We start from the raw sequence: 999,529 nt of genomic DNA on the forward strand, positions 1-999,529 counted from the left end.
TCTGTGGCTCGTCCTGCTACAAAACTACTAACATGACATCACTGAACACAGAGTTGGGAAGAGATACATATAATCAGCTCTTGTGAGCTGCTGTGTGCTAGCTCCAGTGTATCTCTGCATGTCTCCATCAAAATGTTTTCCTCTACATTTTCCCCACAGACAGACTTTTCATTGTGTGATTCTCACATCAGTAGTGAACATTTTAGAGACAGCTCAGGATAATAGAAAAAAAAAAAAAAAACAAAGAGATTTTTAGAGACAGATAGCCTGGCCCTGGCTCCATACTTAAAAATGATGGAAACTTAGGCTAGTTTCTTAACCTCTTAAAGCCTAGCCTCTCTTTCCCTTTGTGTATGAGAGGGTGTTGTGAAGACTAAATAAAATTAGATCACCCTTTAATAGTACTGTAAACAATGGGTCAAGAATGATCAGGAGCTCAGGAATGGGCTGACAGAAGATGAATGCAAATCTGGTTAAGAACAAAATTATTTTTTAAACAAATAGATCTTTTTATTTTAAAATGAGTTTTTCAAACTGTTCTTTATAAAGAATTTCTTATTCCATACTGTGAGTTCAGTTATTCTCAGTTTTTTTAATTCATAAAGTTAAAGAACCTCACCAGTAGTAAAAGATGGACAGTGGGACCCACGTGATTGTTTCTCTGGTGATAAGGGTGGGAAGTGCCATGTGACAGTGGGGCCCTCCAAGAAATCAATCATCATAAGGTTGATTTTTGTTGGAGTGTGCAACATGTTACACTTCAATCTTCTATTTTTGACCCATACAAGAAGTCTTTCTTTATTCTTGCTTAATTACATTTTTTTTATTATTATACTTTAAGTTCTAGGGTACATGTGCACAATGTGCAGGTTTGTTACATATGTATACATGTGCCACGTTGGTGTGCTGCACCCATTAACTCGTCATTTACATTAGGTATATCTCCTAATGCTATCCCTCCCCCATTCCTCCACCCCATGACAGGCCCTGGTGTGTGATGTTCCCCTTCCTGTGTCCATGTGTTCTCATTGTTCAATTCCCACCTATGAGTGAGAACATGCGGTGTTTGGTTTTTTGTCCTTGCAATAGTTTGCTGAGAATGATGGTTTCCAGCTTCATCCATGTCCCTACAAAGGACATGAACTCATCCTTTTTTATGGCTGCATAGTATTCCATGGTGTCTATGTGCCACATTTGCTTAATCCAGTCTATCACTGATGGACATTTGGGTTGGTTCCAAGTCTTTGCTATTGTGAATAGTGCTGCAATAAATATACATGTGCCTGTGTCTTTATAGCAGCATGATTTATAATCCTTTGGGTATATACTCAGTAATGGGATGGCTGAGTCAAATGGTATTTCTAGTTCTAGATCCTTGAGTAATGGTCACACTGTATTCCACAATGGTTGAACTAGTTTACAGTCCCACCAACAGTGTAAAAGTGTTCCTATTTCTCCACATCCTCTCCAGCACCTGTTGTTTCCTGACTTTTTAATGGTCACCATTCTAACTGGTGTGAGTTGGTATCTCATTGTGGTTTTGATTTGCATTTCTCTGATGGCCAGTGATGATGAGCATTTTCTCATGTGTCTGTTGGCTGCATAAATGTCTTCTTTTGAGAAGTGTCTGTTCATATCCTTTGCCCACTTGTTGATGGGGTTGTTTGTTTTTTTCTTGTAGATTTGTTAGAGTTCTTTGTAGATTCTGGATATTATCCCTTTGTCAGATGAGTAGATTGCAAAAATTTTCTCCCATTCTGTAGGTTGCCTGTTCACTCTGTTGGTAGTTTCTTTTGCTGTGCAGAAGCTCTTTAGTTTAACTAAATCCCCTTTGTCTGTTTTGGCTTTTGTTGCCATTGCTTTCGGTGTTTTAGACATGAAGTCCTTGCCCATGCCTATGTCCTGAATGGTATTGCCTAGGTTTTCTTCTAAGGTTTTTATGGTTTTAGGTCTAACATTTAAGTCTTTAATCCATCTTGAATTAATTTTTGTATAAGGTGTAAGGAAGGGATCCAGTTTCAACTTTCTACATATGGCTAGCCAGTCTTCCCAGCACCATTTATTAAATAGGGAATCCTTTCCCCATTTCTTGTTTTTGTCAGGTTTGTCAAAGATCAGATGGATGTAGAGGTGTGGTATTATTTCTGAGGGCTCTGTTCTGTTCCATTGGTCTGTATCTCTGTTTTGGTACCAGTACCATGCTGTTTTGGTTCCTATAGCCTTGTAGTATAGTTTGAAGTCAGGTAGCGTGATGCCTCCAGCTTTGTTCTTTTGGCTTAGGATTGCCTTGGCAATTCGGGTCCTTTTTTCATTCCATATGAACTTTAAAGTAGTTTTTTCCAATTCTGTGAAGAAAGTCATTGGTAGCTTGATGGGGATGGCATTGCATCTATAAATTACCTTGGATAGTACGGCCATTTTCACGATATTGATTCTTCCTATCCATAGCATGGATATGTTCTTCCATTTGTATTGTGTCCTCTTTTATTTTGTTGAGCAGTGGTTTGTAGTTCTCCTTGAAGAGGTCCTTCACATCCCTTGTAAGTTGGATTCCTAGGTATTTTATTCCCTTTCAAGCAATTGTGAATGGGAGTTCACTCATGATTTGGCTCTCTGTTTGTCTGCTATTGGTGTATAAGAATGCTTGTGATTTTTGCACATTGATTTTGTATCCTGAGACTTTGCTGAAGTTGCTTATCAGCTTAAGGAGATTTTGGGCTGAGACGATGGGGTTTTCTAAATATACAATCATGTCATCTGCAAACAGGGACAATTTGACTTCCTCTTTTCCTAATTGAATACCCTTTCTTTCTTTCTCTTGCCTGATTGCCCTGGCCAGAACTTCCAACACTATGTTGAATAGGAGTGGTGAGAGAGGGCATACCTGTCTTGTGCCAGTTTTCGAAGGGAATGCTTCCAGTTTTTGTCCATTCAGTATGATATTGGCTGTGGGTTTGTCATAGATAGCTCTTATTATTTTGAGATACATCCCATCAATACCTAATTTATTGAGAGTTTTTAGCATGAAGTGTTGTTGAATTTTGTCAAAGGCCTTTTCTGCATCTATTGAGATAATCATGTGGTTTTTGTCTTTGGTTCTGTTTATATGCTGGATTGCGTTTATTGATTTTCATATGTTGAACCAGCCTTGCATCCCAGGGATGAAGCCCACTTGTTCATGGTGGATAAGCTTTTTGATGTGTTGCTGGATTTGGTTTGCCAGTATTTTATTGAGGATTTTTCCATCAATGTTCGTCAGGGATATTGGTCTAAAATTCTCTTTTTTTGTTGTGTCTCTGTCAGGCTTTGGTATCAGGATGATGCTGGCCTCATAAAATGAGTTAGGGAGGATTCCCTCTTTTTCTATTGATTGGAATAGTTTCAGAAGGAATGGTACCAGCTCCTCCTTGTACCTGTGGTAGAATTCGGCTGTGAATCTGTCTGGTCCTGGACTCTTTTTGGTTGGTAGGCTATTAATTATTGCCTCAATTTCAGAGCCTGTTATTGGTCTATTCAGGGATTCAACTTCTTTCTGGTTTAGTCTTGGGAGGGTGTATGTGTCCAGGAATTTATCCGTTTCTTCTAGATTTTCTAGTTTATTTGCATAGAGTTGTTTATAGTATTCTCTGATGATAGTTTCTATTTCTGTGGGATCAGTGGTGATATCCCCTTTATCATTTTTTTATTGCATCTATATGATTCTTCTCTCTTTTCTTCTTTATTAGTCTTGCTAGCAGTCTATCAATTTTGTTGCTTTCCTGCTTTCTCTTGTGGGCATTTAGTGCTATAAATTTCCCTCTACACACTGCTTTAAATGTGTCCCAGAGATTCTGGTATGTTGTGTCTTTGTTCTCATTCGTTTCAAAGAACATCTTTATTTCTGCCTTCATTTCGTTATGTACCCAGTAGTCATTCAGGAGCAGGTTGTTCATTTTCCATGTAGTTGAGCGGTTTTGAGTGAGTTTCTTAATCCTGAGATCTAGTTTGATTGCACGGTGGTCTGAGAGACAGTTTGTTATAATTTCTGTTCTTTTACATTTGCTGAGGAGTGCTTTACTTCCAACTATGTGGTCAATTTTGGAATAAATGTGATGTGGGACTGAGAAGAATGTATATTCTGTTGATTTGAGGTGGAGAGTTCTGTAGATGTCTATTAGGTCCACTTGGTGCAGAGCTGAGATCAATTCCTGGATATCCTTGTTAACTTTCTGTGTTGTTGATCTGTCTAATGTTGACAGTGGGGTGTTAAAGTCTCCCATTATTACTGTGTGGGAGTCTAAGTCTCTTTGTAGGTCTCTACGGACTTGCTTTATGAATCTGGGTGCTCCTGTATTGGGTGCATATATGTTTAGGATAGTTAGCTGTTCTTGTTGAATTGATCCCTTTACCATTATGTAATGGCCTTCTTTGTCTCTTTTGATCTTTGTTGGTTTAAAGTTTGTTTTATCAGAGACTAAGATTGCAACCCCTGCCTTTTCTTGTTTTCCATTTGCTTGGTAGATCTTCCTCCATCCCTTTATTTTGAGCCTATGTTTGTCTCTGCATGTGAGATGGGTCTCCTGAATACAGCACACTGATGGGTCTTGACTCTTTATCCAATTTGCCAGTCTGTGTCTTTTAATTGGAGCATTTAGCCCATTTACATTTAAGGTTAATATTGTTATGTGTGAATTTGATCCTGTCATTCCTATGTTAGCTGGTTATTTTGCTCGTTAGTTGATGCAGTTTCTTCCTAGAATCGATGGTCTTTACAATTTGGCATGTTTTTGCAGTGGCTGGTACTGGTTGTTCCTTTCCAGTTTTAGTGCTTCCTTCAGGAGCTCTTGTAATGCAGGCCTGGTGGTGGCAAAGTCTCTCAGCATTTGTTTGTCTTTAAGGATTTTATTTCTCCTTCACTTATGAAGCTTAATTTGGCTGGATATGAAGTTCTGAGTTGAAAATTCTTTTCTTTAAGAATGTTGAATATTGGCCCCCACTCTCTTCTGGCTTGTGGAGTTTCTGTGGAGAGATCTGCTGTTAGTCTGATGGGCTTCCCTTTGTGGGTAACCTGACCTTTCTCTCTGGCAGTCCTTAACATTTTTCCCTTCATTTCAACTTTGGTGAATCTGACAATTATGTGTCTTGGAGTTGCTCTTCTCGAGGAGTATCTTTGTGGCATTCTCTGTATTTCCTGAATTGGAATGTTTGGCCTGCCTTGCTAGGTTGGGGAAGTTCTCCCGGATAATATCCTGCAGAGTGTTTTCCAACTTGGTTCCATTCTCCCCATCACTTTCAGGTACACCAATCAGACGTAGATTTGGCCTCTTCACATAGTCCCATATTTCTTGAAGGCTTTGTTCGTTTCTTTTTGCTCTTTTTTCTCTAAACTTCTCTTCTTGCTTCATTTCATTCATTTGATCTTCAATCACTGATACCCTTTCTTCCAGTTGATCGAATCGGCTACTGAAGCTTGTACATTCATCATGTAGTTCTCGTGCCATGTTTTTCAGCTCCATCAGGTCATTTAAGGACTTCTATACATTGGTTTTCTAGTTAGCCATTCGTCTAATCTTTTTTCAAGGTTTTTAGCTTCTTTACGATGGGTTCGAACTTCCTCCTTTAGCTCAGAGAAGTTTGATCTTCTGAAGCCTTCTTCTCTCAACTCGTCAAAGTCATTCTCCATCCAGCTTTGTTCCGTTGCTGCTGAGGAGCTGTGTTCCTTTGGAGGGGGAAAGGCACTCTGATTTTTAGAATTTTCAGCTTTTCTGCTCTGTTTTTTCCCCATTTTTGTGGTTTTATCTACCTTTGGTCTTTGATGATGGTGACGTACAGATGGGGTTTTGGTGTGGATGTCCTTTCTGTTTGTTAGTTTTCCTTCTAACAGTCAGGACCCTCAGCTGCAGGTCTGTTGGAGTTTGCTGGAGGTCCACTCCAGACCCTGTTTGCCTGGGTATCAGCAGCAGAGGCTGCAGAACAGCGAATATTGCTGAACAGCAAATGCTGCTGCCTGATTGTTCCTCTGGAAGCTTCGTCTCAGAGGGGTACCTGGCCGTGTGAGGTGTCAGTCAGCCCCTACTAGAGGGTGCCTCCCAGTTAGGCTACTCGGGGGTCAGGGACCCACTTGAGGCGGCAGTCTGTCCATTCTCAGATCTCAAATTCCGTGCTGGAAGAACCATTGCTCACTTCAAAGCTGTCAGACAAGGACATTTAAGTCTGCAGAGGTTTCTGCTGCCTTTTGTTCGGCTATGCCCTGCCCCCAGAGGTGGAGTTTACAGAGGCAGGCAGGCCTCCTTGAGCTGCAGTGGGCTCCACCAAGTTCGAGCTTCCTGGCCACTTTGTTTACCCACTCAAGCCTCAGCAATGGCAGGCATCCCTCCCCCACCCTTGCTGCTGCCTTGCAGATCGATCTCAGACTGCTGTGCTAGCAGTGAGCAAGGCTCTGTGGGCATGGGACCCTCTGAGCCAGGTGTGGGATATAATCTCCTGGTGTGCCGTTTGCTACGACCACTGGAAAAGCTCAGTATTAGCATGGGAGTAACCCGATTTTCCAGGTGCTGTCCGTCACTGCTTCCCTTGGTTAGGAAAGGGAATTCGCTGACCCCTTGCGCTTCCCAGGTGAGGCAATGCCTTGCTCTGCTTTGGCTCAAGCTCAGTGGGCTGCACCCACTGTCCGGCCCCCACTGTCCAACAAGCCCCAGTGAGATGAACCCAGTACCTCAGTTGGAAATGCAGAAATCACCTGTCTTCTGTGTCACTCATGCTGGGAGCTATAGACTGGAGCTGTTCTATTCGGCCATCTTAGAATCCCCAGTAATTACATATTTTTTAAAACTATTTTCAGAAGTTCTATTTAAGAAAATGAAGTATTTACAGAGTACAATATGGGTCTGGATATGACTTGGTGCTTAAGAAAAGGGAAAAATATTCAGAAACTCTCAGTATCTAAGGATTTTAAAACACCATGGTTGTTCTTTTTTTTTTTTTTTTTTTTTTTTGAGACAGAGTCTCGCTCTGTCACTCAGGCTGGAGTGCAGTGGCATGATCTCAGCTCACCGTAAGCTCCACCTCCCGGCTTCATGCCATTCTCCTGCCTCAGCCTTCAGAGTAGCTGGGACTACAGGCGCCCGCCACCATGCCTGGCTAAATTTTTGTGTTTTTAGTAGAGACGGGTTTTCACCGTGTTAGCCAGGATGGTCTCGAACTCCTGACTTTGTGATCCACCTGCCTCAGCCTCCCAAAGTACAGGGATTACAGGCATGAGCCACCGCGCACGGCCCATGTTTGTTCTTTCAGGCAGACTTTCCCTGTTGCAAAGGACAGAAATTTAGTACAAAATAGCTTAAATCAAAATGGAGTTTGTTGGCTCACATCACTGGGAAGTCTGTTAACTTTAGGATCAAGCCATAGCTTGATCAGCCTGTTCCCAAGATACCCCACTGAGTCTCTCCCTTTCTCTCTTCCTCTCTGTTTTCATTTCTTAGCTCTATTAACTTCTGCTTGTTCTCATCTAAGCCAGGTTAGGCTCTCTGCCTGTGTACAATGACAGTCACAGTAGCTTGATAATCATAAGGGGTGATTATCTCAGAAATGACCTCCTTTCTGCTCCCCCAGCAGCTACATCAATCCCAAATTTAGCTCTGTTGGATCAAATGCCCACCCCTGGGGGAAATCACAGTATTAAGAGGTAGGGCTTTCAAGAGGTGATTAGGTCATGAGGACTCCTCCCTCATGAATGAGATTAAAGCCCTTGGGAATGGGACATTGCAAAGCATTCCTCTCATTCACTCTTCTGTCATATGAGGACACAGCAATCCTCCCATCAGAGATGCATCCTTCCCCAGACACCAAACCTACCAGTGCCTTGATCTTGGACTTCCAGCCTCCAGAGCTGAGAGAAATAAATTTCTGTTCTCTGTAAATTACCCAGTCTGTGGTATTCTGTTATAGCAACACAAATGAACTAAGACATAAATTGGAACAAGAGAAGTGGGGTGTTGCTATAACAAATACCTGACAATGTAGAAGCAGCTTTGGAACTAGGTCATGGGTAGAGACTGGGAGAGTTTTGAAGTGAGTGCTGGAAAATAGAGTGAGTCTGTGTTTCCATGAAGGGATCATTGAGGGCAATTCTAATGAGCACTCAGAAGAAGAGGAAAGCCATAGGGAAAGCCTCAGTCTTTCCAGAAATTATCTAAGTGGTTGTGAACAGAATGTTGGTAGAAATATGGACAGTGAAGACATTTCTGATGAGGTCTCAGGTAGAAATGAGGAAAAAGGTTTTGGAAACTGGATGAAAGGCCATCCTTGTTACAAAGCAACAGAGAATTACGTCCATGACCTAGGACTTTGTGAAAGGCAGAACATAAGAGGGACGAACTAGGATATCTGCAAGAAGAAATCTCTCAACAGCCAAGTAGTGAGGGGGCTGTGTGGTTTCTCTTGATTGCTGATAGTAAAATGTGAGAAGAGATAAATGATTTAGAGGTGAAAATTGTAATTCAAAGAGAAGCAGGATATAAAGATTTGGAAATTTTGCAGCCTGGCCATGTAAAAAGAATAAAGAAGCGTGTTTAGTAGAAAAAACAGAGTGTGTAAAGAGACCATTTGTTAAGAAGATTAGTATGGCTAGAAGGAAGCCAGGTGCTTATTCATCAAGATAATGAGAGAATAACACAGAGAGGCTGTCCTTCCCTTCACAGTCCCAGAGTGACAGGACCTCAAGGCCAAAACAATTTAAAGGGTAATTTACAGAGAACAGAAATTTATTTCTCTCAGCTCTGGAGGCTGGAAGTCCAAGATCAAGGCACAGGTAGGTTTGGTGTCTGGGGAAGGATGCATCTCTGATGGGAGGATTGCTGTGTCCTCATATGACAGAAGAGTGAATGAGAGGAATGCTTTGCGATGTCCCATTCCCAAGGGCTTTAATCTCATTCACCAGGGAGGAGTCCTCATGACCTAATCACCTCTTGAAAGCCCTACCTCTTGAGGCTTGCTGCTCAGGCTCAGAGCAGTCTTGGCTGCCCCAGCTGTGGCACAGATAGGTGAAGGTGTGACTTGGGCCATCACTCTAGAAGGTATAAGTGATGAGTGTTGGTGGTGTCCACATGGTACTAACTTCACAGGCTTGTAGGGTAGAGGTGCTTTAGAGGTATGGCTTCCTCCACCTAGATTTCAAAGGATGTTGACAGCCTCAGGGCTCAGGCAGAGACTTGCCTCAGGAGCGGGCCACTGCAGAAAGACCCCTACTAAGGCAATGCTTAGTGGAACCATAGGGGCAGGGTCACCCCCAACACCCCATAAGTGTATGTAGAGCTACCAGCATGCGATACCAGCTTGGGATTGCTGCAGGCACCTGACTCCAACCAGTGAGAGCTGCTGCGTGGGCTGTGCCCAGCAAAGCTGTGAGGGGGCTGTGAGGGCTGTCTAAGGCCTTAAGGGCCCAACCTCTGCCCCAGTGTGTCTGGAAGGCAGTAAAAGTATTGTTCTTGAAACTGAAGATTTAATGTTGTTCGCCCTGTTGGGTTTTGAACTTACTTGGAGTCTGTTACTCCTGTCTTCTTTCCTGTTGCTCCATTTTGGAATGGAATGTCTATCCTATGCCTTACCACTGTATTTTGGAAACAAATCACTTGTTTTATTTCCCAGGCTCATAGCTGGAGTGAAATTCACCTCAGGATAAATTGTGCCTGGAATCTCACTGATATCTGATTTAGATTAGACTTTGGACTCAGACTGTAAAGTTGATGTTGGAATGAGTTAAGACTTTTGGGGGCTACTGGGATAGAAAGAATGCATTTTGTATATAAGAAGGATATAAATTTGGGGGGCTGGGGCAGAATGCTATTGTTTGAATATGTCTCTTCCAAAATTCTGATGTTGTCCATGTGTTGGTATTAAGAGGTGTGGCTTTAAGACATGATTTGTTCAAGAGGGCTCTGCCCTCATCAGTGGAACTAAGGCCTTACAAACAAGGCTGCATGCTGTTCATCTCCTGCTTGCTCTCTTCTGCTCTGCTGCTATGTGAAGACAGATCCCCTCCCCTTCTGAGGATGCAGCCTTCCCCCAGACAACGGAATCTGTCAGTACCTTGATTTGAGGCTTCCCAGCATCCAGCACTGGGAGAAACATTAGATTGGTGCCAAAATAATTGTGGTTTTTGCCATTACTTGTAACAAATTTCTGTTCTTTATAAATTACCCAGTCTGTGGTACTGTGTTATAGCATCACAAACAAACTAAGACAGAGCCCTTATAGATGGCCCTCTAGAATCACAGAAGATAGGGCAGGGACAGCTACGCTATGGAATGAGAGCAAGGAAAACAAAAAAGTAACCCACGTGCACCAAAGACCTAGTCCAAGTGAGACAGGAGTGGGACACAGCTCCTCCTTCAGATATTTTTTTCTTTTTTTTTTTCCTCTCTCCACAAAACCCAGACTACTACCTCGCTGATGCTGTACCCACTAACCCCAAGGGTTTAGTCATACAAAGAAAATAGCCATTTTTCTTTGCTCTCATAATGTTTAACCATGCCTTTTACTTAAAGAATTCCAGGAACTGTCCTTCGGAGATCCACAATATTGAACCAAGGTTGTGGAGTGTTCCACCTTGGGAAGGAATGTTGGACAATTGATTTACAGCCTTGTTGCCACCTGCCAGACTACCAGGTTGCCCTTTACTCAAGATAACCATGGCAACCAGAAGTGCTGACCTGCATACCCTACAGCTCCCATGCTTTACGCAGCCTGCAAACCCCACCCCTGATGTCAATTCCTACTCTTCACCTAATAAAAATTCCCTACTGGGGCTGTTTTCAGAGAGCTAGCTAGAAAATCCTTATACCTCAGCTGTTTCCCTTGCACAAGCCCCAGAATAGAGCCTCATCGAGGAAACATGCTTGGCTTGTGTTGATTTCTATTACCTGGGGAATCTAAGAGCCCATAGTCTGTAACACAGGTACTCTATACTATCTGGGGTGGTCATCTAGTCTAAATTTAAATGCATCAGAATTAGGGAACTTTATTATATGCTGCCGCTACTACTACTGGTATCAATAGCAACCATTTTTTGGACACTTAGAAGCTGACAGGCATTGGATGGATGTAGTCCTATGTCATGTACTCCACAGGCCACCCTCAAGCTACCAGGCCCAAAGCCAGCAGCTCCACTGCCACCTGTTTCAGCAAAATGGGATCCCCAGCAGAGCTCGTTTCCCAGAAGACTCATTTCTGAAAGGAATACAGCACAAGGCTCCTGATTGTCAGCACCTGGCTCCATTCTTTACCTCCTCCTGGCAAGGGACTGGGACTTTGAGTTTGGACTTCAGCACTAGGCAGACAGGACAACAGTGATAGGCACCAAGAATGACAAATGTCCACTTGTCTTTCTAATACCTACACATAATCTTCTTATGTGCTTAAACTTTCAAGTAAAAAATCCCTCAATGGAACTGAATAAATTAAAACTCACTCTATCCCAAAAGGAAACCACTCAAGAGTTTCTCTTTTTTTGCATACAGCACTGAATTCAGGAATTTGGGGCCAAGTTTTTGTTTTTTGTTTTTTTTTAACCAAGTTTTCTTCCAATCCCATATTGGTCTTCTGCTGCCTCTGGACTAAATCTGTGAAGGTCACCATCACAACACATTCTGTATACACTAGGGGAATGGAAGAGATAAAAATAAATTATTATGAAAGTATTATCATTACATGATACGACAAGAAAATATGGGTACATGCCATGGTTCTCATTTCGGTGACTGATTGTTTATAGTTTTTATCAGTTCTTTTCTTCAGTAACTCTTTCATCTTCCCTTGGCCCATGGCTGGTACCTTGACCTGCTTCAGTTGGTTGCTCAGTGGATGGCTCTAAAAGATATTCCTGAGGCATCTGGGTCCTTGGTAGTCCTTTCTGTATGAGGTGCTATAGTTTTTGTTTGTTTGGTTTTTTTTTTCCAAAATTGAGGTGTTTATCTCTTTAACCCAAGCAGAAAAATGCATAACCCAGACTTCCTAAAAACACAGAACAACGAAATGGAACAGGATTGAAATTACCCTATTCCCAGGCTATGTGAGTTAAAATCAGAAGATCTGATTGAAGACAAATGTTCAAGTCACAGAAGAAAGATATTCTACCAGTGGTTACCTGGGCCTGTTTTGAGCTTTTGGTTCATATGGTTTTGGGGAAGTTCTCCAGTCATCTCTCCATCTTATGTTATTCATTAACAAAGAAACTATTTATATATTTACCAAGGCATCTCTTTATCTATTCTGAGACAAAGAAATCAAAATTTTTTTCAAACGTTGTCTTTTGAGGTAAATTAATAAGCAACCATGAAATAACAAAAAACAAAGTGAAGCTCTTTTGGTCATTTTTCCACCTTTGTTGTGTGTTTAAATTAAGTTTTCCAAAAATCTGCTAACGGAGAAATTACTGTCTGGGTCTGCTGAAACTTTACCTATGTCCACAGTCTCAACCAGGAACAATTTGACCACAAAAATGTACTTCCTTTTATCAATAAGTTGATAAAAATGTCAATTATGTCATCCAATATAAATCATAAAATATATAACAAAAATATAAAATTTTTAAGTGCTGGGAAAGAACTGAGAATGAAAAGGAATGAATGGAAATATGCAATACTTCAACCAGACCCTATTTCTTAATCATTAAAACTCTTTTTCTATTTTACTTCGACATAGTGAATTTCAACAGGAACTGAAAAAACAGGAATATGGTGCTAGTTCATTCTGATTTAAAGTTTGAACTCTATTTCAGAATTCTCATATCAAGGAGTTCTGAACATTTCGCCAATTATTTTCAGAAGGAAATGTGAAAGAGCAATATATCAGAACTCAAAATGAAAAGTATATAACTTCATAATCCCTCTTCTGAAACCTTGGAGTCAGAGGTGCTTCAATGTTCAGAATATTTCTGCAGCGTCCTAAGGCAGCTTCAGTAATTAAATACATTAATATCTCTGTGTAGAAATATATGATTATTTACATACAGTGGGACGAATAAAGACTAATCATAGCCCCATGTCAGTTAAGGTCAAGTTTCATGGCCAAATGAGTTCAGGTCAGAGCAAGTTTTGTGGCCAAGTGACTTATGAAAATATTTTCAACTTTCAGAGCTATTTTACTTCCTGTAAATACAGATTAAAAAAATCAGGACCTTCCTACACTGAAAGGAACTTTGTTTTTAAAGGGCTTTACATTGTTGTCCAGCGATTTTTCATTAAGGCTTTTATACAGAACTCAAATGATTGTAAAATGCTATAATTAACTCTCATCAAAAACAAAAACAAAAAACCCTTTAATCTTTAAGGCCACCTACACTGTGCAAATAATGTACAGAAAATTAGAGAAAACCACAACTTATGTCTTTTTTCAGTATATCAAAATCTGTATAACACCAATGTGGTTCTTCTGAGATTCTGACAACTTACAATTCAAAAAGGAGTTATGGCTGCAAAAAAGTGTGAAATTCTGTGTGATTGTATCTTCTGGGGGAGCAGCTGTGAAGTACATCTTTCCCTCTCTTTAATTCTAACCTGCAAATTAAGAAATAAGTTTTTTCAGTAGCAGGATATTAAAATATTCTAGCTGATTCATATCGTATTTATAATTTATATATTCATAATATATTTTAATAAAATATATCAATATTTTAAATGTTATAATTTATGTATAATTATATCATGACTTATTTGTAATAAAGTATGATTTGATTATATTTAACATTTATATAATTTTATATTTATAATTTATTTTTCATAGTTCTAATATTTGAATTTATAATAAGTATTTATAATTTGTTTTATAATATTTATAAATTCCCCTCCTGATGATTATATACTTACCACTATTCACACCCCTCCCCTTTGAAATAACTACGAAAAGTCTCCTGCTTCTCCTCCCCCCTTTGAAGCAGAAACAATGACTGCCAGAAAAGTTCCATATAGGAAATTAAAAAAACATCAATCAGTTTCACAGACAGCAACTGAAAGATCTAAAGAAAAGCCCTTACTTAAAGGTATATGCTCTCCTTTCAGCACAATTCAGCTCTTCCATTGGGGAACTTAATAAAATACTGTACATATGAAGAAAAAAGCACACCTCTTGGCAGTAAAACTTTGGCAACTGCTTCGAAACAATCCTGTTGAAATGAGGTGGGGCTACTTTGAGAGTTTTTCTGAAGCTCCAATATCCTGACGACCCATCAGCATGACACTGAGCTAGAAGTGAGGGCAAAAGAAGCTGAGATTTTCTTTGAAATAAACAAACGTTCAAATCTCTAATTGAAAACTTGGAACATGATTTTGGGAAAGCAAATGTGTCAGTGTATGAGACTTTAAAATATTTAAACCCCTTGGCTGAAAATTAGAAATGGAAAATAGCCAGGTGCAGTGGCTCACGCCTGTAATCCCAGCACTGTGGGAGTCCAAGGCAGGCGGATCACCTGAGGTCAGGAGTTTTAGACTAGCCTGGCTAACGTGGTGAAACCCTGTCTCTACTGAAAATACAAAAATTAGCTGGGCATGGTGGTGTGCACCTGTAATCCCAGCTACTAGGGAAGCTGAGGCAGGAGAATTGCTTAAACCTGGGAGGTGGAGCTTGCAGTGAGCCGAGATCGCACTACTGCACTCCAGTCTGGACAACGGAGCGAGACTCCGTTTCAAAAAAAAAAAAAAAAAAAAAAGGAATGGAAAATATAAGCAAAGATAAACAAGATTAAACAGCCCAAATGTGTAACACAAGGAGAAGGCTTCTAAAATCATTGTATTCATACCAGGGAATATAATGTAGCCACTAAGCCATCCACAAAAAAATAAAATTATGTGAAAAAATGTTCAAAGTGTTAAGCAGAAAAAGTAGTCTCCAAAATCTAGTACAGTCTTCATGTTCCCTCACTACTGGATCATTCCTGTGAGTAAACACACCTGCTTTATTATTTCCCAACTTGAAAGAAAAATTCCTTAACCCAAACATCCACCTCCTGAATTAAACTGGAGTAGTTTCTCCCATTTACTGTAAATTTTCTTGATACAGTTGTCCATACTTGGTTTGCTTCCTGAACTGATTTCTTGTCTTCTTTTTTTTTTTAGAGACAGTGCCTCACTCCGTCGCTCAGGCTGGCATGCAGTGGCACAATTATGGCTCAATGCAGCCTGGAACTCCCAGGCTCAAGCGATCCTTCCATCTCCCAAGTAGCTTGAACAATACCTGTGTGCCACCAAGCCCAGCTGCATTTTTTACTTTTTCTAGAGATGGGGTCTCACTGTGTTGTCCAGGCTGGTCTCAAACTACTGACCTCAAGCTATCCTCCTGCCCCAGCCTCCCAAAGTGCTGGGATTACTGGTGTGAGCCACTGCACCCAGCCCTCCTGCACGGACTTCGATTAAAATTTTGCCCTCACTATCCTACCAAAATCCATGACCCCTAAGTAGTCAAACCCACTGATCAATTCTCAAACCTCATATGATGCAACCCACCAGCTGTATTTGATACAAGTGACCTCCTCTTTGGCTCACATTTTCTTCTGGACTTCTAGAGCACAGCTTTGTGTCAGTTCATCTATTTGACTGGTCAAGTCTTCTCACTCCCCTTTGGTGCATCCTCTTCAACTTCCTGCCATCTAAACACTGGGAGGACCCCAGGACTTGGCCCTCAGACATTTTTCTTCCTAACATACTCTGCATCCTCTAATGGCACCTGGTCTCATAACTTTAAATGCCATCTGTGTGGCTATGACATTAGTCTACTCTCTCCCCAACCTACGTGACATCTCCATTTGTAACTTCCATTTTCCTCAACTAAACCTGATTCTTTTACAGACTTCCCTATCTCAATAAATGGTTTCCAATGACTTAGGCCAAAACTTTTGGATTCATTCTTGTCTCTCTTTTTTTTACCCAATTCCATTCCATCAGCAGATGCTTTGGATTTTACCTTCAACACACCTCAGATCTTCCCACTCTTCTCACCTTCATTTCTATCCCTCAGGTTCTAGCTCATCTTCTTGCATCCAGCTTCCAGCATCCTCTCGCTGTCTTTTTGCCACTGTAACCTTAGTCAGCTTCGTAAAAGGTACATCATATCCTATCGCTCTTCTTTTCTCATTTCAAAATCTTCCCATCGTACTTGATATCGTAGATCAACACTCAGGATTGATTCTAAACTTCTCCAGTACATAGAGCTTCAACCTCTCTTGCAGTTATGTTCTGGACATATGTTAGATTCTGCCTATTAACATGATGGCGGAAGTGGCACCAGCTATCTCGTTGCTGCCTCAAATGCTGTTGCTGGCAAGCCCTGGTGTGGAGCACTGTGGAATGTTTTTGGCTTTGGTTTTGGTTTCTGCAGAAGCATCCTAGTGTCCAGGAACCAGCTTAGGATAGAGACAAGCATTTGCAGAAGCAGCAGCTTCCTCATCTCTGAATAGAGTTTCAGCTGTACACTCCAGAGAACAGATGCTGTGTGGCATCTTGACTGCCCACACTCAAGAGCATGGTAGAATCGTAGCTTCCATGGCGCACTCTTGTGAGACAGTTTTTCTGGAAGTCATTCCCAGAGGTGTGTCTGATAGCCTACTTCTCCCATCCTTCCAAAGATTTCGCAAGCACCAGATTCACTAAACTGAATCGCTTTCTCCCTCAATCAGCCAGAGAGGTTTCCATTCTTGGATATCCAATTAATATGCCATCACACCAGAATCAATCCAAAGTCCTTACTCTACACATGAGATCCTGTGTGCTGCAGTGCCTACCAGCTTTGTGGTTTATGGCCTTCCACTCTTCCTCTTGCTCATTCTGCTGCAGAAACACAGGCAGAAAAACAAGTATGCTGCTGAAAGAAAACAGAAAAAATGAAGATATAGCTGCTCAGTTGTGTTCTTACAAATACATTTACATTGCCCAGAAAAATAAAGTAGAACACTAAGTGTAATGCAATTCAAATGCATTGTTCATCCTAGAGAAAGGTTTTGAAACCTGCTTCTTAGAGTTTCCCTGGATTTACTCTATTTTAATAGAGCCTGTGTTTATCTGCGCTAATCAGTGTGGAATACAGATAACCTCTCTGATATAAACCCTGAGCTCATATGGGATCACTTTTTTGTTTGTTTTCCCTTTGTCTGATTTTCAGGTAATTTTCAATAAGAAGTGGAAAAAAAGTGTTTTTCCCGCACATTCAATGCTATTATATTAAGGCTTGTACCCCTCATTTTGCATTTATGCTGTTGATATTTACATTTAGAGGAATCTTGTATTTGAGTTTGTATAATTTCAGCTTACTGGCTTATGCCTCTAAGGAAACAGTCCATACAGACTTTATGAATTCCATGCATTTAGCTGTGAATTAGACCATACGTTGGGCAATCTGATTATTTAAACTACCCTTACAATTTGGCCAAATTCCACAGCCAAGTAGCTGTAAATGTGCACAAGCAACTAACAATATGTTGAAACTAACAATATGCATGATAGGAGATTTGCAACTTTATATTAATCTATTCCTTTTTGTGCCAAATGAAATAATGAACTCTAGTATCCTGAATTGCAACATGCACTGATTTATTTATTTAAATTTGTGTTTGAGCCCTAAGAAGGAAAATATATATTTATGCTTTAGTGACTCTTTTGATATCAGGATATTATTAAACCTATTGAAAAACATTCAATTGCTTTGAATCAGTACTTGGTTTTGATTCATCTTTTTCCCATTCAAGAGATGGTTTGCTTTGTTCATGAAGAAGTTCAGATTTAAGAGTTAAATTTGAAATTAATGCTAGAAACATTTTTATTGCTGGATATTTGTTTTTTGAGGCAAAATATTTCATGCTTAGTAAGAAGCTTGAAATTAATGCCTAAATACTCTCCAGGGACCTGTGAGTGCTGAGCTTATTGACTCTGGAAGGAGAATGCTGCCTCCACAATTCCGGTCTGTGTGACTCTTAAAGTCGGAGTGCCCCACCCAGGGAAGGGTGGATGCAAATGACTTATCATTTTAAGGATTCTGTTATCTTGCTGGTGGAGACCCAGAAGGCAGGACCTTTTTTGCAGAAATATGTAAAATTAACTCAATAAGTGCATTTTTTTCAGAATGGCCTAGGTATAATTTTATTGGTAAAAATGGCCATATTTCCACTTTTAAAAAGAAAATGTCAAAATAAGCATAATTGGCTGTTCTGTAATTTTTCTATTAATATTGATTTGCAGCCAGATGAGGCGGCTCACACCTGTAATCCTAACATTTTGGGAGGCCGAGGCTGGAGGATTGCTTGAATCCAGGAGTTCAGGATCATCCTGGGCAACATAGTGAGGGCTTGTCTCTACAAAAAGTAAGCAAAATTAGCCAGATGTGGTGGTGTGCACCTGTAGTTCCAGTTACTCAGGAGGCTGAGGTGGGAGGACTGCTTGGGCTCAGGAGGTCAGGGCTGCAGTGAGCCGAGATCACACCACTGCACTCCAGCCTGGGCAACAGCACGAGTTCCTATCTCCAAGAAAATTTTTTAATTTTTTAAAATTAAAAATAAATACAAATAAAAATTCTCAATAAATATCATCTATGACAATTACTGATGGCCCAATTTTTCTTTTTTCTTTGGAAACACAAGAAATGGGTCATTTTCTGAGAGTGAGGAGGCCAGTACTTGAGGGAAATGATGAAGGCTTACATCAGCCGTGGAGGGGCTTGGGCCAGAGATATAGACATGATGTAACAGAAAGGAAGAATGGGCAGACCAAGGACCTGCCTGATATGGGAATCCAAGGATTGTCATGGACCAGTCTCCATGGTTTTATAACAATGTCCAGGGACACTGGGCTGTTCATATGAAAGCAGGAAAGGCAGATGTTAGACCAAGGTTAGATCTTTATTTTTTTTTAGACAGCCTTTTGCCCAGGCTGGAGTGCAGTGGCATGATCATAGCTCACTGCAGCCTTGACCTCCTGGGCTCAAGTGATTCTCTCTCCCCAGCCTCCCAAAATGCTGGTACCACAGGTGTGTGCCGCCACATCTGGCTAATTTTTAATTAAAAAAAATAGAGACAGGGTCTCCCTATGTTGCTCAGGCTGGTCTCAAATTCCTAGCCTCAAATGATCCTCCTGCCTCAGCCTCCCAAAGTGCTAGGTTTATAGGCATGAGCCACTTCACCCAGTGTTAGATGTAGCCAGGGCGTGCAGCAAAGGATACTGGTGAAGGGAACTGAGGACACTCATGATAAAGTAAGCAGGACAGATGGTGCACCTGAGGGCCCAAGCTGGTGAGAGAAGAAAGAGAACACATAGGGGCCGATAGGCTACAAGAATACAGAAGTATCAGGGCTTGTGATCTCTGTGAAGGAACCAGAGCAGTTGTGGAGGAAATAATAAAATAAGATGTGGAAGGACAGGGGCTGTGGTCATAAAGAGGTGCACGGCAGCGTTTATTTCCTTGTAGCACCCACCCCATCCACTTTAGTAAGGACCCCCTTTGCATCCTGGCACACTGTCACACATGCAATCTATGATGCCCAGACTTCCTTCAAGTTAGGCTAAGTTCCAGTAACTGAGGTCCAAGTGGAAGGGTTGTGTGGAACTTCTAGAAAGTCTCCCAAAAAAAGAGGTGGCGAACCTTTTCCCACTTCCCCTACTTTTTCTCTTTCCATCTGGAATGCAGATGTCATCACTGGAGCACCAGAGGCCTCCTTGGTCGCTGAGGCAGCTCGCTGAAGATGGGCAACGGTAACACAGAAGTCACTACCCTAGCTGGTCTCCCACCTCTGGAATGTTTTTGTTTTGTTTTGATTTTTAGGTAAAGGAGACACAAAGTCCTATGTAGTTTAAATTACTGTTATTTGGGGGTTTATTATTACTATCAGCTGAACCGAAACCTAACACACAGAGTACGACACCAAGTTTAAAGATTTCTGAAGTGAATTATTGCCAGGATGTCCAGGCTGAGACTGCGGAGAATTACAGGAGATGTAAGCATACATCTGGCAATTGCAACATTTTAAAGTATGTTCTATTAACATCTATGCCCCTGTGGCTTTCATCACTTGTCTTCATCTTGCTATGAGATATCATGCCAAACCGAACTGGTTTCATTATTTTCCCTCATGACCCTCATTTGAGGTAAACTGTTGTGGGCTCAATTGTGTTATCTTCTTTTTTTCTTTTTCTTTCTTTTTTTTTTTTTTGGAGGCAGAGTCTTGCTCTATCTCCCAGGCTGGAGTGCAGTGGTATGATCTTGGCTCACTGCAACCTCCACCTCCCAGGTTCAAGCGATTCCCCTGCCTCATCCTCCTGAGTAGCTGGGATTACAGGCGCCTGCCATCACGCCCAGCTAATTTTTGTATTTTTAGTAGAGACAGGGTTTTGCCATGTTGGTCAGGCTGGTCTTGAACTCCTGACCTCAGGTGATCTGCCTGCCTCAGCCTCCCAAAGTGCTGGGATTACAGGCATGAGCCACCAAGCCCGGCCTGTGTTATCTTCTTTATAGGTCATGCATCCTCTAGTCTGTCACGCTCTCTTTATGTGACAAAGCTTTGCATTTCTTTCCTCTGAGCATGCCCCACTTCCTCCAGTTCAGTTTTCAAGGGTGAGGTCCAGACCAGAACATGAAGCGCAGGTGTGGATCTGAATAGGCAACTATCTCCTTCACTCAGAAGGACATGCTTCTATGACTTCATTATCTTTTCCAGCAGGTACCTCATGCTCTTCATTCATGTGGAACTTTGTTTTGATTAGACTGCATGTCTTTTCCATCTACAATGCTGTTAAAGCCACATCTTCTCCAATATCAAGTTGTGTAGTTCTGATCTCTTTCAAGTGCAAGTACACAGCCAATCTGTAAGATTGGCTCACTGCTTCAGCCCATGGAGATTTTGGAAAATCTGATTCTGTTACCATTGTATTTCCTCTCTATAAGCCTTGTTTGTTTGCAGTTTTGGTAAGCCTGATCTCTATTTCTTCATCAAAATCACTGATCAAATGTTAGACAAGCCACCATGCTCTTAGACAAGGACCTTTCTCCATGCTGCCATTCACCAATCGATTCATCAGATTCAGGGGAGTGTAATATGCAGCAAATTACTGTTCTCATGATTATATTCAGGATTTCTTAGCCCAAGAAAAAGAAAGATTAAAAAGCTCCCTATTGTAAATCATTTGGTCACTGAAGGCTATTTGGAGTGAGTGAGTTTTTGCTGATATCCCTCTAAAGGTGTCCATAGTTCACATTTGTTAAAACTATGATGTGTCAAGCTCTGGCTGGGTCAGTTTTCCTTATGGCGATGAGGTGTGTGTTACATCAGGGATTCTGAGTTGTATGCCCAAATCCTATAAGAGTACACTGGAACATGTGCCTGTGTGAGGGAGGTGGCCGCATATGCTTGTCCTATTTTGAGGCATGACTTTGGAACTGCACCAGTGATCACATAAATGTACCCAGACTTTTTGCCTCTTCACTTATAAGCCACATTGACTTGGATCCTGGTTCCTACTTTGTGTTCCCGCCAAGCCAGAGAACCTGATTTAGCCATGGTTTGAAGTGTGTGGAATTTCTATTTCATTAGGTTCAGTGAAGAAAGAGTGTTTGAAATTATGCAAATCACCATAAGCTTTTAGATCTTTCTCTCCTTTCTGGTTGGAGAGGCCAGATGTCCATTTTTGTGCCCTAAGTGACATATTCTTAAGTTGCCTTTTCAAAGCTGCTTATTCTACTCAAGTCGTTTTACCTTTTAACGTGCTAAAACTTAAAGCTTTTTATTTTCCGTGGTAGTAGAGTAGAGAACAAGTTTATTTTCATACTGACTCGAACCCAAGGAAGTTCCAAGTTTGAGTGTAATACTAATGGCAGGGTGTTGCTATTACTGTCTTCATTGGCTTTTAAGGGCAGTCAAGCAAAAGAAAGATAAATGAAAATTTCTGGACTGAAACCTACATCTGATAAGAACACATACTGGTTTTGCACCCCTTTGAAATTGTTGAGGTCTCTAGTCATCCAGAAACTCATCTTTTGATTATATCCCAATTCTGGGGGCCTCAGGACAGGGAGGAAAGTAGCTCAGAGACAGAGGAGGTGGACAAGAGATTCTCCAATCTGGGACTCCATGTCAAGACCCAATCTGGTAAAAGCTATGATCCCAATTCAAGGCTATGACAGAGGCTGATCTGTTAGTTTGGGGCTTGCTGTCATGTAAATCTGTCGAAATCTTCTTGGCTCTTATATACTATGCTCTCCCTGCAACAATCAGGTATAGCTGTATTTCACACCATGCTGCCCAAGCCAGCCAGAGGCAGTTTTACATTTTTAATTCCTATTAAGACTCTTATTTTGTGTAAGGCATGTTAAAAGATTTATAAACATGACTGCATTGAACAAACACTCTCTGAGGTAGATATGATGCATTATTATCCACATGCCACAGACGCAGGATATGAAGATCATGTTGGCTAATGAATCCTCCTTAAAGTCACACAATTAGGAACAGCTTAACCAGGATTTGGGCCCAGGTCTACTTGACCCAAAGCCTAGTTTATTCTCACTAATCACACTGCTTCCACTTGCTATGGGCAGCAGGATTCTTCTATTTCGACTTTGCTCATGGAATCTAGGGGGTCAGAGCAACCTTGAGGAGACAAACAGCCTGCAGTGTCTGTGTGGGTCCACCCAGCACTTCCTCCTAACTCACGCCTACATGCTTGCTTCCACATTCTCTCACATAATTCAATTACTTCAAGGTCTATAATTTCTGAGATTTGACCCTGACCTGATCTGAGGATTGGTCTGACTAATGAGGGAGGGGTTTTGTTCCATTTAGAAGGAAATCTTCTAGAGTACTTTCTGGCCTGTCTACCATTTGGAGGTATGTGTGGCCAGTGGCTTAGTCACCAGCGTGCTGGTCACAGGTGGCCCCACCCATTAGAGGATGCTATGACCAAGGGAAATTGGGACCAATATGTTACTTGGGTCGAACGTTCAAGTAGAAGCATGATATTAATTCACATATTTTTCGTGATGTATCTCTGTCTTGTTCTAAAGAACAAGGAGTGCTTTCTTACAGAATCACAACAGAAAGGCATTAATTATAGTATTTGGACTCCAGGAAGAAAAACAGCAAAACCATATGATAAAAAAAGATCGTAGCTCCAAAAGTTCAGCTGAGCCAAAGGGTTCTACCCAACGAAGAGACAAGTTCCCGTTGAGGCTGAGAGCAGCCTTCCTGCCTTTGAGGGAAGCTGCTGTTCCTGTCAAATTTGCTTTGGCCTAGACTTCTGTTTTTTCACCATCAAAATCCATTTTAAATATTAATCAAAGTAACTGTGGATTCCCCAAAACCTCCCTAGTAGATGAATACCAGGGATTTCATAGAAAGAGATGTTGTTATTGGTTACATTCAAATGGTTTTGTAGCAGGATGAGCCACAGACAAGACTCCTCAGACACCGAGTTAAAGAAGGAAGGGGTTTATTGGGCCAGGGGCATCGGCAAGACTCCTGTCTCAAGATCCGAGCTCCCAGAGTGAGCAACTCCTGTCCCTTTTAAGGGCTCACAACTCTAAGGGAGTGCGTGTGAGAGGGTCGTGATCCATTGAGCAAGCAGGGGGTACGTGACTGGGGGCTGCATGCACCGGTAATTAGATTGGAACAAAACAGGGTAGGGATTTTCACAGTGCTTTTCTATACAATGTCTGTAATCTATAGATAACATAACCGATTAGGTCAGGGGTCGATCTTTAACTACCAGGCCCAGGGTGTGGCGCCGGGCTGTCTGCTTGTGGATTTCATTTCTGCCTTTTAGTTTTTACTTTTTCTTTCTTTGGAGGCAGAAATTGGGCATAAGACAGTATGAGGGGTGGTCTCCTCCCTTAGTTTCAAAATGCAAAGTAGGAAATGTAAAAAAAAGTCTAAGATGGGTTTTGATTTTGGATCCTTCAAAGCAGCTCCAGCATAATAATCACCTATAGTAAGATAACGGTCCACTTTTTCCATATCCAGATTTAAAAATTATGAATAAATTCAAATTTAAGAGCTGTATGTGATTTTTAGGCCTGCTGTAACAAAGTACCACAAATTGAGTGGCTTAGACAACAGAACTTTATTGTCTCCCAGTTCTGGAGTCAGGAGGTCCTAAATCAAATTGCTGATAGGGCTGGTTCCTTCTGAGGGCTGCGAGGGAAGAATCTGTTCAAGCCCTCTCTGGCTTGTAGACAGTCTTTTGGATTTTCTTGTTATGCTGTGGGTAAACATCAAAAGCTTTAATAGTGTTTGTCTTTTTAAAACATGGTTTTAACAATTGAATAGAGAATGAATTGCCCTAGGACAGAGCAAGAACAGGAAAGAACACCAGCTAGTGTCCAGAGCATGTTGAAACCATCCTGACTAGAAATTGTGAGGGTGTGACCTAAGGCAACAGTGGGACAGGGGCCGAATTAAAGGTAAAACTTATTTACTATATTATATTTATATATTATAAATATATATAATATATATAATATATAAACATAAATTTATATATTATAAATATAATATATAAATATATGTATTGTGTGTATATGTATTAATACACACAATACATATATTTATATATTATATTTATAACATATAAATATAATATAGTAATATTTATATTATATTTATAACATAAATATAATATAGTAATATTTACATTATATTTATAACATATAACTATAATATAGTAATATTATATTATATTTATAACATATAAATATAATATAGTAATATTTATATTATATTTATAACACATAAATATAATATAGTAATATTTATATTATATTTATAACACATAAATATAATATAGTAATATTTATATTATAACACATAAATATAATATAGTAATATTTATATTATAACACATAAATATAATATAGTAATATTTATATTATAACACATAAATATAACATAGTAATATTTATATTATATTTATAACACATAAATATAATATAGTAATATTTATATTATATTTATAACACATAAATATAATATAGTAATATTTATATTATATTTATAACACATAAATATAATATAGTAATATTTATATTATAATTATAACACATAAATATAATATAGTAATATTTATATTATATTTATAACACATAAATATAGTAATATTTATATTATATTTATAACACATAAATATACTAATATTTATATTATATTTATAACACATAAATACAGTAATATTTATATTATATTTATAACACATAAATACAGTAATATTTATATTATATTTATAACACATAAATACAGTAATATTTATATTATATTTATAACACATAAATACAGTAATATTTATATTATATTTATAACACATAAATACAGTAATATTTATATTATATTTATAACACATAAATACAGTAATATTTATATTATATTTATAACACATAAATACAGTAATATTTATATTATATTTATAACACATAAATACAGTAATATTTATATTATATTTATAACACATAAATACAGTAATATTTATATTATATTTATAACACATAAATACAGTAATATTTATATTATATTTATAACACATAAATACAGTAATATTTATATTATATTTATAACACATAAATATAATATAGTAATATTTATATTATATTTATAACACATAAATATAATATAGTAATATTTATATTATATTTATAACACATAAATATAATATAGTAATATTTATATTATATTTATAACACATAAATATAATATAGTAATATTTATATTATATTTATATATTTATATAATATAAAATATAGTAATATTATAATATATAAATATAATATAGTAATATTTATATTATATTTATATATTTATATAATATATAAATATATGTATTGTGTGTATTAATAATTACATTAAAGTAAATATATATTATATAAATATAAACTTTACTATAATTGCTACGTATTTATGGTAATATTATATTTATAATACAAATATAGCATAGTAACATACATAACATTTATATTATATTTAAAATACAGTGTAGTAGTATACATAGTATTTATAGAAAATTTATATTGTATTTATAATGTATTAGATATTATAAGTAATTTAGAGATGTTTTAAGGTTTACAGGAGGATGTGCATGGGTTATATACAAATACTATGTGATTTTATAACAAGGACTTGAGACTTGATAATATTTGGATTTTGGTGTTACAGGAATTCCAGGAACCAATCCCCATGGATACCAAAGGATGACTATATATAGTCAATTCTCGTTGCCCATAGTAGTTATGTTCTATAGTCACTGCAAAAAACGAATTTGTGAATACCAAATCACTGCTACTGGGGGAAAAAAGGGTCCTGTGAGCATCTACTCAATCTTTTGGTCAACTAATCAGTGCATGACCTTGTTTTATGTATGTTTCTGCTTGAAGAGACTTCAATATACATCGTTGATTCATCAACACTGAACTCACAGACAATAGCACCCATGCTTGAATGAAGCTCATCTGACACACATGTTGCCTCCATCACAGACTTCTTGCACTTCAGGGATCCTAGACAGCACTTCAGCACTAGGCATAGGGTTAGGGACATTTTAAACACTGAAATCCACAACAAAAAGCACAAAACATATGGAAAACGTATTACCAAACAGACCACAAAAATGACACTTTTTTATAGTATAAGAGCTGAAATAAGAAAGCAGAGCATTGATTTGTTCAACCTTAGCTGAGAACATGAGCACCAGGCAATTGAAAGATTTTGCCACTCTACACATTGGTGAATGACCACACAAACCCCATGGGTACTGATTTGGGGATTACATATAAACTTTAGCAAGTAGGCACATTTGCAATTACGGAATCTGTGAATAATGAGGATCCACTGTACATACAATGAAATATTATCCAGCCTTGGCCAGGCGCGGTGGCTCACGCCTGTAATCCCAGCACTTTGGGAGGCCGAGGCGGGCTGATCACGAGGTCAGGAGATCGAGACCATCCTGGCTAACACGGTGAAACCCCGTCTCTACTAAAAATACAAAAAATTAGCTGGGCGTGGTGGCGGGCGCCTGTAGTCCCAGCTACTCGGGAGGCTGAGGCAGGAGAATGGCGTGACCCTGGTAGGCAGAGTTCGCAGTGAGCCGAGATCGTGCCCCTACACTCCAGCCTGGGCGATAGAGTGAGATTCCGTCAAAAAAAAAAAAAAAAGAAATATTATCTTGCCTATATTTCTGTAAAATAAATGATACATGCTACAACGTGAATAGACCTTGAAAACACTGTTAAGTGAAATCAGCCAGACACAAAATAACAAATATTGTATAATTCCACTCATGGAATTTCTACAGTAGACACATTTGTAGAAGCAGAAAGTGATTAGAGGTTACCAGGGACTCTCAGTGTATGTGTGTGTGGTAGCAGGGGAGTTACTGCTTAATGGATATAGAGTTTCTATGTAAGGTGATAAAGAATTTCAGAAATAGTGGTGATGATTGCACAACATTTTGAGTGTAGCTAATGTGACTAAATTGTATGCTTAAACATGGCTAAAATGCCGCATTTAGTTATATATGTTTTACACAATTGAACAAAAAATGTAAAGACACATTAAGACAGATATGGTAACCAGTTGCCTTAAGGGGTTAAAAAAAAAAAGAGTGCAAGCATGATGTATTTAGCTGTCAGTGGAAATAATAAATGCTAGTGGTATTCCACTAGCATTCTTTTGTTAGTATCATCATACTTACGACCCTCTCATCTGACCCTGGAGCTCATTGCTGTCAGCACGGTAGTGCTATACATAAAGCCATCACTTCTGCGTGTCATTGTGAGAGGCCCTAACTCTGTCTGATGCATAGAAAGAATGCAACAAATGACAGCTGAATTATCTCCACAAGGGAGCAGGGACACATATTTAAGTGTAAAGTCTGAGGGTTTTATGGCTTGCCTAGTGAGTTGTTAATAAAGCTGAGTCAGCAACTTAGCCCTATTAACTAGTCCTGTGAACTCCCCGCTTCTCTACATGTGATTACCTCCACAAAATGCCTCTCACTTTTATATTGATTCAGTCCCCTATGTGGTTTCTAACTCCTTTCTGTTGCTTTCTCATGGGGGAAAAGAAAATCAATTCAGAGTGGCTGGAAGACATTTGGCTTTATCTAAAAGTGATCGATGGCAATAATTTTCATCTTTTTTATTCTCTTGTTCCATGAAGCTGAGCTTCAAAAAGCTTTGCAGAGAAAAAAAAAAAAAGGCCGATGGTGAGGAAAAACATAAGGTAATAGTACCTCAGGGGCAAGGGCTAAGAAGAGCTTCGTGACTCATTCAAGCGTAACATTCTGGATGCAACCGGGAAAATAATTTATATGTGAGCAAAGAGATAGATTTACAAAGAAGTTGAGGCAAAAATAGGCTTTGGCTATTTTTCATGTAATATGCATATTCAAAAACTAAGGTTTAGCCATGAGTCTTCAATGAAAATAACCACATGTGTGCTACATGATTGTTGGTTGGCCTAGTAGCTGCCTTGTAATTAGGAGATGGGTGTTCTCATTGTGCTTTTTATATTACCAAAGGTAGAGAGCAGAATATCTTGGAAGACAAGTTAGAAACATGATGTATTTTACATTTCTCATGATTTTCTCTTATTCTATATGTGCAAAAATGTATACTTTGTTATTTGCTGATGAATCCTTTTATTTTAATTCTATATCATGTGATGAAAAAAAGATACATTTAAGTATTTGCAATGGATTGAATATTTGTCTCCCCCTAAAATGCATATGTTGAAATCTTTTTTTGAGATGGAGTTTCCCTTTGTTGTCCAGGCTGGAGTGCAGTGGCACAATCCTGGCTCACTGCAACCTCAGCCTCCCAGGTTAAAAAGATTCTTCCTGCCTTAGCCTCCTGAGTAGCTGGGACTACAGGTGCATGCTACCACGCTCAGCTAATTTTTGTATTTTTAGTAGAGACAGGGTTTCACCATGTTGGTCAGGCTGGTCTCAAATGCCTGACCTCAAGTGATCCACCTGCCTCAGCCTCCCAAAGTGCTGGGATTACAGGTGTGAGCCACTGTGCCCAGCCATATGTTGAAATCTTAACCCCCAATGTGATGGTATTAGGAAGCAGGGCTTTGGGGAGGAAATTGGATAATAATAGTAGAGGCCTCATGTATGGGATTAGTACTCTTATAAAAGAAACCCCACAGAGCTTTCTCACCTTCTTTCCCCCATGTGAGGATACAGTAAAAAGATAGTAGCCTGCAACCCAGAAGAGGATCCTACAAAGAAACTGACCTGCTGGCACTCTGATCGTGGATTTCTAGCCTTCAAGACAATAGAAAATAAATTTCTGTTGTGTGTAAGCCACACAACCCATGGTACACTGTTACAGCAGCTTGAATTGACTAAGACAGTATTGAAATAAAAGTTTTCAATCTAAAGGGAAAAAATAATCTTAGACAAGTTAAACTGAAGGTTTCTTATTGGGAAATTAGGTGTCAACCCTCATGTGCCAGTCTCTTGTGACATCTGCTTGACTTAAACCTCTTGCTAGTTTTCAAACGAGTCCGTGTGAAGAGATCACCAAACAGGCTTTGTGTGAGCAATAAAGCTTTTTAATCACCTGGGTGCAGGCGGGCTGAGTCCGAAAAGAGAGTCAGTGAAGGGAGATGGGGTGGGGCTCTTTTATAGGATTTGGGTAGATAGTGGAAAATTACAGTCAAAGGGGGTTGTTCTCCGGCTGGCAGGGGTGGGGGTCACAAGGTGCTCAGTGGGGGAGCTTTTGAGCCAGGATGAGGGAGAGAAGGAATTTCACAAGGTAATGTCATCAGTTAAGGCAGGAACCAGCCATTTTCACTTCTTTTGTGATTCTTCACTTGCTTCAGGCCATCTGGATGAATACTTGCAGGCTTGGGCTCAGAGGCCCGACACTAGTAATAAAGGGTGACTCTCTCTGTGTCCGGAATTGGTGGGTTCTTGGTCTCACTGACTTCAAGAATGAAGCCACGGACCCCCACAGTGAGTGTTACAGCTCTTAAGGTGGCGCCTCTGGAGTTTGTTCCTTCTGATGTTCAGATGTGTTCAGAGTTTCTTCCTTTTGGTGGGTTCGTGGTCTCGATGGCTCAAAAGTGAAGCTACAGACCTTTGCGGTGAGTGTTACAGCTCTTAAGGCAGCGCGTCTGGAGTTGTTCGTTCCTCCCGGTGGGCTCGTGGTCTTGCTGGGCTCAGGAGTGAAGCTGCAGATCTTCGCGGTAAGTGTTACAGCTCATAAAAGCAGCGTGGACCCAGAGTGATCAGTAGCAAGACTTATTGCAAAGAGCAAAAGAACAAAACTTCCACAGTGTGGAAGGGGCCCCGAGCAGGTTGCCACTGCCGGCTCGGGCAGCCTGCTTTTATTCTCTTATCTGGCCCCACCCACATCCTGCTGATTGGTAGAGCCAAGTGGTCTGTTTTGACAGGGCGCTGATTGGTGCGTTTACAATCCCTGAGCTAGACACAAAGGTTCTCCACGTCCCCATCAGATTACTTAGATACAGAATATCGACACAAAGGTTCTCCAAGGCCCCACCAGAGTAGCTAGATACAGTGTCAATTGGTGCACTCACAAACCCTGAGCTAGACACAGGGTGCTGATTGGTGTGTTTACAAACCTTGAGCTAGATACAGAGTGCCGACTGGTGTATTTACAATCCCTGAGCTAGACATAAAGGTTCTCCAAGGCCCCACCAGAGCAGCTAGATACAGAGTGTCAATTGGTGCACTCACAAACCCTGAGCTAGACACAGGGTGCTGATTGGTGTGTTTACAATCCCTGACCTAGACATAAAGGTTCTCCAAGGCCCCACCAGAGCAGCTAGATACAGAGTGTCGATTAGTGCACTCACAAACCTTGAGCTAGACACAGGGTGCTGATTGGTGTGTTTACAATCCCTGAGCTAGATATAAAGACTCTCCATGTCCCCACCAGACTCAGGAGCCCAGCTGGCTTCACCCAGTGGATCCCGCACCAGGGCTGCAGGTGGAGCTGCCTGCCAGTCCCCCGCCATGTGCTCGCACTCCTCAGCCCTTGGGCGGTCGATGGGACTGGGCACCGTGGAGCAGGGGGCGGCATTCGTCCGGAGGCTTGGGCTGCACAGGAACCCACGGAGGCGGGGGAAGGCTCAGGCATGGCGGGCTGCAGTCCCAAGGCCTGCCCTGCGGGAAGGCAGCTAACGCCCAGTGAGAAATCGAGTGCAGCGCCGGTGGGCTGGCACTGCTGGGGGACCCAGTACACCCTCCGCAGCCACTGGCCCGGGTGCTAAGTCCCTCATTGCCTGGGGCCAGCAGGGCTGGCCGGCTGCTTCGAGTGCAGGCCCGCCAAGCCCACACCCACCCGGAACTCCAGCTGGCCTGCAAGCGCCACACACAGCCCCGGTTCCCGCTGGCGCCTCTCCCTCCACACCTCCCTGCAAGCTGAGGGAGTGGGCTCCAGCCTTGGCCAGCCCAGTAAGGGACTCCCACAGTGCAGTGGTGGGCTGAAGGGCTCCTCAAATGCTGCCAAAGTGGGAGCCCAGGCAGCGGAGGTGCCAAGAGCAAGCGAGGGCTCTGAGGACTGCCAGCACGCTGTCACCTCTCAATCCCCCCTCTAAACAGGACACCCCAACTGCTGTTGGGAATTTGGCCGATGACAGCTCTAGCTACTTCCTGCTGGATAGGGGCGAAGAAGGGGCCCTGCAGTTGTGGTGTCCTTCAGAGGGGAACTCTCTAGGCCAGGGGAAGTGCCAGCGGGTCAGTCCAGGGGTCCTCGGTAGAAGTTGTTAGTTGAACTCATTTGGGGTTCCATTTGTAAGACCATCTGTAGCTTGATGGCCTCAATTCTAGAGGAAACAAATTTGACAAGAAGGTTAAAAATACAGGGCCCAAAGGCGAGTAACAGCAAGATGGCTGCCACATGACCTAGAAAGAGGGGAAGCCATGTTGCCCAACTCCAGAGGTTGGTATAAGAATTTGAAAGGCGTTGTCTGATTTCAGAAGCCCTTTCCTGTAAACGCCGGGCAGCATCTCATACTATCCCCTACTGGTTAGTGTAAAAACAACACTCTTCCCCTAAGAAGGTGCAGAGTCCTCCTTTCTCAGCAGTGAGGAGGTCTAGGCCTCGGCGGTTTTGGAGAGTCACTGCTGCCAAACAGTCTATTTGGGATTGTAAGGCAAGGATAGATTTTGTTATTTCTTGCAAACTGAGAGGCAGATATGGGTTGAAGATCCACATAAGTAGAATATGCCATGGCTGGGTAGATAGAAATTTACCCTGGCTTTTAAAGGAATAGGGTACACCGTTTTTTTCTTTACTACTTTCATCTCTCTCTTTCTGTCTTCGATTTCTTCTTTGTCTCTTTCTCTCTTTTTAACTCAGACACCGAGTTGTAGAAGGAAGGGCTTTATTCAGCTGGGAGCATTGGCAAGCTACTGCCTTAAAATCCGAGCTCCTCGAGTGCACAATTTCTGTCCCTTTTGAGGGCTCACAACACTAAAGATTTCACATGAAAGGGTCGTGATTGATTGAGCAATCTAGGGGATATGTGACAGGGGTTTCATGCACTGGTAGTCAGAGTGAAACAGAACAGAGCAGGGAGTTTCACAGTGTTCTTTTATACAATGCCTGAAATCTATGGGTAACATCGGGTTCTAAGTCATGAGTTGATTTTTAACTACTGGGTTTAGGCTAGGCAGGCCCAGGCCTGGTTTCGAGCCTGGCGCCGGGCTGCCCGTCTTTGGTTTTACTTCCTTGTTGTTTTTTCTTTTTTTCTTAAAACAGGTACTGAGTATAAAACCATATGAGAAGGTCTCTCTCTTCCCTCAAATTTACATTTATACATAGAGAGCAGAATATCTTGGAGGACAAGTTAGAAACATGATGTATTTTACATTTCATGTAAGGTTGCAGTTCCTTGCATAGAAACGCAAAGGAGGGAAATAGCTTCAGGCCATGGCTTCATGTTTATTTAATGTAACAATAGATAGGCTTTGCTACTTCTGAGTCCCATGAACAGGCATAGGTGCAATGAACAAGGTGTGGTTTGCTCTTGGGAACAATGAGAGGTGAACAACTTTCTTGAGAGGAAAATTCTATATTGAATCTTCTGAGTGCTTTGTGTGTGTGCATTAGCATGTGTGGTGGTATCTCATCCAATCACTAACTCTCCACAGAAGGGTCACAGGCTGTTGAATTGAGGAAATCATAGCTAAGTAGGAATTGGTGGTAGCCATAAGTCCATGTGCTTGCTCTTGGGGAAGGGGAAAAGATACCAAGAACGACTCTGCTGAAGGTTGTGAAAGGAAATCCAGTCTTTTTAGACAGAAATGAGTATTCAACAAGAAAAAGAGGATGGAATACATTTGGAATAAAGGGAAATCAAATCAAGGTAAAAGAATATGATACCTGCAACAAAGAGAAGGCGCTTTGTTAAGTTACACCTTCAGGGCTATGTATCATCAGGCATAAAGCTCTGTCTTCAAAGGTGATTAGAACTTCCAAAGAGAAAATAATATTAAAAAGAAGTGGTAGGGAGAACTTCTGTTACAGATGATGGAGGAGGAACAGATGGGTCAAGGCTGCTGGTGATTCCTGATGGATAGTTTCAGACAGTGTGCCTTGACCAGATAAGAGGCACGGAAGAACACTGGGCTCGACTTCCTCCTTTGATACATGAATAACACAAGGCCTGGAGGAGTCATATAAGGCGAATGGGACCAAAGCCTTAATCATTGCTAACTCTTCTCAACAACAGTGCTTTGGTTTCACCATGGCACTTACAAGGGAGCTATTTTTATGAGGTATCTAGCTTTGGGAAGGAATAACACATTCTATCTGCAAAATATTCCTACAGCATATAAGAAGCACAGATCGGCCAGGCGCGGTGGCTCACACCTGTAATCCCAGCACCTTGGGAGGCCGAGGCAGGTGGATCATGAGGTCAGGGGTTCGAGACCAGCCTGGCCAACACCGTGAAACCCAGTCTCTACTAAAGATACAAAAAATTAGCTGGGCGTGATGTCACGTGCCTGTAATCCCAGCTACTCGGGAGGCTGAGGCAGGAGAATCGCTTGAACCCAGGAGGCAGAGGTTGCAGTGGGCCAAGATCACGCCACTGCACTCCAACCTGGATGACAGCATGAGACTCCATCTCAAAAAAAAAAAAAAAAGAAGCACAGATCATTTACACATATTCTTTAATTTTTACAACAAACTTATGAGGGGATTACTATTATTTTATACTATACACTATACTGCTTTATACTATATTTTAATACTATTGTTATCTCCCTTTTACAAATGTGGAAACCAGGGCACAGACCAGGAGCCAGCCATAGAAAGAATTGGTTTTGTGCATCATCTTTGAGTACAAGGGGAGGTTATTTTTAAAATATTCTTGCAACATACAGAAATTAACATCTCAAAGCATTTGATCACCCCAAGGGAATCACATTTGTGAAGAATCATAGGGACCAATTACCATGATTATCAAAGTCATTTTCATTATGGTAAAGAAGCCACATTCAAACACTTTGAGAAGCAGCACAGCTTGTTTTATAGCTATATTCTTTCCTGCTTTCCTTTTCCCAGCCTGACTTCACTTTCACATTTTAGATTAAACATGAATTGTGCCCTAGGATTTCAAGCCATAAAGTGGAATGATATTTATGTATTTTCAACAAAGAGCATCCTTTTAAAATGTTACTAATTGCTAAATAGTCACATTTATATATTATAAAATTACTCAATAATAACTTCAAGTCAAAATACTTTGAAAAAAGAATAGAGGGTTTCCGCTTTAACGATATTTTTGTAATGGTGTGAAGTCTTTTAGGCAATATAAGCCCATAACCCCTTCCCCATTTACTTCCTGCTCCTATTTGAGGAAGGGGGCAGGCAAGTGTCAGCAGTAAAAATTCTGAAGAACAGACTGGAGCAGTGGGTGAGCACTAGAAGTGACATTTTTTAATCTGTATGAATCAGGTTTCTCCAGAGAAGCAGAACCAATAGGTGGATAGATAGGTAGATCTCTGTGGGTGTATATATGTATAAATAGTATATTATACATAATAGAGATTCATTATAGGGAATTGGCTCATATGGTTATGCAGGCTTAGAAGACCCAAAATCTGTAGATGGCAAGCTGGAGACCCAGGAAGGCTCATGGGATAGTCTGAGAAGCAGGAAAGCTAATGGTGTAAGTTCCAGTTCAAATCCTAGTCCAAATCCAAAGGCAGGAGAAGATTGATGTCCTAGTTTGAAGATAACCAGAGATCCCTTACTCAGCCTTTTGTTTCATTCAGGCCTTCAATGGATTGGATAAGGCCCACCCTCATTGGGGAAGGCAATCAGCTTTACTCAGCCTGCCATTTCCAGTGTTAATCTCATCAAGAAACACTCACAGACACAACCAGAATAATGTTTAAGCAAATATCTAGGCACACTGTGTCCCAGGCTAGTTGACATATTAAACATTTCTGGTTTTTTTTTTAAGGCAGAGTCTCACTCTGTTACTCAGGCTGGAGTGCAGTGGTGCCATCTCAGCTCATTGTAACCTCCACCTCCCAGGTTCAAGTGATTCTCCTGCTTCAGCCTCCTGAGCAGCTGGGATTACAGACATGGACCACCATACCTGGCTAATTTTCATATTTTTAGTAGAGATTGGGTTTTACCATGTTGGCCAGGCTCGTCTCAAACTCCTGGCCTCATGTAATCTGCCGACTTCAGCCTCCCAAAGTGCTGGGATTATAGGCGTGAGCCACCGAGCCCACTTGATACATAAAATTTACCATCACACTATTTATCTTTTCTCCATATCCATGGTAGACGTTAGCCCCCATTGAACCATGCTTTCTGGTATTCACACCCTATGTACACCCCTCTGGGCTTGACCATAGATCTAGTTTTTGCTAATAGGACATTAGCAAGTGTGGTGAATGCGGGGATTTATAAGCACTTGCACATTGGGGATTCTACTCTTGGAGCATTCCTTTTTAAAACCCCAACCACCATGCTGTCAGGAAGCTCAAGTAGCCACATGGACACACATATGTGGAGGAGAACTGAGACCTCTGGTTGAAAGTCCCAGCTGAGCTCCCATCTTGTGGCCTACACCTATTGCCAGCCATGTGAGTGAGGTCATTTGGACCTTCCAGTCACTCCGAAACCCCAGTTGATACCATAATGTGCAGAAGAACCAACCAGTCAATTCACAGAATCCTGAGAAAGAATAAATTGTTTTTGTTAAGCCACTGAGTTTTGGGCTTGTTTGTTACACATCAGTAGATAACCGAAACAAGCCTTCTGCACTCTGCTAGTTCAGAAACTGATCAGTTTCCTTCTAGGTTACTGTCGTCACCTTGGAAATAACTCCCTACATTCAACCACTCCATTGTATACTCTAAACTCTGCCCAGAGCGATCTTTCTTGAAACCATCAGTGCCTCCTCAGGGCCTGTAAGATAAAGCCTGGTCCAAAACCTGGAACATGAAGATTAGGATAATCTGGCCCTTACTGATATCTCCAGTTCAGCCTATTACTTTACTCCAGCTCTCACATGCTACCAAGGCCCAGGCTCTCTTGAGCCAACCTCCCCACTTCCACCTCTTTGCCCTTCAGGTAGAAAGGGCAAAGAGGGTTCAGGTGGAGGGGTCCTGCTAACCCCTCTGTGCCCTTCAGGACCCAGCCCCCATGAAACTCTCCAGGATCCTTTAGCACTCTGCCTACCTCTATTATAGCACTTACCTACTGTACTGCAATTGTCTCCTTTTTTATCTCTTCACACCCTATGTACACCCCGCTCCCGGCTGATCTGTGCTTCTTACATGCTATAAGAATATTTTGCAGATAGAAATGTGTTATTCCTTCCCAAAGCTAGATACCCCATAAAAATAGCTCCCTCGTGAGTGCCATGGTGAAACTCACTCAACAGTACTGTTGAGAAGAGTTAGCAATGATTAAGGCTTTGGTCCCACTCGCCTTATGTACAGTTAGATTGTAGATGATTTGAGGACATGGAATTGATATTTCATTTCTATATTCAGCACTGGCCACTGTGCTTGGAACATTGTAGGTGCCCAGAATGTGTTTGCTGAATGGGTTTTATTTACTCCACTCTATGATCATTCCAAGATAACACTGTTTATTTTTCCCAGCCTTATCCTTACTCCCACATGCAGGATGGATGGGGAAGCTGATGGCTCTAAGTAGAATGATTTGACCAAGGTGACATCTTATGTTCTAGAATAATATCATATGGGTCCCAGAAAATCAAGTTTACCCAGATTTCAAAAAAGAAAGCCAAGATTCAAATGTGGGAATGTTGTTACAGACAAGAGTTTAGAACTTCACTAACTCCAGCACATTCTCCAGGATTCATGTCATGGTGCACTTCCTCTGAGACCCCATCCCTTAATCACATGGGTTAGATTACACATGGGTTAGATTCAAAGGCTTTTCTCCATGTTCTCACAAGACTGTTTATTCTTTGCTTAACATTGTATGGTAATTGTCTGTTAATTCGTTTTTCTGTCCTCATTTGCCATTAGACTTGGGTTCCTTGAATGAAAGAACTATATCTCAGTCATATCTCAGGGGTCTAGCACAATGTTGACAAATCATATATGTTCATGAAATATTTGCTATATTAGCGAATGAATGAATCAAGAGAAAGAGACTCAGTGAAAGCAGGCTGAGATTAAATGGGATTAGAGAGGGAGCACAATGAGTCAAAATGCTTTCTTGAATACAAGCTGATATTTGTGACTTCCTTCCCGGGTACATTGTATATCAGCCTAGCTTAATAACCAGAGGGGAGATGGGCAACTCATCCCAGGTTTGGGACCTCACCAATTCTCCCAGTGAAATTCCTTAATGCGCTCTTGTGGCTTCCAAATTTATTTCAGCCCCAAATTATCACAATGACGCTCAATATGCAAAATGAATGAAAGCAGATTTTTCTGGTTGAAGTGGGTCAGAGGACTGAGACTCCACCCATTGGCCCTTTTCTGCTATCAGCCCACTTCTTCCTCCCCCTTCCAATTCAGCAGCACCCAAAGGTGCTTCACAGAAGCCTAGTTTTCAAACCACTCTCCTAAAGCTTTCTTAAGACATGAATGAAGGTGCCATGACTGCTTTTCTGGTCCATTTTCTCTAATGGCAGTGAGCATTGGAGCTGATGGTAGGCATGCAGCACAGAGCAGGTGGTCTAATGACTTCTTTGGCCAATTTATATAAGATTGTTCCATCTCTTCTCCATCCTTGCTTCATTTTATGTCCTCTCAGCTCAGCTTTCTCTTCAGCCATTGCTATAGCCAATAGCTTCATGCAAATGTAGCAAGGCAAGACCTCCCCAGCTGCACTGCATATCTCTTGCTTTCTGTCTCTGGGCTTCTCTCCAGCTCCAGCCTATGAGAGTCCACTCAGCCATCACATGCTCAAACCTGGAACCAAATCAGGAAAACCCTTGACCCATGGAGAATAGAAGCTATGGATAAATACTGCTATCTTCTGTAATTTGGGTGAATAATTGAGGCACATTCAATGAAGTCCCTCAGAAGATCCCTATAGGGGTCCAGGTGCAGTGGCTTATGCCTGTAATCCCAGCACTTTGGGAGGCCAAGGCGGGTGGATCACCTGAGGTCAGGAGTTCAAGACCAACCTGGCCAACATGGTGAAACCCTGTCTCGACTAAAAATACAAAAATTAGCTGGGCGTATTGGCATGCGCTTGTAATCCTAGCTACTTGGAAGGCGGAGGCAGGAGAATCGCTTGAACCTGGGAGGCAGAGGTTGCAGTGAGCTGAGATTGCCCCACTTTACTCCAGCCTGCCTGGGTGACAGAGCAAGACTCCGTCTCAAAAAGAGAAAAAGATCCCATAAGGATTACGTCCCAGTCACCCATAGCAGTAATGACCACTGGGATGGGCTTTCCTCCCTCACTGTTGTATTCTTCCCAGTTGCTCAATCCTGTTTCTTGGGATCCACCTAAGACAAACTACCTACACTTATGCCATTGTCTCAGGTTGGTTGGAGTGGGGGTGGGGGTTCAACCACTTTAAGACATCTCCTTAGAGTTTTTATTTTTCTGCTTAGTACTTATCATCCCTGATATCTGTATCTATATATATATATATATATATATATATATATATATATATATATATATATTTTTTTTTTTTTTTTTTTTTTTTGAGATGGAGTCTGGCTCTGTTGCCCAGGCTGGAGTGCGGTGGTACAATTTCGGCTCACTGCAAGCTCCACCTCCCAGGTTCACGCCATTCTCCTGCCTCAGCCTCCCGAGTAGCTGGGACTACAGGCGCCCACCACTATGCCCGGCTAATTTTTTTGTATTTTTAGTAGAGACGGGGTTTCACTGTGTTAGCCAGGATGGTCTCAATCTCCTGACCTCGTGATCTGCCCGCCTTGGCCTCCCAAAGTGCTGTGATTACAGGCGTGAGCCACCATGCCCAGCCTCATCCCTGATGTATTTTATATTTATTTATGTTTATTTTTCTTCCTTACCTAGAATATAAACAACACAGGAGCTGGGACTTCATTTCTTTCAATAGTGTATTACCAATGCTTTGAATAATGCCTGGTATGTAATAAGTCTTTTAAAAATTAATCTGTTGAATCTGTGGCTATATTTCTGAATCCCTGGTTGTCAGGATAGATGTGAGTTGGACGTGTTCATCAGGAGACACATACACTTGGTAGGGGACTAGAGTCCAGTGTGGATATATGCAGGGCTAAACAAGTTCCCACTACCAGCAGATATGCAGTCTTTTGTAGACTGCAAGGCTCTCCTCACAGCAGGCAATGTGCACAAAGCACCATCCACACCACGGTTGAGACATAGCCGCCCTGCCTTACATTATGCCCATTCAACTGGTGTCACAGGAGACAGGAGACTTGGGGGTCATCTGCCCTGGACCAAACTTGAGCCAGTGAGAACAGGGGCCCCTTGTTGCAGTAAGAAGCCATGATCGGTCCCAAGCTGGGCCTCCAGCCTCTCTTGTTGAAGGGAGAACAGGACGGGACTCACCACTACTCCTGGCCATATTGGGGTTGGTTCCCACAGGCATGAGGTAGGAACAAGGATTTCTCTCCTGACAATGAGAGATGCCAGGAGGCATCTGACTGCCAGAAAGAACAGGGATGAGCTCCAAATCTGGAGGTCCAAAGAATTAAGAACTAGGATAATGAAACCGAGTAAAAGTACCCCAGAATTAAATGGGTGGTACATCTGAGTATTTGCACTAAAATATGGCTGATTGATTCTTTGGCTTTATACACTGTCAGAAGGACAGTAATCCGGCTGTAAGGACAGATGTGGGGCAGCTGCTATCAGACAGCTTAAAAACACAATGAAGAAAATAATCAGGGCTCATGATCTAAAAAATAATAGTAGATTTTGGGATAAAGAGGGCCAGTTATTTGGAACTGTAAAATGTAAGGTGACTATAATTGCACTAGGTCACTCTTGGTAAAATATTTCAGCAAATGCTGTGAAGGCTTATCTCTGGGAATAGCATTTTTAGTGCTGTGTTTAGAGAGACTGCTGGGCTGGTAACAGCGCTAACTCTTCATGGTTAGGGGCATTTAAAATAATTTAGAGGGTTTTGTCTCAAAATAGCCTAGAAAACTGGCTAAAAATGCAAACTGCAGGACTTCATCCCAGCAAGATTCTGAGCAAATGAGGATCTGTACTTTAATCTAACACCCCAGGCAATTCTGATACAAGGCCAGTCAATACCACACTTGAAAAACACTGGTTTAATACTTAGCATGATCTTCTGGCTCAAGAGCTTTTGGAACTCATTGACATTTGAGAGGCATACACCACTAAATAATTCCATATCCCTATGTCCCCCAAACTCAATCACCTTTTTCATGCAGCTGGAGTAACATGGTTTTACTTTACATTCTTTGTCCGGAACATCTCACTTATATTTTGGAACAGACTGTGGAAGAGGGAATTCATTTCTCGTCTGATCAGCTGAGAATGAGATATATAACTGTCCAGTTGCCTCAAACCTTTCTAGAAAGGTCTGAAAATTATGTATACCCACCTCTCCCCACGCCCATTAAAAATACATTAAAAGATCTTTTCAGGTTTTTAATACTTTTAATGGGTAACTGGACGTAAAGACATCAGTAGAGAATGCAAAATTAAGAAACTTGTGCAGAATCCTGTGCTTTGGGTTTGTTTACAAGAAAGAGATGAAAGTTGAAAGGAAGCAGAGAGGGCTACATCACTGCCACACAAAGATAGACCCCAGGCCTGTGTGTCCCCTGCAGACAGCATTTCAACTCACATAAGCAGGTTTCTGGGCAACTGTATGTTCTTCTTTCAGACAACTTTCTAGTGGCATATGATCTTTTGTGATCTACTTTTTCATCCTTTCTCCTGTCTACCAGAACAACCATTAAGAAATCTGGGCTCTGCACCAACTCTAATAATGGTGGGGCAGAACTTTATAGCGAAACTTTAGTCCGGGAGAATGGAGAGTTGAAGTCTTTTTTCACTTCTATAAGGACATCAGTGATAGAAGCCACTCTGGAAATAAGCATTGTGTTCAGTTTCAATCATAATATTTTATTTAGAGGATAATATTTAAGAAGAATAGTGACAAACTAAAGAGAAGGATGAGAGATTCTTAGAAATCTTTTAAAAATGGGAAATATCTGAGAAAGCAGAGTTGCATTTGCACATTTAATTTTTCAAAATATATTATAAACTACAATATTTCAAGAATTCTGAGCTGGGCGTGGTGGCTCACGCCTGTAATTCCAGCACTTTGGGAGGCTGAGGTGGGTGGATCACCTGAGGTAGGGAGTTCAAGACCAGCCTGACCCACATGGAGAAACCCTGTCTCTACTAAAAACACAAAAAATTAGCCAGGTGTGGTGGTGCATGCCTGTAATCCCAGCTACTCAGGAGGCTGAGGCAGGAGAATCGCTTTAACCCTGGAGGCGGAGGTTGCAGTGAGCTGAGATCATGCTATTGTACTCCAGCCTAGGCAACAAGAGTGAAACTCTGTCTCAAAAAAAAAAAAGAATTCTGAGATGCACATCTTTTCATGTTTTAACAACTCTGAAGCCATCCAAACAGCAATGACTCAGATTAAAAGGTAGCACAGTACCAATATCATTGAAAACTCCTGGTGTGTCTACTGAGTCACATTCCACTCTCTTACCTTCCTGAGGTGACCATTACCTATAGTTTTACACTTGTCATTGCATTCGTTTTTACTATAATTACATTTTATATGTATGTATCTTTACTAAGACATTAGTTATATTTTCATGTTCTTGAGATTTTATAATTGATATTGTACCATAGTTTAAATTTCATTCAACTCATTTCTGAGATTTATGAATGTTATATATGATTTAATCATTTTCATTACTGCTCAGTATTCCACTATATGAAGGTACCAAATTTATCAATTTTCTATCTAGGACACTTGGGTTACTTCCAGGGTTTTTTTTTTTTTTTTGTCACTATAAACAACACTGGAGTAAACCTTGTACATGTTAAAACCTATTGATTTATAGAAGATTTATAGGTTCTGGACACGATCACTTGTGTTATGTATGCCACAAAGATCTTCTAGTTTATGGGTTGTATTTGTTCCTTTCTTTATTGTATCATTCTTCAAGATTTATTGTATTTTTAATTGACATAACTATAGATATATATGGGAAACAATCTATTGTTTTAATACGTGTTCATTGTATTACGATCAAATCCAGCTAATTTTAGCAAACCTATCACCTCAAACACTTTTCATTTCTTTGTGGTAAGAACATTCGAAACCCTCTCTTCTAGCTATTTTGAAACATAAAATATATTATTGATAACTATAGTCACCCTACTGTGCAATAGAAATCAGAACTTATTCCTCCTATCTAATTGTACCTTTGTACCGCTGACTAACCTCTTTCTACCCCCGTCAGTCCCTGATAATCACCATTCTATTCTCTATTTATAGGAGATAAGCTCTTTTAGATTCCACATACAGTGAGATCATTTCATATTTTTCTTTTTGTGTCTGACTTATTTCACTTAACATAATGTTTTCCAGTTTCATCAGTGTTGTTGCAAATGATAGGATTTCATTCTTTTTGTGGCAAATGATAGGATTTCATTCTTTTTGTGGCTGAACAGTATTCAATTGTGTACATATTATGTTTGCTTTATCTGTTCATCTGTTGATCATGGTGAATAGTTATTTTTGATGTGTTATTGAATTCAGTTTGCTAATATTTTGTTGAGAAATTTTACAACTGTTTTCATCAGGGATATTGGCCTGAAGTTTTCTTTTTTTGTTGCATCCTTATCTGGTTTTGGTATCAGGGTAATGCTGGCCTTACAGAATTAGATTGGAACAGTTCTCTCTTCTTCAAATTTCTGAAATAGTTTGAGAAGAATTAGCTCTTCCTCAAATGTTTGGTAGAATTCAGCAATGAAGACATCTGGTCCTGGGCTGTTTTTTGATGGGAGAATTTTTATTACTGATTCTATCCTCTTATTATTGATCTGTTTAGATTTTCTATTTCTTCATGATTCAATCTTGGTAGATTGTATATGTCTAGGAATTTGTTCGTTTCTTCTTGATTATCTAATTTCTTGGCATATAGTTATAATAGTTTCTTATGACCCTTTGTATTTCTGTGGTATTAGTTGTAATATCTCCTTTTTCATCTCTGATTTTATTTATTTTAGTCTTCTCTCTTCTTTGTTAATCTGACTAAAGGTTTGTTGATTTTGTTTATCTTTTTTAAAAATACCAACTCTTTGTTTCATTGATCTTTTTTTGTATTTTTGTCTCTATTTTGTTGCTTTCTCATCTGATTTGTATTATTTCTTTCCTTCTACTAATTTTGGGTTTAGTTTGGTTTTGTTTTTCCAGTTCTTGAGGTGCAACATTCATCTGTGCGTTTGAGATTTTTTTCTTTTTTGATGGAGGTATTTATTACTAGAAATCTCCTTTTATTACTGCTTTTGCTGTTATCTCATAAGTTTTGGTATGCTGTGCTTCCATTTTGATTTGTCTCTAGCATTTTTAAAATCTTCCTTTTAATTTACTCATTGACCCATTGATTGTTAAGGAGTATGTTGTTTAATTTCTATGTATTTATGTAGTTTCAGAAGTTCCTCCAGTTACTGATTTCTAGTTCCATACCATTGTGGTTAGAAACAATAATTGATATAATTTTGATTTTTCAAAATGTATTAAGACTTTTTTGTTGCTTACTATATGATCTGTCCTGGAGAATATTCCATGTACACTTGAGAAGAATGTGTATTTTCTGCTGTTGGATGGAATAATTAGTCTATATCCGCTAGGTTCATTTGTAAAAAGTGCTATCCAATTTCAATATTTCCTTTTTAATTTCCTATCTCATTGATCTGTCCATTGTTGTAAGTGGAGTATTGAAGTCCCCTACTATTATTGTATTGCCATCTATTTCTTCCTTTATGACCATTGATATTTTCTTTACATATTTAGATGCTCTAGTGTTGGGTGCATATATATTTGCAATTGTTATATCTTCTTGGTGAATTATACCTTTTCTCATTAAATAATAGCCTTCTTTGACTCTTGTGACAGTTTTTGAATTAAAGTCTATTTTATCTGATACAGGGATAGCTACCTCTGCTCCCCTTTGTTTACCATTTGTATGGTGTATCTTCTTTATCTCTTTACTTTCAGCCTATGCATGTCCTTAAAGCTAAAGTGGGTATATTATAGGCAGCATAAAGTTGGATCTTATTTATTTAATTCATTCAGCTACTCTATGTTTTCATTGGAGAATTTAAGTCATTTACATTCAAAATAATTATTAACAGATAAGGATTTAGTCTTGCTATTTTGTTAATTATTTTCCAATAATTTTGTAGATCTTTGTTCCTTTTTTCCTCTCTTGTCTATCTTTGTGTTTTGGTGAGTTTTGTTAGTGCTAAATTTAGATACCTTTTTCTCTATTGTTTGTGTATCTGCTACAGGTTTTTTATTTGTGGTTACTATGAGGCTTACGTAAAGCATCTTAGCGTTATAATAGACTATTTTATACTGATTGCAACTTAACTTCAGTAGTATACATCATAGACTTTTACCTCCCATTTTTATTTTTGATGTGACTATTTGTATCTTTTTGAAACATTTATTTCTTAACAACTTCTTATGGCTATACTTTTAACTGTTTTGAATTTTAACCTTCATACTAGAATTATATATGATTTATAGAGCACCATAACAGTCTTGCAGTATTCTGAATTTGGTTGTCTGAGAAAGACTTTATTTCTCCTGCATTTCCAAGGACAAGCTTGACTCCTTTGATGTACTTTGGCACTCTAGTTATTTTCATCAAAATGTAGTTGTTCATTATTGTTTTGCCTGTCTTTGAGGCAAAGGGGAATGGGTGCTAAGGCCTTCTAGTCAGACATCTTGCTGACATCACTCTATCACTCTTACTAATAGGATTTATTAATTATCATGTAGTCAAATATATTAATCTTCGGCTTTATGTTATGTATGTGTATATTTTGTCTTATTTAAGAAAAGTTTTCCTACCCCCAAAGTAAAAAAGATATACTTCAATATTTTATTTTAAGTTTTTACATTATTTTCCTTCAAACTTAAACTTATAGTCAACTGAAATTTTTGAGTTGTGTGTAAGATATGCCTCCAATGTCACTTTTTTTCACGACTAACCAAGTGTTTCAGCACACTTGTGATCAGCCCATCTTTCCTTACTGATGCCCTGCCTCCCTGTCACAGATCTTTTCTATGTCTACGTGGGTCTGTTTCTGCCTTCTCTGATCTGCTCCATTGGTCTCTTCATTGATACTGTAAAGTCACAATCACTATTGCTTCATAGCAAATCTTAATTCTGGTAGGGCAAGTTCCTCCAATTTATTATTTGAGATGTCTTGCCTATCATTGTCCCTTTGCTTTTATATATATTGTCAGGCCTCTGAGCCCAAGCTAAGCCATCATATGCCCTGTGACCCGCACGTACACATCCAGATGGTCGGTTCCTGCCCTAACTGATGACATTCCACCACAAAAGAAGTGAAAATGGCCTGTTCCTGCCTTAACTGATGATATTACCTTGTGCAATTCCTTCTCCTGCCTCATCCTGGCTCAAAAGCTCTCCTGCTGAGCACCCTGTGACCCCTGCCCCTGCCCGCCAGAGAACAACCCCCTTTGACTGTAATTTTCCTTTACCTACCCAAATCCTATAAAATGGCCCCACCCCTATCTCCCTTCTCTGACTTTCTTTTCGGGCTCAGCCCTCCTGCATCCAGGTGAAATAAACAGCCTTGTTGCTCACCCAAAGCCTGTTTGGTGGTCTCTTCACACAGACACGATTGAAATACATATTTTACAATTTGTACAACTCTTTCACAAAACGTTGGTGACATTTTTATTGAAGCTGTTTTGAATCTTTAAATCTATTTGAATAAAAACAGACACCTTTATGGTATTGAATCATCCTTTAATGAACTTAGTATGTTTCTTATTTTATTTAGGTCTATTTACTATCTCTCAATAAAGTTCTCTAAGTATCTGCACAACAGTTCTGCACATCTTTATGAGATATACTTTAGAATGACTTTTTAAACTTTTCTGGCTGTAACAACTGTTTTAAAATATTTTCCAGCTGTCTTTGCTTTATAAAAATTCAATTGTTTGCTAGAAACTTATATTAAACTTCTTACCAAAGCTAATAGTTTCTTTGCAAATCATTATAGATTTTTTTATGTAGACAATCAACCGCTGTGAATAATGAAAATTTATTTCTTCTTTTCCAATCCTTATAACTTTAATTTATTTCTCTCATCTTAATGCACTTGTGGGGACCACCAACTCAATATATATTTTTAAAAAAAACAGTGAACATCTTGACCTTTTCCTAATTATAAATGAAAAAGCTTCTAGAATTAGAAGCACCAGTAATGTTAGTGCTAGTGTTTGGAAACATACCTTCAGATTTTAAAAGTCCTATATATTGCAAGTTTGCTAAGACTTTTTCATGAAGGGTATTGAATTTTACTGAATGTTTTTATGCCTCTGTTGAGATGATTATGATTTTTCCCTATTAATGTATTAACATTCTAAATTATATGAGATTTTCTACTTTCCAACCAACATTGCAGTTCTTGAAATAAACCCATAGTGATGTTTTATTATTTTATTTTTATATATTGCTAAATTGGATGTGATATGCCAATTTGTTTTAGGGGGTTTTTGTCTCCATTCATGAGTGAGATTTGTCTTCCATTTTCCTTGTATTGAATTTGTAAAACGTTTTACTAGCTGCATAAAATTAAGGAAGAACCTGTGTGTGGTTGGAATGATCTATTCCTGGAATGTGAGGCACATCCTCCTTGCAAAGCCAGATGGCTCTGTGCCAGGCAGTGGATTCAGTGCATTAGGTGACTTGTCTCATTTGATCCTTGCAACATGAGGAAATGGAAGCCCAGAGAAGTTAACAAACTGGCCAAAGATCACCCAGGTAAGAAATGACAGAGGGGAATGTACTTAGGCCATCTGACTCAAAGACAACACTCCTAACCATTGGGTACCAATGAGTTTTTAAATGACCACTGTGTGGCAATGTAAAGAATGACTTAGAGATGACCAAAAATGGACAGTCAATGGAAGGATTTCTCATGAGCGACTCACATGGAATATGGAAGGAGAGACAGGATTTTTATTACTTAAAATTGGACCCTGGTACTGAACTGAAAAACTTTCAAATGCAGTTTGGCTTGTGTCAAAAGTCCCCTGTTTTACTAATGTCTGTAGAGCAGGGCTTCAGATTTCATAGCCAACAGCTTCAAGAACTTTCAAAAACGTGGCAGGCAGGACTCCCTTGTGGGTTTGGGTTGCTTTGTGAGGCTGAGGGTTATGTATTGTGCTTTGGAGGCTTCCATAACACGGCACCTCCCTTTTTGAAAAAGTTCCCCTTGAGAGTTAACTCTGCTTTATATTTCAGAGAGGGGCTGGGGTGTTTTGTTGAAGACTCCTTTTAATACAAACAGCAAATGTAACTTCTGAGATTTCTTAGAAGTTTAGCTGTGGGTACTGTTGTTTTGACTAGGCATTCAAATTTCCCACCAAAGTGAAAACAGGTTTAAAAAAAATCCAGCAGATCACTTGAGAGACTATAACAGAGGATGTGTCTCTGCTTGAGGTGGGGATTGACTCTCCCAGAGAGCAATCAGATGCTTATGCCCAGGGGTTGCTCAAGTGGGGCCTTTAGAGAACTGGCTTAGATTATCTATGTAGGTGGGGTCCCTTGGGCTGCCTTTGGACCAGCCCTGCAGAGGAGGGTGGGGACTGCTGGGTCATTTTGTCTATTCTCCTCTGGTAGAATGTATGAAAGCAAAGGGCAAAAGGTAAAGTAATTTCTATACTCATGGATCCTCTTTTGTTTTTTTCTTTTGCCCTTTTATTTGTTAAACCTCTTGAGGTCAAACAATCTTTAATTTCATACAAAGTAAGCAGAAATCTGCAATTAACATGAAAACGAAGTATCCATTGATGAACACCAGAACAGCAATTTCATGATTTTTTAAAAATTCACCTGAATTGGCCATCATCTCTTATCATTGCTACAAGAGGAGAAAGGAAGCTTTCTTTTCCAGACACTTGAATAAGTAAATATGACAAGGACATAAGTAATGAAGACAAAAACAACTCATTCCACATATCCTTGGAGATACAGAAACAGGCATATATTTAATTCTCTCTAGCTGAGAAAAATAGTTGAAAATGTATTCTATTAAGGGAAATCATGAGGGGAAATATAGAGAAAGTTGAATGGGAGCTATGTATTTAAGTATGTCTGGAATTTTTTCTTATAGATCAAACTACATGTAGTCTTTTCTTTTCACTAACCCTAACATTTGACAAAGTTCCTTTATTCATTTTGCTATTTAGCTAGAATTCATTAAGTTCAGATTCTTCATTGAACTATGGTTCATGTACTTGAGTTACCATATAAAGGACATCTTATAGTTTTGGTACTTTCCACATAGTATTTGTGCTTATCCAAATTGATTGATTAAATAAAGAGAGATTAGGAACAGTTACCAAGGATCTCTATGATGCTGAGTTGCACCATTAGAAATTGAGGATCTTAGGAACTGGTTCTGCCAGTTTTAAAAAGCTAGGTGAAATAACTCACAGACCACTGCATAGGCCAACGATTCCCTGATTTGAGGTTCAAAGCTAAATAATTAAAACAAATATGGAGAGAGAGAGACTTCAAGTATGAACATGGATGTTAAGTCAGCATCTTTTCCCTTCTCCTCCTAGAGGTTATATGAAAGTTAACAAGGAGGAAGAAGCAAAACTATAAACTTTGCATTCAGTAAAACTAGTATACAGTTATTATCCACTTACTTCAAAATATATGTAAGGATGCCAAAACAAGCTTAGACTGGACATAGCCAAATAGAAATGCAGAGAAAACCACAAAGATGACTAAATGTCTCAAAGCCAAGAAAAATATACTTCCTGAAGGTCAGGAGTCTTACCCTGAAGTGCAAACCTATATAGATCACTTGGATCGATGGGAGTACAAACTGGGGTTAGCAGGGAAGGTTGAGGAAGTCTCTCTGGATGTAGTTTGGCTCAGAGAAGGAAAGAATAAAAGACCACACAATAATGTAGAAGAATTATATAGAAGAGCCATTTTCACATTAAGCAGTGTGTCTGCATGATAGAGGAGAAAGTGTTTAGGTTGTGAAGCCTGGAAGGCTGCACTACCCCTACAGATGCACACTCACGTGCACACGCACATACATGCTCATGCTCACATACCAACCTTCAGCAAAATCCAGTTCAAGAAAAATGTGTTTATGCAAGCTATAAGAAAAAGTCAGTAGAAAAACACTGAGTCAAAGATAGTATAAGATTAAAAGTATGAGGAAACTAGAAAACTTAGGACAAAGAATACTCACTAAAACTTTTAGCCATGCAGCAAATAAAAATTATGACCAAATATTTTACTATGATTTAAAAGAAAAAATTAAGAAGGTAATCACTTTAATGAAAAAATAATTACAATCCAGAAATACAGAACTTGAAAGGGCAATATAACAAGAGATGAAATTAAAGTAGCAGAACTCAGGAAAGAAATAGAAAACAAATGAAAATATCACAGAAATTAAAATGAAATCAGAATACAAGGGAAGCTGGGTGTGGTGGTTTACACCTGTAATCCTAGCACTTTGGGAAGCTGAGGCAGGTGCATCACTTGTGCCCAGGAGGTTGATGCTGCAGTGAGCTGTGATCATACCACTGCACTCCAGCCTGGACAGCAGAGGGAGACCCTGTCCCAAGAAAAAAAAAACAAAAAGCAACAACAAAAAAAACCCCTACAATGGAGAGGTGATAATGAAAAAACCACAATAAGTAATACAGAGGATATATAAAAAGTAAACAATGTAAAATGGAATAAACGGATAAAAAGATTACATACACACAATGATAACTAGACAAGACAGACAAAGGTGATTCAATTTGTACATAATTGGAGTCCCTAAGAAAGAATTAAACAAATAATTTAACATATATATCAAGAAAAATTATTCAAGTAAAAGAAAATTTGAAAAAATATATGCTTATATATACACAACAATACTTGCATGTCCATTTATAGGCTCTCTGCAAGAAGAAAAATATGGTTCTTTTTGCCCAACCCCACAGGCAGTCAGACCTTATGGTTGTCTTCCCTTGTTCCCTAAAAATCACTGTTATTCTGTTCTTTTTCAAGGTGCACTGATTTCATATTGTTCAAACACACGTTTTACAATCAATTTGTACAGTTAACACAATTATTACAGTGGTCCTGAGGTGATGTACATCCTCAGCTTACAAAGATAACAGGATTAAGAGATTAAAGTAAAGACAGGCGTAAGAAATTATAAAAGTATTATTTGGGAACTGATAAATGTCCATATTAAAATGAAATCTTCACAATTTATGTTCCTCTGCTGTGGCTCCAGCCAGTCCCTCCGTTCGGGGTTCCTGACTTCCCACAGCAATGTTCTTCAGTGTCTGGGCTTTGAAGAGTTAGATATTTATTATAGTCTTCACTGTCTGGGCTTATTCTTAGCCATCCTTCTTGGGAAGGCTTTCCAGTTATTCAAAAGGACTTGGGTGCTGTGATGTAAGCTAGTTCTGCTTTAGGGGGCCCCTCAAGTTCAGTAACACCATGGTTCTTGCAGACTTTTAGAGGTACTGCCTTGATGATCTGGTTTTGGACCAGATCTGGGAGAATTCTCTGGATTGCCAAGCAGAGACTTTTGTTCTCTTCCCCTACTTTCTAAACACACAGTCTCTTTTTCTGTTCAGAGCCACTGAAAGCTGGGGGTGGAGTGACACAGCACCCTTGTGGCCCCCTCTACTATGAATGCACTGAGTCAGATCTGAAGCCAGCACAGCACTGGATCTCACCCAAGGCCTGCTGTAACCACTCCCTGGCTAGTGCCTATGTTCACTCAAGGCCCCGGGGCTCTACAATCAGCAGGTAGCAAAGCCAGCCAGGCCTGTATCCTTTCCTTCAGGGCAGTGAGGTCCCTCAGGCCCTGGGTGGGTCCAGAAATGCCATCTGGGGGTCAGAGACTAAAGTCAAAAACCTTAGAAGTCCACCTGATATTCTATTGTGTTGCAGCTGAGCTGGCACTCAAACCACAGGATGCAGTCATTCCCACTCTTCCTTCCTCTTTCCAAAAGCAGAGGAGCCACACCCTGTAGCCACTGCCACCCCAGGCCGCGAGGGGTACTCCCAGACTACCACCAATGTTCCCTTGAGGCCCAAGCCCTCTTAAGTCAGCTTGTTGTGAATGCTGCCTGGCCTGTGACTCACACTTTAGGGCACTGGAGTCCCCTCTGGTCCAGGGCAGGTCCAGAAAAGCTGTTCCAGAGTCAAGTCCTGGAATCAGGGACCCCAAGAACCCTCTTGATGCTCTACCCCACCATGGCAGTGTTGGTACCTAAGGTGCAAGACAACGTCTCCTTCGTCTCAAGCAGAAGGAGTTTTGCCCCATAACCACCACAGCTGGTAATATGCTGAGTCTCACCTGAAACCAGCAAGGCTTAGAGGCTCATCAAGACCCATGATGTAGTACCTGGGCAGCGGATTCCCTTCTGGCCCAGAGAGGCTCTCTGGAGCCTTCTGTTCCACCATCTTGCTCCACCTCCTCAATTTATAGAAAAGTTTTAAAATTATGTGTTTAAGTGCTCTAGGACAGTGATTTTCAAAATTACTTTAACTTTGAAATGATTTTCACAAGATAAGTTTTATATGGAAGCCCCATAATAAAACAGATGAAAAACAAATCCCCTCTGGAAACTGAGGGACAGGTATCTTCAGCATTCCAATTAGAATTTAAGGTGAATGTGTCTGCTGTCAGGTAGGCAGGTAGAGTAGAAGATGGGGATCTGAGAAGAATGGGAGGAGTTTGGAACAAGAAAGTGAGGGTACTAGAGATAGTCAAAGAATTGTCTGGCAAGATTCCTACTTCATTTTTCTGACATTTTGTTTCCCTTTGATGGTAACATAAATAACTCAAATATATGAACTATTTCAAATATATATTTTCAAAGTTAAAAAATTTTAGCTGGGTGCAGTGGCTCACATCTGTAATCCCAGCAGTTTGGGAGGCCGAGTCGGGCAGATCACTTGAGGCCAGGAGTCCGATACTAGCCTAGCCAACATAGCGAAATCCCATCTCTACTAAAAATACAGAAATTAGCCAAGGGTGGTGGCACGTGCTTGTAATCCCAGCTACTCGGGAGGCTGAGGCAGGAGAATCGCTTGAACTTGGTAGGTGGAGGTTGCAGTGAGCCGAGATCACACTACTGAACTCCAGCCTGGGTAACAGAGCAAGACTCTGTCTCAAAAAAAAAAAAAAAAAAACAAACCTTTTTGCAGAGCACATGTACTATTTTATCTCACCAACTATCAAAACCACACAATTAGCTAAGGAGAAAGGCCAGTAGTAGGAGTAGTGAAGCTGCCTTTGCAAAAATTACATCAGTGAGAAAATTATGACAGTGAAGGAGAGCTGAGTTAACCCAGCCCCCATCTTGCCTTTTCCTTATTTATTCCTGGGCTTTTGGGCCAACATGACTTTGAGAGACATTCAGACTATAGTTTAATAGGCCTCCCCCAAAACTCAACCACTTTATAAAGCTAATGTAAGGCCATCAAGCTGGGGGAGGAGAGGAGCCTGATTCTGCTAACCTGTAGGCATAGACTGCCAGCCATTCCTGCAGAGAACACCACTATTGTAGATTAGGCTTTTGAGATATCTTTATAGGGTTTTTGTTTGTTTGTTTGTTTGTTTTTTTAATGTCTGACACCCATGGCTCCACTTAGACCCACCAACCCTGCTCCTGTGGCCCCACCCAGAAGTGATTCAGCATGCAGGAGGACAGCTTCCACCGTCTATGATTTCATCTTCGTCCCGACCAATTAGCAGCAAGCCTAGCTCCCCCAACACTTCCCCCAAACTGCCTCTGAAAAACTCTGAACCTAGGAGCTTTGGAGGAGATGATTTGAGTGCTAACTCTGTCTCCCACATGGTGTGGCTGGCCTAGTGTTAAACTCTTTATTTACTACAATGTCATGGTCTTTATTTGTGCAGTGAGCAGGAAGAAACCCTTGGGTGGTTACAGCAGTAAAAGTTCCATTTTACAGATTAGGCAATATAGCCACGATTGAGTTGAAATATTTTTAGAAATATTTGCAAATAATTATCCAAGTAGCAAATTGTATTCATAATTGATTTCATAAACCTGCTTTAACTAGAATTATTAATTCACATATATTACTGAATTTAAGTTTAAATTCACTGAATAAAAGAGTAAAAAGTGGTATTTGCTAAGATTATGAAATATTTTTCTAACTATTCCCTTTACCCATCTCTGAGATGATTCTGATTGCAAAGTCATTTGTGTTGCATCCAGAGTTTGTCCCTCAAAACTTGCCCTAATATCCCCTCAGAAGATAGTCAGTTTCCTTTTTCTGTGACATATATGGTGTTTTATTTTACTTTAGACTCAGATAAAATCAGTCACTCTTGGATGTGGATTCCTTCTTTCATTGTGCTCCACAGGAAGCCTTGCTGGAATGAAGTGTTGATTAGGAAGTACATGAGATAAGGAGCCAATTATTTCTATGCAAACTACTTAAATACAGTGATTTTTGTTCACACAAGGAGGATCAAAAGAATATGAGCCATCTGGAATCTAGAGAATTGAAGAAATGCATTAGTTCCAACTATCAGGAAAAAGGAGAGGAGAAAGCTGTTGACTTTTAAAAGTAGTGACTTTAAAATAACTTGTTTGGGAATCCAATCCTGCTCTGCAAATTCTGAAGGAAGATAATTTCTGCAGTGGCCACATGAGTTCTGTGGACTCCCCCTCAAAAGCAAAACAAACAAACAAACAAACAATCATCCATAACTGTTAACAATGTGTAAAAAAAAAACTACTTAAAGTCTCTGAAAATTGTCATAAAGTCATACAGAAAACAAATAAATATGTATTCAAGAAAACCTATTACATTTATTTTTTTTTCTTTATTTCTTTTAATGATTTAATTTATTATTATTACTATTATTATATTTTAAGTTCTAGGGTACATATGCACAATGTGCAGGTTTGTTACATATGTATACATGTGCCATGTTGGTGTGCTGCACCTGTTAACTCGTCATTTACATTAGGTATATCTCCTAATGCCATCCCTACCCCCTACCCCACTCCATGACAGGCCCCAGTATGTGATGTTCCCCACCCTGTGTCCAAGTGTTCTCATTGTTCAATTCCCACCTATGAGTGAGAACATGCGGTGTTTGATTTTCTGTCCTTGTGATAGTTTGCTGAGAATGATGGTTTCTAGCTTCATCCATGTCCCTACAAAGGATATGAACTCATCCTTTTTTATAGCTGCATAGTATTCCATGGTGTATATGTGCCACATTTTCTTAATCCAGTCTGTCATTGATGGACATTTGGGTTGGTTCCAAGTCTTTGCTATTGTGAATAGTGCTGCTATAAACATACATGTGCATGTGTCTTTGTAGCAGCATAATTTATAATCCTTTGGGTATATGCCCAGTAATGGAATGACTCAGTCAAATGGTATTTCTAGTTCTAGATCCTTGAGGAATCGCCACACTATCTTCCACAATGGTTGAACTAGTTTACAGTCCCACCAACAGTGTAAAAGCGTTCCTATTTTTCCACATCCTCTCCAGCACCTGTTGTTTCCTGAATTTTTAATGATCGCCATTCTAACTGGTGTGAGATGGTATCTTATTGTGGTTTTGATTTGCATTTCTCTGATGTCCAGTGATGATGAGCATTTTTTCATGTATGTGTCTGTTGGCTGCATAAATGTCTTCCTTTGAGAAGCGTCTGTTCATATCCTTTGCCCATTTTTTGATAAGGTTGTTTGATTTTCTCTTGTAAATTTGTTTAAGTTCTTTGTAGATTCTGGATATTAGCCCTTTGTCAGATGGGTAGATTGTAAAAATTTTCTCCCTTTCTGTAGGTTGCCTGTTCACTCTGATAGTTTCTTTTGCTGTGCAGAAGCTCTTTAGTTTAATTAGATTCCATTTGTCTATTTTGGCTTTTGTTGCCAATGCTTTTGGTGTTTTAGACATGAAGTCCTTGTCCATGCCTATGTTCTGAATGGTATTGCCTAGGTTTTCTGATAGGGTTTTTATGGTGTTAGGTCTAAAATTTAAGTCTTTAATCCATCTTGAATTAATTTTTGTATAAGGTCTAAGGAAGGGATCCAGTTTCAGCTTTCTACATATGGCTAGCCAGTTTTCCCAGCACCATTTATAAAATAGGGACTCATTTCCCCATTTCTTGTTTTTGTCAGGTTTGTCAAAGATCAGATAGTTGTAGATCTGTGGTATTATTTCTGAGGGCTCTATTCTATCTCTGTTTTGGTACCAGTACCATGCTGTTTTGGTTACTGTAGCCTTGTAGTATAGTTTGAAGTCAGGTAGTGTGATGCCTCCAGCTTTGTTCTTTTGGCTTAGGATTGTCTTGGCAATGCGGGCTCTTTTTTGGTTCCATATGAACTTTAAAGTAGTTTTTTCCAATTCTGTGAAGAAAGTCATTGGCAGTTTGATGGGGACGGCATTGAATCTATAAATTACCTTGGGCAGTATGGCCGTTTTCACAATATTGATTCTGCCTATCCATGAGCATGGAATGTTCTTCCATTTGTTTGTGTCCTCTTTTATTTTTTTTGAGCAGTGGTTTGTAGTTCTCCCTGAAGAGGTCCTTCACATCCCTTGTAAGTTGGATTCCTAGGTATTTTATTCTCTTTGTAGCAATTGTGAATGGGAGTTCACTCCTAATTTGGCTCTCTGTTTGTCTGTTATTGGTGTATAGGAATGTTTGTGATTTTTGCACATTGATATTGTATCCTGCGACTTTGCTGAAGTTGCTTATCAGCTTAAGGTGATTTGGGGCTGAGACAATGCGGTTTTCTAAATATACAATAATGTCATCTGCAAACACAGACAATTAGACTTCCTCCTTTCCTAATTGAAAATGCTTTATTTCTTTTTCTTGCCTGATTGCTCTGGCCAGAACTTCCAACACTATGTTGCATAGAAGTGCTGGGAGAGGGCATCCCTGTCTTGTGCCAGTTTTCGAAGGGAATGCTTCCAGTTTTTGCCCATTCAGTATGATATTGGCTGTGGGTTTGTCATAAATAGCTCTTATTATTTTGAGATATGTCCCATCAATGCCTAGTTTATTGAGAGTTTTTAGCATGAAGGGCTGTTGAATTTTGTCAAAGGCCTTTTCTGCATCTATTGAGATAATCATGTGGTTTTTGTCTTTGGTTCTGTTTATATGATGGATTACGTTTATTGATTTGTGTATGTTGAACCAGCCTTGCATCCCAGGGATGAAGCCAACTTGATCGTGGTGGATAAGCTTTTTGATGTGCTGCTGGATTCAGTTTGCCTATATTTCATTGAGGATTTTTGCATCGATGTTCATCAGGGATATTGGTCTAAAATTCTCTTTTTTTGTTGTGTCTCTGCCAGCCTTTGGTATCAGGATGATGCTGGCCTCATAAAATGAATTAGGGAGGATTCCGTCTTTTTCTATTGATTGGAATAGTTTCAGAAGGAATAGTATCAGCTCCTGTCTGTACCTCTGGTAGAATTTGGCTGTGAATCCGTCTGGTCCTGGACTTTTTTTGGTTGCTAGGCTATTAATTATTGCCTCAATTTCAGAGCCTGTTATTGGTCTATTCAGGGATTCAACTTCTTCCTGGTTTAGTTTTGGGAGGGTGTATGTGTCCAGGAATTTATCCATTTCTTCTAGATTTTCTAGTTTATTTGCGTAGAGGTGTTTATAGTATTCTCTGATGGTAGTTTGTATTTCTGTGGGATTGGTCTTGATATCCCCTTTATCATTTTTTATTGCATCTATCTGATTCTTCACTCTTTTCTTCTTTGTTAGTCTTGCTAGCAGTCTATCAATTTTATTGATCTTTTCAAAAAACCAGCTCCTGGATTCATTGATTTTTTGAAGGGTTTTTTGTGTCTCTATTTCCTTCAGTTCTGCTCTGATCTTAGTTATTTATTGCCTTCTGCTTGCTTTTGAATGTGTTTGCTCTTGCTTCTCTAGTTCTTTTAATTGTGATGTTAAGGTGTCCATTTTAGATCTTTCCTGCTTTCTCTTGTGGGCATTTAGTGCTATAAATTTCCCTCTACACACTGCTTTAAATGTGTCCCAGAGATTCTGGTATGTTGTGTCTTTGTTCTCATTCGTTTCAAAGAACATCTTTATTTCTGCCTTCATTTCGTTATGTACCCAGTAGTCATTAAGGAGCAGGTTGTTCATTTTCCATGTAGTTGAGCGGTTTTGAGTGAGTTTCTTAATCCTGAGATCTAGTTTGATTGCACAGTGGTCTGAGAGACTGTTTGTTATAATTTCTGTTCTTTTACATTTGCTGAGGAGTGCTTTACTTCCAACTATGTGGTCAATTTTGGAATAAGTGCGATGTGGTGCTGAGAAGAATGTATATTCTGTTGATTTGGGATAGAGAGTTCTGTAGATGTCTATTAGGTCCACTTGGGGCAGAGCTGAGTTCAATTCGTGGATATCCTCATTAACTTTCTGTCTCGTTGATCTGTCTAATGTTGACAGTGGGGTGTTAAAGTCTCCCATTATTATTGTGTGGGAGTCTAAGTCTCTTTGTAGGCCTCTAAGAACTTGCTTTATGAATCTGGGTGCTCCTGTATAGGGTGCATATATATTTAGGATAGTTAGCTCTTCTTGTTGAATTGATCCTTTTACCATTATTTAACGGTCTTCTTTGTCTCTTTCAATCTTTGTTGGTTTAAAGTCTGTTTTATCAGAGACTAGGATTGCAACCCCTGCTTTTTTTTGTTTTCCATTTGCTTGGTAGCTCTTCCTCCATCCCTTTATTTTGAGCCTATGTGTGTCTCTGCACATGAGATGTGTCTCCTGAATACAGCACACTGATGGGTCTTGACTCTTTATTCAATTTGCCAATCTGTGTCTTTTAATTGGAGTATTTAGCCCATTTACATTTAAGGTTAATATTGTTATGTGTGAATTTGATCCTGTCATTATTATGTTAGCTGGTTATTTTGCTCATTAGTTGACGCAGTTTCTTCTTAGCATCTATGGTCTTTACAATTTGGCATGTTTTTGCAGTGGCTGGTACCAGTTATTCCTTTCCATGTTTAGTGCTTCCTTCAGGAGCTCTTGTAATGCAGGCCTGGCGGTGACAAAGTCTCACAGCCTTTGCCTGTCTGTAAAGGATTTTATTTCTCCTTCACTTATGAAGCTTAATTTGGCTGTATATGAAATTCTGGGTTGACAATTCTTTTCTTTAAGAATGTTGAATATTGGCTCCCACTCTCTTCTGGCTTGTAGAGTTTCTGCTGAGAGATCTGCTGTTAGTCTGATGGGCTTCCCTTTGTTGGTAACCCGACCTTTCTCTCTGGCTGCCCTTAACATTTTTTCCTTTGATTCAAGTTTGGTGAATTTGACAATTATGTGTATTGGAGTTGCTCTTCTCGAGCAGTATCTTTGTGGCGTTCTATTTCCTGAATTTGAATGTTGGCTTGCCTCGCTAGGTTGGGGAAGTTCTCCTGGATAATATCCTGCAGAGTGTTTTCCAACTTCGTTCCATTCTCCCTATCACTTTCAGGTACACCAGTCAGAGGTAGATCTGATCTTCTCACATAGTCCCATATTTCTTGGAGGTTTTGTTTGTTTCTTTTTGCTCTTTTTTCTCTAAACTTCTCTTCTCACTTCATTTCGTTCATTTGATCTTCTGTCACTGATACCCTTTCTTCCACTTGATCAAATCAGCTACTGAAGCTTTTGCATGTGTCATATAGTTCTCGTGCCATGGTTTTCAGCTCCATCAGGTCATTTAAGGACTTATTTAGACTGTTTATTCTAGTTAGCCATTCGTGTAATCATTTTTCAAGGTTTTTAGCTTCTTTGCGATGGGTTTGAGCTTCCTCATTTAGCTTGGAGAAGTTTGTTATTGCCAATTGTCTGAAGCCTTCTTCTCTCAACTCATCAAAGTCATTCTCCGTCCAGCTTTGTTCCGTTGTTGTCAAGGAGCTGCATTCCTTTGGAGGAGAAGAGGCACTCTGATTTTTAGAATTTTCAGCTTTTCTGCTCTGGTTTCTCCCCATCTTTGTGGTTTTATCTACCTTTGGTCTTTGATGATGGTGACATACCAATGGGGTTTTGGTGTGGATGTCCTTTCTGTTTGTTAGTTTTCCTTCTAACAGTGAGGACCCTCAGCTGCAGGTCTGTTGGAATTTGCTGGAGGTCCACTCCAGATCCTGTTTGTCTGGGTATCACCAGTGGAGGCTGCAGAGCAGCAAATATTGCAGAATGGCAGATGTTGCTGCCTGATCGTTCTTCGGGAAGCTTTGTCTCAGAGGGGCACCCAGCTGTGTGAGGTGTCAGTCAGCCCCTACTGGGAGATGTCTCCCAGTTAGGCTACTCGGGAGTCAGGGATCAACTTGAGGAGGCAGTCTGTCCATTCTCAGATCTTAAACTTCATGCCGGGAGAATCACTACCCTCTTCATAGCTGTCAGACAGGGACGTTTAAGTCTGCAGAAGTTTCTGCTGCTTTTTGTTCAGCTATGCCCTGCCCCCAGAGGTGGAGTCTACAGAGGCTGGCAGGCCTCCTTGAGCTGTGGTGGGCTCCACCCAGTTCGAGCTTCCTGGCCACTTTGTTTACCTACTCAAGCCTCAGCAATGGCAGACGCCCCTCCCCCAGCCACACTGCTGCCTTGCAGTTTGATCTCAGACTGCTGTGCTAGCAGTGAGTGAGGCTCCGTGGTCGTGGGACCCTCTGATCCTGGCACAGGATACAATCTCCTGGTGTGCCGTTTGTCAAGGCCATTGGAAAATCACAGTATTAGGGTGGGAGCATCCCGATTTTCCAGGTACCATCTGTCACAGCTTCCCTTTGCCAGGAAAGGGAATTCCCTGACCCTTTGTGCTTCCCAGGTGAGGCAATGCCCCACCCTGCTGTGTGAGCTGCACCCCCTGTCTGACAAGTCCCAGTGAGATAAACCCAGTACCTCAGTTGGAAATGCAGAAATCACCTGTCTTCTGCGTTGCTCATGCTGGGAGCTGCAGACTGGAGCTGTTCCTATTCGGCCATCCTGGAACCTCAACCCTTTTAATGATTTAATTTTAATTTACTTGTTTCTAATTTGTGTTCAAATTAGCACCATAAGGAAAGTTCTTCTGTGTGCTTCCTGGCTCCCTGAGGTAATTGCAGTGAAACTGGCTCTTGTTGAATTGGCAACTATCAGGTAATACTGAAGAAGCCAAGATGGGGGGAGAGAAACCAGATACTGATTACATCAGCTAGTTCCAACTACATTTATTTTTTTCAAGAATAATGAGAGTCTGCAGCACTTGAGTCACAACTTCCTTCCTTCTCTCCCAGCCAGCTCATTGTGATGGGATCTCTGGGTGGGTGTGGCCAAGAAGACACTAAATCCCCAGTTAAAGCTGCTACCACCCCCAGGAGAAGTAGGCCACTGGCACCTTTCATCCCCCGAGTTTCATATTATAGAGGCTAACTTCCAAGTGAATACTACAGAAAGAGTGGGACTCCCTTCTGCCACACAGCCCCACTTGTAGGGTGGATATTCTATCCCAGGTGTATCAGACTGAGAATTCCAGGGCCCAATTGCTGTCACCCAGCTTTCTCTTAAGGTGGAGGTTCCACACTGGGAGAGACAAGCCAAGAAGCCCAGAGGCTACCACGTCTATCTAGCATCCTGCACATAAAGCAGGGCTGTCACTCCAAGGGAAGCAGACCATGGTCCTTGAACCCAGCTCTGGAGCAGTGGCTCAGAAATTTCACCCAGGGGCAGAGGCAGCTTATAAGGACAGAGAGCTCTAAAGCTCTTTATAAAGGAATTGTCTTTATTTAGAAGAAGTGGGAAAATGCAAGCCTAAAGGTGTTCTCAAAAGCAATGGACATTTCGTTGATAAGCGCTTAAGTGGAGCTAGTACCTCCTTGAGAGCTTTGAGCTAAACTCTAGGTTTGTTTGTTTACCAGAGAGAACCACAAAAAGGGATAGTTAAGAAAATGTCTCCAGGGACTGGAACAAACCTCAAAGACTGGAGTCAAAAATTATTCCTATAAAGAGGCTTACCTAAATTGGATAAGATGGTGGAACAATTTATGTTGCAGGGCTTTGTTGGAAACAAAAGAGAAATCAGCTGACAATTAGTGAAGCCTAACATCTGGTTGTGATAACAACAGAGGCAGACAGCCTCTGGGAAAGCCTCACAATAAGAAACAGTAAAAAGCCGTGCTGAAACCATTGTCAATCCAGGTGACTATGTGCAAGTCCAATGCGGTGCCCTCTGAGGAACAAAACCAGAGACTTCCTATCAGGGAAAATAGACCACGAAAATAGTCCAGTCAAGTCATTAAACAAAGAAACAAGTAAACAATAACAATAAGCCTCTGGCAGAGGATCAGAATCCAGAATTACTACAATATATTAATATTATTTTAAATAGCTAGTTTTCGGCAACAATAAAAAATTATGAGACATGCAAAGAAACAGGAAAGTATGACTCATGCACAGGGGAAAAAAGAAGAAAGAAAAAAACAATCAGGCAACAGAAACTGTGAGATGGCAAGATATTATACTTAATAAATTTTGAAAACTTAACAAATTTGTTAAATAAAGTTAACGATGACTTCAGAGTAGCTGTCATAAATATGTTAACAGAGCTAAAGGAAATCATGCTTTAAAAAGAATAGAAAGGTATAAGGACATTGTCTTATCAAATAGAGAATATAAAAAATATAATTTATTTAAAAATTAAAATTTAAGAATAGAAAAGCACAAAAAGTGAAATAAAAATTTACTAAAAGGGATCAACAGAAGATTTGAAGTGGCAGATGAAAGAATCAACAAACTTAAAGATAGATCAATAGAGATTATGCAAGGCAAGAGCAGAAAGAGAAAAAAGAATGAAGAAAATTGAACAGAACTTCAGAGAAATGTAAAACAGCATTAAGGAAACCAATATGTGTGTGATGGAAGTACCAGACAGAGAGGCAAGGGAAAAGGATCAGAAAAAAAGTACTCAAATAATATTATTAATGTAGTCTACACATTTAAAAATCTCAGTGAAAGACAAACAGAAATAACCCCAAAAGCAGACAGTAAAATCAAAAATAGGCAAATGGGATTCTATCAAACTAAAAAGCTTTTGCACACCAAAGAAAACAGTCAACAGAATGAAGAGACAACGTAAAGATTGGAAGAAAGTACTTGCAAACCATACATCTGATAAGGAGTAAATATCCAAAAGATATAAGGAACTTAAACAATTCAATAACAAGAAAACAAATGTACTGATTTTAAAATCGTCAAAAGACCTGAATAGGTATTTCTCAAATGAAGACATATGAATAGCCAATGGGTATATGAGAAAATGTTTAACATCACTGTCATAAGGGAAATGCAAATTAAAGCCACAATGAGATATCACCTCATACCTATTAGACTGGTTATTATAAAAACAATAAAGGCCAGGTGCGGTGGCTCACGCCTGTAATCCCAGCACTTTGGGAGGCCGAGGCGGGCGGATCACGAGGTCAGGAGATTGAGACCATCCCAGCTAAAACGGTGAAACCCCGTCTCTACTAAAAATACAAAAAATTAGCCGGGCGTAGTGGCGGGCACCTGTAGTCCCAGCTACTTGGGAGGCTGAGGCAGGAGAATGGCGTGAACCCGGGAGGCAGAGCTTGCAGTGAGCCGAGATCCCGCCACTGCACTCCAGCCTGGGCGACAGAGCGAGACTCCGTCTCAAAAAAAAAAAAAAAAAAAAAAAAAAAAAAAAAAAAAAACAATAAAAAGAACAAGTGTGAGGGAGAATGTGGAGAAAAGGGAACTCTTCCATACTGTTGGTAGGAGTATAAATTAGTATAGCCATAATGGAAAACAGTATAGAGGTTCCTCAAAAAAATTAAAACAAATTACCATATGACCCAGCAGTCTCACTTCTGGATATACATCCAAAAGAAATGAAATTGTTATATTGAAGAGATATCTGCACTCCTATGTTCATTGCAACATCATGGACAATTGCCAAGATATGGAATCAATCTAAGTGTCCACTGATGGATAAAAAAAATGTTTCTCTCTCGTATGTACATACTATAATTTTCCATTGTACATGTATGTATACCTGTACACGTACATATACATGATACAATATGTGTTATGTATGTATACATACATATGTGTTATGTACATATACATACATATTGTATCATATATATGTATGTGTACAGGTATATGTACTTATATAATGAAAAATTATTCATCCTTTAAAAAGAAGAAAATTCTGCTATTTATGACAACTGGGTGAACTTGGAGGACATTATGCTACGTGAAATAACCACAGAAAGACAAATACTACATGATCTCACCTATACGTGAAATACAAAAAAGTTGAACTCATAGAAGCAGAGACCAGAATGGTGGTTGCCAGGGGTTGGGATTGGGAGTGGGAGAAATAGGAAGAAGTTGGTTAAAGGGTACAAAATGTCAGTTATATAAGATGAATATTTTTGGAGACCTAAAGTACAACATGGTAACTATATACTGCATTGGAAACTTGAAATTTGCTCAGACAGTTGCTCTTAAATGTTCTCACCACAAAAGGAAAAATAGTGACTGATACTAAAAGAGTTTGCATATTTGTCCTCTCCAAATCTCATGTTAAATTGTGATTCCCAGTGTTGGAGGTGGGGCCTGGTGGGAGGTGTTTGTCATGGGGCAAGTCCCTCATGAGTGGCTTGGTGCTGTCCTTTCGGTAAAGAGTGAGTTCTCACACTATTAGTTCACGCGAGAGATGGTTGTTTAAAAGAGCCTGGCATCTCTCTGTTTCTTCCTCTCTTGCCATGTGACATGGCTGCTCCCCTTCAGCTTCCACCATGACTGGAAGCTTCCCCAGGCTCTCACCAGAAGCAGATGCTGGCACGATGCTTCTTGAACCATCTACAGAACTGTGAGCCAAAATAAACCTCTTTTCTTTATAAATTACCCAGCCTCAGGCATTCTTTTATAGCAGCATAAAATGGACAAATACAGTGACTATGTGAGGTGTTGGATATATTAGCTTAATTATGGTAATCATTTCACAATGTATACATATATCAAAACATCACATTATATACCATAAATATGTATAATACTTTTCTATTATAACTCAATAAAGTTGGAAAGAATAAAGTGTTTGCTTAATGAAGAAACAGAAAAAGTGTAATTTTGGGCAGTAATAGGAGAAAAACATCATATACTAGTGAACTCCAATAAATTAACAGCTGGCTTCTCATCAGAAACAGTAAAGGCTAGCAAGCAATGCAATGACATATTCAAGGTACTAAAAGAACAAAAGCTGTCAACTAAAAATCTTACATTCAGAAACATTGTCTTTCAAAAATTAAGGTGAAATGAAGCCATTCCTAGAAAAACAAAAACTGAAAGAATTTGTTGCTTCAGACACTTCCTGCAAGACATATTAAAGGAAGGTCTTTGGACTGAAGGGAAGCTACCCCAGACAGTAATTCAAAAAAGTGAAGAACATAAGTAAATGTAATTATGTAATTAGAAAATACAGTTTAAATGCACATTTCTTCCCCTTCCTTCTATTTATTTATTTTAATTTTACTTTAAGCTCTGGGATAGATGTGCAGAATGTGCAACTTTGTTACATAGGTATACACGTGCCATGGTGATTTGCCACACCTCCTTCTTTTAACTGATTTTAAAAGAAATGGTTTACAACAATATGTACATAATTTTATTGTTATGCCTGTATGTATATGAATGTAACATACTTGACAATAACAGCACAAAGTAGGTCAGTGGAAACAAAGGTGTATTAGAGCAAGAACATGACACTGAATGGTAACTTGAATCCACAGGAACAAATGAAGAGAACCAGAAATGGTAAAGAAGAAAGTTAGTCTAACTTTACAGCCAGTCTAACGAACTCTATAAATATGTACTTGCTCTCCTTTCATCTCTTATTTTCTATAAAAAAACACAAAAATTTATTAAATGACAATTGTAACAATGTATTATTGAGTTTATAACATATAAAGATTTATTTATAGCACCAATAGCATAAAAGAGGACAGAGAAAACAGAAGTATATAGGAGGAACATTTCTATATATCACTGGAATTAAGTTAGTATATTATCTGAATTAGATTCTGGTAAGTTAAGATATGTATTGTAAGCCTTAGAGCAGCCAACCAGAAAATAACTCAAAAAATATAGTGAAAATCACTAAATAAATTAAAATGTTACATTATAAAATACTCATTTTGTTGGGAACAAGCCCCCCAAAATCTGGCAATAATCTGGCCCCCAAAACTGGCCATAAACAAAATCTCTGCAGCACTGTGACATGTTCATGATGGCCATAAAGACCACGCTGGAAGGTTGTGGGTTTACTGGAATGAGGGCAAGGAACACTTGGCCTGCCCAGGGCAGAAAACCGCTTAAAGGCATTCTTAAGCCACAAACAATAGCATGAGTGATCTGTGCCTTAAGGACATGCTCCTGCTACAGTTAACTAGCCCAACCTACTCCTTTAATTCAGCCCATCCCTTCGTTTCCCATAAGGGATACTTTTAGTTAATTTAATATCTATAGAAACAATGCTAATGACTGGCTTGCTGTTAACAAATACATGGGTAAGTCTCTGTTTGGGGCTCTCAGCTCTGAAGGCTGTGAGACCCCTGATTTCCCACTTCACACCTCTATATTTCTGTGTGTATGTCTTTAATTTCTCTAGCGCCACTGGGTTAGGGTCTCCCCAACCAAGTTGGTCTCAGCATCATTTAATGAAAAAGAAATAAGTAAAGAAGAAAAAAGAAAAAACAGACAAGATATTTGAAAACAAAAAGTAAAATTGCAGTTGTAAATCCAGCTACATCAATAACAACATTAAATATGAATGTGTTAATCCAATCAAAGTCACAGATTGTCAGACTGGATAACAAAAATAAGATTGAACTATAGAATGTCTACAGAAGATTCAAAGAAAATTGGGTGAAAGTAAAAGAACAGAAAAAGACACATCAAGCAAACAGCAATGTTAAGAAAGCTGGAGTAGCCATACTGATATCACATAAGCAGAATTAAAACAAAAATATTATTACTAGAGATAAAGAGAAATAATTTATGACTAAAAGGTTAATATATCAAGAAGATATAATAATTATAAGCTGTGCAACAGAACCCAGGATGAAGCAAAAACTGACAAAATTAAATAGACGATTCAATAATAACCATTGGAGACTTTGATACTCCATTTTTAATAATGGATATAACAACTAGGGAAAAGATGAACACAGAAATAAAAGACCTAAAAAACAACATAGAACAACTAGATCTAATAGACGTGTATAGAACAGTCCACTCCAAAATAGCAGAATACACATTATTCTCAAATGCACATGAAACATTTTTCAGGATAGACCATATGCTAGGCCATGAAACAACCCTCACTACATTTAAAAGAATTGAATTATACAAAACATACTCTCTAACAATAATGAAATGAAATTAAAACAAGGATAAATATGTATACATTAAACAATACACTTTTAAACAACCAATAAATCAAATAATAAACCACAAGAAAGATTAGAAAATACTTTGAGATAAATGAAAATGAAGAGACGCATACCAAAACTTATGGGATACAGTGAAAGCAGTACTCAGAAGAAAATCTATATTTAAAAACACCTATATTTTAAAATAAGAAAGTTCTCAAAACAACAACCATATTGAAGGAAGTTTTTTGGACTGAAGAAACTAGATTTTAAAAAAGCAAGTTAAACACAAGGCAAACAGAAAAGGGAGATAATAGAGTGGAAATAACTTAGTCAATAGAAAAGCAATAGAGAAAATACATGAAACTGAAAGTTGGTGCTTGGAAAAGATCAACAAAATTGACAAATCGTTAGCTTGATTGACCAAGATGAAGAGAAAAACTCAAATTATTAAAATCAGCAATTAAAGAGGAAGCATTACTACCGACCTTACAGAAATAAAAAGGACTATAAATGAATACTATAAACAATTGTGTGACAGTCCATTAAATACTGTATATAAAATGGAAAATTCCCAGAATGATGCAAACTATTGACTCAAAAAGGAATAAAAAATCATAACAGACTTATAGCAATTTTTTTGAATTAATAATCAAAAACCTTCCCACAAAGAAAAGCTCATGACCAGATGGTTTCACTGGTACATTCTACCAAATACTTAGAGGGCAATGAACAATAATTCTTCAAAAACTCTTCTAAAAAATTTAAGGGGAGGAAACACTTCTCAGTTTATTATCTGAGGCAGTATTATCCTGATACTGCAATTAGACCAAGACATCATCACAAGAAAACTACAGAACAATATCTTCTATGAATACAAATGAAAAAAAATCCTCAACAAAATACCAGCAAACTAAATCCAGCAACAGATAATAAGGATTACATACCATCACCAAGAGGAATTTATCCCAGGAGTACAAAGTTTAACACCTGAAAGTCAAGAAGAATATCCATGTTGAATTACAGGAAGCTCTTGGAAATAAAAAATAAGTCTCATTCCAACTTTATTTCTGGTAACTTACCCTTCTAGCTGTGTGATTTTTGAAAAGTCACTTAACCTTCTATGCTGCCATTTTCTCACTTATAAAATTATTGTAGTTCACTAAACCAATAGAATAAAGGACACAAGACACATGATCATCTCAATAGATGCAGAAAAATAATTCGTCAAAATTTAATATTCTTTTGTGATAAAAACATGCAACAAACTAGAAACAGAAGGAAACTTACTCAAGCTGATAAAGGGCATATGTGACAAACCCACAGCTCTAACATAATATTTAATGATGAGACTGAGCAAGAGCAAGGCAAAGATATCTCCTTTTGCCACTCTATTCAATATTGTGCCGAAGATTCTAGACAAGTCAACTAGGCAATACAATACAAGGAAAGGCATCTGGATTTGAAAGATGTATCTTTATTTGTAGATGACAAGATATTGTATATGGAAATTCATAAGAAGTTCAGTAAAAATTATTTGATCTGATAAACAAGTTCAGCAATGTTGGAAGATAAAAAATCAATATATACAAACATCAATTGTACTTCTATACATTAGCAAAGAACAATCCAAAAATGAAATTAAGAAAACAAACCCATTTGTAATAGCATCATAAAGAGTAAAATAGGAATACATTTAACAAAAGAGGCTCAAAATGTATACTCTGATATGTCAGGTACTTAATTAGTATAAATAAAGTAGCCACTGCTTGGAATAACAACTCACCTAAGATTCAAGAAGTGGCGATGTTGAATTACAGGGAACACTTTGTAATAAGAAATAGTTCCCATCCCAGTGATCTGCAATCACTTTCTTACTAGCTGTGTGAATTTAGAAAAGTTACATAGCCTTCTGCACTGCCATTTTCTAATGCATAAAATTGGGATAATAATAGTGTGGACATCAAGATTAAATGAGAGCAGTTTTTTAAAACAAGGTGCCTGGTCAGGGGCAAGGGCTTTCTCTGTGTTCCTTATATGATCCCTCAAAATTAGAGAAGTCTTCACCAAGATACTATTGCATATGAGTTAATTAGTTATTTTATACCATTGATATCCAAGTATAATGTTTTCTTCTATCTCTGAGTCCCTAGAGTCTATCCTCAGCACAGCAGCCAGAGTTGTTCTCTTAAAACTATAGAGCATTTTAGTCTTCTGCCCCACTATGCAGTGGCTCTCCACGGCGCTGTTTAGTAAAAGCTAAAGTCTTTAAATGTCTGCAAGCACTGGCACAAACTGGCACACCATCTCCTCGCTGACCTCATATTCTATCCTTCTGCTCCTCACTCCTGCTGCTCTACCCACAGTAACCTCATCACTGTTCTTTGCACACACCAGCAAACATACAATTTAGGGGCTTTGCACTGACTTAGTTAATCTCATGACTAACTATCTCACTTCCCTCATGATTTGTTCTAATATACCTTTTCTCAGAAGCCTCCCCAGACCACCCTGTGTAAATAGCCATCCCCCCGTGCCCCAGGACCACCAGCATTCCTGGTCCTCTTTACCCTACTTTACTTTAGTACTTATCACTCCTTACAAACTGTCTGTGGTGAGCACTGGAAAGCTCTTCCCCAGCTGCTGAGTGTGCTGCCACCCATAGCGGGCAGCTGTCATTCTCTTCAGGCATCTTGTCCACTGAAGAGAGATGCTTCCACCGAGGCTGAGCAGCTTTTGGGAATGCATTCAGTAACTGGTCAAAGTGGCCATATAAATGCCCCGTCCCCTTGCCCAACTCAGGGCACTCTGAAAGACCATCACAGCTTCAGAGCCCCCCACAGGGTGGGCTACTGTATCTCCTTCCCAGCTTAAATGATCCCCAAGAGCACTTCGTCACACATTTCCGCTGCACGAATCTCTGTTTCATCTGCAACGCTACATGTTCTACTGACTTGTGTGTATGGCCTTTCTCCTCCCACGATAATATAAGCTCCCCTAAAGAAGGACATTCTCTTCACTGATGTATCCAAAACACCTTCACAGTGCCTGGAACATAGTGGAAACTCAACAAATATTTGTCAAATGAATACTGAAGTATTAGATCTTTTCATCCATTGAGAAAATTCTGAAACAAAAAATTGGATAAAATCTTTAACTTTACAGATATAAAATGTTATTCATTGAAATACATTTTCTGTCTTGTATGAATCCTATAACACAGAGGCAGGAATATATGCAGACTTGTAGACCTTAGTTTCTCTTCAATTTATGGTGGGGGGAAGGTCATTTAAAAAATTATGGTGATACTGCCAGCTTTTTTAAAGAGACTCCACACATCCATTTTCATATATATATATATATATATATATATATATAGTTTCTTATTTTATGTATCTTTTTCTTGGACCAAAATGTGAACAGTTTTATTATTTATAGCTTGTAAAATTGTCAGCATGATCTACAATTTCTTCATATACTTCTAGAATATTTCCTACTTTACTGGCTTCCCAGTTATACGTTTACTATTTTTTATTTCCTTTTCTTTCTTCTAATCATCTTACAATGCATGGCATGAATTTTGATACTGTACTCTGGTCCGAGGTCATCGAAAACATGCTCCTGAAATTCTAGGATATCCTCAAAATACTAATGTCACTCTTATTTATAACACATGTCAAGAGATGGGTGTTTATTTTTGCTAACACTACCCTCGCAATGGGATTTTTTTATTACACTACCCTTTCATGAAGGAAAACTACAGAAACTGGGAGATCAAGATTGATAAGTAGATAGATGTATTCTAGTTTATTATATATAATTTTCTAGTTTTATATATATGTATTCTAGTTGTCTATATATATTCTCTATATACATAAAGAGAGAATGACTCTTTATCTACATGACTATATATATGTATATATGTGTGTGTGTGTGTATATATATATATATATATATATATATATATATATATAGTATGACCAGAGGTCAAGATCCTGGAGAGAATGGAAACACCTTGAGGAATAGCCCTATACTTCTTAACAATTTTCCATGCAAGGTGTCTGTGGCCTTAGGGAGTCTAGTCCACAGACATGAAGGACACAAGGCCCTTGACAATCCACAATCTGCCTAAAACTCAGAGAAGCCCAGCAGAAAGCAACAGCATGGCAGCTGGGGAGCAGAGCAGAACTTTCAGCTATTGTATGGTGCTGAGGAGACTAAAAATTGTGTTTAGGGTAGCCATGCTTGCCAAGTTTTGAGGGGCTTGAATTCAGAGGGAAAGGAGCACATTAAAGTGACTTCGATCCCTGGGTTCACGTTTTCTTACACTTCAGGGGGCCAGAGGTTGAGAAGCCGAAAAGAAAGCAGTGCCTAAGAGTCTGGGAAGCTGATCACAGTTTTGAAGCTGACAATGCTGAGAAGGCAAAACTTTAGAGATCAGAGCCCACCAAAGTTGAGGAGCCTAGTGGGACACCTCAGACTTCTAGGACTCCATAGCGCAGTTACTCAGAGGAAGATCAAATCAAACCAAGACAATGTCTCATAAACAGTGACCTGTAACTTCAAATCTGCTGAACAGGTGGTCTGCCACAACTCCAGTTGCCTGTCAGAAGAAAAATAGACTCCCTGGAAGAATATAATGCCATCCAAAGCCCTGAGTTACCTTGATAATTCTTTACATACAACCAAAATTCTTTGCATCCCATAAAAAATAAACATGCCGGGCATCCCAGAAGACAGAAATAAAGAGCAAAAACCAAAAGGGGGGAAAACAGATATAAAATAGACCCAAAGATAATCAAGATATTGAAGTTATCCAATGTGGATGTCAAAATAACTGCAATTAGTATGTTAGAAAAATGGATGACAAGATGGAAAGTTTCTTCTGAGAACTGGAGTATTTAATGAAGAAGAATCAATGACAAGATTAGAATGGAAAAAGCCAACAGATTGACTGAAGAGCAGATGGCACAGAGCAGACAAGAGGCATAGTTTACTGGAACATATCCAAACCGAAGGATAAAGAGACCAAAGGACAGAAACAGAAGAGCCACATGAGACATGGTGGAAAATTTAAGAGACATGAATCAAAGTCCCCAAATAAAGGACAGAGAGAATAGGAGAAAAAGCTCTGTCGCCCAGGCTGGAGTGCGATGGCGTGATCTCAGCTCACTGCAGCCTCTGCCTCCTGGGTTCAAGCGATTCTCCCTTCTCAACCTCTCGAGTAGCTAGGACTACAGGCACACACTACCATGCCCAGCTAATTTTTGTATTTTTGTAGAGACGGGGTTTTGCCATGTTGGCCAGGCTGGTCTTGAGAACTTCTGACCTCAGGTGATCTGCCCACCTCGGCCTCCCAAAGTGCTAGGATTACAGACATGAGGCACCACGCCAAGCCAGATGCAATATTTAAAAGAATGATGGTTAAGAATTTTGCAAAACAGGCCAGGCACGGTGGCACACACCTGTAATCCCAGCACTTTGGGAGGCCGAGAGGGGCAGACCACCTGAGGTCAGGAGTTTGAGACCAGTCTGGCCAACATGGTGAAACCCTGTCTCCACTAAAAATACAAAAAAAATTACCTGGGAGTGGTGGTATGCACCTGTAATCCCAGCTACTCAGGAGGCTGAGCCAGAAGAATCGCTTGAACCCCGGAGACAGGGGTTGAGCTGAGACCATGCCATTGAACTCCAGCCTGGGTGACAGAGCAAGACTCCATCTCAAAAAAAAAAAAAAAAAAGAATTTTACAAAACTGATAAAAGATAACAAGCCACAGATTCAAGGCTTTCACTGAACCCTGAACAGAAGAAAATCAAATAAATGCACATACATTTGAAAAAATTGTAAATATATTCTCGCTTGGATTCAGCAATTCCACCTCTCAGAAGAATCCTACAGATACACTTGCACATATAAGACATTGCCATTGCATGTGAAAGATATTCATTACTACACTGTTAAATGTAAACAAAAATCTAAATAACAATCAACGGCAGGTAGCATGAATAAGTTTTGATACATCCTCTCTCCCCCATCCTCTCCGATTACAGTAATTTTTAAATAATTCCTTTAAACAATATGTTTACTGGGACATGAATCTTGTGTTTCTTCTTTGATTCTCTTTACTCTGTCTTTCTTGGGTGACTTACTGTGGTAGAGTGGGTCACCCCTTCAATTTTGGATTTGGATAAAATACCAGACTATGCTACATAAACCTGGTCTCCTGAATGACTGCTGAGGGACCAGATGATACCACTTAGAAGTGCAAAGATAAGCTGAGGGTGAAGCTTAGCTAATGGGAAATAGGGACAGGAAAGAAATAGGCAGATAATGTGGCCTCCTTTCCCTCCATTGTGGACTACATTGAGATGTGTTTCCTCCTTGAAATGCTTCTGGAGAAGCCTTCTGTGTTAAGTGAGCTAAGTACCCTGCTATGTCTCTTCATGGCTTGTTGTGAAGCGGGGGACCGTGTGGTAGCACATCACATCACATTGCCTCACACCTTGCCTTGCCTCACTTCCCTCTTCCCTCACATGGCCCTGGGCTTGTGCCTCTCAAATAAAGTGTTAGCACTTAATTCTTGCATTAGGCTCTACTTTCTAGAGGGTGTGAACTAAGGCAATAACATTTTTTAGGCCATACAATGGAATACTGTGAAGTCAACTTAAATAGTTCTGTATATACTGAAATTGAATGCATACGTCTGCCTCTAGAAAGTTACATTGATGGATGGATGAATAGATAGATGATTGATAGATCAATCAATAGATCGATAGATAGATAAAATAAAGCAAGGCAAAGAATAGTGTGTCTCTAATGATACCATTTGTGAAGTAAAAATAAACATTTCTTGTATTATTGGACTATATTTCAAAGACACACACTAAATAAATTACAATTATTGGGTAACTGTGTAGAAGACAGAGTCATTTTTCTTATATACCATTACAAAATATTTGAATTTTGTAGTTACACTGGTATTATCTATTCAATAAAATTACATAAGAAAAAAGTGAACAATGACCATAAAACAAGATTTAGCAAAAGAGGGTAATACATGTAATACATAGAAACATTTGTTACGTTTTTACCCCCCAAGAAATTAAGATTTCTTACTCAACAACTGATAAAAGTGAAAGGGGTAAGCAGGATCAGATGCTACCATGTCTTAAAAATCATGTTAAAGCTGTTGGAATTTATTCTATGAGCAATTAGAAGCCATATTAGTCCATTGAATGGCTTTAGCTTAGGAAGATAACTCCCATTTTGGTTGCACGGTGATGGATTAGATGGGAAAAATCTGGAGGCGGATCAATTAGTGGTCGTTGCAATAATCCAGGATTCCCACACTTTGCATTAGGCTCTGACTAGAGAAGATGTGTGGTAAACTAGTGATTTTAAATTTTATGTTTTACGTAATTCTCAGAGCCATCACATAACTGTCAAAAATAGCCTATTACCTAGATCATACATCTTACTTTCTGGCAAAACAGCATCCCTGTGTTCCTAGCAACCATTTTATCCCATCACAGACAGGCCAGTCATATTTCAGAAAGATGTTTTTTCTTTCAGCTAATTATAACCTATAACATTGATTCTTATGATGAGTTTCCCAGAATCACTCTAGCTTTACAACATAGTTTGAAAAGCTAAATGCTCTCATCTTTGTCCAAGGAATATAAAAGTAATCTGATTTCTGTGCACTATAGCTTGTCTCCCAGGAAACCACCACAGCCAAGGAAAATATTGATTGAGATAAATGTTACCTTAGGAAGTTAAAATACTAGAGACACTGAACTAAGATAAGACTATGTATTCATAAACGAATACTCTCCATACTGGAAGCTTGCTTGCCTTTGCATGTAAATATCTTTATTTTATTTCCTCCCTCCTGTGGTCTTTATCTTTGTATTCTCCTGGTTCCCCCAGAGAAGAAATCCCTTGTTGAAGAAATAAAAGTTCTTAAAGGAAAGCCTGTGAAATCACGTTTCTTTCATTTAAGAAACAAAAAATAGTGCTAAAATATATGGAAGCCGTGTATTCACTAGTGATGGGACCAGTGAAAAAGAGGACTATGTTAAAATACCTGCTAGCAATGTTTTTAAATGTTATGAGTAAATATAATAGTTGCTCTCCAAGATATGTTACAAAGGCTTAGGCTAATACATATCTCTGAATTTATTTATTTATTTACTTTTTGGGGGGATGGAGTCTCGCTCTGTTGCCCAGGCTGGAGTGCAGTGGCACAATCTCTGCTCACTGCAACCTCCACCTCCCAAGTTCAAGCATTCTCCTGCCTCCGCCTCCCAAGTAGTTGGGATTACAGGCCTGCCACCACGCCCGGCTAATATTTTTTGTATTTTTAGTAGAGACAGGGTTTCACTATGTTGTCCAGGCTGGTCACGAACTCCTGACCTCAAGTGATCCACCCGCCTCGGCCTCCCAAAATGCTGGGATTACAGGTATGAGCCACCACGCCTGGCCTATCTCTGAATTTATGTAAGGCTGATCAGGCAGTTCTCTTTCTCACATTTTAGGGAAAGGCCTTACCCAGAAACACAACAAAGTGACGGGAAACTAAGAAAGTATAATAGGACTTACATGTATCAGATTAACAGAGACTCATGATTTAATACTTCTAATTTGGAACAGGGTTTTTGACATTTTTTTGTGTGATTTTCTTCTAAAAGATAATATTTCCTTTTGTGTTATTTTTTTTTGGAATTCAAATTAGTTATATTTACATTAACTATAGTAATACAGAAATCTCAAGATATCTGCAGCCCTAAGATAGGAAGTCCCAAACAGAAATATTGTTCTTTTCTAAGCATCAATTTAGGGACTTGGGATCCTTTTATCTTGTGGTATGGCTGTCTTCAGCACATGGCTTCCTAGGTTGTTATGCTTGTCTGCAGGAAAGAGCAACGCAGTTGCCAGGAAGATTTTTATCATCCATTCCCAGACGTGGTTCATACCACTTCTGCTCACATCCCATTGTCTGGGACCCAGTTACTCTGCAATAGCAAGGGTGAGGGGACACAGAGTCTACCAATTTGTTCAAAAATTGGTTTGTTAAACAGTTAGCCACTCACCATCATGGTCTTTCATTGTTTTGAAGTTTTTTGTAAATGTGTTTGTTGTCCTTCAATGGAAAAGGAGTCTTCATATGTAGTGTTAAAAAGGAGGGAATAAAAATTAATAACAATGCTCTTTTTGTGCCAGTGGACAATATTTTAAAAGTTTTCAATCAAGAGAAGCAGCATAGGCCAGGCGTGGTAGCTCACACCTGTAATACTAGCACTTTGGGAGGGTGAGGAGGGCCGACTGCCTGAGCTCAGGAGTTCAAGACCACCCTGGGCAACATAGTGAAACCACATCTCCACCAAAATACAAAAAAATTAGCTGGGCGTGTTGGTGCACACCTGTAATCCCAGTTACTTGGGAAGCTGAGGTAGGAGAATTGCTGGAGCCTGGGGGCAAAGGTTGCAGTGAGCCGAGATCGTGCCACTGTACTCAAGCCTGGGAGATAAAGCGAGACTCTGTCAAAAAAAAAAAAAAAAAAAAAAGGAGAGAGAAAAGCATCATAATCCTTAAGAATTAGACGATGGAGCTAAGCCATGAGTTTGTATTATTATGTGCTTTAACAAATCAAGTTGGAAGAGCAATTATCAGAATTGTTAACTTTATGCCAGGACATGTTAAGGATACCAACTCCTAATGCAAATGTTCAGTATGTTTTCTCAGTAAAAAAAAACACCTGATAGGCAAAAGAACACAATAAGTTTTACATGAACATTGTATAAGCTATGCTACAATGTAAATGGAACATAGGCTGTAACTACAAGGAATTTTATAAGCAAATTCCACAAATCAATGAATTGTTAAGGAGAGCCCAATAGGGGAAGTATAATTAAAGAAAGCTGTAAATAACCTGATACTTGTAACTTATTTCAGATAAACAACAAATAATTATTAGTATTCATGTGTGCCAAGCAATATTTTTCTTGTATTTCAATGTACATATGCATAGGCAGTTAAAATAATTCAAATTTAACTAGGTATCCTATATTTTTACTTGTTAAATCTGGCACCCCTACCTAGCAGCAAGGAATCACTCCTTTCTTTAACTTCCACAATTTATCTTTACCACTCTAATGATTTATCAGTGTTTATCTGTTATTAAACTCCTGAGAGTTAGTGTGGTATAGTGGTTAAGAGTAAACACTGGGAGCCAAACTGCCAGGGTTCAAATCCTAATTGTTCAACTTTCAAAATGTTTCAACTCTCTCAGGTTACTTAATCTCCCTGGTCTCACCTTCTTTATTTTTGAGGTAACAATAATAGCACCCACCTCAGAGGATTGACAAGCAAGTTAAAAGGGCTAGCAAATACAACACACTTGGAACACTGCATTGTTCTTAGTGTGTACCATACAAAGCATCTTACTCGGCATTCTTCAGTCCAGAGTCAATACTGTAAGTCCCGCAAATACAGAGGATTTTTCTTATTTTTTTAATCCTCTATAATATTGTGATTATATTAGAGGCTGAAGAATGTTCCTTAAAGGAATCAATGAAGATATCACAACTGATCATTGCCTTGACTTCTCTCCTGGATGAAATCCATGAAATAGCCTAGATGGACGCCTCCATAGAAGCTTTGGGAGCACTTTTTGTCAGTCTTAGGAAACAACCAGGTAAATGGGAAAAGGTATATTAAGTATGGGTCCATAGAAGGGCAAATGTGTAAATGAAAGTACCTGAAGTGAATGTGCCTCTGGGAGAGACTAAGTGCTGTTTTAGATGAATTTTAAAAAACAATCAGAAATGCGGAAAAGTACTGGGAAGAGCTGCCAGCGTTGTCAGGTCTCTGCTACTCTTTCCAATAGGGCTCCACCAAAGCAAAAGGGGTAACTGCAAACCAGTAAACAAGGTTAACTGTCCAGGCTGTTCACTCTGGTTTGCAAAGAAATCCTTGCCCATAGTTCATGGAAGCCAAGTCGGGCTGAAGGAGGACTTAAGGAAAGGGAAATGTCCAGATGAACCAGAAGATGGCGCAGGGCAGTGGTTCTCAAACTTTTCAAGCATTAGAACCACCTGGAGGGCTGGTGAAAGTACAGACTCCCCACGCCCAGCCTCTCATTCAGTGGATCTGGAGTGGAGCCTGATAATTTGAGTTTCTTTTCTTTTCTTTTCTTTTCTTTTTTTTTTTTTTTTTGAGACAGAGTCTCGCTCTGTCGCCCAGGCTGGAGTGCAGTGGCGCGATCTCGGCTCACTGCAAGCTCCGCCTCCCGGGTTCACGCCATTCTCCCGCCTCAGCCTCCAGAGTAACTGGGACTACAGGCGCCCGCCACTACGCCCGGCTAATTTTTTTTTTGTATTTTTAGTAGAGACAGGGTTTCACTGTGTTAGCCAGATTTTCATTGCTCTTGGCCTGTAGTAAGAAAGAAAGAGGATAGGACTTGAGTTAGAGTACTGAGTGATTGCTTATATTTGGAGGCCAAAAGGAAAAAGAGGGCAAGCAGGAAGCCCACATTTAAGAGATTGAGGTGCAAAGTCCCGGCCTTGCTGCAGCCTCTCTGTTGCCGCTGTCAGCACAAGATCCATCTCAGCCAAGAACTGTGCAGCCTTCCGTGCTGACCACTACACGGTTAGAGATGGAAAACCAGGAGTTGTGTTGGCTTGGCAAAGCCTCTCTGGTTATGTTTTGGTTTTCAATTTACCACATATGGTCTCAAAAAGTGCTTCCAGTTAAAATTTTGTCACTCCATTTATAGAAGAGTTTAATTTAAAATACCGTGTTCCATAGAAGTCTTTCACCCTTCTACGGCAGGCGAAACTAACTGGTTTATGTGTGGGGAAATGTCATTTGAAAGTTTAATCACTGCAGAGGCAAAATCATTCCTTAAATAGACAAATAGCCACTAATAAGTAGCTTCACCTTGTGAATAGGACCCCATATAAATTAGCAAATGAAAGCTGGGAGGAAAGGAAAACTGTTTTGTCTTTGTGACCCCCCAATTTCTTCCTCTAGGCCAGTGGCTCTCATAGAGTGGTCCCATGACTGCCAGTGCTCACGTCACTTGGGTACTTGTTAGAAACTCAAATTCTCGGCTGGGTGCGGTGGCTCACGCCTGTAATCCCAGCACTTTGGGAGGCCGAGGAGGGCAGATCACGAGGTCAGGAGTTCGAGACCAGCCTGACCAACATGATGAAACCCTGTCTCTACTAAAAATACAAAAATTAGCCAGGCGTGGTGACGCGCACCTGTAATCCCAGCTACTCAGGAGGCCTAGGCAGGAGAATCGCTTGAACCCAGGAGGCGGAGGTTGCAGTGAGCCGAGATCGCGCTACTGCACTTCAGCCTGGGCAACAGAGTGAGACTCTGTCTCAAAAAAAAAAAAAAAAAAAAGCTATAAAATAATAATTAAACATGACTCTTTTCCAACAAACTACTGCAAACCAATTAGTCCTGGGCTAGCAGCTTGTTTAGCAAACAATAGGGAACTTATCAAGATTCACTTCAAGGCCCTATCACTGCTGTGTACACTAATGCCAAATTATTGTTATCTTGAACTTTGCCCAATCTGAATCAGTTTTCCACTGTGAATGACCCACCCTAAATGACATTAGCTGGACCTCCAATCCTATTAATATCCTCCTCTAACTTTCCTGCTCCAAGATGTGGTAGGATGTCAAGATGGCTTTCTCTCTTATGAAAATAAGTCTAATAAACCTACCCTAGCATAAGGCAATAGGTTTTCTGGTGGTCTTGTGGGGAGTTAATCGTGGATACTATCCATCTAGTATATATGCTATCCACAAGACTTGTAATATTAAAACATTGAGATCACTCTTTTCCTCAACACACACAACGTTTTTCCTCTCTCTGTTAAAATGGCATTTTAGATGATCAAGTTAATAGCCAGACAGTACTATTATCACCCAGCAGTCTTGAAAAATGTTGTAAGAATTTTGTAAAACTGTATATGCCCCTACAAATTTTTAATTCGTATCTAAAACTTTCATAAGTTACAAAAGCATGATGTGTAGCATCTTTTAAAAACTGATGTTTTAAAATAAAACTGTTATATGACTGTTACAGTCTTCTTTTGGATGTATTACATTGAATAAAATCCCATAACCACTTAATATTATCATCTTTGATTTTTTAAAAACTACATAAACAATATTTAACATAAATTTTATATTATTACTTTCATACTTTGAACTAGTATTTCCATTCCATTTTTCTCACATACTTTTATCTTAATGCAATATAATTTATGACTAAAAACTTTTTTAAATTTATTTTTCACTTTTATCTTAGGTTCAGAGGGTACCTGTGCAGATTTGTTACACTGGTATATTGCAAGATGCTGAGGTTTGAGGTATGATTGATTTCATCACCCAGGTAGTGAGCACAGTAACCAAAAGGTAGCTTTTTAGCCTTTGTCCCCTCCCATTCTTCCCCTCGAATTGTCCCCAGTGTATTTTGTTCTCATCTTTGTGTCCATGTGTAGCCAATGTTTAGCTCCCATTTATAAGTGAGAACATGCAGGATTTGCTTTTCTGTTCCTATAATTTGCTTAGGATAATGCCTGCCAGCTGTATCCATGTTGCTGCAAAGGACGTGATTTTGTTCTTTCTTCTGACTGCATAGTATACCATGGTGTATATGTACCACATTTTCTTTATCCAATCCACCACTGATGGGCACCTACGTTGACTCCATGTCTTTGCTATTGTGAATAGTGCTGCAATGAATATATGAATGCATGTGTCTTTTTGGTAGAACAATCTATTTTCCTTTGGGTAGATACTCAATAGTGGAGTTGCTGAGTCAAATGGTATAGTTCTGTTATGAGTTCTTTGAGAAATCTCCACACTGCTTTCCACAGTGGTTGAACTAATTTACGTTCCCACCAACGGAATATAAGCATTCCCTTTTCCCTGAAGCCTTACTAGCATCTATTGTTTTTTGACTTTTTAATAATAGCCATCCTGACTGGTATGAGATGGTATCTCATTTGGTTTTGATTTGCATTTCTTTGATGATTAGTGATGTTGAGTATTTTTTCATGTTTGTTGGCCTCTTGTATGTCTTCTTTTGCGAAGTGTCTATTCACGTTCTTTGCCTACTTTTTAGGGAGGTTATTTGTTTTTTGCTTGTTTATTTTTTTACATTCCTTATAAATTAGACATTGTTGGATATGAGACATTGTCAGATGCATAATTTGTGTATATTTTCTCCCATTCTTAGGGTGTCTGTTTACCCTGTTGGTAGTTTCTTTTGCGGCGCAGAAGCTCTTTAGTTTAATTAGGTTCCATCTGTCACTTTTTGTTTCTGTTGCAATTGCTTTTGAGGTCTTAGCCATAAATTCTTTGCCAAGGCCCATGTTCAGAATAGTATTCCCTAGGTTTTCTTCTAGGATTTTTATAGTTTGAGGTCTGACATCTAAATCTTTGATTCATCTTGAGTTAATTTTTTTATATGGTGAAAGCAGCGTTCCTGTTTTATTCTTCCGCATATGGTTAGTCAGTTATCTCAGCACCATTTATTGAATAGGGAGTTCTTTCTCCATTGCTTATTTCTCTTGATTTTGTCAAAAATCAGATGGTTGTAGGTATGCAGTTGTATTTCTGGTTTCTGTATTCTGTTCCATTGGTGTGTGTGTCTGTTTTTGTACCAGTACCATGCTTTTTTGGTTACTGTAGCCTTATGGTATAGTTTGAAGTCAGGTAATGTGATGCCTCTAGCTTTGTTATTTTTCGCTTAGGATTGCCTTGGCTATTTGGGCTTTTTTGGGTTCCATATGAATTTTAGAGTAATTTTTTTTTCTAATTCCATAAAAAAAATGACCTTGGTATTTTGATAGGAGTAGCATTGAATCTGTAGACTGCTTTGAGCAGCATGGCCATATTAATGATATTGAGCATGGGATTTTTTTTTTATTTGTTTCTGCCATTTATAATTCCTTTCAGCAGTGTTCTATAGTTCTCCTCGTAGAGATCTTTCACCTCATTAGCTACAAGTATTCCTAAGTATTTTATTTATTTATTTATTTTTGGCTATTGTAAATGGGATTGTGTTATTGATCTGGCTCTCTGCTTAAATGTTATTGGTGTATAGAAATGCTACTAACTTTTGTATTAATACATTGATTTTGTAACCTGACACTTTAATACAGTCATTTATCAGTTCTAGGGGCCTTTTGGCAGTCTTTAGTTTTCTAGGTATAAAACTGTATTATCAGTAAAGAGAGATAATTTGACTTCCCATTTTCCTATAGGATGACTTTCATTTCTTTCTCTTACCTGATTGCTCTGGCTATAAATTCCAGTACTATGTTGAATAAGATTGGTGAGAGTGGGCATCCTTGTCTTGTTCCAGTTCTTAAGGGGAATGCTTCCAACTTTTACCCACTCGGAATGATGTTGCTTGTGAGTTTGTTGTAGATGACTCTTACTATTTTGAAGTATGTTCCTTTGATGCCTAGTTTGTTGAGGTTTTTAATCATGGATTATATTGAAAGTTTTTTCTGCATTTAGTAAGATAATCATATAGGTTTTGTTTATAATTTTGTTTATGTGGTGAATCACATTTATTGATTTGCATATGTTGAACCAACCTTACATCCCAAGGGTAAAACCCACTTCATCAAAGTGAATTAACTTTTTTTTTTTTTTTTTTGAGATAGAGTCTCACTCTGTCACCCAGGCTGGAATGCAGTGGTGAGATCCTGGTTCACTGCAACCTCTGCCTCCCAGGTTCAAGCAGTTCCCATGCTTCAGCCTTCTGAGAAACTGGGACTATATGCATGTGCCATGAAGTCTGGCTAATTTTTGTATTTTTAGTAGAGATGGGGCTTCACCATGTTGGCCCACCTGGTCTCGAACTCCTGACCTCAGGTGGTCTACCTGCCTCGGCCTCCCAAAGTGCTGAGATTACAGGCATGAGCCACTGCACCTGGCCTGAATTAACTTTTTGATGAGCTATTGGGTTTCGTTTGGTAGTATTTTATTGAGGGTTTTTATATCTATGTTTATCAGGTATATTGGCCTGTAACTTTCTTTCTTCATTATGTCTTTGCCAGATTTTGGTATCATGGTGATGCTGGCTTTGTAGAATGAGTTAGGAGGAGTACCCCTTCTCCACAATTTTTTGGAATAGTTACAGTAGAATTGGTACCAACTCTTTTTTGGTAGAATTTGGCGTGAATCCATTTGGTCCAGGGCTCTTTTTTGGTAAGTAGGATTTTTTTAATTATTAAGTCAAGTTTGGAACTCAATATTGTCCCTTTCAGTGTTTCAGTTTCTTCTTGATTTAATCTTGGGAGGTTGTGTGTGTCCAGAAATTTATCCATTTCCTCTAGATTTTCTAGTTTGTTTGCATAGAGGTGTTCATAATACTCTCTGAGCATCTTTTTATTTCCTTGGGATCAATTGTAATGTCATGCTTGTCATTTTTTATTGTGCTTATTTGGATCTTCTCTCTCTCTCTCTCTCTTTTTTTTGGGGGGGGGTTATCTAACTAACAGTGTATCAATTTTGTTTATCCTTTCAAATAACCAACTTTTGGTTTTGTTGATTCCCTGTATGAATTTCTGGATCTCCATTTCGTATAGTTCTGCTTTGATTTTAGTTGTTTCTTTTCTTCTATTAGTTTTGGGGTAAGTTTGTATTTATTTTTACAAGTTCCTCTAGTTGTGATGTTAGATCATTGATTTGAGACCCTTCTAACTTCTTGATGTGAATATTTTACTCTATAAACTTTTCTTAAAGCTGCTTTTTCTGAATCCCAGGGATTTTGTCTCTGTTTTTATTTGTTTCAAAGATTTTTTTGATTTCTGTCTTAATTTCATTTTTGCCCAAAAGTTATTCGGGAATAAATTGTTTAATTTTTATGTAGTTTGTGGTTTTGAGAGATCTTCTTGGTATTGGTTTATATTTTTATTCCACTGTGGTCCAAAAGTATGGTTGACATGATTTTCACTTTTTTGAATTTTTTGAGACTTGCTTTATGGCCAAGCATGTACTCGATCTTAGAGTATGTCCCGTATGCAGATGAGAAGAATGTATATTCTGTGGTTAATGGATAGAGCATTCTGTAGCTGTCTATTAGTTCTAATTGGTTATGTGTTGAGTTTAAGTCTGGAATTTCTTTGTTAGTTTTCTGCCTTGATGATCTGTCTAATGCTATCAGTGGGGCATTGAAATCCCCCAACATTATTTTGTGGCTGTCTGTTTTTTTGTGGGTCTAAAGGAACTTGCTTTATGAATCTGGTGCTCCATTGTTAAATGCATATATATTTAGGATAGTTAACTCTTCTGTTGAATTGAACCCTTTATTATTATGTAGTGCCTGTCTTTGTCCTTTTATATTGTAGTTGGTTTAAAGTCTGTTTTATCTAAGAATAGTGACCCCTGCTTTCTTCTGATTTCCATTTGCATGGTGGATCTTTCTTCATCCCTTTACTTTGAGCCTGTGGGTGTCATTACATATGAGATGGATCTCTTGAGGGCAGTAGATGGCTGGGTCTTGTTTGTGTATCCATCTTGCCACTCTGTGACTTCTAAGTGGGATTTTTTGGCCATTTACATCCAAGGTTAGTATTTTTTTTTTTTTCTTTTTGAGATGGAGTCTCTCTCTATAGCCCAGGCTGTGGTGTGATCTCAGCTCACTGCAACCTCTGCCTACCGGGTTCAAGCAATTCTCCTGCCTCAGACTCCCGAGTAGCTGGGATTACAGGTGCACGCCACCATGCCCAGCTAATTTGTGTATTTTTAGTAGAAACGGGGTTTCACTATGTTGGCCAGGCTGGTCTTGAACTCCCGACCTCAGGTGATTTGCCCACCTTGGCCTCCCAAAGTTAGTATTGATTTGGGAGGTCAGGACTCCGGCCTGTGCCCCGCCTCAAGGATAGTATTGATATGTGAAGTTTTGTTCCCATGATGAAGTTGTTAACTAGTTGCTTTGTAGTTTCCATTGAGTACTTGCTTTATAGGATCTGTGGGCCATACACCTAAGTGTGTTTCTGTTGTTAATCACCTCATCAAACTTCTCTGCAAGGAAAGGCAGTATAAATAAAAAATTTTCAAAAGTTAAATTTCTGTGATCAAGATTACATGCTTATGATGTTATCACAATAATTCGAGGTAAATGGTTGATTAAAGCAACATAAATATATTACTAATTTGACAAACAACTATTGACGATAAAAAGTAAAACTTTATTGTAAAATAACCTTTAATTAGATAGCTGGGCCCTTCTGTTTTTAATTAATTCATATATTCATGCATTAATATAATCCTAAAATGAGACAGAGTTTAGCATCAATTCTATTTTCCATTTTTTTAGATGTAAACTCCAAGAAATTCTATTGCATAAACAAATAAATGGGAGTTGAAGGTTTTCTTTTTGTAAATAACAATGATGACTCTGAATTTTTTTCCAAATATATGCCAAAATTTATACAGTAGTCAAGTATCAAATATTTTTTCAAAAGTGTCAGAATGTTGATAACTTTTGAAACTAGATCATGGGCTTGTATGGATTCCTTATAAGTTCTCACTACTTTTTTGTACGCTTGACAATTTTCATAATACAATATTTTTTAATTTGTGATCTATTCATGATAACTTTATTAGATTTTCTTTAAATTTTCTTGAAAGCAAAGAATTGGAAACCTACTGGCTTGCAAAATGATTCATTACTTAGCCATTAGAATCATTTATTTTCCCAAGACAAAAACAATCAATATTTTCAATTATTCTATTGTTCAGCATTCTTAAGATTTTTATACCTCGGGGCAATTAACACATCATTTGGTCAGGTGGAAGTTATGTATTTCTTTTGTAAATATGAAGAAGGGCAATTATAAAAGGAAGAAGGAAAAGGAGCTACCTCTCATCATCGGGTTGTTCTGGGCAGATTAATTATAGGGGATGGCACATTATAAAGGATGAAAATATTGTCATTTCTTTAAACCCTCCTCCCCTGGAATGGCTTTAAGCTCCTGGGTCTTTGCATAATAATTTGAAGACTGCTGATCCAAGCTACATTTCTCTCCCCATCACATACCACCCTTTATCTGTGTTTGTTTGCATTAGTATAGGAGCTTTGTCTTTGTAATTAGAAAGAGACTGAGGTGCTTTATTTGAATGAAAATCCTGATGTCTCTCCCAAAGCAAACACTTCCACTGGATTTGATATTTTAGGATTGAAGGGATAAGGGCTAAAAACTTTTCATGAGACTTTGTGAAACTCCTGGTAATAGGGTGAACAAAGAAGGGCAGAGGCTAATATGGGACTCTTTATTACAGATGTTACAGACTTTGTGAGACCCCAGGCACCAACAGAGCTCCTAGACTCAGATGTCAAAAGAGGTCAAAGAGAGAGAGTTAGAACCCATGTCAGAGCAGCTAGCTTTGGGAGCCACTAGAAATGTCATCTTCAGGAGGGTCATTGTAAGTTTTAACTTGGGTGGTAAGTGGGGCATGAAGACTTAAGCCATTGTCATATTGTCATTATGTAAATTTTGCTTCATTTTGTAATCACAGCTTATTAATGCCTGGACTTAAAGAGTTATTCTAAGAAAATGAGTTTCATCAAAAATGGAAATATATTGTAGTGTTTCTTGGAAATGTAAGAATTCTCAGGCGGCTCAGCACCATCCTGGGGAAGGCATCTACCTTTCTCTCAATGAGAAAAGTTCTAATTTTAATAGTTTTGTATACTGAGTCTTTACGTAAGATTTCATCTGGAAGAAGGGTTAGTTCTACTTCTATTTTGTTTAAAGAAAAGAACATGAGTTTTGGAATCAGGCCTTTATGTCTAACCTTAGGGAAGTTATGTTAACTCTTTTGACCTTTGGTTATCTGTAAATTGGAAACAGTTATACATCTCCTTCAGTGCTGTCATCTTAGGTTGTTTTATAAAGTTTAACAAATTATAAGAGCAGAAGTAAATTTAAAATATCCCCTTATAGGTATAGATTATTGTATCAGTCTGTTTGCATTGCTATAAAGAAATACCTCAGGCTGAGAAATTTATAGAGAAAATAGGCTTTTTTGGCTCACGGTTCTGCAGGCTGTACAGGAAGCATGGCACCAGCATCTGCTCCTGGTGAGGCCTCAGGAAGCTTACACGACAGAAGGCAAAGGGGAGCCAGCATGTCACATGGCAAGAGAGGGAGCAAGAGAGATGCCAGGCTCTTTTAAACAACCAGCTGACACATGAACTAAGAGCAAGAACTCACTCATCACTACGGTAATGGCAGTAAGCCATTCATGAGGGATTCACCCCCATAATCATCAGACCATATCCCACTAGGCACCACCTCCAACGCTGGGGTTCACATTTCAACATGAGATGCAGGGGACAGAACATCCAAACCATATCAGTTAGCAATTACGAAGCTATTTTACATGCATCTAGGGTTAAACAAATAAGTAAATCTATTGCAGATAATGAGTCAGATTTATCACTGTAAGAGAAAAAAGTTACAAACCCTGTGGAAGTATCAATGTGAACACACGGTTTAACAGATGGATGGATGGATGGATGGATGGATAGATACAGATGTATATTTTCACATGGTTTAGTATTCATACATTTATTCCACAGCTCTGTCTGCTGAGACTCTCAAAAACCAGTGACACTCCAGTAGCAATGAACACATCTAGTGCACAGATCTTGGTTTCTGAATATGATTCTTCAATAAAAAGAACTGGGGTGCCTTGTAGAAGTGGTTCATTCCAGGGCTGAGGCAGGGGCTCTTCAAGATAAGCCTGGAGAATCTTGTGGTGCCAGAAAATAAGGAAGTACTAAGACAAGAAAATTGTGGTAGAGGATTTGGCATATCAAAGGAACAGAAGAGCTAGCCTGAAGGAGCCCTCTATGGCCAAATCTGGAACAATTTGAGTAACAAAATAAATAACAATAGTACTGGATTAAAACCCAAAGAATAAAATGAATATTTATGAATCAAATGGACATAAATAAGTGATTGTATAAGTAAATAAAAGGGAGAGAAAAGACAACTCTTTCTTTCTTTCTTTTTCTTTTTCTTTTTTTTTCCCCAGACGGATTCTCACTCTGTTGCCCAGGCTGGAGTGCTGTGGCACCATCTCGGCTCACTGCAGGCTCCACCTCCCGGGTTCATACCGTTCTCCTGCCTCAGCCTCCCGAGTAGCTAGGACTACAGGCACCTGCCACCACGCCCACCTAATTTTTTTGTATTTTTAGTACAGACGGGGTTTCACCGTGTTAGCCAGGATGGTCTCGATCTCCTGACCTCGTGATCCGCCCGCCTCGGCCTCCCAGAGTGCTGGGATTACAGGTGTGAGCCACTGCTCCCAGCCAAGAAAACTTTCTTTTTCTTTCTTTCTTTCTTTCTTTCTTTCTTTCTTTCTTTCTTCTTTCTTTCTTTCTTTTTTTTGAGAGGTAGTCTCGCTCTGTCACCCACGCTGGAGTGCAGTGGTGCCATCTCTGCTCACTGCAAGCTCCGCCTCCCGGGTTCACTCCATTCTCCTGCCTCAGCCTCCAGAGAGAGTAGCTGGGACTACAGGCGCCCGCTTCAATGCCCGGCTAATTTTTCTATTTTTAGTAGAGACAGGGTTTCACCGTGTTAGCCAGGATGGTCTCAATCTCCTGACCTCGTGATCCGCCCGCCTCGGCCTCCCAAAGTGCTGGGATTACAGGCATGAGCCACCGCGCCCAGCCAGAAAACTCTTTAAGGAAGCACTCCCATTACTAAATGTAGAAGGAATGATGGGTATAGAAATTCACCATTAGGCTGGGCACCACGGCTCACGCCTGTAATCCCAGCACTTTGGGAGGCCGAGGTGGGTGGATCACCTGAGGTCAGGAGTTCCAGACCAGCCTGACCAACGTGGAGAAACCCCGTCTCTACTAAAAATACAAAATTAGCCAGGTGTGGTGGCGCGTGCCTGTAATCCCAGCTACTCGGGAGGCTGAGGCAGGAGAATCGCTTGAACCCGGGAGGTGGAGGTTGCGGTGGGCGAGGGTGAGCTGAGATCGCGCCATTACACTCCAGCCTGGGCAACAAGAGCGAAACTCTGTCTCAAAAAAAAAAGGAAAAGGAAAAAGAAATTCACCATGAGAACATAAAAGAAATAATTTCTGCAGGCAAGATATGCTAATGGATGCTAAAATTAATGGGCACAAGTTTAAAAAGAAAGAGGATATTTGCATAGTGTCAAAGTATTTCCCCTCAAATATTTATTCATTATAAGCGGAAAAGTAGTAATTTTACAGTGGAGAAACCTGGAAAACACCATCTTGGCCGAAACATTGTGGGGTGTTTGAAAATGAGTGAGAGTGTTTTTGTCTTAGTTTGTGGTGGGGTGGTGAATATTGCCATATTTAGTTTAAAAATGCCAAGGATGCAATATATTCTACAGCAAGTGGAACAGCAATGCATGATAAATTGTACTGCATTTTGCACAATTCTCAGATGTGCAATCATGTAGATGGGATCCTTGTGGAAGTGAAAAGCCTTTTTATAGTCTTTAGTTATCTAAGCTTACTCTGTTTTATATAAAAACAATGTATTTTTGCATGATGTTAAAATTCATTTAATGCAACTGCTATATAAATTAAGGAAAGATTGTGTTTTGTTTACTAATCAAGAGTTATTTGTTTCGGAAAATTGCATCACCGATGGTAATTTTGAGTGCTTATAAAAGATTGGTCTACGGTCATTCTATGTTTCAGTGCAAGTATACAAGCACTTCAAGTCTTCTAGTATAGCTGTTCCTGAGCATTTATATGTTGAATTACATAGCCCTGATTATAAAGTACCTACCTTCATTTCTCATTATATTATGATTAGGTATTATATTGAATTTGTTGAATATACACATGTTGGCAGATTATCATCTCTGGGAATTTCAGTTCAGGATTACAGAAAAGGGGTAAAAATATTTTTAAGAGTGGTTTGATTAACAAATGGTCCTGGGCCAACTGGATATACAAATGCAAAAGAGCGAATTTGGATCCCTACCTCACACTATATACAAAAAAGAACTCAGAATGGATCAACACCTAAATCTACAAGCTAAAACTATAAAAATCCTAAAACATGCACAGGGGTAAATCTTCGTGACCTTGGATTTGGCAATGGATTCTTAGATATGAAACCAAAAGCATAATCAATGAAAGAAAGAAAATAGATATATATGACTTATCAAAATTAAAAAATCTTGTGCATCAAAGGACATTATCAAGAAAGTTTAAAAAAGTACAGAATGGGAGAAAATATTTGCAAATATATATCTGATAAGGTTTTAGTATCTAGAGCATGTAAAGTACTCCTGCAACTAATCAACCACAAAATTAACAACACCAATAAAAAGTGGGCAAAGAACTCAACTGGACATTTCTCCAAAGAAGATACACAAGTGAACAACAAGCATATGAAAAAGTGCTCAACATCATTATTAATCCAGAAAATTCATATCAAAACCACAATGACATAGCATTGCAAACCTATTAGGATGGCTATTTTTTTCCATTTTTAAATTGCAGTAAAATACACACAACATAAAATTTACCATCTAACCATTTTAAGTAAACAGTTCAGTGTTATTAACTGCCATTCATATTATTGTACAACTGTCACCACCATCCATCTCCAGGACTCTTTTCATCTTCCAAAACTGAAACTTTATATCCATTAATATAAAGTTCATTCCCCTTCTCCTCTGCCCCTGCAACTACTATTCTACTTATGTCTTTATAAATTTGACTACTCTAAGTACCTCAAATAAGTGGAATCATACTGTATTTGACTTTTTTGCGATTGGCTTATTTCATTTAATGTGGTACCTTTGTGGTTCATGTTCTTGTAGCATGTGTCAAAATGTTCTTCCTTTTAAAGGCCGAATAACATCCCATCGTATGTATAGACTCCATTTTCCTTACTCTTTTATTCATCAATGAATACTTGGGTTGCTTCCACCTTTTAGCTATTGTGAATAATACTGCTATAAACATGGGTGTACACATATTTCTTTGAGACCATACTTTTATATACCTAGAAGTGGAATTGCTAAATTATATGATAATTTTATTTTTACTTTTTTGAGGAACCACCAAACTGTTTCCCACAGAGGCTGCACCATTACATATTCCCACTAACAATGTAGAAGTGTTTCCATTTCTTCACATCCTCACCAGCACTTGTTACTTTCTTTTTTCTTTGATAGTAGCTTTCTTTCCGTTTATTAATGTTTTATTTCTTTCAGCAAATTTTGTAGTTTTCATTGTACAAGTCTTTCACTTCCTTGGTGAAGTTAGTTCTTAAGTATTTCCTCATGGGTGTAAGGTGGTATCTCATAATAGTTTTGATTTGCATTTCCCTAATGATTAGTGATACTGAGCATCTTTTCATATGCTTATTGGCCATTTGTATATCTTCTTTGGAGAAATGTCTATTGAAGTTCTTTGCTCATTTTTGTATTGGGTTAGTTTTTCTATTGTTGAGTTGCAGTAGTTCTCGCTACATAGTCTGGATTTTAATCCCTTATCTGACATACTTGTAAATATTTTCTCCTTTGTTGTAAGTTGCCTTTTTACTTTTTTTTATTTTTATTTTTTTGAGACAGAGTCTTGCTCTGTTGCCCAGGTTGGAATGCAATGCAGTGGCGCAATCTCAACTCACTGCAGCCTCCACCTCCCAGGTTCCAGCGATTCTCCTTCCTCGCCTCCCTAGTAGCTGGGATTACAGTCATGCGCTACCACACCTGACTAATTTTTGTATTTTTAGTAGAGATGGGGTTTTGGCTGGTCTCGAACTCCTGACCTCAGATGATCCGTCCACCTCGGCCTCCCAAAGTGCTAGGATTGCAGGTGTGAGCCACCATGCCCGGCTTGCCTTTTTACATTGTTCAAGTGTCTTTGGGTGCATAAAATTTTTAATTTTTATAAAACCAAATTTTCTGGGTTTTTTTCCTTTTCTTGCCTGTTATTTTGGTGTCATATCTAAACAATCACTGCCAAACCCAATGTCAGGAAGAATTTGTCCTATGTTTTCTTCTAAGTTATTTTTAATTGACAAATACAAATTGTATATATTTATGGTGTACAGCATGATGTTTTGAAATATGAATACATTGTGGAATGGCTAAATCAAGCTAACTAATGCATATTTTACCTCACATAGTTTTCTTATTTTGTGTGGTGAGAACACTCAATATCTACTCTTTCAGAAATGTTAAAGTATACAATTCATTGTTATTAACATAGTCATCATGTTGTACAATAGATCTCTGGAACTTATCCTTCCTATCTAACTGAAATGTGGTATTCTTTGACCAACATCCCCCCAACTCACACCCCTCCCCCACCATACTAGTCTCTGCTCCTGTGAATTTGACTTCTAAGAGTTTTATAGCTTTATTGCCTGCTACAAGTTGGAATGATTTTATAAGAAAATTTAGGAGAAGGGAGGGGGAGTTCTTATGTCAGAGTTGCCCTTTTTCATTGCAGGGTGTGATACAGAGATTACAAACATTGGCTGCAGGTTACAAGATACAGGCTAGGCTGGGCGCGGTGGCTCACGCCTGTAATCCCAGCACTTTGGGAGGCTGAGGCGGGCGGATCACGAGGTCAGGAGATCAAAACCATCTTGGCTAACACGGTGAAACCCCGTCTCTATTAAAAATTCAAAAAAAAAAATTAGCCGGGCGTGGTGGCGGGCACCTGTAGTCCCAGCTACTCGTGGGGGCTGAGGCAGGAGAATGGCGTGAACCTGGGAGGTGGAGTTTGCAGTGAGCGGAGGTCACACCACTGCACTCCAGCCTGGGCGACAGAGCGAGACTCCATCTCAAAAAACAACAACAACAAAAAAAAATACAAGGTAAAATATTCTACATGTAAGACAATTCATAAAACTTCATGATTCAGAAACAAATCAGCAAAAGCTTATGATTTAGAAACAAGCTAGTGTCCTTTTCATTATGAGTAGATTACATATTAAAAATAATGTCAACAGATTGAGCTACTCATGATAAGATTTGAGAGATTCACAATAAGAGTCTTTACTCAGGGACAGGATGTAAGCCATGAATCATAAGATCTTCACAGATGGTTAATTTGAAAGCCTACCAAATGTGGCCTGTAGGTTATTATGTGTACAAATGTTTATAATTTTTCTATCATTTTGCTAAATTTAACTGTTCATTAATACATGATGTCCTTCTTTGTCTCTTGCGAATATTTTAAAGTCTATTTTATCAGAAATTACTAGAGCCAATCCTGCTCCCTTTGTGTTACTATTAGCATGTAAGATCCTTTTATATCCTTTTACTTTCAACCTATTTGTGTCTTTGGATCTAAAGTAAGTCTCTTATAGAAAGTACATAGTTGGGTCATGGTTTTTAAAGTCCATTTTGCCAACCTCTGCCTTTGATTAGAGAGTTTAATCCATTTACCTTTCAAGTAATTACTGATAAGGAGGCATTTACTTCTGTCATTTTGCAATTTGTTTTCTATTTGCCTTGTGGTTTTTTGTCCCTTTTTTCCTGCATTGTTATCTTCTTTTATATTTAGTTAACTTTTGCAGTGAAACATTTTAATTCCCTTCTCATTTCCCTTTGTGTACATTTTATAGCCATTTTCTTTTTACATTTAACATCCCAAAGTTACAACAAACTTATAGCATTCTAATTTTAATTTATATCAGTTTAACTTCAATAACATACAAAAACTCTGCTCCTATAGATATCTGACTCCACTTCTTTTCAGTTATTGATGTCACAAAATTAAACCTTTATGCATCTTATATTGTGTGTCTGAAAACATAGACGATTTATGTTCTGTTTAATGTATTTGTCTCTTAATTATGCAGGAAACAAAATTTGGAATTATGAAACAAACTTACAATAATACTAGCTTTTGGAATAACTTTTTTCTATTTTTGTTTTGTTTCGTTTTGTTCTGTTTTTGACACGGAGTCTTGCTCTGTTGCCCAGGCTGGAGGATAGTGCACAATATCAGCTTACTGCAACCCCCAACTCCCAGGTTCAAGCGATTCTCGTGACTCAGCCTCCCAAGCTGGGATTACAGGTGCCCGTCACCACGCCCAGCTAATTTTTGTATTTTTAGTAGAGATGGGGGTTTCGTCATGTTGGCCAGGCTGGTCTCGAACTTAACCTCAGGTCATCTGCCCATGTTGTATAATCCCAAAGTGCTGGGATTACAGGCATGAGCCACCACGCCCGGCCCAGAATAATAATTTTTTTAATGTATTAATTAGCCTCTTAAATCATGTAGAAAATGAAAAGTGGAGTTATAAACTGGAGTTACAATAATCCGAGCTTTGAGCTACTATCTAGTTTTTATTTCTACATAGAGGATTCCCTTTAGAATTTGTCATAGAAAAGGTCTAATGGTAATGAATTCTCTTAGCTTTTGTTCATTTGAGAACCTCTTTATTTCTCCCTCAGTGTACAATTTTGCCAGATAAGGAGTTTGCATCTAACAATTCTTTTTCTTCAGCGATACGACTGTATCATTTCACTGTCTTCTGGTCTCCACAGTTACTGATGAGAAATCTACTGGTATTTTTATTGAGAGTCACTTGTAAGTGACAAGTTGCCTCTCTTACTGCTTTCAAGATTCTTTCTTTGTCTTTCAAGAGTTTGATTATAATGTTTTTTTGTGTGTATCTCTTGAATTTCATCCTACTTAGAGTTCATTGGACTTCTCAGATGTTTACAAGCTCACCAAATTTGGGGAGTTCTCAGCTTTTATTTCTTCAAAAAACGTCTCTACCTCTTTCTATTTTCTTCGTCTGAGACTTCCACAATGTGTGTGTTGGTCCACTTGATGACATCCCATAGGTCTCTTAGACTCAGTTCATTTTTCTTTAATCTTTTTTTCTTAAATCTTTTTCTTACTGTTTTCAGATATGATTATTTCAGTTTTCCTATATTCAAGTTTACTGATTCTTTCTGCCTGCAGAAATCTGCCTTCAAGTCCTTCTAGTGATTTTTTCATTTCAGTTATTGTGTTTTCAGCTCCAGAAGTTTTTTTGGTTTCTCTTAAAGTCTTTGTCTAGAAGGCCTATTTTCTGCTCTTTCTACTGGGTGGTTTCTATTTGTTAACTTTTTCCTTTGAATGGGCCATACTTTTCTGCTTCTTTGTATGCCTTATGCTTTTCTGTTGAAAACTGGACATTTGAATTTAATAAAGCAGTAACTCTGGAAATCAGATTTCCCCACTTCCACAGTGTTTGCTATTTTGTTTGATTGCTTGTTTTTGTTTTTGAAATGTTGTGGCCTGTCTGTGCTGGGAATCACTTTGAGGTGAAAACTTAAGATCTTCAGGTCTTTTGAGATTGTGCCTTTCCCTGGAAATGTGCAGTGACTTTCTAAATCCCCCCATATGTGTGGTTGCTTTTGAGTGTTCTAAATACTTGGCTTCCAAAAGGGGGAAAAAAAAGGAAAGAAAGGAAGATGAGAAAACACACTGGCCCTTTAAATCCACAGAAAGTTGCTTCAGCTGGAGGGGAAATGGATGCAGTACTAAAAGTGAGAGGGTATGCAATAATGACTGCCCACCTGTGTGCCTGCAGCTCCATGACCAGAAGCAGCAATCAGTAATGAGAACACAGATCCCTGATATTTGGAGGACAACATCCTTTATGCCCGCTCTGGCTCCCACAAGTTGCATGCAAGCTGCTCCTGGAACCTGTGCACAGCTGCCTGCCACAAGGCTTGGGAGTGGGAATGAGCACATTGGAACACTCACACATTGCTGGTGGGCATGGAAAATGGTGCAGCCCCTGTGAAAAGCATATGTTCAAAAGAATCAGAAACATGTACAAAAAAATACTTGTACACAGATGTTTATAATAGCACCATTTACAATATCCCAAAGTTGAAGCAACGTAAATGTCCATGAATAGATAAATGGATAAATGAATTGTGGTATATATACATATGATAAAATATTATTTAGCCGTAAAACGAAATGAAGTACTGATACATGTTACCATGTGGATGAATGTCAAAAAAATTATGCTAAGTGAGAGAAGCCAGACACAAAAGGTCACATGTTGTATAATTCAATTTTTATGAAATATGCAGTATATGCAAATCCATAGAGACAGAAAGCAGGTTAGTGGTTGCCAGAAGCTGGGGGGAGAGAGCAATGTGAAATAACTGGTAAAGGGTATGAGGTTTTAGTTTTGGGTGATAAAAATATTTTGAAACTATGTAGAGGTGGTGGTTGCACAATACTGTGTGTGACTATACCAAATGCCACTGAAATGCTTCTGACTGGAAATGCTGTCTGGAAGTCAACTGAGAACTCAGCTAAATTCTTAAGCTAATTAGTGATCATGGAAAATGTCCTACATGAGAAATAAAATTGTTCACTTTGCAAGAGTTAATTTTATGTTATATAAATTTCACCTCGATTTTTAAAAGTGGGAAATTTGATGGGTTTTAGAACAGTTGTTCTAAGCAGTCAGAAATCCTGATCAGATAGATATCCCAATTACCCTGATTTCATCATTACATGTTATATGCACATATCAAAATATCACATGTACCCTGTAAATATGTGCAATTATTATGTATCAATCAAAACAATAAAAAGTGGCTTCAAAGATAATGGAGAGTGCACAAGGTAAGAAAAGAAATCCTGATCAATAACTGGATATATTATTCATGCTCTTAATTGGAAAGAATACATATTTTATAGATTATCTGAAGGATATTCAATTAAGTATTTTGTGTTTGTCATGGCTGACAATTTATCTCAGAATACTTTCAATTAAAACCAAGAGTCATGTCCTTTGTAGGGACATGGATGAAACTGGAAACCATCATTCTCAGCAAACTATCGCAAGGACAAAAAACCAAACACCGCATGTTCTCACTCATAGGTGGGAATTGAACAATGAGAACACATGGACACAGGAAGGGGAACATCACACACCGGGGTCGGGGGAGGGGGGAGGGATAGCATTAGGAGATATACCTAATGCTAAATGACGAGTTAATGGGTGCAGCACACCAACATGGCACATCTATACATATGTAACAAACCTGCACCTTGTGCACATATACCCTAAAACTTAAAGTATAATAATAATAAAATTTAAAAAAAAAACAAAACCAAGAGTCCTTCGAAGCAGGGTTCTCAGGCTGCAGGGAAACCTCCTTTTCTTTCTCTTCCCATTGCCCATCTACTCAGCCTTAGGGTTGCTGCCTGCAGCCCATTGATATGACAGATATTTACACCCAGCAAACAGACAAACCAAGACTTAGTTCCGTTTGTTACTGTCACTGATTCAATCTACAGTCTCCATGGAAAACTTAATCACCAAACTAGTGACAGAAAGAATAATTGGTATTTGTCCAGCTGCAAATGCTGTCTGGAAGTCAAGTGAGAACTCTTAGCTAAATTCTTAAGCTAACTAGCCGTCATGGAAAATGTCCTTACATGAGAAATAAATAAACCCTGTCAATGGATCATTTATATCACAGCTGGCACCCATTATGGCACTCACAGATCATCGTGCTTCAGTCTGGCTTGTGAAGACCACCGGGCTCCTCCACAATGATTAGATAAGGCCTAAGTAGGTTCTGCTGTAGCTGCTGATGCTGAACAAGATGGTAAATGGATGCTCCACGCTGACATATGCTGACATTAGTCCCAGAAACATCACTCTCCATAGCTCTTCATGATAACTTCATTCACAATAATTCCAAGAGCAGAATAGATTGACTTATCAGAATGGGTCTCTGGAATGCATGATACTGAGGATTGTGCAACAACAGCTGGGCTGACTCTTGTGGATATGCCCACAGGCTCGGGGGAGCAAAGCCAAATAGTCATAATCTTTGAACATTGCATTTGCAATATCCCTGATGTGGCATTTATCACTTCCAGTCAGCACATTATGAGTGGCTGAAATGATTAAAACTAATGTTGAAAACTACTCTCATTATTTTCTTAATATAGCAAGAGGCTGAAACTTTGTCCTTTTATTTCTTTTCTCTCTGTCATCGGCTTTCTTTGCCACCTAAAAAAAAATGCAGGTACCCAGGCACAACTTACATCTGCTTGTTTCAGATTAGAGCAGAAGGGAATATGTTCACTCATCATCCCCATGCTCATATCACAAGCTCCAAAAACAGAGCTTTTGTGCTCTCGCTTCTTGCCACAGACATATCAAGACAGAGGATCTCAATGAGAGAATCAGTGCACAACCAAATGGTATATAGATGAAGTAGCAGAGAGTGGCCCGGGCAAAGAGTGAAATTACCTGAAGTTCTGGAGACACACTCCTACTGCAAACTCTTTGCATCAACATATAAGACTTTCCTCTTCGTACTCTGCAAAAACAGAGGAGGATACCACTCTGCTAGGTAGACTGATGCTACCATTCCCTGCTTCCACCAGACCTGAGTCTTACTGAGCTACAAAACTAGATGAGACCTAAGAGAGCAGATGGGATTGAAGATGAATGAACTGACAGCATCTGTGAATACCTCCGGATAGTACTGCAATCATCATCACACTAGGAAGCATCAGTCATTGTTCTGTTTGAATTTGTTATGAAAATAAAACCTCCACAGGATGGCTAGAGAAGTCCCCAGTGTCTATAGTTTTCCCTCACAAGAGCCTTTCACCTGATCCTGATTCAGATCCAGATCTGGAGATGGGAGTATCTCCCCATACTAAGCTTTATCCCCAGCCCCAGAGAAGATAAATCCTTCCTTCTCTTTTTCCAGAGTCTTTTCTTCATTATGCATTTCTAGGAGTCTGTGAGTCACTCATTGTTATCAATACATCAAGTAAAATAATTTCTGATACTGCCCAAATTAATTTATAGATTCAATGCTATACCCATCAAGCTACCACGGACTTTCTTCACAGAATTGGAAAAGAACTACTTTAAATTTCATATGGAATGAAAAAAAGGCCCATATAGCCAAGACAATCCTAAGCAAAAAGAACAAAGCTGCAGGCATCACGCTACCTGACTTCAAACTATACTACACAGCTACAGTAACCAAAATAGCATGGTACTGGTACCAAAACAGATATACAGACCAAAGGAACAGAACAGAGGCCTTGGAATAACACCACACATCTATAACCATCTGATCTTTGACAAACCTGATGAAAACAAGCAAGGGGGAAAGGATTCCCTATTTAATAAATGGTGTCGGGAAAACTGGCTACCCATATGCAGAAAACTGAAACTGGATCCCTTCCTTACTCTTTTTACAAAAATTAACTCAAGATGGATTAAAGACTTAAATGTAAGACCTAAAACCATAAAAACCCTAGAAGAAAACCTAGGCAATACCATTCAGGACATAGGCATGGGCAAAGACTTCATGACTAAAACACAAAAAGCAATGGCAACAGAAGTCAAAATTGACAAATGAGATCTAATTAAACTAAAGAGCTCTGCACAGCAAAAGAAACTGTCATCAGAGTGAACAGGCAACCTACAGAATGGGAGAAAATTTTTGGAATCTATCCATCTGACAAAGGGCTAATATCCAGAATCTACAAAGAACTCAAACAAATTTACAAGAAAAAAACAAACCACCCCATCAAAAAGTGGGCAAGGGATGTGAACAGACACTTCTCAAAAGAAAACATTTATGCAGCCAACACATATATAAGAAAATGCTCATCATCACTGGCCATCAGAGAAATGCAAATCAAAACCACAATGAGATACCATCTCACACCAGTTAGAATGGCGATCATTAAAAAGTCAGGAAACAACAGGTGCTGGAGAGGATGTGGAGAAATAGGAACACTTTTACACTGTTGGTGGGACTGTAAACTAGTTCAACCATTGTGGAAGTCAGTGTGGCGATTCCTCAGGGATCTAGAACTAGAAATACAATTTGACCCAGCCATCCCATTACTGGGTATATACCCAAAGGCTTATAAATCCTTCTACTATAAAGACATATGCACACATATGTTTATTGTGGCACTGTTCACGATAGCAAAGACTTAGAACTAACTCAAATGCCCATCAATGACAGACTGGATAAAGGAAATGTGGCACATATACACCAAGGAATACTATGCAGCCATAAAAAAGGATGAGTTAATGTCCTTTGCAGGGACATGAATGAAGCTGGAAATCATCATTCTCAGCAAACTAACACAAGAACAGAAAACCAAACACCACATGTTCTCACTTATAAGTGAGAGTGGAACAATGAGAACACATGGACATGGGGGGGGGGGGGCATCACATACCTGGGCCTGTTGGGGTGTGGGGGGCTAGGGGAGGGATAGCATTAGGAAAAATACCTAGGAGATGATGGATTGATGGGTGCAGCAAACCACCATGGCACATGTTTGCCTGTGTAACAAACCTGCACGTTCTGCACATGTACCCTGAACTTAAAGTATAATAAAAGATGGTAATAATAATAATAATTTCTGTGCCAATTCTGTGGGAATGACACAGCCATATTTGCAGGAAGATATTTTGATTGAAAATAATTAAACACCACTAAAATTTCACAGATATTTTAAAAATATTAAACATGCACCTAAGAAGGAAATACTATGATTCAAAGCACATTGGGGAAGTATTATAAGTAAAATCTTCAATATTATTGAAAATAGCCCAGGTTGAGATTATAATATAAAGAAAGGATGGGTAAGTGTGTCCCCAAAAAGCCAAAGGTCATTCATTGATCTGCAATGGAAATTCTAAGATTGCTGAATCATTTTATAGATGAAGAAACAGATTTAGAAAGATAAAGTGACTCGCCTGATAATAAGCTGCATCACACAGATACATCAATTCATCCTAGATAACAACCTAGACAGCTGATGCATTTGCACATTTGCCTCTTCAGATAAACTATTCTCAAGGGAACTTACTGTATAAGAGGAATTTTACAGGGTTTTTTTTTTTTATTATTATACTTTAAGTTCTAGGGTACATGTGCACAACGTGCAGGTTTCTTACATATGTATACATGCGCCATGTTGGTGTGCTGCACCCATTAACTTGTCGTTTACATTAGGTATATCTCCTAATGCTATCCCTCCACCCTCCCCCTACCCCATGACAGGCCCGGGTGTGTGATGTTCCCCACCCTGTGTCCAGGTGTTCTCATTGTTGAATTCCCACCTATGAGTGAGAACATGCAGTGTTTGGTTTTCTGTCCTTGCGATAGTTTGCTGAGAATGATGGTTTCCAGCTTCATCCATGTCCCTACAAGGGACATGAATTCATCCTTTTTTATGGCTGCATAGTATTCCATGGTGTCTATGTGCCACATTTGCTTAATCCAGTCTGTCACTGATGGACATTTGGGTTGGTTCCAAGTCTTTGCTATTGTGAATAGTGCTGCAATAAATATACATGTGCCTGTGTCTTTATAGCAGCATGATTTATAATCCTTTGGGTATATACCCAGTAATGGGATGGCTGGGGGAATTTTACAGGTTTTATATGATCCCTAGACCAAATGTATGAAGTAGCTACTGATATTCCCATTACACAGATGACCTTGAGCAAAGTTGAGTAGTCTGCTTGAAGTTTCTAAGGTATTAGCTGGGGAGCTAAGAGTCAGACCCAGATCTGTCTACCTAAAGTTTATGCCCTATTCCATAAATCATTTTCTTCCTAACCAACAAGTTTGCACTTAACTGCTTTATGCCCACATATTGATGTCCAAATTGATTATGGGCCTGGGGCTTCAAATTAGCTGTTACTAACCCACCTCACCTCTGGACAGGGGAAATCAAACTTCTGGCCAACCACACTCGAAGTCAACTCTTTCTCCATGGTTCAGTCAACAGGCATCCCAGAAGCAAAATTTGCTAAGAACCATAGACAGAGCTGTCAATGCAGACTCCCTGAATTTGGAAGCAGATACAGTCTAGTCAATTTATTGTACAACTATTTTTGGTGAGGAATTGGTACTACAAAGGGTTCCCTAAGAGCTAGGTTTAGCCTTTGAATGCTATAGCTGGACAGAACCCGAGGGATGATTCAGTCATCAGAGTTGTTGTCTGATGCGGTCACGAGGGAGTCTGACTCCTTCACCCTACCACATCCCCACTCCCAAAGATGTTTTCAGTATCTACTTCTAAAGTTAACATACAGTCCCAAAAGCCATAGTCTTTTGTAATATGCCTGCTCTTCAACCAACTCACTCATTTCCTTGTATCAAAGAAAAATATTTATGTCCTCAAGGAGGCACAAACAAACATAATCTCTGGAAGCATTTTCACAAGAGTTTAAACAATTGTTACATGACTTGTTAAATAGCCAGAATATGGAATATTATTTATTAGTTTAAAAGTATGAGGTAGATCTGTATAGTATAGTTACTTGAAAAGATTTCCAAGATATATCATTAAGTGAAAATGCAAGTTGCGAAAAATGTGTACACATCATATGATTCCCCTCTACACAAACCAGCACAAAAATGAAACCAATATATTTGTATATGTACATATAGTATGTCAATACATGACAGTTGTCTGACATAATGCACACTAAATTGTTACAAGTAGTTATTTCTTGGGAAAATAAAGGGAATGATGAGAAGAAGGAAAGAGAGCATTTCACTTTTTATTCTCCATGCTTATATATTATTTGATTTTTTGAAAATGTGAATGTATTCATATATTTATTGTGAAAGTGTGTTCAGAAGAGTTTTTTTAACCAAATGTTACCTTTTTAACATGCAAGGAATTACCGAAGGATAAAAGACATAGTAGACTTATTAATAAATTCCAAATGACTATCCCAAGAACCATATGTAATTCCAGGTAAGTTACCTTTAAAAAACAAAAAAATAAACAAAATAAGTGAAGATGAGTCTCTTTATTATGTGTGTTAGTTAGCAACAGAACCAGACAGTAGAATTAAACATCACCCCACTTTAAGATAAATGTATGAAAATATCACAGGAGAAGGGGGGTAGGATATATGAGTTAAAAATCTAGTCATTCCGCTCCGTAATATTTTAGCCTTGCTGCATGAAATAGAATGAGCACTCAAAAACAGCTGCATTCCCAAACATGGATCTGTTTCTGGTTCAAACTCAGACATAGACCCTTAAATTGAGGTCAGGACATCCTGGGCTCTGGATTGCTCTGGCAGTAGTGACATTGGCCTTTTTAAGAGTATCATGCCTATAAATAAAAGGACGCATTAAAAGGAACCTTGAAAACTTGATCTAAATTATCTCATTTGGTCCTTATACTATCACTGTGAAGGGAGGGTAATTGCACTCATTTGATTGAATCTTCAACCAAGACTCTAATAGGTTAGAATTTGAAGAGATCTCAGAGATACAAAAATACACTGCTTTAAAAAAAAATTGAGCACAGATAAGGAGCGCAAGCCCTAGAGACATGAAGTGATTTGTCCTCTGCTAGATAAGAATGGAACCCAGACCTTTGACTGTTAGCTCTTTCACTCCATGATACCAATACATGGACTGGTAAATGCTTTGTCTTCAATCTTCTCTCTCACATAAAGTTGGGTCAGGGACCATGGGAAATTCTGTTTTATCTTGAATAGTTCAGATAGAACAATAGTCACACATGTCACCAAGCCCATCCTTACTTAATAAGCCTAACTCCCAAAGCATCACTTAATTGGTCACAAATCTGCAGCTGCCTCAGAGCACATGCCTCATCCACCTCTCCAACTATTTCTGTCAAGAAATAATAAAACTCTTTCTGCTCACCCTGAAAATGATTTCCTTTGCCATTCTTTCTTTCTTTCTTTTTTTCTTGAGAGGGAATCTCACTTTGTTGCCCAGGGTGGAGTGCAGTGGCACGATCTCAGCTCACTGCAACCTCCGCTTGCCGGGTTCAAGCAATTCTCCTGCCTCAGCCTCCCAAGCAGCTGGGACTACAGGCGGGAGCCACCATGCCTGGCTAATTTTTTGTATTTTTAGTAGAGATGGGATTTTGCCATGCTGGCCAGGCTGGTCTCAAACTCCTGACCTAGTGATCTGCCCGCCTCGGCCTCCCAAAGTGCTGGGATTGATTATAGGTGTGAGCCATCGCGCCTGTCCTCTTTGACATTCTTGAACCATGTTGACTTTTTATAATTACGAAGGGAGATGACAGCTTACCAGAATATCAGCTTGATTCAAGTTATATGAATTCATCACATGAAATATGGATTCACTGCATCAGACTGTATACCTATTGATCAAAAATATTTCATCTCTGTAATCAGCAGCAAGGTTTTGCCATTGCTATTATTACCACTGCATGCGCTGGTCTAGCATAAATTCTGAATCGCCCAGCACCATGTCAGCATTGGCATCCATGTTAGTCAGACTCATCATGGCTGTGTGGTAAATGAGTTTGGGTAGCTACTGTTGGGAGTTTATTTGTGATGAGATGATAAAAGATGGGAAAGGAGAAGTGAGAAACAGAGCCTGTGATAAATGAAAGGGCTGTGTCAATTAGAGATCTTAAATAAAGGCTGGATTTTGGCAGAATAGAATTAGAGTCACAGGAAAAGCTAAAAAACAAAACTTAGAAACTGGGTAGAAAGAAGGGATGTTAAATAGCAGCCAGACTACAGCTAAACTTTGCCGCAAGGTGAATACGGTGAGGACACTCCCATCACCATCACCAAATACTGGCCACCACTGCTGCGTTTCTCCTCGGACCCCAGATGGTGCCACCATACAGCTCTCACTGCTGAGCTGCTATACCTGCCCCAGGATGGGCTCCCAGAGTTCCTCTTCATTGGATCACAAGCTCCCAATTTTCAGTCCAGGGAGGAGTTTCTGATTAGAAGTGCCTTAGGTGTAGGCATTCTACTTAGCAGCAAGAGTCAGGAACCTGACAGCAGGAAGCAGGCTCTGCCTCCCAGTAATGGGCATTTCTGGACATTTCTCAAACGTGGGAAGGGACCGCAGACATTCAAAAAAGATGGGTGCTAAATACCCATGTAGCACTCCCTTTAGATGCCCAATATAACATACAGATTAATGCTTGGGAGAGGAGGAGGTAAGAAGTGGCTCTATTTCAATCATGTAACCATCTTCCCTACCACCCAAAATGTGCTTACCCTCTTCTCCAAAATAAGACAAGCTAGGTGTAATCGGTTCGTAAATTTAGTTCGTAAATCCTGGAGCTCTGGGTAATATTCATTTTCCCATGAATTCTATCTTGTCACCATCTCAATATTTTATAACAGACGGAGTAAACTTCAAAGTTAAAATTACCAATATACCCTTTATAAAATAGAAGGATAGGAAGAGTGGAAATAAAAAACTAGGTAATTCAAATATATGAATATATGTGCTTCAGCAAGAAAAAATTTAAGTAGGTGCTACCAACCTCATTTCTGCCCTAGCCACAAGGTCATAGTGACTTCTAGAGAAGTCACTATGACTTCTCTCTTCTATTTTACCAATTTCATTTTCCCCATTATGTTTGGCCAAAACCTCAGCCAGATGGGATTCTTTATTATGTATAATGACCTCATTATGTAAGAAGTCTGAGCCGTAGGTATTCTACATGGATTGGATTGTTGTCAAAATCTATTAATTGACTTAGTAGAATAGGAGGTAACATAGAGGATCCCCTGGACTTTCATTCAAAGTTTATACCTCTGAAAGTATCAACTCTATATCCTCTTGACAATCAGGATCAATCACCTCAACCAACACCAAAATCTCATCTCTTTTTTGTTGTCCGTTTGCTCATTGGCAAGAGGAGCCTGAAATGATTAGGTGACAGCCTCAATTTCCAAGTCAATGGAGTTACTGCTGTGCTCCCTAGTGGAAATATTCTTAAAATCAAAGGGAATGTGTTGTTGAGCCCATGTAAAATCTCCATCCCTGTCATCATGTCCTTTTTGTTCAGGAATCCATTGAGAAAGTACTAGAAAGATTAGGGAATGTACTTGACTGACATTCACAGAGCCAGTCACTTTGCCTTCCTGATTAAGAGCATCCTCCTTACTTGAGGGCTTTGGGGAGGAGGGTCTAGGAGGAGGGAGAGGAGAGGAAGGGGAGAAATTACAAAATAAATATTGTATAGCTTTCAACCAACTAGAGAACCAGACTTGGAAAATGGGCAGAAACAAGGAAGGTTGGAGCAATCAGTGTCACACTTTGTCCTCCTCCCCATCTTCTCCCAAGAAAAGACTTTTCTGTGAGGACACCATTCCTGCCCACCACTGTCTGTCGGCAATGGACGAGAGATGCCACAGCTGCACCACTGCCTCCAGTGACTTGAAACACAGTGTTGTGTGGCTGCGGCCACTCTTCCTCCCCCCAGAAAAAAATTCTCTATGGCCCCTACTTCTTCATCTGTTTACCTCTTAATTCAAGATCTGAGGCTGATGCTTCTGATCAGCAAATCAATGCTAGCTCCCATGCCCATGCTCAGGCTACAACGGCAAATAAAAGGCAGAGGTGAGATTTTCAGCTTCCATAAGGGTAAGCTAGGTTTACTCACAATCAAGACTTAAAAGATAGGGAATTTTCAAACATAAGAAGAGGTTCAAATGCTAAATAAAAGAAAAAAATAGACAAATGTCTACTACAAAGTTGGGGGAGGGTAGGGAGTCACTTGATTTATTGTATTGGAGGAGCCAAGTATCACACAAACCAGATCTAGAACTGAGTATCATCGGTATACACTGGCTCAAGGCTCTGCGTGCACATCAGCTGATGTTAGCCCTAGGGAGAGAAAGAAATCAATGTTGAATTGCTATTTTTCAAACTGTCAATATTTTTACTGTGCTGTGGTCACAGTTTCAATTATATAATTCAGAGCTTTCCACATTGTTCATCATTTGATGACAATAAAGGGATATTCTGGCCCTTTTGCTTGGTTTTTATTTCTCAGTCTGAAAGAGAAATGTATGTTTGATTTCAGGTGATTGATATGGTGTTTCCCTTCTTGTGTCTTTTTCGCTCTTGTTTCTTACATACTATATTATTTCAGCAAGTAGGGACTATATCTAAAATTTATTGTTTCCACATTCTTAAAAACTTTACACAATTTCGTTTCTAGTTATGAGAGAAGTTGATTATCTCCTAAGGAATGTGCATTTATCATTGTAGCTAGTTCGGAGGACCAGCCTCTCATTTATGTTACTGACAGCCAATGCTCCTCACGGACAAATCTTTCCCAGACCTTTCTTATTCTGAATAAAGAAAATTTGGAGCGCAGTTTGCTCAAGGTCTACTTTTCATTCAGAAAAACTATATATATATATATATATATACTGACTTCTTAGTTTTGCATCTCTGATATATCTTGTTTTTCCTTTAGTGTCATTAGGCTTCCTCTTGTAACAGTCTGTGCCCACATCCAGTTTTCTCATTACAATATCTTGCATTTATATTATGTTTCACAATTTTGCAATTTTACAGGTAAAGAAGTAGACCTCCAGCAAGACTGAATAACTAGCTCTAGACCATGCCACTAGCATGTGGTGGAATCAAGATTCAGATGCTGGTTTACTTACTCCACATCCCTGCTTCTCTCAGTCCACTTAGCCTGATATACAGTAAGTGCTCAAAACATGTTTGTTGGATACAAGGATAACCTGGAAATTACATAGAAATGCATTAAAACATATTTTATCTTCTGTGGGTAATCTTTGGTTACACAAGTCTGGCATATTTAAATAAATTGATTAAAATTTGCTATTGGGGCCGGGCGTGGTGGCTCACGCCTGTAATCCCAGCACTTTGGGAGGCCGAGGAGGGCGGATCACGAGGTCAGGAGATCGAGACCATCCCGGCTAAAACGGTGAAACCCCGTCTCTACTAAAAATACAAAAAATTAGCCGGGCGTAGTGGCGGGCGCCTGTAGTCCCAGCTACTTGGGAGGCTGAGGCAGGAGAATGGCGTGAACCCGGGAGGCGGAGCTTGCAGTGAGCGGAGATCCCGCCACTGCACTCCAGCCTGGGCGACAGAGCGAGACTCCGTCTCAAAAAAAAAAAAAAAAAAAAAAAATTTGCTATTGGTATTCACTGAGTGCTGGTTTAACATCTAGATTCCCTGGAACTTCCAATTCATTAGAAGCCCAAAGAATCAGATCAGAATCATTCAGATAAGTTTTAGAAACACTCTTTTCAGCCAACCAACTACCAGGAAAACATGGAGTTTGGTCCAAGGAGAATAGGACTGGATGTCAGGGAAGACAGTAAACTTCCTGAATCGTTTCATCTGGAGACCAATAGGAAGTAAAAACAACCATCAACTGGCAAGATAATATTTTCCTTTTGTAGCAATAGTCCCTGTCTTTACCAATTTTTAAATAACTCCAAAACCAAGTGATTTTTTCACCCTTTTCATTTGTATATGTTGGCATTCTAGAGACATGGCCTAGGTCATACAAAATGATTATTCCTCTAGCACTTCAGATGATGCACATATCAGGGCTTATATTCATTTCCTAGGGCTGCCATCACAAAGTACCACAAACTGGGTGGCTTAAAATAGCAGAAATTTATTATTTAACAGTTCTGCAGTCCAGAAGTCCTAACTCAAGTTGGTAGGGCCATGCTTTCTCTGAAGACTCTAAGGATGGATCCTTCCTTGTGTCTTCCAGCTTCTGGTGTTTGCTGGCAATCCTTGGTATTCCTTGGCTTGTACAGGCAGCATTCCAGTCTCTGCATCCATCTTCACGTGGCCTTCTACAAAAACTGAGTCCAAATTTCCTTCTTCTTCTAAGAACACCACTCATAGTAGATTTAGGGAACTTATTTTTAAAACCCCATCTTAGCTAAATTTCATTTGCAAAGACTCTATTTCCAAATACAGTTTCTAGGTAGACATAAATTTTGGGGAGACGCTATTTAAGCCAGCACAGAGGTTAAGAAATACTCACTCACTCAGAAAAGGAGTATCTCTGCCAAGAAGGAAATTCAGAAAAAATCACTTTGCAGAATGATTCCTCCCTCAATCTTTCAGTTATAAATGGAAAACATTTCACTCCAAACAAAGAATGTAAGCTATTTTCCCACTTCATTAATGTTTTTCCTTCAGAATGTTACCACATTTTCTGATCAAGTATTTCTATGATATAGATAATTAGACGCATACTTATAGTTTTAACCATGTCTCCCTCCATAATACTTCATGTTTCTTTATCCTCTGAAATTATTGCTTTTTTCCAGATTGACTAGCTGTTCAAAAATCCAGTAAGACTCTTGGTTGCCAAGGACTGGCAGCGAATACCATTCCCAGGGAGTTCCTAACCAGGACTATGGCTAAAAGTATGCAACGTACAGGATGAAACCCTTTTCAAGCCTCCCTCCCCAGAGACATCATTGTTTATATAAAATCTGGTTAAAATCAACACAAAGACATTTTTAGAGGGACAAAACACAGATTGTCTGAAAAGGTGCATGTTGCTCTGCTTGGAATAAAGAAAAGCTACAAAAACCTACAACTTTTATCATACTTAATGGTGAGAAACCAGATGATTTCCCCTAAGATTGGGAATGAGGCAAGGATTCTCCTCTCACCACTCCTATTCAACATTGTACTGGAAAATTTAGCTAGAAAAATAAGACAATAAAAGGAAACACATCTGTATATAAATTGAAAAGGAAGAAACAAAACTTTATTTAGTTGCAAATGTCAGTATTTTCTGTCTAGAAAATCCCAAAGAACTTTGTAAACGTTCTACCAAGCAAGTACAACTGGTCCTCCATATTTGTGGGTTTCGCATCTGTGGATTCAACCAACTGCAGATGGAAAATATTTGGGAAAAAAATGGATGATTGTGTCTATACTGAATATGTACAGATGTTTTGTCATTCCTCCCTAAACAATGCAGTAGAACAAGTATTTACATAATGTGTATATTTATTAGGTATTACAAGTAATCTATAGATTATTTAAAGCATATGGGGGGATGTGCCTAGGTAATATGCAAATACTATACCATTTTGTATAACGGACGAGAGCATTTGTGGATTTTGGCTCTGGTCTGCAGCTCCCAGCGAGACCAATGCAGAAGGTCGGGGATTTCTGCATTTCCAACTGAGGTACCCAGTTCATCTCATTGGGACTGGATAGAGAGTGAGCACAGCAGATGGAGGGTGAGCAGAAGAGGGTGGGGCGTAGCCTCACCCACGAAGTGCAAGGAATGGGGGCTTTCCCTCCCCCAGCCAAGGGAAGCTGTGAGGAACTGTGCTATCCAGCCCAGATACTACACTTTTCCCATGGTTTTTGCAATCCACAGACCAGGAGATTTCCTCATATGCCAACACCACAAGGGCCCTGGGTCTCAAGCACAAAACTGGGAGGCTGTTTGGGCAGACACTGAGCTAGCTGCAAGAGTTTTTTTTAATTTTTTATTTAATTTAATTTGATTTTTTTCGTACCCCAGTGGTGCCTGGAATCCCAGCAAGACAGAACTTTTCACTCCCCTGGAAAGGGGGCTGAAGCCAGGGAACCAAGTGGTCTCACTCAGTGGGCCCTAATCCCACAGAGCCCAGCAAGCTAAGAACCACTGGCTTGAAATTCTTGCTCCCAGCACAGCAGTCTGAAGTCAACCTGGGAAAATGGAGCTTGGTGGAGGCAGGGGCTTTTGCCATTACTGAAGCTTGAGTAAGCGATTTTCCCCTCACAGTGCTAAGGAGGCTGGTAAATTAGGACTGAGCAGATCTTACCACAGTGCAGCAAAGCGGCTGTGGCAAGACTACCTCTCTAGATTCCTCCTCAGTGGGCAGGGCATTTCTGAAAGAAAGGCAGCAGCCCCAGTCAGGGGCTTATAGATAAAACTTCAGAGCACCTGGGGGAAGGAGCAGTTGTGGGCACAGCTTCAGTGGACTTAAATGTTCCTGATTGCCAGCTCTGAAGAGAGCAGCAGATCCTGACAGGGAGAATTCTCCCAGCACAGTGCTCGAGCTCTGCTAAGGGACAGACCACCTCCTCAAGTGGGTACCTGACCTCCATGCCTCCTGACTAGGAGATACCTCCTAGCAGGGGTTGAGAGACACCTCATACAGGAGAGCTCTGGCTGGCATCAGGCTGGTGCCCCTCTAGGGCAAAGCTTCCAGAAGAAGGAACAGGCAGCAATCTTTGCTGTTCTGCAGTCTGCGCTGATGATACCCAGGCAAAAAGGGTCTGGAGTGGACCTCCAGCAAACTGCAGCAGACCTGCAGAAGAAGGGCTTGACTGTTAGAAGAAAAACTAACAAACAGAAAGCAATAACACCAAAATCAACAAAAAGAACCCCCACACAACAACCCCATCCAAAGGTCATCAGCCTCAAAGATCAAAGGTAGATAAATCCACAAAGATGAGAAAAAAAATTGCAAAAATGCTCAAAATTCAAAAAACCAGAGTGCCTCTTCTCCTCCAAATACAAACTACCATCAGAGAATACTACCAAATACCAAATGACTGCAACTTGTCTCCAGCAAGGGCACAAAACTGGACAGGGAATTAGTTTGATGAATTGACAGAAGTAGGCTTCAGAAGTTGGGTAATAACAAACTCCTCTGAGCTAAAGGAACATGTTCTAACTCAAAGCAAGGAAGCTAAGAACATTGATAAAAGGTTATAGGAACTGCTAACTAGAATAACCAGTTTAGAGAAGAACATAAATGACCTGATGGAGCTGAAAAACACAGCACAAGAACTTCATGAAGCATACACAAATATCAATAGCTTAATCAATCAAGCATAAGAAAGGATATCAGAGATTGAAGATCAACTTACTGAAATAAGGTGTGAAGACAAGATTATAGAAAAAAGAATGAGAAGGAACGAACAAAGCCTCCAAGAAATATGGGACAAGACAAGAGAAGAGAAAAAAGAATGAGAAGGAACAAACAAAGCCTCCAGAAATATGGGACTATGTGAAAAGACCAAACCTATCATTGATTGGTGTTCCTGAAAGTGATGGGGAGAATGGAACCAAATTGGAAAACACACTTCAGGATATTATCCAGGAGAACTTCCACAACCTAGCAAGACAGGCCATCATTCAAATTCAGGAAATACAGAGAACACCACTAAGATACTCCTCAAAAAGAGCAATCCCAAGACACATAATCATCAGATTCTCTAAGGTTGAAACGAAGGCAAAAAATGATAAGGGCAGCCAGAGAGAAAGGTTGGGTTACCCACAAAGGGAAGCCAATCAGACTAACAGTGGATCTCTCTGCAGAAACCCTGCAAGCCAGAAGAGAGTGGGGGCCAATATTTCAACATTCTTTTTTTTTTTTGAGACCGAGTCTCGCTCCTTTGCCCAGGCCGGACTGCAGCGGCGCTATCTTGGCTCACTGCAAGCTCCCCTTCCCGGGTTCACGCCATTCTCCTGCCTCAACCTCCCAAGTAGCTGAGACTACAGACGCCCGCCATCATGCCTGGCTAATTTTTTGTATTTTTAGTAGAGATGGGGTTTCACCATGTTAGCCAGGATGGTCTTGATCTCCTGACCTCGTGATCTGCCCATCTCGGCCTCCCAAAGTGCTAGGATTACAGGTGTCAGCCACCGCACCCAGCCAATATTTCAACATTCTTAAAGAAAAGAATTTTCAACACAGAATTTCATATCCAGCCAGACTAAGCTTCGTAAGAGAGGGAGAAATAAAATCCTTTACAGACAAGCAAATGCTGAGAGATTTTGTCACCACTAGGCCTGTCTTACAAGAGGTCCTGAAGGAAGCACTAAATATGGAAAGGAAAACCAGTACCAGCCACTGCAAAAACACACCAAAATATAAAGACCAATGACACTGTGAAGAAACTGCATCAACTAATGTGCAAAATAAACAGCCAGTATCATTATGACAGGATCAAATTCACATATAACAATATTAATCTTAAATGTAAATGAGCAAAATGCCCCAATTAAAAGACACAGTCTGGCAAATTGGATAAAGAGTCAAAACCCATCAGTGTGCTGTATTCAGGAGACCATCTCATGTGCAAAGACCCACATAGGCTCAAAATAAAGGAATGGAGGAATATTTACGAAGCAAACGGAAAGCAAAAAAAAAAAAAAAGCTGGGGTTGCAATCTTAGTCTCTGATAAAACAGACTTCAAACCAACAAATATCGAAAAAGACAAAGAAGGGCATTACATAATGGTAAATGGATCAATGCAAATAAAAGAGCTAACTGTCCTAAATATATATGCACCCAATACAGGAGCACCCAGATTCATAAAACAAGTTCTTAGAGAGCTACAAAGAGACTTGGACTCCCTCACAATAAAAGTAGGAGACTTTAACACCCCACTGTCAATATTAGACAGATCAACAAGACAGAAAATTAACAAGAATATTCAGGACTTGAACTCAGCTCTGGACCAAGTGGACCTAATAGACATCTACAGAACACTCCACCCCAAATCAACAGAATATACATTCTTCTCAGCACCACATGGCACTTATTCTAAAATCGACCACATAATTGGAAGTAAAACACTCGTCAGCAAATGCAAAAGAATGGAAATCATGACAAACAGTCTCTCAGACGACAGAGCAATCAAATTAGAGCTCAGGATTAAGAAACTCACTCAAAACCACACAACAACATGGAAACTGAATAACCTGCTGCTGAATGACTACTGGGTAAATAACCAAATTAAGGCATAAAGAAGCTCTCTGAAACCAATGAGAACAAAGACACAATGTACCAGAATCTCTGAGACAAAGCTAAAGCAATGTTTAGAAGGAAATTTATAGCACTAAATGCCCACAGGAGAAAGCATGAAAGATCTAAAACCGCCACACTAAAATCACAATGAAAAGAACTAGAGAAGTAAAAGCAAACAAAGTCAAAAGCTAGCAGAAGACAAGAAATAACTAAGATCAGAGCAGAACCAAAGGAGACAGAGACAAGAAAAACCCTTTAAAAAATCAATGAATCCAGGAGCTGGTGTTTTGAAAAGATTAACAAAATAGATAGACCACTAGCCAGACTAATAAAGAAGAAAAGAGAGAATAATCAAATAGACACAATAAAAAATGATAAAGGTGATATCACCACTGATCCCACAGAAATATAAACTACCATCAGAGAATACTATAAACACCTCTATGCAAATAAAATGGAAAATCTAGAAGAAATGGATAAATCCCTGGACACATACACCTTCCAAAGACTAAACCAGGAAGAAGTCAAAACCCTGATTAGACAAATAACAAGTTCTGAAATTGAGGCAGTAATTAATAGCCTACCAACCAAAAAACGCCCAGGACCAGATGGATTCACAGCCAAATCCTACCAGAGGTACAAAGAGGAGCTGGTACCATTCATTCTGAAACTATTACAAACAATAGATAAAGAAGGAATCCTCCCTAACTCATTTTATGAGGCCAGTGTCATCCTGATACCAAAACCTGGCAGGACACAATAACAAAATATTTCAGGCCAATATCCCTGACGAACATCAATGCAAAAACCCTCAATAAAGTACTGGCAAACTGAATTCAGCAGCACATCAAAAAGCTTATCCACCACAATCAAGTCAGCTTCATCCCTGGGATGCAAGGCTTGTTCAACATATGCAAATCAATAAATATAATCTATCACATAAACAGAACCAATGACAAAAACCACATGATTATTTGAATAGATGCAGAAAAGGCCTTTGATAAAATTCAACACCGCTTCATGCTAAAAACTCTCAATAAGAAAACAAAAACGGGACCCCTTCCTCACACCTTATACAAAAATTAACTCAGTATGATTAAAGACTTAAACGTTAAACCTAAAACTATAAAAACCATAGAAGAAAACCTAGGCAATACCATTCAGGACATAGGCATGGGCAAAGACTTCATGACTAAAACACCAAAAGCAATAGCAACAAAAGCCAAAATTGACAAATGGGATCTAATTAAACTAAAGAGCTTCTGCACAGCAAAATAAACTATCATCAGAGTGAACAGGCAACCTACAGAATGGGAGAAAATTTTTTCCTAACTTCATTTTTCTGTTGCAGGATTCCATCCCAGATATCACATCACATTTATTTGTCATGTCTTTTTGGGCTCCTTTGGTTGTGAGTCGCCCCTACTTTCCTTCATTCTTCTTTATGGCTGAATAGTACCCCTTTGTGTATATAAACCACATTTTTTTATTATACTTTAAGTTCTGGGGTACATGTGCAGAACATGCAGCTTTGTTACATACGTATACATGTGCCATGGTGGTTTGCTGCACCCATCAACCTGTCACCTACATTAGGTATTTCTCCTAATGTTATCCCTCTCCTAGCCCTCCACCCCCTGACAGGCCCCAGTGTGTGATGTTCCCCAACCTGTGTCCCTGTGTTCTCATTGTTCAACTCCCATTTATGAGTGAGAACATGCAGTGTTTGGTTTTCTGATCTTGTGCTACTTTGCTGAGAATGATGGTTTCCAGCTTCATCCATGTCCCTGCAAAGGACATGAACTCATCCTTTTTTATGGCTGCATAGTATTCCATGGTGTATATGTTCCACACTTTCTTTATCCAGTGTGTCATTGATGGGCATTTGGGTTAGTTCTAAGACAGGTCTTTTGAAATTATCCAATCAGAGGAATGGTTTTTAAAAAGGAATAAAAAAGAGTAAAGAAGTCTTATAGGACTTATGAGACACCATTATGTGAAACTCCTGACCTCAAGTGATCCACCCACCTTGGCCTCCCAAAGTGCTGAGATTACAGGTGTGAACTACTGTGCCTGGCTGGCTGTAATATATTTTATGTAATTTTCATGGTAATCACCAAGAATAAAACCTGTAGTAGATAATAAAAATATTAAGAGAAAAGAATCAGAGCATACCACCACAACAGAATTCCATTAAAATTAAAGTATCCTGCTCTATGAAAGAAGTTGTTAAGAGAATAAGAAAATATACAATAGGAGTAATATTTACAAAACACATACCTGAGAAAGTATTTGTTTCCAAAGTAGACATAGAAACTTTTTTTTATTATTATACTTTAAATTCTGTGGTACACGTGCATGTGTTCTCATTGTTCAACTCCCACTTATGAATGAGAACATGTGGTGTTTGGTTTTCTGTTCTTGTGTTATTTTGCTGAGAATGATGGTTTCCAGCTTCATCCATGGCCCTGCAAAGGACATGAACTCATCCTTTTTTAGGCTGCATAGTATTCCATGGTGAATATGTGCCACATTTTCTTTATCCAGTCTATCATTGATGAGCATTTGGGTTGGTTCCAAGTCTTTGCTATTGTGAACAGTGCCACAATAAACATACATGTGCATATGCCTATATAGTAGAATGATTTATTCCATGGTGTATATGTGCCACATTTTCTTAATCCAGTCTATCATTGATGGACATTCGTATAAACCACATTTTTTAATCCATTCATCCATTGATGGACACTTAGGTTGATTCCATATTTTGCCTATTGTGAATAGTAGCTCTAACTCACTTTTTCCGTTATAAAAACCATGAGTTCTTTTTCACATGTAATACTTTACCAGCTTGGGGAAAGGGCATTGTGGTTAAAAAGACTCATCTTCCTTATGATCTGCTCCTGATTTGTCTTTGCTCTGTGCCCGAGGGATCATCACAGCCCCGGTTTTAAGCTCTCAGATACTCTGGGTAATATTACTGCCGCTGAATAGTTGTTGACTGGCTTTCTGTGGGGAAGAGTGGATTCCAATTACTTCTACTTTGTCATTTTACTGATGTCACTCTCCCTGACTACATTTTTAATCATTAAAAATGTGTGAAAGATTTCAATTGAGGGCCTTATACACAATACCTGATCGGTAATTCTCAAAACTGTCAAAATCATCAAAAATAAGAAACTTACCCAGTGACTTCACTCAACAGAAGGCTGTAGCCTGAGTCTCTGTTTGTGGAGCCCAGGCTGCAACCTTGCCTGAATGCACAGTTCAGCCACTGGCAGAAGCCAGCCATGGTGCACAGCCTGGAGCCCCACCTGACCAAGAGCATTTGTGGAACCCAGCCTACCTTTCCAACCAATTGTAGAGTCCAACCAATGGCACCACCCAGCCAAGGAGCACAGCGTGCAATGCACTCAGACAAGGATTGTCGATCCCTGTGAAGGACTCTTCCTGACTGCAAAGTCTAGTCAGAGGTTCCACCCAACTAGGGAGCCAAACAGTAGCCCTGCCTTAGCTTGAAGCCCAGCCAGAACCCATCTCACCTCAAAGCATGGGGAGGAGCCCCACCCACCTAAAGAATCTTACAGCAAGCTCCACCTGCCTACATATACTAAGAGCTGGCCTACCAAGAACCCCAGGATGGACTAACTGACGGAGGTCTATCCCTGCCAAAGTGAACCCATAAAGGCTAGAAGAGGTAGCTGCTTCCTCAGATGTGCAAACACCAGTGCAAGGATACAAGGATCATAAAAAATCAGGGAAACAATACACCATCAAATGAAACTAATAAAGCTCAAATGACTGATTCTAAAGAAACAAAGATCTGTTAACTGACTGACAAAGAATTCAGAATAATCCTCTACAAGGAGTTCTGTAAACAAGAAAAAATTGATAGACAACTAAACAAAATTAGGAAAATACATGAACAAATCTAGAAGTTCAACAAAAAAAATCCATTTATTAAAAACAGAAATTCTAGAGATAAAGAATAATGATTAAACTAAGGAGTTCAATAGAGAACTTCAACAGCATACTAGATTGAGCAGAAGAAAGAATCAATTAACTTGAAGACAGGTTTTTATGTTTGTGTGTATTTTTTTGTTTGTTTGTTTGTTTTTGACGGAGTCTTGCTCTGTCGCCAGGCTGGAGTGCAGTGGCGCAATCTCGGCTCACTGCAACCTCCGCCTCCCGGGTTCAAGCAATTCCCCTGCCTCAGCTTCCCGAGTAGCTGGGACTACAGGTGTGTGCCATGAAGACAGGTCTTTTGAAGTTATCCAATCAGAGGAACGGTTTTTAAAAAGGAATAAAAAAAGAGTAAAGAAGTCTTATAGGACTTACGAGACACACATTACGTGAAACTCCTGACCTCAAGTGATCCACCCACCTTGGCCTCCCAAAGTGCTGGGATTACAGGTATGAGCCACCATGCCTGGCTGGCTATAATATATTTTATGTAATTTTTGTGGTAATCACCAAGAATAAAACCTGTAGTAGATAATAAAAATATTAAGAGAAAGGAATCAGAGCATACCACCACAACAGAAAACATCAAACCACAAAGGAAGACAGCAAGAGAGAGGAAACAAACAAAAATACAACAAAACAGTCAGAAAAAAAATATCAAAATGGCATCAGTAAGTCCTCACCTATCAATAATTACTTAAACCTAAATGAATTAAATTTTCTAATCAAAACACATAGAGTGGCTATCTTTTGATCCTCTGGGGGTTGCAGTAGGGGAGATCCTTCCAGGCTAGTCACTATACAGACGGTAGGGACTGGAAGGATTTTCTTTTATAGAAATAAACCAAAAATGTGGTCACAATATCTAGAAAATAATTATTTCATTGTGAAGCATTTTATTAAATCCTAATATTAAATCACATTTAATTATACATTCATTGACTCACATTCAGTAAAATTGCACAAAACCAGAACTATTCAAAAATTCAGATCAACATAAATATCACCACAAAAGCAGCAGTCACTATGCCTGTTAGAAATGCTCACAGACAGCCTGCCCAGTCCTCCAATGATGATGGTTTTTCAGATCTGTACCACGTCTGTAGCTGTGCCACTCATGTCTCTGTGAGGGTCACCATTAGAATGTTCTGTGGCATGGCTCTCCCCCCTTCACAGAGTATTTCTAGAGGCTTGAATGTTGACTAAATTTATACTTTGTGATTGTATAACCTAACTCTTTATCAAACTTCTAGATTTCTCTTAATAAATAAGTGATTTGACTACTGACTATTAGATGTCTTTCTCTTTTTCCTGTTTTGAAAAAAAAAATTTTAATCTGTCTTTGATTTCTTACCTACTTATGGAAACATGACAATTTAACCAGCTTTTAACTACAAAGCTACTGCTATATTCCTCTGCAGTTCTTCTCTCTGCCTCACAATTTCTGTTATTTGGGACAATGATGCCAACTTGCTGAACAGCAATGGAGAGGATCCACCAATGATATATAAATCAACCATTCCAAATCTTCCTCATGAAAACGAAAATACTTGGACAACCTTCAAAACATTGATTTTATATAATTTGAGGCATCTGAAATGCATAGACACATCCCACTTAAGGATCTATCTACGTTGCACCAAGCAATATAAATTTCTGGATTATGTTAAACCAATTCAAAGATAATAGTCATTAATTAGCAGTGTAGAGATAACCATAAAGGTAGTTCCATGTCATGCTTGAATCTTCTCTAAAATGACACCAAAAAATGTTCTATTTTGTTTATTTGATTATCGACAATTGCCAAGTATTCATTTTATTCCATTGTCAGTACCTGAGCTTGCAGCATTTCTCATTTCTTCCCAGATCAAAACCACATGCACAATACCCTTTAGAAGATAATTTGAACTGCTGATCTTTAATCTTTTGCCATAATGACTCATAGCAAAGAAATTTTCACTTGAATGGTAGCTCTTGGATACATTATTTCAGAGGAATGAGTCTAACAGTAAGACATCCATGCAGGTTGTCTGGGAAGATGTTTTGGATTAGAACCTTTCAAATATTCCACTTTGTCTTTATTTAGTGTTAACAGATTTGTGTTATGTATACATTGTGTTATCTTTCTTATGAAGATTTGATGGTCTTTAAATGAAGAAAGATAAAATGTGAATTCTTGTGATTATACAGCTATGTACAAATGGTCTTGATTAGCACTGTCCAATATATTATTTATGAAATTTTAGATTTTCTATTAGCCACATTTTAAAAAGTGAAACGAGGTTAAATTAATTTTCATGATATATTTTAACTCAATGTATTCAAAATATTACCATTTCAACATATAACAAATATTTTTAAGTTATAGTTGAGATATTTTAATTATTTTTGTACTGTTTTTTGCAATCTGGTTGTGTTTTGCACATACAGCACATTTCTGTTAGAACTAGCCACATTTAAAGTGCTCAGTCACTACATGTAGTTAGTGGCTACCATCTTGGACAGAGCAGGTCTAGTTACAGTGGTGATTAAGAGGAGCAAATGGGCTTCAGATGGTTTAAGAGTTGGAGCTAATATGATACAATGAGAAAAATGTGGGGTTTGGTTACTTATATTCAAATTCTAGTTTTCCTAATTAACTAAGAACCTTTAGAAAAATGGTCTTGAATCTCTCTGTCTGTTTGCATGTTTGTCAAAAACAGAAAATGATATTTCATCTGGTTATAGTTAACATTAAATGAGGTAATGTGCATAAGTCTTTGAAAATGCAGAAAGGCCAGTGTTCAGAGAGTGGGGCTCTCATGAGGGGCAGGAGCTTGAAAGAAAGATAAATCCCAGGAATCCAGGAAACCCAGCTGGAAGTGAACTGTTCTGCAACTAGATTCCCCTGGAGAGGTAGGTTGCACAAAAGTTACTCTCATGGTTACTGAAATGAAGAAATATGCTTTTGGGTCTAGCAGCTGAGGGGTCCTTGCCAGCTCTACAGACCACTGAGAGCTGATGATAGAAGCACACGCTGCCCATGTAGAGTCCTCTGGGTCTAGGGAGTTGAAGATCTATCTGCAAGAGAATGGAACTCAGCGTTCATTGTACATGGCTCAGATAAAACCGGGCTCTGGGCAGGGATTCACACTTTTTTTAATGACCTGAATAAAATGAGGTGGGAAAGATAACTTTCTAGTTCTATTGTTCTATAAAACAAAAACCTGTAATTGTTTGAAATAACAAAGCAAGGAATCTTTCTTAAAGGAGACAGCGGAAAGAAAAGTAACCTAAGAATGCCTAGTTGGTTTGATGCTAAACTGAGGGAAGGAAGTACATTTGACAGTAAAAGTAAAAACCTGATTTTAATGTATAATTTGTAAGAGGTATAGCAAAGAGGTAACCATACCCTGATGGAAATAAGATGTTCAAGTTGCTGAAGTCATTATAGAGGAAAATGTGTATACAGGTACATAAAGAGGCAAATTAAAAAGAAGAGAAATGTGTGTTTGTTTCATCAAATACCCAGAAAGACAAGGTAACCTGGAAAACATAACTTTAAAAGAGGGAATGTTATATGTCCCTCAAGGGAGAAAGCACAAACATGTCTGTTTCTTGCTACACAAATATCTTCTTCATAAGAATAGCAGTGCAACCATAAATCTTTAGAGTATGTATCAATGAATAAATAAAGAAATGGATGAATATATAACTACTCAATAGAGCAGAAGTAGAAGTTAGGAAAATAAGAAAAAGAGAAGAAAAAAATAAATGCACAGGTCCCAGTGGTGGAAGAAAGAACTAATTCCCAGATGTAAGTAAACTATTCATATATCTTATGGGACGAGGAAAAAACAAACTGAAACAGCAAACCCAGAGTATAAAGTCAGAAGACAGTGTTAATAGCAAAAACAGTTTAATACTTTTGTTTTGTTTGTTCTTTTTTGATGGTGATGGAATGGGTCTTATTACTGCTAGCATCCCTCTGCTTAAGGAAACTTCCTAAACAAACATTCTTACAAAATGTATTAATTTGGAAGTAGCAGTGTTCTAAGACAGATTTAATTCACAAAAAATAATTATCCTTCCTAGTGCTTTTTTTTTTTTTTTTTTTTTTTTGTAAACATGAGCTATTTTACCAAGTTGGAAATAACTGAATTGGGAAAAGTGGTTGAGAAGCAAGTGGCTTTTCTTATTTAAATGAAATTTTAGGGGAATCAAAAGCTGACTTCATTTTCTCGCCTGTGAAAATAGCTCAATGCAATGACCACATTCCACAGTGTCACCTAGTGGTCTTAAGGGTCTGGATCCAGAGCCGAGGCAAACAATGGGGAGACGTACTCTTGGCTTCAGAAACCTGCCATTTCAGAGAGCAACCTTCTCTTTTTATTGAAAGAGGGAGTTTAAAAGGATTAATTGCTGGCTTCAGAGCTTGGTTATGAGGCTAACAGTCTCCAGCTTCACCTATGCTAATGAGTTTTACAGCATTGGCCCTCAGTTATTTTTACAAGCTTTAAGTCAGAGCTTTGAAATTCGGTTTGCACATATCTGATGTAAAACTGTGTGGTCTGGTATTTTTTTTGAGATTTCTGTCCAAGAACAAGATAGAGAACATATCAGACAAAGAAATGCATGGTTTTATGCAAACATTATTTCCAAGTTGTGTGGAAATGATGTGTACACAAACAGCCTCATTCTCCCCATCATGCTGTCACTGTGTCTCCTATGTTTGATTGTCACTTGATTACAAGACTGTAGGCCTCACTGATGTGGCAGTGCCGTTTGGTTCAGGACACTGTCCTTTGTCTCCAGGACCATTGCAACTGCCCCTTCACTGACTTACCTGCTACCTTAGTTCATTTTCTGCTGTTAGAACACCACACACTGGATACTTTATATAAGAAAGAGGTTTATTTTGTCTCACAGTTCTGGAGGCTAAAAATCCAAGAGCATGGTGCCAACATCTGGTGAGGGCCTCATGCTGCTTTATAACATGGCAGGAGGTATCACCTGGTGGAAGAGGAAGCCGAGCAAGCCAAGGAAGCCGAATTCCAACTCACTTTTGTAACAACCCACTGTCATGATAACTACACCCCTCCCATGAGATCTAACTCACTCCTGTAAGAACAACATTAATTCCTTTATAAAGGCAGAGCCCCTGTGACCCAAACATGTCTTAGAGGTCCCATCACATCTCAATACCACATTGCAGACCAAATTTTAACACGAGTTCTTGGGGAGGAACAAACCACATCCAAACCATAGCAACTTCCGACATCCTGGACCCTTGAGAATTTATTCCCTTCATTGCTGCCAGTCCACTTTCTGAAATATCAATTTGATTGTGTTATTCTCTACCTAAACCCTTGATGGGTTTGTTTTTTTTTTGACCTCAGCATAAAGTCCAAATTCCTCAAGGGACATGTATGACTCTTCAGGACCCACCACTACTCACCTCCTAGGCTTGTCTCCTTCTACTCCTACTCAGATTCAAGCCCAGCCAGACCAAGCCTTATGGGATGCACACCTAGGCCCTTGCTCATGTTGCTCCTACTGCTAGAACGCTCTTCCCCTCCCCATCTTTACCTGTGTTATTCCTGCTCATTCTTTGTCCTTCTTGAACCTCAAACTTGGGTTAGGTATCTCTCCTACATTCTCCTAGAGTATTCCTCATGATCCATCTTGTGATACTTCATATACTGTTTAATCATTACTTCTACTTCATTATACTATTAACTCCTTGAGTGTCTTATATCTTTATATCCCTAGTGCCTTTAAGAGTGCCTGGGACAGACTTAACCTTGACAAATATTTGAATGAAAGAATGCATGAATAATTAAGTCCATGGCTTGCTTCTCTGCACCTAATGCAACCAGCCAATCAACTTTGTTCCAAATATGAATGTGAAATGATGCTTGATGAAACTTATCTGGGGCTATTAAATCACAGAACCAAAGAAAAAGAAGATGTGTTACATTCTAAAAAGAGCTCACAACAATAAAAGTCGGACATCCCCCACCCAGGCTCTACTACAACTAAATAGGTGGTGGTTCTACAAACAGACAGATAAATTTAAGGCAATTTTTCTAAAGGTTCTTAATTAACTGGGGGAACTAATTTAATTCTGAAAATTCGTGAGAAATATTTTCCAGTAAAAATATCACATTGGTATGCAGAAGAATTACCTAAGAATTAATCGTGAACTCTTAAATCAATACACAACAGTTCTCAAATATCTAAGGAAATTATTTCACTTTAGAAAATTCCTATTTAAAATTATTTTCACTATCTTGCAAGTACAAAATTTGTTCTGATTTTTTGAGTATACCTAAGTTAAAGATAGCCCTTTTGTGATGTTAATTTACCTATGAACTCCTTCCAAATTGTCTTTATGAAGAAGTTGATGACTTAGATATTATTTCTCTTTTCACAGTTGAAAACACCACCTGATACTTGGAAAGGTGCTCAATGCCACCCTGGGTAAACATCGGTGGTTTCCATTTATGTACTGGTTTCCTTTGCTCTACTTCCTATCATACTGGTATGGAAAGAATTTTTAAAGACATAAATGATCTAAGGAAATAATAATTTAATATACTTGGGGTTGAATACAAAAGAAATTTTAATGTTCTTTTCACTTGTATCAAAGTAAAGGAAGAAAGTAAAAGAGATGTGCAATAAAATGTGATATAAAGTTTTATTTTGGGTCTTATAGGACATGTTTAGGGACAATAAATTTTTATGCTATATGTCAATATTTTTGTTGGAACTATTAACAACTCCATTAGCAGATGGAAATTCTCTCATTCGATGTATGAAACCTGTGAATCTCCTTCTCAGATAAATTTTATAGAGAATATTTTTCATATTTATATGAAACAGAGACTAAGTGGAAAATAAACTCTGCTTCATAGAGGAACAGTATTTCTGCCATTAATGTCTGAATTTTCTTGTTTGTAGCATTCTAATGGTATTTTATGATATCTGAAAAGAACCTCTCATATTTGTGCAACCCTCGAGATAACAAACTTCAAAAAGACCCAGAGATCACAGTGAAAATATGCTTTCCATTATGCCTACTGAAATGTTGAGCATAAGTCACATATACGTCTATTTGGTTTATAAAGTGTATCATTCAAGCTCCTATTTCAGTTGGAATCCAACTATTCATTGAATGAGAATGGAACTATGGAATTAGGAGTTTGGGATTCTAGTCCCCTCTTGCTAACTACCTGTGTGATCAGGGACAGAATCTATTATTTTTCTAGGGCCTTGGGTTTCTCTGTTGTGAAATGAGTTGAACTAGATGATTTCTAAGATCTCATTTTCATAGAGCCTGAAAAGTGATTAAATGAATTATTATATAAAAATTATACATCACATCAACAGAATATTTTCCTTCCTCGAGCCACCAAGATGTTACATTTTAATAACTCCGAATTTGCCTAGAATGCTCTCTGCCATGTTTTTGCCCTGTGTGAACTAAAAACAAGGTTAAATGGAATCTACTTGGAGGAAGTATTGATCTTATTTTTCTGTGAGATTAGAACCTGAAGAACAGCATCTGTTATTTTAGTACTTAGTTAGAATTCCAATTATACACCTGCTTGACAAAATTTCCCAAAATGTATTCTCTTGAACACTGGCTCTGCGTGAGTTAACAGATACCCTGCTCTTACAGTAAGAGTCCTGATGTCAAATAATTTGGAGAAATGGTGGATCAGCAAAATTAAACCAGCCTCATTACCAAATTCAGAATATTAAACTTGTGAATGCTAATTTTTATTTTCCAATACAGAAACGTAGTGTGCTGTGAGCGGCGGGGGAGGTGGGGGTGGGATGCTGCCACATCAGTAGGTAACCCCCTCCCATCACACCTAGCTCCCAGCATGAGTAATCAAACAATGAGATTTTTGGCCAGAGCAACCAAGTATGTAGATGCTAAACCAAACCCAGATTTATTAGGAGTAGTAGAAAAGGCAGATCTTGAACCCGTCTAAAAAAGTTCCATTTAAGCAATCTGCAAGTTCAATTTAAAGAAATACTCCCTAAAAATGAGAGAGAAGCAAAAATGGAAAGGACTTTTCTGGAGGCAATGGGTTGCGTTCACAGAAAATGTTCACACTGAGGTCACCAAGAATTACAGGAACCACATATTCTGGGCTTTTCCCAGGGGAAAGGTGGGTTGTGCTTGCTTTTGGTTAAGGGGACCCTGCCCATCACTGCAGATACCTTGTGAAGGTCAGGTGCTTACTCAGCGGGGGATCTCATGGCAGGGCTCTGCTACCCAGTCATTTTGCTGGAAGGCTGTGGGGTGGTATCCACTCCAGGGTCTGAGCTCACTGGTACAGCCTCAGGGACCAGGATAACCATGAGGCCAGGAGAGGAATATCACCCTCCCTGAAGTTCATCCTAACCTCAGCATCATCCTCCCCGACTACCATGGACACCCAGCCAGCCTGACCCCATGTACTGGTCACAGAACAAAGTTCAAAAATGAGGCAGCAGAGTTTAGAAATTAGAGCACGGCTTTTGGGGTCAGACTCCCTGGGTTGGTATTCTCAGCAGTGATATGAACTATCTGTATCCCAGTTTCCCCATCATAAATTAGGGCATTATTTGAAGAGCTACCATGGAGTTGTTTTGAGAATTGAATGAGTTAGTCCACAGGAAACAATTCATAGATATTATTATTACTTTGCATTACTACAGCAGATTCAATTTTTTAAGTATTTCTAAATCTATTCTCTTATTTGAATCTTATAAAACCCTATAAATTAGGGCAAATGTAAAGTATTAGGCTTTTTTCTGAGATGAGGAAATTGAAGCAAAAAGCAGCTGTATGACTTAGATGGTTAAGAGTTTAGAATCAGGGATAGTTGGTTTTGAATCTGATTCTACCACCTACTAGTCCTATGACTTTTAGTAAATGTCTTAACCTGTCTATGTCTCTATTTGCTCTTATCTAAAATGGAAATAATAATGGTATTTACCTCATCATGTTGTGAGAAATCAGAGTTAGTGAATTTCAAAGAATTTATAACAATTCTCAGCAAATAAGAACTAGTCAGTTTTACTGTTGTTTTTACTATTTCTCCCCTAATTAGTCTTACTATTTCCCTGCTGCCCCAGTGCTTGATAAAATACTTGCTACATAATAGGTGATAAATAATATTTCACTGAATAAAAATGCTATAGGATTTCAGAAAAGAAGGAGATCATGAGACCTGGGGAAAGTCCTAGAAGATTTTATGAAGGAGGTGGGGCTTGGGTTGGCTTCATGGGTGACTGGAATTTAAATATGTGATGGAAAACACATCAGCATTTTTATAGATGACAGAAGAGATAATATACATTATACATATACTCCTGGGTTTATTCATTTACCGTTATACATTTACTCCTGGATTTACCACATTCAACTTTGTATTATTTAATTTTCTCCATTTCCAATTAATTAATGGCAAAACCTATTCAAAACAAATTATAAAATGTAGCTTTATCTTACATACATGTTTTAGGTGTTTGCTGTAAGTTTCATTTTGTATAATCAGGCATCAAACTGAATTAATCATTATAAGACATTGCGGGAAAAAAGCAAACTCAGAAACCTTGGGGATGTTGCTCAGATGCATTATAAGAAATGATCCACAATAATTTCACAGAGAACTTTCATTTTATCAAAATTTTATTTTTGTCAAGTAAGTCCAATTACAACTCTGCTTCTATTAGTAACTTGGGATTTTTTTTTTATGGTTCCAGGCAAAACCTCTATGTTTAATCTGCCTGGAGTAAAATTCCTTCTTCAACTGTCACAGAAACAGTTGAGCTATTAGTATGTTTTTTACTTATTATTTGCTACAAGTCCTTGAGTATTTTGATTTTTTTGTTCTGCACATGTTTGCCATTGCCAGTGGGGGTACATTAAGCATATTGTCATGTAATTAACACTGAGTGCTCTTCAGAAACTAAAAAGGATTTTTTGTTTTGTTTTATTTTGTTTTTAACCCTGTATTTGTAGCACTTCCCACCATATAACACAATAGTCAAACACAAATGCAGAAGGACTGGCAGAACATTGTTCTCTATGTTGTTGTCCTCAGATCACCCCGTTGTTTCTAACACTCCAGAGGATCAGCTGAGATTCATGCCATCACACTTGACCTAGTCACTCCTGTTTGTACCCCTCCCTCTCCAATTTTTTCTATTCATGGCTAATTTTATCCACTGGGCTCTTTCTTCCTTTCTGTCATATTTCTTAACAACTTCAATACCCAAATAGATGATTGATTCAGCATCTTGGCCTCTCAAATCCTCAGGTTCTTTGCTTCCAATGACCCACCACTTCCTCCCTACCTCAGCAGCACATCTGGAATCTGTAAAAAGCCCTCTTCCTGATAACCACAGCCTTTTCTTCCAACTCTTCTACCCTGTAGTGCCACCCAAGGAATTGTTGGGCCTACCAAAGTATCAACCCAACCGTTTCCTACTCTCAACCTTCTTCTGGTGCCCTTCTGTCCCATCTAACCCAGCACAGATTCCATGGGCCATGATTATAAACTTGGCCCCCTCTCTCCTGCCTTCCTCCTTTCACTGACCTTGCAAAGCTAAAACTTTACTTAAGCCCTGCTAGCCACCTGATTTCCACCTGCACCCACACAGCTCAACAACACCAAGGCAAATATACAACTAATCTGACCAGCTTCTCTTTAAGTTCATAGAGAGACTCTCAAATGAGCACACAACCCTGTCTGGCACTCCTAGCGTATTTCTAATGTTTGCCTGGACATTGCTTCATGTTACTAAAATAAATAGAGACAATCAGATGGGCACAGAATTGGTTCACTTTACCTGGACTCACCTACATTAAGAATATCACTATTGGGTGCAATATGTGGATCAAGATATAGAATACATTTTAACAGTATAACTACATTTTTTGTTTCCCTGAATTTGTTAATTGAAAATATTATACCTGCAATAAGGGCAGGCTACTTGGCAGTATCTTTTAAATCTTCATTAGATTTTTCAAAAAAAATATTGCTACATTATACTATAGTTAGGCATTTTCCTATGTGTTTGGACAAAAAATTCCAGCATTATTTGAAGACGAAGGGTCAGTGGCAAGTAGAAAATGATCTGTAGGGTACAGGGTTCTGTTCTTGTACCTGTGTCTTTGATTTTTCTTTATGAATGAGTTGGATGAAGATACACAAAGCCAACTTACCAGATTCACAGATAGCAGAAAGTTGGAGGCAAAAACTAATATGTTGGATCAAAAGATATTGGTAAAAATTTAACATGCTGTAAGCATGGGCTAAAACAAGATAAAATTTAACAAGAATAAAAGTAAAATTTTTCACTTAGGTTGAAAAGCAAGTCTGTGATACAAGTTCACAATGTAGAGCACTGAATTAACAGAAAAAAAATGTAAAAAATGCAGCAAAGCACCATGGCACATGTATACCTACGTAACAAACCTGCACATGCTGCACATGCAACCCAGAACTTAAAGTAAAAATTTTTTTAAAAGTACAAAAGTATTGTTGCATTTACATAAAATTTATGTTCATCACAAAGAAAGTAATAGACTTTCCCCTATTCCATCCTAGGCACAGGTCTGACCTCAGCTGGAGAATAGGGTTTAATTCTGTGGATTTGATTTCAAGAGAGATGTAAAGCCTACAGCTCATCAAATAAAAGGAAGACAGGATAGGGTAGAATGGAGACCTTGTGGTGAGTGTGAAGCACATATCTGAGGGGCTACAGAGCAAGCCCTCCAGTGGCTGAAAGACAAATCCAAGGCCATTGGGCATATTTGAGTCTGGTGTCCACCAGAATCCCAGCTCTGCAAGTGATTCATGCAACCTCTCCAAGTCTCAGTGGCTTCACCTACAGAAACATTTGGGGTGATATTAGTAATATGAACAATCACCTCTTGAAAATGGTGTGGAAACTAAATGAGAGGATAATCCATTTGAAGCAATTAGCCAGTCCTGGCACATAATAAGTGCTCCATGAATATGAGTTATTGAGCAAGGGCAGAGCTGGCAGAAGGTATGGAAGAAAAGCATATGGCTTCTGTGTAGCCTAAAGTTGGTACTTCCAAAGTTCAGTACTTTTTATATTTATTTATTTTACCTAGTTATTTTGGGAGGCTTTTTGGTTGCTTGTTTTTTATTTTGTGTTTCATTATTGTTGTACTTTTGAATCCAGACAATTTTAGTTCTAGTTAGAGGAGAAAGTTGAAAATAACTATGTTTTTTCTACATTCAGTCCAGAGAACAGAGGGAGAAAAGTGGCTCTGAACATATTAGGTGTTATGGTAACAAGAACCATGACGTGGAGACAAACATGAGGAAATGGTCAAGACCTGCTTGGTTTCCATGCCCCAGAGTCTCATTTTAAAAACCTTTGCTCCTGCCTTGGAGGTGTGAGTTTTGTTTACACAAGGGTGATGTTGCCTTACCTGTTGCATTCAAGAGGACTAGAGGACAGACAGTAATTTCCTGTGGGAGAGACTCAAAGCAGCTATTTGTCTTAAGCCCCTGCCACTGTGCAGCTTGTCCCAGGCAGAGAGCTGTGAGCCTCTCCTATAACCTGTCAGGAATGATGTTGCAGGGCCTCACTGCTCCATTAAATGGGGTGCTTTGGCCTCAATCCTTTTCACTGATGTTAACCATGTTCTCCCCGTATTTGTCCCTGGAGAAGAAAAAGAAGTGCTAATCACTTCTCCTTTAGAAACAGTACACGCCGCAAAACTAGCCAGATGCCTCATTTCTGTTTCTTTCCCCAGATCTCCTCTGAGAGACTTAGTCCATTTTCTATTGCTGTAACAAATAAGACAGACTACAAAATTTGTAAAGAAAAGATATTTCTTACATTTCTGGAGACTGGGAAGTCCAAAAGCATGGCACCGATACCTGGTGAAGGCCTTCTTGCTGCATGACAACACAGTGGAGGGTATCACACGGCAAGAGGGCCAGGGTGTATGCGTATCGGCTCTGGCCTCTCTTCTTTTTATAAAGCTGCCAGTCCCATGATGGAGGCCCCAGCCTGATTAACTTATCTAATACTAATAACCTCCCAAAACCCACACGTCAAATCAACATGCACATTTGGGGATTAAGTTTTCAACACACAAAATCTGGGGGACAGATTCCAGCAGTAGGACTTGTATTGCCATGCTGCTCAATACGTTTCCACTCTCCTCTGTTCAACTTCTCAATCGGTCTTTTTAAAAATGCCTTTCTTGAAAGCTTGCACGCTGTTGGGGGGAATGTAAATTAGTGCAGCCTCTATGAATAATAGTATGGAGATCTTTCAAAGAACTAAAAATAGAACTGCCCTTTAATCTAGCAATCTCACTACTGAGTATCTACCCAAAGGAAAAAAAATTATTATATTAAAAAGATCCTTGCACTCATACGTTTATGGCAGCACTATTCATAATAGCAAAGCCATGGAATCAACCTAAGTGTCCATCAGTGGATGATGTGTGCCATGGAGTACTATTCAGCCATTAAAAAGAAAGAAATCATGTCTTTTGCAGCAACATAGATGGAACTGGAGGCCAATATCCTTAGTGAAGTGACTCAGAAACAGAAAATTAAAAACCACATGCTCACACTTATAAGTGGGAGCTAAACAGTGGGTACACACGGACATACTGAGTGGAACAATAGACATTGGAGACTTCAGATGGCAGAGGGTGGGAAGGGTGAGAGATGAAATACCACCTATTGGGTACAGTGTTCACTATTCAGCTGATGGGTACACTAGAAGCCCAGACTTCAGCACTGCAAAATACATCCATGTAACACAACTGCACTTGTACCCCTAAATCCATAAAAATTAAACATTTAATTTCAAAAAGATAAAAGAAAAAATTGCTTTTCTTGTCTTCTTCTCCCTCTGGCTTGCATCACTCAATTTATTCTGTCCTTTGGAATCAAACTTCATGAAAGAGTGCTTCTCAGAGCCAAACGGAGGAAGTGCTGTGGTCATGTTCTGTTATTTAGTTGGTGATGGGTGGTGATATTCATTTCATTACTGTGTCTTACAACTTACATATATGTTACATATGTGTTTTTATAAACATCAATGGAGACAAAAGAAAAAAAATAGTAGCCTTAGTGTGTCTCTATTGCCTTCTTGCATATTTGCTCCTCAACCCACAGGAAACTGGACCCTTCCCCAGAACTCCATTGAAATTTCTCTGCTAATGTGACCAATGGCCTCTTCATCACTAGGTGGCTGTTCTTATTTCGCTGGAACTCTATGAGGTATCTGATGGGATTAAGACTCCATGACTCTCTTTTCCCCGGTTTTATTAGAGTATAATTGACAAAACTATTTATGGTGTACATGATGTTTATGTATATATTATTTAGTCAAGCTAATTAACATATTCATTATCTCAGTTCTTTTGTTTGTTTAAGGTATACTCCCATGACTCTTAAACATGTTGCTTCCTATTTTCTGGACAACCTCTCTCCACCCTAGTTTGCCATTTTCTCAATATTTCTTCCCAGGTCCTCTTTTTTCTGCTTAACCACCTGTAGCAGATGCTGTTGGTTAGCTAATCAACCTTCATTCCCAGTGGTCTCCTCCCTGACCACCTCCCTGGCAGGATAGGTCATTAGGAGAGCTCTGATGAATGAGGCTTATGTGGAAGGCTGTAAGGTTTTCAGCAAAGCTTTGCTTTCCTGATATTTTTACCCTTCTCCTTCCCTCCTGCTAGAATGCAGACATGATGACTGGAATTGCTCCAGCAAACCTGTGACTGGATGCTAAAGGAAAACATTAAGATAAAGAGATATCTACACCAACTGAATACTCAACTCAAGACTTTTTGTTATAAAAAAGAATAAAATCCTATTTTTTAAAAGCCGCAATTCAGGCTTTCAGTTGCAGCCAAATGCAATCCTGACATACTCTCAAATGTTATCTCAGAATTCTATTCTCAGTTCCTTTTTCTTTTCATTTAATACATTCTCCCTGAATGATTGAACCAAACCCACTGACACCAATACTGATGATGCAGAAATCTACAGCTCTACCACAAACCCTTTCCCCTCCTCTATGTAGATATGTTGAAATACCTTAAATTCATTATGTCCAAAGTTTCTCTCACAAGCCTCTTCTCTTGCATGCACTGCTGGTTAATACATTCAGTCTTTAAGCAAAGAGAAAATAACTATAAAATCTTCTCAATCACCACTTAATTCCATAACCAAGTAGGGAATAAATCCTCCTCAACTTCATTCAGCCTCCCAATTTCCTTCTCCTTTACTTTGAAGGATAATTTCACTGGGTACAGAATTTTAGGTTGATGTTTGTTTTAACACTAAATATTTCACCCCACTCTCTTCTTGCTTGCATAGTTTCTCTTGAGGGCAAGATTGCTTAAGAACAAAATACTTGGGTATATTTTTAAATGGCTACTTTTCCCCTCCCGCTGCCAGAAGCATAAAGGAATTTTTCTCTGCTCTTTAGAGAACCTGGAGGTAAAAGTCATAAAAGTGTGGAGGCTCCATCAAGACTGGGCCCTCCTGGAGTTTTTAACTCTCAAACTTGTCCACACTGACTTTTTCTACCAATTTGTCAATCACAGATTATGTTTTCCTACCCTAGTACTGGTTCCCACAGAGTTTTTGTTCCTGGGCTTCTGCTCTGATAGGTAGAATTCTATCTACCTATCTACATATACATTCTCTGTATATGCCTATCTATCAATTTTGGGGCATTGGTTTAGCTAAGACCTCAGTTCTCTGATGGATCTAAGTTATTGATTTTCTGTTTGTTCATTTTTTTTTCTTCTTGCATGAACAGGATAAATGACTACCATGCTCCTCGCATGCCAGGCTGGAAACCAGAAGTCCTGAATTTGTTCCTAAACGATCTCTTCTTCTCAACCCAGCAGCCATTGTCTTTGTTCAGGCCACCAGCATCTATCTTTCAGATTGATGCAACGGCCTTTGTACTGCCTCCCTGCCTCTAGCGTCACCTCTCTTCCATTCATTTATTTATTCAAACAGAGCATTTACTGAACACCTGCTTTGCATCAGGCACAAACTAAGACCACCAAAATGATGCAGCGATAGCACCAATTTCTGGAATGAAATTAATCAGCTGACTTCCCTGCTTAAAATCCCCCATTGCTCCTCATGAGTAGCAGGTGGAAGCCCAACTCCACAGCAAGGACCTCAGTGCCCTTCTGTCTGTGACCTGGTCATCTATTTCTGACCCATCTCCCCTGTGTTACTCTGCAGTTCCTAAAGACCCTTCTCCCATCTCTCATGAGATGTCATCCTCTATGCCTCTGCCACTTATTTCCTCTGCCTGGAATGCTCTTTCCCTTTCTTGTCTAACTAACCCCTCCTGATCCTTTAAAGTTTAGCTTAAAAGTTAGTGGATCCTTGCCAGAGGGATAGTCTTAAATAAAAGATACCAAGGGATCCATTTAGGAAAGAAACCACTTGAGGGTACGACTGTAAGTTGTCTGACAAGCTCAATTTTTTATTGTAAAATAATACTTTAAAGTTTTGTAAACTATATGTTTGTTACAGAAAACTTAAGACAAACAAAAAAAGTATAACAGAGGAAAAACAACACCCACGATCCCTCATTCAACAAAAAATGCAGCTATCATTATGGACTGTTTATCTACCATCATCTTTGCGCTCAAACTGATGATGCACTTTAAGACCACAACATTTCTGAACAGTATTAAAGACTCTTGGTACCCATCATTTTTGGTGGCTGCATAATGTTTCTTTTACATATAGACTATAATTTCCTTAACCCCTCCCATGTTGTTGAATGTTTTGTTTCCAATTTTTGTTATTGTAACTTATGCTGTCCTGAATATCTGTGTGCACAAAGCTTTGTTTACATTTCTGTTTATTTCCTTGTGAGATATTCTTAGAATTGTACAACTCAGGGAAGAGACTGAGTTTTTTAAATTTTTATTTATTTATTTATTATACGTTAAGTTCTGGGATACCTGTGCAGAATGTGCAGTTTTATTACACAGTTATACACGTGCCATGGTGGTTTGCTGCACCTATCAACCCGTCATCTACATTAGGTATTTCTCCTAATGCTATCCCTCCCCTAGCCCCCCACCCCACAACAGGCCATGGTGTGTGATGTTCCTCTCCCTCTCCATGTGTTCTCATTGTTCAGCTCCCACTTATGAGTGAGAACATGCGGTGTTTGGTTTTCTGTTCCTATGCTAGTTTGCTGAGAATGATAGTTTCCAGCTTCATCTGTGTCCCTGCAAAGGATATAACCTTATCCTTTTTTATGGCTGCATAGAATTCCATGGTGTATATGTGCCACATTTTCTTTATCCAGTCTATCGTTGATGGGCATTTGGGTTGGTTCCCAGTCTTTGCTATTGTGAATAGTGCTGCAATAAACATACATGTGCATGTATTTTAATAGGAGAATGATTTATAATCCTTTGGGTATATACTCAGTACTGGGATTGCTGGGTCAAATGGTATTTCTGGTTCTAGATCCTTGAGGAATTGCCACACTGTCTTCCACAATGGTTGAACTAATTTACACTCCCACCAACAGTGTAAAAGCATTCCTATTTCTCCATATCCTCTCCAGCATCTGTTGTTTCCTGACTTTTTAATGATCACCATTCTAACTGGTGTGAGATGGTATCTCATTGTGGTTTTGATTTGCATTTCTCTAATGACCAGTGATGATGAGCTTTTTTTCATCTGTTTGTTGGCTGCATAAATGTCTTCTTTTGAGAAATGACTGTTCATATACTTCACCCACTTTTTGATAGCGTTGTTTGTTTTTTCCTTGTAAATTTGTTTAAGTTCCTTGTACATTGATTTTGTATCCTGAGACTTTGCTGAATTTGCTTATCAGCTTAAGGAGATTTTGGGCTGAGCGATGGGGTTTTCTAAATATACAATCATGTCATTGATACAGAAATTTTTAAGACTCTTGATACGTATTACCAAATTGCTTTACAGAAATTTAGACCACTACTACCATCTGCAGTGTGTTAGAGTTCATGTTTCACAGAATCCTCACCTGAATTGAATATCTTTTTAAAATTTTTCACATATTTCTTTTTGTTTTTTTTATATTTTAACTTCTTTGCTTATTAGTTCAGATAAACTTTTTATATGCTTACTAGTTATTTATGTTTCTTCTTTTATGAACTAAGATAGTCTCAGGTTTCAGAATTGAACACAGTGTTACAGTAAGGAGATTAATTCTTTTCAGTCATCAATCAATTTGAGCTATTGTATGCATTCATATATAAGGTTATTAGTTATTTGTCAAGTTAAGTTATGTTTTTAAAGGTATGTTTAAAAAACACATCAGGAAGAACTCAATTTACTCCACATTAATTGATAAGCTATCATGTATCTGTTACTGTTACAGACAAGATATAGAAAGAAAAATTAAACATATATTTGCCCTCAAGATGCTTACACATTACATCATAAATGGTACAAAACAGGGTGGTCTTTGCTAGTGAGCTGGAAATTTAGAGCTCATCGTGAGTTCAGAGAAGATCTAATTCCTTCCAATGAAGCAGAAAAGTCAGAGAAGGACAGAAGATTTTCGAGAGGAGCACTAAGAATAAGGAGTTTAGTAGGCAGAAAGGGGAAAATGTACACCAGATAAGACTTACTTTGCTCAATGGACAACATTATTAGGAAACCTGTCTTGCAATGAAAAGGTGATATGCTTGGTGGGTTGCAGAGTAAGGTACGTGAGGAATTTGTAAGAGCCTGGAGTGATTAGTTTGAGGTCAAACTATGAAGAAGCTTATACGTATTGATAAGGAAAGTGAGCTCATCCTTTATGTGTGGCGTCAACAGTTTTTAAAGAAAGGCACTATTATTCTAATTTCACAGATGAAGAATTTGAGGTGGAGAGAGGTTAAGTACAAAGTCTTGTTATTAGGAAGCGAAACAATTTGAACCGTGTGAGTCCTGAAACAGGGCTCTTTAAAGCACAGTGCTGTAATGCTTTCCATTAGTCCCCTCATCCTTACCATGCCTATGTGAAGGAGGCACCAGGAGCTCTGCTAGGAACTGAAGACTGTGGAAGGGGAAATGGGTTCCATTCTCTCTTCAGATATCATACATCCACACCCAACATGCGTTCATGTGCGCGCACACACACACACACGCACACACACACCCATCACATCACATACCAAGACAAGAAAAGCTACTCATCTACCTGGACATGACAGATAGCAGGAACTGAAGGAAATCAAACTATTTTACCCCCAAAATATGTTTGTTTGACATACTTTGAAATGGCCCTTGTGAGGAAAATCCACATTCTATAGAGATTCCCTTTCTTTTTCTAAGTCTCTTTGCTAATCCAGTAGAGAATTAGCTAAGAGTCTGACACTTTTTTAGGTCTGATAAGAAACATTTACAATCTATTCTCTCTGAAGCCTGCAAGCTGGAAGCTTCACCTGCATAATAATAACCTTTGTTTCCACAACCCCTTATCTTCACCTGCCACTCATTTCTATTGATTCCAGATCTTTAATCAGAAAATATTTGAATCCACCTATGACCTAGAAGCCTCCATTTTGAGTTGTCCCATTTTTCGATACCAAGATGTTACCAGAAAGGGGTTCCGATCCAAGAGAGGAACCAACCCAAGAGAGGTTCTTGGATCTCACACAAGAAAAAATTCAGAGTGAGTCCACAGAGTAAAGTGAAAGCAAATGTATTAAGAGAGTAAATGGATGAAAGGATAGCTACTCCATAGACAAAGCAGGGCATTCCCAAAAGCCAGAGGAGGAACACACCTTAGGTACAATGCTTGTTTATATATAAGATAACAAAGCAAAACATCATGGGGGAGATATGCTCCACTACAAGGGCTTGTGACAAAGGATTGTTAATCTTTGTGTCACTACTGTCTTCTAAAGAATGTATATTATTATCTTCAGAGTGAAATTTAAACTAAGAATGATTTTGTTCTTAAGATATTGGGAAATCTGAACATTTTCTGGGTCTCTTAAGTCCTACGTCTGTTTGGTAAATATTATTAACTTGTTCCCTTAACTGTAAATACCCTGTTGACTAAGAATGCCTAACCTCCTACAAACGAAACCCAGTAGGTCTCAACCTCATTTTACCCAGTGCCTATTCATGATGGAGTCACTCTGGTTCAAATGCCTCTGACATATATTCCCCCTCCCTTTTGCAAGGAGACCTTAATCCTAAGGGTTGTAGAGGGATGAAGAACCATCTTCTGTAGCTTTTTCAGTCTCAACAGGGGTGATGATATTCCTGCCTAACTATTAGAGTATCTTGTTTTCAGGGTATGGAGGAGTTCAGTCAGAAGGTGCCAGTATGGTGAGGGTCATTCACAACTCTGAATCCTGATAAAACGTGATATCTGGAAGATTAATAAGTGTCCAATTTAAGAAAGCATTGAGTAAGCTTATCTCTAATTCCTATACAAAGAGTACAACAGCAATATATCCCACAATAGCAAAGCAATATAACTAAAAATATTCCAAGTAAACCAAATACGAAGACTTTCCAGGAACTGGGCAATTGTTGGAACCAAGCTGCTAGGGGGTTGACTGACAGTACATCAATGGCAGAGACATGCCTGTCTAAAGCTTTCATAGCCTGGGTAATATTATGTGAATAGTCTGGAACATATACACAAAATTCAGTTTTGACTAAAGCACAAGCTCCCCCTTGAGCTGCTGTTAAAATGTCCAAAGCCGTTTGGTTCTGTAAGGCCACCTACCTAATTTGAGAAGTTTCCTCAGCTGGGAGGGGAAGGACATGGAGTGTAATATTGAGAGCTGCAGCTGTGTGTTTGGCTAGGGCTTCCACTTGCAGCTCCATATCAACTTTGGCTGCCTGTGAGGAAATTTTAGCCTTTGGGTAAGACCACCAAGACACCTGTTTTTGTCACCTATGGCAAGACTTTACTATTTCCCAGTTAGATAAAAGAGAGTCCAATTTAGTGAGGATATGTCCCAAGAGATAAGGGTGTATACTTTCCAGTCCAATTATAAGGTAAGTCCAGCTAGCCATGAGTTCCACAAACCCATAGCCATTCCCAAGGAGAAGCGTAAGCACCTATTTTTGGCAAATTATGGTACCATCCCATCCACAGGTGGTCTGTTAAAAGAAGGGTCTGATTACACTCTTCAGGTGCTAACCATCCTATATCATGGGTTTCAGTCTGATGGTGACTGTTACTTTGCCTTTCAAAACATAGAAGCACTTTGCTCAATACTTGTATTTAGACAGCTGTCATCCACCCGAGTCCATCGTGTACAGTATAACCTAAAGTTAAACTGGAATTCAGCTGTTTTTTAATTAGATGAAAAAGGTGACTTTTTGTCTCTCTGTAGGATAGGAAGACGCTGAGGCCCATGAGACTATAGTATATGAGGAAAGTGGGTATGTGTTTACCATTTTCAGTTTCCCGATCATAATAATGTCCCCATACACTTAGGTTGGCTGGTTTAACAGACCAGGGCAATGGGAAGTGAAGAAAAGTGGCAATTCTCCACTTACCCAACATGTGATGTGATCATATAGAGAGGCTAAAGTCTATGCCCACTCAGCAAATAAGCTACTCACTGTGTGATTCCAACTTATACCCAAAAGTAGAATGCCAATCCCAATTTTTATGTTAACTATCTCTTTCATTTATTCTGAGGAGGAGCCAGGGGTCACAGGTTGGCTCAAAGGAATAAGTAGGATCAGTCTCTTGTGTTTTGGCAGCCCATAGGACTTCATAAGAAACAGGTTTAATTCGAGATAAGTGGACCCAGCTGTTTATTCACTGCTTCTATGTTACCCAACTTCTCTTCATTTTCAATGTCCTGGCCTCCAAAGTTAAAGAAAATAGGAAAATACCATCTGTATTTTTAAGGCCTATTGTTTTATTTTCAGCATTTCAAAGGTACTAGAGATACATAGTTTTATTCAGTGTCTATGAATTATTCCTACATGAATCAGCAGAAGCAAGTGATGAGGTTCAGGATACCTCCCTCTAAAATATAGCACTTTGGCATTTGAGGAAACAGCAGAAACAGGAAGATGCTTCTCACCTTTCCCTGCCCTTCTACCCTGAAGGAGGTCATAAAACCTTAATTCCAGAGGTGCTTTCCCTACCCAGTGGGAAGGAACATCCTTATCCTCAAAGACAGAGATGCCAAGAATCTGAACAAAGAAGCTTTGCTATGATCTCCCTAGGCTAATACCATTGGGTCACACCCCTTTTGTCCAGTCATACTTCCCCACAGCTATCCACTTCATATTTGGCATAAAACTTTGTCAAACTTGTCATAAAAATACAACAGTTCTCCTGTTTCTTTGGGTCTTTACTTCTGAAGCCTCCTGTGTCAGATAACACATATTAAATACATTTCTATGGTTTTCTCTTGTTAATCTGTCTTTTTATTATAGGTGCCTCCACCGTTAACCTTGTGTTGAATAAGAATAAAGATATTATTTCTTCCCCCTATACAGGGAGTTGAAAGATTTGATAAATAAGAATTGTGTGCTATTTTGGTGGGCTCTCTGCCAGGCAGTGGCAAGTAAAGCATGAAGGTAGTGTGCCTTCTTCCCAGACATAGCATGACAGCATCAGAGGACCTCTCCAGACTTACACTGGAATTCATGAACCAACATTTGGAGATGGTGTTAAGGTTCCTCATGTGATTTAATGCACTTGAAGCCTTCTTATTTCTCTGCAGTCAACTTCTTCCTCAGTAGAGGCACATTAATCCTTTGGCAGAAACCCAGTTCCTGTCATAGTGATTTCTTTAATTTTACCTTCATGTCCTCGACATTACAACCTTTATTTTGATTTGACTTTATTTTTATTTATAAAAGATATTTAAATATTTATAATTATTTTGATTTCCCAGTCAATTCTTTATAATATGCCTTTTTGCATCATTCTAATTGTTTTTTCTATAAGTCCTTTCTCCTTTTCTCAAATGGTCACTACTGCCTGCACATTGGGGAGCTCAATATCTTCATCAGAGTCTTCCTACCTGTCCCCATCCCAACTTTCAGGATTCTGTTCTTTCCCAATAAATGCCTTTACTCCAACAGTAGACACCTACAGGGCTGAGAGTTCAACTTTTGTTATAATTCAGACAATCACATGACAAAGACCTCTGTTTGATTTTCAACGATTTCAGCTCTGTACTTACACGAAAGAAGATTCTCCTTCAGAGGACACTTAGAAGCTTTTAGACTATTTATGTGAAGCTGGAGCCAGAAATTCAAATTTATGAGCTCATCCTTTCCTTTCGTCACTTTGTCCAACAGTATTAGGTGCAACTAACCAACATCATTTCATTCCTTCATTTTCCAAATATGTTCACAGGTATCACACACAGAGTTACTAGGTTTCTTGCATCTTAAAAGTGGTCAATTAGGAGTATCCAATGCAGATATTTTGGGTCTCCCTATAAACAGTTTATGCCATGAACTACCAGTGCTCTCTGTATTATTATTGGAAATAGAGTTCTTAGTATTTTTAAGCCAAATCAGATTATAGAACCAATTCCAGAAATCCCCAAAACAATGAAGAAAACTCATTCTAAAAATTCTGTTCCTTTAGAATTCCACTGTCAGTACCAAAACCTGTTTTAGTCAGGGTTTTCCAGAGAAACAGAAGCAACTGGATATAAGCAGAGATATAGGGAAGGGAATTTATTAGGAAAATTGGCTCACTTGAATATGGAGACTGAGAAGTCCCACAGTAAGCTGTCTGCAACCCAGAAAACCAGGAAAGCCAATGGCATGGCTCAGCCCAATCTGAAGGCCTCAGAGCCTAGGAAATTTATGTTGTAATTCTCAGTTTGAGGTCAAAGGCCCGAGAGCCCTCAGTGCCACGGAAAAGAGTCTAAAGGCCAGAGAACCTGGAATTCTGACATCAAGGGCAGGAGAAGAAAGGCATCCCATCTCCAGAAGAGAGATGGTACGAATTTTCCCTTCCTCTACCTTTTTATTCCATCAGGTTTCCACCAGAATAGATGGTGCCCACCCACAATGATCAGTCCACTGACTCACACTCTATCTCCTCCAGACATACCCTCACAGACACACTTGGGACAGCCTAATCATTCTAATCAAATCCCAAACCACTTGAATTTCCCTTTCAGAAGAAGACAGGCGGGCTCAATGCTTACCTAAGCATTAAGAATAAATAATGCTTTACCAGCTATCTAAGCGTCTCTTAACCCAGTGAGGTTAACACCCAAACTCAACAATCACATTCCTTTCCTCAAATAATCACTATTGCATGCATATTGTGGAGGCCCAAACAGATGATGATGGAAGGGCTGGGCATACTTATTATTTTGTACTAGCTATGTGGCTGCTCAGATTTTTAAAGAAAACATAAACTACACAACCTTGAATTGCTAATTCTAAAAATCTACCTCTTTTCATCTGAGACATAATAACCAGCAAGATAAAGTAACTTCCTCAAAGAGACAGCTAAGGATTTTAGTTTGGTAGAATAAGTTTCAAGAACTAGATGATTTTCAAATTATTCAAAATAAGATTCAAGATTAAATAAATAAGTACATGTCTAATATTTAAAGCAAACATTTTGTTTTGTCTGGTAGAATTCAGATGTTGACTATTTATGGTATCTTATATGAGTAAACATAGAACATTGATTGCCAAGATAAACCAGAGATAAATAAACACAATTATAGGAAATTTCTTCTGACATATACATATTGCAAGGTTTGAATTTCTGCTTTGTAGCTTGAAGTCACATATGTAATAATATTTGAAAGATGTATTGATTCTCTAGGAGAGAGTAATTTTCTCCAGGAACTAAGGAATAGTACCGTATGCTTATAATGGAGGGAACATCTGTTAATCATGATTTTTTTTCTTAATTCAGGAAACTTTAAATGAAAAAAAAGAGAATAATAACCAATAAGAGAAACATTAAGACATCAGTAGGTAAATAGATAAATAACCTGAATAGAAAATACACACAAAAAGGAAATATGGCTAGAGAAATAGAGAGGAAAAAAATGAAGGTTTAAAAGTTATTGTTAGACTTACTCAGAGAGAAAAGTGCATTTTGTTTAGGATAATACAGATGGGCCGATTCTAGCTGTGAAAAGATAGCCCTAGGACAAATCCTCCCTTAACTGAAAATAACAGTCTAGGTCTCTCTAAAGCTTTCTTTTCGGAGGTCTCTTTACCCCTGTCTTATGAGATCTGAGACTGAAAGAAGAGGCAGGGTAGGAGGATAAAGAAATACAGAAAATGTTTCCATGTTTCCAGAAATCCACTGATACCGTTTGGATGTCAGTCCGCTCCAAATCTCATGTTAAAATGTGATCCCCAGTGTTGGAGGTGGGGTCTGGTGGGAGGTGTTTAGGTCATGGGGTTGGATCTCCCATGAACGGCTTGGTGCCATCCCCATGGCAATGGGTGAGTTCTCGCTCTGGCAGTTCACACAAGAGCTGGTTGTTTAAAAGCGCCTGGCACCTCCTCCTTTTTCTCTTGCTCCCGCTTTCTCCCCCTTCACCTTCCACCATGAGTGGAAGCTTCCTGAGGCCTCGCCAGGAGCAGACACTGCCACCATGCTTCCTGTACAGCCTGCAGAACCATGAACCAATGAAACTTCTTTTCTTTATAAATTACCCAGCCTCAGGGATTCTTCTACAGCAAAGCAAAAACAGACTAACACATCCTCCCTAATGGTCACTCAGGCACTGGCTCAGGAAACCCCCTCTCTCCCGTTCTGGCTCAGATTCCTTTCTTCTTTTATTCACTGGCTCTCACATCATGGTTTCTTATCGCACTGACCTGGGCTAGAATAGCTGTTTCTCCATTTCCATGTCTGTAACACCTTGGTGGTCTGATTTTAAGCATACCTACATTATTCATCTGCTGCATTTCTCTAGCTCTGGTTCATCTCTATTTCAAATTTGCTCTTGCACAGATCCATGTGAACATTGAGATGGAAGATTCTCCTGCAGTGTTTGTTCTCCAGTGCATATTCTTCCCAGAGCAGGCTCCAAGTTCTTCAGAAACATCTTTTCTGTACGTATAACCAATCGCTCCTCTGGGAGGAAGTAGAATCCTGGACTGTTTCAGCTACTCTGGAACTTGGAGAAAGAAAGCAGCTTCAAAGAGCCTGCAAAGCTCTTCCAGACCTTCGGAAGTCATGGATTCTCTGACTGTGGCATGCACTCTGACACAGTCCTCACCCACCCAAGCACCTATTGTTTTGCTTCCAAATTTTAATGTTTAACTATTTTATGCTCACTTCTTTGAGAGCTGCATACACAGGAATATGGTAACTCAAAAACTGGCCCTCCAGATCTTCCTAACAGTGGTTTCTCTCCATCAATACTTATTTTGGGGGACCCATCCATTCTCAATCTTAGCCCCCAACCCAGTCATCACTGTTACCCAATTTGCAAAGATATCCCAACGGAATTCCAGTCCCCTATGTAGCAAAATGCACCATCTCAAGTTAGAATATGACCTCCAGTAATGACATCTTGGAGAAAGAATATTTTAAGAAAACATACTTTTTCTAATCATAATTAAGTATACTTTAGTTATGACATATCTATTATTGATTTATATGATTATGCTTAGAATCATATAGAGGGCTTCTAATGTTAAAGAGAGAAATCCATCAAGGTTAAAAAATCAGCTTTTCCTTTTTTTGTTTTCTGAGAACTACAAAACATATTTATTAATTTACTCATGAACTACATGACTCCTAAGATTCCTTCAAGGAAATAGTTTTTAATTATTTTATCAATCTAAATCTATTTGAATCTAAATCTATGTGAGTTCTATATTGTGTTCATTTCAATGAGGGAAACAGCAAGAGAGAAAGAAAGTGAAAAAGAGAAAAGCAATAGAAGGGGAAGAGAAGCACTCAGGGGAAAGAGAAAGATGGATGAAGGAAAAATCCCCCGTTCACTCAATCAGCAAATATGCATTAAGGGTTTCATCTGTGGCCAGCACAGAGCTAAAAAGGAGAAAGAGGAGAAAGAAGGATGAAATCAAAAGAATGGGAGAAGCCTAGTGTTTTTTTAATTAGAGGGCATCCGGGGTTAACTGCTATTTACTAAAGCTGTGGTGTGTGAGGTGTTATTGCCTGGAAGATGAAGCCACCTCCATTCGACATTTTATCGAGCTAAAATATGCAAATCACAGTTCTCCACAGCACATCATTAAACCTTCACAGACTCTTCCTGAGATGGAATCATTCCGGTGATAAAATCACACTGGGGGCTGCAGAAGCTCTTGCCAGGCCCACACTCATATACGGGATATTTGCCAAGAATCAGATGAACAAGGGCTGAGGGCCAAATTTGGCCCATGAGCTGGAGGTTTGCCAAATCCAAAGTAATTCAAGATGCTGGTCCAACAAATATTCTGCAGTATGAAGTCGTGTCCTGAGTTCACAGTTTCATGTACTGAAAAAAATGAATATAATCAGGGGCTACTTTTTTTATGGCATGCCAACCTCTTTATACTCTTAAAAGATACATGAAATGAAAAATGCTCAATTATAGATGAAATATATAATTGGTGCCTGTTATAAATTTCAGAAAGACTCAATTTATTAAAATTAGTGAACAAAGAGTTTTTAAGTTGCAGACCTAGTTCAATCTATTGCTAGCTGAATACATACTCTGAAGATATATCAACTTCTGTCAGTTCTTATTTCAGCAAATGGGGTTTTCTGATTTATTCAATGACCAGGACTTTCTGAATTGTTGACACTGTTTTTCTCTCTTAATTCCTTAAAAACCAGGTCAGTTTTCTTTTTTATTATTATTATACTTTAAGTTCTGGGGCACATGTGCACAACCTGCAGATTTGTTACATATATATACAATGGGTGCCATGTTGGTATGCTGCACCCATTAACTCGTCATTTACATTAGGTATATCTCCTAATGCTATCCATCCGCCCTCCCCCTACCCCATGACAGACCCCAGTGTGTGATGTTCCCCACCCTGTGTCCAAGTGTTCTCATTGTTCAGTTCCCACCTATGAGTGAGAATATGCGGTGTTTGGTTTTCTGTCCTTGTGATAGTTTGCTTAGAATGATGGTTTCCAGCTTCAAAACCAGATCAGTTTTGTTACCTTCTTCCCTACTGACCCCTCCAGTTTTCTGATAGCAGTGGCTTCAGAAGTATGTGTGAGAAAAGTCAAAGCAAAGAAGGATGAAATATATCCTGCTTTAGAATATTGGAGAAAGAGCTTTATAAACCTGTAATATTCTTATTTAGCAATTGTGTTCAATAAGTTTCTCATTATTTATCATTTAGACTTTTAAGCTAAAGTGAGATAAAATTTAGTATAGATTTCTTCATATTCTCTTAAATTCTTTTGCATTTTGTGAAATTATTTTATTGAACTGTAAAATCTTTCTTTATATAAACTCTTTTGAAGGCTTTACTGTATCATGAAATATGATTTTCCTTATGTCTTATGCCCAAGTGGTTTTCAGAGAAAGACATTTTGGTTTTATAATGAAAATCAATGGGCAACTAAGACTACATGGAAAGAAACTGTACAGATACTATGGTTGGGAATGGAACTATTTCAGTACTCCGTTACACATTAAGAATTTGGAGTTCTGCAAATTTACTAGAAAAAAAAGCAATGCCATCAAAAGATAGGTAAATGATATGAACAGACACTTCTCAAAAGAAGACATTTATGCGGCCAACAAACATGTGAAAAAAAGCTCATCGTCACTGGTCATTAGAGAAATGCAAATCAAAACCACAATGAGATACCATCTCACACCAGTTAGAATGACGATCATTAAAAAGTCAGGAAACAACAGATGCTGGCGAGGATGTGGAGATATAGGAACAGTTTTACACTGTTGGTAGGAGTGTAAATTAGTTCAACCATTGTGGAAGATAGTGTGGCGATTCCTCAAGGATCTAGAACCAGAAATACCATTTGACCCAGCAATCCCATTACTGGATATATACACAAAGGATTATAAATATTCTACTATAAAGACGCATGCACCTGTATGTTTATTGCAACACGATTTACAATAGCAAAGACTTGGAACCAACCCAAATGCCCATCAATGAGAGACTGGATAAAGAAAATGTGGCACATATACACCATGGAATACAATGCAGCCATAAAAAAGAATGAGTTCATGTCCTTTTCAAGGACATGGATGAAGCTGGAAGCCATCATTCTCAGCAAACTAACGCAGGGACAGAAAACCAAACACTGCATGTTCTCACTCATAAGTGGGAGTTGAACAGTGAGAACACATGGACACAGGAGGGGAATATCACACACCAGCGCCTGTCAGGGGGTTGGGGGCAAAGGGAGGGAGAGCATTAGGATAAATACCTAATGCATGAGGGGCTTAAAACCTAGATGACGGGTTGATAGATGCAGCAAACCACCATGGCACATGTATACCTATGTGACAAACCTGCATATTCTGCAAATGTATCCCAGAAATTAAAGTAAAATTTTAAAAAAAAAAATTCTAAAAAAAAAAAGAAAAGAATTTGGAGTTTTGGCAAGATTTTTGGACAAGGAAACTCCCACCAAAATTCTATAATGTAAGAGCTCAGTCATAAAACAGAGCTCAGCTGGCGGAGCCTGATTTGCCTCCTACAAACCTCCCTTTAAAAGGCTCAGGAAAGCAAGAATGAGGTACAAAGTTGCAAAAGCAGTGGATTCTGGAAATATGGGTCAACTCACTGGAAGAATTTCAACTCTCCAGGGTGCAAGTAGGGCCCACAGGTACAAGAGTGAGAGTGAACTAGAAAGGTACAGCCCATCTCTGATGTCTCTCTGCACCCCTTCCTTCACAGTCATGGGGACTCTACAGGCCACGGGGTGGGCTGCCAGCCTCCTTGATCACAGAGTCCCTTTCTGAAGGAAACAAGCTCATTTCACAAGCATGGCAAACCCTTTCCTCGTTAGAAATGCTCTGTCTCACTAATTTTAGGGACTGTAATTTCCAGTACTACAAAAGACCGTGTGCAGAAGCAACAGTGGTTCAGTTCATGTAATTCCTCATGTTATACATTTATATATGACAAGGACTGCCTTAAGAATTCAGGATGAAATGATGAAGATACAGTCTTTGCATGAATATAATAGTAAAACAAACACACACAAATTATAATATAAAAAAAATCCTAGAGGCCAGGTGCGGTGGCTTATGCCTATAATTCCAGCACTTCGGGAGGCTGAGGTGGGTGGATCACTTGAGGTCAGGAGTTTGGGGTCAGCCTGGTCAACATGGTGAAACCCCATCTCTACTAAAAACACAAAAATTAGCCAGGTGTAGTGGCACGTGCCTGTAATCTCAGCTACTAGGGAGGCTGAGTCAGGAGAATCGTTCAAACCCAGGAGGTGGAAGCTGCAGTGAGCCAACATCGCGCCACTGCATTCCAACCAGGGTGACACAGCAAGACTCAGTCTCAAATAAACAAACAAAATTCTAGAAAGCATTTCCCAAGGCCTGAAAGCTAATGAAGGGCATTTCACAGGTGGCAAGTGGACCATTGCAGCGTCTCTTCTCCCATTCCTTCACAGCCACTCAGCCCTGCCTCTTAGTTAGGCATATTGCTTCCTACAATAAAAGACTCTGCCTCACTTTCTCCTCTGGGCTATGCTGACATAGTGGAGCTACCAGGTCAGCCATGGACAGCCATCTTTCCTGAATTATTTTACGTGAAAAAAATGGTGCATTTTTATTTTACATCGTTATTTGGGGGCTCATCCGGTGAACTTAAATCTAACTGATTCAAGGGGCCAGTCACATGAGGGGAGAAGGCAGAAAGGGCCTAACTTAAGAAACAAAAGAAGACATGCAGGGCCAGGAAGGAGAAGACCTCTGAGAGTAGTGTGCTCTGTCATTGTAGTATGGAACTTTCCTACTCCTAGCACAGGAAGATCTAAATTCTGCTTCAGAACCACTAAGCAGTCACTCCTCATTCTAGTAGAGCCACGGTAGAAAAGTAAAACTGTGGCCCAACAACTTTGACTAGAAGACCAGGATACCAACCAGCATTTCAGTGGGGAATGAGGTAGCAGCAACAGCAAGGATTCCCAAGAGAAAGTACTGGTGGTGTGTGTGTATGTTAACAGCCACACTAGTGTGGCAGCAAAAATGTCACACTTATTTTACTTAGAAATAGATGTTACTTATTTTCAAGCTCCTGCTTGAGTTGATGGCAACAGGCTTGCCTATTGTAACAGGCACCCTCTAGGGTGCATACCCACACCCACCAGGATCCCTGCCTCCTCATGTCCATGCCCTTGTGAAATCCTCTTTCTTTGAGTAGGGGTTGGAGCAGTGATTTGCTTATAATCAATAGAATATACACGTGTAGGTGTGTAGTAGGCGCTGTCATCTAGGTTGGTGTAAGTACACTCTGTGATGTTCACACAATGATGAAATTGCTGAACAATGCATTTCTCAGAATGTATCCCCACCAAAAAGAGACACATGACTGTAGGCAGGAGGAAATGCATAAGTTAAATGCAAACACTAAGCCATTTTATGTCAAGGACTTGAACATCTGTGGTTTTTGTTATCTACAGGGGCCAGTCCTCTGTGGATACTGAGGTACAACTGTAAGGTTTCACCTTTTAGTTTTAGATCTCTAATCCATTGGGAATTTATTTTTGTGTTTTGTGTGAGATATATATCTAATGTTACCTTTTTCCAAATTACTATTTCATCCTCCAGTCTCTTCTTTCTCTGTTCCATTTTCCATACACTGCCCAATCTGTCTTACTAAAACAGTTTCCTCCATTCTTCTCTTACTCGGTGACCACAAATGGCTTCTTGTCATTTGTTGCATCAAATCCAAACAAAGCTTCATGCCAAAAATTAAAGTTCTCCATGATATGCACCATTTAATGTATTCAATTCCTTCTCCATAATCCTAAAATGCACCTGTTCCACAGCCTTTCATCTAGCCTTCAAAATGTCCCTGAACGTTGGGATTTTGATAGTGCTGTTCAATTTTTTCTTCCTGTCTACTTATAAGAGTGCTACAACTCCTTAAATCAATATATTTGAAGAAATAATTACTGTAATTTTATAAATGTGGTAAGAACTGAACACCAACAGATCCAAGAAGCTCAACAAACTCCAGGCACAGGAAACATTTTTTTTTTAAATAAAGGACATTTTATAATCAAATTACTTAAAACCAATTGTGAAGAGAAAATCTTAAAAAGAACTAGAAGTGGGTAAAGACCCACATTACAAACTGGAAATCAAAAATAAGAATAATCAAAGGCTTCTTATTGAAAATAAAGAAAGAAAACAGGGCAATATCATTTTTAAAGCAGTGATATTAAAAAAACAAAAACAACTATCAGGTTTGGGAGAAAGACTGAGATAGTCTATGAAAAACTTTTAGATGCTAAGAACGAAGCATAAGATATTTAAACAGATGTATAAAACAATGTGACAAAATCCAACACTCATTCATGATTTAAAAAAAAAAAAAACAACACAAAACTCCTAGCAAACTAAGAATGGAAGAAAACCTCCTCAATCTGATCAAGGGAATCTAGAAAAAACATTTACATTATACTGAGTGGTAAAAGACTGCATGCTTCCCCCTAAGATCAGGAACAGTCAAGGATGTCCACTCTCATCACTTCTATTCAACATTGTACTGAAGGTCCCAACGTGTGCAAAAAGGCAAGAAAAAACATACAAAAGGCATACAGATTGGGAAATCAGTGTAACTGTCTTTATTGACAGATGGCATGATAATCTATGAAGAAAATTCTAAGTAGTTTACAAAAAAGCTACCAGAATTAGCAAGTAGGTTTAGCAAGGTTTCTGTATATGAAGTCAATATGCAAAAACAATTGTATTTCATATACATGCCAGAAACAAAAATTGCAAATTATTTTTTTAAAGATAGGGTCTTGCTCTCTTGCCCACGCTGGAGTGCAGTGGCATGAGCATGGTTTACTACAGCCTCGAATTCCTGGGCTCAAGTGATCCTCCCACCTCAGCCTCCCAAGTAGCTAGGACTACAGGCATGCACCACCGCACCTGGCTAATTTTTTTTTGTAGACACAGGGTCTCACTGTGTTGCAGAGGCTGGTCTCAAACTCCTGGCCATCCGCCTGCCTCAGGCTCCCAAAATCTTGGGATTTTGAAATGAAATTTTATTTTAAAAAGTATAATTTCCTATAATATCTAAAAGAATGAAGGATGATTTTAACCAAATATGTGCAAGATTTGTACACTGCAAACTACTTTCATGGCTGAAACTTTCATGGCTGAAAGAAATTAAAGAGGACCTAAATACATAGCCACTAATACCATGTTTATGAATCAGAAGATCCTATATTGTTAAGAAGTAAATTCTCCCCAAATTTAGTTCTAGATTCCACACAACCCCAATCACAATACCAGCAAATGTAGAAATTGACAAGCTCATCCTGTGGAAATGCAAAGCACCTAGAATAGCATAAACAACTTTGAAAAAGAACAAAGTTGAGAATGTGTTTTGAAGACTTATTACAATTCTACAGTAGTTAAGACAGTGTGGTATTAGCAAAAGGATAGACTGTGAACTCAATAGAATAAAATAGAAAGTACAGAAATAGACCCACAAATGTATGCTCAATTAATTTTTAGCAGAGTTTTCAGGGTAATTCAATAGGGAAATGATAATCTTTTTAACAGCTGTTGCTGGAGCAATTGGACAGCCATATGCAAGACCTTGACTCTTTTCACATATCATGAACAAAAAATAACTCAAAATTTATTATGGACTGAAATGTAGGAACTCAAATTTATGTAAATGTAAACATAAAATTAGTGATTTTATTGTATATAAGCTATAACTCAATAACTTGTTTAAATATTTTCATTTTTCTACAACACATATTTTGTTTCTTTTGTTTATATTGAGTGCTAAAAGAATGAGTTAAAATTCTCTTCTCATAGAAAGCTAGTATTTTACAAAGACCCGGTTCAAATCATAATCTCATCTAGCATTTGTCCTAGGAAAGTCTTATAGATTAAAAATCTGTTTCCTAAGAAACACAGAATTGCATATAATGTTTCAGTTTTTCAGGAGGGTTCCTATATGCATCCACTATATCCACTAAAAGCTTCATATATCACTGAACTTGGCAACAGCTATATAAGAATTATAATTCCAAACAATTCTTTATATAGTTACCTCAAGAGATTTGTTTATGAAACACTTCAACAGCAAATATCTCAAGGTAAAATTGAACAACACAAAAATAAGAAACTGATAGAAGAACTCTGCTTTAGTAAAGCCAAACTGCCCCCTCGGTAAATATTTATTAAGCACCAAGCTCACATATATGTCATAGAAACCGATGATGATGTAAGCTTTGGCCCTCCCCAAAAACCAGCAACCAAGCCATTCCTGCGAAAACTGGTATTTATTACTGAACCATGGGCTGCTGTTCTGTTAACAATATCTGAATGTGATCCTGCCTGATATGGTTGTTGATATGTTGCATGACTTCCTAAGTAACTGGTTGTTAATCACGTCAAATGGAAAAATAACACTGCCAGGTGTGAGGTGAATAAAAACTGTAACTATTATTGTCATACTCTTGGAAGAGAAGCCTTCTCACTTTCTGATCTTCCTTAAGAAGAAAAGAAAATAATAGATACAAGTCTGGAATTCTCCGACCACTTTCATGGTGTTCTTCAAAGTGTGGCTATGACATTTGGAAATCTCTCATTGTTTTAGTTTATTTTTATTTTTATTTTTTAAATTTATTTTTATGTGTTTATTTTTTTAGACAGGGTCTCGCTATGTTGCCCGGGCTGGAGTGCAGTGGCGCAATCTTGGCTCACTGCAACCTCCACCTCATGGATTCAAGCAATTCTCGTGTGTCAGCCTCCCAAGTAGCTGAGATCACAGGTGCACCACCAGGCCCAGCTAATTTGTGTGTGTGTGTGTGTGTGTGTGTGTGTGTGTGTGTGTGTGTGTGTGTGTGTGTGTGTGTTTTTAGGTAGAGATGGAGTTTCACCATTTGGACAGGCTGGCCTTGAACTCCTGGCCTCAGCCTCCCAAAGTGCTGGGACTACAGGCATGAGCCACCGCACCTGGCCCCCAGTTTATTCCTCTTAACTGTTCTCCACTGTACATGTTCACCTTATAAGTGTTTGTCACTGATTGCTCTACTGCGTAGGTTCTTTCTCTCAGCACATCCACCTTTCATATACTGTGTTGTTAGGCACACAGCAGTAACGACGTGTCCCCCTGCCAGTCCGATCTTCCTAAGTCATATCATATTAGATGACATATATATTTTATATCTATAATATAATAATGAATAATATGTATGTTAAATATGGCTAAGTGAACATCATGGATAGACTTGGAGATGTACAGAATAGAGGGAAGTATCTCCAGCCTCAGGAGGCTTGTGGAAAGCAAAGGAAGTTCAGATTCTAGACAGCTAGCTGTGCTCCATTTTATATATATATATATATACACACATATACACACACACACACACACACACATATACATATAAAAACTTCAGGCCACTGTTGGCACCAGCCAGTGAAATCATTTCTCTCTCCAGTACCTCAGCCCCTGTCTCGGCTGCCTTCCTCAATCCCTTTCAGATCCCTTGGTCCTTGGTAGAGCCCGGGGGGCTCCTAACATAATGCCTTAGAGCAATTATCCTTGCATGCATCTGCCTTGGAGGTGGCTCTGTGATTTAATAGAGAATCTCAGTCTTTCTCTGGCTCTGTGCTTGAAAAAGTCTAGTTATTTGACCTCATCAATTTGATTGAAATGAGCTACTCTAGATCCCATGAAAATATACGACCATTTCAACATTTTCACAGAGTTTAGTGTTTTATTTTCCCCATTCATTTGTTAACTCTGTATGCCTTAAATACCCATTTTGAAATCCATAGTATTGTACTGAAGGATCCAGCTAATTTTCAGCATATAATTATTGTATGACTTCATAAGTAACTGGTTGTTAATCGTCTTAAATGGAAAAATAACACTGCTGGCTGTGAGGGGTGATTTTTCTTTTCCGCTTCTTTTCCTTGGGTTTACCCAGTTGAAGCCTGTGTATGCTAGCCACATAATAAATGCTCATTAGATAGTGATCTGATATTAACCGTATGTGACCCTAGTACCTTGAGTGACTTACAATTTTAATGACTTTTAATGAATATCTCCTACTATGTAACACCTGAATGATTTTAAAATTTTAATTCATTTCTCTTTAGCTTTTCAATCCCTTTATTCTTAAAGTATTTTAAGGAAATATTTTTGCAAGTGAAACTCCTTGTTTCCCAGACTGCACCTCTTTCCTGCATTCTGAAGTCTGTTTCCACCTGCTGGCTAGACATTGCTGTCTGGATGTTCCTCAAGTTTCTCAGGCTCAGCACATGGAAATACTCAACATCATCCTGATCAAATGCTCCTCTTCGTAAGTCTGTTATTCAGTGGCTCAATCCAGAGACCTGAGAATCACCGGAGACTTCTCTCTCTCCCCCTTCCTCCCATGACTCATCATCCCATCAATTCTTCCTCCAAAATACATCTCACATCTGTTTCCTCTCCTCATTCCCCCTGCCACGCTGTTGGTTCGTGCCTTCTTAGATGAATGCAATACATCTTACAGGTCTTCCTGCCTTCAGGGTCTGTCCTCTCCAGCACACCCTCTCCATGGGTCACGCCAACCTATTCTCCCCTCCTTGATTCGAGCTTTGCAACTACTCTCCCTTTCCCACCACGTGAAGTCTACATTTCTTCCCATGGCTTAAAAGGTACTTCACATGCTCCACTTCTACTTGCACGCCATGCCCTCCCACAGACCCCTTCACTCCAGCCTTCTACATATGCCACACCCCCTCATATTTCATCTTAAATGTAAACTCCAAATTTCATGAATGAACCCATCAATAAATGAAATAAAAATATGCATCCTGACTGTCCCAGGATTGCCCAAAGAGGAGCAGAGTTAACTTGGATATTCAGAGATTCATCTGTGTATTGAATAGTTGGGGCTTTGCTTCTGCTCACTAATTCTTTCATCCAAAATGAACTGTTTAGGGCATCCTGGGGAAGATGTTTTTATCCTGCTAACTCTTGGGAATAGGAGGAGGAAGTGGCTGGCAACTGAAGGCTGGAACACTTGCTACTGGTAATCGCAGCTTTTAACGTTGCACCTCTTTAGATACTTGAAGAATTCTCTGTTTTGGTTCCATTTTGTACACTTTTGAAAAATAATCTAAAGAAATGAGCTGTGCTCATAGGGCTTCATAGCTCCCAAGAATTAAAAAAAAAAATTCACTCAATCAACTTAATTCCCTTTTCTTTATCTTCCCTCCCTCGTTCTCTTTCTGTTCCACTCTCTTTTCTAAGCTGTTTCACTTTGCAATACCTTGCTGGTAAAGAGTTGCAAAATAATGCAATCTTGACTTGTTTTCTCCTAAGTATTTGATTTAAAACTCCTGTATCTAAAGAAATACACTTGGGGTCATTAATAAAGAAAATCTTTTTATCTGAAAAAAAAATTCCCAAGAGTTAGTGGGATGAAAACTTTTCTGCATGCTTCAGGCAGCTGTCAGAACGAAGGAAATGAGGTAATCGAGAAACGGAGCACAGATCAATGTTTACACTCACGCAAAAGGCGAGATAGGAGAAGAGAGAGAGAGGAATGGTCATTGTGGGTGTTTGAGCTCAGATGAGGGCCCCTGTGGGCTCAACCAGGTCTGTGTTTTATAATCCTATCAAATGTAGAGCTGGCATAATGAATTCAAAATGAATTTAGATAAAAATGATTTGTGACTTTTCACTTTAAATCAAAGCTCATTACCCAGCAATATATATGGCTGGCACTCTATAAATAAAAATACATTTATTCAGGGTAAACTTAATACACAGACTTAGAAATTTAAACAGCCCCCAATAATGTTCTAATTTATTTTATGTTCCCTGAAGTTCTATAATGAAGGCACTAAAAGTTCATGATACATATGCCTTAGAAAATAGCACCTGTTGACTAAATGCATATTGAGGTTCAGTCACATTACACAGAATTTCAGAAAGACAAAGGAATTTAGTTAATGTTCAGGAATCGTTTTGTGAATAATAAAAGGAATGCCAGCTCTGGAAGTAATCTTTGAATAATTCACTATAAGAAACTTGGGAACAGTATATAATGTAGAACACATTCCAAAAGAAGAAAAGCTCTGCAAAGAAAAAATAAATTTGTGTATTCATTTATTCAGTATACACAGCACATGCCTCTAGGCCAATCACATCAGTTTTAGCCTTGTAAAACTAAGCATTAAACTGATGATTTCCAGATTTATCTGTCTGAGTTAATTTTTATTGTGGCAAACACAGCAGCAACAATAAAGTCAAAGTTTCAGTGGCTTACACAATAAACATGTATGCCTTGCCTATAGGTCTGTGGCTGTTGCGTGGCTCTTCTGGGCCTGGCTGAACTTGGGTCCAAGCACGCCCCATGTGACTCTCATTCTGGCTAAGGAATGGGGGAGTACCAATGACCATGCCATACCACAAAAGCACACATAAAACCTTTGCTGAGCTCACGCCTGTAATCCCAGCACTTTGGGAGGCTGAGGCGGGTGGATCACGAGGTCAGGAGATCGAGACCATCCTGGCTAACATGGTGAAACCCTATATCTACTAAAAAAAAAAAAAAAATACAAAAAAAAATTAGCCAGGCGTGGTGGCAGGCGCCTGTAGTCCCAGCTACTCGGGAGGCGGAGGCAGGAGAATGGCATGAACCCGGGAGGCAGAGCTTGCAGTGAGCGGAGATCGCGCCACTGCACTCCAGCCTGGGCGACAGAGCGAGACTCCCTCTCAAAAAACAAACAAACCTCTGCTGGCAGGTGGCATATGTCACATCTAGTCACATTCAGTTGGTGAAAACAAGTCTCATGGCCAAGGCAAAAGTCAATGGAGTAGAAAAATATACTACCTACTGAGAGGCCCTGCCAAGGCACAAGGCAAAATGTGGGGGCACATACTCTTATTACGGGGAGTGGAATAATTGGGAACAATAATCTAATATACCATAATATCTCTAATATGCTTTTTGAGTATCCACCCAGTTTTTGGTCTGGCCCGCAATCTTGGGTCACTGCAACCTCCGCCTCCTGAGTTCAAGTGAGTCTCCTGCCTCAGCCTCCCGAGTAGCTGGGATTACAGATACCCGAGGATGCTCTCAGTTTCACACAGAAGCAAGAATCTGTTTTACTTCCTTCTACCCTTTAGACTTACTTTGGCGTGTGTGCCTTGATACCACCGGGAGAATAGCTGACACTATTTCCTAATCTCTCAATCCATCAATCAAGATGGACAGAGCTGAGGTTTCACCTAATGACCTTCACAACTCAGATTGTTCCCTTCCCTGAAATGCTATCAAACTTTTGGTCTGCATTTTTCATTTTGGTTCTTACCTAACTTCTTAGTATTCATATATCTTGTGCATGACTTTATTTTACACTCCTGTTAAAAGATCGTTTTGTTGGGTGCACAATCTTTAGTTGTCAGTAATTTTTTCTCAGAACTGTGAGCATTACTACACTTCTTCTGGCTTCCATTGCTGTTGTTGGCAAGTCTACTAACATTCTAATTTTCCCTTTGTAGGTGGTCTGTCTTTTCCCTCTGGTTTCTTTTATATTATACAATTTCAAAACTGAATGTCTAAATATGGATTCATTTTATTTGCCCTGCCTAGTAGATGTTGTCCTTGCTATATCTATAAATTCTTGTATTTTATCAGTTCTAGAAAATTCTCAATAATTATCTCCTGAGATATTATCTCCTCTTCTTTCTCACTAGTTTCTCCTATGGGGACTATAATTAGCTGTATGTTGAAATTTTTCCTGCTTTCCTCCTAGTCTCTTCTTTCATTTTTTTTTTCATTCCCTGTTTATCTATGCTGCCTTCTGGGAAGTTTCTTCACTCCCTTACTTCCATTTACAACTTATTTTCTCAACTATGTTTTGACAGCTCTTTACCCTATCCACTGAGTTTTAAAATTTTAGGAACATATTTTTCATTTCTGAAAATTCTCTTTGTTGCTTTTTGATAGTTTCTTATTCCTTAATTATTCTTGTGATTGCAGTCTTTAAATATTTTACATTCCATAACTGATCATTTCGATATTTGAAGTACATGGGGTTCTAAATTTATTGCTTTGTTTCTGTCAACTTTTACCCATATGTCCTCGGTTGATCTTTGATAATGAGCTAATATTTAGTTGATTTTAACCTGGATAAAATCTAGGGGTTTCAATTAAGAATATTTTTCTTATACAGTGTGCATTTCTTTTGCAATGGTGCTACAGGACACCGCCTTTCATGTCTTTAGCCTGATCCTTCGTGGAAGCTTTGGCTTAGCTCTCAGATTTGGACACTGACTCAAGGCCTAAAAGTTGTAGTGCTGATATCTGCATTTTTTGCAAACGAATCTTGCCTTTTACATTTGTTCACTCTGCTCCATTGCCATTTCAGCATTTGGTTCTTATTTTTGTCATGTATTTTCCCTTTAGACTCGATTCCCCTCATTTTGAAGACTGCAGAAATGCAACAAAATTTTTTTATGCAGGAGCTGTTACAGTATTTTCAAGTAAGAAGTCTTTTCAGTGTATCTAATCTACCATACTGCCAGTAGTGGATGTCTCAGGGTTATTTTTTACTCTGGGTTCGTGGCTATGCTCCTAATAATTGAGCTTGCCAAGAGTTGAAATTCCCAGACAAATGGAGCATGACTTAAATTATTTAAAATTTAGAACATCAAAGTTAGAACACTTAAGCCCAGGCATGGCGGCTTATGTTTATAATCCCAACACTTTGGGAGGCTGAGGTGGGAGGACTGCTTGAGCCCAGGAGTTCAAGACCAGACTGGGCAACATAGGGAGACCCCACGTCTACAAAAAATGAAAATAAAAAATTAGTGGATGTGGTCACATACACCTGTGATCTCAGCTACTCAGGAGGCTGAGGTAGAAGGATTGTTTGGGCCTGGGAGGTTGAGGCTGCAGTGAGCAACGATAGCACCACTGCACAAGACCCTGTCTAAAAAAAGAAAAAAAAAGAAACCTTCATTTAGACTTTCTTGATCAAAATGGACCCTGTGCCAGAACTAGTTTGCTCAACTGATGGACACACTGTGTTGACTATGCTGATGAGATCATGTGATTGTTAGGTTTGCTGTGCCCACAGGGTGCAAATAAATCTTACTGAATAATGACAATGCTATAAACTCACACATAAAGGCTAATATATAGCTATAATCACAAATACTTAGCTAGTATGGCTGAATTCCTCAGATTTTACTATAACTTGATTTATGATAAGGAGGCTATTCAAGTGAGCATTGACATTATTGGCCTGCTATCATGAGCTTGGGATTCTGATGTTTATTATTCTATAATTTATCTTTTTGAGGACAGATATTATCTATTCATATAATTTGTTCTTTGAATATCACTATGTCTTGTTTTCCCCAAAACAGAAAGTGATACTAACTGCTAATGGATCAGGTTTTGTGAATAAGAGGCTATATAAAGTGAAAAGGCTATAGAAGTGAGAAATGTTTACAAGGCTATACTCTCATTAAGTAGAGTAAGTGTTTAGTAAATATCTTAATTGAAAACATTAATTTGGCAAGGTAATGAATTATAGCCTATATAAAAAACAATCACACAGTTATGAAAATGTGTTAAAATTAGGGTTTCTGACCATTTTTAAGTAAATTATGTTCTTGATTTAAGAATTTTATATTTAACAATGGTTTCCAAGATGTACACAAAAATTACAGTAGAAGCTAAGAAAATGTCTGTGCCCTCCCCCCATCACATAGAACTAGGTAATTAGTACTTTCAGTAAATAAATTCCCTTCAATTAGCCAGAATTATATTGAATTGTGCTATATAGTAAATAATATATTCACATGAGGTTTTATAGTATTACTGCTAAAAGTATGGGTCCTACCAACAGGTGACTGGAATGAAGGGATGAGCTGATTCAGGCAAGGATCAATAAAAAACACTTGCGCAGATTCGAAGTTACTATCGAGTGAGAATCAGTTTGCACAAGTCTTTCATCTCAGCTCTGCATGAAGCACTCCTTGGAACCTCCTTACCAACTGTGGCTTTAAGAATAGACTACATTCATTCACTCTTATTTAAACACATACATTATATCCCTGTGTACATGTCAATCATTTCAGTTTCGGTGCAAAAGGCTGGATATTCACACCAGATAAGTCAAAGTTAAAACATATTAAATGAAATGGTATTTCAAAGCTTGCATGCTCTACCTTTAAAAACCAGTGAGCCAAAGATGTTCCTATTATTTATAATTATTGATTTCTGAAAGTTTGTGTTAATACATTTCAAAGATTAACATTGAAAAGCCTAACAGAAAGGAATAACGATTCAACTTTTTGGCAATGTAAATCTATTGCTAGGGCTCGATATCATGAATAAATCTTAACTAATTTCTTTGACATCTTGACATTTCTTATTTCTCCAAAAATTACATTTTCATAGAAAATATATTTATACTTCAAATAGACTTATGATGGTATTTAATTGCACTTAAAAACTCATGCTCAAAATTTCAGTACCAGAAACTAGCATCCATCATCTCGACAGCAAAACACAAAACGTAAGAAAAACTAATCATTCCTTTAAGTGAAATAAGGCAATTTTTACCTAAAAAGACCTTGAGGTTAGTGAGGGAAAAAAAGATGCTTGAAATGTAAGAAAAGATCCTGAAGTATTTCTTTTCATCTTTATTCTCTCTGTTGCTTTTTCTTTTGATTTGAAAGATCAGATGAGACCACATATAAATATGTCTGGGAGGTGTCTTAGAGAACTTAACTCACTTCTTAAAAAGAGAAAAGAACTAAATACATTATGTGATAAATAAAGTATTTTTTATTGTACATTCTGTTTGAATCCTTGTTCTCTCAAAGGCTAGAATGAAAGAAAGAACAAGGAAAACCCCGTGTTTTATGATTTGTGACGATAATAGTCACCACAAGGTAGTTTTTTTCAGTGTTGTTAGGACACAGTTAACGACAACATATAAGAGAATCTGCATCGTTCAGTCACAAAATCTTCTCTTCAAATCAGAACTACAAACTGTATTCTAGATAGATATTTCCCTGTTAGTAAAATATAAACTCAGACATGGAAATTCTACATCTTTTTGGAGAAGTCTTAATGATTACACTAGGATCAACAGAATCCTACAACCAAAAGTCAATTTTTATACTTTTAACTTGTACTAACTATGCTGTTGAGAAAGCTGCTTTCAGGATGTAAGAACTAAATTATAATTAGTGTTTTCTAATAGGTGTGCAATACAGAGCTGGAAGCAAGAATAAAATTATTCACTTCAAGAAAAAGGAATATGATTATGCGGGAAGTATGTGAAGTGAAAATATTGTATGAATGTTTTACAGTAATTATTTAACACAATGCCATATATTTAAATTATCTTTTCATATGTCATTTGAAAACATTTAGGTACATTTGAATAGAAGTGGGTGTTCTTTGTGTATCTGTCAATAAGTAGTTTTTTACATTTGTTTATTGCATGAAAATATAATTGTAAAGGGTTTCATAGCCTATTCAGTGTAAGCCTATATCCTTCATATTTGAGAACTTCGATGTTTGGATTTAAACAGAGCAAATTGTACATGCTTTGGAGGAAAAAAATTTTTAAGTGATTAAAAAATATTTCTTATCAGATAATACCAAAGTCCTATTATACCTTCTTTTACACACCATAATGAATTAGTGATCAAGAACACAACTGTAGATTTAAACTAAAAGAAACAAAAAAGAAAGAACAAAAAAGACAGGCTGCATAGTGACAAGAATCCATCTCCCTTCATGCCAGTGAGGTTCTAGCTGTGAGCATGCTCAGAACATGGGAGGCACTGAACTTACTACATCAGAACTCCTGCTGAGGTATAAGAGGATACGTCTAATAACTCAATTGCTGTAAACCTATGATTGTTTTTCTGGTTTTTAAACATCTCTTCAGCCTCAGATTGATTACAATGTTCTTTCTACTTCATTTCATCGTTCTGATCAATGTCAAAGGTAAGGTTGCTACTTTCTCGTTTTAAATGAGTGCAATTCCCAAAAAATACATTTCTATGTAGTTCTATGGCAGTTGTAATAAATATATTGGGGTGTTTAAAAAAAAAACAGACATCAAATTTGCCTGGTATTTGTCATTATCTTTCATTGCTTGTAGTCCCACACAGCCTAGTAATTTTTAGATGCAACAAATTTTTCATGGAAACAAGCCTTTGTATGTTATTAAAGCTGTAGATAAAATATGTCAAAAAACAATGTTGACTATATCAATTAAAACATAGAAAACATTTTTGGCATTTGTTCTGAAAAGTGTGACAAATTAATAAACTAAAATTGTGTTTTGTGGAATTTCAACCTGTTGAAATATGCCCATAAAATTCAAGTAATTATTAGTAACTATCTTGCGTGAACATAATTAAACTGGGAACTCCAAAGCCACAGGCAGATCTAAAAAACAGTATCTGTCTCTAAGAGTAAACCTCTCTAAAATAAAGTTATTAAAAGTCTATACAAGTGCATTTACTTAGATAATTTTCTTTTGTTTTTAATTTGTGGAAATTTTTATTTCAGTCAAACTCTTAAGTTTCAAGTCAGTACCATTTTCATTGTAAAGCTCACCAAAAAATAAAACCTAAATCTTCACTTGTTTTTAAATAAAAAGATACGTTGTCAGCCTATACATTCATAAACAACCTATTAACCACACCCAAGATTTGCTGGGGTTTATTATTATTCAAAAATGTTTCTATTTTAATTTGTATTTTTTCTTAAAGAATTTTGATAAACCTCTGAGAATAAAGGTTAAAATTTGAAATTATTTTTATTTTCTGAGAAATTCGTTTTAGGTTTTTTAAATATTCAGTTTTATTAGGTGAATTCCAAGTGAATATTTTAAATCTTGAAATAAAATGCAATACTTATGAGGAATTATTTTAAAACTTCTAACAAACAAAAGATTTTTAAAAGGCTTAAAATATCTAAATTTTATTTTGAATTTAAAATAATACTAAAACTTTACTACAAATATTTAAAATCTATATCTCCATGCACCTAGCATGACTTTTATTTTATATTTTAATATCTCTTACATGAAAAGCTAAGGATTAACTAAGAAGAAACAATATATGAACTCACCTTGCATGCAGTACAGTTGCAACAAGCAGTCTATTTCTATATTTAAGGTCCTACTTCAGAAGTTCATGTTCTATCCACATTTGAATATTCAATTTTATACAATTTTAAGAATATACAGCTACAAAGCAGGTTCTTAAGACATGTCATAGAGCTCATCTGTGCCCTTAAAAAGTTCTTTAATGTACGGGACTATAACCACAGTTTAACCAATTTTACTATACTTTTGCTTTTATACATAATGCATTTAATTGATTTTGCTTAAACCGTTTATGAGATGAAAAACATCTATTACTAAAATAACATTTTGTGATTTACCATAATGTAAAGTCACCCTTTAAACTAAAAAAAAGTTCAATTAATAATTTTTGTTTGATTTTATTTCTAAGTAAAAGCCATATTTCAAACTCCTAGTACCAACCTAACAAATATTTATTGATTATAATCCTGGAAATTTTTATTTTCTAATTTTATATTACTTTTGACTACTAATTTAAACCTTTATGTTTAAAATGATTTCTTTTCAAAGCAAGACACATTAATCAATGCTTTGACATTTTATTCCTACTTATAAAAATAATAGAATTTGCTCTATAATTAGTAAAACTCTTTTCTTTTTCACAACAAAATTGTGGACAATTAAAACGGTAAGGCTTTTCATAGTAACCAAAGAAAGCTCATTTAGAGTTGCCTAAGAGTAAAGGTTGTCTTTTTAATTTAAATAATATTTGTGATAGACTCTTAGGCCAGATCTAAACAAAACATAAAATTAGAAATTATGTGATCGTCTTTTCTTCTCTGACCATCATCACTCTGGAGTGCCTAAGGAATGAGTGATTGCCTTAAGCTACAGGCACTAACAGACAACTATGCATAATGTATCTTATTATTATTACGTGTGTTTTATCATTAATTTATTCACTGTGTATCTCTGTTAACCAGCTTCAAACTACTTTTTAAAAAACATTTCTTAATGGACAAATTAGGAACCATATTACATATCAAAAACATGGGCTTATGTAGGAAATTAAAAGCATGAAGTATTGAGACTGCTACTTGGTAACTACCAATTGTGTTTTGTGGAATTTCAACCTGTTGAAATATGTCCATAAAATTCATGTAATTGTTAGTAACTATCTTGCGTTAACGTAATTAGACTGGGAACTCCAAAGCCACAGGCAGATCTAAAAACAGTATCTGTCTCTAAGAGTAAACATCTCTAAAATAAAGTTATTAAACATAACTTTAAACTTTTAAAAAACATTTCTTAATGGACAAATTAGGAACCATATTACAAATCAAAAACATGGGCTTATGTAAGAAAGTAAAAGCATGAAGCATTGAGGCTGCTACTTGGCAACTACCAATTGCTACTTAAATAATTTGCTTAACCTCCAAAATAGGTTAACCAAAACCGGGCCCGAACAGTATTTTGAGGGGAGCAGTGTTTGACTGCCCCCTAGTGGCCAGACTCAAGGCATGCCTGGCATGGTCCTTTCTTACGGATGTCAGTTTCACTTGGCCACTCTGACTTGAGAAAAGGTTTTCCATCTGAATTTTAATTTCACAACTTTATATTCATGCTGTGGATAGTTGTGAAAATCAATTATGTTTCAGGCCAGTCATCCCGAAGACTGACCTGCTTGCGGGCTGAATGAAGCCCACTGTGAGGGAGGAGGAAAAAGATTGGGAACATGGGAGTTAAAACCTTTAGAGATGTGTTATCTCTGAAGACGCCAGCTAAATACATCTCACAACAGATGCTTACTCGTGTGTTCATCTTACTGTGAATAAATATGACCAGATGTAATCAAAGAGTTTTAAGGCCTCTCACTTGAAGTGACAAAATTGCCTGCCATGTGAATTTTAGAGGCAAAATTGGGATGCTGCTTTCTAATAGGTTGGTATCGAAAAATGGCACATTTTTATTCTGGAATATAGTAAACCAAATAAAATTCAATTAGCAAAGAATGATTTTGTATAAATAGTTATGCAACAAAAAATGCAACTAATTTTTAGCAGTACATATCTATTTAAGAGCCCAGAATGGCTTGGTTTATTTATTTGGTAAACATATAACAACATTCTTTGGGTAAAATGAGTGTGCTTGTTTCACATGTGAAGTAGTAGTGGCATTAGAGGCCTAATTATCTAAAAACAAAAAATAAACCTCTCATATGCTTTACTCACCCGTACTTCCAGGTTTTTGCATGTATTTTAAAAAATTAAGTTTGCAGTGAAGGTCAATGTTGTTATCAGAAAAGTGCTCCGAAGCGAAAATAAAACAGCTGATTCAACAGTCATGTGATAAACAGACTTTTGAGTGTTTTAAGATGTAAAAAGAATTGAGATTGAGGCCATACGCAGTGGCTCACACCTGTAATCCTAGCACTTTGGGAGGCAAGCAGATCACTGAAGTCAGGAATTCAAGACCAGCCTGGAAAACATGGTGAAATCCCATCTCTATTAAAAATACAAAAATCAGGCAGGCATGGTGGTGCACACCTGTGGTCCCAGCTACTCGGGAGGCTGAGGCAAGAAGATTGCTTGAACCTGAGAGGCGGAGGTTGCAGTGAGCCGAGACTGCGCCACTGTACTCCAGCCTGGGCGACAGAGCGAGACTCTGTCTCAAAATTAAAAAAAAAAAAATTAAAGAATTGCGATTGAAAATTTAACTTTATTACAAAGTAAAAAGCCTTTACAACATGTTCAATGTGATTGATAAAGTTCTAGTCCTCCTTTCCCATCCTCCCCCTTCCCACTGTTCTGACTCGGGCCCCCTTGCTCCTGTTCAAGCCTCTCGCCTCTCCTTCCCATCTTTATTTATTCTCCCCTCCTCCCTGCCTCTGCAGGCATCTGTCTCAGATGCTCTCCCGGCCTGTCTTTTCTCCATTTTCATGTCTCGCCCTCCTACCCCCATCCCTATCTTCTTGCTGTCCTCACCTCTGAAATCTCCCTTCTGCTCACCTTGGGCCTGCTCTTCAGCTCTCTTGCTCTCTGAGTTCCCATATCCTCCAACTCTGCCTTTGTCCTGGCTACATCCCATTCTCGGTAACTCTCACACCTGCTCCATCCTGATTGGTCACATCTGGCTTTTCATTTCCACCTTGGAATACATCTATCCCTAGATTCGCCCCCTTAAGTATTCCTGTCTCTAATCACCTCCTGTCTTTGCCGAGCTCCCTCCCCAGGGGCTTCCTGGATCTTCTTTGTCTCCCTTTTTTGGCCTTTGCCTTCTTTCTATTATTTGTCTCTATCCCACAGTCTCCTGGCCCGACCAGTGGTCACCATGTCTGTTGCTTGCTAGAATACATGCCCAAATACCACCAAATGAATATTGTATCTCTGTATTACTTCAATACTGGTGTGCTCTCTTTTTCTAGGTCCAATGATTTGTCTACAATTCTAAAATCCAGAAAGCTCAGAAAACTGAGTTGATCACCTTTGCCTACAAAATCTGGTCAGAATTGGCCAGGAGCTATTTAGATTCTTTATGCACTTATTGTAAAATTTCATACACTGTGCTATAGAAAAATGTTCATGTGTTTGCTTAGGGAACTTTGCCCCAGGTCAGTAGGAAACTATATAGTTCATAGCATGTGCATTAACTTTCTAAAATTCTAAAAAATGTTATAAATTCTGCAACATATCTCTCCAAAGGGTTTCTGCTATGATGGTACAGATCTCCATTAGCCATGCCCCTCTACAGATCACCAACTGTTCTGTGCCATATTATTCTCGAGTGGCATAATGGCTATTTTATTTGCCCAAGGAAATTCAGTGTTAATAGAATGTGTCTGATGAAGGAAAGATAATTTTAACTAATTCTCCTTTTCTCTGATTCCAGTTTATTTTCTATTCAATTGCTAGGTTTGTTTTTGTTTTTTTTTTCAGTGACTATATTTTTTATTTGGATCATTCCAACTGCGTTTAAAGCTGTCTGTTTGGGGTTTTATAAACTTTCATTCTTATTTCATGATATATTCCTTCCATTAGTTCTTTGAGAATTTTAATCACGCAGAGTTTAAAATAGTCTTTAAAGCTCTATCAGCTGGGCGTGGTGACTCACACCTGTAATACCAGCACTTTGGGAGGCTGAGGTGGGCAGATCGCCTGAGGTCAGAAGTTTGAGACAAGCCTGGCCAACATGGTGAAACCCTGTCTCTACTAAAAATACAAAAAATTAGCCAGACGTGGTGGTGCGTGCCTGTAGTCCCAGCTACTTGGGAGGCTAAGGCAGAAGAATCGCTTGAACCCAGGAGGTGGAAGTTGCAGTGAGCCAAGATTGTGCCACCATACTCCAGCCTGGGTGACAGAGTCAGACTCCATCTAAAAAAAAAAAAAGCTCTATCATCTCTTTCCCAGGTATGAATTCCCCCTTTTTGCGGAGCCCTGGACATTTTCATAAAGTTGGAAGAATGTTTCTCCTGCACACAGCTCCTCAAAGTAGTCTCAGAAGTACTTCCACATAGCCCAGGGAGTGTTCAGGTCTGAACTGTCGCATCTCAGAGGTTTTGCCTGTGGGTGAACCAGTTCCAAATCTCATGCCCATTTGCAGTGGTATCACCACTTCTTTCCTTGCTGGCCATGAGCAAGCATTATTTAAATCACAATCTTGGGCGATCAGAGTTATTCCATACCCCATGCTTTGTCAGGGGCTGAGTCCCAATGCTTGGCTTCATGCAGATCCCAGCCTCTGCCAGTTGGGCTGCACTAAGCCCCTTTCTCAAACTGGCATTGAACCCAGTTGCGATTGTTTCTGCAGTCCCGGCTCCCTGCAGAACAAGTGGTTTTACGTCCTCTCGCAACAGTGGCCTTTTCTGAATTCATGTTCTATGGAGAGCTTTCTCTCCTACAACCCAAATGTTTTCATGAAAAAGCATAGTATCAGTTTTTTCTGTGTCTGTGGAAGAGTATGATGTGAGAGCATATTCAGGGTTTTCTCACAATGGATGACCTTGATCCAGAAGTTCAGCAAAGAAGGTAGACTTTGTCCTTCAGACTGTCCGTTTTCAAAGATTGGATATGGGTGAACATACAGACACCAGAGATCTGGAGTCGTGAAGTAAAGTGCTACACAAACGTTAAGAGATTAGGAGACGGGAGGCAGCAGAGCAACAAGGATGCTGGATTTGGGGTCAGCAAACCCATGTTCAAGTCATAGCCTTGACCTTGACTGGCGTTTGGCCTTCGGCATACCAAATAACTTCTCCGCTTCATCCACAATACTTACATAATTATCGAGTTTCCAAGAACCACTTGTCATGATGTCAGAGACATAGATTCCAGAACTCCAGCCCCTGATGATTCAATAGGTCTATGGTGGGTCATGGGCTCTGCACATTTAGGAAGCAGCCCAGGTGATTCTGATAAACCTGTTCAATGGATCATACACCTGGAAAAACTGGCCAAAATATACATGGGCTTTTTTTTCTTTGAGATGCTAATTTTTGTTATATTCTTTGTATGTATCAGGATTGCTAATTGGATTCACCTGGATTGTTTGACACATTAATTCTACTTGAAACGGTGTTTTAAATTTGGGGGCAATGAGGACAAATTAAGTATTTGGTAAGGGAATAGCTGAATCTACATTGTCTACTTATCAATATAAAGTTTCTTAACAAATAGTATAGTTCAAAAACTGTAATTAATATGCTAGTTTACCTATAGAGCAGACTTGATGTTAATTACCACTCCCACCTTTAAGAGAAATTAATAAACTCATAAGACAAATGGCTAAGGAAGAATCTCTTCTGATTTGGGGCCAGATTCTACTTCTTATTCATCACCTGGCTTTCTTTATCCAATTTTTTATTCGATTATAGCTCAGCCAGTAGACATTGAATAGGTCATTGCCTCTTTCTCTCTTTTTCTGTTATTCACACCTTGCCTGGGACATTCTGTTTCAACCCCACAGGCTAAAAAATAATATATCTATTGCTGTAGATATTTCTACTCATAATTTCCTTTCATGTAAACCCATGGTATATAAGAAATGTAGAAGACACTGATTCTCTTTCATTCTGCCTTAAGAGCCACTGTAAAAGTATTCCCTTAAAAGCCTCAAAATTCAATCTGAGGGTGAGATGATAGTTATGTAAACTTTCTTATACATAGGAAAAGGATAATAATCTACACTGAGTGTTACAGGAAAACTCTGTTCCCTTATTTGAAGCCATTTCCTTTTTGGCTGTTTCCTGTTTCCCACTTTAAAATGCCACTCTTACTGTAATAACTAAAGTTAAAATTAACCACTTGGAAAAATAAATTGCCCTCCCTAAAAGCACAGGGTTGTGTACATGCTGTTATTTTTGTTCATTTTACCTGTGAATTGTAAGTTTTGAAAAGAATAAAGCATGAGAAAATTACCTGTGCTGTGACCCGATTCTCAAAATTATATGGGCCACCTTACCCCATCCTACATAGATTCCAGCTGAAAAATTAAGAGAGGCCCTTTGCCACCGCTCCTCTTCCCTAGAAAATGGCTTAAAAAAAACAGAAGATGTTGCCAAGCAAGTTTTTCACTTAAAAAAACTGAACCATTGGTGTAAGATAAATGAAAAAAAGAAAATGAGCATAATGCTTCTATTACATGCACTCAACCCACACTGACATCATCATCAGCAGATGTATGCCCAAGTTTGGCCTAAGCTTCTGACATGGATTATCACTGAAGCACTGATGTGCTCTCCACTCCTACATATGGAGCTTTAGGTCTTTGTGGCTCACTTACAGAAACGGCATTGCTATTCCGGAAAATGTTAATTAAGTTCAGACAACAATTTTTGAGGCATCTGCTATATACTAAGAACTGAAAACTTTTCTAGCCATTGAGAGAATCAAAATTAATAAATTCCATTACTTTTAATGGCAAAAACCACAATTTATTTTGCACCAGCTTAATAGTATAATAATAATGACATGCTATAAATATTACATAGAGGTATGTGCAAGATGGTTTGGGTAGAAAAAAGGGAAAGTTTGTACTGAGGAGTGGTTTTGAAAAGTCTCAGTAAAGTTTTTGCAAAAATGACTTCTGAGATGATCATCAAAGAAATAGGAAATACAGAGAACAGAACATGCTACAATCTTAGTATCTTAATTATCTTAAAAGTCAGAGCTGCAAAGAATGTTTTCCTAACTGAATACAAGATAATTGTAAAAAGTGAAGGAGAACTGTCCACTGGCCCTGCTTGATCTGAAATCACTTTGGATGTTGTAGTTTGCTCATTTTCAAGACTATATGGTATGTCATTGAGAAATATTCCACAAATGTTTATCCGTTTTATTTTTCAAAGACACTTGGATTATTTCTGGCTTGGGGCTATTGTGAATAATTCTGCTGTGAACATTCTTGTATGAATCTCTTGGTGCACATGTGCATGAATTTCTATGGGCATTTACCTAGAAGTAAATCTACTGACTCGTAGGGTTTGCACAATTTCAAACTTAGTAGATAATGATAAACTGTTTTCCAAAGCAGCTGTTCCAATTAACACTCCACCAGTGTATGAGGATTTGCATGATTTTACATCCTCACCAAATAGTGTATCATTGGGTTTTTTATTTTTAAATTACACCCATACTAGTAATCTTAGTGATATTTTATCATGGTTTTAATTTGCATTTCTCTGATTATGAATTAGATTTAATACCTTTTCAGATGTTTTTCGTCATTCAGATATCCTCTTTCGTTCGGTACCTATTCAAGTCTCTTGCCCATTTTTCTATTTACCGTTCATTTTTCTTTATTGATTAGTAGGACACCTATACGTTTGTTAATTACAGACCCTTTGCAAATATCCTCTACTCTGCAGCTTGTCTTTGCACTCTCTTAATGATGACTTTTTTTAAAAGACAGGCCAGGCACTGTGTAAAAATCTCGCCTGTAATCCCAGCACTTTGGGAGGCCGAGGCGGGCAGATCACGAGGTCAGGAGATCGAGACCTACCTGGCCAACATGGTGAAACCCCATCTCTATTAAAATACAAAAAAGAAAAAGAAAAATTAGCTGGGCGTGGTGTTGTGCACCTGTAGTCCCAGCTACTCAGGAGGCTAAGGCAGGAGAATCTCTTGAACCCAGGAAGCAGCAGTTGCAGTGGGCCAAGATCGTGCCACTGCACTCCAGTCTGGTGACACAGCAAGATTCCATCTCAAAAAAAATAAATACAAGGACGTTCTTAATTTGTATATTGTCTAATTTAGGTATCTTTTCCTTTATGATTAGTACTTTTATTTGGCTTTTCTTCTTTGTATTCTCCTTAATACATCTATCTCACAGTCATAAAGATTTTTTCTTATGTTATCTTCTAGAAACTGTATTGTTTCTCCTTTCATATTTCAACCTATTATCTATCTAGAATTGAGCATCACCTCGCCTCACTCCTCTGTGGTACAAATGATTACATATGTGTCTGTCTTCTTCCAAACTTTCTATTCTGTTCCATTGGTCTATTTTTCAATCTTTCCACCAACATCACACTGCCTGAACTATTGTACCATTATAATATGTCTTGCCATACAGATAATGAGTCCTCTCTCCTTGTTCTCCTTCTTCAGTGGTAGCCTGGCTCTTCGTGTTCTTTTGCATTTCCACATGCCTTTGAGAATCAACTTATCCATTCCTACACACATACTCCTGGGATTTTTATTGAGATTTCTTTGAATCTATAGATTGATTTAGGGAAAGAATGAACATCTTTAAAATATTGTCCTCCACTTATTTATGTTTGTAATGTCTTTCACTAATAGTATATACTTTACATAAATGTCTTGCCCATTTTTTGTTAGACTTATTCCTAAATACATGACCCTGTTCATGCTGTAGTAAAAGGTGTGATTTTTAAAATGTTTCATTGTCTAATTGTGGCTGAAATATAAAAATACAATTGACTTTATAGAAACTTTGCAAAATTCACCAATGCTAATAATTTATTATTTTAATATTCACAGTCATATTATTTATGAATAATCACAGTTTTATGTCTTCTCTTCCAATATGTATGCCATTAATTTACTCTCCTTGTTTAACTCCATTAGCTAAGCCCTCCAGTACAACAATGAATAGATATAGTAATAGTGGACATCATCAGTCTCAAAGGGAAACCCTTCAAAACCTCACTCATATGCTGTGGGGTTTTATAGATAACTACACTTAATTAAATCAAGTAAGTTACCTTCTATTTTTAGTTTGCATAGTTATTTTAAAGTCAGGATCTGGCAGTTCCATCTCTGGAGCCTCTCATAAACGGAGTTAAAAACAAGTGACAAACTGCAAGAAAATATTTGTGAGTCACAGAACAGAGGACTAACCTCCCTAAAGAATTCTGGTTGCATTGCCCATTTCCGTTTTCTCACACATGGTTCAAAACACTGGTCCTGACTATTGCGTCAGGAATGAAAGTTTCACCGTCTCATCAGCATGAATTAGATGAAAGACAATCTTTTCAAAGGAATACATTTTTCATAAAGCCAAATGTATTCCTTTGAAAAGATTGTCTTTTCTTCTGTAGGTATAGTCTCTCTAATTTTTAACACTAAAATACTACTTTTCTAATAAATCAATGTTAAAATATATGGTAACTCAGAGTTTTAAAATCATCCTTATTTAACAAACTAAAACATTAGTGACTTTTGACAGGTTTCTCTAAATTCTTTAATTGAATTTATTTGGTCTAAGAAATGCAAAAATCTAGAAACCTCTGATCTAACGCATGTCAGAGATAGTCAGTGTATTGACAAAGAAAATGGAGCTGATGAATTAAGGAGATAAAGAGGAAGAAAAGGAATTTTTAGAAAATATGGAGGGAAAAAAGTTTTTAACCTGGGGACAAAGGTTGGATGTGTCAAATGCAGAAAACCAAGCAAGATGAGGACTATGAAAGAGCCATTGGATTTAGTGTCAAAATGGATGACAGTGATTCTGGTGAGAAGAATGTCAGCGGAGCAGCAAGGTCAAGATGGAAGCTATGGATTTAAGAATGAAAGTGTGGTAAAGAAGTGGAGACATTGACTTACTTGTATGGTTCTTCTGAGAAATTTAATTGTGAAGGGGAGGAGAGTATATCTCAGTTTTACAGGCAGGCAGATATAACAGGATTTAGGTTGGTTGACTCGTTTGTTTTGAAGATGGGAGCTGTGCAATAGAGAGACAAAGATATTGAAAATAGCTGGGTGCAGTGGCTCATGCCTGTAATCCCAGCACTTTGGGAGGCTGAGGTGGGTGGATCATCTGAGGTCAGGAGTTCAAGACCAGCCTGATTGACATGGTGAAACCCCATCTGTACTAAAAATACAAAAAAATTAGCTGAGTGTGTTGGCGCATGCCTGTAATTCCGGCTACTTGGGAGGCTGAGGCAGGAGAATCACTTGAACCCTGGAGGCGGAGGTTGCAGTGAGCCGAGATCATGCCATTGCACTCCAGCCTCGGCAACAAGAGTGAAAATCCATTTCAAGAAATACATATATATTATATATATATACACAATATAGGAAAGAAAGGAAACAATGAATGCAGAGTCTGAGAAAGCAAGGTCGAGGTGAGCACAGAACATAGATGGAAGGCTTTACTATAGGAAAGACAAGAGATCTTCATTCTTTGTGCATCACAAAAGAAGAATCCAGGGACCTGGTCTAGTCCTGTGCAGTTTCCACACACTCAGCACGAGCAGTCTATGTGGATGGTACCCACGCTTATGTGAGGTGGGTCCTGCCCAAACATACACTGCAGCCTGGGATGCAGGTACATTCGTAAGTTGATGGGAATAGAATCTGGGATAATTCCCACTCAGAGGAAGAACAGCCAGTGAAAGTTCCATGGGACATAGCAGTCAATGAATCAGAGAAGAATTAAAAGAGAGGTGAAGGGACCAAGGTACCACCTTCTCTCCACATTTCTCAAACCAAGTTCCCATCGGGCTTCCCCTTGCCTGTCTCCTTCACAATCCCCCTTTCCATGGTCTTCTCCCCTTCACCCACCACACTGCCCATTCTCTCCATTCACTCGCCTCAGGCAGGCTTTAGGAAGAAGGTAGTCTCTCAACTCATGCAGAACGAGATGAATTTTACATACTGAAAGGTAAGATTTTAACCTAAAAGAATGCATCTCTAAAGGTGGAGTTTTGGCAGTTTACCAGTCAGCAGAAATAATACTTTTGGAAGAGAAGTCTTCCTTCTTCCCTTAAATCCCTTATAACCCACCAACAGCCACAGCATTCTGTTTGTGACCCACATAAAGACACCCAGGCAAGGAGGATGTGGGGCTGACATCCATCCCTGGTAAGGATGAGGTTGGCAGTTTGAAATTCTCTTTTTTTCCAATGTAAATGAAAATGTATTGAGCCTACACTCTGTTCCACAAAGTTAGGCAGCATTTCCCCAAATCTGTCTTTCAAACATTAGGCAGTCATCTGAAGAAGGAGGGGGGTAATATTTTCTGCCCCCTCCCCCCCAAAAAATCTGTGGATAGGGTCCTGAGGGACTTTTACCAGCATGAAGTGTTTGCTTTGTCCCAGAAGAACACGACAGAAAATAGAGGTTGGGAGAAATTCCATTAGGGCAGGAATCTCTGAAGTGGAAAGGAGGTGGGGTAAATATGTGTGAATGAAACTGGATCAAACTTCTGAATATAACGATTGATGTGGCCAAGAAACACCATCCAGGCGGGGAGTACCAAACAGTTGCCTGAAAGGGTAAGATTGCCAAGTTTGGAAAACAACAACAACAACAACCACCAAGAGGCCAATTTCTCTTCGCCTACCTTAGCATTAAAGCCTTTTAAGAAAGACTTTCCTAGTTTTCTCCAAACAAACAACAAATCATCTATCCAACAAAGGTGGACTTTTAGTAAAATTGACTCTTCGCAGAAGTAGGGGCAGGCTCTGGCCAGGTGCACTCCGCTGATGGAGCTACTTCTCCTTGGCTTCTCAGTGGAGCCGCCCGGGACAGTGCTGCTGCCCCCCTCAGAGATGCCAGCCCCTGAGTTCTTGGTAGTGATGGACGCTGTCTGCTTTGCTGACTGACAACAAACTGCGGCACATAGTAGGCACTTAGTTAACATTTCTGGATGCTAAATGAATGTTCCCTCTGGTGCTGCAGTTAGTTGGCTCTTTGGAACAGATGGCAAGGCTTGCCGGCAATTTCTATAGCCCCTCTGAGGCACCATTGCCATCCTTGGTGACCAGGTCGTCTGACTTTTGTTAAACACCACTAAGCGTGATGCACTCCTCCTTGGCCTATACCCCCCTGGAGCCATCGCCCCTGGTGTTAGAGCCAGAACATCTGGCTGAGAGGATACAGGCTTTCTTCAGCTTTATGTAGGACTAGCATTGGCAGAGAAATAGAGAAAGCAAAAAGGGACTTGTATATCTCCATCAATTCTTAAACTGAGGACCTGAAAGATGATTCTCACCTGTTGTTTCCCAATAATCCAGGGAAAGTGTTGATGGGGAGCAAAAAATAGCCTTGAGCAGCAATCCAGTTGGCTTTAAAAGGCCATCTAAACGTCATTTTAAAATCTCTTGGCACAGACACGTCCAGAATATTGACCAGAAGACAGAAGAAGGGTGACTACTGAGCAATTCTCTGTCGTATGTTCGAGCCTCCTCTCAGCTGTGTGTTTGGCAGAGGTCCCATGGAAACCACTGCAGAAGCCATCAGCACTGCTACCATGCGGGCATCCTCCATTTTTATAATCCCCAAGCTTCAGTAAAAACTGTCTCTTTCCACTTCCACAGAGAGCAGGAAGAATAGACCACAGAATACACTTTCTACAGAGAGCTAGTGATTCTTTTTTCACTATGTACCAAGTACAGCAGGGGTTCTTAATTTTTATTTAATTTGTATAATGACAGAGTGGAATGATAAATGAAGTGCATGGAAGACTAAAAAATAATTTCTCATCAGAATAACAGCCTAAATCTGCTGCTTTGGGAAGCTTAAATTTTGAAAAGTGCTCTTCCTTCAATTCCTTTTTTTTTTATTTCTAAATGGCTCATTAATTCACATGTTCACTTAAAAAGTTACTGAGCACCAAGTAAGACATTAAGTTAGACAATAGAGATGGAAGCCACAGAGAGAAAAGGGTGGGGAATACATTGTATTCATTTATTCTCCTTATACATAAAATTTGTGCTTTGAAATGTCTTCAGGAAGATGCCACTCTGGGGTGGAAAATGGGGAATGACAAGAAATGCAGTCGGCAGGTTCTATTCGTACATGTTCAGTCTCTTCCTCCCCTTCTTTGTCCACACTTGTTAGATGCAACTCAATCTTTTTTCTAGGGAAAAGGAAACCATCTTGATGCCTTTTATTTGTGACAATTGATTGCTTGTTTGCCTCTGCCGCCTAGACGTTCTGCATATGTGAGATGGGCATTTAGTTAGGTCCAGCCCTCAAAGAACTCACAGTCAGCTGGGCGCAGTGGCTCACACCTGCAATCTCAGCACTTTGGGAGGCCGAAGCGGGTGGATCATTTGAGGTCAGGAGTTTGAGACCAGCCTGACCATTATGGTGAAACCCCATCTCTACTAAATATACAAAAAATAGCCGGGCGTGGTGGCGTGTGTCTGTAGTCCCAGCTACTGGGGAGGATGAGACAGGAGAATTGCTTAAACCCGGGAGGGGGAGGTTTCAGTGAGCCGAGATTGTGCCACTGCACTCCAGCCTGGGTGACAGGGCAAGATTCCATCTCAAGAAGAAAAAAAAAAGCAACTCATAGTTATTTTCATAATAAACCCTGGAAGGAAACATCACATGCCACCTTCAAAAGATCCTATTCACATTGCCTCACCTCTCTATTTCAAAATTCTCTTTAATCGAATGCTTAATCGCTTCTTCTAAACATTAAGAAAATATTGTTAGGAGATTGTAAGGACATTTTCCTTGGTTATTTATCATTTACAGTCCTCCTTCAGCTTTCAAAAGAGATTTGAAATAAAATAAAAATCATACATGTGATATGGCTTTTAAGATGGAATAACATAAAGAAGTAGGGGAAGCTTTTATTTTAGTCCCTATTATTTCTTTCAGAGAAGTCACATAAAAAATCATGAAATGCTGAGGCACAGCAAGCTTCCATTTTACATAGAGCTTCCTTCTTAACATTCTATTTTCTTACATTGTATGGAAATTGCCTGTGTGCCGACATCAACCCAGGGTTACCATGGGCCAGGCACTCTCACCACTTCATAAGCATCAGCTTGTCTAGTCCCCAAAACATACCCACAAGGGAGATGCTCTCATTAATTCTACTATAAATGTGAGGAAACTAAGATTTAAAGAGGTTAAGTAGCTTACCTGAGGTCACACAGCTAGTGAGTGGCAGAGAGAATTCTAATCCAGGTCTGAGTGTCTCTGAGGTGCATTATCACTAACGAATGTGTTTAAATAGTGGGTCACATCCCATTAGGGGATCATGAAATCAACTTAGAGGCATGTGATCCCTTCTCAACTGAATAAGATAGAATAGCAATGATCAAAGCTCATCCCACATAACTTTAAAAGAGTGATATTTCGGGAAATTTTGTTTTCATTATGTGGATGTGGGTGTGGGTGTGGGCATGAGTGTGCGTGGGTGTGTGCTAGTGTGTGTGGGTGTGAGAGTGAGTGTGGGGGTGTAGGTGTGTGTTGGGAGCGTGGGTACGGCTGGGTGCATGCTGGATTGTGATATAAAATATATTTCTAACTGCAAATTACTGCCTTAAAAAATTTCTAAGCCACCACACAAAGATATATTGACTCTCTCGTTCATGTTCCAAACACAGGAGGACTACTCATTTTTATAAATCTGACTCCTATAGAAATCTTTACAAGCAAGAAATTAAGGGATTTTAAAATCTATGACACAGTATGCCTCTCCCTGCGTGAACAGGTTTAACAAGCCAACCCCAGTGCCATGCAGTGGAGAAGTCTTCCTAAAATAGTCACAGACTTGACTGGTCTTATGCCTAGCTGCCGGTAGTAAATCTTTCATCCACTACTGCAGCAATAGCAGAGAAAATGATTTTTGCTTTTGTAAGATCAAAATTCCAATGAGCAGAAAAGCATCCAAAAGCCACGCTCTGAGTCTTCCTCCTCAGTCAGAAAAGACCCAGAGGTTGTGGCCACACCAGCCTCCGAAGTGTGCACCAGCACACCCGGCTGACCCCAGAGAGGGCCAGAGGCTCTGCTTTTCCGTGCTTGCGGGATCTCCAGGGTCATCAGGACTAAATGACTCAAGCTGAAATGATCTACTCATCCTAAAAGCTTAATGTGCATTTGTAATTCAGACATAGCTTTGTTGCCTAAACTCCAACCCCTGCCCTTTAACAAATGACATCATTTGTTAATGAGAGCAGCAGGTTCTACCTCCTTTAGGAGAGTCTCCTGAGGGGCTTCTCTACAAGGCAGCATTTGCTTGAAGGGCTCAGGCCTCACAAGAGCATTTTCCCAAGAACCAAAGTAGACGTGCCTTCGTGTTCTCAGTCGTTTCCTCATCTTTATTTGGGGATATTAACGCCAAACATACACAGTTGCCATTAACATCAAATCAAGTAACTAGGAAATGCCCAGCACAAAGTAGATGATGTTCCTACTGAAGTTTGTTCCTTATCCTTCTGCTATGTTAAAAATATCATCTCCCACACCCGCCCAAGGGAATTCTGGGTCATGATGCTAGCCTTCAGCCAAAGTGCGTGGTTAGGAGCACTTTGCCCACATCCCTCATTCCCTTCAATGAGTCATGATGACCTATAGACATTCCTGTGTCTACACTCTCCTTAAATCAATTTCTGTGAAGTTCCAATTTTTTTTTTTTTTTTTTGAGACTGAGTCAAGCTCTGTCGTCCAGGCTGGAGTGCAGTGGTGCCATCTTGGCTCGCTGCAACCTCTGCCCCCCAAGTTCAAGCAACTCTTCTGCCTCAGCCTCCTGAGTAGCTAGGACTGCAGCACGTGCCACCATGCCTGACTAATTTTTGTATTTTTAGTAGAGATAGGGTTTCACCATGTTGGCCAGGCTGGTCTCAAACTGCTGGCCTCAAGTAATTTCCCCACCTCGGCCTCAAAGTGCTGGGATTACAGGCGTGAGCTACTGCACCTGGACAGGACTCTTTTTAAAAAAAACATGACTTCTGTAATTTTATTAGCCAACTTAAAACATGTCTCTTTATTTTCTGAAAAGTATCCTCTCAAAATTGAAAGAATATCTCTTACATTTAAATTGCTAGAATTGTTTTGGTCATCCTATCCATAGATATAATACTTTTGTAAATGTCGATTATATTTATTTTCTTTAATTTCTTATTCAACTCAGCTGTTATTCAACTATCATTGGTCTTCTCTTATGTACCCTGCACCAGAAGATTGTTTCTAACTAGTCCTGATTTATGCTCCTTGAAATGCAGATTCCTGAATTGATTGATAGTCTCATAGTGCAATGGCTAAGGGTGGGCCTATGGGGTCAGAGGGAGGATTCAAAGCCACCCTGTGTCACTTCCCAGACAAACCACTGCACACAAGATATTTAACTTCCCTAATCCCAAAACATGAAGGATAATATCGCCCATACATAGGCTGGCTGAAAGATTAACAATGATAACCACTGTGTGAAGTGTCTGGCAAACAGTAGACCCAGTAGACACGATAGATGAGTGTTCAATGTTCAATTCTAGTTCCCCTCTTTCTAATGTGTTCCAGGATTTCTCTCTAACTCATACTTAAACTCTCCTTTTGCAGGTATATTTTTATCATGTCACCTCAAGTCCTTCTTGTAAAAGATTAATAAGTAAATACATCTACCCATTTGACCTTATTAGCTCATGGTTTTACCTTTCTGTTTCCAAGGGTGGATGACTCCTTGATTTCATACAAATCTAGGACAATACATCTGGTTTTGTTTATGATTACCTTGTGGAAGTGAATTCAAAATGAACCTGGATTCTGTTCTTGATATAGCTGATGTTGGGTGTGATTATGGCTGTTTAAAATGTTATCATTGGCCAGGCGAGGTGGCTCACACCTGTAATCCCGGCACTTTGGGAGGCCAAGGTGGGCAGATCACATGGTCAGGAGTTTGAGACCAGCCTGGCCAACATGGTGAAACCCCGTCTCTACTAAAAATACAAAAATTAGCCGGGTGTGGTGGTTCACGTCTGTAATCTTGGCTACTCGGGAGGCTGAGGCAGGAGAATCGTTTGAATTTGGGAGGCAGAGGTCACAGTGAGCTGAGATCGTGCACTCCAGCCTGGCAACAGAGCAAGACTCCGTCTAAAAATAAAAAATAAAAAATAAAGTTGTCATTGAGAATATTATTCAAAGAAACTGTGCACTAAGAATAATACCAGATGAACTCAACTCATATAGCTCTTGTGAAAATTAAATGGGACAACACGGAGAGAGCTTGGCCATGGTAACACTTTGTTTTTGCCCCTTCTTTCATGTAGATTTTGCACTGACTCAAGGTAGCATGATCACTCCTTCATGCCAAAAAGGATATTTTCCCTGTGGGAATCTTACCAAGTGCTTACCCCGAGCTTTTCACTGTGATGGCAAGGATGACTGTGGGAACGGGGCGGACGAAGAGAACTGTGGTGAGTGCTCCCCTCGGCTCCCCATGTGTGCCTCACTTTATGAACACCCCAAAACTGTGGGTCGGTTGGATAATGATTGTGATAAACTAGGAAAGCTGATTTGGTGTTCTGTAGGGATTTCCTTTGAAACACAAATAATGACTCCCCAATGTATTTGTGATAACGACCTGAATTTTTGTAGGTACAGGTTACTTAAGTCAGAAATACAGTATCATAAAATGTTATATTTTATAAAAATAAAATTATATTTGAAAATCTACTTCAATACTCATATTTTAATTATAAGCAGTTTTCTATGAATACCTCCTTATGGCTGGTAATTTGGTTCAGCTTCAAGAATATTCGTAAAGTGGCTGGGAGTGGCGGCTCATGCCTATAACCCCAGCACTTTGGAAGGCCGAGGCAGGTGGCTCACCTGAGGTCAGGAGTTCGAGATCAGCCTGGCCAACATGGTGAAACCCCGTCTCTACTGAAAATACAAAAAAATTAAAAAATTAGCTGGCCGTGGTGACAGGTGCCTGTAATCCCAGCTACTCGGGAGGCTGAGGCAGGAGAATTGCCTGAACCCGGGAGGCAAGGTTGCGGTGAGCCCAGATGGCACCACTGCACTCCAGCCTGGGTAACAAGAGCAAAACTCCATCTCAAAAAAAAAAAAATGCATAAAGTGTGAATGGGCCTAGCTAAAGAATTAATTGATAGAACAGACCTATACTGAGTGCCTGCTATGTGCCAGGAGCTCTCCAAATCACTGGGACACAGTGAGCTCAAGGGAGACAAGTGTCTTGACCTTGTGGAGTTCACATGGGTAATGTGAACTAAGATGATGATAAACCTGTATGTAAAAAAATCAATAATCTGAGTGATAAATAAGGAAATGAAACAGGATAATGAGATAGAAAGTAACTTGGAGGGAGGGATACTTCAAGGATGTAACCAGAGAAAATCTTTTTAAGATGATGACATTTGGATTGAGAAAGAAAGAAAGAAAGAAAGAAAGAAAGAAAGAAAGAAAGAAAGAAAGAAAGAAAGAAAGAAAGAAAGATACTGTGAAATATTCTGGAGGGGCAGAATTCCAGGCAAAGGCAACATCAAGTGCAAAGGCCCAAGGCTGACTGAAACAGGATGATGTGTTTGATGGTGTGTGGCTCAAGCAGAGTGAACAGGGGTATACACATGGAATGAAGGGGTAACCAGAGACCAGATCCCAGAGCATCTTACAGGCCAATTTCACCTCTGTTTATTGAAACCTAAAAAATATTTTTCTCTGGAGGAAACTGATGCCAAGAGAGGCTGACATGTCTAGTTAATCCAAAAGAATCCTGTGTGTTTTCTCCCACAGAGAGCTACCTCTCTTCAGCACTGCCCAACCATCCATCAAAGTGGGGCAGCAAAGCCCACAGCATGCATCTCTAGAATCTCCTGTCCTGCCCCTGGGTACTCAGGCGTGCCTCCCTCTGAAGGACATAGCCTCTATCCACACTTCCCGTGGATCACTTCTACTCATTCTTTAGGGCCTGGTTTAAGTGTCTCCTCCTCCAGGAGGGCTTCCCTGGCCCCCCTGAAGCTGTATCACCGGTCTAGGATGGCTGCAATTTCTCTGTTATCACAGCACCCTGGGTGTATCTGTATGCTGCACAAAGTAGAATGCCTTATCTTTTCAGTGTTGTTGTTGTTTGTTTGTTTGTTTGTTTGTTTGTTTTAGAGATGGAGTCTTGCTCTTGTTGCCCAGGATGGAGTTCAATGGCGTGATCTCAGCTCACTGCAACCTCTGCCTCCTGGGTTCAAGTGATTCTCCTGCCTCAGCCTCATGAGTAGCTGGGATTACAGGCGCCCTCCACCATGCCCAGCTAATTTTTTTGTATTTTTAATAGAGACGGGGTTTCAACATGTTGGCCGGGCTGGTCTGGAACTCCTGACCTTAGGTGATCCGCCCGCCTCGGCCTCCCAAAGTGCTGGGATTACAGGCATGAGCCACTGCGCTTGGCCCTTATCATTGTATTTATCTTCCTAGACAGGAACTCCTTGAGAAGAGGCCTGAGTCTTATCACCAGAGCTTAGAGCAGTAGAGTACACAGCAGGTACTCAGTCAGTGCTCAGTTTTGGGGGCAACTGTCTGGATGCCAATGGGCAAGTTACTCAAATTCTCATCCTTTCCTCTTTGCTGCATGGGAATCAGAAGCCATGAATGTTTACCCCATGAGGATTTCTGAACCCAAATTAAATAATGCAAGTGAGGGAGCATCATAGTAGCATCATTGAGAGTATTAATAAGAAATAGAAATAAAGATTCCAAGGATCAAAGCAGACTGTGGGCAATTATTTTAATTGATTTAGGTATTTGTGTGAACTTCAGTATCTTACATTATAATGCATATTTTATTATTTTATAACATATAGTGAAATAACAATACTTCACAATTAGGCCTCCTTTTTTAAAAATATGATTTACCAAAAGGAAGAGGAAAATTTGGCAAATAAATTACATTTACATATGACAAATTGACATTAATATATGACAAATTGAGGAAATGTTATTTTACTCAAAAACCTTTATTTATTTATTTATTTGAGACAGGGTCTCCCTCTGTCACCTAGGCTGGAGTGTGGTGCCATGATCATGGTTCACTGCAGCTGTGACCTCCTGGGCTCAAGCTATCCTCCCACCTCAGTCTCCCAAGTAGCTAGGACTACAGGTGCGCACCACCACACCCAGTTAATTTTTTCTGTTTTGTAAAGAGAGGGTCTCCCTATGTTTCCCAAGCTGGTCTTGAACTCCTACATGCAAGTGATCCTCCCACCTCAGCCTCCCAAAGTGCTGAGGTTACAGACGAGTGCCGCTGCACCCAGAAAAAAGCCTTTGAGAAACTTTGCTTTTGCTTTATTAAAAAAAAGTCAGATGACATAAATGTTATCAGAACTCAATATATCTATCAAGTATGTTTCTACATATACAGCAGTATGCACGTGACAAAAACAAAATTCAGATATTTTCTTCAGAGGTCCTCAAAATTAAAGTCAAACATGGACAATGTCTGTATTAGAAATAGATGATATTTTCCAAGACATTTATATTTATGTAAAATAATTATATACTTGCATTGCAAATTTTATGATACATACATTTGGAGTATTTTTCATGTAAAAAAGGGACACCTTGCAGATGTTTGCCTAACTTTTTCTCTCTTACTATGTATTTAAAATATCAATAATTCTATTACTTAAACATATTTTAGTTTAAAATCATTACCAAATTGTTAAATTTTGTCAGATGGTATTTAGTTTCTAGAATAAGTGACACATCTCAATCACTATTTCACAGGTGACACTAGTGGATGGGCGACCATATTTGGCACAGTGCATGGAAATGCTAACAGCGTGGCCTTAACACAGGAGTGCTGTAAGTGGTTTTGATTCAAAGACAGTATCAGCTTTGTGAAAAACATGATTTGTGATGCACAGATTTATATGGGTAATGTGACAAATTCCCTTCAGAATTTCCGTTTTAGTTCAATGTATTTCACTGGCTAACAGGTCTGCTGTCTGCCTGTGATTGGAAAGATAGAAAAAGAAAACGACCATCTCCATTTATGCTATTTTCATGCATTACTCTCTGATTGCAAGAATATATAAGTATTGAATAATTGTGACAAATAGTAAAGTTCTTATTACTTTTAACTATTTTCTTCAAGAAAGATGTTAGGCACTGAGAGGACAACGATGACTAAGACTGAGTTCTAACCCACAAACATCTCACATGTAGCAGGAAAGACAGCTCCTTACAAAAGCAGTGATGATATAATATTATTGCTAAAAGGGAGGAATAATGTTTGCACCAGGGAATGGGGAAGCCCATTGGAAGAAATGATGGCTGTGCTGAGGATGGGGAAAGATTCCCAGAGAGGATAACATTTGAGATGGACTTTGAAGTCCATGGATGAAGGAAAGGATATGAGGTGACAGGATGAGCAGAGGAGCAAGATCAACAAAACACTGGGGTCAGAAGATGCGCAGCAGGCTGCAGGATGCCTCTTCACAACCATTCTGAGTGCATGAGGTGGAGGGGCAGGAGCCGAGCCTAGAAGGCTGGTGCTAGCCCATGAAGGGTTTTGGTGTACACCTTGAAGTGTGGCCTCTATCCCATAGATAGAATTTTTGGGGTGTGTGTGTATATGTAGAGACATAGATATATAATTAGGAAGATGAATGTACAATTACATACATTAGTATGTATATGTAAATGTATATATATAACATATATATCAAATACTACACTGATAGTATTTTATGTACTCTATAATACCAGTTTATAATTACCACTTATATATTTTATTATACACAAGAATATTCTGTATGAAAATTAGAAAGTAAAAAAGGATAAGATTAAAAATAAATATAACCAAAAGTTCTACTATTCTACCTGAGCCACAATGAGTTGTCTTGCCCACATCCCATTTTAAAGGTTACTGCTGTATAGAATGGGAAATCATCATAGTTTTGGGCCTTATGTTTGTTTGATTTGTTCTATATTTCTTTCATTCTTAATGAGGAGGAAGAGCATGTGATCAGAAATGTATGTGAGGAAGATTATTTCATTAGAATTGCAGAGAATGGATTAGAGCAGCGAGTCTCAGCCATGGCAACAGTGCCTGCAAAGAACGTTTGACAGTGTCTGGAGACTTTTTTTTTTTTTTTTTTTTGAGACAGCATCTCACTCTGTTGCCCAGGATGGAGTGCAGTGATACAATCACAGCTCACTGCAGCCTCAAACCTCCCAGGCTCAACTGATCCTTCCAACTCAGCCTCCTGAGTAGCTGGGACCACAGACATGCACCACCATGCCTGGCTAATTTTCATATTCTTTGTAGAGATGGGGTCTTACCATGTTGCCCAGGCTGGTCTCAAACTGCTGGGCTCAAGCAGTCCACCCATCTCAGCCCCCCAAAGTGTTGGGATTACGGGTGTGAGCCACGCATGCCCAGCCTGGAGACACTTTTGGTCATCCTGATGGAGGAGGGTGGGTTGCTGCTGGCATCTAGTGGGTAGAGGCCAGGGCTACTGCTGAACATCCTACAATGCAAAGGACAGCCTCCCATGACAAAGAACGATTGATCCAAAATGTCAATCATGTTCAGATAGAGGAGAAAGAATGATGATAAAAGAGTTACTGGTTATTATGTTTATTCCAATCCCCAGAAAATGCCATTGAGAAGATTGAGGTAGAGAGAGATGCAAAAGGAGTTTCAGAAAAAGAATCCACAAAATCATGGGGACATGATTGGTTTGCAGGTGATGGAGGGTGAACAGTTAATGCTCACATTTCTGGTGTTGACAGCACACCCAGCTTGACCATATGAAATTATTCTATTGGTAAATAAGTTTCCAACCACAGGTTTTCAATTTAATCATATAACCACTATTTCAATGGTGGTTATGTCAATAAACATTGACGTAAGCATATGAAAGTTATCTTTAGGAAGTTGAGCTAATTAACATATATGTATAGACAACATAAAATATTTTCCAAAATGTATACACTAAAAGCATCTTTTACATTAAGTACTCAGTAGAAGTTTGTTGGCTTTACTAATAAAATTCAGTAAAATTTATTTTTAAAATAACATTTGGATAAAAGTGATCTAAAAGAAGAAGGGCACCTGAAAAGAACTTATAATTACATTAAAATAAATAACAAAATAAATTCAAAAATAACTCTCACATTCTTAGCTCTATCAGTACAAATATTCATAGGCTCAGAGGAGAAATCAGACTCCAAAAATACTTGCTCTTTCTCTCAAAGCCTCGCTCTCTCTCCTCTGCCCTCGTCTGTCTCTCTCTCTTTCACACACACACACACACACACACACACACACACACACACACACACAGTGACTGTCCTATGGACCAGCTTGGCCTGGCTTCTCCTTAGATTTCTCACTCCTTTACATGTCATTATCCTAGTAACTACGTAAGTCCCTTCAGAGTACATCCTGAGTCCTTCTTCTTTCTTCTGAATGCTTCAGATAGATAGATCTTTGGTTATTTCAGCTTTGCAGCTTTTTACCTTCAACTTTCAACCTCATAGTAATAAAAAACAAAGAACCAAAATGAAGGAATATCTGGCTGGATGGATTTTAGTAAGGTGCCAGGGTGGTTATGGTAGAACCTGCATCTCAATCTTCTCATGGCTCTAAGGGAAGTTTGAAGGAAGAAAAAAAATGAATCTGATTTTAAACAATAAGGATTTATTGAGCAACTATTTTATGCTATTCAAATGAATTGACTCAGTCATATCCATTAAGAATTACTCAATCATACAAATGTTTTTCATTGAAGTGAACTTAATCTTGCTTCACTAGATGAGTTTATGCTAGTTAACATTTTGTGCGTTTTTTCCAATCACTTGGTAAATGCCTCTGAAATGACTACTAGAAGCTAGAACTGAGATTAACACATTAGTCTGCATTTAAGTAGGAGAGAATTCTTATTTAATTTTATTAGGGGCTGAATGAGTTCATTTAACAGATGTAAATTTTATACATTCGATGAAAAGAAAACAATATCAGTTATTAAAGGCAAAGTCATAATTAATGTATTTGTTTACTAGTGAAATCTTACTCTTTTTGTCCCATTAGTTCTAAAACAGTATCCACAATGCTGTGACTGCAAAGAAACTGAATTGGAATGTGTAAATGGTGACTTAAAGTCTGTGCCGATGATTTCTAACAATGTGACATTACTGTGAGTAAAACTTAATTATTGGTGATATCTGTCCCTATAGTCACATGAAAACCAAGAAAAAACCCAATAGTGTTGCTTGTGCATTAGCAAAATAATAGAAACCCTGTTTAAAACTACCAGTCATCAGAGAATTCTCCATGCTTCCTATTCAGGGGGAAAAAATGGTTTACACACTGTATGTTAGATTAGCCTGTCATCAGTTAGCTCACAAATGTCTGTGGGCCTGGAGTTCTTATTTTCAATTGCTTTCTGATTTATGTATGATTACTACTGTCCTTGTGTTGAAATGCTTTTTTTTTTTGTTTTAAAAGGAAGCACACTCACTTATTCTACGTTTTTTTTAACGTTGGTAATCTATCCAAGACTGCAAAGATATAAAAGATCCATGAAGCTAGTAGCTATGTTATATCATGCAAAATTTTCTGTACTTTGCATAAAGTTCTTGAAAGCCTCAGGAATTTGCAGTCATGTCATCATTTGGGCATGCATGAGTGGGTTGGGATCTTTGGCTGGTTTTTGGTTTGGTTTGGTTTGTTAATGCACCCACAGAGTAAAAACAAAGAAGTTAAATCAACATGGACTTCCCAGTCTACTATACTAACTGGCTACATTTGTCAAATACTCACAAGCTACTTTATTTTGCTTTATAAACTTTTCATTCTCCCATGAAAAATTTTTAGTTATTGTCATGTTCAAATATGGATTAGTATAATGAACGTCATCAAATATTCTTTTCCCAAGCATGTGGCTTCTAGGGAAGAGTGGGTTGGCCATAACAATCCATAATGAAGTTTGCTTTACATGTTATTTTAGGTCTCTTAAGAAAAACAAAATCCACAGTCTTCCAGATAAAGTTTTCATCAAATACACAAAACTTAAAAAGATGTAAGTAGCCGTTAATAGCATATTTATTTAAAAAAAATCCTCGTGGTGGTGTAAGATGTTTTTGATCTAAAAATAAAATATTGTTTGTTATCTTTATCATTACATTTATGTTTCTAAATGTAATTAAGATTAGAAAATAAAACATTTGAAAGTATGTTATCTTTCCATTTCATAATTTGAAGGAGCTGAACCCATTTTATTTAAACTTTTTCAGAGAATTAACTTGGAGTCGAGGTAAAACATCTCAATAGGAAAATACACAGTTCCATTATTTTCCTCAAGATATTGGGAAAATGACATTGCAGATTCAGAGGCACTTTTTCACTTGAAAAAAAAAGAGTGACAGCATAAACAAGAACAATCAGATCATTTCAGATACATAATGATAGGGTACAGATATCCCCCAGGGTGTTAGGAGTGAAAACACAGGAGTTATGCAACCAGTGATATTAACATATCTGAGGAAAGAAAATGCCAATAAATAGGATATGATCAGCAGAGAAGGTATTCTGTGACAAAGAAGGGCCAATATGCTTCCAGAATCATCCAAGAAAGAAAACCGGGAACTGGGAAATATAATCCCTAGAGATGATCTCTCTTGGAGGGTCAGGATGCACCATCAATCCCCACCACAATTTTCATGAACAATCCCTTTGCTTTGATTCTCTACTCACCAAGAAACCTTAGGATGATGAATTTAATTTCCCAACTTCTTCATTTTAAAGTATTTGAAAAGTTGCATGGCATAGAGAATAAGAGCATTCCTATAAGTGGGATGGGATGCTTTCTATTCACATTAATAAATGGAGAATATTCAGGTTCGTGTATCAGTCATTTGTAAGTTGGATCAATATCTGTCAATCCCTCTGGGCCAGTTGCTCTGTGGCACTGGAGGGGCTACACCTGCTGAGATGATCATTAGACTAGATAACAAAATTAGCAAGAGAATGCTGTACACGCTGCAAGCCCCCTTGGTGGTACCATCATCTTATTGTTTTATCCTTCAATATCCAGCATAGAGGAGAAAAGTTTCTAGAAATGTGAAATTTATGAAAATCCAGGAATAAAAATTATCTGAATCTTTGCTGATACTGGGCACACACATTTGGTTTGAAATACCATCAAGGATTTTGTGTTCCTGAATTTAGGTATAAATTTCCTCATACAAGAAAAGAAGTAGCTAATGGAAGTCCATGACGTAGAACCTTGTGTGAACATCAATACTCAATCATACCTGGGCTTGATTGTGGCCTCTGTAAACCCCGGCTGCTCTCAGACCTGTTGCTTCATCCTAAAGTATGTGGGTATGTGGTCATGTCATTGCCACACTGGAGTAGCTATGCATTGGCTCTGCATGTCCAGATTCCTCTAGAGAGGAAATTCTAACCACATTCTTCCTAGTCTTCCAAGAAATCCCTAAAATCACAACATGTTCATTAGATGAATCAATATTGTCTTTGTACTGCCTGAATAATACATGTGGGAGGAAAAATAAAATAGCACTAGCAGAAAGGAAGGGAAGAGATTTTCGTTTCAGAATTCTTGTTTCACAGCAATTGAAATTCTATTTTCTAGAGTCATAGAAGTTTTAAGAATTTCTAATTAAATCTTCTCATTACACACGAAGTGACTAAAGTCTGCAATGGTTAAATGACTCACCTAAGATCTACAACTAGTAAGTGGAAGACCCAGAATTAGAGCCAATGTCTTCTGATGTCCAAGGTAGTGCTTACTTTACCATAACAGGAAACCTTAAGAGGGAAAGAAATAGTTCTAGCAATCAACTGAATTTCTACCAGCACAGACTGTCCCACCCCATGTAGAATTCCCTTGTATATGTTTTGCCCCCTAATCTGGGGCAAGCTGACTTCTGGGGAGGGGGCGGAGTCACTAGAGGCTCAAGCAGGAGGGTTAAAATTAGACTTCTCAGGCCACGTCCTTCCTTGGTCTATTAACTCATAACTGTGTTCTATGCCAATATCTCCCTCTGTGGTCCCAGGCCCTGCTAGCCCACTGAAGAGAAGAATATAGAAGCAATTTAATAATTCAGGTCCACAATTTTCCTAGTGAAAAAAGATAGAGACTAACCTTTATTGCCAAGATTAGCTAGCAATTTCTCTAAGTAAATGTCTAATTCTACTTTGTCAGAGAAAACAGGCACCACATCATAACCTGAATATCACCTGACAGGGCTTCTCCCCATGCAAGCTGCTATTTGATGATTTGCAGGCAATTTAATTTTCCCAGAGACTAATAGAAAAGAGGTTATGAGACTCTCATCAATAAACATTCACCAAGTGTCTATTATATGTAAGATAAAGCACAGGGGGATAAAACACAATTGCTTACAGTCATCTACCACTTTTTAAAGTTTACAAAGAATTCCAATATTTGGAATTTTCACTTTGGCTTTGATCTCCAAAGTCTGTGAGGTGGGGCAGACACCGTTACAGCAGTTTCAGGAATGAGGAAAGCTACTTGGGGAGAGAGGTTGTTTGCCCAAAGTCAGTCAGCTGACAAGTAATAGAGATTGGCCTCAAACCCAAACCTTCTGACCATGCTCCTTTGGAAGCCCACCCACATAGTCCAGGCTCAGAATATGTTATTATCAATGAAACCACCCAGTAAGTAAACTTTGATTTGAAAATAACTCAAGTTCTTTATACTCAAATATCCTAGAGCAGCTCATAAGCTCAACAATGCTTCCTTAAATCTCCTTTCCTCACCATCCCCTTTACCCACATTCCTCAACTCCTCCTGCTCTTTTCCAAACTCCCAGAAAAATAGCCCCCTGCACCAGTCCTACTTCTTGTCCCTCCTGTCCATCTACTCTTACCTTTTTCTTCCCAATCCTCATTCAATGACCCAAATAACAAATGTGGCAAATACCAAACCATCCCCAGGAAGGGATGTCAGTTGGAGGAAGAAACCAGATGGGCCTCAGCCAGAACTCTTGGTATGGAATCTGGTAGCAGGAGAGCAGTAGCTAGCAAGACCCACATATTCATTCACTCCTGTGATGAATATTTATTGATACCTACAAGGTGCCAGGCACCAAGGATACAGCATGAACAACACAGATGAAAAGATGAAATTAAGCTTGTGGAGCTTAATTTCCAATCAAGAAAGATAGTCAATAAACAAAGTTTAAAATATATAATTTGTTAGGTGGTGGTGAGGGCTAAAAATAAACCAGAAAGAGGATTAGAAGGTGCTGGGGAAATGGAATTTCAAACAATTCACTAATAATTTTGTCCACATTACCACTGCTCAAGGCGCCTCTAAAGCTTCCCATCATTCCTAAATTTACCCCCAAGAGACTGCTCAGAACACATCTAATTGGTCTTCTACATACGTCTACAGGTATTTAAGACTAGCTATCATCACCCTCCACCACACCACTAATCTCTTCCCTAAGTATCCTCATTTCCTTAAATTCCTCCCCAAAGGACATAGTTTCAAATCTGTTCTTCATTCTAGTCACAATAATCTGCATATGTTTACCTACATTTGTCTTGATGGGTGACATCTAGAATAAATATACTATTATCACCGTAACATGACCGAGGCAAATAGGGAAGAACTCGCATCCCTTTCCTTCTGCACTCTATGTGCCCTATGATTATATTGCTCTTTTGATGACTTCTTGATACTCTTGACTCCTAGTGATCTATAATTTCTAATTCCATGCCACATGTGTTGCTGCTAAGTGATGTGTGTGCTACATCTTGTACTCATGCACTTAGCATTTGAGAGTTAGTCATGGGTCCTTAAATACATCCCTAGTCAGTTTCATCCTGTTAGAGTCAGCTTTTCTTACCGGAGTGTGAAGGTCTTTTTGTATTTTCCATCATAGTCACTACTCCTCTCATAATTATGTCATCTGCAAATAAGATCAACTACCTTCACCCAGGTCATGGAGTAAAATATTGAAGAGAACAGCACTAAATTGTCTTTCTATATTCCTTCATCATCATCCTTCAGATAAGAATATGTGTCATTCTTTCTTTTGTCCATAAAAAATTATAAAACTGCTTGATCAATGCCCAGTAGACATGTAACAATGTTTATCACATAGTTTTGCACAGTCTTTCAAAGAAGAATATGAAGTTGGTCTGCCATGTGGTTTCTTGTGAGCTCTCCTGGTCACTCTCTCTTTGAGGCATAGACAAAGCAGCATCATATTCACCTGTTCTATGATCTTCCCAAGACCAGCATTGAGCTCATCCAACTACAGCTTGTGAAACCAACTTCTTCCCTTTTTGAGAACTTAAGACTACATTTGCCATCTTTTACTTTCCAGCTGCTCATCCTTTCTCTGGATTCCTCAGCAACTGATCATAATTTGATGTTCTCATTTTTTGGCATTTCTCAATTTCTGGGAGAAAATTTCCAAACCAGAGGGCTTTAATTAATTTTGATTAACACCTTCTACCATCTTGGGCTTTCACTGACCTGCCATATAGCCTTTCCATTTGCTTCAATCCTAAGACCATCTTCTTTGATCCAGAACACAAGAACAAAGTAGGAGTTGAGAAATAAGCAGTTGTTCCTTTTATATTATCTCACAACATTATAAAACAGGTTCCAGGAGGCAAACTGAGACTTTCCTTGACACTTTCTTGCTTCTCCAACTAGATACACATTTTTATTGCCACAGTATTCTCTACTGTTTGAGTTTTACACATGACTCGGGTCAACTACAATTCTATTTTCATGAAGCCCTCACTTTCCTTCTCGAAGGAACAACTCTCTGACCACCATACCCTCCTCATGGGCTGGACAGTCCTCCTGGTTCTCTCTTAGTCTATTGAGGCCTGTGTCGTAGCATACCTAGTAAGAAACCCATAAGGACTAATGAGTATTTGCTGAATGAACGATGGGTAGCACTAACATGTAGAACTAAAGAGAAGGTGGGGAGCATCTTCACCAGGGAGAAGAAAGAAACATAAGCAGAAATACTCAAAGGATGTTGAGAAGAGAGTGAACATGCAGTTTGCCTAAAGGAAAGGCATCCCCACAGGAGATGATGGAGCGTATGCCGGAGAGGTCACTGAATCTTGATTGTATGCCAGCTAAGGCATCTGAATTTTATTCTGTTTGAGCAGAGAACAGACATGCACAAATATGTGTTTTAGACTGTATTGAGCTAATAAAGTTAATCTGCATATTTAAGTTGTATTGGGATATATCCTATGCCAGGGGTTCCCAGACCCCAAATCACAGAGCGGTACCAGTCTGTGGCATGTTAGGAACTGGGCTGCACAGCAGGAGGTGAGTGGTGAGCGAGCAAGCAAAGCTGAGCTCTGCCTCCTCCTGTCGGATCAGCAGTGGCATTAGATTCTCACCGTAGTGTGAACACTATTGTGAACTGCACATGCAAGGGATCTGGGTTGTGCACTCTTTAAGAGAATCTAAGGATAAATGTAATGCACTTGAATCATCCTGAAACCATCCCCCCTCTCCATCCATAGAAAAATTGGCCAGGCACAGTGGCTCAAGCCTGTAATCCCAGCACTTTCAGAGGCTGAGGCAGGTGGATCTGTTGAGGTCAGAAGTTTGAGACCAGCCTGGCCAACATCGTGAATGTCTCTACTAAAAATACAACAAAAACATTAGCTGGGCATGGTGGCGTGCATCTGTAGTCCCAGCTACTCAAGAGGGTGAGGCAGGAGAATCGCTTGACCCCAAAAAGTCCAGATTGCAGTGAGCCAAGAACTCACCACAGCACTCCAGCCTGGGCAATGGAGCGTAACTCTGTCTTAAAAAAAAAAAAGAAAGAAAGAAAGAAAAAAGAAAAATTGTCTTCTACGAAACCGTGGGGACTGTTGTCCTGCGAGATCACCAAATTTAATGTCAAGAGGGTCTCCAGTCTGGAATGCTCTAAATATTCACAGTGGAGTTGAGATCATTTAGGCATCCAAAAAAAAACAAAAAACAAATTCCTAAATCAAAATTAAATCTTAATTGCCAGATGAATGTGTTGCTTAACTGATCTGAATGTTTTTACCATTGATCAGTTTATTCATTTTAATAATCTTTTAAAATGTCAGGCCTTTCTAAATTGGGGGTGGATGCAGTTTCAAATGACCTTTCAGGGAAATAAAATACAATTTATGGAATTGACTATAATACTTTATCACTGCTACCATGGAAACAAACAGCAGTTCTCCTCCTTATTGTAACAAAAACCTTTTATAAATTAGGAATTCCTTCTTAATCTGGGTTCTTGTTAAATACAATCACTGGAAACAAAACGAAACTCAAGGTGTCTGCCTGGCTCTTGAATACAAAATGGCACATTCAAAAATTGCCTATAAACATGCATGTCATTAAAGCATTTATTTGCTTTAGTTTCGGGTACATAAATTCCTGGCATTTCTGCTTGAAAAGTCCTGACAGCTGAAACTGCAGGAATTCATGAACCTGTAAGTTATCCTTAGAAAAGGCATTCGGTGTAAAGTATATTAAATGGGCTTATATCTCAGCTCTGAATAAAAAGAGGGCGCCACTTGCCAAGTTGTCATGTTTCCAAATATCCCCACACATTCTTTAAGCTACTATTCTGCAAAGAAGACAGCAGAGACTAGAGGATGGAGTTCAAGTTCAGCAGCCTAAGTCTGAGACATGGAACGTAGGAGGGACTACAGTTCTCTATGGGGTGGCAACCAGCTAACTAAATAGAAGACTAGAAGCTCTTCATTATTTAAGAGTTTGAGTTTTAACTGATGTCAGTGAAGGGAGATAGGTTGTACACATCAGATGAGTTGTGTGGATCACTGGTTTTACTCTTTCTTTCCCTTGACTTATAAGACAAAAGCGTAAGGTCAAATTCACAATTTGCAACTGCATTCATCTCTTCAAGATGTGACAACATGTAGGTAAAATATACATTCCATTTTTGAATTTCTCATCTTGAATAAAATGTAAATAGCATTAGTTAAGCAGTGAATTGTATATTTAAGAGAAACTTCAATATACCTACAATACAGTATTTTGCTCTTTTTCTATTTTCATTTGCTACTGTAACATAATTCATCATATTAACTTCATTGCATCAGTCTCAAGGCTCTGAAAGTGCTAAAACAGATATTGATCTGTGTGAGTTCATCCTATTCACAGCAGAACCTTCAACCAAAAGCAGAATGTATGCTGCTCTGTGAAGCATCTCCCCATAGATATGGTACCGGGAATGGGGGTTAAGATGGCACAAGGTCACACTGGGTTTCAAGTTTACTTTGCAGGATTGAAATTGATGCTTTGCATATCACCACAGATGTGATGTTCTGTAGTGCCAACACTTGGCACATGGAGGAACATAGGGAAAATGACCGTATTTGTAAAGTACTTGGGGTAAAAGATTGTGTTTGCTGATAACTGGAAGCCTGTCCTGGCTTTTTTTTTTTCCTTTCTAATAATCTTTATTTACTTTCACTTTCTTTTTTTAATTGAAGTTAAATAAGTGTACTTTACCATCTTTACCATTTTTAAGTGTACAGTTTAGTGGTAGTAAATATTCATTTGTACCCCTTCATCTCCCCGCTTCCTGACCTCTGATAACCCCTCCAATCTTGGCTTTACCTGGCTCTCTTCAGGTCTGAAAGAGTCACCATCCTGGCACTCTTATAAGACAATCGTGACTCAGAGGCAAAGGCTGGGGAGCTCTGCTAGGAAATAATCATGGTATAACAAAATTCACAGTATAGCCAGACGTCAAATGAGCATGTGATCTACAAATAGTTTTGCAGTAGAATATCATAACAATGAAACAGCGCTGTGTAATAGTTTAGGAAGCAATTCAAACCAAAATAAGAGAAATGGAAGCCATTCAAAAGACTATGTAACAATTTGTTACTATTAGTATAGTTATTTCCTGCCCCTGAGAGCCTTCAGAGAATAGGAATTCAGAGCTAACTTCCCATTGTACAATGAAGACAGCAAATGGAAATTATTTACTTAGATACTCCTGACAGCGCAATTACGGAATCAATACTGTACTATTAAGTTGCTTCAGAGGTTAAGTCAGTCCTGATCCTATGACTTGAAATTGGCATACTTGCCCTGGTTCAACTGCTGATGTCCTTTGATATCCTGAGTACCTAACTTGCCTTGTCCTTCTCACTTTGCATCATGAAATAGAAAAGAATTAAAGCTTGCCCTCTCCTTTATTTCATGGGAATAGAATAAGGATAAATGAGGAGTTAAAGGTGCATCTCTGTGCACAAAGAGGAAGAAAGTTCAGCAGTGCGAGGCTGGCTAGTCTCACATGGCCAGAAACTCCTGCCAGTCAGAACAGGACGGTCACCATAGTGCCAGTTTGCAGAAACAAGACTAGATCCTTCCGCAGACACATCACACTGGAGTTCAGCGTATGAATCAGAGATGCCTCAATCTCATTGCATGAGTACTATGAGGAAAGCACTGGCTAGTTGGTAGCCATTTCTCACTGACAACATCTCCCCAACATGAGAATAGGACTTCGTACTTCAATTTCACAATTGTCTTCAGGTAAAGAAAGTGGAGAATATGTTCAACAACCTAATATAGTCCATAAACCATAATCACCTGACTCTCTTATCTTATTCCTACCAGATTTCTTCAGCATAATTGCATTAGACACATATCCAGGAAAGCATTTTTTGGATTATGTAATCTGCAAATATTGTGAGTAACCTCTTTCTCATATTGTAGGTATAATTTTAAGCAAAGACTAAAAGGATAGAATGGTACTTTTTCAAGGCTCGACTTGATTGTAGGGAAGTGGGAGGAATAGGTTATCACAAAGTACTTAGATTAGTTATTACACTGAAAGAATTATTAAACGATTCCTACCTTTACCAGAAGACATACAAAGGTTCTCCTTAACCTTGTCTTCTCTAGCTTGGGTCACTTCCACAATATTTTAGCATTTTATTTCTTTTCTAACTCTTGCTAACTTGCTATGCATTTTCTTAAAATGCTAGTCTACTAAGGATGTCACCAAAAAGGACAAAAGCAAAAATTGCCCCACATACTTAGTTATTATACCCTTACAATCTAACATGATGTAATATCCCAAAACATTTTAGGACCACTTTCTCTGCCCTGGCCCTGGTGTTGCACACACTGGGCTTGTGGTTATCTGTACCTTCTGGATACCCCTTGAATTTGCCCCCTCTGCTCATTCAGCCGAATACTTTCAGACGCAGATGTCCATATCCATAATCATCATCAGTGGCTCATATTCTAATTATATGTGACTAAAATAGGGTATTGAGTTTGCCTAATTAACTCACCCATGCTATTTGTAGATATCTCAACCACAACTGCATCACAACCCTCAGACCTGGAATATTCAAAGACTTACATCAGCTAACTTGGCTGTAAGTACTCTAATTCTTCTTTCTCCCATAGAGGATCATAGTCTTGATGATATATAACAGTGCTAATGTAGTTTCCACTATTTGACATATCTTATTTTTATACTTGCTTTTCTGATTATCATATAATCTGCAGAACTTTATCCAGGCAATTCAATGTCATGTCAAGTAGTGGTTATGTGCCTGTGCATTTTAGGATGCTAAGAACCATCTGTGGCCTCTACCCACTAGATGCCTGTAGTATACCCCTTCTCCCAAGAGTTGTGACAACTAAAAATGTTTCCAGACATTGCTGAATGTCCCTTGGGAGGAAAAATTGACCTCTGCTGAAAACCACTGTACTGAAAAGTAAGCAAGTTAAGAACTTGTTCTGCTTTCCAGAGCATTCAGAGAGAAGTCTGAAAACATGATAGCTTGTAGTATTTCACCACTTTCCAGACTGAGCCACCAGCTCCGTTCCAAGAAACCTCACGTCAGATGTCTGTGCTTTCACCAGGAAAATACACAAGGGGCGGTTAGCAGGCTTTCTGTATTGTTTGCCCATTTTCTGCAGGTTGGCCTGGTCTAGTGGAAAAAGCCAGGGCCTCAACTTCATCCAAGCCCTTCTGTGTGCCTGGCCCTTAGCCCCATGCTTAGCCTTCCAGGCAACTTTTTCTTTCTTTCCTTTCTTTCTTCTTCTTTCTTTCTTTCTTTCCTTCCTTCTTTCTTTCTTTTCTTTTCTTTCTTTCTTTCTTTCTTTCTTTCTTTCTTTCTTTCTCTTTCTCTCTCTCTCTCTTTCTTCCTTCCTTTCTCTTTCTCTCTTTCTTTCTTTTTTCTTTCTTTCTTGTTTGCTTGCTTGCCTTCCTTTTTTCCTTCCCTCTTTCCTTCTTTTTTTTTTTTTTTTTTTTGAGACAGGGTGTCACTCTGTCACACAGGCTGGAGTGCACTGGTACAATCTCAACTCACTGCAGCCTCAATCTCTGGGACTCAAGCAATCCTCCCACCTCAGCCTCCTGAGTAGTTGGGACTACACGTGTGAGCCACTACACCCAGCGAATTTTTTGTATTTTTAGTAGAAATGGGGTGGGTCTCACCATGTTGCCCAGGATGGTCTCCAACTCCTGAGCTCAAGCGATCTGCCTGCCTAATACTCTCAGTGTTAAGATTACAGGCAAGAGCCACCACGCCCAGCCCAGGCAACTTTCTTAATTTTCCTAGACCTCTTTATTTTCATCTGTAAATTATAATTCCTTTCCAAGAAGGATGTTATGAGGATTATATCACATAACAGTTAAACAGTTCCACATGCAAAGCTCCTGGCATATAGTAGGTGCTCAATGTGGCTTCCTTCTCCCACTCCTGCCCTCACCGGCCACTGCAAGTAAGAGGAAACACAACCTGGCTTCACAGGCAACAAGAGGAATAGAGGCCTATTTCCCCTTACTCTAATTTCTTCTATAAAATATAGTTTAAAACAGTGGTTTGAATATGCAAATAGTTTCACTCTTTCACCCAGAAAGCTCCTTATGAATAGCGTGACATCCATCCATTGATTTAAACACACCTTATTTAATACATCAGTTTAACACCATGTGACCAAAGAACCCTCTGTGATTTCCTAAAAATTATACTTTAATTCATCCTTCAGCTCAGCCAATTAGTAGGTTAAGGCATTTATGGAGCCCAAATGCATTCAATACGTGGAGTTTGTGCCAGACCCAGGTACCCAGAGGTGACAGATACAACCTGGGTCTTTAAGTCCAGCAGGAGGTGGAGGCAGCAGGGAGAAAGCAAAACAATCAGGATCCAACTTGATAAGTGGGATGGAAGCTGTAGGAATTTGGAGGAAAGAGTTGCTCCAACCACAGACGGAAGGAAAAGCTCTCAGGGAAGGGACAGGTGAGCCAAGTATGGAAGCACACAAAGGAGTAGGCCAGGTGTTGAGGGGAGGCAGGTTTTATTTCACAAATGTCTCTAATATTGGAAATGTTTCTTGATACATTTTGTCAGAATTCTAGATGACAATCCAATAACCAGAATTTCACAGCGCTTGTTTACGGGATTAAATTCCTTGTTTTTCCTGTAAGTATTCATCAACCTTTCAATACATCTATCGATACATTGCAATGACATCTAGCACTAGCTTACAAAAAGAACTTTTAAAAAAATCAAGCCCACAAAAATTTTTATTAGTCAAAACTTCTCCTGTGTTTCCAGCCACAGTTACTGTTAATATAATACTTCCTGGCCATGGCTCAAAGGGAAGAGCTGACCAGATCATAATGAATATTTTAAGCCTACTAGTTGATTTTTCTATCCCTTTTAATTTCCTTTAGTACTAAGGCATGTTTTTATTTGCAGTGGTTGACCAAAGATAGTATTAATTTTTATATCCTATGTTTATATTTTCTTAGAATCTCCCAGGAGTTCATCTCCAACTCCATTTTTAATGGAAGAAAATGTGCCTTTGCCCAGCAAGACTCACTGAAACTTTCAAAATCTTTGTCCTACCAAGAGAGCTGTCTCACAATAATATTTTCACTGTTTATTAATACACTAGAATGATTTATCAGCAGGGGATTATTATATTCCTTTACAACTGATCATATAACATCATTATTTTTCCATTTGTCAAAAGGAACCACAATATCATAAATTAATCCTGCAGCTTAACATGCTCAAGAGTTGTTTTCTTTCCCCAAATTCCCCCTACTGTCACTTCTCCAATTTAATGCAGTTTCCAATGTGGCCCTTTAATATTATAAATGATTAATGATGCCCTTAAGAAGAAACTTTGGATGTATGGCACTGGAAATGATTACAACGTGAAGTTTACAAGGAAAATTACCATGAACTTCAAAATTATTACCCAATATATACTTTTGTTTCATCTCATAAAATTAAACTGTGTAACATCTATTCCTAGGATATGTATCATACTTATGCATTCATAGTTTCTTTGACAACATCTGCTCCCTAATCTTTGCCATACACATGTTTTAAAGACCATTTTGAAATAGCTATATATGTTATCATCATAAGATATTAATTTTAGCACGCAAGTTTTGAAATTTTAAAATAATAAAAAGACTGTCCTAAAAGTGTCATATCATTTTATTTCTAATTAACATTTTCTTTGTGTAAAGGTCTATGGTTAATAACTACTTAGAAGCTCTTCCCAAGCAGATGTGTGCCCAAATGCCTCAACTCAACTGGGTGTGAGTATTTATTTAGGAATTAATTTGTTATTTGCCCTGATTAAGGAAACTAGCCATAAAGTTAATTCAAGGTTACCTAGAAAGTCCATCTATAATTTCTTTCCAAAATCAAAATCTGATCATATTACCTTCCCAGTTTCAAAATTATTTGAGGGTTCCCAAAGGGTGAGGGTAAAGTTTGACCTTCCCTTTGAGCATCCAAGACCCTCATTTTCCATTCCTTACCCCATCTAGATGCTATCCCTGACCCTCGTATGCATGTATCAAACTACTACTCCTACAGTCAATTCCCTAAGCATATTGTTCCTTGGACTTAAAAAATCTTGCTCCCTTATTCTTTTGGATAACTTAAACATTTCCTTTGAAAGACAACTTAAACCTCACCTCCAGGAGGTCATTCCTGACACACCAACCAGTTTCAGCAGCCACCTATGTACTCCCACACATTACATCATCTACAAAACTCCACCACACTGCCCTGTCTCAGGGTACTATCTCATCCCTATCTCAGGGTACTATCACCATATAGTCATTGGGCTTGTCTTTTTTTTTTTTTTTTTGAGATGGAGTCTCACTCTGTTACCTTGGCTGGAGTGCAGTGGTGCGATCTCGGCTCACTGCAAGCTCTGTCTCCTGGGTTCAAGTGATTCTCCTGCCTCAGCCTCCCGAGTATCTGGGATTACAGGCATGCACCACCAGGCCTGGCTAATTTTTATATTTTTAGTACAGATGGGGTTTCACCATGTTGGCCAGGCTGGTCTTCAACCCCTGACCTCAGGTGATCCACCCTCCTCAGTGCTTATGTCTTCTATACTGTTCCATAAATTCTGGGAAGGCAGAAACCTATAGTATGATTTCCTACCCCAGCATTAGGACAATGACCAGTACATAATAGGTGCTCAATAAGCCTTTGTTAGGATGGATGTACTAAACCATTTCCACTCCTTGTTAGCTTTTAACCAATACCTGTTTAAAACATTCATTTAATTTACGTCGTACCTTCACCACCATTACCCACCATTCCCTGCCACATACACCTTCACGGTCTTCTGCAACAACCAGGATTGTCATGTCTATTGCTTTCCTGTTCCATGAAAATGCTGATGGTAGCGCTGCTGGAACTCTTCTCTGTCAAATCATGGAACTCAAGACCCATAAGATGATAAAGTTTTAGTACTTCAGCTTTTGATCCCCTCTAAACTAACCTCAAAATCTCTTGTTACAACACTATTAGGTGGTGTTGTGTTTATTTTCTGATGTTTATTTTTATGTATTTATTTAAATATATGCTGTCAAAAGGCTTCTAAAACAGTAGAGGTCTCACGTAAGTGTGCCACTATTAAAAACGGAAATAATGACCTGAACACCATGAGAATAAGAATAGGTGAAAAGAAAATACTTAGAAACTAAACAAGTGCATATACACAATGGGAAACACACAGGAAAGAGTAAAGGTAGCAGAAAAATATCAGGAGCTCAGCCTGCTCTCCCTCCCCAAAAGGGGCATCAGTCAGCAGGAGGTGAGGAACCAGCCTCAGAGCTCAGGGTTCCGGAGACACTTATTTTCACAATGGGCTCACACAAACACGTGGGAAAAAATAGACACACAATAAAAACGCACAGGTAGCAAGACAGCCTGATTGCAATTGAGAGCCTTTCAACACAGAGGGTAGGAAGCTGAAAGGCCAGACAGGAAGAAAGGCCAGACAGGAGAAAACCTGTCCTGGGGAGGCTTCTCCTCTTCCGTTACTTGCTGTCAAGTTGGACAATTGCTCCCACAACACCAAAGTGTCCTTCTTCGGAGAACATGAAAAACATTTTTTCCATTCCATTTCACAATATTTGGATTTTTAGGAGAGTATGGTGTTTGTTATTTTTAATCACAGTATATTGTGTGAAAAATGTACATCTCAAGTTCCTACACAAATCTCCAAGATAGTTTTAAAATAGGATTTTCTTAAAATGACAAAGGGATTGGTGATTTTAGTGTGACTATGAGAAAAGTTCAGAAGAAGAAAAATAGCTATTGCCATATTTGGGGAACACTGTAAGAAGCTGACTATGAAAAGGAATCAGGAGACTTGGCAGAAAAATGGGCTGTTTCTTAGTCCCCCGCATTGCTCAAAGAGGGAATGTCAGAGTGTTCCGGAAGGCGCTGTCCACGTATGTGGGATGCCACTGACCTGCAGAATTACCTGGCAAAATGAAATCTCCCCAGCAGTGCTTCTCAGACATCAGCGTGCATCGTAAACAATGGGCGAACTTGCTGAGACACAGATGGCTGGACTTCAGTACTAGAGTTTCTGATTCAGTCGGTCTTGGGCAAGAATCTGCATTTCTAGCAAGTTCCAGGCAGCGCTGAGGTTGCATCCCTGCCATTCTGAGCAGCATTGCCCTTGGCATTAGCGTCCTTGAGGCATCATAGAAAGAGCCTGCACTTTGGCATCACACAGATCGGGATTCACATCCTGTCTCTGGTGTTCAGTATGTGCAGGATAACTTTGGCCTGAGATTCTCCTTCAGCAAAACAGAGACAAGAACATCTACCTGATGTTGGAGGGAATGTGAGGATATAATGATCAATGACGCCACAGACATGGTAGTTAAGTGTCTAGGCTTTAGATTCTGACAGATCTGAGCTGGGTCAGTTCTACCACTTACTAGCTGTGTGGTCAGAAGGAAAGTGAATCACCAAAAGCCTTGGATTTCTCTTATGTTAAATGGGGGATAATAGCAGCAATTTGGCAGGAGTGCTGTGTGATGCGTGTAGAACAGCACCTGGCACCATAAAAGCCCAATCAATGGTAGTTTATGATGGGTTGGGCAATATTATAATTAATAGCATAGCATTCAGCACAGAAAGACGCTCGCTAAAAGTTAGGCTGCCCTTTCCTCAATTTTATTAACATTAGTTGGAAGGGGGAAAGAAGCATAATATTAGTTATACTAACCTTGCAATAATTAGGAGGAAAGATAGTAACAACTGGAATGAAGTAAAAATAAACTTGATAACCATTTTAAAAAGTATCTCTAAGCATATGATTTGTACAAAAAATATTAAAAATATCTTTCCTCCATGACTTCCAGGGATTTGGAAGGCAATAGAATAAAGTATCTCACAAATTCTACGTTTCTGTCGTGCGATTCGCTCACAGTGCTGTAAGTATACAATGGACTTCACTAAATGAGGGGAAACCCTATATATTTGGAAGTTAAAAAGAAAACATTGACAAAAAATTTTAAAGTAGTGTTTTGTTTACAGCCTTGGTCTGACACTGCAGTGCTAGAAAATGCACACACTGATTTATTGATTTGGATGTTGGGACTGAGCCTCAAGTTAAGGTGCCCACCCTTTAGGGACATCATGTGCCATCTTTATTTCCGTGCACCTTCTCAGCTGAACTGGGACCTGAAAGTTCCAGTTTCCTAACCCCATGGTCACCAAGGAAGGGAAATAATGTATGTGAAAGGGGTTAGCTGTACAATGATTAGCTTTACAATGATTAGCCAATGACTCTTACCATTTGATGTCTTTCTCCCTAAAGAAAAAAAAAATCATAATTTCATCTAAAAGGAAAAACATCTAATGCATTCTGATTGGCCAAAGATTCTGCCTCATGATTCTGATCGCTGTTTATATTTTTTATGGGGGCGGGAAGGCAGATGGTTTGGTCAATCAGTGCATTCATGCTGGAAAGCTTCAAAACATCAGTGTTTTGGTTTTGTTTTAATGATAGTTTTCCACATTTAGTAAGCACTTAGTGATGTTTGTTGATTGGATGGATGATTGGAAAAAAGAATGGAAAAGGAAAATTAAAAGAGACATTTTCTAAAATAATTAGATCCAAACAAAATGCAGCTTTCTAGACCGCACTCAGGACCTCAAATTGCTCATGACAGCACTTCCTGAAGAGAACATGGGGATGTCCACGGTGAAAAAGTCCTGCCTTAGTTTCCACTCCAAAAGATGCCTCCCTTGAAGACTTCAAAGGAGGCTTATAAAATTCTGCCTGGATCAGTGGCCTCTCCCAATGAGAACTGATTACTACAGCAGACGCAAACCCACATGCTGATTCTCGCCATGTCTTACAGGTTTCTGCCTAGAAATCAAATTGGTTTTGTTCCAGAGAAGACATTTTCTTCATTAAAAAATTTAGGAGAACTGTAAGTAGCATCGTCTACTAGGAAAATATGATTGCTTCTTCCGAGATTATAAATTTAAATGACTAGTGAGACTGCTTTGCCACTAGTAGCAATCAAAATCCTGTAGACTATTGGATATTAAAAATCAATTAAGAAAACCAACATTATCCTGAAGTCCAAAGCACATTCAAATCAGACAGTGGGCTAAATATGGATTTAACCTACCCTAGTTTCTCTACTTGTTTTCTTTGGGTGATTTCTTATTTATGTGTGTTTGGGAGTAAATGAGTTTTCCATGGCTTCTTAAACACAGGGATCATTTCTTTCTACTGACTGGAGTATAGTTAATTCCCAATAAATGTTTGATAATGAATAACTGACTAACTGAAATAATATTAATTCCTTATAACTGAACAAAGGAACAAATATGCTTACTAGTCCTTGAGAAATTATGACTTATATAGCAGGTGAAGCAAATCCCAATGCTGAGAATGAGGGTTAGGCTCACGGAAAAAATATTCAGAGAGCTCATGTGAATTTTTTCTGTTCAAATATTTGTTTTATGGATCTAAGCCTTTTAAAATCATTTCTCTCGCTATTAATTCATTGCTCCCCACATAATTGTGTATCAGTGGAAGTTAAAACTAAGTCTGTTACATTACACATAGCAGTGATTAGGATAGAAAACTCATCTTTCTGATTGAGGCCTTAAAATGGAAATTAATTTCTGAATTAATCTCTCCCCATTCTTTACACCTTATTTTGAAATCCAGAAAGGATTGGAGAAAATAATAAGAGTAATCTAAAAAATAACTCATGAATAGTTAAGGTAATTCAATCTAATTAATGAGCATCATAAATCAAATCCACACATATTTATGAAGTGCCTGGTATGTGCAAGGTACTGCATTAGAACTGAAAGTATGATCATTTTATAGGCAAAAACTTAAAGGCAGCTCATTCAGAAAAGACTTCCTCCCAGGGCATTCCTGCCCAGGCTGTGGAGGATGACTGTGGACTTGGGTTGCATGGTGGGGTGGAGGAATAACCCAGGACAAACAGAGGGGTTTTTTGTTTGTTTGTTTGTTTTGTTTTGTTTTGTTTTGAGATGGATTTTTTTGCTCTTGTCACCCAGGCTGGAGTGCAATGGCATGATCTCCACTCACTGCAACCTCTGCCTCCTGGGTTCAAGTGATCCTCCTGCCTCAGCCTCCTGAGTAGTTGGGATTCCAGGTACCTGCCACCATGCCTGGCTAATTTTTTTTTTTTTTTGTATTTTTAGTAGAGACAGGGTTTCACCATGTTGGCCAGGCTGGTCTTGAACTCCTGGCCTCAAGTGATCCACCCGCCTCAGCCTCCCAAAATGCTGGGATTACAAGTGTGAGCCACCACGCCCAACCCAGAGGGGTATTTTATATATAAACTTAAGGAAACAGTGGTACAGAGTCCATATTTTTAAAATTTTCCTAACCCTCTTCGCATCCTACATATAGGCAGAGGCACACCAAAAATAAGAGCCCACTTAAGAGATGCCAGCTTGCTATTAAGATCTATAGTGATCCATTGCAATTCACTTAGCCTCAGAAAGCTAAAAGAAATTCAGAAGCTGGTAGGCTTAACTAGAACAAGGCATTCATATGTCTTGAGTTTACAAATGTTAAGTAGTTTTACTGTGCCTTCATGGCAACAAACCCATCCAGGGAGGAATAAGCACAAGTACTTGAGACCCCCAAAGTCCTTTCCTCCAAAAGAGTGTGCTTTATTTTTCTGGGTAACCCTTTGAAAGGCATTTTCTAGGTGTATGAAATCATCATCATATTGCTTTATTGTCAGGCTCTCTCTGGCCTGTGTGCACCTGTGGTCTCCCTTCTGGGCTGAGATCTAGGTGTGCTCCTCTCATCTGGAGGACCAGATGAGACATCTCACTTGGCAGGACTTCAGACTTTGGTGTCATGACAGCACCTCAAAAGCAACCCATTTGAAACAGAACTAACAAGAGACCCCAACCTGATGGCCAGCTTCTTCACCTGGACTTGCCATCTCAGTGCCTCCTTCCTGGTAGCCAGGCTTGAAGACCATTCCGTTTCCCTCCAACTTTCTCTTAATACATGTTCAGCCAGACCCTGAGCCCTGCTGCTGTCCCCCTTAACCCTCATTTGCTCTCACCTGGTCCATGTAGAAGCTCCTGCCTGGTCTTCCTCCCCCAACTCCCAGGCCTTGTTGCCTGTCTTTCATGCTTCTGACAGAATAATCATTCCATAACCCGGAGTAAATGATGCCATTGCCCTATTTAATGTTCTTACTTCTTGTTGCCTGGTGTTTAGCAAAGTCCTTGACACAGTTCTCAAACATTAATGGGCCGAAGAATCACATGGGATATTGGCTTAAATGCATGTTACCAGGCTCCCTCCCAGAAAGTCTGATGTGATAGTTCCAAGGTGGGTCCCGGGGATGTGCTCTTTTTATAAGCATCCTTGGGGACTTGGATGCTTGGACTCTACTATGAAAACTACTGCCTTGAAGTGCACGCATGGCTTTCCCATTTTGTCTCCACGCACTCTCCATGACGTCCTCTACCTCTCCCTACATCTTGCATCCTCCACCCATGTTGGATCACTTCCTGACTCCTGAAAGTGTCACTGAATTCCAAGCATCTGTGGTTCAGATCATTTTTTACACCCACCTGAGAAGCTGTTCTTCTTTTACCCCACCTAAAATCATCAAGCTTTCTTCAAACACTTCCTAATGTCCCAGGCCAAGACTGATGACTCTTTCCTCTATGTTTTCTCTGCACTTCTATAATAGCACCTGTTTGATTGTTTCCTTGTTTGTATCTAGTTGCTACTCTAAATGTAAGCTTCTTTACAAAAAGAGCTAAGTCATAGTTATTTGTAACTCCCACATAACCATCAGCAGTTCCAGAGTATCAAAAGAGATCATTTTTGTTTGACTCTTAGTTAGGCAACTGTATATCTGTTTTAACATCTTCTCTGGCTCAGAAATATACTCTGGACTCTTAAAGATTCATTTCTTCTGATTTTAACAGGTCTCTTTTCCACATTTTATAGAGTCACTTTCTTAGGATTCTGTCTGGATTGGACAGTCCTATTATATTTAATTCTAAACTTGCAATTTCTTCTGCAAAAATAGTCTTGTAGAAGAACATATTAAAAGCGTGTGAACTTATTCAAGATTATCTGGGCAGATACTGAGTGGACAATATTGTCTTGGTTGGAATGCAAAACAAATCAAAGATGCAAGACTTGACCTCGAAAAGTGTAGTTGGATAAACAAGAGACCACGTATATGAAGCAAGTGGCAATCACAGAAGCATGAAGAGTAGAAGTGTACAAAGAGTATCTAGAGCAAGGGAAATTAACCAAATTAGATATGAAAGCCAGGTTGGGAATGTGTTTGAGAGAGGGTAAGAGGAAATTCCAGATAGGAACTGGACGAGCAAAGTGTTACATGTAAGTGTTGGAAACCGTATCCATTTGGCTGACTCATACGGCCCTGTTGTGTAACAAGTTATCAGGTTGGTTAAATTGGATTCATATTTTCTGTTACATCAAATGGGATGATGATAATTGTGAGGAGTAATAAGTCTGTCATTTACTTCCAAAGTAATTGCTTTGGGTTTTCATTGTCGTCAACAGGGATCTGTCTAGCAATACGATAACGGAACTATCACCTCACCTTTTTAAAGACTTGAAGCTTCTACAAAAGCTGTAAGTTCTACTTCTCACCATAATCAGATTTAAAGGGCAATATTTTGAGCTTTCAAAATAATAATACCTTCAAACTTCTTTTCCTCTCTCATCTAATGGTAAAAAAAAAAGGAACCTGTCATCCAATCCTCTTATGTATCTTCACAAGAACCAGTTTGAAAGTCTTAAACAACTTCAGTCTCTGTAAGTGAAATATTACAATTATATTGATTATAATTTTAGTGGATGTACTTAGAGACACATTTATTTTTAAATGGGTATTTTGCACACAGGAGCATGCATTTCAGACAACTGTCTGAATCACAGATCCCATCAAGTACATACTGAATGACAAATAAGCCTCATTATTTACCATTCGACATGTATGAAGTCCATTTCTGTACTTGAAGAAGGTTTCAGGAATGTCCTTCTTGAAAACTGGGTTCATGTGGCAAAATCTCATCCTACAGTTTTCACAAAGAATTAAATTTGCAATAGTTTTGTTTCTAAAAGTTTGGTTAAAACAAATTATGTAAGACTTGCCTGCTTTTCCCCTTTGCCCTTTCCTACAAGGATCTACTTGATATTAGTGTACAGTGCATTGTTTTACTTTTAAATAAGTTTTTAAAAAACTGTCCCACAAATATGCACATTCAGAAAATTAATGTACAGTATTTTTACATTTCAACCATATTAAGTTTCAGTGGTATCAAGAACTCTGCCACTTTTCCTTTGAACTTCATGATTTCTTTCCAATGGATGGCAATTGCTGGCTAAAGGTTGTTTGTTTTCACACAGACAGCAGACTACGCTGCCTGACTGCAGCCTAAAGCATTTCCTCCTTTAATTCCAAAGACCAATTCTTAGTATCATCTTTTATTCTTGCTAGTTTTCTATCAGAAATTAATGCAAGATTTAGGTTTCTCTCTTACCAGATATTAGTGAGCATCCACTGATGAAAAAGATCTGGTCCCTATTCTTAAGAAGCCATAATATTAAACATATATGTTTATTTTTTAAAATATAAGGACAGACCTGAGGATGTGGACAGCATGATTCTTCTCTTTGCTTACCGCATACTGCATTTCTGAAAGCCAAAATACCAAGTCACTACATAATGCCTTCCTGAAAGTCAAAGTAGTAATTATTTATTACATACTTTTCTTTATTCATTTCTACTTTTTTTCTTTAGTGTTTTTCTTTCTTTCTTTCTTTCTTTCTTTTGAGACAGAGTCTCGCCCTGTCGCCCAGGCTAGAGTGCAATGGCACAAGCTTGGCTCACTGCAACCTCCGCCTCCCGGCTTCAAGCAATTCTCCTGCCTCAGCCTCCCAAGTAGCTGGGATTACAGGCGAACGCCGCCATGCCAGGCTACTTTTTTTGTATTTTAGTAGAGACAGGGTTTCATTGTGTTGCCCAGGCTGGTCTCAAACTCCTGAGCTCAGGCAATTCACCTGCCTTGGCCTCCCAAAGTGCTAGGATTATAGGCGTGAGCCACCGTGCCTGCCCAGTCTTTCTTTTTTTCCTGTGATTCATTTACCCATTTATTTCACAAACATATCTTAGCCACCAACTTACACAAAGCATTGTTTTAGCACTTGGGATACAGTGGCCCCTGCTCTTCAGGATGCTATAGGTTAGTAATCAAATAATCACAGAATCCACATAAAGCTAAAACTGTGTAAGTCAAGGACAGAGCCAGAGAGAAAAAAAAAAAAAGGAAAATTAAACTTTTAGAAAGGGCTTAGAGTCTCCTGCTAGAGGGGCCATGCAATTACTCAGTAGTATAACAGCTTTCCCAGATTTCATTTTTGACTTCCAAAAAGCAAGAACTCCTTGGGCAAAGGAAAACTCAGAACCATGTTGAGAAATCTTTATTCGGATTAGTCAAAAAGAAACCAAGTGAGAATCAGACATATTTCAAAATAAACATTAAAAGCAAAAGGCCTCTGTCTTTTTAGATTATCTCTCTCCATCTGCTTCCTAAGAACATGGCAGCTCTTAATTCATACCATCCTAAAGAGATCTTCAAAGTGTCCACATTTGTAGAAGCAAGCATTGAGGTCAACTAAGAGAACAGGAGTGATCCTTGGATCCCTTTGAGGACATTTTATGGGGCCTGAAGGATTTAAAGGAATTTAATTAAATTTAACTTAAATTTAATTAAAGGAATTCTAAGACATACCACTGGTGTCTTAGAAGACTCCTGAATTGGAGTTCCTCTTGCTACCTTCATGGTTTTCCATCCTAAAGACACATAGGCCAGGAAGAAATGATCATATTTAAATCCAGATTCTCACAAAACTCACTTCAGTGATGCTCTCCGGTTGGAAAGATCATCTCCTGAATTAAACCCTCTAATTCCTATGGCATTACTTATATTAATAAAATCAAACTACAGAGCCAATTTCATAATACACAAATCACCACTGCCATTCTTAAATCAAAGAAATGAATGAATATGTTCTATTAGAATGTAATTCTGCATGTGAAATGACACAATCAGCGCCAAACTGCAGGAGGCATAAATAGAAACAGCCATTTTCTAAGATAGTGTACTGTAAAACTTTCATTCTAATCTGCATTGGTAACATAAGATCTTGAAGCATTATATTTCGGATATGATGAAGAATGCAATTATTAAAACGTTTCATCTCAACACCATTAAACCTATCGTGTGTATTTTCCAGAGACCTGGAAAGGATAGAGATTCCAAATATAAACACACGAATGTTTCAACCCATGAAGAATCTTTCTCACATGTACGTATGTATAAAAAATGGAGGAGGAAGCATGGTAAAATGCTTCAAATTATCTCCTGTAAACTGTCTAATGTATCACTGCAATGTGTTTCTATGCAACAAAAGTCATTTTATTGAGAACTTTTTAATTTTGTCACCTTTGGTCCCTGTTCAAATAGAGTTCAATATTATGATGTGCCGACATGAATGACCCTTCTCTCTGGAAACACGCTGTTTATCCAATTGAGGCCCAATAAGAGATCAGGGTACCAGAATGCCACATATTACACAAGATGAAGTCACTGGCTAAATGGTACTCAGGCGACCTGGAAACATTAATTCACCTCTCATGAATGAGCAGTCGGCTGCTCTAAGATTTGAGCCCTTAGGAAGAAAGGTGCTATATAAATTCCAGGTGTTGTTACTGTTACTAAGTGCACTACAAAATGGAGGTAATTAATCTTTATAGTAGTTTTTGATAAGTCACTTTAGTATATTTGGCTAAAGTGCACTGTGTAAGTTGTGTTAATATATGTGTTCATAATTATTTCTTTATCAACTGTGTAATCTATGTGTTCATGACTTCAAAAATTAACCATTGTTATCTACAAAAATAGGGAGAATTCAATGTAAGATTACAAGTTGGGTACAGCAAGTGGATGAAATGGTGGCTGTGAAGGTGCTCTTTTGGGAGAACATTTTGTTTATGTCTGTGCAGTAGGTGTGATTACTAAAAGACAAGTGTTTGATGCATTTCCACATGGTTTTGTTCATTTTCTTCTGTGGCACTATTAGATAAATGTTTAATGAGGGTATCATTTCCTTGTTGTAGGCAGGATATGGGGTCTTCTTAGTATAGAGAAATTCAAACTATTTAGAACTTGATGGAGAAACTGCTGTGTTAAATATAGACCTCAGGCCAAGGTCAAGAACAGGTCAACAATTAAGAGAAAACACATTAGCTTAGTTACTTCCCTACTAAGTAACCTACTTACTCTTCTTTCATATTCCTTGTCCTTTATTTATTGAAACATCCCCACCTTGTCACCCCAATCCCTTTCACCTGACAACGAGTAGTGTGGTCACAGCGCAAGGGGGCCCTGAACCACTGAGAGATGCTAGACGGTTCTATCTGAAGATAGCAGACATAATGGAATCCTAAAAGGACCAAGAAGTCAAGCCATGTGTGTGCCAGGGACTCCAGGGAAGGAGAAGAAAAGAGTTCATTATAGTTCAGGTTCCTTTAATTGGATGCCAGATATTAGGAAGCTGAACTGTAAGCTACTTGAAGGCAAGAATTGCCTCCTGTTTCTCTTCCTGACACACCCAGTGCTAAATTATTCATCATCCACTTGCTGATCCAAGAAGTATTTGTTGAGTACCTACACGTGCCAGGCACTGCGTTAGACACCAGGGACATAAAGATGAACAAAAGAGAGGATGTCTGTGCCTGAGAGCTTCCATTTAGCTTTGGGAACCAGAGAGTAAAGGAGCAAGTGAGTAAATAGTGAATAAGTGCTACAAATTTAAATAAAGCAAGGTAAGGGATAGAAGGAGGATTGAGGATTACCACTGAGGTGGGGTGGATGGAAGTTGGAGTGAAGTGACATTTGAGCAGACCTGAGCGGAGGGAGAAAGCAGCCCTGGCAGTATCCAGGGGAAGAATCTTCCAGGCAGGGGCATAAGAAAAAGCAAAGCTCTGAGTAGGGCATGAGCATGGCTTGTCTGAGGGTGTGTGTCTGGGTGGAGTAAGCATTGCAGGGCAAGAGGCGAGGTGGTGCAGGCAGCCAGGGGTCTGATACCAGGCAGCCTTGGTCTAGAAACTGAATTGAGAAATAACAAAAAATGAATTAAACTGACAGCAAAGAGCAGAAAAGTGAACTGAAAGAAGTAGCAAACGAATAAAAATAGAGCAAGTTTTATGAGAGAAAATTCTAAACACACAGGTTTGAGGGATGGCAATGGCCAGATGACCTCACCCATTCCAGCACTTCCAGATGCCTTGTGCCCACTGACCACAAACAAACTTATTTTCCCATAGAAACTAACTCCTTCCAGACCCTGGTAAGAAATCTGTGTTTAAGGCAGCTGCTTCTCTTCCCAGATCCAGTGAGAATGCATTTTCCTAGTGTCAGAGGTCCTCCCTTCCTGCCAGTGTCAGGGAAGAGGAGGCTAGTTAAAGTCAGTAGACCTCGGTGTTTAAAACTCAGGACAAGACAGAAATGTTCTAGGTGAGCGACAATAGGCTTTTCCCATCCCAAGCCCAAGCCCCTGAAAGTCTGCTGGAGATCACTTTGACAAGGATAATCCACTTTTCATAATACCTTACAGAATAATCAATAAACCAATGTGACCAGGGAACATACAGCCCCTGAGATTTCAAATTTTCATGTCCTCCCAAACTCTCCTCATCCAAGTTACTGAATTCCTATGTTCTTTAGGTTCCTCATCTTTAAAAGGATACTGCCTAGTGTTTCATGAAGAACTCTTTAATTATATAAACACTACTAAACAAAAATAAACAAACCTAGTGAAGTTGTATACCTAGCATGGAGTTGCAGCCCCGATAGGACTGCAACTGTAGGTTCTGTATCATTGCTGCAAAGTGACACTTTTTTTCCCTTTGACTTTAGTTATTTCAAAAACTTTCGATACTGCTCCTATGCTCCCCATGTCCGAATATGTATGCCCTTGACGGACGGCATTTCTTCATTTGAGGACCTCTTGGCTAACAATATCCTCAGAATATTTGTCTGGGTTATAGCTTTCATTACCTGCTTTGGAAATCTTTTTGTCATTGGCATGAGATCTTTCATTAAAGCTGAAAATACAACTCACGCTATGTCCATCAAAATCCTTTGTTGTAAGTATGTTTCCAGTATAAGTAGATTAAGGATATCTTCTGTGAGTTGTGCACTAGACATATATATGTATTTATTGGCTTTCAACAAATGGCATTTAATGTGAATTATACATCCTGGGCACATTTTTTTTTCTAAATATAAAAGTTCTGGCTCTTTGTGGCTTTGTTTTAGGTTGTATGACCTTACAGTGGCCTGCTCTCAGGAGTATGTCTTGGGAATGGGCTAATAGGCAACCAATGAGTCAAGTGACAGATTATAAAGTTTTGTGGGTGATAAAACTAATCTGAACTTCAATTACAATGATACCTATGCTCATTAGGCCTGGAAAATGATTCCCTTTATTAACTATGAAGATACTATATGTTAACTGTTTAACAACTAGTCCTTCCTCCTTCCAGAAAATTCCCATTCCGATTTTTTTAAACTACAAAATAAAAACATAGTGTAGTACTTTAGAAATATTACAGATTTTTAAGTCCACTCGCTTCTTGGTACTCAGATGTTTACATTAGTTCATTTGATATAAGATGAAAGGAACTAGATCTAATTAGAAAATTAAAATGCTGGAAATAGACTTAATCAGAAAACTAAAACAGGGACATTGGAAACTGATGACATACACTGTTTCAATTCTTCCACAGGTGCTGATTGCCTGATGGGTGTTTACTTGTTCTTTGTTGGCATTTTCGATATAAAATACCGAGGGCAGTATCAGAAGTATGCCTTGCTGTGGATGGAGAGCGTGCAGTGCCGCCTCATGGGGTTCCTGGCCATGCTGTCCACCGAAGTCTCTGTTCTGCTACTGACCTACTTGACTTTGGAGAAGTTCCTGGTCATTGTCTTCCCCTTCAGTAACATTCGACCTGGAAAACGGCAGACCTCAGTCATCCTCATTTGCATCTGGATGGCGGGATTTTTAATAGCTGTAATTCCATTTTGGAATAAGGATTATTTTGGAAACTTTTATGGGAAAAATGGAGTATGTTTCCCACTTTATTATGACCAAACAGAAGATATTGGAAGCAAAGGGTATTCTCTTGGAATTTTCCTAGGTAAATTATATTTTTTCATTTCCTGGAAAAACATAATTTTGCTAGAAATACGTTAAATTTCAGCAAAGGTGGATTTGTTTGTTTCAGAAAGTGAGATAACATAGTCAAGACTGTGTCCTTTTTCACACAAAAAAGTTTTTACTATTGTGTTTATTGAAGTTTTATTAAACTTTTTATTAGACAATATTTAGTGTGGAAAATAAAGACATACTACCAGGATCTCTGGATGATATTTTTATTATCCATAAGATCCTTTGATTTCATGTTTATATGAAATGACTATGAGCTGAAGGAATTCCAGTTTAGTGCCTCATCCTGTAAACCTACCAAGTTATTTAAACTCTTTTTTTTTTTTTTACAATCTAGTTATGAGTTAAGTAAATAATAATAAAACTCAGGAAACTGACAAGTAAGAGATATCTGAATGGAAATACCAGGAAGGTTTATTGCCTTTGTTAAATGCAGCTGTTAAGTCAGCAATGTAAGGGTGCTTAATAAAGCTCTTTCCTTTCCAGTTTTCTCAATTCCTTCTAATATTGTAAAAGAAGACTCTGTGTTCTTTAGAAATGAATGACAAATTTAGCCCTTTAAAGTTAAAAACACTTTTTTTCTATTTTCTAATATGTATCCCTCCTGCTTAGAATTAAGGCCTTTCCTATATCCTCTCTTTGGGGCGATCTTCTTTTGACTCTCTCTTCTAATCTTTTCTTCCCATCCAAGGAGCCAACAAGCTCTTCTGTCCTTTCTTTTTCTTCAAAATTTGCTTCTGCTTCTGCTCCTTCCAGTCTCTACCCACTGCTGTTGCCTTAGTTGGAAACCTTACTCCCTCAACCCTGAATTATTACCTTATCCCTTACTGGTCTCGTAACCTCTGGGACCTTCCCCTTCCTCTCATTTATCTATTCACTACCATTGTTATATTCTCTGACTATCAAAAGGACTGTGTACACCTCCACTCAGAGACCTTCAGTGGCTCCCTAGTACTATCAAGGTCAAGTTTAAATTAGTCACTTAAAACTCATCATGACATGACCCTAACCATCATGCCCAGTTCTTCTCCATTACTCCTTCTCTTCCTCCTCTGAAAAACAGAACATTTAGTTTGCACCACTTTAGTAATACCCCTCACACACTACCCTATTTGGTAGTTATTTGGTCATAGATATGTCATTCCCAGGATCCAGAGTATTACAGGCTGTTCTTTGTATTTCCTTATCATTCATTCCCTCATTACTCCTAACATAGGTGCACTTAATAGAGACTCTCCCTGAAACACACACCACACACACACACACACACACACACACACACACACACACACCATGACATGCATTGTTCAAATAGGCATTTATTCAGCACTCACTATAGGCTGTGCACTATATACTATATTAGGTACGGGAGAAACAACAGATCCAGCCTCAAAGGCCTTACAGACCACAGAGGAGGAGGCAGACAAGTCAACATGTCCTCACATCACACACAGGCTGATAAATGCCATCAAGGAAGAGTACAGAATGTTCTAGGAGCCCCAGATCTGAGTAACAGGGAAGGCTTCCCAAAAGAAATGAATTCAAACTGAGGCCCAAAGGATGAGGAGGTATTAGCCAAGCGAAGGCAGAGGAGGGTGGGGTGGGGTCTGTGTTCCAGGAAGACATAGTGGATTCCCAGGCTCAAAGCCAGGGAACAGGGTAAGATGAAGGACTGAAGAAACTCATTTGGTGGAGCATACCATGCAGGCATGGAGCTCGGCCCAAAGGAGTTAAGTATCTGGGATATATTCCAGATAGACAAAGAGATCGTCACACACACACACAAACACACACTCACAAAATCATCATCATCATCAATTTGCATATGAGAGGAAGAGTCCCAGAGCTCTAAAGTACAATTTTTTTTCTGTTTGAAGAATATAAGAATACATAATTTTTAATTAATTTTTTATTTGAAAATAGTTTTCATTTTAGGAAAGGTGCAAAGATAATACAATTTTCCACATATGCCCCACCTGGTTTCCCCTATTGTTAACATCTTTCTTATATTACTATCGTGCATTTAGAGCATACACTTTTTTTTTTTTTTGAGACAGAGTCTTGCCCTGTCTCCCAGGCTGGAGTGCAGTAGCGCCATCTCGGCTCCCTGCAACCTCCGCCTCCCAGGTTCAAGTGATTATTTCGCCTCAGACTCCCAAGTAGCTGGGATTACAGGTGCCCACCACCATGCCCCGCTAATTTTTATATTTTTAGTAGAGTCCAGGTTTCACCACGTTGGCCAGGCTGGTCTCAAACTCCTGACCTCAAGCGATCCGCCCACCTCGGTTTCCCAAAGTGCTGGGATTACAGGTGTGAGTGACCACACCCAGCCTAGAACATACACTTTTGATCCTTTCTGTAAGTCTGCTATCAGAATTTGGGGCAGGGGAGCATTTTCTAACAGAGTGATTATCTTTTACGCTTAACTAAATTTTTTGGAAAGAGGCCTAAGACAACTAGTTTTATAAAATTTTACCGTATGGCTTTATACTATGATTTCATTGAATACGAAATGATTTGGATAAAAATAACAGATCACCTTGAATTTAAAGTATTTTTACCCTAGACTTCACCAATCTTACATACAGTCTAGGTTCAGATTCATATTTTTTAACAACTTTGAAAATATATGCAAGTCTTATTTTCACTGTGAGAAATGAGATGATCACTCAGGATTTTAGCGACAGCAAGAATAAAGCAAAGAGTGACTAAGAAGTCAGCATGAAAGGTAATAGTGATGTTAGGTGGGAATCTTGTGAATATATTTGGGCCCAAAAGAATAATTCACATAGTTGAATTTTTAACTTTTTTCTTTTTTTTAATAAAATTAGTCTAAAGGTTCTGAACCACAGTAGTTTAATTTACTGTAAGAAACATGAAGAAAAATAAACAAAAATACATTTTTGTTCTATGTGTTATTCTTTTTTTTTTTTTTTTTTTTTTTTTTTTTGAGACGGAGTCTTGCTCTGTCGCCCAGGCTGGAGTGCAGTGGCGCAATCTCGGCTCACTGCAAGCTCCGCTTCCCGGGTTCACGCCATTCTCCTGCCTCAGCCTCCCGAGTAGCTGGGACTACAGGCGCCCGCCACCGCGCCCGGCTAATTTTTTGTATTTTTAGTAGAGACGGGGTTTCACCTTGTTAGCCAGGATGGTCTCGATCTCCTGACCTCATGATCCACCCGCCTCGGCCTCCCAACTATGTGTTATTCTTAAGACCAAAAACATTAGGAATAATGTTTCTCAGACAATTATATTCATGATAAATTCCAAGGTTATTTTATTCATTTATTAAAATTATTTTTATTTATTTTTATTCTTTTATTATTCATGTTTATAGGATAAGAAAATGGGGTTGTTTTTATTTTTTGAGATGTGCATATGATTACAGTAATCCCTTAAGGTTTGAATCTGCAGAGAGCTGAAAACAAAAATAGCTTCTTTTCATGCTTTAAAAGAGCTAGAGTTTACTTCATGATATGCCTAGATCTGAATTTTAGAAGTCTATAATTCCTCATAAGGGTTTATGTATTTGAAATCTCTTTTTCATCTGGTGAACCCAATTTCTTTGTTTTTATTCCCTTGAACCTGGGTTTTACCTAACACCACTGGGCTTATATAAAAGAATGCTTCCTGGAAGTGCCCGTGGAAGAGGCACTGTATTTAACATCTAAGTACAGGTTAAGCATTTGTAATTTGAAAATCCAAAATTTGAAATGCTCTAAAATATGGAACTTTTTGAGCATCAACATGATGCCACAAGTGGAAAATTCCACACCTGAAGCTTTTGCTGTCTGATGGTTCAATGTATGCAAACTTTGTTTCATGCCCAAAATTATTTAAAATATTGTACAAAATTACTTTCAGACTATGTGTATAAGGTGTATATGAAACATAAATAAATTTTGTGTTTAGACTTGGGAACCATTTCCAAGATATATCATTATGAATGTGTAAATATTCCGAAATCCGAAATCCAAAACATTTCTGGTTTCAAACATTTTGGGTAAGGGATACTCAACCTGTACCACAGTAATTTTACTGTTGACTTTTACGCCTGAGATGTTAAAAGTGTGCTTTTCCCAACAGGTGTGAACTTGCTGGCTTTTCTCATCATTGTGTTTTCCTATATTACTATGTTCTGTTCCATTCAAAAAACCGCCTTGCAGACCACAGAAGTAAGGAATTGTTTTGGAAGAGAGGTGGCTGTTGCAAATCGTTTCTTTTTTATAGTGTTCTCTGATGCCATCTGCTGGATTCCTGTATTTGTAGTTAAAATCCTTTCCCTCTTCCGGGTGGAAATACCAGGTCAGTCTCTTCTATCATTCCCAAGTATAATACATCGTGCCTTCTTACGTCCTTCTTTTGACAAGGCCAGAGTCTAGGACACATAATAAATTATTCATAAAAACCAATACAAAGTTATTTCCCTCCATGTTTTATAATCAGTATTATAAAATAGAAACTGAGTAGTGGTGCAATCCAACCAGGAATAATAAAAAGCAGGAGCTACAGAGAAACTAAGTCTGAGTATCTTGCTTCTATCTGAGCAAGACATTGGTTCTTCACTAGGAGTATGCATAAAACAATCAAAATATACATGCCCAGGTTCCACCCGGGACTGTTTTGTCTCTAGAGGCTAAAACCTATAGATGGATGTTATGTAAAAATTCCCCTGTGATTCTGATGCACACTCATCTGGCTAGAACCACCATTCTATTCCATGGTCCTAGCCATAAAATGTCATGCTGGGCTCTGCGGAGCACGAGATATTTCCTGAAAGAGTCTCCTCCAAAAGGCCAAATTCCCTGAACACACCTCTACTTCAACCAGAGAAAATCACCTTTCCTTAGCAGAATTTCATCTGAAGCCCCTTCTGGAATCTAGAGATCACAGCTATTTAGGGGCCACCACCCAGGGCTTTAACCTAACTCTCAGTAAAATAGTTTGGAATCATCGTCAACCTACTGTTCCAGCCGATAGCAGATCTACTTGGGAGTTGATCCAAGACAGTAATTGTGTCTTATACATCTTGACTCCTCAGTGTCAAGCAGGATGCCTGATACTTTGATAGCCCTTATGAAAGAGTGATGAATGCACAGACGATAAACAGCTGTAACAACCTATGTCCCTCCTGTGCACTCAGTTGTGAGGCTATGTCAAATATCTTGCTGCAAAATACCACACAACATTCACAACATCCTCTTAAGCTATCAGTTCTGTCTCCACATGGCACAGATGCTCCTCAGGCCGTGTAGGATACGAAAGTGAAAATTAGGAAGGAGATCAGGTCAGGGCTGAATACTTGGAAGCCTTTGCTGGGTGGTGAAAGAAGAAGCCATAAGAGGGTTTTGTGGGAGGTCATGTGGGGAGACCCAGTTGCACGTGAAGAACAGAGATAATTAAATGTTAATAGTCACAGTTGTTCACTTGATGAACAGCCTCCAATCTATTACTGCTACCTGGACATCTCAATTTTACACCCTAACCTTTCAAATTCAGCAGGACAAAAGTGTCCGTTGGCCTCCATTGCTCATGGAACAAAGTCCAAGTGCTGGGATGAGCATTATAATATTTCTTACCTCCCACCCTCGTACACTGTGATCCAGGCCCACTGGAATGATTGGGCTTTGTTTTCTATGCTTTTCTGAGAAGACACCAGCCTTTCCTGAAGCTGTCCCCCCAACCTGGATTATACTTTCACCTTCTAAGATTTTAGCGTACTAAACACCACTTCCCATCCTCCAAGGCTCAACCCAAATACTCCCTCTTCTATGGTGCAGTGCCATTTTCGATCTCTTCTCACCCCACTTTCATGCAATCCAGTTGCTTAAACATCCATGATGGTTTGTTTACACCAGGTTTATTGGCCTCATGTGAACTGCCTCATAGCGACACTATTTCTTAGTGTGTCCATTGTGTCCTTCAGATGATAAGCTTGGGGAGGCGTGTATGTCTTATTCTTCTGTGCATTTTCCACAGTGTTTTTCACATAGTGCTTTTGAGTAAATGATTAGTCAACTAAAGAAGGTGAGCTGGTCCAAGAGTGATGGAATAGGGGATCAGTCTCATCAACCCCCTCCCCACTACTGTCTCCACACTTTCTTCAAAAAAAAAAAAAATGGAGTCTCGCTCTGTTGCCCAGGCTGGAGTGCAGTGGTGTGATCCCAACTGACTGCAACCTCTGCCTCCCTGGTTCAAGCGATTCTCATGCCTCAGCCTCCCGAGTAGCTGGGATTACAGAAGTGCACCACCACACCTCGTTAATTTTTGTATTTTTAGTAGAGACAGGGTTTCACCATGTTGGCCAGGCTGGTCTCGAACTCCTGACCCCAAGTGATCTGCCCCCTGCTTTGGCCTCCTAAAGTGCTGGGATTACAAGCGTGAACCACCAAGCCTGACCCCGTCTCCACACCTTTTGATGTGCTTTCCCACTTGTAGGGGGACGCAGCCTAGTGTGGTGGAAGAAGGACCCAGCAACAAGTAAGGCGGAGGTCCTGGGTTCCTCTCCTGCCCCTGCCACTGACTTGTTGAGTGATCTCAGGGAGACCATCTCACCTCACCTCAATGAGACTACCTCTAGATGGTCCCTCAAATTCCTGCCTGTTTTAATCTTCTTTGAGGCTTTTTCTGTCTGTATGAGGCCACTAGGACTGCTATAACAAAGGACGTCCAGTTCTGGAGGCTGGAAGTCCAAGATCAAAGTGTCAGCAGGTTTGATTTCTCCTGAGCCCTTCTCATTGCCTCACAGGAGGCGTCCGCTCTGCTGTGTCCTCACATGGCAGCAGAACTCATCATCCTCAGCGAGTCTACGACACCTCAGATCATGATAAGCTTAGTAAATACCCCCATGAAGGGAACTAGAAGAGTAGAACATTGTCTTGTGGAAACATTATTGAGCCACACACCAGTCTTTCTTTACATGTATAGTTCAATAGTCTGAGGTTTGTCTTGAACACCTCAGTGGAACCAGGAAAAATGTCATGATCACAGTTGACAAAGCTTCTTCTCGCTTGCCCAGCTTCCCATGGCGTTGTAAGAAATGCTGCCTTCACTGACCTAAACCAACCCTGTCCCCACCCTCCAAGAAGTCTGGCATTTACTGGTTATGGCATGCCACTGACAGTACCTGGGGTCACCCAAAAGATAGGCCAGAGTTAGCCTATCTCAGAACTCAGCTGCTGCTAATCTTATAAGAAGTCTCATCCCAGCACTTTGGGAGGCCGAGGTGGGCAGATCACGAGATCAGGAGATCAAGACCATCCTGGCTAACACGGTGAAACCCCGTCTCTACTGAAAATATATAAAAAATTAGCCGGGCATGGTGGCAGGTGCCTGTAGTCCCAGCTACTCAGGAGGCTGAGGCAGGAGAATGGCATGAACATAAGAGGTAGAGCTTGCAGTGAGCCGAGATCGTGCCACTGCACTCCAGCCTGGGCGACAGAGTGAGACTCCATTTCAAAAACAAAACAAAACAAAAACAAAAAGAAGTCTCATTCAGAGTAGAACTTAAGTCTATGGCCATACCACCCTGAACATGCCTGATTTCATTCAGAGTGGAACTTACGTGGCCTATTTGCCTTTGCCTAATTGAAAGCAGGCACTATCAGGCATTGTTTTTCTGTGAGATTGGGGTGGGATTCGTGATCACAATTCCCTTTGTGGGCACAACAGAAAAAGGCCACTTATTTTGTTTTTCTTCAATCACTAACTGTTCAGATTGTCTAATTTTTTTAAATTAGGGACAAATAATATAAAACTTAATTTAAGACAGGCTAAAACATAATTTTTTTCTTTCATATTCCTTTCAGTTAAAAAATAAGGACAAGGAAGAGAAGATAGGATAGGAAGAGAGGAAGGTAAATATAGAAAAGGAGAGGAAAGAGATCAAAGGAAAAGAAGAAGGAAGGTCAGATAAGCAGTCAGAGAAGAAATGGAAAAGGAAGAAGACATAGAGAGGAAGAACAGAAAGATACAAGAAATAAGGCAGGGTCAAGAGAAGAACAAAATAACAGTGGCTGAAGGATAAAAAAAATTATGAGATTGCGAAGGAGGAGAGCAGAGGATGATGAGAGAAAGCATCATGGGTCTTACTAGCCACCTCTTCACCTGAATGGGGAGTTCCTTGAAATTGTGAAGATGTGAGAGGAAGTAGCGTCCTGTGGTAAGGTTTGAGGATCTCAAGTCTTAGTACCAAAAAAGCACATCAGCAGAGCTGACTCTGGCCCAGCCCGCTGGATTCAGTGAGCAAGTTATCACCAGCCCCCTTTAACAGAGAGAGCAGATGAAGTTGAGGAAGCATAAGTGATTCGCTCACACTCAACCTAGCTAAGTGTCCGGCCACAGGATCAGGCCACGTGTAAAGGGAAAGATGCATTTTGTGCTAACCAAGCAAATGAAATGATGCTCTCAGGAAGGACACTATCATTCCAAATTTCACCTCACAAAGAACTTCTTGTGACCTCTTTCCCTGAATATTCTATTAGCATTTGTAGGGCTGCACACAAGAGAATTTCATCAAGTTTAGGGAATGCATTCCTCTTTGCTCTTCAAAGCTTTTAATAGGATAACAGGATAACCAGAACACCAGGGCAGGGCAATAAGCTTTGAGAACTGGATGGAGTTAAGACCAAGGTCAGATCTGGCTTGGTCCAGGGGACCAGAAGTTTTGTGAACCTCACTCTATTGACTAAAGATTATTTCTTTATTTTTTTATTTTCCTATAAAGGAAGGTGATAAAATAGGAAAAAATGCATTATATAGCAATTTATAGTTTACAAAATGTTTTCACATATTTCCTGTTAATATCACAATGACCTTCACATTATTTACTGAAACTCAGAAAAGTTAAATCGTTAAGACCTTGAATTCATAGCTTCTGTGCTCTTCCAACAAAGATTTTCCTTCAGGTGAGAGAAAACTTAAAATGTACTATGTCTCCCTCTCATAAATAGCATTGACTGCAAAGTGTTATTTGTATTTTATGTCTATTTAAAACTTCAACTTTTTTTTCACACTTTGCTTCCTTTTCCAGACACAATGACTTCCTGGATAGTGATTTTTTTCCTTCCAGTTAACAGTGCTTTGAATCCAATCCTCTATACTCTCACAACCAACTTTTTTAAGGACAAGTTGAAACAGCTGCTGCACAAACATCAGAGGAAATCAATTTTCAAAATTAAAAAAAAAAGTTTATCTACATCCATTGTGTGGATAGAGGACTCCTCTTCCCTGAAACTTGGGGTTTTGAACAAAATAACACTTGGAGACAGTATAATGAAACCAGTTTCCTAGCAATCATTTTGGATCACTGGACTTTCAGTGGACTACCTAAAACAGGGGACAGCTTTTGGAAGATGACATCTGCAATGCTTTTCATCTTTACCAACGGCAAGCCTTTCTGCACAGAGAGCACAGCAGAATGGCTCCTGTCACTGCATTCCAATGGCAGCTGTACTATCTACCAACCATGCTGAGGACAGCACCAAAGGTTCCTCTCCTCACCCCACATGCCTGAAAAGCACATGTGAATTCGTGTATAGTGGGCTGAGGTGCAGCTGATCTCTAGCTAATCAACACAACCCACCAACAAATGACCACAGGTTGGCACTGTGTGGTCTTTCACATCGGGTTGCACTGTCCATGAAATAGAAACACTCACAACATCTGATTCCAGTGTGGCCATAATAACAGAAATCTAACAACTCTTTCCTTGCCTTTTCAATATCAAATAAAACCATCAGCATCCTGCTGGATTGATAGCAAAGGATTTCCAAAATATTCATCTACCCGAAGTCCTCCTCTGTGAAGGCCGGTGGAGTAGCCACTTTGAAAACAGAACTTCCAACCAGGTTACCATGTCTAACCTATGACCAGAGAGTCACACTGATGAAGCCTCATACCATTTGCCTTTTGGATTTTATTTAATATCAGAAGAGATGAATTCTTAAGATATTTTTCTGAAGGTTGCCCAGGGCACAAACAAATTGGACACTTTCACTGCTAAAAAGTACACTTTAATATTCTTAAAGTATAATTTCTTTAGAGCAGTATCCCTATTGCTGGCAAGTTCTGCTTTCATAAAATATGCAGATAAGAAGTGTTAAATGGGATTCAAGAATTATGGTTTTATTTGGGACTGTTTGCATACTCACAATGGTTTTGTTCTCATTGTTTTTAACAAAAAAGCAATGAAGTTTGGGGTGGTTTTTTGAAAACGAAACTGAAAAAAATTATATGTGAAAATGAGAACTGGGTAAATAAAATTATATTTTGCACTTGTCCATATATTAATTTAAGCTTAACAAAGACCATGGATGGGGTTTGTTGACTGTTAAGCATGTTTCTCCTGATAAAGAATACAGCCAGGAAACACAGCATTTCAGTTCACAAGACACATCCTATATTTTTCTCTCTTCCCCTTTTGCCACAGCATGAGGCAGTTACTTAATTTCTTCACTGTTCACTTCATTCTGAGTTCCTTTAATGAGATAAAATGTAAGCAGCTGACTAAGACCACCACAATACCTCCTATTACATATTAAATGGACACCCTTTATCCAGTAGCATCCAGAAGAGAAAGAAATTCAGAGTTTATGGGTCTCAGCCATTCTGGTAATTTACTTGTTATTACTCACTATTGACTAAAATCATAACGTGAGTTCATTCATTTTGATCAAGTAAGATATTTCTCATGTATAATAAAAGATTTTCATTAGGATTCTAGAAATAATGTTCCCACTCATTGACTATGCTACCCTTTCCTTTATGGCTTTAAATTTTTCTCCATCTTGTTTCTTCAGTATGATGAATTGCTTCCTAACTTGTTTTCCAGGTTTGCTGACATTTTATCAGATGTCTTTGCCAGTCCTTGATCATCTTACGATTTATTTCCTAATACATTTTCTAACACCAGGAGCATAAATAAGGGGTAGACCCTGAGCCTAGGGTATTGTAATTTTAGCACCAATGTGTGTCTCCCGTTCTTGAAAAGCATCATCCGTGGTCCATGAACCAAGTCTTTGGGAACCATGTAAGAGCCCGCACTTTACTGTAGTGCAGTGAGTGGGCATGAGAAGAGGCACGCAACCAGATGCTTTGGGGAAGGTGGCAGCTGTATGGAAAAATGGGAGCTCTACATAGGTCAGCAACATGCCAACAAATAGCATGAACTTCATATCTGATAGCTTGGTAATTTATAGTCTTATTCTGTACTGCTCTGCAAATAGAAAACCATTAGAAATTTGTATTATTTTAGTAAATAATAGTCTTTAATGTGGATTGAGTGAGAACTTTTGTGCTAGGCCAAGCCTGTTTTCTAAACATGGTATTTCTGTGTGGTTATGAAAATATCACCTGTGTCCATGAACCATTTTCCATGACAATCTAAGCATCAATTAAATGTCACTGCAGAATTTCAGAGGCCACAGACGGTGCCATCTCTGAGTGGGAGAGGGTGTGGGCAAATCATCTGCTCCACATCCTAACTATGCATCTGTATATGACTGATGTCTTGAAGAGGATAAGAAAAAAATACCCCCAAAAATCAATATGGAGCTTCAGACGAGTGTACAGAAAAAGGGTATGTGTTTTATTTGTGTTAGACATTGATAAGATAGTTTACATAACTTTGCTTCATCCTAGAGGCTTTTGTTCATAGCTTTCATAGCTTTTTTTAATTCAGTAGGCTATTTCAGAAATTGCAATCGACATAAACTATTCTATCAAAAGAGTTCATGTCCATTGCAATTGCTGAAATGCCTCTTGATGGTCAGGAGCTTCAGGATAAATTATATTTATTTGAGCTTTATGTACAGGTAGCACTATCACCTTTCCCCAACCCTACCCTACACCCCAGCTCCACAGCTCCATTCAGCAGGTCTCCATGGCATCATGAAGCCACAAAAGCAGGCCCATCACCCCAAGGTTTATCTCTTAAGGATGACTCTGCTGCCAGATTGAATTCATATTTGGTGATTTGCTACAGATTTGCTCATGCTACATTTTCAAGACTTTATCTCACCCAAGGTAAAGACTTACCTTACCATCCTCAAGTTAGTAAGCAATACAGAGCTCCCGAGAGTGCACATGATAGAAAGGAGAAACCATAGAGTGTCACCAATCATATCTAACCTATTATTTTATAAATGGCCCAAGGGGAGCTGACAGAAATATATCTTCCAAAATTAACCAGAAATACTTTAAGGCACATTCCTTTTTCATTGTTTTCAATGTAGCATAAATGGGCACTTACAAAGTTGCCTTAGACAACTTCACTCAAGAAACAAAATATTAATTAAAGATAAGAATTTGTATTTCCTTATTCCCTTACCCTGTTGAATAAAGAAAGGGAGAGCCATTACAAAGATCTGCTTATATATTTGCCTGTTTATATGTCAGGTTTTTGTTTTTGTTTTTGTTTTTGAGACGGAGTCTCACCCTGTCGCCCAGGCTGGAGTGCAGTGCCACAATCTCGGCTCACTACAAGCTCCACCTCCTGGGTTCACGCCATTCTCCTGCTTCAGCCTCCTGAGTAGCTGGGACTACAGGTGCCCACCACCACGCTTGGCTAATTTTTTGTATTTTTAGTAGAGATGGGGTTTCACCGTGTTAGCTAGGATGGTCTCAATCTCCTGACCTCGTGATCCGCCCGCCTCGGCCTCCCAAAGTGCTGGGATTATAAGCGTGAGCCACCGCACCCGGCCTATATATCAGTTTTCTGACATTCTGTTTATGCAGGATGTAAGATGCATATTTAGTAATGATCATTTTCATTTTTGAGCCAGGAAAATTAAATGAAATTAGACTATTCTCTTTTTAAAGGGCTTTTCAGTAGGAGACTTCGAAGTCCTTGAGAAATACTTCCTAAAGCCCTATAAACTAATAGAACCTATTACTCAACGTATTTCATTAGAATTGTCTTCAGGATATTTCCCCACATCCCGCATACGGAAGAAGTAAATTAAAAATGAAGAAATTGGGAAGAATAAGGCCAAGTTACAAAACTGCACATCCAGAAATGTGAACCTTCTGCTGTCTGAAGCCCATGGTGACATTTCTTACCTCTAAGTTCTAAGCAAACTCATAACTATTTTGAGTTATAAGCTCATAAGTGGCTTCAATATAAGAAAAAATTATTTCTAGACCACCTGAGAATCAATAATGCTTTTACTGGTTTCACAAATTTCTGAATTCGTGATGCTAGGGTGTTTGATTCAGCAATTATTTTTAATGGAAACCATACCCTTTGCTGCTATAGGCAACACACATTTAAGGTAAGGAAATAAAGGTCAAAAGGCAGGGGGCTGGAGCTGTAGTTTTAGTTCAACCATCAACTGCTTACATGACCTCAGACAAATATCTTTACATCTCTTCCCTTATCTGTAATAGAGTTTCCTTAAGATCAAATCACATAAACAGATGACTGGTCCCCTGTCTGTCAAAATCCGTTTTGTGGATAAAACCACATGCTGAAGGTCCAAGTGGTAAGCATTTAAAAATTTACATCAAGTGCAAAGATCATTCCATTCTCAATTCCCCTGGGATATTACACATTGTTCATGAAGAGTCAATGCAAAGGGCACCAATGTTCAGAAAACCAGTCCTTTGAGGGGAGGCTTACGGGACCCCATTCTGCTGTGAAAAGAAAGCTGAAGCAAACCTCAGACAATGAAGCTTTTCTAAACCATGGCAGCTAACCAAAGAACAACAGTAAGCACCAGGTAAAAATTAGGTAACCTATTGCTAGCAAAATTTAGGAATGCAGAGATCAGGAAGATTAACATGCAATCGTTTTACCACAGATCACAGACTAGTCTCTTCACATAAGTGTAGGTCTACTACTGCCTACATTATTCTCTAAACCAGACGTAAATGCACGGGAATGTCTAGCATGTATGAGTGGGTATATTCCTGGGAAAAGTGTTGTAGGATAAAGAGATAACTATTTAATTTCCCCATAGAACCAGGATAGAACATGTGGTTCTTAACCAAGGTTGATGCCTATCTCAAGTCTTGCACCATCAGCAACACACCCTTTCCTGTGTATCATCAACTTCTCTTCCTCTCTACTGGCTCTTTCCCCTCAGCTCTCAATGCTCACATTTCTCACACCTAAAAAGACATTCCTACCACCCGACACCTTCTTATAGCTTCTGTCTTGTTCTCAAATGCTCTTTACAGCTAAACATTTTGAAATAATGATAAGCTCTTTGTCATCAACATCTTACCTCACTTTGACTTCTCAACCAACTGAATGTGGCTTCCACACTCACCACACCACCACACCACATTAAAGATTAATGTCTGCCCTGCTGGGTTTCAGACTTGTGTGGGAGCCTGTTGTCCTCATTAAGGTTGCCAGGACGACAATCCAGTGAGCATTTGCCTTTCCTCAGCTACTTTGCCTCCCTGGAGAATTAGTTACTGATGTCCATTTTCTCAATCTCTAAACTCCTCTCTTGGAATGAAGGATACCATTCATTTCTGTTCTGAACCACTTCCCTGGCTCTTCTTTCTCACATCTTTATGAACTTCCCTTTCTCCTCTTGGCCCTTAAACTTATGTAGAAATTTCTGGAGATTTACTCTTGGCTCCCTGATCTTTGCCCTCCATACAGATCTCCCTGACTTCAACCTGTCTACAGCTGTCATAGATAAGTTCATTTGTAAAAATCTCTATTAAAAACATAAATACAATTAGAGTGAACTTATTTTGACTTTTCTTACTAAATCTTGACACTCGCTTTTTAATCTGATCCAAAAATTATACAATAAGTTTTGTTGAGGCAGGTGTGCGGTGGCTCATGCCTGTAATCCCAACACTTTGGAAGGCCAAGGTGGGTGGATTGCATGAGCCCAGGAGTTCAAGACCACCCTAGGCAACATGGTGAAACCCTATCTCTACAAAAAAATACAAAAAATTAGACAGCATGGTGCCCACCCCCTATAGTCCCAGCTACCCAGGAGGCTGAGGTGGAAGGATCACCTGAGCCTAGGAGGTCGAGGCTGCAGTGAGCCATGATGGTACCACTGTACTGCAGCCTGGGTGACAAAGTGAAACCCTGCCCCAAAAATATTTATGGCTGGGAGCGGTGGTTCATGTCTGTAATCCCAGCACTTTGGGAGGCCGAGGCAGTTGGATCATCTGAGGTCAGGAGCTTGAGACCAGCCTGGTCAACATCGTGAAACCCAATCTCTACTAAAAATACAAAAATTAGCCAGGCCTGGTGGCAGGCGCCTGTTAATCCCAGCTACTCGGGAGGCTGAGGCAAGAGAATCACTTGAACCTGGGAGGCGGAGGTTGCAGTGAGCCGAGATTGTGCCATTGTGCTCCAGCCTAGGCAACAAGAGTGAAACTTCATCTCAAAAAAAAAAAAAATTATATATGTTTATATACTAATGTAGTTGTTGAAATTCTATCCTCCCTGATGAAAATAGGCTATTCTCATAAATGCATCTAAAAGCAATAGATTTTTATATATTTAACAAATGGGTTCAAGACCCACCTAAATTTGGGAGGGGGGATTTTTATTAAACAGGATAGAAAATTCCAAAAGGTTAAAATAAATAAGTGGCCCAGGCTGGAGAGGGGAGATGAGAACCCTGGTGGGTCCATATATACATTTCCTAACTTCTTATTTTTTCTTTATTTTTTCCTGGACCAAATCATAAGGCACAAACATGTCAACTAAGAGCATGAAATCTAGAAGGTGATCTTAAGGAAAAGTTTCACAGACCCTACTGAAGAAGCACTGAGTAGTGGAGTAAAAAATCTCAATTCACATGATGGTTGTTTGAGGCAGTGGTATTAATTGATGCATCTTCCTTGTTTTTATGTCACAGGCAATAACCTTAGAGTGCTGTATTATTCCATTGCTTTGAAACAGAAAATCTTTTGGTTGTCATTGTCCGATCTTCTGCATTTCATGCTCTCCCTTAGATATTCTTGGTTCCTCACCTCCTTTGAATTTCTTATTTCTACCCAGCCCTGCTCTTTGTAAGCCAATAAGAAAAGGGTTGGACATAATACATAATTCAAAAGTAATAAGATTTTCAAGAAAGTGAATCCCTCCAAAATGCAATCATCTAAAATTCTGTTGTCATCCACTCATTCATTTATTCATTCAACAAATGAGCCTTGTGAAACCACCTGGAGCCAGACATGCTATCTAACAAGATCATCTCCAAGGGCAGGTAAAGTCACACCTCAAGAAAACAACTGCTATGGTTTGAATATGGTTTGTTTGGCCCCACCAAGTCTCATGTTGATATGTGATCCCTAATGTTGAAGATGGGATCTGGCAGGAGGTCTTTGGATTACGGGGCAGATCCCTCATGCATGGATTATTGCCATTCTCTCAAGTGGGTAAGTTCCTGCTCTATTAGTTCCCACAAGAGCTGCTTATTTTAAAAGTGTCTGGCACCTCCACTTGCCTTTACTCTTGCAATGTGATTTTTGCATAGGTTAGCTCCCCTTCATCTTCCACAATGACTGGAAGCAGACTGAGTTCCTCACCAGAAGCAGATGCTGCTGCCATGCTTCTTGTACAGCCTGTAGAATGGTAAGCCAAATAAACCACTTTTCTTTATAAATTTCCCAGCATCAGGTATTCCTTTATAGCAACATAAGTGGGCTAAAACAGAAAACTGGTACTGAAGAGTGGAGTGTTGCTATAAAGATACATGAAAATGTGGAAGCCATTTTGGAACTAGGTAATAGGCAGAGGTTGGAAGAGTTTACAAAGCTCAGAAGAAGAAAAAAGACAAGGGAAAGTTTGGAACTTCTTAGAGACTGGTTAAATGGTAGTGACCAAAATGCTGATAGAAATATAGACAGAAAAGGCAATATTGAGGAAGTCTCAGATGGAAATGAGAAACTTATTGGGCTCTAGAGCAAAAGTCACCCTTGTTACACCTAGCAAGGAACTTGCTGCATTGTGTTTGTCCCCTTGGGCTTGGTGGAAGGCCAAACTTAAGAGTGATGTCTTAGAGTATCTGGCAGAAGAAATTTCTAAGCAGCAAAGCATTCAAGGTGTGGCATGGATGCTTTTAACAGCTTACAATCAGACACAAGAGTAAAGGAATGAACTAAAGTTGGAACTTATCATTAAAAAGAAAGCAGAGCATAAAAATTTGTAAAGTTCACAGTCTGGCTGCATGTTCAAAAAGGAAAGAATATTTTCAGGTGAGGAATCCAAAGATGCTTCAGAGCAACCACTTGCTAGAACAATCGGTGTGGATAAAATAGAGCCAGGGGCTTATAGTAAAGACAATGGGAAAAAGGCCCAAAAATTATTTCAGAAACATTTGAGGCCACCCCTCCCATCACAGTTCCAGAGGCCTAGGAGGACAGAATGGTTTTGGGGAAATGGCCTGAGGTGCTGCTGACCTCTGAAGTATATTCCCTGAATCTCTGCCACAACTCAAAAGGCCCCAGATGCTACTTGGTCTGCCACTCTAGCTGGAAGCCTTGGCATCTTCCACGTGCTGTTAAGTCTGAAGGTGTGCAGAATGTAAGAGTTGGGGAGGCTTGGCACCTTCCACCTAGATTTCAGAGGATGTATCTAAAAGTATGGATGCTCAGGCAGAAGCCTACTGCAGGTGTGGAGCCCCCACAGAGCGACTCAACCAAGGCAATGCAGAGCATAAATGTGGAGTTGGAGCCCTGCAGAGAGCACTTTACCAAGGCACTGCCTAATGGTGCCATGAAAGCAGGGCCACAGCACTCCAGACCCCAGAATTATGGAGTCACCAGCATGATGCAATCTCAGCCTAAAAAAGCAACAAGCATTAAACTCCAACCTGTGAAAGCAGCCACATGGGCTCTGCCCAGCAAAGCCTTGGGGATGCGGCTGCCCAAGGCCTTGGGAACCCACCCCTCACACCACTGTGCCTAAGATGTGGGACATGAAGACAAAGGATATGATTTTGGAGATTTCGAGATTATTGTCTGCCCTGCTGGGTTTCAGACTTGTGTGGAAGCCTGTTACCCTTTTCTTTTGGCCAGTTTCTCCCTCTTGGAATGGGATTGTTTTCCTATACCACCATTGTTTTCCTGCCTGTATCACCATCGTACCTTGGGAGTAAAATCCTTGTTTAGATATTACTGGCTTATGGCTGAAAGGAAGTTGCCTTGAGTCTCAGGTGAGACTTTGGACTTTTGAGTTGATGCTGGAATAAATTAAGACTTTCCAGGATTATTAGGATGGGATGATTGCATTTCGCAATATGAGAAAGACATGAGATTTGGCGGCCAAGGGTGGAATGCTATGGTTTGTATATGTTTTGTTTGGCTCTGTTAAGTCTAATATTAAAATTTGATCCTCAGTGTTGGAGGTGGGGCCTGATGGGAGGAGTTTGAGTAACGGGGGTGGATTTCTCATGAATGGCTTAGTGCCATTCTTGAGGAAGTGAATTCTTACTCTATTTGTTCTCACAGAAGCCTTTTGTTAAAAGATTCTGGCACCTCCCTCCCCTTCTTGCCTCCATTATTGCCATGTGATTTCTGTACAGGCCAGCTCCCCTTTGCCTTCCACTAGGAGTGAAAACAGACTGAAGCCCTCACCAGAATCAGATGCTGGTGCCATGCTTCTTGTGCAGCCTGCAGAAATGTGAGCCAAATAAATCTCTTTTCTTCATACATTACCCAGCATCAGGTATTCCTTTACAGCAACACAAACAGACTAAGTCAACGACCATAGCAAGATAACTGTAGAACTTCTGTAGATTTGACTTCAAAGATTAAGTCCTGCATGTTTATCAGTCTTATCAATTTTATTCATAGCACATTCTTTCTTATTGCAATATCTTTTTTCTCTACTCTTCTTCCTACTCTCTCTTTCAAATACTTTGCTGACATTTCTGACCCTTTTTCTTTTGCTCTCTCACCACATACTATGCACACACATGAACACACATATGTACCTCTTTATCCCTCTAAGTCTGCTTTCTTGCCTCCTGGTCTCTGTCCTACCTCTATATTTCTATTGTTCTCTCTCTTTCCCTGTGTAGGCAGTGTTTGTGCCTCTCTCTGTGTAGGCAGTGTCAAGACAAGATGGAGGCCAAAAGTAAGATGGACACTTATATTGAGTGCATAAGAAAACAAACTGATTGATAACATTCATTTTTATGCTTTCAGCTTGCTATAAGTGCCCTAACTTGGTAACATGGGTCTAACTGGCTGACAACCCTCATATAGCAACATAATAATAGTATCAATACATCACACCTGAACAGTACTTTATATATTGCCATATGCTTTCAAATAGCATTTAATTTGCTGGAAGTCAAGCATTATTTATTCACAAGTGCCTGCTTTCACAGACACAAACATACACAGAACCATGTCACACATTGGAATTAATTTATTTGGCAACCTCACCTTCTCAGAACATAGCTGACTTAAAAAAAAAACCACTATTTTTAAAGGACTTTAAGGAACTAAAGACAAACAGTTGTCGCAGATTCATAAATTAAAGTTTAGAAGCAAGATGTGTATAGAAAAAAAGCACAGAGCATCTCATTTGAATTATTCATCCATTCACAAATATTTATCGAGTGCCCACTATGCGAGGAAATATTCTAGGTGATAAAAAAATATAACAGTAAAAACATAAACCTGTCTAAATGGAGCTTTCATTCTTGGGGAGTAGGTGAGACAAACAATAATAAAGGAAAATGAGCAAAATTTATAATACAGTAGAGGATGAGAAGTTCTAAATGAAAAAATAAATCAGGGAAGTGAGAGAATTATTACTAGAGGAGGAGAAACAGCAATGAATGTATTCAGTAAGAGGTGACTTTTGAGTAACATAGCCTGATGCTACCATTTCTTCTCAGTTTATTCATCTTTAAAATATAAAAAATAATAACCACTTCACAAAATTACCCTAAGTAAACAAATATACTCTAGCACATAGCCTGAAACTAATTAATTATTCAACAAGTGATAGATATGTCTTTATCTCATAAATTTCAATCATCACAAAGATCCTCATCTACTCAGAACCCATTTTTCTATAATTCACATGTAATTTTAGCAAGATTATTTTCCTATTTTATTTATTTATTTTTCATTGTTTTGAGATGGAGTCTCACTCACTCTGTCACCCAGGCTGGTGTGCAGTGGCATGATCTTAGCTCGTTGCAAACTCCACCTCCCAGGTTCAAGTGATTCTCATGCCTTAGCCTCCTAAGTATCTAGGATTACAGCGCCTGCCACTACACCCGGCTAATTTTTGAATTTTTTGTAGAGATGACGTTTTGCCACGCTGGCCAGGCTTGTCTCAAACTCCTAGCCTCAAGTGATCCACCCATCTCGGCCTCCCAAAGTGCTGGGACTACAGGCGTGAGCCACTGTACCTGGCCTATTTTCTTATTTCTAAGCTCAGATATTTTAAGAAAGTATGTATGCATATACATGAATATGTGTGTATATATGTGTGTGTGTGTGACATTCATTTGGATTTGTACTACAAATTTAGACTTTCTGTGGTCTATAAACTCCCAAGCCAAGAAATTTACCTAAAAATTTATCTTAGGATATGATACCTCTGTTGTAATTGGAAGAACTAAACATAATCTTCTCCAAAACACATATCCCCAACTCAGTCCTCCCAGAATGTTATATCCTTATATTAGTCCAGAATGTTATATCCTTATATTAGCCTTTATAGACTTTCACAGGTAACGTCTCACAGAGGATGAATTCTTAATCCCAAATTAGTAAATCATGAGGAAATAATCTACCATGAGTGAGATTCAACAAACACATAAAAATGATAATGAGAATCAAAACCAAAACCAAACCAAAACAAAAAACTTCAGGTAATAGAAATATCTGATAAAATCTACAAAATACATTCTTTAAGAATATTTAAGAATTACAAAAGAAATTGAAACCATAAAATGAACACAACTCTGTGAATAATGCCTTAAAAAAAGATTATCTGGGAGTGACATTAACAACATAGCACAGAATAGGAGTTTTCAGCACTTACCTTTCAAAGAAACATCAGTTTGAACTACCATCCATGCATGAAGATACCTTCACAAGAGCTAAGGAACCCAGGTGAAAGATTATGGCACCTGGGTGGAACACAGAAATAAGAAAAGACACATTGAAGAGGGAAGGAAAGACTGTTTCATATTACCCATATCATTCACCCATGACCCAAGCCTGTGCAGCATGCACAGAGGGAGATACCCTCTGTGTGGGGGAAGGAGAGTGAAGTGAGTACCCAACTTTGCCACAGACCAGAGGACTAGACCAGCCCCAAAGAACCTTACAGCCAGCCCAGCTCCTGCAGCTCCAAGCCCACTCCAACACCAGGCCAGCTGCACAGCACCCCCAGTCCCCCAAGCACCCAGACTCCATACAAGCCTACCTCAGCTCCAGAACGCCTTCCACATATGGAGGCTCCAGGACTGCCCCAGAACCAGGCCCATGTCTTATGGACCAAGGTATCAGGCCCAAGTCCCCACTGATCAGTCACCAAGGCAGCCTACCCAAGGACTCCAGCAGTAAACCTGCTCATAGGCCTCGCCAGCTGTTCCAGCCTGAATCCCTGGACAGGCTGATTTGTAAACGGCTTTCCATGCTGAAGTCAGTTGCAAAGACTGCAAGAGACGCCCACTTCCTCAAATGCACAGACACCAACATAAATCCACAATGATCACAAATAATCAGGGGAACTTGACACCAAGAAAGGAACAAAATAAAGCACTAAGTAACTGACCCTAAAGAATTCGCGATCTAGAAACTATGTGACAAATATTTCAAAATAATCATCTTAAAGAAGTTCAGTCAGTGATACAAGAACACAGACAACTAAATGAAATCAGGAAAACAATATATGAACAAAATGAGAAGTTCACCAAAGAGATAGAGATAGAAGCGATAAAAAGTCAAACATAAATTCTGGGGCTGAAGAATACAATGACTGAACTAAAAAAATTCCATAGAGAGCTTCAGTGGCAGAACTTGATCAAATAGAAGAAAGAGTCAGTGAACTCGAAAACAGATTGTGGGAAATTATTCAGTTAGAGGAAAAAATGTTTAAAAAAAGAATGAAAAACGCTTATGCGACTTATGAGACAGCATCAACTGAACCAATGTATGCATTATAGGAGTATGAGAAAGAACAGAGAAAGCAAAATAAACAGAAAGCATTTTTACAGAAATAATGTCAGAACACTTCCCAAATCTGGACACGTAAATGAACATTCAGATCCTTGAAGCCTGAAGAACCCCAAATAATTAAACATAAAGAGATTTTCACCAAAACATATTATAATCACATTCTTAAAAGTAAAACATGAAGTGAGAATTTTGAAAGCAGCTAGAGAAAAGCTATTCATCACATACATGCATACTTCCATAAGACTATCAGTTGATTTCTCACAAAACCTTTGCAGACCAGGAGAGGGTGGGTTGATATAATAAAAGTACTAAAAGACAGAAACTGCCAACCAAGAATACTATACTCAGCAAAGCTGCCTAGAAATGAAGGACAGATAAAGATTCCCAGACAAACAAAAGCTGAGGAAGTTCATCATCACAAGACCTGCCTTACAAGAAATGCTAAAAGGAGTCCTTCTGGTTGAAACAAAAGAATACTAACTAAAACATGAAAACATATGAAAGTATAAAATGCACTGTAAAAGTAAGAATATAGTCAAATTCAGAATAATATTGTAATAGTGGTGTTTAAAGGACTTTTATCTTCCGTATAAGAATTAAAAGATGAAAGTATTAAAAATAACCATAGCTACAATAAAGGATTAATGAATATATGCAGTATAAAGTATATAAATTATGACATCATTAAAATAACATGTGAGGAGATGAGAAGTGAAAGTGTAATGCTTTTGCATGCAGTTGAAATGAAGTTGTTCCCAGCTTAAAATAGACTACTATAACTATAAAATGTTTTATGGGAGCCCCATGGTAATCCCACACCAAACAAAACCAAACAAAAACTATAGCAGATATACAAAAGATAAAGAGAAAAGAATCAAAGCATAACACTCCAAAAATAAAGTCATATCACAAATGTAGATAGCAAGAATGGAAGAAAGGAATTACAAAACAATCAGAAAACAATGAATAAAATGTCAATAGAAAGTCTTTACCTACCAATAATTACTTTAAATGTAAATAGATTGAATTCTTCAATCAAAAGACATAGAACCGCTGAATGGATTCTTTTAATCCAACTATATGCTACCTACAAGAGACCCATTTTATCTTTAAGAACAAACATAGGCTGAAAGGGAAGGAATGAAAAAGTATATTCCATGAAAATAGTAAACAACAGAGAGCAGGAGTGGCTACACTTACGTGAGCCAAAACAGATTTTAACTCAAATACTGTCACAGCAGATAAAGGGGACATTATATAATAGTAAAGAGGTCAATTCATCGAGAGGCTATAACAATTATAAATATATATGCACCCAAAGTCAGAGCACCTAAACATACAAAGCAAATATTAACAGAGCTGAGGGAAAAACAAACAGTAATATAATAATAGCAGAGACTTCAATACTTCATTTTCAACAATGGATAGATCAGACAGAAAATAAAAAAGAAACAGCAGACTTGAAGGAAACTATGCGAGGTACTGTATATATTAATTAGCTTGACTGTGGTAATCATTTCACAATAAATATGCACAAAGCATTATGTTATAAACCTGAAAGATATTTATTTTTTTATTTGTCAATCATAGCTCAATAAAGCTGGGAAAAAAAGAACTTCTTGAATAAAAAACATATTTATTAAAAGTAATGATTCAATGGATACTTTACAAAGCAGATTATATACAGCTGAAGAGAACATTATTAAAGTAGACATGAGGAAACCATACAGAATAGAGACAGAAAGATAAAGTAACAAACTTTCTTTCTAAAGAAAGCAAAGTTTCCTGACATGATAAAAGTGTTATTTTTTAGGACAATGTAATTAATGGGAAGTGTTACAACCATTTCTTCACAAGTCACGAATAAGTCAAGAAGGCCTGCTATTCAAAGTTGTGCTGCATGTCTCAGGCCATACAAAAAGCAACAGAAAAAAATACATAAAGATTTAAAAATAAGTAAAAGAAAGAAATAAGACTCTCAGTATTCATTGACTATGCAATTGATTCAATAGAAAAATTTAAGAAAGTCTATAAGCTATTAGTATTAAAAAGAAAGTTCAGTATGTTTGCTAGGCATAAAATCAATAAGTAAAATCAAATCAAACTTTTAGAAAATGTGATTAATAAAAGAACTATTTATAATAGCAACAAATCATAAGATATCCAGGAAGAAATTACAAATTGCAATGATATTCAAGACCTTATGATAGAAATTGAAACTTTAGCCAAGGGTGCTGGCTCATACCTATAATCCCAACACTTTGGGAGGGTGAGATGAGAGTATTTCTTGAGTTTAGGAATTTGAGACCAGCCTGGGAAAAATGGTGAGACCCCAAATCTACAAAAAAAAAAAAAAATGGAAATGTGTTGAAAATAATAAAAGATGTAATTCCAATCAAAATCCCAACTGGAAACTGTATAGAATTTTCAAAAGCTGACTCTCACTTATATGGAAGAACAAGAAGTCAAGAATGGCAGATATAATTGTGAAAAAATATCAAGGGGAAATCATTTCATTAGGCATTGAGACCTACTATGCAGAATGGTTGCAGTGGCTCACGCCTGTAATCCCAGCATTTTGGGAGGCTGAGGCAGGGGATCACCTGAGGTCAGGAGTTCAAGACCAGTCTGGCCAACGTGGTAAAAATACAAAAATTAGCCGGTCTCTACAAAAACACAAAAATTAGCCAGGTGTGGTGGTGGGTGCCTGTAATCCCAGCTACTCAGGAGGCTGAGTCAGGAGAATCACTTGAACCCAGGAGGCGTAGGTTGCTGTGAGCAGAGATCGTGACACTGCACTCCAGCCTGGGAGACAGAGCAAGACTCCGTCTCAAAAAAACAAAACAAAACAAAAAAACCTACTATGCAAATGCTAAAACTATGTGGTAATGATGAAAGAACTGATGAATAATCCATTGGGTCAGAATAGCATACCTAAAAACAGATCTACATAGAGGATCTTGGTATATAACAGAAAGCCTAAAAATCAGTAGAAAAGGTAATGGCTGAGTAGGTACTACAAAATCTACCATTTGCAGATTGAGTCTAATTTTTTAAACTCAATATCTTCAGAAAAATAGAACAGAATACAGACTCTCCATAAAATCACAGTCACAATGTTTAGAATACAATCTCAAATTATTCTACATGCAAAGAACAAGAAAAGTGTGACTCATTCTCAAGAGAAAATACAAATCAAAAGAACTCAGCCTTAAGGTGACTCAGATGTTGGAATTAGCAGACAATAATTTTAAAGAAGCTATTATAACTATGCTTGACATAAAAGAAAATATGTTGGTAATGAATGAAAAGATAGGGAACCCTATCAGAGAAATAGAAACTATAGGAAAAGAACCAAGTGGACATTGTAGAGCTAAAAAATACAATGTATTCCTTTCCTGTGGTTGCTGTAACAATTATCACAAACTGGTTAGCTTAAAACAATAGAATGTATTATCTCATAGTTTTGGAGGCCAGAAGTCTGAAATCAAAGTGTCAGCAAGGCCACACTTCCTCTGGAGATCTAGAAGAGAGTCCTTTCATTGTGTTTTCTAGCTTTTGATGACTGTTGGCATTTCTTGTCTACGGCTCCATCACTACAATCTTTGCCACTGTGCTCACAATGCCTTCTCCTCTTCTGTCTGGCAAATCGCCATTGTGTGTCTCTTACAAAATTGCTTATCATTGAATTAAAAGCCCACCCAGATTATCCAGGGTGATCTCTTCATCTCAAGATCTTTAACTTAGTTACATCTGAAATGACTGGGTTTTTTTTCCAAAATAAGGTAACATTCAAATGTTCTAGAGATTTATGTAGATACCTTCTGGAAGACTACTTTTCACCCTTATAACATACAATCTCCGAAATAAGAAAGAAAAAAGAATGTGCTGGATGAAACTGTAGTAGCATGGAGAGTCAGCAAACTCGAAGAAAGAGCAATAGAAATTATTCAATATGAAGAAAAGGTAGAAAAAAAGAATGAAAAGAGCCTCAGGAGCCTATAGGTCAATATCAAAAGAGCTAACACATGTGTAACTGGAGTGTTAGAAGCAGAGGGAGAGAAGATGAAGGGAAAAAGCCCTCTGTAGAAACAATGGTCAAAATTTTCCCAAAGTCTGTGAAAGACATACATTGACAGATTCAAGAAGCTTTGCAAACCCCAGCAGAATTAATAAACCTAGGCAAGATTTCTGCATTTCATATGAAATTCTGCAATATTAATTCTAAGTAGATTATGTGAGAATTGACTGAGAACGTATATGAGGAAACTTTCCAGGTTGATGGTAACATTCTAATCTTGATAAAGGTTTGAACTACAGAAGGGCATGCCTTTACCGAAACTCAGCAAACATACGCTTAAGATTTTTACATTTTATTGCTTGTACATTTTACCTGAAAATTTAAAAATGTAAATAATATTGAACTATAGTTAACATATGCATGCTATAATATTTAAGAGAAAGTATATCATGCATGCATTTTAATTTTAAATGCATGAAAAACAGGGAAAATTGGTAAATGGATAGAAGGATGAACTGATGAATAGATATTTGATAAAGCAAGTATAGCAAATGTTAATGACAGAATCCAGGTGGTGTAGATACAAGAGTTCACCAGAAAATTACTTTAACTTTGCTGTATGTTTGATATTTTTCACATTAGGATATTGGAGGAAAAATCAATGGGAAAATGAAGGGCTGCTTTATATGTAGTTCTGAGTCAATGGATTATCCATATAGAAAAAAAAGATTAAATAAAATTCTGATTTTGTGGGATACATTAAAATAATTCCAGATGGTTTTAAAAAACTAAATGTGGCCAGGCACAGTGGCTCACACCTGTAATCCCAACACTTTGGGAGGCTGAGGCAGGTGGATCACGAGGTCAGGAGTTCAAGACCAGCCTGGCCAACATGGTGAAACCCCTTCTCTACTAAAGATACAAAAAATTAGCCAGGCATGGTGGCACACACCTGTAATCCCAGCTACTCAGGAGGCTGAGGCAGGAGAATCGCTTGAACCCAGAAGGTGGAGGTTGCAGTGAGGCGAGATAGTGCCATTCCACTCCAGCCTGGGCAACAGGGCAGGACTCTGTCTCAAAAAAAAAAAAAAAAAAAAAAAAAAAATATATATATATATATATATATATATAGAATGCCACACTGTAATAGCACAAAAGTGGTGAGGTGGTGCACGCATGCAGTCCCAGCTACTCAGGAGACGGAGGCAGGAGAATGCTTGAACTGGGAGGCAGAGATTGCAATAAGCCAAGATCATGCCACTGCACTCCAGCCTGGCAACAGAGCAAGACTCTGTCTCAAAAAAAAAAGTGGAAATAACTGTCCTGTAGTAGGAATATGGATTAATAAACTATGGTTTGTTCAATCAATTATCATAGAACAGTTAAAATGATTTTATGTATCAAATTAGATAAATGTCAAGACATAATATTGATTAAAAATAAAGTTACAAAGGATTGTGTACAAATATATCATCTATTTAAAAATTTAAAATACACAAAATGATATATCCTGTATATATCCAATACATGGTAATGATATACAGTCATGCATCACTTAAAGCCTGGAATACATTCAGAGAAATGTGTTGTTAGGCAATTTCATCAGTGTGCAAATATCACAGAGTCTATTTCCACAAACTTCAATGGGATAGGCGACTACATATCTAGGATATATGGCACAATCTATTGCTCCTAGGCTACAAACCTGTACAGAATATTACTGTACTGCATATTGTAGGCAATTGTAATGCAATGGTATTTGTGTAGCTAAACATATCTAAACATAGAAAAGATACAGCTAAAACATGGCATTATAATCCTATGGAACCACTGTGAAATACTGGTCTGTCATTGACAAAATCTTTGTTATGTGGTGCATGACTATACTCCTATTTCAAGAAAGGACTTACCTCTGGTAGAGGAGAAAAAAAATATTTTTAAAATCTTGTGTCTTTAACAATTGTTCTTTTAAAAAAGAGACCTTGTGTAAATAGGACATAATGTAAATATGTCCTTTTTTCAAAAAGACCTTGTGTAAATATGACATATGTAAATATGATTTATCGGTTTAATTTTGTCAGTACATACATTGTTATTGATTATATTAATTCATAATATTTTATGTGATCATGTCATCTTTTAAAATTAAAATGTAGATGACTCAAGCCCTCACCTTACATATAGCATATAACGTACGAAGTCTTTTCAGTATTTCTTTGGAATTTCAGGGGATTTACAATTGGCTAAATGAGTTCCTGTTCTGCGAGCATCTTTCTTTCTCTCTTGATCCCTGGCTCTGGGCTTCTGCCAGCCTTAACTGCCTCAGTCTTCTTTCAATATGTTCCTTCCACCAACACATCAGCATAGCAGAGGGAGTCTTAGAGGAGGGGTGCATTGTTCCTCAAACCCCATTATCATTAAGAACACAGAGCTACCATTTATGGTAGATTTGTACTGATAGTTGAGGCTAATGAAGGATTACAGTTTAATACTTAAATAAAATATTCTAAAAGTTCGTTCAGCCATTTCCACCTCTATTTTAGGCCTACATTGTTTCCATCTTCCTGGGCTTTTCTCTTAGGCACAGGTGCACACCCACACACAAACATACACACATTCTACTTACTCTGACTGCCAGTCTCCTACCTCCAAATCCTGTTAGTCCTTCTGCAGAATAGTTTTGTTCTTCACCCTTGCCTCAAACTAAGTTTTAGGTCTACCTTGCATATCCAAAATATGAATTCTTTGCTAAACAAAGGGCCTTCTATTCAAGGTCATTATTGTTTAACTGCACGAAACAAAAGGAAAAGCTTTAAAATTACAGGCTTTCCTTTAGCATGATCACATTTTTTTAAAAGACAGCTTATCCCTACAAGTCTTTCTGAAAATAGAGGGAAAACAGTATGAAAATTCACTCTACCTCTCTCCAGAATACATCTGCAAGAGTGGTGAGTCTCTTCCAGTCTCCTCATCCGCAATTTACCCAACCTTGCTTCATAAACACATATATACACATGTTAAAAGCTCTGAAATCTTGGTCCATTTAGCAAAGGGCAAACAATTCCATATATTTTAGTTGATACTGAAGAAATATGTGTATTATTATCCGTATTAAAATGAATGTCCATAATGATGATGCTTTAAATGTTTATGGCATTCTACAGTTTACAAGGAACTTTTACATAAAACAACCTGAAAAGAAATATGTAGGGTCCCACAAATAATTTTTAGTAAAACTGAAGCTAGAGTCCAATTCTCTTGACTTCCAACACAGTGCCTTTTCAACCCATCATGTTGTCTCCAGCCCCACAGTGCCAAGAAAAGGTTAGATTCACGTCAGAGTACTATCGAACGGATAAAGCAAAAGGAAAAGTAGAAGGTGTTAGAAAAATAGATCATTTAAAAGTTTAAGGCTGGTAGATGAGTGTCTAGGACAGTCCCTAACACATAGTAGACACTCAATAATTATTTGTTGTATTAATACATAAAATGTCACTTCTGAGCTGTTTAAAATCACAATCTAGTTACCCAGAATGATTCAAGGGTTTTAAATGGCTGTGATCGTGCTACACGGGATAGAGAAAGATGCCTTTATGTGCATAGATGTATCCATAAATTTCCCATAGCCATCATTCTCTTCCTTGCCATCTAATTGTACACAAAACCACATTAGAAAGTGTAAATTATAAACAGTTAATAAAACATATCCAACAATATAAAAACCCTGCCTAGAGAAAGACACTGAGATTCAGATAAGATTGTTTTACAAATTTGTGATGTACCATATAGAGGACTTTTGGGTAATCTGCAGTGAAACTAGACTTTCATAAAAGAAAGAGTATGTCTGATATCCTTCTTCCTGGTGCTATAAACAGGGTTAATAGGAAGTGAAGTCAAACCCTTGACTGTGACTGACATGAGGGAGTAAAATCTGCTCCGAGAATGGGACACATCAGAGGGCAGAATTCTGGTCTAGGCTTAGAAAGGACTTCCAGGTGGCTGAGCAAACGGCAGTCTTTTATTTGGCAGAATTTGCTTCAGGGACTAAGAGAAGAGAGGAGATTCGAAGAAAAAGAGTGAAGATTATGTTCTAAATCACTGATAAAAAGTATTATAATTAAAGCACATTGGAAATTTATAACACTAACCAAAGTATCAGCAATCTCTATCTAGCAAAAATACCAGAGTGTCATTAAATTACCAGCAAAGAACACACAGCAGAAGAGAGAGGTCTGCATTTTCACCAAACCACAGCAATCCTGGAGAGGGCTCTATAGCCAGTTAAGACATTCTAGGTCACAGGATGAGATGGGAGGTCAGTACAAGATACAGGTCATAAAAACCTTGCTGTTTAAACAGTTGCAGTAAAGAAGCCGGGCAAAACCCATCAAAAACAAGACGGTGACAAGAGGGACCTCTGGTCATCCTCACTGCTACACTCCCATCAGCACCATGACAGTTTACAGATGCCATGCCAATGTCAGGAAGTTACCCCTATATGGTCTAAAAAGGGAAGGCATGAATAATCCATCTCTTGTTTAGCATATCATCAAGAAATAAACATAAAAATGGGCAACCAGCAGTCCTCAGCGCTGCTCTGTCTATGGACTAGCCATTCTTTTATTCATTTACTTTCTGAATAAACTTTACTCTATGGACTAGCCCTGAATTCTTTCTTGCAGGAGATCCAAGAATGTTCCCTTGAGGTCTGGATTGGGACCCCTTTCCTGTAACACCTGCTCTGGAGAAGTTTGGGGTGAAAGAGACAGGCTCACTAAAGGGAGCAAAACACAGTGCAAAGAGCATAATAAAAGGATCAAGAGTCAGAAGGTATAGGCCATTTTTAGAAATCTTGATTAGCACTTCCCAAATATTTAGGAAGATGGAGGCAGGGACTGGAGTGATACTGCCACCAGTTAGGAAATGCCTGGAACTACCCGAAAGGGGAATAAACAAAAAAGGATCCTCCCCTAAAGGCTTTCAGAAAGAGCATAGCTCTGCCAACAACATAATTTTGGATTTCTAGCCTCCACAACTTTGAGAGAATAAATTTCTCACCCTGGTTTGTGGAGTAGAGGCAAAATAAAGATACTGGGTCAAAGAAGACCAAGTTAGAATGAGGAAACTGGGTGGCCTTGCTATTCAAAATGTGGCCAGAGGACTAAGAGCATCAAATTGATACAAATGCAGGATCTTGGGCCCAACCCCCAGACCCATCAAAGCAGAGCCTGCATTTTCACAAGATCCCCAGCTGATGTACAGGCCCATTAGGACTGAGAAGTACTGCTCTAGGGACACAGATGATGGAATCAGGCCTTATGCTCTTGGTATGCCTTATGCTTATGTTGAGCATAATGCCTTCTATTCTGACTCTTCTTTAACACCTGTTCAGAAAGAGGCTTAGCCTCTTTTCTTTTGGAATGTAGATAAGCAATGCTGAGACTACAATGGTGAGATCTGCAGAATGTAAACTAGTTTTCTGTTTTTACATAGCCATTATCAGCAAGCATTCTCAGAAGCTTCTAACTGACCTTAAAATGACTACAGACTCTTTCTTTTTTTTTTTTTGGAAGCTAAGCAGAATGAGTCACAACCTTACCTCCTCTTTGTTCTTTGTGGTGGCTACAGAGATGTGCCACCCACCGCATGGCCCTTCAATGAAGTACTAGTCCCAGCTGCCCTCCTAAAGGGGCAGCTGGCTTTCAGTGATGAAGTGGGCCCAGCCATTTTGGCCCAGTGCAGTCCAGTGCATGGCAGCTCTGATGGGTCATCTCCACTCCAGATCTCTCCATGGCGTTGGCCTAGGCTGCTGCTCCTGTATTCCAGCTCACTTCTCCCTCTGCCTGCTCAGCTCCTGCCCTCTCCCTTCCACAAGTGTTGATCCCAAGGGCACTCCACAATACTCCCTGAACACTAAATTCTGTCTCTGAGTCTGCTTTCTGAAGATTCCTATGACGTACCATAAAGAAAATGTAAGTTTGCCAGGGCTTTGGGCAGAAGTGGAATATAAATCTTACACTGGGCATTGAAAGATCTAGTTCAAGTCTCAGATCAGCCACAGAGAGGCAGTGTGGTCTTGAACAAGCATCTTATTGTTTATGAACCTCAAATATCTGTAAGACAAGAACAATTCCTCCCCATCTATCTCACAGAGCTGTTGTCATGAGGACTTCAGATGAGATAATATGTGTCTGGGGAAAGCACTCTATAGAGTGCAAGACATTAGATATTTTATTATTAGTCAGTAGATTCTAGAGTTTGTTTTGTATTTTGTTGTTGTTGTTGTTTCTTTGCCTGTTTCTTAAATCCATTCTTCTCAGCATTAAACCATTCAGATCACTCTAGCAAAATACTTCTCTGGGTTAGTCTCATATTTGGCTGAGAATGTGAGTCCTAAAGGTTCATAAGGAGTTGTCAAAAATCAAAAAGACCTATTTATCTTTGTCTTCCTCTTTTTCTGGAAGAGAAATAGTCTCAGACTAGTGTAATAATTCACTTACTAGTAAATTTCTATGAGAGAAAAATTAAGAGATATAATAAGAGCCTCTACACCTACAGCAACCTTCAGAGACCTTTGAGCTCCTCATTTAAATTTACTTTAAAAAACACATTCTTGGCCAGGTGCGGTGGCTCACGCCTGTAATCCCAGCACTTTGGGAGGCCGAGGCAGGCAGATCATGAGGTCAGGAGATTGAAACCATCCTGGCTAACACGGTGAAACCCCATCTCTACTAAAAATACAAAAAATTAGCCAGGCGTGGTGGCAGGCACCTGTAGTCCCAGCTACTCGGGAGGCTGAGGCAGGAGAATGGCGTGAACCTGGGAGGCGGAGCTTGCAGTGAACCGACATTGTGCCACTGCACTCCAGCCTGGGCGACAGAGCGAGGCTCCATCTGAAAAAAATAAAAATAAAATAAAAACACATTCTTTTCTGCCTGATTTTCTGAGGGCAAAAAAAAAAAAGAATTAAAAAATACATTATTAATCAAAAATCACAATTAAATTTCAGTTGCCCTTCAACAATTCTTTGGGTCCAGAAACAAGCAGCTCTTCTCTTTCCCTCTCTGTTCATCTCTGTTCTCTTTTTCCCTTAGGATCTTGCAATTTTTTTAAGGTTTTCTCCCCTTGAAGTTCTTGGCCTCCAAAATTCCTTATCCTGAAGCCATCCTCACAGGATTAACAAAAATTCTGGAAAGACCTATAATTAACCACTGATCAAGCTGCACTTTGGCCCACTTCCTTGTAATTGAAAGTCAGGTAGCACTAGATACTGATCATTTGCATTCCTATTTTTCTGATGGATAGGATTTCTGACGTTAGAATCTGTTTAAAAATTAATTTGTATGCCCATTGTTCTTATAGATAGGATCTCTGACGTTAGAATCATAAGGCTTTCGTTTAGGAGTTGCTTAAGAGGTTTTTTTCCAAATCCCCAATTCCAGTGACCCTCCACATAGGAACTGAATCTACATGATAATGCAGTTTCTTCATCTCCCTGTGCCATGACATCACCGTGCACTCCTCAATGAATCAATGATCTCCAAATTTCAGCCCACCCCAAAACCCTTAAAAACCCTTGCCCTAAACTCCTCATGGAGATATGGATTTGAGGTTTTAAGTGACCCTAACTAAGATTAAACCTCTTTCTCCGCTGCAACTTGGTGTCTTGGAGTACTGACTTGCCATGAACATCAGGCAATGGACCTATTATGGTTGAAATTCTACCTTGGTCCTGCTTGATCCAGTATCATTATTTTGCCTTCACCCCCCAACCCAGGATGTATACTTCTTTCCCACCCATACTGCACCCCTATAGTTGATGGATTTTCCCGCTATTAGTATTTAAAGGCTAATTTAGCTAATTCAGAGGTCAACTGGTATTACAGAAAGAAGCTGGGTGGAGACAGGCTGCTTTCAGATAATATATAACATGTGCATGTTAATAATAACCTTCTAAAGGCAAATAGTCTGTGGGAACCATTTCTCCATCAGTGTAATGGTGGAGATTTTGGACTTGACAATTGAGGGGGCCCAGACTCCAGCTGGTTGTGGGAGCAGAGATAACTGCTAGAAAGGCCACTTTCACCCTGAGGAGGTCCCTCCCCAGCCCTAATCATTTGAAATGGACGTCTTCACCTGCTAGTTTCCTTCCTGCCAAGTTCTGGGAATGTTGATGCTATCTTACCAAAAGCTTTTCAGGTCTCCTTAATTCTCATTGGTCTAGTCGTATACTTGGCTTTAGAACAAAGAGGATTTCAGTGTCTGTCAATGATGATCTCCTGTGATCTAGCAGTTCTGAAAGATGAACTTGCCAAAATGAGAAAATTAAAAGAGAAGTGCCCTATGTGGGAGAAAAATTATGCATTAAAGTGCTAAGTATCACCCAAGAGATAAGTAGTAAGTATAAGTACTCAAAGACACTTACAGTATCTTAACTTTCACATTGAAAAAAAAAATTGTGCAGCTTTTAAACTCCCTCAGTTTTGTATTTTCCGAGGTAGAAGCTGTGTGAAAAGAGTGATATTGCCTGTGGTGTTTGGAAGCTGACTGGCAGTGACATTAGGCAGCAGTCTCCTGTGAGAAGCACAGCTCGCATTCAGACAGGGTGAAGAATGGCAGAGAAAGGCTCCAGGAAGTGAGGCGGGACATACGGAGACGCTATAAAGGTTAAGTGGGAAAGCACCACTGAGAAGTTCAAATACTACTACAAGCAACACAGGCTTACCAGCTCATTTACTGGGTGTGTTGGCATGTGCACACTGAGAGCTCCCAGGGCTCCTGCAGCATAAAAATCAATATAGGCAAGAATCCCCTTCCTCCTTCTCTTTTTGTTCTTATAAATTGGAAAATATAAGGCCCATATCATTCTGATGTTCCCCAAAAGTCCTAACTATCCAAAATGATTAAAAGCAAAAAGTCATTCACTCCATTCAGCGAAATGAATAGAGAAGAAAATGAAAGGATGGGGATTGGGGAGACATATTTAACCAATTTTCATATATTCCAGAATGATCTTTATGCCTGCCCCTCATGTAGATGTAATATGTGAACACGGCTGAAAGAGATATTTTTATCTCCTATTAGCATATGCATGGACCTCTGCTTCACATGATTAATGTACATGTATATGTCTGAAATCAGTCAAATGAGTTATAATGAAACTTCATTCCTAAAGGGCTTGTTCATTGAGTTATTAATGTATAAAGAAAAGAACGTTAAAATGCAAGCCTTAGGAAAATAAAAACAATAGCTTCAGTTTTTGCAAGATAGGCATGCTATTCGCTTTTGCTCAGTATCGGTTTCTCAAAATTAATAATCATCAATTGCAAGAAAGAAATAATTCAAGTTTTTTAAAAGTCTTGACTAATGACGCAATTTTTACAAAGCAGAGAATAAGTTGTATGGTTTTTAATAATCTTTTAGACTTAGCATCTGAGTATTTTTTCAATTAAGAAACAACATTTTTAAGGAAAATTCAACTGTGTAAGTAGCTCCTAATGACTACTATAAAATTAAACCAGATTAATGATTTGGTCTCTCTTTTCTAATAAATGACTTAGAAAAGTTTAATTTCCTAGAATGTCACGTAAGACTATTTCCATGTATTTTTCTATTAATCAAACATTGAAAATCCAAATGTATGAGTGCGTAGATAGCTGATGTTAAATTGGTTTTAAAATGAAGTACATTATTTCTCTGGTCCAAAAGCTATTACTGAATTCTACAGAGATGTCTGTGATTGTGTTTGTAAGCATAACTATCATGGTTTCTGAAATATGATTTAAAAATCAATATCTAAAAGAATTTTAAATGCATACTTGGACATTATTCATCCTAGAGATATGCATATCTCATTTTCTAGAAAAATCAAAGGCATACTCTTTCAAAATCAAAATTATATTTTCAATTCTGTCTGCATTATTTGATTGCATAGGAATAATACTTAGATTTAACCAATTTAGAGGAAGAACTATATGATGAAAGAATATTAAACTTGAGTAGCTTAGCCTTCATCTTCTATAGCTAGAACTCGATGTCTTAGCAATATAAGTCTACCAGAAATACTGACTAACAAAGAAATTATTATAGTAAAAATGAACTCCAAGTTTCTTTTATCTTAATGTTTCTGAAGAAATACAGGAAAAAGAACTATTATGAATGAGTTCAATATTGTTGTTCCCTAATTATATAATACTTAGCTCATTTTGCTAAGGTATGTTTGCAGAAACAGAATGATGACTTAATATTGTACAGATTAAATCTATGAAGAACAATTGCTAAATAATAAAGCAAAAAATAAATATAAAAATTTTTTGTTGACTGGGCGCGGTGGCTCACGCCTGTAATCCCAGCATTTTGGGGGGCTGAGGCGGACGGATCACAAGGTCAGGAATTCGAGACCAGCCTGGCCAAGACGGCGAAACTCCACCTCTACTAAAAATACAAAAATTAGCTGGGTGCGGTGGCGGGCGCCTGTAATCCCAGCTACTCGGGAGGCTGAGGCAGGAGAATTGCTTGAACCAGGGAGGTGGAGGTTGCAGTGAGCCGAGATCACGCCACTGCACTCCAGCCTGGGTGACAGCAAGACTCCGTCTAGAAAAAAAAATTTTTGTTGTTGTTTTAAAGTCCCTAGGAATTTTAGAATACATCCTAAATGAACAGCTATAAATATATTTTGCTTTAGATAAGGTTTTTCACGTTTATTTTTAGGAAAATTATTTTTTGAAAAAATAATTTATTCTGTAATTATACATTACTTTAAGATTTTGAATTCATGCTCTGATATATAAGTAGATTATGATTAAATGAATTGACACATTAATCTGGTCCATGACATATCAGGCTATGGTTGATTCACCACTCATTACAGTTTCATCTTTAGTCTACAGTCAAATCTAAACCCAGCTTTCTTCTGAGGGAAGAAGTATTGAGAATTTTATTTTTATTTATTTATAATACTTAAATGTTTATCATTTCCAAATTTCATTGAAATGATAAATTTTGTTGATTCTCTGGCACTTCAGAACTTATAATTTAATATTTTAGGCATATTCTTGAAAATTATTTATAATTTGTTGTGCTTTAGTTTAGTATTTATTTTATTTTATTTTTATTTATTTTTTTGAGATGCAGTCTTGCTCTGTCACCCAGGTGGCACAGGCTGGAGTACAGAGGCTCCATCTCAACTCACTGCAAACTCCGCCCTCCAGGTTCAAGCAATTCTCATGTCTCAGCCTCCCGAGTAGCTGGAATTACAGGCACGCACCACCACATCCCCCTGACTTTTGTATTTCTAGTAGAGACAGGGTTTCGCCATGTTGGCCACACTGGTTTCAAACTCCTGACCTCAAGTGATCTGCCTGCCTTGGCCTCACAAAGTGCTAGGATTATAGGCGTGAGCCAACATGCCTGGCCTGTTTTGTTTTTAGAAACAAGGCTCCACTTTGTGGCTCAGGTTGAAGTGTAGTGGTGCAATCATAGTTCACTGCAGCCTCAAACACCTGGGCTCAAGCAATCTTTCCTCCTGCACCTCCCAAGTAGCTGGGACTACAGGTGTGTGCCACCATGCCTGGCTAATTTTTTTTTTTTTTTTTGGTAGAGACGGGGTCTCACTATGTTGCCAAGGCTTGTCTCAAACTCCTGGCCCAAGGCTCTGGGATTACAGGTGCTAGCCACTGTGCCTGACCTATTGTGGTTTTAGTAGGCATTTTTTCATGATCTCAAATCAGAAGCTTTAACTATAAAATACTTAGAGCCTCTTACTATAGAACTTGGTAGGTGTTGATTAGAAAAGGCAATTACAGAAATACATCATTTAGAAATACATAGTCCACAGAAAAAAAAATGAAATACATAAATATATCACAAGGAATGTACAAGGTCTCATATCTGTGTGCAAACCTGAAGCATAGGGAGCTACTTCCTTAGAGTAACTTTCCAAGCACTGTCAAGCCACTGCCAGACCACCATTGGTCCACTGGGTAGCAAAGGAGGGGCTGTGTGCAAGAGAGAAGCCAAGGACAATTCAGCCCAATGATGCTAAGAAGACCTGGACACACTTAACTACAAACTTTCAACCACTAAATCCCAACCAAGACGGGAATGCTCCCTCTTCTTGGCTGTCTATACCCCTCAAGCTGCATTTTATCCATCTGCCTTCAAAATGACTATTGAGGCCAGGCGCGGTGGTTCACGCCTGTAATCCCAGCACTTTGGGAGGCCGAGGTGGGCAAATCACCTGATGTCAGGAGTTTGAGACCAGCCTGGCCAACGTGGCAAAACCCCGTATCTAACTAAAAATACAAAAATTAGCCGGGCGTGGTGGTGGGCACCTGTAATCCCAGCTACTCAGGAGACTGAGGCTGGAGAATGGCTTGAACTGAGGAGGCAGAGGTTGCAGTGAGCTGAGACTGTGCCACTGCACTCCAGCCTGGGCGACAAGAGCAAAATTCCAACTCAAAAAAATAAAAATAAAAATAATGCTGTTGGCCAGCCACGGTGGCTCACACCTGTAATCCCAGCATTTTGGGAGGCCGAGGCGGGTGGATCACAAGGTCAGGAGATCAAGACCATCCTGGCTAACACGGTGAAACCACATCTCTACTAAAAAATACAAAAAATTAGCCAGGCGTGGTGGTGAGCGCCTGTAGTCCCAGCTACTCAGGAGGCTGAGGCAGGAGAATGGCATGAACCTGGGAGGCAGAGCTTGCAGTGAACCGAGATTGTGCCACTGCACTCCAGTCTGGGCGACAGAGTGAGACTCCATCTCTAAATAAATAAATAAATAAATAAATAAATAAATAAATAAATAAGGCTGTTGAGTTAACCTGATTTCAGATCAATAAATTGTTAAGATAGAAACATGCTGTTAGCGGTTTTTACACTGTGCGCTCATATAGGGACAATGCTGCACTGATTTTCGCCTCCACAGGCCTTTCCCTTCTGGCCAATTCCCTCATGAGCCCTCTAGGCTGCCTAGCCAACAAGTATACATGTAATTTTTCTCAGCAGAGCTCCAGAGTTTGGTCTATCTATTTTTAATGTTCCTGAGGATTAATTTATTACAGCTCTTGAAATTCAATGAGTCCCAGCTCTGAATCATGTTGAAGGCCGTGGGTGCAGAACACAAAGCTTCAGGAACCTACCTAGAGCTGGAAATGCTGCAGTTGCGTTTTAGGATATAGCATATACATGGTTCTTTCGGCAGTCACATGTCTTTTAATCTAATGAAAGCAGAAAAGTGCTAGCTGGAAATAACTGAATCTGCAAAGCTAGCTAAGATGATTCAAATCTGAAACACTTCACCCTGACCCCAAGCCTGTCCTGAGACAGCTTTGCATTTTATTGAATTAATCATTAATGTTGCAGCACCTCTAGTTTTATTCCATCATTAGAATGACATCATTTGGAAGAAGTAAAGAAGTTGCTATAGATTTAGTGGACCAAGACAATCAATTGAAGTTTCTTAAAGGTGAAAAGATGGCAGAAATTCTTGTCCTTGGCTTGCCTGCAAGATTTCCATTTGCCCACATACATACTATATATTATTTTCAGTACCCCCCACGCCCATCACTTCTCATATTCTCTACAGCTGGTTCTGTATTTTCATGGCAAATAAACTCACAGTTGTTCCACAAACTCGAATTTCCAGGAAAATCATATAAAACAGTAATAGAAAAAGAAGGAAAAATTTATATCTTTTCAAATCATTCTTCTTACTTTGTATCTTCTAAAAAAGAGAAACATTTATTCATTCATTTATCCTCATATTGAAAGGGGGAGTAAGATGTGCTCCCTTTTGCGAGGAGCTCATAATTTATGAAAGTGGTTTTTAAAATGTGGGTTAGTAATCTCTTTTGGATTTCAATGAGAACCAAAACTCTTACTAGGAAAATGAACAAACCCATATAAAACTTCGAATATAAATGTTTAGGGAGTTGATAACCACCTGTGGCCCATCTATACAGCCCATGTTATGAACTGAATGTTTATGTCCCCCTAAAATTCATATGTTGAAGTTCTCATCCCCAGTGCGATAGTATTTGGAGATGAGGCTTTTGGGAGGCAATTTGGGTTAGAGCAGATAATGAGGGTAGGCCCCTCATGGTGAAATTAGTGGCCTCATAAGAAGAGAAGAAAGTGATAGTCCTGTTAGAAGCATGTAGCACTGTCCACAGCTTCACTGGGAGAGGACAAATGAAAGATCTACCCATGGAGCTTACTTAGACTCTGATTTATGTGCTGCTTTTTTGACTGACTTTAATCTGGACCCCTTCCAGAATATCACTATGCTATAATACACCATAACTGTGAGTATAACAGACTTCACTGAGTTCTGTGAGTCCTTCCAGTGAATTTCTCAAACCCGGAGATTGCCTTGGGGACCCCTAGACTTGAAATTGGTATCAGCAAGGAGGGTGGTCTTGCAAACCCCTGAACAGTGTGGTTGGTGTCAGAAATGAAGGTGGTCTTGGGGACTGCCTAACTCTGCACTTATTAAACATGCTTAAACTTAAGACTTTATAATGCCATCAAAGAAACTAGTCACCTTTGGAGGATATTAGGAAAACAATTTTCTTAAAAGACTGGCAAATAAAAATGCAAGCATTTGTTTTACCTTAATTACATTAACTGTACATTTATTTGCCTTAATTATATTAACTGTATACTTATGATAATCAAATTATAGATTAGAGGAGGTGTACCTTCTTAAAAGTAATACAAGTAAAACAATAAACCAACAATGACCAAAATGTAATATTACTATTTTGAAACCCTTAATAAATTAATAGATTTAGGCCCTACATATCAACAGTGCTTGAAACCACAAAAAGAGAAATGACCAGATAATATATTTTTCCTGCTGAAAGAACACTAGCACCTCCTTGCCAAAGGAACCAAACCTGAGTCTGATCAAGTACCTGAATCCAGTTATGAATTTGCAGGCAATAATGAGGACAGAGATAACTGTTAAACTGAACAATGAGTATTATGCAGTCAACAACTGTGGGAAACTCTATTGGTCAAAAAGTGCCAGTTTAGCAATAGAAAAATTGTAAAGAAAGTAAAGGAATAGAAAAAGAATCTGTAGGCCAGGTGTGGTGGCTCACACCTGTAATCCCAGCACTTTGGGAGGCCGAAGCGGGCAGATCGTGAGGTCAGGAAATCGAGACCATCCTGGCTAACATGGTGAAACCCCGTCTCTACTAAAAATAGAAGAAATTAGCTGGGCATGGTGGCACGTGCCTATAGTCCCAGCTACTCAAGAGACTGAGGCAGAAGAATTGCCTGAACCCGGGAGGCAGAGGTTGCAGTGAGTCGAGATTGTGCCACTGCACTCCAGCCTGGACAACAGAGCGAGACTCTGTCTCAAAAAAGAAAAAAAAAAAAAAGAAAAGGAATCTGTAGACTAAAAAAGATGTATCAAATTATAAAATGGGGAAGATTCAATGATAATATCTAAGGATGAACATTTATTTAGGTGATAGAACTATAAATAAGTGTGAGGAAGTAATTATTAGAAGTCAGGCTAGTGGTTACTTAAGGCAGATATGAGGGAGCTGTGATTGCAACAGTGGGGGCTGGAAATGTTCCATTTCTTGATTAGTTGGCTGAGTGGTAGCTACAAGAATACTCTCTTATGTGATTTATTAAGCTACACATTTGTTTTGCATGTTTTTCTTTACCTTGTGAATTTGACTTTTGGTTTCTTTACTTTTGTTTTTTGAGACAGGGTCTCACTCTGGTTATTGGCTGGTCACAATCATAGCTCATTGCAGCCTCAAACTTCTGGGTTCAAGCAATCCTCCCACCTCAGCCTCCTGAGTAGCTGGGACTACAAGCACACACCACCACGCCCAGCTAATTTTAAAAAATATTTGTGGAGACGTAGCATCACTATGTAGACCAGGCTGATGATCTTGAACTCCTGGCCTCAAGCAATGCTCTCACCTTGATCTTGAAGCACTAAAATTACAGGCCTGAGCCAACACTGCCAAGCCTGAGGTTGATTTTTTTTTTTTTTATTATACTTCAAGTTTTAGGGTACATGTGCACATTGTGCAGGTTAGTTACATATGTATACATGTGCCGTGCTGGTGCGCTGCACCCACTAACTCGTCATCTAGCATTAGGTATATCTCCCAATGCTATCCCTCCCCCCTCCCCCCACCCCACCACAGTCCCCAGAGTGTGATATTCCCCTTCCTGTGTCCATGTGATCTCATTGTTCAATTCCCACCTATGAGTGAGAATATGCAGTGTTTGGTTTTTTGTTCTTGCGATAGTTTACTGAGAATGATGGTTTCCAATTTCATCCATGTCCCTACAAAGGACATGAACTCATCATTTTTTATGGCTGCATAGTACTCCATGGTGTATATGTGCCACATTTTCTTAATCCAGTCTATCATTGTTGGACATTTGGGTTGGTTCCAAGTCTTTGCTATTGTGAATAATGCCGCAATAAACATACGTGTGCATGTGTCTTTATAGCAGGATTTTTTAACTCAAGGGCAAGGCTTGCACTTACCCCCACTAAATTATATTCATCTCATGTCCCTGGATTCTTAAGATGCCTTTGGATTCTCATGCTACCCAACGTGATTGTTATTCTTCTTGGCTTAATGCTATCCACAAATTCAGGGGCAAAGTATCTTCAGCAAAACAACGAATTTAAAAAAGAAGTTGACAACCTAAATTCTAGATCTTGATTTGGGTGGTGCTTGCACAGGTGTATATATTCATCAAAACTCACCAAACTCTACACTTAAAATAGGTCCATGCCTCCCTCATGTTTGCTTGTTTAATTTGCTTTCCTTTCCTGACAGCAGGAGTCATTCATTGTGACTCATCCACAATCATGCAAACAACCAGCTGAAGATGAGGGAACAACTTGTTGGAAGGAACCCAAGGCTCTGCATGACCATTTGGGGTACAGCTACTTACTGACTGGGAATGTTTACCTACAGCTTTTAGGTGAGAGAAAAACAAACTTCTTTCATTTTTAAGCCACAATATTGTCAGGGGTATTTGGAACAGCAGCATAGTCTATTACTCTAATAACTCAATTGCCTTCAGAAGCCAAGCAAGGAACAGAAATATACAAAGAGGCCAGGTGCGGTGGCTCATGCCTGTAATCCCAGCACTTTAAGAGGCTGAGGCAGGCAGATCACTTGAGGTCAGGAGTTCGAGACCAGCCTGGCCAATGTAATGAAACCCCCATCTCTACTAATACAAAATTAGCTAGGCGTGGTGGCACTAGCCTGTAATCCCAGCTACTTGGGAGGCTGAGGCAGGAGAATCACTTGAACCCAGGAGGCAGAGGTTGCAGTGAGCCGAGATCATGCCACCACACTCCAGCCTGGGCAACAGAGCAAGACTGTCTCAAAAAAAAAAAGAAAGAAAGAAAGAAAGAAATATATAAAGAGGGCCGGGCGTGGTGGCTCACGCCTGTAATCCCAAATCCCAGCACTTTGGGAGGCCAAGCCAGGTGGATCACTTGAGGTCAGGAGTTCAAGAGCAGACTGGCCAACATGGTGAAACCTGGTCTCTATGGAGAATCACTTGAACCTGGGTGGCAGAGGTTGCAGTGAGTCGAGATCATGCCACTGCACTCCAACATGGGCAGCAGAGTGAGACTTTGTCTCAAAATAAATAAATAAATAAACTAACAAAGAGGCAGGAGTAAGACACTGAGAACTGTGGTTAGTACATACTGTCCTAAAAGCACTCAAAAAACTGTAATTTTTTTAAGCATTCTGTACTGAAAACAAAATGCAGGGTCAAATTCTATCTGATGGCTATAGTTTGCAAACCTAGGTTAATCAGGACAACTGGAGTAAGATTATTCTTCCAGCTACAAATTCATGTAATTTTCTTGCACACATTTCTTCTCTTTGTATAGAAGTACATCATAAGAGACCTAAGCAAATGACTTACTAAAGTACACGTTTTCTTGATTAGGATATAACCTAAGCTGCTATCACATGGAGACTTAAAAATGCAGTGGCTCAGATAAAATGCAGGCCTATTTCTCTTTAACATACAGCATCTGGGGGGAGATAGGTGTTTTTTCTTCATGTGGCCATCCAGGGACTCAGGGACCCTCTAAGCTGTTGCTCCACCATCCCCTGGGTATTGTTCTGACTGCTTGGTTGACGTTCCCTCACCACTTTTGGACTGCAGAACAAGGAAGGAGAAAGTGGAGGGGAGCAATCCAGGGACCAGACTGATGGCTCCTTATTACACCCCATTAGCCAGAACCTAGTCATGTGGCCACACCCAGCCACAGTGGAGTGCAGAAAGTGGAGTCTCTATATAAGCCATCATGCTCCCAATTAAAACTCAGTGGGTGCTTTTAATAAAAAGATGGGGAGAATGTTTATTGGGGAACAATTAGCCGTCTCTGCCACATATTCACTAGTCTAATAAGTTTCTGGACGATCTGACGTTATATTCTTCAACAATCTCTGCTGGATTCTTGGTCTTCACTTTTTATTAGGAGCAAACTTTGAATAACCCATTCTAGACCCTCACTCAGAATCATTGTCAGGTTCATCAGTCTTACTTTGCAGAAATGAACGCTTTTTGCTTTAGAAAACTGGGGTTCACTTTTATTTTTTCCCATCTCCCTAGAGCACTCACCCCTCAGGATTCTTCAGAGATCAATACCTTGGTGACTTCAGTCTCAACCACTCCTGGTGCCATGGAATATCATTCTTACAGGTCACGCGACAGAAAAATAAAAAAGTAAAGGAAAGAAATGAAACTATTTCAACTAGTCTAGTGAATAGGCAAAAACAAAAAGTGTTAGGAAATTAAAAAGGGTAATTAAAAAAAATTTTTTTTTTGAGATGGAGTTTTGCTCTTGTTGCCCAAGCTGGAGTGCAATGGCATGATCTGAGCTCACTGCAACCTCCACCTCCCTGGTTCAAATGATTCTTCTGCCTCAGCCTCCCAAGTAGTTGGGATTACAGGCACCTGCCACCACACCCAGCTAATTTTTGTATTTTTAGTAGAGACGGGGTTTCACCATATTGGCCAGGCTGGTCTCGAACTCCTGAGCTCAGGTGATCCACCTACTTGGGCCTCCCAAAGTGCTGAGATTACGGGCGTGAGCTACCGCACCTGGCCAAAATTCATTTTTGAGAGTTTAGCTACATCAAGAAAAGGCTTCAAGTCATTTATTAAACAATGGATCATGATTTTTATGTCAATCTTCTTTACACACATGCATCCATAGGGTTTTGTTTTATTTTATTTTACCATCACTCAAGCTAACTAGAATTGTGAACATCAACTTCTCTGAATAATCACTATGAAATCTTCCAAAAGAAAGGAAAGGGCTATAATCCTAGCCTAAATTTTTGGCTGTCCTCCCAATTAAGTGTCAAAACAATCAATCACTGCCTTCGGGATAACTATTCTTTATTTTACTGAAGAGCCTTTTTAGTGGTTGATTCTGAATAATTATATATCATGCTTGACTTTCCTTGCATATAATATGAATTTTTTTTCTTATTCTCTATGGTAACTGCTAAAATATTTCAAGCTTATTTCTTTTCTCTCTTAAGTACATATCTAGTTTTCTGGGGCAGGAGGAATCTGGAAATATACAAAGGCAGAGTTAGTACAGGAAGTTTAGGTTAAAAGAAACATACACAGTCATCCTTCAGTACATGCAGGGGATTGATTCCAGGACTCCCATGTATACCTGTGCATACTCTGTGGAAGGTAGATAGGGAAAGTCAGCCCTCAGTATATGTGGGCTTAGCATCCCATGAATTCTGTATTTTTCAACATGTTTGGTTGAAAAAAATCTGTGCATATGTGGACACCTGCAGTTCAAACCCACCTTGTTCAAGGGTCAACTATATTTCAAGCTTCATCTCTCAAAATCCTCTCCACATTTCAACCACATTGAGTCCATTTGCTTTTTCCTGAAACATATATACATTGTTACACCCTGTGACTTTCATGGTGCCCTTTATTCAACAGGGAATGTCTGTCTTCCCCTTTCATTCTCAGACTATTGATCCTCATTCATCCTTTATTGTCAGCTCCAAATCCACCTCCAGCACGACGTTTTCCCTACTCATCCACAACATAATCAAGTGTTTCTGTTTCAGCTAGCAAATAGCTGCCCACTAACTTTTCAAAGAGAGTGTATGCAAGTGAATTTTTTTTATTTTTAAAAAACTTCATGGTTTTTACATTTATACAACACCCAAAATTATTCTTTTTCATCAGGCTACCACTTCTGTGGTCGCTATCTGCTGGAATGGTTCCTTTCCTGAAATTTAGCCATAAGGTAAATCGATTGTCCTAAAACAGCAAGAAACCCCATGCTAGCTGATTGAAAATACCAGGATCTAGCAGACAGCTCAGCAGGAAAGCATTTTGGTTCCTCTCCAGTCCTATCCTTGATTGGCTTTGCACCCATAGAAACAGGTCCCATAAGCATCCTAAGGGACATTAGATCACTGTCTCTGTGACTCTGCCTAGCCACCTGGGAAAGGAGAAAGCCTTCTAGAGAAGTCTGCAAAGCCATGGCTAGGGGGTAGAGTTGATGGATGACAACCAGCTAAGCTGACCTAGCAACACACTTTCTACTTCTCCAGGACGGTTTTCCCATGCTATCATATATGACCCAATTAGGTCTGTGCTTTTGCTCAAATTATTTGCTTCTGAATGTATTTAGAAAAGTATAATGTTCATTTGCTTTTGCTTCTATCAGTAAAGAATACTTACTCATTTAGAGCTCTATTTGGTTGGTGCTGATCATATTTGATAACATTCACAGAATAACTTGTTTATATTCATTTTCTCATTTCTTCCAACCCATAATAACTCCTTGGGGAGGGACAACATCTGCTCCTTTGAGATGAATAGCTTCAGCCTTCTGGATGGTTTCTCCAGGCTTCAGACTCCAGGGAGATCAGCACTCCCCAGTTCTTTTGAATTCCCCAGATTTCTGCACAGAAGTTTATGGAAAACAGAATTGTAATGCTGAGGTGTTAGCTATCAGAAACCTGTGAAAGAGAAAAAAAATGAGCCTAAGAGAAGATATTGAAAAAGAAAAAGAAACAAGGAAGATTTACAAAAGATTTCAAAGACCTTTAAAATCAATAGTAAATTACCTCCTCAGGGATTAAAAATTCTATAATGAATATTAAATTTCTTCTGCTTCCAAGTATTTAGTGTCTTTACTGTTAAAATATTAATATTTTGCTTTCCTAGAATGAGATTAACTTTTAAATTCCAGGCATTTAGATTTAGAATTCAATACACAGCTTATTAAAGTGTGGGAAGTGTTAATATAATTCTCTAATGTTCTTATAACTATGTCCCAAAGCCCTAGAGCACATATGCTATATGGGCCAATTAATATCCAAATTTCATAATGTATGTCATCACCATAGGCAATTAGAATTTAAAAAAAAATGATTCCCTTTCTGATGCTAACATGACATTGGACATTTAACAAACATTCATTGAGGGCCTACTGAGAGTGGAAAGAGGGTAGGGAGAGGGGTAAGGATAGGGATGAGAATGCAAGTAAGGGGAGGGGAAGCAAGGAAATGACCAAAACACGGTACAGGTTGAGTACCCCTTATCTGAAATGCTTGGGACAAAACGTGTTTAGGATTTTGGATTTCTTCAGATTTCAGAATATTTGCGTATACATGAGATATCTTGGGGATGGGACCCAAATATAAACACAAAATTTGTTTATGTTTCATATTAGACCTATACACACAGCCTGAAAGTAATTTTGTACAATTTTTTTTTTTTTTTGAGATTGACTCTTGCTCTGTCGCCCAGGCTGGAGTGCAGTGGCACAGTCTCGACTCACTGCAATCTCCACCTCCTGGGTTCAAGCGACTCTCGTGCCTCAGCCTCCTGAGTAGCTGAGACTACAGGTGCGTGCCACCATATCCGGCTAATTTTTGTAATTTTAGTAGAGGCGAGGTTTCACCATGTTGGCCAGGCTGGTCTCGAACTCCTGGCCTCAAGTGATCCACCCGCCTCAGCCTCCCAAAGTGCCGGGATTACTGGCATGAACCACTGCATCCAGCCAATTTTGTACAATATTTTTAGGAATTGTGTGCATAAAACAAAGTTTGTGTACATTGAACCATCAGAAAGTAAAGCTGTCACTATCTCAGCCACCATGGACAGTCTGTGGTTGTTTGGGATCACCATCATTCCTGACTTTTAATTTATATGCTACTGATAAGCAATCATTTTCTTACACTTATTCACACATAAGTACTTAACAGAAAAAAAAAGATTTACCATTATTACAGTTAGAAAAAATGTGTTCAGTGTAACTAAGCAGCACAGGAGCATCATCAGAATACCTGTATCAGCTGTTAAACCAGCAGCAACAGACCTGGTGTGGTGGCTTGTGCCTGTAATCCCAGCACTTTGGGAGGCCGAGGCAGGTGGACCACTTGAGATCAGGAGTTTGAGACTCGCCTGGCCAACTTGGTGAAACCCCATCTCTACTAAAAATACAAACATTAGCTGGGCATGGTGGCATGCTCCTGTAATCCCAGCTATTCAGAAGGCTGAGGCAGGAGAATAGCTTGAACCTGGAAGGCAGAGGTTGGCTGCAGTGAGTCAAGATTGTGCCACTGCACTCCAGCCTGGTGACAGAGCAAGACGCTGTCTCAAACAAAAAAGAAAAGAAAAAAAAAAAGCAACAACAGATGAACAGTAGGCTTTCAGTCTCCACGTATGGTGCTGTATTTTGATTTAAAGGTTACCAAACATTATATTTTACTTTTTTAAATGAGAAGAAACATCAGAAGTAGTTGAGGCACAAGGAAGTAGGTCTTCTAGGGATAAGGAGATATTTGGCTGGGTGGCTTTTTTTTTTTTTTTTTTTGAGACGGAGTCTTTCTCTGTCGCCTAGGCTAGAGTACAGCGGCGCGATCTCGGCTCACTGCAACTTCCACCTCCTGGGTTCAAGCAATTCTCCTGCCTCAGCCTCCAGAGTAGCTGGGATTACAGGTGCCCGCCACCATGCCCAGCTAATTTTTGCATTTTCAGTAGAGATGTGGTTTCACCTTGTTGGCCAGGATGGTATTGATCTCTTGACCTCGTGATCTGCCCACCTTGCCCTCCCAAAGTACTAGGATTACAGGCTTGAGCCACTGCGCCTGGCCTCTGCTAGGTGGCTTTTTAAAATGTTTCCTCTGGAGTCATCTGCCTCATTAGCATTGGTTTTTGTCCAGAAGTCTCTCTTTGATTTTATAACTGGCATGATTTCTTGCTTTGTTATGAGTGCACCCTGCTCTAGTCCTTCAACAAATAAGCCCATCACACATTTTCACCATGTCATCTAGAGGCGTGAGCCACCGTGCCTGGCCCTGTGTCTTTAGTCACTGTGTTCCAAGCCTTGGAAACAGCATATACAGCATCCTTCATGCCAAACTCCTTTTAAAAACCTTCTACTCTCATGCCTCTGTTCAGTGCTGCTAGTATGCTTTCCAAGAAAGTGTTCTTATAATTACTCTTCATTTGATATTTGGTTACATAGCTGAATTAATGAAGTCACATTTTTGGGGAAAGTATATGTCATAAATGATATTTTTTATGAGAATTTCAGCAGGAGAATGAGCAGGACAGTGGTCAAGGAATAACAATATCTTGCAGTAGTCATTGAGTCCAGCTTTTCTGCAGTGAGCACTAGCCAACCACTGGTACAAAATGTTTGTGATACTAGTCAGAAAAGACGTCCCTGGCGATCCATGCCTTTTTGTTAGCATAATAATGGACTAGTAAGAAATTCATTTCTTGAAAACAGCCAAGGATGCAGGCTTTTGCCTATCACAGCAAGTTTACCCTTATGCGTGCTGGCTGCATTAGCACATCCCTGCAGTTATTCCGTCCTTGGCATCCTTAATTCCTGTAGGGGCTGTCTCATTAGCTGCAGTCACTGTCTTTCTGGGGCAATAATACTAAAGCAGTGATGTTTCATCAGCATTACAGACTTGTTCTGACGTCAGATTTTAATCAGCCATGACCTTGGCAAACTCATCAATGAATTTCTCTGCTGGGGAGAATTGCTTGAACCTGGGAGGCAGAGGTTTCACTGAGCCGAGATCTCGCCATTGCACTCCAGCCTGGGTGACAAGAGCTAGACTCCGTCTCAAAAAAAAAAAAAAAAAAATTTTATCTGCTGCCTCATGATCAGCAGATGCTTTATTACAACTAAAATCTTTAACAATTTAATGCTGTGTTTTTTCTTAAATTTCTTCAGACCGTTGAATATCACAGTTCCCTTCAGTTTTCAGTTCATCATGAATAGTTCTTTTCTTGTTTCATGATCAGTATACCATTAAGTGGCATGTGTTCACTGCGAAGCTGACACATCCACTCTTTCAATACATGATCAAAATCTGCATTTTTAGCTTTATGCAATGTTTTCCCATGTTTCATTAACTTCTATTCATCACTTGCAGCATAGAACCTCAACAGTGTATCCTTCTGATTCTTCAGGTCATATATGATGGTCATTCCTACCCCATTCTCTTCTGTAAGATGTTTCACACACCCTGTCCAGTTTCTCCAACAACTAATATTTCTGTGCTATAGATTAACATAAATGCTTCCTCTATTTCTTATCATTGTTACCCATGGGGTATCTCCAGGCCCTTTTGACATTTTAAATAATATTTTTATACCATGGAGCAGAAAATAAGCAAACAAACAAACAAAAAAACACAGTGAGCAATGCACTTGACCCAATGTGGGGCATCGTGGGGAACCTGCCATTGGAGAGTCCAGCCTGCACATGTGCCATTTTATTATCCTATGTGGGTGTGCCTGCATAGGGAAATCTGCATGTGCATGAAAAAAAATATCACAGCTGATGCAGGGGTCTTCTTTCCCTTGGGGACACTAAGTAAACTGTGTGTTGTATACCTGTGTCTTGACTGTGACCCATCACATAGGGTCAGGAATGGAATCTTCACTTATGCCATCAGGTCAGTGCTCAAAAACATTCAGATTTTGGAGCATCTCAGATTTTGGATTTTTTGATTAGGAATGCTCACCTGTACCTGTGTTCAAAAGGTGTTTATAATCCCATGAGGGATGGAAGGATGAATGGATGTAAAGGAAGGTGCCCTCAGTATGCTGACATTTGTATACTGACAATAGAAGTAGGTAGCCTCCTGTTTTTACATTGTAGAGTCACTTTTTATGAAACCTGGAATCCAGGGCTTTGTTGAACAGACTCAATTGAAGAGCTAAGACTTGTAGCTAAGTTTTTTTCCCTAGGGCTTGTAATGTTTCTAGCTCCCAATCAAAACACAGAAAGACTCCAAGTGAAAAAACAGGTTTCACTTGCTACTGCTTAGAGAGCTTTTTTAGCTCAAGAGTTCTTTGCACTTATAAGGAAGCTTTACAACTCAAAAGGTTGACAATATTGAGAATATAGGATCCAAGGTCAGTAGATGGAGTTTCATCCAACCTCCGTCTCTTAGAAGACATACAGCCTTGAGCACAACCCCTTCACCTCTCTGAGCTTCAAAGGAGGCAATGCACAAAAACCGTTTATACATACCACAAAGGTAGAAACAAAAGTCAGTTGGTGTTACCATTGTTTGCTTATATGATGATGACTGAGACCATTAACCAAAATCACACACTACACCAGGGATAGAAATGACCCAGAAGGAATAGAAAATTTACTTCCTAATTAGCCTGTGCCTCTTTAACTGAGCTCTAGTCCACAGTTCTACTCTGTCCTGTAACTGTCCAGCTTCACTTCCTGTCACACCTCTCACACTCAGCCACTTTGGCCACTGCTGAAACATTACACATCCTTCAGCCCCTTTATGATTGTCTTAGCACCTTAAACCTGCACTTCGTTTACCTCCCTAGAGTGACACCTTATTATATTATAAACTGTCCCCTCAATAGACTGGGAACTCCTTGATGACAGAGATCATGCATTATTTATCTTTGTACCCATGTCAGAGTAATTTGATAAACATGGATGTGGATTGTTGAATGAATGGATGGATGCTAGTACATAAGTCAGAATTTCTGCCCACAAAGAAAGAATTGTGACATACTCCAAATATGTGTTTATGTGGATTTCCCCACAGCACCATCACTCTGGATACTTTTTTTTTTGAAACAGTGTCTCTCTCTGTCACCCAGGCTGCAGTGCAGTGGCACCATCATAGCTCACTGCAGCCTCAGCCACCCGGGCTCAAGTGTTAATACAGTTATATTTTATTTTATTGTCACGATGGAGTCTTGCTCTGTCACCCAGGCTGGAGTGCAGTGGCACAATCTCGGCTCACTGCAACCATCGCCTTCTGGGTTCAAGCAATTCTCCTGCCTCAGCCACACGACTAGCTGGAATTACAGGCACGCACCACCATGCCCGGCTAATTTTTGTATTTTTAGTAGAGACGGGGTTTCAGCATGTTGGCCAGGCTGGTCTCGAACTCCTGACCTCGTGATCCACTTGCCTCTGCCTCCCAAAGTGCTGGGATTACAGGCGTGAGCCCCGTGCCCGGCCAATACATTTTTAAACATCAGAATTATTGAGATACTGTTCACATTCCATAAAGTTCAGCCCTTTAAAATGTACAATTCAGTGGTTTTTAGAATATTCAGAGCTGTGCATCCATTCCCACTATCAAATTGCAGAACATTCTCATCACCCTAAGAGAGTCCCATCCATTAGCAATCACTCCCCAGCCCTCCCACCCCAACAACCACTAATCTACTTTCTATCTCTATATTTTTAATTGATTGTTTGCTATACAGTATACATAGCATTACATATGAGAATGCAACTCTTCTCTGGACAGAAAAGAAATAAACGCTGAGGCAGCTTTGATTTAGCATTGAAATACAGAATCAATCTGTAACCAGCTCTATGACCTTGGACAAGTTGTTTAACTGGATTTAGTTTCTTCATAAGATAAAGAAGTCTAGAGGTGTGTAAGGACACCTTCAGGTTAAAAAACAAGCAAAAACAAAAAAGCCTTGGTGACAATTCCAGTGCTTCACCCTAGACAGCCTTTCCTGGGCTTCCGTGAGAAACGAATTTATACAAATAAGATTTCACACCACAGCTGCCGCGGCCACTGCCCTCCCCGCGCAGAGCTCTAGAGATGTTTTCTCTTTTTCTTTTCTTTCTGGCCGTCTATTTATCTCTGGGCTGGCAAGGAGAGGGAGAACTGCAGCGCCCAGGAGCGGAGGCCGAGCGCGCCGGTGCCCGCAGGAAGCCTCGCCCAGCGCGGACCGCACCCTCCCGCGACGCCCCTGGAGAAGCCGCCAGTCTCTGGGCCGCCAGCAGCGCGCGCCCCCGGCGTGGGAGGAGCGCGGCGAGCAGGGGCGGGGCCAGTGACTCCCGCAGCCAATCGGGGTGGCGGCGCGTCCTTGGAGGGTCCGCAGCTCGCCCGGCGCGCACGGGGCGGGGCTCCGCTTGACCGTGGCGGTCGCCGGGCAGCAGAGCCCGGGCGCAGCGAGCGCAGCGCAGCGCAGGGAGCGCAGGCGGTGGCGGCACCAGGTTCCCGGGGCTCCAGCGCTCGGCGCAGCGAAGTAGCCTCCGGCGGTGGCAACTACGGCGGCGGCGCCGGGGCGATGCTGTGGGTCTCGTTGGGCGCCGGTGTCCTGGCCTCTTCCTCAGGTACCCAGCCCCGCTTGCCCCTCGCCCCGGGGAACCGCAGCGCCCGGGAGGTAGCTTTGTGAGGCTGTGGGCTCGCTGCCGGGGAGTGGGTGGGTGGGGCCGGGCGGGGCTGTGCGGTCTGGGCCGCCTTCCCTCGGAGGAAGAGGGTGGGGACCGAGGGAAGCGGGCGGGGGTGGGAGCGCTGTCTCCGGGCCGCCGCTGATGGCATCCCAGGGCTCCGTCCTCCTCCTGCCTCCATGTGGGTTGAAAGAGGTTTTGTTCCAGGAGAAAGTTTGATGCCTAGACTTGAGGAGCCAAATTCGGGGGTCCCTGAGGTCCGCGCCTTTAAAGAGGCAGCCCGCCCTGCCGTGTGAGCCCGTGCCCTGCGTGTGGGCACGTGGGAACCCGTACCTGAGCAGCATTCCTGACACGGGACCTTCCTTGAGAAAATTCCCCTGTGGAAGAATCCCCCTTGGGGAGGGGGCTTTGTGGAGATGGCACCCAGAGCCCGCCCAGTGTGGGTTTTGCTTGAAAACAGTGCAGCAGGTAGTCAATGCCCCCTTGTTATCTTCCCGTAGAATGGACTCGACCAAGATCTATGATCTAAGAGCTTCAAAAATTAAATCTACCTTGCCATCTAATTAAACATCCCCAAACACTAGTGTGTTCAAGGTGCCAATAATTACTCTGTCGATTCTTTAATATTTTCTTATTGCCCATACTTTCAGTTGGCTTTTGCAGTTTTGGAAAGGGTGCTGTGGAGCATACCAAAGTGGGTAGAAGTTATGGCTCACCTCTCAGGGTGATAGCCCAGTGCAAAAAAATACAGAACACATGCCTGTCCACTCGAAGATAGGAGAAGGTTTCAGCCTTCAAAGCAAGATAGATTAGGTGGGGGTTATTTGCTTTACAAAACTTCCTCCAGTGCAGAGAAGTGATGCTTAGAGTTAAAACTGAGTTTTACACAAGTTTGTAGGAACACATCTATCATAAAGCGGCTCAGGGTAGAGGTAGTGACAGGTAGAGGTAGATATCGCATAGTCTTGCCATTAAGCAAATCTAAAAAAATGCATGTTAAATTCTGCATCATTCTCACTGATCACACGTGGATGCTCACATTTACATTTTTCCTTTCTTATCAAGATGTATTCCTACCATAAGACAACTTCATAATTCCCTCAAAACGCCTTAGCCAAGGCCATTTTGTGGTCCATATAATTTACCCCATGCTAAAAAACGTATCTGTAAAAACATTTACATTTAAGGGAATTTCCCTAGTGGTGACACAGTAGTGTCCATACATTGAGCACATTTTATTCACCAGACACATTACTAGGTGTGGACGTATATTAATACTTTAATTCTTGCAATCACTCTAAGGAGGTATTATTATTAGTTTCCCTGTTTTTGAATTTAAAGAGTTCAGGTAATTTTGCCAAGATTATTGGGCAAGTAAGTGATAGAGGCAGGATTTGAACCTGGATCTGTTTGACTCCCTGCCCATGCTCTATACTGTCTCCCAGTTCTTCTTGAGAGTTGCCCTTATTGTAATGCAGTGGCAACATATGCTATCTCTACTGGCCTGGTGCATCAGACCCCTTTACAGAGTGTTTTCTCCCACTGGGAACCCCCACTGTGTACATGTATACTGAAAGGCAACACTGGCGGTCTCCAGACTCTCCCCATCCCATCCCCAGCCTATAAATCAGATGGAAATATCCAAACATGTAAACCCACCTCATTCTTTCAGATAAGTCGGCCCCAGAAGACAGGTAACCAAGTGTTTCCCGTACTGGCACTTAAAGAGCAGTCTCTATCTTCTCAACCATCCAAGTCTATTTTAGCTCTGCATATGGAAGTACACTCCATCAGTTGGCAACAACACATCCCCTGCAGCGTTCACACTGGCACACTCGTTCTCTTGTACCAACTGTCAGAGAATTTCTGACCCGGGCCAGGCTACCTAAAAGGAAAGACTGAAATGAAGTCGCTGGGGAAAATAGTATTAGTTCCAGGGAATCCCTGAATTCTCCATGCAGGGCCCTAGGAACAGAAAGCAGGCCTTCTGCATAGTGGGAAATACCACGTATAAGGTGCAGTCTATTTTCAACACTATTGAAATACGTGTTCACCATATAAAACTACACCTGTTGTCTTGGTGATGGATGTAGCCACACGCCTATTCCTAATTTGATACTCACTTCTATGTTAAAGTAGTTGTTGCTTGGCTGAATGGTATCAAAAACTGATGTCACAATTGTGACAGTTTTGAAGCTGTGCCTAAAAAATTATTATAATCTACATCCATTGTTTTATAATTTCTCTTCCCTAGAGTTGTGTGTGTGTGTACGTGTGTGTGTTCTCTTCCTTGGTATGATTTTTAACTGTCTCTGCTTCTAAAATAATTTGCAGTAGTAAGCTTTAAAAAAAGTTCATTTTTGAGCTGTGACCATATGCTGCCTGGAAACGTATCCTTATAGTTGGCATTTTACTCATGTTACTCTCGTGCTAAGAATCTCAAAGTCCCATATGCATGCTTTGAGATTTCAAATGGACCCTCCTGTCTAAGTATTTCACTCCATTCTTGGTAGCAGTAGTAAGGTTTGAGTTTCGAATACAGATCCAGCACCTCACTTCTAATATCTCTAAACTGCCAAAAATCAAAGTAGCACCAACTAAAGTTGGGAAAGAACATGAGGCTTTCTTATCACACTCTTACGTCAGAATAGAAGGTGTTCCCAAAACATTGTTAGAAATAAGAGTGAATAGACTTTTTTAAGTGGCTAGTGATCTGCAAAACTATGCCAAATTATTGAAATTGTAGTTTTTCTAAAGTTGTGCATTTGCAATATCTTATTAACTTAAAACTGTCCAGAATCAACAAACTTCCACTCTGTATGCTGTTCTCTTTCTAAAACTTCTTATTAACTAGCAATCCATCTTTATTTCTATATTTCATCAAATTAAAAATGCCATCAGTTGTAAGACATAGCATTATTTTTTCTGCTGTACACAAAGAGAAAATATTGCCAATTTTATTATGACACTCCACTTTAAGGATATTCTTCCATGATAAGGCATGAATAGGTCACACTAGTCTCGTTGCTTTCAAGTTTCCGTCATCTCTTCCTTGGGTTTCGGTACATTTTCCTGTCAGTGTTATTGGTAGCATTGCTTGGGGTGTGACGGTTCACTTGCATGAATCTCAGTAACAAACTGTAACATAGCTTCTTTAACTTTTGTGTTTCTTTATTCAGTCTGGTAAAGCATTTGGATCTTGCTTTGTAAAATGATATGGAAATGCCAAACAAAGACAAATGTTTCCTCTAGTAATAGAACGTTTATGTCACACTGCTGTTTTGGTGCCTTCATGCATACACAGTAATGTCTCCTTGCAGTGCCAAATGATAGTGTAATCTTTTTGAAAACCATTTCAGTGGCAATTAAACAGAACACGTGCAGTGCCAACAATGCCCATAACTCAGTAGAAGTGAAAACAAAATGAATAGCTGTGACCAAGTTTATGCACGTGCAGGGACATGACAGTTGTGCTGTGAGTACTGCCAAGTTGTCAGTTATTTTAATATACCATAAATGTTAAGACATATCTTGATTTCAGGGATGTTAAAATGTGAAAAAGTAATCTTATCAATGAAATATGGTAATCTGTGTTCACTTAGTTTCATGATCCCTAACCTGATTACATTTTTTATGTATTCATTCATCCATACAGTCATTCATGGTGTTAGACTTCAAGCTGCAGGAGGGCAAGGACTTTTTCTATCTTTTGTTCTCTACTATATACCAATTGCTTAGGACAGTCTGTTTTACATAGTAAACCTGCTCAATAAAATAGTTAGTAGAATTAGTGAGTAAATATCCTCCATGGAAGCCGTGGAGACACATTGAGAAGCTCGCTACCCTCCTGTTGGTTAGAATACATATTCTTAAAATTATGACACTGACAGGAATGCCAAACCTGAAAAAGGCGAAGCAGTCCTTGATTTAATTTACAGGGTCCTATTCCAAATATGCCATTACAAAGCTAGTTTAGGATAGAAGAAATTCCATTATATCTTTTATTCATCTTGATCACTGAAGGATTACGTAACAACTTACATCTTGGTTCTGTTGTATGGTCTAAAATCAATTTCTTGAACTCTATACTTAGTCCAATTTTACATACTTGTCCTATTGTACATTTAACATCTACCAGAATTAACAGAGAAGTGTCTGTAGGCCTTTCTGAAGCAGAAACTCAGTGCTTGTGACCTTGCTTGGAAATACATCCCCAAGAATATATATATCTACTTAGGTACATTGCCCTAGAGTCCATTTTTTAACCCCCAAAATGGCCGTCTTTACATTTTGACATGTTATGAAGGAAAAGAGAAAGAAACCTTGCTGGGCAACACAGATCTCCATCTGCCAGTGCCTCTGCTTCCTCACTGCTGCCGCCTGCTCAGGCAGAGCGCACTTTTAGACCAAGGACAGGATGCTAGATGAAGATGCCAGCAGAAGGAATGGCACAGAAACTAGCTTAGCACCCTCTCTGAAGCAGTCCCAGGATCTAAAGCCAATTAGCATAGCCCAAATAACCCCACACTCAGTGTAAGAGCTAGACCTGCAAAGACGCACCCAGCTTCCAATCCAGTGAAATGTGGGACCTCTGAACACGTATCTTACGAACTGAGGTCGCTAGTGGGTTCCAGCCTGCTAGCTTAGGGGAAGATGATGTGGGCAGAGTGTCATTACTGCCTGTCCCCAAGTACGGTGAAGCAGTGTGGCATGGTGGTGGGTGCTGTGAAGCGACATGGTAGATAGCTAGAGCTTGCTCTTTCATATAGTAGAAAATAATGGTTAATTAAATCTTTTTGGTTATTCAGTAAAGGAGCTTACAAGTGCTTTTATTAAGTATTGTTAACGTGGGCCAGACAAGGTAATGTAATGTAAACGACAAAAAGTTTAAAACTTGTTTACTGAGCGTAGAGGGTGGGATGAAAGAAAACCCAAATAATCTTAGCTGCCAATTCTATAATTATGTGGGGTGTTTTAATAGTACCCAGGATTTGTTTTAACCAGGTATGGTAAAACATGCAGACACAGAAATGACTGTCATAAAGGAAGTTTATTATACTCAAGAGTCCCCTAGAAACCGGAGGTACAGCATGGCATGCCATGCAGGGGGCACACAGGGAAGCAGCAGGATCAGGCAGGAGGCAGGGGGAACAAGAAGAAATGTGGGCAAGAGCCTTACGGTGGTTTCCATGGGAAGGAATGAGCAAAGCAGGGTAAGCAGGTTCAGAATTGGTTAGTTTGCATCATTTTAGCAGGCTCTGCGGTACAGGGCTGTCTCTAGTTGTCTGCTACGTGGCCCTGGGGTGATTAGGGAAGGAGAATAGTGCTCCAGAGTATGAGTCTGATAAGGGAGCTGGTGGGGTGTGGGCTCTTTGTTGGTTTGCATATGGAGAGGCGCTTGCAGGTGAGTCCCTTACGTCTGCAGGCATTGGCTAACCCTGGGAGGGGCAGTCCGTCCAGGCCAGCAAGGTCCCAAGAGGTCAAAACATCAGAATATAGAGAATAAAATTCATGGTGGATGTATGGGGATTTTTGGAAAATGGTCAACTAATGAATTAAGCCTATGTACACATGGGGTATTCAGCCAAATGTGCAGTAGTGCCTAGTTCGGGCTCTGACACATGGTATTCAGTAAACATTAATTAAATCTGAGTTGTGGTGCCAGATGGTCCAACCATGCTAACACTCAGTTCTTGAGATATTGTAGTCAGGTGTGCAGTGTTTATCTTGAGAAAAAGAAAAAAGTGAGAAACCTACACTACATAAAGGATCCCCAGATGAAGGATGAACCCCACTCAGGACAAAAAAGGCAAAACACTTGACTCTTTTAAAACATTAGGGAACTCTGGCCGGGCACGGTGGCTCACACCTGTAATCCCAGCACTTTGGGAGGCTGAGGCGGGTAGATCACGAGGTCAGGAGATCAAGACCATCCTCGTTAACACGGTGAAACCCCGTCTCTACTAAAAATACAAAAAAATTAGCAGGACGTGGTGGTGGGCGCCTGTAGTCCCAGCCACTCGGGAGGCTGAGGCAGGAGAATGGCATAAACCCGGGAGGCAGAGCTTGCAGTGAGCCAAGATTGCGCCACTGCACTCCAGCCTGGGCGACAGAGCCAGACTCCATCTCAAAAAAAAAAAAAGAAAAAAACTTACTGGGGAGGCTGAGGCAGGAGAATGGTGTGAACCCTGCAGGTGGAGCTTGCAGTGAGCCTACCGCACCGCTGCACTCCAGTCTGGACGACAGAGTGAGACTCCATCTCAAAAAAAAAAAAAAAAAAAAAACAAAAACACACACACACACACACACACACACACACACAACAAAACATTAGTGAACTCTTAAGCAAATACATTTTTAGCTATAAGGTCTTAAAATGTACAAGATGATTATATGTCTAGGGTAATTCCTTATCCACTGTGGATTTGGAATACCAACAAAAATAAGTAAACATGAAGGCCACATGCATCTTTTTAAAAGGGTGTTTCTCAGAGTAAATATTGGAGTTGCAAAGTGAATTGTGTGTTGCAAATTTTGTGCTCAGGAGTAGGCTTCTAAATGGAAGTTACTCAAAATAGCATGAAACATACTTTTCTTCTTGACTACATGTCAGTATTAATCAAATGATCAGATGATACATACACACATACGAAGTAATGATACTGGAGAGAATTACATGAAGGTAATTAACAAAATATGTGTTAGTGGCAAGCTTAGTCACAGAACATTTAAAATGTACCTGTATTAACTCTGATGGACATGGGTTTAGACTCAAGCACTACTTATCACGATGAATGGCAGGAGTGCATGAAGGTGGGAGTGTTAGGGCTCACTGCTAAGTAAATTGAATGACCTATTGCTATGGTCAGCCTCATGACTTTTCTTTATGTGGTTGGTTAATGATTATAGCAACTTTAAAGTCCTGTGACTTAGAATCTTGACCATGCACGTTAAGAAATATTAATGGAAGCATAAGCAAGAGGTCAATCTAATAATCTAAGAAGAGTAATTCCTTCACGGCAGAAACTCTGAGATTGCCCTCTCCTTACAGCTGCTTTCACCTTGTAACTTTTCGCACATCTCCTTTGCATTGTGTAGGAGCTTATCCACGTTGATGGAAATTGTATTAATGTATTGCTGGAGCACAGCTGCTCTCCCATTGTGTTTCCAAACTGACATCATAACTCTTTAATTAAAGTGGCAGTGTTAGCCTCAAATGGCTGGCAAAACATTTCTGCCTGGCTAATGGTGTTGAACTGGGTTTGAGGTTGGTCAGGACAATCATTGGCTTTATCCATCCCAGTGAAGCATGTCTCTTAAGACAAATTTTTCAATCCAGGCTTTCATGTCTTTTAACCTCCAATTCCATACACAAATAAGGCCCGTATACATGTGGAGTATTTAGTCAAATGAGATCTATGCAGAAATACTCTCAGGCCCTTGCTTTCCTGGAGCCTTTCGTTTATGTTGATACTTATAAGTGAAAGCGCATAATGGTGAGGCTGGTGGGTAGAGGGGGCAGGTGAAGAGCCTTGCTGGAGCCGTTCTAAGTTTGTGCATTCTATCTTAGCTTTAACCTTCATGCATTTGAATTGCACTCATTTGGGGATAGGGGTGGGAAGAGGCATTCCCTCCTTATCTTTTTAGCCCTAGAGCCTAGCATTGTGCCTGCAAGTGGTAGGAGCTTAATGTATATTGGTTGAATTTTAAAATGTTAGTTGATTGGTTGACACAGAAATTCCCAGCCTTCTTTGGCTTAAGGATTCCTATAAATTATGAATAAAAGTCCTTACAAAATACTCTATAATCTGATAGTTAAATGATCTAGAAGGAAGAATCAAGAATATAAAAACTGCTTTTTTAATGAATAGAAGCCATGAAGTTAAACTGGCCTTAACAAATTAAAATATCAATTACAAGTGACTGTTACTAAAATTCTATGATATTGGACTGAAAACTAGACAGATTAAAATAAATAGAAATTCCATATTTAGATTATTTAGTGAACTTAATTTAAAACATACAAATGAACAATAGAGCTTTGAAGAAAAGATCAATTATTTAATGAAGTTTGCAAGACCAATAGAATAGCAGTTCTAAGAAGTAAAAACAGTAAGAAAGAGAATAATATACTTTTTGTCATAACCAAATAGTCCAATAAATTTCAGATAGGCCTTAGTGTTAAATGTTGGTGTGAGGGGGCAGGGAGGTGGGGAAAGAAAGGAAACAAAGTAATGTATTTATCCCAGATGTGAAAGCAGTTAATATTTTTTTCTGAATATTTATGACATCTTACAAAAGACAGATGCATTGGAATGAAGAAAACTGAAAAGCATGTAAATAATGAAATGTAGTAAAATAATTCTAAAAGGGAAAGTGACAAAAATGATAAAAACATGGCTGATGAGAACTGTGGAAGATACGTAAGGAATTGAGATGAATATGGGATATATGGCATGAGTTCTCAGAATCTGGTTCATGGTGGTTGAGGGAGGTGAGCAGACATTTGGGACCTGGAAATACAAATGGAAGATCCAGAGCACAAAACATACACATTTATTGCCACCTCTTTAAGATGTATCTTGTGCTTTGACAAAAATCAGATGTGATTTGAAAAGTTGAAATTCTGTGTCCACTGACTCTTTTTTTTTCATTTGTTGAACTAGTAAAACAAAAATAACAATAACAATCCTTGAACCACTACTAAAGAAGGTAAATTGTAGGGACTTTATTTAGAACCCACTGAGACAGAATTAAATATCAGGATTTTCTTATTTTACATTGATGCCTTTCCAGACAGTAGAAATAAATTCAACAGAAGTCTTTAGTCTGGTCACTCAGAGACAATGGTAGCACATTAGACAGTGTCTCTACCTTAGTTGTATCTCTTGAAAACACACTTATCCAAAACATTATTAAGGTTTTGAAATTCAGTCTCAATCCCTAAGAAATGTTCACTTCAGCATTGTTTTTCTTACTTCTGTGAGAGCTGGAGGTTAAAACTCTGTGAATAGTGCATGGAAATGAAGAATGACTTTTCTGTCTATCAAAAGTATGAAAATAGGGGCTGGGTATGGTGGCTCATGCCTGTAATCCTAGCACTTTGGGAGGCTGAGGTGGGTGGATCAGCTGAGGTCAGGAGTTCGAGACCAGCCTGGCCAACATGGTGAAACCTCGTCTCTACTAAAAAAAATACAAAAATTACGCAGGCATGGAGGTGTGTGCCTGTAGTCCCAGCTACGTGGGAGGCTGAGGCAGGAGAGTCAGTTGAACCCAGGAGGCGGAGGTTGCAGTGAGCCAAGATCGCGCCATTGCACTCCAGCCTTGGTGACAGAGCGAGACTCCGTCAGGGAAAAAAAAAAAAAAAGTATCAAAATAGGGGCTAAGAAGTCCCTGGAGTCATAGCTATATTATATTGCATATGATTTTAGAATGGAAAGATCTTCAGCTCCCGCTCATCTGGACTTGCTTTCCCTCATCCACAGAATGAGGAGAGAATCAATGACTGTTGAAGACTGTATGGTTGGGATCACCCCTGGGGGCTTTACCTTCTCTCGTTATATCATTTCATCCCCACAGTAGTCCCCCACGTGGTACACCCCATTATTGTCTTTATTTCACAGATTAGCAAACTGAAGAACAGAGAGGTGAGGTATTTTTCCCAAAGTCACCCTAATAGTCAGTGAAGAAGCTAGGAGAACCCAGAGTGTCTTCAGAATTATGTATTTAAGCACTTGATATGTGCTTACAAACTCATTTTTGAGTTAAACTCTTCCATTCAGTGAAAAAGAAGTTAATGATGAGCTGTTATGAAAGCAAGCTTCTATGTTGTTTTCATAACTGGATGTTTCTATGTGCTTATGTAGGTGTACATTATATGCCCATGGCATGTGCTTCACATCCCTCTACCTTTGCTTCCTTGTCCGTAAAATAGGTCTATTCATTTCTACTGGACAGGTTTGTTCTGAATTTGCAAGATAATCTGTGTAAGGCATCTAGTGCATTAAAGTTACAGTTGTTATTGTTGCTTTGGGAAATTAATGTAACAATCTAGTGAAAGTCACAGGCATTTTTATCTCTAGATTTAGCCCAGCCATGTCCATTACTATGATACCAACCCCACCCTAGCCGCTCAACATCACACATTCACAGGAGCTTCCTTACTGACCCTCACAAGTCCAGTCTACAACCCTGTCTTCTCCATGAGGACCTGTGTTTTGTTCCTTACATGAAGTGGCTAGACGAATGGGAAGCAGAAGTGGAAAAGGAAGCACTTCCAAAGGAAAGAGGCAGAGCACAGAGTGGCCTTATTCTCTGAAGAAAGTTGCACCCACTCAGCAGAACAGCAGAATTAAATCCGCCAAAAGTAGAATACAAGGAAAGTTTCCAGTCAACACTCTGGTGCCAAGATTGGGGAACTATCATCTTTATTTGCTGTCCTTTGAGTCTTGGATGTATTATCTTATCAAATAAGAAGAAAACCATAGGCAACCTCTAGTTTACTATTCATGCACTGACAAAATAGAGTGTATGTAATTACAGGCTCCATAAGATCTTAAGTAGTTAGCAGATCTTAAACATTCTTGCAAATATACTGTAGGCAGTGAAGCCTACATTGTGTCCTCCTGATCTTTCCTTAAGAGATCCTGGGGCAGCCACTAAGAGCTTTAGAAGTCCAAATTGCTCTTTTATTCTCAGAGGTCCAGCACTACAGGTGTGTGACACCTGATTAACACATTTTAAAATATACTAAATGCATTTTTTTGTATGAATACCTTTTTAAAATATATTTTTACTATTCAAGCAATGTGTTCAGTGTATAAAAATGTAAAGATTTAGGTAAGCAAATAGAAGAAAATGGAAACGATCCACAATCCTACCTCCTAAATATAATCACTATTTGCGTTTTATTTCTTCCCAGGTGTCTTTTTTCACCTGTAACATTGTTTACAAAAACTGAATTATTTAATATACAGTTTTATAAGCTGCTTTCTTCACATAGGACAACTTATCCCAACTATCTTTCCATAATAGTAAATCATTATACTGATTTTTACATAGATTAAAGGCATCAGACCTTGGTTCTTGTGTTTTGGGATACTGGAAGACCCCCTACTCAGTCCCTAGGCTAAGGACTTTTTCTGTCTCTACATAAGGCATACTCCTTGCCTCATGGAGTTGTCAAATTGCTGAAGCTTGGGTCTACCTGCTAAGAGGGAGCTCTATATCTGGACTCTTACATCTGCCCGGTAGTCTTGTCATCATGAGCCTCCCACTATTTTCATGATCTAAAAGGGGTCTCCGAGTTATCCTGGTGGTTCTGACATGGAAGTGCAAATGACCTTTTTTTTTGCCTTGCATCTTCTGAGAGATGAATGTCAGGAGACACACAACCCTGCTAACTGGCCTCTTAAAACCAAGCCCATCTGCCAATAAAAACTGCCATTCAAAATGCTGATACCCTCTTCATCCTGTAATTGCCATTTCTACAGCTGGCTCTCAATTGTTGCTTCTCTTGGGAGCCAACATGCCAAACCTAATTTCACAGATAATAACCAAACTTCATGATAGTTCAAATCTCCTCCCCATCAATCTTTTAACTGGATCTGCTCACAAATGAACTGGTTCAGGTTTTTTCCTTCTTTTATTTCCCCGATCAGGCCCTGATTCAGAGCCTAATGAACAATGAGGTAGCCAAAATTTGGTTGCCAGAGGGACAGGCAGACCAGTGTGTCTTGAGTATGTCAGTCTGAAACCACCATACTGAACTGTGTGTGATGAGTATGAAGCAAGGTGTTGTATACCAATGGAATCAGACACTATTCCTTCTTGGTTCTTTATTCAAATATTTTACCCAAAACACATATTTTGCTACCAAGGTTCTCCAAAAGCCCATCAAAGCTCTTCAAACATGTTTCAACTAATTGATGTTCTTTTTCTTTTTATACTACCTTGACCTGTTCTTTCCTCAGTCTGCTTCCATCTTATCCCCAACTTCCTGCAAAAAAAGAAAACAAAAAAAGCAAAAAATATATACATATGTGTAATGTGTGTATTATGTATAATTATATATTACAATGTGTGTATAGTATATGTATACACATTTAAAAACCAAAGTTGTCATTCTCTAGCCTCAAATGTTTTCATTCTCTTACCTTCCCCACTGTGGAGCACTGAGCCTTGAGCCCATTAGTCGCCACCTATATCTGTGGCAGTCAAGCCTCCTTTCCACCCCGGCCAGCGAGGAGCTGCTGCTTCACCTCTTTAGCCCTCTCTCTACCAGTTTCTTCCTCCCCCAACATAAAGTCTCAGTTGCCAGATCCAATCTTCTTTCAGTGCTTCAATTTCTGTTCTCCCCCTTTCTTTACTTTTGTACTATGTCTTTTTTATTTCCCTGATATTTTTGTCCTCTCGGTGAGACCATAGGATGTATCTGAAAGAACAAACCTTAAGATCATGGTATTTTCTGTGACCATCACACTGTTAAAGTTTTCTAAAATAGCACTGTTTTTCCTTAAAGGAAGTCATTCTGTGCTTTTCAAGGCCCTCATGGAGCTAATTGGGTTGTAACTATAAGAAAGGGTTACTGCCCTCTGGTTACATCACAGATGCATCATAGAAGGGCCATTTTGATTTAGGCATTGCAAAGCACTCATTTCTGACCACGTTCTCTCTGTCTTTGCTTTATAAGTGGTTTATTCCTCAGAGGTAGCGGTGATTCAGGCCCCGGAGGACCGCTCCAGCCTATTTGAATAAACTATCAATAACATTAAAAGCCTTCGCAGACACTGATGTTTGCCAGCACTTACAGGCTAGTGCAAATTGGATGAGTGCCTTGTTGGTGTTTTCAGTTCCTCCTCAGTGTTTGTTAAACAGTTGAAGTATTTGTCAGAAATGTCAATTGGACACAAATGCATTATAATATGCACTTTTAATTTTTTTTTTTTTTACTAAAACTGTGGAACTTGATTTCTTGTTGGATTATGTCCTTAGCACTGGAAAGGAACACTGGAAGTGTTGAAAAGAAATTATATGTGAATTACCCTCGTTTAGTAGAAGACAGTCGAAGCTGGCACAGCCTCCTGAGCTTTCAGCCAGGATTGAGTGCCGAAGACTGTTGATTAGCAGGCAGAAAGAGCAGGAGCCCAGAATCTGTGCCCTCCTCCTGTCTTCCACCCAACAAAGTGTCCCAGGCCCACTGACCCAGCAAGGGAGCGACGCCAGCTGGACCCTGGACTAGAAAACAAGAAACACAATTCAAAGCCAACAAGAGCCTGGGGAAAATGACCACAGTACCATTGATTTTATCTGGGTCCTGGTTTAGATTCAGGACATCAGTGATTTCTCCCTTGAAATCTTTGTAAAAAATATGCCTATTTTTTTTACATGTGTGTGTGCTTTTTTCTTTTCGTTTCTCTACTTTCCCTTCCTCCCTCCCATCCTCCTTTTCTTTCTTCTGAAGACAGTCCGTATCTTTCATCAGATTCTCAAAGGAATCCATGAGTAACAAGTGTTTAAGAACCACAATTCTAGATTTTCTCCTCTTTAGCCTCTTTGCTGACTATGACTCAAGTTGCTCCTGGAAAGATGGAAATTTCAGGCGATGTCCCCAACTCCAAAGTTTAGATACCATGGGAAATAAAACATTTTAAACCCAAACTTTTTCATGTCCGTAGCACCCAGTGAATCTTAGAAACCATAAAATTAGAGGGAGGCTGCTATGGTGAGGCCAAACAGCACGGACAGTGATTCTGCCCACTCCCAGCATGGTCTGAAGGCTGTAGGATGACACCAAATTGCCTAACAAATGGTTGAACTGGGCTGCCATCTAACTTTTGTGAACAGATCTTTATTATTTTGTCTCCAGTGGGCATATATGCCCACAACTTTGGCTATAATTCTGAACAGCCATAGGTCCAAATACACCTTCTTTGTTCTGAAATTCTAAAATACACCCAACAAACACAGTCATTCAAAAAATATATGTTCTTTCAGATCGTAAGTGCAGTGAGAATTGATGACATTTATTTTGTTTTTCACTCAGAATATAAGTTCCTCAAGAGCATTGATATTGGTCTGTGGAAAGAATGGATGCTTGAAGGACATAGAGTATCTCCTTTGTAAAAATGACTGGTCTGAAATAATGTAAATCAAAAGGAAATCAAGTGGTAATTAAGTCCGGTTCCATATGCAGTTAGGTTTTGAGAGCTTAAGGACTGTCCTTTATCACATCACATGCTGTCCATGATGAATTGACCCAATAGACATACAGGGAAAAGAAATATATAAAATTTTTACTTTTGAAAGTTTTGTATTAGTCTTAATACAGTATTAGAGTGAAAGCTCAACCTAATTTTGGAAGGCAGAGTGTAAGTGAGTTTATTTTACACCATCTGTTTTGTTGGCTAAATTTCCTTCTGCCAAGCTTTGGACCTATCAGTTCTGCTGATGAGTTTTATCTGTGAACTTGAGTAAAGTTTCTGAATTTTTGTAGATGGATTTACTTATTTTTAAAACTTCGCAAGGTGGTCTCTATTTTACTTGAACACACGTTAAATAAGAGGGTATGCTTCACTGAAAGGAATGTCTTCATTGAGGATTAACCAACCAATGCCAAAGAAAGTGATGAATGACGGATGTTAATTTAATTATCCTGCAGATGATCCTGAACCATTACTGCTTAAGTGCCAAACAGATTCTTCTGTTTACAAATAGAGCACTTTCTTTGGCATTAGCAATAGCTTAGTGCATTGTTTGTAGGGTTTATGCTTCCTTTTCTTAAGAAAAAAAAAAGACATAACCACGTCTTTTTTAGTCTGCCATGTACCACTTCACAAGTACAACAAAGCCTCATTTATCCACTGTTGTAGGGGAACGAATATGTTCCCAATAGGTTAGTTTTTCAGATTGCTTAAGCTCTCACTTTGTTGGTAATCTTTCTAAAATGAAGACACACTCCTCTGTCTTCTGAAGCAGAGAGGGCTGCCAGGAACTTTCTCTTTTCTGGATGGTTTGGGCCATCTGTGTGAACATGGTGATGTGCCCTCCAGGGCTGTAAACCTATGTATGTGGAACCATTTGTCCATTAACCTAAGTTACCCCAGATGCGTATGCTTGCTTTCTTATTCTCTCCAATTTTTGTGAAACTTTTAACTCCACAAATTGTCACAGTTACTTTTCATACCTGCCACAATATCGTTTAATATACAGCTATTTCCTGTAGTTACTTGGGTGGCTCCACACCTCTCTTATGCTATAAAGAGCACTTTAAGAATGCTACACTTTTATTAATAATAAAGGAGTTAATATTGACATTTAATTTAGGACAATGACACTTACTGGTTTTAATTCCTTTTAAAATGGGCTTAGGCTAAAAAATAGCTTCTGGTCCATTACAATGAAATTGGTAAATTTCTAAAATATACCTTACAATTTTTAGGTTTGAACCCTTTAGCAACTATGTGTGCAAAGTCCATTATACAACTCTACTTGAAGTCAGTCTATTAATTGTACTTTGTTAAAAATCTCAGCTTGATGTATATTGTATATTGTAAATAACATGAGCGACAAAATAATGCAATTAACAAGAGCCTAAAGGGAAATAAAATGGGAGTTTTGAAGAGCTCACATCACTCCAAATGTAAATATAACTTTTCAGTCACTAGAGAGAGATTTAGGTACATTTAGAGTTATACGTCTCCCAGATATAAGGACCTGGCTATGTACTAAAGACTTAAAGACGTGATGTGTGTGTGTGTGTGTGTGTGTGTGTGTGTGTGTGTGTGTGTGTCCACAGAAATAATCTTTCTTGGTACATGCTTAGCAATCTGAAAAAAATTTTTTCATGGAACGGAGACAATATCTCCATTTTTTATTCCATCTTTTACAATATTTATTTGGGCATTGCAAGCAGATCCATTTTTGCCTGTGACAAACACCTATAGTTTTCTTGTTCAAAACTTCTATATAGCTGTGGTGACAGTGGCTATAAATAGCTTATTAGGAGCCATTTGATTAGGTGAACACGTGTTTCGGTTTTGTAGAAAAGTCTGGTTACTACAGCAGCTTCCTCTTTTGTCCTAGAGCAGCATTTAATTTTTTTTCTTTTTTCAGTGCCAGACTAGAATTATTAGTAGCCTTTTTGGCATTTTTTTTTTCCTCTATGAATGCCAGTCATCTGGAGCTATGGCAGTTGTTCAACAAAACTGATTCTTCTGCAGGTTTAAACCAGGTGATTTAGGGCCTCAAGCCATTCTAGACCGAAATCTTTATTTGCTTTTCTCTACTAGCCAAGTTCACAAGATAATTAGAAATCATCCCATTCCTTTTTGGGTTTGCTCACAGAGCATTATTTTTGTTTTCCTATTTAACTATCATTCCATTTGATTATATATTATCCAATAGTTTATAAGTTCATTTTCCCTGGTGTTTATCAGAATAACACTTCTACACACCTCCCTCACTTCATGAGGAAGAATCCCTGGGGATGACTGTGTAAAAATCTCTGCCCGAGAAACGCAAATCAAAACCACAATGAGAAACTATCTCCCACCAGTTAGAATGGCGATCATTAAAAACTCAGGAAACAACAGGTGCTGGAGAGGATATGGAGAAATAGGAACACTTTTACACTGTTGGTGGGAGTGTAAACTAGTTCAACCATTGTGGAAGACAGTGTGGCAATTCCTCAAGGATCTAGAACTAGAAATACTATTTTACCCAGCGATCCCATTACTGGGTATATACCCAAAGGATTATAAATCATGCTACTATAAAGACACATGCACATGTATGTTTATTGCGGCACTATTCACAATAGCAAAGACTTGGAACCAACCCAGATGTCCATAAATGGTAGACTGGATTAAGAAAATGTGGCACATATACACCATGGAATACTATGCAGCCATAAAAAAGGATGAGTTAATGTTCTTTGTAGGGACATGGATGAAGCTGGAAACCATCATTCTGAGCAAACTGTCACAAGGACGGAAAACCAAACACCGCATGTTCTCACTCATAGGTGGGAATTGAACAGTGAGAACACATGGACACAGGGCAGGGAACATCACACAGTGGGGCCTGTTGTGGGGGGTGGGGGGCTTGGGGAGGGATAGCATTAGGAGAAATAAAAAAAATATATATCTGCCCAATTAGACCTGACTTTAATAGTGGGTGAGGATAGGCAGACCCTCCACATGGTGGCCACCAGTATGAGCACTTGGTTTGAGGCTGACGTGGAAGGCAGTTGAGCAGTATGGGTGTGGTGCTGTAGACAAACCCAGGCTTGTTTCTGATTGCCCATCCTTCTCTTAAATGTATGGCCCCTACATTGATGAGGTCAGGTGCACAGCAGTAAAGAAGGAATAAATCACACTGCTGAGCAGTAGAACCAGGGTCGGACAAGTCCAGACCTTTGCTTCTATGCTTGATCACTAATCTCAATCCCAGCACTTGACCCGGACCTGACACATAGTAGGTGCTTTGTTTTCTCATCTATAAAATGGAGATTATAATGCCTACTTCAAGGTTTGTTGAAAGGGGAAAATAAGAGAGTAGGTAAACTGCCCAGAGCTGTGCCTAACACATAGTAGGCCCTTGTTATAAAAATAACTAATTTAGTTATCTCTTATCTGAGGTAATTTGGTTACTCATCCTGGGATAGTGATGGAAAAAGGAGAATGGAGGCCTTGGCTTTATTTTTTGTGGTTGTTGTTATTTTGTTTGTTTGAAATAGAGTCTCACTCTGTCGCCCAGGCTGGAGTGCAGTGGCACGATCTCGGCTCACTACAACCTCCGCCTCCTGGGTTCAAGCGATTCTTCTGCCTCAGCTTTCCTAGTAGCTAGGACTACAGGCACATGCCACCACGCCCTGCTAATTTTTGTATTTTTAGTAGAAATGGGGTTTCACCATATTGGCCAGGCTGGTCTCGAACTCCTGACCTCGTGATCCGCCCACCTCGGCCTCCCAAAGTGCTGGGATTACAGGCCTGAGGCTTTATTATCTTTAAATTGTCTCTGAACTCTCTCATGAATGCTTTGAAGTGCCTTGGGTCTGAGTGTTTTAAAACAATTGTCATTCAGAAAAAGTTGAAAGCAAAAACATAGATCCCAAGGATACAGCAGTTCAATCCGCTACAGTTTGTTCTGGAGTAAAAACTCTTCTTACATATCACTCCATATGCAGAGACGTTCATTTAAACGTCTGAATGAAAATGTCTCTAACACATTGGAGAAGCCAGCTTCCCTGGTGAACTCATTGCCAAGCCACAGCTTCCTTTGGAAGGGCAGGCCTCTTCTTTTTGGGGGCTGAGTAGAAAACCATGAGGCTCTGGGTTTGAAAGTGAGTGCCACTTAGCTGATCCAGGTGGAGCTTGGGGAATTTAGATAAGCCGTTCAGATGAAGTGAAAAATCAATAGGTCAGCAAGAGCTATACCCAGAGCAAGAGTGACGTGAATGCTCTGCCATCATTATTGTTAGCCAGGGAAAAGCAGTTAGAGAGCACCACTCTGTCTGCTCTACTGATGGGTATGATAATTTCATCATGTGTGGTTTTAGATTATACTGTCTTAATGAGATCTGCAGCGAGGGGGAATTGAACCGCAGAGAATGATTTTGTGTGTGTGTGTGTGTGTGTGTGTGTGTGTGTGTGTAAGTAGCATCCTAATGATTCTGAAAATTACACAAGGAAGATGCTGTAATCGGCTAGACTGTGGCTGGCTTATCAACACTGGGCCATGTATTGTGTTTCTGCATTTCTAATTTGATTACCTGGAAGCTTGCATCATTAAACTAAAAGGCATCCACATTTTATGTCTTGATAGGACAAAAAAAAAAAAGAAAGATTAATGATACTTTAGGAAATGATCGACTCGACTTTACCCAGGAAATGATCTCTTCTCACTAATGTTTCTTTCCAGACTCAACAGCCTTGCCTATGATTCTATAATTAGAAATATAATATTCAAATCCAGGTACTAGAAAAAATGTGGGGCTTATTTTCTCTACCTCTATATTTGCTATATTTGTTTGGCTTATTGTCTTCTTTCTTGCTCAATGAAGAAAATGTATTTAAGCGTGAGTATCAGAAAAATAAAATTAAATGATTTATAGAGTTTTCTCATTTGGGGAATATTCTACTTTTATACTAGTTAATTGTGTTTTGGGACATAAGACACAGGAAAGGTTTTCCTGTAGTGCTTATGTAGTAACTTTTTAGCCCACAGAAATGTGTTATATTTTCTACCAATATGACCAGTAAATACTTCTACCCAGAATATCTGAAGGGAAGATACTCAGTGTGATTTCCTGTGCATGATAGTGTGTCTCAAAATGAGAATTACAAAACCTGATAGTGCTGTAAAGCTGTAAAGGTTTTATGTTTAGGCCAACATGCTGTCCTAAGGCATTTACAAATTAACTGCTGCAAAAAATACTGTTTACTAAAAATATTTTACTAAAAATATTTTTTAAATCCCATAGCCTGATAGTCTCTTACTAATAATCTTTATTAATATTCTCTTGAACTTGATATTACAGTATTGCAAACAGTGCTTTGTAAGACTTTCTAATGGATCAAAGACAACTTTTATTAGTTGTTTGATGTGTAATTCTAGAAGACTGTAAGTTTCCTTAGACCTCAAGGCCCTATTCTTCGAACATGCTTCCATCCAAGAGTCCAATTACTTCTCTACTAGCATATACTATGTAGGCCCAGAAATCAGCTGGTCAGGGTCTAGGAGTCGGGTATATACTCTTGCCTAAGGGGAGGCATAATAAAGGGTAGTAGGAAATGACACAAGAAAAATTCAAGACAGAATACCAGCCCTTGATAGGCTGTTGAAGACGGAGGGTGAACGTGGAAAAAACAATGGGCAAAGAACACTATATAAAATTAAGTACTCAATTGCACAAGGTTCAAAGTTGTTTTCTTGTTCTTAGGAATGGAATCAAGCAGGGCTGATTTTGTTAGACATAAAGAAAATTAAGCTCTACAGCTCTCTTGGGTAGCATAGAATTTCCCTGGTGGGTTACATACATATTGATAAGACTCCAAGACCAGAGTTTGGTACCTCTTAATATTGATTCATGGTTTTAATGGCTGAAGTGTGTGATGCTAGGGTAGACATCACTGAACCACCCTAAATTGTGTACTGTGGTGGTTTGCAAAACGCTATTTGGTGTCAGCTGAAAAACTGCACTTCATCTTAGATGAAGCCAAGTCGCCAGTATATAAATGGGTGGCCTCTTTACAAAAAAAACTATATGATAAAAAGGTTGGTCTATAATCCTCCTGGGAGTGGTGTAGGGAGGAGAGAGAGAGAGAGAGAGAAAGAGAGAGAGAGAGAGAGAGAGAGAGAGAGAGAGAGAGAGAGAGAGAGAAACTAATCATTTGCATGCCATGCTTCCCCCTCCAAGAAAAATTTCTTGCTTATTGCAGCTTTTCTTAACTCTAAAATGAAGAACATGAATGTACCTGTAGTAGCTAATTTAATTGAAGCAGACATCCATATCCATATGATTTGGGGGGAAGATATGATTATGGAAGGATAAAATATACATCAGTGCATGCTCAAGAGTGCTTTACCTCTGCCTCCTAGTTTAGGAATCTAGAAAATGTTCATCTTAACCCCTCTCTGAGAGATCTCTCAAGTGACCAGTGGGCTGCACTGTCAGAGCCTGCCAGGAGAAACCAGTGCGGACTAATCACAGTATGTTAACCTTCTGGACCATTTGCTATAAAATGCTGCTGGTCACTTTAGCATCTGCAGGAGGCTTCCAGACTTCACCTGCTGTTCATGAATTCTTTGCTGAAGCACACCAGGAAATGATGCTAGGAATCTGTTTCTTGCTTGGCTTCACCTTTTTTCCTTGTCCAAAGTACTTCTCAGTGGGGACAATAACCTAACATACTGAGTTCAGTGTAAACAGGAAATCTGGCAGCAAAAACTGGACCAGGGACTAACTTTGCAAAGCCAAGTTTTAATGAGTAATTTGCAAAGTAATTAATCAAGAGGTCATTGTCCCTAGAAAATGGAGTAAGTGTACCCCACACTGATGTGGTACCTCTTTTGGCTGCCTGAGGCCACAGCTGATCTTCCTTATAACTAGTGGTGACCCACTAGTAAGAGAGTAACCCAGCATTTCCAGGATCAAAGACAGAAAATGTGGAGTCTACCTCTTCAGTCTTGAAAAACTACAGATCATGAACCATTAATAACTCATCAGTGGTTCAGAAAATCAATTTAATGAGTCCAGGCCAACTTTGTTTTTTATTTTTTTGAGACCCAGTCTCGCTCTGTCACCCAGGCTGGAGTGCAGTGGCACCATTTCGGCTCACTGCAACCTCTGTCTCTCAGGTTCACATGATTCTCATGGCTCAGCCTCCCAAGTAGCTGGGATTACATGCATCCACCACCATGCCTGGCTAATTTTTGTATTTTTAATAGAGATGAGTTTTCACCATCTTGGCCAGGCTGGTCTAAAATTCCTGATCTCAAATGATCTCGGCCTCGGCCTCCCAAAGTGCTAGGATAACAGATGTGAGCTACTGCGCCCAGCCCCCAACGATTTTTTAAAAAAATAGATAGAATATAGTAAAAATATTAAAGTGCATTGTGTGTTGTGAGGTTAAATATTTTGCAAAAAATAAATATACACAAATAAATATATATACCCATGTATGTACTGAATTATAATATAATATATATTTCTTACCATGAATCTTCTGAAACTTCTTTAAGTTTGAAAGCATTACTTTATTGATGAATATTCTTTTTGAAATATGGAAAGATAATATATTTCCAAATACATTTTAGATATAGTGATACAAGAGATTGTGTATTTCTTTATGCTTAGGAGACATAGTGACCCTAGGGGAACAATGCATTGATTTAAAGTTGCTGTACTCGGATAAAATGAATGTGATTATATAGTCTTCCAAAAAATATGACATTAAGCATAAACTGTTTGAAATTTTACGCTAGGTTCAAGTATCCTGAAATATTTCAAAGCTATATTTATTGCTATATTTTCATAGATAATGTTAAGGTATATGCAAATCCATGATGAGAATGCAAATAATTTAAATATGTAAACATTTAAAATCATATTTCAAAATTTAGAGTCCTTACACTAAAAAGAAAAAATGAAATCTATAAAAAGGCAGAAACAAAATAAATCTACAGGTTCTTCCAAGCAGTAGAGAAATACTTGGGCTGTTTCAAGGCTGCCAGCAATATTTATTTCCATAGATTGTCATAGAAATTCTAAAAGTCCTGTTACTTTTAGTAATTGTATAGTTTTCTTTACCTTCCATAGTGGAACATTTATTTCCTTTTTTGGGGTGGTGGGAACATTTTACTTTAAAGACATTATTTTTACTTAAAATATATGAAACAGAGAGGAAACATAGGAACACACACTTTGGAGCCAAACTGCTTAGGTTATATGAGCTAGAGCTAGTTACTTAGCCTGTCTGTGCCTCAGTTTCCTCATTCATAAAATGAGAGACAGAGCAGTATCTGTGTTAATGAGGATTAAATGAGTTAATATTTATGAAGTCTGGCCCACAGGAAGTACTGCTAAGTGTTTGCTATTATTAGGGCACCTACACAGCCTTTATTCATTAAACAAACATTCCCTGAGAGCCCACAAGATCAGACACTGGACTAGGGATAATAAGGCAACCTCCAGTATCTCACAAGTACAGTGGGCAAGTCAGATTTCTAGACAAATGAATAGAAGACAGTGATGTAGAAAAGCTGAATGCCAATTTGGTGATATGGAGGAAGGTATGCCGAGATGGGCAGTGGAGGTGAAAACTAGCTTGTCTTAAATACATGCCATTTGATCAGTTGAAATAAGGTCCAGATGTTGACATTTATTTTGGATTTTTCCCTCAGCCAAGCAGCCTAATTCCTGGCCCTTTCCTTCCTTTCCCTAGTCTCACTTTTCTTTAAGAGCCCAGTCTTAATGGAGCCGTTGAAGGGCTGGATCGCGACAGAGGTGTAGCTGATAACACAGAACTCTAGTTGACAGATGTGCGTCTCTCAGTGCTGATCCATATGCCAACTGTATGCCTACAATTGACTGGCCTACTTATTGGAGATAGAAAGGAGTTACTGCTTTAGTTTACAAACTTCCTTTCCACCCCTTCCCAGGGCAACTGCTACACTTATTGGAGCCATGCTGCAAATATTCTCTAGTTGTATTGGATATGTGGCACAAATCCTCTAAAGTGTATTTCACTCACGAAAATGTAAGCCCTGGACCATTCTGATTTCCCAGCAGTTTGTCACACTGTGTATTTATGAACAAAGTTAACATTACCAAATGGAAGTTGTGCATTGAGGCCCCGGGTTAGGAGTAAAGGAGCTTTTCCAGGAAAGTAATAGACGTCTCATTGTTAATCAGTTGGTATCTCAGTCCACTTGTGCTGTTGTAAAGAAATACCTGATGCTGGGAAATTTATAAAGAAAAGAGGTTTATTTGACTTATAATTCCACAGGCTATACAAGAAGCATGGCTCCAGCATCTGCTTCTGGGGAGGAGCTCAGGCTGCTTCCACTCATGGTGGAAGGGGAGCCAACATGTAGAGATCACAAAGTGAGAGAGGAGGCAAGAGGGAGAGGGAGGTGCCAGGCTCTTTTTAAACAACCAGCTCTTGTGTGAACTGCCAGAGCAAGAACTCATAACCACGAGGATGGCACCAAGCCATTCATGAGGGATCCACCCCATGACCCAAAAACCTCCTTTTAGGCCCCACCTCCAACACTGGAGATCAGATTTCAGCATGAAGTTCGAAAGGTCAAATATCCAAACTAGCACTTGGTAAGCCCCAACTATGGGAATCCAAATATGAATCAGATACTCAAGGATCTCTTAGTTGGATAGAGGAAATGTGTATGGTTGCAAATGTTAGGAGCACAATAATGGAATCATAAACATATTTCAGTGGTGGCTTAAAGGAGGGAGTGGTCAATTATGCTTGGGGTGGGGAGATACTATTAGAGATCCCCTACTAGATAATTGCCACAACAAGCAGCAGCACGTATTAACTAAGGACCTACTGCATGTGGAACATGGCACCCAGGGCTGTATTACACACCAAGGTGGGACAGTGGAAGGTAGACCAGCAAGCCCACATAGCCACATCTAGCCCAGTCCTGCATCATAAGGTCCCATCTGAGCTGAGGTCATGTTCCAGCCATCAGCACACCTATATTCATGTCATGTCTACTTTTGTAGGGATGGCTTAGAAGTTATTTGCCTCACTACTGAGATTGAGAGTGTGTTTATCTTATCTAAAATGTGCAGGAGATGCTGAAGCAAGCAAGTGAACGGCAAACTTCTACTGAAATGATCAACATCACCAGCAAAGCAGAAACTTGATCCAAATATAACCATAGAATGTTAACAATGGGAAGGAATAGGGAGAGAAGCTTTGGGAAGGAGTATGGCTTTGAGTCAAATGAGAGATGATTAATGAGTGAGGAATAAAAGCAAAGCATTGAAACTAACACATACTGAGAAAGATAATGTAATGCAAAAAGGGAAGCATTATGATAAAAAATTCAAGTGATTGAACGAAATGGAAACTGATTTACAAGGTGGTAGGGATACAGCTGGAAGCTCAGCAGTTCCATCTGGGAATAAAAAGTAGGAAGTTAACCTGTTCCAAGTGACCCTCCTCAGCCCAGTAATGATATTGTCAAAGGGGAAGGGGAGTGAGTAAATAAAATAAAGGGGTTAACTCCATGCAGAAGAGAAATTTCCAGGTTGGGATCAAGAAACCAAGATGATTAAATCAACCCAGAATACTTTGTGTGAAATATGATCAAAGCGATAAGAAGATTATCTTCTCAAATTATATCCCTAGTAGGAGTCCCCAGATGGGGTGGCAGGGATATATGTGGATTTTAGAAAATGGCTGCTTTAAACAGTTCAGGAAGGTGGCCTGAAACAAAAAATGGATAATGAGGACAACAACAAAATCCTAACCTATAGATCCCTCCACATATACAAGACTTAAGAATAAAGGAATCAATTGCCTCTCTCCAAGCCATACCAGTTGTCTGGGTATGCCCAATCACCTTTTTCACAAGTCAGGAAAAGGTACCAGATCTAAAATTAAAATGACAGACAGACAGATAGATTGACACAGATATAGACAGACAGATTCAAAGAAGAGGGCCTTGTTGATGCAAAGCTGGAATAGAAGGCAGAAATGTCACAATTGAGATACAAATAGGGTGGCTCCCAGAACATAAACAGGCCTTGGCGATAGAGGAAATGCTGGACAGACACCCAGGAGCCCTGAATTCTAAGCTCGCTGCTGCTCCTGCCTAGCTTTATGGTCTTGGTGAGGGAGTTGCCTGATGTGTTTCTGTGTTTTCGTGCTTGTAAAACAAGAGAGTTGCAATAAATGAATTCGAAGATCCTTACCACATTTAAAGATTTCTGTAACGATATAAAGAATAGAGGAATATGAAGTGAACCCAGTTCTCATGACAAGTTCAAAGCGAATTCACCACTTGGGGAAGTAAGTATCAAGTTTCCATCATTTAGACATTAATTTATTTCTCTTCTGTTTTTAGATTGCCAACCCACTCCTGATCTAAGTTCACAAAAAACCTGTTTCATGTCTTTCTCAAAACCTTCCAGGAATGCCATATTATCTGTAATTTAAATTTCAACAAGAATAGGCACATTTGGATTATTAAAGGCCATACTGTCCATATTTGTGCATATTCTTCCTGTTTTGCTCCTGCTGGAGATACTTTTTGGGGTATTGGAACCCTCTGTTCACTCTCCTCTGTGAGTGTTATTTCTTTGGAATATACATGCCAGGGGATTTAAACATTGTGCAGTAGAATATTACTTGATAACATCAGTTGTATTTATAAATCATCATATGTAAAACATGAGACACAAATTGCCTTGTTTCTACTGCAGGGTCAGGTGTTCTTTCTCCTGTTCAAGGTAATTAGACAGTGACTTGTATAATAAACCCAAGGGTGGAAAAGACATTTCAGCCTGCCAGTTACACATAGAATTGCACTGACTTTGTATCCGTAGGGTATTTAATGCCACCCTAAGGGATCAGAAAAGCAGGACCCCTCTCTTTTGTATAGGTTCCAGAAGAGTGGAAAGTTATTTAAGAATATTGTAGAACCTTGCATGAAAATATGTCTTCAATAGAATTGAGGCTCTGTGGCCAGAGAGGCAAATCAATGAGAGTGGGGTTAGAGGAAGACAAGAATCAGAAAGGCAAGAGTCAGACGACAAGACTGAGCAGACTGGGGGAAAGTCCTGGTAAATTGCAGACAACAATCTTGGTCAAGTTACATTTGAATTGCTGATGAGCTGCCTCAGAGAAGATGCTGCAGAGATAGTAGAGAGGCAAGATTCCACAGGATGAAGAGATCTGGGGTGGACAGTAGAACCAGGGACCTAGGAACATAAGGTGGATGATAGAATTTGTGTACAGGTAATCGATTAAAAAAAGGCAATTAGTGTTTGACAATTAGACAAACAGTGGAATTTATTTTACTTTTTGAAATTCACACAAGCAAGAGGAAGTAAAGTCCTTAAGGCTATGTCTACACTAAACTCACAAGGGAAGTCAGAGGGTCCAGAACATCTTTTAGTGTTCCCTGCAATCCTGCAACCTGGAGTTCCCCAAGAAATTTTTGAAACGGATGCTCCGTCTGCATTCCAGGTAGGATGTTTTGTGTTGGGTTCTGTTTGCTTTGCATTTTGATTCCCGTATAGAATAATCTACTAGAGTGGATTCTGGAACTCCATTCGATCTTTAGACCAGTGGGTTCCTTGAGGATCTGAAATATGAGCCTCCTAGTGAGTTTAAGTTTATAAATGGCCTGCCTTGAATATGCACTTGGAAAGATTAGTGGGAAGTCCTGCTACAGGCATAGCCATTGATAAAATTCCAGGAGAGAGACTCAATGATGAGGAAAGTCTCAGCTAAAAAAATCCACCCAGAGTTTGATGAGGATAAAGGTATAATAGAGGCAATTAGCATTGTTCACAAGAAGCCAAATTCTGACTTTAATTAAGAAACATAAAGGTAAATTAAAGAAAAAAATTTTATTTAAAAATTCAGTAAAGTACTAGAGAAGAAAATGCTGATTATCACAGAATATATCACAGGTTTCTGTTAAAGGGGAGGAAAAGAAGTTAGTGTTATCAGGAAGAGCCGTTGGTTCAAAAGAGGCTTTTATGAAAATTAGTTTGAGAAAGTGACATTCTTAATTGATGATATGAAAGGTTTAAAATATTTCCTGCACTTTTTTGTCTTTGTGTTTAATTAGTATGCTCTGACATATGTCAGGGCATTAATAATTTTGCAACATTAGTTAATCTGCCCAAGTTGAATATTATAAATGTATGTGCATATGTGTGTGTGCATTACTTAATAGAACAAGAATGTGAGTCTGTAACGTCTAGCTCAGTTTTGAGATCCCTAGACTGGGTTGCCTCTCATTAATAGAATTAATGGAATTTAAGATATATTAAATAGTAACCAATTTATGATATTCTAATCCTTACTCCACAAATATATTGTTGTATGAGTTTTAAACATTTCTGCTTTAGTACCATACTTGAAAATTCAGGGTGTTGGCAGAACGAAAGCCCACTTGAAATATTAACTCCAAAATAGACTCATTTTTTCCTTGCCAGTATAGGCAAATCTACAGGGACCTTTTGTTGCCAGTCAAATGGAAAAATCCTATTTTAGGAATCAACCCTATTTTTAAATAGTTTTCAGTCATTACTTAATGAAAGGCATAGCTCTTGATCTGCTTTTCAAAGGATTAAACAAAAATCTGGGCTTCAAGTGAAATGTCAACAAATGCCACATATACCCTACATTGAAAAGTTTAAGTTGTGTGGCTAATTAATACTAGAGCATCAGAGATAAATTTGCATGACACTAGCCATTTATTATTTTAAGCTTTTTTGGTAAATGTTTTCTTAAACACATTTTAACAGTTGTTTGATATAAGGTATAATAAAGGCATCCAAATTCATAGTTTGATAATTTGCATTGAGTTCTTTTCTCTATGCTAAATAAAGTATGGATATTGCTAAGACAGTTTTCAAAGTATAATGTGTTCAATCGTGATCATGATCGATGGCTGAATGTATTTCCAAATATACTCATAATTTTAGCTTAAATGTAGTTGAGTTGAGTGCAGATTGAATAACAAATGGAATTGAGATACAGTGGAAACTTGAAGCTAAGTCAGATAAAGACCACTAGCATTACCCTTGGGTGTGGACCAGAGTGGAAAAGGAATCTGGGATTCTGATGTTGCAGTAGCTAACCCTGAAACTCGATGCAATGGTTGACTTATGAAGAGACCTAATTGTGTGTATGCACAGTATTTTGAAAGGATCAAATACACACACACACACAGAGACTAGATCATAAGTAGTTTGATAGCTAGATAAATAATCCATTCAAAAAATACATATATAGAGAAAGCATGGTGTGTGTGTGTGTGTGTGTGTGTGTGTGTGTGTGTTCTATGGATGGATGGGTGTATACACATATATGTATGTACACTTATATTTAAAGCTATATCTCAGTTGTCTGGAAGTGATTCTCAAATTGTCTCCCTGCTTTTCCTGTGCATTCCTGTACAACATGGAAGTTGTAAATGATTGTAAAGTTGTCAGTAATGCCCCTAGGCTCATGTTAGCTTACAGATGAGAGCTAATTCTGGGTAGATAATATCTGAGCTTATTTATTAAAACACATTTTTGCTTTTCTTTTTTAAGAGTTACTTAAAAAATAAATAAAGGCAATGGAAAGCTTTTCCAGTGATTTTTTTTTCATGTGAAATTAAGTTTTAGCCTTAGACCATGTGAGGTGGGGTAGATATCATAGAAACCCAGGACCAAGCTGCTATCCCGAGGGTAACATTTCTAACTTTATTAGCATTTCTAACATTTCTGACTTTGAGATGTAATTTCCATAGGAGCCTGTGGTTCAAATTTGAGGTGTTCAGAACTAAATGTGGAATTTTCAGATCATGGAAGTGAGATTTATTTTGATGAGGAAAAACCCTGTACCTATGTGGAAACATAAGCTTTGAGACATCAGTATTCATGTGCATCAGGGTTTATCTTTTATATTATCAGATCTGTTTCTGAATCTGCCCCTGCTCACCAAAAAAGTCTAGATTTGCTTCCAAATTAAAGATACGGTATATAGTACCTAGTGGTAAGAGAGTGAAGATACATAGTCTAGATGCAGTGGGTTATTTCTAAACATTGCCTTCAAACATGACTGCAAATACATTAGAAGAAAAATTATTAAGTGATTGGGATAAATATAATTAGCCTTTGGGTTGTTGCTATTATAATCAATGCAGAAATCTCATTAATTTATGCACAGTTTGGAGTTGATGATTATGTGAGATCTCAGCATAATCTCCAATTTCTATATTTATAATAAAAGAAGAAATAAATAGCATGGACAAGATAGATTTCCTTACATGAGCAACATAATGAGTGCCCGTAAGTGCTAGGCATGATGTATGTTATATAACCTAATGTTCATAAGTTGCCTCTGGGGTAGATGATATTATCTGTATTTTACCAATAAGAAAATCTGAGGCTTATGGTTTAAGGGACTAATCAAGGTCATGTATCTAAGGAAGTGGATTGAGGATGTGAACTTGGGTCCTGTGCTTTTCTGAGTACCAACCCTCGTAAGTTCCTTAGGCGTTTTTATTCCTTTGTTCAACCCATTTCCTGAGTGACACTATGGTAAACATTATTTTTGCAAGCAATATGCTTACTACTGTATTTACCAGTCACTCTTATCTGAGCACTAGAGCAGTTCTCTCAAGAACTTCAAGGTGCTACTGCTTTCTTAGACTGGCAGAGACTGTATATACATTTGAAATATTCATATCCTAGTAATGTATACTCTTTCCGACTCCTGCATGTCTCTTACTAGTTTCATTATTGCTGTTTTACTGCACTTAATTGTGTGTGTTCATGGAACATCTTGGAGTCAGTATTCACTATAGAAAAGGATTAATAAAGTCAAGACTTAATAGTAGCTACTTCCTGATAATGTTGTCTGCAAAGGCTCCTTCTGAATCTCAATCCTGAAAATGCTCTCAGATATTGAGCTGATGCTGGCACAAATGAAAATCAGATAGAACTTTTAGGTAGTAATTTTTAGAATCTTTACTGAGTGTCAGGTAGGAGGAAGCAGCTGGGAATATGCATTATTTTTAAAACTAAGAGCAAAGGTTTTCTTGTGTTCTTGTTGCCAGCTTCATGTTTCAGAAAATAGTTGACTCTCCTGATGTGTAAGTTCATAAAGGCATGCCATGCTTCCTTCTCAGCTCTGAATTTAGTGAGCTTTTAGGTTTTGAGAGGTGTCTAAAATATTTCTTTCTCCTATTTAGTGAGACATAAACATTTTTATTGAAATGCACAGGAAAACCCAACATAGTTCCTGCCATGCTGCCATGTGCAAGGCAATCTTGCCTGTTTCATCACTGCTGTTATGTTTTTTTTTTTTTTTGAGATGGAGTTTTGTTTTTGTTGCCCAGGCTGGAGTGCAATGGCATGATCTCAGCTCACTGCAACCTCCGCCTCCCATGTTCAAGTGATTCTCCTGCCTCAGCCTCCCAAGTAGCTACGATTACAGGCGTGCACCACCACGCCCAGCTAATTTTGTATTTTTAGTAGAGACAGGGTTTCACAATGTTGGTCAGGCTGGTCTCAAACTCCTAACCTCAAGTGATCCACCTGCCTCGGCCTCCCAAAGTGCTAGGATGACAGGCATGAACCACTGTGCCTGGCCAATTGTGATTTATTTAAAGCCTTTCTTCAGTCTATGAGATACACTGAGTTCTAAGTGCCCCTGTGAAATGTCAGTGAATGGAAGTGGGCAGGCAATTAAAGAAAGAAGCTATGTTGGCATAACTAGACTTTAGCATATGTATTTCAGGGAAAAAAAAAAGGTAGCTCAAGTGATGGAAGAGTGGAAATATTTTAAAAGATGTCTAGGGATTTGTTAGCAATGTATATCCTACCACATCATTTTTATTATACAATTTTCTCTTGGAAGAATCATGGGGTTTTACAGTAACAAAGACTTCCCCAGGCCTATAATAAGCTGATGGGTTGCTTTTTCTCTTTCACTACTGCATGAAATTTCTGCTAACAGAGCTAGGCCTCATTAACCTTGTGCCATCATTTCATCTGTCCTGTTACCCGTTTCATAAAGGATGTCCTTTTGTGTCCCATGATCAAGATGGAAACACCTCTAATGAGAGCTTCACAGTTAGTGGAATGAGCCCCTGGTATGCACACTGGAAATCTACTTGCTTGAAAGTCAGATTTACATAGAGTGATCCTTCTTTAGCAATAATGTATGGCCCTAGAACTTGTGGCATCAGGCTATTTGAATCATAATAAAAATATTTTTTATAAAAACAGGTGAAATTGGAAGAAACTTGGAGGTGTTGGGGTGGGTAGAATAAGAGAAAGAACAGGTGGCCAGAAGAGAGAGAGGAGGGAGAATAAAAGGAGACAAAGAAAGACAAACTTCTGTCATGTCCCAGTGAAGTTAGAAGCCACCCCAGGAATTTCTCAGATAGTTACATTGATAAGCAAGAGTGAGAAGTCCATACAATTGCCAGATGGATTATGTCAGTAAATATGCAAATTGGAAAATGCAGTTTCAACACAGTTTTGCTTCAGAGTTGTGTTTTCCTTTTCAGTCATACTTGAATTGAACACCTAATTTCCTCAACCTTATGTGTTGAGTGAATGTCATCTGGAAGCGTATGTTTCAGCTTACACATCTATGACTTCTATACATCTAAAATTAAAATCTCATTTAATTTTAATGCATCTCATTTGCTAAGAAAATAGTAGTAATTTAGGCGGTTGTCTTTGTCACACACACCAAAAGACCAATTAGAATGGTTCCCTTGTTTTTCTTGGCTTAGAGTCGTTTGTCTCATACCTGCTGGAAATTAATTTTAACAGTCAGTCACTTATTTAATTAAGTTAGAAGACTTTTAAAAGGTAATGTATCCAATAAAATCGTAGACTAATGGCCACTATGAAATGCTCATTATGCTAGCAGCCTTTAAGCCTTTAGCAAAAAGAATTGTGAAGAGGGTTTATATGAATGGATTAGGTTTCATTTTAAAGTGCATTAAGTGACATAAACAAATGTGAAAAACTTAAGTAACTTACAAGTACCTTAGATTACTAATTAAATGAAAAAAGGAGTTAAATATTGGAGTGGTAGTAAAGTTTCAGAGCAGTGTTTTCAGGTATGTTATATTAGTATATCCACCAGAGAGGAATAAATGTGTTTTAAGATAATATAAGGCCTATGATGTCAGATGTTTTCATGTGAGCTACAATTTATTTAAATGATCAATATCTCCCTTGGGCTTGTTTTCTTGCTTAATAAATGAAATATGTGGTTATGCATTATAAGAAGAAATTAATAAGACATAATTCAAATGATAATTTCTTATGGGGAGAAAGTTCTAGATAGTCTATGTTAGAAGAAGCCCTAAAGTGGCATTACATAATAAAACTATAATGTAAGCCATATATATAATTTTAAATTTTCCACTAGACACATTAAAACAAGTAAAAAGAAACAGGTAAATTTATTTAATACATTTTCTTTAGTGCAATATATGTCAAACATTATGTTAACTTATAATTCATATAACAAATTATTAATGGAATTAAAACCTTTTTTTTGGCCAGGCACAGTGGCTTACACTTGTAATCCTAGCACATTGAGAGGCTGAGGCAGGAGTTCAAGAGCAGCCTGGCCAACATGGTGAAACCCCATCTCTGCTAAAAAAAAAAAAAAATACAAAAATTAGCCAGACGTGGTGGTGCACACCTCTAATCCCAGCCACTTGGGAGGCTGAGGCACGATAATTGCTTGAACCCCGGAAGCAAAGGTTGCAGTTAGCCAAAATCCCACCACTGTATTCCAGCCTGGGTGACAGAATGATACCTCGTCTCAAAAAAAAAAAAAAAAAAAAAAAAATCTAAGTCTTTGAAATCCAGGGTGCGTTTTACATGTACAGCACATTTCAATTCAGCTGTGTTTCATGTGCTCAGTAGCACATGTACTGGCAATTACCATGCTGGACTTCAAAGCTCTGAAGCAAAGACTCACAGGGCCAAGCAGGCAAGAAAACGACTGAAACAGGTCACCTGGGACCTGTAGCAAACTGCCACTTTCTACATGCACAGGGCTGCTCTCAGCCCAGCCAGTTCCTGCCTTAGCCCTAGTGCTGCCAGATTTTCTGAAGCCAGAAATCCGGAGTCCTATTCTTGATATTTAAGTGTTGGCAACTAATGTAAACATCATACCATGCTGGCCTTCGGGTTGCCAGTTTGTGGCCTCTGTTCCCAGGATTTCACATTTTAAGCCATATAAGGGTTTCTGACTCGTCTAACAAGCTGTATTGGGTTCGGTGAAGGATAATAAAGGATCCCCTTTTTCACAAATACAGTGTGTTTGAACATATTTTTGAATTTGTGGAATGGGTTCCACATTAGAATCAACTCAGTGGTTGCCCTTACCACCTTCCTGTGCCCGTAGAACGCAGAGCTGGAAAGCTCTAGGATAAAGTACTTCATTGCTCTAGCTTACTTCACCTCTCCCCCGTTGTTAACATTCATCCCACCAAAGCTGTTGTTGAAAGTCCCTAATGCGGTCTTCTTGAAGGCAGGCAGAATCTGTCTTATTCCACACTGTATCTCCAGCACTTGAATGGATGAGTAGGTGATACATAAAACCCAAAGAAGCAGTTTGGCAAGGATATGGAGAATTTGGAACCCTTGTGTACTGCTGGTGGGAATGTAAAATGGTACAAGCTACTATGGAAATACAGTTGGCAGTTCCTTAAAAAATTAAAGCTAGAACTACCATATGATCCAGCAATTCTACTTCGGGGTATGTACCCAAAAGAAGTGAAAGCAAGAGATAGTTGTACACCCATATTTATAGCAGCATTAGTCATAGTAACCAAAAGGTGGAAGCAACCCAAGTCTCCACTAACAGATGAATGGATAAACAAGTGTGGACTGTACATAAAATGGAATATTATTTAGCCTTAAAGGAAGGAAATTCTGACGTATGCTACAACATGGATGAATCTTAAAAACATTATACTAAGTGAAAAAAATCCACTGGCAAAAGGGAAACTGCTGTATAATTCTTCTTTTATTAGATACCTCCACTAGTCAAAGTCATAAAGACAGAAAGTAGAATGGTGGTTATCAGGGGCTGGGAGGAGAAGGAACAGGGAATTATTTTTTAATGAGTACAGAGTTTCAGTTTTGCAAGATGAAAAGAATTCTGTGGATGAGTAGTGGTGATGGTTTCATAACAATGTGAAAGTGTTTAATGCCACTGACTTGTATGCTTAAAAATCGTTAAAGTGGCAATTTTATGTTATGTGTATTTTACCACAATTAAAAATAAATGATGTTTTTTAAAAACCCAAAAAGGTTAAATGATATATCCAAGGTCACAGTATTGTAGTCTGGAGCTTTTAAAACTATCCCAGGCTATTCATAGTATGTTTTGAGGTAGCATAATAATAAAGGAAGGACTTAACGCTTGGAACCCGTAGACCCTTATCTTGACAAGTCACGTGATATCTTAGCCCCTCAGTTCCCCTACACATCCAGTCCTGTCTTCTGGAACCAACTGACCAGTAAGGTTAACATGATAAAATTAAATATGTATGGGAAAAATATATATCCTAGATTAATCTGGGCCAAACTCATTATATGCTGGGGAATTAATGTGTTATTGAGATTTTTTTTAAAAACATTCCAGTAATGTAGCAAATGTGTAAGAGCCTTGTTGAACCCCAGCAATATGATTCCCCAGTTCAGTTAAAATGATCAACTGAATATAAAAGTTTGCCTCAGCCACTGAGCAAATTTGTTTCACTTTTCTGTTATCTATATGATGATGATTATTTTATTTCATCGTCTTCCATGTGTGCTGAAATGCCCTAGAAGTCCAATTCTTCTTGTCTTCCTCTCAGAGTAAAGTGAGGTGGGAAGAGAATCCCAAGTGCAATAGGGTATCTAGTCTCAAGAGGCAGCACCACCCCCTGAAGCACAGCATCTTCAGTGACCTTTCCTGGCTTAGTAACTATGTGAATGTCTGTTATTCAGAGTTACCAGATTTCAACAACCAGAGAAAAAGGCACAAGCATTTCCTATTTCCATTCTCTAGAGATTTGCTTTGTTAGGAAAGCAAGACTCTTAGTTTCTGTCACATGGTGTATTAAGTTTTATTGTTGAAGAGGACGTTATCTTGAGACCAAGAATGCAAACAAGATTCTATATTAGTTCTAAATTGTAGATGGCCCAGTTTATCCAGTCTCATGTTTTAAAAATGAACACAGCTCAATGGCTTGCAAGTTGCTACTTACAGATAGTTTCTTCCCATTGTTTGAGAGCCTTATGTCACATTATTAACTAAAATAAATTCAAGATAGATTAAAAGAGTTACATGCAGAAGAGAAAACCATAAAAATAAAAAAGAAAATATAGGTGAGAAGCAAATCTTAGCTTGAGGAAAGCATAAAGTCATAAAAGCAATGAAAAAAATTGCAAAAGGAAAATAGATACATTTAACTGCATTGATAAATGAAACTGCATACAAAATTTCTACATGTTAAAAATATGATAACATGTAAACACAAATTAGTCAAATATTCGCAACAAATGTGATAGACAAAGGCTAACATATGATACGGCTTGGCTGTGTCCCCACCCAAAATCTCATCTTGAATTATAATAATCCCCACGTGTCAAGGGTGGGACCCAGTGGAGATAATTAAATCATGGGGGTAGTTTCCCCCACACTGTTCTCATGATAGTGAGTGAGTCCCCATGAGATCTGATGGTTTTATAAGGGATTTCCCCCTTCACTCAGCTCATTCTCTCTTGTCTGCCACGATGTAAGACGAGACATTGCTCCTCATTCGCCTTCCACCATGACTGTGAGGCCTCCCCAACCATGTGGAACTGTGAGTCAATTAAACCTCTTTCCCGTCCGGGCGCAGTGCCTCACACCTATAATCCCAGCACTTTGTGAGGCCCAGGCGGGCAGATCACGAGGTCAGGAGTTCGAGACCAGCCTGACCAACATGAAACCCCATCTCTACTAAATGATACAAAAAATTAGCCAGGCGTGGTGGTGGGTGCCTGTAATCCCAGATACTTGGGAGGCTGAGGCAGGAGAATCGCTTGAACCCGGGAGGTAGAGGTTGCAGTGAGCCAAGATCACGCCACTGCACTCCAGTCTGGGCAACAGGGCAAGACTCCATCAAAAAAAACAAAAAAAAAAAAAACCTCTTTCCTGTATAAATTACCTAGTCTTGGGTATGTCTTTATTAGCAGCGTGAGAACACACTAATACAATATATAAATACATCTTTCAAATCAATTTAAAAACCTTACTATCTTAATAAAATAATGGCAAGAGACATGATTAGAGGTATGATTTTTCTTCACAAAGAAAAAATGTAAGTGGCTAACAAATGTGAAATGGGTCATTTTTAGTAATTAAAGAAATGCAAACTAATGTAAGATGAATAGGATCAAGACAGTTTCTACTATTAAACTGGGTTTTTTGGTTGTTTTTATAAGGTAACCCTCAATTCTGGCCAAATTACAGGGAGTATAAGGTGATACAGCCTTTCTGGAAAGTTATTTAGTAACAGGTGCTAATAACTTCAAATATGTAAAAGTAATGTGTAAAAGTATCAGTAATTGCATTTATAGGAACCTGTCCTTAGAAAATAATTAGAAATGCCAGTACAGATTTGTATACCACAGTGTTCACTGCAAAATTATTTGTAGTAGTGAAAAATTGAAGATCACCCAAATGAACAACTATAAGGAGTTATTTATATAAATTATGGTTCACCAATACTGACATTATTGCTGACATTAAAAATTAGGAGTTTGAAGAATATTAAAATGGAAATATTTATTAAAATGTGTTCAATGTAAATTTGGCACCTTGTATAATGTGTCATTGTATAAATTTGTAACAATGGTATAGCAGTGTTAAATATATGTGTATGCACTGAGAAAAGATTAAATGAAAATCAGCAATGTGTTAGAAACAGTTTTCTCTGGATGGCCAGATTACAAGTAATTTTAATTTTCTTTATACTTTTCTGCCTGTTCCAAATTTTCCAGAATAGAAGTATGTTATTTTTATAAATGGAAAGAAAGTTTTTAAAGAACTGCGTTGCTAACAAAACAGATTTATTATGAAGAACACTCTTCAACTTTCTCCATAAACTTTCTCCTGACACTGTCATTCACTTCATAGTTAATGACTCCATTTTTCCTCCATATCTATCAAATTACCAACTTCTACTGTCTCTCTCTTCAATGTCTCCTAGACCTGGCCCTTTCTTTCCCCTCCTGCAGTCAGCCCAGTAGTTTGGCTTAGCTCCTCATTACTCTTGGCCTGTTTGGAAGACTTCTCTGACTCTCCATTGCTCTCAGTTTTGAATCCTGAACCCAGCCTGGGATGCATGATTCTCAGTAACATGCTTCTCACCTAGCTTTTCACATTAGTCCTCAGACTCCCTTACACACATCAGCCAGACCCTCACACCCCTGTGCTTTCACTTCCCTGTGATGTTCCTGCTACTAGCAGTGCACTTCATTCATTCATTCATTCATTCATTCAACAGACATTTACTGAGCAAATTTCAGAGCACTAGGCACTCTGGGGTACAAAGATGAATTAAACAAAAGTCTCTGCCTCCAAGAGGCTCCAAGTCATGTTGAGGAGACAGACAAATAAACATTTGTGTGAAAAGTGTGAGTTATGTTATTAATGTGTTATCCACTGGTGAAACTGTGATTCGAACCCATGTCTGTCAGCCTCTAAAGCCATGTTGCTTCAGGGTAAGGAAAGAAAAGCAACTGCACTGGTCCGATATGGCTGGCACCTGGGTATCTGTTGAGGAGCAATGGGAGATGAGTCTGCAGAATGGTTGTGTGTGCCATGCTGAGGTATTAAAACTGAATCCTCTTGACAACTAGGATAGCAATAATTAATCGTTAATACTCCACACCATGCTCTGCTCTAAGGGCTTTTGCACATGCTGGCTCAGCTAATCCTCACAATGACTTTATGAGGTAAAACAACTTCATCTTTTCATAGATCAAGAAACCAAGGCACAGAAAGATTAAGTGATTGGCACAGTGTTGCATAGTAATATCTTGTTTTATGTGTTTAATTGTCTTGTCTCTGCAAATAGATTGTAAAACATGAAAGGTTAGAGGCCATCATGGGCACTTTTGTATCCCTAGCAGGACTCTATTCATGACCTAAATACACATAATGCACACCCAGTAAATATGAATTGAATTGAATTAAAAGCCTTCAAGGTCTTCATGAAATACTCTTAATTGCTCTGATTATTATCCAGACCTATATTTTGGGGAGGGGAGGGGGAAGGTAGAGAAATGAAGAGACATCTTAATTTGACATCACATGTCCTTCAGAAACAAATGACATATCTGTGTTAACTGAACTCACAAGGTAACTTCCAAACTCACAGAATCACAGTCTCTTCAGGTTGATAGCCATCATAGCAGTCGCCTTGTTGAAACTCCCACTCGTTTGAAACTGTAACTTGACTGGAAGGCTCTAAGAACATGATTCTGGAATGTGAGGGACTCTAGCTTTTTAAACTCACTTGTTCTAAGCCTGTAACTTTTTGGGGGGAAAGAGTGAGCCCTGCCGGTCAGATTCCAACATAATAGGGTCACAGTGTGTAGGTTTAAAGGGGATGCTATGCAAATGAGCATTTATTTCCTGTTTGAGCCCAGAGATAAAACAGGAAGCGTAAAGTGCATATTAAATTTTGCATTATGGGAATCGGCCGATTGAGCTGCACCGCCATAATAGGAATCTCACTAAAGACTTGCATGCCCGTGTGCACAAAGAGTGGAATATGTTAAGCCTTTTCTCTTCACCCCTCACCCCCTCTCCCTTGCTCACACATGCTCACACATGCGGGAGGAGCAAGCTGCCATGAGGTCATGTAAGGACACACAGCACTTCTCATTCCAACCAGATCATTGCATTTGCTTTAACAGGGCAAGAGGGTGGAGAGGACAGATGAGAGAACAGCGACATCACATACCCTCTCATCCCATGGCTTTGTAGTAGCTTTGTCTGTCACAGCCCTGCCCTCATCTCACAAACCAAAATCATCCATGGCCTCTGGGGCTAGGCTTGACAAATGCCTCCTCTGTAATAACAGTAATCGCAGCTAACGCTAATTGAGCATGCCTATCAGGTGCATGGGTCTGTGTCCTTTCAGGAGGTGGATACTTGTAACCCTTGAGTGATTCATTGTTCCAGGCTGCACTTACCAATTGCAGAAACTAAGGTTCAGAGAAGTTTAGTGAATTGCCTGAGGTCACAGAGCCAATAGATGGAGGAGCCCAGACTCAGGTCCAAGCTTCTTGCTCCAAAGCCCAGGCTTTTAGCTTTCGCACTACATTTTCTTGGTTACAAAACCTCTGCCCTCAAAATTCTCCCTGCCTCCATCTCCAGCCAGAAATCATTTGCTCTTGTTCCAAATTCTCACAGTGCTTTATCTATGTTTCTTTTATGGGGCTTACTGGTTTTAACATCTTATTGTTGTCATTTATATAAAGTATTCACTTTTCCTGTTCGAGTGTGGGGCGGGGGATAGAGATAGAGTCAATTTCTTATTCTTTGGTGTATTTTCCACAGCACCATATGTAATGGTCCTTCAGACAAGGAAAAGCCAGGATGTTTCTGATCAGATCTGCCCTGTCTGAGCACCTGTACCTCAATAGGAATTTGGGAATGCATAAAACTACCTGTAGAATTTAACTCAGATTTCCTAAAGAAAAGTAAAGACCTAGCTGAGACAGACCGAATCATGTTTCCCCTAATAATAGGCAAATCACATATCATGGTCCACCTTACACTGACTGTCTCTTCCTTCAAGTCCCCATCCCTTACTGTCCTAGTGTTCTTTAGTGTCCCAGTCTGCTCAGAACTCTTTTTGTTTATGGTTCACATTTGCTGATCCTTTTCTGCAGGTCTCATTCGTTTTGTGGCAGAGTTGAAGCTTCCTTGCATCCTTTATGGCAGGCTTCTGAGATGCTTCCCTCTCACATTGCTTCAGATTCAGACTTTAAAGAATCTAGTCGTCATTAGCTTGCTTTGAAGTTCTTGTATTGTATCAATTTATACACCACATGGATTTTAAAACATTCCGTGAGATGCCTGCTGCAGCTGTTTATTGCACCAAGAATACCCCCACCTCTCTCTCTCTCTCCTCCCTTTCTGTTTCTATTCTGTCTGTGACTCCCTCTTCCCTCTCTGTAAGGCTGCTTCTCTCTAATCTTGTTTCTTGGGCTCTGACAAATGAGAATGGATTTAAGTTCATATCCTGATCTAGTTTTTGGCAGAAGAGAGCTGTTTTGAGGATGAACTCAACTCTATAATTCCTCCCACATTCCACCCATAAACATTTTTCTGGATGTGTTGCTCAAGGTTTTTCTGTTTTTCTCTTTAATCATTTCATAATCACTCAGTCTAAGCTGTATGGTGACAGTATTTTGTTCATAATTAATCATATATATTTGCTAATAAATGAATCAGTGGGGAAAACAGGAAGGAAAGAAACTAGAGACTCCAGGTTCACTGGGACAAGCAGTGTACCCCTACTCTTCAAAGTACAACCCTAAACAGGCCATCCAGTCATAATACCACCACTTGGGACCCATTCCTGATGAATTCAGTAAATCACAAAGGTGCTCATCTTTGTCTTGAAGTCAGTCTTGATGTTTGTGCTATTAATGGAGCACAATCTGCAGCTGGCCCAGATGTTGCTGACACCAGCCCTGCCTGCCTCTGTCAGCATAGCAAAGATTCTAGCAAATCTGTAATGTTGTCCATGCACCTTGGTGCAGAGAGTCACATACTGCTCCCTAAAAGGAAAATGATATGGTTCCTTCTGTGTTGTATTTGCTGGAAAAGGCTGGAGACCAAGAAGTTCCGAAAGCCAGGCTGCCTTGGCCCCTTGAGTGATAACATTCTTGCTCCTGCGACCATGTCCTAAGGGAATTAAATGCCCTGACCGTCCCATGGAGATGAGGTTCTGGAAGAACCCCTCAACCCTGCTGGTCCTGGTGTTCCATTACTGCCAGGGCTGAAGACAGAGGTCCAGTCTTGCCACTTGTTGAAACTCAACAAGACTACAGAGAAGTGGCACAATACGGCCACTTCAACTGCCAATGCCGCTTCACTGGCACTAGCACTGGACCAGGTCCTGCTGGTTCCCCCAGGCTGCAGTGGTTCCTCAAGGGCAAGAGCTCTGTCACAAGGGCACCAGTTGCCTGGCTATCTCATTTCACCTACACTGTCTGAGAGCATCATCCTGCTGCCCACCAGCATCTGCCTTGGAGCAGATTCTAGAATAAAGCACTTCATGGACCTAGACTAATACACCCTTGAAAGTCTAGCCGTTGGTATAGAGGCAGTTCCCTTGGTCCCATCTCCTCCTGCCTTCAGGGGGATTCTTCCCTTAGGCACCTCCGTCCTTTCTTCCATCTAGCCTCTGCCAAGGTATGTTAATAACTTTGAGAGGGAAGGGACTGGGATTCAGATCACTTTATTTCAAAAAGATCTCTCTGCTTCCAAGTAATCTAGTGGGTGCGACTAGAGGCATGGGAGAAAGACTCCACTCAACTCTTCCTAGGCCTGTGGAGCTCCAAATGTTGGCACATATAAGGGAGGGAGTAAAGCCCCTCCGGTCATCTGCAGGGCTGAGCTCAGATCATGGGTCGACCCAGATGCATGGTCATGTAAGCCATCGTCTGTTTGCCTGTAAGTGAAGGGGGAAATCCTTGTCATTGAGTTCCACAAGTTTCTTCCAAGTACATTAACTTTTTATTTCTATTCATCTCTTTTAGGAAATTATTATTGATATAAATTGATTATAAGTAAATATTTGCAGGAAAAAAATATGCATATATTTTGAGGCAGAGTCTTGCTCTGTCACCTAGGCTGGAGTGAAATGGCATGATCTCAGCTCACTGCAACCTCCACTTCCCGGGTTCAAGCGATTCTCCTGTCTCAGCCTCCTGAGTAGCTGGGACCACAGGTGTACACCACCACACCCAGCTAATTTTTGTATTTTTCGTAGGGACAGGGTTTCATCATGTTGACCAGGCTGGTCTTGAACTCCTGACCTGGAGTGATCTGCTCACCTTAGCCTCCCAAAGTCCTGGAATTACAGGCATGAGCCACCGTGCCCAGCCAGAAAAATATTTTTAAAATTTCCACATACAGTTGGCCTTGTGTATCCTTGGGTTCTTCATCCGTGGATTCAACCAACTGTGGATTGAAAAAAAAATATATATATATATATATATACGTATATATATGTATATATACATATATATACGTATATATATATGTATATATACGTATATATACGTATATATATATGTATATATATATATATATTTTTTTTTTTTTTTTTTTGAGACGGAGTTTTGCTCTGTTCCCCAGGCTGGAGTGTAGTGGTGCGATCTTGGCTCACTGCAAGCTCTGCCTCCCGGGTTCATGCCATTCTCCTGCCTCAGCCTCCTGAGTAGCTGGGACTACAGGCGCCCACCACCACGCCCAGCTAATTTTTTGCATTTTTTAATAGAGACGGGGTTTCACCATGTTAGCCAGGATAGTCTCAATCTCCTGACCTCATGATCCACCCACCTCAGCCTCCCAAAGTGCTGGGATTACAGGCATGAGCCACCATGCCCAGCCGAATGTCTATTTTTTTAATGGATTTTTTAATGTGTTTGTAGTAAACATGTTGAGACTTTTCTTTCTTGTCATTATTCCCTAAACAATACAGTATCACAACTATTTACATAGCATTTACATTGTATTAAATATACATAATCTAGAGATGAATTAAAGTGTACAGGAGGAAGTGCGTAGGTTATATGCAGATACTACACTATTTTATATCAGAGACTGGAGCATCTGTGGATTTTGGTATCTGCAGGGGTCCTGGAACCAATCCCTTTTGAATCCCAAGGGATGACTATATATAAATTTTTGATGTATAAAATCTTCTTTTCCAAAGAATGAACAATGTCATAATCTAACACTTAGCCTCTAGAGTTAATATAATAAATAGAAACTTTAAGTGCTGCAAGCACTGATTTCCACATGGTAGACTGTGACCCACTGGTGGGGTATAATCATCATTTTTAATGACATAGAAAGAGAATGTAGTGGAACAAGACTGGACACAGTGGCTCACACCTGTAATCCCAGCACTTTGGGAGGCCGAGGCGGGCAGATCACTTGAGGTCAGTCAGGAGTTCGAGACCAGCTTGGCCAACATGGTGAAATCCCATCTCTTCTAAAAATATAAAAATCAGCTGGGCATGGTGGTGGGCACCTGTAATCCCAGCTAATTGGGAGGCTGAGGCACAAGAATTGCTTGAACCTGGGAGGCAGTGGTTGCAGTGAGCCGAGATCATGCCACTGCACTCCAGCCTGGGCCATAGAGTGAGACTCAGTCTCAAAATAGAAAGATGAGTGCTTTACACCTAGTATGGCTAAGTGTTATTTCATGAAACTTTTCAGTTGTCTGTTTATATAAGTCTGTATTTATGTAAATCCATCCATGCACATACACAGGTCACCCATTTGCATGTATCCCGTAGGTCCTGGGGCCCTGTGTAGAAAGCAGGTCTCATCGTGGATCACAGTCAAGCAAACGTTGAAAGCTGCAGCTCAGGAGGCTCCTCACGCCCCTGCTATGCCATCTTTGTCACTACTTCCTTCAGCCACTTTGGATTCTGCTTCCCTTTCTCTAACTTCCAGATGCATCTTTCTTCCCTTAAAGCCAGTCATGCATTCCAGACTGGTAGTGCCATCTTTGAGCCCTTTGTTTTTTTCATTCTTGCAAGATGACTGAGGGGAAGAACAGAAATAGCGATACACGGACATTAGATAAATGGCATTTTATCATTCCCACTTGAATATCATATTAAAAATAATTCCTGTTGCTATTTCAAGATGTTGCTCAATTTAACGTGGTATTTCTGCTGTTCAAAGTGCATGCCTGTAGCAGTGCATAATGCATGCTAGTGCTTTGGTACATCGCCCTGCCTGAGTGAGTTTTGCAGATAGTCAGTCGTCTGCCTACATATTCCTTGAGAACAGTCAACCTGGAGAGGCCTAAAAATGCTTAGGAATGTTGAAGAATGGCCTTTTTTTTTTTTTTTTTTTTTTTTACTACTGAACTCCTTGTTCGGAGGTGCCAGTGAACAGACCATAAAATGTTTGTAAAATGAGGAAACAGTTAAATTTTCTACTAAGCACCAGGCACTCAAGCATGTGACTCCACTTATGGCTGCTGATAGCATGCACAAATGAAAGGCTATGAGGCCTTCTCCTAGATGCCAAGCCTCCTGTCAGTGCCTAGCGCATTTGGAGAACATTGCTATCAGATACAGTAATTCATTTCCTTAAGACGGAACCCAGAGTTGAAAGGAGGTTAAATGAAAAGGAATGCAGCAGTGCCAGGTTTCCAGCCCTTTCCTATGTGCTTAAATATTAATAGACACTTGGCATATAAGCTTGTGTAGCTTTGTAATCCCTCAGGATAGTGGCAGGGCTTTGGGTTGGATATGCATTCTTAATTCCCCATTGGCTTGTCTTTGGTTACTCAGCATGTTTCTATGTCCTGAGACAATACTGTGACAAATGAGTGTAGTCTAACAGGCAGAAGCAGGTGAAGATGAATTTCTTATGAACTACATTTCTTATTAAGTCTTCTGATCTACATAAAATATAAAAGGAAGATAATACCTTTCTAAGACACCTTCCATACCTTTGCTCGTGGAATTGAACAGAACTCTATTTAGCTGGGAAGTGAAGGAGATAGAGGCTTTGTGTTTTGAATGCATCAAAAGTATTGTTTGTCTGAAAGTAAAGATTGATACAAAAACATCCCCAAAGCAAATTAATGAAAGGGGATTATTTCCCAGGGGAAGGTGAGGCAGAAGGCTTGGATTCTGTGCTCTGTATCAGCCAGGTGACCTTAGCCTGGCCGCTAGCTCTATGAGGCACAATTTCCGCATCTATAAAGTGTCGTACAAAGCAGCTATGAGTATACCGTGAGATGCACACATGGAAAGGCTCTGGACCCTGAGCACCATGTCACTGTCTTATTGTCTCATTAACAAAGTTATATAACCCATATAATTTAACATGGAAGGCCATTCTGCTCTTTCACTCTCTAACACATGGGTCTCTATGATTAATAGCACAGAAGAGGCCGGGCACAGTGGCTCACATCTGTAATCCCAGCACTTTGGGAGGCCAAGGCAGGTGGATCACGAGGTCAGGAGATCGAGACCATCCTGGCTAACAGGGTGAAACCCCGTCTGTACTAAAAATACAAAAAATTAGCCGGGCGTGGTGGCGGGCGCCTGTAGTCCCAGCTACTCGGGAGGCTGAGGCTGGAGAATGGCATGAGCCCGGGAGGTGGAGCTGGCAGTGAGCCAAGATTGCACCACTGCCCTCCAGCCTGGGCGACAGAGCAAAATTCTGTCTCGAAAAAAAAAACAAAAAACAAAAACTAGCACAGAAGACTGTAAAATTGCATGTTGTGCTGTCAGGCCTCTCACTTGCTCATTTGAGACTTCATAGTGCCTACTGCACAGGAACAGCCTGTAAATTAGCTTTTCTAATCTTAGGCACATATCAATTATTCACCAGCCCAGCTCCTCTTGTACTTTATCTTATAGAATTCACTGGCAATGTTGCACCATGTTTCTAAATCTTAATCTGAAACTGATACATTAATACTAGGTTTCAGTGGCCTTAGATAATTCTGCATGTCAGCCGATTCTGAAAATAATTTTTTTCTTTTTCCCTTACTTATGTGAAACTCTATATGAAGGTTAAGAAACAAACTGGTGGCTGTTATTTTCTACTTTTCAGTATCATTATGAGATCATACATCTGACATATCAGCCATTTAGCTTTTGAGAGAGAACATAGAAGCAAGAATTTCTGCTTAAATTTATTTTAAACACCATGTTGTTTGCAGTGTTTAATAAAATAGTATAAAAGTGTTCACTGTTCTTTTCAAATACGTGTAATTCAAAATTACACATATTATAATTATTTTCATTGCATAAGGAGAAAATTATATACAATATCAATATCTGTTGTTTCCATATGTAAAGCATAATTAATTATGTTGTCTATGCCTGTCAGAAAACATAATATGAACATAAGAAATTCATCCTATTTACGTGTATTTTTTAATTAAAAATTTTTTTAAATCATGGATACAAGCAAAAGAACCACTTAATGTCATTAATGGGCCCTCCTGGCAGGATAGATAATTGTCCTCACAACACCTGAGATAAACGATTTGCTGGTTCCTGGAGAGATCTAGATAGCTCAGAAAAGGAACAGAGACTGCAATTACAATATTAGTAGTATTAATGAGCATGTGTGTGTTATCCTTGGAGTGGTTGAGTGCCCCATGGTTCATGCTCAGCCTTCAGTATCTGCTGAATGACTTCTACTCTGTAGTCATGAAAATTAGATAGTGGATGATTTCTCATGAGAAAGATAACATTCTTACAGAGATCTCAGAACAGTGCCATTTGACATGCTCTGTGTTTATCAGTGTGTCCAAAGATGGGCTCATGAGTGCTGCCCATCAGTGATATTGCTTCTGATTAGCCTAGGTGGGGGAGAGAGTAAGTGAACTATAGTAAGGGGCTTTCATAGCCTGTGTAACCAGGTGTTAGAGTTAGTAACATTTAAAAAAAAACTAATTAAGGTTTAAGTATATCAAGGATCCAATGGAGAGGCCAGGCACAGTGGTTCACGCCTGTAATCTCAGCACTTTGGGAGGCTGAGGTGGGCAGATCACAAGGTCAGGAGTTCGAGACCAGTCTGGCCAACATGGTGAAACCCCGTCTCTACTAAAAATACACAAATTACCAGATGTGGTGGCACATGCCTGTAGTCCTAGCTACTCAGGAGGCTAAGGCAGGAGAATCGCTTGAACCCAGGAGGTGGAGGTTGCAGTGAGCTGAGATTGCACCACTTCACTCCAGCCTGGGCAATAGAGCGAGACTCCATCAAAAAAAAAAAAAAGATCCAGTGAAGGAAGTCAGCAGTATCATAAACAGTGTCATACTTGAACAACATGCAACATGGAACTTTTTGCCCACTTCTGGACATCTTCAGAATGGCAAATATATTCTAAAGGTGCATCTTCAGTTTCTTGTTAGGACATCACTGAGCATTTTTCACTCTGCCTTTGGTGAGATTATGTTGTATTAAATAAAATATTCTGAAACATTCTAATTTTCATGAATAACTGGATGTTATTTTTGACAATATTTATCCAAATCTTTCTGCTTCTTCTGAAGAAGATTTTCATGGTAAGAAATATTAGTTTGTTCAGTAAATTTTATACAGCATCTTTTTAAGCTAAGCACTGTGTTAGGGCTGGGGATACTGGTCACAGGGTCTAGAAAAGTGCTTGTTACATAGAAGATTATTGATATTTAGTGAATAATTGCATAAAAGATGGATCCTTGAGAAACTTGACAAATTCATAATCTAATAGCTGACTCAGGAGATAGGAGAAAAAGACATTTGAATTAAAAAAATCACAATGAAGCAGAAGTAAGGGCTAATAGATATCAAAAAGTACAGTAAGAGAGAGTAGCAAATGAAAATACCTCCAAAAGATATTAAAGTCAAGTGATAGATTTTATTGGCATTTACATTTACAAAAGTTTGCTTCAAGGGGTACTCAAAGTTATAGCAAATTATATTTGCAGGGAAAAAAAATAAAATGAGGTACATTCAGTATGATTTTTTTCCCAGAAACAACACTAGAATAGGAATTTGCATTTCTATGCAAAGTCTTAATTCCCAGTAGTTTTTCAAATAATGAACAAAAGCACCATGTTAAATCAGCCATTTAGCCACCATAAATTATAAACCTTTTTGTTGTGCAGATTAAGCTTCCTGCCATATCAAATTACATTTAATATGACGTGGTATTACCCTCAGTTCTCACCTTTATCATCCTTGCTATATTTTACAACAACTACTCAAAAGGTCAAATAATTCATGGAGTGGTAGAATTGAGATTAAGTTGTGATAGGCATCTTTGAGAGAGTTTTTGTAAATACTTGGGTTCCTTGATGGCTTATTTGAGGAACTCACATAGAATATATTTTATTCTTTGCTTTCTTTCTCATTTTGAATTGTTCTGAAGCAGGTATACAGATTAGAAACCTAGTATTGATCTTTCAATATTGGAAGACAAATCCTTCTATGGGCAACATCTCATCTATAATTTCACTTTGAATTCTAATAAAATTCAGTATAATTATATAAATCAGACCAGTATAAAGGACTGGTATAATTGCATATTTAAATTTTACTATTTGTGCCTTATTTGCCACAGCATTGCTCCCTACTGTTAAGTTCTTTGGTTCCAAGTGCCTAGTATGATTAATTTAAACAGGCCTGGGTTTGAGATGGGATCCATGTGTACCAGCTGTGTGAATTTGCACAATTTACCTAACCTCTTTTCAGAAGGAACCCCAATATTCCTACCTGTAAAATGAAAATAACAAGGTTTGTATGGGGACTGAAGGAACCAAGTGATCCTCATGATATTCATAGTACAGTGTCTTGCACATGTCGTGCGCTTAGTAAGTGTCAGTGATAATAGAGCAAGCTGCTGAAGTTGCAGTGTGCAGCCTGCACAGCTCACTGTGGCTGCCGTGATTAGCTACTGCATTTTTCTTTGGGAAAAAGTGATCTGAGATCCAAGCACTTGGTTTATCTAAGGCTTTTAGATTGTGACTTTAAGTTGGAGTTATAAATTATTGGAAACTTGGGAAAACAAATTAGAGATGTGCAGGGGTGGGAGAGATCTCTCTGAACTGGATCAATCAGAGAAACATCCTTAAAGATTTGATATTTGAAGAATGGGCAGGAGAAAGGGTATCCAAGTTAGGGAAAATGTTTTGTACTTACTCGAGTCAAGGTTTAAATGGAATTCAGTGCTGAGCTTGAAGAAAAGGTGTCTTTGTGTAATTTTGACTGGAAGAAAATCAGAAGGTAACTTATGATTTACATTTACATTCCAACTTCTTAAAATTACATTTTAAGAATGGATTACAATCTTGTTAGGAAGGTTCTTCCCTATCCCCAGCCCCTATGACCCTGAGTTCTAAAAGACTCACTATTCAGCAGGCACACATCTGAAATGACACTGTCCACCAAGTGAGGCCCATAAACCCTAGTCCTTGTCTGTGTTCCCGTGGAGGGGCTGAGGAGGCTCCACTCTGTGACTCTGACAGTTCTGGTGAAAAGAATGTCCCTGGCAGAGGAGGCAGCAAGGCTGTCTGATGGCTCACTGAATAGCCCTGGGAGTAAGAGCTGTTTCCCACCATGAAAACAGGGACTCCACCCTCAAAAGAAAGCAGCCTTCACAGCTGCTTAACTAAGTAGCCTCATGGGACTCCTGGGAGCTAAAAACCACAGCCGAGCTTTCTCCCCACAGGGCATGGCTCTAAGACAAGAAAAAGAGATAATTTTAGACCACAAACTTTGACCTTGTGAATAAAAGGAGAATAATGTAAATAAAGAAAAATAAGGTGGAAGTAACTCATAACAAGCAGAAAAATGGTAAGATATAAACCACTGGATCCTGAGATCAGGCATAGTTTTTAAAAAAATTGATAGTTTTTTTATTGATACATAATAGAGGTACATATTTTGGGAGTACATGTGACAGTTTGATACAGTCGTATAATATATAAAGATAAGGGTAATTGGGGTATCCATCACCTTAAATACTTGTCTTTTCTTTATGTCAGGGACAGTGGAATTATTCTCTGCTAGCTATCTTGAAATGTACAGTAGATTAATGTTAACTATAGTCACCCTATAGTGAGCTATTGAACACTGGGTTTTATCTCTTCTATCTAACTGTATGTTTGTACCCATTCAGACATAATTTTTTAAAAGTTCCCTAAATACTAATATTGACTATTGGAGACTTTAAACCTTAACCTAGATGTCATTACTTTTTTTTGGCTGGAGTGCAGTGGCGCAGTCTCAGCTCACTGCAACCTCCGCCTCCCAGGTTTAAGCAGTTCTCATGCCTCAGCCTCCTGAGTAGCTGGGATTACAGGTGTGTGCCACCACGCCCTGCTAGTTTTTGTATTTCTAGTAGAGATGGAGATGGGGTTTCACCATGATGGCCAGGCTGGTCTCGAACTCCCAGGCTGGCCTCAAGTGATCTGCCCGCCTCGGCCTCCTAAAGTACTGGGATTACAGGTGTGAGTCACTGCACCCAGCCTCATTACTTTTATTTTATTTGTAATGCTACATGGATTAGTAGCTGCTTAACATTATCTGTTATTTTGACATCTATTATTTCTTTACATTTTACTTTCAACAGACAGTACGTAATGCCCTGCATACTTCTACCACGAGCATATTTATTCCTTATGGCTGCTGTAATAAATTGCCACAAATTTAGTTGCTTAAAGCAATGTAAATTTCTACTACAGTTCTGGAGGTTGGAAGTCAACTGGGTCAGCATGGCTGTGTTCCTTCTAAACTGTAGGGGAATCCTTGTCTTGCCTTTTCCAGCTCCTAGAGGCCAACTGCATTGCCTGGCTCCTGGCCGCATAGACTCTGTCCTCTGTTTCCACGATCACATCTCCTCTGACTCTGACCCTCCTGCCTCCCTCTTACAAGGCCCCTTGGGCTTGCATTTAGGGCTCACATAGATAATCCAGAATAAAATTCCTATCTCAGGGTCCTTAACATCATCTGCAAAGTCCTTTTTGCTGTTAAGGTAACATAGACACAGATTCCAGAGATTAGGATTTGGACCTCTTAGGGGGGCTACTATTTAGCCTGCTACACTGAGGAGTGTGTGAGACCAACAACCTAGACGGAAATTGGACGGTGGAGAAAACGGTGAAGTGTTTTCTCCGTCGGAGAAAGTGGATGGAAGGTTATGCATGGTCAGTTTGTCCTTGTACAGAATTCTGTAGTCTAATCCATTTTATATGTAACAAATGAAAATGTTTTCAAGTATGATGATCAAAAGGAGTGAGTGTCTCCCTTAACATCCTATAAATATTTTAATACGTGGTCCAGTCCATCTTCCTCACTCACTCTGCAGTGTTTGATCCATTACCCAAGGTAACTGAGGGCCCACCACCTACTGGGTGCTCCATGAACCCCAGGCAAACCACAGGCAAGTCAGCTCATTTCCTCTGGGTATACAGGGTGTCTTTGTCTTATATTTAGCTTATAAATTGGTTGTCAGCTCCATTGCAGAGCAGTAACATGAACTTGTGGTTTAGCACATCACATCCTTTAAAGGACAATAACGTTTTTCTGGCTTCCCCACGTGGCTCTTGATAACAAGATGGTGTGGAGAGCAGCAGGAAGAATGTCCAGGGTAGAGAGCTGCCCTGGAGTTGGGGCCGAGATAGCAGATGGCACCCTTTCTGTGACAAGGCTATTCTAGAGTTGCTGGGTGACCGACACATCCTGACAGTGCCCAAAGGGGCTGCTTGTGGAGAGGAGGTTGAAATTCAAAATCCAAAGCAGAGTCTCTGCACTGAGGCAGATGGAAGAACTCACTGTAGAAGCTTCACGCTGGAGTGTGCAGCCAAGGGCTTAGAGGTCGAGGCACCTGCGAAACGTGGAAGCCGGAAGGTTGGGAATGGCTTCATTATGCTCAGACAGATCCCATCCACAGCTCCTTGATGCTGCTGGGAACTCACATTCTCCTCACACTGGAAGTGCTTGTGCCAGGGCAGGGACCCTAAGACCTACCTCTCTCCATCCCATCCTACTTCTGCCAGCCACATGGATGGTGGAGAGAGCCCAGCTGCCCATGTTCCTCTCTCAGTGGACTGTGAGAAAACCACTCACAAATTGTGTGCTCTCCAATGAATAAGGGGCATTTGTTGATGCCTAATTAAAATTAATATTTATTGAATATCTACTAATATTCCAGACACTATTAGCTCTTTACATGACTTATGCCACTTAATTCTCAGAACTATACATGGAAAGTGCTCCTAGTGTTTTTTTATTTTTTAATTACAAAAAGTGGGCCCAGGGTGATGAAATAACTTGCCCAAGGCCACACAGCTAGTGAGTGGTATAGTTGCCATTAAACCCAGACAGCCTGACATGGAAGCCCACACTTTGCCTGCCCCTGCATCCTGCCAAGAAAAGATGCTGACTCTTTGGTATAGATATTTAAGAAAATTATAATGATAATCCAAACACTCACGAGGGCTTTTCATATAATTCGTTTAATCCTAAGGAAACCCCTGAGGAAGGTTTGCTTATTATCAATAGAGGGATTAAAGCATGGGAGGGCTTAAGTAACTTGCCCAAAGTTCACATTGATAGTAAGTAGCAGAACTGTGATTTGAAGCCAGGCAGCCTGCCTGTGTGTTCTTAGAAAATGTGTTGTCGTTGAGATATAGCAATAACACCAAAGTTATAGGCTAAATGATGGAATTTATTAAGATTGTGGAAGGCACTGTAATTGATGCAATACAGACATGAATCTGAGAAAGACACAGTCTCTTTCATTTCCTCAGTGTGTGCAGCCCCAGATAGATGCATACCTGCAGCCAATTATAAGCTCAAATGAACTCTGGAACTCAGAAAACACCATGACAAGAGAGAAAGGGCCTTCTGGTGCTCTAGAAGCATTCCTTCTAAGGAGGATGATGTCACCCACATTGCAGCCTCTTCCCTTCAAATTTCATTGGTTACCTCTGCATATAATAGGTACCTTCCTCTTTAGGATGCTTTCTTCTACCACTCTCTCTTTTTTTTTTTTTTCCTTTTTTTTTCGAGATGGAGTCTCACTCTGTCATCCAGGCTGGAGTACAATGGCATGATCTTGGCTCACTGCAACCTCCGCCTTCCAGGTTCAAGCCATTCTCCTGCCTCAGCCTCCTGAGTAGCTGGGATCACAGGCGTGTGCCACCACGCCCAGCTAATCTTTATATTTTTAGTAGAGACAGGGTTTCACTATGTTGGCCAGGCTGGTCTCGAACAGCTGACCTCAGTTGATCTGCCCACCTCAGCCTCCCAAAGTGCTGGGATTACAGGTGTGATCCTCCGACCCCGGCCTTCTTCTACCACTCTCTGCAGCAAATAAAAGTCTGAGGAAACGCAGACTGTGATGTGGGTGCCGGCTTAAACTGTGAATAAGGCAAGTTAGTTGGCACCAAGGAGGGAAGTGGCCCAGGCACATTGACCCATGAGTGACAATGCAGGGAGGAAGGTAGGACTATGACAAGGCTGACTGGAGGGAATGGAACAGAGAGGCAGTGATATGAAGAGTGTGAAATAAATCTGTGATGGATAACAGCAGCAAGTTCCTTAGAGGCCTTTAACAAAGGGAGTAAGAAATTATTAATGACAGAGGTGAGAAAATGCATATACCAAAGATTCTCTACAGCCCTGTCTTCAGGGTTTACATTTTTGTTTAGAAGAGTATCATTCTTAACTCTTTCTTTAATACAGTTATGGTGAGATTTGGTTGTATTTTTAATTTATGATGACCAGACATGATTTGTGCATGAGAAAGGTATTCCCCACACAAATACATGACAGGAGATATATTCTTTCCCTACTGCTGCTGTAACAAAGAACCACAAACTTAGTGGCTTAAAAGAACACAAATGTATTTCTTACAGTTCTTTAGATCAGAAGTTTAACACAGATTTCACTCAGCTGGGATCAAAGACGCATTCCTTTCTGGAGACTCTCGGGGAGAATCCTTTTTCTTGACTCTTCCAACTTGCGGAGGCTGCCCACTTTCCTTGGCTCTCGGCCCCTTCATCCATCTTCAAAGCCAGGCTAAGTCCTTCTGCTGGCATCTCTCTGGTTCTTTCTTCATAATCACATCTTTTGATATCGGGATTCTGCCAGTCTTTTGGATGATGCCATTCTCTTCCAAAATTGTGTCCCTAGGCTGTGTGTGTTTCAGCTAGGGAGTTAGGAGTGAGGAGGCAGTGATAATGACAATGAGGCAGAGTTGGCAGGCATGTGGCCAGGCATCAGAAGCACAGGCAGGTGGGAGCAGTTCAGAAAAGAGGCACCAAGAGGATGCAGCACCAAGAAGGATGTCCTGATGAGTCTGAACTTTTCATTAGTAAAAGATGTACTTGTCAAATAAATGAAGTTTAAATGCTTCTACACACAAATACATGGTTTTTATTATTCAGAGAAAATAATTCATGATAAAAAGAGTAAATAAGCTGAACAGATAGATATTTACTAACCTAGGCATTGCTGATACATTAGCATTGCAAAGACTTTTTAGAAAAATCTGGATTCTGTTTGACTTATAGAAATTATATTTTCTATAAGTATATTTATAAGTATGTATTCTTTAAGTATATTTATACTTCCCACCTCTGTATTACACTCCACATTACAACTCTGGGAGAATATAAAAATTGATCTGTATCGAATAGAAACATGACTGGCAGCAAAATAGCTTTCCATTAAAAAATAGAGCAAAGTGGACCAAAAGAAGAGGTAAGCAGATTTTATTACACTTATTTTTGTCCACTTCCTCAGTTTTTCCTGATTTATTTGAAAGTTCTAATCCCATGGCACAGAACTTATATTCATGGTTAAATAAATATATTCATTAGGCTCAAGTCCATTTAAGGAAAATAATGCTAATCTTGGTTCAAGTGACATTTTAAAATCTTAACATTCTGTATTGGTTTAGTAATTTTAGAGTGTTGTTGTTTTCAGACTTTGCACACAAATCCAATTGCCAGCTCTTCTTCACTTTTCTCACTTCCTATATACCATTAAAGCTTGAATGGGTGCCTTTCCTTCCAGGACAGTATTCTCATCCGTTTGCTATTCTTTTTTAATTCCATTCTTGCCTTTCTGCCTTAGCCATATGTTAGTCTCATACTTCTCTATTGAATAACTCTTTTTGGCTCAATGGATATGAGAAACCAAGCAAAACTTCACATTTGAAGTAAATTATTGGCCTAGTTTATACACTAAGTCTCTCTTAAAATTCCATAACTGTTTCTTATTCAGGCACATTAATGAAATTCTAAATGTCAGCGAGCAGTACCAAAGGCCTGTAGTTACATGCTTTTCAAAATAAAGTATTGCCATTGCCTGCAGTTTTGCACATTCTGGTAAAAGGCATTAACAGTTTCTTTGTTTCTGCCTCAATTATCAATTGGTATCATGCTCAAAAATTGCTGAAAGATTACTAGGTTTTGGTTAGTAGTTAAAGAAGGTGAGTCTGCTCAGAATCACAAGAACATAGTATAGACTGTCTGAGTTGTGCATGTTACATGCAAGGATTAACTCATGTGCCAGTCTCTGGTGACTGGAGCACTGTGCTGAAAATTCTGGGTCTGTGATCAGTTAGTAATGTCTGCATGGGTGCGGTAATTGGGAGTGGAAATATATATGCCACATATTTTCTATCTTTGTTAAATCTAGGTGAAGTCAACATAACAGCCTTTAAAAAAAAAAAAAGGAGCATGACTTAGTGGAAGGGAAGAATTTAGGCTCTCAAATCAGATAGTTCTGGGTCCAAATTCCAACCACACCTTTATCTACTTGTATGACACTGGGAAAGTTAGTTAACTCTTCTACAACTTATGAAATGTGTATAATAAAACTGGTATTACATTGTTGTTAGAACAATTAATCAGAACTATACATGTAAAGAAGAACGTGGGCCCACATAGAGCCTTCATAAATGATCATTGTAGTGGTTATTTCCTATTTTATCTTCCCACACTGTTACTCACCTTTCTTCCAAGACAGTCTTCAGGTCATGTGGCTCTAGAGGGAGGAAGGTATACTCTAGCCTAAGCCAAGCACATTATACTCCTCCCAAGCCACAGCCATTGATTGAGAGTGGAGCTTCTGACCCAAATCAGACCAAACCCAGGCCTTCTCTGGAGAATTTCTGAACTGAGGCTGGTGAAACAGAAGCATTTTCTCCCTGTTGGCATGTGGTCCCAGAGCCATGCCTTCTCCTCCATGTGACAAGGCCTGTCTACATTGTCAAGAAGGAAGTGAGAATGCCACATCCGAAAGTCTAGTTCCAGTGACTGGGGCCCCTGGAGACCTGGACTCTCCTCCCAAGGTCTGGGAGTTTGGTCGTCTTTTCCTTTATTCATTAAAGCACCATCCCTCACCCCATCCCATATACCCGTTGTCGGCTGTGGATTTCTGATGGCCTTTAACTTTAAATGAGATCCAGACTCAAAACACGTCTGACTAATATGGTAGTTATTATTATGTCTGTTTTTTAAGAAGTTTGATTTCTGTAGATTTATCGCCTAATTACTGTATTGCTCCTCTCTTGACATTTTTCCTGTCTTCCTGGAACAAGGAAGCCTCAAAACCCACAGTGGTTTTCGAAAGCTTTTCTTATAAACATGTCATATTAAGTAACTGAGCTATAAATATTTACTTATGATTACATATTGGGAGATTTATTGCTTGGAGTGGCCTAAGTAGATAAAAATTTATTTCTTAAAATAGGCATGATTGAGTGGTCTCTTAGAAAAATTTTATACCATAGAGTGTTAAACAAAGCCACAGTCATTATTTTGAACCTGTTCAAACAACTTAGCTCTCCACAAAGAAAGCTCTGCTCCACCTGACAAACTATGCCCAGCATGTGCTGGTGCTGGGGGTCCCTGTGTCCCCAGGATTGCCTCAGCCAAATGCATCAGCCTGGTGGAAACCAGAAGCAGAATGCAGGGCACTCTCAGCCCATGGCGTCTCATCCCCATCACCGCACCCCTCCCACTCCAGTGTCTGGCCATGGCTGGTCTTCCAAAAATGTCTGATTGATCAGAACCACAAATATCAAGAGAACGGCACATTAAACATTAAACTAATGCATCTTTCCCCTGAATCTCACCCCAACAATTGTCTCTCCCTCACCAACAACCTCTTCAGGTTTTTTTTCTGTCTAAGAGCACTTTCTTTCCTATACTCAGAAATGCTGTTCTCAGCTCTCTTAAGAAGAAGCTTCACTTTGCCTTGCTTTTCATTCTGAGATTTTTTGATAATCTGGGTAGAAAAATCAGATCCACTGTTTTCAGTTTATTACTCACAAAAAATTGACCCTTGCCCTTGAGAAATTACCTATATTATTTTAGAAATCCACACAGGTGAACTAGTTGAAAAAAGTTACCAATTCACACTCTTATAATTAGGAAAACTGAAAAGGAGGCAGCCACATAAGTGTCCTTTTTCTTGTATGTTTTCCTCATTGCGGCGCTCAGCATGAGTAGACCAAACATTTGCTTGTTAATTTGCACTTTAACTAAATGCCTACTTGATCCTGACAGCCTTTTACACCAATTCAGCTTCTCCTTGATTTTCAGTCATTTCACCTTGGTTGGTTATTATTATTTATAATAAATACATTAAACGAATAATTTTATTCTTTATAAAGTCTTCATGAACCAAATTTGAATTGTGTTTTTATAATTACCTCTATGCCCCCAGATATACATTAAATACTTAGTTGATATTTGATAACTGAATAGGGAATTACAGAGAAACTAATGTCTTTCAGAATCTGTTAGTCTAATGGGAAACACTGGGCAAACTCAGTTATTTTATAATTTCCCAAAGAACACACAAATTAATTTAATGAGCTTTCACTTTAAAGCTGAACTAGAGTGCATTACTCAGTGTGACTGAAATTTTTGTGCCCCCCCCAAAACACACAGAGAAATCTAATGTATGGTATGAGCACTGTAGACAAACAGAATATCTTGGGCAGTAATGTGATCTGGTTCATATAATTTCAAATTTCGTGACCTATAAGAGTCTTTAGTCTGAGTGTTTCATTTAACAGAGGAGGAAACTGAAGTACAAAGGGAAATGACCTCCCACAATCACACACTTAACCAGTAGAGAGCTTTGGATCCTCAAAACCCACATTACCACCTTGTCAAACAACTAGGATGAAATACAATAAACCGAGCATAAAACTTTTTGCACAGTTTATCTTCTTGATGCTACAGAGCTGTGCCATGGTGCTAAAAAACAGTAGAGTCAGAGTCAGAGAGTCTGGCTTTGAATTCCAGCACTGTTCATAATCATGGGCCTCAGGCACACCGTCCAGCTTCCCTGAGCCTCAGTGTTCACATCTGTGGAATGAGCGTGATGGCCACCTCCCAAAGCGGATTTCAGTGTTCACTGAAACCATATGTATTAAAATATTTTGTAAATTGTAAAGCTTCATGTAAATGTGAGGTTTCATTATTTTTTTTTTGTTGGAATCTTCAATTGCCTCAAGGCCTAAGAATATCAGTTACATGGAATTCCTGGTAGCATTACACAATGTCAGCTGAGGGCCAGGTGTGGTGACTGTAGTTCCAGCTGCTCGGGAGGCTGAGGCCAGAGGATGGCTTGAGCCCAGGAGTTCAAGGTTACAGTGAGCTATGATTGTACCACTGCACTTTAGCATGGGCAGCAGAGCTAGACCCTGACTCAAAAAAAAGAAAAGAAAAGAAAAGAAAATGCCAGCTGAGGAAATGCAGGATACACCTGATTTTACTCTACACTTACTTAATAATGAGATTTTAAAATACTGTGTAAGTAAAGGGTGCTTTTAGAGTAAGCTTTCAAAACAAGTGTGTGTGTGTTTTTAAGGCTTTTCATCCAGAGCAATAAAGAAAAACATTAGAAAGTCTTCTGATTCATTTCTTAGCCAGGTGTCAAGTTTTTTATTATTTGCTCTGAGATGAGCTCTATTAACTAACTTATTTCTCTGTCAAAAACTGAATTCTCATCTCTGTTCTCCTCCTGCTCAAATTTGGCAGCTCTGCATGACTGTCAGTCACGGCGGTTGGGAATGTTGCTCCCCTCCCTCAGCACTGAAAACGGTGAATAGATGTATTATTGCTGCTTGCAAAGTACTAGAATGTAGCTGTCGTGGGAAAATTTAAATGGTCGCAATAGCAATAACAATAACAACGCAGCCTGCCTGTCTTTCTTCTCGTGTTCCGGGGCAGAAAGGGAGCTACCACCAGCTACGCAACTCAGTGGCTACACAAAATGCAAATTTCCCTGGCTTCGAACGTGGAGATTGTCCAATATCTAAAGAAAATTGTCTACATAAAAGAAATAATAAGAATTTTGGGGTGAAACAGTGCCTTTTCCAACGTTAAGTTTCAATTGCAAATCTTCACAAAGTTAATCCTGTTTTCCTGCAGCAACGGGGGAGTAATTTATCATTCAAATCATTGAAACCCAGAGACAATCACCAAACTTTATTTTAGCCAATGGTTTCATGTTTCTTATCAGGAGCAAGTGTTTTCTACAAAGGGTAACAATTAATTGATTTGAATATTTTTGTGCATTGATTGCCCTTGATTTTGAATAATGTGAGAAAAAGTAGGAAAGAAAGCGCAAGGCAAAGAATATTATTCATAAAGCCAAGTTTGAATGTCTGTATCACAACATGTGCTCATAAGGTTAGAAATATTTAAGTGCATGTTTAGGTGGCTTGGTTATAGAAATAAAAAAGACATGAGCTGTAAATAGTGAAAAGATATTTTAGAACTTACGAAAGGGAGATTATGTATGTAAAGTATGTACCGTGGGTATTCATGGTGTTGGACTGAATTTCAGTTGCCCGGCTTCTACGCAGACACCTTCCTCCTTTTAATCTAGTGATATTGTCCATCTCCCTGGTCACCCTTCTCTTCATACCTTACTAAGGCATCTCTGGTAGTAACTAACTCCATTGACCTCCCTACTTTCCCCAGTTGTTCTCTGGGTACCATACACCTGATTTCTTTATACTCCACTGGCTTTTTCTTTCCTATCTTCTCTGATAGCTTCTCCTCCCTTGCCCAACCACTAAATACTGAAAGCCCCAAGACACTGGGTCCCAATACCCCTCCTCTTCATTATATTTGAGGTCATCTCCTCCAATTCCATGTGCTAGTAATACCCAAATCTATATATCTGGCCCTGGCCTCTCCCCAAAATATTCAACTCAAGTCCTAAATGCTTCTGTTTGGACATCTTGGAGACACTGCAGGTTTAACCTGGCCAAAATAAAAGTTGATTCTCTATCACATACCTGTTCCTCCCCCAGGTTTCCCATTTCTGTAGGTAGCACCAACATCCAACATCCAGACAAAAAAACTAAGGCTTATTCTTGATTATTTTCTTATTTTCACACTCTGCATTCAGTCTGTCCTATCAAACCTGTCTCCCAAACAGATCCCAATCTATCTAATCCTTTCCATTTCCATTATCAACACTCCAGTCCTAATCACTGTTTGCTCTCGCCCTTGCCTATTGTAAGAGCCTCCCAGGTTTGTCTCCCTCCTCCTATTCTTGTCTCCCTTCAGTCACTTCTTCACACAGCAATGATCTTTTAAAATAATAATAATAATGTGTCACACTCTCCTCCCCGTTTATAATACCCCTATGGCCTCCTATCTCATTTGCAATGAAATCCAGACTCTGCCTGGTTTATGAAGCCCCTACATCATCTGGACCCTGTCTAGTTCTCCAATATCATTTTGCATCGCTCTTCCCTTTTTACACCCCAACCAAACAGTTTACTTTTTATTTTTGTAACACACCAAGCATGTTCCTACCATAGAGCCTTTGCATGTGTTGTTTCTGGGCTGGATGCTCTTAAACCTAATATGTGCGTGGCTAGATTCTTCTTAACATTCATGTCTCAGCCTCATTCTGTCCTCATAGACGTCTCCCTGACACCCAGCCTATTAGGTTGGTGCAAAAGTAATTGCAGGTTTGCCATTATTTTTGCACCAGCCTAATAAAACAGTGACTCTCTGTCATGTTACTATGCCTTAATTCTCTGTGATGTATTTGTTGTACTATTCGACATTTTCTTATGCATCTATTAATTTTTCCTTTTTAGTTTGTGTGTGCGTGCTCACACATAATCATATTATCAGCTTATGAGAGCAGGGGTCCTGTGGTCTTATTCACCACAATAACCTCAGTGCTTGGAACACTGCACGTAGTAGGTGCTCAAAAAACACATTTTGAACAAATGAATAAACCAATTTAAGCAGCAGGAAAATCTGTTAAATGGGAAATAAGCGACATTTTCTCTTTTATTTTATGGTGAGGTCTTGGCTGATTTAGCCAAATTTCTAAGGACTAACCGAGAAAATAAAACTGAAACACATCATTTGGCCGATTCGTTTCAGTGAAACTCCTTTCTTCTGAATTTGTGATCAAGCCCGCCATAAAGAAGAGACATGATGGCACTGTAAATCTGATAAATTTCTGATGAGATACATGGCAGTTTAATGCAACTTGGTGACATGACCCTTATGCTCTTACCACTGCTGGGTCCTCATTCATGCGATGAGACTGTAGCCCAAACTCTAAGTAGGTTCTGACAAAGATGGAAAGCTTGGAGTACTAAGAACTGCTCCAGTGATACTCCAGTTCTTTTCCCATTCTTTCCTCCTTTTTACTGATGCAAGATAAAATGGGAAGTACAGCAGGACAAGGAGTGCGATTCGTGCTCAGAGTAGCTGTATTATGGGTTCTCACCTGGCTGAAACTCCTATTTGCATGGGATTATCTGACTCTCAGCTAAGATACACTGTTTCCCTAAGGCAATTTCGGAGGCCAAGCCCAAAATTGACACATTTAGAGATTCAGGAGCAAATAACTTTGTATTTATTTGTCAGTGAAGCACTATTTATGGCATTTCAATCACGTGGCAATCTTAAGACTGTAATTATAGAGGTCTAAGAAGAATATAGAACATTTCTTCTGACTTATCCTTTTGAGATTTAGAATTGAAAATAGTTTGATCTCTTTTTTCAGCCCCTCAGAGATAACTTACATGACCTTTAGCCAATTCCCCATTCTTCCTTTCTCATTTCACAATTGCAAATGCTACTGGGTAGTTTTCCTCTGTTTTGAGCCCCACCCTTCCTGTTGCTAAGCAGATGAACTGGATTACATAAATTGTCAATTTCTCAGCTGTGACAATGAAAAAGACAGGACAACAGTAGCCAGAAATGAGGACAGCTGCTTCTAGCACTTGGGATTTGGGGTTAGATGATGAAGAGAGAATCAAAAGGAAATAGGTGAAGTTAGCATAAGTAAAAAGTTAGACACAATTCTATTACTTTAATACAAACTCTGTTAACATTTGGGTATATTTCTTTCAGAGATTGGTACTCATATTAGAGTGGAGTTATTTGGGTTTTTGTTTTTCCTTTATGCCTACTTATAATTTACATGCTCTTATCCTTTGTTTTATAATATTTACAAGTTGCAGTTATTATTTTAATATTTCAGGTTAAGTTGACTTTTCAATATGGAGTCAGTTTTAAGTGTGTGCGTTTTAAAGGGGCATATTTGCATTTCTGACCCACAAAGACTAACATCACTTGTGACAATTAATTTTCACTCATCTAAATTTTGCAATGTTTTTAAACCAAAACAGGTTTAATAATGATAGGTATCCACTAAACATCCAGCTTTTATCACATCACCTGTAGCTTCCCATGGAAATTTTCTACGAAGCAAACATTGGCTAGTATTACAGATATTTCCTTTTCAAGCCCTCATGTTTAATCAACTCCGCTTACCTGTGTGGCTTTAATAAGCGTAATGCCAACTCCAGCTCCCCAGAGTGAGGTAAACAGTATGTATGGGCATAATTAGCAAATCATTTGGTTGTAAGATGTTGTATGATTCACATATTTGGTTTTCTTTAATGAGGCATTCCTCTCCAGACACATTAGTCGTTTCCCAAAATGCTCCTTTGCAAATAGCTATAGAAACAGCAAATGATGAACTAAAAAAGGTGTGCTGCACGTGGGACACCAGAGGGCGCTAGAGTAATGTTATAATGTGCCTCTGCTTTTCTCTTAGCTTTGCTATTAAAAAATTAAAGCTTTTAAAATAATACACTACCTTGTCTTGAAGACATTTATTTGAAGTTATACGATATAGCTTTATGATTTGAGTCAAACATTTATTATTATTTATCATTACAGTCAGCATCTTCTCAAAAGCAGGTCTTTTATTCCCATGCTGAATTTTAGAAAAGAAATTCTAACAATAGTCCTCCTCTTAGACTTTTTTTTTTTAAGGAAAACACATTATTATTCTTAGATTGTGACTTTGTCCTCTCCCAAGAGACAGTCACGTGTGTTAAAATGTTTAGTAGTTCTAGTCTGCTAGAAATGAATAATAGAGGAAGTGAATTATTTCTAAACTTTTAGAACCACAGAATTTGGGCATTTGATCAGTATTTGTCTACTGTTGAATTTAAAATAAAACATATGAATGTATCAGGATAAAGTGGCAGTGCTGCAAAAATTTGAAGTGCTGAAAAAAGTTAGAAAATTAAATTGGCATTTATTAATAATAAGCAACCATTTTAGTGTAGCTAGAAGGTTTATTTTCTAGTGTTAAGCTGTCTTAAAAATCAGAGGTATTTTTGTTCAACATAATTTACTGAAAAGTGTGTATAGAATGCTTAATATGTATGTGCCTAAAATTGCTCTTAGTGACCAAATATTCACATGCTGGGTGTGGTGGCTCATGCCTGTAATCCCAGCACTTCAGGAGGTAAGAGGGTTCCTTGAGGCCAGGAATTCAAGAGCAGCCTAAGCAACATAACAGGACCCTGTCTCCACAAAAATTTTAAAAGCAGCCAGGTGTGGTGGTGTGTGCCTGTAGTCCTAGCTACTTGGGAGGCTAAGGCAGGAGGATTGCCTGAGTTCATGTGTTCAAGGCTATAGTGAGCAGTGATCGTGCCGCTAGACTCCAGCCTGGGTGACAGAGCGAGACCCTGTCTCAAAACAAAAAATCAAACCCCAAAACCACAAAAAATTCACAAGACAACTTACGTAATCTAAGATATAAATCACACATACCAGACATGAAATTTGCAAATGTGTATCAGATAAAATACTATGTGTTTAAAGGATGGGGATGCTATGTGACTGAAGGGTTAGGGGAGACTGGCGAAATGGAAGGAACTAGCTGAGCTTGAAGGATGGGGTAGGATCTAATTCAGCAGAAAACAAATTATAGCAGAATAACCATGGCCAGAAAGGGAGAGATGACACAAATGCATGTGCAGCAATATATCAAGCATCTGCTTTTCATCTTTCCACAGGGAGGTCCCATCTCGCATTGTAAAGGGCATTGTTTTTATGTTATTTCTTTGTCTTTCATGTTGTGGTGTGTATTGGTTTGGGTTTTCTGGTTGTTTTCTTTGTGTTCTTTTACCAGAAAACAAAAACAAAAACAGCCTTTCAGAGGGGAAATCATTCCTCATCCCCAATATGACCAGTATTTGTTCCAGCCTTTCCCAGCTCTGGTCCAGCCAGATGAGAGTGCTGCTGTAATGTCCAGTGCTATGGCTGGGCGGCCTCAGGGAGAGCGAGGGTTCAAGTCCTCAGCCTTCTCACAGCGCTGCATCCAGGTGGATGCCACAGATCTTTCGATGCTGTGCCCTGTACACTGGGAAATTGTCTGTTTCCCTCTAGGGACTGAGGTTCTCAAGGTAGAATCATGGCCTGATTCCACTTTGTAGTCCTAATGCTCAATGCACATTGGGAAGTCAGTAAATATTTCTTTTTTAATGTAATTATCTATTTATTAGTCCAAGATCAGTGTAAATGTATTGTAGAAAATTATAAAATACATATAAGAAAAATACTTTTTGAAAAACATTGTAATCCTACAACAGTTTATTGGTATTACCTTAGTGCCTATCCTTCCAAACACTTTCTGTCCACCTCTATGTTTATCTGTTTTGCTATGTATCTACCTATCTAGGTATTTTTAAACTGAGATTAGACTATACACACTTTTATAGCCAGTGTTTTCTCATTTAATAATCTCCACATTTCCATGTTAGTAAGTATTGATCTTAAATGATCATTCCTATCAACAAACTTGCTGCATAAAAATCCCCCTGGGGAATGCTTGCCAAAATGCAGATTCCTAGGGCCCAGGCTGGATCTGCAGATTCAGAATCTCCAGGGTTATGGCTCTGGAATTTGTATTTTCACAAGCATCTGAATGCTCATATTCCAGTCACTGATCTACACCATCATTTTGGGGAGCCAGAATAGATTTCCACTGTCTAGACAGATATATTGCATTTAACCAATCCCTAGTTCAGTTTTTTCATTATCATGAGGCAGGTCATAAAGATCATTAAGTGATGAGCATCATAAGTTAAGATGGTAGACATTCTAAATCTCTATAAATGTCAACACAGATTTATTTATGGTTAATATAGGAAGTTAAAAATCTATGCCCAGTCTTGACAGATGGAGCTTTTTGGTTATAAGGTGGTTATCCCAAAACCACAAAGCAAAATCATAAAATGAACAGAACTGCAGGGGTGTGTCTTTCTTCCTTCCCTCCTTCCTTCCTCCCTTTCTTTTTTTTTTTCTTTTTCTTTTCAGTTGTGGGCCATGGGAACATAAATCCAGGTGTGGGTAGCCAGATGACTCAAGTCCCCAGATTTGGTGCTCTCTCCTCTGTTTATGTGGACACAGTGACTAGTTTTGCCTCTCTCAATCCTTTTGACCTCTGCTGACAGATTCTTTCTTAATACTGCTGATTTGGTTGTAATGAAACAACCTTGCCCAGCCCACATTATTTCATCTCAATATGCGTTAGCATGACTGCTACAGTTCTCCAAGTTCTGGGCTGCCTCAGGGAAAAAGTCTGCCCATAATTTTTTCATATCTATTTTTTTCCTTTCAATTACATTTTGTAGCTCCCCCAGTTTCATGATGTAATGTTAGTGGAATTAAACTTGATCAGCTTAAAATTAAGTAATTAATTACATGAAGCTTCAATAATAGTTACAAATTGCTCCCTGCCTATCTGGGTGACACCCGGTGACAGTGAATTTCACAGTGCTATGAGGGACAGATGGTGAAGCTCCATTTGGCCTGTCATTTAAAGTATTTAGGTAATTAGGTTAAAAAATGTTTTCAAAGAACTCAGATGGGCCACATGTGTCCAACAGGCTATATATAAATGCCTGGACACCACTTAAGACATAATATTGCTGGATTCTGTTTGGACACAATAGTGCTTAAACATCCATTTATTACTGTCTGTTGAGATCTTGCTTAGTAAGTGCCAGATACTGTGCTAGGCACCAGAGATTCTGTGGTGAATAAGAGAGACATAGTCCCTGTCTTCATGGAATTTACAGTCTAAGGGATCAAAGACAAAAAAAAACAAAAACAAAAAAAAACAGGCAATTCCTCTAAGTACAGTAAGAGAATACATAGGAAAAGCAATTAACCCAGACTCCTAGTGTTAGGAAAGGCTTCTCCTGTGAGTAATGTCCAAAAAGAAATCTAAAGGACAAATAGAAACAGGCCAAGAGAGGGCAGAAGATGTCTAAGGCAGAAGGACCAGCATCTAGAAAAGTCCATGAGCCACCACCATGCCACATTCAAGGTACTGTAAGAAGCTGGCTGAGACTCAGCATGGAGCTGGCTCTGAGCTGAAGCTGGGTGGGCACGCCAGGCCAGGACACCAGGTTCTTGGAAGCCCTGGCAAGGAGTTTGGACTTTATTATAAGGACAAAGCGGCTCCACTGAAAGTTTTTTAAGGAGAAGAGTGTTATATTTATGTTTTTAAAAGATCACTTTTGTCAAAGTAGGAGGAGTGGGTTGAAAAGTTGCAAGATGAGAGGAAAGGAGATCAGACAAACTGTCCTGCAGTCATCCAGCTGAGAGATGCTACTGACCCGTTAGAGAAAGGATTCCTTAATTTTTTTACATTCATCAAGTATAACTATTTAGCTTATTATATTACACAGCTCATAACATTGCACTTGGCTCATACTATTTCTGCCAGAAGCCAGGCGCTTTTCTATGCAGTCTCTGTGTTTTTGGAGCTTACATTTGAGTGAAGAGAGATAGAAAGTAAACACATTTTTAAAATTAATACAATAGCATTTTTCACAACAGCCAATAGGTGGAAACAACCCAAGTGTCCATAACAAGGTAAACAAAATATGGTATACATACAATAGAATGGAATATTATTCAGCCTTAAAAGGAAGGAAGTTCCAGCACATGCTACAACATGGATGAACTCTGAGGACATGATGGTGATGATGTTTGCACAATATGAATGTACTTAATGCCACTTAATAGTACATTTAGTAATGATTAAAATGGTAAATTTTGTTATCTTTATTTCCCACAATTAAAAAAATGTCATCCTTCCCCACAGCCAAACATTCTATGAAGCTGTGGGGCAAAGAAATGCAAAAAGAGTGGCCCAAAACTGTGTTTCAGGTAGATTTTTTTTTCACTAGGAAAAAAAATTAACATGTATTGTGGTAATTTATATGAAGAAATAAACCAGAGGATGCAGTGGAGAGCAATTTGGAGGGGCAGGTGCGGGCTGGGCACTTTCTTTAGGTGGAGTGGTAAGAGAAGCCCTCTCTGAAAAAGTGGCATTTAAGCTGAAACCTGAAAGGAAGGCAACGATGTACAGATCTGGTAAAGGAATATTTTGGGCAGAGAGAACAGCAGGGACCCAGGCCCTAAAGTTGTGATGAGCTTGGCAGAGAAAAAGGCTAAAGGGTAGTGAAGAAGAAGCTAATGGTAGGAAATGAAGTGAGAGAAGAAGGCGGCAAAGAGGTTCTAAAGGCCTAATAGGTCACAGAAAGCAGGTGGGTTTTATTCTCATTGCAGTGGGAGGCACTGGAAGTTTTTAAGCATACCAGTGATAAGATCAGATTTTTTAAACAAAAAGATCACCCTGCTGTGAGGCGATAGGCAGAGGTGGAGGTGGGAGGCCTTGGAGGCTGTCAGAGTGAGAGATGAAGGGGAGATACAGAAAGGATAATGCATTTGAGAGCTACTTAGCGGGCAGATTCCGCAGGACTCAGTGTTGATTGACTGTTGAAAGTAAAATACATGATTCCCCTGTGTCTAGCCTGGGCTTCTGGATGAACACTGGTGCCACCCTGGTGGTCTAGTTGGTAGAATCCTGTGTTCACACTGTTGAGGCCTGGTTCAGTTTCTTATGAGAAAAGCAGTATTTGGAAGGAAATGTGTAGTAACAGGTTAGAGCATTGGACTCCGGGTCAGAGAAGCCTGGGTATGAGTGAGCACCACTTCCTAACTTTGGGAAGGATATTTCATCTCTTTTATTTTCTAGTCTCTGAAGTGAGGCTAATAATACGAACTCTGGGTGTAATGGGCTCCCTAAAAATGATTGATGCCCTTTCCCCCTGTGAGCCTCCCTCACCAGCTTCACCAAAGGAAAACCATGAGCTCAAAAGCAAGCAATACAAAATCTTGCCCGAAGGATCCGTCAGGCAGATCTCTGAAGGCACCCCAATGCATGCACTTTCCTAAAGAAGCTGAAAAAGAAGAAAGTACTGACTTGCTCCTTGCCGCTAAGCCCTAGGGAAGCTGTGCATCTAAACTGCCAGACACAATCAACCGCAAGCATCTAAAGCCTTCTGGCAACAACAACAACAAAAGTTTTAAGTAATGGGGGAAAATAGAGATCTCATTCACAATAACAAAAGCTAAATGGTATCTAGGAATAAATCGAAAAGATATTCAAGTCCTTATTGAGAAAATTATAAAATATTACTGAAGAACATAAACTAAGATGCAAATAAAAAGAGAGATACACCACTCTCAGAAAGATTCAATAGCGATGTCAGTTTTTACCAAATTGATTTTAAAACTCAATAAAATTCCAATCAAACTCCAAGTAGGTTTTGTGTGGGTGTGTGAGAGTGTGGAATTTTACAAGCTGATCCTAAAATTTGTACGGAAAGCATGAAAAAGAAATACTTAAAACGTGTGTGGAGACCTATCTGGAGAAGCTTACTCTATATCAAAATGTATTTTAAAGCCATAATAATTGAGTCAGAGTAGTGTTGGTGCAGAGATAGAAACATAGACCAAACAAAATAGAAAGCACAGAATGTATTCATGCATATACAGAAACCTGATACATGCTACTTGGTACTGACATTGCAGGTCAAGTAGGGGAAATGATTGATAATCAGTAATGGTGCTGGGATATTTGGTTTTCTATATGAAAAAATATGTGTGTGTGTGTGTGTGTGTGTGTATTTTTTAACCTCATACCACATACAAAAATACATTCCACAGGGCTTAAAAAGCTAAATGGTGTTGATAAAAAAGCCGAACTCTGTAAAATATTTAAAGAGGTTTATTCTGAGCTAATATGAGTGACCATGGCCCAGGGAACAGTTTCAGGAGGTCCTGAGAAATTGAGACCAAAGTGTTCAGGTTAGTTTGGTTTTGTACATTTTAGGGATACTGAAGTTACAGGCAAAGACATAAATCAATACACGTAAGGTGTATGTTGGTTCGGTCCAGAAAGTTGGGGTGGGTACAGGTCACAGGTGAATTCAAAGATTTTCTGATTGGCTATTGGTTGAAAATGTTAAGGATTGAGGTAAAGGCATAAAGTCAGTAGAAAGAAATGCTGGAGTTAAGATAAGAGGGGTTGTGGAAGCCAGGGTTCTTGCTGTGTAGATGAAGACTCGAGGTAGCAGGCTTCAGGGAGAATAGATGGTAAATGTCTTTTTTTCAGACTTTAACAGGTGTCAGACTTTTGGTTAATCTCTCCTAGATCCATGAAAGGCATAGCTACATTAATGGAAATTCTCTACAGATGCAAAATTTCCCCCAAAAAGGATGACTTTGCAGGACCATTTTAAAATATAGCAAAGACATATGTTTTGTGGTAAAATATTTTTATTTCCTTGAGGGTCTGCTATCTGTCCTGTGATGCTATACTAGAGTCAGGTTGGAATTTGGTATCTTATTGCCAAAGAGTCTATTTCGTCAGTCTTATAATCTCTATTTTAATGTTAGTGCTGGTCAGTTGTGCCTACACTCCAAAAGAAGGAGGGTATAAGAAGGCATGTCCTGGCCCCCTTCCCATCAGGGCTAGGAATTCAGTTGTTTAGGTTTCCCTTTCCCCAGAGGGGGTGTGTTAAGTCAGGGGGCTTTGGATTTTATTTTTGGTTTGCAGTGGGAACAACAAAAGCATAAGAAAAATATCTTCAAAATCTCATGGGAGGATTTATCAGGATACAGACAGCACAATCACAATTGACAAGTCTGACTACATAAAATTAAGAGTGTCTGTTCAAAATGAAATGTTAAGCAACATAATGGGAGAAGATATTTGCATTGTGTATAATTTATAAATAATTAGGATCTAGAATATATTTTAAATCTATAAGATATAGAAACAGCCTAATACAAAATTAGGCAAAGAACATGAATGTAAAATACACAGGAAAAAATTTAATTGGGTATGAAAAGAAGCATAGCCTCCTCAGTTATGAAGATGTAAGGTGTAGGCCTCACAGATACTTGTGCAATTGCGTGAAAACTCTGTGACATTAGTGGGAGGTCCAAGACTCACGATATTTAGGAGTTCATAGGGTAACAGTGTGATTTGGGGCTAGATGCCAAGTCAGTGCCTAATTATTTCAACTTTGCCAAAGCCTAGAAGGCCAACAATCAGAATAATATGAAATTCAAGTCTCAAGACAAATTATACAGGGTTTTCAAGAAAGCAGAATTTGGATGAAGACTTGGTCAGATAGGGGTGGGGCGCAAGGCTACAGGCATGAACAACCCAGGAGCATCACAGTTGGTGGACAAGAAGAGTCACAGGGAGCTGGGTTGTGGGCTGAAATCCATGCCACATCAATCCTAATGTCTGTTGGTGTTGGGCAAGTGAAGGCTGGATCCCAAGGCGAGCTGTGCCCTGTGGGGAAGGCAGTGACTGTAAAATGATTTGGTACAAACCTCTGGACACCTGGACACCTCTATGCCTGCTGCAGACCTTTCTCAGTTCTAAAGACTCAGCAGTGTCCCTTGAGCAAGACTAACCCCTCCAAGTGGGAATTGAGATCCTTACCCACTTAGTGTGGGAATTTTCAGGCAACGCCATTTGCTTATTCAACACATAATGATCGAGCACCTCGCATGTACCAGACACTGTTCTAGGTGCTTGGGATACATCAATTAACAAAATAGACAAAGTTCCCTGCTCTCCTAGAGCTTACATCCTAGTGGGAAGGTGGACATTATAAATAATCAGAATAAATAAGTACACTTATTTATCCCAGGCCCCACCCCAGACTTAAAACAAAGAATTTGCATTTAACAAGTTCTTCTACTGATTTTTATGTACATAAAAGTTTGAGAAGCACCATAAGTGTAGGAATCATTAGCTTTCTACCAAATCAATGCCTAACCTGTTCTTAGTTACAGACAGTTCTGCCATCTCACAGAGGTGGTGGTAGAAAGGGTACTGGTAAGCAGATATTGTAGGCAACATTTACCATGTCATTCTGAATTTAGGACTACTTTCTTTCTATAAATATGCCTATTTCTTATACTGAGCAACTAGTAGCTATAATTAAGGCAACTTTAATGGCAGCCAGTGGTTTCGTACACAACTATTTTGGAGCAATTTATTTTAGTTCTGGTATATCTGGTTATACAAAAAAAAATGAATTCTTTGCTAAATAAAGACATACTATTTTCCTCATCACTAACATGAAGAGGTAGACAGACAGTGAGAACAGAAGGTGAGCAGTTGGAATGGCCTAAAGTCCTGTCTGACCTCCACACTTTAGCTTCCAACATTGCCACTTCCAGGACGTTCTGTTCATGTTTCTCTGCCAATATAACTCCTATCCATTCTTTGACATCCAGATCCTGGTTAGTGTTTTCCATTAATATTTTCCTGCCCATCTCAAAATGAAGTAATCATTTTTTACTTGCAACCCAGAAAGCACCTACTATCTCTGATTCATCTTAAAACTGATGCTAGCCCTTCCACACTTTGAACTGTCATTCACATCTTGTGAAGTGTCACTGAAATCTTGGTTCATTATTTATATGCTCACACTTTTATATTGTATCTTCCAGTATAGACGTTAGATTCCTAAGGACAGGAACTATGTCTTAGTAGCTTAATGCACTTTCCTCAACACATCACCTTGTACAAAATAGTCATTCGATAAATACTTGCTGATTTTAGTATGTGTTTGTTCCACAGGTGAACATTTTTCTTTTGAAAGGCCAAGAATCTAGCCTGTAAATTGTAAAATGTGGGGCTGACATCACACAGGCATTTCCATTTGCTATTGGAGTAGAGCTTTAATATTTTAAGGTTGGAGTTGAATCATACTAAGATTGGAATGACATTTCTCAGGTTGCTGAGTAGAAAGAAGTCTTCGAATATATGCTGGTTTGTTCCTAGTGTGTGAGATGATAGGAGCTGAATTACAGTTTGAAAAATAAGGTAAGTGGTCTATACCATTAGAAAACAAGAAGAAAAGAAATTTAGACTTTAAAGTGAATGCCATTTATTTTCAGTAGGATGTCCTTTGTATAATGTCAGCACCAAATATTTGAAAGAAGGCTGTAACCTAAGTCTAAACAACGTTGTTGCAAAAGCAGAGAAAATGTGAAAAGTATACAGAGATTTTTTTTCCTATACCATAGTGGAAAAGCAATTCTGTACTGAAAATAACACAGTTTCAAAAGAAGTGGTACAGATCAGTACCCTAAAATGCTTTAGCAATTTATGCCTAACTATGCAGTTTACCCCAGAAGAGGAGACTAGCAGGTACTAAGAAATAACTGAGAGAGAAGCTAGAGTTAAGATAAAAGGTTACATTCCTTACGCATTCTTTTTTCTCCAAAAGATGCACATTCTTACTGTATTCTTTTTCCTCTTTCCAAATACCTCCCCTTTATATTGATGGAAGGAAAAAAATGAGCTATCATATTCTTCAGTTTATTTTTAATAGCTTAACACATAATTCTGTGCTACATTTGGCCAACTGGAATATTGCTATACACTGTTCTGCCAAACTTCTCAGTGGGATGAGCTGCAGTTGTCTACAGAATTGAAATTTTGGAAGATGGAAAAAGCAAAAAAGAGTTCTAAACACTCAAAGCTTATTTTGGAAAACTTACAAGCTCCTTCTCTTCCATGACTTTTTTAGGGTTTTCGCATTAACTGTAAAGTTTCATAATCTAAAAATGTATCTCCTGCACATCTAACCCAGAGTAGACAGCCACTAGTGTTTTTAAGAACTTGAATTGTAGGAGGCAAGCACCCACATTCAGATTTTTAGAAATCTGGTTGCCTTTCCTTCCCAAATTCAGGCATATCACAAGACAGAGAATCGACTTGGGGAAAATCATGGCAAGTGTCCAAAAAGCATCCTGTCACAACCAAACCAATCTTTGTGGTCATATGTTTCCTCCTCAGGATGAATTTGTTCTTCCTTTCGTTTCTCTATTTGGTTCTTCAAACTGTAGTTATATTTACTGCCATATAAATACTGGGCAAAAGGTGAAAAAAATGACTCTTGGTACCTTTTGTGAGGGCTGTTTACTGTGAACTTCACATGAGTAGAAAGGTAATGACCATATTAAAGATGGTTTAATATGGTTAGCATAAACCCTTATCTATGTAAACTGAAGTTTTAAAAAATCTAAGTTACTGATTATTTGACTTAGGCAGCATGAGCTGTCTTCGAACTATCAGATTCATGCCTTACATATTATTTGATGGAGTTTTGCAAAAACTGAACTAAATTTAGGGAAGATTGTCGTTAAACCACAAGACATTTAAGTCACTTGTGATATGACAGAAGGTTTAAAAAAAATATAAACTTACTGACAGAGGTTCCACAGTCTGCTTAGAAGAGACAGCAGACTTATTAAAAGAAGGAAGAATGAATTTAGAATACTTTCAGGGTTAATTTCTTTCTATTTCAAATTATTTTTAATATTAATATTTTCATTGTACTCCCATCCCCTTGGAATTTAAAGAATCAAACAGTCTTACTTTCTTAACAATGTGGGCTGATGTCAACTGGGCACTTTGAGTCACAGCCATTTGAGTGAAAGAACATCTTTCCTCTGAACATAAATAAGGTAGTAAAATAGGGTGAAGAAAATAAGACTAGAAAACATCATTAGAAAGACCAAACAGCAAGAGGAGGTGTCGCTCCACTACCGTTATTAAATGTAGGAGCCAAAGAAGGGAATTTTATTTCAATCAGCTGACATGTTTTTGGTTTAGGCTCTGGCATTATTACAGTCCAGCTCAAATTAATGTCTTCCTTCAGTAAACTGAGTACTTTTTAGACTGAGCACTATGCTGTCCCACAGTAGACAAGATAGGCACAGTTCGCACCCTCAGGCAGTTTACAGTTCAGTGGAATGTTCTTTTGGATGCCCTCTAGTTCAGAGAGGACGGTACCCCAATGCCCAGTGAGTCCACATAGTGTTTTACTTTTTAAGGTGTGTTTTTTGTTTTTAGTTTTTGTTTTTGTTTTTGAGACAGGGTCTCACTCCCATCACCCAGGCTGGAGTACTGTGGCATGATCACGGTCACTACAGCCTCAACTTCCAGGGCTCAAGTGATCCTTCCACCTCAGCCTCCCAAGTAGCTGGGACCACAGGCACATCACCACACCCAGCTAATCTTTTTGTACTTTTTGTAGAAGCGGGTGTCTCTCCTTGTTGCCCAGGCTGGTTTCGAACTCCTGAGCTCCAGTGATCCACCCACCTCAGCCTCCCAAAGTGCTAGAATTACAGGCGTGAGCCACTGTGCCCAACCTTTTTTGGGTTTTTAAAAATCATTTCCTTGAAAAAATCTCTCTTGAATTCCATGCGTATATTACCTTTAAGTTTCCCCTAATTTATTTGTTGCTCTTTCTCTTTCCTTTTTTTTTTTTTTAATTTTTTATTTTTATTTTTTGAGACAGAGTCTTGCTCTGTCGCCCAGGCTGGAGTGCAGTGGTGTGGTCTCTGATCACTGCAACCTTCGCTTCGGGTTCAAGTGATTCTCCTGCCTCAGCCTCCCGAATAGCTGGGATTACAGGTACCCACCACTACCCCCCGCTAATTTTTGTATTTTTAGTAGAGACTGGGTTTCACCATATTGGTCAGGCTGGTCTCGAACTCCTGACCTCAAGTGATCAGCCCACCTCAGCCTCCCAAAGTGCTGGGGTTACAGGCGTGAACCACCGTGCCTGGCCTTCTTTTAATTTAAATGTTGCTGTTTACTGGGTTTACCCTAACTTTGTTTCCTATGCTAAATGCCCTGTTTTGGGGCAATCCTATTTTCTTTGGTTTCAGCTATCATCTATATACCATACGCTGATGATTCCTGCATAATTTCCAGTGCTCTTTCTCTCCTGAACTCTAAACTCTTAAGTAGTTCCTGAATATTTCCACATCCTGCCTCTCAGGCATCTCAAAGTCAACATAGTTTAAACTGAACTTATCTGTATTTTCCAAACTTTTTCCTCTGTCTTACTTAATAGCATCATTCGTCCCTCAAGCCAGAAATCCTAGAAATCCTGGGATCATCTTTGACCTCTTCCATTGTCATAGCATGGCTTCTCCCCCAAGGACCCTCCAGGCCTGTCATTTAGTTTTGTATCCTAATTATAAAGTCTCTCACTCTCTCTTTTTTTTTTCATCTGTTTAGTTCTCTACATCTATATTGTCTTTGTCCCAATCTCAGGTCATCTTAAACTACACATTGCCTTGTAACTGGTCTCCTTGCATCCAGCCTCTCTCTAATGCCTCCCTGCTGCTCTGTGCTGTGATGGAAGAACACAGGTGTGGAATGGAGAAGGCCTGAAGTAGAGGCTCACAACAGCATTGTTTTAAGAATGCAAATACGTAGCACAAAGCCTGACCCATAAGTAGTTTCTCTGAATACCACCACTTATTTACCCATGTTTCCATTAAAATTATCTTTCTAAAATAGTGATAATGATTTCATTCTATTTTTTTAAATTCTCCAATACCATTTGTTTTATACACTTAATACATATTGCATGTGTGTGCACACACATTCACTTCTTTTTACTAAAAAATGGGATTGTGTAAAATATAATATTTTATAAGCTATTTTTCATTTAAAAGATACTTATTGAGCCCTTACTTTGAGCTGGGATCCCTGAGAGATCTACATAGCCACTGCTGTCTGCCCTGCCTCCCATCCCCCTTGGATAATCTCTGCTGTCAGTCTGTGAACGCTGCTCCTTCATGTCTCAAGCACACACCAAAGAACATCTCCATGTTTTTGCCTCACTTTTCCTGATACCTCACAAGCTCATTTTGCTCAAACACAATCACATCCCAGAAGCAACTCTCAACAAGTGGAGTTGGGAGCTGGTATATGAAGTGGGTAAATGAAATGTCCCAGCCCCCAATCCTGCATTAGGACAGTTCGCAGGCTTGTTTACACAGTTCCTCATGAAGACCGCAGCAGGAGTGAGCTCCAGCACCCACAGACTAAACTGCTCAGTCACCTTTTATTGGTTTTTCCCCTATCCCTGTCTCATCCCCTACTCCCTCACTCCCATATCTTTGGATCACCTCCCAATTAAACCACCTGCACCCAGGTTCTTCTCAAGCCCTGCTTTGGAAGACCCCAAACTGGGACATCATCAAATAGTTAGAGGCATAATTATTTTAAGTTGTGGTGAGTGAGAAAAGCTGTAAGTACGAGATACTATGAGAGAATATAATCAGGCAAAGGCTTTGGAAAAGAAGACCTAACAGATGACTATGGGTTGGCCAAGAGAAAGGGGAAGGGAGTTCATGAACATCTTAAGATGTTAATAAATATGAATCTATATCTTTAGTAATCCAATCAGTGAAAAATCTCTTTCTTACATTCCTTTGATCATTATTAAGGCTGAACATTTTTCATATGTTTACAGGTTATTATTAATTCATCTCTTGAATGATGATAAATTAGTTGTTCATCACCTTAGCTTATTTTTCTGTTGGTGTTTGTTTATTAATTAAATCTCTATGTATTGAGCATCTACAATTTTCCAGGAACAATACTAGCAACTATGTTGTTAGCCTTTATAATTTAAGAATATGAACCCGCTGTCCGTCATATATATTGTGAATATGTTTCTTATTTTGTCGTTTGTCTTTTAACATTGTTGATGGTGTTTTTATTGCCAGACTTTTTTTTTATGTACATGGTCAAATCTACCAATCCTTTTCTTTATGGTTCCTGTCTTTGTAGCCATACTTTGAAAATCTTTCTCTACCCCCAAGATTGACTTTTCTCATGAACTTGAGATTTTAGCTTTATCTATTCTGAATTCTTAGTAATATCCGTTTCTGCACTTTCTATTCTATTCTTTAACCTTTTTGATTATTTATGTTGCCATATTGTCTTAATTATTATGCTATTAAAACATATTTTCATGCCTAGGAGTATAGGCCACTCTTATTTTATAAATACGTATGTGTATATGTATATATTTTACATATATGTGTAGTTGTTGTAACTTTGGTATTTGATATAATTATAAACTTACAGACAACTTGCAAGAATGTTACAAGGAACTTCCCTATATCCTTTTCGCAGATTCACCAATTATTTACCTTTTACCCTATTGCTTTATCATTCACGCTGTCTCTTTCTCATCCTCCTTCCCTTTCTGTTTCTGTGTCTCACACAGACATATGCATGCTCACACACAGTCTCCACACTTTTTTTTTAGCTATTTGAGTCAGTTGCAGATACAGCTGCAGTACAGATGCTCTAAATATTAATACTTCAATGTGTATTTCCTAAGTTCAAGGATATTCTGTTTCTGCAATACATTTTCCAAATTAGAAAAAAGTTTAGAAAATTTAACATCTGATCACAGTCCATATTCAAAATTGTGTCAGTTGTCCCAATAACGTACTGTATAGGTATTTATACCACCACCACATTCCTTTCAACCCCCCAAGTCCAGGATCCCATCCAAGATCACACATTTCATTTAGTCGTATTGTCTCATTAGTCTCCTTTATTATGGAACAGGAGGTCCTCATTATCCGTCTTTCTTGACCTTGACATTTTGAAAGACTACAGGCCAGTTATAGAATGTTCCTCATTTTGGGTTTGTCTGATGTTTTCTTGTGATTAAATTCAACTTTGGCATTTTTGGCAGGAATATCATAATAACAATGCTGTGTCCTTATTAGATCATGTCAAACAGAATGTTGGTTTGTGCCAGTACTGGTGATGTTAACTTTGATCCTTTGATTAAATTAATGCCATTTAGATGTCTCTAATTGTTTTAGAATTATTTTGTCAAGCTCCCAGAAAAGTTCTATTGGTATTTTTATTGGAAATCCACCTGATTTATATATTAACTTGCAGAGAATAGATGTTTTCTCTATTTTTTAAGTCTGCTTTTCTGTCTCTCAGCAACATCTTTTAGTACTTTTGTTTTTATAGGTTCCACAGATTTCTTGTTCTGTGTTAGGTTTTTAATATTTCTCATTTTTTTAATAGTCGAAACAGAATTTCTTTTTCCTTTTTTTTTTTTTTTTTTGCTGATAGGTAGGAAAGCAGTTGATCTTTATTTGTATACCTACCTTATCTGTCTTTGTTAGGTTTTATAGGTTTTTATGATTCTTTTATATTTTCTAGGTAAATAATCTTATTACCTACAAATAATAATGTGTGTCCCCTGGGTTTGAATTCTCTTTACACTGGATTTACTAATATTTTATTTAGGATTTCTGCATCTGTGCTTCTAAGTAATGTCAGACTGTAGGTTTATGCTTTGCTTGTTTTTGGCACTGTGTTTATCTGCTTTTTGTACAAGGATATGTGAATTTTATTAAGTGAGTTGGGAATTTTCCATCTTTTTCTATCCTCCAAAATAACTTGAGTAATATAGAAGTATTTGTTTCTTAACATTGCTTGTAAAATAATTTGACACTAGTGGCTTTGGGGAAATTGTGTTATATTTTTAAATCATTGATACAATTTTGTTCATAATTATTTGTATATTGGGACATCAAAAATTTTTTTAGTTATTTGGTAATAACATTCTATAAGATTATCTATTCTTAAAAATTTATCAAATTTGCTAACATAGAATATATATGTGTGTGTGTATGTATGTATGTGTATATATATATATATATATGTATTGTTCTTCATTTACATCTATGGCTACATCTCCTTTTTTAATTCCCAAAGTAGTGTATTTGTACTTTCTCTCAGGTTTAATCTTTACCTTTGGCAGGAGTTTTAATCTTTACTTTTTTTTTTTTTAGACGGAGTCTGCTCTGTCTCCCAGGTTGGAGTGCAGTGGCACAATCTCCGCTCACTGCAACCTCTGCTTCCTGGGTTCAAGCAATTCTCCTGCGTCAGCCTCCCGAGTAGCTGGGACTACAGGCGCCTGCCACCACGCCCAGCTAATTTTTTTGTATTTTTAGTAGAGACGGGGTTTCACCATGTTGGTCAGGCTGGTCTCAAACTCCTGACCTCAAATGATCTGCCTGCCTCGGCCTTCCAAAGTGCTGGGTTACAGGCGTGAGGCACCGCGCTCGGCCAGAAGTTTTTATCTTTTGTTGTTATTTTAAAGATCCAACTCTTGGATTCATCAGTTCTACAGTTTTTTTAATTTACCAATCTCTGGTTTTATATCTCTTTTAAATAGTTTCTTCCCCATTTTCTTTGGACTTAACGTTATTTCCGTGTCATCTTAAATCATATATTTAATTCGCTTATTTTAATTTGTTCTAATTTAATAACAGAAATCTTAGCTTCAAAATTTTGCGTTGTGTCCCATAGAATCACAAAGGTTTGAGGACTGGAGGGAATTGTCAAAATCATATAACGCAAACCTCTTGTTTTCCACATTCAAAATGCAAACAGGTTAAAAGGCTTGTTTCACAGCTAACTAGTTGCAGAACCAAAGTAAAGACCAGACAATTTTCCTGGCCCTCCTTTTTCACTACACCGCTCCTGCTGGCTTCTTAACCAAAAAAAACACAAGAATGAAGTAAAAGGAGACCATTTCTAGTGGGAATGCCGTTATAGTCTGGGAAACTCCTGGAGTGGCTAGGACATAAAGTAACCAGCTAAGTGCTTTTAGAGCAGATTATTATTTTTTTATATTTCTCTGGAACAGAGGTTACTTTGTGTTGACACAAGGTGAATAAATAAGCCTTCTATTGATTCAGGTAGGGTTCAGGGCATCTGTCTTAAAGGGGCAGCACCTTACTTCAGCTGCCCAGCTCTAAGCCAGAGTTCCCAGGGAGAGGACCTCATTTTTCCCACTCGTGCTTCCAGTGAGAACCACGCCCCTCCAACCCACATGCCATTGTTCCATCATGACCTGATTGCATTTTCACCCCAGAGCCACTTAGGGGAAGGATTGCCACCTCCTTGAATTAGAGTTCTCGGAGCAAGGCCAATAAGCTGAGCAGTGGGAGCAGGGAGAGGAGAAGAATAAATGGAGTGAGTGCAGCACAGCCTGCCTGCAAGAGCGTGACCTGCGTTTCTCCTTTCTTGCCCTGGCTTGAATTAGTGAAAAGGTGAAGTGGGCGGGCAGTGAACAAAGGAGTAATGTAGACATGGATTCAAAAATGAGGTTTTTCTTCCTTTCTACTTATTAAGGGTTGTGATGGTTAAATAAAAAGTTTAATTTAACACCACTTATTGGTGATCTGCTACATCAAGAAGGTATGAAAAGATGGATGTGAATGTGTACACATGTACATACAAATGTATGCATACGTGCATGTGCACACACACACACATAGACACACAGTGCAAGAGCCCGAAACCCAAGGGAACCTTGTGGTGAAACATCTTTCTGTACAATGAGGAATGTTTGATAATGGGAATAATTTTACCCCTTTTTTAAGTGTCTGTTTTGTCTGGGCTGTCTACATTTTGTATAGAATAATGCTCAAGATATGTTTTTACTTCTATTTTTATGCATTGCATGAAAATAAGTGTTTACTCTTATCACCTGGAGTTACCAGTAAAATTCCATGCAGCTCACAAAAATTCAGAGTGAACCAATGATTATTAAGGGCCAGCTCTGTGTGAAGCCCTGTGCCCAGGGACTTTCACAAGAATTATTTTGTTTACTCCTCCCTAACCGCTTCCTGTATAGTTGATGTTATCACTCTTTTTTTTTTTTTTTTTTTTTTTTTTTTTTTTTTTTTTGAGTTGGAGTCTCGCTCTTTCGCCCAGGACAGAGTGCAGTGGCGCGATCTCGGCTCACTGCAAGCTCTGCCTCCCGGCTTCATGCCATTCTCCCGCCTCAGCCTCCTGAGCAGCTGGGACTACAGGCACCCGCCACCACACCCGGCTAATTTTTTTTGTACTTTTAGTAGAGACGGGGTTTCACTGTGTTAGCCAGGATGGTCTCGATCTCCTGACCTCGTGATCCGCCTGCCTCGGCCTCCCAAAGTGCTGGGATTACAGGCATGAGCCACCGCGCATGGCCAATGTTATCACTCTTACTTTAAAGATGAAAACAAAGAAGCTCAGAGAGGTTAAGTAACTTACCCTAGATTACACAGCTAATAAATGTCAGAATCTGGAATTAAACCCAGATCTTCTGATTTCAAGGTATATATTCTTTCCTCTGCCTGATAGACAAAAGCAATTTAATACTAGACGGTAAATGTTTTAAGGTTTAAGATAATGCCTTGTTTACTTTCATGCAGTGTGATGCCAGCTGTTTCCCAGAAGATTAAAATACGCTTTGCAGCTTATTATCTCTTATTAATTTTCATTTTTATCACAGTATTACATAGACATTCTTTGAGAGGCCAAATAACAACTCTATAAGACCTTTAAAAAGTAGCCATTCCTTGACTCACCATACATAGTGAATTTTTTGTTCCAGGGCTATTCTGTGTAGTTTGATTTACTATTAGAAAGTAAAAGGGTAGGGAATAAGAAATTGCTTTTACTTAACAAGTATTAAGTCCCAAGGCAATTTGAGCTGCACTTTCTGCAGGATATCTTATTTAATCTTAAAAACAACTCTGAGGCATCTGACTAACCTATTGTGGGATTCCAGCAATAGGGACTCCCTGGGCTGTTTCTTCCTCACAGGGCTGACTCCCATGTAAAAATGCAGCTGCTTTTCAGTTCTTCCTTCTAGTCATACCATAAATTGATTTGTTACTGATTAGACAAAAATGATGCTAAAACACATCGGCACCCAGCAATTTATCTTACAAAGTCTGGGTATATTCATTTCTACTCTTTTCCTCCTGAAAACTGATGTACATTTTATAGCTTTATTTTAATTTTCTATAGCTTTTAAATTTTGTAGCGTTTTAGAAGCTATATAAGTAGTACATAATCTTAAGTAAATGTTCTTAATTTGGCTTCTAAAGTATTGCATTTTATCCTGCCTGCAGAATGGCACATAAATAACCCTTTGAACTTGAGAGCAGACAGTACAGTCAGCTGCATTTACGAAATTCAGTACAAACAAGGAATCACTTGTTGGCACAAATTATGTTCACTAATTTTTTACTTATATTCATTTCTCTATTTAAACTATTCATGAAACACATGGTAGAAATTTCATCTCTCTTCCTTTCCATCCCCCACCCATTTCTTAGTCAAGGTATTCTCTGTCTGTTCTTTATGGTAGCCAGACAATTAATTTGGCCAGATAGCATTATTGTCCTTTGTTCATTCAATTATAAATTCCTAGAGCTCAGAAACTCTGCCCAGTTTTTTATTCCTACCTCCCAACCTTGGAGTTATATTTCTGATACATGAAAGAGCCCAGTAGCAACTGCCCAGCCTTAGTGGATATCCTGCTTGTACTTCCATGTGCCCTGGTTGTGTGTTAGGGGCAAGCGCTCATAGAAGGGAAATGGGGTTCACAGGGAGGCACAATTCACTGTGGCACACAGTAGAGCCTTGGCTCCCACAATTCCACCTGCCTGCTTGCCCTCTTCCTCTTGCTGTAATTAAAGCCTGTCCCTTCCTCAATCCTGCCTTTTGCCTTGGAATGGGCCTGTTGTCATTGTCCAAATCTATTTTTATCATCTAGACTCTAGAAATGTCAGTTGAATGAAATGGTACTGGAATCTGCTTCCCTTTCTTCCCCTTTTTTGTATAATTAACAAGAAGAACAATTACTTCTTCATTATTTTGTTTTTGCACTCTCTCATTTTGAAAGATAACCAAAGCAGTTGTTGAGAGTCACAAGCCATTTGTGCATCATGAAAATCAGCCTTACAAGGTTAGGGTCAAGTATTCCAGCCTTATCTTTCCATATCAGCCTTTTACCTGAATATTTCATTTGGTCCTGAACTCTTACTATTTTTCTTTCTCTAAACTTCCTTTCTTCTGCTGATATCAACTAGTTAGGTATTTGTGTTTGGTTAAGTGCATGAAAATATAACTTCTAAAGTCCCAGATTGTTTTTAGAGCTTGCGAGGGGTCAGAAGACACAATTCTCCTTGTATCCAGCTTACTCTTAGCCCTGGGTGCCTTCTGCAAGAATGCACATGCACCTGGCAAGGCATAGGCAGCCCCAGCAACTCAGGAGGATGTGGCTCCAGTTCCACAGTCTAACAGACATTTACTGAGCATTTATTGTATGCCAGGCACTACATATACAAAGATGAAGAAGAAAAGAGTTACATCCCAGCAAGGGAGACTGACATGGAAGCAGATAATTAAAAAATAGTGGCAGATAGTTGTATAGAGTGAGGTAGGAGCACAGAATGGCAACGGACTCAGCTGCAGAGAGCCAAAATGGTTTCTTAATGGAGCTTGAGAAATTGGGAGGGGATTATGCAGTGCAGAAAGTGAGGGAAGGGAATTAAGGAGTGAGCAGAGTGTTAGCAAAGGATTCCAGGAGGAGGTGGCAACGTGAACTCAGGCACAGACTGAGAAACAACTGGGGGTGGGCAGTGTTTGGGTATTAACTGCATGCAATTGAGTTGCTGAACAGAGATGACTGTAAAAAGGTAAACTGGCAGTCACAGAGGAAATGCTTAGTCATACCAAGATATGGAAATAGAGCTAACATTGCATTTGTACCTGTAGCCCATAGGGAGCCTTAGAAACAATTTAAACTGGAGCATGAACTCACCACTTGCCTTTTAGATGGAGCCATTTGGCACCAAATTTAGGATATATTTGGGAGGGAGAGCACTAGAGGCAGAGAGGAAGCTGTTGCAGAATCCTGGCAAGGTTATTGGAGACCTGCATTAGGACAAGGGTGGTAGGAATAGAGGAAGTCCTGAATTCTAGGAGGTAAAATTGGCAGCACCTAGTTAGCAGTAATTGCGTATAGTGGTGATGAGAGGGAGAAATTTAGAAGGATTTCCCAAGTTAGAAACTTGTTTGGCCACGAAAATGCAGGACAGGGAGCAGTTTAGAGATCATGATGATTTCAATCCTGGTTATGTTGAGTTTTGGATGATCCTGAGTATCCAGATGGAAATGTCAGGGAGTTGGATGTAGGAGCCCAAATTTGAGGCAGTAAAGTAGATTTGAGAATTATATATATATTTGAGGAACTCACAGCCAGTACTTGTGAATGGAGACCCAGAGGTTGATTAAATTTATCCATCAATTAACAATACCTGTTTAAAAATCCAAAGCTGCTTAGACATGGATATAGATATAGATATACACACACGTGTATGTATGTGTGTTTATGTGTGTGTGTGTGTGTACTGTTCCCTCCTCCACTAGGGATCAGTATAATAAGTATTTTGTGAAACATTGCATCAGAAGGGGCGTTTGCAAGGAATGTAGACAAAACATAAACCAAAAATCACACACCTCCTCCGAAAAACGAGTGGTTCATGTAGAAAATTACAGCTTTGGATTCATGTCAAGGAAGAGTGTTTGACAGCTACAGGATATGAAAAAAAAAAGATTCAGATGACTGACTTGTTTGGTCTGAGGAAAGAAAGAATGTTCACAAGAAGTCAGCGCCCCTTGTATCTTCTGGTATCTAATGAAGTCACTTTAATATACCCCTGCCCCACAACTCTAACAGCGTTGTTAGTGTGTTTGCCCAGCTGTTTTCTTCCCCCTAGGAAGTACGAAACTGTACAGTATATTGCTTCTTTTTAGAGCTGGGCATTCACTAAAGTCTTTTTGATATTTTAAAGTAGAAGTTAAATTGTAGAGATTTTCCAATTTATGTATTTATTTTGAGACAGGGTCTCACTCTGTTGCCCAGGCTGGAGTACAGTGGCGCGATCATAGCTCACTGAAGCCTCGACCAGTGGTGCTCAACGGATCCTCCTACCTCAGCCTCCTGGGCAGCTGGAACCACAGGCATGCACTGCGATGCCTGGCTGATTTTTTATTTGTAGAAACGGGGTCTTACCATCTTGTCCAGGCTGGTCTCAAACTCCTGGACTCAAGCTATTCTATTCTCCCATCTTGGCCTCCGAAAGTGTTGGGATTACAGGCATGAGCCACCACTCCCAGCATATTGTAGATATTTTCTAGAGAAAAGAAGCTTCATATGTATATCTGTATAGTGTGATGTGTGTGTATGTGTGTGTATGTGTGTTACCCTCCAAATAATACATGGAACTCCCTTATTAAGTGATTTAAATAATTTTGTTATGATTCCTATCCTGGAATGGCAGAAGAAGAAACATTTGTCACAGTTGGTAAATATTATATTTTTGTTTCAAGTATGAATTACATGGAGAATTCCATGCTAGTTTTTCCAAAGTTCTTAAATTTAACAGAACTTTTAAGTGTCGTGTTACCATAAACTTCTTAAGAACTATATCTTGACTTAGAAAAGGGAGTTTAGATAAACCACAGTTAAATACCTGGCCTTTCCAATAACTACTAGGTAGAAAATAAAGGTCGGATGAAAGCAAAGACATGGAAGCTTAAGCTGAGGTATTCTTTTGAGAATTTTAGAGGAATTATTGTGGAAAATGGAAAGCCACAAAAATAGTTTTATCAAATTGCTAGTCAAACCTCATCTTCATAAAGACCAAAATAAAACCATAAGCAATCATGGAAAAAACTGACCTCCCTAATAGGATAGCATTTCATCAAGGTGGTGTGATAGTTGATCCTTTGTGGAGAAACTTGTTCAACAACCCGAAAAATACAGGTTTGTGTAGAACACAGTAATTACTGATTTAGTGAGAACATTGTTAACTTTTGGTTGTTTTCTGTCTAGTTTGAGGACAACCTGTAGAAAAATGTAAACTATATTTTGACTTCATTTGCCCTCTTCCAACAGTTGGCATATGCCAGAAGAGTGAAAATTTATTTCTTTATTTGCCTGTATAAATTGCAATTATAAAGACAATTCATTTAGCTTATATCAGACTCCTGAGTCTCATATAAGTTATTTGAGATTAGCCCACCTTCTTTAGCATATAAAAGTGGTCCATATGCGTTGGTTACGTAGCATGAAGACCTATTCTATGTGCAGGGAAAGGGGGCCCACGGAGCGTGATGTGCAGGAATTTAAGGCGCATCATAAAGCTTGTTCTAGTTTCTCCTCTCATGGCCTACCACAAGGCTCACATGGCCATTAGGGAAACAGTTTTGTGTTAAAGTAGAACTTCCCAAAGTGTGTTCTGCAGAACATGAAGGCTAAAGAATACTAATAGTTATTATGTAGACAAAAGGGGAAAGAAAGTTCTATATTCAACTAAGTTTGGAAAATGATGGTTGAACAAACAAAGGTAAACAGGGTTGCTTCTTTGCTGCAAAATTCAAGAGCCTTCGACATGCTTCCTCGCATGGTCAGTCTCCAAGACAGGACAGTTGTTTGCAGAATTTTATAGATGTTTCTCACCTGGGTACACCTCTGAGACTTGGATGTTCACAAATCTGCTATTTGAAGATGATGGGTTGGCTGAGAGTGGTGGCTCATGCCTGTAATCCCAGCACTTTGGGAGGCCAAGGCGGGCAGATCAACCGAGGCAAGGAGTTTGAGACCAGCCTGGCCAACGTGGTGAAACCCCATCTTACTAAAAATACAAAAATTAACCGGGTGTGGCGGTTTGCACCTGTAATCCCAGCTACTCGGGAGGCTGAGGCAGGAGAATCGCTTGAACTCAGGAGGGAGGTTGCAGTGAGTTGAGATCATGCCACTGCACTCCAGCCTGGATGACAGAGTGAGACTCCATCTCGGGGTGGTGTTGGGGGGTGCGGGTAATTGGTTTAAGGCACTGCAGAAGTTTTGTGAAAGTCTGACTATGTGGCCTCAGGAAGTGGGTTAAGTCAGAGGCTTCAACTAGTATGTAATTTTGGTTTCTTTGGCCTACATAGTGTTTTTAAAAACCTAAAGCCAACATTTACAAATCAAGATATTTCAACATAAAAATCCAGGTTACAAGTTTCTCTTAAAAATTAGAGGTTGAGACAAATCGGGGGCTTCAGTCCTCCAGAGCCACAGTCCACTGGGTGTTGGAAAGCCACTGCCCCTTTAGAGGAGAGATGTTCACCCCAGTTTTCAGAGTGTTTACCACCGTTTATGTTCTTACACTACAACATCACTCATTTATCTCACTTGGGCAGCCCCTCCCATCCCCATGATGCCATTCACATGGATGAATTCATTCCTTTGGCTGAGAACAGGCACTGAGGTTAAATCTGGGTGGCAGGCGATGGCAAGACAAAGCCTATGGTCTGGAAGCAAATATGACAAAATATAGACAGTGGTTGTCTTGATTGGTGAGGTTATAAAATGTTTTCTGACTCCTTTTATTTACTTTTTTGTGCTTTCCAAATATTCTGCAACAACCATGTGTTTCTTATGTAACTAAAAGAGAGAATTTAAAAAAAACAGCTAAAAAGCTTCTGAAATATAGATTTTTTAAAAGATGTGGTTGCTATGAAAGTATCTGCCTCCCTTTGAATCCTAACTACTAATAGTATTAATACAATGAGTAAGATAAGTATATATTTGGGCAAAAAAACCCAAAAATATATCTGCTTTAAAAGCTTTCTTAAGATCCTGTTTTTCAGCTGTTCATCATAATACTACAAATATTTAGTTTTATGAGGGTAGAAAAGTGTTGATTGGGCATCTGTGAAGTTTGGTTTTTGATATTTGGGCCTTTGCTAGCTTCTAGAATATGATATAAAATAAATAAAATAAGATAAAAATATTTTTATCTAGAGAGTGATAAAAAATAAATAGATGGATGGGTAGATTCATCTGAGATGATAGGAGAGCCTGGGAGAATTGAAGTGGAATATCAAGGCCCACCTTACTGTTGAAGGCAGTTCCCAGCGTTGACCACGTGTTTTTGTGGCTGGCTAGTACTCCCCAGCAAGCAAATAGGCCAGACTCTGAAATCTTGTATACTACGTAGGCACATTTGGAATCCTGAATTGGAATTTAATTCCTGGGCAGAGGTAAGAAAATGGTGACTCCTTTTTCACTCTCGAAGGTAGAAAGACCTTCTGCTTTTTGGAAGGACACCTTTTGAAATCCCTCATTTGATTTTGAAATCCCTCATTTGATTTTGTTTTCCCTGTATCAAAGAAAATGGCCTAGAAATCAGGATGGGGACACATGAGATGCTTTGTGGATAAGGAACCAGGGAAATGGAAGGCAGAAGCAAAAAGGAAGCGCCTGGAATTAGTTGGAAAACAAGGAATAAACGGGGAAATGTATATTTTATAGATGTTGGTGTGAATGGAGGAATAGGTGTTGTGGAAATTATTTACCTGATGTAGTTTCTCGGCCTCTCAATGTGTTTCCTCCACTGTCTAATGGAGATAATGTTAGTACCACACTCACGAGGGTGAATGAAATGCTGCATGAGAAATGCCTAGCATAGGACCTGGCCAGAGGAAATGCACAATAATTTATTCAGATTCAGAGAGAATCTTTTTATTTTTTGCTATTTTTAATACTGATTTTCAGTTTTATTGAGTAATGGTAAAAGAATGCCTTACATAGTGTGGCAACATAAAACAAATTGGTATTTTGAGATTTGTTTCATGGCCTAATACATAGCCCTTTTTTTGTTGTTGTTCTAAATAAGTTTGAAAAGACAGTATTTTTGGGTGTAGTGTTCTTTGTCCATAACATCAAGCTTTTTAATTGTCATATTTAAATCTGTATTATTACTGTTTTTTTGTTTGCTTAATACCAGTTTCTGAGAAACTATCTTACTCCTGTATACGTGAGGTTATGAAAAACGCCAACCCCAAAGCCAAGTTGGCATTTAAATGGCCATGAGTTATAACATTTTTCCTCTGACTATACCTGAAATTGCACAGAATAGAGCTAGCTTGATGTAGGAGATGACAAGGACATTTTAAGTATTTTTCGTTAAATGTGTGGGCATCACCTCAACAATCAGTGCAACATGAGATTCAACTGCAAAGCTACTGAAGGTATTCTTGCTGCACTTCCTTCTGGAGGGTTCGGATAGAAGAGCCTGAAGAACGTCAGCGGCATCAGAAAGCATGGGAAGAATCTCCAGGTTTTTCGTTTTGTCCAGCCCTTCGGTGTGTGGTAAGCCGGCACCTAAACCAACTAAGATAACCAATATTTATCCTGATCTTGAAGTTCTTTGGGCTAAAATATTTCACAATTTTTGTTGGTAGCTTGTGAGGAAACTCTTTCTGTCAAGAAATGCTTCCCCCTCCAGCCTCCATTTTGCCTCTTCACTCATTTACTCTTTCCTTCTTTCTCTAATGTTTGTTGAGCACCTTCTCTGGGCAACTCACTGTAACAATGAATGTGTTACCTAGAAATGTCAAAGGAGACATTCTTTCTGACATTCTTGGAGTCTTACAGTGTATAAATTAAAACTTAAACATAATTCAGGGTAAGAAAGTCCTTGTCAGAGTGAGAAAGACTCACATAACTCTTGGGCATATGTATATTTTCCACTCACTGTTCATGCAGGTGATAGAATCAGAAGAACTATTTTCACTTTTATTTATTAATTTTATTAGCTGGAGCCAGGCATAGCAGCTCATGCTTGTAATTCCAGCACTTTGGGAGGCCAAGGTGGGAAGATGGCTTGAGACCAGGAGTTGAAGACCAGCCTGGGCAACCATAGTGCCACCCCATCTCTACAAAAAAATAAAAATAAATTAGACAGGCATGGTGGCATATGCCTAGGGTGCCACCTACTCAGGAGGCTGAGACAGGAGGATTGCTTGAGCCCAGGAATTCGAGGCTGCAAGGAGCCATGATCATGCCACTGCACACCAGCCTGGGTGACAGAGTGAGACCCTGTCTCAAAGAAAAAAAAATTATATTAGCTGGAATCCATTTCCAAATCTTTGGTCAAATGCACTGAGAGAAGGTGTAGCACTGCCTTTTAAAAAAAGTTTTATTTACATATAATTGACATATAATAAACTGCACATATTTATACAATTTGATAAGTTGTTTTGTTTTTGTTTTTTGTTTTTTGAGACATGAATCCAACACCACCCCTTCAACATTTCATCCAGTGTCTTGGTAATCCCCCACTCCCGTCCCTCCACCACTATCGCCAGGCAACCACTGATCTGTTTTCTGTCATTGAAGATTAGCTTACATTTTTTAGAATTTCGTATCGGTGGAATCATACAGTATGCAGCTTTTTGGTCTGCTTTCTTTCACTCAGCCTAATTATTTTGAGACTCATCCATGCTGTAGCTTTCCTTTTATTGCTAAATAGTATTCTATTGTATAGATATACCAGTTTATTCCTTCAATTGTTGATGGACATTCTGTTTCCAGTATTTGGCTATTATAAAAGTAAAACTGTTATGAACATAATATACACGTCTTTGCCTTCATTTCTCTTGAGTAGGTACTAAGAGTAGAATGGATGGATTATATGGTAGGTGTATGTTTAGATTTTTCAGAAATTTCTAAACTTTTTTCTGAAATGATTTTACCATTGCATATGTGAATTCCAGTTGCTCCACATTTGGTTTGGTCAGTCTTTTTTAATTTTAGCCATCCTAATAGGTAGGTGTGGTATGTCATCATGGTTTTAATCTGCATTTCTTTAATGACTAATGATGCCAAACACATTTTCATGTACTTATTTGCCTTCTTCATTTTTATGAAGTATCTGCTCATGTATTTTGCCCATCTTTTAGTTGCATTGTTTGTTCTTACTGTTGAGCATGGAGATTTCCTCACATATTCTGGATATAAGCTCTTTACTAAATAAATGCCTTGCAAATATTTTCTCCCAGTCTGTGTCTTATCTTTAGATTCTCTTCACAGTGTCTTTCAAAAAGCAGAAGATTTTAATTTTGATAAAGTCCAGTTTATTAATTGCCTTCCATGAATCAGAGGTTTTCTCTTACATTTTCTTCTAGAAAATGTATAGTTTTAGAGTTTACATTTAGGCCAGTGGTCCATCTTGAGTTAGTGTTTGCATGTGGTATGAGGTATAGATCAAAGTTAATTTTTTTTTTGCATGTGGATGTCCAAGTATTCTATCACAACTTATCAAAAAGACTATTTTTTCTCTACTTAATTGCCTTTGCACTTTTGTCAAAAATAAGTTGTCTGTTTATTTATGGGTCCATTTCTGGACTTGCTGTTCTATTCCACTGACCTTTTTGTCTATCCTTATGCCAGTACCACACTGTCTTTAGTGTAGCTTTATGTCAAGTCTTGAAATCAGTAGGTTTTTTGTTGTTGTTTTTGTTTTTTTAAGATGGAGTCTCCTTCTGTTGTCCAGGCTGGAGTGCATGATCTCGGGTCGCTGTAACCTCCACCTCCTGGGTTCAAGCAATTCTTCCTTCCTCAGCCTCCCGAGTAGCTGGGATTACAGGCATGGGCCACTTTGCCCAGCTAATTTTTGTATTTTTAGTAGAAACGAGGTTTCGCCATGTTGGCAAGGCTGGTCTTGAACTCCTGACCTCAGGTGATCTGCCTGCCTTGGCCTTCCAAAGTGCTGGGATTACAGGCGTGAGCCACCACGCCCACAGAAATCAGTAGTATTAATTCTCCAACTTTTTTCTTTTTCAGTGTCATTTTGGCTATTCTTGATCCCTTGCATTTCCATTTGAATTTTTGTATCAGTTTGTAACTTTCTACCAAAAAAAATTTTTGCTAAGATTTTGACTGGTATTACATTGAATCCACAGATCAGTTTTGTTATAGCTTAACAATACTGAGTCTTCTGACCCATGAACATAATATATCTCTCCATTTACTTAAATTTTCTGTAATTCCTTTTAGTAATATTATTTTAGTTTTCAATAGACATATCTGTCACATCTGTTGTCAGATTTATTCCTAAATATTTAATATTTTTATGGCATTAAAACATTTTAATTTTGTTTCTCATTGCTAGTATAGAAACACAATTGATTTTTGTGCATTTATCTTATATCCTGCAGCCTTGCTGAGCTCACTTATTAGTTCTTATAACTTTTCTATAGGTTCCATCAATTTTCTACATAGATGATTATTTTATCTGCAAATACAGTTTTGTATCCAATTGGATGCTCTTTATTCTTTTTCTTGACTGATAACACCATATAGAGCCTTCAGTACAATGTTAATAGAAGTAGCAAGAGTAGATGTCTTGCCTTGTTCCTGATCTTAAAAGGAAAGCAAGCATTCAGTCTTTCATCAAGTATTATATCATCTGCAGGCTTTTTGTAAATGTCTTTTATTAGGTTGAGGAAGTTTCCTTGTTCTTACTCTGTTGAGTGTCTTTAGAGAGGGAAATGGGCTAACCAGAGGTAGTTAGTTAAGACATAAAGGGCCAAGTGCCATGTCAAAGGTAGAATGCTTAAGGAACTAAGCCTCCAAGTAGCCAGACCTGTTGGGAGTCTGAAGCAATAACTCAAGAATGAGATAATGAATACTGCCACTGGTCAGTGTCAGCAGGGGTGAGGAAGAAGACACAGATCAAAAGATGTTTAAGGGGTAAAAATGACATGATTTGGACAGAATAATTCCAAGGTTTCTGGCTGGGGTCACTGGGTAAATGTGGTGCCATTTTGGTAAAATAAAAAATACAGAAATTCAGGAGCTGCACATTTGGAGGAACCAGTTTTATACATGCTGAGTTTCCACCAGGAAATAGTATGCAATTAAATATAGATATCTAGGACACTATGGAGAAGTAGGGGGGGAGCTTGGACTTAGACATCATCAGCTCACAGATGCAAGTTGAAACCGTAGGTGAGAATGCCTAAAGATGGTGGAGCCACTGATGCAGCAGCCGGCTCAGTTACAGTGGGCACGTGACAGCCTGGTTCTGGCAACCGCATTTCTGAAGTTAAACACTGTCCTAGTATTTGGACACACAAAAAATAAAATTTTTCAGTTCTTTTATGAATGCAAATTTTAGTTCAATCCCTTAAACAGAAGAATAAGACATAAACTAACAGTACTTCCTCTCATAGACCATGTGGGTGTGTCAGGGGTAGTGTAGAGAGGGAGATTTCTTTATTTTGTACCCTCTCACCAAAGAGAGCCACACAAGCCTAGAAAAAAAAAATGCGCCCTTACACCTTACCTTAATTTGAGAAAAGGCCAGGCATTTACTGGCATTTTGCTGGGACTTGCACATTTGAGCAAGGAAGAATGCAAGTGTAAATGAAGTTAGATTTCAAGCCAGTAAAAACTGGTTCTGAAGCTTTTTAAAAAAGATAAAGTCTGCGTGACTTTAAAAACTGTGTTAAGAGTCTGCTTCAGCAAATCCCTCTATCACAGTTTCTGGAATAAATAAAGATGGTTTAGGAGAAGGATTACTTACTGGAGCTAGAAAATTTTAAATTTTGTTAGGAATTACCAACTTGTTTTAAAAGGTTACAGCCAAATTTTTAATGCAGACTTTTTCAAAGTCTGTATTATTATCTGGAAGATGTCTGATATATGATGGTGTTAAAATATATATTATAACACCACTGATTGTTTTTCCTTCAGCTCTCTATTTTCTCAGATTGTCCAATCTTGTTTTTCCAGCATCCATACTTCTGCATGAGGTAAGGTCCTGTGTTGGCACAGGATTGCTCTATTTGCCATTCTGTGGACATTCGGTGCTAATGTCACACCTTAGTGCCTTTGCCCAGGGTCCACTCATCTGCCTTGTGAACTTATTACTTCTCCTCTGAGAACCCTTTCCCATCCCCTCTCTCCATCAGGAAGAGAAGACTGAAACACTTTTTCGTGTCACCTCTGCACAGAGCAGTCATTCTGTATTGCAATAATTTGTTTATTGTTGTTCTGCTCCTTTTTTAGATGAAAAGATTCTGAAGAATAGAGATCTTGAACATAGCATGGTGCCAGACACATAACAGGTATTCAATAAATGGGCCTGCCAAAGAGAGGGAGGGAGGAAAACAGACTTTTTAAGGAGCCCCTGAAGAATCTGAGCAGAAGGGACCTGAGACATAGGAAGACAAATGAGAAATAATAGTGTCATGGAAGCCAAGGGAGCAGAGAATTGTAACGGGAAGACTTATCATTAGTGTTCATTCCTATTGAGAGCCAATGAGATACTGAACATCCACATTGTATTTTTAGGATCTAAGAAAAGATTTCCTCAGCCATAATCATACCACAGGTAATACTGCAAACATTGTTACCCATATTGAGCAAAGATGTGTTGGCAACAAGACCTTTTGGAGGGAGAAGTCAGTTGACCTGTTTGACTTGGTGATATCCATCATCCTGATATTCTATACTGTTATTTTTTCCTAGTGGCAAACCCACTGATTAGTAGGTCATCTCAGTTGAAAACTGAATAGAGTTCAAAAATAAGAAATGTTTGCAGGATATGCAGTATAGCTGGGTCAGATTGAGATTTGGAATTAATTTGGTAAATCCATACCGGCCTAAAATCTTCTTGGCGGACCATTTCTATGAAGGTGACAATGAGAAAAATGGTGACGGTTGTAAAATTGTATTGTTCTCAATATAATTGCAGCTATCTCACAACAAGCAAAATAATTCAGTTCTATTTAAAAGCTGCCAATAGGGCTGGACACAGTGGCTCATGCCTGTAATATCAGCCTTTTAGGAGGCCAAGGCAGGAAGATCACTTGAGGTCAGGAGTTCAAGACCAGCCTAGGCAACCCCCATCTCTACAGAAAAAAAGCTACCAAAATCCACAAGGAAAGCATGGCTACAAAGTGAGTAAATGTCTTTCTACAGACTGTTTGAACAATCTGAGGGAAAGAAGATTAAAGTCTAACCAAGAAGAATAAAATTTCCATGATATTATAACACCATTTAATATAAAATACACAGCATCTTGAAGGATAATAAAATAATTCAAAAGAGATTAGTATATTGGATTCATAGGAGAATAGAGATCTTTAAAAACATAATGGTCAGCCAGGCATGGTGGCTCATGCCTGTAATACCAGCACTTTGAGAGGTTGAGGCAGGAGGATCACTTGAGGCCAGGAGTTCAAGGCCAGCCTGGACAACATGGTGAAACTCCATCTCTACAAAAAAATACAAAAAGTAGCTGGGCATGGTGGTGCACACCTGTAGTCCCAGCTACTCAGGTGGCTGAGGTGGGGGGTTTGCTCGAGCCTGGGAGGTGGAGGCTGCAGTGAGCCATGATTGCTGCCACTGCACTCCTGTCTGGGTGACAGATAGAGACCTTGTCTCAAAAATGATGATAATGATAATAATGGTCATTAAAACAGAAAATGTCCATTTATGTATTTAAAATTATTTATTTATACTATCAGTTTTGAAATTCCTCTTAGCCCAAAGCCTGTCTCATCGTTCTTCTGACCACCTGAAAAAAAAATTCCACTTTGGCTGTTGCTATACAGAAGGAGAGATGGACTTAACATTGTAATCTATAAATATTCTCATGTAGACAAACCAAGCTAAATGTTCTGTGGTTGATTGTCATTCATGTGGCAGCCAATTTAACTATTTTGAAAGAATGATTTACTTTACTTTTTCATGTTCACAGATTTAATACTACTTTTGAATAAATAAAAATTGTTCCTTGTTTACATTGCTCTAATACTTGAACAATAGAAAATTGAAGTTGTTCTCACTTTTCTCCATTAAAGAAGTGTATTAAATGAGCTAGATCCCCATCTGTTTCTATTCTCTATGAGGGGAAAATGAGTTGGGCAGGAGAGAGATGAAGTTGGACACATCGGGAACTTCTCTTGCCTCTCTTAGGTCATTTACTTTTTAGAGGTTTAGAGGACTTGATGTACTTCTGAAATAGGGTAGAGGATTTTTTTTCCTAATCATAATTTAAATGTCAGGAATACATAATGTTTTTATCTAAAATGCATTTTAGTGTGAAATGCGTCAACATGGATACTAGTAGGAATGCAATTACTTTCTAATATACTCTGGCAAAAATTTGAATTTTCTTGCTTTTTCTCTTTCATTCTGTGAACCTCAAAGACCTCCTGACAACTGTTACATAGGGCAAACCTAGTTAAGTGAGCCAGATCACTCCTTCACAGAGTTGATGCAGTGAGAATCTGCTTGAAACCAATAATTGTTTTTAGGAAAGTAGAGAAAGACTTTTAATTCCTTTTAGATATTACACACATTTAACAATTGTTATGGTGGTATAGTTTAAGGCATGAACTTGAACTTTGGAGTCAGATAAAACCCGTGTTCAAATCTTCTCTCCTCTAATTCCTATGTGTTTTACTCTGTCTCAGCATCTTCATCTATAAACAGGGTGATTAGGAGGAATCAATGAGGTAATGCATGCCAAAGGCTTAGCACAGAATCTGGCCAGTTTTAAGCACGCAGTAAATGATGGCTATTATTATAATGCATTCCAGGTGCATATGTACTTCATTCTGTGTTTTCAGCGGGACTCTTAAAGACAAAGGCACACTATGCAGACATACCTGGTGTACACTCTGTGTGATAATAACACCTTTCCTTAGAGACTTCTATTTAATCTCATACATGCTCTTATGTTGGCCCCATGGTAACAGTGTGATTGAGAAAGACACACTCACCAAATAGTTTGAGCTTCTGCTTTCCTGATTGATGAATTTCTCCCAGTTAGCACCCAATCTTTTGTGCCTAGGATTCTATCTTGCTTTATATTTGAAAATTAAACACTGTTCTTGAAGTTTGGGTTGTAGGAATGTATGTTTTTTCCTCCTATTATATCATTATCTCAAACTTTAAAAAATGCTTTTACTTTATATTTCCTTACTAGAAAAAATGTATTATCATTAGGGTGAGGGAGATTCAGGCAGTCTCATGGGCTTTTAGAAATGGTTTCATACAAGTCACTCATTGTTTTGAAGTTCATGGTACATTTCAGCTTGACAAAGTTATTCTAGGTCCTGGGAGGGAAGTGGTGCAGATGATTCTCAGAACTGGTGAAATAACTTAATAATCTAATACATAAATATGATTGCTGGATTATAATTATAGTTATGATTGCTAGATTATAATGGTAACTCTCAATTGGGCATACTTGTAAGGAAAAATGCTTTTCTCTCCAGAAAATCTGTTGTGGTTTGGAGACCTGTTGCTGAAAGGGCATAAAGAGAACAAAACTTGTATTAGTGTGGAAGTATATTCTCAAGTTGGTAAACAGAACCAGCTCCTAAATATCAACAAATATTAAAACGTATTTAGCATCTAGGAAACCAAAATAAACAGTGATTTCTGAAATGACCCCTAAATCCCTTATAATGTTATGTATCTATTGATTCCAGGCACTGGGAAGGGAAAAGGCAAATCTCATCTCACATTGCAACCAGACAGAACACAAAAGGGGTGTTGTGTGTATGTGACAGAGAGAGATTGCTGATGGACATGGGCATAGCATGGCCATAGAAGCTATCTGCCAGCTGGAGCACAGCATGGCTGGGGAAGATGAATTATAGAGTGATGATTTCTGCACAGTCAGTTAAGGAAGAAAGTGCAGAACATTTCCACATACATAGAGCAAGAGGGAAGGGAGCAAAGGACATAAAAATGCAAAATCCAGGAGAGAGAGAGAGAGAGAAAGAAGCTGGATGATAGGACAAGCAGGAATCTTGAGTGAAGAAATGCTGGTTTTTCTTAGACCACCAAACCCATTGACCATTTTAGTTTAAAGCTAGGCAGAATCCCCGCAAGGATAATAACGTTGACTTTTTATTTGTGAGTGGAGGCCTGTCATTACTTCTATGGCTAAGGCTTGTTTTCTAGACCTCTGACTCCACTGCCAGGCAGTAGGAACTTCTGGAGAAGCTATCTGCCAGCTGGAGCACAGGATGGAAGGGGTGGGTGGCAAGCAACAGCGGGTTCCCAGCACTGCTGCCTGACACACGCCCACAACCAGTTCCTTCCTGGTCATCACCAGTCATCTCTCATCTCCCTCTTCCAGCCAACTTCCAGTTGGCGGCCAGCCAAATAAGACACTGACTAAAGAAGGATGTTCGTTCTGTGTTATGTGTATAGCTTGAAACTTAAAGGTATGAGGGAATGTAAAAATGCTTCCCCAAAACTGTTTAAAATCCGTAAGAGTTTGGGAAATTATACAAAAAATTAGACTTGTAATTTACGTAGGCATCTATTCTTGAATAGTGAACTGTGTTTGCTTTATGGTGTTGCACCCATGAAGCTGAAATTTCATGCAGCAACCATTACACCACTTTTGTTACCATCCACTCTGAGTCACATCTGTTCAAATTCCCCAGTCTTCTGCCAACTGATGGTTTTTTTTTTTTATCTCTCCTCCCCTGTGCTATTAACTGTAGAAAGGAGGGGCTACTTAGTAATTCTACACCTGTTAAAGTCCACGCCTATCAACTTGTTAAGCTTCCCAAACAAGTGCAGGGTAAAGCATGAGAACATCAGAGTCTGGGGCGGCGGCGGTGGCTGCAACGGTGGCTGTGACGGTGGCTGCCGCTGGGTTTGGCTTTCTGGATTTTTGTTCAGAGTCGCTAATGTATCCCCCACAATGGCAGTTGATGACAGCAATTTATATTCCAGAACGAAGAACAAACTAAATTCATCTCAAAATGATTATAAATCATCAAGAAGGAGTAGCCTGCCACCTGAACTACTCATAGGAAATGACATTAGAGGAAGACTTCAAAGAAACATTAAGAACTTGGATCCCATTCACCTGAGGCACCCGAAGAAGAGACCATCCATATTTCCAGGTAGGAATTGTTTACATTTATACCATCCAATTGAAACAAAACCAAACACACACACACACACACAGATTATATTTCCCTTGTTACAATCAGATGTTCATTTAAAATTAACTTGGGTTACATTCGAAGACTTTAAGTAAATAAACATGTCTGAATATAAAAGAATAATTGTTTGATCTGAAAGCACACTATCTTCTTCGTTTTATTTTCTTTATTGATTGTAACATCTTTAAGGACCTGTAAATAGGCAGCTATTTTATTATTTGTTGGCATCAGCAGGAATGTGGAACTACTTTGCTTGCAATCCTGAAGAATTCCATTGATGTATTTCATTCTCTGGCATTTTTTTTTTTTGCAATATTATTGGATTGTTGAGTGAAGTTGATGTTTGTGTGCACCAAAAATTAACACCATTAAACACTCCAATGCATGCTTCAAATTCCTGTCTTGCATCAGAGCCTAAAACCATTTGTAGTAAAAAGCTCAACTGAACAGTGTGGATGGTGAAATATATTAGAGCACAGGAGACATGGATTTCAGTCTTGATAAAGGGACTCTGATGTCTGCCCCAGATGTTTATGTGTGCATATTATAGATACGTAGATTGTCAGAGATACCTGTGACTGCGAACCTTAATTGAGCTAAGTGATCACTGGAGAGTATAAATTATATGAATTATATAGCCAATTTGGTTTCAATACTATTTGCTTTGGGATTTCCAGGAAAAACTGAAAGTGGCCTTTTTGTTATGGCTGATCGATTTATTGGAGCCTTCTTTATGGGGGACAGATGAGACTAAATTATTTTTTGGTTTTCTGTATTCATAGAGTTAACCCAACACTTAGGGCTAACTCTATGAATGTAGGAAGCCAAAAAATAATTTAGTCGAGTTTTACTTCATAAAAATTATATGGACTACCCAAAACAGCTGACTCTTTATACTGCTTTTGGAAAGCGAGAAGATAAAGATGATTTAGAGATGTGGGACTCAAAATTACATTTCTTAAGGAAGCTATTTTAATAAATTTCTTCAGTTCAGTGATATTGCCCTAGTGTCACACTCTTCTGCAGAAAAGAAGCAAAACTCAGCCTGGAGTGGGCCAGAAGGTGTCAGTGTGTGAGTGTGTTAGGGGGAAGGAGAGGGGGATGGTATGAAAAGTGCTGGAAAGAGGAGCATTTGGGTGCCTGAAGTATTTCACAGAGCACAGTCACTTTCTGCCTGTTCGCTTGGATCTCCTAAGGGTACCAAGGAGCTCAGGCCTGCTGTGTTTCCTAAAACTACATGGTATGATGTACTTTCTGATGAATTGGTTCACTAGCCCTTCTTCCAGAACCTTCTTGCAGAGCAGTTCTTCACCTTTTGCTTTTTCTTCTCTTAACATTATTCTTTGGTTAATTATGTCTGGATTCAGGTACCTTATAATTCATCCTGCACTTCTCTGCCACCACCGACATAGCCCCACCCCCATACTTCATGGCCTTCTTCTTTCCAAACAACTGGATCCAGGGGAATGCCTCACTCCTGCAGCCAGCATTCCTGCTTTGCCCTCTCGTTCTATAAGGTCATCTGGCCCTGGCTGGTAGCTACAGCCACAAACTTATGAGAAGGCCTCTTGGCTTGAATCTTACATAAGTTGTCCTTTCTAAGATCTTGAGTTGACATAATTAATTTGACAAGGTGGAGTTGTGAAAAGAGCACTCAACTTCAGGGAGGTGAGTTCCAGTCTAGACTATGTCCTTAACTACCTGTGTATGTTCTCCAAGCTACCTCACTGACCCCTGTGACCCCTCAACTATACCACCTGTTTCTGCTCTTTCTGTGCCCAGTACTCTCCTTAGGGGCAGCAGCAGAAGAGGGGCGTTTCCCACCCCTCTCCCAACCTCTCCACTAGGGTCTCCAGTGGACAAGTTACAGAGTCACCTGCCCAAACTTCGTGCAATACTTACTGGCTACTTGATTTCTAAATCCCCGCTATGTAAACCACGACTCCACCCTCAGTCAGGCAGGTTTCACTAACTGACTGATTTTTACAGTGGATGATTTAGAAACTCCACTGGGCCATCAGTTTTCCCACAGTGCCTGCGTACCACCTGAAAACAGAAATGCACACAGATTGTGATAACCATTCCCATTCTAGCTACGCAGTGGCACGTAAAGAATAGGCATAATAGATGTGGAACCCAATGGTCAGAGAAATTAAGGCACATCTCAAAATTAATAAACATCAAAACTAAGATTCAGACCTTGGTCTTTTGACTCCAACACTGAAGCTGTTTCTACTCTGTTCCACTTTACTCCATTGTCAACTGTTATCATTTGTCTGATGAGATTCAAGACTTGAAGACATGTCAGTGTTCCAATCAGCTTTCACTCTGACCCTTATATACATACAGACAACTTTATCCTCTGCCTGAAGTCTTGTATTTTCAATCCTGCACCAAATTATTGATTGATTCACTGATCACTTCATTCACAAAATAATCATTTTGTTCTTACATTGTGTTAAGGATAAAACTTCAAGGATCTAACTGCATATTACCCTTTTTTTTTTTTTACCCATTGCTCCTTTAGGGCCATCTCACACTGCAGATAGTTACCTAAAATGCACATCCACTTGTTTCATTCTCTTGCGTAAAATTCCTCAAGGTTACCACTGCTGTTAGGATGAAGTCCAAACTCTTTAATATGAAGTACAAGAGATGCAAATTCTGGCCACTGCTTCCATCCCCAGCCTCTTTTCCAGCCCTCCTTCCCCTTGTGTTTCAACAAATTCAGCCACTTTCAGATCCTCATGGTCCTTCACATTTGCAATTCTAGTGTAAGTACTGTATACTCTACCTGCACAGTTTCACCCAACCAGTTTCTACCTTGGCTTTGGGGGTCAACTTGACATCCCCTCTTCCAGGAAGTTTTCTTGATGCCAGTGTTTGGGTTGGGTCCTTTCTGCATCCTTCTCATAACACCTGGACTTTTCCCTATCATAGCACTTATCACACTATATTGTCATTGTCTGTTTACTTCTCCGTATCTCCCACTTGCCAGTGACCCAGGAATGATATCAGTCTTGTTAACCATTGTATACCTAGTACCTATCACAATGCCAGGCACACAGTGTGCATTCAATAAATATTTATTCAATTGACTCAAATCACACTGAATGGAATTAACTCCTGGTATACCTTGTGTGCTCTGGCTTCTCCCAGACTCTGTCTGTGGCATTCTCCCTCACCTCCCAACATACAGACACACATACCACACACACACCCTGCATTTCTGTTATGCCTTTTCTTCCATTCTTCCGCTGGTTAAAGGCCAAATCCTAGGCTTCTATCTTCTTCCTCTGACCTCCTTTAGTTTTCCTTGATGCCACCTCCTTGACCTCAGGGATGCATTATAGTAACTTTATGTTTGTATGAAAACTCTCTGAAAAGCAGAGACTATCTCAGTTGCTTCCTTGCGTGGCTCATTTGTCTAGGAGGGGGGAAATTGCGCAAAGTAGGTATCCCATCAACATCTAGTGGTTAATTAACTGATTTGCTATGAAGCTGTGTCAACTCTGTGGAGCCTATCTGATTCTGGCTCCAAGAAAGAATTAGTTGGTAGATAGAGATTGCCAAAGGGAAAGGTCTTTATACTGATTTTTATAACAATCTGAACTCCTAGCTGGGGGAAAATGCAGGTATGGCTTATCTTAGTGTGTCATTCATTCATTATTAGGATTCTACTATATGCCGGGAACCATTCTAGGCCTTGGAAAGAAAGCAGAAAACCAGACAGTTTCTGGTTTAGGCTGATGGGAAAGAATTTTCCCAGCAGAGTACCTTGCGTATTGCACACCTCAATAAATATCTCCAGAGTAAAGGAATGAATGACCCTCGTGGTCACAGCAACGAATCTTAAAAGAAGAAACCAATATATTTTAAAGTCATATTTATATAAAAACATTAAACTAACATTTTGTTTTCTGTTAAAAAAGCCTCAACAATAGAATGTTAGTGTGAGTTATTTGGCTGAGGGTCCTAAGAGACCAGGCCTTAAGAGTCTAGGCCTCTGTAGCAAACAGGCAGCCTGTTTTCTAGTTCCTTCTGAAAGAACTCCAGCAGCTGAGTTCATAGCAGTGGGCCTAGCTTGGTTTAAGGAAGCAAAAGGGAGAGAGAGAAGTGGTCCTGACACACATCATGCCCACAGGCATATCAGATTAAAATGAACATCTCACCCTGCACCTGGAAAAAAGGGGGGCTCAGGCACCATGTGTGATGGGTTGTTCATTCAGCACTCTTAAACCAACAAGTTGGGATGTTTAATCAGCTAGTTCTTATACTATCATGCTGATTTTACAATTATCTGTTGTGAAAAGCAAGGAACCATCTGCTTGGAGGAAACAGGCAGCTCCAGGTACTTCCTTGTTGCTTAGTCAGAGGACAAGTGTGATGAGGACTGTTCACGACCAAGAGGAAAAGAGAGCCCTGGCCAGGACTCACATAGCAGGAACACCAGCATGTAGGCTAACATTGCTTCTCGTTTTTAAGTCAAAGTTCTATTCCAAACACAAGTTTTTTTTTTCTCAAATCCACAATCTAAAAAACTTACTTAAAATTATTTTATTTTTATAATTAAATGGATTTTGAGCATTTCTAAAGTTAGACTGCTGTATTTGTTTTCTTTCTGCATGTAGGTTTTTATTGGAAACATAAGGTAGTCATAGGAACAATGGTGGCTAGATGCTTTCTGACCTTCCTGCGGGTAAACAGCCTCTGTCAAGGAACTGTAGAGATGGGGGTCTGGTCTGGGTTCCCTCCTCAGAGCCTCCTCATCACAGCACAGTGAAGGCACTCTGTGATTAGGCGTGTCTCCTTAAGTGTTATGTTCTCTGTTAGAATTCTGTCATTCTGGAAGCCTGCAGACAGGTGTGTTTGATGACGTTTCAGTGGGGCCTTCAGGAGACATGCAGAACTTATGGTCAGGGCATCCATAAACATGTGCTATGAAGAGAGTGCCTCCTGAGATTGTATTCAGTGGCCTTAGGTTGCAAATGGGCTCAGTGGTTACAGTTTGTGAGGACAGGAACAGTGTCTTCCTACACCGTGGTATTCCCCACAACACTTACCACAGGGTTAGGTGCTTAAGAGCTGGTGAAGTCATCAGGCAAGGTGGAAGACAGACGATGTGCAAGAAGTGTGTCACAGCCACTCAGCTGGCCACACCCCTGCCCATCTGGTCACGCAGCTTCCTTAAATAGCTGCTTCTCAGGCAGGCCTTGCTCAAGGCCAGAGTCAAGGGAGCCTCAGAGACAAGAGTTTGAACACTTCCTCTCATGAGAGGACTTCAGCCCAGGGATTTCACAAAGTCAGTATCTGCTTCACAATTGGTTTCATGTTCTGATCCCCCATCTTACTAAACATGTAATCTGGGACAAGCCACTGGCTCTCTCAGAACCTGTTTCTTCATCTGTGAAATGGGAATGCAAACACCAGTTTCACCAGCTGTCTTAAACCCAAATGAGATAATGCATAACTACAAAATGATACACAAATGAGGTTGACTGTACTATTCTTATTCCTTGATGGCATTAAAGGTTTTTTTTTTCATAATTAGTACTTTTTCTTTGAATGTGTGAGTGGTAGATGCAATTGGAACCCTTTTGCAACTCTTCTTGGTTGGAAAGTTATCTAAAGTTGCTAATCAGACCCTCTGCTAATGTAAATTCTATATACTGAGACACTGCTAAACACCCATTAATTTTAACTTTCTCATTAAAAAGGATGACATAGAAACCCTTCTTTGTAGTCAATATAGATGTATTTTCTCAAAGTGAATCATTAAACTTAAGGGCTTTGTCATGTGAGGCCTCTGAAAATTGTACAATATTAGAAACATCAATGTCTGTGTTTAATAAACTTACTGGTAGCTTTACTGTGTTGAATGTCTCCACCTAATTTTGTTTGTTTAAAACCTTGCTTTTGGAAATTTAGCCCTTCAACTTTTCTTTAACAAAATCTTGGAATGAACTTCTGATTTAAAAAAAAAAAAAAAAGCTTATATATAATGTTGTACATGAGCTCACCACTTGAAAGTAATTTACTTAAATAATGAGATTAAATTTTAAAACCTTTGAGTGTCAACACATTTTTATTTAAAATTTGATATATATGGCCTTTCCTGTTTAAAAATACTGATTAACAAAAACTGAGATAGCCTGTTTACTTTTTATTTATTTACAATAAATAAATACAATAAATAAAATTTATTTATTTATTGGACAAGTTTACTGAGGATGGAGTTTTTGGTTTTGTTTTGCTTCGTTTTCTAAAAAAGGACGGAAACACACCCTTTCCTTAGGCGTCCTGCGTCCCCCGATTCCTGCTCCCTGGTTGCCGCGTCCTTGGCTGGCGTCAGAAAAATGGCTACAAACTTTCTAGTAGGTGAGAAGATCTGGTTCCACAAGTTCAAATATGGCGATGCAGAAAGGAGATTCTACGAACAGATGAACGGGCCTGTGGCCGGCGCCTCCCTCCAGGAGGCCAGCATGATCCTCCATGATATTGCCAGAGCCAGAGAGAACATCCCGAAATCCCTGGCCGGAAGCTTAGGCCCAGGGGCGTCTAGCGGCCCCAGCGGAGACCACAGCGAGCTCGTCGTCCGGATCGCCAGTCTGGAAGTGGACAACCAGAGAGACCTGGCTGAACGTGCTGGAGAAGAGCTTGCCCGGCCACTGGGCCACAGCCCCGCAGACCCAGCACATGTCTCCCATGCGCCAAGTGGAGCCCCCGGCCAAGAAGCTAGCCACACCAGCAGAGGATGACGAGGACGATGACATTGACCTGTTTGGCAGCGACAATGAGGCAACACAGCTGCGGCATTACCAATGAGGAGCGGCTGCAGCAGTACGCGGAGAAGAAGGCCAAGAAGCCCGCGCTGGTGGCCAAGTCCTCCATCCTGCTGGACTTCAAGCCTTGGGACGATGAGACGGACACGGCCCACCTGGAGGCCTGTGTGCGCTTCATCCAGCCGGACGGGCTGGTGCGGGGGGCCTCCAAGCTGGTGCCCGTGGGCTACGGTATCTGGAAGCTGCAGATTCAGCGTGTGGTGGAGGACAAGGTGGGGACAGACTTGCTGGAGGAGGAGATCACCAAGTTTGAAGAGTGTATGCAGAGTGTCGACATCGCAGCTTTCAACAAGATCTGGCCTGAGTGTGTGTGTGTGCCCGCGTGCATGAGGCCCTGACACAATTAAAAACTGAGACCGGCAAAAAAAAAAAAAAAAAAAAGGGACGAAAACAAACTTAATGAAGCTATTAGTGGTAACCTGGTTACTTTTAAGGAAAACTAGAATGCTAATACTATATTATTTATGTGCATGATTTATTAGCAAGGGGGAAACTGTTTTTACCTTTATGTAGGGACTGATAGTGAGCCCAGTATGAGCAGAAAATGTTAGATTTATAGCTCAACTTTAGATTTTTCTCCTTGTCATGAAAAAAGAATCAAAAAACAGGGTTCTGAATTCAAGACTTGCCTTATAAGTATATTGAGAAATGACTTGAAGAGATGTGGCCTAAAAGCAGTTCCTTTTCAATTGTTGCTCTATAGCTAATGTGTAGTTACAGATTTGAGAGCTTCCACATAATTTTCTCTCACATTCCTAAATAATGCTCTAATTATATATTCATATCTGGACTATGAAAATATTTTTATATCTGTGTAATTTAATATTTACTCAGTATACTCCAGTAATACTTTTTAAGCACTTGTAGTTGTCTGTCTAAGTAATGCTTTTAAAAGTGTTTGAGAGGATAGTGGCCATCCAGTTACTCAGTTACAAAAGAAATGGCCATACCCAACGTTCTTTGTTTCAAATAATTTGGGGGAAAGTAGCTACCTAAGGAATCTTTGCTTAAGTATTTAATTGTTATACCTCCATCTTTTTTTATAATCTGGAAGAATATAGATTTGGGAATAGAGGTTTAAAAAATGGGATGAAATGGATAGTTTTTGGTGACATGAACGTAAAAACTCTCATTACAAGATGGTCAGAGCTGGGCTCAGTGGCTCACGCCTGTAATCCCAGCTCTTTGGGAGGCTGAGGAGGGCAGATCACCTGAGGTCAGGAGTTCGAGACCAGCCTGACCAACATGAAGAAATCCCATCTCTACTAAAAATACAAAATTAGCCGTGCTTGGTGGCACATGCCTGTAATCCCAGCTACTCGGGAGACAGGCAGGAGAATCCCTTGAACCCGGGAGGCGGAGGTTGCAGTGAGCTGAGATCACGCCATTGCACTCTAGCCTGAGCAACAAGAGCGAAACTCTGTCTCAAAAAACAAAAACAAACAAACTGGGCATGGTGATGCAGACCTGTAATCCCAGCTACTTGGGAGGCTGAGGCAGGAGAATCGCTTAAACTCAGGAGATGGAGGTTTCAGTGAGCCGAGATGGCCCCACTGCACTCCAGCCTGGGTGACAGAGCAAGACTCCATCTCAAAAAAAAAAAAAAAAAAAAAAATGGTCAAAGTATTTTTCAGTCATTATTTTAATGTTTAGAATTTCCATCCTAAGTGGTGTTCATTCTTTTGAGTTAAACAACTGATTGTCAATGTACCCTTGAACATCCTGGGAGTTCAAAGCACATAGATGGAGGAACAACAAAGAAGATGTGTATTTTTGTCACTAGATTAGATTTATTGGTGTGTTCTCTCAGCTATCAAATAACTTCTCTCCCACCTTGACACTTAAGACAGACTAAAGTCATCTTAATGAATAATTAATACTGAATAAAGCTTTAGAGTAACTGATTTTTATAAGCAAGAAAGAGGCAATTTCAAGATACACTATTTTTAGGTTTTAAGTATCAAAATAGATGCCGAAGGAAAATTAAAGGTATACCTAAGAAAGACTACATCTATTCAACAAAAATCTAAACTATGTTGTTGCATGTGTATTGGGTGCAAAACACGGTACAAGGACTCAACAATTGTTAAGACACTGATACACAGTAATCTGCTTTCCTATCTAATTTTTTGCTAGGAGAGCAGAATGCTTTAATTTGGGTTTTCCTGCTTCATTGACATCAGTATTTAAGCTTCCCTATTGCACCAGCTAATGGCAATACTGACACTATGTCATCTGGTAGAGAATCCCTAATTGGCAACGATGTATTTTCCTCCAGGAAAGTACCAGGGGCCTTAGGTGTCCTCCACATCAGGGTTTCTTAGTTGGGGGTTTGTATGCTTTTTGTAATTTATGTCTGTTCTCCACACTCTAAAAAACAGCTAAGTGGCAAACGGTCATAAGTCAAATATCCCTCCTCAAGTCCCAACTCAGGAACAGTTTCTGGTTTTTTGAGAGTACATTGGAGCCCCTGCATAACAAAAGGAATATTAACTTACCAATTTAGGGCTGTTGTTTTCAAACGATTGTGCAAATCTGAATTTCTGGAGGAGGTTTTCCAAAATCCACAGGCACTGGCCAAGAGATGTGATTTACCAAGTCTACACTGGGCCAGGCATCTAACTGCAGTGTGAACATTTTCCCAGGTTCATCTGATGTTGTCCCATCCCCTGGTCAAGAACTACTGACTTAAAGAAAGTGGAAAAGATCTTCAAAGATCAAAGTTTATTTGTAAACTATTCTAAGTTTCACGTGTAAGAAGCAGGAGGCAGCTATGCCTGGCAGACCTCTGTTGCTTCCCCTTGCAATCCAGTCCCCTTCCACGTACCCACCCAACCACTACCACCCTCGAAGTTTAGTGTATTCTCTGGCAAGAGAGGAACCTGTAATTTGAGTTTCATCATATGCAAAGTGCCTCTGTGTCCCCACTCATAACTGTAAAAACCAGAACTGCAGAGTGCAGAGGTCCAAACACACCCATATTACGGTCTTTGTTCTAAATCCTGCTCACACCATAGGGTAAAATATTAGGACTCGCTCTGTGCCTCTCAACCATCTTTTTTTTTTCCTTTTATTTTTAGTTGACATATAATAATTGTACATATTTATGGGATAGAGAGTAATATTTCCATACATATATACAATGAGTACTGATCAAATCAGGGTAGTTAGCATATCCATCACCTCAAACATTTATCATTTCTCTGTGTTGCAAACATTTAGAATTCTCTCTTCTAGCTTTTTTTTTTTTTTTTTTTTTTGAGATGGAGTTTCATTCTTATCACTCAGGCTGGAGTGCAATGACGCGATCTGGGCTTACTGCAACCTCCGCCTTCTGGGTTCAAGTGATTCTCCTGCCTCTGCCTCCCAAGTAGCTGGGATTACAGGTGCACGCCACCACACCCAGGTAATTTTTGTATTTTTGGTAGAGATGGGGTTTCACCATATTGGTCAGGCTGGTCTCGAACTCCTGACCTCAGGTGATCCACCCGCCTTGGCCTCCCAAAGTGCTGGGATTACAGGCCTGAGCCACCACACCCAGCTTTGGCTTTATGAGAATGTACAATAAGTTATAATTAACCACATTCACCCTACAGTGCTACAGAACACCAGAACTCATTTCTCCTATCTAGCTGTAATTTTATATCTGTAGACCAACCTGTCCCCATCCTTCCCTCCCCCTTGCCCTTCCCAACCTCTGATACCCCCAATCCTACTTTCTGCTTTCATTAGCTCAAATTTTGGGGGGGCTCCCACAGGTGAGTGAGAACATGCAACAATGAATTTTTTAAAATGGTAACAGTGCCTGTTAGAGGCAGCTGATTAGAGTAAGTTGGATGAATGAGAAACATTTCAAGGTTTTTAAAAATAAAAGCTCTCAACAATACAGATGATATTATAAAATATAGAAATGTTTAATGAAGAAGAGTTAATGAATATCATCGGTGATACTGAGTGCTGCACAGAAACTTCATTACTCAGAATTAGGGTAAACTATAGCTACATATTTTCTTTTGTTACTGAATCACATCCATATGAAACAAATAGCAATCTGGAAACTTCTCAAAAGAAATATTCTCGAAATGTGATTATTTATAATAAGGATGCCATGAATCACTATATAGTTATTTAAACAAAAGGCAAGGCAGTTTTGGAAAACTATAAACATTGCAAAGTTATGGCCTTGTATTTTTTCTTATTTTCTGCTAAATTAGAAAGAAATTTGCTGTTTCAAATATACTCAAGCTGTTCAGTTCTTCAACAAAAAGTAGGTGACTGAAAACTGTATGTTTAACTATGCTTAAGTTAATATTTATAGTAATGATAGAAGCCATTTTATTGGCAATATATCACTTCCTGATTTCCACACCAGGCATTCCCACATGCACAAACAGGTGTGTGGGAGGAAGGGAAATGGGCAAGAATGATTTCCTTCAAGAGGCTACTGAGAATGAAAACTCAAAATCTGCACAAATAGGGGTGGTGGAAGGAGAGAAAGAAAACTCCATGCCAGAAATAACATGCTTAGCAGAGAGAGAGAGAGAAGAAGAAGAAGAAGGAGGAGGAGGAGGAGGAGAAGAGGGGGGAAGGGGGAAGGGGAAGGGGAAGGGAGAGAGAGAGAAGGAAGGAAGGAGAAAGAAAAGAAAGAGAAAGAAAAGAAAAGAAGGAAGAAGAGGAAGGAGGAGAAAAAAACAGCAGAAATAAAGTAATGTGGCACCTATATCCACAGACATATCTTCCAGCAGGTAAAGTGTAAAGTAGTTTTTATTTTGAAAAGTTGATTGATACACACAGGGCTAGATAACTGATAAACTGCAGATAAGAAACTGGGTTTGGTGCTTGCCTGTGGGAAATGAGGATGTTCCTTAAATGTCACCTAGATGGTTAAAAGGAAGGGAAGTATGAGTGAGTCACTGCCGATTTGATGAGTAAGGGTTCCTTCTTTAAAAGGTTCTTTGGGATGGGCACGGTGGCTCACACATGTAATCCCAGCACTTTGGGAGGCCAAGGTAGGCTGATCACCTGAGGTCAGGAGTTCAAGACCAGCCTGGCAAACATGGCAAAACCTTGTCCCTACTAAAAATACAAAAATTAGCTGGGCATGGAGGCAGGCACCTGTAATCCCCAGCCACTTGAGAGGCAGAGGCAGGAGAATTGCTTGAACTCGCGAGGCAGAGGTTGCAGTGAGCCAAGACTGTGCCACTGCACTCCAGCCTGGGTGACAGAGCAAGACTTCATTTCAAAAAATAAATGAATAAAGTAAAATAAAATAAAATGTTCTTTGAAAGTTCCCAAACATTGAAAATAATGATGAATTAACAGAAGATTGAATGAAATGAGATAGTAAGAATCGAAGGTTTCTGTTTCATTCTCCCCACAAAACAACAACAGACTCTTTTATCTCTAACCAACTGCTGCCTTTGGAGGTTTTATAGGGATGTTGGCTGGGGTAGAAGTGGAGAACGAGACAGGGAGAGAGAGATTGAGGCTTTTAAGAGTTGCTGGCTACTCCTTCTGTTGCACTTCTCCTTGAAAGGCCTCCCTAGGGCAGTCTACCTGTTATTGCTCTAAAATTAAGTTAGGATCTAGCTCTGTTGTAGTTGGGCAGCAGAGGTAGACATTATGCCAATATATGCCATTTTGATGTTCAGATAGAAGTCCAGCATTGTGAGTTACTTTCATTATGTGTGAAAATACGGTGTGTAGAAGTAGGTAAAAATTTGCTCAAAAATTCACTACATTCTTTCAGGAGCTATAGCAAAGCAGCAATTTATGATTTTGTTTCTTTTAAATGTGGAAGTTTGGGATTCACAAATGCTATGAAATAGATAAATACATAAAAGTTGTACACAAAATGCACATTAACCAGCTGACTAGAATTTTGCCCCAACCCCGAACTGGAATGTTTATGAACCCCTAATCTCTTGTACTCTGCAATTCTAACCTCAGTGTGCCACATTGCTGCATGTTACTCATTGCTGAATGGAGTGGCACATAACATCTATTTAAATGCTGCATAATAGAACTATGGTATCGTTTAGGACTTTATATAAAAGTTATAACATTTGAAATGCCATGAATTTCATCCCAGTGGCAACATTTCTGTAGTCAGCTTTTAAGGAATATGATTAGATGAGATGTATACTCCACTTTTAAAATATTTTAATTATCAGAATTATAGAATTACATGTTTTTTTTTTAAGTCACATAGATTCTTCAAGCTTGGATCTTACCAAGCCTGGACATCAATGAGCTATTTCAGTTTGTTGTTGTTGTTGTTTTAATCAATGATAGGGCATCTTGGAAAGCCTATGGCATTTCCTCAAAAGTTTCCTTCTTATTTTCCCTCCTAATTATTAATCTTACATAAGATGTGCCAAGATTGATTCTTGGGGATTTACTATTTTTTGTTTATAGATCAAGCTTCAAAAAGTGCATGGTGGTTATGCTGTTGAAGAACTTAGACAAGAAAATAACTCACTTGGCAGTGAGCACAGTGGAGAATCAAAGAATCAATGAATTGTGGATCTGAAAGAAATAGAGAACATCAAATTCAGTGCACTCATTTTACAGATGAAAAACTGTAGACCTACAAAGACAGTTGACATGGAGGGTCTTCTGATTCCCGTAATGTTCTATAGCATCATCCTTCATGAGATCATCACAGAAACCTAGTTTAAGAACCTCTGGGTCATTTTTGTATGCATGAAAAGTGAGAAGAAAATGATACCCACACCTTCCTGTGGGTCCAGAGGCCAGCAATCCATGCATCAACCTGTGTTTATTAAATACCCACATGCCCTCTGCTGTGCACCAGATATTGGTGGGCAGGGCTGGTGTGTGAATTAAAAAATACACGTCAGTCAGACTTGGTGAGACACTTACTCACAGGTGAGCCTTAGCCTAGTGCACAGCATCAAGACCTCAACTGGTTTTATTTTGCAGTCCATCCTTAAGAGAGAAAAAGTCTTTCTTTGATGAAAATAGCCATTAGGTGCAAAAGAGGAGATTTTAGTTCAAGGTATTATAGCTCTAGCTGAAGGAAACACACAGGAAATGTGATTCTCCTCAGAGATGTGATCCAGGAGAAAACCAGGATCCTAAACATTCCTTTTTGAGGAATATGTCTCAGGAAATATTCCTTTTGAAAGGTAAGGGTCTACCAAATGGTCACCATCCTCACAGACAGATTTGTTACAACTCCCATTTCACAATGAGGAAACTGAGGCGTATGGAAAACAATCTGTTAAAAGTTAAGAGAACAAATTTGAAACTGGGTGAAAAATTGCAACTTCTTAGCTTTAAGTTCTCCTTTACCAAATATTCTCTGAAGTTTATTCCATTCTCATGTTAAAAAAAATTGTAACCAAAAGCAGCATTACTACTATGTATCTTAGTAGTTGAACAATAAAGTGCATCATTTTTCCCACACAGATAATAACCAAATTCTTATTTAAAAATCAATTAAGAAACCTCTAATTAAAGGGGCAGTGAATGGAAACAGTAGACTTGGCCTAAATATGCTTGTGGAGCAGCTGGGGGCCTGCATCTGTCATGGGTAAAATACTTTACTCATTTGTGGGAAGTGGGTCCCCTTTTGTAGGTTGTCAGGGCTCAATTTAGTCCCTGAAAAAGATGTCACCCTATTATTTTATGTGGTCCTCAGCTTAAAAAGGTGTCTAACTGTAAGTACTACACCTCTAAAGAGAGATGTTAGAAATAATCACTGCCTTGGAAAAAAGATTCTAATAAAGCAAATTTTAAAAACAAATACAAAGCCAAATTTCTCCTAAGCACAAGAGTTTGAATATGTAGAAGGTCATTTTATTTGTTTTTTGTTTGTTTTGTTGAGTAGTAGAAGGAAAAGATCATATGACTTCATATAACCCACATGGCATCTGGGAGCACTTTGCTCTTAAAATTTAAGTAGATTGGTCAAGCTTCCATTCCATACATAGTCTCAGGCTCAATCCAAAGATTTTTATAACTTTTCAGGGACATGGGTCCTTGTGCTTAAGTTTCTGCTCCTGTGAATGTTTTGTTTGTTTGTTTTTCCTTTTTTGGTCGTTTATGATTTTTTTTCCCGGATATTGTCTCTATTCTGTACTGTGTGTGGGTTCAGAAATGAAGTTCACCTTCTTGCCTTGATTTCTGCAAATAAAAACTCAACCCAATCATAAAAGCCTCTGTATGTGTAGTGGATTCTACTGGATGTCTGGAGAGACAAAAAGAATTCCAGAAGTAGATATTCATTCAGCACAAACAACTTTGATTTAACAGCAGAGGGCCCTATTCTTGAAAAGCCCTCTCAACCACCCTCCCCTTCAAGATTTCTTAAAGCGTGTTCTACCAGTATTCAACCTCTGGCCATCAAGATGGCTCTTTTTTCCTTCTCTTCCATCTTTCCTTTCAAATTTCTTTTTACCGTAATGTCCCCAGAATTTTATTTTCTTCTTCCTCGATCATATAGAGCATATCTGCTCTTTCCAGCCTTACTCCCAAGCCCTTCTTCAGACCTATCATTGCACATCTGAAACCAATCAAGGTACCCCTCATAAACCAAAGGACCACCTGAGACTGCTCCCTTTCAGCCCATGGTTATCATAAGGGTCCATGAGAACCATCTGCAAATCTTGTTAAAATTTCAGATGCTGGTTTATCAGGTTTGGGGTTGGCTGAGGAATATGTATTTTTAATAGTCATGATTTGATTCTGTTAGAGGGATCTTCAGCTTATTCTTTGAGAAACTCTGTAGTCTAACAAGACTCATCCTCTGCAGAAGGCAGTTGGAGTCCAGAGAGCATTTTTTTTCTCTTTTGCATATACGGTAAACCTTAGTCCAAACAGAGCCCTGGAAAATATGCATGGTGATTGGAGTTAAACATCCCTGCATCATCCTGTTGCTCAGACTATCTTGCTTACCAAAGACCATGCTCTTTTTAGAAGCTCTATCAATTAAAACTTTGGTACACTCATCAGGAAGGGATAAGACTCATATTTCTCCTGTCTTAAGAGGATTTCTCTTGCTATGAAAATGGTTGTATTCACTTGAACAGGCACAGTGACTGGTTTAGTTAAGGGACATAGAAGATAAAACTTGTTTGGGGACAACCCAGGGAACTTAAAGGATCAGTGAGCAAGACTATCTTGTTAGCAGAGTTCCACATTATTTTATATTTTTATTAATTAATAGTTTGTGATAAGTTCATATGTTAATTTGAGTAACAGCATTACTCAATGAGGGTAGCTTTTTTGCAACTCATTTTACATTATAGCTTTGTCCTTTTTGAAAAATAATTTAATTACAAAAAATCAGAAAACTGATTGGAGGGTGATTATCAAGTGTATAAATTATCCATACTATGAATTGATAAATTTCCTTATATAAATGCATTTTAAATTATTCATTTTATAAAAATGAGATGTATGCTTTTCAGGAAGATATCAACTCTTGTGTGAATAAATAAATATCTGTATTATTCCTAAGAAGTTTACTGTCTTTTGGCACGCTTCTGTCATTTTTCTGTCTTAATTATTAGCTCTTTGAATAGAAGAGCTAAGTTTTCTATTTTTTTCCTTTCCTTGACACATGTATCCAGTGATTTCTGCCCACAGTGGGTGCTCAGGAAATGCTGATGCCCTTCATCCCCATAACTATGTTATATTCTCCTCCTTCCATTAATAGTGTGTGAATCTAACTAATAATTTACCCACCTAGTGTGCCCTGGATTCTTCCTTCTAAAGTGGGATAAAAATAATAGCTGATCCCAGGAATGTCTACCATCCTAAAGACTCCTGGAGTCTAGAACTGCATTCCTGAAGTAGTTCTCTCATCCACTGGTAGATTTTCTGTAACAATCTGCCTTTTTTTTTTTTTTTTCTTGATAGTGTCTCTCTCATGTTTAAGCTTTTTTCGGAATCAAGCCCACATTCTTCAGCACGGCATTGAAGACTCAGGAGCCCTCCCAGTCTGGCCCCATGCACAGATGGAAGGCTTTCTTTCCTGGTCCTTATCCTTCTCTGCACAATACTCCAGTCACACCACACCATGGACTGCTCTCTGACCCTCATGGCATTCCAGTGGCGTTATGCTCTCATACAGCCTTCCTCATTTGCCCACCTTGCTTGTCTCTGACTCATATTCTATTCCAAGGCTAAGCTCAAATGTCATCATATCTCTCAAACTGTCCCTCACACTCCCACCCCCACATGATTTAGTTGTATTCTGCCTTTTGTTCCACAGGTCTTTGTACATCATGGTATTATGGTGTTTAAGTCTGTACATATGTATTTGTATTGCCATCCCCAACCCAGGCTCCAAGCCTTCTGAAGGTAGAAAACTGTATCACATAAATGAAGAATGAATGAATGAATGAATGAGTAAATATTTAGCCTATCTGTCTGAACTGCCTGCTCTGTCTTAGCCATTGGAAACATGCTTAGAACTAAATCATTTTCTAAGAAACAATAGTCTTCCTTAGTATTAATTTTATATTATTTTTCTCTCTTCTCTCCAAGCCCTTATCACTTGGATTCTTGCTATTTTACTTTTGCTTTAAGATATCCCTGTTGTCTTATTAACTACTTTGAGTCCTACACAGATTTATGTAAGTGAGAAATATACAATATCCTATGTACCTCACCTGAGCTAAATAAAATCATTTTCCATCAAAGGAAGCATCACTGTTTTCACTTCTCTTTTCCTTACTATATTTTGGATAAAGATGATGTAGGCTTTTCATGCGCCAATCAAGTTGCATAATGTTTTTGAGTCAGTATTATTTACCAATTTATCTTGCTTCTGCATATATTGTTGGCTATGATTATATGACAGTTTCTCTTGTCTAACACACATTTACAAAATCAAAATTTTCTAATTCTCTTTAGTTTTGCTGGTGTCATTATGTATGCCATAGTTGCAAAATTGTGTTTTGTGCAACAATATAGAAGAATAAAATACAAAGGATGAAAAGAGACTCAACAAGGAGAGATAATCTTAAACTTGTCATAAAATAAAAGTGAATTTCCTAAAATTATTAATATGGTGACAAGTATATACAAATTTTGCATTAAATAATTGGGTGTAAATTCTTAACCCTAAGAAAGCTTATTGAACGATGGCTTTTTGATGTATGGAATGGATTGTTTACCAAATGAAGCAACATAACAGATATCTCTGGAATAACCAGCTTTACAGCTGACAGCAAACTCCTTAGGCCAAAGACTTTACATGTTTGGCACATTGTACTTATTGTACATCAGTGCTGTTTAAATATTTAATAGCAGTTGCTCCCATACCTATTCCTGGCTGGTCTAGCCTTCCTGACTTGTCATGTTCGTAATCAAATATGTATTTCTACATTAATCATTTGGGGTGTGGTGCCACTTTTAATCCCAGGTGGGATGATGCCATCTTCTGAAGGCTTGGTTGTGCTCTGGGTGACTAGAATAAAGATAATTAGCTATGAATATCAAACATTACTTTTTCTTTTTCTTATTTAAAAATATGTTCCTTTTTAGAGATAGATTCTTTGCGGAGTGAGTGTATTTTTTTCTAAAGATGAAGTAGTCACTGTTTTTGAAAATACTCTAGGACCTGGGCTTCATCATCCAGGCTTTATAACTAATGACGTGACCTGACCTCTCTGGTCAGTTTGGTTATCTGTAAAGAAATCCTCCTGGGCTAATTGCAAATGTTTCCAGCCCCAGAGTTTTAGTGTTATTGCCTATTTCCAGTTGTAATATTTGTGCTTATTTACTTAGAAGAAATAAATTAGTTTACTTTTAATTTTTACTGGGGAATGTAAAAAAAAAGTGCTCCTACTTAAATGTTTAATCTGTTTTGTGATTTATTTCTTTAAGGGGAATTTACCCAATATTCATTATATAGAAAAAGAGTCATGGCAACATATGAGAACTCCAAAGCATATACATATAGAATAACCTAGCTATTTAATTATGTAAATTTTAAAAGAAAAACAAAATGTAGTGATAGAAAAGAACAAAATCTCTTGGATCTGGAGAACAAAAGACTACTAATTGTGTGAACTGTGACCCTTGGGTTCTTTATCAATTAAACAGGAATCTTTCTGTTTACCAGAGAACAAGAAATGAGATAAAGACATGAAGATCCATTGTGACTGTGGACACTACGATAGGGGAAAAGTTTCTTTTTAAAAAAATTTTAATTGTTGTGGGTACATAGTATATGTTTATATTTATGGGGTATATGAGATGTTTTGATATGGGCATACAATGTGTAATAATCACATCAGGGTAAATGAGGTATCTTTCACCTCAAACATTTATCCTTTGTGTTATAAACAATCCAGTTATACTCTTTTAGTTATTTTTAAACACACAATTGAATTACTATTGACTGTAGTCACACTGTCATGCTATCAAATACTAGATATTTTTGTGTAAAGATAGTGCTAACAGACTGATGCTTTGTTTTCTGGCAAGGGGAGTGCCTTCATCTTCATCCACTCACACTTTCTCTCCTGACCTCTCTTCTGACTTTTGCCACAATTTCCTTATGTCTGGCCACATTTGGAGTTACCATTTTTGCTCATGCAAAACAATATTTGTTGTTGTTACAACAACACTAATCAGCCCACAGAAGGATTTAATCGTTATTTGTTTTCATTAATAGCTTCTTCCAGACACCCAGGTGTATCTGCCAAAAGTGAAGTAGTAAAGGCCCCATGAAAATGCTATACAAACCCTTTTAATTTTACTGACTTTGACTTCCTTTCTTATCGGGGAATTCCCAGTCTCCGAAGTTTTGTTTATGCATGCTGCAGTTTCCAAGGGTGACTGCAGTGAACTGGAAAAGTTCTATTTGAAGCCACTTTCACTTGTATGAGGTTAAACAGTCATTCAGAGAAGTGAAGCCCAGTTAGGTTTTTCTGCAGGAGCACCTGAAGGTTCTGCTTACACTAAATCTTTGGAGTTAGGTAGCCTTCAACACCTAACAGCAACTACTGTGCTTCCCATTACAATTATTTATGCCTATGTTACTTTCACATTTAAATTATTAGTATTATATATCAATGTGTAGATACAATAGGGATAATACCCAGAAACATATAAGCCATGTGCACAATTTTTCTTTTTCTTTTTTTTAGAGACAGGGTCTCGCTCTGTCACCTAGGCTAGGGTACAGTGGCACAATTGTAGCTTACTGCAGCCACAAGCTCCTGGGCTCAAGTGATCCACCCACCTCAGCCTCCTGAGTAGCTGGGACTACAGCTGTGCACTACCACGCTGGTTTTTTTTTTTTTTTTTCTGTAGAGATGGGGTCTCACTATGTTGCCTGGGCTGGTCTTGACTCCTGGCTTCAGGTGATCCTCCCACCTTGGTTCCACAAAGTGCTAGAATTATAGGCATAAACCACTATGCCCAGCCCATGGATGCTATTTTTAAATGTGATGTTTTATTTATCTCTCTAAATATCTTTAAAAATGAATACTTCTTCCAAGGAGTCCCTGAATACTAATTTTGACCTTTCCATCATCGACTAAGATCATCTTTCCTTATCTAATCTTCATTTTTGTGTTAGTAATACTTGTAATTTTTATTGTCCTGATCTTTGCTCCACATTTTTCTCCTCATGACTGTAATTCATAGAATCATGCAATAAATCATTTATTCATTCTGCAAACACTTTTTGAGTACCTATTACCTGCCAAGCACTGGTCTAGATCTGGCTCATAAGTATTGAAGTCTCCTGCTATTGTTATAGAGCTAACTGTTTTTTCCTTCAGTTCCATCAGTGTTTGCTTCATATTTTTTGGAGCTCTGTTATTTGGTACATATATGTTTATATTTTTGGGGGGGGTGTGGTGTGGATTGATCCTTTTATATTTTGGGATGTCCTTTTTTGTCTCTTATAACACTTTTTGATTTAAAGTCTTTTTTTGTCTAGTACTAATATAGCCACCACTGCTCTCTTTTTGAAGCTATTTGCAGAGAGTAGCTATTCTCATTCTTTCACATTCAACCTGTGTGTCCCTCCTAGATCTAAGATGAGTCTCAGCATATAGTTGGATTCAGTTTTTTATAAATCCATTAAGCTAATCTATGTCTCTTAATTAGGGAGTTTAATTTATTTAAAATTAAAGCAATTGCTGATAAAGACTTGCTATTGCCATTTTGTTATTTGTGTTTTGTAAACCTTATAGCTATTTGTCCCTCATTCCCTTTTGCCTTTCTTCTTTTGTGTTTACTTGATTTTTTTTGTAGTGACATGTTTTGATTGCCTTCTCATTTTCTTATTGTATATTCTATTTTCCTAGTGGTCACCACGGGGATTACAGTTGTTATTTCATCAAATAAGCTCTCTGTCTTTTTCTCTATCTGTTCTCCTTCTGGAACTCTCATAATGCCTATATTAGTCCACTTGATGGTGTCCCATAAATTCCTCTGTTTCTGTTTATTTTTCTTCACTCCTTTTTCTTTTCTTAATCAGATAATAATTTCAAATAAGCTATCATCAGGTTTACTCATTCTTCTGCATGTTCAAACCTGCCGTTGAACCCCTCTAGCAATAATTTTTCCTTTTTTTTTTTTTTTTTTTGAGACGGAGTCTTTCCCTGTCACCCAGGCTAGAGTGCAATGGCGCGATCTTGGCTCACTGCAACCTCCACCTCCCAGGTTCAAGTGATTCTTCTGCCTCAGCCTCCCAAGTAGCTGGGATTACAGGCATGCACCACCACGCCCAGCTAATTTTTTTTTTGTATCTTTAGTAGAGATGGGATTTCACCATGTTGGCCACACTGGTCTCAAACTCATGACCTTGTGATCCACCCGCCTCAGCCTCCCAAAGTGCTGGGATTACAGGCATGAGCCACTGCACCCAGCCTCTACCAAGTTTTTCATCTCAGTTATTGTGTTTTTCAACTCTACAATTTTTGTTTGGTCCTTTTAAAAACTTTGTTGACGGTCTCATTTTGTTCATGCATCGTTTTCTTGATTTTATTTAGTTGCTTGTCTGTGCTCTTCTTTAGCTCATTGAGCATATTTAAGACAGTTGTTTTAAAGTTTTTGTTAAATCCAAGGCCTGTGTTTCCTTTAGAGTCAGTTTCTTGAGATTTAGTTTGTTCCATTGAGTGGACCATGTTTCCCTCTTTTTTGTATGCCTTGTGACCTTTTGTTGAAAATTAGGCATTTGAAAGAACAGCCTCCTCTCCCAGTCTTTGCAGACTGGCTCTATGCAAGGGAAGACCTCCAATAATCAGCTTCTCATGATATCTCAAGGTCCTTTCAGATTTTTTCTGGAAATGTCTCTTCCAAGGGCCGGCACATGTGCTTTCCCCTCCAGTTTCCCTCTATACACAGATGCTTTAAATGCTGTAATTTCTCTAAGAGTCTCACTCTGCTTCTTCTCAGGGCCTTAGATGTTATATTGTATTCCTCTGCCCATAATATTTTGCCCACAGGTGCAATCTCCTTGCAGCTCAAAACCCAGTACTCCTGCCACTACTTTCAGCAGCCTTCAATTGATATTTAAGTTATGCTACTACTCCCTTCAGTGCTCCTAGTCAGGTCAAACAGAAACCAGTCCCTTGGACAGCTGCCAGACAAGCCATAAGATTGCAAGCAAGTTCCACTCTTTTTCTTCTTCCCTGAGAGAGGAAGTGGGACTGGGTGGTATACCGTGCTATGTTGGGGAGTAAGGTGACAAAACGTCCTGTTGTCAAAACAATGGGACTCAAAAGTTTGGTGTTCTTTTGTTTTTTTAGGTACTCACTTGGTTGCTGCAGCTTCTTAACTGGTTTCTAGAGTTCCTACAAGGCTACGTTGGTCCCTGGGTTTCTCTTTATATAGTGTTTCTATAGGGAAATGAGGGCCTATAGCTTCTAGTCTGCTATCTTGCTGATATTACCCTTGCTCATAAGTAACTCATAAATCAGGGATAAAGAAAGATATATAATGAGAATGACATAAACAGTTTTGTGTTTAGAATAAAATAACTCTTAAGACTAAATACTCTTGTACAAAAAGAATAATAAACTTCAGAACCAAAGAAACCATTAGAAACTCCTCACATATTAGATTAGGCGAGAAATGGTAAAGGCTTAAACTAAGACAGTAGTACATACTCAATAAATACTCAGAAGGTGCAATTCAAAGATTCAGTAGTCTATTGGAAGCATTGGCCAGGGATGTGAAGATGGAAGAGATATGGAATAAAGAAATAGACGAATAGGTTCCATTAACTCTGTGATTTTAGATAAGTTACTTAGCCTTTGTGAACTTCAGTTTCATCATCTATAAAATAGGATGGTTGTGAAGGCTAAAAGGATAACACATTTAAGTGCCTAGTAGATAGTAGGTAACTAATAAATGCTAATTTCTTTTTTTAAATATATCTACCTCTGACCAACGTATCTAGATTATGCAGTTTATTGGATGATCATGCTACTCACTGAAATGAAGAATAGGGAAAGCACAAAACAATCTTTTAAATCTTTGGGTTTTTTTTTTAACTCCTGTGCTTCAGTAATAATACACATTAGACAGGTTCTATATAAGGAGCTGTTTGCATTTTTGTTTATCTCTCTCAAACCAACTGTCCCAAGCATCTTAAAATTATTATCTGATTCCCAGAACATTCCCCTTAAATTGGGCAGTGTGCAAGGTCACTTTTTGCACTCTGGTTGGCTCCAGGCTATTCAATAAATTTGGAGTAAAGTGATAAAAATAATTTCAGTCTCCTAGCTCTCAAGCCAATGTTTTGTTATCAACTCTGAGACCTTTTAAGAATTCTGTGAGAATCTTCTCCAAATGGCTCTAATTTGACAGATTTACAGCCATGTAAATATATATGTGCATTCATGATGACAGTTTAAATGTTGTAAGTAGAGTTTATGAAAGGAAAATTGAAAAAGGAATTTCAAATAGCCCCCTTTTCCCCATTAAGGCACTGACCGTTTTATAAAATCATGCTTGCATAGGCTAAGATTCACACTGCTATCAATACTAGGGAATGTAAGTTTTCGTGCAACTGCTGTTTCATATGGACTGTATATCTAACTTAACAAATCATAATGTAGGTTTTAAAGAATGAAACGAGCAATTTTAAAACCTATTCTAGTAACATTATTTTTAGAATAATCAGGATAATTTAACTCTTAATAAATAATGCAAGAGTTATGATCTATGCATCAAATTTTAAAAGATCGTAATTATGTATGCAGATATTCCATTCTGATAGGATAAAAATCTATTGGTTTATAAAATGTGAAAGCTCAGAATTTGGGATAATTCAGGCCTCCAGCCAGGGAGTGATGTGAGCAGTTAGTACAAGCATACCCTGGGCTCTTTCCTCTATGTCACACCCCACCCTCCCACACCACCAAGAAATGGAATTTTCCACAGTGGTGTATTTGATTTGTTATATGTTTTGAATTATTTTCAAGAAGAACAGAAGCTATAAAAATTTCAAGTAGAATCATCTAGTTTTTTTCTCCTCATCCTTTTGCTGTGATACATATCCTGAGTCTTATTTCTTATCTTGTGAACTAGCCAAATATGTCAGCAAAATGTCACCTCCTATAGAGAAAGTAACAAAGACATATTTTTTGGTACAATAAAAATGACAAAATACAAATGGAATTCTTATTATAATTCATTCTTACTCACATGGAGATATTTTTGTTCGGCAAAGTCCTGATAGCTAGAAGACACAGCTGTTCACTGGGTGATGCTTCAATCTATTTTAACATGTGATATTGTATTATTCAGAGATTTGACTCGAGAACAGCATAGGACTGCATTTCTAAGAGATGACACATGGACATGCACAGACACAGATAATAATTTTGCCTTGTAAAGCCTCATCTCATAAAAGGCCTGGCTCAGATGATAAGATTGCTCATGAAGTCCTGATGTAATTGACACAGGTGCCATCTAGGTGATCGCTGACTTCCCAGACTCATGGGCTTCACCACCTTCGGGTGCCTTTCCCCACTCGGTGCAGTCCTTCCTCCTTCCCTGTTCCACCAATGCCTTCCTTGTCCTAATTAACTCCAAGACTCTTTCCGAACATGGCTTAGGTGTGAGCCCTTCTGGGAAGATGCCTTGGGATCCAAGCTGAGTTAAGTCTCCTTCAAAGTACTCCCTAGCATCCTCTGCCAACCTTGGTTCTAAGGTTCATTCTCATCTTCGTTCTAGTCATTTGCCTGTGTCCCTCATTAGACCGTGAGGTCCTTGAGGATAAGTACCACCTAATTTGCCTTGTTATTAAGAACACCTAGAATATTGTCTGGCACCTAGGCAGGACTCAGTGAGCATGTGTTAAATGAATACATGGACAGATGAATGAATGATTGCATCCTGATCTGTAAATGGCATACTGCCATGTGTATACACGAGTAACAGCTAACTCTCACCAACTTCTTTCCGTGTGCCAGGCACGGTGGTTGGCTTCTTAGTAATATTCACTCATCTAATCCTTCAAATAAACCTTTGAGATAGATATCTTTATTTTCTTTGTTCTGTGGATAAGAAAATGGAGGCAAAGAGAGTTAAAATGACCAAGACAGCACTATGCAGGCAGATTTCAACCTTTGATTTGTTGGGCCCTTTACAGTCAGGCTACACTTGAAGTTATATGGCTGCTTATTATAAAAATGTGTTGAAATCACGAAGGCTGAAGGAATAGCTACAAATCTGTCTTTTACTATACTCTTAGTGCTAGTGGAGAAAAAAACTACATAATTCTTAATACAACTCTGTGAATATTTTGGTTCATTTTCTTCAATTATTTTTTTCACATTTAAAGTATATTCTTATTTCCTGTATATGTATATATAATATTTATATTAACGCTATATTATATTCATACTTGCATTACTGCATTGTCTCCATAACCATAATAGTTAATGGTGTGATAATATTCCATGTCAGTTGATATCTGTAGCCAAGTACCTGCTATTGGACATTTGTTTCTCTCTAACAATGTTATGATGAAAATATTTGTGTGTATGGGGAATTTTTGTGACTTTTCCTTCACTTTTCATAAAGGAATTTCAGAATGAAAGCCACGCTAATTATTGAACCATAAAAGAATCCAGAGCCCAGACATTCAACACTATTTCTGTAATTTCTAGAGGTGCTGTATGAAGAAGTAAAGATTGATTGTGATGAGTCCTTGAGTTGACCTTCATTAGCTGGGTAATCTGCCTTGGGGAAATGCCCCAGATCCAACAACCCAGAGTACAGTCTGAGGAAGAACCCATAGTTTATTTCACATTATAATACAGAAAAAATCTGGAGAAAACTAGTGTCCATCATAGTCACAAATGAAAGTCAGATATCGTCAAAAAGGGACCATGATATCATGAAAGGTTTGTGTGGAAGAGAGCGAGGAGCCCCAGTGTGAAAACCTTGCCTACATTGTTTTGGTGGTTCTGGAGGACTTTACGCTGGAAATCTCAGGAATTAAAACGTCAGCTAGTGTCACTGATGTCTGCTTTCTGGCATAGGTGGCTCCAGAGCCATTTTACACTGAGGCTTTCTGAAACATTTCAGAGAGCAGACTGCTGCCTGGATGAGGGTAGAGATCATTTCTATTTTTGTTTTCATGTTCAACACTGTGTGTCAAGCACTTAGCACAGTACTTGGCACATGGTAGGTGCTGACTAAATATTTGTTAAATGAAGGCATAAGTATAGTAGAGAGCACACACTTTAGAATCAGAAATATTTGAGCTTGTATCTATCATTTGCATACTGTCTGGCCTTAGACAAGTGACTTAACCTCTCATAGCTTCAGTTTCTCATGTGAAATGAGGACAGAGTGATTTACCTTGCCTGGTGCTTTATACATAATTGCTCAGGTGTAAGGTGATCAGTAAGAAGTACTCACATGGGAGAAAATCCAGAGATCACCTATGGCCAAACAGTGCCTTGAGTAAGAGATATAAAATAGGTAAGAAGATGGGGGAGAGAAGTACACAGGAAGCATAACCTTACCCAAAAGCAAAAGAGCAGCAGGAAAAATAGGAATAAGGTGTGGCAGGAACTCATTAAAAATACAGTAGAAAGGGAAAGAACCAGTATTTCTGATTGCTTTCTGGAATTCCTTACAGACCTGATGAGTTATTTCCCACTTGTTGACACCTTAGTTCCTTCTTTGGGTAGTCTCATTTTTTTCATACTGGTTTCTTTTGTACCCCTAGGTAGATTATCATTATAGAACACATAAATAGACACAGATTTTGTGACATGGGGATTTTGAAGTATTGTCTTTTAGTAGATCCTGCCATTTTTTAAAACATGTGAAATTTATTTTGAAACTCTCACTTGGCTTCCAAAGGACTGCCTAGAAATCTTTTTAGAAGACTAACTTGGAATAAAATAGAAATTACAGTTTGATAGGAATCCTAGAATCCTAATTTGTCCCTTGCCTTAGAGCTAGTGTACTCCAGTTAGGCTCTGTGTGTTCGTGTGTGTCTGTGCAGGTGCATGCACATGCGTGTATGTGACTCAGTAAAATGCTGTTACATACTGCATATGCTGGATGAGAACTCTTGAAAAGCCAAGACTAAAAAACAACAATAACAACAACACTCCCAGCTCACTGTATGCTGATCTGCTGAAGACACCTCCTTACTCTATTGTCATTTCATATTCAAGGATTTCCCTCAATGCTGAGCTTCCTGTAGAGCATTTCTTTTTGATCTTCCACTCTTCCATTATTTGAACTGCACCTTCGATTTTATAAAGCCTGAATGTTGATTAGAAAAAACCTGTTGGCCGGGCACGGTGGTTCACGCCTGTAATCCCAGCACTTTGGGAGGCCAAGGTGGACAGATCACAAAGTCAGGAAATCGAGACCATCCTGGCCAACATGCTGAAACCTCATCTTTACAAAAATACAAAAAATTAGCCGGGCTTGGTGGCCTGTGCCTGTACTCCCAGCTACTCGGGAGGCTGAGGCAGGGGAATCGCCTGAACACGGGAGGTGGAGGTTGCAGTGAGCTGAGATTGTGCCACTGCACTCCAGCCTGGTGACAGAGCGAGACTCCATCTCAAAAAGAAAAAAAAAATTTAAAAACCTGTCAATTCCCTCATAGACCTCCAAGATCTTTATCACTGGGTCGGGGTACCAACTTCCTTGATTCTCCCAAGAATGGCTATGTCTTTCCCTTTAATGTATAAAATAAATTTCTCTTATTTGTGATTTTTTTTTAGCTTCAGTTTTTTTCTTTAAATTAAAAAAAATTATAAAGCACTCCAAAAATAAAAAATATTACAATAGATAGCTGTACACCAGCCCTCAAAATGAAAAATGCTAATATTTAAGAAAGTAAACCTCACCTCACATATACAGCTAAATTTCTATCCCCATCCTTTCCCCATTACTCCTCCCAAGAAATAACCATTGTCTCCTGACATTGGTATACTTTATTCCTATGAAGTGTATTTTATACAAGAGGGCTCTAAAAAGTACATGGAAAATGTGTATTATGAAAAAAACTATGCATGGATTTCAGATTTTGACACACTAAGAAGGATAAGGCATCAGTTTGAAAAGAGCCCCTGTCAGACCAACATGAATTCTGCTAAAATGAAGCAAGAACAAATATCAAATATATACTGAAGCTTGAGTGGAAGAAAGGTTAAATCATTGATGCTTTATGAAAAGTTTATGAGGATAATGCCTCCAAACAAATCAACAGTTTACAAATGGGTAATGTGTTTTAAGAAGAGACAAGACAAAGTCAAAGATAAAGCCTACAACAGCAGACCATCCACATCAATTTGTGAAGAAAAACAATTAATCATATTCATGCCCTAATTGGATAGGACCAATGATTAACAGCACAAACAATAGCCAACACCATAGACATTTCAATTGATTCCTCTTACACAGCTTACACAATTCTGACTGAAAGATTAAAGTTGAGCAAACTTTCCACTTGATGGTGCCAAAACCATTGCACCCTGATCTGCTGCAGACAAGAGTAGAGCTTTCAATGGAAATTTTAAACAAGTGGCATCGAGATCTTCAAGCATTTCTTCAAAGAATTTTAAGAGGATGAATTTTATCAGTTGATTCTAAACACAAAACACAAAGCAGTGGCTACCGGCCAGGCGCGGTGGCTCACGCCTGTAATCCCAGCACTTTGGGAGGCTGAGGCGGGTTCATCATTTGAGGTCAGGAGTTTCAGACCAGCCTGGCCAACATGGTGAAACGCTGTCTCTACTAAAAATACAAAAATTAGCTGGGCCTGTTGGCTCACGCCAGTAATCCCAGCTACTCGGGAGACCAAGGCACGAAAATCACTTGAATTCGGGAGGCGGAGGTTGCAGTGAGCCGAGATCGTGCCACTGTACTCCAGCTTGGCCAACAGAGTGAGACTCTGTCTCAAAAAAAAAAAAAAAAAGAAAGAAAAGAAACAATGGCCACCAAAAGGTGGAAGTGGTCCAGTGAAAGCAAAAGCAGACCAGTCAACAGCAGAGGTCATGGCAACAGTTTTTTGGGATGTTCAGGCCATTTTGCTTGTTGACTTTCTGGAGGGCCAAAGAACAATAATACCTGTCAATTATGAAAGTGTTTGGAGAACATTAGCCAAAACTTTAGCAGAAAAGTGCCTGGGAAAGCTTCACTAGAGAGCCCTTTCCTACCATGGCGATGCTCCTGCTCATTCCACTCATCAAACAAGGGCAATTTTTTGAGTTTTTATAGAAAATCATTAGGCATTTACCTTACAGTCCAGATTTGGCTCCTTCTGATTTTTTGCTTGTTTCTTTCTTTCCTAATCTTAAAAAAATCTGTAAAGACCACCCATTTTTCTTCAGTTACTAATGTAAAGAAGACTGCATTAACATGGTCAAATTCCCCGGACCCTCAGTTCTTTAGGGATTGACTAAATGGCTGAAATCATCACTTGCAAAAGTATCTTGACCTTGATAGAGCTTATATTGAGAAATAAAGTTTGCATTTTTAAAATTTTCATCTTTTAATCCCATTTTTCCATGAACTTTTTCATGTCCCTTCATATTTTTACCACATATATATTTATTTAATTTTTATTTTTATTTTTATTTTATTTTATATATATATATATTATATATATATATATATATATATATATATATATATATATATATATATATATATATTTTTTTTTTTTTTTTAGACAGAGCCTCGCCTCTGTTGCCCAGGCTGGAGTGCAGTGGCGCCATCTCAGCTCACTGCAAACTCCACCTCCCGGATTCATGCCATTCTTCTGCTTCAGCCTTCCAAGTAGCTGGGACTATAGGCGCCCACCACCACACCCAGCCAATTTTTTTGTATTTTTAGTAGAGATAGAGTTTCACCGTGTTAGCCAGGATGGTCTCGATCTCCTGACCTCGTGATCCGCCCACCTTGGCCTCCCAAAGTGCTGTGATTACAGGCGTGAGCCACCATGCCTGGCCACCACATACATATTTATTGACAAAAATATATCTTGCCATGAGCCCAAGGCCTTATTTCCTGTCTCCAGTCAGCCTGGAACTGAAGCTCCCAGGTTCCCAAGACTAGCCACTGTTGCCAGCCTCTCCTTCCAGGGCCACCATGGTGTCACCTCATGTGCTCACTGGTATTCAATTATTGGGTCGTTTCTGGAACCCTGTAATTTCTCCTTTTCTAAAAACTTAGCTATGCATGTTAAAAATGGTGTCCCATATTTCAGCCCATGTATCTGGGTGATTTTAACAGGAAGATTTTCATGTTACGTATTCCACAACACTGCAGAAACCAGAGGTTCTAACTTCATTTTCATAAACCAAACGTTTGCCTATAATAATCCTTTTATACTTTGGGGTTTTTTCAATTAATTTTTAAATTGACAAATAAAACTTCTTTCATATTTTTATGGAGTATAACAGTACGTTTATATAAAAAAATATATATACACACACACACATACACATCGTGAAATGACTGAGTCAAGCTAATTAACATATCCACTACCTCATGTATTTTAAAGTCTGGTTTTAACGTTTTGGTAAGACTGTGCCTTCTGTCAGTGTGCATCAGGGCCTCTATCTAGAATAATGAGTCCCCCCAGGCCTCAGTTTCCTCAGTTGTCTTCTAACTGTAAGATTCAATGATTGTGATGAACTGTAGTAACATGAGACAAGTGTTTAGTACTTGACAGAAGTTTTTACAATAGCATTAACTAAATGTTAGCATAATACCGCATAAAATTTTTAGCAATTTTATTATAAAAACACCTTTCAGCCATGCGCAGTGGCTCACGTCTGTAATCCCAGCACTTTGGGAGGCCGAGGCAGGCATGTCACCTGAGGACAGGAGTTTGAGACCGGCCTGGCCAACATATTGAAACTCCATCTCTACTAAAAATACAAAAATTAGCCAGGTGTGGTGGCATGCTCCTGTTGTCCCAGCTACTTGGGAGGCTGAGGCAGGAGAATTGCTTGAACTTGGGAGGCGGAGGTTGCAGTGAGCCCAGATCACACCACTGCACCCCAGCCTGGGTGGCAGAGTGAGACTCTGTCTCAAACAAACAAATAAACAAACAAAAGCAAACAACAAAAAAAAGCCTTTCATTTCCTTCTTTGAAAAAAAAAAAATAGTTCTCCAAAGTGACGGTAGATATTTTCTTTAAAAGACCTGTATGATCATGGAGTAAAACTATTTGCTTAATAAGTGAACATGAAAGTTTTAGCAAATTACCTCAAAAGTTTGCATTTTTTTTTTCTTAGTAGTGGGCATTTTGTGTTTCTTTCTTGACAATGCTTCTTTTGCCCTTATCCACTCCTTAATCAAGATTAGTTCTAAGTTTTTAATTATAAGTAATTTACTTTGTAGGTCAAGATAGTTGAATCCTGACTGATTACCGGAAGAGTGAAACTAGAAATCCCATTTAAGTTTCACCCAAAACATTCTATTCTCACAGAGTCATTTTGTCTTTTGGAAACTCTGGGTTGGAACTCCATCCCCTGGACCATGTTCCACCTGTGTTTTCCAATGTCCCTCATGCTTTCCTGCAGTCCACATACTTGTTTTAAGGCCAGTAAACTTGAAGTATTCAGTGGCTTTTAGCCAAAACGAGGAATACAATTGAGTAATTTCAAATTCTTCCTGATTAAATATGTTGTTATGAGATTTGGGGAGATAACACATTCCTTGAGCTCCACCACCTGTAGCCGCACACAGATACACAGTCACAAGGTTGTCCTAGCAGCTTCCCGCTGGGAGTTGCATGATGTGGGATTTACCCATACAGAGCTCCAGAATCACCAGCAGAGCCTCTGCTGGCTCCCAGTTCCTAGCCCAGAGGTTTGCACTTAGTTTCAAACCATGACTGAGACACCTATTTTATTCTAAAAGTAGTGCTGAACAGTTCTATTTCTCCCTTAGAAAATACTTTGAAATACATTTTATATTGCTTTGGGGATAAACGTAGGCTTAGGAAAACTGAGTGTGATGGAAAACAAAGGGTCTGTTAAAAGGACTGTTTGGTGAGATAATTCTGGCAGGTAATTCTGGAAAATTTAAGGAAACCTTGATGTATAAGTGTATCCTGAGATTCTTGGGAAAGGTGAGCCTCTAAGGTCCTCGTCAAGCAGGAGTTGTAATCGGGGTTCTCTTTTGGAGGATGGGTAAAGAATTGAAGGGGCATCCAAACCAAGCAACAGGAAATCTGGATTCTAATCATGGTTCTGCCTCAAAATGTCATTATGACGTAGGGCAAATCGCAGACCCTGTGGTCCAGTTTTCCTCATCTGGAGGTTTGTGGAGGTGAGATGAGATGACACCGTAAGTCCTTGTCCATCTCTAAAGAGCATGTACTCATCAAATTCCTCTCCAAATACAACCAATTTTAAGTTTGTTTCCTTTAGTACTGGCCCAAATGTTATGGAAGCCTGGTACATATCGGTGCCTCCTTGTTTTTTATAGACAGACTGCTTTCACCTTATGGACTTAGGCTAGGGATTGAGTAACCTGCTCCTTATTCCCTGAAAGCCATTCGATTTCCTCTAGATTCCTTTCTTCAGGTCTTTGCAGTAGTTCAATGCCGACATTAACTTTTTAACATCTCTGTTCTAGTTTAACTATCAAGGCATCTATTGCTCTTGTTTCGTCCTTACCACCATGCACCATACCATTGACCTGCTTCTAGGTCCATTTATTTATTCATGTATTCATTCAACAATCGTTAAGCACCTCCAATGTTCCAAGCCCTACATGAGGCGGGGCTCTTTTCCACTTTGGGGTTGCAAAGTGGACAAGAACACAGTTCCTAGGAATATATACGTCTGAGCACTGCTCTGGTGGAGATCAGCAAGGTGACATGGAACTATACAGGAGGCAGTTATTTGCTCTATTATGTTTCTGAAACAGAAGATCTCAAACCTTCAGACCTTTAAATCCACTGTTATCCAATAAACCACAAGCCCATTATAACTCTTGATTTATTTCTATATTATTGAATTGGATTCTGCCTCGTATTCCAGTTAGTCACTGCAATATGGTTGCTTACTTTTCTGTTCTCCGTCTAGTTTCTTCAGAAATGGTATTTATATTTATTTCTCTTTGCTCAAATGGATATCATAAGGAAAATGTGAGGAAGTCAGCTATGTTTGGAAATCATTCCACACAAAAAATTGCTGTCTAAGACATTGTACTTAATAGTCAGTTTCTAACAAAAATTACAGATAAAAATATAATATCTAGCCAATCATATTTTGAGTTAGTTTACTCATATATATATTTCTGTTCTTAAAAGCCTACACTAAGGACATTTAAATGCTTAATTGATGAAGATAATTCTGAAGATGTGACATTTGTTTAGAGTGTAGCTAGACATGAAGAGGAAAAGCAGGAAAAGAAATTTAGATGGAGGTATGATGAAGGATGGCAATTAAATGCCATGTTTTTCTGAAAAGAGGACAGCTTTTTTATCTCAATAATTTAACTGTAAAACTAGGGGAGCACTTAAATTTGAACAAACCAACATCTACTGGTGAAAGGAGTAATTGAAAGCTAACATTCCTATTGATAGTTAAACGCTGCATAGAATGAAGTAGATCCAAACAGCTTAGTCAAAGTAAAAGTAAGAAAGAATTTTAAGGTAGAGTACACAGTGCATGTAATGGAAATTTGAAGTATATAAACTGAAGGCAATAACAGAATCATGCATTAGAAGGAATAATGCTGTGGAAGCCATGCATTTGAAGGAAACTGGGTGGTGGCCTCAGCTCTTCTTTCTTCCATCCCAAGAAAGCCCGCTGTGATGCCCCAATACTTCTGGTGAATTGTTAAATGCTTCTTTGACCACTTCTGGAAATTTTTGAAGACAAAGAGATCCCTTCTTTGCAAACAGTTTATTCTATAAGTGAGCAACTGTGATTGTTGGAATTTTTTTCTCATACCGCAATCAAATTAACCTACCCATACCATCTACCAAGTTATTTGCTCTGAAGGCACATGAAGTTGAGTATTCTTCATGATAACAGCGCTTTGCATATTGGTTCTTCTAGATTTCTCAACGAGATATTTCTCAGTTTTAAAATCATTCTTTCTAGGAGCTTGTTTTTATACTTTTCAGTATCTTGGGCCTCAATTTTTCAAGGTCCCTCTTAAAATATGGCACTGATCACTCCAGATGTGGTTGGTCTGAGCACTGCCAAAATGACTGGTGAACTCTTTATTATCTTCATCCAGCTCAAGGTTATATTTCCTTTGGAGGGTTAGTTCTTCCATATTAATGTTTATAAAGAGAGTTTAGTACTTTATTATCAACCTTTCTTAGCTTTGAATGTATCCGTTCTGTTTATTTCTTTCTATTTAATTCACAAATGCTAATTGAGCACCATGCTATTTTAGGCACAGTGCTGGGCCCTGGGGACAAATGATGAATAAGACTCTGGCAGGAGAATTTTATGATGTTCTAGTGGGAGTGACAGACACATAAAAATAATTATAATGTGATGTGTGATATATATATAAACTTTAGTGCTATTAGAACATAGGATGTGGAGCAAACTGCCTGGGGAAACTGGTAATGGTTAATCATTCACTCAATCATTTGATAAATATTTGCCAAGAACTGTCTGTGTGTAAGGTACATAATAGACACTCATTTATGTGATTATGAATCCCTCTAAGTAAGAAGTCTATATTTTTCTAGATTATGGGAGTTTAATAAAAGGTTTTTATAAAATTCCTTACTACATTTTCTTTTTGTCTTTTAATCTGGTAATTCTACCAGGATATGAAAGGAGGTTGATATAAAGAATAACTATTGGTTGCTAATGATTGTTGATTTCCTTTCAAAGTTCTTAAAAACTACTTGTTTTATAATTTGCCCTGGAATGTGAACAAAGAATAAAATTCATGTTATAGTTTTACAGTTTGTACGATATGCCTTTTACCTTTCTTTGGAATTTACCACTGCTTCCCTTTGTTATAATTCCTCCAAGACTAATAGCAGCATTTTCGTGATCACATTTGTAGTTTTTTTAGGGTGCTCATTTGTGATTTTGTGGGGGTCATGAGGACTTGAACTCAGAGTCCCAGGGTATTCCTTTACTGTCTCTTATTTATACTAGGCTTTTATTCCCTCTAACTCATGTTTGTTGTAATTTAAAAATAAGATTCAGTGATGGAGAAGAAAGACACAAAATATTGTGAGGAATTTAGTACTCCGACCTCAGTTCTGAATCCTTCCCTCCTCCATTCAGTAGATATTTATAAGTGCAAGCTTTGTTCCAGATGCTGGGCTTTGCACAGACCTTAATATTCCTTCGCTCTGCCCTCCTTGGATCCCCACTGCTACTGACCTGGTTCAGGCCCTCATCATTTCTCACCTGATCTTTTGCAACAGCCACTTAACTCATCTACCTGCCTCCAGCCTTGTCCCTCTTGCTCCATCATTTGCCAGGCAGAGTTCTCTGATGCGAAAATCTTACTCCCCTTCTTAAAACTTTCATCTGTCTACCACCTACAGGATAAAGCCCCAAATCCCCCACTGCTGGTCCAGAGCTGCTTAAGTTCCCTTCATCCTCCATGCTGTGTCTCCTGTCAGTGTCTGTAAAAGCTTCCATATATTGCATACTTGTTACATGCCAAATACTGAGTGACAGATACAACACATGTTGCTCTATCTGCAATGCCTTCCTTGTCCCAGTCCCTTCACCTAGCTCCTAGTTATTCTTCCAGACTAAGCTCATGTGTCACCCTTCCAGGAAGTGTTAATTAATACCAGCAACCGCCCACCCGCATCCCTTCCCTATATAGTTTGAGATGGGAATCCCTTCCTGCTCCCATGACAGCTACCTCTGTCACTGTCTTTACCACATTATTTATGTGTCTTTCATCCCCAGACTAGCATTGTCCATTAGGAACATAATGTGAACCACACATATAATTTTAAATTTTCTAATAGCCACAATAAAATGGGAAATATTAATTTTAATATATTTAACCCAATATGTCCAGTATGCTATTATTTTAACGTGTTGTCAATATAAAAATGATTAATGAGATGGTTTACATTCTTTGTTTATACTTAGTCTTTGAAATCTGATGTGTGTTTTACACAGTACATCTCACATGCTCGATAGCCACGTAGGACGTAGTGGCTACCATACTGGATAGTACAGGTCTAGACTATGACTCATTGAGGACACAAACCACATCTTGTGTCCCTGGCACAAAGCCCAGTGCCTGGCATTTAGCAGATACTCCATTAATGTGGAAGTAGAAGAGTAGAATGGAGCAATCTGCATCCTGTATAAAAAGTAAGAACAGTCTTTATTAAGGTACTTTTCTCTTTTGCATTTCCTTATGATCAATCTCTCCCTATTCTGCAAGGGGCGCTTTTGTTTCTAGACAGTTAGGTATATTGCAACAGAAATACAAAGTATAAAAAGGAATTCGTATTTAGTTTTCTGATATCCAAAGCTAGCCTTTGTTTTTAAGAAAGAAAAGAAGTTTTTCTGGATTTTTAAAGTTCCCATAGATATATCAAAAATTTAGACCTTATAGATTAGCAGGTATACTAACATTTATTTGTACTATTCAATATGTACAAGAAAGTCCTTTCACCTGTCCCCAGTGAAAATAAAATTTTGTGGTAGTATACATAACTATGTGTATAATATATAGTTATTATATATATAATATATATAGTGATATGGTTTGGCTCTGTGTCCCCACCCAAATCTCATCTTGAATTGTACTCCCATAATTCCCACGTGTTGTGGGAGGGACCCAATAGGAGATAATTTGAATCATGGGGGTGGTTTCCCCCATACTGTTCTCATTGTAGTGAATAAGTCTCACGAGATCTGTTGGTTTTATCAGGGGTTTCTGCTTTTGCATCTTTCTCATTCTCTCTTGCCACCACCACGTAGGAAGTGCCTTTCGCTCCCACCATAATTCTGAGGCCTCCCCAGCCATGTGGAAATGTAAGTCCAATTACACCTCTTTTTCTTCCCAGTCTCGGGTATGTCTTTATCAGCAGCATGAAAACGAACTAATACAGTAAATTGGTACCAATAAAGTAGGGCGTTGCTGAAAATATACCCAAAAATGTGCAAGCAATTTTGGAACTGGGTATCAGGCAGAGGTTGCAACAGTTTGGAGGGCTCAGAAGAAGACAGGAAAATGTGGGAAAGTTTGCAACCTCCTAAAAACTTGTTGAATGGCTTTGACAAAAATGCTGATAGTGATATGAACAATAAGGTCCAGGCTGAGTTGGTCTCAGATGGAAATGAGAAACTTGTTGTGAATTGGAGCAAAGGTGACTCCTGTTACATTTTAGCCAAAAGACTAGTGGCATTTTGCCCCTGCCCTAGAGATTTGTGGAACTTTGAACTTGAGAGAGATTATTTAGGGTACTGGCAGAAGAAATTTCTAAGCAGCAAAGCATTTAAGAGTTGACTTGGATGCTGTTAAAAGCATTCTATTTTAAAAGGGAAACAGAGCACAAAATTTCAGAAAATTTGCAGCCTGATGATGCAGTAGAAAAGAAAAACCCAGCCGGTGCGGTGGCTCACGCCTGTAATCCCAACACTTTCAGAGGCCGAGGTGGGTGGATCAGCTGAGGCCAGGAGTTCGAGACAAGCCTGGGCAATATGGCAAAACCCCATCTCTATGAAAAATACAAAAATTAGCCTGGCGTGCTGGCGGGTGCCTATAGTCCCAGCTACTCGGGAGGCTGAGGCAGGAGAATCGCTTGAACCCAGGAGGTGGGAGGTTGCAGTGAGCCCAGAGTGTGCCACTGCAGTGCAGCCTGGGCAACAGAGCCAAACTCTGTCTCAAAAAAAGAAAAGAAAAGAAATACCTATTTTTTGGGGAGAAATTCAAGCTGGCTGCAGGAATTTGCATGAGTAACAAGGAGCCATGTTAATCCCCAAGCCAACGGGGAAAATGTCCGCAGGGCATGCCAGAGGTCTTCACAGCAGCCCCTCCAATCACAGACCTGGAAGCCTAGGAGGAAAAAATGGTTTTGTGGGCTGGGCCCAGGGTCCCCATGCTGTGTGCAGCCTAGGGACTTTGTGCCTTGTGTCCCAGCAGCTCCTGCCATTGCTAAAAGGTGCCAAGGTACAGCTCGGCCCATGGTTTCAGAGGGTGCAAGCCCCAAACCTTGGCAGCTTCCATGTGGTGTTGAACCTCCGGGTGCACAGAAGTCAAGAATTGAGGTTTGGGAACCTCCACCTAGATTTCAGAAGATGTATGGAAACATCTGGATGCCCAGGCAAAAGTTTGCTGCTGGAGTGGGGCCCTCCTGGGGAACCTGTGCTAGGACAGTGCAGAAGGGAAATGTGGGGTTGGAGCCCCCACACAGAGTCCCGACTGTGGCACTGCCTAGTGGAGCTATGAGAACAGGGCCAGACCCCAGCATGGTAGATCCACTGATAGCTTGCCCTGTGCACCTGGAAAAGCCACAGACACTCAGTGCCAGCCCATGAAAGCAGCCAAGAGGGGGGCTATACCCCGGAAAGCCACAGGGGCAGAGCTGCCCAAGACTATGAGAACCTACCTCTTGCATCAGCATGACCTGGATGTGAGACATGGAGTCAAAGGAGATCATTTTGGAGCTTTAGATTTTGACTGCCCCACTGGATTTCAGATTTGCATGGGCCCTGTAACCCCTTTGTTTTGGCCAATTTCTCCTGCTTGGAACAGCTGTATTTACCCAATGCCTGTACCCCCATTGTATCTAGAAAGTAAATAGTTTGCTTTTGATTTTACAGGCTCATAGGTGGAAGGGACTTGCCTTGTCTCAGATGAGACTTTGGACTGTGGACTTTTGGGTTAATGCTGAAATGAGTTAAGACTTTGGGGGACTGTTGGGAAGGCATGATTGGTTTTGAAATGTGAGGACATGAGATTTGGAGGGGCCAGGGGCAAAATGATATGGTTTGGCTCTGTGTCCCCACCCAAATCTCATCTTTAATTGTACTCCCATAATTCCCAAGTGTTGTGGGAGGGACCTGGTCGGAGATAATTTGAATCATGGGGGCGGTTTCCCCCATACTGTTCTCATGGTAGTGAGTAAGTCTCACGAGATCTGATGGTTTTATCAGGGGTTTCCACTTTTGCATCTTCCTCATTTTCTCTTGCTGCTGCCATGTAAGAAGTGCCTTTTGCCTCCTGCCATGGTTCTGAGGCCTCCCCAGCCACGTGGAAATGTAAGTCCAATTAAACCTCTTTTTCTTCCCAGTCTCAGGTATGTCTTTATCAGCAGTGTGAAAATGGACTAATAAGTATAAGATAGATATATATATAACTATATATGCAGTTATATATAATATAGCATATAATAAATGAAACTGTTCAAAAGAAATACACTATTCAAGGTGGTCAAATGACTTAAATGAAACTGAGACCTTATCACCTGATCATGTAGTGCTTAGATAAAAGATGTTGTGTTATGAAGAACAAAAACATCCTTAAAAAATTAAAAGTGTTAGAGTACATTAATTATATTCTGGGTTTTTACCCAAGTACACGAGATTCTTTAACATGCGGATTCTTTCTCCACCTTCAACCTCATTCAGAATGTTCTAACACTGAAAAAAATGTTGTCAAAGGATAAACATACAAGAATGCTATGGAGGAAGAATAGGATTCAGAGGTTCCTGAGAGAAGGCAAAGGGCTGGTTTGTTGCTCTTTTACCTACTAGAAAAGATAATTAAGGCCAGGTGGGATGCATACAGTAAAAGAGGGCACCTGAACAAACAAGCATTGAATTTGGAGAATGCCTACGAGTCTGTGCTGGGCTACGTTCCCAAGACAGACTCAGAAGTTACCTGCCCTGCCAGGTACCTCCTAATCTACCCTCTCCAAAGGGAAGATTTTCTTCATGGCTGTAGGAAGCGCCTCTTGAAAGCTCCAAATCTTATTTTTTTTCTACATGATGAATTGGCACAGTACTAAGTTTGACTCATTATATTAAACAAGAAATTTTTGATGGTGGAATGGATCCAGAGTTCCTTGAAACTGTCCAAATGGTCCCGCATAAAGGAAACACTTCACAGTCGTTTCAGTGTACCTACAACTAAAAAATTGGTGTCAGTCTCTAGATTCAAGCTGATGGTTCCTGTGGGAGAATGCAAATTCAAGGTGAATTAGAAGATGTAATGTGAGATGCCATCTGTGAAATAAGAAATGGAACACTTTATTTAAATTCTTGGTTTCTTGTAGCCTTCTAATCAGAAATGTAAAAGAAAGGCTTGGCATAGCATTCTGGAATAATACTGTGACTCCTTTTGCCTTTCCATGTGATCTTATTCTTTTTGTGTTTATGGAACGTAGATAAGATGCTGAGTGCTGCATTCTGCATTTTTTGCCTCAGGCATTTAACAGAATGCCAGCTTTCCATGTGCATGGACCTGCACTCACTCAGTACCTACTACTTGGCAAGCCGAAGTCACCCACTGTGTACCCTTTCCCCTAATGAAGCTTCCATTATCCCACTTTAACACCTGTATTCTCAATTTACTGTCCCTATCAAAAGCTCTCAAGAAATGACCTGAAACCTTTACATAAATCTAGTAAAGCAAATTATCTCGTTGAAGGCTTTGGCTAGTGAATTAACAGTTGAGACTTCTGTGCTGTATGTGCCTGTGTTTGTTTCTAACATGATGAAAAGACTTCATGTCTGTCCTTTTCATGGGATGAGGATGGATTAACTCGGGAGGAAAGATTGTGACTTATTGATGGAACAATGGGCTATTCAAACACTCAAAAAAGAGTGGTTTCTTTTATGGAGGGGAGGAGGGTCCTAAAGGCTTGGCACTCTTCCTGATGAGCTGTCAAAAAGGAATAGAATGAAGGTGATGGTTTGGGTAGAGGGTGAGGTGAAAAGAAATGGAAAGTGGTGAACCTTACTCCGTTGATCCCCATGGGCTTAGGGAACAGAGATGCAGGTTCTGGATTCCAAGTGTTGTTGGATCCAGCTGTGAGGCAGGACCTCAAGGGGAACAGGGCTTAGGCTCTCTGAATGGCAGGCACTGTAGCTTCAACCTTGGGAGGCTGAGCAAAGGGAATACATCTGAGGCCAGCTTCAGGTAAAGGAGGTGGCATTAATGTGAGGAACTTCACTTCAAAATGTCCCACCATTCTAGGCAGAAAGAGGAACAAGTAAGATTGACTTTCACAGTGAGGAACAATATCAGACAGCAAAGTGATTAACAGCAGCAATGTGGGGCCACCATGAGGCCAGAGGACTTAGTTGGAAGTGTTTAATATAAAATGATTAATTTTATGTACGTGAATTTCTTCTCACTGGAGGAAACAAAACAGAACAAAACAAAAATCTTAGCAGTGAGGGCTCAACCCTGTTCAGGAGCTAGAAGCCTGGCAAACATCTGGTTGGAACTGTCAAAGAAAACCACTGGTCCTCAAATTACCCAAGGGAAGGGGAGGGAACACCAGAGACCAAGAACTAACAGTGGGAGCAAAAGCTAGTTCTGACTCAGGTTTAATTGGAAAAAATAAAGTGTAATGTTTACTTGACCCTCAAGTATTGTTCCAATGCGTATTCATAGTCCCATAAACAACACAGATGGCCCTCTGCTTCCCACAAATACAAAGCCTACAGAAATACAAAGTTTCAGTGGCATTCCAGCCCCTCTACATGAAGCTCCCTGCCATCTTCCAGCCACCTGGTGTCATTGCAATTTCCTTATCTGCTCCCTAGAAACAGTAGAAAGATGCTAGTCTGGAATTTCTTAAAATTTTTTTTGTTTTTTTTGTTTTCTCTGAGACAGAGTCTCGCTCTTGTGGCCCAGGCTGGAGTGCAGTGGCATGATCTTGGCTTACTGCAACCTCCGCCTCCCAGGTCCAAGCAATTCTCCTGCCTCAGCCTCGTGAGCAGCTGAAACCACAGGTGCACGCCACCCTGCCCAGCTACTTTTTGTATTTTTAGTAGAGGCGGGGTTTCACCATGTTAGCCAGGCCTGTCTCAAACTCCTGACCTCAGGTGATCCGCCTACCCAGCCTCCCAAAGTGCTGGAATTACAGGCGTGAGCCACTGCACCCAGCCTAAAATTTTTTATTGATATGTAATAGTTGTGCATATTTGGGGGGTACATGTGATATTTTGATATATGTATATAGTGTGTAATGATCAAGTTAGGGTATTTGGGCTACCCATCACCTCAAACATTTTTCTTTGTGTTGGGAACATTATAAATCTTCTAGCTATTTTGAAACATAAAATTATTGTTAACTATAATTTTCCTGCTATACTATCAAATACTAGAAGTTATTCCTTCTTTCTAACTGTATTTTTATACCCCTTAACCAACTTGTCAGTTCTTCCTACCCTATCCCATCCCAGCCTCTGGTAATCATCATTCTACTCTACCTCCAACAGATCCATTTTTTTAGCTCCCACGTATGAGTGAAAACATGAGATATTTGTCCTTCTGTGCTTGATTTATTTCACTTAACACAATGACCTCTGGTTTTATCCAGCCAGGTTGCTGCAAATAACAGGATTTCATTCTTTTTATGGCTGAATGATATTCCATTGTGTATATATACATTGTCTGTATCCATTAATCTGTTGATGGATATCTATTGATTCCATATCTCAGCTGTCGTGAATAGTGAAACAATAAACATGGGAACACACATTTCAAAATACTGATTTCCTTTTTGTATATCCAGCAGTGGGATTGCTGGATCATGTGACAGTTCTGCTTTTTAGCTTTTTGAGGAGCCTCCCTACTGTTTTCCAATTTTTAATGGGTCCCCTGTGTGGAGAAGAAGAGCTTTTGAACAACAGACCTATTGTATAACTCTCTCGACCTCTCATTTCTCCCCTACCCAGGGGATATTATGTCTTTCTGCACCACATAAATATTTTATATCTCAGTAAGAAAAAACTTATTTTGCATGTTATCAAACAGTTATCACTTTGTCATTTCTTGGCCTGATATATTCATTCATTTCCCAACAAATATTCAACAAATACATCAGGCACTGTGCTTAGTTCTAGGAATACAAAGATGAGGTTGTGGACCCAAAAAAGTTCTCCAGCTTGGAAAGAAACCAGTTTCTTGGAGAACCAGTTCCCCAAGATGGAACGCTTACCTTCAGTTGTGAAAGATATTTGACATTATGGTTTTTTGTTGTTGTTTTTGTTGTTTGAGATGGAGTCTTGCACTGTCACCCGGGCTGGAGTGCAGTGGCACAATCTCGGCTCACTGCAACCTCTGCCTCCCAGGTTCAAATGATTCTTCTGCCTCAGCCTCCCAAGTAGCTGGGATTACAGGCACCCACCACCACATTCAGCTAATTTTTTGTATTTTTAGTAGAGACAGAGTTTCACTATGTTGGCCAGGCTGGTCTCAAACTCCTGACCTCATGGCTGCCTGCTTTGGCCTCCCAAAGTGCTGGGATTACAGGCGTGAGCTACCATGCCCGGCCGACATTATGGTTTCTTATTTACATCTGTTTGGAAGGTGCTATAGACTGACTGTGTCCCCCCAAAATTCATATGTTGAAACTTAATCTTCAATGTGAAGGTATTAGGAGGTAGGGTCTTTGCGAGGTGATTAAATCATGAGGGTGGAGCCCTCATGATTGGATTTAGTGCCCTTATAAAAGAGGCCCCAGAGAGATCCCTCACTCATCCTGCCATTTGAGGATACAGCAACAAGATCGCTGTCTATGAATCAGAGAGCAGCCTTCAGCAGACTGAATCTGCCACTGCTGTGGTGTTGGACTTCCCAGCCTCCAGAACTGGAGAAATAAATTTCGGTTGCTTATAAGATACCTGATATGTGGTATTTTGTTATAGTAGCCTGAATGGACTAAAATAGAACAGGTAAGAATATAAGTGATGGTGGGGTGCAGCACCTCACGCCTGTAATCCCAGCACTTTGGGAGGCCAAGGCAGGCGGATCACAAGGTCAGGAGATCGAGACCATCCTGGCTAACAAGGTGAAACCCCGTCTGTACTAAAAATACAAAACATTAGCTGGGAATGGTGGTGGGCACCTGTAGTCCCAGCTACTTGGGAGGCTGAGGCAGAAGAATGGCCTGAACCTAGGAGGCGGAGCTTGCAGTGAGCCGAGATCACACGCCACTGCACTCCAGCCTGGGCGACAGGGCAAGACTCTGTCTCAAAAAAAAAAAAAAAAAAAAAGAGAATATAAGTGACTTCAGGATGTTTTGAAGACCTATTCAAAACTCATCAATACAATATTGTTTACTTCAACTATTGAATAATTCAAAGTAATTTATAATCAGCCATTATGGTGCCATATGCCTTTTTCACAGACACAGTGGCTAAAAGACTATACAGTCTGAAGTGGGATCATTCAAATTCTTTTTTCCAGTTCATTGCATCTCTAACTGTGAAGCATACAGTGACCAAAACAGAATGTCATGGGAGAGGGGATTCAGCCAAAACAGGAGAACAAGCAGCATATGGGTCAAAACTTCAGAAAGCCTACATATAGGCATGTGAACATATTTTGTCCTCTTACAACATAGGTACCAAAGAAGGGAAGAAAATACATAGGACTGGATTCAGAACAATATGAGAAAAACAAAGGCCAGAACTTCCATTTCTCAAAGAGATAAAGCCTGGATGAGCAAAGGTGACTGTGTTTGCTAACAGACAACGACATCACCTAGGGAAATGCTGAATACTTCTCAAATTAATCTCTGGTTGCATATAAATATTCTTCTGTTGACGAGTGGATTAATAGAAATTTATTTTGAAAAATAGAAGCATAATGGTATATCTTAATTTAAATTCTATTATTTCTGTGATGTAATTTCAATTCACTTCCTGCAGTTTTGCTCTTTTCTTTAGTGATGTTTAACATACTTGTCATGAGAGGGTAATACTTTCTTTTAGGTTCAGTACTTGGACAATGGTAATTAGAGGATGTGGAAACTTACCTGACACAGTAAAGTGCATTCTGGAATGTAAATTTCCCTTTCTCCATGGCATTCTGTTTTCAACTTAACTATTGCTTATGTATGCTGATTTTACCAGACCCTAGAGTTAATGGGGAAGAATGTTGTAATCTCAGACTTAGCTTGGACAAAAAAAAATTTTTCATCTACTGTATTGGTTGGCCAAAGGTTTTTACCTTGAATTTTCTGCATTTAGGTTATCTTTTGTGTACTTATAGTTCCTCCATTATTTTTAGAATATTTGGAATATCGTTGGTTACAATAAATAGGTCTACCAGTATGCTGGAACATGCGAGAGTTACAGACGATAATAGTAAGAATGTTGTTTTCTAATTGTGTAGCACACTAGACATTCATATGCATTGTCTTATTTATCAAACTAAGCATATGAGTCAGATAGTACTACTATTTCCAATTTGCAAATAAAAAAACCTGAGACTCTCAGAGGTTATGTAATTTACTATGAAACATGTTTATAAGTGGCAGAGTTGGGTTCATACCAATACTGGATTTTGACTTCAAATCCAGCATTGATTACATTTTTTTCCTCAAAAGTTACTACTTTTTGTATTTCCCTGAGGCAGTCTAGCGTTTTTGCAATCTAGAGAACTGGATTTGAATCTTAGTTCCTCCAGCTACTAGACACATGGCTTGAAAAAGGTGTTTGAGCTCTCAAAGCCTCACTGTTCTGAAGCCATAATGTCCACATGATGGTGGACTAAACTTTACCTTTTAAGATGTTGTGAAGTCCAAATCAAAGTTATATTCAAGCATGCAGTTACCACTCAATAAATTATAGTTATTTTTCTTATTATTCTCAGAACAATTCTTAAGGAGACATGTTTTTTAATTGTGGTAAAATATACATAATTTTTCACCCAGGCTGGAGTACAATGGCGTTTTCTCGACTCACTGTAACCTCGACCTCCTGGAGTTAATCCATCCTCCCTCTTTAGCCTCCCAAATAGCTGGAACTACAGACATGCACCACCATGCCCAGCTATTTTTTTGTATTTTTTTTAGACATGGTGTTTCACCATGTTACTTAGGCTGGTCTGGAACTCCTAGACTCAAATGATCCACCTGCTTCAGCCTCCTAAAGTGCTGGGATTACAGGCATGAGCCACCGTGCCTGGCCTCATCTTGACCTTTTTTTTTTTTTTTTGAGACCAGGTCTCTCTCTGTTGCCTAGGCTTTAGTGCAGTGGCACAATCTCGGCTCACCGCAGCCTTCACCTTCCAGGTTCAAGCAATTCTTCCACCTCAGCCCCCCGAGTAGCTGGGATTATAGGCGCACCACCATGCCTGGCTAATTTTTGTATTTTCAGTAGAGACAAGGTTACACCATGTTGGCCAGGCTGGTCCCGAACTCCTGACCTCAAATGATCCGTCCACCTCGACCTCCCAAAGTGCTGGGATTACAGGTGTGAGCCACCATGCCAGACCAACCATTTTTAAGTGTACAGTTCAGTAGTGTTAAGTATATTCACATTGTTTTGCAAACAATCTCCACAACTCTTTATCTTGCAAAACTGAAACTTTTTACCCATTTAAGCCCCCCATTGCCTCCTGCCTCCTAGTCCATGGCAACCATGGTTTCTGTTTTCTGTGTCTACAAATTTACCTATTCTGGATACCACATATAAGTGGAATCATACCAGATTTGTCTTTTTGTGACTGGCCCATTCATTTAGCATAATGTCCTCAAGGTTTATTCTTTATTCATGTTGTAGCATGTGTCAGAATTTCCTTCCCTTTTAAGGATAATACCACATCTTGTTTATTCAGGAACATTTGGGTTTTTTCTACCTATTGGCTATTTTGAATAATGTTTCTATGAACATGGGTGTCTAAATATCTCTCCAAGACCTGACTTAATTCTTTGGGGGTACATACCCAGAAGTGGAATTACTGAATCATCTAAGTCATTCTGTTTTTAATATTTACTGCCATGTTGTTTTCCATAGTGGCTGCACCATTTTACATTCCCACCAACAATGCATAAGAGTCCACATTTCTCTACATCCTCTTTTTTCTATGTGTTTGTTTGTTTGTTTGTTTTTAATGTACCCATCCTAACAGATGTGATTAAGGAGATACTTTAAGAATTGACATATGTAATTTCCACTCTTTTAACCCTCAAGCCTAAGATGGTCTATCTGACCTAATTCTTCAACCTCTTTTCGTGTGTGTGTGTGTGTGTGTTTTGAAACAGAGCCTCACTCTGTCAACCCAGGCTGGAGTGCAGTAGCGCCATCTCATCTCACTACAGCCTCCACCTCCCAGGTTCAAGCAGTTCTCCCACTTCAGCCTCCCGAGTAGCTGGGATTACAGGAGCGTGCCACCACATCCACCTAATTTTTGCATTTTTAGTAGAGACGGGGTTTTGGCATGTTGGCCAGGCTGGTCTCAAACGACTGACTTCAGGTGATCTGCCTGCCTCGGCCTCCCAAAGTGCTGGGATTTCAGGCATGAGCCACCGTGCCCAGCCACTTTTCTTGTTATTCCCACTACTAGTACTCTAGCAAAAAATATCCTGTAACCATGGTGAGCCTTCAAGGCATGGTATTTCTGTTTGGTCCTTCTCAGAACACCTAGCAGCAAATTTTGTATCCATTTACACACTGAGGGTCAATCTTTCTCTTTTTCCATTTCTTTCACAGAATAAATATTTTCTGTTCATAGTTCAATTTAATTGACAGGCATAGTTAGGGGAATTTTCAAGTAATAATGTGTCTGGGGTTGGTTCCTTCTGGTGGGTTCTTGGTCTTGCTGACTTCAAGAATGAAACCACGGACCTTCGCGGTCCGTGTTACATCTCTGAAAGGTGGCACAGATGCAAAGAGGGAGCAGCAGCAAGATTTATTGTGAAGAATGAAAGAACAAAAATTCCACAGCTTGGAAGGGGACCCGAGCCGGTTGCTGGTTGGGGTGGCCAGCTTTTATTCCCTTATTTGTCCCTGCCCATGTCCTGCTGATTGGTCCATTTTACAGAGTGCTGATTGGTCCATTTTACAGAGCACTGATTGGTCCATTTTACAAACCTCTAGCTAGCCACAGACCGCTGATTGGTGCATTTTACAATCCTAGCTACAGAGTGCTGATTGGTGCATTTTACAAACCTCTAGCTAGCCACAGAGTGCTGATTGGTGCATTTAACAGAGCACTGATTGTTGCGTTTTACAAACCTCTAGCTAGCCACAGAGCACTGATTGGTGCGTTTTACAATCCTAGCTACAGAGTGCTGATTGGCGCATTTTACAATCCTCTTGTGAGACAGAAAAGTTCTCCAAGTCCCTGCCCAACCCAGAAGTCCAGCTGGCTTCACCTCTCAATAAGTCAAATGTCAATTTTAGTTTTCCGGAACGATAATTAAGAATTTCTCACCCTATCTTCTGTGTCTGTTAATCTCATTCTTATTTTTCTTCTCTCTGTGGTGCATTTTGGACAATTTCTTCAGATAGGCTTTCAGTTCGCCAATTCATTCTTTCAGCTGTGTTGCATTTGTTATTAAATTTGTCCACTTAATTTCTAGTTTCAATTGTTAAATTTTATTTCTAGAAGTTTGTTTCTTTCCTAACATATTTGGATATTTTATAACATTTCTGGTTCCTTGCACATATTTTCGAACTTGTTTTTAATTTCTTTTTTTTGCTTTTTGAGACGGAGTCTCACTCTGTCGCCCAGGCTGGAATGCAGTGGTGTGATCTGGGTTCACTGCAACCTCTACCTCCCGGGTTCAAGCAATTCTCCTGCCTCAGCCTCCTAAGTAGCTGCGATTACAGGCATGCGCCACCACTCCCAACTAATTTTTGTATTTTTAGTAGAGATGGGGTTTCACCATATTGGCCAGGTTGGTCTCAAGCTCCTGACCCCAGGTGATCTGCTCGCCTTGGCCTCCCAAAAGTGCTGGGATTGCAGGCGTGAGCCACCGCACCTGGCCGTTTTTAATTCCTTTAAACATAGTAAGTACAGTTATTTTAGAGTCTGTATGTAGTAATTCCATTATCCAGAATCCTTGAGGGTTCTATTTCTGCAGTCTATTGTTTCTGCTAATTGTTCCTTATGGTGCCTTGTTTCCATGTGTGTTTAACTAGTTAGTTTTTTAGTGTGAACTACATATATATATCTCTTTTTTGGGGGGGTAGGGGAACTTTATGTGTGTGAATTATTTAAGCCTAGGACAAAGATGTATTACTCCAGAGCCATTTTGCATTTGTTTGTACTAGCAGGACTGCCTAAAGGCACTACCAGTCAAGAACCACTCAAAATCAAATTTGGGACCTGAGATACTTTGGACTACCTAAGTAGCGTGAATTTGAGCTCCAAACTAACATGAGGACTGGCTTATGAGTCCAAATTATCAGCAATGATTCTTTCTCTCTCTGCTCATCAACTAGATTTGAAACTCTTTTTTTTTTAATCTGCTGTAAGTGTGGGGGTGGGTGTCATTTTCTACTTACACCGAGGGTGTAGCCCTTTGCAGTCTTAACTTTATGCTAGAGAGGAAATTTTATTAGATGACTCTCCACCTGGAGGCAATCTCTAGGTTTTTTACCTGCACACTGTGTGGTCTTGACAATCAAAGCTAAAGTTCCTGCAGTTGAGCAAATGCCCCCAGAGAGAAAGTCAGCTGCAGTGCTCCACTTCACTCTGAGTTCTTTCATTCAGGTATTAGGCCTAAGAACTATTTACTCTCTTAAAATTCATCAGTGCATTTAAGATACTTTAAATATTTTATCCAGAATGCTAAATTGTTTCCAATGGGAGGGTCAGTTTATATACCTATTCTCCATATTACCAGAAGCAAAGTCCCTCCCCATATTTTTACCAATTCCATCTTTTGTTTCCAATTTGGTGAAGTTTGGTAGAATTGGCAATGAGTAGGGGAAAAATTTGATCCAATAAAAATCAGGAAAATATGGTTAAGCAAACAACTAAGTTATTCCTTTTAAAACATATACTTCCTGTGCACCTGAGCTAGCTCTATAATCGCTGTACAATAACAGGGTGACCTCACTGCCCTCGCTCAGAGGGTAGCTTCAGGCTGATTTCATACATATTCACACTGTGCAAGCCACTGTCACTCTATAAAGTGTTTAGGACCCTGGACCTCTGGCTTGGCAGTGTCCAAAACTGCTAAATGTTGGATTGAGGGATGCTCACACTGGAAGAGCAGATGGAAAGTGGATAGGGATGGGAGACCTGGTGACTGTGGGGCGGTAAGTAGAATCTTTGAGACAGACTGAAACATTATCCCAGAAAAGAAGTTCCAGAGGCAAAGGGCCAGCAGGTGTCCTCACTAGAAAAGAGCAAGAAAGATAAATCTTGCTGAATTAATCTTCCCTACTGTTCCTGGCTGTTCTTGACAGATCTTTTCACCTGGACCCTCCTGCCCTCAACCATGACTTCCCCCTACCTAGACTCAGCTTTATCCGCTCTGATCCTTCTCTGCTTTCCTTCCATGGTCAGCTATTGTTTATCAAGCAGAAAAGTCTCTTTATAAGTAGGCCTGCAGATCTTCCTCTGTGGAGCAGTTTTCAGAGCCTTTGGAGTGAGACAGACATGAGGCAATAGTTCCAGGATTTAAAAAAAAAGAAGGCTGGGTGTGATGGCTCACGCCTGTAATCCCAGCACTTTGGGAGGCCAAGGTGGGCGGATCATGAGGTCAGGAGGTCGAGACCACCCTAACCAACTTGGTGAAACTCCGTCTGTACTAAAAATAAAAAAATTAGGCGGGCATGGTGGCGCGCACCTGTAATCGCAGCTACTCAGGAGGCTGAGGCAGGAGAATCACTTGAACCCAGGAGACAGAGGTTGCAGTGAGCCGAGATCGTGCCACTGCACTTCAGCCTGGGAGACAGAGTGAGACTCCATCTCAAAAAAAAAAAAAAAAAAAAAAGAAAAAGAAAAAAATCCTGGAGCAGTTAAATGTTTAGAAAAGTATAAGGATGGACAAAGAATTTATTCACTTTTTAGTTTTCTAAGTAAGAACATTAAAAAAAAAAACAACCTTACTGCATATCAACTTCTAATGTTGTATCAGTTTGCTACGTAAGGGACCACCCCTAAAGCAGCACCACCTCCTGTGGGCCCTTCTGTCTGGGCCTGCTCACCTGGAGCCTGACAGTTCAGATACTCTCACTCACACATTTGGACCCTCAGTTTGGGCAGCCAGGTTGGCTGGGGCCTCTCTTCAGAGGGTCTCTGATCTCAAGAGGCCAACCAGGGCTTGTTCACATAATGGTCAAGGGTTCCCAGTGGCAAGAGAGAAAATTTCAGGGCACAAGCCCTTTTCAAGTCCTTACCTCACCTTTGCTAATGTTGCATTGTCAAAGCAAGTAACACAGGCTAGCCTAGATTCAATAGGTAAATAAATAGATTCCTCCTCTTGACAAAAGGAGCTACTACGTCACATTGCAAAGGGACACACAAACAGGAACAAATTTGTGACCATTTGTGCTGCAGCCTACTACAACCATAATTGTCATTTCATAGAAAAAGATCATCTTACCATGGAAAGTTAGAAAAAAAGTTCTTCAAATGTAAAATATTTAGCTTTACATATATATATTTATATATAAATATAATATTTATATAAACTCACAGCATTTTCCTTATTTTATTTTATTTTTCTTAATACCCTGGACTGGTGAAAACTTTATTCTTAGCAGCACTGTTCCAGAGAATGGTGTTTGGAACTATGTTAAGAAATGGAATCTGGCAGCATTGCCTAGGATTAGAGAAAAGGGTGGGGAGACTGAAGGAGGGAAGCCAGATAAGAATGCAGATAAAGATAATGAGAGCAGGAAGTAGGTGAGTGGCCACTGGAATAACCAGAAAGGAGGGAAATGTGATAACTAGCTCAGAGTAGCCCTTTAGTACCAGGATAGGATGGGGTGTGTGCCTGTGTGTGTGTGCGTGCGCGTATGCGCGTGTGTTTGAAAGGATGGAGTCCTGATTCTGGGGCTTTCGTTTTCTATTATTGGTGACAAATCACCACTAATTTAGCCACTTAAAACAACATCCACTTGTTATCTCAGTTTTCTTTGGATCAGGAACCCAGGCATGGGTTAAAACTTGATCCTCTGCTCAAGGTCCCACAAGGCCAAAATGAAGGTTTTGATCCAGATGGGCTTTTACCTGGAGGCTACGGGGAAGAATCCATTTCCAGACTCTTTCAGGGTGTTGGAGGAATCCATATCCTTACAGTTGTGGGACTGAGGTCCCTCTTTCTTTGTTGGCTGTCAGCTTGTCTTAGTGTGCTCAAGTGCCATAACAAAATACCACAGGCTGGTTTAAACAACAGGCATTTATTTTTTCACAGTTCTGGAGACTGGAAGTCTATGATCAAGGTGCCTGCATGGTCACATTATCATGAGGATGCTCTTCTGGCTTATAGATGCCTTCTGGCTGTGTCCTCACATTGGAGGGGTTGGGGGAGCAAGAGAGCTGTCTGGTATCTCTTCTAAGGGAACTAATCCCACCAAACCAGTATCCCAAACTCATGACCTCATCCTACCCTAATTGCCTCCCAAAGGCTCCATCTGACAATATCATCACATTGGAGGTTAGGGTTTCAACATATAAATTAGGAGAGGAGGGACACAAATATTCAGTCATAGGACAGCTCCTGGGGCTGCCTGCCTTTCTTCCATGTGGCCCCTCCACCTTTAAGCCAGCAGTGACCCTAATGCTTCAGGTCCCTCTGTTTCCTTCTTCTGCCACCAACCAGAGAAAGCTCTCTACCTTTAAGGGCTTATGTGATTAGATGACACCCACCTGGACACTCTCCGTATTTTAAGATCATTTCTGCTGTCTAAAATGATCCTGGGATGATATTTCATCATATTCCAGGGATTAGAGCAGGACATGTTTGGGGAGCAGCTTTATAATTTCTGCCTACTGCATCATTTCTTATCAAGAGAAAGTCCCTCTCCCTCTCCCTCTCCCCCTCCCCCTCCCCCTCCTCCTCCCCCTCCCCCTCTCCCGTCTCCCTCTCCCTCTCCAGTCTCCCTCTCCCCAGTCTCCCTCTGATGCCGAGCCGAAGCTGGACTGTACTGCTGCCATCTCGGCTCACTGCAACCTCCCTGCCTGATTCTCCTGCCTCAGCCTGCTGAGTGCCTGCGATTACAGGCGCGTGCCGCCACGCCTGACTGGTTTTCGTATTTTTTTGGTGGAGATGGGGTTTCGCTGTGTTGGCCGGGCTGGTCTCCAGCTCCTAACCACAAGTGATCCGCCAGCCTCGGCCTCCCGAGGTGCTGGGATTGCAGACGGAGTCTGGTTCACTCAGTGCTCAATGGTGCCCAGGCTGGAGTGCAGTGGCGTGATCTCGGCTCGCTACAACCTCCACCTCCCAGCCGCCTGCCTCGGCCTCCCAAAGTGCCGAGATTGCAGCCTCTGCCCAGCCGCCACCCCGTCTGGGAAGTGAGGAGCATCTCTGCACGGCCGCCATCCCATCTAGGAAGTGAGGAGCGCCTCTTCCCGGCCGCCATCACATCTAGGAAGTGAGGAGCGTCTCTGCCCGGCCGCCCATCATCGTCTGAGATGTGGGGAGCGCCTCTGCCCCGCCGCCCCGTCTGGGATGTGAGGAGCGCCTCTGCCCGGCCTCGACCCCATCTGGGAGGTGAAGAGCGTCTCTGCCCGGCCGCCCCGTCTGAGAAGTGAGGAGACCCTCTGCCTGGCAACCGCCCCGTCTGAGAAGTGAGGAGCCCCTCCGCCCGGCAGCCACCCCGTTCGGGAGGGAGGTGGGGGGGTCAGCCCCCCGCCCGGCCAGCCGCCCCATCCGGGAGGCGAGGGGCGCCTCTGCCCGGCCGCCCCTACTGGGAAGTGAGGAGCCTCTCCGCCCGGCAGCCACCCCGTCTGGGAAGTGAGGAGCGTCTCCGCCCAGCAGCCACCCCGTCCGGGAGGGAGGTGGGGGGGTCAGCCCCCCGCCCGGCCAGCCGCCCGGTCCGGGAGGGAGGTGGGGGGGTCAGCCCCCCGCCCGGCCAGCCGCCCGGTCCGGGAGGGAGGTGGGGGGGTCAGCCTCCCGCCCGGCCAGCCGCCCCGTCCGGGAGGTGAGGGGCGCCTCTGCCCGGCCACCCCTTCTGGGAAGTGAGGAGCCCCTCTGCCCGGCCACCACCCCGTCTGGGAGGTGTACCCAACAGCTCATTGAGAACGGGCCAGGATGGCAATGGCGGTTTTGTGGAATAGAAAGGGGGGAAAGGTGGGGAAAAGATTGAGAAATCGGATGGTTGCCCTGTCTGTGTAGAAAGAAGTAGACATGGGAAACTTTTCGTTTTGTTCTGTACTAAGAAAAATTCTTCTGCCTTGGGATCCTGTTGATCTGTGGCCTTACCCCCAACCCTGTGCTCTCTGAAACATGTGCTGTGTCCACTCAGGGTTAAACGGATTAAGGGCGGTGCAAGATGTGCTTTGTTAAACAGATGCTTGAAGGCAGCATGCTCGTTAAGAGTCATCACCACTCCCTAATCTCAAGTACCCAGGGACACAAACACTGCGGAAGGCCGCAGGGTCCTCTGCCTAGGAAAACCAGAGACCTTTGTTCACTTGTTAATCTGCTGACCTTCCCTCCACTATTGTCCTATGACCCTGCCAAATCCCCCTCTGCGAGAAACACCCAAGAATGATCAATAAAAAAAAAAAAAAAAGAAGAGACAGGGTCTCAAAAAAAAAAAAGAGAGAAAGTGAAAGAATCAAGGAGATTTTTTCATAATATGTTATTACACAATATTACACAATAATGTTATTGTGTAATAACTGTCACCTCTTAGGATTATTGTTAGATGCCTAGAATATCATGTATAAGAAAATGCATTGCAAATATAAAGCCCTTTAGGGATCATATCTCTTATAGACAGAGTGAAGGGCTGGAATGAGCACAGATTCATAGAACTGGAGTTTGAAATTCACCTCCACCACTGGTCAGTGACCTCAAACATCCTCTCCTTTGGGGAGTTTTATTAATTGCTACCACTAGGTGTCACCTACCCAGCTGGAGAGAAAATAAAGCTCCCTGAGGCTGGGAGCTGCTTGGGACTTGAGACCTGTGCATTGTACAACCCCTGGGAGATTTGCAAGCCTGGAGCAATCTGGAGGAATTCAACTCTTCCAAAAGAGTGAGCAACCGATTAGCTTTGGAAGGGGCTTATCATCAGTGTAGGCAGGTGGTGGTGACAGGGGCCTGTGATGGTTTTGTCACCTCCCATGGCCTGGTTGTTCTGGCTGGGAAGTGAAGTGCTTGCTTGCCCTGCCAGCCTCAGCAGTGTATTTTGGTGCCCTCGAGAACTGGGGTGGATGGCATGAGCCAAAGAGAAAACCAAAATGCTGACATTGACATCACAGCCACTTTTAGGGTCCAAGGGGTAGTGGTGGAATTCTTTGTTGCCAAGGATTCTGTGAGGCTTGGCTCTCAGGACCTGGACCATGGCTAGTGTTCCTCACTGGGGCAAACACATGAACTCTAGATACAGTCATGAACTTGGCATGAGGGGGAAGAGCCACTGCAGGAGGTTTGAGTGCAGAACTACCGCTGGTGCTACTAGAATATAAATGACTTGCAAAAGACAACCCTTGCCATAGAGAGCTCTCCTGCAGGATGTAGGACACAGACTTAAAAGAGACAACTCTAAATTTATGCTTATTATCTGTGGTGGTGAAGTGAGCTCCAATGTGAGGGAATACATGTTCATGTGTGCTTTTTTTTTTTTCTTTTTTGAGACAGAGTCTTACTCTGTCGCCCAGGCTGGAGTGCAATGGTGCAATCTCGGCTCACTGCAACCTCCGCCTCCCAGGTTCAAGTGATTCTCATGCCTCAGCCTCCTAAGTAGCTGGGATTACAGGCGCCCACCACCACACCTGGCTCATTTTTGTATTTTTAGTAGAGATGGGGTTTCACCATGTTGGTCAGGCTGGTCTTGAACTCCTGACCTCAAGTGATCTGCCCACCTCGATTTCCCAAAGTGCTGGGATTACAGGTGTGAGCCACTGGGCCCGGCCACATGTGTACTTTTTTAGCACTAGACTCTAATTACCTAAATTCTGTAGAAGTAACTGCCAATAGCCTTATAACCAATGCCACTGAAGAAAATATGGACTACACAAGTTTAAAAGTTTATTTTTATTTAAACTTTTTTAAACTTTAAAAGTTTATTTTTTAACTCATATAATCTCTATACAGAAATCACCAAAGTTTCAACAACGTAATGTTAGATGGGATGTTTCAGATTTTTTTTAAGAACACACAAAAAATGCAAAAGGTAAATTATAAGTGAAATGATTTTTTTTAACCACGGTTTATGAGAAAGTTGGTCTTGAGAGTTATTCTCAGAAGCTGGGATCTCAAAAAGGGCATTAGAATATGAAGAAATAGCAGAAAATTTTTTTTGTTTGTTTAAATCTGCCCAAGTATCTAATGCATTCACTAAATCAATGTGTCAAGGGCTGAGGAAGATGTCCGTTGCAGGCATGCCTCAGTGATGCAAGAGAAGCCAGGATCTGTGACTACCCCTCAGACCCCAGGCCTTTCTCTCTGCTGGCTTGCTCTATGGTAGAGACTTGTTCCTTGAGCAAACACTGATTTCCCTTTGCCAGTAACTCTCGGCCTGTGTCCAGAACGTAAATGCATAAAGTAGTGTAAAACCCCATCATCTGTGCATGCACCTGTCCCTTCTTAATCTAATTTATAATCAGACCATTTCCCCAGAAATCCTTGTTTCTGCTCAGCCATGACAGGCCTGAGTCATTTTATTTTTTATATTAGAAATAAATTTGGTAATGAAAGAGCTTTCTGGTACTTGCAAAGGTATAACAGTAATCTTTGGCATTTTTGAGTTTTTACTGTGTGCTTTATAACCACGACATTGACCCACTGACATAGATATTATTGCTATACCCCACTTTATAGAAAGGTGAGCCCCTGGAAAGCAGTATGGCAATCCTCAAAGAGCTAAAAGCAGAACTACCATTCAACCCAACAATCCCATGACTGGGTATATACCCAGAGGAATATAAATCATTCTGCCATAAGGACACATGCACACGCATGTTCACTGCAGCACTATTCACATAGCAAAGACATGGAATCAACCTAAATGCCCATCAATGACAGATGGGATAAAGAGAATGATAAAGATGAAAAGACAAGAAAATGATGAAGATAAAAGAAAATGCATAGTATTTCATATACTCCATGGAATACTGTGCAGCCATAAAAAAACTGAGATCATGTCTTTCATGGGAACATGGATGGAGCTGGAGGCTCTTATTCTCAGCAAACTAACGCAGGAACAGAAAACCAAATACTGTATTTTCTTACTTATAAGCAGGAGCTAATGATGAGAATTTATGAACACAAAGAAGGAAACTACAGACACTGGTGTCTACTTGACGGCAGAGGGTGGGAGGAGGGAGAGGAGCAGAAAATATAACTACTGGGTACTGGGCTTAATTCCTGGGTGATGAAATAATCCGTACAACAAACCCTCGTGACATGAGTTTACCTGTATAACAAACCTCCACGTGTACCCCCGAACCTAAAATAAAAGTAAAAAAAAGAGAAAGTTGAGGCTCAGAGGGTGCAGTAACCTTCCCAGTCACATGGCAAGGCTGTAGCCTAGCAGGATTCCCACCTGGGGTCCAGGCTCCAGGCCCTGTACTCTGGTGCCTCTCACTACTATACCTCTCAGGAAGCGTGTGCTCACCTGAGTTTGTGCCTGGAGCCCCCATGTGCCTTTGACGGTATGATGGGAGCATGTCACAGGCTAGCACTCTGAAAGGGTAGTCATTGGCCCTTCACTTGTACGAGATGAACCTTCACCTTGATATCTGCCTTCTCCTGCCCATTTCGGTGGCAGAACTGGTTTTTCAAAGCCTCAGTTTCTTAATTGGTGGAATGGGTCCAATTTTTTCGCTGCTTAGAACTCCAGTGGGGTATTATGAATCTTAAATGAGACAATATATAGTCATGTGCTTGTTAAACTATAATGCAATACCTCATACCAGATGTTATTGTCAGTGTAATTATACCTTATAATTCCACTTTAATAAAAAATGAGACCTAAATTATATTTTTCCTTGAAATTACATTGTCCTGTTCTGAAAAAGAATTACTTTTCTTTCCTTGCCATGGTTGGGGCTTTCAAAAAAAGAATTACTTTTAGATTCTTTTAAAAATATCTAGATTCTATTTTGCTTCCTGACAGATATTTTCCCAGTTTTGTGTTTCCTGTGGAGGAGGGGGAAAGTACACCGTTAAAAACAATCCTAGAGAGCTTTCTTGCTTGGCACTAAGATAGAATTTAGTTGGGAATCTCTACTAGGGCTGCGCTGACATCCTTATTCAGCCTAGTATATGGGAACGTTTTGAGATAAATTCTTGATCATGTAAAAGAGATTATTTTAAGAGCAGAAGTCAGGAGGAAACATGCTTCCTGGCTTTTATGATTACCTTATCTGGGCATAATAATAAGCTCTCCCTTGTAGGCCACTTTTTCTTCCAGAATGTTCAAGAATGTAGGTTACATGGTTCAGTTATAATAACACTTTAAGAACACAGTAAATCAAATTGCATTGCCTAAAAGTCCGTGAGTGTCATGGCAGGTCCAGGACAGAGTGGCCTAGTTGCATAGATTGAGGTTGCTGAGTGGCTCCACTCAGCAGCAGCAAGAAGAATCCAGTGTCACTTCAGGCCAGGATGCTCCCACTCCTGAAGCAACCCAAACCTATGCAGTAAAGAGATAAAAAATGACAACCAAAGGATGGATCACCTCTCTAACTCAGTCACATCTTTTTTTCCCCGAGGAAGGAATCAAAATTGTATTAGTCTCTTAAGAAACAGACATGTTATATTCTACAAATAGGGTTAATATTGTGTACAAAATAATATTTGTGAACAAAAGTCTTTTAGCTGGTGATACACCAAAAGAACCATTTTTGTGGGTTAGTGTTTTCCTTCCCAATAAAATAATTTTTTGAGCTGTAGTTTTTGTTCAGATTATTAATTTGTCAGATTTTATAGCCTAGCCAGTGTGTTTTTATTTAGTCTTACTAAAGTGCCATGAGTTTCAATGTGGCTCAATTCTTGCTTAAACTTCCCTATGCTAACATCATATATTGATCCTGAAGTCCAAGGTGATGTACCTCAAAATAACAAATGTGCAGAGCCTTTATTTAAAACAAACAGTTTCCCTTTCAAATGCTTGGGATTTTTATGTATTCTTATTGTAAAATTGTTTTAAAATAGAATTGTGGAAGCACCCAAAATGAATCAACATTATAGTTATTTACTGAGTATATATTAATATGATTTTAATTTTGATATTGATATGATGAATCAATTCAGTTATCCCCTTAGCGCCTTTCTGCCTCAGTTAATCTGTTTCTTAAATGTTACTGCCTTGTTCTTGCAATCTGCCTGGTGGCCCATCAGAGTTGTCCCCTGAGAATTAAATGAAATGGGAATACCTTCTCTATTAAATTCAGGGTTTTAGTGTCAGATTACTTTTAGTTTGCAAGAAACTACATATAATATTTGCATATTCAGTTCTATATTTGCCTTCAAGAGTTGTGTTGCAAACTCTTGAAGGCAAATATATATTTTAAGCCTGTTTGGGTTCCTATTGTTTAATAAATATGTCTTCATAGTATAAATTGTCATGTCTTCTTATTCCCTGACTCCTCTCCTGATTGAATTTTTTCATCCCTCTCAAGCTGACTATAACAGCTTCTTTAGGAACTTTGTCTTTAGATTTCTTTGAAGAGCCTAGAGCTAAATATTTTCAGCCTATTAGACCTACTTCCTTTTTTTGTAACATTTAGGCATGCCTCATTTACTGTCTTGAAGTGGAATTCAAAGATAATACAACTCACCTATACATATAACTTTTAAAAATATATATGTATTTAAATCCCTATCTTTAGGATACAAGAGAAAGGTAAGAACAGTAATCCACAGTAAACTACTCTGAATTTCAACCCATCAGTACTCTGACACGATTACATGGGAGGCATGCTGAGATAGTAGGATGTGTGTACCTCTCACACAGCCACCATGGATGCACCGCCTCCTCAGCCCCAGGTGGACTGTCACAGGTATGGGCCAGGTGTGGGCCAGGTGATGCCCTATATAATTTCCCCTGTATAATTTCCCAGGTGTTATAATTTCCCAAATTGATGGTCAGTTGCTGTTAAAGCTTCAAACACAACCAAGTACAGTTTTTCCTCAACTTACATGCTAATGCATGCCTTGAAAATATTAAAGACATTAAACTTGGGCAAAAATATTTTCTTTATATGTAAAACAGATAGCTTCCAGACTTAGATCATTGTAAGTTTTTTATCTCCAAGGATGACAAGGAGGAGTATTTGAAAGTCAGGTGAGATGTGGGACAATTTTTCATTGTGCAGGAGAGCGCCACACTTTGCAGGGCATCAAGCAGTTTCTGCCTTCTGCTCATGGAATGTCAGTAGCACCCTCCCCCATCACTAGGATGACAAAACCACCCCACAAATTTTGAAAAAGCCTACACAGTGAGAAACACTATTATAGAACATTGAGGCTGCTTTGTAATGAGTGTGATTTTGCTTTATTAAAGAGTATAATTATTGTAGAAATCTATGTTATAGCCACCTTCATATTGAATGATCATCATTTGTCTTGCTACTAGATCATAAGCCTATCAAGGGCCAAGGTGTATCTTACTGTGTCAAGGGGATCTAACAGAGTGTCAGGCAATATATTGGTGATTGGTCTGTTGAATAAATAAAAGCTCGTGAACAATCTCCTCTATTTTCAAAGGAACTGATATTTTAATTAGTAATACATACCACTGTTATCAGACTTCATTGTTAAAATATTACTGTTAAGCTATTAAATGCTGGATTGTACAAACCTAGAACATAGCTAGTGATCTATGCCTAGTTGGAGCAGGTTATCTTTCTTTGTGTGTTGAAATTTTTATTGATATCATTTAAAAATAACATGTAACAAAAGAGATGCTAGCAGCATTTACAGACTGTGTGTTTTTTTCTCCTTTAAAGAAAATTATGCTTTTCCATTGTTACAAAACTATTGGGAGCTTCTTGGTACAATAGGGCAGAGAGAAACAATAAAGACAGTCTCCATCCCCTGGGGTGTTGTCATCCATTTGGAGTGATGGACTAACATCTAGAACCATTAAAGCTAATGACTAAGTGCCATGTGGAATAGTGATGTTGATAGATACAGTAAGAGTCCAAGGAAGGGATTATAATGAGTAATCAGGATAGTCAGAAAGCTCATGGAATGATAGGACTTGAGCTCATCTTAAGTGATGGGTGGAATTTGAACTGGTGAAGAGGACCACATCCTCAGCAAAGGGAGAAAAATGTAACAAAGGTTTAGAGGTGGCAGTTAACATGATAGGTGTGGAAGACAGGCAGCAGAGCAGTGGCCAGGGATGATGGTGGGTTGGAGGAGGAAGAGTATGGCTATTGGGGAAAAATGTAAGGAAAGTTGGTTGGCAGAGTGAGGGCCAGACTCAAAGATTATTTTGTTTTGGCCAAAATTAACTTTAAAAGATCTGATGTTAATCTTATGTTATACCTTTTTAAAAAACTATTCTCTTCAGAGGTTTGTTTTTTATTTTACTTATTTGTGTCAGTAAAAATAAAATGTTCACGGCCAGATTTTGGATTGAATGCTTAGTAGTCATGCAAGTATCAAAAAGCAAGATTTAGATAAGAGAAAATGTTATCTTTTTTTACTGTATCATTTTACTATTATATTTTATGATTTTTTATTGCCTTCATTCAGTTAACTAAAGTTAGAATAGATGAGAATATGGAGTTAAAGGAAGGCCACATGGAGAGCTAAGCTTGAATTGGAATCAGGAGTCACTTATAGCTGTGCCACCTAGGGCAATAACTTTACTACAATTCACTTCAGTCTTCCCATCTTTAAAATGGAGGTAATACCTTACCCATAAACACACTACAGGTCTGTGGATTAAGTGTCATAACAGCCTATTGTGTGGCACAAAGAAGGCACTTAATGGATGTTAGGTCCCTTATTGGATTAAAATAAGATATTTAACTTCTTTAAGAGTAGGTACAATTTGTGTTGAGTCATAGAACCATTAAAGCTCATAAAAATTACATCATATCAGGCAAGTATGTATTATGAGTGACCTTGGATTCTCTAAATTCAGTTTCTTCATCTATAAAATAGAGATAAAATACTCGTAAAATTATGAGGATTAAGTGAGATAATGCATGAAAGGTACTCAGCACAGTGACTGCTGATACCTAGCAATCATGCAATAAACACTATCATTAGTATAAGGATGTTATAATTATGATGCCTACATGCTACACATTTATACTGTCTCTATCTTTACTACAGTCCTAAGTGGTATGTATTATTAATGTTCTTATGTTTATATGAGCAAGAACTGAAGTATAGGGAACTTAAGTGACATGCTCAGAGTTTCCAGCCGGTTCATCAGTGAGATTGGACTTGACCATAGATCCTCTGAATCCGAATCAGGTGTGGTTTCGCCATGCTAGTGTTGCTTCAATCCTTTGCAATGTGCAGGATAACCCCTTCCTTCAAATCCCCCTCTAAAAATGATTTATGGCTGGGTGCAGTGACTCATGCCTGTAATTCCAGCATTTTGGGAGGCTGAGGCGGGACGATCACTCAAGGCCAGAAGTTTGAGACCAGCCTGGTCAACATAGCGAGACATGGTTGCCACAAAAAATTTTTGAAAAAAAATTAGCCAGGCATGGTGGCACATGCCTGTAGTCCCAGCTAGTTGGGAGACTGAGATGGGAGGATTGCTTGAGCCCAGGAGGTTGAGACTGCAGTGAGCTATGATCATGCCTCTGCACTCCAGCCTGGGTGAAAGAGCGAGACTCTGTCTCAAAAATAAATAAATAAATAAATAAATAAAAATAAAAATGATATATATAACAGTTCAGAAATCACTGGACAGAATAATGAACGTTGCTTGAGACCCAGAGCCTCAAGTAACATTTTGTGTAGTACCAGCCCTGCCTAGAGCTGACTGCCCAATGACGAAGGTAAAGATGAAACAGATAACCCTGTTCCTAGCAACTCCACTTTGTTTGCAATGCATTTTTCCCAATGCCTTCATGCTCACAGTGCAGGCTGTGGAAGTTGGGTGGGAAATTTGACGATTAGGATTTATTCAACACAGTTTGCCTTTTACTATTGATCACTTCTTTCCGGAATTATAAACATGTTTGATTTATTATAATCTATTTCATAGCCAAGTTTCCAAATCTAGTTGTCAACCAATGTTAATAGTTTCTTTGGTTCTATTTAGAGTGACAATAAATATTTTGGAGGCACAACTAATATGAACAAAGGTACTGCAAATGTAGACATATGTTGGGTTGCAGAAGTTGCCATAATAGACCCATATGTAGTATCGCTCTTGGCACATGGCAGAATTTTAGCAAGTTGAAAATAAAGTTTGCAGGAGCAGGCAAATGTTAAACATCTGCCAAAGTGAATTATGAAACAGAAATTGTATTTACCAAAAACGTTTGTGCTCTTTAATTACCTGAACATTGTAATCCTCAGTATTTCAGAGCTATGTGAAAAACCTAAAATCTTAACATTAACATTGGAACTCATCTTCTTCATTGGAGTGGAAGTTGGAGGGTGTCCTGTCTTTCTTACTCTTTCGTATTCAAGGACAGGCCTATTTTTTTTTTAAACTGCTGTGAGGTCGTCTGGTGATTTTTTTTTTTTTTTTAACTGAATTGCTGTGACAAAGTATACAGCTCATCTGCTGGCTCAGGGTCTCTGCCAAAAGAACCTTTGGAATAACAACAGCAGAATTCATGAGATTCCTGTGAGTTTCATTCTGTTCTTTGAATGCTGGCTTATTGAAAGATATATGGGCAGCCACAGGCACAGCTAGAATTAGGCACAGCCAGAATTCACCATCTGCCACTGCTCTCGGGAGTATAGGAAGATGATGATAATTTTTAAGATTATTAATTATTCATCTTAGACATTTATTAAGACTCCACAGTCTTCAGCTCTTGGAGCTCATGCTGTAAATTAAACAGACCTAAGAAATAGAAATGGAACCAGAAGAAACATCTATCTCCTTTAAAAAAATAAATAAATAAACTGAAATGGGTTGGCTTTAAGAAAACAATATATGTAGTCAATTTTACTTAAAATTTATTTTTTCTCAGGTGTTAGAAGGTACAATGGATGGATAACACATTAAGCTTGGGAAAATGCAAAATATAAGTGTATGGCCCTGATAACTTTGATAGAATCTTTAGATGAGAACAAATTTAGACCTTTTCTCTGAGGTCTGTGAACATGTTCTATGAACATGTAGACCTTTTCTGTGAGGAATACCTATATTTGATTCATAAGTAAAAGTAAAACCAGATTAAGAAAATTTCAACATTGAAAAAGGACCTTGAAGTAGCCTAACCATGTGCCCTGTGCATGCAGCTTCTCAATAACATCCTCATGGCAGATGTGTTCAGCTTCTGCTTAAATACCTCCCATGACAGGAAAATCATTACTTCCAGAGGAAATTGATCCACTCAACATATTTACCGAACACCTGTTTACTGTGTCTGATCTGGTAGAGCTTACACCTACCCAGAAGAGTCAGACAGTAAACAATACATTCAATAAATAAGTAAATTATATATCAAGTTCATTCCATTTTCAGATGTGTTATTTTGTTAGAAAGCTTTTCCTTATATTTCCTTACACATAATGATTGTTTAGGTGTTTGAAGAAAGTATTTGTTGCCCTCTCGAGTCACCTGGTTTTCAATGTACGCTCCTGGTTGGTGAAACAGTTGTTCCTATGTATTAGTTTGCTAGGGCCACCATAACAAGGTACCGCAGGCTGTTTGGCTAAACAACACACATTTGTTTTCTCACATTTCTGAAGGCTAGAAGTCCCAGATCAAGGTGCTGGCAGGGTTGGTTCTTTCTGAGGCCTCTCTCCTTGCCTTATAGATTGCCGTCTTCTCCCTGTGTCCTCCCATGCTCTTTGTATGTGTGTGATAATCTTCTTTCCTTTGTTTGTTTGTTTGTTTGTTTGAGACTGAGTCTTGCGCTGTCACCCAGGCTGGAGTGGAGTGGTGCAATCTTGGCTCACTACAGCCTCCTCCTCCTAGGTTCAAGCCATTCTCCTGCCTCAGCCTCCCAAATAGCTGGGATTACAGGGACCCATGAGTTTCACCATGTTGGCCAGGCTGGTCTCGAACTCCTGACCTCAGTTGATCCACCTGCTTCAGCCTCCCAAAGTGCTGGGATTTACAGGAGTGAGCCACCACACCTGGCCGCTAATCATCTTAAAAGGACACTAGTCATATTGGATTGGGTCCACCCTAATGACCTTGTTTTATCTTAGTTGTTACTTTAAAAGCCCTGTCTCCAAATACAGTCACATTCTGAGTACAGAGGGTTAGGACTTCAACATATGGATTTGGGGGGCACAAGTCAGCCCCTAACACATAACCCTTGTCTTTTGGAACCCACAGAAGTGGGAGGATAATTCCATGAATATAACCAGGCAAGATGGTCCCATCCCATGTTCTAGACATCTAGTTTACCTTTGATAGTCCCAGCATGGTTGACTGATGTTGAGCTTGCAGTCTATGAGAAATCCCAAGTCTCTACACAGCTTGTTTTTTTAGGCTTGTCTTCTCCTATCCTTTGCATAATTTATTCTTTTATCTAGTCACACTGGGGATACAGCAGGGAACCAAGTAGACATTGTCCCTGTCTCTTGGAACTTAACATACATTAGTGAAGGCTGTCAGTGAACAAATGAGCAAACAAATATATAATTACAAATTGTAAGATGTACTATAAAGTGAATGAACAGATAAATAGTAGAAGAGACATCCTACTCTTGATAGTTTTTTTTTTTTGGTGGGGTATGCATTTTGGCATTTACCCTGAAATAAAACATTATTTTTAATATATCTGGCCTATTATTCCACCCTACCCCAACCATTTATAGAAGAGATCCTGGCTGTTATTTGTTATTTTTAGTGCCCTCATCCTTCACTTTATTCCTAAATGTGATAAATATGACACCTCTGGCTTTATCCCAGTCATCAATAAAAATACCTAACGGGACAGAACAGTACCATTGTTGTCCTAGAGCTAACAGTAATATCCATTAGCTACACATAGATAAAGATCTAGCCAGCATATATAAAGTGAGACTCTTATTGGAAATATTAACAAGATTAATGCTGCCCACTGCTAAGTTTTCTATTTCACCAGCTGAGTCTTAAATGTTCCTCTGGCTGTACCACATTGATCACAAAAGGCCTTTCAAGTTGTCTGCCTGATGATTTTTAAAAGGTCAAATTCATTTAAAGTATTTCACTCATAATGTGGGGAAATAGAAGTTGTTCTCAATCTAACCAGAAAGAACGTCACTTACAAACCAGAATGCCTACGTTTTGCAGGGCCGAGGATCCAAGGTGATGTTCATCAGCTCCTTTCACATGGATCTAACCTGCCCATGTAGGCCCACTCCAATCACCTGGAAAGTGTGAGTCCAAGGCCAGAACCTACCCAGGCCAGTTCTGTGATGCCCTCTTTCTCCTTACCTTGGGCATCCTTGGCTTTAATGGCCAATTCTGTACTTGCTGCCCTGGCTCTACTGGTCTCCCACATAGACAGTTCCCACGTTTGTGTTTGGCCATCGAACGCAGTGTTTGGGTAAGAGGCACTCCAGATCTCTCAGCTGCCAGTCCACTGAGCTGATTCTCTTTTTAGTTGGAGTAGGGAGAGTTTAATCAAATTTAGAGAACTGGGGATTGGAATCATCCAGCAGGCACATCACCCTTGGTCATCACAGGGTTACCCATCCAGAGCAGTGGAGAAAATGAAATGTTTTCAGAGGCAGTCAAACTTGACCTTTAATTTAGCATGGACCATAGCTTGTCAAGGTTCATCAGCAGAGCGGTACTGTTGTAAGCATTTGCTAATGTAGACATTATTTGACGTTAATTTACTTGCTAATTTGACACATTTTTGTATAACACAGAATAAGTTAAATCGCAACAAAATTTATTTATTTATTTATTTATTTATTTATTTATTGAATATTCCTTAAACACCTATCACATGCTAGGCATTGTTCTGGGTGCTAAAATTACAGCTGTGAATAAAATAGACACAGCTCCTTCCCTCGCAGATCTTATATTCTGGTGGGGGAGGGCGGGAGACTAAGACCATGTAAATATGTATTATTCAGAGAGTGAAATATGCTTTGAATAAAATATAGAAACAGAAGAAAGTCACAGTGACAGGGGAAGGAAATTTCGCCTTATATTGGGTGGTCAGGGAACATCTTATTGATAGGCAGAGCCTGAAGAAAGAGAAAGAGCAAACCATATGGATACCTGGAGAGAGGAAGTTTGGGCAGAAGGAAGAGCAAATGCAAAGGCCCTGGGCTGGGTCTTCTCAAGGAAAAGCAAGGAGGCCGCTGTGGCTGGTGTGGGGCTGGCGCTTATTCTACACTGCTGCCTTTCAGAAAGTGTAACAAAGAACCAGATGGCTCTTTGCTAGACTTGCCCTATTTTGTTGTGGTTGTTAACTAAAAATACATGGGAAAAGGGTGTTTTTTATACTGCTAAGGTTGCATTCTTGATTGGCTAAGGAGTTAACCCCAGGATGTGTGTGTGTGTGTGTGTGTGTGTGTGTGTGTGTGTGTGTGTGTGTGAATGATATATATACATACCTATACACACACACGTTTGTTTAATGAAATGGGAGAGAAGTTGAGACATACCTTTTTGTGCTTCAATGTGAGCCTGTGAGAGTTAGTAGTTTAGCTGATACAAAACCCCTTTGTAATCTATTATGCAGCCTGTTATTAGCAATCAGTCCTACAAGTGCTATTATTTTCATCCTCCAAGTAAAGCATAGGAGTTGGGTAAGGGTCAGAGTAGTTTGAAATTTGGATAAGAACTCAAATTCTTTACTGACTTCCCTCACACCTACATCTAACTTCTGCAGGAGCTATCCCATTAGTTGTGAATGATTTAATAAGCAAAACCTGGGGTGAGTTTACCTCCTGAGGCCAGTTCAGTTTTTAGACATAGTTGGCTTGCCCTGAGCTCTTCTTGGCCTATTTCTGGGCATTATGCATCCTGAGAAATATCGGGATTTTTTTTCTGTTACAAAGCGAACACTTCTCATGCTTCCAAGTGTTTACATGTATCAGGCCCTAAGTGGTGGCCCTATCAGGAGCAGAGTGTGCAGGCGATGTTGTGCAGGGTGGGCATGGCTCAGCCTGTGCTGTCTGTGTGGTTCCAATGGTTCCAATATCCCAGCGGGGCTGTGCCTGTCCACCAGCCTGCTGGTTACCACAGCAGATAACATAGTAGACTCAGGGTTTAAGAAGAACCACCACCCAGAGCAAATGAATAAAACTGTAACTGCTTCATGGCTAGACTCTCTGAAGAAATGCCTCTGATATAACCTCAGTTGGTCCTCAGAAGAAAGTTTGCAAAAACAAGAACAATGTCTGAACTCATTCCTTGACCATAACCATCAAATTTAAATGCCACAGTTTCTCCATGTGGGAAATTCAAAGACATTGTGGACCTTTGCATGATGTGAAGGTGTGTTAATGAGATAGCTAGCTCCTTTTTGGAAAAGAAAACCTCAGAGTAAGACATAAAGTCTTTCTTGGCTGCAGCTGTTCTTTCATGAATGATCAGCTAGGTAAGCATGTTCCAGTAAAATTAAGCCTCACCATTGACAAGTGTTTGGAGGGCATTGTAAGATTCATGGATACATCCTGCGTCTGCCTTGTTGTTTTCTACGGGTTGAACATACGGCATTTAAGGAAATTTTGTGGTTAGTAACAGAAGATTTCAAAATTAATCTCTAGAATTTATATCTCTTAGATTAGATATTTTAATAAAAACACAATATTCCATACTGTCATGTGATTGCTAGCCTTTGGTTTGTATGAAAGAATTGTTTCACTCTTTCTGTAGATTTCTACAAAAAATCACTTGGCAGATACATACCAAAAGAATATTGTATTTTATATATTTAATATATTGAAAGGGATGCTGTCATACCCAATGCTTCTGAGCTCACCCACAAAAATAAACCTCATGTTTATACTTAACTTTATTTATTCAGCTAGCATGTTTTATAATCTGTTATGTACCAGGCACTATGCTAGAGGCTGGTAATTCAGAAATGAGAGACTCAGCCTTCCACTTCCATCAAGGGGCTTACAGTTTAGTGGGGAGACAGAGAAGTAAACTACAAACACAAGATCAGGTAACAAGTACTACTGTGGCCCAAAGCAAGGGTATTTCACTTTGCCTGGGGAAGTCAGTCAGAGCTTCTCAGAAGAATGGGTAAGGGTTAGAGCTGGAATTAAGAGGAAGGAAAAGCAGAATGTATAGTGCAGGACCTAACAGTAGTTCACAGCCTGGTGTTTTGGCAGACTTGCAGACAGTTCCCTATAGCTGAAGCACAGGGTTGCATGAAGTTAGAGAGGTGGAAAGGGGTCTTGTATGGCAACCAAGGGTTGGGCTTTATCTCAAAAGGGATTGAGAAATGTTGTAACAATCTGGCAGGAGTCATGAGGACTGAGCCAATAGGAAGGCTATTGCATTGATCCAAGTGAAGTATTACAAATACCTTAAGTAATAGAATGATGGTAGGAAAGAGGATGAGAAAACAGATACAAGCAATTTTTAAGAGGTAGATTCAACAGGGCTTGCTGAGTCTTTGAATCTGGGAGATGAGAAGGAAGAAAAGTCTTGAATTTCTAACTTGAGTGACTTAGAAAATGATGATGTCATTCAGGCAATAAAGGAGAAAGTAAGAACTGGGGAAGGAAAGTGGTTAGCTCAGATGAAGCCATGTTGAATTTCAGGTACCTGAGGAGTATCCGGATTGAGGTGGACAGTAAGATGTGAAGAGGTAACATATGGATGTGAACTTCCATGGAGAGGTCTGAGGTGTAAAAGTAATTTGGGAAACGTCAGACAATAGGTGAAGCTGTGGGTTCAGATGATTCATCCTAGGCAATATTTATATATAAGAAGGAAAGGGGCTGAATATGGAGTTCTGAGTTATTCTTGCCATTGCAGGAAGGGATAGAGAAGGAGCCCCTAATGCAAAGAGACCAAATAGTCACAGAGGTAGGAGGACAGAGGAGACATATGTCACAGTAGCCAAGTAAAGTGAACGTCTCAAAAAAGAAGACTTGACCAGTAATGCCAAATGCTGTCAAGAGGCCAAGTAGGGTGAGGACTGGAAAGTTCCATAGGGCTTAGGCATTGGTAGTTATGACACACTCATTCCCAATGTGCTGGAATGGCAGTAAGTTGGAATGAAGGGGATTAGGAGGGAGAGACAGAGAAGTTTCTAAGAAACTTGGCTGTGCGAAGTAAAAGCGAAATAACTAAACATGAGGAAAGAGCTGTCTGCTGCTGGTTGCCGCTGAATCTGTCAAGCTGATTTCTCCCAACCTGAGTGAACAAGAGCAGCAAGGAATGCCCTGCCCCGCATAACATGTGCTGTGTTTATTGTGTCCCCCTTGTGTCCTAGAACATAGGAGTAAGATGGTGACCAAAATAAACATAGAATGTACCTAGTGAAATTGATAGTCCAAACAGGGAGAAAGCATATTGAAAACTAGCTGCACAATAAATGCATAATTTGTGATAAAGTATTTGTGTCAATAAGAAATGTCAACTGTGGCTCCAGATTTAGACCACGGAGTTAAGGGAAAGCTTCTCTGAGGAAGCAATACTTAGATGGATGAAGGGCAAATAGAATTTAGCCAAGGGAAGAGAGGAGGGCCTCTAGGCAGGTGGAACAGCAATGCTGAGCCCTGAGGTGCAGGAGTCCTGGGTAGCAGGGAAGGTGCAAGATGAGACTGAAGAGTTAGGCAGGAACCAACAATGCCACACCTGGAAAACCAGGAAAGTGTAAGGTCACGGAAGCAAGAAAAAGAGAGTTGCAAGAAGAAGGGTGTGGAGCTATATCAAACGCTACGGAGATGCCGTTTCAGTTAAGGGCTGAGAAGAGCCCACTGGCTAAGTGGAAGCTGTTGGTCACCTTAGTGGAAGTGTGGCCAAGGAGTCAGCCTGAAGTGGGCTGAAGGGGGAAGAGGAGTGGAAAGAGGAACTGAAGGCTGCGTATAAAGGCAGCTGTGTTGAGACATTAAGCGATGATTGGGAAGTCAGGAAGGTAGGCTAGGAATTTGTATTAGTCTATTCTCTCATTGCTGTAAAGAAATATCTGAGACTGGGTAATTTATAGAGAAAAGAAGTTTGACTCATGGTTCTGTGGGCTATACAGGAAGCATAGTGGCTTCTGCTTTTGGGGACCTCTCAGGAAGCTTCCAATCATGCCAGAAGGAAAAGGGGAGCAGGCACCTTAACATGGCAGGAGCAAGAGAGAGTGAGGGGGTAGGTGTTGCACACTTTTAAACCACCAGATCTCATGAGAACTCACCATCATGAGGACAGTACCAAGAGAGATGATGCTAAGCCTTTCATGAGATATCTACCCCATGATCCAATCACCTCCCACCAGGCTCCACCTTCAACAACGGGGATTACAATTCAACGTGAGATTTGCTGGGGACACAAATCCAAACCATATCAGAATTGGAAGGAAATGTGGGATAAGATAAGGGTTTTTGTTTTGTTTCTGTTTGCTTGTAAGACAAGAGGTATTGGCTATGTTTTCATAAAGGCAAGAAAGATTTTATAGAAAGGGAAAGGTTAAGATGCCAGAGACCCATAGGAGTGACAATCTTGGGCAGGAGGCAGAAACAGGGTCAGGAGAGGGGACAAAGGTGGCTTTGTGGATTTGATGGCAGAAAAATGGGACTTCCTATCCGGTGCCATGTAGGAGGCAGGGTCGTCCCTGAGAACGAGATGGGAGGAGGGAAGCAGGAAGGCTGTGGAGTGCACAGGGCAGAAATGACTGTTGCAGTGAGGGATGCTTGCTGGGCCCAGGAAGGCCTGGTGGGGAGGTCTGCTTCCCTGACCTGCCTGTGGGGTTTTCCACTCACCACCTCCCCGTTGACCCTGCCAGTGTTCTTAGAAGGGTGTAAGAATGTTGTTTTGATTTTGTTCCCGTGTTTTTCCAAAGTCAAATTGTACCACGTTATAGAATTTCCTACAAATCCTGAATATTCTGACGTGGGAGCAAGTGCTTTCTGCTCTGGTAATTTTACGCTATTTGATTTCAAATTAGTTTCGTGATTTGTTTCCTCCCATGTTTACCCTTTGAGTTGCTTATTCCCTTTGGCTTCATCATTTGAAAAACTCATGATTTGGTGTCCGTCTTTTCTGGTTTTTTTTTTTTGCAACCACGTCTCACAGTTTAGAGCCTTCCATTTCATTTTATGGAACATGTTGTAAAGTTGGAATCTTTCATGCAAGCCCACTTGCAAAAATATCCAAATATTTTTGCCTTATGTATTTCTTGGTATTCTCTCTTTCTCTCTCTCTCTGTATTTCTTGGTATTCTCTCTCTCTCTCTCTCTGTGTGTGTGTGTGTGTGTGTGTGTGTGTGTGTGTGTGTCTGTGTCTGTCTGTCTGTCTCTGTCACTTTCAGGTAGCATTCGTGGCAATAACGAGAATGTCTGCTGGACCCTTTACCTCTCTCTTCCCTCCCCTCTATATACCTGGTGCTCACCAGGTCCCTGCTGCTGTTTTGTCGCTTGACTTTGTATCATATTGAGTTTCTGTCCTGGGTTCTCTGCTTGTACTCTGTCTTCTCCTTTTCATAATCACTCCAGGTCCCTGCCACTTTTTTTCTGGACACCCAGAGTCTTTTTCTTTCTTCCAGTGACAGTCAGAAGTTGGGGGAGCCCCCTTGGATGCATATTGTTGGAGGTTCCTAAGTTCATACCAAGTATCTTTAGAAATCAGGAAGGATGAGGAACAGAACTAACATTTTATGAGCATCTACTGGTATTGGATGCATTTCTTATGCTACCTTATATTAACCTTTACCATAACCTTGTGGTAGGGAGTATTGTTTTGATTTCATAGACAGATAAGTCAATCCCAGAAAGATTCCATAACTTGAGAAATATATCAGGGCCAGGACTAAAACTGTCCTTGTTTCCTGCCTGAAGCTCAGGGTGACTGACGGTTATCATTGTCAATGTCTAGACACGAAATATTCATCCCAGTTAGGCATGGGCCTAGGTGTTACCTCAGATCTTGAACTCACGCTGTGATATGAAAGTGGTCTCCTAGCAGTCAGGCATCTTGAGTCCTGGAGTCCAGACAGAAGGTGCCTCTACCACTAGGTGGGGATGTAGCAGCACCACAAATGAGTACACTACAAATGGAAAGACCCTCTAGAACAAAGGCGTTCAAACTTAAAAAATAAGAATAATTTATTGCAGTGAAACAACATATAATTAACCATTTTAAGGTGACTCTTCTGTGACATTTTGTACATTCGTGGTGTTACACAACCACCACTTCTATCTAGTTCCAGCACATTTCCATCACTCCAAAGTAAAAACCCCTTCACCATTAAGCAGATTCTCCCAGTTCTTCACTCCCCGTAGCCCCTGGCAACAGCTGATCTGCATTCTGTCTCTATGGATTTACCTATTCTGGATATTTCTTATAAATAGAATCATACCATATGTGACCTTTTTGTATCCAGCCTTCTTCAATTAGCATAACATTTTGGGGGTTCATCCATGTTGTAGCATGTTCCCAAACTTCATTCCTTTTTACGGATTAATAATATTCCATTACATATATATGCCACCTTTCGTTTATTCATTGATCCATTGATAGACATTGAAGACTTTGAGCTATTACGCATAGTGCTGCTATGAACATGCATGTACATATACTTGTTTGATAACTTGTTTTCATTTCTTTGGGGCATGTGTACACAGTGAAATTACAGGGTCGTATGCTAATTCTATGTTTAACTCTTTGAGGAACCATCAGATTCTTTCCATAGTAGTTAAACCGTTTTGCATTCTCACTAGCAGAGTATGAAGATTTCAAACTTTTTAAAACCATGACTCGCAATATAAAGTACATTTTACATTGCAACCCAGTATTTAACCGTGTGTATGTATACATACAAATATAACAGAGGTTTCATGAAACAGTACTCAACCTGACTGTGAATGATGCCCTCTAATGTATTCCCTCCTATTCTATGTCATTAGGAAAGTGTCTTGGTTTGACCCACCAAATTAACTCCACAACTCAAAGTTAATTTGCTATCAGTTGAAGTCACAGATATTTTCATCATCACTACAGTTGCTTTAGGCATATTGAAATATTATTTATGATCATTCTTTTATTTAAAATTTCTTATAATTATTACGCCTCTGGATAATGTTATTTAAAGCACCATTTGAAGAAGCAGGTATATACGATACCACAATTTTGTGTTTTTTTAAATAGTTGAATAACTATGTTTCAAAATAATTGCTTTCTTTGTCACCCTGTGTCTTCCACATTTTATTCATGTAAACACATTATTCTGAGAAGGAACTCATGGGCTTCGCCAGACTGCCAAAAGGGCTCATGGCACAAAAATACTTAGGAACATGCTAGACTACACTGTCCAATAAGGGAGCCATTAGCCACTTGTAGCTATTGTGTACAATATTGTGTACAATGGCTGCAAGATGGATGTGGCTAGTCCAAATGCAGATGTGCTGTCAAATACCCACTGGATTCCAACTATTTGGTACAAAAAATATTAAATGTCTCACTAATATTTTTTATATTCATTAATTATTGAAATGATTTTTGGCATATTGGGTTAAACAAAACAGATTATTAAAATTAATTTCACCTGCTTGTTGGTTATTTTAATGTAGCTACTTAAAAATTGAACACTGCGTGTGTGGTTCGCATTGCATTTCTGTTGGACATCACTGGCTTAGCACCAGATCGGAGTTCCAATCTTGTTGTTATCACAGGACCAGTAGTAATCACTGTTACTGTTACTGTCATTACTCTGCTGCGGGACCTACCCTGATAAATTTCAGTTTCCTCCTCTGGAAGTGTAGATATAAAGCCAAAGGAGAGCATATTGCTGTGCTTATTCTGTATTCAGCCTTTTTCCTAATACATTTCTCACTATTGGAATTGTCTAGTCATCTCATCTTTCATCCAGAAGTCTGGTGAAGGCCCATGTCCATGTCCCTTCCCTTATGCTTCTGCTACCCCTTGTTGTAATGAACACAAAATATAAATTATATATGGGAAAATCATATACCAAGGTAAGGATATAAGAATTCATAGACAAATAAATATTTAAAAATAATTTTAAAGGATAAGAAAAAGGGGAAACTCCCTTGAGGAGCAAAGAAGGTGGAAAATAAGGCTTGTGGTAGGGTGGAGTAGTAATTTGACCACAGTTGCCACCCATCCTGTATTTATCCAAAGGCCAGAGTGGCATTTGGATAAGACTCAGGCAAACCACCAGCACATTCCTGGAGTTGATGAATGGCCACTTAAACAGCAGGACACCCCTGGCATGTCCCTAAACCCAAAACTAAAAGTCCAGCAGGCTATTACAATGAGGGAAGGTGCCAGCATGTGTCTTTAAGGGCGATGGGCTGAGCAGGGACCACTCACCCTCTTATTTGTCTGATTCTTACACTGATGGGAGCCCTGAGAATCTAACATTAGCATCCTGGGAATACAAAGCCCTTTCATCTACATAATCTCCTTTAAGATCATGAAACAACCTTATGTAAAGGGCAGAATCATGTGTACCTTATAAATGAGAAAGAAATAGGTCAAACACATAAGTGGATCACTGAGGCCATTACTGGGTGGAGCAGGGTTTATCTGACCATGAGCTTGAGTTTCTCCACAGCTAACACTGAGGGTCAGAATCATGACCCTCCACTTCTGTTTCCTTGGGCTTCTCAGAGTGATCTCACCCCTGTGGACGGTCTGCAAAGATCATTACTCTTGACCTCACTTCTGCCTCCTAAGCTGAGCCGTGCAGTTGGAGTCGCTCTTCCCACTAGCCTGCTAAGCTGCTGCCTTCCATCATTCAGACAGTTTCTGACAGCCCCACCCTCCTACACAAAGCCCTGCCTGTCTGGTCAAAGGAGGGTGGTGATTTCCCACCCTTTCTAAAAACACGCCTTGTAAGACTTTCTCTGTCCTCTAAAATATACTTGCTCCTTCAGAGTCACATTTTCTACTACTGTACGGTTAAACATCGTCTGTGGGAGGAAAGGTGATGTATGGGTTTTTCTGCTCCACTGTTGTCGGGCTTAGACCACCATCTTCTAAAAGGCAGAAACCTGGGGTCTGTACCAGACAGCTCCATGAACAGATGGTCATTTTGAAGTCTTTGAAGGTGAAATCTGTGATGCTCAGTGAGGTATACACTTCTTTTTAAAGTGGTAGTTCCAAATGAAGTGATGCTGTAACATATCCTTAATTCCTTAGACCACTGTCCTTAATCTCAGTTGTAATAACCTGGCGTGTGACTATTGTTTATTCCTGGTTTACAAGAATTGTCTAGTTATATAGTTTCTATTGCTTTTCCTCTAAGCTGAACAAAGCACTTTGATACTACTTCATTAATTTCACAGTAGACAGCTTGATCGTTTTTATATTGATTTATCGCTTTCTAATCCCCAATTATTTTTTGGTCCTATGTCAGCTTCTCCTGCCAGTAGACAGTGTGTGTTTTCATGGATACTCTTGACATGAGCTTTATTAGAACATAACCAAGAAGGTGAATCTGTTGCCAAAAAATTAAATAATGTTTGCCAAAGAGTTACACAGAATAATTTATTACCCAGTGTTCTGCTTTTCCTATGCAATGGTTCCTCCCAGTGGTATAGAAAACCAAAGATTGGCTTGCCCTAAGAGATGAGGCAGTTTGGGGATGGGAAATAGTGTTCTTCTTTTAGTAGATAAATAACATGTCCAAGGTTATAGGATCGGGATCAAAATAAAAAGCAGAATCATGAGTTTCCTGATTCCCAGCCCTTCAACCTTTGCTAATAGGTAACTATAAACATGGTCATACCTAGAAAGAAAAAATTTTAGCACCTAGAAGGAAAAAAACGTAAAATTTAAGTAGCATGCGCTAAAAAACTATCCAAAATTTCTAGTTTTCCTCAATTTCATTGATTTGAAAATTATAGGTTTTAATAATTATGTACATTAAATGGTATCTTAAGGAAAAGTTGATCTTTCCCTTATTACTTAAACCCTACTATTTATTTTTGTGTATCAGATTGGTAACATTGGTGGGAATATTCACTCTAGCCATAAAAGGTATTTAATTTTTATCACCAAATAATAGGAGTATCACCCAATAACTTTAATACAACTATGAGAATGCTCTATTTTTTTGTTTTGCTAGATTATCATTCATACAGGGAAGAACCAGCATTTTCTTAGTTCTCCTGTAGATGGCGAATCTAAAGGGTGATGACGACTGATATAAATATAATTGTTTTTTATACTGTTAAGCATTATGTATCTGCATTTTTGGTAAATAATAATATGCAAAGTTAATGCCTTTTTTTTTTTTTTTGGAGATGGAGTCTCGCTGTGTCACCCAGGCTGGAGTGCAGTGGCAGGATCTCGGCCTACCACAACCTCCACCTCCCGGGTTCAAGCAATTTTCACGCCTCAGCCTTCCGAGTAGCTGGGATTACAGGTGCCCGCCACCACACCCAGCTAAATTTTGTATTTTTAGTAGAGATGGGGTTTCACCATGTTGGTCAGGCTGGTCTTGAACTCCTGACCTCAGGTGATCCACCCACCTCGGCCTCCCAAAGTGCTGGGATTACAGGCGTGAGCCACCGTGCCCAGCCGCAAATGCCATTTTTTGCTTCTTCAGAAGGGACTTAATATTTTATAATTATGTATTAATAGTTGGCTCCTATTGTGGCCATTTATATTTGACCTGTTTGTATCTGAACGTAAATAATTTCTCAGGTTGCTGGTGATATTCAAAAATAGGATAATAAAGTTATCATTAGTGTTGTATGCTTTCATGCTAAGGGGCATGAGGTAAATGCTGTCATGTTTTCTCTTTGCATACATGTCTTTAAATACATTAAATACTAAGTGTGCTATGACCTTATTCTGCAGAAATTGAAGTCGAATCTTTATGTGTACAAAATATGTATGAACCACAACATCTCCTGGTTTTGACTACAGGTTAATGATATCCAAATATGCAGACACTACTTTGAGAGGTTGATGAGAAGACTAAATTAGGTAAATTTTGAGATGATACTAACCTAACCGGAACCTCTAATCAAATGGAAGTTTACCCTGGGCACCAAATGTTATATGACTTAATATTACTAAAATGTTAAGTAATAGTGTTTGTATGTGCATGTGTTTAGACTTTCTTTACCTTTCCGAAACTTCCAGCCTTGTGGGCAGGTCTACCTTACCTTGGTAGCCAGCAGAGGGGGTTGGGGGTAGGGATCTCTCTATGATGACAGGTTCTCTCTCTCCTCTTTCCTTCTCTTCTCTTTTTCTAACCTGACTATGGAGTTAAGGAGGCATTTTGTGCTGCATATTCTGGGTTCATTTCTCACTACAGATTTGCTACATAACAGTTGTCATCTGCCTAGGCACTCATGTAATCCTCATAACAGATTTGTGTGACAAGGCACTAGTTTACAGACGAGGAAAATGAGGCCATGAGATGCTCAACAACTTTGCCAACAATACAGCTTTTATATGATGGAGCATGGTCTGGTCTACAATGTCACTCCCCTTCTAATTAATATCCTTTGAATATTTGTTCTTTTTTTTTTTTTTTTTTTTTTGAGACAGAGTTATGCTCTTGTCGTCCAGGCTGAAGTGCAATGGCACCATCTCAACAACCTCTGCCTCCCAGGCTCAAGCGATTCTCCTGCCTCAGCCTCCTAGCTGAGATTACTGGCACCCACCACCACGCCCAGCTAATTTTTGTATCTTTAGTAGAAACAGGGTTTCACCATGTTGGCCAGGCTAGTCTCGAACTCCTGACCTCAGGTGATCCACTCACCTCAGCCTCCAAAAGTGTTGGGATTACAGGTGTGAGCCACCGCACCCAGCCTGAATATTTGTTCTTGAAGTCACCATTCAGTTGTCTGGAGCAGGGTTGAGGGAGAGGCGCAATTTTCCTTTCACTAGCATGCAGGCCCGGGTTAACTGGTGCCCTAGTTCTAATTCATCCTAATGATGTCTCAGTGCCACTTTTAGAGAAGTGCCCAGCAGGTGCCCAGTAGGTGTGCCCCTTTGTTCAGCTTTGTCTATGCATGCCCTCTGATATACAGCCCAGCCCCAAGCCTCAATATTAGGCCTGAATAAATACCATTCTTTTACCCCACTCTAGACCTGTCAAAACACCTTGGATGACAATGGACACATGGAGGGGGCATTCCATGTGCAGAGCAGAAAGCAGGGTAAATTCCAGGCTTTTTTTCCTCCACTCCCTGCTGCCACTTCTCGGAGTCTTTTATTGTCTTCTGCTTAAACCCTTCAGGGGCTTCCCATTGTGCTAGAATTCCTCCTGATTCCTTTGTCTTGGCTCTGGGTTCCTTATAAAACCCCTTCGCAGGGGAGCTGAGTAGGAAAGAAAAAATGAGTTCTGCTGCTATGTTTCAATGATAACAATTTTAGAAGACATGATTTTTCTTGTTTATGTTTGAATCTGGACAACAACAAGCTTTGCTATAATGAAGTTGTGTTGCATTCAAAAAATTTAAATGTATTTCAATTCATTGAAAAAAATTATTTGCAGTGGATAGTAATGGAGTAAATGTTTTTCAAAACTTGCTGAATCTATTTTTGTGAAGATTTATATATGTGGGTTGGATTTTTTAAGGTAATGATTATTGTGTTTGATGCTTACCACATGGACATTGTGTGGCATCATTTCATATTTTTTCTCTAATATTTCTTAGGATGGGATAGATCCGTCCAAATCATGCATCAAAAATAGGTCAAAAGAGAAGTTTGTTATTTATCTCAACACTTTGTCCTTTAGGTTATCTCTAAAAAGCCTCTTATTCTACTGTTTAAAGAAAAACAAAACCCTTTTTCCATACTCATCACCATTGATTGTAACTGCTGTCTTTCTATCTCAATTCAGGGGATGCTTAATTTGATTTGGAGCTGTTCTTAAGATACAATGTATAATAGTGGGAATATAATATAGTTCATGCTTTTTTGGAAGTTGAGACTGCTGATCAAAAATTGATAAAGCAATTATTTTCTTGCATTTAGTGATTTTCCTTTGTTTCTTCAGGATGCTAGTGAAACATTTCTGCCTAACACATTCTGTTCATGAATGTACATGTCACTCTGTGACAGTAATTACACATGTGTACCCACGTGTATCCGTCTACAAGAAAAGGGGGTGGATTCCAATCGTAACCCAATCAACTCAATCAGATGCTTTAAAATCATTAGGTAATGGCTCTTGATGTTGGCATGCATCCAGACTGTTTGCAAGGCTTTGTTTCCACATTTTTTTTGAATGCCACACAATTTAGCCTCAAAAAAATTTTCAAAATGCTTTTAAAAAAAGAGTAAACTAAGTATGAATTAAAACAAAAAATTGCATTTCTTATACATTTTTTTCCCACAGGCAGCAGATAACAGTCAGACATGACAAGCTTGCTCATTCACTTATTCACTCAACATATGTTTATTGCATGAGGACTTACTGTGTGCTACAGAGATGTAAGGAACACAAAGCTGAGTAAGACACAGGTCTTCTGGAGGGAGAGACGGGACAGATGGTTATAATTGGGATCAAGACAGGAGGAGAGTAAATGCCATGGATTATGAGATATAGTCTCTGTATCCTTTACCACCCTCATCCCACTCTGCTACATGGCTTGCTAGGACATAGGTACATAGGTGACCAATAGGTCACTCCTTCTGACCACCTCCTTCCCATTGACCACCCAGAGCTACCACCAGCCCATGTGGTATCTTGATAAAAAAAAAAAAATAGGCACCCCTTCCTCTGGATTGAGTCCTGGGCTGATGCAGACCCATGCCAGGGTAGAAGCAGCCCACTGCCACCTCTGTACCTGCCAAATTGGAGAGTGGAGTTCAGACTAGATTTCCATCCTCAGTCACCCCATCTCCACTCTAGGTCAGACATCCTTGTAGAGACCACTGCCTGTATAATGAATCAAATTAATGTAAAAAATAAAGGCATTCTTCTCTTGGTTTCTTGGAATTGGTTACAGTCCCCAGGGAATACATCACCCAGGACAAAGCCAGGCAGGAAGACAGTGAATAGGCTGGGAGAGTCAGTGGGACCTGAAGCGCCTCTGCTGTGTTAGGGAGTACCTTAGCATCTTTCCTGAACTTTTATTTATTTATTTATTTTTATTTTTTGAGATGGAGTCTTGCTCTGTTGCCCAGGCTGGAGTGCAGTGACAGAATCTAGGCTCACTGCAACCTCCGCCTCCTGGGTTCAAGTGATTCTCCTGCCTCAGCCTCCCAAGTAGCTGGGATTACAGGCGGGTGCCACCACGCCCAGCCAATTTTTGTATTTTTAGTAGAGATGGCGTTTCGCCATGTTGGCCAGGCTGGTCCTGAACTCCTGACCTCAAGTGATCCACCCGCCTTGGCCTTCTAAAATGCTGGGATTACAGCCATGAGCCACTGTGCCCAGCCTCTTCCTGAGCTTTCTCTAAAGAACTTGGTAACCATGATTCTCACCTTGCTTGTGATTTTTAAAAAAATAAATAAATAACAAAGTTATGACAAGTGACTCAGGGTCTAAAATAGACCTAAATTTTACTAGCTATATGAGTTTGACCTTATTTTATGCCTCCTTAAGCCTCAATTTTCTCATCTGTAAAATGGGACTAATAATAGTACTTACTTCATAGGTTTGAGGTGAGTATTAAATATAAAAATATATATTTTTTTAACTACAATATTTATATTCAACAAATGTAGATGGTGTCATTTAGTGTCATCACTTGTGTCAGGCCACTTTCCGACTTTTTCCCCACTCTTTGATACCATTTTCTAAGGCCTTCCACTTTTCCTGTTATCTTTCACTCAGTCCCCAACATCTATGCCTAATTCCATGCTTGACAATTCATTGTATGTTCTCCTAATATTTTTAAGGAAGGATCCCTCATTTTTACAGGTATGAAAGCTGAGATAGCTTTAGGTCCTCTTAAATCATAACTGAAGTCACTAGCAAGCCAGGAACACATTCAGATTTTACTGTTGCATTTTAAAGTACCTCTGTCCAGGTGCCTCTTCTGACTAATTTTTTTATGCCCCCCCAGAGAGAGAGAAGACAAAAGGATAAATGTTTCAACTCAGCTTGCAGCGGGTGTCATTCTATTTGATTTGCAGGCCTTTCAACAAAACAAAAGCCCTTTTCTGTTCTTTTACAATATATGTCCTCTTTAAAGGTACTCGAATGAAGAAAAAGCATACACTGGACAAGATTTCAGGTTCTAAGAGACAGAAACTGGGCTCTTAGATGCTGATTCACTCTTCACAGTGAAAGCTAGATGGCATTGAAAACATTATTTTCTAAGTAGCATTTACATTTTTATGACCGTTTCCCTTGAAATATATATGAGTGGCATTCTCAGCAAGTTAGTATGTTTATAGTAGTTAAATACTGAAAACTTATGTATTTAAGTATTGAAAACTTTAAAAAGCCAGTTAAAAATTTTTTAAAATAAAGTCAACAGAGAGAATCTCTATATATTTGAGTAACAATATACAATAGCATGTTTGCTTATTGCAACTGATTTTAAATGTCTCCAACTTGCTCTCCCCAAATAGTTACCACTGGTGTTCAAAAGTAATATATCTTTTAAACCACATAAAGAGTAAAGAAAAAAAAGTATTTAGCTTTTTAAAAAAAAGTTCTATTCTAGAGTCACTAAGGATTCATAATAAGAATGAATGGGCCAGGCGCAGTGGCTCATGTCTGTACTTTGGGAGACCAAGGCAGGTGGATCACCTGAGGTCAGGAGTTCAAGATCACCCCAGCCAACACTGTGAAACCCTATTTCTACTAAAAATACAAAAATTAGCCGGGCATGGTGGCGCATGCCTGTCACCCCAGCTACTCAGAAGGCTGAGGCAGGAGAATCGCTTGAACCCGGGAGGCAGAGGTTGCAGTGAGCCAAGATTGCACCACTGCATTCCAGCCCAGGCGACAGAGTGAGATTGTCTCAAAAAAAAAAAAAAAAAAAAAATCAATGTAGCTAAAATTTAATGAAGTGTTAACTATGGGCAAGATACTATGCTGAGCCCCTTTCATACATAGTGTTATTTATTGTTTCCAACAACTATAGGAAGAAGGTACAACCCCATTTTACAGATGAGGAAACGAAGGCTTAGCAAAGTTAATAGCTTACTTTGGGGCTCAAAGCTAGTAAGGGCTGGTGCCAGGAGCGAACATGGGGCCCTGCCTTGAGAGCCCATGCCATCGTTAATCGCAGGGCACTGTGCAGCCTACCTGTTCATTCACTGCCATCTGAGTCTTGGCAAGCATCAGATGGGCGTAGGTATGAAATTTATTTTCAGATATAATAATTGTTTCAAGGTAAAACCTTTGGGTCTTATTTTACCTAGAATCCATACATTCAAAGTACAAGTGATAAAATCAGTTCAGCAACTCTAGTATGCACATGAATTAAAAAGAAGTCAATCTGGTGAGAGATTTCATCAGAATAAAGTGTATAAGTGGAGTTGGAAATCTGAGTGATTGAGTGCTTGCCATTTGGGTAAGTGTAATGAGTTTGAAAAACTAATTGTATTGATGAAGTATCTTAGGGCCTTTCAGAACATAGTTCTAGAAGTTTTATTTAGTGTTGAATTTTAAAAATTCTTTGTCCTAACAATAAAAGTACATTGTAGTCTTTCCCTTCCATTTTTAAAATGAACTGTTAATCTAGGAAGTCCTGTTTGTGTGTTGATTTGGGGAGTTAGCCCAACATTTGCTATGTTAAATACTTATTAACATGGTTTATTACTTTTTTCTGTTTTTTAGACAACATTAATCATGAATGTACTGGGACTTGGGAAGGATCCTGTGGTTTATGAGATAGTTGGCCAAATCCCACCTCTTCCAACATAACCTGTCATTATTAAAATATAATACTCTTATTTAATCCCCTGGTCAAGCTAAATGATAATGTGAAACAAAGCTAACCAAAATCAGGACACCTGATATCAAGAATTCATGAAATCAAGAGCCATTGTAGAGCAAGGAATCTAATGCTTTTGCTTCTTATCCTTTTCATACAAATAAAATAAGCTTCACTGGGCTTAGTGAGTCTTAGAAATGAGAGGTTTGAGAATAAGATCCATTGTGGAGTGTGTGACATTACAAAAACAAGCCAACTAAGCAGTGTGTACTGTCCCCTTAGAGTGCACACGTTCGGGCTCCGATGCCCCTTGAAAAGACTGCATTTCTGGGAGGGAAAAGTAAAAATGCAGATACCACCATGCGTGTGGAAGGCAGGGAAGAAAAAGCCCAGACAAGCGTCCTCTTGTTGAGTCTCTTTACTGCAACGAGGCTGACGGATGGGGTTTTTCAAAACGTCGCTGCAACCAGATGCAAGGCTGCAGCTTTGCTTACCGCAGCGTGCTGCAGTTGTGTTTATTTCAGGGACAGACACAAGGGGAAGCAGCAGCCAGAGCACACCCGGGCCGCTCACGGGAAGCCTTGCTGAAGAGAGAGGATCCGCAGAAGCTGGGAAATTCCTCCCGCAGCCTAGGCGGAGACTGAGCCGCGGCTCAGGTTGAGACAGTGGGCAGGGGCAGGGGGCGGCGCTCCCGGCCCATCCCTTAGCCCCGCGGCGGCCGTGTGGGCCGGAGGCTGCCTGCACCGCGTCAGGGAGGCCGGCCTAGAAACCCTCCCTCCCAGAAGAAAGCCGATCCCAGTTCAGGTGGGGTCTTCCTCGGTTGCGTACCTGGCTGGAGCCGAGCTGGTGGGCGGCCGGCAGCCGGCGTTTCTGGTGATGACAGCCCCGAAATGAAAGCAGCGCGGCCGCCGCCTCCGAGGGCTGCAGGGAGATCAGCGTCCAGCAAATAAGAAGCAAGTCCTGGACCCGGAGGAGGAGGAGCGGCCGAGCATCTCTCTCTGCTCCGCCGTGTCCTTTAGATGAGCACTCCCGGCCGGAGCCGGAGGTGGATCCGCAGAGCTGCCTCTGGGCGCCTGACCCCGCGCTGACATCACAACCTGTGACAGGCGCATCACGCCCGGTACCTGCTCCCGGCCGCTGCCCGTCCTCCCAGCCTCTTTGTATGCCGCAGACATGGCCAGCCAGCAGGATTCGGGCTTCTTTGAGATCAGTATCAAATATTTACTGAAATCCTGGAGTAATAGTGAGTAATAGAAAATAACCTTTTTGTTTGTTTGTTTGCTGGATGTTGCATAAGGCTGGAGACAGAAAATCTCAACTGGACACATATGTTTGTGAGCCGCGGAAGTTTTTCTTTTTTTCTTTTCTTTTCTTTTCTCTTTCTTTCTTTCTTTCTTTCTTTTTCTTTCTTTCTTTCTTTCTTTTTTTGCTCCCATCTGCTGTGAAAATCAAAATGTCAGAGACTGAACTAGCTTTCCTTAAGTGCAAAGGCTGCAATGGAATTACAGTAGATTGTGTTTGATTAAATTTTCAAGTGAGGCAGCCCTTCAGACTCTGGGGGAGCTCAGGATCAGGCATTCCTGGCTGCATTTCCTGCCTTGATGTTTATTTGATTTGTTCAGGCTTTCTCTAAATATTTTGTGAAGTGTGATTTAATCAAAGGGGTGTGGCAGGGTTTCAGAGTACTTTGTAATTGTTTTTTTAGGGTATTGTCTGAAGAAAGAAAAGTATTTAATAGTCCAAAACCTAGGACATCCTTTTTGTATATAGAGGCATCTGCAGATTTATTTCATCTCTCCCTCTTCCATGTGGATGATGTTCTGAATGCCATTTAATATTTGAATTTTTAAAAATCCTGATGTTTGCTATAGTCCAAATATTGTGCTTTTTTGAAACATAAACAAGTGAGGTTCTGACCCTAATTATTTATTAGGATAGCAGAATATGATGGCTCCTGAAGTTCCATTTCTGACCTACATAAGGATTTTAGCAATACGCTATTTCAAAAAGACAACCTCTAAGCTGCCGTGGATCTGGAATCAAATTAAAATGAGGCCTTCAGGTGATCAATGATGCCTTGTATTTTCCGAACTGTTTAAAAAGAAAGTCTTCTCTATTTCACTAACAGCCTTTGTACTTGCTTTGGATAAAAGATCAGCAGGTATTACTGATGCTTTATTGTTTTAAATAAAAAAATTTTTTCCCCGTGAAAATTTTAATATTGTATTATGTGCATACTGATTAACCTACCTGTGCTCAAAGAGCTAGTGATTAATTGTCTCCTACACAAATGACCTGTGGCCAAGATTGTTCTTATATAAACAAAACCTGGGCAGGAGAACCTGTGCTGCAATTGCTTTGAGGAAAAGAGCTAAAGTACCTTCAGCCTTAAGGTATTCAGGGATGTGCATCTCTAAATGATATCCATAGAAACCATTTTTTCCAGGTCATTTTGCACCACTGTATACACTATGGGGCTTGTCTGAAGCTGTTTTTCTACAAGTGGGAAGCCATTTGGGAGTAATACTGTTGCCCAAACAGCATTCTTTACTTGTCATAGCTATAAATCATTTAACTTGGACTCATTATTTTTATAATACTTTACACTCAAGGATGAATCTTCCTTTGTCTATCTGCTCTTTGATTAATGAAAAGAATTTGACATACAGTGTTCTTTATGGAGCAGTTTTCCAATAACTGAAAAAACTCACTTTTGAGTTGACATCAGTACGTGGTTTTTAAACATATTTGATTATTCCAAGACCAGACTGTTTTCTTCCATCAATTTTTGTCATTGCATCATTAAATAGAAAATTATGTTGTGACAATACTGAGGCCAATGGGATTTCTTTTAAAAATTTCTCTCCCCTTGTCTATTTTCAAATCACTCTAGATAAAGTATATATTCTCTCCACCCTTCCTAAACTCCTCTCCCCACATACATACTTCAGGAAATGATTCAAAATGACTGTTCATTTCTACTTTGAGAATATCTGTGATACAATTTTGAATTCTTCCAATTCATTCAGCAAATATTTATTGAATACCTACTATGTGCCAGGCTGTGGGGCTACACAAGGTGAATAAGACACAGTCCCTGCCCACTATATTAATTTTTTTATTTCAGAGTAGTGAAGTTGGTGGCTTTCCAGCATTCTTTTGAGGGGGAGAATGTTTTTCAGTCCTTTCTTGAAAGAGGAAGAGGAAATATACTTTGTTTATCTTCTTTAAGCTTGTTACAACACTAACCTGCTTACAATCTAGCATAGTTCTCATTGCTAAGTTTTACATATTTTGAGCAGCAAAGAGAGAAAGGAATTTGTCTGTGTAGAAGGCAAAGTAGAAACAGAAGCCCTAAGGCTCAACATACTCAGTGTAACCTTGGCTGAGAGGATGCACCATGAGGCAAGCGGCTAATTGCACCTGCATGCACCTGCACGCGCATGCCTGGCCTCACAAGTTTGAGAGGTGAGGATGTCTGCCCACATACCTGAATGGAGACTCAGCCTCTTAATTATATGGTGGTGCTTATTTACAAAAGTGCAGTAATTAAAAAGCAATAAAACAAACTCTATAACTATGACTGGCTGTTTTGCAAGGTGTTAGAAGAAAGGTAATTCCATAAGCGTTTCCAGGTAAAGCTTTCCATATTTTTTTAAATGGCACATTGTGGGGAAAATGTAATTATATATATATTAGTCCCCTCCAAAGAATTCACAGGCCAATAAATAGATCAGTCGCTGGCTAGTGAGATGTACTAGCTTTCATTCGATGTTCATTTTGGTGTTCTCCTCTTTATCGGCACGTCTACTCTGTCATGCTGCCCTTTGATTTGAATGGAGGTGGGAATTAAAATGGCCTTGATGTCTGGAAATAAAATGTCCTATGTAGACCTGAATATGGAGGCTTTCCTGTCCCCTTGGATGTCTGTCCTGTTGCTCTTCCCTGCTCTTATCCAGCCTTTCCCCAGCTGTCTAGTGGTTCTCACGGCTGCGGCCCCTTGTTAATCATGGCCACAGCCTCCACATGCCCTTCTCAGTTTAACCTGGAATGCTCCAGTGGTGTCCTCACAGTCAAAGGCTGCTCCCCAGCTCCCTTTTGCCTCTGAGTGTCAGTGGTAGCCACTCAGGACCCTCTTTGAGCTCCTCGTTCATCCTCTCTCATGTTTTTCTGCTCCAGCCAACCAAGCTTAATCTACTCACTCTCCTCTGTATTTAACTAACATGCTCCCAAATTCATGCCTGTACACCCATCAGTCTCCTAATAAGGCCTCGCTTACCTAGAATGTAAAAATGGCAGGGCCAAATGGGCTTCAGATCTCTTGCTCCTGCACTTGCATGGCTTCGGACAGTTAAGTAATCACTCTCAGTTTCCTCATCTGTAAAATGTACGCAAAAATAATGGGTACCTCATAGGAGTAAATGAGGTATTAAGATGTAAAGCACTTAGCACAATACCTAGCACATTGTAAATGCCCAATAAGCATTAAAATAATATTCATGTATTCTAATGCCCTCCTCCCTTCTAAATCCACTTCAAATCGGATGTAGACCATGTCTTCCCTTAGCCTTGGCATCCAAAGTGGGTTATTTTATGAGTAATCAACACTTGCTACACTCTAGAGAAGAGAACTACATAAATAAATGTCAAAATTAGTTGGTTATTTTGGGCTGGTTTTTTTTCTCCCAGATTTACATTTTTAACTTTACCCCTTGACTACTTTAACTTTCTACCTCACTTACTATTAAAATATCCCACTTACCCTAAGTGCATACTTTCTAGCAGCTTGGGAGTTGGTCTGGGAATTTTCTTAGTGGCAGAAAGTCACTTTGGCCTCTTAGGTTTGCTAGAGAACAAGTTTAAAGTGGATAGTTCAAGCTATTTTCCAGGAGAGAAGGGCTTGCTGTATACCATTTCACAGAGCTGGTGTGTGAGCCCCCACACTAATCTGAAAGCTCTAAAGGGCGTCCTTGTGTCTCTGTCCACCCCAGGATGCCTGATGAACACACAGGGCCCAATGAATGAAGGTACATTCAGAATCTGTTCAACACCTTGCTCTTTCCAGGGCAGTGTGAATCCTTCCTATAACATATGGCAAATCTTGCTACACCATCGAGGGAAACTTTTGAATGCCCATTAACTCTTTCGCATATTTAGAATTTCATTGACAAATGAACTGCTCTGGGGAACTGAACAATCTCTTTGCAGTAGGAAGGTGTTGGTGTGCATTGTGAAATGTCTAATGTTGCTGTAGAAAAATCTTGCATCACTTAGGAGCATCAGATTCAGCATTTTTCAGGTATGTTGTAGTGAGTTAAGTTGTAGTGATAAGCCCAGGATCTGTTCAACCTAGAAATACTGGTTAGTATGAGGTCAGCTCTGGGGCCAAAGAGAAAAGTCATGTGCAAGTGAGGTTAGAAAACATCTCAGATTCTCTGCAGAGCAGTGTTTATTGATGCCTGTTTATGTTGCAAGTGTACCTGAAGGACACTATGAGAAAAGCTTAAGAAAATCTCAAAATTAATTTCAGTTTTAACCTCTGTATAGACTTGGTTGAAAGAAGTGGAAAACTAAGAAGGTTAACTGAGTTGCCTAAATCCAGCAAAGGGGTACAGATCAAGTGCAAGCATATTTAATTGGGTTCTTTAAATAGAGGAAGTACCCAGCACTGCTCCAGGCAATTAGAAGGAGACTTACTCCAGTGTCCCATCCACACCCTCTCTAAGGCCACGGGGTCACTTCTGCTAACGTAGTTTACAGCTCTAAGGAAAAATAAAACCCCAAATCAACATCCATGTTCTCAAAATAGAAAGGATCTATCCCTGGGCTTATGATTAAGACAAATCAGAGGGTTTTTTTTTTCCCATTCAAATGCATGAACAGTTCTTGAATAACAATAACTGCCACTCTGTATAAAATACTATGCTCCATGATTTATATAGAGGGCAACCACAAAATTGTTTTTCCCAACTGTGACACTTTGGAGAGTGAAAGTTAATAATTATGCTGAGACACTGGGTGCAAACCGGGACTGCCCTCAGCAAAGGACGCCATATGACCACTCTGTTTATTATCTTCACTCTTTCCAATAACCCTGTGAGTTTAAGTGTCATGCACATTTTCGATGAAAAAAAAAAAAAATCAGGACTTGAGATAGAGATTTGCTCAAAGCCAGGATGGTAGTAAGCTCCATAAACCCCTCCCCCAGTCCAGGTGATAATTGCATTGTTTGTTTTAATCACTCAAAGGACCAAAGGATAAAGAACACTGTGAGGAACTTAGTGCTTTATAGGTACTTTCATTTTTAGTTTTGTTGGCTGATGTCCCTGCCAGTTCTTAGCCTTCTTCACCCTCTCTCCTTCCCTCCCTGCTCTTTGTCTCTCTGTTTCTCTCTCTCTCTGTTTTACACACACACACACACACACACACACACACAAACACACACACACGTGCTGGAGAGCACCATCCCCTCAGCATAGGCCTATTTGAAAGACCTTAAGTGTTCACAAGTCTTTTCCGTCTATTGCAAACAATACATAGACAGTTCTGTGCCCTATGATCATTTGATTAAATGTATATAGACATTCACAAAATAGGATTATAGTAATAAGGCACATTTCTTCTGTTAGGAGTATTTTATGTGTATTTTCCCTAGTTTCAAAAGTAAATAAAAAAGCATGAATGATGTTTACTTTAGAATGGTAGTTTGCTTGCCTTGCTGAGCGTTCTCTGATATATTGTTTTTCTGTTTAGGAAACAGTAGCAAATTCACTAATTGTCTTTAGCAGTGAGATCAGGGAGAATATTTCCAGGGATAATGGAAATCTATCTATAATTCAGGTATCTCATTTACTTGATAGCTCTGGCCTGCTCCATCATAAAATCATGTACAGGACTGGCAGCACCAAGATAAATTTTGACTTACTTGCCTGCTCTTGAATGCTGCTTGATGAAGTCCCAACAAGAATTGAAAGAGAAAAGCAAACAGCAGTAGGCAAGAAGAGATGACCCGGATAATTTTACAATCTGAGAACAGCTGAGACATTTGAGAAAGTTGCCAATATTTAGAGGTTTCAACTGATATAACATGCAAAGATTCTCCTATCCTACCCTAAACAGACAGCTGTTTCAAAACATTTTAATACCCATGACTCAGTAGTTTACTTTTGGGTACAGTTTAAGGAGTCAAATAGGTTACATATATCCTAATCGTCTTATTAGTAACTTCCATATTTCTGAGTCTTATGTGATATTAACACTGAACTGGTGTCAGATGTGAGTTTGGGCTAATGAGAAATGACATTTTACTATGTTAGGGGCTGTTCTGTAGACTAATAGACAAAGATATAAGCTTTTTATGCAGGTTCTGTTACTGGTACTAAACCTTACATTTATTTAGTGCTTTGTAGTTTGCTCAGCACCTTCAAACACATTACCTCATTTGACGAGTGAGATGCACTGAGTATTAATTAGCTAGTTTCTTCTTAAATGCTCCTGGTTTAGAATAAGACTTAATTCTTCCTAAGTTCAGTTTGTGTGGCATGAGATACCCACATGGCATCATGTAGGTATATTTTGAGAAGTTTCAGATCAGATTTAAATGAACAAATAATAATCTTCGTCCATGGTATTTACCTTCATGTAGAACTTTTAAAAAATGCAATATAGCTTGGTATTTATCACTTAAGAAATACAGAGGTAAGTCTGTCCAAAAACATATGTATTACGATTTTCCGAATTTATTTGTACCCTAGAATTTCTCTTAGTCCTCTTTTTTAAACATTTAAACATTTATAATTTTTCTTAGTGCGGTGCCTTCTGGAAACCATCCACCATTTGCACACTACCCCAGTGCAGAAGATTTAGCAAGTAACCAGTTCCTGGAAACGCGAATGGCATTTGTGGAACAAGATAAGACACAACTTAACCTCATTTTCTTTCATACTAATGTCTTTCATTTGATAGATGCCATTCATCATATTCCTTTTAACATTGCTCCATCACTGAACTGCCAGCTATGTGAATAAGAGAATGCTTTCTCTTTCTTTGAGCTGAAAAGGTTGCATCTTCTAGGCTTGGAGAAACAATGGGAATGGGCTTTTCCATAAGACCATCTTTACTTACCTTTCAGTGCTGGATTATACTGCAAATCTTACTACCTAAGCATTAATTTTTCTTGGTTATTGCTCCAACATGCAACAGTGTCAGAGAAGCAAGGCAAGCACTATTTAATACCTGTTTACTGAGCATCAACTAAGCACAACACACACTTTGTTTTGGGAGCTTCATAAATGCATCCCACCTGGATCCTTCATCCAGGCTCTCAGAGCTTCCTTTCCTTCCTTGTTCGATTCAGAATTCAGTTACATTAATGCAGAAGTTTCCAGGACTTCAGGGATCCTAGGGAGAGGTATCCAATGATGTTTCAGAGACAGAGTAGGCCCTAGAAAATTTTATTGTGGGAGAATGTGTTTGATAGATTCTGTTGACTTTAACTTTATGGATTTGTACTTTCACTACATCAGAGAACCATCAGAAGTACAGGCAATGGTCTGTAAGAACAATTTCAAATATTTCTTCTAGCAGATGGCTGAAGGAGAAGAGGAAATGTAAGCTATTTACCCTGGAACACTTGACCAGATTTCAGAATATGGGGCAGCAAGCATTTCAGACAGGCATTCCTTACATTAGAAAAATGTGAAGAGGAGTTGCCATGTTTATCAGAATTTTGCAATGGGACAAATTTAAAGCCAGTTGTCTTTCATCCTGAGTGGTTCTCTCACTCTTCAAAATACTTGGGTGATTACAGAGAAGGGCTATGTCTGTCTGTCTCTCTCTCTCTTTCTTTCTCTCTCTGTCTCTCTCCCACCTCCCCCCCCATACGTGTGTGAGAGAGAAAATAAATTATATATTTCCGTAAGTTAAATTTAATGATCAGATATCTCACCTATATTCTTACACTTTTCTATTTTTCACAGAATATACAAGCACAGGCATTTAAATGTTAGTCACCCAAAACTCCAGATGCTAAGCAGTGAAAGTTTATATTCTGCCAGCATATCAGACTCTGTAATGAGTCTGATTTGGTTTAATTCCTTTCTACTGTTTAGTCATTTGATGAGCTGCAGATGGAAATTTAAGCCAAAGCCATAACATTTCAGCTAATACTTTTTATGCTGCTGTAAGAATTTGTTGTCATGTCAATTTAAGAGAGTTGAAATCTTTTTTGAGAAGGCATTCAAATCTGCATTAAGTGCTTTTATCAACTCTAATTTGATATACAACTCTGACTGCTTCTGCTGTTCTTAATCAATTGCAAAGTGCAAAGTAATTTAGCAGTGGAAGACAGCTTTGCAATTCCAGGATTTCTCAGCTAATGCCATAAGCACAACATTATGGAAATATACAATTAAATTTACATTAAAAATTTTTCCTATGCTTAAGAAACACGAGGCCAACTTCTTTGAGTTTAGCCTTAAATAGGTAAATATGTATTTTGGCAGCCATGAAAAGAATAGGGTATTAGATTAACTAGGGCAATACTTTGGTAAAATTCCATTGGAATGTTATGTTTATGCAGGAGAGATTTGGCCAATCAATAAGATGGTTTATTTTGTAAGTCAAATCAATAAAATGTTTGAACTGTATAAATACAAGATTGGGTTTTTCTTCTCTGTTTTTCTGTTATTTTTCTGTGTGTGACCTTGGCTTTCTCATTCTCTCATTTTCTTATACGAAAGGAACAAACCTGACACTTGTCTGTCACTGATTAATGTGAAGGGTTTTGAATACTTCCACTGAAAAATGAGGTTTCGGTAAACATCATGATATTCATCAGTTATTTCTCCTGCACCATTAAAGCCAGACTGAAGGAGACTGAGTTGTACATTATTGAACTTGACTGATAACTGGTGGCTGGATCTCAAGCCTAACTTTCTAAGGTTGGTCAGCTTCTTGGACTGGCTTGCTTTTCAGTATTCTGAATAAGAAGAAGTTGTCACACTACACAGCCTATCAGGTTCTTTCTGTTGTTACTTTTTGCAGTTAAATCACTGTATATCTAACTCAGTAAATCTGAACAGGATTGTCTCCAATATGAAGTGCCAGTATTCTTGGTCTGGACACAGGCATGTTTTTTTTTCTATAAAGTGAGATATGGTGTTTATGGAAATTGCTGGCATTCTGAAGGTTTTTAAATATATGATGATACAGCTAAAGGATACTCTCCTACATTTCAGTAGATATCATGTTTCAGTTAACCCATGATGAAATACGAAAGGTCATAAGAATGCAAGAGGCTGTTAGAAAATCTGTCTGAAACATCTTTGGTTCACCTTTACTTAATGCCTACAGCTTAGGTAGAAAGCTCTGTGACAGCATTAAAGAATTTTAAAACGAAAAAGTTGCTCTAGGTGAACAGATTGCCTATGAACATAGCAGACTGTAACCAGTGAGTTTACAACTCGTGTTTACAAGTAAGAGCACCAATTAAAAGACAAATTGAAGTTTTTCTTTTTAAAAAAGTCTGCTTTTCAACTTTTAGTTTATGAACACTACATGTTTAACAAATCTCCCCTAAAAATGAGGGCTTGCAATTGAATGACAACATGGACTTAGCTATAGTATCACTTGTTCTAACACCCCTAAAATTAATCTTCTGCTTTTTTTTTTTTTTTTTTTTTTTTTTTTGAGACAGAGTCTAGCTTTGTTGCCCAGGCTGAAGTGCAGTGGTGCAATCTGGGCTCACAGAAACCTCTGCGTCCTGGGTTCAAGCAATTCTTCTGCCTTAGCCTCCCGAGTAGCTGGGATTACAGGTGCCCGCCACCATGCCCTGCTAATTTTTGTATTTTTAGTGGAGACGGGGTTTCACCATGTTGGCCAGGCTGGTCTTAAACTTCTGACCTCAAGGGATTACAGGCATGAGCCACTGTGCCCAGCCAGTCATCTACTTTCTTAATGAGAAATTCAGCTTCCTTAGGGAGTTTTGAGGGTCACACACTGAGTGTTTTGTTTCACTTTCCTCATGATTTGGTGGTGGCCCTGAGGCCTGTTGTCAGCTTCTCTTCCAGGTTGAGGGTGCAAGACAACCTGTCTCGCTTCTGTTTTACTTGATTGAATACAGCTGCGAGAGAATAGGAAAATCAGAGATGTTTTTGTGTCTTGCCTGCTGATTTTATGTTTCATTTATAAGAAACCGCCAGTGCTTATCATTACAGGAAAGCTAATCCTAGTTCATGCCAATTGAGAGATCAATTTTTGAAGGTGTTTGAAAACCTGGCCCATTTTCATCTGGCAGAGTAAACTACTTTGTTCTCAACTAACAATTTAAAATGTTTGAACTTTAAGAAAGATCAAAATTATAAGTGAGAATGAAGATTCTAGCACATTTTAAATATCAAAAAATCCATTTTATCTTAGCTTCTTTTCCTTTATTTTGTTATCTGTTTTGTTAACCATGTCAATCCTTAGCACCACTTTCTAGAGGGGAAGAGGAGTGGACATTTAAATTATATTGTCTACCATTAGTCAACCACTTTATGAAAAGAAGAAAGGAAGAAGGGAGGAAGGGAGGGAAGGAGGGAAGAAAGGAAAAGAATCAGAGGGAGAAGAGAGAAAAAAATACAAACTGGAAATGATTACTGTAGGATTTTGAAATCAGTGACTTTCATTTCTAAATCCCTTGTTACTAATCAGAATTCAGTAACATGCTACTCACAGGTTCAGTGTTATGGTTATTACATAGAACATATTTTTTCCATTTAGTAATTTGAAATGGGTGCCATTTTAGTATACTTTTGCTATAAATGATAGAATAACCTCATAAGGGCTGAAAGAGTAAAGACTGTTAATTAGCTTGCCCAACCCACAGCCTGGAGATGGGACTGTTAATTAGCTTGCCCAACCCACAGCCTGGAGATGGGAGGTTCCAGGTGGGCTTAGAAGCTCAAAGACCTAGACCATCCAATCTCTGGACTGGTCACACTACATGATCACAGGATGGCCACCTCAGTTCCAAATATCTTTGCTTCACTTAAGTCAGGAAGGAAGGAGGCCCAGGTTAGGGCTTTCTTGTAACAAGAAGATTATTTTGATAAAGGTCTCAGCAAACTTCCTCTTGCTTCTCTCTGATAGGAACTGGGTCATATGCCTACCCTTAGACCAGTCACTGGCAAAGTTGAATGGAATAGCCAAATTGACTTAGATGAATCATGGTTCAGGCCCTGGCACTGGGCTGGGTACACCTTTTGTGAGACAAGGGACTTATACCTGCCACCTGAACAAAACAGAGATTCTTGTACCAAGGAAGAATGATAGGCAACTAATAGTGCCATTAAGTAAAAACTACAATGGTATGTATTAGTCTGTTTTCACACTGCTGATAAAGACAAACCCTAGACTGGGCAATTTACAAAAGAAAGAGGTTTATTGGACTTACGTTTCCATGTAGCTGGGGAGGCCTCACAATCATGGAGGAAGGTGAAAGGCACACCTCACATGGCAGCGGCAAGAGAGAGAATGAGAGCCAAGTGAAATGGGTTATCAAACCATCGGATCTTGTGAAATGTATTCACTACCACGAGAACAGTATGGGAGAAATTGCCCCCATGATTCACTTATCTCCCACCAGGTCCCTCCCACAACATGTGGGAATTATGGGAGTACAATTCAAGATGAGATTTGGGTGGGGACACAGCCAAACCATATCACGGTAGATGACTATTATTAGAAACTCAACATCTGTTGTTGTATAGCATTGCATTAAGGGCAATAATAATAGCTGATCTTTATAAGCACTTATGAAGTGTCAAGAGCCGCATGAAGTGCTGTATATGTATCATTTCCTCTGGTCTTTACCATGACACTGTTTTACACATGTGGAAAGATGAAGGAACCATTTGTAAGTGATGGAGCTAGGATTCCAACCTAGACTCTAGGATAAACACTATATTATGTGGCCTCTCATCGTCATTGGCAAGATAAAGATATTGGCTACCAGCAGGTGAAATTGATGAACCTCTAGTGGGAGTAGAGTTATATTGATATGTACTTCCTAGCAAGTTACCACAGAGATATTTGTCAAAAAGCAGCGGCAAAGTCTTGAAAGTAGCCCCCACCAAAAAATTCTGTATTGCTTTGCCTTCAGTTTCAAAAAAGGAACACTTCCTCATGTTTTCTTCATTATACTCACTCAAAAAGAAATGGAGTCTTTCTATTGCTTTAAAAAAGAAAGCAAATTATAAGAAATAATATTTTTAGATCAATCACTTGAGCCCCTTAAGATTATACCCAGGCCAGGCACAGTGGCTCACACCTGTAATCCTAGTTCTTCAGGAGCCTGAAATGGGAGAAGTGCTTGAGGCCAGGAGTTTGAGACCAGCCTGGTCAACACAGTGAAACCCCATCTCTTTTGTTTTTAAATAAATTTTAATTTTAAAATAAGACCAAAAAAAGAAAAAAAAGGAATATGTAGGTCTATTGAATTATGCTGTTAGGTTAAAATTAACAAGTTCAATATTTATTTGTTTAATGCTATCCAACAATAGTAGATGAAATGCCCTTAATATTTCCCTTAGATACCAAAAGAAAAAAATGTTTTTCTGTTTTCAGATATTTCCATTTCATGTGGAAATAACAGTATTTTCCAGTAAGGTTTATATTTTAATCTTATTGTTCAGATTTAGCTATTAATTTGAAAGGGCTTTATCACTGACTCACTTTCCCTATTTACAGCCTCCCTAAGCTAGGTATCGCAATGGTTAAATAAGAATAGCTAGCATTCATGAAGGACTGCCATGTTTCAGCCACAGTGCTAAGCACTCTCTCATTTAAACTTCCTTACATCCTATTGAGGCAAATACCATTTTGTAGAATAAAAACCAAATGCTAATAAAGAAATAAGAGACATTCACAATCAGTAAGTGATGGTGCCCAGATTCCAATCTGCTTCTGTCTCTAGAGCCTCTCTTCTTGTTGGCAGCCCAGTTAGAGCCACTCCCGCCCCACTTTTCCTCTGCTCATTTCCCACCAAAACATCTGAAAGAGCCAGATGCTTGCTTGCTTGGCCTTCAGTGCAAGCTTCTGACTGCTATCCCAGTTGCTGGGGGAACTTCTGGAAAGGATTTTCTTCCTGGAAATAAGAGAAATGCATCTTTTGCCACCCTGATAGACTTGCTGCTTCCAGCCTTTGGACATAGTTTGTGTAGGTGGCTGAAAAACAAAATCAGAACAATCATCTGAGATGATTTTAAGCTGAACTTGAGCCAAGTTCCTGCCCTTAAAAGAAGAGTGTCAAGTGAAAAAGATCTATATAAATCAATAATTGCAGTAAAATATGACCAGTAATCAATCCCATGCAATGTTAATTGTGTATATGTGGGTAAGAGTGACTGTTATTTGTACATTATTATACCCGCTGGCCCCTAAGGCCAATTTTCACTATTTTTTCCCCATATTGCTGATATATATCTCCAAAATAGGATATTTTCTTATCAACTTGCTGAACCTGTGACTTCATCTCTCTCCTCCAGGACCCCTATAGGGCTTAGTTCTTCATCAGTAATGCTGAATTTCGCTATTAGTCAGTCCTAGGCAAGAAACTAGACTTTTTTTCAACCCTTCATTGTTGTTCATCCAAATTGCTGCTAAAACTTGTCTTGTTTTCTTCCTCGAATGACATCTCCCACATCTGGATCTTCGTCACCATCACCTCTGCCAAGGCCTGGTTCCAGGTCTGCATCACCTCCCATCTGGAGCACTCACAATTCCTTCTCACTGGCTATCTGCTGCTACTGCCTTTCCAGGACAGTCTTTCCTAGAAGTCCTTCCCATAGCTTTGAACGTTGATCTCCACCTTTTTACTCTTGTAATTGTGCATCAGCCTCCATAGACAGGGATTGCATGACAAATGCTTTTGGTGTCAATGGTTGCAAGCACACTGAATAATTAAAATTTCATCGTGAACTGGGAGTGATCATCTAAATTAATTTCATTGGCGATGTATATGCAAGCCATTTGTTTTGGTAGATTCAAGAGTTCTGTGGGATGCAGAAATGGACTGAATCTTTGACCTGTAGCCTATAATCTAAATACCAGTGATATCATTGGAGTATTAGTCACAGTCATTGGCCAGAGATGAGGTAGGAGTATTACTGTGGTACTACAAACACAATTTAAGTTAAAAGGAATAACATCTGCTACTCTATATTTTTATGCTGGCGAGATTCAAACAGGCTAGATTTGACAAGGCATAATGTAGAAATTGAGGAAAGGCTTGCTGAAAGTTAAGACCAAAAGCTAAGTATAATGCTCTGGTTAATATATTAAATGAGCTCAGGCAGAGGATACAACTACTTATGAAGTGTACACACTCCAGTGATGGAAGACCCACTCAACAATTCTCAAGTGTCCCTCGTACACAAAACAACAGCCATCAAACTGGCCCAATGAGCTCTTTAAATATCATATTGTTCTGCCAAACAAGGCCCTTGTTTTAGGGAGTGACTAAGAGACTGTCACTTCTTGGGCCAGGAGAATGAAAATGCTCTTCAGGCTCTGGGAAAAGGATAGAGATAAATTGTGGATACTGTTCCTAGGACATCCCTCTCCATTTCAGTCTATGTCTGACTGGCCTGTGTTTTATACTGCAAGATGACAACTCAGCTGATTTATTCAGCTCTGTGTTTTCCTGAAGTTCTTGCTATTGACCCACGCAAGAGACAGAAGGTTAGAATCTATCTTCTTTGTGGACAGTGCTAAGTTAATGCCAAAAGATCTACCCTAGCCTGATGCTGCTGGGGCTGGCAAAGTTATGTGAGCTCAGAAGTTGAGACCAAGCCTCCATCTCCTCTACTTTAAGTGGAAAGTTAACACAGTCTGGAAGAGTCAGCCAGGAGTATCAGCCCGTTTGTGTTAACTTGCTTTTATTTTTTCTTGCTGAAAACAGAAGTGAATTACACTCTTCACTGAATCCTGCTGCAGAGGAAAATGATGCAACACTGGTCACATGACACAAAGATAAAAGGCCCTTTATGCAAACCTAGTTCTTTATTGTGTTTCCATGTAAGGAGAGGTTCAATACCCACACTACAAAGCAACACAGAATTGTTGCTCTTAATCTTGGATCTTTCTCTACACGGAGAAGCCATGATGTTTTACTTTGTTTTTGTCTCTTTTTAAATTTTTCTGCCTTTTTGACCACGAGATTCATTAATTTTTATGTAATACAAAATATAGAAAGAAATTATGTAGGCTCATTTGATTTACTTTTGACTAAACAAGAGTTTTTTCTGTGCAATTTGGGACTGTTACGATCATGTGCTTTGTCTCAGCCATATACTTGCTATGTGACCTTGAGCAAGTTACTTAAATTCTGATTCCTAAAAAAGAGACTCTACCTGATGTGTATGAGCTGTATATGGGTATATATGTATATATAGAGAGAGAGAGAGCTACATAATCATGTATATCTCTTTAAATAAATATGTTTATCTATATATACCTACTCCTAGAGCCATAACAATTAAAGGAGTTGACATTTATGAAGTGTTTAGCATATTCACTATTGTACTTGCTCAAATAAATGGTAGCCATTGTTATTAGTAATTTGCCTAATTAATGCTTGTCTAAATCCCTCTGTAAGTTAATGGTTTTGTCATGTTGGCTCATTGCCAAGACAGTATGACCAGGAACCAAAGAGTCTTGGAGCTTTTTTGTGACATCTTCTTGACTTGAGGATCTGAACTTTACCACTCCCTAGAGAGGATATTTTGGTAGCAAAGTACATTTCTGGAACTTCAGAAAATTAACCATCTAAAGATATCCAAGATAGAATGTGTTCCTTCTAAATTCAGAGCTATGTATGATGGCTGAAAATATAACAAGGCATTAGCGTATGCTACAGTTGCAGCGTTTTCTTTTTCCTTTTTGTTTTTCTTTTTTTCTTTTCTTTTCTTTTTTTTTGGGGGGGGTGCAGAGTTTCACTCTTGTTGCCCAGGCTGGAGTGCAACAGCATGATCTCGCCTCACTGCAACCTCCACCTCCTGGGTTCAAGTGATTCTCCTGCCTCAGCCTCCCAAGTAGCTGGGATTATAGGCACGCACCACCACTCCTGGCTAGTTTTTTTGTATTTTTAGTAGAAACAGGATTTCACCATGTTAGCCAGGCTGGTCTCGAGCTCCTGACCTCAGGTGATCTGCCTGCTTCGGCCTCCGAAAGTACTGGGATTACAGGTGTGAGGCACCACACCCGGCCCAGTTACAGCATTTTCTGTGAGCATTTATGTGAATTAAACCTGAAGCGTGAGCTTTTTGGATTTGGACCAAACTCTTATCCTGTGTGTATGAGTTTCACTCTAACTGACCCACTTCCACTTCCCCTTCCCCTACCCTTTCTACATACTTCCATTGTAGCAACAGTGGCATTCTGTAACTGCTTTACCTGTCTGGGTCCCTCTGTGGCTAAGAATCAACCGTCTTTTCATTTTTCTACCCTCTAGCACATCTTAGGGCACATTGGCTCTGTGAATAATCTGTTAAATATTGAATGAGTGAATAAAATCTCTTGAGTGGGTGTGGGAGGTCTGTGCCTAAACTTTGCTAGCATGTCGCCCCTCAGTGGATGAGCACCCAGCAAGCAGTAACAGTGTTTTGTCTTTTGGGATCTTTCTATCTTTTATTCCAAGCAGGAACTCAGCATCTAATCTTAGCTCTGAAGTCTCTTTCCTCTGTAACCCTCACCTGTTGTTTTGTTTGAGTGAGTTCAACAAGCTAAATTGTACCATTGTGTTCACAGAACTCTGGGCAGATATGTCCATGAAAAGAAAAGTGTAGAGTGAAATGATGTTTTATTTGTATAATGATCAGCCAACTTGAGGAAACATTTCAGAGAGAAATTGTTTGTTTATTTTTAAATCATTCAGCACTGTCAAGGATTGCTATCTGTAAAAATACTAACTTTTTCCTACATTTACCTAAATGTCATTAATGTTACAAGGATTTAACTTACTTTTATACCTTCTAGGCACTTTTGCCAAATTGGAAGGAAACCATGCTCAATGAAGTCTGCTGAGCTAATTTAATTCTTTACTCACAAGGTCTTTTTCCACGTGGGGAATGCTGCTGTTTTATATTTATTTGGAGACACTGATGGCCTTACTAGAAAAAAAAAATCTGAATATAAAGATTTTATCTTCTTGATTAAGGTGCATGTACTCAAATAGCTGCCCCAATTGGACATGCCTGAATAAGCTTCAGGAAGTGCCTGAGAGTCAATAAACAGTCCTCCCTTTCCCTTCTTACCAATTATTAAATGCTTACATGTGTAGGGTACTGTGGTACATAGAGTACACAGTGATTCAGCAGGCCCAGCTCCTGCCTTCTCTGGGCTTCACAATCAAAGACAGCCTACTTTGATGAAAGGGAAGGTGTAAGGAAGTTGCAAGAGAACAGAAATAGGTGCTCTGCCCATGCCAGGCATTGTGCTGGGACCTGGGGACACTGACCTAAATAATCATTTAGAGAAGGAAGTGATTCATCATTTTAAGAGGGAGGGAAGAGGCTGAGGGATAGTTCCATGGAGACTGTGACATTTGAACATGAAGACTGTTACAGAGAAGAGGGGGAAAGGCAGAGGGAAGAACCTGAGCAATTGCAGGGAGTTGGGGAGGTGCCTGAGGGAATGACAACTGGATCCCAAGTTCCCTGAAGGAGTGACAGATTGTGTATACAAAGGCAAGTTGGGTCAGATGACAGGGAGCATGGAAGGATCTGCCGAAAGGTCTGGTCTTATTCTGAAAACAGTGGGCAACCCCATAGGTTTTTTTGTTTGTTTGTTTTTTGGGACGGAGTCTTGCTCTGTCGGCTGGAGTGCAGTGGCACGATCTCAGCTCACTGCAAGCTCCGCCTCCCGGGTTCACGCCATTCTCCTGCCTCAGCCTCCCAAGTAGCTGGGACTACAGGCGCTCGCCACCACACCCAACCCCATAGGTTTTTAAGCAGGGAACAGCATGATCACATCCCAGCAAATTCAGGGACTCTGCACTGAGAATGGAGGTAGGGACAATCACTGCGAGAATGACCCAGGAAAGAGACAACAAGGACTCAAAATAAAGTAGTAGCAGAGGAGTTAGATAGAAGGGAACAGATTCAAGCCAGTTGTCTGGGGTAGAATTGTCAGAGTTTGGTATCTTCCCTGGGTCCAGCCTGTGTTTCATTTTAATGTATGATAAAAAACATGCATGATTATGTAGCTCAAGCAAGCTGCTTTAAAAAAAATAGGCAGAAGCAATTATTTGATGAACAGTGTTTTAAAATTATACTCAGCTAGACAATATGCTCTTTAAATAGAATATTTGCGTTGAGGTTAAAAGGTGATGGCGGGGTTCTCTCTTGACGATACTCAATTGATTTAATATTCCAAATTAACACAGTGGTGTTGTATAGCTGCTATGTAAAGCCCCTATACATTCATTTTATAGTTATTCCCAGGTCATAGATTGGCGGAGATTTTCTTTGGTTTTGTTTTTCAAGGAAACACACATTTTAGATGGCCACATGACCTTAAACCATTTAAATGTCAAACAAATACCTAATGGATACTGCATAGCTTGTTGGATTACTTCGGTATAGTTTTAGAGTATCAATTCATCTAAGTTGTCTAAGCACTTTTTACATATGACAATCTCTCGGAAAAATATAGTGTAATTTTCATAGAAAACAAAGGCATCATGAAAGCTCCCAAAGATAACACCTCTTAAGAAACAAGTTCAAGATGATCTCTGTCAGGTGCTTTTATTATATTCAGAATTATATATGGCTTGGTCCTGCAGTGACACACAGGCATTAGCAGTTGTTTCACCTTTCTTTCTATCCTTCAGGGATAGCAGTGTGCTTTCCTGGGCCATGTATAGTTGCATAATAAACCCTTCTAGGAGAAAATGTCTCCTAATCTTAGGGGAATTTTTGAAAGCATATTTTGCTGTTCTTATGCCACTTCAAACTCCATCCCATTAGGCTAGTTGAATCAGATTCTCCCAGTGCCTCCTCCCCACCCTTATGTGAGGAAGTTTTAGCAGTCATGTTAACATTATGGGCTGACAGGGCATGACACTGACTACTTCAGAATGCCACAGAGTACTCTGGTGACAATTATTACATGATGGCATCACATCAGTCATCACATAAGAAAGTAAGACAGAGGTGCACCTAACTCTTCATAATGAAACAACAGGTTGTAAACCTTACACCTGTACTATCTTGTGCACTCTCAGTTCTCTGAATAAATATTGCAAAATAAAGAGACCTAAAATTAAGTTTTAATTATATCCACCACATACGCATTTTAGGAAGACCCTTACAACATAACATGTCAACAGACTCTGAAAAGCAACAATGAGGATTATTCAGGGAAACAAATCTATACCAATATGGTTGAGAATAGAGGTAATAACTTAATCTGAGTGGTTATACAGCCATAAAACTCCATTCATGTAGATACATACTTAATTATTTCCGTTTCCTTCTGATTTGGGAGCTCAAAATTATTTTATCCCAGGATGTAGTTGGGTGAGGAAAATGACCGTTTCCCTTTTATTTGGTTAAGGGAGGTTTTGTGGTATAAGTGGGACTTTTACAAGGTCTTTGAAGGAGAGGATGGGTTGGCAGGATTGAGGGAAAAGACATGTCAAGCAAAAAGTGTGTAGTTGGGAGAGGAAGAAGCAGAGGAAGGGAGTGGTGAGATGACTGGCAAGAGCAGATGGAAGGGAATTAAAGAGCTACCTACCGGAATGAAAAAGAAGCCCAACAAAAAACCCTACAGACATTTGCCAGTTTAGCTTTCTGCTTAAATATTGAGCTTGTTTTCCCCAGCACCCGAATTACTCCTGAGTTTTCAGATGGATGCTAACTCTGTGAGACGAGTATACTCTATTTACAAGATGAAATGATTCTGCTATAGGAGTACTCTATGTCAAAATAGTGGTTTTGTTAATGCAAGTTTGTATCAGGAAATCACAATTTTTCAATTCAATTTTACCAGCTTTTCTTCTCACATGGATGTGGTTTTAAAAAATTAAAGATTTCAACAAATCAACCAATATTCATTGAGGACCCACTGTGTACAAAACACTGCAGCAGAAGCGATGATAATTTGCGAAGTATGAGGTGCTTTCTACAAAGAAGTAGGCAAGGTGGAAATCCCTGTGATATTCAGAAAGAATGAAGATGTCAGTATAGGAGCTAGCACAAGACAATGTGTGATCAATCATAACATGGATGATATGGTTAGAGCTAGAGGAAGATTAAGATGTTTAAAAATTTTTTCCCTAGTCAGTTTTATATTTTTGGTTTTGTAATAGATTTGGGTGCCATATAGAAGTATTTAATATCAGAAATCTCTTTTATGATCTTTTGCTGCTCAACTTCTAGGAGGCAATCTGGTATAGCAGGAAGAGTACAAACTCCAGAGATGGAAAAGCTATATTCTAGTCCTTTTTCCTGGCATTTATTGAGTGTGCTGTCTTTGACAAATTACTTCAGTGTTCTCTTCTATAGAGTGGACATAAAGGTGACCACCTCCCAGTCTCACCTGGCCTGATACTTTTTGAAGTGATCAATAAATGTTATTGAAACAATAAACCAGTATTTCTAATAACTTATTTGTGAATATATATGACTACATGCATTTACTAATCCATAAAGACACAACACTAGCTTTTTCTGAATAGTTTTCCATGTTTATCTGCAAAATTATTCCCTGTGTGTCTAAGTTTTATAAAAAGCGTTAATTGGTCTAAAGCAGTGTGCCCAACGCAATACCAGGCATGCATGTAATTCTAAGTTTTGTAATAGCGACATTAAAAAGAGCTTAAAAGCATTGAAATTTTCATAATTTATTTTATCTAATTCAATATATCTAAAATGTTATTTCAACATGTAATCAGCATAACTATTAATAAAATATTTTACCTTCTTTTTTTGAGGAATTCAGAACTCAGTGTGTGTTTTACACCATCAACATATTTAAATTTGAATACCAAATTTATCCAAAACACTTGATCTGTATTTGTATTTAATAAAATTTACAGTTGAAAAAGTACTTTCATATATGCAGATTTGTCCAAACATACTTAAAACATTTCCAATAACTGAACAAAGTGTCAGTTTTTAAGTTTGAATTTAAATTAATTACAATAAAAATAAAAATTAAGTTTCTGGCTGGGCACGATGGCTAATGCCTGTAATCCCAGTGCTTTGGGAGGCCGAGGCAGGCAGATCACCTGAGGTCAGGAGTTCAAGACCAGCCTGGCCAACATGGTGAAACCCCGTCTCTACTAAACGTACAAAAATTAGCCAGTGTGGTGGTGTGGGCGTGGAGTCCTATCTACTCGGGAGGCTGAGGCAGGAGAATCGCTTGAACCCGGGAGGCGGAGGTCGCAATGAGCTGAGATCGCACCACTGCACTCCAGCCTGGAAAACAGAGCGAGACTCCATCTCAAAAAAAAAAAAATTAAGTTCCTTAGTAACACTGACCACATTTCAAGGGCTAAGCAGCCATATGTGGCTAATAGCTACTGTATTAGAACACAAAGGTAGAATTATTTCAAATAGTATTCTCAGAAAGTCCCAGTCTTAGACAGAAGAGTTATTTTATAATATAAAATAATGACATTCTTAGACTGGATTTTATTTTGGGAGTTGTCTCTTACCGACTATGCTTAGTAATGACTTCTGACACTCCTCAGCTTATCATTTGGCCTGCTAGATTTATGACATATCCTTTGAATGAAGCTCTCTAGATTACTTGGCCTAAAGAATGTATAGATACTATTAAAATGCTGCAGGACAATTGCTGTTTCTTTATGTATACACCTGACTTCATCGTCTTTGCAGACGAACTGTCTCGGTCCCAGACTGTGTTAGTTTTCCAAGGTCCCACGGCTTGTTAATGGCAACATCAGCCTATGAACATGGACTTACAGGTCCATAATGCCACAGAGTCCATACTTGGCCTCATTTAAGTGCACATGCGTCCCTGATGCACTTTGGACACTTAAGAGTCTTCCCTGAAGGAGGATCCTTTCTTGGGCTGTATTTTTTAATCCTCAAAAATATAATCAACTCAAAATACAAGGTGAAATATGGAAAAACACATGAGCTAGACTAGGTTGTCTCCTTCTTGGGTAGAACAGGTTGTGGGGATGAGGATATTAGGCAAAGAGGCCTTAGTAGTAAAAGGTTGTGTGGCTCTGTGCCTTCTCTATGCTCCTTCACTGCACAAGGAGAATCGCTTGAACCCAGGATGCGGAGGTTGCAATGAGCTGAGATCACACCGCTGCATTCCAGCCTGGGCAACAGAGCAAGACTCTCTCTCAAAAAAAATTAAAAATAAAACAATAAAAGATGCTTTGTTAAATGAAAATAGTTGTTTACTTTCATTCTAACCGTGCCTCTAGTGAACAAGTCACTCAGAACTGAACTCCCATTGTCAGGTTAATTTTTATAAGTTTTTAGATGTTTTGAACGAAAATATGAAAACCCTGCAGAAGTGTTTATCCTTTACTGTTAACAGGATGTCATCTTGAACACACCCTTTTTTTTTTGTTGTTCTGTATGACTATTCAGGAAATGTTCACAGGGACTGTGAAGGAATTCTGGGAGGTATACTAACTAAATGGCACCACTTGCTTTGTTGTTATTAATTGTATAAATGCTTTTTAGAATTTATGCATTTATCAAGTGATCATTTTTTTACATCTTGTCTTTTGATTTTCTGCATTCAATTTGCTAGGAGTTTAAAAACTAGACCAAAAAAAAATAAAACTTGCTTGGGTTGTGAATAAGAGTTGGGCTTGAAGTGAGACCTTGCATTAGTCTATGTATATCAAGTACGTAGATTTCTGACACCTATTTGGGGCAGAGAAATGTGTTAGTTTCCTCAGAGAAACCCCTGAGGCTGTTTAAAGGTAAGAAACAGGCTGGGCGCAGTGACTCACACCTGTAATCCCAGCACTTTGGGAGGCCGAGGCAGGCGGATCACAAGGTCAGGAGATCAAGACCATCCTGGCAAACACGGTGAGACCCCGTCTCTACTAAAAATACAAAAGAAATTAGCCGGGCATGGTGGTGGACACCTGTAATCCCAGCTACTCGGGAGGCTGAGGCAGGAGAATGGCATGAACCCGAGTGGCGGAGCTTGCAGTGAGCTGAGATTGCGCCACTGCACTCCAGCCTGGGCGACGGAGCGAGACTCCGTCTCAAAAATACATAAATAAATAAATAAAGAAAATAAAAGATAAGAAACCAATGAAGCACAGCAAAAGCAAACCCCAAGTTCTTTTGGTTAACTTCCTGATTCTTCATTATGTTTTGAGTTATAGATACAAGGTTACCAGCTAGAGAGCTCTGTTTTACTATTTATTTCTTTATTTTATTATTTACTTCTTTATTTAGAGACAGGGTCTTGTGTCGCCCAGGCTGGAGTGCAGTGGTGTGATCATAGATCACTGAAGCCTCCTTCCTGGGTTTAAGCCATCCTCCCACCTCAGTCTCCTGAGTACCTGGGCCCACAGGTGCATACTACCATGCCCAGCTAATGTTTGTGTTTTTTGTAGAGACAGGGTTTTGCCATGTTGCCCAGGCTGGCCTCAAACTCCTGGGCTCAAGAGTCTCCCACCTCGACCTCCCAAAGTGGTGGGATTGCAGGAATGAGCCACCATGCCTGGCCTAAGATGGAAACTATTTTAAACCCTCCTATGGATTCCTCTACGTGGGAGGATGGTTTACTAAATACTCTGTTCTCTTTTATTATTAAATATTCCCAAGGGCCATCAGTAGCTTCCAAACCTGGGTACACATTGGAATCACTTATGGAACCTTTAAAAAGACAAATTCTAGCCTTGCCAGGGATTCAAATTCTGTAGGTCTTCATGAGGCCATTGAGTCTGTACATTTTATAAAGCTCTCTCCATCTTTGGGTAAACTTTGGGATTTTGTCAGACCCCTCTCCAAAAAATAATTGAGTTCAACTCAAGAAACAGAACCTGTGCAATAATCCTTCAAAACAGTATAATTAAAAGACTGAGGGCAACAGAAAGATCAAATGAGGAATTACACATATAGAACTGGGGGTACCTATAAGCTGAGTAATGGAAATCAGGAAAACTTTTTGGAAAAAGAACATTTAGTGTACTTCTAATACATTTAAGTTAGTATACCTTCCAGAATATTTCTCATTAACATAGAATCCCTTCTGATTTTTCTTTCCAAGGTTGGGTTTAAGAATACACCTGGTAGGCTGGGCACAGTGGCTCACACCTGTAATCCCAGCACTTTGGGAGGCCGAGGTGGGCAGATCACGAGGTCAGGAGATTGAGACCAGCCTGGCCAATATGGTGAAACTCTGTCTCTACTAAAAATACAAAAATTAGCTGGGTGTGGTGGCATGCGCCTGTAGTCCCAACTACTTGGGAGGCTGAGGCAGGAGAATCACTGGAACCCGGGAGGCGGAGGTTGCAGTGAGCTGAGGTCGCATCACTGCACTCCAGCCTGGTGACAGAGCGAGACTCCATCTAAAAAAAAAAAAAAAAAAGGAATATACCTGGCAATTTATCAGAGAATGGGTGATCTTTGGAGGTTTAAAGTGAGCCTCTGTATAGGTTCACACAGTCTGTGCCCAATAAGTATCATACACCTGGTTAGTAGAATGCTGCTTCACCAGTAGCTTGCTGTCAGAGGTACCCTGTGCCAAAACAAACCAGTATTTTCCTAGTGGCCCTCCTAATACACATTTTCAGGTTGCATTTGTTTGCTGGATATGTCTTTAGGTAATGACATGCTTGGCAAATGCTACCTACAACTGTAAGCCTATTTAATAGCCAGTACTTCCCAACACAATGACACATTATCTTTTATGGGTTCCCTGCCCTTATTATGGTTTCCACAGGGAAGAGGCCAGGCTGCAGGTGATGTTTGCTTATGTTGTGCTCCATTTGGTTCCTCCCTTAAACACAGCCTCAGAGGCTCCTTGTCTCTGAAAGTTTTGTTAATACAAGTGAATGAATATATTCTGTACTATGTTATATCACTGAAAAATAGTGAAAATACATAATCCTTTTGGCACTGGCATCTATTGTTAATTGCCATATTTCTGTGAAAATATTTTAACTCTTATATTTACTGAATTGCTAGGAAGACTAACATGTATGTATCTCATACAAATAAAATGTGACCATTTTATTACTGAAATATTTCACTGATAAACTGAGGTTCTAAAACCTCAGTTTAGAGAAATGTTGGGTTTATAAGACCAATTATGAAAAAAATAAGAATCATCACCAGCAAGTGTATCCTCTCACTTCACAGTTTTGAATGAAATAGGCAGGGTTACAATATGATCATTTTAAATGGTGACTTTTCCTGTAAGTTGGAAAAAAATTCTTGAGTTGATGTGCAAAAGTTATTTCTTGCTTCCCATAGTAAAATAGAGCGGGGAGACTATACAATAAAGTAGGTGGATAGAGTCCAGTAGGTTACATTTATTTTTACTTTTTTTTATTTTTTATTTTTTTTTTAAGACAGACTCTCACTCTGTCACCCAGGCTAGAGTGCAGTGGCAGGATCTCAGCTCACTGCAACCTTCTGTCTCCCGGTTTCAAGTGATTCTCCTGCCTCAGCCTCCTCAGTAGCTGGGATTACAGGCACGTGCCACCACACCTAGCTAAATTTTGTATTTTTAGTAGAGACAGGGTTTCACCATATTAGCCAGGCTGGTCTCAAACTCCTGACCTCAGGTGATCCACCCACCTCGGCCTTCCAAAGGGCTGGGATTATAGGCATGAGCCACCACACCTGGCCTAGTAGGCTACATTTAGTGAGAGTAGTTGTATGATCTAACCTTTATGCTAATAAGTAGCTATTGGCCGGTAGCCTAAGAACAGTCCTCCCAGAAGCAACAAGGTAAACTAAACACACTCAGGAACTTCCTTCCTTGCAGATTCTAAGCCCGTGAAGGTAGATGCATTGGGTTCACCTTTCGTTTGCACTTAAAAATATTCGCAGTCAGCCGGGCATGGTGGCTCACACCTGTAATGCTAGCACTTTGGGAGGCTGAGGCAGGCAGATCACGAGGTCAGGAGATGGAGACCATCCTGACTAACACGGTGAAACCCTGTCTCTACTAAAAAATACAAAAAATTAGCCGAGTGTGGTGGCGGGCACCTGTAGTCCCAGCTACTCGGGAGACTGAGGCAGGAGAATGGCGTGAACCCGGGAGGCGGAGCTTGCAGTGAGCCAAGATCGCGCCACTATACTCCAGCCTGGGCAACAGAGCGAGACTCCGTCTCAAAAAAAAATAAATAAATAAAATTTACCGTCTTGCCATCAGGCCACACAGAAGCAGAAAGGAAACTTTTATGAATATTAGATTAACTGTTAAAGAAAAAGGAAGCATCAACTTTAAAGTCATTCATTCAATTAATATTTGAGGGTTGTTATGAAACTATCAATTAAGTCAACAATCCAGTTTATTTTATTTATTAAATTTAGTTTACATTAATATAGTTTAAAATATATGACTTTTTTTGGAATCATCGGGGAGCCAACAACCTATAAGTAAACTTCCCCTAATCATGAAGGTTAGCCCTGGAAATAGCAAATCATTTTAATAATTTTGAATACAGTTTTTTTCTAAAAAGTATTTTACTGTCTCTGTATCTGTTGCATAAAATGCTATCATAATTTAACCACATCTAAATGAATTCAGATCATCAGTAAATATTAATTATTAGAGATTTTATAATATATGGATACCTTCAGGGCTTTTGAAATGTGAAAGGCATTCTCTTTCTATACTAAAATATCTGTAGCCTGCTTTGCTTTCTAAGTTTTATGTCTGCTTTGTGTTTTTGTTCTCTGATTTTTCTATTAATATCAGCCATCAGCTGACAGCTGTCACTTACACTGTCAGTATGCCTGACCTTAGGATCCTTCACCTGTCCATGATTTTTTGCTTTTAATTTAACATACATTTGACGGAGGAACAAGATTATGTCTAATATAGGAGAACATGGGCTTCAAGTGGGGATAGTCAGGTGAGGTGGAGGGCACCAAAGGTGACTGCACTCTGGAATTCAGCTATATTTTGGATATGCAGGATATCTGGGTAAAAAAAAATATGTATACATTATTTGAGGCATCTCTTAAATGTATACAAAGACAAATACTCTAAGGCTGCCATTGTTTAGAAGTCTCAATCATATTAAGGAAAACACTAGAATAAAAATTAATAAATGTAGTGACACTGGAGTCTGATAAACCTGTATTTGAATGACCCTGAGCAACCTTATTTTTGTTCTTTTTCATTGACTCTAAAATGTAGATGGTAATGCTTACCTTATAAGGTTACTGTGAGGACTTAGTGAAATAATACATGGAAAGTGCCTAACCTAGGATCAGAATCAAGGTCAGTCCTCCTTCCCTCAAATGTTAGCTTCCTTTTCTACCTTTTTTTCTCTTCACTTCCCTTAGTATCTATAAAAAGTAGGAAAGAAGAGGATACTTTTTTTTTTCATATTCCTACAAGGCTGTTTTAAGTAATGTTCTTTTAGTTGAATGACAGTCACATCATTTGAGAGGTTAGTCTAATAATAGCACTGGAGACTTGAGGATGACAAAGTGCGAATTTTCAGTTGGGTCTGGACTCCAATTTATTTATTTATTTGTTTATAATCAACATGGATTTATTTGCACCTGACCACTTTTGACAGAATTAAAAGGAGAAATTGTAGACTTCTACAATTACATTCACAGATTTGTGCACTACTGTCTCAGAAACTTAGGAAGCAAAAAAAAAAAAAAAAAAATTTATAGAGAATGTAGTATTACACTAATGAGATAGTGAAGCAGAATTCCATTTTCTTTTTCTTTCATCTTTTTTTTGTTATAGATTTAGGGGTGCACGTGCCGTTGTGTTACATGGTGATATTGTGTAGTAATGGTGTGGGCTTCCAGTGTACCCATCCCCCAAATAGTGTACCTTGTACCCAGTAGGTGGTATTTCATCCCCTCACACCCCTCCCACCTTTTGGAATCTCCCATGTCTATTATTCCCCTCTGCATTGGATTCCTAGTTATATACAGAATGAGAAGGACTTTACCCTCTTCTGTCTGTACACAGATAACTCCATAGGCACACTACTGTCTTTTAATGGTTTTGACTTCCTTTAGTAAAATGTAAACCAAATACCACATATTCACCTCTGTCAACTCTACAGAGGCATTCTAAACCCTGAATGTGTAAAATGCAGGAGTAGCATGGGGCATCTTTGCTGGTGTTTAGCTCAGCAGAATCACTTTAAGTGTTCATTTTGGTAAACTGGACATTTTCTTTCTTCCTGTGAATTGTTTCAGTTCATCAGTCAATTCTCCTTCCATGCTGTTTTGTAATTACAACCTATATTGCTAAAGAAAACCTTCAATTTACCCTGAGTAAATCAAGAATAGAAAATTACTTGGGTTTCGGTCTCTTCACAGCTGAAATAAATTTTCACTGACCCTCATAGAATTCTTCTCTCAGAAATAATGCCCATAGAAAGATCAATTCGTTACACTTTTGTTTTTAAGTAACTTTGCATTTTCCTTCTCAACCTCATTAACCTAAACCTGTTTTCTTTTGAAGGCAGAACACTTAACATTCTCCAATATTGGCTCCATCTTGGTTTTATAAATGAAGTTTTTAACAAGTCAGTTTAGGCTGTGTCTTTTAAAATCATGTAACTATAGATTTGAATCCAATCACTTTTCTTTGCAAGTTATGTCAACAGATGTTCAGTGTTTCATTTTCCTTAAGGGTGTATGGTTTCTCGCTGACTCTTGGCTTCAAATACAGATTCTCTGCTGTTGGTTTTGTCTGTAAGCATGTAAGCTGTTGAAAGCTGTTTGTATTCATGGCCAAGAGCCCCTAGTTCCCAGAGCAACAGTTTATCACTCACCCTGTGTTATCTTTGCTCCTACCTTTCTTGAATCACAGGAACACAACCCCAGCCCGTTAGATCCAGGGGGCAGCGTGTGTATTTGCTATGCATGGACTGTTTATGGCAAACTGTGTGGGTCGGGCTCATGTTCCTGGAGTGCTTTGAGCAGCTTTACTAATCTGTCAGTATAGTATGTTCTTGTGGATAAATATAGACATACGGGCACTCTGTGAGTTGTAGGTCACTGTCTTACTGTGCAGCTAAAAATTGTCCCATTGGTATGAACAGTCTGCCCTGGACGGAAGGCCTGTTTTAGTTTGTCTTCTACTGTAGGTCTTTAGCACCTGACTAAAAATACACCTGGGGCCAAAAATATAAGGGCCCTGCATTGTGGCTGAGACACTTATGGTGGCAGTGAGCAACAGGACCATGGAGCCCATCATTATGTGTTTTGGCTTTGGAACATGGTCTGTGTAGCTGTTCCAGACTGTTAGTTTGGGTTTCTTTTCAGGCTCATGGAGATTACAACTGCTTGTTGGAGACGATCCTGTGTGATCAGCTTCATAAAAGGGCTTGGTAGGTATGAAAGGCTGTTAATATGTGTGGAGTGGCTAACTGGTTGTTAAATGCTGAGTATGGGAGGACTCTTCTAAAGGTTTCAGCGGATGGGGGTGGAGGTAGCAGTTGCATCTGCCTGCAGGGATTTACTTATAATGCCATTGTTCAGAGACAGGAGTAATGCTTGAGGTGTTACATTTGAGATTGTTATATTTTGGAGGCAAGATGTCCTTTTTGTATACGAGCCTGTGGAACAGGCAGCCAGGATACAATGGAATTTTTCTGTGCACTTAACTTTCACTAAAAGATTTGGTATGACACTGCAGTAAAATTGCTGCTCTGTAAAAACAGCTAGTATATATTTGAAAAATAATTAATAGCATCATATTTAATATTATAGTAGAAGTAGGATTTATGCATGATTTCTTCTAAATATTAATGTTAATGCCCTTACTTGTTTTGTTTTAAACATTGCAGTAGGCCTAAAAGCAGTTTTTTTCTTCATTTTTGGCTTAGCCTTGTTCAACATGTAAAAGATAAAATATTTTTCCTTTTTGTTTATAAATTTAAAAACAGGACACCGTATGTTAACTGACATTAAATGGGTCCAAATTGCATGCCACTGCTTTTCCTTTATCAGACAATAACACAGTTACATTAGTTCTAACATAACATTTTAAGCAATATTGTACAACATTTCCAAAAAACTAGTGAGAGGAAACATCCATGACACAGAGTTAATTACATGCATTTTGGATATCGGCTCTTTAATTTTTTTTAGTGAAGGTAGGAGAAGTTAACTTGTGAGTGGTAAAGGCACAACATATTGCTCTAATCAAGGAGAAAGATTTTGTTTACTAAAGATTTGGGAGATTGAGTTGCTTGCTAATTATTCCACTGCACTATCTCTAATGAAATTACTAGAAGTTTACATATGATAGCCTTCTGTTTCTAGGAAAAAAAAATCCTGTTAGTCATTATTTTACCCCTTACTTTTGTGGTTTATAAAGCGTGCATTAAGGAACTTTTTTTTTCCTCCCAAGGAATTTTTTTTAGTGTATAACAAGCATACAAGATAAATGATTAAATTTATGGTTTCAGGTATTTGGAAAAGGTTGCATCATTATAGGACTCATATGAAATGCTAAATATTTCTATTGTATGGCATCCCTTGAGGATGTTACTGACCGTTAGTGTATTTTGGCTGAACAGACCACTCCCACAGTCTCATGAACATGTTGACTCCTTTTTCACTCATTGCCTTTCTTGCTCATAATAAAGTTTATAGTGAAGTTAACTTTATAGTACAGTTAGTAAAGTTTTAGGTATTAAACTTTACTATAAAGGCATCAGAAACAACTAATCTGCTTCTGTGAATTGGTAGATTTATTACCATCTTAGATTATAAATTTCTGGTGAGCATGTATTAAGTGAATTTTATGTCTTTGTACATTTCCATAACTAAGAATTTAATAAAACCTAAAATATTTTTTAAATGAGCTGGTATCTAAATGAATAAGCCCATATGAGCCAAGAATTTAATAAATATTTACATGTTGATAAAATCAAACACCAGCAAGACTGAAAAAGATTTCACTTATTCACTTAACTCATCATTGAATAAATGTTTATTGAGCTTCTGTTGTAAACACTGTACTAGAAGCCCTTTGCTTGCTATATATAGATCTTGGAACTGTATATAGTTACCATATGTATTTTATAATGGCATATATATACCATCACATATATTTTATAATGCATATATAATGCATATGCATATATATGCATATGTATATTAGTATATACATATGTATGTGTATATATTTTATAATAGAATGCATACTATAATGTATATTGTACTTGTGTATAGGTATATAATTTTATAGTATAATGCATATTATATTAACAAAGACACCTGTAAGATTAGACTGTCCTTCAAGTCACCCTCTGCATCATGTAATCCCCAAGGGGACCCTGGCGGGGAACAGCTATAACTTTAATTTGCGATGTTTATTTGTCAAAAGATGGCAGTTGCTGGCACTGTCTTTGGCAGACCCCCCACCACGTCCAGTTTGCATAGTCTTCAGTGTCCCTTTATGTTGGGTCCCTGTGTAATGCATTTGCCAATTCAGCTGCAGAAAACATCACCATGGTGTTCTTCTCTTGCCCTTGGTGTTTGACTTAAATATGATTCTAATAAAATAGCTCAAGAAGCTGGTTTGTCGTTTCTGGCAGGGCTCAGTCTAATGCCCAGATAACAGTATGGGAAATACTACTAGCTCCTTAGCCTCCAGAGCCTTTTGACCATGACCCACAGTAAGAACCACACTTTGCATTGTGACCCAGAACTCACACACATACATATCTGTAGACACAGACAGAGTCTGAAAACAACAGCTTTGTGAAACAGTGCTTCCCTCCTCACTGTGCAGGATGCCACCAATCTGCTATTTTTCTCTTCTCCTGTTTTCTGTTCTATTTCATCAAAATCAGGCTGGTCGGCACCCACTAAATTATTTTCATGATCCAGTAACGGGCCAGAATCTGCACTTTAACGAACTCTGCTTTAAAGATTCCAACAGCTAGGCATTCACAACATACCCTTAGTCACGTTCTCAGCAGAAATGACATACTGTCATCCTTGACATACTGTTCTACTCCTGAGCATAATTGGCGCTTTATTTGTCAGAGTATTGCTTTGTTGCAGAAAGAGCTCTTCTGGTAGTTCTGATGCGAGTCTTGGGTTGAATGTAAGGTTTCTAAGCTGGAGACAATGCATGACCTTGTACATATTAACACTTCCTTACTCCTTAAAGCAGTTAAGTATTTGTTGAGTACTTGATATTAAGCCTAGTACTGTGCTAGAAGGTGATGCTACAGGACGAATAAAGCAAATTCCTTGCCCTTGTTGCAGTTAAGTGTAGTGGGGGAGACAGATAGGAAATGCGTATATAATATGTCATAGTATGTCAAGAGGCAGCCAGAACCCTGGATGACAGTAAAGATGATACAAACTGTTAGCAGAGGGGAGTACCAAGGAGTGGCTGGCCAGAACAGACTCTCATAATCCTAGAAGGAAGTGAGCATGTGAGCCATCACCACATTCCCCCCACCATTCATAAATTCCTACAACCCCTCTGCCCCAGTTCTCTTCCACTTTGAAGGTTTCCCTGACTGTCTCTATCAACAGTTATTTCTAGTTCTCAGCTTAAGTGTCACTATCCCAAAGTCCTGCCCCAACCCCCACAATCACAGATATGTCCCCCCTGCATCTCTCCTGCAGCAGCCATTGTAGCACTTCTCACTTTGCAATTATAGTCCTGTGTGTTTTTATTCTATCATGCCTCTCTCCCTGCACACTGTCAGCTGTGTGAAGCTACGAGCCATGCCTATTTTGTTCCCCCAGCAGATAGCCCAATACCCCAAGTACACTGGGCCTTCAGTAAATAGTCAATATGTGAATAAATGAACAAATTAGTGAATGAATACTCTCCTAAATTCGTGTGCTCATCCATTGGCTGTTCAACCTGGCTGTTCAACCTTTGGCTGTTCAACCTAGTGGCATACTGTGACTGAATAGATTAAACTTTAAAAATCTTCCAAGCTGTCTTTTTGAATCTATCTTCATATTCTCCACAGAACTTTGCAGAATGCCTTATACTAAGGTCTTAATGAAAATTCTTTATTTAATGATTTGATTAATTGATCACACTCATAGTCTTTTGAAGCGAAAATAGTTCTGAAAGGGCCGTAATCATGTCATATGATAAAAGATGCCTATGTAAATGACACCTCCACTCATCCTTGCTGTGTGTTATGCCTGTAAATACTCAGGCCAACATTCAGTTATGCAGACAGTTCAGTTACTCAAACCTATGTGATTGAACCTGAATTACAGATGGTGTTCAATTCTTTAATATAGTAATTTATTTTTCAAATTGAGGTTCTAAGATGGCATTCCTTTATTATTGCCATTGTAAAATATAGGAAACTTTTTATAAATGAGTCTTATCTTTTAAAAAATATTTATTATGAAGTGTTAAACCCAAAAGGAGAAAAAATTAGGATAATATGTAACATATTGCCATCACTCAAATTCTACAGTTATCAAGATTTAGTCATGTTTGGTTTATTTGTACCTTTATTCTTTCACTCTAATTAAAAAAAAATTTTTTTTTGAGACAGAGTTTTACTCCATTGCCCAGGCTGGAGTGCAGTGGCACAATCTCAGCTCACTGAGACCTCCACCTCCCGGGTTCAAGCAGTTCTCATGCCTCAGCCTCCTGAGTAGCTGGGATTACAGGTGCCCACCACCACGCCTGACTGATTTTTTGTATTTTAGTAGAGATGCGGTTTCACCGTGTTCCCTAGGCTGGTCTTGAACTCCTGAGCTCAAGCAATCCTCCTGTCTTGGCCTCTCAAAGTGCTAGGATTACAAGCATGAGCCACAGCGCCCGACCAAAAAAATTTTTTTAGAGAGAGTCTCACCCTGTTGCCCAGGCTGGAGTGCAGTGGCGCAATCATAGCTCACTGCAGTCTTGAATTCCTGGGCTCAAGCGATCCTCCCGTCTCAGCCTCCCAGTAGCTAAGACTGCAGATGTGTGCTACCATGCTCAGCTAACCTTTAAATTTTTTTTTGGTAGAGATGGGGTCTCACTGTGTTGCCCAGGCTGTTTACAAACTCTTGGCCTCAAGTGATCGTCCTGTCTAGGCCTCCCAAAATGCTGGGGTTAGAGGCATAAGATAATGTGCCCAGCCCTTGTTTCTCTTTGTTAAAGTATTATGAATCAAATATAGACATCATTTCATTGAACCCCATATAATCAGTATGCATTCTAGGAAATATAGATATTTTCTCATCTACCCACAATACTATTATCACATCTAATAAAATTGACCGTAATTCTTTGCTATCACCTAATATCCAGTCCATACTCAAGTTTTTTATAATCCTAAAAGGTCTTTTAACAATTGGTTTGCTTAAATCGGGGTTCAAACAAGGTCCACGTATTACATTTGGTTGTTTTATCTCTTCCCTTGACCTGTAGAAACTGGTACAGTTTTCCTATAGAACGAACCTACTTCTGGATTAGCTATTTTGCTTCCTTATGGTGGTAACATTAACTTGTTCTGTATCTGCATTGTCTCTTGTGAATGCACATTAGCTCTAATGTTTTGAAAGCATGATGAATGTGGTCACAGGGCAATATATGGTTCCCCCTGGTCATAGGTTATACTCCAAAGTCATTTCTGTTCCATTACTATGATAGAATAGAACTGTGTCACTCCCAGGTATACATCCCTAACAGTTTTCAGTGTGTAGGTACAAGAACTCTGACCAATATATTGCCACAGGTTGGGGATTTTGAGAAAGCTTCTAGAGTCAGTGTTCTAAAGCCACTTCTTCAGCACCTTAATCATCATAACAAGTGCAGGTCTGTTTGTGTAAGATGTAGGATCTTTTTTTCTGTTTTAACAGGCACCAGACAGGTTCCTGCCTTCATTAGTCTTCTCATGGTAGGTGCAGTCATCTTTTAGTTTGTGTTGTCCTTCCAAGCAGCCGCTTTTTCTCCCAATTTACACAGCAACATGAGATCAGCATTCTTTCCAGAAACCCACTGGCTCCCAGTGGCCCTCAAAATAAAGTTCACATTCATTGGTTTGCCATTTAAGACCTTAGTTCTAATGCTAATAAGTATTTTAAAACCTACATTTTTACAGGACTTAAGAGTTTATTAAGTTTTTCATATATGCTCTTCTTTATTTCATCTAGCAAATACTGTATTATAGAATTGGTTGGGTTCAGGTCCACAAATATTAAGTGAGCACAGTTATTTACTTAATTGTGCCATGCACGGTGCTAAGTGCTGGTGATAAAGACAAGAGATAGTCTTGTTTTTGAGGACTCTGCAGTTCCTTGGTGAAGACAAATTTGAACAGATATACTAAGACCAAGGATGTGTGGTAGGAGGGTGACAGGAGGAGGGGGTAAGAAGAGACACTTGGCAGATGCCTCTCTGTACCTGCCATGCCATTCCATTTGCCCGAGTTGCCCCTTTCTCTTCCCTACGTATCAGAATCCTACCTATCCTTTAAGACCTGGGTCAAATGCCACCTATTCCCCAGTGTCCACCTACTGCGTGGCCCAGAACAGAGACTAGGCCTAATGCGGGGTTAGGTTAGACACAAGTCAGACTTTCAGTTCGTTTTTTTTTCTTAATGTTAACAAAAGTCTTGAGTTTACAGGTAGGAATAAAGACAGGCTTCCCCACTGTCTGCCTGCAGTTTAGGGAGTTTCCAGGCTTAAAATTTAATGAAACCAGAGAAGTGAAGATACAACTGGAAAGGTCAGGATTATTTGTCAAGCTTTACTCTGTAGAGAGGATAGATGATAGAATCTCCCTAATTCATATAATTTAAGGGAAGGCAAGTGTTAATTGTTAAGTGTTTGAACTGCAGAGATTTTGAACAAATGATGTTTTCATACATTTTCAGGGCATACTTTTATATTTCATAGAATAGTAGAGGTTGAAAGGACAATCTAACCTAGCCTCTTTAAGAATAACAGGTAAGGACGCTGAAGCCCAGTTGGTCCAAGTTCCTTCCCCAAGGTCACCTGAGAGCCACATTAGAGCTTAGACCTTGGACTCTGAGTTCAGTGTTCTTTCCACTATATTTTACCTACAAAATGTTAATTTTGTTGGAGTTAATGAAGCATATCAGTTTTTCTATAGGCAGATAAGATTAGAAACAATTTTATTAACTGATTAAATTGCCCTCCTTTTCCTTCCTATTTATTTCCATCAGTGGTGTCAGTGTGTGGTCCCAGGGCAGCAGCACCAGCATCACCTGGGGACTGGTTAGAAATGCAGACTCTCCAGTCTCACCCCAGACTCTGACACTGAATTGGGGTAAGAGGTGTCCAACCTTTCAGGTGACTGTGATGTGCTAAAGACTGAGCACCAGTAATTCAAATTGTAAGTCAGCAGATGTTTTTTTGAAGTTAAGATTTAAAAATTCAAGGTCTTGTCCAAATAATCTACACATTTTGAATTTGTAGAGTTCACATTAATGATATTTTGCGGCATAAAATGAGCAAGCAGAAGAAGAAATTAGAAAAGAGAAGAAAATGAAAAAAGGGAGAAGAGCCAGCAAAGGACACCTGAATGAGAGCAGTTGGTCACTTCTCTTAGGGAGAAAAAGGAAGTTGAAATTCAGGATTATCCTGCCTCTAGCAGGTTATTCGATCTCCTTTTGGTGAGAAAGGACCTTGAAATGTCAATGTAACCTCATCTTCCTTTGCGCACGGATCTTGGCAGACATTCTTTCAGGCTCTGATGACAGTACCTACTTTGAAAATCAGGGGAACGTCCATGTAATCGCATCTTAGCAGATGACAGACATTTATAAAGGAAATCACTGAAGTGTTACTGTCATATCTCTCAGATAAAATACTGGAAGGCAGAGGAAGACAGAAAAGAAAACAGGGCAGACACTTGTTGCTAACTTTCTCTTTATTGAACTGCTTCACTCTCTCCAAGGTATTCAGTCTGGGGAGACCAGAGACAAAAATGGTTTTGAGAGAACATAGACTGAAGTAAGCAAAGAACTGTGCCTTCAAGTAGACTTGCTCTTTGTTAGGATAACAGGCAGTTAAAATTTATATCATCAATGTATCTAGGAAAGAATAGTCTTTAGGTCTTTCTAAGGTATGTGTGTCATTAATCAGATCTCATATATTTTTATGGATCCTCCATGTTCAATTCTTTTTTTTTTTTTTTTTTTTTTGAGACTGAGTCTCGCTCTGTCGCCCAGGCTGGAGCGCAGTGGCCTGTTCTCGGCTCACTGCAAGCTCCGCCTGCCGGGTTCACGCCCATTCTCCTGCCTCAGCCTCCCAAGTAGCTGGGACTAGAAGCACCCGCCACCACACCGGGCTAATTTTTGTATTTTTAGTAGAGACGGGGTTTCACTGTGTTAGCCAGGATGGTCTCGATCTCCTGACCTCGTGATCCACCCGTCTCGACCTCCCAAAGTGCTGGGATTACAGGCATGAGCCACCACGCCTGGCCCATATGTTCAATTCTTTTTCGTACTCCTAGCCTTTCCCAAAGTCCCTCTAACGGCTAAAAAGTGCATTTTCATTCACGAGGGCAGAGAACACAGAGGGAGAGACCTTCATGGCCTAAGGATATATTAGTCTTTCCGGAAAGTATACAACTATTCTAATCATAGGAAACCCCATTCTCCAAATTACAACGTTTATGTTGTATTTTGTCATACCCTGAAGTCCCAAAACTAGCTTACACCAGAGCAAAACCTATGGGTAAGGGGACAGTCTTCAACATAGGCAGCTGATTTGTTTTAAAAGACAGTCTGGGAATGGTGTGATACCACTATACCAGCGAATGAGGAATGGATACAGAAACTGTGGTATATACATACAATGGAATATTATTCAGCCTTAACAAGGAAGGAAATCCTGCCATATGCAACAACACAGATGAACTTTGAAGACATTATGCTAAGTGAAGTAAACCAGTCACACAAGGACAAATATTGCATGATTCCACTAATTTTTTTTATTATACTTTAAGTTCTAGGGTACATGTGCACAACGTGCAGGTTTGTTACATAGGTATACATGCGCCATGTTGGTTTGCTGCACCCATCAACTCATCATTTACATTAGGTATTTCTCCTAATGCTATCCCTCCCCCAGACCCCCACCCCCCAAGAGGCCCCGGTGTGTGATGTTCCCTGCCCTGTGTCCGTGTGTTCTCATTGTTCAGTTCCCACCTATGAGTGAGAACATGCAGTGTTTGGTTTTCTGTCCTTGTGATAGTTTGCTTAGAATGATGGTTTCCACCGTCATCCATGTCCCTGCAAAGGACATGAACTCATCCTTTTTTGTGGCTGCATAGTATTCCATGGTGTATATGTGCCACATTTTCTTAATCCAGTCTATCATTGATGGACATTTGGGTTGGTTCCAAGTCTTTGCTATTGTGAATAGTGCTGCAGTAAACATACATGTGCATGTGTCCTTATAGTAGCATGATTTATAATCCTTTGGGTCTATACCCAGTCATGGTATTGCTGGGTCAAATGGTATTTCTAGTTCTAGATCCTTGAGGAATCGCCACACAGTCTTTCTTCCAAATGGTTGAACTAATTTACACTCCCACCAACAATGTAAAAGCGTTCCTATTTCTCCACATCCTCTCCAGCATCTGTTGTTTCCTGACTTTTTAATGATTGCCATTCTAACTGGCATGAGATGGTATCTCATTATGGTTTTGATTTGCATTTCTCTGATAACCAGTGATGATGAGCATTTTTTCACGTCTGTTGGCCACATAAATGTCTTCTTTTGAGACGTGTCTGTTCATATCCTTTGCCCATTTTTTGATGGGTTTTTTTTTTTTTTCTTGTAAGTTTGTTTAAGTTCTTTGTAGATTCTGGATATTAGCCCTTTGTCAGATGGGTAGATTGCAAAAATTTTGTCCTATTCTGTAGGTTGCCTGTTTACTCTGATAGTTTCTTTTGCTGTGCAGAAACTCTTTAGTTTAATTAGATCCCATTTGTCTATTTTGGCTTTTGTTGCCATTACTTTTGGTGTTTTAGTCATGAAGTCTTTGCCCATGCCTATGTCCTGAATGGTATTGCCTAGGTTTTCTTCTAGGGTTTTTATGGTTTTAGGTCTAACATTTAAGTCTTTAATCCGTCTGGAATTAATTTTTGTGTAAGGTGTAAGGAAGGGATCCAGTTTCAGCTTTCTACATATGGCTAGCCAGTTTTCCCAGCACCATTTATTAAATAGGGAATCCTTTCCCCATTTCTTGTTTTTGTCAGGTTTGTCAAAGATCAGATGGTTGTAGATGTGTGTTGTTATTTCTGAGGCCTCTGTTCTGTTCCATTTGTCTATATATCTATTTTGGTACCAGTACCATGCTGTTTTGGTTACTGTAGCCTTGTAATATAGTTTGAAGTTAGGTAACATGATGCCTCCAGCTTTGTTCTTTTTGCTTAGGATTGTCTCGGCTATGCAGACTCTTTTTTGGTTTCATATGAACTTTAAAGTAGTTTTTTCCAATTCTGTGAGGAAACTCATTGGTAGCTTGATGGGGATGGCATTGAATCTATAAATTACCTTGTGCAGTATGGCCATTTTCATGGATATTGATTCTTCCTATCCATGTGCATTGAATGTTCTTCCATTTGTTTGTGTCCTCTTTTATTTCATTGAGCAGTGATTTGTAGTTCTCCTTGAAGAGGTCCTTCACATCCCTTGTAAGTTGGATTCCTAGGTATTTTATTCTCTTTGTAGCAATTGTGACTGGGAGTTCACTCATGATTTGGCTCTCTGTTTGTATGTTATTGGTATATAGGAATGCTTGTGATTTTTGCACACTGATTTTGTATCCTGAGACTTTGCTGAAGTTGCTTATCATCTTAAGGAGATTTTGGGCTGAGATGATGGGGTTTTCTAAATATACAAGCATGATTCCACGTATATGCAGTATCTAAAATGGGTAGATTCATGGAATCCAAACGTAGAATGGTGGTTGCCTGGGGCAGGGGGACAGGGAAATTGGGAGTTGCTAATCAGTGGATATAAAGTTTTAGTTAAGCAAAATGAATAAGCTCTAGTGATCTGCTATACAATTGTATGTATAGCCTAACAATAATATATTATACACTTAAAAATTTGGTAAGAGAGTAGATCTTCTGTTAACAAAATAAAATAAAAATTATTTTTTAAAAACACAAAAATATATTTAAAAAATAAAAGACAGGGCGATATGGGAAGCTCAAAAGATAACGTCATCACATTCATGGGTCAGATCCTGAGTTGACCACTCTGTAACCTGGGACAAGCCCCTTAACCTCTCTGAATCTGCATGGTCTTATCTGTAAAAGGGAGATTAGCCTTCTAGGATTATTTTAAGAATTAAAGATACTAATTCGTCTGGAGATATCATGTAGATTCTGAAACTTGAAGGAACACAATGTGAGAACTGTAGGAGAATTAAAGTGTAAGTGAAAGGAGGAATGTATATAATCCATAAAAATGGGAGGAATATTTCACATTATCAGAATTTTATGGAAATTAATCAGAAATTAATTAAGCTTGCCTTTGGTTATACTTTTCTTCCAATGCAAAAATTGTTTTTCGGTATTTTTTTTTACATGATATTCTTTTCTTGGCCCACTTTAAAATAAGTAATTATTTAAGAATCATCTATCACTTCGTTAAGCAATCTTTTTGTGTTGCTGAAACTATTGATTTTTTTTGTCCCAACATTTTTGATTTCTTAATATTCTTCAGAAGAAAATAATTCTTTCTGTCTTGTTTGGTTGTTTCTTTTTCTTTTTATCCCAATTTACTTTACATGACTTTCAGGGTTTCTGGCCATTTGAGTATTTGCAGTACCTTTTTACATGCCATTTCTTAAGTTCCCTCATACTTGCTTTAATGGACAATTTGTTATTGCTCTATACACAGAGTGACATGTTCGCAAAGAAGCTGCATCACCCTTTATGTTTTATGAAATGTTCCTGTACTGCTGGTAAACAAATTAAGTCTTAGGAGAAAAGGCATTTGAGAGGGAAAGTGTGATTCTAAAGAAAGATCCCAGCTCTTGTTTACTAACAGGGTTTGCCTTCAGAACCTGAAAAATGAATGAAGTATTGAGAACTGGCAGAAAGAATAATTTATGTACAACCATGAACAAAGAAATCTCATAATTTACTCCTTTGTTGAACGATAAGATTACATTGATCTCTATAAAGTTAAGTTGTTTAATCAGATCACCTTTCTATGATGAGTTCTACTTTGAATATTTGGTTACCACATATAATCCCAGGAGCACTTAAAAGAAAAAGGAAGCCATTTTTTATTTCAAATACTCTGGGTAAAATTCCAGTAATGGGAGCAGCAGTAAAAGCAATGAGTGTTGAAAAATTAGCTCTGTGCTTGTCTGTCTTTGCAAGTTGGTGAAAAAGCAGGCCAAACATCTCTGCTTCCTGAGGAATGGAGTACTTTGTACAGGAAGATGGGAAAGCAGTGTGATCATTGGGCATTTTAGTTCATGCCCTTCACAGGCTGGTTAAAATTCTCATCTCCACCGGAATTGGCACACAGATATGGGGCAGGCCAAATGCATGGATCAGGAAAACAGATTCTGCCCGAGCCATGTGTGCCTGGATTTTCTTAGACACCAAGAATACACACAGTGTTCATTCCTTCCTGCGGCAGCCCCAGACTGTAGCACCTGAATGCCTGTAGGCAGATAGAGAAGAGCAGGTCCCTCTAGCCACTTACTCTGTTTAATTTTTCCTTGTTCTTTTAGAATTTATTGTAGTCTGACAGTGTGGTATTTGTGTGTATGTGGGCGGGTGTGTGTGTGTGTGTGTGTGTGTATGCACATGAAATGCTGGTTATGTTACCCCACCTCAGTACAACATAAGCTCCATTAGAGTAGGAACTATCACTTTGTTCACCAGTATCTTCCCAGTGCCTGGAACAGTGCCTGAAGCCTAGTCACTCATTAAATAAGTATTGGTTGAAATGAATGAGTAAGTCAGTGAACAATAGCTTCTAATGAAAGATGGTATTACTTCTCTGAAAATCTGATTGAGAAAACCAGTTGCTTTCCTGTAACATCTACGCCACCATTAGCCTCTAGGGCTCTTATATGAGGACGCTCATTTCATTTCAGTGTTATAATAAAAATGTAGCTGAACTATGAGCTGTGGAGGTGTTTATATTGGTGCTACAGTTAGGAGGGTAGTCTGTCCTGGAAATGTTGGTAACTTAGGGAAATTGTACTGAAGATTTAAACCAGCTAAGAGCAACCAGCCTAAAAATTAAGCTATAAGTCAGTGAAGTTGGGGGAAAAATAGTCAGTCATGTTCAAAAAGATCATCAGTCTGAATAGATATGCAGTCCGAAATAGATTTAATAAACGGAAAATGAATGGGCCCTAAAAGTATAAAATAGACTTCTCATAATTTAAGGAATGGGCCCTGCTTAATATAAAAGATAGAGACCCAGTGAACACGGGAAAACACTTCCTGAAGTCATCCAACAAAATCAATTAGGAACAGAATTTGGAATAAAAATAACAAAAGAACATTAACAAAACTCATTTAAGACAAAAGAAGGCAATGGAGAAAAAAATTAGAACGTGTTAAAACCAAGATTAAAATGTAAATGAGAAAATATAAAGAGAAGACAAATTTCAAACGGATTCAATAATTAGAAACCTAATTAATATATAAAAGTAATGCTCTTCTCCTCCACTCCACACCAGCCCCCACCACAGGAGCACTGGTTTGAATGACTTTTTAGAGACATTGAGCTGTTATATGACGATAGAAAGGACGAAGGAAAGGAGAATAAAGGCAGATGGAGTTGGAGCTAAAAAATTCATCACATGGATGCCACTGAACCATACACTTGAAAAAGACTAAGATGGTAAATTTTGTCTACTTTACCACAATTAAAAATAAATAAAAACAGATTTTAAAAAAGTCATTATATGCAAAAAATTTTAATGGGGGTTTTTAATACAACAAATTAAGCAACAGGAACAATTGTTTCTTCAACAAGTATTTGGATGGGGAAGATGTGATAAAGATTCTGTCAGGATCCTTTCATTGGGAGAGATCCCTATTTCCAGAGACCTGGCATGAAGAGAAGGCTGACCCTTGGGGCAGCTGGATGGCACTGGCAGGCAGGGCCCAGACCAAGCCAGGTGGAGGAGACCATACTGACCTGGACCCTGAAAGGTAGGAGGATTTGCTTGCAGGACTGGGTAAAAAGCAAGGAAAGCACCCCAGGTAGAGAGAAGTTGATTCAGTCATTGCATTTGCAAACCTGGAAAATGGTGCCTCAGTGTGGCTAGTACTGAATCCATGTTTTATTTTGTTTTTTCAATCAAAAATAAATTTCAGTTAAAAATCAGACCTATGAAGGAATAGATTTAATTCTTGAGAGCTAAATTCTTAGAGGCAGCAAATTTTTCCCTTTTATACACCAAAAGTTTTTTTAGTTTTATCTTTTTGAAATGGAAACCTTTGGAAATTTATATTAGTCTTTTTCCCACCTTTTTTACCTTTCTGTGAGACTTAAGGTCATCATAATGAACATAAATTGTGACAGCAGTCAAAGCCCTCAAGCCTGTGAGACTGTCATATTCAGCCAACTGCATTTTTAAGTTCTGGCAGCTTTCTAAATTATGCAATTTTGTTTCTTCTTTTGCTACTAGCATTTCTACCCATAGAAGTTACACCCCTCCCTTGTAATTTTCTGTTTCCAGACTACTGTGAATTTAGAAACTAGACAAATTATCTTATGTATAGATTAAGGGCAAGCAAATGCTGTGAGAGGGTCTGATGATTTTCTTTCTAATGATAATGCTCTAATATTTACACTAGTGTGGACTTTGTGACTCAAATTTGACTACCGGGGAACATGAGTTTCCTGGTCTGCACTATATTGTCACCAAATAACTCAAGTATTGAAAGGTGCCATGTCCTAATGTTTACTTTTGAAATTATCCTGAGGCTAGGATTTGCCATGAATTAATTAGGGTAGGATGAAGAGGGTTACTGAAACTTGGAAGTGGACCTAGTTCAAGTACACTTACCCCATTAACTTTCATGCATCTCCAGATGCCTACGCTGATCTGTGTTTGAAACTCAGAATGATGAGTGACACCCCACCTTGAATCATTTTCTGCTGTGGTACAGGGCTCTGCTGGGCTAGGATAGTTCCAGCTCAGTAAGGCTGTTCATATAGTTTTATCTTTTTCAATATCACATTTGTATTCACAAAGATGTCTGGCTTTGAAGTTCAGGTGAATAATATTTTTTATGATAGCAGTGAATTGGCTCTTCAGCTGTTTAAATGGAGGATTTGTCTGAGAGGTTTTCTGGTATCTGAATTTCATCTCTCTAGTTCAAAATGCAGCCTTGTAGGAGGACTGTCAGAGGTCACTCTCATGAAAATGTTTTCACTGTAGTTAAGACTTTTAGGCCCCAGAGTCATGCAATTATGGATCTTGTCTTGCAATAACTGTATATATTATATCAACCCAATTATTGCTGTCATCTAGAAATGGATCAAATCCTGTGGAAACCCAAAGATAATAAAAAGTCATACTCCAAATAGACATTTTAGGTTTATATCCCAGTCTCTGGTTCTGTGGCATGATGCCTTTGATACCTGAGGAAGATATCTTGAGACATTATGTCCTTCTCTAAGCTGGTGTTGGGGAGGTGTCCTACTTCCACAAGGTGCCTGCACTGGGGAAGTAGGAGGTGAAGCAGAGGAGTGGCCAGGACCTCATTTTCATCACTTGATTTTCAATATGCCCCTTTGGAATAAATAGTGCCTTTTAGTGAACTGCTTGCGGTACCATTTAATTAATGACTCTTCTATCACAACTACTGCATCCTTTCTTAAAAGACTCTGACATATTGCATCTCCTTATGTAGTTCCTATTCCCAGGAATCCCTTTAAGACCTGCAGAAATAAAGTCAGGGGACATTTTCAGTTAGTTATTTAAGGAGATTTATTGAGTATTATCTGTGCAAAGAACTTTGTATGACATCTGGGAGTCTACAGTCTTATTAGGGAACTTTTAGGAGATATAGCTAGAAGAGTATATGGTTTAATTACAGGGCCGACCCTAGACAAAAACCTTGTCTCCAATCAATAATTACTTTACTTAGCAGCAGTCTATTGAGCCTTTCATAGGTAATGTAGGATATACACGACAAAGCAAAACACCAAACAGTTTGGGTTAAATGTTCAACTCTTGTAAAGCAAACTGATCAGTGAGGACTGGCCTAGTGGAGGTAGGTGTTACGGAGATGAGACTAGAAGTGGCTCTGAAAGAAGAGGAGGAAGAGATGGGCAGAAAAGAATGGAAAGGAGCTGCAGAAAAGAAAGAAGGAAGAATAAGTGAAGCCAGTGTGCTCACAGGCCAATGAGGGCATCAGCAGGACTTGGGTGAGGGTGTGGAGGCAAACTACTAAAGGCCCTCAAAACCAAGCCAGGGTGCTGAGGCTGGATGATGGTAATTGAGAGCTATTGAAAGTTTTGAGCAGAAAAGTGTTATGATTAAAGCCATGCAAAAGAAAGATTAGTCTGATATGGAAAACAGATGAAATAATGTCCGCAAAGAAGTTATTAAAATAATCTAGCCATAGGTCTCCAAGGGCTTGGATAGGATGCGGCCAGGGGGAATGGAAAGGAAACGAGATAATATGCAAGACACTTTATTATATTTTTGGAATTGCGAGGCCATAGTCTTACAGTTTAGTGGTAGCTGAGATCTGGAAAGACCGTTCAGATATAAGGGGCTCCTCAACTGTTATGTCAGGTTAAATGAATTACAAAGGAAGGGTAGGAAATGTGAGGGAGAGTCGTCTGTGTAACAATGGGGACATGTTTGTAATTTAATAAAATAAACAAAACGTTATATTGCTTCCTCAGAACTTGGCTTGAGACAGAAAGAAGGCAAGAGAAGCCTTACATTTATTTGTAGTTATGAAAAGAGTATCCAACTTTCATGGAGAAAGAACTTTGTTTTGCCTTTAATATTGATGACACCACCATTCTCTTGATGTCGCATCCAGTGTCCAAACTGCAAACCCACTTTTTACTTGACTCTTTCCCTTAATCTCCATATCCAGTTACCCAAAGCTAAATACTTATGTTTAACTATACGCTTCCTGTTCTCAGCATTCCCAATGCCTCTATCCCAAGCCCACTTGCTCTTACGTTTCTTTCATTGGATATTAATAACTGACCATCTTACAAGGGCTTGTGTGGGAGGGGTGGTAGAATTTAACATATCAAAGTACTGTAAAAAGTAGAGACTTGAAACTGCATTTATGAATTCAAAAAAAGTTTAGCAACTATCTAATTAAAACAGTGTCTGACTCTGTTGCATTCTGAACAGAGGCCACTCATCAGGAGCTTTAATAGCTGACTCTGTTGAAGATATAGTACTAGTGGGGAATCAACATATTTTATAAAGGAAGCACAGAGGTGTCTCAACTTGAGCCAAAGGGTGGTGAAAGTGAAAAGTTAAACCCAAACCTTGGACGGCAAACAGAGCACTGCCTGAGCCTCGTATCTTTCAAGAGGTGTGTCCCTTTCTGGAGCAAGAGCCAGCTTGGCTTCTAAAAATTGATTCTTGGAGACTTCTGGAAGGAATGACCCCAGAGTCCTTTCCATTATTAGAATGAAGCACAGAACACAGAGAGCTCTTGACCATGAGGAAAACCTGGACAAGAAATCACTTTTTTTCCCATATATGTTTTCTACCCATTTTCTAAATGGGACTGCTGTTTCCGTAGAACCAAAAAAATAAGCCAAAAACATCTTAAGTATTGTAAGATTGATCAGCTATATTATGAGCTTCCAATATAATTTACCTAAAGCAATGTAGTGACTAGAATCTTGAGATGATCAAATGTGGTATAACACAAACATAGTATAATGAAAATAATAAAATTCTGACACCATTTCCAAAGAATAAGGCCAGGTTATAATATTAAGTGTGACTTTCTTGATATGATTCATATCCTGATATTTATGGTTTAACACAGTCCATCTGAATATTTATGACATTATTATCAGCCAGTAAGAATGCCCATTCTGTTTTTCAGCTTCTCCCGTTGGCAACGGTTACATCAAGCCTCCGGTTCCACCTGCTTCTGGCACGCACAGGGAGAAAGGGCCGCCAACCATGCTACCCATCAATGTGGACCCAGACAGTAAACCAGGAGAATATGTCCTCAAAAGTTTATTTGTCAACTTCACCACTCAGGCTGAACGCAAGATTCGTATCATTATGGCAGAGCCCCTGGTGAGTACATGCCGTGGAAACTGCCTCTTTGAAAATTCATCTGTATGCTGAATATACTAGATTTAAACACTATAACAAAAGATGGATTGCTTTTCCTCTGGTTTGTAAAGGTTCTTTAATATCATAGGTAATGTTTTAAAGATAATAGTTAGGTTCCCTGATCTAAGAGAAACAATTTGAGTGTTGAGGATTTTAAAACGATCTTCAGCAAATACTATTCAGTAGCATGCTTCACTGCTGCATTTTGGACTAATAAGCTTAATTTAACAAGAAGAAGTATCAAAGAAGTGTCAATCACAGAAAAATTGTGTTCAGAGTCTCTGTGATATATATATATCTCATATATATATATGGCAAAATCTTTTGTCCAGTTTTTAAAGTAGATGACAAGAAAAATCATTTTGTTCAGGTGGCTGTGTGGACTTCGAGTTTGAGAAGTTAAGGCCTTGGTACCATATTGTCAGAGAAAGTGTTTTGATGAGTCGTTCAGAAATACCACTTCCATTTCTAAAACTTGGAAGGCTATAAATTCTTGACTGACTTACCTTTAGTTCCCTCATTAGACACATGATGCCCTTGGATGTGAGTGTCTTCAGTTGCAGATGCTTCTGCTAGAAAATAAGGCAGGCATGAGTCTGCCTTACATTGATTGCTCTAATAGGACTCTAAAGAGCACTGAATCTCTCCAAAGGACAGTCAGGAAGGAAGGAAGCGCAATTGGTAGATTCAGATTACTTGTTTTCTAACCTTGGCAGGGCCACACACCATAAAAGAAAAGGAAAGGAATTCAGAGTGACGCAGCTGTTTCTGTGAAGGGCGACTTTGTACCTCCTGTGAGGTTACTGGGGCAATAAGAAGATAATCAGAGGTTTGCTTTGCAGAATAATAACTTAAAATAATTAAATACAATATTCTTAAGCCTGTAATACACATCTCTGAAAATATGTAATAGATGATGCACATCATCAGTTAAAAATGACCCTTACAAGAATTACAACATAAGGTTTGGGAATCAGAATTCAAGAATGTTTGTTAAGTGTGTTTACCTGAAAGTTACAAACTTTGCACATTAAAATTTTTATTGTATCAGTGGATGTTATATTTATCCATTCTGTTCATAAAGTTCTCTTCATTTATTGAATTTCCATAATTATGGGAAATGTTTCTTGCTTTTACAGTTTAAATCATCTAAACTCATCCTTACTACAGGACCTTTATTTCCATTCACTCATGTTTTTATGTTTCTGCTCCTCTTACTACTAATAATAGCTGATATCTGTGGTGTACTTACTATGTACTAGGCATTGTGCACAACTTATTACCTCCTTTAATCTTCACAATGACCTTAGGTAGATAGCATTTATTTCCTGCTTACAGATGGGGAAAGTTGGCACAGAGAAAGTTAAGTAAATACTCAAGGTCACACAGTGTTGATTTAAACTCAAACTAGGTGGCTTCAGAACCCACATCTGAACCCCTCTATACTTTATTGTCAGTCTTTGCACGGTCCTCTTCATGTAGAGGCACTGTTGCAGATACTGTTGCTAACTTCTTAAACCAACACAGGACTCTCCTGTAACTTGAGTCAGCCACCTCAAGTATCCAAAGTCCCATTGCCCAGAACAGGGCTGACCCTTGGAGCCTCCAACCCCTTGAGAGACACTGAGGCAACCCAGACTCCTCCCCTGGTGGAGGGAGGGAAGCTACCTCCATTTCAGAGGATGTGGGTCAGTTTAAAGAGAGAGTGGTGAGGCACAATAAAGATTCATTTCACCCTGTAGCCCTAGAAAAGTGCAAAAATGACAGGTCTAGTCTCTTTGAAATTGTGTATCCTAATGCATTTTCCTGAGGAGCTGTGAAGTTGTACAAAAGTTCAAAGAGATGCTTACACAGCTAGGTCCTGACACCTTTTCAACCATCCATGTTTCCAAAATAATAGTTTACTGTTTTTTAAGAATTTGTGAAGTAAAATAGTTTGGATTTAACATTTTCCCTCTTAACTCAGGTTGGAATTTGTTTGCGTGGAGTTTGTTTTTTCTTCTTGGAATAAGGATTAGATCTGAAAAATGTACATGTGCCATAGCATTCTTTTAATAGAAGTAGACATTTTTGTTCCTCTCTATGAAACAACTAAAATGTCCCCAAACAAGAAAAAAATTTTTAAGTGTAAGTTCTTGTCATAAGGAAATCTTCCTTATGTGCTTAGAGTGAGGGATTCTTCTGGGTGTTGATGGCCAACAAGACACACTTGATGTTTTTAGCTGAAGAGATGAATCTAATCAGTTTTTAGTATTATTGTTTTTTATAAAAAGAGACTTTTTTGCTCTATCACCCAGACCTCAGTGCAATGGCGCAATTTTGGCTCACCACAACCTCGGCTTCCCGGGTTCAATTAATTCTTGTGCCTCAGCTTCCTTAGTAGCTAGGACTATAAGCGTGCACCACCACACCCAGCTAATTTTTATATTTTTAGTAGAGACGGAGTTTCACCATGTTGGCCAGCCTGGTCTCGAACTCATGACCTCAGGTGATCCTCCCGTCTTGGCCTCCCAAAGTGCTGGGATTACAGGCGTGAGCCACTACCTCTGGCCTTTTTATTCCCCTTTGATTTTTTGGCAGAAATGTAAGCTTCTGTGTCATATTCTTTTCTTGTCTGCTGAAAAATGCTTAGTAATTTTCTGTCCTTATTTTTGCCTACTTGTAGGCCAGCAAATGTGAATGGATTCAGAGGCTTGTCAGCTGATTCTAGAAGTGTGAATGGGCATTTGGCATTTTGTCCTGTAGCTGCAACAAGAGGTGTTATTTTTGATGTATGTAGAGTACACTTAAGGTGAATTCTATTAAATGTCCTCTACTATTTCTCTTGTTGAGTTAGCTTCTTTTACAAAGACATTGAATGCTTTAAAACCCTGAATTTATGCGGGTTTGTATCAAATCACAAAATTGTATTCTATTATTCTTAACTAAATACGACTTGTATGGGGATGGCAAAGGTAATTTTCAAAAACTTGGAAGTATAGATTTACTATTTGGGGGACTACTCAGGAATCTGTATTTTTCAGTTTTATTTTTAAAAGACTAACTCGGAATTTCACACCCATTAGCTTGTGTGGAGCAGATTATGTACAACTTTAAATTAAAGCTTAAGGTTTTATTTATGACTTTGCAATATCCAGATAGCCAACTTTAAAAAAAAAAAAAAAAACAGGAAATAAAAATGTTCCACAAAACAAATTTTAGATTTGTTTCTTTGTAAATATCTTTCTCTTGTTCTGCAGAATGGCTCTTTGTACCCAAAAGATGCTCAGGTCATATTCATGAATATTTATGGATAAGTCAATAATTTTATTCTATTTTTATTGCTTCATGGAGACATTTAATAGCATTTGTTCTTGTCCAGTCTTATCATTATTTCACCTTTCCCAAGCAAAGTGTTCTAAACAAGCTAATGGGGTCATCTGTGTCTCTTTTATATTTTTATTTCAAAAGATAAAAACTGCAGAAAATAAATAATGGATACAATTCCTTCTTGCATCCTCCTCCTTCCCTCTGAACTCAGTTTTCTTCTTCCCAAAGTGAATCTTTTTCAGTTCTTTAAGTAAGAATCAGTGGGTGGTAAATTACTCAGTCTTGTTCATCTGAATGTCTTTATTTCTCCCTCATTTATCAGTGATGGTTCAGCTGGGAATAGAATTCTAAGTTGAAATTCATTCTCCCTCTGACATTTGAATCTTTATTTCACTGTGTTGCCTTATCATTGCTGTTGAAAAGTCTGTAGTGAATTTGTTATTTCTTTGTGGGTTCTTTACTTTTTTCCCTGTTTACTTTTATAGTTTTTTTCTTTGTCTTTGGTATTCTGAAGTTTCACTACACTGTGTTTGGATGTGCATTTATTTTTATTTTCTTGTTGGAGACTCTTGTGCTTCTTAAATTGAGGATTTATATCTTTTCATCAATTCTGGAAAACTCTTAACTATTAATTATATGAATGTCATCATTTTTCCATTTTCCCTCTTCTCTTTTTCTGGTACTTCTATTTGATGTAAATTGGACTTTCTTATGCTACATTGCATATCTTTTTACCCATCTTTTATTATTCCACCTCTTTGTCTCTTCTGCATTCTGAGTAGTTTTTTCAGATCTGTCTTCCAATTCATTAATGTTCTCTTAGGCTATATAACCTGTTTTACCTACCTATTGAGAATTTTAATTTTGATGACTATATTTTTTATTCCTGGAAGTGCTATTTAGTTCTCTTTGAAAGTCTACTTAGGCTTCTTATTTTCATTGTATTTTGTTTCTTTTTTAAGATTACAACTTTGCTTTTATGTCTTCAATCACCTTGAATGTGTCTTTATTGTTCTGTTATAACACTACTTCTTGTGTCTGCTAACTCTTCTGTTTGTTGTGCCTGCTAATTCTTGCCCATGATGGATTTCTTTTTATGTACTTTGAAATTTTTTGTTGTGAATTCTTTCATTGAGCCTCTTTTTCTGTGAGTTTTCCTTGCATCCACGGTTGTGGGAGTGTTTCTCCAGCACGGTTTTGCTTTTGCCCCTTCTGTTGCCCAGAGTTATTGCTGTCCGGGGCCAAATATCTGGTTACTTTCTGCACCTAGAAGGTGACACAACTGTATATCTCAAACTTGTAAGACTTTGGCCTGTGGTTTCAAATTCTTGGATGTGAATTTTTTTTTCTTGTTATTTTACATAGAACTCAACCAGAGACCACTGGGAACATCGTTTCATCTTCTTTTAATGGTGCATAGATTTTTCTCTAGTCCATTGTTTAGGACCAGACTTTATGTAAGGCATCTTATTTTCTATGTCCCACCTCTCAGGGCCCACATCACTGTTTCCTATCCCCCAGTTGACAATAAAGAAAGCCTCTAGGATAATGAAACAAACAGTCCTCTCCCTGGATAGCTACTATGCTACCTCACTCCCTCCTGTTTTTCCTTTCCCTTTTCCTTTCTTGTGAACTCATTTCTATACCTTTTTTAAAAACAAAAATGTTATATTTCATTCAATATTTCCAAGCACTTACTCCGTGTGAGCTTTTGGGTTATCTGAGCCCATCGTCCTGCCTGTGTCCTCTGCAGAATTCTCAGTTTGCTTTCCATGCAGATAGAGCCAGAGTTGGCCTTTGCTCCCTGAAGCTCATGGTGAGGTGGGGTGTCCTCAAGGTGAATAAAAGGAAGAATAAGGGGCCTGTCACCAATTTTTCCTCCTCTGATCTCATCTGTGAATCTTCTCTAAATACAACCCTGTCCATTACATTTCTTGCACAAAACTTTCATTTCATTCTTTTTCACTCCTTGATTTGGCCCAAACTGATCTTACTCCCACCACATACCTTTATGAACCCAGGTTTCTTGTCTGCCACCATGCGTTTATGCATGCTGACCCCTCTTCCTGGAATGCCACTCAGCTTCTCATTCTGCCTACCCTTTAAGGCCCAATCCAAAATCTCATCATCTGAAAAGCTTGGCTTGATTTCTTCCCTGCTATCTCCACACAATCATGCTTATGATAAAACAACTTATACGTATCTGCAATTCTTTACTTTATCTAAGCTACTGTATCATTCTGTCTTGCAAACTATTCTGTCCTCATTGAATTACAGTAATTAGTATAGACTAAACTAGTAAATACCAGAATATATTACAGGTTTTAAGGGTAAACATTTTATGATACTTTCAGTTGTGCATGTGCATACCAGACCATAGTGTATTTTTTATGGTGGTGGGGTAGGGGCAGAGATTTTCTCTTAAGTTGAAGAAGCAATGTGTTAGCCTATAAGTTCCTTGGAGGCAATATCTGTGTGGGATGCATCTTGACACATACACACATGCAAACACACACACACACACACACACACATATCCCATGTCCCCATGTTTAGGACAGTGTTTGCGTATCATGGACAGTACATGCTTTTTGAATGAATGAATGAAACATTAATATAATAGCTTGAAAAGAATGTCTTTATTGGAACCTGTGTGTTTCCAGAGGTCATCTTGCCAACTCTAAACTAATAAACTAATAATAATAGATTATGTTCTGTTCTTTGCACAGATGAATGCCCTAAAATGTGCTGAGTACAAGAGGCATTGATTCTCAGCCTCCTACTTTCAGGCATCTAAGGATACCTCTTTATTCATTGATATGGTCACCTTCTCCTCACACTGACTCCAGCAACGGGTGACTCTTAGTGATCAGACACAGTATCAGAATATATGCTCTCATTCTCTATGAGTCTGTCTATATAGCATCTATTACTGTAGTCACAGGCAATTACCTTCTCAGTAAGCTCTTTCCAAAAACAAGACTCTCCAGTTTTTCTGAATTCAAGTGCTGCTATCAATTTTGACTTTGTAGATCAAATGGACAAAAGAGATAAAGTTAAAGACAAAACAGCTTTTCATTCTGACTGATCCGGATTTGACTCCTGCTTCCACCTCTTTAGTGTTGTGTGACCTTGGACCAGCCAGTCAACCTCCTTTTTTTCTCATTTGCAAAATGGAAGTAACAGTACCCAGCTCACAGGGTGGTTGAGAGGATTAGAGGGAGTGTGTGGAGCCCCTGATACACTCCTGAGCATGTAGGAGATGCTCATTTGTCCTCATCACCACCCTCCTCATTATCCTCATTGGAGGGCTGAGATGAATTTCTGGTATATTTCCTCAGAAGTCAGCCTGGTGCTTCCTCTCTTTGTGTTCACGCAAACATAATGGAGGCTTGAGCAGGGGACTTGACTGTCTCCTGTTGCCATTTATCAATACTGTCAGGTGCCTGTCCTGAGCTCTGCCATGGCATTGACAGAGACACAACCACAGCTCCTTTCAGCAGACCTGGTCTTAGCCCTCCAGGTGCTCATGCTTTGGGAGATGACAGAGGCAAACAAAGTACTTAAGAGAAGACAACACCCCCAACGATCTCACTGTATTTCCAGCAAAATACTTGAGTCCTACCCAGGTGTGAATTGTGAAGACCTAGGCGGTAAAACCAGAGATTTGAGGTAAGTCCGCCTCTGAGGGTTTTCAAAGGCTTTCAAAGAGGAAATTTCATTGGTTCTTGAGAGTAGGGGTCTCAGAAAAAAATAAGAACCGCATAATGGCCAGGCAGCCCAAAATATGAAAGGCTGGATTACTCAGCTAAGTAAACCAAGTTTAGAAAATTTCAAGAATTTTCAATCACACTTCTTAGGCTTTTGTCCACGCCCCTCCCTATAACTTGACCAATACACAAGAAAATTGGTTTTTTATTATAGCCCTGCCACTAACCTGTGCTTCTGGCAAAGTCACCTACGTGTGATCTGTCATTGTTTTCTCGTCTATGAAAGGATAGCAGCCAGGCCATTTTCACTCTAGTGTATAAAACAAATGAAATAAAAGCAGCATTCACTCTCAAACCCCTGGGTTTAAACTCTTAAATTCCCTGGGTTTAAATCCCTGGGTTTAAACTCACTTATTAGTGAGTCTGTCCAGGTTTAATCTCCCATTGTCCCTTCCAGGAGCTGCAGTGGAAGCTAAATTGGGGATTGGGCCAGGAATTCCATCTGGATCTAGTCTATCAGCATAAAATGTCATCGGGAAGAAGAAAAAGAAATTCTAACTTGCCTGACAAAGAATTACTCAGAAAGAAAGTAATTTACTGTGTTTTGATTTTGAAACCTGGAAAAACGAAAAGTTTTTTTTAAGTCTACTTGACTTAAAAAAAAAATCTAACTTTAATCTTGTCCTTCAGCAGAGACTAAGAATGAGAGCTGTGCTTATCTTCATCCAACACCCTGGAATTCAAAAACACTTTTTATGACGAAAGATGAGTGAAAATGGGGATTTTCATTATTGAGGTTGCTTGAGCCTTAGTAGCCTTGTTCACAAAATAGTTAACGGACAAGATGCAGGCAGGATATTTTAGACATTGCCCCTGTGCTGAGTTAGGAGCACAGGTGTGGGCTGACAGAGTGATAATTCATAAAGGTGCTAACTGTGTCATGCTGGAATGGAGGCTTAAAAATAATAGAACATGATCTAGCTGGTTTGCTAACATGAAAGAAGTAAACTCAAAGTAACACAAACTATTTTCTTGGGGTACACAGTCTGAAGAATCCAGGATGCCAAACTCTATTGCATCACACATCATGAATCTGTAATGAAATATGTCATGCTTAAGAACAAACCTGTAGGAACATCAGTCATGGCCAGCCGGCACAAACACTGAAAGGCCAGGCAATTAGCTAATGACAGCATTACTGCTTGCTAGTGTTGTTCCAGGTTCAGGCAGTAACGTTGTTGACATACCTTTGTTCCTTGGCCCAGAGTCTGAGGCTTCCAACTCCTCCTGTGTGTTGATGTTACAAAGCTGGCATCAGGACAACTCTCCTGTTACCCCTAAAGTTAAGTAGGACGCTGTGCTGTAATAAGGACACTGGTGGCCCACCACCAACAGATGGTATATGATGAATGGTTCTAGTCATTTTGATGAACGGGACTGTGGGTCTAAGTAAGCAAGTCCTTTGGCAAGTGACATACATACTCATCCCAGCTTCCTCTTGTGATTTTAGACCATATCTGATGAGAAGTAAGAGACTGAATTTAGGATACACCCTATTTTTAGGTGTAAAAGAGGTTTTTTCACCTCTGGGCCATCTAGAGATTGAACATTCATCCATAGTCTTGTATTTCATTCATTCACATGAGTGATGTGTGTGCAGACTTCTAGATATCAGAAAATATCAGATCCTTTCATCCGGAACCCTTTTTAGTATTTTAGTAATTTGTGAATTGGAAATTCTGCTGTGCTAAAGGACAGAATGACTACCTCTAATTAAGTTTGGATCTTTATATGGCAGATCTTCATAAAACTGATTGTAATTTACTAATCATCTTCATAGGCTTATCACCATTTACTAACCTCAGCCATATGATATTTCATAATATTTTATCATGCCCATTTGCAAGTTGGTTGTTTTTCTGCACTGCTCTACATGCCAATCTTCCTATACTAAGCAAAGGTTACATGTCTGTTGACTAAGGATGTGTAAATAGCAGAAATGCCAGCCTTAATGTCTTTCTGCACTGTGGATTCCAGTCAGCTTCCCAGAAGGATAATCAGCTAGTCTTGTTGGTCAAACTCCTCTTTAAATAGAGGCTGCTGTTGCTTCAACAGACCAAATAAGGGAAATATAGAGTAAAAGTAATTTCATGTAGCTCCCTGTTGAGTGTAGTGATAGAATCAAAGCAATGCTGTCCTGAAAAGAGACTAAAACATTGCTGGTCAGATAGGGAATATTTATATCACACTTGACAACATACTGGCTAGTTTTCAAATTATAAATAAATAACTTTTAAAATAGCTGTTTCTTAGCAAAACAGCTTAGCCTGGAACGTCCCTTAAATAATCTATAAAGACATTCACCAAAAACTTGAAAATTCACCCTAACCCAGAAACATAGCATTGTTAGTAGCTAAAAAGATTCAATTTAACTGCTGAATGAGGTGATCTTTCAGATGAGCTCATAAGTTTGTTTTCTTTATCATGAGTATGCTTGGAGACATGTAGATGAAACACATTTCTTCTGTGGCTCCTAAATGGAACTTTTTCAGATGTGAAATGAAATTTAATACACCACCATAGTTTGATTGAACCTTATAGCAAATAAATGATGTGAAAATATCACCAGGTAATAAAAAATATCAGAGGGCTTTTTACTTCAATTTAATAGTATCCAATTCAATTCATTCATGGATAAGGCCATAATTTTTATTTTTATTTCTGGTGACTTTATGAAGAGATTATCGAAGTTTCCTTTTTTTGAGAATACAAAACCAGACAAAGGTAATTCCTCATTTCGGTCTAGTTTTTCTGATGATATGTTCTTTGTACTATTTACAAAGACATCCTTTTTAATACAAACAAAAGATCATCTGGAAGTATATGTTTTAGAGTGACAGAAAATACCAATAAAAATACGTTCAATAATAATGGCATAATACCAAGTAACAATGGCTCATTCCTTAAGGTCACTGTGATGTAATATTGCTGTGTTTCCACACAACATTTTGCATTTTGACATTCCTGAAAATCATCAGTACAGTTTTCAGCAATAGCAAGTTTTACTATAGCATTGTAGCAATTTTAACCGGCACAAATTTTGATTTCTACGGTCATGCTAACAATAAGACTTGTTTTATTAGGTATTTTTACTGTTGCTTACATACATATCTAGTATATTCTGACTTTTAAAATTTCTTAAAACACAATATTCTATTTGATAATATTTCCTGATGCTTTTGGGAATTTCTACTCAATTCCTAAGTTGTAATCACATAGGTTGAAGGCAGGGGGGTTGGAATATTCCTGTAGGCTTTCCCAAGATGATTCAGCCATGAAGAATGTGAACATTCAAGGAAAAGACTATGCAGGCCACAGAGAAGGAATGTCTGGTGGGCACAGTGGCTCACACCTGTAATCCCAGCACCTTGGGAGGCTGAGGTGGGAAAATTGTTTGAGTCCAGGAGTTTGAGACCAGCCTGTGCAACGTGGTGAGACCCCCCATCTCTATCTACAAAAAATAAAAACAAAAAAATTAGCCAGGCGTGGTGGCACATGCCTGTGCTTCCAGAGGCTGAGGTGGGAGGACCATTTGAATGAGGCTGCAGTAAGCCGTGTTAACACCACTGCTCTCCACTCCAGCCTAAGTGACAGAGTGAGACCTTGTCTCCAAAAAAAGAAAAAAAGAAGAAGGAATGTCTAAGAAGTAGGAGGAGAACAGATGGGAGGTGGAGGGCAATTCAAGTGGAAAGAAGGGAGTGAACATTGCAGCTAAAAGATCCAGCATGAAAAATGGCCACCAGATTTGCCATTTGGAAAGTTACTGGGGTCCCTAGGGAGACTAATTTTAGTGGTGAAAGAAAGGCCAGATTGCAAGTAGTTGAAGACATTTTGAATAGGAGAGGAAAGAAAGACAGGAAGTGTAGACCACCCATTGGAGAACTGAATATGAGAAGAGGGTTAGAAAGGAAACCACAGCCGGGCGCTGTGGCTCATGCCTGTAATCCCAGCACTTTGGGAGGCCGAGGCGGGTGGATCACGAGGTCAGGAGCTCAAGACCATCCTGGCTAACACGGTGGAACCCCGTCTCTACTAAAAATATTAAAAATTAGCCAGGCGTGGTGGTGGGCGCCTGTAGTCCCAGCTACTCGGGAGGCTGAGGCGGGAGAATGGCGTGAACCCGGAAGTCGGAGGTTGCAGTGAGCCGAGGTGGCACCACTGCACTCTAGCAGCCTGGGCGACAGAGCTGGACTCCATCTCAAAAAAAAAAAAAAAAAAAAAAGGAAACCACAGCCAGAGGTGGATGTGTGGTCAAGGAAGGCACTACGATGAAAAGGTTTAAGCATGTTGATAGCTGAGAGAAAGACCGAAGAGAAGGGAAGGGTGGAAGACAGGGGTCACTGAGGAGCTGGCTGATGGAGCCATGTCCTGAAGGAGATAGGAAAAGATCCATCCACACACACTGTAGTAGACACTGAAAGTCTACTGAGTGAACATAACATGCACAGTTAGAGGGGTATATTGGGACAAATAAAATTGAAAAGACCAACAAAATAGAAAGTTACCCAGAAACAAACAAATGAAGGTTGTATCTTACATTTCTTAGTAGCTGCTGTAGTTCTTTTTTTTTTCTTTTTTAAAGAATGCCTATGAGAGCTGCTCTTTTGTTCAATTAAAATGAAGATTAACTTTGTAGCTGAATTTAAGTGAAGTTTCTCTTCCACTGTTCAAATAATGGATTTGTACTTAGGGTTGTTAAATGTGGCAGAGAAATAGGCTCCACTGAAATGAGCAAAACCACTGCAAATAGGACAGATTATCTCAAGAGATTTTGCTTAAAAAAAAAGTGCCAACATATTCTTCCAGATTTACATCTGCCTTCAGTTTTCATAGCATAGGGTACTGGGCAGCATCTTACCTGATAGTACCTTGGATTTATTTGTGCTGTGTCTTCTGTATCATTCTCTTTTGTTTCTTTTTCCCCAGTATTTTAGGTGAAAGGCAGCATTTATTATTTCGCTTAAGAAAATTCATTTTAATAACTAAATGGAATAAAAGGGGAGAAGTTTTGTCAGGGTTTTGACTATTTCTCATTAGTTATTAGAAACCTACTCAGGATGTCATAGGGTGATGTCCATTTTTACAAACTGAGGCAGGTTATCAAGGGGGCTAAGTCTTCCACCAGAAGTCCAGTGATCCATGCAGTCAGTCAATTGACATGACCAGAGTACATCTTCAAGATTAATCACACCAGTGGGGTGCCGATTACCCCTCATGATGGGGAAGTCATTTGGGGAGTAATGGTCAGTATTCAGAACTGTGAGTCTTCAGGCTCACTCTTTAGATGTTTTTCCAAACTTGAGTCAAAGTTGGCACAAATGAGATCTGATGAGAAAAAGATGTCAGACATGAAAACATTTGGGACCCCGTTATTCTTTGGTTCATACGAAGTAGAGTGCCTGCGGCTGGGTGTAGATAGTTCTGAACAAAACGCTTTGGTGCATTTTCACAGTTGGGTCCACAGCTCTCTACTGTGAAGGGTGCCACCACATGGGGTGAGGAAGCTCACCACTAGGCATCTTCCCGTGTTCTGGTGAAGAAGAGAGATCCTAATGGTGGTAGTTCCATTCTGAAATTCTTTATTAACCACTAAGACCAGACATTTATATTATAAAATTTCACTGCTGCTGATATCAAAACCCTCAACTGATTATGTGTATCCTCATTTTTTCTAAAAGATAGCTGAAGCTTAGAGAAGTTAAGAAAGGGCCATAAGTTGAGAGGACCTAGGATTCAAACTCAGGTCTCTCAGATTTCAAAGCCCACACCCTTAACTGCTACATCCACTGTTGTAATAATTAAAAGACTTTAAAATAGCATCTTAAGCAAGGTTAGTGATATATTTAACTAATTGAATAATCTCATATTAACTCCAATAGCATTGCTGGGTTAAACACATTCATTGAAATCTCTCTAAATGCCCAGATGTCACCACAACGCAGTATATCCATGTAACAAAACTGCACTTCTACCCCTTAAATGTAAACACATTTTTAAAAAAGAAATATCTCTGAGGGCAGTAATACTTTGGATCTTTCTAGATTAGTGAAATCTTACCTGTGTGGAGCACACTTGAAATTTTGGAAGGCCACTAAAAAGTTAGAAGTAGAAAGTTATTTGTATTAAATGACCCCTTGTATAATACCTCAAATAAAACACGTCTTGATATATCAGACTCCCTCTAGACTTCTAAGTGACTGTGGCCTGTCTGTCTGGCCATCTTTCTTTCCTCCTAAAGATTACAGAGATGTATGATATGAAAAGATTGTGAAGTGAAGATGTAATTCGTGTACACCAAAATTGTTTGAAAATTAAGGTAGAGGGCGATGGCTTTCCTCGGCCCTTCTTAGTTAGATGTGGACACAAGGAGTGTTTAAAGTCTGTATTTTTTTAAGCTGAGAGTAGGGAAGATTGGAACTCCTCAGGGTGTGAGAAGCACAAACAGCTGTATTCCTATGGAAATACTGAAACTCCTGCAGAATTCTTCAGCGCAGGAGAAAATTCCCCTTGCGTGGGTTGGGACAGCAGTAGTCTCTGATTCAGAGGGAGAAAACTCAAAGAGAAACCCAGAGTGCGAACTGAGGACTACATCTTACTTCTCACGCAGCAGGTGAGGTATCTCTGAGATTTGGCCACCCAAATCCAGTCTGCAAATGGGGAGAAATGAACAGTGGTCCGTTTTATAGCTCCACCAGGAAAAGATCAAAAAAATTGGAGAATTGCTATTAGAATAAGTTTTGAGAGTATCTTATGTCATCTTTAAAAACGAGACATTGTAAGATTTTAACAGTGATGATAAGTGATGCATCACGACCTCCTGTTTTTAGTTTTTGTTTGTTTGTTTTTTCTAAAGAATTTAAAACGTAAACATATGCAAACAGAATAGCACAATGAACCTAATGGTCATCTTCAACAATTATCAACTCATAGCCAATTCGTTACACACTCCCTGAACCTTCCCCTGATATTACTTGAAGTGAATACTAGAAACAAAATCATCTCATCTCTAAGCATTTCCATATGTATCTCTAAAAAAATTCTTCTCTAAACAAAACTGCAATACTATTACTACATCTAAAAAACTTACAACAATCCCTTAACATCATCAAATCTCCCATGTGTTCAAACTGCCAATTGTATCATGAATGTCATATTTTCTTTTAACAAAATATTTGAGTCAGGATCCAAATAAGGTCCACACATTGCAGTAGACTTTTAAAGAAATCAACAGACTCCCCCTCCATTTCTCTTTTTTTTACCCTCTCAAAACTTATTTATTGAGGAAACGTCTTTCTTTCCCGCTCTTTCCTTCAGTCTGGATGTGGCTGATTACATCTTTTTGGCGTAACGTAATATATTCCTCTAACCCCTGTATTTCCTAAAAATTGGAAATTAGATAGAAAGGCCTGGTTAGATTCAGGTTTGAGCTTGTTGTTTGTTTAGTCAAGACTATTTCATACTGCTTTCTTCCATCAGAAGGGACGTAATGTCTGGGTTTCACTTTTTTTGTGCTGTGAGCAGCCACTGATGTTCAGCGCCAAGTCTCAGTATTTTGGGTTTTCCCAGGGCCCCAGGTCCTCATTTGTTCACTGTCACTCAGTGAGCTGGGGCATCTGGTCAGACCTAAGGTCTTCAGCTTTAGCCAGCTAAGAACTTTCAGGGACCCATCACCCCAAAGTTATGCTTTTTCAGAATGATTTTGTGAAAATAAACATATTCAATTCAATTCATGAAACTTCAGTACATAAATAAAATTGTACCAAAATATAGAACAAAGACAAATTTTTAAAGTATACGAAGTCTTTCTATTCTTACTTGAAGTATACTGTTCTTACTTGATGAATGGCATCATTATTTTGAGCTTCCTTTGCCATAATCAGTTTCCACTTGTTGGTTAAATACCCATTGTGTATTCTGTGCTAATTTTGCTTTACTACTTATTTAATGCTCTTTAAAAACCAGGATATCTGAATGTGTAGATCTTGGATTTCATGCAACTGGTGTGCTGCAGTAGAACTGCAAGCAGAAGCATACCTTTACAGTTCTCTTTTCTTTTCTTTATTTTTTATTTTTATTTTTTGTGGGTACATAGTAGGTGTATATATTTATAGGGTACATGAGATGTTTTGATATAGGCATGCAATGCATAATAATCACATCATGGAGAATGGGTGTCCATCCTCTGAAGCATTATCCTTTGTGTTACAGACAGTTCAGTTACGCTCTTTTAGTTACTTTAAAGTGCACAATTAAATTATTATTCGCTATCATCACCCTGTTGTGTTATCAAATACTAGGTCTTATTCATTCTTTCTAACTTTTTTTTTTACCCATTAACTATCCCCACCTCCCCACTAACCCCCCACTATCCTTCCCAGCCTCTAATAAACATCCTTCTACTCTGTGTCTATGAGTTCAATTGTTTTAATCTTTAGATCCCACAAATAAGTGAGAACATGCAATGTTTATCTTTCTGTGCTTGGCTTACTTCACTTAATGACCTCCAGTTCCATCCATGTTGTTGCAAATGACAGGATCTCATTTCTTTTTTATGGCTGAATAGTACTTCATCGTGTATATGTGTCACATTTTCTTTATCCATTCATCTCTTGATGGACACTTAGGTTGCTTCTAAATCTTGGCTATTGTGCACAGAGCTGCAACAAATGTGGGAGTGCAGATATCTTTTCCAAATACTGATTTCCTCTCAGTATTTGGAAAAGATTGCTGGATCATATGGTAGCTCTATTTCTAGTTTTTTGAGAAACCTCCGAACTGTTCTCCATAGTGGTTGTACTAATTTACATTCCCACCAACCAGTGTATGAAGGTTCCCTTTTCTCCATATGCTTGCCAGCATTTGTTGTTGCCTGTCTTTTGGATATAAGCCATTTTAACTGGGGTGTGATGGTTTCTCACTGTAGTTTTGACTTGCATTTCTCTGATGATCAGTGATGTTGAGCACCTTTCATATTCATGTTTGCCATTTGTATTCTTTTAAGAAATGTCTAGTCAAGTCTTTTGCCCATTTTTTGATCGGATGATTAGATTTTTTCCCATAGGGTTGTTTGAACTCCGTGTATATTTTGGTTCTTAATCCATGTCAGATGCATAGTTTGCAAATATTTTCTCCTGTTCTGTGGATTGTCTCTTCACTTTGTTGATTGTTTCCTTTGCTGTATGGAAGCTTTTTTTTTTTTTTTTTTTTTTTTTTTTGAGACGGAGTCTCACTCTGTCACCCAGGCTGGAGTGCAGTGGCGCAGTCTTGGCTCACTGCAACCTCTGCCTCCTGGGTTCCAGCAATTCACTGCCTCAGCCTCCCAAGTGGCTGGGATTACAGGCGTGCGCCCCCAGCCCAGCTAATTTTGTATTTTTGGTAGAGACGGGATTTCACCATGTTGGTCAGCCTGGTCTCGAACTCCTGACCTCGTGATCCACCCACCTTGGTCTCCCAAAGTGCTGAGATTATAGGCGTGAGCCACCCTGCCTGGCCACTGTGTGGAAGCTTTTTAACTTGATGTGATCCCATTTGTTAATTTTTGCTTGGGTTGCCTGTGCTTGTGGGGTACTACTCAAGAAAATTTGCCCAGACCAATGTCCTGGAGATTTTCCCCAATGTTTTCTTGTACTAATTTCATATTTTGAGGTCTTAGATTTACAGGTCTCTTTTCTGAAGCAGGCCTGAGACTTACGGATCTTTCCCTTGTATTCAGATGGCTCTCTTCTGAGCTGGAGCAAGTTTGCCTCTAACCTTTCCTCTCTTTTTATCTCTCTATCCTTCCTCCCCTCTTTTCTTTCTTCCTCCATCCTTCCTTTCTTCCCTTTTATTCCCTCTTTCCTTCCTTCCATCTTTCTTCCTTCCTTTTTTCCTCCCTTCCCTCCTTCCTGTCTTTATTTCTTCACTCATCCTTTCTTTCTTCCCTCTTTCTTATATTCTTTCCCTTTCTCCCTTTCTTCCTTTCATCTTTTGTTCTCTTTATTTTTTAGCTACTATGGTATTCTGTCCCCTAGGTGTACTCTCAAGTCTCATCTCACTGATAAAATCTATGTTGATGCAAAGATAATCTTGGTAATGTTAAAATGTGAACCTGATTCTCTGTTCGCAAAGCTATCTTTCCAAATGCATACAGTTATAGTCAGCCATTTAACACACCCTGATAACTTCCAACTGTGTACTAGGGGTATGGAGGAGACAGACAAGTTACAACATGGTGGGAATGCTAACAAGAATAGGTGCAAATAATGTACTGTGTGACAACTAACAGGTGACTCTGCTAGGGAAAACTGCGGGGGGGGGCTTCATCTGGGAAATGACATTTAAGCTGAGTCTTCAAAGAATATGATTAAGACAGTATATTTGTGTGCAGGTGCAGTGGCACGCCTGTAATCCTAGCAGTTTGGGAGGCCCAGGTGGGCGGATCACCTGCGGTCAGGGGTTTGAGACCAGCCAGGCCAACATGGTAAAACCCCATCTCTACTAAAAATACAAAAATTAGCCAGGCATGGTGGCACGTGCCTGTAATCCCACCTACTCCAGAGCCTGAGGCTGAGGCTGAGGCAGGAGAATCTCTTGAATGCAGGAGGCAGAGGCGGCAGTGAGCTGAGATCATGCCACTGCCATTCAGCCTGGGTGACAGAGCAAGACTCTGTCTCAAAAAAAAAAAAAAAAAAAAAAAGATAGTATATTTGTGTAAAAATAGTTAAGGAAAACTTAGCAACTTAGCATGTTATTTTATTGCAGCATTGACCCCAAGTTCTTAGCTAATGGACTTGACTTTTATGTATAGCAACAACTTATATATATATATCAACTTTGCTTATTGGAGAAAGTGAGCCTGACAATATGTTGTTTCCTTCATATGTATGCAAAAATGTGTAAGTGTAAAATACCATGTTTATCAGCTTCCCATCTAATTTGTAGTGGGACAAAAATAACTTTTAGGTAGGTATGGGGAGCTTTGGGATGTGGGTGGACACAGTCACCTTTCTTTCCCCGCTGTGGCAGGATCTTCTTTTAGGTAGTAGTGAAAGAGGATTGCCTTCTGTGCTCCCACTATGTGAACTCCTGAGTTGTTGTAGGGGTCTACAGACCCACAGGTGTGCTGAGTTATCATTTGTCTGAGTTTTAAGGTCTCCCATATAGATGTATTCCCATGTTTCTAGTATGTATAAAAGAAGTATTTTTGCTACTCTAGTACAGAACCTTTTTTTCCTTTTTTTTTTTTTTTTTGAGATGGAGTCTTGCTCTGTGGCCCCAGGCTGAGTGCAGTGGCATGATCTTGGCTCACTGCAACCTCCACCTCCTGGTTCAAGCGATTCTCCCACCTCAGCCTCCCTAGTAGCTGGGATTACAGGTGCCCGCCACCACACTCAGCTAATTTTTGTGTTTTTAGTAGAGACAGGGTTTCACCATGTTGGCCAGGCTGGTCTCGAATTCCCAACATCAGGTGATCTGCCCACCTCGGCCTCCCAAAGTCCTGGGATTATAGCCATAAGCCACCGTGCCCGGCCCAGAACCATTTAAAAGTATCATTGGAGCTGTAGTATTAGCTCTCTGTCATTATGTATAGTTTTAAACAATAGATTCTAAAATAAAATTACTATCTTATATGTTTGGAGTGTGTGTGTGTGTTGGTTAAGAAGTTTTTGAACATTTCTGGAACTAAAAGGAATCTTCATAAAATAGATAATGATAATGTTTGAACAACATTTGAATGTACTTAGTGCCACTGATTTCTACACTTTAAAGTGCTAAATCTTCTGCTATGTATATTTTACCACAATAAAGAGTATTTTTAAAAAAATTTAAAACTTAAAACAAGACATATACACAGAAAATAAAGGGATTTTCATATTTGAAAAAACTGGACACCACTGTCCTAGAACTTCTATTAATCTGGCAAATGCGTAGCCAGCACCAAGCGAAATGCACATGGTGGTCTCACCTACAAGCCTGAGGTTTCATCAAGAGCCTTACAAATTCCAACTACTCTGTCTCCATTGCAAAATATACAGGTTCAAAATGTGTATTCATCTAAAATACAGAGAATACTGTGTTTTTATGGGTAAACAAACATTTTCTGTTCAAAGTATACTATTTAGATATAATGAATAAATACTATATGTATTCATCAATCAACAGTGTCTGAAGGTTCACAGCATGTCACATGCTACATATCAGGTGGAATGCTGCATGTCAGGCGAGCCATGCTCTGTCCTGTGACTTTAAGTGTTGAAAGAAACAGAGGTCGCTTCATTTCTGGGGCCTGCCACCTAGCAGGGATGGTGCTCGGTGCCTCACTCATGAATGTGTAATTGCACAAGATGATGACTGTGATGTGACTTTACTCTATGGTAAGGTCAGTGAAAGGACAAATACATGAGGCTTTGCAGGCATGTACAGGGAGAGACACCAGGTGTTAGGGGATGGCTCAGAGAAGGGCTTCCCTGAAGAAGTGATAGTTCAGCTGAGGTTTGAATAATGAACAAGTAGAGACAACACTCATAAGAGGAAATTAACCACATTTCCCCTCTCAGACTCGACTCTTCTCCCCAGTAGTGTGTATCGTGTGTTCTTCAGTGTTCCACCCCGGCATGTAGCATTTGACGCATTGTGAACCCTCAGTCACTGTTGAGTGATGAATAAACATATAGTATCTATTCATTATATCTAGATAGTATACTCTGAACAGAAAATGTTACCCATAAGAACACAGTATTCTTTGTATTTTACATGAATACACATTTTGAACCTGTATATTTTGCAATGGAGACAGAGTAGTTGATTTGTAAGGCTCTTGGTGAAACCTCAGACTTGCAGGATAAGACCACCATGTGCGTTTCTTCAAGAACAAAGACAGTTGGGGCAGGGGTGGGGCTTGTATATGCCTTAGGTAAGATCATCTTTGTGAGTGGAGGAGAGGATTGGAGAAATGATTAGACCCACAGTGAGAGGGTCTATGTGAGCAGGTACATATAAATGGAGTCTTGCTAGGGAACCTGCATTGGCCAAAGTAAAACTTAATATTTTTTGATATATAACTTTTGCATTGTTTCTAATCCTCAACCAAATTTTGGATCAGAATGAACTTCCATAACAAAGACATATATATATGTGTATATATGTATATATATACAGGTTCAAAATGTGTATTCATCTAAAATACAGAGATATATATATATACACACACACATACATACACACACACTAACACATACACACACACAAATAAGGGTAAGTAACATAAAATGCTCTGCTGGAGGCTTAAAAAGCAATACCGCGTGAGTTGAGTCATTTTGGAAAGGGTGAATTAGCAATATATATTATTCTATAATTAAAAATTCAAGTTGTCCGAGTTTTAAAAAGCTCTCTGAAAGAGCACAAAGAAATACGATTTTGAAAACGTATAATACAGTCAGCATAAAAGCTCTATTTCCTTTGTGTGAATGAACATTTCCCATGTAATTAATTTACTTACAATAGATACTTCAAATCCTTCTACCAGATATGTAAAAATTTCTTTCTGAAATGCATTGAAAACAGAAAACTATTCATGATGAATATTTTCCTCAGAAATTTCAGTTTGGAAAACTGAGGTCTTGCTTTGAGTTACATTTTCTGGAGTTCTCAAAATGTCAATAATGTCTGAATTAAACTCTTTGAATTGAAAAAAAAATGCTCTGCTGGAAGATCAGTTAAGGCTTCCTAATGTAAACAAAGATGTAATAATTAAGGTGAATTGTTTCTGTAGTAGACTCTTGTTACTACTGATATTATTTTTGCAGAGAACTAGATGTGGTGCAAGAAAAATCACATGCCCCAAATTCACCAGTTACACCTAGTAAATGTATGATTGGTAGGTTCTCCCTCAGTACCAGTCTAATAAATAAACCTTACTTTGCTTCTAAATCTAGGGACTTGGAATAGTGAATTGCTTTCAACTTTTTATTTTATTTTATTTATTTTTATTTTTTAAGATGGAGTCTTGCTCTGTCACCAGGCTGGAGTGCCGTGGAGCAATCTTGGGTTCAAGTAATTCTCCTGCCTCAGCCTCCCGAGTAGCTGGGATTACGGGCACACACCACCTTGCCCAGCTAATTTTTGTATTTTTAGTAGAGACAGGATTTCACTGTGTTGACCAGGATGGTCTCCATCTCTTGACCTCGTGTTCTGCCCGCCTCGGCCTCCCAAAGTGCTGGGATTACAGACGTGAGCCAATGCACCTGGCCGTGACTTTTTATTATCTGTCAAATCCCAAGATAAATATTAAATTTTTCAAATAAATTTTACGGTTTTTATTATGTTGTTGCCATTGAAGACATAGGACCACTTATAGCATCAGATTCTTTTTATAAAATTGGCAAATAAGTTTATTTATGGTGTTACAACATGATGTTTTGATATATGTATAATGAGTAAATCAAGCTAATTAACATTTCTATCACATTACGTAAATTTTTTTTGTGATGAGAACATTTAAAAATCTACTTTCTCAGCAGTTTTCAAGTATACAATGTATCTTAGTCCATTCAGGCTGCTATAACAAATTACTATAAAATAAATGGCTTATCAACAATAGACATCTACTGCTCAGAGTTTTGGATACCCAGAAGTCCAAGATCAAAGCACGGGGATATTTGGTTGCTGGTGAGTTCCCCCTTTCTTTATAGATGGTGCCTTCCCGCTGCATCTTCACATGGCAGAAGGGGAGAACAAGCTCCTTAGGACCTCTTACTGATCCCACTCAGGAGGGTTCTGCCCTCGTGATTTAATCTCCTCCCAAAGGCCCCACCTCTTAACACCATCACCTTGAAGGTTTCAGCGTATGAATTTTTGGGGGATACATTGAGGCCATAGCACAATACATTATTAACTGCAGTCACCATGCTATACAGTAGCTCTCCAGAACTTATTCTTCCTATCTAAATGAAACTCTGTACTCTTTGATCAACATCTTCCATTTCCTCTCATTCCTCTCTCGCCAGCCCCTGGTAACTACCATTCTAGTCTCTGCTTCCATGAATTTGACTTTTGTTGATTTCAGGTTTATGTGAGATTGTGCAGTATTTGTCTTTCTGTGCCTGGCTTATACACTCAGCATAATAATAATACTCCAGGTTCGTCCATGTTGTCAAAAATAACAGGATTTCCTTCTTTTTTAAGGCTAAATCGTCTTCCATTGTATATATATGTAGCACATTTTCTTTATCCATTCATCCACTGATGGATACTTAGACTGACTCTATATTTTGGTTATTGTGAATAATGCTGCAGTTAACATGAGCATGCAGATATCTTTCAAGATACTGATTTCATTTTCTTTGGATACATACCCAGAAGCTGAATTGCTGGATCATATGGTAGTTCTATTTTTAATTTTTTGAAAATCCTCCATACTTTTTTCCACAGTGGCTCCACTAATTTACATTCCCACTAACAATATACAAGAGTTCTCTTTTCTCTACATGTTTGCCAACATTTATTATCTTTTGTCTTTTTGATAAAAGTCCTTATGACAGGTATGAGGTGATATCTCATTGTAGTTTTGAGTTTCCCTAAGTATCAGATTCTTAATGTTTTGGTCAAAGAGACATGTATTAAGATGAATAGCAAGAGTCGTGGCAGTAATGATCAAACATAACTACTATGGTTACAATACCTAAGGGAGAATACCTCACTCATTTAAAAATTGGTGCCTCCTGATTCCATAATGAGAGAAATGAGTGAGAAAAAATGGAACAATAATGGCATTTCTTTTATACTATTTAAGAGACTCTAATAATTATTCTTGCATATATTCTTTTTCTTTCTAGGAAAAGCCATTGACAAAATCTCTGCAACGTGGAGAAGACCCCCAATTTGATCAGGTATGTGATATATATGTTATATACTAGTTTTCCTTTATTTCAGCATTCACGCAAGGCAAGGTCTGCATGCTCACTATTGTTGTATGGATGAACATCCTCAAAAAGTATATGGGTATGTGGTCTTAAGAACTGTACCCTGCAGTTTTCATGGTTGTGGTTTATAGCTGTTCAGTAAATGTCTATTGGTTAGAATCAAAAAGAACTGGAAAGTATTGGGATAATATGAGTAGGTCTTCAATTGATTATTTCCTAAATCTTTACATATCAGAATTAAAGAAACCAAGAAAAGAGAGTTTAAAGGAAATTCCATTCGTTTAAAAACTTGAGATTCTTCTAAATGAATGATACTATGTGATGATCAGATCTCTGCACTAGAGCTTATTCTTGTTTTCATGCAACATTTTTTTGAAGGCCTACTATTTGCTTGACGCTGTGCTAGGTACTGGTGATACAAAATCTAAGATAACTTTTAGGTCTTCAAGAATTCAGAGTCTTGTGAGAAAGATACTACCTCAAAATAAGTATAAAACAGTATAGGATCTTAGATTCTAATAGAGAAAATAATACATGAACAAAATGATTTAAGACAGAATAAATACAAGGTAAGTCCTTTGAAAATAGGTTAGGACTAGTAAAGAACATTCAACTCTAAACAGTAGGTAATAAACATATGAAATCAGGATCTGATAGATTCTGGTTCAGTAACCAGGAAGGCCCTAGGCATGTTTAAAAATGATGGATAACAGGACATCCAAGGAGGCTGGAGGTATGTTTGTGAAGTTTCCTAAACTTTTGCAGTTAATGACAAAAAGGACATTATGTTCTTCAAAAACCTCAGTTGGTGCCAACGTCAGACACAAAATACTGCTAGATATTCCCTGGCTTGTGGTAGTACGGTGTTTTTATGGTCTAATGAAAACCACACAGGGTGTACACTTTCTGTCGGGCTTTGAAACTGCCTTTAATATGAAATCCAGAGGAAGTCTCCCTGGCTGTACAAATTTAGACTTGTATGATCCAGAAACACCATGACTGTACAGACAAAATCCTTTGTTTTCTATTTTATGAGCTGTTCTGTGAAGGAGACCTCACAGGTTTATGCTCACAGCCAGCCCTGCAACGGTGGCGTGGCTCTGGGCTAGCTCTGTTGCCAGCCAAGCTAGCCATTTTCCAGAAGGCTGGTGAAATGGAAGATGGGCCTCATCTCTTTGTGCCATGGCACTATCTTCTTTTGTCACATTGTCCATTGTTGTTGTCACCTGGCAGGTGCTGAGGTGGTCAGAGACCCTTGGTGAATACGGTATATGATGTTTGGGGTTACCATTTTGGAAATGTGGCAAGTTGTGGCTTTTTAAGAATAAATATCATTCTCAGCAAACTATCACAAGGACAAAAAACCAAACACCGCATGTTCTCACTCATAGGTAGGAATTGAACAATGAGAACACATGGACACAGGAAGGGGAACATCACACACCAGGGCCTGTCGTCGGGTGGAGGGAAGCGGGAGGGATAGCATTAGGAGATATACCTAATGTTAAATGACGAGTTAATGGGTGCAGCACACCAACATGGCACATGTGTATGTATATATGTAACAAACCTGCACGTTGTGCACATGTACCCTAAAACTTAAAGTATAATAAGAAAAAAAAAGAATAAATAGTGCTGGGCGCAGTGGCTCACATCTGTAATTCCAGCACTTTGAGAGGCCGAGGCAGGTGGATCTCCTGAGCCCAAGAGTTCGAGACCAGACTGGGAAACATGGCGAAACCTTGCTGCTATCAAAAATACAAAAGAATTAGCCAGGCATAGTGGCACATGTCTGTGGTCCCAGCTATTCAGGATGCTGAGGTGGGAGGATCACTTGAGGAGGTGGAGGTTGCAATTGAGCCGAGTTCACGCCACTGCACTCAAACCTGGGTAACAGTGAGACCGCATCTCGAAAAAAAAAAATGTACATACTTATCACCTGTCTTTTATTAGCTTTCCACTCTATTTTATATTCTTTGTCTCTTTATCTTATTAAATTATCACTGTCCTTTCTTCAAAAACATTTTTCTCCAGCTTAATGTACCTCTCTTTATCCTCTGAGAAAATCGTTCTAAATTTTAACTTTGCAGATAATAGTAATCCCAAATAACTAGGCTTAAACACAATTTCTTATTTGTTACTCAGCTTTCTATTTCTGAATCTCAGTATTGTGGAAAAGACATGACCTTTGGAATTAGACAAACCTGGGTTTAAATCCCACCTTTGTCACTTAATTAGCTATATCACTTTTAACTTTGCGTCTCCAAGTGTTGTCCATGGATCTGTGTCATCAGCATCACCTGGGAGCTTGCTAGAAATGCAGACTGTTAGCCTGGCCCCAGAACTGCTGCATCCGCCACCTAACAAAACTCCCAGGTGACTCACATGCACATTAACGCTTGAGAAGCCCTGCCCTGTAACATATCTCTATGTATTAAAGACACTTTAAGTGTGAACCAATAGTAAGATGGTCACTAAGAACTTTCAAATAGGTCACATAGGATTGTCCTCTGATCATTACATCATAAACTCACAAATGAACTGTGAGAGAGGACAAGCCACAAAATGTAGTCCAGTTTTAAAGTGATAGCAAGACTTTCAGGCCTGATATGGTTTGGCTGTGTCCCCACCCAAATCTCTCCTCGAATTGTAGCTCCCATAATTCCCACATGTCATGGGAGGGACCCAGTGAGAGGTAATCAAATCATGGGGGGCCAGTCTTCCCCATGCTATTCTCATGATAGTGAATAAATCTCATGAGATTTGATGGTTTTATAAAGAAGAGTTCCCCTGCATATGCTCTCTCTTGCCTGCTGCCATTGTAAGACGTGACTTTGCTCCTCATTCACCCCTGTGCCATGATTGTGCAGCCTCCCAGCCATGCAGAACCGTGAGCCAATTAAACTTCTTTCCTTTATAAATTACCCAGTTTCTGGTATGTCTTTATTAGCAGCGTGAGAACAGACTAATATAAAGCCATAGAGAAACTTGACTAAGGTTGGTCCACCTGTAGATTCAGTGGGGAAAAAGTTGGCAAAGCATAATAGCTTTTGAAGGTGCTTACTGTGGTTCAAATGTGTACCCTCCAAAATTCAGCTGCTGTTAATGTGATAGTATCAAGAGGTAGGGCCTTTAAGTGGTAATTTTCCCATGAGGGCCCCTCCCTTGTGAATGGGGTTAGGTGCTCTTATAAAAGGTCTTGACAGAGGGAGCTCCTCTCTTTTGGTCCTTTCTCCATGTGAGGACACAGTGTTCAAGGAGCCATCTTGGAAGTAGAGACCGAACCTTCACCAGACAGTGAACCTGCTGGTGACTTGATCTTGGACTTCCCAGCCTCCAGAACTGTGATGAGTACATTTTTGTTCTTTATCAATTACCAATCTCAGCAGCACTAAAACAGTGCTCATCTGCTGTTTCAACCAACAAACTATAAGAATTTCAGTTCCATTGGTAAGGCCATGAATATAGCAAGGTCTCTTAGTCCTTTGGCATTAAACATTCAAATTATATAGTTTTATTCCAAACAGTAGGATTTTAATCTGGGTTGCCACAGAAGTCTGTCTATGGGAAAAGAATATGCTGGAGATGCCACCTTGAGTGGTTCAGACTCCATTGCTATAATTGTAGGAGTAGTTGTAATAGTAGAGATAGCATTTATTTAGTACTTATATGTGATAGGTACTATGCTAAGTGCATCCTTTGAACAACATACAGTTGGTTCCTGTTTAAATGATATTTGTATCAAGTTCTTTCTTCTAAATGTCACTGGCATGAACAACAGGGTATATAGAGCTAGGTATCTACTGTTTCACTGACTAATCCTGAATGGCCCTTTTTACTCCTCTACCTAACCAGCCCATGATTCATTTTCTTCTTGCTAGAAATAGAAGCAAAAAAAAATTCATGTAATACTTTATAGTTTACCCAGCCCCTTCTCATATTATCTCACCTGACATCACTCAGTCCTTCCAGCAACTCCAAGAAGGTATTATCTCTATATTAAATATAATATAATAATATTAAATATAATATTAAATTATACTAACATTAAATATAATATATTAATATTAAGTTAAATTATATTAACATTAAATATACTATTGTATTAATATTAATACACTATTATGTTAATATTAAATATATCTATAGGATATATAACATTATATTTACTATGATATTATATTTAATATAGAGATGATAATAATGGTGAGTCTCAGAAGTTTCCCAATATTATATGACTAAAACCTGAAGGAGCCAAGACTGTAATTTATTGTTTCTGACAATACAGCCTGTGCTTTTTACTCCATAATCTTTGTTTCTAAAAACTAGGTTGATGAGAGTTCAGAGGGAAGTTTTCAGCAGGTAAAGGATCTAAAATCTTTTATCAGTTATGATTAGCTTTGGCTACAAATGGCAAATAAAGTAAAATCTTCTTGAGCAAGATTATTTTTTCTTTCTTATGTATGGCTTACATTCTCAAAGTCCAGTATGGCTGCTAGAGCTTGGCCATTGCATCTGTATTCCAGGCAGCCAGAAGGAGAAATGGAAAAAGAATTATAGAAAAACAAAAAACAAAACTTTCCAACATAGCATATACCATTTCTACTTATATCCAATTAGCCAGATGTCAATCACATGGCCACATCTAGCTATAAGAAAGGTGGAGAAATTTTACTTTGGGTGACTATGTGTCCGTCTAAAAATGGGGTATTTTATACCTAAGGAAGAAGAAAAGAAAAAGAAGAAAACCTGTTATTGGGTAACAGCTAGATGTATCCACTAGATATTTAGCCAAAATGCCCAAAGTAGAACTATTTACAGTTCTGTACCTCTTTCTTTCCCACTGTGGGTTTCTCCTCAAATTTGCCAGTTTTCCAGTTTGAACTTAAATATACATATATATTTAGAAGCTAAAACTTCATGTTTTCTTTTATATTTTATATTTTTACACTCATAATTTTATTGGTTTAGTATTTCTAAATTTAACCTAATTACACTCCAACTCTGTAAGAATAAACCTGGAAGGGCCTGGCGTAATGGCTCACGCCTATAATCCCAACACTTTGGGAGGCCGAGGCGGGTGGATCACCCGAGCTCAAGAGTTGGAGACCAGCCTGGCCAACATGGCAAAACCCCATCTCTACTAAAAATACAAAAATTAGCCAGACGTGGTGGCACGTGCCTGTAATCCCAGCTACTTGGGAGGCTGAGGCAGGAGAATCGCTTGAACCTGGGAGGCAGAGGTTGCAGTGAGCTGAGATTGCACCACTGCACTCCAGAGTGGGACTCTGTCTCAAAAATAAAAAATAAAAATAAAGAAGAAACCTGGAAAAAAGATTTTATAAATGACAAGATGTCTAAACAGGATTTTTAAAGCTCAGTGTTAGTAGGAGAAATATACTAGTGAATGCTTTACACATTGGAGAACTAGGAATTTGTGCCCTCATTTCCAGAATTTCACTTTTCACAAACTTCAGGAATATGAGTTTTTTTCCATTGTTATACAGCACCTACCTCCTGGCAACCATGTGCCAAGCATTATGCCAACTCATGGAAACAAACAGGAAGGAAGCATAGTGCCTGCCCTAGAGGCCCCACCACTGGAGTCTCGTTGGAGAGAAAAATAGAACTACAATCAGATAAATGATAACCGCAGACTAGTAAGTAAGCTAAAGCGGGTGTGAGCCTCAGGAGAGCAAACTTCGCCCTGCCCTGAGGAGCCAGGGAGGCCTTCATGGAGCAGGCAGCAGAGGTTCAGAGCAGTATGGGCTATCCCTTCTGGTCCATGCTAGTGATAAAGTCATACCAGTAACAAGAATCAATAAAGGCAGAAGAGAATTCCAACAGCATTTGAAGATGTATATACTATCACTATTTATTTTAAATTACTATAGTAACTGTCAGGGCTTAGCGAGTAAAAGGAACTAAAAATCGTTCTGGTAATAAAGTAATTTAGCAAACACTTACTGTGCATGTGTATATGTATATACATACACACAAAGTTTTATATGAGACAAAGAGATGTAAGAATGTGGTCCCCAGGCATGTGTTTCACATTCCAGGAGCTCCAGATCTGGAAGAGGGTCAGGCAGTGCACAACCAGCCTTGACATAGGCCTGCATGTGTAAGAAGTGCCACATGAATGGTGTGGACAGTAAATATGCTGAGACTTCAGGGACAGAAGACACATGCCTCAGGACCAGTTGCCTAGCTAGAAAATGCCTTCTAGATGAGAACAAGATTTATCAGGTGCCTAAAGCAGTAGAATCGATAGGATTTGCTGAGTGTTGATGATGAGGAAGATAGGAAATTTCAGAAGAAAGGAACATTTTATGCAAAGGTCCTGAACAGAAAAATGACACTATCAGTTATCTTTGAGGAACCTAGAAATTGATCAATTTAGTTGATGCAGAAGGCATGTATTGTTAAAGGATAATCTTCAAAAACAGGCAAAAATATGACTCACATAGAGATATAAAATGAACCTGTATTAAACATTTTATTTAACTTGTTATTAGTGCAGGATGTTACAACCAGTTAAATTCCAAAAAACAGACACATTTATAAATCATCATTGAAATGAATGCAATCAGAGGCAAAACTGGCTTCTTTCATGTGGGGGAGGGAAGTCCACTGAACCTTCACTGGACAGTTTTTCATGTCTATAGACAAGAATTATTTTGCATTGCTATCAGGTATCTACCATTTATACAATTTTAAAATAGCTCAAAGGCATTGACAGGTATAGAGCCCCCATAGACTCAGAATCAGATAACCCCTTGAGAGGTATGCTTTAGTTTTCCATTGTAAACAAACATTTCCTACAGTCTGGCAGAAGTTAAAAAAGAGATCAGGCGGCAGAGGTAGAAAGGGATCAGATTGTGGAAGATCTTAATGCCAGTGGGATGGGGCTGTATGCATACCAGTATCAAGTTGTCAACTTGATGTTAGCCTTAAGGAGACAATGGTCATGAAGGCAGTAATGAAGAGACCTAAGGCATTTGGGGAACATGGCATTGATAAAGATTCTAAGCTAAAGGGGCCTAAACTAAAATGGAGGCAGTGAGACTATAAGAAAGGACGATTATAAGCAAAATTATATAAAAAGGATAAACATTGGTTGAGAAAAGGAGAAACAAAGGATAACTGTAGTTTTAAGCATGATTTGGAGCGATTTCCATTCAATTAAACAAACAATGAGTGCCTGACACATACTAGGATCTGTGCAAGGTGCTGAAGTCACAAAAATGAATAAGACAGAGCCCTGTCCTCCAGGAATTCTCAATCCCAGAAGGAAGACAGTTATCTACACAAATAAAGTGGCAATGTAAACGCTATAATAGAGGTTGTATCAAGTGCTCTAGGAACTCAGATAAAGGAGGAGTTAATGATGCTAGGAAGGTACACAAGTGTGTGCTACAAGAAGCAACCAAGGAGCAGTGACATTTAAAATAAGCCTTTTATCCAGATGAACAAATTGGGCCAGGGTATGCCAGGCAGCAGGGGTCTCACAGACAAAGGAGAAGTTGAAGGTGAAAAGAGCAGAGTGCTGGGAATGAGGGTAGAAAGGTGGACTGAGCCCATTGCAGTGGGTAGTAGGAGCCGTGCTGAGGGGTCTAGATTATTTTCTATGGGCTATGAGCTCTTCAAGCAGAGGAAACTATACTTGGGGGCAGAAGACAAGAGAAGGCTGTAAATCCGTTATGCATACTGAGTTTTCAGGGAAGGTGAAATATCTCAAGAAAAATAACGGGTTCAGTTTATTATGTGGTCACTCAACAAACACTGATAGAGACTAGAGCACATAAGTAAAGAACGTCATAAAGAGTTTAGTATCAGGAGGTGGGATCTACAAAAGAATGGCTAGAAAAAGGGTAGTTTGGAAAGTGGGAGAAGTCTAGAGATAGTGCTCTCTAGGGCAGGGATGGCCCATCACAGCAGCTGATGCAGGGACATCACGGAAGATGCAGACCAGGAAGAACTGGAGGTTAGCAGCTAGGAGCTCACTGGAAGTGGCTTTGAGGAAGGCTTTTGCTGCAATGGCTATTCATGGATGTGTAGAGTGCATTTTCATAGTCGATGGACTAATGTTAAATACTTTGAAGCTTACTTTCACAAGCTAAGTTATAGTGGCTGATTATGATTGGTAGCACCTAAATAACAAAGCAGCGTGCTAGAACATAATCATGGAACCAGTGATGAGTTCCTTATCTGGCATCTGTGGAGAGCATCTATGAATGAAAGGCATGTGAGCTCACCATTTTACCTTCAAGTGGTTTTCTTCGTTGTACAGACATCTTTTTACAATAAAAGTCCACAGCATTTTATTTCAGATTCTCCAAAGAAACAATAGCCAACAACAAAGAACTACTCATCCAACCGTGATGAGCGTGGGCCTGGGTGGGTGATGATCAAATTAGCCCATTTTTAAAAGTGAAAAAGCAACACTCCAAAATAACTCTTACTTGAGGGAGTTTGTGACCCTTACCTGTTGGAGATTGTATTAATGACAGCCACTAGATACAGTTACTCTCAGAAATGAAAATTCTAGCTGATGAATGAAGTCAGAAACGAATATTCTTTCACATACCTTCCAGCTACATGCAAATGCTTGCTTGTTGATTTGCTCTGCCCTTGGCTTTTAGACCTTTGCTTATGTAGTATTTAATGATGATATAAACATACAATGTGTTAAATAATACCAAAAATTGTATGCTGTACAATGTTTTTCTGTTTGAAGTATTATTTCAACTTTTAAAACAGTCTCATACAGTAAGTGGAAGTTATTTTCTCTTTGCATAATAAAGTCTGATTACTCTGCAAAGGAGCATGTGTCAGAGCAATCAGAATTCAGATCCTTATTGTCACAGATGAATTGTCCTACTATGCTTTGGCATTTCATGAGGAACAGCATAGAAGATAAGAGAAAGTACAGGAAGCTAATTAAGACAGGGCAACATCATAGGATTCTGGGGAAGAAATCCTTTCCAGGAGAACCTGGTGAATACTGTCATTTGCTCAGGAGACTTCAAGGGAAATTATTGCAAAAAAGGCCATTGGTTGGCCATTGAATTGTCCCTGCTGATTTTTCAAATAAAGGTGCCAATAATGTGGCAAGGACAGAAATCAGATTTCAGGGATCAAGAAGAGAGTTGGGGGCAGATGCAGTGGTTCACTCCTATAATCCCAGCACTTTAGGAGGCTGAGGCAGGTGGCTCATTTGAGGTCAGAAGTTTGAGACCAGCCTGACCAACATGGTGAAACCCCATCTCTACTAAAAATACCAAAAAAAAAAAATTAGCTGGGCGTGGTGGTGTGTGCCTGTAGTCCCACCTACTCGGGAGGCTGAGACAGGAGAATCACTTGAACCTGGGAGGCAGAGGTTGCGGTGAGCCGAGATTGTGCTGCTGCACTCCAGTCTGGGCAACAGAGTGAGACTCCATCTCAAAAAAAGAAGAAGGAGAAAGAGAAGAAGAGAGTTGGCAGTGAAGCAGGAAGAGGAAGCATCAGCATTGCATGGGTGATTGAGAATCTGTCAGGAAGAAGGACAGATAATTGAGAATTAGATGAGAAAGGGGAGAGCAGGATCATATGAGGGCTACATGTGTTTTACAGAACGCTCTTATACCAAATGAAGTACAGGAGCTTCACACTGTGCCTTCTTGCAGAGGGTTGTGTCCATTTGTCACAACCCACTTATATTTGGACTCAACACTTTTCTCAGAGTGGTTGAGGATCCTGAGTTAATTGGTTTTATTCAATTGATTGATTCTGATTCCAGAATAGTCATGAGTTACTATCCTCAGTGTCCTTTCTCATTGGCTTTGAAGTGAGCTGTTGCCTGCAGCAAACTCAGGGAGCCAGATGTTTGCTACCTTTCTCTCAAGGGTCTAATGCAGGACAGACATTGCTCAGTGACCTCTAATGCAAGCATTTGCAAGGCGCCAGGCAAAAGGCTTTGTATTTACATCTGCTGGAGTCAGAAAAGAATGGGAACACAAACTAAGTTGCAAGGGTTCTAATGAAGACCCTGGGAGTTTGTGCTTGGACACGGGATAGGTGGGGCTTTTCAGGTTCCCACAATATACTTAGAAAGTGACATTTCTTCAGCTCTGGTGAATAAAATCCTGACAGCAAATTCTGTTACTTATTCTGTTATTAACTTAGCCTGTGATCTCATCACAGTCATTTTTTGTCTTTTTTTTTTAATGCTCCTCTTTCTATATTTGGAAATGAAAGAAGGAAACACATTTTGGAAGGTTTATTATGTGCCCCACGTTTTATAGCATCTCATTTGTCCTCTTAAAATCCCAATGAGGTAAGTATTTAGTCCCATTTTACAGCTGAGAACACAAAGCATCAGAGAAATGGTGGCATGCCAAGCTTATACAGCTATAAGAGGCAGAGTTGTAACTTGAACCCAAGACCATTTGATCATCCCATACACTAGAGAAACTATGAAAACATGGCACGTGAGTGGTCAGTCTCACATGTTGGGTTCTGAGAACATTAAGCTGTAACTATTTGCAATTGAATGTGACTTATATTCTTAACTAGTGTCATATCCGTGAATTGCAGATCATTTGCCCAAACATTCTAAGTAACTTCAGTTAAGGTTTTCTTCCAGATGTTATGTCTTACATACTTTTGTGTACTTGTGTACTTATGTACCGTTTACTTTATTTCTTAATATGTTAAAATACTATCTGTAAACAGGAAACACATGGTTAAACATATTCACACCTCTATAACTGAGCTAAAATCACTTTCTACCATCTTGGTAGTAGTAATTTTCCGGAAAAGGAAGCAGATGAAGAATGTAAGCAATTAAGAGTGAAAACAATTTAACTGGCATTGGATTTATATTAGTGTTAGTCAGCATTGCTTTAATTATTCTCTAGTGGAACACTGTTCTATGAAATGAACTAAGATGTTAAAATCAAAGAATCTTTTCCTAACTTGAATGAAAAAAAATATTTAATGTATAGATTTTTATGATATTGTTTTTCTATGAAACTATTCTTAAATCTTTGTCGTTACTCATCAAATACTATAATCTAGCAATAGTATGATATGTGATCAAGTATAAATAAATTGCATTTGAAATTAAGATATCAGCATTTTATGGTATTACACAGTGAGTATCGTGGCCCTCAGAGTTGCTTGACCACTTGAATTTGTTAGAGAAATTAAACCATCAGTGCAGTTACTTTAAAGTTATTCATTAAATGTTCCATTTATGAGAAGCCAGTCTTATTACTATAAAATATGGAATGACTCCACTGAGTAATTATTCAAACACTTATATGTAAAGTTTCCTTCTTTGCGTTTAACAAGTATAATGAAATGCTTATGAAAAATCAATGTCTTAGCTGCAGCATAACAGTCTCTTTTGGCCTATTTATACATAAACTGCCAAAGTAAACATTAAAACATTTACAAAGTACATTTAGTTTTCTTCTGTATCCCCCCAAAAAAGAAAACACAAGTATGAAATAGTCCTGTGATTCTGTGCACTTCATCTCTTCATGCTGCCCAGTACCTAGCTCACTAGCTCATCTGTGGTGGAAGAATATGATCATTTAAATGCAACAAGAACATCTTTGTAAATGGGCCTGCCCTCTTTCATCAGGAGCACAGAGCTAGAATTCATCTTACCATTGGCTCTGCTTCCCGTAAATGAAGGAGTTGAGTAACCAAGAAGCCAGCTAGACCTTCCTCCCTTCCTGAGCTTTGAGGGCCAGGTCTTTGCAAATTCCACCCTTCCTTCCTGAAAGCCTGGGCTCAGAAGGGCAGTAACAGAAAGATGGAAAAACACACACATCCACCCCATGCTGACCTTTCATCCCTTCTAAGATGGTTTCAGTGTTTTGCCATGGAAAGTATGCCCAGTAGATCTAACACCAAGAATGGATTCAGGGTGACTTTTTAATGGGGGAGAAAAAAATATTTTAAGAAATTATTATAGATGAAGTCTGATGAACACTGTGGAAGTTCTCTATGGAGAATGGGGGTTCCACATACATGAGGTAGCGGAACATTGCATGCATTGCCCAGAGATGTTTAGGAGTCAAACGTAAGTTTCCATCTCTTTTATGGGTCTGTAGTGAGTATTGGAACTTATAAATATCCCACACAAGTATTTTTTGAATAAACTTTTTATTTTGAAATAGTTTTGGATTTGCAGAAAAGTTGCAAAGATAATTCAGGCAGTTGCCAGTTTCCCCTGCTGCTATAGCATCTTACACTGCCATGGTACTTTTGTCACAACTAAGAAACCAGCATAGGTACATTATTGTTTTATGTGTTGGGCTTTTTTAGTGGTTTACTATAAAGGAGATTGCAAAGGATATAGATGAAGAGATGTGTAGGGCAAGCTGTTGGGGAGGGGGTGCAGTTTCCATGCACATTATTGTTAACTAAACTCTACTGTGCTTTATTTGTATTTCCTTTCTTTTTCTCTGATATCTTTTTTCCGTTCCAAGATACCATTCAGCATACCACATGAACGTTTAGTCATCATGTCTCCTTAGATTCGGCAGATTTACACAAGTATTTTTAAATTATTGAAATATAACTGTAATGCTTTGAAATTTCGTTACCTATGTAATAATTAAGATAGTCATCCTATAGTCAGAAACTCTGAATTCTGATCCCTTTTTCTTCAATGGGAGGAATGTCCTTCATTTCTCAATTCAAAACATTTTAGATGTTGGTGACTTCGGAAAGTAAATATCCTTTCTCATGTTGGGATAACTTTAGAAAGAATTAGTGAATTACTACCTTGCCACATCATGATTAGCTTTCTTCTGAAAAGTTACTGCTGTTACATTCATGACCACAGCAGGAAAAATATGTCTTGGCTGTGGATTTCACTAGAGTCAAGGGAAGGGTGACTCTTTAAATAATTAGATTGCTCTTCAGTTTTAAAAAGTTTATGCTGACTAGGTTAACAGGGCAGGCTGAATGCAATAGCCTATTTATTTTTACCTTATATTAACTCATAACTAAAGATAATGTACAATTTTGTATGTGTACATATAACCATCATTATGGGAGAGACAGCATGAAGTAGGCTATGAAGTGGTAGAATGTGAGAAAGAAAGCAATAAATATTTTGTTCAATCTTAAGGTTTCTTTTAAAGGTGACAGTGGAAAATCCTATTGACACAAAGCACTTTAGCTCCCTTTGCTCTCATTTCCTGCTTTATAAAAGGAAGTGAAGCCCGGCCTGCTTAACTGCAGAAATATTGTGAGTTAACTAAGGATTTCCATTTCTTCTGCCATCTCTGCTTCTCAGGCCGAGATCACAGAATGCCTGGAATCACTGCCATCACCTCATGCAGTTCAAGCATGTGTGTGAATTTGCCTCCACATCACCCCACTGTTTGGGGGATTCAGCCTCCCCATACACAATTTGTATGGGCTTATGTCCCTATTCAAAAATCTTTAGAGTCTTCTCATTTTCTAGAGAAGAAAAATTTTCAGCATTATGTTCCTTCACTCTGGCAAAATAAAGTCTTCATACCAGTCAGATATTTCTTCTTTCATTTCACTCAAAACCTTCGTCACATCAATTGTGATAATCATCAACAGTTACTTTATACCTTCATTACTAAAGGCTTTTTCTACCTTGAGTCTTTGCTTTTTTTTTTCTTGGGTCTCATCTCAAATTTCTACCCTTTCTAAAATAGTCCCAGGTAAACTCTCATCTTCATTTCTCTTAAATTCCCAGCCTCCTTCTCCCTCTAGTGATCTGACCTAAGAACCCCTGGTTTTCACATGCACTCTATATGTTAGTATGTTTCCTTCTGGTCCTGTTTTCTGCATATGTATACTTACATAGTATCTCTAACAAATTGGAATCATACCAATTAAATGATTCTTCATTTTTTTCATTTACCATATCATGAACATTTTCATGTCATATTTTTATATTTATATTAAAATATGATTTTAATGGTTTCAAAAATAGTCCACACCAAATTCCACATCTTATTAAGCATTTACATGTAGTTGGACATTTATGTTGTTTCCATCCTTTTGCTATAATAAATAATGCTGTCCTGCACCTTCTTACTTATCTTTAATTATGGACTTGAGATAAATTCTAAGAGTGGCCTTCTTGGGAATGATTTTTATTAGGTTCTTGATATGTATTTCCAGAGATGTTATGCCTGTTTTTTTCTATCAGCGGTATATGAATATATCCACTTTATCACTGCTCATCAACTCTGGGCGTTATAATTTGCTTATACAGTTTGTTGATTAGCTAGTTAAAACCCATTTCATTGTAGTTTTACATATTCTGGAGACAAGGCCTTAGTCAGACATGTGTTTCGCAAATATTTTCTCCCACTCTGTGGTTTGTCCCTTATCACGATCTTAACTGAATTCTTCTAAAAGCAGAAGTTTTTGGTTTTGAAGAGTTTCATTATATGAAATTTTATCATAGACTTTGCTTATGGGGCCGTACCTAAGAAATCCTTGCCTAATACAAAGTCACAAAGGTTTTATCCTATGTTTTCTTGGAGTTTTATATTTTTAGGTTTTATACTTAAATTTATGAGGCATTTTGTGGAAACTTTTGCATAGAGTAATGAGATATGGATTGAAGTGTTTTTTTATAGTAATCAGTTAAAAAATCAGGACTCTTTCCAGATAAGGAAATTAGAATAACAATTCTACCAAAGGCACATTTGTTCTTTAAAGAAAAAGGGAGAAGTTTGCCTTTAATGTAACAGGGGGTAAATTATTGCTGCCCATTTATATTTTGAGTCTAATTTGGGGCATACTTCAAATTAATGAATGAATAATTATTGTCCAAAACCATACATTATTATTACCACTTAGGTTATTTGGTGATGGGGGCAGATTTGTTTATATCATGTAAATTATTAATGTAACTGTATTCATATATTTATACAACAAACATTTTTAGGACGGAAGAAGCATTCATCTACTTTAGGCAGATGAACGTGGGAACATAATATCTTTGCAGTTCCATGAATAACCTGTATGCAATTAACATCTGATTTCTAGAATGAAAGGGAGTCAAAGTAATTAACTTTCTTGAACTACAAAATTATTCTTATATGGGGAACATTTGTCACCATTAAGAGACAGGCTCTTGGGAATGTACTAATAAAGATTATGAAAGAAAGGACTGTGATACGGAAGAAAATATTTTAGTGAGTAGTGCTTGGGGTTACTTGTGAAATAAAAAGTTTCTCAGTAATTGGCAGTGCTACCAGTGTTCTAATCACCTGCATTTTCCTCCATAGGTCATCAGCTCAATGAGCTCCCTTTCTGAGTACTGCCTGCCTTCCATTCTACGTACATTATTTGACTGGTATAAAAGGCAAAATGGCATTGAGGATGAATCACATGAATACAGACCAAGAACAAGCAATAAATCAAAAAGGTACATTTCTTTTGTGTAAGGATCATGGTTTTATTTTGTTTTGTTTTCAGGAAACATAAATCAAAATTAGAGTTACAAGGCAATTGGGTCTTCCTGACTCTTCACAAGGATGCCTAGCAGGTGCTGCAGGGGCCCTGTGTCTGTAGCAGGTAACCCATTTGGAGCACCGAGTCACTGCCAGCCGTCACGGGTTGAAAATTCATACACAGCTTTATTTCAACTTTGGTGGAGACAGGTGTGAAGGGCCACAGGTCACTTTCTTGCCAGCTTCTTTCCTCTGCCCTCTCCCACTGAGTCTACACCCAAAGCAGAATGCTGACTTCAGGCCTTGCGTGACATGCCAAGATATTTTAGTCCTCGTTCCAGTAACCTTGAGTGCTCAGTGTACTGTAGTGGGAAGGACGCTGGACTGGACGTTAGTGGTAGTCCTGGCGCTGCCACTATTTAGCCATGTGACTTTGGGCAGCTCCCCGCCTCTCTGTACCTCAGCCTCCTTGTGAGCAAAACAAGGAAGTTAGGTGACACCATCTCCAACTCCTCCTTCCAGCTGAGTATTTTGTTTATTTATTCTCTGTTCCCTTCTTCCTGTGGGTTTGAAAAATGGAACTTGCTGCTCCAGGAGCATATCAGCATCTGTAAAACTTAAGATTCTCATTAATGTGTGTCCTCCCCAAATTTTAGGTAAGCACATATAATTTCATATGTTTAGTCAACCTATAGCAAGGCAGTGAATATAAGAAAGATTAATACACTTACCTTTTTTAAAAAAAATAAAAGATTATTTTAAAAAGTAGTTAGATTTCTCCACATGAATGGATTATTCCAATTAAAAAAATACTTTTAAAGTCTGTAAACTGAAATTAATCAACCAGAAAATCAGACATTAACTACTTTTTGTGAATGATTTATTTCTCTCATTTTTCTTGAAAGTCCTAATACTGTTTCAAAAGACTTCTTTTGAAATAGAAGAATTGTAACATTACCATGTTACACTTCAACAAAATTTGTAATCTGCTTTTATAATGTGCTTGAATTTATGCAAGATTTAATCATATAATTTTGTTTGGGAGAGAGATTAATAACTTTTTCGTATTGAATTTTTTTTAGTGAAGAAGGAAATTTTTAGAATTTTTAGATATAACTCAGATGCCATAAAATTCACCCTTTTAAAGTATATAATTCAATGTTTTTAGTATATTTACAGGGTTGTACAACCATTACCACTCTAATTTCAGAACATTTTTATCACCCCCAAATCCTGTACCCATTAGCAGCCTCTCCTCATGAATATTTTTTTAATTTATCAGGTTTTAAAAATAGAATTTAAATTGTTTATCTGAAAAATGGTTCAGACCATGTGATTAAGAAATTAAAAGGATCATTTTATTATTTTTTCCATATTACATGTTGTCTTATGAACAGATATTAAACCTTCCCAGGGGCAGGGAGTGGGACAGTTTTTAGTGAGTTGAATTGAGTTTTAGTTTTGTTCCTCTGTTTTGTCAGAATTTAGTTGCTGAAATTAGATTTTTCATGAATTGATTTCTTTATGGATTAAAAATTATAGTTTTTAAAATTGTGTTACTGATTATTTTCAGGAGATCAGAGTAAGTACTGAGATCAGATAAAGAATCAGGACAGTAAAATTTGACTTAGTAGCATTTTAGTTAATGCTTGAATTTTTAAAATAAGAGAGAAAATGTGCTTAGAAAACAGCCAAATGAATGAAGCTCTCTAGGGTATGGTGTAGCTAAATGTGAGTTTCTGCTACTAGGAAAAAAAGGTTGGGGGGACTTTAAGGAGGAGCATAAACTACTGAAAATAGATGTCAGGGATGCACATTGGGTTGTGATTTCTGAGATTAGTACAGTATCAGCATTTGGACTGCCAAATAAATCTGTCAAATGTCTCTGGCTCCTGGCAGTTAGACTGCAAACCAGCAATAAAGTTGAATTCATTATTAGAAATGTATATGTCTTACTTTGATTTGAAAACATAATTTGGCTTATTAAATAAAATAGAATCAAAGGTCTACATTTTTTTTTCTGCCAAGAACTGCTACTTTCTCAGGTTCCTCTGGCCACTTGTAAAGACCCTTAGCATCCAGCACAAAAATACTCTCTCTACTGCTGCTGGCCATCTCTGGGAGTTCTCCTTCCTTTTGGTCTTTCCAACTTCCTGTCTCCTTATTCTATAATATAATGGATATAAAGCCTGATTTCTGAGTGCCCTCCTTTTTAATGCAGCTGCATAGATTTTCCTTTCCCCCAGCTCGCAGTGCCGCTTACTAGTTCCAGTGGGTCTTGAAGGACTTTAGATAGATGGTTTTGTTCACAGCTCTTTCTCCTGGCAGGGCTGTTCATAAATGATCCTGAAAGAATGAGTTCCTACTCTGTTGATACATTTACTCCTTGAAAGATAAACATGCAAGTTCCTTCTTAACGCGTTCTGTCATCCACCAGCCTTAATTTGACTTGCTCAAAGTTACAGAGCACTCCAGAAGGTCTTCTTTATATCTTAAATATCACATTATTTTCTTCTTATTCCCTTTTGACTAAAGAGAAAAACATTCCAGATTTAAAATAGTCTTGATTTATTTTGAAAAGATCTTCCTGGCAAGTCTAAATCCTGTCATCCCTCCTCATTGGTTTTATTTAATATATACTATTGAGCATTTATGTGTTTGGGAAATTATGCTAAATACTTTACATGTTTTATCTTCTCAAACTATTATGTAAGTACTATTATTCACATTTTGTAGATGGAGAAATTGCCGATAAATAGAAGAGGCATAATTTTATGCCAGACTGTTCCACACCAGAGTCAGTGCTCTAGGCCACTTCTTGTGCCAAGGAGCCCAGCAGTAATTTCATCTGTCTTTGTTCAATTCCAAATGAGCCCTCAATCAGTGTGTTAGTCAAGCAGAAAATGGGGTAGAGGGACTGCCTTCCTGTTCTTCTGACAGTGCTGATTCTGCTTCTAACTTTTTTAAACATTTATTTATTTTTCCGTACGTTATTGGGGTACAGGTGGTATTTGATTACATGAGTAGGTTCTTTAGTGGTTATTTGTGAGATTTTGGTGCACCCATCACCCAAGCAGTACACATTGTACCATATTTGTAGTCTTTTATCCCTCGCCCCACTCCCACTCTTCCCCCCAAGTCCCCGAAGTCCATTGTATCATTCTTTTTTGTTTGTTTGTTTGAGACGGAGTCTCACTCTGTCACCAAGGCTGGAGTGCAATGGCATGATCTCAGCTCACTGCAACCTCCACCTCCCAGGTTCAAGTGATTCTCCTGCCTCAGCCTCCCAAGTAGCTGGAACTACAGGCATGCACCACTGTGCCTGGCTAATTTTTGTATTTTTAGTAGAGACGGGGTTTCACTATGTTGGCCAAGCTGGTCTTGAACTCGTGACCTCATGATCCGCCCACCTTGGCCTCCCAAAGTGCTGGGATTACAGGCGTGAGCCACCATGCCCAGCCCACATTGTATCATTCTGATGCCTTTGCATACTCACAGCTTAGCTCCCACATATCAATAGAATGTTTGGTTTTCCATTCCTGAGTTACTTAACTTAGAATAATAGTCTCCAATCTCATCCAGGTCACTGCAAATGCTGTTAATTCATTCCTTTTTATGGCTGCATAGTATTCGATCATATATATATACCACAGTTTCTTTATCCACTCATTGATTGATGGGCGTTTAGGTTGGTTTACGATTTTGCTATCATGATTTGTGCCACTATAAACATGCATGTGCAAGTATCTTTTTCGAATAATGACTTCTTTTCCTCTGGGTAGATACCCAGTAGTGGGATTGCTGGATCAAATGGTAATTCTACTTTTAGTTCTTTATGGAATCTCCACACTGTTTTCCATAGCAGCTATACTAGTTTATATTCCCACCAGCATTGCAGAAGTGTTCCCTGTTCACTGCATCCACGCCAACATCTACGGGTTTTTTTGTTTTTTGTTTTTTGTTTTTATGGCCGTTCTTGCAGGAGTAAGTTGGTATCACATGTGGTTTTGATTTGCATTTCCCTGATCATTAGTCATGTTGAGATATTTTTTCATATGTTTGTTGGCCATTTGTATGTCTTCTTCTGAGAATTGTCTACTCATGACCTTAGCCCACTTTTTGGTGGGGTGGTTTTTTTCTTACTGATTTGTTGGCATTCATTTTAGATTCTAGATATTAGTCCTTTGTCAGATGTATAGATTGTGAAGATTTTCTCCCACTCTGTGGGTTGTCTGTTTACTCTGCTGACTGTTCCTTTTGCCGTGCAAAAGCTCTTTAGTTTAATTAGGTCCCAGCTATTTATCTTTGTTTTTATTGCATTTGCTTTTGGGTTTTGGGTCATGAAATCCTTGCCTAAGTCAGTGTCTAGAAGGGTTTTTCCAATGTTATCTTCTAGAATTTTTATAGTTTCAGGTCTTAGGTTTAAGTCCTTAATCCATCTTGAGTTGATTTTTGTATAAGGTGAGAGATGAAGATCTAGTTTCATTCTCCTACATGTGGCTAGCCAATTATCCCAGCACCATTTGTTGAAAAGGGTGCCCTCTCCCTACTTTATGTTTTTGTATGTTTTGTCGAAGATCAGTTAGCTGTAAACACCACATAAACAGAATTAAAAACAAAAATCACATGTTCATCCCAATAGATGCAGAAAAAGCATTAGACAGGCCGGGCGCAGTGGCTCACACCTGTAATCCCAGCACTTTGGGAGGCCGAGGTGGGTGGATCACAAGGTCAGAAGATCGAGACCATCCTGGCTAACACAGTGAAACCCTGTCTCTACTAAAAATACAAAAAATTAGCTGGGCATGGTGGTAGGCGCCTATAGTCCCAGCTACTCGGGAGGCTGAGGCGGGATAATGGTGTGAACCCGGGAGGCGGAGCTTGCAGTGAGCAAGATGGCACCACTGCACTCCAGCCTGGACGACAGAGTGAGACTCCGCCTCAGAAAAAAAAAAAGAAAAAAAAAAGCATTAGACAAAATCCGGCATCTCTTTATGATTAAAACTCTCAGCAAAATCGGCATACAAGGGACATAACTTAATGTAATAAAAGCCATCTACGACAAACCCACAGCCAACATAATACTGAATGGGGAAAAGTTGAAAGCATTCCCTCTGAGAACTGGAACAAGACAAGGATACCTACTGTCAGCACTCTTCTTTAACATAGTACTAGAAGGCCTAGCCAAAGCAATCAGACAAGAGAAAGAAATAAAGGGCATCCATATAAGTAAAGAAGAAGTCAAACTGTCACTGTTTGCTGACAATATGATCATTTCCCTTGAAAACCCTAAGGACTCCTCCAGAAAGCTCCTAGGACTGATAAAAGAATTCAGCAAAGTTTCCAGATACAAGATTAATGTACACAAATCAGTAGCTCTTCTATATACTAACAACGACTAAGCGGAGAATCAAATCAATAACTCAACCCCTTTTACAATAGCTGCAAAAAATAAAATAAAATACTTAGGAATATACCTAACCAAGGAGTCGAAAGACCTCTACAAGGAAAACTACAAAACACTGCTGAAAGAAATCACAGACAACACAAACAAATGGAAACATATCCCATGCTCAAGGATAGGTAGAATCAATATTGTGAAAATGACCACACTGCCAAAAGCAATCTACTAATTCAATGCAATCCCCATCAAAATACCACCGTCATTCTTCACAGAATTAGGAAAAGCAATTCTAAAATTCATATGGAACCAAAAAAGAGCCCACATAGCCAAAGCATGACTAAGCAAAAAGAACAAATCTGGAGGCATCACACTACCTGATTTCAAATTATACTATAAGGCCATAGTCACCACAACCACGTGCTTCTAACTTTTAAATGAGCACAAATGACTGCTTTGCTTCTCCTACCTCTTCTTCCTTCTGCCTTTTACTCTTCTCTCTCACCACCCCTTCACTTCTTCATTCCTCCTTTCACTAAGTCTCAAGTGGCAAAAAATGTAAGAGAAAAGGGACAGGGAAAGAAAAGAAAAGTGGTAATGCCGATCCTCTTCACCCCTGCAGTCCTGCTCAAATTGGTGATCATATTATTTCCTTCTTGTTTCCTTACATTGTTTAGCTCCTTTCACGAGATCTTTCAATGTCCACCTCTGGTATGGTAGCCTGTCTCAAGTTGTTATCACATTTTACAGGTGGTAGAATTGCAGAGTTGAAAGCTACCTTAGAAAAGACCACAAGGTGAGGTGATAGACGCACAAATAACTACTCAAGTTAACATCATTGAAAATTTTAAATTTGAAGTCAAATATTCCGACTTCAAATCCAATGTTTGTCCACTGCAGCACACAGAGAATTAGCATGTTTTGTTGTTGTTGTTGTTGTTGTTGTTTTGAGATGGAGTCTCGCTCTGCCTCCCAGGCTGGAGTGCAGTGGCATGATCTCAGCTTACTGCAACCTCCGTCCGCCTCCCGGGTTCAGACGATTCTCCTGCTTCAGCCTCTCAAGTAGCTGGGATTACAGGCATGGGCTACCATGCCACCTGGCTAATTTTTGTATTTTTAGCAGGGACGGGGTTTCACCATGTGGGCCAAGCTGTTCTCAAACTCCTGACCTCAGGTAATCTGCCCGCCTCGGCCTCCCAAAGTGCTGGGATTACAGGCATGAGCCACTCCGCCCGGCCAACGTTAGCATGTATCTACCAGTGCAATTATATAATTTTAAAAATGGGTTTTGCAGTCTATTAGGGAGGAGTCCTAGATTTTTTATGAATTGTATTACTCTGAGAATACCTTCAGTGTGCTTTAATGTAAATATTTTAAATTTTACAGCGATGAACAACAGCGAGATTATTTAATGGAAAGACGGGACCTCGCCATTGATTTTATTTTTTCTTTAGTATTAATAGAAGTTTTGAAACAGGTAGGTGATTAATTTATTGTTACTTTTAGATAATATTTATTGATCTAAAAACTACTTAGGTTGTAAAAGTCTAAGTTTTTAAAATTATTTCTGAATTCCAAATACTGGGTTATATGACTTATGTTTATTGATTGCTATTGATTGTCATATATAGTTATTGGAAGTACTGTACCGATTTGTTCTTTAATATTCCCTTCTGAGTTAAGAACCACCTTTTTTTTTCAGATTCCACTTCATCCTGTAATAGACAGTTTAATACATGATGTTATTAACTTGGCTTTCAAGCACTTTAAATACAAAGAAGGGTAAGATGATTTCTCACCTTAGAATGTTGAAGTTGGTGTTTAAAACTAAATCAGTGGTTTGCTTTTTTCCGATGACCAGGGATCCCTAACTTGTCTAATTATACCCTACTTAGGTACCTTGGTCCCAACACTGGCAATATGCATATTGTGGCAGACCTGTATGCAGAAGTCATTGGAGTGTTGGCACAAGCCAAGTAAGTGAATGCCAGAACCCTTTACCATGAGAACGTGCGTGCTTTCACTGTCCTTCCAGCCCTAATTTAGGGAAGTTGGGGTTGAGCTTACAAGGAACTAGGTAGGGCTCTTTGCCATGTGTGCCCCATCTCTGAAACTGAATAGAAAGCTCTTCCAAGACAGGTATCAATTATCTTTTTTACTTGGCACTTGGGCCAGATCCTACCTAGAGTCCATGGGTTTCATACTGTTGCATCAAAGAAATGGGGTGACCAGATTACATTTCTCTCTGCCTAAATATTCCAAGGAAGTTTATCACTTTTGAAAGTTCTGTTTTCTCTAGCCCATGAGTGGGTGGTTACAATATATCATCTATCAGTGGGAAAATTCCATTCTAGAATGTCCCCTTTACTATAGACCTTACTTAATTCAGCTGAGCTAAAAATGTCCCAGACTCTGTCATGGAAACAAGTCAGGGGGGAAATTCTCATTGCTAAATTTATCTGGCCCCATAGCACTACTTAGCAGGCAAGAACAAAATTGCGTTAGACTATTAGCAACAATATACCTCTTCCAAAAGTGATGTCACACCCTACTTACCCAGCTTCATTTTGTCCAACCCTGAGGCAAATCAGGCAAGATCCCGAATGCCTAAGTTAGGCAAAATGAACCAGAGACATAATGTGAATTCATGCCAGGAGGTCAGCTTAAAGCAACAGTGATGCTCCAATCCTTGTGAAATGCAATCCTTCCTCAGAAAGAGATTTTTATCTTCAAGGGATTGAATTTCGTAACGTAGTAGCATGGAAATTACACAATTTATCAAAAAAACAAAAATTTTAAAAAGCACTTAGCAATCTTACCTGGCCAAAACATAGACCAGAATGCAGGAAATAGAACCCCTTAACTCCTTGGCATAATTTATTTAATCTAATCCAGTTTATCTACTCATCCTGACTATATTTTTTTTAATATATAACACATCAGTGTTCGAAGGAGGAACGGGAACTTCCAGAGGATGATAAACTGATGCCATTGAGAAATAAAGCTCAACCGCTGGTGGCAACAGAAAGGAAAGAAACTGGCCAAAGCATACATAAGAATTAAACAATAGAGTGATCTGGGCCATTTTGCATGAGGCTATATTGTAGTTTTATAGCCTATTAAAATAATTGTGGTTCATGAATCATTAAGAAAAAAGTGTAATGCATTTTGGAGATATTTCCATTGCAATTGAGTAATGAAAGCATTAGCATTTTAAATGGACAAGCTGTAGTTATCCAGCAAATCGTGTATCTACCTCATTTCTAGAAAAGATTGGGAAAAATGAGGTATTAACATGTATACTTGCTGATTTGTCAAACCCTGAAAATCTCAACATAAACTTTCAGCTGTCATTTGGAAACTTCAGTATCCAAAAATGACTTTGTGTTTTCCTTAGTTTTTGTGAATTATGCATAACAATAATATTGGTTACTGTCAAATGACCTTCCTTAGCTCTGTGATTCTGAGTTGGTTGTGAATAAGTTGAGAAACACTGTCATAACTGAGCAATATTCTAAGCTTGTAGGAATTTCCATTTTAGGTAAGATTTATGGTCCACCAAGTCAGTGTTTGCTTGCCAATGGTGGCTTTTTTTATTTTCGTGATGTCAGTATTTGTCCCTATTCTGCGGTAGTAGGGTGTAAGAAATGCCTCCATTTGGACAGTGCTCCAGTACTTTCCAGTCTCTAGTGAACCGTTTGGCCAGTCTGCTCTTGCAGTAAACACAGACTCCAATAGCCCTTGATGTGTTCTCAACTAGTCTATATGTAGTTAACCTTGATGGATAGATGGTATAAACTTAAACTAGTATCATACCATGAATTATGACATTACTTCTTTCTCATAAGTACACCAGGACCATTACTTTATTGTTACCTTAGAAAAGTACTGTTTCCTTCATTCCCAGGGTGGGAGAAAGAATGTTTGCTTATCTGGTATAGTGTGATTATCTTTTTTAAAAAAGTTGAGTAATGTAATAATTCTAATTTTAGATTATATGTCTCATTCCCAATGATAATGCTTATTAAATATTTTCCTGATTATGACTTTAGCTATTAGTACTTACTTTGGAATTTGAGTTTTAGCAGAATCACTATTTTTAGTCTTACTAGTGATGATGCTGTTTAGTTCTTGTCATTTAGGGAAAAGAATTTTGATAATAAGTGTTATTCACCCATAATATTGACTTTTTGAAAGTCAGTTAAAACAAATTTAACTACTTTGGCCAAAATCTGGTAGATTCATTTAAATAGTAATAATACTTCATTTAAGAATCATAGATTTTTAAACTACTTTCTCTTTATGCGATATTATCTTTATATGTTCATTTACTCATTTTTGTAATATGTACTATACATTTTAAAGCAGAAGTTTATATTCATGTGAATTTTATAGTATACCAAAGACTAAGTAATCATTGAGTTACAGTATTTACTAAATAAAATACTAAACAGGAAATACTAAAGGAAAGGTCATTGAAATTTTTTTTTCTTAAAGTCACTTTAAGAGAAAATAGATTTTAAATGCAAATAGATTTTTTGATGGCTTTTGTGCTAAGTAACATGTTTATATCATTTGGGACTTTTAAAAATAAAAGTCTGAGTGCGGTGGCTCACACCTGTAATTCCATCACTTTGGGAGGCCAAGGTGGGCGGATCACAAGGCCAGGAGATCGAGACCATCCTGGCTAACACGTTGAAACCCCGTCTCTACTAAAAATACAAAAAATATTAGCTGGGAGTGGTGGCACGCACCTGTAATCCCAGCTACTCAGGAGACTGAGGCAGGAGAATCGCTTGAACCCGGGAGGCGGAGGTTGTAGTGAGCCGAGATCGTGCCACTACACTCCAGCCTGGGTGACAGAGCAAGAATCCATCTCAAAAAAAAAAGTAAAAGATAGACGTATTTATTTTTAAATGAGAAATAAATAAACTTTTAGCCACTAACTCATGAGAATATTGAAATAGTGAATTATGCAAATAACTTCCCTTTTTCTCTCTCTCCTTATTTTAGTCATGGATTCAAACTGGAAAACAAACTTTCCTTAGTATCGTGTCATCTTTAAAACTATATAACTCTAACTATAATATTTTTCTCTCTAAACTCATACATTTAAAAATTAAAACCATAGTTATTTTGGTATCTGGAAATAATTTGAAAAGAAATACAATTTTTTAAAATTCAGTTTGGGGTTATTGCATTTTTATAATCTTGATTTAAAGTATCACTTCCATTGCTTGACAGTCATGGTCATTTCTGCTTCCTACCTTTTATCCATCTCTACCGAATGTCCTCTGCTCACCTGTACCCCAGCTCAAATCTCCTCTGAAATCCTCTCTAATTAATTACGCAGATGAGAATAGCCCCTTCATTCTCTGATGCCCTGAAGCCACTATTTAATAGTGAATAGTGATTGACTATTCACCAAATAGTCAGTGTGAAATATAAGAAAGTGATGGAACCTGGTGCATCTGAACTCCCTGAAGATCAGAAAGGTCTGGACAGTGTCCAGCAGGTGCTAACACATAGTAGGCCCCCGGTAAATTATTACTATTGTGATTCACATGGCTCATGGTCAGTGCTACCTTGTTTTATCTTCCTAATTAAACTATAAACTATTCTAGAGAGGGCAGAGACTACATGTTACCATTACCACTGTCTAAGACAGCTGCGGTGTAATGGAAATTCCTGGAATTTATATCAGAAGCTCTGGGTTTGAGTCTCTTCTTTGCCACTGTGGTCTTCCAATCTGTTTCTTTATTTGTTAATTGGAAATGCATTCACTGCCTAATTCACTGGATTGTTAAGGATCAAAATGTGAAATGGTATAATCGCTTAAAATGTAAAACCACTTACAGATATTTCTTGTTATTGTTATTCTGAGTCTACACCAGTGTTTCTCAAATTTTTTCACATCAGAAACACCTGTAGAGCTTATTAAACACAAATTATTATTCATCCCTGGAATTACGGATTCAGTAGGTGTATTATTCTGCTTAAGCTGCCATAACAAAGTACTGCAGACTAATTGGTTTAAACAACAGAAATTTATTTCCCACAGTTCTGGAGTTGAAGTCCAAGCTCAAGGTGTTAGCAGGGTTGATTCCTTCTGAGGCCTCTCTCCTTGGCTTGTATGTGGCCATTTTCTCCCTGTGTCTTCATATGGTCTTCTCTGTGTGTGTGTCTCTACTCATCTCCCAGTCATGTTGGAGTCCTTATAAGAAGGGGAGACGAGTACAGAGACACACACAGAGATATAACTTCATTTTAACTTAATAACTTAGCTGGAGAGGTTACATGGTGTCCATTTTATGATAATAACTTTGTTTTAAGTTAATTACCTTTTTATAAGCTGTATGCCCAAATACAGTCACATTTCGATCTCAGAAGGGTCAGGCTTCAACATATGAATTTGAGGGGCACACAATTCAGCCCTAACAGTAGGTCTGCGGTAGGACCAGAGAATGTGCTGATACCAAATAGATTTTTGTAAATTTAATAAAGTTTCTATTTTAATTTTTGCTAATTTCCTAATCTGAAAAATTAATATACCATTTTGTAGTTAATCTCCATGAAATTTTACTTATAAAGTAAACACAGCTAATATTTTCTACCATATTCTAATAGTATTATTTAAATGTCAGAAGGGGCCAGTTTGGGGTGCTGTCTTGAAATTGGGTATTCTGTAGAAGTCCACCAAATGCCACCGAAGATTAGGAAAATACCCTGAAATATTCTTAGCGATGCTAATAACCCATTAGGGAATATCTCATTCATAAGTTGTCTAAATCTTCTTGAAGCTATTTATATTTTCTGCTCTATTGCCTTTTAAAAATCTTTTTTATTAAGAAATACATGTAGCAAACATAGAGGAAAATCCATAAGGCAGTTAAACAAAGTATTATAAAATGGACACCATGTTACCTCCCCACCTAAGCCAAGAACTAGAAAATTGCCAGCACTTGAGAATCCCCTCACGCCCCACTTGCCAACCACCAGCCCCTGTACTGCCTTTGGTTAAACAATGTCTCTATGTTTACTGCCTACTTTATTTGTCCTGAAATTTCTGCTTTAAGGTCTCAAGAATTGTTCCAAACTTCCGGGACTCTATTAGTTCACCTTTCATTTCTATAATCACAATTACCTCCCCCAGCCTTTTTTTTTTTTTTTTTTTCCGGTGAGACAGAGTCTTACTCTATCACCCAGGCTAGAGTGCTGTGGCGTGATCTTGGCTAACTGCAAGCTCTGCCTCCCAGGTTCAAGCGATTTTCCAGCCTCAGCCTCACGCACACCACCACGCCCGGCTAATTTTTGTGTTTTTGGTAGAGACCGGGTTTCACCATGTTGGTCAGGCTGGTCTCGAACTCCTGACCTCAGGTAATCCACCCACTTCGGCCTCCCAAAGTGCTGGGATTACAGGCTTGAGCCACAGCACCCAGCAACAATTACCATTTTTAATCAAGGCTTGCTTCTAATTTTTCATGGAACCTCAGGCTAATAGTCTCAGAAAACAAAATACAATAAATCTTAGACTGTTTTCTTTGGAAAGTGTTTGTGTGTGTGTGTGTGTGTGTGTGTGTGTGTGTGTGTATTTTTTGGTGAATAGACAAACCAGCTGTGTCAGACTTAGTGGTATGGACAATTTCTATGTGTACATTTCTCTACTCTTAGGTACTTGAAGATCTGCTTCTGCTTTCTCTTAGCTTTAAGATCTGTTCTTTTTACAAACATGGATGATAATATTGTTGTAATTAGTATTATTTTACTTTCGAATACAAATACTTTGAGGACAGGGACTGGACTGTGTCTTTTTGTTTGTTTTGCACTTATCAGATAAAACTGTAAAATTCCATGAATATAATAGACAGCCCATTCATCTTTACCTTTTAGATATAATTTAAATTTTCCCATTACTAGATTTTTTTTTTTTTTTGAGACAGAGTTTCGCTGTTGTTGCCCAGGCTGGAGTGCAATGGCATGATCTCGGCTCATTGCAACCTCTGCCTCCCGGGTTCAAGTGATTCTCCTGTCTCAGCCTCTCAAGTAGCTGGGATTACAGGTGCGTGCCACCACACCTGGCTAATTTTTGTATTTTTTGTAGAGATGGGGCTTCATCATATTGGTCAGGCTGGTCTCGAACTCCTGACCTCAGGTGATCTGCCCGCATCGGCCTCCCAAAGTGCTGGGATTACAGGCGAGCGCCACTGCGCCCGGCCTCCCATTACTAGATTTTTTAACCCAAAAATATATTTTTCAATAATCATTATCCTACAACTATAAAGGAAATGATAACAGAAAACTTTAGAATTACAAGAATACTTGGCATTATTTGGAATACAAATCCTTATATCATTTGCTGTCCCTGTCAGAAATCACTAACCTAGTATGTTATTGCTCATAGACTCACTATTTGATACTTCAGGCTCTGGGGTCTGCAACTGTGTTGAAAATGGCCAAGCCTGAGGAAATGGGGTTTTTTGTGATGCTCAATTTAAGAGCTAGACCATTTTGAGAAGGTCTAAATAAACCGGGATCTGCCCCCTCGCCTGATGAAGATGTTGAGCATCTTACAGTATAAGAAGGGTAAAGGAGAAGAAAATTGGATCCTTTGCCAAATCCCAAACACCAAATCCTTACAAAATCATGGCTGTTGTACTTGAACTGATTTAAAGGATTCCATTGCTCTGCTCAATCACTCCCAGATGCTGGAGGCCCCCATTACAGGGACTTTCCTACCCAATATTTGATAAACCACTTATGTTATCTTCTTAGATTCCCTGCTGTAAAGAAGAAATTTATGGCGGAGCTAAAAGAATTACGGCACAAAGAGCAGAACCCATATGTGGTTCAAAGCATTATCAGCTTAATAATGGGCATGAAATTCTTTCGAATTAAGATGTATCCAGTGGAGGATTTTGAGGCCTCTCTTCAGTTTATGCAGGTAATGTCTTAGGCAGGAGAGCTAAGGTGCTCTCAACTTGAGCACTTCCCTTCCTCAAAATGATGAACCTGGAACATGAAAAGCCAATTACTTGTCAATACGGAGAAACATTCTACTGTCTAAATAATTCATGAAGTCCTTTGTAACCAAATAGTACAGTTGCGGGCACATAATTTCATTTCTCAACTTTCATATATCTTTGGAGGAGAGTATACAGTGGGATTGCTTGTTTGCTGACTTTTTTCTCTTTCACCCACTGGTACATATTGTTCTATGAATAAAATATAACTGATTTTTACTTTTTAAAATTGATAGCATTGGGTTGGCTACATTGACATTCACAGGCATGAGGACTTGAAATAATAAAGAAATCTGTTTTATTCTTACTATAAAAAGGAATCTTAATTTTTAAAAACTCAGCTAAACAATACAGGTTTGATATTTATTGCCCAGTGCCCATCATGGTACATAACAAAAGAATTGCTGCTAAGGAGAATTTAACAGAATACTCAGCTCTTAGAGTTTACAAAACTTTGGTATTTGAAGGAATTTTTAAAATGCTGCTGTGAATTAAATTTGGTGATGACCTTACTAGAGGGTTTAGATGTATGGATTATGAATATAGGCTGTACCATTTTACACCCACAAGGATGGCTATAGTCAAAAATATAACAATTCTGGGTGAAGATGTGGAAAAATTAGAACCTTACACACTGCTGGTATGAGTGCAAAATGGCACAGCCACTTTGGCACAGCCTGTGCCACAAATGGTACAGCTTGGCCCTGGCAGTTCCTCAAATAGCAAAACCTAGAATTACCGTATGATCCAGCAATTCCACTCCTAGGTATATGCACAAGAGAAATGAAAATATATGTCCACACAAAAACTTGAACACAAATGTTCATAGCAGCATTATTCATAGTTGCCAAAAAGTGGAAACAACCCAAATGTCTATAAAATGATGAATGGATAGATAAAATGTGATATATCCCTATAATGGAATATTATTTGGCCATAAAAAGTAGTGAAGCTGATACATGCCACAACATGGGTGAACTTTGAAAATGTTACACTAAGTGAATGAAACCATACACAAAAGGCCATGTATTATATTATTCTGTTTATATGGAATGTCCAGAATAGGCAAATCCATAGAGACAGAAAGTAGACTAACAGTTATCTAGGGCTGGGGATGGGGAGTGGATAGGGAGGTTGCAGATGGCTGCTGAGGGGTAGAGTTTCCTTTGGGTGTCATTAAAAGGTTCTAAATTTGACAGTAGTGACAGATGCACAACTGTGATTATACTAAAAGTCAATGAATTGTATATGTTAAATGGGTGAATTGCATACTACATAAATTATGTCACAATAAAACTATTATATATTGGGGGGACTATGTATCAAACTTCTCGGGTTTGAATTCAAGCTCTGGCATTTACCAGCTCTGTGACCTGACCAGTCACACTTAACCCCTCCCATCCTCACTTCCCTTATCTGCAAGGTGATGATAATGACACTAACCTTAGAGAGTGGTTCTGAGGATTCTTAGCACATGACAAACACTCAGTAACTGTTAAATATTTTATTATTTATCCCACTCTCATATTAATAATTCCTTTATCTATATACATGAATTAAGACTTGAGAGAGTATTACATACTTATGCAAAATAATGTAGCAAAAGAATGACTATTCTGGGAACTATAGAGCTCATCTGTATAGGAAAGCTGTTTCAGTGACTTCCCGTACTGGTGTTGCCTATCTTGAGCTGAGGTCTTAATATGATATTGATAGAATGAGGACTTTAGGGATTGTTTTTGGCAATCTTCCCAATGGCAACAGAAAATAAAGGGAAATAGCCAGTGTAGATATTAACATGTTATTATATTTAGCCTTGGACTCTTTCTTTTCTTTCTTTCTTTCTTTCTTTTTTTTTTTTTTTTTTTTTTGAATTTGAGACAGGGGTCTCACTCTGTCACCCAGGCTGGAGTGCAGTGGCATGATCTTGATTCACTGCAACCTCTGCCTCCCAGGCACAAGTGATCCTCCCACCTCAGCCTCCCAAGTAGCTGGGACTACGGGTGCCGCCATCATGCCCAACTAATTTTTGTATTTTTTTGTAGAGACAGGGTTTGGCCATGTCACCCAGGCTGGTCTGGAATTCTGGGCTCAAACGATCTGCCTGCCTTGGCCTCCCAAAGTGTCAGGATTACAGGCATGAGCCATGGCATCTGGCTGCCCTGGACTCTTGAATGAAAACAATACCTGATATAGACCACAATAAGTTACTACCAATAAGGCCAGGAAGGAGAGAGAGGTGGGCAGAATTCTGCCAACTTTCCTTTTAAAAAAGTTGACATTTTGTTTAAAAAAAAAATGTTGGCAGGCCAACTTTCCTACAGAATGAGTCATTGAGCAACCAAGAACACCCTTACATATGACAACAGTCCACTGGCAGTAGTGTCCTTTCTTAAGGAACCCTTCTAAAGGTTTCCTTGTTGAGGTGGGAGAGGGAAACGTTCCTGACTTGCTTATGAAACTAGGTGAATAATAAACACACCTAAAATGTCAGAGCGAACAAGTAAACAGCTCTGTGCCTGAGGCTGTCAGGCATAGGGCCTAAAATAAGTTCGATGTCTTCTGCCTCTCTTCCCATGTTTACCTTCCCTGGGGATCTGTGTTTGTGGGCTAACTAGGAGCCCAGGGCCTAACACACACACTAAGTAATAAATAGAAATGTATTGGAAGTGAATGACTGAATGAATCAACCAGTGACTCAGTGGATACACGTGTGCTTGCTGGTTAGAGATGCTTTGTCCTTTTAGAATAGTGAATTGAAATATAAGAGTGAAAAAACCAGCCTTGCAGAATGTCATTGAGGCCATTGCAAACATACAAATTTCAATACAAATGTTTGAATCCAGTGATTTTTAATAGACTATGGAATATGCTCTGTTGATACATGATTGAATTAAGAGCTACTTACTGAAACTTGTTTAAATACATTCTATGTGTACATTTCAACCTACTCTCCCTCCCTATACTCTTTTTCTGCTTCCCAGGAATGTGCACATTACTTCCTCGAGGTCAAAGACAAAGATATCAAGCATGCCTTGGCTGGGCTTTTTGTTGAAATACTTGTTCCAGTTGCTGCTGTGAGTTTCATTTCTAAAAACTCCTTCAAATTGTATCACAAAATCAACAATTTTATTAATATAATATTCACATGCATCTCTATTTCAGGCTGTTAAAAATGAAGTAAATGTTCCCTGCCTTAGAAATTTTGTGGAAAGCCTGTATGACACCACGCTGGAACTTTCTTCTCGAAAGAAGCATTCCTTGGTTAGTAACTATGAGAAAATCGAAAACACAAACAAAACTGCACAGACTAAAATTCCTAGACAGGAATCTGTTTGAGGATCCTAAGGACTCCACAGATAGGAAAAGTACCTAAAGCTCCCTCAAAAAGAGGCAGCATTTGAAACTGAAGCTGGCTTTTTGTATTGACCATGATTGAATGATATTCATGTAGGGGGATTAGACCGCATCACCTCAGATGACCCTCTGGTCCTAAGGAGTCTGTTATTTACTTTCAAGATTGGCTTAACTTGATTTTTATTTTAATTTCTGAGAACTTTTTTCCAATCTGAAGGCTAAAGTTTATAATAACAGTTTCTCTTCTCAATCCCCAGGAGCCTGCCCTGGCAAATTTCTATCTGGATGCTAGGATCAAAATGGAAACAGGCAGGAAAAGGAGTTGGGAAATAGACAGTTGCCCATAGGAAGGATTATCTGAAGGCTGGGAAAATAATTCTTGGGAAGGTTTCGGTACTGAAGAGCAGTATAGAAAATCTTTTAGGTTACCACCACCTTTTACCCGCTATGGTGAATAAAGCTTTGGTTTATGAATCGGCGAGTGATGTAACAGCTGTAATGTGAAAGTCAGGAGGAAGCAAGTTGTTTAGGGATCTGGTTACTGGCATGGTTTATGCTAGTCTCCAAAGGATGAGCATCCCTACCATGATTTGAGCAGGTACTTAGGGTTGCTTTGCTGGTAGTGGTGACAAATTTGCTCATTCGTCTACATTCTGTGGTCATTGTGACTAACTGCATGCATATTTTTTAGATTACTGACTAGCATTAGAGCTGCACTCAATGGTAGCAGTAGTTCCAAGTCCCTTTAAAACTAAGTTAATTTAAAAAAAAACGACTAATGAACTGTTAAGCATTGTGGGCAGTTGTTTCTTGTTAATTCAAGTTAACAGATGAGCCAGTTACATTTTTATTTCATGGCCCTTGATTAAGAGGGAATCATAAAGGTCTATTACATCTGGCTTAGCAAAATGGTGATGGGTTCTGCATGTATGATTTTTTTCGGTGGCTGTTCATTACCTTTGCTGTCTTCTCAAGTTGCTGCGGGAAGCTGGCCCAGTTAGGCAGGAAAAGCACAGTAGCACCTCTGTTTATTTGGTCATAAGCAAATTCCTCCTGTGGTTAAATTTGTCTTGGTAGAGTTTACCAATGCAATAACACTTCTTTTAGGAATCTTCCTTAATTACCAGAAGGTTGCATGCAAAAGAAAATATAGACAACTACCTCTAAGATAGGGACAAATTATTAGATGTCTATGAGCAAAAAAGCCAATAACATTTTCAAAATCTGTGTGCCTTCCTGCTTTTTTTTCTGGAGATTAAGAGAGTGATCTAAGATGGTAAGTTTGTTTTTAAATTTTATAAGTAAAGTCTAAATCATTGAATCAGATTTCTGCATTATTATACATGAAACTTCTTTCATTTTATTACACGCTATCCATAATTCTTGGTTATTCCATCCCCAGCATTATCAGAAAGCGTTTGTGAAATGCGCGCCAGTGCCCTGCATCCACTGGGCACTGTTGTGCTACACAGTGTCCTGTTTCTTGCCCACAGGGCCCCCGAGGGAGATGGCAAGGTAGTGGGTACAGAGAATGTATGTTACCTGGTTTGTTGAAATATAAATGATCCTGTGACCTCCTCTCCTTTCTCCTCAGGCCTTGTACCCCCTGGTGACCTGTTTGCTCTGTGTCAGTCAGAAGCAGCTGTTCCTGAACAGGTGGCACATTTTCCTCAACAACTGCTTGTCCAACCTTAAAGTTAGTATTTGTCAGCTCAAAAACGATCTCTTTAAAAAATTTACAGTAGTTTTTAGGCTGGCTGATGTGCTTCTGGAAGTGACTCCTGATGTTTGCCAGGGGAATTGTCCTATACTGGTGGAATAATGAAAAAATATTAATAAGAGTTCTTATTAAATATAGTCAATTTTAGAAAGTGACTAGGAATAAGATAAATCACTTCAGATTTGGGAAAAATAAATCTGTTCTAACAAGGATCACTTTAAAAGTAGAATTAAATGTTCTTTTATATGCATCCATTGTCACATTTTATCTAAATGATTTAAAAATAGAATAAGGGCCACATTCAGCTAATAGAAGCATGTGAATTGATCTCAGAAGCTCACTTATACCTTCCCATCCTTTCTCTATCCCCTCCAGTCTAGAAGAATGTCTCTGGGGCAAAATCTGAGCAAAATTCTAAATATTTTGCTCAGATAGCTCCAGTCTGTGGAAGGACTGACCTAGCAACAGAGAGCACTTCTTTCTTGTCACTGTCATTTGTGATTCTTGAAGGTATCCTGTTCAAGCCACATGGCAGTCAGTCCTAAGCATTCACTGTTTCCAGCAATACACCTGCTACACAGGTGCTGGGTCTTTAAAATGGACTTTATAACTTAAAAGTGGTGAACATGTTTTAAGTTTTAGTAACCTATTGATAAAAGACAGTGAAATGAAAACTATCCCTAACATAAGTGCAAATAGGATGTATTTTTGACAGTTGTTCTTGGTTGTGTCCAAAGATGTGATTAAATTTCTTTTACCAGTTTGATATTAGCTGCTTTTGAATTTTAAGAATATAGTTAGTTACAAAATTTTGTATGTGCTTATACACGTTACCTTTTTTTTTCTATGATGCTTTAATTTGGTGAAGTAGTTAAGATTAATTATATTATTTTGGCATTTACCATAATTACACAATAATCTGCATTAGAGCTGTTTTAAGCACCAACTAGGAGCTGGCTCTAAAAGCTGATTGTGAAATCCAAGATTAGAATCATTCATTTTCTTCAAATTGGCAGTGAAATATAATAGCAGTGGATAGAAAATTAAGCTTTTAAGTACTCTGAAAAAATGAAATGCTTTTCAGGGTTATCAAGTGTTACATAAAGGCCACTTTCAGGTTTGTTTTTTTTGTTTTGTTTTGTTTTTTTGTTTTTTTTTTGAGGATCTGCCATATAGCTCTAACATGTAGCCTAGTGTCATTTGTTAACTGGTCCACTTTCAAGTTATCCAGCTGTTAGTTCATTAAATTTTTTTTCTATTACATTTTACACAGATAGGAAATAGTCACTTTATTGAAAACAGAGAGGGGAATTATTGAGAGTGCTTATAGTGCAGTTTTCTGTATATTCTATGTTTAATGTGTATGGGTTTTTGCTTGGAATTAAAATAATATTTTTCATGACAATCTATTGCTGTGGCCACAGAGACCCCAATTTTTTGTCTGAACTTGTTTTTGAAACATAGCAGATCATCTTACTTTGGAACTTAATTACTTCAAAGTTAGAATATTGCTTACAGCTCTAGTCAAACCCCACCAGAAAGATTTAATATGAGGGTTATATACAACCCCAGAGAGGAGCAGGCCTGGGCACTGACAGTATATCCCTGTGCAAACTTTTCAAGCACTAAGATTTCTAAGAGGCAGTAAGGCCAGAAAGAGGATGTAGAGTGAATGCTATAGAGACTGAACCACATTCCAGAATTCAGTTCAGCAGGGACTTATGTAGTGTCCACTATGTGAGGTGTTAGGGAAGGTGCTGAAAGTGGGAAGGAGTGGGGAAGGCAATTCTATAAAAACTAGATTATTCTAGAGTCCCTGTGCTTGACAAGCTTAGAATTTCATTGGAGGATATGTAATGAAGTTTCAAAATGCGTGATGCAGACAGTGAAGGATGTAAAAGGTAGGAGCAGGGAGATACCTCTGAGAGTTATAAAGGTCACATACCCCACGAATCACGAAAGAAATAATTAGGCAAAGTAAGGCAGAAAGGCAATGATGTCTTATTTTATGGGTAATAATCTATTTGAATTCACTACGTCAAGGCTAAAAGATATAAAAATATCCTTGATAAGATAAAAATGAAATAAAATTGTATTGCATATATTTAGAACTAAACCTAGTAGGGATTTGAATGGACCGTTTAAAAAATGTTATTAATATTCAGAAAACCTTCCAAACCTCTTGAGTCCTTAGTAAGGAAGAAATACCTGAGAAAAAACTAACACAGCTTCAAAGATATACTTTGTCTTGAATTGCTGCAGTATTTTATGGGATTTAGAGCCAATTCTACCATTTCATAAGTGACCACCAAACCAACCCTTCCCCGACGCACCTTTCTGCACCCTTCCCTGCCTTCCTTACCCCTCCCCAGCCACAGATGCTTCAGGATAGTGAACTTCGCACCTGAATCCCACATGCTGACCTTTGGTAGCCACCTTTGATGTATTCTGTAGAGGTGAGCCATCAAGGGGCAGTGTGGCAGAGCAGAGCAGAAGTGTGCGTGAGCGTGAAAACCTGCCCACTTTCAATGTAAACAAGCTCTCAGGGTCAACACTCACTTAATGTCAGTGCCCTGGTTTATTCCCAGCATTAGTCAGTCAGAAGCAGGTTGCTTTGGGAGCACAGACTTGAAATCTTTAATTTTTCTACTTAATTAACTTAAGCATCTATTAGTAATATTCCATTATAAATTGATGAGAAATGTATAGCACCTTTTCACTGAGACATTCACATCTTTCAGGAACTCTTGGTCCGTGGTGACCAATACTTTTTTCTTCTATGTATTTTATGTCAGAATCTGAACATATTGTGCTATAAAAAAATGCATTCCCTTCACATCTGCCATACAACACCTAATTCTGACAAAAGGAAATATGCTTTGTGAACTTGATTTAATAGTACTTTTAAAATGTTGAGTCACCATTTGCAGATGAGAAAAAAATTAAAAATTTAAAAATTAAATGAAATGATGTTCATAATACTATGTGCTAGTTTCTTATCCTTCAAAATAAAATGAATTGGGAGAATTTAAAAATTTCTTATATTTTATAAAAATGAATATAATATACCAGTGAGGCCCAGATTATTAAAAAAAAAACAAAAACAGAAAAGAAACCTCAAAGGTTAAGAAACACATGAATTATTTGATTAATAATAATAATAGCTCTCATTCACTGGAGATACATTATGAGCAGGTGAGTGGTAGAGGCTTCCTATACATTGTTGTGGGTATCATGGCAATGCCACGGGCTACACTGAGTTTCCTTATGCTTTCATGAATGTTGTTTATGCATTTCCAAATATTTGCTCAGATAGCAATACTGCATCTGAAGGTTAGACATGATTCAGTTTAGTTTCAAAGTTGGAGAAACCAAAGTACAGAATGAGAAAGAATACTCCTTTTTTCTCAGGGAGTACTTATGCTAGGACTTAAATCCATTCCGTCAGTTGCCAACAATTCTTTATAAGTAGTCTACCAGGCACAGTTCTAGGTACTGGGAATAAGTGATGAGTAAGACAGTAGCACTCCCTGGTCTCTTAGACCTTGTAATTTAGTGGAGGAGACAGACCAACAAGCAAATAAATAAATACATGAGAAGAAAAAAAAACAGATAATGATAACTACTCTAAAGAAAACCTAATAGATATTAGGATTGAGAATGACGCATTCAGGGAAGGCAGGCAAGGGAGGTACAAGCAGGGTATTTGATTTCCAGAAAAATCTCAAAACAAGTGTGGTTGCCATAAATATATTTGATGAAGCTTGTGTATAGCACTTCAATATTTGTATGTAATAATTGCAATGAAGTTTGAATGCTTTTTTCAACTTTTCACATAATAGTAAGTTTATTAATGTTATCTTTATCTTGTAAATGGAGACATTGAGTAATATATTAAGGATTCCACAATCATTGCCTGAATTAATTAAAATATATGGCATTTATTTTAAAATGACTACTTTTCTCTTTTAAATACCAAATTTAAATGGTATAGTATAGCTATTTTAATTATTAATTTTCAAGATGTAGTTATTCCGCTTTACTATTAATCTCATTTCTATAATCTTGAGAAAATCTGTTTCAGATCTACAAAAATAAAGGCACATTTCAAAGATTCCAATAATGCACATAAACTGGACGTAAAAATTAATAATAAGATGACAAGCACGTTATTTTCCATGAATGCCTTATTTATCCAACCATTCAATAGAAAAATAATTGCCATAAAAATGTTGTTATGATAATTTTAGAGATTATCCTAAACTGTAGCAATAGGTTATTTGGATAATATACAGTCATCAAACCCGGTGAATCATAATCAAAGTAAGTTGATTCAAGTATCAAAAAGAAATGTCAAAAAGATGTAAAGTATTGCTGTGATATGCAAAATATAACAAAGAAATAGATTTACTTAGATGGCTTTCTCTTTGAAATGGAAGAGAAAACTGGAAGGTATTTTAAGTATAACAAAATTAGTAGATGACTAAAATTATCTGTCTCACTAGGTCTTTACCTTAACATACATAAGAATTCCTACAGAAGCCTGTTATAAATGCAACTTCTTGAAGCCCACTTTCTGAGGTTCTGGTTCAGAATATCTAAGGTGCAACCCAGGAATCTGCATATTTATAAGCAGCACAGGTGACTTGGTGCAAATAGTCAGCTGACGGACCTTGAGTAACATTGGTCTATACCACTGATTGCATCACCAGCCAAGTTATCAGTGAATTCACTTGTCCCCACTTGTTCCCATTAACTCTGAATTGTTTTAACTAAATTAATTAAAAGCAAAATTTAAAGGAGGTAGGCATGTTATTAGATAGGCTGACACATTCCATGAAGTCAGTGACTGGCAGTGAGGTGAGATGCAGAGGGTCCAGGGAAGATCTACTCTGAAGCCCACTAGTTTCTTGAACAATTGTATCAATGAACCTCAGAGCCATAATAAATGCATACTATTAATTAATTATTGGTTAATTAATTAAGGGAGATGCAGATTCCAACAGAAGAATGGTTTTTTTTGATCTTGAAGCAAGTATCTTTGACACAGAAATCAGTGGTTTGAGACATATGCTGAAATGTCTGCATCCTGAAAATATACATCAAGCACCTATTCTGTTAGCTGCTAAGGAAATACAAAGACAGAAGAAGAAGAAGTGCTGTCTTCAAGTAGAGTAGGCACCAATAGCATATGTGTGCAGCCTCCACATACTATTAAAGTGAAGTGGAAAATTTAATGCTTTAAAGCCACTGAGGCCAGATTGCCTAGGTTCAGATTCTAGCACTGTCATTTATTAGCTGTGTGACCTTGGGTAAGTTATTTGACCTCTCTGTGCCTAGAATCTACTCCATACATTGCTGTGAAAATTAAAATGAGTTAATATAAGTGCAGCATTGATTAAAATAAAATACCTGCCCTGGCAAGCACCATGTAATACATACATTCCAATTTCTGAGAAAACAATACTTATTAGAGCCTAAGTCAATTCCTATCCCAGCTGTCGTTTACTAACCTGGTTTACTGTCGTTTACTTTGAGCAATTTATTGGGCCTTCCCTCATTTATAAAATCCTTCAATTGACATCTTGTTATGTGAAAGCACATCTGAAATACCAAAATTCCATACAAGTGCAAGATATTTATTACTGTCATTATAATATGAAAATTAGCTTCACCTACATGGCAAAGTTTGTCTTTCATATAGGTCCTGTACAAATGAATCTAGTTTATGCATCAAGTTGTTCAGCTACTACTCAGATTGTTTTTGATTTTGAATACTTTCTGGTTTTGTTTTTAATATATAACCTGCTGTATGGTAGTCACTGAGGACACAAAAATGAACAAATCAGAATGCCTGGAACTCACTGTCTGGTAGGAAACATTCAAGTAAAGGATGTCTGTTTCCTAGAAAACAGAGAGCAGGGGTGCTTGGTAGCCTCTCCAGAGGATTGGGACAGGAGTAGAGGGGCAGGGGAATGTAGTAAGAGGAGATGTAACCTAATTGAAGTTATCCAAGTAGACAAGGATAGGAAGGCATTCCAGGCATGCAGGGAATTGCAAAAGGGATGTTGCAGTGCAAGGTTCACCTACCACAAGGCAGAGGCAGGAAGTGGTACAAGGGAGCCAGGTCACAAAAGGCCCCTCATGTGCTATATTATGAAATTTGGACATTGTCCAGTAGGTGATTAGAAGCCTCTTAAGGACTTTAAATGCAGGAAAGTAAAAAAACATGTTTGTATTTTCAAGAATATCATTTGTGCAAGAATGGAAGAGAGGCCAGAAAATCCATTTAGGAGGCAGTTGCAATGATCTGATATCATCTTGAAATGCTAAAAACCAATTAACAGTACATAATCCACAGACAAAACAAACTAAAACCTAAGTTTGCTACTTTGCTTTTCAGTGCATATGGAAGCAAAAATAATCTCAAAAATGTTCTTAAGAGTGAAAGAATATTAGTCACAATAAGATGCTAGAAAAATGGTAGACAGGAGGGACAGGACAAATATTTTAAAGAAGTTGAAGTTGAAACAGAAGACACTAATGTCAATCAGTTAAACTAGAGATCTCGGTTATGGTCTACAGTGAAATTGAGATGATACTTGCCTTCCTCATCATGATACACAATGAGAGATTATGAATATGAAAGAATTTCAAATGATATGCTATGCAAATATAAACTGTTATATATATCTTAAAAAAGGAAATTCACAAAGGAAAAGATGTTTCTACTAGAAGAGAAGCTCCTTAAAGGCAGGGGCTACATTTCCCTTGTTTGCTGCTTGATGGCAGGTGTCTTCTACATAATAATACTACAGGCAGGTACAGTGTTAAGTACCCTATGTGCATTAACTCACTTAACTCTCATACATTCCTGTGATGGAGGTAGGATTATCATCTGCATTTCACAGACAGGGAAAATCAGACCCAGAAAGATTAAAATGCTTTCTCTAGGTGGCCACACAGCTAATAAATTATAAGGCAAGGATGGATTCAAACCCAGGCAGTCTGTGTGTGGAGTCTGCTTTTAACCACCATGTAAGTACACCATAGGCATTTGCTGATTTGGACCAATTGGAAGACGAGTAGTCAGAATTTCTGAAATTTTTAAATGAGCGAGTATTTTAAATGCAGCTTTACTAGTTTCAAGTCCCCTTTAAGTAACTAAAACATTTGACAAATTTTACCTGTTATATTAACAGGCAAAAAAAAACCAAAACAAACAAAAAAAAAAACTTCTACATAAATGTGTGCTTCTAAAAAGCCAGGTTTTTTTTTCTCCATGAAGCTAAACAAATAGCTATAAAGTTCATCTAGAATAAACACGCAAGAACATCTTGGAAACCGCTAAAAATTAAAAAAAGAAGCAATGGACTATATGAAGTAGGCCATACTAGATATTAACACATTATAAAACCTGAATAATTAAAATGATGTTGTATTAGTACTTGAATAGACAGACTAGTAGAACAAAAGGAAATGTAGAACAGACCTAAATGTACATGGAAATTTAGACTTTTAGAATAATGACCACACATCTTTATTCAGTAACAGTTTAAAGATAAACTTTATCCCAGATCATTTCTAAACAATTACGAATTCTATAAAAATCAGTACCTAAATTATCTACACTAAGAAGAAAAGAGAATCATATGACTAAATAAATGGAGACAGACAAGTAACATAAAGGCAAAAGACCTATCAGAAAGTTAAGACACTGAAAGACTGGTTAGCAAACATTCATTGACCCCGTGCAGAACAGCAGAAATTTTAATAGATCTTAGGGGTAAATAATGTCCCCTTTTTTCAGAGAACCTATCATTTATGTGGGAACTGATGTTTAAACAAGATCTCCCCATAGGTAAGGAGTGGAAGGGCTATGCTAGATGTATGTGTGAGAGTCAGGGGACACTCAGGAGGAAATAATTAGTTTTAACGGGCTGGAATTGAAGGCATCAGGGAGGAACAGAGAAGGCTTCACAAAGGAGAGGACATCCAAGCCCACTATAAAAAATGAACAGGGTTCACTTGGGAGAAAAGAAAGATTCAGGAATGGGGGTGGAAGGACACTTCTATCATGGAAATAGAATGAACGTGGCCTAGCTAGGGTTTACAAAGCTTGCGGGAGAGTAACAGGATGGGAGGCAGAAGAGATAGGTTAGAGCCAGCTACTGACTAGTCTTGTATGCCAGGCCAAGAAATGTTAGCTTGATCCCACAGGCACCAGAGAAACTACCGATTCTGTGATTTCTATATAGAAAGGATTATAATCGGTGTAAGATAGACATCGGGGCAGGGATTGACTTAGGGAGACTGTTAGGAGGGTACTACAGCAGTCCAGATGACAGTGTTGGGAGCCTGAGCTATAGCAAAGGAAATGAGAATGGATAAGATGTCAAATTCAAGAGAAATTTTGTGGACAAAATCTATAAAATTGTTTGAAAGGATGGAGTGAGAGTCAGAAGTAAGGAATGGAGGAATGAAGTGTCCACAGATGATGAAACCCACACTCCCCTCTCTGACTGATTTGTTTTTTTTTTTTTTTTTTTTTTTTTTTTTGAGACGGAGTCTCGCTCTGTCGCCCAGGCCGGACTGCGGACTGCAGTGGTGCAATCTCGGCTCACTGCAAGCTCCGCTTCCCGGGTTCACGCCATTCTCCTGCCTCAGCCTCCCGAGTAGCTGGGACTACAGGCGCCCGCCACCGCGCCCGGCTAATTTTTTGTATTTTTAGTAGAGACGGGGTTTCACCTTGTTAGCCAGGATGGTCTCGATCTCCTGACCTCATGATCCACCCGCCTCGGCCTCCCAAAGTGCTGGGATTACAGGCGTGAGCCACCGCGCCCGGCCTCTGACTGATTTGTTAATGCCTGGGTGCCCACAGCTGGTCTCCCTGCCTCTGCTCCATTCCCCATGCTGCAGACATTGGACTTCCTCTGTGGTCTCTCTGATCTCATTGGCTGCCTGTCACCATCATGAGAAGCCTATTCTCCTCATGAAAGGTGCCTCATGTAGCCCCTGCTTTCCTCTCAAGCCTCACCACCTACTGCTCCTTCACCTGGCCTTGCACTGGCCCTTCACCAGCATACAAAGGATTCCCAGGCTCCAAAACAGGAGCCCTCTGCTCCTCCATTTCTCTCAGATTCCATGTGCTCTTGCCTCTGCCTACAAACCTCTCCCTCCCACCATTTTTTTTTTTTTTTACACCTTTCGAAGTATCTAGGGCCACAAACTGTGGCAGGCTCAGCATAGTAGCTCAAATGTGTGTGCATTATGAATGAGTACAACAAAAATGGATTTAAGGTTCATCTGAGTTTTTTTGTTGTTGTTGTTTGTTTTTGTTTTTGTTTCTGTTTTTTTTGAGACAGAGTCTCGCTCTGTCGCCCAGGCTGGAGCGCAGTGGCGCCATCTCAGCTCACTGCAACCTCTGCTTGCTGGGTTCAAGCAGTTCTCTGCCTCAGCCTCCCAAGTAGCTGGGATTACAGGCACCCGCCACCAGGCCCAGCTAATTTTTGTATTTTTAGTAGAGACGGGATTTCACCATCTTGGCCAGGCTGGTATTGAACTCCTGACCTCGTAATCCACCTGCCTCTGCCTCCCAAAGTGCTGGGATTACAGGCATGAGTCATCTGAGTTTTTATCTGCACCTGGAATCCTTTCCTGACCCCATTCCTTGAGTTTGCCATATGTTGCCCTTCTTCCTATCCTCTTGCTTCTGTCCCTACCAGTTTTTCATACTGTTGTAGAGTTGACTCCCATCCCCCATAGATTGTGAACATCTTAAGGGAAAGGATTATCTTTTATCTCTGCATCTCAGGTTCTAGCACAGTACCTAGTACACATTAGTCTCAATAAATATTGGAGGGTAATCAGATGGGATGGGGATGGGGCAGAGGTGTTGGAGAATCAAAACAGTAAGGATTTAAAAGGACATAATCAACAATAAAAAGAACAGACTGATTCTCATATTGGTGCTAAAGAATTTGGGTTCCCTAGGGTTGGAGGGAGAAGATAACCTCTTGAGTACTCATCTTGGCAAAGGAGAAAATGACATGGCTTCCCCCAGAATTAATCTGTCCCACCGTTTATATGCCTCCTCATGGATGATTTATCCTATGAGCATTGAGAGGCCAATACTCTGTAAGTCCCAGGTGATGCAATGTGTCTCATAAGTACCCAGCCATCCACCTGGAGCTTGCCTTTTCCAGGCCTGCAGATAAGAGCCATCTCTAGAACCTCAGACCTCACTATTTACATCTGCAGTCTTACATCTTGGTTTCTGTTATAGAACAAAGATCCCAAGATGGCTCGAGTTGCACTGGAATCTCTCTACAGATTACTTTGGGTTTACATGATTCGAATTAAATGTGAAAGCAACACAGCTACTCAGAGGTAAGATTTGGCTTGTGTCAATGGTAACCATATCACTCAGCCACTGCAGAGGGTGTTTCTTTTATTACTACCTATGCTAACTCAACTAGAAGCTATTCAAAGCTGACAGTTTCTAAAAGATCTAAGTCCTAAGGAACATTTTCAGGCTTTCCATAGTCATTGGCTCAACACCCATTACAAAAGCTCCAGCCTCTACCAGGATCAACAAGTTCCACTTCCAGAGTTGCATTTGCCACTTTAACAAAAAAGCAGCTGTAATTTTCCAACTGCTCTTAGTTTTCCAGAAAAACTTTTCATAGAGTAATTATGCTAATGGAAAGAGGTGAGGTGGTTTGTTTTCTTTTTCTGAATTCTCTCTGATTCTTAGATAAGATGAAATATCTGCCATTTTCCCTTAAAGAACTGGAGCTCAGCCAATCTTGCTTGTTTTCTCTTTTCCCCCTTATCTTTCAGCCGACTTATAACCATCATCACAACACTTTTCCCCAAAGGGTCCCGCGGTGTGGTACCAAGGGACATGCCTCTGAACATCTTTGTGAAAATCATCCAGTTCATTGCCCAGGTAATGGAGAAGATTCCGGTGGTGGGAATCTTCTGATGGTTTTTCAGCAGCCAGCCTCCTTCTTATGAAGTACTAAAAGACGGAAAGTCTAAATTAGCATCTTACGTGTTTAGACTTCTGTGAAAGATTTAAAGTGTTTTCACACACAGCCTATTCTTTTGCTTCAAAACAAATTGTGAGTTGAGTATGTCAAGTGTTTTCAGCATCTGATAAATGAAGAAACAGAGACAGAGTTTAAGTGGCTCATCTGAGTCACAAAGTCTGTGAATTAGTACGATTGTCTTGACTCTTCACCTCTGTTTTTTTCCTGTTTCTCTGCTCTGGATTCTACAAGTAAAGAGGAAGCAAAGGGTCTGGCGTTCAGAGAAAACCAAAAGAGAACAATTTAGCAAAATTTGAGGAATAAATAATAATGTTCTTTCAACCTATGAAAAAGAATTTAATAGGAATATTAGCATTTATCAAGCACTCTTTTGCCAAGAACTGTTCTAAGTGCTTTGTGTATATTAATGACTTAAAAACAGGTCCAGTAATATTAAACATAGTTTTTAATATGTAATTTACTATTTGAGCCCAGGAGTTTTACTTTTCAAAACACTTTGTGAGTAAATGGGTTTACCCCAACTTTGACCTCCTTGTGCAGAGGAACAGGAAAAGACTATTATTCCAGTCCAGCCTCTGCCATGAGCCATCTCTATAACCTTAAACAAGTCAGAGAACATCTTTTTTCTGTGTCTTTATCTGTAAAATGGGGATAAAAATGCTTGCTTCAGAATATTGTGTGCTTAAAAGGAAATAATGGGCATGAAAGTACTGTTGAAGTACAGTTGATACTGATATAAAGTGTAAGGTTCAGTTGCTACTTCACAGATGATTTGACAGTGATAGCTCTCTTTGAGTTTGGTGCAATGAAATAGTTCTGTAATATTTGTACTTAGGGAAAGGACATTACCTGCTCTGCAGGTGAAAGAATTAATGTAATTTTTCTGCATGTAGTTATCATGTGACTGAGAATGTGCTTTGTTTATTCTGGAATATGTTGTATAAAATGAACCTGTTTTATTTATATATATAAATAAATATGTACATATACACACATATATACACACAGATACCTGATATATTTATATATAAAAATTATATATATTAATTATTTATATATACCTGATATATATATTTCTGTTATATATTCCTGATATATTTTTACATATATTAATTATACATATTAACTATTGTTATATATATACCTGGCATATTATACCTGTTATACTATATATATATATACACCCCTGATATATTAAGTAACCTTAATATATCTTATGTGTTGATTACATGTCTCACATGCAGAATTACTTGTTATACTATGAGCCAAAGGATTTTTAATGTTAGAGAATAGAAAAAAATGATCATTTTGCAGTGATCTCTTTAAAAATACATTTTAAAGAGGTACAGTACAAGTAGGAAGAGTTCACATTCTTTATAAGCCCAGATACCCCAAGTGTTTGGTTATTTGATTTGTGGGGGGGGGTCTTTTGTCATTAGTCATACTGTGGTTTAGAGGCCAATTACATATTTTGTATAATGAAGGCCTCCTTGCACACCACACAAAACAGAAGCAGCCCTACCCTCGGTTCAGATGGGCATGGTCTTCCTCCAGGTTCTCTGCAAGCCACAAAACTGAGCAGTGCCCCTCCTCTTTTAGCCACCACCTGTTCGCTTGGTGCATATTGATGAAAATAGCCATTTTCTGTTGAGTTTATATTTTAACACTTTCATTTTGTGTTCTTGTTTTTACTACAGGAACGTTTAGATTTTGCAATGAAAGAAATCATTTTCGATTTTCTTTGTGTGGGAAAACCAGCAAAAGCATTCAGTCTCAACCCAGAGGTATGAATGATCCTTTTATGTACTTCTAACAGAGCATGTCTTCCGGAGCCATACCTTTGCTTTGCGGCTTTGGAGAATGGGATGAGGGATGTCTTCTCACAAAGTCTTCTATTTGTTTCTGTCAATGTCCAAATTCAGATGATGGTGGAATTTCAGAAGTAAAATTTTGGATGAATAGACTTAGAATGAAACGGTTAGTTGAAAGGTTGATGTGCTACCATATTCTGTTCTTGTAAAACAAAGTAATTCTTGCCCAAAAAGATAATTCATCACTAAAAGTTAGGTTGTTTTATTTTAGAAAAGTCAGTGCTTTTACTTGTAACTGTTCAACAAATTTAGCATCGGGAAGTGATGAAATAGAGAAGAACAAATATGTGTAATAATAAAAATAGTAAAACAATGAAATTAAATAAATAATGTATGCACATCTGTTTCTGTGACAGCATCCCAACTCCAGGGCAGGCAGATTGTGGAGATGAGTATACAGTGGGCATCATACACAACATGGAGCAGTGGAGGCTGTGCACATGAACAGCACATATAATTTTAAACTTTTAAAAACACTGTCAGCCAACAGAAGTATGCCTGGCACACTGCCTCTTTTTCTATGAGGTTGTAGAAAGAACACTGGACCAGAAGTCAGCAGAGCCAAATTTGCCACTTGCCACAGGCTCTGCTGCTTTTCCTAGCTGTGTGACATTTACCTCTATGAACTGCAGCTTTTTCACCAGTAAAAAGGACAAAATGCCTTTCTACCTCAACTCGCAGAAGAATTGTGATATTAGGAAGAGTACATTACAAACTCTTAAGATAAAAAAAGGGAAGGAAGAAAGAGAGAGAGAGGAGACTGCACACCATAAAAATCAAATACATAGAGAGTTCCTGTCATCTCTATATTATCACCTGGCTCCTTCATTCTGTCAGTGAGGAAGGGGGCCTGGAGGCTGGAGACTGGCAGCTTGTTAGTAGCAGAGGGGACCCAGGTCCCTGTTAGTCCCATGCTCCTTCCCACCACACCCCATATTCTCTTCTTGATACTAAGGTTGCCACGTATCTGGGAACAGCACAAAAAGTCCAAAAATGGGAGTTTCTGTCTGGTGTCCAGTGACCTCACAGGCTTCTGGAATGGCTGCAGCCAGGGTCTCTGGGCCAATGGGAGGGGGCAGGGCCAGTGCCAAACCAGAGGCTTTGGGCTGGAAGGAGGCCCAGAGCTGTACAGTGAAGAGCCTTCTCTTGCTGGGAAGGTTCTCAAGACATTATTCATTTCTTAGCAGTCATGGCTTTACTGTCTTTAGCAGTCATTTCTCAGAATTACTGGATTACTTGTCTAAAAAGGACATGTTAAAAGCTACTACCATCATTATCACTGTCTATAAAATGTATTCTTGGTTCTTTTCTCAAACTCCTCATTCAGTCAGTGCGTAATTAGTTAACCTCTCTGTGTAGAGCAGTTGGAACTGTGATTTAAAAAAAATATATACCAATAGGAGTAAATATTTGGTTATCTTCTTCCATTTCTCGTGATCTTGTAGATTTATGGAATAATTCATTTATCAGTAGTTGGTAATTATAAGCCCAAAGGCATACCCATAACCCCACTCAAAAGCAGACGGGAGGACAGCATAGTCTGCGAAGCAGATGTCATACACTTGATGAAACATGCTGTAGGGCATTGTTTCTCGGGAAACAAGTTCAGATTGGGTCTTAAATAATATTTTGGAAGTAGCTTGTGGAACAAGGCCTGGAGATCTAAAGGATTATCTTACTGTAAACTTTATGCTGCACCACCACTCAACTCTTCAAAATTTCCAGGTAATTGTCTTGTTTTAGTGCACACCTGAATGACCTTCTATATCCATCCTCATCGTCGTGAAGACTTGCTGGTCTGTGAGAAGAGTTTCTTGGTCATCAATTTCTCTGTTTTTCCTTGACCTAAAATAACCTGAAGTCGGAGGTCTTATGTAGTGCTAGCGGCAAGAAGAAGAAATAAAAGCGTATAGATTGGAAAGGAAGAAATAAAATTGTCTTAATTCACAGAGAACATGATTATTTATGTATGAAGAACCTAAAGAAAACCTACTGGGACTAATAAATGATTTTAAGAAGTCTGTAGGATACAAGAGAAATAAAATCAGTATATTCTAGTTATGAACAATTAGAAATTGAACAATTTACAGTAACACTGAAAAACAAAATACTTAGCACTAAAGCTGACAAAATATGTGCAATATTTTAATACTGAAAATTACTAAATCCTGAGAGAAATCAAAGAAGACCCAAATAGTGAAGAGAAATAACTGTAGATTGAATGACTCGCTGTTAACAACAAGAGGTCAGTTGTCCCCAAATTGATCTATGTAGATTAAACTGTAATCTCAATAATAATAAACCCAATTAAAATCTCTGTACCTTTTCTGTAGAAATCAACAAGCTGATTCCAAAATTTATATGGAAAATCAAAGGAACTAGAATAACCAACATAATTTTGTAAAAGAAGAATAAAATTAGAAGAGTAGCATGGCCTGATTTCAGGACTTACTATAAAGTTGTATAGTGATCAAGGCAGTGTAGTATTGGCAGAAGGATGAATATAAAAACCAGTTGAACAGAATAGAGAATCTAGAAATCTAGAAATAGACTAACACATATAGGGTCAATTGATTTTCAACAATGATTCTAAGTTAATTCAATGGATAGAAGATAATGTTTCCAATAAATGGTGCTGAACAATTGGATATCCACCTGCAAAATACTGAACCTCAGCCTATAATTTGCACTATAAACAAAAATTAACTCAAAATGGATCATAAACCTAAAGGTAAAATCTGATACTATAAATCTTCCAGAAGAAAAGAAGATTTTCATGACCTTCAGGTGGGAAAAAATTTCTAGGACATAAAAGTCATAAACTATACAAGAAAAAAGTTGATAAATTGAACATCATCAAAATTAAAAATGTCTGTACTTCAAAAAACAGTTAAAGTGGAGAGCCACAGACTGGGAGAAAATATTTACAAAACTCATATCTGACAAATGACTTCCATCTGAATATATAGAGAATTCCCACATTTCAATAATAAGAAAATAACCCAATTTTTTAAATGGGCAGAAGGATCAGCATCTTCACCAAAGAAGAGACACAAATGGCTAATAATCTCATGAAAAGACATTCAACCTCATTAGTCATTAAGGAAATTCAATTTAAAACCGAAACGAGATGTACTGGGGAAGATAAAGAGCAACTAGAACCTCATACTATTCTAGTGAGATTACAAAAAGGTACAACCACTTTAGAAAAATTTGGCAATTTCTTTTAAGATTAAACGTATACTTAACCATATGACTCAGCAATTCCATCCCAAGATATTTTTCCTAGAGAAATCAAAACACATGCTCACAAACGTTTGTGCAAACATTTATAGCAGCCTCATTCAAAGTCACTAAAAATAAAAAAGCAACTCATGTCCAAACCCCGGTGAATGACTAAACAAATTGTGAATCATCAATACAATGGGTACTATTTAGCAATAAAAATGCACAAACTGCTGATACTTGCAATAACATCTCAAAAGCATTGTGCTCAGTGAAAAAAGCAAGATATAAAGTCTATGTACTATTTGATTCAATTTATATCACATACTTGAAAAGGTGGAATGTGGAAATTAAACAATGTCTGTCAGGTGCTAGGGTTAGGAGAGAAGACTAACCGCAAAAACGCACAGGGGACTTTCTGGACATGGTGGAAATATTTTGGATCTTGATTCTGTTGATGGTTACCTGACTATGTATGTTTCTCTAAACTCAAACAACTGTACAACTAAAAGGAGAGACATTTAGTACATGTAATTTATATCTCAATAAACCTGATTTTTAAAAAAATAGAGTGGGGATTCTGGCTTACAAGAGATATTTGCCAGCAGCAGCTTTTCAGACATTTTCTTTCATTCTCACAATAGCCCTATATGATTGATAGGTATTACTGTCCTCATTTTACAGAAAGGAAGCAGATACCTGGACATGGAAAAGTTAAGTAATTTTCCAAGGCCAGACAAATAAAAGGGAGAGTTGTGATGAACTATATGAAACTTAAAAAAACATAAATTATTTTTGAAGTTAACTTCAAAATGTGTGTACCAAACTATCCCATCTTATTTCTGCCCTTAGTGTTGTCCCGGGAAAAGGAAAACTTAGAGAACTGACAAGGATGATTGCTAAATTGGATAATCCACTGGCAAATAATTGAGGCTTGACCACATATGTCATCCCACAGTTATTATATTAGTACTACATCTGCTGAATTGACCATTTTATTTTCTTATCCACAACATTGCTGTGTCTTGAGAGACACACACAAGCCTAGAAACATCTCATAAAAGAACTATCAAAAGAGGGAACTAATGGGCTTCGATACACGGATTATTTTTTAAAGTAATATTCTTTCATTCTAGAAAATGGAGAAAGCATATAATTTAAGGCCAAAAAATCATAAAGTACACATTGAATTGCTTATAAATGAGCCAGAGAAATATTTAGCAAATCCTGGTTGAATTATGATAACTCCTTAAAGCTTGAATAAATAATTTTAAAATAAATAGAAGTCTATGTTACTTTATGTTATAAAATGTAATCGTGTTCTACTAAATAGGTGATTCAGGCAAACCAGATTTAGATGCAAAGCTTCCCACTATACCTCAGTTTCCTCACCTGAAAAAATGAGAATACTTTACCCTGTAAAGTGGGAATACCTTCCTTATATGACTGTGTTAAGGATGAAAGTTAATGAGCAGTGCTGGATATATTTTAGGGACTCAATACATTGTAACTAAATTATTTTCATCAGTCCTAGTAATCGTCATTATTTTCTTCCATAGGTAGTAGTATACTTGGGGAACTTACTACTTCATGAGTTTTAAAAATATTGGTGTAAATGTTTCACACATGGCTGCTTAATGGAGTACAGATGTTTAGGTAACTTCTGACCTTTGAAGACGAGCACTAGGGAGAGCTGCTGTCTTACTAAGCCATCTTTCAGGGCCAAAGTTGTGCCATACCTGAGCCTAAGGAAGATCAATCTGGCCCACAATCACATTTCTTCTTACACACCCATGTGTTTTCATCAGTAACAGGTTCTGTGGCATTGAATTTTTAAAATTTCTTCTCAAACTTGCTGGCCTTTGTAAATCAGAAGTCAGGACGTGCAGTTGAGAGCGGGTGATGTTCATTTTATGGTTCCCATTTGGAACCCTGGGTGTTTCCATTCAATCTTTGTGAGCTAACACATGTGGTGCCTCCCTTCTTCCAGGAGACGTATGAGCCCTTGTTTACCTCAGTTTACCTTAGTTGCATCCAGAGGATGAGGCATATCTTTTAGAGATACACTCAGCATTCCCCTCAACAGAATATAGTACATGACCATCTCAAACATGCCCTCCACAGTCGGTGAAATCTCCCCTGTTGTTTTCTTATAATGCAACAAGAAAAAACAGTGACAGAAACTTAATTTTCATAAGATTGCTCTACACTCTTGTGGCTTTTAAATTATTTTCTCATACTCATCTACATGCAATTCAGTCTTAACTATCTGAAAGACTTATGGATGTATTCCACTACAATAATTGGGCCTTTCCTTTTGTCATGACAATATTGTCTCTTACAGAGAATGAACATTGGTTTACGGGCATTCTTGGTCATAGCTGATAGCTTGCAGCAGAAAGATGGGGAACCTCCCATGCCGGTTACAGGAGCCGTTCTTCCTTCAGGAAACACGTTAAGAGTAAAGAAAACATATTTGAGTAAAACACTAACTGAAGAGGAAGCCAAAATGATAGGTGAGTTTCAGAAGTGCATAAGAACTAAGCCTTATTAAGCCCTTAAAATGACCAGTAGATATTTATCTTTAGTGAGATGCAGTTTTTAAAAATCTTTATAGAAGTAGATGATAAGACATTCCAACATTAATTGTTTTGATTGATTCATGCTGTGTTTTGTTTTACTGCTCTTTAAACTTTTTAGAACTTCCTGGTAAATATTTTGGCATTTAAATGTTAGACTTTTATCTATGGTCTTTTTAAAGCCTCTAATAATGATTACTACGTTTTTCAGTAAGTCTCCAAGACATCTGTGTGCTTTGCTAAATAATCCTGTTCATCAATTCATTCATTCATCTCCTTCTTTTTTCTTTAGTTAAATTTAAACATGTTAAATTTAGTTTAACATGTTTTAAACATGCCAAATCTCACAACACACATCAGGTTATATTGTGGATTTAGACTACATGAGATGATTTTCTAATTTAACTATCTTATCTAAAGAGATGTTTTTGGCATTTGTTCATTTCTTACCAAGTATCCAAATGTAGACACCTACTACAAACTTTATTAAGATAGTTACTGGATTCTACAGACCTGAGAGAAACACACAAGGAAATTTTTTGCTTTGAAATATTTCTCTTTAGTTATGCAATGTTTAAATGACTTTTAAAAGATGTAATAGGTTGGGCGCAGTGGCTCACGCCTGTAATCCCAGCATTTTGGGAGGCCGAAACTCCACCTGAGGTTGGGAGTTCGAGACCAACCTGACCAACATGGAGAAACCCTGTCTCTACTAAAAATACAAAATTAGCTGGGCATGGTGGTGTATGCCTGTAATCCCAGCAACTTGGGAGGCTAAGGCAGGAAAATCACTTGAACCCAGGAGACGGAGGTTGCAGTCAGCCAAGATCGCACCATTCCACTCCAGCCTGGGCAACAACAGTGAAGCTCCATCTCAAAAAAAAAAAAAAAAAAAACAGATGTAATGCATGAGAAATAATCATGAATAATTATTTCACTAAGGTACAAATTTTAAATACAAAGGTATTTACTTTTCATTTGTATAATTCGTATACACATTCGTCTTCCAGTGTGGGACATCAACACTGTAGTTAATGAGAACAATAAAAATAATATAGCTAAAATATGTTTTTCTTCATTTTTAAATTTATAATATGAAGTTATTTTATTTTACTAAAAAAATTCACATATATATTTCAGAGGGCCATATGGAGTTATTAAAGTCCTAACCCCCAATGAGAATTATTCTTTATTTACATAATCACTAATGATGGTGAATTTTCTTATGCTAACTAGAAACTTTAAAATTCAAATTGCTTTAATTTGAATTTTGTATTTTCTTATTATTTTAACTCTTCTGGAAAATACTTCCAATTGAGTATTAGAATTCCTATACATTGAATTAAAATGATTATCTGGTGAACACTTACTAAGTGCAAGGCACTATGCTAAAAGCTGTGCAGATGAGATTGAATCAGACAGCCCTTTTGCTCAAGGAAGTCATTGACTCATAAGGTCTTCAGTAAAAAATATTATAGAGGATGAATAAATCAGGATATCCTTTGATAGATTCAGTTGAAGGTATAACTATAATGCATGTTTTTCAGGCATGTCCTTATATTACTCTCAAGTACGAAAAGCTGTAGACAACATTTTAAGGCACCTTGATAAAGAAGTAGGAAGGTGTATGATGCTGACTAATGTACAGATGTTAAACAAAGAACCGGAAGACATGATCACGTGAGTACAGTAAAGACTAAGTTATCAGTGAAAGATTAACCAGAAAACACAAGTAGAGAGTATTCTCATTTATTCTGTATTTTGTTTTCATCTTCTTAGGGTTCTAAAAAGTAGTAAAGATAGTTAAAAAAAAACCTTCACAGTATTTGATTAACTATAAAAATAAGGTCATATCTGTGATTGATCTATTTTATTTATATCTCAAGTATCACTAGGTCAGTAAGTTAGAAAATGAGGACCATGACCCACTAGTCCATGTTTTTCAGAAATGGCATTTTGTTCCCAGGCACCATCACAACTCATGTGACATAGTGACATCCCAAATTTACAGACATTCCATCTTTATACATCTCGTGACAGTTCCTACTTCATAGTTTCTGTGTGATTGTATCACAGACTGCATCACAGAAAGCATTTTAAGAAAGCATGCGTAGCTTCAAATGTATTCAAATCAAGTATTCTTATTCAAAATCTGAAGATCTAGATTGACAATTAGAACTTGCATTTGCTGTTTTTGTTTAACTATGGCAGGAACTAGGATTAAGTTATAATTCTATATTTTAAGAAAGTTTGGACTGTGTTGTTGGGCTATGAATTAAATTACATTTGATAGCTGTGGCATAATTTCCAAAAATATAATTAGGTAAATTTCTTCTGTCATCCATCATTTTCAACTGCAAATATAAGAATTAATCTGAAGATTGTTACCTATATAGAGAGATTCATATTGTGGTGTGCATTTTTTTTTGTGATAGTAACATGTGCTCGTGATTAAAGCAAAGGCAAAAATGCAGAATTATTTAAAATATGTATTTGGTAGAATCTAAAGTTAAAATAAAAGCCTCCTCAGAGCCTCACATGAAATCTGCAGCCGTTTCTTGGATCAATGTGATTCCTTCCAGACCTTTCCTTATGTCAATACAAATGTATGTGTATACATACCTCCTTTTCCCCACAAAAGTGGGATAATACAATGCATATTATCCTGCAGCTCACCAATTACTCGATTTAAATAGTATGAGATGATGTTGCTTTAGACTTTTCAACCGAAATAATAGCAGAATTTATATTGACCAAGATTAATAACGTTAAAAATATTATCTACAGTTCTAGTTCTTACCTCACAAATTGCCAGATTATCAATAAACTTTCAACCTCATTTTTCCATACTTCTTGCATATATTAAAGCCATTTTCAATTTATAATGTAGAAGATATAAAAAATGCATTACGCCAGGCATGGTGGCTCACACCTGTAATCCCAGCACTTTGGGAGGCCAAGGCGGTCAGACCACTTGAGGTCAAGAGTTCAAGACCAGCCTGGCCAACATGGCGAAACCCCATCTTTACTAATAATACAAAAATTAGCCGGGCATGGTGGCGTGCACCTGTAATCCCAGCTACTCGGGAGGCTGAGGCAGGAGAATTGCTTGAACCCGGGAGGCAGAGATTGCAGTGAGCCAAGATTGCACCACTGCATTCCAGCCTGGGCGACAGTGAAACTGTTCCAAAAACAAACAAAAAGAAATGCATATAGCTGTTTCCTCAAAAAAAAAAAAAAAAAAAAAAAAAGAGCTTTAAAGGACAACCATATTCGTAATCAATAGGCATCATAAGATAGGTTCAGGACAAAAACATTATATTCAAAATCATAAAAAGGTACATGTTTAAATGTAAACATTTTATTTATGTTTTAATCAATGTTCAAACTTTTTCTAAGGTTCTTCTTTACTTTTTCCTATTCAAACATCTTAAGACCTCCAGATAGGGCTAGAAATATTTTTCGTGCTAGAATTCAAGGCAGATTCCTAAATAACTCATTGCATCATTTCTTAAAAAAAAAAAATAAGGAAGAAGAGAAATGTTAGGGAATCATATAAGCATTTAGGAGAAGAGGGTGGAGGCCCACACAACACTAATGGAACAGTCATTGGAGTTGATATTTGAAGCTGGGCCACCACTTTCCCAGGCCCTACGCAGGGTAAGAACTTGAACATTGAACATTCTGTGTTGCTCAGTCTTTATTCCATATCCCTTTTGTGGTTCATGCTAGTACAAAAAAAGAAAGAAAGGAAGAAAGAAAATAACAAGTAAAGAATAATAAATAATAATTTTAACATCTGTTAATATATTTTCTTAATTATATAATTTTGGGGATTTATATGCTTCCCATAAAAGGCCAGACAGCAAAGACTGCAGTAGTAAGAGGAAATCATGCAGCAATTAGTTTCTAATCTAGGCTTGTTTTATCATCTTGGAAGTCTGGCAGAGTTCGCCCTTACACTTCAGGCCAGGCAAGGTCATCCATTTTCCGACAGATATAAAAATAATCCCAGCTGTTAAAAACATCTGGTGAGCAAACTAGTAGAACTGTTTAAACTACTCACTGTGTTACAAATGAACAATTAGAAGAGATCTCTAGGCTCTAACACTGTACAGCTATTGAGGATATCTGAAAACATTTCTTTCCTTGGCTGATTGGAAAGCCCTGTGCAACTGCTTCCTCTTCTCCAGGGTCCTCAACAGCTCGTGCAAAAGCTCTATGGATGACAAAAGTCATAAGATTATTAAGAAAATAATCTTATGACTGCCCACAAAAGCAGATTATTTTGGAAGACAACATATTATGTGTTTTATTTTTCATATAAACAATTTTTTATTAATTCTTAACAAACTTGTAAAAGCACAATAAAAGGTAATGTCACAGAGCAAAATTGCTGCTTGATTATGATCTTTAGATTACACAGAGGATTGATTCTGCTAGTTGCATTTCTATTCTGACTACAGTTACTGTTCCAAAAAGGAATTATTTTTATGCTATTTTGCATTTTCATTATTGTGCTTGTGTCCTTGGATCACATTAATTTGGTACTGATTCTATATTTATGCTCAGAAGACTAAGTCATCAGACTTTAGATATGCTGTTATATATTATCACTTGGGTCATTTGAAAGATTTTGGTGGGTAGTTTATTCCATAAAGGTTACAGATAAAATAAGTGGTTAAAAATCTAACAGTTACCTATTAAAACAACTAAAAATTGAAATAACACAAAATATATATTTCTCCTTCACATTTTCCAACAGAATGCAGAAGGCATTAATTATCATTAAACATTCATATTCTCAAGAAATTAATTAAAAATAGAGAAGGAAATCTCCATAGAGGTGAGGCCCATCGGTATCACTTTAAAAGTCAGAAATGGGTGCACAACTATATACATTTCAGAATTTTACTTATTTTGAAAGATTTATTTTGGAAGCACTTAAATTTTTAAAAACAGGACAAAGAGCTCTAGGGGAGAAGCATAACTCATCAGGGAGAGAAGCTGCTAGATATCACAATTACAAAAGGCACCATTCCATATATATATACTCCATTTTTAAATGCTGAATGAAATACATTTCTTCATGTGGATGTACTTAGCCATTTCTGTGATTCTGGTATTTTAAATGCAACTGGACTAGACCCAACTAAAGGGCAAATTCAAGGCAAAATACTATTGATATCAGCATTTTTCTTTTCAGATATATACCTCTGTCTTACATTTAAATTACTTAAAGTTTTATTAGAACTGGTCAAGCTACAAAGGGCATAAACATTTGAGAGTAATATGGAGCTAACACCAGGCTGTGACTCAGAAGGCATGGATTCTAGTCTTTGTTCATGCACTTAATTCATTTTGTTTTTATTTTCACAGCTTTTTGACCTATTTTAAAATTTTGTCTTCTAATTCTAGGGGTGAGAGAAAGCCAAAAATAGATCTTTTCAGGACCTGTGTTGCTGCTATTCCTCGACTGCTTCCTGATGGGATGTCAAAACTTGAACTTATTGACTTACTGGCTAGGTAGGTGAGAATATTATTTGGCCAAAATTAATTTCGATCCTTTGTTGTGACTCCTGAAAAAAAAATAGAATGGTAGTTTACAATTAACAAATATTTACCAAATGAGGTACTGGGTATGGGCAGGAAAAAACAAATTTTTAAAAATTATTTTTCCCATATTCAAGGGGTTTAAAATCCAACTTAGAAGCAAATACGTAAGCACGTAAGGTCGCTAACAACCCAAAGCCTGTGTTGTGCAAACTAATGGCACAAAAATATACAATACATGATTCGTGGGTAAGAGATTACTATGGACTGGGGAAGGCAACAAATAACTCCTGAGAGAAGGTGGAACTTGAACTTCCTCTCGAAGGGAAGGTAGAGTTCAGAAAGGTAAAGGCAGAGACATGAGCAAAGGCACAGAGGTAGAACCAGGAAATGAGATGGGTCTGGCCAAAAAAGAGTTCATTCGGAGTCTGATACCCAATCTGAGGCCCACAGACCCCCATGGGGACAAGAATGCAGGTCGTGGATATCCTTAACTAGTTTTAGTATAGTGCTTCAGAAAGCTGCCCCAAATCATATTTATCACCTTCCCAATGCACAATCCAATGAGAACCTAAAATTTATTTTCTTTGAGTGAAATTATCTTATTATAATTTAGTAAGCTTAGTTATCTCATGTTGATCTGGAGCTCCAGTTGACAGTTATGCATGTCTTTAATTTAAAAATCAAAAGTGACATAACCTAACTGCAATTTGGAAAGCAAAATTATTAGACACGTGGGATGTGTGGAATGAGGAAGAACAAAAGTCATTGGTTTGGAGGGAAAAAAGAGAAAATAGTTTACAAACCCAATGATGAAAGGAAATTGAAATAAGACTGAAGAGGTAGATTTTCAGCTAATCTTAAGTACTTGTTGAGGCATTTGGACTGATGAAATTTTAAGCTGGCGAATAAGATGACAAAAAATGTCAATTTAGGCTCTATAATCTGATTATGGTATAATTTTTAAAAAGCCTGGAGAAGGATAACAAATAGTCATGCTGACTGAATGAATGATGCATTACACATAGCCTGGTTTACTCACATCCTCTCACCTTCTGAGAGCACCTTTCCCATCAATATTCAAATAAATAACCCAAACTTCCACCCCACATGGCTGCACATAATCTGGTGGCCTCCTGAGGCTCTGAGTGTCCCTGTGGAGCCCCGCACCTCCTGGTTATTGTGGTCATGGTCCTCTCTTACGTGGGCAGCCAGCTTGGGTCCCTCTGTTGATTACCTCTTGCTATCTAGTAATAGCTTTTAGAAACTACTGCCCTTTCCCATTCTTTAATTTGCATTTGGACACAGCCACTCCCTTCCTCCTTCCTGACACCACTAGCACAAGAACAGTGCTGAATGTGAAGGTTTCCTGAAGGTCTGTTACCTTCAAAACCATGATTTCAAGCCGTTGTGCTCTCTAACCACAGCCTTCCACCTTCTGGCTGCCAATGTCACCCAGCCCTGTAGTCTCTTTCTGCTGTCATCAGCAGCCTTCCAGCCGTGGATCCTTCTTCCTTCCAGTCCACACTTAGGGTGTAACTTTTGAGACCTAGCAACCACAATATGAGTGAAGAGTACATTCCCTGGAAGCAGGAAAGCAGAGAGAAATGGGAAAAAATAATCCTGGATCAAAAAGGGCTTTCCAGTTCAGGGCAAGGGGAAGACCTGTGGAGGAACAAAGAGTGGGTTTCCAAAGAATAATGAACACGATGATTTAGGGGCTGGGGGAAGCTGAGGGAAAGAGAGACTAAGACTGTAAGGGTCATCCATGCTAATATTGAGTCACCCGGGATGAGGGCAGAGACTGAGAATAAAGAAAAGCTGTGAGACAAGGGCTAGAGCTACTGAAAACATAAAGGAGAGCCTGTCAGTTTGCTGTGGACAGCATTGGAGAGGGTGGCATGACCAGGAGACGTGTATTTCCCCAGAGCACAGGTGGCTGAGCGAAAAGCCCCTCTCCAAGGCCTCATGACTGTCTGGACAAAGACGGCCACCATCTAACAGACATGGAGGAAGCAGGACACGAGAATGGGAAGAAAACAATCCTCTAAAAGCCTGAACTTCATTTCCTTCATTCCTTTGCCATTTTACTACCTGCATGATCCGGACAAATTATTTAACCCTCAAGCCTATCCTTTTCCCATGGTAAAATTTTGGTGAAATTGGAATGAGACTGCCTACCTCAGGACTGTTGCGAGGGCTAGATGACAAGACATGTGGTTAGAGAGAGGAGGCGTCTGCAGGGAAAAAGTTTTCAGTTAAATTGAAGTAGAAGGAAAGTTCACTTTATTCAATAGAAGTCTAATTGGTGATTATATACACTGAGGCCTTTGAAGTACCAAGTTTTTTGAATGGCATGCAGTGTTCTCTTTCTGGTAAAGTCTCTAATGCTATTTTGCTATAAGTCTGAGTGGGAGGCTCCTACCTCTGGAATCACCTTGACAGCCCAATCCAGTGACGCCCAAACCCCCAGACCATGGTGCCAGGCGTGTTGGGAGGGAATTCTGTCAGATGTGGTTGGAATGCTAGTGCTATTTATAGTGCGTCCTGTTTATTATAAGTTACATTCTTACCAAGCCCAAAGCAATGGATGCTGTTTTTTGTTTTTTCTTTTTTCTTTTTTTTCTGAGGGAACAGAACAAATAAATATTCCTGAGAGTCTAAGTCTTAGGGAGAAATCAAGGAAATGACTGGACTTATATGGGAAACCCATGAAGGGACCTTTTTAATAAGCTTCAAAAGAAGCCAGAGGCTGTTCTCCTCAGGGGGAAGGATAACTAGAGTAAGCGACCTGCACATAGAGTCCTATTAACCTGTGAGAAAATGACCCTCTTCAGATCTCCTTGAGAGGGTCAGAGGACAAAAGTGAAGTAATTCAATAGCAATAAATGTGGGTTTCAAGTGCCACACAAGAAGTCTTCAGTTACTTTATACCCCCACAGTCCAGTTGCCTTCGGATTCAATTGACCTGAGATAATATATGGTCTAGTCAGAGAGGAGTGAGACCTGTTATTTCTGACACTTCACAGTCTCATCCGTGGTACACTTTTTATTTAAAACCTTGTTTTTTTTCATAATTGGTAAAATAAGGGCAGTGTTCATGCAGGTTGTCCATCCCTCCCAGCTCAGTTCCCTGTAAGGAGTTTCAACTGTGTGTCCCACACAGCTGCTCCCAGGCCCTTCCTGCACTTTGAGTAATGGCTGAATACCACAGACACTTACACCTCAGACACATATTAGTATGTTGCACATGACAACAGTGTATACAACGAAGCTGGAAAACTGCCTTCTTCAAGCTACTAGATTTTTGACTTTACATGTATTGCTCAGCCAGCTCATAATATGGCCAAGTGTGAGAACCTTTCCATGTGGCTCCATGGAAGCTTCACAGGCCCTCCTGACATTGTGGTGAGATCCATGGGGGTGCTTCCTTCCCATTCTCTGCAGAGCCTGGCCTGCTCAGCTGTCTGGATCCCTGAGGATTCTCCAGATAGAAAGGGCAGCTGTCTCCCCTTGGCAGCCGCCATCTTTTTCTCTCGTTCTCCTCTCCTAGATAGTTCCTGCTCTGTCATTTGACCACAAGAGGGAGCTTTCACTAGGAGTCCACAGGCTCCTTTCCTTGTCACTTCCTGCAGTGCTTTGCATGCACCAAGGGCTTGCTGTTGAGTATTCACCCTCCTCTTTCAAAGCTCTCAGCAAATGTTAGTTTATTATTTTTAGATATCTTCACATTCAAAGAACATACACCGTGCTATACAATGCATTTCATATACATTATGTTAGGTAAGCTGGGCACATGTTCATTCTTATTTTTAGATAAGGACATTGAATTTCAGAAGGGTAAATCTGATTGCCCAAATTTATAGAATTTTCCAAATGTCATTGGTTTTATGCAAAATAATAAACACGTTTTATGTGGTGTTTCCTTATTATTTGTAGAAACTTCTAAGATAATGCATACACAGATTCCACAGTCTTCTAGGGTATCTAAAAATCATTAAACATTTATTCTGCTTTCCCTTTTCCACATATGCCTGTGTTGTGGAAAGTGGTTAGTTGTTTGGAGTAGCTGAAAGAGAACTTGTCTCAATTGTATATATTGCCTCAATAATTCACTTAGTCATATTTCTGTATTTTAATTGAGATATAGTTCGAACCACTGTAGATAGATGGGGGTTCATTCTTTAATAGCCTCCAAGGAGAAATTTCCACCCCTTCTGGTGAACTACCCTGGTGGTGAACAGTCCACCTCTCTCAAGCTCCTTCTTTTGGAAATCCTTGTCTGCTGGGCTTCACTTTCAGTGTTTCTTCCTCCACGGCCCTTGTTGACATTGTGGGGCACTTCTTTCTAATAAGCTTTTGCTTATCTTGCCTAGTTCAAAGGAGGATGTTTCTCCTAATTTATCTTTTCTTCTGGATATGGTTTGTGAATTTGAAATCACCCCTTTTCTTTCATGTATCTCTGTACAAGAACATTATTAAAAGCTACTAAGCTGATTCCATCAGAATCTGAAGCTTACCTTACACAAGTGTTTTCCATTAAAAGTCATATTTCTGATCTGACCAACAAAGAAGGCAGCTTTGTCCAAGTTCTATTTCCTCATTTTATGACATGTCCTGACTTGTTCAGTAGCACCCTTGTCTGAGCAGCACGTGCCCTTGTGATCACACCACTCACTTGTTCTCCATCACCGCAGACAGGGCCCAGGACCATTGGCAGTGGCACACGTGGCCTGTGCAGAATACAGCTATGCATTCGCTTTCTGACGTGAGCAGTGAGAATCATGCCAGGCCTGCTTAGTGCTCCTGATCCCAGCTGCCTGGGAGGGGCAGCTGCAACTGGTATTGGCAACACTGGTTTCTTTTATTTTAGGCTTCTGAGAGCCAAATCAGCTTTTCAGAAATTTAGCCTTAGTTCCCCAAGCTAGCCAGACATCTTCTCAAGTTGCTTTCTCTTAAAGTCTTTCTGTTCCCTCTTAATTGTTGCCACCAAACTCTCTCAAAGGACAGTTTTTAAAATTATAACTGCGTCTGTTTAATTTGCAGCTGAGACCTGTTCTTTCTTTCCTGGTCTAGTTTCTCTATGAAGATGGCCCAGCTGGGGGAACTGCTGTCCCCCACCCTCATCCTTGCTAGAGAAGGAGATCTAATAGGATTTGTAAATCTGTAGGCCAGCTCTACGCTACTTTCCTGAGTAGTCAGAATGGCTGGACATCTTTCTCATTTAACTCCAAGGCTTCCTTTCCCTTTTAGATAGCTATTTTTTTCCCGCTTTATAATGTAAAATCCCATGTGTTTCACAAGATCTTGATTATCTGGTCAAAATCTAACAAAAGTAAAAATGAGGAAGAACTGAGTGGAAGAGATGGCAACTGTATCTGACAGGCAGCCCTCTGCTTATATGCTTCGAGGGACAGACACAGGGAGGGAGCTTTGTCCTCTTCACAGCTTCTTCCCCTTACCCCTCACCTACTACCCACAGACTCGTCTTGATAGGTGATTTCCATTCAGTCTCAGTTCTGTGGCAGCTGGGCCTTTTTCTTCTACAAACATTCCACTTTTATAACCAGCTGAGCCTTCTATCCCAGAAGCCCTTTCCCCTCCCTGGTCTTCTTCCTCCAGGAATATTTTTGAGCCTTTCAGTGGTAGAGCATGTAAACACTGTCATTTTAAGAGACATGGCCACCAAGAATAGCAAGGACTACACTGCCCTGGGGCTCCAAGAGTCCTGAAAATGATCCTGCATTGTGGGTTTGAAGTTAAAACAGATTCTAGATTGCAAATTGTGCGTGAGAGCAAAGTTAGATGACGAGTAGAATCAATCTCATTTGGAAAGCTGAAAGTATTGGCCCTTACTTAAAGGCTTCATGAAAATAGACCATGACATGGCTTTCGTCCTTGGTGCTTGTCTGGTTTCATGATTATATTGGTTTGCTAGGGCTGCTGTAACAAAGTGTCACAAAATGAGTGGCCTAAACACCAAAAATTTATTCTCTCACACTTCTGGAGGCTAGAGGTCCAAGATCAAGGTGTCAGCAGGGTTGTGTCCTGCTCAAGACTATGAGAGAGAATCTGCTCCAAGCCTCTCACATGGCTTCTGGTAGTTTGCTGGCACTCTGGCATCCCTTGGCTTGTAGAAGCATCACCCTGATGTCTGCCTTTATCTTCATATGGCATTATCCACGTGTGTTGTCTGTCTACAAAAGTGCCCTTCTTATAAGGACACCAGTCATATTGGATTAGGGGCCCACAACCTCTCCTTAATTTAGCTAATTACATCTGCAATGACCTCATTTCCAAATAAGGTCACATTCTGAGGTACTGGGAGTTAGGACTTAAACATATGAATTTTGTGGGAGACACAAAATTATGAACACTGTCATTACTATCAGTTAACATTTATGTAGTGTCTGCAATTCCTGGTTACTAAACTATTACCTGTCCTAAAAACGGTGGCTTGTTATCTGTGGAAGCTTATTTTCTAAGACCTTCAGGTCCATAGACAGGTATAAATATAGTAAATTAGAATAATAAACATAAGATGGGGAAATGACTTCAAGTGCTTTTCATAAACTAGTGTTTTCAAACCATGGACTGCAGAGATGACTCAGCTGCTTGGCGAGTGAAGGAGTGTTTTCTCCCCAGATGGGTGGGCTTCAGGCCTTTTACCCCAGCTTTAACCAGAGTGGCTCAGGCTTTATGTATCTATATATTGCAGTTTGTATTAGAGTTCTCCAGAGAGAAACAGAAACAATAAGATGTATATAGAGAGAAAGAGATTTATTGTAAGGAATTGGCTCATGTAGTTATGGAGACTGGCAGGTCCAAAACCTTCATGGGGGGCCAGCAAGCTGGAGATGCAGGAGAGCCAGTGCTGCCATTCTTGTCTGAAGGCCGGCATGCTAGAGATTCAGAAGAGCCAAGTTTCCAGTTTGAATCCAAACACAGTCTGCTGTAGAACCAGGAAGAACCAGTGTTGCAGATGAAGTCTAAAGGCTGTTGAATTCTCTCTTGCTCAGGGGAGTCCAATCTTTTGTTCTAGTCAGTCCTGCAGCTGGTCAAATGAGGCCCACCCACATGAGGGAGGGAAAACTGCTTTCCTCAAAGTCCACTGATTTAAATGTTAATCTCATCCACAAACATCCAGAATAATGTCAGTCAAATATCTGGGCACTGAGGCCCAGCCAAGTTGACACATAAAATTCACCACCACAGAGCTCTATATAAACTTTTGTTGGAAAAAAAGATAGATATGCTGCTGAATGAAATATAAAGAAAGTTTGAAAACTTCTGTTTTAGACAATTCTAGATTGGAAGCCCAGGTTAAAGCCTTCTCATTCTTCTTTCAGCAACTACTGAAGAACTGTAGATTTAATTGTATAAGACGTCCCTGAAAAATTAGCTTAGATCTTCCTTCTCAGTGTCTGTGTAGAACTTTACATGCTTTTGAGACAGTAAATATATTCCCTGGCTCAGTGTAAATCTGTGAACTAAAGAGCTTTTTACCTGATTTATATTGTCAAACTGGACCAATTGGTGTACTTTATGCTTTATAAAATAAGACAAGAGTTTGCTTATCTTATCAAACTTTTGAAATACTATCTGAGAGTGATAACTGGGGTGACTTGTGTCAGGCTTGTTTTGTGAGAAGTATTTTGGATTAAAGATTAGAAGTCCTAAATTGAATTCCTGGCTCTTCCCTTTGTTAACTTTGAGCAAATTCCTTAACCACTCTGGGCGACAATGTTGTCTTGTATTTGTTGGTGATAATATCTGTCCTGGGTATGGGAGCCCCCATTGACTCTGCCATGTTCCGCCACTGAACACCTCCAGGCTACTGAGTTCTAAATATCTTTGGCCTCTGTCTGCCCTTGCCCCACCACACTTCTATGCTTTGGGTCAGGCCCTCACCACTTGTTGCTTAAGTCATTGCAGTGACCTCTTAGATGGTCTGTGCCTTGTTTCTTCTCCAAGACATTCTCCCTATTCCTGCCTGACTCTCTTTTCTCAAGCGTGAATCTAATCATGTTTCTTTCCCTATAACTTTCAGGATACAATTCATTTTCTTCTAATAATAGCTAACGTTACTGAGTGCTTACTCTGTGCTCTGTGAAGTGCTAAATATTGCACATGGATCATTCAGTGACCCTCACGACAGGTTTATGGAATGCAGTTACAGTTAGTATCCCCATTTTACCAATCTGAGGCTTAGAGATTAAGTGACTAGCCTGAAGTCACGTAGCTAATAAGTGACAGAGGCAAGACCCTGATCCAGGCATTCTGACTCCAGAGTACACACTCTGAATCCCTTCCCTGCTGTGTTGTCTCCCTGAGTGGCCCAAAGACCCTTCAGTTGAGCTGCCTCTGCTTCCTCTCCAGCACTGTCTCACACCTCACTCTTGCAGGCACCTCACCCAATAGACACAGCCACACCGAACTCCATATCCTAAGTGCTGTACATAGGGCATGTGATGACTGAATCTTAGGAGGGTCTCTCTTAAAAGCCTTTGCTTATTAAATAAATGAATGAATATGTAAAGCAGTATGTTAGCAGTAATCCATCCTACCAATGTCAAGATTTAATATTATTGTGTTGTTCTAGATTAAACCACAGATACACTAGAATTCTGTTAACTTACTCAAAATGTCTCAACCTTGGCACTATTGACATTTTGGGCCAGAAAATTCTTTGTCACAGGGACCTGTCCTGTAGGGTGTCTTAGGATTCTGGGGTGTTGAGCAGCATCCCTAGCTTCTACCCACTAGAGAAATGCCTGTACCACACCCCAAGGTGCACAGCCAGAAATGTGTCCAGACATTGCCAGATATCCCAAGGAGCAAAACCGATTTAGGACCACAGGCCTGACTCTGATTGTTCATTTATACTGAGCTTCTGGATGAGTCCTTTAGCTTCTCCAGTACTCAGGTTCCTCATCCTTAAGAATAGGATTCGATACTAATTTATTATTCTGTAGCCAGTGATGTATTAAAAAGTGTTCATATACAGTACAGCTAAATGCAGTGTGGTATCTTGGATTGCATTCTGAAACAGAAAAAGGACATCATTGGAAAACCGGTGAAATCTGAGTAAAGTAGTTAATAGCTTCATCTCAATATTAAGTTCTTAGTTTTGATCAGTGTACCGTAGTTATATAAGATGTTAACATTAGGGGAGGCCCGAAGAACGCTATATCGGAAAACTCTGTATTATCTTTGCAGCACTTCAGTAATTCTAAAATTAGAAGTTTGTTTTGTTTTGTTTTGTTTTGTTTTTCTGAGATGGAGTTTAACTCTGTTGCCCAGGCTAGAGTGCAGTGGCACGATCTTGGCTCACTGCAACCTCAGCCTCCCAGGTTCATGCCATTCTCCTACCTCAGCCTCCCAAGTACCTGGGACTACAGGCATGTGCCACCACACCTGGCTAATTTTTGTATTTTTAGTAGAGACGGGGTTTCACCGTGTTAGCCAAGCTGTCCTCGAACTCCTGAACTCGGGCAATCCACCTGCCTCAGCCTCCCAAAGTGCTGGGATTACAGGCGTGAGCCACCATGCCTGGCCAAATTAGAAGTTTTTTAAAGGTATTTATGTAAGTCATTTACTAAGCAAAAAATAAGGGAGACCCATTTTCAGACTCAAGTAGAAGAGATATACATTAATATCTATTAATCCTTGTTAGCTCTAGAAGACCAGTTAATAAAGTAAATGATTTTATTTTCCTTTATTCGTTTCACAGGCTCTCTATTCATATGGATGATGAATTGCGACATATTGCACAAAATTCTCTTCAGGGTTTACTTGTTGACTTCTCAGATTGGAGGGAAGATGTACTATTTGGCTTTACCAACTTCCTGCTCCGGGAAGTAAATGATATGCATCACACACTCCTTGATTCGTCCCTGAAGTTGCTGCTGCAGCTGCTCACCCAGTGGAAACTAGTCATCCAGACACAAGGAAAAGTCTATGAACAAGCCAACAAAATCAGAAATTCAGAGGTGATTTTCACACCTTACCCATGAATTTATATTCTTTTTTTTTTTTTTTTTTTTTTTTTTTGAGACAGTCTTACTCTGTTGCCCAGGCTGGAGTGCAGTGGCGCGATCTTGACTCACTGCAACCTCCACCTCCTGGTTCAAGTGATTTTCATGCCTCAGCCTCCCGAGTAGCTGGGATTACAGGTGCACAACATCACACCTGGCTAATTTTTGTAGTTTTAGCAGAGATTGGGGTTTTGCCGTCTTGGCCAGGCTGGTCTCGAACTCCCAACCTCAAGTGATCCTCCCGTCTCAGCCTCCCAGAGTAGTGGGATTACAGGTGTGAGCCACCATGCCCGGCTGAATTTATATTCTTTTATTCATATATGTGAATGAGTGGCAGTCTAGAACCTTTAGAATTCTTACTTCCAGCCACCTAAGAACTTCCTCCCTGGTGGTGGGCCTTAGTTCTTCCACTGGCATAAATTGTGACCAAGAAACTCAGAGCATGATATTCCACATCAGGTTAGACTTGTGAACATTCACAAGGCTATTTAGGGAATAGAAATTGGTTTTTTCAGAGAAGTATGATTGCAAATCTATTTGTAAGAACAAATGACTACAGGCCAGGGACTTAGAGCTGGATGTGGGTGTGGATGTGGATGTAGGTGTGGATGTAGATGCAGATGTAGATGTGGATGTGGATATGGGTGTGGATGTGGATGTAGATAGGATGTGGATGTGGATATACATGTGGATGTGATATGGATGTGGATATAGATAAGGATGTAGATGTGGATATGGATGTGGATGTAGGTGTGGGTGTGGATGTAGATAGGATATGGATGTGGATATAAATGGATGTGATGGATGTGGATGTAGATGTGGATATAGATGTGGATGTGGATATTGATGTGGACGTGGATGTGGGTGTGGGTGTGGATGTAGATATGGATTTGGATGTAAATGTGGATGTGATAGGGATGTGGATAGGGTTGTGGATGTAGATGTGGATATTGATGTGGATGTAGATGTGGATATGGATGTGAATATTGATGTGGATGTGGGTTTAGGTGCAGGTGTGGATGTAGATATGGATGTACATATTGATATGGATATGGATGTGGATATAGGTATATAAAAGTCAGCTGTCCACTAGTTATTTTTAGCCAGAAACATATGGGCTGCTTTGTTCAATATCCACGGAGAGGACAGTGCAGTCTTGTGGTTTCTTTATCCTTTCATGTCTCAGTCCTAAATGGTTAAGGTAGTGATAACATTTTGCAGAGCGCATTGAGGAGGAGTGTTGTCAGAGGAGAACCAGGGTGGTGGGAACTTGGCATTGGCAATGAGCAGATGGAGAAAGGGGTCTGGCTGGAGAAGAGTGTAACTGAGAGTCTAAAGACTGTGGAGGCTCATGGCAGTATAGTAGCATCTGGGGAACAGCTGGGATTCCTTAGAGGCTAACCCCAGAGATGACATTCAGCTCCTTCTCCCTTCCCTGTGTTGTAGACATGCCAACACGATAGGTAGAAAAGCAAGGGTTATATATGCTTGTAAGGGGAAAACAAAAATGAAGGTGGAAACTTCCCTGTTGACTGGCTTGCTTTTACTTTAGATTCACTTGGTTGGGGATTGGGAACTTTCAGAATCCATCACAGAGCTGTGCAAAACCTAGATTAGAATCTAACAAACAAGTAAGCAAGGAGAAATAGAAAGTAAATGTTTGAAAATTCGATTCAATAGTATCCAAAAGTCTATGGAGAATTTAAATAACAACTTTGGCCACTTTGATTGTATATACAGTGTAATACCAAGTGGTATACATGAAAGGAGTTGTGTTTTTATCAACATTAATAGCCTTTGAAGAGTTATTTTTCATCAGAAGTAACAGATGGTTGATGGTATTCCGCAGCAGCAATTGATCTGAAAGACAGAAGGGGATCTAGGATATTTCATGAATAATAATAAATTCATAGACATGTCTGGTTCTAAACCATGGTCATTTATTTTAATATTTACAAGGTCAAATGTGCAAAAAATATGTAAAACATGAGTGTATTCTTCTTCCTTTGTTATTTCGCTGAATACAGAATGTTGTTCTTATTGCATAACAGCTCATCGCAAATGGCTCCAGTCACAGAATTCAGTCGGAACGAGGTCCCCACTGCAGTGTACTCCACGCTGTAGAAGGTTTTGCTCTGGTTTTACTCTGCAGTTTCCAGGTGGCCACACGCAAACTGTCCGTTTTAATACTCAAGGAAATTCGAGCGTTGTTTATTGCCCTGGGGCAGCCTGAGGTATGGATTAGTCTTCTGAATTTTTCCATTTCTTACTTTCAACTCTTCTGAAATTTAGATTAAAAACTACAAATGATGCATTACTATTTCAGGTACTTTTATGTTACATGTAGTGTTTCATTCATTGTTAGGTTTTAAACTATTGTAATAACATTCTTGATCTACTAGATGTAAGTCATATTTTCTAAAAGCAATAGAAAAGACAAATCCCAGTTCTCCAGGGACATTACTTTGCTAAGAAGTGAAGAATTTTAAGATTAATTTAGGCTATGAATCATTTCCTTCACAGTGTTCAGCACATATCTAATTAAGAAGATATTATTACTTTATATTAGAGAATAAACTTGAAAAATCATATATCTCATTTGAAATGATCAAGGTACCAAAGAGTTTGGCAAATTGAAAGATGTTTAATCTTGATGATGGTAGAAAATGGCATCACAAAAAACACGTCCTCTTGAAATGGGAGAAGGAAGCCAGTTATTAAGCATGATCAATGCCTGCTAACACCCCACATTTGGCTAAATGCCATACACCTTGTTCAGAGAAAACACTTATTGCTATCTTGCAAGCTGGCATGGGTGGCCAAACCAAATGCATAATTTGATGAAAGAGGGACCAGCTTTTCATGTCATATATTTCTTTAGAAAATTACCACTTTCTGTTTTCTTCTTTTAAAAATAACTACTTTGGTTTTGTAACACTTGACATAGTCACTGTCTTTATAAAATATTTTCAACTTCACAGTCTTTTCTGTTCATATTTCTTCAGATAGCTTTCTGATGTATTTCAGGGCCACATCTCTGGCATCTGGTAAATGAATCTCTAAGACATATTATATTTTAGCAAACCTTCATCAAGTTTGTAATTATGAAAGTAATGATAATAATAATTACCATGTATGTGTCAGGTAGTGTGCTAAGTGCTTTATAAATAATATCTCATTTGACCCTCATAATAACCTAAGGATTGGTTTGGTTATTATCCCATTGTACAGATACTGAGACTGAGGCTTAGAGAGGTTAACTGCCTCCTGCAAAATCAACAGCTAGAATGTAACAGAGCCAAAATTCAACAACAGATATATACACATGCCTCTAACGCCCCACTTCTTAAGTGCTAATCCACTAGACTGCATCAAAGATGTTCCTCATATGTTGCTTTCTTTGACCAGCCATAATTTTTTTTAAACCACTGTCATTCACACAGAAATAGAGACATCCCAAGGCTTTTCTATAAGGCTTTTGAGTAAATAATTTTATATTTTCCAATTTCTCCATAAGGGATGGTGAATGAATATATAATATATAAATAAATGAATATTCATTTATACATTCATTACATATATTTTGTTCATAATATATAAATGAATGGATGAATTAATTTATAAATTTATGATATATAAATGAATCCATTCATTTATGTATTATTCACATAGAATTTTCACTAAGATACTCTCTCGTGCCCTTTCCAATTTGCATCTTGTATCAAATAGTTACATACTATGTAGATACTACAAAGAGTGTGTGGTCAGTCTAGTTTCTTTGGGACTAAAATTCAGTCACAGTAAACAATTTATCAGTTATTTTAACAGATCAATGACTTAAAATAAGTAGCATTTTAGTTAGCAGTCTAACAAAGCATATTCTTGCAGAATTTCTACTCCTCGAAATTAATAACATGAACACTGTAGTGAATAATGTATGGCACTGGTAGATTCTCATGTACATGTATGAGTCTGAAATTCAGGTATATGTCTTTTCAGTACAATGTGAAATTGGAGCTCTAATTATCTTCCACTAAAACTTGAAAGATGAAGCTCAGAAACACAGGAGTTTTACTCACTGCCTTCCACCCTCTGGGCACTCACTTTTCTGTGAGAAAACCCTTATCACTATCTCACAAGCTGTTCTGCTTCATGTATCAGACGAAGGCGGTGGGGTGGGTGGGGAGGATTCATTTTCCCATAGAGAGTAATCGCCTCCCCTTTGTACAGGATGACGACAGGCCGATGATTGATGTCATGGATCAGCTAAGTTCTTCCATTCTAGAAAGTTTTATTCATGTAGCAGTTTCGGATTCAGTAAGTACACATTTGATTCCAATTAATGGCTCTTAAAAGCTCTGGACCTATCTAAAATAGTCAGTGAAAAATTATGTGGAATAATTTGGGTGTTTATGTCAGATTAATAAACTGACCCAAAGGTACTTATGAAGATAAGACTAGTTTTTCAGATGTTAATTTAAGAGACATTCAGATAAATTTCACACAAAATCTGGATCTTAGGAATATAGATAATATTTTTAAACAACAGTTTTAAGAATTGCTCAGGATTCTTAAGGAAAATTACTTTGCCTTTTTCATTGTACTTATCACTTAATACTATATGTAACACTTAATATTGTACTTAATATGTAACTTCTATTTATGTGGTACTTTATAGTTTACAGAGTGCTTTCACATTTATTATTCGATTTGATTCTCACAGTTACTGAAACTCAAAAATGTTAAGGGGTAAGTCCACAGTCACACAAAAGGAGAGTTTTAAAGCCCAGGGTCAAGTCTGGGCTCTCGAACTCTCCTCCCCAGGTTTGGACTCTGAACCTAGGAGAGCTTTATCTGCTACACAAATACATTCTTCCTTTTTAAAAGCACATTGGCAACTTTCAATTTCCTGAACAAGTGTAGAAGGGAAATTTAAACTGATTTTAGTTATCTGACTTTTAAAAAATAAAAGTATAATAACAGGACCTGGATTAATTTGGGCTAAATAGCTGAAGGGAGGCAGGGCAGAGCTGAGACTCCTTGCAGAATCCATGTTACTGATGTTGCTGATGCCTGATGTGCAGATACTTGTCAGATAATTATAAATGTATACAAAACCTGAAGACATTTCAGAGCTCTTCATGGCCTTTTCTAACTTGATTGAAAACAGATTCCTATTTTTAGTGGCCCTGTTCTTGCTTATGATCATAATAATAATACACTAAAACTATAAGCCAGGTACTGCAGACCTTAACAGTAATAGTGAAATAGTCCTACTTCTTTTAGAATTTCAAATTGTTCTGACATGGAATGGAATACTAAGCTTTGTTTAATGTACGTATCCTACTTGCCTACAGATAACACTTTATATTTTGTTCATGTGCTTTTGTTCTGTGTGTACCAAAATCAAAATCTTAACCTGGGTAACCAGCTCAGCAATACTGCAGTTAGGAAGATATACAGAAACGGGGAGAGAGTAATGGGAGAAGCAGTGACTGCTTTGTGCCAGGTGTTTTTACAGCTGTTACTTCATGTAATTCACTGAAAGATTTGGTGAGATCAGCATTATAATTCCCAAGTCATAAATTCAATACACAGAGATTCTGGGATGTTCAGTACTTTTCTCAGGTCACAGGCTTTGGGCAGAGCCTATGTTGCCATCTCATCTCTCAGGCTCTGTAGCTCCAGCTCTGCCCCTTACAGCCTATTGACCATTGAGGCCACAATTATAACACTCTTACCCATGGGAACTCATAAACCCAACAGTTAATTCATCATTTTACATGCCTAACAAACATAAAGGCAGTGTCCTCTCTTGGCACAATAGCTAGATTATTTGAAAATTGATGTCCCCTGAACTTTGGTATCTAGACTTAAAAGAGAACAAAATGGAATATAAGAACTTACTAATATAGATATTTATCTTTCAAGAGATTTCAAGAGATTTTTATTTTTGCTTGCTATCATAGGGCAAGAATATGTGGGTATCTTGGCCAGGTGTGGTGGTTCACGACTATAATCCCAGCACTTTGGGAGGCCAAAGAAGGCAGATCATTTAGAGTTCAGGAATTCGAGACCAGCCTGACCAACATGGTGAAACCCTGTTTCTTCTAAAAAATAATACAAAAATTAGCGAGGTGTGGTGGCGATTGCCTGTAATCCCAGCTACTGGGGAGGCTGAGGTACAAGAATCGCTTGAACCTGGGAGGCGGAGGTGGCAGTGAGCCAAGATCACACCACTGCACTCCAGTCTGTGTGACAGAGCAAGACTCTGTCTCGATAAATAAATAAATAAATAAATAAATAAGAATACGTAGATATCTTATCTCAAAAACTGTCAGTAGAATGTCCTTCATAAAAGGGATTGTGCTTAGCCATCTCTCTAAATCAAAGGGAAGATATTTCAGTGTAAGGAAAGATAGAGAAGATCATAGCTTTAAGAACGTGTTAATTACAATGATAAAAACACATTTGTGAATCTCAGAGATGAATAACTTTTCAGAATTTTAAAATACTGAATCCATGTTTCAGTTTAAATTTACTGTCATATATTCATTCAACAAATAATTAGTGAACAGTTTCTGTGTATTGATGCACAGTGCTCTGTGGCAATAAACCTGTCAAAATGTGACCCAGGTTCTTAAATTTTGCACTTAAGCTGCTTATCATCTAGCATAGGAAGACTGATGACCACACACCAAGGTCAAATGTGGTAGGTGCAGGATTGGTGTTTCAGATTCAAAGCCAGCCCAGTGCACTCAGCAAAAGCACTGTGCAAGAATGAGTAGTCAGGCTGAGCCTTGATGAGGATGGATAACTTCAGTTCGGGTTTAACTTACAACCTACCTCTTATACCTACAGGCAACATTACCACTCACCCACAATGTGGATCTGCAGTGGTTGGTGGAATGGAACGCAGTCCTGGTCAATAGCCATTATGATGTGAAAAGCCCTTCCCATGTCTGGATATTTGCACAGTCTGTCAAAGACCCCTGGGTCCTCTGCCTCTTCAGCTTCCTCCGGCAGGAGAACTTACCCAAGCACTGCCCCACAGCCCTCAGCTATGCCTGGCCTTATGCCTTCACTCGGCTCCAGTCGGTGATGCCTCTGGTGGACCCAAAGTAAGGGATTCTTGTGTTTTCCTCTGCCCTCTTGTTTTTCCATTTGCCCTCTTAAATTTTCATTTTGTGTAAGAGATTGGGATGTTATCATCCCAATTTCTGAACTTCCTACTAGAGAATTCTTAACATTGAGTAAAAACATTAAAAAAATTTTGTCTAAAGCTAGTGGTTTTTTGCCTTAATAATCAGTATGATTGTCTAAGTCTATAATTTCAGACTTTTAATGGTAAAAGATACTTTAAAGTTCTTCTGTTTGACTTTTCATCCAATGCAGATACTCTTTGAATAACATTCTTAATCGACAGTTGTTCAACTCTATTTGAGTACTTCCTATGATCTTTATTTAATAAGTGATATTTAAAATCCAGAACTTAGTTTCACTCTTGTTTTCGACTCCATATTTCTAGTAGCCCAATTAATGCCAAGAAAACCAGCACTGCCGGCAGCGGAGACAACTATGTTACTTTGTGGAGAAATTACCTAATTCTTTGTTTTGGAGTTGCAAAACCCAGTATTATGAGCCCAGGACACTTAAGAGCTTCCACTCCAGAAATAATGGCGACCACACCTGATGGTACAGTGAGCTACGATAACAAGGTGACATGACATGCTTCAGAAGAATTATTCTGTAAGGTTTTTTTTTAGCTTGTTTGTCTAGAGTTCACAGTGCAAATTGCACTGTGCCTGCCATCTGGAGTATTATGGGATCAGATTTTCATCCTACACATTTCTAAATTCCATTGAGTGTTTATATGAATAATTTATTACTCCTCCCTGACAAGCAGGGAACCAAAGATAAAGAAAAGTTGAGAAACCTGCTTAAGACCATAGAGTGACTTGTATTTATTCGTGCCCTGAGGTTTGGTTTGTGTCCTACAACACCACACTACATTTCTTTCACTCCTCACTGAGTATTCACCTTTAAATCATGCCTTGATTAAATAAATTATCTTGTTAAAGATAGCTTTATAGACTTAAATGGTTTTAAAAAGAAGACCGTTATAAAAAAAATTTCTTTAGAATTTGTGTTCCAGGTGAGAATTGCATTCATTTTGCTGTATTAAATTTGTGTGTGTGTGTGTGTGTGTGTGTGTGTGTGTGTGTGTTTCCTGAAATGATGGCAGTGCCTTGGGATATGGTTCAGTACTTTGAAACTGTTATAATGGGATCATCCTTTGATTAAAGGAACCATCAGTTACCATGTTACCTCTTTTTCACTTGTATTCAACTTATTTCAGGCCATAGGCACCCCATCGGTGGGAGTTCTGTTAAAGCAGTTGGTGCCTTTGATGAGACTAGAGAGCATTGAGATCACAGAGTCCTTAGTTTTAGGATTTGGAAGAACAAATTCCCTTGTTTTCAGGTACAGTAGTCTTAATGAGTTGTTCTAAATTCATACATGCTGCTGCTATTGTAGTTCCTTTATTAACTCAGATTTGAGTCTGTGTGTTGGCGTGTGCCCAGAGAGTTTATAGGCTTTGTGTGACTTCCCACTACATCGTCTTGGTTGATGTGCATGTAACAAGCATTCCTTGCAACTGCCTCTCCTGTCACTTTTAGTCATTGCAACTTTGATTTTACCTCTCAGATTTTATTTCACTGGCAAGCTTTGTTTTAGACAACTAAAAATGAAGATAGTTCAGTATCAATCCCAGTTGGCCAGACTGTTCAGAGGTTATCACATCAAAATAATAACAGTCTGCTCATCAGCCATTTACCCAACAGATTCTCAAAGGTTAAGCATTGATAAAACCCTTTCCAATGTGTTCAGTTCCATTGGTTGATCTTTCTATTTTTTTTTCTTTTTTTTTTTCTTGAGACGGAGTCTCGCTCTGTCACGCAGGCTGGAGTGCAGTGGCGCAATCTCAGCTCACTGCAACCTCTGCCTCCTGGATTCAAGCGATTCTCCTGCCTCAGCCTCCTGAGTAGCTGGGGCTACAGACCCGCGCCACCACATCCAGCTAATGTTTGTATTTATAGTAGAGACGGGGTTTCACCATGTTGACAAGGCTGTTCTCGAACTTCTGACCTCAAGTGATCCACCCGCCTCAGCCCCCCAAAGTGCTGGGATTACAGGCGTGAGCCACCATGCCCGGCTTCATTGATCTTTCTATAGGGCACTTTCTTTGCCTTAATGTAACCATATACCTGCTTTCTGGATTCCTTATTTATTCACATTTGCAATCAAATAATCATTCCATCTGAAGTACTGTCAAAGCCTTTGAAAGAAACATTGTAAAATGTTAGTTTGGTTTGCCTCTGATGACTTTAGATAAGCAACAAAACCCTATAAAGACAAATAAAATCGCAAACAAAATTTTCCATGTAGATAGAAATGAGAAACCTCCAAGCATTTATGAGAAACCCTACTTGAAAAATAAAGATTAATAAGATGTTTTAGAGGCTATTGAAAAAGATCTAAGTTACTTATGGTTAGAGTCAGATTTTATTCTTTTGTTTGTTTATTTTTTTGAGATGGAGTCTCGCTCTGTCACCCAAGCTGGAGTTCAGTGGCGTGATCTTGGCTCACTGCAACCTCCGCCTTCCAGGTTCAAGCAATTCTCCTGCCTCAGCCTCCTGAGTAGCTGGGATTACAGGCACGCACCACCACTCCTGGCTAATATTTTGTATTTTTAGTAGAGACAGGGTTTCACCATATTGGCCAGGATGGTCTCGAACTCCTGACCTCGTGATCTGCCCACCCCGGCCTCCCAAAGTGCTAGGATTACAGGCGTGAGCCACCACGCCCAGCCCAGATTTTATTCTTAAAAGAAGTAATTGTGGGTTCTGACTGCGTAGGTTACCAGTTAACCAGAGTTTTACTAGTTATTGGTTAATTAATTAAGACAAAATATCATATAGAAATACAAGGAGATGGACGGGTGCAGTGGCTCATGCTTGTAATCCCAGCACTTTGGGAGGCTGAGGTGGGTGGATCACCTGAGGTCAGGAGTTTAAGACCAGCCTGGGCAACATGGTGAAATCCCGTCTCTATTAAAGTACAAAAATTAGCCAGGCGTGATGGTGTGCACCTGTAGTCCCAGCTACTCGGGAGGCTGAGGCAGGAGAATAGCTTGAACCCGGGAGGCAGAGGTTGCAGTGCACTCCAGCCTGGGCAACTGAGTGATACTCCGTCACCAAAAAAAAAAAAAAAAAAAAAGGAAAGAAATACAAGGAGATAACAATAACAATCCCTGAAATTACCCAACATTCTTACCTGAAGAATCTAAGATTGTTTTGCATATATAGACCTCTAAATACTTCTGGAGGCAGGTAAGATTATGCAACCAACTAGCCTCATGAGTCTAGAAAACTTAATGTCTCTGGGCCTCAGTTTTCTCAACTGTAAAATTGGCATAATAAATAAAAATATATAAGTGTATCTGTCTAATTTTTTAAATGTTAGTATAGAGAATCCATCTCATAAATTTATTGAGAAGGCATATTAAATGTAAATATTCACAATGTAAATATTTGTTAAATGGTAGCTGTAAAGTGGAGGAAATTATCGATGTTATTCCCATTTCTTCGATGAAGAAATTCTAATGTCTGCATTGGAGAAATCAGGAATAGAACCCAGGCTTTCTGTCTCTCGATATGGAATGTCATAGAGTTTATCTTCCTGTCTTTGGATTTTCCTGGCTAGTGATGTTTAATAGAACAAAATATCCTACCAGAAAGTACAAGGTTTTCAAACTTGGGCATACTACAGACAAAATACCTACATACTAGTCTGACAACAAGCTACATCTTATCTTTTTGTCTGTTTTTTGACCTAGCAATTCAGAAGTTATTTCTTGAAGAAGAGAACTAATTAGATTAGAAAGTGTAATGTTGAGAACTGGAGATAATCAGAACAAAGATATATACTGTGATCAAGACTTACATTTTTACTACATAAAAGAAAAGGTTTTGATGGGAATCTCACAATTTTAGTACTTGCCATACAGAATTTTTTATTTATTATATAGTGGAAATAAAGGAATTTAGTTCTGAAATCCAAAAAAGGCTTTGTTTTAAAGTCAACTGTAAGTCAGTTTGCGGAGCACAGATCCCAAATGCAGCACTGTGGTAATTGCACCCATCTCTTTTCCACTAATTAGACTGAAAATTTCTTGTGTACAGGGGCTCAATTTTATTTATCTTGAGCTCCATAGCTTGCAGTAAAGTGCTTGAATTTAGCAAATACTTGGAAAATATTGTTTGTTTAATTGTTCACATAGGGTTTTGTTTTTTTGTTTGTTTGTTTGTTTTTTGCCATAGAGATCTCCAGAACATTAAATCAAAATCAAGTCAACAAATAGATTTTAAGCCAGAATTATATGCATAGCACTGGAATTAAGACCAGTAATACAAAGTATAGGCCAATACCTGTTTCCAGCTTAGCACGTGATTGGGAAATGGAGAGATCAGGGAGATTGTGATGTCAGAAGCAAAGTGTAAAAAGCAAGTGATTTGGGATTAAATGGATATAGAGTATTTAGTGACAAGTTTGGTGTCAAAAACAATGAATTTCAAATTTGACCTTTTTCCTCCACAGAGAATTGGTAGAAGAACTTCATCCATTAATGAAAGAAGCTCTGGAAAGAAGACCAGAGGTAAGAATTTGAATTTAAAAAATTAAGGCTTGGTTTTTTGGACAATCATCTGAATTTAAATCAAACCTAGTGATTTCCCCTAAAGAATACAAACCCCTAACACCTTTTAACAAATGAATCTTTATATTTTAACTTTTGTTGTTTTTATTATTTTTCAGTTTTCATTATTTAGTATAAAATGGTTCTATAGATTTTATGTCCTAAACATACAAATGCAAAACAACTTAAAATACTCATGTTTGTCAACTATTACATTCTTTTGCAGGAGGTTTGAGTTAAAATTGAATTTTGGGTTTTTGTGTGTTTGCTTGTTTTTTCACAAGGAGTTGAATGGCCAAGAATGTAATTTGTTTCATCTGGCATACGAGGCATTTTCCCTAGCATCACCTTCCCTGAAGTGAATTCTGAAAAGGATGAACTTATAATGTACCAGGATAAAAATAATAATAAGACTAGAAAAGGGCCAGGCGCGATGGCGCACGCCTGTAATCCCAGCATTTTGGGAGGCCAAAGCGGGCAGATCAAGAAGTCAAGAGATCGAGACCATCCTGGCCAATATGGTGAAACCCCATCTCTACTAAAAACACAAAAATTAGCTGGGCGTGGTGGCACGCGCCTGTAGTCCCAGCTACTCTGGAGGCTGAGGCTGGAGAATCACTTGAACCTGGGAGGTGGAGGTTGCAGTGAGCCGAGATCACGCCACTGCACTCCAGCCTGGGTGACAGAGCAAGACTCTGTCTCCAAAAAAAAAAAAAAAAAAAAAACCTAGAAAAGGAGGCTTCTCATATAGTAGCAATGATACAAGAAATAGCAGAAATTAGGTCAGGTGCAGTAGCTCATGCCTGTAATCCCAGCACTTTGGGAGGCCAATGTAGAAGGATTACTTGAGGCTAAGAGTTTGAGACCAGGCTGGGCACATAGCAAGACCTAGGTCTACAAAAATGTTTTAAATTAGCCGGGTGTGGTGGTGCATGCCTGTAGTCCCAGCTACTAGAGTAGCCAGGTGTGGTGGTGCACGCCTGTAGTCCCAGCTACTCGAGAGGCTGAGGCAGAAGAATCACTTGAGCCCAGGAGTTCGAGGTTATAGTAAGCCAAGATCACACCACTGCACTCCAGCCTGGGTGACATGGTGAAATCCTATCTCAAAAATAAATAAATAAAATGTAAAAATAAAGAAATAACAGAAATTCAGCAGTGTGAATAAGAACAAACAGTGTTACTTCCATGACCAGAACTGGGATTATTTCATGTCCCCTGCCCCTTTCACTGGTTTGAGATGCTTCTGCCTTTCAGCAGACACTGGGAGCATCTGGGAAATGAGGCTTGTTGGTTCTCAACATTGCCACCTAATATTTACTGACCCACTTATGATGTTTTTTTTTCTTACAGCCTGTAGATAGCAAGCATTTCCTCTGAGGATTAGGAAGAAAGAAAAATGTATGCTGACTTTTATGCTTAGAAAATTGAAAATGACTAGATTATGCCTTTTGTTAATACCATTTTCTAAAACAAAGTTAATATTGTTTTGCCTGTGTCTGTAAGTGATACTACCTCTTTCTACACAGAACAAGAAACGCCGAGAACGGCGAGACTTGTTAAGGCTACAACTACTTCGAATTTTTGAACTTTTGGCTGATGCTGGTGTAATAAGTGACAGGTAGGATCAGAATTCTACCGAGTTGCTCTCTTCTCACCAGACTGATCTTTTTGTTTTCTTTCTGTCTCTCTCTTTTGTCTTTTCTTTGTTTTTAAATATAATACCCTTAACTTAGAAAAATCCAAAAACTCGCTTTTTCTTTTTTCATATTTTCTTTACACTGCATATAGGTTAGGAACAACTTTAGTGTGTGAGTTGTGACAGTGAATCTTAGTTTTCATGAAGCCTGTATTACTTTGACATAAAGACTGATCATCTAAAAGTTTCATTTTCCTTTATTCCAGCACAAATGGAGCCCTAGAGCGGGATACTTTAGCCCTGGGAGCTTTGTTCTTAGAATATGTGGACTTGACCCGCATGCTCCTAGAAGCTGAAAATGACAAAGAAGTTGAAATTCTTAAAGATATCCGGGCACATTTTAGTGCAATGGTGGCCAACTTGATTCAGTGTGTTCCAGGTACGGTGATCCGTTACAAGAAATTACCATTCATGCTTGGAAGCCCATTCGTGTTCTTTATTACGGTGCTTTCGTCTTTAACCCTACTGGCCTTTATGCAGGTCTGGGATGGTGAAGTTTATTTACTTCGAGATACTAGGACATATATATGAGAACAGATTGTCATTACTCAGCACAGAGTTGGAAGGGGAATGATAAGTATTAAATTTGGCTTTGTGTGTGTCATTTCTATTCTTTGTTTTGGTTTCCATCTGAAAATGAACTGATGTGATTTCCATAGGAAGGAAGTAATTCAGAAGGAACATTCACACAGGCTTCATTTTTTTCACATTGTCTCTGTACTAATCTGTGAACAGGTAATTTCAGCAATATTTCTTCTCTCTGACTCTACCCTACCAACACATTAAATGTAATTCTATAAAGCTTAATATATTTTACATTTGATTAAATATTACATTATGGAGAAAATTATCTTTCACAGAGCAAATGGGTATGAAACATCTTCATTCTAATAGAACATAGAAAATAAAATATCTGGTTAGTTTGCTATAAAAAATTATTCTAATTAAATTTTTTGATATTATTACAAAAAGCCCCTTATCAACTAATATTTCCGCTTTTCGCTATTTTGATGTTAATAACCTTCTTTACCAATCCTTCTCATCTTCAGCGACCCTAAATTAAGATTTCAGTTTACCTCTTCAGTTAAAGCGAAGTACCTATGTGAGTTTGAAATAGACAGTCTATGCTATTTCCGAGTTCTCTTAAAGATGGGCAGCAGTCAAAAAACATTTAATATGTAAGCAGCAGCTGAGTGGGAAGTGTTGCAGTTTTCCCAGGTATTGATTAGAAAAAAATCTCTGCAGGTCCTATTTTTGATCTTTCTTTCCCACTCTGAGTCAAGGTGCTGCTGGCTGCAACGTGAGGACAGGAAGAGTGCACACTTAGAAAAGAAAATGTGGCTTGACTTTTTAAGTGCATGTTTCATTGCCTAAAGAAAACTGTAGTTAAAAAATGAAGTGGTTCCTTTCCTCAAAATGTAAGAAATATATATAATAGCGATATACAGTATGTCCAGTCTTATAACCTCTAAGTGTGTTTTTCTCCCTAGTTCACCACCGAAGATTTCTCTTCCCCCAGCAAAGTCTGAGGCACCACCTTTTCATCTTATTCAGCCAGTGGGCAGGACCCTTCAGCATTATGTTCACTCCTCTGGATCGTTACAGTGACAGAAATCATCAGATTACAAGATATCAGTATTGTGCATTAAAAGTAGGTGATATTGTACTCACGAATGACTGAGTCAGATGGATGGTCTCTCTCGTTAAACTAATAACCATGCCTTAAAAATAAGCTTAAAATAAATAATACAATATCATAGAATAAAATCTAAGCGCACATACAAAAAAATCACATGGACACACACGTACATAGCTTTTCTAAGCTCCCATTTTCTTCTCATATTTCTCCTGTATGGGAACCATATATTTTTGCTCATTTACCCATTATATAGCTGTCTTGTCAATTAACTTTCAACCTAAAAAAGAAAAAAATAGACATCACCTCAGGTTCAAAATCTACCCAGAGCGACATTCCCTTTTTAATCTCCTTCTATCCTAGAAGACTGCCAGAAATAAATTTCCCCCCAACTAGGACTATTCAAAATCTTCAGAAGCATGACTCCTTTACAGCCTAATTTCCTTCAGAAAACTAACTGTATATCAGCTCTGTCATACAGAACATAAGTTGCTGACTCTCAGATTACCTTTGCCTCGGTGGAACTAATTTAAACTATGGCCCTGATAGTCAGTTGGACCTGCCAATTGCAAAGTTATTCAAGATCTCCTCTTCTCCTACTTTCCCTTGATTTATCCCTCCACCCACCCCTTTAGAGGAACTAAAGTTTTTATTTTTCATTTTATTTACCTTTGATTAAGGATTATAATTATTTACTTTCATACTTTTCATATATTTTATACTGTCTCAGTTCAATACGTTAGTCCAATATTTGTCGTAAAAGCAAAATTCGAAAAGCTATATTTATCTTATAAGCAGAATTCACTTGAAACATTGAAGGAAAGCTTATTTTAAATATTGCAAAATAGTTTTTTGGTTTTGAATACTTACTCTGATCATAAAGAGTTGTTATAATTATAAAATTAAATGTCCACAAAGGTAAACTTATGGGTTTTTAATTCTTATGAAAAGAGCCAAATTTGGAATCTGGTATTTTTTATTAAAGCTACTAAAGAATGCTTTAAAAATCATGGGGAAATAAGTGTCTTTAGAGGGCCCTTATCATTTATAATTCTGACAATTATGGTTTATAAAGTCAGTTGGATACCATTAGATCATTCCAAGTTTCATTTCCATGTCTTGTTGTGTTTTTATCATCAGGCAATGTCAGCAGTACTGTGCTGTGGCCCTGTCTTTGACAATGTGGGCCTTTCCCCAGATGGCTACCTATATAAATGGCTTGACAACATTCTGGCTTGTCAAGATTTACGAGTAAGTATAGGCAAAAATACATTGTTTTTGAATGTCTTCTGTGTTCTGCCTCAGTTGAGTTACTGAGATGTGTAAGCATTGTTCACAATACCTCTTCACACATCAGCCACACAAGTATAGATTTATGTGTTGTTTGCTTTACGCTATGATACATCAAGATAAAAAAGATAGTAACATTTATCAAAACTGACCATAAGCTGGGTCATAAAGCAAATCTCAACAAAGGTCACATTAGTGAAATGATAGAGACTATGTTCTCTAATCAGAGTAGCATTAAGTTGGTATTCAATTCAATAACAAAAAGATAATTTTAAAAAATACTTCCTGATAACCAGTGAGTTGAAGAATAAATTACTATGGAAACTGGAAAATATTTTTAACTGAAGAATAATGAAAGTACTATATCCTAAACTTGTGGGCTGTAAGTAAAGCCTTTCTTAGAATGAAATGCATAGCCTTAAACACATATACAAGAGGACTTCAAAAAGTTTTGTGGGAGAATAGAATTAAAAGATAAAAATTTTAAAAATATAAACTTTATTTCTTAATAATCTCCATCAAGGTTAAGACATTTTTCGAAGTCTTTGCTTACTCCATGCCTAAAGAATCCATCCCAGACCTAAGTCCTGGAAACTTAACCATGTCAATGCCACGTTCTCTACATTATTACCTGAAGAAAATTCGTGACTTTTAGAGATTTTTTTAAGATGAGGAAACCAAAAGAAGTCAGAAGGAGCCAAATCAGAACTGTAAGATGGATGCCTAATGATTCCCCATCAAAACTCTTGCAAAATTGCCCTCATTTGATGAGAAGAATTAGCAGGAGCATTGTCATGGTGAAAAAGGACTTTCTGGTAAAGTTCTCCCAGGTATTTTTCTGCTAATGCTTTGGCTAACTTTCTCAAAACACTCTTATAATAGCAGATGTCATTGCTCTTTAGCCTTCTGGAAAGTCAACAAGCGAAATTCCTTGAGAACCCCAAAAATCTATTGCCATGACCTTTGCTCTTGAATAGTCCACTTTTGCTTTGACTGGACCACTTCCATCTCTTGGTAGCCATTGTTTTTATTGTGCTTTGTTTTTAGGATAGCACTGGTAAAGCCATGTTATATCTCCTGTTACAATTCTTTGAAGATCTATAGAATCTTAATTCCATTTGTTGAAAATTTTCATTGAAAACTCTACTTGTCTACTGCTGATGAGTTTTGGTGCCCGTCACATGGAACATTTGCTAAAGTTTAATTTTTCAGTCAGAATTGTATAAGCTGAACAGATTGAGATGTCTGTAGTGTTGGTTATTGTGTCTGCTGTTAATCGTCAGTCCTCTTTAATTAGGGCACAAACTAAGTGAATTTTTTCCTCACAAATTGGTATGGATGGTCTACCACTGTGGGCTTCATCTTCAACATCATCTTAAAACAGGTTTTCTATTTGTAAACTGCTAATTTCTTTGGAAGAATTGCCCCATACATTTTTTTAAAGCAGCAATGATTTCACTATTCTTCCACCCAAGCTTCACTATAAATTTGATATTTGTACTTGCTTCAATTTCAGCAGGATTCATGTTACTCTGATAGCGGCTCTTTTCAAACTGATGTCTTCTCCTTCTTAGTGCCTCAAACTAAATTCTGTTCAGACATGTTATAACAAGTTAGCACAAGTTTATTTTGGTGCAAAAAATTTTTAATCCATGCATAATTTTTTCATAATATACATTTTCCATGAGCTTTCTGAAGACTCTCATATTAAAGAGAGAAAAGGTGGATAATCAATGACCTAAACATCCATCACAAGAAGTTAGAAAAAGAATAGACTATCAAACTCAAAAACAGTACCATGAAGGAAATAATAGAAATAAGAGTAGAAATTAATGAAAGAGAAACAAATTAATGGTAGTGATCACTAAACCAAAAGTTGAATTTGTTACAATACTAAAAAAAATCATAAATCCATGGCAAGTTCAATCAAGAAAGAGAGAGTGACTTTCTTTAAAGTGTTAAAAAAAAGAAGACTATAAAACCAGATGGCTTTGCTGATGAATTCCACTGAACATTTAAAGAAAAAATTGCATGGATTCAATGCAAATTCTTGAAGAGAAAACAGATGAAGAGGAAATACATCCCAGTACATTTTGTGAAACCAGAATAACCTTGATAATAAAACAAGAAAAGGTTGTAGCAAGAAAGAAAATTAAAAGGCAGTCTCATTCATGAGATTGTCTCTAATACATAGATACAAAACTTTAAATAAAATATTAGAAAATTGAATTTAATGATATAGAAAAAAGATGATTTACCATGGTCAAATTGGGTTTATTGAAGAACTGTAAGGTTGGTTAATATTCAAATGTCTGTCAGTTCATTCACATATTAACTATATTCACAGAATCTCAAAAACATGATCTCAGATGTACGAAAAGCATTTGTTAAAGTTCTACATTTATTCATGAGAAAAACTCCTGGCAAAACTACAAATAGAAAAGAACATCCTTAGTTTGACAAAAGGCACCTTGAAAAAAAAAACACCCTATGAGCACCATATTTAATATAAAATATGTAAACATCATATTTAATAGTTAATTTGAAAGTGTTCTCTCTGAGATTAAAATGGCCAAGGAAGCTTACTGTCACCACCTCTATCAACATCATACTGGAGATCCTAGCCAATGCAGTAGGAAAGAAGGGATTATAAAGAATAATAAAACATAAATAAAACTCATTGCTCACAGGTGACACAATTGTGTGTGTAGGAAATTCCAACAAGTCTTTAGATAAAGTGTTGGAATTAATCAGTGAATTTAGCCTGGTTGCCATATGAAAGGTCAAAATTAAAAATCAATTATATTTCAGTACAGCAACGATGGGGAGCTGGAAAAATAAATTTTTAATTATGCCACTTATAATGGCATTTTAAAATTAGGAATTAACATTGGAATTAACATTAAACACTCAGGAATAAACCTAACAAAAATGTGCAAGGCCTCATACATAGAAATATATAAGGCATTAGTGAGAAAAATTAAACATCTAATAAATGGAAGAATATACCATGCTATTGAATAGGAAGATTCACTATTGTAAAGAAGTCAGTTCTCCTCCAGAATGATTTATGGAGACAATGCAATTCCAGTCAAAATCCGGGCAGGATATTTGTGACAACTGAAAGTTCCTTTCAAGACCAGAAATAGCTAAGATAACTTTGAACACTATAATCAAAGTGAGAGGATTGACTTCAGCAGAAACCAATACTTACTATAAACGTATGGTCATTAAAACACTGAACTACTGACCAAGAATAAGTATATATACCAATGGAGTAGAATAGGGAGGCCAGAAAATTACCCATGTATTATGTATATGCATACATGGTTTATTTCAAAGATGGCACTGCAGAGCTATGAGAAAAATGGTTTTTTTCCAATAAGTAATTTGGGGTCAATTGGATAGCCTTACTAAAGGAAAGAAAGAAAAAGAAATTTGATCCTTTCCTCACACTTTACAAAAATTCATTGCAGATGGATTGTAGATCTAAATGTAACAGCTAAAATAATAGTCTCTAGAAAAGAATCCAGAAGAATATCTTCATCCCTGGGGTTACAGTAAGATTTCTTGAGCAGAATGCAAAAATTACTAACCCTGAGGAAGAGCTGTTAACTTTTATTCACCAAAAGACACCATTAAGAGTGTGAACAGGCTAGCCATAAAGTGAGAGATGTCTATAACACACAGTCAGCAGAGGGTTCTTATCTAGAATATATAAAGGACCCCTACAAATAAATAAGATAAATACAGACTGAATAGAAAAATGAGCAAGAAACTTAAGCAGTTCACCGAAGAGGTTATCTAACTGACCAGTAAACATAAGAAAACATTCTCAAGCTCATTAATAATCATGTATCTTAGTCCATTCAGGCAGCTATAACAAAATATCATAGACTAGTGGCTTATCAACAACAGAAATTTATTTCTCACAGTTTTGGAGGCCAAGAATTCCAAGGTTAAGGTGCTGGCAGATTTATGTCTGGTGAGGGCCTTTTTCCTGGTTCACAGGCAGCAGTCTTTTTGCTGTGTCCTCACTTGACATAAGAGACAAGGGAACTCTCTGGGGTCTTTCTTATGAGAGCACTAATCTCATTCACAGGGCTCCCCACCTCATGACCTAATCACCTCCTAAAGGCCCCACCTCCAAATACCACCACCTTGGGGGTTAAGATTTAAATATGAATTGGAGGTTGCGGGGATACAAACATTCAGTCTATAGCATGAGGGAAATGCAAATAAAAGCCACAGGAGACAAAATTATATACCATATAATTCCATTTATATAGACCTCAAAAACTGCCCATACTAACAAGTAGTGCTAGAAGTCAAGATAGTGGTTTCTCCTGGGTAGGAAAGACAGGCTGGTGTTTAAGAGAGTGCCCAGGGGAGGGTTCAGTGGTGCTGGTAATATTCTGGTTTTTGACCTGGTGGTGATCATAGGAGGGTGTTAAAATGACTCATGATATACATAGGAACTGTATACTATTTCTGTGTATTTTATACCTCAATATAAGTTTCTAAAGTACAATAAAAGCTTGATTCTTCTCTCAAGTCTAACTTTTTAATGACTTTTTTTGTTTTGTTTGTTTGTTTATTTGTTTTGTTTTGTTTTGTTTTTGAGACGGAGTCTCGCTCTGTCCCCCCGGCTGGAGTGCAGTGGCTGGAGTGCAGTGGCGCGATCTCGGCTCACTGCAACCTCCACCTCCCGGGTTCATGCCATTCTCCCGCCTCAGCCTCCTGAGTAGCTGGGACTACAGGCGCCCGCCACCACGCCTGGCTAATTTTTTGTATTTTTAGTAGAGACATGTTATTTTAAGTCATTTGCAATAATATCGTCAGCTTTTATCTGCTGCTAATTACTTAAAGCGAGTTGGGGGAAACTAGGTTGAAGATGTTTGACCATCCAGTTAGAATATCACTCCCACCTAGGCCCAAACCCTGTAAGTAAAAAAACATGAAGAAGCCAGAATCTTGCCTTTTCCACCTGGTTTCAACTGACAAGAAGAGTGAACAACTTTAAGAAGAGGCACCAGAATGTTACTTTTTTTTTTTTTTTTTTTTTTGAGACAGAGCCTCACTCCATTGCCCCAGCTGGAGTGCAGTAGCGCCATCTCAGCTCACTGCAACCTCTGCCTCCCGGGTTCAAGTGATTCTCGTGCCTCAGCCTCCCCAGTAGCTGGGATTACAGGCGCACACCACCATGTCCAGCTAATTTTGTATTTTTAATGGAAATAGGGTTTCACCACATTGGCCAGGCTGGTCTCAAACTCCTGACCTCAAGTGATGCGCCTGCCTGGGCCTCTCAAAGTGCTGGGATTACAGGTGTGAGCCACCACTCTGGGCCAGAATGTTACTTTCTGAGAAGAAAGTAACATATGTAACCTCTAGGCACCAGGCTTCTCCTGGACAAATGTGCATATTCACTGACCATCTAGTATTTGAGAGTAGCTTCAGGCATCATCGATTCAGCATCCTATTAATTCTATCTAGTATGATTTTTTAATTAAAAAACTTTGATTAAAAAGAGTCTACTGAGACTGTATTTCTTTTTGAAAGATAGGCCACTAAGCTTCACAAAGTATATTTAGTAACCAATCCTCATAATCATATTTCCTCTGATTTTTTCCTTAAGAGACTTTGTAGTAGGAATAGACATTGATACACAAGTATACTTCACATCTGCCACTATAATTATCACTATTCCTACTGGCATCAAAATGTTTAGGTGAGTGGCCACTCTGCATGCACGGTGGTAACATCAAATGATCCCCCACAATACTCTGAGCTAATACATAGAGGATACCCTTTTGTATATTGGATTTTTTAAACCAAATACGTGTATTTTTCAGAAATATTTTAAATGCAAAAAAAATTGCCAATAAAGTCTTCGTCCTTTTTTTTTTTTGAGACCTAGTCTCACTCTGTCACCCAGCCTGGAGTGCAATGGCACGATCTCAGCTCACTGCAACCTCTGCCTCCCAGGTTTAAGTGATTCTCCTACCTCAGCCTCCTGAGTAGCTGGGACTACAGGCACCCACCACCACGCCCAGCTAATTTTTTCTATTTTTTAGTAGAGACAGGGTTTCACCATGTTGGCCAGGCTGGTCTCGAACTCCTGACCTCAGGTAATCCACCCACCTCAGCCTCCCAAAGTGCTGGGATTCCAGGCGTGAGCCACCACGCCCAGCCACTCCTTTCCAGAGGTAAAAATTGAGAATAGATGGACCCTATGTAACAGACTTACATGATCAAATTTAATGTATACATTTCAGTTTTCAGTTACGACATTATACTCTTGAAGAATATATGACATAAAAACCAAAATGAAAGCTCGGTCTTCCCTTTCATTTTACTCAGTTTATATTGACTAAGCTTTATCTGTATCTTTCTCTAGAACATTCTTTCATCAAATGGGAATAATATTGATTTGCTCCATGTATTCAGGTTCATCAACTTGGCTGCGAAGTTGTTGTCTTGCTACTGGAACTTAATCCTGACCAAATAAATCTTTTTAACTGGGCAATTGACCGATGCTACACAGGTTCCTACCAACTTGCATCTGGCTGCTTCAAAGCCATAGCAACTGTGTGTGGAAGCAGGTACGAATTTTTATAAGCAGTGATGAGTGGCAAGTATGTTTAGGGTTACTTTTTGTGATATGAATGACGGAGAGCTGTTTTGCAACTATATGAGCAAAGTAAGTTCTATGAGAATATAAAATGTTCTGTATGTCCCCAGCAGGTAAACTACTCCCTGTAAGGTTGCAGTTCCATTGGTTTTTCTCATTTTATCAGGAAATGATTTGTTGTTATAGTACCTTTCTTTTTAATTGCCTGGAAATTCACAGTCAGGTATTACAGCAGGATTTGAAAATGACAAAGAAGATACATTATAGGAATTAAAGGAATGTCTAGAAATGTTTATAACGAGGGTGAACTATAGCCCATCAGCCATCTTTACAGAAGACCAAACCCAGGAAGTGGCCTAAAATTTTTAAACTCACTTTACCCAAAACTTCAGAAAGGAAAAAAAGAAAAGAAAATGTGATACCAAAGGTTCTATAGATTACACTTTTAAAACCATTGCCTTTGTTATATAAATTAGTTATTCAGTGTAGCCATTCAGCATGATTTATGTGCTGAAATAAGTTCATAGCTACCAAGAAAGGGTTAATAAAGATTCTCCAAGTTGCATAAGCTATTCCCAAGAAAGCTTATGTATCAGAAAAATTGAGGGAAACCAGCTCGTTTATTTTTGAAAATATTCATATAGAGTGTCAATTTTCCTTTTTAATTAAATGTTGCACTTTAAATAGCTATCTTGAGCTACCAGATCAAGAGAATAAAAGTGAATTAGTTTTAAATTCCAATCTCTTAGAGGTCTAAGTTAGTAAAAGCGGTATTTTGGAAGACGTCTACTTTCAATAAACCTAAAATGAACATGCTATTTAGAGAGACAAGTTTCTCCTTAAAATTTTTATCTTTCTTTTATAAAGATAGTAGATAACATTTCATATCTAAAGGTTTCAGCAGTAGAGTTTTTATTATAGATTTTAATATGCATAAAAGTTAGAGCAAATGAATATAACCTAAACTGCCTGATTTTCCATCAAGTTTTATTTCCTGTTATAAGCATTACTAAAAAATATACTTTAGGACATTACCAAAGGAACATTGTTACAAAAATCTCTTTGTCCAGAGTGCTTTTTTTTAAATTTTCAGATATTTCAACATTCTAAAAATAAAGTTTTGTTCACATGACCCTTTGATTTTAAAAAATATATTTAGAATCTATGGCTTGGGCTTCTTTCTTTGACAAAAATAAGTTTCACCTCTTCGCTGCCCTTCTCCCAGTGAACTTGGCTTGAGCTATCCTAATCAAATTTATTGCATTGCATGGACATCTCACAAAACATTACACTGCATTTCTCTGAATAAATCTAGGTATTTTTCCTTAGGGAGCACAAATAAGTGCTTAATAAATTTAACAACATAGTCTCAATTTCAATAATATCTCTAGTCACAAAAATATTAGGTCATAAAACCTGCTATGTTCCAAGTATTTTTTTAAGGCATCATTGTACACTATCTTGGTTTCTTAGACAAATATTGCATATCTGTTTGCATTCATGACACTCATCTATTCTGAAGGAAGGGCAGAGGGCAGGAGAATACAATAGCTTGAACCCAACTGTCCAGATAGTGACCAGCATTTCTGCCATTTCTCAACACAGGGCATGTTCAGAATTTAAAATTTCAGCTGTTGCCTAAATTTGCTCTTTCCACATAAATTCTCAGCCTGTGTAGTCTAGACAGGCCTCCAGAGAGGCTTGAGCAGTCATTGTGCTTGAGTTTGCAGTACTTTTTTACAAAACCAATTGTGATATTTTCAGCTCTTGCTTGATTTGTCTTCTGTAAGTTTGCTTCTAAAAAGCAACTGAAGACCTTATGAAATATGTTTCTGAAAAGTCATATGCAAACTGAATTTTATTTTAAGTTTCTCAAACAAGTTATCTACACAGTAACTCCTACAAGTCATTTTCTAAAGCAAAGAATTCTTGTAAGATAAATAATGATCTCCTCCTTTTCAAATAGGAATGATTATATCCTGGATTTATTTGTAGAGGAATATGACAGTTTATAAGTACATTTATTTATTAAGAAACCACTCATAATTGACTTTAAAATACCTAAAGGATTAAATTTTTTTAAATGTTCTTGTTGATTTAAATTTTCTACTTTAGCTTTAGAAAAGAGGATTTGCCATTTTTGCATAATTAATGTATCAGTGTTCATTAGCTGTGGCAATGGGGAAAATGGTTCTCTACATCCTTCTTTTTGGTTACTTTTCCAGCAGTAAAGGACTGTGTGTGAGTGTGAGAGTGTGTGTGTGTGTGTGCATGTGTTGTGAACTTACTGTTCTCTAGTCAAAACTCTACAGCTATGCCATGCTATGACTCTGGTGATATTAGGAGATAGAAAGTCAGAACAGAACTTGAATAGGACCAAAGGAAATGAGGATAAAGATAGAAAGTGATGGTAGAACTGGCAGTATTAATTTTGCAAAATTTTTCATAAAACATGTTAATATATTTGATTAAATGCTATTAGATACAGCTCACTACTATAATTTAGTACAAAAAATTGCTTACTTGTTAGGCAGCTTTAGTTCAAATAACTATTTGGCTTCTGTGTGTGTCCTAATTAATTTTCCCCCACTCCAAATGAGATTAGAATAAGATAGATAAGGAAATTGAGAAAGAAACTAAATGACTTTCCAAGGTTATAAATCAAGGTAAATTGTGTATTAAGAATATAGGCCATTTCCAATCACTAGCTTAACGCACCAGAATTCTCCTCACATTTTAATTAAATACTTAAGAATTTCATTATTTTTACTTTTACCTTCCAACACACTTTTAAAACGTGTTTAATAGATATTTTAGAATTGTATGTAAGAACAAAGTGCAAAGTGTTGATTTTTAAATAATTTTGTTGGATTTATTTTCGGTGGTGGTTTTTGTTGGCATTGTTTGTATGTTTGTTTTTCTTTAAGTTAACATTCTGTAAATCTTCCTAATTTAAGTCAGGCCTAGCAAACTTGAATTCTTAAAAGTGAATGCCTATTTCTTCAGGGAATATTATCCATCTATCAACAAGGAAGACAGGCAAAGCTTATGATTCATAAATCCCAATCACACTCCCTAACTGATGATAAATAGCCCTATTTGGTTATGTGAGCCATCCATCTGGAGTATTTCAGGAGAGCAGAGTTGGGAATCTGGGCTCCAGAAACATACCATCTTGGGTTCAAATCCTCACTCCACCTCTAATCAAGCAGCTGTGTGTTCTTGAACAAGTTACTGCAGTTGCCTACCCACTAGTAAAATAGGGCTGATGATAGGGTTAGAGTAATGATTAAACAAAAACAACCTCTTGGCCTAAGGCCTAACAAATGGTAAATACCCCATAAATAATGTTATTCAATAGTTGTTGGAGGAGAACAGCTGTGAAGTAATCCCCTCAATTAACCAGTAAAATCTTTCTCTTCAGAATACCTCAGAGCCATCTTGAGCTTTGTCACATAGTACTAGGTAAGCCAGAGTAGCGGACATTTCCCAAATTCTTCAACATCTCCTCTCTTCTAGATAGTTTTATTTCTTGTTTACTTTTTGAGTCTCAACTACCTCCCATATTTATTTTATCATTTGATTTTTATTTGGTATGATCACAGCTGTCTTTATCTTTTACCCTTGCTCTGCCTATGCTGAATAATTAAATATTGAAAGGTATAAGATTCCATTTCTCAGCCTGTTTTCAACATCTAAGTACAGATACTTTATTTGTACTCTTTTGCTTATTTGAAATCTCTCTCATTGTTTCCTCCTCTGGGTTTCTTTCATTTTCTGGATCTGTTATTCCTTTCAGTGTTGTTGCTTATGAATTTAATAGCTCATTCTTCAACAACAAAATAAATGCTCTGATTACAAGGTCAAGTGCATGGCCCTGCCTAGTAAGAGGGAGGCTTTGTCTGCCCCTTTCCTGCCTTTAAATCTCCAGCGATCCAGCAATATATTTGGCTCATATATATGTATATTTGTATATATATAAATGTATTAATGTTAGATTCCAGTGTCAGAAGACAGAGACATAGGTAAAGCATCTCTGCTACTATAACACTCAGAAGGGAGTTTCCTTTCTACTTTTATAGGCAGAAAGGTCTGTTCCAAGATACAGCAATTTGTAACAATTCCAAACTTCACTGGCTATGAAATGCACTATCGTGGGCTGTCTAGGAGACTGAGAGCATTGTAGGTAAGAGCTTGAATTCTTTGAAGTCAGACTTATCTAGAAGTCTGGGCTCCACCACTTCTACATGACCTGAAGCAAGTACTTTTCTCTAGGCTTTGCATGCTTGTTGTGAAGATTAAATAACAAATCTAAGTAAAGGTCTTGGCACAGTACCTGGCACAAAGTAAGCACATAATAACATCAGTGTCACCCATCATTCAACATCATTCTTGCACTCATCATCATCACCACCATCATCTGGCGGTAGTTCCCCAGTTTTTCATCAGACCCACCAAACTTAGACTGTGTTTATTTAAAAATACAAGTTACAGAAAAATAAACATTTTGGAGTAAAAATTAATAAACCTATTTTGGATGGCAATATATCAGTATGTACCAAAATTTTAAGTGTGCCCTTTGACCCTGCATGACCTCTCTATGAATTTTTTCTAAAGAAAGGCCAGCACATTTGGTGTTTGTGGCACTATAATAATGAAAAAGTGAAAACAGTCTAAATATCTATCAATGCGTGTCAAAAGTTGGATTTCCCAGGAAATAGACTGAGATGGATATTTGAACGCAGGACATTTATTAGGGTGGGCCCTTGGGGTCAACATCTATGGAGAAATGAAGGAATTAGGACTGGGAAGAGAAAAGAAACCTCAGTCATTCCCACTGGGGCTGCTGCTGGGGAACAGATATGACCTTGACCTAGGCAAACCTCTGGCTGAAGGCAGTTCCCAGAGAAGGCTTCAGATCAAGGATTCAGCTGGAGGATTGAGTGCCTCCATCCTGAAAGAAGGATCTAGGTGGCACACCACAGTACGCATTACAAGAGTAGTTGTTTATGATATGTTCCTAGAATGGAATATGTGGCAGCTATTAGGAAGACTGAAGTGAGCCTTATAGTTCAGTGAAAAAGCAGATCATCAAGCAGTACAGACAGGTGGTGTAATCACATTTATGTTTAAAACCCTGTGCATTGAAGGAGTATTTTGATGCAAATGTCTGTATATAGACTTGGAAGACAGCTGAAATATCAAAATGTTGACAGTAATTGCCTCTTGGATAAGATTAACAATTGGGAGAATGAAAGGACATGAGATACTTCTACATTTTATTCTATTCACCTACCTGCAAGCAACACCAACTTGCAGCCCTGTGAGTGAACCATCTTCAGGGCGGACCCTGTAGCCCTATGTGTTGCTTGAATCTTTTAGAAGAAAAATATATTCATGTCATAAAAATTAATATTTGAGTAATGTTAAAAGTAGAAAAACTTTTTCATGTGTATAATTTCTCACTGAACTTAATGTAAAATGGGATGTATTCATAGTAGGACATGCCTTTCTAGAAAGGTGATTGTCTCATTCTGTTTTCTGTTGCCTATAACAGAATGCCTGGAACTGGATAATTTATAGAGAAAGCAATTTATTCCTTGCAGTTATAGAGACTAAGTCCACAGTCAAGGGGCCTCATCTGGTGAGGGCCTTCTTGCTGATGGGGACTCTCTACAGAGTCCTGAGATGGCTCAGGGCTTCACATGGCAGGAGAGTTGAACATGCTAGCTTCTCTTCCTCCTCTTATAAAGCTACTGGCCCCACTCCTATGATATGTATCAATCCATTAATCCATGAATAGATTAATCCATTCATGAGGGCAGTCTCATGACCCAGTCACTACTTAAAGGCCCCCGTTCTCAATACTGCCACAATGGGGATTAAATTTCAGCATGAGTTCTGGTGGGGCAAACATTCAAACCAAAGCAGTGATTGTTCTAAAACAGAACTTCTTAGATAATGTAATTATGTAGAATCAAAAAAAAGATTCCCAAGGAAAAACAACTAATATGTTTTTTCACCTTCAAACTATCTTTTTCTTCCTGAAGTTTGTTTGAAAATAAATAGCAGTAACTCACCTTCTACATATAAACCGTTTAATAGTTCAACTCAACCAGGTGCAGTTGTTCACACCTGTAATCCCAACACTTTGGAAGGCCCAGTTGGGAGGATCACCTGAGCCCAGGAGGTGAAGACAGCAGTGAGCCATGATCATGCCACTGCACTCCAGCCTGGGCAACAGTGAGACCTTGTCTCAAAAATAAAAAAGAGAGAGAAGAAAAAGTTCAACTCACCAGGAGTTTTCTACTTACGACTTCTTTTCCACTATAATCTAAGAAAATACATATGGTGAAAAGATAACATCTTTAAATAGAATTACATAGCAAGAAAAAAATGGATTTAATCTCTCTATTCTATATGGTTATACTGCCAATTGCCACATAATCTATTCTGTGTTCCTCTCCCCCCATCCCACACATGCTGTCAGTTACCAAATCCTGATGATTTTATCTCCTTAGTGTTCCTCAGATCTCTCCCTTCCTTCTGTCTCTACTGTTTCTGCCCTAATTCCAGCCCTCATCAGTTCCCATTTGCATTCTTGTAATAGCTTCCACTCTTGGCCCCATACAATCCATTCTCCACACAGCAGCCAGAGTGATTCTTCAAAAGTGAATGCCGTGGCCCCCCTCCCCAGGGCAAATCCTGTAGTGCTTCTCTGAAACTTTAGGGTGAAGTCCATAGGCTGGTCATCTTCTGAACCCACCTACTGGCCTAGCCTCGCTTCCTTCTGTTCCTCTACTTATTTTATTCAGTCTACTACACAAAGATTCTTCCCTTTTACAATAGATATCTTGCTGTTTCATTCTTGTAATCTTTCAAAATGCTGTCCTCTCTATCTGGAACACTCCTGTACTACCCCTTCCGTGACCTGGCTAATGTCACCTGGTGCTTCAAGACCCATTTTACTTGTTTCCTCTTCAGAAAAGACTTCTCTACCCCCCATCTAATGTAGGTGTCCCTCATCAGGATTCTCGTAGCATGCTGTGGATGTTCCAACAACACTCATCAGAACTAGACTGTACAGGTTGTCTCCATGACTAAACTGTAAGCCCTCCTTAAGGACTGGGACCAGCCTTGCTATCTTTGTATCATTGGTACTTTGTATGTTGTTCCTGATAGTTGTTTGGCACTTAATAAATTTAGAAGAATCAAATGAAAATATTGATTTGGTGAGCTATTGAGAAATTTAGTACATGTATCCTTTTCTGTCTTTTTCACTTGTTGGTTTGCATTAAAGTCATTAAAGTCCGTTTGCATCAGATAGACTTTTGTGTTCTTTTATCCTGGTGTCCCAGTATTTATGCATCAGATAGACTTTTGTGTTCTTTTATCCTGGTGTCCCAGTATTTAATTTTAAACCAAAATAAAGTCATTTTCCTTTATCTACTGATAAATAGCAAAAGAAGGAAGCAAAAAATGGCCAGACGGGGGTAAGAATGTCACTAATAAGTGACCGAGGTCAGCATGCCAGCTAGAATTTTAAGAGGTAACAATCTAGCCACTCTGTCTTATAAACCATGCTTTTTTTGTTTTGTTCTGTTGTGTTTTTAGGAACTATCCCTTCGACATAGTGACATTGTTAAACCTTGTTCTATTCAAGGCCTCTGACACCAACAGAGAGATTTATGAAATCTCCATGCAGCTCATGCAGGCACGTATCATTTACTGGCATAGAAAATATCCATCCTTGAGTACAGAAAATAGAAATGGTAGTTGATTACCTAATAGCTGTTTATTGATAGGCCTTTGTTTATTTCTGCATATCATTTGTGGCTATGAAGAGTGAGAAAGTAACTATATAATCTTTTGTAAACATACTAATTAAACTGATGTTTTACCTTTAATTCTATTTTTAAATGGGAATTAATTAATTTTGTTACTTCTAACCTTTGTTAAATACAAATGCTCATGAGATATCCAGCTAATGCTTTTCATACTACTTTTTTACTTTCCTACATCTTTATAGATCCTTGAAGCAAAGCTTTTTGTATACTCAAAGAAAGTCGCTGAGCAAAGACCGGGAAGTATTCTCTATGGAACACACGGCCCGCTGCCACCCCTCTACAGCGTGTCACTTGCCCTCTTGTCATGTGAGCTGGCCAGGATGTACCCTGAGCTCACACTCCCCCTCTTCTCAGGTACCAGGCAATAGTCAATAATGACATATGTGATCATTTCTAATAATGACGTATGTGATCATTTCTAATAATGACATGTGATCATTTCTTTGCTCTAAGTAATTTTTCTTTTTAAATTCTAGTTTAATTTTAGAGTTATGACCAGGCACGATGCCACGCATTCCTGTAATCCCAGCACTTTGGGAGGCCAAGGCAGGCAGATCACTTGAATCAGGAGTTTGAGACCAGCCTGGCCAACATGGTGAAACCCTGTCACTACTAAAAATACAAAAATTAGCCAGGTCTGGTGGTGTGTGCCTGTAATCCCAGCTACTTAGGAGGCTAGGCAGGAGAATCGCTTGAACCCAGGAGGCAGAGTTTGCAGTGAGCCGAGATTGCGCCACCGTACCCCAACCTGGGCAACAGAGTGAGACAGTCTCAAAAAAAAAAAAAAATCTTAGAGTGATAATTAGTGATGCTAAGTTTGTAGGTCAGAATTACTGTGGGCTAGATCCAGTTACATATGAAAGTAAATTCTATAATTGTTAAATGAAAAAAATTTCTTTATCTAAAGCAGTGTAGGCATAAACATACATATGACAAATGCAAGGTGCTTAGATTAATAATACTAACTTCTGCATACATTATATATATAAATTTCCCAAAGAAACTAATATCCCACAAAAGCTAAATATGAACAGTGTAATTTATAACACATATAATTGCTGCAAGTTGTTTGGTGGTTGTGATAGTGGTGGTGTTTTGTAGCTTGTATTTTGCTACATATGTAAGTTGTTGAAAGTTTGAATTTTTGCATATTCTTTACAATCTTCATAAATAGTTTTTGTGAATTTGGCTTTGCATAGTGGATGGACTGCCACATGGAGGATAAACTGCAGTTAGGTAATGCAGAATTGCTAAAGAATTGCATTTGTCAGGCCGGGCGTGGTGGCTCACACCCGTAATCCCAACACTGGAGACCGAGGAGGGCTAATCACCTGAGGTCAGGAGTTTGAGACCAGCCTGGCTAACATGGTGAAACCCCATCTCTACAAAAAAGACAAAAATTAGCTGGGCATGGTGGCCCACGCCTCTAGTCCCAGCTACTCAGGAGGCTGAGGTAGGAGAATCACTTGAACCCGGGAGGCAGCGATTGCAGTGAGCCGAGATCATGCCATTCCACTCCAGCCTAGGCAACAGAGTGAGACTCTGTCTCAAAAAAAAAATGCATTTGTCACCTAACTTCTTGCCTAAGCTTACGTAGCACTTTGCCAAGAGACAGACTTTGGCCTCTTGAATTCATCCTGTTTTTCCATCTCTATCACCACCTCACCACTGCTTTGTCCAGATCTTCCTCAGTCCTTCCCTGCCTCTGCATTACCTAACTACAGTTTATCTTCCATGTGGCAGTCCATCCACTATGCAAAGCCAAATATGTCCAGCACTTCTTAACTCAAACTTCTCTGCCCAGTTGTCCTAAAAATAGCTGATAACAGCCTACATTTAGTGAGTGGATAGTAGGTACCAGCCTCCATGCTAGGTACTTTATGTGCATTGCATTTATCACTTAATATTTATAAACCCTGGTATAGTACAGTGGTTAGAACAGAGGCTTTGGAGTCAGGCAACCTTTCACTAGTTGTTTGACTGTGGGCAAGTCACAGAACCTCTAAATTACATTCCTTATCTGTAATAGTAATGACTACCCCATAGGATGTGAAGATTAAAGTGATCTAATGAAAACCAAGCAGCTGGCCCAGTCCTGGCATGGAATTATCACAACTACCACCACCACCATCATCATTGTTTTACAGATGAGATGAGAAACTAAGGTTTAGAGATGTTAAATAATTTGCTCGAGACCATATAGCTAGGAAGCAACCAAGTCAGAATTAAATCTAGATCTGTCTTCCTCCAAAGCCATTGCTATAAAATTAGAACTCAGCCAAGGGGCAGGGGAAAAAAAGCTCCTTTTCTAAACTTGCTTTCTACCTTTTCATTCAAGAATCCTCTACTCCAGTCCTACTGAATCTTTGACCAACATTCCAGGTCCTCTTGTAAATCTTTGCTTCTGTACATGCTGTTGAATGGCCCTCACCCCTTCTTCCTAACTTCAACTTTCCAGAAGATCTAACTTAACATCCACCTCAACTGTGCAGACCTCTCCATATACCTGAGGCAGAGTTAGTCACTTCTTTGTGTAATACCAGAAACAGTGGAGAGACCCAATAAAAGCCTTTTTAGTAAATTAATTCTCTTCTTGCAAAACTAAAATTTATTTTTATGCACTTCACCCAAGATTTGTTTGCTGCCTACATGCTAGGCACTGTGCTTGGGTTTCAGAAATACAGAGGGAAATAAAAGTCTCTCCCATCAAACGTTCATAGTCTAGCAGAAAAGATAGATATGCAATCAAGCCAAGCACAGTGGCTTATGCCTGTATCCCAGCACCCTGGGAGGCTGAGGCAGGTGGACCACTTGAGGCCAGGAGTTCGAGACCAGCCTGGCCAACATGGCGAAACCCTGTCTCTACTAAAAATACAAAAATTAGCTGGGCATGGTGGCACATGCCTGTAGTCCCAGCTACTCAGGAGGCTGAGGCACAAAAATTACTTGAACCCAAGAAGCAGAGGTTGCAGTTAGCCGAGATTGTGCTACTGCACTCCAGCCTGAGCGACAGAGCGAGACTCTGTCTCAAAAAAAAAAAAAAAAAAAAAGGTGTGCGATCAAATGATTTTGATACAGTATAGCAAATGCAATTTTTTAAAAAAGAAAAATGCTCAATGTATTAGACAGTAGCTGAAGGACTAATCAATTATTGGGCCAGGAATATCAGAAAAGAATTCCCAGAGAGAAGTTGATGTCTAAGCTGTAGTTTGAAAGGAGTAGAAATTTGCATAGCAGACAAGTAGTTGATAGACATTACAGAGCAAGAGACCATTGCATATGCATCAGCTTAGAGTTATAAACTAGCATGATGTAATTGGGGGATTATATAGAGGTCAGTTTAGGTAACATAACGTGCAGGAACAGGAAAAGCTAGAGATGGTCGTGGGCAGATGCAGAGGCCAAAATCATTATCTTGGAAGGCCTTGTGTACACTACAAGGTTTGTAGGCCAGCAATCTTCCATATGTGCTTTTTGAATCCCCCTTCAGAGCTCTGTAAACAGAGAGAGCATCCAAGCAAGCTGCTGGGGTTTTGAAAGCCACTGATGAGTTGCAAACGAGAAGAGGGAGTATCAAGATTAGAATGCATTTTTAAAAGCCTGGTTGCAGTGTGGAGGGTGGATTAGTGAACATCCAGTCTGGAGAGAGGAGGATAGTTAAGAAACAATGGCAATAGTCCAAGGAGGAAATAATAAATGATAAGGGCCTGAACAAAGACAGCCCAATGAGACTGGAGGGGAGAAACCAGAGCGAAAAGCTGCCAAGCAGAGGCACAGAAGAGAATGCCTACTGTGATATCAGGGAGGTCAGTGATGATAACCCTCCTAGAAACCCAATACAGGGAGAGGGGAAGGTTTGGTGCAAGGCAGAGATCAGGAGCCCAGCCCAGGATGTTGAGTGTATGCCTCTGCTGGACTTCCTCCTGTATGGATGAGCCTGAACTGAGGGAGGTCAGTGCTAGCAACTCACAGAAGGATGGAAGGGATTAGAGCCACGGGCATGGATGAGATCAGGAATGGAGAGAGCACAGAGTGGAAGAAAGGGCCTGGACACCCCCACTTTTGCAGACTGGTCCGAGGAAGAGCAGAAGGGTGAGAAGGAATGGAGGGAGAACACTCAGGAGAAGGGTTTCATGGAAACATAAAGGAAAAAGAGATTTAGAAGGAGAGAGTGAGCAGTGCACAGCCTCCGATGCAGTAGAGAGATCCCAGAAGAGAAGACCTGAACATGACTCTCTTGAGTTTCGAGATTCATTGGTAACTGTCAGTAGTTTCTGCAGGGAGGTAGTGGCAGAAGCCAGATCACAGTGGCCTGGCTGAGAAAGAATGTAGAAAGAGAGGCTGGCCCTCCAGTGGGGTGCAGAGTCAGAGGAGGAGTTTTAAGGATGAGCGATATTGGAGCATGTTTATTAGCTGAGAGGGAGATGCTAGTAAAGTGGGAGTGGTTCACAGTTCAGGAGAGAAGAGAGAAACAGTCCAGCAAGTTTAACCAGATCAGAGGCTCCTATGAGTTGCAAGCAGGTTCAACCTACATTTCCTTGAAGAATTACCTTTTGGCTGTTTTAGCTTAGGGGAAATTACTTTTTAAAAATAACACAGAAAAATTAGGAGGTTATAATAGATTCCAAACACTTGTTTTTAATATAAACCCTGTGGTGAAATTTTTATTGCCTGTAATTTCAAGTGACCTAATTATTGTAAACGGCCAGACAAATTGTTCAGGTCCACTGAACAAGAGCATCCCACTGATGTGGTCTCACATTTTATTTAAAATATTTCTGGAGCAGTGAATAGAGGGCTATTTGCATGTCTATGGCATTTTTCTTTTCTTGTTCCCTTTTAAAAAGGGAACTACCCTTGACTGTCCAGGAGCTACCTGGGTGCTTGGGATACCTCAGGCATACATCCCTACCCTCTTGGTGCTATTATCTGTCAGACAAAATGCAATTAACATAATAAACAAGCAAATTATGTAATGCATAAGTCTTTGCTCCGAAAAGTCCATAGATTTTTATACCATTGTCAAAAGATAGGTCTTTTGAATAACTGCTCTCTCTTTTATTTGTTTTTGGGATTTTTTCCCCCATCTTAAAGTCCAGATCCTTCTAGTGGAGTTTAAATAGTTCTCCCACCATAAAACTATTCTGAGTCTTTGCACCCAGAAGTCATTTTCCACCACCGAACCCCCAAAGCACTCTGTTTGTGCCTTTCTGATTTCATTTGTCACTGTTTCCCTTGCCCCAGAGTGATTTGTCAACATAATTTGTCTGAGTCTCTTTCTTAGGGGCAGGAACTGCATCATTTGTCAGTCTTTGCTGTCTTTGTCATGTCTAGCACAGTGGCTTGCACCTAGAAAATGCCCCGTACCTTGGGACAAATGAATGTTCTGACTTTATAAGGATTTGAGTATGTGACATAACAGTCACATACATCAGTCACATCCATAAATGTAGAAATCAAGTAAATTTTGAAATTTTGACCTATATGAAACATAATAGCTTAGCACTGTCTGATTATTGTGATATAACATTATGGTCTCCAAAATAAAAAATTATAATTTTAATTTTAGGAAAAGGGCCAAATTGATTAAAGCTGCTGTTTCAGAAGATCCCGTGGATTATCTTGGTATAATTCCTGGCATCTGTGTTCTATTATTTAGCAGCCATGAGCCCTCTAAGCGAGATTGCATTGCCACACTGGATCATAACACCTGTATGAGACCAAGCTTTCTAATTTCCCTGAGGATAAAATACCTTCTTCTCTAGATATGAGAGATAGGAGATTACATCGGAGCCTACTGCATATACATAATGCTGTGCTTCTCTATCTTAGAAAGTTTATTTGGATTATAAAATTAAATGCTGCTGGCAGTGAAACAATGCCAAAATGCTCTGAGAGAAAGTAATGGTGAAATAACTGGACCAGACCTAGGGCTTCACTGTTTGGACTCACGTGTCTCACAGGGGACACACAGCCCTTGGCAGGCACCTTCCACATGCTTAGCAGTTTTCAAGACGACTCTGCAAAGTGGGTTTATTCTTCCTAGAGATCCGCATGTCACTTTTTAACAGCCAATGTTTCATGGAAGACACTTTGTAAGACACTGGGTCAGTGGAAAGGTAATCATTGGTGTTAGCCTGATCCTAACCACAATTTATAAAAGCCTGATGGATGATAGGCACTGTGCTGAGCACATTGCATTCATTATGATTATATCTTTTAGTCATTACAGTAGCCTGATGTGGGGCCCTATCAGTCCCATTTTACCGACAAGGGAACTGAGGAGCAGAGATGTTAAGTAACTAGCCCAGAGTCACATGCCACTAGTATGTGGTGGATCTGGAATCTGAACACATGCCCTTCTAACTCCAAGTCCCTTATTTTGTCCACCCTCTGATATACATCTTCCGCTAGCAGTGGATTTGAACTCACTCCACTTTTACCAAGCCTGTGCTTGCCCCACAGTGCTATACACTTTCCTGCACAGCGCACCAGATGTGGAGCAACAAGCTTGCAGACAAGCCTTGGTTTTATCATTCTGTGGCCTTGGGGAGCTCCTGTATGTGAAAATGTTTTGTAAACGTAGGACACTGTTCAGTCTGCAAGTTGGCATTTGAATTTCCATTTATTTTGGTGGAATAAGGTATGGATGACTCTCTGTCACTGCAATTCTCTTTAGAGGTAAGCCAGCGATTCCCCACAACACACCCCAACGGGCGCCAGATCATGCTTACCTACCTGCTGCCCTGGCTGCACAACATCGAGCTGGTGGACAGCAGGCTCCTCCTCCCGGGGTCGAGCCCCAGCAGCCCAGAGGACGAAGTCAAGGACCGGGAAGGTGACGTGACTGCTTCTCACGGGCTGAGAGGAAATGGCTGGGGCTCTCCAGAAGCCACGTCACTGGTCCTGAACAACCTCATGTACATGACGGCCAAGGTAAACTCAGAGGAATTGTGCTTCAAATAGCATGGCTCCATCATCAGAAAAAAACCCTGGGTTAGTCAAACCCCGGGGAAAATGGGATTCCTTTAAAAATCACATGACTGGGGATAAATAGTGGTGATGGTTGCACAGAAATATGAATGGACTTAATGCCACAGGCTGTACACTTACAAATAGTGGTGATGGTAAACTTTATGTTATGCGTATTTTACAGCAATTTTAAGAATGATAATAAAAATAAAAATAAGCCTAATATTTAAAAAACTCACATGAATAGGTATTATGCATGATTGATTTGTGCATTATTAACTACTGTTTACTGAAAGATGGCATCTTTCTGATAAATGGTCATGTTTACCCCTTCTTATGATTTTGAGACGGTCATGACCCTCAAAACTACTTTCAGTCAAACCTTTTGCGTCCTTACAGTTTTCACACATCTCTTGGGCCGGTTTTTATTTTGTTATAGTATGGAGATGAAGTTCCTGGGCCAGAAATGGAAAATGCTTGGAATGCTTTAGCCAACAATGAGAAATGGAGCAACAACCTGAGGATCACCTTGCAGTTCCTGATTAGCCTCTGTGGGGTCAGCAGCGACACAGTTCTCCTACCCTATGTAAGTGTCTCTCAGCCCTTCAAGAGTGATTATTCCTGCAGGGACTCCCATGTGCAATTTGCAAGTCAGAATGTGCTCTTTGCTCCAGCTAAAATAGAAATGTCCAGTTAGTCACATGAATCTCCTGTGAGCTCATCCAGATATTACATAAAAGTTCCCTTCTGCCCCCTAGACACAGGCTATGTGTGCTAGTGATGCCTCTGTCATCTCCTTACTCTGAGCCTTGGGACGCAGAAACCTATTGATATAGCAGGTGGATATTTTTCTAGCAGTTACTGAAAGCTGCCTTCTATAAACATTGGACCTACTATGTAAGAGACACTAAGTAAAGTGTTGTATTATTACTAATAAGAATGTTTCATGTTTACATCTTGATGCTCTTGAAACAGAATAAGAAAGCAGAGTATGCAGGTTTTTCTCTTCAAATTCAAGTGGTAGAAGAGAGAAGTAAGCATGGAGAAATCCTTCTGAAATGTCTGATATTTACAGTTGGTATTTAAAAGTGATAGGATCAACAGAATGACAGCATTTTTAAAACCCAAACTCAATTGGCATTTCTGTGCTGGTTGTTTTTGTGACAGGTTTATGTCTTCCTGCTGCCTTGAGTCCACATAAGCCTCACTGCAGCTTGCAGGGCTCAGGTTGGACTATGAGGCCTGCAATAATGTGGAGCTTTAATCCAGAGTTATTTTTAAAATTTAAAACCATAAAAACAGCTAAAACTCATTTGTTTCTTGGGGAGAAGAGAATAGCAGGGGACTGGATTCCTTTTTAAACAAAAATAACTAGCAGTTTTTCCCCAGGGTTTGTATAAATAAAATTATTTCTGAAGATGAGAACTTTGATGGCAAGTTTTCAGTTTAGATAGAATTCACGTACCTCAAAAGTAACTTTTAAAAACTTAGCCATTAGAAAAGGTAAGGGCTTTAAGAACACACTGTTATCAGACGTGCCGATGAAGAGAGGTGAATTTTAATCCAAGTCCTTGGTCCATCCTAGGATAGCACAAAGATTAGCTATCACGGTGACAGCTCCTGCATGATGACAACTTATCTAAATGAGAGGTTTACTGGCCTAGTGTTCCTGTGGACTAGGCTCTGTGAAACATCCCTTGTTTTCTTTTTTCCTTCTCAGATTAAAAAAGTGGCAATATACTTGTGCCGTAACAACACCATTCAAACCATGGAAGAGCTTCTCTTTGAGCTGCAGCAGACAGAGCCCGTGAACCCCATCGTCCAGCATTGTGACAACCCGCCCTTCTACCGCTTCACGGCCAGTAGCAAGGCTTCCGCAGCAGCCTCAGGTAAGAAGAGCAACCGGGCAGACACCTGGTCACAGATCCCTGGGGTTTCCTTCATGTAGATTCCTGAAAGGATATGAGAATGTGTTTGTTACTTTTTTCTTATTCCTGTGTGTGCATTCAGTTAAGAGATGGCTTAAGAATAACTGAGACATGGGCTGGGCGTGGTGACTCACGCCTGTAATCCCAGCACTTTGGGAGGCTGAGGCTGAAGTCAGGAGTTCAAGACCAGCCTGGCCAACGTGACAAAACCCCGTCTCTACTAAAAATACAAAAACTTAGCCGGATGTGGTGGCACGCGCCAGTACTCCCAGCTCCTCAGGAGGCTGCAGGAGGAGAATCACTTGAACCCACGAGGCAGAGGTGGCAGTGAGCCAAGATTGCACCACTATACTCCAGCTTGGGCGACAGAGCAAGACTGTATCTCAAAAAAAAGAGAATAACTGAGTTTCTTAGGGATCATAGGGTTAATGAAATGATCTTGTAAAGATGACTGAGAATCTGTGGCTCAAGCATCCTCCATCACAGAACTTTGTATTTCAGCCGATCCCAGCCAGGACATTGCAGTCACTCAGGAATCTCATTTCTGGATCCCCCTTCTTGTATCTGGACCCTCCCTTGGCTATATTCCTTCAGCGTTGATTAAAATTCCCCCCAAAAGTATTATCACTTTTGGTTAATTGGTGTCTCAGCAACCTTTCATGAAATATATGCCATCCTCCTCAAATTCCTTGAAGTCTGCCTCCCTTCTGCTGACCTCATGCAGTAACTGCCTTCCAATTCCTCTCCTCCCTGAGTCTACTGTCTCCTCTGTTCGCCCTACACCCTGCCACCAGAGCAGTGTTCTTACAGGGAAGCAGTAGCACAGCAATCAGAAGTGCTAGGTGCTTGGCCTTACTTCACTAGCATTAGTTTAGTAACTCCTGGACCCAGAAATACTAAAGCAGCCAACAGCAGGGCCAGCCACTATAAATAAGCTCATTGCCTAAGTGGCCAGGAAGAAGAGGTTTCAAGAATGTAGGCTTGCTTTACGAGAGTTAAGGAATTTGGTTTGACCATAACAGATGTCTACGATTCTCTCATTTCAGTGGTGTGGGCTTGGAAGATTGTTTAGAATGTCTGAGATTGTGCAGAAGATGTAAAAAATCTTCCAAACATAAGAATTTACAGGAAATCTTTCCCTGGAATTACTTGAGACTTGAGCTTGACCCCTCAGCTTGCATCTTTTTATAAGTGTTTTTCTTCCATTCCCATCTACAGGAACCACCTCTAGCAGCAATACAGTGGTTGCTGGCCAGGAAAATTTCCCAGATGCTGAGGAGAACAAGATATTGAAAGAATCTGATGAAAGGTTGGTACACAAATTTGACTTAATATCCAGTGTAATGTTCTGCAATAATCTATACATAGACATCAATACAGGTTTGTGGAGTTTCATAAATTTTACACGTACATAAAAATCCTTCTTTGTTTTTAGAAACTCAGACTTACTTTCCAACTCTACTCAGTATATCCCTAAAGATAACAGTTATTTCTGTGCAAAGTCAGAGAAGAGAAAGATTAAGAAGGGTGTTGTTCTGGTGGTGGTGGAATTTCGCATACCTCAGGGCTTAGTAAAAACCATGAGTTGTTCTGCTAATGGACACAGACCATCTGGAATTAGAATTGCCATGTGAAATTTTCGAATCTGATAGTTGAATAATTTCTTAGGGATAGAGTAGTCATCTTGAGATGAGTTCTATGAAACATGATTATTATTATTTTACTTTTGCTTTGTGCTGTCTTGGTTAACCAAAACACTATCTTTTCCTGCTAAAAAAGTCTCCGTTCCCTCCACATTAGCTCTTTAATAATAATATTTCCCCTATATCTCAGCCTTCTTATTGCCTTGCCTATGAACTACTCATCAGTAGTCAAATCAGAGTCACTCTTTCCTGCAGTTGATTGTGAAGAGCAGGGAGACAAACCAGGAGAGAAAAACAAAACTCAATTTAAAAAAAATGAAAATTAGGATGATCCTCACGGTGCTTCAGCTGAGCATTTTATAGTGAAAGGTAATGAGGGAGCCCTTTTACTTAAGAAATTAGTAAAAAGGATGAGATGCTCATGAATTCATATTAAAGGTAATTTAGGGGATCCAGTGGTGAAAATAACTCACTTAGCCCAAAATGCCCCAGTAAGCCCACAGTGCTTCCTGAGCATCCTGAGGATTTCATCATGTGTATTGGGGCACAGTAGGGGCTGGCGTGGAGATGACCTGGCACAGGGCTGCCTGCCCTTGGGGCTCTGAAGGCTCCTTCCCTAATTCAGGCACCAGCCAGATTCCTCACTGCATCACTGGGCAGCTGTGTTACCTTCAGGCAGATGCTCATCCATACGGGCTTCCCTTCAGACTAAAAGCCCAAACCCAGCAGATCACGAATTATAGACCTTGTCCTTTGAAGTTCTCTAATAAAGCCTTTTATTTCTTTCTCAGGAATGAATAAAGGTTTTTATATTCCACATATTAGTGAAGGTACAAGATTATTAATTAGCATGTTACTTTTTAAAATCTATATTTGCTATTAATATTACCTTCTTTGGAAAACTACCTCATGATAAAAGTCACAGTATTTCTCTAAAGATATTTTTACTTTCTCACTAGACTATAACATTCTTGATCATTTATTGTTTTGTCTGAGTTTCCTGTCTGAATTTTATTTGAGGTAGAAAGATGATAGATCTCCATGTATTACCATCTCATTACAAAGGCCTGTTTAGGGCCAGAGTTCTGAGTGTCCTGCCTAGAGGTTTTAGTGGTGCCTTTGAACTTAAGAAGCCAGTAATCTCTCTAATATCAAGATCACAGAACATCTTCAAGAGAGATTTTCTTGTTTAGCTCTTACTCCTGCTCTGTCACCATATCTCTGCTGGTCATTGGAAAGCCTGATGCAATTATCTACCCATATATATCACACATATTCATACATGTCAGATTCTTTTATACTGATATTTATCTACCTATAACATTGATTGATCATATTCACATATATGTGCAAACATATGTCTATGAATATGCTCTCCCAATGGACACCACTATTCCGTTGATCCCATATAGCACCTACACTATTTGTCTACTGTATTCTTTTTTTTCTATGAAAGTAGGCTGTGCCCTCAGCCTAAAATCCTTTTTTCTCCTCAGTCTACTTATCACCCTTCCTTCCTTGTAATCCCTGTCATGTTGATATATGGGTGCTTACAGACACACTTAACCACCAGATTTTAATTCCTAGAGAACACAGAGAGACTGCGTATCTCTTACACCAAGCTTGTCCAACCTGCGGCCCACAGGCCACATGCGGCCCAGGACAGCTTTGAATGTGGCCCAACACAAATTCATAAATTTTCTTAAAAGATTATGAGATTTTGAGTGTGTGTGATTTTATTTATTTTTTTTAGCTCATCAGCTATTGTGTTAGTGTAGACAGTTCTTCTTCCAGTGTGGCCCAGGGAAGCCAAAAGATTGGACACCCGCGTCTTACACATATTTCTATCCTCAGTGATTAGTCTACTGTGCTGTGCATAGTAGGCATTTTAAAGTGTTTATTTGGTAAGTGAATGGAAATAGGAGAAATGTCATATCCCCAGAGGTGGATAAGCTGTCCAACCACCACCAGTCCGCTTTCCCTTACCCTTTCAGTAACCCATCTTGGAGGACAGCAATTTACTCCTTTCTTTACAGTCCTTATAGGCAAAGAGCCTACAGAGACAGTGTTGTTCAGAAACACCACCCCAGGCTGCTGTGTTAACACACCTCAGGAGTGAGGCATCTCTTCCACCATATCCATTGTGAGGGAAGCACCATATCCATGGGCTGAGGGAAGCACCATGGAGTTGGACAAAATGACCGCCTTGGCACCATGTTCTTTACAACTAGATTAATGGTTCTTTGATGTGACTCAGTAATATTTAATAATGCCGTTCCTACTGACAAAAGCACAAACAAACCTTATAGCTTAAGTGAAAGAACATTAAAACAAGAGTAAAAGAATATGTGCCAAGCTAATGGGAGGGTAAGACAGTTGGTGTCTTAATTCCTGACTAAGGAAAACTACAACTTAACATTAACCTAACCTTGAGGCCCCAGTAGCCAAAGTAAGAAAAGAAAAATAAAGCAAATTTTATAACATTCAATTTTTTTAAAAAAAAGCTATTCAAGTTAACAGTAATCTATGAAACATTTCAAAATAGCTAGAAGAAAATAATTTGAATGTTCCTAGCATAAAGAAAAAATAAATATTTAAGATGATGGATATCCCAATTACCCTGATTTGATATTTACACATTAAATGCCTGTATCAAATGATCACATCTACCCTGAAAAATGTACATCTATTGTGTATTAATAAAAATTTTTAAAAACTATCAGAAAATGTAACAGAAAGTACACCTAAGTCTAAGATTTTTCATATAGTTTATTTTACTAGGCATCAAAATCAACATATATTTATTAAAAGAGTAGTTTATAGCAATTTTTAAAGTATGCAGAAAAAATCTTCATAAGTTTTTGTTTTTGTTTTTCAGACAGGGTCTCATTCTGTCACCTAGGCTGAAGTGCACAAAATCACAGCTTACTGCGGGCTCAGCCTCCCAGGCTCAAGCAGTCCTCCTGCCTCAGCCTCCCAGGTGACTAGGAATACAGACATGTGTCACCACACCTAGCTCATTTTTTTATTTCTTGTAGAGACGGAGTTTCACTATGTTGCCCAGGCTGGTCTCAAACTCCTGGGCTCAACTGATCCTCCCACCTCAGCCTCCCAAAGTGCTGGGATTACAGGTATGAGTGACTGCATCCAGCCATAAGTATTTTCAATATATCAATCTTAATAAAAGATTTTTATAAATTTATATGCCCACAAAGGGATTTTTCATAGAAAGCTAAAGTAGTAAACCTCACCTGTATAAATTTTGAACGGTCTATGTTGAAACAGAGATAATTTCTATCTAAATTGATAGTGTTGATATACACAAATATATATTAACTATCAGTTATCTAAGTATTATTAATTTGAGCTAAATCAACAAGGTAAAACTGAGGGGAACATTTCATCCTTCTAATTTTTCTCTTATCAGAGCTATTTTCATGAGGTATTTCTTAAGGTATGTACCTTTGATGTTAAAAGACATCAAAGATTCTACTTAATCCTTGAAATTCTTTGAGGGACCAGACCCAAAATAAGCTTCTTCAACCCAGAAAAGCAAAGGAAAATAACAGATTTTACAGTTGGGAGTCAGTTTTTTACTTTTTCCTTGCCAGACATACACTTTGCTACACTGTGGCTTCAGTCTTCTCCAGAACAAGGAGAACAGTCTGGAAGGGACTTGCTCCTCCCCTTTATTCCAGCCTCATAAACTCCACCCAGCACCCCTTTAAATCCAACTCAAAAGGGAAAAGAGATGAGTTGTCATCCATCCTGTAGTTCTTCCGGGTGCAGGCCCTCCAGGGCACAATTTAAAACCCGACATAGAGCACAGTTCATGGTAGCTGGAAGTGCTGTGGCGCTCTCCACCCGACGGAAACCTGCAGATGTGCCATTTTTTCATCACCCTGCTTTTGTTCCTTTCTGAATGATGTCTGGGCCTAGCAGATGCTGTTTATCACTTTGCATTTATCAGCATAAATATGATTAAAGAACTTCTTCAGAAGGTAATAAGTTTGTCCTTTTTCCAGTTTATTTTCATAAATACCAGTCTGATTTAGTTGGCCGATTTGTATGAAACTAAGCCAATGTCTTAGATATTCTGTTCTTATAGATTCACAAATGCCCAAAAGATATAACAGTGAAGAAGGTTTGAGGTATGAAGTTACTGGGGAAAAGATAGCTGTCAGGATGGGGGAAATGTTGTTGCAAATATCTAAAAAGTGAATGAAACCAAGCTCATTACAGTACATTTCTGTAATTCAGCAAATCCAAATCACTGATGCAGTGCCCTAAGGTTGTACACCTGGGACAAGATGGGCATCTTAATGGTACATCCAGGAGTTTTTGCTGAAACGTTACTCTTTCTCCACACATTAGTAAGGACAGCAATAGCCCTGCACCTTCCAGTGTCCCCAAAAGAAATAGAGTATTGATCTGTTATGAGTTAAGTCAGAATACCCGGTGAGTAATGTAGAGGGACACACCTATTTTGGCTTGAGTTTTCCAGGTATTTCTAGATAGCCTTAGTTCTTTGTTTTGGCTACATATATATTAAGTTGATAAAACCTGCTGTGTATCATTTTATATAAAATAAATATAGACATACCATTTTGCCCACACTGCCCCTGAACCACACCCTTGCCCTACCTTGTAGTCCTCTGTTTGAGAAATATGCTATTGATTTCTTTCTAGAAATCCTAGATAGAAGCATAATAACTAATACCTTATAGTCCGACAGTGTCTTGCAGTTTTGGAAACACTCTCAAACATCCTTTCTTTTGTTCCCCCAAATAACCCTAATTAAATAAAAGACAGAGTATTATTATGATGCCCTTTTTGCAATTGTGGAAATAAGTTCCCCAGGGAGGTAGAGGCCTTGGCCATGGTTACAGAGCCAGTGAGAGAGAGCTCAGCCTTAAAGCTCCACGCAGGGAGTTGGCATGGCACTGAAGGCCTCCTGCACTGCCACCTCCCTGCGGTCAACACTAGACAAGGTGTATAACTTCGCCTCCCCTCAGTTTCCTCATTGTAGAATAAATAATGCTTATCTCAAAGATGAGTGAGCAAGATTAAATAAGATGATGTCTATGAATTAACTATACTTCAACATTTTTATTTTCTTTGTTGTTGTTGTTTTGTTTTTGTTTTTGTTTTGTTTGTTTTTGGTGGGGGTTACTTCTTAACAAGCCACAAGAGAGGCCAGACCAGAGAGTCTTTCTGGTGACATTACTCCCCAACTAGGACCTTTCCCTGAACACTCTCAAACTATTTTAAGAGAAACTTTAATTCTGGGTAAAGTCCAAGATTTATTATAAAGCTATTTTTGTGTATTTCCCATTCTATGTACTTTGAGTTGTTTAATCATTCAGGAAATATTTATTGACCACCTACTGTGTGTCAGGCTATGTAAATAAGGGAATCATGTTATTCAGTATCATGCCCATTTTCTTTCCAAAGCAAATGTTACCATTTTCTAGTTCAGTTGAAATATTAGGCTTAAAATTTTTATCTTTTCAAGGTTTGGACTTGTGCTTATGAGCAAGAGTGACCACTGACCCTCTCAAGGAAACAAGAAATGTTTGGGGTACAATTTTTACAGCATTCCTTTAAGAAAAGCACCATTGGCAACTAGCAGCTGAAAAACCAACTGCTAAATCATAGTGTCAGTTTATGAGTAAGAGCGTAGGCTGGGCACAGTTGCTCACGCCTGTAATCTCAGCACTCTGGGAGGCCGAAGCGGGCGGATCACGAGGTCAGGAGATCGAGACCAGCCTGGCTAACATGGTGAAACCCTGTCTCTACTAAAAATACAAAAATTAGCTGGGTGTGGTGGTGCACACCTGTAATCCCAGCTACTTGGGAGGCCAAGGCAGGAGAATTGCTTGAACCTGGAAGGCGGAGATTGCAGTGAGCCAAGATCGCACCACGGTAGTGCAGCCTGGTGACAGAGTGAGACTCCAACTCAAAAAAAAAAAAAAAAAAAGCGCATATGCACACATGTTAATATTTCATTCTGGTTGTTCTTGTATTTGAAGGTTTAGTAATGTCATCAGAGCCCACACTCGCCTCGAGTCAAGATACAGCAATAGCTCTGGAGGATCCTACGATGAAGATAAAAGTAAGTACCAACAGGCTGTGGGCTTTCAGACGGAACGCAAGTGGTCAGAGGATGGAAAATGAGTGTTCTGATTGTTCTTGGTCTGATTACTAAAAGGGCCTATAGATATTAAGTAACCATTTAATCCACCTATGCAGATGAGCATAGAGTCAGCATCCTCAAAAGTTAAAAAAAAAAGAAAAAACCATGGACAAATCAAAATTATAAAAATTCAAACTACCATCCACTCCTGTGTTTCTATATATATACATATATATATACTTTTTTTTTTTTTTGAGACGGAGTCTCGCTTTGTCGCCCAGGCTGGAGTGCAGTGGCACCATCTCAGCTCACTGCAAGCTCCGCCTTCTGGGTTCAAGTCATGTTCCTGCCTCAGCCTCGTGAGTAGCTGGGACTACAGGCACCCACCACCACGCCCAGCTAATTTTTTGTATTTTTTAGTAGAGACGGGATTTCACCGTGTTAACCAGGATGGTCTCGATCTCCTGACCTCATGATCCGCCCGCCTCGGCCTCCCAAAGTGCTGGGATTACAGGCGTGAGCCACCGCGCCCGGCCGTGTTTTTATATTCTTGACATTTTTTCTTGGTGATGCAGCTGGGGAAAATACACTAAGTCATAGTCCCATTAGAAAACACATGTTGTTGGCTGGGCGCGGTGGCTCACGCCTGTAATCCCAGCACTTTGGGAGGCCGAGGCGGGTGGATCACGAGGTCAGGAGATTGAGACCATCCTGGCTAACACGGTGAAACCCCATCTCTACTAAAAAATACAAAAAATTAGCCGGGCATGGTGGCGGGCGCCTGTAGTCCCAGCTACTCGGGAGGCTGAGGCAGGAGAATGGCGTGAACCCAGGAGGCAGAGCTTGCAGTGAGCCGAGATCGCGCCACTGCACTGTAGCCTGGGCGAAAACAAATGTTGGCGGTTCAACATTTCCACCTATCTTGCGAGTGGGTTTAACCTTGAAGCTTTGAAATGCTGCTCACTCAGGATAGGATCTGTTCCTATGTTGAATTTCTCAATGGCATAGTCTCCATAGCCTATTGAAAGCCTTGCTAACCTGGGAGTTAGCTTTGTGACAGGAATTTCTTCTGGTAGTTGGGAAAACCAAAAAGGTCAGTGCATTTACTGATTTTGTTTAAGCCCTGGACAGCTTCTGTAGATATTGAGCAGATACAGAGTATTAATTGGTCACAAGTTACAGAAATTCTGAAACCAAAGAACGCTCCCAGTGACATTTCAGATTTGCTAAGGGAATCAGTATCTTGTGGGATTTATTCTTTTTTGTCAGAAATTGTAAATATACTGACATTTCATGAGTTAAGTTCATTTCGTAAGTTGGTGCTTTGAATTGTTGTTTTGAATTGTTTTGTTTTTACAGAAATGTGCAATGTCAGGTAAGAACTAGGTAGTTCCAATAAGGCCACATTTCAGCTACCCTTGTTCTACTTCTGAATGCACAGACAGGCAGTTCTCTACCATTAAAATACTAATGGAAGGCGTGTCTAGAATCCATATGTAATTATCATGCTCTAATGTAGGTTAAGTTTCAGCTATGTCCCTATAAAACCTTCACTAGAGCTGTCAATAGGAAGTAAAATAAAGCTGTTTGTGTTTTCCTTCCTTTGTGTGTCCCCTCAGGGGATTGTACCATCCAAACACTGAATAGTCAAATCTCAGTACCATAGGCCGTTACTTCTAGAAGGCACCAGATTTTAGAGATGAGGAAAGTAGTACTTGAGAAATGGAGAGTTGGTTCAAGAAAAGTCTGGTTACTGTGGCAATATCTGGTAACCCAAAGTTTGAGGACAGAAAAATTTAAGTTTAGGCCACCTTAATTCCTCTCAGCACATTTTGGCTGATTGGATATATATCTGAAAACATCACTGAAACAAAGAATAACATATCCCTTCCTAACAGAAATCTCACAATTTACTTTTTAATTCTTCAATATTCTCCCTTTTTGTTTCCCTTTCAAGTTTTATTGAAGAGTAGCTAGTTACCTAGCAGTACATTTGGCAACTGACTTATCCTGGATGATTATCTGAGAAGTTAATTTGTTGCAAGTAAGTTACTTGTAGGTAATTTGCTGAGAGTTAGAACTGAGATGAGTTACTAGTGCATCTGCTTTAAATTTTTTCCAGGCTAAAATTGTTGTGGCCAAGCTTCATGGCATAGAATTATAGGGTTCTGGCTGCTCACTTGTCAGTGTATTAGAAAAAGCCAGTAGTCACTCTTCCTGAGGGAAGTCCTGACCTTTTCCACTGAAACCCTCTTAGCCACATCCCATGAAAAGTGGGATGTTCTTGGTTCTGGTTTTCTGATGCCTGTCCTCCTTCAGAGCCTCAGTTGTCACAACAGGAAGACACCCCTCCACCAGCTCTGTAAATGTTAAGGCCAGCATTCTACACTGGACCAGCAGCATCAAACCAATGACTTCACACTACCTTGCAGAAGTGAAGGAAAGAAAAATTATGTTATTATAAAATTGCCTAAAGACGACATAGTATGTTCTTCCTCTTAATACATAAACTGATCCCAAGAATAAACCAGCTGGTCTGCAGCCAAATACCTGGGTTAAATCCTGTGCCCACCTGTATTGCTCTTCTTAAATGCTGCTGGCCTGCTTTGGGAGCATGATAAGAAATAAACATGGAAAGTGTTGCTGTACTTATTTTATTTTATTTTTATTATTGTTTTTGAGACAGGGTCTCACCCATAGCCCAGGCTATAGTGCAATGTCACGATCTTGGCTCACTGCAGCCTCTACCTCTGGGGTGCAAGCAATTCTGCTGCGTCAGCCACCCTAGTAGCTAGGACTACAGGTGTGTGCCACCACACCTAGCTAATTTTTGTATTTTTAGTAGAGACAGGGTTTCACCATGCTGGCCACACTGGTCTTGAACTCCTGCCTTCAAGTGATCCACCCGCCTGGGCCTTCCAAAATGCTGGGATTACAGGCATGAGCCACTGCGCCTGGCCTGTACTTACTTTAAAGATAATATTGTGACGTTCATTCATTCAACAAATATTTATTGATGCTTTACCATGTGCCAGGCACCATTGTAGGTAGTAGGGAGAAAACAATGAACAGAACAGAAGAAGTCCCCACTCTCCTGGAGCTTACATTAGAGTTGGGGAGGGAGGTGGTGCTGGTGAATTGGTGATCCATGGGTGGAGGGGGAGGGACTAAAGCAGAGCGAGCAGGGTAGAAAGTGATTGGGGTTGGGGGTCAATTTACATAGAGTAGTCAAGGAAAGCTGCTGTAATAAGGTGATATTAGGGCAGAGACTTGAATGAAGCAAAGAAGTGAGCCATGCAACTGTCTGCAGATGAGCATCCTAGCCATAGGGAGCAGCAGATACAAGGGCCCTGAGGCTGTATGGGGCCCAGCCTGATCACAGAACAGCAAGGAAGCTAGGAGTGGGGTGAGCAAGGGTGCGCTGGTAGGAGATAAGCCAGGAGAGGAACATGGAGGGGGAAGACCTTGTAAGGCCTTAAAGGCCACGGGTGTGGATTTGTGGAGAGCCGCTGGAGGGTGTTGAGCAGAGAAAGAGACACTACTGAACTTGTTTTACAAGAATTGGTCTGTCTGCTCTGTGGAACACAGACCTCAAGTGATCTACCCGCCATGGCCTCCCAAAGTGCTGGGATTACAGAGGTGAGCTACCGCGACCAGCCAAAACTGTGCTTTATTGAGATGAGGAAGACTGCAGGACAAGGATGGAAGCAGTGAGACAGTTAAGGAGGCCATTGCAGTGGCCCATGCAAGAGAGGATGGTGGCTTAGTCTAGAAGTAGTGGTGAAGATGGAGAACAGTGCTCAGATTCTGGAGATGTTTTGAGGGCAGAGCTCTCTGAATATGTGGATGACAAGTTACTGAACCTCACTTTCTTCTCTACAAAATGGGGATAAAATAGATACCTATCATTGGGCCATTAATATGTGAAATGCATAGGCCAGTGCCTGGCATCAAGTAAGCCCTCTGTGCTAGTTCCTAATGTTATGATTTTTATTATTGTTGTTATCGTCATCATCACTGTGATTATTATTTGGGTATGGGATATGAGGGGAAAGTCGGGGATGACTTTAAGTCTCTTGTCCTGAGCAAACTGGAAATATGAAATTGTGCTTTTTTTTTGAGACAGAGTCTTGCTCTGTCAGCCAGGCTGGAGTGCAGTGGCATGATCTCGGCTCACTGCAACCTCCACATCCTGGGTTCAAACGATTATCCTGCCTCAGCCTCCTGTGTAGCTGGGATTATTACAGGCGTGTACCACCACCCCTAGCTAATTTTTTGTATTTTTAGTAGAGATGGGGTTTCACCATATTGGCCAGGCTGGTCTCGAACTCCTGACCTCAAGTGATCTACCCGCCTTGGCCTTCCAAAGTGCTAGGATTACAGGGGTGAGCTACCGCGACCAGGCCAAACTGTGCTTTATTGAGATGAGGAAGACTGGAGGAAAAGCAAATTTTCATAGAGATGGGAATTCAACACGATTTAATGTTTTTCTTTTCGTATATCTGTATTCTGCTTTGCTTTATAATGAATAATTATAAATTAGTTACCAAGTAATAACTATGCAAGTAGTTACCCAAACAAGTAATTCTCACCCATTTGATCATGTAATTCATACTCACCAAATGAAATCATTAGAAAGTTATTTCTGGCCAGGCACTCACACCTGTAATCCCAAAACTTTGGGAGGCCAAGGTGGGAGGATCACTTGAGTCCAGGAGTTCGAGACCAGCATGAACAACATGTTGAGACCCCATCTATTTAAAATAATAATAATAATTTTTTAATTAGCCAGCTGTGGTGGCACATGCCTATAGTCCTAGCTACTTGGGAGGCTAAGACAGGAGGATCTCTTGAGCCCCAGAATTTGAAGCTGCAGTGACTTGTTTTTGTTTTTCAAACAGAGTCTCACTCTGTCGCCCAGACTGGAGTGCAGTGGCATGATCTCGGTCCACTGCAGCCTCCACCTCCCAGATTCAAGCGATTCTCCTGCCTCATCCTCCCAAGTAGCTGGGATTACAGGCACGTGCCATCATGCCTGGCTATTTTGTGTGTGTGTGTATTTTTAGTAGAGGTGGGGTTTTGCCATGTTGGCCAGGCTGGTTTTGAACTCCTGACCTCAGGTGATCCACCCACCTCAGCCTCCCAAAGTGCTGGGATTACAGGCATGAGCCACTGTAACCAGCCCTGCAGTGAGTTTTGATCAATCCAATGCACTCCAGCCTGGGTGCCAGCGAGACCCTGTCCCTAAAAAAAATTTAAAAATGAAAAATAAAGTTATTTTTACAAGCATACATTTTTAAAATTTATTCTGAAAACATCAAGTAGAGAAAACAAGTCTCCTCTCCCTGAAAATAAAGCACAGTTGTCTTTCTCACCCTCCAGATGATCCAATTTCTCCCTACACGGGCTGGTTGCTGACTATTACAGAGACCAAGCAGCCGCAGCCCTTACCGATGCCTTGTACTGGAGGATGCTGGGCCCCCCTGGTTGACTATCTCCCGGAGACCATCACTCCCCGGGGGCCACTCCACAGGTGAGCAGCATGTGTGGGGAGAAGGAAATCTTAGCTTTGACTGGACTTTTCTACCTATGACAAGAGAAAAACCTAGTCCAGGTCCCACCACATTAAATTATCTTATCAATCAGTGGGATCCTGCCTGATTTGACTGTCAGCTTCCAGCATATTAGCAGAGTTTGGTCAAATGTTAATCAACATTCAAAGCTGCCTGTGACCTTTGAATTTCTCCTTGATGTAATCTGGATATGGGCATGCATTCTGTGATGCTTTTTAGACTGTAAGCAACTTGATGAGAGGGACCTTGTCTTTGATTTCTCTTCATCCCTTAGCTCTTATTGCCTAGTGGCTAGTAGACTCTCCTTTATGTGATTAGCTCAACCAATGTTTCTTATTGTTGTGGAGCTCTATGCTGTGTTACAAGTTAAACTCTATTTCCCCCGAATAAGAGCCTTATATAATGTTTTAAAAACACTTAAGAGTTATATTGTACTGTAACTTAATGATCTACTAGTATTTCCATCCCCTTCAGAAGTTGCATTAATTTCATTATTTCATTGATTAGGTGCAATATTGCTGTAATTTTTATGACTGAAATGGTGGTGGATCACAGTGTACGAGAAGACTGGGCGCTTCATCTACCATTATTACTTCATGCTGTCTTCTTAGGTAAGACTGGATCTAAAAGGCATTCTAGCCAATCGGGTTAAAAATATACAGAAGTAATCCGTAGAGATTTCCTTTCACATTGACATCCTGTTTGACTCATTTCGGGAATATTCTATCTCCACCATTTTTCATTGCCCTTTTGTGACATCTGCTCTGAAATGTCAGCTACTTGGTCACTGTTTGAAATTGCTCTATTTCTACCATGTAAATACAGTGGTTTCTCACTAGTGCCACATCTACAAATATATCCAAAATAAGTTGGGCCTTTTTGAGAGTCTTCGGCTGAAATGGTAAATTTTAAGCTATGAGGCATAGTCAGCGTATAAAAAGAAAGGATATAGGACGGAGTGGGCCAAGCCCTGAGCTTTGTAGAGCAAAAATGGGAAGGGGAACCAGCCAGGGAAACTCAGAAATTCAGTAAGAAAGAGACTAATAAAATTAGAATCTTTCAGTAACAGGGATATCCAAGGAGGAGAACATCTCAAGAAGAAGGAATGCTAACCACATCAAATGCTACAGAGAGGTCAAGAAAAGTTCATCTATCAGCATTTTATGAGAACATTTTACTTAAGAAATAAAGCATTTTATTTTTCCTAAGCCCAACTCCTGTATGTTGGTAACCCAAACAATAACAAAGAAAACTAAACATTCTTTTAACATGTTCCTCCTGAGTATCCTGGAATCTTTACTATCCCTGGAATCTAAACGAGCTTAACGTTTGTTTATACTTAGATTCTACTGTTTTGTTCCAGGTTTAGACCACTACCGGCCTGAAGTCTTTGAACACAGCAAAAAACTGCTTCTTCACCTCTTGATTGCCCTCTCTTGCAACAGCAATTTCCATTCCATTGCTTCCGTGCTCCTGCAGACCCGAGAGATGGGTGAAGCTAAGACTCTAACCGTGCAGCCAGCCTACCAACCTGAATATCTCTATACAGGTAACAGAGAAGGACTGGTAGAGAGCCTAGGACAGTTACAAATGCAGAGATAACTAACTGCGGGTGCCAGTGGAGCCCAAGTTAACTTCTCTCATGCTATGACCTCCAACTTTCCACGTGGTAAATCAACAGTACAATAAATACACACCATTTCACTTGATGTGAACTTGCCTCTCAAAAGCTTTCTTTATTATTGAATATTTGAAATATATTTTTCCTGGTTATATATATGATTGCTGCCCCATTGAATATGTTCCTCCTGATGCATTGGAAATGTAAGTGCCCATTGGCCAGGAGCAGCAGTCTAGAACACCGAAGGATGAGAACACACAAAATAGTGACCCTTGCTACTGCCTGAGAGCAGGTCACAGCCAAGGTGCCGGATGTATCACTTGTGTGCCTTCTAGTGCCCATGAAGGAATTTTCACTTTTGAATGATTGACCTTTTCCTTGAAGACACCATTAGTGGGAGCCTGTTAAAAGCCATTGCTGTTTTGAAACCAAAAAAAATTCTTAGAAATAGGAACAGATGGCATTAACTGAGACAAAGAAATTACTCTGCCATGTCACGCCATTCATGAAAACGGGTAATAGTGGTTTTCATTTAGAACCAGAACGTTTAAAATATCTTAAAATGATGATGAAGATTACCAACTAACAGAGTTCAGGGACTAATTTTTTTTTTACCTATTCATTTTACACATTGCATTGGCGCCAGCTGTGGTGCGACATTTCACATGTCACTGTGTGCTTTCTGCATTACTGTGAAAAGGGTGCACCTTTTATTTATCACTTGTACCCACCACTGTATTGGCTTCTAACAGATGTTAACATAGTTGTTTGGAAAACAAATATGAAATCATCATTATCTCTAAGACCTAAGGCCTACTGACCTCAATTTAAGCACTTCACTTTGAACCAAGCTACACTTAATTGAAAATAACCTATCAATAGCCTCTTAGAAACACAAAACTCCCTTTGCTGTAGATGTTTAAACTGAAGAGTTCTAGCTGCTCTAAGTCCTGAGGATAAGAATGTACTTTCTTAAATGTTAGGCAGAGAAAACTGTAATATCTGATAAGTTGGGTATCTCTGTGTAATCAGTTTTGCATTTATTATACCACTGATATGGTATAAATGATTTAAAGTGAAGATTTACCAAAAACGCATACAATATTCATAGGCAAGACAAACAGTAGATAGCTAAAGTGACTGGCTCTACAGGACACAGGGAATAGGTGTACAAAGATTATGGGAAATGTTCTTTTTTTATAAATATTTATTAAGCACCTAGTTTCAACTATAGTTGCTTTAAATACACACTAAAAATGTGTGTGACAGAAATTATTGTCTTGACTTTATTATAATAGAACACTGAGATACAGAGAATTCCATAAATTCCCTGAGGCTACACTATAAGTGGCAGAAATGTTATTCAAACCCAGGACTCCTCACTTCTAATTCAGTATATCTATCAGACACACACCAGCACTACATACTTTTTATGATTATTAAATAGGGGAAAAGGGATAGTTGCATATATACATTTTCAAACCCACAGCCTACCCAGAGGTATAGAATGTCAACCAAGTATATAATGAAGAAACAGTATTTGCTTATGCCATATTTCTTTGAATACCATAAAACATATTCTATTAAAATATATCAATATACACATAATACTAAAGCTTCTGGGCACATTTACTCAAAAATATTATGTAAAAGTAACCAGCCATTAAGTGACTGGTATCCTCAAACAGGGTATCATTTCACATGGTTTTTTTTTTTTTTTTTTGAGACAGAGTCTCACTCTGTCTCCCAGGCTGGAGCGCAGCGGCGCGATCTCAGCTCACTGCAAACTCCACCCACCGGGTTCACGCCATTCTCCTGCCTCAGCCTCCCGAGTAGCTGGGACTACAGGTGCCGACCACCACGCTCGGCTAATTTTTGTATTTTTGGTAGAGACAGGGTTTCACCATGCTAGCCAGGATGGTCTCGATCTCCTGACCTTGTGATCCACCCGCCTCAGCCTCCCAAAGTGCTGGGATTACAGGCGTGAGCCACCGCGCCCAGCCCGTTTCACATGTTTAAGAAGACTAATACCCAGGAATAATTTATTAAGAGCACAGTTAGTAGATGAACTGTTACAGTTGAACTGGTTGTTTGCCTGGTCCATGCATGCATACAAACACGCATACATACCTTCCTTTTATAGAAAGTATCAACTAAAATAGCAGAGTAGAAAGCAGCAGATCACCTCCTATTCCCAAATACACACTCATTTACACAGCAGTGCAACTGATTTCCTAAACAAAGAAAAACTGTCAGTCTCATTTAATCATAGCCACAGCCGAAAGCAACCATTTTCTCCCCAGAATTTAAATAACTCCACACTTCCCTGCCCTCCTCTGTGGACCTCATTAAGCATGCTGACAAGCACACTGCCTAGTACATCCCTCCTTGACCTTCTTCTCCCACCAGGTGGCTTTGACTTCCTGAGAGAGGACCAGTCATCCCCGGTGCCTGACTCAGGGCTTAGTTCAAGCTCCACCTCCTCTAGCATCAGTCTGGGAGGCAGCAGTGGAAACCTCCCACAGATGACCCAGGAGGTAGAAGATGTGGACACAGCTGCTGAAACAGATGAGAAGGCAAACAAGCTCATTGAGTTTCTCACGACCAGGTAATAAGGGGTTAGGAGTCCGCTGCTGTTTGCAGGTTGGTCTTTCGGAAAATTGCCAACGCTTTAAACCACACAGATGGAAAAGTGATCCTGGGGTTCTAACAAAGTCCTGTTTCTCTTCTCAATTGCAACTGCTGGAGTCTGTGTGAACAGACACTGAGATACAGAGAATTACAATTTGTGAAAGGCAGACATCAATAGCAGTTTCTAGGATCCCACTGATGTGACAGTTGATGGGCAAGGGGATTTTGTGGATAATGATGATGCAGCAGATGGAGGCAGGAGATGGTAGTGCCCCACAGTGAGCATGCCTTTAGCCATCTATCAGAGCTGCCAGGGGTTAGTAGTTCTGAGACTTGGCAGAGAACTTCACTCTGGAAATCAAGGATATTAGCCATGATCAACCCAGAAGCAGCTGCCAAGGGGACCATTGTCTGTTCATCTGGTCCAAAGAGTCATTTGTAAAAGGCAGTCAGAAACCAGAAACAATAGGAAGCATAATAGGAAAGGAATCAAACTAATAAATCAAAACCAAGAAAAACTGCAAGTGGTACTGGTTAGGTCTTCTGGTTCTTCTTATTAACCATTTAGCTTGTAAGGCTTCAGGATTTCTAACACCCTGCGGTCTGGTAGTTGTGTAAAACATGCTTACTTGTGACTGGGTGGCATGCTCCCCTTTCTCAGTGAGTTAAGTCCTGGAAATCTACTCTGTGTATGTGTTATCTAATATCTCATGTGATCTTGCTTTCTTCAGCTAATGCATCAATTAATGCAAACAATAAAAAAAGAGTATTTTCTTTCCACAATTCATGATTCAGGTTATTTTGTGCAGCTCTCAACTTAATGTGGGATTTAATGTGCAGGAAGCTTAGGACAGGAGCTGATGGTGCCTACATACAGTATGCCTGCACATACAGGGTACTTCAGAGACCCGCATGATTTGTGGAAAGGAAAAGTATTGTCACCACTCACCATCTGTCAGTACCACGTGTTTGGAATAACTCTCCTCTGAAGTTCTCCCACCTGGCTCCATTCCATTCTTACTGTTGAAAACCAAGTAGATGACAGAGGCTGTGTATTCAGTTTGATTGTACGGTATTTGCAGCTTGATGTGATCCTGATAAAAGCCTTATCTCTGCAAATGCTAAAATGTGAAAATTGAGTCCATGTCTAAATCTTTATTTCACTTAACATTTGATATCATTTTACTTAACAAACAAACATGTAGCACTTATGATATGCCAAGCACTGTTCTGGTGAATTGGGAGGTTTTAATTTTGTAAATGAATTTAATTTAAAACATTTTAAAATGACTCTATAAATTAGATGTGTTTTGACTATGCTGATAAGGTTTATAAGACTGAAATGTACTTCCAAAATAATTCATAAAATTGTTTAAAATATTTTTTTAACTCACATTTTAAGTTCAAGGGTGCATGTGCAGGGTATGCAGGTTTGTTACATAGGTAAACGTGTGTCAAGGGGGTTTGTTGTACAGGCTATTTCACCAGCCAGATGTTAAGCCCAGTATCCATTAGTTGTTTTTCCTGATCCTCTCTCTCTTCTACCCTCCGCCCTCCAGTAGGCCCCAGTGTGTGTTATTCTCCCCAATGTGTCCATGTGTTCTCACAATTCAGCTCCCACTTATAAGTGAGAACATGCGGTATTTGGTTGTCTGTTCCTGCGTTAGTTTGCTAAGGTGATAGCCTCCAGCTCCATCCATGTCACTGCAAAGGATATAATCTTGTACCTTTTTATGGTGGCACACTATTCCATGGTGTATATATAGTTTGCTAAGGTGATAGCCTCTAGCTCCATCCATGTCCCTCCAAAGGATATAATCTTGTACATTTTTATGGTGGCACAGTATTCCGTGGTGTATATTTCTTTATCCAGTCTGTCACTGATGGGCATTTGGGCTGATTCCGTGTCTTTGCTATTGGGAATAGTGTTACAGTGAACATATGCATGCATGTGTCTTTATAATAGAACAATGTATATTCCTTTGGGTATATACTCGGTAATGGAATTGCTGGGTCGAATGGTATTTCTGTCTCTGGATCTTTGAGGAATCGCCACACTGTCTTCCACAATGGTTGAACTAATTTATACTCACACCAACAGTGTAAAAGCCTTCCTTTTTCTCCACAACCTTGCCAGCGTCTATTATTTTTTGACTTTTTAATAATCACCATTCTGACTGGTGTGAGATGGTATCTCACTGTGGTTTTGATTTGCATTTCTCTAATAGTCAGTGATGTTGAGCTTTTTTTATATAATTGTTGGCTGCATGTATGTCTTCTTTTGAGAAGTGTCTGTTCATGTCCTTTGCCCACTTTTTAATGGGTTTTTTTTCTTGTAAATTTGTTTAAGTTCCTTATAGATGCTGGGATTAGATCTTTGTCAGATGCATAGATTGCAAAAAATTTAAATATGTTATATGTTTGGAGTCAGGACTGTATGTGTAGTTTTAAAAATGCAAAATGACAGTTATATTTTTGACATTTTGTGTGTTTTGTTTAAGGGCATTTGGTCCACTTTGGTGCCATGAAGACATCACACCTAAAAATCAAAATTCAAAGAGTGCTGAACAGCTCACTAATTTTCTACGTCACGTTGTATCTGTATTTAAAGATTCCAAATCAGGTACTTCATCTTATTTGCACAGATCCCTCTTTCAGCATTGTTCTGTAATGGACACTGTCTCTATATGATGATTACAGCGCCTTAAAACGGTCCTGCACTCCACATCCATAGCACGAGCATATTCACAGGGGAGTTCTGAAGCTTGTTCAGATGCTGCCTAACTGCATGGTATTTAATGCCGTGTATATTTGCATTATGCTATATCAAATAATTTTCCCAACATACTTGTTCTACTTCTTTCATTTACCTTACTAGAATTAAACTGTGCCTATAACATTTTCTTTAAAGAAGGCTATGAGGAATAAATCTCATTGACTCTCATCAGTCTCAACAATGAAAAATAGTCTGGTTAAATGGCTGGTTGAATGGTCAAACAATTTTTTTTTAATTGTGATAAAATGTTTTTGGCTTTAAAAGTTTTTGCTAACAATTCCTGTGCAGATGACTATTCAATATTCTAAATACAGTGTGACTCCTTTAGCATTATGATACTTAAGTGTTTGCCTTCTGCTGAATTCCTTCAGGTCCAAGTTGGCCTGGGCTGATTTGTGTGTGAAACTTAAATCCGGTTTCTCAACATGTTGTAAAACCATCTCTACCTTTTTTTCCTCACACCAGGCTGGCAATATTAAATCCAGCTCCCTGGCTTTTCCAGCTGCTCTGGTAATTAGCACATTTCCCAGTTTGAAACATTTTGGATTAGCCACATATCTTTTCATTATCAGAGGACACTTACTAAAAAACAAAAGATACTGACAGACCGAAATGGGAGAGTCATTTCTAGGAATAGACTTCCGTTTCTAGTTTTGAGTTTCCCCTTTGGAATTTGTTTAAAATATGAGGACCTCAAAAGCCAATTAATAATTGAACACAGACTGAAGGAAGCAGTTTACTATTTGTATGTAAACCATTAATTAATCTAAAATCTTGGATTGAATGAAAATAATAAACATGAGAAAATGTATAAATGCCTTATGCTGAATTCTTGGAGGGTACTTCAGGCTGCATAAAGTCTAAGTCTTTTTGCACCTTGACCAATTTTTACTGATTCTGATTTCCTTGTACATCCCTGCTTTTGGCCTGTTTTCTCTATACATACACAATGTATTCCTGGAAACACGTGTTAGTCAGGGCGGCATAGCTGCTGTAACAAACAGCCCCCAGAGCTCAGAGGCTTAACACAACAGAAGGTTATTCCTGGGTCCTGTAACAGTTCAGTGCAGGTGTTTGGCAGGTGGCCTTCCGCTAGGTGCTTCAGGACCCTCCAGCCTGAGGCTGTGCCACCCCCTAGGCTGAGGCCTCTGCTGGGCCCTCTGCATCCAGCCAGCAGGTGGAAGAAGAGAGAGTGAGAAGAGGATTCCTCAGGATGAGTTGACACCCCAGGCTTAAATGGGGTATCCAGTGGGTTTTTTTCCACATCCCATGGGCCAGAACTCGGGCACCTGGGCACACCTAACTGCAAGGAAGACTGGGAAGTATAGATTCACTGTGTGGCTGGAAAGAAAAAGAAACCTTTTCCTTTTCTCAAAGGACACTGTTGTGATGGTGGAGTCTGAGGTCCTACTAGTACAGTTCTAGCCTTCAGGTTCATTGTGATTTAAATGAGCATTTGCTCATTTGAATCACATTTATCATTTGCCAGGGTACCTAATCTCCACACATAAAATCACAAAATCATTTGCCAGGGTACCTAACTTCCACATATAAAAAAAAATAGGTTAAGTAAACAAACCTTTATTTTGATAAACAAAATAAAGACATAAAAAGCTTTTTTGAAGCATCATTCATAAGATACGAGCAGCCTACATGGGTTTAATCCTACGTTTACTACCCTGAATGTGTCTGAAGTCAATTTTCCAGGACCCTCTGTTTTCTCTGCAGGAACATTTTCTTGTATAATCTATTTGTCCCTAGGGTCAAGTAGCCAAGCTGCAACTAAGAGCAATGACATTGAATTATCCCTTCTGGCCCACTTTCATGTAGCAGCCAAATGTGCTGCAGAGCCTCTGTGTCATAGAGACAGCCTAAGTCTCTGTTTTCATTCAGTCCTCCTACCCTTGTAGTCTGCTTTTCTCCCTACAGAGAGGCACAGCAAGTATATAATTTAATGACCTAGAATTCAGTCATGAGCTTTATCTTACATTTTCATTCCCATCTGATCAAATGGTTTTCTGATTACTGAGATTACCTTTGTACAATTGGAAAAACAAATATTCAGGCAAAAGTTTAAATTATGGCTGCCTTCTTCACAGTATCTACACTTCAATATCTGCATATCAATAAAGCAAAGACTTTGGCACAGGCCTTAGTTGTGTTTTGAGTTGAATAGATCCACTAACAGCTTTCCTCTCTTCTGAAATTTCCTCTACTCTAACAAACTTACAAAAAAAGGAGAGTATTCTATGTAAAAAAAGTAGTACAGAAGAATAATATGTGAAAATAGCAGAGTAATAAATAAGAATACATTTGTGAACCTATGTTATGTTTCAGACACTATACTAGGCACTTTGTAAGTTGTTTAATTTTCACAACAACTGTACGAGACAAGTTAAAGATAAGGAAACAGGCTCATGGAGAACAAATTCCTTTCCCAGAGTTAGAAAGCCTCTGATTCAATACCAGGACCATCTTGTTCCAAAGCCTTTTTCTACTACACTATACCTCCCTAAGATTTATTCAGAATTTGTTTTTATTTTAAAATGAGGTGGGTGCAGTGGCACACTCCTGTAATCCCAGCAACTCAGTAGGCTGAGGCAGGAGGATTTCTTGGGCCCAGGAGTTCATGACCAGCCTGGGCAACAAAGAAAGACCCTGTTTCCAAAAAAAAAAAAAAAAAAAAAGCTTGATGTGGTGGCTCATGCTTGTAATCTGAGCACTTTAGGAAGGCAGAGCAGGCAGATCACTTGAGCCCAGGAGTTCAAGACCAGCCTTGGCAACATAGTGAGACCCCATCTCTACAAAAAACACAAAAAAGTATCCAGGCATGGTGGCACATGCCTGTAGTCCCAGCTACTTGGGAGACTGAGGTGGGAGGATCACTTGAGCCCAGGAGGTAGAGGCTGCAGTGAGCCGTGATCATGCCACTGCACTCCAGCCTGGGCAGCAGAGTGAGACCCTGTCTCAAAAAGAGAAAAAAAAAATGGTTGACTTGTAAATAAGTACCACTACAAGGTAGCCCTGTGCCGTTAGCCTGTTTTAAACTTAGAGGTAACTTTGATGCCCCAGAGCATGTAGAGTAGAGACTGACCTATTCTGTGGCTCTTGTTACCCTAGGCTTCCATCTGGAGCACCAGTTGAGTGAAGTTGCATTGCAGACAGCCCTCGCAAGCTCTTCAAGGCACTATGCTGGTCGGTCCTTCCAGATATTCCGGGCCCTCAAGCAACCTCTGTCAGCACATGCCTTATCTGACCTTCTCTCAAGATTGGTGGAGGTGATAGGAGAACATGGAGATGAGATTCAGGTATGGAAGGGAAGACCACTGAGCTCGTGAAGGATGAGCTCTCTCATCTCAATGAGGTGTAAACTATTTTTGAGCCTTTCTTCTGTCAACAATTATTCCAGCCATCTGGACATGTACAATATATTTTTTCAATTTTAGAGGTTGACTTTTATATTTACAAAAATTATTCCAAGGAGCCTTGTTCTAGAAATTCAGTGGATATTATCTCTTTTATATAAGCCAACAACTGGAAATCCTCTGGTGGCTTCTTCTTTGTTGTTTTTGTGGTTGGTTTTATTTGGCAGGCGGCCAGGGGATTATTTTGTATAGTTTGGGGTTTCTGGCTGCCAACCTAGGATGCAGTTATACAGTCTCCCTACCCAGAGCAGGGACCTCCACTGTATCTGTCCAAAGCACTACCTCTCTCTCTATGGTTAGTCTCCAGTAGACTGAGAAGAGCTGAAGAAGGAATGGAGAGTGACTGCCACAAGGAGGCCCTCAAGATAGAGCCCAGAGATTGGGAAGCTGAACAGGTTGAGAGCTGCTGGCATTACAAGCTCTCTGGCTCCGGCCAAGTCCTTCTTTCCCTTCAGAAATGTTCCTGGCTGGGCAGTGGCTCAAGCCTATAATCCTAGCACTTTGAGAGGCCATGGCGGGCAGATCACTTGAGGCCAGGAGTTCAAGATCAGGCTGGCCAACACGGTGAAACCCCTTCTCCACTAAAAATACGAAAATTAGCTAGGCGTGGTAGCACACGCCTATAATCCGAGCTACTCAGGAGGCTGAGGCAGGAGAATCACTTGAACCCAGGAGGCAGAGGTTGCAGTAACCCAAATCGTGCCATTGTACTCAAGCCTGGGCAACGGAAGTGAGACTCCATCTCAGAAAAAAAGAAATGTTCCTGCATCTGAGGAAGCCTGCACACCTACAGACACTACCTGCTTCCTTCTTTCAGCCATCAGAGGTGCTGTTTAAAACACCACGGAGGCAGCTCTTCCTGTACCTCTCCTCTTGATCTGTGGCTTTCAGACATTGCCACTCTGTATTTCAAATGCCCACCCTCCCCTCAGCAGAGGGTCATGCTTACCCCTCGCTGTTGAATTTCAAATGAAAGTGATCTGTTGAGGCTCTTAGACATAGGAAAATAAATTTGTATGATTATCTGCTAACTCCTAAGCCATCTGAATTTCCTAAGTGGCCCTTAAAGCTTATTTTAGACTTCATAAATTAAAGCAGCAATAACATTATTGGAATACAGTTTACATTAATTAAATTTATCTTAGGAAATTAACAATGGTTACAAGCAATACAAAATGCTATCTTTGCATGTTTGGCAGGGTTATGTAATGGAAGCGCTCCTAACCTTGGAGGCGGCTGTGGATAACTTGTCTGACTGCTTGAAGAACAGTGACCTCCTAACTGTATTGTCCCGGTGAGAATCAGCTTAATGATACTTTGACATCAAGTATACTGCACAGGAGTATTTGGGAGATGCTGGACTTTAGGAAAAGTACAAAGAAAAAATCTAGTTTTTGAAGTATATTTATGACCTGAAAAAGTATGTGTAATACTTTCTTAAGTTAAAAAAGAAGTCATAATACACACAAACACACACACACACACACACACATTATATAAGTATTTTAAAACATCAGGAAGATAGATACTAAGTGTTATCTCTGAATGATAAAATATTAATAATTTTTCATTTCTTTTTTTGTCTGAGTATTTTTCCAAATTTTATGTAATAATTATCCTATTTATTACATTGGTAAAGAGAAGCAAAAGCTAAATATTATTTTTAAATGAATATATACAAAGCTTCTGAACTGTTGCCATAAAAACAGTTGGAATAAATGTTGACTTCATTCAAAGAAATTCCTACCTCAGTATCTTTTTTTTTGCTCCTGCCAATGTTTAATAATTCATTTCAAATTATTCACGACTCTATATTCTGTTTGTGTTATTGAGCTCATCTTGCTTGAAATTGAGTCGGTAATGTTATCTTGTATCCGATTGGGCCTTGTTTTATTTTTAAGTTGAGCATTTTTTATGGATAATTTTGGTATGATTACAAACATCACACATATTTATCTATATTAACATAAAGATTTATCTAAATCAGTAAAAATATAGCAAGAATGTTGACAAAGAGTTTTACCTTTTCAGCATAGACTTAGAAATAATTTTTCTTAAATTTTGGTAAGTACCAAAAATTTCCTTTGACATGAACATTTACCAGCTTCTTTCTGGATAGCATAATTCCCATTTCTGTTCTCCTTATCAGTCAGTTAACAGAATATTGAAGCTTATACCTATCAGGTACATTTTATTTCATAATTACTCCTACCCAAATTCAAGCAAAACATAAATGAAATATCAGTAAACTTTAAGGCCAATTATTGATTCCTCTACATTTTCAAGAAGTAGCAGTCAGTATTGGGCTTTTTGTTTTGTTGATGAGGGTTTCTCTTGTTTTGTTTTTTATAGCTTTAAAGATAAGGAAAAATAAATGAATAGAAAGTGGCATTTCTAAAGAATGATTTCCCTCCTGCAGTGTTTCTCAGTGGACTTGAAAGGACTGGCTTTTGGTGACACATGTTGGCATCCTATTAAACTTATTTATTTTTATACCCAGCTCTTCCTCACCAGATTTAAGCTCCAGCAGTAAACTAACAGCAAGCAGAAAGAGCACAGGACAACTAAACATGAACCCGGGAACCACCAGCGGCAACACCGCAACTGCCGAACGGAGCCGGCATCAACGAAGCTTCTCTGTGCCCAAGAAGTTTGGTGTCATCGACCGATCCTCTGACCCACCTCGAAGTGCCACACTGGACAGAATTCAGGCTTGTACCCAACAAGGCCTCTCCTCAAAAACCAGAAGCTCATCCTCCTTGAAGGACAGTCTCACGGACCCATCCCACATAAACCATCCCACCAACCTGCTGGCCACCATATTCTGGGTCACAGTGGCCTTGATGGAGTCTGATTTTGAGTTTGAATACTTAATGGCCTTAAGGCTGTTGAGCAGACTACTGGCACATATGCCACTCGATAAGGCTGAGAACCGAGAAAAGCTTGAGAAACTCCAGGCACAGCTGAAGTGGGCCGACTTCTCCGGGCTGCAGCAGCTGCTGCTGAAAGGATTCACATCCCTCACCACCACAGACCTGACCCTGCAGCTCTTCAGTCTGCTGACACCAGTGTCCAAAATATCCATGGTGGATGCATCCCACGCTATTGGTAAAGCCAGCCTCGTTCACCCTGTCTCAATTCTGATGGTGACTGTGTTCATCATTTGGTACAATAAGATAATATGAACTTACTGCTTTTAACAATTCTGCTTAAAAATGGTTCCTTGGGAGTAGTTTATTTTTTCTCATAAAATTCTATATAATGTAAATCTCAATGATCTGTATTATAGAAAATATTTTTAAGGCAGTAGCATAAAAGGGGCCAAAATTATTTTTAAGATATTAGCGATTTCTTTTTAGCTTTCCAGATCAAACTGCAGGTGCTGTTAGTTTATTCCATTGCTCTCGTACAGAAAAAAAAAATTTTTTTTTCTTAACTCCTAAATCTTTTATTTTTTTCTTTGCTTTTCTGCTTTTTGTTCTTCTTGGAAATTCTGTTGGTTTCCTCTTGTTTTGAATTAACCCAAATCAACAAACCAGATTTTTCATTTATGTCTTTTTGTTTTGTTTTGTTTTGTTTTGTTTTTGTTTTTTGAGACAGAGTCTTGCTCTGTCGCCAGGCTGGAGTTCAGTGGCGTGATCTCGGCTCACTGCAACCTCTCCTCCCAGGTTCAAGCAATTCTCCTGCCTCAGCCTCCGGAGTAGCTGGGATTACAGGTGTACGCCACCACGCCCAGCTAAGTTTTGTATTTTTAGTAGAGACGGGGTTTCACCATGTCGGCCAGGATGGTCTCGATATCTTGACCTTGTGATCCACCCGCCTCAGACTCTCAAAGTCCTTGGATTACAGGTGTGAGCCACCATGCCCAGCCAACAAACCAGATTTTTAATGCCATGGCATGTGACCCAGAATTCATTTCATGAAGCTATCGCTTAACAGAGAGGGACTAAGCCATTCCTTATTTTAAAGAGTCTTTTCAATTACATGACTAAGACTTAAATTGGTTGGCCTATGTCCTCTCACACCAGTTTTTCTTAAAATATGTTTTTTTGATAAAAATTTCAAACTAGTACTCAGTTTGGCTCAGTTCAATCTGCGCCAAAAACATCTGGGCCAGCCATCCTTATTCACAATAGTCCAGTGCAAGATAATCACTGCATCTTAAAATCGCAGATCTACTTTACTGTCTTCTTTGTAACTGGTGCAATTGTGGTTGTGCATTTTTCATAGATTTTGTGTTAGATCATGTTTAAGCTGATTCAAAAAACTGCTTTTGCATCACCTCAGTATAAAAATCTGTAACATGCCTTCCCACTGTTAACAGCTAAAATATACCATATTCAGCTATCTCCATTGTATCTTCTCTAATCCAGGGTTTCCACTGAATGTCTTGTGTCTCCTGCCTCAGCTGATTCAGCATTTTGAAAATCCCAATCAGTTCTGTAAGGATATAGCCGAAAGGATTGCTCAGGTATGAGTTACAGTTCCACACTCAGGCAGATCCATAGAGGCCTTCAGGACGCCCTAGTGTCAGGCAAATTACAAGGCCCAGAGATGGCAGTGATTTTCTCAAAAACTGGAAATAATAACTAATATCACAGTAATGGAAATATAGGGGTGGCTGATGCAAATTGTCTTGCTTGCTTTCATTCTTGAGAATGCAGGTGGGAAGAATTTGTGAAAATTATATTAGCCAAGCTAAGTATTTCCTGTAATTACCAAAAAGTGTATCAATCTACTTTCCAGATGGCCAGAGCTTATAGTAAAATTGCTAACATTTCTTCCTATTCATTGGGCTATTTTATTCCTAATTGATTTTTTTATTTTAAAAGGTTTGTTTAGAAGAGAAGAACCCCAAACTTTCAAATCTTGCACATGTCATGACTCTTTATAAAACGCACAGCTACACGAGGGACTGTGCCACGTGGGTCAATGTGGTCTGTCGATACCTTCATGAAGCATATGCTGACATTACCTTGAATATGGTTACCTACCTGGCAGAGGTAAGCTTTTTTTTTTTGTTTTTTGAGACAGGGTCTCATTATGTTGCCCAGGCTGATCTCAACTCTTGGGCTCAAGCAGTCCTCCTGCCTTCGCCTCCCAGAGTGCTAGGATTACAGGCGTGGGCCACCATTCCCTGCCAGAGGTAAGCTTTGAAATGAAGGATAAAATCTATTATAGCTTCCAAGGGTAAATTATTTGCATAAAATTGATAATACACTCAGTATACTCTTAACTTCCATATAGTGTGTGCCTATTAAATATTATAATACATGCTAATGGAATCATTTTAAAATCTCACAACAGCACAGTGATGTAGATAATATCATACAGATCTGAGGCTCAGCCAGGTTAAATAATTTTTCACAAGTTTAAAGCAGCAGAGTCAGCCTTTAAACCTAGATATAGCTGCCTCCAAAGCTTAAACTCCTTCTGTTTATTATGGTAACACCTGTCAGTACACGGCACAGATCAGAAATTTTTATCCTAATTACGCTGGGTGTTCAAATCTTATTTAAGGAGTTACCTTGTGGCTTGATATGTTTAATGGTTGTTTGATCTAATTATCAAAGCATACATTCTGAAATAAACTTTATTCTCGCCTTTTATGTTTGTTTTTAAAACTGGAATGGTACTTTGTCATCATACCAACGTGTTTCTAGTATATTCATTACAAACCCTACACTGACCTCTGTGTACGTTGGTGCTAGAAATACATAGAATATTGTTGGGCAAGAGATGAAATGTATTCCGTTTAGCATCTTCAGTCTCCAACAAGTTTATTACACAAGGTCATGAAATCTATAAGGCAAATGACTGGTAATCGCTACGTTGTTTTAGCATTTTCAGTGTTGCTTTTTCCTTTGTGATACGCATTCATAGCTATCACTAGCACCTTTCAGAAGAGATGAGGACAATCTATCCTAGTTTTTCTTTTATTTATATCATCAATCCAGATGCCAGATAGGTTAAAAATCAGCCATTTTCTCAAAGGCTCCACAAGCCTGAAAGCATCTACCTAGCAGAGGAGAGATGCCCCATCCATCAACATTTATAGTTGATCGTGCAGGATTTTGACTTGCAATACAGATCAGTAATGTGTGACCTGTGTTCAGACTGTCAGCAGCCCAGGATTCACTTGCTATTTCCACATCCACATCTCTGACATTTTAAGGAACCTCTCATAAGTACCACCTTGCTGGTTTTAATAGTCATCTGGTCATACCTGTCCCTGCAAGAGTTAACTAAGCAAGCACACACACACCTCAGCACAGAAGTAGTACTGAGAGAACTGATTTGTTCTGCTTGCAAAGGCAGACCTTGCCTCCTTTAAAATAAGGTGAAGTGTAGATAGCAAGGAGGTAACATTTGTCTGGCTCAGTAACCATAAGAAGTTTCAAAAATGCAAATTGTACGTAGCATATATATACAAGGGAGTATTATTCAGGAAGAAATTCTGATGTGTGCTTCCACGTGGGTGAACCTTGAAGACATTATGCTAAGTGAAATAGGCCAGAGGACAAAAGGACAAATATGACAAGATTCTGCTTATATGAGGTACAGAGATTAAGCACATTTATAGAGAAAATGTAGAATAGTAGTTACCAGGAACTCAGGGCAGTTCGTAGTGGAGAATTATTATTTTGTGGGTACAGAATTTCAGTTTGGGATGATGAACAAGTTCTGGAGGTAGATAGTGGTGATAGTTGCATAATAATGTGAATGTACTTGAGAAAACAGGTGGAAAGAATTTGTGAAGATTTTATTAGCCAAGCTAAGTACTTCTGTAACAACCAAAAAGTGTATCAGTGTACTCTGGCAGTCTGGAAAGTAGATTGATACACTTTTTAAAAAAATGGTTAAAAAGGTAAATTTTATGTTATGTGTTTTTTACTACCCATAAAAAAATTGGTTATCTAATTTGTTCTGTTCAGCCCTTATCACAAAATTGTCACCAAAAAATTTATTATGAACTTAACCAAGGTCCCACTGTATATAATATATATTAACTTCTGTTTCAATTACACATTCTTTCAGGTCTTGGCTATGCACATACATATAATTTTGTGTCACTGTGGTATTCCCTGGAACCTTCTTTGCTCACTTATTATTAACTGTGTGTGTATATTTCTATGTGTTGGGGTAGCGCACAGAGTGCTGTTTTAAATAACTCTGGAAGTCTATCAGGTTAAGGTAACACAGTTTGCTTAACCATCTCCCTTTTGTTGCTAATGTTCATAATTTTTTCCATTACAAATGGTCTTGTTATGTAGATCTTTATCAAATGATATTTGAAATTTGATCAAGTAATAATAGATTTTATCAAAATCCTTTTATCACATAATATCAAATGACTCTACATTTCCTGAAGTCGAATTATTCAGTCCTGTGGCATGGATTGTGGGTATGTTATTTAGTTCTTCAACATATTCGAGAAGTTGGTCTTCATAAAGATCCCCCCATTTGTAATACTATAAACAGTGTATAAATATTCTTGTTTTCCTGTATCCCCACTAAATTTTGTCATTCCATTTATTTTTTAATTTAACACTTTTTATTAATAATTTTGAACTATTTTATGTATTTTCTTTCTAGTAAAGATATTCATTTTTCCACATTATAGATTTACATAATTATTTACTCATGTTTTTTGTTTTGTTTTGTTTTGTTTTGAGACAGAGTCTTGCTCTTGTCACCTAGGCTGGAGTGCAGCAACATGACGTTGGCTCACTGCAACTTCCACTTCCTGGGTTCACACAGTTCTCCTGCCTCACCCTCCCGAGTAGCTGGGATTACAGGCACCCACCACTACGCCCAGCTAATTTTTGTATTTTTAGTAGAGACTGGGTTTCACTATGTTGGTCAGGCTGGTCTTGTACTCCTGACCTCAGGTGATCCACCCACCTCAGCCTCCCAAAGTGCTGGGATTACAGGCATGAGCCACCGCGCCCTGCTCTTTCCTCATGTTTTAACCACTCCGTAAATATTGTGTAATTTCAACATTTAGTTGGATCATCTCTATCAACTTTTTATCTTAAACAGTAAACTTTTATCATGATGTCTGTCACATATATGTTTTCCTTATTTTGCTTTCCTTTTGGTCAATATCATTGATTTTTTATGATTATAAAAGCAGTATATATTCATAACAAAATTTGGAAGTTGCAGGAAAGTTTTTAAAAAGAAAAGAAAAATTACCCAGAATTGTAGAGAAACAATACTAACATTTTAAAATTTATTTCCAATGTTATTTCTATGTAACACACACATTCATGTCAATATTGGCATCATCTATTAAAAAGACAATTGTGTATCCTTCATTTCCCACTTAATATTATCTGATATCCTCCACTGCCTTTAAAAATGTCATTCTATTAACTGCATGACGTTTCATTATACAGTTTGCTGTTAACTTATATATCCATTTCCCTAGCGTTCAATACTTGAATTGCTTACAAAGCTTTCTTGTTTTGTGTATGTTTTTTGCCATTATAAATAATGCTATGGTGAAATCTTATACATAAATCTTAATGTCTATCTCTGGTTTGAGAAACATTCCTAAAAGTATAATTACTGTGTCAAAAGATTATGGACCTCTTCATTGCTCTTGATCTTATTTGCCAAACTATCCAATTTACATTTCCACTGATATGTAAGAATACTCATTTCTTTATCTCCCCATCAATACTGAGTATTATCAATTTCTAATCTTTGCCAGTTTGATAACTGACAGATTTTATCTTTTGTTTGAATTTGTAATTTTTGATAATTGGTGTCTGATGCTTTCCTTTTAGGTGTTTTTAAATATTTCCTCATGTGAATTTTATACTTACATATTTACACCTCCACACATGATATAGTCTATTTTGATAATATCTTCAGTTCTTCATAGTTAGGATTTTATTTCCCCTCCTAAGGAAATGTGCAATCAAGCCAGGCATGGTAGCTCTTGCCTATAATCCCAGATACTTTCGAGCTGAGGCAGGAGGATCTCTTGAGGCCAGGAGTTCGAGACTAGGCTGGGCAACATAGCAAGACCCCATCTCCTAAAAAAATAAAAAATAAAAAGGAAATGTGCAATCCTAAATGTGTTGGAAAACACGGGTCCTTCCATACGGAGATCTGGTGTGTGACTGACTCCAGCCGCACTTTGCCCCCACAGCTGCTGGAGAAGGGCCTCCCTAGTGTGCAGCAGCCCCTGCTCCAGGTGATCTACAGTCTTCTCAGCTACATGGACCTTTCTGTCGTTCCTGTCAAACAGTTCAATGTGGAAGTTCTGAAGACAATTGAAAAATATGTGCAAGTGAGTACTTGGATAACTTCACTAAGCAACCAGTCGTTCTAAAAAGATGGAGGCTTTTCCTGTAGCTTGGCTACAAAACCATCTGGGTGCCAGGCCACTCATTCATTCCTTGACATCCATGGCACAGCCAGGGCAGTTAAGAGTGGGAGTTGGCCACACCCTGAGTAGTATTCTGAAGAGAATGAGAGCACAAGACCCCGGCACACTCCGGTGCCTTTAAAAGGCACATTTCCGCCTCTTGGGGCCACAGGCTGAGTATTGAAAGCACACGCCTGACTTGGAGGGCAGAGGCAGAGTCTTGGTTTTTTTATCCCGTTTCAGAGAAGGAGAGGGGACAAGGAACTGTAGGAACTTTCACATGTGCCGGGTTCTAGGCCCGGTGTTTCAACATGTGAAGGATTATTCAAAGGCTAAAACTGTCACTTTAGAGTTGAAGAGTGGTTAAGAAACTTGCAGAAATATACTTGAAAATACTGCAACAAACAAACAAAAAACATTTGTTTGAGGGGATAAATAAAACAAGATGACAAAATGTGAATAGTTGATGAATAGTACAAAGGGATTCATTAGACTAGTCTCTCGGTTTCTGTGTATATTTTAATATTTCCATAATAAACAGTCTTTATGTATATTTTTAAAACCAAGAGACTGGCTCCAAGATTTCAGTTAGTAAAGGCTGGAGCTGGTATTTGGATCCAAAGCCAGTGTCTTTGTTTTATTGTACCAGGCAGCCTCCCTGGCAGGATACTTGGACATCTCCAAACAGCTACAGATTGATTTTTTTTTTCAAAACTGAGTCTCGCTCTGTCCAGGCTGGAGTGCAGTGGCACAATCTCGGCTCACTGCAACCTCCACCTCCCGGGTTCAAGCGATCCTTCTGCCTCAACCTCCCAAGTAGCTGGGACTACAGGCGTGTGCCACCACGCCCGGCTAATTTTTGTATTTTTAGTAGAGACAGGGTTTCACCATATTGGCCAGGCTGGTCTCGAACTCCTGACCTCGTGATCCACCGCCTCGGCCTCCCAAAGTGCTGGGATTACAGGCATGAGCCACCACGTCCAGCCCAGATTGATTCTTAAAGCCGTACTCTGAGAAGACCAGAAACACAATTTATTTTAATGAAAATAAAAATAAATATCAAGGCCAGGTGCAGTGGCTTATCCTGTAATCCCAGCACTTTGGGAGGCTGAGGCAAGAGGATCGCTTGAGGCCAGGAGTTCAAGACCAGCCTGGGCAACAAAGTGACACCCCATCTCTACAAAAATAAAAAAAATTTTAAAAATCAGCAAGGTGTGGTGGTGCACACCTATAGTCCCAGCTACTTAGGAGGCTGGGGAGAGAGTTTCCCTTGAGCCCAGGAGGTTGAGGTTACAGTGAACTGTGATCACACCACTGCACTCCAACCCGGCCAACAGTGATAAATAGGAAGATAGGAATATAGATAGATGGAAAGATAGCTCAAACACACCAGGACGAGTTTCTAGAGCCTGGAAGTTAATCTAAAACACATGACCACAGACTAAAGCAGGGAGGCTCCAGGCCATGGGAGTAGTGCAGGGCCACGATGGGGTTAAGTAGAGAGCGCCTAGCTCAAGAGCATAGACATCCTTTTCTCTATATTGTATTTGTCTATTTCTTCTCTGGAATGTACTTTGTAACTTGTAGGATTCAAGGGCAAATGCTAGGTTCTCTCTGGAAGCTCATTGATGAAGATATACCGTATAAATTTTAGACATTCCTTTCCATCTTTACTTCACCAAATTACTTACAGAAATTATTTGATGCTGAAAGTGACTTCCAAGCATTTTTCAAGTGGCGTTGCTGCATCATACTTACACCACATAGGGTAGGCAGTCAGTTAACAGTTTCTCACTTCACTCACAGGAGACAGGTGGTCAGTTGACACCTTTCTACGAATGTGTGCCCCATTTTGTTGTTTAATGAGGCTGTCCATTTTGTCTTAGGCCTGCGGGCGACGTCTGATACTTTTTATCTTAACTCAAATAGTAGCTTATTTCACATTTAAACCATGGCTTCCCTTGCGCAGAATTTAATAGATGTTTTATTTCATGTGCTTTGACTGCAAAGTCCAGGCAAAAAATAATAATAACAACTTTCATCAAATTTGTTTATCTGTGTTTCTAATATTTTTATGGGAGCGGCACACAGTCTGATTGGAGGTTGTCAGAGAAACGAAGATGGTAAAACTGAGTCTTAAATGAAGAGTAGGAATTTGACATGCCAATAAGGAGGGGAAATGTATTCAAGGATGAGGGCATAGCATGAGTAAAGGCACAGAGGCTGAGAGGGCTTGCCAAGTTTGGGGAACTCCAGCAGCAGCCTGGGGGAGATGACCCTTGCAGGCCATGCTCAAAGAGTGTGGACTCCACCCTGTCCACCAGAGGGAGTCTGTGAAGGAGTTTAGTCAGGGAAGTGGCTTGGTCTGAAGAGTTCTAGGAAGATCACTCTAGCTGGATCTGATGCACTTAAGGGCTGCAAGCCAAGACACCAGTAAGGGGCCATTGAGATAGTCCAGGCAAGGCCCAAGAGGGTGCCGCTGAGCCAGTGCCAGCAGGAATGCCGTGGAGGGAACAGATTACCAGGAGGGAGGGAAAGAAAGGGTTAAGAAGGGCTTCCAGATTCCTGAGTTAAGTAATGAGGAAGACAAGAAGTGAGAAGAAAAGAGGGCTGAAGACAGAGATCAAGGTACCCAGGAAGCAAATGGAGCAGGAGGAGCCAGAGAACTAGAAGGAGGACCAAGAAGACTGGAAACCGGAGGGTGGGGAGAACTTTAAGAAAGAGTGAACTGAACAGTCAGTGTCATAAAATGCATTGGGAGCTTTTTTTTTTCCCTCAAATTAAGGAGGTGCCTCATTACCATAATGGTACCTCATTAATAAGAATTTAATTTAGCTGAAATGGACAAAATTGGTCTTTTTTGTTTGTCTCCTAAACATAGCTCCTTTTATATATACATTGTCTTTTTATGTCATTTGCCTTTTACTTCTCATGGAACCTGCTGCGCTGTTTTAAGTCAGTGAATTCTGACTGGTCACTAGCTTCTCACTGGTCATTCTGACATACATTAGCTTTAAAAAAATTAAATTATTTTTAACCCTTGAATGTTTTATTTCCTGCAGAGTGTTCACTGGAGAGAAGCTCTGAATATCTTGAAGCTGGTAGTTTCTCGGTCAGCCAGCCTTGTTTTACCTTCATACCAGCACAGTGACCTCTCAAAAATAGAAATACATCGAGTGTGGACTAGTGCTTCCAAGGAATTACCTGGGAAAACCCTGGACTTCCACTTCGATATTTCGGAGGTACTTAGCTATGTTAACTATTTCTGTGAACTTTAGCATGAATTTGTAGTAGCAAAGATCAAAAGTAGTTGCCTGGAAAAAAGAAGACTTATTTGACAGTTATTTCAAATGAAGATTTCTAAGGGCTAAATTAGGTTTTGCTTTTTAAAGAACCCATTGAGTGTCATATTCACTGGGACTCTCAGTTGGCAGCTTTTAAAAATAGAAACTAGCCTCAGTTATGTAAAAAATGATTTTAAAAAGAGGTATTTAAAAATGGAACGATCATAAGCATTTTAAACCATGACCTTCACTCATTCTTTATCTGACAATGGTCATGTCTTTATATCCACAATGTTTCTCCCTGAATGACAGCCAGTTCAGCAGATGACCGAAATTTACAGGAATATAGACTCCACTTTTATAGTTGCTTCCCCAGTCCACACTATTTTTTAAACAAGTAAAACTAAATTCTTGCCTTGAAGCGGGCAGGGGAGAGAGAGGGAGGAGCAAAAGACTAGGGACCCAAGCTAAGGAGTCAGGAAGAAAAGAAAGGACAGGAAGTAGTCATGTTTACCTGATAGTCCATGAACAAATATTTGGGAGGCTTATATTGAAGTCTAAGGTATAAAATAACTTTGCTTTCACATCTCTTACCCCATGACTCATGAACCCCCAAAGCAGAAACTGTACTCTGTTCCTGTTTATAACCAGGGCTCAGTACAACATCTGGTGCATTAGTAGATCACTAGTAAATATTTCCAAAACTCTGCTGAATGAATAAATTCACTAAGAAATAAACCTGGTGTCAAATACTGCATGTTCTCACTCATAAGTAGGAGTTGAACAAAGAGAATACATGGACACAGGGAGGGGAACATCACACACCGAGGCCTATCACGGGGTGGGGAACAAGGGGAGGGATAGCATTAGGAGAAATACCTAATGTAGATGACAGGTTGATGGGTGCAGCAGACCACCATGGCACATGTCTACCTGTGTAAGAAACCTGCACATTCTGCACATGTACCCCAGAACTTAAAGTATATTAAAAAAAAAAGAAATAAACCTGGTGTGCTTATATGGAACTTACTTGCACTATTATGTAGGTCATATCCAAGTTGGGTTTTTTATACAATGGTCCTCACTGACCTTTCATCATTTCAGTATTCAGGATGAGATACTATTTGCTACCATTGTGACACCTGCATCTATATTTAATATGTAAATAATATTAAGGTTTCAATTTAATCTTGGTCCATTTTCACATTTTTTTTAACCTGGCTAGGGGGAAAAGCTATTTTTTCTCTGCAATTTGAGTTTGTTGTGTTCTAAAGAGGTACAAAAAAACATGCAGCTGGTTAGCAGCATGCTCCAGAGACCCAGAACTGCCCCAGAATGATGGGTCTCAGGAGCCAGGTGTAAAATTGACAGTTTCTGCCACTGCCGAGGTCAAGCCCATGAGCTGGTGTCTGCAGAGGAGGCCTGCTCGGAGCTTGAGTTTGCGAATTGCTGCCTATGCAGCCACCACACTCTGGAGCTCTCAGGAAGTGAAATTTCTCAAGTGCTGCCCAAGTACCTGGCCCTGACCTCAGTCATTTGAATAATTGAAAAGATATAAATAAGTTAAATACATTTTTAAATAATTGAGAGTATATAAAGATTAATGATTAAAAGTTGGGAGAGGGAAAGGAATTTTGGTCTCTTGTTCTAACTATATGAAATTTTTTTCAAGTTTAAACAATCAAAAACTGACTATTTGGTTTCCTGCATGTTTTGCTTCCCTTTGTCAGTGGTTTCTAAAGCATATTAAAGAACAAGCAGTTGCATTTTTCTGCCGCTAAAGAGGGGAGGAAATGTTGAAGATGAAAAACGACTCATAATGTGTACTTGCATGTTGAGAAAATGAGCCCACTTGTAACACTGAACTTCTCTAATCTGATTTTTAATCAAATAAGCAGCTCTTGGTTGCTTCTGGGGAGAAGGGTTTCATATATCACAAAACCATTGAGACAGAATAATGTGCGTTTGTCTTCTTCTCAAGACTCCAATCATCGGGAGGCGGTATGATGAGCTGCAGAATTCTTCTGGGCGTGATGGGAAGCCCAGGGCCATGGCCGTCACCCGGAGCACATCTTCCACTTCCTCAGGCTCCAACTCCAACGTCCTTGTTCCAGTGAGCTGGAAAAGGCCCCAGTATTCTCAGGTATGCAATCCTAGACCCACAGTCCTGGGAGGGAGTTTAGGGACCTGTTGAGTCCATGTGGCTGGGTCATAAGGGATTCCCTCTCACCATCCCAAGGTTGCCCATATAGGTCTCAGCACTTCCAGGGATGGGGTCTTGTGGCATTCCAAGGAACCCATTTGCTCTTTGAACAGTTCATCACCTTGAGTTGAAGTCTGACTCTTTGCTGCTTCTATCCATTGGTTCCAGTTCTCTCAAGGCTTAGAAAATAAAATCTGGTCTCTCTTTCACATGGCAGCCCTTCAGAAATTCTGCCCCTCTGCCACTCTCCTAATGAGGCCAAACAACACATCCTTAGTTCTCCCAACCAATTCTATAGCACTTGGACTCCCAAAGGGTTGATAGGGCTGCACACCCAAAGACCACCCTGTCTGCTGCCCACGGAACAGGCACCTCAACCATGGTGTCCATGCACGGGCTGAGCCATGCAGATGGCAAGGGGCGGGGGTACTGCTGCCAGATTCTCTGTAGTTCTGTCATCACAGCATAGCAGAGATGCCATTGGGCTTCCTGTCAAGTAAAACTTCTGCATTATTCAGGGGTCTTCTGTTGACTTGTTACAGAAACCCACTGAAAAATTACCTTCTGTGGTAAAGAAACTTATTAACTTACTCATCTTGGCTTCAAGCACAGTTGGCTCCTAGTTCACAGATGTCAGAAACTGGATTCTTAGGCTGTCTCCTCACTGTCCCCACCTTCCCTTCCCAACATCTTGGCCCTTGTTTTCCCCTCCAGTGACTTCATTCTCAGGCAGGGTTTTTCTATGGGAGGCCCAGATGACCTCTGGCAGCTCCAGGTTTACATGGTCTTTGGCTCTGATGACTTCAGAGCGACAGAGGCCTTTCCTCTTTTGACATCCTTAGCAATTCTGAAAGATCTTGCAGGACATGCGAGGGAGGCATAGCCTCACTTAGTGGGAATGGAGCCTTTCCGAGATAAAAAGAGGGACAGTGTTACCAGAAGAAGGTGAAGTGGGTGCTGGGAAGGACAAAGTGGGTGCCCAGGAGGACTCACCTTCTCTCTCAAAGGTTAGGGGAATGGAACATGTAGCATAGTGCCGGCTGCAACAGAGCAGGTTCTCAGTGAGTGTTCAGCTGAAAACTTCATTGGAAGAGAGAAGAAAATACAGCCCAATGTGTTCCTCTACATTGATTCCTTCCCAGAATTGTAAAATGACCACTAAGACTTAGGAAAATCGTTTAGCGAGTCTTCTGCCATTCCTTAACCTCAAAGTCCTCCTGTCTCTGACCTTGAGCAGACACCATATTGAGTGTCTGTCCCCTCTATAATTTGGAAAGAAGGATGCAGTGAATTGAGTTCCGTTAAGAAGAAAAATCTAAGAGTGGCATTGGCCTCCTAGCAGTTTCCACATAACAAACCGTAAATCAGATTAAAGGGGGGAGAATCATTTTAAAGAGATTAGGAAGATTGCTTTAAAAATTCTCAACTCACCAATCATTCTGAGACCTGGGTTATCTGCCACTGGAAAAATGTAATGGTTTATAGAAGAATCCCTATGGTCAAGGGGCTGGAAAATAGGTTTATGAAGGAAAGGAACTGAATCTGTTTAACTTTAGGAAGAAGAAACTAAGAAAGATTTAATATGGCTTAAAACGAATGAATTTTTTCATTCTACAGAAAGTATTCTTCTATTTGAGAAAAAGAGACTCATGCTGTAACTTAATAAAGTGTAAGGAAAGCCTTGCTAATACTGAAAGTTTAACATATAAGAAAAGATTATCAAAGGAAGTGATAGATCTCCTTAAAGAACCTAGGGATTTATTTTCACATACACACATATATACACCCCTTGGGATAACTTAGATCACCACTGTCCAGCAGAAACATAATGTGAGCTTCATTTTACATTGTCTAATAGTTACCCTTAAAAAAAAAGGAAAAACAGGCAAAATTAATTTTAATAATACATGTTACCTAACCTACTATATTTAAAATATTATTTCAACATGTTTTCAATATTTAACAATTTTTAATTGCTATTTGTGTTCTTTTTTCATACTTTTGTGTATTTTACATTTCATTCTGTCTATACGTTAAGTGCTATTGCCCTGTATGGCTAGTGGCTAGAAAATTAGAGCAGATTTGCTCACAGGAACCCATAATGAAACCTGCCTTGTGTTTCTTTTCCAGAAGAGAACAAAAGAGAAGTTGGTACATGTCCTTTCTCTGTGTGGCCAAGAAGTAGGATTGAGCAAAAATCCATCAGTAAGTTCTGTCATGTGTCATAGTTATTTTGGTGTCATATCTCCTTTTTCATTGGTCTGTTTTTGCCTTTGGTCATATAATTTAGAGGATTCAACTGTGAATGACAAGTATGATAGCCACCGTCTTGAGCAAACCCCTGGACTATTTCTCCCCACACCATGATTTTTAATCACACTGAGTTCAGAAACAATGAAAGATCTTGCTGGCTGTTTGCTCGTTTGTCTGTGAATACTGTTTCTTTTCATTTTTTTAATTTATTGGATTTTTTTTTTATAAATATGCCCAGAATGTCTTACAACGTAAATGATAATCTCCACTGACCACCATGTATGACATATATGCTCATATCTCTTGGATATAATTTTACTCTCTGTACACACGCTTCTTACTCTCATGTCCTTATCTTACCCACATACAATAAAGATGAAAATAATGTTTCTTTGCATATAAACTTCCACTGATGTTACAATAAAAAACTAAGAATAAAACAAAAATCATACCATCAAGCTTTTGAATGAATGGACGATTGAATAATTATAAGTAAACTTTGGAAGCTTTTATAAAATTTAGAAAAAATTGAATTAGGTATGGGAGTATAACAAAAACAATAGAAGTGTCTGCTAGTTTCACCAGGTATTTTTGTTTCACCTGTATCACAGAATATTTATTATTTATGAAAAAGAAATAACAAACTAATTTCTCAACTGAAGTAAGAATTAGCAAACACATTTCTCGGTGGAGCTATTTTTAAATTTCAAAATGGATCTACTAACACATAGTTCATGAGCAGGTGAAATATTAGAGGCTCATAAATACTTGCTAAAGTACAAAGTGATATTTCTTATCGTCTGGGAAAGCACCCCAGCCAGCCATCAGCTAAGCTGGGCCTCCATTTAAGTCACTTTTTTGGTGTTATTGATCAGTGGGTTTTCTGCGGCTCCTGTGACAATATTTAGGACAGAGGGGACAGTGGCAGAGGCAGATAGAGACTCCTAGCCCACAGTGAAGAGACACAAGTATGTTTTTCCTCTGCATTGCAGCACTGCCAACAAGGCCTACTTCTTATCGTCATTGTGGTTGGCACTTTCTCCTTCAGACTCATCCTGTCTGCCCTGTGCTAAGGCCTTTTCAGCTAAAATATTTACCTGGAGTACATTACAAATAAGAGAAGCAGCACTAACTAGGAAAGACAGCCTTCAGCTGAGGAAATCAGAAATCTCATGTCTCGTCTCTCACTGACTAGTTGACTAGCCCTCAGGGCTCTTTATCTCATGTACCCATTTGCAATCCCTATGTAAAACTGTGTGTCAGGTGCTATAATGAGAGGCTATCATATGCATCATATACTATTCTTAAACACTAGAGGAAAAAAGTACACTTGAAATCCATTCATTCTTTCTACTTTTGAGAGATGTTTATCGTATTTAAATTCTTATAAATGATTTTGCCTACTTTTCAAGGACAACTAAGACATTATAATGGTTATACAAAGAATACTATTAATTTTCTTTAATATCTATCTATGTTCAGTAGAGGCTGGATAGCAAAACATTTACTCTCATTTACAGTTTATTATATACCAAGTTCTACCAAAATGGGTCAGTGAAAAGAACCTAAACATAGAAGTTAATCTTAAAACATTAACATACTAAAGATTTTAATAGTAAAAAAATGTTTTATTTTGTTTAAACCTACAGGAGAGGAATTTAAGTATAAGTTATGGGCCTGGTTACTCACCTACTCTTCTATGGACAAGTATTGTAATTTTTGGCTTCTGTTTTTTTATTTCTTATCAATTGCTTGTTTATCTCTAAAAGAGTTAAATCCTTTGTTCCCACATTCATTCTACAATAATATATCTTGGTATCAGTCCTTAAAATATTATTTATGTGTATTTGATATATGTGTGTAAACATGTATAATTTCTAACTCTAATCAGTTCAGAAACAGTGGAACATTTTCCTGGCTGCTCCAGTTTACACACACACACACATACACACACACACACAGGTAGTATACAGTCTTCATCCATTAAAAAGCAGCGACGTGATTCTTGAACATTTTCCTGGTGCATGAACTTGCGTCTTTGCCACGAGTTTAATCTGAAGGCACCTGTCCAACATAAATAATAAAAGAACATTCTAAAAATACCCACTGAAGGAATTAGGTGTGTACTGGAAATACGGTGCTATGAAGAGCCAATTACAATTTTTCGTAGCACAAACAACCAAAGGGAGAACGGTTTCTCAGGAGAGGACTCTTGATTCGCAGGTGATTTTTTCATCGTGTGGGGATCTGGATCTGCTTGAGCACCAGACAAGCTTGGTATCTTCTGAGGACGGTGCCCGAGAGCAGGAGAACATGGATGACACAAACAGCGAGCAGCAGTTTAGAGTCTTCAGAGACTTCGACTTCCTAGATGTGGAGCTGGAGGATGGAGAGGTACGGTGTATTCTCTGTAAAAATAATCCCCGCACCCTTTTCCTTGACTAATGAAACTATTCTTTTTACCTGCTAAATAATGAGTTTTTGTAACAAGATCTTTAATTGGAAAGTTGTAAACTTTATTTTGAATCAACTTATTCAAAGTACAGCAGCTAAACTTTGGCAAAAGTTACCACACCCTTCCTGTCTGAGCCCACGGCAAAAGCTGCCAAGTTATTTCTAAACGGCAAAGACCTGAGTTTTAATGACCACACAAAGACTGTATGTGTGTGTGTAGTCCCAAGCTGGACTTAAAAAAAAAATCACAAAAAACATTTCAGTTCTTAGCCTGTTCACTGGTACCTGGGTAAAATATGCTAAGCATTTAATCATTTCTAATGTGAAGTTTCTCTAATTCAATTCCTTCAAAGCTTGCCTGCTACAACATGAGACCAGAGCCTGAGGGATCAAACATTTTTGTGCTTGATGAAATCGTTAGAACTGGAAACAAAATGCAATGCACACAAGAGAGCTCTTTGCTCTGCTTAGCTCGGTGGCTGGTGTTCTAGACACTGGAGCAGCCAAATTCAAGTCTCAGTGGGCAAATGCAGATTCATTTATTTTGGATGATAATCATGGTAATAAGATACTTTCAGCTATGAATCATGTTTGCAAAAACAGGTATTGAGAGGAGGAGCATCACCTGTCAGTCACCTTCATTTCAGTAGCTTAGAGGCATGTTCCACCTGAGAGGCCGTCTTTTGCCTCATGGGATCAAAACTCAGTTCACTTAAGTGAGACTGGATGATGCAAAGGTGCCTCGTTCGGAACCGGGCTCATGGTGTTGTCAAGCTCATGTTTAACTGCACCAGATTTCCCAAACGACTCTCTGCTAGTCCTACAATTGAAGAGGCAGGCCTAGATCCCAAGTTTAGGATTTCCTGCAGTAGGTAGGCACCTCCTTACTTAACTACAGGCTTGTGGGAAATGATGCTTCAAGTAGCTGCTTACCTTCCCTAAAAGGATTTTATTATTGACCAACCCGCCTATGTCTAATTGAAGCCAAAGAGCCCTTTGCTTTTGTCCTTCCTGGCCCACTGATGACCCTGGATGTCTGCCCCAGCAGGAGAGAATCATGTCCTCGGAATAAAGAAGGTGTTCTTCACCAATTCTTTCCCTGGAAAACAAGTTGAGCAGATCCGGTCCGTAAGCAGTATAAAGGCACTGCTATCATGTATCCTTAAAATAACTGCCAGCTTAATTTTCACCTTGAATTGCTTAAGAACCAATAAAAAGTATTGCAGGTTTCTGTGATCCATAATAAATGATAGAGAAAGCATTCACTGAATGCAGTGAAGATTGTTTTAAGTCTAAAGCAAAATACAACTGTTTTGAATACTTTCAAAAATGTCTCTGAGACAGAGCTCAGAGTTCAGCTAGTGTCAAAAGACCAGCTCCCTGATCTGACAACTGACCTAATGTTTGCTCTTCAGTTAAAATTCAAGCTTGGACACCTGTTTCCCTCTGGAAGTTATACAAGGGAGGGAAAAAACGGATGAAGCAAGAGAGGCATCATTTCCTGTCTCGGCCAGAGAAAAATGTTATGTGAAACGACCTAGCAGGAATGATGTAAAGCGAAGTAATCCGACACAATTTCAGAACAGCTCACAAATTTAGTTTCTATCAAAATAAAGGAAGGAAAAATCTGGGATGCCCGTTACTTAAAAATAAATATTATACTAATGTTTTTCAGGGACAAGAAATAAGGAATACTACACCTTTTTTTCTGGTCTTCTCTTTATTGTCCTAGCCAGCAATAACTAAAAAATCACAGTGATTATTTTATCTTTCATTGTTAAGATTTTATAAGAAACTGGCTGGGCACAGTGGCTCACACCTGTAATCCCAGCACTCTTGGAGGCTGAGGCATCCTAGAGGATCACTTGTGTCCAGGGGTTTAAGACCAGCCTGGGCAACAGAGCAAGACCCTGTCTCTACAAAATTTAAAATTAGCCAGGTGTGATAGCACATGCCTGTGGTCCCAGCTACTCGGGAGGCTGAGGTGGGAATATCGCTTAAGCCCAGGAGGTCAAGGCTGCAGTGAGCCGTGATTGCACCACTGCACTCAGACTGGATGACAGAGTGAGACCCTGTGTCCAAAAAAAAAAAAAAATTTAGAAGAAGAAACTCACGGGGCTGAGAGTGTACATTTTATCCAAATAAAATAAGGCATTTGAGAATGTTTTGCTACTTCCCAATAAAATCACAATAAGGGATTCTAGCATTCTTGGAGTAGAAGAGTGAAGATGCCTGAACTTCAGAGTCCAACAGCTCCAGGTTTGAATTTCATCTCTGCCACTGACCTTAGCTATATGACCTTAAGCATGGATGCAATTCCTCTTGCTTTCCACTTCTTTGTCTATTAAGTGGGTATAAGAATACAGGTTGAGCATTCCTCATCTGAAAATTCAAAATCTGAAATGCTCCAAAATCCTAAACTTTTTGAACACTAACATGACATCACAACTGAAAGATTCCACATCTGACCTCATGTTACAGGTCATAGTCAAAATGCAGTCAAAACTTTGTTTCATGCACAAAATTATTTTAAAATTGTATAAAATTATCTTCAGGCTGTGTATTTAAGGTGTATGTGAAACATAAACAAATTTCATGTTTAGACTTAGGTCCCATCCCCAAGATATCTCATTATGTATATGCAAATATTTCAAAAATTTTTAAAAATCTGAAATCCAAAACACTTCTGGTCCCAAGCATTTTGAATAAGGCATACTCAACCTCTACCTGCCTGTAGAGCTGACATGAGGATTAAATAAAATAACCAATGTATAGTGTCTAGCAAAGTGTCAGGCATATAGTTGGCATTGTAAATGTGAGTCTCCTTGTACTGTCATTGGTGAATAATTTTAGTATATCTTCATCTGATAAAGTTAGGCATACTTGGCGTTTAGATCAAAGCACAGTTGTCAAAAAAAGAAAGACAAGTCATTTTGTCATATCTATTCCTTTTCATTGGTCTCAGAATTTACTGAGTGATATCTGCAAGAGTTTGCCCTTGAACTTTTTAGAATCTTTAAAAGGTGTTGTGTCTTTGCTATTAATTGCATATGAACAGTAAGCATCATGATCACAAACACTTTTAGCTTTGTGAACAGGCTCAGGTGATGCCACCTTTATTTCCAGTTGATGACCCTCATTCATGTTTCCATAACATTTAACAGTTTTCTCACGAATACATATTTAGGCATTCCAAAAAAGTGTTGAGGAGACCAAAGTTGTCACAGAGGTAGAAAGCTATTTCAGAAATTGTAATAATGATTTGTTATCCCAGCTCTATCATCCACAGCCAAAGGATTTGGAATTTCTGATGTTTAATGTTGATTTTTCTCTTTGGAGTTAGTGTATATTTACCTTTTCTTTTAAGGTGCACCTACTGAAGTGTATATTGTTAGCACTGTTGGTTAATGTTGTGTTAACACTAAGAGAAATGTTCTTGAGTATCTTTAATATAATCATTGTAAATAGACCTTTTGTTTGTTTTTCTGCTCATTCAATCTGCTACCCAGGAACTTCAGGTAAGATGATGCTGTTTTTAATTCAAATATGCTAGTAGATGTTTTGCATCTTTGCAGATTTATAACAACATAATTGCTTTTTTCCTCCCTTCCAGAATATATATGCTTATTTGCGTGCATATTTCCATTTAGGTGTGTGATATAAGAGGTATTTTTCTTGGCTGCTCTAGTATGGAAATGTTTTCTAAAATGTAAATACATTTTTAAAACCTTTATATGCCTAGTTCTGAAAGTTGCATGATTATATCTCAGAGAAGTGGAGTTTTCAAATCTGATCTATGGCAATCCTATCATTTCTCATCAAGTGGTTGCACAACTGGATGGGTTTTATTGTTAAATTCTTGTATTAAAACTGAAATCACCGGGTACCATGGCTCCCACCTGTAATCCCAGCATTTTGGGAGGCTGAGGTGCCAGATCACTTGAGGCCAGGAGTTCAAGACCAGCCTAGCCAACATGGCGAAACCCTGTCTCTACTAAAAATATAAAAATTAGCCATGCCTGGAGGTGCACGCCTGTAATCCCAGCTACCTGGGAGGCTGAGGCAGGAGAATCCCTTGAACCCAAGAGGCAGAGGTTGCAGTGAGCCAAGATCATGCCACTGCACTCCAGCCTGGGTAACAGAGCAAGACTCTGTCTCAAAAAAAAAAAAAAGTGAAATTAACAATTTGCATCTAACTATATACCATACATACTTTCAGTTGAATCTTTTTTTCCCCCAGGAATTAAAGGCTATCTCTATCTTTGTGTAGTGACTAGATAACTTTTCATCCAAACCAGGGCCCTTTTAAAAGTAAAAGGGGGTACTAATAATATTTATACCCAAACCACAGGCATTAAAACCGGGATCATCCTGGGCAAAGTGACCTATGATCAGTCTCTATCTACGTATATCAGACTTACTCTAAGTAGAACATTTGGGGGAGTATATTTTGACCACAATGCACCCAAATTTCTTCAACAATAATTCTTGTTTGACAGAGTTCCAATATGAAAAAAAGTGTCAAAAAATAGTATTTCTAACATTTATAGAATGTTTAATCATTAATACTTTCCCATCTCAGTGTAAACCCTCAGTGGTTTTTAAGTTTGAACTGACATATACAGAGTGTTCATCTGGACTAGCCATCCTCTGCATTTTCTCACATGTAGGAAACTGCTTTGACTTTTCACTTTGTATGTAACATAAAATACAAATCTGACATTTGGGGGAGAGGAAGGATGGAGGGTGGGTCTCCCACTAGGGCCATGCTGAGAAAGCCTGGTTGAGTTTTAATCACCATGGACTTTACCTGGGTCCAGACTGCAATGTTGTTCCATCATCTCAACCTCTCAGCCACCACCAGGGGAACCATTTCAACACCCTTGCTTCTAATGGAGATATTACACCTTCCAGCAAGACAGCCAAACCTTATTCCTCCAAGAACAGCTTTCCCTGCCTCCCTATTTTCACACCTGATTGATTCAGGTCTTCACCAGAGCTGCCGCCAAATCAGCACTAGCAGTGACCTGTGCCTGGTATAGCCTTCTCCCACCTGGATGTCTGTATTCCTCTGCAAGCTCATGGTTCTGTCTCAAGTGCAGCGTGGGAGACCTCCAGAATCGCTGCCTAAGATAGTTCATCCAACCCTTCCAGTCATTTGGCACAAGAGAGTCAGTTTTTTGAATTTGTGTTTGTATATTTGTCCCTATAATTTTCACATTCTTCTCTTTTTACTCTGCATAGTTAGTATTCTGATTTTTCTGTATTTTCTTCCTTTCTTTACACATTGGATTTTCCTTTTCTTCCCAGAACTTTTGCCTCTTTCATATATTGTTTTATTTTCTCACTGCTGTGGCTATTTTTAAAATCCCAGTACAACAGTTAGCCATTTTCTACCAAAAAAAAAGAAAAAAACATATGGTGGTAATTTATCATAGCAGATACTGGATGTTAGAAACAATATTCTGAGTCTGCATTCTTTTTTATAATCAAACACCCCTAAGAGCAATCATAAATATCATATGTGAGGATGAATAATGATGATTTCTATATCTTATCCAGATTGTGCTTAGGATTTGTGCCTGTTGCCTTCTACCATGAATAGCCCAAGCAGACTTTGAAAAAGCTATGCCTCTGTTATATGACAGATCTGTGAGAATGGCAAGCTTGTTTCACTAGGAGACAGACACGACCCTCTGCTTTAAAACAGAGGGAAATTAATAAATGATAATGCTCATAAGTTTAACAGTAACTCACATCTCTCATATTATGTTGTTCACTGAGCTCTCATCAGAAAAAGTTGTTTTATTTTATTCCAATGAACCATCAGGCAGTGTTTCAAATTACCAGTAAATGAAAAGATTCTGTACTAGATTTTGTCAGATCATTTGTTTAGGTTAAAATTTGCATATCAGTCAGCTGAGTAATATTTTTCTTCCTTTATTCCTAACAGAAAGAAAAATAAAACCCAAATCCATTTCTAGAAAAAAAAAGTTATGTTAGTCAAATACACTTATTTATTAACTGATGGTTTGTAGAGAAAGTCTGAATGCAACTAAAAGCTTTCTTTAACACTTACATGGCCACTTAAGCTAGTTCTCGGTAATTCAAAATATACAAATCAACAATAATATTTGGGGCCGGGTGCAGTGGCTCACGCCTGTAATCTCAGCACTTTGGGAGGCCGAGGCGGGTGGATCACTTGAGGTCAAGAGTTCAAGACCAGCCTGGCAACATGGCAAAATCCTGTCTCTACTAAAAATACAAAAAATTAGCCTGACATGGAACCCAGAAGGTGGAGGTTGCCGCAAGCTGAGATCGCGCCACTGCACCACTCCAGCCTGGGCAACAGCAAGACTCTGTCTCAAAAGAAAAAAACAAAAAAACAGTAATAGGCTGGATGTGGTGGCTCACGCCTGTAATCCCAGCACTTTGGGAGGCCGAGGCAGGTGGATCATGAGGTCAGGTGATCAAGGCCAGTCTGGCCAACATAGTGAAATTAACAATTTTCTACACCGGGACAATTATTTAAAGATGAGCCTAAAGCAAAAGTTAAGGTGTTGCTGCTCTGGCCTCTGCATAGTGCATGATCCATCAGACTTTGCCCAGCTGCTCTGATAGTCTTTAACTCTGCATTGTATCTGTGAAAATTGCTGTGGCAGAAATAGGCTGGAATGTTTACCTAATGCTCTTCCACTAAATACCCAAAGGATTCTGGAATGTGCTACAAGCAGCATAGCTCCTACTTTTTTCTCCTTCTGAAAACAGTACTAAACAGGGGCCGACCTCAGGGTGGTGGGAGTGGGTGACACCTCTTTTGAAGTTTTCATACTAATGGTCTCTTTGTTACAGATTTTTGAAAACACAGATCATTGGTAGTGTTTACCAAAATCAACTTTTTAAAAAATGTAATTATTACCCACCATGCCAAAGAAAAGTATGTAATCATTTCTGCCTATGACTTCACATGAGTTTACATGAAAATAGTGTGCTTTTACTACTTTTCACATTGGGTAAACAAAAGTTTTGATACCAAAGTCGATGAGGGCCTAAGAGTTAATAATGACAATATTTGTTCCCAAGCTATGACTAATTGAATGTGTGAACATGTGAGTGCAAGAGGATTTTGGCATAAAAAACCGGCTGATGGTGTGATTTCAGGGTGAGAGTATGGACAATTTCAACTGGGGAGTGCGCAGACGTTCTCTGGACAGCCTGGATAAGTGTGATATGCAGATTCTGGAGGAGCGCCAACTGTCAGGAAGCACTCCTAGCCTGAATAAAATGCACCATGAGGACTCCGATGAATCATCCGAGGAGGAGGACCTCACAGCCAGCCAGATCCTGGAGCACTCAGACCTAGTAAGTAGCGGCTCTCCCACTCTAAGAATTGGGAGGCTTATTTTTTGTAACTAATGCAGGAGGACAGTTTCCAGTTGCAGCTAAGGAAACTTTCCACAGCTGCTGAACTAAAATCGGAACTGTCAGGTGGTGTCATACGGGTTCTAGCTGGCAGAGTCTTCTCTGTAGGTTGCAGATGGAAACAAAGACTGGGGTCCATGTGATTCACCCTGAAAGCCACCAGATCTGTTAAGGCCTAGATTTTTCCCAAATACCTTTTATGATTCTGGAATCTTTTTAAAAATTCCCCAGATCTCTAAAGTGTGGAGATATGACAGACATTTTGATGTGATTTTCTGAAAATACCTGGATTACTAGCTGCTATGTTTAAGGCCCAATAATGGTGAAATGTGGAAGTTAAAAAATTAAGACGTATTAACCAACAACTAGAGAATAAATGGAGCTTTTAAAGAATGGGAACTTCATACTATGTTTAATTTCCTTTGCTTTTTAAACAGATCATGACTCTCTCCCCCTCTGAAGAGACGAATCCCATGGAGCTGCTCACCACAGCCTGTGACTCGACCCCTGCAGAACCTCATTCCTTTAACACCAGAATGTCCAGCTTTGATGCTTCCTTGCCTGATATGAATAATCTGCAGATTTCTGAGGGTTCAAAGGTGAAGAGATTTTAACAATGATGATTTGTACTTCCCTTAAAACCCTTAAAAAAAAACACTTCCAATTTTCTGAGAATTCTTAAGGGGTCTCAAGTAGAAAGACTATCTTTATCTTTTTCTTTCTCTCTTTTTTAAAATAATAGAAGTTTGTGCACCTGAGCCTATGTTTTGAAGTTGTTTTACCCCCACAAACTTGAGCAGCCATCTTCTTGGCTGAAAGACTTGATTTGAGGTCTTTTTAAAATGAGACATTTTGCATGAACACTGCTGGTGGATGGCAAAACCAGTGGTGTATGTCTGAGATGGCTGTGACTGGGAAACTGCTGATCTTTGTCATGAATTTTATAAAACAATATGCTAAGTGAGGTGTGGGTGTATGCACATATTTGGGGAATTTTTTCCTTTGTAGGAAACAATTATACAATTTGTACATTGATTCAGTGCTTGCCTTTTGGCATACTATCAGAATTTTTAATGTCAATCACAGTCTTATGCCAGATTCGCACAAAACTCTTCTTGCCAGAGTCTGTGAGGAGAAAAGTAACTAATGGATGTAATTTTCTTAATTAGAAAAAATCTAACAGTGTATATTTCATTTAAAGTTTATTTTATTAAAATGTCCTGAAAACCATCCACTTGCATGCTATGCCCACATCTATGCCCATCAGTATAGAATTGTATTTCCTTATAGTAGAAATACCAAAATAATCTATTACCATTAAGATAGAGTCAAGCACTGTCTATCATGAGTTTGGTTATGGTTGTGCAAGTTCAAAAGAAAAAATAAAATCGAAAAAATTTCATAAAAGTATATTCCTTCTGACATTTCTAATGGAAAAATATAATATTGGCTATTCTATATTCTCTGATAGCATAGTAAAAATAGATCAGAAATCTAGGAAAATCTATGTGCTTTAAACCAAGGGCAATCACCAAATTACAATTACCTAAAAATATTGAAGCTTAAATAGTAATTATTTCTAAGATTGCCTCATTGCAAAGGTACTACAATCAGGATTCTTGGAATTAGCAGAGTTCTTTTTTAGCCAAAAGAAAAAAACAAAAAACAAAAAGCCCAGAAAGAAAAGTTGTCTAAGTTAAAATTCTAAGATTATGAAATTAAATTTCATAGAAAAAAATCACAAAATATATGTGCATTTGATATTTCTCAATGTCAATATGGTCATTTTCTCCATTTTTCTATTTTGAATGCTAAAAACATATAGATTTCTCATAGAAAGTGCTACCTAAGGCCAGGCGCTTTGGCTCACACCTGTAATCCCAGCACTTCGGGAGGCCGAGGCGGGTGGATCACGAGGTCAGGAGTTCAAGACCAGCCTGGCCAAGATGGTGAAACCCTGTCTCTACTAAAAACACAAAAAAATTAACCGGTCATGGTGGCGGTGCCCGTAATCCCAGCTACTCAGGAGGCTGAGGCAGAGAATTGCTTGAACCCGGGAAGCAGAGGTTGCAGGTAGCTGAGATCGCACCACTGCACTCCAGCCTGGGCGACAGAGCGAGACTCCATCTCGAAAAAAAAAAGTAATACCTACGTAATAGATCTCATCCTACCAAGGAAAAGTCGAGTCCCATTTCTGAAGAGCTATCCCTGTTTTTCACTTAAGTTGCATTTCTGCAGTGTTTGATAAAGCTATGATATTAGAGAAAATAAAATGTATTTTAATAAGGACTCATCCCTTCTCTAATGGATTAAGTGTATGTACACTAATAACCTAGACCAGGCACCAGTGGCCAGCCTCATTGGCAGCACTGTAGTTTTAAAAAGCAAATATGGATAAACCTCTCAAACTCAGTATTTACCAGCAATTCCTCCAAAGACATGAGATATCTTATTTCCCTAATATATTTTTACCATTCCTGGTAATTTTCCCTATTAATTCTAGAGTCAAAGTATAATATATATATTTTATATATATATTTACACACTGAGTGGACAGATGTTAACTTGAGATAAAGCTCTAATTCATATACACTTCTATTTTGCCTTGCTTTTGTTTTTGTTTTAAGAAAATGACTCACTGTAACATGTACATCTTTCTTCCTCTCCCTTCTGATCTGTAATCCAGTTGCCTTCCTTCCTCTCCTAAAGAACAATCAGTCCTCCTTTTCCCCCTGGCCCAGGCCCAAACCCAGCCTCTTTTTCCATTTTACTTGCTGTGTCTCTTTCCTGCCTCTCACTGATCCTGGTTCTGCCTGCCCTAGAGCCCTTTCATTGTCCTGCTCATTCCACATTTTGTAGTCAGGTAAGAGCAGATACTCATATCTGTTATCTGTGGAGGGTATTCTCAAGGGTAAAGCATACATGCAAATGGATCTTAGAGGATCCCCTATATGGAAAGACCGAGCAACCCAGCAGGCTCAGGGAAGGACTCTGGATCACTCGTGCATACCACAGGTATCCTGGGCATCTACTGCGCCAGGCCCTGATGATTCTACATTCCCTTGGTAAAGGGGTTCTATGTTAGAGAATTAACTCTGGATAGGCTTGCTTTAGAAGGCTGGGTTTGGACAATGGAAGGAGTTCTGAATCCAAAAGAAGTGTTTCTTGTCCCAGCTCCAATTCTAAGTATGGACCTGATATTAGACAAGTCCCTTTCCCACGTGGAGCATTGTTTCCTTATCTGCAAAATGTGGAGGTTGGATTGGAGGTCTTGATGGTCTTTTCCAAGTTTAGCGTTCATACCCTATAAGCATGGGCCAAGTACGAAAATCTACTGAGAGCCCCTTTGGGGACCATTATGGAAGAGATTGAAAAGAAGATAAAGAATGAACAGTACTTCAGAGAATTCCTGAGTCCAGCCTAGAAACGGACTATACTGTAGCTAGAAAACAAATGTCCCCATTTCTATCACCATCAGCATTTCAGTCTCTCTTATTTGTTCCTTAGTTGAACAGGTTGTCCTGTATGTTTTCTTACACATTGGGGGATTCTTTTGTCTTTTTATTCTTCCAGGCTGAAGCTGTTCGTGAGGAGGAGGACACCACCGTGCATGAGGATGATCTTTCTAGTTCCATCAATGAACTCCCAGCAGCTTTTGAATGCAGCGACAGCTTTAGCCTGGACATGACTGAGGGGGAAGAAAAAGGCAATCGGGCACTGGACCAGTTTACCCTGGCGAGGTAATGGAGCCCTTGGCTGATGTGAGTGGTGTGAATGTGCATGGTACATTATATGGCATTCACACTCAAGTTAAGTGTCACAGTTGCACTGCTGGGACATCCTAATAAAGGACTCCAAAGTGACATATATCATGGCAGGCTCTCAGCTGAGTTAGAGTCATCCAATCCCATTATAGGGCCTCGTGTGGAACAAAGAAAGAACACTTACATATGAATTCATAAGGCCAGAAAGCAACGTAAAAAGCAAAGGAAGAGCCTGGAAACATGGTCCAGACCTTGTAAGCTTTGAAGATAAGCAACACTTGGCAAGCCTTGGAAATAAGTTCTTTCCATTTGGAGTTAAAACCCTGGAACAAGAGGCTCTTTATATAGGAAATACCTACTCTTTAAGTGGGTGTCTTTTGGCCTGGTGGCTGATATTTCTGAGACTAGTGAGATATAGAAACAGAAAAAAAAAATGTGAAGAGAAATAGATAAACACCAGAGGTTAGATTAATCCAGCATCTAGAATAAATCACAAATAATAATGCTACAGATCTACTTCAGGAAAAGAAAGTTGAGATCCTAAAATTACTCTTCTGAAAGTTGAAAATAAGAACTAAGTAAAAGCTTCTGATATGCTAGACAAAGGCCTTCTGTTACAGTGAGCAATGTCTGTCCATCAAAGGAAAAGGTTAAGGTAACACCTAGAGAAGAATTTGACCTTTCATTTTTATTCATTATCTCTTCTTTCTTCCTGCCTCTCTGTCTCACTTTCCCTGCGTATCTCTGGTTTCCTTGTCTCCCTCCACCTTTGTCTTCCAGGCATTTGTGCATATGCATTTATTAATACTCTCCCTCCAGAAAGGAAAAATTAGAAGATTCAAAATTTATATAATTTTTCATAATGAAAAATGAAGAATGAAACTGCCAAAGCATAGGACTGTGGTTTACTTTGGGGCATAGCCTCTGTGAAAGTGAGAGGCATTGCTGAAGGCTAAAAGAAGTACCAAGTCTATAGAAAGGGAATCTGAAATGGAGGAATCCCAGAAATTCTAGAGGTGCAAATTCTCTTTCCTCGAATCGTGAAAGAATCCGTGACCTCTTGCCAGGTGCGGTGGCACACACCTGTAATCCTGCCACTTTGGGAGGCCGAACTGGGTGGATCACTTGAGGCCAGGAATTCAAGACCAGCCTGGCCAACATGGTGAAATACTGTCTCTACTAAAAATGCAAATATTTGCTGGGCATGGTAGCACACGCCTGTAGTCCCAGTTACTCTGGTGACTGAGGCACGAGAATTGCTTGAACCCACGAGGCAGAGGTTGCAGTGAGCCGAGATCATGCCACTGCACTCCAGCCTGGGCGACAGAGCGAGACTCAAAACAAACAAACAGACCAAAAAGAATCACAGTGACTGCTGAATGAAAGCCAAGTCCCCAAAGCAACTTCAAAAGGAAGAGTGGGTAGAATAGCTACCTCATTTTGCTGACTCTCAGGGTGAGAATTTATAAAACCCAGTATAGGATGAGAAGGACATCACTTCTTGACATAGTCGTTTTCATTTTTTCCAGCTTTGGAGAAGGTGACAGGGGAGTCTCTCCCCCTCCCTCGCCCTTCTTCTCAGCCATCCTTGCCGCCTTTCAGCCCGCAGCCTGTGACGATGCCGAGGAGGCCTGGCGCAGCCACATCAACCAGCTTATGTGTGACTCAGATGGCTCCTGTGCTGTGTATACATTTCATGTGTTCTCCTCCTTGTTTAAGGTATGTGTGCTCACTGAAAGTGCAGAGGACTTAGTTTCTAAGGGGAGCCGGGTAACTTTGAATTTAAGGAGAGGTTGTTCTTCTGTTCTGGGGTTATACTACTGTATTTTCTCCTCCAGACACCCCTAAATTTCCTCTGACTTTGAAATTTCTTCTATTTACCCTTAATCTTGTCATCCTTCTAAACATGGTATTGATGATTTAGGCTGCCATGAAGTACCTTTCATTCCTGCATCTCTTGGTGTTACTGACATCACCAGTCCTCAGCAGCCATGACATCAGGACCATTAAGGGAATCTTCTGCCAGGCCTATCCTCCATCCCACCCCCCTTTACCTCTCTTTTGTTTTTATTATTTTTATCTTTCCTTTCCTTGTCTTTTCTCATTTCCCACTCTATGAATTCCTTAGCATGCCAGCCATAGCTGTGAACACTTGTTTACTCCCTTGAGTTGCTTTTGAACAGATGAAAAGTCATTCTTGCTGTTGTAGCAGGTTGCTGTGCACTGCAGATTTCGTTTTATGAAATGGGAACATGCCGCCTACTTGGTAGCCCTTAAGAATCAGGCCAGTCTAACTACTGCCTCTCCCGTGTGAACCACAGCCCCACTGTCCATAGTGTCTTTGTGCAAACTGTAATGAATGTCCCTGCCTCCAGAGGAGTGCAGTACCACACCTAGCCAGCAGAGTGCAGGTGGGATTCCAACCCCACTTCCAATCCCTCAGCCAGACACCCTAGCATCTTGCACACAGCTCTCTGTGGCAGTCTCATGTGTGGGCACGCTTAAATCTCGCTTGTTACCTCATAACATACTTACAATGACTGCTTCCCATTAACTCCTCTATGCATCTTTCTGTAAACTTTTGTCCTCCAAATTTCATCAAATAATTGGCAGGGGGAGGAGGTGGCAAAAGAGAGAAACATGCCTTGCTGTGAAGAAACATCAGAGCTCTTTGAAGGCCATTGCAGTTAACTAGACCTATGTCTGAGCTTGAAGCAGATATTGACCGTGAAAATGGCAGTGCTGGGAATAATGAGGCCTGGAAGCTACGAAGATGAGGTTGTAGGGGAAGATTTGTTGATGTGGAACTATGGTTACCATATTATAGTTAAAGAGAAAGCTAGTTTAAAAAAAAAAAAAAAAAAAATATATATATATATATATATATATATATATATATCTAGATTAGTATTCCTTTTTTTAAAATGCCTAGAAAATAATGAAAATTATACACCAGAATATCATTGTATCTTTTCACGGTAATGATATTTGGGGTGTTTTTTATTTCCTTCTTTTTACTTTTTTTCAATTTCCTATTTTTTGGGGGGGTGGGGAGACAGAATCTTGTTCTGTCGCCCATGCTGGAGTGCAGTAGCATGATCTCAGCTCACTCTGCCTCCCAGGTTCAAGCGATTCTCCTGCCTCAGCCTCCCGAGTAGCTGGGATTACAGGCATGAGCCACCATGCCTGGCCAATTTCCTGTTTTTCTATAATAAAAAATGCTTTTCTTTCAGCATTTTCTTAAGCATATTTTTAATAACTCATTAGACAGAACTCCCACGGATAATGCAAAGGAAAAAAATGGAAAGGAACTATCTAGTTCCAACTTTGAATAGACTTGAATTTTGAATGAATGACCAGACAGAACAGTTAGAATCTAGTTAAACTTGTGTAGCTGTTGAGTTCTGTTGAGTAGCTCATGGAAGACGGACAATAATTTAGTTGGACTGAGGGAAGGAGCCCTCTAATCACCTTCAGGAAGAGCCATGGCCGACGGGAAAGGCAGGAAAATAAGGAATGATATATCAAAAGTGCAAAACTAAAATTATGTCCCTCTTAAATGGGTTGTTAAGAAGTCTTGGGGAGTAGGAGACTCCATAGGTAAATCTGCCTTAAAATATCATTTCAGCATTTCAGTAGCCAGTGTCACTTGACCTCAGTTCAGCTCTGAGGTCAATGGCATTGCAGCAGGTTGCTGTACATTGCAATTTCTTTTTATGGTATGGGAAGGTGCCTCCTGCTTAGTAACCCTTAAGAATCAGGCCAATCAGCCAGGCACAGTGGCTCACACCTGTAATCCCAACACTTTGGGAGGCCGAGGTGGGAGGACCACCTGAGGTCAGAAATTCGAGACCAGCCTGGCCAACATGGTGAAACCCCATCTCTACTAAGAATACAAAATTAGCCAGGCGTGATGGGGCACATACCTGTAATCCCAGCTACTCGGGAGGCTGAGGCAGGAGAATCACTTGAACCTGGGAGGCAGAGGTTGCAGTGAGCTGAGATCGCACCACTGCATTCCAGCCTGGGCAACAAAGTGAGACTCCATCTCCATTTTAAAAAAAAAAAAAGATAACTTATTAATCTGTTATTCTAGTGAGCAGAAGGTTAGGCAAAACTGAAATAATCTAAGTTAAATAATTTCAAATTCAGGATGACATATGTTTAGTTAACATAAAAGTGAACTCTGCTTTTGAGCCTGGAGGCCCTTCTTATAATCCATTTTTGGAGAATTATATACCAGTAGTGCAGATAGCTACTTGGACTAGCTCACTTGGAGTCTTACTTGTAGTGCTCTTTCAACTTCTTCAATTTACTCTAACTGAAAACCTAGTAGAAACTTGAATGGGTAAATTAATGTCATGTCTGAGATTAACTTGGGGCTGGAGGAGATGTTAGGCTTAAGACAGAAAACAATTGGCTGCTAAAAGATAAGAATTCTAGAAATACTTTAAACATTAAACCAGATTGAAATTTTAAGGCAAACTACCAGAAAGCTACTATTTGAGGTAAATTTAATGTTAAGGATTGAGAGGCAAAGCAACTTATTAGTTATATTTTTCTAAAAGCTTTTTTTTTTTTTTTGAGATGGAGTTTCACTCTTGTTGCCCAGGCTAGAGTGTAATGGCACGATCTCAGCTCACTGCAACTTCCACCTCCCAGGTTCAAGCGATTCTCCTGCCGCAGCCTCCCGAGTAGCTGGGATTATAGGCATGCACCACTACGCCCAGCTAATTTTGTATTTTTAGTAAAGACAAGGTTTCACCATGTTGGTCAGGCTGGTCTCAAACTCCTGACCTCAGGTGATCCACCTGCCTTGGCTTCCCAAAGTGCTGGGATTACAGGCATGCGCCACGGCGCCCGACCTCTAAAAGCTATTTTTAAAGAATGATTAATAATATATATTTAAGTTTGGCTGTTATGGTCATTTTTATTAGAGTTATTGGATTATTCATGCTTAATTTGACAGTCCTGCACAATACTTTCTCTCTGCCTAGAACGGTCATCTCCCCTTGTCCCTGGGCTACACTCCCAGTTACATTCAAAGCCCTGATTGGGTGTCACTTCAGTTAGTAAAGCCTTCTGTTACTTCTTTCTCCCTTCCCCTGGCATCTCGGGATTTTGTACTTGCATCCGTTACACTTGTGACTCTATATGATAATAACTTGTTTTGGTGTCTGTCTCCCGTGAAGAGGGCAGGTAAACAGTGCCTTGCTCACCTTGATTTCTGACAGTTTGCAACATACACTAGGTGCTCAGTAAATGTAGGAAGAATAAATGGAAACCTTAAACACACAGCTTCTAACTTCATGTCAGTAGACCAGCGGGTTCATTACCAAGACCGACAGGTCAGCCATGGCCCACAGCTGCGGCCACCATTCAGCCTGACTTCCTCTCCCACCTACCCAGATATGCAGGTAGCATGAGGAAGGCAGAAGGGAGGCTCTTTCTCCACCCTCTACCTGCCTGGCACCTGGCAACCCACCAGTTGAGATGCTGGTGAGACATAAAGAGAAAAGAGTTGTATGGGATGGTGATTTCCAGGTGGAAAAGGAGTACAGTGAAGTCAGACTAGCCTTTGAACCTACCTGTGTTCAAATCCCAGTTCTGGCCACTTACTAGCCTGCTAGGCCTGCAGACAGTCCTTAAGTTCTCCAAGCCTCAGTGTCCTCCATCATACAATGGAAGTGAAAACAGTGTCTATGAGTTTTATCTTTCAAAGACTACTTATGAGAGCTCACATGGAGAAACACCTCAAGCCATGCATCTAGCAAGCCGTCAGCACAGGCTGGCTGCTCCCATTTGGCTGCTCTTCCCTATGGTCATTGGCATGTTCTTTGTGGCCCTGGCCCCGCCACAGAGACTGGATCCTCTGGTGACAGTCCAGAAGTGACTGACTGCCCACCACAGAGAGTTCTGCAGCCCTGCCTGCACACCATGAGCCACCTCCACTGGGGACTCTCTAGCAACTTCTGAGAGAATACTCAGATTGCAGGAGAGAGACCTAAAGAGAACAAAGTGGCTATAGGAGTGAAAGGCCTCAGATATCCCATCCAATGTCCTCGCAGAAGATGACCCCTTCCCCTGAGAGGGGCTGATGTGCCATTTGTTGTCTGGTAACAGTTAACTCTCTAGGATCTTTCGCCACTCCAGCAGCAAGGCAGTGGGTTCAGGTTTCACAGCATCCACTGTCCAGAGAGCAAAGTGGTTGTGGAAAGAGGGAGAAGAAAGTACTAAAAATTAAAATGCAAATGAGCTGGAAGGTGGGGCCAGGCATGGGCCCTGGGGGGACTCATTTGGATTTGAATTTCTTTTTCATCAATATATTAAATCAATCACCCTATGGAGCTTATCTGCAATAATAATAATAATATAATAATTTTTTAAAATGCATACCTCCTATTTTGCTTTTTAATGTTACATTTATACTTGAGAACTTTCTCAACCCTGATCAGATGCTATATGAAAGTAATACTTGAAGCAAAATAGGCATTACTAAAATATGCTGGAAATGAAATACATTTCAGACCTGCTTTCTGCCTGTTATGAATCATTTGTCATTTCCTCACAATGTGTGTTTACTGTTTCCCAACATTTCCCTGTAAGTGTGAATACAATGTTTCCGTGTTAGGTTGGATTTTGGAAGAGGTAGGGAGGAGGTAACTGTGAAAATAATTTGGTTTTAAAAACAAGGGAATGGTTTCTGTCGGTACAGTATGGACATTTTTCCAAGTGTCTCAGTCATTGTGTTTTCTTCTTGTTACTCATATGTGAGAATGTCATCATCATGTGTCACATAATGTCACCAAATTATATAATGTGTGATGGAATTCACAAGAAAACAAAACTGAATTTACATCCCCTAAATGTCACTGGGTATGGTGGCACACGCCTGTGATACCAGCTACGTGAGAGGCTGAGGTGGGCAGATTGCTTGAGCCCAGGACTTTAATGCTACAGTGAGCCATGTTTGTGCCACTGTGCTCCAGCCTGAGTGACAGAGCAAGACCCCATCTCAAAAACAAAACAAAACAAAAAACATTGTGCACTAGAAGTTCAGGGGGGTAAAAGTGTTTTTTTGTTTGTTTGTTTTGGTTTTTGTTGGTTTTTTTTGAGACGGAGTCTTTCTCTGTTGCTCAGCCTGGAGTGCAGTAGCGCGATCTTGGCTCACTGCAACCTCCACCTCCCGGGTTCAAGCAATTCTCCTGCCTCAGCCTCCCAAGTAGCTGGGATTACAGGTACACACCACCGTGCCCAGCTAATTTTTTGGTATTTTTTTTTTTTTAGCAGAGACGGGGTTTCACCATGTTGGCCAGGCAGGTTTTGAACTCCTGACTTTGTGATCCTCCTGCCTCGGCCTCCCAAAAAAGTGTTCTTGTTTTGGCACTGACGCAGGCACAGTGAATCAGATTCTTCTTAATTGTGTTTTTTGTTTTTTGTTTTTCCCCTCAGGTAGTGTAGGAGGAGCAGTAACCTTAGGAAGCAATCGAGATTATGGAAAGATTGTAAACTTTGGAGTCAGACCCGTCCTTACTCATTCACTTACTAGTTGCATGACCTTAAGCGAGTCATTTAACTGTTCTTTTTTTTTTTTTTTTTTTGAGACGGAGTCTCGCTGTCGCCCAGGCTGGAGTGCAGTGGCGCAATCTCGGCTCACTGCAGGCTCCGCCCCCTGGGGTTCACGCCATTCTCCTGCCTCAGCCTCCCGAGTAGCTGGGACTACAGGCGCCCACCACCTCGCCCGGCTAATTTTTTGTATTTTTAGTAGAGACGGGGTTTCACCGTGTTAGCCAGGATGGTCTCGATCTCCTGACCTCGTGATCCACCCGCCTCGGCCTCCCAAAGTGCTGGGATTACAGGCGTGAGCCACCGCGCCCGGCCTAACTGTTCTTAACCTCAGATTGTTCATCCGGTGATGAGGATTAATGAGTGATGTACATTAAGCTCTAAGACAGAATTAGGCTCAGTTGAGACACCTGACCAGACGTGCCCTCAGAGCAAGAGAGGTCCCATTCAGCATTTACTACTTTACTCTTCAGAGGCTCAAATGCACAGTTTCCGTGCTGTCTCAAGGAGCTCTGATCTTGGGAAGCAGAAAAGAGTTACGCCTTTTGACCTTTTTCATCTTGTCCACATTGAAGTAATCTCTTTTCACCAGTCTGACAAACACGCAAGGAAAACTCAGACTCTGACTGGCACTAACCACAGCAAAAACAAAAACAGTGTTGGTCAAAAAGATTATACAGGCTGAGCATCCCAAATCCAAAAATCCAAAATGCTCTAAAATCTGAAACTTTTTGAGTGCCAATGTGACACTCAAAGGAAATGCTTAAGTGGTTATGTATCTGCAAGTATTTCATGTCTGAAAAAATCCAAAACCCGAAACCCTTCTGGTCCCAAGCATTTCAGATAAGGGATACTCAACCTGCACAAGCATCCACGCATTGGGAAATGGTATTTCAGGAAGAAATGTCCACACTGAATGATTACTTAGTTGATTTAACATAAACATTCATTCTGCTCCCCTCCCCCATTACCCTAAGGACCCATTCTCATGCGATATTTTTATAAAGATTTAAAAGTAGGGTTTTTTCCATTAATAATCGTGTATGATATTCTTGAAAATTGCTGAGAGTAGATTTTAAGTATTCTCACCACCAAAAAAAATGTGAGGCAATGCATGTTAATTAGCCCAATTTAGCCATTTCACAGCATACACATATTTTAAAACAACATGTTGTACACAGTAAACATATACAATTTTTATGTCAAGTAAAAAAATCAGGGCCAGACGCAGTGGCTCACACCTGTAATCCCAGCACTTTGGGAGGCCGAGGCGGGCGGATCACAAGGTCAGATCGAGACCATCCTGGCTAACACAGTGAAACCCCGTCTCTACTAAAAATACAAAAAATTAGCCAGGCGTGGTGGCAGGCACCTGTAGTCCCAGCTACTCGGGAGGCTGAGGCAGGAGAATGGCGTGAACCTGGGAGGGGGAGCTTGCAGTGAGCCGAGATCGCGCCACTGCACTCCAGCCTGGGCGACAGAGCGAGATTCTGTCTCAAAAAAAAAAAAAAAAAAAAAAAAAATCAGTTAATGTAATTGGAATATAAAAAAAGAAGCTACCCCTCCCCCAAAATATGTTTTATCATATATAAGTTTAACTTGACCTTTACAAATGGTCACTATTTTGCCTTGCAGAATATTCAGAAAAGGTTCTGCTTCCTAACCTGTGATGCAGCCAGTTACCTTGGAGATAACCTCCGGGGAATCGGATCCAAATTTGTCAGCTCTTCCCAGATGCTCACCTCCTGCTCTGAATGTCCTACACTTTTTGTGGATGCCGAGACTGTGAGTATCCCAGTCCTGCTCTGACAGTGAAGGGCCTACGCAACCTACAGTGCAGAACTTCAGGGTAGCATGTTTGCGCTGTGGTTTGTTTTAAAGATACCTTCTGGCCGGGTGCGGTGGCTCAAGCCTGTAATCCCAGCACTTTGGGAGGCCGAGGTGGGCGGATCACAAGGTCAGGAGATCGAGACCATCCTGGCTAACACGGTGAAACCCCGTATCTATTAAAAATACAAAAAAAAAAAAAAAATTAGCCGGGTGTAGTGGCAGGCGCCTGTAATCCCAGCTACTCGGGAGGCTGAGGCAGGAGAATGGCATGACCCCGGGGGGCAGAGCTTGCAGTGAGCCGAGATCACACCACTGCACTCCAGCCTGGGCGACAGAGCGAGACTCTGTCTCAAAAAATAAAAAAATAAAGATACCTTCAGTGTTGTGAGCAGCACTGTATTGTGATATGACTCTCAAAGGTCTGCAATATAAATACTGCATATGGCCAGTCCAGGCCAAGGCAGGGCTATTTCATAGAATAAGGAGAAAAATCCACCACCTCTGCTCCGTCTGCATCGTTGGCACTGATCTCTGATGACTCTGACTTTGACAGCTGTGCATATATGGTCAGATAACCTCCTGGAGCTGACCTAGCCGGTGCCCATGATGCCAGGTTGCCCAGTCGGATGGGTCTTCAGAGGCAACATGTCAATCAGTTTCCCCACCCCCAAGTCTCTAACAGAGAGTTATTGCCCTCTGGATTTGCCCAGCTCAAACTGCAAATGATGAGTTTAAGGGATAATCAAAACAGTCTCTGGCTGACGGTAATTCATGGCTTTACACATGGAACTCTAACCATGCGAGACTGACGAGCTCCTGGAGGGTGGGAGTTGTGTGATACCTTTTTTTTTTTTTAGCCCCCATGATATGACAGAATCATCACATGCTCAGTAATTACTGAGGTTTAGAACCAGTGAGGATGTGCTTTGATTTTAAAAGTCTCTGAAGAGTCAAGTCCTTCCAAGAATCTGTTTGGTGGCTGTCTTATAGCAAAGAATACAATATGAAAAGTCATTCTGTCTTAAATGACTTAAGGTATAGATTAAATACAAAATAAGTTTGAAAGTCTTTTTGGAGGTTTGTCTTCACACTGCTTGGAGTATTATTGGGTGATGACAGTAGAAGTCGTGTATAAAATGGAAAACATATCTTAGTGTGGGCCTTTATGAAATACTTGGTATGTCTTATCTGCCTATACTAATATGGGAAAGAATGGACGTTTTCATAGGAGGTGTGCATTATCAAGCTCGGATTCAATTGTAATTGCAGCTGATAGTTGAGCAAAATTCCAAATTTCACAGCTTATTAAAATGGATGACACTTGTACCCCTTAACAGCACTTCTAAATATACTTCTGTTTTCTGTGTAGCCATGCCTTTGTGTTGGTATCTCTCTAGTTTTAATACCAATTATTTTCCTGTCTTTAGCTCCTTTCATGTGGACTTCTGGACAAGCTCAAGTTCAGTGTGTTAGAACTGCAAGAATATTTGGATACCTACAACAACAGGAAAGAGGCCACACTCTCTGTAAGCTTTTGTGTTTCTATGCATATGCAGTCAGTTAAAACCAAATGAACCCAACCACTCTGAGTTCTTGGGCGGGGTTGTGATTAACTTAAGACTTTCAGACTTCATCTTTTCCTTTGTTAAGGATTACAATTCCAATTTAATGGTGGTAGAACTGTATACAATATTAATTATATTACAAATGGTATCTACAAAAGAGAAATTTTTCAGCATTCACTTTTAGCCCTACCAAGAAATTGGAAAAAAAAATGGGTATGTACTTGATATGTTACTTACCAAAGTTACAACTTTTCTCAGATATTTGAAATTGGTGATTATTTCCTTCCAGTGTTAGCCTCACCCAAAACTAGTTGTGGCAGATCTCCTCCCTGTTCTCTTAGCCACTCTTGGAGGCTGCGTCTGCCAGTCCCCAGGGCTTCTCTTGGCCTCAGCTCTTGCTCTTTACTTTTTTCTTTCTTCATAGATCTAGATCACAAAATGTTAGAGACAGAGTGATCTAGAAACCATCCAAGCAAGCCACCTGTTTTCTGACAGATGCACAGGTGGAGGCCCAGAGAAGTCAGTGGTTCAATAATAAGAATAATTAATTGTATGTAGTATGTATTAAGCCCTTCCTATAGTATGCCAGGTACTATAGAAAAAGCAAGGGTTTTGAAGTCAGATTGACTTCAGTTTAAATCACAGCTCAGTTATTTAACGGTTAGTGACCTTGAATAAGTGACTTGCCGTCTCTCATCTCAGATGCAGCATCTGTAAGCCCTTGGTAATAATAACTAATTTGCAGGATTGTTGTGAAGATATAACAATTATAATAGTCATGGCAGCTATCATTTCCTGAGTCCTTTTTATGTGTCCAACAATCTGCTAAGAGTTAAATCTCTTAAATTATATCGTTTAATGCTCACAACTACCCTGAGAGTTGCTATTGTTACCCTCATTAGCTAGCTAGGAACTGGAAGAGTGGGATTGAAACCCAGAGCTGTGGGATTCAAAGGCCCACGCTCTTAACCACATCATGATATTGCCTTGAAAACAGAAATAATATCTGTAAACTGACCAGCACAATGCCACATAGAAAGAAAATGTTCATTGTAAAGTTATGGTTTGGGGTTTGTTTATTGCTATTGCTGTTATTGATGTTATCTTGACCTGCCCAAGGGCAAGAGTTCAAACTCTCCACCGTAACAATTAGCTTTGTCTTCTGTTTCTGTGGCCTTTTACCTGCCACTCTTTTCAGCTTCTCAGTCATCACCCAGTAAAAGTAATCTTTTTATTCTGGTTGGTGAACTAATCTAGCCTTTAATGTCAAGTGTGAACTTCAGTTCCTCAGTGCTCATTGTTTTCTGCTGAAAGGTTCCCTTTCACACCTGTGTTAGTTACTACCCCAGATGCTTAAGACTAGCAGGATCTCTCAGTAGCTGAGCTATTACCATAATAGCCTTTCTTATAGTGAAGGAGATCTGCCCCATAGCAGATGCAGCCACCGCAGCATGACAGAAGTAGGTGTGTCCAAGTCAGGTCATGTTGACCAGAATCACCCAGCCTGTGAGGAAGTATTGGTCCTGTCTTCTAACCCCAATTGTATGGAAGATTTCTAGCCATATATATTCATTTACACATAAATTAGAAACAGTGTGGTGAAACCATTCCCTAGGGCAACACAGTATAATATTGAAATTGTGTTTTTAGATGACCATTACTGAACCCATATAAACAGATACTTTTAATTTCCAACAGTTCATCTTTAACCCCCAAATACGACCCTTTTCAAAAAGTCATTACAGCACAATTTCATTTTACTATTATTAGAACTTTAATGAATTTTTTCCTAATGGAATTATACCAAAAATGTTCTCAGAACATTGCTGAATTTACCTATGTCTTTCCCTCTCTTTCTGACAGTGGCTTGCAAATTGTAAGGCAACATTTGCAGGGGGATCAAGAGATGGAGTAATTACCTGTCAACCAGGGGACTCCGAAGAAAAGGTAATAAAAGCCTGTTAGAATGGGTCTCTTGTGTGCTCTAACATTGTGTATTAGTTTTGGTCTACCCAAGAAGCCTGGAACTTGAGAAAAGAAGAGGCGGAATGAGTCACCCCAAACATTTACATGAAACCAACAGAGTAAGACAGAATGCCTTCCAGCATGACTGTGTGTTGATGGGATTTGTGGGGAGGTTTCTTCGTTTTGGAAAAGTAGAGGTATAAAATAACCTTTTTTGCTGGATACTGTCTAACTATACTAATAATTTCCTAATAAATTTATTCTTAATTCAGATTATAAGGCCAAATTTCATTAATTCTTCACTGAACCACTTAGTTTCTTTAATGAAGGAAGTTTCTCTCAACCTTTCAGCAGTCACTCTAAAACAGATTTTCTCATTTAGAATTGCTACACACCTCAGTCCAGTGTGCCGTACTATAAAGGAAATTAAAGGACAGAGTAAGAATGGATGAAAATCATTCATTCTGCAGTTACATATTGAGTGCCTCCTGTATGGCCCCATGGAGGACACACTCATGAGCAACAGACAAGGCCTCTGCTCTTGTGGAGCTTCTGATCTTGTCAGCGAGACAGACATTAATGAAACAGTCATACAGCTATTAACTGCAACAAGGACCATCAAGGACAGGAAAGAACAGAAAGCTGAGAGATCACAGAGCAAGGCTGCCTGATCCGATGGGGAGGGCGGCTCTGGGAAGGGTTCTCCATGGAAGTAGCATCTTGGCAGAGATCTAAAATATGAGATGAAGAGGAGTGGGCCTGTAGTCTGCGTAAGGGCCCGGAGGCAGGGGAACCAGGCCTTTCCAAGAACCAAGGAGAGCCCATGTGGCTGAAAGCACCGAAAGCCCTGTGGAGAAAAGGTTGAGAAGAGTCTGGAGAAGTTGGCAGAAGAAGCCCATGCAGGGCTTTGGTGTTTAACAGCAATAATAAGCAACTGAAAAGGATTAACAGTGGGGATGATTAGATCAAGGCTCTCCCACTCTGTCTACTGTGGAAACAGCTCAAAGTGGCAAGAGTGGTTCAGGGAACTTAGGAGGCTGCTGCCCCATCTAGGGAGAGAAGGTTTTACCTCGGAATTATGTCATTACTACTGGAAAAGTGTTTTACATGGCACACCCTCTGGAGGATCTGAAAACATCTTCCTGTGTTAGAAACAGTACTTTATTACGTAAAAAGAATCCAGTAAAGTCTGGTTTCTGGTCAGAGGTTTGGAGTGAACATTTTCAACCAAACACCAGTGGTTCCATTCCAATTTGGTATTTGTTATTGAGCAAGTTTGCAGTCCTGAGAGTAACATTGTCCATGCCAGCATTGATTGAGTCCCTTGGTAAGCCCCTTGATAAGTTTTAGTGAAGAGATCAGACATTGAAAAGCAAACTATAAAGCTGAGAAATTTCTAAAGAGGGCATTGAAGTAGAGGTTGCATTTCCACATTGCTGCCCTTCTTGAAGACGCACATTTATATCTCACTTTATGGTTTACAGAGCACTTTCACACCCCTTAAGTCATTTGCTCTCTCTGGATGGGAAGCAGGGCCATAGCAGTTGCCCGTTCTATAGCTGAAGACACCACAGCTTGACTTATCCAAGGCTCCATGGTTGAGAAGTGACAGGCAGAGATGCAGCTTGGACACAAAGTCTGTCAACATAGGCAAATAATAACTAGTTTGCATATATTTTTAAAATAAGTGTTTAATGACTTACATAATGTCTCCCATAAGCAAACAGAATTGAATATACAGTTCAAAAATCACAATAAACTCCAGCATTTCCCTCAATCCCTATATATGCATCTGTGATGTCCTGTCTCAGATGATTTGTGACTTAGATTTTCACTGAATAACCTGTGCCGTTAGCATATCCCAGAAGTAATATATTTTTAAAAAATGAAGTATTACCTAGGTTTCAGATTTTATGGCCACCCAGTAGTACTCATGGCTTGTCTTTCCAGCCCAGTCCTCCCTTCACTATAATCTGCTGTTAAGACAAATGCAGTCCAGAGAACAGTTATATCAGGTTAGGATTTACATTGAGCACAAATCGAATCCAGCTCATAGTATAGTTTGTATAGTAGTATGTAAAAAACAACTTGTTATCTGAAAACTTGTCCTCAATCATCAAATTCTGTTATATTCTCTGTAACAGAACTTCAGACAGGAAAGCACATTAATACATTGCAGACTTTTATGAACAAGAGTTGAAACCAAATCTATTATTTATTTGTTTGTTTCTTTATAGCTTCCGGGTTAACCCTAAGGATAACCAGAAATTCCAGTTAACTTATCCTATTTCCCAAACATTCCAACTTTAAAATACGTATTTCTGTTGTGCTTGTGGTTTATTTCTATTAAGTTGTTTTACTTGGTATTAGTTGCTCCCTCCTTTCTTCCTGGTTCTTCTTTACCTTCCTCAAACAAATGTTTATCTTATTTTTGCTTATTGTTTTTACTCATTTCCTATTCGTGCACCTCTTTCTTTGCTTCTATTTTGTAGTACTTATTCCTCTCCCTCTCTTTTCTTATGTTTTTACTAAACCCAAGGACTCAAAAAATAGAGTTCACCTATTTATTCATTTGTTTAGATGTGACAACTCTGTTAGCATTACTATAAAGGCTTGAGAGTACAAAAGTAGAAAGAAGAAACTAATGTTTTCAAGTACTGTACACACGTAATCTCATTTGATCCTTTACAACAGTCCTTTGAAATAAGGGTTTTTCCATTTTGCAACTAAGAAAACTGAAGCTGAGAGGCAAAGTCTAAAGGCCATATTCTTTCCATTTGTCCACACTTTCTCTAGCTTAATTTTGGAAGCAAAACATACACATGGGAAAACACTCAAGAATAATTCCCAGCATATGTCTAAATGTCTAATATGGCTTTAGGAATCTGCATGAATAAGGAGGGAAGATGCATAAAACACCCAAGAGGGATGAGAGTGGGATTTACTAGGAACGGAATGATGGAAGGGCAAATTCTGAGTCTGGTGTTTCCAATGTTTTTGCAAAAACCAACCAAGCTTTGGCCCCATTGTCAGTATTAGCTCAGTGTTTCAGAATATTTCCAAATGGCTCATGGACACACTGGTAACCAGAGAACTCAAGCAGTGACCAGATGTCCTGAGGAAGATGCTTCCAGGCCTACATGTGTAACAATTCTGGAGTCTGTGGTTGATCTGGAAGGCAAATTATATGCCACCTAACAAAAGAAGTTGGCAATCCTAGTAAGTCAGGCAAGGCGGGGAGATTTGTTTAAGTCGTCTGGATACTTGGTTACAGTTATTCTCTGTTTTAATTGGTTAGTAGATCCTGGAAATAGTCTGGCCACTGTGCATGCAGCTCAAACCTCACACTTTCTAATGCCACCAGCCTTGAGGCATGGCTAGGCACCATGCAGAGTACACAAATCAGGCAGCCTCGGTTCCCATCATAGGTTAACACTCGACAAGGCCGGAAATGGGCTGTGAGAGAAAACTGAGTCCTTACACACAAAAGGTAGGCCTTGAGGAGGAATGATGGTGTCATTCCACTTAAATATTAAGATCTTATATCTAGAGATGTGGAGATATAATTTTGCTGACTAGAGCTACCATTTGGCCTCCAACCCAAAACAAAACCCAACAAATGTCTGGCCTCAGAGCACTGCTTAGCTTACCTCTAAGTGATTCTCTCCAACACTCCTGTGTAATCAGGTTCTCTGTCTTCTGGAATGATTTGATGTTGCCAGTTACTCTGAGCACACCCTTGCCTGGGGACAGGTAGAATGGGGATAAGTGAACTTATAACTTGCAGAATCTATGTCAGGATATAAATAGCAATATGAATATACCAATAATTATTACTCATATCTGTTCTATTTCAAAGAAGTGTGCACTTCATGAAAGGATTAGTGCTTACCCGACTAAACCTAGCAAAGTAAATTCTTGAATAAAGATATCAGTCTGTCAGAGATGGTGACAGTGTACAGACAGGCATATGAAAGCTTCTCAACCCCCAAGCCCTACCCAGTCTGGTCCGGTCTTTGCCAGTAGAAAATTCCTAATCATTCTTAACAGGTGATTTAAGTGAGGATTGCTATAGAATTGTTTGTGAAAGACAATATATATCTTTGTTGGGTGCTGAATATTTATTTTTCTAGTTTTTCTTCTATTCTTAACATAAAGTTGTAGACCTAAGTATAACAAAGAAAGTTTATGCACTGGTGGCTTGTGAACTATAACCAATTCACAGACATGTTGTGTTAAGCTTGCACAATATTAACTGACCCTGCATTTAAAAATTTAAAACTTTCACACATACGGCCGAGCGTGGTGGCTCACGCCTGTAATCCCAGCACTTTGGGAGCGTGAGGCAGGTGGATCACGAGGTCAGGAGTTTGAGACCTTCCTGGACAACATGGTGAAATACCATCTCTACTAAAAATACAAAAATGAGCCGGGCACAGTGGTGGGTGCCTGTAATCCCAGCTGCTCAGAAGGCTGAGGCAGGAGAATCTCTTGAACCTGGGAGGCAGAAGTTGCAGTGAGCTGAGATCGCACCATTGCACTCCAGCCTGGGTGACAGAGCAAGACTCCATCTCAAAAAAAAAAAACAAAACAACAACAACGAAAAAAACTTTCACACATACACACACACTCAAAACAGAATTCCTGGTGTCTCTGAATAAGAAGATCTAGCAACACTGGGCCTGCCTTCCTCAGTGACAATAATGAGCAAGCACTAAGTGTAGACTGCCCTATATGGACTCTCCACCATCCCTGCTGCCCAGTGAGTTCCTAACACTGAATGCAAGAGCCAGGCACCAGTCATCATGATGTTTGGCCTATTGCTTTTCTTATAACAGAAAAATATTTCTCTGTACCTAAGTCCTCAAAATGAAGAATAAAGCTAGATAGAAGGGGCTTGAGTTTCCAAAAAGAAAACGGGAAAGAGTATTATTCTTTGCATATGCAAGAAGCGTCTCTGCATATGCAAGCACCTGTCTGCTGAACTCACTTTCTGAGGGATATGTTGGAGGAAAATTCTCAGCGCATGTTCAAAACAAACCATGTTTCTAAGCAATTTATTTCCAATATTTGGGAAGTATATTTTGGGGCTCTTTTTTAAAGACAGCCATTATAAGTCAATGATTTGGGCTTCTTGGTGATAGTAATACCAGTTCTCTGTGCAGCATACACTAAATAGGACATAAATCAAGGCATGTGATTTGCTTGTGTCATAAGAACACTTTACTCATTTGCGGACACTGCTTTAGTAGTGTTTTCTCAGCCTGCACACATCAAAAGGAGAAAAATCTCTTCATGACTTAAAATCAGCATTTCCAACTAATGATTTTGGTTTCCACCAACCTCTCCATCTCTTGTGGAATTCATTCTGGAGTGACCACTAGTCGAAGGTTTAAGTGAACATAAATGGAGGTCAGGGAACAAAGTCTGCAGACCTCTCGACTCTGGGTTCTGCAGGCAGTGGCTTTAGTCCCCTTATAGCTAATTAACATAATTTATCATCCAGTTCTGCAGAGGTGGCCCCAGAAAAGCTGGAGATGTTTCCATATGATGTATTGTTGATTTTAGTTAATGCATTCATAATTCAACAGATATTTCTGAGCACTACTTGAACATTTGACTCTTTGAACTCAAGTACAATAATTTATATTTAGCCCTACTACATTTCATCTTCTTATATTCAAATCATCATTCTGTTAGGGTCTTTTTGGACACTAACCTTCTCAGTTATATATTTTCTATCTACATAATCTATGAATGAGAAGCCTACAACCTCTGTTCTTATACAAATTGAACAAGTTAAGTGTTAAACAAGACAAGACTTTTCTCCAATTAAGTTATAATCTATTAAACATCATCCTTCAGATATAGTCAATCAGTCTTTCCTCTGTAAGCCATATTCTTTCTCATATTGGCTAAAGAAATGTCTGTTGAAGATAGCTTACAGATTTCTTGAAAAAAGTGAATGTCTCAGGATGTGTAATCTGTATCATAGGTGTATTTATCTTTCAAAGCTTTGAGGGATATTTATGACCAAGGTCCAAAAAACTACTTAACAAAGATAATGCCATAGCCATCAATGTGCCAGGCCCAAGCATTATTAGCAACAAGTGGGTACATACTATTCCCAACTTTTAGGAGATTTCATCATTAGGCTAGGTTATTTAAATTTTATCTCATTAATTTAAACCCAGGACTTTTGGAGATTAAATGTGATGAAAATAATAGCTACTATAGTACACTGTGGTTCATCTTCTCTCATATCAAAAGTTTCTTAGATTTTTACTGACTGGTTATGTCATAAGCATAGAATCCACCTGAGAACAGAAGAAAGAACCCAGATATGGCTATGCTACTGTCGATCAGCAGGAGTTCAATTATTCTGGGCTTTTAAAAGCTATGCATTCCTCAATTGTTTATGATAAATTCTTAACATCTTGGCTTCTTGATCTTTTGTTTCCTCATTTTGAGAAAACATACCTCTAAATCCAATTTTATAAATCAAGCCATATCAGGAGAGCAGGAAGGGGGCTTGAAGAAAATCCTCGTGACTAAATAAAACAAGGACATTCCCACATGTTCAAAAGAACCTAAAGCTGCCAAAACACAGATAAGTTTATAAAGACTTCTCAAGGGATTATTTTTAGAATGTGGATACAGAAAAACATTAGAACGGGACGGTGGGACAAGGGGAATTTTAATAATTTCCATAAAATGGCCCCCCAGAAAGGCTTTTTTCACTCTTTTTGGAACTCTAAATGCAAACTAGGTCCCAGCCTGTGGCCTACAAAAAGATTCTGAGATAATAAATATCAAGGAAGCCTGAACTAGCCTACCTAAAAAGGAACGTTTAGGAAGAATCCTGAGAACTGGCATTCATCACAGTTGGCCATCTCCCAAGAAAAACACTGTTTTGTGCCCTGAGAGCTGAGTGGGAGGAATTCATTGACAATGAAATTCCTTAGCACCAAGCTGGAGTCGAAAAGTTTCCTCTGCCTTTATTGAACAGAAAAGATTTTACTTGAACTGATTTGATGACCTCCTTGGATTATAACCTCGTTTTGGAAAGCAATAAAAAGCCGTTTTCTTCACACAAGACCTTGTAATTTACTCAGCACTTGCTTCATTTCACACTTCTGAAAAGTAAATCCCATAGTAGCAAATGTTTACTTCCTAAACTGCATACTAAACGTTTCAGTCATATTTGATGTTGTCCAAAAAGTCTTCGCACTGGAAATTCTGCGGCTATATAGACTTAAGACTCTCCCTGTGTGACTATTTTATATGACATTGTATTTCAGAACAGAAAGTTTGGTTTTAGAAACCTTTAGATGTAAAGTTTTCTTGAGAATAGTAAACACCTGAAGCTGTGTAGTCTCCACATCAGAGGCTTACAGGTGTTTGTCTTCCAAACTTTGAAAGAAATTTATGGCCAGGGTCCCAAAAACTACTTAGTAAACATAATATAATATGCATCAATGTGCCAACCCCACATGATAAGCAAGTGATAAGTATGGGAAGAATAGACCCTTGGAGGATAGGGTAGGGCTTGTTGGTGGCAGTCCTTTAATTACATTTGTCGATACTAATTAATAAGTTGATAGTTTCATTTGTTCTTATTTACTGTACCTTATTTTCAAGTACAATACACTAAACCGATGATAACTCAGATACTTTTTGAAAGAGCTTTAAAATAAGGGGGTTTTATTGGATTAGAAACTGTTAGGTCCTTAAATATTTTGAAAATTCAGAACCAGATATGTTGATGCATAATTAGGAATGGTCAATTTGATTTAAAAAAAAATACATTCTGTCAAGTTTTACTTATCTCTTTCTGCATACCCAAACTTTCCATAAACCAATTCTATGATATGGTGACATCAAAAAATGGTAGCTGCTGGCTGGGCGCGGTGGCTCAGGCATGTAATCCCAGCACTTTGGGAGTCCGAGGCAGGCGGATCACAAGGTCAGGAGATCAAGACCATCCTGGCTAACAAGGTGAAACCCTGTCTCTACTAAATACAAAAGCATTAGCTGGGCATGGTGGCGGGTGCCTATAGTCCCAGCTACATTGGGAGGCTGAGGCAAGAGAATGGTGTGAACCCGGGAGGTGGAGCTTGCAGTGAGCCAAGATCGCGCCACTGCACTCCAGCCTGGGGAGACAGAGCAAGACTCTGTCTCAAAAAAAAAAAAAAAAAAAAAAAAAAAAAAAAAAAAAGATGGTAGCTGCTGTTGAACATGGCCCAGTTACAAATCTCATTATTTTAGACTAACTATTAGTTGTAGATTACTTTTAGAAATTGTCTATTGAGTCCAGGCAAGGTGGCTCATTCCTGTAATCCCAGAACTTTGGGAGGCCAAGGCGGGCAGATCAAGAGGTCAGGAGTTCGAGACCAGCCTGACCAACATGGTGAAACCCCATCTCTACTAAAAAAAAAAAAATCAAAAATTAGCCAGGCGTGGTGGCACGCGCTTGTAATCCCAGCTACTCAGGAGGCTGAGGCAGGAGAATCGCTTGAACCCAGGAGGCGGAGGTTGCAATGAGCCAAAATCGTGCCACTGTACTCCAGCCTGGGCGACAGAGTGAGACTCCATCTCAAAAAAAAAAAAAAGAAAGAAATTGTCTATTGGAGAAAAAATTGTTATAAAAAGTAAAATGCAAGAAAATTACCTGTCATATCTCACACTTGTTTGAGGGCATACAATGTTTAGTCCTTTGAAATTAAAAATTATAGCAGTCCTATAAAATATTCTCAATGTGCAAGGCAATCCAACTAAAGAAAATACCATGTAGATTGTTCATTATATTCAATGTTAATTGGAAGGTCATAGTTTAGCAGACATGAAACTGAACATATTAAAGACTCTGCCTTAATACAAAGCAATAGTCTAATTTGTTTGGGGCTATAATTCTTCAAATAACTAAGCTGGCTTCCTCTCAGTTTTACTGTGTTCACATATTATGCACACTTATACGCTAAAATCTTCAAGCAATAAAAGCTTTGATTTTTGGTCTCTAAAACTGACTGACAAAATCTAAACTGATTAATCAGAGAACCTAAAAACGTAAACATTATGTTTTTTCAGTGATATGTTTCCCATTAGAGCTTGTTTTTAACTGGAACGCTATGCATGTTGAATGGGTACGACATTTGCAACATTTATCAAGTTTGGGTGAGCAATGCTAATACTGCTGGTGGTTCTGCTCTTGGAAAAGGGCCGTGCTTTCTGTTGCATGCAGACACTGACCCTGTACTTTCTTTCCTTTCCTTTGTTTCCTGTGCCATGCTTGCTGTGTAGCAAATGGAATCTCTTGCAGTAAGTTAACTTTCTTTCATACTCTTTGTCCATTTAGGCATGGACCCATAACAAAGCCTATTTTTACCGTTACTGTTACATCTCTTAGCATGTTCTCCCTTTCTCATTTTAATTTATTTTATTTGGTAGATTAAGACATGGCAGTTTATTAGTAGCATTCTGGGCTGCTTTCGCCCCAAAGTAGAAACTTACATTGCTATGAATTATCATATTATCAGTGGAATATTTTGTGTAATAATTACCATGATTTGGCACTTAGGAAAGGCAGAGTTTTCATAGCTAGGTTTCACCCAAATTGTGAAGGTAATATTGTTTTTAAACAATACTTTTTTATTTATTTGCAAGTCTCTGGCAGTTATCTTTTATACCAGAGTTTTAAAGGTTTCTCTAAAGAGAAGCTTAAAAACCACAAAATACAATGTTTTACTAAAACAACCAAACATCCAGTTTGAGTTAATTAGTCAGTGTAGCTGCTTCTTTAATCTTAGGCCTGTTACCAGTATTGAGAGATCAAAGAATCTAGGCAGAATTGGTTTTCCCCTAAAGAGCAGGGAAGAGCTGGGAAGAGAAAGGAAACCATTCAGCATAGTCTTAGCGTGAATTTTAGTAACTTTTAAGATTTAGGATCAAAAGTCTGTTAATAATACCAATAGAATATTCTTCCTAAAACCTAAATTCTTGTGATTTCTCTCCTTAAACAGATGGGAGGAAACAGTTTTAAGTCACCTTAGAAGCTCTCGATTCTGAGCTGCATTCTTTGTAGTCCTTGGTAAAAGAAAGGCCGTATTTATCCTACCCCATTTGAAAACTGAACAGTGAAACATTTAGTTTAAACCACATATTTAATCCACTTTCACTGGTGACTGCTGGCCATGAAATTCTATTGAGCAAAGGCTGTTCCTTTCCTTTCACAGAATCCCATCCACTCACTACCTGGGAGCAAACTCATTCTTGGAATAAAATAGGCAAAGTGTAGAGGGTACAGCTCAAAGACTAGTCTTGTCACTGGCATTGGAATTGTTATTTTTCCCTCATACTATACATAAGCTGTGTAATGAACAAATTATAGGGTACAGAGGCACAAATGTGACCCTGAAACATTTTAAATTCGAGAGGTATTTATGTGGCTCAAGGGCCATCGTGTATGATTACTTTTTGATGTCCTTTCCACAGAAATTTTCAAATGTGTTAATAATTTCTTTTTTTCTAAGCATTTTTGGTCCCTTTTTATCTCTCTTTAATTCAACAAGTATTTACTGAGCACAGAGTAGACGGATCATCAGTAAGCCTGACTGTTAGGTTTACACAAGCCCAGGCGTCTACAGAATTTATAAGTTTAACACCTAGAACTACTTAATGTTTTGCCTTTCAAATATACTTTTAATAAAAGGAAATTTTTCTTTTTAAAAATAATTTATAGCTTATAAAAATGAAGACAACCACTCAGCTATAATTGGTAGGTATTTAACTGGCAAATATAATGGAAATTTGGTTGTTCACTCAGTCCCTTTATAGGTGCTACTCTCTAATTAGTCATCCATTACACAAACTATAATGGAAATTATACCGTGGATTTCTCACTGGTATTTATTTAATGACTGTATTTCATTTTTCTGTTTTATTTGGAATAACAGCTGGTTATGTTTTCTTAATTTAAAAAAAAAGTTTGTCTCCATTGAGATTTCACTAGTTATATGTGAATGATCTTTAACAATAACTGTTTCTTCCCATGCAATTTCTCTCTTTAGCAATTGGAACTGTGTCAGAGATTATATAAGCTACACTTCCAGCTGCTATTGCTTTTTCAGTCCTACTGTAAGCTCATCGGCCAGGTGCACGAAGTTAGCTCCATGCCAGAGGTGAGTCCACACGCTTCCCAACCCCACGTCCCACCACAAAAACCATTTCTTTTGTTCTTCCTCACTCCACCCCTTTTATAACTGCCCAAGTGATTTTATTCCCGCATAATTATTTTGCTCAAACACAATTCTGAAATAAACATGTCTTGTATGTATTTCTATTCTCATTTTTAAAAGCAAAGTCAGGAGTAGGTATGGAAAGTGAGGTGCCTCAAAATTTAAGAACGCGTGTAGGAAGGAACCTTCTGTGGGTTACGGCCTAGGTGCCTTGCTTGCATCTCCCTGATCCTGGCCCTGGGTCTGGGCATCCTTATTTGAAAACTTTCCATGTGTGTGGGTTTTCTTCTTTACATTAGTTTTTCATACTTGCCTTTGCCTTGAGGTAAGAAGGAAATGTCTGTATGATGTGTTTGGTTCTCTTCAGTTTCCCTGCCCTGCTTAGCACCAGGATATTTTAATATTTTAAAATATTTAAAATAAAATAACTTAAACATATTACTGCTGAGTGAGCCAAAATTTTTCTACAAATGAAGAAATACTACTGTAATGTAGTCAGTGGAATAATGGTGCTGTATAGTGGATACTATAGAAGCAAAGAGGACTAACGGCTCATTTGCCTAGGGGTAAGAAAGGTTGAAACTGAAGAGCTTGCTGGAGGAAACCACACCTGAATGGACTCTCAGAGGGTGAGTTGGAGTGAGGGAGGAGCATTCCAATAAGAACAAAGAGCATGGCCATAAGCCTGATGGGAAGAAAGAGAAAGGAACTACAAGCTACTTAGTATTGCTAGAATAGAAGGTGCACCAAAAAAGAGCTATGAGATAAGGCAGAAGAGAGAGGGGTAAAGGCGAGATCATAAGACATGCCGCACCTAGGAGTATTTCAGGTAGATCTCTCTGGCAGCTATGCGGAGGGTGGGTCTGATGACAGCTAGAACAGAGACATGGAGACCAGTGATGAGGCTGCTGAAATAGTTCAAACAGAAGGAGAGAGTTTGAACTGGGACAGAAGCGCTAGGTATGGAGAGGAGGAAGGAAATGTGAGACACGGGACAAAAAAATCAATGAAACTAATGGGGGGATGAAGGAGAAAGAAGAGTTGAGGAGAGGATGAGACTCAGGTTCCATCTTATAGAAACCAGGTGACCAGTAGCACCAAAGCTGAAACAGGGATATAAAAAGAAGGACTGAGGCGATGCTGTGTCCAGACAGTCAAGCCTTCTGCCGGCTAGTCAATGGCTGCATACTGGACCAAGACCTGGCTTAAACGGCGACTGACCTCTTGCAGGTGGTTAGACGTGAGGTCAGGGGAGAGATCTGAACAAAAGGACAGATGTGATTGTGAACAAGCAGAAGTCGATTAAACCATGCCAGTGACAGCAGAGAAGTGAGGATGAAGCCTGGGAAACCTCACCGTCTAAGAGCAGAAGAGGAAGAGCCACAAGAGACAAACTACAACCATTTTACCATTTTTTTATTACTCAGTTTGAAAAAAGGAAAAAACTATACGACTTTATACTTTCAAATGCTTATTTCAAGAAAGTAGGCCTTCACAACCAGTTTTCCTCTATTCAATTATAAGTTGTCAGATAATAGGAATCAACTCTTTTCTTTTTTATTTGCCACATGGTCAAGATAAACTTTACTTTTTCTTTTTCTTTTTTTTTTTTTTCTTTTTTCGAGATAGAACTTTGCTCTTGTTGCCCAGGCTGGAGTGCAATGGCACAATCTCAGCTTACCGCAACCTCCGCCTCCCAGGTTCAAGCGATTCTCCTGCCTCAGTCTCCTGAGTAGCTAGGATTACAGGCATGTACCACCACACCTGGCTAATTTTGTATTTTTAGTAGAGATGGGGTTTTGCCATGTTGGTCAGGCTGGTCTCAAACTCCTGAGTTCAGGTGATCCACCTGCCTCGGCCCCCACAAAGTGAACTGTGAGCCACCGTGCCCCGCCAGGATTCACCATTCTTGATGCCATTAAGAACATTCATGATTCGTGAAAGGAAGTCAAAATATCAACATTAGCAGGAGTTTAGAAGAAGGTGATTCCAATGGACGACTTTGAGAGGCTCAAGACTTAAGTAGGGGAAGTAACTGCAGATGTGGTAAAAATAGCAAGAGAACTAGAATTAGAAGTAGAACCTGAAGATGTGACTGAATTGCTGCAGTCTTATGATAAAACCTGAATGGATGAGGAGTTGCTTCTTATGCATGAACAAATAAAGTTTTTTTGTTGTTGTTGTTTGTTTATTTGTTTTTGAGATGTAGTTGCACTCTGTTGCCCAGGCTGGAGTGCAATGGCACGATCTCGGCTCACTGCAACTGCCACCTCCCAGGTTCAAACGATTCTCCTGCCTCAGCCTCCCGAATAGCTGGGATTACAGGCCCGCACCACCATGCCCAGCTAATTTTTGTATTTTTAGTGGAGACGATGTTTCACCTTGTTAGTCAGGCTGGTCTCGAACTCCTGACCTCAAGTGATCCACCCCCGTTGGCCTCCCAAAGTGCTGGGATTACAGGCATGAACCACCACACCCGGCCCAAACAAAGTTTCTTTAGGTGAAATTTACTCCTGGTGAAGATGCTGAGAACATTGTCAAAATGACAACAAAAGTTTTACAATATTACATAAACTTAGTTTATAGAGCAGTGACAGAGTTTAAGGTGATTGACTGCAGTTTTGAAAGAAGTTCCAAGGTGTATAAAATGCTGTCACATGCTACAGAGAAATATTTCATGAAAGGAAGAGTCAATCAATAAAGCAAACTTTGGCAGGGTGCGGTGGCTCACGCCTGTAATCCCAGCACTTTGGGAGGCCAAGGTGGGCAGATCACAAGGTCAGGAGATTGAGATCATCTTGGCCAACATGGTGAAACCCTGCCTCTACTAAAATACAAAAAACTAGCCAGGCATGGTAGCCCGTGCCCGTAATCCCAGCTACTTGAGAGGCTGAGGTAAGGGAATCACTTGAACCCGGGAGGAGGAGGTTGCAGTGAGCTGAGATCATGTCACTGCACTCCAGCCTGGTGACAGAGCAAGACTCCATCTCAATAAATAAATAAATAAATAAATAAATAAATAAATAAAGCAAACTTCATTATTGTCTTATTTAAAGAAATTGCCCCAATCACCCCAACCTTCAGCCACCACCATCCTGATCAGTCAGCAGCCATTAACATTAAGGCAAGATCCTCTACCAGCAAAAAGATAATTACTCACTGAAGGCACAGATGATTGTTAGCATTTTTTAGCACTGAAGTGTTTGTTAATTAAGGTATGTATATTTTTAGACTTAGTGTATTTAGACTACAATATTGTGTAAACATAATTTTTATAGGCATGGGGAAATCAAAAAATTGACATGACTCACTTTATTGCAGATGTCTAGAACTGAATATTTCCAAGGTATACCTGGTGTGTGTATTCATATGGGTAGGTACACACACAGTGTTTAAATACTACATAAGTTTTAAATAATGTATATATACACACATAATGTTTAAAACTTATCTAGGTTTAAAATAAGGAGAAATTTGCTTTCAAATTTAAAACTACAAACAAAATTAAGATACTCTAATATCTTGTTTTAAAAGATTATTTCACTAAATTTTAAACCTACTTCTGTAGTAGGTAGTTGCATTTAACAGGCATGTGTGCCAAGAAAAAATAATCCTTCAAGGCTTCAGTTTTTTATTGTTTGTACCGTGAGTGAGTTGGGAATGAAGAGGAAAAGCAAAGCTGTTGAATAAATAACTTTCCAAAGTAAACAGGCATCATCAACTTGCATTACAAAGAGGAAAAAAAACCTTTAATTTTATGCCAATTTTTTTAATGCTCTTGAGATCAAATTGCAAAACAACCATCTTCCGTAGTATATTTTGAGACACTTAGAAGTGACACAGGTTTTCTTAATCTTTACTTTTTAACACTCTGGATCCTTTGGTTCCAGTAACTTCGAGGGAAAATATCTTTTACTGCTGTAGCATTAATACAAACATTAGTTTAAGATTATTCTATCTCCTCAAAATTGTGTCTTCAGCTTTTTCCCATGGTGTGGAACCAAGAGTGAGAAAAACTTATTATTAGGACAGCGTCCATGGTCACAATTACATTAATTGAGCACTTAGGTGCTGGACTGTACTAAGCATTTTGTATATATTATTTCCACTTAATCTTTAAAATAAACCTTTAGGATGGCTATTATCTTCAGTCTCACAGATGAGAAAACCGAGGCACATAAAAGTCAGTTAACTTGTCCATCTTCCTACAGTACACTGCAGAGCCGGCATTTGAACCCAGATCTACTCACTCTTGAGCCTGATCTCTTGTACTCTTTCCTTCTGTATTTATTCCCTATTTAAGTCTAACTTAAATAGAACACATTTTAAATGAAGTCTTAACCTTTTCTATAAGGAGAGCATCTCAGCAGTTGACACATACTCAATGCATCCAACTCCACAATCCCCTACACATACCATGGAGTACAATGTCATCTATCCTATCTGAATTTACCAAGGTATTAAGCTTATGCTTAACCACACCCATAAGATCCTTTTTTTTTCCTTTTGGGATGTAAAATTCCCCCAGCACCTAAATATAGTTTAAAAAACATTTTTTTTTAAATAGCTGCTGAATATGTCCAGGGAACTGAGTGACCTAAAGAAACACCTGAAGGAAGCCAGTGCAGTCATTGCAGCTGACCCTCTCTATTCAGACGGCGCGTGGTCCGAGCCCACCTTCACGTCCACTGAAGCAGCCATCCAGTCCATGCTGGAGTGCCTGAAGAACAACGAACTCGGCAAAGCTTTGCGGCAGATCAGGGAGTGCAGGTGACTCTGCTATTTCTTTTAGAGGTGGTTGCAGGAAATGCACACCTGGTTGTTACTCTGTCATGGTTGGAGTCTAGCCCACTACGGAAGGCTAGATATTTTACAGATCTCTTCTCAGATCTTTACTGCTGCCAAACCAGAAACACTCAGCTTTCAGAACACTACATATTGAAAGTGTTGGTGTTGGTTCTGGCCATTTGTCGTCCCTAAAATGACAAAATGCTGAAGCACTTCAAAATATACCTTTATATAATTTTTAACTAACATTTGAATATATTCTTTTTGGTTTTGCCCCTACATTCTGATATTGTATTCACATTCATTGAAACCAGAAGGCTATAGCAAATAAGGTAAATGTTTTAGGAGTGTCAGATTCCATTCTGATATTTTTATACTTTTGATATTTTACCAAAATAATATTCTAAAATTGATTATGGTGATGTTTGCACAACTCTGAAGATACTAAAACCCACTGAATTGTTTACCTTAGATGAGTGAATTACCTGATACAGGAATTCCATCTCAATAAAGCCTTTTTAAAAAGTAATACTCTTATATTAATGAAGACTCATAAGCTCCCAACTTTGTGACTAATAGTGCCTCTAATCTGTGCTGTTCTTTTTGACTGCAGAAGTCTGTGGCCCAATGACATCTTTGGAAGCAGTTCTGATGATGAGGTCCAGACACTACTGAATATTTATTTCCGTCACCAAACTCTGGGACAGACGGGTACTTATGCCCTGGTGGGGTCTAACCAGAGCCTGACCGAGATCTGCACCAAGCTGATGGAGCTGAACATGGAGATCCGGGACATGATCCGCAGGGCCCAGAGTTACCGAGTCCTCACTACTTTTCTTCCAGACTCCAGTGTTTCTGGCACTAGTCTCTGACAGGAGCCTCCTGTCCCCACTGGGTTCCAAACTGGCAGTGCTGCCATGCTGGGGCAACGTCATTCAGTGTCTTCTCGGCCTTCAAAAGGCTTGGACAGACTGTTCTCCCTCTTGTTACCTGTAGGGCTTTTTCTAAAGAGGATGGCAGAACTTCCAACGTGTAGCAATACTATAAGAACCAAGGTAGCTTAGAACGTCCTGGACAGACTCCACTCATCATGCTGTGTGGCACAAATGTGTTACATTTGACCGAGCATATGCAACTCGCTACTGAAGAAGTGACTTCCGTTGCATACCAAAGCCGACTACACTGAACAGTACCTTCCTTTCTAGAAACAATTTTAGATTGGCAAAAGTGCAATGTTTTCTTCACTCAAAAAATTTTATATTCTCAAACATGTATATTCTTTCCCTGTCTTGTTCCATTTTCTTTTCTTTTTTCTTTTTTCTTTTTCCTTTCTTTCGTGGGCTGAGAAAGGGGCAGGCAAAATGAAGCTGGCCACTGAAAACTGTAAGATGGTCAAAAGCTGACAGCCTGTGTATGTGAAAAGGGAATTGTAAATGGACTGCAATGTAATGTACACTGTAATTTGAATACAATTACTGTATCTAAAAGGAGCTGCTATGAAGTACCTTTCTTATGTTGCTAGGCTACTGTTTCTGAAAGCCCTGGATCTCTTTGCACCAAAAATGGTCCAGATAGACTCTTTTTAAGGATCTTGGCTGCTTTTTACTAGAAGGTTGCTTTTATGAGCATATTTATACTGCTGAAGGATGAGTGTTAATTTTAATTAACTTTGCCGTTTTGTAGAGAAAACTATTCACAAGATAAATTCCAAGTCTTTTCACCTGTCAGGCATGCATATTTTAATATCTGTTTGGATAGTCAGAAGTAGAATCATAAAGGTAAAATATGAGTTGTTACTTTGTTTCTTCGATGTCATATTTTATGTGTAATATATATGTAAAGGGCCATTCTTAAGTTCTCTCCTTAAACTTAATGCTGTCAAGTGTTAGATGTGTGCATGTGAACTTGTTGCACTGCAGAAACATATTCAGAGTTTATCTATGTAACTTATTCACTCTGTAAATACATTTAAAGTTTTTGTGATGTAAGCTTAATTGATATTCTGTTCAGAACTTTCTTTAGACTAAAAAAAAAAAAAAAGACAAAATACACGTTGACCATGGACTTTATTTCTGGTTAATGAAAATGTTTGTCCTGGGCACACATGAAGTTTTGCATGTGGGTTGCCAAAGTAATAACCCCAAGGGGCACCCCTCGCATGTATGATCTGAATGGCACCCGTGGGGGTCATGCCATGCATGGCCCTGTGAAGCTGGAGGTAAGTATTATCTCTTTGGAAGTTGGCATCAAAACTGTGAGCTTCAACCAATTCTCTGTAATCAACCAAAGAGAAAAATCAGAAAAAAGTGAGAGCTCTAATTCTCCATAACCTATAATTAGGTTGTCATCCTTCAAATTTGGAAGTTAATTCTATAGTGAGCAGGAAAAAGTAGTAGAGTTGTAATTCTGTCACCAACACCTATCCCCCAGGAACACAGGGAGAAACATGTAACAATCTCATTTATGCCGTCTTTCTACTCATATTTTACATGGACCAACAAATATAGCTTGCTTTACTAGCATATGGCTACTGAATCATTGGCAGTAATATTCTAGGAGTATTCTATAGAAGAGAGCCTAACCTAGGATTTTTTTTAAATCCTAGTAGTTGCTACAGATGCAACTACTAGATTTTAATAATTTTCTGGACTGCTGAAAACATATTTTTCTGATGATTTATTTTTTTCAACTTGCCTGAAAGATGATTTGCTATGATTTGTAGAAACAACTGAATCATGATCTCTCTGAAAAATATCATAAAATAAAGGTTTCTGTGGCTAACCACAGTAGACAACTTTCAGAGAGTTTTGTTGGGAGCCACAGTAGAAAGAACAGATTCGTCATGAACTGAGTTTTCTACCATGGCTTCTTACCCAGCAGAGAACCACCGTGATGGTTTACTCTTAAAAAGGGAAGGAAAAAAAAAAAGGATTTCAACAGTACATTACAATCCAAGATATTAACATAGGAAGCAGTGGTCTGTGTTTTTCTCAATTTTATTTTTAAAAGGAGATGTATTAATGTGAAAGGTTTCTTCTACTTTTCCTCTATCTCTTCACCTCCTCTACTTTAAGTGGAGATGGGAAAAATTGTGTAGGATGCAGCCCCACGCCAGCAGAGCCCAGCAATAACTTTAGATCTACCAGTCAAATCTTGTCGGCTATTGCTCTGTGCCTCTGTTACAGAAGCATTAATGTTAATTGCCTTCCCCAGGGATACAAAGAAGTAGAAGTACCAAAGGAAAGGGTAGATATTTAACAGATGCCTCAGTGATAAGAAAGATGCCTCCTTGTGTCTCACTGTTTTCTAGCACTGAAACATGATACACTTTGTATCCACCTGCAGAATAAAGCAATCCAGACAGGCGCTCTGTAACTTAGACATCACTTGATTAAAATTATAGTCTCCAAATATAGTGTTTTAGAAAAGGCACTGCACATTTTTAGAGGCACGTGAATGTCATTCCCACCTCTAACCCATCTAACATCGGTGAGATGTTAAGAAAATGTGCCGATGTTACTGTGAAATAAAGATGCCTGTAATTAATTGTAGGCATCACACACATGCGTGAACATCCAGAGTTAGGTCTCAAGGCTCTTCTGGTTCTAAGTCCTAACAAACAATGATCTTTTCAGTGAACTGTAGAATTCTGGAAAGAATAAGCGTACCTCCAGGCTGCTTACATCAATAGCTTACACGTGCTTCCTGATGCCTGCCTTAACAACAAAAAATTCGTGTCCATAGGTGAGTATTAGGGTATGTTCATTGTATCTCAATGAAACTAGTTTTTAAAGTTTTCAATGCATTTGTTTGAGATCAATTAATATTTGGATACCTATCATGACCCAGGATATTTCTTTGTTCAGCAAATATTTATTGCATGCCCACTCTGGGCTAGGCACTGTTTTAGAGGACACCGCAGCTATCAAGGCAGATGTGGTCCCTGTTCCCATGAGGCTCCTACATTTGAGTGGAGGAAGATGTACTTGTCTACGTTGGGTGATGATTAGTGCCATGAAGAACAAAACGGATACAGTGAGTAATGTGGACAGGGCTATCTTAGCTATCACTCTAATAAGGTGATATCTGAGGAGAGATCTGAATGAAGTGAGGATACAATGGATATCCAAGGAAAAGAGCATTCCAGCAAAGGAAAAAACACATGCAGAGACCCTGAAGGAGAAGCAGGGTCACTTTGTCAAAGGGACAGCAAGGAAGCCAATGACCGGGTGAAATGAGTGAAGAGAGCGTTCAGAGAGGACAGCCAAAAGCTCTGTGGGCCACGGCAGGACTTTGTCCCTTGCTGAGCAAGATGGGAAGCCACTGAATGTTTGCGGGCAGGGTAGTGACATGCTGTGACTTATGTTTAAAAGGATTACTCCTTCATAGCGATGAAGAAAAGCTCTATAACAAAAGTTCCGTTGTGGTGGTTATACAGCATTGTGAATGTACTTAATGCCAATGAATTGTGTACTTTAAAATGGTAAATTTTATGTTATATATGTTTTACCACAATAAAAATAATTTTTTTAAAGGATCATTCTGGCTGCTATGTGCAGAATAGACTGCAGATGGGCAGAGGTAGAAGCAGGAAGACTAGAGAGATGGCTGTGGCAACAGTGCAGTCACCAGGCGATGCTGGCTTGGGCTAGGGTACTAGCAAGGGATATGATTAGTTGTGGGCATATTCTGGAAATAGTTCAGAGCTAGAGCTGACAGGGCTTACCAATGACACGTGGAATGGGAGAGAGTTTAGCCCAAACAGCTGGAGGAATGGAGTTTCCACTAACTGAGATGCGGGAATGCATGTTTGGGAGATAGAAACCAAGATTTATTCTTCAGACATGTTAACTTTGAGATGTCTGATATCCAAGACAAGATGGTGAGTAAACAGGTGGATGTGTGAGTCTGTTGTTGAGGAGCAAAGTCTGGGCTAAAGACACACATATGGCATTTAAAGCCCCTGAGAAAAAAGTAGGATACTCCCCTGTCTTGTCCAGCCGGGACTGGGATCTCTCATAAAAATTAGAGTGTAGGTAATGGGCTCAAAATTTCAGATGCACATTAAATCATGTCAGGGACTTAAAACCCCAACGCTCAGCCTTCGTCTTAATTGATGTAATTGGTCTGAAGCTGTGCTCAAACTCCAGTGCTGTTTAAGTTTCCCCAGATGATTCTAATCCACTGCCAAGATTGGAACATTGCTTTCTCCTTTCTAGACCTAAGAGTCACCCCAGGGTATTTGTCAAAAATGCAGAATCCCTCAGGTTGACCCCTCTGGAGACCAGTTTGGTAAATCCAGCGCAGGATCCCTCAAATCAGCATTGTAACAGCCACTCCACTTTGAAAGACACTGAACTAGGAGAAACTTCCTATATAGCGAAGTGCTCTTTCTTCTAAAGCACACCCCCAGTTGTTTTTCCACGTAGGCTGTTGGTGTAGTAATTCTACCCAAATCTGTCATTGATCTTTTTGTAACTTTGTTTCCTATTTGAGGTCACAGTGAGTGAGTGACTAGAATTTACTGCATCCACTTACAGATCAGTTTCCTGGCAGATGCCTCCTTCTCTGTCACCATCTTCTGTAATCCAGATCCTTCTTTTAACAGCAAACTTGAATAGATATTGTATTCAATTTTCAGATTCCAAGAACTTGGGCCACCTGGTGCGAACTTCCAGGAGCTCCTCGGCCAGGAGAACAAAGAGATTCCTCCCGGTCCCCTTTACTATGTCCAACCCTTCTCTCCTCATCTCTATTTCGAAAAGCCCAGAGACTTTGAAATTCTTGCCACCTGGCTGTACTAGCCACTTCCTTCCCCAACTCCATCACTGTCATCCACAGCAGTGGCTGTGACCCTCAGCTGCATTAGAAGCACTGGGGAAGCTTTTTAAAAATTCTGAGGCTTGGGCCCCCCTCCGGATCCCGTAAATCCTTTCTAACGCTCCTCTGATGATTTTGAATTGCAACCGCGCTTGGGAACTGGTGACCTAAAGCCCTCCTGCTTCCTGCCCCTTATTCATCGGAGAGACTAGAGCTTCTTGCTCACCCCAGCTTCCGATGTCGTTTCCAGGACTTCAGGAGTCTTGTGTATAACCTGTATGAAATCTTTTCCCTCTCATCCTGTTAACATTCTTACCTCCAGGCATTTTCACTCTTTTCTACCTTAGCCACCCAATTTCCTGGCTATACCAAAACCTGATCCATAGCAGTAAGTGAACCAGCTCCAGAATCCCACCTTCAGGCCCCCTACTCAGGAATTTTCCCAGTTCCCCTTTACTCCAGCCCCCACCCCTCTGACAATTCTCCCATCATGAATATCAGTCTGTGGCCCTCACAGGTCTTTACTCTTCTTTGGAGCATGTTTAAATTCCATGGGTCATTATAATCCCTCTCTTGCTGACATTCACAAGGGATGCCCTACCCCTGTCTTACTCAGCTGGTTAAACCCCAAGCCTGGCTGAACCTAAAACTGACTCTTCCCACACCTGCACCAGAAGTGTGACATTAGTAGGATGAAGATATTACTAGAATGCAAGTCACACATGTAGTGTCGCACTAACAATGACACTGGTAATGTTACATTTCTAGTCATATCTTCACTACTAGAAGTGTCTTCATTACTAGAAGTGTGACATTACTAGTATGCAACTACAACCAAGAAAATCTCAAATCTCAACACTATGAGACAATCTTGTAATACACTTATGCCTTCCTGATCATTTCAATTTCCTAATGCCTGAGAGAGTTATTTCTCATATTTTCCTCCCTCCTCAGCATCCTACCTGTCTCAGCTGATGGCTTTGCTTCATAATTCATTGAGTAAACAAATGAGTCTCACCTTCCCCACCAAAAATATAAAGTTATCTTTAACTAGCCCTATATTCTAGGTGCTTCATCCTTTATAATCAAAGGGATATCACTGCTCCCCTCAGGGGCCAATTGCTCCACTGGCGCTCTGGACCCCATCTCTGCTGCCTATTCAAGGGCTTTGCTCCCGCAGACATTCCCCTCTCTGCTCTGCCATCAGCTTCTCTAAACGATTCCCTTTAATATGCCAACATACTCTGCGCCTCCACTTTCCCCAAATGCCATTCTAGCTATCACCAGTTTCTCTGCTTTCTTACAGCAAAACATCTAAGAAGTACTACTTCTGTTCACTGTTTGGACTTTAACGCTGCTTCCGTCCACACCACTCCAAGGAAACTTCTCTCTTCAACCTCCCCCATCACCTCCATGCTGCCAAATCCAATGGACCTGTCGTCACCTTTCTCGACCTCCCGGCAGGATTTGACTCAGTCGACTTTCCTACCTTCTGGAAATACTGTTTAATCTTCATTTTCATCTCGTCATCCTCTTCCTATCCCTCTTAACTTCATCTTTCATCTAACCACTAAGTTCCTGCTGCTCCAAGTATAGTCTGGGGAACCAGCAGCATTGATGGCATCTGGGAGCTTCCTAGATTTGCAGTCTCAGACCCCAGACCTACTGAATCAGAATCTTCATTTAACAAGCTCACCCAATGACTCCTGGGATGTTAAGGTTTTAGAATCATTACTCTAAGTGTTGGTACACCCCAGAGCCCTGTGTTGTACTCCCTTTTTTTTCCTGCTTCTATGAAACTATATTTTTTAATTTTTAAAATTTTTTTATTTCCATAGGTTATTGGGGAACAGGTGTTATTTGGTTATGTGAGTCAGTTAATTAGTGGTGATTTGTGAGATTTTGGTGCAGGTGATTCCATCCAGGCCCATGGCTTTAAAAACTACTTGTTATCTCCAAATCTATCCCTAGCCCTGACTTATCTCCTAAATTCCAGACACATATACCCAATAGGCTACATGACATCTACCATTTGGATGTCTCCAACACTTCAAACTTATGTTGAAAACAGAAGCCCATCCCCACATCACTAAATAGCTCCACTAAAATAAGAGGTAAATGTATTGAGCCCTCAAAGTGACAGGCACTAATTATTCTAAGTGATGAACATGCCTCAACTCCTTTAGTTCGTCTCTTGATGGTGTGAGGACTATCACTATCCCCATTTTACAGATAGGTAAACTGAGAGGTAGAGAGTAACTTGCCCAAAATTATCTCTTAAGTAAGTACAGCACCCACGATTTGCAATTAGGTAACCTGACTCCAGAACATGCTTCCTACCTGGTATAGCTCTCAATTCCATTCACCCTACAGCTCAAAGCACAATATTGAGTCATTGTTTATTTCCTCCATCTTCCACTGCCAGCCCTGCACATTTTCAAACATTATCTTAAACCCATGGATTTCTCTTCGTCTCCCTGGCCATCACCCTTGTCCAAGCCATCAATTTGCTCATGTGTTCATTAACCTCACAACTGGTCTCCCGCTAAAGGGAGCTTTTTGAAGTGAGAATGTGTCTGCACTGTTGAAAGCCCCTCATGGGCTGTCATTTGCTTAAACATGGCCTTGAGAATCCTTTGTGATCAGAGCCCTGTCTTCTGCAGCCTCATGTCCCACATCAGCCCCAGGGGGCTCCTATTCCTCAGCCCCTCAATGCCTTTATTCCTGCTGTTCCCTTGGATCAAAACCATCTTCTCCCTGCTCCCTTCATCCTGCGAGTCTCAATCTCATGTCACCTCTTCCCAGCCAACGTGTCTAAAAGGTTACTCTATCATAGCACCCTATTTCCTTCATGGCATTTATCACAATCTGAACTTGAGAAGTATAAATGTAATTGTGAAAGCATGGAGCAAGTCCTACTCTACCTGGTTTAAATCCTGGCACTCTGCTCTGGCCTCTGTGTGCCTCTATCTCCTCATCTATGAGAAGGTATAATAGCTCCTACTTCATATGGGTGCTGTAGTGAGTAATAGCAATGCATGGCACATGCTAAAGGCTGCTTCTGCATTTGCTATAGTTGTGTATACTTGGAGGAAGGACCTTGCCCCTTCATCATCTCTATATATAATGCTTAGAACCAGTGCTTAGAACGTCCGACTTATAAAAATTTGTCAAAAGAATGGCTATTTTTCTTCATTGTTCCCCTTCATATAAGTGACAGTATCTACCATTTCCCAATGCCATATATTGATGTTTTTACCCTAGGATCACCAATTAATGTGGCTTCATGGTCTAGTTCACATGCATTTATTTTATTCTATTCACATTGTACAATTGTTACACAATCTACAAAAAGTACAAAAGCCTAGCCATTTTCCGATGCCAGGTCAGAGCCAAGTTGCAAAAAAGGAAGACAGCACAGTAAGTTACAAGAAGAGCTCAGGGGTCCATTACAAGTCACACTGTACAAGTCACATCACATATTTAAAGCTGTAAATATTGCCACAGGAGAATCTCTTGTCTTTGCAGCGACCACACAGTTCCTGTCGATGAGGCCTCCTTAGATCAATGTGTCTCTTCTTTTGAGGACAGGAACAATGAGACTTTGAGCAGGTCTTTAGGAAACAAAGAAGAGTTTGGACGCTAAATGATCAGTTTAGTGTTTCAAATGTAACCCTCAAATCACAGTACTTCTCCCTATTACCCTATCCCTGAAACCTTCATCCTCTGAGTCCTACGAGAAGGCCAAGACCAAGTTGTACAAAATTACTTGTATCACATTAAATGTCAGATATTTTTTCAAGATGAATGATCACAGAAGATATTCAAGAGAATACTGCAGAGCCAATCAAGACAACATAATGTAAAAGGAATTTAAGAGTTTTGTAGAATTTCTTCCCTATGTAGATTTTTACATTTGTAGCTGAACCAGTCAAGGCAACATAATGTAAGAGAAAAAAATAAGTCAAGAGTTTTATAGCGTTTCTTCACTCTGCAGATGTTTAGATTTGTAGGCAGGTCAGGGTGAGTGGCAGTGGGTAGGAATAAAATGAACATTTAAAAAAGACTAGAGCAGATGTTCTCAACCAGGGGTGATTTTACTCCCCCATCTCCAACCCCAGTGGACATCTGGCAATGTCTGAATATATTTTGGGTTGTTAAAACTGGGAGAGAAGGGTATTCTGGAGGAAACTAAATGTTTCTTTTCTTCTTCTTTTCGATGTGCCCAATCTTTACTAGGATCTAAAATAGTTTCTTTCAACCATTATCTCATTTCTGTCTTCCAATAATTAAAACTAATATCCTATGGAAACTGGTACAGTACCCTGGTTCCATCCCCCCAACCCTGCCATTCTATTTTCTACATGTCCCATAGCCACATGGAATAAGTCAAGATTTACCTTTTTTTTTTTTTTTTTGAAATGGAGTCTCGCTCTGTCGCCCAGTCTGGAGTGCAGTGGTGAGATCTTGGCTCACTGCAACCTCCGTCTCCTGGGTTCAAGCAATTGTCTCTGCCTCAGCTTCCTGAGTAGCTGGAATTACAGGCAATCGCCACTATGCCCAGCTAATTTTTGTATTTTTTAGTAGAGATGGGGTTTCACCATGTTGGCCACACTGGTCTTGAACTCCTGACCTGAGGTGATCCGTCCGCCTTGGCCTCCCAAAGCGCTGGGATTACAAGAGTGAGCCACCATGCCTGGCCAAGATGTACCTTTCTATATTGTGAAAATAGACATTTTTATTCTGCTAAATGCAGTCTTAAACATTATTTAATAAACTGTTCTGTTGAAGAATATGCCTCCTTATGAGAAAATTCCTTTTTTTTTTTCTTTTTTTGAGACAGAGTCTCGCTCTTTTGCCCAGGCTGGACTGCAGTGGCGCTATCTTGGCTCACTGCAAGCTCCGCCTCCCGGGTTCACGCCATTCTCCTGCCTCAGCCTCCTGAGTAGCTGGGACTACAGGCGCCTGCCACTGCACCCGGCTAATTTTTTGTATTTTTAGTAGAGATGGGGTTTCACCATGTTAGCCAGGGTGGTATCGATCTCCTGACCTCGTGATCCACCCGCCTCGGCCTCCCAAAGTGCTGGGATTACAGGCGTGAGCCACTGCACCCAGCCCTTGTAAGAAAATTCTAACAAGTAATACTCACATGGTGTTTACTATGTGCCTAGCACTCTCTTAAGCACTTTATATACATGAATTCATTTAATTCTCACAACACCCTTACAAAGAAAGGCTCAATAAAATAAGGATTTACCCTAAAGGTTGATTTTTGCTTCTGGAAATGATGGATTAGGTAATTCTAACCAAGCCTCCTGGATGACTAGAAAAGCTGAGCTAAAAATAACTGTTTGGATCACTGAGAAATTATCAGAGCATTAGAGATGAAAACCCAGAAATAGGTGTGAGCTTGATGTCTGGGACTGTTTACTCTCACTATAGTTTTTCACATGTGATAGCTAGCACTCAATCAAAAATAACCAGGTACTGTATGTGAGGAAACAGAACAACATACTTGAAAGCCAAGAGGACAGCAATAGACTCACAGGGTATTGAGTTAATGGAGTTCTCTGACACAGATTTTAAAATCACTAAGTGCTAATATGTTCAAGGAAATAAAACTAATATTTCCAGCAAAAAATTGAAGTTTTCTTCTAAAGCAATAAAAATTCTAGAACAGAAAAATACAACAAATAAAATCAATAGTTCAATGGATGTTTTAATCACAGATTAAAAAGAGCTGAGATGAGAAATACAAATGGAAGATGGTTTAGTAGATAATATTCAGCCTAAAGCAAGAAGAGCTAAAAGCATGGAAAATATAGATAAGCACATAAGAGACAGAAAGAAATATGGTGCAAAGGTCTAGTATGAGTAATTGGAAGAAAGAAGGAATAGGAGCAGAAGTAACATTTGAAAAGATAACAGTTGATAATTTCCCAAAAGTAATGAAAATCTTTAAGCTGCAGTTTCAAGAAACACTATGAAGCTCAAGCAGGATAATTACAAAGAAACTACAACTAGGCACATCATTGTAAAACTGCTGAAAAACCAAGGCAGAGAGAAGTAAGCAGATTTACGAAGGGGAAAGAGAAGAGATTACTTCAAAAGAGATGCAATAAGAGCTATATTGTTTCATAGAAACAATGAAATTCAGATCCTTAAAGGGCAGAAAGAAGTATTTCCAACCTAGAAATTCTATATATACCCAGCGAAAATATCTCTTAAAAAGATATCCAAGGCTGGGCGTGACGGCTCACGCCTATAATCCCAATACTTTGGGAGGCCAAGGCAGGTGGATAACCTGAGGTCAGGAGTTCGAGACAAGCCTGGCCAACATGGAGAAACCCTGTCTATACTAAAAATACAAAAATTAGCCGGGCGTGGTGGCATGTGCCTGTAATCCCAGCTACTAGGGAGGCTGAGGCAGGAGAATCACTTGAATCCAGGAGGTGGAGATTGCAGTGAGCCAAGATCATGCCACTGCACTCCAGCCTGGGCAATGGAGCAAGACTCTATCTCAAAAAAAAAAAAAAAAAAAAAAAGATATCTGGACAAAATAGAATTTGTCACCTCCAGACCAATACTATGGAAAATATTAAAGTTCAAGTCAAAGGAAAGTGGCCCTAGAAACAAGAAGATACAAAGAATAACAGAAAGAATGTATAGCTAAAACTAAATGAATACTGACTATACACAATAATCTTATAAAATTTTAAATATAGGTAAAATAAGTATACAATAATAGCATATAAGTTAGGATGTAGTTAGAGTGTTCTCAAGTCATTGCATTGTCTGTGAAAGGCAAGATTAGGCTGAGCGCAGTGGCTTACGCCTGTAATCCCAGCACTTTGGGAGGCCGAAGCACATGGATCATGTCAGGAGTTTGAGACCAGCCTGGCCAACATAGTGAAACCCTGTCTGTACTAAAAATACAAAAATTAGCCAGGCATGGTAGCAGGCGCCTGTAGTCCTAGCTACTTGGGAGGCTGGGGCAAGAGAATCACTTGAACCCAGGAGGCAGAGCTTGTAGTGAACCAAGATTGCACCACTGTACTCCAGCCTGGGTGACACAGCAAGAGTCTGTCTCAAAAAAAAAAAAAAAAAAAAAAAAAAAAGGCAAGATTAACAATTTAGACTTTGACAAGTCAGACAGTCATGTTATTTCTATGGTAACCATCAAAAGGACATTAAAAAATGATAGAAAGGAATATTGAATATTAAAAAAAATTCAAGCGAACACAAGAGAAAAGAAAAAGGGGTGGAGAAAAAAGAAAATACATTTAAACCCAGTTTAATAAGTAGTTATATTGAACATCATCATCAAAGAATGTCAGACTAGAAAATTAGAGGATGAATCACTTATAAGCTAGTTTTCGAAATGTCAATTAATTTATTAATTAATTATTTTTGAGATGGAGTCTTGCTCTGTTGCCCAGGCTGGAGTGCAGTGGTGCCATCTCAGCTCACTGCAACCTCCTCCTCCTGGGTTCAAGCAATTCTCCTGCCTCAGCCTCCCGAGTAGCTGGGACTACAGGCACCTGCCACCATGTCTGCCTAATTTTTGTATTTTTAATAGAGACGGGGTTTCACTATATTGGCCAGGCTGGTCTCGAACTCCTGACCTTGTGATCCACCCACCTTGGCCTCCCAAAGTGCTGGGATTACAGGCATGATCCACCATGCCTGGCCTATTTATTTCTACTAATTATAGAAAAAGAAGAAATGTTTTTAACTAAGGACTTAGGTTAAAAAACATATCAATTACAAAAAGCAAGTTAAGGATCTCACCTAGTTCTGTGAATTTCTAAACATTGGAGACACCATAGAATCCAGTCAGAGCTCTAATACTATCCATCTAACCTTGGGAAAGTTATTTTGAACTTAGCTTTCAGATCTATAAAATAGGAATAACATCTCCCACAAAGATTAGATGACAGGAGGTAATGCATGTAAAGCACTATCTCAAAATTTGGCATGTAGTAAAAAATTAACAGCAGTCACCTTTTACATTACTACATTCTAACTATGCCCAGGGTGTCAGAGGAAAAACAAACACACCCCATAAGGCAACTTGAAATAGTGAATCTTCCCCTCTTTCCCTTCAAAAAAGATGCAAACTAGAATTTATGCTTTCATTGTTCTAAAATGTAACATCTCAAACATACAGAACACTCACATACCAATATCCAACTCTATCAAATCCTAACATTTTGTCACAGAGGCTTCATTTTAGTAATGAAACATAGACACAATGGAAGTGTTCCATATGCTCACCTGACATTGGATTGCTTCTACTCGATAAGGGTTAAAACTCTTTTGGCATTTACAACAGAGTTGTTTGAAATAAACCTAAAGAGAAATATGTTTTTTTTTAATACAAGCTTTTATACACACCCACACCCTGCAAAGGCTCCCAGTTCTTAAGTAATCCATTGCATCTTGCTTTTACCAACTTCTACCCTTGCCTTGCCTTTTATCTTGCTTTTACCAACCTCTACCCTTGGGGTTTCAAGGTGTACTAGTTCTTATTAATCACTTTTTCTTTGAATCTAATTTTCCTTACCCATAAAATTGGAATACATTTTTTTTTTTTTTTGAGATGGAGTTTTGCTCTTGTAATCCAGTCTGGAGTGCAATGGTGGGAAATCGGCTCACTGCAACCCCCGCCTCCTGGGTTCAAGCGATTCTCCTGCCTCAGCCTCCTGAGTTGCTGGGATTACAGGTGCCCGCCACCACACCCGGCTAATTTTTTGTATTTTTAGTAGAGACTGGGTTTTGCCATGTTGACCAGGCTGGTCTCAAACTCCTGGCCTTAAATGATCTACCCACCTCGGCCTCCCAAAGTGCTGGGATTACAAGCCTGAGCCACCGCATCCAGCCAGAATAATACGATTAATACTTACTTTTTCCATAGTTCTGAGAACTCCCTAATAATGTACACCAAGTACCACAGTAGATACTCAATGGGAAGTGGCTGCCATACTTTTTGTCCTTATCTTTTAGCTCTTACATGTTTCATTTTTCAGTATTTCCCGGCTTACACTTTAAATTACTTGTGGTTACCCATCAATACCACCTGCTTTCTAGGCTTTGTGCAATTTCCTGTGCACATTTTCTCTCTGCCTTGCTTGGTGAACTCTTCCTCCTATTTATTGTTTCAAATCCTGCTTGGACATCAAGCTGTCTTCCCTCAGACAGAGCTAATACCCTCCTTCCTGTGCTATCTCTGCACTGCTTCCATATGAAGAAGGATGCTACTGCACGTATTGCCAAATTACATTTTGTTTCCATCACTCGTATCAAAATAAATTCCTTGAGAACAAGTCCTGTGTTTTGTTCTTTGTATCCTAGTGCCTTGGAATGTTTGAATTAAACTCATTTTTCTTCTGGCAAGAGAAGGAAGTAAATTCAACTTCAACTTTAAAAATCTATTCACTCTCTAGGTCTCTAGTAAATGGCTAGTGTGAGAAATCAAGTTTTCATCCGGAACTCAATGCCTTTTTGCCCTCTCTCTCCACAGTCCTTTGGCCAGTAAGGCAATTTCTAAACATGCGACAGCACAGGGCGTTCACACTCAAATGCTTATGGAGGTTAATAACATCGGGCCACGTAGACTGTTGCAAAACGAGGTGCACAGGGCAAGGAAAAGAAGAGGAAGCCTTAGGGGCAGCCTGCTGTTCTCATTCTCAAACGAGGGTCTCTAATGACCAGAGCCTACAGGATTCACGAAAATGCAGAAATGCAGAATTTAATGTGAAGCCTTTTCCAGTCCTAATATGTTGGCAATTAAATTAGGAAGGGGGCAAAAGAAACTTTAGGCGTAGCCTAAGTCTCTTACAGGCAAATCTTTACAGTAAGTTTTTTCACTTATTGCCCCACCTTGTGGACAAACAGTGGAAATTTCCTAGCGCTAAGGCCCAGACCTGTTCCAAGCATACCAACTAAAAAACGGTTAGAAAAACTTCCAATGTAGACAAGAACAAAAGTTCATCTAAGTAACCTGACATCTTGTCATATATAACGCCAGAGTATGGTTCGGAAACCCAGGTGGACAGTCCGATTCAGTTCCATTCATTCACTGAGCACTTCCTGTACACCTGGCACGGGGGATGCCACCAAGATCAAGACAGGACTATGACAGCCATGCTCCCTCAGGAATCAGATTCTTCCCCGCTTACCATCCGTGCCCACCCCATCCTCCTCTCACCTCCTACTCTTTTTATTTACCTTGTTCGTTCCAGAAATGCACCACACGTAAGCACTCTCCCACCTGGTCTTACAATCTTTACAGTGGAAATAGCCATATTTTGGTTCCAAAAACTGAAAATAAAGAAGAAAAGTACTTTACCATCATGCAAGGGGAAAAAAGCCAGATCCTTCTTTATGACTTTGTATAAGGAAAAAAAAATGACTTCTTTAACCTCACTTGTATCTATTCTCAAGACTACGGCATTGATTCAGTTTCTCATCTCTCTTAAAGATTACTCTGGGATTCTTCTTGCTGCTGTCGTTTGTACTTTTCCAATCCATTTTCCACAATGCTACCGGCACAATCTTCCCAAAACGAAAGTCTGATTTCATGTATTACAGACTCGAAGCCCTTCTTCGTCTCCAAATTCTCCAATAGCAGTGGTTGCCAGACTGTTGGTTTTCACAGGCTTAGTTTGGGTTGGCACCTATTTTACCCAAAACTTACCAAACATACAGGCCACGTGATATACATATTTTCAGAGCTCCCTCTCCTTCACCAAGTACATGGAAGAAGAGAGAGAAGATTTTGCTCTTATTGCCCCCATAGATGGAAAAGGAGGGAGGGGATGAGGCTGGTCGAGGACTAAGAAGAGGGAAGAGAGGATCTACCTGGAAGTTGGGCCTCCGGAGCGGCTCGGAGGCGGCGTCTCCAGGCACCTGCTTGCTCTTCGTCTCCTGAGGGCACGGGGCGTCTTTCTCCCCCGATTCCTCCAGCTGCCCGGGCTCCTCCTGCCTGTCAGCTCCTGACCTCCGTGATGGTGGCTGCGGCTGGCTGGCCTCCGCAGGGCCCGGGAGCGCCTTGCTCTCCGCTTCGTCCCCATCTCTCCGCAGGCGGATCAAGCCCCTGCGGCCGGTGGCGGGCGAAGTGACCCCACAGGCTGGCAGGGGCTCCTGGGGGTCTCTGCCGTCCCAGGGGGAGCAGCTGCTGAGGGTGCGAGGCCCCAGAGAGCACTGCACAGCCTTGTCCACCCGCGGGCTCACCTGCACGCCCACCTCCTTGGTGTTGGGCTTGCACAGCCGCGGGCTCAGGCTGGGGTTCATCTGGGAGAGAATGGCCTTAAGCTGCGCCCTCTTGTAAGGGTCAATGCAGTAGTCAGGGGCGTTCGCGGGCACCAGCAGCCCTGGCCTGGCCAGAAAAGTGGGAGGACCCATATTTTGCCTCCAGTCGGGCTGTTTGTGCCCTGAGAGTCCAGGCTGGCCCAAAGGCACTGTGCTCCCATAACCCTGGTACAAGCCATAGGGAACACGGACAAAGCGCTCCATCCGCTCTCAGGTGCTCAGGCGCAGTCTAATATCCTAGCCAGTTTGTTTGGGTCCTTATTTTGCCTTCCTCCTTCATCCGCCCCTTCTTTCTCTTCATCAGGTTGGTTCAGATTCATTCCTGGCTTCTCCATTTATTTCAGATTCTAATGGGAGCTGCTGCTTATTACCCTGATTGAGGGAGAGAAGCTCTATCTACAGATGTCTAATTGCCACCTGATTCCTACCTAATTGCTTTTCCCTACCTCTTCACTGTTCGGGAATCTTTTTTTCAAAGCTGTTTTTCATTTCCAGCTTATTCACACATATGCTTTAATTAGTGATTAATTCATATATTCCTGTAGTGACCATTCTAAAGATCCTTTGTAAGGTAATGTGGTAATGTTAGATAATGTTTTAAGGTACAGCCATTATGGACAACAGTATGAAGGTTCCTTAAAAAAGTTAATAGAAGTACCAGATAATCCAGTAATCCCACCACTGCGTATTTACCCAAAGGAAATGAAATCAATATCCTGAAGAGATACCTTCACTTCCTTGTTCGTTGTAGCATTATGCACAATAGCCAAGTTATGGAAACAATCTAAGTGTCTGTTAACAGAAAAATGGATAGAGAAATTGTGGCATGTATTTATACAATGGAATATTATTCAGCCTTAAAACAGGAGATCCTGGCCAGGCGCGGTGGCTCACACCTGTAATCCCAGCAGTTTGGGAGGCCGAGGCAGGCAGATGACCTAAGGTCAGGAGTTCGAGACCAACCTGGCCAACATGATGAAACCCTGCCTCTAATAAAAATACAAAAATCAGCCGGGTATGGTGGCACGCTCCTGTAATCCCAGCTACTCGGGAGGCTGAGGCTGGAGAATCACCTGAACCCGGGAGGCAAAGGTTGCAGTGAGCTGAGATCACACTACTGCACTCCAGTCTGGGCAACAGAGAGAGAAAGACTCCGTCTCAAACAAACAAACAAACAAAAAACAGGAGATCCTGCCATTTGCAACAACATGGGTGAAACTGGGGAACATTATGCTAAGTGAAATAAGCCAGATAGAAAAATACTGCATAAACTCACTGATATGTGGAATCTGAAAAAGTCAAATACATAGAAGCAGAAAGTAGAATGGTGGTTACCAGGGACAGGAAGTTGGGGGGAATGGAGAGAGACTGGTCAGAGCCTAAAATGTTACAGTTAGGTAGAATGAATGAGTCTAGAGATCTAATTTACAGCATAACGACTACAGTTAACAATACTGTATTTTATACTGAAAAGTTTCAAAGAGAAATTTCAGGTGCTCTCACCGCACACAAAAGAAAGGTAATTATGTGAACAGATGGATATGTTAATTGCTTGACTATAGTAATCATCTCACTGTGTACATATACATGTTGTGCACATTAAATATATACAACTTTTAGGAAATAATGGTTTTTTGGGTTTTTGTTTGTTTGCTTGTTTGAAATGGAGTTTCCTTGCTCTGTCTCCCAGGCAGGAGTGCAGTGGCATGATTTCGGCTCACTGCAACTTCCGCCTCTGGGGTTCAAGTGATTCTCCCACCTCAGCCTCCCAAGTAGCTGGGATTACAGGCACATGCCACCACACCCAGTTAATTTTTGTATTTTTAGTAGAGACAGGGTTTTGCCATGTTGGCCAGGCTGGTCTCGAACTCCTGACCTCAGGTGATCTGCCCACCTTGGCCTCCCAAAGTGCTGTGATTACAGGCGTGAGCCACCATGCCCAGCTGGAAATAATGTTTTTAAGAAAAATTAAAGCATATTGTAAATTGAATACAAATAGTAAATTGAGCAGCTGCACTAGAAGAGAATAGGTGAGAAAGTCTATTATGGTGGAGCTAATAAGTTGCAAGTCCCTGGTACAAAGAGAACAAGAAACATAAAGGTATGGGGGGCTGTATAAAATGACAGAAAATGTTATTTCTGAGACTTGTGTGACATGCCACGGGTTCTCATTAGTCCACTCCTAGTGAGACACCCCTCCCCCACAAAAAGGGGACAAAGCATATTGTTCTGATTTATAGGGTAAATAAATCACAGGTTAGTTAAGTGTATGAAGTCAAATGGACTAGAATTCAAACCTGGGCCTTACTACCAGGCACATTACTTAACTACTTGATTCAGTATCCTCATCTGACAATACTGACCAATTTACAGGATTACTGTAAGATTAAACATGGTATTGCTTGAAAACCCAAAGCAGAATGCCTAACTCATAAAATGTTTGGTAAGTGGCAGCTGTTATTAGTAAGGATCACAGACGTATTTCTTTGCGAATTAGACTTAGAGCAAAAGCTTTAGAATCTATCTGCATTAGTAAGGCCTCCTTCTACAACTAAGGATTACTGATTATCAAACTAAAATGGTCCCTAAGGAACCAAGCGGAGCCCACCCTTTTCCTAATCCAAGGTTGCTTCTGTTTACTGCTCAAGCACCTTCTGGAAGCAGCAAGGCCCCCATGGGAGCAACTCTCACTGAATCCATTTGAAGGTTTTGTAGGTCTTACAACAAACCCTATTCAGCCTTGTATTAGGCATGTTACAGAACCAACGAATTCGGAGATGAAGTCAGGTCTTCCAGTTCAGCCTGCGAGGAAGACAGGTGATCCGAATCCTAAGAATGCAAAAGATGGGCCGGGTGTGGTGGCTCATGCCTGTAATCCCAGCGCTTTGGGAGGCCGAGGCAGGCAGATCACCTGAGGTCGGGAGGTTGAGACCAGACTGACCAACAACGGAGAAACCCCGTCTCTACTTAAAAATGCAAAGTTAGCCGTGCGTGGTGGCCCATGCCTGTATTCCCAGCTACTCGGGAGGCTGAGGCAGGAGAACCACTTGATCCCTGGAGGCGGAAGTTGCGGTGAGCGGAGATTGCGCCATTGCACACCAGCCCGGGCCACAAGAGCGAAACTCCGTCTCAAAAAAAAAAGCAAAAGATACTACCAAGCCCTGCGGAGCAAGGTACCTCACACTTCATGAGCGAGTTAAGATGGGTTTCACAATTTTTCAAGCAAGGAAACGGGCTCGGAGGTCTTGAACACCTGCTACCCAATAGCAGAACAGCTACTGGAACTAAAATCCTCTGATTTCAAATAACAGCCCCGCCCACTACCACTAAGTGAAGTCATCCACAACCACACACCGACCACTCTAAGCTTTTGTAAGATCGGCTCGCTTTGGGGAACAGGTCTTGAGAGAACATCCCTTTTAAGGTCAGAACAAAGGTATTTCATAGGTCCCAGGTCGTGTCCCGAGGGCGCCCACCCAAACATGAGCTGGAGCAAAAAGAAAGGGATGGGGGACTTGGAGTAGGCATAGGGGCGGCCCCTCCAAGCAGGGTGGCCTGGGACTCTTAAGGGTCAGCGAGAAGAGAACACACACTCCAGCTCCCGCTTTATTCGGTCAGATACTGACGGTTGGGATGCCTGACAAGGAATTTCCTTTCGCCACACTGAGAAATACCCGCAGCGGCCCACCCAGGCCTGACTTCCGGGTGGTGCGTGTGCTGCGTGTCGCGTCACGGCGTCACGTGGCCAGCGCGGGCTTGTGGCGCGAGCTTCTGAAACTAGGCGGCAGAGGCGGAGCCGCTGTGGCACTGCTGCGCCTCTGCTGCGCCTCGGGTGTCTTTTGCGGCGGTGGGTCGCCGCCGGGAGAAGCGTGAGGGGACAGATTTGTGACCGGCGCGGTTTTTGTCAGCTTACTCCGGCCAAAAAAGAACTGCACCTCTGGAGCGGGTTAGTGGTGGTGGTAGTGGGTTGGGACGAGCGCGTCTTCCGCAGTCCCAGTCCAGCGTGGCGGGGGAGCGCCTCACGCCCCGGGTCGCTGCCGCGGCTTCTTGCCCTTTTGTCTCTGCCAACCCCCACCCATGCCTGAGAGAAAGGTCCTTGCCCGAAGGCAGATTTTCGCCAAGCAAATTCGAGCCCCGCCCCTTCCCTGGGTCTCCATTTCCCGCCTCCGGCCCGGCCTTTGGGCTCCGCCTTCAGCTCAAGACTTAACTTCCCTCCCAGCTGTCCCAGATGACGCCATCTGAAATTTCTTGGAAACACGATCACTTTAACGGAATATTGCTGTTTTGGGGAAGTGTTTTACAGCTGCTGGGCACGCTGTATTTGCCTTACTTAAGCCCCTGGTAATTGCTGTATTCCGAAGACATGCTGATGGGAATTACCAGGCGGCGTTGGTCTCTAACTGGAGCCCTCTGTCCCCACTAGCCACGCGTCACTGGTTAGCGTGATTGAAACTAAATCGTATGAAAATCCTCTTCTCTAGTCGCACTAGCCACGTTTCGAGTGCTTAATGTGGCTAGTGGCACCGGTTTGGACAGCACAGCTGTAAAATGTTCCCATCCTCACAGTAAGCTGTTACCGTTCCAGGAGATGGGACTGAATTAGAATTCAAACAAATTTTCCAGCGCTTCTGAGTTTTACCTCAGTCACATAATAAGGAATGCATCCCTGTGTAAGTGCATTTTGGTCTTCTGTTTTGCAGACTTATTTACCAAGCATTGGAGGAATATCGTAGGTAAAAATGCCTATTGGATCCAAAGAGAGGCCAACATTTTTTGAAATTTTTAAGACACGCTGCAACAAAGCAGGTATTGACAAATTTTATATAACTTTATAAATTACACCGAGAAAGTGTTTTCTAAAAAATGCTTGCTAAAAACCCAGTACGTCACAGTGTTGCTTAGAACCATAAACTGTTCCTTATGTGTGTATAAATCCAGTTAACAACATAATCATCGTTTGCAGGTTAACCACATGATAAATATAGAACGTCTAGTGGATAAAGAGGAAACTGGCCCCTTGACTAGCAGTAGGAACAATTACTAACAAATCAGAAGCATTAATGTTACTTTATGGCAGAAGTTGTCCAACTTTTTGGTTTCAGTACTCCTTATACTCTTAAAAATGATCTAGGACCCCCGGAGTGCTTTTGTTTATGTAGCTTACCATATTAGAAATTTAAAACTAAGAATTTAAGGCTGGGCGTGGTGGCTCACGCCTGTAATCCCAGCACTTTGGGAGGCCGAGGTGGGCGGATCACTTGAGGCCAGAAGTTTGAGACCAGCCTGGCCAACATGGTGAAACCCTATCTCTACTAAAAATACAAAAAATGTGCTGCGTGTGGTGGTGCGTGCCTGTAATCCCAGCTACACGGGAGGTGGAGGCAGGAGAATCGCTTGAACCCTGGAGGCAGAGGTTGCAGTGAGCCAAGATCATGCCACTGCACTCTAGCCTGGGCCACATAGCATGACTCTGTCTCAAAACAAACAAACAAACAAAAAACTAAGAATTTAAAGTTAATTTACTTAAAAATAATGAAAGCTAACCCATTGCATATTATCACAACATTCTTAGGAAAAATAACTTTTTGAAAACAAGTGAGTGGAATAGTTTTTACATTTTTGCAGTTCTCTTTAATGTCTGGCTAAATAGAGATAGCTGGATTCACTTATCTGTGTCTAATCTGTTATTTTGGTAGAAGTATGTGAAAAAAAATTAACCTCACGTTGAAAAAAGGAATATTTTAATAGTTTTCAGTTACTTTTTGGTATTTTTCCTTGTACTTTGCATAGATTTTTCAAAGATCTAATAGATATACCATAGGTCTTTCCCATGTCGCAACATCATGCAGTGATTATTTGGAAGATAGTGGTGTTCTGAATTATACAAAGTTTCCAAATATTGATAAATTGCATTAAACTATTTTAAAAATCTCATTCATTAATACCACCATGGATGTCAGAAAAGTCTTTTAAGATTGGGTAGAAATGAGCCACTGGAAATTCTAATTTTCATTTGAAAGTTCACATTTTGTCATTGACAACAAACTGTTTTCCTTGCAGCAACAAGATCACTTCATTGATTTGTGAGAAAATGTCTACCAAATTATTTAAGTTGAAATAACTTTGTCAGCTGTTCTTTCAAGTAAAAATGACTTTTCATTGAAAAAATTGCTTGTTCAGATCACAGCTCAACATGAGTGCTTTTCTAGGCAGTATTGTACTTCAGTATGCAGAAGTGCTTTATGTATGCTTCCTATTTTGTCAGAGATTATTAAAAGAAGTGCTAAAGCATTGAGCTTCGAAATTAATTTTTACTGCTTCATTAGGACATTCTTACATTAAACTGGCATTATTATTACTATTATTTTTAACAAGGACACTCAGTGGTAAGGAATATAATGGCTACTAGTATTAGTTTGGTGCCACTGCCATAACTCATGCAAATGTGCCAGCAGTTTTACCCAGCATCATCTTTGCACTGTTGATACAAATGTCAACATCATGAAAAAGGGAAATGATTCCATAGCGTTATTATGAAAGTAGTTTTGAACTGTAATGGTAGAGGATGAATAGCTCACAATACAAATTTGTCATTTCCCTTTAAGAGAGAATTCCCATTTTATGTGAGAGTCCACATGTTCCTCATACCCATAGTTTGCCACATCTTGAGTACTCTTCAGAATTATTTGAATTTTTTGAATTTTATCTGTGGAATGTATTTTTTTTTTTTTCTTTTTTGAGACACAGTCTTGCTCTGTTGCCCAGGCTGGAATGCAGTGGCGTGATCTCGGCTCACTGCAACCACCGCCTCCTGGGTTCAAGTGATTCTCCTGTGGCAGCCTCCGGAGTAGCTGGGACTACAGGCGTGTGCCACCATGCTTGGCTAATTTTTTGTGTTTTTAGTAAAGATGGGGTTTCAACGTGTTAGCAAGGTTGGTCTCGATCTGACCTCGTGATCTGCTCGCCTCAGCCTCCCAAAGTGTTGGGATTACAGGCGTGAGCCCCCGCACCTGGCCGAATTTTATCGTGGAATGTATTCTTAATGTGAATAGTTTTTGATTCCGAACCATGAATAATAAGAAAATAAATAAAATTTAAATGAAAATAAAAGCTAATATATACAGCTTTTAATAATATAGTTAAATGCCATCTTGTAACTTTTGTGAACTCTTGTTACACCTTTCTATAGATTCGCAAGAGAATGGATTAATGATCTTGTTTAATTAATATGCCTTAACAAAAGTAATCCATAGTCAAGATCTTAAGCATTTTTTTCCTTATGATCTTTAACTGTTCTGGGTCACAAATTTGTCTGTCACTGGTTAAAACTAAGGTGGGATTTTTTTTTTAAATAGATTTAGGACCAATAAGTCTTAATTGGTTTGAAGAACTTTCTTCAGAAGCTCCACCCTATAATTCTGAACCTGCAGAAGAATCTGAACATAAAAACAACAATTACGAACCAAACCTATTTAAAACTCCACAAAGGAAACCATCTTATAATCAGCTGGCTTCAACTCCAATAATATTCAAAGAGCAAGGGCTGACTCTGCCGCTGTACCAATCTCCTGTAAAAGAATTAGATAAATTCAAATTAGACTTAGGTAAGTAATGCAATATGGTAGACTGGGGAGAACTACAAACTAGGAATTTAGGCAAACCTGTGTTAAAATCTTAGCTCATTCATTAATTGTGTCATGCTGGGCAAATCAGTCTCTCTGGCCTCTTTTTCCTCACTCGAAAAATGGAGACGATGAAAATAATGTCTCATAGGTTTGGATTAAATTAAATAATGTAGGTACTTAGTAAATGTTCTCTTTCATCCCTCCTTTGATAAATTTGCCAACTGAGATTTGCTGAATTACGTCTTTCTTATGCCAAAAAAACCTAGGACTTGTTTTGATGTTAATTAAACTAAACTATATTTCTGCAAGCTATCACAGAGGACAGAGATTATTTTACCGATATACTATAAGTATCATGATTTGGAAGGAGTTTCCCTGGCGTAGGTGCCGCATGTTTCTAAGCAATTATGTAATAAGATTATATATTCAGTCATTCAAATAATTATTACCTACTTGACATAAGTAATGAACTTTCCCTTTTCTTCAGAGTGTTAATCTCTAGTAAGGGGAATAAAGAGTACACAGATAAAGTATAGTGTAAGGTTGAATGTAGTATGTGCTAAGAGAAAAATATAAAAAAGTATAATGAGAGTTGAGAAGAAAGAGCAAATAGTATTGGGCAAAGTTAGGCAATTATTCCTTTGAGCTAAACCTTGAAGGATAGGTGAGAGATTAAGAAATTTGAAGATGTGGTAGAGTGATAATGTTCTAGGCAGAGGGAACAACATGAGGAAGAATATGTAGTGTGTTCAGGAAATAGCAAGTAATTCAGGTTGGCTTTGGTTGTTTTGTGTCTGAAAGGGACCAATAGACAAGGCAAAAAGGCAGACTAAAGGCAGGCATTGAATGCCAAGCTAAAGAAATTGAATTTGTTTGGTTGGTTGGTGAGCAGAGAAATCACATGCAAATTTCATCATGCTACTTATTGTGTCAAACCTTAGATCACCTCCCTTTGTCCTTATAGCAAAATCTAAACTTGATATGGCTTTCAAGTTCCTTTGTGATCAGGCCCCTGATTTACACTCTTGGCTCAGCTTGCCATATTCATCCTCTCACCTATCTTCATTTGCCATTCATTCCTACTGAATTTCTTTTCGTTACCAAAACCACAATGCTCTCTGGCTCTTTATTAAACATATTGTTACCTCTACCCACAACCTACTTTTTCCCTACTTTTTGTCTAGCTAATTTGCGTGCTCGTCTTTCAGATCTTGGCTTATTTCTGCTTCTGAGAAATACTTCCTGTCTGCCCTCGTTGAGCTTCTAGTGAAGGAGACATACATAAGCAATTATAGTGTGATACATGCTTTGAAAGAAATTCATGGCTATAGGGAGTGCATATACAAAGGGAATATAGGTAATGGGCAAATATTTACATGTATGTTATTGGATACCAAATGGTATACATAGGATTCAGTAAATATTTGTAGAGTGAGTATTAGTATTATTTGCTTTAGAAAGCCTAATGATCAAACAGCAGTCTTTGGAGATAACGTTTTTCAAAATGTCATGTCTGTGCCATTAGAATCTTCTAGACTGCTCATTGAAAGGACAGATTCCAGGCCCCACTCTGAATCTCTTAATTTATAATTTTTGGAAATGATGCCCATGAGTCTACATTTTAAACTACCTGAATGATCCCTATAGAAAGAGAAAACTGGAGGTAGGAAGATCAGTTAGGGGATGTGTAATGGTCTAGGTGATAGAGACAAGTGCCTGAATTACAGTAATAACAGTGAAAGTAAATATGGAACATAAAACTATAGGACCTTGCAGTAGTCTAGATATGGAGGATTCAAAAAAAGGAACAAATGACAGGGCAAAGCATATGCAGAACACAGTAGTAACAGTCATAGAAATGGATAAGGGAGTCATCCATTCTGCAAATACTTAGTGCTTACTTGTGTCTGGCAACCTGCTCGGCATTAAGGATACAAATATGAATAAGATGTCCTTTGACCTCTAAGTACTCAGTCTCGTAAGCACGTCTTGTAAGCACATCTTGGTTGCTTCCATAAAAATAAATACACTAGTGTGATATGTTATAAGAGCATGTACCAAGTGCATGAAAAGTGAGCAGCCATCTCTGGTTGGTCAGAAAAAGCTCCATAAAGCAGTTTTTGCTGAATCTTGAAAGATATACCTAAGGTCAAATGGTTAATTCTTTAATCATAACCTGCTAGAATTGATCTATAACCAAGGAAGGATAGTAAGGAATTAATAAGGCCACTCTCAACTCACTGCAAAGGAGTTAACTTTTTGAAGGCTGTAATACATAAATCTGCTGACTAGTCTCTTGAGACCTTTTGCTTTTACGTTTACTTTAGATTCAGTATTGAAAAGTAAGAGTAATGGACTTAAGCTGTGTTTTTCAACCTGTTTTGTTCAGTTCTAACATGTAATATTTTTTAAAAAATTATTCCTAAAGTTCTATGAGGAATTGTGCTGTTTCTGCCTCTCAGCAGTCCTTCCTTTTGCATTAAATCATAGGCATTTCTGTTACCATTCTTCAGCTTATTAATGAGATCCTCAGGTTATTTGGGAAATGTTTATTTGGTAATTAACTCTTTTTCACCTAGTTCATTTTTTTAACTTTTTTTTTTAAATAGCCGAGTTTCTTTTCATTGCTGAACTAAAATGGATGTGTTATTATTAGCTGAACTCCTTAGTTTACTTTAGAGTTCACCCTTTGTATGGTTCTATGGATTTTGACAAATTGTATAATGTCGTATATCTGCCATTATGGCATTATACAGAATAATTTTGCTGCCCTAAAAATCTCCCGAGTTCCACCTGCTCACCCATCCCTCCTCCTGAGCCCCTGGCAGCCACTGATCTTTTTACTGTCTGTATAGTTTTGCCTTTTCCAGAATGTCATGTAGTTGGAATCATACAGAATATAGCATTTTCAGACTGGCTTCTTTCACTTAGCAATATGCCGAGACCAGCTCGATTGTAGAGACCCTAACCCAGCGGCACTAGAGGAATTAAAGGCACACAGAAATATAGCGGTGTGGAGTGGGAAATCAGGGGTCTCACAGCCTTTTGACAGCAAGCCAGTGATAAGCATTGTTTCTATAGATTATAGATTAACTGAAAGTATTCCTTAGGGGAAATAAAGGGCTGGGCCGAAGTAAAGGGATGGGTCTGGCTAGTTATCTGCAGCAGGAGAATGTCCTTAAGGCACAGGTCGCTCATGATAGTTTGTGGTTTAAGAACGCCTTTAAGCGGTTTTCTGCCCCGGGTGGGCCAGGTGTTCCTTGCCCTCATTCCGGTAAACCCACAAGCTTCCAGCGTGGGTGTCATGGCCATCACGAACATGTCACAGTGCTGCAGAGATTTTGTTTATGGCCAGTTTTGGGGCCAGTTCCCAACAGCAATATGTGTTTAAGGTTCTTCCATGTCTTTTAATGATTTCATGCTGAATAATATTCCATCGTATTGATGTACCACAGCTTGTTTATCCATTCATCTATTGAAGGACATCTTGATTGCTTCCAAATTTTGGCAATTATGAATAAAGCTGGTATAAATATTCACATACAGGTTTGTGTGTGAATATATTTTCAACTCATTTTGGTTCACACCAAAGAGCACGATTGTGGGATCATATAGTAAGAGTATGTTTAGTTTTATGAGAAACTACAAGCTTTCTTCCAAAGTAGCTGTTGCATTTTGTATTCCCACCAGCAGTGAATGAGAGTTCTTGTTGCTCACATCCTCACCAGCATTTGGTGTGTCAGTGTTTTGAATTCTAGCCATTCTAACAAGTGTGTAGTGGTACCTCATTGTTTGTTTTATTTAATTTTTTTTTTTTTTTTTTGGAGATGAAATCTCGCTTTGTCGCCCAGGCTGGAGTGCAGTGGCGTGATCTTGGCTCACTGCAAGCTCCGCCTCCCAGGTTCACGCCATTCTCCTGCCTTAGCCTCCTGAGTAGCTGGGACTACAGGCACCCGCCACCACACCTGGCTGATTTTTTTGTATTTTTAGTAGAGACGGGGTTTCACTGTGTTAGCCAGGATGGTCTTGATCTCCTGACCTCGTGATCCGCTCGCCTCGGCCTCCCAAAGTGCTGGGATTACAGGCGTGAGCCATCATGCCCGGCCTGTTTTATTTTTTAAAGTCAATTTTCTTTCAAGAATTAGCTACTTTTTAGTATCTTTAATTAAAAATCTCATTAGAGAAGGAGGTTGGATATTTTGTTGAAGTGGGGTTTTTAAGTTACACATCCATTTGCTTTATTAGTGATTATGTCTAGTCCATGTTAACTTGAAAAATGAGACTATAATGAGACATTTTATTTAGGCTGCTACAAACAGTTTTAAATTTGGTCTTCACTTTATTTTAGTAACATTGATAGAGCTTATTTTTCCCAAAAGCTAAGTTAGAGATTATAGGACCAACCGAAGCAACTATTTTCTAAGAGTAATAATAAGTGACTCAGGTGCCAAATTTGTAGTTACCATCAACTATTGGAACCATATGAGTACTTAATGCCCTGGAGAGTCAAATATAATCTACTCTAATACAGAAAATAGAAATATTGAAAAACTGTAAATTGGATTTCATATTGTTAAAGCCACCTATAGCTTTAGAAACTCTGAACATTATTTTCTTAGAAAATGGATGTGTTCAATAAGAATAGAAATTATGTATTACTGTCTGCAACTCACTTTGTCTAATTATATCCAATTTATTCATCCAGTCAATATTTCAGGAGTGACTAATATACCAGACATTTTTGTAGTTGCTAGGGATACAGTGACAAATAAGACAAAATCTCTACCTCAGATTGCTCACAGCCTAGTAGGGGGAAAAAGAACAGTGTATGATCAAACTCTTCAGGGAACACATAGGGGGGCAAACACTTAATCTTACCTTAGGGATCACTACAGTTTTCTGGAGGAGGTAGTTTCTAAATGGAAGCCTGAAAGAGTTGTTCCAGGTCAAGAAAAGCAAAGAAGGGGAAACAGCTTGTACAAAGTCCTAGAGGTTAAAGAAAACATTCTTTCAGGATATGCAAATGGTTGGGTATGGGTAAAAAGTAGACTGTAAAAGAATGGCATCATAAAAATTAAGTAAATTGTCACATAAATATATATATTTCTTATGTACCCACAAAAATTAAAAATGAAGAAATTAAGTAAATTGTGAAAGGCCTTCATACTATGGAGTTTGACTTGATCTTGAAAAGTAAGATCTTGAAAGGTTTTTAGCACAAGTGATATTGTCAGATCTGGTACATTGGTAGGTTTTCAGTAAATGTCTTCCCTTACTCCTTTTTTCTCTTTCCTTCTGCTTTTGTTTAAAGCGACAAGATGTTGCTCTTTTCCCAGGCTGGAATACAGTGGCATGATCATAGCTCAAGCTCCTGGGCTCAAGTGATCCTCCCGCCTCAGCCTCTCAAGTAGCTAGGACTACAGGCATATCACCACACCAGCGTTTTCTTTGTAGAGGCAGAGTCTCACTCTGTTGCTCAGGCAGGTGTTGAACTCCTGCCTCAAGCAATCCTCCCACCTCAGCCTCCCAGAGCCCTCAAATTATAAGCCACTGTGCTCGGGGCATCCTTTTTGGGGGGTAATCAGCAAACTGAAAAACCTCTTCTTACAACTCCCTATACATTCTCATTCCCAGTATAGAGGAGACTTTTTGTTTTTAAACACTTCCAAAGAATGCAAATTTATAATCCAGAGTATATACATTCTCACTGAATTATTGTACTGTTTCAGGAAGGAATGTTCCCAATAGTAGACATAAAAGTCTTCGCACAGTGAAAACTAAAATGGATCAAGCAGATGATGTTTCCTGTCCACTTCTAAATTCTTGTCTTAGTGAAAGGTATGATGAAGCTATTATATTAAAATATTTAAATGAAACATTTTCCTACATATATTTGTTCTATAAAGATGAATCTGATTTTTATGCTAATATTTTGGCTAAGAGCCTGGTAGAAGATCTTACATTTTTAAATAATCTTTTAGGTTGAGTCCTTTAATAGAATAGTTTTTACATTAGAAACATGTAAGTTGTTGTTCTTGTGATGTTGAATTGGCTGGTTTTCTGTATATTCTGTGATTTTTTAAGTAACAAAAATAACAGTGGTGAAAAGCAGTAAGTCAGTCCTTGAATTATCAATTTAAAATAAATTGTGTACTTTTCATCTTTGGAGAGAATATGATTTACTTTACAAATTTTTTTTTTGTTTTTTTTTTTTTTGAGATGGAGTCTCTGTCACCCAGGCTGTAGTGCAGTGGTGCGATCTCAGCTCACTGCAAGCTCCGCCTCCCGGGTTCACGCCATTCTCCTGCCTCAGCCTCCCAAGTAGCTGGGACTACAGGCGCCCGCCACCATGCCCGGCTAATTTTTTGTATTTTTAGTAGAGACGGGGTTTCACCGTGTTAGCTAGGATGGTCTCGATTTCCTGACCTCGTGATCCGCCCGCCTCAGCCTCCCAGACTGCTGGGATTACAGGCGTGAACCACTGTGCCCGGCCTACTTTACAAAATTTTTGAGTTTAAAATACACGGTTTCCAGCAGCTGAAATTTGTGAGTACATATGTGTTGGCATTTTAAACATCACTTGATGATTATTTAATGCTTCATGAGAGATTTACTTTTTAAAATGTAATATAAAATATCTAAAAGTAGTATTCCAACAATTTATATGAATGAGAATCTTCTTTTAAAAATAAGATAAACTAGTTTTTGCCAGTTTTTTAAAATAACCTAAGGGATTTGCTTTGTTTTATTTTAGTCCTGTTGTTCTACAATGTACACATGTAACACCACAAAGAGATAAGTCAGGTATGATTAAAAACAATGCTTTTTATTCTTAGAATACTAGAAATGTTAATAAAAATAAAACTTAACAATTTTCCCCTTTTTTTACCCCCAGTGGTATGTGGGAGTTTGTTTCATACACCAAAGTTTGTGAAGGTAAATATTCTACCTGGTTTATTTTTATGACTTAGTAATTGAGAATTTGACAATAGCGTTATACCTTTGCCCTGAGATTTACAAATCTGTACCTAGCATTCTGCCTCATACAGGCAATTCAGTAAACGTTAAGTGAAATAAAGAGTGAATGAAAAAATAATATCCTTAATGATCAGGGCATTTCTATAAAAAATAAACTATTTTCTTTCCTCCCAGGGTCGTCAGACACCAAAACATATTTCTGAAAGTCTAGGAGCTGAGGTGGATCCTGATATGTCTTGGTCAAGTTCTTTAGCTACACCACCCACCCTTAGTTCTACTGTGCTCATAGGTAATAATAGCAAATGTGTATTTACAAGAAAGAGCAGATGAGGTTGATAATTGTCATCTCTAATACTTCTGTTAAAAGGAAATATGAAAAGAAAATATTAGATAATGTCTTTGATAAGTGTGTTAGTAACTGACAATAATTTTATTCTATTAAGTGTAGATTGGAATAAATACAAATACATTTAGTGGTAGTCCAGTGGTGTCAAGCATTATGTTTTAGTACGATGTGATTAACGTAGAATAGCTTACAAATATTCCTTTACTGGCCTATATAAGCGTTTAAGAGGCAGTATTTGGTGTGACTGAATTCTTTTTACAAATGATTGTGGTAATTGGGGCATTAAAGCAGCATTAAATAAGCTTTTGTTTTCTCTACTTAAATGTGTTCTAAGGTCTGTATTGCCAGTAGTACTGAATTGAGGTCTTAAATTCCACAAGTGTAATTACACAACTATGTGATAAACTGCAATATTTATCCATTCATTAAACTGTAAACTCTTTGCAGTCTCACCACAGTTTCTCTTACTAGGATCTAGAAATATTTCCTATTGTAGGCTGGTTGCAGTGGCTCACGCCTGTAATCCCAACACTTTGGGAGGCTGAGAAGGGTGGATCACGTGAGGCCAGGAGTTTGAGAGCAGCCTGTACAACGTGGTGAAACCCTGTCTCTACTAAAAATAAAAAAATTGGCCAGGTGTGGTAACACACACCTGTAATCCCAGCTACCTGGGGGCTGAGGCATGGGAATTGCTTGAACCTGGGAGGCAGAGGGTGCAGTGAGCCGAGATTGTGCCACTGCACTCCAGCCTGGGTGACAGGGAGGCTGAGGTGGGAGGATCACGAGGTCAGGAGATCGAGACCATCCTGGCTAACGTGGTGAAACCCTGTCTCTATTAAAATAGAAAAAATTAGCTGGGCGTGGTGGCAGACACCTGTAGTCCCAGCTACTCAGGAGGCTGAGGCAGGAGAATGGCATGAACCCGGGAGGCGGATCTTGTAGTGATCTGAGATCATCACGCCACTGCACTCCAGCCTGGGCAACAGAGCAAGACTCTGTCTCAAAAAAAAAAAAAAATCCTGTTATAAAACTACTTAAAAATCTCTGAGTAGCTGAGATTTGGCTAATCATGACTTAGTATTTGAAAAGTTGTGACTATTTTTTTTTTTTTTAATTGAGACAAGGTTCTTCTCTGTTGCCCAGGCTGGAGTGCAGTGGCACCGTCGCAGTTCACTGCAGCCTCAACCTCCCAGGCTCAATTAATCTTTCTTCCTCTTAGCCTTCCAAGTATCTGGGACTACAGGTACCATGCCACCAGTATACTACCAGTCCTGGCTAATTTTTTTTGTATTTTTTGTAGAGATGGGTCCCGCCATGTTGCCCACACTTGTCTCAAATTCCTGAGCTCAAGCAGCCACCACACCCACCTGTGACCATTCTTTTTTATTTTTATGAGATAATAAACATACAAGTTTAAAGAAATGTCTGTACATAAATGTGATTATAGTACAAACAAGTATTTGGAAGTTCATCTAAACAAATGCATCACAGTTTATAGGCAAAACATGAAAGATTGGATAATAATGGGAAAAAAAGTAAATATTCACCAACATTCTTTCTCTTTTTTCTTTTTCGTTTTTTTTTTTTTTGAGGCGGAGTCTTGCCCTTTTGCCCAGGCTGGAGTACAGTGGCACCATCTCGGCTCACAGCAACCTCTGCCTTCTGGGTTCAGGCGATTCTCCTGCCTTAGACTCCCGAGTAGCTGGGATTACAGGCACCCACCACCACGCCTGACTAATTTTTGTATTTTTAGTGGAGAGGAGGTTTCACTGGGTTGGCCAGGGTGGTCTTGAACTCCTGACCTCAAGTGATTCGTTTGTCTCAGCCACATTTTTTTTGTCTAAGAAGATACTGGGCCAGATCATTGTTTCTCAAATTGCAGATTATGACCTGTTCATAGTTGTGAAACTTATTTTGTGAGTCGTATATGCTCTTTTTAAATGAAATGAAAATTCTGAGTACATCACATGTAGTTAGGGTTTAGAAAATAAAAAATACAATATATCTAGTTAAATTTGGACTTCAGGTAAACAGCGAATAATTTTGAGATATACTTAACACTAAAAAATTATTCATTGTTTATCTGAAATTCAAATTTAATGAGGTGTCCTGTATTTTATCCAGAAGTCCTACACACAGTAAAGTTTGTTTTGTAAAACTTTTTTACTTAACCTTTGTGTGCCCATGTGTGTGTGCAGTCATAAAGTGTGTGTGTGTGTGTGTATTTAAAAAACTAGGTTGTACTCAAAGCCTGAGCTTAATTTATTCCCAAACCAGTATTACATTTTGTTTATTCTAGCAAAATAGCATTCTGTTTTGATTCCTCTTTAGCTGGGAGTAAGTTAACCCTATTCTGTTGCTTAGATGAAATAATATGGATAAAATCATTTTGAAAATATGTATTTAATATATAGTATGCCTTTAGGCTGTAGTGTTGTCTAAATGAATGCTAAAGTCTCCAAGCTTTAGCTTTTAAGTCATAACCTCACAGCATCATCTGACTTTCCAACTCATTGTGGACAGTATTACCATAAAGTAATGATCACCAAGCCATATCTTACCACCTTGTGAGTAGTACTAAGGAAGTAAGTATAGTTTATTCACTGTGTTGATTGACCTTTCTAATTACTATACTTAAGTACTTGAATCAATTCATTTTGTTTCAAATGTGTCATGTAATCAAATAGTAGATGTGCTTTTTGATGTCTGACAAAAAATAAGTTTTTGCATTCTAGTGATAATATACAATACACATAAATTTTTATCTTACAGTCAGAAATGAAGAAGCATCTGAAACTGTATTTCCTCATGATACTACTGCTGTAAGTAAATATGACATTGATTAGACTGTTGAAATTGCTAACAATTTTGGAATGCCTTGTTAAATTATTTATCTTACATTTTTAATTTCCTAATCTGTAATTTATCTAAGCCTTTGAGAAAGTCTCTAAACCTGGTCCTATATGTGATTTTAACTTCCTGTGAAACTCTGCTGTCTCTCTGTTAAAGTTGCATATATACAATATATACCGTAGTCCCCTATTCATGGGGTATACATTCCAATATCCCCCAGTGAATGCTTGAAACCTTAGATAGTACCGAACCCTATATATATATATTAAAAATGTGTAGTATTTATATATATATACCTATAATCTTTTTTTCTATAAGCACATACCCTGTGATAAAGTTTAATTCATAAATTAGGCACAGTAAGAGATTAACAAGAACTAATAATAAAATAGGACAATTATAACAAAATACCGTAATAAAAGTTATGTGAATGTTGTCTCTCTGTCTCAAAATATCTTATTGTTCTGTACTCATGTGGCAGCAGCTTCATCAGCAGATGTGGCCTCTCCAGTAATTTTTATATTTTTCAGTCCAAACCTATTCTTGAATCTGTGTAACCAACCATCCCTTACTTGCAGTAAATGGCTTGGTGTCATTCATTTCAGGGGATCCCTTACTGAAGTTTTCGTTTAGGCTCTATGCTTTCTGGCGTAATATGTAGCTGTCAATCAAAACAACCTGTTCATGTTTTCTACCCACAAATGTAATACCTTTTCTACTTCTATGGTGCACTGTGTGGCCACAACATTTGCAGTTTGAGGTGTGACAGCAAAACCAGCTCATATGTCTTTCTCCTTCACAATCTCACAGATAGATTTGTTCTTACCATAGATGTCGCAGTACAATTTTTTTCCTTTCCTTAAGTCGAGAACTTTCACTGTTTCAATTAAAGGAAGCACTTTATGGCTTCTTTTTGGCATATTTGAATTGCCAGCATCATTATACTTGTGCTTTGGGGCCATTGTTAAGTAAAATAAGGGTGACTTGAACACAAGCACTGTGGTACCACAATAGCCGATCTGATAACCAAGACAACTACTAAGTGACTAATAGGTGGGTACCATATACAGCCTGGATACGCTGGACAAAGGGATGATTCATGTCCCAAGTGGGATGGAGCAAGATGGTGCAAGTTTTTTTTTCTCCATTTCCATTTTCCTTTCCTAAGATTTCCACATCCTAGTGGTGCAAGATTTCATCACACTACTCAGGATGACACACAATTTAAAACTTACTAATTGCTTACTTCTGGAATTTTCCATTAAAAATTTTTGGACCTAGGTTGATTGCAGATAACTGAAATCACCAAAAGTGAAACCATGGATAAGGGGGGACTACTACTATATGTGCATTGAGAGTTTTTATACTAGTGATTTTAAACTATAATTTTTGCAGAATGTGAAAAGCTATTTTTCCAATCATGATGAAAGTCTGAAGAAAAATGATAGATTTATCGCTTCTGTGACAGACAGTGAAAACACAAATCAAAGAGAAGCTGCAAGTCATGGTAAGTCCTCTGTTTAGTTGAACTACAGGTTTTTTTGTTGTTGTTGTTTTGATTTTTTTTTTTTGAGGTGGAGTCTTGCTCTGTCACCCGTGATCTCGGTTTACCGCAACCTCTGCCTCCCGTGCTCAAGCGATCCTGCCTCAGCTTGCCAAGTAGCTGAGATTACAAGCATGCACCACCATGCCCAACTATTGTATTTTTAGTAGAGATGGCATTTCACCATGTTGGCCAGGCTGGTCTCAAATGGTCGTGAGCCACCATGCCCAGCCTGAACTACTCTTTTTAATTGGCACCATTGAAGGATTGCTCCTCTTTTCTTAAAGAGAAAATATATTACCTTTCCTTTCTTGACTACTGAAGTAGTATTTTATCTCAAAGTATTGAGAGTAGAAACTAACTTGGTGTGCCTGTGATCCCAGCTACTCAGGAGGCTGAGGTGGGAGGATCGCTTAAGCCCAGGCGGTCAAGGTTGCAGTGAGCTGTGTGTGTGCCACTGCACTCCCACCTGGGCAACAGAGTGAGACCGTGTCTCAATGGAAAAAAAGAGAAACTAATTTGATTTCGATGACAGTATTTAAATACTGTGTAAGACAGTACTATTTAATATGTGGTTGTGACACAAAAACAAAGCCTATTGAAAATTTTCAGAGACAATAAGATATATAATTAACAAAATCTGAGCTTTTTTTTTTTCTAATTAGAAAGTAAATGTGGTTTAGATATACCATAGTTTACCTAATCAGGTCATGGAATATTGCATTTTTCTTAGTATGTGTGTATGTCTGTATAACTGTGTAGGATTTGATATCTGTTTTTGTCTGTGTGGTATCATGTACGTATGTATATGCATATGTAAAATCAGATTTACCCTTGTTATAGGGCCACAGAATTGATTTGGAACATCTGTTTTGATAGGTCTTAGAATATTTAATTGTATATATAGTAAGATTAGGTGAGTTTTAATTGTGTAGAACTGCTAAAGAAAGGTTTTTAGGGATTGTTGTATGAATAAAAGGCTTTAGGTTCATTGGAATCAGGGGAATCAGGCTTTACTAGAAGAACAGGAGAAGGGGTGACTGACCGAAAAATAAAATGCCAAGTACTCAGAATAACCCTTTAAATACTGATATGTAATATTTAGCACATTCTACATAAACTGTTTCTATGAGAAAGGTTGTGAGAATAATATAAATTATATGGCTTATAAAATATTAATGTGCTTCTGTTTTATACTTTAACAGGATTTGGAAAAACATCAGGGAATTCATTTAAAGTAAATAGCTGCAAAGACCACATTGGAAAGTCAATGCCAAATGTCCTAGAAGATGAAGTATATGAAACAGTTGTAGATACCTCTGAAGAAGATAGTTTTTCATTATGTTTTTCTAAATGTAGAACAAAAAATCTACAAAAAGTAAGAACTAGCAAGACTAGGAAAAAAATTTTCCATGAAGCAAACGCTGATGAATGTGAAAAATCTAAAAACCAAGTGAAAGAAAAATACTCATTTGTATCTGAAGTGGAACCAAATGATACTGATCCATTAGATTCAAATGTAGCAAATCAGAAGCCCTTTGAGAGTGGAAGTGACAAAATCTCCAAGGAAGTTGTACCGTCTTTGGCCTGTGAATGGTCTCAACTAACCCTTTCAGGTCTAAATGGAGCCCAGATGGAGAAAATACCCCTATTGCATATTTCTTCATGTGACCAAAATATTTCAGAAAAAGACCTATTAGACACAGAGAACAAAAGAAAGAAAGATTTTCTTACTTCAGAGAATTCTTTGCCACGTATTTCTAGCCTACCAAAATCAGAGAAGCCATTAAATGAGGAAACAGTGGTAAATAAGAGAGATGAAGAGCAGCATCTTGAATCTCATACAGACTGCATTCTTGCAGTAAAGCAGGCAATATCTGGAACTTCTCCAGTGGCTTCTTCATTTCAGGGTATCAAAAAGTCTATATTCAGAATAAGAGAATCACCTAAAGAGACTTTCAATGCAAGTTTTTCAGGTCATATGACTGATCCAAACTTTAAAAAAGAAACTGAAGCCTCTGAAAGTGGACTGGAAATACATACTGTTTGCTCACAGAAGGAGGACTCCTTATGTCCAAATTTAATTGATAATGGAAGCTGGCCAGCCACCACCACACAGAATTCTGTAGCTTTGAAGAATGCAGGTTTAATATCCACTTTGAAAAAGAAAACAAATAAGTTTATTTATGCTATACATGATGAAACATCTTATAAAGGAAAAAAAATACCGAAAGACCAAAAATCAGAACTAATTAACTGTTCAGCCCAGTTTGAAGCAAATGCTTTTGAAGCACCACTTACATTTGCAAATGCTGATTCAGGTACCTCTGTCTTTTTTTTTTTGTAAATAGTACATATAGTTTTATAGATGACGATTCCTTCTGTGTTTTTTTCTGCTTTTTAAAATCTTCATATCTTATATTTAATCTTAGGCATCATCTGTATACATGATTGTTTAGGTCTTTAATTACCAGTGTTTAGAATCAGGTCACTCAAACATGGTAGATAAGTTTGCATAGTTTGTGTATATCCATCACTCTTGAGACAGTTTTATTTTAAGTTCCGGGGTACATGTGCAGGATGTGCAGGTTTGTTACATAAGTAAACGTATGCCATGTTGGTTTGCTGCACCTGTCAACCCTTCACCTGAGTATTAAGCCCAGCATGCATTAGCTATTTTTCCTGGTGCTCTCCTTCCCCCCACACACCCCCACCTCCTGACAGACCCTAGTGTGTGTTGTTCCCCTCCCTGTGTCCGTGTGTTCTCATTGTTCAGCTCCCACTTATGAGTGAGAACATGTGATGTTTAGTTTTCTGTTCCTGCATTAGTTTGCTTAGGATAATGGCTTCCAGCTCCATCTGTGTCCCTGCAAAGGACGTGATCTTGTTCCTTTTTATGGCTACATGGTATTCCATGGTGTATAGTTCCACATTTTATTTATCCAGTCTATCATTGATGGGCATTTGGGTTGATTCCATGTCTGTGCTATTGTGAATAGTGCTGCAGTGAATGTACAGGTGGATGTATCTTTATAATACAATGATTTATCTTCCTTTGGGTATATACCCCGTAATGGGATTGCTGAGTCAGATGGTATTTTTGGTTCTAGGTCTTTGAGGAATTGCCACACTGTCTTCCACAACGGTTGAACTAATTTACATTCCAGCCAACAACTTGAGACAGTTTTTGACTCATAAACATTCAGAGCTTGGCTAGCTAATTCCTGCTTTAATTTAAAAAGTGTTTATTATATGCAAATTGGACAACTCATATAAATATGTGGTGCTACTTACTATGTATTTTCTCTAAAGCATGTTAAAAAAATAGGCTAGATATAGTGGCTCATGCCTGTAATCTTAGCACTTTGGGAGGCTAAGGCAGGAGGATCACTTATGGTCAGGAGTTTAAGAACACCCTGGGCAACATAGCGAGACCCCATCTCTACAAAAAATTTAAAATACCCAGGCATGGTGGCATGCTTCTGATGTTGTAGCTACTCAGGATGCTCAGACAGGAGGATCACTTGAGCCCAAGTGACTGAGGCTGCAGTGAACCAAAATTGTACCAGTGCACTCCAGCCTGGGCCACAAAATGAGACCTTGTCCCTGAAAAAAAAAAAAGAAAAAAAAAATTTAAATAGAGGAAATACTAGCTAAGTTTAATGTAGGCCAGTTCTAAAATAATGATTTATTGCTGCTGTTGTTACATAATTTTCTTAAATATTTTAAAGATTGCATACTGTTACTGCTCTATTTCTGCATCTCCGTGGTGTAACTCTGTCCTCTTTGTTGTTGCAACAGTTCACTTAGCAACTAAACTGTATGTTTACAAAGTGATTTTATCTCCCTATGAGAAGACTTTAGTGAATAGCTCAGTGAATAGTAGAGTTGGTGAGACCACAGTACAGAACTGTTTGAAGTTTGGGTTAAATTTTTAGAGGAAAATGTTTGATACTATGCATATCATAGTTAAAGCCAATGAAAAAGCTAATATAGGCCAGGCGCAGTGGCTCACGCCTATAATCCCAGCACTTTGGGAGGCCAAGGCAGGCAGATCACTTAAGGTCAAGAGTTCAAGACCAGCCTGGCCAACATGGTAAAACCCCATCTCTATGAAAAAAAACAAAAATTATCCAGATGTGGTGGCATGTGCCTGTAATCCCAGCTACTCGGGACGCTAAGGCAGGAGAATCACTTGAACCTGGGAGATGGAGGTTGCAATGAGCTGAGATCACGCCACTGCACTCCAGCCTGGGTGACAGAACGAGACTCCATCTCAAAAAAAAAAAAAAAAAAAGCTAATACATGTGATCACTGATGAAATGCAATTAAGAACTGGTTAGTAGAAAATTCAGAGGGTCAAGAAATTTAACAGAGCAGTTGAACTCATTTGCCTTTATCGTTGAGATTAGATCATCTTTCAGGCTGTTAGTATATGGACCCTGTTTTTAAAAATTGTGGTTTTGTTTTTTTCAATGTGAAAGAATTAAGAAAATTGTTACTTTTCTAATTCCTTTTCTGTGCCTTGCTTTTCTGTTCACACCAGTATTAACAGCAATGAAATTTTTTCAATTTTATTTTCCAATAAAAATTACTTTGAGTTTTTTTTATGGTAGCTAGCTACTTCCTTGACCTAGATACTAATTTTGATTGAGTTGGTAACTATTATTAAAAAAACAACTTAGGTCTAATTTATCTTGAGCTAAAAAATGTAATAACTGAAAAATAGAGCATATTTAGGATTCTTTCTGCTTTAAATTTGACATTCAGTTATTTTCATGTAATTTGTGTTTTGAGCACTACCTTTTAATTAATTTATTTATTTTTATTTTTTAGAGACTGTCTCATTCTGTTACCTAGTCTGGAGTGCACTAGTGTGATCTCAGCTCACCGTAGCCTCACCCTCCTGGGCTCAAGCAGTCCTTGCACCTCACCCTCCTGAGTAACTGGCACCACAGGCATACACCACCACACCCAGCTAATTTTTATTTTTCATAGAGTCATGGTCTCACTATGTTGCCCAGGCTAGTCTCGAACTCCTGGGCTCAAGCAGTCTTCCTGCCTCAGCCTCCCAAAAGTGCTGAGATTACAGGCATGAGCCACTGTGCCCAAACACTACCTTTTTAACTTAGTGAAAAATATTTAGTGAATGTGATTGATGGTACTTTAATTTTGTCACTTTGTGTTTTTATGTTTAGGTTTATTGCATTCTTCTGTGAAAAGAAGCTGTTCACAGAATGATTCTGAAGAACCAACTTTGTCCTTAACTAGCTCTTTTGGGACAATTCTGAGGAAATGTTCTAGAAATGAAACATGTTCTAATAATACAGTAATCTCTCAGGATCTTGATTATAAAGAAGCAAAATGTAATAAGGAAAAACTACAGTTATTTATTACCCCAGAAGCTGATTCTCTGTCATGCCTGCAGGAAGGACAGTGTGAAAATGATCCAAAAAGCAAAAAAGTTTCAGATATAAAAGAAGAGGTCTTGGCTGCAGCATGTCACCCAGTACAACATTCAAAAGTGGAATACAGTGATACTGACTTTCAATCCCAGAAAAGTCTTTTATATGATCATGAAAATGCCAGCACTCTTATTTTAACTCCTACTTCCAAGGATGTTCTGTCAAACCTAGTCATGATTTCTAGAGGCAAAGAATCATACAAAATGTCAGACAAGCTCAAAGGTAACAATTATGAATCTGATGTTGAATTAACCAAAAATATTCCCATGGAAAAGAATCAAGATGTATGTGCTTTAAATGAAAATTATAAAAACGTTGAGCTGTTGCCACCTGAAAAATACATGAGAGTAGCATCACCTTCAAGAAAGGTACAATTCAACCAAAACACAAATCTAAGAGTAATCCAAAAAAATCAAGAAGAAACTACTTCAATTTCAAAAATAACTGTCAATCCAGACTCTGAAGAACTTTTCTCAGACAATGAGAATAATTTTGTCTTCCAAGTAGCTAATGAAAGGAATAATCTTGCTTTAGGAAATACTAAGGAACTTCATGAAACAGACTTGACTTGTGTAAACGAACCCATTTTCAAGAACTCTACCATGGTTTTATATGGAGACACAGGTGATAAACAAGCAACCCAAGTGTCAATTAAAAAAGATTTGGTTTATGTTCTTGCAGAGGAGAACAAAAATAGTGTAAAGCAGCATATAAAAATGACTCTAGGTCAAGATTTAAAATCGGACATCTCCTTGAATATAGATAAAATACCAGAAAAAAATAATGATTACATGAACAAATGGGCAGGACTCTTAGGTCCAATTTCAAATCACAGTTTTGGAGGTAGCTTCAGAACAGCTTCAAATAAGGAAATCAAGCTCTCTGAACATAACATTAAGAAGAGCAAAATGTTCTTCAAAGATATTGAAGAACAATATCCTACTAGTTTAGCTTGTGTTGAAATTGTAAATACCTTGGCATTAGATAATCAAAAGAAACTGAGCAAGCCTCAGTCAATTAATACTGTATCTGCACATTTACAGAGTAGTGTAGTTGTTTCTGATTGTAAAAATAGTCATATAACCCCTCAGATGTTATTTTCCAAGCAGGATTTTAATTCAAACCATAATTTAACACCTAGCCAAAAGGCAGAAATTACAGAACTTTCTACTATATTAGAAGAATCAGGAAGTCAGTTTGAATTTACTCAGTTTAGAAAACCAAGCTACATATTGCAGAAGAGTACATTTGAAGTGCCTGAAAACCAGATGACTATCTTAAAGACCACTTCTGAGGAATGCAGAGATGCTGATCTTCATGTCATAATGAATGCCCCATCGATTGGTCAGGTAGACAGCAGCAAGCAATTTGAAGGTACAGTTGAAATTAAACGGAAGTTTGCTGGCCTGTTGAAAAATGACTGTAACAAAAGTGCTTCTGGTTATTTAACAGATGAAAATGAAGTGGGGTTTAGGGGCTTTTATTCTGCTCATGGCACAAAACTGAATGTTTCTACTGAAGCTCTGCAAAAAGCTGTGAAACTGTTTAGTGATATTGAGAATATTAGTGAGGAAACTTCTGCAGAGGTACATCCAATAAGTTTATCTTCAAGTAAATGTCATGATTCTGTTGTTTCAATGTTTAAGATAGAAAATCATAATGATAAAACTGTAAGTGAAAAAAATAATAAATGCCAACTGATATTACAAAATAATATTGAAATGACTACTGGCACTTTTGTTGAAGAAATTACTGAAAATTACAAGAGAAATACTGAAAATGAAGATAACAAATATACTGCTGCCAGTAGAAATTCTCATAACTTAGAATTTGATGGCAGTGATTCAAGTAAAAATGATACTGTTTGTATTCATAAAGATGAAACGGACTTGCTATTTACTGATCAGCACAACATATGTCTTAAATTATCTGGCCAGTTTATGAAGGAGGGAAACACTCAGATTAAAGAAGATTTGTCAGATTTAACTTTTTTGGAAGTTGCGAAAGCTCAAGAAGCATGTCATGGTAATACTTCAAATAAAGAACAGTTAACTGCTACTAAAACGGAGCAAAATATAAAAGATTTTGAGACTTCTGATACATTTTTTCAGACTGCAAGTGGGAAAAATATTAGTGTCGCCAAAGAGTCATTTAATAAAATTGTAAATTTCTTTGATCAGAAACCAGAAGAATTGCATAACTTTTCCTTAAATTCTGAATTACATTCTGACATAAGAAAGAACAAAATGGACATTCTAAGTTATGAGGAAACAGACATAGTTAAACACAAAATACTGAAAGAAAGTGTCCCAGTTGGTACTGGAAATCAACTAGTGACCTTCCAGGGACAACCCGAACGTGATGAAAAGATCAAAGAACCTACTCTATTGGGTTTTCATACAGCTAGCGGGAAAAAAGTTAAAATTGCAAAGGAATCTTTGGACAAAGTGAAAAACCTTTTTGATGAAAAAGAGCAAGGTACTAGTGAAATCACCAGTTTTAGCCATCAATGGGCAAAGACCCTAAAGTACAGAGAGGCCTGTAAAGACCTTGAATTAGCATGTGAGACCATTGAGATCACAGCTGCCCCAAAGTGTAAAGAAATGCAGAATTCTCTCAATAATGATAAAAACCTTGTTTCTATTGAGACTGTGGTGCCACCTAAGCTCTTAAGTGATAATTTATGTAGACAAACTGAAAATCTCAAAACATCAAAAAGTATCTTTTTGAAAGTTAAAGTACATGAAAATGTAGAAAAAGAAACAGCAAAAAGTCCTGCAACTTGTTACACAAATCAGTCCCCTTATTCAGTCATTGAAAATTCAGCCTTAGCTTTTTACACAAGTTGTAGTAGAAAAACTTCTGTGAGTCAGACTTCATTACTTGAAGCAAAAAAATGGCTTAGAGAAGGAATATTTGATGGTCAACCAGAAAGAATAAATACTGCAGATTATGTAGGAAATTATTTGTATGAAAATAATTCAAACAGTACTATAGCTGAAAATGACAAAAATCATCTCTCCGAAAAACAAGATACTTATTTAAGTAACAGTAGCATGTCTAACAGCTATTCCTACCATTCTGATGAGGTATATAATGATTCAGGATATCTCTCAAAAAATAAACTTGATTCTGGTATTGAGCCAGTATTGAAGAATGTTGAAGATCAAAAAAACACTAGTTTTTCCAAAGTAATATCCAATGTAAAAGATGCAAATGCATACCCACAAACTGTAAATGAAGATATTTGCGTTGAGGAACTTGTGACTAGCTCTTCACCCTGCAAAAATAAAAATGCAGCCATTAAATTGTCCATATCTAATAGTAATAATTTTGAGGTAGGGCCACCTGCATTTAGGATAGCCAGTGGTAAAATCGTTTGTGTTTCACATGAAACAATTAAAAAAGTGAAAGACATATTTACAGACAGTTTCAGTAAAGTAATTAAGGAAAACAACGAGAATAAATCAAAAATTTGCCAAACGAAAATTATGGCAGGTTGTTACGAGGCATTGGATGATTCAGAGGATATTCTTCATAACTCTCTAGATAATGATGAATGTAGCACGCATTCACATAAGGTTTTTGCTGACATTCAGAGTGAAGAAATTTTACAACATAACCAAAATATGTCTGGATTGGAGAAAGTTTCTAAAATATCACCTTGTGATGTTAGTTTGGAAACTTCAGATATATGTAAATGTAGTATAGGGAAGCTTCATAAGTCAGTCTCATCTGCAAATACTTGTGGGATTTTTAGCACAGCAAGTGGAAAATCTGTCCAGGTATCAGATGCTTCATTACAAAACGCAAGACAAGTGTTTTCTGAAATAGAAGATAGTACCAAGCAAGTCTTTTCCAAAGTATTGTTTAAAAGTAACGAACATTCAGACCAGCTCACAAGAGAAGAAAATACTGCTATACGTACTCCAGAACATTTAATATCCCAAAAAGGCTTTTCATATAATGTGGTAAATTCATCTGCTTTCTCTGGATTTAGTACAGCAAGTGGAAAGCAAGTTTCCATTTTAGAAAGTTCCTTACACAAAGTTAAGGGAGTGTTAGAGGAATTTGATTTAATCAGAACTGAGCATAGTCTTCACTATTCACCTACGTCTAGACAAAATGTATCAAAAATACTTCCTCGTGTTGATAAGAGAAACCCAGAGCACTGTGTAAACTCAGAAATGGAAAAAACCTGCAGTAAAGAATTTAAATTATCAAATAACTTAAATGTTGAAGGTGGTTCTTCAGAAAATAATCACTCTATTAAAGTTTCTCCATATCTCTCTCAATTTCAACAAGACAAACAACAGTTGGTATTAGGAACCAAAGTGTCACTTGTTGAGAACATTCATGTTTTGGGAAAAGAACAGGCTTCACCTAAAAACGTAAAAATGGAAATTGGTAAAACTGAAACTTTTTCTGATGTTCCTGTGAAAACAAATATAGAAGTTTGTTCTACTTACTCCAAAGATTCAGAAAACTACTTTGAAACAGAAGCAGTAGAAATTGCTAAAGCTTTTATGGAAGATGATGAACTGACAGATTCTAAACTGCCAAGTCATGCCACACATTCTCTTTTTACATGTCCCGAAAATGAGGAAATGGTTTTGTCAAATTCAAGAATTGGAAAAAGAAGAGGAGAGCCCCTTATCTTAGTGGGTAAGTGTTCATTTTTACCTTTCGTGTTGCCAATCACTATTTTTAAAGTGTTTATTCAGTAGACTTGGTATGCTAACAATTAAGAGTGTTATAAACTATGTCTTTTCAGCCATTTTTGTGTAGTCAGTTTGGGGGAGTATGGTTTGATATACAGATACACAGATTCAGTATTCGTATACAGATTTGATATCTTGGTATACAGATTCGATATCTCTGAATCTGTATACCAAGAAATCATGTTTTAAGGGTCTCAATATATTTTCAAAAAGATTATTAGTATAATAATTGAGAAATTACTGTTAAAAAGTTTTGAGTTTCTCTAGAAAATTTGAAACTCTTAACAAAACCTGCATAATACTAACTTAACTGTTTTCATATACATAGCAAGTTCAGACTCTGACTTATATGAACTTTAAAAGTTGGTTTCCGGGAGGCCGAGGCGGGCGGATCACGAGGTCAGGAGATCGAGACCATCCCGGCTAAAACGGTGAAACCCCGTCTCTACTAAAAAAATACAAAAAATTAGCCGGGCGTAGTGGCGGGCGCCTGTAGTCCCAGCTACTTGGGAGGCTGAGGCAGGAGAATGGCGTGAACCTGGGAGGCGGAGCTTGCAGTGAGCCGAGATCCCGCCACTGCACTCCAGCCTGGGCGACAGAGCGAGACTCCGTCTCAAAAAAAAAAAAAAAGTTGGTTTCCGATTATACCATTTACTGGGTAATATATACTACTTAGTTACACTACTTACATAGCTTCAGTTTCCTTATCTATAAAATGCAAATAACACCTCCCATGAGGGCTGGGCGTGGCGCTCATGCCTGTAATCCCAGCACTTTGGGAGGCCGAGGTGGGTGGATCACCTGAGGTCAGGAGTTTGAGACCAGCCTGACCAACATGGTGAAACCCCATCTTTACTAAAAATACAAAAAATTAGCCAAGCGTGGTGGCGCGCACCTATAATCCCAACTACTCCAGAAGCTGAGGCAGGAGAATCACCTGAACCTGGGAGGTGGAGGGTGCAGTGAGCTGACATCACACCACTGCTCTCCAGCCTGGGCAACAGAGCGAGACTGTCTCAAAAAAAAAAAAAAAAAAGTGTATTTAAAGCACTTAGCAGTGAACTTGACATATAGTAGGCAGAGAGCATTCAGTAAGTGTTGGCTTGCTCCCTTTTTTTCATTTAGGAAGTGATCTAAAAACAGTATTGTTAGTAAATGGTATCTTGATCTTAATGTTATGTGGACTATTTTAACTTCCCTTTTAAATGTATATATATCTAACAACTTAGTTCAACTACAGTCATGTGTCATTTGACAGGGATATATGTTCTGAGAAATAGATTGTTAGATTTCATCATTGTGGGAACATCATAGAGTATACTTACACAAACCTAGGTGGTATAGCCTACTATATACCTAGGCTGTATGGTATAGCTTATTGCTCCTAGGCTGCAAACCTATACAGCATGTTACTGTCCTGAATACTCTAGGCAGTTTTAACACAGTGGCAAGCATTTGTGTATGTGAACATAGAAAAGGTACAGTAAAAATACGGTATTAAAATCTTATGGGGCTGGGCTCAGTGGCTCATGCCTGTAATCCCAGCACTTTGGGAGGCTGAGGCAGGCGGATCACCTGAGGTCAGGAGTTTGAGACCAGCCTGGCCAACATGGTAAAACCTTGTCTCTACTAAAAATATAAAAATTAGCTGGGCATGGTGGTGGCACACGCCTGTAATCCCAGCTACTAGGGAAGTTGAAGCAGGAGAATCACTTGAACCCTGGAGGCAGAGATTTCAGTGAGCCAAGATCGCACCACTGCACTCCTGCCTGGGCGACAGAGCAAGACTCCATCTGAAAAAAAAAAAAAATCTTATGGGACCACTATTAAAGTCTTATAGGATGACCATTGCATATGTGGTCTATTGTTGACCAAAATGTCATTATGTGGCAAATGACTGCATTAGGTTAACCTTATACATACCTATATTAGGTATGTATTTGGTTTTGTTTTTTTGTGTGTGTTTTTTTCTATTAGTGTATCTGACTGGTAATAATCTTAAATAATTGAATCTGTTTGTTAGTTGCAATTAAAGCAAATGCCAAAACTCCAACATTTCAGTGGATAATCTTAAATAACTAGTTCCTTTTTAAAAAACCTATAAACTCATAAAAATATTTTAGTTATTAGAACTCTTCCTGTCTAGACCCCATGTATTACAGAGAGACACCGAAGTTAGTCTCCTCATTCAAAAAGTGCCTTTTGCCCCTAAGTCATTCTGGTGGATACAGATTTACTTAATCAAGTGTTGTCCAGGTCACATTCAATATAGGATTTACTTTATGGACAAAGTAGTACGTTTATAGTACTTAAACTATTTGCTGTCCTTTAGTGTGAAATTCTGAGGTATATATGCTTAAAGATATTTGTAATTCTTTTGTGGAAAATAATGGCTTTATTTATAGCAACCCATTCTGTTCTTGTGCATACTGAAGTATATTGACTTTCCACCTAGGGAAAAAAAAAACAATAACTCAGACTTGTAAATGCTTTCAACGGTGTTACTACTTAATTTCCCTCATTTCTGTAACATATAAGTGTATAACTTAGTCAGCTTCTGGTTACTGGAACAGTACAGGTCACTGTTAAACAATTAAACCACTTTTATAATAATCTAACACCTCCTAAAGCCTTGCATGGACATTTTTACTTATTAAATTATACAAATTTATTCCCTGTAATAAAGCATCAAAAAGCAAAGTACCTGTTATATATTATCTCAGCATGACATGGAAATGCCTACCTTGAATTATGGTTTAATCTTACCCTCTTAGCCTCTGTAGAATTTTTAAATAAGAATTGTTTCTATTACTAGTACTTTAATGTAATTTGATAATTGTAAAAAGCCTCTTAACTCTAATTCAAGGACCTACATAATAAATTACTCCTTCAGTTAATGGCTGCCCCCGTGCTGAAAAAAAAAAAAAAAAAGAGAGAAAAAGTTTATTTGAAGAAATTTTGTTAGGCCTTATTGCCAGTAAACCTAGAGTTATATTTAGTGTCAGTTTTTCAAAAAGTAGCTTATCTGTGGTATCTGGTAGCATCTGTTTATCCTATTTAGGATTTATCCTGTTTAGACCCTGTTAAATAGTGGTGTTTTAAAGTGGTCAAAACAGAACAAAAATGTAATTGACATTGAAGACTGACTTTACTCTTTCAAACATTAGGTCACTATTTGTTGTAAGTATTTTTGTTTAACATTTAAAGAGTCAATACTTTAGCTTTAAAAAAATGGTCTATAGACTTTTGAGAAATAAAACTGATATTATTTGCCTTAAAAACATATATGAAATATTTCTTTTTAGGAGAACCCTCAATCAAAAGAAACTTATTAAATGAATTTGACAGGATAATAGAAAATCAAGAAAAATCCTTAAAGGCTTCAAAAAGCACTCCAGATGGTAAAATTAGCTTTTTATTTATATCTGTTCTCCCTCTATAGGTATGGTATATAATATTCTGACCTCAGGTGATCCACCTGCCTCTCAAAGTGCTGGGATTACAGACATGAGCCACTGTGCCTAATCAAGGACCTCTTTATACTCTTAAAAATTACTGAGGACCTAAAAGAGCATTTGTTTATGTGGAATATATCTATTGATATTTACCATATTAGAAATGTAAATTGATTAATGTTAAAATTAGTAATATTATGCGTTGGTCATTTGGAAGATATGAGTTCACTGAGTTATGCGGATCTTCCGAAAGTTGACAGTTTTATTATGCAGTATTAAACAATCACTTTCATTGATGCCATTACCGATCAGAAAAGTTTAAGTAGTAGAAAGCTGTCAAGCTTACAGAGCCAGATACAAGCTTCCCAAAAATTCTGATTTTCATCTAAAAGCTTGAATTTTTCCCCGGCAATAAGTATTGTCACTTATTTTTCTTGTAGGTGACAAGCTTATTTTCATTCATTTTTGAAAAGATGTCTGCCGAATACCCAAGTCTGAATAACTATAGTTTGTTGGTTATTCTTTCAAGTAAAAGGTATTTCATGAAAAAATAGCTAGTATAGCTCACAACTCAATCATTTAAGTGTGTTTTCTTGAGAAACGCACTGAAGTATGCAAGCATAATATACCAACAGTACAAATATCAACAGTGAAAAGGACATACATAACATTTTACTAATAAGACAGTTTTGACAGCTTGGATTCCCTAAAATGGTTGTAGATACCTAACAGGATTCCACTGATCATTTCTTGAGAATCATTGTCCTATAATATATACATAATAATCTAAATTTACAATATCAGTATTAACTACTGACAATAAAACTACTAAGGAAAATGTAAGAATTGTTTGCAGTTTTTGTCCTTAGAGTATATAGGTTGAGTATCCCTATCTGAAATGCTTGGGACCAGGACTATTTCAGATTTCAGATTTTTTCAGATTTTGAAATGCTTGCATATACAATACATAATGAGATATCTGGGGATAGGACTCAAGTCTAAACACGAAATTTATTTAAGTTTCATAAACACCTTATACATATAACTTAAATGTAATTTTATACAATATTTTAAATAATTTTTGCATAAGACAATTTAAATTGTGATCCATCACATGAGGTCAGATGTGGAATTTTCTACTGGCCTCATGTTGGCACTCAAAAAGTTTCAGGTTTGTGACCATTTTGGATTTTCAGATTAGGGATACTCAACCCATATATTATTAAGAATGTTTAGTCAAAATACTGTGTTCAAATGTCACTCAAAATAATTCTTCCGGATGTGGTTACCAATTTGATAATTAGGTTACATTCCTTTTTTTCCATTTGTTTTCAATTTTAGGATTTGTCTTTTCTTATTTAATTTTACATTTGAATAAATAAAACATTACATAGTTCATTCATCAGAACTACAAAAAGGTATACTTAGAGTTTTTATTCACCCACCTCTTGCTTACTATAGGTAATCTTTTTTAGTGTTTTTTTTTCAGGATTCTGTTTAATAAAAATAAGCAAATACATGTATATACTCATTACCCTTTCTTACTCAAAAGATACAGTATATACACCATTTTGCACCTTGTTTATTGGTTGTTGTTTACTTAAGAATTATTTGGAGATGACTCCTTAATGAGTATATAGAGATCGTCCTCATTCTTTTTTGTGGTTACATAGTAGTTGATCATCTGGCTGTGTCAGTGTTTCCTAGTTTATTTAACCAATTTCCAACTAGTGGACTTATTGAAGATTTAATTAGGTTCCAGTTACATACTGAGAATGAACAATATCTAAAGCTTAGCTTTTAAACCTTCATAAGACTAAATTTTAAATTTGGTATTTGCATCAGAAATTAGCTAACACCTTTGAGTTATGATGGTTAACATCAACTGACTAAATTTATGCTGATTTCTGTTGTATGCTTGTACTGTGAGTTATTTGGTGCATAGTCATTATCAATTTGTGAATCAATTTATTTTCATAGTTAACATTTATTGAGCATCTGTTACATTCACTGAAAATTGTAAAGCCTATAATTGTCTCAAATTTTTTGTGTATTTACAGTAACATGGATATTCTCTTAGATTTTAACTAATATGTAATATAAAATAATTGTTTCCTAGGCACAATAAAAGATCGAAGATTGTTTATGCATCATGTTTCTTTAGAGCCGATTACCTGTGTACCCTTTCGGTAAGACATGTTTAAATTTTTCTAAATTCTAATACAGTATGAGAAAAGTCTCGTTTTTATAAATGAACATTTCTAAAAATAATGACACTAACGTTAAGAAGTTAACACTTCCCGTTTTATAAAATTTATAAAATACTTTGGTAGTATTTTATAGTGCTGTTCATATCATTATTTTATTTTTTAATTTTATGACAGCTTTGTAAAGTAGACAGATTTTATTCTAATTTTATGGATGAAGTACTAAGGTTGAGAGGAATTAAGGAAATTGCTCCGAATCAGTTAACAAAAAGATTGCAGATATTAAAAATATCCTTTTATCTCTCCTCTCTAAACCTTTAAAAAAGTACTAAGATAGTTTTTTTAATGTATAATTCCCAAGGACAATGATGAGAAGAAACAACAAAAGTTTGGAAGCCAAAAACATAAAGGATTTAGTAAGCATGAGAAAGCTAAAACCTGACACTAGAGCAAACAGAGATGCTTTCCCCTAAAAAACCTGAAAAAGATTCAAATTGGCAGCAACAGGTACTTCTGAAGGTGAAGTAGAAAATAGGAAGATTAGTTGAAATTCTTTTTAAGAAACATCTATATTTCCTCCCCCACTGCAAATAGGCGGTTATCCTTCTTCTGCCAGGAAATCAGAAGGTTGTTCTTGAAAAAGATGAATTGAGAGGATTCTGAATTGAAGGTGGGCTGGAGGGAGGGGACACCAGGCACAATTGAGGGAAAGATACTAAAATGAAAGATCAGATACAAATCTGTATGTCAAGCAGTGAGACCTAGCTCCTTCCCACACTTGGTTCCCAAATGCAGGCCCTCTAGGCATGAGACTGGAAGATTTTTTTTTCCTAGGGAATATGCCTGACCCAATAGAAAAGACCAAAAAATACTGACAGTTGAGGATACTCAGATGAAACAGTATAGCCAGTCACCAGACCAGGAAGTTAACTGTTGACATGCACAGAGCTTCCAGGAAGCTACTTAGTGCTTCACTTTTAAATAAGAAAAGATAGTCAAAGATAACTAGTCATTGGAAGAAAGCTACTATGAAACATAGTCACCAAAGTACAAAATCCATAGCAGAAAGGAACCTAGAGGAAATCGACTATGAAAACTTCATAAAAACCTACTAATATTCTCAGGTAAGAAAAGAAAAAATGGCCGTAAAATAAGAACAAGTTGCTATAAAAAGCTCTTAGAAATTAAAAATATGATAGCACAAATAAATTAACTCAGTAGAAATAATGGAAGAATCATGAAAGTTCCCAGAATACAGAATAAAATGAAAAAAGGTATGAAAAGTCAATTCTGTGGATCTATCATCTGAAAATACAGAGTTTGAGAAGGAAGGCACAGAAGAGAAATGAAGAAAGAAATTTTAAAATAAATACATAATTTTAAAAGTTCTACTAGTACTGAAGGACATGAGTTTCCTTAATTAAAAGGGCCCACTGAGTGAGCACACAAGTAAAAATGACCCACAGTAAGGCACATCCTTGTGAATTTTTAGAATAATAGAGGCAGACAGGAACCTTAAATTCATTAGAGGACCAAGAAGTTAGGTTTCAAATTGTTTCAAGCCATAATAGTATGAATTCTCTTATTATCAACAATGGAATCTAGAAGACTGTAGATCTTATATAATACAGAGAAGTGCCTTCAAAATACTGAGAGAAAATGATTTCCAACCTAGAATCTGAATTAAGTGTGAGGGTAGACATTTTTCAGATGTGAAGTACTAAAAGATCTCTTGTGCGCTTTTCTCAGGAAACTAACCAAAACAAATGCATACACCAAGAAGGAGGAAGGTATAGGACTTAAGAAATAAGAATTCAACATAGAAGAGAGGCAAAGGGAGCTTTCAGGATGATATTGAAGGGAGATCCCAGAGTAGCTGTGTTGCTAAGTCTAGAAAGGCAGCTAGACTACTTTGGAACTGAAGAAGATAAGAGACTTTGGAAGAGTTTGCCTTCAAGATAAAAATAAAGCAGTACCTGCATGTTTTAATGTATTAGGAAACTTCTTAGTAAAGATGGTGAATTGAGGCCAGGCACAGTGGCTTACACCTGTAATCCAGCACATTGGGAGGCTGAGGTGGGTAGATCACTTGAGGCCAGGAGTTCGAGACTAGCCTGGCCAACATGGTAAAATCCCATCTCTACTGAAAATACAAAAATTAGCCAGGCGTGGTGGCACACGCCTGTAATCCCAGCTACTCCAGAGGCTGAGGCACAAGAACCGCTTGAACCTTTGAGGTGGAGGTTGTGGTAAAATTGCACCACTGCACTTCAGCCTGGGTGACAGAGTGAGACTCTGTCTCAAAAAAAAAAAAAAAAAAAAAAAGATGGTGAATTGAACATACTCATATCCTTTCTTTGCCTTCCAAACTTTTACCAAAACATCATTGAAGAAACTTACACACACACAAAAAAAAAACAAGGAAAATAGGAAATAACAAAGTAACTAAATTTCTCAAAGCATGCAGAAGGAAACTGAATGAAAGCTGGTGGTGGGGACAGCAGAGAACCAACGATTTTACACTCAGGTCTCAAAAGACTAGGAATTGGTGGCTTCATTTCTTATCTTTAGAATTGGGTGGTGCAGAAGGAGGGAGCCAAAATGGAATAAGTTGAAATTATGTTTAAGAAGCAATACTCGCCGGGTACGGTGGCTCACATGGAGGCTGAGGCGGGTGAATCACCTGAGGTCAGGAATTCGAGACCAGCCTGGCTAACATGGTGAAACCCCATCTCTGTTAAAAATGCAAAAATTAGCTCGGCATGGTAGCATGCCCCTGTAATCCAGCTACTCAGGAGGCTGAGGTGGGAGAACTGCTTGAACCCAGGAGGTGGAGGCTGCAGTGAGCCAAGATTGCGCCACTGCACTCCAGCCTGGACGACAGAGCAAGACCCCACATCAAAAAAAAAAAAAAAAAAGCAGCAGCAGCAATACTCATGAAGCTGGGCAACTGTCTCCTGCCCGCTCTATGAAAAGAACCAGAGGCTTATTCTCCAGAGAGGATACAGTAGAAGGTGAACACACTAGGCACAGTTGAAGGCAGAAGCAACTACTTGAAAGCAAGAAGAAGTTAATATATGCATATTGAATGTTGGGATCTCCCCTCACCAAGCCCTTTTCCACCACTCAGCTTCCAGAACATAGACAGCTAAGTTTTCACTAGTGGAAGTTTCCATTTAATCAAGCTACTGTGTAGCTTGCAGTCAACAAGTTCTATCTTTGTACCAAGTGCTTCAAAACAGCCTTTTGGTCCCTCACTCTTAACTATAAACAGACATCCAAAGATTATGAGACATCAGAAAAAGCAAAAATAAAATAACCAAAAAACACATTAATGAAAACAACTTAGAAGAAACATTATTCAAGGAGAAGAAAAAATGTTTTTTTAAAAACTATAATTTGTGAACAGAATGAAAAGAGGTTTATATATATAGCTAAGAGTTTAGATGTGAATAAACAGTAAGTACATAGAAAATAAGCAGATTTTAAAAATTAACTCAAGAGAAAGCAAAAGTTGTAAAGGAAGTACACTATTTATATACTACCCATTAATGGCCGGGTGTGGTGGTTCACGCCTGTAATCCCAGCACTTTGGGAGGCCGAGGCGGGTGGATCACAAGGTCAGGAGATCGAGACCATCCTGGCTAACATGGTGAAACCCCATCTCTACTAAAAATAACAAAACAAAATTAGCCAGACGTAGTGGTGGGCGCCTGTAGTCCCAGCTACTTGGGAGGCTGAGGCAGGAGAATGGCATCAACCCAGGAGGCGGAGCTTTCAGTGAGCCGAGATTGCACCACTGCACTCCAGCCTGGGCGAGAGAGCGAGACTCCGTCTCAAAAAAAAAACAACAAAATAAAAAAATAAAATAAAATATACTGCCTATTAATACTACATATACTTTATACTGACTTAGCCGTAATGTAAATGTTGAACATTGATAGTGAGAGGTGAAGCTGGCTGGGCTTCTGGGTCGTGTGGGGACTTGGAGAACTTTTCTGTCCGGCTAAAGGATTGTAAACACACCAATCAGCGCTCTGTGTCTAGCTAAAGGTTTGTAAACGCACCGGTCAGCACTCTGTGTCTAGCTAAAGGTTTGTAAATGCACCAATCAGCACTCTGTAAAATAGACCAATCAGCAGGACGTGGGCGGGGCCAAATAAGGGAATAAAAGCTGGCCACCTGAGCCAGCCCCAGCAGCCGCTCGGCTCCACTTCCATGCCATGGAATCTTTGTTTTTTCACTCTTTGCAATGAATCTTGCTGCTGCTCACTCTTTAGTGAGCACTACCTTTATGAGCTGTAACACTCACCACGAAGGTCTGCGGCTTCACTCCTGAAGTCAGCAAGACCACGAACCCACCAGGAAGAAGAAACAACCCTGTACGTGCCATCTTTGAGAGCTGTAACACTCACTGGGAAGGTCTGCGGCTTCACTCCTGAAGTCAGCAAGACCACAAACCCACCAGAAAGAAGAAACTCTGGACACATCTGAACATCAGGAAGAACAAACTCGGGACACACTATCTTTAAGAACTGTAACACCATGAGGGTCCACAGCTTCATTCTTGAAGTCAGCAAGACCAAGAACCCACCAGAAGGAACCAATTCCGGACACAGTAGAATTAAATACGTAATTTAGGAAGATGAAAGGCAAGAGTGTGTGTGTAGTAAGGTAGAAGCTGTGTTGACAGAGCTGAATTTTCATTTTCTGTAGGGGTACTTCAAGAGAAAAAGTCAAGAAGAAACATGTCACTTAGACATATAAATATGATAAAATCATCTAAAACTGTTTAAAGTAGTTGCAAAATCTTTTCTAGCTGATAAATTTTTAAGCCTAAAAATATCATTGAAATTATTTTAATGTTACATTTTATTTTATTTTATTTATTTATTTATTTATTTTGATACAGAGTCTCACTCTGTCGCCCAGGCTGGAGTACAGTGGCACGATCTTGGCTCACTGCAACCTCTGCCTCCTAGGTTCAAGCGACTCTCCTGCTTCAGCCTCCCAAGTAGCCGGGATTACAGGCGCGTGCCACCATGCCCGGCTAATTTTTTGTATTTTTACTAGAGAAGGGGTTTCACCGTGTTAGCCAGGATGGTCTGGATCTCCTGACCTCGTGATCCGCCCACCTTGGCCTCCCAAGGTGCTGGGATTACAGACGTGAGCCACTGTACCAGGCCTAATGTTACCTTTTCAAAAACACCTGATTGTGGAATTGTTGAAGTCACTGAGTTGTATTTCTGGAATGTGTTTTTTAGCAGGCTGCACATACACATATGTAGAAAGCCAGGTGATTTTTTTTTCATTTCTTTTTTTTTTATCAAAAACAGTTGTATTAAATAAGAAAGGAAATACGTATTTACCCGTGTATTACCTTAATTTATGTGTAAAATGGGAGAATAGTTTAATGTATTTAACAAACAAACATTTGTTAAAGTACCTGCTCAAACTACCTAATATATACTATAGTGAAAGATATAAGGATAAATAAGTCTAACTCAGATTGCTAGCCTGGGAACCAGACATGAAAACAAGAATTATAATGTAATATAAATTCTAGAATAGATGTAAAAAGTGATCTAAGAACATAGAAAAATTATCAGCTAATCACATGACTGCTCAATGGGAAAAGTACTTCAGACAGAATGTAAAGAATGCTTGGTTAAAGATGGCATTCCAAATCTTGGAATTTGGTTGGGGGACAGAGGGAAACAAAAAGAAATGGGGAGGTTAGGACCAAATAGGAAGCTTCCTGTATGTCATTTCTGATAAGTTGAAACCTAGGTAGGTGATAGGCTGTCTTTGGAAGTTTCTAACAAGAGGAACAAAATAAGATTGGTGTTTTAGAAGTATACCAAAGCAAAACTGTTGCAAGGAGATTAGTAAATACAGGTCTTAACCTAGCAGAGGAGGTAGAGGGTAGAGAATGATTGAGATAGAAATTCAGTAGATTTGGCCAGATAGTGATAAGTTGAGACTGGCAAATTATTTCCACTTAGATTTAAATAGATATCTTGAGCATAACCTACAAGGCAAACTCCTTATACTAAAAATATTCTGAATATTTAAAAAGAAAGGATTAAAAGATCAATCAATAGAAGTTTGGGGACAGAAGGTTTATTCATTCTTGTGCATTAGATCTCATCTAGATCACCTGTTTGAAGAAATCATTCCAGCAATTATCTTGTCTCTCTCCTGCATGGATTTTTTTCCTAATAGATTGTTCTCATCACCCTAAGCAGTTGTTGTACATCTCTCATCTTAAAAAGAACAGCCTTTCTTAAGTAATCTCAACAGTCCATTTTCTTCTCTTAAAGCCCAACTCATTAGAATTGTCCCTCCTCTTTTCACTTATCTCTTTGAGTACTCTCCTGAACCCAGTCTAGTCAGTCCTTTCAGTAGAACTGGTCCCCCTGCTTACCTCCCTACTCCTCAATACACAGTGAATTCTCAACAAAGAAGCCGGGGGATCCTTTTAAACATAAGACAGATTATGTCATTTCTTTACTCAGAACTATTCCGTGGTGTGCCATCTCAGAGTAGAGACTAAAAGCCCTTGTCATGGTGTACAGATTCTTCATGATCTGGCTGCTTTGCTATTTTTCCAGTCTGACCTTCTAATGTTCCCCTTGCTCTCCTTGCTCCAGGCACACTTGTGTCTAGGCCAATCGACATATTTGTTTGTCTGTTTCCTTCCACTGAAATATACATGCAAAAACAAAATTTTGTTACCGTGTTCCCCAGCAAAACAATGTCTGGCACCTGGTAGGAATTCATTAAATAGTTGATGGATGGGCGAACGGATAACTAAAGGAACAACTTCAAGTTCCAGGTATCCAGGGTTTGGTAAAAGGAAATCTGGGGTTTTCAACAAGATATCAAGTATTAGGAAGACCACGTATGCTGAGAAAGATGATCACTTTTGGACATGTTGAGTTTGAAATGAGTGTGAAACATCAAGGTACAGATGTCTGATGCTATATGTAGTGTAAAATGTAGGAACAACCCTAGGAGAAAAATCGGGCATGAGGATAAAGGATATTTTCATTGTTAGGTGATAATTTAAGCAATGGAAATGACTCACATTAGCAAGGGAAAGTGTCTAAGGAAGACATCCAGTTTTGGAGACTTTTTTTGAGGAATCAGGAAGAGGTAAAACCAGTAAAAGATGAAAGAGGTACAGTGATGGTGAGAATTTTAAAAGAAGGAAAATGTAAACTGTCATAGCTATTAGGAAAGTTGAGTAGAATGAGTTTGCGTGCATCCCACATGCATCTGGGAGGTCATTAACAACTTTATTGAGAACAGTTTCTGTAGAGTAGTGGGAGAAATGAGAGTTTATTGAGTAGAGATTGAGGAAGTGAAAATAGCTACATTACCTATTGAAGAAGGTTGACTGTGGAGTGTAACAGTGAGTATTAGCTTGAGGCAGAGATAAAGGTGAGTGAGAAAATAAGAGTTTCAAAGGTAGGCAAGATTTTTGGGCTAAATAAAAAGGGCACTTTAAAAAAGGTATAAATAGGTAGAAGAGAGAAAAGGGAGCGAGGTGGGATAATTGAAAGAGGGGATCTCCTGTGGAGACTGAGGTATTAGGCGGAGTAGAGAGTTCAGGTGAAGATGTGAAGGTGAGAGAAGAGGATGGGTAGACATTTCCCTGGTGAAGGAGGTAAGGAGTACTATGATGGAATTAGAGGGGACACACTGAGAGGGTCCACACTTGACAGACTCTCTTCTATTATGTGTTATGTGAGGTAGATTGTAAAGTCAAAGGCTAGCCTTGAAAAATGTGATATTGTTTTGGAATGGCAACCATGGTGAATACAAAACAGTTACCAGAATAGTATCACCATGTAGCAAATGAGGGTCTGCAACAAAGGCATATTCCTAAATATTTATATGTGTACTAGTCAATAAACTTATATATTTTCTCCCCATTGCAGCACAACTAAGGAACGTCAAGAGATACAGAATCCAAATTTTACCGCACCTGGTCAAGAATTTCTGTCTAAATCTCATTTGTATGAACATCTGACTTTGGAAAAATCTTCAAGCAATTTAGCAGTTTCAGGACATCCATTTTATCAAGTTTCTGCTACAAGAAATGAAAAAATGAGACACTTGATTACTACAGGCAGACCAACCAAAGTCTTTGTTCCACCTTTTAAAACTAAATCACATTTTCACAGAGTTGAACAGTGTGTTAGGAATATTAACTTGGAGGAAAACAGACAAAAGCAAAACATTGATGGACATGGCTCTGATGATAGTAAAAATAAGATTAATGACAATGAGATTCATCAGTTTAACAAAAACAACTCCAATCAAGCAGTAGCTGTAACTTTCACAAAGTGTGAAGAAGAACCTTTAGGTATTGTATGACAATTTGTGTGATGAATTTTTGCCTTTCAGTTAGATATTTCCGTTGTTAAATAATGTCCTGATGGTTTTCCCCCTTTGGTGGTGGTAATTTTAAAGCCCTTTTTAATGTTTTAGATTTTCTAAATCCAAAGATTAGGTTTAAATTATTCTAATGTTTCTTTCAAAGATAACTTCTTGTGGACTTGTTAAAAAAAATTAGACACACAATCTAGGACTGCTGTTACTGGAATATATTTTCTATCATGCTACTAATTTTCTTTTTAAAATGTGATAAAAATAGGGCCGGGCGTGGTGGCTCATGCCTGTAATCCCAGAACTTTGGGAGACTAAGGCGGGCGGATCACCTGAGGTCAGGAGTTCAAGACCAGCCTGGCCAACATAGTGAAACCCTGTCTCTACTAAAAATACAAAATAAATAAATAAATAAATAAATAGCTGAGCGTGGTGGCAGGCACCTGTAATCCCAGCTGCTTGGGAGGCTGAGGCAGGAGAATCGTTTGAACCCGGGAGGCAGAGGTTGCAGTGAGCCGAGATCGCGCCATTGCACTCCAGCCTGGGCAACAAGAGTGAAAAACTCTGTCTCAAAAAGAGATAAAAATAGTAAAGATATTCATATTTATACAGCTTTACAAGTTGAAACATCCTTTCATTTATGAAGAATTAAAAGGGGTACCCTTTTTAGAGAAAAGGAGAGCATGTAAACTTCGAGGAAATTGATATGTATAATTTTATAAAACAGGGCTTGCGCTTTTTTTTTTTTGAGACAGAGTTTCGCTCTTGTTGCCCAGGCTGGAGTGCAATGGTGCAACCTCGGCTCACCGCAACCTCCTCCTCCCGAGTTCAAGTGATTCTCCTGCCTCAGCCTGCTGAATAGCTGGGATTACAGGCATGTGCCACCACACCTGGCTACTTTTGTGTTTTTTTTACTTTTATATATTTTTTTTTTGTTTAGTAGAGACAGGGTTTCTCCATTTTGGTCAGGCTGGTCTTGAACTCCCGACCTCAGATGATCTGCCCGCCTCAGCCTCCCAAAGTGCTGGGATTACAGGCGTGAGCCACTGTGCCTGGCCAGGGGTTGTGCTTTTTAAATTTCAATTTTATTTTTGCTAAGTATTTATTCTTTGATAGATTTAATTACAAGTCTTCAGAATGCCAGAGATATACAGGATATGCGAATTAAGAAGAAACAAAGGCAACGCGTCTTTCCACAGCCAGGCAGTCTGTATCTTGCAAAAACATCCACTCTGCCTCGAATCTCTCTGAAAGCAGCAGTAGGAGGCCAAGTTCCCTCTGCGTGTTCTCATAAACAGGTATGTGTTTGTCTACAATACTGATGGCTTTTATGACAGAGTGTAATTTTATTTCATTAACTAGTATCTACAAATGGCTTTGTTTAAAGAATGAACACATTAGTGCAGGAATGGATGAATGAAATCATCATATTTTCTAATTAGCCTGCAGTGGCAGCCTCTGGCCCCTTGCTAGGCCTGCCTCATCCTGCTAAAGTGATCTGTGCTTCCAAATTACTACTTCTTTTCCCCCTTCAAATCTTTCTTATTTTGTCATTGTAAATGCTCTCAGCTAGGTGTTAAAGTAGTCTTACTGATATTCAAATGTGAATAACTGATAGCCCTGAACCTTCTATGAGCTATTTATATTTTCCAAAGAGGATTCTCCTTAAGCCAATATTATCTAGGTAGAATTTTAGGCAATGGAGAGGTGAAAATAATATTGATGACATTAATAGCTAACTTTGAGCATTTTCTAGGTGTAAGATGCTCTTCTAAGCACTTCACATGCATTAGGTATATCTTGCTTAATCCTCACAGTCACCTTGAAAGAAAGGCACTGTTACTTTGTTTCCATTTTGCAAATGAGAGAACTGAAGCATAGAGAGGGTTAAGTAACTGCCCCAAAGTCACTTAACTAGTAAGTGGAAGTGCTATGATTCCAAAGCAAAGAGTCTGACTCCAGAGTCAAACTCTGAACAAACAAAAAGACACTTTGGGTTAGATATCCTGGGGTGAAAGCAAGCACTTTGAAAGTAAGCCAAGCCTGTGTACAGATCTGACCACCTGAGGTCACATTCCCTAAAATACTTAAACTTCTCCCTTTTGTTTCCCATCTAAGTTTTTGAACTTAAGAGATTTTGTAAAACATCACATTTTTTTATCCTCACAGTACCTTCCTATGGCAGATTTAGCAGGAGGCGTATAAACGGGGTGGAAAAGGTACAGCAGACTGTGGAATGTATGGATCATTTATATTACATTAAAATTTTTAGTTTCTAGTAAATAACTTAAATGTTTTTGTAGTGAAGATTCTAGTAGTTAATGAAAATTTTTGGTAAATTCAGTTTTGGTTTGTTATAATTGTTTTTATTGTGTGATACATGTTTACTTTAAATTGTTTTTCTTTTTTGTGTGTGTTTATTTTGTGTAGCTGTATACGTATGGCGTTTCTAAACATTGCATAAAAATTAACAGCAAAAATGCAGAGTCTTTTCAGTTTCACACTGAAGATTATTTTGGTAAGGAAAGTTTATGGACTGGAAAAGGAATACAGTTGGCTGATGGTGGATGGCTCATACCCTCCAATGATGGAAAGGCTGGAAAAGAAGAATTTTATAGGTACTCTATGCAAAAAGATTGTGTGTTAACTTTTATGTATTCCCTCATCCCTCTTTCTTCTCTTAACTGTCTCTCGAACTAAAAAGTTGGCTAGAAATCAAATTTTTATGCATTTAATTGTTTTAAGTGCATTATGGTTAAGCATTCTGTAGAAGTCTTTTGAAAAGTGCTGTTTGTCCTGGGGTTTAATGAACTGGATTTTCTTGATTTGGGACATTTTTCTTAGGCATTTATAAATATAGCCCAATTTATAAAGTTAAATTTGGCCGGGTACAGTGGCTCATGCCTGTAATCCCAGCACTTTGGGAGGCCGAGGCGGGTAGATCACCTGAGGTCAGGAGTTCGAGACCAGCCTGGCCAACGTGGCGAAACCCCATCTCTACTAAAAGTACAAGAACTATCTGGGCGTGGTGGCAGGCACCTGTAATCCCGGCTACTCTGGAGGCTGAGGCAGGAGAATCGCTTGAACCTGGGAGGCAGAGGTTGCAGTGAGCCAAGATTGAGCCACTGCACTCCAGGCTGGGCGATAAGAGTGAGACTCCATCTCAAAAAAAAAAAAAAGAAAAAAGTTAAATTTGAGGGCCAGACATGGTGGCTCATGCCTGTAATCCCAGCACTTTGGGAGGCTGAGGTGGGCAGATCTCTTGAGCACAGGAGTTTGAGACCAGCCTGGGCAACATGGTGAAAACCCATCTCTACAAACAAATTAAAAAATTAGCCCAGCCAGGCGCGGTGGCTCACGCCTGTAGTCCCAACACTTCGGAAGGCCAAGATGGGCCAATTACCTGAGGGTCAGGAGTTCGAGACCAGCCTGGCCAACATGGTGAAACCCCAGCTCTACTAAAAATACAAAAATTAGCCAGGTATGGTGATGCATGCCCGTAATCCCAGCTACTCGGGAGGCTGAGGCAGGAGAATCATTTGAGCCCAGTAGGTGGAGGTTGCAGTGAGCCAAGATCACGCCACTGCACTCCAGCCTGGGCAACAGAGCAAGACCCTATTTCAAAAAAGGCCAGGTGCGGTGGCTCACACCTATAATCCCAGCACTTTGGGAGGTTGAGGTGGGCAGATCACCTGAGGTCAGGAATTTGAAACCAGCCTGGCCAACATGGCAAAACCCCATCTCTACTAAAAATACAAAAATTAGCTGGACGTGGTGGCACGCGCCTGCAATCCCACTTACTTGGGAGGCCGAGGCAGGAAAATCGTTTGAACCCGGGAGGCGGAGGTTGCAGTGAGCCAAAATTGCACCACTGCACTGCAGCCTGGGCAACAGTGAGACTCCATCTCAAGAAAAAAAAAAAAAAAAAAAAAGAAAGTTAAATTTGAAATGGCCTTATGGTAGATTCCTCCCCCGACACACACTTACTTCATGTTTTCTTTCATTATATATTTTAATGGATACAAAATATAAATAAACACTAAAAGTTAAACAGAAATATTTGAATATCAATAATGCCAAATAACTAGAAAATCTCAGAGCTCTAAAACAGCAACAATTTAGAAACTATATAACCTCTTTTTATTGTAGTTTTTACAGAAACATAATTTAAAGCTTTTTGTTATCAGAGATATATTACATTATGCCAGTGGCAAAAGATGGGATTTATTTCCTCAGCATCCTTATCTTTAAATTTCTGTACATCTTTCCAAAATTTATAGCTTTGGAAAAGTGATAAAACTTTTTTTCCTGAATTTTGTTTTAACTTTTAAAAACAGAAATATTGTTTACATCTTGCGTATCTTATATAACAAACATCTGCTTATAGATTCCAGTAAGAAAAGTTGGTTAAACGGTTGTATTATTTTCTCGTACTAAATAGACTGCATAAGGTAGAAGTTAAGAATGATTGCCCTGTAGTCTAAGTGGAAATGTGGAGGCTTTCGTTAGTTTTTTCTGATAATTCAGCAAATCTCTATTGAGCACTTGCTATGTGCCAGGTACTATTCTGGGTACTAGGGATAATAAAGGAAAACAAAAAAGTCCCTGCCCTGATGAGTCATACATTCTATGTGGAAGGCATAGAAAATATTGAAATATAAGTGAATTGTGTAGTATGTTAGAAGAAGATACATACTATAAAGATAGATAAAGTTGGAAAGGTGGCAGAGAAAGTTGGGCAAGGAGATGCGATTTTTAATCTAATAAGTAGTTAGGAAGGCTTCACTGAGTCAGCTACATTTGATAAATGACCTAAAGTAAAAGGAGGGAGCATAGGACTATCCTAGCAAAAGACCCCCAGCCTCTAAGAGGGGAGCATGCTTGAAGTATTTGAGGAACAGGAAGTTAGTGCAACTGGAGTAGAGTGGGCAGGAGAAGAGTAGTAGTAGATGAGATACAAAAGGAAGACCTCATAGACCTTCGTAAGACCCTTACCTTTTACTCTGCACGATTTTTACTGAATAAACCACTGGAAGGCTTAAAGGGTAACATGATCTGACTTTTTTTTGAGACAGTCTCACTCTATTGCTCAGGCTGGAGTGCAGTGGTGCAATCTCGGCTCACTGCAGCCTCCACCTCCCAGGTTCAAGCGATTCTCCTGCCTCAGCCTCCCGTGTAGCTGGGACTACAGGCGCGCACCACCGTGCCCGGCTGATTTTTGTGTTTTTAGTAGAGACAGGGTTTCACCATGTTGGCCAGGTTGGTCTCAAACTCCTGACCTCAGGATCCACCCTCCTCGGCCTCCCAAAGTGCTGGAATTACAGGTGTGAGCCACTGTGTCCAGCCTGATCTGACTTATTTTTGAAAAAATAATTCTGGCTGTTTGTTGAGGAGAGGGGCAAAGATGGACACACAGAGACCACTTAAGCTATTGCAGAAATACATGTGAGAGGTGGTTGGTTGGACCAGGGAAGTGGCAGTGGAATTGGTGGAAAGCAGTTGGACTCTGGGGTATTTTGAAAGTGGCACTATTAGGAGTTGCTCAAGGATTAGATATAAAACGTGAGAGAGGAGGAGAATAAGAATGGCTGTGAAGATTTTGGCCTTAGCAGCTGGAAGGATAGAGTTGTATGTAACTACTAGAATTGAGAAGACCAAAGATGGAGGGAAATGGAGAGTTTGGTTTTGGACATTTGAAGCTTGAGATGTAATAGTAGACAGCCAAGTGGAGATGTTAGGTAGGCAGTTGGATATGGAAGTCTATACACAGGTAAAGTATAGGCCAAATAAATCAATTCACAAGTCATCGGCATATAGATGGACTTGAAGGCCATGAAAAAGAGACTGAGAAAGAGCAGCCAGAAAGTTAGGAATAAATGCAGAATGGGGTGTTGCATTCCAAATGAAGATGGAATTTTAGGGAATAGAAAATGACCAGCTGTGGAAGCTGCTTCTAATAGGTAAAGTAAGATGAGGACTGAGATTGGCCGCTGGATTTAGCACTGCAGAAGACATTACTAATGTTATTAAAAATAGCTCAATAGATTGGTGGAGTGATATCCTGATTAGAATGCAATTAAAGAGCAGTTGAAGAGGAGGAATTGGAGACACAGAATACAGTCGATTCTTTTGGGAGTTGCCAAAAAGAAGCAGAGAGAGGGACATTGCTTGGAGAGGAAGTAGGATCAAAGAGTCTTAGTTTTGGCTTGTTTTAAGGTAGAAAAAAACCGTTTCTTATGCTGATTCACATTGTTCAGTAGAGAGGGAAAAAATTGATGATGCAGGAGAGAGAGGAGGCATTTCCTGATCGTTGGCCTTGTAGGCAGCAAGGGGTAGGAGCTAGTGCACAAATGGTAGAAGAGGGCAAAGTGTAAGGATGCAGATGCTTGGAAGAGGGCAAAGTGTAGGGATACAGATGCTGTGAGTGGATAGATATGAGGGTGGGAGCTTATGGAAGTTCTCTTTTGATTACTTCTGTTGTCTTAGTGCTAAGAGTATGAATGAGAAAGGAGGAGTTAGAGATTTGAGAACAGAGGGGACAGGATCAAAGAGAGCACCAAGACTAAGAAAGGCAGTTCTCAGGCGTGATTTCTAAAAAAATCTCTTTCATAAGAAAAATAATCTAAAATATAATTATTTAAAATCAAGGATCTCATTTTTCAGGAACAAATATGAGTTGAAATCATTCTGTTGACTGTTAAGTGGAATTTTTTGTTTTGTTTTTATATTTTGAGATAGGGTCTCACTCTTGTCCAGGCTGGAGTGCAGTGGCACTATCATGGCTCACTGCAGCCTCAACCTCCTGGGCTCAAGCAATCCTCCCACCACAGCCTCCTAAGTAGCTGGGACCACAGATGTGAGCTACCACTCTTGGCTGATTTTTTTTATTATTTTTTGTAGAGATGTGGGGGTCTCACTATGTTGCCTAGGCTGGTCTCAAACTTCTGGCCTCAAGCAATCCTCCTGCCTCAGCTTCCCAAAATGCTGGGAGTATAGGCATGAGCCACCATGCTCAGCAATGAAGTTTTTATCAGTATGATACTTTGATACATGTCAAATAATTTTCTGAAATTATATTGTAGATCATATGAACTCATAAAAACTTAATGATCTTGAACAATGTAGTTTTTGTACAGAGAATAGTTGTAGTTGTTGAATTCAGTATCATCCTATGTGGTTTTTATGATAATATTCTACTTTTATTTGTTCAGGGCTCTGTGTGACACTCCAGGTGTGGATCCAAAGCTTATTTCTAGAATTTGGGTTTATAATCACTATAGATGGATCATATGGAAACTGGCAGCTATGGAATGTGCCTTTCCTAAGGAATTTGCTAATAGATGCCTAAGCCCAGAAAGGGTGCTTCTTCAACTAAAATACAGGCAAGTTTAAAGCATTACATTACGTAATCATATACGGCAGTATGGTTAAGGTTTCTGTGTAGTCTGTGACTTCCATGTCAAAATGTTGCACAAGCCAGTTGTCAGTGACAGTTGCCATCCCACACTGCTGTTCTCCTGTCATCCCTAGCCCCCATTTAAGAGAGATCACACATTCATGCATTGCTTGCTTCCCTCTTTCCCCACCCCCTCCTTAACCTCTTGATGTATGAGAAGAATATGAGTTACTAATTTGATCCACTATTTGGGGATTGCTAATAAAGCATTTTTGCATTTTATTTTTTGCTTTTTAAAAATAATTGATATTTTAACAATATGAAACAATATATTCCTAGCTACAAAATTTTTAATTCTCAGTATTTCTTAGATAAATTCAGTTTTTATTCTCAGTTATTCAGTGACTTGTTTAAACAGTGGAATTCTAGAGTCACACTTCCTAAAATATGCATTTTTGTTTTCACTTTTAGATATGATACGGAAATTGATAGAAGCAGAAGATCGGCTATAAAAAAGATAATGGAAAGGGATGACACAGCTGCAAAAACACTTGTTCTCTGTGTTTCTGACATAATTTCATTGAGCGCAAATATATCTGAAACTTCTAGCAATAAAACTAGTAGTGCAGATACCCAAAAAGTGGCCATTATTGAACTTACAGATGGGTGGTATGCTGTTAAGGCCCAGTTAGATCCTCCCCTCTTAGCTGTCTTAAAGAATGGCAGACTGACAGTTGGTCAGAAGATTATTCTTCATGGAGCAGAACTGGTGGGCTCTCCTGATGCCTGTACACCTCTTGAAGCCCCAGAATCTCTTATGTTAAAGGTAAATTAATTTGCACTCTTGGTAAAAATCAGTCATTGATTCAGTTAAATTCTAGAAGTTTTACATTTAAATTTTAAATGCTTACTAAGGATGCTCAATTTCTTAGATGTACTGATAATTTTAGTATAAAAAGCATATTCTTCAGACAGTTAAAGTTTTTGTGCAGTTTTTGGGAGGTCCAGAGATCTTTCTTGAGCTTAAATAATGCATTTCCAATTAAAAAGCAAAATAAATTTGCACCATTTGATTTTGGTATCTGTAGCTTGCTGCCCTCTTGTTCTCATAGCTTTGCTTTGATCAGATCCCTATTCCACTCTGGATTAGAGAATTACATTTTAGTACTTTTCAAATATGTAATAGATACACTTTTTATCTCTATGTAGATTTTAAACTACATAACAGGACTCTTTGTCATATTGAATGGTCTGCAGTATTGCTATCTGAAATTACCGATAATATTGTACATTCAGATTCACTTAAGAGGTAACCTTGCAGAGAATTTACTTCTGTGGTATTCTGGATCACTCTAAAGAGAATGTTTTATAAATTAAACATTTTTAAGGTAAAGATATATTTTGTTTGGCATTAGTTCCATGTTGGATTGATTGCTTTTTACTGAAAGCATTCCATCAAGCTGAAACAGTCTTTTGTTTTATGTTGCTTAGAACATCAAGCTTGCAGTGGCTTTCATTTTCTTGTTTTTGTTTTTTTTTAAATCAAATCAATGCATGTGCATAATTTGGAAACTCAAGTAATATAAGACATATAACCAAAAAAAAGCAGTTGCTAGCACAACCCTCCCCATCCTCATTCATGGTCCCAAGAGGCAATCGTTTCCAGTCTGTTTGACTATTTTTTAGCTTGTACTGCTGTCTTCTTTCTCTCTTCAGTTTAGACAGCAACCGTTAACTTCCTGCTATGGAAAATGAGGATTTCATTGTCTTACTCCAACACTGCTACATATTTCTCTACCCTCTTCCCCATCTTCCCTCTACTAATACAGCATGATTTTTAGTGAAATCTGTATTCAGTGTATACATTATAATGACTGAAAAATATTTTTTGCAATTTAATACCTAATCGACTGTGATCACATTTCCTTTCTTTACAGCTTACTGCTTTCCATGAAGTTATTAACTGTCCTTTTCATTTCTCTTAATTTTCTGTGTCCTTACACAGGAGCTATAAAAATCCTGCCCAATATGTTAAAATTTCTCCATTGGTTCCATTTCTGTTTCTTGGAGAACCCCTGGACCTCTTCATATGCTTACTCCATTCTGAAGTGCTCATTTTCTATGTGTGCCATACAGCTCTCATTCTGTAAATTATTCTTACCTCTTTTCTGTGTTAGAAACCCCATTTCCTGGTTTCCATGTCATCTTTCTAGAGTTTTTCCCCCAATTTTAAGGGCCCACAACTCTCAGAGGCTTGTTGGGAAAAGGAGCATGCAAGCTTTTTGATATCTTAGGGTAAGGTTGGCTGGATATAGAATTCTAGGTTGAAATAATTTCTTCAGAATTTTTAAGACATTTCATTTATCTTCTTTAGCATAGCTCCTGCTAATTGCAGTGCATTCTTTTTTTTTTTTTTTTTTTTTTTTTTTTGAGACAACGTCTCACTGTGTTACATAGGCTGGAGTGTTTCATTTTGTACAGATGAGGTCTCCCTGTGTTGCCTAGGCTGGTCTTGAACTTCTGGGCTCAAACGGTCCTCACGCTTTAGCCTCCGAGAGTGCTGGGATTACAGACATGAACCACTGTACCTGGCCTGCGGTGCTGTTTTTATCTTCAGTCATTCATTATGTGCTCTGGTTTTAAGAAGTTAAGATTGTTTTGTCTTTATTTTTATTTATTTATTTATTTTTGAGACAAAGTCTCGCTCTTGTTGCCCAGGCTGGAGTGCAATGGCGTGACCTCTGCTCACTGCAACCTCCGCCTCTCGGGTTCAAGTGATTCTCCTGTCTCAGCCTCCCGAGTAGCTGGGATTACAGGTACCTGCCACCACACCCAGCCAAATTTTGTATTTTTAGTAGAGACAGGGTTTCACCATATTGGCCAGGCTGGTCTCATCCTGACCTCAGGTGATCCACCTGCCTCAGCCTCCCAAAGTGTTGGGATTACGGGCATGAGCCACCACGCCCAGCCTGTTTTGTTGTTATTTAAATTTCACAGTAATGTACTTTGGTGTCTTTTTTTTTTTTTTTTTTTTTAACTTTTTTTTTTCCTTTAATTCTTGGCCCAGATGCTTACTGGCACTTACTCTAGAAACACATAGTCCTTCATTGAGTTCTGGAAAATTTTCTTTAAGTGGTTCTTTTATAATTTCCCTCCATTTTTTTCTCTAGTTTTTTCTGGAACTCCTGATGTTTGGACACTAGGCCTCCTATATTGTTCCTATAATTTTCTTGTCTTTTCTCCTACTTTCTATTTGATTGTCTTTTTTTATTCTAACTTCTGGGATGGTTTTTAATTTTTTTCTTCTAATTCTTTATTAATATGCCATGTTTTATAGATTTGTCTTTAAATATTTTTACATAATTTTGTAACAAAATACAAAAAAAGCAATTCCTAAAAATTTAGAAAGTCAAATGAAAGCAAAGAACTTAAGTGTGTTTTCAATTAGAGCATAATCATACCAAGAAAGTATTTCAAGTAACTTAAAAAATGTTTTATGTCCCTAGTGGTATATACCCCAAGAACAACAATAGCAACAACAACTATAAAATGAAACAAAATCTTAAGCTATTGTTAGTAATCATATTGCTGGTGGTAGTGTTGGTATTCCTATTCTGAAGTTATAGTGGATGTGAAGTATGTTGTATGTGTATACTCTTTTACGTATATTTGTTGTATGTGAGTAATTATATGATTATAGAGAACAGGGATCTTTTTATCAGAGAAAGGTGCAGATGTGAGATTGAAGTAAAAGAAAACTTGTGGTTCTGCATTTGTATTGGAAATATCATTATGAACTCGAGATCTATATTATCTTTAAAAAATACATGCTGGCTGGGCACAGTGGCTCACACCTATAATCCCAGCACTTTGAGAGGCCAAGGTGAATGGATCACTTGAGGTCAGGAGTTCAAGACCAGCCTGGCCAACATGGTGAAACCCCGTCTCTACTAAAAATATAAAACTTAGCCAGGCATGATGGCATGCTCCTGTAGTCCCAGCTACTGTGGAGGCTGAGGTGGGAGAATCACTTGAACCTGGGACGTAGAGGTTGCAGTGAGCCAAGGTCGCACCACTGCACTCCAGCCTGGGCGACAAAGTGAGACCCTGTCTCAAAGAAAAAAAAAAATATGCTTATTGGTTTCATCTATCAAAAAGAACAAAAAAAAAAAAAAAAGGAATAATCCAGTAGTAGTGAGTAACCCTAGCTCTCAGACTGTTTTCTAAGTACTGTTTTCTCTTAAAAGGATGCAAGGTGTCTTGAAGAAATGGCTGATTCCAGATTCAGAGGAGGAAATATATGAATCTGGAAAGTCTTGACATACCAGAAAAAAACTAAGCATCAAACACTACTAGTGTCATGTCAAAAGGACTTAGGAGTGTAATAGAATAGATTCTTACTGATCACAGATAAAATAATTTGAGCATCAGAAAGGATAATAACAGGCTGGGCACACTGGCCCACACCTGTAATCCCAAGATTTTGGGAGGCCGAGGCAGGCAGATCACTTGGGGTCAGGAGTTTGAGACCAGCCTGGCCAACATGGTGAAACCCCTTCTCTACTAAAAAATACAAAAATTAGGTAGGCCTGGGGGCGGGTGTCTGTAATCCCAGCTATTTGGGAGGCTGAGGCAGGGAGAATTGCTTGAACCCAGGAAGCGGAGGTTGCAGTGAGCCGAGATTGTGCCACTGCATTCTAGCCTGGGTGACAGAGCGAGACTCCATCTCAAAGAAAAAAAAAAGGATAATAACAGCAAAAAATTGAAATTCATAACAAATGATAACTTCTATTCTCATTGTTTTAAAAACTAAAGCCCAGGCACAGTGTCTCACGCGTGTAATTGCAGTACTTTGGGAGGCTGAGGTGGGCATACTCAGGAGTATGAGACCAGCCTGGGCAACATGACAAAACCCCATCTCTACAAAAAATACAAAAATTAACCAGGTGTGGTGGCATGTGCCTATAGTCCCAGCTACTTGAGAGGCCGTGGTGGGAGGATGACCTGAGCCCAGGAGGCAGAGGTTGCAGCGAGTTGAGATCGTGCTACTGCACTTCAGCCTGGGTGACAGAGCCAGAGCCAGACCCAGCCTCAGAAAAACAACAAAAACTAGGTAAAAGGAGAAAAAAATCAAGCATTTATCTTTCTTCTCTTATATGATCTATATTTTGGGACCCTCAAGTAGATGAGGGGAAGTTTCTGTTTATAAAAATGTTTCAACAAATAAGGAATAATAGAATTAAAATATAACCATTTCGCAACCCTCAAATTAGGGTTGTCTTTTCTTCTAATTCTTTTTTTTTTTTTTTTTTTTTTTTTTTTTTTTTTTTGAGATGGAGTCTCGCACTGTCGCCCAGGCTGGAGTGCAGTGGCACGATCTTGGCTCACTGCAACCTCTGCCTCCTGGATTCAAGCGATTCTCCTGCCTCAGCCTCCTAAGTAGCTGGGATTATAGGCACCCACCACCACACCTGGCTAATTTTTTTGTATTTTTAGTAGAGACAGGGCTTCACTATGTTGGCTACGCTGGTGTTGAACTCCTGACCTCGTGATCTGCCCGCCTTGGCCTCCCAAAGTGCTGGGATTACAGGCTTGAGCCTGTAAATCCAGAAAAGGATTACAGCCCTTTTCTTCTAGTTCTTAAAGTGAATTTGTGTCTACCAACATAATTTTCAAGAGACCTTTATTATTCCCTAAATGTTTTTCTTTTTTTTGTGACATTCAGTTCTTGTTTCATAGATACAGTATCTTCTCATCTTTCTAAAGCTAATGATTAATGTTTTATTTTCATTTTCGTTTTTTCTGCTCCCTGCATTTTTTTTTTTTAATGAAAACCTTTGTCTATTTGAGTCTCTCTGGTTAGAGACTTTCCTCAATGGTGATCATTCACTGATCCAGAAGTTGTATGTGAGGTGAGGCTTGTCAGCTCATAGGGTAGTAATGTAGTGATTTAGTTTTTAACTAGGAGACCCTCAAATATCAGTGACTGTTCTGAGAGCTGAGCAGAGTAAGGAAATTAATAGGGAGACTCATTGTCAGTGTAAGAATTTTATTTCAGTTTGTTGTTTGTTGTTTGTTTTTTGTTTTTTTGTTTTTTTTTTGGTTTTTTTTGTTTTTTTTTTAGATGGAGTCTTGCTCTGTTGCCCAGGCTAGAGTGCAGTGGTGCGATCTCGGCTCACTGCAACCTCCACCTCCCAGGTTCGAGGAATTCTCCTGCCTCAGCCTCCCGAGTAGCTGGGACTACAGGCGCCTGCCACCACCCCTGGCTAATTTTTTATTTTTAGTAGAGACGGGGTTTCACCATCTTGGCCAGGCTGGTCTCCAACTCCTGACCTTGTGATCCACCCGCCTCGGCCTCCCAAAGTGTTGGGATTACAGGCGTGAGCCACAGCGCCCGGCCCAGTTTTGTTTTCAATAATAGCATCTCACCCCCACCCTGGCTGCGTCTGCTCAGTATTCCAGAGTCCACGATATGTATGGTTCAGCCCTCCAGAAAATAAAGTCTCCTGCATTTTTTTTTTTAATGCTGCAGCAAGAATAGGGTCCTGGGTTCTTTTTTAGTATGAGGGAGAGACAGCCACCTGGCTACTTGGGATAGGAAAGAAAATCTGGTGTTTCAACTACGTTTGTACAAAATGTCAACCATTTCTTCCTATTTTCAGCCCCACCATATGCTCCTGCCTTCACAGGTACCTGTTGCCTCCAATTTCTGAGTGTTTTCCTTTAATTATTTTGTTTCATGTTAACTCCTTACAACAAGTTTGGTGGCTGAATAACCTTGGGCAAGTTGTGTAGTTTCTCATATACTTTAGTTTTATCGTTGTCTGTAAAATGGAGATGAGTCTTCAGATTATTGTGAAGATAATTTGTTTGTTTGTTTTTTGGAGACGGAGGCACGCTCTGTCCCCCAGGCTGGAGTGCAGTGGCACAATCTCGGCTCACTGCACCCTCTGCCTCCCAGGTTCAAGCAGTTCTCCTGCCTCAGCCTCCCGAGTAGCTGGGATTACAGGCGCCCACCACCTCACCTGGCTACTTTTTTGGTTTTTAGTAGAGACGGGGTTTCACCATGTTGGCCCGGGTGGTCTCGAACTCCTGACCTCAGGTGATACGCCTGCCTCGGCCTCCCAAAGTGTTGGGATTACAGGCATGAGCCACCTTGCCTGGCCAAAGATTAATTGTTAATATACATAAAGCGCTTAACACCATGCCAGGTACCTTAGTAAGTGTTCGATGAATATTTGCTTTTTGTATTAGCCATAATCATTCTCAGGCTGCTTTGTCATTTACTTGTTCCACAAATTCTTAGCTTCCAAAATTTTGGTGATACCTCATTTCCTATTCTCTCTAGTTGCCTTTGTCCATGTAGATTTTTTGAGGAAGCTTGGGTAAATAAGTGTATTTTAAACTATTATGTTTAAATCGAAGTTCCTTTTATCTGTTTTCTAATAGAAACATTTAAATAGCATTAAGAACTTGTAGCAGTATAAACAATATGTTTGAGAAGTACTATATTGTGAAAATATTTTCACTTTTATACAGTTTTTTACTTATTTACTGTCTTACTAATCTTCCTAAGACTTTTTAAAGTGAATATTTTTAAGGCAGTTCTAGAAGAATGAAAACTCTTATGATATCTGTAATAGAATTGAATACATATTTAACTACTAAATCAATATATTTATTAATTTGTCCAGATTTCTGCTAACAGTACTCGGCCTGCTCGCTGGTATACCAAACTTGGATTCTTTCCTGACCCTAGACCTTTTCCTCTGCCCTTATCATCGCTTTTCAGTGATGGAGGAAATGTTGGTTGTGTTGATGTAATTATTCAAAGAGCATACCCTATACAGGTATGATGTATTCTTGAAACTTACCATATATTTCTTTCTTTTGATACAATTAATTTGTTTGTTTGTTTGAGATGGAGTTTCGGTCTCTTGCCCAGGCTGGAGTGCAATGGCGTGATCTTGGTTCACTGCAGCCTCCACCTCCCGGGTTCAAGTGATTCTCCTGCCTCAGCCTCTCAAGTAGCTGAGCCACCACACCTGGCTAATTTTGTATTTTTGGTAGAGAAGGGGTTTCATCATGTTGGTCAGGCTGATCTCGAACTCCTGACCTCAGGTGATCCACTAATCTCAGCCTCCCAAAGTTCTGGGATTACAGATGTGAGCCACTGTGCCTGGCCTGATACAATTAACTTGAATGTTATATATGTGACTTTTTTGGTGTGTGTAACACATTATTACAGTGGATGGAGAAGACATCATCTGGATTATACATATTTCGCAATGAAAGAGAGGAAGAAAAGGAAGCAGCAAAATATGTGGAGGCCCAACAAAAGAGACTAGAAGCCTTATTCACTAAAATTCAGGAGGAATTTGAAGAACATGAAGGTAAAATTAGTTATATGGTACACATTGTTATTTCTAATATGAGAACAAAGTCTTAGAGACTTTGAATTTAACATTTTTAATGAGTAAATTGTTTTTATTTTGAGTAGTAAATTGACTTTATTTTTTAGTATCTAGGGTATTCTTTTTTGGTGTTAGACAAAGAATAGCAACAAGGGACAGAAATATCAGGTCTAAGCCATTTGTAATATTTTTCCTGAATTCTTACCTATATGATGTGGCTTTTGCATTTTTGTCATGGTAGTTATTAGCTTTCATGTGTTATTATGCCTGGAACTAGGACCTATTGTGGTGTCAATTTTAATATTAAAAATCATGGTGTTTTGATGTTTATATGACATAAATTTTATTTTTTCGTATCTCCCTTTTGTTGTTGCTGAAGATTTTATGTTTTTCTGCATTTCCTCATGATTTATATAGATGTAACATGTTCTATAGGACATGTAATTTACATGTCCTATAGAACTATAAGTTACATGTCCTATAGAACTTACAGTTCTATAGTTATCTGCAGAAATATTGCTCCTTATGCTTTATTTGCTTAAAATTATCACTAGATCATACTATTTTCATAAATAAATGAATATGAAATCATTCACAGGCATACCTCAGAGATACTGTGGATTTGATTCTAGACCACCGCAATAAAGCAAATATTACAGTAGAGCAAATCACACGAATATTTTGGTTTCCCAGAGCATACAAAAGTAATGTTTACACTATAGCATAATCTCTTAAATGTGTAGTAGCATTGTATCTAAAAAAAACAATGCACATACCTTAATACACTTTATTGCTAAAAAATGCCAATGATCATCTGAGCCTTCAGTGAGTTGTAATATTTTTGCTGGTGGAGGATCTTTCCTCAATGTTGATGCCTGCTGAGTGATCAGAGTGGTAGTTGGTGAAGGTTGGGGCAGTTGTGGCAATTTCTTAAAATAAGACAATGGCATTTGCAACATTGATTGGCTTTTCCTTTCATGAAAGATTTCTCTGTAGCATGCAATGCTGTTTGATAGCATTTTATCCATGGTAGAACTGCTTTCATAATTGGAGTCAATTCTATCAAACTCTGCTTTATCAGAATATTATGTAATATTCTAAATCCTTTGTTGTCATTTCAACAATATTCACAGCACCTTCGCCAGGACTAGATTCCCTCTCAAGAAACTACTTTCTTTGCTTATCCATAAGAAGCAGCTCTGTATTAATCTGTTCCCACACTGCTATAAAGAATACCTGAGACTGGGTAATTTCTAAAGGAAAGAAGCTTAATTGACTTACAGTTCCACATGGCTGAGGAGGCCTCAGGAAACTTACAATCATGGCGGAAGGCAAAGGCAAAGCAAGTACCCTTTTCATAAGGTGGCAGAAGAGAGAGTGCAGGGGAAACTGCCACTTGTAAGCCATCAGATCTCATAAGAACTCCCTCACTAGCACAAGAATAGCATGGGGGAAACCACCCCCATGATCCAATCACCTCCCACCAGGTCTCTCCCTCAACACATGGGGATTACAATTTGAGATGAGATTTGGGTAGGGACACAGAGCCAAACCATATCATTCTGCCCTGGACCCTCCCAAATCTCGTGTCCTTTTCACATTTCAAAACCAATCATGCCTTCCTAACAGTCTCCGAAAGTCTTAACTAATTCCAGCATTAACTCAAAAGTTCAAGTCCAAAGTCTTCATCTGAGACAAGACAAATCTCTTCCACCTATGAGCCTGTAAAATCAAAAGCAAATTCTTTACTTCCAAGATACAATGGGGGTACAGGCATTGGGTAAATGTTCCCATCTCAAGTGGGAGAAATTGGCCAAAACAAAGGGGCCACAGTCCCCATGCAAGTCCGAAACCTAGCCAGGCAATCAATGAATCTTTTTTTTTTTTTTGAGACAGGGTCTTGCTCTGTTGTCCAGGCTAGAGTGCAGTGGAGAGATACTGGCTCACTGCAACCTCCGCCTCCTGTTTCAAGCAATTCTCATGCCTCAGCCTCCCAAGTAGCTGGGATTACAGGTGTGCACCACCATGCCCAGCTAATTTTTGTATTTTTAGTAGAGATGGGGTTTCACCATGTTGGCCAGGCTAGTCTTAAAACTCCTAGCCTCGCTGGGTGGGGTGTCTCATTCCTGTAATCCCAGCACTTTGGGAGGCTGAAGTGGGCAGATCACAAGGTCAGGAGTTGAAGACCAGCCTGGCCAACATGGTGAAACCCTGTTTCTATGAAAAATTCAAAAATTAGCTGGGCGTGGTGGCACGCGTCTGTAATCCCAGCTATTCCAGAGGCTGAGGCAGGAGAATTGCTTGAATCCAGGAGGCAGAGATTGCAGTAAGCCAAAATCACACCACTGCACTCTAGCCTGGGCAACAAAGCAAGACTCTGTCTCAAAAAAATAAATAAAAAAAAATAATAAAAATAACTCCTAGCCTCAAGTGAGCCACTGCACCCAGGCCAGTCATTAAAGCTCTAAAATCTCCTTTGACTCCATGTCTCACATCCAGGGCATGCTGATATAAGGGGTGGGCTCCCACGGCCTTGGGCAGCTCTGCCCTTTGGCTCTTCAGTCTACAGCCCCTGCAGCTGCTTTCATGGGCTGCCATTGAGTGACAGCTGCACAGTGCAGGCTGTCAGTGGGGGATGATGGCCCTCTTCTCACAGCTCCACTAGGCAGTTCCCCACTGAGGACTGTGGGAGGTGGCTCCAACCCCGTATTTCCCTCACAGTTTCCCTCCCGGTTTCCCTCCTGTACTGCACTAACAGAGGTTCTCTATGAGGGCTCTGCCCCCACAGCAGACTTGTGTGTGGACATCCTGGCACTTCCATACATCCTCTGAAATCTAGGCAGAGGCTCCCACAGCTGAACTCTTGTCTTCTACATACCCACAGGCCCAGCATCACATGGAGGCCACCAAGGCTTAGGGCTTGCACCCTCTCAAGCAATGGCCTGATCTGTACCTTGGCCCTTTTTATCAATGGCTGGAGCTGGAGCAAGTGGGACACAGGTTGCCATGTCCCATGGCTGCACAGAGCAGTGGGGCCTTGGGCCCAGCCCACAAAACCATTTTTCCCTCCTAGGCCTCAAGGCCTGTGATAGAAGGGTCTACTGTGGAGATCTCTGACATGCCTTGGAGACACTGTCTCCATTGCCTTGGCTATTAACGTTTGTTTCCTTGTTACTTATGCAAACTTCTGCAGCTGGCTTGAATTCTTTCCCGGGAAATGGATTTTTCTTTTCTACTTCATGGTTAGGCTGCAGATTTTCCAAACTTGCATGCTCTGCTTCCCTTTTAAATATAGGTTCCAATTTCAAACCATCTCTTTGTGAACATGTATGACTGTGTTTCTAGAAAAAGCCACATCACACCTTGAACACTCTGCTGCTTAGAAATTTCTTCCACAGGATACCCTAAATCATCTCTCTGAAGTTCAACATTCCACGGATCTCTAGCGCAGGGGCAAAATGCCACTAGTCTCTTTGCTCTAAAGCATAGCAAGAGTGACCTTTGCTCCAGTTCCCAATAAGATCCTCATCTCCATCTGAGACCACCTCAGGCTGGACTTCACTGGCCACATCACTGTCAGAATTTTGGTCAAAACCATTCAACAAGTCTCTAGGGAGTTCCAGACTTTCCCACATCTTCCTGTCTTCTTCTGAGCCCTCCAAACTCTTCCAATCTCTGCCTGTTGTCTAGTTCCAAAGTCACTTCCACATTTTCAGGTTATCGGTATAGCAGTCCCCCACTCCTGGTAACAATTATCTGTATTAGTTCATCCTCATACTGCTATAAAAAATACCTGAGACTGGGTAATTTGTAAAGGAAAAAGGTTTAATTGATTCACAGTTCCACATGGCTGGGGAGGCCTCAGGAAACTTACAATCATAGTGGAAGATGAAGGAGAAGCAAGTACCTTCTTCACAAGGTGGCAGGAAAGAGAGTACAGGGAGAACTCTCACTTTTAAGCCATCAGATCTTGTGAGAACTCCCTCACTATCATGGAACAGCATGGGAGAAACTGCCCCCGTGATCCAGTTACCTCCCACCAGGTCCGTCCCTCGACACGTGAGGATTACCGTTCAAGATGAGATTTGGGTGAGGACACAGAGCCAAATCGTATGAAGCTCCTTATCATTTAAGTTTTATTGTGACATTGCAGTAATTCAGTCACATCTTCAGGCTTTACTTCTAATTCTAGTTCTCTTGCTATTTTCACCATATATGCAGTTACTTCCTCCACTGAAGTCTTGAACCCCCCAAAGTCATCCATGAGGGTTGGAATCAACTTCTGGTAAACTTGTTAATGTTGATATTTTGACTTCCCATGAAACACTAGTGTTCTTAATGGTATTTAGAATGGTGAATCCTTTCTGGAAGGTTTTCAATTCACTTTACCCATATCTATCAGAGAAATCACTATGGCAGCTATTCTTTATAAGACATGTTTCTTTTTTTTTTTTTTGAGATGGAGTTTCGCACTTGTTGCCCAGGCTGGAGTGCAATGGCGTGATCTTGGCTCACAGCAACCTCTGCCTCCCAGGTTCAAGCAATTCTCCTGCCTCAGCCTCCGGAGTAGCTAGGATTACAGGCATGTGCCACCACGCCCGGCTAATTTTGTATTTTTAGTAGAGACGGGGTTTCACCATGTTGGTCAGGCTGGTCACGAACTCCGGACCTCAGGTGATCCACCCGCCTCGGCCTCCCAAAGTGCTGGGATTACAGGTGTAAGCCACCGTACCCGGCAAGACATGTTTCTTAAATAATAAGACTTGAAAGTTGAAATGACTCCATGATCCATGGGCCACAAAATGGATATTGTGTTAGGAGTCATGAAAATAACATTAATCACTCTATACATCTCTGTCAGAGCTCTGTGACAGAGACATGAAGTGAGCACATACTGTTGCGAAAATGGCGCCAGTAGGCTTGCTCAACATAGTTTCCACAAACCTTCAATTTGTGTTTTTAAAAAAATGCAGTATCTATGAAACTCAGTGAAGTGAAATACATTAAAACAAATATACCTATGTTAACTCACATATTACTGTAATTAAACTCTGTATGACTTTTTTTTTTTTTAAACATGAGTACACTGGTTTCAAAATTTCCTGGAAAACTTATAGCAGGCCAGGTGTCATGGGTCACATCTGTAATCCCAACAGTTTGGGAGTCCAAGGTGGTGGATCACTTGAGGTCAGGAGTTTGAGACCAGCCTGGCCAATATGGTGAAACTCCGTCTCTACCAAAAATGCAAAAATTAACCGGGCATGTTGGATGTGCCTCTAATCCCAGCTACTCGGGAGGCTGAGGCAGGAGAACCACTTGAACCCAGGAGACAGAGGTTGCAATGAGCCGAGATCACACCACTGCACTCCCAGATTGGGTGACAGAGTGAGACCCTGTCTCAAAAAAAAAAAAAAGAAAAAACTTTTAGCAGTTATATAGTTTCTTATCTTTAAATCTCCCTTCTTTGGGTGTTTTATGCTTGGTTCTTTAGTTTTAGTTGCTTTTGAATTTACAGTTTAGTGAATTAATAATCCTTTTGTTTTCTTAGAAAACACAACAAAACCATATTTACCATCACGTGCACTAACAAGACAGCAAGTTCGTGCTTTGCAAGATGGTGCAGAGCTTTATGAAGCAGTGAAGAATGCAGCAGACCCAGCTTACCTTGAGGTGAGAGAGTAAGAGGACATATAATGAGGCTTGATGATTATTCAAGGTGAGAAGCTGTTTTAGACTCTCTGGCCATCACAGGAAGGAGTATGTTGAAATGCTGCATTTCTCAAAAGGGATGTGTACATTTCTGGGATTTTCAGTGATGTGCCAGACGAGTGTGGTGGTATGTTTTCAACTATATACCGAGTAGAGGATGGGAGGGTTCTAGAATTTTATATATTAATTAAATTTGGTTTAAAATGCAGGCAAAACTTGTTTTATTTTTGTCCCTCCTGTACTCTGAAGCAAAAAAACTTTTTTATTTTTAAGATAAAACAAATATCTTCAAAGTAATGGCTTAGTTTCCATGTTCTTAGCTGTTTCTCAAGTCCTTCCTGGAGTGTACTTGATAATCCTCTACCCTAAGGGTACTTGGGTAGAAATGTTTCCGAAGCACTAAACTGTTAGAAGTAGCATAGGCTTTAGAATCGTGGCACTCTCATTTTATTAGCAAAGTAAATGACAATAAAATAGCTGGCCAGGCGCGGTGGCTCACGCCTATAATCCCAGCACTTTGGGAGACCGAGGCAGAAGGATCACCTGAGGTCGGGAGTTCGTGACCAGCCTGGCCAACGTGGTGAAACCCCGTCCCTATTAAAAATACAAAATTAGCCAGGCGTGGTGCACATGCCTGTAATCCCAGCTGTTCGGGAGGCTCAGGCAGGAGAATCGCTTGAATCCAGGAGGCAGAGGTTGCAGTGAGCCAAGGTCATGCCATTGCACTCCAGCCTAGGCAACAAGAGCAAAACTCCGTCTCAAAAAAAAAAAAAAAAAGCTATTAAATGGGCGTAAAATGTTGTTTTAGGATCAAATAAATAATCTATATAAAAGTTCCATATAAATGTTAGTTACTATTATTAGAACATAATTTTATATATTAAACTACCTCCTAAATTTTTAGACAGGTAGATAGCTAAAAAAAAATTCAAATTCTAAGATTAGTTTGTTAGGGAGGAAGGAGCAAATATTTTACCAAAACTACTTGTTTTTAATTGATTAATTTCATTCACTTGATGACTTAGTAAATCTTGTGAATATAGCCTTAAATTTCTTAAATAGTGGGACTACAAAATAAACAATATTTCATCAGTAATGTAAGCAGTGCTATACTGAGTAGAATTCCCTCCTGTTCCGAAATGTTACAATTTGGGTTCTCCCTGTGAGAAGTGAGTCCGGTTTTAAAACCTGTGAGTATACTTGCTGCAGGTCTGAAAATGAAGGCTTTATGATTCTTTCTTGAAAAATTATTTGCCTCTATCTTTTATAATATTATTTGTTGAAGCTTGTGCATTCTATGAATCATCATGAAGATAGCTTTAATTTCATCCACAAAATTTAACAATATTTTTTTGTCTGGACATAAGGGGGCAGAATAAGAGTTGGAGTAGGGCCTTGCCCAGCCACTCTGTAACTGGACAAGTGATGTATTTATTTCTTAGGACCTCATTTCCACCTTCTATCAAGGGAAAACCTAAGAGTAGGTTATCTTTAGGGTTCTAAGTGCCTATGAGTCTATGAGATTTGACTTTATTAAAGTTATCTTTGTAATTCTTTGAGGAGAACGTAGGCATCCATTTTTAAAACAGTCCTGTTAGAATTTGTTTTCAGTAACAATGTTGAATGATGGCCTTTTGAAATCAGGTTTTACAACAAAATTGTTTAAACACTGCCTGCATATTTAGAATCTCTATACCTATATTAAGATACAGAGATTGGATAGTCTCCCTTTTCAGTATAGATAATCTCCCTTCCCGGTAGAGATTAGGATATTAAGATGTATAATATCCTAAAGTGTAGCAGCAGTCTGGTATGTTACATGTCTAAATTCCATTTCCTATTTTATTTGTTTATTGATTTATCTGTTTATTTTTGTTACACTGGGTAAGATTCCCAAGAGGTACAAGTAGAAATTTGCTAAAGTGAGTAGGACAGAAGTGTAGAGGCAAACATAAAAGTATGTTTAGTACATATCTGTTTTAAATTGTATCTACTATTTCAAAGTTAATGGAATTATACTCCTGGGGCTAAGAATGAGGGTTCTAGGGCCAACCTCTACTACCTATGTGGCTTGTGCAAATTAGTTGTCCCCTTTGTGCCTCAGTTTTACCTACAACACAGAAACAATGATATTACCTACCCCATGGACTGTTGTGAAGATTAAATGAATTAGTACATTTACTACACATAGATCTATTTCTCAAAATAATGAGCATTCAGATATTAGCCATCTGTAATGTAGTTGGTGATGATTATGATTATTAGAGTACATTTATAATTGGAGGATCATTTTTGCCGTAGGGAAATAGAATTATTAATAGTTTGAGGCACCTGAGAATATTATGTGAGAAACTGATTACATTAACCACACCCTTAAGATGAGCTCTAATTTTGTTGTATTTGTCCTGTTTAAAGCCATCTAGTTACAATAGATGGAACTTTTTTGTTCTGATTGCTTTTTATTCCAATATCTTAAATGGTCACAGGGTTATTTCAGTGAAGAGCAGTTAAGAGCCTTGAATAATCACAGGCAAATGTTGAATGATAAGAAACAAGCTCAGATCCAGTTGGAAATTAGGAAGGCCATGGAATCTGCTGAACAAAAGGAACAAGGTTTATCAAGGGATGTCACAACCGTGTGGAAGTTGCGTATTGTAAGCTATTCAAAAAAAGAAAAAGATTCAGGTAAGTATGTAAATGCTTTGTTTTTATCAGTTTTATTAACTTAAAAAATGACCTTACTAACAAAATGATTATAAATCCAGATAAAGTATAAAGTTAGTTTATATCAGAGAAGCAAAATCCACTACTAATGCCCACAAAGAGATAATATAAAAGAGGATCTGTATTTATTTTGAAACAAACATTTAAATGATAATCACTTCTTCCATTGCATCTTTCTCATCTTTCTCCAAACAGTTATACTGAGTATTTGGCGTCCATCATCAGATTTATATTCTCTGTTAACAGAAGGAAAGAGATACAGAATTTATCATCTTGCAACTTCAAAATCTAAAAGTAAATCTGAAAGAGCTAACATACAGTTAGCAGCGACAAAAAAAACTCAGTATCAACAACTACCGGTACAAACCTTTCATTGTAATTTTTCAGTTTTGATAAGTGCTTGTTAGTTTATGGAATCTCCATATGTTGAATTTTTGTTTTGTTTTCTGTAGGTTTCAGATGAAATTTTATTTCAGATTTACCAGCCACGGGAGCCCCTTCACTTCAGCAAATTTTTAGATCCAGACTTTCAGCCATCTTGTTCTGAGGTGGACCTAATAGGATTTGTCGTTTCTGTTGTGAAAAAAACAGGTAATGCACAATATAGTTAATTTTTTTTATTGATTCTTTTAAAAAACATTGTCTTTTAAAATCTCTTATGATTAGTTGGAGCTACCAGTTGGCAAATTTGCTAGCTAACTAGTGATCTGAAAGTAAGCCTCTTTGAACCTCTGATTTTTCATGAAAAGCAATTCTCTCAATTCTATATTATTTCAAGGGTAACAAGTTACATCCTAGTCTGTGTACTTAATTTTATAGAAATTGTCCTTAATTTTATTTTCTGCAATTTATGTTTTCTTACTATTTCTGGTGTATGTGTTTATCCCATTGTGATGTTATATTGGTGTCCTCAATTTATTTCCTTAGCCATACACTCTACTTTTCATTGTACAGGGCTATTTATTATCTCAGAGTCAAGCTTTTTTTTTTTTTTTTTTTTCCCCGAGATGGAGTCTCACTCTGTTGCCCAGGCTGGAGTGCAGTGGCGCTATCTCAGCCCACTGCAAGTTCTGCCTCCCAGGTTCACACCATTCTCCTGCCTCAGCCTCCCGAGTAGCTGGGACTACATATACCCGCCACCGAGCCTGGCCAATTTTTTGTATTTTTAGTAGAGTCGGGGTTTCACCGTGTTAACCAGGATAGTCTAAATCTCCTGACCTCGTGATCTACCAGCCTCGGCCTCCCAAAGTGCTGGGATTACAGGCGTGAGCCACCGTGCCTGGCCAGAGTCAAGCTTTTATTTTATTGAATATATGGTCTTACTAAGTTCAATAGCATGAATCTGTTGTGAAGAATTCAAGAATTTTCTTCTATTTGTTGAGTTTTGTTTTCTTAGGAGTTTTGCTCTTTCTCTTTTGCTGTGTTTTCTCCTTATTTTTTAAATGTGTTTGTGTTTGGTGAGTTATGTTTTAGTGCTTCGTAGGTTTTTCTTTGACTATATTATATTAGTAAGCCACATTGTTCCCATGCCATTTTATTTCATCTTGGTCATATTTGGATGACTCTTTTCACACATTTTATTGTTATTATAGAAGGTGGATAACTTTTGTTCATTTAATTCATCAATATTTATTTAATGACTGTTATGTGCTAGACAGTGTTTTAAGTGCTGGGTACATAGCGATTAACAAAACAGATAAGAATCCCTACCCTCATAGAGCTTACATTATGAGGTTGGGGGAGGGAGATTACAAACAAAGAAATAAGTAATATACATGTGTATAGTTTTTTTAGTGCTCAGAAAAAAAATTAAGTGGGTAAGGGGGTAATGTCAGAGAAGAGAGAGGGATGTAATTTTAGATTGAGAGGTGAGGAGAGAGACCTCCCTGGAAAGCTGACATTTGAGTGAAGCTTGAAGGAATTGAGGGAGTGAGGTGAGGCATGTGGCCATCTGGGGAAAGCTTTCCAGGCAATTACAAAGGCCGCAGTACAGCAGGATCATGCCTAGTGTGCCGTGAAGCATTGGCAGAGACCAGAGAGTGAGAAGTAACATCCAGGGACAGAGGCAGTGAAGAGCCAGGTCGTGTGGGGGTCCTTGTGTGGACTGTAACTTCCTGTGATGACAGGAAGTCACAGGAAAATTCCAGGTAGAGGGACACTGTCTGACAGGTTTTCACAGAATCATTCAGGCCACTGTGTTGAGAATAGGCTGTAGGGGGCACAAGAGTACAAACAAGCCATTTGGAGGCTCTTTCAAGCACTTAGGCAAAAGATGATGAACCAAACAAAAGCAATGGAAGTGGTGAGAAGCAGTCAGATTCTTGTTGTATTTTGAAGGTAGGGGGACGGTGCAGGATGGTCTGAACATTGGGAAAAATGGAATTGCCACTTAGAAGGAAAGACTGCAAGAAAAGCAAGTATGTGGGGAAGTTCAGGAGCTCAGTTTTAGACAGTTAAGTTTTAGATGCTTATTAGGCATCTAAGTAGAAATGTCTACTTGATGGTTACATAGGAATCTGTTCAGAGGAATGGCTGGATATGAATTTGGGAGTCTTTACTACAAATTTTTTTGTATTTTTAGTAGAGACGGGGTTTCACCGTGTTAGCCAGAATGGTCTCGATCTCCTGACCTCGTGATCCACCCACCTTGGCCTCCCAAAGTGCTGGGATTACAGGCATGAGCCACTGCACCCGGCCAGTCATACAGGGGACATTTAAAGCCGTGAGACTGGATGAGGTCACTGTGGGCATGGGAGTAGATAGAGACGGGAAGAGATCCAAGACCTGATTGAAGCCTTTTATACTTAGAAGCAGGGAAATATAAATGTAAATATAGGAATCAGTAAAAGAAACAGAGGAATGGCCAGAGAGGTTGGAGGAATACTGGAGTGAGGTATGCTGAAAGCCAAGAGAAAAAAAGAATTGTCGAGTAGTGAGAGTGATTAAGTCTGCCAAATGCTATTTCATAGAATTGATAATGAAGTGAGGACCAAGAATTGATCATTGGCTTTAACACCGTGGAGGAGCACTTTCAGTGGACTGAAGTGGGGCAAAGGAAATGGAGGGAAAGGAGGAATGATAGTGAATATAGGCATTTCAAGGATTTTTGCTTTAAGAGAAGAAGAGAAATGAATCAGTAGCCAGAAGGGGAATCAGGATCAAGAGAACATTTGCTTTTTCAGTTGAAAGTGCTAATAGCATACTGATGAGATACTGTATGCTGATGAGAAAGATCCAATAAAGAAGGTAAAATGCAAGATGGAAGCAAAACAGGAACAGCTGTGGGGCACTGTTCTCAGATACTGTGTGGTATGGTATCTAGAGGCTCTGTTGAAATTGGCCTTAGCTAGCAGGAGAGACTGTTCATCTGTAATCACAGGAAAAAAGTAAAGTACGTAGGTATAGATACCAATGGAAGAGTTGATATACAAGAGGAAACTTGTGGCAGACCTCTTTTGATTGCTCTATTTCCTCGCTGAAACAGGGCACAAAATCATCAGCTGAGAGTCAGAATGAAGAAAAGGGGGCCAGGCGCGGTGGCTAACGCCTGTAATCCAGCACTTTGGGAGGCCAAGGTGGGTGGATCACGAGGTCAGGAGATGGAGACAATCCTGGATAACACGGTGAAACCCCGTCTCTACTAAAAATACAAAAAATTAGCCGGGTGTGGTGGCGGGCGCCTGCAGTCTCAGCTACTCGGGAGGCAGAGGCAGGAGAATGGCGTGAACCTGGGAGGTGGAGCTTGCAGTGAGCTGAGATCACACCACTGCACTCCAGACTGGGAGATTCCGTCTCAAAAAAGAAAAAGAGAAAGAAAAGGGTGTTGAAGGTTTGAGAGAAGAGGAAAGGCATGAAATCATTATCTAAGAAAGTGGTAGAGTAAATGGACTAAGTAAACACATCATGACTGCCAGGGCCCACTGGAGGTTTAATGTTCATGAATATATTGTTGTTGTGTGATATTTTTTCAACCGTGTTCAGCTCTGATGGTGTGGGCATGAAGTAGTTGGAAAGTAGAATTTAACCAGGTCTGTAGTTTAGCTGGGTAAGTAATGCAAAGCAAGAAGGGCAAAGAATTTGGGGGTATATGCAAAAGGAGGATTTAAATAATTGACCTTGGACACAATGCAGAGCAAAGAAGAGACATTAGAAGACGTGGATCAATGAACAGGAGATAAGAAAAGCTGATTGTAGGTCACGGTGGGTTTGAGTTAGGGTTTTAGAGGGAGTGAACTGGGCAGATCAAAGGTAGGTGGTTGAAGAAGGAGGTACTTCAAATTGAGATTCTGGGGGAAATGGAGTTATTGGAAATAAAAGTCTTGGGTATGTCCATTGCAGTGAGTTACCAGTGGAAAATAGAGGACATGATCATTTAGGAAGAAAACAAGGAACTTGGGAGCAACAGAGTATTGGAAGGATTGCCTGTGAGGATACTGAAATTTCCAGGAAACATGACCATCGTGATGACAGAATGACAGTGAGTTATGAGTTAAAATCTTCAAGGAATGAAAGGCAATGAGTGAGCCAGGGTCAATGGATGCCTGTAGCAAGGAACAGTAATGAATGACAGTCTGATAACACGAGGTTCAAAACTGAGTGTTTTTAGAGTGGGAGGAGCAGCAATGAAGCATGAGGAAGACATCTGCCTCATCTCAGCCTCCAGTAGCACAAGGTCTGCAGGGGCAACTGTACAGGCAGACAAGAACCAGGTTTGTTGCAACAAGATGGCAATGAGAGCACCTGCAGGAAAGGGTGACGGTAGTGGAGATCTTACTGAGTTCCAGAGGCCCCATTGAAAGGATTCGAGGAGATGAAGAGGTAGGAGGAGATGGTGCCCAGAAAGGCCACATCCAAAGCCTGGAAGCGGAATCCAGGGAATTTGGCATGACTGAGAGCCTGTGCTGCCTTTTTTAAATGTTTTAATTTTTGTGTGTTTATAGCAGGTGTATATATTTATGGGGGAGCCTGTGCTTGTTATGGGGACTGACACAGATCAGCTCTTGGCCCCAAGGCAAGGTGTGTGGGAGAAGAAAAAGTGAGGAGGCCTAGATGTCAGAGGAGTCCGGCTAAACCACTGCAGAACTGCTGCCTAATTCACAGCAACCATGAGTAAAAATGCTGATGATCATCAGGTCAAGGATAGTCTGGAGCAGTTAAGATGTTACTTTACATGGGAGGTATCAATTAAAGATGATGAAATGCCTGATTTGGAAAACAGAGTCTTGGACCAGATTGGGTTTCTAGACTAAATACAGTGTGGGAATACACAATACACAACCTACTAGCCTATGTGAAACACCCGAAAGGCCAGAATGAGGAAGTGCTGGAGAACTTGAAAGAAGCTGAAGACTTAATCCAGAAAGAAGATGCCAATCAGATTTGAGAAGCCTGGTAACCTGGGGCAACTTTGCCTGGGTGTATTACCACATGGGCAGACTGGCAGAAACCCAGACTTACCTGGACAAGGTAGAGAACATTTGCAAGAAGTTTTCAAGTCCTTTCTGTCACAGAATGGAATGTCCAGAGATGGACTGTGAGGAAGAACGGGCCTTGCTGGAATGTGGAGGGAAGAATTATGAACAGGCCAAGGCCTGCTTTGAAAAGGATCTGGCAGTGGCTGCTGAAAACCCTGAACTCAACACTGGGTATGAAATCACCGCCTGTCGCCTGGATGGCTTTAAATTAGCAACGGGGGATCACAAGTCATTTTCTTTGCCTACCCTAAGGCAGGCTGTCAGGCTAAATGTAGATGATAGATATAGTAAGGTTCTTCTTGCCCTGAAGCTTTGGGATGAAGGACAGGAAGCTGAAGGAGAAAAGTACTTTGAAGGAGCTCTGGCCAATACGTCCATGCAGACCTTTGTCTTTGGATATGTCTTTGGATATGTCTTCTCTTCTTACTGAAGAGAAGACTTTGTGGATGAAGCTCTTGAGCTCTTAAAAACCTCCTTGCAGGCAACTCCCACTTCTGCCTTCCTGCATCACCATATAGGGCTTTGTGACAGGACACAAAAGATCCAAATGAAGGAAGCTACCAACAAGCAGCCTAGAGGGCAGAACAGAGAAAAGGTAGACAAAATGATAAGATCACCTGTATTTCATCTTCAATCTGCTGTGGAACAAAAGCCCACATTTGAGGTTGCCTATATAGAACTGGCAGGAAAGTATATAGAAGCAGGCAATCACAGAAAAGCTGAAGACACTTTTCAAAAAGTGTTGTGCATGAAACCAGTGGTAGAAGAAATAATGCAAGACATATATTTGCACTATGGTAGATTTCAGGAATTTCAAAAGAAATCTGATGTCAGTGCAATTATCCGTTATTTAAAAGCAATAAAAATAGAAAAAGGCATAATTTTCAAGGGATAAAAGTGTCAATTCTTTGGAGAAACTGGTTTTAAGGAAACTTCAGAGAAATGCGTTAGACCTGGAAAGCTTAAGCCTCCTTAGGTTTCTGTACAAATTGAAAGGAAACATGAATGAAGCTCTAGAGTACTGTGAGTGGGCCCTGAGACTGGCTGCTGAGTTTTAGAACTCTGTGGGACAGGGTCCTTAGGCACTCAAATATTGACCACTTTCATATTTCATTTGATTTTCTGTTAACGTGCTAATCAAGGCTGAGGTGAGTGGATCACCTGAGGTCAGGAGTTCAAAACCAGTCTGGCCAAAGTTGCGAAACCGCTTCTCTACTAAAAATACAAAAATTAGCCAGGGGTGGTGGCACACACCTGTAATCCCAGCTACTCAGGAGGCTGAGGCAGGAGAATTGCTTGAACCTGGGAAGCGGAGGTTGCAGTGAAATGAGATCGCACCACTGCACTCCAGCCTGGGCCACAGAACGAGACTGCATCTCAAAATAAAGAAAAAATGATAATCATCTTTTCTGCTTGCTGTTTTCAGAAACATATTATGTAATTCACTGTAATGATGTAATTATTGAACAGTTACTCAAATCTGATAAAATATTAGTTGCATTCAATAATTAATGAATCAATGTGTGTGTGCATGTAAGAAAAACCATTTGTATGAAGCAGAAAAAAAATGTTAGGTAGATTTGTAGGAAACAAAATACTGGACTTACACTAAAATAAAGTGAGAAGGTCGGTGCCATGACCCAGTGTAATTCTTGACTCTCTATTTATCCAAGATTAATTTCTCCCCCCCTTAGTTACAGTGTGAGGGCTGGATATTTGAGTTTCTATTCATGATACAGTATGTATCCCTGGAAGATGTCTCTGGTTCTAGATCATTTTTCCCAGTTCAGTGAGTAACGCCGTGTATTTATTTGCTATAACAAAGAACCATAGACTGGGGGCTTAAACAACAGAAATTTGTTTTCTCACAGTTCTGGAGGCTGGAAATCCAAGATCAAAGTGTTGGCAGGGTTAATTCCTTCTGAGGCTGTGAGAATCTGTTCATTGCCTCTCTCTTTGCTTCTGGTGATTTGCTGGCATTTTTTGGCATTCTTTGGCTTGTAGATGTCTCACCTCCACCTTTGCTTCATTGTAAGGTGGTGGTCTCCCAATGTACATGTCTGTGTCTAAATTTCCCCATATATTAGGACACCAGTCATTATATTAGAGCCTGCCCATATGTGTGGGTGGAGGATTACCCAGGTGCCGAGGCAAGAGACTGAAGGCACAAACTATTTCAGTATAATAAAGAAAATAGTTAGATTAAGGATAGTCATAATACAAATTAGATATAGAGATGATCATGGACAATTAGCAATCATTATAAACCTTAATCATTAGCTTTTAGTATTATTCTTTGCTGCATTACTAATATAACCTAGGAATAACTGGCGGGTATAGGGTGAGGTGCTGAAGGGACATTGTGAGAAGTGACCTAGAAGGCAAGAGGTGAGCCTTCTGTCACGCCCGCATAAGGGCCACTTGAGGGCTCCTTGGTCAAGCGGTAACGGCAGTGTCTGGGAAGACACCCGTTACTTAGCAGACCGCAAAAGGGAGTCTCATTTCCTTGGAGGAGTCAGGGAACACTCTGCTCCACCAGCTTCTTGTGGAAGCCTGGATATTACGCAGGCCTGCCCGCAGTCATCCGGAGGCCTAAATCCCCTCCCTGTGGTGCTGTGCTTCAGTGGTCACACTCCTTGTCCACTTTTATGCTTCTCCCGTACTCTTGGTTCCTCTTTGAAGTTCGTAGTAGATAGCGGTAGAAGGAATAGTGAAAGTCTTGAAGTCTTTGATCTTTCTTATAAGTGCAGAGAAGAAAACGCTGACGTATGCTGCCTTCCCTCTCTGTTTCGGCTACCTAAAAGGAAAGGGCCCCCTATCCTGTAATCACGTGAATTGCTTCACCTTTTCAATCACTTAGAAGATTCACCCTCCTTACCATGCCCCCTTGTCTTGTATGCAATAAATATCAGCAAGCCCAGCCGTTCGGGCCGCTACCGGTCTCCCGCGTCTTGATGGTAGTGGTCCCCTGGGTCCAGCTGTTTTCTCTTTATCTCTTTGTCTTGTGTCTTTATTTCTTACAATCTCTTGTCTCCGCACACGAGAACACCCGCTAAGCCGCATAGGGCTGGACCCTACACATATGACCTCATCTTTTTTTTTTTTTTTGAGTTAGGGTCTCACTCTGTTGCCCAGGCTGGAGTGCAGTGGTGTGATCTCAGCTCACTGCAGCCTCTGCCTCCCCAGCTCAAGCAATTATTGTGCCTTAGCCTCCCGAGTAGCTGGGACGACAGGCACGTGCCACCACACACGGCTAATTTTTTGTATTTTAATAGAGCTGGGGTTTCACCATGTTGCCCAGGGTGGTCTTGAACTCCTGAGCTCAGGCATTCTGCTTGCCTCAGCATCACAAAGTGCTGGGATTATAGGCTTGAGCCACTATGCCCAGCGTGTCTTAGGATTTTTCAACTTTATAATGGTCTGAAAACAAAACATGAGTACCTTACAACTATTCTTTTTCACTTCCAGTACAGTATGCAATAAATTACATGAGATATTCAACACTTTTTTTTTTAAAAACAGGCCTTGCGTTAGATGATTTTGCTCAACTGTAGGCTAATATAAGTGTTCTGAACACATTTAAGATAGGCTAGGCTAACCTCTATGCTCAGTAGGTTAAATGTATTAAATGCATTTTCTTTTTTTTTTTTTGAGATTGAAAGTCACATTTATTGCCACGTGAAGGAAAGCCAATTAAGTCAAATTGATTAATGTTTGCAGAGTATATCTGTTTCGATCCTTTTGTTTTTAATCTACCTTTGTCGAATTTAAAGTGAGTTTCCTATAAGGAACAAATAGTCGGGTTATAAATTTTTATCCACTCTTTCAATCTCTGTCCATTGATTGGATATTTACATCACTTACAATGAAGGTAATTATTGATATGCCAGCATTCAACTTTGTCATTTTATTATTTGTTTTCTATTTGTTTCTCCTGCTTTTCATTCCTCCATTTCTCTTTTCTTGCCTTCCTGAAGGTTACTTAAATATATTTTAGGATTCCATCTTGATTTATTTTTAGTGTTTTCAGGCATTTTTGTATTATTTTTGTAGTTGTTTCTCTAGGTGTTACAACATACATGTATGACTTACAGCAGTCTACTAGTATCAATATTCTACCACTCTAAGTGAAGTGTGAGAATTTTGCTTTCATTTTGATTTTGGAGGGAAAGGGATTGGATAGTGACCATATACAGACCTTTTTCTTCCCTACTTTTAAATACTATTTTCTTGGATATCATAGTATTATTATTTTTGTTTTAGTCATCAAACATAATTTATAAACTGCATGAGGAAATGATAGCTTATCGTATATGTCCATTTCTCAAACTCTTTCCATTGTTTCTTCCTCCATCCTATTGTCCTCAGTCCTGATGCTCTGAGAGTCTTCCTTTAATCTTCTCTTTTCTGTTTAAACAATTTCTTTTAGGCAATTTTTGAGTTAGAGAAAATTCTTTTAGTTTTCTCTCATCTCAGAATATTTTATTTCTCCTTTATTCCTTGAGAATTGTTTCAGGATATAGAATTTGTAGTTGATAATTCTTTCTTTCAGTACTTGAAAAATATTGTGCCACTTCCCTCTGGCCTCTGGTTTTAGATGAGAAATCTGTCATCATTCCAATTGATGTGTCCCTATTTAAATGCATTTTCAACTAACAACGGGTTTATTGTGACATAACCCCATCATAAGTTGTCCTCGACTGTGTTTCCAGATAAGGCTGCATTCACAGGTACTGGGAATTAGTCACAATGTATCCTGTAACATCCTGGAACCTTTCCTTATGTCAGTCAGTCCTGGTCACCTGTTTGGTCCCTGGCAGTTTTTTCTCATTTCTGTTCAGAAGAAGAAAAAGGTAAAGATTCTTCAGATTTAGGAATAACAGAATTCTCAAAAATGTCATTTTACCAGTTTAGTTGGGGAAGGAGATTAGACTCTGAGCCTTCCTGTGCTTAGTTCTATCCATAATCTTCTGTTTCTTAATCACCAGATTTTAAATTTTATATCATGATATTCCACGTTTGTAGATTTTGGGTGAATGTTTCCTTTTTAAAATTTAATTTGTTTTTAAGTGTTAAAGTTCTATTAGAAAGTTTCAAGGAGCCACCTTAAACCAGAAGTCTTTAACACCCAGATCTAGTCATGATGCCTCCCAGCTTAAAATCTTCAGTGGTCCCCTGTCCCTTAGAAAATGAAACCCAGACTCTTTTGTATACCCCCAAAACCATTCAACTTCCTGCCTTAAACCACCACCATACACACGTCAGCTAAACTCTAATTTTAGGCTGGGCGCAGTAGCTAATGCTTGTAATCCCAGGACTTTGGGAGGCTGAGGCGGCTCGCAAGGCTAGGAGTTTGGGACAAGTCTGGGCAACAGTGAGATTCTGTCTCTATAAACATAAAAACTAAATTTAAAAAAAAAACTACTTTAAAACATAATAATAAAACAAACTGTACAAGTTCATATTCCTGATGCATGATAACATTTAATGCTTCCTACCTTTAAAAATCTTCTTTGTTTTGCATAGATGCTCTTTTGTTCTCCCCCTCTTGATGAATTTGTCCTATTCATTATTCAGCTCAAGTATTACCTCCCTAGTCAGATGCTTACAGTCTGGGTTAGATCCTCCTTCCTCCAGCTTTTGAAGCATTTTGTTGGTTTGGCTGTTTCAGCACTTGTCACATGGTCCATGATCCTACCTGTACACTTCTGAATAAGCCACCTACTAGCCTCAGTAATACAATGATCTCTTCAAGGACAGGGACTCTGTTTGGATTTCTACTTCCACTTCTGACATAATGGGTTGAAGCAGGGGTCAGTTGTTGAAAACTCCAGGTATGCAGCATCTCATACGGTCCTCATAGTCACACTGTTCATTTGCTATTATCATCCCACTTTACAGATGGGGAAACTGGAGCTCAGAGAGGTTAAGTAGCCTGCTCAGGGTCACAATGCTATAAATTGATTTGAACTTATACTTTCAGGCCCTAAAGCTCTTAGGTTCTTTCTTATACTTCATGCTGACAAAACAAAAGCAAACTCAACATTTGAGAGTTGGGCTTAAAACAGGGACATCTGTATTTTTAATCTAATGCTTTGTTACTGTATTACAGAAACACTGTGATATATAATGAGTTAATTAAACGAGAACCTTTCTTAGGTTGGGAAAGATTTGTTTTGGGGAAAGCCTGTTTCCCTGGGAAACAGACTTACAGATTTCATGTAGGAGATTAGAAAATGCCCTTAGGAACAGCACTTGTGAGGAAGCAAATGCAGCAGGATTGGGCAGAAGAAGAAGAAAGGTTCAGTTAGTCCCACAGGGACTTCTGGAGCTGGGTGGCCCTTCAGAGTCTTGCTAGCCTGAGGCAAGAGCCAGTCCTTGCATACTGGCTCCTCCAGGGAGGGGCATAGCCTTAAGCAAGACAATGCCTTTCGACAGAGGGCAAGTCCAGGAGGGAACTCAGAGGTGAGTTGTCAATAGCTAGCTCTCCCCAGAAGCTGGAGGATCACATGCCTTGGTCCTGAAGGGGATCTGCACCCGCACCATGGCATCCACTCCAGGTGGAATCGGTGACAGTGGTTTTATAAATTGCTAAGTCCTTTATTGTTTCAGTGACATTTTCTAAAAGGAATTAAAAGCTTTGAAGAATTCTATGCAAGTTCAGAGTAGGCCAGACCACAAAGCTGCAAAATAAGTTTCTTCTTTTCCTTTTGTCTTGTGAAGATTTACCTAGTGTAGGATTCTAAAAGTGTTACACTAAAAATTCTTCCAGTTGTTATCAGTTGTATGATAATTAAAGAAATAAGGCTTCCATTTCTTTTGATGGAATTTGATCCAGACATGGAAACCTCCACTTACGTAAAAGTGCAATGAGGAAACTACACTGTTTACTTTTTATTTTTCTGTATTCTAAATGTTTTTCAATAAACATGTATTTTATATTTGGGGAAAACAAGATATATTTAAAAAGGACATTTGGGAGAAGGACAGTACTATCATCAAGTTTTGAATATAATTAGAGGCAAGTTCCAAAATTAGAAAATGGAACATGCTTGAGAAACTTATAATTTCTTTAAAAGCAGTGTTTAAAATTAAGATCCATTAAATAAATTTGAAATGAAAAGAAAGAAAAGATGAACCATCATTTGCAATAGAATAAACAAATCCTTATCTGAGAATGACATTTCCATTCCCTGTTATTTACAACGGATACATAATTCTCAGAGTAACAAAAACAATAAAGTATAAAGAGTAGAATTAAATGCTTAGTGCCTCTTCCAACTCCAGCTTTCCTAGCCTCAGTTCTATCCTGGTTTATCCCAGGATAGAATGGATAGCACCTACCCATCTTTCACTTTAGAATTTTATAACTCTTGGCTAGGCACAGTGGCTCATGCCTGTAATCCCAGCACTTTGGGAGGCCAAAGCAGGCAGATCACTTGAGGCCAGGAGTTCAAGACCAGCCTGGCCAACATGGCTTGAACCCGGGAGGCGGGGGCTGCGGTGACCCAAGATTGCACCACTGCACCCTAGCCTAGGCCACAGAGTGAGACTGCGTCTCAAAAAAAAAAAAAAAAAATTATAACTCTTTATTTTGAACTAATTTCAGACCTTTAAACAAGTTGCAAAAATCGTGGAATTTCCAAATATTCCTCACCTAGCTTCCCCTAATGTTAACATCTTGCATAACCGTAGTACAATTAGAATCAGAAAGTTAATAGTGGTATAATTATTACCCATACTGTAGATGTATTTGAAAAATTGTTTGAGTTTAAGGTATTTTACCCTGTTTCCCCTTTTTTGTTCTGGGATCCCAAATTGCATTTAGTCATTTTTCCCCTGTATTTTCTACCAGTCTTTAATACTTCCTGTCTTCTTTTTCATGATCATTATGCTTTTGAATAGACTGATAATGATCATTATGTTTTTGAATAGACTGATCAATTATTTTGTAGCATTCCCCTCAATTTGAGTTCGTCTGATGTTTTCTCATGACTAGGATGAAGTTATGCATTTCTGGCAAGACTACCACTGAAGTGATGATGTGTCTTTCTCAGTACATCATATCAAGGGGTTAATGATACTGATCTTAATCACTTGATTAAGGTGATAATCTGCTGGGTTTCTCCTCTGTACAATAACTTCCTTTTTCTTTGTAGTTAATAAATATCTTGAGGGAGATTCTTTGAGACTGAATCCTATTTCACATCAAACTAGCATTCATCAGTTGATTTTGTTTGCAACAATGATTACTGTGGTATTTGCCTAATTATGATTTTTCTCCCTTTCTTTCCTTCTACATTAATTGGAATTCTATAAGGAAAAGCTGTGCCCTTTCCACCAATGTATTTATTTGGTTATTTATATCAGTATGGACTCAAGAACATTTATTTTATTCTGCAGGTTAAAATTTGGTACCTTCATTATTTTATTGTTTAACTTTTTTTTTTTAGCTTTGACCATTAGGAGCTTTCTCATATGGACTCGTGTGTTCTTTCAACCAGCTTTCTTCACTTTTTGAACACTTCCTTATTTTTTGACATCACAAGATGTTCCAAGTTCATCTTATATGTTCCCTGCCCTAGTCTTGGAATCAGCCATTTCTCTTGGCTTCTTTTTTTTAGTAGAAAATGGTGTTTAGATCCAAGATCTGGTTGCTAGATAGGCTCATTACTTTACTGTGGAGGCATCAGTACTGCCAGGCCCTCTCAGCAGACAGAGGTGGGAAATGTTTGTCTTCCATTTTGGATTCCCTCATGTCTAGTTGGATTTGTTTGTTGGTTGGTTTATTGGGTATGTGAAGTATCACTGTGGTTCTAGGGAGTCAGACCTGTACAAAAAGATATACTTCATGTCACTTCCTCCTTATCCTTGCAGTCCCAATCCTAATCCTCCTTTTTCCCCCACTCACACCCTGTTCCTTTAGTTTCTGAGTTTATCCTTCCTGATTTCTTTTGCTCAAATGAACAGATACATGTGTATTTTCTTATATTCCCTTCTTCCTTATAAGAAGGGGAACATACTCTAGCCTTTCTTTTATGCTTTTCTTTTTTAACTCAACACTGTCCTGGAGATCAGTTCATAGAAATCGTCCTCACTCTTTTTTTACAGCTACGTGGTACACCATTGTTTGGATGTACCACAGTTTATCCAACTCTATCCTGTATATGAGCTAATAAAAGTTGCTTCCAATATTTTATAATTATAATGTTTCAGTGAGTAACCTTGTTCATAGGTGTTTTCATGAACTTTATGTTCATGTGTATTTTACTATTATTAGAGGTCTATCTTCAGAGAGGAGTACAAGAAATGGGATTACTGGGTGCAAAGGTAAATGGATATGTGTCTTTGCTAGGTATTGCCAAATTTATCTCCAGAAATCTTGCACAAATCTGTACTCCTGTTAGCAATGTGTGCGTATACCTGCTTCCACATGACCTCAGTAAAAGAATGTGTTGTCATATTGGTATTGAAATTTTAGCACTGTAAGCAACAGGTCATTTTGGAAAACCTGAGCTTTCGCCAAATTCAGCTATTTTGATTTGCTTTTATTATTAGCATATACCAAAATAAATAGGCATATTAGAGTTTCCTTTCTTGCATCTTAAAATTCATCTAACACATCTATAATAACATTCTTTTCTTTTTTTTCCATTCTAGGACTTGCCCCTTTCGTCTATTTGTCAGACGAATGTTACAATTTACTGGCAATAAAGTTTTGGATAGACCTTAATGAGGACATTATTAAGCCTCATATGTTAATTGCTGCAAGCAACCTCCAGTGGCGACCAGAATCCAAATCAGGCCTTCTTACTTTATTTGCTGGAGATTTTTCTGTGTTTTCTGCTAGTCCAAAAGAGGGCCACTTTCAAGAGACATTCAACAAAATGAAAAATACTGTTGAGGTAAGGTTACTTTTCAGCATCACCACACATTTTGGTATTTTTCTATTTTGACAGTCCAGTATCAAGGAAATAGCTTTTATACAAATTGGATAGTTGAGGTAGTATGTGAGGTAAAGTTTAATCATATATTAATTGCCCATGAACCTCAGGAGATGGGGGAATGGGGAAATGACAGCAACTAGAAAGAGAAGAATGACTTGAAGGGAAATGAGTTAGGAGAAATTGTGAGAAGGATGTTCAGAAATGCAGACTTTGTAAGCAAACTGGAAATTGGTTACAAGAATAATATGAGTTATCTGTGGTTTGCAGCAGTCAGCAGTGTGATTAGTTAATAATATAGAGACTACAGGTTTACATTTAAACTCCATATCTAGTGTTTTATACAGATTATATTTCTTTGACTTGATTTAATCCCAGATAAGAGACACTGATATTATTTTCCCTAGATCATGTATGCATTTTCTGCTTAAATCTATATATACATTATATAATATTAGCTGGTGTTTATTGAGTGTTTACTATGTGTCAGACCTTGTTCTAAGCTTCTCATTTAATTCTCCCACAACCTTATGAGGTAGGGAACTGTTTTTCTATTTTATCAGTGAGAAACAGGTTAAATGGCTTGCCTTAGGTCAAATGCCAAGTTAGTAAAACTAGGATTCATACTTAGGCCATCGAATGCAGAACCCAGACTAGGAACTGCTATGCAATGCTGCTTCCCAGTAAAATTTGAGATTTCATGAGTTGGTAACTAGTGAAGAATACACAAAAAATAAGCCTCTTAATTCTGTAGTTTAATATTTGAAATGTGTGTTATTCAGAATTTATATAAAAATATATTTTAAAAGCATTAGAGTAGCTGTATAAAGAAAGCTGTGTTGACATTTTACCTAGAGACTCTATGCATAATGAATAACACTCTGCTATATCTAGTTTCTAAATTAGGGGTGGGAGTTGTATTCATTATTTAGTTCCCATACAGCATATCTACTGTTTACACCCCACATTTTCTTTTTTTCTTTCTTTCTTTTTTTTTTTTTTTTTTTTTTTTTTTTAGAGACAGAGTCTTGCTTTGTCACCCCCAGGCTGGAGTACAATAGCACAATCTCGGATCACTGCAGTGTCTGCCTCCTGGGCTCAAGCGATTCTCGTGCCTTAGCCTCCCAAGTAGCTGGGACTACAGGTGCGTGCCACCACGCCCAGCTAATTTTTGTATTTTTAGTAGAGACATGGTTTCACCATGTTGGGCAGTCTGGTCTCGAACTCTTGGCCTCAAGTGATCTGCCCACCTTGGCCTCCCCAAGTACTGGGTTTACAGGCATGAGCCACCGAGCCCGCATTTTCTCTGAGACGTCTTCAAAGGCAGTTTACTAATCCTGCTGAAGAGACAACTGTCATTTACACAGCATTTTAAAGTTTTACAAAATACTGTCATGAATTAGGTTAAACCATATGAAATTGCTGATATTTGACCAGTTGTGATTTCTCAAGCAACAGTTTCATGTAGTTTAACCTATAAATCATTTCAATTAATTCTTGGAACAGACGTGAGGTAGGTGAGGCAATTCTTTCTTTTCTCTAACCAAAGAAGTACCTTTATAGATGTGAGATGATTCCCAGCTATTAAGTAGTAAATAGAGCTAGGACTTGAGCCCCAATCTTCCAGCTTCAATCCAGATCATATGACAGCTTGCTGATTAAACTAGATGACAGAGAAGATCTCTTTCCTTCAGATACACATACTTTTTCTCTGTTCCCCTCTCCCTATCAGCTAGATTCCCCTAAATCACTGATACTGGTTTTGTAATTTTGCATCGGCATGTTTGACAATTGGTATCACATTTAGGGTTTTTCATTCTTTTTTGGTCCAAACTTTTCATTTCTGCTTTTAAAGGAAATACTTTTGGAAACATAAATATGTGGGTTTGCAATTTATAAAGCAGCTTTTCCACTTATTTTCTTAGAATATTGACATACTTTGCAATGAAGCAGAAAACAAGCTTATGCATATACTGCATGCAAATGATCCCAAGTGGTCCACCCCAACTAAAGACTGTACTTCAGGGCCGTACACTGCTCAAATCATTCCTGGTACAGGAAACAAGCTTCTGGTAAGTTAATGTAAACTCAAGGAATATTATAAGAAGTATATATGGAGGCCATCGTATATTCTGTTGTATACCTAGTAAACATGGTAAAATGTAATTAAACTTAATTAGAAAATGTGGTTGTTATGTGGCTCCTGTAAGTATAGTTATTTAGAAATTTTATTTATTGAAGCAAGATATGAAACTCTGGGTGCACACTTTCCAAACAGGTGCTTTCATTTACATGTGATTGAAAAGTGTTTTTTGTCATTTATTTCACTGTTCCATACAATTAGGGTTGTTTCTAAGCTGTTTGTAAGCTGTTTCTAAGCTATTTAAGTGGTTAAATCACAGTAGATGCAAATCAAGCTAAAGTCTTTAACATTGGCTAATGGCTGATTCTTAAATAGCTAATACTTGCTAAGGGTATCTATATTAACTCATTTAATCCTCATAACAACCCTATGAGATAAAACCTAAGTCCTCACTTAACATTGTCAATAGGTTTTTGGAAACTGATTTTAAGGGAAGTGATGTATAACAAAACCATTTTTTTTTCTCATCACTGTTCTAACAAAATGATGTTGAAGATTTAAATGACATTGCTCAAAGACCTGCTATACATTGTTTGACTTAAAGTCACAGTTTCCGAGAACCTATCAATTATGTTAAGTGAGGACTTGACTCTATTATCCTGATTTTGTAGATGAGGAGACTGTGGCATAGAGAGAGGTTAAGCAATTGCCTAATAAGGTCACAAAGCTAGAAAAGTAGGTATTAGAACCCAGATAGTGTGTGTTCTCAAGATGGCTTTAAAATATTTATCTTTGTTTAATCTGTTAATAATAAAAAACAAAAGATTAAAGCATAAGTGACGTCCCCTACCTCCTTTTTTATCTTTTACTGTGATTATTCTTCATCTTCCTTCCTTTTCATGTCATTTTATATGTTCTTATGTAAAATTACTTTCATCTAGAATAGGAATAATGTGAACTGAAATCACCTAACCTATTAGGAGTTAGGGGAGGGAGACTGTGTGTAATATTTGCGTGCTTAAATATTTTCAATGAAAAGTTACTTTGATTTAGTTTTTTATGTTACTACATAATTATGATAGGCTACGTTTTCATTTTTTTATCAGATGTCTTCTCCTAATTGTGAGATATATTATCAAAGTCCTTTATCACTTTGTATGGCCAAAAGGAAGTCTGTTTCCACACCTGTCTCAGCCCAGATGACTTCAAAGTCTTGTAAAGGGGAGAAAGAGATTGATGACCAAAAGAACTGCAAAAAGAGAAGAGCCTTGGATTTCTTGAGTAGACTGCCTTTACCTCCACCTGTTAGTCCCATTTGTACATTTGTTTCTCCGGCTGCACAGAAGGCATTTCAGCCACCAAGGAGTTGTGGCACCAAATACGAAACACCCATAAAGAAAAAAGAACTGAATTCTCCTCAGATGACTCCATTTAAAAAATTCAATGAAATTTCTCTTTTGGAAAGTAATTCAATAGCTGACGAAGAACTTGCATTGATAAATACCCAAGCTCTTTTGTCTGGTTCAACAGGAGAAAAACAATTTATATCTGTCAGTGAATCCACTAGGACTGCTCCCACCAGTTCAGAAGATTATCTCAGACTGAAACGACGTTGTACTACATCTCTGATCAAAGAACAGGAGAGTTCCCAGGCCAGTACGGAAGAATGTGAGAAAAATAAGCAGGACACAATTACAACTAAAAAATATATCTAAGCATTTGCAAAGGCGACAATAAATTATTGACGCTTAACCTTTCCAGTTTATAAGACTGGAATATAATTTCAAACCACACATTAGTACTTATGTTGCACAATGAGAAAAGAAATTAGTTTCAAATTTACCTCAGCGTTTGTGTATCGGGCAAAAATCGTTTTGCCCGATTCCGTATTGGTATACTTTTGCTTCAGTTGCATATCTTAAAACTAAATGTAATTTATTAACTAATCAAGAAAAACATCTTTGGCTGAGCTCGGTGGCTCATGCCTGTAATCCCAACACTTTGAGAAGCTGAGGTGGGAGGAGTGCTTGAGGCCAGGAGTTCAAGACCAGCCTGGGCAACATAGGGAGACCCCCATCTTTACAAAGAAAAAAAAAAGGGGAAAAGAAAATCTTTTAAATCTTTGGATTTGATCACTACAAGTATTATTTTACAAGTGAAATAAACATACCATTTTCTTTTAGATTGTGTCATTAAATGGAATGAGGTCTCTTAGTACAGTTATTTTGATGCAGATAATTCCTTTTAGTTTAGCTACTATTTTAGGGGATTTTTTTTAGAGGTAACTCACTATGAAATAGTTCTCCTTAATGCAAATATGTTGGTTCTGCTATAGTTCCATCCTGTTCAAAAGTCAGGATGAATATGAAGAGTGGTGTTTCCTTTTGAGCAATTCTTCATCCTTAAGTCAGCATGATTATAAGAAAAATAGAACCCTCAGTGTAACTCTAATTCCTTTTTACTATTCCAGTGTGATCTCTGAAATTAAATTACTTCAACTAAAAATTCAAATACTTTAAATCAGAAGATTTCATAGTTAATTTATTTTTTTTTTCAACAAAATGGTCATCCAAACTCAAACTTGAGAAAATATCTTGCTTTCAAATTGGCACTGATTCTGCCTGCTTTATTTTTAGCGCTATCACAGGACCCAGAGCCTATGCCCTTTTAAACTTACCACAAAAGCAGAAGATTAATTCAATTTAAGATGATACTCTCATTTGTTACGTCCTTTTTTTTTTTTTTTGGAGATGGAGTCTTGCTTTGTCGCCCATGCTGGAGTGCAGTGGCATGATCCTGGCTCACTGCAGCCTCCACTTCCCGGGTTCACGTAATTCTCCCACCTCAAGCCTCCCTAGTAGCTGGGATTACAGGGACGCACCACCATGCCCAGCTAATTTTTGCATTTTTAGTAGAGACTGGGTTTTACCATGTTGGCCAAGCTGGTCTCAAACTCCTGATGTCAGGTGATCCATCTGCCTCAGCCTCCCAAAGTGCTGGGATTATAGGCGTGAGCCACTGTGCCCGGCCAATATTTGTTACTTTCTTAGGTTTAATAGAGAAAAGGGATAAAACATTTCTAACTGGGAGTTAATTGCATGGAGAAGGTCTTAAATCAGATGTTTTAATGCCTTAAATGTCTGTATAATATCATGTTTTCAAATCTAATTATAAATACGTTTAAAGCCAAGAATAAATCTTTTAAAAAATTGACTTGTTTCCTTCCATAACTCTGAGCCATGATTTTTCTGTTCTGTAAAAAGCATTAACAAAATTGTCTATTTTGCTACTCCCTGTAACTTAAGTATTCTGCAAGTCTTATTAATGAGACTTGTTTTGTTTCTAAAACAGTTTGGTTTTCACATCCTAATTTTGCAGTGATCCACTCTAGAACAAGGAATAAAACTTGGGTTTCAAACAGGAGAACAGAAAAAATTACAAGAATTTAACCTTTTCTTTTTTGAATCCTTGGTACAACTGCTATTGTCTGTTCTCATGTAGAACACCCATTATGTTGATAGATATGTAATGCGCACACTTTTTTATAAATTATAAATAACATCCAAGCTACATGAAACAAAATATGAAGCTTGAGTATATGTGCATATTATCCCCTCAAAAGTGACAATTTAATGACTACAAAGTCAACATACTGCATCATAAGGGATAATGGTAAAAATTTGTGTTATTTATTCAGCAATCATTTAATGAGACCCTATTGCCCATAAAGAGCATTTGCCAGTTCTATGAATGATGCAAACAGCGAACACAATACAAGTCAATATTGGGTGTTCAAAGAGTTACACAAATCAGAAGCCATGGGAGTTGAAAAACAGATCACTTCTACAGGGGATAAAGTTGATGGCATTTAATCAATTTTTATGGTTTACAAACCAAATATTTCAGGGGTCAGCTAGGGAAAGAAGAGACATTAAATAGGCCAGGAAACTATTCTTTAGAGCTCTAGAAAAGTTATGTAACCCAGAGCCACTTCTCCATAGTGGTCACTCACTTAACCCAAGTGAGCCAAAAACCCTAAAGCAGGGAGCCAGCCAAGTCAGGAGGGCTTGAATCTGGTCCTTTGAACCGCTCATGTGAAATCAAAGGATGGTAATTTCCACTTTGAGCTCTCTGACATTTCTCCCCTCTACCAGCCCAGACGAGTCAAGCCATCCATATTGAGCTGGTTATGCCACCACCCTATCAACCAAGATACCCAGGACTACCTGGGCCTGGAAAATGGGAGCATTATTAAGTAGATCATTAGGAGATTATTTTATGTTGTGCTTGGAGATACAGAAGTTAGCAAAGCTGATAACACCTTAGATTCATTGGGATTTACTATTGTCAGCCAAACTTACTCAAAGGAGATACCAGTTTTTAAAATGTTAGTGAAGAAAACATTACACATGGTGTTGGTAGTCATGGAGATGTCGAGCAGGTTTCAGTAGTGTCAGATAACGTTAAAACAGTCTCATGTACACAGATCAAATATATAAGCAACTAAATTATAAGGCTGCTTTTGTCATTACCTTTACGATTCCTATTTATTAAAAAAAAGACTGGTAAATAAGCCTGTGATACAGAAAAACTGGTATATTGTTGAGTTTCTTGGCATTTAGGTAATTAAATTTTTTTATTGTTGAACCAAAAAAAGATCCAATGACAAATCCATATAAATGTGATACCATTTACAATTTTTAATAACCATAAAAGCACCATTATATAAGACACTTAAAATAATTTTTCACAGAACATTAGAAAGAAGCTGTTGGCCAACAAGAAATAGAGCATACGTCCTCTGTGGTCTTGTCTATCATGATCTCACATTAAATCTGATTCCAACCTGTTGGAAATTAATTTGGATTCATAAATTCAGCATCAGTATAAGAAGACATTCCAGAGTTGTGAGGACTTGATTGTCTTAATGCCACATAAAACATCAACTGCTCATTTTGTAATGAGCATGGCTTTTATATATCCCTGTATGACCTATATCCTGGGGTGCCTAATTTCTTGCACTCCCAAACATTTGAGCTGCCGACTAATTACACATGTTAATAGGCATAATTTTAGAAGTCGTTTATTCCTTTTAAAAGTTAGTGTTTTATGAAGGCAGGCTTATTTTATTTACACTATTAGCACAACAGCCAAAAGTTATTCAGGTTTAATCCTGCTGAATAAAGTAGTAAAAACACAAGGCGTGACTTTAAATAATGACACTGATTTCCCTCAGTAGCTCCTGTAGCTATTAAGGATTTGACAGCATTTTTAACAATGATACATCATTAAAATAAAGAAATAACTTCCCAAAGTGTCTACTTTGAAGGACAATGTTCCCTTAGATGTATGCTTTCTGGCATATTAACATTAAAGGAAAATCAGTATCATAAGAGTCGCACATCTCACATTTTTAGATACATAGATTATCAAAGTAGCAATGGCACTTTGATAAGTAGCAATGCCCCCCCACCACTTCTCTCCACCTTCCCAACTTTACCGATGGAGATGAATTTCCTGAAAAAATAAATAGATCACTTCAGAGCAAATGGTACTGAAGCTTATATATAATATAAACACTTTATTTCATCTATGAACCTATGTAAATATATTCTTGGGTGTGTTCTCAAGTTTTGGTTTCAAATTCTTACCCTAGAGAAAGAGACTGTTTACTCAAATCTGCAGAATTCCCAGCATCAGACCATGCATATAGAAGCACTTTAACAAATTTTGGTGAAGAAAGTGAATATAATGACTTTGCTCAGAAACTTTTGAGTTCAGCTATTTACACTGGAATTGGAGCTCTGACTAAAATGCAACAAAAAATAACAAAAACTGAAGTAGAAACTGACTTAGGAAAATTCTGCCTGGCTGTAAGATAGGCCTCTAATATCCATGGTGACAACCGCCCCTTCTGTGATAGGAGCTCTCATTTGTAAATCCACCGTGGGCCCTCCGGTTTGGAAACTCTGTGTAGGAATTCCAGTATCTGGCATTGTTGGAAGGCAATGCATTATTCCTGTCCTGGTTTCTGTTCATTCTGCTTGGCTTTTCTGCATGAAGCACACTGTGAAAAGTAACATCGTGTTCATACCGTTCTTTCATTCGGTGGATTTTTTCTCTTGAGACACCATGAATGTTTCTTCTACATGGAAAAAAAATGCATTTAGTTAAGGCAGGATACCACAATGAGTTACTTATATTTTACAAGTCCTCTAGTATTGCAGATATTGCAGTCCCTGTTCTCAGGACCTAGCTCTGGCAAAAGCATAACAAACATCTTGTTCAGCAGTTCTCTTTCAGCCTCCACTCATGTTTTTCATGCTGCCCTGCACACCCCCAAACCACCCTGAGGCTAGCAAGGAGCTAAAGCTTCAGAAATGCTTTGTTTCTGGTCCTCTCAATTACGTGCTTCAAGACATAAAAGAACACCATGAGATTTTTAAAAAATCATACATTTGCCTGTTAATGTCATGCATATATCTATCTACTTATGTTAATCAGTCCCTGAGATATATTTCTAGGAGATACTTATTAAAACAATCTTAAATTCTAGTGGGCAGAAGAATCAACTGGGGATATAGTTAGAAATATAATTACCAGAGATTCCAACTACTGAATGGGGTCCATGAACTCGGATTTTAATAGCCACCTGAGGCAATTCTGATGGAGTAGTCCACAGATCCACTTTGAAGACACTATCTGCCTATTACCATAAGAGGAACCAGCCTTACTCCTAAGAAGTAAATTCTTACCTCACTGGCTATTTTAAGTCAATGACATTATCAAATAATACAGACAGAGAATATCTGAACCCATGCATTCAATCAACAAGTTAGTATTATTTGAACATTTATTGCTTTATAAATTAGAAGCAGCATCTAGATCATAAATGAATCGCAGACTGCTCAACCTCTAAAGATCTTTAGCCTAAATGCAAAAACACCATTGACATGTGCAGTCCCATGCAGATAAAGTGCTTTTAAATGTTCCTTGATGAAGAAGCATTTTAGCAGAATGTTAAATGCATCCTTTTAAAGGACCAAGTCCAAGCCAAGATTTAGCATTTAGCATTATATTAGAAAACTGACCCAAAACTAAAGTCTTCACATTAATAATTCCAAAGTTATCAATTTCCAAGAATTACCATTTCTGGCCTGAAAACTACCATGTCCATTTCCAGCCTGAAAAGATTCTTTTGTTCGGTCTGAAATACCTGAAAATAGCAGGATACATAATGAGGAACTAGAAAAACAAAGAAGTACCTTGCTAACTCTTGAACGTTGAATTTCCAGCGAGTGTCAGGTTCTCGGAATATAACTTCATAGTTATTTTCAAGTGCCTGATTTTTCAAAAGTACATAAAACATTGAAGACATAGTATGTATGTTTGGGAATGTTTATGCTGCCATTTAACATTTACTACAAATCTTTTCAGAATTCCTTTTGTTTTACCAGTAATCCAATGCCTTAATTTATCACAATAAATGCAGTTGTTTCATTCCCATACTTAGCCACTCTCATAATTCTCCATGATAAATTTTGCTCAATTTTATCTAGTATGTAGGAAATTTGTAAAGGTTCTTTGTTTTGGACATCTTTAAAAATAGATGACTGAGCTAGTTTAAAACGTCCTGAACACCGGTATGAATGAACTCAGTGACGTCTCAAAGTCACTTATGGGATTTTTGTAGATTTACTTGTCAGATGCCTTGTCCTATTCCTCATGCCTTCCTTTAGAAAGTGGGAGTACCATAGGAACATAACTGGTGAAATAAAAGTGATAGTCACATACTTCACATCATCTTCCTTCCAAAAGTAGCTCTCCCCATTATGCAATACAATTTGGGTCAATGCTCTGGGCCCCATTTCCTTGAGTTTAGAAAACTATTATAATTTCCTTATAAACATCCAAATATTCTTTGCATTCATAAATTGACTACTACTTTATCTCAAACTGAATTTTCTATTATCACTATAATTTATTGTGTTTATAAAACATAGAGTGGAAAGAGCTAAGCAAAAAGGTTTCCTTTTCATTCTTGAGATGGGCGCTTCTCAACTGGGAAGGATTTAAATAACACAACCGGAAACCTCTCATTTCTAAGTCGAATTAATAGCTGAGGATGGCTGAAAAAGATTATACATATCCAGAAGATAAAAAGTAAAATGAGGCCGGGCGCGGTGGCTCACACCTGTAATCCCAGCACTTTGGGAGGCCGAGGCGGGTGAATCACTTCAGCTCAGGAGTTTGAGACCAGGCTGGCCACCACGGCAAATCCCCGTCTCTACTAAAAATACAAATACTAGCCAGGCGTGGTGGTACACGCCTGTAATCCCAGCTGCTGGGGTGGCTGACACACGAGAATTGCTTGAATCTAGGAAGCAGAGGCTGCAGTGAGCTGAGATCGTGCCACTGCACTCCAGCCTGGGAGACAGAGCGAGACTCTCTCTCTAAACAAAACAAAAAGTAAAATGACTTCCCTTAGGCTGCTTGTCAGTTAGTCCTTAAGTCTTGGTTTTAAGTGATGGCCTTCATTCAATTGACTCTTCACGTGCCTGTTCATTTCTCGCCCAAGTAGACTAGACATGAACTGAAGTAACCACAAGTTTGGGGCTCATTCTTCCTTACATTCACCAAAGCCCCACAATCTGGGCATAAGTGGAACTGATGAAGATCATTAGAGAAAAGCACACCTGTAAGTATGCCAGTTAGCCCCAGATGTAAAAAGAAGCCTAAAATCGTGAGCCCAGTCTGGACCTATTCACTTCACAATTAACCAGGTAGGGATTCTGCATGATGCGAGGAGGATACTCCACTATCTGCTTCCTGCCCCCTTTTTTTTTTTTTTTTTTTTTTTTTTTTGAGACAGAGTCTCGCTCTTTCACCCAGGCTGGAGTGCAGTGGCACGATCTCAGCTCACTGCAAGCTCCACCTCCCGGGTTCACGCCATTCTCCTGCCTCAGACTCCCCAGTAGCTGGGACTACAGGCGCCTGCCACCACGCCCGGCTAATTTTTGTATTTTTTTTTTTTTAGTAGAGACGGGGTTTCACCGTGTTAGTCAGGATGGTCTCAATCTCCTGACCTCGTGATCCACCCGCCTCAGCCTCCCAAAGTGCTGGGATTACAGGCATGAGCCACCGCACCCGGCCTTCCTGCCCCATTTTTATGGTTCTGGATCCTTCCTCCTTTCTAGACCCAATAGGGAATGAAAACATTATCACAAGAGATGGAATATGTATGAAAAAAGACCAAATAGACTTCACAATTAAAGGATAATGTGCACACTGTTACAGGCATCGTACTGTTCTTTGCTATTCTGACAATGAGAGCTGAGTTGTTTTTATTTATATTTGCATTCTACCATCTCAATAAGGTTACAGTGTTAATCCTAAATCTGTTTTTATTTTTTATTTAATTTTCTTTTTTTGAGATGGAATTTCACTCTTGTCACCCAGGCTGGAGAGCAGTGGTGTGATCTCAGGTCACTGCAACCTCCGCCTCCCAGGTTCAAGCTATTCTCCTGCCTCAGCCTCCCAAGTAGCTAGGATTACAGGCGCCCGCCACCATGCCCCGGCTATTTTTGTATTTTTAGTAGAGATGGGTTTTCACCATGGTGGCCAGGCTGGTCTCGAACTCCTGGACTCAAGTGATCCGCCCACCTCGGCCCCCCAAATTGCTGGGATTACAGGCGTGAGCCACCACACCTGGCCCTAAATCTGTCTTTAGACTAAAATATTCTGTTGCCCTGGAACTCCCAGGGAGCAACAGCACACAGTGTGGAAATTCCCGGCTCACCAGAGGCAGAACCGTCCTGTTGTGACCTGTAGCTCCACTACGAGCGCCATCTAATTCAGTATTAGTATTGATCTGAACATTTCGGTGGGTGCTTCTCTGTATGCCTTGCCGTAGGAAAGTAATTAAGACAGAAAAGTTATCAAGGATTCACACCAAAGACCATTTGCCAAGGACTATTTTTAAATTGTATCCTCAAGTGAGATTAGCATCTCAGCAAACTTCAGCCATTGAACAGCAGAGAAACACTAAAATAAAACCTCGTTACCTTCTCCCTGGGAGAACCACTGTTAGCAAATATGAAATCATGGAACATCAGAAAAAGAGGAAAGAACAGATGCTTCAACTTTCTCACAAAATGTCCATAACTGAAAATTCAGAATGATACTTCTTCCTACCATGACTGCATAGGGCTTCATTTCCCAGGCGTGGAGGTTGGTATTATCAATAATAATGGGGGATATGCCATTCCTCATTGCTTTTCTTGCTGCAACACAATGTTACATAACAGTGAACAACATGCAACAATCAGAGGGAAGGTGAGCGTAATCTCTATTCGTCATTTTTATTACAGGATGCCCTCATCTCCTCATCACACAACTTCAGAGCCCACTATCAATCAATAATTTTCTTTCTCTGGAATCTAAGGAGGTTATGCTCTGGTGTTCTGTTTTGGGGGAAAAATTGGCAGAACTTTCGGTTAAACTCCTTCCATAAAATTTATTCATTCTGCAGCAGCTACAATCTATGTGCACATCAGGGTTTCCCAGGAGTTTGGGAAGGAATTTGTCACCTCTTTTTTGGTTCCATTCATGAGCTTCCTCCAGGAAGTCAGGATTGAACTCATAGGCACCATCTTCCCTGAAGAAAAAATCATCCGTGCTGAAAATCAGGGCCCTGGGAAAGTCATGCTGCAATTGTCTGGAAAGTGGAGAAATGAGAGAGAGAGATGTTTTAAATATATGTATAGTCTCAGTAGAAATAATCTCCTTCCATCTCTAACATTTAGCAGTTTATAATTCTGAGACCACCAGGTTTGGAGTTGTTAAAATGCAGTTTCAAAAGAGAGATGTTTATTATGTCTAGAAGGCATCACTCCTTAGCAGGAGATGGGAGAGGGCTGAGAGGCAGCAGTGTGTGTTGCCAGTCCTTGAAACTAAGAGGCACAGTCACTGCCGCTGCCTTCTGTAGCGGCAAGAACTGACTCAAGAAGAAACTGAAGCTAAGTCGCAGGCCTGGTGACTGTCTTTCTTCCTGGGCACCAATCCCGGTGCCCATTCCTCTCCGAGGCACCAGTGCCCCTGCCCAAGACCTGCCCATGGGTGCCAGACCCCCATGCTGCAGCCCTTCCCTCGGCCCCCTAAACTCTGAGCTGGCCCATTTCCTTGGAGCTCTGTTCTCTGTAAGGACCCATCTGAGAAACTAATTCTAGTGAGAAATGTGGGGAAGTGATGCACGTGCTCTACTTTATCAGGTAACATATTTATGTTTTAATGATGACCCGAGCCAAATGGGAGAAAAGCACAACAGGAGAAGGAAAGCGACAGAGCCACTGTCCCCTACCTTCCTACCCTCCACCACTCTAAGTAGGAAATATCACAGCAAAAAGAAACACCACCATGGAGCTCCCCTTTAAAGCAAAACCAAAACAAAATGAATACGCTTATTCAGTTCTGCACAAAAGAACTTCAAAGAGAAGATGTTTCCACTTGAATCCTTGCTCGTACTATCTTTTGGCAGAAGGTGGATGTCATGCTCCGCAAGAACTGGAGACGTGTCTGAGCTTCCTTTCCGCATCTGTAAAAACTGAGGACAAACAAACCCAGCCAACAAACAGAAAATATGGTCACATGGCCATGCTCAGAATAAGAAGATATTTAAAAATCGGAGGAAAAAAGGTTGGAGAATGACAAGGGCAGGAAATGCAAAGAGAAAGCAAAGCTATTCAATGTCTTTTTTGCTGTTGGTCTTCTCCATGGAGCAGAAAGATCTTTAATCCAGGAAGAACAGAACAAACATGAGGCCTTGGGGCCACAGATGAGTAAGCACTTCAGGTGCCCCCACAGGCTTGGGAGCTTTTGTTTTCTCAACTGTAAAACACAGATAATTATCCCTACCTATTAAACAGAGCTTCTAATCAGACTGAAATGAGGCCAGTATGAAAAAACATTTTGTACCCAGTAAGGCACTTTACAAAAGTAAAATGGTGTTATAATAACAATGAGGCCAAATTGACCAACCCAGACTGTTTCTACGCCACAGTAATAAACACATCGGAGCGCGCATGTCAAGTAGTCCTTGAGATACTGCGGTGAATTAAGAGGGAGATGAAAGACAAAACTAAAGTAAAATGCTTCCATTTTCAAAAACGAGTGAATATACATTCCAGAAATGGTAACTAAATATCTGTCAAAATTCTTCAGAAGCTTGATAGCATTTAAAAAGAAGGCAGCATAGATCACTGAAATTCCAAACCAAATGCATTTTCTTTTTTAATGAACTAAACAGTGGCAAACCAGGAAATTCAGTGGACATACTATGTTTGTTTAAACAGGAATCTGACAGTCTCCCTTGGTAGCTTTGCGGGGAAATGCGGGCCAGTAGATAATACACTTTAATACCGAAAGAATATTAGTTAATTATCCAACCCATTAAACATTTATTGAGCACTTAACATGTGCCAAATGCCAGGTGAAGCGTTAAGGTACAGAAAGAAAGTAGCTGCTTTCAAGGAATTCATGGCCCAGCCAAAGGAGTCAGACCTGGCACAGCCAGCGCAGCGCACAGAGGAAAAAGCTGGCCCAGCAAAGCGCTGAGAGAAAGGGTCAGGAGCCGGGGAAAGTGATGCAAAGGAGTGATGCAAGTTTGACTTGGTCCCTGAGGGATGAGAAAACTGCTGCCTCTTGGGGGAGGGGCTGAGCACACGGGCAGGAAAGAGAGGAGGAAGCGAGTGCTGGAGGGCTTGTAGGGGAGAAGGGGCTGCAGGGAAAAGCAGAAAGACTCTAAGGGTTAAAAGACGCAAATCATCTTTGAAACACTGTTTTCAAATCTGACTGCCACACAATTTAAAGAGAAATTTGGCCAGCTTGAACGTGTCCAGAGAAGAGTGATCAAATACATACAAGGTCCAGAAACCATGTCAGAGGAGCAAAGATCATCGGAGACATGCGGAGTGTTTCAGGCAGAATAGAAAATAAAAGGGATAAGGTGGATAGTTCTCAGACGCTGGGAAGTCTATTGTGTGGGCGCGGGAATGAACTTCTTTTGTGTTGGCAATTTGGGCTGGGCTCAGGTGGGCCGATCTGCGGGCCTTGCCCGGGGTCCCTGCGGCAGCTGCGTCACCTGACTACGTGGGGCTGGGCGGAGTGCCCTAAGCAGGGTCCTTCACACGTCTGGTGGTGCTGGCTCTCACTCCGCAGGGCCTGTCATCCTTCTGAAAGAGCCTCACCCAGGTCTCTTCACAGACCGCGGTATTTAAAGAGAACAAGACAAGAAGCTGCTCACCAGCGCTCCAGCACATTCTTTTGGTCAAAGCGAGTCACTTTGCTGGCCCACATTGAAGGGCGAGGAAAGTAGACTTCTTGATGGAAGGAAGAGCAAAGAAAATGTGGCCACTTTAAATCTAGTACAGATAAAGCCAGTGACACGAAGGAAGGGATAAGTATAAAGAAGACTTGATGAACCAGTGCTCATAGTTTCCGTATGAATGTCTGTTATTCGACTTCTTTAAAGATACGCACATCGAAAGTCCAAACCTTAACCTCTGATGCAAACAATTATACAGACAGGACAAAAATCTAAGGGTAGCACTGATGCATTTTCAGGTATGTATATTTTATATTTGTGAACACTGTACAGTTTTAAAGTTATTTTCATCAATATTATTTAAATAATGAAAGTTGTGTTCAGAGATTAAATAATAGTGTATAATGTATTTCCCTTATCCTCTGTACACTAAGTTAAGCAACCATGGTAACTGAATCCAAGATTTTTTTTTTCTTTCAGGTCCCGATTTGATATCCCTTCTAAATCTGGTTTCATTTGTTCTCCTATTAAGTCTGCTACTTACAAGTTTTGTTTTGGTTTTTGAACATTTTCAGACTTGAATTTTTCTTTTCATATACATACCCTTATCTGCTCTTGTTTTCCTCTTTGTGGTTTATATTATTGATTGGAAGTTAATACTTTATAATATTTCCTTTAAAAAGACTTTAAGGCATGAGTATCCAATTCACTGTTTGTTTTGTTTTATTTGAATCCTATTTCCTTCTAGAAAACAAAAACAGCACATAACACTACTGCCCTTTTAATCACAAAATTTTACCTTAGAGTAAAAGCTAAATGGCTCAGGATCACTATGGGGCAAGAACACCATCCATCATTTCCTGAGACACATCTGACTGTGGCCTCCATACTCTTCCTAACAAACAGGCAGACAAAACTAAGGGTGTTTTTCACCTTTAAGGCCAAGGATTTTTTTTTTTTTTTTTTTGGCCTGTATGATCTTCCTGAATGACTTCAAAACTTGTTTTATCTCCACCTAAATGTTAAATTAGCACTAGCAGCCATAGTAGCATGTTGAATAGGCAGGACAATAAAAACTCTACTAGCTAAATAAAGAACTGATTAAATAGACAATCTTGAGATTCTCAAACTTAAGTGGAAGCAATAAATACCATTCCATCAGCTTCAGAAGTGATGAGGGTTAAGCCCCAGTTCTATCTTTATGGTGGTCAGGAGCCTCATGCATTAGGGAAATTGAGAGAATGAAAATAAAAGGGAAAAAATAGAAAGATAATTAATTCCATATAACCTTCACCTCCCACAACCCCCGCTCAAATTCATTTAAAATCACTATTATAAGAGAAACTCAGGGGCTAATCTTGATTTCACAACTTATTCTTTTGTGTAATTCTTTATTTAATAATAGAGAACCATAGAGATATATTTAGATATCTCTTCAGCCAGTCAGTCACTCACTGAGAAAGTCAGACATTGCATGTAATTTTAACTTGACGCCCAGTTTTTTACTAGGGAAATTTTCAAGCATGCAAAAGTAGATGGAATAATATACTCGATCCTCATATACACATGACCAGTTATCAACATATGGCCAGTCTTCTCTCATGTCCTTCCTATTTCATTGCATCAGTCACTCCATCAGTGTTTAGTCTCCCTGCTTGTCTCATCAGTGTTTTCCTCCAGTTGGTGTGCGTGCAACAGGGACCAAACAAGATCCCCACATTGTATTTGGTTGCCATGTCCCTTAAGTCTCATTTATCCTATAGTTTGCCCTCTCCTTTTTATTTCCACCTGAACTTCTCCCGCCACAACCTTTTAATTAGAAAATACACAAACCTATGGAAATGAGTTGAAAAACAGTATATTGAACGCTGCTTACCCTTCATCTATGGTCACCAGATGTTCACATTTTGCCTTAGTTTATGTCTCTCCTATATATATTTTTGGAGAACAATATGAAAGTAAATTGCAGGCCGGGCGCGGTGGCTCACATTTGTAATCCCAGCACTTTGGGAGGCCAAGACGGGCGGATCACTTGAGGTCAGGAGTTTGAGACCAGCCTGGCCAACACGGCAAAATCCCGTCTCTACTAAAAATAACAAACATTAGCCAGACTGGTGGTGCACACCTTTAATCCCAGCTACTCAGGAGGCTGAGGCATGAGAATCACTTGAACCCAGGAGGCAGAAATTGCAGTGAGCCAAGACCGTGCCACTACACTCCAGCTCCAGCCTAGGTGACAGAGCGAAACTCTGTCTCAACTGTCTCAAAAAAAAAAAAAAAAAAGATAAACTCCATACATCGCGATACTTTATTCCTAAATTCTTTATCAAGTATCTCTTAAGAATAAGAACAATTCCCTGCATAACCACAATACCATTATTGCATCTAAAAAATTAAGGCAGAGTGCCCTAAGCAAGGTCCTTCACACATCTGGTGGGGCTGGCTCTCACTCCGCAGGGCCTGTCATCCTGAAAGAGCCTGAAAGAGTGATTAATTCATAAGAGCTAATGTTAGGTTTTTATTTTATTTTATTTTTATGCATTTATGTACTTATGTGTTTATTTAGAGATGGAGTCCCACTCTGTCGCCCAGGCTGGAGTGCAGTGGCACGATCTCGGCTCACTGCAACCTCCACCTCCCGGGTTCAATCAATTCTCTTGCCTCAGCCTCCCAAGAAGCTGGGATTATAGGCGCCCACCACCATGCCCAGCTAATTTTTTTGTATTTTTAGTAGAGATGGGGTTTTGCCACGTTGGTCAGGCTGGTCTCCAATTCCTGACCTCAGGTGATCCACCTGCCTCGGCCTCCCAAAATGCTGGGATTACAGGCATGAGCCACCTCTCCTGGCCTAATGTTAGGTTTTTAAATTTAAATTTTTAAAAATTCCCCAATGGTCTCAAGAATATTTTTCATAAGCTTCAAGTACTGCACTTGGTTATTATGTCTGGTTAACGTCTTTGAATCTAGAACTGTCCTCATGCTGTTTTGGTTTCTCTAGTTGGTATGAGAATGTTCTGCATTCTGGGTTTGTGTGGTTGTTTCCTAGTGATTAAACCCAGATTAAATGTTTTTTAAAAGCAAAGTACAGAGGTGATGTTTGTGTACTTCTGATTGCACATAATGACAGTCTGTCCCACCATGCTAAATTCAATGCTAAGTTCGATCACTTGGCTAAAGGGTGGTGTTAGCCAGACCTCTCCACTGGAAAGGTATCTTGCTTCCTTTGTAATATTAACTAATATGGGGGACAAAACTGTGAGCCCATGTACCGATCCAATTCTCCAACATTTCCCTCAGCAATCTTTACATCTATTTCTCTGATCACAAAACAAAAAAAGTGCAAAAAAGGAGTGAGGTTCCTATATTCCCCCATCTACAAATAATTATTAACATTTTGGTCTTCTTTCCAGGACTGGAAATATATATATAATTTCTTTTCATTTTATCTCTTGTTACATGAAGAGGAACATCATGTAGAGTACACCAAGTTTGCACCAAGCTTTTTTTTTTTTTTTTTTTTTTTGAGACAGAGTCTCACTCTGTCACCCAGGCTGGAGTGCAGTGGCGCGATCTCAGCTCACTCCAGCCTCCAGCTCCTGGGTTCAAGCGATTCTCCTGCCTCAGCCTCCTGAGTAGTTGGGATTACAGGCATGTGCCACCATGCCCAGCTAATTTTTGTATTTTTAGTAGCAACGAGGTTTCACCATGTTGGCCAGGCTGGTCTTGAACTCCAGACCTCAGGTGATCCACCCGCCTAGGCCTCTCAAAGTGCTGGGATTACAGGCGTGAGCCACTGTGCCCGGCCTAACCAAGCATTTTTTCATAGCAAATTATTTCCCACCTTATAAAATATTCTTCTATGACATGATTTTTAATGATATGGCATACTTATTCCTATGGATGTGCCATAACATAATGCTTAACTAATAATTTAATGCTTAACCAATGGTCTATGGTTAGGCATTTAGTTTGTCCCTACTTCTTTAATTATCAGCAATATTAGTTTGTGTGTGTGTGCTGATCATTTAGAGATATTCTTTGGTGAACTGCACTTTCACGTCCTTTGGTGAATAAAGCCTCCTTATTAGGAGGTTTATCTTTCTTATTGAATGTCAATTTTTTATTATGTACAGCAATTGCTTTTTAATTTTGTTTGTAATAATCTCTAAAAGTCTAAATTTTAGCGGGGTGCAGTGGCTTTCTTTTCTTCTTGTTTGTGATTCCTCTCATGGTTGGCTAAGATTGGTTGTTCCAATAAATTCTATTATTTTTTTAAAAGAGTACTAAGCAGTGAACAAAGAGCTTGGCATATATTCTGTCCCTTTAACCTTTATAACAATTTTATGAAGTAAATCATTTACTTTTACTTGGTTTACAAATAAAGAAACTAGGGCTTCAAGAGCTTAAAAACTGGCTTGGGTTTCTACCGTTTGCATGTGGGGCTGCCAGAACCTTACCTCAGGTCTATTCACTCAGGGCACATGGGTATTACAGACTCTGTGAGCTCTTGCAGATCTGAGAAAGCCTTTCTGTTGTCTTCGTATGAAAGACAACAGGCTAGATGAGAATTACTGAACTACAATCTTTTCCCCACAGGCATTAATATTTTAAATTTAGGTTTCAGTTCAAAGTGGGTTCACATGCATTGAACAGAAACCCCAGTTAGTGGATTTCTAACAGTGGTGGCTTCAATAAAATTAAAATGTCTATATCTTGTGTGTAAAAAGACAGAGGTAGAATCCAGAGCTGGTGTCACAACTCCATGATCAACATGGACCCAGGAGTCTAGCATCTTTTTTAGCAAGAGGCTTCCATTCTTCAGAGGGCCTCCTAGTGGCCACTGCAGGGCCAGGCTGCACCTCCATGTTCCACACAGCCAAAGAGGCAAGGGGGCCCTGAAAACTAGTTTTATAGTTGGGCACACTGCCACACCCAACAAAGTGTGCTTGCTAAAGAAGAAAGGGTAGTTAACTAACAGCTTTTGCAACAGTCTTTCCAGGATATATCTAGATATTTAATTTATTTTTTTAATCACTTCTGAGCCTTCAAGTCAAATATGTTCTATGATATCTTTATTTGTTGCTTTGGTTGTATTTACTCTGGTTATTTTTGGCTATATTTATTTTCACATTTGTCTTCTACATTATTGTTTGATTTTCTGCATTGTGACTCTGCTTATCTCTAATATACTTTAAAATTCTAACACTTACTTTAGATTCTTTTATATATCATTTAACTCCTTTTTAATTTTCTGCTTCTTAACCAACTTCCTTCGTATTTTAGACTCCTAATCAGGAGTTTTTCTTTAATCTTTTATATCATAGAGAGGAATTTTTTAGAAAAAATGTAAATATAGAGAAAGACAAAAGAAATAATAACACACCTGCATACACACCACCTAAAGCTCATAATCATGAACATTTTCTCATACTTGTTTTGTTGGCTTAAAATTCAACCAACCCCCACTTTAACTCTGGCACTCCCAGAAACCTTTACCGTGCTTCTCTCTCCCCTTTTCAACAGCACTTATCACCGCCTAAATTAACATACGGTTTCCTTAGAGGTTATATCCATTTCCCTACCTCTGGCACATAAGGTCCACAAGGGCAGGATCTTTGTTTTGTTCACTGATGATTCCCAAGTACCTAGAACACTGTGTGGAACACATAAACACTCAATAAATACTTGTTGAATTAAAAAATGAAGGAGCATTACATTTTTTAGATCTATTTATGTTGATATATAGACTTAGTCCATTTTCTTTAACTGCTACATAGTACTCCATTATCAGCAAAATAATAAATATAGCCAATGTTTATTAAGTGCTTATTGTGTGCTAACCACTATTCTAGAGGCTTTACATTTTTTACGTAATGCTCAAATAGACCTGGGAGATAAGCACTGCTATGAATCCCCAATCCCCATGTTACAGACAAAGAAATTAGGGCCAACGAGTGGTACAACTGGATTAAAACCTAGGCTTCTGGCCCCAGAGCCGCACACTAAACTGCTGTGCTTGAGCGCTATAAAATAACCACATTTATTTATGTATTTTCTCTAGTGATACTTATTTGCAATTTTCCATATCATGAACAAATTTCAGTGAACTTCCTTATGCCTACCTCTTGTGTGTATGTGGACATTTCCTGGGGATATATACCTCCGGTGGCATACCTGTGAAATCCTTTGCTTATTTTTTGAGAGAACAGAGCAGAGCAGATGCTAAAATTGCCTTTTTTCCTTGAGAATTTTTTTTCTCTGATAGAATACATGTTCCATGAAGGCAGGGATTTTTGTCTCCTTTGTCCACTGCTCCATTCTGAGCATCTAGAAGAATGCCAGGCACATGGGAGATGCTCAGTAAATATCTGTGAATGTATTAATGGCTCCTGAATACGACGCTCTTTTAGCCTAATTATGCGAACTCTTTTTTTTTTGTTCCCCGCCCCACCCCCCTCCAGACGGAGTCTTGCTCTGTCGCCCAGGCTGAAGTGCAATGGCATGATCTCGGCTCACTGCAATCTCTGTCTCCTGGGTTCAAGCAATTCTCCTGCCTCAGCCTCCCGAGTAGCTGGGATTACAGGCGCGTGCCACCACCCCTGGCTAATTTTTGTATTTTTAGTAGAGACGAGGTTTCCCCATCTCGGCCAGGCTGGTCTCGAACTCCTGACCTCATGATCCACCCGCCTTGGCCTCCCAAAGTACTGGGATTACAGGCTTGAGCCACCAGGCCCAGCTGGCAAACTTTTTTATAGAGTCCCAAGCTGTGTGAGAATTTCTATTTACTCATTTTTGTACAATGAGAATTTTACCCAAACCTTAGATTCAGTTCGTCCTCAATATGGTTTGGCTGTGTCCCCACTCAAATCTCATCTTTAATTGTAGTTCCCATAATCCCCATGTGTCATGGGAGGGACCTAGTGGGAGGTAATTGAATCATGGCAATGGTTACCCTCATGCTGTTCTCATGATAGTGGGTTCTCACAAGATCTGATGGTTTTATAAGGGGCTTTTTCCCCTTTTGCTCAGCACTTCTCCTTGCTGTCACCATGTGAGGATGTGTTTGCTTCCCCTTCCACCATGATTATAAGTTTCCTGAGGCCTCCCCAGCCATGCTGAACTGTGAGTCAATTAAACCTCTTTCCTTTATAAATTACCCAGTTTCGGGTATGTCTTTATTAGCAGTGTGAGAACGGCAAATTGGTACCACAGAGAATGGGGCACTGCTGTAAAGATACCCAAAGATGTGAAAGCAACTTTGGAACTGGGTAACAGGCAGAGACTGGAACTAATGGAAGGGCTCAGAAGACAGGAATATGTGGGTAAGTTTGGAACTTCCTAGAGATTTGTTGAATGGCTTTGACCAAAATGCTGCTATGGACGATGAAGTCCAGGCTGAGGTGGTCTCAGAGATGAGGAACTTACTGGGAACTGGAGTAAAGGTCACTCTTGCTATGCAAAGAGACTGGTGGCATTTTGCCCCGCCCTAGAGATCCACATGTGGAACTTTGAACTTGAAAGAAACAATTTAGGGTATCTGGTTGAAGAAATTTCTAAGCAGCAAAGCATTCAAGAGGAAGCAGAGCACAAAAGTTTGGAAAATTTGCAGCCTGATGATGTGATAGAAAAGAAAGCCCCATTTTCAGGTGAGAAATTCAAGCCAGCTGCAGAAATTTGCCTAAGTAACGAGGAGCCAAATGTTAATCACCAAGACAATGGGGAAAATGTCTCCAGGGCATGGCAGAGGACTTCATGGCAGCCTCTCCCATCACAGGCCTGGAGACCTAGGAGGGAAAAATGGTTTCATGAGATGGGTCCTGGGCCCCCCTGCTGTGTGCAGCCTTGAAACTTTGTGCCCTGCTTCCCAGCAGCTCTGGCTGGCCATGGCTAAAAGGGGTCAATGTACAGCTCAGACCATTGCTTCAGGGGGTACAAGCCCCAAGCCTTGGCAGCTGCCACATGGTGTTGGGCCTGTGGGTGCACAGAAGTCAATAACTGAGGTTTGGGAACCTCCACTTAGATTTCAGAAGATGTATGGAAATGCCTGGATTTCCAGGCAGAGGTGTGCTGCAGGGGTGGTGCCCTCATGGAGAATCTCTGCTAGTGCAGTGCAGATGGGAAATGTGGGGTCAAAGCCCCCACACAGAGGCTCCACTGGGGCACTGCCTAGTGGAGCTGTAAGAAGAGGGCCACTGCCCACCAGACCCCAGAATGGTAGATCCACTGACAGCTTGCAGCTTGTGCCTGGAAAAGCCGCAGACACTCAATGCCAGCTTGTGAAAGCAGCCAGGAGTGGAGCTGTACCTTGCAAAGCCACAGGGGTGGAGCTGCCCAAGGCCATGGGAGCCCACCTCTTGCATCAGCATGACCTGGATATGAGACATGGAGTCAAAGGAGATCATTTTGGAGCTTTAAGATTTGGCTACCCTGCTGGATTTTGGGCTTGCATGGGGCCTATAGCCTTTTTGTTTTGGCCAATTTCTTCCATTTGGAATAGGTGTATTTACCCAATGCCTGTACCCCCATTGTATCTAGGAAGTAACCAACTTGCTTTTGATTTTACAGGTTCATAAGCAGAAGGGACTTGCCTTGTCTCAGATGAGACTTTGGACTTGGACTTTTGAGTTAATGCTGGAATGAGTTAAGACTTTGGGGGACTGTTAGGAAGACATGATTGTGTTTTGAAATGTGAGGACATGAGATTTTGGAGGAGCCAGGGGCAGTCCCCACCCAAATCTCATCTTGAATTATAGTTCCCATAATCCCCACGTCATGGGAATTACCTCCGATGGGAGGTAACTGAATCATGGGAGCAGTTACCCTCATGCTGTTCTCATGATAGTGAGTTCTCACAAGATCTGGCTTTTTTTTTTTTTTTTTTTTTTTTGAGACAGAGTCTTGCTCGATCACCCAGGCTGGAGTGCAGTGGCACAATCTAAGCTCACTGCAACCTACATCTCTCGGGTTCAAGTGATTCTCCTGCCTCAGCCTCTTGACTAGCCAGGATTACGGGTGCTTGCCACCATGCTTGGCTAATTTTTTTTTTTTTTTTTTTTTTTTTTTTTTTTTTTGTATTTTACAGACGGGGTTTCACTATGTTGGCTAGGCTGGTCTTGAACTCCTGACTTCAGGTGATCTGCCTGCCTTGGCCTCCCAAAGTGCTGGGATTACAGGCATAAGCCACTGCGCCCGGCTGATCTGATGGTTTCATAAGGCTTTTCCCCCTTTTGCTCAGCACTTCTCCTTCCTGCCGCCATGTGAAGAAGGACATGTTTGCTTCCCCTTCCACCACGATTGTAAGTTGTTTCCTGAGGCCTCCCCGGCCATGCTGAACTGTGAGTCAATTAAACCTCTTTCCTTTATAAATTATCCAGTTTTGGGTATGTCTTTATTAGTAGAATGAGAACAGACTAATACAACCCTTAAAGGAGACTGACGGAGAGGATTCTTCCTGGATCCCAGCACTTCCTCTGAATGCTACTGACATTCTTCTTGAGGACTTTAAACTGGGAGATAGAAAACAGATTCCATGGCTCAGCAGCCTGAGAGCAGGGAGGGAGCCAAGCTATAGATGACATGGGCAGCCTCCCCTGAGGCCAGGTGTGGCCGAACCTGGGCAGTGCTGCCACCCACCCCACCAGGGCCAAGTCCTGTCCTTGGAGAGCCAAGCCTCAATCACTGCTAGCCTCAAGTGTCCCCAAGCCACAGTGGCTAGGGGGACTCAGGGAACAGTTCCCAGTCTGCCCTACTTCTCTTACCTTTACCCCTCATACCTCCAAAGTAGACCATGTTCATGAGGTCCAAAGCCAGGCTCCCAGAGAGCCCTCATTCTCGTTTGTCAGTGTGGTCCCACAGACTCTATTGAGCAGAAATTCCTTTAAGTATCTTGCATGTGAACTTTTGTAGGCTCTCACAGCTGTGCAGGTTTCACCTGTGTTTGTGTTCTGTTGGTTCAGTCATGAGCAGAATTGGGGAAGGAATCAGGCACACCTACCTCAGTACTAATTTTTTTTGGCTGTTTTTTCCCAAAATGTCATAGATCAGTTACAGATAACAGAAGAGTAACTGTACAGGAAAACTGTCACTTTGGGCTGTCTGTGCTGCTTAAATGGGAAGGCGGCTGCATCTTTGATCCCAATTTTTAAATTTCTTCTTACTGTAACTATGAGGTAAAGGAGCCGGCACATCAAACATTTTCACCTGCAACAAATAGGAATCATTTTCTTATGCACCGAATTGAGAACTTTGGAATGAGTGGCTCTGTTTTTTCCTTTTCTTCCCCCTTGTCTGTCCTCCATATCCCATTCATTCTTTTTTATTTATTTTATTTTTTTTAGACCGAGTTTTGCTCTTGTTGCCCAGGCTGGAGTGCAATGGCGTAATCTCGGCTCACTGCAACTTCCACCTCCCAGGTTCAAGTGATTCTCCTGCCTCAGCCTCCCAAGTAGCTGGGATTACAGGCACCTGCCACCATGCCCAGCTAATTTTTTGCATTTTTAGTAGAGACGGGGTTTCACCATGTTGGCCAGGATGGTCTCGAACTCCTGACCTCAGGTGATTCCACCCGCCTCAGCCTCCCAAAGTGCTGGGATTACAGGCATGAGCCACCATGCCCAGCCTCATTCTTTTACATTTCTCTTTATGTGAATAATCTGCCCTTTGGTTTCGTTCTTTACTCAAGAGCCATGCTGACATCCAAGCTTCCACATCTTAGGAGGCATCTCACATTGCGTTTCATGAACTAATGCATTCATCAAATGTTGAATAAAGGCCTGTGATGTGCCTGGCCTTCTTTTAGGAGCTGGACAGAATAAAGTTCCTGATCTCATGGAATTTACATCATATCTCATGAAGCTTACGTTCTAGTAAAAGAAATAGATAATAAATAAATATACGTCAGTGGTACCAATGCCAAGAAGAAAAGAAAGCCAAGGTACAAGGCAACAAATGGTAGCATGAAAGTCCCTTTCAGGCCCTCTTTCTTCTTCAGCATATCCTTAAAATCTGTGGGGAAAGAGTGCTGGACAATCCTGGCTATACAATCATACTTCAGCAGGACTCCCCAATAATTGTGAAAGGGATGTAGGTATGTTTGTCCATGAACTTCCCTAGTAATATAAGATCACTTGGTGTATTATGAAATCCCCTGAGTCTCTCAAATGTGTGACTCTCCAATCCTAAAATCCTCATCTATAAAATAAAAATGACTACATCCCAGGGTTATTGTGAAGATTCAATAAGCCAGTGTCCAAAAAGGGCCGGGCAGACAGTCAGCAGTAACCATGTGCTGGCTTTTCTTTCCCCATTTCTCCCTTCCCCTTTCCCAGACTCTTACCTTGATAAAAACAGCCTTCTCCCCAAGCCATACATATGATCTGCCTTATGAAGGAACAGTTGGAAGGCAGACTAATTTTTCTTTATTATAAAATTTCCTTAATCCCAGAGAGCCTCAGTATCTTCAGATAACTTGGCGTGACTAAAAAAAAATTCTTATTGGGTTCATCCAGAGACTGAGTGGCCATAGGCGGGTGCTATTATGTAGGGGAAGGTTCATGAAACTGCCATGAAGGAACTAAGGCATTGACTTATAAATATCCTAACATGTGAGCAGATGAGAAAGAGACTTTAGACCTGCTTGGGAGTTGGAAGTTGACTACCACATCTCTCTCCAACACATCATAACCAGGATAAATATGGAAACGTATTTAAAAATCTAAATCTCATTTCCTCCCATTGCCCTCAATGGTACGTTAATAAAGAAAATAAATTCCCTGGTGAGTAATATTTTTTATATTATGAGAAACATTAATATTGACAACAAAAAATGTAGCTTCCTTACCCTGACAATTGAAATCCAGGTTAACTTAGCCCGCTTATAAGGCTCTTGTTTTTTCATTATACGACAGATCAAAACCAAACTCATTACCCTTTCACGAGATCACCCCCTTTCCGGCCTCTTCTTTTGGGGTACACAAAAAAAGCTGTTAGAAATAGGAGAACACATCCCTTTGACCCTGATCAAGATGTTTAGCTTCTCAGTGTCTTGGGCTCAGACCAGATGAACTCCAGGGGAGTTCCTATACATCTCCTGAACTTTTCCTTTGAAAGTATTCTTCCCCTATTCTTCCTTCCTTCATCCATTTCTACTTCCTCTCGGGTCATAATCCACACCTGCAATATCGGATTGCCCCAGTTCAGCAGGGTCTTCTTCCATTGTTCCAACAGCTCCAGGAATGTGTTTGTGGTGAATCTCCTGTATAGCTGGGCAATCTTTCCTGATACAGCCTCTCCAATGAGCAAGAACAAGCACATACCACGCTGTATATTTGCACTCTTTGTTAAACAGATACAGCTTTTAAGTCCTCATTCATCCCAGCCTCCAGAGAGAGGGTAAGGACAAGGACTCTCGGTAGTGAGGAGAGGAGATTTAGGACCCACCTTAGGAAAATTGTGAAAAATACAAAAAGCTAGTAGTCATTTTCCAAGTAGACCTAGATGACTAAAGATTTGATATATCACCTGTCTGACCCTCCACTTTTATATTCACAGAGTTGGAATGCTGCAAACATTCTATTGTGAGCTTGCTTTTATTAATGAGAGCCCTGGCCTCATAAAGAAACACACCACAGTCCAGGCCTGCTGGCTAGGAGCACTGTGGAGCAGAGTATTCTTTGGGGTCCAACTACTCACTACTTAGCCAACTTAACTGGCCCCCTGTTCTCACTGTTTCTCACATTCCACTGCTTATCTGGTTGTAAAGTATACTTTTCTCCCCATCTCCGCCTTACCATTGCATCACATTAGAAAAGCATCCTTTCACTTCTGTGCAAGGCTCTATAATGAAAAGAAATAATGAAAAGGTACTTCTCATGATGGAAAATTCCATGTTATCCAGAGATATGAATAAGGAGAAAAGACAGCTGTCAGCGGGCATCCTTTGAGCCTAACTGAATCCATGTTACAAACCATTTGTGATGGTGCCAAAAGGAACCAGAACATTGCAAAGGATGCAACATGTACTACAGGGTGGTTCCCCTGACTTTGCTTTGATTGAAATGTAAAGATTCAAAAAAATTCTGGGGAACTGAAATAAGATTGACAACTTTTAATTTTTCAAATAAGACCATGAAAAAACAAAGAAAGGCTACCCTCTATTATGGCAATTTCATTTAAAAAGGATGTTTTAGTGGTATGCCCATACAAGGTAATATTTTATTGAGATACAAAAATAGTAAAGTTCTGACACATGCTACAACATGGATGAACCTTGAAAACATTAAGCTACATGAAATTTAGCCAGACACAAAAGGACAAATACCATATGATCCACTTACATGAAGCATGTAAAGGAGGCAAATGCATAGAGACAGGAAGTAGCTGAGAGGTTACCCGGGGTCGGGGGAGTGGGGAATAGGCAGTTATTGCTTAATGGGCACAGAGTGTGTTTGGAGTGATAAGAAATTTTTGAAATAGATAGTGGTAATGGTTGTACAACATTGTGAGTGTAGTTCCACATAATACAATGCCAGTGGATTGTATATAAAAATGGTTTAAATGGTCAAAACCGGAAGGCATTTTAACACACACAGTGGAAAGCACAGAGGTTCACCCATGGATGCTTTCATTGAGGTAGCGGAAAGGACAGGTGCAGTTCCAGGTGAGTTTGTCAGCTGAGCTGTGAAAGAGAGAGTTCTGGCTCATCTGCTGAGAATGAAAGGGTCTTGGCATTAGAATCTTATTTCTTCTGACAACAGCTCTCTACTCCTTTGTTCAGCCTTTAATGTTCTCCATGATCTGGTCCTGGGCTTACTTCACCAATACACTTACTACAATGAAGCCTTCACTTCAATCAAGCCCGGGAGCACACCCAGCTCTCTGCCACCTCCATCTCCTTAGTCGGGCTGTTGTTCCTTTTCCTTCGTTCAGCCACCTCCTTCCCATCTTCAAGGCCAGCTCAAGAACCGTCTCCATGTGGAGAAGATCCTTTCTCCCTAATTAGCCTTCATCCTCCTCACTGCCTCCCCAGCCTTCACCACCAACAGCATTTGAGATGCCACTCCCCACTGGCCCTTACCCACAGCAGTGGGCTGATTATGTCTTTCCATTGGTTAATCCCAGGCAGGCGCCTTCTCATATGCTTATTTGGCATATGCTTCCCTAAACAAGTGCTAAAGGTCTTATAAGTACTCAGTGGACACCCACCTCGGCCTCCCAAAGTGCTGGGATTACAGGCATGAGCCACCGCTCCACCCTCCAATTATTTCTTAGGATGAATTCCTGGAAGTAGAGCTTATAGGTCAGTGGTAAGAACCTATCTGTAATATGCTTTTTAAATGAAACACGGGTGATAAAGCAGATTTAGGGCACATGCTAATTTGTCAGTACTTTGATGTGCTCAAAAAATTTAATCAGTTAAAACTCCAACTTTTAAAAAATAAATTCAAAGAATTTAAATAGATGTTTTTCCACATTCCATCCACTTCAAACTATGAAAACATGTAAAAAGCACAGAAATCTAACATTGATTTGGGAGACAAGACATATCTTAATTTCAAAAACATTTTTATTAGTTCTTTAATCAAATGAGAAAAAAGGTTAAGCAGAAAAAGATGAACCCACATTTGTAAAAAGCGATTTCCTCCAAATTTTGAAGAAAAAAATTTTTATTCTAAGAAATACATATTCGTTATAGAAAATTTGGAAAATACAGAGAATAGAGAAAATGTGAATTTCCCAGAATCCAACAACACACAGATAACCTTACAGTTTTACTATTTTCTATATACATGTGTATTTTTAAACAATTTGCTCTTTTCTTCTTCCCCACCCTACCTCCCAAAAAAGTGGGGAAGGCAGCTCCTGGTGGGCCACACCTGAGCCTGCCTCTCCACCATTCCATCCTCACCACCGGCCTCCCTTCCGCTGAGCTGTGGCCCATTTCCTCGCTTACGTCCCAGACTTTTCTATAAACACACAATCCACCCCATGGCATGCCAAGGCTGCTCTGCTCCCAGAACTGCCAATGCCCAGCGAAACGGGAGGACTCAAAGTCAACTGCCAAGCTACCTTCTTCACTCCAGAGCCAGGATCCAGGGAACACTGAAGATTTATCTCAGCTGACCAACAACGGAGCAGTAACTAACACCTCTTAAAATGTATATAGCACTTTAAGTTTAAAAAGTCCTCCCACACACATTTAATGTTCACAAAACCCTCAGAGGCAAACAGAACAGATATCCCCATTTAACAGAAAAGGAAACCGAGGCACAGAGGGGTTGGGTGAAAAGCAAAACTAGTGAATGGTAGAGCTTGGATGTGGAGCCATAAATTGACTCCAAGGTCAGAGCTCTTTAACATAGCCATTATTAGCAAACTATTTTTAATCTGACCACTGGAAATTAAGAGTCAGAAGGATCTTTAATAAATCCTATAATCTAGTAGCCTTTTAGTAGTCACATGTAAGGAACATAAGGCCCGGAAAAACTAGATGACTGACCAAAGTCGCCAGCTAGTAAGTGACGAAGTAGGTCTGAAGGCACAATCTTCAGACTCCCAGGCCAGTGCTCACTCCAGTCGTCCCTAGAGAGAGAGAGATGGTCTGTAATAGGTGTTCTCTCATCCGGTGTCTTCTGCTTAGCCAAATGTCAATCAGGAATTAAAATCCTAAAAGTGCAGAATGTTAGAGCCAGAAAGGACCCTAAGGACCACTCAGGCAACGCCCTGGCTTCACAGATGAGGAATGTGAATCCAAGCCCCTGATGTTCCATTCTGTGTATCTTGCACCCATCATGTTACTTCGCTTCCCAACAGAGTCAGAAATTAAATCTGGCCAAAGACGTTTACTTCCTTCTTTGACACTCAGTGTCTCTTTGACACTCAGTATGAGGCAGGCCACAGATCAGCAAAGCGAAAGTGAAATTAAACAGGATTTGACATTCAGAAGATACTTGGTTGGTAACAGATTTACCCACCATGACTGTATCACAAAATAACCAACTGCTGAGTTCCAAGGAGGCTCCCCGACTCTGCCTCTGTCCTCCACCTCCCCTCCCCAGCGAGCCAGAGAGGGTCTATTGAAATGTGTCCCTGGTTTAGGAAAGGGTGCCCACGGTCCTCCAGAAGTCACATGTCCCTGCAATTTGTGAAAATGTAGCAATATTCTGGCCAAAAGCTTCTACTCCGCGAGTCAACCAGGAGCACCTCCCCAGGCTGTCCCTCCTCCTAAGGTCACTATCTCGGCACCATCGAAATCCGCACGTGACTGTCCATCACCTTGATTCTTCGGCAGTTCCTTGGTACCATGGCTAGCCTTATCTCTCCAGTGAGACGGGAAGCCCTTTGAGGGAAAGGGACCACTTCCTCTACTGAACAGCTACTACGTGCCAGACAATGTGCTTGGCAGGGTAAGACATGGCTCCTACCTTCAAGAAACTTACAGAAGGATAAGAAAAACCATGTGCAAAAAAGTAAGCACAGTCACGTAGGTATAAACAGGAAGCCAAGGAGCCCAGAAGAGGGGCATATACTGGCGGGGTGGGATAGCTGCCCGGTCTTAAAAGGCAAAAGAAGGCGGGAGGGCAAGCCAGGCAGGAAGGCCAGCGTCAAGGAGAGAAGCGGCTTGGTTTACAGGAGATAAAAACAGTTCGAAGTTGCTGGAACATCAAGCGCAAGGCAGGGAGCGGTGGGAGTTCAGGCTGGAGCGGTGGGGCCTAGCAAGGTGGCCACAGGCACAAGCCCGCGTAATTCCCAGAGGTTGGGTACCGGAGGGCCGCTTACGCAATTCGCAAGTGAACGAATTTGGGCGCCCATGGCGAGGCTCTGTCAGTGACGGTCGGTGGTGGCGCCGCCAGCCAGCCCCCCGCCCCCGTGCACCTGTGCGCCTTCGCAGCTGCCAAAGCAAACGCAGGCTCCCCGACTTCGCCAGATTTTCAAAGCGGGCTGCCAGCCCCGGGCCACTGCCACGGCCGCCCCGGGCCCCCACCCCCGGACCCCTCGTTTATGCGCTCGGATTACAGCGCCTGTTGACGCACTGTAGCGGCCGCCTGCGCGCCAGCGGGGCCCGGCGGTTTTCTCTGCAGTCGCCACCGGGTTTTCCCGAAGAAGAGTCCCTCCCGACCTGGGGCTGGGGAGGCTGGGGGCGGTGAAGGCTGCTTCGGCCCGGCTGGCCCCAGGCGGGGCACGGCGGCGGGGAAGGGGCCGGGGCCGCTGGGGCTTGCGCGAGGCGCAGTACGGGAATCCGTCCCCCCCGGGACAGCGCGGCGGGAAACAAACAGGACGAGCTCCCTCCTCTCCGTGCCCGCGCCCTCAGGCGCCAGGGGTGGCAACGGCCTCAGGGGTCGAGGGAGGCGGCTCGGGCTCCCCGCGCTGCCAGGCTCAGGCTTGGGCTGGGGCTGGGGCCGGGGCCGCGGCAGGCACCCGCGGCGGGGGCGCAAGCGGCGCCCGGGAGCGGCTTGGGGCAGGGGTGCGCTCGGCCGGGGCGTTTGGTGGCCCCGGGCCCGTGCACCGGCGCCCAGACCGCTGTCATTACCTGGCCAGTGTAGTTTTCCCGGAGCCCGGGAGGCCTCGCAGGAGGTAGAGGTGTTTCCTAAAGCTGTGGCGGCGAGGAGGTGTCCCCCGCGGGGGCGGCCGGGGCGGCCGCTGCCGCTGCTGCTGCTGCTGGGGCTGGAGGCTCAGCCTCCCAAAAGATTGAAGGAAACTGTCCTCCATGGGCAGGAGGGCTGGCTGCGAGAGCCCCGGGTTCCCTTTACTGAAGTCACGGTCTTGGCCAAAGCTGTTGTTTTTGTGACTCTCCGGCCATGTGATGGATAGAGGGGCGGGCGCTGGGAGCCCAGCCCCTCCTTTCCACCCGCCGGAACCGTGCTGCGTGGGAGGGGGCGTCCCTACCTGGAAAGCTGGGGACGCTGGGAGACTCACAGCCCGGAAAACAAGGGTGACGCACCCACTCCCACCTCGACCCCCGCTCCGCCTCCTGGTGCCCTTTGCCCTGAGCAGTGGAGGGGAGGGGCCCCGTCTAGTAGGTCTCTGGGACACTTCCCCGGCCTGGAAGCCAGGCCTCCTGCCACAGCCCTCCCCAACCCCAGCCCCGACCTGCCTAGACCCTGAAAGTGAAATCATTTTAGCTGATGATTAATGAGCTGCCCGGCATTGTAAATGGCAACAGTAAAGGCCATTGTCTCCCCCGATTTGTGAGCACCAACATCTGGCTGGCGTCCCAAGGGCTACCACCACTCTCCCAGGGCTTGTATCTTTTCTTATTTCATCTTTCTTTAGCAGCCTGCCAAAAATATTATTAGAAAGCTTTGTTGCCGCTACATAACTTTAAATCTCTCCTTCCTCAGAAAAAGCACCCATAAAACTCAGATTGATTTATGAACAGTAGCATAAGGGCTACCGCCCAGGTACCTGCCCTGTTGCCGCCTGAGAAGTGGGGGCTTCTTGGAGAACTCTTTCAGATCCCCGGGGAAAGTGGCAGAGTCTACCGAAACCATTTATAGAGAAGTATCCAGACTGAAGTTCTCAGTTCCAGGAACTAGGGAGTACCCATTGGTTGATCACCACAGTGACTCTCCAACAGTTCACCCTCAAGAGCGTGACAGAGTGATCCTGTTTTCTGAACCAAAATTCACCATGCCTGCCTGAAAGAAACAACATTCAAAACTGACACCATCCTGGGAAATGCAGAATATATGGTGGCTTTGGCTATAATAATTATTGTAAAGTAATAAATTCTATTTCTGGCAGCTAAGGTACTAAAATTGTGAAAAGCAACTATGAAAAAAGTGATTTCCTTCTAAAACAAAATCCAGAGATTTCACAGTTAGCTTTTAGGAAGGGACTATCCAAGTGGGGAGGGGCTCTGTGCTGAGAACTTCCCCTTCCCCTTGGGATTTCCCTCTAGGGATGGGATAGGGCGGAGTGGGAGATGAGCTGCTCTCCCTTGAAAATCCATTCCCAGCGTGGAGGAAGAATACTTTCCTCATTCTTCTCAGCACTGCTAAGAAACAATGGAATTTCAAAGACCTCTAAATATTAGGAGGGAACCCATAAGGAACAGAAAATATACATAAATCGTAAAAATAGTGACACAATCTCTGTATCCTATCATAATTTGCCCAGCTTCACATGCTACCTTTTTCATTTTAACCTGCACTGGCTAATATGGGGGCCACTGGTCACATGTGGCTAGTGAGCACTTGGAATGTGGCTACTGCAAACACGCTGTGCCCGGGCCCGGTGCAGTGGCTCACGCCTGTAGTCCCAGCACTTTGGGAGGCCAAGGCAGGAGGATCACTTGAGGCTAGGAGTTTGAGACCAGCCTGGGCAACATAGTGAGACCCTGTATCTACCAAAAATTCAAAAATTAGCCAGGTTGTGGTGGTGTGTGCCTGTAGTCCTAGCTCCTTGGGGGGCTGAAGTGGGAGGATCACTTGAGCCAGCAAGTTCAAGACTGCAGTGAGCTATGATGGTACCACTGTACTCGAGCCTGGACAACAGAGCAAGACCCTGTCTCCTAAAAAACATAAAGTAAAATTTTAAAAATACACAGTGAATTTTGAAGATTCAGTATGAAAAAAGATATTAAAAATTTTTTTATATTGGTTATATGTTGAAATGGTGTGCTGGGTATATTGGGTTAATATATTATTAGAATTAATTTCATTTATTTTTATCTTCCATTGTGGCTCCTAGAGAGTTTAAGTTACATACGTAGCTGGCATTATATTCCTACTGGACAGGGCTGCATAAGCATCCGTCCACTTCCATTTCCCTCTGTTAAGAGGTCCCAGGCAGCAGCTGCAGGAAGACAACGCAGCTTTGTGGGTAGGGGTTTCAGCACAGGGCTTGTGGCAAGTAGAGCTATCTAACAGATGCCAGGAAACGTGAGTGTGTTCCTTAGGAGAGGTGGCTGAGCTCAGAGCTTTGGAAATCCTTTCCCCTACAAGGAGATAGAGAAGAGAGAAGACAGCTGAGGAAGGGGTCCTGAGGACACCAGCATTTAAGGACTGTGCCCTCAAGTGGATCTAGCAAAGGAGAGGACGATTGAATGACCAACAATTAAACAGAACACTGAAAGATGCAGGGAAGCCCAGGGAGGGAGTTTCAAGGAGGATCACATGGTCAGCAGCACCTGGAGACGATCTTACACACTGTCCTTTCACTTTTCTTTAGTTGACATTTAACTAGTCAACAAGTTCTATTTTTCCCAATGTATTCCTCAAAACCACAGTTTAAAGTAAACTGTTTGGGTATCTGTTTCCTCTCACTAGAGGAAGTGAGAGGGCATGGATAGTGTCTTATTTATCTTTGTCAGCCCAGGCTGTAACACAATATCAGCCTGATATTCAGAAGGTGCTTGATAATTGTATATGAACCTAAACTATTTTCTTAAAAGATAATCCTGAGTTTGGGATTTACTAAAAATGAAGACTGAACAGGCCGGGTGCGGTGGCTCACGCCTGTAATCCCAGCACTTCGGGAGGCCGAGGCAGGCAGATCACCTGAGGTCGGGAGTTCGAGACCAGCCTGACCAACATGGAGAAACCCTGTCTCTACTAAAAATACAAAGTTAGCCAGGCGTGGTGGCATATGCCTGTAATCCCAGCTACTCAGAAGGCTGAGGCAGGAGAATTGCTTGAACTCGGGAGGCAGAGGTTGTGGTGAACCGAGATCGCGCTATTGCACTACAGCCTGGGTAACAAGAGCGAAACTCCATCTCAAAAATAAACAAACAAATAAATAAATAAATAAAAATAAGGCTGAACAAGATAGTGATAATGTAAGGGAGTAACATAAACAGCCAGCACGATCTCACTTTGCTGCACTAGAAACCATTACTGTCATGGACATAAAGAAAATAATCTTATAAACACCATTTTTGGCGAATGAAGAAACATTGAAATTTTTCTCTAACTATCACTGTTTAACAAGATGTGGAAAAGTAAGAAGGTGTGAAGGAAGAGCTTTTGGAAACTGGAGAGCAAAAGGCCAAGTGTTAATTGATTCGGCCAAAAAAAAAAAAAATCCTCTGATTTATAGACAGCCAAGAAACAACACAAATTACCCAGCATAAACCCTAAATCTCAGAAACTGGAAGATTTGGAGGTGGGGCTCTACACCAGAAGGGCAGTTGCAAGTCTGTTTAACAAACAAATGTCCATACCCTAAGCAGCTGCCTGCCCGTCCTCAGGCCTAGAGGTTTGCTCCTTCGAGAAGATTAGACAGAAGATCTGGGAGAAGTAGGGTAAGATAAGACCCGGGGCTCTCTTTCTGCAAATGGGGATTAAGTTGATGTCTACATGTTGAATAGTGCGTAGTCACTCCTTAATTTATATTTTGTAAATATGAATTTTCATATTTTAAGCTTATTAAGTACAACTAAACTAAAACAGAATAAAAAATAATATTAGTAACTTCTAGTATAGTACAAGTCCCACAATCCCTAACCAAAATTGTAGAGGTCAGATATACTTCAGAATTCAGAAAGTGTTTGTTGTTTAAAGGTAATAGTACTGTATATTATCCTATATTCCCAGTGGGGTGTGGCGCAGACCTCTGTAGTTAAACACATTAATATGTTTGCAATGAAATATATGAATATACTTTATACATTCCAAGTGGGATAAATAAGGAGTAAAATTAATTGCCTACCTTTTGGGGTCAGGTATTTTTTTTTTCTTGGCTCACTGCAATCTCTGCCTCCCATGCTCAAGCGATCATCCCCGCCTCAGCTTCCTGAGTAGCTGGGACTACAGGCGCGTGCCACCACACCTGGCTAATTTTTGTATTTTTTGTAAAGATGGGGTTTCACCATGCTGCCCAGACTGGTCTCAAACTCCTGGGCTCAAGTGATCCTCCTGCCTCAGCCTCCCAAAGCGCTGGGATTACAGGCATGAGCCACGGTGCCCAGCTTGTATTTGGGTCAGGTTTGGCTGCAAACTTAGTTTTAATGTCAAACTTATTTAAAAAACAGAAACAGTGGTTGCCAGGGGCTGAGGGGAAGGGGGAAGGGGGAAGGAGGAAGGGGGAAGGGGGAAAGGGGAATGGGTCATTGTTTAATGGGTATAGAATTGCAGTTTTGCAAGATGAAAAGAGTTCCAGAGATGGATGCTAGTGATGGTAGCATGAATGTATTTATAACACACTTAAAAGTGGTTAAGATGGTAAATTTTATATTGGTGTATTTTACCACAATGAATACATTTGGAAAAATAACTATTGATTTTCAGAGCTTTTTGGATTTCAGAATTCTAGAAATGGGATCTCAGACCAATACTTGGATATAGGGGCTAACCTTTTAATCCTAATGCAGTTTTAAAAATAAGGTACTCAAGTTTTCTGTGCCTTACTTTCTTCTATCAAACAAAGTATGGCATACATCTTCAAATTAGACAATAAAATGTTCAAATTGTTACCTCCTCTGTTGAGTTTTTTTATTATTCAGATAACTTATCAAGAATGGTTGAACAGATTATCCAAACTAATTTTGGTATCCAACGGGTACGTCTCTGGAAAGAATCCCTTGGGTTGGCACTGAGCACTCTGACTTTTCTCCGTGATCATGATCTTCAGCAGTACCATGAAGACAGCAGAACTCAACTACAAGCAAACACAAGCCCAGACAAGACCAGAAAACATGTGACATGAACAGTTTGTTTTCAGGTTCCCAGCCTTTACTTCCTGAGTTATGCCACTCCCCTGGCATCCAGGACTTCACAGCTGTCCCCACAGTCTACACTGCTTAGTCCTGCCTCATTCAAGAGCCTGTTCCCTGACATTTCCCAACTCCTTGTCCTTCAGCTGAAACTTGTTCTAGATCCCATTCCCTGAGGATCCAGCTATGTACATTACAAAAAATTAAAAATAAATGCACTAATTCATGCAAATGTGTTAACATGTTTACTGGGCCAATATGTTCCTCTCCTAAAGAACACAATTTCTATTTTGCCAGAGAGCATTTCAAAGGCAATGTTTTGGCTGGGCACAATGGCTCACGCCTGTAATCCCAGCATTTTGGGAGGCCGAGGTGGGCAGATCACCTGAGGTCAGGAGTTCAAGACCAGCCTGGCCAACATGGCAAAACCCCGTCTCTAAAATAATAAAAATACAAAAATTAGCTGGGTGTTGTGGCGGGCTGTAATCCCAGCTATTCAGGAGGCTGAGGTAGGAGAATCGCTTGAACCTGGGAGGTGGAGGTTGCAGTGAGCCACTGTACTCCAGCCTGGGCGACAGAGCAAGATTCCATCTCAAAATAATAATAATAATAAAAAAGGCTGGGCACGGTGGCTCATGCCTGTAATCCCAGCGCTTTGGGAGGCCAAGGCAGGTGAATCACGAGGTTAGGAGTTTCAGACCAGCCTAGCCAACATGGTGAAACCCCGTCTCTACTAAAAATACAAAAAAAAAAATTAGCTGGGCATGGTGGCGGGCGCCTGTAATTCCAGCTACTTGGGAGGCTGAGGTGGAGAATCGCTTGAACCCAGGAAGGCAGAGACTGCAGTGAGCTGAGATTGCACCACTGCACTCCAGCCTGGGCAACAAGAGCAAGACCGTGTCTCAAAAAAAAAAAAAAAAAAAGAAAAGAAAAGAAAAAAAGAAAGGCAATGCTTTAATCCAAGGCAGTATTTAGGGGAAGGGAATTCACTCTTATTATGAATCTATTATTTTTCAGGCACTAGGCTCCATACTTTGCACAGTTTTTTGTGTTTTGTTTTGTTTGTAGAGATGGAGTCTTGCTCTGTCATCCAGGCTGGAGTGCAGTGGTGCGATCTCAGCTCACTGCAACCTCCGCCTCCCGGGTTCAAACAATTCTCCTGCCTCAGCCTCCCAAGTAGCTTGGATTACAGGTGTGTGCCACCACATTCAGCTAATTTTCTTTTTTTCTTTTTTTTTTTTTTGTATTTTAGTAGAGACAGGGTTTCACCGTGTTGCCCAGGCTGGTCTCGAACTCCTGAGCTCGGGCAATCTGCCAGCCTCAGCCTCCCAAAGTGCTAGGATTACAGGCATGAGCCACCGTGCCCGGCCAGTTTTTTCATTTAATAACTTTGCAAAGTTATTTCATTTAATCCTCATTTAAAAGATAAAAATTTTACAAATTAAGAAACTGAGACTCTGAGAAGGGTCCTCTGTTTAGGGTCACACACAGCTAGTCAGGAGGAGCCTTAAGATGGGGACCCATCCTCTTCCTAGCACCCTGCCCCACTGCCGTAAAGGAGTGCCATGACATTAAACACCCTGGCAACCAGCAGGGAGAATATTTGTAAATGGGCACCGACTTGTGGCTCCCAGAGCCAACCAGATTCTCCTGCTATTTCCCTGTTTCTAAATTTCTGTTTACCCCTTGAGACAGACTGGTCAGTACTTAATGCCAAACATAAAACAGGATGCCCTTTCTCAATAAAATAGTAAAAAAATCTGCACATAGCTATAGCACTCATAAAATTCCCTAAAAAGAAAAAAATAATAATTAAGGGCAGAATGCTCTGTGAGAAGACCCGACAGTTTAGGATACATGTGGGAGATCATCATGAAAATCAAAATTGTGGTTGCAAAATGTCCTTGACACAAATCTACCAATTTTAGCAGACAGAAAAGACTCCTGAAATTGGCCACAGGAAAATATATCCATGCTTGCTGCATGCTGCTTGTACTGGTGTCTCCTCATGTTGGGGCCATCTAGGGGAACTTCACTCACTATAATCTAACTTCAGTCAGAGGTAGGCTAGAGGCTCACTCAGCCAAGTCCTTGCCCAACATGCTATGGTGTTAAATCAAATCCCTACAACATAAATTCCATGAGGGCAGGGGTGTTTTTACTGCTATATCTTCAGTGTCTGACATGAGCACCTCAATAAACATTTGCTGAATAATTTTTTTTTGAGGTGGGGTCTCGCTCTGTCACCCAGGCTGGAGTGCAGTGGGGCGATCTCAGCTCACCACAACCTCTGCCTCCCAGGTTCAAGCATTTCTCTTGCCTCAGCCTCCCAAGTAGCTGGGATTACAGGCACCTGCCACCACACCTGGCTAATTTTTGTATTTTTAGTAGAAACGGGGTTTTGCCATGTTGGCTAGGCTGGTCTCGAACTCCTGACTTCAGGTGAACTGCCTGCCTCGGCCTCCCAAAGTGCTGGGAGTATAGGCGTGAGCCACCACACCTGGCCACATTTGCTGAATAATTGAATGAATGTCTTCACTTCCTTCCTCTGGAATTCCTCATTGTCTCTCATCTCCTCCTGTACCATATTTATCCCACATTTTTCTAGTGGCCCCTGCAAATCTCTAAACTCTTCTCCCAAATCTTCAGTTCTTCCTCTTCTTTCAGGGGAAGCAGGATTAAAACAAACAAAAAACATTTTTACAGGGTATACATGTCTTTCTAGTTGAGAAATGGAAACTAGAATATTCTTAGAAATAAGTTAAAATGAAAAAACGTATGGTAAATGCATAGTGCATTCAATTCTTATCAAATGCAGACATATATGCACTGAAATCGTAGCAGCTGTGTTTATTTCATAATTTAGGCATTTGAAAAAAAATGCAATGTGTTTATTTTAATGTCAGCTTGATAAGTTTAAAATATAACATGAGTTTGTCTATATGTTTTACCTCTTTTCCTAGAGAATCTAATATTTAAGTAGAACCTACACCCCTAATTCCCAGCCCTCATCACATACCAACCCAAGGGGGGAAATGTCTCATAAATTGTGTGTTGATAGAATGTTATAAAATATGTTCTAACCAATAAAGTGGGAAAATAAATTTGGGAGCAACAATCTAAGCTTTGCTGTATTTCAAAAAAGATCTACACTTAAAGGAAATAAAAACATCACATGTATAATAGCACACAAGGTTGCTATGGTAACAAACTTCATTTTTTATATTTTACTCTCCAGTCGTGCTATAATACATATGAGCTATTACAAACAAATAATGTCAAGATTAACTATTTTATGATCAAACAGAGGTCTCTAGAATAAGTCATACTTACAGTTCAAGGAATTTTCATTTTTCAACCAATCTTCTTCTGTCTTTTCTAGAAATTATAATTAAAATACATAAAATATTAATATTTGGCATTGGAGTTAAGTTTGCACTGTCATTTTACTCATGTAGGGACACTCCTAAAATGACAAAAGAAATATAACAGTGGCTCACGCCTGTAATCCCAGCACTTTGGGAGGCCGAGGTGGGTGGATCACCTGAGGTCAGGAGTTTGAGAACAGCGTGGCCAACATGGCAAAACCCTGTCTCTACTAAAAATACAAAAATTAGCTGGGTATGGTGGTGCATGCCTGTAGTCCCAGCTACTTGGGAGGCTGAGGCAGGAGAATCACCTGAACCTGGGAGTCAGAAGTTGTAGCGAGCTGAGATCACGCCACTGCACTCCAGCCTGGCTGAGAGAGTGTGACTGTCAAAAAAAAAAAAAAAAAAAAAAAAAGAAAGGAAGAAAGAAAGAAAGAAAGAAAACACCTATAAATATCTAATATCTATCTATTTATTTATTTATTTATTTATTTATTTATTTAGAGACAGAGTTTTGCTCTGTCGCCCAGGATGGAGTGCAGTGGCACAATGTTGGCTCACTGCAACCTTTGCCTCCTGGGCTCAAGTGATTCTCCTGCCTCAGCCTCCCAAGTAGCTGTGATTACAGGCAAGTGCCACCACACACGGCTAATTTTTTTGTGTTTTTAGTAGAGACAGGGTTTCACTATGTTGGCCAGGCTGGTCTCGAACTCCTGACCTCAAGTGATCCACCCAACTTGGCCTCCCAAAATGCTGGGATTATAGGCATGAGCCACCACGCCTGGCCACAAATGTCAATTTAAACATTTAAAATATTGCTCTGTGTGTGTGTATGTGTGTTTTAAGTGGCAATAATGTCTCCATGGGGAATAAGGAGAAACAAGAAGATGAGGAAAAATGTATTTGGTTTTATTAAATGGACAGACGAAATGAGTCTACTTTGCCCATAGAGGTGTTTATGAGAACAGTTAAGAAATACCTACTGTCCTGAACTATTAGTTCTAGAATGATTCACTAAATTTTGATTTTACTATTCACTTCAAAATGTACCCATTAGCATTGCCTCTGGACACATTTAAATAATAACCAACTAATGTGAACAGAACCCCAGCCACCCCCACTAGGTTAGGTGAAGTACTGGCTTTTCCAGATTTTCTATCATCCTTCTAACCTTCCAAGCCAGTCCTCCTCCAGCTACCTGGAAAATGAACAGCCCTCAGAATAGTTACGTCTGTCACTGTGGACCACAGATCACAACAATAGGAAGGTGCTTCCAAGTCAAGTAACTACACATCTAATTTGTAGCTGTTACTCTATCATAATGGGTAAGACTGAGGGCCGGACAGGAGAAAAGATGTAATGAAGAATAAAGGACTCACCTACAGTGGGCACCTTAGTCATCCCCAGTGAGTCCTTATACCTGTATATTCCTCCACAAAGTTAGGGAATTAAATGTAACCTTCTCTTTGGACTAATTGAAAGAAAACATGCCTATATTATCCACTCATCCCCATCCATATATATCCTTTTTCTAATTTAAGGTATGTAGCACTTCTCTCAAGTTTGATAAATTTTATTTTTTATTCCATAATTTAAAAAATTTTATTGACATAATAATTGTACATATTTATGAGCACAATGTATTTTGATACGTGTGTACATTGTGTAATGATCAAATCATGGTAATCAGCATACATATGACTTCAAACATTTATTATTTCTTTGTAGTCAGAACATTTAAAATCCTCTCCTCTAGCTATTTTGAAATATATAATGCATTATTGTTAACTATAGTTAACTATAATCACCCTGCTGTGCAATGAACACCATAGCTTGTACAATGGAATAATATTCAGCCATAAAAAAGAATGAAATCCTGTCATTTGCAACAACGTGGATGAACCTGGAAGAAATTATGTTAATTGAAATAAGCCAGACACAGAAAAATATATACTGCATGATTTCACTCATATATGAAATCTAAAAAGTTAATCTCATAGAAGTAGAGAATAGAACAGTGGTTTCTATTTGAAAGCCATAAAAATATACCTCCACTGGCCAGGTGTGGTGGCACATGCCTGTAATCCCAGCTACTAGGGAGGCTGAGGCAGGAGAATTACTTGAACCCAGGAGGTGGAGGTTGTGGTGAGCCAAGATCACGCCATTGCACTCCAGCCTGGGCAACAAGAATGAAACTCCGTCTCAAACAACAACAACAACAAAAATACATACACACACACACACACACATATATACCTCCACTGACATCTTCCATTGCAAGTAGATCATCTTTAGTGTCTTCCAGTCAAGGGGAACCACATAGTCATCAGGCAACAAGGATTCTGTGAAAGAAAGAAAGACCTAATCTCATCTCTAATGTCACACAGATTTTTGCCCTAACTGTGAAGACATGCAAACCTGATCTCTAATTCACCATACCATTAAAAGTCTGGTTTTAAAGATATTTCGGTGATGTCTAAAGCTGGAGTTTGTCTCAGATCTCAATTAGTAAACACTATCCAGACTCCAATACTAGGATTCATTTGAGTTCTTGCCTTATTTGCAAGGCCACTGACCATGAGCTTGGCTCGTCCAATCTAGCCAAACAAATCGCTTCGTAGCCTCTACTTATGGTTTTCTCTTTATCTCTTTCAAGTACATGCCATTTCCAAATATGAAATTCTTTCCCTCTGCTTTTCTTTCAAGCTACATTCTTTTTCCCTTGTACAAACACGGCTTATAATGCACTTCCACATGTAAGGCATTCCAGAGAAAACTATAACCTCAAATTCTCTTCTACAATCCTTTTAGCACTATTAATGTCACTCATAAAATATTCATAAGCTTATCATTTATATTTTCTATATGCACTAATTTTATTTTATGTTAGTCTTGTCTCCCAATTTAGAAGGTAAGCTAGTTGATGAATGAGGTCTATTTCCTTTAAAAAGCTTTCTGAAGTTTAATTAACGGATGCTTGATCATTGTTGATTATGATGACATCATGCACTCAAGGTAAGCGAGGCATAGAATCTTTTCACAATAGTGTCTTGATGCATTCTGGTGCCCCTCTAAGGCAGTGATTGCTAATCTTTTTGCATCATAGACCCCTCTGAGGAGCCGATTAAATCTATGGACTTCTCCCCAAAAAAATGGCACAAAATAACCCCCAAAATTTTACATACAATTTCAGAATATGGACCTTGGACTACGATCTCAGAACTAAAATGTCTTCAGTTATCACTTAAAGCTCCCGAAAGCAAAAGCATTTACTTTGAAAAAAATTGGTATGTTTCTTTGGTGTTAGTAGGCGGGTAGAAAAATTACAACAAATAGGCTGGGCGTGGTGGCTCATGCCTGTAATCCCAGCACTTTGGGAGGCCGAGGTGGGTGGATCATGAGGTCAGGAGTTGGAGACCAGCTCGGCCAGGATGGTGAAACCCCATCTCTATTAAGAATCCAAAAAAAAAAAAAAAAAAAATTAGCCGGGCGCAGTGGCGGGCACCTGTAATCCCACCTACTTGGGAAGCTGAGGCAGGAGAATTGCTTGAACCCGGGAGGCAGAGGTTGCAGTGAGCCAAGATCTCACCACTGCACTCTAGCCTGGGTGGCAGAGCGAGACTCCGTCTCAAAAAAAAAAAAAAAGAAAAGGAAAAAGAAAAATTACAGCAAATAGTCAAGATGTAATTATTCACAAAGTTTACAAATATGATAAATATGATGCCAGAGCCCCAAAAGCAGGTTGATAATTATGACTCCTTGGCCCTAGGACTTAGTCAATCTTTGGTCTCACCTGTGGGACCAAATTTATCTGGAACATCAGAAGCTTAGGAGCCAAGTTAAAAAACTCAGGATGACAAGCTTTGAGACGAAATGGGTCCCCAAGGAACGCTGAGAGGTATAGAACAACAGAAGATACAGGAGAACTGCAAAAATTGGAGCTTTGGCCTCTTGAGTCTTACAGCTTCTGTCCCCAAGGAACAGCACTAGAAAATATCAGCTATTGAGTTACAGATAAGGAAAAGCTGGGATAAATATCATAAAGACATTATCTTATATATGCTTATGATTTAAGACAAAATTTTTTTTTTGAAAGAGTCTTACTCTATCACCCAGGCTGGAGTGCAGTGGCGCGATCTCAGTTCACTGCAACCTCCGCCTCCCAGGTTCAAGCAATTATCCTGCCTCAGCCTCCTAACTAGGTTTACAGGCATGTGCCACAATTCCTGGCTAATTTTTGTATTTTTAGTAGAGACAGGGTTTCACCATGTTGGCCAGGCTGGTCTCGAACTCCTCACCTCAGGTGATCCACCTGCCTCAGCCTCCCAAAGTGCTGGGATTACAGGCATGAGCCACTGTGGCCGGCCCAAAAAGAAATTTAGTTGGAATATTAAAAAATCATATTTTTGCTCGTTTTATTCACATGTAGATTTTTTCATTTCCAAAAATAACAATCTTTTTTTTTTTTTTTTGACAGGGAGTCTCGCTCAGTCACCCAGGCTGGGAGTGCAGTGGTGTGATCTCGGCTCACTGCGACCTCTGCCTCCCAGGCAGGTTCAAGTGGTTCTCCTGCCTCAGCCTCCTAAGTAGCTAGGATTACAGGCACACGCCACCACGCCCGGCTAATTTTTGTATTTTTAGTAGAGGCATGTTTTCGTCATGTTAGCCAGGCTGGTCTCAAACTCCTGACCTCAAGCAATCATCCCACCTCAGCATCCCAAAGTGCTAGGATTACAGGTGTGAGCCACCACATCCAGCCCCAAAATAACAACCTTAAGAGCCTGAAGGAAGCTTTTAAGTCAACTAGTCAGGCTTCCACCTCATCCCTTCAGTATCCTTTTCAGACTGCCTTTAAAAAGTAAATTCAATTATTTCAGATATCTTTCCTTCATGTAATCTTTGCAATCTGCCATTTACTAATGTTGTATTTGGGAGCTATAATAGTGAATGAGAAAGGAAAGAGCCACGTGTCAAACAAAATAAAGGTAGAAAGTAGAGTTTCTTTTCTGGTGGCCTGGTGGTTCAGGCCTGTAATCCCAGCACTTTGGGAGGCTGAGGCGGGTAGATCACCTGAGGTCAGGAGTTGGAGACCAACCTGGCCAACATGGTGAAACCCTGTCTCTACTAATAATACAAAAATTAGCTGGGTATGGTGGCGGATGCCTGTAATCCCAGCTACTCAGGAGGCTGAGGCAGGAGAATTGCTTGAACCCGGGAAGTGGAGGTTGCAGTGAGCCGAGATCACACCATTGCACTCCAGCCTGGGCGACAAGAGCGAAACTCCCTCTCAAAAACATAAATAAATAAATAAATAAATAAATAAATAAATAAATAAATAAATATAAAAAAAGAAAGTAGAAAGGTTTGGCCGGGCGCGGTGGCTCACGCCTGTAATCCCAGCACTTTGGGAGGCCGAGGCGGGCGGATCACGAGGTCAGGAGATCAAGACCATCCTGGCTAACATGGTGAAACCTCGTCTCTACTAAAAATACAAAATAAATAAATAAATAAATAAATAAATAAATAAATAAATAGCCGGGCGTGGTGGCGGGCGCCTGTAGTCCCAGTTACTTGGGAGGCTGAGGCAGGAGAATGGCGTGAACCCGGGAGGCGGAGCTTGCAGTGAGCCGAGATCACGCCACTGCGCTACAGCCTGGGAGACAGAGCGATAAATAAAGCAGCCTATCTCTACTGATTACATAATCCCTTTTTGCCTGCTTCATCCTCCATTCTTCCCAGTATCTATTGAAATTGAGAGCCCAAGTATTCTAAGTTCTCAAAGACATTGAAAGAGACATGAAGACTACCGACAGCAAAGGGTGGGGACTTTGAAGATCAAGCACCGTTTGCTATGGATCCTCACTCACTGCTGAAAAGCATCACGAGATTAATAAACTGCATGAGATCACTAACCACCAGGTAGAAACACCTCCAGAATTACTTACATATGTTAAACTGGATCTTTTACTTTTAGCAAAAGAAAACAACTTACCCATTGGAACGCCTGGAGATCCAAAAAGCTTTACTAATTGAAAGGCAAACCCTTGTGATAATGGTAGCTCAAGGGAACGGTAGTCAGTGCTTGTTAAGTCTTGGCTGTCCTCAGCTGGTAATTCCTTAGGTTCTTCCCATCTTTTCAGCTTTCTATCAAACCTTTCATTTAAAAAGTGAAAATCAGAAGTGACTCCCAAAGAGCACGAAGTATCAGGATGACTATGTAAAATTTCTGGAGAAATAAACCCTGCATCATTTAGTTTATTACCTACTCTTGTCTGAGATTCGAAAGTCAAAAACAGTTTCTTGTTTGTAAAAGATGGCTTCCAAATACTAGATAAATTATGTAGCACAAAAGAAGGAATATAATTTTTGTATAAAGATGCAGAGCACCTTAGTCTGTTAAATGACAGGCAATGAGAATAACGCTGTCCATCAATATTTAAAGGGGTAGCTTTGATAATATCAAGGTAAAACCACAATGGATGATGATCAAAGGTCATAAGTTTTTGTTTATTCTCCTCTTCACTGTTCCTTTCTGAAATTCTATCTTTTTCTTCTCCCAAAGTAATTTTTAGTCCATGGTTTTTTGTTAACAGGTCACATTTCTCCCTTTCTTTTACACCGATACGACTCTGTCCTAATAAGTCAAAATTTGGTACCAAATTGAAAATCCTTTTCTTCCTCCTTTTCTTATTTTTTGTTGATTCTAAGGCATTCTTTGGTATATCCGGTTGAGGTAAGCAGCTTCTGAAGAGGTTTGTTTCTATGAATGAATCCATAGTTTCAGGTGGAGGTGAAAAATCTTCATTTCCTATCAGTAGTTTGTCTGTCAATATTTCTGGATTGTTTCCTGGTTCTGATGCTGCCACCGAAGTGAAGATCATTTGAATCCATTGCCCCCTGCTGTCAGGACCAGCCAACTTACATGCTCTATCTTTCTTTGGTCTCTGTTCACATATAAACTTATGAGGTCCTGCAGGCCAGCTACCAAAATAGGGCTGTCTGTCAGAGCCCAGCTGTAAATCTTCATCAGATAAATTGGTTGTGAAAAAAGCCCAGTGATTGATTTTAGTTGTATACACTTGTTCCTCTCTTAAAACTTTATCTGACATTCTGATTCCATGTTGATGGCACAGAATGGGTTCATGTGAGAGATTTTTATCTACTATTTCTCTCTTCTTCATAAATAAGCATGAAGTTTCCGCAGAAAGGTCCTGGGTGTCTAATGCTATGGTATGCCTATTTCTAATATGCTTTTCTACCTTCATGCCAGAGCAGTCATCAGTTGTTACACAGGAAAGGTTTTGAGTCAGTATTGGACAAGTAACGGAGATTTCATTTGGCCTCAGTAACAAACTTACAAACAAGTTATCACCTTCCTTAGAGAGGTAATTCTTTGGTGTGTTGTCTAATTCAACTATAGACATAACGTTTTGGAAACTGTCTTTAGGATCTTTATTTTTCCATCTTTTTTCTTTATATCCAGTCACAAAATCTCCGACTTCATTTTGTAGACCATCAATGAAGGGATATTCTGATTCTCTTCTGGTCTTTTCAATGTCTTCCTCTTCACTCTGAGATGGGTCCTGATCTCCCGGTGTAAGATCACTTAAGAATTCTAATGAGTTTTCCTCCATGATTCTATTCTGACTGTTCTGCTTTTTGTTTCTTTTTCTGTTCCTCTTCTGTTTGGTTTTGCTGAGCCTATGCCCAGTTTTCTTCAAAACTCTTTCTCTGAAATATTAAAGAATTAAGAAAATGTATGACTTAATTACATGTATAACATAAGCAAACTATAACATCATACTCTTCATGTGCAGGTTTAAAAACCTTTAGTACAAGAGACTCTCAAGTGTGCACGTACTTTTTCTTTGTTTGTTTGTTTGTTTTGAGATGGAGTCTCGCTTCATTGCCTAGGCTGGAGTGCAGTGGTGTGATCTTGGTTCACTGCAACCTCTGCCTCCCGGGTTCAAGCAATTCTCCTGCCTCATCCTCGCAAGTAGCTGGTATTATGGGTGCCCACCACCACGCTTGTCTAATTTTTTTGTATTTTTAGTAGAGACGGGGTTTCACCATGTTGGCCAGGCTAGTCCTGAACTCCTGATCTCAGGTGATCCGCCTGCCTCAGCCTCCCAAAGTGCTGGGATTACAGGCATGAGCCACTGCGCTGGCCATACTTTGTACTATATTTAAAATCACTTTTAAAAAGAGATATTTTAATCCTATACATTAAAAATGAGTACACTTTGAGAAAGTTAAAGCTAATATGCATATAATCATTTCATAAATAACTTTATAAAAACCTAATATTTTCCTTAAAGAAAATACTTCATATATAAGCATGTATTAACAAGAATATGTTCTGAGAAATGTGTCATTAGGCAATTTCATCACTGTGTTAACATCATAGAGTGTACTTACACAAATCTACATGATGTAGTCTACACCACACCTAGGCTATATAATATAGCCTATTGCTCCTAGGCTGAAAAATTGTACAGCATGTTACTACACTGCATACTGTAGGCAATTATAAAACATTAGTAAGTATTTGTGTATATAAACATATCTAGAGGCCAGGCATGGTGGCTCACGCCTGTAATCCCACGACTTTGGGAAGCTGAGGTAGGTGGATCACCTGAGGTCAGGAGTTCGAGACCAACCTGGCCAACGTGGCGAAACCCTGTCTCTACTAAAAATACAAAAAAATTAGCTGGGCGTGGTGGTTCACTCCTATAATCCTAGCTACTCTGGAGCCAGAGACAGGACAATCACTTGAACCCGGGAGGCACAGGATGCAGTGAGCCAAGATTGTGCCATTGCACTCCAGCCTGGCCCACAGGGCAAGACTCCAACTGAATAAATAAATAAATAAATAAATAAATAAAAACATATCTGAACTTAGAAAAGGTACATAAACATATGGTATTATAATCTCATGGGACCACTGTCATATATATGTTCTGTTGTTGACTGAAATTTTGTTATGTGGTGCATGACTATATACATAAAACCTACCAGTAAATATCTTGGACCTCCTAACATCTTAGATTTTGAAAATTAAGAAGTGGCTGTTTCAGAATGGGACAAATTTAGTGACTTTAATAGCTAGATTTCCTCTAGACATGAAGAATGGTTGATAATGAGCTGTTGAGTCCGGTATTTGAGTGGCATGCTGCTAATTGCCCAGATTGTAGTGGTTCTAACCAGAGACTACACTACTACTCTGTGGGGTACTTGGAAATGTGTAAAGGCATTTTTGGTGGTCAGAATGACTGGTAATGTGTTACCACACATTACCAATATCAGGCATTTGGGCCTGAGGCCAGGGAAGCTAACCATCCTGCAATGCCCAGTGAAAAATTATCCCACCCAAAAGAACAATGGTGTTTCATCCAGCACACTGAAAGTTCATAGCTCCCTTTAACGGAAGACAATATTTGATCCTAAGAGAGAAAGGAGGATTTAGGAAATTTTCTAATTTAGAATATAAAGATCTAGTTATCCTGTCTTTCACCCTGGATAATCAGAGTCAGGGTCAAGGTGACAATGAAGACTTAGTAAAATGTAGTAGAGGAAGGACAATTGACACCGCTGAGGGAAAAATCCAGGACAGAGGAATAGAAAAGCAAGCAAACAAACCTGGAAGAAGAAAGAGATGATGCGGAAAAGAGAATAGTCAGTTGATTGGCTGGGCATTGGACAAATGAGATTAAACCTACCCCCAGCCACTAGCCTGGTTTATTCCATATGCTGGGCAATTTTCAATAGGTAGGACACATGAAAATCTTGTTCTTTGTCACTAATTGCTGCTGCCCTTGTTTACACATTTCTAGATATTGGTTTAGAAAATACTCTAAGGAACACTAATGTACCTAGAAACAGTTGTGATGGGGCCTCTATAAAAAGGATATTGAGTAAAGAGTGCTATCTGTGGTTGTAACTCTCCTTCATGGCCAGTTCTACCTGATTCCAGTGAAAGTCCTAGTTGCAGTCCAAGGTGCAATGTCAGTTATGAAATTCATCCTGCAGACTAGTATGTCATTCTGAAAACAAACTCCCCTGTCTTTACTCAAATGTGAACCATCCTGTTGCAGGGCAAGGAGAAAAAGAACAAATAGAGTTTGTTGTTGCGTTATTCATTCGATTAAATGGTAAAATACTAATGACGTAAGAGACTCACTGCAGCACTGGTGATTCTGTGGAGTTTAATGCACTTAATGTATAGTCACTGTCCCTCAGAACAGCTCTCTACTGTACAAAGAAAGAGAGCCCTAATCTAGGGAAATGCAGTTACTGAAACACACTTCATCACCAAAATGTTTATAATTCCATATACCAGCAGAAAGACTAAGGTCTACAATTGCACTTGGAAAATTGGCTTTTAAAAAAAGATGTTACACTTATTATGTATTGGGACTGTTTAATTGCTTTACATGTACCAATTCACCTAATCTTCAAAACTGTATCAAGTAAGGGCAAAGGCTAGTTTTAACCCCATCTTACAAAGACAACTGATATACAGAGAAGTTGAAGAATGTGCTCAGGGTCACATGGCTAGTGGCAGGTTCAGACCTAGTTTGATTCGCTCTGAAGTCCACACTCCTTAACCATTATGCAACACTGCCTCTCGATTTAAAGAGAAAATTGTACAAAACATTTCCTTCTCTCTTTTTCTTCCTCCTCTCATTTTCAAACCCTCACATGTGCATAAACAGAAGATACTCAGCTGGCAAGGGTTGAGTCCTTTTCATGAGAGCAGTTCTTGGGCCCTGACTCCTGTTATCACTAACTTAATAGTATCTTGACACTTTTCTTCTGTTGCCTCTCCTTTCTCTGGATCAAATCAAAAAAGAAACAACAAGAGGAAGTGAGAGGAGATACTGTGGAGCAGGATCTCTCTCCCTAATCTGCCCTCATGTCAAGACTCCATATGAGCAATGGGAAAGCCAGACTAGATGGCCCACAGCTGAGATCAACAGATGGGCACAAGTGACTCCTCCTGGAGTTAATTCACTCATGGGGTGGAGGCAGTGAGAAGGGATCACATTCTGGATACTGTTTTGAAGGAAAAATAAGCAAGATTTGAAAATAAATCAGATATAGGGTATGAGGAAAAAGATAAGAATCAAGTATGAGTACAAGGATATTGGCCTAATTAGAGGGATGAAGTGGCTACTTACTGCAACATAAAAGTCTGCAAGATATGGGTTTGGAGAGAGGGTTGGTAAATCAGTTCCCTCAAAGTCCAGCTCAGAATAGGCTAATCTGTCATTAAAAAAGAGTTCAGAAAGTGGAAAAAAAAGAGGGCTTCTCTAATACTCCCCAAGAGTTGCTTTGTTTTCTAAGCAGATTACAATCAGCTGCTTCAGAAAAGGATAATAAGGACCCTGCTAATGTCTTTTTTTCGTTGTTTTTTTTTCTCCTAAGTCTGCTTTCTAGGGAAGGACCTGCTAATGCTAACAACCCACTATGCCTGCAGAGAAGTAAACACTGGACCATGAAAGAATAAAGTGGCTTAAAAAGTAAACTATCAGAGTTTGGGAGATCAGGCAATTTATTAAGGCAGTTTGCTAAGAGTTAATCAAAGGAATCTCTAAGGATTAGAATTCCAACTGAAAATACAACACAATGCCAAGAGGTATGAAAATCTGACTCCACAGTGAAGTGCCAGAGACATGTACCAGTTCTGCACCACTGGAGCTCTATATAGCTACCCTCCTCATTTCAGAAACAGTGGACATGGCCTTCTGGAAAGGAAACACAAACCAATAACAGTGACTTGTGAAGCCCCTGGGAAATAAGAGACTTGGTAGTGATGGTGGTGGTGATAACTTCTGCTTGAATGTGGCTAATCAGTAGATGCATTTTCTTTAGAAACATCTATCTAGAAAGTGTGAGAATCTCATCAAAGCTGTGTCAAGGATCATTAAATGTGATCTCACTGGTGCTGATTCATTTAGGAATGAATGGTACCATTAGAAGAAAAAAAATCACTAAATAAAAGTTAGTCATGGAGAGGAAATCACAAGAGTTAGAGGCACAGGATGTAGCTTTTAAAAGAAAGAAGAAAATAAGAAATGAACAAATGGTAACACATCTATGATGAGTAAGATTTTGCTTTCTAGATGATGGCTTAGAATCCAAGCTCCTAGGGAGCAATGGAGTGTACCTCTCAGGAATTAGAAAGTGTTTGTTCAGATACAAGCTAATCTGACCAAGTGAACTGTGACCTGATGACAAAGGTGAGAGAGCATCCAGATAAAGCTGAAGAAAGCAGGAAGGGAGGGTGGAAAGCATGGTAAGTGATAACCCTCATGAAAAAATATAATTAAGGGGGGGCCAGAAAAAAACATTTCCCAATGCAGAATCCTATATACTAATTTATGATAACGGGCAATAAATGAAGTAAATCTGAGATTAAAACACATGCAGATGATAAAAGGTCTCATGGCTTTCTGGAATGACCAGTTGAAATAACTGAGGCCCAGGTCCTGGTCCTGGCTCAGTAATAGCGAAGTCCAGGCCTTAGCTAGCAGTGGGATCCCTCAGTTAGCAGTGGGATCTTGGGCAAATCATGTCTTTCCAAAATGAGGAAAATACCCCTCCTTGCAAAGTTGTTGTAAGGACCACTAATACAGATGCTCTTAAATAACCTCTACTCAACTGATAGAGCAGATCAATTGATTCTCTCCATTGCCTCTGTACAATGACTGATATTAATGACTCACACTAAATGCTCCCAGCTAGATGGCTGCTCTCCAGTGTAACTGCACCCTTTTGCTGTCACTGTTTAGAACTGTATATTTATAAGGAGTCAGATGGGTTTATTCGCAAGTCTGTTTATGCCAATAATAGTTTTTACTATAATTATGTAGTTTGTCTCACTAAACATGAAGTGCTAAACAGCTGTTAAATAGGCAGCATAACTATAAAATTTGGTTGAAAATAATAAAGACCTATGATTATGCACTCATATTGCTTTGAATATTTCTTTGGGTTCTACTTCCAATTTATATCAACAGAAACTAGAAATTCTTGACTACACATTACAGATGTGGTTTATGCATGAAAAAAGTTAAACTGCACTGAACAAAATTATACATAAAAATTGCTGAATAAATACATATAAAAACATGTATTTTAAGTTCAAATAAAATGTTTAAAGTATGTATCATTTCATAATAATTCTTTAAACAATTTTTTTCAATGAACTAACCAGCTTTCTGTCCCAATCATGTTAGAGACGAGGGCTTTAATTATAAATAAAGCACCTAGCACAATGCTTGACACATAGTGGGTACTTCATAAATGGCAGCTCTTATTTTTATTATGTATTAACAACAACAAAAGCAATCTTATAAATTTCACTGAGACTCCCACGATGCAATTCAAGAGTAGAATGTGGCAATGTGATACTTATGATTTACTTAAAACAAACAGTTGAGTTAGAAGAACTGGAAAATTCTCCAAAAATGTAATTTACTTAATGTAATTGCAAATGATTGGAAGTGGAAAAAAATTTTTTTAAACTAAGTGGCCATATATAGACAAAGTGATAAATTCACCATCTTTCTCAGAGATTAAAACACCTTTCTCAGTAATTGATAGAACAATGAGACAAAGACACAGAAGTTTAACTAGCATAATAATGATTGAGTGCACTAATATGGAACACCACATCCAACAATTGGTGAAAACACATTCTTTTCATGCTCACATATAATATCTATAGAAATTAACTAGGCCATAAAGCTAGACCTCCACAGATTTCAAAGAATTACTAATGTACGGACCATAATATAGTTAACTTTGAAATTAGTAACAATAAATTTTTTGGAAAAAATTGTAAACATGGAAAAATGAATAGGTAGAAAAATTATAATGGAAATACTTAGAACTGAATAACAGTAAAAAAATTATATATAAAAAGTGATTTTTTTTTTTTTTGAGATGGAGTCTCACTCTGTCACCCAGGCTGGAGTGCAGTGGCGCGATCTTGGCTCACTGCAAGCTCCGCCTCCCAGGTTCAGGCCATTCTCCTGCCTCAGCCTCCCAAGTAGCTGGGACTACAGGCGCCTGCAACCATGCCCGGTTAATTTTTTGTATTTTTAGTAGAGACGGGGTTTCACTGTGTTAACCAGGACGGTCTCGATCTCATGACCTTGTGATCTGCCCGCCTCGGCCTCCCAAAGTGCTGGGATTAGAGGCGTGAGCCACTGCGCCCGGCTTTTTTTGTTTTTGTTTTTTTTTTATAAGACAGAATCTTGCTCTGTTACCCAGGCTGGAGTGCAGTGATGTGATCACAGCTCACTGCAGCCTCTACCTCCAGGGTTCAAGTGATTCTCCTGTCTCAGACTCCAGAGTAGCTGGGACTACAGCAGCGCCACCATGCCTGGCTCTTTTTCTTTCCTTCCTTTCCTTCCCTTCTTTCCCTTGTTTCCCTTCCTTCCCTCCCTCCCTCCCACCCCATCCCCTTCTCTCTCTCTCTCTCTCTCTCTCTCTCTTTCTGACGTGTTCTCCATGCTGTCCAGGCTGGTCTCGAACTCCTGGATTCAAATGATCTGCCTGCCTCAGCCTCCCAAAGTGCTGGGAATACAGGTGTGAGCCACCGCACCTGGCCTAAAATGTGATACTTAAAGGGATATTTGCATAAACATTCACATTAAAAAGGAAAGACACAAAATTAATGAGTCAACCACACAACTGGAGAAGTTACAGAAAAAAAGAGCAGAATAAACTTCGAAAAAGTAGAAGACGCTAGCCATGGTGGCTCATGCCTGTAATCCTAGCAATTTGGAAAGCTGATGTGGTAGGATTGCTTGAGGCCAGAAGTTTTAAGACCAGCCTGGGCAACATAGCAAGATTCTGTCCGTATTTAAAAAAAGAAAAAAATATATATACACACATATATTCTTTTAAGTAGAAGAAAGAGCATAATAAAAAACACAACCCCCAGGTGAGATTAAGGAAGAAAAAAAAGGAAATGAGTATTAGAAATAGAAAAGAAGGCACAATTACAGATCCAGAGAAATTTTAAAAGATAAAAGATTAATTATATGAATAACTTTATAACAACAAATTTGAAAATTTAAATGAAATGTAATTTATACATTTATTTATAAATTTAGCTAGAAAATATAAGTTATTTAATTAATTTATTTTTGGAGACAGGGTCTCACTCTGTTGCCCAGGCTGGAGTGCAGTGGTGTAATCACCACTTACTGCAACCTTGAGCTCCCAAGCTCAAGCGATCCCCCTCACCTCAGCTTCCCATGTAGCTGGGACCACAGGTATGTGCCACCATGCCCAGCTGCCCAGCTATTTTTTTTTTTTTTTTAAGAAACAGGGTCTCACTATGTTCCCCAGGCTGGTCTTGAACTCCTGGGCTCAAGCAATCCTCCTGCTGGGATTACAGGCCCAGCACACACAGCCAAAAACACAAGTTATTAAAACTGACTAAAAAGAAACAGAAAGCCTGGGTAGTCCTAGAATGGTAAAACAATAAAGGTTAAGTTTTTCTCCCCCCAGCAAGGGAATTCCAAGTTCAGGTGACTTTTCAGAAAAGTTCTACCGAATATTCAAGGAATTGTTCACTGCAATCATATGCATAATTTTCCGGAGAAAAGAAAAAGAAAGAATACCTCCAGCTTTTTTTCTTTTTCTTTTTCTTTTTTTTTTTTTTTGGGATGGAGTTTCACTCTCCTTGCCCAGGCTGGAGTGCAATGGTGCAATCTTGGCTCATCACAAACTCCGCCTCCCAGGTTCAAGTGATTCTCCTGCCTCAGCCTCCCGAGTAGCTGGGATTACAGGCCTGTGCCACCACACCTGGCTAATTTTGTGTTTTCAGTAGAGACGGGGTTTCTCTATGTTGGTCAGGCTGGTCTTGAACTCCCGACCTCAGGTGATCCGCCTGCCTCGGCCTCCCAAAGTGCTGGGAATACAGGCGTGAGCCACTGCGCCCAGCCAGCACCTCCAGCTTTTTTTCAAAATGCTAACATAGATTGATAGAGCCAGGAAGTTACACAAAAATGAGAACTTTCAGGCTAGTCTCAGTTAAATACAAAAACCCTAAATAAAATATCACAAACTACCTTCAGTAATGTGTAAAATAGACAAAACATTATGATTTAACTGGTTTATCTCAAGATTGCAAGACTCAATTATACTAGACTATCCATTAATATAATTAACCACATCAGCAGGTTAAAGGATAAAACACATCTAAAAGCTTTTTCATAGTGGTAGAAATTGTTTTATTTATTTTTTATCTATGTACTTAAAACACTCAAATCCATTACTATTTAAAAATAACACACACAACTCTTAGTAAACCAGGAATAGATGAGAACTTCCTTAATTAACAATGAGTACTATGATCCTATCATAAACATAATTTCTAATATGAGAAATATTAAAAACGTTTCTTTAAATCAGAAACAAGACAAGAATGCCTATTATCACCAGTTCCATTCAACATTGTATAGTCCCTCTGTATTCATGAAAGATATATCAGACAAAATAGAAAAGGAAAATAATGAAAAGATACAAGGACTGTAAAGGAAGAAAAAAATTGTTATTCTTGGTTGGGCACAGTGGCTCACATCTGTAATCCCAGCACTTTGGGAGGCTGAGGCAGGTGGATCACCTACGGTTGGGAATTCGAGACCAGCCTGGCCAACAAGGAGAAACCCTGTCTCTACTAAAATACAAGAAATTAGCCGAGCATGGTGGTGGGCGCCTGTAGTCCCAGCTACTTGGGAGGCTGAGGCAGAAGTGCTTGAGCCAAAGAGGCGGAGGTTGCAGTAAGCCCAGATCTCGCCACTGCACTCCAGCCTGGGTGACAGAGGGAGACTTTGTCTTCAAAAAAAGAAAAGTCAACTAATGAGTGATGTCAGCAAAAATGGTTGAGTAACAAACTCCAAAAGCTCATCCCTTCACAACAGAAGTGACTAAACAGGAAAGAACTGTCAGAATCAACTTTATCAGAACTGTGAAGACAGATCAAGGGTTTACAGCAACCGGGCAAAATGTTTAATCAAGAGAAAAAAAAAAAGCTGAGTCTCAGTAAGAAATCTTTGTTAGTTTTTTAAGTTTTTTTGAGACAGGGTATGGCTATGTTTCCTAGGCTGGAGTGCAGTGGCTATTCACAGAATTGAGCATAGCACGCTATGGCCTCAAACTCCTGGCCTCAAGTTATCTTCCTGCCTCAGCCTCTGAAGTAGCTGGGACTATAGACATATGTCACTGTGCCTAGCTCTTTGTAGTGTTTTTTACTTACTCTGGCCCCATCTACTGCTCTCCAGATTAATACTGGCCCTGAAGACAACAACCTACTTTCTCAGTACAGATTTTTAGTACCAAGGGTGGCAGAAAGGACCTTCTTCTCAAAGAACTGTGGTTGTTTTGACCTTGCTGGTGACTCTGAGCTCAAAGGGCTTGTGCCTATTTTAACTAACTCAAAACTTTCCTAGGACAAACACAACTACCCAGTGTAGGGGGCATTTGTGGAATATATTTAAAGGCAAATGAATTAGCCACTGTCAGTTGGGGTAAGGCATAACTACCACTTGGGGTAAACAACAGATAATCCAAAAAGCTTAAGAAGAAAAGATGAGAAGTGAGGCATTTTAGGGAATAAGGGCTTTGAAAAGCTCCCACATATTCCTGGGAATCTAGAAGGCCATGTACTTAACCAAGTCAGGCTGTATGCTCAGAAAAGACCTAAAAAAGCTGTTGCTTCTGGCTGACACCCAGACTCTATACAAGCAGGAAATGAAGACAAGGGCAGAATTATAAACAGCCTTAGTGTAGAAGGTATCCCAACACATACACAAAGATGGAGCATTTTTGTTGATGATGATGATGTTGTTGTTCCAGATGTTTAAGGAAACGTCTGTTGAATCACTAGCTGACTACTAAACTAATGGAACAAAGACTTCAGTAGAATATAGATTTTACAAAATTAGTGCAGAAAAGTCACTAAACAAACAACAGTTACAACAAGGAGCAGAAACAAACCTTGGGGGGGAGGGGGTGAAATATGATTACAGATTTCCCATATTATATTATTTAAAATTTCTAATTTTCACAAAACCTATGAGACATACAAAGAAGTAACTGTGGCCTATACACAGGAAAAAAAGAAATTAATAGGAACAATCATTGACAAAGCCTAGACATTGGACTTATTAGACAAAGACTTTATGTTAACTATTTTAAATATGCTAAAAGAAACAATGGATAAAGAACTAAAAACAAATAAGAACAATGTCTCACCAAATAATTAATATCAATAAATAGATGGAAGTTAGAAGGAGGGGCTTCAAGACAGCTGGCTAGAGGCATCCAGCACTCACCTCCTCCATAAAGAAGACTCAAAATAACAAGTAGATAATCACACTCTGAATAGAGCATTTAAGAGAGAACACTGGAATTCAACAGAGAAATTATAGGAAACACCTAAGGCACAGAAGGAGCAGGAGGCAAGGCTACCAGCTCAGCTGGAATCAGGTGGGAGCCCAGAGAAGCTTCCCAGTACAGAGAAAGGGTCAATGACCACAGACTCTTGCAACCTGGGCCAGGAGAAAACCCCTCGACCCTTGTAAGCCCTGAGACTACTGCAGGGAGCTGCCTGGAGATGACCTGATAGCACTGCTCCAGAGAGGGAGCTCACACCAGGTCCCACTGTCCTACAACTCCTAAGCAAAAGCAGCATGACACTATTTTGAGAGCCTAGTCCATGCCATACTGCATGCTGCTATCACTAGAAATATCCCCCCACATCTATCCAGAGGGCTGTAGCAGCACAATGCTGGTTAAACCCAGGGGAGTAGCAGGGAACTCAGCACTCTAGCACATATAGTGTGCGGCACCCTGGGGCATGCGCAGTGTACCACACTGGGGAGGCTGCCCCCAGGACAAAGGGAACTAAAGTGTGTGCTTTCTAGAACCTGAGACTGCCTACCTGGGGCAGCCACCACAGACAGCAACCCCATTCTCCCAGCAGCAGGGCTCATGTGCACAAGCCCTGAGATCAGACTCTGCCGCTGCCCATTGCAGCTGCCACTGCTGCTGCAGGGGCCAAAGCACGTACTACAGGCAGTAATCCCGCCCTCTTCAGCAGCAAGGTCACAGCACACTTGCACATGCCGAGGACAGGTCCCTCAGCTGTCCCAAACCCCCGCACTCTCAACACTTTTGCAACCACCTAAGCATTCCACCAGGGGCCTGGGGCTCACCCTGCCCTGCCCACTACAGCTGGTGCCTCAGCATACTACTGGCACTACAAAAGACAGGCTTGCTCAGCCTAACACTGCCTCCCCACCAGTGCCCAAGCCCACTACCCTGGGGCCTGAGGATTGCCCCACCCTATCCACCACTGGCGGGATCTCCGCACTCCTCTTCAGAGTCTGAGGACAGGCTTACCCTGTCTGCCACTACCAACACAGCCAGCACCCACTCAAATGTCCCACCTGGAGGTCTGGGGACTGGCCCACCCAGCTTGTCACAGCCAATGCTAACACAAACATATACTACTTCAGAGCCTGATGGTTGTCCCACCACCACGACTGCCATCACCCAAACAAGCACATTGCCCAGGAGACCAAGAACCTATCCCCCTACCTGGTTCACTGCTGCTACTCCTGGCACCTGAGCAAGTGCCTAGAAGCTGAAGAATCATCATATTGGGACCCACTAACACTGGTGCTCATATATGCCACCCAGAGGCCCAAGGATAGGCACACTCAGCCTGTCAGTGCCACCACTTGGGCCTGAGGACTGAGGACTTGCATCCCCTTCCACAGTAAACCTCATCACAACTTCCACTAACAAACTCAGCCTAATCCACTGAGAAAACCACAAACACCACAGATGCTGTTTACAGTTGAAGAAATCATATGGAAACTGCATGACTTCATGCACCCAGAATAAAAGCTAAAGTGTCCTACCCAACCAACACCATAGATACATCCTTAGGAAGAAGTCTTCCCCTATAAAAGCATAGCCAAAAATTTGGATGTGACTGTTATACCAGATGTGCAGATATCAACATAAGGAAAAAATAAACATGAAAACACAAGGAAATATGACAACTCGAAAGGAACATAATAATTCTTCAGCAATAGATTCCAGTGGAAAATAATTTTATGGAATTCCAGAAAAAGAACTCAAAATAATGATAATCAAAGTAGCTCAGTGAGATACAAGAGAACGCAGATAAATAATACAAGGAAATCAGAAAAACAATTCAAGATATGAATGAGAAATTCACCAGAGATAGATATCATAAAAAAGAACCAAACAGAAATCCTGGAACTGAAGAATTCAATGACTGAAACAAGAAATACATTTGAGAACTTCCATAATAAACTAGAGCTATCAGAAGGAAGAATCTCAGAACTTAAAGACAAGTCTTTTTAAATAACCCAGTCAGACAAAGTTAAAAAATAAATATATATGCTGGGTGTGGTGGCTCATGCCCACAATCCCAGCACCTTGGGAGGCTGAGGTGAGTGGATCACTTGAGCTCAGGAGTTCAAGACCAGCCTGGCCAAAGCATGGCGAAACCCTATCTCTACTAAAAATACAAAAACTTAGCCCAACATGGTGGCTCATGCCTGTAGTCCCAGCTACTTGGGAGGCTGAGGCACAGGAATTGCTTGAGCCTGGGTGGTGGAGGTTACAGTGAGCTGAGATCACGCCACTGCACTCCAGCCTGGGCAACAGAGCGAGACTCCATCTCAAAAACAACAACAACAACAAATCAAACCAATAACTAACTAAATAAATAAATACATAAATACATAAAAAGAATGAACAAAACCTACTTGGCATATGGGACATCATGAAATTACTAAATACACAAATTTGGAGAGTTCTAGAAGGTAAAGAGAAGAGTAAAGACACAGAAAACCTACTTAATGAAATAGTAGCTGAAAATTTCTCATGTCTAGCAAGAGATTTAGACATCTAGATACAGGAAGCTCAGGGAAACCCAAATAGATGTAACTCAAAAAGCTCTCCATGGCACATTATAGCCAAACTGTCAAAAGTCAAAGAGACAATTCTGAAAATGGCAAGAAAAAAACATCTAGTTACATATAAGGGAACTCCTATCAGATTAACAGTGGATTTATCAGCAGAAACCTTATATAGGTCAGGAGAAAATGGATGATATATTCAAAGTGCTGAAAGAAAAACAAAATTATCAACCAAGAATACTATACCCAGGAAAGTTATCCTTCAAAAATTAAGGATAAAGTCTTTCTCAGAAAAGCAAAAACTGAGGCAATTCATCACGACTAGACTGGCACTACAAGAAACGTTAAAAGAAGTCCTATACATGGAAGTGAAAGGACAGTATCTACCATCATGAAAACACATGAAAGTATAAAACTCACTGGTAGAGCAAACACAAAAATGAAAAAGAGAAGGGATTCAAATGTTACTACTATTGAAAACCACCAAACCATAAAGATAAACAATAAAAGAGAAACAAAAGAACAAAGTATATACAAAGCAACCAGAAAACAATGAACAAAATGACAGGAATAAGTCCTTACATATCAATAATTACCTCAAATGTAAATGGATTAAAGTTTCCACTTAAAAGATACAGACTGGCTGTATTGATTTGTTTTTTGTTTTGTTTTGTTTTGTTTTTTGTTTTGTTTTGTTTTGTTTTTGAGACAGAGACTTTGCTCTGTTGCCCAGGCTAGAGTGCAGTGGCATGATCTCGGCTCACTGTCAGCTCCGTCTCCCAGGTTCATGCCATTCTCCTGCCTCAGTCTCCCGAGTAGCTGGGACTACAGGCACCCGCCACCACACCCAGCTACTTTTTTGTATTTTTTAGTAGAGACGGGGTTTCACCGTGTTAGCCAGGATGGTCTCAATCTCCTGACCTCATGATCCGCCCATCTCGGCCTCCCAAAGTGCTGGGATTACAGGCGTGAGCCACTGTGCCCGGCCAAATTGATTTTTTAAATTACCCAATTACATGCTGCCTACAAGAAACTCATTTCTCCTGTAGAAACACATACAGACTGAAAGTAAAGGATGGAAATAGACATTCCATGCAAATGGAAACCCAAAGCAAGTGGGAGTAGCTATACTTAGATAAAACAGACTTTAAGTCTGAGACAGAGAAGGTCATTATATAATGACAAATGGACTGATTTAGCAATAGGATATAATAATACTAAATATGTATGCACCCAACATCAAAGCACCCAGATATATAAAGCTAATATTATTAGATCTAAAGGGAGAGATAGACTCTAGAACAATAATATTATAGTTGGGGACTTCAACATTCAACTCTCAGCCTTATAGATCACCTACACAGAAAATTAACAAAAAACATAAGATTTAAACTGCACTTTAGACCAAATGGACCTAACAGATATCTACAGAACATTTTATCCAATAGCTGTAGAATACACATTCTTCTCATCAGCACACGTAACATTCTCCAGGATAGACCACATGTTGGGCCACAAAATAAGTCTCAACAAATTTTTTAAAAACTGTAATCATATCAAGTATCTTCTCAGACAACAATGGAATAAAATTAGAAGTCAATAACAAGAGGAACTTTAGAGACTGTACAAACACATGGAAATTAAACTATATGCTCCTCAACAACCTTTGGGTCAACAAAATTAAGATGCCAATCAAAAAATTTCTTGAAACAAATGAAAATGGAAATACAAACTACAAAAACCTGTGGGATACAGCAAAAACAGTGCTAAGAGGGAATTTTATAGCAATAAATGCCTACATTAAGAAACTAGAAAGATTTCAAATAACCAATCTAATGATGCACCTCAAGGAACTAGAAAAGCAAAAACAGCCAACCCCAAATTAATAGAAGAAAAGAAATATTAAAAATCAGAGAAGTAAAAAAACAGAGATCAAAAAAAGACAAAACAACAGATTAATGAAACAAAAAGTGTTTTTTTTGAGATGATAAACAAAATTAAACACTAGCTAAACTAACCAAGGAAAAAGAATATCCAAATAAACAAAATCAGAAATGAAAAACGAGACATAACAATGATACCACCAGAAATACAAAAGATCATCATAGACTGTTATGAAAAACTATATGCTAACAAAGTAGAAATTCCATAAGAAATGGATAAATTCTGGGACATATATACATCCTACAATATTGAATCAAAAAGACATAAAAAACCTGAACAGACCAATAATGAGTTATGAGATTGGATCAGTAATAAAAACTCTCCCAACAAATAAAAGCCCAGGACTGGATAACTTTACTGCTAAATTCTACCAAACTTATAACGAACATCCTATGCTCATTGATCAGAACATACTACCCAAAGCAATTCTCCTAAAACTATTCCAAAAAAAATGAAGAGGAGGGAATTGTCCTTACCTCTTTCTATAAGGCCAGGATTACCCTGATACCAAAATCAGACAAGGACACAGCAAAAAAAGAAAACTATAGGTCAGTATCCCTGATGGACACAGATGCAAAAATCCTCAGCAGAATATGAACAAATGGAATCTAACAGTACATCAAAAGGATAATACACTATAAGCAAGTAGGATTTATCTCAGGGATGCAAACACGGTTCAACATACACAAATCAATAAACATGACACATCACATCGACAGAATGAAGGACAAAACCATATGATCATCTCAACAGATGCAGAAAAAGTATTTGACAAAATCCAACATCCCTTCATGATAAAAACTCTCAAAAAACTGGGCACAGAAGGAACATACTTCAACATAAAAAAGACCAATATGACAAACTCTTAAGTAACATCATACTGAATGGGGAAAAGCTGAAAGCCTTTCCTCTAAGAACTGAAACAAGACAAGGATGCTCACCTTCATCACTCCTATTCAATACAGTACTGAGAGTCCTAGCCAGAGCAATCAGTCAAGAGAAAGAAATAAAAAGCATCCAAATTGAAAAAGAGGAGGTCAAATTGTCTTTGTTTGCACAGGGCATGATCTTGTATTTAGAAAAACCTAAAGACTCTACCACAAAATTCTTAATTTGATAAACAAATTCAGTAAAGTTGCAAGACATAAAATCAACATATAAAAATCAGTGGTATTGCTATATACAACAGTGGAATATCTGAAGTAGAAATGAAAAAGGCAATTCCATTTATAATACCTACACACACAAAAATGGAAGATAACACATACACACAAAATGGAAAGGCATACCATGCTCATGGATTATAAAACTTAATACTATTAAAATGAACATACTACCCAAAGCAACCTACAGATTCAATGTAATCCCTATCAAAATACCAATGACATTTTTCAAAGAAATAGAAAAAAATCAATTCTAAAATTTGCATGGAACCAAAAAGAGAGTGTGAATAGCCAAAGCAATCCTGAGCAAAATAACAACAACAAACAAATGAACAAAAAATAAAAATAAAAAACAAAGCTTGTAGCATCACACTACCTGACTTATAAGGCTATAGTAACCAAAACAGCATGATATTGGTATAAAAATAGACATATCAACCAATAGAACAGAATAGAGATCCCAGAAATAAATCCATGTATTTACAGCCAAATGATTTTTGACAATGGCACCAAGAACATACATTAGGGAATGGACACCTTCTTTGAAAAATGGTGCTGGGAAAACTGAATATCCATATGCAGAAGAATGAAACTAGACCCCTATAGAAAAGTCAAATCTCACCATATACAAAAATCAATTCAAAATGGATTAAAGGCCTAAGCATAAGATCGAAAACTATAAAACTACCAGAAGAAAACACCACAGGATATTGGTCTAAGCAAAGAATTTATGGCTAAGACCTCAAAAGCAGAGGCAACAAAATAAAATAGTAGATAAATGGGACTTAATTAAATTTAAAAGCTTCTGCACAGCAATGGAAACAATCAACAGGATGAAGAGACAACCTGATGAATGGAAGAAAATATTTGCAAACTAATCTTATGACAAGGGACTAATATACAGAATATACAAAGAACTCAAACAACAGCAACCCAAACGCAAAACAAAGAAAAAACAACAATCTCATTAAAAAGTGGGCAAAGGATCTAAATAGACATTTCTCAAAAGAAGATATACAAATGGCCAACAGGTCTATGAAAAAATGGTTGATATCACTAACCATCAGGGAAATGAATATCAAAACCACAATGAGATATCATTCTACCCCAGTTAGAATGGCTATTATTATTATTTAGAGACAGGGTCTCACTCTGTTGCCCAGGCTGGAGTGGCAGTGGTGTGATTATAGTTCACTGCAGCCTTGAACTCCTGGGCTCAAGTGATCCTCCTATCTCAGCCTCCTGAGAAGCTAGGACTACAGGTGTGCACCGTCATGCCTGGCTAATTTTTGTTGTTGTTGTAGAGGCAGAGTCTCACTATGTTGCCAGGTTGGTCTTGAACTCCTGGGCTCAAGCAATCCTCCCACCTTGGCCTCCCAATGTGCTGCCATTGTATGTGTGAGCCACTACACCTGGCCACAGAATGACTGTTATTAAAAAGACAAAAAAATAAAGTAACAGATGCTGGGGAGGATATGGAGAAAAAGGAACTCTCATACACTGTTGTTGGGAATGTAATTTAGCACAGCCATTATTGAAAACCGTATAAATATTTCTCACAGAACTAAAAACAGGACTGCCATATGATCTAGCAATTCCACCTTGGGATATTTATCCAAAGGAAAGGAAATCATTATATCAAAGGGATACATGCACCCCCATGTTTATTGCAGCACTATTCACAACAGCAAAAACATGGAATCAACCTAAGTGTACATAAATGGATGGGTGGATACAGAAAATGTGGTATATATACACAATGAAATACTACTTGGACATAGAAAAAATAATGAAATCCTGTCATTTCCAGTAAGATGAATGGAACTGGAGGTCATGTTAAGTGAAATAATCAGGCACAGAAAGACAAGTATCACATGTTCTCATTCATACATGGAAACTAAAAGAGCTGATCTCATGGAGGTTGAAAGTGAATGATAGTTACCAGAGGCTGAGGAGGGTCTGTGTGTGGGTGAGTGGGTGGGGCGTGGAATGGATGAAGAGAGGTTGGTTAATGAGCACAAACATACTGTTATAGATAGGAGGAATAAGTTTCAATGTTTCATAGCAGTGTAGGGTGACTATATAGTTAAAAACAACGTATTTATATTTCCGAATAGCTAGAAGACAGGTCTTGAAACATTCCCAACACATATAAATAAATACTTAAGGTGATGGATACCCTAAATACCCTGACTGATTATTAGACATTCTATGCATGTAACAAAATACTACAAATACCCCCATTAAAATGTACAAATATTGGCCAGTGCAGTGGCTTACACCTGTAATCCCAGCACTTTGGGAGGTCAAGGAGGGCGGATCAAAAGGTCAGGAGATCAAGACCATCCTGGCCAACATGGTGAAACCCTGTCTTTACTAAAAAAAAAAAAAAAAAAAAAAAAAAAAAAAATTAGCCAGGCACAGCAGCGCATGCCTGTAATCCCAGCTACACGGGAGGCTGAGGCAGGAGAATTGCTTGAACCCAGGAGGCGGAGGCTGCAGTGAGCTGAGATTGCACCACTGCACTCCAACCTGTGTGACAGAGCAAGACTCTGTCTCAAAAATAAATAAATAAAATATACAAATATTACACATTAATAAAAAATTTCAAAAACAAACAAAAAGAGATGGAAGTACAAAAGAGACCCAAATGGAAATTCTAGAGTTGGAGAGTGTAACAACTGAAATAAAAAATCCAGTAGAAGGGGTTCTACAGCAGGCTTGAGCAGGCAGAAGAACAGTGAATTTGAAGACAGGGCAACTGATATTATGCAGTCTAAGTGTCACAAACAAAAAGGAATGAAGAAAAGTGGAGAAGAGCTGAAGAGACTATGGGACACCATCAAGTACACCAACCTAAGCATAATGGGAGTCTTAGAAGATTAGAAAGGGCACATAGGCCAGGTGGGGTGGATCACGGCTATAATCCCAGCACTTTGGGAGGCTAAGGCAGGCAGATCACCTGAGGTCAGGAGTTCAAGACCAGCCTGGCCAACATGGTGAAACCCCATCTCTACTAAAAATACAAAAATTAGCCAGGCATGGTGGCAGGCGCCTGTAATCCCAGCTACTTGGGAGGCTGAGGCAGGAGAATCGCTTGAACCTGGGAGGCAGAGGTTGCGGTGAGCAGAGATCCCTCCATTGCACTCCAGCCTGGGCAACAGAGCAAGACTTGGTCTCAAAAAAAAAAAAAAAAAAGGGGGCACTTATAAGAGATCAGTGTTAGGATTAAGAGCTGAATTCTCACCATAAACTACCAAGGTCAGAAGGCAGTGGGTTGACATTTCAATGTGCTGAGAGAAAAATACTGTGAACCATGAACTGTATATCCAGTAAAACTATCCTTCAGAAATGAAGGAAAAATTAAGATATTCCCAGACAAACAAAAACCAAGAGAGTTCACTACTAGTAGAATGGCCCTACCTGCCCATGACCAAAAAAAAAAAAAAAAAAAAGGTAAAGGGAATTCTTCAGGCTGAAATAAAAGGACACTGCATAGTAACTCAAATCCATGGGAAGAAATAAAAAATAACAACAACAACAAAAAAGACTAACAGCAAAGGAAACTACATAGGTAAATATAAAAGTCAATATATGCTTTGTAAGTCTTTTTTCCACATGATTTAAAAGACAACTACATAAAACAATATTTATAAATCCATACTGATGGACCACAATGCATAAAGATGTAATCTGTGACAACAACAACAATAGAATGGAGGGAACAGAGATATATGAGAAAAGTTGTTGTATGTAATTGAAACTAAGTTGGTAAATTCTAACTGGATTGTTACAAATGAAGATGTTAATTATAATCCCTGCTGCAGGTTCTCTTGCCAGCTCATTTCCTAGGTTCTACCAATAGAAATTATTGGTAGGACACTGGAGGTGAGAGGGGGAAAATATGTTTGTGTTTTTTTCTGGCTTCTGATGGCAATTCCAACAGAGTTGTTGCAACAGACAAGTGAAGGCTCCTGAGTTGCTGTTGAGAAAGCTCACGTCCAACAGGAGAAGCCTCAACAGCACAATAATCATGGGTTCTGGGTAACCTCATTTTCTATTTCACTCTTCTAGCACTAGGAATAACTGCAGCTTCTTGCATATATCAAGGTTTTGGAAACTTATCCACTTTTTGCTTCTCCAACCATTCCAATGACTTTCTAACCAATTCCTTATATTAAATCCCCCTATTTGAAATATCTAGAGTGTATTCTCTCTTCCTTACTAGATATAGACTACTGACTGACAAAAGTACATCAAGAAATCCTACAAATCAATAACAGATAAAATAACTAAATAGCAAAATAAGTAAAAGTCATAAAAAGGCATACAAATGGTCCAAAATACATGAAATAAAAACCAACCTCATTAGTAATAAAACTAATACAAATTAAAACCACAATAAGATAAAATTTCATGTCTGCCAGATTAACAAAATTGTTAAATCATCCAATACCAAGTGTTAACAAGAATCTAAATTCTTGTTTGTTTTTTTTTTCTTTAGACAGAGTTTTGTTTTTTCACCGAGGATGGAGTGCAGGGGCTCAATCTCGGCTCACTGCAACCTCTGCCTTCTGGTTTCCAGTGATTCTCTTGCCTCAGCCTCCAGAGTAGCTGGGATTACAGGTGCCTGCCACCACGCCCAGCTAATTTTTGTATTTTTAGTAGAGACGGGGTTTCACCATGTTGGCCAAGCTGGTCTCAAACTCCTGACCTTGTGATCCACTGGCCTCAGCCTCCCAAAGTGCTGGGATTACAGGTGTGAGGCACTGTGCCCAGCCCGAATCTAGAAAAAATTCTTCTTCACAGTTGGTGGGGGTATAAAAAAGCACAATCACTGTGGAAAACATTATGATTATTATGTAAAATAACCAAACAGGTTACCACCCTAAAACTCAGCAATCCTACTCTTAGGTAACCCCAATATGATTTATAAATCCATATTGATGGACCCACAATGAGAACATAGCAACTTTAAAACTTTTTTGACTGTTACTCAAAATAAGAAATTTATTTTATAGCCTTTCTCAATACACACAGTCATACACACAGCCACAAAAAGAGTTTCACAAAACAATATTTTCCCATAATATACTGTATATGTAATGCACACTGTAAAAGCATATGTAAAACTATAATGCATATATAAAATGGAAAATGCATATTTATTTTAGTTTTGTTTCTTTTTGAGACAAAGTCTCCCTCTGCCACCCAGGCTGGAGTACAATGGCATGATCTCGGCTTACTACAACCTCTGTCTCCTGACTTCAAGCGATTCTCCTGCCTCAGCCTCCTGAGTAGCTGGGATTATAGGTGCGTACCACCACTCCTGGCTAATTGTTGTATTTTTAGTGGAGACAGGGTTTCACCATGTTGGTCAGGCTGGTCTCGAACTCCTGACCTCATGATCCACCCGCCTCGGCCTCCCAAAGTGTTGGGATTATAGGCGTGAGCCACCACGCCTGGCCTAGTTTTGTTTATTAACTGCTAGGTATGTGAGACTGTTATATTTTTCAATATGCTGGTTGCAATCTACCGAATTGATTTTATGGCCCTCTAATTGGTCACATCCTACAATTTAAAAACTACTACCCTAAAGAAATTCCAGCACATGGCTACAGGGCATTCTTCAGAGTAGCAAAAATCTGAAAACAACCCATCTATCCATCAATAGATCGAATAAGCAAATTATACTATGTTCATAAAATGGAATATGATATTGTAGTGAAAATAAATGAACTACTAATATCTGCATTAATATGGCTAAAAAACAATATTGAGCAAAAGAAGCTAGTCACAGAGGCCAGGCGTGGTGGCTCACCCCTATAATCCCAGGACTTTGGGAGGCCGAGGCAGGCAGATCACTTGAGGTCAGGAATTCAAGATCAGCCTAGCTAATATGGTGAAAACTCATCTCTACTAAAAATACAAAAATTAGTTGGGCATAGTAACAGGCATCTGTAATCTCAGCTACTCCAGAGGCTGAGGCACAAGAATCCCTTGAACCCAGGAGGTGTAGGTTGCAGTGAGCCGAGATCAGAGACTCCATCTCAAAAAAAAGAAAAAAAGAAAAAAAAGAACCTAGTAACAGAATACCCACACCATGATTGAGTTTATAGTAAGTTCAAAACTGGCAAGCCTAAACCCTATATTGTTTGGGTTTATGCTATAAAGAAAAGGAAGGGATCAACAAATACAAAACTCAAGATAGTGACTTCCTTTAGGAAAAAAGGAAGGGCCTGTGACTAGCAAGGGTCTTCTTAGTTATATATAATCTTCTATTTTTTAACCTGGGTAGTGGTAACATAGATATCCATTTTATTATTAGTCTTTAACCAAATAGCTGCACCTTACATGTTCTTTTATATGACACGTTGTAATAAATATATTTTTAAGTAGAAAAGGGAGTCTTCCCTAAGAACTCACATAGATTCACACTAAGACCTGAAAGTTACTTCATTTCCTTCTTTGATAAAGTCCTGAATATTGGCAGATAAGAGATTTTAGTAAGGCATTTTAAATAATCTCTATCAATATCCTTGTAGATAAAATAACACAAACTTGATGTAGTAAAATTAGATAAATTATTAGGTTGATATAAAATGGCCATTCTCATAGATCAAAAATAGTTAAGAATTAACAATTTCATATGATTTAACCTATTAAAAATATATCTGCTAGAGATAACGTGAAGATGAAGAAATACTAGCTGATTTGAAAGACACTGGAAGTAGAATTTATAGTCTTGGAAATTGGTTGTTATTATGAGAGAGGGGCATTTTTTTTTTTTTTGAGACAGAGTCTCCCTCTGTTACCCAGGCTGGAGTGCTGTGGCACAATCTAAGCTCACTGCAACCTCCGTCTCCTGGGTTCAAGTGATTCTCCTGCCTCAGCTTCCTGAATAAGTGGGACTACAGGCGAGCACCACCATGCCCAGCTAATTTTTGTATTTTTAGTAGAGATGTATTTAGTAGAGTATTTTTAGGGTTTCGCTATGTTGGCCAAGCTGGTCTCAAACTCCTGACCTCAAGTGATCTGCCTGCCTCGGCCTCCCAAAGTGCTGGGATTACAGGCGTGAGCCATCGTGCCTGGCCAACAGAGGGCACTATTCTAGAGACAAAAGAATCAAGATCCAGACAACCACTAGGTTAGTTATAACATTAATATAGGTAACAATGAAAAAAAAATTGTTTGAGGGCTATAGTAAATTGAAAAATAACGTAGGCCAGGCATGGTGGCTCACGCTTGTAATCCGAGCACTTTGGGAGGCCAAGGCTGGTGGAATCACCTGAGGTCAGGAGTTTGAGACCAGCCTGACCAACATAGCGAAACCCCATCTCTAATAAAAATACAAAAATTATCTGGGCATGGTGGCGGGTGCCTGTAATCCCAGCTACTCAGAAGGCTGAGGTGGGAGAATCACTTGAACCCGGGAGGCAGAGGTAGCAGTGAGGCGAGATTGCACCACTGCTCTGTTGCATAGGCAACAGAGCAAGACTCTGTCTCAAAAAAATAGAAAAAGGAAAATAATGCATTTGCTTTTAGATATGCTCAGTTTCAGGAGGCCCTTAAACTCACAAGTGGAAATGTCAAACAGGCAATGAGAGATATGCATTCATATCCCAGGTAGGAAGTAGGGGCTAAAGAAAAAGTTACAGGAGACAGCAAAGAAGTGGGATTGAAGTCACATTTGAGATGGCCTCAGGGTTAAGGAAGAAAGAAGATGAGAGAATGGAATAGAACATTGGAAACAACATTGAAGAGGTCATTAGTGCAAAAAGAGACAAAAAAAAAAAAAGAAACTAAAATAAGGGTAGGATATGAAAAGAGGAATATTTTATAAGTTGAAGGAAGAGGTAATTTCAAGAAAAAAGCAGTGAAAATTTATTTTAACAAATATTTGAGTGCTACTGTGTCCCAGACATTGTAAGATAAGGCAGCCAAAGAGTTGATACTCTCTTTCCTTTGTTCTGTCAATATTTTCATTGGTAAAGCGAAGAACAAAAGTAAAGAGGTACTTTATCAGATTTTCAAATGAGAGAAAGGAGTAGCAGCTGATATGACAGAATCAGGATCCAAATGTATTCCAATATACTGGAAGTGATGGGCACATGTAAGGTACATGGATGTGCTTTGGTCAAGGAATAGGCCAAGTTGGACATCTGGGACAGAGTGACTCGGTGAGTTTAGGGTGCAGGTGCATACTCTGCTTGTTACATAACCTGTTTGTGTAAGCTCATACTGGGCTCGGAGCCACTATTCTTTGAGAAAGGTATAACTGCCCTGCTGATGCCCTGCACACCCAGAGAAAAGAGAGAGAGCCAGAGTTGTTCGTCTTATAGATAGACAGGGGAGAGCCAGCTTGGCTTGTGCCCAGAGAGAGAAAAAGTTAAGCTGCTAACCCTGTAAGGGAGAGCCAACCTTGTAGCCCAGGGAATGCAGCTGTGTGTGGGAGTGGCAGGAGCTGCAGAGCTGGAGCAGATAGCTGAGATAAAGGTAGACAGTGTAAGAGAGCTGCTGTGAGAGAGCTGCTGATGAGGAGCTAGTGTGAGTGAGCTGCTGATGAAAGAGCTGCTGAATAAAACCATATTCAACTGCTACGGTCCCCCGAGTGTTCTTTTCAGCCATTCGTGACCCATTCACCCCTTCCTTTTGGACCTCAGCATGGGCTGGAACCTGACCCTGAACCTGACATTTGGTGTAGTCCTCGGCAGAATGAGATGAATGGGTCTTCAGCCCACAAGACTCCCAGGTCGGCAATGTGGCTGCATCATGGGCTGTGGTAACTGGTGGCAGCTGTGCTGCATGGATGGGCTCCAGTGGAGACATGGGTGGCAGTGGACAGGTCCCCTGTGAGTGTGGAGATGGAACTGAAGCACCTAGAAGTGCACAGCACCGAGAAAGTACATACTTTTGTCAGCAGAGTCAGATGGGTGTTTATGACTGAGCACAGTCATGAGCAGGACATGCATGCCCAGTCCCTGTGGGATGCAGCGCAGGGAGGAGGAAGAACCTTGGTTGCAGGCTCACCCAGTGGTCTGCCAGAAAATAGAGCATAAGCAGCTGTTGGGCCCCAAAGGTAGGCCTAGGGACCCCCACCCCCACTGAGTTGTGGGAGTTAGGCAACTAATGTCGGCAGCGTCTGGGGGGTCCCCTCCCTGCCTGATATTCCGTCTCTGAGACGAAGGAGCTGACACATTTCCTGCTCTGCCTCCAAGATGGAGAAGCTGGCTTTTTAAAGTGTGGACTGATGCTGGTCCAGAAAAGTACCAGAGACTGTCAGACGATGAAAGTCAAGTATAGACTTGGTGCAACTCAATTGGGAGAAGGATGTTACTGTACAGCCCAGTCCTGCCTAAGTGTTCCAGTTCAGGGAGTACCTGCTGCAGTCAAGTGGAAGTGTAAAGACTTTTCTGTTTGATAAGGGAACTGGCTGAGGTGCCTTGCTCAGAGGGACACTGGACCACCGCAGCCACATGTGGACTTGGCAATCCACTGGTCCCTGAACACGTATAAGTTTCTGGGTGGGGCTGCATCAATTAATGGCTATGAAAGCCAGTCAGTGAAAGTGAGACCTGTATCTTTGCACCTTGCCATCAGCCGCTTGGCTCTCTGCTTATGCATTGTGTATCTCTCCCCAGTGCCTGAATGCATTCTGGGGGTGGATGTTTTGCACAGCTTGGCAGCTGTGCTGTCTGTCACAGACTTGATGGACCGCTTGACAATGGAACTGGGACTTCTTTTCCAGACAGCCAGGAACAGTTTGCCTTCATGGGAGGGCGACAATGGACTTTCACAGTGTTGCGGTGGTGTCATAGTCTTATTAATGATGTTATGCTAACCTCTGATTCTTTTACAGGTTTAAAAGCGGGAATGCCCCTCTTGCCTGGGATTGGGATAATGAAACTGAGGCAGCCTTTTCCAATAGCCAAGCAGGCTATTCGGTAGACATAAGCCCTATGGGTAGTTGACCAGGGGTGCTCATTTAAGCTGGATGTGCATGTGACCACAGATAGCTTTGGCTAGGGCCTATATCAATGCATGAGGCACTTGGGAGTGACAGTATGCTTTTAGTCCCAACTATGGAAGGGAGCTGAGCTCTCATACTCTGATAGGGAAGCAGTTAGCAGCTATATATGCTTCCCTTCAGGCTAATGAGAGCATGGCAGGACAGATGACTTACCCAATAGCGGGATGGGTGCATTAATAGGTAACAAGCCCCCAGAATGGGATGGCGTAGATATCCACTTTAGCAAAGTGTAGCACCTCCTTAGAACAGCGGAGTATGCTGAGTACAAGTACCTTAGCTGCAGTGTTACAAGAGGTCTTGGCACCTGTAGTCCTCATGCAAGATAAGGCCATGGGGCCTGAAGCACCCCTAGACCCTAAGCCTTCACTGTTAGGAAGAACATCCTCCCATTCTTAATAGGGCAGGGAACACAGATAGGTCTAGCTGGGGTGCTACTGCTGCCTGGATTGCTGTCACAGTCTAGCCTAGTACTGACACCATATGGTTTGAAACCAGGTGCAGGCAAAGTAGCCAATGGGCTGAACTCAGTGCAATGTGAATGATGATCAACAAGGAGGTGACACCTACAGTAATCTGTACTAATAGCTAGGCAGTTTATCAAAGCTTATGTATGTAACGGGCCTGTGTGTCCAGAAGCTTATGTATGTGTTGGACCTGGGGCCTATGTGCCAAACCTGTGTATCAGGCCTGCATGCCCAAAGCTTATGTGTCAGGCTTGTGTATGAAGCCTATGTGTGTTTATTGGGCCTCTGTGCCCAAAACCTATCTCTCTTGGCCTAGAGGGTGAAATGTAAGGTATATGGATGTGCTCTGGTCAAGGAATAGGCCAAGGTGGACCTCTGGGCCAGAATGACTCAGTGAGTTTAGGGTGCAGGCGCATACTCCACTTGTTATATAACCTGTTTGTGTAAGCTCATACTGGGCTCGGAGCCAGTATTGTTTGAGAAAGGTATAACTGCCCTGCTGTCACCGTGCACAGGGCTTGTGCGGGCGCACCCGAAGAAAGACAGAGAGAGAGCCAGAGTTGTCCATCTTGTAGGCGGACAAGGGGGAGCCAAGGCTCGGCTCGTCTTGCACCCAGAGAAAGAGTTAAGCTGCTAACCCTGTAAGGGAAAGCCTGCCTTGTAGGCCAGGGAATGCAGCTGTGTGTGGGAGTGGCAGGAGCTGCAGAGCTGGAGCTGACAGCCAAGATAAAAGCAGTGTGAGAGAGCTGCTGCGAGAGAGCTGCTGATGAGAGAGCTAGTGTGAGTGAGCTGCTAATGAAAGAGCTGCTGAATAAAGCCATACTCACTGCCTACAGCCCCTTGAGTGTTCTTTCAGCTATTTGTCGCCCATCCACCCACTCCCTTCAGACCTCAGCATAGGCTGGAAACTGACACTGGGTGTGACAGCACAACCTCACAAAACGATATCTAAGAAGAATAAAAATACATCACCCATGAACTATTCTTGCCCAAAACATTTAACCTGAATTTAATCAAGCCTCTCTCTAGGCCTAACTTCCACTTTACAAGAAATGCAAAGGCTAGAAGATGTTAAATGACACCATGAGGAAAACAATCAGATAAATCCAGAAAAATAGGATGGTCTATAAGACAACTGTCCTGAACTCTTAACAAAGACAACATCGTAAAGAGCGGATTAATAAAAAAAGGTGGAGGACTGTTCACATCACAAGTGACCAAGAGGAGGTCATATGGGAACTCTCTGTACTCTGCTCAAGTTTTTTATAAACCTAAAACTGTCCTAAAAATATAGTCTAAAAAAATAGAGAAATGCTGAGTCAGTCACTGAGAGAGAGAAACGTCAATACTAAGAAGATTCCACTTTCTGGTTCTTACTTATTTGGTACTGCAGAATCAGTGGCTGAAAGTGCAACACTTCCTTTTTGCTGTGCTGGTTATTTTTCTTCATATATAATGCCACTGGTAAGCATGAAGAACAGTTTCTTTTTTTTCCCCTCACACTCAAGGGAAGTCTAAACAGCTGACCAAGGAAGGCACGTTCATCACCTGCTGGCACTGATCAAAGCAAAGGTATCCAAAACACCTGAAAAGCTCCTCCCTAGAGTAACAGATATGCCACCTGGCCTAGAGCTCGGCCTCAAATATGGCCTATTCAAAGTTTTGTATTCTGAAGATGAAGAAATCAAGCTCCAGAAAGGTCACACCCGTGAGATGAAGCTAGCTGAGCCTAGGTGAGGAACCCATCTCCTGACTCCTAGTCTGCCACTCTTAGCCAGCACTTTCAATGAGAGTGAAAATAGCCTGGCAGACATCCCTCCTGCTAGAACTGCCTTTTAGACAGTAAAGCAATTCCCAAATATGTAGAGCACTATCAAATACAATAGCCATTATTAATATGTACCTACTAAGCACTTGAAATGTGGCTAGTCTGAATTGGGATGTGTTGTAAGTCTAAACTGGATTTCAAAGGGTATGATTTTTAAAAAGTAAAATAACTTATTAATAATTTTTAAAATATTGGTCAGACGCGGTGGCTCACGCCTGTAATCCCAGCACTTTGGGAGGCTGAGGTGGGCAGATCACCTGAGGTCAGGAGTTCGAGACCAGCCTGGCCAACATAGTGAAACCCCATCTCTACTAAAAATACAAAAAATTAGCTGGGCAAGGTAGTGGGCACCTGTAATCCTAGCTACTCAGAAGGCTGAGGCAGGAGAATCACTTGAACCCAAGAGGCAGAGATTGCAGTGAGCCAAGATCGCACCACTGCACTCCAGCCTGGGCAACAGAAGGAGACTCCGTCTCAAAAAAAAAAAAAAATTAAATATTTATTATATGTTGAAATAATATTTTGATAGGTTAAATCAAATACATTATCAAATTTATTTTTAAAAACAACCAAAGATAACAAGCAACTAAACACAAGGTGTGAACATTGACTGGATCCTAGTTTGGGGAGAAAAAAAATAAAGCTATAAAAAACAGTGTATTCATTTTCTATTGCTGCTGTAATAAGTGACTGTGTAACAAGTCACCACAAATTTGGTGGCTTAAAATCATACAAGTTTATTATCTTATAATTCTATAGGTCAGAAGTCCAAAATAGGTCTTACTGGATTAAAATCGAGGTTTCAGCAGGGATAGGTTCCTTTCTGAAAGGTATATGAGAGAATCCATTTCCTTGTCCTTTCCAGTCTCTTTTCCAGAGGCCACTGACATTCCTTGGCTTGTATTCTTCCATTTTCAAATCCAGCAACACTGTCTCTCTCTGTGCCTTTCTCCCATAGTCACGTTTCCCTCTAACTCTGTTTTTCTGCCTCTATCATCCACTTTTAAGGACCCTTGTGATAACACTGGGCCCACCAGATAATCCAGTATAATCTCACTATTTTAAGGTCAGTTGATGAGCAACCTTAATTCCCCTTTGCCATGTAAGATAAGATAGTCAGAGGTTCAGAGGATTAAGACATGGCTACCTTTGGGTACAGGGGAAGCATTATTCTGCTTACTACAAATAGTTTTGTGACAATGGCAGAAATTTGAATTATTATAGAATTTTTGTTAATTTGCTTGCATATAATAAGGGTATCATGGTTATGAAAGAAAATGCCTTTATTCTTTAGGAATGCCTTCACTTAGGAGTGAAAGGTCTTATCTAAAACTTATTTTCAAATAGTTCTGCAAGTAAATAAATGTGTAAACTTATATAGATATTCATATATACATATATCTATAAAGCAAATATGGCAAAATGTTAATGATTTTGAATGTAGGTAGAAGGCATATACAGTTTATTATTACCATTATATTATATATATTAACTTCTCTTTACATATCAGATTTTCCTTAATAAAAAGTTGGAAAAATTCAAACAAATCCACAAAATGTCACGGTCAATTATACAAATACATATGATAGAAATGTACTTAGCGGCCTATCACAGTGGCTCACGCCTGTAATCCCAGCACTTTGGGAGGCCGAGGTGGGCGAATCACCTGAGGTCAGGAGTTTGAGATCAGTCTGGCCGACACGGTGAAACCCTGTCTCTACTAAAAAAAAAAAAAAAAATTAGCCGGGCATGGTGGCATGTGCTTGTAATCTCAGGTACTCGGAAGGCTGAGGCAGGAGAATCACTTGAGCCTGGGGGGACAGAGGTTGCAGTGAGCCAAGATCGTGCCACTGCACTCCGGCCTGGGCAACAGAGTGAGACTCCACCCCAGCCACCGCACTAAAATAAAAATGTGATTTAGCCATAGACCATGTGATAAAAGAGCTAGTGGTGTTATATTTACTTTGATTTAAAAAAGTCACATGGCTAACAAAAAGTTAAATAAACTTAAGTAGCATTTAAAGGATTATCTGAAAGAGTATCTTCTTCCTGTGGGCCGCTGACAATGGAGTACTGTACATGATCCATGCATCCATATGTGCATAAAAAATGTCTAAAGACTGAATACCTGTCACATATACCTGTGTTAATATTATACATAACTATATAGATGAGGTTATGATTAATTAAAAAGTGTCACTTAGCATTCTATTATATATTTTTCATCACTGGACACTAAAATTATACTGTCACCATGCAGAAACTGTTAAAATTTGTCATTTCAAAGCATTCTCATATTCAAAAGTGCTGAGAATCAGCACTATAGATAAATGCCCTCAGTCTGTTCTTGCCCAGGTCAGAGCAAATGTAGATTAAAAAGAAATTATTTATCTGCACACTCACTTAAGAAATGATTTATGGTGGCTTACTGAAACAGCTCCGTTGTCTGGGCTATATACCCTGATTTCTGGTCAAGGTTGAGAAAGAATTCAGGACATGGGCACACACGAGGAGTGGGTTTAGCAGCAGAAAGTTAAATAGAAAAAGAAGAGAGAGAGAAAGCTTCCTCATGCAGAGAAAGCAGGTCATCCAAGAGAGGGTCTCCAAACAGAAAAAGGATTGGCTAGCACGAATGTGCCAAGTTTTATAGTCCAGTTTGAGGAGGCGGTGTCTGATTTACATAGGGCTCATAGATTGGTTTAATCAGGTATGACGTCTACATAATGCACAGGGAAGGCTGGTTACCCCACCCTAATCTTATTATGCAAATGGACATTCCAGTTGATCAGTGCCACGTTGTCTGCTTCTTTCTGTACACGTGGCTGACAAACAGAAGGGAAGATGGAGCCTCCATCTTGAACATGATTGGCACGACTGCCAGTATCTATGTCTGCAGCTCTTCGTTAGAAAGGAAAATAATTTGGGGCTGCTTTTCATTAAAAAGGAAAGCCTTACCGAGGATTCCCATATCCCTACTATCTGCCTAAGTACTTTCTTACCTCCTATATCATTATGAAAGCACATATACTACAATGAAAATAAGTTGAAGACAGATAAGAAAAATACGGCAAAGGGAGAAGAAAAATACGGCAAAGGGAGAAGGGCAGGAAAGACAGAACAAGAATCTCTCACACAAAAGGCATGATATATCTTGTTAGAGGTGAAATATTTCATGCAATTCTGTCTATCTGGATACCTTAAAATGGTATTGAGGAGAATTACATTTCCAGGAATGTAGTAAGTAGGTAACAGGATCAAACAACTAAATCCTGGATTAAGCATTTTTTCAAAATATTTTCTAAATGCACTGATGAGCTTCTGAAAAATTACAGAATTCCCAGGATTCCTGAAGGCAGGAACCCAGAAGGGTCAGCTGACCTCAGCCGCCTTTGAAAACATTTGATGAACCAGATGAACTGGATCTTCAGGGTTTTTGTAAACTTAGGGCTTTTTGTGGGCACAAGTTAACAGGGTAAGGGAGCAGGCCAATAACAATTCCCTCTCTAATAAAGCTGAGACCTCAAATGGCTTCTTTGCTTTTGTCTAAAAGTGAACAGAAACTTATCTCTACCCTCCAACCAAAACTGCAAGGAAAAATAAATTACGTGGAATTCTGATGCTGAGTGGATTAGGGTAGGGAACATCACATCTAAGGATCTGGAACTACAACCCATTCCTCACATGCTGCTCTCTGTCTAGTCTAGAAAACTGCAGACCAGTAATTTAGAATGATCTCAGGCTGGTACTGCTGCCAGGCACCTGGCAGAAGTAAATATAATCCTTGCTGGAGAAATCTATTTTTATCCAAGGGCTCAAAAATACTGATACAAATAAAATTCCAAGAAAAATGAGTAGCTCATAGCAAAAAATAACAGAATACATTGGAAACATATAACCATGAACAAGGAACAGCAAAAACAGACCTGAAGTACTGTGGATATACAGCATGTAAAATAACCACATTCACTATTTATAAAGATACTTCTAAACTGACTGTAGGGAATAAGAAACTCTAAATAATAACTAAATAAAGTTGAAAAAGTACCCCTGGCAGTGTGGTGCAAGGTGGGTGTGGCAGGACCATGGGGCTCGAGTGCAGCCCCGGCGGGAACACAGACCATTTTAGTTTTGATTGCTGTTACTACTACTGATAACTGAGCCAAAGTAGTGATGCTACTTGAAGGAAATTTCTGCAACCCGCAGTCAACTATCATACGATTGTGAGCCATGCCTTTAGTGAAGAGGAACACCAAGCCCCAGCACTTGTGCCAGGGAGCTCTGCCTGAGGGGATTACCAGTGAACTTGAATGTGTAACCAATAGTACTCTTGCCACTATCATACACCAGCTGAGCAGTCTGAGATCTACTCATTTCTCCTTGGGCAGTCAGAAGGTGGAGGAGAGGATGCCCTGGCTATGAACTATGCAAGGCTTACAAGGGCTAAAAGGCTGCACCATTTACATCAATGACCCCCTTAAGAACCATTTGCTGCAAAAACTTCATCAGCACGGCCAAGTACAGCATGTGGTCATTTCTCCCTGAGTTTTTGTATCTGCAATTTACCAAACCTGCCAATGCTTTCTTGTTCATTAATGTATTGCAGCAAATTCCAGATGTGTCTCCAACAGGAAAATATACAACTCTCTTGCCTCTGATTTCAGGGACCAAAGAGGTTATAGAAGATTGTAAATGACATATGGCAGACAAAATAGTTAATACAAAGAACTGAGAGTTCCTTCCTACAGACATAGTCCTGATGTCTTCCAGTGAACCTCAGTTGATTGTTATATAGCAACGCCTAATCTGGATGGAGAGACAGATCTAAAGCTACAGCAGGCTTTGCCAGAAACAGGTTGAATGCAATCAGAAAACCGTTTGTTCAGCCTATCTGGAAAAATAGACCTAATCGTCATTTCTTAGCTTAGATGGAACCTTGAGCCTAAGTGGTAAAAGCTCTGTTCCAATTGGGCCTGACCAGGTCTTGTTAAGAGGTATACAGCTGAGAAATACTCAGCGGATTATTGGCATAGTTGTTTGCACTGGATTTGAAACAAAATTCATGCAGAATTCCGTCAAATCACCTCTCAAGAGATCAAAGGTTGAGAAAGTGATCAATGTGTCAGTCTCCCTTTTGTTCTTGCTGCTCTTGGTCATGTCCTTGATTCCAGCTCCCAAGTCATTGTCTGACATACTGGTGTTCATCATCTTGTACCAGAACCTCATCCCCATTAGTCTGCTGGTTGCTGTGGGAAAATTGTGAAATATATTCAGGCCCAGCTTATACACTGGAATGAAGATATGCATTATAAAGTAAATAACGTCTACGCCATGGCCAGAACATTCAATCTCAACGAAGAACTTGGGCAGGTAAAACATCTATTTTCTAATAAAACAGGAATATTATGACATTTAAGAAGCGTACCACTGCAGGTGTAATTTACGGTCAGACACCTTCTTCCATCCTAGAGTCCTGTGAATTTAATGACCCCAAATTATTGGAGAACTTTGAGAATGGTCATCCCACAAAAAACTATATAACGCAATTTCTTACCCTGTTATCTGTGTGCCACACTGTTATTCCTGAGAGATGGAAATAATATAATCTACCAGGCTTCCTCCCCAGCCAAAGCAGCTTTAGTGAAAGGAGCAAAAGAATATGGCTTGTTCTTTATACAAGAACACCATACTCTGTCACCACAGAAGCTACGGGAGAAAAATGCTTTTGAAATTCTTAATGTCCTGGAGTTCTCTAGTAATAGAAAAAGAATGTCTCTAATTGTCTGAACCCTTATGGGACGGCTCTGGCTCTACTGCAAAGGGGCTGATAGAGTGATTTATGAGAGACTTTCAGAAGATTCTCTATTTGTTCAGGAGACATTAACCCATCTGGAATATTTTGCCACAGAAGGTCTGAGAATTCTCTGTGTTGTGTATAGAGATTTAACTGAGAATGAATATAATGGGTGATTTCGGAAGTACAAAAAAGCGAGTACAACTGTACAAGACAGAATTCAAAGGGTAGAAAAATGGTATGATATTATTGGCCAGGCACAGTGGCTTACACCTGTAATCTCAGCACTTTGGGAAGCCGAAGTGGATGGATCACCTGAGGTCAGGAGTTTGAGACCAGCCTGGCCAACATGGTGAAACGCTATCTCTACTAACAATACAAAAAAGAAATTAGTTGGGAATGATGGCGGGTGCCTATAATCCCAGCTACTCAGGAGGCTGAGGCAGGAGAATCACTTGAACTCAGGAGGCAGAGGTTGCAGTGAGCCAAGATCATGCCACTGCACTTCAGCCTGGACAACAAGAGCAAAACTTTGTCTCAAAAAAAAAATAAAAAAGAACGTTATGATATTATTGAAAAGGTAACATAGGCCATATGTACTCTACATGCCAAGATAAATATGTGAAGGAAATCTAGTTATCAATGTTTTCATATCTTGAAGTAATTATTTATTATTTATTTATTTTTTGAGATGCAGTCTGACTCTGTCGCCCAGGCTGGAGTGCAGTGGCATGATCTCGGCTCACTGCAAAGCTCCACCTCCTGGGTTCATGCCATTCTCCCACCTCAGCCTCCTGAGTAGCTGGGACTACAGGCGCCCGCCACCACACCCAGCTAATCTTGTTTTTTTTTGTTTTTGTATTTTTAGTAGAGATGGGGTTTCACTGTGTTAGCCAGGATGGTCTCGATCTCCTGACCTCGTGATCCGCCTGCCTTGACCTCCCAAAGTGCTGGGATTATAGGTGTGAGCCACTGCGCCCCGCCAGTAATTATTAAAACAATGAAATTTTGTTTTTTCTTCAGAAGCAAAAAAAAAAAGGATCCCCAAAATGTATAAATATGAAAAAATATTAATTACTGAAAAAAACCTTGTCAACAAACAAGGTCGTGAGTTAAGGACAGCTAATGGAAGAATTAGTAAATGGAAAAAGACATCTGCAGAAAATATCCAGAAAGCAGCAATAAGAAATAAAATGATAAAAAAATGAAGATTAAGAGACAGAAGGGAGAATGAGAAGATCAACAGACATATAACTGGAGCCTCAGGAGAAGGGAAGTGCAGGGAGAGACGGAGAGAGAGACAGAGACACAGAGTGAGAGAGAGAGAGAGGAGAAAATAAGACAGAGTCAATGTTTGAAGAGATTTATCACTGATAAATTTCCAAAACTGATGAAATACACCATCCCACAGATTAAAAAAAAATGTAGCAAATCCAAAATAGGATAAAGACACAAAAAATCCTCACCTAGACACATTATAATGAAACTTCAAAACATTAAAGTCAAAGGGAAGGCCTTAAAATCAGCCAGAAAATGACAGGCTATCTTCACAGGAACAACAATTAGACTTCTAGCTGACTTCTTATCAGAAACAACTGAGGAAGAAGACAGTGGAATAATTTCAGTGTAATGAGAGAAAAGAACTGTCAACCTACTATTCTATATCTATTGACAATATTGTTCATGGAGGAGAGCAAAATAAATATATTTATTTTCAAAGAAACAAAAACAGAGATTTGACCTGGAGAACCTCATTTAATGCAATTGTAAAGAGTGAAATCCAGGCAGAAGGAAAGTAATATCAGATAAAGAGTCCAGATTAAAAGTTCACTTGACAGGGAATTTTAGTGAGAACTCAAGCACTTACTAGTTAGTTGGACGGCATCATATTTAAAGTCTCTTCAACAATAAAGAGACTTTTTTCTACATAATTTTAATCTTAGAAAATCAGACGCTAGATCCATTATATCATTACTTGGAGTTTCCATCTCACCTGAGTTGCTGTCTTACTAGGAAACATTTGATATTTCTTCAGTCACACCTGAAAATGGAAATAACATTTAGATTGTGCTTCACAACTTTTAAAGTGCTTTCATAAACATCATCTTGTTCAAATCCACAACTGTGCTACTACTATTTTCATTTTATAGACTGAAGAACTCATAGAGTGTGATTTCTCCAAGACTGTATAGTTAATAGAACTCAGAAAGGTTTTCTGAACCTAAAGATTGGAATTTTTAGGCCAGGCACGGTGACTCACACCTATAATCCCAGCACTTTGGGAGGCTGAGGAAGGCAGATCACTTGAGGTCAGGAGTTCAAGACCAGCCTGGCCAACATGGTGAAACTCCTTCTCTACTAAAAATACAAAAATTAGCCAGAAATGGTGGTGCATGCCTTTAACCCCAGCTACTCGGGAGGCTGAGGCCGGAGAATCACCTGAACCGAGGAGGCAAAGGTTGCAGCGAGCCGAGATCACACCACTGCGCTCCAGCCTCAGCAACAGAGTGAGACTCTGTCTCAAAAAAAAAAAAAAAAAAAAAAAAAAAAAAGGATTGCACTTTTTAGATTGTGTTCTGCCTTTAAAAGTCCCCTAAATATCTTTAGGATTAAAACACATCTATTAATCAAAATTTTAAATGAAATCCACATATATAAACAAGTGAAAGTGGAGGGAAGTGTTGTGGTTGAAGAGAGTGCATAGTCAAAGCTCCACGTACACAGCCTCCCACTATCTGCCAGCAATGGCTCCTAAACTCTTCTGTGGACTAGTCTGAAGCTCAATGATTGACACTATCATCCTATTTTCACCTTATAAAGTAGTCTCAGACTCATTCACATTACTTAGTCTCTAACTCAAATCACTTTCTCTCCACCCCAAGCTGATTACCAGTATTCACTTACAGATACTCAAGACTTCAGAGGATCTTTGAACTCCCCCAAATTGAGTAGTATACGTATGTACATGTATGTAATTTTAATGGAAGAGGGACTATTACAAGGACTGTTTATAGGCAAGAGGAACTATTTCATTGGGTTTTGAAAGTAGTCCATGATTCAAAAAAGGGGTAAGCCTCTGGTTCTGGCTTATAAGATTATGGCTTTAATTCACACCTCAAATCTTATTTTCAGGGCCAGTTTTCCTGATTTTTGTTTAGCTTTCCTTCTTGACTATTATTCAAACTCTTATTCTGTAAATACCTGACTCAGTCTAGTCCAGTTTCTGGAACTTTGTATCTGAATGCAGATGGTGACCCTGTCATATTCTAGCCTTGGGAACTAGACGCAAATATTGCCTACACTGTCTTTGTTTTATGTAATGAATTTTACAGTATTCTACAGTTCAAAATTTAAGTATATATTCATGTAAATATATATAATTTAAACCTTCAGAACTCTGTTGCCTATATCTTCCAGGGTGTATGGTACATGGGGGCTTTCAACTATGTAGCTGGCCTACGAATAAATGAACACCATTGGCTTATGCTTATCTTTTTTGTATGTCTTAAATATTGCATGTAAAATGTCAATAAAAGACATACAAAACTTAAGCAATACCCTGCAGGATGCTAGCCAATGCCTGATTCATAATGGGTGATCAATACTTATCTGTTAAATAAATTTTTATTCATACTAGGTTTAGTTGTTTTATCAGGTTGTCATTACACTTAAGATGACACGATATATTTATTTTAGCTGACTGTATACAATGAATTGTTATAGTGGGGTTTACATACCTAGCGTGATTATAATTAAACTGATTACTTGTAATTAGACTTGTTTGAGACAGAGTCTCACTTTGTCGCCCAAGCTGGAGTACAGTAGTGCCATCTCGGCTCACCTCAATCTCTGCCTCCTGGGTTCAAGTGATCCTCCCACTTCAGCCTCCTAAGGAGCTGGGACTAAATGACCAGCTAATTTTTTTTTTTTTTTGTATTTTTGTATTTTTAGTAGAGACAGAGTTTCACCATGTTGGCCAGGCTGGTCTCAAACTTCTAACCTCAAGTGATCCTCCCACCTCAGCCTCCCAAAGTGCTGGGATTATAGGCATGAGCCACTGTGCCTGGCCTTAGACTCTTTACAGTCATATTTCATATAGTTTTCCTATCAGTAGGTGAAAGAGAAAAGACTGCTTCTACTCTGAATCCCAGAGAATAACAGGAAAGATTACAAAACTAAGACACCATTTGGTAAAAGTTTTCATGTTATTTCATCTGTTAAGAATGTTTAGGTGTTTTGTTTTGGCTACAAAATTTAAATTTCTCTTACACTAATTTCATATGACAATATTACCTTTTGCATTGGTATTTGATTCTATCTACTACTAGTTTGTTTGTATTTCAAACTAAGACATACTTATTCAGACTTTTTAAATTCTAGTGTGCTCTAAATTCAATTACTTTTCAATGTCTATGAATTTTCATCCAATTATTTCACTAATGTGGTAAACTTAAACATTGATGTCTGAAGCAGTAGCCATTATATTTGGTCCATTAGTTTACTTACAGCCCAGCACTAATGTTTATTAGTCAAACGAAATCTTAACTTGGGAAACCCTCTTCTTACACTTAGCCAGAGGCTATAATTCACAACTAGTATTTTCACAAATGGGTTCAACTGAAGCAAGTACTGTGGGAAAATGTAGATGGGCAAAGCAAATCTATCAGGGCAACTGGAAAACTAAGTCAAGTTCATATGCTACAGATAAGGGCAGAGAAGGGCCATTTCACTTTCAAAAAAGAAAAAAACGCAGGTGGCCTTTGATGAACAGAATATTTCTCTTCAACCTATTTTAACCTCTATATTCTTATCTAAAATTTCCTCATTAAAGCTATTAAGGTAAGCTTCAGAATATTTCCTGCTATAACTACTTAGTAAAACTAGTTAGTGTATAAAAATACAATTGATTTTTGTAGGTTGTACATCACTAAATTTCAGCACATCTTGGCATCCAGACTAACACACGGTGAAAGACAGGAACATGGCAGATGATCTTTATTTATACTTACTGTATGGGGGTAGAGCAGGAATGGATAATAGCATTGCATGATTACTTTTTACTTTTAAAAAACTAATTTCTAAAATAATAATTTAGTAATTTTATGCTACAGTTTTTTGTTTTGTTTTTTTGCTAACATCCCTCACCATTACATAATACATTTACAAGACGGGAATGATACTACCAGGCTCACTTTCAGCAGTTGTGTATGTCTTAGTCTAAGAAAACCAATACAAAATTAGCCAGGTGTAGTGGTGCACGCCTGTTAATTCCAGCTACTCGGGAGGCTAAGGCAGGAGAATCGCTTGAACCCTGGAGGCAGAGGTTGCAGTGAGTCAAGATCACGCCATTGCACTGCAGCCTGGGCAACAAGAGCGAAACTCCATCTAAAAAAGAAAAAAAAAAAAAAAGAAAAGAAAAACCAGTCGGGGCCAGGCCCAGTGGTTTACAACTTACATAATCCAAGCACTTCAGGAGGCCAAGGCAGAAGGAGTGCTTCTGCCAAGAGTTTGAGTCCAAGAGTTTGAGACCAGCCTGGGCATTATGGCAAAACCCCATCTCTACAAAAAATACAAATATTAGCCAAGTGTGGTGGCGCACGTCTGTAGTCCTAGTTAACTAGAGGGTGAACTGAGGTGGGAGGATTGCTTCAGCCTAGGAGGTCAAGGCTGCAGCGAGCCGAGATCATGCCACTGCACTGCAGGCTGGGTGACAGAGAAAGACCCTGACTCAAAAAATAAATACATAAAAAATAAATTAAAAATAAGAAAAACAGTATCATGTGCTATTAGTTGCATTTAACTGCAAACATAAACTTGAAAAAATATAGCTAAAGGTTTTTCATCTTTAATAAAGTCATTTGCTTCTTAAAAATGGATCTAGGGTAGGTTTTTTTTTCTTTTTTTGAGACACAGTTCCACTCTCATTGCCCAGACTGGAGTGCAATGACGTGATCTCGGCTCACTGCAACCTCCGCCTCCCGGGTTCAAAGGATCCTCCTGCCTCAGCCTCCCAAGTAGCTGGGATTACTGGCACAGCGCCACCACGCCCAGCTAATTTTTGTATTTTTGGTAGAGATGGGGTTTCACCATGTTGGCCAGGCTGTTCTCGAACTCCTGACCTCAAGTGATCCGCAAGCCTCAGTCTCCCAAAGTGCTGGGAAAACAGGTGTGAGCCACCATGCCCGGCTGTAATTCTTTTTAAAAAATAGCTAGAAAATACAATCTTGCCTTCATCTTAAGTATATGAAATACTGTTAGAATATGTTGAATTATTTCTACTTAGATAACCTCATAACTAAATTATTGCCACAAAATGAATAGCCTTTAGCCATAAAATTAAAAGCATAAGAACACATTTATAAAGAATACTTAGAATGCAGAAAATTTTCAACTTACAAAATAGTTGTTTTCTACAGAGCTGTGCAAACTGACATCTTGGTACACTGCTACAAAATAATTTTATTATAGTCACAGGCTAACCTCAAAAAATTTCACTAGAAATATGTCATTTGTTTTCTTTCCTTCCTTTATTCTCACCTTCCTTGTTATTTTGTTTGTTACTGAAAATGGTATAACATGATTATTATTCTTGTCAAATAAGATTAAAGTCATTTACTTTTTACCCACACAAAAAGGAAATCAGAAGAGTTCCTGAAGTAAATGAAGAACAGTTGGAAAAGGAGGTAAACTAGATTTTAAAAGATGTTCAGAACTTCACACACACAAAAAAGCCCAGGCCCAGATGGCTTCATTGGTGAACGCTATCAAACATTTAAAGAAGAATATCAATTCTTAAGAAACTCTTCTAAAAATAGAAGAGGAAGGAATACTTCCCAATTTAGCCTATGAGGCCAGTATCACTTTGATATAAAAACCAAAAACATCACACAAAAACAGAAATATACAAACTAATATTTCCTATGAATATGGATGCAAAACCTCAAAAAAATAGCTGACTAAATCTAGCTATATAAAAAAATGATTACACTCTGTGACCAAATGTGATGTTATCTCAGGAAAGCAAGGTTAGTTTAACATCCAAAATTCAATTAATGTAATAAACCATATCAGTAGAACAAAGGATAAAAACCACATCATCATCTCAAAAGATGCAGAAAAAACATGGGCAAAATCTAACATTCTGTCATGACAGAAATCCTTAACAAACTAGAAACAGGAAGAAAACTAAGAGCTGGGCATGGTGGCTGACACCTGTAATCCCAGCACTTTGGGAGGCCAAGGTGGGAGGATCAGTTGAACCTAGGAGTTCAAGACCAATCTGGGCAATATAGTGAGACCTTGTCTCTACAAAAATATTAAAAAGTTAGCTGAGTGTGGTGATGTGGGCCTGTAGTCTGAGCCACTCAGGAGGCTGAGGTGGAAGTGTTGCTTGAGCCTGGGAGGCAGAGGTTGCGGTGAACCAAGATTATGCCACTGCACTCCAGCCTGGCGAACAGAGATGTCATCTCAAACAAACAAACACCTAAATCAAAATAAACTAGGAACAGAAATGAAGCTCCCCAATCTGATATAAAACATGTACGAAAACTCCACATTCATCATACTTAATGGTGAAAGGCTAAATATTTCACTCTGAAGATCAGAAAAAAGACTACAAGAATGTACACTCTCACCATTTCTATTCAACATTACACCACAGGCGATTAGGCAAGAAAAAAAATTCTAAAATACAAATTGGAAAGAAAGAAGTAAAACATGTCTATTTGCAGATAATAGGATCTCATACATAGAAAATTCATAGGGATGTAATTAAAAACTATTAAAAATAATAAACTGGGCCGGGTGTGGTGGCTCACGCCTGTAATCCCAGCACTTTAGGAGGGTGAGGCGGGTGGATCACCTGAGGTCGGGAGTTCAAGACCAGCCTGGCCAACATGGTGAAACCCCATCTCTACTAAAAATACAAAAATTAGCTGGGTGTGGAGGCTTGCACCTGTGGTCCCAGCTGCTCAGGAGGTTGAGGAAAGATAATCGCTTGAACCCGGGAGGCAAAAGTTGCAGTGAGCCAAAATTGCGCCACTGCACTCCAACCTGGGCAACAGAGCAAGACTTCATCTCAAAATAATAATAATAATAATAACATAATAATAAAAATAAACTGGCTAAGTGTGGTGGCTCCCACCTGTAATCCCAGCACTTTGGGAGGCAGAGGCAGGCAGATCATGAGGTCAGCAGATCGAGACCATCCTGGATAACATGGTGAAACCATGTCTCCACTAAAAATACAAAAAATTAGCCAGGCGTGGTGGCATGCACCTGTAGACCCAGCTACTCAGAAGGCTGAGGCAGGAGAATCATTTGAACTCGGAAGACGGAGGTTGCAGTGAGCCGAGATCACGCCACTGCACTCCAGCCTGGGCTACAGAGCGAGACTCCATCTCAAAAACAAGTAAATAAATAAAAAGAAAGCAAGCAAGAAATTAAAGAAGCCAGGCACAGTGGCCCGCACCCGTAATCCCAGCTACTCAGCAGGCTGAGGAAGAAGGATCACATGAGGCCAGGATTTCCAGACCTGCCTAGGTAACATGGTGAGACCCCATCACTAAAACAATTTTAAAAATCAGCCAGAGACTACAGCCAGTTTGGTGATATATGCCTGTAGTCCCAGCTACTCTGGATGCTGAGGCAAGAGGATTGCTTGAGCCCAGAAGTTTAAGACCAGCCTGGGCAACATGGTGAAATCCCATCTCTACCAAAAAAGTACAAAAATTATCTGGGCATGGTGGCATGTACCTGTGGTCTCAGCTATTTGGGAGGCAGAGGTAGAAGGATCACCTGAGCCCAGGGAGGTTGAGGCTGCAATGAGCCGTGACCGCACCACTGCACTCCAGTCAGAGTGAGACCCTGTCTTAAAAAAAAAAAAAAAAGGAAAAAGAAAAGAAAAAAAAGTAGAAGATAAAATATTCAGGCCAGGCATTGTGGCATGCGCCTGTAATCCCAGCTACTCGGGAGGCTGAGGCAGGACAATCACTTGAACCCGGGAGGAAGAGGTTGCAGTGAGCCAAGATCGCGCCACTGCACTCCAGCCTGGGCAACAGAACGCGACTCCATCTCAAAAAAGAGGAAAAAAGAAAGAGGTTATTGTAGGATTAGGTGAGATTTTATATATAACGAATATCTTCCCCATAGCAGGCATATAGGAAATATGAATCATTTCTTATTTTTATTTCACTATGTTGTGAGCATTTTTACAAGCTCTTTATTTTTCTGAATAATTATGCTTACTATATTAACTAAAATTTATTTGATTTTTTTTTTTGACGGAGTTTTCGCTCTTGTTGCCCAGGCTGGAGGGCAACAGTGCAATATTGGCTCATTGAAACCTCCACCTCCCAGGTTCAAGTGGTTCTCCTGCCTCAGCCTCCCAAGTAGCTGGGATTACAGGTATGTGCCACCACGCCGGACTAATAAGAGGTGTACTATCATCATCCCCATTTAACAGATAAAGAAATAGAGGCCTAGTTTGCATAATTAATAAACACATGGAACTAGGCTTAAACCCAAGTTTCTCTGATTGCAAATTTTATGTTCTGTACCATTATACTATACAGCTACGTTAGGTTGGATTCAGAAAATGTGGTATATATACAACACGGAATACTAGGCAGCCATAAAAAGAATGAGATTATGTCCTTTGAAGTAACATGGATGGAGCTGGAGGCCATAATCCTAAACAAATTAGTGCAGGAAGAGAAAACCAAATACTGCATGTTCTCACTTATAAATGGGAGCTAAACACTGGGCACACATAGATATAAATATGGAAACAAGAGACACTGTGGACTACTAGAGGGTAGAGGGATGAGGATGCATAGTGAATACAATGCTTACGACCTAGGTGATGGAATCCATACTCCTAACCTCAGCATCACACAATATTCCCATGTACTCAATCTGCACATGTACTCCCTGTAACTAAAATACAAGTTGAAATGAAAATAAAATAAAATTATACATTTAAATTATAAATTATCATCCCACAATTTTAATAAAGGTATGTATATGTGTTTGTATATTTATATATTTAAACATATGTGCATATACATGTTTAGAAAGACAGGAATATGCACAATGTTAATGGTGGTAAATTTTAGGGGTTGGTTTCTTTGTGATTATCTGTGTGGTGAATGTGCTACTTTTGTAATAGAAAAAATAAATAAATGCACTCCAAATATTTTCTTCAGTAAAGAAATTAGGCAAAAAAAGAAAATATACAAATCAATGTGTTTAAAGTTTTCTCAATATTTAAGCTCCACTTTAGAATAATAAATCCACCTATATATTGAGTATAAACTTTGATTAACAAACATAAACTCATGGTGGCACACACCTGCAATCTCAGCTACTCAGGAGATGGACGCAGGAGAATCTCTTGAACCTGGGAGGTGGAGGTTGCAGTGAGCTGAGATTGCACCACTGCACTCCAGCCCGGGTGACAGAGCAAGACTCTGTCTCAGAACAAACAAACAAACAAACATATTCTGTAACAGAAATACCCTGTGTGCAAATTCAGTCCTAGCTAACAAGGCTTAACAATAATTATTAACTCCCAGATTCTAAAAAAGTTTATTTGGTGACTTTCTTATTTGATGACTTCACTACATTCTCATCAGCTACGAATTAGAATAATTCCAATTTGAACTATAGTGTGATGTGTTGAATTTTTCCGTTTCTGTCATGTACGCTGTTTTTACTTTGACATAATAGTGCTTTAAAGTTAACTATTGCCAGTAATAACAATAACAACTGCTAAGTCCTAAGTTACCATCTACCTTATCCTTAAATAAACTAACTTCATTATATTTATCCTTAGCCAAATTGTTAAAAAATGTATGGAGATCAAGCAGCATATATTTTAAGAATACAGATTATAAAAACATCATTTTCCTGAAACTTAAATTCCTCAAAGGAACTAGTTAATTTTCAAATCTTCTAACACCTTCTCATTACTTCAGTGTGATTGCTTCAAATATGGAAAAGAGTTTTTATTTCCCCTTGACAAGATCACACTGCTGTACGCATATAAACTACGATTAAGAAGGTAAATCGGTTCAATATTCTAACATTAACTCCAATTCTATCAAAAGGTTCATCCTGTAATATTACAAATCTAGTTTAATCACCAAGATTTGGTCAATTCCCCTCCTGAAAAAAAAAAAAAAAACTTGCAGTTCATTTCCAATGCTAAGAAATAACACAATACATTGGCAACATTGCTTCACAGATACCTACTGCTCACTAAGAAAAATGTACAGCTAAATATAATTTTATGTTATCATATAATAAACACTAAAAAAGATCAGGCTTAGATTTTATGCTGTGCAATAATTCTCTTAATAATTGTTTAAGCCAAAATTAGGACAACTAAGGTGCTCAAATGTCACCTTCTCAGGTAAAGCCCATATTGACCCCTACCTTGTTTAACACTGCAACCAGTTCCCCTCCATCCCCCTCCCCTACACACATAATCTTACCCTGGGCAAAGCACTCTTTCTCCTCCTCCTCCTACTTTTTCTCCTTAATACTTATCACCTTCTAACATCCATATAATTTACTCGTCATCTTCGGCTTGTGAAGTTTTGTCTGCCTACTATTACATAGGACAGTGCCTGTGACATAGTAGGTGCCGTTGAATGAATAATTTTACCCACTAGGTGGGCAGTGGAAGCTACTGTTTTGTTTTTTTGTTTGTTTGTTTGTTTTGGAGATGGAGTTTCGCTCTCGTCACCCAGGCTGGAGTGCAGTGGCGCGATCTCGGCTCACTGCAACCTCCGTCTCCCAGGTTCAAGCAATTCTCCTGCCTCAGCCTCCCCAGTAGCTGGGATTACAGGCACCTGTCACCATGCCCGGCTAATTTTTGTATTTTTAGTAGAGACTAGGTCTCACTATGTTGACCAGGCTTGTCTTCAACTCCTGACCTTAGGTGATCCACCCGCCCCAGCCTCCCAAAGTGCTGGCATTACAGGCGTGAGCCACTGCGCCTGGCCGAAGCTATTGTTTTTATCTGAGTATTTGGTGACTTACACAAGCAGTCCCCAACCTTTTTGGGGGTGGTTTCGGAGATGAAACTGTTCCACCTCAGATGATCAGGCATTAGTTAGATTCCCATAAGGAGTGCAGCAACCTAGATCTCTCACATGCACAGTTCACAATAGAGTTTGTGCTCCTATGAGAATCTAATGCCACCGCTGATCTGACAGGAGGCAGAGCTCAGGTAGTAATGCTCACTTGCCCACCGCTCACCTCCTGCTGTGCAGCCCAGTTCCCAACAGGTCAGGTCCAAGTTCCAGGGGTTAGGGATCCCTGACTTACACAAATGGGTGGAAATACAATGTTTAGTTTTGTAATTAGAGTAAATCCTCATTTTTCACCCAGATTAAAGCAAAAAAAAAAAAAATACTTTTTTCAGGAGCCTTGAGACCTACTAATGCCTCCAAGGTTTAAGACAGACTTATACAGTGGCTCTCAACCTGAAAAGAAAAAACCGAAATAGAACCCAGAGAAAATCCATAGTTCTGAGATTCTGAAGGGAAAAGGGGCAGGGTGGTAATTTTTTGCTATTTGGAGGAGGTCTCAAATGACTCTTCCTGCATGGTTATTGCAATGTTTTTCATCATGCTTACCATGCATATTTTACATATATTATAAAACTATTACATGCTCATGATGAATTACAAAGGTTCACAGATCTCAGCATTACCATTATTACTTTGACTTATCCTGCTCCTGTTATACTAAGTAGATGAAATACAAAAAGGGAAAATAATTTATGTGGATGTAGAAAAATTCTAGTAATTTGAAATTATAAATAATGCCTTTTGATGGGCTGGTCACACCAAAAGAACTCTAGGCTACAAAGTAGTTATGTCAATAATCAACAGTTTTTATAATAATAAAAACTGAAAAAACTATATAAACTATATATATACTATATATAAACTATACTATATATAAACTATATATAAATTATATATACTATATGTATAAACTATATATGTATATTATATATATATATATATTTTTTTTTTTTTTGAGACGGAGTCTAACTATGTCGCCCAGGCTGGAGTGCAGTGGCGCAATCTCGGCTCACTGCAACCTCCACCTCCCGGGTTCAAGCGATTCCCCTGCCTCAGCCTCCCAAGTAGCTGGGACTATAGGCACGTGCCACCACGCCCAGGTAATTTTTTGTATGTTAGTACAGACGGGATTTCACCAAGTTGGCCAGGATGGTCTCGATCTCCTGACTTCCTGATCTGCCCGCTTCGGCGTCCCAAAGTGCTGGGATTACAGGCATGAGCCACCGCACCCGGCCGAAAAAAGTATATTTATTCACCAGAAGCTCTTCCTAATTGAACTGGTGAGTTATTATGGAATTTGCATACATAGAAAAAAGATTTCCTTTGTAAGAAAAGTCTTTTCATATATTCCCCACAAAGGCCTAACTCTGACAACTTGAAAAGCAACAAATGACTTTCTGAAAACTATCAGAAAAGAAAAATGTTATATTACGTAACTTGTTTAATTTTGCTTCTTGTCCTAAGCCTGAAATGAGATAGATGACATCTGTGCATAATTTCATATGTGCATCACTCTTATGAACTTAGGATTTAGCACTTTTAAAAGATATTATTTTCTACACATCCCAAAACACCAAAATTTTTTTTTTTTTTTTTTTTTTTTTTTGACACAGAGTCTCGCTTTGTCGGCGAGGCTGGAGTGCGGTGGCGCGATCTCTGCTCACTGCAAGACCCGCCTCCCGGATTCACGCCATTCCCCTGCCTCAGCCTCCCGAGTAGCTGGGACTACAGGCACCCCAGACAAATTTTTTAAAAATCATTTTTCCTATGTAGCAAATATCTTTAGGCCTAGCATCTGTTTTCTTATCAGAAGTTAATATATTTAAGATGAAAATTCATTTGTATGTTATGCTTGAAAAGGATATTAATACCCTTTCATATGGCAAACTTACTTTTTAAGTAAATTCCATTAGTAACAGGCGCACTATTAAGACAGCCCGATTTACTACTTTTTGAGTTCTCAACATGTTGGACACAGGTAAAACAGTCACAGTTGTTGTTTTAAAACTAATTTAGCAACCACATTTCTAAACCTTTTCAAACATGAGCGTAAGAAATAAGTATCATGCTCTCAAAAAATAAAAAATTTCCAAAAGTGCATGGTATCAAAAGTACAAATTAAAAATTTTGTATATTTAAAATTGAGGATTAACTTTAAAGCTCATCATTTATACAGAGACATAGAAAACAACAAAATGTGTGAATGTTTTGTAGCTTTTCTGTTTTTTTTTTTTTTTTTTTTGAGACAGAGTCTCACTCACTCTGTCGCCCAGGATGCAGTGCTGTGGTACGATCTCAGCTCACTGTAGCCTCTGCCTCCTGGGTTGAAGTGATTCTCCTGCCTCACCCTCCCGAGTAGCTGGGATTACAGGTGCCTGCCACCACACCCAGCTAATTTTTTTGTATTTTTAGTAGAGACGGCGTTTCACCATGTTGGCCAGGCTGCTCTCGAACTCCTGACCTCAGGTGATCCACCCGCCTCAGCCTCCCAAAGTGCTGGGATTACAGGTTTGAGCCACCGTGCCCAGTCTCTTTCTTTTTTCCTTTTTTAAGAGATAGCTCACACCCATTTTCTGGCTGTCCTTCAGTTCTGACTTCTTTGATTCAGTTCTCATGCCTCTATCTATTTGTGTATCATTATGTTGCACATGTCCAAGAATTAAGTGTTGACTCTCAGCGGTATAAAAATAAAAACAACAACAACAACAAAACCTATTTACAGTACATTCATGGTTTAAACTGGTACACAAACAGTTTTTCTTAGGCTTAATCATTTGCCAACATCACCATACCCATTCAACAAAAATTATGTAACTTCTCGTTTCTTTATGCCTATCTGAAGAACTCAGACTGCTGGGTACTGTGAGTTGGATGAGTCCCCCCGCCCCTCAAGACCAAAATTACAGCAAAGTCTCTGTCAAGGTTTCATATTAAAATGTTGAAAGTGGATACAAAATCAAGAGACTAAAACAGTGTATTTTCAATCATGTTTCACACTATTTTTAATGTATAAGAAGGAAATAAACCTTCATATAACTGCCTGAGGCATATAACTGCCTGAAATTTTCTGGGTAGCCAGTGTGGCAACTGACAAGGATTCAGACTTATTGATGAACTATTAAAAACTGCAAGCTAATGTTACTCACTATAATACTTAGATTTTTGGGACAGCAAAGAAATGACTAAAAGACAGGTGTCCTGGATGCTAGTCCTAGTCCTTCTATTGACTGACTGTAAGCGGTAAGTTATTTTATCTCTTTGGATTTCGCTTTCCTCATCTATAAAATGTGAGATTTGGCCAGGAGTGGTGGCTCACGCCTTTAATCCCAGCACTTTGGGAGGCTGAGGTGGGCGGATCACTTGAGACCAGGAGTTTGAGAACAGCCTGCTAACATGGTGAAACACCATGTCTACTAAAAATAAAAAAAAATAAAAAAAATTATCTGGGAGTGGTGGTGTACGCCTGTAATCCCAGCTACTCAGGTGGCTGAGGCATGAGAATCTCTTGAACCTGGGAGGCGGAGGTTGCAGTGAGCCAAGATTGCGTCACTCCACTCTAACCTGGGCAACAGAGTGAGACTCGGTCTAAAAAATTAAAAAATAAAAATAAAATGTGAGATTTGAAGGAGATATCCTGTAAATCCCTTTTAGCCCTAATACACCATTTTTTTAGCATGTTAATACCATCAAATAGAAACCAATAAGTTGTTTACTATTTTTGACAGAATCCAGAATATCCATAAATAGCACCTCATTCACAGGAGAAAACAAAAAAGTACTATCTTTAGGCTGGGCGCGGTGGCTCAAGCCTGTAATCCTAGCACTTTGGGAGGCCGAGGCGTGCAGATCACGAGGTCAGGAGATCGAGACCATCCTGGCTAACACGGTGAAACCCCGTCTCTACTAAAAACACACAAAAAAATTAGCCGGGCATGGTGGTGGGCGCCTGTAATCCCAGCTACTCGGGAAGCTGAGGCAGGAGAATGGCGTGAACCCGGGAGGCGGAGCTTGCAGTGAGCCAAGATCGCGCCACTGCACTCCAGCCTGGGTGACAGAGTAACCCAGGTTCTCTAAAGTCGTTGGCTTGAACATTTCTTCTGCATTTTTCCATAACTTTCCCAAGCAGAATATCCTGCCCTAGCTGTGTTCTCCAAGACCTATGTTCTATCAATAATCTGGCTGGCCAAAACCTCAACAAAGTCCCTTTGCTCCCACCTCCTCTGCACAAGTCTTCAGACTTCTCCCTAAAACTGGCAGACATAGAAACACATCTGTTGTTAATTCAACATGTACAAGTGAGAGGTCACACTCTATTCCCTGTACCCAGGAAAGATAGAGGGTGTAAATTCTAGCTTCCAATTAGCTCCAGCGAATACAATCTCTCTGGGACTCTACCTATCCCAGAAAAAAAATCAGAATAAACTGCACAGCTTTCTTATGCACAAACTGCTATGGATACTCAAGAATCCATGAGTCTCAGACTTCAAAGGGCTAACATTCAGCCAGTATACTCTTACGGCCTCAAAGTTTGTTAAAATACTGAAATTCTTCTTACCATTTGGCAAATAGTGTCCTGAGCCACTGCCTAATCCTGTAGCCCAGCATATTCTCAAGGATCCTTAGTAACCCATCAACAGGTTAAGGACTGGCACCCTAAAGGGCCCATAGGTTCCTTCTCTAGCACAGTAACCAGCCTCTATTCTGTTTAGTACCCACGCAGTCAATCCCTACCCCCAGCCCCCAAAGTTGTACCTTCTGGACAATGCCTTTGGATTCTTCTAGATACTCCCAAGGACTAGGCTGTGCATTTCTTACCTTTCCCACCCAGACGTGGGGCAACTCAAATGGGTCTGGAAAGTAACAGATATAGCACTAGCCAGTCCAGATTACTGAATCCAGTTCCTGTTCTTTCATGTCTCCTCTGCCAGAGCTGGCCTGGTACCCAGCAGGAGACACCAGTGGCAGTGGCACCTCATCAGGCAAATGCCCGCTGCCTCTTTTTTTTTTTAAATGGAGTCTCGCTCTGCTTCCCAGGCTTGAGTGCAGTGGCGTGATCCCAGCTCATTGCAACCTCCGCCTCCTGGGTTCAAGCAATTCTCCTGCCTCAGTCTCCTGAGTAGCTGGGATTACAGGTGTCTGCTACCATGCCCAGGTAATTTTTGTATTTTCAGTAGAGATGGGGTTTCCTCATATTGGTAGGGCTGGTCTTAACTCCTGACTTCAAGTGATCCGCCTGCCTCAGCCTCCCAAAGTGCTGGGATTACAGGCATGAACCACCCCACCCCGCCGGTGCCTTTTGACTCCGAGGCTGTGACTACTCACCACTGATTCCCCAGAGTTGCCTTCATGTGGTTGGTTACCTGTGGGAACTGCAGCCTGCCCAGAATTTTGAATGAGGCAGCCAGGAAGGGCAATGTGCTAGCTGGCAGACTGGGCCACCACACCAACTATTACATAATTTAAATATTACTTCTGAAAAAAGGCATATGCAACCAAGCTACCTATTTTTTATTTTTTTTTTTTTACCCCTTCTGACATATCTGATGACTTAGCCCTGCTGAAAACAAATCAAAGATACTTGTTGACTGTGCCAAGAATTGGGTCAGCTGGCTGATATGCCATCAAATTTTAACTGCTTTTTTTCCTATTTTTGTTTAATGTATTTAAGACCACCGCCTTACAATTTCCAGAGAGAAAATACAAAACAAGAAACAGACTTGGTTTCAAATACATAACAAGTGTGCTGGAGTTTAAAGCATTACTAATAACATTGTTATAATAAGAATGACAGCTTACTCCAGGGTACTTCAGCATTCCTGAGGAATAAACATGATTTCTCTTTTCCTCCCACTGCGATGTTGTCAGGTGGTCACTGCTCCTGTCCTTTGACATGTTTTCCATGTAGAAGACATGGAACCTGGAAATCATGCTGACTGCTGGAATAAGCCATTCCTAATGCCATGCCAGAACCAAAGGCTAATGGCCACATTCTTTTTTTAAAGAAGGTAAGTGAGAAAACAATCCCTAATCCAAAACCGGTACTTATCTACCACATCCAGCAGGCACTGGTCCCACTTCCTGCTGAGCCCCACCTCTGACATGTTCCCCACCCACAGCTCCAGCTTTCCTCTCACTCTAACTGCATTTAAGAGACATCTTGTAATGATTCTACATGCAAGAGTTCAAAATAAGAACTCCTGAATCTTTCAGCTACTCTAACAATATGGGTTCTGACCTGATAGCATCTTATCACTATTCTTGCCCAAGACTTGACAGGCCAGCCCATATTACAGTAGGTAGGGTTAGGTGGAAGTGGTGTGAGATGTTCATAAAAATTAAAGTGAACTCCTGCTTCTCAAAGAAAACAAGGTCTCTTTTGGTCAAGAAAAAGAGGGGTTTCATTAAATGACACTCTTGGTAACCTGCCATCCCTTTCAAATGGATGTATTCACTTTCAGAGTGAGGTTCAGATTTTCCACAATACAGAGAGGGAAAACATGAGTTGAGGAGAACCTCATTTTCCCCTAATAAATGCTAGTGCTTTTTAATGGGGGAAAACAAACAAAAACCCCAAAGAACTCTGGCTCTTAAAGGACCAGGGTACTCTCATGTACTAACTGCATAGAAGGGATAAACCAGTCTACTCATCTTTCTTTACATCAGAGAGGCCTCCTTGCTCCCAAGATTTTAGTTTTTAAAAACTTTATTCTAACTGATAACCTGGACAGCTGAAATGATCCAGCTGATTCTCTGTCACATGATCTGGAAATCCAGGCAACAACAGAGTTCACATCACCCTGAGACATGCTCCATTCCAAATCCTTTGTAACCCTCTGGCCATCACTGAAACTAAGACAAATAAACTGGATCAACCAAGAGATGGCCAAACATAAGCTACACCTGACCAAAGTCACAGCCACCCTGCAGTGCCTCCCAAAGAGCAGAGTGCTGGAGGAAAAATGGAGGAGACTACACTATCAGAACAGCAGATATGCCTCTCAGTAGAATGAGCCCCATACAAATATTATGGCTTTGCCACACCACTGCCCTGACAGGCTGCCTGAGGCTGCATAAGTTATTCAACAAACATGACAAAATGTTCGGTGGCCTCCCAGTTGATACAATGTCCACAGATGTTTCCTTCTCTCACTACTCTAGTATGCTGCACACCAAACAGTGCTACTCAAATGTCATTCATACTGATGCCAGTCCATGAAGTTTGCTACTGATCCACAAGTACAGAAATTGAGAATAAGTAAAAAAAAAAATTTTATAGAAATTAGACACAGTAATTTTTTTTCCTTTTTCTTTGAGAGAGTCTCCCTCTGTCACCTGGGCTGGAGTGCAGTGGCATGATCTCAGCTCATTTCAACCTCCACCTCCTGGGTTTAAGCGACTCTCCCATCTCAGCCTCCTGAGTAGCTAGAATATAGGCATATGCCACCATACTTGGCTAATTTTTATATTTTTTGGTAGAGATGGGGTTTCACTATGTTGGCCAAGCTAGTCTCAAACTCCTGGTCCCTGTAATTCCTCCCAAAGTGTTGGGATTACAGGCATGAGCCACTGCATGCAGCTGACACATAATTATGTCTGTTGAATTTAACAAAACATTTGGTTTGTATTTTAAAATTTTTTGTAATTCACTTCATTCATTCACTCATTCATTTAAGACAGAATCTCGTTCTGTTGCCCAGGCTGGAGTGCAGTGGTGTGATCTTGGCTCACTGCAATCTCCGTGTCCTGGGTTCAAATGATTCTCGTGCCTCAGCCGAATAGCTGGGATTACAGGTGTGCATCACATGCCCAGCTAATTTCTGTATTTTTAGTAGAGATGGGGTTTTGCCATGTTGGCCAGGCTGGTCTCGAACTCCTGACCTCAAGTGATCCACCTGCCTTGGCCTCCCAAAGTGCTGGGATTACAGGTGTGGGCCACCACACCCGGACCTAGTAATCACTTCTTTATTATACATTACTAAAGTATCAGACTATGATGGACTGGAATTTTTTTAAAAATTTATCTTTTGGCTGGGCATGGTGGCTCACCCCTATAATCTCAGCACTTTGGGAGGCTAAGGCAGGTGGATCACTTGAGCTCAGGAGTTCAAGATCAGCCTGGGCAACATGGTGAAACCCCAACTCTACAAAAAAATTGGCTGGGCAGGGTGGCACACACCTGCAGTCCCAGCTACTCAGGAGGCTGAGAATCGTTTGAACCTGGGAGATGGAGGTTGCACTGAGCAGAGATTGTGCCATTGCACTCCAGACTGGGTGACAGAGCAAGACTCTGTCTAAAAAAAAAAAAAAAAAAAAAAAATTAAAATTTAAAAAAGAAATATTGTTGCATGAATAAATACATTACCGTTTCTTGCCTCTAAGCCTTTGATTATTCAGCTGCCACTGCCTACAGGCCTTCTCCCATATTCCTTCCTTCTTGCTAAGTCTGACTTAAACTAGGCTTAGGCACCAACTCCTATAGGAAGCCTTCCTTGAACCTGGCCCTCTACTTTTCACTCACTGACTACCACTCAATTAACTGAACGGTGAAAAGTAACCCACAGCTACGCATTCATGCAGACAACAGAATTTTACTACTTCTTCTCACTACTGGTTCATATTTCTGCAACCAGAAAATATCATTTCATCCCTAGTAACTATGGCTTCCATCTGTTACTTCCTTACTACACTAAGCACTTCTTTACATTAACTGCATAGGTTGTCCCAAGGGTCAAGATACATCTTAAAAACTTAAGGGAAAAAAAAAGCATTCCTATATACATTGGTAAAGTCAATGCAGCAAGGAAGCCTCATTTGTTTTCTATACAATGTTCTCATGATCGCCAAAAGCTAGAAGTCTTCTTCTGGGCCTATTCAAAGTCAATCTCATGAACTCTCATTTCCAATTTACATCTATCATATTCTTCACACTGTTCTTGCATGGACTCCAATCTCTGCTCTATACCTTGGCTAAGCACACACAACCTGGGCATAAAGAGTCAGAGTAAACTATGGAAATTTACCCAAGCTTACTTCTTCCTGTCCCACCCTCTATCTGACCAAGGACAATCCAGATAAAGCCTTTGTTCAGGGCTGGGAAGGCAGGCAGGAAGCTTATAGTCCAATTCTGTACCTTTAAATCAGTCCATCTCTCACCAAGAAACCATACAGCTAACAGCCACTAAAACAAGCCTCACATATCCCAACACCATTCATGGCAATGCTCTAGAATCATTCTTCTACACACCTAACCTTACTCAGTTCCATTTTAGTTCTTGGCTACTGACTCTACCAGTTTACCATGCCCTTGTCTAATATTTGCTGACTGAACTTTTTTCCCAAGCATAACCTTTGGTGTTTTCTGAGACTTTTAGTTGGGTTCTACTGTGGCTCTTTTCACTGCTTGCTGCCTTGGGTATGATGCCCACCTGAGCTTCAGCCCTGGAGATCTACCATAGGCTCGGTGCCTTAGCGGTCTACCTTGCTCCCAAAAGAATTCATATGACCAAACACATTTCTTGGAAGTTCCACATCAGTGTCATAACATAGCAACTTATCCACATCTTGCTTGAACAATTATTTAACTATTGATGAGCTGCTTTTCATTTCCTTTCTCTACTGAATGCTACCTATCCTGTCTACAAATAAAATTATTTCTCTATAAGTAAATTGTTTCTAAATAACTTCTACTTCAGTTTAAAAGTAGAAAATAAAAAGTAAGCCAGGAAGAACAACATAACTAAAAATTCAGAATATGTCACCAGGTGCAGTGGCTCTTGCCCATAATCCCAGCACTTAGGGAGGATCACTTGAAGCCAGGAGTTCAAGACTAGCCTGTAGAGATCCTGTCTCTACAAAAAAAAAAAAAAAAAAAAAAATAGCCAGGCATGGTGGCACATGCCTGTAGTCCTAACCACTCAAGAGGTTGTAATAGGAGGACTGCTTGAACTTAGGAGTCCAAGGCTGCAGTGAGCTATGATCATGCCACTGAACTCCAGCCTGGGTGACAGACGGAAACCGTGTCTCAAAAAAAAAAAAAGTACTATTATTCTTAAAAATAAAAAATGTAACAGTATCTTAAAATATTATAAATGTCGTCTTGTGCCTTCCAACATGTGCCCTCTTCCCTTCTGTCTACTGAGTCTTATGACAACTCTGTCACTTTAGTCTTTTCTTTTTTTTTTTTTTTTTGAGATGGAGTCTCACTCCCTCTGTTGCCCAGGCTAGAGTTCAATGGCATGATCTTGGCTCACTGCAACCTCCAACTCCTGGGTGCTAGCGGTTCTTCTGCCTCAGCCTCCCCAGTAGCTGGGATTACAGGCATGCATCACGACGCCCAGCTAATTTTGTATTTTTAGTAAAGACGAGGTTTCGCCATTTTACCCAGGCTGGTCTTGAACTCCCGACCTCAAGTGATCTGCCCACCTCGGTCTCCTAAAGCGCTGGGCTTACAGGTGTGAGCCACTGCACCTGGCCCACTTTTCTAACTATTGTGAAAACAGAAAACTGACATCCCCTCAAAATGATGCTCCCATTCTGAATGAGTCATTTCACAGGAGCCCAGGATGCAGTTAACTAATGGTTTCACATAACTACAGATAGGCTGATATCACACTGTCACATGAACATTACACATAATGTTACGTATGAGAAACAAGGGGAAAATGTCTCCATGAAAACCGAGAGAGAGGAGAAAAAGACTTGCCACATTAAGCTTGACATTAAAACAAAATAAAAACCTTTTTTTTTTCTTTTAAAGAAATAGGTTTGTGTGGGCTGCCCAATACACTGCTGTGTGAAATTAATCATACCAAATTTGCCAGTAAAAAAATGAAAATATCGGCCGGGTGCGGTGGCTCACGCCTGTAATCCCAGCACTTTGGGAGGCCGAGGCAGGCGGATCATGAGGTCAGGAGATCGAGACCATCCTGGCTAACATGGTGAAACCCCGTCTCTACTAAAAATACAAAAACATTAGCCGGGAGTGGTGGTGGGCACCCGTAGTCTCAGCTACTCGGGAGGCTGAGGCAGAAGAATGGCATGAAACCCGGAGGCGGAGCTTGCATTGAGCCGAGATCGCGCCACTGCACTCCAGCTTGGGAGACACAGCGAGACTCCATCTCTGTGAGAGATAGGGAGACTCTGTCTCAAAAAAAAAAAAGGAAATATCAACATAATTAGATCATACCAACAGTCTATGCAACATAGGTGAGAAAACCTTGCCAGTATTCATGATAAAAAGGGATATGTATCATAACAAATTGTTTTGAGCAATTCCAGACTAATCCATCTATGCCAATGAGGAATATATCTTTGATAAATTCGATAATGAAAAAAATCAAACTTTATCCTTCTAGACCTACTACAGCATTTTTTTTTTTTTTTTTTTTGAGACAGAATCTTGCTCTGTCGCCCAGGCTGGAATACAGTGGCACGATCTCGGCTCACTGCAACCTCTGCCCTCCTGGGTTCAAGGAATTCTCCTACCTTAGCCTTCAAGTAGCTGGGATTACAGGCATGCACCACCACATCCAGCTAATTTTTTATTTTTTTATTTGTATTTTTGGTAGAGACGGGGTTTCACGATGTTGGCCAGGCTGGTCTCGAACACCTGGCCTCATGTGATCCACCCTCCTCAACCTCCCAAAGTGCTGGGATTACAGGTGTGAGCCCAGCCTATTACAGCATTGCTAACTACTATAAAACTGGGTTGTTTCCATCTCTGCTCATCTTCACTGTATTATCAAAAGAGGTAAAATCATCAAAAGGCAAACAAAAATCACAGAATTCCACGGCTTTATAAAATAAGACTAAAATAAGAACTATTTCAGCTGAAACTCTAAAATATTCATCTTGCTTAATCCATCTAATAACTCTACATTGTAGATTAAAAAGGCATAATCATTTAATTATGAGGAAAAGTTTCAGAAAATTAAGTGACTTGATCAAGTGCAGTCAAAACTGCAACTTAACTTCGAATTCTGCAATTTCAAACTCTGTGTTGTACTAAATTAGCGGTTTCTGTCTCCCTCTGCTCTTTACAACAATCCCTGATACTTCTAAGGGGCAGTCTGAAAGCACAGAACTCCATTGCTCCGTGAACACCAGTATCAAGCAACTCACTATATACTTCTCGATGAAACACATTCTATTTTCAGAAAGCTTTGAATACTAGAAGTCATTAAAAGCATTTATATTTGGACAGACATGGTGGCTCACACCTGTAATCCAAACACTTTGGGAGGCCGAGGTGGACAGATCACCTGAGGTCATAAGTTCGATACCAGCCTAGCCAACATGGAGAAACCCCATCTCTACTAAAAATGCAAAAATTAGTCGGGCGTGGTGGTAGGCACCTGTAATCCCAGCGACTCGGGAGGCTGAGGCAGGAGAATCGCTTGAACCCAGGAGGTGGAGGCTGCAGTGAGCTGAGATCATGCCACTGCAGTACAGCCTAGGTGACAGAGCAAGACTCTGTAGCAAAAAAAAAAAAAAAAAAAAAAAAATTATATTGCACTAATTACTGCCTCAAAACACGGAACACAGTATGATTTAATTAAATTTAAAGTATAATACTATAAATCTCAGTGTTGCTTCTTAAAGCTGCCAGCAGAAATAATTTCTGGGGGTATTCATTCTTCAAACACAAATCAAGCTTTTTTTAGGTGCTTAATACTGAGCTAGACCCTAAGGATATAAAAACACAGTCCCTGCATTCAGAAGTGTTAATCCCACAAAGCAAGACTAGTATTAATCCATATTCTACAGAAGAGCCATTGGGTTCCCACCATCTTCCCTTCATAAAGCTATATATTCAAGAGTAGGAGGCTTACTTTATTTACTTTTATATTTCCACCACTAGCATGTAAAAGTGGTGCAATAAATGTTCAATGCAAGTCTAGGTAACAATTCCTTAAAATTTAAAAAGCTAAATTTTTAGGCAGTGTAAAGGACAAACAAGTTATTTCCATCATTAATTCACACAATCAACTTTTTCACTTCAAATAGTCAAATTACATTAATAGATCGTAAGCTACAAAACCAAGGTAAAGCTTCCTTAGAACTTAGTCATGGCCACGTACAGTGGCTCATACCTGTAATTCCAGCACTTCGGGGGACCGAGGCAGGAGGATCACTTGAGCCCAGGAGTTTGAGACCAGCTTGGGAAACACAGTGAGATCCCAGCTCTAAAAAAATTTTAAAATTAGCTGGGAGGATTGCTTGAGCCCAGGAGTTCAAGGTTACAGTGAACTATGATTGCGCCACTGCACTCTAGCCTGGCAGCCTGGGTGAAAGAAAAAGACTCTCTTAAAAAATAAATAAATAAAAAAGAGTCTTGTCTAAGAATTCTGAACCTGGGGTCCCCTGATGTATGTAAAACTCCAAAAATTTTTCGAAACAACATATAACAGATGAATTAGGACCTAAAACTTAAAAGAACCACTGATTAAGGCAAATGCCCTAACTTTACACACAAAGGAACTGCAGAAAAGAAGGAAATGTCTCCAAAGTGCTTCTCAACTAACCAGTGTTAAGAGCTGCGTATTTATTTGCTAGGGTTCCCACAACAAAGTACCAAAGACTAGGTGGCTTAAACAATAGAAATTTATTTTCCCACACTTCTGAAGGCTAGATGTCCAAGATTAAGATGTCCACAGGGTTTATCTCTTCTCAGGCCTCCCTCCTCAGTTTGTAGATGGCCTTCTTTCTCCAGTGTCATCACATGATCTTCCCTTTGTGTTTGTCCTAACCTCTTACAAAGACACCATTCATATTGGATTAGGGCTCATATGTATAACGTCATTTTATCTTAATTACCTTTTTAAAGGCCCCATCTCCAAATATGGTCACATTCTAGGTACTAGGAGTTAGGACTTTAACTTATATACATTTGGAGAGCATACAATTCAACCTCTAAAATTCTGCCATCTGGCCCCTCAAAATTCATGTCCTTCTCAGACACAAAACACATCCACTCCATCCCAACAGCCCCAAAGTCTTGACCCATTTCAGTATCAACTCTAAGCCCCAAATCTCATCTAAATATCATTTAGATCAGGTACAGGCATACTCAAGGTTTCACCCTGAGGCAAAATTCTTCTCCAGCATGAACCTGTGAAACTAGACAAGTTATTTGCTTCCAAAATACACCACTGGTGAGACAGGCATAGGATAAACATTCCTATTCCAAAAAAATCAGAAAGAAGGGGTGATGGATCCTAAGCAGGTCTGAAACGTATAAAGGCAAATCCCATTAGATTTTAAGGCTCAAGAATAATCTTCTTCAGCTTCATTCTCCATCTTCCCACCTAACAGGGGTGGCAGCCCTGTCTTCTGAGCCCACCAGTGTGGTAGCCCACCTCCCTCAGCCCTAAGAAGTAGCCTACCTTGACTCCTCAGGCCTGAGCCCTCTGGTCCTGTGGTAGCAATAGTAGCCCCTTTGCCTTCTCAATCATCTTCAGGGTCATTCTTCCCTCTTCTTGAAGAACACATGTTCACAGCCAGATAGCTCTACTGACCCATTTTATAGAATCTCAAGAAATCCAACAGACTTCCTTCATTTTTATCCCTCTGTTCCCTTCGGTACCAGCCAGCAGCATTTCCATAGGTATAACCCCATCTCTATCCTGGCTTCTGCTAGTTGCTGCCAAGATGGCTGATTGGATCCACAAGTCACATATCCCTAATTGCTTTAGGAAATGGTTGTCTTGCAACAACTTTGATGTTCCCTCCAGAACATGCTAAATTTTTGCAATATGGATAGACTGAGAATTTTCCGAATCTTCAGGCTCTGGTTGCTTTTGGCTTAATAATTCCTTCTTAAATTTCTCTCTCTCCTCTTGCATCTTACTTTAAGCAGCAAGAAGAAACCAGGCCATATCTTTAATGCATTGCTTAGAAATCTCAGCTAAACATTCAAGTTCATCACTTTGTAAGTTCATCCACTTTCCACAAAACACAATTTGGCTATTTGCCACATTATAATAAGCATTGCCTTTCCCTCAGTTTCCAACAATATATTCCTCATTTGTTTGAGTTCCTACCAGAAACACCTTTAACATTCATATTTCTACCAATATTTATTCAAGGTGACATATGTATACCTCTAAGATGACAGAAGCTTTCTCAACAGCTCTCCTATTTTCTAAGCTTCACCAGAATCACCTTCAACATCCATATGTCTACCAACAATCTCTTCAAGGCAGTCTATGCTTTTTCTAACAAATACTTCTTCTGGCCTCTACCCATTATCTAGTTCTAAAGCCAATTCCACATTTTTAGGTATTAATTACACCAGCACCCCACTTTCCCAATACCAAAATCCATATAAGTTTACTAGGGCTTCCATAGCAAAGTATCACAGATTGGGTAGTTTAAAGAACAGAAATTTATTTTCTCACACTTCTAGAAGTCCAAGATCAAGGTGTCAGCAGTGTTGGTTTCTTCTAAAGCCTGTAGATCTCTTTGGCTTGTAGATGGCCATCTTCCTCCAGTGTCTTCACATGGTCTTACCTTTCTGTGTGTCTGTGTCCTAATCTCTTCTTAATGGAAACCACTCATATGGAATTGGAGTCCACCCATATGACTTCATTTTATCTTCATTACCTTTTTAAAGGCCCCATCTCCAAATACAGTTACATTCTAGGTTCTACAGTTAGAATTTCAATCTTCAGTGTATCAGTTGGGTGTCTGTGTGTGGGAGTGGGGGGTGGGGATGGATAATTCATCCCATAACAAACCCAAACTACTCATATTCACTTATTGTATGAATATTGAATACTAATCTTTCCCAGCCACCATGCTAGCTGATGACCAAGCAACAGTGAGCAAAACAGGTGTAATACCTGACTCATTAGCTTAAAAATAAGGGAAATAATAATATACAAATGAATAAAGCATATGAGAGCACATAAGATGTATTTGGGACCTCATCAAGCTTGCTATGTCCAAGAAAACTTTGAAGAGCTCAAATCTGAAGGACAAGAACGGAAGGGGTATGTGTACATAGAATTTTTTAGCAAGAGGGAACAGCATACCACATTCAAGGAATTGAGAGGTGGTTATCAGGGCTGGAATACAGAAAGTGAGAAAAATAATTTAAAAAACATGAAGTTGCATAGGAAAAACAGTAACATCATCCAGGATCTTAAATATCACATTATGATTTCTGGTCTTTATTCTAAGAGCAATGGGAAGCAACTGAAAGGCATTAAGCATGATCACATTTTCCCTTTAAAAAGATCACTCTGACAGAGAGAGGGCACAAGGAGCTTCTAAGGTGCTAGTAATATCGTATTTCCTGACCTGGGTATTAATTATATAGATACACTCACTGTGTGAAAATCCATCAAATGATGGTAGTTTAAAATGTAGGAACAGATTCAAGAGATATTCAGGTGGCAAAGTCCATAGAATCCATTTGATGGATTGAATATGAGGGGGAAAGAAGGCATTGAAGAAGACTCTCAACTTTCTAGCTTACAGAGATAGATAAAAGGTAAATCCATTCACTGTGGCAGGAAATCCTGGAGTCCCAGATTTAAAGAGATCACAGGTTCAATTGGAGGAGCTTTTAAGCTTAGAAGTGGAAATGTCAGGTAGACAGTTAAATATACAGACTGGAGTTCAGAGGAGAAGGTTATGAAGAAAATACATTTGGGGGTCAATATTGTTAATAGAACCATTAGGTACAAAAATCAATCAGCCGACTACTTAATGAGCTCCTACAGTACTACAGGCACTGTTTAGATTTTGTGGACACAGCTGTGAACAAAATAAACATGTCCTCATTTATCCTATATTCTATTTCAGGAATACTGCCAACGAATCAGTAGTAACATCAACTACTAGTACTACAGTGAAAGTGACATCTCAGGTGAGACCTAAACATTAAGAAAATGCTAGGCATAGGAAGAGTAGACGAGAAGAGCATTCCAAGCAGAAATAACAGTTAGAGCTTTTAGCAAGGACAAGCTTATCATATCTGAAGAACAGTTCAAAGAGGCCAGTATAGATGGACTGTAGTAAATGCAGACTGGTATAAGACAGGGTCAGAGAAGCAGCCAAGGACTAGATTATGTAGTGTCTAAGCAGTGAGTGATTTTACGTATTTTAAAAAGAATTTATAGACTACTCTAGCTGCTCTGTGGATAAAATTGTAAGGTGGCAAAAATAAAAGTGGGGAGACTACTATGTCCACATGAGAAATGATGAGACCACATAGGGAAAGCTAAGAGTAAGAACAGAAGATTGTCTAGAACTGAAATTTGAAGAATTCTAAAATTCAAGGACCAAGAGGAGAAGGCAGCAAAGGAGACAGAAATAACCACAGAGATCTGAACAAAAACCATGATGTCAAGGAAGCCAAGTAAAGTATTTTAAGGAAAAACTGATCAAAAGTTAAATGCTTGCTGAGTAGTCAAATAAGAAGAGCAGTGAATAATGCCCGTAAATACAGAGGAATATTCTGGAGACCTTAATCAATTTAGAGGAATGATAGGGACAGAAACTAAAATGGAGTTGGTTCAATATTATCAGAAGTGAGGGAGAAAAAGAAAATGAATGTAGACTACTCTTCAGAAAGAAGTTTGGCTATAAATGAGCTGTGTCAAGAAAGAGGGACTTTTAAATCGGAAGACTTGATCATGTTTAACTGTTGATGGGTCAGACTCAGCAAAGAAGGCGAGGTTGAAGTTAGAGAGAAGGAATAATTGACAATGTATAAAATTTCCTGAGAAGGAAAGAGATGCAATTCAGAGCACAGGTGAAGGCATTCAATAAACAAACGAGAGAGGATGGACACAAATGGAGGTGGAACTCAGACTGCCTAACTCTTGTAATAATGTGTTCTTCCCAGTAAAATCATGCTAAGAATATTTTGAAAAGTGTCCAAAACAGGTCAACAAAATTAACTGAAAGAAAGTTACTGAATTACTGAGGTTGAAAAGCCAAATAATGACCCAATATATATTATTTTCAGATAAATAACGAAAAATCATGTAAAGATATCCATCAGTACCAGCTATTCTTGATTGCTGAATACAGATAAATATGTGAAAAAAGATGCAAGCATTTGTGTGTTTTCTTTTTTTAAGTTACACGTAGGATCACAGTTCTTTGGGAAAAGGGTTCTAAAAAGTGATTATGAACTTTTTGTTGAACCATTTTAAGACTGGGACAAATACCTGGAGTATTCTTCTCAGACAGTCTAGAAATTCTTCTGTAAAGTGTTAAAGCGAAAAACCTTAAAAGAAATAGATAATCAAAAGCCTCAACTTTGCTCTACTAATCTGTATTCTAGGATTTAATTTCTTGATCATAAACCACAAATCTAAAGACTACTGGTGAGGTTAAAATGGAAGAAAAGGCTCTGATATGGCACTGGATACACCAAGTTAAATGGGTGATCCTTCTTCTCTGGTGGTCTGGAAATCCTTTCCCCAGCAAGTATCAAATACAACTGATTCATGCTCCATCTCCACGTTTCCTATACAGGTTGAGCACCCATAATCCAAGAAGCTCCAAAATCCTGAACTTTTTGAGCATTGATTGACATGATGCTCAAAGAAAATGTTCACCGGAGCACTTTGGATTTCCAGGTTAGATATGCTCAATCAGTAGGTATTCTGCAAATATTCCAAAATCCAAAAGAAAATCTGAACTCCAAAACACTTCTGGTCTCAAGCATTTCAGATAGGGGTACTCAACTTTTATTACAAACTGCCCTGTAACGTTGCTCTTCTTTGATTACTGCTTCCTTCGTATCAAAAGTTTGTTGACTGTTTTAGGGAGAAGACTGTGCCTAATATCGAATAAAACAGTTACTGATTCTTAGTAAAGAATAAAGCTCCTAGGACACAGTAGTGATCCAAAGATAACAAGATCCCTGGTTTTAATTTTCAAAATGTCTAGCCCATTACTCTTATCACATTTCCTATAAATACTTCAATTTACTTATATTCTAGATAAATGTCTTAACTGCATCTCTGCCAAGGGTTACATTGAACTATATTCCTATAATCTCAATACCCTTATGTACTGCTTACCAGTTTCCTGAATTGAAAACTATCTTAATCTATTCATAAAACCAATGACATTTCTTTTCTAAACAAAAATTCCAACTTTTCTATTCTAAACAAAAACTCCAACTCTAACATTTAGAACAATGAAGAAAAAACACAAACTACTCTTAAGGAATTAAGAGAAACCAAACAAGACCCAGTTCTTCAATTTTTTTAAGTTGACTAAAACAAAATAAAGCAAATACCCAACAGTAAGAATTCTGTACTTCAAGATTTTCCTTGTAAAATTTAAGTTATTTACAAAGCAAACTTAAGTAACTGTCTCTTTTACTGTTCTTTCAGAAAATTAATTTAAAATTCCATAAAAGAATAAAAAGTTCCTATTATAGAGAAAAAGCTCCTTTAATTCTTCAAATATTCGGAAAATTTATGTAATTTCCATGATGTCTACTACTAACATACTTACGTAACAAGTGGACATAAAAGAAAAGTAAGTAAAACCACTTACAAGTAGTATTGACTTATTTTAGGAAATACTGCCTGAAAATTAATTAGGGTTAAAAAAATCCAACTTAACATAATTTAGCAATCCATTTATTGAACACTATACATTTCAAATGCTAATTAAAATAATAAAATATTAAAATTAATTTAAAGCCTTACAGTACAACAGTATATGTAAATAATTCAATGGAAAAAAATGTTCCTAAAATATGATTATCAAGTCTATTGATGTTTAATTTACAGAAAACATTTAAACATTAAATAGTATAAACTCTATCAATTTTTTTTTTTTTTTTTTTTGAGATGGAGTCTCACTCTGTTGCTCAGGCTGGAGTGCATGGCACCATCTTGGCTCACTGCAACCTCTGCCACCCAGGTTCAAGCGATTCTCCTACCTCAGCCTCCTGAGTAGCTAGGATTACAGGCACATGCCACCACGCCCAGCTAATTTTTGTATCTTTAGTAAAGACAGGGTTTCACCACGTTGGCCAGGCTGGTCTCCAACGCCTCACCTCAGGTGATCTACCCACCCGGCCTCCGAAAATGCTGGGATTACAGGCGTGAGCCACTGCACCTGGCCCAACTCTTTTCAATTTTGACTTTTAAAAACAGAATTATAAATGGCCTCTTGAAGATTTCTTCATTTAACTTTCCTGATAAATCAACATACCTTATAACCTTAAAAAATAAAGATACCATAAAGATGGAATCAACTCTTCACTGGAATTTCTTTTTAACCTTGGAAAAACACCAAATTAAAAAAAAAAAAGATAACTATGTGGTTAAAAAAAAATAATACAGGGTTACAGTAGATACATGTCTAACATAGATTTGAATCACAGTTTTATCTCTTACTAGAGAAATCATGTTAGGTAAGTCGTTTAACCTAAATTTTTGTTTCCTCTTTCTAAAGCCATTGTAGAATTGTGAAAATTAATGACTGTAACAATCACATTTAGATGGGGGCCTAGCACTGATGGGCATTAAATAAGCAGCAGTTATTTAAATGGATACTATTAAGACTTTTTGCTACAAAATTCCTACTGTTTGTTGCAGCGGCATTGCACCATATAAGGAACCACTTGTAAAAATTTAACTCAAAATAGTTATCAGCTTTCCTTCAAAATCATTCAGTTAAGGGCAACCAGCAACCATGACATAATAGTGAATTATGTAACAGTGAATTTCAACCTACTGCTTATCAATTAGCATCCATCATCATATAATTAAGTTAATGTAAATATTTTTTCTCAAATCCATACATTCAAGTTCTATGCCATGTTATGGATTCCCCACCAATGATTAACATAATAGATTTTTATAAATCTTTCCAGCCATTTTCGTATCTAAATTCTACCTAACCCACAGGGTCAGGAAACTAAATGCAGAGCTGTGGTGTATAAGTTTAACTTGATTAAGTAAGGCTGAGAAGGAACAATGAGTTCAGTAGAATACAGGAGGGAAAAAGATATTATCTCCCGCTTTGCCAGACACTTACCATCCCATCATCTTCATTAAGAATGTTATGAGGTTACAGGAGGATAGCTGAGCAAAAAATGAATAGAGTGAAAGAAAACACGTACACAAGAAAAGACTATGAAAGAAAAAGAAATATGATTTCTAAGATTAAGAAAAACGGAAGAAAAAAAAAGGAAAACAAAGAACCCACAATCCCTTCCTGAGTAAATTTTCTTTCATTTTGTTACACTAAAAAACTGAAGAGTTCAGAATTACTCTTCAGAATTTCTTTCAGAATGAAGAGATATTCTGAAAGCTGTATAATTATTATAATTACCAACTGAAAATTAACACCAAGAATAAAACTTTAACTTTACATGTACCATCTGAAAACAGTTAAAACTGGAAAATAAGAAAATAATCCAAATAATAAAGTATATTTCAATGGACTCTACTAAAACACAATTTCAACCATGAAAAACCACATTATTCTTTTTCCCTTAGTTACTAGCAAAACTGAGAGGCAAACCCAATAGCTCCTCTCAAAGTATTTCAATCTTCCCATTAATTTACAAAAAGTAGTTCAATTACAAAAAAAAAGGAAATGGAAATATTAAAAACCAAACCAAGACTTCAATGTGAAGTCTTCAGTTACTCACCAATTGCTAATGCAATTGTGTCTAGTTTTGAGATTAGGGATCAGACTGTGCCTGTGTCCATCCTACAGAAAAATCATCTATTTTTTTCCACACTGAAATTTAAGAGAACTTACTGAAGTTAACATATTCCATTCTGGGAAGTGAATTATAATGTGTAATTATTACAATTACCACAACTGGAATGTAACAGGGTTATTTTTCAGAGAACAGAATTTGTCAGAAGGAGAAGGAAGAAAAAGAGATTATGAATGATTAAATAAATTTCTATTGGATATACAAAAAGTCAAAACTTTTCAATACATACAGCTTAGCTTCTAGAATAACTATTTACTGTTGAGACTCTCTTTCCAAAGTTATTTGTGCTACTCCTTCTTCTTGTTCTTGTGCATAGAGTGATAATACATTAAGAATTTCTGGCCAGGCGCAGTGGCTCATGCCAGTAATCCCAGCACTTTGGGAGGCCGAGGCGGGTGGATCACGAGGTCAGGAGATCAACACCATCCTGGCTAACAAGGTGAAACCCCGTCTCTATTAAAAACACAAAAAAATTACCCGGGCATGGTGGCGGGCGCCTGTAGTCCCAGCTACTCAGGAGGCTGAGGCAGGAGAATGGCGTGAACCCGGGAGGCAGAGCTTGCAGTGAGCCAAGATCGCGCCACTGGACTCCAGCCTGGGCAACAGAGCGAGACTCCGTCTCAAAAAAAAAAAAAAGAATTTCTGTAGGAGATCTTCCAAATTACTGCTTACATACATGTATATTCTATTACAAAAATTACACCACTCAATGTAGTCTAAATTATTGAGAGTAAATTGTAGCCATTCTTTTACATGTTTTCTGAACTTAGTTGCCAATAATCATAATCATTAGCTTTTCAAGGTTTGCTCTGAAACTTACAAACCATGCAAAAGTGAAAACTTAGGCTTAACATATTTGGCAATTTAAATCAACTAAATTGAATCAATCTAAATACTGCTTTGCAAAGTAAAAAAGGAATCAAAATGACACATAAGACAATCACTAATCCCTATATTTTTAGGGTCTATTTCAAGAAATTTACTACTACTTCTTACCAGCCTAAGGACTGTGTAAGAAGGAAATACAGTATACATACAGGGAAGCCAACTGTTTTAATGATACCTTTTAAAAATAAAGATTTGTATGCCAGTCTTATCACCAAACATTCATTAATCCCTTAATACAATCTCTCCTCAGAAAATTCACGAAGACACAGCTGGTAACTTTAATAGGAAAATTTTTAATTTATAAATTGTAGCTCCTAAAACTTAACTCTAAAAAATCACTAACTTAACTCCTGCTGCTGCCACCAAATTATTTATTCTGAATGTTCTGAATTATTTATTCTGAATCATAAGCTAAGATTTTGTTATAAAACACTGTTCAATGTGGATTGCAAATGTTAAGAAAAAAAAAGCAACAACAATACAACTTTAGCCCTTATTAGTTATTGTATTCATGTCAGAATACATTAAACTTCAATAAAGACTAGCAAGCCTATCTGGCCAAGGCACTAGAACACACAACTACATTTCTTCTACATTTTCCAAAGAGACCACAACCAATTTTCTTTATAAATAGTTAGAAAACCAGTCTCAGAAAATCAGACATTTTTGCAATAAAAAAATTCAAGTATAGCCAATACAAACATTTCATATCCTCTTAAATCATACTTTCAAAACTTATCTATACGTAAAACTGGAAAATTCCAGAATCTGTATTAATTAGACAAGAGATAAGCAAAGTTCAAATACTTAAATCACCCACTCCAACAATTAAAAAAATTCAGTCTTTTGTAAATAATCTTACTTTTAAAACAGACAAAAATATAAAAAAGCTAACATTATCTTTTACAAAGATAAATACTGAAAATAAAGATTACCTGGTTAAAAAGCAGTATCAAAAGTTCAAATTAATTACCACACAAGAATTTTCACTAAAATTATGAAACATAAAAAATCATAAATTCATTTACCACAAAAAAGTAACTTCTGCACTAAACCTATGGAACAAACAAAAAAATAAATACAATTTAATCTTACTGAACCAAACTAGAAGTTGTATTCTACTTAACTAAGATGTACTCCATCTTAGGTAAATATGATTAATATCCACTTTAATTATTTGTGATGGAGATGGTTAGAATAGGGCATAGCAGCAGGGGTCTATTCCACTAACATTATACCTGGCTGGGTGCCTGTAATCCCAGCTACCAGGTAGGCTGAGGCAGGAGGATCACTTGAGACCAGTTCAAGTCCAGTCTATACAACAGAAAGAGACCTCATCTCTTAACCCCAACCCCCAAAAAAGACTGTCTGAATAGAATTTTGATGAAAAATTGTAAATTTCACATTTTTATAGATTTTTAAACACCAAGCAATGACTTTAAACAGTGATTTTAGTATTTCCACTGCATATTCATTCCTCCATTCTGTTTTTAATTAAAATTAGCCACAATGTTTAGGAAAACAACTGTTTTTCCACTTTAAAAAAACCAACTAGGCCTGGTGTGGTGGCTCATGCCTGTAATCCCACCCAGCACTTTGGGAGGCCAAGGCAGGCGGATCACCTGGGGTCAGGAGTTCGAGACCTGCCTGGCCAACATGGTGAAACACTGTCTCTACTAAAAATACAAAAATTATCCAGGTATGGTGGCGAGTGCCTCTAATCCCAGCTACTCGGGAGGCTGAGGCAGGAGAATCGCTTGAACCTGGGAGGTGGAGGTTGCAGTGAGCTGACATCATGCCACTGTACTCCAGCTTGGGTGATCCAGAGAAAGACTCTGTCTCAAAAAAAAAAAAAAAAATCACTAAAGCTGGTGCAGTGGCTCATGCCTGTAATCTCAGCACTTTGGGAGGATCACTTGAGGCCAGGAGTACAAGACCAGTTTGGGAAACAAGGCAAGACCCCATCTCTACAAAAAAATTTTTTTAATGCAAAATAAGCCAGGTGTGGCAGTGCATGCTTGAAGTCCCAGCTACTTGGGATGCTGAGAAAGGAGGACCTCTTGAGCCTAGGAGTTCAAGGTTTCAGCAAGCTATGATCACGCCACCACACTCCATCCAGCCCACGTAGCAGGACAAGACCTTGTTTGTTTAATTCTGAGTAAGAATGTTAGCTTTCCAGCCTCAGTAAGATTTATTTATTTATTTGGACTCTGTGATGCAACAGTAGTTGGCTAACATTATAATGTAAAAAATTAATTGGTAATGACGAATGATCTCTAACTGATTATTATTTAGTAGTCAGAACTAGGAGATGAAGACAAGTCTATAATAAAATCTGGAAATTAAAATAAACTTAATATGAACATATTTCCTCATAATCTGTTTCTCCCAAAGGTAATACTCTACTTTCCAAAAATAAATGTAAAAGTTATTTTAAAAAAACTAATTTTTTTTTTTGAGAAGGAGTCTCACTCTGTCTCACAGGCTGGAGTGCAAGTGGCGCAATCTCTGCTTACTGCAAACTCTGCCTCCCAGGTTCAAGCGATTCTCCCCCCTCAGCCTCCCAAGTAGCTGGGATTACAGGCACACACCACCACACCCAGCTGATTTTTGTATTTTAAGTAGAGATGTGGTTTCACTGTGTCAGACAGGCTGGTCTCAAACTCCTGACCTCAGGTGATCTGCCCACCTCGGCCTCCCAAAGTGCTGGGATTACAGGTGTTAGCCACCGTGCCCGGCCAAAAAGCTAAATTTATAGTACTATTACTCCTAAGTTTATGAAGACAGACAGAAAGAAAGGGACATATAGTCTACCTAAGAGTTGTTTCACCTGTCCCAAAATGAAATCCTTTTGTACAATTTTCAAACTGCGCTAATCTACAGAATAAAATACTTAGAAACACAAGTCCAAACACCAACAAGTATTACTCTGAAATAAAAGAATATATGAAAACATAGATGAAGATGTGTATATGTATACAATATACATTTACACACAAAACATGAATTAGCATATTCTTACATCGTAGTTAAGATGAACAAATATATACAAACACACGTATTAAACAAGATAAAGGTAATATTCATTCAAATGTTAACAGCACTGAATAGTACAAATAAAATCATATTCTTATTTCACTAAAGGCAATGTAACAAAGACCTTGTTGATAGCAGTGAATCTAGTTTTTGGCCTGACAACTTAAAAAGTAATATAAAGATGTGAGAGAATATCTAAAGTTGAAAGGAATAGCAAAAGGTTTTAAAACAAAGAAATACTATGGGATTCAAGATGTGCTGGTTTAGGAGAAAGCTTAAAGGCCACAAAATATTATGTAAAACATATAAAGAATCATAATGCTTAATTTTTAAGACAGCATTGTAATTAGCTGGGTTTTTTTTCCCCTAAAAAGAGTAAATCAAAAAAGTAAATCAAAACTGTTGAAGAAATATTCTTCAGAAGACATTGGTAACAATGGTATTAAGAGAAGTAGTAGTGTTTTTTTCCTCATGTTGCAAAGAGAAATGCTTAATTATCTAGGTTAGTCTAGGTAAAGCTTGGTTTGAAGGCAGGGGATGAATGACAAGACCTCTGAAATGAATTCCATCTCAGTTTTTAATTTTATATGAAGAAACACATCTAAAAACTATCCAGTGAGAGAAATATAATTTGCTCTACAGAAAAATTAGTACTAGAAGATATTCTATAGTACAAATCCTCTTATGACCATGTTAAGCAACTGTCCAAAATATTTTTATACTAGAATTATATCACATTAAATTGAACAGAGAGAAGTAAAACATTATTAGAATCACTTTATCCCTTCAAGAACTGGCAAGCATGTGGGGTTAGGGAGATGGGTTGAGAAGGAGGATGATAACTATGTATGCATTACAAGATGAATATGCATATTATGAAGAAAACTCCCCAGGTGACTGATATACCTACTATCTAACATTTGCTGGGGAATTTTGTTTGAACTAAGTGATGTGCTGATTATAGCTAAGAAATAATTTTGTCACACAGATCAATCAGCTGAAATATAATTTTACCTGTCTAATGAATAGAGAAAACTAAGGTACCCTATACCAAGTCAGTATTTCTTGCATATTTAAGGTAGTGAAGGAAAAACCGTAAAGTTTTATGAAAAGTTAGATTTAGATATGAACTATTAAAAAACTGTTCAATAGTGTCTATAAAATAGATAAATTAGTTTAAAATTCGATTGTAGAAAAACATCCTAGCTCCTACCCACCACTCTATTACTCAGGTGCTTCCATAACAGCCAAGAGTATTACAACAAGAGAATATAAAAACATTTAAAATACAATTTCATATATTTTTATTTACACTTTAACAACTTGCTGGGAATTTAAACAACTTGCTGGGAACATCCTTTGTGAGGCACTGTAGCCTTTTTTTATTTGAAACTACTTAAACTCCAAGACAGGCTCACTAACTCTTTTTCAAGTGCAACAACAAATGTGTTAGCTGAAAATAGCTAATTTAATGATTATTTGTGACACAGACACGATTATGTGAGCCAAGAGAGCCTCCCCACCTCTGTCTCCCCTGTGGAGGAGGAGGTCTTTGTGTGCTTTTGTGTGATGGTTCCACTGAATTCATTACAATAGAAATGGACATTTGATATTCATAACGATCCAACATCTGAGCAATCTTCTTTCGAGACACACCATGTTTATTCCTCCTAACAAAAAAGAAAAGGATTGTAAATCTTTGTTGCAGAATGTACAGGCTTAGAGATTAACTGTTTTAGAGAAAAAGCACACAAATTCTAAATAATATTTTGTAAATAAACAATATATATTTCATCTGTCCACATTTTATGTAAAAAGACTTATTAAAAACTCAAATGTTTTTATCAATATTTTAAAAAGGTATAAAGATTCCATATATCACAGAAAAATGTTAATTACATCCTTTTCACATAGAACTACCTATTCACTGAGCCTGCTGACTATATCCCCTTGTTAATAACAAAATTAAAGATTATGAAATACTGTTTTAAGAATTACAGAAAGATTGAGTGGACTTCTAGGACTTGCAAAAATTGAAGTAAAATATCACTTTTTAGAAGTTATTTATGACAGTTGCTATCACATTTTAAAATGGGCAACACCAAATTATTATTACAGACACAATTTGAACATCTCTTACAAACATAATGTTGAGTGAAATAAATTAGACACAATGTATATAAACTGTAGGATTCCATATATATATGTATTATACATAATATAAAGCTTTGATAAAAGGCAAAACTAAACTATGGTATTTTTTTAACCTTGCCCCTGCCCCCAAACTATGATATTAAGGCCAAAGATATTATGGCAAAACTTTAAAAAAAGAGATTATGATTACCCAGGCAAAACAATGGCTACCTTTAGAGAATAAAAGGTAACTGTGACTGGGAAGAGGAATGCAAAGAGCTTCTGAGATGCTGGCAATGCTCCCATGACATGGGTGATAGCTAAACGTGTGTTGATCTTGTAAGAACTTTGTTAAGTTATATATTTATATTTATGTACTTTTCTGTATGTGAGGTTATATGACACTAAAAAGTGGTTTAAAATTTATTCTGGACCCTCAAAGAACTCCTGACAACTTATTTTACCCTCATAGTTTTCTGTAACTTGACCTGGACATGACAAAACATACAGGAAACATATTTTTACATTTATCATTCTAGATGTACAAATGCCAATTTATTTATCTTGGAAAAAGGCCAGAAATGTTTACTTTTCAATGCTGATGTTTACATTCAAGATAAGAAAAGAAAGCAAAAAAGATAGAAGAAAAAATGCGATGAAGTTGAAAATTGGCAAGATATGACTAAATCTGGCTGGGTGCAGTGCTGAGGCCAGCGGAATGCTTGGGCCCAGGAGTTCAAGAGCCCAGTGTAGGCAATATGGCAAAACCGTCTCTACCAAAAAAAAAAAAAAAAAATTAGCTGGGCATGGTGGTGGTGCACACTTGTAGTCCCAGTTACTCCCAAGGTGGGTAGATCGCTTGAGTCCAGGAGGAAGAGGTTGCAGTGAGCCAAGATCGTCACTGCAAGCCGGGTGCAGTGGCTCACACCTGTAATCCCAGCACTTTTGGGAGGCCAAGGTGGGTGGATTGCTTGAGGTCAGGAGCTCAAGACCAGCCTAACCAACATGGTGAAACTCCGTCTCTACTAAAAATACAAAAAATAGCCAGGCGTAGTGGCAGGTGCCTGTATGCCCAGCTACTCAGGAGGCTGAAGCAGGGGAATCGCTTGAACCTGGGAGGCAGAAGTAAGCTGAGATCGCCCCACTGAACTCCAGCCTGGGAAACAAAATGAGACTCTGTCTGAAAAAAATAAAAATAAAAAAAGATCACTACTGCACTCCAGCCTGGGTGACAGCAGTAGACCCTGTCTCAAAAAATGTTTTTTAATTTAAAAAAAAAGACTAAATCCACAAGATGCCAATATTTATGATTCAATCAATCCTTTTCAAAAATCAAGCTACACCAGGTATCAGTTAAACTGGCTTTGTTATATAAAGGTAAATTTATATTAAGAAAATAATAAATTTTAACAATTCCTCAAAAATGTAATGAAGCCATAACTGCATAGCATTTTATCATTCATTTATTCAGCATTACTCAAATATTTTTAATTTTTAAGCTTCTGTCTCTTCCACCTCAGGTATGATACACACACACAGCTAGGCAGGCAAAAAATATCAGATACTAATACTAATCTGTTTGTCTATCTATACATGACCACACAGCATACAAATCAGAAAAAGAAAGTAGCCAAAGGAATGAAAGGCAAGAGGGAAGTAAATTAGTTGGACCCCATACACAGAGTAACAGCTTGAAGCAAACTGAGGTAGAAGGGGAAAAACTGGTTTAAAAAAAGAGGAGTGAAGGTTGCACAACTCTGTGAATATACAGAAAAACACTGAATTGTATGCAATTAAATAGGTGAATTGTAAGGGTACGTGAATTTTATCGCAATAAAGTTGTTACCTAAAAACGGGTGGGAAGGTGGGGACGAGGAAGACGATAAAAGTTAAAAAAAAAAAAAAAGGCCAGGCGTGGTGGCTCATGCCTTTAATCCCAGCACTCTGGGAGGCCGAGCAAGGTGGGCAGATCACGAGGTCAGGAAATCAAGACCATCCTGGCTAACACGGTGAAACCCCGTCTCTACTAAAAATACAAAAAAATTAGCCGGGAGTGGTGGCCAGCACCTATAGTCCCACCCATTGGAGAGGCTGAGGCAGGAGAATGGCATGAACCTGGGAGGCGGAGCTTGCAGTGAGCTGAGATTGCACCACTGCACTCCAGCCTGGGCAACAGAGCGAGACTCCATCTCAAAAAAAAAAAAGTAAAGGAAAAAAAAAAGGAATAACAGTCAGGAAACACAGTGATATGAAGGGAAAAGGTAAAGATAGGTACAAATGGAAGAGTTAGGACTGAAAATAGAAGTTCACAATCTCTCACCACAATTACTGAAATCTGGTTAAGCTGCGAAAACTCAGTTCTCCCTGACTCATTTGGCAGCAAACTCTACCCATATCTGTACTCATTTGGCAGAACAACTTACTCAGAATTGACTTTACATTATGCAGATTCTTTGTTATTTACTTGAATTGACTAGTCATGATTTGCTGCAGAAATATTAAGATGTTTGATTATAACATGCTCCCCCAAACTCTGAAAAGGGAGTTAAGATTAGATGTATATGCACTATATTACCTTTCAAAAATTGCTAAAACCTAAATTCCAAAACACATTGATTCCAAGGATCTTGGTATAATACTACGGTCCTGTAGTTGAAAAGATAGAAAAGTGGGAGCAACATGAAAGCACAAAGTAAAAAGTTGATGGGACCTAAAATGAGAAGGAGATGAAGGCAGAAGGACAATGCAGAGAAGTGGCCTAGCCAAAAACCAGAGAAAAAAGGTCCTCACATTTTACCCTCAGTTTCCTGAACCTACATTTGTATTCAATAAACTGTGAAAGGATGTCAGAATTCACAAAAGAAAGAAGAAAAGTTAAGGATTCAATAAAAATTCGAGTGTCTTACTTTTCTAATTCTTCAGGATCAAATTTCCACCAAGTTTCAGGTTCATGAAACTCTACTCTGTATCCTTTTCCTATGGCCTACACAAAGGAAAGGAAGAAAACAAAAACCCAGAGAAGTACTTCTTAAAGTAAAAAGAAGGCAGACAGTTAAATTTCATTTCGACAATACTATACACTTGCTCGACCAAGAAAAATGACGCTTTATAAAATAATATGGTTTATAACAGTTAAGACTATTTAACCGGATAAATTTTGATTACTATTCTCAAGGAATAGTAATTCCTTAAGATTACTATCCTTAAGGAAAGTCAAAACAATATGAGGCTGGGCGTGGTGGCTCATGCCTGTAATCCCAGCACTTTGGGAGGCTGAGCACGGCAGATGGGCTGAGCTCAGGAGTTCGAGACCAGCCTGGCCAACATGGTGAAACCCTGTCTCTACTAAAAATACAAAAATTAGCTGGGCATGGGGGCAGGCACCTATAATCTCAGCTACTCAGGTGGCTGAGGCAGGAGAATCGCTTCAACTGGGGAGGCGGAGCTTGCAGTGAGCCAAGATGGTGCCACTGCACTCCAGCCTGGGTGACAGAGCGAGACTCCGTCTCAAAAAAACAAACAAAAATTAACAAGATGAACATGTTCCTTAAAAAACATCATTCACAATTTTTTTAAAAACTAAGCAAACCAACAAACCTCTTTAGAAAACAAAGGACAAATGTTTTAATAATCAAGATCCAACCAGCCAAAATTTTAGAATGTGAAAAAATTGACAAGAATAAAAAATAAAAACTTTCTCATGTTTCATATTTACCACTTCCACATATGGCTTCATTTCCCAAGCTTGTATATTAGTGTTATCTATTATAACTGGAGATCTTCCCTGATCGATAGCTTGTTTTGCTGAAATAAAATATAAATTTAAAAATAAAAAAACAAATTAGGTTAAAACACACAAAAGTTAAACATTTATTATTAAGAAATGTACTACGTCTCTGTACTTAAAACCAAAACTGTGCAATCTCTTCAGTCAGTATCATGAAAAAAAGAACTCCACTAGATTGAAAGGGAATTAAAGGACACAACCATATGCCAGGTGCATTCTCCAGACTGGATGCTGGCTTTGACAAACTGGCTCTGAAAGGCATTTTGCTGAACTTACAGCTAATAAAGGCTTCAAGTCTAGGACTAACTTTCACTTATGGGAAATATAAGAGATGAACAATTTACATCTGAATATAGACTAAGTAAGAGAAGAGGTGAAAAATTATTTTGACACGGAAGGATGGAGGTTATTAAATGAAAATGGCAAGTTACAAGACAATAGTTAAATATGATCCTATTTAAGTCAAAAGATAGAGCTGGGGAAGACTTATGGAGATATTAAAATTGGTCGCCTGTAGGTGGTAAGAATATTTTCATTTAATATTTTATCTGTATTTTCTCTTTTTTGGGAAAGTTACCGCAGATGATTATCTGTATTTTCTAATTTTCTACAATGTACAAATAATGCTTTTGAAGTAAGGCTTATGTTTTTGAAAAGTTATGGATTTAAGTCATTACTTACCAGCAAAACTTTATATGCCAAGTAGCTAAAAATCATAGTTCAACTGACTTTGTGGATATTTCTTAGAACTATGGTCCTCAAATTGTGAGTTGCTGTAGAATGGAACTTTTCTGAACTATTATCTCCCATCCAAATGCCATCTTTTGCACTATGAGATAAGAATCACTGTCACAAGGCTGGGTGTGGTAGCTCACACCTATAATCCCAGCACTTTGGGAGGCCAAAGCAGGTGGATCACCAGAGGTCAGGAATTCAAGACCACCCTGGCCAAAATGGCAAAACCTCATCTCTATTAAAAATAAAAAAATTAGCCAGGTGTGGTGGTATGCGCCTGTAGTCCCAGCTACTTGGGAGGCTGAGGCACGAGAATCACTTGAACCTTATGAAGTGGAGGTTGCTGTGAGCCAAGATGACGCCGCAGCACTACAGCCTGAGCAAAGAGTGAGACTCTGTCTCAAAAAAAAAAAAAAGGCCAGGCATGGTGGTTCACACCTGTAATCCTAGTCCTTAGGGAGGCCAAGGCAGGTGGATCACAAGGTCAGCAGTTCAAGACCACCATGGCCAAGATGGTGAAAAGCCATCTCTACTCAAAATACAAAAATTAGCTAGGCATGGTGGCAGGCGCCTGTAATCCCAGCTACTTGGGAGGCTGAGCAAGAGAACTGCTTAAACCTGGGAGGCGGAGGTTGCAGTGAGCCAAGATCGCACCACTGCACTCCAGCCTGGGTGACAGAGCAAGACTCCGTCTCAAAAAAAAAAAAAAAAAAATTAAAAGGCTGACGCAAAACCAAACATCATATGTTCTCACTCATAAGTGGGAGCTAAGCTATGAGGATCCAAAGGCATAAGAATGACTCAACTCTGGAGACTCAGGGGGAAAGGGTGGGAAGGGAGTGAGGGATAAAAGACTACAAATAGGATGCAGTGTATACTGCTTGGGTGATGGGTGCACCAAAATCTTACAAATAACCACTAAAGAACCTACTCATGTAACCAAACACCTCTTGTTCCCCATTACACTATGGGGAAAAGAAGCCTGAAGCAAAATGCAAAGATGTGGAAATTTTCTCAGGAGTTAGAATTCAAACCACTAAGTTCAACAGAATGAAAACATTTATACAGATGTCTAGGACAGACAGAATGCTAAAGGTCAGTTAGAATAATCACTATGGGGAAATACATATTTGGGAGATGTCTCTAAATACCAAAAGAAATTTAGAATTTGGGTCATAAATAGGTGCCATCATCTATTAGTGCTAGCTTGGTGCTAGCACCAAGACACTATCATCTCCCACTGCTCCGTCTCTAATCATAGTGATCAAATCTTCCATTCAAAAGCTTATTAAAATTATTCTCCTAATGTCTGATAGGCTCACACATCCAAGGAGTTGTGTTCCAGAAAAGAAGTTTTATTGATCAAATAAATTTCTGATTTTACGAATGGGGAGATTATCTTCTTTCCATTATCATCCAATACCATAGTCTAGTACATTCCATGCAAAAAGAGCTCCTAAGTAAAAACATGTTTGAATACCCAAATAATGGGAATAGTTTTCTTAAACAAATGAACTATCATACTGTTAGAAAGAGAAGAACTACACTTTGGAGATGTTTTCGATTTTAAGTGTTCTAAAATTAATTTAGATTATTTCAATAATAAACATGAAGCAGACAGATTTTCATAGAATGGTGCCTAGCATTTAAATATATTCAAGTTCATATTTATTATTCTGGTTTAATAATAAGATACCATTATTCCATTTAGGAAGTATAATTAACATAATTCAAATGACATAAACATTTTAATGAAATATTCTGTACTAGTTTGTTTGTTTGTTTGTTTGTTGAGACAGAATCTTGCCCTGTCACCCAGACTGGAGTGCAGTAGCATGATCTCAGCTCACTGCAGCCTTGACCTCCCTGCCTCAAGCAATCCTCCTATCTCAGCCTCCCAAGTAGCTTAGACTACAGGTGTGCACCACCACACCTGGCTAATTTTTCTACTTTTTGTAGAGATGGGGTTTCATCATGTTGCCCAGGCTGGTCTCTAACTCCTGGGCTCAAGTGATCTGCCCGCCTCGGCCTCCCAAAGTGCTGGGATTATAGGCATGAGCCACTGCACCCAGCTATGCCAGTACTGCAAAGAGAAAAAAAATGTCCCACGCAAATAAACTTACTAGTTCACCAAAGGTATACTGGCTCTGCCCTGTCTATTCATTCAACTTATCAACTAATCTTGCTCCCCTTACCTTTAGGCCAGTAACTCCAAACATTTGCAGAATTGCAATACCATCATTATTTGATTTGAGCAAAAATGTTCTATGGCATTAAAAAAATAAAAAAATTAATATTTTTTTAGACTGCTATGCCACCCTCTAATATATTTGGAGAAATTCTAGAGCGTTATAAAATAAATACTAGGAAACAGTCTTATGATCAAACTTATCTGATGTTTAAACATTCTTGTGAAACTATAAATTGTAACAGCGTGAAAACTTTTAACTCGAAACCATCCTCAGCCAGGCACTGTGGCTCATTCAAAATTCTACAAAGTTTTTTTAAAAAATAGCTGGGTGTGCTGGTACACGTATGTAGTCCCAGCTACCTGCCTGTAGTCCTAGTTACTCAGGAGGCTGAGGCAGGAGGATCCCTTGAGTCCAGGAATTCGAGGCTGCACTGAGCTATGATTGTGTCACTACGCTCTAGCCTGGGCAACAAAGCAAGACCCCATCTCTAAAACACACACAAACATCCTCACTGAAATTCCTTACTGTATTTGACAATTAAAAAGAAAAGCATTACTATTTTTCTTGTATATATTATACTTTAGGGCAACCCTAGTTGGCAGCTTTGAGAGAAGTTCTTCATTACAGAAGAATTCCATTAAACATGGAAGGAATAACTAAACTAAAAATCATCACTTTGCAATTCTGAATGAAATAACTGACTCAGGAAACAATTTATTATTGGATAAAACCATCAGATATAAGGTTAATAGGGAACTTGACAGCAGACAGAGGGAAGAGGTTGTCCCTGTGCAGCTACTGATTAAGCTCACCATTACTAAGAACAGGACAACCAAATATCTGCTTGCCAAAAAAAAAAAAAAAAAAATGTTGAACCTAATCAAGCCTCTAATCTAGAGCTAATTTCCATTCACAGAAAACAAAGAAGAGGAGCAAGTTAAACGGTTAACACCAAGAAGCAAATAGACAACTACAGCATGTGGAACTTTCTACAGGACAAACAACATAGTTTCTGCAACAAGTTAATGGTATGAGAGTTAAAAGAAGGAACATGCTATGGATTAACTTAATTAAATAAAACAAAATGCATTTTGAGGACTTCGTTTGGATCCCAATTCAAACAAAATAACTGTGAAGAGATTTTTTCGAACAACAGAGGAGATTCAATTACACACTGGGTTACATGATCTGAAGGAACTGGCATTTTTTTAAATGTGTGATAACGGCACTGAAGTGAAAGATGTGATTAGTAAAAAAGTTATTTTGAAATGTATAAAGTATGATGTCTAGAATTTGCTTTAAAAAGAGAAAGGGGTACAAACAAAAAGATAAAAGCCCATATACCAAAATCTCAATACCTGATAATTCTGGGTGATGGGTCTATGAGGTTCATTACAGTCTCTTTAATCTGTTTAAAATTTTTCATAATAAAAGCTATTTGTTTAATCATCAATCCATTCTTTTAAAATAACATAGCATATGTATTTACTTATAGTTCAGATCAACAGTTTTCAATTCTGACTATACATCAGAATCGTCTGGAGAAATTTCAAAACAAAAAGTATCAATGTTTAGGCCCCACCCCAGATCAATGAAACCAAAATATCTAAGGCTGAGGCCAGGCACACTTTTTGTCTGTTTTTTTTTTTTTTTTTTTTTTTTTTTTGCTTTTTTTTAAAGTCCCCAAGAAATTCAAAAGTGTAGCCCAGGTTAAGAACCCCTATTAATGATAAACAGAAATTGACCCATGTCCGCTAAAAAATGTATTAAGTAGGTTTCTTGTAGAGCAATATCAATGAGAAAAACTTTTAATATTCACAACCAGTATATTAAGCCTTGGAAAACATTAGCATTATTCTCGGGGAAATAACTTTGGGACTACATAACAATGGTACAGATTCAAAGTTCTCTGAATTTACTCATCAAGTATAAAATAAAGCCTCTTAAAATATCCCATGCTGCTATTATTTTACCAGCTTATACTGATAAACTATTTACAGTTTACAAAGCGTTTTATCTAAATTCTCTGCTTTTCACAAAAACCCTGATCAGGTAGGGCAAGTATAATTATCACCACCTCTAACAGATGGAGAAATTAGGTCTCAAAGCTATTTAAACGGCTTGCCTACAGTCATTCAGCTGGTAAAAACCTAAGCTGAAAATAAAATCTAGGTCTTTTGACTCCTAGCCAAATATTCTATCCTGGGACACTTAGCCCAAAACAAACCTCTGTTCTGGTTCCAGTCATGGGCATCACCAAGTTGATTAACATTATACCTGTACCCATCTTGATGGTGAAAATAGTCATCAGTGCTGAACACAATGCCATCACGATTCTGACCAAGCAGAATTCTGTTAATAAAAGAAATCATAAAGGTGCCATTTACAAAATCTATAACCATCAGAAATAAACTATCAGAAATAAATATAACCAAGTGAAATAAATCACACAGGAAAGGTTATTAAATGGATTTCTGATACTTACCTGAAAGTATATCACGAACAGACCAGCACAAGAGCTGAATAATCTTACAAAGATTTCAGATTTCAAATCACTTTACACTTAAATCTACACAATTACAGATGCTAACAGAAACTCTTTTTTTTTTTTTTTTTAGATGGTCTCTGTCGCCCAGGCTGGAGTGCAGTGGCACGATCTTGGCTCACTGCAACCTCCGCCTCCCGGGTTCAAGTGATTCTCCTGCCTCAGCCTCCTGAGTAGCTGGGATTACAAGCATGTGCCACCATGCCTGGCTAATTTTTGCATTTTTAGTACAGACAGGGTTTCACCATGTTGGTCAGGCTGGTGTTGAACTCCTGACCTCTTGATCCACCTGCCTCGGCCTCCCAAAGTGCTGGGATTACAGGCATGAGCCACCGTGCCTGGCCATAACAAAAACTTTTTGAAGCAGCATTTGTATTGCAACTTTTTAAAACATTATTTACCCAATCTCAAAATTATATCAACTATTATCCATGTTTTCACTTTAGTATATTTTTATTTGCCTCAATCTAGTGCAACAGGTAACCTAAAAAGCAAGTAAGCCTAAGCAAGCAATTCATTTAGAAAAAACCATATGTGACTCTAGACAGCTTTAATAAACTCATTTCCATGAAGCATATATGATCCTCTAGTGAAAGTCGGAAATAGTTGGAGGCTTAAGGTTATGGAACAATCTGTGATCCTCCAAAGTATAATCAAACTTTAAATTTTTAAGAACTTAAGTCGTTAAATGAAATTATTAAACACTAAATAAAAAACTCTCAGTTCAGGTCAATGATAATCAAGCTTTGTTTTGAAAACGATACTGCCTTAAATTGACAAGTACAGCAAGATTAACAAGTACTCAGAACTCTCATTACCAATGACTCATGAAAGAAATTGGGAGTGTGCTATGATAGGGAAAATGCAGCAAGATAATGATTTGGATCCAAGAACAACAACGAGAGTATTTTGTTGTTTCTCTCCTCTCCTTGAACCATTAGGCATTTGGATATCACTGTATAATTTTGAGGGGATTGGTGGGATGGAAGGTGGTATATTAATAGAAGGAATTGAGAGTAAAAGAATATTGGCCTGGAATGATTCAAGCTTACTTACCTCTCACTAAAAAAATAGTAGGAAGGGTTTAAACTATTAAGATGACAAGTGTCATCTCTCCATCCCTCAGCTTATAATGGTATCATATACAGTTCTCTCCCTCAATATCCATGGGAGATTGGTTCCAGGACCACACTTGCTGCTCAAGCCCTTGATATAAAAATGGCTGTTTGCATATAAACTATGCACATCCTCCCATACACTTTAACTCATCTCTGGATTATTTATAATACCTAATACTCTACAATGTGAATATTATGTAAATAGTTGTTATACTGTATTGTTTAGGAAATAACAAGGAAAAAAGTCTGTACATTTCAATACAGATGCAATATTTTTTCTCAAATACTTTCAGTCCAAAGTTCGTTGAATTCACTGATGTGGAATCAACAAATATGGAGGGCCAGTGGTGTATTTTATAAAATCACTTGTATCAAAAGAAAACAATTTAAGTATGTATAGGTTGGTGTGAACGTAATTGCAGTTTTTGCCATTAAAATGCCAATTAAAAACTGTGATTACTTTTGCACAAACCTCTATTTCCACTTACAGAATTACAGTTCAAATCACTTCAGACAAACCAAATGTAAATTAATGGGTTGGGTTGTGTGTTTGCTTTTTGGGAGACTGGAGTTGGATTTCTTTTTCAAGCAGCCATGATTTATCCAAAACATGTCTATCTGACATATTTGGCATCTTACTGCTTATACAGATAACCTAGAATATGAAAATGCCATGATATTAGCATTCTAAAGCAAAACTCAATCACCCAAAAAGAGATTTTGATTGTAACTGATCATGTGACATCTAATTATGTTCAACAGTACCAGAAATCCAGATAACACCTTGTCTAGATACTTTATGCTTCCTTTTTTGTTTTTTTTTTTGTTTCGTTTTGTTTTGTTTTTTCCATTCTATTACTTTATTAGCAGGTCATTTCTTTTCTTTTCTTTTTTTTTTTTAGACAAGAGTCCGACTCTATTGCCCAGGCTGGAGTGCAGTGGTGTGATCTCGGCTCACTGCAACCTCCACCTCCCAAGTTCAAGTGGTTCTCCTGCCTCAGCCTCCTGAGTAGCTGTGACTACAGGCACGTGCCATCACGCCCGGCTAATTTTTGTATTTTTATTAGAGATGGGGTTTCACCATGTTGGCCAGGCTAGTCTTGAACTCCTGACCTCAGGTGATCCTCCCACCTCAGCCTCCTAAAGTGCTGGGATTACAGGCGTGAGCCACCGTGCCCGGCACAGGTGATTTTTAAGATGTTAATAATATCATTCTACATGACAATCATATTTTTTGTATCTAAAAAACGGTTTAAATTTTCTCAAAATAAAAGGTGGGGGAGCAATACACCAATTTATATCATTAAAACAAGTCAACAATACATATGAACAAATCTCTATAAAGAACATTTTCTTAAATATATAAATCATAACTATAGTAAATAAGTTTAACTTGAAAAGACTTTTCCTCCCAGGCAGCATAGACTGTTTATGCATATTTTTCAAATTCCGTGAATTACTTCAAACCATGAAGCTTTATTTTATGGACTTAAAAAAACACCTATATGAATCTAGGAATATCTGAATGTCTTATCAAGCCTCTAAAGCAAAAATAAATTATTTAAGAACATCAGTATTTTCAAAATTCTTAGACTGTCAGAACTCTCAAGTCAGGTACTAAAATGGATTCTCAGAATGTCAAAATTTAGAAATGTGAGTAAGTCAAATATCTAATTTAAAAAAATCAAATCTGGGCTCATTGGCCACTTGATTTCTATTTTTTCAAAACAATAGCTATCTTTTTGAGAGCCTATTTTATGTCAAACATTTTACATAAATCTATGACCTCATTTAATCCTCATAAAAGCCTGCCAATTTGATAATAAACTAATCCAGGAGAAGAAATAATTTTGGCAAGTTAGATGGTAGTGGGAGAACTAAGATAAAGCACCTCCTTGACCCCAAAACCAAAGGCCTCCAATGATCCCTGCCTCCTGGTACTCACAACCTTGCATCCTCTTATCCTGCAGTATGCTTGGATTTAGTCCCTAGCTTCTAAGGAACAGAATATGATACAGGTGATGGGATGTCACTTCGGAGATTACTAAAAAAAAAAAAAAAAAAGTAGCTTCTGTCTTAGACTTGAGCTTGCATGCTTTCTCTTTCACTTTGAAAGAAATCAGCTGTCTTGTGAATGGACAGAGGCCAAGTAGCAAAGAAATGAGAGAAGCCTCCAGTCTCTAGCCAGCAAGGAACTGAAGTCTTCAATCCAACATAGCTCACAAGGAACTCAGTCCTGTCAACAATCTTGAGAGAGCTCTTAGAACCAGATCCTTCCCAAATCAAGCCTTCAGACCAGAAACAGTCCTAGCCAACATCTTGATCACAGCATTCTTAGAGACACTGAACCAAAGGCACCCAGGTAACTATAACCAGAGTCCAGACCTACAGAAACTACGAGGCAATATATGTTTGTTGCTTTAAACAACTAAGTTTTAGGGTAACCTGTTATACAGCCTTGAGTAATCAATGTACTCTATACTTATAATTTCTCACGTAAGAAACAAGTAAACCAAGAGAATCTGTTCCCAAAACAAGGCCTACAAGAGAGTCCATTTTCATGGTTTGGTTTTTAAATTTCTAAGAACTGAGCATTACTTTAATACTTTCATGTGCATTTACAAGTGATTTTCAAGAAAAATACAAAATCTAAGTAAAACTGACACATCATGAACACTTTTCCTCCTTATCTACTGAGTGCCTTTATATACTTCCTATCCTGAGACTACTTTACTGGGGTAATTCAATCTCTAAACACTCCCTGAATTAAGAATCAAGGGACCTATATGAAGAAAGACAAGTCTTTCCTCTGGAGTTAAGGAGACCTACCTCCTTCAAAAGAAGGGAGAAAAAAAAGTCTCCTCCCATCTCTCTCTAAACTACGGTAAGTATATTCATTTCTGTAACTTCTATAACACCACAAACGTAAAACAACAGGAATTTATCTTACAGTTCTGAAGGTCAGTAGTCCAAAATCAGTTTCACTGAGCTAAAAACAAAGTGTGTGCAGACGTGTGTTCCTTCTGGAGGCTCTACAGAATATGTTTCCTTGCCTTTTCCAGCTTCTAAAGGTTAGCTGCACACCTGGGCTTATGGGATGTTCCATCATCTTCAAAACCAGCAGTGCAGCATCTTCTCTCTTGACCTTTGCTTTTGGTCTTAACCCTTCTCTGACTAATTCCTCCTGCCTCCCTCTTATTAAGAACCTTTGTGATCACACTGGGCCAATCCAGTTATCCAGGACAGCCTCCCCATTGCAAGATCCTTAATCAAATTTGCAAAATCCAATTTACCATCTAACGCAACATATGCACAGGTTTTAGGGATTAAAACATGAGTATCTTTGGAGGGGTACATTATTCAGCCTACCATTGCAAATATCCACAATAATCTGTAAAACAGATGATAACAACAAAAAACTAATTTCTTAAATTCCCTCACTTTTCATTTATTAGGGGGTAAGAAAGATCCCACTGTTTTACTCATTCTCTCAAATTACTTTTAAAAACCTCTATTTTCTTCCAGTTTCCTTGCTGGTTTTGTTTTTACTCTTAGTCCTTTATCCATCTAGAAGTTATTTTTGTGAATGATTTAAGATAGGGGCTTTAAATATTTTTCCAGACTGACAATCAAATATCCTATTACCATGTATTGAATATTTTGCCCTACTAATATAAAATGTCATTTCATCAAATATTAAATTCTTTTATATGTAGGTTATGTTTCTGGATTCTCTTTTCTTTTTTCTTTTTTTTTTTTTTTTTTAAGACAGAGTCTTGCACTGTTGCCCAGGCTGGAGTGCAGTGGTGTGATCTCGGCTCACTGCAACCTCTGCCTCCCGGGTTCAAGCGATTCTCCTGCCTCAGCCTCCCAAGTAGCTGGGACTACAGGCACATGCCACCACGCCCAGCTCATTTTTGTATTTTTAGTAGAGATGGGGTTTCACAATGTTGGCCAGGATGGTCTCGATCTCTTGACCTCATGATCCACCTGCCTCAGCCTCCCAAAGTGCTGGGATCACAGGGGTGAGCCACCGGCACCCGGCCTTTTTTTAAAAAAAAAAAAATAGAGACAGGGTCTATGTTGCCCAAACTGATCTCACACTTCTGGCCTCAAGTGATGCTCCCCACCTCAGCCTCCCAAAGTGCTGGGATTACAGGTGTAAGCCACCACACCTAGCCTGTTTCTGGGTTCTCTAATTTTATCTATTTGTTCTTTTGCTAATAATTGCAAAATTTTAACTATAGTAGTTTCTAAATTTTAATAGCTGGTGGGATAAGTCTCGTTTTTTTAAACTGTCCTTGTTATAGTTACATACCAAACAAACTTTATAGGCTTCTCAAATTCATACAAAAATTCCTTTGGGATTTTGGTTAAAGTTTCACTGAATTTATAAATCAATTAGGGGGAAAAGTGACATCTTTATCGGGCTATCCTACCCATAAACACCCTATGGGCCAAAACTATGGCCAAGGCTATTATGGCCTACTGTCTCTCTCTCTCAGAATATCATCCGACATCTTGAATACTTACAATGTTAGAGACATGCTGATTGAGATGTGGGCAAAGACCAAATTAAGTAAGAAGGGGACTTGAACACTACCTCCAAAGAATATGAATTCTATCCAACTGCCTACACTCATTACCACATACCAAACATAAGCATTACTAATTTTTTTTTTTTTTTTTTTTTTTTGAGACAGGGTCTCAATCTGTCACCCAGGCTAGAAAGCAATGGCACGATCATGGCTCACTGTAGCCTCGGCAGCTCAGCCTCCCAAGTAGCTGGGATACCCAGGTTATCTAGGCTGGTCTTGAATTCCTGGGCTCAAACAATCTGCCTGCCTTGGCCTCCCAAAGTGCTGGGTTTTCAGGTGTGAGCCATCATGCCCAGCCAGTCTTTTAATTTGGTCCTCCAATCAGCTCAACTCTGATCTACCAATTTTCACTCTATTATTTTGTCAAAGCTTGTTTTGAATGTGAACTCCTATATGAAGCCATTCCTCACCAAAGAATATATGACTTTATATCTAATTCCAAATAACCAACACCAGTTCACTCAAAACGTGTTGACCTAAAGAGGTACAGACCAGGATCCTTGAAGTCAGGAGTCACGTATAAGACTACACAACCATTAAGCATTACAGTGAAGGCAAGGGAAAAACATACTATAATTTTATTGCTAGTTTGAGCTCTTACTAGTTTTTGTAACTTCCAAATCACTTAACCTCAACTTCCTTTAGCCTCTGCTCCTTCTATAAAATGAAAAAACAACCCATTGCACAAGATTTTTATATATGAAAATACTCTGTAAATTGTGAATCATAATACGAATGGTACTTGTTGGTACTACATACAACTTTCATTCTTATATATCTATTTTTCAAATAAATATACATATTATATCTAATCACCTCTACCATCTCCCACTACAATGTCTCCTTTAAATTCTATCGAATTTCCACTACTTTATTCACCTTTAATTTCAACATACTCCAATATGTTGTCTCAAATCTAACTTTTCTTCCTTAGGTTTCTTCTATACCCACTCTTAGTCAAGTGGTCCTAACTAGCAGACTCTTTTATCCAGTTTCCAAATTTCAGTTATTTATTGTCTCTGATGGTATATCCCAAATCTAGAAGACAGCCCATGTTTGTGAGACCTCACTCCTAACTTCTATTATTATAGAGGTGAAATTTCATCTTCTCTACAAAATCCTCACTAAAGTAAAAGGAATCAAAATACAAAGACCAAAATTTAATTCTGGAATGAATTAATTCATTCACAAAGATCACAGTTTATAATCTAGCTTGAAATATCACAAATTAAATCTTTCTCTAGTGTCTTTTCTCTGAAAAAGATGTTTATTTAGGTTTAGATTGTCTTGTTAGTAATATAAAACATTTGCAAAATGGTTTCTTGGACCTCTCCATCCTCACCCAAAGATATCAACAAATTTTCTTTTTCTCCTTGTCCGGCACAAATCTTGAATCATCTTATATAAACTCAAGATAATTTGTACTGCTTTCTTTACACTATTTTTTCACAACTGCATAAACATATTCAAGTGCATCAATAGTTTAAAAATGTAAACAAAAAAAGGAATTTGAAATATCTTGTAATACAATAAACCACCAACAGTTCTAACACCAATTCAGATATTACTCACTTCAAACTCCTGAATTTTAAGAAATCAAAAAAGGGTTCCTTCTGCCAATCAATGGTATGAACATGGCACAGTGCTCAACACATTCAAAATTCCTTTCCTTGGGTCATCTCATTTGATTCCCAATTCCAGAAAAAGTAAGTATCATTTATTCCATTAACAGAGAGCAAAACTTGCCCAAGGTGAAAAAGGGAAATAACTGAGTCAATACCCAAATTTTCTCTTTTTCTCACCTCCAACTGAACTTGAAAAACTCAAATTTTCTAACACTGAGTCCAACTTTCCTTGAACAGCTGACTCAAAAGGGTAGGCCAGGACAGTTCTCAAGTAGCATTTGCTTTCATCACTGCCATAATTATACGTAGTGTTATCTATTTTTAAAGCCCTTAGCAGAATCTAAATATAAACATATGCCAATTCTCCTTTCTTCTATCAGAAAAGATTTTTAAATAGTTACACTGTCAGATGCTATTCTCAAGTGTAGCAAATTAAAGATTTTCTTCTACTAGAAACATAAAAGCACTTGTCAGTGATTACAAGTATCATTATAGTTCTAACATTTTTATTTCATTTTTTAGAGACAGGGTCTCACTATGTTGCCCAGGCTGGTCTCAAACTCCTGAGCTCAAGTGACTGGTCCACCCTGGCCTCCCAAAGTGTTGGGATTACATGCATGAGTCACTGCAGCCGGCGACAAATATCATTTATAATTTTTAAATAATGAATTACCAAGTATTCAGTTGGTATCCTTTACTTACCGAGACAATGTTGTTTTCCCAGAACCAGGCAGACCTCTTAAAAGAATAAGTAACTTCTGCAATTTATTTAACTTTTCCTCTTGAAACTGCTGGTTCACAAACCTGTCTGTTCCATTATGCTTGTCCATACAATGATCTTTCCAGCATCTTTCTCTGACTTCACAGAAACCATTACTCACATATCGATCTTGCATACTGCAGCCATTTCCAGAGGGATGAACACTACTCCTATTCTCACTACAGTCAGTATATTCATTGTTCTGATCAAAAGTCATGCAATTCCAGTTAACATGACAATTATTTACATAATATCCATTTTGTATCTGAGAGTCATCTTGGGCTTGGAAAATATTTGATGGTGGATTTGGTGGACCACTGAATCTCTGAATGTTTAAATGATAGTTCAAACTGGGAAGAGGGGGACCATAGGGCACTATAAAAGGATATACTGACTGCCATTCAGGCCTGAAAGAAGTAAATGAAGTGTCACAAAATGTAGGTATTACTTGTCCATTACAGGGATATTTGTCTGGCTCATTCCCCAAGTTCTGCTGATAATCACAATGTGATGGCATAGCTTTATTACTAAGATCTTTCTTTTCTTCATCAGGTTTTAAGAGACCATTATTATGACCCTCATAAAATGGAACAAATTGTTCCTGAGAAGGTTCAGATTCTTTACAACTGTTCTCAAAACCATCTTTTTCCTTTTCAAGCTCTTCAATTTCTTTGTAAAACTGGAATAATTCATTGTCAATCTCTGATTTTTCAGAGTTAAATTTCTGTTTCTCTTTTTGTCCTCCTCTGTCATTTATACCATTTAGAACATGTGCCTCATTCCTCCCTTCATTACGTTTCTTTTTCTCAGGGGGTTTGTAAATGGGTCCTATAAATGCTTTACTTGTGCTATATATCTCATCGTCTGCGGATACTAATGGAGGACGTGCTTCCTGTAAAACCTGTGAATCAATGGATTCAATAACATCTGGTCTATTACCAGGCATCTCATCATGCAAAGGTCTATGCAAATCTGTAGTTTTGATTTTGTTCTCCTGCAAATAACTATGTCCTCTGACATCAATGATGGTCACAGGGACCCAATCATTTCCAGTTTTCTCTTGGATTCTGTGAAAATCAGCATTACTATGATTGTGAAAAACATACGACTCTGTGGTTGACTTCAATTTTTTACAGCGTGGCTCACTCGTTACTTCTTCTCTAGGTCCCAAGAATTTACCTTCAATTTCACCATAAGACATCTGAGAAATAAATAAATCATACAATTACTAGCTAATATATTAAAAATCTAAATAAAATTTTCTTCAAAAACAAGAAATTAGACAAAGACATTTAAATTTGTGATATATTTAATGGTAACAATTTCCCAAAATACCAGTCACTTTCATAACCACTTATTATTTAAGTACAGTCACAACATGGTGGTTTATGGGAGGGATCTCGTTGAATATCCTTTTTGAAAAATATATATATATGTATATATACATATATATCTCTCTCAACTTTAAACGATCCATTTCTGAATTTAGAAGACCTAAAAGATTTAAGTATGTCTGTAAAGTTGAATCAGTAATATATATTTTTATGATATAGATACACAATTGTGTATTTAAAAGGAGAGTGAAACCGCCAACACCAAATTAACACATACTCAAAATGGCTGTGATACACTGCATCCTAAGCTTTCCTTACTTAAAACCACTGTGTTTTTGAGAGTAAATAGCTCCAATTCTCTCCCAAACCTCAGACAACCAATCTCCTTAGCATCCAAATGTTAGATTAACTGAAGTGCCAGTCTTTGGAGACCCTTAACTGTGAGTAGTTAGCATAAAAGAGGTTCCTAAATGGGTATAGTGTGTTCATTTAAAAGGGGGGAAGAGATAACTTAAGTTGTAATGATGATAACGGAAATTTGTATAATAAAGAAATCTGGCAACTCCCAAAGTTCAAAGCGTTCATCTTTTCCGAATAATCTATCACGAAGATAAAATTTGCTTCCCTTTAGGCCTGGCAGAGTGGTTCAAGCCTGTAATCCCAGCACTTGGGAGGCTGAGGCGGGCGGATTGCTGCTTAGGAGTTCGAGACCAGCCTGGCAACATGGCCTAACTCCGTCTCTTAACAAAAATACAATAAATTAGCCGGGCATGGGGGCGCGCACTTGTGGTCCCAGCTACTCGGGAGGCTGCGGTGGGAGGATCGCTTGAACCCGGGGGGGGCGGAGGTTGTGGTGAGCCGAGATGGCGCCACTGCACTCCGCCTGGGCGACAGAGGGAGACCCCGTCTTGGGGGGGGGGGGCGGTTACTTCCCCTGAAATGCCTTAGGGACCTCAAAGTACAGCCCAGAGGCCTATTCCACCCAATTCTTCGTTGTGCCACTCTCTGGTGTTCCTAACACGAGAGAAAGAGAAATGGACAAAAAGGCGAACTACAGAATGATGCAAGCAGGCCACAGAGCTGGAGGAAGACAACTGCGGAGAACGCCAAAAGGCCTCCTCTCGGTTTCTCCTTTCCTCATTCGAAATGTGTCAGAAAAGTCCCGAAGAAAAGCAACCGGGTTGCGTTAATAAACCGCGTGATCTATACACTATCCGAGCCCCATGCCTCCAGACTTCCAGAGTGAGCGACCCGGGCAAAAGTGCGTCACCCAGCTTTTTTGTCCCAGTGCAGACACGCTCAGGTCCTGTCCAGGAATTCTGGAGGTCTCTGAGGCGCAAAAGTTCACACAGAGCTTACGTCTACGTTTACAGCTAATCTAAACAGTCCAGTCAAGAAGTGAAAGCGAAAAACACCACCACCGCCCCACCCTCACCTAAAACGGGGTGTCTACTCACCTTACTCTACCCCTACGCATTGACCTTTACCTCCCAATAAAACCTTCTTTTAGGAAGACACGAACCTCTGTGAAGGTGAAAGAAAAGCGGAGACAGCACTAAAGCCGAGGTCTGGAGGGACTAAAAGCCCACCTCTCAGAATCGCGGTAACAAACCTCACCTCCGTACGCAAGATGGCGGTCACCTCTCGGTTACCCAGGCCAAAACTAGGCGTTTGCGCCAGGCATTGTGGGAATTGAAGTCCGACGTTCACACCGGCTCCGTAAACCTCACGGCACGGAGACTAGGTCTCCCAGAATCCATGGCGTGACAAACGCAGTAATTTGGCAACAAAAGTAGACCGGAATTAGTTCCTAGATCTGGAGCAGGGAAGTTATCTAAAAACACCAACTTTCGTTAAAAGAAAGCAGCGACCTCCTCTGGCGTTCACCCCCGAAGGAAAAAGGAATTTGAGAAACTGGCGCCCCCCAATAGATGTATAATCGGCTCTCAGTGCATGCTTCTTAGAGCTTTCTAGAAGACAACCAGCTGACTTTTCCAACGGAACTCCACAGTTGGTACCACAAATTTGCATTCCGGTCGTTTCTACGAAAGACCACCTGACGTAATTTTAGGCTCATGCTTTTCTGTGGAAGGACAGAATTACTGGGGCGCAGGTCCCCAATAACAGATAAAAATACTTATGAACAAAATCGTTTAGTGTCAGGTCGCTGTTTTGTTTTGTTTTTGGAAATACAGACCAATCACTGAGCTTTCCCATTAAAAGAGTCAATACGTGCAAAGCAAGTAGAACAGCGAGCTCCTGGTAAGAATAAGCGCTATGTAAGTGTTTGTTGCATTAAAAATAAATACAAACCAAACAACTGGCAGTCCTCAACTGAGGGCTCCTTTTCTCTTCCCACCACCTCTCCAACCCCTCCTCCCTCCATTGGTTCCCCATCCCCCATAATTTCAGGTCCTTGCAAGGAAAACTTACCATCTCTTCATATTTAAATAATTCTTTCTATGGATATGTACCCTTTTCCATCCCCAACGTGATAACAATTTCATTTGTTGTTAAAGTTACAGTCTGGAATATATACATTTGATTATTTAACTAACAGCCTTGTGATCAAGAGTGTTCACCAAAGCAACCCATCTTCTCAGAAAGAAATCTATCTCAAATACAGATTTCTACTACGACCTTTGTCTCCTCATAATTAAACTCATGCATCCTACTTTGAAACAACCACATTTACGTGAGGTTGTGGCGTTCTCAGTGTGTTACATCCGCAGGCACACTATACTAATTATAAGATAATATTAATCTTTGTCACCCCATCAAGGTATTGTCCTGTTTCTCCATGGCATATTTTCCCCCTTAAAACTAATAAGCAGCCGGGCGCGATGGCTCACACCTGTAATCTCAGCACTTTGGGAGGCTGAGGTGGGCGGATCACCTGAGGGCAGGAGTTTGAGACTAGCCTGGCAAACATGATGAAACCCCATCTCTACTAAAAATACAAAAATTAGCCGAGCATGGTGGCGGGCACCTGTAATCCCAGCTACTTGGGAGGCTGAGGCACGAGAATCGCTTGAACTCGGGAGGCGGAGGTTGCAGTGAGTCGAGATCAGGCCATTGCACTCCAGCCTGGGTGACAAGAGCCAGACTCCATCTCAAAAAAAACCAAAAACCAAAAAACAACAACAACAAAAAACTAATAAGCAATCTGTGAGGTTAAACTTTGAGACGAAGCAAATATCCTGCACCTAATCAAACTTTACCTTATGGTTCAGATTCCATAAATGTCGGGATTTTTTTTCCCCACCTCCTTCAAGCCTTCCACATTTGTCAATCCAGATGCTGCTATAGAGCAGAACCCTACTTATTTATTTATTCACTATCAGTATGAATTTATGGATTCCTTTTCTTCAGGGGGTTATACTCCATTGCTCTCCTTACTTATTTACTATTAATAGACTATTTTTAGGATGGTTTTAAATGCACATAAAAATCGAGCAAATGGTAGAGTTCCCATGTACCCACCCCCCCACACACACAGTTTCCCTTATTACTAACCTCTTACATTGTTACAACTAATGACCTAACATTGATACTTTAACATTAATTTGTTATAACTTATTATAACATATAATATGTAACATTAAGTTACATATCAGTTATATATTAGTTATATAACTTATTCATTATTCAACTTTCCTTCATTTTTACCTAAATGCCCTCTCTGTTCAAGGGTTCTATCCAGGATACCACCTTACATTTAGTTATCATGTTTCCTTAGGCTCCTTTTGGCTGCGACAATTTCTTAAATTTATTTTTTAATATCTTAAGCTTATTTTTGATGACGTTGACTTTTTTTTTTTTTTTTTTTAGACAGAATCTCGCTCTGTTGCCCAGGCTGGAGTGCAGTGGCACCTTCTCGGCTGACTGCAACCTCTGCTTCCCAGGTTCAAGAGATTCTCCTGCCTTAGCCTCCCGAGTAGCTGGGACTACAGGCGCCCACCAACATGCCTGGCTAATTTTTGTATTTTTAGTAGAGACGGGGTTTCACCATATTGGTCAGGCTGGTCTTAAACTCCTGCGCTCAAGCGATCCACCCGCCCTTACCTCCCGAAGTGTGGGATTACAGGTGTGGGCCACAGCGCCTGGCCATCCTTGACAATTTTGAGGAAAACTGATCAGGTATCTTGTAGCATGCTCTTATATTGGGATTTGTCTGATGTTTTTCGCAGCCTCCAGAACTGTGAGAAATAAGTTTGTTATTTGTTATTATTTTTATTTATTTATTGAGACAAGATCTTGCTCTGTCACCCAGGCTATAATGTAGTGGCACAAGCACGGCTCACTGCAGCCTCAACCTCCTGGTCTCAGGTGATCTTCCCACCTCAGCCTCCTGAGTAGCTAGGACCATCGGCATGCATCACCATGCCCTGCTAATCTTTGTGTGTTTTGTAGGGATGGGGTTTCACCATGTTGCCCAGGCTAAATTTTTCTTCCTTGTAAATTACCCAGTCTCTGCTATTTCTTTTATTTTCTCTTCTTTTCTTTTCTTTCTTTCTTTTTTTTTTTTTTTTTTGCCACTTCTGCTAGGGTGTCTGTTTGTTTGTTTTGAGGCAGGATCTCACTCTGTCACCCAGGCTGGAGTACAGTGGTGCCATTACAGCTCACTGCAGTCTCAACCTCACGGGCTCAAACGACCTTTCCCACTCAGCCTCCCAAGTAGTAGCTGGGACTACAGGTAAGTACCACCATGCCCAGACAATTTTTGTATTTTTCGTAAAGACAGGGTCTCACTATGTTGCCCAGGCTGGTCTTGAATTCCTGGCCTCAAGTAATATTCCTGCCTTGGCTTCTCAAAGTGCTGGGATTACAGGCATGAGTTGCCAAGCCCAGCAGAATGTGCTACTTTTTGTAGGAGCACAAAGATACTAAGATAGGGTGTTCTGCTCCTTCTCCTTTAGGGTGGAATATTGTAGGGGAGGGAAAAATAATTTGCTTCTACCCTTTGGTTCTCAGCTGAAACTCTGTAACTAAAGAAAAGTATACAGATTTATTTAACATACGTTTTAGACGACATAGAAACCTTCATAAGTTTATGAAGACCTGAAAAAATAGTTAAACCTGAGTGTTTTATACAAGGTTTGATGAAGAGAGGAGTCATAGAAAAATGTGATAGGACGAAGGAGGTATGAGCTAAGTGTAGTAAACTGGGGGAAATTAGCCAGGCTTGTTTACATTCCTGTTGGTGTCCCTGTATTTTCAAAAGTAAGGTTGTTCCTTTTCTCCACAAAGAGGAAGGGCATCTCTCACATGAGAGTCTTATGACTTGCCTCAGGAGAAGGTCAAAGAGCCCTTCTTGCACCTGCCATTTCTCAGATACTTCAGCTTAAAATATTTGATATGTCAAAATTGTGCCATAACTTAAGAAACAAATTAACTGAAGTTGCAAGGTACAAAGTTAACATACAAAAATCAGTAGCATTTGTATACGCTAACAATGAAATATTTGAAGAAAAATAAAATCTCATTCACAATAGCTACAATGACCTAAAATGGGGTGTCTACTCACCTTACTCTACCCCTATGCATTGATCTTTACAATACAATACTTAGGAATAAATTTAACAAAGGAGGTGAAAGATTTGTACACTGAAAACTATAAAATATTGATGAAAGAAATTGAAGATGACACAAATAAATTCTTACGGATTAGAAGAATTAGTATTGTTAAAATGAACATACTACCCAAAGAAATCTGCAGATTCAATGCAATCTCTATCAAAATTGCAATGATATTTTTTCACAGAAATAGAAAAAAACAATACAGAAACTCATGAAATCACAAAAAAAAGCCTGAGAGCCAAAGCAATCCTGAGCAACAAGAACAAAGAACAAAGTTTTGCATCATACTACCTGACTTCAAAATATATTACATGGCTATAATAACCCAAGCAATATGGTATTGGTATAAAAATAGACAAATTGGCCTGCACGGTGGCTCATGCGTGTAATCCCAGCACTTTGGGAGGCCAAGGTGGGAGGATCACTTGAGGTCAGGAGTTCAAGACCAGGCTGGACAACATGGCAAAACCTCGTCTCTACTAAAAATACAAAAATTAGCCAGGCATTGTGGTGTATACCTGTAGTCCCAGCTACTCAAGAGGCTGAGGCAGGAGAATCACTTGAACCTGGGAGGCGGAAGTTGTGGTGAGCTGAGATCCTGCCACTGTACTCCAGCCTGGGTGACAGAAGGAGACTCTGGCAAAAAACAAACAAACAAACAAACAAACAAAAACACACATTGACCAATGGAACAGAATAGAAGACCCAGAAATAAATCTATGTATTCATAGCCAAACAGAATGACAGAGCCTTATTCTGTGGCCCAGGCTGGAGTGCAGTGGCATGATCTTGGCTCACTGCAACCTCTGGCTCCTGGGGTCAAGCGATTTTCCTCCTCAGCCTCTCAAGTAGCTGGGATAACAGGTGTGCGCCACCACACCTGGCTAATTTTTGTATTTTTAGTAGAGACAGGGTTTCTCCATGCTGACCAGACTGATCTCAAATCTTGACCTCGTGATCCACTTGCCTTGGCCTCCCAAAGTTCTGGGATTACAGGCGTGAGCCACCATGGCCAGCCATGATTTTTTTTTTTTTCTTTTTTTTTTTTGAGACAGAGTCTTGCTCTGTCACCCAGGCTGGAGTGCAGTGGTGTGATCTCAGCTCACTGCAACCTCCACCTCACAGGTTCAAGTGATTCTCCTGCCTCAGCCTCCCAAGTCACTGGGACTACAGGCACATGCCCCCATGCCCGGCTAATATTTGTATTTTTAGTAGAGACAAGGTTCCGCCATGTTGGCCAGGATGGTCTCAAACTCCTGGCTTCAAGTGATCCACCCGCCATGGCCTCCCCAAAGTGCCGGGATTACAGGCAAAAGCCACTGCGCCTGGCCAGCCAAATGGTTTTTGACAAAGGTACCAAGAGCATACATTGAGCTCAAGCCATCTTCCTCTTTGATAAATGATTCTGGGAAAACCAAATATCCATATGCAGAAGAATGAAACTACACCCCTATGTCTCGCTATATACAAAAGCCAACTCAAAGTGGATTGAAAACCTACACATAAGACCTTAAACTATAAAACTGCTAGAAGAGAGCGTAGGGAAAACACCACAGGACATTGGCCTAAGCAAAGATTTTATGGCTAAACCCTCAAAACACAGGGGACAAACTAAAAAAAGGCAAGTGGGACTTAATTGAACTAATATCCAGAATATACAAGGAACACAAACAGCAGCAAAAACAAACAAATAAAACAAAAAAGATTTATCAATCCCATTTAAAAAAATGGGTAAAGGATCTAGTTAGACGTTTCTTTTTCTTTTTTTTTCTGACAGTCTTGCTCTATCACCCAGGCTGCAGTTCAGTGGCATGATCTTGGCTCACTGCAACCTCTGCCTCCTGGATTCAAGTGATCCTCCTGCCTCAGCTTCCTGAGTAGCTGAGATTACAGGCACGTGCCACCATGACCAGCTAATTTTTGTATCTTTAGTAGAGACAGGGTTTCGCCATGTTGGCCAGGATGGTCTCAATTTCTTGACCTCGTGATCTGCCCGCCTTGGCCTCCCAAAGTGCTGGGATTACAGGTGTGAGCCACCGAGCCCCACCAGACATTTCTTAAAAGAAGACATACAAATAGCCAACACTTAATAGGGAAAAAGACAGTCTCTTCAATAAATGGTGTTGGGAGGCCTGATGTGATGGCTCACATCTGTAATCCCAGCACTTTAAGAGGCTGAGGTGGCACCAGGCACGGTGGCTTATGCCTGTAATCCCAGCACTTTGGGAGGCCAAGGTGGGCAGATCACCTGAGGTCAGGAGTTCAAGACCAGCCTGGCCAACATAGTGAAACCCCATCTCTACTAAGAATACAAAAATTAGCTGGGCATGGTGGCAGGCACCTGTAACCCCAGCTACTGAGGAGGTGAAGGCAGGAGAATCACTTGAACTTGGGAGGCAGAGGCTGCAGTGAGCCCGGATCAAGCCACTGTACTCCAGCCAGGGCAACAAAGCGATCCTCCATCTAATAAATAAATAAATAAATAAATAAATATATAAATAAATAACTAAAGCCAGGATGCCCCCTGAGGTTTGGTCTATCTTTGCATGTGCCCACTTCCTCCTTTGACTTTCTCTGCTGTATTTTGATGCAGTACAAAAGTTCTCACCAGAAGTTGTGCAGATGCTTCTTGTACAGACTGCAGAAATGTGAGCTAAATTAACTTCCTTTCTCTATGAATTAACCAGCCTCAGCCTCAGATATTCCCTTATAGCAACACAAAATGGACTAAGTCCATGGTGTCATTAAGTAGGAAAAGAAAAGCTAGCAAGAGAAATGGGCCATGTAGTGAGTAAAGGGGGATAAGTATTGATGAATTCAGTTTTGTACATGGTACATATTATTTGCCTGGAAGATCACCAAATGGTAGTGTTGGGGATTTGTCTGGATTTAAGAGAGGGGTTGGAGATGGAGGTGTTGGGAGTTTTTAGTGTGGAAGAACTAGTTGAAGCCTTAGGCTTAGCCAGACTGATTCAAGGAGAATATGAAGATTACCTAAGAAAACTAGAAGACTGAGATAAAAATTCTCAAGATCATCGATATTGAACAAGCAGGAAAGAAGAGGAACCTGCAAAAAAGAACAGAGAGGTGGGAGGTGAAAGTATCAAAAAGAAGGTGATGACCAAGAGCGTTAAATGCCCCAGGGAGAGGGGGACAACTAGGAATCCAAGGAACTGGAGGTGAGGAGCTCACAGCAGGCATTAGTGAGGGCAGTTTCCACGGCATGGTGGGAGTTGGAAGCCTCATTAAAGTAAGGTTTAACTGTGAGTAAGAAGTGGGTTTTTTTATAGCATGGTTATGAGATTGTTATGACGTCTGTAATATAACAGATACATAATTTTTTATATAGACAATATCGTATATAAATGTGTGTTAAAGGCACATGGTAGATGCAGCTAGCATTCTAATCAGTCATTTATATGGGGAGCAGGAGAGAGTCAGCTAGCTTTATATCAAAAAGACTGTGTTCCAGAGGGACTACAACCACCCCTTTAGCTATTTATACCTCCATCAACACTACTTTGCTCATTAATGTCATAAATGACTTTTCAAAACTAATGGCTTGTAAATATCATGAAGGACATAAGAAATGGATTCTCACTGGTGAAATTAAAGGTATTCAAGTTAAAATATTTTGGAGACACTCCCTCCCTTTACTGAACAAATGATAAGAACAGAATGAAGACTGTAGCCCACACCTGTTGAGATGACATTCAACTATAAGTCAGTAGGAATTCTGGTTGTCTGATGTCAACCATGAAAACTATAACATCTGCCTAAAAAGAACCTTTCATGCAACATAGTAGTCAGAGTACTAAAAGGACAAAGAACGGTCATCAGGCTTACTACTAAGTAGGCTCTATAAGCTATTCCATGCCTGCTTGCTAAACAAAAATGTTTGATATATCTGTAAGTGAGACAGAAACTTGCTCTCAAAGTTGCCGGGAGAAGGTTTTTTTACTTGATTCTAACAACTGAAGGCAACTGTTGTCTATCAAAAAATAATCATAAGAATTGGGTTAATAAATTTGCGTGGTCAGCTCACAATAAAAATAACGAAGAGAGATGGGGCTTTGGCAGAAGATTTTAGGGCTATCTGTCTGTGCTCTTGGCTGCTTTGCTTTATCTGAGGTGTCATGGCCTTACCATCCTAAAAGGCATAACCTGTTCACATTTGATAGATGATTGATTTTATCATTGCTTAGATGACAGACAACCAAAACTTTATAATTTATTCCCCCAAGGATGAGATCCCAAGAGTTAAAAAGTGATAGCAACAGCTGAATTACACTTTTACAGCTGGTTAAAATGATAAATATGATGTTATGTTTATTTCACCACAATAAAAAAATGATAGATCAAAGACCTAAGTATCAGACCTAAAATTACAAAAATCTTAGAAAATTTGGGTGAAAAGCTTCATAATGTTGGTTTTGCCAATGATTTCATAGATATGACACTAAAAGCACAGTCAACAAAAGAAAAAAACAGGGGCTGGTCACAGTGGCTCACACCTGTAATCCCAGCACTTTGGGAGGCCAAGGTGGGTGGATCACCTGAGTTCAGGAGCTCAAGACCAGCCTGGGTAACATGGTGAAACTCCATCTCTACTAAAAATACAAAAATTAGCCAGGCATGGTGGTGGGCGCCTATAGTCCCAGCTACTTGAGAGGCTGACGCACAAGAATCGCTTGAAACTGGGAGGCAGAGTTTGCAGTGAGCTGAGATCGTGCCACTGCACTCCTGTCTGGGCAACAGAATGAGACCCTGTTTTGCGCTCCTGATTGGGTGACAGAGTGAGACCCGTCTCAAAAAGAAAAAGAAAAAGAAAAAGAAAAAAAATAGGTAACTTAGGCTACATCAAAATTTAAAACTTCTGTGTATTGAAGGACAATCAACGGAGTGAAAGGGCAACCCATGGAAATTTGGGAAGAAATATTTGCAAATCATATATCTGGTAAAGGGTTAATATTTAGAATGTATAAAGAACTGCTACAACTCAGCAATAGCAACAGAACAACAACACAAACAATTTGATTAAGACATGGACAACTCTGGGCGTGGTGGTTCACACCTGTAATCCCAGCACTTTCAGAGGGAAGGCAGGAGGATCTCTTGAGCCCAGGAGTCTGAGACCAGCCTGGGCAACATAGTGAAACTTAGACACTTTGTCTCTACAAAAAAAGTAAAATAAAATTAGCAGGGTGTGGTGGTGCGTGCCTGTAGTCCCAGCTACTTGGGAGGCTGAGGTGGGATGTAGGAGGATTTGCTTGAGCCTGGGTGGTAGAGGCTGCAGTGAGCTGAGCTCATGCCACTGGATTCCAGCCTGGATGACAGGAAAAAAAAAAAAAAAAAAAAAAAAAAAAAAAAAAAAAAAATATATATATATATATATATATATATAATTTTGTATAGTTTCTTTGGAGAAATATCTCCAAATGCACAAGGTCTTGACTATGTCGTCATACTTGCCCATGGTCTTTGTATGTCTTTATATGGGCAAGGTCTTGAGTAGACATTTCTCCAAATAAGGTATACAAATGGCCAATAAGAACATGGAAAGATGCTCAGCAGACATCACAACTATAATGAGATATCACCTCACACCCATTAGGATGGCTGCTATCAAAATAAAATTTTTAAAAAACCCAGAAAATAACAAGTGTTGGTGAGGATGTAGAGAAATTGGAACCCTTGTGTATTATTGGTGGGAATGTGAAATGGTGCAGTTACTGTGGGAAATAGCATGGTGCATCATCAAAAAAATGAAACATAGAGTTACTATGTGATCCAATTCCGCTTCTGGGTATATACCCAAAAGAGTAGAAAACAGGGTCTCACAGAGATATCTGAACACCCACATTTATAGCAGTATTATTCTCAATAGACAAAAGGTAGAAATAACCCTAGGACACATTGGCAGATGAATGTGTAAACCTAACGTGCTATTAACATGCAATGGAATATTACTCAGCCTTAAAAAGGAAGGAGGCCAGACGCTGTGGCTCATGCTGAAATCTTAGCACTTTGGGAGGTTGTGGCACAAGGATCACTTGAGCCCAGGAGTTGGAGACCAGGCTGGGGAATGGAGTGAGACCTTATATCAAAAATTAAATTAAAAGGAAGGAAATCTTATCACATGCCACAATATGGATGAACCTTGAAGGCATTGTAGTAAAATAAGCCAGTCACAAAAAGACAAATGCTGCCTAAAATAGCCTAACTTATAGAAACAGAAAGTAGAATGGTAGTTGCCAGGGACTGCGGGAAGGAGGAAATGGGAAGTTGTTACCTAATACGTACAGAATTTCAACTTCACAAGATAAAAATTCTGGAGATTGGTTGCACAACAATGTGAAATGTATTTAACACTACTGAACTGTATACTTAAAAATGATCAAGATGTTAACATTTTTATGTGTATTTTACCCAATTTTTTTTACAAAGTCATAGTGATAGGGAGATCCAGTAATAGAAAAATAGATATTTTCAAGTACTTGAATAGAAAGAAAATTCTTTGAAGGAAACTAAATGAAAAAAAAAAAGGATTACATTTAACAATTTTTTTTAGCTGAAAACATTGGGGAAAAAATTGCTGCAGAGATTATTAGAGAATATTTTCTTCTCTTAACGTGTCTTTTCTGTTAACTTTCCTGGATAAGGGGATAAGGAGGCTGCCCAGTCCAGGAAATCTTGGGGTTCTACTGTCTTTAAGGCAGTGATGTTGGTGTCTCTTCTGATATTTTACTTCACAGGATGGTTGACAGAGTGTAGCCGCCTCCAACTCCTAGCAGTAAAGAAGATAAACACTGTTCAAGGAGGCTTTGCCTTGAGGCATGTGTTATAAGTTACTCTTAAGAATTGAATTTCACACTTTTCCTTAAATGTCATGAGAATGAGAATCTTAAAAGCAGGAAAAATTATCAATCATCAGTAAACATGAAAAGTATTTTCATTTGATCAAAAGACAAGCTTATGACGGTTTTCTTCCAGCCCATTCTTGGACACCACAAATTGGGCTGGCTTCCTGAACGTGCACCCCATTTTCAGCTCAGAGAACCGTGCTCCAAAGGGTAAATACACAAGTGTCTTTGTTTTATGGATTTTCCTGTTAACAATTATAGGGGAAACAAAATGTACCAAGAGGACAATTCCAGAGGTTTCACATTTCGACAGTGTCACAGCAATGTCCCTTCTCCTGTGCAGTTACAGTGCCCCCACAGCAATGGCCACAGGATTATCTCAGCCCTGTCAGTTTCCGCTGGAAGGCCCAGGTTGTCAGGTGTGCAGGCCTCATTTGTCCTTGACTTCTGCCCAACACAAGTATCAGAAGAGGGAATTTCTACAAAGAAGTTGGTCATCAAATCATGGTGAAATGTACTTCCCAGCACCAAAGGACTGGAATGGCAAATGTATGGTGTAATCTCATTTTGTGAAAGGAAGGAGGAAAAGGAAAAGAAGAAGCAAAGAAGAAACATCATATATGTGTATACATATTTGTAGAAACTTGAACAGTGATGTGGAAGTAGACATTCCATGACATAAACAGAGCTTGCCTCGAGAGGAGTTTAGTGCAGTGAGGACTGGCAGGGAGATGATTAACTTTTTCTTTATGTATCTCTGTATTTTTGACTTGTTACAAGAATATATTAAATGCATTTTTACAAGTTCAATTCTATTCTATAGCATTGTTTTATAGTGATTGGATGAAAATTATTATACTATTTTTAACATGAACACATGCAAATCCTCCTAAAGTTATATTTATTCACTTATTCTCTGCAAGACATACTTCTACTTTAAGTTTAGAATCAGTATCATTTATGGCTAAAAGTGTGGATTCCAAAGGCGGATTGCCTGGATTCAAATTCAGGCTCTTCCTCCTACTGGGTATATGACCTTCAGCAAAGTACAAAACCCTTCTGAGCCTTGGTTTTTTAGCTTGTATAATGGAAATGATAATAGTTCTACTTCACAGGACTGCTCAGGAGATTTAATGAATCAAATATGTAGTGCATTTACAATAGTGTCTGGCAAACTATATGTTAGTTATTTTAAAGTTTTCTGTGTGGAGAACCCATCATTTATGAATGTAGATTATAGAAGCTGAGGTTTTTGCAATATTTTTTATTGCCACAGGGCTAAAAATCTCCATAGTAATATACTTGTGCAAAATGCACATAAAATGCTATGTACTATGAATTTTAAGTAACAATTATACTAAAATCTTGAATATTTACTGGGATGTTTAAATTATAATAAAATAAGATTTTTGGATTATAGTGCATATAGTGCATGTATAATAAATATGGAGAAAGGAAGACAGCAGGTACACCTTTACATGAAAATCAAAGCTGTCACAAGGGCTGGGTGTGATGGCTCGTCTGTCATCCCAACACTTTGGGAGGGCAAAGTGGGGGGACCCTTTGAGCCCAGGAGTTCAAGACCAGCCTGGGCAATAGAGTGAGACCCTGTCTCTACAAAAAATTTAAAAACTCGCCAGGCATAGTGGCATGGACCTGTATTCCCAGCTACTTGGGAGGCTTGTTGGGAGATCACTTGAGACCAAGAGGGACTCTGCAGTGAGCTGTGATTGCACCAGCGCACTCCAGCCTGGGCAATAGAGCAAGACACTACTTCAAAAATAAAACAGGCCAGGCATGGTGGCTCATGCCTGTAATCCCAGCACTTTGGGAGGCCAAAGCGGTCAGATCACTTGAGGTCAGGAGTTCAAGACCAGCCTGGCCAATATGGTGAAACCCCATCTCTACTGAAAATACAAAAAAATTAGCTGGGTTTGGTGGCAGGCGCTTGTAATCCCAGCTACTCGGGAGGCAGAGGCAGGAGAATCTCTTGAACCTGGGAGGCGGAGGTTGCAGTGAGCCAAGATCGCACCATTGTGCTCCACTCCAGCCTGGGCATTGCAGTGAGACTCTATCTCAAAAAAAAAAAAATTAAACAAAACAAAAATCTGTCACAAGAAAACACCAATGGGTGCTTAAGGATTATAAATGTGTCCAGAACTTTTCTGGCTACTATGGGATGAGCTGTAGGGGATCCTGGTGGGTACAGAGATGTGGATGTGCTGAGGAGGTCATAGTGGGTAGGTTTGGTGCTACCTTCTAGAACACTTCACCACATTCTTCTCCACAGCTATAAGGGTGGAAACAGACATTTAACACAACCAGGCAAAAGATATTGCTCATAGACTTTTCTTTCCTCCATGAAGTAAACAGGCCTTTCCCCCCCGACTTTTTTCCCGATTTTTGTGGGTTTTTTGTTTTAATTTTTAATTAATTATTTATTTTTTTGTTTGTTTGTTGGTCTTTCCCTTTTAGATAATGTCCTTGGGAACATGGCTTTTCTCTCTCTCTCTCTCTCTCTTTTCTTCTTCTTTTTTTTTTTTTTTTTTTTGAGACAGAATCTTGCTCTGTCGCTCAGGCTGGAGTGCAGTGGTGTGATCTCGGCTCACAGCAACCTCCGGCTCCCAGGTTTATGTGATTCTCCTGTCTCAGCCTCCTGAGTAGCTGGGACTACAGGCGCCCACCACCATGTCTGGCTAATTTTTTTTTTTTTTTAGTAGAGATGGGGTTTCACCATGTTAAACAGTCTGGTCTCGACCTCCTGACCTCAAGTGATCCACCCACCTCTGCCTCCCAAAGTGTTGGGATTACAGGCGTGAGCCACTGCGCCCAGCCACTTTTCTCTTCTTCACCCTCACCTCTTCACCATGACCTTTCCTTCATCATCCCCATGCTTGATCTTTCTACAGCGTTTATCACTCCAAACAACAGGGTCAACCACCACTGCCTCCTCTCTCTGACTCTCCCTTCTAAGTCACTTCACTGCACTTATCTTCATATTTCTTACTCCGTGCAGTGGATCTCTAGATTCCCTCATCTTTGAACAGAGGTGCTATGGACTGAATATGTCCCCTCCCAAACTTATAAGTTGGAACTTAATCATCAATATGATCATATTAAGAAGTGGGGCATTTAGGGAGCGATTAAGTCATGAGGGCAGAGTCCTCATGAATGGTATTAGCTCCCTTATAAAAGACGTGCAAGGGAGCTGTTTACCTCTTCCACCATGTGAGGACACAGCTAAATGGCACCATACATGAACCAGGAAACAGGCTCTTGATAGATGCTGAATCTGCTGGTACCTTGATCTTGAACTTCCCAGCCTCTGGAACCATGGGAAGTAAATTTCTATTATTTATAAACACCCAGTGTAAAGTATTTTGTCATAGCAGCCCAAACAGACTAAGACAAGAGGCACACGCAAGCTTAATCTTTTAAAAATTTTTATTTATTTAATATTTAAATATATATACACACATTCATGTCATTTAAAACTCAAAGATACCAAAGGATATTCTGTGAAAAGTCCCTTTTTACCCCAGCCTCTCCTGAAAGCAACTGTGCTCCTTCCAGAGACATTTTATATATGTATATGCATATGCCTACATATTGTACGTCTGTATATATACACATTCAAATGTACAATATGCATGTGCTGTTTTCCTCTTTTTTTCACATAGTAGCATCAGTACATCCTGTTAAGCATCTTGCTTTTCTTAAATAACAATGTAACTCTAAGATCATCCTATATACATGCAGAAAGAACTTCCTCATTCTTTTTTACTACTGCACAGTATTCCATTGTGTGAATGTATCATAATTGTTTTTAGTAAGTCCTCTATTGATGATGGTTTAAGTTGTTTCTAATCTTTTGTTCTTACAAATAAGTCAAAATATAGTTCTGAGGTTCCTGTTTTTCTCATTCCATATCTCCCTTCCCACTTTCCCCACCAACCAAACATCTCATTCAATTATGGCTTTACTCATCACCAGGCACTAGACAACTGACAACCAATTTATCTCCTGCTCTGTTCTCTTTTATAAGCTCAAGTCTCACATTCCCAACTGCCTATAGAGGAAGAATCCACTCCCTAAGACTAAGCATATCCAAAGTAAAAAAAAAAATCCTCCCCTCCCACTCTGTCCTGCTTGTGCTAATTTTATCTGGGGTGCATAGCACTTATTCACAATTCCCCTCACTTATTCATACTCACTCATGCTGCTGCTGTTGCCATGTTTTCAATGTCCCCATATACAGTCCACAACCACCTACCATCCCAGAAACAAGAAACTAGAGTTGTATGGTTATGCATGGAGATAACCAAGAGCTCATCAGATTGCATGCATGAGCACCCATCTTGAAATGCCATTTGAGCACCTCACGCCCATCTCATCATTGAGAACCTTCAAAAAGTGTTCTTGCATGTTTCATACAGATTCACTCATCTTTCATTTCCTTCAGTTTTAGAGACCTAGCCAAGCTAAGGGAATAAATCAAAATCAACTGATAACAAGGGTGAGGTTTCTCAAACTGAAACATCCTGTTAATGTGGAGTAAGACCACCTCCATAGGTGGTCTTCAGGTATAAGGCCATGAGTCTTCAGGTACAAGGCCTAACACCTGTGGCATGTAGTGATGCAGCATTTTTCTCTTCCTTATAGTCCTCTGAAATAGAAAGTTTGTTCAAGAGACAATGGACATGTTCACTGCAGTAGAATGTTACAACAAAGTAAATGAGAACAATAACCCTAGGACAGGGAGGCTACTGCTCACTGCTCAAGCATCTGCAGCATACTCCTGAGGGGACACATTAAGTCAGCAGAGAGACATTTCCCAAAATAAACAGGAAGGGAAATATAGATGGAGGAGTCATAGTGTGGAGGCTAAAGTGACTCCATCTTGGAAGCTAATCCACCATGTTGACTTCTGATTAACCCTGGTCCCTGGAATGCCTCTCAAATTTCCATTTTATCTATTGTTCTTTGTGTAAGAACATATGCCTACCATAAATCCTGCCTTTTGATCAAATTATACGCCTGCCTTTCTTCATGGTGTATAATCCCTGGTTCTGGGGGATAATGGTGTGGAGATCTACCTGTTTCACAGCTTCTTAAGACCATGCTTCTGTCCCTAAGTTCCCAAATGAAATCACCTTATAACAAGTGGGATTTGTCTGCCTCCTTCTTTGGTTTACTGGCTCCTTCTATGTTTGGAGGTCAATTTGCATATACAGCCTTTTCATAAAACACACATGAAAGCAGAAAGACCCAGTGCTGGACACCTAGAGCTAGAAACCTTAGCTCTAGGTTTTTAAACTCTAGAGCTTATATATCTTAAATATGGTTGTCATTGTGGAAAACAATGTGGCAATTCCTCAAAGGCCTAAAAACAGAAATACTGTTTGACCTAGCAATTCTATTACTGGGTATATACCTGAAGGAATACAAGTTGTTCTATTATAAAGACACATACATGTGTATGTTTATTGCAGCACTATTTGCAATAGCAAAGATATGGAATCAACCTAAATGCCCATCAATGATAAAGAAAATGTGGTACATATACACCATGGAATACTAATGCAGCCATAAAAAAGAATGAGATCATGTCCTTTGCAGGGACCATGATGAAGCTAGAGCCATTATCCTTAGCAAACTATTGCAGGAACAGAAAACCAAATATGCATGTTCTCACTTATAAGTGGGAGCTAAATAACGAGAACACAGGGACACATAGAGAGGAACAACACACACTGGGGCCTACCGGAGGGTAGAGAGTGGGAGGAGAGAGAGGATCAGGAAAAACAACTAATGGGTACTAGGCTTAATACCTGGGTGATGAAATAATCTGTGCAACAAACCCACAAGACACAAGTTTTCCTATGGAACAAATCTGCACCTGCACCCCTGAACTTAAAGTTAAAATAAATAAATAAATAAATAAATGTATTATCTTATATATACACAAACACACATATGGTTGCCTAACTTTACATCTTCCACAACTCAATATAAACATATTACATGAAGAATTTAGTTTCTGGAGAATCCTGTACAGGGATCTCTAGCTCAGGTGAATGTAAAATCTAGCATCTGGCTTCCAGTTTGAAATGGAAAACAGGGATGATGCTGTATTAGACCATTCTCACACTGCTGTAAAGAACTGCCCAAGACTGAGTAATTTAGAAACAAAAGAGGTTTAATTGACTCACAGTTCAGCATGGCTGGGGAGACCTCAGGAAACTTATAATCATGGTGAAAGGTGGAGGGGAAGCAAGTCACCTTCTTCACAAGGTGGTAGGAGAGAGAAATGCCGAGCGAAGGGGAAAGAGCCCCTTACAAAACTATTAGAACTTGAGAGAACTCACTCACTATCAGGAGAACAGCACAGGACACAAAGCCTAACCAATATCAGGTGCCATGGATGGACCAGACACTTTGAGGAATTTTTTGGAAGGTATGAAGCTGATAAGATGGACCAAACTTCACTTCATAGAGTTAATAAAACTGTATAATAAACTGCATGTATTTTAAAGTCTATGATTTATTTTATTTTATTTATTTTAGAGACAAGGTCTCACTCTGTCACCCAGGCTGGAGTGCGGTGGTGCAATAATAGCTCACTGAACCCTTAAACTCCTGGGCTCAAGTGATCTTCCCACCTTCGACTCCTGAGTAGCTGCAACTACAGGCGCACACCACCACACCTGATTATTATTATTATTATTAGTTTGTAGGGGGTGGTTTGAGATGGAGTCTTGCTTTGTTGCCCAGATTGGAGTGCAGTGGCGCCATCTTGGCTCACTGCAACCTCTGCCTCCCAGGTTCAAGAGATTCTCCTGCCTCAGCATCCCCAATAGCTGGGGACTACAGGCACATGCCACCACGCCTGGCTAATTTTTGTAGTTTTTGGTGGAGACAAGGTTTCATCATGTTGCCCAGGCTGGTCTCAAACTCCTGGCCTCAAGTGGTCCACTTGCCTCGGCCTCCCAGAGTCCTGGGATTACAGGCGTGAACCATTGCACCTGGCCTTTTTTTTTTTTTTTTTTTTTTTTAGAAACCAGGTCTCGCTATCTTGCTATGTTGCCAGGCTGATCTCAAACTCCTGGGCTTAAGGGATCATCCCTCCTTGGCCTCCCAAACTGTTGGAATTACAGGTGTGCGCTACCACAACTGGCTTGATTTCCTTGTGTCACTATATATTAGTTAACATTTTCTAGGCCAGGCATGGTGGCTCACGCCTTTAATCCCAACAGCTTGGGAGGCCAAGGCTGGCAGACCAGCCTGGCCAACATGGTGAAACCCTGTCTCTATTAAAAATACAAAACTTAGCCAGGCATGGTGGTGAGCGCCTGTAATCCCAGTTACTCGAAAGGCTGAAGCAGGAGAATCACTTGAACCTGGGAGGTGGACGTGGCAGTGAGCCGAGATCACACTACTGTACTCCAGCCTGGGCGACAGAGCAAGACTCCATCTCAAAACAAAAACAAAAACAAACAAATAAAAATTTCTAGAATCTAAGAGGAATGAAATCACAATGTATGTACTCTTTTCGGCAGACTTTCATTCCACAAAATTATTTTGTCAATGCCTTTGAAAAGAGGGAGAAAGAAAAATTTTAAAATAAGTATTATTTTGAGATTCATCTATGTTTTGTACGTATCAATAGTCCTTTTTATTGGTGAATAGTCTTCCATTGTATGGCATGCCAATTTACTTACATATCCATCTATTGATAGATACTTTGGATGCTTATAATTTGAGGCTATTACAAATAAAGTCATTATAATCTTTTTTATTTCTATACAAATATTTGTTTGTATATGTTAATATGTTTTCATTTATTCTTGGCATATACCTAAGAGTGAAATGGCTGGGTCATATGGTGTTGTATATTTAAAATATTCAGAAACTATCAAACTCTTACCATATTATTATATACCCTTCTACCAGCAATATATGAGAATTCCAGAGGCTCCACATCCTTGCCAGCACTTGCTGTTTTCAAGTTTAGATGTTTTAACAGATGTGTAGCAGTATAACTCATTGTGACTTTAATTTTCACTTTTCTCATGACCAATGACGACAAGTATCTTTTCATGTATTTATTTGCCATTCATATAACTTCTTTGGTGAAGTGTCCATTAAAATTTTTTGCCCATTCGAAAAACATTGGTTATTCTTTTATTATTGGGTTCAGAGAGTTCTTTATATATTCTGGATACACATTCTAGATCAAATATGTGATTTACAAATATTTTATGCCAGGCTGTAGCTTGCCTTTTCATTCTGTTAACAGTGTCAAGAAATTCAAAGAACAGAATTTCTTGTAGGGGGAAAGGGGAGATAAAGAGAGGTTGATTAATGGGTACAAACACACAGAAAAAATATGACCTAGTGTTCGATAGATCAGTAGAGTGACTATAGTTTACAATAATCTATTGCACATTTCAAAATAGCTAAAACGAAATAAGTCAAAAATTTCCTCCCAGCATAGACTAAGAAAAGAAAAGAAGAAATAACTCAAATATTTCTAACACAAAGAAAAGACAGAGCTGGGCACAGTGTGCACACCTGTAGTCCCCAGCTACTTGGGAAGCTGAAGTGGGAAGATCATTTGAGCCCAAGGGTTTGAGTCCAGCCTGGGCAGCATAGTAAGACCCTGCCTCTAATAAATAAATGGCAAATATTTAAAGTGATAGGTGTCTTAAATATACTGATTTGACCTTTACACTTTATGTGAATGTATTAAATTATCATGAGTACCCTGAAAATGTGCACATCTATTATGTATCCATTTTTAAAAAACCAATCTCTTAATTTTGATGAAATCTAACTTATCAATTGTTTTATTTTAGAATCATGTTTTTGCTGTTGAATCTATAAAAGTTTTGCCTATACCAAAATAAAATAAAAATTTCTCCTATATTTTCTTTCAGAAGTTTTGTATTTGGAGGGCTTATATTTTGTCTATAATCTATTTTGAGCTTTTTTGGTATATGTTGCAAATTATGGATTTTACTTTTTTTGCATATGGATATCCAACTGTTTCAGTACCACTTGTTGAAAAGATTATTTATTTTCCATTAAATTGTCCTTGAAACCATCAAAACCAATTGACCATATATGCATGGGCCTTTTTATGGAATCTCTATCTGTTTTATTGATTTATCCATCGTATGCAATTTCTCATTTTCTTGACTACTGTAGCTCTATAATAAACTCTGGAAGTCAAGTAATATGAATCCTTTTATATCATTCTTTTCCAAGTCATGTAGGCTATTCTAGGTCCTTTGCATTTCCATAAGAATTTTAAAATCAATTTGTCAATTTCTATAAAACAGATCCACTGGGATTTGGGTTCAGACTGCATTAAATCTGTAAATCAATTTGGGGAGAAGTAACATCTTAAAAATATCAAGTCTTTTCATCTATTAACATGGTATATATCTTTGAGTTTTAAGGCCTTTTAAATCTCTCTTAACAATGTTCTATAGTCTTCAGGCACTCAGACTTTACATATTGTTTATCCAATTTATTCCTAATTAGTTTATATTTTCGTGTAATTTTAAATGGTTTGGTTTTTAATTTCAATTCTTTTTTTTTTTTGAGATGGAGTCTTGCTCTGTCACCAGGCTGGAGTACAGTGGCGTGATCTCAGCTCACTGCAACCTCCACCTCCTGGGTTCAAGTGATTCCCCTGCCTCAGCCTCCCAAGTAGCTGGGATTACAACCACGTGCCACCACACCCAACTAATTGTTTGTATTTTAGTAGAGACGGGGTTTCACCATATTGGCCAAAATGGTCTCGATCTCCTGACCTCGTGATCTGCATGCCTCGGCCTCCCAAAGTGCTGGGATTACAGGTGTGAGCCACTGCACCCTGCCTAAATTTCAATTTCTAATTTAATGTTGCTACTATATAGAAATACACTTGAGGCTGGGCACAGTGGCTCACCCCTGTAATCCCAGCACTTTGGGAGGCTGAAGTGGGAGGATCATTTGAGGTCAGGAGTTCAAGACCAGCCTGGCCAACGTTGTGAAACTCTGTCTCTACTAAAAATACAAAAAAATTAGCTCAGCATGGTGGTATGCACCTGTAATCCCAGCTATTCAGGAGGCTGAGGCAGGAGAATTGCTTGAACTCAGGAAAGGGAACTTGCAGTGATCTGAGATCACACCACTGCCCTCCAGCCTGGGGCACACATCGAGATTCCGTCTTAGAAAAAAAAATGATTTTTATATGTTTCTATTTTATCTTGCAACCCTGCTAAGCTTACTTATTAGTGCTATTAGCTCCATTTTGTAGATTCCATAGGATTTTGCTCATAGATAATCATGTTCTCTATGAATAAAGATAGTTTTAATTTTTTCTTTACAGCTAGAGACCTTTTAATTTCTTTCTCTTGCTTTATTGCGCTAACCAGAACCTCTAATGGACTTCTTGCTAGAGTTTTATCAATTGCATTGAACTCTTTTACTGAACTAGCTATTATTACGTTGATTTTTAATTTTCTTCTGTTTTGTTTTCATTAATATTCACTCTGATCTTTATTATTTCCATTCTTCTGTATAAGTTTTATTTGCCCTCTTTTTTTTTCTAGTTTTTTTAAGGTGGAGGCTGGGGTCTTTGATTTGAGACTTTGTTTCTTTTCTATTCTTTTGTTTTCTGGTTTTTTTTTTTTTTTTTTTTTTCAGGAAACATGTTCACAGATGTAATGCTTAAAAGATGCACTGCCGGCCGGGCATGGTGGCTCACACCTGTAATCCCAGCACTTTAAGAGGCTGAGGAAGGCGGATCATGAGGTCAGAAGATCAAGACCATCCTGGCTAACATGGTGAAACCCTATCTTTAGTAAAAATACAAAAAAATCAGCTGGGCATGGTGGCGGGCACCTGTAGTCCCAGCTACTTGGGAGGCTGAGGCAGGAGAATGGCGTGAACCCAGGAGGCGGAGCTTGCATTGAGCCAAGATGCAATCACGCCACTGCACTCCAGCCTGGACTCTGTCAAAAAAAAAAAAAATGCACTGCCGAATGCCAAATCCCCAAAAAAAAATGTTTACGTGGTGTAACCTCTCCATGCTCAATTCTTGTCTCTCTTCCCACCCTGGTGCTTCAACTTCACACTCACCTTCCTTCATTTAATGGAATTGGCCTCACTTCTGTCACTCTGGGGCCTTTGTACATACTGTCCTAGGTGCAAAACATATTGCTGATAAAACAGGTTGTGGTAAAGAAGCTGGCCAAAACCCAGCAAAACCAAGATAGTGATGAAAGTGACTTCTGGTCATCCTCACTACTCATTATATGCTAATTATGATACATTAGCATGCTAAAAGACACTCCCACCAGCACCATGACAGTTTACGAATGCCATGGCAACATCTGGAAGTTACCCTATATGGTCTAAAAGGGGAGGAACCCTCAGTTCCTGGGATTGCCTACCTCTTTCCTAGAAAAATCATGAATAATCCACCCCTTGTTTAACATATAGTCAAGAAATAACTATAAGTATACTCAGTCAAGCAGCCCATGCCACTGCTCTGTCTATGGAGGAGCCATTCTTTATTCCTTTACTTTCCTAATAAACTTGCTTTCACTTTACTCTATAGACTCACCCTGAATTCTTTCTTGTGTGAGATCCAAGAACCCTCTCTTGGGGTCTGGATCAGGACCCCTTTCTGGTAACACCTGGACATGGCCCAATTTTTGTTGTGACTTCTGAACCCAGTTCAGATAAAAAAAAATTTTCAGCTCAAACTTGGATAGCTCAAAACACAAATTCATGGAGCTTCAGAATCTGAGAACTTACCCAGGTGTTTCTAGAGGGAGGACAGAATGAGTCTGGCAGGTACCTTGTTTGGTCACTCAGTTCTCCTGAGGGTTGAGAGAAGCTCTACTTTGAATCCCACTTCCGACACCAACTGTTAAAAGAAGAATCCTAGGCAAATTTAATTTGTCAAAGTTTAATTGAGCAAAGATTGATTCATTAATCAGGTAGCCTCCAGAATCACAGCAGATTTAAAGAGACTCCAGTGCTACTGCATAGTCAAAGAAGATTTGTGGACAGGAAAAGAAGTGATATACAGATAATGGAAGAGAGGTACAGAAGTAGCCAGACTGGTTACAGCTTTGCCTTTGCCTTATGTGAACCCAGTTTGAACAGTTGGCCACCTTTGATTGGCCAAAACTCAGTGGTTGGAAGAAGAATATGTTACAGTCTGTTTATACATCCAGTTAGGTTACAGTCTGCTATGTAGGGAGAAACCTTTCAAATATGTATAGAGGCAGCGTTAGGCTAAATTTAACTTAACAAGCCCCAAGTGTGGCACCCTTCTGACCAGGCCCTGTGCAACTGCTTTGGTTGCATGCTGTTATGAGCAGAATGTTTTTGTTCCCCCCAAACTAATATGTTGAAATCCTAATCCTTGAGGTGATGGTAGTAAGAGGTGGGGTCTTTGGGAGGTAATTAGGTCATAATGGTGGAGCCCTCATGAATGGAATTAGTGCCCTTATAAGAAGAAATATGAGAGAGGTGATTTCTGTCTCCGCCCTGTGAGGATACAGTGAGAAGACCACCATCTGCCAACCAGGAAGTGGGTCCTCACCAGACAAAGGTCTGCAGGCACCCTGATCTTGGACTTCCAGCTTCTAGCACTGTGAGAAATGTTTGCTGTTTAGTCCACCAAGTCTGTGGTATGTTTGTCATGGCAGCCCGAACTGAGACACAACCGTGAAGCTGGGCTTGAATCTGATTCACTAGACAACGAATAGTCAATTGAAAAAATTGATCTGCAACTCCTGTGCCAATAACTACAGAGGTATTTTTCCTTAGAAACAATCTAAATTCCCAGCCAGGCCCAGTGGCTAACACCTGTAATCCCAACACTTTGGGAGGCCAAGATGGGCAAATCACTTGAGGTAAGGAGTTCAAGACCAGCCTGGCCAACATGGTGAAACCCCGTCTCTACTAAAAACACAAAAATCAGCCAGGCATGGTGGCAGGCGCCTGTAATCTCAGCTACTCAGGAGGCTGAAGCAGAAGAATTGCTTGAACCCAGGAAGCAGAGATTTCAGTGAGCCAAGATCGTGCCACTGCACTCTAGCCTGGGTGACAGAATGAGACTCTGTCTCAACAAACAAAAAAAAAAAGAAAAAAAGAAACAATCTAAATTTCCAACAGTAGGTAAACGCTTTAAGTTTACTATTATATGTGTTATGGATAATTATTTGACTATTAACAATGACTATCAACATTTTAATCCCATGAAAAATAAATGCTTATGCTACATTGGTGTTTGAAGGAAGTAGGATTTTTAAAAATTGTATTTGGATTCCATGATCTAAGCTATGTATGTAGAAGAAAAATTCATAGAAAAGCCCTAAAAAGAAAGTTACCAAATAATTAAGTTTTCTTTGAGTGGTAAGCTTAGGTATGACACTTTTTAACATGTCTCTAGGGGATTTTGTCTTTTTGGGGTGGGAATTGGATAATTTCTAGTATCCAATCCAATGCCAGCTTTCTTGTCAGTATACCCATCTTCCTGGTGGAGAATCCCCATTTTCCTGGTAGAGAATACCCATTGTAGGTAGTGTTGGTGGGAGCAGTGCCACAACAAAAGCTGAAGGGATCAGATTCACCATTTTCCTCTCCCTGGTACAGCCAGTGTTATGAGCACATGACCTATGATTTGGATAATTAAGTATTTTCCTAGCATTTTGAATCTTGATCTAACGTCCCAAGGCTGTAAGTATGGTCAAAGATATTTACTGCAAGGAATCTTCATTGCACTGCTGATGGGTTTTTCTGATGATGTAGTTTCTGTTGCTATGGTTCTTGTAGCCAGCCATTCCCACACAACACTGGCATCAGTTCACTCTCACCCTGGGTCCCCAGCAGATCCTGGGTTCTATGTCCTCTAATATCCTTCCTGTAAACTCCCTTCTGCTTAATCTACTCAGATTTGGTGTTCATTGCTAACTCAAGTAGTATAACTTATTTATTCTTTCTGTATTTCCACATTTTCTCTGATGAAAGCATGTCACTTTGATTAAATATATATATATATAATATATATATATATATATTTTTTTTTTTAATTGAGACAGAGTTTCACTCTGTTGCCCAGTCTGGAGTGCAGTGGCACCATCTTGGCTCAGTGCAACCTCTGCCTCATGGGTTCAAGTGATTCTCCTGCCTCAGCCTCCCTAATAGCTGAGATTACAGGCGCCTGCCACCATGCTGGCTAATTTTTGTATTATTAGTGGAGACAGGGTTTCACCATGATGGCCAGACTGGTCTCGAACTCCTGACCTCAAGTGATCCACCCCCCTTGGCCTCCCAAAATGTTGGGATTACAGGCGTGAGCCACTGTGCTCGACAAAATAGAAGTTTTTAAATAGGAAAAACACTGCTAAATAATCCCCATATCACTTTTTGCTCAGCAGTTTTAGACAATGATTTAGTTAAAAAATAAAATCAGCTTCACATATCTAGTTTATAAAAAATAAATGTCATCTTTATGTAACGAAACATTATTTTTAAACATAGATTTTAGAGAATAGTAAGCACAAATCCTTATAATGGAAAAATCAATAAATCACATCACTGATGGAAAATTAATGAAGCCATTAAAGTCACACATGAGTTTTTATTAAAGTCATATACTTACATTTTTAAAGCAAATATATTGAGTAGTTCTTCTGAAAAATTGCTTGCAAAATGTAATTTCAAATGACCTTGACACTAAACAGCCAAAAAATATGCTATTTCTCCAATTCCTGATTAGAAGCATAAATGGCTTCATGCACAGAATCAATAAAAATTTGTGGGAATTAATTGCATTCCACAAAATAAAATTATAAAATGTTTTATGGCATAAGTCAATTTTCTAATCCCCCCGCCCAGTTTCCTGTTCAAGGTACAAAAGTTACCAGAAGCAGACTTTCTTTATTAATAAGATAAAAATTTGTGTGGCTTTGTTATCAAGATAGTTTTGTTTTAAAAAGAGCTCCCTTAGGGTTCGCTGAAAATAATTGCATATATATATTAAATATATTAAATATATATATTAAATATATATATAAAATATATTATATATATTTAAATATATATATAAAATATATATATTTAAATATATATATAAAATATATATAATATATAATATAATAATATAATATAAAAATAATAATTATATATATAATATATCATATATTATATAAATATATATATAATATATACTATATATTATATAAATATATATTATATACTATATATTATATACTATATATTATATATAATATATAGTATATATTATATATAATATATATAAAATATTTATATATAAATATATATATATTATACATATATATATTTTTTTGAGATGGAGTCTCATTCTGTTGCCCAGGCTGGAGTGCAGTGGCGTGATCTTGGCTCACTGCAACCTCCGCCTCCCAGGTTCAAGCAATTCTCCTGCCTCAGCCTCTGGAGTAGCTGGGATCATAGGCACATGCCACCTGACTCAGCTAATTTTTGTATTTTTAGTAGAGATGGGGTTTGGCCAGGCTGGTCTCAAACTCCTAACCTCAGGTGATCTGCCCACCTTGGCCTCCCAAAGTGCTAGGATTACAGGCATGAGCCACTGTGCCCAGCCTTCTTCTTCCACGTATTTTTAGCATAGTTTTATTTGTGTGAACTATGGTACTCCATGTCCATTGTAAAGTCTTGATTTTCCTGTGAAGAGGGACTGAAAGATGAGTGGGGGAAATGATGCCTATTACCAGAAAGCGTACTTGTGAGGACATCTAATCCTGGACTGACCAATGCCTGGACTAAGTTGAGAAACCGACTTCTGCCTTAGGGGCCCCAATCCATCTCTGACGTTGTCACCTTTTTTGCTGTCACCACTGGTTAGGATTCCCCCTCACTTCTGTCTTACTTCTCTGCTTAGGATTTTCTCACACTGTCACTTTCAGAAACAAGTACACTAAGCACAATAAGGAAATAAAAGTATCATTTTATTATTTACAAAATTCCTCCTGGTGTCATCTTGGGAACAATGCAATGCAAGTCATGCAGGCAGACAAATGAACTGGGGCTTTGCTTATGACCCATTCTAAGTTGACTGTAGTTTTTTTTTTTTCCCAAATGCCAGTTTCTAGCATAAACAATGTGATATCAGTGTGTGTGTTTGTTTAAATCTACACTCTAAGACTGGTTTGTGTCCTAATTAGGAATATGTGTTTCAGCAATAGTTAGCTAACATTTAATGAAAGGCCACATTCCTGTCTCAAAAAACAAAAAAACAAAAAAACAAAAAAAGGCCAAATTCCAAAGGTGACTACAACATCCACTTTAGCTCTGATCAACACAGAGTTTTGTAATTAGCATTTGGGATGCTAGAAATAGGTTTTGTTGATGAAATTAGTGGTGTTCAAGATGTAAGTGTAGATATATATAGAAAGTTGTGTCAATAAGCAGAAATACAGAAACAATCCTCACCTTTGCATTAAAAGGGTCATCTTTGGAGTGGTATGAAGCTTTATTCTGATAAAGTTTGTATTCCACCCCTATATTAGTCCATTCTCACATTGCTATACAGAACTACCTTAGACTGGGTAATTTAATTCCATTCCATGAAATAAAATTATAAAAAGTTTTAAGGCATAAGTTAATTTTCTCACTCAACCCCCCATAAAGAAAAAAGGTTTAACTGACTCACAGTTCTGCAGACTGTATAGGAAGCATGGCTGGGAGGCCTCAGGAAATTTACAATCCTGGCAGAAGGAGAAGGGGAAGCAGGCATGTCTTACATGGCTGAAGAAGGAGGAAAAGGGCGAAGGGGGAGGTGCTACACACGTTTAAACAACCAGATCTCATGAGAACTCACTCACTATCAGAAGAAAATAAGGGGAAATCCAACCCCATGATCCAGTCACCTCCCACTAAGCTTCTCCTTCAACATTGGGGATGACAACTCAACATGAGATTTGGGCAGGGACACAAACCCAAACCATATCAGCCACTAATTTGGAGAATTCCTATTGCCTGTCATCTATAAAGTAACTGAATTCATCTCTGTTGTGTTGGTTACAATGAACTTTTCGTGCAAGTCGTGATGAGCACATTTGAAGGACAAAGTTGGGCCTTCATTGAGCTTACAAAACAAGTTTGTAATTTTTGTTTCTCTGTTTCATGCCAGTTTGCTAACAAATGTCTGCATATGTAGCAGAATTTAGTCTGAGATTTGCTCTCTTTATAAATCCGTTAGCAAAGTTGTGGCTAAGATCCTTACATCCCTCCTATACCCCTAAATATATATGGCTACTTATGGCAAAAAAGAACTCAGTAATTGCAAATGGCCAAATTGAGTTGAGTTCATTATTTTATTTTATTTTTTTAAACAGAGTCTTGCTCTGTCGCCCAGGCCGGGGTGCAGTGGCGCAACTGACTGCAACCTCTGCCTCCTGGGTTCAAGCAATTCTCCTGCCTCAGCCTCCTGAGTAGCTGGGATTACAGGCGCCCACCACCGCACCCAGCTAATTTTTATATTTTCGGTAGAGATGGGGTTTCACTATGTTGGTCAGGCTGGTCTTGAACTCCTGACCTCATGATCCACCTGTCTCGGCCTCTGAAAGTGCTGGGATTACAGGCGTGAGCCACCGTACCCAGACTTGCTTGGGTCCATTCTTAACACCTATCTATCAGAATGGAACAAGGGCTAGAAGAAACGACATGAACTTTAACCATGGGCCTTGCTTCAAAGGTACAACCAAGTCATCAATAAGAGCAAATGATTACCAGAAAGTGATGACAACCCAGGAGAAAACGATCTTATCAATTTTGAGTGTGTAACCACTAGGGGTACAATGGCTAAAGATAAGAACTATATATATGATATAAAGAAAAGATGGTTTCAAAGTATTGGTAAACTTTTATTTATTTATTTATTTTGAGGTGGAGTTTCTCTCTTGTTGCCCAGGCTGGAGTATAATGGCTCAATCTCAGCTCACTGCAACCTCCACCTCTCGTGTTCAAGAGATTCCCTTGCCTCCGCCTCCTGTGTAGCTGGAATTACAGGCATGCGCCACCACGCCTGGCTAACTTTGTATGTTTAGTAGAGATGGGGTTTCTCCATGTTGGTCTAGCTGGTCTCGAACTCCTGACCTCAGGTGATCCATCCGCCTCAGCCTCCCAACGTGCTGGGATTACAGGAGTGAGCCACGACACCTGGCCCAGTATTGGGAAACTTTAAAAAGTGTAATTTTAATTTTGCAAACATAAATCATTCCAAGGAGGAAGAAAGCAGGAGGTCCCTAAAGAAGCCATATGTAGTTCAGGTGCGGTGGCTCACTCCTGTAATCTCAGCACTTTGGGAGGCTGAGGTGGGCGGATCACAAGGTCAGGAGATCCAGACCATCCTGGCCAACATACTGAAACCCCATCTCTACTAAAAATACAAAAATTAGCTGGGTGTGGTGGCGCTCACCGGCAATCCCAGCTACTCAGGAGGCTGAGGCAGGAGAATCGCTTGAACCCAGGAGGCGGAGGTTGCAGCAAGTCGAGACTGTGCCACTGCACTCCAACCTGGCGACAGAGCAAGACTCCAACTCAAAAAAAAAAAAAAAAAGAAAAAAAAAGGAAAAGAAAAAGAAAAGAAACCATATGTATTTTTTTTTTATAGACCAAAGGTATGATTTTTTTTTTTAAGAAACTATGTGGGCTGGGCACGGTGGCTCATGCCTGTAGCCCCAGCAGTTTGGGAGGCCAAGGTGGGAGAATCACTTGGGCCCAGGAGTTCAAGACCAGCCTGCACAACGTGGTGAAATCCCACCTCTAAAAAAATTTACAAAACTTAGCCAAGCATAGTGGTGTGCACCTGTAGACACAGCTACTTAGGAGGCTGAGGCAAGAGAATAGCTTGAGCCCGGGAGGGTAGAGACTGCAGTGGGCCATGATTCCACTGCTGCACTGTAGCATGGGTGATGGAGAAAGACCTCATCTTTTTTTTTTCCACGACAAGAGTCTTGCTCTGTCGCCCAGAGCTGGAGTGCAATGGCACGATCTCGGCTCACTGCAACCTCCGCCTCCTGGGTTCAAGCAATTCTCCTGCCTCAGCCTCCCGAGTAGCTGAGATTGCAGGTGCGTGCCATCACTCCCAGCTAATTTTTTTTATTTTTAGTACAGATAGGGTTTCACCATGTTGGCCAGGATGGTCTTGATCTCTTGACCTTGTGATCCATTCGCCTCGGCCTCCCAAAGTGCTGGGATCACAGGTATGAGCCACTGCTCTGGGCCTACATATGGTTTCTTTAGGGACCTCCTGCTTTCTTCCCTCCTTGGAATGATTCATGTTTGCAAAATTAAAATTACTTTTTAAAGTTTACCAATATTTTGAAGCTATCTTTTCTTTATATCATATATACAGTTCTTACCTTTAGCCATTCTATCCTTAGTGGTTACACACTCGAAATTGATAGGATCATTTTCTATAGGCTAATTTTTTTATTTTTATTAGAGATGGGGTTTCACCATGTTGATCAGGCTGCTCTCAAACTCCTGACCTCAGGTGATCCACACCCACTGGCCTCCCAAAGTTCTGGGATTGCAGGCGTGAGCCACCGTGCCCAGCCTGGATTTCCTTCTTTGGAAAGGCTGAATACTGTTGCACTGTGTACATATACCATGTTTTCTTTAGTCATTCATCTGCTAATGGACACTTAAGTTGGCTTCATGTCTTGGCTATTGTGAATGATGCTGCAATGAACATGAGAGTGCAGATATCTCTTTGACATACTGATTTCACATCCTTCAGGTGTATACTCAGAAGTGGAATTGCTGGTTTATAAGTTAGCTTTATTTTTAACTTTTTGAGAAAACTCCATACTGTTTTCCATAATGGCTGTACTAATTTATATTCCTACCAACAGCATACAAGGGTTTTGTTTACTCCACATCCTTGCTGCTTGTATCTTTTGTCTTTTTGATGATAGCCATTACAACAGGTGTTAGGTGATATCTCATCGCTGTTTTGATTTGCATTTTCCTGATCATTAGTGATGCTGAGCATTGTTTCATACACCCGTTGGCCATTTGTATGTCATCCTCTAAGAAAATCTATTTTTATGAAATATCTTTGCCCATTTTTTAGTTAGATTGTTTTCTTATAATGGTGTTGTTTGAGTTATTTATATATTTCAGAAATAACCCCTTATCAGATATACGGTTTGCAAATATTTTCTCTCATTCTGTAGGCTGTTTCTTCACCCAGTTATTTCCATTTATGTGCAAAAGCTTTTTAGTTTGATGTAATCTCATTTGTCTACTTTTGCTCTTGTTGTCTGTGTTTTCGAGTCATATCCAAGAAAATAATTGCACAGACTAATTTTGTGTTAGCCTGTTCTTGCGTTGTTATAAAGAAATACCTGAGGCTGGGTAATTTATAAAGAAAAGATGTTTATTTTGGCTCATGGTTCTGCAGGCTGTACCGGAAGCATGGTGCTGGCATCTGCTTCTGGTGAGGGCCTCAGGGAGCTTACAATCATGGTGAAGGTGAAGGGGAGAAGCATATCACATGGTGAGAAAGGGAGCAGGAGAGAGAGGGGATGGTGCCACGCTCTTCTAAACAACCGGTTCTCCCATGAACTCAGAGCAATAACTCACACATCAGCAAGGATATGGTGCTAAGCCATTCATGAGGGATCCACCCCCATATTCCAGGCCCCACTGCAGCATTGGGGATTACATTTCATATGAGATTTGGAGGGGACAAACATCCAAACTATATCGAATGTCGAAGAGCTTGTCTTGTATGTTTTGCTTTCCTGCCTGCCTTTCTTTCCTTCCTTCCTTCCTTCCTTCCTTCCTTCCTTCCTTCCTTCCTTCCTTCCTTCCTTCCTTCTTTCTTTTCTTTCTTTCTTCTTTTTTTATCTTGCTCTGTTGCCCAGACTGGAGTGCAGTGGCAAATCTCAACTCACTGCCACCTCTACCTCCCAGGTTCAAGTGAACTTCCTGCCTCAGCTTCCCGATTAGCTGGGATTACAGGTGCACACTACCATGTCTGGCTAAGCGTATGTTTTCTTCCAGTAGTTTTACCATTTCAGGTCTTATGTTTAAGTTCTTAATCCATTTTGAGTTGATTTTTTAATATCATGTGAGATGAAGGTCTAATTTCATCCTGTATTTGGATATCCAGTTTTCCCAACACCACTGATTAATTGATTCATTGACTGATTGATTGAGAGAGGTCTCACTGTCATCAGGCTGGAGTGCAGTGTTGCAATCTCAGCTAACTCTAGCTTCCAACCTCCTGGGCTGAAGCGATCCTCCCACCTCAGCCTCCAAAGTAGCTGGGACTATAGGCACATACCACCACACCCAGCTAATTTTGTTTTATTTATTTATTTGAGACAGGGTCTGGTTCTGTCAGCCAGGCTGGAGTGCAGTGATATGATGTCGGCTCATTGCAGCCTTCACCTCCTGGACTCAAGCCATCCTCCCACCTCAGCCTTTCAAGTAGCTGGGACTACAAGAGCATGCCACCACATCTGGCTAACTTTTTTTTTTTTTTTTTTGAGACAGTTTTGCCCTTGTTGCTCAGGCTAGAGTGCAATGGTGTGATTTTGGCTCAGTGCAACCTCCACTTCCCAGGTTCAAGCGATTCTCCTGCCTTGGCCTCCCAACATGTTGGGATTATAGACATGAAACAACGTGCCCGACCCGTATTGGCTTTATAATAACCTACTTTCTGGGAACTAATCCATTCCCCAGAGAACCAATCTAGTCTTGTGAGAGCTAGAACTCACTCACTACCACTAGAAAGGCACCAAGCAATTCATAAAGGATCCACCCCATAATCCAAATACCTCCCACTAGGCCTCTTCACCTATCTCTGTCACACTGGGGATCAAATTTCAACATGAGATTTGGTGGGGGATAAACAAACCATATCCAAACAATAGCAATCACCACCTATCTAATTCCCCAATCCCCAAACTTAACATCTAGACTTTTGCTCACTCCTTACATCTAATCTATCACTTCTAATTCTGTTCTTTCTTCTCTGCTATTACAGTGCACGGTCCCCCAGTTTCCCTCACTTCTTTTTCTGTCCTGACTGAGAAATATAAAGTGACCTGGACAGCTGCATGTTTTCCCCTATAGGCTTGAACCCAAGCTGGGGCCTTGAACATTTGCAGGCACTGAGAAAGGTATCTAAGTTCTTGCCCAAAACACTGAAAGAAACTAGCTCTAGCCCTGAGCTACATTCCTTAAACTCTCACATAAACTCCATAGCCCAACGCCCTAGTTGCAGACATATCTTGGGAGAACATCCCTTATCTCCCTGTCCCAACAAGGACAGCTTGCAACCCCTTCTGTTTCTAAGTTCCCCTAATAAATGCTTTGGATCGATCACCTTGGCATCTAGTGCTTTTTGCTTTTTTTTTTTTTTTTTTTTTTTTGAGACAGAGTTCGCTCATGTTGCTCAGGCTGGAGTGTAATGGCGTGATCTTGGCTCACTGCAACCTCCACCTCCTGGGTTCAAGAGATTCTCCTGCCTCAGCCTCCTGAGTAGTTGGGATTACAGGCATGCCCCACCACGCCTGGCTAATTTTGTAATTTTAGTAGAGACGGGGGTTTCTCCACGTTGGTCAGGCTGGTCTCAAACTCCCAACTTCAGGTGATTCACCCGCCTGGGCCTCCCAAAGTGCTGAGATTACACGTGTGAGCCACTGCGCCCGGCTGCTTCTTGCTTTAGAATTCCAACCAGACCCATCTCAGGATGGTTTTGGGCACTCACCTGTGGGTATTCCCCTGCTATGGTTTCTGGGGTGACTCCAGCTATGGGTTCAGTCAGGATGAAACATGGACACAGGCCCTCATCATTTCTGTTCTGGATTATTAGAATAGCTTCCTAAATCGATGATCTGCTGCCATTCTTTTATTTTGTTGCCCATTCTCCACAAGATGACTCAAGTTATTTTCTTAAAATCTGACCATAAATGTATTTAATATATATTTATCTAGTGCTTACTATGTTCCTGGCACTGCACAAAGTATAGTATATATAATGTTGTAAAATAGACACAGAGTCTGCTCTCAGAGAACTGCAATCTAGAGAGTGGCTTAGGAAAATACATAGGCAATAAAAATGGAGTGTGACATGCTGTGATGGTTACTTTTAGGTGTCAACTTTGCTGGGCCACAATACCCAGATATTTGGTCAAACATTATTCTGGATGTTGCTATGAGAGTGTTTTTGGATGAGATTAACATTCAAATCTGTGGATTTTGAGTAAAGCAGATTGCCCACCATAATGTAAGTGAGCCTCATGAAATCAAGACCTGAATAGAACAAAAGATGGACCACCCCCAAATCCCATGCCTCACTCCCAGCAAGAAAAATTCTGCCAGTGGGTGGCCTCCAAAGGGCTGCAACAACACAAGCCCTTCCCTGGATGTCCCTCCTGTTCACCTACCCTGCAGATTTTGGACTTACCCTCTTTTATTATCAGGTAAGCCAATTCCTTAAAATAAATTTCTTTCATCCCTTGATGTCCACGGGGAATTGGTTTCAGGACCCCTGCAGATATCAAAATCCAAGGGTGCTCAGTCGCTTATATAAAATCTTACGGTATTTGCATATAACCTACACACATAATTCATATACTTTAAATCATATCTAGATTACTTATAATACCTAATACAATGTAAGTGTTGTGTAAATAGTTCTACTGTATTTTAAAAATTTGTATTGTTGTTATTGTATTTTTTCTTTTTCCGAATATTTTTGATATGCATTTGGTTGAGGGGTGACTGTATATACGTCCTATTGATTCTGTCTCTCTGGAAAAACCTGACTAATACAAATGCCCTATGTTGGAGAAAGTTTAGGGTGTCATCAGAGTATGTACCAATGGCACCTGACCCAGACTTGTGGGGTCAGAGAAGGCAACACCTCAAACCATGTTCATGAATAGATTTCATCTCACGTACCACTGGAATTACTCGGTAGTGGCTGTCTAGTGATCTGGTCTTTCAAAGGACTTGAAGCCACATCAGGGATTGGGGGAAAGAATGTCATGTGAAAAGAAGGAAAATTAAATTTGAGGTTGTGCTGGTTAGCAAATGCCTGATCATTAGCAGTTCTTGTAATGTTTCTAAGTGAGACTACTTTATCCCCAGGGCACTTGGATGCCATTAAAGCCAGGAAATCACTTGGTCAGGTTTTCATTTAGGAATTTACTCAATGTAGAGAAATGAGAGAGTTCTGTAGTAGAATGTTAAAAATATTTTATAAATGAGGAATGTGAGGTTAAAAAGGTTAAGTAAATCTTCTAAGATTATATCCCTACTAAGTCTGGAGTCCCATTTCTAACCTAGCTCTGTCCAGCCTATGGTTGTTCTTCCTATCATCTTCTAGTACACAAATGCCATCACAGTTGTCCTTAATATGCCATAGTCATTCATGTCCTTTCATTCCTGCAATGTGTTAGCCGCCACACCTGGCCAGTCTTAGTTTATTGTTATTGTTATTTTCCCTAGAGACAGAGTCTTGCAATCATAATTCACTGCAGCCTGAAACTCCTGGGCTCAAGGGATCCTCCTGCCTCTGCCTCCTGAGTAGCTGAGACTACAGGTGCATGTCACCATGTCTGACTAATTAAAAAAATTTTTTGTAGAGACGAGGTCTTGCTATTATGCCCAGGCTGGTTCCAAAATCCTGACCTTAAGAGATCCTCCTGCCTCGGCCTCCCAAAGTGCTGGGATTACAGGCATGAGCCACTGCATCTGACCTTTGATTTATTTTTAAGAGGTTTCTTATAGAAGATAAAATTACTCACTTATAAAACTTAATATTAATTTCCATTTATTAAGTGACTATAATGTGTCAAGAATTGTATGTGGAACTTTACATATAATATTTCAATTATCACAAAATCTTTGAAAAGTGGTTAATATTATCATTTAGATTGTACAGATGATTAAACTGAGTAGTTGAAAGTTTCATAGTGTAGCATTTGCAATAAATTCATATTATATCAAAATCCACTCTCTTTACACAACCCTACAGTGTCTTTGTGTGTAGATGTGCTGTTTGTATTCTCATATGTTGGGTAGGTCTGTTCTCTTTGAGGTGCTGACTCATATTTGTAATTACACTTCTTTCTAATTTATTTCTGGTTGTCCCTAGATATTAGAATTAGATTTATTTCACTAAGCATTATTATTATTATTTTTTTGAGATGGAGTTTCGCTCTGTCATCAGACTGGAGTGCAGTGGTGCGATTTCAGCTCACCACAACCTCAGCCACCCAGGTTCCAGCTATTCACCTGCCTCAGCCTCCCAAGTAGCTGGGATTACAGGTGTGCACCACCATGCCAAACTAATTTTTGTATTTTTAGTAGAGATGGGGTTTCACCACATTGGCCAGGATGGTCTCGATCTCCTGACCTCGTGATCTGCCTGCCTCGGCCTCCCAAAGTGCTGGGATTACAGGCGTGCACTACCGCATCCAGTCTCACTCAGTATTCTTTAATGAAAGAATCGTATGATAATTTTTAATCTTTACATTTTACTTTATAATATTGTACTATGCAAAAGCTCAAACTAATTGGTTTTTAAATTAAAATTATTGGTGATGGCATTATCTCAAATTATGTTTCTATAAAATTGCATTAATACTGGTTGTGTGTGAACCTGACAAAAACAAGAAATGGGGAAAGGATTCCCTATTTAATAAATGGTGCTGGGAAAACTGGCTAGCCATATGTAGAAAGCTGAAATTGGATCCCTTCCTTACACCTTATACAAAAATTAATTCAAGATGGATTAAAGACTTAAATGTTAGACCTAAAACCATAAAAACCCTAAAAGAAAACCTAGGTAATACCATTCAGGACATAGGCATGGGCAAGGACTTCATGACTAAAACACCAAAAGCAATGGCAACAAAAGCCAAAATTGACAAATGGGATCTAATTAAACTAAAGAGCTTCTGCACAGCAAAAGAAACTACCATCAGAGTGAACAGGCAACCTACAGAATGGGAGAAAGTTTTTACAATCTACCCATCTGGCGAAGGGCTAATATCCAGAATCAACAAAGAACTTAAACAAATTTACAAAAAAAAATCAAACAACCCCATCAACAAGTGGGCAAAAGATATGAACAGACACTTCTCAAAAGAAGACATTTATGCAGCCAATAGACGCAGGAAAAAATGCTCATCATCACTGGTCATCAGAGAAATGCAAATCAAAACCACAATGAGATACCATGTCACACCCGTTAGAATGGCGATCTTTAAAAAGTCAGGAAACAACAGGTGCTAGAGAGGATGTGGAGAAATAGGAACACTTTTACACTGTTGGTGGGACTGTAAACTAGTTCAACCATTGTAGAAGTCAGTGTGGCGATTCCTCAAGGATCTAGAACTAGAAATACCATTTGACCCAGCCATCCCATTACTGGGTATATACCCAAAGGATTATAAATCATGCTGCTATAAAGACACATGCACACGTATGTTTCTTGTGGCACTATTCACAATAGCAAAGACTTGGAACCAACCCAAATGTCCATCAAAGATAGACTGGATTAAGAAAACGTGGCACATATACACCATGGAATACTATGCAGCCATAAAAAATGATGAGTTCATGTCCTTTGTAGGGACATGGATGAAGCTGGAAACCATCATTCTGAGCAAACTATCTCAAGGCCAGAAAACCAAACACCGCATGTTCTTACTCATAGGTGGGAATTGAACAATGAGAACACATGGACACAGGAAGGGGAACATCACACACCGGGGCCTGTTGTGGGGTGGGGGGAGGGGAGAGGGATAGCATTAGGAGATATACCTAATGTACATGACGAGTTAACAGGTGCAGCACACCAACATGGCACATGTATACATATGTAACAAACCTGCATGCTGTGCACATGTACCCTAGAACTTAAAGTATAATAATAATAAAAAAAACAAAAGCAAAAAAAAAAAAAGTACTGATTGTGTGTGGTTGTTGATTTACACTGCCCGTATGGTAAAACTTGGTATAAATTTTCTGGAGAACACTTTGGGAAGATGTGCCAAAACTTTAAAATCTGTATACTTTAAAAAAAAAACCTAGTTACTCCAGACTATTTCAAACATATATAAAAGTAGACAGAATACTATAATAAACCCTCCTGTGTCTATCACTGATATGTTCTGGCTGTGTTCCCACCCAAATCTCATCTTGAATTGTAGTTCTCATAATCCCCACGTGTCATTGGAGGGACCCGGTGGGAGGTCATTGAATCATGGGGGTAGTTACCCCTATGTTGCTGTTCTCATGCTAGTGAGTGAGTTCTCATGAGATCTGATGGTTTTATAAGGGGCTTTCCCTACTTTTGCTCGGCACTTCTTGCTGCCACCATGTGAAGAAAGATGTGTTTGCTTCTCTTTCTACCATGATTGTAAGTTTCCTGAGACCGCCACAGTTATGCTGAGCAGTGAGTCAATTAAACCTCTTTCCTTTACAAATTACCCTGTCTTAGGTATGCCTTTATTAGCAGTGTGAAAATGGACTAATACAGTAAATTTGTACCGGGAGTGGGGCGCTGCTGTAAAGGTACCCAAAAATGTGGAAGTGACTTTGGAACTGGGTAACAGGCAGAGGTTGGAACAGTTTACAGGGCTCAGAAGAAGCCAGGAAAATGTGGGAAAGTTGGAACTTCCTAGAGATTTGGAGGGCTTGGAAGACAGGGAAGATGTGGGAAACT

The 999,529-nt window shown here is 39.3% G+C and overlaps 6 protein-coding genes, 6 long non-coding RNA genes, 1 other non-coding gene and 4 pseudogenes across 124 annotated transcripts, besides 46 other annotated features; 7 read left to right on the plus strand and 10 right to left on the minus strand.

Moving 5' to 3' along the window:
• Positions 29,972–30,495: an enhancer, noted in NCBI's record as "NANOG-H3K27ac hESC enhancer chr13:32181955-32182478 (GRCh37/hg19 assembly coordinates)". NCBI's record gives its function as "activates a minimal SCP1, AML or CMV promoter by ChIP-STARR-seq in naive H9 embryonic stem cells {active_cell/tissue: H9 hESC(naive)}" and the evidence as "EXISTENCE:reporter gene assay evidence [ECO:0000049][PMID:30033119]".
• Positions 30,496–31,019: an enhancer, noted in NCBI's record as "H3K27ac-H3K4me1 hESC enhancer chr13:32182479-32183002 (GRCh37/hg19 assembly coordinates)". NCBI's record gives its function as "activates a minimal SCP1, AML or CMV promoter by ChIP-STARR-seq in naive H9 embryonic stem cells {active_cell/tissue: H9 hESC(naive)}" and the evidence as "EXISTENCE:reporter gene assay evidence [ECO:0000049][PMID:30033119]".
• Positions 60,431–61,630: an enhancer, noted in NCBI's record as "BRD4-independent group 4 enhancer chr13:32212414-32213613 (GRCh37/hg19 assembly coordinates)". NCBI's record gives its function as "activates an origin of replication core promoter dependent on BRD2, P300/CBP, MED14 and CDK7 cofactors, and independent of BRD4, by STARR-seq in HCT116 cells {active_cell/tissue: HCT116}" and the evidence as "EXISTENCE:reporter gene assay evidence [ECO:0000049][PMID:35650434]".
• Positions 85,622–86,179: an enhancer, noted in NCBI's record as "OCT4-NANOG-H3K27ac hESC enhancer chr13:32237605-32238162 (GRCh37/hg19 assembly coordinates)". NCBI's record gives its function as "activates a minimal SCP1, AML or CMV promoter by ChIP-STARR-seq in naive and primed H9 embryonic stem cells {active_cell/tissue: H9 hESC(naive and primed)}" and the evidence as "EXISTENCE:reporter gene assay evidence [ECO:0000049][PMID:30033119]".
• Positions 86,180–86,735: an enhancer, noted in NCBI's record as "OCT4-NANOG-H3K27ac hESC enhancer chr13:32238163-32238718 (GRCh37/hg19 assembly coordinates)". NCBI's record gives its function as "activates a minimal SCP1, AML or CMV promoter by ChIP-STARR-seq in naive and primed H9 embryonic stem cells {active_cell/tissue: H9 hESC(naive and primed)}" and the evidence as "EXISTENCE:reporter gene assay evidence [ECO:0000049][PMID:30033119]".
• Positions 161,680–225,543, plus strand: RXFP2 (relaxin family peptide receptor 2). Of its 3 annotated transcripts, NM_130806.5 has the most exons (18): positions 161,680–161,860; positions 180,412–180,558; positions 183,878–183,955; positions 187,191–187,296; positions 188,110–188,181; positions 196,774–196,845; positions 197,472–197,543; positions 199,530–199,601; positions 200,666–200,737; positions 203,825–203,896; positions 204,830–204,901; positions 208,537–208,608; positions 208,720–208,791; positions 211,276–211,347; positions 213,960–214,189; positions 214,832–215,242; positions 219,355–219,573; positions 224,300–225,543. In NM_130806.5, the coding sequence occupies exons 1-18, from the start codon at positions 161,767–161,769 to the stop codon at positions 224,557–224,559; spliced, it is 2,265 nt and encodes a 754-aa protein (NP_570718.1). In that variant the 5' UTR covers positions 161,680–161,766; the 3' UTR covers positions 224,560–225,543. The 3 variants fall into 3 exon arrangements, with proteins under 3 accessions (NP_570718.1, NP_001159530.1, XP_016875878.1); NM_001166058.2 differs by lacking the exon at positions 204,830–204,901; XM_017020389.2 differs by lacking the exons at positions 213,960–214,189; positions 219,355–219,573; positions 224,300–225,543 and having other exon boundaries at positions 214,832–214,914.
• Positions 218,529–236,884, minus strand: LOC105370152 (uncharacterized). The gene is made up of 3 exons (XR_941833.3): positions 236,651–236,884; positions 236,264–236,351; positions 218,529–219,646 (listed from the first exon to the last, which is right to left on the minus strand). It is a non-coding gene; the product is annotated as an uncharacterized LOC105370152 (long non-coding RNA).
• A 24,092-nt stretch (positions 236,885–260,976) lies between these two features.
• On the minus strand, positions 260,977–270,890 carry LOC124903150 (uncharacterized). Its single transcript, XR_007063747.1, has 3 exons — positions 270,810–270,890; positions 262,178–262,458; positions 260,977–261,366 (listed from the first exon to the last, which is right to left on the minus strand). It is a non-coding gene; the product is annotated as an uncharacterized LOC124903150 (long non-coding RNA).
• Positions 268,606–269,125: a silencer, noted in NCBI's record as "silent region_5243". NCBI's record gives its function as "represses an Ori minimal core promoter by ATAC-STARR-seq in GM12878 lymphoblastoid cells {active_cell/tissue: GM12878}" and the evidence as "EXISTENCE:reporter gene assay evidence [ECO:0000049][PMID:35858748]".
• Positions 268,606–269,475: a biological region, named in NCBI's record as "H3K4me1 hESC enhancer GRCh37_chr13:32420957-32421458".
• EEF1DP3 (eukaryotic translation elongation factor 1 delta pseudogene 3) lies at positions 268,937–381,738 on the plus strand (annotated as a pseudogene). Its single transcript, NR_027062.1, has 4 exons — positions 268,937–269,093; positions 368,163–368,335; positions 378,483–378,625; positions 381,637–381,738. The product of NR_027062.1 is annotated as a eukaryotic translation elongation factor 1 delta pseudogene 3 (transcript).
• Positions 268,974–269,475: an enhancer, noted in NCBI's record as "H3K4me1 hESC enhancer chr13:32420957-32421458 (GRCh37/hg19 assembly coordinates)". NCBI's record gives its function as "activates a minimal SCP1, AML or CMV promoter by ChIP-STARR-seq in primed H9 embryonic stem cells {active_cell/tissue: H9 hESC(primed)}" and the evidence as "EXISTENCE:reporter gene assay evidence [ECO:0000049][PMID:30033119]".
• Positions 269,359–302,700, plus strand: LOC124900336 (uncharacterized). The gene is made up of 2 exons (XR_007063748.1): positions 269,359–274,363; positions 293,470–302,700. It is a non-coding gene; the product is annotated as an uncharacterized LOC124900336 (long non-coding RNA).
• Positions 269,476–269,975: an enhancer, noted in NCBI's record as "H3K4me1 hESC enhancer chr13:32421459-32421958 (GRCh37/hg19 assembly coordinates)". NCBI's record gives its function as "activates a minimal SCP1, AML or CMV promoter by ChIP-STARR-seq in primed H9 embryonic stem cells {active_cell/tissue: H9 hESC(primed)}" and the evidence as "EXISTENCE:reporter gene assay evidence [ECO:0000049][PMID:30033119]".
• Positions 280,973–281,438, minus strand: LOC124903149 (uncharacterized). The gene is made up of 2 exons (XR_007063746.1): positions 281,306–281,438; positions 280,973–281,148 (listed from the first exon to the last, which is right to left on the minus strand). It is a non-coding gene; the product is annotated as an uncharacterized LOC124903149 (long non-coding RNA).
• Positions 367,532–368,033: an enhancer, noted in NCBI's record as "H3K4me1 hESC enhancer chr13:32519515-32520016 (GRCh37/hg19 assembly coordinates)". NCBI's record gives its function as "activates a minimal SCP1, AML or CMV promoter by ChIP-STARR-seq in naive H9 embryonic stem cells {active_cell/tissue: H9 hESC(naive)}" and the evidence as "EXISTENCE:reporter gene assay evidence [ECO:0000049][PMID:30033119]".
• Positions 368,034–368,533: an enhancer, noted in NCBI's record as "H3K4me1 hESC enhancer chr13:32520017-32520516 (GRCh37/hg19 assembly coordinates)". NCBI's record gives its function as "activates a minimal SCP1, AML or CMV promoter by ChIP-STARR-seq in naive H9 embryonic stem cells {active_cell/tissue: H9 hESC(naive)}" and the evidence as "EXISTENCE:reporter gene assay evidence [ECO:0000049][PMID:30033119]".
• Positions 373,596–373,695: an enhancer, noted in NCBI's record as "active region_7552". NCBI's record gives its function as "activates an Ori minimal core promoter by ATAC-STARR-seq in GM12878 lymphoblastoid cells {active_cell/tissue: GM12878}" and the evidence as "EXISTENCE:reporter gene assay evidence [ECO:0000049][PMID:35858748]".
• Positions 387,859–387,968: an enhancer, noted in NCBI's record as "active region_7553". NCBI's record gives its function as "activates an Ori minimal core promoter by ATAC-STARR-seq in GM12878 lymphoblastoid cells {active_cell/tissue: GM12878}" and the evidence as "EXISTENCE:reporter gene assay evidence [ECO:0000049][PMID:35858748]".
• Positions 441,945–442,044: a silencer, noted in NCBI's record as "silent region_5244". NCBI's record gives its function as "represses an Ori minimal core promoter by ATAC-STARR-seq in GM12878 lymphoblastoid cells {active_cell/tissue: GM12878}" and the evidence as "EXISTENCE:reporter gene assay evidence [ECO:0000049][PMID:35858748]".
• Positions 446,200–453,793, minus strand: FRY-AS1 (FRY antisense RNA 1). The gene is made up of 4 exons (NR_103839.1): positions 453,605–453,793; positions 449,729–449,820; positions 449,357–449,407; positions 446,200–448,250 (listed from the first exon to the last, which is right to left on the minus strand). It is a non-coding gene; the product is annotated as an FRY antisense RNA 1 (long non-coding RNA).
• Positions 453,794–453,927: 134 nt separating this feature from the next.
• On the plus strand, positions 453,928–721,279 carry FRY (FRY microtubule binding protein). 6 transcript variants are annotated; one of them, XM_047429999.1, is made up of 63 exons: positions 453,928–454,019; positions 500,988–501,187; positions 524,117–524,170; positions 539,488–539,627; positions 546,440–546,530; positions 546,756–546,835; positions 546,949–547,029; positions 553,826–553,994; positions 557,058–557,150; positions 557,239–557,337; positions 559,025–559,126; positions 569,436–569,539; positions 569,993–570,101; positions 571,902–571,988; positions 577,645–577,816; positions 579,427–579,559; positions 583,298–583,405; positions 593,166–593,424; positions 595,521–595,703; positions 597,700–597,786; positions 600,331–600,590; positions 600,998–601,187; positions 601,829–601,953; positions 605,131–605,188; positions 606,754–606,845; positions 607,130–607,302; positions 608,414–608,574; positions 609,700–609,810; positions 616,297–616,451; positions 624,095–624,194; positions 624,510–624,681; positions 631,007–631,263; positions 631,739–631,885; positions 633,020–633,188; positions 634,446–634,536; positions 640,903–640,985; positions 646,389–646,539; positions 647,087–647,190; positions 647,943–648,128; positions 650,610–650,808; positions 653,333–653,454; positions 656,728–656,915; positions 658,232–658,326; positions 659,533–660,140; positions 661,406–661,503; positions 661,865–662,035; positions 666,196–666,336; positions 669,477–669,656; positions 671,680–671,841; positions 674,032–674,106; positions 676,378–676,548; positions 680,118–680,126; positions 683,770–683,970; positions 684,468–684,629; positions 687,604–687,770; positions 689,324–689,513; positions 696,996–697,145; positions 698,618–698,716; positions 700,619–700,702; positions 710,021–710,038; positions 711,787–711,897; positions 716,522–716,724; positions 717,356–721,279. In XM_047429999.1, the coding sequence occupies exons 1-63, from the start codon at positions 453,950–453,952 to the stop codon at positions 717,612–717,614; spliced, it is 9,069 nt and encodes a 3,022-aa protein (XP_047285955.1). In that variant the 5' UTR covers positions 453,928–453,949; the 3' UTR covers positions 717,615–721,279. The 6 variants fall into 6 exon arrangements, with proteins under 6 accessions (XP_047285955.1, NP_001397941.1, XP_047285956.1 ...); XM_006719749.4 differs by lacking the exon at positions 453,928–454,019 and adding an exon at positions 483,016–483,317; NM_001411012.1 differs by lacking the exon at positions 710,021–710,038.
• Positions 468,646–468,940: an enhancer, noted in NCBI's record as "tiled region #10155; HepG2 Activating DNase matched - State 5:Enh, and K562 Activating non-DNase unmatched - State 24:Quies". NCBI's record gives its function as "activates a minimal TATA promoter and a strong SV40 promoter by Sharpr-MPRA in HepG2 and K562 cells {active_cell/tissue: HepG2 | K562}" and the evidence as "EXISTENCE:reporter gene assay evidence [ECO:0000049][PMID:27701403]".
• Positions 470,065–470,144: a silencer, noted in NCBI's record as "silent region_5245". NCBI's record gives its function as "represses an Ori minimal core promoter by ATAC-STARR-seq in GM12878 lymphoblastoid cells {active_cell/tissue: GM12878}" and the evidence as "EXISTENCE:reporter gene assay evidence [ECO:0000049][PMID:35858748]".
• Positions 561,486–561,780: a silencer, noted in NCBI's record as "tiled region #2624; K562 Repressive non-DNase unmatched - State 24:Quies". NCBI's record gives its function as "represses a minimal TATA promoter and a strong SV40 promoter by Sharpr-MPRA in K562 cells {active_cell/tissue: K562}" and the evidence as "EXISTENCE:reporter gene assay evidence [ECO:0000049][PMID:27701403]".
• Positions 564,963–565,464: an enhancer, noted in NCBI's record as "NANOG hESC enhancer chr13:32716946-32717447 (GRCh37/hg19 assembly coordinates)". NCBI's record gives its function as "activates a minimal SCP1, AML or CMV promoter by ChIP-STARR-seq in naive H9 embryonic stem cells {active_cell/tissue: H9 hESC(naive)}" and the evidence as "EXISTENCE:reporter gene assay evidence [ECO:0000049][PMID:30033119]".
• Positions 587,413–588,612: an enhancer, noted in NCBI's record as "CDK7 strongly-dependent group 2 enhancer chr13:32739396-32740595 (GRCh37/hg19 assembly coordinates)". NCBI's record gives its function as "activates an origin of replication core promoter dependent on BRD2, BRD4, P300/CBP, MED14 and CDK7 cofactors, with strong dependence on CDK7, by STARR-seq in HCT116 cells {active_cell/tissue: HCT116}" and the evidence as "EXISTENCE:reporter gene assay evidence [ECO:0000049][PMID:35650434]".
• Positions 627,886–628,180: a silencer, noted in NCBI's record as "tiled region #7321; K562 Repressive non-DNase unmatched - State 22:ReprW". NCBI's record gives its function as "represses a minimal TATA promoter and a strong SV40 promoter by Sharpr-MPRA in K562 cells {active_cell/tissue: K562}" and the evidence as "EXISTENCE:reporter gene assay evidence [ECO:0000049][PMID:27701403]".
• Positions 632,294–633,493: an enhancer, noted in NCBI's record as "BRD4-independent group 4 enhancer chr13:32784277-32785476 (GRCh37/hg19 assembly coordinates)". NCBI's record gives its function as "activates an origin of replication core promoter dependent on BRD2, P300/CBP, MED14 and CDK7 cofactors, and independent of BRD4, by STARR-seq in HCT116 cells {active_cell/tissue: HCT116}" and the evidence as "EXISTENCE:reporter gene assay evidence [ECO:0000049][PMID:35650434]".
• Positions 675,780–676,979: an enhancer, noted in NCBI's record as "CDK7 strongly-dependent group 2 enhancer chr13:32827763-32828962 (GRCh37/hg19 assembly coordinates)". NCBI's record gives its function as "activates an origin of replication core promoter dependent on BRD2, BRD4, P300/CBP, MED14 and CDK7 cofactors, with strong dependence on CDK7, by STARR-seq in HCT116 cells {active_cell/tissue: HCT116}" and the evidence as "EXISTENCE:reporter gene assay evidence [ECO:0000049][PMID:35650434]".
• Positions 690,163–690,222: a silencer, noted in NCBI's record as "silent region_5246". NCBI's record gives its function as "represses an Ori minimal core promoter by ATAC-STARR-seq in GM12878 lymphoblastoid cells {active_cell/tissue: GM12878}" and the evidence as "EXISTENCE:reporter gene assay evidence [ECO:0000049][PMID:35858748]".
• On the minus strand, positions 725,853–737,517 carry ZAR1L (zygote arrest 1 like). Its single transcript, NM_001136571.2, has 6 exons — positions 737,469–737,517; positions 736,484–736,704; positions 733,426–734,247; positions 732,793–732,885; positions 730,840–730,914; positions 725,853–726,176 (listed from the first exon to the last, which is right to left on the minus strand). The coding sequence occupies exons 3-6, from the start codon at positions 734,077–734,079 to the stop codon at positions 726,033–726,035; spliced, it is 966 nt and encodes a 321-aa protein (NP_001130043.1). The 5' UTR covers positions 734,080–734,247; positions 736,484–736,704; positions 737,469–737,517; the 3' UTR covers positions 725,853–726,032.
• Positions 732,349–732,408: a silencer, noted in NCBI's record as "silent region_5247". NCBI's record gives its function as "represses an Ori minimal core promoter by ATAC-STARR-seq in GM12878 lymphoblastoid cells {active_cell/tissue: GM12878}" and the evidence as "EXISTENCE:reporter gene assay evidence [ECO:0000049][PMID:35858748]".
• Positions 736,713–736,933: a silencer, noted in NCBI's record as "221 bp amplicon". NCBI's record gives its function as "mediates negative regulation of promoter by Snai2" and the evidence as "EXISTENCE:reporter gene assay evidence [ECO:0000049][PMID:10558858]".
• Positions 736,713–737,943: a biological region, named in NCBI's record as "BRCA2 promoter/silencer region". NCBI's record gives its function as "regulatory_interactions: BRCA2 | ZAR1L".
• Positions 736,723–737,007: a mobile genetic element.
• Positions 737,052–737,118: a transcriptional cis regulatory region, noted in NCBI's record as "-582 to -515 region". NCBI's record gives its function as "negative regulation of transcription" and the evidence as "EXISTENCE:reporter gene assay evidence [ECO:0000049][PMID:10961992, PMID:18990703]".
• Positions 737,076–737,100: a protein binding site, noted in NCBI's record as "PARP1 site". NCBI's record gives its function as "promotes repression of transcription" and the evidence as "EXISTENCE:protein binding evidence [ECO:0000024][PMID:18990703]".
• On the plus strand, positions 737,231–822,422 carry BRCA2 (BRCA2 DNA repair associated). Of its 7 annotated transcripts, NR_176251.1 has the most exons (28): positions 737,662–737,821; positions 738,576–738,681; positions 741,231–741,479; positions 747,230–747,338; positions 748,255–748,304; positions 748,396–748,436; positions 748,653–748,767; positions 751,597–751,646; positions 753,073–753,184; positions 754,426–755,541; positions 758,419–763,350; positions 766,712–766,807; positions 768,981–769,050; positions 777,015–777,442; positions 778,582–778,763; positions 779,896–780,083; positions 784,677–784,847; positions 785,333–785,687; positions 792,556–792,711; positions 793,110–793,254; positions 797,497–797,560; positions 798,824–798,945; positions 801,471–801,669; positions 801,904–802,067; positions 802,161–802,299; positions 816,843–817,087; positions 819,052–819,198; positions 820,316–822,422. NR_176251.1 is itself a non-coding variant. In NM_001432077.1 (27 exons), exons 2-27 carry the CDS (start codon positions 738,615–738,617, stop codon positions 820,922–820,924), a joined length of 10,257 nt encoding a protein of 3,418 aa, NP_001419006.1. In that variant the 5' UTR covers positions 737,231–737,299; positions 738,576–738,614; the 3' UTR covers positions 820,925–822,422. The 7 variants fall into 7 exon arrangements, 6 of the variants coding, with proteins under 6 accessions (NP_001419006.1, NP_000050.3, NP_001393649.1 ...); NM_001432077.1 differs by lacking the exons at positions 737,662–737,821; positions 797,497–797,560 and adding an exon at positions 737,231–737,299; NM_000059.4 differs by lacking the exon at positions 797,497–797,560.
• Positions 737,447–737,943: a promoter, noted in NCBI's record as "497 bp promoter". NCBI's record gives its function as "cell-cycle dependent bi-directional promoter" and the evidence as "EXISTENCE:reporter gene assay evidence [ECO:0000049][PMID:20202217]".
• Positions 737,504–737,540: a protein binding site, noted in NCBI's record as "NF-kB site". NCBI's record gives its function as "promotes transcription" and the evidence as "EXISTENCE:protein binding evidence [ECO:0000024][PMID:10961992]".
• Positions 737,599–737,624: a protein binding site, noted in NCBI's record as "USF site; binding antagonized by p53 (PMID:12591928), resulting in repression of expression". NCBI's record gives the evidence for it as "EXISTENCE:protein binding evidence [ECO:0000024][PMID:10961992, PMID:12591928]".
• Positions 738,052–738,321: an enhancer, noted in NCBI's record as "active region_7554". NCBI's record gives its function as "activates an Ori minimal core promoter by ATAC-STARR-seq in GM12878 lymphoblastoid cells {active_cell/tissue: GM12878}" and the evidence as "EXISTENCE:reporter gene assay evidence [ECO:0000049][PMID:35858748]".
• Positions 803,746–804,040: an enhancer, noted in NCBI's record as "tiled region #1962; HepG2 Activating non-DNase unmatched - State 12:CtcfO, and K562 Activating non-DNase unmatched - State 13:Ctcf". NCBI's record gives its function as "activates a minimal TATA promoter and a strong SV40 promoter by Sharpr-MPRA in HepG2 and K562 cells {active_cell/tissue: HepG2 | K562}" and the evidence as "EXISTENCE:reporter gene assay evidence [ECO:0000049][PMID:27701403]".
• IFIT1P1 (interferon induced protein with tetratricopeptide repeats 1 pseudogene 1) lies at positions 806,756–808,795 on the plus strand (annotated as a pseudogene).
• Positions 806,933–806,982: an enhancer, noted in NCBI's record as "active region_7555". NCBI's record gives its function as "activates an Ori minimal core promoter by ATAC-STARR-seq in GM12878 lymphoblastoid cells {active_cell/tissue: GM12878}" and the evidence as "EXISTENCE:reporter gene assay evidence [ECO:0000049][PMID:35858748]".
• N4BP2L1 (NEDD4 binding protein 2 like 1) lies at positions 822,877–851,769 on the minus strand. Of its 28 annotated transcripts, none has more exons than NR_148480.2 (9): positions 850,058–850,284; positions 838,705–838,857; positions 838,113–838,183; positions 833,682–833,746; positions 829,799–829,926; positions 829,404–829,492; positions 826,475–826,551; positions 825,810–825,915; positions 822,877–825,354 (listed from the first exon to the last, which is right to left on the minus strand). NR_148480.2 is itself a non-coding variant. In NM_001353631.2 (9 exons), exons 3-8 carry the CDS (start codon positions 838,800–838,802, stop codon positions 825,822–825,824), a joined length of 609 nt encoding a protein of 202 aa, NP_001340560.1. In that variant the 5' UTR covers positions 838,803–838,857; positions 842,525–842,730; positions 850,058–850,284; the 3' UTR covers positions 822,877–825,354; positions 825,810–825,821. The 28 variants fall into 28 exon arrangements, 22 of the variants coding, with proteins under 22 accessions (NP_001340560.1, NP_001340558.1, XP_016876327.1 ...); NR_148475.2 differs by lacking the exon at positions 825,810–825,915 and adding an exon at positions 842,525–842,730; NM_001353631.2 differs by lacking the exon at positions 833,682–833,746 and adding an exon at positions 842,525–842,730 and having other exon boundaries at positions 838,653–838,857.
• Positions 830,057–830,336: an enhancer, noted in NCBI's record as "active region_7556". NCBI's record gives its function as "activates an Ori minimal core promoter by ATAC-STARR-seq in GM12878 lymphoblastoid cells {active_cell/tissue: GM12878}" and the evidence as "EXISTENCE:reporter gene assay evidence [ECO:0000049][PMID:35858748]".
• On the minus strand, positions 842,544–842,670 carry LOC124903256 (small nucleolar RNA SNORA16B/SNORA16A family). Its single transcript, XR_007063951.1, has one exon. It is a non-coding gene; the product is annotated as a small nucleolar RNA SNORA16B/SNORA16A family (small nucleolar RNA).
• Positions 848,252–848,301: an enhancer, noted in NCBI's record as "active region_7557". NCBI's record gives its function as "activates an Ori minimal core promoter by ATAC-STARR-seq in GM12878 lymphoblastoid cells {active_cell/tissue: GM12878}" and the evidence as "EXISTENCE:reporter gene assay evidence [ECO:0000049][PMID:35858748]".
• Positions 848,362–848,591: an enhancer, noted in NCBI's record as "active region_7558". NCBI's record gives its function as "activates an Ori minimal core promoter by ATAC-STARR-seq in GM12878 lymphoblastoid cells {active_cell/tissue: GM12878}" and the evidence as "EXISTENCE:reporter gene assay evidence [ECO:0000049][PMID:35858748]".
• Positions 849,362–850,231: a silencer, noted in NCBI's record as "silent region_5248". NCBI's record gives its function as "represses an Ori minimal core promoter by ATAC-STARR-seq in GM12878 lymphoblastoid cells {active_cell/tissue: GM12878}" and the evidence as "EXISTENCE:reporter gene assay evidence [ECO:0000049][PMID:35858748]".
• Positions 850,632–850,711: an enhancer, noted in NCBI's record as "active region_7559". NCBI's record gives its function as "activates an Ori minimal core promoter by ATAC-STARR-seq in GM12878 lymphoblastoid cells {active_cell/tissue: GM12878}" and the evidence as "EXISTENCE:reporter gene assay evidence [ECO:0000049][PMID:35858748]".
• A 2,869-nt stretch (positions 851,770–854,638) lies between the features above and the next one.
• N4BP2L2 (NEDD4 binding protein 2 like 2) lies at positions 854,639–961,022 on the minus strand. 70 transcript variants are annotated; one of them, NR_170387.1, is made up of 12 exons: positions 960,772–960,949; positions 957,923–959,181; positions 949,562–949,686; positions 944,336–944,424; positions 943,527–943,603; positions 940,011–940,157; positions 925,940–926,032; positions 902,744–902,791; positions 864,542–866,280; positions 860,806–860,891; positions 858,515–858,559; positions 854,639–855,126 (listed from the first exon to the last, which is right to left on the minus strand). NR_170387.1 is itself a non-coding variant. In NM_001278432.2 (10 exons), the coding sequence occupies exons 3-9, from the start codon at positions 949,661–949,663 to the stop codon at positions 858,536–858,538; spliced, it is 2,214 nt and encodes a 737-aa protein (NP_001265361.1). In that variant the 5' UTR covers positions 949,664–949,686; positions 960,772–960,838; positions 960,932–961,022; the 3' UTR covers positions 854,639–855,126; positions 858,515–858,535. The 70 variants fall into 70 exon arrangements, 43 of the variants coding, with proteins under 43 accessions (NP_001265361.1, NP_149102.3, NP_001373930.1 ...); NR_170379.1 differs by lacking the exon at positions 925,940–926,032 and having other exon boundaries at positions 960,932–960,949; NR_170382.1 differs by lacking the exon at positions 925,940–926,032 and having other exon boundaries at positions 960,837–960,949.
• Positions 894,302–894,471: an enhancer, noted in NCBI's record as "active region_7560". NCBI's record gives its function as "activates an Ori minimal core promoter by ATAC-STARR-seq in GM12878 lymphoblastoid cells {active_cell/tissue: GM12878}" and the evidence as "EXISTENCE:reporter gene assay evidence [ECO:0000049][PMID:35858748]".
• Positions 899,328–901,004, plus strand: ATP8A2P2 (ATPase phospholipid transporting 8A2 pseudogene 2; annotated as a pseudogene).
• On the minus strand, positions 918,360–920,646 carry MICOS10P1 (MICOS10 pseudogene 1; annotated as a pseudogene). The gene has a single exon (NR_051980.1). The product of NR_051980.1 is annotated as an MICOS10 pseudogene 1 (transcript).
• N4BP2L2-IT2 (N4BPL2 intronic transcript 2) lies at positions 926,660–931,549 on the minus strand. Its single transcript, NR_026928.1, has one exon. It is a non-coding gene; the product is annotated as a N4BPL2 intronic transcript 2 (long non-coding RNA).
• Positions 960,124–960,683: an enhancer, noted in NCBI's record as "H3K27ac-H3K4me1 hESC enhancer chr13:33112107-33112666 (GRCh37/hg19 assembly coordinates)". NCBI's record gives its function as "activates a minimal SCP1, AML or CMV promoter by ChIP-STARR-seq in naive H9 embryonic stem cells {active_cell/tissue: H9 hESC(naive)}" and the evidence as "EXISTENCE:reporter gene assay evidence [ECO:0000049][PMID:30033119]".
• Positions 960,684–961,244: an enhancer, noted in NCBI's record as "H3K27ac hESC enhancer chr13:33112667-33113227 (GRCh37/hg19 assembly coordinates)". NCBI's record gives its function as "activates a minimal SCP1, AML or CMV promoter by ChIP-STARR-seq in naive H9 embryonic stem cells {active_cell/tissue: H9 hESC(naive)}" and the evidence as "EXISTENCE:reporter gene assay evidence [ECO:0000049][PMID:30033119]".
• Positions 960,684–961,297: a biological region, named in NCBI's record as "H3K27ac hESC enhancer GRCh37_chr13:33112667-33113227".
• Positions 960,858–961,107: an enhancer, noted in NCBI's record as "active region_7561". NCBI's record gives its function as "activates an Ori minimal core promoter by ATAC-STARR-seq in GM12878 lymphoblastoid cells {active_cell/tissue: GM12878}" and the evidence as "EXISTENCE:reporter gene assay evidence [ECO:0000049][PMID:35858748]".
• Positions 961,138–961,297: an enhancer, noted in NCBI's record as "active region_7562". NCBI's record gives its function as "activates an Ori minimal core promoter by ATAC-STARR-seq in GM12878 lymphoblastoid cells {active_cell/tissue: GM12878}" and the evidence as "EXISTENCE:reporter gene assay evidence [ECO:0000049][PMID:35858748]".

The sequence above is a fragment of the Homo sapiens genome, chromosome 13 (genome assembly GCF_000001405.40).
Source record: "Homo sapiens chromosome 13, GRCh38.p14 Primary Assembly".
NCBI classification, from domain to species: Eukaryota; Metazoa; Chordata; class Mammalia; order Primates; family Hominidae; genus Homo; species Homo sapiens.

Excerpts from the sequence above, each read along its gene's own strand:
- N4BP2L1 (NM_001353627.2), bottom strand. The coding sequence starts at position 850,236 with ATGGAGGACAGTTTCCTTCAATCTTTTGGGAGGCTGAGCCTCCAGCCC. Across the intron at positions 829,493-829,798 it reads TGAATGGAACCAAAAAAGAG|CAAGAAAAGCAATGAGGAAT; the intron begins GTGACAAATTCC and ends ATTGTGTTGCAG. Across the intron at positions 825,355-826,474 it reads AACGTTCAAGAGTTAGCAAG|AAGAAACATTCATGGTGTCT; the intron begins GTACTTCTTTGT and ends TTTTCCATGTAG.
- BRCA2 (NM_001432077.1), top strand. The coding sequence starts at position 738,615 with ATGCCTATTGGATCCAAAGAGAGGCCAACATTTTTTGAAATTTTTAAG. Across the intron at positions 747,339-748,254 it reads AATTCTTGTCTTAGTGAAAG|TCCTGTTGTTCTACAATGTA; the intron begins GTATGATGAAGC and ends GTTTTATTTTAG. Across the intron at positions 793,255-798,823 it reads GGAATTTGAAGAACATGAAG|AAAACACAACAAAACCATAT; the intron begins GTAAAATTAGTT and ends TTGTTTTCTTAG.
- FRY (XM_047429999.1), top strand. The coding sequence starts at position 453,950 with ATGGCCAGCCAGCAGGATTCGGGCTTCTTTGAGATCAGTATCAAATAT. Across the intron at positions 605,189-606,753 it reads CTCTGGAAAGAAGACCAGAG|AACAAGAAACGCCGAGAACG; the intron begins GTAAGAATTTGA and ends CTTTCTACACAG. Across the intron at positions 687,771-689,323 it reads GACCAGTTTACCCTGGCGAG|CTTTGGAGAAGGTGACAGGG; the intron begins GTAATGGAGCCC and ends CATTTTTTCCAG.
- ZAR1L (NM_001136571.2), bottom strand. The coding sequence starts at position 734,079 with ATGGAGCGCTTTGTCCGTGTTCCCTATGGCTTGTACCAGGGTTATGGG. Across the intron at positions 732,886-733,425 it reads TCCGGAGGCCCAACTTCCAG|TTTTTGGAACCAAAATATGG; the intron begins GTAGATCCTCTC and ends CTTTATTTTCAG. Across the intron at positions 726,177-730,839 it reads TAGAAGCAATCCAATGTCAG|ACCTGCTCAAAGTCTCATTG; the intron begins GTGAGCATATGG and ends TGTTTCCTAAAG.
- RXFP2 (NM_130806.5), top strand. The coding sequence starts at position 161,767 with ATGATTGTTTTTCTGGTTTTTAAACATCTCTTCAGCCTCAGATTGATT. Across the intron at positions 199,602-200,665 it reads TTAAATTCCTTGTTTTTCCT|GTCTATGGTTAATAACTACT; the intron begins GTAAGTATTCAT and ends CTTTGTGTAAAG. Across the intron at positions 214,190-214,831 it reads GTCCATCAAAATCCTTTGTT|GTGCTGATTGCCTGATGGGT; the intron begins GTAAGTATGTTT and ends ATTCTTCCACAG.
- N4BP2L2 (NM_001387001.1), bottom strand. The coding sequence starts at position 959,181 with ATGTCTTATGGTGAAATTGAAGGTAAATTCTTGGGACCTAGAGAAGAA. Across the intron at positions 940,158-943,526 it reads GATCCTGAAGAATTAGAAAA|GAGGAATAAACATGGTGTGT; the intron begins GTAAGACACTCG and ends CTTTTTTGTTAG. Across the intron at positions 860,892-864,541 it reads ATCTCCAGGCGTTCCAATGG|AATCCTTGTTGCCTGATGAC; the intron begins GTAAGTTGTTTT and ends TTTCTTTCACAG.